The 1,153,433-nt window shown below is 36.4% G+C and overlaps 2 protein-coding genes, 1 non-coding gene and 1 pseudogene across 3 annotated transcripts; 2 read left to right on the top strand and 2 right to left on the bottom strand.

The window, feature by feature from the left end:
• Positions 1-11,042: 11,042 nt before the first annotated feature.
• LOC133096812 (heterogeneous nuclear ribonucleoprotein A1-like) lies at positions 11,043-12,570 on the bottom strand (annotated as a pseudogene).
• A 291,723-nt stretch (positions 12,571-304,293) lies between these two features.
• Positions 304,294-837,724, top strand: ZNF804B (zinc finger protein 804B). Its single transcript, XM_061197833.1, has 4 exons — positions 304,294-304,401; positions 734,813-734,956; positions 827,938-828,068; positions 834,076-837,724. The coding sequence occupies exons 1-4, from the start codon at positions 304,294-304,296 to the stop codon at positions 837,722-837,724; spliced, it is 4,032 nt and encodes a 1,343-aa protein (XP_061053816.1).
• TEX47 (testis expressed 47) lies at positions 343,945-344,706 on the bottom strand. The gene has a single exon (XM_061197832.1). It carries the CDS (start codon positions 344,704-344,706, stop codon positions 343,945-343,947), a length of 762 nt encoding a protein of 253 aa, XP_061053815.1.
• LOC133097123 (U6 spliceosomal RNA) lies at positions 533,767-533,877 on the top strand. Its single transcript, XR_009701996.1, has one exon. It is a non-coding gene; the product is annotated as a U6 spliceosomal RNA (small nuclear RNA).
• Positions 837,725-1,153,433: the final 315,709 nt, after the last annotated feature.

Genomic DNA, 1,153,433 nt, shown 5'->3' with positions numbered 1-1,153,433 from the left:
CTAGAATTGGGTGGCAGCTAAAACCACCGCTGAGGAATGGACAAGTGCATTCCTTTCTAATACAACCCATGCCTTGATATGGGATAGTTTGTTGAGCACTTTACATTTGCTCTTCCAGAAGCACTCTATATCCTTCTCTATGCTGCTCTCTTTGCAGGGAATATGACCTCTATGAGTTGCCTTGATCTTTGGCTTTTAATTAGGTTTGGGCAATGGGAGGCCCCATCAGATGATCAAGGATGAAAGGAGAATGAAGCAGCTCTCCTTGGTCTGCTGGCTCTATCCCGGCAAAGTTTCTGTGGGTTGGTTGTAACCCTCTACCCAAAGTCACAGCTCCTGACTGTGACCCTCTCCAGACAGACATTGTCTCAGCGTGCTGGAACTCCTCCCTCTTGTCATTGCTCTGGTTGAAGTGTAATAGCAGCAGCCTGCTGTTTCTGGCGTGGGACACTGCACCTTTCCTTGCTGGTTCCCCTAAGCCTTGCCCACACTTTTGTAAATGGCTGCTCTAATGAACTGCCCTTCATGACTCCATTTGAGAGTGTCATCTGTTACCTACCAGCGGTCTGACTAGTACAGGCACCTACTTTCTTATTCTCCTCTACTTTTTTCTGTTTCTCTGCCTTCTCCAGTGCCATCATCAGGGCAGTCCTTGACTTCATGTTTGAGACACTTATGATTCTCAAAGTCAAAGTCATCATTTATTCTGTGGACTGTCATGGTCTTCATAGGACTCCCTGGGTTCTGTCTGGATATCATAAAATTTGTGAGGTTGGAATGCCAATTATGCCCTTACTGGGATCCTTGCCATTTTAAAAATTTTCATTTATAGTTTTACCTAAGTAGAAAGTAGTCATTGTAGAAAAAATTTCAAATTTTTCTACAGGTAATGATAGCTAGTAATTGCCAACATTTATGGGTAGTGCATATTATATGTTGGGTACTATTTTAGGTGTTGTGCATGTATTAACTAAAAAAACCCTGAAATACTGTGTACAGAGGCACAAAGAATTTTGTTGTACATCCTTTGATTTTTCTTATGTAATACTGCATAATTATTTTTAACAAAAAAGAGATCCCATTATGTATGTTATTTTGTAATCCAGTTTTTCAGGTAGAATACGTGTGAACATTTCTCCAGGCCAATATAATCCACATCATTACTTTTAATAGAAGTGAAATTTTGCATTTTATATTGTATTTATATATTCTGCTATTGTTGGACATATGAAGTTATTTCCAGGTTTTCGCTATTATGAACAAAGTGGTGATGACCATCCTTGTAGATAAATCTTTGCCACATTTCTTATTATATCTTTAGGATAAGTTCCAGTGCCTGGAATTACTGGGTGAAAGAATATGAACATTCTAAGACTTTTGTAAATATTACTAAAGAACCCTATCGAGAGCTGTATCAATTTCTCCTTACATAAATACTGTAATAGTGTTTCTACATATCCTACCCAAAAAGGTTCTCATTGTTAATGTTGATCTTTCTCAATACAAGTTTGAAAAGTATCTCATAGCATTTCTTTAATTGCTAGTGAGACTGAGAATATTTTAAAACGTTAATTGTTATTTATATGTTATTTCTCATTTTGTGAAATGTCTCAATGCCCTTTGCCTGATTTCTACTAGAGTGTTTGGCTTCTTATTATTGAATTTTAATGTATTTATTTTTAATCAAATTTACATATGCACGTAGTTTAAGGAGTCACTAAATGCATAGTTTAAGAAGACAGTAGTCCTGGGAATTCTCTGATGGTCCAATGGTTGGGCTTGGAGCTTTCACTGCCATAGCCCAGGTTCAATCCCTGGTCTATCCTGCAGGCTTCACGGCCAAAAAAATTAATAATAATAAAATAAAAAAGACAGTAGTCCCATTTCTCCTGCCCTCCATTCATTTCCTCTTCCCCAGAGGCAACCCCTTTCCATACTTTGAGTTGATTCTTCTGGCATTTATCTCTATATCTCTAAAACACTCTAGCTAATTGATCTTCCACTATGGAATATGAACATGCAGCTCTTTTTCCCCATTATTTCCCCAGCATGCACGTGCTCATCTCTCCATTCTCATACTATATTTACACCATCATTTTGGTTAACTCAGTATTCATTGTTTGTATTATTATGAGTATGTATTTTTAGAGATAAGCCATGTTAAACTCTGATTAATTTCCTTTCTGGCACAATTTTTTGTTTCTCCTGGGTTAAAATCTTTTTTTTTTTAAACCAACTTGTCTTTTTTCTTTGTTTGCTTAGTTTCAATAGCTGAGCTTCAAATTGTCTTCCAAGTTCCTAATCTCATTTCTATTAGGTTTTCTGTCAAATTCACCCTCCTTTCTTTGCCAGAGTTGTAACTACTCCGGTATAGACTCCGGTGGTCTTCTATACCTGGAACACAGATGGTGTCCCGGGATCTCCCTTTATTCTCAGCTATATGATTTCTTTCCTGTTTCTTTGGTATTGCATTTCCTGTGTCCTGTACCTCAGACGTTCCTCTTTTTGTGTTGACTCCCTCTCATTCTTTGTACCTTCCAGGTTCATGGGGTTAAAATTTTAGATTTTAAAGTCTGGTAATGTCTTTATTTCTACATACACACTCGACTGGGTTTTGGGCTGGATAGAGAATTCTAGGTTGTAAATAACTTTTCCTCAAGAATTGCTTCCATTTTCAAATCTGAAGCTATTTTCTTTCCTGATCATTTGACTGTGATCTGCTTTTCCTCTCTGGACACTTGGGAGATCTCCTTTTAGTGCCCAGTGTTTTGAAATTTTACAATGATATGCCTTGGTGAAAATCTGTTTTCATGCAGTGCTGAAAACTTGATGGGTCCTTTTAATTTGGACACACATTCTTCAGTTCTGAGTACTCTGAACAGTTTCTTTAATAGTTTTTCCCTTCTCTGTTCTTTGTTTTTTGGTTCTCCTATTATTCGATTGCTGGACTCTGTGAACTTTATCATTTTCTTATTTTTCTGTTTCTCATTTTCTATCCCTATGTTTTTTTAGATCTCTTCCAGTTGAACTCTTCAAATTTATCTTCCAATTCTTCTAATGAGTTTTTTTTAAAACATGTTATTACATTTTAAATGTAAACCTTTTTCTCTTTTGCTATTCACCAAATTTTTCTATGTGTATGGCATCCTGTTCTCATTTATAGTCCTGGGGATTGATTTTCTAGGAGTAATACAGTTACTGGCCATTGCCAGTGAGACTTGGGTTTTCTTTGGCAGTTTGGTTCCCTCAGAAACCTAGTAGGCTTCTAGTCTAGTTGCTTCCAGTAGATTTAAGTGTGAGGAACTACAACAAATCTGTTTTAAGTTTGAAGCTTGAGAACTTTTGGCTTTTGGCGTCTGTGTTTTGAACACCCTTTTGCAGAAATCTGAAATAACCTCTTGGGTAGAATGACTGACCTTACTGTGGGCTTAGCCCTTTTTTTTCCTGCCAAAGAACTTTTAATGGAATGTGCTTAAGAAAGCCCAGGGTCACCAACTTCATTTTCTGTCAAGGTTGCTACTTTACAACTTGTAAGAGTTTCAATACAGGGTACAGAAGTAATTGACTTTTTTACCCTGAAAGAATCCTTACTGGGGACTCTCAGTCCACCTAGATTGCTTGCTGAAGGCAGAGTGTATCTCAGTAATGTTGTATTACTTTCCACTTGTGCAAGCAGAACGGCTTTCTCTAGCCTGAGTTTATCCTTTTTGCTGTTGTTGTTGTTGTTTTTGTAGGAATTGGCTGAAAATTGCAAGAACTAACCATCATTTCCCACATTCTGAAAAGTCCCATTTTAAAACCACATCCTGTGTTGAACTCCTGGTTTGCGTTCCAGAATGGGTCACAAATGTTCTGCCTCCACGTGACAAATGTCTCTACATTGCAGCCTGGAATGTCTGGTTATTTGATAATTCGGTTGTTATCGCCACCTCTCAGGCAACTCTATGTTTTAGGTTCTGTTGCTTGCAGTACCCTGCTTTTGGGCTCCGAATTCTATCTGAATCAGTTATTAATTTCTTTACCTGTTAGTAACAGAAAACAAAATTAAGGGCTGTTTAAGCAGGTAAGGGTTTTTTTGTTTTCTGTTTTCACATAGTGTGTCTGGATACTGATAGTGCAGTTGCTAAAGACATCCTCAGCATTCCAGGCTCCTTCTGTCTTCTGGACTTGCCATCCTTAATGTGTGTTTTTCACTCTTGTGGTTGTGAGTTGGCTGCTGTGCCTTTAACCTTTTAGGGAGAAGGGGAAAGACAAATACAGGCCACCTGCTTTTTTACCTTTGAGAAAGCTTTCCTGAAAGCCTACTCAGCAACTTTGCTTATAGCTTATTGGCTTGCCATAGGTCACATGATCCCCACTTGCCCAATCCCTGGGTGGGGCAGGTGTGCTGTGGATGGAAGCTGGGTTAGTCAACCCATAGTGTCAGCACAGATGTTGTGCCTGAGTTATTGGGACATTTGTCCTAGCCCTCGGCCTGTCTGTGCTGACCTTTTATTTCAACTCTCTTGGATGTGATCTCTCTCCTGACCAAGATCCAGTCTGAGTCTACACAGACTAGTGAGCTTTTCAGACTTCTAGTTCAATTGTGCAGAGCTGTCTGGCCTTCTTCCTTCTGTAGGTGGACTTCCCTTCTGCCCTGAATCAGCCTCATTTTCTCTCTATCCATATTCTCCTGTCTCTGCTTTGTTCAGTCAGACCCTATTTATAGAAAGTTTCTTATTCAATGCTTTAAACTATAATGCATTCATTCATTTAAATGAACTCTAAAGATTTTACAGTGTGGTAAAGTTTTCCAACCTTAAGCAAAATATTCAATGCAAATTTTAAATGCATTTAAAAATACTTCAAGGCATGTAAATAGATCTATATTTAATTTCTGGTTCTATTAGAGGGAAGATTGACAGTAAGAAAATCCCTTATCAATTTACCTGATCATATATAAATTTGGCTTTAATGAGAATGCAGGGGTCTCTGTTTTCACATTATCATTGTCATTCTCATGTTGATCTTTCCTTGTCCTCTAATTTCTGTCTCTATTAGAGCCCAAAGTCACCTGGACACAGAATTCAGAACCTCTTCAAGTTTCTCTCAGTCATAAGAAAGCATGAATAAGCATAGTAGATTTTACTGAAGGAGACAAGAGGAAGGAGGGGATTTATATCTTGCACCTCACAGAAAACAACTTAATATCCATTTTAAACAAAGTCCTTTCTTAGTGGTTCTGCCATGGGAAGTCTCTCTTTGACCATGTCCCAGTAAGTGCTCCACTTTTATGCAACCTCTTCTTTCCTGCTGGATTCTAACCTCTGCCCTCCTTCACCTCACACCTTTTGCCTTCTGTTATATGGAGCAGTTCAGTTCTGACCTGACTCCCACATGGAAAGTTGTACACACAAGCTCAGAAAGGGGCTTATTAAAACAAAGCGCTGTTCTCTCCTTAGAAGACAGATAAAGTTGCTTTAAGGGAAAAGAAAATGTTTTTTGTTACAATATAATCCAGTAATTCTCAAACTAGACTTCAATCAGGAGAACTAGAAATGTATTTTGTGGAATTTGATTATTTCAAATGAGTTGTTATATTTTTGAGAGACATGCTGCTCCATAGACCATTTTGGCTAGATAGTCTTTGAAATTTTTATTCCAGATAGACCACAAAGGTAGAGTAAGAAGTTGATACTAAAAGCGTAGAACTCCTCTGTTTCTCTCTATATTTATCAATACATCTTTATGCATTATGACTGGGAGTCTTGGCTGTCTGCTTTTATAATAGAATCCCTGATTCTTTCTTGCAGCTAGGTGTAGACTTTTGAGTAATTTCTGTCCAATGGGATGTTATCAGAGTGTTGTGTGAAATTTACCAGAAGTATCTTTCTTTGTCCATTTCTCTTTATTGCTGATTGGGATATAGATATGATGTCTGGAGCCCAAGAATTCATCTTGGATGATGAAGGGGAAGCCTGTGTGTGGATGGCAGAGGAGTAAGACAGAAGGAGCCTGATATCCTGGAACGCCAAGTTAGCTCTTGGATGCTTATCTCCAAAAATTTGTTTATGTGAAAAAGAAACAAACCCTGTCTTGTTTAGGCCACTCTATTTTGTGCATTCTGTAACCTGCAGCAAAACCCATTTCTAATGACATATGTATATTTGATTCCAAGGATTTGATATATAATCAAAGAGTTGTCACTTTGTAGCTAGACTGACCTCTAAAGACATGCTTTCCAAAAGGAGTAACTATATACTGCAATATGTGCAAGATACATTGGGATATAGGAGGAAAATATTAGAGCATTTCGGTTTAAAAAAATCTAACAATAATGTAATAATAAAGAAGTTAAAGGTGACTCACATTTAATTAATGAATTGACTGCAGTATCTTGACTCCGTCTGGATGTTGGACAATCATGTAGCCCAAGGGAAATTCTACAACTTGGAAGGATTGGTGGTCACAGTCTCCATTCTTGGTTTCTTTTTAGCATATTGCAACATTCAGCATTTTACTTGCACTAATTAAGAAGAGTTACAAATCATATTCTCTAGTTTTAACTAACCCTCACAAGATGGCTAAATGACTGAATAATATTTCAGGAAAGAAACTATAGATTGAAGATAATGCTAACACAAATGAACACCAAGAAAATGACACTTTCCCTGTTCTATGATTTGAGGTCTCTTTTTGACTACGTTATGGGATGATTGCATCACCCCTATTTTACTTCACTAAGACATTATTATTATTTTTTAGTATGAGGAAAATAGTTGTTAATAAACACAGTAAACCTCTCAAAAATATTGTTTATTCATATTAATTTTTCATTTATAATTTCTATTTTTGTATCTGTTTATAGTATACATAGTATGCGTAAAGTAACGTATAATTTTATACATAAATATATATATATGGGGTGAGGTATTCTTTTTCCTGATGGGGTGAATTTTTCAAAATTTCATTTTTTTAAGTTTGAAGAAACTGAAAAGCTAAAAATCTGTATTTCCAAATCCTCTGTGACTGAGATTTCAAAAGACGAAGTGAAGGATGGACCTCCTTCCTGCAGTTAAGTCAGGCTGTTTCTGAGCTAAAATTGTGATAACTCCATGACTAGCTTGAAAGAAGATTATGATAAACAAATTTTGTTTCTTCTCTCTTCTAGTGTCCCAGCAGGTCTGGCCTGAGGCCCTGAATGAAAGGAAATATGGAACTAGGGATAACAGTAGAAATAACCAATGTCTACCAATGAAACTTATCATAATTCTTGAACCATCTTTCCTGAATCAGGCTCACATGCTGACACTGGGCAGTGAAGTCAGCTCATTTCAACTCATTGGATATGTGGGATCACTGTTTGTAGGGAAAATATTTCCTGATATTAAAATTGAGAAATTCTCAAAGTGTTGAAAAAATACAGCTACTCTTTTCGCCAAGAGCTAAGGTTGTAGGCAATACGTCCTTTGTTTTTGCTACCATGACAATAATTTCTTGGTATAAATTTCTTTCAGTCTAAGGCTAAGAATACTCATCAACAGAATTTCAGAAGATTTGGATCTGACTAGGGTAAATGCCAGAAATGTCTGCTGTTACACTGAAATGCAGAAAAATATCATTTTCCAGAAAGGCTGAGCACTCGTTTCTTTGCCCCCAAGAATGAGATTCAAAGTAGAATCCAAGGTATAAGATATTTAGAGTGATGCACAGTGAAACCCATGTGGATGAATTTTTCGTCAACCTTTCTGTCTGTCCTTTGTCACTCTGATATTGACTAAATGGTATGATGACTGGTACTTGATCCTTGCTGGGATTTTCTGAGGAGCTTTATAAAATATGTTTCTGAGCTGTTCATCTGTGGGACAAAGAGGGGAGTATTTATCTGTCAGTTCCCATTCACCCATTTGTCAAGGGTGGTCCCTAGGGCATTAACTTCTGAGATGTGCATGATGTGTGCCAGGCTGGTTTCTGATGGCATCTCATGCTGCACTGGAGAAGCCATGGGGTAGGAGGCAATACAGGTATACCCCACAGACACCAGGTGAAGGGCTGTCGGGTGGTACCTGCACTCAGCTGGTTGAACCTCCATTGAACTCATTATTGCAGGAGGGGCTGGAGTAAGAGGTGGACCAAGAGGATATGAAGTGGTGCACAAGTGACGTCTATTCTAATAGGTAACAGAAATGCTATAGATTTATGGAAAAGCCAGCAGTCACAGGGTGAAGAAAATATTCCTAAAGATCCCTGATGATTAAGATGAGGTAAACTAGTATTGTGGGTAATTTCTGGTAATAATATGGTTCATTTGAATAGTAATTAGCAGTTCGTTGTTTTTGAAAACATCTCATTTAATCCTTAAAACTCTGAGGGGTGTGTATTTTTAATTAAGAGGAGGAAGTGGAGGGTCAGAGATGATCAAATCACTTGCTCAAGGCTCCACAGTGAACTTTGTTGCTGCTCAGTACTTAGTGGAAGCTTGGTGAGAGAAATATTGGTGCTGTACTGTCTGAGGTAAATATACTCTACCTATTCCTCCAGGTGAGGAGTTTCAAACTAGTGTGAGCTACAGGGACCAAGCAGGCAGAGTTGATGACTGAGGTGGCAGAGAGGGGACAATGGCTAACAGGATAGCTGCTCTTCAGTTTCCAGTGACCTCCTCAAGTTGGAATGGGCTGCCAGTGGGGCTAGACCTACTAAATAAAATCAAACACACACTGGAATTGGATCTTATTTGAAACTCCCAATTTAAATGTGGGAAACAATAATAATAACAATAACAACAACAACAATAATAATAATACAACCCCAATGAAAATACATCTATGGGCTGGATGTAGCCTATTTTCTGCCCATTTGTGACCTCCTCTCCAGAAACTTTAAGCCCCCATCATGGGACTGGTCATAACACGTCATTTATTCTTTTTTGTAGAATCGGTTTTACAGCATTGTGCTTTTGGGACATTGTACTTTCGCCTTACGTTGAGGTACATGAGGTCCATGATAAGAAACTCATTCTTGCATTTATTCTAAGACTATTTGGAGGACATTATTCACTGCGTTGGTCCTTGTTATAAAAGCCCAATGGGAAAAATTTATCTCTGGACTCAGTGCTAGTAATAGTTGCACTTCTCATGAATAACTTTGTTTAAGTCCTATGGACCCTGTAAATTATGTAACTGAGCATGCTTTTTCACTTGTCTTGCTTGCCAGAAGGTTTGGAACCAAATTTGTGGCCCATAATAACAAAAGATTAAGGTAATAGTGACACATTATTTGCATGCTGATCTGACAGTGAATTTTATTTCATTTCCTACTTTTATTTTATCTTTGCTCCACTTTACTTATTCTTGAAAATAACCTTGTATTGAATGCATTTTAAAGCTGCTACACACACACCACAGGGTATAAATGGTATATATCTAGTAAAGGTTAGAATCCGAATTTAAACTCAGAGCTGCAATCCTAAGTCCAGCCTTCTCTCCTTTATGACACAATTTACTCTTGCTTTCGGACTCCGAAACTAAAAGTAGTTGGGTTGGAAGGGATGTGTAGTTGGTTATTTCAGTACAGTGCAATGCTTTTCTTTTTTAAAAAAACATGCTTCTTGGTGTATAAATATGTGTGCCTGTGTGTGTGCATGCGGACATGTGGGATGCTGTGAGGTTTGAAGGGGTGAAGGGGTTGCTTGAAATTGATAACCCTTTTATACATTCACAGCAGGGCTCCAAAAAATTTGACTCTGAGCTTAATGAAAATTAACATCTTCCTTCTCTCAATTTCAGGCCATTTAGATTTATTTGGATAGAAATTGTGTTCATGAGAAAGCTCTGAATGTGTGTGTATGTGTGTGTGTGTGTGTGTGTGTGTGTGTTACATCTGGCTGTGTATACTCTGTTTGCCTGGCATCAGAGGTAATGCTTAGGGGAAGGCAAGATGACAATGGCAAAATCAGCTCAGGCCAGGGAGATTGTACAGCTGAAATAAAGAAAAGCATGTATTCTGCTCACCTACTATCCCTTAGGGGTCACTAAAGAAGGTTAAGATACCACATTTGGTCTCACACACTCCTTCAGTCCTAAAGTTTTTGAAAACTCATTGCGAAGCTTCAAAGGAACACCAAAATTGTCTCTGCCTAGCCCATTATTGTATTATTAACTCATCATCCAAAAACCTATTCAATTTCTTATTCTCCTTTACCTTTGGGCATTTAATTTATCTAAAACTGTATAGAGCTATGCAAGCTTTCCAGAGGTCATTAGTTTAGCCTTCTGCTACCAAGCAAGACTGCATTTTTCAGCATTTCCACAGTAGTAGATTTTATAACCTCCTTTGGAAACACCTTTGGGCATTTAATCAGTTCTTGCCTTCTACTTAGGCTTCATCCCTCCAGCTGTATCTTGAACACAGTTCTTTCTAAGTGAGAGAAAAAAAAATCAACGATCTATTCCAGTGTTTCTAAAACTTTATATCAGATTAACCCAAGTTGCTTGCTAAAATGCATATTCCCAGGGCACCAGCATCAGAGGGATAGATTAAAAGAATCTTGGGTAGCATCAAGGAATCTGTAATGTTCTAAAGCACTGGAGGCAGGCTGCTGTTCCATGCTTTAGGAAGCATTATTTTATGCCTTCAACCAGTGAGCCTCAGACTTTGGAATAGAGTTTGTTTTTTTTTTTTTTTTTTTTTTTTTTTTAAGAGGGTATTAAATTGTTTATTTATTACACATGATAATGGATGATACACAAGCTTCATTCCCATCTATATCTGGTACCATAATCCAATTTAGATATATTGCATAGGATGTACCAACAATCATATTAATAATCAAAAAACTCCATGACTTTGCTTGGGTGACCCTTTTCACGGTGAACTCCAGGTCACAACGCAGTAACTGTCAGTTCAACTACACCAAGGTTTCGGAAGACAATAGCTTCTCCACCAAAGCAGGTTGTAAATAAATTTTGAATGGAACCTGGCATCACCCTGAAGGAACTCTAACTTCACACTGTTGGGGTAGTTTACCAAAATGGCTTCAGAGTAGACTAACTTTACACAGCACATTTAAAAAAAAGACACATTTATTCAGCGTCATGATCAGACTATTACATTTAGCAATCAACAGCATGGGTGCAAAAAAAAAAAAAAAAAAAAAAAAATCTACATTAAAACCCTTTGTTGGAATGCTTTACACTTTCCACAGAACAGAAACTAAAATAACCTGTTATACAATTAGTCACAAATACAGTCCTCGAGTTTTTTTGCCCATACACATGAGTATTGTCTAAAACATGTCTTCTTTGTAGCAGCTAGGCCCTGCCACCACTGTGCTTGGCTGAGTTCACAAATCTGTTGTAACCTGTAGCTTCCCTGTCACTTCTCTGGCTCTCCTCTCCTGCTAAGCTTTGTTTCCTGGCAGTAATCAAAACCTTCTGCCACTGCCATAGCTACTGCTGCTGCTGGAACCACCATAGCCACCTTGGTTTCGGGGTTTGGCAAAGTATTGGCCTCCACCACCATAGGGGCCAGAACTTCTGCCTCCAAAGTTTCCTCCTTTCATGGGTCCAAAATTTGAAGATTGATTGTTGTAACTGCCAAAATCATTGTAGCTTCCACCACCTCCAAAATTGCTTCCACTACCACCGCCAAAGCCGCCTCCGCCTCCTCCGTTGTTATAGCTGTCACTCCCGCCATAGCCACTGCCCTGGTTTCCATAACCCTGTCCACCACTTCCATAGCCTCTGCTTCCTCCAGAGTAACCAGGGCCGCCTCCTCCATAACCACCATCATTACCAAATCCATTATAGCCATCCCCACTGCCACCATATCCACCACCACCACGGCTGCCACCAAAGCCACCTCGACCACTGAAGTTTCCTCCACGACCAAAGTTGTCATTCCCACCAAAACCACCTCCACGACCACCACCAAAGTTTCCAGAACCACTTCGACCTCTTTGGCTGGATGAGGCACTAGCCATCTCTTGCTTAGATAGGGCTTTCCTTACTTCACAGTTGTGGCCATTCACAGTGTGGTATTTCTGAATGACAATCTTGTCTACAGAATCATGGTCATCAAAGGTTACGAAAGCAAAGCCTCTCTTTTTGCCACTGCCTCGATCAGTCATGATTTCAATCACTTCAATTTTCCCATACTGTTCAAAATAATCTCTTAGATGATGTTCCTCAGTGTCTTCTTTAATGCCACCAACAAAAATCTTCTTCACAGTTAAGTGGGCACCAGGTCTTTGAGAATCTTCTCTTGAGACGGCCCTCTTTGGTTCCACCACTCTTCCATCCACCTTGTGTGGCCTTGCATTCATGGCCGCATCCACCTCCTCCACAGTGGCATATGTGACAAACCCGAAGCCTCTGGAGCGTTTGGTGTTTGGATCCCTCATTACCACACAATCTGTGAGCGTTCCCCACTGCTCAAAATGGCTCCTCAGACTCTCATCGGTTGTTTCAAAGCTCAAACCTCCGATGAAGAGCTTCCGCAGCTGTTCGGGCTCTTTGGGTGACTCTGACTTAGACATGACGGCAGTGGAGGGGGGGAGACGTCAACGATGCTTACTCGGCGGCGTCCACGGGCAGAAAGGGAATAGAGTTTGTTAATTTTAAATTTATTGCCTAGCCATCTTCCTGGAGAACCAGATTTTATGGATCAGATGTTGGACCTGGGAATACAGAGAAACTCTTGATGATGTTCACCAGTGTTTGAGATGTACATCATTAGGTCACCTCTAATCTTCTCCATAAATTTAAAGTTATTTAGTTTCTCTTCGCTTAAAGTCAAAACTTCAGTGTGTTACATATTATATTTAATATTTCAGAGATATTCACACAATATTAAGTAAGGTATAAGTATGCATATGTCATAGTTGTTGTCATCCTGGAGCAAAATTTCTTTTTATAGATACTAAGAAAGTCATATTGTTTACTTACAGGGGTAATTTTGTGTAATAGGTTAAAAACAAACCCAAAACCATACAGGAAAGTAGGGAGAATTACATAACAAATACCTAGATACCTAGTACCTGGATTTAACAAGTGTTGCCATGTTACTGTATTTAATTCATATTTCTTTTACTTTTAATAAAATGTTATAGATAAAATTGAAGCATCCTTTGGATCCTAACCTCTTCAATTTCCATTCCCCCAGTCATGTTCTTGTAAGTAAATCTTAATCCATATGTATATTATTCTTCCTTAGGCTACATTTCCAGAAATCTAACTGATGAGCCAGACATACAAAGATTTAAGATCTTGACCAAATTGCTCCAAAGATAGAATGTACCAGTTTGTATGATTGCTGTTATGTATATATATATATATATATATATATATATATATAAGGTTGCTCTTTTCTGTTAGGCCATTGCCAAACTGGGGATTTGTCATTAACAATAATTCCTAATTTTATAGGTGTAGGTAGTATATTATTGTTTGAATTTGAATTTTTATTATTATTATTGAGTTTGCACATTTATGATACATTTTTAAATTTAGTTGTTTTGAATATAGTAATACATTCACATTGTTCAAAACCCAGAAAGTATTAACAGGGATATAGTGAAAAGTCTCTCTTCCATCCTCGATAGCCAATCCCCTCAAAAGTATTTATTATTTTTGGTAAATTTGTCTGCTTCCAGAGTTTCTGTATGCATATTTGAATATAACATGGATATTTCACTAGACTTCCATCCCTTTTTCCCCTTGACACACCAAAGTTAGCATATTTATTCACTGTTCTATATATTGATTTTTTCCCCACATAACAGTATAGCTTACAGATGTTTCTACAATGGTATACAGAAAAGTCTCATTTATTTTGTCCTGCTGCATACTATTCCATTATACACCTGTACCATACTTTATTTAACCAGCCCCTATTGGTAGGTATTTGGATTGTTTCCTTACTTTTCCTATTACACATGGCTTTTACATGAGTTACTTCAAATGTGTGGCAGTGAATTTGTCAGGTCAAAGGGTATATTCATTTGTAATTTAATAGATATTGTCTTATTGTCCTCGTTAGGTGTTGTACCAATTTACTTTACTCAAGAAATGCATGGAGTTCCTATTTCTTCACAGTCTTACTGAGGTGTGATCAAACTTTTGAAATTTTGCCAATCTGATAAGTGAAAAAGTTTTCTAAGTGTATTTCTATCCTAATTTTCTATTATTTTAAGTGAACTGAGAATCTTTTTTAATATGTTTGAGAGCCATTATTTTTATGTGAACTCTCTGTTCATATCTTTTGGCAATTATTATATTGAGTTGTTCTTTTCCTTACCAATTCTAAGACTCTTTTATGTATTAGGGAGGTTATTCTCTGTCTCTAATATGACTTGAAAATTATTTTTCTGGTTTTTCAGTTGTCTTTTGACTTTACTTATAATTTTTATCTCCAAAAATGTTAAAAAATTTTTTTGAGTAATTAAATTTATCTATGACTCAAAATCCAAAATGTACATGAAAATCTACCTTATCGCATGTAGATTCTGGATTTTGAGTCATAGATAAAATGACCTTACAACATAATTCTCCCATGTCTTCTCTTGCTACTTTTATCACTTCATTGAAAAAATATTTAAATCTTTGTTCCATGTGTAATTTACCCTAGTGTGAGGTGGGAATTACATATTTAACTTTATTTTTCCACATGGCTACTGAATTGTCCCAACACTTTCTTGATTAATCTATTTTCTCCACTGGCATGAGACTCCATCTTTATCATACAGTGAATTACCATAGGTATTTGGGTCTATTCTGGATTTCCTTTTCTATATCACTGGTCTATTCATGTCTCACTACAATACTGATTTGATTATTGGTATTTAATAAAATGTTTTAATACCTGATAATACTAATCCCCCCTTTGATCTTTTTTTTTTTCAGTTTTTTTCCTGACTATTGTATTTGATTATTTTTCTATATGAACTTAAAGATCTACCCATCTAGTTAAAAAAACTAACTTTTAGGGATTGTTAAATTTATACATTTCTTTAAGGCGAATTAAGATTATGAGTCTTCCTTCTCAAGAACATGGTATATTTTTCCATGTGTTCCTGTCTTCTTTTGTGTCTTTTTGTAGCATTTTAAGGTTTTTTTCATAATGGTCTTGTTCATTTCTTACATTTATTCATTGGTATTTTATCTTTTTCAGTGCTATTCCATATGGAATCACTTATTCCATTTTGTTTTCTACCTGGTTGTTATTTTCACTTATGAAAATATATATTTCCTTATCTGCTGTGAAGATTGTAGTTATCTATTGAATTTTAAATTATAATAACAATTTTTATATTCACAGAATTTCTATTTAGTTATTAAAGCTCAGCTGGAGCTTTTTTCATAGTTTCTAGTTATTGTTTTAGTTTCTTAATAATTCTAAATAGTTTATTTTATGGTCTTTTTCAGCTCTCAGGGGCCAACTTCTCAGGGGAATCTGTTTTGTCCCTCAAGGCACTACCTTTTATTAGGAGATTTAAAATTTTTGCTCTGAGTTCCTCTTCAGCTGAGCGACTTTTCCCCACAGGAGTCCCTTGAGATCTTGGTTGTGAAAATATTCCTAGAGTACTTTTGTGGCTGCTTCCTCCAGAGCCTTAACATTTTCAGTGGTTGTGGAGAGGTCTGTATCTTAATTTCTTGTCATCAGGATGCCTTACCGTGTCAGGATGCCTTACCGTGTAATTAGTGTAGATTGAGACCCTGCCTGCCTGGGGTTTGATGTCTCATGAGTTTACTTTGATCCCCCTTAGAGCCCTGGACATATGGCAAACTTTCGTGCTTTTTCCCCAGGCTTTTCAGTTTTTTTTTTGTTTTTGTTTTTAATGGAAGCAACAGCTCTTCAAGACTCTGTAATTTGCAGAGGGCTCCATTTCAGCCTTTCTGCTGACTGCAGGCAGAGGCCAAGCCAGTCTTCTCTTCCAGAGGGACTGTGAACACTCCATGCTCTGGAGGTGCCGTGGGCCTATGTCTTCTTTAAAGAATCTTAGGACTGATGAGACAAGGCTGTCCAAACAAATTTAAATGAATAAGAATGTAACACTGGGAAATATTGGAAAAGAATAGTGGTGTGAACGTGGAGAAATTTCTTCCCTTTCTTATAGGGAAGCATTGGAGAGAAAGGCTGTAGTGCTTTCTTCCCAAATGAATGCCTCAGGGTTTATGTCAATTTGTGCCCTTGCCTTAAGTAAAGGTTGATAAGGTCTGCATTTTCTTTTCTCACCTTCATTCCTTTTTATGTCAGAAGTTAATTATCCAGTCTCTGTAATTATTAGCAGCACACAGAGTCTCAGGGCCTGCAAGAGGTTCAGAATTACATATGGGCTTTTATTTAGCAGTTTACATAGTATGGGCTTTGAGCCAATTTGAGAAACACTGAAAGCCATTATCATCTATCTGTAAAATGCTTTGCCCTGTGTTTGCTGCCCTCAGAACAGTGGGTTACCAGAAAGCCACAAAGTACTGGTGAAATAATTGGGCATGCAGTTCTGGGCATTTTGTAGACAGCCATTCGCTAGCTGTACATCCATTGTGTGCTTATTGGCTTTTTTCTTTTGAGAAGTCAGGCAAGTTTTTCTTTTGTTCTGGAGAATCACTATCCTATTCCAGCTAATCATTCCCTTCAGAAGATTTTTTGCCATGATCCAATCTTCCCAGAAGACAATTTGATTTTATTCCAAGTCTATGTGTGCCGCATCCTTGTTGGCTGGGTCAGTCATTTCAGAGTGATATAGAGGGTTTTTTTCTTTCTTTTCATTGAGTCTAGGGATTGAGGAACTGGATTTCATCCAACAGTTGACTTTCTTCACTGTTCTTTCTCTTCTTTCTATCTCAGCATTTTTCCCCTGCCCCCAACCCTGTAAGTATTCATACTAGAAGTTATCCAAGCCTTTGGAAATACTGTTTTTTTGCCTTTTATAGTCTTTGGTAGACTGTTTCTATCTTTTATGTTAACTACTGTTTGGCTATGAAGAAAATTCTTTTAAATTATTTCAGTCTCTTGACAGTGATATAAGGTTATATCATCTTTTCGCTAGGTAAAAGACAGCAGCACTATGCCTTCTTAGAAAATAAACAGCATCACACACCAATCAACAAGGCACCACGGGAAACCTCCAATTCATGACTGAGTGGAATAATGAGGGGAGGCCAGAGTTTTGTTGCATTCCCAGACCTCACATACCCTACTGGACTCAACTGCACTTTTGGCTGCAGATTCTAAGAGTAAACCATACCCTTGTGTTGTTATATGGAAAGAAACACATAAGTTACAAAGGAAACACATAAGCCTCAGGGATGCTTTGCCCAGAGCATGTGAGCCAATTTTGTGGCCAGACAGCATAAATTGAGATTTGCCACCAGACCCAGAAATCTGCCTTTGGTGTTCCTAAGTTAATACCATTTTCCCTCAAGACAAAAGACGTGCCACCTAGAATGGGGCCTCGGATGCAGAGCTGGTTAGAAATGAGAAAGTCCCTCTTTCTAATGACAGAGATTCCATTTGCACTGCACGCTGATTGCAAGAGCAGTTTTGTGGGGCTCTCAGGCCTCACTAGGGATATATTTGCAGGAGAATGTGATGAGGATGGCAAAGCGGTACCTCATGTCTCCCTGGGCTTCTTGCACAGACGTGCTGATTTAACTCAAGGATATGCTGAAAAGACATTTCTCTGCTTGGAGTACAGCTTACAGAGAGGAGCACTCTTGCAGTCCATAAGAATGAGGAGATGACTATTTGAACCCAGAGCATTTATTCCCCACTGGAATAAATTATCTCAAGATTTGATAATTATAATTGTTGTGGTTGGGCTGAAAGTAGGCCTCTCTCTTCCCAGGCTGACTGGGTAAAATGGTCTCTTGGTTGATGTGAGCATTGCAGGTGTGAATTTGCTGACACGGTTGGTCCACGTGGTATTTCAGGAGAGGTGGGCACTGTGTCTGGCCTGTGGGATGGCAGATAATTGGCTACGTGTAGGGGCAGATAAGCAATGACGTACTTTAAACATCCACTTGCCTCGTCCCCTCCCTCTTGCAGAGAATTGTGGGATAATTTCCTCTAAAGTAACTCCTATCATAAAAGAAAACATATTCTCTTGGCATGGGCAGGGCCTATAGTAACATGATGATTTTATATACTACTTTTCCTAAAGAAATTCTGGTTTTATCAAATGAACAAACTGGCAGTACAAAACTCTTCTAATTTTTCTCTTACCTTAATCTCCCATAAAAGGCATTCAAACAGCTTGAATGAACAGGTTCCATTTTATGTCAGGTTTTCTGCTTCATTCAAATAGAATCCACTTTCAGTGCACTTTGTTATGAACATACAATGCTGTTATTTCTAGGGAGCATTGTTTAGGAATTGACAGGTATATGAAAGATATATGAATCCTTCCACTAGGGGAAGTTTGTTGCTTCAGGAAAGGAGTTTTGGTTTTCAAGAATTAGATACACTATTAAAATACCTGTAAATTACGGTGAAATATTACACTTGGCTAGCTACCTTCTCACCAGTCTAGCTTCATTCAGCCAGCTTTTCAACAACTCAAAGCACTTCACAATTTGGCTACAGCTGTTTGAGAAACTTGCCGGCCCTGAGTGTGACATTATTTTCTCCTTATTTACTATTTTGTTTCTGATGCAGAGCCCTTAAATTGAAGGGCCCTAAAGCATCTTTTAGAAACAACAATGAAAACAAAATCAAAATGGAATTCAGTTTATGAAAGCATTCCAACTCACTCGTACAGGTTGAATCCATGTTTCCACTTATCTTTTCACCAACGTGACCGGTCCCTCTGGTCATTGAACAGAGCTTTACTAAGCACTCAGTGCTAAGCACTGGCAAGAATGCAGACCTTTACCAAAACCTGTACTTCCTCCCCTGAGTGTGGCCCTCCCACCAAATAATCCTATTGTTTCCCATACTACTGGTTGTGAGAACTTTTTTGAATTTATTTCGTAAGTACTTCCTTTTTCTCCCATCTGTAGGTGACCCTTTTCCTCCGTGGTGGGAACATGGGTGCATGGGTGGTACCGGGGGGAGGGGAGTAGGGAAAGAAGCTGTCAGTTCATTCTGTGTGGGAAATGAACAGTTTAAGCTTCCTTGAGTAGTGTAGCACGGGTTCTCTGTAATTCTCAGTTTTTCCATTTTGGAAACGTCTTTTCTAAAGTGGAACCACACTGGCTTTAATCCATTTCATACATTTAGAGTTTTACTGAAATAGAACGGCAAGTAAGGGTATGTAATTTGGATTCGTGTATAACAGTGCTCAAGTCTGGGCTCACCAGTTACAATCTATGTGTCTTTGAACAAATTCCATTATCTCTCTGAGCTCAGTTTTTTCATTGTAAAATAAGGCTGATAATCGTAGCAAACCTATTACATTGTTTTGAAGATTAAATTGAATACTAAATGTGTACTGTCTGTTACATAGTAGTTCCCTTTCTTTTTTTTTTTTTTAATATAATAAATCTGCCAGGAGACTAGTATCTCTATTCTAAATTCTGCATTCAATTCTTGACATCTCAACATCAGATGTTAAGTTGGCAAAAGTGAAGGAAATTTAAAAGAAAGGGAGTGGAAGCAATTGATGTCATAAGATTTATTTACACAAGTAATAAGGATAGATGTATTTTTGTATAAACCATGTGGAGAACACACTTGTGCAAAGAATTCAAATATAAAAGCATTTTAAATTTAATCTTTAAGTTAATTTACCAAAATGCTTATGCTTTTACTCAAGGATTTTGAAGTCTTTACCCACGTTTTCAGTAAGTTTTCAGAAAGTTTTCAGAATCCCATGAGAAAGGTATTATCTCTAAATTGTGGATGGGAGAAAAAAAGATGCATAGAGATAATGTCATGGGAGCAAAGTCACACAGTGGATGAGGAGCAGAGACTAGTGCTGGCTCTGTCCAGGCCTTCACTGTTTTGGTCCAGGAGCCTGAATGTACAAGGTCACCAGTAACTATTCAGGAATGTAACACATGCCACCTTGGGTCTCCTTCACAGAATCTGTTCAAATAGGAGGGATTAATCAACCAGTGACCTGCCGCTTTCACTGACCTATGTCCAGCATAAACTCCATGCTTTGTGGCTCTAATCCTTCTTTTGTCCCATTCCCTTCATTGTACTCACTTGTACTCTCCAAACCACAACTCTGGTTAAATCCAACTCTCTAATTTCTCCAGGCCAGCACCCGTATGACTTAAGAAAAATACGTAATGAGGCTGACTAGTCTCCTTAAATTCTTGACCTTCAACCTCATCTGGGCTCTGAGTGCCCACCGACAATCATTCCAAACTTACCCTATTCTGCTCTGCTTGATAGCTAGTTTACTCTTTCCTCTTCCCCAAGCTTCAACACTTTCATTGCCTTCATTTTCACAGAGAAAATTCGGGCATTGGAAGAGCATTTCCACAGCTTCTCATGACATTTACTTTCAAAGCCCTCTAGGGTCTGCACCCACATACTCTGCTGTCCTAGCTGTGACCATGGGTGGGTGTCTGTACCCCTATCTCAGCCACCGGGTCCCATCTTCTCTCAGCTACTCAAGGACATTCCTCCAGAAATTCTCCCCTCCCTCTCTGACGTCATTAGGGTTTTGTTTGTTCGTTTGTTTTACTGGTCTACTGGGTCATTACCATCAGCATTCAAACATGTGGCTGTTTTTATCTTACTAAAAACAAAAAACCAAAACAAAACCAAAAACAAGCAAGAAAACAGCTCTTCTTTGACTTCACTTCTTCCAGCTCTTGTTGCCCTGTTTCTTTGCAGCAAAACTCTTTGAAGCAGAGTGGTCTAAACTCAGTTTCCAATTTCTCTCCTCCCATCTCTTTTCAATTTGGCTTTTGTCCCCCTACTGTCCTCAAACTGCTCTTGTCTGGGTCACTGATGTCTTCCTTATTGCTAAATATAGTGGTCACTTCTCAGTGCTTATCTTAGTTCTGCAGCAATGGACACATTGCTCTCTCTTCTCTTTAAGAGACTTTCTTCCACTGGCTTCTAGGATACCATGCTCTCTGTTTTCTTTCTACATCATTGGCTACTCCTTCTCAGGTGCCTTTGCTCGTTCCTTCTCATCTCCCAGACCTCTTAACACTGGCGTGCCCAGGGCAGAGTCCTTGGATGCTCTATCTGTGATCTCATACAATCTTGTGGCTTAAATGAACAAACAAATAAAAAATAACTCCCAAATTTACATCACCCCATCAGATCTCTCTTACTGCCTCCAAAGTGATATTTTTGATTGTTTTCTGCTTAGATGTCTAATAGATATTTCAAATTTAATGTCTCTAATAACGGAGCTTCTGAATCCACCTCTTAAAAAACCCTGCTCTCCTCATTTTAAACTTTTTTTTTTGGGGGGGGTTTATTTATTTAGTTATTTAGTTATTATTTATGGCTGTGTTGGGTCTTCGTTTCTGTGCGAGGGCTTTCTCTAGTTGCGGCAAGCGGGGGCCACTCTTCATCGCGGTGCGCGGGCCTCTCATTATCGCGGCCTCTCTTGTTGCGGAGCACAGGCTTCAGACGCGCAGGCTCAGTAGTTGTGGCTCACGGGCCTAGTTGCTCCGCGGCATGTGGGATCTTCCCAGACCAGGGCTCGAACCCGTGTCCCCTGCATTGGCAGGCAGATTCTCAACCACTGCGCCACCAGGGAAGCCCCTCTCCTCATTTTAGGTGACAGCAAATCCATCTTTCCAACTGCTCAGGCCCAGACCAGAGAAGTCATCTTTCACTCTTCTTTCTCTCATACCCCATACCCAGTTTATCAGAAAATACTGTTAGTTCTTTCTGCAGTGTATCTCCAGATATGCCAGAATTTGGCCACTTCTCACCACCTTGACTACTCCCACTGGTCCAGGGCTCTGTCACCTCCCCTCTTACTTGATAGCCTTGTCACATGGGCCTCCTGCTTCTGCCCATATCCCTCTGCCCATCCCCCACTGCTTTACTGTTTACTCAAAATATAGCATCCAGAGTGAGCCTTTTTAATGTGTTAGTCATATTATGTCACTTTTCTACTCAAAATCTAGCAGTAGCTGCCACTTGGGATAAAACCCAGTCCTTACACTGTTGTACAAAGCCTTTCATAGTCAGACCCCATGCCCCTCTCCATCCTATTACTGTGCCGGGCAGCACAGCCCTCCTCGCTTCTTCAAACTTGTCAAGCATGCTTCTGTCCTAGGACTTTTGTACGTCTCTCAGGAACCTTCTTCCCCAGATGTGCACGTGGCTAACCACTTAACTTCATCTAATCCTTTGCTCAAATATCAGCTTCTCCGTGGAGTTCAGCCTGACTGTCCGATTTAAAATTGCAATGCGTACCATCTGTACATTCCTGAGTCCCTTTGCAATACTGGATATTCTTCTATAGTCCTAGTCACCTCCTGATATCTGTTGTATGATTTGCTTATTTATTATGTCTGTTGTTTCTTGTCTTTATCCTGCCAGAATTCAAACTCCCCAAGGGCTAGAATCTCCTGCTCTTTCCACTGATATATCCCGAGTAAGTACAGTTGTATCAGGCAAAAAGTGGATGCTCGAAACACATTTGCTGAATGAATAAATGATTTTAGGAACCGTGCTGCCCTAGGGATGCAGTTATAGACAGGGTTGGCATTGGAATATTTTAGGGTTCATGGTTTTCTATTCCTGGGCTGACATTATTCTTTGTTGGAAAGAGTCAGGATATTCTGTGGGGTACTATTGTGGAACCCTGACCCAGTATGGATTTCACTTGGAGGACTCCAAAATTCCTTTTTCCTAAGATTTTACAAAAGTATCCCACGTGTTTGTCACATTATCTGGTACATTGGCCAATGAAGGAAAAAAGCTCCAGACTTTATCTAGACTTTACATTCTTGTAAAATAATATGAGTTCTAGAACATACTTCCTAGAGAGTAGGGAACCAGCTGGGTCTCTTTTGTGGCCAGCTCCTTGGACCTTGTGGCCACTTGGCATATACTGCGGCATTGGAAATCTATTGGATTATGCAATGATTGTTAAATAGTTCATGCTGAGGTGGAAACAGCACAAGCTTGAAGTCAGACAGATGTAGGATCAGGTCGGATCCTAGACTTAACGCTCCAAGCCTCTTTTTCTTTACTATAAAGTCATTGCAAGGTTCAAATGAGATAGTGTAATGTTGCCAGCTCAGGGCAGGCACGGAGCAGGACCGCTAAGGGTGAATTTTCTTTCCCTGGAAAAGAACTCTCTGCATTAACTCCTGTTATATTATTTTCTGGGCATCACAAAGGAATTTACCTTGCCTCAATATATGAACATACACCAAAGAGATTAATTTATGAACTGGAAGAAACAGAACAAAGGACTTCTTGCTTCTCTTTTATTAACTCTGAATGCCTCAGATTTACAATAGAAATTACAAGACTACAGCAGTTTTCCAGGGAATATCAATGAAAAGACCGCAGATCATCAATTCTGGAGATAAAAGAACTCAGTAGCCATTTAAATTTCCACTAAGAATATGTGATTGTGAACATTTATTGAGAACCTACTGTGAGCAGTATTAGGTGTCTTGTAGAACTGAACATAGAGGAGATGTTAACGTGCTTTAAATAGCACTGGGTGAAATATTTCTATCAAGACTACTGAAGTGCTTCCGAGGGACTTTCTCAGAGATTGTTAGGCACACTTTAGAAGATGCTGTTAGGAAGCTTTTAGGGGAGTTGTGCAAATGCATAGTCAGCTTAAAGCTGTTAAACACATTAATTAAAGTCAATTATTCTCATGTGGTGGCCATAGTTTCAACTGAAAATGACTCCACCACATCTGTTTCCTTCAGGCACAACTTTAATCTTCATTTGAGAGAGTGGGTAGGAGATCAAGGATTTAAAAAAAAATCCTTAGGAATGGTAAGAAATTCAATTCCTATGTAGTCCTCTAAAAGTCACCTACCCATTTAGTGCTACAATTAATTCACCTGTGAAATAGAAATAGTAACAATGCAAACAAGAATTATTTTTCTGGAACTTCTAATCGAAGTTCTCCAAAATTGAAGTGGGCTGAAAATGGCTATGGAAATTATAATGCAATGTAATGACTGAGGAAGCTCAATTTCATTAGAAGGCTAAGTATAGATTGAACCAGTGCTTATTCCTGTTTTCCTGAAGTTGTTGCTGCTTACACCAGGAAGATAACACTTTGGTAGCCAGTGCGAGTAATACCAGCTTTGAATTGAATTTGTCTAGTCTTCCATACTGAGTTATTTTCAGCCATTCAGAAAAATATACAAATGTCATACTTCTAATGATGCAAAACCAGTTTGGACTATTGGAACAATTTTAATTTATTTTCAAATAATTGCAACTAAACAACTGCTGCTTTCTAAGTATTAACTAGGTTGACATAAGCGATGACTTTAAGATACACTTTATTTTTTAAATTAAAAAAATTTTTAACATCTTTATTGCTTTACAATTGTGTGTTAGTTGCTGCTTTATAACAAAGTGAATCAGCTATACATATACATATATCCCCATATCTCCTCCCTCTTGTGTCACCCTCCCACCCTCCCTATCCCACCCCTCTAGGTGGTCACAAAGCACCGAGCTGATCTCCCTGTGCTGTGTGGCTGCTTCCCACTAGCTATAAGATACACTTTAAATGTGCGGCAATAATTAAGTTACATATATAATTTGGTATGTCCTCATCAACAGCTAGGTGAAAAACCAGAACACAAAATTGAAAATAAAACATGATCTTAATTATGCAAAGATATTTACATGCTTTACATTTTCTTTATGTGTGTATGCAATAGAAAAATATTGGAAGTAGACATGGCAAATGTTAGCAGTGGTCATCTCTAGGTGATGAGATTACTGGTGTTCTTCTTCTGTTTTCTTCTTTGTATTTTCAATGCTTTCTGGGTTCCACTGAAAATCTATGAGTCTGATAGCAGTAGAAAAAAGCCATTAAAATTGTGCTTAGATGTACTTTGCACAGGGCCAGGGGCATAGAACAGTAAGTGCTGAGTGAATGAATGGGTCGATCAGGAAAGCTGATGAGCTTTACCAATTCTCTGGCAGCTTTGTCCATCTTTCTTGTAGGATGAGAGTAAAATGTCACATCACGAAGGTTTCGTTACAAAATAAATGATGACGTGTTATAAATCACTACCATAAATAATAAGCATGGACTAATCAAGTCCCTTTTGTGATGAGACGGCCCTAATTGCTTTTAATTTCATGCTTTCCCTTACCGTACTTGCTAATTCTTAAATTTGTAATATCCAGTGTTCTCTCAGTCACTAGCATAAATTGGTGATGTTCTATTGTAGGCAAATCAGTTGGCTGAAAAAGTCAGTTATGTGGAAAATACTGTAAATAACCTTTTTCAACTCAATTAAACAATTTTGGCATGATACCCCAGGCTTTAAGGAACAAGTAATTCACTACAGCAGTTAAAAACCTCTGGGTCCAATCCAGAAAACCTTATACAGACAAAATTCTCACTTTCGTTAGCACTCATCTTATACTCCCAAGAGTATCAGGATAAAGCCAGAGATGAAATCCTATGTGGACAAAAGAAGAGGATATGAGCTAACATTTACTGAATGCCACATGCACTATCATTATTCTTAGTTTCCAAAGTAAAAATGGCGTTGGATATACACACTACTACATATAAAACAGATAACCAACAAGGACCTACTGTATAGCACAGGGAACTATACTCAATATTTTGTAATAACCTATAAGGGAAAAGAATCTGAAAAGGTATATATGTGTGTGTGTCTCTGTGTGTGTGTGTGTGTGTGTGTGTATATCAGTGGTTTTCAGTGGGCAATGGTCCCCTCTGTGGGATATTTGACAATGTCTGGAGGCATTTTTGGTTGTCACGTGTGTGGGTTGCTACTGGCATCTAGTGGGTAAAGGCCAGGGAGGCTGCTAAACATCCTACAATGCACAGTACAGTTCCTCACAACAAGAATTATCTGGCCCCAAATGTCAATCATGCTGAGAGTGAGAAACCCTGATGTGAATCAGTGGTACTCAGAATGTGGTCCCCAGACTAACAGTATCAGCATCAGCTGGGAACTTGTCAGACACGTACACTCTCAAAGCCTCACCTTGGGCCTCCTATTCAGAGTGGGCCCAGCAGCTGTACTTTAACAAACACTCCGGGGGATTCTGATACATGCTAATGTTCAAGAGCCACTGACATGGATATTTCCATCTTCTTCTTCTTTTTCAGCCACTTTAAAAAATGTGCTTTAAAAAATTCTTGCTTTCTGTTCAACCTTTGTCTTTGACGAGTAGCTAAAGTCTGAAATCAAGACCCTTCACAGATTCCAATTTCTTCTACCCTCGAGAACCTTCTTGTCTGGTGGCCTCTCTCTAGTTCTCTGTCCCAAAGAAACCCCCTTCCCAGGAACAAGCTTCTCTTCTCTTGCATTGTTCTAAAATACTGACAACAGCCAGTCCTGTGCTTTGGTCTCCCACAACTGGTCCACCACACAGCTTGTCTAAAGCTAGAGCTTTGTCCTCCAGTGAGTCAGTGCTAGTAAGTGGAGGTTTCTAGCAGTTGCTCAACATGTGGCATCAAAGGGCTTTTGAGGTGAGCACTCTGGGTCTTCTTTAGTTTTGAACCTGTTACACCCATTTTTTCAGGAGTTTGGGGCGGTATCCCTGTTCTCAGTCTGTCTCCTCACACCCGCCAAATCATTCACACTTGGGGTTTCGCTCAAAACTAAAATCCACCCTGTAAAATGACTCACAGTGCACATCTCAGGTGATGGGGAGTTAACACGGGTTTCTTCGTGTACGAACAAGTGCACCACCTTTTCTTCCTGCCTGTAGTACAAGAAATGGAACTTCCAAAATTGTGAGACCAGGAGCTGAATTTTATAACTTATACCTTTTGGTAACTTGAGAAGGACCTTTAGTCCTTAAGAAATACTAGTTAGGAAGGCGTTTGATTTGCCAATCTGTCCTTTCTCCATCAAGCATTTAAACTCTTATTTCAGTGAAGGAAAAAGCCAGCTTTTGTATAAGCTTTTATGATGGAGTGGAGAAATGCAAATCTTATAATTAAGAACTCAGTCTTCATTATTAGCCTGCAAATTGTACAATAAAATAAACCTGGCAGACATGGCCAAATGTTCTTACTCGATTAATTTGGAAATATATTCATCTGTTGTGGGCTGCTATTGAAGCTGACAGTTTTGCTTTTCTTCATCTCTATTAAGGTTTCTGGCAAGTGGTGCTGCCAAAGGCGGTGAGAACCTGAACAGGGCAATTGTCGCAAATGTGGAGGAGAGGTGGACCATGTCACCACCTGGAGTTTTCTTCCTGAATCACCCCCTTCATTTCCATGAGTGGTGGAGACTTCTACTGATCATAAGGCTTTTCGACCAGGTGATGGCCACAGAGCCACAATGAAAGAAGCATTAACATACATCCCACATTGAAGGTAAACTTGTGTTCCGACCTGCCACCTTGTCTCCTCACATCTCATTCGGTGTCATTCTTCCAGAATGGAGTGGTAGGCATACTCTTCATGGCCCTAGACGCTTTTCTTTTTCTTGGTGTCAAAAAAGGAGGGGTTGGGATCCGAATTTATTCTGTCAGCTTTTATCTAGTTTATTGACATAAATTTGGATGGCCTCTCTCTCTCTCTCTCTCTTTTTAAGTAGGCAGGATTTTTCCCCTTAAAAATAGCCCCAGTGTGGCTTCGTATGCTTTGAGATAGCAGAACCTGTTTCTGCTCTTTAAAAAGTAGTGAGGTTGCTGGGTTCTTAAAGATGATCAATAAAATACATGCAGACAGATTCCTTCAGAGCAGTGATCACCCATCGGAACAGACAATTTAGGGATGACATTAATCTAGCAGCCTTGTTTTGTGTGTGTGTTTGCAAGGAGAAAGCAGTTTTTAATTCCCTAAATCTGTGTTTTGGGGGGAGGGGTCAGTGTGGGTGGTGATAGTCCTTGTTGAGGGTGTGTGTGTGTCCCTGACTGCAGTAGACAGTCTGGGGGATGGCATGGACTCAAGGAAGGAATAGGTGTTTCAGAGTTAGAAACAGTGGGTTGCTGGGGTGAAATCCTTCAGGCATTTATCAAATGCTTTCTAGGTCAGGCTTCCCTTTTTGGAACCTCTGCCTTAAACACTTTATTGTCCGCAGCCATCAGTCATTTCTCAATGCCACTGCTAATTACTTTCCAAACAGGCCCTTTCCAGAAGAGCTGCCTATCTGTACTCTGCCACTATCATGCTTATCAGAGAATTCAAGGTTCTGTTTCATGAGCACCGGTATATATAAGATACATTAATGTACCAGCATAAAATTTAGTTTCCACTCCTAAAACCTCTAGAAAGAAATAGAAGGGATATGGGGCACATCTCTTGCTCTGTTAATGTGCTTTTACACCATGCCTGTCACATTGCTGGAATGCAATAGTTTGTATCTTGAATGAATGAGTATGCAAACAAAGATGAATTTGGACTCCATTAGAAAAGCTAATATGGTTACCAAGAACCAATAGAAACAAAAGGTGCTCTTACTGGTCACTTAAACCATTCCTTTCTCTTGAAATGAAATTGTACATAATTTACTTCAGGTACAATATGAAAGAGAATTTTACAGTTGCCTTCTTCAACTGAGTTATCCATCCCAAACAGGACAACTTGCCCAAACTAATGTAGTGACTCTGCTCCCAACAATAGGCCCGAGCTTGTTCTACTTCTAGACTGTTGCTTAAGGATACAGAGGGGCAGTTACCCAGGTTAGATGAGAATACTGATGGTAGGCAGATTTCAACTCAGTATCTTGGGGGGAAAATAGGAGAGTAAGAGCCACATCTGACAGCCAAGAGAGCTGATATAGGTGGGGATAAATGTTACCCGACCTTCTAAATTCTGCATTGCTCCCTTCATATCTCTCTTCTGGAGAGTTTCTCTCCCCTTTGATTGGTCCCTTCATCATTGTTTTCAAAGCTAAACACCTTCCATTCTTTTCTAGTAGTTGGTAGATGTTTAGATCGTCTAACTTTCTAAACTGACCTATTCCCTTATTAGCTGGATACCTCGAAGAGCTTGATAAATAGATGGCTTGGCAAAATACGAGATTTGGGGTTTTTAAAAGGTCCCCGCCAGATCAATTTATCAGGTCAGTTTCAACTCCTTATCTTGCTGAACATCATGCTTATTGCCATCTCAGAGGGAGAGGTGCTAGCACATACTGCTTAAATTCACACTCAGTTTGCTTGAGTTTGGATCCTCCTTCCATCACTTTCTAGCTGTGTGACCTTAGGCAAGTTACTTAACTCTTCTGTGCATCAGTTTCTCCATTTGTAAAATGGGGTTAATAATACTATATTTAAAATGGATAACCAACAAGGACCTACTGTATAGCACAGGGAACTCTGCTCAATGTTATGTGGCAGACTGGATGGGAGGGGAGTTTGGGGGAGAATGGATACATGTATATATGTGGCTGAGTCCCTTTGCTGTGCACCTGAAACTATGACAATATTGTTAATCAGCTATACTCCAATGTAAAATAAAAAGTTAAAAAAAATAGCTCAGTATCAAAAAAACAAACAACCCAATCCAAAAATGGGCAGAAGACCTAAATAGACATTTCTCCAAAGAAGATATACAGATTGCCAACAAACACATGAAAGAATGCTCAACATCATTAATCATTAGAGAAATGCAAATCAAAACTACAATGAGATATCATCTCACACCAGTCAGAATGGCCATCATCAAAAAATCTACAAACAATAAATGCTGGAGAGGGTGTGGAGAAAAGGGAACCCTCTTGCACTGTTGGTGGGAATGTAAATTGATACAGCCACTATGGAGAACAGTATGGAGGTTCCTTAAAAAACTAAAAATAGAGCTACCATACGACCCAGCAATCCCACTACTGGGCATATACACTGAGAAAACCATAATTCAAAAAGAGACATGTACCACAATGTTCATTGCAGCTCTATTTACAATAGCCAGGACATGGAAGCAACCTAAGTGTCCATCGACAGATGAATGGATAAAGAAGATGTGGCACATATATACGATGGAATATTACTCATCCATAAAAAGAAACGAAATTGAGTTATTTGTAGTGAGGTGGATGGACCTAGAGTCTGTCATACAGAGTGAAGTAAGTCAGAAAGAGAAAAACAAATACCGTATGCTAACACATATATATGGAATCTAAGAAGAAAAAAAAAAAGGTCATGAAGAACCTAGGGGCAAGACGGGAATAAAGACACAGACCTACTAGAGAATGGACTTGAGGATATGGGGAGGGGGAAGGGTAAGATGTGACAAAGTGAGAGAGTGGCATAGACATATATACACTACCAAACGTAAAATAGATAGCTAGTGGGCAGCAGCCGCATAGCACAGGGAGACCAGCTCTGTGCTTTGTGACCACCTAGAGGGGTGAGATAGAGAGGGTGGGAGGGAGGGAGATGCAAAAGGGAAGAGATATGGGAACATATGTATATGTATAACTGATTTACTTTGTTATAAAGCAGAAACTAACACACCATTGTAAAGCAATTATACTCCAATAAAGATGTTAAAAAATAATAATAATAATTGGGGACTTCCCTGGTGGTGCAGTGGTTGAGAATCTGCCCGCTAAGCAGGGGATGTGAGTTCGATCCCTGGCCTGGGAGGATCCCACATGCCACAAAGCAACTGAGCCCGTGTGCCACAACTACTGAGCCTGCGCTCTAGAGCCTGCGAGCCACAACTACTGAGCCCACGTGTCACAACTACTGAAGCCTGTGCGCCTAGAGCCCATGCTCCACAACAAGGGAAGCCACCGCACCACAAAAAAGAGTAGCCCCCGCTCGCTGCAACTAGAGAAAGCCCGTGTGCAGCAACAAAGAACCAACGCAGCCAAAAAAAAAAAAAAAAAATATAGTACCAGTATCAGCATATAATTGTACTAAATGGGTCGATATGTGTAACACTCTTAGAACAGTCCCTGGCATATAGTAAGCCAGGAAAATGTTTTTATTTTCCTTGTGTCCATCTCCCTGTAGCATTAAGATGGTTCCCAAACAGAAAGACGTGGCTTCTTGTGGCAGCCATGGCTGCCTCTCCATGGCATTATAGATTCTAACAGGGAAGGAGAGAAGCAAGGCTTAAAGACATTTCCCTGGAGGGAGCTGTGAGGGAAGGAAACTTTAGTTGACATAGTTTGCTTCTTTCTTTTCCCATTTTTATATTGATGGCTAGCATATTTCTAGGGAAATTAAACATTTTTTATCAGTACAATTTGGGTACCTTTATTCTACCTAATCTATTTTTAGGAATGGGTGACAGTAAGATAATGCCTAACAGGTGGAGATTTATTTTTCTCATGACACGAGAAGTCTAGAGTATTGATTAATTGCTCAGTGGCTGAGGGTTTTTATGGTTGTGACTCTAATTCTTGTGGCCTTGTCTTCATATTTGTTACTTTATTGTCTGTCCCCTCCCATCTGAGAAAACCAAAGCTTTCCCAGAACTACCTCCATCCCCACCCTACCTAATATCCAGGAACTTTCTGCTAAGGTCTCATTGGCTAGAAACGGGGCACCCCACAAGCCCTAACTGCAAAGGAGGCTGGGAGAGTGGGGACAGGGTTGTCAGAATAGGTCTAAATAGATCATGATTCACTGCTTGGAATTAGACACTGACTCTGTGTATTCTCAGAAATCTGTTTGCAGAGAAAGGGGGGGACAGAGATGGGCATTGGCTGGGCCATTAGCAATGTCTTCTAAATCAGCATCCATTTTACTGTTCTTGCCTGTCTCAGTGGTAAGCACTTTTATTTGAAATATCTTAATTATTGATCAAGACAAATTTATAAGTAGGTATCTCGTCTTGTAGTTGAGAAAAATGAGGAAGCTAATAGGTGATGGGGACATGATTCCAACTCAGGCCCTCTGATGTCATGCTGGTACTCTCACCTACTTTTCCATAGTGATTATATTAGAGCTAGAGACAAAGTGATTACCTGGCACCTCCTGAGAAAATGAAACATGATTTGTCAGACTTATTACAAGAGAGAAGACTCCGGAGTTTTCTACATGCGAGTCCTGAGCTGAGAGTTACTTGTCACAGCAAGTGACCCAGAATTTCCATGAAGCACAGCCTCTCTTCTGAGCCCCGAGACACTTTCATCTCTGTACCCATTTCAGGAATTCTATCTTGATATTTTGTATCCTTCTGCCTGGGATCCCCTTTTTCTGTCAATTTATGGGCAAGTCCCAGGAAAGTGTAACTCCTATAGTGTGGGTGACCCTGGCCATTTCTTGACTGTGTCAATTACCCTTTTGTAATGAAATCTTTTCAGGAAACACACACAATAAGTGTGCCTCCTTTCAGTGTTGGGAGGAGTTCACATTTCACCCAGGATGCTGTTGCATGTTTTCCACTCGGATGACGCTTACACTTGGTTTGAGGCCCATCAGCTCTGGCCTGTGTGTCTAGCTGTACAGCGGCAGAGAGTGTTGGTACTGTGCTCACGTGTAAAGGGAGTTTAACAGGACTCTCACAGAGGAAATCTAGAAGCCTCTTGTTTAGACTAGAGAAATGCTAGGGCATTCATTTTTTCACCTCTGCTTTTTGGCTCTGGCGCACCTGGGCACACTGTGGTTAGCATAGTAAAATGTGATGCTCTCACACCTGTCCGTTGGTGTTGGGGAAGAAGACATTCTTCCCCTTTAATCCCCCCAATATCAACACATACTCTTAGCAGTGGTCCTTCTCCTTTCCAACCTTCAACGCAGAAATGAAAAGACATTCCGTGTACCTGACACATCATTGGCATTTCAGTGTAAGTGTTATCTGGTCTCCTCATAACCTTTCAGAATCTGAGACAGGTTTGGAGACCTTAGCACCACCCTCTAGAGCAGAGGTCAGCAAACTTTTTCTATAAAGGTCCAGATAGTCAATATTTTAGACTTTGCTGGTCATAACGACCTGTCAAAAATACTCAACGCCATCTATAATATGTAAATAAATGAGCATGGCTATGTTCCAATAAAACTTTATTTGTGGACTCTGAAATTTGAATGCCACATAATTTTCACATCCTAGAATCTTCTTCTTTTATTTTTTCCAGCTATTTAAAAATGAAAAATACCTCCTTATCTCATGGATTGTCAAAAAAAATTTGGACTATGGGAATATTCTATGATGATGGAAATGCTGTATAATATCAAACACTTGAAATATGGCTAATGCAACTGAGGAGCTGAATTTTTAATTCTAATTCATTGAAATTGAAATCTGATTTTAAAGAGCCGCCTGTGACTAGTAGCTATTGTATTGGACAGATCTAGAGTTCTGCTGTTTATCTGAGCAAGATTCAAAATTTCCAGTTTTTGCGTCTTTTAGATTAGAATTTTAACTTCCTGGAAGAAAATGTCTGACTGGCCTAGTTCGGGCAAAATCACATAATGTAATAGACACTTGGCTTCTAGGAGTTCCCCTATTGGTTGGGGTCAAGAGGGGGGTGGTTCCTGCAGAAGAGAGCCTGAATATACAACACAACAGGGTTTGCTACAATTTCCTGAAGTCTTGCATTTCAAAAAGAGGTCTCTAATGGAAAGGAAAGGAATGACTTCAGAATGACACACTGTTGGTAGAATCAGCGCGGGAGAGAGATTTTGTGGCCGTACCTCATTTCAGCACCCCTTAATTCATACTGCAATGTTGACTTGTGTAACCCCAGGCCTGTTAGAAAATATAACTGTCATTTTAAAAGATGCTATTTGTGTAGTTGGTCAACAAGCATTATCAAGCATCTGCTATGTTCTAGGCACAGTGCTAGGTGCCTTCACAAACTGTTTCAGATTTATTCTTCATCTCATGAACGTTCTCACACAAAATGCTGTTTTACGAAGAACTAAAATGAAATTAAATGACCTTATCATGAAAATAGTATGGATTATTATTCTGTTACAGAGGGCATTTCAAAACTATATTATGAAAAAGTTAAGACTCGAGCCTTATATCAACGTCTGAAACTCTGAAAAAGTTTATTAACATTCAGAGCTTTGTCTTTACAAATTAATGGCATGTTTACCAACTTAAGCTGCTAGTCATTCTTACCTGCTATTGGGAACCCCTTACCATCTCTGGAACGTCCTTATTTGTGTATGATGGGTGTGTGGGGATGGGGATATTAATTCTGAATGAGAAATCGGGTAAGGCACCACTGACATTTCATTTAAGACTTAAGTGGTAGGAAGGTGCAAGTTAGGAAGGTTTTGGAGTAGAGATTTCTAGGAACAGCAATTGTACCAGCTCTAAAGCAGGAATGAGCTTTCCTTGTTAAAGGAAAGGAAGGTGGCCAGAGGGGCTTGGAGTATAATGTAGCAGGAGGACACTGAGAGGTGAATTCTGAGGATGGGCAATGGTCAGATCATGACACAAGGCATGTTAAGCACAGACCCGGGAAGGTATCTCATATTAGCATACAGTAGACATAAGTGACATCACTGACTTTGAAGACTCAGGACTGTTAGTTTATGGTTGAAGGTGAGGGATCAGCCTTCATGAATGGACATGCATCCAATTGAAATAGAAAATAGGTTTATAGAATCATGTCCCCAGTCTCCTTTAAGGTATCACAGACCAAGTAGTTCAGAATGAAATGTCTCTTACGGAATGCAGCAGAGGGATCTGGTTGTCCAGAAACCTCTGACTATGTGTGAATTGGAATGCTGGTAAATTGAAGGACTCAGATGACCAAGAGAAACTAGCATATCAAATCACAGAAGATGTAGAGCTAGGATATCTGACACAATTTGAACAGAAATCAACAAAAATGCTAAAGAACTAGAAAGTAAAACAACAACAAACAAATCAAAACAAAGAACAAACCTATTAACTCTCTAGAGTCCCAAAGAAGCTGAATATGCCACTTAGTCTGTAGTCTGATTGCTGGAGCCTGGCACAGCAAACCAAAGGTTTGAATCAGAATTTGTAGAGGTGCCATAACAACAGTGTTTTAAATTTCTATGAATGAAAGAAAAAATAGGATTCCATGATAGAGATAATTCACTTATTTCATTATTAATGTTTGGAGATATACCTATGAACAAGGAATTTACAAGGTAGTGTTTTCCACGGAGGACATTGAAACCATTTTGAACACATTTATTTGTGGTGGTAAAGTGGGGGTGACAATTATTACTGAAAATGCAGGCATACGTGACTGTGGAGACAGAATGTGACTCTAAGGAACCTGTTCAAATCCGTCAACCCAGTCATATAGGCCACTGGTTTGAGGTTTCTGCCCAGTTTTTGAACATTGGCACAAAGGTGGTGTGATGTCACCATCAAATGTAACTTCCTCAGTTCATTATGGGTATCAAAGTTATTAGAAATCACACTTTAGAGAATATAGACTTGGTGTTACAAAAAATGTTTTTTAATTTATGAAGATGCAACATTTTTATTGCTAACAATAACAGTGGCTTAATAGTGTATAATACAGAAAAGTACTATAGTCCCCAGAAAATTTTATCAAGATTTTAAGGCCTTTTTATGGTTATTTGAGGAAAGATAAGGCAACAATGCATATTTTCCGAGAACTTTAAATATAAAGCTTAAGAATTCCCAAGTTTTAAGTTGTTAATGAGGTCAGTTAGATATTTTGTGTATCTGATTCATCCCAACCATTCTACTTTACTTTTAACCATTGAAGAAGCTTCTTGATGACATGAGATGAACATATAAGTGGTAAAGGAAGGGGTTGCAAAGGCAGTGAACGTGGGCTTGTAGTGTGGGTGTGGGGAGACGCGATCCATTTTCCAGACTCCGTTGTATCTTTCTATTTCAAAGATATGATTGGAAATTTAAAAATAAGCCACTCGACTTAACTCAAGCACAAATGATGACTGTGGCCCAGGGATAAGATGTGATTTTATTGTAATAAATATTAACTATCATTCTCTTTCTAGCGAGGCTATTTCACTGTACCTGCTTAGCTGTATAATTTCCTGTAAGTTTCAAAATAAAACAAAAAATAAAAAAACCCAAAAAACCCACTTCAGTTCTGCTTCTTCTAATTAAATTATATCTTAAATTACATCTTTGCAGCTGAGTAGTCACCAGCCAGTGCCTTCGGCCCTAGACGGTGTAGCTTAAGAGGACCATTTCTATTGGCATTGCGATATTGATCAGCCTTGCTGCCTCCCATTAGATACACGTGGCCTTTTCTGGTAAGCCCAGTTCTCATATATCTCTGAGTCCCAAAGGCAAGCCAGGGATGAAAAGTCATTTTTCTGCAGTAGGGCAGAATGAAGCCCTACATAGAAATACCTACTCTAACTTCTTTTAAAAAGCTCTTACTTGACTATAAAATAACTCAGTTTTAGAAAATGCTCTTTTCCTATTCACACAATCTTAGGCGCTTTCTTTTAGCACCATGCACATAATAGTAGAAGTAAAGTATGAACGGTGAAAATACCACCAGAGAAATGAATTATGGTTAAAATAACTGTTGAAGGAGAGCGAAGGTGATTTGAAGCCCACGCAGTTCTAACCCTCTGCTTCCCGCTAAAGGAGGATTCTGCCAGGAACACCATATGATATAATCAGGGGGGAGGGAGGCTTTCCACGGACTGCTGAGCATTTATATTCTGGTAACCAGGTCATGTCCTATTCTATTCCTGTAATCTTTTTTGACAAACAAGAACAAGTTTTCTTCACCTTTTGGACATCAGAGAAGTCTGATGCCCCCAATATTGACTTTTTAATGTAATTGCAATCTTATTTGATGGAATTTCGAACAAATGGGAGTAACAGTCCTGGATGTCAATTCGAATATATGCCCATTAAAAGACTTGGTGATGCAAATACACGTACACACTTACAAATACTCTTTTGGAATGGAATGAAGTGATTCTGATGGTTTTAGATTCTTCTTTAGAAAGATCATCAATTATTTGAGGGGTTTTTTTTTGTTTTTTTTTTTATTATTTAAGTTTTGAATGCAGCCCTCCAGGGGAGAATGTAATCTGTAAGTGGCTGAGATTTTCAATTATACCTAGTCATTTGTCAAATGTTCACTTCACTTAGCATGAATGTTTATTGATAATTTTTATAATCTCTAGGTTACAATGTCTGATCTTTTTGATCACTTTTTTCTTTTAATATTTATACCTTCAGATATAATTAGTGATTGCTCATCAATTAAACAAGCTACTTAATAGCCTTTAAATATGCATTTGTAAATGTCCTTGGCTGGTTTGAATGTCCTTGTGTGTGTGTGTGTGTGTGTGTGTGTGTGTGAAGTTCTTCCTAAATAACCACAATACAAGAATAAAGCATTTAAGACTGGCTTAAATATACAAACTGTTCAGTTCAAACCTATGTAAATTATCTTGGGTTCAATTATGTTTATTCCATCTGTTTTTATCATCTGTTGTTACAATACTTTATCATTTCTACATGGTATTAAAATGTAAATGAATCGAGAGGAAACACATCTGTGGACGGTTAGTTAATAAAACTACATTCGGCAAGTGAGCTGTCATAATAATTAATTAAATTTCACTGCCCATGTATGCTTGTAATTGTATATTTAGTGTTTATTTGCATAATCACATAATGGGATCTATATGATTCATGCTTTGTTGAGCATAATCTGTATACACAAATTACCACTTCCAAACTTGAGTTGCTTATAAAGATATCATGAAGACATTTGGCTTTTTTCGGGAAATGATGTATAGGAAATAAGAAAAAAATTTTTTTTCTTTTTTTCTTGAATTTTATTTTATTTATTTTTATACAGCAGGTTCTTATTAGTTATCTATTTTATCCATATTAGTGTATATATGTCAATCCCAATCTCCCAGTTCATCCCACCACCCACCCCTCCCCCCTGCGTTCCCCCCTTGGTGTCCATACATTTGTTCTCTGCATCTGTGTCTCTATTTCTGCCTTGCAAACCGGTTCATCTGTACCATTTTTCTAGATTCCACATATATGTATTAATATACAATATTTGTTTTTCTCTTTCTGACTTACTCTGTATGACAGTAAGTTACATATTCTTAAAGTTCAGCAAAGTAACAGATTGAAAAGACAATTCAGGTTACAGACAAGTCCTGGCTTTGTTCTTTGAAATCTTGCTTTTAAAAGTGCACTGGTATTGTATTTCGTAGTTTTTGATCAGGGAAAGATTTGCTCTTTTGAAGAGGTGGTGTGAGCAGGTTAGATTAGGTATTGTTCTGAGCCAGGTTATATGTTTAGGACCCCACATATAATAATTTTTGATTCAGTGATATTCCAGTTAGTCTAATCCCACAAATAATTGATTTAATTTTTCAAAATGGAGCCTAGATAGTTGTTTTAGAACCATATCCTGGGGCAAAATTGTGCATACTGGCCTTAAACTCTTAGATGTATACAATTTACAACATTTGCTGAAGGTGACAGGGGACACTTTTCAGGAGTGACATACTGTAGACAGCAGGCTCTAGACACAATCTGTTTTGAGCAATGACCACCTCCACCTCCTCAAAACCCAGTCCTCTCCAGTTGCCCTGTGTTGAGCTGATCAAAATAACGCACAGCAAGTTTTGAGTGACAAAGGCTTAACCTCTCAGGTTTATCTGCGTATTGAAAATGAAGCTTGTAATCCAATTAGATTTTAAAGATGTCAGTCTGCTGTAACCACTCCCATGCCTGCTACCATTTCCTGCCCCCCTCAATGCATCAAGTTCAAGTTTAAAGTTCTCAGTGCATTTAGCATTGCCTGTCAGGTCCTTCATCATCTGATCGTCTTGGCTTTCCTCTTCCGCCTTCCTCATCTCTCACAGTTGTCCGTCTATGACTTCAGAACTGAATTGCCAAGAAACCTCAGGTGAGCACAGGTTGAGTATTATATTTTCAAAATTGAGAAAATGGTGTCAGAGACTAGACTGTTTCAGTCTCACAATTATGTTCTTCCCTCTGCTAACGCCAGATTAAGGAGTAAGTCAGTTGGGTGGCTGTTCCAGGTACCAGTCACTTGAAGATGCTAAAATGTGATTGGAACACATGAGAAACATGGAACCAGTTAACTCATGTATCTAGTGCCATACCTTTAATAACTGGACAAAATTAAAAAGTGTCCCTTATTCTGCCAAAGGAGATTGTGCCCTTGATTGAAAATAAAAACACAGCACATCACAGGTGCTCCGCACTGATTTATCCACTGAGCACTCTTCCAATGGGCAGAGCAGATTCAAGCTGCAAGTTGAAGAGCTAGGGCAGGCCACCAACCCAGAGAACAACCGGATGCACAGTTAACTGAAATTCCAAAGGAATTCAAACGTTACTAATCATTAAGAATGAGTGGGTTTGTTTTGGTATTTACATTTAAAAATCTTTTTGGAAAATATATGCTCCCTCCTCAAAAAAAAAAAATTCTTCTCAAAAATTTAAGGAAAACCTGCCCGTAGAACAAAATCTATAGAAAAGATGGAAATACTTTGTTGCCCTGGAAATAAAAGAAAAAAACATAAACATTTTAAACATATTTTGAAAAGCCTAATTGGGGAAAAAACCCTCTGTAATTCATGACATTTTCAAATAAGTTAAAATGCTATATCACGTCAGTGCATTTAACAATTACTTATTTTGAACATAAGGAAGAGACGTGATTTTGATTAAAATAACATGTTCCTCCCTGTCTCTGCGAAACACTGAACCCTCAGTTTCCTTCTGTGTCTCCTCGTCAGCAGGAACAGTTCCTCCTCTCCTACGTAGCCTTCTTTCTTTTTAAAACTTTTAATTCTGAATTAATTTCAGACTTACAAAAACTTGCAAAAATAGTACAAAGAGTTCCTCATACACTTCACCCAGCTTCTCTGTGAATAATGCTCCTGACGGTTCACCATTGGTAGACGCATGGATGACTTACTCAGCCTAAAGTTATCCCACACAAGAGCATATCTGACCAAGGAAATCATTTCACAGCAGAAGTGAGCCTGTGGGCCACAGAATCCTCTAGTTATAGTTTACCCTGTAACCCAGAAAAAGTTGGCTTCATAGAACAATGGAATGGCCTACTGAAAACTCATTGTGGCTCCAGCTGGGATATGATGCCCTGCAAATTGGTGATGCTGTCCTACAAGATGCCATGCATGCTTTGAATTGGCAGCTAATATAGAATGTTCTTTCTCCCATAGCCGAATCCAAGGGGTAGGAGTAGGAGTGATTCCTCTCACTGTTATATCTAATAATTCCTCCCTTCCCCGCAACTCTGGTCTCTAATGACTTTTGATTTCATTCCCACAACCTTGATTTCAGATGTTTCAGAAGTTTTTGTTACTAGGGGAGAAGGCTTCAATAGGGGTATGGAGGGGTGGCATAAAGATGGTTTTCTTGTGTTGAATTGGAGTTGATATTACCACTTGGCCACATTGGGCTCTTCATGTCACTGAACCAGTAGATGGAAAAAGAGGTTCCTAGCCTGGCTGAGAAGACTGATTCCAGTTGACAAGGGAAAGTTGGATTGCTCTTACAATGGAGATGCCTGGGACCCAGAGTATTCACTGGGCACTTAGGACTTTCACATAGAATAAAAAAAGTTAATGTGAGACCAGAACAATCCAGTAAAGGCTGGACCAGTAAAGGCTGAGCTTCTTCAGAGAAGAATGTGTAAGTCACTCCGCCAGGCAGAGAATCTCTACCGCCAAGGTGTTGGCTAAGGGCAAAGGGAACATGGAATGGATGGTAGAAGAAGGATGTGTTAAAATAGTAACAATCACTCATGATCAGTTACTAGAAGGAAGACCATAAAAGATACGCGTATTATATATATATATATATGTGTGTGTGTGTATTCATATGTATAATGAATACGAGTTCTGTGTATATTGAGAAAGAAGAAAAGCAGCCTCCATCATCTGGTAACTGGTCTGCTGCTCATAGCTAGCCCAAATTATTCTCCTGTTGGATATAAACAATTTCACAGAACATCAATATCAGACAAGGGCAGTCTGAGACCACAATGAAGTGAGACAAAAGCAAGGCCACTGAGCCAGCCACAAACAACCAAACATCCTGTTCTCCAAGATAATAACAGTGACTGCTGCTTCTTTTTCAGTTTCAGATTTGTCCTCGTTCTAGTTTACCCCCATTATAGATAAGGTTTATTGAGTTACCCCATCATAGACGGCTTTCTGACAGCACTCAATCTAAGGGGAACCCCCACTTCCTCAGCGCATCCTCAAACCACCCAGCTAAAGCCCGAGTCCTACCCTGTAACAGGTTATTTTTCACACCATCTTACCGAGTCAGCTCTTGGTTCCCATGGCATGTGTTCTCCCTCGATGCAGTAGGTAATAAACCCAACTTGTTCAACTCGTTCAACTGATGGTCTTTGGCTGAAGGACACTGACAATATTAACTGCTCATTTCTCTTTTCTACTTTTCCCTTGCTCTGCTATTTCATATAAGAAGTGTGCTCCTTAATTTCACACGTAGTTTTTAGGTTACAGAATACCCTGGTAGGATTTTGAGTGAGTTAGATGAGAGATTCACACAGATGGGACATTCTCTCCCTTTTTGAAGGAGACGGTGAGAGTATGTTAGTTTGTATGAAGGATCTTTGCATCACGATAGGCAGATACAAGTAGTTCCTGTTGCATGAAGGGTAGAGCGTGAAGATGGATGCTGAGGAGCAAACAGGATAAACTGTGTAAACATCTGGTGCTTTACTCTCAGGTGGAGTCCCCTTTCTTCCTCTACACTGCTCTGTTCCAGGGGGGCCTGATCGCTATAACCCACACTGCCCAGGCTCCCGTTCCCACTGGCTTCTGGTTGGGCTTGGCCGAAGGGAGGGCTGCCAGGACATTGGCAAGCAGGAGTTTAGAAGAAGCTGCTGGTGCTTCTAGTGATGTTCAAGACAGTGGCTACATCTCTGTGGTCCTGGATCCAGTTATGCACACTACTATATATAAAATAGATAACCAACAAGGACCTACTGTATAACATAGGGAACTATACTCAATATCTTGTAATAACCTATAATGTAAGAGAATGTAAAAAAAGAATACGTACATAAAATAATATATATATATATATATAACTGAATCACTTTGCTGTACACTTGAAACTAACACAACATTGTACGTCAAGTATATTTCAATAAAAATTCAAAAAAATGGTGTTAATACCCGTGGACATTCACATCCTAATAAGGCCACCAATGACATTGCTTAAAAAAAAAAAAAAATAGAAAGCCACTCCCTCCTAGTCACTTCTGCCTGGTTCCAGCTCACACACGGAGGCCTTCTCAACTTGCTTCTGATAACACCATCTACTCTATCTGCTCACTTGCCCTTAAATGGTAGCAATTTCCTACTGTTGTCATTTTCTGGTTCCCTCACCTTTCCTTGTTTTCATCTCTTCTCACATCTCTGTAAGTAGTTATCTGTACTAAATTTCCTCTCTTGGGATACCTGGATTGAATTATGTTTTCTTCATCTTACCCAAAATGGTACACTCTGTAAGCTTAATTTATAGATTCCTTTCAAACATCTGTATAGAAAATAGATGATGAGTCTTGGCACTGGTTATTTTGATAAAATTACATTTTCCGAAATGGGACGGCTTAATTCTAAGAAGCTCAAAGTGATTTTTGATAACCAAATCCTGTGCAAACACAAACCACAGAAAGTAGACACAAACCCGTCTGTTTCTCCACATTCTTGCTTTATTTTCCTTCGTTATATGCAGTTTCACTAACACTTGTAAATATATGAACCAATTCAGTGAAAACATTCTTAATAGTCATTTTCTAATTGTTTGAGATTATAAAATAGACATAACATGACAGGGGTAGGGAGGTTAAAATGAAGCATAAATCTTAATGATTCTTCTGTCCCCAGAAACTGGTAAAAGCATATGAACTTCTCTTTTTGATGCACATCTGCCCTGGCTTTAGCTAGAGTTATACACAAATCTAGCTGGAGAAGAGGATCTTAATTTTTCATTCTCTCAGTGGGTACCTGTCTGGATCTTCTCTCTCAAGGCTAAACGATACTCCAAGGTGCTTTCAAGATCAGAACTGAGTAAGTCTCAAACGCTCGATATGTCTGTAGGAGACTTCTGGGGTAGGTCATCATCTTTGCAAATTGCCTCATACCTAAGCAAGGGGAAATAAAATCTAAGTGTAAAACAATACAATTAACAAAACACTTGATGTCTCTAAACTTGGTACAATTTATCATTGGAGTTGTGTTGATTCATCTTTTTTGTTGGTATTTTTTCTTGGCTGCTACAGTTATAGTCATATCTGGAAGTTTTTTTAAACAATATTTAAATTGTGAAGAAATAATTCATTTTAGAATAAGAGTGTCAGTCATTGGTGGTCATTCTGCTTGGCTTCCGTAAAACCAAAACGCAGAGTTCTGCTTCCCCTGTGCTAATTAACATGCTGCAGAGAGCTTGATGTTTCCCACTGGCTCAGGGAAGAGTCCTTACCCATCTTTGAGGCTCAGGGGAATTTTGTTTCTCTTTTGGTTTTTCACTATATATTCAGCAAATGGGGCCCTTGTGGCCTGAAAGAATTAATGCACCGCCTTAACTGTCTAAATTACCTTTGGGGAGTGACTTAGAACTGTGGCAAATCTGGCTCCATGTCTTTGAAGAGCTTTGAGCAAGTCGGGTGAAAGCAATCGCCAAGAAGCAAGTAGAAATATATGCTATTTATTGAAGTGTTGAATATGTTTATTAGATGAGCCTATTATCCACAGGGGACATTTCAAAATTTTAGCAAATAAACATCCAAACCAGATTAGCTTTGTGCATCCCTCTCTTCACATACTTGAGCGCAGAAGTCATTTTATAGACTGACTCTTCTGTTGATTCAGGAAAGATTTCTTCTCTCCCTTTTCTGTTGTTAAAGAGGCAGGAAAGCTGGTAGAATCGTAGAGCTCAGTAATGTCAAGGAATCAGTGTGAAGGAATGGAGATTTCCACTGTGTATACGGTACACACACAAGTCCAGGGCTTGAGGCGTCAAACCACAAGTCATTTTAGAATTTGGATAAAGATTAAAAATATAACCTGGTAATGTGTTTTGATTCATACCTATTTTCCTATGTCTGAGCCATTTCCCTTTTTTTCTGCCAATCTAAATATCACCTACTTCTGAATGCCCAGTTCAGATCTCCCCTTCCTCCAGTGGGAGTTTTTCACCAACAGTTTAATCTATAAAGATCTCCTTCCTTTGAAATCTTATAGTTCCTATCGACTGTATCACTCTGAGGCAAAGTATAAGGTATTTAAGCTCAATCGATATTAATGAAATGAATCTATCAGAAACTTAAAATCTTTTATTACCTTGCATTGTGTTGGAAAATCACATCACTTGCATGTTATTTGCATTTTCTCTTTGCATTTGCATTAAGATTTATTTCCCTTTCCAGACTATAAACTCACTGAAGACAGGGATTAGGTTTTATATCATTTGGGTATTATTCACAAAGCCTCCTGCAGTCCTCAGGTTATATATATACACCTATTTATTAGTTATTGATGACCCCTGTCATGACTTTTTATGGTTGGCCTAGGGCACTTTGAGATGATTCCGGTACTCTTCTCCAGGGGTGGTCCTCGAGCAGGTGGCAAGTGATTCAGCACCTAGAAGCCTGGGTGATTACCTTGTTAATTTCCCATGAAAAAGGCTCACTTCTTAGCACTGATCTGATCTATATTTCTTCAGACGTAATGTTGCTCCTCTGAGTTTGGTGGGTCATAATTTGCCATTATGTTGTCACTTTGAAGGATGTAGTATCTCAGACATTCCATTTTTGGTAAAAAATTTTGTTTTAATATGATTTTTTTGCCCCATAGAGCAGAGCTTCTAAGTGATTTAAAGCAGGTTCACAACCTTTATCTGAAAAACATTTTTATTTCTCTCCTTACATCTGCCCTTAGAAATTATGAAAGTTCAGAAATGGAAATAGGCTGTGTAATTTGCTCAAAGGCTGCTGTGAGGCTTGCTACTGCGGGTTTCTGGAAATTTAAATAAATGAAGATGGTACTAATATTTTCAGAAGGAGCTTCTTTGTTAAATGGCTCAGTATTGATAAAGGCTTTTTCATATGGAACAACAGGGCCTGCTGAGATCTCAGAGTTCTATTGTGATTTTGAAGGGAACAAAAGCAAGAAAATAGTCTTTAAAGGTCTTCTTGAATCTAGCCAATAAAGCACAAACAGGACTCAGTGCCTTCTGTGTGCTCCTATGCTAGGTCCTGGGATAAATGCAAACCAGCGACAGGCTCTGCTTACAAGAAACTCATAATCTAATGCAGGAGACAGAATATACTTAATAGCATGTGAAAAACTGCAATAATGAATGCATGTAGAAGATACAGAGATTGCGTAGATCAGGGGATGATTATTTCTCCTCTGAGTTACCAGAAGGCAGGTGACAGTAAAGCTTTTTGCAAGCAGGTTTTGAACTGGATTTTGAAGTTGGAATAAGAATTATCCAGACAGAACACAGGAGTGTGTATGTGGGTCGTTTGGGGCAGGACACGGGAAGGTGAGCATTCCAGGAGAGGCAACATTCTCTATAAATAACAGGAGATGCCAGATGACATGGGCATGTAAACGATGTGGTGCTCTTGAGATGCTGTAACTGTTCAGAATTGCTGGAGCAAGTGTGAGAAAGGAGTAGCAGAAGATAAGTTTGTAAAGTTAGTCCATCCATCTACAATCATGATGGGCTTGTGATGCTGAGGAATTTGGAATTTGGTCTGTAAGGGATTGGAATCCATGGAAATACTAGAACAGGAAAGAGACATGATCAGATTATCATTTTAGAAATTTCTCCTGTGTGTTCAGGAGGTTTGTGAAGGGACTCAAATAAAAGCAGGGAGCCGTAAAAGGGACTCTACAGAAGTTTATGCAGGAAAGGAACACCCACTATACCTCCATTTATAGAAAATTTTAAATTGTTTATTAGTTTTTGACACTGTTCTTTATGGTAGAAATTCATATTTGCTGGAAAGGAAGATTAATTTCATATTAGCAGAGATGTTTCTTTTTTTTTTTTTTTTTAAACATCTTTATTGAAGTATAATTGCTTTACAATGGTGTGCTAGCTTCTGCTTTACAACAAAGTGAATCAGTTACACATATACATATGTTGCCATATCTCTTCCCTCTTGCATCTCCCTCCCTCCCACCCTCCCTATCCCACCCCTCTAGGTGGTCACAAAGCACCGAGCTGATCTCCCTGTGCTATGCGGCTGCTTCCCACTAGTTATCTATTTTACATTTGGTAGTGTATATATGTCCATGACACTCTCTCACCCTGTCACATCTCACCCCTCCCCCTCCCCATATCCTCAAGTCCATTCTCTAGTAGGTCTGTGTCTTTATTCCCATCTTGCCACTAGGTTCTTCATGACCTCTTTTTTTTTTTTTCCCTTAGATTCCATATATATGTGTTAGCATACTGTATTTGTTTTTCTCTTTCTGACTTACTTCACTCTGTATGACAGACTCTAACTCCATCCACCTCATTACAAACACCTCCATTTCATTTCTTTTTATGGCTGAGTAATATTCCATTGTATATATGTGCCACATCTTCTTTATCCATTCATCCGATGATGGACACCTAGGTTGCTTCCATGTCCTGGCTATTGTAAACAGAGCTGCAATGAATATTTTGGTACATGACTCTTTCTGAATTATGGTTTTCTCAGGGTATATGCCCAGTAGAGATGTTTCTTTATTCTCAAATATATCTTACCAATTATTACTTAGATATCATCCTTTAACCTGTGTGTGGACTTAAGTTTTAAGGTCAGCTTTACAGATTCATATATGATAATAACAAATATATTTTTAGTTAATAAAATTTAAAATATTTTAATTAAATTGATTACTGAACATTTATTCTTGTGTATCTGACTATGGGAATCTCTAAAATCCCAGCACTATTTTATTTTCTTAGATTAAAATAACATTTTAAAATAACTAGACCAGGCTGAATTTAAAATTTTAAATTATCAAATATTCAGAAAATGTTGAGAAGTAATTGCCTTCTGTCAATGGAAACATATTTAAAAACTAAGTCTGTGAATGGCATTTAAGGACTTCGGTAAATTATGAAAACTTTCATCTAGTACCAGAGATATTACGCCCATTTAGGATACTCACAAGTGGTTCATATGTACAGTAGTCTAGAGAAGACTTTATCTTTCTGGTGTAAGTTATTTAAAATTTGTAAGAAACTAGACTCTTACTCCTCTTACACATTTTTAGCACATTTTAGAAGCATAAGTAGCCTAGGTAATGATTTAAAAATCTTTTGTACTTATTTCAATACCCCTTATCAAATAATTCATGGAATGAAATTTTATTAAGTGGTACTGATGTATCAGAATATATATCACATTCAATTCCACTTATATCAGTGGTAAAAATATTCACCAACATATACAAAGTAGAGTATAATTGATAGGTTTCTAGACTTTCTATTTTAAAACACATCAAAGACTTAAGCATTATGGGCAGTTTTCTTCCAACCCATAACGCATGAAAAAACAAATGTAGCAAATTATAGCAAACATTCATATAGGAGTTATGTGTCTGGCACATTTCAAGTGTTTACCAATATTGACTCATTTGAATCAGCTGGTATGTTATTCTATAAATTATGCCATCATGTATAGGATTCGTGTCCCAATAGTTGTCAAAGGCAATAATTATTGTCAAGGAAAGTCTCAGTGGTGTCCAAGGAATAATACTGAAGACTCCTGAATAGTTCAAATTATGTTTATGACCAATATGGCCTACTTCTCAAACTTAGAGAGTACACATATAGTCACTCCTCTTATGGTCAAAAATACATCGTTGAGTCCCAGACTTCATGTTGGCAGGGACCACACTCTCCTTTGCCAAATTATCCAAGGAAACTGGGAATTTACTTAATCATGGTGTCACTGTTGATGCTGAGTTTGTACATCCCATTGACACTTGTCCATTATAGCCTAGGCCCAAACCTGCAGGCAGCTGTGGTTCTTCTAGGGAGGAAACTTGAACTCCACTCCTCCCCCCCTCCCCCCCTCCCCCACAAGTGATAAGCACCACCAAAGGGTGTATATACTAGGCTTCCCAGGACACCAACTCTTTAGTTTACCCAACATGCTCAGCCATTTTTCCTCATTATTCCCAATCTCCCCACCAAGCTGGCTGAACCCTAAAGGTCTTCCAGCATTAGAAATGCACTGTTCAGAAAGCAACTCTCCCCCTGTACTCTTAGTATGAATCCAGTGTCATCAGCCTTGATGGTCGTGTTATTTTGGGGGTTCCATAACCATACCCTGATACCAGAGTGTGATCAGGATTATCTAATACATCCTGAAAAAATTTCCCTGGTTTCAAATTTCAGAGAGTAGAAATTAGGCTTTAAGCACTATTTATTTATTTATTTATTTATCATATGATTTTTTTTTATTGAATGAAAGTTTCTTTAAATTCTGTAGCGCTCTACAATTTTCAGAAAGTTTCACATGCGTGATTTCATATAATCCTGTAATAACCCTTTTTTTTCCCCTTCCCCTGTATTGCCCTTCCCCTCTTCCCTCTCCCCACTGGTAACACCTAGTTTGTTCTCTATATCTGTGAGTCTGCTTCTTTTTTGTTTTATTCACTAGTTTGTTGTATTTTTTAGATTCTACATATGAAGGATACATACAGTTTTTGTCTTTCTATGTCTGACTTATTTCACTTAGCATAGTGTCCTCCAAGTCCATCCAAGTTGCTTCAAAAGGCAAAGTTTAATCCATTTTTATGGCAGAGTAGAATTCCATAGTATATATATACCGTATCTTCTTTATCCATTCATCTGTTGGTGGACACTTAGGTTGCTTCCATACCTTGACAATTGTAAATAATGCTGTTATGTACATTGAGGTGCATGTATCTTTTCGAATTAGTGTTTTTGTTTTTTTGGATTATACTCAGGAGTGGAATTGCTGGGTTATATGGTAGTTCTATTTTTAGTGTTTTGAGAAACCTCCATACTGTTTTCCACAGTGGTTGCACCAATTTGCATTCTCACCAAAAGTGTAGGAGGGTTCCCTTCTCTCCACATTCTTGCCAACATTTGTTATTTGTGTTCTTTTTGATTATAGCCATTCTGACAGGTGTGAGGTGATATCTCATTGTGGCTTTTGATTTGCATTTTCCTGATGATTAGCAATGCTGAACATCTTTTCATGTGCCTGTTGGCCACCTGCATTTCCTCTTTGGAAGAAAAAGTTCTGCTCATTTTAAGTGGGTTATTTGTTTATTTGATGTTGAGTTGTATGAGCTGTTCAACAAATTATCAGAAAGAGAAGTTAATTCCATTTAACATTGCATCAAAAAGAATGAAATATGTAGGAATAAACCTACCTAAGGAGGTAAAAGACCTGGGAAAACTATAAGGCACTGATGAAAGAAGTTAAAGACAACACAAAGAGATGGGAAGATATACCATGTTCTTGGATTGGAAGAATCAACATTGTGAAAATGACCATACTACCCAAGGCAATCTACAGATTCAGTGCAATCCCTATCAAATTACCAGTGGTATTTTTCACAGAACTAGAACAAATAATTCTAAAATTTGTGGAAACACAAAAGACCCTGAATAGCCAAAACAAGAACAGAGCTGGAGGAATCATACTCCCTGACTTCAGACTATACTGCAAAGCAGTATGGTTCTGGCACAAAAACAGAAACAGAGATCAACGGAACAGAGTAGAGAGCCCAGAAATAAACCCATGCACTTATGGTCAATTAATCTATGACAAAGGAGGCACAAATATACAGTGAAGGAAAACCAGTCTCTTCAATAAATGGTGCTGGGGAAAATGGACAGCTAGCTGTAAAAGAATGAAATTAGAACGTTCTCTAACCCCATATACAAAAATAAACTTAAAATGGATTAAAGCCCTAAGTGTAAGACTGGATACTATAAAATTCCTAGAAGAAATCATAGGCAGAACACTCTTTGACTTAAATCACAGAAATATTTTTTTGTATTCATCTTCTAAAGCAAAGGAAATAAAAGGAAAAATAAACAAATGGGACCTAATTAAACTTAAAAGCTTTTGCACAGCAAAGGAAACAACTGACAAAATGAAAATACAACCTACTGAATGGGAGAAAATATTTGAAAATGATTTGACCAGTATGGGGTTTAAATATGCTTTTAATTCTAAAATATGCTTTTTTCCCACAAATTGACTTTATTTTGCCTTATCGATAATCTCTGAGTACAAGAGTTGCAAGTAGTAGCATCCCTCAACCACACCTTAATTCAGAACAGTAAGTGTGTGTTTACTCTAAACTTCTATAAGTATATACACTCCTTAAATGATAAAGAATAAAACTTTTCTTATTAAATATAATCAAATCAAACCATATTGCACAATGTCACACCAAATCAAACTAAAACACAGACAAAAAACAAAACAGAACAAAATATCCCAAACTATATGAAGCTACATGCATATAAAAATGGTTGTATGAATTTCTTTGGTTGCTCATCTTTTTTTGATTTAAATATATTCTGTGTCTTCCTGAGCTGGACTTGAATTCAAAATCCATAATCCGAGTAGGGCATACAATTTCCTTTGTAAATGACAGTTTGATCCTATACTACTTAGGAATGAAGATTAAGCCTTCTGTAAAACATTTTAAGCCCTGCAGTATCCTCCACTCTCATTCCTCTTCTTATAGAGAAAGATAATAAAAATAGAGAGGGAGAGGGCAAGGGTGTGTGTGTGTGTGTGTATTTCTTAATTCTTGGGTCAAAGGATGGAGTAGCTACAAAAACTATAGAACAATTTTGAAGGTGAGGAGGCGATTTTCAATGTAAAAGTGGCTCACAAAGTGATCTTACTGAGTTGGTTTGTATAAAGTTTTTATATACCTGGATATTGAGATTTATAAGAGAAGAAATACATATTTGGTTTTTATCCTGTTTCTGACACAGAGTTCTTAAAACCCTTCGAGTTTCCTAAGTGATGAGAGCAACAAAGGTCTTTTATATGTGAATAAGGTAACTTTTAGGAAGCATCTAAGAATCGGGGCTGGTTGCCAGGAGAACCAACCACGTGATTGTGATTGGAGGGCTGGAACTTTCAGTCCCACTCCCCAACTTCTGGGAAAGCAAGAGGTGCTGGAGGTTGAGTTCAGTCACCAATGGCCAATTATTTAGTCAATCAGGCTCCCAAAGGACAAGATTCAGAGAGCTTTCAGGTAGGTGAACATATAAAGATTTGAGGAGAGTAGTGTGCCTGGAGAGGGCTTAGAAGCTCCACACCTTTTCCCCATATCTTGTGCTATGCATTTCTTCCATCAGGCTCTTCCTGAGTTATATCTATTTATAATAAATTGGTGTTCTAGTAAGTAAAATGTTTCTCTGAGTTCTGTGAGCCACTTGAGCAAATTAATCCAACTTGAGGAAGGGGTCGTAGGAACCTTTGATTTATATTCAGTTGGTCAGAAGCACAGGTAACAACCTAGATTCATGACTGACGTCTGCAGTGGGAGGGGTGGCAGTCTTGTAGGACTGAACTCTTAACCTGTGGGATCTGATGCTACCTCTGGGTAGATAGTGTCAGAATTGAGTTGAGTTATAGGACACCCAACTGGTGTCCAGAGCATTGCTTATTGGTGTGGGGAACACTGCCCCCCCCCACTGGAAATTGAGTCTCAGAACACCCTAGTGTACCCTCAAAAGGCCATCATTTGACATATGAAATGAAAGCAAGGAGCCTAGATTTTGAGACTCAGCTGTTAGGCTTTATCCTAAATGCAATGGAGTGCTGATAGAGCTTTAAGGAGAGTGATATGATCAGATTTGCTTTTTATTTTATTTTTATTCTGGAGAATGGATTGGGCAAGAGGGAATATCAGATGATCGGTTAGGAGGCCATTTCAATTGTGCAGATAACAGATGGTGGTGGTCTTATGGTGGGTGATGAAGTCTAAAGGACAGTCTTTCTGATAGTTTTTCCTGATTTCATCCATTCAGAAGATTAGCTCATGGCACCAAACCTGAAATATCATGTGTAATTTTTAGTTCAGGAAGAAAGAACACATGGTTTTCATTGCTATTCTTCAAAGGGTTGAGGAAAGACAAGTTGAGGAGAAACTTATTTTGGGAGAGGTATATAGCTGTCACATCACTGCTGAAAGGTCTTCAGACAAGTAAATGAATGCACTCACTCCTGTGACATGTTTCAAGTTTTAATTTACATGATTTCCTGATGGAAGGAGAGTTGATTAGAAATAGATTTCTGTCAAAATCACATTTATTATATTGACATAACATTTTAGTCATTATCGTTTATTAATTACATAGCTGGGACTCAAAAGATGACTGTTGACTGAAAACAAATTATTATAATTTTGGTGTCTCACATATTAGTGCACAGATATTGTGGTCCTGTAGCTCAGTCAATTACTATGGAAAACTGGTTTGCTCTATGAATTAGTAAAAATCTGGGGAGGAAATGAGCAGGCAGTTTTGAAGCTCAATGCACTGGGTAAAGGATTTTTAGATACTTTGAAGCTCAATACACTAAGTAAAGGATTGTTAGTTACTTAGACTTATAGCTGAAATTTTAGAATATCCTCTTCCCAAAAGATCAGAGAAACATAGGTATGTTACCATGATGAGGATTTTTAAAAAGTAGAATCTGGCTCTTGAGGCTAGGAAATTCTAAAAATTGAATCGTGACTGGACAATCTTCATTCATTCAAATGAGAAAAAAAAGGGAGAGGATATATTCTTAAAAGTGTTTTCTGATGATAAAAGTTAGAAATTTTGAAATTTGGAGACTACAGAAAAGTATATAGTGAAGTATTAAAAAATATTACTCATTGTCCTACTAAACAAAGATGGATTACTTTCTAGCTATCTTTCTAGGGCTTTTTTTTTTCTACCTGAATTTACATGTTATACATATATGAGAACATATTAAAATTTTGTTTTCTTGCTTTTAAAAGACATATTATTATATAAAACACATTTTACCATATTATTAGAAAGTCAATAAAAATGCCTCTTTTGGATAGCATATGAAACTATCAAATTAATGTGTTGTTTTTAATTTTTTTAACCTTTAATGGTCATTTTCAAATACATAGAAATAGAGAAAATAGCATAATGGATTTCCAAGTTTTGGCAATTAACCACATTTAGATAATCTTGCTTCACTGATCCCAATGATATTTTTTTTAAGTGGAGTATTTCCTTTTTAAATTGGAATACTTAAAATTCCAGATGTAATTTCACTTGTAAATAGTTCCAAATGTATATCTGATAAATTAAAAAAATATAACTAGAATGGCATTATCACATCTAAAACAGGTAGCAGTAATTTCCTAATTTATGCAATACACAGTTTATATTCAAATATTTCCAATTGACTCAATAAATATCTTTTTGATAGTTGACTTGTTTAAATAGAAGCCAAACACTGCATTTAGTTGTCATGTTTATTAAATCTCATTTAATTTCTAATAAGCTTCCAGCCCCCCACTTCTAATATCATGTATTTGTCCCCTAGTGTGTTCCACATTGTTGATTTGACTGGCTGATTCTTCATGGTTTGTTTTACTTCTTCTCACCCCTGTATTTCTAGTAAATGCATAGTTATATCTAGAGACTTGATTGGAGTCAGGCTCAATTTCTTTTTATCAAGAATATGTCATAGTTTGTGATGTTTACTCCTTATTGCATTGCATCAAAGGCCCATATCATCTGGTTGCCCACATTTAGTGATGTCAAGGTAGATCAGGTATTGTCAGCCCACTAGAACTCCCCTCACCCTTATTTATAATCATTTAACATCCATTGATGAGGATTGACTAGATCCATAACTTCATTAGGGCTTTGCAAAATGGTAATTTTCGAATTCTACCTCCCCTTTTGCATTTAAGATCCACAAAGAACTTTCCCTCATTAACAATTTGGCTACTTCAAAAGATTGTACAGATAAAATCTGATTCTTTCTCTTTATTTCTCACTTTTCCTGATAAAGAGTTGGTGCCTGAACAGTCTCCAAGGGCGACCAAAGAGGTGTTTTGCTTTTTAAATTTCATGGTGAATGAATGCATTTTCATACGACAGTTTTTATTCTTTTTGATAATCCAATTGCCCATCTTTTGTCAGTGAGAATCCCTTTAGATTAGTTCCTGTGTCCCTTTGACATGACCCTGTTTATATTGGATGTCTTCCTTGCTTTCTGGCACAAAGAAAAATATTCCCAGCTCTTGTGAATTTCTTGTCCCAGAAGTGGGAGCAGTGGTTTCTCCTTATTACCCTGGTACCAATTAAGGGAAAATCATATCAAACTCTGAAACTTTTATAAGACATTGTCTTACTTTAAAACTTTTAATTTTATAAAGATTTCCAGGGTTAACATCTTTTGCAGAAAACTTTCTTAATTTCTGATAATTTTGTAAGAATAAATTTTAAGAATTACTGTCATAGAGCATCATTGTTTTAATGCTGTTGTTTCGTATTGCCAAATTGTCCCTGAAAATGTTATACCAATTTGTATTTCTACCAGCAGTATTTAGAAGTTATTCTATACTCCTGTCAATTTGCTATTATCCTTAACAAAAAGCAGTAGAAGGAAATGTTTTTTTAAAAAATTTTCTTTGTCTTTAATTATTAGTGAGGATGAACTTTTAATTTTTGAATTCAGGGGCAAGTTTTTGAGTTTATTGCACTCTGTGAATCGTGGCACATTCCTATTATGCATGCATGCAAGACTGCTATATATCCATCTGTCTACCACCCATCCATCTACCTCTTATCTATTGTCACCTATCCATTCACCCATCATTTATCTATATCTACTTATGTATTGATTCCTATGTATTTCATGCTTCATTCCCATTCTCTTGGTGTTGCATGTAAGTATTTTATTATATTTCATATATAACTTTTGACTCAAAACTTTTCTTATAAAATGTGTATTGTTTTGTTTATATGTATTTTAATTTATATTAATCATATTATGTTATATATATCATTCTTTTTCCTGTTTTTTCCTATTAACCATTAAGTTCTAGGATCTATCTTTGTTGTTATTTGTATAGCAAATCCTTTGCTCTGACAACTGCAAAATTCTCCATGGTGTGCCACATTTTGCCCATTTCTTATTTCCTATGGTGGACTTCCAGGGAGCCTTCAATATTTCACCATCAAAAATATTCCCATAGGACCTTTTTGAAAATTTCCCTGGAATTTCTGACTGTTGTATGCAGTAGTTAATTTGATTAAATAAGATCGTGGGATTTATTTCTATAAGCAGTACAAAAATTTTTCTATATATGCACATCCTCATCAACATTTGGTGTTCTAATTTTGCAGACTAAAATACGTATTGTCTCATTGATTTAATTTGCATTTCTTCAAATATCAATGATTTTTGGCATCCTGTAATATGCTTGCTAAATTTATGTATGCATCTGTGCATTTCTAATTGCCTAATCATATCTATGGAGATTTTTGGAAGATGATCATTATTTTCCCAATTACTCTCCAGCCCTATCACAATCAATGTTGGGGTTATTATTCATATATTCTCTTTTCCTATTCTTTGATCTCAGCTTTAAAAAAAGCAATCACTTTATTAAGGTATTGATAAGCCCTGATTTCCACCTCTTGCAGCCTCTTCTGGATTGTTCTCTTTTATTTGAATATTTATTGCAAAAATATTTTCAGTGTCGGCTTTTGGTGGTACATTTTTTGAGGGAATATACCTGGACTTATTTTTATTTAGCTCTTATATATATTTTTTCACTTTTACATTTAAATGATACTGTGCTAAATAGAAAATTGTAGGTTTCAAGTGCTTATAGCATTTAAAAATATATTTCTCAGTTGTGTTTTTGCATAGAGAGAACTCTGATGGCAAGCTTGTTTCTCTGTAAAAGATTTGCTATTTCTTTTCATTTTTTTAACATCTTTATTGGAGTATAATTGCTTTACAATGGTGTGTTAATTTCTGCTTTATAACAAAGTGAATCAGCTATACATAAACATATATCCCCATATCTCCTCCCTCTTGCATCTCCCTCCCAACATCCCTATCCCATCCCTCTAGGGGGTCACAAAGCACCGAGCTGATCTCCCTGTGCTATGCAGCTGCTTCCCACTACCTATCTATTTTACATTTGGTAGTGTATATATGTCCATGCCACTCTCTCACTTCGTCCCAGCTTACCCTTCCCCCCTCCCTGTGTCCTCAAGTCCATTCTCTAATAGGTCTGCGTCTTTACTCCCATCTTGCCCCTAGGTTCTTCATGACCATTTTTTTTTTTTTAGTTACATATATATGTGTTAGCATATGATATTTGTTTTTCTCTTTCTGACTTACTTCACTCTGTGTGACAGACTCTAGGTCCATCCACCTCACTACAAATAACTCAATTTCATTTCTTTTTATGGCTGAGTAATATTCCATTGTATATATGTGCCACATCTTCTTTCTTCATTCATCTGTTGATGGACACTTAGGCTGCTTCCATGTCCTGGCTATCGTAAATAGAGCTGCAATGAACATTTTGGTAGAGGTCTCTTTTTGATTTATGGTTTTCTCAGGGTATATGCCCAGTAGTGGGATTGCTGGGTCGTATGGTAGTTCTACTTTTAGTTTTTTAAGGAACCTCCATACTGTTCTCCATAGTGGCTGTATCAATTTACATTCCACCAACAGTGTAGGAGGATTCCCTTTTCTCCACACCCTCTCCAGCATTTATTGTTTGCAATTTTTTGATGATGGCCATTCTGACTGGTGTGAGGTGATACCTCACTGTAGTTTTGATTTGCATTTCTCAAACGGTTAGTGATGTTGAGCATCCTTTCATGTGTTTGTTGGCAATCTGTATATCTTCTTTGGAGAAATGTCTATTTAGGTCTTCTGCCCATTTTTGGATTGGGTTGTTTGTTGTTTTGATATTGAGCTGCATGAGCTGCTTGTAAACTTTGGAGATTAATCCTTTGTCAGTTGCTTCGTTTGCAAATATTTTGTCCCATTCTGAGGGTTGTTTTTTCGTCTTGTTTACGGTTTCCTTTGCTGTGCAAAAGCTTTTAAGTTTCATTAGGTCCCTTTTGTTTATTTTTGTTTTTATTTCCATTTCTCTAGGAGGTGGGTCAAAAAGGATCTTGCTGTGATTTATGTCATAGAGTGTTCTGCCTAAGTTTTCCTCTAAGGGTTTTATAGTGTCTGGCCTTACATTTAGGTCTTTAATCCATTTTGAGTTTATTTTTGTGTATGGTGTTAGGGAGTGTTCTAATTTCATTCTTTTACATGTAGCTGTCCAGTTTTCCCAGCACCACTTATTGAAGAGGCTGTCTTTTCTCCATTGTATATTCTTGCCTTCTTTGTCAAAGGTAAGGTGACCATATGTGTGTGGGTTTATCTCTGGGCTTTCTATCCTGTTCCATTGATCTATATTTCTGTTTTTGTGCCAATACCATACTGTCTTAATTACTGTAGCTTTGTAGTATAGCCTGAAGTCAGGGAGCCTGATTCCTCCGGCTCCATTTTTGTTTCTCAAGATTGCTTTGGCTATTCGGGGTCTTTTGTGTTTCCATACAAATTGTGAAATTTTTTGTTTTAGTTCTGTGAAAAATGCCATTGGTGGTTTGATAGGGATTGCACTGAATCTGTAGATTGCTTTGAGTAGTATAGTCATTTTTGCAATGTTGATTCTTCCAATCCAAGAACATGGTATATCTCTCCATCTGTTTGTATCATCTTTAGTTTCTTTCATCAGGGTCTTATAGTTTTTTGCATAGAGGTCTTTTGTCTCCTTAGGTAGTTTTATTCCTTGGTATTTGATTCTTTTTGTTGCAGTGGTAAATGAGAGTGTTTCCTTAATTTCTCTTTTAGATTTTTCATCATTAGTGTATAGGAATGCAAGAGATTTCTGTGCATTAATTTTGTATCCTGCTACTTTACCAAATTCATTGATTAGCTCTAGTAGTTTTCTGGTAGCATCTTTAGGATTCTCTATGTATAGTATCATGTCATCTGCAAACAGTGACAGCTTTACTTCTTTTAAGATTTGGATTCCTTTTATTTCTTTTTCTTCTCTGCCTGCTGTGGCTAAAACTTCCAAAACTATGTTGGATAATAGTGGTGAGAATGGACAACCTTGTCTTGTTCCTGATCTTAGAAGAAATGGTTTCAGTTTTTCACCATTGAGAACGATTTTGCCTACTTTCTGGAGGGTTTTTATCATAAATGGCTGTTGATTTTTCTCAAAACCTTTTTCTACATCTATTGAGATGATCATATCGTTTTTCTCCTTCAATTTGTTAATATCATTTAACACATTGATTGATCTGTGTATATTGAAGAATCCTTGCATTCCTGGGATAAACCCCACTTGATCATGGTGTATGATCCTTTTAATGTGCTGTTGGAGTCTGTTTACTAGTATTTTGTCGAGGATTTTTGCATCTATGTTCATCAGTGATATTGGCCTGTAGTTTTCTTTCTTTGTGACATCTTTGTCTGGTTTTGGTATCAGGGTGATGGTGACCTCATAGAATGAGTTTGGGAGTCTTCCTCCCTCTGCTATGTTTTGGAAGAGTTTGAGAAGCATAGGTGTTAGCTCTTCTCTAAATGTTTGATAGAATTTGCCTGTGAAGCCATCTGGTCCTGGGCTTTTGTTTGTTGGAAGATTTTTCATCACAGTCTCAATTTCAGTGCTTGTGATTGGTTTGTTTATATTTTCTATTTCTTCCTGGTTCAGTCTTGGAAGGTTGTGCTTTTCTAAGAATGTGTCCATTTCTTCCAGTTTGTCCATTTTATTGGCATATAGTTGCTTGCAGTAATCTCTCATGATCCTTTGTATTTGTGCAGTGTCAGTTTTTACTTCTCCTTTTTAATTTCTAGTTCTGTTGATTTGAGTCTTCTCCCTTTTTTTCTTGATGAGTCTGGCTAATGGATTATCAATTTTGTTTATCTTCTCAAAGAACCGCTTTTAGTTTATTGAACTTTGCTATCGTTTCCTTCATTTCTTTTTCATTTATTTCTGATCTGATCTTTATGACTTCTTTCCTTCTGCTACCTTTGGGGTTTTTTTTTTTTTCTTTCTCTAATTGCTTTAGGTGTAAGGTTAAGTTGTTTATTTGAGATGTTTCTTGTTTCTTGAGATAGGATTGTATTGCTATAAACTTCTCTCTTAGAACGGCTTTTGCTGCATTCCATAGGTTTTGGGGCATCGTGTTTTCATTGTCATTTGTTTCTACGTATTTTTGGATTTCCTCTTTGATTTCTTCACCGATCTCTTGGTTATTTAGTAGTGTATTCTTTAGCCTCCATGTGTTTGTATTTTTTACAGATTTTTTCCTGTAATTGATATCTAGTTTCATAGCATTGTGTTCAGAAAAGATACTTGATACGATTTCAATTTTCTTAAATTTACCAAGGCTTGATTTGTGAACCAAGATATGATCTATCCTGGAGAATGTTCCATGAGCACTTGAGAAGAAAGTGTGTTCTGTTGTTTTTGGATGGAATGTCCTATAAGTATCAATGAAGTCCATCTTGTTTAATCCATCATTTAAAGCTTGTGTTTCCTTATTTATTTTCATTTTGGATGGTCTGTCCATTGGTGAAAGTGGGGTCTTAAAGTCCCCTACTATGATTGTGTTACTGTCAGTTTCCCCTTTTATGGCTGTTAGCATTTGCCTTATGTATTGATGTGCTCCTATGTTGGATGCATAAATATTTAGAATTGTTATATTTTCTTCTAGGATTGATCCCTTGATCATTATGTAGTGTCCTTGTTTGTCTCTTGTAATAGTCTTTATTTTAAAGTCTATTTTGTCTGATATGAGAATTGCTACTCCAACTTTCTTTTGATTTCCCTTTGCATGGAATATCTTTTTCCATCCCCTCACTTTCAGTCTGTATCCTTAGGTCTGAAGTGGGTCTCTTGTAGACAGCATATATACGAGTCTTGTTTTTGTACCCATTCAGCCAGTCTGTGTCTTTTGGTTGGAGCATTTAATCTATTTACATTTAAGGTAGTTATCAATATGTATGTTCCTATTACCATTTTCTTAGTTGTTTTGGGTTTTTTATTATAGGTGTTTTCCTTCTCTTGTTTTTTCTGGCTAGAGAAGTTCCTTTAGCATTTGTGGTAAAGCTGGTTTGGTGGTGCTGAATTCTCTTAGCTTTTGCTTGTCTGTAAAGTTTTCAATTTCTCTGTTGAATCTGAATGAGATCCTTGCTGGGTAGAATAATCTTAGTTGTAAATTTTTCCCTTTCATCACTTTAACTATGTCCTGCCACCCCCTTCTGGCTTGCAGAGTTTCTGCTGAATGATCAGCTGTCAACCTTATGGGGATTCCCTTGTATGTTATTTGTTGTTTTTCCCTTGCTGCTTTTAACATTTTTCTTTGCATTTAATTTTTGATAGTTTGATTAATATATGTCTTGGCATGTTTCTCCTTGGATTCATCCTGTATGGTGGTCTCTGTGCTTCCTGGACTTGATTGATGATTTCCTTTCCCATATTAGGGAAGTTTTCAACTATAATCTCTTCAATATTTTCCCAGTCCCTCTCTTTTTCTCTTCTTCCTCTGGGACCCCTATAATTCGAATGTTGGTGCATTTAATGTTGTCCCAGAGGTCTGTGAGACTGTCCTCAATTCTTTTCATTCTTTTTTCTTTATTCTGCTCTGCAGTAGTTATTTCCACTATTTTATCTTTCAGGTCACTTATCTGTTCCTCTGCCTCAGGTATTCTGTTATTGATTCCTTCTAGAGAATTTTTAATTTCATTTATTGTGTTGTTCATCATGCTTTGTTTGGTCTTTAGTTCTTCTAGGTCCTTGTTAAACGTTTCTTGTATTTTCTGCATTCTATTTCCAGTATTTTGGATCATCTTTACTATCATTACTCTGAATTCTTTTTCAGGCACATTGCCTATTTCCTCTTCATATCTTTGGTCTGGTGTGTTTTTACCTTGCTCCTTCATCTGCTGTGTGTTTCTCTGTCTTCTCATTTTGCTTAACTTACTGTGTTTTGGGTCTCCTTTTCGCAGGCTGCAGGTTCATAGTTCCTGTTGTTTTTGGTGTCTGCCCCCAGTGGGTAAGGTTGGTTCAGTGGGTTGTGTAGGCTTCCTGGTGGAGGGGACTGGTGCCTGTGTTCTGGTGGATGATGGTGGACCTTGTCTTTCTGGTGGGCAGGACTGTATCCAATGGTGTGTTTTGGGGTGTCTGTGACCTTATTATGATTTTAGGCAGCCTCTCTACTAATGGGTGGGGTTGTGTTGCTGTCTTGCTAGTTGTTTGGCGTAGGGTGTCCAGCTTGCAGGTCATTATGTGGAGCTGGGTCTTAGCATTGAGATGGAGATGTCTGGGAGAGCTTTTGCCATTTGATATTACGTGAAGCCGTGAGGTCTCTGGTGGACCAATGTCCTGATCTCGGCTCTCCCACCTCAGAGTCACAGGCCTGACACCCGGCCCGAGCACCAAGACCCTGGCAGCCCCACAGCTCAGGTGAAAAGAGAGAATAAAAGAAAGAAAGAAAAAAATAAATAAATAGAATAAAGTTATTAAAATAAAAAATAAAAAAATAAGTATTAAAAATAAAAAAAAATTAAAAGTAATTAAAAAACAAGCAAACAAAAAAATGGACAGACAGAATTGTAGGACAATTGGTAAAAGCAAAGCTATACAGACAAAATCACAAAAAAGCATACACATACACACTCACAAAAAGAGAAAAAGGAAAAAACAATATATATCTATACATTAAAAAAAAGAAAGAGAGCAACCAAATCAATAAACAAATCTACCAATGATAATAAACTCTAAATACTTAACTAAGATAAACATAAAATCAGAAACAAATTAGATGCATAAAGCAAACTCCAAATCTACAGTTGCTCCCAAAGTCCACTGCCTCAATTTTGGGATGATTCATTGTCTACTCAGGTATTCCAGAGATGCAGGGTACATCAAGTTGATTGTGGAGATGTAATCCACTGCTCCTAAGGCGGCTGGGAGAAATTTCCCTTTCTCTTCTTTGTTTGCACAGGTTCAGCTTTGCAATTGGACCCGCCTCTGCGTGTAGGTCACCTGAGGACATCTGTTCCCGCTCAGACGGTATGGCGTTAAAGGAGCAGCTGATTAGGAGGCTCTGGCTCACTCCGGCCAGGTGGAAGGAGGGGTACGGAATGCGGGGTGACTCCGTGGCGGCAGAGGCCGGCGTGACGTTGCACCAGCCTGAGGCGCGCCGTGTGTTCTCCCGGGGTAGTTGTCCCTGGATCAGGGGACCCTGGTGGTGGCGGGCTGCACAGGCTCCCGGGAGGGGAGGTATGGATAGTGACCTGTGCTTGCACACAGGCTTCTTGGTGGCTGCAGTAGCAGACTTAGCGTTTCGTGCCCGTTACTGGTGTCCGCGCTGATAGCCGTGGCTCGTGCCCATCTCTGGAACTCGGTGCTCTGAATCCCCTCTCCTCGTGTACCACGAAACAATGGTCTCTTGCCTCTTAGGCAGTTCCAAGCTTTTTCCGGACTCCCTCCCGGCTAGCTGTGGTGCACTAGCGCCCTTCAGGCTGTGTTCATGCAGCCAACCCCAGTCCTCTCCCTGGGCTCTGTGGAGCCTCAGCTCCCAGCCCCCATCTGCCCCGGTGGGTGAGCAGACGAACCTTTCAAGCTGGTGAGTGCTGGTCGGCACCGATCCTCTGTGCGGGAATCTCTCCGCTTTGCCCTCTGTACCCCTGTTGCTGCGCTCTCCTCCGTGACTCCAAAGCTTCTCCCCTGCCACCTGCCATCTCAGCCAGTGAAGGGGCTTCCTAGTGTGTGGAAACATTTCCTCCTTCACAGCTCCCTCCCAGAGTTGCAGGTCCCATCCCTATTCTTTTGTCTCTGTTTTTTCTTTTTTCTTTTGCCCTCCCCAGGTACGTGGGGATTTTCTTACCTTTTGGGAAGTCTGAGGTCTTCTGCCAGTGTTCAGTAGGTGTTCTGTAGGAGTTGTTCCACATGTAGATGTATTTCTGATGTATTTGTGGGGAGGAAGGTGATCTCCACGTCTTACTCCTCCACCATCTTGAAGGTCTCTCCAGATCTGCTATTTCTATCTGGAAGCATTTAGAGTTGTATCATTGCCTTTGTTAGTCTTAAATTCACTATATGTCTTTGTAGGATTTTTACTTGTCTCTCACTCTCTGAGCCTTTTCCGTCCACAGCCTTTTATTTAAATTTTTGTGACTCTTTGTTTAGCTCCTTAATACATTTTAAAGCTTATGTTATGTTTTTGATCTAATTTTTTGAATAAGTTCAGTTGACACATTTTATCTAGTTTTTAAAAATTCCATTGGGATCCTTATACTTCTTATTTTGTAAACCCATTGTCACTTGGGGGATGAGCTACTTTGTTTAGTAATGTGAGTTGAGAAAGGGCTGAATACAGGCTTCCAAGTGTTTGCCTATCTGGTGAACTTAAGGGGTGGAAGGGATGAACCCCAGTGCAGAGCCTCAGGTACAAAAGATCCAGTCTTGATTACTCCCGTTTTCCTCCTGTATATCGTCTCTCTTCTGCCTTCTCTAAAGCCTTAAGGAGAACGGCATAAGGAGCTTGCGTCCCTAAGTTGTAACTCGCCAGCCCTGGGTGATTGGACAGGGAGGGATGTAAAAGCAGATGTCTAGGGGCAGCTGCTTAATGGACACCTGTTTATATAAGCCACATACCCCAATGGGGCTTTTGCTCCTTGGACCATCTGCACTGGCATCTGAAAAGTTGCCATTGATTTTTATGGTGAAGACATAGGAAATGATGATCCCAAACACACGGAGGAGAGGCCAGAGCAGTATTTACAAAGTTATTCTAACATATCCTGTCACTGGTCCTCCAACTGTCCTCTGTCCCAAGCTTCAGGCAACTACCTCCCCTCAGCACATCTTTTAAATCAGCTTTAGTATCACTATGGAAAAGTTAGTTTCTGAAATACATTTTCCTTCTCACTTCTATAGTTATTCCAGGGTTAATTTTATAGAGGGAGCCAGAAGCCCCATGTTAAGTTGCCATATGGGCAGAAACCAGAAGTTCCTACTATGTTGAGTAAATATTTTTTTCACAGACTGATGTCCTATTTTACAAAGCATCTGTTCCTTTTTTTTGCCCACTTATCCTTTGGGGTCTTTATTTTTTAAAATTGATTTTATGAGCTATTTATGTATTATGGATATCGTTATATTTCCTGCTATTTTAATACAATTTTTTTTTTAAATGGTACAAGGACTTTATTTATTTATTTATTTATTTTTGGCTGTTTTGGGTCTTCATTGCTGCATGTGAGCTTTCTCTAGTTGTGGTGAGCGGGGCCTACTCTTCGTTGCAGTGTGCAGGCTTCTCATTGCAGTGGCTTCCCTCATTGCAGAGCACGGGCTCTAGGCGCTCGGGCTTCAGTAGTTGTGGCACGTGGGCTCAGTAGTTGTGGCTGGTGGGCTCTAGAGCACAGGTTCAGGCTCGGGCTTCAGTAGTTGTGGCACACGGCCTTAGTTGCTCTGTGGCAAATGGGATCTTCCCAGACCAGGGATCGAACACGTGGCCCCTGCATTGGCAGGCAGATTCTTAATCACTGCGCCACCAGGGAAGTTCAATAGAAATATTTTTAATGTAGATATTGAAATAAGGATATTTTCTCATTTTTTTTGCTTTCCTTTTATATGCTGTTAGTGAATAAAATAAATTTTATATTTTATTATAAATATAATAAATATTATATTAAATTTTATATACAGGTAATTATATCTACCATGTCCATTGAGATGTCCTTCATTACTTTTAAGCTTAGAAAGTTCTAGGGATCAGAGGAGGTCAAGGATAGGAAAATTTTAAATCACTTAAATATATAGGATATATATGTGTGTGAACATCCTGATAAACATAAAGTAAAGAAAAAATCATGTCCAATAAATGTAAAAGGCATATGCATCAATGACTAGTAATATGGAGAAAATTGCTCAGACAAAATTGAGGCTTATATAAATTGCTTAAAATATATATAAAACAAATCTTTTAAGACATTCTTTGGAATAAGGAAATCCCAGGATCCAGGAACCAGGATCCAAGAGTCTTGAGTTTTAAAGGCATTTGAAACTTTCTAAAGGATAAGCTTACATGTTATTTAGCCTCTTTGAGTCTGAACTTAAAAAACCTTTTAAATGATGATGATAATATAATTGAAAGCGCATAGTTTTAACATTTTAAGCATTTTAAATTTAATAAAAACTTTATATATTAATCAATGGTAATAATGTTAATAATAAAAGTAACAAGAAGGGAAATGACCAACTGTAGGAAAATAAGAGAGAGTTAGTGGGCTGTTAAATTTTGTGTTCACCTTCCAAGAAGGATTATATAATATCCAGAAAGAATATAACCCCCCTCCCCAGCCAAATGATCTCACTTCACTAATGTAAGAAAATGGTAGAATAATACTTAGGTGTTTTCTTTTTTTAAATTTATTTTTCTATTGAAGTATAGTTGATATACAAACATTGGTTGATTTCTGCTGTACAGCAAAGTGATTCAGTTATACACATTATATATATTCTTTTTTGTATTCTTTTCCATTATGGTTTATCCTAGGATATTGAATATAGTTCCCTGTGCTATACAGTAGGACCTTGTTGTTTATTCATTCTATATGTAATAGTTTGCATCTACAACCCCAAACTCTCAGTCCATCCCTCTGAACCCCCCTCCCCCTTGGCAACCACAAGTCTGTTCTCTATGTCTGTGAGTCTGTTTCTGTTTCATAGACAGGTTCATTTGTGCCATAGTTTAGATTCCACATATAAGTGATATCATATGATATTTGTCTTTCTCTTTCTGACTTACTTCACTTGTTTGATAATCTCTAGTTGTATCCATGTTGCTGTAAATGGCATTATTTCATTCTTTTTTTATGGCTAAGTAGCATGCTGTTGTATATATGTACCACATCTTCTTTATCCATTCATCTATCGATGGGCATTTAGGTTGTTTCCATGTCTTGGCAATTGTGAATAGTGCTGCAGTGAACATAAGGGTGCATGTATCTTTTTGGATTATAGTTTTGTCCAGATATATGCCCAGGAGTGGGATTGCAGGATCATATGATAATTCTAATTTTAGTTTTCTAAGGAACCTCTGTATTGTTTTCCATAGTGGCTGCACCAACTTACATTCCCATCAACAGTGTAGGAGGGTTCACTTTTCTCCACACCCTCTCCAACATTTGTTATTCGTAGACTTCTTAATGATGGCCATTCTGACAGGTGTGAGGTGGTACCTAGGTGTTTTCAATGATTCCAGGCTCAGACATCATATTTAACTCCTTCCACCTATTTTCCATTGCAACATCCAGGAGTGATGAAATGCACACACACAATATACCAGTGAACGTCTATGGACATTGATTAAACTCTTCAGTGGTTAATAAAGTAGATCAAAGGTCAACACTATTGTGTTGGTTAACCAAGACATAAGTTCAGCTGTAGGTAACAGAAACTAAAAAAACAGTGGCTAAATTGAGATAATTTCATTTTCTTAGACATGCAACTATTTTTAGGTAGGTGTTTGCCAGCTGATATGGCGGCTATGTTCCGGAGACCTACATTGCTTCTGTCGTTTTTATTTTCTCTGAAATATAATTGACATATAACTTTGAGTAAGTTTAAGGTATACACTGTGATAATTTGATGCATTTATATTTTGCAGTGTGATTACCACCATAGCGTTTCCTAACAACTCCATCCCATCACATAATTATCATTTCTTTTTTCTGTTGAGAACATTTATCATCTGGTCTCTCAGCAACTTTGAAATATATAGTACAGTATTGTTGACTACAATCACAATGCTGTGCATTAGATCTCCAGAACTTGTTCATCTTCTATCTGTAAGTTTGTCCATTCTATCTGTCCATTCTACTCTCTGTTTCTGTCCATTCTGCTGTCCATTCTACTCTCTTCTATGAGTTTGACCTTTTTTAGATTCCACATATTAGTGATATACAGTATTTGTCTTTCTCTGTCTGACTTATCTCACTTAACATAATGCCCTCAAGTTTCATCCATGTTGTCATATCTATATCTACATCTATATCATCTATATCTATATCTGTATCTGCCTCATGTCTTCTTTATCCATTCATTTGTTGACAGTGCTTAGGTTGTTTGCATGTCTTGGCTATTGTGAATAATGGTGCAATAAACATTGGAGTGCAGATATATTTTCAGTATCCTGTTATCATTGACTCTTTCCATTTAAATGCTCTGCTAGAATGCTGCCATCATCTGTCCAATATGGCTCACCCCCATGATTATACTCTAAGCAGCAGGATGGAAGAAAGCAAAGAAAAAGAACATGCCCCTCCCTTTAAGAATATAATCCAGAAATTGCACACTTGCTTTCTCTTACCTCTCAATGGCAGACCTTAGTCAAATGTCTATTTTTGCTACAAATTTAATGGGGAATTTAGTCTTTATTCTGCACAAATATTGAGCTAAACATAATACTCTGAGAGTGAAGCAGAGGATGGATATTAAGGGGAGTATCAGCAACCTCAGCATATTGGTTCTTTAGGCATTAGACTGCTTTCCTACTCAAATCCAAATCTGTATATTTTCCTTTGATTTGGAATTGGTTGTCTATTATGTTGTCTTAAATTCTTAATAATTACAGATGTGTAACCAGAACATGAATTCCTGGCAAGTTTTGAATTAACATTTAAAGAAATACAAGGTGATCACTCAGATTCTACTTTATAAACCCATCAAGATTGATTCACTATCAATAAAACCTTTGAGATTAATGAATAGTAAGAAAAGAATCATTGGATAGAAGGAGAAAAGTACAATCTAATAAAACATACTAATTCCATTATGCATTTTAAGAATGAATATTTATTAAGCACCTACTATATTTCAGATATTCAGACAGGTCTAGACACTGTCATTAAAATGGTGAGACCAAGCCACCTTGGTCCCTGCCAGCAAGAAAGGGAGCATGGAGTTACTCAGATCGTCACACAAATAAGTGTGATTGGAGCTGAGGTAATTGCTGTGAAGAAAGTTAAATGGTGCCAGGAGAACATATACTAGGGGCATGTACCCAGTGGAAGAGATCAAGGGAGTGATAATTTAGCTCTGAGCTGAAGGATGAATTGTCTCTGAAAAGAGATCTAGTTCTCATAGAAGCAAGAAGTCCAAAAGATCCCTCTTTCTCCCTTCTTCATTCTCTCCTTCCCTCTCCCTTCTTCATTCTCTCCTTTCCTGTCCCTTCTTTCCCCTCCCCTTCTTCCTTGTCTGTCCACCTTATCCCCTTTCCCCCTCCATTTTCTTTTCCTTCCATCTTCCCATTTTCCTTCTTTCTCCTTCCCTCTTTTCTCCTTCCCTCCTTTCTTCTGTTTCCTCCCTCCCTTCCTCCTGCCCTTCCTACCTTCCTTCCTTCCTTCCTTGCTTCCTTCCCTCCTTCTCCTCTTTACATAGATTGTATCCATCTCTGCTTATTTCTCTAACTGGGTCATGCCACTGTTCTGAAGATAACCTGGCTCCAAGTCCAGGTTTTGTAAATAGCCTATGTGCAAGTTAAGGTTCCATAGAGATTTTTAAGAAACTAGGGCAGGGGTACCAGTAAGAGATGGGGTGAAATTTACACATGATGAATCATTTGCCAAATAAGTCTACTTTCTTTACTCTAGCTGATTTTGACTGTGTTTTGGCCATTCTTACAGTAATGGAGAAAAATCCTTGATCTTGCCGTTGAACGCCTCTGGGTCTCTTAAAATTTAAAACTTAGTCCTTCTTTGATGAATTCAGTCTTTCTTGGGTCAATGATCAGTTTCTTAGCACCTCTGCCCTCTGTCGTTTTTACATCCCTCCCTCTGCTTCCTGGCCAGTATCTCCTCACTACCACTACTGTCACCACCATAGCCCTGCCTCCTGCCAACCTTCAGGACCAGAAGGAAGCTTAGAGAACATCATAGTGATGGGCAGTGTGGTTCACTGGCTCCTGCTGACCTCTGGTTGAGGTGTAGCTCCTCTTGACAGCTCTTTGGTTGTTGATTTATCTCCGTGCTGTCTTTGCTCCTGACTTATCTGTGGCTTCTGTAACTTGTAGTCTCCTTTCTCAGCATAGGCAGTCCCTGGTAATTGCTCCCATGTAGACTGGCCACCATCTCTCTATTATGTCTATCCCCTGCCCTCAACCTCTCACTAGTACCACAGACTCCCAGAGATTCCTCTTTTGATTCCTGGTTTGGGAAGTTGATGCTGTGTCTTTCTGCTGGAAGATCACGATCTTGCATCTTCAGCTATCTTCTGAATCTACCAGTAAGACAAAAAGGAATTTCTGGATTCTCTAAATGCCAAACACAGACTGAGCAGAAACAGGGAGCTATTTCAAGTCCATTCACCTGGGCCCTCCCCTCAGTCATTTCTATTCTTATCACTCAGGCACCATGTTCAACATGGTACCATGACAACCTCAGAGCTCCTCTGAAAGGCATGCACTCTTTGGAGATTGTGAACAAGCAGTAACTCATTTATTCTGGAAATCTACTGAACTATTTGCATGTTTTTACAGTCACAACTTCTCCCATCTCCCCCAGTCTCCCTGTTTGACTTTGGGGCTTCCTTGGAGGGTTATATAAAGAAGGCTTCTATCTTCCCCATAGACTTCTTTTTTTCCTTTTCTCTTTCTGTCAGGCAAGGGTAGTCCTAAGTCATTTCCTTCTGCTTCCCAAGATGGTATTTGCCCTCCACCTGCCTATGGAAATAAGTACTAAAGTCATATCTGTCTTAATAGCAGAAGAGCTGCAGAGAAAAATTCAAATTACACAGGGAAAAATACCATCAGGGAATATTTTAAAGTGTATCACCCTGCTATAGGGTAGAGGCAGATATTCCAGGCAGAAAGAACAGTTTGTAGAGAGTCTCTGAGGTGGGAAGGAGCAAGGCTACTTTGGCGGGAATGGGCAGGGGGGCAGTGGGGGTCCTAGGAGATGGGGCTGGAAGCGATGCTGACCAGATGATGAAGAGCCTCCTAGACCATGTGAAAGGGGTTTTGTCGAAAATGGTTATATCCAGGTAAGGAACCTGGCTGTAGTTTTTTCTGATTTTGCAAAAAGCACAAACAAACAGCAGCAAAAAAAAAAAAAAAAAAAAAAAAAAAAAAAATAGTCCTTCCTCTTCTAGGCATCCTGTTGCATTTTATTTCAGCCTAAGATCTGATACCTTTCATGCTTCCATGCAGTAAGTGCAGAATAGATGATGACACAGAAACCCATGGATAATCAGCCCAGGGTGAACATAAGGGGATTTATGGGGTGGGGGTTATTGTGCTAGAGATGTGTTACTCTTTTCTGTTCATTTCTGCTGTCACCATTGCTAGTTGTGGCAAAGAGAAAAGAGGAAACAAATTCCAGGTCTGGACTGCACCAGGGTCTTATAGGCCTGCTGGTCATCTTGGTGACAGTTTTAGAATCTGATTATGGTCTCTGTAGACAGCAGAAAGGAGAAGATTGAACATGTGAAGGAAACATTTCAAAGCAGCATGTGCAGTCTCAGTTGTGGACCTTTCCTTCAGGTCAACGTGACCAAGAACTACACCGCCTGTCATATGACAGCTTACTGTTATCATCCAGGAAAGAGACAGGATGGAGGTTTGCGTAGAGCTATTTGTTCAGGTGTGTTTGCAACACTTGTTGTTTATCTTGCACTCTTTGGAATAACATACCACCTCAGCCTAAACTCAGCATTTGTTATTTTCAGTGTTAGAATGCACTTTATCTTTTTTTAGTGAGAAGAGATTTTGGAGAGCAGCCTAATGAGATTTCTTGTTAACAGTTTTTGTTTCCTGAGTTTTAAAAGGTGGTTAGTGTGACTTTGGAGAGCAGATTAAAATTGTTTGAAATTGCGAGAAGAGAAAGTAATCCTTCACTTAATCAGGACAAATCAAAATGAAAGAGAAAAAAAGAGAAGGAAAAAGGTCATACTTTCAAGTTTTCAAATATATGTCTTCTGAAAACTAGTAATTTCCACAATTGAGTCGAGACATCTGATCTAATTCCAGCTTCAATACTAATGATCTTTATGGCTTTGGACAAATCCTTTGATATGCTGGTGGCTCAACTTTTGGAAATTAAAAAAAAAAATTTGCATAGATGAGATGCTATCTTATTTTTCCTCTAGTGTCTTACTGTGCTGTAATAGTTAATTTTGACAGGACCATTGTGTGCCCAGACATGTCGTCAAACATTATCCTTAGTATGTCTGTGAGGGTATTCTAGATGAGATTAACATTTGACTCAGTAGACTGAGTAAAGCAGATTGCCCTCCCTAACGTGGGTGGGCCTCATCCCATCACTTGAAGGCCTGAGTAGAACAAAAAAGACTGACTCTCCTGTGAATAAGAAGGAATTTCCTCCTGCCTGACCACCTTGAGCTGGAACATCGGATTTTTATTCCTGCCTTCTAACTCAGGTGGAAACATTGGCTCTTCCTGGGTTTCCAGTCTGCAGACCTATGGACTTGGGAAGTACACCATCATCTCTCCTGGGTCTCCAGCTTCCCGTCTGCAGATCTTGGGACTTGGCAGCCTCCATAACTGCATGAGCCAATTCCTTATAATAAATGTTTATATACACACACACACACACACACACACATATACACATATATATATTCACACACACACACATATATATATATTCTGTTTCTCTGGAGAACTCTAATACACATGCTGATGATTTTTTTAGCAGCTATTCTGGAAAATGAAGACAAACTCCTCACTGGCACCGTGGGCCTGCTCCTATAAACCAGTTTTATGTTTGCTTCTCAGAATGTATATCTTTTCATTCTGAGAGGAAAGGATGTTGAAGAAATGTATTGCTCATTGACTTTTGCTGTGTGGCACACATCTCTAATTCTCTTGAACCACTTCTGAACATAAATGAAATAAACACAATCAAAGGATCAGATTTTTCATAATTAACAAGTCTTTGGTATAAAATTAGAGATCAAATATTTTGTCTTCCCTTAATCTTCTGTCGTTTTACTTATTTGCCATTCACTTTTACTGCCTTTAGGCTATTCCTGGCTGACTCAGCCTCGTCTCAGGAAGGAACCACTCATCTGGAATCTGGCCAGGTGCACAGCTTGGCTTCCAAAGCCTCTTTCATCTTTCCAGGAAGCTGCCAACTCACGTCTTAGTTTGCATTTCTGGAGAACATCAGTAGGAACATGGGCCTAAGCGCTCATGTAGAAGATGTTGGGGAGCATATAATATACTTCGGTGCTAAAATTATAATGAAAAATATACCCGCACTTTATTTAGATTCAGTTTCTTATGGAAATTCTCCCAGGTTTAAAATTCTGTACTGATGGCTTAATGTCTAGTTGATAATTGAACATTTTTCTATAAACAAATAGGTAACTTGTTATTAAAATATAACAACAGAGAATGAACTTCTTGTTTAATTAGGAGACTTAGCTGATTTTCCCCTCCAAAATCCTAAAATTAAGGCTTTTCATGTCTACCTTTATGTCTTGAACATCTGAAAAATAAGCATAAATACTGAGAATTTTATCATTGATATTTCATGAAAAATCATGTGAAATGCTCTCAGAGATATGGGGCAGGTCTACACCAGAAAATAAAACAAAGATTTATGGGAATTATCCAGATATTTTAAGCAAAACGTGCATTTTTATTTTAGTATTACTTTAAGACCCTTCTAGCACTTATATGCTATTCATTCCCTTGCTGTTTTTGAATTTTAGTAACTGATTTATATCTATACCTTATTTTGTTAGTATAGACAAGTATAGTCATGAATACAGAGGTAATTTCAAGTACTAAATGAAGATTTTTATAATATAATCGAAATGTTTTTACCATAGTCCCTATAACACACTGGTGTTTTTACAAATGAATTTACACGCTTATTTAGAAATGTGCTTCACCGGAAAAATAGTATAGTATTCATGGCTAGCAAAAAACTGAAAAATGGAACTAAAATCATGATAATTGAAAACCTAAATCTGAAAGTGAAAAGCTTCAAGGCTAAGCTGTGTTTTGCTGCAAATGTAGGTGAATTATAGGCTTGTTCTTATAATTCAGGTGTAAAAGCCGGAAGGTATTTGAAGCTGAGCAACATCAAGAATTAACATGCTTAGAATTAAATTGTAATAAGAGAAATTCAAAGGAAATTATTGTCATTGGTATACAAATTGTCTTTCTAGAATACTGTTTGTCATTTTTCTTATCCATATTTATTACTCATATTTATTCTTGTATAAGATCACTTTTTTAACCCCTTAAAAAGTATAAAGTCCCTATGTAATATATATTTATTACATTTATATATTTATTACATATACATGTATAACTTTTTAAGGGGTTAAAAAAGGTGGTCTATCTATCTATCTATCTATCTATCTATCTATCTATTGAGAGAAAAGAGGGGAGGAGGAAGGAGGGAGGGAGAAAGTTAGGAAAGACAGAGGGGGAAGGAGGATCACAGAACCTGGAGTAAATATCCTCTCATTGGACTAAGCTGTTCTAGAAAAGTTTTTCACATAGACATGTCTTTCTGGTCAGAATAGGGTTATCATTCTGCTTGTCAGTTCAGTCATGATTATTTCTCCTCTTCTATGCCAATCAAATAAAGTTCCTTTCATTTGCAGATTATATCAGGAAATCAATATTGTTAGTAAATTGAGTCTGATAAGAGCCTTAGATTCAGAATTAACTTTCTTCCAATGAACACATCATTGTCAAATTTCTCCTGGCTGGTGCATAGGAAAGACATGAATTATACTATGAAACTGTTATATTATGGAACTGTTATGTCACTTTGCTGGTCTCATGCATTCAATCAGCTCTACTGCTCATTACACAATTAACAATTCACTGCAGTACTGCCAAGATTGTAATGAGATTTTCCAACAGTGCAAAACACACCAGGAAGTTAGATTTTTTTTTGTTTTAATTATTTTTTTTCCCACTGTATATCAACAACGACTTAGTCTTTAAGACACAGACCAGGGCGTCCTTCTCTGGAAAGCCTCCTTCGGTGCCCTCAGCTGTTCTCTCATATCCCCTGTGCTTTCTTTTAACATAGCAAATATTTTATTATAATGATAATGGTAATTTTCTATATCCCCAACTAGATTTTCAGCAAGTCAAGATTTATTGGTCCTTATCTCTAAATATTCAGTATCTGGTATATAAATAGGGACTCAAATATTTGCTGAATGAATAAATCACTAGGCAAATGTAAAGAAATTTTCACTTCCCTAAGTCCATTTCATTCTAGGAATTCACCAGGTAGAAAAAGAGGATGAGCCATATCAGGCAAATCATACAGTATGGACAGAGAGAGGATAGGTGAAGAGTTTGGTGTATTTGGGGGACAGCACAGAGTTTAATAGGGGCATAGCACTATGTGTACTGGTAGAGACGAGGGAACCACTGTTTGTTCTTTGAGACAGTGCTCAAATATTCTCTCTTTGGAAAAGACTCATCAGACCTTTTTCCTTTTCTTTCACCCCAACCAGAATTGACTACTCTTTTTTTTGCCATTAATTTATAATGTCCATATTTCCATTCTACTATTGTACTTTAAATATTTTATTGCAAGTGTTTACTTGCCCATCTTCCTTGCTTCAGCTCTTGGCAGAATAGTGGAGAGAACCCGGAATTTGCAGTTTGACATATTTGGTTGAAATCCTCACTTTGCTACTTAACTGGGTAATTAATGATAAACAATCACTTAGTTTCCTTGAACCCTAGTTTCTTTGTCAGTAAAATGTGGAAAATAGTACAAACTCCACAGCAGTGTCATGATCACGTATATTAGGTGCATGACAGATGCTCGATCAATTATATTTCCCTCTCTCTTTCACCTTCCCTGAAGACAAGAATCATGTTTTATTAATTTACTCCTAGCAGGTACATTCCCTGACACCTAGGGGATGTTTAATAGATGCTGTTGAATGAATAAAGTATGTGTTTATTTAAATGTCTAATATAAATGTGTGTGTGTGTGTAAGAGTAGATATTCAGGAACTTTATTTGTAACTTATAACTTCTAAATTTAGTATTTCAGGGCATATACTACTACAGTAGTTCCCATATCTATCTACTCTACCATCCTGGCCAAATTTCAGGCCAGCCTGAATTTATATGTGGAAGATGGGAGGAACGTTCTAGGCATTCCACTTGCTCAGGGTACTCCTATAGGAAAAGCTGGGGAAATAATCATGCATGACTTAGCACAGCTACCACGTAAGTACGAATCATTTATCAGCCTACCAAAATTTATGTCTTCCCTTCCCTGAGGAGGTGCACAGACAGTTAAATAAATTGAATCGGTGTTGTTTGTTACTGGTCTATTATAAATCATCGAGTGAGTGCATATTATTAGCTAGGTTGCTTTAACGTGCCATCCTCTTTGCATTCCCAAGCATAATTGCTGATTAAAGATTGCTTCCAGGGAGGCTCAGCTTTTCCTTTTGGCGACATGTGCACATGAACATCTTATGTCATTTCTATAAATATTAACCATCAGCAAGGTTGGATAAGGTGCAAGGCAAGGTCTATGGATGACTCAGTCTCTTTCAACTTTTCATTTCACTCTGGTATTTGGAGTTGGTTGGGCTTGCTTTTCCTCTCTTCCTTCTGCTTTTCTCCTCCTACTCTTTTCCTGCCCTTCTTCTCTTCTCCTCACCTCCCACTCTCCTCCATTTTTTTATTTGGCCCAATAGCTGGGCCAGTGACACAGACTGCAAGACTGCCTGCCTACATCAAGAATGTGATGAAGGCAGATAAACTTTTTACCCTGGAAATCCCATTTTGGCTGACTGCTGCCTGTTGGGAAAGGTGGCTTCTCCTGCTACATTTGGAGAGTCCAATTACTTTGAAAAGCTTCCGTGTTTTAGTGAAAGGAAGTGGAGAAATGAGATAATGTGATTACGAGGGGATGACCCTTCTACTAAGTAATTTATCTGTTATCCTAACTGAGCTCTCAGTATTCAATTATTATTGGTGGGGTGTGTGTAACCTAGTTGAATTTTCTAACTTTTTACAGTTACATTAATAGGAGTAGGTTTTACTGCAGAAAACTGTTAATTCCCAGGTGAATTTTACCTTATGTCATTTGATGTTATTCTTAAATTTTTTCAAATTAAATGTAGAATAATTTTACTCACACAGGAAACTTTCTTACATTTCCTTTCTCATATTTGCTTTGTGCCAAATTCTCTTTCTACATTAATAAACAGCCATCAAGAGGTACACATTCTGTGATCTCTCCTCATCCTTCAGGGTATCTCAGGATTTGTTTTTAGACGCTCTTCAGTGTGTGGTACTCAACAGAGTCAAGGTATAATCTAAAGAAAACTATGCATTAAAATCTTAATTTTCATTAAATAATGGAAGAGTCTAAAGGTTGTATTGAAGAATTTTTTTCCCAGTACAGGTGAAAAGGATACTTCAGACTGACTTAATGCCTGGTATTTAATAAATAGCAAACACATTTATAAGATTTACAGAAGCAAATTCAGATATTAAAATAATTTCTCTAGGTGTGCTGCAAAGCTGATGTGTATTAAGGAAAAGTCAAGTGCTTAAAGTGTTTGTGTGTTACAGGAGCGAGGTATTTTTCTGGGTATCTTGCCCTTCCCACTTTGGAAGGCAGGCTTTACTTCAGCTGAGCTTGTCAAAGCCGATAGCCTGGCACTCTGCCTCTGGCACTGAACTCAATTCAGCCTTTTAAGAGAAAAATGAAAAATATCAACATTCTGTGTTTACACTTTGCCAATTGTTGTACATAAAAAAATCCCTTTTTGATGTTTTATATTTAAGCAATGTATTTACACTGGCATTTTCTTTTCACTAGTCAACAAAGTGTAATTGAAATGCAGCTAACTATACTATGTACTTAGGGATTCATCTCACTATCTTTGATATAGTTCTACATGTGCTAATGCCATTATTCTTTTTTCAAGTAAGCACTAGGTTGAATTAAAGCATATTCTATAAAATGGATACTCCTTTACAGTAGAGAAATTATATTCCATTTCTTTATATGTTTTCTTATATTAGAAACAGTGACATTAACAAGGGGAAACAAACGATGTACTTAATATTCAAAGTTATTTCTATGAACTGGCATTCTTTCCACTGTGTTAGTTTAAGTAATATACAGGCACAAAGAATGGAGAATATTATTATTCCTCCCTGTTACGGACTGAATTGTGTGCCCATCCCCCCCCCCATAATTCATATGTTGAAGTCTGAACTCCAAGTACCTCTGAATGTGAGTGTATTTAGAGATGGGGGTCTTTAAAGAGGTAATTAAGGTTATGTGGGGTCATATGAGTGGGCTCTAATTTGATTGGTGTCCTTATGAGAAATGGAAGACACATGGGATGCATGCAGAGAGGAAAGGCTACATTGCCGTGAAGACACAGTTAGAAGGTGGCCACCTGCAAGCTAAGGAGAGAGGCCTCAAAAGGAACCAAACCTGCAACACCTTGTCCTTGGATTTCTAGTCTCCAAACCTGTGAGAAAATAAATTTCTGTTGTTCAAGCCATTCAATCTGGAGTATTTTGTTAGGGCAGCTGAGCAAACAAATTGCACTGTCTGATATTCCTTTGAGGAAGCCTGATGGTACTCATTCTTCCTGAAGGAGAGAGAGAGAAAGAAGGAGAGAGAGAGAGGGGGGGAGAGAGAGAGGAGAGGAAGTAGAAGAAGAAGAAGGAAGTGAGGAGGAAGAAGAAGCTGCAGCAACAAAGAGGAGGATAGAAGAAGAAAACACGATGGGATGGTTTATAGAAGCAGTGTAGAGGATATGCCACAGTATTATTCTCTCAGAACAAAAGGGAAAAAAATAACAGTTAACAGTGAGAGAGTTTTAAATGCGTCAGGATTTGTGCTAAACACTGTATGTGCATTAACTCATATAATCCCCCAAATCCTATCAAAAAGTATTATCATTATTCTTGTTCTAGTTCTGTGAAAAATGCCACTGGTATTTTGATAGGGACTGCATTGAATCTGTAGATTGCCTTAGCTAGTATGGTCATTTTAACAATATTCATTCTTACAATCCAAGAACATCAGTTTGTGTTGCCTTTAATTTCTTTCATCTGTGTCTTATAGTTTTCTGAGTACAGGTCTTTTGCCTCTTTAGGTAGGTTTATTCCTAGGTATTTTATTCTTTCTGATGCTATGGTAAATGGGATTGTTTCCTTAATTTCTCTGTCTAATATATATGAGATATATATATCTGATATATATCAGATACGTATATACACAATAGAATACTACTCAGCCATAGAAAAGAATGAAATTTTGCCATTTGCAGCAACATGGATGGACTTGGAGGGTATTATGCTAAGTGAAATAAATCAGACAGAGAAAGACAAATACTGTATATATCACTTATATGTGGAAGCTAAAAAAATACAACAAACTAGTATATATAACAAAAAAGAAACAGACTCACAGATATAGAGAACAAACTAGTGTTTACCAGTGGTGGGGGGGGCATATAGGGGTGGGGGAGTGGGAGAGACAAACTATTGGGTGTCAGATAGGCTACAAGAATGTATTGTATAATATGGGGAATATAGCTACTATTTTGTAATAACTGTAAGTGGAGTGTAACCTTTAAAGATGATGTAAAAATTAAAAATTAAAAAAGAAAGAAAAAAAGGTATTCTCATTAACCCTATTAGTCTTATTTTATAGATAGGGAAACTAGGGTTTATTGAAGTTAAATAATTTTGCCAAGGTCACATATATAGGCAAAAGAGAGGTGGGATTTGAGCAGAGGTCTTTCTGATACCACAGCTGATGCTCCTAGACGCTATACACTATATTCTCTTTTTTTGGAAATAAAAGCCCTCAGAACAGTGAAACTGTGTTTTTCACATTTTCTCTCCAAGCACCAAGCTGGCGTTTTCAAGTCTATCATATTTGGCACAATCCAATTTAGTAAACATTCTTTTAGATACTTTACGTATCTAAATGGGAAGGAAGAAGACACTCGAAGCAAAAATTCAATAGTAGTAGAACTGATGGTGAGTGCAGTAATCCAAGAATGTTGAAGGTAGAGAGGAAGAAATGACACAATTTCCCAGGGCTTTGTGGTAGTGCAGATGATGATAGTAGAATGATTTGCCATTTTAGTTTTTCTTCTTTAAATATTTTTATGTTCTCTTATATTTTTTCAATGTATTATGCCATATCCTTGTTATCATTTTGATGTGCAGAAACAATACTGATTGATCCAGAATTAAAATTCCTTCAGAGGCTTTGCATTTAAGCAATACATTAATATCACCATTATTTTCATTGGTTGTATTTTTGAACAATTATTTTATTTCCTAGATATTAGGCCCTCTCTGAACTCATTCAGTAACTTGGCTACCTGTTTCAGAAATGATATTAATGTTGATATAAAAAAATCACATGGCCAATATAGACATATTTTATTTACAGATATGATTGGCTCTCAGCAGTTTCAACAACCTCACATGCTTCTCTACTACTGTCAAGTTATCAGCCTATGCCTCTCCTTCCTTCAATCACCAGAGTGTCCAACCTCATGGTCTCCCCATCCCTTCTACATGGTTTGTGATCAGATTTCTGCCCCCACAGCTGTCCTATACCAGCCTCATCAGAAGTCACCAGTGACTCTTACCCACCAATCACCTCACCTTTTCTCATCTTCCTCTTCTTTGATTGGTCTCTGCTCAACACAAGACCTTTCTCAAAATGCTCTATTCCTGGATTCCATGACGTGGCCTTTCTTGGTTTCCCCTGTTGTTCTCTGAAAGGCTCCCATAATCTTTCATGAACTCCTCTTACCTTCACTCCTTAGTGACAAGGCTTTTCACATCTTTTTTCCTTGAGGATTTCATTCATGCCTGGGACTTGAACTCTCATCTCTCTAAGGTTGACTTCCAATGTCATCTACTCTTCTAAGCTTAAAATCTCTCAATTAAACTTTACTCTTATATTTCTTAATACCTCCCTTTCTCTCTTGTTATATAACACCAGCATCTAAAACCAAACAGATCTCAAATACTCTTTTAAGGACATATCTATTTCCATTTTTTAAAAAGACCTCATTTTTCCAGTTATCCAAATTCAAACTTTTATCATGGCTCTAAATCTTCCTCTTTCAGCCGCAATACCAGTTGCTAGTTCTGCCTGTAGACTCTATTCCACAAGGTTTCTCACATCCATTAGTTAGGAATTTAGACTTTAGAGCCCGAATGCCAAGTTTGAATCCTGGCTCTTCCAATGAAATTTTGTCATTTTGGCAATAACTTTATTTCTTGTGATTATATTCCTTCTTCTGTAAAATGGGATACTAATAAGGGAGTTGCAATCATGACTGAATGTGTTAACATATGTAAAGTATTTCAAATAGTGCTAGTACAGTAATCACTATGTAACATAAATTTGCTCTTCCCCTTCTCCTCATGGTCACCATCATCACCATCACCATCATCTCCTTTCTATTTTTAGATCCATCCTGTTTCAGGTTCTCATTATGTCTTGTTTTGTCCCTGATAGATCTCTCTAACTGGTTTCTCCCATCCTCAATCCTTCCTTATTTTACTCCATTCCATAACATATTTTGAAACCACCATTGCAGAAGCAAGACCAGATCATTATGGCCCCGTCTGGAAAAACATTCAGTAGTTCTGCAGTTAACCATTTGTGTGATGTCAGCAAGTCACTGAACCTCTCTGGCTTTAGTTTTTTCATCTCTACCACGAGCGGTAGGGCTGAATGCTCGCCGCAAAAAGATTGATTCTATAACTTTGATTGCCCATCGCCTGTACAGTGCAACACATATCCCTAATCATGACATTCAAAGATTTTCCTGCTTTGGCTCCAAACCGCATTCCAGGCATTATCTCATTCTTTTTTTGTGACTAACCAGCCAGAATGAAATATAGTATTTGTTATTCTCTAAAAACATCTGGTGCTGTCCCACCTCCATTAATATAATTGTGACTTTCTCTCTGCCTGGAATGTCCTTTCTTCTTTATTTACCTTACAAAATTCTGACCTTTTTCCCATGTTCAGTTCAATGCCACTGCTTTCATAAATCTGCCCCACAGATAAATCCCCACACATAATTACAATTCCTTTCTCCTTCATAATCGTATATGACTAGATAGTATTACATACTTGTTTATCTGTCTTTCCTCCCTTAATTGTAATTTCCATGTGATTTAGGGACCCACTTTTGTTTATGATTGCCTTCCCTGTCCTCACACCTGGCATATGCACTGTGCTTGCCACATAGGCTCTCCGTGGATATTTATAAAACAAGTATGTTGGACACCTAGTGTCAGCACTTTATGTGGCTCACCAGAAACTTACTGAAATGCAGGGGACACATTATTGCTATATAAGGATCCTATGATGGAAGAAGAACCTTCACTGTAATATAGCCATGGAGAACCCCAAGTTGCATCACCCCATAGATGGTCCTAGGCCATACAGAGAGACCTTTTTCTCAATGGCAGTGATTTGTGAGCCTGTTTTGATTTAACTTTTTCAGATGACTTCGTATCCTTCTGTGCTCAGCTATTGGATTAGTCTCTTCTTTCCACTTCCGTGAGGACAAGTGCTGTGTCTTAAATAATATATGGGAAATTATTGAAATGTGAGCTTCTTATTCACAATGGCATCCGTAGGGCCTGGCAAATGGTGGGTTCTTCATGTGTCTTTGTGCGGGGAGCTGTAAGATCATGCCTTTTGGGTGGTGCATGACAGGCCCGTCTGAAGCTTGCATTCAATAGCCAAATTCATCTATGCCAAGGCTTAGCATATGGAGGCAGTAGAATCAGGGTCAACCAGAAAGACAAACTTCATAGTCTCTCTGAATAAATAACGCTAAATTGAGTGACGCTAATCTCTATTTTATTTAGAGGTTTCCTAAAATATATACATTTTAAACAGGTGTCTGGTATTTTTTTCTGGTCACTGAATTTCCAGAGACTTTTTAAGTTATCGGGGTTAAAATAGTGCTGTCCTTTGATTTAACATCCATGCATTACTTAGATGAGTCTGTTGTTACCTGTAATCTATTGCCATCTGTCCTTTGAAAGTTAATTGCTCTTCCCAATTCTAATGCAAAATCTCCATAAACAGAGAGAGGGTCACTGGATTATCTAGAATTAAAATTCTACTTATTAACCCAAATTCTCTTGATGACCACATAGCGCTAGCCCACAGTGTAATTGCCAATTTTCTATCTGGTGGAGAAAGAGTCATAGTAAAAGAAACTTAAATAACTTGGCCGAGTTTGTATAGCAAACTAAGAACAAGGATAGGAATAGATGTTGAACAATGCAATGTCTACAAACTCTTGTTTCCTCTGCTACTCTTGAACATCTCTTTTAGGGCCATGAGTAACTTTACCCCTGCTATTGTGTTTGGTAAAAATAGAATGATGCATAAAGGTTTTGGCTTGTGAAGTTATCATCTCAGTCACATTCAAAGTTCTACTGTGTCTTATTTAGTCTCATACCATGTTGGATTACTACATTTAAATTATAAAAAAATAATGAAGTGACCCTGCTATCACATTTAGTTAGTGTATGCATTTGGAGACAAGGGTTTCCTAATGAAATTTAAGAAATATAGTTGGTATAGAAATATGAGTAGTCCTCAAAGCCAAAAGCATTAACATGAAGGGAGGTTCAAAGTTCAGCTGACTTCTGAAGATCTTTGTTTCAATTCATTATGTAAGCATACTTTTCACTACTTTGCATGTGTTATTTTTGAGTTTTATGACCAGCAAAAAAAAAAAAAAAAAAAATTTTTATACTACAACACCAATCTTTTAACAAGTGCCTTGAGATCTGGAATTTTTCCAAAGAATCTGGTTTGCATTTTTGCATCTACAAAAGCCCCATGCACAAAACTCATTTGTCATTTAAGTATATAGATCAACAATCCTCTCCTGAAATTTCTCTGGTAAACAGCTCCCAAACCAGTAAATTTGTGAGAGAGTGCAGCAGAGAATCATACCTATTAATAGAGTATACAGCAGAAGAATGGTGGTAAAGTCCAGATGGCAGCACCCATAAATCATACAGTGTCATCAATGCCACGTTACTCATGTAAAATGGATGGGTGTTTGTTCCAATTAGCCCAACATTCATTCAGTGTAATGATGCTGCTGCTGAAAGAGTATAGTGCATGCTAAGTATTAAGTACTCTGGGTATCTGCTAAGTGTGTCTGATTATGCCACATCATCTTTCATGGCCCCTTATTATTTGTTCTATTAAATAATGGCCCCAGTTTTAACCCTTTCGGCCAACCACCTCATTCCAATACAATTTTTGACTTTTTCATGGCTATGTTGTCTTTCTTGTTACTTATTTAAATGGTTTCCTCCTACTTCTCCCACATAGTTGGCTATCAATTTCTTCTTCATACATTCAAAATACCACTGAAAGATCATTTCTTCCAGGAAACCAACCCCCAAGTCACCTTGTAAAGTCAGAACTCAGATTGAGTGAAACTCCCTAACAGATTGAGCTGTATGGAATCTTTGGAGAGATAAATTCATTCATGAACTATGCATTGAACATTTAAAATATGCTACAGCTCTGCTCATTTCTATGGGGAATATAAATACTCAAAGGTCTCTGCTTTTTAAACATTGCCATAATGAGTTGTGATAAATATTAGGAATGAAGAAATGTGTATTTAGCTAGAAGGATGAAAAGGGAGAGTATTAGTGTAATATTTTCTTTGGAGTTTACTCTCAAAGGCCTAAATATGGGTAATGACAACCAGCATTACCAGGAGCAAGGCATACAATGGAGTCCTTTTCCATTACATAAATACTGAATTTACTCTTCACAAAAGAATGGGGGATTCTTCAAAAACTTGGTTGTGTATTTCAGAATTTAAATTTATAATACACTTTACCCCATATCAACAAGTGAAGGAAATGGGGGAAGGAATTAATGAAAATAACAAAATGAGATAAAGAAATATGGTAACAAAAAAAATAGAGTGAGCATAACCTCTTCTTGAGTTTTCAAAGATGCAAATGATCACCAAAGCCACATGAAAGTTGCTCTCAGCTTTTAAGGTTCTAAAGAAGTAAGAAATTCAAACCCCTGGAAGATGGAACAGAACATTAGTAAATTTTTAAAAATGAAGTATTATTTTTAGAGAAGGGCAGTTGAAGTGAAGCAGTCTTTAAACTGCTTTTTAAACTGCTTTTATTTTTTCTACTTTATTTCTAAAAATTTGAGACAGATAAGGAAAATAAATTAAAATAATAATTTATATTTGATTTCCTTTCCTAGACTCGGAGCACTAAGGACTTTCCAATGGAAAGGTTATGCTTTCTCATTAATGTTTTAATTGCATTATTAGGGTTTACAGTACAGTATGGGCGGTAGCTTCCTTGCAAAGTCAGTATTCTTGCTGACAAGTACACTGAGTTAAAACAACAGGAGCCAAAGAGCTTATTCAGAGTTGTTAAAATTTCAAAAGGATAATGTAGTATCATTACTTAATCTTCAAGCTTGACGCGCATTAGCTGTAGAAAACCTAGTAATCAGAACAACGCCATCATCTGGTGAGGTGTTCGAACAGGATTGTATTACATCGGAGAAACTTCCTTTTTGTTTTGTTCAGGTCCTGACTTTGCCAGTTTCCGTTCAGAGAAATGGAGCATTTTCATGAATATAACATCGTTTGGTTAAAGATACCACAGTAAGTCCATGTTTAACCCTGAAATGATAGCCAAATATGATTCTTTCCGATAATGGTGGGTTGAACCATAAGACACTGCTCATGTTTGGCCATTTTTGACTTAGAAATGGTGTGTTCATATGGTTTAACCCATCAATAGGCAATATTTATTAAGTGCTTACCACTGCCACACTCTTTTCTAACCCATGTTACACGTATCAGTCATCTTCTTCGTAACATCCTTTCAAGGTGGGTACTATTGCTACTCTCCATTTCATAGATGAGAAAATTGAGACACAGAGAGGTTAAACTGCTTGCTCAGTGTTCCCAGTGATTAGGAAGGCAGCCGTGAAATTCACTCATGTTGTATCTGTGAAGAAAATGTTTTGAACAAATTAATGACTGGAGAGACTGTTGATAGGATTTTAGAAAAGTCACTCTTGTTCCATTCTATCATCTGACAGTTGGACCTCTCCATACCTCAGTTTTCTTCTTTTTTTTTGTAAATTCAAAAAAATTTATAAAATTTTTAACATCTTTATTGGACTTTAATTGCTTTACAGTGTTGTGTTAGTTTCTGCTGTATAACAAAGTGAATCAGCTATATGTATACATATATCCCCATATACCCTCCCTCTTCTATATCCCTCCCACCCTCCCTATCCCACCCCTCTAGGTGGTCACAAAGCACCGAGCTGATCTCCCTGTGCCATGAGGCTGCTTCCCACTAGCTATCTATTTTACATTTGTTAGTGTATATATGTCAAGGCTACTCTCTCACTTCGTCTCAGCTTAACCCCCCAAACATCGTGTCCTCAAGTCCATTCTCTATGTCTACATCTTTATTCCTGTCCTACCCATAGGTTTTTCAGAACCATTTTTCTTTTTTTAGATTCCATATATATGTATTAGCATATGGTACTTGTTTTTCTCTTTCTGACTTACTTCACTCTGTATGACAGACTCTATGTCCATCCACCTCACTACAAATAACTCAATTTTGTTTCTTTTTATGGCTGAGTAATATTCCACTGTATATATATGCCACATCTTCTTTATCCATTCCTCTGTCGATGGGCACTTAAATTGCTTCCATGTCCTGGCTATTGTAAATAGAGTTGCAATGAACACTGTGGCACATGACTCTTTGAATTATGGTTTTCTCAGGGTATATGCCCAGTAGTGGGATTGCTGGGTCATGTGGTAGTTCTATTTGTAGTTTTTTAAGGAACCTCCGTACTGTTCTCCATAGTGGATTTATAAATTTACGTTCCCACCAACAGTGCAAGAGGGTTCCCTTTTCTCCACACCCTCTCCAGCATTTATTGTTTGTAGATTTTTGATAATGGCCATTCTGACCAGTGTGAGGTGATACCTCACTGTGGTTTTGATTTGCATTTCTCTAATGATTAGTGATGTTGAGCATCCTTTCATGTGTTTGTTGGCAATCTGTATATCTTCTTTGGAGAAATGTCTATTTAGGTCTTCTGCCCACATTTGGATTGGGTTGTTTGTTTTCTTGATATTGAGCTGCATGAGCTGCTTGTATATTTTGGAGATTAATCCTTTGTCAGTTGCTTCGTTTGCAAATATTTTCTCCCATTCTGAGGGTTGTCTTTTCGTCTTGTTTATGGTTTCCTTTGCTGTGCAAAAGCTTTTAAGTTTCATTAGGTCCCATTTGTTAATTTTTGTTTTTATTTCCATTTCCCTAGGAAGTGGGTCAAAAAGGATCCTGCTGTGATTTATGTCATAGAAATCAAGAAACATATGCCTATGTTTTCCTCTAAGAGTTTTATAGTGTCTGGCCTTACATTTAGGTCTTTAATCCATTTTGAGTTTATTTTTGTGTTTGATGTTAGGAAGTGTTCTAATTTCATTCTTTTACATGTAGCTGTCCAGTTTTCCCAGCACCACTTATTGAAGAGGGTGTCTTTTCTCCATTGTATATTCTCGCCTCCTTTATCAAAGATAAAGTGACCATATGTGTGTCGCTTTATCTCTGGGCTTTCTATGCTGTGCCATTGATCTATATTTCTGTTTTTGTGCCGGTACCATACTGTCTTGATTACTGTAGCTTTGTAGTATAGCCTGAAGTCAGAGAGCCTGATTCCTCCAGCTCAGTTTTTGTTTCCCAAGATTGCTTTGGCTATTCGGGTTCTTTTGTGTTTCTGTACAAATTGTATAATTTTTTGTTCTAGTTCTGTGAAAAATGCCATTGGTAGTTTGATAGGGATTGCACTGAATCTGCAGATTGTTTTGGGTAGTATAGTCATTCTCACAATGTTGATTCTTCCAATCCAAGAACATGGTATATCTCTCCATCTGTTTGTATCGTCTTTAATTTCTTTCATCAGTGTCTTATAGTTTTCTGCATACAGGTCTTTTGTCTCCTTAGGTAGGTTTATTCCTAGGTATTTTATTCTTTATGTTGCAGTGGTAAATGGGAGTGTTTCCTGAATTTCTCTTTCAGATTTTTCATCATCAGTTTATAAGAATGCAAGAGATTTCTGTGCGTTAATTTTGTATCCTGCTACTTCACCAAATTCATTGATTAGCTCTAGTAGTTTTCTGGTAGCATCTTTAGGATTCTCTATGTGTATTATCATGTCATCTGCAAACAGTGACAGTTTTACTACTTCTTTTCTGATTTGGATTCCTTTTATTTCTTTTCTTCTCTGATTGCCATGGCTAAAACTTCCAAAACTGTGTAGAATAATAGTGGTGAGAGGGGGCAACCTTGTCTTGTTCCTGATCTTAGAGGAAATGGTTGCAGTTTTTCACCATTGAGAACGATGTTGGCTGTGGGTTTGTCATATATGGCCTATGTTATGTTGAGGTAAGTTTCCTCTGTGCCCACTTTCTGGAGAGCTTTTATCATAAATGGATGTTGAATTTTCTCAAAAGCTTTTTCTGCATCTATTGAGATTATCATATGGTTTTCTCCTTCAATTTGTTAATATGGTGTATCACATTGATTGATTTGTGTATGTTGAAGAATGCTTGCATTCCTGGGATAAACCCCACTTGATCATGGTGTGTGATCATTTTAATGTGCTGTTGGATTCTCTTTGCTAATATTTGGTTGAGGATTTTTGCATCTATGTTCATCAGTGATATTGGCCTGTAGTTTTCTTTTTTTGTCATATCTTTGTCTGGTTTTGGTATCAGGGTGATGATGCCCTCGTAGAATGAGTTTGGGAGTGTTCCTCCCTCTGCCATATTTTGGAAGAATTTGAGAAGGATGAGCATTAACTCTTCTCTAAATGTTTGATAGAATTCACCTGTGAAGCCATCTGGTCCTGGGCTTGTTTGTTGGAAGAGTTTAATCACAGTTCCAATTTCAGTGCTTGTGATTGGTCTGTTCATATTTTCTATTTATTCCTGTTCAGTCTTGGAAGTTTATACTTTTCTAAGAATTTATCCATTACTTCCAGGTTGTCTATTTTATTGGCATATAGTTGCTTGTAGTAGTCTCTCATAATCCTTTGTATTTCTGCAATGTCAGTTTTTACTTCTCCTTTTTCATTTCTAATTCTATTGATTTGAGTCTTCTCCCTTTTTTTCTTGGTGAGTCTGGCTAATGGTTTATCAATTTTGTTTATCTTCTCAAAGAACCAGCTTTTAGTTTTATTGATCTTTGCTGTTGTTTCCTTCATTTCTTTTTCATTTATTTCTGATCTGATGATTATGATTTCTTTCCTTCTGCTAACTTTGGGTTTTGTTTCTTCTCCTTTCTCTAATTGCTTTAGGTGTAAGGTTAGGTTGTTTATTTGAGATTTTTCCTGTTTCTTGAGGTAGGATTGTATTGCTATATACTTCCCTCTTAGAAATGCTTTTGCTGCATCCCATAGGTTTTTGGTCATCGTATTGTCATTGTCATTTGTTTCTAGGTATTTTTCGATTTGCTCTTTGATTTCTTCAGTGATCTCATGGTTATTTAGTAGCATATTGTTTAACTTCCATGTGCTTGTATTTTTTACAGTTTTTTTTTCCTATAACTGATATCTAGTCTCATAGCACTGTGGTTGGAAAAGATACTTGTTATGGTTTCAATTTTCGTAAATTTACTGAAGCTTGATATGTGACCCAAGATATGATCTATCCTGGAGAATGTTCCATGTGCACTTAAGAAGAAAGTGTATTCTGTTGTTTTTGGATGGAATGTCCTATAAATATCAATTAAGTCCATCTGGTCTAATGTATCATTTAAAGCTTCTGTTTCCTTATTTATTTTCATTTTGAATGATCTTTCTATTGGTGAAAGTGGGGTGTTAAAGGCCCTTACTATTATTGTATTACTGTCGATTTCCCCTTTTATGGCTGTTAGTATTCACCTTATGTATTGAGGTGCTCCTATGTTGGGTGCATAGATATGTACAATTGTTATATCTTCTTCTTGGATTGATCCCTGCATCATTATGTAGTGTCCTTCTTTGTCTCTTGTAATAGTCTTTATTTTAAAGTCTATTTTGTCTGATACGAGTATTCCTACTGCAGCTTTCTTTTGATTTCCATTTGCATGGAATATCTTTTTCCATCCCCTCACTTTCAGTCTGTATGTGTCCCTAGGTCTGAAGTGCATCTCTTGTAGACAGCATATGTACGAGTCTTGTTTTTGTATCCATTCAACCAGTCTTTGTCTTTTGGTTGGAGCATTTAATTCATTTATGTCTAAGGTAATTATTGATATGTATGTTCCTACTACCATTTTCTTAATTGTTTTGTTTTTGTTTTTGTATGTCTTTTCCTTTTCTTGTGTTTCCCGCCTAGAGAAGTTCCTTTAGCATTTGTTGTAAAGCTGGTTTGGTGGTGCTGAATTCTCCTAGCCTTTTTTTGTCTCTAAAGGTTTTAATTTCTCCATCTAATCTGAATGAAATCCTTGCTGGGTAGAGTAATCTTAGTTGTAGTTTTTTCCCTTTCATCACTTTAAATATGTCCTGCCCCTCCCTTCTGGCTTGCAGAGTTTTTGCTGAAAAAGCAGCTGTTAACCTTATGGGGATTCCCTTGTATGTTATTTGTTGCTTTTCCCTAGCTGCTTTTAATATTTTTCTTTGCATTTAATTTTTGGTAGTTTGATTAATATGTGTCTTGGCGTGTTTCTCCTTGGATTTATCCTGTATGGGACTCTCTGCACTTCCTCGACTTGATTGACTATTTCCGTTCCCATATTAGGGAAGTTTTTGACTACAATCTCTTCAAATATTTTCTCAGACCCTTTCTTTTTCTCTTCTTCTTCTGGAACCCCTATAAATCGAATGTTGGTACGTTTAATTTTGTCCCAGAGATCTGTGAGACTGTCCTCAATTCTTTTCATTTTTTTTCTTTATTCTGCTCTGCGGCACTTATTTCCACTATTCTATCTTCCAGGTCACTTATCCATTCTTCTTCCTCAAGTATTCTGCTACTGATTCCTTCTAGAGTATTTTTATTTTCATTTATTGTGTTGTTCATCATTGTTTGTGCTTTAGTTGTTCTAGGTCCTTCTTAAATATTTCTTGTATTTTCTCCATTCTTTTCCGAGATTTTGGATCATCTTTTCTGTCGTTGCTCTGAATTGTTTTTCAGGTAGACTGCCTGTTTCCTGTTCATTTGTTTGGTCTGGTGTGTTTTTACCCTGCTCCTTCATCTGCTGCCTATTTCTCTGTCTTATTTTGTTTAACTTAACTATGTTTGCGGTCTCCGTTTTGCAGGCTGCTAGTTCATAGTTCCTCTTATTTTTGGTGTCTTCCCCCAGTGGGTGAAGTTGGTTCAGTGGCTTGTGTAGGCTTCCTGGTGGTGGGGGGGACTGGTGCCTGTGTTCTGGTGAGTGGGGCTGGATCTTGTCCTTCTGGTGGGCAGGGCTGCATCCGGTGGTGTGTTTTGGGGTGTCTCTGAACTTAGTATGACGTTAGGCAGCCTCTAATGGGGCTAAATGGGTGCTAATGGGTGGGGTTGTATTCCTGTCTTCCTAGTTGTTTGGCGTGAGGCATCCAGCATTGGAGCTTGCTGGCCATTGGGTGGAGCTGGGTCTTAGTGTTGAGACTGAGATCTCTGGGAGAGCTCTTGCCAATTAATATTATGTGGGGCCAGGGGTTCTCTGGTGGTCCAATGTCCTGGACTTAGATCTCCCACATTGGAGGCTCAGGCCCAACCCCCGGCCGGAGCACCAAGACTCTGCCACCACACAGCTCAGAAGAAAAGGAAGAAAAGAAAAATGAACAGATAGAACTCAAAAACAAATGGTAAAAGCAAAACTAAACAGGCAAAATCACACAAAGTAACATACAAACACACACACCGAGAAAAAGAAAACAAGGAAGGAAACAAAAACAAAGCAAAACAAAAAGCTAAAAAAACCCAGAAAAAATGAACAGACAGAACCCTCGGACAAATGATAAAAGGAAACATAAACACACAAAATCACAGAAAGAAACATACACACACACTCACAAAAAGAGAAAAAAGGAAATAAGAAAAGGAAGAGAGCAACCAAACCAATAAACAAATCCACCATTGACAACAAGCACTAAAAACTAAACTAAACTAAGATAAACATAAAAACAAATCAGACAAAGAAAGCAAACCCCAAGTCTACAGTTGTTCCCAAAGTCCACCGCCTCAATTTTGCGAACATTCGTTGTCTATTCAGGTATTCTACAGAGACAGGGTTTATCAAGTTGACTGTGGGGATTTAATCCGCTGCTCCTGAGGCTGCACTGAGAAATTTCCCTTTCTCTTCTTTGTTCTCACAGCTCCTGGGGTTCAGCTTTGGTTTTAGCCCTGCCTCTGCATGTAGGTCACCCTCAGGCATCTGTTCCCTGCCTCAACATGTGGGAGTTAAAGCAGCGGCTGAATAGGGGTCTCTTGCCCACTCAGGCTGGGGAGAAGAAGGAGTGCAGTAGTCATAATTGGAATGTAGGGCGAGCCTGCGGCAGCAGGGTCCAACATGACATTGCAACAGCCTGAGGTGCACCATGTGTTCTCCTGGGGAAGTTGTCCCTGGATCACGGGACCCTGGCAGCAGCATGCTGCACAGGCTCCTAGGGGGGTGTGGGTAGTGACCTGCGCTTGCACACAGGATTCTTGGTGGCAGCGGCAGTAGCGTTAGTGGTCCATGGCTGTCTCTGGTGTCTGAGCTGATAGCCGCAGCTCGCGCCCATCACTGGAGCTCGCTTAGGCGGTGCTCTGCCATCTGTGGGCACATGGAGCAGAAAGCCCCACTCCTCAAACACCCAGAAACAGTGGTCTCTTGCCTCTTAGGCAGTTCCAGACATTTTCCTGGACTCCCTCCCGGCTAGCTGTGGCGCACTAGCCCCCTTCAGACTGTGTTCAAGCAGCCAACCCCAGTCCTCTCCCTGGGATCCGACCTCCGAAGCCTGAGCCTCAGCTCCCAGCCCCCACCCACCCCAGTGGGTGAGCAGAGAAGTGTCTCAGGCTGGTGAGTGCTGGTCAGCTCTGATCCTCTTTGCAGGAATCTCTCCACTTTGCCCTCTGCACCCCTGTTGCTGCGCTCTCCTCTGTGGCTCCGAAGCTTCCCCACCCCGCCAGCCCCTGTCTCCACAAGTGAAGGGGCTTCCTAGTGTGTGGAAACCTTTCCTCCTTCACAGCTCCCTCCCACTGGTGCAGGTCCCGTCCCTATTCTTTTGTCTCTGTTTTTTCTTTTTTCTTTTGCCCTACCCAGGTACGTGGGGATTTTCTTGCCTTTTGGGAAGTCTGAGGTCTTCTGCCAGCATTCAGTAGGTGTTCTGTAGGAGTTGTTCCACATGTAGATGTATTTTTGATGTATTTGTGGGAAGGAAGGTGATCTCCACGTCTTACTCCTCTGCCATCTTGAAAGTCTCCTCAGTTTTCTTCTTTATAATGGGAATAATATTATTCCTACCTCATATGTGGTAGTAGGGAGCAAGTATTTTCCCACCCTGTTGTTTCTTTCTGTGTTATCTGCAGACAGGCCATATTCTCACACATCAGTCCTTTAAGTAACAAAGGTAGTGTTTGAATCTCCCATCTATCATACCATTAGTTTGTTTTTCAATTGATTCATAACTTAGGCATGGAAAAGGTTTTTGTTCCCCTCAAATCCCTGACAAATAGGGTTGATAAGAGGGCTAAATAAGAAAAATGTATACAGAAAGTTTACAAAGTAGACTTTGGTAGTTATTAAGCCCTTATTACATTTACTGTTATTACTTAAATATAATCCCTGTAGCAAATTCATACTTTAAAATTCCTCTAAGGTCTTTAAGTTGCAAATTGCCCTTAAGACTAAAGTTAATAAAACTGTATTTTAAAAACATACTCTACAGTTCAGATCTTTTGCTTTTACTAATTTGAAATATTTTACTAAGAAATAGTGAGGTTTAAGTATATCATATTTCATCTAATCCAAAATGCCAACAACAGTAGCATATATGTTTATTTTATATGTCATTAAGAAAGAAAAATGCTTCTAATTAATTCTAAGATGAAATAGATTAAAGACACATCACAATATTAGAGGTTTAAATATGCAAAAAATGTCTTAGAATTGATGAAATGTGGTAATAAAATCGATGAGTCTGATTTTTCCCTTCACCCATGAGTTGGGATAATTTGAGATTAAACCACAGAGGCAGCAGGCAAGGCCATCCATATTTCTGAGCTGTATTAATGATTTCCCAGATCTTCCTGGCAGTACCAATAGGCTTCTGTTTCAAATGGGCCAAATCTTGGAAATTAATATGGACTGTACATTCCACAAAAATGTCCCTTGATCATGGACATCAACTATGTCCTGAAATGAAAACAGTATTAAGTTGCTGAATTGCAATCCATATTCAAATTCTGCTGTTTTTCTAAGGCACTAGCAAGTCAAAACTTTTTTTTTTGAACATTCAAAATGTACTCATGGATGTGTATGAGTGACAGTTTGCTGAACTGGCTTGAAACAGAACATTTAGTTTACAAAAACTACTTAATGCAAAGCTAAAACATTAAAATAAACTCTGCAAAGCACCTCATGTATGCCAGTATTTCTTTTGATTTGAGTCAGTGTTTCTAAGAATGAGAGATTTAAAGAAACCAAAATGAATGTATACACTTTATGCAAAAATATCACCAGGAATATTTACAATTTTAGTGATGTATCATATCTTTCTGCTTTCCATTTTCAAAGCCATTAAAAAGAGAAAGAGTGAATATAAAATTCCCCTCAGCAAAGCTTTTTTCTTCAACTACTGTTTCTTTTTCTTTTAACAGTATTCTACTGCCCCATGGGCATGTTTATTCATGTGTCTCATTGATTCATGTGTATACTATACTCATTTATAACTGGTGCACAGTTGGTCATATAAAATATGGGTTTGTGGAATAAGACCCTTGATTTGAAATAGCTGGCCAATAAAACTAAGCTATTAGATTAACAAGTCATTGCCTTAAATGGAGGAATCAACACAAGGTTGATTTTCAGTCTGTTTATCTCTTCCTCACCAGATGAGAGAAAAGAGTGACTTGGTGTTTACATAGTTCTTTGGTCTGTCTGGAAAGATTTGTGTTCTTTGCTAATGTGCTGGGAGCAGTTCAAGCTTATAGTCTTCTGACTATCCATTCTATGTCCTTTCAATATTTTGCGGGCTACTATATGATGAGGCTCACCCAGAATGGCAGTAAACAAATACATATTTTATAGCAATCCACTAGTACTCTAGTTTCCTGATAATTTCCATCCTTCAAGGCCAATGACCAAGATACAGGATATTTTCTGTTTCTATGTGCAAAATGTATTCTGTCTGTGGGCCAGTTCCGGGTCATAGGTTTCTTGAGCAATACAGGTTACAGAATATTTCAGGATATTTAGGACAATACGTTATCAAGGAGCCATTTAAAAAGAGTGTGGCAGATTTTAAAAGGATGTTTTTTCAGTGGACTCTTTTAAATTTGAGGTTTAAAAAAATTGTTACTGATTGAGTGCTAATAGGGAGAGCTTGGACTTGGTCAATATTTTCCCACCTCTTGGGCAGTGGCAGGAACCAAGTAAAGATATGGAAGTTAACTCATTTCCTTATCTCTTTCGATCTTTCAGAAGCCTGGATCCCTGATGTACTTTGCCTATTGACAGAATGGTAACAATTGTATTGATTTTGATTTTGTTGTTTGCTTTACCTCCTATATTATAGAGACTTACTGCACTAACTGTGGGCTGCCAGTGAGCCATCTGAAATGGGCTGAGACTCAAACTGTCCATGGGAATTGGAGGCTTAAACCCAGGCCCTCATGGGTTCTATTTGTAAGAGACAGGACTTATCAACCACACTACTACTTCTAGAGCCTATTTCTCACCTGCTCTCTGTGCTAAGGATTGCAGAGAGTGTTTAGGGGGTGTTAGAGTGGATGGCAATCTTACTGGGCACCTGCTAAGTTCAGGTTACACCACAGTTCATCCATTACTCCTGATTCAGAGACCTCCGTTTTAATGTTCTCACTCAATTACTTACTCGCAGCTGAAAAGCACAGAGAGCACTGAGGCAGGGCCTCCAAAGTTTGATGCTTATTTCTTTGACTAAGCACTTTACTTCAGCATGGAAGAAGAACTGATTTGAACAAATGTTTTGCCCTGATTCCCTTGTTAAAGAAACAAATATCTAGAGCAAATACGTAAATTGCTTGTAACCACCCCCCTCTCCAAAAACCAAATGCCAGAAAACCCAGCATAGAAAAATGACTAAGTCATAGACAGGCTCACTTTAAATCTGAAGAAATGGTTATTTGAAGTAATAGTAAGGTGCTCTCAACCATGTTCTATGGAGTTTAGCACACTTCAGTTATCCCATGTCCTCTTAAAAGATATGACCTATCAGAGATATGGAATTGCTCCCTAGATGGATTGTTTCAGAACTTATAGGAAAGAATATCTGCTTTAGAATCATTCCAATGTGGATTTGAATCCCAGCTTTGCCACTTGTTAGCTGTGTGAACTTAGGTAAATTCCGTCTTATCTCTGAGCTACGAGTCCCTCTTTTATCAAACTGGCATCGTAATATCACCCTGCACAGCTATTGTGAGGGAAAAGTAAGATTATATTAAATACTTACAGCTGTTCCTAGAACAGCATAGATATACTAGCAATGCTGTCCTGCCCTGACTCCCTCAGGATGAATTCAAGGTCCTGAGAATTTCCTTGCTGACGGTATGTTTATGTGAGGCAGATATTTCTTAACTATATTATACTGTTAGACTCCCAAACTTTTCCCCCCATTTTCTTTCTCTTTCTGGTTTTTTTGGTTCTCTTTTCTGGACAGCCTTATTCAGCCTCATGTCTTTGATGATCACACCTGTGCAGAAGACCAGTGATTATCTACCTTCAGCCCTGATCTTTCTTGACAGCCCTCGGCCCCCATTTCTAATTGCCTGTGGACGCCTCACATTTGCTATCCTGTCAGCACTCCTAAGCAGGAGTGCCAAACTGAACCAATAACTTTTCCTTTCAGACCTGTGCCACTTTCTCCTTGGCTTTATGTCAGTTTAACCAACTAGCCTGGGAAGCTTGGGATTATAGTTGATTCTTCTGTCTGCCCCTGTCCTTGACAGTCCAACAGTCAGAAAGTCAATGGAACCCACTCCTGGAAATTTCTCACTTCCATCCTGTCCTGTCAATTTCCTTAGCCGTCACCACGCCTCAGGTCTTGTCACGTTCTACCATCATTTTGGGGGAGGCCTTTTCACTGATTTCCCTGACCCTTCTCTTTTCCCTTTTTGATCCATCCTTCACTCAGCTCTGAGAGTTGTCACAGTCTCAAGACTGTCATTTCCTTCTTAGAAAGCGTCCCTATTACTTTTAGATTACAGTCTAAAACATCAGTGTGGTAGTCACGTTTATGTCCCAATTTGGCCTAGACCTACTTTTTATTTTAAATAAATTTTTTTTAATTTAATATAAAACATTTGAAACATGCAGGCAAGTACAAAGATGATATAACGGACACTAATATACCAGTTACTTAGAATTAGCATTTGTTGATATTTTCCAAGTTTCCTTCATATTTTTGTTCTATTTACATATTTTAAAATAAAATCTAAAACCCTACCTCCTCATCTCCTTCCACTCTGTCCTTGTTATCTATCTACCTTATTTCCCCCTTCCTTTCTCATATTTCATGTTCTTGGTGGTTGTGATGAAAGAGGGCTGGTATTTGGGCTATGAGAGAAGATCTCTTAAAGTAGGGCTTCTAAGGAGGTGATCTGAGCAGACGTGACTTCTCTCAGGGTAATATCTCCATGTTACATCACTGACATGTGAGGAATAGGCAGCATAACAAAGTGATTTCTAATCATGGCTACTACGCTCGCAAGCAAGGTATCCAACTTCTGTCAAACTGAGTTTTCTCATATGTACAGTGAGTGTCACCATAACTACCTCAAGGATCATTGTGAAGGTTACCTGAGATAATGTACATGAAGTACCCAGATCAGAGCCTGGCATCGATATGTCAGTTGAGGAATTGGAATGGACCATAATGGACTAAATGACACAGGCCTGTTCTTTCCTTGCAGGAGCAATGCAGCCTGAATGTACAAGAGCTGTAAAAGTGGCCCCAGGGATTTTTAGGGGGTTGTCATGAAATATGGAATGTGTGCATTTGGTTTGAACTTGAAGCTGGCAAATACTAAAGTAACCAACTTCCCCTCCCTTTAGCCTGACCCTCTCCACCAGCCTCTGTGTTAGCCCGGGGTTAAAGTGCATAACCTTGTATCAAGGTATTCATTGCTAAATGTCCCCAGGGAAACTACAATGTGGTTGTTTCATTAAAGGCCTTGCCTCCTGCTACGAAAACCATTTCATGTCCCCCATTTCATTCCATTTATGTTTGTATTTGGGCTAAGAAATAGTTAAATGGGTTTCTAACATATCTTTGACTTGAGTCATGTTTAAGTGACTTCCTGAAATAAGAAATCAATGTTACATCTGTCACAGAAGCAAAAAAGAAATCCTACATATGTGAATGATTATATTCCTTGCCCAAGGCGTGAGTCCCCCAGTGCTTCAGAAAAGGCCATCAATCCCTGCAATATCCCTGACTACTGCATGTTACATCCAGGTCTTAGAGTTACGGAGAGATATGTAGACTTGGTGACAGACAGAAAGTGGGTTGGCTATAGATCTGGGGAAGTTCCTGTGCCTTGCTTATTCCTGCTGTTCATCTTATGCTCCTGAAGCCTGGCGCTGTAACACCGCTACCTGCTGACAGGAGCTGAGTAACTTGTGTATGGCTGAAACATATGTCCTGTTGAGAAACCTCTCATCTTTGACTACTGGTTAAAGCCCTTCATGGATAACATAATATCCCATTTAATATAGGAACTAGGAACAACCCTTTCTTGTTCTGATGTTGAAACTAAGTCTTATATGAAGTCTTATATGAACAAACATCAAAACATTGTTACATGAAAACCCAACATTTTGCATTTAAAGAAAGAATGATGTAAGTGTTTCTCATGCCTTAGAAAATTTTGAAAAATGTATTGACAAGGGCAATTCCCAAGTAACAGTTTACTAACTCTGAAAATTCAGATGGCAGAGAGCTTAGGAAAGGACAGAAATTGTGGCTGGATTCTTCATATTTGCCTACCACTGAGAGTAATTTAGGTTGAGGAAATACATTTCCATAATTCACATACATTAGTGAATGAATGGATTCAATTTTTATTGAATAATTTTCATCAAGGATCTATACCCGTGAAAGCTGGGTTGGAAAACATGGGTTGATGTAATCATTGCTTATACTGAAGGGAGGAAATGTGGTTGAGTAGGTTGAATGTAGGGAGTGCTGAAACAGTACTTAATTTAAGCTTTCAAACTGGGAATAATGAATCAAGTATTAAAATTTGAAAGTGGCACAGCATTATGGATTAACTATACTTCCATAAAAAAATATAAAATTTTTAATAATTTATTAGTTGATTCTTTTGTTATTAACTTCTATATCTCTAAATAATATGCTTATATTGCTATGTTATTGTTTTAAAAATTTTAGGCTTTATCTTTTGATTTTCCACTAAGGATTTAGCTCTCTGTTGCCAAATTCTCCCGTTTTGCCACTACTCACATACACATCTCCATTTCCTCCAGTGTCCCATTTTATTTTTATCATTGTTTTGGTTATATTAATATTCATATTTATCTTCCTAAAATATGCAAATTATTTAGGATGGAGCCATGTAGTAAACTGTAATTATCCTATTTCTTGCTTAATTGAAGATTAGTTATATTGTTTTTGATGAATCTAAACATATATTTGTTACTAATACAACCTCACCTATTCTCTGGTGTTAGTAATTCTATTGTTTTTGCTTGATTTTTGGAAAAGGTATTTATCAATAATTTAATCTCAAAATCTCTTCCAGATATCTAAATCTCTTTTCAAGGTGTTCATTCCCTTCAGGTATTATATCAGTTATATCTGTTTTTCTCAGAGCATTCTGACTTGCTTCTACCTAGACTGGTTGCCCTCTATAGATACAGTTGAATTTCTGAGATATTTCATGTCTGAAAATGACATCACTTTATCCTCACATTTGACTGATAGTTTGGATGGATATACAATTCTAGGTTGGACAACCTTTTCCCTCATGTTGTTGAAATCTTTTATTTTCAAGTATCTAGAGTTGCTGTTGAGAAATCTTAGGACATAATTTTTGACATTTTACGGCCCTTTTCCCCCTTTCCTGTAGGCTTGTAGTGTCTTTCCTTTATCACTAGTGTTCTAAATGTTCTTTGGTCTCTTTTTGAGTCAGTGATCTGTTTACTCAGTTTGTTCCTTTCAGTATGAAAACTCATGTCTTTCAGTTATAGAGAATTTTCTAAAATTATTTCTTTGATGATTTCTGCTTCTTCTATTTTTCTGTTTTCTGTAACTATTACTATTTCAGATATTAGACTTCCTTCATTGGTCCTCTGTTTTTTAAATTTTTTCCCTGTCCTATTTTTAATTACTTTGTGCTTTGCTATATTTATCAACTTCATCTTCCAACATTCTCCAAGTGAGTTTTCACTTTCTGCTATCATATTTTAAATGTCCAAGTATTTTTTTTTCCAGAATGTTTCTTTTTATAGCATTCTGTTCTTGTTCATGAATGCAAGATCTTTTCTTGCCCACTGGAAAATATATTATTGAAGTTTTTCTGAAGTTTATCTCTACGCACAGTCTTTGCTATCTTTATGTTGCTTATTTCTGCAGGTTGTTTTAATCCTTGTCTTTCAGAGTAGAGATTTTACATCAGTATCTGATGATGCTTGATTATATGTTCATATATAATTATGGGACATTTAAAAACATAATAGTTGCTCTATTCTCATGGACTAGGCTGGGCAATTGTGGAGTTCCCCATAGGATGATTCTACTCTTACCACTTGCTTAAGAAATTCCTGCTATCAGTGTCTTTGTGTCTCTTCTCTGGTCTTGTTGGATTCTCCAGGTGGCTTTCTAAATTCTTACCTGAAGGGTTCTGGGAGCCAAATTGGGTAAGAAAATTAGGAGCCTGTTTATCCAGGATATTAATCTTTCCTTAATTTCCTTGTTTACCCTTATATACTGTAAAGTGCTACCAGCTTTTTTTTTTTTTTTTTTCACATCTTAAGTGAGACTCTATGATTTATGCAAACCCCTGATGCTCTGCCAGGGCTGGAGTGGGGCTGCCACCTGGTTGCATGGAGTGGGCAGATGGGATCTGGAAGTCCCAATGATTCTTTAACAGATTTTTCAACGTTTGTTCCTATTTTTGGCTATCATTACCTCTACTATCATATCCATTTCAAGTTTTGCTGTGTACGCCCATTTCTTTTTTTTTAACATCTTTATTGGAGTATAATTGCTTTACAATGGTGTGTTAGTTTCTACTTTATAACAAAATGAATCAGCTATACATGTACATATATCCCCATATCTCCTCCCTCTTGCGTCTCCCTCCCACCCCTCTAGGTGGTCACAAAGCACCAAGCTGATCTCCAAGTGTACACCCATTTCTTTATAGTTTACTCCACTGTCAGTTTAGGATTCAGTTTTCTCTGATTTGCTAAATCAATAAACATTTCTCCAGCAGATTTTTAATGTATACGTATATGTAAGTATGTGTATATATATATATATACACATATCAATCTGATATATATATCAATATATGCAGACATATATATACATATATAATTAGATTGATAACAGTGTCAGTCGTGGTTCCAGCAGGGATTAGATGGGATACTCAAATTAGAACATTTCGAGTAGAGTTTAATAAAGGGCTCACATATTCACAGACATGAGAAGAATATAGATATACCAAAAAGGATCAGGCAGCATGCTGGAGTTAGTAACAAGAAGATTTTACTAATCCTAGGCCTCAAGGTCTGAAGAGAGGGCATGATTACCTGTACCTGGAGGTAGAGACAGCTGTATAAAGAGAGGGCTGCTTGACAGGAATGGGTTTAGGTTGGGTAGATACAGCCAGCTCATGGCAACCCTGCAGGAGGGAACCAGGGGAATAAGTACTGTGACCAATTCCATTTCCTCCTGCCATCTCTTGATGGTGCTCACGTTTGGTCAAGTCCATGAGAAAATGTTAATGCCACTGATCCAGGTCAGTGAGTCCTCTCCCCAACTCCTACCTGCACAGAACGAAGTGAAAAAGAAGAGAGATGGATCTGGAGAGGGAAATGAAAGTTAATCCTAATTGACTCTGTGATTACATTGTCGACATCATTTATTTTAAGAAAAGGTAAAACTGAAGGGATTTAAACTGTATACAGTTGAGTGGTAAGGAATAACTAAAGAATGTTATTCAAGACATTAGGAAAAACATAAAATGAAGTAGGTATTAGGTTTAATTATATACTTTACCTCTTTGTGATCTCACAAAAATGATGAATTTGACTCACCAAGTTATATACACATATTTAATGTGATTTGATTCTTGCGGCTTCTGGACAAAATTGCTCCCAATTGGATTTCACCCCAATATCTTTTGTGTTTACATTTCACAAAGATGACTTGCAATTACTGTTTCGTGAATGGCACCTATAGAATAAATGCTATTCACGTGCTTTTTCATTTCAAAATGATATGGTGGAACTTTTCCCACTCAAAAACTCCAGTGAATATAGCAATTAATCTTGAAGTTCTATTTCAAAACTAATCAAAGTAGACTTCCTGATTTCAAATTCAGGTTCAAAGGCAAAGCAAGGATCTTTTCAAGTGACCTTGGTTTTAGTGAAAGTCTTTCTGAGGGACCTAATTATAAGTAGAATATTTTCTTATTATGTTTCTCCCTTTTCTTCTAATCCTAGAAAAGACCCCACAAATTTTGAACATGATGTTAATTACACACAAAAGAGTTCAAAAGTTTAAAAAATTGAAGGGAGACGTTCTTCTAGAAGGTACTCAATGCATTAAAACAGAAATAGAAACTTTTTTCTCCCAATATGATTGGTCACTGAAGCCATTTCCATGCATCTGGAATAAATTAAACAAGATAACTAGATATACCATCCTAATACAAGTGTAAAGACTCACATATTACAAAGTCAGAGATTATATGATTATATGTAAAAGAATCAAACAGCAAAATATGGACTTTTTTTTTTTTTTTTTTTTTTTTAAATATGGACTTTTGAGAAATTTTCTCTACACCAAAGTCAATATCAATAAAACGGAAGTGTACTTATGTCTATGTGTGTGACATTTATAAGTAATGACCTGCTCTTTTCCAAAACAGTAACTCTAATAGTTGGTAGGCATATAACTTTTATGTCTCTGAACATCCATGGGAGATTAAGAAGTCTGTGACACAGTCAGCTATGACAAGTAAAACTGGGTGTTTCTCAGATGGCAGAAATGGCCTGCAGTTTTTCTCCCTGAATACAGGAATGAACAATGCAAGCCTGTGTAGTAGTGTGTCTGGGAAATTAAACATTTTTCAAATGTAAGAGGTCAGATCCCTCTGGGCCTCACCTAACCATTTGAATACTTTTCCCTGAGTCTAGTCCTTGCCCTTCTCTTTGCTTTTCACACGTGCAGCTAAGGGGTGCTAGTACATGCACACCAGCAAAGTGTTGTATGAGGGTAGCCAATGTGTAAAGTGGGAGTGCTAGAAAGAGCAAAATGTTAACACACAGCTAATGCCCAGTTAAGAATACAGGGTATAGGAAGCCACAGATCATCTGTGGTCAGAACAGGTTAGCTGCTACAAGTTGGATAACAAAAAACAAAATAACCTTTGGTACATCATGAGACCAGAATCTCGATGTTATGGGTTTAAGTGTGACTCCCCCAAATCCATATGTTGAAGTCCTAACTTCTGGTTTCTCAGAATGTGACCCTATTTGAAAATAAGATCACTGCCAGTTAGCTAAGGTGCTTCCTCAGCAAGGATCCCAAAGTTTACTACATAAACAGGTCCAGTGAAAAGGAAACCTCAATACTCATCATGTCTCTTTTTATTAACTTTTACAGAATCCGAAAGATGGAATTTTAGGAGGCAGAGGTGCATGAAATTAAGCCTTCTTTGTATCTAAACCTTATCAGTTATCCTGTCTTAATTTTTCAAAACTTTGTTGGTTTCTCAGAAGGATTAAGATGGGAGCCTAACAAAGCCCCAAGATCTCATTTTACAGATTTAGACCTTAAAACATCTGACGTCTGATTTTCCAATGCTCAGCATCTATTCCCCCTTGCTTTGCTAATAGCATGCCAGTTGTCCCCTGGAAAAGGATCCCTCCCTCATCCTGCTTGGTCTTAGTGGATGGTCAAGGGAAGGGCCACATCTCCTTCCCTGGCTAGGGTTTATACATGCAATTGAGGCTAAAAGAATCAGATTCATTCTTCTGGGAATCTTAGCCTTGTCACAAGGACAGAAAACATTTGGAATCAGTCCATTTTGGTGGTGGTGCCTTGAAGAAACTCCTTTTGTTAATGGCCAGAAGAGGTCCCAGACTACCTGCCCCTGTTTTTCCCAAGATCTTAACTTTTTCTTGGGATTCTGTGAGATACTCAGTATCCGTCTAGTGAATACAGTTTTCTTAAGTTAATAAGGGTTGTTTTCAGTTGCATTTAGTCAGAGATCCTTAACTGATTCAGCCTACCATCCTTTTCTAGTGTTATAGTTTTCTAGTATTCTGACACTGGTATTTCCAGGGATGATAATAGTCATAGGGAATTTAAATTACTCATTTGATAATTACTGTTTTGGAGGTTTTTTTTTTTCTCTCTGAAGCATCTAAATAGGCATTTTATAAATTGATCCTGGATCATTAAGTGGTTAAATTTTGCAGGGGAGTACAATAATTGGGAAACCATCCAGGGTTGTAAGTTTTGTGTGGGGGGATTTTTTTTATTTTAAAGGGCTTCTCAATAATGTATATTGTTTCCCAATTCCTTTGTATATTGTCCTTGAAGAGTAAGATGAAAACTAGAGGGAATGTTTTCAGTTCCCTGAAAATATAAATTGCTGGAGGAAAAGGGAAGGACATTCGTGGTAGCGTACATAGCACTATATAAATGATAATTAATGTTTTTGAAAATGCTTTTTATCATTCAAGTGGAAGATTAGTTTGTTTATGTATTATTTGTCACAATTAATGAGAGTAAAGAAAAGCATCCTGAATTTCAGCAACAAAAATGCAAGTTCTAAGATTATATAACAAAAACAGAAAAGTCTATTTTAGTTCCTAATCCTTATAACACTCAGTTTAATAATTGTAAATATATAAAATATTTCTGATTATTCTGGTAATAATTCTAAAAATGCATGTAACTTTGACAAGAATGTATAATTATAAGGTTTCTAATTATTGGAAATTACCCAAAGATTAATTAGAAGTCAAGATTGTTTTCCAAATAAACAAAAAAGTCTGTATGTTTTCTAAATAAGGAGATAATTTAAAAAACTCAAGATAGTTGGTTTGTATAAACAATTCTAAAATTTCAGACTTTTCTTGTTAATTAAAACTATAAACAATTTTATGTTTACAGATAAATTTTAAAGTTTTCACTAAAGAAGACTAAAACAACAATATTTTAATATGACTACACTTGAATTTGTGATTTCGATTACTTCCAGTTTATCCTACATCTGCCCCAAAATTATATGTACGTGTGTATATATAACACACACACATACATACACATACAATTGTGTTCAATTAAATAAATACATTAAATATTTTTTCCTTTAAAATAGATGTAAAATGCTCTGCATTTACAGTCAAAAAATCTGATAATGATGTTCATTTCTGCTACTTACTACCCTTGTAGCTGTTGCCTAATACAGTCTTGAAAATGTCCCTTAGTTTCTCTGGACCTCGGTTTTATCTGTTACATATGGTGTCCAAATGATTGTTTTGCTTGCTTATATCAGTCATATAGCGTAGGATATGTTGTGCTAACAAATGACCTACAAATCTCAGTGGCTTTAATGAACATTTAAAATGTTTTTCTCACTTAAGCCAAACATCTAACAAAGATTGGCAGGAGATGGTGGGGTTGTTCTTGTCACTCGGGGACCCAAGCTAACAGAGCGTATTGAATGATGGCTGTCTCTATGCCAGAAGACAAAGAGAGGGCTCAAGAAACTTACATTGCCAGCTAAGTGCTCTAGTCTGGAGATGACAAATGTCACTTGCATATTCAACGCATTGGCTGGTCACATGGTCCCATCAACCCCAGGGGGGCCAGAAAATGCCATTCTATTCAAATGAGAGAGACAAATATTTTGTCAACAGTACTAATGGCTACCATATCACTTCATAGCATTCTTGGGCTTTGTAAGTAAAAGTGCTTTGTAAAATATGAAGTAATATTTATACTCACATCTTTTGACTCCAAAGCCTCTCTTTTTTCCACCATACCAGATTGCTGTTAAACTTCATTGCCATCCTTTTGATCTTTCATTTAATTAGCACATATTTATTGAGTGCTTTAAAAATGCTAATCACTGTGCTAGGGGTACAAATGTGAATAGGGCAGTCTTTGTCCTCAAGGCATCCGAAATTCAGTGGAGAAAAAGAAAACAGAACTCTGCTACCATGAGATTAGTTCTATGTTTGTCACAGAGAAGAGGATGAGCGCTTCTGCTGGGGTAGACTGAAAATAGCATGTATGAAATGGGCTCTAGGTCATGATGAGGCTTGTGGGGTTCTGAAATCACTGAGTTTTCCTATTACATCATCTTTGCTCCAGTCTACTTAAAAGGATGACACCTAAGCCAGCCATTAAAAAAAAAAAAGAAACCAAAGAAGACCATGTGCTGGTTCTGTCAAATGAACAAGATAATTGTTTTGCTGCATGGCCACAGTTATTGGGCACCTTTAAAACCAAGTTTAGATAACTTATTTTTAAGCTGCTTTTCCCTAAAAACAGACGCTTGCTTCAAATAGAAAAGCAAGTCACAGTTCTGAGAAATCCATCTGTTTACCTTTAGCAGTACTTGATTTTAAAAAGGCACATTTAAAATTCTTTCACCTTTACGTATTTTAAAAAATTAGTCCTGAGTCCTTTAAAAAAGAAACCTCTTGCTTTTTTTTCTAAGTCATTTCAGCTGAAACAGGAAGGACAAGTAGGTAATAAAACCCGAGAATGGTGTCTTTTAGAAAAATTAAGAGCGTGGAGGAAACTGCTTTGGTCAGTGGCATTTAATTCAGTTCAACAAACATCTATTATAGGTAAGCCATCAAGAGATTTACCAACTCGTGGGGGAGACAGACAGACAAAAATAATCTGTATTATAAGTTAGAATGGAAGCGGGGCACATACGTGTAGTGAAAAAACATCAGGGCCACAGAGAAAGCAGTGATGATTCTGCTCACTGTAATAATGTTCCTGATAATGCTTTACAGAGCTCTAAGCTGCGCGGGGCCTGGAACAATGAATAGGATTTCAAAAGCAGGAAGGGAGGAAGAGAGTGGAGGTGGGACTGGGGTAAGAGCATGAGACTGAAGTCAAAATATGAGGGAAAAGCATAGTGACAAGAAAATGCATATGCCCTATTTGGGCAATGGCAAGCCGTCTAGAATGATAGGGCATTTTGTGGTGTGTGTATGTGTGTGTGTGTGTGTGTGTGTGTATGTAATAGGAGGTAAGTACAGCAGAGTAGGTTTTTTTTTTTTTATTGATTGATTGATTTTTGGGTGTGTTGGGTCTTCGTTTCTGTGCGAGGGCTTTCTCTAGTTGCGGCGAGCGGGGGCCACTCTTCATCGCGGTGCGTGGGCCTCTCACTGTCGTGGCCTCTCTTGTTGCGGAGCACAGGCTCCAGACGCGCAGGCTCAGTAGTTGTGGCTCACGGGCCCAGTTGCTCCGCGGCATGTGGGATCTTCCCAGACCAGGGCTCGAACCCGTGTCCCCTGCATTGGCAGGCAGATTCTCAACCACTGCGCCACCAGGGAAGCCCAGCAGAGTAGATTGAGGCTAGCTCATGAAGAGCCCTGAACATCATGCTAAGGTGTTCAGAGTTCATTCTTTTTTGTTTTCTAAAGTCCTCTTTAATGGAATAGATTGTTCCAAAACAAATTTTGAAATATATTAATTTTAAAAGGTTTCACTCACATCTTTATCTTGAATACTATATAAAATTTAAAAAAATCAGGTAGAATTTAGTAAGAATATATTATAAACTGGTGATATATTAGAATTGAAATTGTATATTATGATATTTTTTTTAAACAATTTTTAAAAAATTTATATTGGAGTATAGTTGATTTACAATATTGTGTTAGTTTCAGGTGTACAGCACAGTGAAGCAGTTATACATATACATATATCCACTCTTGTTTTTTAGTTTCTTTTCCCATATAGGCCATTACAGAGTATTGACTAGAGTTCCCTAGGCTATACAGCAGGTTCTTATTAGTTATCTATTTTATATATAGTAGTGTGTATATGTCAGTGCTAATCTCCCAATTTATCCCTTTGCCCCATCCCCTGGTAACCAAAAGTTTGTTTTCTACATCCGTGACTCTACTTCTGTTTTGTAAATAAGTTCATTTGTACCCATTTTTTAAGATTCCACATATGTGATATCATATGATATTAGTCTTTCTGTGTCTGACTTACCTTACCTAGCATGACAATCTCTAGGTCCATCCATGTTGCTGCAAATGGCATTATTTTGTTCGTTTTTATAGCTAATATTCCATTGTATATATGTACCACATCTTTATCCATTCCTCTGTTGATGGACATTTAGCTCGCTTCTATGTCCTAGCTATTGTAAATAGTGCTGCAGTGAACAGTGGGGTGCATGTATCTTTTTGAATTCTGGTTTTCTCCAGGTATATGACCAGGAGTGGGATTGCTGGGTCATATGGTAGTTCTATTTTTAGTTATTTAAGGAACCTCCATACTGTTCTCCATAGTGGCTGTACCAATTTACATTACCACCAACAGTGTAGGAGGGTTCCTTTTTCTCCACAACCTCTCTGGCATTTATTGTTTATAGATTTTTTGATGATGGCCATTTTGACCCGTGTCAGGTGATACCTCATTGTAGTTTTGATTTGCATTTCTCTAATAATTAGTGGTGTTGAGCATCTTTTCATGTGCTTCTTGGCCATCTGTATGTCTTCTTTGGAGAAATGTCTATTGTATTTTGCCCATTTTTTGATTTGATTGGGTTATTTGTTTTTTGATATTGAGCTGCATGAGTTGTTTGTATATTTTGGAGGTTAATCCCTTGTCGGTTGCTTCATTTGCAAATATTTTCTCCCATCCTGAGGGTTGTCTTTTTGTTTTGTTTATGGTTTCCTGTGCTATTTTAAAGAATGAAATCTAGCTGCCCTAAGAGGGTGTCATGTTGGAGAATAGCATGTCCAAACTTGTGCTTTACAAATATAGTTCTTTTATTTTTAATTTTTTTAGTAAAAATTGTATATATTTGAGGTGTACATGATGTTTTGATCTACGTATACATAGTGAAATGATGTTACAGTCAAGCTAATTAGTATATCCATCTCAACATAATTATCTTTTGTGTGTGTGTGGTGAGAGCATCTGAAATCTACTCTCTTAGCAAATTTCCAGAATACGATACAGTATTATTAACTATGGTCACCATGCTGTACATCATATCTCTAGACTTATTCCTCCTGCGTAACTGCAACTTTGTACCCTTTGACCAGCCTCTCCCCATTTCCTCCATCTCCCTGCCATGCTAACCATTGTTCTATTCTCTTGAATCTGAGTGAAGAATGATGTGGTTAGACCATGTGGAAGAAAGACCAGCTAGGAGATCCAGGGATGAGAAGCTGAGAAGCAAAACCAGAGCAGAGGTAATGGAGAGGAATGACTGTAGAATACTGTGGAAGTGGACTTGGTTGGCCTTGGCGACTGACTGCATATGGAGAGTGAGGGAGAGGCCAGAGTTGGAGGGAGACCTGCTGCTCTAACTTGGGCGATGTCCAAATCTTCTTAGCTTTTTAAAGTTACATTCCCTTCTCCTAGGAGTTGCTCAATTACTCCCATAAATGCAGGGGATTTCCCTGGTCTCTTCTTTAGTTTTCCTCTTTTACATTCATTCATATTGTTGGACTGACTGGTGCCAGATCCATCAGTTTGAGTCTGGGTTTTGACTCACTGCCCACACCTTTGGAATTGATATACACACAGGAATAGAAAGCATAAAAGTAATTCTATTAAAAGGACAGTGCCCCGCTGATCTTTTTTTATTCCTCATTAGGGATAGTATCACTGCATCCAAACTTAGGCAATCTCCATACCTTTTCTCTTCATTCTTAGCTAAGAAGAAGAAATATAGTTGTTTTAAATAATTAGATAAGGAGAATGTATGGTCAAATAATAACAAAACTCAGAAAGGGGTTTAAAGTTAAAACCTACTCCTACCACTTCTTGCCAAGCTGGGGCCTGCTTTGCAATGGCTGCTGGCAGCTTCACTCCTAGCATTATTTCTCGTTCTTTAATTTGGCAGACCTTGGAGGGGGGAGGAGAGAGAAGGGAGATGCAAAAGTTGCTACTTCTTTGCTACCATTATAGCATGAATGTGCTCTCTCTGAGCCTGACAGAGGGATTAAAGCTGATTCTCTTGTTAGCACATTTGTGGGGTCTTTGAAGACCCTGGCATATCCAGAGTGCCTCACCTATAGTGCCTTGATGCAGCTCAAAGTTTCCCTATTTCAGTGAGTCACTTCCTTCCCCTGCAGTTCTCAGCAATTCCTTGGTCCTTCCTGAGCATTTATCTGCTGAGGGCTTATCACAAGTGGTCCTTATATATAACTCACATATTGGCTGACCCTCATCTGATGCATGGAAAGCATGAGCATGTTTTTAGCCCAGACAGGCTCTAGGAAAGCACATTTATCCTAACTCGGCAGCACGGTGCTTCTAAACCGGCTATCCAGCCCGTCTCAACATCCGATTGCCCAAGTTGGAGTCAAGCAGTAGGTACATCTCCACAAATACTGAGGACACATCGAAGTCTGAGTGATACCTGGGAACTCCCTCTCACCAGTCTGAGATGAGGACCAGGCTTCTGCTGCTTACCCAACTGCCCCTCCAGAGGTGGGACTCTGGACAAGGGTAGAAATCCACTAAGGTACCTTCCACACCAAAATGCTCTTTACTCCTGCTCTTATGCCTATTTTTTAACCTTCAAAATGGCTGAGATCTTTGAGAGAATCATGGAATCAATGATTAACTCAATATTTTGAAACATTTCATATAGTATAGCGTCCCCTTTTTAATGCAGCATTTATTACATTTTGATATTTCAGTTGAAATTTCCAACTTAACATAACTTTCAGTCACTATCCATTTGATTTTTGAGCCTGTTTTCACCTTGGAGCCCGCCCTACTGTATTCAGTCCCCTGTTGCTCCATGACTTCCAGCTGCTTTAGTTTCAAATCCAGCTGTGAAGGCTTCTGGTATCCGCATCTTCTCCAGAGCCATGGGTCACTGGTTTGGCTGGAGGGGAGATGGGCAAGTGAAGGGATTAGAGCAGCGTATCTCATTACTAGCAACATTTGGGGATAGATAATCCTTTTTTGTGGGCACTGTCCTGTGCACTGTAGGACACTTAGTAGCATCAGTGGCCCTACCCACTAGATGCCAGTAGAACCTGGCAAACAAAAATGTCTCCAGACATTGGCAAATGTAAAATTCCCTATAGTTGAGAACCAGTGAAATAGAGAGGAGCAAGTTTAAGTTTTGTTTTTTGTTGGGGAAAGTAATGAATTTGGGTTTTTATGTTATGAGAGGAGCTATTTAACAGTTATAGAACAGTTATTAAACATCTGGAGTTATTTAACAGTCTACTAGAAATTGAGGTCTTGCATTCATGAGCAAAGTCAAGGTTCGACTTGTGATTTGGGAATCATCTGTACACAGCTGATACCTGCACACTTGGGTGTGGAAGCACTCACCCTGTGGGATGAGGAGAGAGAAGGGCCTAAGAGCAATCATTGAAAAACATCTCTGTTTAAGGCATGAACCACTGTCATTAGAGATAGGAGTAGGACCAGAAGGGCTCGGTGGGGCAATCAGAAAAGGAGAGAATGTTTTAAAAAGGAGAGGCTGGCAAGAGGTGTTCAGGGATGCTGCTCTGTTCTAAGCCACCCAGACCGGGGCCCACACGGGACACATAGATGTTCTGGGCTGGTCCTTAGTCCTGTTAAATGTGTGGAAGGCTCAGTATGGGGTCTGATATGCTGAGGGTCTAAATAATTTTAAGGTAATTCATCATACACAATAACAACATGAAAACTCTCTGACATCAAGGAGTTCTTTTTTTTTTTTTTTTTTAACAATAAAGCTCTTAGATGTCCATGATGGCACAATACGTGTTGTTCAGAACAGGATCCATGAGGTCCGTCTGTGGAATAGCATCATCTGATGTATCATTCCCTCAAATGGAATTATTGACAAACTAATTTGTCTGTTTCAAAAGTAAGGATAAGAAGACTTTAGACTATCTTAGATTTTGTAAGGTAACAGACAACTCAAAGTGGAACAATATACCACACAAAGACTGTACACAATAAGAATGGAATAAGATAGGTTATGGATGCTTTAGATCAATGGTTCTCAAACTTTTTGGTGTTAAGACCGCCTTATACTCTTTTTTGTTTTGTTTTGTTTTTTGTTTGTTTTTTTGGCCACACTGCATGGCATGCGGGATCTTAGTTCCCCCCACCAGGTATTGAACCCATTTCCCCTGCAGTGGAAGCACAGAGTCTTAACCACTGGACCTCCAGGGAAGTCCCGCTTTATACTATAATAATAGACTCATTGCTTATTAACATAAAGAACATATGTTTATTAAAAGGAACTATAATTTTCAAAACATATGAGTAAAATCATACAGTACTTTTCTTTCTCTGACTTGTTTCATGTAGCATAATACCTTCAAGGTCTGTCCACATTGTTGCAAATGTAAGGTTACATCTTCTTCTATGACTGAGTAGTGGAGTTAATAATCAATCACGCCTATTGATGAAGCCTCCATAAAGATCCCAAAAGGATAAGGTTAGGAGAGCTTCTGAGTTGGTGAACACATCTGCATATTGAGAGGGTGTGTTACAGCTTGAAAAACTTTCTAATTCAGGGCTTCAGGGGCATATAAATCATGAATTCCCCAATCACATAGACAGGTTTGTGCGCCAGTCAACTCCCATGATATCTTACCTGGCAATTCCCAACAACACTGAAAGCTCTGGGATAGATTCATAATATACAGTGAATTTATCCCTTGGACAGTGGTTGATCAAAGCAGGATATTTTGACCCCAACGTTTTAACCACAAGAGCGTTTGACTACACTGACTTCTATTGAGATGACATTCAGTCAGCATCAGAGAAAATTAGAACTCAGCCTAAAGTAATTGGAAGTACACAGAAGCACTGGTTTAGAAGTTCCAGACCCATAGTCGGCGTTCAATGAATAGTCATCGTTGTGTATGTAATGTATATTGAGTAACAAGTCAAATGTACATAAGACATCTTTCAGTGAATGTTGGAGCACCTTTTTTTTTTAAGGATATGGCATTTTAAATGATTCTTTTAATTCAATAATGGAAAACAGATTATTCTGGCAAAGTATATTGCTTCTCTAGAATGAAATGGCTACTCCTGAGGCAAAGAGGTGAAATTAGATATACACAACTATTATTTCACAGTCTTGACCAGATCCACGGTGTTTGGTGGCTGCAGTTTTCCTCTTTATACTGCAGAGTTTCTTTATGCCTTAAACTTTTTATTCATACACAACATAGTTACCTTCTCTCTCATGAGTAAAAGAACTGTTGCTAATATTTTTTTAATCTTAAATTTTAAAGAAAATCACTTCACTATATATTTATGAATAAAATGGATTGTTTTAATGCTTAACTTACAGAATATATTTCATACTTGGTTCGTAATTTGTGTTCTCTTGGCATATGGATACTGTCCATTTTGGGGAGGGGACAATTCTGTAAGCAATTCCCATTTGCAAATATCAACACTTTCTTTATCTTTCCCTTGGCACCATAAACATAAATATATTCAGTGTCCATGCTGGAGTATTAAGGTCCACGATAGAAGTGTACATGTACAGACAATGTCATGAATTATTCAAATAGAATAGAAGGAATGATGAGCTAATGTATAACTTTGGAGAAATTTTACTCAGTAAGCATTGGTTGATCGCCAAGAACGTTGTAAAGACGGGTTTCTGTGGCTTTAAATACTCTGCATCCAAACCTCAAAGTGTTCAAAATTATGACATGAGATGAATACAAATATTCCATTTACCAGCAATTTAGCTACTCTTCTGGTAAAATAATAGTGAACAAGTTAGGACCAAGCTAGGACTTATGTAGAACATTAGAATTATAGCTAGAACATGATAACCTACAATGCTGGATTTGTAAAGGAGTTATCTGTCTCTCTTCATTTCCACGTAGGCAGATCTGGGAAAAAGAAGGATTGTATATTGAGTAATCTCTCAAGCTGAAAGAAAAGAGTGGGATCCCTTGTCTCTTATTGAGGATGGGGCATAAAGTAGGCACAAATCAAATAGGACATAATAAAAACAGCAATATCAAATGCTAAGTCAGCGCTACCTTGTGGGAGAAGAAACAGTTGCTGAAGCTGCCATACTTGAATTCTGGCTACACATTTACTAGCTGTGTAACTTTGGATGAGTTACTTAGACTATACAAATCCCTCAGCTTTTTTTTTTTTCTTTTTTTTTTTCCTCAGCTTTTAATTGCCTAAGGCAGAGATGAGATTATTGTGAATATTAGATGAGACAATGCATATAAAATGATTAAAATAGTATCTAAATAATTTAGATACTAGAGGCTTAACAAATAGTCTCCATTATGAGAAAGATGAGAAGACAAAGTATTCCTAAATTTTTGCTAAAGATATAGCAATAACTCAGTTTCAGTTTTTTCGTTCAAGTGGCTTATAATTCATCAGGTTCGGGTAAGCTTAAAGTTTTTTTCTTTTTTTTAGGATAGAAGAAAACATTTATTTTCTAAATGTGTCCCTGTTGTTATACTTTTACATGTGCAGGATTTAGAAATAACCCAAGGGCACTAAGGGTTGAAAAAAATAAAAGCATATGGCATTTACGTCTACAACTTTTTAATCCTCTGTTTAATCATCTTAATTGTTTTAAAACATGTTCTGTTAGGTTTATTGACTGACTAATGGGTGGCTAGCTCCACTAAATTTTGAAAAAATTAAAAATACAAGAGACTGCACAACAGGAACGATAAGATTTACCTAAGGGTTTAGGGGAAAGGAGGTCTTCATCAAAATGGTAATGCTTAAACTGAGTGTTGAAAGATTGGATAAAATGTTTATTAAACAGGCTCTAGAGCTAGGGAAGGGAGGATGTGATGGTGGCAATCCAGGTAGAAGGAGCAAATTCAAGGAACAGTAGTTTTGCTGGATCATGAAGTATGAAAGGATGGCTTAGTGAAAGGTAAGGATGACAAGTTACGCAGGGATCAGGTCATGTAGGGTTTTACATTTTATGTTGAGAAGTATGAACTTCATCCTGTAGGCACAAGGAAGTCATTGGAGGACTTCAATTAGAGGAGTGACATGATCATATTTCGCCCAAAAATATAATGTTAGTGGCAATATGAAATGTATATTAGGGACAAGAATAGAGACAGAGAGACTAGTTAGAAGTTTAATGTAGCTGTCCAGCTGAGTTAAATGACTGCCTAAATTAATGTTTTAGAGTATGGTGTTTAAGAGAAATAGTCAAGTAGTAGCATTGGCAGATTTTGGTCACTGTTTGAAATATGGTGCTGAAGGAGAGAAGGAGTTTAAGTATTTAAGGTCTCTGTTATTGAATAAGAGAAGTGAGAGTTTTGAGAGGAAAGAGGGAATTAATTGTGTCAAATGTTCAGAAGATGTCAGGTAAAATGAGAACCAAAAAGAATTAATTAGAATTTTTAACTAGGTTTCACACATACATGTATGTTGTATATGGATGAAGGTCTGGGAGGATTAGTGGCAATTATTATAATAGCTGCTTTGGGGCTGTAAGAATATGGAAATAGTTTACTTCCTACATTTCTAATGAATTATAATTATACTTGAAAAATGGATAAACACGAGGAATAAAAAAAGAGAGAAAATAAATTAATGTGTTATTTTTCTTTGTTTACTTTATTTGTTTGTATTAAAAGCACTGCAGTTATGAGTGACTGACTATCTCTCATGGTAAAACTAGTGTGTTTCAGATTTGGGTCAATTTAGGCCCCAAATTATCTCAAATAAATAGAAATTGACTTATTCCATGCTCACTGCATGACATTTTATCAGAGGTTTCATGAGGGCCACATCAAAACTTAATTTTTGAAATTATTTAATGAGAATTAAAAAATAGTATAACTAAACCTTCGAGGACTTAAAAATATAGGAGTATGTTTACAATTTTCCATTAATATGGCACTACAATTACACATTTAATGCAAGGGAGGAAAGGTTATTGGGGATATTTGCCTGAGATGTTTCAGGGCCATAGTGGGCCATTGGGGCCCAGGACGAGCGAACGGGAGACGAGGCTGTGGGGAAAGAGAGGTGATTGTTCTGAGGGACAGAGTGTGGAGTCTCGGTGAGTAGAAGGTGATAGCTGGAGGGGGACACCAGATGGAGAGGGCTGGGGTTTGGATATGTTTTTAATGCGGGAAAGAGCCGAGTGTATTTCCAGGCTGTGTAGAAGGAGCAGGGAAAGAGGGGCATTTGAAAATAGAGCAGAGATGGGGGTCGGGGGTCCAGGATGGAACAGAGTCCTTGTTCCAGAGGCGATGGGAGGGAGGGCAGATGAGATCGAGCTCACAGGTGCAGGGACTGGCCTCAAAGACCAAAGGACACTTCAGCTTTTGAGACTTGAAAGAAGGAGCGAAGTGAGATCCTGCTATTTGTCATCCAGAGGGCAGGAAGTGGAAGGCTATTCTTCCTGACAGCTTCAATTTCTCTGTGAAACAGAAACAAGGGCATCAGCAGAGGAGAGCTGGAGAGAGGGAGGGGTTGGGGTGGTGCTTGAGAAGGGGGAAGAACTCTGTGTGTGGCTCTTGTGAGGACGGGGGAGGTCTGGCCAGGGAAGGATGAACGGTTTTGCATGGGTCCCACCTGCATGCTTGTGCGATTTTCTGCAGCCCCATTCAGCAGTCTCCCATATTCCGGTATAGATGGAAAATAGAACGCCCAGATCTGTGTTCTGTCTTCTTTTGTACACTTTAAGGTACATTTTAACGATTGAGCATGAAGCATTTCAATCAGCTCATTTAAAAAGGATCATTTAATTGCCATCTTCGCTGAAGGAGATGCAGTTAGGCCTTAGGTGACTGATGTTACTTTTCTGACCTAGCTGTTTCTGAACACGTCTGGTGCTTAAAATAAGTGTCCTCTTGTCTCTCTCATTATCTTATAAATGACATAATTCCTGCTAGTTAACGGAATAACAGAAGTTTTCCTCTCATTTTTACTACTTCACTGCTCTTTGCCTTGTTCATCTGCCACAACTCATGTTTAAATAGCTCTACTTCCTGTATGTGACTTCACACAGGAAAAAACAGAACAAAACAAAAATACCAAACCCAGCATATTTGGGTGAATCTCATTCAGTTCGAAATCACATTCTTGTTCTCTTTCAAACTCTCACTATCTGTAAGGAGACTGCAAAACAGGTTTAGAGTAGGGACGAGCAGACTATGGTCTGTGTGGCAGTTCCAGCCTGCTGCCTGGATTCTGTATACCTGGCCCATGAGCTGAGGATGAATTTTGCATTTTGAATGGTTGAAAAAAAACCAAAAGTAGGATAATATTTCATGATCTGTGAAAATTATATGAAATTCAAATTTGAGTGTCCATGAATGAAGTTTTATTATGACATATCACACTCATTAATTTATGCATCATCTATGGCTGGCTTCTCCTTTACAATGTCAGAATTGAGAGGTTGCTACAGAGATCTGTATTGCCTGAAAAACCTAAAATGTTCACTATTTAGCCTTTTACAAAAGAGTCTGCTGACCCCTGGTTTAGAGGTGGTCTCTGCATATATTGTGTTACCATATGTTTAGCCTTTTTTCTTCTTCCTCTTTAGTGGACTTAAATTATTTAAAGGGACAAAGTTTTGACACTATACATTTAATTCTTTTTGATAGACTAACATGTTTGATAAACTATTTTATGGTACAGACATTGCCTCTGTCATTAATGTTTTCAGTTGATCTTTATTAAATCCCTACTAGCCTCTTATATTCACAGACACTGTGGATATAATTCTGGGTAAGATGAATATGTATAGTATATTATTATATAGTATATTACTCGGCTCTGGAGTCAGACAGCCTCAGTTCAAATTTCTTGCTGTGTAAAATTAGATAAGCTATTTTGGTTTCTTTATCTGTAAGGTGGGATATTACCCATACTTACCTCAGAGTTCTCTTGTGTTAAAAGCAATTAAAGAAGACAATTTAGTATAACTGAGTCACTTTGCTGTACAGCAGAAACTAATACAACATTGTAAATCAACTATACTTCAGTTAAAGAAAAAGGCAATTTAGGTGATACAAACTTTATTCAGCACTTCATGAAGTGGGCAGTCTCTTTTTTCAAGGGTCCAGAGAACTGCAAAATGGAGCGGAAGGCAGGAAAATTTTATAGAATAAAGAATAAGGAACAAGGAAGAGAAATATAGAGAATGAATAAGAAACAAGGAAATAAGTATTGAGCTGAGTCTACCCATGTAATACACCAAAGAGCACCCTGATTTGGGGGAGAGTTCTTATATCAATTATGAACATTGAAGTGTGCCATCTGTTATGCAATAAAAACTTTTAAATTTTTTTATTTTTTTATTTTTAAATTTTTATTTACTTTTTATTGGAGTAGAGTTGATTTACAATGTTTTGTTACTTTGTGCTGTACAACAAAGTGAATCAGTTATACATATACATATATCCACTCTTTTCTAGATTCTTTTCCCATATAGGTCATTACAGAGTATTGAGTAAAGTTCCCTGTGTGTCAATTGCTTATCGAATGTACATTTTGGATGCTATATCCTTTTGGAAATAAATTTTGCGAACGTAAAAAAAAAAAAAAATATGAGTTGGCTCAGCGTTTGGGGATTGGCTGAGTGGATATGCTGTGTTTCGGATCAAGTAGAGCATTGGCAGGGACAGGAAAGTTACCGAAGTTTTAGTTTGCTGATGTGGCATCCTGGACAGGAGCATTCCATCTTGGCCCTAGAAATTTATTTCAACACTTGTGACTCTCTAATGAGATAATTCGTATAGTAAAGTATCTGGAACACAGTAAGTACTAAAGGTTGTTGTTGCTGTTCTTATTAGGCTGTAATAATTTCTATGATGAGGGAAGAACCTGGTGCTATGGAAACCAGGAGGTCAGCTGAAACGTCTTGGGGTGCTTCAACTTGCGCTCAGAAACCTGGTGGGAGACACTCAGCTTCTTTGAATGCTCGGAACACTGGATTCCTAGCCACTGCCAGGGGGTCCAGCACTTTTGACCAGGTCACAGTGCTTTCTGCTTTGAAGTTGGCTTCCTGCTTTGAGGGCTCAGTAGTCTTCATGATAAAATCTCCTAGAACTCAATGACAATCATACACCAGTTTCCGCGGTTGGTAGAAATCCTTTAGAAGGAACATTTCTTTGCTGATATAAATTCTTATTCTCACAAACCTGCATTGTTAATAAGAACTGTGCATTTAATTTATGGGCCCACTTGCAGATGAGCTTTATAAGATGCCCACCTGCCTTATTCTAGTACTCTTCATTGATAACCACATGATGGGGAAATAATTAGACCCACTGCAAATGTGCTCTAAAAACTCCCATTCTTGTTGCTACTGCAACTGACTCTGGTTTCATAAATTAGTTAGAATTAGAAAGAAACAGGTAAGGAAAGTACAAAGGAAGATACAACTAGGAAGTAGAATTAGTGGGAAATCCAGGTAGAATTCTGTCTGTTAAAAATCATACCCAAGGTCTGAAAGCATCTTGACAAGGACACTGTCCCTACAAATGGAGAACCTCTGCCTTTTGCAAAATGTCTAAGTAGCTGATGTGAAATGGTGACCAAGTTCAAGGCTGATTTTACTTGGATTGTGGCAACCTCAATTATGCAGAGACTCAGAAAATATTTCCATGAGTGGGGTTTGGTCCAAATATTTCTGGTAACAGCATAGTCATACATTTTACTTTGAATAAGCAAGTCTGTCCTTACCTCTTTTTGAATTATTTGTTGTATTTTGACAACGGAATCAACACAGTGGAGTGCCTAAGGGGAATTAGTTTTGGAAAGAAAACTTGTTGGAATCTTGCTATCACATAAGTTGTGTGATCTTGGCAAGTCTTGTTTTGTTTTTGTTTTTGTTTTGTTTTTCTTATTATTATAAGGTGGGATAATAAGACCCATCTCACAGGATATTGTGTGGTGTACATGAGTAAATATGTGTGAAGTTCCTGGCATATCTTAAGCATTACCTAAATTGTAGCCATTATCATTATTAGAAATGATGCCTCTTTGCCTCAGATTCAAGGCGAAGATACAGTCATTCTGTCAACGTCTTTTATTCAGAACCATTTATCCTGGAATAATTTTCTCTAACATATCAATGCAAACTACCACTTAACTGTGTTTTATTTTTTTTTTATTTTATTTTTTTTTAAACATCTTTATTGAAGTATAATTGCTTTACAATGGTGTGCTAGCTTCTGCTTTACAACAAAGTGAATCAGTTACACATATACATATGTTGCCATATCTCTTCCCTCTTGCATCTCCCTCCCTCCCACCCTCCCTATCCCACCCCTCTAGGTGGTCACAAAGCACCGAGCTGATCTCCCTGTGCTATGCGGCTGCTTCCCACTAGTTATCTATTTTACATTTGGTAGTGTATATATGTCCATGCCACTCTCTCACCCTGTCACATCTCAGCCCTCCCCCTCCCCATATCCTCAAGTCCATTCTCTAGTAGGTCTGTGTCTTTATTCCCGTCTTGCCACTAGGTTCTTCATGACCTCTTTTTTTTTTTTTCCCCTTAGATTCCATATATATGTGTTAGCATACTGTATTTGTTTTTCTCTTTCTGACTTACTTCACTCTGTATGACAGACTCTAACTCCATCCACCTCATTATTAACTGTGTTTTAAAATGGACTTTTAGCAACAGCATTCTCTCACAAAATTTGCTTTTCAGACAAAAAAGAAGCTTATGTCCTCATTCAACATTAATTTACAGAATGCGAAAATCCATTTAAATGAACAAGAAACAGATCCTCTTGGTACTTAGCTGATAGCTTGGTAGAAATTTAAAGAGGTCATTTTTAAAGATTATAACTAGAAAAGTAACAGTGGTTTTTAGGCGCTGGTTTAGTTACTTGGAGTACAACCACATTAGGTTGAGAAGTGATGTTTCTGGTGAGGAAAGAGCCCAGAAGGATCGATGGTGATTAATAATAAAGCATGTGGCTGTTACCGTTTTCCTTCACTGTACAAAAACATGTATTTCGCAGGACAGGAATGGGAAGCTGGCCATAGTTAAACATTTATATAGATTTATTTTTACGCCTGACTCCGTGGATGGCCCTAGCAATGTAATTTGTGGCAGAGGAATATAATATAGTACATCCGTGAAAATGAGAAGTTCACGGGGTCTAAGGCCACAGCCTCAGGTGAAGGGCTTAATAAAAACTCATGAAGAATTCTAAGTAAAATATAAAATAGTTTATCTCTAAATTATAAAGCACCTTTTCCCCTCTAAGGTTTATATAATTGCTGTTCTTTAGGAAAATGGTAAAACATGTATATCACAAATTTCTTCTGAAAACAATATTTACCACTAAAAATTCATATAGAAATCGGCAAATATTAGTGGAGTGCTTATTCTATGTCAAGCACTGTTCTTGTGAGCAGAATTGGTAATGAACAGAGCAGGCAGGAATCTCTTCCCTTGAGGAGCTTACCTTCTTGTGGTCAGAGGCAGACAGTTACATTAATGTGTACGTACGCATGTGTGTATACATGTGTGTATGTATATGTATGTATGCTTAAATAGTGATAAGAACTATTAAGAAAAACTAAATAAGGAAGGAGTATGTGAAGGGAGGGGGTGCAATTTAAAATAGGGTCTGGGAAAGCTTCACAATGAGAAGGTGACATTTGAGCAAAGGTTGGAAGACAATAAGGAAATGCACACAGGGATTTCTGCAGGACGAGCCTTTCAGGCCGTATGGTCATGTAGTGCAAAGGCCCTGAGGTGGCAGTGACGCCGGCACTTTGTCGCATGTCAAGTAGGCTGGTGAGGCTGGAGTGTGTAATAGAAGATGAAATCAGGGTGGTCATAGTTGGGAAAATTAGATTATGGGGCCTCATAGGTCTCTAATGACTTTCATTTTTACCCTTGGTGAGAGTGGGAATCATTGATCTCGTGAGTGAAATAATCTATCATATTTTAAAAGAACTGCTCTGGTTGCTAGGTGAATCATGGACCGAAAGGAGCAAGAAAGGAAGCGTTTGGGGCAGTTAAGAGGCTTTTGTATATTTTAGGTGAGATATGATGGCAGCTTGGACCTGGGTGGTAGTAGTGGAGGTGCAGGAGAAGGTTGAATTCTGGATATATTTTAAAAATAGAACCAACAGGATTTGCTAATAGATGGCATGTGAAGTATACAGTTTTTCCCCTTGAGTATTTGAAGGGTGGGGTTGCCAACTACTGAGGGGAAGATAATGGAGGAACAAATTTTGGAGTGGGGTCAGTAGTTGAGTTTTACAATAATAATTTGAAATATCAATAGTATCCAGCTGAGTTGGTAGTTGGGTATAGGAGTCTAGATTTGAAGGGAGAAATCCGTGCTGGGCTTTTAGATATATAGAATGGAAGTTTCAGGCACCTAGATGGTATTGAAAGTCTCTGGTGAGATTACTAGAGGAATAATGTTTGATAGAAGGGAAGGTCCAATGGCCATTCCCTGGGGCAGTCCTAAAATTTGGGTAGTGTTTCTCAACTTTAGCTGCACATTGGAATTACCTGGAGACCTTTAAAAATACTCCTAATGGGGGATCTCATCCCTAATGATTCAGATTTAATTGTGCCAGTCAGGGAGCAGCACGAGTGCCATGGAAGTTACATCCCATCACATTTGCTGTACTTACCCTCGTCATTAGAAGCAAGTCATGAGCTCCAGTCTGCAATTAAGGGGAGGGGATTACACAAAGGCATGAACATAAGGAGGTGGGGATCACTAGGGCCATCCTTCAAAGCTGTCTATCACAGTAGTTATAAGTTTATCTTAGTGCATATTTGAAAAAGACTCACTTTTCCCACTCAAACCATAGTGATAACATTTTCTTTATAAATAAATAAAATTATTTATTATTAATTGAATTAATAATAAACAATTAATAAATAATTATTACTGAATTAAATATATTGAGTCACAGAAAAATTCAGTAAATAATAATAGAGGTAATGCAAAAATTCAAGACAGTAGTAGAAAGTATATACAATTGGGAAATGATGTATTTAAATAGGTGACATTCTGTGTGTTAACATTATCTGCTACTTTCTGCTACTGATATTAATGTTCCCTTGGCTGTTATAGAAAAGAGAATCATAAGCCACTAGGCTCTGCCTGTCAGTAACTTCTAAAAAGTATAATTCAAAAATATTCTATAGGAACCATCAAAAATGACATTTGAAAACTAAGAGGCAATAATCTATGTGTAGAATCTTTATTTTGCTGAAACTCAGGAATGGTGAGCTGCTGTAGCAGCAATTATAGCAGTTGTAGAATTAAAGAGTGAAATCCTCCTTCCTTCCCAGGCAGCTGCAAAGTTTGAATATTAATTATCATATTACGTCTGGCCCAAATAAAGCATGCAGTAACACAATGACATTGAAGGCAAATGCTCATGGGAAATTTTATAGAGAAATTTCAAAATAGATACTCAGGGCTTTTGCCAGTATTATCATTATTATGAGATTTTTCCTGCTTTTGAGTGTCATAGAGGGCCAACCATCTTATTCCTCTTGCATATTCCTCAATAGAACATTATCCCATGAAAACAGATGTAAGATTATGAACTGAAATCTGAAACATTTAGGCTGAGCTGTGCGGAAGAAAAGGAAAGCACTGGTAAGTGCTTGTCATTAGTAAAAATTTTAATCTTGTTTCTTTCACTACAGCCTGGAGTGAGGCTCTTATAAACCCACAGAGCATGCTCTGCACCTGAGGATGTCTGAGTCATGGAGAGAGTCTAGTCTGAGAGCCAGGAACCATGTGTGTAGGGTTCTGGTCCTGGATCTCTGAATAGAGATGACCATCTATGTAACTAGTTTATGGATCGAAGAGAAAGTTTATGGATCTAAGACACCTTTTCTTTCTTATTTCATGGATTCCCCTAACCCTCTTCTCCAGCAGATTGTGGCACAAGTGTGTTTTCAAATGAGACTTGTTCTCTAACTGTGAAAGACTAGCAGCCAGTCTCCAATCATTTCTCTCATGCTTTATATCAAATCTGTAACTGAATTCTGTAGGCTTTATTTCCTAAATATCTTTAAAATCTCTTCACTTTTCTCCGTCTTTACTATAAATAACCAATTTTGAGCTACCATCACTTATTTACTTGGATCGTTGCAATAAGGAAGTGAATGTTGTAATTTCTTAAGTCATGATTTTATGGGCATCAGAAAAGGCCTTGAAATTAGACATGTTAGACTTTCAGGTGATTGCTATGGAATAAGAAATGGTTAGATTTTGGAAACCATCTTGTTGAGTCTGTCATTTAAAAATTAGGAAACTAGGGCCCCAGTGGAAAAGTCTCATCGAAAGTTATATAGTTATTTAGTGTCAAAGCCACAGATAGCTGTTCTTCAGAGTCCCAACCCCACATGCCCAGGTGAAGCTTGGTAGGGGGTTGGGGTGTGGGGGAGGAGAGGCAGACTATCATATTGATTAGTAACATAGGGTTTGGAATGGGGAGGCCTGACCTTGACCCTTGGTGCTGCCACTTACTAACTCTATGGTCTTGGGTGATTTTCTAAATCTCTCTGGTCTGTTTCTTCTCTAGTATCTTTTCTTCAGGTATGCCATTCCTCCTCACCTTCTTCACAGGATTATTTTAAGTATCCAATGCTACAACATAAGGAAAGTACCTGGCATGGTGTTTGATGCCCACTAAGCATTCAGTATGTCCTGAAGTCATACTCCTCTCTTGTTCAAAATTCAAAAGGTTTAAGATATTAAAATGAAGTTTTTTCAAATTGTGATCAAAATATTACACTGTTTTCTAAAGTTTCACAGCTGGAAGGATCTTAAACCCAACATCTTAATTCTACAAATGAAGAAACTGAGGTCTAGATAAGTGAGATCATGTGTCCAAGTTTACATAGTTAATTGATGATGTGATGTGAACAGGAGAGGCTCCAGTTCTACTGAGATCCCTTAGGAAGATACATGCCTACATTTCCCTCTTCCCTTGATCAATCTTATCAATGACTTGACATGCACAATCAGAATTTACTTTGAACTCTGCCAGGGAATCCTTTTGCATGATGCAGATAACAAATATCTTTGTAGCAGTTTGACAAAGTATAAATGACTTCTAATAAACTTTCACTGTGTACTATGTCAACAAACTTAGAAAGGTTATCTAGCTTCTGCAGGGAGTTAAATGAAATTTCCTTCAATCCATTTCATCTTTAAAATATTGTGAATATTTATTTTACCACCTGTATAAAATAAGACATAAACTCAAAGTAAATTGGGGACTAACATTTAACAACCAGAGATGATGATTTTACATTCTTTAGACAGATTTCATTTCATATTTTAAAACATACATGAAAATTCATACTGAACATGAAATAGACATTTATATAATAATGTATGTGTGATAGAAGGGGAAAAATTACATGGGAATCTGGGCAATATGCCTAGACCAGAGATCACTTTCTGAAAGGAGAATAACAAAATTTCTATGAGCTCAAAGCTTTTCCATAAAATAGTCATAAAATAAAATTTGATTGATTCTCCAAGAAGTGGTTAGCAGATGTGTGAAAAGCAGGTTTACTAAAATGGTAGCTGCACAAAATACTTTTGGCTGCCATTTAATTACAATTACATTCAACTTAAAAAGTATCCTCATAAAATATATTTTTTTCCTCATGAATATTTGTTAATATACATTTTTTCCTTTCTAAATAGGATGACCATAAAATTTATAACCCACAGAGACAAGCATAAACCAGGACTGTCCTGGGCAAACCACAGTATATGATAATCCTTTCTCTGTTATGAATGTAACCAGTTAGAATAATGCATAGGGTTGACAAACATGGGTGAAGTTTATTTTTGATGCCTTCCTCTTTCCCTTTCTTCACACTGTTCACCTATTCTGATGCTTTCTCTTTCACTTTGCTCCAGGCCCTTTTGACACTCCTCCCGTCCTGCCGTCTCTAGGTAGTGTTCCACATGCCACTGTTGTTCTCTTCAGGTGAAAGCCGCCATGGTCCCCCATGCTCAGTTTTCAGCTATGTACTGGAATCTGATCCAGTCAACCAATTCATACTATGTATAAATCATAACTTGGTCCAGAGGAAAAGCACATTAAAAAAAAAAATTAAACAGCTCTGGGTTTGAATTGTGTTTCCCTATTCTGGCTGTGTGGCTCTGGACAAGTTTATAAGCTCTCCAAACTGTCTCTAGAAATATCTGGATGGTACCTATTTATGGGATTAAGGCAGTATGTCCAGTTAGAATGGGGTGAACTCTGCTAGATGCCCAACTGGGACAGCTAAAAACAGAACAACTCTCCTTTCCTACCTTTTGCTTCTTTGCTTGGAGACAGCTGTAGTTCTCCAGGATCTGAGATATAGAGGAAGACATTGTCTGAGTGTAATTCTTACATTTTTAAATATTAATACTTGGCTTGACTATGGTCATCAGGTGCCAAGATGTTGAGTTAAATGTTGATTGTTGAGACTCACGAGAAGACAGAAAAGGATCTCCTAGGGAATTCCCGAGCTAAGATACAGGATTGGATTATGACGGAAAGATAAAGCAGGTGTTTTTGTCCTTTTTTAAATGATTCTTCAGAATGTTTATTCGGAGTTTTTTCCTTTTTTTGCTCCATTGCCCCAAAGACATCAAGACATTAATAAAATCTATAGTGTTGTATGGAACACTAATTTCTAAGTTATCATAGAACTTAAGGGGCTACTGTTAACTAAAGTCATGACCTTGGCACCTAAAATAATACCTAATTAAAAAAAGTTTCTCAAGAATTAAATTAGATAATGCCAGTACCAAGTACATAACTAGCTGCTTAAACATAGATTTTCTTCCTCTAGCAACTCCCTATTTTTTACATCCTGTCTGAGTTTGCATTTCAAAATAAAGATACTGGAAAATAATCTAACAAGTCTTATAGTGTTTAATGAAGGACATTTCTGAGGGTCTGACAGGTTTCGGGGAGATACTTTTGGGCTTAGGGAAGAAAAACTGCCTTTTTGCTACCAAACCTTCTATTATGAAAAATTTTTAAAATATACAGAAAAGATGAAAGGATTGTACAGTCACTACCTAGATTCTACAATTAATATTTTGCTATGTTTGCTTAATCACATATCTCTCCATCTATCCTTATCTCTATCCGCCCATCAGTCTATCTTGGTTTTTGAACGAATTTCAAGTGAGTTGCAGGCATCTGTACATTTCACCCTGGACACTTCAGCATGCATGTAATTAACTGATTCTACACTTATGTTTCCATTTTTAAGGTAAATTTTACCCACAGGGAAATGTGTACATCTTAAGGGTAGCACTTGATGAGATTTAACAGATGCATAGCCATGTGTAATCCAAACCCCTATCAAGATATTGAATATTACCGTGAATCCAGAACTTTTCTTTCTAAGTTAATACCTACTTCTACCCTTCATACTCAGTATGTAGCCATTATGATGATGTTTTTCAGCATTGATTAGTTTTTTTTTATAGAAGTCCATATAAATGAATTTATATTATATGTACTCTTTGGTGTCTGAAACTCATCCATGTTGTTGTATCAGCAGTTCAGTCTTTATTGCCAATAATAAAGAATTGCCTTTTAGGAGCCCCTTTAATTATAACTCAAAGACAATGTATTTCTCTGTTCAAGGGTAAAGACAATCCACAGTATCTTTTAAACAAAATGGGAAAAAAGTTATAGGCAGATTTTTATCTGAATTCCCCTATATTAAGATCTTCTATTTCAGGGTGTTTTTCTTAGTTGTTCCCTTAGGAATCCAACTTCTCCTTGTCCTTGTTACAATAAGAATTTGTTCCTGCGGTAAAGAACTTGATTATTTCATGGGGTTGAAAATGGACGGCCGTCCTTACTTATTATTTTTCTTTGCCCCCTGAATATACTTATCACGTACAGACAGCTGTGGCAGTACACAGGGTGGAGAAGAGGAGAAAACTCAACATGTACGCCTGTTTGCTTCCGTCATTAAGTTGATTTGGTAGTGTTGGAAGTATCGTCTCTTGATTGCACAAATTTTTTCATTAGTTCCAGTTCCAAACCACAGAAAGCTTATGTAAAGAAAGCTTGACAAAGACCATGTTTTGCAATTGACACTCATTGGGTATGGATAAATCTATGGCAGGAGTGGAAAAGAGAGATAAGCAACCAATTACCACTGTCGTTCCAAGGATATGAAATTGGCTCTAGTTAAGGCCTAAAGCCACTATTAAAAATATGTGCATGTGTGAAAAATTAAAGGAACGTTGTTGAGATGATTAACAAATGAAATAAAATGAAAAGAAACTCTAAAATCTGTTTCATGAAAGCCCATAGAAGCAATATAAATATTTTACCCAACAATGTCAATGCTAGAGCAAATTGCCTACACTTCAAAGCAAAACTGGGGTGGAGGAGGGAAATAAAAAGGTAAAAAAAATGCTGCAAGAAATTGTCTTAATCTCTCTGGCATAATTTTTATCAAAACTTCTCCTTTACAAATAAAAGAAAACCAAACCAAACCTCCATATCCCTGCATCTACGTTTTTTGTTGTGTTTTTGTTTTTTCTGTTCTCTATCTTTGGGTGAAGTTATGTTCTTTTTAAAAATTTTCAGAATGTTTCAGAGAGATACTTTTTAAAAATACAATAAAAATAAATTACTAGAAAAATGAAACATAAAAATTAAAAAATACAAGTCCAGAGGGTTGTTTTTTTAGATTAAAAAAATTTTTATCATGGTAATTTTAAAAAAGTAGAAAATGAAAAGCATATAAAATGCCATGTATACATCATCCAGCTACAATTATCAACATTTTGCAATGTTATTTCCTCTATCTTTCCACTTCTTTTTCTAAATTATTTTAAAAACAAATACCAGGTACCATAAATTCTTCAGAGCATAGTCTAATGGCTAGTGACTTTTTTCATAAATACATTGCCATTATCATAATTAATAATATCAACAATACCATCTAATGATCAGTCCATGTTCAATTTGCCACTTACCTAAAACATGTCTTTTTACAATTTGTTTAAATCAGAATCTAAACAAGGTCCAAATATTGCACTTGCTTAATGTTTATATAAATTTTTTTTCCTCTCTGGCAGTTTCTGCATCCCTTTTTTCCCCTTGCCATTTATTTGTTGAAAAAGAAAGTAGGTCTGGAAGACTTTTTCACATTCCGGATTTGATTTTTATTAGATTAAACAGATATAAAAATCAGTGTATCAATAGCTATGAAAGCTTACAAACACATCCTTTGAGTTCCTCTGCTTATCATGCTGTGGACCAGTAGCTGACAGTCACGGGCAGCAGTGCTGACTTAATAAAGGCAAGCGTTACTGTGTTTTGAAGGTTAATACGCCAAAAGAAAGAGACGAACATGAACAAATCTATTCTTATGTTTTAATTCATATTTTATTGAGGTAACATTGGTTTATAACATTGTATGGGTTTCATGTGTACAACATTGTATTTGCCCTTCTGTATAGCCTGCATCCTGCTCACCACCAAAAATTTAGTTTCTCCCCGTCACCATACAGTTGATCCCCTTTACCCACATCACCCTCCCCCCACAGTTCATTCTTCTTTTCCCTTTCTTAAAGAAAATTTTTATTGGAGTATGGTTGATTTACAATGTTGTGTTAGTTTCAGGTGTACAGCACAGTGAACCAATAAGGACCCACAGTTCATTCTTTAGAAAAACATTTACCCTTCCATTTACAGCTCCTAGAGAGTTTACTGGTTGTTAGTAGCTTCTGTATCATAAGTTGATAAAGTGTTTAATTTCATAGGATAAATTTACACTTAACATTTTAAAACAAGCCAATATTTTCAATAAAGCAGAGTTCTTAATAGTTATAATCTGAAAAATGATTGCCCTTCATAATAGGACTGTAAAAAGTACCATAATCAATGAATTTGTTAATAGACATTCTCTTACAGATACGGTTAGTTTGATTTTCCTAAATATGTAGTCTGTTAGGAAAAATATGGAGGGTGTATCCTCTCCCTTTTCATCCCCTCCCTGCCCTACTTCCTGTTGCTTGATACATTTTGTCCAGTTCCCCCTCTTTCAGGCTTCAATTGCCATAAATACACCATGGCTTTTATGTAACTCCAAAGCAGCAGAGGGCACTCATAGTATTTTCACTATTACCTGACAAAAATAAATTCCTTTGTTGTTCGTAAGACACTTATCAAAAAGATAAAGTGCATATACTTCCAAAGCAATGCTAACTTATCTGTAATTCTACAAAGACTTATCTTCACACCAGAAGTGTTAAAACAGACAGAAACTCTTATCACTTCAAAAAGTGCCAAATTAGAAATTTAGCTTTTGAGTTCAGAGCACAGAGCATTCACGCCCACCAAATTCACAGTGCCCAACAGTTTCATAACTTTCATTTTTAATAAAGTTGTTTCAAAAATGCATGCTAATCTTTTACATCTTGAATGTATGATTTATTGTACTTAACTGGCTGTATAATGAGATTTTGCATGAAGATTGATTAGTATATTGCTAGGTCAATCGGTATTATAAAAGGTTAAGAGTGAAAATATTAAAACCTGAATTAGCAGTTAAAACGGTGGAGCAGTGAGATGATAGAGGAAGCAGCTGCTGTGTTTATTATAGATTTGTCAGTCTATGTTTATGATAGTATTGGATGACATCATAAACAGTTCATAAATTATGTACATTCCCAGCTTATTTCTTCTTGCAATATCATAAACAATGGCTCTTCTACAATCACTGCACCTGTGTGTGTTTAAGGGGCCTTGCTGGGGGTAGTACTGTTTTTAGCAGAAACTCATTACATTGCAGACATTTCTGGAATTGGATATAAAAGCAAAGAAAAACCCTGGAGCAGAGATACCCAGCAAGAAGGAAAAGTAGCAGAGAAAATTACTGGAAACAAGATCCCGACTAGCCAGAAGTCAATGGACACCGTACTCTTCCTGGCCTTGAGAAATGATGTGGTTGAAATAGACTGATATAGAGCCACAGAGAGTGGCTTATCTGTTTATTTTGTTTATGTCTGTCTCTCCCCACTGGAGTGTAAAAATCCATGGACATAGATTTCTGTCTTTTTTACTTGTCACCAAATCCTCAGTGTTTGGCCCATAGTACTTATTCAATATAGTAAATATTTGTTGAATGAATGAATGAATGAATGCCTTGTCCTTCTGAATGGATGGGTGGGAGGGACATCCCTTCCACCTCAGGGACTAGTAGACCACCATGAAACACTGCAAGGGGACTTGGCTATGGTAGCTTTTTACATTATATCCTCTCTTCAAACAATAGCAGTTTAAACATTTTTAGTTTACTTAAGAAATATCATTTTAGTCAAGAGAGACTACCAACAAGTACTTTAAGTAACCAGTGGGTCCACTGGGCCCTATCTGTATCTGAGGGGGAAACTTTTAGGTTAGTAACAATACAGTTTTGTTTTGTTTGTCTCTTTGTTTTATTTAGGTTTTTGTTTTCATAAACAATCCACCCCTCACTTAACCAAGATAAAATGAATAATGAGAACATGTTGATGTGTTCTTGAGAGAACATAAGGACTGGGCACAGTGCGGTGCAGCACGGGGTTATTTAGCCTTCCCAAATGGCTCTACATCAGGCAGACAGTGAGTGAAGATTTGGAGTCAGCAAAAGCACTTGAGGACAGTAACAGTGATATTGGGCAGGACCTCAGTGTTTCATGTTGTTACCAAATGCAAGTGAGGCCAAACAAACTGGAACATCTGAGTTTGGAGCAGAGAAATTTTTATTGCAGGGCCATGCAAGGAGAATGGGTAGCTCATGACCCCCCAAACCCTGAACTCCCCAAAGGGTTTCAGTAAAGCATTTTTAAAGGCAAGGTGAGGGAGAGGCGTGGTTGACTGTTGCAAACTTCTTGGTGTAGGAATCCTTTGTTCTTGCAGCTGTCCACGTAGCTCAGGTCACCATGTTCCTGTAAACTTTCAGCAAGACAAATGTTCTTCTCTGTTCTGCAACTTTTTATCTCTATATGAATGAAAAAGTGTTATACCCTTAAAGGTCAGAGCCTTGAGAATGGGCTATCCTGTATATATCATGCTATAGGCAACATTCTTAACTTGAAGCAGTAGCGATAGAATACAAAGGTTAAAGGAAAAGAAAGAGATCTAATATGGAGTCAGATTTGTTCTTCCCTATTACAATATGGTTACACAGGTCTTTTGATATTCCGATATTCTTCAGTCACAGCAGTTGCTGAAGGAGAGCTATTAAGCGCAGGGAAGTAATAAGCAAGTCTTGTTCTGGACATCTACCGTATACCCCTTATTTTGCCAAGAATTTGACCATAGTTCCCTAATTGTTCTAACTTTATTTTTGCTTTAATTCTCCACCCTCATTAATTTCCATCATTAATGGCATTGTTTCTGGGATATGAGCTGGTCATTAACATGTGAGGTTCTTCAAGTTGAGATTTAACAGTCTTACATCCTATCTTGTCATCTACCCAAGCCTCTAATAGCACAACAAGGTGGCACAAAACAACTACGAATATCTAACTTTCTAATTCTGAATGATATGGAAAATACAATGAAATCCGTCCAGGAATAAGTGACCGTATTACATGATTGACAGAATGGAAAATAGGCTAAAAGTTAATGTGATTTCCTTAGTGGGATTTCAGATTTAAAATATGAATACCTCTTTGGGTAGAAATATGGAGGTCATGACTCTACCATGAACTTAGATCTTTTTTCATGTTTATTTCATGTTTAATATCGAGTATGTTAGTGTATAACCTGTAATTCTATACATCTCTGTGTATACAGGTCAGTTTCAGATCATTTCCAGAATACACACACATATCACACACACACACGCACACAAATAAAATGAATAGGTTCAATCAAATCAACAAAATTTAATTCTCACACTAAATTCCTATTGTTCAGTAAGGAGCATGGTTACAAACAGTCCAAATTCATCCTGGATTATAGGTAAACAAGAGCTACTTTAAAATACTCCGTCTTTTCATCCAAAAATAATGGATGTTTTTATTCACATCTTCTGTTACACATCTGAATTAGTGTTTGTGGTTTTCTTCATAATGGTCTATATTTTGTTTGTGTTGTTTGGTGATTGACATCTTTTTCATCATGGTTTCTCTTTGTTTTTATATAAGGAAGATATTGATTTTTGCATACAGATGTTGTGGCCAGTCACTTTTGTGGATATCTCATATGAGTTCTAATTATTTTAATATATTCTCTTGGGATTTTTATATAAACAGTCATATTATGTGCCAAAAATAATAAATTTGACTAATTTCTAATGCTACGTCATTTCCCCTTGCCCCATGGTTTTTGAGTGGTGGCCGTGTGATTTAGCCATGGCTGTGTGTTTCTACCTGGGAATGTAAATCTTGTGGAAGGAAAGCAAAGGGAAAGACAGAGGAGAGGTTATTTGCTGTAGCTGCAGAGGGCTTGAGAGCCCAGTGGTATAATGATGACTGTCTGATGACACTGGGGGCCTCCTGAACAGATCATTTCTATGAAAGGATCTGAGCTTTCTCCCTTCCTTAATTTCCTTCCAAAGGATCCTGACTGGGGGGTGTGGGTGGGGACTGGAGTAGAGGATGGAGATGCAATAAAGGCAGAATTTAGAAAATGATGATTAAATTTGGAGCAGCAAAGGATGTTCGGATTAGCTCAGTAGTAGGGAATAGATTAGAATGACCGGTCAGAGAAGATTAGAGAGGGCTTTAGATTATGAATCTTAGACTAAGAAAATAGCCTATGGGCTTTATGAGCATATGGTGATTTTTCATAAAAGTGTGAGTTAAAAATTACTTTTAACAGACTGTGAAAATAGAACTTACCTTAATTTCAGTGGAAATTGAGAATAATTGAACAGGGGTCAAATACCTACTTTGGGTCCTGCAGGACTGCCTACTGCAGAACATGCTAACAGATCGGAAATGTACTGCTACCAGTGTTGTGAATGCCCAGTTCCATTTTTTAAATGTGTGGGAGTGAAAATACTAGAGGGAGAGAGTTTCTTGGGACAGGGGTGTCTGTGCATTATATGTCCACCTGTCCCCTACCATGGGGGAGAGCTAGGGACTGTGTCCTGGGAACTGCAGTCAGCAGTCTTAGTAGAGGAACTTTGAAAAACCAATAAAAGTGCTTCCCAAGTGAGAAATGAATCAAAATGAAACAGTACTTGTGCATGCATTAGATCCAGAAGAAGGAACACCTCTAATAGCATGTGATACTACACTGCTTATCTCTAATTACCTTTTATTCGTGGTCCTGGTTCTTGAGGTGTCAGACAACCAGGAATAGAGGAAGTGAAAGAAGAGTAGAGAAGAAGCAAAAATGTCCCCATCCGCCATTGCAGGCTTAAGTCTGATGCAGATGCTATCAGGGGCAGGGGGATGGGGGAAGGAGGGGGAAGGTTTTTAAATTGTATTGAACCAGATTGAGACAGTTTGTCACTAAAGGGCCTTAGAAATTTGGGGGGATCTGCCTGCGACTTGTGGTGGACTCAGGGAAAGAATTAGTTCGTGAGCATATTTGAAGGTAGAGTGGGAGAAAGAATAAAGGTGTTCTCTGCTTGTATCCTATTGAGTCCAGAGGATTCAATGAAATATTTACATATTGTTGTATGAGGGGAAAGTTTACTATGAGGAGACATGGGAAATAAGAAAATCAGGATATAATAACAGCTAGCTAGGAATGAGTTTTTTAAATCCTAAAGCTGGCAGTGGCAACAGAAAGAACTGGACAGATGTGAGAGAGATTTAAAGGGTACATTATTGTATTTTTTTTTTTTGATGATGGCTAATTGAATTGAACAAGAAAATAGAAGATTAAAAGATTGCTTTGAAGTTTCAAGCCTGGAATAATGGTGGTACTATTTACAGAAAGAGAGTAATCAAAAGGGACTCATTATTGAGCAAATAAGGAATAAAAGGGAAAAAAGGAATGTGTTTTGGAAAATGAAACTAAATAATAAAAAGGTAAATATTTGAAGGTCTTTGAAATCAGAACAATGTAGGAGCAGGTCAGTCTTCATAGAAGACTAGTGATAGAAGATAGTGATAAAGGGAAATCGTTTACCACAGAACTTGTAACATCTCTGACACTATCTACAAATCCCGAATAACAACAACAACTATAATAATAATTTATGTCATTGATGCTTGGGGGAATACTAATAGAATTATTGAGGGCTTAGTATGTGCCATGTACTATGGAAGTGCTTTAAATGCATCACCTTATTTAGTTCATATAACAGCATTCCCAGGTTTATAGCATTATTATACTTACTTTAAGGAGAAGGAATAGGAGAATTACTGAGTTTAAGGAACTTGCTGAAGTCTTTTATTTATCATTATTTAAATATCCTGGTACTGATGATATCCAAAAAGGATTATCAGATATAGAAATGATCCATTTCCCAAATAAATCAACAGATAAGGAAATAATCTCCCATGTATAGAATTTCAGTCACAATGATGACTAGTAATTGACTAACATTTTCTACCCTTATGCTCTGTTTGCTTCTCTTGTTGGAAATTCGAAAATTTCCTTTTTATTACTTGCTTTTTAAAAATAGTATATTGTGATTTTGGTTCTCATGTTCTGATTTATTGTTTTTCATGCAGCTATTGTTTTCTCTAAACTTGCCGCCCCATTTCCTTTTTCTCAAATATAAGCTTTTTATTTTAGAACAGTTTTAAATATATAGAATTATTGGGAAGATAGTACAGAGAGCTCCAGTAGACCGCATATCTACCTTCCTCTACTGTTAATTTCACACATTTGTATGGTACATTTGTTACAATTAATGACCAAATATTGATACATTATTATTAACTAAAGTCCATACTTCATTCACATTGCCTTAGTTTTCCCCTAATGTCCTTTCTTTTGTTCAGACGGACCCAGTGTATTATTTATATTACATTTAGTTGTCATGTCTCCTTGGGGTCCTCCAGTCTGTGACAATTTCTCAGATGTTTCTTGTTTTGGATGACCTTGACAGTTCTGTATAGATAGGTATTTTTTTTGAATGTTTCTGAATTTAGGTAATTTAGGTAATACAATATCCTTCAGTGGTTAAGCTCACAAATGTTTGTGATATTTGTCTGATATTTATCTCATGACTAGACTGGTGTTATGGTTTCTCGGGGATAAGAACACAAAGGCAAAGTGCCATTTTCATCATATCATATCAAGGGGCTATCAGTTTGACATCACTTTGATGTTGCTCTTGATCGCCTGGTTGAGGTAGTGTTTGTCAAATTTCTCCACTGTAAAGTTACTCTTTTATTTACTGTTTTCCATATTTATTCTTTGGGAGAATGTCACTAGGTGCCGCCCATTAATGTAATGGGGAGTTGTGCTCCTCCCTCCTTGAGAGCAGAGTATCTATATAAATTGTTTGGAATTCTTTTCCATGAAAGATTTGTCTCTTCTCCCCAGATTTTTAAAATTAATTCCATCATTTATTTATATCAGTATGGACTGATGGATATTCATTACTGCACCTTATTCTCCCACTCCCTTCAGTGAGATTTCATACATTTGTAACACATTTAGATTCTTTTGTCATACTAATATACTAGTCTGCATTCCATACTAACATCTACCAACCTCTTAAGTGATTTTTTAAAAAATTTACATACATTAAGGTGTACTTTTTGTTTTGTAATGTTCTATGAGTTTTGTTTAATATCTTATATTGACCACTGCAGTATCATAAAGATACTGCCCTAAACAATACTGCTTCACTGACCTAAAAATTCCTTTGTGCTTCACTTGTTCAACCCTTCCCAACATGTTATTTTTCTATATCAGTTATCTCAGTTCTTTGAAAAAACTTCAGGACCTGTAATTAATGTATCTTTATATGAGTGTGTGTGTGTGTAATACACATGCACACATATGTAGGTATATGTGTACACAGTTAACAAATTGGTTGCACCTTTTTAATAATGTACGAATCACTTTAACTTCACTGCTAACTATGAACAGAAAGTGATATTCCCACTTACGAAGTTATCAAAGTGTCAAGAATATTGGTACCATCATCACATGATGAAGTATGTTTGTGAGCTTAACCACTGAAGGATATTGTATTACCTAATCTGTGTCACAAATCTGGTGAAAAACCTTCCGATTGGAAAAGTTTAATGATATCATTCTGTTTATTCCAAGGGATTGATGCTGAGTCATAGAAAAACAGACATCAAACACATATGTTTTTTTTTTTTCATGTCCCCCCAAAGGCTTCATTCTCATGCCATTATTGTTTAGTATTTATTAACAATTATCTAATTGTCTTCAGATGTTATAAATGAGACCCTAGGGCTAAAGATAGATAATTCAAGAACATGATCAATTTGCAACATGTAGGAAGAACTAAAGCGCAAATGGAAATTATTCAGGACCTATCAGTATATAACTAAAATGATGCTCAGTAATTGCCCGGTCAATTTGCCAAAATTGGTCTCTGAATCTTCTACACTGCTGCCCAGAAGACAAATATGCTGCACTTCTTATTCTTTTAAAAAGCCAAGGATAACCTTAGTCATGTATTTAGTATCACCTTTTCATTACCTTTAAGAAGAAACTGATGAAGCGGGCTAAAGTTTCCTTGGGAGAAGTTCACATGGGATTTGTAAAAGTGCTCTGGGCTACTCCTTATTACTGGGCACCAATGAGAAACAAGTTTTTCATTGAATGTTGAAAAACTGTGTACTTAAATCTGGTTCTGCCACTTTCTAGCTATGTTACTTGGGGCAAGTCATTTAATGCTCTAGTTTTATCAGTAAAATTGAAATAATAATACCTAGCTCGTAGAACTATTTATCTATTTATTCATACAGTCAATAGATATTTGTTGCATGCCTCCTGTATGTCAGATGTGTTTTGATAGGCCCTGGAAATACAGAAAGGATCAAGAAACGTAGGTTCCTATCTTCATGAAGCTTTTATCCTGGTTAAGAAAATAGACGTTGTACAAATAATCAATTGCCTTTGTGAAAAATATTACATAGAATAGATGTATAGCATATTATGAGTTTTATGTTGTGAGGAACACACAATTTAACATACAAAAATACATAATTTGTTGTACATATTTGGTGCTCAAAAGATGTGAATACCATCTACCATTACCATTTAGGTATTCATTTATTGAGCTTGCAGTTATTGGCATCTTCTACATGGTAGTGGAATGTGTATGAGCAGGCACCATGTGTGTTTGTTATAATTAATGAACCTACATCGGTATATTGTAATCACCCAAAGTCCATAGCTTACCTTAGGCTTCACTCCTGGTGTTGTATATGATGTGGGTTTAGATAAATGTATAATGACATGTAGCCATCATTATAGTATCATACAGATTATTTTCATTACCCTAAAAATCCTCTGTGTTCCATTTATTCATCTCTACCCTCCAACTCAGCTCCTGGCAGTCTTTTTACTGTCTTCATATGTTTGCATTTCCAGAATGTCATTTTATTGAAATCATACAGTATATAGACTTTTAAGATTGGCTTCTTTTACTTAGTAATATGCATTTACAATTCCACCATGTCTTTTCATGGCTGGATAGCTCATTTATTTTTAGTGCTGAATGATATTCCATTTTCTGGATGTAGCACAGTTTATGTTATAGTTTTCCCATAGATACTCTTGGGTTTTCTATGCAGACAATTATATCTCCTGTGAAAAATGACAATTTTTGTTTCTTTCCAATTTTTATTACTTGATTTCATTTTTTTCTTACTTTATCACATTGATTAAAACTTTAAAAATCACATATCAAAGTTTGTAATCATGATTATACCAGAAGAGTCAAAGGGTTTAGTATAATTGGTCTAATATTATCTGGTTTAATGTGTTTTAGAGGGAGAAGTGATTTTTCAGTAGGTTTTTTCATCTTTTTATTATTTTATTTAATTATTCTTGAATCAGTTTTTATAATTTATATTTTTTCCAAAAGTTGTTTATTTCATATGTTTTCAATTCTTGACAAATCATTATCATATTACTTCTAATTTCTATATTATGTACCCATTTTCCTTTCTAATGTTCTTTATTAATGCCTTTTTTTCTTGAACAGTACTTGTAGAGATTTGTTACTTTTTAAAATTTTCTCTAAGAAACTTCCTTTGGTTTTATCAATATTCTCTATTCCTTTGTTTTTATATCATTAGTAATATCTTTTATATTTGATCATTTTTTTCTTCTATTTTATTTATGTATGCAATATCTTTTAGATTCTTAAAATTAGCTCGGCTTCCAAAAATATACCCCTGTGCTATTGCAGAACTGATGATTTTATTCACCATCGTCCCCAGGTAGAGTTCCGGCTCCTTATCCAGGTACGCAAACCTGATCTTTCCCATCTCTAGTCTCATCCTTTGCCCTTCCAAATTGTTTTAGTTCTCCACAGGCCTCATGCCCTTCCTTCTACCTGTAATTTTGGTCACCTGTTCCTTTCCCGACCAATCCTACAAACCCTTCAGGATTGGTCTTAGGTATTCTCACTAAACCCTGGTTTGGACTAAGGGCTCCACCTGTCCTGTGCACCATTGCACCTTGTGAATCTTTTCATTAAACCATTTAGTGTTAGAATTGAGTTGGTCTCTTCATTTCTGTATCTTCCCAAGTATGCCCCAACTACTCCAGGATAAGAGTCTTGTCTTAATTCATTTTAAAATAGATGTTTTATTTTGAAATAATGCCAGATTTGTAGAAAAGTTACAAAGATAGCACAGAGAATCCCTGTAAAATCCCCACCTGATTTCAGTTTCTGTAGTGCTATCATCTGTGATTTAGTTTCTCTAGTGCTATCATCTGTATTCGTCAAATCTAAGAAACCAACATTGACACATTAACCAAACTTCAAACTTTATTTGGATTTCACCAGTTTTTTCATTAATTTCCTTCTGTTCCAGAATCCAATCCAGGATATCACATTTCATTTAGTTGTCATATCTCCTTAGCCTTTGGGGATCTATGACAATTTATCAGTCTTGTTTTGTTTATTCAGTTTTATAACCCAGCAACTCAGTAATCTAAACTGATAACTTAGAAAATAGACAATGAATTATTCTGGTTTTGATAGTTCTGCTCTCTCATTTTGCTATTTGCTCAGTTCTGATTTTTCTAACTGCTGCTAAAAATTTGCTGCTTTATGCTGTGCACAGATTTCTGGCCACTAGTTCCAGCTAGCTTTACCTTTGGGCTTTATGCTAGTTACTTCTGGCTCATAGACCTTTCCCACTTCTTTTGGGCCCACAGAAATGTCTTGGATGGCTTGGATGAAAAGGTTGCATACATATGGTTAAAGGTTACAGAACTGAGAAGCTACAGTGTTTCGTATTCACTGACTGCTCAATATGACACCAAGGGGTAAGGTGAGATCCCACAATTCTTTGGAGCTCTAGCATTGTAAATGCAATACACTTCGCGTCCATAAGACCAGAGGATATCAGACCCTCCTCAGTATTTGGTACCATCAGCTCCTCGCTGGCTACAGAAGGGGATAGCGTGCTAAGGAGCATCCATTACATACAACAAACCTCTCTTTGGAGTAAACCTCCGATGTATGTACTCTGACCTTAATCGGATCAAGCAGAAGTGAGAATGTGCCCCAGGGCTGTGTATATGGCACTGGCACCAGTAATTCACTACTTGGAACAGCATAAAGTGGTAAGACGAAGAATTCTGGAAATATCTGTCTGCAGTTCTGTAGCTTTAGGCTTAAATTGTTCACTCACCTAAAGGCTCTCCTTGAGCCCCATGAATGATAACTTTGACCTAACAGACATGCTTTTTGACAAAGAATTTTTGTTTGGATGCTTAACTTGTATTCCCTTGAAGTCTTCAGTGATACATAAGCCTGCCCTAAAAGCAACGAGTGAAAAAATTACTTGGTCTAACTGGATACAGAAAGTAATTTTATAAATTTACTAACAATATCCCAATAGACTTTTCATATTATCCCCTTTATAACCCTTGGACAAAAATACAATTTAGATAAATTACACTTTGGTAATACCTGCAGCTGAGAAATACAATAACGAAGATTATAGAGTTTTTCATGAATGTCATCCCCAAAGAGTTACAGCCAAATTATTTAGAACCTATGGGGAAAAATAAAACTCAGGATTGCATTTATATGTAATTTTATTTGTCCTGAGGCCAGCCTGACTACAGAGGAGCAAAGGCTGATGTAGGGCACAAAGCTTTTGCTCAAGATAGATGTTGGACTTTTGTACGATACCTGTCAACACGGTAATTGGTACATGCGTAATTCCCTAAAAATTATGTAATTACATAGGATACAAATTTAAAGCCAAATCTGGAAACCTTGGCCATCAACATAAGACCGATACTTCACTACTGGCTCTGTCTGAAAAGCCATTGTTTAATTCTTTTGTTCATCTTGCTAAATGTGTACACAGCAGTCCTGATCTGCCAGCACCTGTTCATAGAACCCTCTATAGTTGGGTGACTAGTCTAGAGACTTGTACAAAGTAAGTGGGTGATCAAAAGATACTTGTTGATTGAATACACGATGGTGAATTTAATTAATATGATAAGTTTAATGGAGCAGTCCAATGCCTTCCTGGACTCCAAGAATTATCTTAAACTTGAGACTGACTTTGAGGGGAAAAAAATGGTTACGCTTCATAAAACTAGAGTGGACTTTAGGTGCCAAATGAGTTTTCAGCTTTTGTTTTTGGGATAGGGGAATATTAGGTGAGCCAGTAGTACTAAACAAGATAGGTCATTCTCCATTCCCACAGAAACTCTCCCAACCCAGTCTTTTATGAACTCTCACAGGACCCCTGTAAATTGCTTCTTCATGTCCTTCCTTTACCTTAGAGAATGTTGCCTCATTAACTCTTTTTTAAGCACAACTCAGATCATTTCAGAGCTGCATGAGGAAAATTTTTAACAGCTTTGTTGAGGTGTAATTAATATGAAACATACTATACATATTTAAAGTGGGCAATTTGAGGAGTTTCGACATCTGGATACACCTGCCGATCCTTCACCAGGGTGTGGATATTGAGCATAACCACTACCTCCATCAGCTTCCTCGTTCCCCCTTATAATCCCTTCCTTCAGCCCTTCCCACCCACCCCTTCCACACCACCTCCATCCCCAGGCAACCACTGACCTTCTTTCTGTCACTGTAGATTAGTTTGCATCTCATAGAGTTTTATATAAATGGAATCACACAGTATGTACTCTTTTTTGTCTGGCTATGTTCACTCACCATAATTATATCAAAGTGTAGCAGAGAAGAACAAACCTGACTCCATATTGGATCTATTCCTTTAGCTCTAACCCTTGTGCTTTGTCGCCTGTGCGTAGTCACGCCGGCTTTGCACCTTTGTAAAGGAATGTTGCCTCTACCCTGAAGCACACATGCTAACGCATTCTCAAGGTTCTGACCTTTAAAGGTATAACACTTATTTGCAGAACAGAAAATAACACTTGTCTTGTTGGAGGTTTATAGGAACATTGTGTCCAGACCTACACTGACAGCTGCAAGAGCAAAGGATTCCTGCACCAAAAAGTTTGCAACAGCCAGCCACATCCCTCACCTTTTAGTATAAAAGAAGCCTGAATTCTGACTTGAGTAAAATGGTTCTTTGGGACACTAGTCCACCATCTTCTCAGTCTGCTGGCTTTCCAGAGAAAGTCCCTATTTCTTTCCCCAACAAATCATAACTCCATTTATTGGCCTGTCCTGCAGCGAGCGGTATGAGCTTGGACTCTCTAACAAAGGTTCATCCAATAGCCTATTCCTTTGTATAGCTGAGTAGTATTCTATTCTATGAATAAACCTCAGTCTGTTTATCCGCTTACCTGTTGATAGATATTTGGGATATTTTGAGTTTTGGCTTATATTAATAAAGTTGTTCTGAATAAGTTACCAGAATTTGTATGGGCACATTCTTTCATTTCTTCTAGTTACTTCACAGCCTCATCATCACTTTGTATGATAAAAATTTTTTAATTTAAGAAATTTGAGAACAACTGGCCTTCTAGTGAGCAGGATGCATCCGGACCCCAGGGTGATGGTGGGGACTCATTGCTGGACCCCCAGGCCCATGGCTTCCTCCCCATCCACCAGCTGCCCATTTCTTGGCCCAGGGCTAGGGTGGGGACCCAGGACCTGGGCCACTTTTCCTCCCAAAGTCCCTGGGCCAGGGATGACCACCGGGGAGGGGAAGGGTTCCTCCCCAGCACTCCTCCTGGCCCATGATGGACAAGCTCGGGCACTGGAATTCGCTTTGAAGTTTCACTGGTGGCTGACCTCAGCAGGCAAGCATATTTAGAAATTTTCACCAACCGAAAGACGTCCCTCCTGCATCACTTTCTGTCAGTCGGACACCTTTTGTGCATGGAGAAATTTTACTTTTTTATTTCCACTGCTACAGTGAAGAAACATCAGTAAATTAGAGGAATAAAAATACAGTAATATTTTATAAAAGAAGTTCTAATCAGTATGTAGTGGCATCTCATTGTATTAATGACTAATGATATTGAGTATATATTTATGTGCTTATGTCGTGTATTTTCTTTGGTGTCCTGTCCATTCAAACCTTATATCTTGTATGGTAGACTATCTATTCAAACATTTTGCCCATTTTTCTTTCATTTTAAGAGTTATTTATACATTCAGGGTACAAGTCTTTTATTAGATATATGATTTGCAAATATTTTCTCCCAGTTGGCAGCTCATCTTTTAAACACTTTAACAGTGTCTTTCAAATAGCAGAAGTACAGAATTTTGATGAAGTTCACAAAGATTTTCGCTTATGTTTTTCTCTAGAAGTTTTATAGTTTAATTTTTGTGTGTGTGTGGTAAAAAACACCTATCATGAGATCTACTCCCTTAACAAATTTTTAGGTGTTCAATTACAGTATTGGTAACTGAAAGCACAGTGTTGTACAGCAGATCTCTGGAACTCTTTCTTCTTACATGACTGAAACTCTATACTATTTAACAATATTCTGTTTTCCCTTCTTCCAGACCCTGTCAAATGTTACCAAATGCTAGTTTGTGTGCCTGATGCACAGGAAGACCAAACAACCCAAAACGTTGGAGTTTGGAGCAGAAAAAGGATTATTGCAGGGCCATACAAGGAGAACAGGTGGCTCGTGCTCAAAAAACCTGGAACTCCCCGAAGGGGTTCAGCAAAGCATTTTTAAAGGCAAGGTGAAGGAGGGGCATCCCAGGGTATGTGATCAGTTCGTGCACAATTCTGATTGGTTGATGTTCAGGTAACAGGGTGGTGTCACAGGTGTTAACATTATCAATCCTTAAGTGTCAGAAGGTCTGGGGGTTATGTGCTCATAATCATCAAGTAGTTAATTTCTTCCATTTGGTGTGGGATTTAGCATCTGAAAAACTCAGGAAATATGCATGAGATACTATTATCTGCTTACTCCAGAGAGAAACTACAGCAGAGGATATGGGGGAAGGGGGTCTGTCTCAGGAAGGCCCCCTTGGGTCCTGCTCGGTTACACAACCACCATTCTACTTTCTGCTTCTCTGAGTCTGACGACTTCAGATGTCTCATGTAAGTGGAATCATGCAGTATTTGTCCTTCTTTGACTGTATTATTTTACTTAGTATAATGTCCTGAAGGTTCTTTCATGTTGTAGCATGTGTCAGGATTTCCTTCTTTTTAAAATTCCATTGCATGTGTATACCACCCTTGTGTTAGCCATTGATGGACATTTAGGGTGTGCTGCAATGTACCTGTGAGTGAAAATATCTTTTAAAATCCTATTTTCAATTTTTCTGGGTATACACCCAGAAATGGGATTGCTGGATCATATAGTAGTTCTATTTTTAATTTTTGGAGGAACTTCCCTGCTGTTTTCCATAGTGGCTGCACCATTTTACATTCCCACCAACAGTGTATGTGTTTTAATTTATCCACATCCTCATCAATACTTGTTGTTTTCTGTTTTTTGGGATAATGGCTGTCATAACAGGTGTGAGGTGATAGCTCATTGTGGTTTTGATTTGCATTTTCCTGATGATTAGTAATGTTAAGCATCTTTTCATCTACCTGTTGGCTATTTGTATGTCTTCTGTGCAGAAATGTCTTTTCAGGTCTCTTCTCATTTTTTAACCAAGTTATTTGTTTTTTTGCTATTGAGTGGTAGGGGTTCCTCATATATTTTGGATATTAACCTCATCAAATAGATGGCTTGCAAAATATTATCCCACTCCATAAATTGTTTTCACTCTGTTGATTATTTCCTTCGTGTGCAGAAGCCTTCTAGTTTGATGTAATCCCACTTGCCAATTTTTTGCTTCTGTTGCCTGTGCTTTTTTTTTTTTTTTTTTTTAATTAATTAATTAATTTATTTATTTTTGGCTGCGTTGGGTCTTCGTTTCTGTGCGAGGGCTTTCTCTAGTTGAGGCAAGCGGGGGCCACTCTTCATCGCGGTGCGCGGGCCTCTCACTATCATGGCCTCTCTTGTTGCGGAGCACAGGCTCCAGACGCGCAGGCTCAGTAATTGTGGCTCACGGGCCCAGTTGCTCCGCGGCATGTGGGATCTTCCCAGACCAGGGCTTGAACCCGTGTCCCCTGCATTAGCAGGCAGACTCTCAACCACTGTGCCACCAGGGAAGCCCTTGCCTGTGCTTTTGATGTCATGTCCAAGAAATCATTGCCAAGACCAGTGTTATGAAGATTTCCCCTTATGTTTCCTTCTAGAAGTTTTATAGTTTCAGGTTTTATATGTAAGTCTTCAATGCATTTTGAGTTGATTTTTGTGTATGACGTAAGATAAGGATCCAGTTTCATTCTTTTGCATGAGGATATCCAGTTTTCTCACTGCCATTTATTGTAGAGACTGTCCTTTCTCCATTGTGTAGTGTGGCAGCCTTGTTTGATTGTATACATGCGTGTTTATTTCTGTGATCTCTAATCTATCTTTATTCAATTGGTCTATATGTCCACCTTTATGCCAATACCATAGTATTTTGATTATTGAAGATTTATAATATGTTTTGAAGTCAGGAAGTATGAGGCCTCTAGCTTTATTCTTCTTGATCAAGATAATTTTGGCTATTCTGGGTTCTTTGTGGTTCCATATGGATTTTAGGATTTTTTTTTTCTATTGTGCAAAACATGCCATTGTAATTTTGATAAGCATTACATTAAATTTGTGGATTGCTTTGGGTAGTATGGACATTTAAACACTGTTAATTCTTTCAATTCATAAACATGAGATGTCTCTCCATTTTTTTAATGTCCTTTAAAATTTCTTTCAGCAATGTTTTGTAGTTTTCAGTGTACAAGTCTTATACCTTCTTGGTTAACTCTCTTCCTGAGCATTTTATTCTTTTTCATGCTATTGGAAAAGGGAATGTTTTCTTTTTTTTTTTCTTTTTTAAAATTGAAGTATAGTTAATTACAATGTTGTGTTATTTTCAAGTGTACAACAAAGTGATGCAGATATATATATATATATATACACACACATATATATATTCTTTTTCAGATTCTTTTCCATTATAGATTATTATAAGACATTGAGTATAGTTCCCTGTGTTATACAGTATGTCCTTATTGTTTACTTATTTTATATATAGTAGTGTGTATATGTTAATCCAACCTCCTAATTTATCCCTCCCCCTCACCTTTCCCCTTCGGTAACCATAAGTTTGTTTCCTAAGTCTGTAGGTTTGTTTCTGTTTTGTACATAAGTTCATTTGTATCATTTTTTTAGATTTCACATATAAGTGATATCATATGATATTTTTCTTTCTCTGTCAAGGTTGAGAAACGTAACCAACCTACCACATACATAAAAATACAAATAGCAATTTAGACAAAATGAGGTGACAGAGGAATATGTTTCAGAGGAAGGAACAAGCTAAAAACCCAGAAGAACTAAGTGACTTGGAGATAGGCAATCTCCCTGGGTATGTTTTCTTAATTTCCTTTTTGAATTGTTGATTGTTAAGTTTATAGAAACACAACTGATTTTTGTATATTGTTTTTGCATCCTGCAACTTTGCTGAATTTATTAGTTTATAACTCTTTTTAAACTATATGAAAGAGATCAGATAAAATCATCAAAAGGGTAAATCTCTTTCTTGCTTGGAACCTTGAGAAAAACATAAATTGGATAATTTTTATAGAGACATCGAACAGTATAATGGGTGGTGTCTTCAGTAGCAGTTTTATCAAAAGTTTCTTCATAGAGCCCGTTATTATATTAGCCCTCAGTAAAAGCTGAGGACATAATGCTAAATCATAGTACTGTAAAGACATTTCTATGATTGCTTGATTTCCAATTATGACATGAACTGGAGGAAAACATGACAGTGTGACTTCCTTGTGTCCAGGACTGATAGGCTTATTTCTGAAGTCCACATTGCAGGGATAGAAAAAAAAAGAACTTTATAATAAGTTGTGAAATTATAGTCAAATACTAAAAATAAGTGTCTTTTCCACTTTCTATAGTATAATACTAAATATAATTACTTCTATATTAGCCTAAAATAAGAAATGTTTTATTGATTTATATGAATTTTTGAGGAACTTTGTGTAGAAGTCCATCTCAGTTAAAGGAGAAGCTCTTAGTCTTAAAAATCTTAATTATAACCACAAGGTAGCAAAAATCTTTAAACGACTTACCATTTTGGAAACTCTTGTAACTTAAATTGTGAAACTCTCAGTTTCTACTTTATATCTTTTAAAAAGGAGACCCGATTAAGAATCTTTATATAAAGCACTTTAGACAAAACTTCTTAAATGAGGTGTAAACAGTAAACAGGAAGGTAAACTATCACTGCAATGAGGAAACAAAATGAAACGTGTGTAAAAGTGTTAATAAGAATACAACAGGCTTCTACAACACTCAGGAGAGAGATGGGGGCTTATATATAGTCTTTTTCTTTTTAAATAAATGAAGAGAGGAATAGAATGTAGGATAATCCAAATGGCTGGGACACAGCTCTTTAAAAGTAGGTTTTCAATTTGCACAACTGAAGGAATAACATTATTTTCTCTAAAGGCTCATGAAGAAATACAAGTAATAAAGCAGCAGGCAAAACAAAATAGAAAATGTGAATGAAACAGAATGGTTTGCGTTTGGGATACTGAAATCAACCAGCTTGATTTAATAAATTATTTTTGGGAAGCCAAACAGAACTTGAAAACAGCAGTATTATTTTAAAAAACCAATTCATTTTATAACAAAAAAAGCAAAGATTTATGTAGTGAATTCTACCTCAGTATTTATTACTGACTAAATCTGAGTTAAAGAAGAGGGAAGGGATGCTGATGCTTTTTATGGGAAAATTAAAAATGATAATGATTAGTGGTGATACTTTGTCCCACTTTTCAACATGACTCATGAGAATGATCATTGTGATCACATGCTCCTATATCGCCTGCAAAATCTAAAATATTGACTACCTGGCCCTTTATGGAAAAAGTTTTCTAATGCTTAGACTGATAGCACTTGAATTATCTTCCACCTGGTTGTTCCATCTGCAAGAGATATGGAATAAAAACCGTTAGTAGAAATGATTGTATGTACTTGATAATATTGGAGTCTAATATACATTTGTCATGACAATGAGCAACCTAGTAGTAGGAAAACGCCTTTTTAAGGGTTTGTTGCTGAAAGAGTATAAATTCCTCTTGTTTGATAATTTGATTTCCAAAATTCAATGAAGAGAAATAGTATTTTGTTCTTCTTTCCCAGTGATCTCAAAATCATTTTCAACCATTAATTAAGCCCTATTGCAAATATTATCCCTATTTTACAAATACAAAAATTAGAGCAGTGAGAACTCAAATTACTTCTTTAGAATCATGTGGTAAAATGATAGAGGAATTGGGAACAAAACTGTTCTCCCAAGTCAGTATTTTATCCCTTTGATTAAAATTCTCCAGCTCCAGCACGCGGTTTAAATGCTTTTAGAAATGTTTCCATTTCTTTTTTTTTTTTTTTTCGCCTCTTGGGATAAGAGTAAGAAGAATACTCACCTGGGACGTTGTGACTATTTCAGCCATTACAATCAAACAAACCTGCAAAAGAAAACTTGACCAACACCTCATTCACATTCTTAATCATCCCTAGAATGTAAGAGTCAGGTGAGGACCAAGTAAAACAAAACATACAGTTTCAGAGGAAATTGGAATTATTTGCAGTGGAATAAAGAAGGAGTTTAATAAGGCTTAAAATGCGCTAAAACTGCTCTTTCATTCCTTTCGGAAGTGTCAGTACATTGGTTGAAGCCAAGAAAACATCAAAGTATACTGAGTTGTTGGGCAAGGAGACATGGTTTCATAATTTTCATTTCATTCTGCAAGAATAGAATCACCAAATCACTAAGATGAGAGAAAGAAGAGCCTGAAGGATTATGCCTCTTCTTGAGACTGAAGCAATTATCTCTCAATATCTGAAATTCTGCTTCTTTGTCAAAGCACAGTTCAAAGGCTGAGTCCTCCATGAAGTTTGCTCCTGCTTTGAGAAGGCTTATCACACCTTCCTCTATGCTCTCTTACAATTCTGTTGAACCTCTATCACAGGGGTTCTGAGTGTGGCCCCGGGACCAAGCAACATGCGTATCACCTGGAAGCTTGTTAGAAATGCAAATTCTCAGACTCCTCACAGGCTTTCTGAGTCAGAAACTCAAGGGGTGGGACTCAACAGTCTAGTTGTTAACAAGTCCTCCAGGTGCTCCCAATGCCCACTAAAATTTGAGAACCATGGCTTTCACAACTTGTATTTCATACGTGTTTTGTTGTAGCTTGCAACAGTTCCTCCAAGGGCTCTCCAAGGCTGCAGGTATGTCCATTTATTTATTTTTTTAATCTCGAATTCCTCGTATTGCTAAGACCATAGAGTTCACAGTATTTTGCATTCAGTATTCACTCAATGAATGTTTGCTGTTAAATTGATATCACACTTTGTTTGGTGTTTCAGTATATCACGTTAGTTGTATTTATAAAATATATACTACTGGATCATTTTCCTGGGAAAATAGCATAGTACTTGAGATAATAATATTGCATATTTTCTCTGATCAGATGAACCCTAAAAAAAAAAACTAATGTAGGTTTTCAAAGTTTGGTGTTCCTTGTACTATTCTCAGAGAAGGTTCCTTAGTGATTCTGCTATGTGCTTCTTATCCTCTTGGTGAAAGTGTAATGATTGATTGCAAGCTTTGAAATCGGATTGATAGGACTTGTATCCCAGCTCTGCTACTTTTTCTCTGGGCTTATTCAAGTTACTTAACCTTTTTTATGCTTGAGTTTCTATCTGAAAAACAGGGTATCATGCTCATTTTGCTAAGTTGTTATGAGGTTTAAAAATACTGTCACATGTCAAGCAATCAATAAACATTTGCTGTTATTTAATTACTGGTTTTATTATTATCAACTTGAGGAAAGAACAAATAGACATTTTCTACAGTGAATAGTCATAGCACGCTCAGCTGATTATTCTGAAAGTACTGTGTAATTGCTTTACTATGAAAGAACATAATATTTCTACACTAGGGAAAAAATGTCTGGACAATGGTTTATTCTCTAAATTGTCCAATTGATGAAATTACTTTTTTCTAAAGAACTGAGTTGTTACAAATGCCCTTAAAAGAGACAACATGCTGTTTGAGAAAGAACAGTAGACTTGAAATCAGAAGGCCTGGGTTTGGGTCCTAGTTCACTTCTGGTTATGGTTAGGATTTGAGTTTAGGAGACAAATCAAGGTGCAAGTTACTTAGCAAATCTGAACTTCAATTTTCCACCTCCATAAAATAAAAGCAATAATAATTTGTAAACTAGTTAATTTCATAGAGTTGCTAAAAGAAATCATAAACATAAAAGTTGTTTATAAAATGTAAAGCAGTACATAAATACAAGGTACAAAAACACCTTGCTATCGCTATTATTATAGTTATTATAAAATCGAGGTTCTCCACTGCTCATTATTTGCTAGTCTCTTGTGTTTTATGGACATGGTTTGCTGTTGGAGTGCCAAGTGAGAGCAAATTGAGTAATATTCTTTCTTAAATTTATTTTTTTAATTTAATTATTTTGTATTGGAGTATAGTTGGTTTACAGTGTTGTGTTAGTTTCAGGTGTGCAGCAAAGTGATTCAGTTATACATATACATATATCCACTCTTTTTCAGGTTCTTTTCCCATATAGGTTATTATAGAATATTGGGTAGAGTTCCCTGTGCTATACAGTAGGTCTGTATAGCAGACCTATTGTTGATTATCTATTGTATATATAGTAGTGTGTATATGTTCTATTGTCTAGAACATATTGTTGATTATCTATTTTATATATAGTAGTGTGTATATGTTCTATTGTCTAGAACATATTGTTGATTATCTATTTTGTATATAGTAGTGTGTATATGTTCATCCCAAACTCCTAATATATCCCTTTCCACCACGTTCTTGTCGATGTAGTCATATCCCCTGAGAATGGGGTTCAGAACTTTGAAACATTTCACATGTGCTAATAAAACACTATTGGACGCAAATGACTTCTGCTCTGACAGCTGACCCTGCTTGGATTTAAATTGGTGTCCGTGAGGCGTGCGGCATTGCACTGTATCATTCAGGGCTATCAGATTCTCTGCCTTTGAAGAGAAAACGTATTTTCTGGCTTACTGTCACTACAGTCCTAGTTAATCAGTTCCCTGGTGCTTCTCTTTTATGACTCCAGGCTGTGCAGTAGTTCTGCCACAAAACTACATTCTCACAGGGCTTTTGATTTTATTTGAAGTTTTCGTGCTTATGCTTGAGTTTTCTATTTCTTAATATTCATGAGTGGCCCCACAAACTTGATGGCAGTTATAGAATCAGCCAAGAAATCCCCCAGGATATCTGATCTGGCTGTTTTTCTAAAAGAACAACCACCACCAACCCCTCTCCTTTGTTTACTCTGGAGGTTCAATCAACAGAACCATAAGACGCATGCCTAAAGTTTGGAGCTTCTCTTGCTTTTTAGATTGAGGGTTAGAGATAGATCCAATGTAGCCACTGGATATACTTAGTGTGATATATACATCAAGAGAAGTTTCTCTAGAAAGGCAGACAGAAGGATAAGCTTGGCTCCCTAGGGTATAAGACCTTGATAAAGAGTGATCTCAGCCATTGAGAATCCAGCTCAGGGTTGAAGTAAATTCCAAAACCCAATTGGGATGTAGTGTCTTGACCTGGATACTAAGGAATGAAGAGAACATAGGCTATGCCCACAGGGATAATACAGTATGTGAAATACAGAAAAGCATGAGAGGACAAATGAAAGTAATATTAATATAACGATTTAGTATATTACGTTTCTTCTGTATACTTCTCTGTATCTTCCAAATTTTATGGGGTGGACATGTATTATTTTTGTCAACAGGACAAATGGGCTGTGAGATATCTGAGGAAATGGTGTAACTTCTTACAAGCTTCTTTCCTTCTCCATCCTTGTATTTCCAGAGGCTAGTATAGTGCCTGGAATGTTGTAGGCACTCAATAAATATTTGCTGAATGGAAGAATTAATTCGTCTTAAAAAAACGTTGCAGAGAACTATGTCTCATATGACCATGAATATATTAAAAAGAAAAATATAACGACATGGATAACATTACAATATGTATGAAGTCATTGGATGGTTTTGGTCCCATGAGTGATATAACGTGAATAATATTTTACAAAAAGATCACTTTGGATACTGTGCAGAAGTGACCTTTGGGGAAAAAAGCAGAAATGTTTGACCAGTTAGAAAGCTATTCTATATGATAAGAGTGAACCGAAGTGTTTGGTGAGGAATGGCTGCTGTTAATTGTATTTTGGCATAGCACTACGGTTCTTGTTAGCAGATTGGACATAGGCTGTGGGCAACAGAGTGGTAAAAAAATGACTCCAGGTTTTTCGGCGTGAGCTGCAGGAGCAATGATGTATCATTTCCTGAGAAGGAGAACAGTGGTGGGGAGGATGTCTGGGGGGAAGGGGAGAGTACATAATTCTCTTCTGGTCATAATACATGTGAATTTCCCGTTATGTATAAAAAGATGCTCAGTTAATACGAATCTTATTTATTTATACAAATCTATATGGTTTAGGAGAGAAATCAGAGCTGAAGATATAATTTGTGTGTGGTACTGTCATTAAATATCTATACACTTAAACCATGAGACAAGGTGATTCTGCAGATATATATATGTGTATACACACACACACACACACACACATACACATACATACATACATATATACATAAAGTGGGGGGAGAGAGGAGGAGGGAAGGAGGGAGGGGAGGGGAAGGGAGGGGAAGAGAGAGAGAATGATGCAGGTGGGTGAGAGGTTAAATGCAGGAGCAGTATCCTGAAAGAGCAAAAAAGGATAGGATCCAGGGGCTGAGAATAATGTTTGGATTTACAAAAGATTCGAGACAGTACCTTTTATAAGCATGGGAGAGAAAGGAGAGTATTTACACACACATGTAGGGAGGCCAATAGGCAGATTAGGTGATTAGAAGATTGTCTAACCGAGAGGGAGTGAGGAGTGAAGGGAGTGTATCTGCAGTTTGGATAAAGAGAAAGTCTGAAATAATATCTTAGCATGTGGGAGGACCAACTGACTATGACTAGACACGTGCTGAGGGTCTACTTGAGATTTGTGCTTAAAAATATTAGGTGAAATCAGTCAGCAAGGTTGAGTGCTTTTCCTTAACAATTCTCTGATGCTCAGGTGCAGGTGTGGAATAGGCAGACAGTTGGATTTAACCAGGGCTTACATTCTGTAAAATGAGTATGATGGAGTGAGTACAAGAGAATGGAGGGGATACGAAAAGGAGTGATTTACAATTATAGTGAACACCCTACTTTACTGTATAATGTGAAAATTTCTCATGTTGATCAATATTCTTATAATATTGTAAGAATATATCCAAATCAATTTATAATATATCCAAAGCATCCCATCAATGCATAATCATTCTTTGATGTCTATCAATATCGACGACGTCTTCTTTTTGTAGTAGAGCTCTTTGCACCTTCAAACATGTAAAAAATGCTATGAAAAAGTGGAGGTTGCTTTTTCCTGTGCTTATTTCAATAAAAGTGAATGAACTCTATTGCCGGGTACCAGGAACCTTTTCTCTACAATCAGTTTGACCAATGATTTTCAAAATTGCTTTGTTCTTGAGTCCGAACGTACCACTTTCTCTCCTTCAGTCCAGAATTTGGTCCTACGAAAAATCCAGAAGGATGTGCTGAGAGGGAACACATTGAGAAAAATGCTGTTCTTGTCTCGGGAAGGAATCCTGGTCCCTCATGGGACCCAACAGCGTTCCCTTTGGGTTTGGGCTCGTGGCTGGCCCTACCTCTCAGCCTTCTCTTTTCAGCTACGATGAATGCTCTGGTCCAGCTGCCACAGGAAAGCACATTTTACTAGAGAAAATCAAATCCTTGACAATCGACAAGAAGATTCACAACCCCGGCAATTGATGATTAGGATAACGTGTGGCTGACTTCATAAAATGGCTGCAGTCAGACGAAAATGTGCCGACTGTTAGGAAATGAAATGTAATAAACCAGCTACAAAAATAGATTTAGAACACCATAATGTAAGGAGAAACAGGAAGCCACGAAGGGAAAGTGGCAGGGCCGTTAGAAAGCTGAGTATTCAAGCTCTCAATTAGACCCGGCTGCGGTCGATGTTCTCCAGGTTAGTGGTACGAACTGTTTAAGGACTGTTCAAGTTGACTCAGTTTTATTTAGGGGCCTTTTTTTCCTTCTTATAGCAGTATACTATTGTAAAGAAGGATTCTAACATTTCCGAAGTGCCCTTTTCCCTTTATAGCCAAACTTGAACTCCTTTTAGTGTCTACTTGAAGCTTTGGGAGGTGTACTAACTCTTTTAGGTCACTAAGCAAACATTTAATTAATTAGCATTGTTGAGCCGAGGCGAAAGAGCCGCGAATATGTGTTGATCAAAAGGAGGTCGGGCTGTAGGGTTTTGGTTCCCTCTAAAGTGACCAGGGATGTGGACAATCCCCATGTTTGTGTGACGTTTGTCCTGGACAACAGAGATGGTCCTGTTGGGACAAGTCAGTCTTCTGTTTGCCTAATGCCACAGCATGACATTTCACAGTGTGAAGGTGGGAGGAAAACCCTTTTGCATAAAGAAGGCAATAAACAAGCAGAGGAACTAGGGAGCTCTTCTTAATCTCCCTCTGGCAGCCCAAGTAAAGTGAGTTGTAAAAGCCTGACTTGGAGCCACACTGTTTTGAATGTAAAGACAAGGCCCAAATGTTCTGAATTTACTCCTAGGGAGCGCTCAGTCCAGCTGACTGTAGCATAAGGAATTTAATAAAGTAAAAGCAAGTTATCTAATCAGACCTCCTGCTGCTTATTTATTATCAAAATGAAAATAGGCTTAATTTGGTGTTATTGTAATTGAATTCATTACAATATCCAAACATGTTTTATGCTTTTCCCCCCTTGGATATTATATTGCCACTGATTGTATGGATGGGAAGGAGGTAAAATACTCTCTTGTTGAATGCAGATAAACTAATTCTCGACACTGAGGTATTGTTCAACAAACTTCACAGACGGCAATTTATAAAAGGGTCATTTCAAATGGAAATATGATGGTTAAACTGAGTTCTCTTATTTAATAAAGAGTTTACTAGATGATTTTATATACAAGCTTGTTATTAATCCAACATAAGGAGTTGTTTTTCATGAACTCATTGTAAGTGCGAAAGATTAAATTTGTAATTATCAAACAGTTGCTATGAGCCCTGATCTGCTAGGAGCTATGTGGGCTTCCTCACATGATAGGAGTGTGCTCTCTGCCCATGAGGCTGGTCAACTAGACAAAGGAAGCACGTCAGAAACTGAGCCTTAAAGAATACAGAGGACAATAGAAGTGTCAGTCATGAGAGTTCAGAGAGTGAATTCCAGCTATTCCTTTGCTTGAATTCGTGTTATATTACCCCTTAAATAGAGAATTTAAGTTTTCCAACTTCCTATATAGTGATTTCTCGTATCTCTCATTTGCTTTTTTGAAGATTGTGATGAACTGGGTTTCATTAAGAATAGGTGAAGAAAGATCATTAATTCAGGATAATCAGGCTGGCTCATCGGAATGTACTAAAGATAACCAGCTGATGCTTGTAGAAAACTTGTGTTTAACATACAATATAGAAATAGGAAGTGATATGTATATGCTGTATTCTAAACTTCCCAAATGATGATAGAATAGGCTGTTGGCTAAAAATGTTAAGCATGAAAAGGGTGATGATATATTCCCAGATAGAAAATTGCTTGTAATGCATAATACAAACCATCAGTCAATACAGGGAAGACTTCCATAACTGAGAAAATGGGTGGGATATACTTATAGACAAAGGGGCAAGGCACACCATCTGTCTACAGAATGACGTTGATTGCCTCGATTCCTGGTTGTTAATATATGTATCAGGTAATGACCAACTGAGGGAAGAGCAACTCCAAAATGGAACAGAGACACAGACCACAGCCAGTTCGGAAGTCTGTGAGGAGGCTTCTTAACTTCTCTGGTCCTTGTCTAGGTGCCGTGGGTTGACGGTTGTTTGGACTTGCCATATTTTGTTTGTGTGTTGTGGGTTAGGATAGGACATTTCTCCTTTGAGTCAATAATTAGAATAAAAAGATGATATGACATCTTCCTCTCCTTCCTCACAGCCCTTGATTTGTGTTGGGGAGTTGTTATTCTCCCAGTCAATAGAGTGTGGTACCCTCCTTCTAGAGGAGCCTGACTTTGCCTTTGTTCTTGGCTCTTAAGTAGTCTTGGGATATAAGTATTAGTTATTTACCCTAGATAGGACTTTGGAAATTCAAACCCAACACAGTATTTTAGGATTTATATTCATGGAGAAAGAAGTGACCACAGAGTAGAACTGATGAGGAGAATAGAATATTGTCTCTCAGTCAAGATAAAGCATGGTCAAGTTATCAGTAACCCATAGAGTATTTGAGTATGAAATAGGAATAATATCTCCTTCTAATTCACCCTCAGAGCTCTCTGCTATCTAACTGCAAGCCCTAAGCATACTGATGGAAGGGATTACTAACAGAGTAGCCTCAAAAGCGAGATGGGAAAATGTTCTCAGTAGTTAGTAATAATAATTCCTTATATCTCAATGGAACTCTAAAATTTAAGGTAAGCTTCCACATATGCTATTTTATTTGATCATCAGTACAACCCCTGAACTGTGAAATAAATCCAAATGGTACGAAAAGTGCACCCACCCACTATTCCCTCAAACAGCTCATGATCTGTATGAGACAGTATCAGTCCATATTATATTGGACATCAATAACTCATTCATTGCTTTTCTAAATCAATACGAATATCTGTGGCACTGTATTTTATTAGATTAGGATGGCCACATACAGACATACTCTTCTAGAAACCAAGGACTGAAGATAGAAATTAAATTACACAGGACCACAAAGCAATTAGAAAGTGAGCTGAAATTAGAACTCAAAATTCTTACTCTTATTCTAATGCTGACAAGGAAGATGGTCTCTGCTAATTATTTAATAAAGAGGAAGTCTGAGCTTCTATATATATACCTATATATAGAGACATATATATATATGTCTCTCTATATATATGTTTGTGATGGACACTGGCCACATCCTTCTCAATTCAATATTTAACTACACAGTAGCATATGATACTTAATTTAAAATTATCATTAACTTGCCAGTCAGCATGTGGCATTCTTCTTTTCTCACTTTAGATCACTTCATTCTGAAAGTATAAAAAAAGACCAGAGACAGCAGTAAGACTTAACTGGACACATTTTCAAGTCAATGATGCATTGGATTTCAACATTTTTGTCTTGTAATCACAAGTTTGTACTAGCACTTTAAATGTAAGGATATTAGCTGAATGGCATAGGGAAGATAAATTGTCCTCAGGTGCCCTTGCTGGCATTACAAAGGAGTTATTTTAGAAAGAACTTTTTATATCAAAGCCTTTTCAAAGAGCTAGTTCAGGGAACCATTTGGTATTTACAAAAACTAGTATTTCTAAAACTGCAAGGCTCACATTCTATTAAAAAGAATTCTCACTTCTCAAAAATTTAAAGAACCCCTAGAATGCTAAATGTAAAGCTCTTTTAAATAGATGAAACGGACCAGCAGTGGAGAAAAAGCTGCAGCATGATCCAGTGGAAAGCAATGGTCACAAGCTCTGGCTCTGTCACTCTCTAGGTGTGTGACCTTGAGAAGGAAATACTGTTTCGACCTCAGTTTCCTCATCGGAGATCAAATGAGGTTGGACTGTATCACATGCAAACACCATTTCTGTTTTAATAACCTATGGTCATAAAACCTGTATTTTATAGTATTACGTATTTGGATTTGACTCCCTCACCAGCCTCACCAAATAAGGTTGTTTTAGCATTTCTACCCAGATTTCACTGAACACGTTTCTTCTCCTTTTTCCCAACAGACCTCAGCCTTTTGAAAAGTTCACCCATGTATTTCTGGAGGTTCCTGGGAGCGTCTTGCACATACTTATGAATAAATCTCAGTCTGCCCAGCGGCCAGAGCTCGTCGCCGAGCCTCTGTCAGGGGCATTCAGCTCCACCACACCCACCAAAGCTTTGCTACTGCTCTGCTGGCCAATAGCCACCTTATCCAGACGCTGTCCCCTGGAACTCCCGAACTGTAGACCTTTGAGATGCAAACACTGTGCTATATTTCCCACAGTCTCACTGCATCAGAACCAGTTTAGAAATGCATTTGCCTCCTGGCTTCAGCTCCAGTCATGGGACTGAACTGTGGATAAAGGCTGGAACGTCTTTATTTTCCTTAGTCACAGAACCCACACAGAAATCTCCTCCTCACCAATCCCTTTTCCTCTTAAGCAAATCATCAGTGTCTAGATTCCTGAGAGGCTGTGGACCCCACAAAAGCCATCTCAATTTCGGCCAAGTCAAGACTTCTCTTTTACTGTACATTCACAAATACTTGTTGGTGAGAATTAATATTTTAGAACGGTGCAGAACACCTCCTGCAACAATTAACTGCAGTCTTTTTAATAAAAGGGGGGGCAGTTAGCACGAGGACACGTGCCTTCAGATTAGAAGTGTCTTCTTCTTGGAGCACCTTGATTTTCCTATTAAAAGGTCTTTCATCTAATGTTTACTCTTAGGACACTAAATTGCCTGAGTGATATGGGTTGCCACCATCAAGTAGATGTTCATAATTGTGACTTTAAAAAGAGGAGGTAATACTAATATTGGTATTGATTTAGAAAGGCAATGAATATTATTAATGTCCAATATATTGATAATATGGACTGATACTGTCTCATACATACTATGAGGTGTTTTAGGTAAGCAAGGAATAGTGGGTGCACTTTTCCTATCATTTATATTTATTTTACAGTTCAGAGGTTGTATTCACAATCAAATAAAATTGTGTATGTGGGAGTTTACTTTAAATTTTAGAGTTCCGTTGAGATATAAGGAGTTATTATTATTATTTTTATTATTAACCACTGAGAAACTGTTCCCATCTAGCTTATGAGGCTACTCTGCTAGCCATCCCTTCCATCAGTATGGCTTAGTGGAAAGAGTTTGGGATTTGCAGTCAGACATGTGGGATCAAATCTTGACTGCACCACTCCCTGTATAGCAGAGCAAGTTATTTACAGTCTGGAGCAATTTTCTCAGCTATTAAATGGAGATAATAATGCATAACTTGTAGAGCTTCTCTGAAGATTAAATGAGCCAATATATGTAAAGTACTTGATACAGTAAGCCTTAACATATGTCATATCTGAAGGAGCTCTTTTCCATAATGATTGGTTTCTTCTAGATTGTCACTACCTCTTAGGATACAGGGAGTGCAAAATGTTACTGTGTGACATTTATTGTGAAAGTAAATTTACTTCTCTGGTCTTTAGGTAGCTTAATGGAAAAATATGATGTTTGGCTCCAAATGATTTCTAAAGTCCCCTGGAGCTCTAAAATTAGTGATTCCATAATTTTTAAATGTTTCATTCATTAGTTAAATAATATTACCTTTTCTCTTTGATACCTGTCAAATTCACTTTAAAAACTATTATCACACTTCATTTATTTCCTAATAAATTTCTGACAGCATGAATTAGACATTCAAGGATTCTGCTGAGTTTTGTTAAATTAAGCCTACATAATGCTAAGTGGGATCTGAAGAAATAAAATCTTGTATTATGGTTATCACACATATTATTTAGTGAGGGATCATATGGAGTTTCCAGATGGTACTTATTTTTAGTGGGAGGTGATAATTAGCTTAATTCTATCTATCAGGCAATGCACTATATGTCCTTTCCTCACTTATTTTCATTGCTCTATGTATGCAAAAAATCAACTGACTAAAATCAATAATTTTCTTTTTTGTTGAATATAGTTGGTGTACACGTTATGTTAGTTTCAGGTGTACAACGTAGTGATGCAACATTTAAATGCATTAAAGATGATCACCACAATAAGTGTAGTAACCATCTGTCCCCATACAAAGTTATTACAGTTTAGTGACCATATTTCTTATGGTGTATATTACATCCCCGTGACTTATTTATTTTATAACTGGAAGTTTATATCTCTTAATCCCCTTTACCTATTTTGCCTAATTCCCCAGCCCTCTGGGGAGTTCTCTGTATCTGTATGTTTTCGTTTTGTTTTGTTTTGTTTTATTTTTTAGATTCCACATATAAGTGAAATTGTAGGGTATTTTTCTTTGTCTGACTTATTTCACTTAACATGATATACCCTCTAGATCCATCAATGTTGTCACAAATGACAAAATTTCATTGTTTATGGCTGAGTAATATTCCATTGTGTGTGTGTATATCTATATCTATAGACACCAGTTCTATATCCATTCATCTATCAATGGATACCTAGGTTGCTTCCATATCTTGGCTATTATAAATAATGCTGCAATGAATATAGGGGTGCACATATCTTTTCGAATTAGCGTTTTTGTTTTCTTCAGAAAACTATCCAGAAGTTGAATTGCTGGATTATATGATAGTTCTGTTTTTAATGTTTTGAGGAATCTCCATACTGTTTTCCATAGTGACTGTACCAATTTACATTCTGACAAATAGTGTATTAGGGTTCCTTTTTCTCCACATCCTCACCAGCACTTGTTATTTGTCCTTTATTTGATGATAGCCATTCTGACAGATATGAGGTTAAATCTCATTGTGGTTTTGATTTGCATTTCCCTGATGGTTTATGATGTTGAGTATATTTTCACTCATGTGTTGTGTTGAGTATTGGTATGTGTTGGCCATCTGTGTGTCTTCTTTGGAAAAATGTCTTTTCAGGTCTTCTGCCCATTTTTTAATCAGATTGTTTCTTTTTTTGATATTGAGTTGTATGAATTCTTTATGTATTTTGGATATTAACCTTTGGATATTCACGTTATTAAATATATTGTTTACAAATGTATTCTTCCACTTAGTTGCCTACCTTTTTGTTTTGTTGTGCAAAATCTTTTTAATTTGTTGTACTCCCATGTGTTTATTTTTGCTTTTGTTTCCCTTACCTGAGGAGATATATCCAAAAAAATATTTCTAAGACTAATGTGAAAGAGCATATGTCTATGTTTTCTTTTGTCTATGTTTTCTTTTAGGAGTTTGATGGTTTTGAGTCTTACATTTAACTCTTTAATCTATTTTGAGTTTATTTTTGTATATGGTGGGAAAGAGTGGTCCAGATTCATTCTTTCTCATGTAGCTGTCCGGTTTTCCCAACACCATTTAATGAAAAGGTTTTCTTTTTCCCATTTTATGTTCTTGCCTCCTTTTTCATAGGTTAATTGACCATATAAGCATGGGTTTATTTCTGGGCTCTCTACTCTGTTCCATTGATCTGTCTGTTTTGTGCCAGTATCATACTGTTTTGATTACTGTGGCTTTGTAGTATAATTTGAAATCAAGAGGTGTGATACCTCCAGCTTTGTTTTTCTTTCTCAACTTTGCTGTGGCGAATTGGGGTCATTTGTGTTTCCATAAAAATTTTATAATTATTTATTTTAGTTCTTTAAAATATACCATCGGTATTTTGATAGGGATTGCATTGAATCTGTAGATTGCCTTGGGTAATATGTATATTTTAATAATATTAATTCTTCCAATCCATGAGCATGGTATAGCTTTCCAATCATTTGTGTCATCGTAAATTTATTTCATCAATGCCTTATAGGTTTCAGAGTATAGGTCTTTCACCTCTTAGGTTAGATTTATTCCTAGGTATTTTATTCTTTTTAATGCAACTATAAATGGGATTGTCTTCTAATTTCACTTTCTGGTAGTTTGTTATTAGTGTATAGAAATGCAACAGATTTCTGTATGTTAATTTTTTTATCCTGTGATTTTGCTGAATTCATTGATTAGTTCTGAAAGGTTTTTTTTAATGGAATCATTAGTGTTTTCTATATATAGTATTATGCAATCTGCCAAAAGTGGCAATTTTACTTCTTCTTTGCCAATTTGGATTCCTTCTATTTCTTTTTCTTGTCCTATTGCTGTGGTTAGGACTTCCAGTACTATGATGAATAAAAGTGGTGAGAGTGGACATCCTTGTTTTGTCCTGATCTTAGAGGAAATGCTTTCAGCTTTTTACCATTGAGTATGATGTTGGCTGTGGATTTGTAATATATGACATTTATTATGTTGAGGTATGTTCCCTTCATACCCATTTTGTTGAGAGGTTTTATTGTAAATGGATGGTAAATTTTGTCAAAAGCTTCTTCTGCACCTACTGAGATGATTATATGATTTTTATTCTTCATTTTGTTAATATGGTGTATCACACTAATTGATTTGCAAATATTGAACTGTACTTGCATCCTTGAGATAAATTCCACTTGATCATATTGTATGATCCTGTTAATGTTTTGTTGAATTCATATTGCTAATATTTTGTTGAGGATGTTGTTGTTCATCAGTGATATTGGACTGTAATTTTCTTTTTGTGTGTGTGTCGTCTCTTTCTGGTTTTGGTGTCAGGGTGATGCTGGCCTCTTAGAGTTCAGAAACCTTCTGGAATAGTTTGAGAAGAATAGGTATTAACTCTTTTTTAAATGTTTGGTAGAATTTACCTGTGAAGCTGTCTGGTCCTGGACTTTTGTTTGTTGGGAGTGTTTTGTTTTGTATTGTTTTTAATTACTGATTCAATTTCATTACTGGGAATATATCTGTTCATATTTTCTATTTCTTCCTGATTCAGTCTTGGAAGATTGTATGTTTCTAGGAATTTGTCAGTTTCTTCTAGGTTGTCCAGTTTGTTGGTGTATAATTATTCACAGCAATCTCTTATGGTCCTTTGTGTTTCTGTGGTGTCAGTGGTAAGTTCTCCTCTTTCATTTCTGATTTGTTTATTTGGGTTCTCTCTCTTTTTTTTCTTGATGAGTCTGGCTAAAGGTTTATCAATTTTGTTTATCTTTTCAAAGAACCGGCACTTAGTTTCATTGATCTTTTTATATTATCTTTTTAGTCTCTATTTTATTTATTCCCTCTCTGATCTTTATTATTTCCTTCCTTCTGCTATCTTTGTTTTGCTATATATAGTTCCTGGAAAAATTTCTGGTCACACTGTGTCTTTTGATTGAAACATTTAGTCCACTTACATTTAAAGTAATTATTGAAAGGTATGTACTATTGTCCTTTTGTTAATATCTTCTGGTTGTCTTTGTAGTTCTTCTATTTTCTTCTTCTTTTGCTCTTTTCCCTTGTGATTTGATGATTGTCTTTAGGTGTAAGGTAAGGTTTTTATCTGAGATTTTTCTAGTTTCCTGTGGTAGAGTTGTATCACTCTAAATGTCCTTCTTAGAACTGCCTCTGCTGCATGCCGTAGATTTTGAGTGTCATGTTTCCATTTTCATTTGTCTCCAGGTATTTTTTTGATTTCCTCTTTGATTTCTTCAATGACCCACTGGTTGTTTAGTAGCATATTGTTTAGCCTCCACGTGTTTGTGTTTTTTTCAGTTCTTTTCTTGTAGTTTACTCCTAGTTAATAGCATTGTGTGCAGAAAAGATGCTTTATTTGATTTCAGTCTTCTTAAGTTTATTGAGACTTGTTTTGTATCCTAGCATGTGATCTGTTCTGGAGAACATTCCATGTTCTTTTGAAAAGAATGTGTATTCTGCTGTTTTAGGATGGAATGTTCTGTCACTGTCTTTTAAGTACATCTATTCTAATGTGTCATTTAAGGCCTGTGTTTCCTCATTGATTTTCTGTCTGGATTATCTGTCCATTGATGTAAGTGGGATATTAAAGTCCCTACTATTATTGTATTACTGTCAGTCTCTCCCTTTATGTTTGTTAATATTTGCTTTATGTATTTAGGTGCTCCTGTGTTATGTGCATATATATTTACAAGTGTTATATCTTCTTGTTGGATAAACCCCTTTATCATTATATAATGCCTTTCTTTGTTTCTTTTTAGTCTCTGTTTGGAAATCTATTTTGTTTGACATAAGTAATGCTACCTGGTTTTCGTTTCATTTCCATTTGCATGGAATACATTATTCCATCCTTTCATTTTCAGTTTGTGTATGTCTTTTGATCTGAATTGCAGGCAGCATGTATATGGGTCTTGTTTTTGTATCCATTCAGCCACTCTGTGTGTTTTGGAGTATTTAGTTCATTTACATTTAAAGTAATTATTGATAGGTACATACTTATGGCCTTTTTTGTTATTGTATTCTGTTTGTTTTTTGTAGTTCTTCTCTTACTCTCTTCCCTTGTGATTTTATCTATCTTTGGTGTTATGTTTGGATTCCTTTCTCTTTATTTTTTGTGCATATATTGTAGGTTTTTGGTTTGTGGTTACCATGAAGTTCACATAAAACAGCCTGTATATATCAGTGTCTCTTTTAAGTTAATTATCTCTTAAGTTCGAATGCATTCTAACAGCCCTACATTTTTACTTCCCCCAACATTTTCTGGTTTTGACGTCATATTTTACATCCTTTTATTTTGTGTATCCCTTAACTACTTACTGTAGATATAGATGATTTTACTAGTTTTGTCTTTTAACCTTCCTACTAGCTTTATAAGTTGTTTATCTACTAGTTTTATTGTATGTTTGCCTTTACCAATGAGATATTTCCTTTCCTAATTTTTATATTTCTAATTGTGGCCTTTTCTTTTTCTCTTAAAGACATCCCTTTAACGTTTATTGTAAAGTTGGTTTACTGGTGCTGAATTATTTTAGTTTTCTTGTTTGTAAAACTATCTCACCTTCAAATAAGAATGATAGTGTTACCAGGCAGAGTATTCTTGGGTTTTTCCTTTCATCATTTTGAATGTATCTGGCCTGCAACGTTTCTGTTGAAAAGGCAGCTGACAGTCTTATGGGATTTCACTTGTTTGTAACTAGTTGCTTTTCCCTTGTTGATTTTAAGTTTCTCTCTTTATCTTTAATTTTTTACATTTTTATTATAATATGTCGTGGTGTGGATCTCTTTGATTTCATCTTGCTTGACACTCTCTGTGCTTTGTGGACCTGAATGTCTGTTTCCTTCCCCAGGTTAGGGAATTTTCAACCATTATTTCTTCAGATAAGTTCTCTGCCCTTTTCTCTCTCTCTTTTCCTCTGGTACCTCTATAATGCTAATGTTAGTGTGCTTGATATTGTCTCAGAGGTCCCATAAACTATCCTCAATTTTTAAAATTCTTTTGCTTTTTCCTGTTTAGCTTGGGTGATTTCCAGTACTCTATCTTCCAGATTGTTGATCCATTTTTCTGTATCATCTAATCTACTGTTGAGTCCTCCTAGTGCATTTTTCATTTTAGTTACTGTATTTTTCAGCTCTGATTGGCTTTTTAAATATTTTCTAACTCTTTATTGAAATTCTCACTGTGTTCATCATTCTTCTTCTGAGTTTGATGAGCACAGTAAAATGAGATCTCAAAAACGGCTGCCACCAGTTTTTGTCCCCAGGGGGAAGTCCCAGCTGCCTTCTGCCTCACTGGGAGGCTCTCCAAGATCAGCAAGTGAGTCTGACCCAGGTGCCTTCTAAACTACTGCATTTGTGTGGGATTTGGAGTGTGTGAGGTTTTGTGTGTGCCCCTTAAGAGTGGAGCCTCTGTTTCCTTTACTCCTCTGGCTCTCCCAAATGTAAGCTCTGTTGGTTTTCAAAGATGAAGGTTCTGGGTGCTCATCCTCCCTCTGTGGGATCCCTGGACTGGGGAGCCCAATGTGGAGCTCAGACCCCTCACTCCTCAGGGAGGACCTTTGTGGTGTGATATCCCCTCTATTTATAGATCACCAAACCAGGGGTGTGGGTCCTGACTAGATGGCATCTTGGCCCCTCCTACCCATCTTGTTGTGGCTCCTTCTTAATAGCGTTAGCTGTGGAAAATCCTTTCTGCTAGGCTTCAGGTCCTTCTCACAGATAGTTGCTCTGTAAGTAGTTGTAATTTTGGTGTACCTGTGGGAAGAGGTGATTTCAGGATCTTACTACTACACCATCTTGATGCTGCTGCTCAATCATTTTCTGTGTGTCAGTTGAGTTTAGTTGTGCCAGAAGAGTTTAATTTTGGAAGAGTGAAAGGTGACAAAACAGCTTTGACAGCATAAGTTTAATAGATAGACATTTTTGTGGAATAGAGCCACAAATCAATCCCCTTGCAAATCTGTACTACTGCAAAACTAGCTAATGCTATGATCTTCCACTCCATTTTAAAATGTTGAGCACAGTTAATTCCATCACTGTATTCCATTATTATGTGAGTAAGCAATTTTTGGGTACCTGTTTTCCAAAGAAAATGTTTAAAATTTTTTGGACAATTTTTTCAACTTGCTTTTCTCTTTTGAAAACATAGTCATCATATGTTTCCTTTGTGTTCTTTCCAGAGTTGACCTTTTTCAATAACTTTTTTCCTTACCATTTCTTCAGAACTCAATGTTTGCTTTTTATTTTTCTATTCAAAATCAAGACCCATGGACTTTCCTTAAAAATAATACATTTCATTCTTAGTAATATCTTTACATATTTAACTATATACATTTACATTAAAACACTAAAACCTAAGGGTGAGGAATTAGTAGTTTGAATGATTTTTTAAAACTTATCATGATTACTGCATTGACTGTTTATATTCCATATGAATGAAAATGGAGCAGCAGTAATGAACCCAACATATCTCTGAACTGGTGAGATCTAGTATTTTGGCTGCAAAATTGTCACTTTATGCATTTGTAAAGGGCACTCGCTTCTCACTTGAATATTCTTTTTTTATTGCTGTTTTTCTATCACTAGATGGTTTCTTAGTGCAGGTATCTGGCACGTGGTTTCTAGTATTTCAGTGTATATAGTATCAATAGATTCATTATAAATACCTGTGCCAGTATTCCTACTGCAAACTCCAAGTATCTCATATTCTTCATAAAATTTATACACTGATTCTGTATTTGCTTTTCACTATCTAAATGCAAGAGATCATTGATTAAAACACACATTTTCAAATTGTTTATTAAAGAATGAAATGAAATAATTTTATTAAAGAATAAGAATAATAAGAATTATATCATTTTCTTTACAGAAAATTAGAAAAATCAGAAAGTAGGTAAAAATAAAAGTCATTCATCTATACTTTTATGTCTCTAATGTAGCCACTATTAGTATTTACACTTGAGCAATGTGAGTTGTTGGCTTTTAATTAGTAAGGTGCTTTCTTCTCTATTATTTTGAAAGTGAATTGTTTAAATGCATTATATATGCTCTTGGCATTTCTGAATGACAAGTATTTAGACAGGCAAGAATTAACCTTAGTCTAAATTTCATGTGAGAATCTGAGACTGAATACCATTCATTGGAATATAAAATAATTGACAAAAAATAACATAATTTTATCTTGTAGAAATTAAGTAGAAGAAAAAGTATTATAATATATAGAGATTGAAACAGATGAAAATATTGTGACATTTGGGAAACATCCAAATCCCAGAATTTTATAACTCTTTCAAAGATACGTGCTGACCTATTCAGAAGAGAAGATGTCCTGATCCACAACCCAAATATCATGAAGTCCCTTTTCATGTCCTCAAGCACTAAAGAGGAGCAATACTCATGTTAATATAAATTTTCTTTGCTGTCTTCCAAAACTTTATTACCTTCCCATCCTTGACCTAATTATATAAGACAAACAGTAATTATTTTGCCTGTACATTTACTTATCTCCTAGTTTTGAGCAGAGAGAATGCATAGTCATAAATGGAAGAATAGAGAACAAAAGGTATGAAAAGGAAACAGAGAGTAGTTATTTGTGTCACAAAAGCATTCATTAAAAATCACTTTAAAAAGTCTTACCTTTTTTTTCTAAAAAAGCATGGTTTAATTTAATCACAAAACTTTAAAAACTAATAAAATGAGGGATATTGGATTGGAAATTATAGTACATTTCCTTTATAATCTATCTGGTGGGCTTATTCGAGAAATATTTATTGAGTACATCTTTTATAACACACTTTTTAAGCAAATATACTTGCCCTATTTGGGGAGGCATTGTTTAATACTAACCATATCAACATTACTGACAAGGAGCTATGGTGAGTTTTGCAGTAAGACTTGTTTTAACAATTGTTCCGGATTTTTTTTCTTATGGCGTGGGATTTAGCACTGAGCCAAGAGCTAAATGGATTCTGAATTAATATTATTTTTTTAGAAGATATTATGATCCTACCCCACAGCTGAAGAAATTATCTAGGAAAGTAACAGTGTCTAATATGTGCTAGGAAAATATTACTTTATATTCTGTTTTTGGTTATCTTACTTTGGGGGGTTAGAAAGAAAAAATTGACAATGATCAGTCTGTGTAAGGGATTTCTTACTTAAGTTTTCTCTCCCTTGGACAAGATAGAAAAGACAGTATTAATATTTAAATAGCAAGCATATTTTGGAGAGAGACCTTCAAGGTGGCAGAGGATTAAGACGTGGAGATCACCTTCCTCCCCACAGATATGTCAAAAATACATCTATATTTGGAACAACTCCTAGAGAACACCTACTGAACACTGGCAGAAGATGTCAGACCTGCCAAAAGGCAAGAAAATCCCCACGTACCTGGGGAGGGCAAAAGAAAAAAGAAAAAACAGAGACAAAAGAATAGGGACAAGACCTGCACCTCTGGGAGGGAGCTGTGAAGGAGGAAAAGTTTCCACACACTAGGGAGCCCCTTCACTGGCGGGGATGGGGGCGGTGGGCAGGGGGGAAGCTTTGAAGCCACGGAGGAGAGAGCAGCAACAGGGGTGCAGAGGGCAAAGTGGAGAGATTCCCGCACAGAGGATCAGTGCCGACCAGCACTCACAAACCTGAGACACTTGTCTGCTCACGCGCTGGGGCGAGTGGGGGCTGGGAGCTGCGGCTCGGGCTTCGGAGGTCAGACCCCAGGGAGAGGACTGGGGTTGGCTGTGTGAAGACAGCCTGAAGGGGGCTAGTGCACCACAGCTAGCCAAGAGGGAGTCCAGGAAAAAGTCTGGACCTGCATAAGAGGCAAAGGACCATGGTTTCAGGGTGTGCGAGGAAAGGGGATTCCTTCCACATGTGCCCACAGAAGGCAGAACACTGCCTAAGTGAGCTCCAGAGATGAGCGCAAGCTGCAGCCATCAGCTCGGACCCCAGAGACGGGCATGTACCACTAATGCTTCCACCACTGCCTCCAAGAATCCTGTATGCAAGCACAGGTCACTACCCACACCCCTCCAGGAGCCTGTGAAGCACAATACTGCCAGGGTCCCATGATCCAGTGACAAATTCCCCAGGAGAACACACAGTGCACCTCAGGCTGTTGCAATGTTACACTGTTGCCGCAGGCTCACCCCGCATTCCAATTATGACTACCGTACCCCTCCCTCTCCCCAGTCTGAGTGAACAAGAGAGCCCTAATCAGCTGCTGCTTTAACCCCCTCCTGTCTGGGCAGGGAACAGATGCCTGAGGGCAGCCTACAAACAGAGGCAGGCCCAAAACCAAAGCTGAAACCCAGGAGCTGTGTGAACAAAAAAAGAAAGGGTAATTTCTCTGTGCAGCCTCAGGAGCAGCAGATTAAATCCCCACAATCAACTTGATAAAACCTCCATCTGTGGAATACCTGAATAGACAACAGATGTTCCCAAAATTCAGGGGGTGGACTGTGGGAGCAACTGTAGACTTGGGGTTTGCTTTCTGTGTCTGATTTGTTTCTGGTTTTATGTTTATCTTAGTTTAGTTTTTAGTGCTTGATATCATTGGTGGATTTGTTTATTGGTTTGGTTGCTCTCTTCCTTTTTTTTTATATTTTATTTTTTTAATTAAAAAAATTTTTTTTTCTTTTTTCTCTTTTTGTGAGTGTGTATGTGTATGTTTCTTTGTGTGATTTTGTCTGTTTAGGTTTGCTTTTACCATTTGTCCTAGGGTTCTGTCTGTTTGGTGTTTTTCTTTTTTTTTTTCTTCCTTTTCTTCTGAGCCAAGTGGCTGGCAGGGTCTTGGTGCTCCGGCTGGGCGTCAGACCTGAGCCTGCAAGGTGAGAGAGCCGAGTCCAGGATATTGGACCACCAGAGATCTGCCGGCCCCATGTAACATCAATCGGCAAGAGCTCTCCCAGAGATCTCCATCTCAACGCTAAGACCCAGCTCCACCCAACGGCCAGCAAGCTCCACTGCTGAATGCCTCATGCCAACAAATAGCAAGGCAGGAACACAAACACACCTATTAGCAGGGAGGCTGCCTAAAGTTATACTAACTTCAAAGAAAACCCAAGACACACCAATAGATGCAACCCTGCCCACTAGAAAGACAAGATCCAGCCCGACCCACCAAAACACATGCACCAGTCCCCCACTACCAGGAAGCCTACACAAGCCACTGAACCAACTTCACCCACTGGGGGCAGACACCAAAAATAAGAGGAGCTGCAAATTTGCAGCCTGCAAAAAGGAGACCCCAAACACAGTAAGTTAAACAAATGAGAAGACAGAAAAATATGCAGCAGAAGAAGGAGCAAGGTAAAAACCCATCAGACCAAACAAATGAAGAGGAAATAAGCAGTCTACCTGAAAAAGAATTCAGAGGAATGATAGTAAAGATGATCCAAAATCTTGGAAACAGAATGGAGAAAACACAAGAAATGTTTAACAAGGACCGAGAAGAACTAAATAGCAAACAAAGAATGATGAACAACACAATACATGAGATTAAATATACTCTAGAATGAATCAATAGCAGAATAACAGAGACAGAAGAACGGATAAGTGACCTGGAAGATAAAATAGTGGAAATAACTGCCACAGAGCAGAATAAAGAAAAAAGAATGAAAAGAATTGAGGACAGTCTCAGAGACCTCTGGGAAAACATTAAACGCACCAACATTCGAATTATAGGGGACCCAGAAGAAGAGAAAAAGAAAGGGACTGAGAAAATATTTGAAGAGATTATAGTTGAAAATTTCCCTAATATGGGAAAGGAAATAAGTCCAGGAAGTGCAGAGAGTCCCATACAGGATAAATCCAAGGAGAAACACGCCAAGACACATATTAATCAAACGATCATAAATTAAATGCAAAGAAAAAATAGTAAAAGCAGCAAGGGAAAAACAACAAATAACATACAAGGGAATCCCCATAAGGTTAACAGCTGATCTTTTGGCAGAAACTCTGCAAGCCAGAAGGGAGTGGCAGGACATATTTAAAGTGATGAAAGGGAAAAAACTACAACCAAGAATCCTCTACCCAGCAAAGATCTCATTCAGATTCAATGGAAAAATTAAAACCTTTACAGACAAGTAAAATCTAAGACAATTCAGCACCACCAAACCAGCTTTACAACAAATGCTAAAGGAACGTCTCTAGGCAGAAAACACAAGAGAAGGAAAACACCTACAATAACAAACCCAAAACAACTAAGAAAATGGTAATAGGAACATACATATCGATAATTACCTTAAATGTAAATGGATTAAATGCTCCCACCAAAAGACATAGATGGGCTGAATGGATACAAAAACAAGACCCATATATATGCTGTCTGCACATGACCCACTTCAGACCTAGGGACACATACAGACTGAAAGTGAGGGGATGGAAAAAGATATTCCATGCAAATGGAAATCAAAAGAAAGCTGGAGTAGCAATTCTCATATCAGACAAAATAGACTTTAAAATAAAGACTATTACAAGAGACAAAGAAGGACACTACATAATGATCAAGGGATCAATCCAAGAAGAAGATATAACAGTTGTAAATATTTACGCACCCAACATAGGAGCACCTCAGTACATAAGGCAAATACTAACAGCCATAAAAGGGGAAATCAACAGTAACACAGTCATAATAGGGGACTTTAACACCCCACTTTCACCAATGAACAGATCATCCAAAATGAAAATAAATAAGGAAACACAAGCTTTAAATGATACATTAGACCAGATGGACTTCATTGATATTTATAGGACATTCCATCCAAAAACAACAGAATACACTTTCTTCTTACGTGCACATGGAACATTCTCCAGGATAGATCACATCTTGGGTCACATATCAAGCTTTGGTAAATTTACGAAAATTGAAATCATAACAAGTATCTTTTCTCACCACAGCGCTATGAGACTAGATATCAGTTATAGGGAAAAAACTGTAAGAAATACAAGCACATGGAAGTTAAACAATATGCTATAAAGAGCAATGAGATCACCAAAGATATCAAAGAGCAAATCGAAAAATACCTAGAAACAAACGACAATGAAAATGCGACGACCCAAAACCTACGGGATGCAGCAAGAGCAGTTCTAAGAGGGAAGTTTATAGCAATACAATCCTACCTCAAGAAACAGGAAAAATCTCAAATAAACAACCTAACCTTACACATAAAGCAATTAGAGGATGAAGAAGAAACAAAACCCAAAGATAACAGAAGGAAAGAAATCATAAAAATCAGATCAGAAATAAATGAAAAAGAAATGAAGCAAACAACAGCAATGATCAATAAAACTAAATACTGGTTGTTTGAGAAGATAAACAAAATTGATAAACCATTAGCCGGACTCACCAAGAAAAAAAGGGAGAAGACTCGAATCAATAGAATTAGAAATGAAAAAGGAGAAGTAAAAACTGACACTGCAGAAATACAAAGGATTATGAGAGACTACTACAAGCAACTATATGCCAATAAAATGGACAACCTGGAAGTAATGGACAAATTCTTAGAAAAGTACAAACTTCCAAGACTGAACCAGGAAGGAATAGAAAATATGAACAGACCAACCACAAGCACTGAAATTGAAACTGTGATTAAAAATCTTCCAACAAACAAAAGCCCAGGACCAGATGGCTTCACAGGTGAATTCTATCAAACATTTAGAGAAGAGCTAACACCTATCCTTCTCAAATTCTTCCAAAATATGGCAGAGGGAGGAATACTCCCAAACTCATTCTACAAGGCCATCATCACCCTGATACCAAAACCAGACAAAGATATCATACACACACACAAAAAACTACAGGCCAATATCACTGATGAACATAGATGCAAAAATCCTCAACAAAATATTAGCAAAGAGAATCCAACAGCACATTAAAAGGATCATACACCATGATCAAGTGGGGTTTATCCCAGGAATGCAAGGATTCTTCAACATATGCAAATCAATAAATGTGATACACCATATTAACAAATTGAAGGATAAAACCATATGATAATCTCAATAGACGCAAAAAAAGCTTCTGAGAAAATTCAACACCGATTTATGATAAAAACTCTCCAGAAAGTGGGCTTAGAGGGAACTTACATCAACATAATATAGGCCATATATGACAAACCCACAGCCAACATCGTTCTCAATGGTGAAAAACTGAAACCATTTCCTCCAAGATCAGGAACAAGACAAGGTTACTCCCTCTCACCGCTATTATTCAACATAGTTTTGGAAGTTTTAGCCACAGCAATCAGAGAAGAAAAAGAAATAAAAGGAATCTGAATCGGAAATGAGGTAGTAAAACTGTCACTCTTTGCAGATGACGTGATAATACACATAGAGGATCCTAAAGATGCTCCCAGAAAACTACTAGAGCTAATCAATGAATTTGGTAAAGTAACAGGATACAAAATTAATGCATAGAAAATATTTTGCATTCCTATACAATAACGGTGAAAAATCTGAAAGAGAAATTAAGGAAATACTCCCATTTACCATTGCAACCAAAAGAATAAAATATCTAGGAAAACCTGCCTAAGGAGACAAAAAACCTGCAGGCAGAAAACTATAAGACACAGATGAAAGAATTTAAAGATGATACAAACAGATGGAGAGATATACCATGTTCTTGGATTGGAAGAACCAACATTGTGAAAATGACTATAGTACCCAAAGCAATCTACAGATTCAATGAAATCCCTGTCAAACTACCAATGGCATTTTTTACAGGACTAGAACAAAAAATTTCACAATTTGTATGGAAACACAAAAGACCCCAAATAGCCAAAGCAATCTTGAGAAAGAAAAACGGAGCTGGAGGAATCAGGCTCCCTGACTTCAGACTTTACTACAAAGCTACAATAATCAAGACAGTGTGTTACTGGTACAAAAACAGAACTATAGTTCAATGGAACAGCATAGAAAGCCCAGAGATAAACCCACACACATATGGTCACCTTATCTTTGATAAAGGAGGCAAGAATATACAGTGGAGAAAAGACAGCCTGTTCAATAAGTGATGCTGTGAAAACTGGACAGCTACATGTAAAAGAATGAAATTAGAACAGTTCCTAACACCATATGCAAAAATAAACTCAAAGTGGGTTAAAGACCTAAATGTAATGCCAGACCCTATAAAACTCTTAGAGGAAAACATAGGCAGAACACTCTATGACATAAATCACAGCAAGATCCTTTTTGACTCACCTCCAGATAAATGGAAATAAAAACAAAAATAAACAAATGAGACCTAATGAAACTTCAAATCTTTTGCAAAGCAAAGGAAACCATAAACAAGATGAAAAGACAACCCTCAGAATGGGAGAAAATATTTGCAAAGGAAGCAATTGACAAAGGATTATTCTCCAAAATATTCAAGCAGCTCATGCAGCTCAATATCAAACAAACAACCCAATCCAAAAATGGGCCGAAGACCTAAATAAACATTTCTCCAAGAAGATATACAGATTGCCAACAAACACATGAAAGAATGCTCAACATCACTAATCATTAGAGAATGCAAGTCAAAACCACGATGTGGTATCACCTCACACTGGTCAGAATGACCATCATCAAAAAATCTACAAACAATGCTGGAGAGGGTGTGGAGAAAAGGGAACTCTCTTGCACTGTTGGTGGGAATATAAATTGATACAGCCACTATGGAGAACAGTATGGAGATTCCTTTAAAAACTAAAAATAGAACTACCATGTGACCCAACAATCCCACTACTGGGTATATACCCTGAGAAAATCATAATTCCAAAGGAGACATGTACCACAATGTTCATTGCAGCAGTAGTTACAATAGCCAGGACATGGAAGCAAGCTAAGTGTCCATCAACAGATGAATGGTGAAAGAAGATGTAGCACATATATACAATGGAATATTACTCAGTCAAAAAAAGAAATGAAATTGAGTTATTTGTAGTGAGGTGGATGGACCTAGAGTCTGTCATACAGAGTGAAAAGTCAGAAAGAGAAAAACAAATACCGCATGCTAACACATATATATGGAATCTAAAAAAAAAAAATGGTTCTGATTAACTTAGTGGCAGGACAAGAATCAAGGTGCAGAGGTAGAGAACGGAATTGTGGACATGAGGGGAAAGGGTAAGCTGGGATGAATTGAGAGAGTAGCATTGACATATATACACTACCAAAATGTCAAATAGATAGCTAGTGGGAAGCAGCCGCATAGCACAGGGAGATCAGCTCGGTGCTTTGTGACCACCTAGAGGGGTGGGATAGGGAGCGTGGGAGGGAGACATAAAAGGGAGGGTATGTGGGGATATATGTATGCATGTAGCTGATTCACTTTGTTATACAGCAGAAACTAACACACCATTGGAAAGCAATTATACTCCAATAAAGATGTTAAAAATTTTTTTAAATAAAAAAATAAAGAAATAGTAAGCATATTTTGTATCAAAATGTGTTCAGGATATAAAGATAACTTTATGCTGGTTCTAATTATCCCAGCCAAAGAATGTTCTCATTTATTAAATCTGTCTCTTTAAGTCATCAAAAACGTTTTTGAACCAGTAGGTGTTAGAAGGAAATAAATGAATGTGCAATAAGCACTTCATCTGCTGCTTCTGAGGTAGCAATATTGGATTGAGAGGCTGGTTGAGAAGCTAATATTGCTTTTATATATGGAGTTTTGAGGGGTGGTTATAAAAGTCAGCTGTCTTCGGCATTACATTTATTCCATTAGGGTGATTTGTTATGAATGAACTTGACTCTTGCTTAAGGATTAGAAAAATTAATCTTTGTGCCAAGGATGAGCCATTGACATCACTTCCACTCAAAATCACAACTTTCCCTCAGAGAGCATGCTCTGGCTCATTAGCTTTCCTTAGAATGTGACCAGGCATGAGAGAAGGTGAAAGGGAGTTATGGTGGGGGAGCAAGGACTGAGAAATTGATGTGCTACCATTTCTCTCTTTCCCTTTCCATGCACATACCCAGTAAATGGATATCTAAGCTTCCATTTAAAAAATGTGCTTAGATCACTTGATCCCTATAGAAGGACTGTGAAAACTAAACCAGGCAATGAGTTGTTGAAATTGGTTAATAAGCCATTTTGTAACAGCCAGATGTATTGTTGTGGTCATTTCACAATGTATAGAAATACCAAACCATTATACTGAATACCTGAAACTAATACAATGTTACATGTCAATTATATCTCAACAAAATCTCTCTCCACTCTATGTGAATTTAAATGGGATTTCATTTTGTTGTTGTTATTTAATAACCCCAAATAACCTAAAACATTTGAAGTTGGTAAGCATTTTTGAAACATTCTGAAGCCACTTGACTATACCAATTTTTATACATCATTAGAGAGGTTTGTATATAAGTTTGATAATTGCCACAGAACTTGTTCTCCGTTTTAAACTGACATTTTAAAAACTTTTTATTATGGAAAAACTTAAACATACACAAAAGTATAGAGGTTAGCATAATTTTAACATATATAAAATATAGACATTATGTGCTCGCTTCGTTCTGTAGGGCAGTCAAACAAGACATAATGGTTGTCCTTAAGTAGCTTAATTCTGCAAAGGAGACCAAAAAAAAAAAAATCAATGACTATGGTGCCACACAGTACAAAGTGTTACGATCTATCTATCTATCTATCTATCTATCTGTCTGTCTGTCTGTCGGTGTCTGTCTGTCTATCTATCTATCTATCTGTCAGTCATTTATCATCATCTATCTGTATCTCCTTAGAACTGTAGACAGAATCCTACTGGATTGGTTTAGAAAAGGGCTTCTGGAAGAAGGAGACACTGGTAAGGGGATCTAGTGAGATCAGTAACAGGGAGACGGATGCACTTTTCCATAATACCATGAGTGCATGTGCCAGGGCTCATGAACACTTGAAGTTACAAATATTACACAAAACAAGAATTCTAAGTGAGTTTGGGAGAATGTCTGGAGCTGAAACAGAGAGGTAGTTAGAAGACCAGATTCTGGAGGACTATTGGTTATAAAAATTCCAAATTTTGTCCTTAAAGCTATAGGAGACACTGAAATCCTTTTTTAATCCTTATTGGCTTTACACCAATAGACACTGAGTACAGAAATTTTCAGTCTTAGGTGGTTTTAGTTGTTGATTCATTACATCATAGAAACGATAATCATCTATTTGGTATGTGTTATTGGGTGTTTGGTGTTCTTCAAATATTTAAACCAAACTTTGGACTACTAATTATACTTCTCTCTGTGTTTTGATCACTTCTGAGCTCAGGAGCTTTGAATCTGTCAGTGGTGTGTAGGGTTCTAGTGAGTGAGAACTACCTTTTTAGGAAAAGGTAGAAAATAAGTATCTGGAAGGTTGTTGTGAATGGCAGTGTGCTGACAAAAATGCTTGAAACCTCCATATTCATTTCTTTAAGAAGTAAAGTTCAAGTGCTTCTGCAATGGTTTTCTAATAGCAGAAGCATGTAGTTCTCTGTAGAATCTCAGGTGTTGTAGCAGTCTGTGTCAATCTTACATGAAAATGACAGGGAAAAAAAAAACCCTCACCAATTAAAAAAATAACCTATATTCTGCTCTAACATAATTAACATGTAGGAAATTAGTGTACACTTTGACTTAAATATGAAAAAGTATCCTAAGTGAAGAGACAGTTTTTATCTTTGTTAGGAATAAAACTTAAAAGGTAAAAGAGCAAACTGCTGCTTTTGGAACCCTTCAAAAGACTAATTAAGATAACAGGGTATTCATGAATATTTTCTACATACTTTTATCTGATTAAGTTGTGTTGCTTTTTATTGATCTGCCTAGTTTATTTGGTTGAAAATAACAAAATAGCACTTTGGAAGCAAACACACAGAACACTGTATGTTATAATGAATTTAAAATATCAAAATTTACAGACAATCCATAATATGCATACAGATTACTGTGAATTTACACACACACATACACACACACACGTCCTATAAATATATGTACATAATATTGAATGTTTTCTTTTTTAAGCACTTGTTAATTTTTTCTTAACGTGTGTGTTTGAACTCTTAGTAATTTATTCAGCTGCATTTGATAAATGACTCATGAAGTTACTCACATTTTTTATCATTCCGATATAGCAGTACAGTACTGCTCTAGGTTAATTTACTATATCCAGTAATCTTGAGTAGAGCAATGACTCCTGGCTAACAAATATTTTAGGCTGATTTCCATTTCTATGTAACCTACTCTGCTTTTGAATAGTCATTATATAAGAGATTATAATACACTAACCTCAATGGAGGAAATGGGGAAATTTTGCAATAAAAATATGATGTTTGTAAAGTTTTTTCAATTTGAAAAGTTGTTTTATCCAGTATTTTATAGCGCTTTTTAGTTGATTATTTTAAAATATTTTAAGTAAAAAATAACTTCCATTTATTGAGTACCTGTGTTGAAATCCCTTCTGCACCACTTATTAGTTATATGAACTTGGGCAAATTTTGTAACATCTGTATATCTCAATTCCAGCATCTGTAAATAGGGGATAATCATACTAATGACTTCCTAGGTTTTGTGAAGATTATATAAATTAATACATGTAAAAACATTTAAAGTAATCATTGATGGGTAACAAACACTTAGTATTTATTATATTGTTGTTGTTATTTTACATTGAGGTTAAGTAACTAAGTTTCTGTATCTTGTAAGTGTTAGGACAAGTTAGTTGCATCTGATTCCAAATTCATGTAAGTTCGATATATAATATCTCTTTGAATTTTCTGCAAGCTGTAATGTTATCACCCTTTCCCCTTGCTTCACTGGTTTTAAATATCCTACTGAACTTCCAAGGATTCACATCTCCTATTAAGGTTTGTCTAAACATCTCATCCTATAAAGCTCCTTCTTTGTAGGCATCTTATCTTTTTGACGTATCTTCGCAACAAGAATGTATTAATGTCAGAGAGATTTGTAACTTACCCAGTCCCTTGCAGAGTATGTGTTTGGTTGATAATTCTTTCTATTTCTTCCTCTTCATTATCATTCCATAAATGATACACTAGATTACCTGGATCATAGAAAGACTGAGTGAATCATTATCCAAATTATCTAACTCTTTCCAATATGTCACCTTTGTTAGCCATAACTCACCCATCCTTCCATAGGTTTTTATATTCAGCTTTTCTTTTTTAGAACCTTTCTGTACCTTAGCAGCTAAAGTTATATTGGAAGGATTACTGAAAAAAAAAAAAAAGTGCTACAAATGATATGCATTGGTCTTTTCCTAAATCACCTATCTGTTCTAGAAAAATTCAAATTTGATTGGCACAATTTTCTCCTTTAAGAAAAAAGCAGCTTTCAAATAGGGAAAGTGAAAGCTTCATCCTACTGAGTACCATTACAGAACTGTGGCCCAGAACTGAAGCTTCCTATAATTCTAAGAAAGCTTAATTAGATGTTCTAACCTACAGTGGTAACGAGAGAGCTGAGTCTTTTGTGATACTCAAAGTGATAGTTTTTTGTTTTTGTTTTTAATTTAAGTATTTTGACATAGCAAGATTTATGCATTCAGAGATTAATTTATACATTGAGATAGATTTTGATTCATAGATCAAAATATAGAAAGAAAATTCAACTTATTTTATTATTATTATAGTGTATTTTTAGTGAAATTTTAGTAGACTTTTAGCATTTCAAGGAATGACCTTCCTGAATGGAATCAGATGATTCTTTTATCTTTCCATTTTTGGGGTATAAAATTTTGGATTATTCATGATGAATGAAGATGATAACAAAGCACTTTGCCTTTCAGACAAATGTGTAGAGAATCTGCCTGCTTCTGTAAATAGTTTGTAACCCTCCAAATAGTGAAATACCAAAATAACAGTTTGGAGTGACCTCTCCACAGAATGTATTGGAGGCCAAGTGAAGGGAAGTCATCTCTGTTTTGACCAAAAAAAAAAAAAATCTCCCTTGTGAATGTCAGCACCTTTGGAGACACTGGGACAGCCAGGAATCAGAAAGCTGAAAGCAAGAATCCAAGAGTTTTGGTGCATTTTACTTACTTTAATTCTAAAGAATGGCATGCTTTTTACACAATTGTGGTGTATTAAAAATCTATTCCCTTTTACTCCATGCTTCTCTGTACACCTCAGTATACCTCCATGGCAATTTTCCATCCTGTATCCAATTTTATAGTCTTTCCTAAAAGTAGACTGCCTTTTATAGAATCAGGATACCTATGACCTGTGTTTTGACTTGGCACTTATAGATGGGCTATCCATGGCAAGTATTTTGACCTCTTCCAGTATTCCATTTCCTAATCTGTAGATGAGGCTTCTGAATTAGATAACATCAGGTGCCTTCAAACTTCCAGATTCTGATTTTTTTATCACATTTGATCAATCTTTCAACATTTCCCCTTCCCTGTTTCCCTCCCTTCCTTACTTCCCTCCTTCCTTTTGATGTCAGAACAATTCTTGGAACAAAACATACAATGCTTCTGCCTTTATGGAGCTTATATTGATCATAAGTTGAAGCAGGATAGGTATATGGCTACCTAATGGGGGTGGCGGTAAGATCAGTGCAATACCCCAGAGTAAGTGTGTAGTCTGGCAAAAGACATACCAACTATGTCTCATTAGCCATATGTTCTAAGGAAATAAAATTGACTGTTCCTACTTGATTTAATTAATTAAGCTCCACCTAATTTGGAGGAAAACTTAAAAATTCCGATCTGAATCAACCAGATACCCATTTTCCTGCCACATACTCATTTTATTACCTAATTTTCTGAGCTGAGCATCTCCCTTCTTGAACACGGGGAAGCTTAAGAAAATGATGCTATTATAACACTAAATGTATGTGTTGTGAAAGTTGTTCCAATCTTTCTTCAAATGGGATGGGTTGATTTAGTAAATATATAAGAAAAGAGATATTTAAAAAATTGGGGGAGACTATTGGATCCTGGCTTAATGCTTGCACTAATTCCTGATGTTACAGAACATCACTGAATTCTACTGGTAAGGTGAGATATTGAGGGTAAGGGAATAAATGAAAATGAGCTAAATATGCCTAAGGAGACAATCAATAGGGCATAAAACTCCAGAATTTCCCCAGTTCCTGATTGTATAATTATATAGGTGTGCTGGAGCCAGTTTGTATTTACTTACAGAGCTGCTTGTGTACATCTCTTTCCAACTCCGCAGTTCAGTGACATCATATTGCTAGCTCGAACTTGGCCATGGTGAAAGTGTTTATGGAAATTAGCAAATGCTATAAATCAAGACATTTTCCCCCCAGAATGCTGTTGTTAACAATTTACCAGTGCGCCAGTGCGTGGCAAATAGCAAATCCCTATACTGGTTCCCTTTAATTTTTAATATGAGTTATTATGTTGGGAAGGCAAAGTGGAAGTTCGGGGTATTGCTATAGGGGAAAGAATTCTGGTTAAGTTGCAGGATATAAACTGGAAATTGTGTGCTGATGGGGAGGAAGTACATGTGCATGGGAGAGTTTAGATCTTATTAGGCAGTGACATTTTTGGATTAAGGAAACAAAGGTGTATGTGTGAGTGGTGTGTGTGTGTGTCTGTGTGTGTACATGTGTTGAGAGCCAAGTAAAAAAGAACATAATGGATTTAAGTAGAGTTGGGGACTTTCCTGGTGGTCCAGTGGTTAGGGCTCTGTGCTTCCAGTGCAGGGGGCACAGGTTTGATCCCTGGTTGGGGAACTAAGATCCTGCAAGCCATGGCACAGACAAAAAAAAAAAAACTAGAGTGACTCTTCATGTGCACAGTGATGCCCCCGTGACTGTTACCAAGCCTTGTTTCTGGCCATGACTGATTAATTCTAGGACAGATACCAGGGCCACATTTGAATTTACTGTCACTGGGATTGGAATTTGATTCAAGATATCTGGAATATGGAGGTCATAAAACTCTGTAATCTATGGCAGGGTGACATTGTGTTCCTGGAGGGTAATAATGCAATATGGCCCCACTGAGCTTGGCTTATTCCACCCCTAGTGAGAACATGGATCACATTTTTACCCCCCACCTTGTTCACTAGAATTATCAGCCTAGTAAAGTGTTTTTCAGAGAATCTAGGACTTTCATCACCACGTTGTTCTTTTTTTCTTTTCTTTTTTTTTACTTTTTAACATCTTTATTGGAGTATAATTGCTTTACAATGGTGTGTTAGTTTCTGCTTTATAACAAAGTAAATCAATTATACATATACATATATCCCCATATCTCCTCCCTCTTGCGTCTCCCTCCCTCCCACCCTCCCTGTCCCACCCCTCTAGGTGGTCACAAAGCACTGAGCTGATCTCCCTGTGCTATGCGGCTGCTTCCCACTAGCTATCTATTTTACGTTTGGTAGCGTATATATGCCCATGCCACTCTCTCACTTTGTCCCAGGTTACCCTTCCCCCTCCCCATATCCTAAAGTCCATTCTCTAGTAGGTCTGTGTCTTTATTCCCGTCTTGCCCCTAGGTTCTTCATGACCTTTTTTTTTTTTTCCCTTAGATTCCATATATATGTGTTAGCGTATGGTATTGGTTTTTCTCTTTCTGACTTACTTCACTCTGTATGACAGACTCTAGGTCCATCCACCTCACTAAAAATAACTCAATTTCGTTTCCTTTTATGGCTGAGTAATATTCCATTGTATATATGTGCCACATCTTCTTTATCCATTCATCTGTCGATGGACACTTAGGTTGCTTCCATGTCCTGGCTATTGTAAATAGAGCTGCAATGAACATTTTGGTACATGACTCTTTTTGAATTATGGTTTTCTCAGGGTATATGCCCAGTAGTGGGATTGCTGTGTCGTATGGTAGTTCAATTTTTAGTTTTTTAAGGAACCTCCATACTGTTCTCCATAGTGGCTGTATCAATTTACATTCCCAACAACAGTGCAAGAGTGTTCCCTTTTTTCCACACGCTCTCCAGCATTTATTGTTTGTAGATTTTTTCATGATGGCCATTCTGATGGGTGTGAGATGATATCTCATTGTAGTTTTGATTTGCATTTCTCTAATGATTAATGATGTTGAGCATTCTTTCATTTGTTTGTCGGCAATCTGTATATCTTCTTTGGAGAAATGTCTATTTAGGTCTTCTGCCCATTTTTGGATTGGGATGTTTGCTTTTTGATATTGAGCTGCATGAGCTGCTTGTAAATTTTGGAGATTAATCCTTTGTCAGTTGCTTCATTTGCAAATATTTTCTCCCATTCTGAGGGTTGTTTTTTCGTCTTGTTTATGGTTTCCTTTGCTGTGCAAAAGCTTTTAAGTTTCATTAGGTCCCATTTGTTTATTTTTGTTTTTATTTCCATTTCTCTAGGAGGTGAGTCAAAAAGGATCTTGCTGTGATTTATGTCATAGAGTCTTCTGCTTATGTTTTCCTCTAAGAGTTTGATAGTGTCTGGCCTTACATTTAGGTATTTAATCCATTTTGAGTTTATTTTTGTGTATGGTGTTAGGGAGTGTTCTAATTTCATACTTTTACATGTACCTCTCCAGTTTTCCCAACACCACTTATTGAAGAGGCTGTCTTTTCTCCACTGTATATTCTTGCCTCCTTTATCAAAGATAAGGTGACCATATGTGCGTGGGTTAATCTCTGGGCTTTCTATCCTGTTCCATTGATCTATATTTCTGTTTTTGTGCCAGTACCATACTGTCTTATTACTGTAGCTTTGTAGTATAGTCTGAAGTCAGGGTGCCTGATTCCTCCAGCTCCGGTTTTTTTTCTCAAGATTGATTTGGCTATTCGGAGTCTTTTGTGTTTCCATACAAATTGTGAAACTTTTTGTTCTAAGTCTGTGAAAAATGCCAGTGGTAGTTTGATAGGGATTGCATTGAATCTGTAGATTGCTTTGGGGAGTAGAGTCATTTTCACAATATTGATTCTTCCAATCCAAGAACATGGTATATCTCTCCATCTATTTGTATCATCTTTAATTTCTTTCATCAGGTTCTTATAATTTTCTGCATACAAGTCTTTTGTCTCCTTAGGTAGGTTTATTCCTAGATATTTTATTCTTTTTATTGCAATGGTAAATGGGAGTGTTTTCTTAATTTCACTTTCGGATTGTTCATCATTAGTGTATAGGAGTGCTAGAGATTTCAGTGCATTAATTTTGTATCCTGCAACTTTACCAAATTCATTGATTAGCTCTAGTATTTTTCTGGTAGCATCTTTAGGATTCTCTATGTATAGTATCATGTCATCTGCAAACAGTGACAGCTTTACTTCTTCTTTTCCGATTTGGATTCATTTTATTTCTTCTTCTCTGATTGCTATAGCTAAAGCTTCCAAAACTATGTTGAATAATAGTGGTGAGAGTGGGCAACATTGTCTTATTCCTGATCTTGGTGGAAATGGTTTCAGTTTTTCACCATTGAGGACGATGTTGGCTGTGGGTTTGTCATATATGGCCTTTATTATGTTGAGGAAAGTTCCCTCTATGCCTACTTTCTGGAAGGTTTTTATCATAAATTGGTGTTGAATTTTGTCGAAAGCTTTCTCTGCATCTATTGAGATGATTATATGGTTTTTCTCCTTCAGTTTGTTAATATGGTGTATCACTTTGATTGATCTGCGTATATTGAAGAATGCTTGCATTCCTGGGATAAACCCCACTTGATCATAGTGTATGATGTTTTTAATGTGCTGTTGGATTCTGTTTGTTAGTATTTTGTTTAGGATTTTTGCATCTATGTTCATCAGTGATATTGGCCTGTAGTTTTCTTTCTTTGTGACATCTTTGTCTGGTTTTGGTATCAGGGTGATGGTGGCCTTGTAGAATGAGTTTGGGAGTGTTCCTCCCTCTGCTATATTTTGGAAGAGTTTGAGAAGGATAGGTGTTAGCTCTTCTCTAAATGTTTGGTAGAATTCACCTGTGAAGCCATCTGGTCCTGGACTTCTGTTTGTTGGCAGATTTTTAATCACAGTTTCAATTTCAGTGCTTGTGATTGGTCTGTTTATATTTTCTATTTCTTCCTGGTTCAGTCTCAGAAGGTTGTGCTTTTCTAAGAATTTGTCTATTTCTTACAGGTTGCCCATTTTATTGGCATAGAGTTGCTTGTAGTAATCTCTCATGATCCTTTGTATTTCTGCAGTGTCAGTTTTTACTTCTCCTTTTTCATTTCTAACTCTATTGATTTGAGTCTTCTCCCTTTTTTTCTTGATGAGTCTGCTTTAAGGTTTATCAATTTTGTTTATCTTCTCAAAAAACCAGTTTTTAGTTTTATTGATCTTTGGTGTTGTTTCCTTCATTTCTTTTTCATTTATTTTGGATCTGATCTTTATGATTTCTTTCCTTCTGCTAACTTTGGTGTTTTTTTGTTCTTCTTTCTCTAATTGCTTTAGGTGTAAGGTTAGGTTGTTTATTTGAGATGTTTCTTGTTTCTTAAGGTAGGATTGTATTGCTATGAACTTCCCTCTTGGAACTGCTTTTGCTGCATCCCATAGGTTTTGGGTCATCGTGTTTTCATTGTCATTTGTTTCTAGGTATTTTGGATTTCCTCTTTGGTTTCTTCAGTGATCTCTTGGGTATTTAGTAGTGTATTGTGTAGCATCAATGTATTTGTATTTTTCACAGGTTTTTTCCTATAATTGATATCTAATCTCATTGTGTTTTGGTCGGAAAAAATACTTGATACGATTTCAATTTTCTTAAATTTACCGAGGCTCGATTTGTGACCCAAGATATGATCTATCCTGGAGAATGTTCCATGAGCACTTGAGAAGTATGTGTATTCTGTTGTTTTTGGATGGTATGTCCTATAAATATCAATTAAGTCCATCTTGTTTAATGTATCAGTTAAAGCTTCTTCTTCCTTATTTCTTTTCATTTTGGATGATCTGTCCATTGGTGAAAGTGGGTTGTTAAAGTCCCCTACTATGATTGTGTTACTGTCGATTTCCCCTTTTATCGCTGTTGGTATTTGCCTTATATATTGAGGTGCTCCTATGTTGGATGCATAAATATTTACAATTTTTATATCTTGTTCTTGGATCGATCCCTTGATCATTATGTAGTGTCCTTCTTTGTCTCTTGTAATAGTCTTTATTTTAAAGTCTATTTTGTCTGTTATGAGAATTGCTACTCCAGCGTTCTTTTGATTTCCATTTGCATGGAATATCTTTTTCCATCCCCTCACTTTCAGTCTGTATGTGTCCCTAGGTCTGAAGTGGGTCTCTTGTAGACAGTATATATACGGGTCTTTTTTTCTTTGTATCCATTCATCCAGTCTGTGTCTTTTGGTGGGAGCATTTAATCCATTTACATTTAAGATAATTATCAATATGTATTTTCCTATTACCATTTTCTTAATTGTTTTGGGTTTGTTATTGTAGGTCTTTTCCTTCTCTTGTGTTTCCTGCCTAGAGAAGTTCCTGTAGCATTTGTTGTAAAGCTAGCTTCGTGGTGCTGAATTCTCTTAGCTTTTGCTTGTCTGTAAAAGTTGTAATTTCTCCCTCAAATCTGAATGAGATCCTTGCTGGGTAGATTAATCTTGGTTGTAGGTTTTTTCCCTTTCATCACTTTAAATATGTCCTGCCACTCCCTTCTGGCTTGCAGAGTTTCTGCTGAAAGATCAGGTGTTAACCTTATGGGGATTCCCTTGTGTGTTATTTGTTGTTTTTCCCTTGCTGCTTTTAATATGTTTTCTTTATATTTAATTTTCGATAGTTTGATTAATATGTGTCTTGGCGTGTTTCTCCTTGGATTTATCCTGTATGGGACTCTCTGTGCTTCCAGGACTTGATTAACTATTTCCTTTCCCATATTAGGGAAATTTTCAACTATAACCTCTTCAAATATTTTGTCAGTCCCTTTCTTTTTCTCTTCTTCTTCTGGGACCCCTATAATTCGAATGTTGGTGCATTTAATGTTGTCACAGAGGTCTCTGAGACTGTCCTCAATTCTTTTCATTCTTTTTTCTTTATTCTGCTCTGCAGTAGTTATTTCCACTATTTTATCATCCAGGTCACCTATCCGTTCTTCTGCCTCAGTTATTCTGCTATTGATCCCTTCTAGAGAATTTTTAATTTCATTTATTGTGTTGTTCATCACTGTTTGTTTGCTCTTTAGTTCTTCTAGGTCCTTGTTAAACATTTCTTGTATTTTCTGTATTCTATTTCCAAGATTTTGGATCCTCTTTACTATCATTATTCTGAATTGTTTTTCATGTAGACTGCCTATTTCTTCATCATTTGTTAGGTCTGGTGGGTTTTTACCTTGCTCCTTCATGTGCCGTGTGTTTTTCTGTCTTCTCATTTTGCTTAACTTACTGTGTTTGGGGTCTCCTTTTTGCAGGCTGTGGGTTTGTAGTTCCCGTTGTTTTTGGTGTCTGTCCCCAGTGGATAAGGTTGGTTCAGTGGGTTGTGTAGGCTTTCTGGTGGAGGGGACTAGCGCCTGTGTTCTGGTGGATGAGGCTGGATCTTGTCTTTCTGGTGGGCAGGTCCACGTCTGTTGGTGTGTTTTGGGGTGTCTGTGGCCGTATTAGGATTTTAGGCAGCTTCTCTGCTAATGGATGGGGTTGTGTTCCTGTCTTACTAGTTGTTTGGCATAGGGTGTCCAGCACTGTAGCTTGCTGGTCGTTGAGTGAAGCTGGGTCTTGACGTTGAGATGGCGATCTCTGGGAGATTTTCGCCGTTTGATATTACATGGAGCTGGGAGGTCTCTTGTGGACCAGTGTCCTGAACTTGGCTCTCCCACGTCAGAGGCACAGCCCTGACGCCTGGCTGGAGCACCAAGAGCCTTTCATCCACACGGCTCAGAATAAAAGGGAGAAAAAATAGAAAGAAATAAAATAAAATAAAATAAAGTTATCAAAATAAAAAATAATTAAGAAAAAATTTTTAAAAGTTAAAAAAAAAAACAAAAAAACCCAGACAGACAGAACTCTAGGACAAATGGTAAAAACAAAGCTATACAGAGAAAATCACACACAGAGGCATACACATACACACTCACAAAAAGAGAAAAAGGGGAAAAAATATATATATCTTTGCTCCCAAAGTCCACCCCCTCAATTTGGGATGATTCGTTGTCTATTCAGATATTCCAGAGATGCAGGATACATCAAGTTGTTTGTGGAGCTTTAATCCACTGCTCCTGAGGCTGCTGGGAGAGATTTCCCTTTCTCTTCTTTGTTCGCACAGCTCCCGGGGTTCAGCTTTGGATTTGGCCCCGCCTCTGCGTGTAGGTCGCCTGAGAGTGTCTGTTCTTCGCTCACACAGGACGGGGTTAAAGGAGCAGCTGCTTCGGGGGCTCTGGCTCACTCAGGCCGGGGGGAGAGAGGGGTACGCAATGCGGGGCGAGCCTGCTGCGGCAGAGGCCGGCGTGACGTTGCACCAGCCTGAGGCGCGCCGTGCGTTCTCCCGGGGAAGTTGTCCCTGGATCGCGGGACCCTGGCAGTGGCGGGCTGCACAGGCTCCCGGGACGGGCGGTGTGGATAGTGACCTGTGCTCGCACACAGGCTTCTTGGTGGCGGCAGCAGCAGCCTTAGCGTCTCATGCCCGTCTCTGGGGTCCGCGCTGATCACCGCGGCTCGCGCCGTCTCTGGAGCTCGTTTAGGCGGTGCTCTGAATCCCCTCTCCTCGCGCACCAGGAAACAAAGAGGGAAGAAAAAGTCTCTTGCCTCTTCGGCAGCTCCAGACCTTTTCCTGGACTCCCTCCCGGCTAGCTGTGGTGCACTAGCCCCCTTCAGGCTGTGTTCACGCAGCCAACCCCAGTCCTCTCCCTGCGATCCGACGGAAGCCTGAGCCTCAGCTCCCAGCCCCCGCCCGCCCAGGCGGGGGAGCAGACAAACCTCTGGGGCTGGTGAGTGCTGGTCGGCACCGAGCCTCTGTGCGGGAATCTCTCCGCTTTGCCCTCCGCACCCCTGTTGCGGCGCTCTCCTCCGCGCCTCCGAAGCTCCCCCCCTTCGCCCCCTCAGTCTCTGCCCAGGAAGGGGCTCCCTAGTGTGTGGAAAACTTTCCTCCTTCACAGCTCCCTCCCACTAGTGCAGGTCCTGTCCCTATTCTTTTGTCTCTGTTTTTTCTTTTTTCTTTTGCCCTACCCTGATATGTGGGGAGTTTCTTGCCTTTTGGGAGGTCTGAGGTCTTCTGCCAGCGTTCAGTAGGTGTTCTGTAGGAGTTGTTCCACATGTAGATGTATTTATGATGTATTTGTGGGGGGGAAGGTGATCTCTGCGTCTTACTCTTCCACCATCATGAAGCTCCTCTCCACCACTTTGTTCTTAATTGAAAAGTAGAGTGGGTGGAGGGGAGGGGCAAGATGGCGGAAGAGTAAGACGCGGAGATCACCTTCCTCCCCACAGATACATGAGAAATACATCTACACGTGGAACTGCTCCTACAGAACACCCACTGAACGCTGGCAGAAGACGTCAGACCTCCCAAAAGGCAAGAAAATCCCCACGTACTTGGGTAGGGCAAAAGAAAAAAGAAATAACAGAGACAAAAGAATAGGGACGGGACCTGCACCAGTGGGAGGGAGCTGTGAAGGAGGAAAGGTTTCCACACACTAGGAAGCCCCTTCGTGGGCAGAGACTGCGGGTAGCAGAGGGGGGAAGCTTCGGAGCCACGGAGGAGAGCGCAGCCACATTGGTGCGGAGGGCAAAGCGGAGATTCCCGCACAGAGGAGCGGTGCCGACCAGCACTCACCAGCCCGAGAGGCTTGTCTGCTCAGCCGCCGGGGCGGGCGGGGCCTGGGAGCTGGGGCTCGGGCTTCGGTGCTAGCCGGGAGGGAGTCCAGGAAAAAGACTGCAGCTGCCAAAGAGGCAAGAGAATTTTTCTTGCCTCTTTGTTTCGCGGCGCGCAAGGAGAGGGGATTCAGAGCGCCGCCTAAACGAGCTCCAGAGACGGGCGCGAGCCGTGGCTATCAGCGCGGATCCCACAGCAACAGGGACGCAGAGGGAAAAACGGAGAGATTCCCGCACAGAGGCTCGGCGCCGAGCAGCACTCACCAGCCCGAGAGGCTTGTCTGCTCACCCGCCGGGGCGGGCGGGGGCTGGGAGCTGAGGCGCGGGCTTCGGTCGGATCCCAGGGAGAGGACTGGGGTTGGCTGCGTGAACACAGCCTGAAGGGTCTAGCGCACCACAACTAGCCGGGAGGGTGCACGAGAAAAAGTCTGCAGCTGCCGAAGAGGCAGGAGACTTTTTCTTGCCCCTTTGTTTCGTGGCGTGCAAGGAGAGGGGATTCAGAGCGCCACTTAAACGAACTCCAGAGACGGGCGCGAGCCGCGGCTATCAGCGCGGACCCCAGAGACGGGCATGAGACGCTAAGGCTGCTGCTGCCGCCACCAAACAGCCTGTGGGCAAGCACAGGTCATTCTCTACACCGCCCCTCCCGGGAGCCTGTGCAGCCCGCCACGGCCAGGCTCCCGTAATCCGGGGACAACTTCCGCGGGAGAGCGCACGGCGCGCCTCAGGCTGGTGCAACGTCACGCCGGCTTCTGCCGCCGCAGGCTCGCCCCGCCTCCTCCGTACCGCTCCCTCCCCCCGGCCTGACTGAGCCAGAGCCCCCAAATCAGCTGCTCCTTTAACCCCGTTCTGTCTGGGCGGGGAACAGACGCCCTCAGGGGACCTACATGCAGAGGCGGGTCCAAATCCAAAGCTGAACCCCGGGAGCTGTACGAACAAAGAAGAGAAAGGGAAATCTCTCCCAGCAGCCTCAGAAGCAGCGGATTAAAGCTCCACAAACAACTTGATGTGCCTGCATCTGTTGAATACCTGAATAGACAACGAATCATCCCAAATTTAGGAGATGGACTTTGGGAGCAGGATATATTAACTTTTCCCCTTTTCCTTTTTTTTGTGAGTGTAGATGTGTATGCTTCTGGGTGAGATTTTGTCTGTATAGCTTTGCTCTCACCGTTAGTCCTAGGGTTAGGTCCGTCCGTGTTTTTTTTTTTTTTTTTTGGCTTAAAAAAATTTTTTTTTCCCTAATAAATGTTTTCTTAATAATTTTTTCCTTATTTTCTATTTTTAAAAAAATTTTTAATAAGTTTTTTCATATTTTTTATTTTAAAAAATTAAAAAATTTTTTTTCTTAATAAATTTTTTCTAAATAATTTTTTTCTTATTTTTAGTATAAAAAATTAATAAATCTATTTTTAAAAATTAAAAAAATTTTTTTTTCTTAATAAATTTACTCTTAATAATTTTTTTTCTTATTTTTTATTATAATTGCTTTATTTTATTTTATTTTATCCTCTTTTTTTCTTTCTTTCCATTTTTTCTCCCTTTTATTCTGAGCCGTGTGGATGAAAGGCTCTTGGTGCTCCAGCCAGGCATCAGGGCTGTGCCTCTGAGGTGGGAGAGCCAACTTCAGGACACTGGTCCACAAGAGACCTCCCAGCTCCACGTAATACCAAACGGCGAAAATCTCTCACAGATCTCCATCTCAACATCAAGACCCAGCTTCACTCAACGACCAGCAAGCTACAGTGCTGGACACCCTATGCCAAACAACTAGCAAGAGAGGAACACAGCCCCATCCATTAACAGAGAGGCTGCCTAAAATCATAATAAGGCCACAGACACCCCAAAACACACCACCAGACGTGGACGAACCCACCAGAAAGACAACATCCAGCCTCATCCACCAGAACACAGGCACTAGTTCCCTCCACCAGGAAACCTACACAACCCACTGAACCAACCTTAGCCACTGGGGACAGATACCAAAAACAACGGGAACTACGAACCTGCAGCCTGTGAAAAGGAGACCCCAAACACAGTAAGATAAGCAAAATGAGAAGACAGAAAAACACACAGCAGATGAAGGAGCAGGGTCAAAACACACCAGACCTAACAAATGAAGAGGAAATAGGTAGTCTACCTGAAAAAGAATTCAGAATAATGATAGTAAGGATGATCCAAAGTCTTGGAAATAGAATAGACAAAATGCAAGAAACATTTAACAAGGACGTTGAAGAACTAAAGAGGAACCAAGAAACGATGACAAGCACAATAAATGAAATTAAAAATACTCTAGATGGGATCAATAGCAGAATAACTGAGGCAGAAGAACGGATAAGTGACCTGGAAGATAAAATGGTGGAAATAACTACTGCAGACCAGAATAAAGAAAAAAGAATGAAAAGAACTGAGGACAGTCTCAGAGACCTCTGGGACAACATTAAACGCACCAACATTCGAATTATAGGGGTCCCAGAAGAAGAAGAGAAAAAGAAAGGGACTGAGAAAATATTTGAAGAGATTATAGTTGAAAACTTCCCTAATATGGGAAAGGAAATAGTTAATCAAGTCCTGGAAGCACAGAGAGTCCCATACAGGATAAATCCAAGGAGAAACACACCAAGACACATATTAATCAAACTATCAAAAATTAAATATAAAGAAAACATATTAAAAGCAGCAAGGGAAAAACAACAGATAACACACAAGGGCATCCCCATAAGGTTAACAGCTGATCTTTCAGCAGAAACGCTGCAAGCCAGAAGGGAGTGGCAGGATATACTTAAAGTGATGAAGGAGAAAAACCTACAACCAAGATTACTCTACCCAGCAAGGATCTCATTCAGATTTGATGGAGAAATTAAAACCTTTATAGACAAGCAAAAGCTGAGAGAGTTCAGCACCACCAAACCAGCTTTACAACAAATGCTAAAGGAACTTCTCTAGGCAAGAAACACAAGAGAAGGAAAAGACCTACAATAACAAACCCAAAACATTTAAGAAAATGGGAATAGGAACATACATATCGATAATTACCTTAAATGTAAATGGATTAAATGCTCCCACCAAAAGACACAGACTGGATGAATGGATACAAAAACAAGACCCATATATATGCTGTCTACAAGAGACCCACTTCAGACCTAGAGACACATACAGACTGAAAGTGAGGGGATGGAAAAAGATATTCCATGCAAATGGAAATCAAAAGAAAGCTGGAGTAGCAATTCTCATATCAGACAAAATAGACTTTAAAATAAAGACAATTACAAGAGACAAAGACGGACACTATATAATGATCAAGGGATCGATCCAGGAGGAAGGTATAACAATTGTAAATATTTATGCACCCAACATAGGAGCACCTCAATACATAAGGCAAATACCAACAGCCATAAAAGGGGAAATCGACAGTAACACAATCATAGTAGGGGACTTTAACACCCCACTTTCACCAATGGACAGATCATCCAAAATGAAAATAAATAAGGAAACACAAGCTTTAAATGATACATTAAACAAGATGGACTTAATTGATATTTATAGGACATTCCACCCAAAAACAACAGAATACACATTTTTCTCAAGTGCTCATGGAACATTCTCCAGGATAGATCATATCTTGGGTCACAAATCAAGCCTTGGTAAATTTAAAAAAATTGAAATCGTATCAAGTATCTTTTCCGACCACAACGCTATGAGACTAGATATCAATTACAGGAAAAAATCTGTAAAAAATACAAACACATGGAGGCTACACAATACACTACTTAATAACGAAGTGATCACTGAAGAAATCAAAGGGGAAATCAAAAAATACCTAGAAACAAATGACAATGGAGACACGACGATCCAAAACCTATGGGATGCAGCAAAAGCAGTTCTAAGAGGGAAGTTTATAGCAATACAAGCCTACATCAAGAAACAGGAAACATCTCGAATAAACAACCTAACCTTGCACCTAAAGCAATTAGAGAAAGAAGAACAAAAAAACCCCAAAGCTAGCAGAAGGAAAGAAATCATAAAGATCAGATCAGAAATAAATGAAAAAGAAATGAAGGAAACAATAGCAAAAATCAATGAAACTAAAAGCTGGTTCTTTGAGAAGATAAACAAAATTGATAAACCATTAGCCAGACTCATCAAGAGAAAAAAGGAGAAGACTCAAATTAATAGAATTAGAAATGAAAAAGGAGAAGTAACCACTGACACTGCAGAAATACAAACGATCATAAGAGATTACTACAAGCAACTCTATGCTAATAAAATGGACAACCTGGAAGAAATGGACAGATTCTTAGAAATGCACAACCTGCCGAGACTGAACCAGGAAGAAATAGAAAATATGAACAGACCAATCACAAGCACTGAAATTGAAACTGTGATTAAAAATCTTCCAACACACAAAAGCCCAGGACCAGATGGCTTCACAGGCGAATTCTATCAAACATTTAGAGAAGAGCTAACACCTATCCTTCTCAAACTCTTCCAAAATATTGCAGAGGGAGGAACACTCCCAAACTCATTCTACGAGGCCACCATCACCCTGATACCAAAACCAGGCAAAGATGTCACAAAGAAAGAAAACTACAGGCCAATATCACTGATGAACATAGATGCAAAAATCCTCAACAAAATACTAGCAAACAGAATCCAACAGCACATTAAAAGGATCATACACCATGATCAAGTGGGGTTTATTCCAGGAATGCAAGGATTCTTCAATATACGCAAATCAATCAACGTGATACATCATATTAACAAATTGAAGGAGAAAAACCATATGATCATCTCAATAGATGCAGAGAAAGCTTTCGACAAAATTCAACACCCATTTATGATAAAAGTCCTGCAGAAAGTAGGCATAGAGGGAACTTTCCTCAACATAATAAAGGCCGTATATGACAAACCCACAGCCAACATTGTCCTCAATGGTGAAAAACTGAAACCATTTCCACTAAGATCAGGAACAAGACAAGGTTGCCCACTCTCACCACTATTATTCAACATAGTTTTGGAAGTGTTAGCCACAGCAATCAGAGACGAAAAAGAAATAAAAGGAATCCAAATCGGAAAAGAAGAAGTAAAGCTGTCACTGTTTGCAGATGACATGATACTATACATAGAGAATCCAAAAGATGCTACCAGAAAACTACTAGAGCTAATCAATGAATTTGGTAAAGTAGCAGGATACAAAATTAATGCACAGAAATCTCTTGCATTCCTGTATACTAATGATGAAAAATCTGAAAGTGAAATTAAGAAAACACTCCCGTTTACCATTGCAACAAAAAGAATAAAATACCTAGGAATAAACCTACCTAAGGAGACAAAAGACCTGTATGCAGAAAATTATAGGACACTGATGAAAGAAATTAAAGATGATACAAATAGATGGAGAGATATACCATGTTCTTGGATTGGAAGAATCAACATTGTGAAAATGACTATACTACCCAAAGCAGTCTACAGATTCAATGCAATCCCTATCAAACTACCAATGGCATTTTTCACAGAACTAGAACAAAAAATTTCACAATTTGTATGGAAACACAAAAGACCCCGAATAGCCAAAGCAATCTTTAGAACGAAAAATGGAGCTGGAGGAATCAGGCTCCCTGACTTCAGACTATATTACAAAGCTACAGTAATCAAGACAGTTTGGTACTGGCACAAAAACAGAAATATAGATCAATGGAACAGGATAGAAAGCCCAGAGATAAGCCCACGCACATATGGTCACCTTATCTTTGATAAAGGAGGCAAGCATATACAGTGGAGAAAAGACAGCCTCTTCAATAAGTGGTGCTGGGAAAATTGGACAGGTACATGTAAAAGTATGAAATTAGAACACTCCCTAACACCATACACAAAAATAAACTCAAAATGGATTAAAGACCTAAGTGTAAGGCCAGACACTATCAAACTCTTAGAGGAAAACATAGGCAGAACACTCTATGACATAAGTCACAGCAAGATCCTTTTTGACCCAGGTCCTAGAGAAATGGAAATAAAAACACAAATAAACAAATGGGACCTAATGAAACTTAAAAGCTTTTGCACAGCAAAGGAAACCATAAACAAGACCAAAAGACAACCCTCAGAATGGGAGAAAATATTTGCAAATGAAGCAACGGACAAAGGATTAATCTCCAAGATTTACAAGCAGCTCATGCAGCTCAATAACAAAAAAACAAACAACCCAATCCAAAAATGGGCAGAAGACCTAAATAGACATTTCTCCAAAGAAGAGATACAGATTGCCAACAGACACATGAAAGAATGCTCAACATCATTAATCATTAGAGAAATGCAAATCAAAACTACAATGAGGTATCATCTCACACCAGTCAGAATGGCCATCATCAAAAAATCTAGAAACAATAAATGCTGGAGAGGGTGTGGAGAAAAGGGAACACTCTTGCACTGTTGGTGGGAATGTAAATTGATACAGCCACTATGGAGAACAGTATGGAGGTTCCTTAAAAAACTAAAAATAGAACTACCATACGACCCAGCAATCCCACTACTGGGCATATACCCTGAGAAAACCATAATTCAGAAAGAGTCATGTACCAAAATATTCATTGCAGCTCTGTTTACAATAGCCAGGACATGGAAGCAACCTAGGTGTCCATCATCGGATGAATAGATAAAGAAGATGTGGCACATATATACAATGGAATATTACTCAGCCATAAAAAGAAATGAAATGGAGGTGTTTGTAATGAGGTGGATGGAGTTAGAGTCTGTCATACAGAGTGAAGTAAGTCAGAAAGAGAAAAACAAATACAGTATGCTAACACATATATATGGAATCTAAGGGAAAAAAAAAAAAAGAGGTCATGAAGAACCTAGTGGCAAGATGGGAATAAAGACACAGACCTACTAGAGAATGGACTTGAGGATATGGGGAGGGGGAGGGGTGAGATGTGACAGGGTGAGAGAGTGTCATGGACATATATACACTACCAAATGTAAAATAGATAACTAGTGGGAAGCAGCCGCATAGCACAGGGAGATCAGCTCGGTGCTTTGTGACCACCTAGAGGGGTGGGATAGGGAGGGTGGGAGGGAGGGAGATGCAAGAGGGAAGAGATATGGCAACATATGTATATGTGTAACTGATTCACTTTGTTGTAAAGCAGAAGCTAGCACACCATTGTAAAGCAATTATACTTCAATAAAGATGTTTAAAAAAAAAAATAAATAAAACTCCATGTGAAAAAAAAAAAAAAGAAAAAAAAAAAGAAAAGTAGAGTGAACAGTTGTCTGAACCCTGGCAATGAACACAGTGAGGGGATGTATGGGTGAAAAGTACAGGATGGATCCAATCTAACATTACTGTCTCCTGCAGTCTTTGAATTCTTTCTTTGACATCCAACTAAGGGGTTTCTGGCTTTTTAATATTCCATATCATGGGTCACCTTTTAATCTAGTTTTGCTTTGACTAAACAAACAACTTGTTGGAATCATAGTTAGCTGCCTGCAAGCTGTTGAATTCCAAATTGCTATGTGTTCACCAATAGCAAATAATTAAGCCTTATCCAAAATCATACTCTGCTCCTTATGATTGAAAGCTCTCAAAAAACTCATCTCCAAATTCCCATTTTTTTATGATATAAAATTTTAAAGCCATGAAATCTTTTCTGGGTATAATTCTTTTATTCTCTGCTCTGATATTTTAAATTAAGTTGTTGGGGAAGTTAAGAAGCTACAAATGTTAGAATTGAGTAAGTTATTAGATCTGTACAGCAAGAAAGACACAATGGGAATATTTTAGAACAGTTTTACGGGATGGGATTCTCCAAATCCTATGAATGCTCCTAGATGCCTTTATTTCATTGATCAGGATTCCCTAGTTTTCTATCAATATCATATATTTTATAAAGACATTAGTGATACTATAAATTTAACTAATATTTTTAGTTAAGCTTCCCATGGAATCAATTTCTATATTTGACTTTTAGCAGCTTCAGCTCTGTGGCTACAAGAGATAGAGTTTTGTTTTTGTTTTTTGTTCTTTTTTTAGCATGGTAACATATAGGAACTAAGTATCAATCCCAGCCTTGAGGTAGGATTGTCAGGATTTGCTTTTAGGGTTCTCTCATTTTAAGTTACTCTGTGCTATTAGCTGTAGCAAAGATCCTATCATAGCCCTGGGATTTTTCATCCTTTGTTGTTTCTCTAGTAACCAGAGTTACCAACTTGATTGACTAATTCACCACTTTGTACATGGGCTGGCACTTTCCTATCCTGGAAAATGGGCAAGTATCTCAACGCTTTTGCTTTACAACAACCTGATGACAAATTCCCAAAAGATGAATTTCTCTGAGAATCTATGGCCCTTGCCCTACTCCTAGTTTCCAATTCTGTATTTGTTGGGGTGTTTGTGGTTGTAAGCAGTAGACAAAATTGTGATAGTGCCTGCCACAGACCTGCCATCATTACATGGTTATGTTGCGTAGAATGTTAACACAAAAATATACATTTTCATTACTTTATAATCTGCAGAGATGGCATTGGAGGCACAATACAAAATTATACATAAAACTTGGGTATTAGGATGTAGATGACCTGGCTTGCTAAATTATTTCTCATTCACAAAAGATTATTATCTTATAATTTTAGGGCCATAAGGTTGATGGTATAAGAGGTCTGTAAGCCTGTAGTAAGCCTTCTTATGGCTTCCCATGACCTGTTAGGATCTAGGGCCTGAGTAGGAGAATACCATCTCCACCAACCTAAATATATTGTCCATGACAAACTGGAGAGTATCGAGAAGCAACACTCACCCTAAAGCTTCTTCCTTTGTGCTTCCTACATGTTCCCTTGAGAATGTACCTTCTGTATTTTTTAAATTGTACCTTCTCTAAGAAAAATATGAGAATTCTTTTTCTCCAAGCCTCCAACCTAACCTTTTAGAAGATTGAGTCACAAACTTTGGTTAATATGAGGGGAAAAAAAATGTTTCTTAGAAGGAAAGTGGTACAGTTTACAAAGCTAAATAGCTGGATAATTAGGTCTCAGGAAGGACAGAAAATCCAACTCAAATTGCCTTAAACAATGAAAAGATTCATTGGCTAATAGGGCTGCTGTAGTGTTGGTTTGACCAAAACTTTCACCAAGAAATTAGCTTCTTTCTTTCTCTCCCCCCGCCTTTTATATCCTTCTAAAGTTGACTCCTTTCGCAGTATCATAGGACTGAAACCATAGGCTCCTAAGGCTATATTCTTCCTTGTTTATATTGAGAGTGAGAGATTGAGTGTTTCTGTGTGTGTGAGGGAGAGAGAGAGAGAGAGAGAGAGGTTTCAGTCATTGCATAAAAGTCCCAATCTTCACTGTGATTGGACTAATTTAGCGCTTGTTCTTTCATGGAAAGCCATATACTAACTAGCTGGCTTAGGCATTGGTTTCCCGGTAAATGATGAAAATCAGCTCTCTGAAAAAAAAAATGTAACCATGTACATATGTACATAAGTTTATTATAAATTTTACTCGTGTAAAGGATGTTTAGCAAACAATTTGTGAATAATGAGTATACAATATTTTTCAATGTAAATTACATATGGCCAATTAATTTTCACATAATACTTGTGTTAACTTTTGCCAGACTCTTGTATCTCTAGCCAGCCTATGGTTGCAATCCAGTCATGATTTGAAAATGTTCTAGCTGTTGGGAAACCTCATTGGTTCATTCATTGATGATGTGAATTGTTTGCTCATTTGGACAATACTTTTGAAATACTGCAGGAATATATATCATTTGGCTATCAATGTGATGTCACTGACTACAGAGTTGGGAAAAGGTATGCAGTGGCACACCATTATATAGAATTTCCACCCTGCACAGTAAATGTGAATAATCTCAAGAACATGGATGCTAATAAAGTATAGTAAAATCATACAAAATAATTAGAAATTGATATATTTTGCGTATGTATTATCTTTTCATATAATTTAAATATGAGTTTGTATAATTTTTAATAATGGCACTGTTAGTAAGTGACTTGCATATTTGCAAGAAATTTAGCAACTGGCTCTCAGGAGCTGGTATGAGCCAGCTCTAGCACACACCAAGCTGAGGTCCAGGTTACACATCCCTAATCTAAAAGTGGTGGCATGGGCATGGATTATGCTGTTGGTTTCAGCTGTTGGCTTCAGCAATTTAGGACAGATCTCGAACTAAGGATCAGATAATACCATTCACACTATATGAATGGGGCCTTAGGTTACTGTTAGGGCTGGAGAAGGGAAGGTGAATGTTAGAAAGGTAACTACAAATTTCTGCCACCAATAGGAACCTGAGCCTGCTGGGGTCTGCAGCAGCAGGAACTTGGGGTCTTTTGCTATAGTGCTGCCCTGGCATGACTCAGCTACTTCACTTTACAATTCTGTGTGTCTTTTCCCAACCTTCTAATTCTTGGGGAAAAGAATAGGTTTGGTCCAGCTTAGATCACCAGGAGTCAACATTTCCTCTGAATAAAATGGCTAGACGCAATTGAAGTAGGCAAAATGACTCTAATGTATACTACATAAAATATAATTGTCTCATTTTAATTCTCACAGTTGATAATAGATTACAGATTTAAACAAATGAAATCTCAAAACATTATATTTTGGGGCATCGTATAACTGCATCATGAGTAAGAATTTTAGGGACCTTGTATAGCCCTTGCTCTTAGATTTACAAAGTTTAAAAAAAAAAAGAAATGAATAACAATCTGATTGCTTATGATTGTGTATTAATTGAATTAGGTTTGGTTGCAGGTAACAGAAAATCTCACACAGCAGTGGTTTTTAATAAAAATAAGAAGTTTCTTTCTTTCCTAAGAGTCTAGAAGTAGTTGAAAGATGCTGTGACACTGCAGAGTCTGAAAACCACATGATTTTCCTTTTTGCTCTGCAAAGACCTCAGTTCCCAAGATAACCTCATGGAATGAGATGACTGCTTCAGTTCTAACATTTATCCTCATTCCATCCAGTAGAAGAAAGGACATATTCTAGAAGTTTTATATTTGCCTCTGTTCACATTTCACTAGTCAGAATGTAGAGGGCTACTTTGTATTGCTGCAAGATATGCTGAGAAATGTAGCGTCTGTTCTAGGACACCATGGTCCATCAAACTATTGAGGAGAAACAGATATCAAAGGCCAAGAAGATACTGAGAGAAAGATAACCATTTCTGCCACAAAATTCTGCTAACCTCTTCTTTTTAAACAACCTGTTTTTTTCCCATTGTTAAAACCAATCTTACTATCAAGCATCTGGCTCCTGAAAAATCCCTGTTGATACAACGTTTCCCTACTTAAGATATTTTTCATATTATCTTAATTTGCTGAAAGCACAATTAGGCCCCCAATACTATTACTTTAGAAAAATACACAGGGTTTTACATTTTTACATAAATATTATACATAAAAAGGAAATTTTATATTATAGTCATAAATGGAAAATCCATCATCACTTCTCATAACTAGAAAGTAACCATACACATACATTAAGTGTAAGTAATGTTAGGCCTCTGGCTTATCCAGATGCCAGTTTTACTTTATGAAGTGTAGTGAGTCTAGACAATTCCTTCTTTGTTTTATTTTATGCAGATTTAATTCATTCAATTCTTTTTTCTCCTATTCTTCCTTTTCTTTCCTTTTTTAATGTTACACAATGGTTTTAATTTTCTTTTAAAATATACTTAACATGTATTTAAATGTAAATAATATATATGTGTATTAAAAGGAGAAAATATTTATAAAGACCTCCCTGAACTGAACCCACCACGCAATCTAAGTACTGCAACATCGCCAATAACTTTCATCTCCTATGTGCTCCTCCCCTCCCATTACTCTGCCACTCCCGCAGGGGAACCACTTGCTGAATTTTATGTTTATCCTTCTATGAATTCTTGTGGTTCATCACATATTTATGTATTCCTAAATAATCAATTATCTAATTTTCTTGTTTTTAGTTTTATTAAATGTAGTACTTTTCACTCAAGTTATTGTTCATTTTACTGGCTCACCCATTGTTTTTCCTTTGCAAACTTGAAAAAATAGTAATATACTTGCATGTTTGTGTCATGGAAAAAACATAGGGACTATAGTCAAAACAAAAGACAGATTTTTGAGCTAAATTTCTGTAGCAATATGCATTTGCTTAAAGATTTTTCAAAGATATCTGGCTGTGTTATATATAGATATTTAAAAATAAACTATCAATGTGGGTTAGGTTTAGTGATTTTAAGCCAGTATTTACATCAATCTTAATAAAATGAATGAAGTAAATAGGCATTGGGTCTTATTTCACTATTATTTATTTTTTCATATAATAATTTAACAAATTAAAGCCATATATTTTTTGGTATATTAATAGAATAATATTCTCTTTATATGTTTTATAAACACACTGGACATTATTGAAAAGAAGAGATATTTGGACCATCCTAAGGAAACTCCACGAGTGGAAGGGACTGTTTGTAGTATATGTAAGATGAAAAGGAAATCTGTATTTGAGTAGTAGATATACATTCATTCATTCATTTACCCATCATGTAATTACGCATCATTGATATACTGATACTCTAATCTGTGTGTACAAGGTGAACAAAACACACACATGGATCTTTGGAAATTTAATGATAGACCCTAAACAGGTTAACCAACAAAGATATATATGCTTATAAATTGTGATTAGAGCTGTGAAGAAAATAAGTAGATAGCCATACAAGGTGGAATATATATTATCAGTAAAATCAATGGTAGAAATTAATTTCCCTAAGAGGTAAAATAAATATATCTGGGAAAGCTTCCTGGAGAGGCTTTTGTTGGGCTAATAGAATTTATAAAGATTAATAAACTGGAGATAAGCTTAGAAAGGGAATTTAAATATATAGAAAACATAAGAAAAATCAGACATCCAAAAATGTGGGATTTGTTCAGAGAATATTATACAGTCCTGTTGGTTGAAGTTAAGAGTGTGTGAGTAGTAATAGGAATAATCTAACACTTAAACAGCATGTACTCTGTTCCGAGCACTGTTCTAAGTAGTTATCTTCATTCATTTACTCTGCACAGCCACAATTTCAGGTAGATTCTTTTATTTTTCCCATTTTCAGATGAGGAAATTGAGGCATGCAGTGGATAACTAACTTGCTTACATTCACAGAGCTCTGATTTTAGAAGGTCTAACTCTGGGGTCTAATCTTAACCCTTAGACTATATTACTTTAAAATTGGAAAGTTGACTTTCTGAGGGAGGGCCTTGATGGTTATACTCAATAATTTAGACTTTATTCTATAGGCAGTGGGGAGCTACTGAAGACTTTGAGTAGAGGTAGATGGACTTGTGTTTGGGGGATGTTGGCCTTGTATTTGTGGGCAGGGCAGATAATTAAATAGACCAAGAATGAAGTATTATGTGGGGGCTTAGTAGAAATGACGCAAAGAAAATCAGTGTGAACCTTGACTGAATAATGAATAAAGCCTTGGAGAGGTTCTCTGTGACTGTAGTTTTCTTATCTATAGTGCATATTCAGAGTATAATAAAATAGAAGGAAATGTTGGCTCTTCTTTGGCCATGAGGTTTATGTATTGATTATTGATCCTGTCTGCAATAGGAGGGTGAATTCAGGAAGGAGACAGGAATGTTTATTAAGCATCTACTTTGTGCCTAGAATCAACTTTGGTTCATATTGTTTCTAATCCTAACAATAGAACCATATGAATTAGGATTTCTCATTGAATTTTGTGCATCCTGCAGGTGAGGAGAGTGTGACTAATTTTTGAATGGTTTTGTCAGCACACGGTAGAACTGGAATTTGGAGTCAAGTCCTTTCTTTCCCTTACACTACGTAACACTGATGGCCGTGCTCTGCTCAGAAGGTAAATTTGCCAGTCACATAGCTTCCAAAGGCTTGGCCATGTGCTCATCTTTAGAAATGTTCTGAAATAAATATTCCTTTGAAATAGTCTTCTCTGAGACTACCTTGGCTTTAGATCTAAAGAACAACAGATTGAAGCATAATTAAAGAAATCTTATTTCTGAGGTACTCACATAATTAACTTATATGCACAAATCCGAAGACCTCTTCATTGAGAAGAAGAAGATGCTAAATGTTTCCTGAGATTCCCAAGCTTTCTTGTTTCGTGGAGTTTTCAGTGTCTCAGTCATGTCATCACCATGTCCTAAGGCCAAAAGAAAGACTTAACAGTTCCACTTATTAAACAGTGAAGTCCAAATAATTCAATAAACATTTATGTCCTAATAATATATTAGATGTTTGAAGAAAATAACATGTATAAATTACAAAAAAATATATTTGATGTTTAGATAAGCACAATTACTTACTAGTGGAGATATCTAAGCACTATTACTTACTAATAGAGATATCTAAGCTTATCTCCACTTTATTAATCTTTACAAATTCTTACTATTGGGGGAGCTTCAAGATGGCAGAAGAGTAAGACGTGGAGATCACCTTCCTCCCCACAGACACGTCAGAAATACATCTACATGTGGAACAACTCCTACAGAACACCTACTGAACGCTGGCAGAAGACCTCAGACCTCCCAAAAGGCAAGAATAGGATCTGGATAGGACAAAAGAAAAAAGAAAAAACAGAGACAAAAGAATAGGGACGGGACCCACACCAGTGGGAGGGAGCTGTGAAGGAGGAAAGGTTTCCACACACTAGGAAGCCCCTTCGCGGGCGGAGACTGCGGGTGGCGGAGCGGGGAAGCTTCGGAGCCACGGAGGAGAGCGCAGCAACAGGTGTGCAGAGGGCAAAGTGGAGAGATTCCCACACAGAGGATTGGTGCTGACCAGCACTCACCAGCCCGAGAGGCTTGTCTGCTCCCCCGCCGGGGCGGGCGGGGGCTGGGAGCTGAGGCTCGGGCTTCGGAGCTCGGACTCCAGGGAGAGGACTGGGGTTGGCTGCATGAACACAGCCTGAAGGGGGCTAGTGCGACACGGCTAGCCGGGAGGGAGTCAAGGAAAACGTCTGGAGCTTGTTATCATTAGTGGATTTGTTTTTTGGTTTGGTTGCTCTCTTCGTTCTTTCTTTTTTATTTTTATTACTTAAAAAATTTTTTTTAATAATTATTTTTTAATTTTTATTTTAATAACTTTATTTTATTTTATCTTTTTCATTCTTTCTTTTTTTCTCCTTTTTATTCTGAGCTGTGTGGATGACAGGCTCTTGGTGCTCCACCCAGGCATCAGGGCTGTGCCTTGGAGGTGGGAGAGCCAAGTTCAGCACATTGGTCCACCAGAGGCCTCCCAGCTCCATGTAATATCAAACGGTGAAAATCTCCCAGAGATCTCCATCTCAATGCCAAGATGAAGCTCCTCTCAACGACCAGCAAGCTACAGTGCTGGACACCCTATGCCAAACATCTAGCAAGACAGGAACACAACCCTACCCATTAACAGAGAGGCTGCCTCAAATTATAATAAGGTCACAGACACCCCAAAACACACCACAAGACGTGGACCTGCCCACCAGAAAGACAAGATCCAGCCTCATCCACCAGAACATGGGCCCTAGTCCCCTGCACCAGGAAGCCTACACAACCCACTGAACCAAACTTACCCACTGGGGACAGACACCAAAAACAATGGGAACTATGAACCTGCAGCCTGCGAAAAAGAGACCCCAAACACAGTAAGTTAAGCAAAATGAGAAAACAGAGAAATACACAGCAGATGAAGGAGCAAGGTAAAAACCCACCAGACCTAACAAATGAAGAGGAAATAGGCAGTCTACCAGAAAAAGAATTCAGAATAATGGTAGTAAAGAGGATCCAAAATCTTGGAAATAGAATACAGAAAATACAAGAAATGTTTAACAAGGACCTAGAAGAACTAAAGAGCAAACAAACAATGATGAACAAAGCAATAAATGAAATTAAAAATTCTCTAGAAGGGATCAATAGCAGAATAACTGAGGCAGAAGAACGGATAGGTGACCTGGATGATAAAATAGTGGAAATAACTACTGCAGAGCAGAATAAAGAAAAAAGAATGAAAAGAATTGAGGACAGTCTCAGAGACCTCTGTGACAACATTAAATGCACCAACATTCGAATTATAGGGGTCCCAGAAGAAGAAGAGAAAAAGAAAGGGACTGAGAAAATATTTGAAGAGGTTATAGTTGAAAATTTCCCTAATATGGGAAAGGAAATAGTTAATCAAGTCCAGGAAGTACAGAGAGTCCCATAGAGGATAAATCCAAGGAGAAACACACCAAGATACATATTAATCAAACGATCAAAAATTAAATACACAGAAAAAATATTAAGCAGCAAGGGAAAAACAACAAATAACATACAAGGGAACCCCCATAAGGTTAAAGCTGATCTTTCAGCAGAAACTCTGCAAGCCAGAAGGGAGTGGCAGGACATATTTAAAGTGATGAAAGGGAAAAAGCTACAACCAAGATTACTCTACCCAGCAAGGATCTCATTCAGATTTGATGGAGAAATTAAAACCTTTACAGACAAGCAAAAGCTAAGAGAATTCAGCACCACCAAACCAGCTTTACAACAAATGCTAAAGGAATTTCTCTAGGCAGGAATCACAAGAGAAAGAAAGACCTACAATAACAAACCCAAAACAAGAAAATGGTAATAGGAACATACATATCGATAATTACCTTAAATGTAAATGGACTAAATGCTCCCACCAAAAGACACAGAGTGGCTGAATGGATACAAACGAAGACCCGTATATAAGCTGTCTACACGTGACCCACTTCAGACCTAGGGACACATACAGACTGAAAGTGAGGGGATGGAAAAAGATATTCCATGCAAATGGAAATCAAAAGAAAGCTGGAGTGGCAATTCTCATATCAGACAAAATAGACTTTAAAACAAAGACTATTACAAGACACAAAGAAGGAGCTACATAATGATCAAGGGATCAATCCAAGAAGAAGATATAACAATTGTAAATATTTATGCACCCAACATAGGAGCACCTCAATACATAATGCAAATACTAAGAACCATAAAATGGGAAATAGACAGTAACACAATCATAGTAGGGGAAATTAACACCCCACTTTCACCAATGGACAGATCATCCAAAATGAAAATAAATGAGGAAACACAAGCTTTAAATGATACATTAAACAAGATGGACTTAATTGATATTTATAGGCCATTCCATCCAAAAACAACAGAATACACTTTTTTCTCAAGTGCTCATGGAATATTCTTCAGTATAGATCATATCTTCGGTCACAAATCAAGCCTTGGTTAATTTAAGAAAATTGAAATCATATCAAGTATCTTTTCTGTCCACAATGCTATGAGACTAGATATCAAGTACAGGAAAAAATCTGTAAAAAAATACAAACACATGGAGGCTAAACAATACACTACTTAATAACCAATAGATCACTGAAGAAATCAAAGAGGAAATCCAAAAATACCTAGAAACAAATGACAATGAAAACATGACAACCCAAAACCTATGAGATGCAGCAAAAGAAGATCTAAGAGGGAAGTTTATAGCAATACAATCCTGCCTTAAGAAACAAGAAACAGCTCAAATAAACAACCTAATCTTACAGCTAAAGAAGTTCTAGAACTAAGAATTTAAAAAACCCCAAAGTTAGCAGAAGGAAAGAGATCATAAAGCTCACATCAGAAATAAATGAAAAAGAAATGAAGGAAACGATAGCAAAGATCAATAAAACTAAAAGTTTGAGAAGATAAACAAAATTGATAAACCATTAGCCAGACTCATCAAGAAAAAAAGGGAAAAGACTCATATCAATAGAATTAGAAATGAAAAAGAAGTAACAACTGACACTGCAGAAATACAAAGGATCATGAGAGATTACTACAAGCAACTCTATGCCAATAAAATGGACAACCTGGAAGAAATGGACAAATTCTTAGAAAGGTATAACCTTCCAAGACTGAACCAGGAAGAAATAGAAAATATGAACAGACCAATCAAAAGCAATGAAATTGAAACTGTGATTAAAAATCTTCCAACAAACAAAAGCCCAGTCCCAGATAGCTTCACAGGTGAATTCTATCAACATTTAGAGAAGAGCTAACACCTCTCCTTCTCAAGCTCTTCCAAAATATAGCAGAGGGAGGAACACTCTCAAACTCATTCTATGAAGCCACCATCACCCTGATGCCAAGACCAGACAAAGATGTCACAAAGAAAGAAAACTCCAGGCCAATATCACTGATGAACATAGATGCAAAAATCCTCAACAGTATACTAGCAAACAGAATCCAACAGCGCCATTAAAAGGATCATACACCATGATCAAGTGGGGTTTATCCCAGGAATGCAAGGATTCTTCAATATATGCAAATCAATCAATGTGATACACCATATTAAGAAACTGAAGGATAAAAACCATATGATCATCTCAATAGATGCAGAGAAAGCTTTCAGCAAAATTCAACACACATTTATGATAAAAATCCTCCAGAAAGTAGGCGTAGAGGGAACTTACCTCAACATAATAAAGGCCATATATGACAAACCAACAGCCAACATTGTCCTCAACGGTGAAAAACTGAAACCATTTCCACTAAGATCAGGAATAAGACAAGGTTGCCCACTCTCACCACTATCATTCAACATAGTTTTGGAAGGTTTAGCCACAGCAATCAGAGAAGAAAAAGCATTAAAAGGAATCCAAATCAGAAAAGAAGAAGTAAAGCTGTCACTGTTTGCAGATGACATGATACTATACATAGAGAATCCTAAAGATGCTACCAGAAAAATACTAGAGTTAATCAGTGAATCTGGTAAAGTAGCAGGATACAAAATTAATGCACAGAAATTTCTTGCATTCCTAAACACTAATGATGTAGAATCTGAAAGTGAAATTAAGAAAACACTCCCGTTTACCATTGCAACAAAAAGAATAAAATATCTAGGAATAAACCTACCTAAGGAGACAAAAGACCTGTTTGCAGAAAATTATAAGACACTGATGAAAGAAATTAAGGATGATACAAATAGATGGAGAGATATACCATGTTCTTGGATTGGAAGACTCAACATTGTGAAAATGACTCTACTCCCCAAAGCAATCTACAGATTCAGTGCAATCCCTATGAAACTACCAATGGCATTTTTCACAGAACTAGAACAAAAAATTTCACAATTTGTATGGAAACACAAAAGACCCCGAATAGCCAAAGCAATCTTGAGAATGAAAAATGGAACTGGAGGAATCAGGCTCCCTGAGTTCAGACTATACTACAAAGCTACAGTAATCAAGACAGTTTGGTACTGGCACAAAAACAGAAATATAGATCAATGGAACAGGATAGAAAGCCCAGAGATAAACCCACGCACATATGGTCACATTATCTTTGATAAAGGAGGCAAGCATATACAGTGGAGAAAAGACAGCCTCTTCAGTAAGTGGTGCTGGGAAAACTGGACAGCTACATGTAAAAGAATGAAATTAGAACACTCCCTAACACCATACACAAAAATAAACTCAAAATGGATTAAAGACCTAAATGTAAGGCCAGACACTATCAAACTCTTAGAGGAAAACATAGGCAGAACACTCTATGACATAAATCACAGCAAGATCCTTTTTGACCCACCTCCTAGAGATATGGAAATAAAAACAAAAGTAAACAAATGGGACCTAATGAAACTTAAAAGCTTTTGCACAGCAAAGGAAACCATAAACAAGATGAAAAGACAACCCTCAGAATGGGAGAAAATATTTGCAAAGGAAGCACTGACAAAGGATTAATCTCCAAAATTTACAAACAGCTCATGCAGCTCAGTATCAAAAAAACAACCCAATCCAAAAATGGGCTGAGACCTAAATCGACATTTCTCCAAAGAAGATATACAAATTGCCAACAAACACATGAAAGAATGCTCAACATCATTAATCATTAGAGAAATGCAAATCAAAACTGCAATGTGATATCATCTCACACCAGTCAGAATGGCCATCATCAAAAAATCTACAAACAATAAAGAGGGTGTAGAGAAAAGGGAACCCTCTTGAACTGTTGGTAGGCATGTAAATTGATACAGGCACTATGGAGAACAGTATGGAGGTTCCTTAAAAAACTAAAACCAGAACTGTCATACAACCCAGCAATCCCACTACTGGGCATATACCCTGAGAAAACCATAAATCAAAAAGAGTCATGTACCACAGTGTTCATTGCAGCTCTATTTACAATAGCCAGGGCATGGAAGCAACCTAAGTGTACATCGACAGATGAATGGATAAAGAAGATGTGGCACATATATACAATGGAATATTACTCATCCATAAAAAGAAACGAAATTGAGTTATTTGTAGTGAGGTGGATGGACCTAGAGTCTGTCATACAGAGTGAAGTAAGTCAGAAAGAGAAAAACAAATGCCGTATGCTAACACATATATATGGAATCTAAAAAAATAAATGGTTCTGAAGAACCTAAGGCCAGGACAGGAATAAAGATGTAGACATAGAGGATGGACTTGAGGACACGGGGAAGGGGAGGGGTAAGCTGGGACGAGATGTGGGAGTGGCATGGACATGTATACACTACCAAATGTAAGATGGATAGGTAGTGGGAAGCAACCGCATAGCACAGGGAGATCAGCTCGGTGCTTTGTGACCACCTAGAGGGGTGGGATAGGGAGGGTGGGAGGGAGGGAGACACAAGAGGGAGGATATATGTGGATGTATGTATATATATAACTGATTCACTTTGTTTTAAAGTAGAAACTAACACACCATTGTAAAGCAATTATACTCCAATAAAGATGTTTAAAAAAAAAAAATTCTTACTATGCATCAGTTGAGGACTGCACAACCCCTCAGATTTTGGAACCAAACTAGATACCACTAGGACCCTCATTTTACCTGTTGCACATTGGTTTTTGCTTGTACTTACTTTTCATCACAGCAATCACTGAAAATCCAGCTATGCAAAGATATGCCATTGAGAGGAATTTAGCACAATCTACTTCTAAAACAACTTCCTCAAGCTAGTTGTTTGCAGTTTTCTGACAGATATCGAGTTTCACTGTGTTACCCTTAAAATTTAACATATTCCATAGTGCCTGGTGAATTTGCTGTGACATCCCAGGGCACAGTTGCAGTTTGGGAAACATGGGTACATATTATTTGACCCATATCAAGAATTTTGACCTGAACACATTACAATTTGCATTCAAGCATAATTCAAAACATGTTTTTCAAACCTCATGTTTCTATTCCTAATACAGATTATTTTATAGATGCATCCAGTTGCTGGGGAAAAAAAGCATGGATTTGAAGTCATATTGTTTTATTATTAACCAGCAATTTGTCTCTGAGCAAGTTACCTAACATCTGTTAGCCTTTTTGTTTTTAAATCTTTTAAGTTGGAAATAATAATAATAAGTACTTCTTATGGTGGTTGCCAAAGTTTGTGTAAATATTGTTTCTGAAATACCTGGCACAATACTTGGCACCTTTTAGGCTTCAGTGAATGTTGCTTTCCTTTTTCCTTCCTCTACAAAGAGAGATTGTCTCATAAAATTGACCATGTTTCTTTCCTACATAACACATATTTAAAATGAGAAATCCTTCTGTAAAGGCTGTGAAGGGCAATGATTTTTAAATTAGCAAAAGGAGGCTAACGTAGATGAGATCGGATGTTTAGTTCTGGAGAATTTGTGCTGCCAGAACCATTAACAATCTCCTTTCCAGGAACAATTATCTCAGCAGCAAAGTAACCACTGGGTGATACAGAAGCAAGAAGTAGTCAAGCAAAAGACAGATGAATCAAGAAAGGATGAACAGACAGGTGTTCTATAACAAAATATGTTTCATATGCTTCTAAAACATAAGTTCTAGGGAATAGTATTCTTCCTGAATTTTTCCTTTATGTTAAGAGTGCCATTGATCAGCATTCTCATTGAGATGAATAATTCCTAATACGTAATTTTCTGTGTTTATGTCATGGCTGATTGTGGCTGAGAGAGATTGAACCCCGGGATTCCTTTGCCCCTTCCACTAATCTTTCTCCTGGATCAGCCACATACAGTTGGGAAAACTATTTCTACTGGAGAAAAATCTCTCACTCATTCAGCATTCCTCAGAGCTACATCAGATCATTAACAAGGAATTTCTCAATTAACTACTAAATCAGCAATTAAGGCTTAAGAGATATCTACTTCAAATAAAAGGGTTATTGATTTTAATTCAGTCACATCTTATAATTATGGATATTAGTCACACAATCTTTAACTGTAAAATACTACTTTTCTCACCTGTTAAACATGGCAAAAGGAGGAAAAGTTCAATGATTTCAAGCAGAAAAATGGTCATGAATTAAGAATGAGACTGTACAGTATGGCACTACATTAAAAATAAAAGTCTGTATGCTTTACAACATAATTTTAAAATGACTTAGAATTTATATTTAGGCTTAGTTAAAACTCATAAGGCATGTAACACATGAGCACATTCATTGAAGGACCATATACAATTACAGTAATGAGAAGGCAACATGATACATGAACAGTTAAAGCTATATATACTCTTGCTTGTACAGATCAGTACATATGCCAAATCATGTTTTCATTAACATATTACATGGAAATGTAATTTGTTAAAAATAATAATGGGAGAGTGGTAAGAGTAGAGTACAGTAACCTAATGAATTCTTTAACATTTAAATTTATTAAAATAAAAATTTAGAATGTTTTCTATCAGGATATGCTCATTTTAGTCTATGAGAATATGTAAAGTCTCATAAAAAATAGAAAAAATCCTGCAGCCCACCACCTTTCTCTCTTTTACCAGATGGCAAGATTTTCTTTAGCATTCTTTCATGTTTGTCAAAGCTCCAGCTATCAACCATGTGTTAAGTTTTGGCAACCTGGAAAACACAGTACTGATTCTAGTGGACATTGTTACAATTATGCACAAAAATTTTCCTTGCCCAAGACCAATTCTATTTAGGCTTTGTTTAAATTAGTAATCCCAAACTTCATGCTAACTTATAATGAGTGACAGCAGACTTCTCACAAAAGGATAGTTTCTGTTTATATCTTTATCAAATGCTACTCCTTCTAAACTACCTTTTCATGATTGCAAATTAGAAGTATTTTTTCCTGTCCTAAACAGGTTCACAAGTGTCAAAGCAAAAATTGTTAAATAATTAAGGAAGACTGTATTCAATATTTTATTTATTGCAATAGAGAAGTCCAAACTAAAGTCTGAACTCAATTCCACTGAAACAAAGGGTAGGAAGATTTTTAAGCACTGGTGTGAGAGGGAGAACACTGGCCATCTGTGTTGGCTAATTGGTTTTATTTGAAAGAAAACTAAACCTTCTCGTGTCTTTGTGATAGGAAGTAGTTTCACAGCTTGGAGTAAGGCGTCCACTGAAGCTAGGCTCTTATCCCCCCCACAGAGATTGGGAGATTGCACTACTATATCTTCCTTGATTGACTTATCAAAGAGATAGCTTCTAGGTCTGGAAAAAGACAGTCTTGGGTTGTAAAACTGACAAGCTTTTTAAAAAATTTACACCACAAAGGGGCAGAGAAAGAATTTGCAGTTACAAGTTTTTTTAAAGTAAATGCTGCAAGAAAAGGGATATCAAGGGCCTGGAGTCAGGAATAAGCTGTCTAAAGTTTAATCAAGCTGACAGGAACTTTAAGTCCATCTTGATCACAAGTATTACTGGGAGTTACTTGTGAGAACTGATGTGAATGATGAAAACCTCATAATAATGGCACATGGTTGGATGGATTTCAAAATTTAGTAGCTAACATATTCCAGTGTTTATTCCTCCCAGAGTCAATTATGGTTATGATGACGTACTCATTCAACACATTTTCGAAATCACTATGAAACCCATTCAGAAGGTGATAGTTTATTTTGTGCCCATTTGTATAAGTCATACTCCTCCTTGATTCTCACTCTTTCATATAAATGTGTAAGATTGAAACTCCAGAACCTGTCATTATTTCCCCTGAAGCCATGACCTTTCTATGGATTTAACTGATTTTCGCATTTGAAGAAGCGGGTTATATAGTAAGATTCTGATCATAGCCATGTGTCAAACACGTGATAGTGTTTATAGTTTCAAAGTACTTTCTCATTCATTTTTCATTTGATCCACACAACAACATCTTGAAGCAGAGGGGGACAGATATTATGACCCAATTTTTATAAGAGACAAAATTGAGGTTCCCAGAAGTTAAGCAACTTGTCCAAGGTCACATAGACAGCAATTAGTAGAGCTAGCATCTACTTTTATATCTAGCTTTTGATATAAATTCTTCCCAAATGCTACTACTACCCTAATCCTCTACTTGTAACTCAGCCAAAGTGAGATTTTTTTGAGGCACATGTATTGTTTTTTATTTGGTGGGGTGGCCTTTGAACAAATCTGTCTTATTATTGAAGAGATATTGTCCAAATAAGTGAGCCAACATTAGGATGAATAATGTTGTCATTCCTGTCTTTTGGATGTTCCTCCTAATTTCTGTGTACTTGCTTTTTCAAATCCTCATCAAATATTAAGATAATCAAAAAGGACATTTGATTTCTTTATTTATTCTTATTACTTGTAAATGGGTAGACAGCCTTATATTTCTTGTACATCCATACATATACATTTATTTTTATCAGTAAAACTTTAGTTTTGTATGCTTCTCAAATTATTCCTTGATTTCTAATGTTTACAAAATATTATTTCATCATTAACACTTTCATAGTTTATGTTAGAGTTAGTTTCCTTATTTTGGGGCCAAAGCTACAATTCTCAAAGTGTGCTCCATTATGTACCCTCTGGGAATAAAGTGCAGAATACAAATAGTGAATGAGAATCAATGGGAGTGGGTAAAAAGAATCTCCATTTAAAGAAAGTCCCAGAGGATTCTGTGTACATTGTGGTTTAAGATACACTGGCTTTGATTTTTTAATATTCCCAACCATACATCTTGATCGATCTATTTTTTTATTCTTTTGAAAATCCTCATGAAAAACAAGTCTATCAGTGCTACTACCACTATAATTTACTAAATAACAATAATGTCAGTGATTTCATAATACCTATATTTCAAAATATTTTAATCTTCTTGTTGAATCCTTATGACCACATTGTATGAGGAAAGAAAATAACTTCCTCAGAAAACTTTCCAAATGAAAATCAAAGTCAAAACTAAAATTGTAGGCACAGAAGAGAGTTTTTCCGTGGAAAGTGTTTTCTTCATCTTTAATCTGCCCTGAAATGAATTATGTTTGTCTCCCAAATCCTTAGAGCCCATCATTTTCATGGTAGACACTTATGTCTTATAGTAGACCTTTGACACTCCATTTTGGGCTTTGGTTAATTATTTGAATTACTATTGGTACCTGATATAGCCAAACCAGAATTTAAAGTAAGAAACATAAGGAAGAAATTATGGGTAGATTTATAACTTTTTCAAAAGGCTTTTATAACATTTAGAATGTTCCAAAGGTAGAATTTACTGACATGGGAGGTAGAGAACTCCCTGGTAACTAAATAATGGAAACTGAAACTGTATAGAAAATATAATGGAAGGAATCAATGTACTGGTTGAAAAAGCAGATTATTTGATCTATAAGGCCCTTTTTAATTCTCCTCTTAATCTCAAAGTATTTAGATTTGCCATCTGTCCAGCCAGAGCTACTACTGCTTTCCCATTTACTTATTATTCCTTGAATGCTAGTTGTAAATTTACTTGTATTTCTCATTTTTGTGAGGTTAAATCTGTGAGATTATGTTAAATGAAGTATTATGCCTTGAATTTCTTTGTCCTGAATATATGCAAAACAAAAATTGAAATTCTTCTCTTTTCCCAATTAATATACAGTTTAATCAGGTCTCATTATTGGTAGGTAATGTAAAACCATAGGAACTTTGAAGGTCTTTAGGTTCCTCACAGAAAATTTAAACCTGAAAGTATCATTGATATATTTCTGTATACAAAGTTCTCTCCAATAATTTGCCAGTGATTCGTTTTTTTCAATCTGTCAGAAGGTTTTAAATTGAGTTTTTAATATATTATTTTGTCAAACATTTTTTGGACAATTTGGTTGAATATTAATGATGGTAAAAATATACTCAAAAAGTTAAAAATTCAGTCAATTGTCTGGTTACATTGTCCTTCTAATGAAAAGGACCCTGGAATTTCCTAACATTCACGTCAGCACACCCTTTATTTTCCCATACAGTTGTACTGCATGAAAAAGCTCTCAAAAGATTGGAAAGGAACAGGTCTTCCTTTCTCTCTCTCCTTCTGTCTCTCTCCTTCTCTTATTAAGATTGTACTTTTCCTTTACTAGCCATTTTTGACAGATAAAAATCATTTGGCATATTTTCAAGATGTTTTGTATCATTTACTCTAGGCATAGCCTTTTCCCTTTGAGAAGTTTTCTGAAGAGAACATTTGACAGCTACTTTAAAAAATGATTGAATGATATTCTCAATATTTACCTATTGCTCATTTTACATTTTTGCCTAACAAAGAAATGCATTGAAGGCAGGCTAACTTACAGTTCAAAAGAAACTCTAAAAGAAACAATTGCTTTGGCACAAAAACTGGTTTTTACTTCCTGAATTAATTGATTTTGGAATCAGCAAATTGGAGCTGTAATTCTAAGTTCTAAGAAATAATGCACATACATTACACAGAGGATCTTGTCCTGAACCTTGCGGCTAATGAAGTACAAAATTAAAAAGAATGCAGTTTTGGAAAACGTTTTAAAGGTGATATTGTAGTCTAATTCTTTTTGCGATAATTTTTTTTTTTTTTTTTACCTGTTAGGCTGAGGAGAATGTGTTTGATTTTGGAAGTGTCACTGTGATAGAATAAAACTGCCATACTAGTACTACAAGTACTAACGCACTAACTTGTTCTAAACACAGAGTATTTGTATCATCTATGAAGTGGTGGAGAAATTTCTATGGTACTCTAGTAAATATTTTATATGAGTCACCATACTTTATAACTTGTAAGTGATTTTTATTGTTAAACTATATACCGTTTGTTCCTAATTTGTCAGAAAATTTGTGGCAAGCTCTTTAAAAATTTTTTTATGGTAGTATAATTGCTTTACAATGTTGTGTTAGTTTCTGCTGTACAGTGAAGTGAATCAGCTATATGTATACATATATCCCCTCCCTCCCCCACAACCATCCAACCCATCTAGGTCATCAGAGAGTGCCGAGCTGAGCTCCCTGTGCTATACGGCAGGTTCCCACTAGCTATCTATTTCACACATGGTAGTGTGTTTATGTCAATCCTAATCTCCCAGTTCATCCCACCTTCCCCTTCCCCCCTGTGTCCACACGTCTGTTCTCTACATCTGTGTTTCTATTCCTGCTCTGAAAATATGTTCATCTGCACCATTTTTCTAGATTCCACATATATGCGTTAATATACGATATTTGTTTTTCTTTTTCTGACTTACTTCACTCTGTATGACAGACTCTAGGTCCATCCACATCTCTACAACTGACCCAATTTCATTTCTTTTTATGGCTGAGTAATATTCCATTATATATATGTACCACATCTTCTTTATCTATTCATCTGTTGATGGACATTTAGGTTGTTTCCATTTCTGGCTACTGTAAATACTACTGCAATAAACATTGGGGTACATGTGCCTTTTGAATTATGGTTTTCTCAGGGTATATGCCCAGTAGTGGAATTGCTGGGTCATATGGTAGTTCTATTTTTAGTTTTTGGGGGAACCTCCATACTGTTCTCCATAGTGGCTGTATCAATTTACATTCCCACCAACAGTGCAAGAGGGTTCCCTTCTCTCTGCAGCCTCTCCAGAATTTATTGTTTGTAGATTTTTTGATGATGACCATTCTGACCTGCATGAGGTGACACCTCACTGTAGTTTTGATTTGCATTTCTCTAATGATTAGTGATGTTGAGCATCCTTTCATGTGTTTGTGGGCAATCTGTGTATCTTCTTTGGAGAAATGTCTATTTAGGTCTTCCGCCCATGTTTGGATTGGGTTGTTTGTTTTTTGATATTGAGTTTCATGAGCTGCTTGTATATTTTGGAGATTAATCCTTTGTCAGTTGCTTCCTTTGCAAATATTTTCTCCCATTCTGAGGGCTGTTTTTTTGTCTTGTTTATGGTTTCCTTTGCTGTGCAAAAGCTTTTAAGTTAATATAGTGTATCACATTGATTTATTTGTATATATTGAAGAATCCTTGCATCCCTGGGGTAAATCCCACTTGATCATGCTGTATGATCTTTTTAATGTGTTGTTGGATTCTGTTTGCTAGTATTTTGTTGAGGATTTTTGCGTGTATGTTCATCAGTGATATTGGTCTGTAATTTTCTTTTTTTGTGATATGTTTGTCTGGTTTTGGTATCAGGGTGATGGTGGCCTCGTAGAATGGGTTTGGGAGTGTTCCTCCCTCTGCAATTTTTTGGAAGAGTTTGAAAAGGATAGGTGTTCACTCTTCTCTAAATGTTTGATAGAATTCGCCTGTGAAGCCATCTGGTCCTGGGCCTTTGTTTGTTGGAAGATTTTTAATCACAGTTTCAATTTCTGTGCTTGTGATTGGTCTGTTTATATTTTCTAATTCTTCCTGTTCAGTCTTGGAAAGTTGTACCTTTCCAAGAATTTGCCCATTTCTTCCAGGTTGTCCATTTTACTGGCATAGAGTTGCTTGTAGTAGTCTCTTATGATGCTTTGTATTTCTGTGGTGTCCATTGTAACTTTTCCTTTTTCATTTCCAATTTTATTGATTTGAGTCCTCTCCCTCTTTTTCTTGATGAGTCTGGCTAATGGTTTATTAATTTTGTTTATCTTCTCAAAGAACCAGCTTTCAGTTTTATTGATTTTGCTATTGTTTTCTTCGTTTCTATTTCATTTATTTCTGCTCTGATCTTTATGATTTATTTTCTTCTACTAACTTTGGTTTTCCTTTGTTCTTCTTTTTCTAGTTACTTCAGGTGTAAGGTAAGATTGCTCATTTGAGATTTTTCTTGTTTCCTTGAGGTGAACTTGAATTGCTATAAACTTCCCTCTTAGAAGTGCTTTTGCTGCATCCCATAGGTTTTGGATCATTGAGTTTTCATTGTCATTTGTTTCTAGGTTTTTAAAATTTCTTCTTTGATTTCTTCAGTGTCTTGGTTATTTAGCAGCACACTGTTTAGCCTCCATGTGTTTTTGTTTTTTACAGTTTTTTTCCTGTAATTGATTTCTCATCACATAGTGTTGTTGTCAGAAAAGATGCTGGATACAATTTAAATTTTCTTAAATTTTCCAAGCTTTGATTTGTGACCCAAGATGTGATCTATCCTGGAGAACGTTCCATGTGCACTGGAGAAGAAAGTGTATTCTGCCACTTTCGGGTGGAATGTCCTATAAGTATCAGTTAAGTCTATCTGGTCTGTTGTGGCATTTAAAGCTTGTGTTTCCTTATTTATTTTCTGTCTGGATGATCTGTCTATTGGTGTAAGTGGGGTGTTAAAGTCTCCCACTATTATTGTGTTACTGTCGATTTCCCTTTTTATGGCTGTTAACTTTTGCCTTACGTGTTGTAGTGCTCCTGTGTTGGGTGCATAAATATTTATAATTGTTATGTTTTCTTCTTGGATTGATCCCTTGATCATTATGTAATGATCCTTATCTCTTGTAACAGTGTTTATTTTGAAGTCCATTTTATCTGATATGAGTATTGCTGCTCTAGCTTTTTTGTGATTTCCAATTGCATGGAATATCTTTTTCCATCCCCTCACTTTCAGTCTGTATGTGTCCCTAGGTCTGAAGTGGGTCTCCTGTAAGCAGCATATATACGGATCTTGTTTTTGTATCCATTCAGCCAGTCTGTGTCTTTTGCATGGAGCATTTATTCCATTTACATTCAAGGTGATTATTGATATGTATGTTCCTATTACCATTTTGTTAATTGATTTGGGTTTGTTTTTGTGGGTCTTTTTCTTCTTTTGTGTTTCTTGCCTAGAGAAGCTCCTTTAGCATTTGTTGTAGAGCTGGTTTGGTGGTGCTGAATTCTCTTAGCTTTTGCTTGTCCATAAAGCTTTTGATTTCTCCATTGAATCTGAATGAGATCCTTGCTGGGTAGAGTAATCTTGGTTATAGATTTTTCCCTTTCATCACTTGAATTATATTCTGCCACTCCCTTCTGGTCTGCAGGATTTCTGCTGAAAAATCAGCTGATAACCTTATGGGGATTCCCTTGTATGTTATTTGTTGCCCTTCCCTTGCTGCTTTTAATATTTTTTTCTTTGAATTTAATTTTTGTTAGTTTGATTGATATATGTGTCTTGGTGTGTTTCTCCTAGGGTTTATCCTGTATGGTGCTCTCTGTGCTTCCTGGACTTGATTGACTATTTCCTTTCCCATGTTAGGGAAGGTTGTGACTATAATCTCTTCTAATATTTTCACAGACCCTTGCTCTTTCTCTTCTTCTTCTGGGACCCCTGTAATTCGAATGTTGGTGTGTTTTATATTGTCCCAGAGGTCTCTGATACTGTCTTCAATTATTTTCATTCTTTTTTCTTTATTCTGCTCCTCGGCAGTTATTTCCACCATTCTATCTTCCAGCTCACTTCTTCACTCTTCAGCCTCAGTTATTCTACTATTGATTCCTTCTAGTGTATTTTTCATTTCAGTTATTGTGTTGTTTATCACTGTTTGTTTGTTCTTTAGTTCTTCTAGGTCTTTGTTAAACATTTCTTGTATTTTCTTAATCCATGCCTCCATTCTGTTTCCGAGATTTTGGATCATCTTTTTACTATCATTACTCTGAATTCTTTTTCAGGTAGGTTGCCTATTTCCTCTTCATTTATTTGGTCTTGTAGGTTTTTACCTTGCTCCTTCTTCTGTAACATACTTCTTTTTCATCTCATTTTTTTTTGATGGGTGGGGCTTTATTCCCGTCTTCCTGGTTATTTGGCCTGAGGCATCCTGCACTGGAATTTGCAGGCAGTTGGGTAGAGCCAAGTCTTGGTGCCCAGATGAGGACCTCTGGGAGACCTCACTCTTATTAATATTCCCTTGGGTCTGAGGTTCTCTGTTAGTCCAGTGGTTTGGACTTGGCGCTCCCACCACAGGAGCTCAGGCCTGACCCCTGGCCTGGGAACCAAGATCCCACAAGCCATGTGCATGGCAAAAGAAAAGAGAAAAAAGAAAAGAAAAGAAAAAGAAAGAAGCAGTGCAATAACAAGGATAAAAAATAAAATAAAATTAGAAAAATAAAAAATACATTAGGAAAAATAAAAATATGTGAAACAACTACAGCAAGGGAAAATAGAACCACAACAGAAAAAAGAAAAGAAAAAAAAGGAAGAAGCCAAAAGGAACACAACAATAACAAAGTATAAGGAATAAAATAAAATTAGAAAAGTAAAATATTTTTTAGAAAAAATAAAGATATAAATAAATCAACACCAACAGGTAAAAAAGGTTGGAAAAGGCCTTGGCTGTGGGGGATGGCGCTTAGGCTGGGGGTGGAACTTAGGTGGGGCAGGGCCTAGGCAGGGATGATGTTTAAGCATGGGGCAGGGCCTAGGATCAGGACCTGTGTGATGGGGAAAGGCAGCATAGCGGAGGGGTGCCTCTGAGTGCCTTCGGAGATAAGGCCCTGGGTGTGTGTGTGTGGGTGGAGTTTAGGCCCAGCACGACTGGAGGCGGTCTGGGAGTGTGGCGTGTAGAGGTAAGGCTCTGGGTGAGGGTATGGGGGCAGGGCTTAGGCTCAGCACGGCCAGAGGGAGCCTCCAAGGGCAAAGGATCAGACCCGGCATCTCAGCAGGCTCCCCAGGTCCCACGTTGGCAGGGGAAATGCTGGCTACATTCCCTTCTGATCGTCCGCCCTCAGGATGGTCTCTCCTGTTCCCCCTCTGGTCATGGGAACCCCTCCCCTCCCCCAGCTGCCCTTCAGGAGCACTGGTCCCATCCCGCCTCCACTTCTCCTCCCCCGTTGCTCCCCACCACATCCTACCCGGTTGCTGGGGGATTCCTCCCATTCTGTTAGATGTCCGTGATCTCCTCCAGTGCCTGGTAGGTGCCCTAGTTGGGCAGAGATGTGAACTCCACATCCTCCTGGTCCACCATCTTCTCTGGCATGTTTTAAAGTCAGGTGTTTGGAATTCAGAATAAAATTTTCTGTAGAAATTACATTATACATGATGGTTAAATCTTTAGGCCAGTTCATAATGTGTCAGAGAGATCTGTATAATTCAGCCAGTTATCAAAAAAAATCTAGCTTCTATCCACCAACCTCCCTTAAGGGCAATGGTTTAGATTTTTCACTTAGTCTTACAGAAATACATCCTCCTCCTGCAGTAGGGTCCTGAATTGTCTTTGGGTTCTGCCGTTCCACTTGAAAGACAAGAGAATAGGATAGCAAGGTGGCTGAAGATGTATTAAAAGGAAATGAATGAGAGAGAATAATAGAGGATACAAAATGGAAGAGGAGGAAAATGTTCTTGGAGTTACATTACCCGAATAACTAAGTACTGATTAGGTAATGGCTGCTCGGCTTCTATTCCAACCATTGTTCATGGAATTTAAAGGTTCAGACTGTTGGAACAGGAGAAATTGTGCTAGGCTGTCCTGCATGGTAGCTACCAGACAAATATGGCTATCTAAATTTGAATTAATTTAAATGCAGTTAAAATCCATTTCCTCAGTTGTGCTAGCCACATTTCAAATACTCACTAGCTGCATTAGTTTTGTGACTACCATATTGGGACAAGAGAGACAGAACGTTTCCATCATCATAGACATTGCTACTAGACAGAGCTGCTCTAAAGGAAGGGTTGGCAAACTTTTTCCATAGGGCCATAGAGAAAATATTCTAGGTTTAGTGGCCATGCATGGTCTATGTCTCATATTTTTTATAACCTTTTAAAAATATAAAAACCATTCTTAGCTCATGGATTGTACAATAATTCTCTGCAGGCTGAACACAGTTGATTTCTGCCACTCTAGAGCATCTCATTCCTTTCTTCTGATAGACACAGGACAGGAGGTCAGAAGTAGATTCATGAATAAAAAGTTTTGCTCCATCCTAAGATAGGTATTTATACCTCAGGTTGAAACGTCAGCAAGAACTTTTGCCTCTACTAAGGAACATGATTTAGTCTGTAGAGTTTCTCTGCTGTACTCTGGTGAGCAGGGTCATATCCTTTATTTCAATGATCCTAGATGATGGAACTTGAGAAAATGTGTTACAATATTATAATGTGATTGCTCTGGAAGCATCAGTCTTTTCATACATGGCAATTTTATATCAATAAATTACTGAAAATATGTATTGATGAAATGTTTCTATGCTCTGATGCAATCTCATTGTAATTAGTCTTAAAAATTCCTCTAAATGTTTAAAAAAGTGGTACAGTAAAATCTCTTATAGGGTATTTAGGTTCCTTTAAACAATCTTATTGATATTTACAGTGATGATTGAAGTTCATGTAAATTTTTTGCATCATGAAAATGTGATCATCTATTTTTTTATTATTACTTTTTAAAATATTTGATTTTATATTTCTCCTTTAGTCATCACCATTTGTAATAGTAACTTTGGGTTTTAAATTTTCACTTGCTTTAAAAACAGGAAAGTAAAATTTAGGAGTATTATTTAAAATATTTATGCCTGCAATTTAACAAGATTTGTTGAATATTAACTATGTGCCAAGCACTATGCCAAGCACTGTGGGTACAAAAATCAATTATATAATTCCTGATCTCAAGGAACTAGCATGTAGCAGGAAGGCAGGCACATAAATCTGTAAAACGGTATATGAAATGCTATATAATTTCAAGAAAAAGATGTGGAAACCTGAAGCAAAGAGCTATATTAGAGTAATGTCTCTAAAACCTTCAGAAGAGAAGAGGCATCTCTTTTGGGCTTTTATGGATTTATGGATGAATGAGATATTTTGGAAGTGAGAGAGAGAGCCAAGGCATGCTGTATAAAAGAAATAGCATGACTACGTATATGCATCTCTCTCTCTCTCTCTCTCTCTCTCTCTCTCACACACACACACACACACACACACACACACACACACACACACACAGACACTTGGAATAAGTACTCAGAGAAAGGAGGGGAGTATAGTTTGGCTTGAGTAGAAGTTGTGAATGTAGGATGGTAACATATGTGTCTAGATTTATGGTTAATCTGTGTAGCTTGCTAAAGGTATTGAATGCTATAATAAAATAGGCAATGAGGTGAATTTAAGCATAGTCTTAACCTTAGCCAGAAATATGATTCTGGCAGCAGGGTATAAAATGGATTGGATAAAATAATTAAAGTAGGGAGATGCCCTAGGAAGCTCTTTCTATAGTTAGGGGAAACAGTATTGAGAACATAAAGTTAAACAAATACTACCACAATAGAGGGGGTTAGTAGGATTCTCCAGTATTTAGGAATAAACTTGAGCAGAATTTGATCAGTTGGTTTGGGGTAAGGAAGAAATTTTAAAAATGACTCCACATTTTATAGCTTGCTGTCCAAGTCAGCTTTGTAACTGTTAAAGGAGACAGAAGACATGGAAGAGAATAGGTTTTAAGAATGGAAATAGAGATTTTAGTTTGGTGAGGCTGATTTTGAAGAACCAATGGATCATATAGACAAATGTCTAATAGTAGTATAGTTATTGGTTCAGAACAAAAAAAGCATTAAATTGCCATATGATTATCACCTCATCAACACATTGTTTGTGAAGTGTTAAGTACTGTATTAAGTGTTTATCATTCACTGTGTAGTTTATTCCTCACAAAAAGCTTGTAGGGGGCACTATTATTATACTCATTTTAGAAATGAGACAGATTTGCTTATTTCTGCCAGGATTATCTTTTCTCCTCTTATATGATTCAGAAAAATGAGACAATATGTTTGAAAACATCTAACAATGCTTGGTTCACAGTTGAAACTCAACCCATTCAGATAGTAGAATATAGTAGTTAAGAGCATGAGTTCTGGAATCAGACTATGGTTTCAAAATGCACTCCTGTACCAAAAGCAGACAAAGACATTATAAGAGAGGAAAACTACAGACCAATATCTCCTGTGAACTTACATGCAAACATCCCCAACAAAGTATTAGCAAATCAAATCCAGCAATGTATAAACAGAATTATACATCACAACCGAATGAATTTATCCTAGGTATGCAAGGCTGCTTCAAAATTCCAAAATCGATGAATATCACTCATCATATTAATAGGCTAATAGAGAAAAAACATAATTACATCAATAGATGTATAAAAAGTATTTAAAAGGAGTCTAACACCCATTCATGACAAAAAATTCTCAGCAAATGAGGAAGATAGGAAATCTTCTTCAACTTGATAACATCCACAAAAACCCTACACCTAACATCATATTTAAATGATGAGAAACTAAAAACCTTCTCCCTAAGATCAGGAACAAGGCAACGATGTCCCTTCTCACTACTCCTATTCAGCATTGTAGTGGAAGTCCTAGCTAATGCAATAAGACAAGAAAAAGAACTAAAAATTATACAGAATGGGAAGGAAGCCATAATGTTGTCTCTGTTTATAGATGACATTTTTACATAAAAAATCCCAAAGAACCAAGAAAACAACTCCTTGCACTTATAAGAAATTATAACAAAGTCACAGGATACAAGGTTAATATTAAAAAATCATTTCCTGTATACCAGCAGTGAACAACTGTATTTGAAATTAAAAAGACAATACTGTTAATATGGAAATAAAAACACAACACCATTTGTGTTTCAAAAAATGAAATACTTAGGTATAAATCTAACAAAATTCAGACTACATCTATATGAGAAAAACTAGAAAACTCTGATGAAGGAAATCAAAGGAGATATAAATAAATGGAGAGATATTCCATGTTCATGCATAGGAAGATTCAATATTGTTAAGATGTCTGTTCTTCATAACTTTATCTATAGATCCAATGCAATGCCAGTTAAAATCCCAGCAAAATATTTTGTGAATAATGACAAACTGATTTGAAAGTTTATAATGAAGTGCAAAAGATCCAAAATAGCCAAAACGGTATTGAAGAATAGAGTTGAAAGACTGACAGTCTCTGACTTACTTATTATACTTACTATAGAACTACAGTAAACAAGATTGTGTGGTAATGGTGAAACAATAGACAAATAGATCAGTGGAACAGAATAGAGAGCCCAGAAATAGACCCATAAAAATTGGTAAACTTATATTTGACAAAGAAACTAAGGCAATGAAAAAATCTAACACCCAGTCGTGACAAAAACTCAGTGGAGATAGGATAATCTTTCCAAGAAATGGTGCTGGAACTACTGGACATCACATGCAAAAATAAGTAAATAAAAATAATCCTACACTTTTAACAAAAGTTTACTAAAAGTGGATCAGAGACCTAAATGTAAAACACAAAACTATAAAACTTCTAGAAGATAACAAAGGAGAAAATCTAGGTGACCTTGGGTTTGGTGATGACTTTTTATATATAAACCAAAATCAAGATCTAAGAAAGAAAAGAATAAGTTGGACTTCATTAAAGTTAAAAGCTTCTGCTCTGTGAAAGTCCCTGTTAAAACAATTAAAATACAAGCCATAGACTTGGAGAAAATCTTTGCAAAACACATATCTAATAAAGTATTATCTCTAAAACATACAAGGAACACTTAAAAACTCAATAATAAGAAAACAAACAACCCAATTTAAAAATGGGCAAACAATGTGAATAGACAATTCTGCGAAGAAGATATATAGATGGCAAATAAGCATATAAAAAGATGTTCAACATAATATCTCATCAGGGAATTGCAAATTTAAACAGCAAGATACCTCTGTACACCAATTAGAATGACTAAAATCCAAGACACTGACGACACCAAATGCTCGTGAGGATGTGGAGCAATAGGAACTCTCACTCATTGCTGGTGGGAATGCAAAATGGCACAGACATTTTGAAAGACAGTTTGGCATTTATTTTTAAAACTAAGCATAGTCTTACATTATGATCCAGCAATTGCCCTTATTGTGGATTGATTTGCATTGCCCCAGAAAGATACATTGAAATCCTAACTCTCAGTCCTTCACATTGTGATCTTGTTTGGGAACAGAGTCTTTAGAAAGTTTATTAAGTTAAAATTAGGTCATTAAATTGGGCCCTAATCCAACATGATTGGTGTCCTTATAAAACAGGGAAATTTGAACACAGAGACAGATATCACAGCAAAGACGAAGTGATGAAACAGAGGAAAACACCACATGAAGAAGGCAGAGATTGGAGTAAAGCATCTACAAGCCCAGGAATGCCAACGATTGCCAGCACATCACCAGAACCTAGAGAGCAGCATGAAACAGATTCTTCCTTACAGCTCTCAGAAGGAACCCATACTGCTGACATCTTAATTTCAGACTTCTAGCCTCCAGAACTATGAGACAATAAATTTCTGTTGTTTTTAAGCACCCAGTTTGTGGTACTTTTTTCAGCCACCCAGGAAACTAATACAGAGCTGCTGGGTAATTACTCAAATGAGTCGAAAACTTATGTCCATGCAAAAAACTGTATATGAATGTTTATAGCAGCTTTACCTATAATCTCCAAAATTTGGGAAAATCCAAGATGTCCTTCATTAGTTGAATGAATAAATAAACTTTGATGTATCTAAGCAAAGGGATAAAAAATTACCTATCAAGCCATGAAGAGACATGGAAGAACTTTAAATGCATAGTTGCTAAGTGAAAGAAACCACTCTGAAAATACTGCATTCTGTATGATTCCAATGACATGACACTCTGCAAAAGGCACAACTATAGAGACAGTAAATGATCAGTGATTGCTAGGGATTCGGCCAGAGGGAAGGAAGGATGAAAAGTGGAGCACAGGTAATTTTTAGGGAAGTGAAACTATTGTCTGATACTATTATGGTGAATATATGACATTATGCATTTGTCAAAACCCATGAAATGCTGTAACACAAAGTGAACCCTAATGTAAGCTATGATTTTATTAATGACAGTGTGTCGTCATGTAACAAATGTACCATAATAGCAAAGTATTAATAATAGGGGAAACTGTGTGCAGGAGGGTGGGGAGGGGGAAAAGAGAGTATATGGGAATTCTCTATTCTTTCTGCTCAATTTTCTGTAAACCTTAAACTGCTCTAAAAACTGGTCTGTTAATTAAGAAAAATACACTTTAACCTTTAGTAGTTGTGAGGCCTTGGAATGGTTTAACTTCTCTGTGCCTCAGTTTTCTCTTCTGAAAAATGGCCAATAACAGAACTACTTTATAGAGTTGTTGTGAAAATTAAACGTGATAAGACATGTAAATCACTTAGTACAGTGCCTTGTACTTAACGGGTAGTCAAGAGTGTTCTAATTATTTAAAGAGAAGTCAGAGTTTCATAGATGTCACATACTTGTATTTGTTTTTGAAGTAGAAGTTTTTGCCATAGCTAGACACTAGCCTGTTAGAAATTTAATATATACATTTGCATAGAGTTTAATTGCATTACATTTCACATTGAGCTTGTGACTGGTACATAGTGTTGAGACAGTCATCTTAAATGAAAGAATCTACCTGTAATATGTGTTTTCCAACAAGGGCGAAGGACCTTATGCAGCTTCTTGGCCTTATGCAGCAGATGCAAACATTGCATGAAATTTACCAAGTGGAGTTACTATGACAGATAACTGTGGACACATTTTAAATGCCTCATCCTTTGTGCTCTATTAAAACCATCCTGTTCAGACAAATAAGAATTTAGAGCCATATTAGTGCACATATGAGATCTTTAGGGACATTTAATAATGGCTTATCTCTTCTTATTTTATTAGAAATCTTGCCTTTATTAGCAGGTGAGGTTGAAAATCAGCTTTATGTTGTCTAACTCAATTTTCAAGCCCTAGCAACATAAAGCTTATAGGCTGGTAGCAGTATTTGTAAATTAAAGATTGCTTTAATCTTCAGTGACAGAGATTTATGAAATATTGCTTTAAATTTGTGCTTCATGTGGTAAAGCAAATTGAATTTATTTTATAGACAAAAGCAACTTGAAGAAACCCATAGATTACTTGGGCCACTGAAGGATATAAATTATGTCAAACTAAATTTTGTCAGTGCTGTGTTTGAGCTATTTAGATAAAACATGTTTGTGACATTTATTGCAAAATGATACCTTCTTCTAGACTCCTGCATTCTCTGGAGTTGAGTATAGAATGAATCATTATGGGAATTAGTAATCCTTCTCTTGACAGGAATTGCATTATCCAAGGATATGAAAATTTGAATGTATTTTTCTAAGTAAATTATTATGAAAAAGTATCCAAACCTATTATGATGAATTTGAAGCAAGCCAAAACATTATACAACCCACATGCATAATTTCTAGCCAAATTCACTGCCATTATTTAGGATTTTTAATGTACATTCATTCCCACAGGGTGTAATCCCACATACAGGCAAGGTAAGTAAATCACTGTGATGGTGGTACTTGTTTGTTTGAAGTAAAGCAGTTCTTACAGAGCATGAAGCTTTCTAGTGGACACCCCACCACCAGTGTTGGTGTTCCTGTTATTATTTCTCTCAAGAAAGAGCAAAAAGCCATCCATTATGAACAAAGCTTTGCACTAGAAAGAAAAAATATATATGTTTTAAGACTCCAAGGACCAAAACGTTTATTGGGCAGAAGAGGCTAATGTGTATATGTGTATAAACATTAAAACATAGACAACCAACCACAGGGCTCAACAATTGGGGAGGAATGAAAGATGAAGCATGGGTAGATGGTTTAAAAAACTCTATAACTGGATCCAGAAAAATTATTATTTAGTAATATTTATAATCAAATTAGTGTAAGACTCAAATTTATTTATATAGCAAATGCCACTGAACAGCCTTTCAATTTAATAATTTAATTATGAATTATATTGGCTGCCATTAATTGGGAAGGAGATAATAAGTCTTTGATTAACAGTTGTTCATCTTTTTCTTGCCAAAAATGTTCCTCTAGACAAACGTAACCCAAAACATTGCAACTTATATTTATGTTATTTATCTTGAACCATAGTGGCCATGACATGCATAGCATGTAGCCCTCTCTCCTACCGTTATGTACTGCTCCACACAAAGGAAGAATCACAACAGTTGGTGGGCTTCTCTGAATATTAAAGTTAACATATTTCATATCTGAAGATGCTCTTTCAACCCATTTACTGAGTAAACTTCAGATTTTGCAAGGAGCCCAGAACAAGAGAAGGATCTGCAATAGGTCGAGGTTTCAGGGCAACCTGCTTTGACCCAATAGATCCAACTGCACTTAAAGGATAGAAAGGGACAATGCATGGAGCCTCTGCTTCATCCCAAAGAGACCATAATGCAGACTCCTAGGGTTTTTGGAGTAAGTTTCTCCTGTGGGCTATATTCTGTGGCCAAAAAGGGGCATGATAATAGATTCCATACCAGAACCAGACTACCGTGTTTCCAGGTCAGTGAAGAGTGTTTTGTTGTTAGTTTGGATGATATCTCAATATTCCAATGGTAAATAGAACAATATCTCCAATTCTGGAGCTGTATTGGGGTGTATCCACAGTTGGATAGGCAATGCTTCTGCAAATCAGAGGCCCCTGGCTACCCTTTTGGACCAGTCACTTAATGAGCTTAATCTTGTAGGGAGAGGCTATAGTTTTGTTGTTGTTTATTTAACATCTTTATTGGAGTATAATTGCTTTACAATGGTGTGTAGTTTCTGCTTTACAACAAAGTGAATCAGGTATACCTATATCTCTCAACAAAGTGAATCAGGTATACCTATATCTCAGGTATACTTATATCTCTTCCCTCTTGCGTCTCCCTCACACCCTCCCTATCCCACCCCTCTAGGTGGTCACAAACCACTGAGCTGATCTCCCTGTGCTATGTAGCTGCTTCCCACTAGCTATCTATGTAAAAAAAAAAAAAAAAAAAAAGAAAAAGGTTATGAAGAACCTAGGGGCAGGACAGGAATAAAGATGCAGACATAGAGAATGGACTTCAGGACACGGGGAGGGAGAACGGTAAGCTGGGATGAAGTGAGAGAGTGGCATGGACTTATATATACTACCAAATGTAGAATAGAGACTATAGTTTTGAAATCCCTTTTGTCTTCATTTCTGGGAAGTTCTGAGCCCTCTCCTTATATACCCTGTATCTTAGGTTTTAAGCAGTTGGTTCAATTCCACCCACTCTTTTGAAAGTTGAAGGAAGCCCCCATTCCTACCTCCCAGTACTTCATTTTATTAATCTATTTTATTTTATTTTTAATTTAACTTATTTATTTCACATAAATTAAGGTTGGGAACACCGTCAATCTCATCATATTTGGCTTCTTTATCTACAAGACATTATACAGCCTTGCAAGAGGGAGATTCCTTAGAAGGGTCTATTGAGTGATTCTGCCAGGTTACTTGGTACCCTTGGGTATGACCTGTCTTTCTGGGAGGAGGGATAGTCAACCAGGCCATGCATTTTAGGCCATTTCTATCTTTATTTCCTTTTACATAGAACACGTAGCACCCTAGCAACACAATCCTGTCTTGGACTACTGTACTTAGTTTCAGAGGAAGGTGAAAGATGAAAGATGAAAGAATAAGAGCATCGTTCCTCCCATATAGCTTAGCAAATTGTAACTTTATTGCCTACTCCTCTTCATGGAGCCTGCTTATTTCTGGGAAACTCCCTTCAAGACCATTAATAACAACAAAAGAATGTTATCCTTGGTCTCTGGTTCAGGATGCAGTCAACACAGGAGGTAAGTGACAAATTAGTGACCTGCAATTCGAATCATTATCATTGGTGAACTCTACTACACCCAGAAGAGTACTTTCTGAACCTCCCTTTGATATGTTTTTGATCTTTAGTCCCTAGGATCCCTTTGAAGGCTGTGATGGGTTTGGCTTTCTGCACCAAACTGTCAGACAAATGAGGACAAGTAATCCAAGAACACACACATCAGGCATGGAATGATGTTTATATTGAGAAACTTCTGATATAGGAGAACTAGTGGATTTGTAGTTCCTCCTGTAAAGGCAATGGAGAAGCACATAGGAATATAAGGCATCTAGATATCATGATGAGAGCTAGTCCCCAGCTGAAGAAGCATCATCACATGACCTGGACCATGGGCTGAGGATTGAAGTCACAGCTCTATAATGTGATAGAACTTTGTCCAGCAGCACTGCTCTGCCACAGTAGGAGAGCACAAGCCCCTCTCCTATGATCAGGGACTGGGGTCTATGCTTTGCAATTGTAAATAAATGACAGAACAAATCACTGGCTTCCAACCCTGATCCACCACTGCCTCAGCATTCTCACATAATTGAATTCTTTACTGCTTCTCTGTACCTCTTTTCTATGGAGCAGTTTGAGTTTCCAGCTAGTCTTGCTCTGCATTTACCCAACACTCTCAGGAAGACCAGCCTGCAGGGAATCAGCCTGGGAAATTTAATTCTTCTTACCTTTCATTTAGAATCTCTGAAGGGAAATGCTGAGAAAAATTATGTGATTTGAAAGTAACAACAGAACAAACTTTGGAGATGACATATTCCCCTGGTAGATGAATCCTTTGTAAAAAATAACAGCATATTGAAATACTGCAAAGCTTTGTATGTTGATGGTGCAGCAGCGATGTGGAAGGTTTACACATTAAGTTCAATTTGAAAACTCTGAAATTGAAGTATTACATTTTTCTATTCACAGAGAATCTCTGATATGTAAAGATTTGCCTGGAGTTCTGAAATCCACATTAAATAATGCTGTCAAAATGATGAATCTATTAAAATTCAAGCCTCAACATTCCAATTCTATTTTCAGCTTTATTTAAAGAAATAGGATCAGAACACCACACTCTGCTGCTTCATACTGAAATATGCCCATTTTGAAAAGCAAGAAAATTGTGAAGAGTTTGTGAATTAAAAGAACTGGTGCGTATGTGTGTGTGGGGGGGTGATGAGTGCATCTGTGTGATTATCACTTAGGAGATATTATTGAAGGAGAGTTATTGGGTTTCAAGAATGACTTACCTAATGAAAATTTTGGAACATTCAAATACAGTTACAGAAAAGTACAAAGATTATATATATATTATTTGCATATGTATACTGAAAAGGTTTGTGGATTCACAATCAAAATTCAGCTTCGGAAAAATGAAGTTTAAAATGCTTCCTAATAGGGAGAAAGCCCTTCGGGAGGCTGTGGCCAGGCTCCGCCACCCAGCACGTGCCCCTTTACCGGCTACTTCACCTTTGCCAATTTGACTTTCTACAAAGTGCGCACCGGGCCAGTGGGTGAGCTCCACCTGTGCCAGTTCGGGCCCCACGTGGAGGCACTGGTGCCCCTTGCCTTCCGCACATTGGCGCTGCACCACCTGCGCAGCTACGTCTTCCAGCTGCATGTGGCCTGCGAGTTTCTGTGTGCGCTGCCACTGGGTGACTCCTGGCTGTCCCTTGAGACCCAGCATGGGCAGTTCATCAACTTCTACCCCTTGGACCACTACGGGCTGTCCCCGGCTTCTATGTGTTGGGCCTCAACACGTACTGGGTTTTGCAGCTGTTGCACAAGCCGATATTCAAGACCCAGTGACCCTGGGCTCTGTTCAGAGCCTCCCTTTCTCACGCCTAGCAGTTTTCCAACCTAGTTCTGCAAGCCATATGGCTGACAGGGTCTTGGTGCTCCGGCTGGGTGTCAGGCCTGAGCCTCTGAGGTGGGAGAGTCGAGTTCAGGACATTGGATCAGCAGAGACTTCCTGGCCCCAATTAATATCAATCGGCGAGAGCTCTCCCAGAGATCTCTGTCTCAACGCTAAGACCCAGCTCCACTCAACGACCAGCAAGCTCCAGGGCTGGACACCCTATGCCAAACAACTAGCAACACAAGAACACAACCCCACCCATTAGCAGAGAGGCTGCCTAAAATAATAATAAGATCACAGAAACCCCATAACACACCACCGGATGTGGTCCTTCCCACCCGAAAGGCAAGATCCAGCCTCATCCACCAGAACACAGGCACCAGCCCTCTCCACCAGAAAGCCTACACAACCCACTGAACCAACCTTATGCACTGGGGGCAGACACCAAAAACACTGGGAACTACAAACCTGCAGCCTGTGCAAAGGAGAACCCAAGCACAGTAAGTTAAGCAAGATGAGAACACAGAGAAATATGCAGCAGATGAAGGAGCAAGGTAAAAACCCACCAAACCAAACAAATGAAGAGGAAATAGGCAGTCTACATGAAAAAGAATTCAGAGTAATGATAGTAAAGATGATCCAAAACCTTGGAAATAGAATGGAGAAAATAAAATAGACATTTAAAAACGACCTAGAAGAACTAAACAGCAAACAAACAATGATGAACAACAGAATAAATGAAATTAAAAATTCTCTAGAAGGAATCAATAGCAGAATAATTGAGGCAGAAGAATGGATAAGTCACCTGGAAGATAAAATAGTGGAAATAACTACCGCAGAGCAGAATAAAGAAAAAAGATTGAAAAGAATTGAGGACAGTCTCAGAGACCTCTGGGACAACATTAAATGCACCAACATTCGAATTATCGGGTCCCAGAAGAAGAAGAGAAAAAGAAAGGAACTGAGAAAATATTTGAAGAGATTATAGTTGAAAACTTACCAAACATGGGAAAGGAAAGGGTCAATCAAGTCCAGGAAGTACAGAGAGTCCCATACGGGATAAATCCAAGGAGAAACAAGCCAAGACACATATTAATCAAACTATCAAAAATTAAATACAAAGAAAAAATACTGAAAGCAGCAAGGGAAGAGCAACAAATAATATACAGGGGACTCCGCATAAGGTTAACAGCTGATCTTTCAGCAGAAACTCTGCAAGCCAGAAGGGAGTGGCAGGACAAAGTTAAAGTGATGAAAAGGAAAAACCTACAACCAAGATTACTCTACCCAGCAAGGATCTCATTCAGATTTGATGGGGGAAATTAAAACCTTTACAAACAAGCAAAAGCTAAGAGAATTCAGCACCACCAAACCAGCTTTACAACAAATGCTAAAGGAACTACTCTAAGCAGGAAATACAAGAGAAGGAAAAGACCTACAAAAACAAACCCAAAACAATTAAGAAAATGGTAATAGGAACATACATATTGATAATTACCTTAAATGTAAATGGATTAAATGCTCCAGCCAAAAGACATAGACTGGCTGCATAGATACAAAAACAAGACCCATATATATGCTGTCTACAAGAGACGCACTTCAGACCTAGGGACACATACAGACTGAAAGTGAGGGGATGGAAAAAGATATTCCATGCAAATGGAAATCAAAAGAAAGCTGGAGTAACAATTCTCATAACAGACAAAACAGACTTTAAAATAAAGACTATTACAAGAGACAAAGAAGAACACTACATAATGATCAAGGGATCAATCCTAGAAGAAGATATAAGAATTGTAAATATTTATTCATCCAACATAGGAGCACCTCAATAAATCAGGCAAATGCTAACAGCCATAAAATGGGAAATTGACAGCAACACAATCATAGTAGGGGACTTTAACACCCCACTTTCACCAATGGACAGATTATCCAAAGTGAAAATAAATAAGGAAACACAAGTTTTAAATGACACATTAAACCAGATGGTCTTACTTGATATTTATAGGACAGTCCATCCAATAACAACAGAATACACTTCCTTCTCAAGTGCTCATGGAACATTCTTCAGGATAGATCATATCTTGGGTCACAAATCAAGCCTTGGTAAATTTAAGAAAATTGAAATCATATCAACTATCTTTTCTGACCACAGTGCTATGAGACTAGATATCAATTACAGGGAAGAAAATTGTAAAAAATGCAAACACATGGAGGCTAAATGACACACTACTAAATAACCAAGAGTGCACTGAAGAAATCAAAACGGAAATCAAAATATAGCTAGAAACAAATGACAATGAAAACACGACGACCGAAATCCTATGGGATGCAGAAAAAGCAGTTGTAAGAGGGAAGCTTATACCAATACCATCCTACCTCAAACATCTCAAATAAACAACCTAAACTTACACCTAAAGGAATTAGAGAAAGAAGAACAAAAAACCCCAGAGTTAGCAGAAGGAAAGCAATCATAAAGCTCAGATCAGAAATAAATGAAAAAGAAATGAAGGAAACAAGAGCAAAGATCAATAAAACTAAAAGCTAGTTGTTTGAGAAGATAAACGAAATTGATAAACCATTAGCCACACTCATCAAGAAAAAAAGGGAGAAGACTCAAATCAATAGAATTAGAAATGAAGAAGGAGAAGTAACAACTGACACTGCAGAAATACAGAGGCTAATGAGAGATTACTACACGCAACTATATGCCAATAAAATGGACAACCTGGAAGGAATGGACAAATTCTTAGAAAAGCACAGCCTTCTGAGACTGAACCAGGAAGAAATAGAAAATATAAACACACCAATCATAAGCACTGAAATTGAAACTGCGATTAAAAATCTACCAACAAACAAAAGCCCAGGACCAGACAGCTTCACAGGCGAATTCTATCAAACATTTAGAGAGGAGCTAACACCTATCCTTCTCAAACTCTTCCAAAATGTAGCAGAGGGGGGAAGACTCCCAAACTCATTCTACGAGGCCACCATCACCATGATACTGAAACCAGACAAAGATGTCACAAAGAAAGAAAACTCCAGGCCAATATCACTGATGAACATAGATGTAAAAATCCTCAACAAAATACTAGCAAACAGAATCCAACAGCACATTAAAAGGATCATACACCATGATCAAGTGGGGTTTATCCCAGGAATGCAAGGATTCTTCAAAATATGCAAATCAATCAATGTGATACACCATATTAACAAATTGAAGAATAAAAACCATATGATCATTTCAATAGATGCAGAGAAAGCTTTCGACAAAATTCAACACCCATTTATGATAACAGCTCTCCAGAAAGTAGGCATAGAGGGAACTTACCTCAACATAATAAAGGCTATATATGACAAACCCACAGCCAACATTGTTCTCAATGGTGAAAACCTGAAACCATTTCCACTAAGATCAGGAACAAGATAAGGTTGCCCACTCTCACCACTATTATTCAACATAGTTTTGGAAGTTTTAGCCACAACAGTCAGAGAAGAAAAAGAAATAAAAGAAATCCATATCAGAAAAGAAGAAGTAAAACTGTCACTATTTGCAGATGACATGATAGTATACATAAAGAATCCTGAAGATGCTGCCAGAAAACTTCTAGAGCTAATCCATGAATTTGGTAAAGTAGCAGGATACAAAATTAATGCACAGAAATCTCTTGCATTCCTATACACTAACAATGAAAGATCAGAAAGAGAAATTAAGGACACACTCCCATTTACCATAGCAACAAAAAGAATAAAATACATAGGAATAAACCTACCTAGGAGACAACAGACCAGAATGCAGAAAACTATAAGACACTGATGAAAGTAATTAAAGATGATACAAACAGATGGAGAGATATAACCATGTTCTTGCATTGGAACAATCAACATTGTGTAAATGACTATACTACCTAAAGCAATCTACAGATTCAGTGCAATCCCTATCAAACTACCAATGGCATTTTTCACAGAACCAGAACAAAAAATTTCACAATTTGTATGGAAACACAAAAGACCCCGAATAGCCAAAGCAATCTTGAGAACGAGAAATGGAGCTGGAGGAATCAGGCTCCCTGACTTCAGACTATACTACAAAGCTACAGTAATCAAGACAGTATGGTACTGGTACAAAAACAGAAATATAGATCAATGGAACAGGATAGAAAGCCCAGAGATTAATCCACGCACAGATGGTCACCTTATCTTTGATAAAGGAGGCAAAAATATACAATGGAGAAAAGACAGGCTGTTCAATAAGTTGTGCTGGAAAACTGGACAGCTACATGTAAAAGAATGATATTAGAACACTCCCTAAACCCATACACAAAAATAAACTCAAAATGGATTAAAGTCCTAAATGTAAGGCCAGACACTATAAAACTCTTAGAAGAAAACATAGGCACAACACTCTATGACATAAATCACAGCAAGATTCTCTTTGACCCACCTCCTAGAGAAATGGAAATAAAAACAAAAATAAACAAATGGGACCTAATGAATCTTAAAAGCTTTTGCACAGCAAAGGAAACCATAAACAAGATGAAAAGACAACCCTCAGGATGGGAGAAAATAGTTGCAAACAAAGCCACTGACAAAGGATTAGTATCCAAAATATACAAGCAGCTCATGCAGCTCAATATCAAGAAAACAAACAACCCAATCCAAAGATGGGCAGAAGACCTAAATAGACATTTCTCCAAAGAAGATATACACACTGCCAACAAACACATGACAGGATGCTCAACATCACTGACCATTAGAGAAATGCAATGAGGTATTACCTCACACCTGTCAGAATGGACTTCATCAAAAAGTCTACAAACAATAAATGCTGGAGAGGGTGTGGAGAAAAGGGAACCCTCTTGCACTGTTGGTGGGAATATATATTGATACAGCCACTATGGAGAACAGTAGGGAGGTTCCTTTTAAAACTAAAAATAGAACTACCATATGACCCAGCAATCCCACTACTGGGCATATACCCTGAGATAACCATATTTCAAAAAGAGTCATGTATCACAATGTTCATTGCAGCACTATTTACAATAGCCAGGACATGGAAGCAACCTAAGTATCCATCAAAGATGAATGGATAAAGAAGATGTGGCCCATATATACAATGGAATATTACTCAGCCATAAAAAGAAATGAAATTGAGTTATTTGTAGTGAGGTGGATGGACCTAGAGTCTGTCATACAGAGTGAAGTAAGTCAGAAAGAGAAAATACTGTATGCTAACACATATATATGGAATCTAAAATAAGAAAAAAAAGGTTCTGAAGAACCTAGGCACAGGACAGGAGTAAAGACGCACACATAGAGAATGGACTTGAGGACACGGGGAGGGGGAAGGGTAAGCTGGGACGAAGTGAGAGAGTGGCATTGACATATATACACTACCACATGTAAAATAGATAGCTAGTGGGAAGCATCCGCATAGCACAGGGAAATCAGCTCGGTGCTTTGTGACCACCTGGAGGGGTGGGATAGGGAGGGTGGGAGGGACACGCAAGGGAGAGGGGATATGGGGATATATGTATATGTATGCCTGATTCACTTTGTTATAAAGCAGAAACTAACACACCATTGTAAAGCAATTATACTCCACTAAAGATGTTAAAAAAAAAAAATCTTCCTAATAATATTTAATTTGGGTTAGAATTTGAACCTTAAAGACAAAATATTAAAATTTATAGAGAAAGATCTATGCAAACTACAGGGAAAATTTCAATATTGCATGTATTTTATTAATACCTATTTTTTGAGATATAATTGACATAAATGTATAAGTTTAAGGTGTGCGTATTGATTTGATACATTTATGTATTTGCAGTATGTTAACTACCATAACAGCTTACATCTCTTTTTTTAAATTAATTTATTTATTTATGGCTCTGTTGGGTCTTCGTTTCTGTGCGAGGGCTTTCTCTAGTTGTGGCAAGAGGGGGCCACTCTTCATCGCGGTGCGCGGGCCTCTCACTATCGCGGCCTCTCTTGTTGCGGAGCACAGGCTCCAGACACGCAGGCTCAGTAATTGTGGCTCACGGGCCCAGTTGCTCTGCGGTATGTGGGATCTTCCCAGACCAGGGCTCGAACCCGTGTCCCCTGCATTGGCAGGCAGATTCTCAACCACTGCGCCACCAGGGAGGCCCTAGCTTACATCTCTTATCATGTCACATAATTAGCATTTACTTTTTGTGGTGAGAACCTTTAAGATCTAGTCTCTTAGCAACTTAGAAGTATATAATACCTTATTGTTGACTATAATCACTGTGTTGTGCTTTATCCCTCCAGAACTTACTCATCTTCTAGTTGCTAGTTTGTACTCTTTGACCAACATCGCCTCCATTTTCCCATCCCCCAGCCCTTGGTAATCACCATTCTACTTTTGGTTTCTAAGAGTTCAGCTTTTTTTCTTTTAGATTCCACCTGTCAGTGATATCATACAGTGTTTGTCTTTCCCTGTGTGACTACTTTCACTGAGCATAATGCCCTCAAGGCCCATCCATGTTGTTGCAAATGTTAGAATTTAACTTCTTTCTCATGGTTGAATAATATTACATACATATATATATATATATATATATATATATATATCTATATATATATATATATCTATATATATATACACACACACATACACACACACACAGACACACATACATAGATACAATATGTATATCTGTATCTGTATCTATATCCATTCCACATCTTTATCTGTTCATTTCTTGACAGATAATTAGGTTGTTTCCATATGTTAGCTATTGTGAATAATGACGCAATGAACATAGGCATACAGATATCTTTTCAATAATCTTGTCTGCATTTCCTTTGGATATACCCAGAAGTAGGATTGATGAATCATATGGTAATTTTATTTTTAATTTTTTGAGAAACCCTATGCTGTTTTCCATAGTGGCTGCACCAATTTACACTCCTGCTAACAGTGTGTTGATACAAGGGTTCCCTTTTCTCCACATCCTCACCAACACTTATCTCTTGTTTTCTTGATGACAGCCATAAAGACGCAGATGTGGAGAATGGACTTGAGGATATGGAGAGGGGGAAGGGTAAGCTGGGATGAAGTGAGACAATGGCATGGACTTATATATACTACCAAATGTAAAATAGATAGCTAGTGGGAAGCAGCCGCATAGCACAGGGAGATCAACTCAGTGGTTTGTGATCACCTAGAGGAGTGGGATAGGGAGGGTGGGAGGGAGGGAGATGCAAGAGGGAAGAGATATGGGGATATATGTATATGTATAGCTGATTCACTTTGTTATAAAGCAGAAACTAACACACCATTGTAAAGCAATTATACTCCAATAAAGATGTTAAAAAAAAAAGGTGTGAGGTGATACCTCGTGGTTTTGATGTTTATTTCCCTGATGATTAGTGATGTTGAGCATCTTTTCATGTATCTCGGCCATTTGGATATCTGCTCTGGAAAGTTGTCTATTTAGATCTTCTCCCCATTTTGTAATCAGATTGTTTGTTTTGTTGTTGTTGTTATTGAGTTGTATGTGTTATTTATATAACTAAAATAGAAGACCTTATACCTTAAAACTATGAGAAAGCATAGGGACGAAGCTCCTTGACGTTGGTTTTGGCAATGATTTTTTTAGATATGACAACAAAATCACAAGCAACAGAGACAAAAATCAAGCAGGACTACATCAAACTAAAAAACTTCTTCACAGCAAAGGAAACAGTTAGCAAAGTGAAAAGGCAACATACAGAATGGAAGAAAATATTTGCAAACCGTATCAAACAGAGAGTTAATATCCAAATTACATGAATACTTAAAAAATTTTAGAATAGTTTTAGATTTACAGAAAACTTATGGAATAGTATAGAGAATTTTTTTATACCTCACACTCAGTTTCCCCTATTTAATAACATCTCAAGTTAATATGCTATATTTGGCACAATTTATGAACCAGTATTATAATTATTATTAACTAAAGTCCATTCTTTGTTCAGACTTCCTTACTTTTTACCCCAAGTACTTTTTCTGTTCCAGGATCTCATCCAGGGTACCACATTGCATTTAGTCATCAAGTCTCCTTAGGTCCTCTTGGCTATGGAAGTTTCTTAGGCTTCCCTTATTTTTGAAGATGTTGACAGTTTTGAGGATTACTATTCAGATATTTTGTAGAATCTTTCTTAATCAGTTTCATCTCATGTTTTTCTCATGATTAGACTAGGGTCGTGGGTTTTAGGAGGAAAACCATGGAGGTAAAGTGCTGTTCTCATCACATCAAAGGTACATATTATCAACGTGACTTTTCATTGCTGATGTTAACTTTGATCCCCTGGTTGAGGTGGTGCTTGTCAAACTTCTTCAAGTTACTTTTACCCCCTCTTTCCGTAGTGTACTCTCCAGAAGGAAGTCACTGTGTAGTCCACACTTAAGGAGTAGGGGGTTATGCTCCAGCAGCTTGAGCGGACAGTATCTGTGTCAGTTATTTGGATTTATCTACATAAACTGTTCTCCCCCATTTATTTCTTTCTTCAATCATTTATTTTTATTATTATAGATTCATTGATAATTATTTTACACTTTGACATATAATCCAACACTGGTAGTATTACTATTGGTAATAGTACTTTATTTATTTATAGCAAAAATTGTTCCATCTTCAGTTATGAAGAGCTCTTTCGCTTGGCTCCCATGTTACTACTGGCATACCCTCATTATTATATTTTCCTTCCTAACCCATGGATTTACATATATCTATATCTATTTCTGTAGGTACCTATCTTTATATTAGGTTAAACAGGAGTTTATACTAATGTCTCCAACTCTAATCTAATATTACATGGACCATTCTAGCCTTCATCCTTGTTTATCTGTAACCTTCCATTCCAAAATTGAGAAACCTGGATCCCACCATCTGCCATTCATTTGCTTAATTATTAAATATAATTTTTTTAAACATCTTTATTGGAGTATAATTGCTTTACAATGGTGCGTTAGTTTCTGCTTTATAACAAAGTGAATCAGCTATGCATATACATATATCCCCATATCCCCTCCCTCTTGGGTCTCCATCCCATCCTCCCTATCCCACCCCTCTAGGTGGTCACAAAGTACTGAGCTGATCTCCCTGTGCTATGCAGCTGCTTCCCACTAGCTATCTATTTTACATTTGGTAGTGTATATATGTCCCTGCCACCCTCACTTTATCCCAGCTTACCCTTTCCCCTCCCCATATCCTCAAGTCCATTCTCTACGTCTGCGTCTTTATTCCTGTCCTGCCCCTAGGTTCTTCAGAACCCTTTTTTTTTTTTTTTTAGATTCCATATATATGTGTTAGCATACGGTATTTATTTTTGTCTTTCTGACTTACTTCACTCCGTATGACAGACTCTAGGTCCATCCACCTCACTACAAATAACTCAATTTCGTTTCTTTTTATGGCTAGAGTTGATTTTTAAGTCTCACAAAAAAATCATGTAAGAGGCAGGCTCTTCTTACTCTGGCAACTTTGATCAGGAAGGATTGGCCATAATGAACCAAGAGGATAATATCATGTGGATGCAAGAGCTCTTAACTTTATTGTTTCTCTTACTGAGGTCTCTCCATCATATTCCGGAAACATTCTAGTCTTAGCCCTGCCATGTCTCCTCCTGGCTGCCCAGAGGGAGGCTGTGCTTCCATCCTCCTGGAGGGCCCTTGAGCAGTTTACTTGCACTCATCTTGTCCAACAGTACAAGGCAGGCAATGGCCAGCCTTTTGAGTGATCGATTGATTGAGTCATTCATTCATTTATTCATTCATTTATCCATGTCTAATAACTGAAGGACTGGAAATAAAATTTGCATACTCATTTTGAAATGAGTTCAAGACACTGCACTTAAAATTCATTTAGTTTCAAATATTCAGGTTCATTAAGAGTATGAGGGCAAGTGATCAGCAGCAGGCCTTCCACACAACTCTTTGAAAACCTCTCTTCCTTTCAGTGCTAATAAGAGTGTGGGTTTTAGAAACAACAGCAGGCAAACAAGCCCAAATGGTTAGAAACAAAGATTAGAATCTCATAAATGCTTGGGTTGACCCCGTGACATTTCTAACTGTCTATTTATTGTGCTATACATTAGCCAGCTTAAGTGGACTTATTAGTAACAAGCTCATGCACGATCACATTGAATGTATGAAGCTATTAGGGTTGCCGGATCATTTACATGCAGCAAATGCAGCAGGAGGTTCTCATACACTGCTTTCTACCTTTAATTGGAATTTTGTATTGAAAGTTCCCCTGTGAAGGAAATATTTAGCTTCAGTTGGACAGACAAAAGAAAACCATGCCAATGCCATTTTTATCCTTATGCTCTGTTCAACTCATATTCATTTATTTATTCCACAAATATTGATATAAAATTTAAAATAATCTTCTGTATATATATATAATACACATAAACTTAATATGTTTAAATTTATATGTATACATAAACTTAATTATATATACATACGTATAAACTTAATATAAAGGAAGTATTGTAAAGGAGTGTCTATGGATGCATTTTTTAAATAAATGATGTTGAGAAAGCTTGCTCCAGAGAAACTCAAGGTAAATTTTCACATCATGCCATATGCTAATTTCCAGATAAATTAAAGACCTAAATGTAAACTTTAAAATCATAGAATACTGGAGAAAATATAGAAGCATAAAGTAATGGATAAAATTTTAAAGCTAAATTGATAGGTTTGACAATATACATTTAAAAAAATTCTGTACATTACAAACATAATACAAAATAGTAATGAACAAATGATGTAACTAATTAGAGAAATAGTTTCAATAAATATGTGAAGAGTTAATCTCAATGTATATAAATAATGCTTACAAATGAATAAGTAATGATCAAGGACTTAAATAGACTAATTACAAAAGGAATGAAAATGGTCAAGAAATTGAAAGCTATTCAATATCATTTATAATCAAAGAAATAAGTGGGATATTATCACTTTTTCCCCACATTCTTAAACATTTGAAATATACAATATTGAATTTTACTTTCTTCACATTCACAGCTAACATTTATATATACTAAATATTTGCTAGGCACTGTTCTAAGCACTTTGTATATAGTTGCCCAGTGTAATTCTCATGATACACCTGTGAGCTTGGTACCATTATTATCTCCTTTTTATAGATAGGAAAATCGAGGCTCTAAGATATTACGTAAGTTTCCAAAAGTCACAAAGCTAGTAAGTGGTGACCAGGAACTAGAATGTGTGCGTTCTAGCTTTGGCTTTTTTTTTTTTTTTAACATCTTTATTGGAGTATAATTGATTTACAATGGTGTGTTAGTTTCTGCTTTATAACAAAGTGAATCAGCTATACATATACATATATCCCCATATCTCCTCCCTCTTGCGTCTCCCTCCCACCCTCCCTATCCCACCCCTCTATGTGGTCACAAAGCACCGAGCTGATCTCCCTGTGCTATGTGGCTGCTTCCCACTAGCTATCTATTTTACATTTGGTAGTATATATAAGTCCATGCCATTCTCTCACTTCGTCCCAGCTTACCCTTCTCCCTCCTTGTGTCCTCAAGTCCATTCTACGTCTGTCTGTGTCTTTATTCCTGTCCCGCCCCTAGGTTCTTCATAATCATTTTTTTTTTAGATTCCATATATATGTGTTAGCATATGGTATTTGTTTTTCTCTTTCTGACTTTTGACTCTCAGCCCCTCCTACTACCTTGCCTCTCAACTCTCAGTAAGAGCAAAGTGAGTCAGACTCCACGTGTGCTCATGAAATTGTATATTGATGGATCAGTTCTGGAAAACAGTTGTATGGAAGCACACACACATATACACACGTATTAGTTTCCAGGAACTTTAGTTATATAACACAAAGAAAAACCTAATATTAGGCATTGAAATCAGAGCATAAAATTTTCTGTATAGTATGACACTCACATGGGGATGTTAGCCATGGATGACATGGGGAAATAAGTTTCTAGGTGATGTTTTTAAAGCATACTTTTCTATGTTTTAAAATTTTCCTAAAATGATTTGTATAACCTTTTAGTCCAAAATCTCTGTAAAATCCTATTCAAATGTTAAAATAAAAAATAGTAACACATGGGTCTCCTTAAACCTTAGAGAGGTTACAGGTTAGACTCACTGACTACAAAAAAGGGTGATCTCGTCAATATTTATCCTTTGTTTACTTGCCCACTTAAGTAGGCTAAAAATAAGGAAAAGCCCTAAGCCCGTATCTGTTACATTTGACTCACTAATTCAAAAAATACTAACCGTGGGCATTCTATTTGCTAGGCATTCTTCTCAGGGTATCGTATCAAACAAAAATATACCTAGTTTCTGCCCGTGGTGGCATTTTCATTCCAGTAGGGAGAGAGAAACAATAAACAATCAAATATGTGATAAACAAAGAAGAAGAAAGCAGTAATCGGACTAGATTTACGGGGGATGCTATTTTTATAGGTTGGTTAGAAAAAGACATCTGCGTTAAGTGATATTTATGCAAAGACAAAAAGAAGTAAGAGAAGAAGGTATTTAGGGAAGAGCATTCCATGCAGAGGGAACAGTAAGCATGAAACCCTGGGGTGGGATTGTGCTTAGTTTGCTGGGGAACAGCAAGGAGGTGATATGGCACATGTGATGTTGGAATGAGGAATGGGGAGGAGGTGGGAGACAAATGCAGTCTAAGTAGGGCTTTGTAGGGCATTGTTAGAACTTTGCATTACATTCTCAATGAGTGTAGGTTTTGACCAGTGGAGTGAAAAGTTCTAACTTAATTTCTCAAGGCTCATTCTGAATGTTGGGTGGCGAAGAGATGCTCGGAAGGCAAGGATGGAGGAAGGAAGGCCAGTGAGAAGACTGTTGCCATAACCCACATGTGAGATAACTGGAACTCGAGCTAGGTTCATACATAGCAGTGGAGAGTGTGAGACACAATCCAGTTTGGGATAGATTGTGAAGGTAGACCTAATAATATTCTCTAATGGAGTGGATGTTGGGTATAAAGAAAGAGGGAAGTAAAAAATGACTCTAGAGTAAGAGAAAAAAGAGCAAAGTCAATTTTGCTTAAATGATACAGTACTTCTTCTTGCTCTTCCACATCAGAATCCTGCCCCCTTTTAGTCCTGCCACTTTCTGGGCAACATGGGAAAGTGCCTCCCCTTTGTGATTCCCCAGCATCCTAAGTTATCTTTTTGACCAATCCATGAGCCTCTTGGAGAGGGATATTGTGCTACTGTTATTTCTATCTTCAAAACCTAGTACAATGCCTGGCATGTAGTAGGTAGTCCATGTAATATTTGTTGAATGAATATGCTACTTGCTTAAATGAGTGATTAATTAGATGAATAAATAATTATTGGATTTTCTGTATAATTCATTATGATGTTTTACTCTTTTTTCCAGGGTGGACTCAAATTAATAAATTAATTGTATTTATGTGTTTATTAAGGTTTCTTTCATTCTAGGGAGTCTTGAGTTTAGTTTTTCAAGTTGTTTTCCTAAATTACATATACTAAGCAACATGTAATTATTAAACTGGTCTCCAGATCCCCTGGCAAAGGTCCCAGAACCACAAGCTGGGCCCAAATCAAAATACTAATTCACTTTAGAGAGGCATGGAGCCTGTGCAGTGGGGATGACTAAGATGTTATATATCCTGAGTGTTGGGAGCTTCATAAATATTTCTGACAGCTTGATTTGAAAACTTGAGAGCTATTTTTAACTTTTATTTCTTTTTTTTTACCAGCCATAAAACCTACCAATTCTTCCTTTATAGAAAAATTTCCATTTCTTCATTCTCGTGTATCTAGGCAATTATAACTTCAAGCCCAGATTACTATGATTTTCTTCTAACTGATATCAGCTATGATATCAGCCCTTCTTCCTAATTCCTTCCTACGTATCACTTTCTAATTATTTTTTCCAAACCTCAGGATTCATTGGATCATTCCTCTTCGAAAGAACTTAAGATCTCCCCTTCAGTCAGGGGATATTGCCCAGGTTCCTCAGCCTGATTTTCTAGGTGTCTTCAATTCTGACCAGTATTTATGGAATGGCTCCCTGTGCAAGACACTTCTCTATATCACCTTACCTCTCTTCTCCAACTGTGTTGCTCACACTTCCCTGTTCTAGGTAGAGAGACCTCTTTGCTGTTTCCCTTCTCTGCACTGCAACTATATGATTACCATTTCTGTCTTTGATCTGATATCTCTGCCTTTTGAGCAGACTTTCAAACTCCTTTATGTCAATCTGAAAGCTGAATAACCTTTCAGACTGTATCCCTGCACACCACCAGCCATCTCAGCCTATCCTCCCCCACCCAGCTCTCCTGAAGAAATTATGTACTGCATGCATTTCAAACCTTTAAAAATGTTATTATATTGTAAAGTTCCTACAATTTTCATATGAGTTTTCTATTTCACTAGACTGTAAGTGCCTTGAAGGCAGAGGATACATATCTTCTTTCTATTCCCAATTTTTTCATCACCTCACATAGTTTAGTATACTGTGAATTGTTAATAAGTGTGTATTGCCTTGATTTGATTTAAGAAGTATCATAGTAGATGTTAAACATCTTTTATATCAAATTCTGTGTAACCTTATTTTACATACAATTGAAAACTAGCCTGGCTCTACAAAGGAATAAGGTATAAAAAAAAGCTTTTTGATAGTTACTTTTTTGGAGGTCCATCATCCTCAACTTTTAGTCTCCTGGCTTATGTGTTGACAACTATTTTTAATATGATTAGTATTATTGTAATATAGTCTTTGACTAAACTCTGCTCTCAAGGAACAGGTTTGTGTATTACAGGATTCAGGATTGGCAGCCACTACTACCCAAGCCTTCACCTTGTGACCACAATATCTATTTTTATTGAGCTTCTTGTCAAAGATTTAATCTTAGTCTCTGACCTCAAGTATTAAGAACCAAGCTTTATAAATTATATAAAAATGCATTGATGATATCTTGTCCATTTATGACTTCTATTATGATGATTTGCAGAGTCAGTATAGCTTGGTAATGGCGAAACAGAGATTTTGGAGTCAGTCAGACTGGAAGTAAAATCCCAGATTCACTTTTATTTACTCTAGGAACGGACGATATTGTTTCTCTAGTCCTCTGTTTTCTTTTCTGTACAATAGTATGGATAATAATACTAACTACTTTATAGAATTGTAATGAGACATGCATGCAAGGCATATAAAACAGTGCTTGACACTTGGGAATCCACAATAAATTTTAGGAATTTTTATTTCTACCATTATTATCATCATCTTTATTATTGTTATTAAGGTACAACATGGCTTCATTTAGTCAAAGACTATATTACAATAATACTAATCATATTAAAAATAGTTGTCAACCCGTAAGCCAGGAAAATAAAAATTGAGGATGATGGACCTCCAAAAAAGTAACTATCAAAAAGCTTTTTTAATATTTTATTCCTTTGTAGAGCCAGCCTAGTTTTCAAAATTGTATGTAAAATAAGGTAGAATAGAAACCACAAGTTCATCCTGTCAGTAATAAGATACAAGAGTTGATTAAAAATAAACCAAAGAATTAGAGAATAGAAGTAACAAACAATAAAAATTAGAAAAATTGGGGGTCATTTTGTATAAGTAACCTAGCATATTATGAAATAAAATCCTGAGGATATCATTTATTGAACCAAAATACTATAACTGATATATCAAATTACCATAAATTATCAAAGAACGTAAAATTATTTACGATAAACGCTGTTTAAGAAAATAAAGAAAAGAGAATAGATATTTCTGCCAAACAGCATAAGAATATTTTATTAACTTGGGCAACATATAGCACATCCAGCTAAAACTGTGACATTGAGCACACAAAGTTATATCACCTCCATCTGAAATACCGCTAAAATAATAGTAATGGCATTTTTAAATGGGTATAACACTCTTGGACAAAAAGTTGGGAGAGAAGACAGGAGAAAGTGACAAAATCTTATTAACTGGAAAGCAGATAGATGAGTGGTAACGACCTAGCAAACCCAAGTTGAATTCTATGTCAGTTGTGGTGTGAAGATAACTGACTTGCAAATAAAATTTCTCCAAAGGCTCTGATTTTAGTTACTTCTTGTTATCAACCTGTTATCTCTAGTTGTAGAGGTGAAGGAGGGACCAAAATCAGAATAATTAGTCAAAAGACTCTGAGAAACAGATACACAAGAGCCCTTCTCCCATTCTGTCCAACTGGGTAACTAGTCGTCTCCCACTCTATCACAAGAGAGTAGTTTTATTCTCTTGAAATGGTAAAACTAAGGATGCTGCATTGTCCAAGTGAGACCTCCAAATGCTTCCTCTACTCCAGTTCGGAGCATTGGCAGATATGGCCAGTTCTCCTATGCTGATGTGGGTCAGCCAAAAGGAAAGTACCCCTGTAAATGATCATGTTGATTACCTCACAGAAAATTCCATGGCCAACAAACACAAGGACCCAATCAGCTTTCTAGTGCTTCAAAATTGAATATGAAAGAAAGAGATAATTAACAACAGCAGTAGCTTTGAAGAAGCAATTTCAGGGAGGAAAGGAACACTTCTGCCCCATTATTATTGTGTGCAGAGAGATAAAAGTTGATAAGCGTCCATGAATAAGACCCTGGTGAAATTAAAAAAAAAAAAAAAAAGAAAGAATTATCCAGAGAACAAAAAGTGCTCTTGGATATTAAAAATATGCCGTAAAAACTAAAACTTCAATAAAATAATTACAAGATAAAGTTGAAAAATTCTCCCAGACAGTAATTTTTTATATTAAAATAAGAGATGAAAAATAGAAAAGCATTATAAAGAGAACTATAAAGAAACCAGAAGACTATTCCAGGAAGTCCAGCATGTATGAAATAGGAGTTCAAGAAAGGGTGGGGAAAAGAAATGGAGGAAAGGACATCATTTAAAAAATTGATTCAAGTAAATTTTCTAGAACAGGAATATAAGATTCCAGAATTTTCTATCAACTTCCTTACTGAATGGATGATAACCACAACTAAATGCATCACTGATATTCCTGAACAGTGAGGAAAAAAAGATCTTGCAACTTTCCAGAGAGAAAAATCAACTTAATACAAAGTATTAAGCATAAGGATGGCATTGGATGTCTTAGAAGCATAGTTGGAAGCCAAAAAACATTGGAGAATGTCTTCAGAATCCTAAGGAAAAGAGTTTCTCAGGAGACTATTAAAGGATGTGCTCCACAAAAAAAGAGGGTAAAACCAAGAAAGAGAAAAAAAGGGATCTGTAAAATAGGAACTGCAACCCAAGCAAAAAGAGGAGAAAATCTCCAGGTTGATGGTGAAGGGAGATTCTGTCTTAGATTGGATTCCCTCAAAGCAGAGCCTGCAAGGACTTGGGTATGGTTTTTATAGGGGACAATCTCAGGTATCAGGAGTAAGGGAAGGGGTAAGTGAGACAAAGAAAGAGGAAAAGCTAATATAAGAATACCTTTATTAGGGTCACATTGTAAGCAACCAAAGCTCAATTCCAGAGGACTTATCTGAGAAGCATCTATAATGGCCCTCAGAATTGTTCTCTTGCAGGAGAGGAGGCTGTAACAGTAATCCAGTGGCTATCATTCCAGTTGTTCAGTGTTAGCCATGGAAGGTTAACTCCTCAATTCTAGGCCACATTTGGGGGTAGGCTAAGGCACTGAGTTAGAGCACAGAAAGACATTCAAAGAGAGCATGAGATGGGATGATGCCAAGTAGAAGATAAGCCTGAGATCACAGGGCACAGTCTACCCCAGTTTAGCTGAAATCAGAGAAGTGGAGAGAATTTGAAGTGAGACAGCAGAGGTGGCTGCTGTAGATCCCTAGGGTTCAGGGCTGCAGAGCTCTTATCTGAGATTGTAGCAAGTCATAATTCTTCAGAAGAGTTCTTCAAGAAGATGAACTGGGTAGATTATCTTGACTTTTTAACATAACTGAAGACACAACAGATGAGAGAGGGTGGGCTTAGAATATTTACTTATAGATTAGATCTGTAAGTAAATAGAAAACTAAGTAACAGGAAAAAAATTATTAATTCCAAGGAAGACTATTATTGGGCATTAAAGGATAACAGGCATAATCTGTTACATGCCACAACAGTATCATTTACATGGTAGTAACAGTATAAATACTGAATAGTGAGCTAACTAAAATTATCATATAACTACATTGAGAGTTGTGGGTACAGGGAGTATTCATTTAGGGATGAATGAAAGAGTGAGGTGCCAATAGTAGTGACTAAAATCTTATAAGTTAAAAGTAGTAATATTAGAACAGGCAGTCCTTGAACAACTCGGTGGTTGGGGGTGGGGGGATGTTAGAGGTACTGATCCTCTACACAGTTGAAAATCACGTATAACTCATGGTCGGTCCCCCTGCATCCTTGATTTCCCTGCATCCTTTCCAGATTCAGCCAACTGTGGATCCTGTAAACCCCTGTTGTTTAAGAGTCAACTGTATATCATTTAGAAATATGAAATACATCAGGAAGTGATGTGAATATTTTCATGTTTCTGCATGGTCAAGGCTTTCTGAACAATGGAAATTAACATGCTATAAAGATAGAGAATGCTTTTTTCCCCAGACTGCTCTTCACGCCCTTAAGGGTGTAAACACTTGTCCTTCATCTTGGATCCATCTGGTCCCATTAAAGGCCAATTAGGGTAATAAAACCTTTATTTCCCCCAGAGCCAAGAACCTACATTTGAGGGTAGATACCTTCCCCTGTTTTCCAAAGAGAGGTTCTTTGTCTCTGTCACTGTCTCTCTCTTGCTGGAGGGGAGGAGGAGTGAATGTGACAGCTCCTGTATCTCCCAATTTCATAATTTCTGGAATTAGAGATACAGACACCCACCCCACCTCCACATAAAGCAAAGTGATATCTTCCATCATCTTGTCGCCCTGTGGATGAAAATGGAATGTGGAGAACAGAGGCAAGATATTCTGTAGGAAAATAGTAGATCTGCCTCTGATACAGAAACCTAATGTTTACTGTTAGGATAAAATAAATGCATATAGATATAAAAACTTATAAGAATCATCCAAAACAATTGGATGATTTCAAGACTGGTTAACAGAGGTGGAGTCAGGCAGCAACCTGCTGTTCTTACTACAAGCCTTGTATATCTCTTTCACTCTTGAAACTATGTGTGTAATTTTGATAATAGTGAACTTTGAGTTGAAATTTTAAATGATCACCTATAAACCTCATTATCACAAAAGAAGGGTAACTATTTAACATTATCTAACCAATTATATTGACCTTAAAATCTGCACTTGTACAATGTTTACATAGCAGTTTGATTTTTTTTTTTTTACTGAATTGTTTGCTATATCTTACTGAGAATGAATTAACCTGCATTACATACTTGTGGTTCAACACATGAATTCAGGAACTTTATGGTTAAAGGAGCTAGCTTCATGCTATAATTATTTAAGTATGGGCACAAATAGCCTTCAAAGAGCGCCTTGGGATTTTTTCATTTTCACTGGGTCAATACCTTTCCTCTCCAGGACCTTTTGCTGCAAATGTAATTGCAGTTTATCAGGGCAGTTAGTCATACACAAAGGATTTCTGAGATGCCATTTTGAGACGGTCTGCACAGTGTTTTCCTAGCTGCTATCAGCTATATAACTTGGTGACACAAAGGTTTTATTCTCATCGCACATTTTTTTTTCTTAACCTTGAACAGTACTTCTTTGTGTATCACAGTTGTCTGAATAGCTTTTGTTGAAAAATAGATGAAAATGGTCCAAAGAACTGTTAATACATTTTGATATTAACATGAAATCTGCCACTTCAAAGATGGAGATTGCTAAATAATGAGTAACGTGAATTTCCAAAATTTGCTGCAGGTCTGAAGTTATTACCTATACAGAACTTATTGCTTCTTGCATAAATGCTATTTTTTTCTGTAACTGAGATGTTTTATAGACTTTATTTGGGGGAGTCTTGAAGACTAAAGTTTTGGGAAGTTTCCTTCAGTGATATATCATTTTCTCTGCATAATTTAATATTACTTTTAAAATTCATATTCCCATTTAGTAGCTTAGTTGCCACTAAAATTATTCTGAGAAAAATTCATTTTAAAAAATAATATCATCATTACCATGATTTATTTGTTGGGTGGAGAGTAGAGATAATAGCTAGAGGGGATAGTGGAATAAAGTAACTTTCAAAAATAATTTTTTTTTGTTTTGGGGGTAATTTAAGACTTACAGAAAAATTGCATAGAGAGCAGAGACTTGTGTTGACTGAAAAAAAGTGCACAACATGAGACCTGTGATTTTCAGTTTTATTTGGGGAACCTACTGAGGACTATAGCCTGGGTGACAGCTTCTCAAATAGCTCTGAGAAACTGCTCCAAAAAGATAGGGGGAAAGGCCAGTACATATGTGATTTTGGAGAAGGGGTACATGCAATCAAGCATACATCTCAGTAGAAGGTTCCTGCTAATCATGAGGAACTCAGTTAATGATTTTAGAGCTTTTCTTGTATGGGAAGATGCAGGAATCCAGGTTCATAAAAAAATTTCTCCTGAAGTATTTCTAACTATCTAAGGGTATGTTTGTCTGTTTTCCCAGAGCACAGAATGCCTCATCCTGATCTTTGCCCTGAATTCCTTTCCGGGTGTATTGTAGGTCAGTGACTGCTGTGGCTAATGACTTCATTCTTGTAGAACTGGATGGTGGGCCACATTCTTTGTTTTACAGTTGCTACATACCCCCTCATCCTGTTTCAGTTTCCCCTAATGTTAATAGCTTATATTGCCTTGTACATTTGTCAAAACTAAGAAACTGGTATTGGTATTTTACTGTTAACTAAATACTTCATTTTATTTGGATTTTGCCAGTTTTCCCATTAATGCTTTTTTTTTTTTTCTCTTCCAGAATCCAATCTAGTCTAACATATACCATTTAGTAATCTTGTCTCCTTAGTCTCTTCTGGACTTTAATAATTTCTCGGTCATTGCTATATTTGATGGCCTTGACAATTTTGAAGAGTGCTGGTCAAGTATTTTGTAGAGTTTCCTTCAATTTAGATTTGTCTGATATATTTCTCATGATTAGATGGGGGTTATGTACTTTCAGAAAGAATACCGTAGAAATGATGTGCCTTTTCATCACTTTGTATCGGGGTACATGATATCCACATGACATCATTGGTCATGTTAACCTTGATTACTTGGTTAAGGTAGTGTTTGCTAGGTTTTTGCACTGTAAAGTGACTATTTTTCCCTTTCCAGATTCTATTCTTTGGGAATGAGTCACTAAGTCCAGTGCATACTCATTGGAATTGGGAGTGGGAGAATTAAACTCCACCTTTAATAAGACAAATTTTTCTCTTTTCCTCCTATTTATTTATTCAACCAGTTATGCATTTATTTATTTAATAAATACAGACTCATGTATATTTATTTTATAATTTAGATTATAATCCAATACTACATTTTTCCCCCACCTTTGGCTATTAAGAGCTCTTTCAAGATTTGCTCTTGTGTCTCCTTGACGTGGCCCTATGGAATTATTTTTGAGCACTTTCTTACTTTTTGATACTCCAAGCTCTTGTTGTGTTCTTACTGTTCAACCCTACACTCATCCAAGGAGCTCTGGTTTTTTGAAATCGAGGATGGTACTAGAAACCAAGATCTGGGCACTGATTTTTTATATATGGGAGACTTGTACATTTGGTTAAGGGAGAAAAGTTCTAGTGGAGGAGACTAAAATAATAAAAGAGAATGTTACAACTGAAGAGATAAATAATTGGTAATAGGAATTAACAGACAGCACAAATAGTCAGGTAGACATTAAGTAAAAGGCACATCCATGTCTCTGATATTTAAGGGAAGAATGAGAGTGAGTCAGATATAGCTTGAAATGGAATTGATGGCAAGAAAAAAAGCACATATGAGGTTTCCTTTTATTTATGTTATTTTATCACTTCATTTCATTTCAGAAGTAAGGTTACCATCCAGAACCACTGGTGTTGAATATGGGATTGAAGGCTTGACTTGATTAGAAAGGATTTTGAACAGTTGATGGAATGAACAGCAGATGATCTCTTAGAGATAAGTAAAATTATGCTAAATAGCAGGGGTGGTGTCCATTTGAAGTTAGAAAAGCTAGCAGTGAGTCAAATCAGTTTCTTGTTTCCCCAGTAATGCTCTGTAGAATGAAAGAAAAAGAAGGAAAATGTGAAATTACTTGCCCAGTAATGGTGTGATTTTGGTAATGATAGATAATAAGTATTTGTAAACACAACGAAATGTTTCCCAAAACAGAATTTTAAAACATTGTCACTGTTACATTTTCAGGATTTTGCATGCTGGTTTACATCCCCTTGGTAGCTTGAAATCGGTCCTGATGGGAGTGTTTATATCATGCATTGGAAAACACAAACTATCAGGCCTTTTATTTCCCCAGAGATGGTTGTTAAATACATAGCAAAACACCACTGCTTCTTCTCTTGTCATCCTACTTTTAGAGAAGGTTATCTGTATCTTTTGCTCAGTTTTGCCAACCTAAAGAAAACACTAAGGCAGAGCCATGGTATTCCCATGGAACAAATGGGCAATTTAACTTAATATCCCTCTCAGGTGGAGGTGGATGGACTTGTTTGTAAATCAGTATGTGCTTAGAGGGCCAGATGGAATAAGCCTTGGGGGAAGAAGAAGGGAAAACTCAGGATCTGGGCAGATCACAACACTTCTATAGCCCCAAGTTCAGTGGTCATAGTCCTGAACTTTCGGCAGATATTTGGGGTGAAGATAAAAATTGAGGCTCAAGTGCCTTGCAGTGGGTCTAAGTGACAAGTGGGAAGCAGTCCTGTGTGAACGTGACAAGACTCATGTGTTCCTTGTGTGAAAGGAGCACTTCCCTGGGAGTAAAAGTGATATCGTCTCATATGGTATCATACAATATGAGGGTGTTTGAAGAGGATGAAAGTATGAGGTTTTGAGGGCATGAGATTAGGATGGAGGGACAGCCAATTGGGAGGAGAGATGGTTTCCGTGGCAACGATTTAAGCAGCCCCAGAATACTCTACAACCTGAAGGACCCCATGCTTGGTTTAATGATTTACTATTGCCATTTTGACATTCTCAATAATTTTATATGTGTATTTGTTATGACCAGGGTTCTCGGCCTCCTTAATCAATAGAAATTGATCAGAGGCCAGAGAAGAAATTCAGGCAAGGCTTTACTGGGGCCCCTGCTGCAGCAGGGGTGGGTGAGAACAAACAACAGGTTCTCTTGCTTGCTCCCTCCCCAAGGGGGCTGAGCTTGTTCCTTATATGGGGTGAGGGTAGGGGTGTGTCCAGGGGTCTGGTCAGAGGGGTGGCTTATGTGCTTTGCCCATCCCTTAGGCGATGTTGTGTGCAGGGGGCATGCGCAGTACCCTGCTTTTGCTCCCGTCCCCTGCTTTAGCTCTAGGCTCTTCAATAGTGGCTTTTGCTCCAGGCTCTTCAAGAGTTAGGGTTTTTTGTTTCTTGGTATCTTTTGTCCAGAATTTGCCCTAACTGCATGCGTGCATGCACGCAGTTATTTTTAGTCCCATATAGTTTCTTTGTATTTTGTTGCTTGAGGAGAAATGTGTCCAGGTGCAAGCATTGCAGCACTTCAGCAAAGGGTCCCAGCCTGTCTCATATTTATGATTTGTAAGAGAATGATGGGAGCATGCATGTGAGTAGAGGAGATATACACAATATAGCATATCTAATGTTCCTTGCATCTCCATTCACATGTAGGGTTCACTGTGCCCCATGAACACATAATTCCATGGGTAAACAATGTGTGGGAGTTCAGCAAGACTCAAAGGGAGTACAAAAGAAATCATGTTACTTTTTTTTTTCTTAACACTTTATTGGAGTATAATTGCTTTACACTGTTGTGTTAGTTTCTGCTGTATAAAAAAGTGGATCAGCTATACGTAAATTCATATCCCAATATCCCCTCCCTCTTGCCTCTCCCTCCCATCTTCCCTATCCCACCCCTCTAGGTGGTCACAAAGTACTGAGCTGATCTCCCTGTGCTATGCGGCTGCTTCCCACTAGCTATCTATTTTACATTTGGTAGTGTATATATGTCCATGCAAATCTCTCACTTCATCCGGGCTTCCCCTTCCCCTTCCCCATGTCCTTAAGTCCACTCTCTACATCTGTATCATTATTCCTGTCCTGCTCCTAGGTTCTTCAGAACCATTCATTTTTTAGATTACATATATATGTGTTAGCATACGGTAATTGTTTTTCTCTTTCTGACTTACTTCACTCTGTTTGACAGACTCTAGGTCCATCCTCCTCACTACAAATGACCCAATTTCGTTCCTTTTTATGGCTGAGTAATATTCCATTGTATATATCTGCCATGTCTTCTTTATCCATTCATCTGTCGATGGACACTTAGGTTGCTTCCATTTCCTGGCTATGGTAAATAGAGCTGCAATGAACATTGTGGTAAATGACTCTTTTTGGAATTATGGTTTTCTCAGGGTATATGCCCAGCATTGGGATTGCTGGGTCATATGATAGTTCTATTTTTAGCTTTTTAAGGAACCTCCATACTGTTCTCCATAGTGGCTGTATCAATTTACATTCCCACCAACAGTGCAAGAGGGTTCCCTTTTCACCACACCCTGTCCAGCATTTATTGTTTCTAGATTTTTTGATAATGGCCATCTGACCTTTCTAAGGTGATACCTCAGTGTAGTTTTGATTTGCATTTCTCTAATGATGGGTGATGTTGAGCATCCTTTCATGAGTTTGTTGGCAATGTGTATATCTTCTTTGGAGAAATGTCTATTTAGGTCTTCTGCCCATTTTTGGATTGGGTTGTTTGTTGTTTTGATATTGAGCTGCATGAGCTGCCTGTATATTTTGGAGATTAATCCTTTGTCAGTTGCTTCAATTGCAAATATCTTCTCCCATTCTGAGGGTTATCTTTTCATCTTGTTTATGGTTTCCTTTGCTGTGCAAAAGCTTTTAAGTTTCATTAGGTCCCATTGGTTTATTTTTGTTTTTATTTCCATTTCTCTAGAAGGTGGGTCAAAAAGGATATTGCTGTGATTTATGTCATAGAGTGTTCTGCCTAAGCTTTTCTCTAAGAGTTTCATAGTGTCTGGCCTTACATTTAGGTCTTTAATCCATTTTGAGTTTATTTTTGTGTATGGGGTTAGGGAGTGTTCTAATTTCATTCTTTTACATGTAGTTGTCCAGTTTTTCCAGCACAACTTATTGAAGAGGCTGTCTTTTCTCCATTGTATATTCTTGCCTCCTTTATTAAGGATAAAGTGACCATATGTGCATTGGTTTATCTCTGGGCTTTCTATGCTGTGCCATTGATCTATATTTCTGTTTTTGTGCCGGTACCATACTGTCTTGATGACTGCAGCTTTGTAGTATAGTCTGAAGTCAGGGAGCCTGATTCCTCTAGTTCCATTTTTCTTTCTCAAGATTGCTTTGGCTATTCGGGGTCTTCTGTGTTTCCATACAAATTGTGAAATTTTTTGTTCTAGTTCTGTGAAAAATGCCATTGGTAGTTTCATAGGGATTGCATTGAATCTGTAGATTGCTTTGGGTAGTATAGTTATTTACACAATGTTGATTCTTCCAATCCAAGAACATGGTATATCTCTCCATCTGTTTGTATCATCTTTAATTTCTTTTATCAGTGTCTTATAGTTTTCTACCTACAGGTCTTTTGTCTCCTTAGGTAAGTTTATTCCTAGACATTTTATTATTTTTGTTGCAGTGGTAAATGGGAGTGTTTTCTTAATTTCACTTTCAGATTTTTCATCATTAATGTATAGGATTGCTATAGATTTTTGTGCATTAATTTTATATCCTGCTCCTTTACCAAATTCATTGATTAGCTCTAGTAGTTTTCTGGTAGCATCTTGAGGATTCTCTACGTATAGTATCATGTCATTTGCAAACAGTGACAGTTTTACTTCTTCTTTTCTGATTTGGATTCCTTTTATTTCTTTTTCTTCTCTGATTTCTGTGGCTAAAACTTCCAAAACTATGTTGAATAATAGTCGTGAGAGTGGGTAACCTTCTCTTGTTCCTGATCTTGGTGGAAATGGTTTCAGTTTTTCACCATTGAGGACGATGTTGGCTGTTGGTTTGTCATATATGGCCTTTATTATGTTGAGGTGAGTTCCCTCTATGTCTACTTTCTGGAGAGTTTTTATCATAATTGTGTTGAATTTTGTCGAAAGCTTTTTCTGCATCTATTGAGATGATCATGTTTTTTCTCCTTCAATTTATTAATATGGTGTATCACATTGATTGATTTGCATATATTGAAGAATCCTTGCATTCCTGGGATAAACCCCACTTGATCATGGTGTATGATCCTTTTAGTGTGCTGTTGGATTCTGTTTGCTAGTATTTTGTTGAGGATTTTTGCATCTGTATTCATCAGCGATATTGGTCTCTAGTTTTCTTCCTTTGTGACATCTTTGTCTGGTTTTGGTATCAGGGTGATGTTGGCCTCATTGAATGAGTTTGGGAGTTTTCCTCCCTCTGCTATATTTTGGAAGAGTTTGAGAAGGATAGGTGTTAGCTCTTTTGTAAATGTTTGATAGAGATCGCCTCTGAAGCCATTTGGTCCTGGGCTTTTGTTTGTTGGAAGATTTTAAATAACAGTTTCAATTTCAGTGCTTGTGTTTGGTCTGTTTATATTTTCTATTTCTTCTTGGTTCAGTCTCAGAAGGTTGTGCTTTTCTAAGAATTTGTCCATTTCTTCCAGGTTGTCCATTTTATTGGCATATAGTTGCTTGTAGTAATCTCTTATGAGCTTCTGTATTTCTGCAGTGTCAGTTGTTACTCTCCTTTTTCATTTCTAACTCTGTTGATTTGAGTCTTCTCGCTTTTTTTCTAGATGAGTCTGCCTAATGGTTTATCAATTTTGTTTGTCTTCTCAGAAAACAAACAAAATTGATTTTGTTTTTGATTATTGATCTTTGCTCTTGTTTCCTTCATTTCTTTTTCATTTATTTCTGCTCTGATCTTTATGATTTCTTTCCTTCTGCTAACTTTGGGGGTTTTTTTGTTCTTCTTTCTCTAATTGCTTTAGGTGTAAGGTTAGGTTGTTTATTTGAGATGTTTCTTGTTTCTTCAGGTAGGATTTTATTGCTATAAACTTCCCGCTTAGAATTGCTTTTGCTGCATCCCATTTTTTTGGGTCGTCGTGTTTTCATTGTCATTTGTTTCTAGGTATTTTTTATTTCCTCTTTGATTTCTTCAGTGATTTCTTGGTTATTTAGTAGTGTATCGTTTAGCCTTCATGTGTTTGTGTTTTTTACAGTTTTTTTCCCTGTAATTGATATCTAGTCTCATAGCATTGTGGTCAGAAAAGATACTTAATGCAATTTCAATTTTCTTAAATTTACCAAGCCTTGATTTGTGTCCCAAGATATGATCTATCCTAGAGAATGCTCCATGAGCACTTGAGAAGAAAGTGTATTCTGTTGTTTTTGGATGGAATGTCCTATAAATATCAATTAAGTCCATCTCGTTTAATGTGTCATTTAAAACTTGAGTTTCCTTATTTATTTTCATTTTGGATGATCTTTCCATTCATGAAAGTGGAGTGTTAAAGTCCCCTACTATAATTTTGTTACCGTTGATTTCCCCTTTTTTGGCTGTTAGCATCTGCCTTATGTATTGAGGTACTCCTATGTTGGGTGAATAAATATTTACAATTGTTTTATCTTCTTCTTGGATTGATCCCTTGATCATTACGTACTGTCCTTCTTTGTCCCTTGTAATAGTCTTTATTTTAAAGTCTATTTTATCTGATATGAGTATTCCTACTGCAGCTTTCTTTTGATTTCCATTTGCATGGAATATCTTTTTCCATCCCCTCACTTTCAGGCTGTATGTGTCCATAGGTCTGAAGTGGGTCTCCTGTAGATAGCATATATATGGGTCTTGTTTTTGTATCCATTCAGCCAGTCTATGTCTTTTGGTGGGAGCATTTAATCCATTTACATTGCAGGTAATTATCGATATGTATGTTCCTATTACAATTTTCTTAAATGTTTTGGCTTTGTTATTGTAGGTCTTTTCCTTCTCTTGTGTTTCCTGCCTAGAGAAGTTCCTTTAGCATTTGTTGTAAAGCTGGTTTGGTGGTGCTGAATTCTCTTAGCTTTTGCTTGTCTGTAAAGGTTTTAATTTTTCCGTCAAATCTGAATGAGATCCTTGCTGGGTAGAGTAATCTTGGTTGTAGGTTTTTTCCTTTCATCACTTTAAATATGTCCTGCCACTCCCTTCTGGCTTGCAGAGTTTCTGATGAAAGATCAGCTGTTAACTCTATGGGGATTCCCTTATATGTTATTTGTTGCTTTTCCCTTTCTGCTTTCAGTATTTTTTCTGTGTATTTAATTTTTGATAGTTTGATTAATATGTGTCTTGGCGTGTTTGTCCTTGGATTTATCCTGTATGGGACTCTCTGTGCTTCCTGTACTTGACTGACTATTTCTTTTCCCATGTTAAGGAAGTTTTCAACTTTAATCTCTTCAAATATTTTTCAGTCCCTTTCTTTTTCTCTTCTTCTTCTGGGACCCCTATAATCCAAATGTTGGCGCATTTAATGTTGTCCCAGAAGTCTCTGACACTGTCCTCAGTTCTTTTCATTCTTTTTTCTTTTTTCTGCTCTGTGGTGATTATTTCCACTATTGTATGTTTCAGGTCACTTATCCATTCTTCTGCTTCAGTTATTCTGCTCTTGATTCCTTCAAGAGAATTTTTAATCTCATTTATTTTGTTGTTCATCATTGTTTGTTTGCTCTTTAGTTCTTCTACGTCCTTGTTAAATGTTTCTGGTATTTTCTCCATTCTATTTCCAAAATTTTGGATCATCTTTACTATCATTACTCTGAATTGTTTTTCAGGTAGACTGCCTATTCGTAGTTGTTTTTGGTGTCTGCCCCCGGTGGGTAAGGTTGGTTCAGTGGGTTGTGTAGGTTTCCTGGTGGAGGGGCTGATGCCTGTGTTCTGTTGCATGAGGTTGGGTCTTGTGTTTCTGGTGGGCAGGACTGCGTCAGGTGGTGTGTTTTGGGGTTTCTGTGAACTTATTATGATTTTAGGCTGCCTCTCTGCTAATGGCTGAGGTTTTGTTCCTTTCTTGCTCGTTTTTTGACATGGGGTGTTAAGCACTGGAGCTTGCTGGTCATTGAGTGGAGCTGGGTCTTAACGTTGAGATGGAGATCTCTGGGAGAGCTCTCACTGATTGTTATTACTTGGGGCCAGGAGGTCTCTCGTGGTCCAATGTCCTGAACTCGGGTCTCCCATCCCAGAGGCTTAGGCCTGACACCCGGCCAGAGCACAAAGACCTTGTCAGCCACAGAGCTCAGAAGAAAAGGGAGAAAAAAAAGAAAGACACAGAATAGAATAGAATAGAACAGAATAGAATAGAGTAGAATAGAGTAGAATAGAAGTTATTAAAATAAAAAGTATATTATTAAAATAAAAAAATAAAAGAAATAATAGAAAAAGAAGAGAGCAACCAAACAAATAAACAAATCCACCAATGATAACAAGCACTAAAAAGTAAACTAAGGCAAACATAAAAATCAGAAACTAGTCAGTCGCCTACAGCAAACCCCAAGTAGGTGTTCAGTAGGTGTTCTGTAGAAGTTGTTCCACATGTAGATGTATTTTTGATATATTTGTGGGGAGGAAGGTGATCTCCACGTTTTACTCCTCTGCCATCTTGAAGGTCCTCTACCTGATCTTTTTGGTAATAGCCATTCTAACGCTCTTGAGGTGATATACCTTATGAGGTAATATACCTCATTGTGGTTTTGATTTGCTTTAATGAGGTAATATACCTCATTGTCATTTTGATTTGCATTTTTGCAGTAATCATCATTAATTTGATGATTAATGATGCAGATCTTTTCATGTACCTGTTAGCCATCTGTATGTCTTCTTTGGAAAAACATCTATTCTGATCTTCTGCTCATTGTATAGTTGGATTGTTGTTGTTGTTGTTGTTTTTGCTATTGAGTTGTATTTTTTCTTTTCAATATTGTTTTGGCTATTTGAGGTCCCTTGAGACTTCATATGAATTTTATGATGGGTTTTGCAGTTTTTGCAAAATATATCATTGGTATTTTGATAGGGATTGCATTGAATCTGTAGATTGCTTTGCATAATATTGATATCTTAATATTAAGTATTCTAATCTATGAATACAGGATGTGTTTCCATTTATTTATATTTTTTAAAATTTCTTTCGGCAGTGTTTTGTAGTTTTCATTGCATAAGTCTTTCACCTCCTTGGTTAAGTTAATTCCTAAACATTTAATTTTTTGATGCTACTATAAATGGAATTATTTTTGTATTTTCCTTTTCAGCTTGTTCATTGTTGGTGTATATAAATGCAACTGAGTTGCATTTGTTGTGTGTTGACTTTGTAATCCTGCTACTTTTCTGAATTTATTTTTTAGTACATATAAGATCATATTTTATGAATAGAGAAAATTTTATTTCTCCCTTTCCAATTCGTATACTTTTTATTTCTCTTTCTTGCATAGTTATTCTAGATAGACCTTCCAGTGCTCTGTTGAGTAGAAGTGATGAAAGTGAAAAGTTTCAGTCTTTCATCATTTAATTTGATGTTTTCTGTGAGTTTTTCATGTATGTTGTGAGCTTTTATTATGTTGAGGTAATTTCCTTTTATTCCTAGTTTGTTGAGTGATTTTATCATGAAAGGATATTGAATTTTGGCAAATGCTTTTCTGTATCAGTTGAGATAATCATGTTGTTTCCCCTTCATTCTGTTAGTATGGTGTATTACATTGATAGATTTGTTTGTCAAGCCATCCTTACATTCCAGATACAAACCCCAGTTGATCATGATGCACAATTCTTTTATTATGTTGCTGAATTTGGTTTGCTAGTACTTGATTAAGAATTTTTGTATCAGTGTTCAAAAGGAATATTGGTCTGTTGTTTTCTTTTTCTGTAGTGTCTTTGTATGGCTTTGGTATCAGGATAATGCTAGCCTTCGTAAAATGAGTTTAGGAAGTGTTCCTTCCTATTCAATTTTGAAAAAGTTTGATAACAATTGGTTTTAATTCTTCTTTAAGTATTTGGTAGAATTTACCAGCAAAGCCATCTGGCCTAAGACATTTCTTTGTCAGAAGATTTTGATTATGTATTCAACCACTTACTAGTTATAATAGTCTATTTAGATATGTTATTTCTTCATGATTTAGTCTTGGTAGGTTTTCTATTTCCAGAAATCTGTCAGTTTCATCAAGTTTATCCAATATGTTGGCACACAGCTGTTCATAGTACTCAATTATAATCCTTTTTATTTCTATAGAATCAGTGAAAATGTTTCCACTTTCATTTCTGATTTTAGTAATTTGAGTCTTCTCTTTTTTTCTTAGCCCATCTTGCCAAAAGTTTTATTGATCTTTTCAAAGAACCAACTTTTGGTTCCATTGATTCTCTCTATTGTTTTTTTATTCTCTGTTTTGTTTATCTGAATTCTAATCCTTATTATTTCCTTCTTTCATCTAGCTTTGGGTTTAGTTTGTTCTTTCTCTAGTTTCTCAAGTGGTAGAGTTAGGTCGTTAATTTGAGATATTTCTTGTTTTTTAATATCTGCATTTACAGGTTTACATTTCCCCCTTACCATCACTTTCACTGTTTCAAAGGTTTTGGTATGTTATGTTTTCATTTTCATTTTTTCCCAGTTTTACTTCTGGTACTGATTTCTAACTTCATTCGTTTGGTCAGAGAAGATACGTTCCCTGATATTTATCTTTTAAAATCTATTGAGATATAATCTGTGGCTTAATATATGGTCTATCCTGGAAAATGTCCCATGTTCCGTTGAGATGAATGTGTATCCTGTCGTTGTTGGGTAGAGTATCCTGTATATGTCTTTTAGGTCTAACTGGTTTATTACATTATTTAAATCCTTATTTCCTTTCTTAATTTCTGTCTTCTGTTGTATCCATTTTTGAGAGTGATGTATTGAGGTCTCCAACTATTATTGTAGAGTTGTCTATTTCTTCCTTTAGTTCTATCAGTTTTTGCTTCATATATTTTGCTAGTCTATTATTAGTTGTGTAAATAATTGTAATTTTTATATCTTCTTGCTGTGGTGGAACTAATAATATATACTATCCTTCTTTGTCTCGTCACTGCTTTTGATTTAAAGTATTTTATCTCCTATTAGTATAGCTACCCCTGCTCCCTTTTGATTTCTCTTTGCTTGGAATATAATTCTCCATCCTTTCACTTTCAATCTATTTGTGCCTTTAGGAGTAAAGTGAGTCTTGTAAACTTTATATAGTTGGATCATGTGTTTTTATTCATTCTGCCAGTTGCTGTCTTTTGATTGGAGAGTGTAATCCATTTTATTTAAAGTAATTACTGATAAGGAGGGTTTTACTTCTGTCAATTTTCTATTTGTTTTTCGTACACCTTATAGATTTTTTTGTTTCTCATTTTGTGCATTACTGTCTTCTTTTTTGTTTAATTGAATTTTTTTTTTTTTTTGGTAGTGAAACATTTAAATTCTTATTTTCTTTTGTATATATTCTGTAGTTGTTTTCTTCGTGGCTACCATGAATATTACATTTAACATCCTAAAGTTATAACACCCTAAATTGAATTTATAGAAACTTAACTTAAATAAAATACAGAAACTCTGTTCCTTTACAGCTCTATGCCCATCCCTTTCAGTTGTTGATATCACAAAATTATATCTTTATAAATTGTGTACCTCAAAACATAAACTAATAATTATTTTAAAGGCATTAGTTTTTTAAATTATGTGGAAAACAACATGTGGAGTTACAAACTGAAGTTATAGTAATACTAGTTTTGGACTAATTTGAAAAATGTATATTAATCTCTTAAATCATGTAGAAAACAAAAAGTAGAGTTACAAATCATTGTTACAATATTAGTAGCTTTTGTAATTGCCTATTTTTTACCTTTATTGAGGTCTTTATTTTTTCATATGGCTTCAGTTATTGTCTAGCATCCTTTTATTTCACCTTGCTGGACTCTCTCAAACATTTCTTAAAAGGCAGGTCTAGTGGTAATGGATTCCTTCAGCTTTTGTTTATCCGGAAATGTCTTAATTTTCCCTACCCTCTCAAAGGGTAGTTTTTCAGGATATAGTATTCTTAGTTAAGAGGTTTTTGTTTTTTTTGGTTTTTTTGTTTGTTTGTTTTCTTTCTCTTTTAGCATTTTGAATATGTCAGCCATTGTCTTCCAAATGCCAAAGTTTCTGATGAGAAATCTCTTGACAGTCTAATTGAGGATACCTTATGTGTGCTCATCCTGGCTCCCATAAGCTGTGTGCTGGCTTATTTAGGAACATGTGCACAGCTACCTGACACTGGCTTTGGGGTAGATTTGAGTAGATGCTACTGTGTTAAGAGCTGAAATTAACTGCAGTTTCCTATTCAAGCCTTCCCTTGAAAGTTGCAAGCCTTCAATAGACACTAGGGTTCCAAAATAGTTATATCAGACAGATTCTGCAAGTGCAATTTTGTTGTCTATTTGGGGAGACAGATTCCTGGTGCTTCCTACTTTACCATCTTTCCAGAATCCTCTCCCATTTGGTTCTCTTTTATAGCTTTTTATTTCTTCTCCAAGGTTTGATTTTCTTTTCTCATCATGATCATGTTTTTATTGAGCATAGTTATAAGTTATTTTACACCTTCTTATAATTTCAGTACCTGATTCTTCTTGGGATGGGCCTCAGTTGACTTTTTTTCTAGGATCTTGTTTACACATTCCTGATTCTTCATGAGTCAAGTAATTTTTAATTGTGTCCTGTGCATCATGGATTTTATGTTGTGGAGTCTCTGGATTTTGTTATATTTCTCAGAACTGTGTTGGTGATTTGTTTTAGTAGGTCATTCATTTGGTTGGAGTCAAATTACAAACTCTGCCTCTTGGCTGGCAGCTTAAATATCAGTTCAGTTATTTTATCTTTAGCTGTACATATTTGAGTTTTCCCAGTACATGTGTAGTTCAGGGGTCAGCCAAGTATATGAACAGGGTATATAAGCAGAATTTTGGGCTCACATCTATGACTTTCTTACTTTGTTGAATTCACCTTTACTTTTGAATGTCTGTGATTTCCCTGAAATTTTCTCTCATCTTCTAGTATAGAAAGGCTGTGGGTTTTCTATTGACATTTTAGCCACTTTTGTGGTGCCAACTTCAGTTTGCCATCAGTATAAAAGCTATAGTAACTGAAAACTTCCTTTATCCTGGTTCATTCTGGTCCTGTAGAAACTTAGCTATTATGGAAGCCTGTTTTTGCAGTATTTTCTAAAATTTTATGGACTTTAAAAATATTTTAATATCGTAATTTAGAGCTTTATAATATTACTTCATTTTATATTCAAATGCTGAATATTTCATGATGATTAAATCTTTCCAAAGACTCCTTCAAACACTTTCCAAAATTGAATTTTTCCAAATTATATTCAGATACTGATAGAATGATTTTACAACTACCAAAATAGAATGTTTTTCACTTTAGGCATTTAAATTAACCAACTATATGATTAAACTCCATTAGGATGCTGAATATTGTGAAGCAAACTAAAAGTTTATGAAGAAGGTATTTCAGTATTCAGAAGGCTTCAGTGGGAATTTTGTCTCTGTAAAGACCGAAGATTTGTGATCTAGGTTGGTAGTGACCTTAGAAAAAAAACAAGGGAATAAATTATTGTGTCAAAATTACCTTTATAGGTAATGTTTTTGATGTCAGAGGGCAATCTCTGCTTCCCTTTCTTCTTATAATTGTATCAGTTTCTCACTGTTAAAGAATTCCTCATCCCAAGCTACTCTATTATGTCTGGAATTTGTAGAAAGGTCAGTGAGTCTCAGGAGTTGTGATTACTTTTTCTAGCTGACATTTATTGATCTCATTACCTTCATGCTCATATTTCAAAAACTTTTTTTCATTCTGTTACCATTTCAAAGATGACAGAAATGCTGCAGTGCTCACTGTATTAGAACTGTATGTAATTAAAATCTGTACTCTGTGTTTCATCACAATTTCACTGTCAGAACCACAGCATGTATTATTTATAAATAAGATTGTAATAATTAGAATACACAATGTGCATAAAATCAAGGCTGAACATATAACATATATTTTATTTCTTTTCAAAGAAATGAATGTTGTAAAATCTTTGGGCATAAACCTTTTGCTAGTGCTGAATGGTTCCCTTGATTCTCACCTCTGCCTATACTTAGTTTTAAATGACTACTTTCAGAAAAGTTTACACTTTTACATAAGCAGTTATGTCCTATAAAAATCCTAAAAACAAGGGGAAATAAAGAGTTGTGAATAGAGGTGATTAAGTAAAATTAGACGTAAACATCTTTCAAATCTCCTTACTAAGACTGATTCGTAAATAGATATATTTATCAAATAAATATATATCTATTTCTAAATAGTTAAGTCCACAGTTCTAGCCCAATTTAATTTGTTACATCAAAAAACATTTAAAGGGATTGTGAAAAATTTTTTAAGTTATACTTAGATAAGGAGTAATAGGAGTATATATGTAAGAATAGCCCTATCTTTTGTCTGTTTAAACCACAATTATACTTAGGGAATCTGTCCTTCCTATTTGCCAAAGTCCATTCAACCGGAAAGATTTAAGGAGACTCTCTATGAGAATCAAAAATAGACCCAGGGCATTCAGCTATCATGATGAATCAGAAATCTAATTTATGAAGTATTTTCTAGAGGATGTTTTAGGTTGATTAATTAACAAATGGCTCTAACTTACAGATGCTAATAAATTGTAGTTGATTGTTATGACTGAAACCACTATTGAATCGGTGTGCCATTGTTTACTATGTAATCTTAGCTGTTTTTGCTACAGACTTGACTCCTATTAATTCATTTCTGAGAATCACTAATTTATTTATTCTTCCTCCTAACTTGAGGGATAAGGTTTGGAGAAGCATGGTCTGCCTCTCAGTGCCATGCATGGTTTTGAGGGATCTATTAAGACTCTTAATCTAGAATTTTATCCATGTTTTTTAAATTTGCAGTTTCTTGCTTTACTCTTATCTGTATGATGATCACTGACCCACCGGATTTGTCAGGCAAATGCCAACCTTAAAGTTTGCCAAAAACAAAGATATAGTAATTTTGACTTTAAGGCAAACGCCAACCTTAAAGTTTGCCCAAAACAAAGATATAGTAATTTTTGAGCCAATTAGGCTAAAAAAAAAATTTCTGGATTGAAGACTCTGCTAGCCTTAATAGAATATGCTAAATCCGGGAAATAAGTGTTTTCATGGACCATTTTATAATATATGGATAATATATGTAGAGTTGAGAGGTTCTCTTTATAATAATTGAATTCATCTAGGTGGGCCATAAACTAGTTAAAAAAAGAAAAGTGGTCTATTTTAATGATACCCATGAATTCAGATGTTGGCGGCCACATCTCTGCTTGTCATCACCAAGAAGCTTTTTGTATGAGTATCGTTATGGTTAAAGCTGATTATATGAGATCAAATCAACATATTTACTGAATAGTACATTGGTTAGGTACCATGCTACCTTTAGTAGAAAATATGAGAAAGGTTCTGGTACCAAGTACTGGGTTAGTCAGTTATGAGTGTTATTTTATTTGTTCCCAGCAACATAGAAAAGTGTATTAGTTCCATTTTATAGCTGATGAAATAGGTTCTTGGTTAGTAAGTAGAACAGAAATGATTAGATCCCAGGAATGCCAAAATCTAAAGCTCCTTGCGCTATGGTAATACCTTCAAACTTCTTTGCTCACATAGCCTTTGAATGAATTGTGAAAAATATGCTACTCATGTAGGTTTAAGTAGATAGCTAAAAATTTTAGTTGAAATTTTCAATAGTCATAAAAATACAATTTGACCTATTATAAACTTTCACATAAAAATTAATCTCCAGATCACTCTCTTAAAAATGTGTCTAATTAAACCTAAGTACCACAATGATTTGATGCTCTCAATCATTTATTTTTTAAAAGTACACAGAGATTATTTTTATGTTTAGTAGTTTTACATAATACCTTTTTCTCCTAGATCTCTGAGTTTCATTCTACAACCTTCAAAAAATTTTATCTTGAAGTAGTAATTTTATGCTTGACATCTTTTATTGATCATCCTATTATACTTCTCTGTAACAAAAATATGTATAATTCAAAATTATTTTTTTAAATTTCCTATAATTATAAGGCTCTAATGTACTAAGAAATAGCTTTATAATTAATCTGTCAATACAATTTTTATTAGTTCTAATGTGATCAGAACAATATACATATATTAAAAGACTGATAATTATTAAATATGAACATTAAGATTTATTGGTCATACATTTCTAAATGAGAAAGATGAAACTTTTTCAACTCTTCTATCTATGGATGAATATTAAGAATTGTTAGAATAAGGTAGAGTTCAATCAAGTCTGTTGGTTTTAGTTTCTGCTTTTATGAATGTAATTGCTGAGAATCCATTTCACATAATTAAGTGGATGGGAGTAGAAGTATCAATGTTATTCAATTTTTTTGAAGTTTTTATAGACATATGCCAAAAGGCACAAAAATTGTTTTTAATAATATGTTACTGATTTGACTGGACATGCCTTCAATTTTGTTGAAAGAATTTAAATCCAACTGACTTGCAAAACAAGTTGTTAAAACAGTCATTAAAATCATTCACTTGGTCAACATCAACACCAGTATTTCAATCAAACTGACCTTTCATTTGATGCCTGGGGTAGTTTTATTGGCTAGGGTCAGACTTCATAGCAAGATTCTGGATAGTGAGAGAGAATCTTTTCTTGTGTAAAGTAGGATTATGAAAGGGTTATGAAAGGGGAGCTGGGAATAAAGAATCGGCAAAACCTATTCTTCCTCAGGTCATTATTGGAAGAGTCCACATAGAAGCTAAAGATATGAAAAGCATCAATGTTTCTTTGGAAACTAACCACCCTTTGGAAAGTCTTTGTGTATCCTCTGGTATATTTATATCCAACCAGTATGAAAACCATAGCTCCATGCCACACTGTGGAAATTGCAGTCTAATTAAAAAGAGTGAACAGGTATTTAATTTCAATAAAACAATACAAATTTTAATAAAAGTAGTTCAAGTCCACAGTAAAACAAATGTCACAAGATTGTTTCAGATTAATTGCAGTCACACCGCATGTATTTTTTCATTCCATAATTTGTCAATAATGTTCATCCAAACACTGACATTATATATAAGCCAGCATGTAGTACAAAATTGAGTCAAAGAGATCTAACATTCTTTTTATAGTTTAAACACTCAAGTTTTTATATATCTTATCAAATAAAGGTAAAAGAGCAAGAAATTTGTGTCCCTTCAGGCTCTCACCCCAACGTTGCCCCTGAACTAAGGGCAGAACTGAAATTAGGCAAAAGTTATCAGCAATAATCCCCATCCATACTGTTTCTCATCTGTTCTTGCTGCCACCAACCACCATGCTCCCTTAAACATATAAACTCTGTGAGCCCCATCTGAGCTTGACAAAGATGTATTACAAACTCTCACAAACATCTTTCTGTCAAATCCTTCATTCTCATGTTTGACTTTATGTGTTTTATGTAACAAACACATAGAAGTGCATGGCTGTTATAGCTATAGGGTAGATAATAACCCTTTGGTCAGTGTAAACAGTCCTTGTTGCCTCTGCAATTTTTAAAAATCTACTCTGTTAACGTTGACACTTCTGCTTTCTTCTTCTTCTTTTTACTTTGGCAAACTTTTATTTATTGTTATATTTTTAATATTTTTGCAGCATTTTGCTTTAGATATATTTCTTCTAGGCGTAATGTATTCCTTTAAACCAAATCAGATGAATCAGTTTCTTTTGCTGAGTGAATTTAAATGAATTATATTCATTGATATAACTGAGATGCCTGTTGTATTAGTTTTCTAGTGCTGAGTAAAGAATAACTACAAACATAGTGGCTTCAAATAATACCAATTTATGATTGTACAGAGCTGTAGGTCATAAATCCAGGCACAGAGAGACTAGGTTCTCAGCTGGTTGTGTTTTCCTCTGAAGCTCAGGTTCTTCCTCCAAACTGATTGAAGTTGTTGGCAGATTTCAGTTCCTTGATGCATGCCTGCTAGAGAGTCACTCTCATGCTCTCAAGTCCATGCCACATGACCCCTCTATCTTCAAAGTAAGCAATGGAGAACTTCCTGCACATCAATTCTGTGTTCCAGAATTTGAATCTCTTTTCCAGGAAGAGGAACACCTAACTTATCCTCACCTATGCTCAGGCCTACTAAGGATAATCTCCCTTTCTTAAGGTCAACTGTGCAAGTAGCATAACCTAATCACAAGAGTGACTGTTCCATAATATTCACAAAGCCTGCCTACCCTTCACAGAGGGGATTATACAGAAGTGTGCAGGAAAGTGCAGAAATTTTGGGACCATTTTGGAATAGTGCCTACCATACTTGCCTTTACTTTTATAATCTTACTTTATAATTTATTTGGGCTTTTAAATTTTTTTTCTAAAAATTTTTAAAAGACTATTTTTTAGAGCAGTTTTAGGTTTATAACAAAATTGATAGGTAGGTACAGAGATAGCTGGAAAAAAAAAACCCTGCACGCACACATTCATAGTCTCCCCCATTATCAACATCACTCATCAGAATAGTACTTTTTTTTTTTTTTACGAAAAATAAACGTAAGGAATTTTTCTTTGTGAACAAACCTTAAATTATAGAAGTAGTTTGGGTAATGATTAAGAGTATGGTGGTCAAGGGCATAGCTCTGAAGCCATCACTTAGATTGAGATCACACCTCCTATTCTATGTGATTCGGGGCAAGTTACTTACCTTCTCTTTGCCTCAGTGTCTCATCTGTGTAATGGGAACAATATTACCTACTCCCCAGGGCAATTTTGATGATTAAGTGACTTAATTTGTACAAGGAACACAGGGTCCAGGAGAACAGTATTCAGTAAGTGTTAGCTATTAGTATTTCTCTTTCACAGTTACATGGAAGATACTTATCCTGTTTTGAAACCTACTAGATTTCCACTATATGTTGAAACTATATTTCTCTAATCACATATAATATCTACTTCTATGTAATATCTAATGATGAGTTTAGCAAGTATTTGCTGTTATGCATGTCCTAGTCTTTATGAACATTCTATTTAATGTCAGGCCTCTATGATAAGTTAACAGAAAATTGAAGAAAGTGAAGAAGCCTGCAATGCTGGTTTATGTGGAAAGGAGATTCATAGGCAAAGTGAACACAGGCTCCTGGGATGAGCAAGGGTCAGATGTGTTCTAGAAAATAGAAAATATGCCAGTGTGACTAGAGGTAAACAAGATGGAGTGGTTATGAGTTGGGATCAGAGAGAGATCTTTTTGGGCTAGATGGTGAGGGCATGGACTTTGGCTTTTATTCTGAGGATGCTGGAAAGCCATGGGAGGTTTTTAAGCTGAGGCAGGACATGATCTGACTTTGTTTTAAAAGGATGGCTAAGGCTCCTTTGTGAAGAACAGACTGCACGGAGACAAAGGTGGAAGGAGAGAGTGCCCGTACTTGAAGTGGATGTTGATAGTGACTTGGACCAAGGTGGTAGCCATGGAGGTAATTAGAGTTAGATTACCTCAAATTATTAGATTATGGATATATTTTAAAGAAAGAGTTGAGAGTATTTATTGTTGGTTGTATGTAGTTATAAGGAAAAGAGAGAACTCAATTACGCCTCCAGTGTTTTGATCTGAACAACTGGAAAAAATGGAATTACCATTTACTGAGATGTGGAACCATGGGAGGAAATGCTATGGGGGAGATCAAGAATTCACTTTTAAATATGTTAAATTAAAGATGCTTCTTACTTATGTAGCTGGAGAGGTTAAGTAAGCTACTTGAATATATTAATTTAGAGTTCAGGAGTGAGGTTTAGCTTTGAGACACAAGTGAGGAATTTTCAGTAGATTGAGAGAGAGTATTTGAAGATGTGAGTTTGTGTAAGATGATTTAGGAAGTGGATGTAGATCAAGATGAGAAGATTACAAGGACAGAGCCCTAGGGCATGCCAATACTGTGCACAGTGATACAAAAGAGGAAGAAAGGGAACAACCACAGGAGTTATTTCTTTGGGTAGTCCATAGGGGATGGCATCCAGTGAGTGAGTAGAACACCTGAGTTTAGGTAAGAACTTTGTCAGTTCACTCATTCCAACAAGGGAGAACGCAGAGTCTAGTGCTTGGCATAAGAATTTTGCCTGGGTCGGTATAACATGGAGAGAGAACATTTTTTTTTCTAGTGTAAAATATTATCTTCTTAGGCATAGTAATTAGGACAATAACAGACCCCTATTCCTTTCACAGGAACTGGAAGGAAATCAAAAGAGAGATAAAGCTCCTTGCTTTGAGTGGAGAGGGCTCAGCAGTGGCTAGAAGCTAAGGGGAAGGGTCACAGAGAAGGAAGACAGGGTAAGGGCTGTACCACTGTCAAAAAGCAGGAAGGCTGAGTGCACTTATCTTGTTTAATAGTACTTTAAAACTCAAATAAAGAAAACCTCAAGGCTTCCCTCATAAAAGTCAAATGTCCAACATGGTTTCAAGATCGTCATGCACTTGTCTGGGGTTGTCATCTCATACCAGGGGCCAAACAGTGTACCTATGAAATTAGATTAGAAATATTTAATTTTATTATTAAATATTATGGGTGATCATGGATAGGTCCACCCACCCTTACTCCAAAGTAAAAGAAGAGAAATATGGTTTCTTGGACAGGAGGCATGTATTTGGAAAATATTATACTCAAATTAGAGTAAAATTACTGGTACTAAACACCAAACAGAAATATTTATAACTCTCTTATTGACAAAAATGCAAATAATTTATTGATGAGCTGTTAGAATTTTTTTAAGTGTAACAAGACAGAAATATCCAAACACATCCAACTAAAGAGGCTAAATAATCAATCTTAACAAGAAAGATCCAACTTAACAAACTATACAATTTTGACAGACTCTACTGGAATATATTAAACTTTATTTATGTGTTTGTAAGACTGCCTTTGTGGACATTCCCTCCACCTGACCCCAAATTACACATCATTACACATTGAAGAGAATTTTCAGAGGAAAAAAATGAAAAGTGGTTGATAATTTATGAAAAGAAATACAATTTGAAATAAAATGAGATATCATATTTGAGTTAACAAATTAGCAAAAATTAAAAATATTGATCTTATTATTTTTTGGAGAGAATATGGAGAAAAGATACTATCATTTATTCTTGGCTAGAGTTTAAATTGACACAGCATTTTCGAAGAGCCATGTGGCAATATATGTTAAAGTTGTAAAGTGTCATCAATTCAATTTCTAGGAATTTATCCACACAGAATACTCCCACAAGTGTGCAAAGATGAGTGTTCAGGTAAATTCAGTGGAGCATTGTTTGTACCAGGGAACAGTGGAAAGAGCTTAAATATTTATCAATATAGGATTTAATAAATAAGTCATGATGCATCCTATAACCTCTAGACAACAGTTAAAGAATATTGATTAATTTAGAAAAAAGTCCAACATATGCAGTTATATTTTCCATTTAAAATATAGAAGAGTAGTGATTAAACTGGAGGGTGGGCATGATGAAGACGATCTGTCTTGAGTGCAGGCAATGGGGGCAAATAAAAATGATAGAAAATTTCAGCACAGTAATAAAACCAACTACAAGTGGTCTGCCTTTTATTGTTACCATGAGCTAGTAGTTTACACAATATAAATCAAAAAATGCCCCTCCCTCTGGGGTAGGTCACTCCCATTGCACACTTGGACCCCTGCCCTTGATTGGCTACTGCTGAAGATGAGAAGATGGGTGAGTAAGAGATGGGGAGGGGAGGGGAGAGGGGAAAGAATGCTAATAAGTAGTAAATTTGGGCATGGCCCTGAGTGTTTCAAATGTGGAATCGTAATGTAAGTTTTTGCTGTATTATGAAGAGTCTTATATGCTGTGACATGGGATTTAGCAAACAGTCTTTGTAAATAAAGTTTTATTGTAACACAGACACGTTTATTCTTTTACGCTTGTCTAGGTTGCTTTCCTCCTACAGTAACAGGGTTGAGTAGTTGCAACAGAAACTGTTTAAGACCTGAAAATCCTAAAATATTAAGCATCTGACCATTTACAGAAAAAGCTTATGGACCCCTGCTATAAGTAATGGAATATTTTAATTATATTCAAGAACAATTATTTCCTATTAGGTTTGAATTACTTTACTCAATTATTGAATTAGATGTTAATGGCAATTTTGGTCACCAGCAATTTCTTTCACATTTAGTAAATGTTTCGTATGAATTTCTAGTTTACATATTTCAGCATTTTTGTGCGATTTATGAGCAATCTATGGGAAAGTTGTCAGCCTTTTAACTAAAGAACTGAGACTTTTCTATTCAGTAAGTAGTCCTTATTTATAGAGCCATGTTTGAATGCTGGGGGTTTTGTGTCTCCTGACTCTTCAGAAGTAATATAATAAATATTTTAATTTAATAAAATAATGAAGGTAAAATAAAAAGTATTTTATTTCTGCCCCTTTCCATAAATATATGTAGAAGGCATGATTACCAAGTTGCTACCTAGTTTTGGTGAATATGTCTTACCTGTCCCCACAATTAAGTGTTCATTAAGTTCCAGGAACAGACCTACTGTGTTTATTCAGAACTACATGACTTCCTTTAAATTATAGAATCATCCCCTGAAAGAAGTCCAAGTGATTTACACAGGGCCACATTTTAACATATAGCTTAGGTTGTGCTCTCACTTGAAAGTCCATTATTTTTTATGAACCCTCCCCCTACACTCAATGGTTTACAGGTATCCTCCATATCTTTCTTAACAGAATGTTTGCCAGTAGCAGCTGTTCTATAAACTTGAATCAATTGAATTGTGTGTTTTCTTCTGATCTCACATTGAAGTGTTTGTTGAATAGAGTGATAGGAAACCAAAGCTCCCAGAATACAAGGAAAAACAGATTGTTGTTATTTGGTAGCATGTTTTCAGAGAAGACCAAGTCTCTAGAGTTTTACCAAACCTGCCCTGGAGTTAGGCCTGTCCAGTCCTAATCAACTTTTCCCACTGGAGATTCGTTTCATTATTCGATCTTATAAATGGCACATCACAATATTGGTCATTTTTTTTTTTTCTTTTAAAATCATTGCCTTCCTCTGATTTATTCATTTTACCATTAACTACTGAGCACTTCGCATGCATGAGACTCTTTTCTAGCCACACGGGAGTATTAAACTAGACAAAACCTCTGTCCTCGGAGGAGCTTATGTTCTACATTCAAATGTAGATATTCTTGTTCATATTCGTTCTCCCTTTTCCACCCCCGCTCGTGCTCATGTCTTCAAATTTTATCACTACTAAACTAAACCTTTTGCCATGGGATTCTTAGTAAAATGGCAGCCTGAATGCTTATCAATTCTCCACTTCCCAATTGTTTCTTTGTTGAAGGAGGCAGCAAGAATACTCTGTCACTCCCAGAGAGGCTCAGCCCTTGCAGACCTGTGATTTCCCTGGGGAAAGTAATGCCCACCTGCCCATGCCAAGTCCTGGCAGGCTCTGTCCTGCTGACCTTCAGGACCTGCAGGAAAGTTAAAAGCTGAGAGAGGGCTGGCTCTTAAACTTAAGAAGACTGGAAAGATTCTCAGTAGTTGATATCTGGTATGCAGTTTTGTTTTGCAATCATTTTGAGTGTTGTTTTTGTTGACCTGAAACAAATAGACTGCCGGATGTTTCTCTAGCATAGATGGGTTTAGTCAGGAGCAGCAGAGAATTGTACTTGGGAGTCTGCAAGCATGGCGAGCTATGTGCAAGTCCCAGCAGGGCAAGGGAAGGAGAAAGCTTTTATAGAGAGGAAAAGGAAGTTGTGAGAACAACAACAACAAAAAAACACAAAAGGTTTGTGGCTTTTCATTGGCTGAGTTCTTGCCAGGAAAGAAGAGGAGCTTTCGTCTTCCTGTTGGGCTCTGTTACTATGGCAGGGTGTACGAGCGCCCCCTTCTGGTCTCCCAACTCTATTTAATTGAGATTTCTGTTCACTAATTTTTACATTTCTAAATTATATACCCCAGCAAAAGATGTATGGAAAAAAATGAGAGAAGAATAGCAACATCAGGCGATAAAGTGGATGGTTTATAAAGTAGCAAGCACATATATGTAAAATACAACCTCAAAGAGTACGTGTAAAGAAATAAACTAACAGATGCAGTGTGGTTGAGAGAAGCTATCTGTGGAGAAATCAAGCAATGACTTGAGAAGGCATATTGGAAAAATAATTGAATTTGAATGAGATTTAGAGGGATCAGTTTAATGAGGAATTATGTTTAGCTGAACAGAAACTAAAAAGATAATTTGAATGGAGCTGAACTAAATTTCATGACGGATGTTCATGTGGTTTGTACACATACCTTGACCTTGTACAAAATTGTGGTGTTGGTATTTACCAAAAACTTTCCTACTTTGGGCTGAAATTTAAAATAATTTCAACAATTTGCTTCATTCTAAATATTTGATCCAAATTATGCTTTTCATACTTTTTAGAATACAAATCAACTAAAGCAGATTTTGCTCATATACATCACACACACATATATATATGTAATGAGATTTTGCATAGTCTAAATAAAAATTGCCTTTTCTTATACACTCACAAATAAAAGAGATTTGATCACTGTTTTGGAAATGTCCACCAAATAATAAAATCTTTTCTGGGGATGTTATTAATAGGCCAATCTGATGAAAAGGAAAAGACACATTGAAATGCAAAACATGTTCTTCTTGAAAAGATTGATGTATTAAATATTTATACAAGCACATTAAATTGGCAAGTGTATGAAAACATTATTACGTATTCATCACCTTCACGTCTCATCTTTTTGAAAAGAACTTCTTTCCTATAAAACTAAAATGGGTGACTATAAGTTTTCCAAAGTCACATTTTTCAAATTTCATAACATGGACTAGTTTGTTTTTCAGAGTTTATATTAATTCACGTAAATAACAAAATGAATGTTGGAACTAGAAAAGACTCCTTGTATTTATTCAAAATACAAGGAGTCAAGTACCGTTTCATCCTCAGCCTTTCTCCGTAACCCTGCCCTGGAGCCTCTTCATATAAAAGTTGCTCCCCAAGAGTGAATATTCACTTTGAGGAATAAATGAGCTCTTTTAGGTCATGGAGTCATTTAGCAAACAACTGGTTCTGTGGCAAACCTAAATGTCAAAAGGAAATTAATGTATTTCCAAAGTACCTAACTTCTTCTAGAGTGTAATAAGTCCAAAATTTTATGGTCTTTGGAAAGTGTTACTTAAATTAAAATTTAAATTGACTACACTTCTCATTAAAAGCTAGAAAGTTGAAATGATTTTATAGAGGCTTGAAAAATATTCATGTTTAATATAAACTGCCATATTCTGCTGATACAGTGTTCTGTATTCTAAGCTTGCTTGCTTTCTTCTCCATTTCTACCTCTTTTTCCAGCTGAACTCTTGTCCCATCTCTTACAACTTTTCCTGACCTCCGTGCTTATTTGATTTTTACCCTACTTCTATTACTATGTGCTTATTTGATTTTTACCCCACTTCTATTACTATTTTACTCCTATAGCATCCAACTTTTTCATCCCTCTGCCCATTTCCACAAGCTTCTCATACTTTACTGTTCCCTTCTGCTTGCATCTCTTTCCTTTTTCACCTTTCTCCCCTTCTTTGATGTTTTAAAGACTGCCACTTTAATTTGTTATCTTTGCTCACTTTGAGTCCTCACCATCTCTGCGTTTTGATAGTTTATTCTTGGTAACAACCCTAGGGTGGGGTAGTAAGTCATTGGTGTTGGCTCTATTTAGTTTAATTTGCCTATTCCTACCATACATCATAGTAAAAAATAATCTATATTGTAACATGGAAGAGATGGAGGAGGAGGAGAAAGAAAAAGATCAGAGTGTGGCTCTAGTTGGCTAATTTTAAAAGAAACTTGGAGTTTAAGGCTGGCTGAAATTGACTTCTTCTGTAATCCAAACCTCTGTTTGTCTGTGTGTGGCCATTCTGTAGCCATTTTTCCTTTACTATCCAAATGCACTCACTGCAGCCCCATCCTATGTGCTGTATAAAAGGTCCCCTGCCTCCTCCAAATCTCTGAACATTTTCAGGTTTTTGTTCACTGCTCATTACTATTCCCATGCTCCTGCTGAAGGCTGGATTCCTTCTCTGTTTTTTCCCCTTTCCTGCACTGCTTTCTCTTCCCCGTCCTGTCTCTCCATAGGCATGAAATGCAAACCATGCTCACTTGATCCCTAAAGCACCATTTTTTAAGAAAATCAAAAAATCATGTACTAAAGAATGGGGGGTAAAGGATAGTGATTAAGCTCAGGACAGCACAGAACAGATAGTAGCATCAAAGTAAAACTAAGTTGTGTAGTTTGACAGCTGCCTCGTCATGCCCACCTCGGTCCTGCTTGCCATTTTGTGCCAGATTATTTTCTCCCAAGAGACTGTTTCCCACATCCTCCTCTTCCCCCCATTCAGGGACCTCCAACCATGTTCTCCTGTGGTCAGGAAAATATTCTATATTCTTGCTACTTTATTATGCAGAGTGATTTATTTCATTTTGTATAACCACTGTATTTATTTCCCATGGCTGCTGTACCAGTTTACCACAAGCTGTGTGGCTTAAAACAACAGAAATTGATTGTCTCACAGTTCTTGAGGTCAGAAGTCTGAAATCAAGGTGTCAGCAAGGCCATGCTCCCTCTGAGGCTCTAGAGGAGATTCCTTGCCTTGCCTCTTCCCAGCTTCTGGTGGTGCCAGGCATTCTTTGGTTTGTGGCTGCATCACCAATTTCTGTCTCCTTCGTCGCATGACCTTCTCTTCTCTGTCTCTTATAAGGATACTTGTCACTGGATTTAGAGTCCACTTGAGTAATCCAAAATGGTTTCATCTCAAGATCTTTAAGTGAATTACATCTGCAAAGACACTTTTTCCAAATAAGGTAACCTTTACAGGTTCCGGGAATTAGGGCATGGACATATCTTTTGGGGAGCCATCACTCAGCCCATTACACAGTCTATCTAAGCAGACTCTGGTTTTCTCAACCTTCACAACAAGAGACAGACAAAATTTCCCCATTTAATTTAAAGAAGAAAAAGTAATTCTGTCCCTCAGCATAATTCTATAGTCCTTCTATAAGGTGTGTGACCTGTGTATCTAAATTAATTTATCCACAAATTGCTAATTATTGTCATTTATTAATTAATAAATATTGCCTTCTCTGTTACTTCCATGTGTTACCTATGTCAAATAAAATTTTTTGTTATAAAGTTTCTTTCAGACATTTTTACTATGTTCTATTCTCTTTATACTTATCTTTGTTCTAGAGCATAAAGTTCTGATTATTGGTGTTTTAAAAAATGACTTGATACCTGATTGAATTGGCCTCAGTTATTCTACTAAAAATATTTTTGAGCATCTCTCTTATTATATTTTTGCATTTTAAAAAAGGTTTGTTTAATGGCAAGAAAACAATTGGGAACTATTTTAATGGGCATCATACAAACTCCACAAAGCAACATATGTAAAAGTATCTTTTATAAACTGATAGAGGTGGACCTTCAAGATGGCAGAGGACTAGGACGTGGAGATCACCTTCCTCCCCACAAATACATCAGAAATACATCTACATGTGGAACAACTCCTACAGAACACCTACTGAACGCTGGCAGAAGACCTCAGACTTCCCAAAAGGCAAGAAAATCCCCACGTACCTGGGTAGGGCAAAAGCAAAAAGAAAAAACAGAGACAAAAAATAGGGACAGGACCTGCACCTCTGGGAGGGAGCTGGGAAGGAGGAAAAGCTTCCACACACTAGGAATCCCCTTCACTGGAGGAGACAGGGGGTGGGCGGGGGGGAACATTGGAGCCATGGAGGAGAGCGCAGCAACAGGGGTGCAAAGGGCAAAGCGAAGAGATTCCTGCATAGAGGATCTGTGCCAACCAGCACTCACCAGCCTGAGAGGCTTGTCTGCTCACCCACTGGGACGGGTGGGGGCTGGGAGCTGAGGCTTGGGCTTTGGAGGTCAGATCCCAGGGAGAGGACTGGGGTTGGTGGCGTGAACACAGCCTGAAGAGGGCTAGTGCACCACAGCTAGCCGGGAGGGAGTCCGGGGAAAACTCTGGACCTGCCTAAGAGGCAAGAGACCATTGTTTCAAGGTGCGCAAGGAGAGGGGATTCCTTCCCTGTCTGCCCACAGAAGGCAGAGCACCGCCTAAATGAGCTCCAGAGATGGGCGTGAGCTGTGGCTATCAGCTCGGACACCAGAGACGGGCATGAAATGCTAACACTGCTGCTGCAGCCACTAAGAAGGCTGTGTGCAAGCACAGGTCACTATCCACACCCCCCGGGAGCCTGTGCAGCCCTCCACTGCCAGGGTCTCATGATCCAAGGACCACTTCCTCAGGAGAACAAACGGCGCACCTCAGGCTGTTGCAAATTCATGCTGGCCTCTGCCGCCACAGGCTCGCCACACATTCCAATTATAACTACCGTACTCCTCGCTCCCCCCAGCATCAGTGAGCCAGAGCCCCCTAATCAGCCACTGTTTTAACCCCGTCCTGTCTGGGCCAGAACAGAGGCCTGAGGGCAATGTACACGCAGAGGTGGGGCCAAAACCAAAGCTGAACCCCAGGAGCTGTGCGAACAAAGAAGAGAAAGGGAAATTTCTCCATGCAGCCTCAAGAGCAGCGGATTAAATCCCCAAAATCAACTTGAGGTACCCTGCATCTGTGGAATACCTGAATAGACAACGAATCCACCCAAAATTGAGGTGGTGGACTTTGGGAGCAACTACTTGGGGTTTGCTGTCTGCGACTGCTTTGTTTCTGATTTTTATGTTTATCTTAGTTTCCTTTTTAGCGCTTGTTATCATTGGTGAATTTGTTTATTGGTTTGGTTGCTCTCTTCTTTTTATTTAATTATTATTATTTTTTTATTTTAATATTTTTTTTTCTGCCTTTCTTTCAAACTTTTTGTCTGAGCCATGTGGCTAACAGGGTCTTGATGCTCAGGCCTGGTTTCAAGCCTGAGCCTCTGAGTTGGGAGAGATGAGTTCAGGACGTTTGACTTCCAGAGACCTCCCGGCCCCACGTAATATCAGTCAGTGAGAGCTCTGCCAGAGATCTCCGTCTCAATGCTAAGACCCAGCTCCACCAAATGGCCAGCAACCTCCTGTGCTGGATGCCCCATACCAAACAACTAGCAAAACAGGAACACAACCCCAACCAAGTAGAGAGGCTGCCTAAAATCATGCTAAGTTCACAGACACCCCAAAACACACTACCAGACGCAGCCCTGCCCACCAGAAGGACAAGATACATGCCAACCCACCAGAACACAGGCACCAGTCCCCTCCACCAGGAAGCATACACAAGCCACTGAACCAACCTTACCCACTGGGGGAAGACAAAAAAAAAAATAGGAACTACAAACCTGCAGCCTGTGAAAAGGAGACCCCAACACAGTAAGTTAAGCAAAATGAGAAGACAGAGAAACACACAGCAGATGAAGGAGCAAGGTAAAAACCCATCAGACCAAACAAATGAAGAGGAAATAGGCAGTCTACCTGAAAAACAATTCAGAGTAATGATAGTAAAGATGATCCAAAATCTTGGAAATAGATTGGAGAAAATACCAGAAACCTTTAACAAGGACCTAGAAGAACTAAAGAGCAAACAAACAATGATGTAAAACATAATAAATGAAATTAAAAATTCTCTAGAAGGAATCAATAGCAAAATAACTGAGGCAGAAGAACAGATAAGTGACCTGGAAGATAAAATAGTGGAAATAGCCACCACAAAGCAGAATAAAGAAAAACGAATGAAAAGAATTGAGGACAGTCTCAGAGACCAATGGGACAACATTAAATGCACCAATATTCGAATTACAGGGGTCCCAGAAGAAGAAGAGAAAACGAAAGGGACTGACAAAATATTTGAAGAGATGATAGTTGGGTAGTCGCGGTCCTGAGGCAGCTGGAGAGTGATCTGCGTTGCCGTGTGGAAGACAGGCTCTTGGTGCTCCACCCAGGCATCAGGGCTGTGCCTCTGAGGTGAGAGAGCCAAGTTCTGGACATTGGTCCACCAGACACCTCCCAGCTCCACGTAATATCAAACGGCGAAAATCTCCCAGAGATCTCCATCTCAATGCCAAGATCCAGCTCCACTCAACGACCAGCAAGCTACAGCACTGGACACCCTATGCCAAACAACTAGCAAGACAGGAACACAACCCCACCCATTAGCAGAGAGGCTGCCTAAAATCATAATAAGGTCACAGACACCCCAAAACACACCACCAGACGTGGACCTGCCCACCAGAAAGACAAGGTCCAGCCTCATCCACCAGAACACAGGCACTAGTCCCCTCCACCAGGAAGCCTACACAACCCACTGAACCAAACTTACCCACCAGGGGCAGACACCAAAAACAACGGGAACTACAAACCTGCAGCCTGCGAAAAGGAGACCCCAAACACAGTAAGTTAAGCAAAATGAGAAGACAAAGAAACACACAGGAGATGAAGGAGCGAGGTAAAAACACTAACAAATGAAGAGAAATAGGCAGTCTACCTGAAAAACAATTCAGAATAATGATAGTAAAGATGATCCAAAATCTTGGAAACAGAATGGAGAAAATACAAGAAATGTTTAACAAGGACCTAGAAGAACTAAAGTGCAAACAAGCAATGATGAACAACACAATAAATGAGATTAAAAATACTCTAGAAGGAATCAATAGCAGAATAACTGAGACAGAAGAACGGATAAGTGACCTGGAAGATAAAATAGTGGAAATAACTGCCACAGAGCAGAATAAAGGAAAAAGAATGAAAAGAACTGAGGACAGTCTCAGAGACCTCTGGGACAACATTAAACGCACCAACATTCGAATTATAGGGGTCCCAGAAGAAGAAGAGAAAAAGAAAGGGACTGAGAAAATATTTGAAGAGATTATAGTTGAAAACTTCCCTAATATGGGAAAGGAAATAGTTAATCAAGTTCAACAAACAAAGAGAGTCCCATACAGGATAAATCCAGGGAGAAACACACCAAGACACATATTAATCAAACTATTAAAAATTAAATACAAAGAAAAAACATTAAAAGCAGCAAGGGAAAAACAACAAATAACATACAAGGGAACCCCCATAAGGTTAAAAGCTGATCTTTCAGCAGAAACTCTGCAAACCAGAAGGGAGTGGCAGGACATATTTAAAGTGACGAAAGGGAAAAACCTACAACCAAGATTACTCTACCCAGCAAGGATCTCATTCAGATTTGACGGAAAAATTAAAACCTTTACAGACAAGCAAAAGCTAAGAGAATTCAGCACCACCAAACCAGCTTTACAACAAATGCTAAAGGAACTTCTCTAGGCAGGAAACACAAGAGAAGGAAAAGACCTACAATAACAAACCCAAAACAATTAAGAAAATGGTAAAAGGAACATATATATTGATAATTACCTTAAATGTAAATGGATTAAATGCTCCAACCAAAAGACATAGACTGGCTGAATGGATACAAAAAGAAGACCCATATATATGCTGTCTACAAGAGACCCACTTCAGACCTATGGACACATACAGACTGAAAGTGAGGGGATGGAAAAAGATATTCCATGCAAATGGAAATCAAAAGAAAGCTGGAGTAGCAATTCTCATATCAGACAAAATAGACTTTAAAACAAAGACTATTACAAGAGACAAAGAAGGACGCTACATAATGATCAAGGGATCAATCCAAGAAGAAGATATAACAATTGTAAATATTTATGCACCCAACATAGGAGCACCTCAATACATAAGGCAAATACTAACAGCCATAAAAGGGGAAATCGACAGTAACACAGTCATAGAGGGGGACTTTAACACCCCACTTTCACCAATGGACAGATCATCCAAAATGAAAATAAATAAGGAAACACAAGCTTTAAATGATACATTAAACAAGATGGACTTAATTGATATTTATAAGACATTACATCCGAAAACAACAGAATACACTTTCTTCTCAAGTGCTCATGAAATATTCTCCTGGATAGATAATATATTGGGTCACAAATCAAGCCTCGGTAAATTGAAGAAAATTGAAATCGTATCAAGTATCTTTTCCGACCACAATGCTATGAGACTAGATATCAATTACAGGAAAAAAATCTGTAAAAAATACAAACACATGGAGGCTAAACAATACACTACTTAATAACCAAGAGATCACTGAATTAATCAAAGAGAAAATCAAAAAATACCTAGAAACAAATGACAATGAAGACACGATGACCCAAAACCTATGGGATGCAGCAAAAGAAGTTCTAAGAAGGAAGTTTATAGCAATGCAATCCTACCTTAAGAAAGAAGAAACATCTCAAATAAACAACCTAACCTTACACCTAAAGCAATTAGAGAAAGAAGAACAAAAAACACCCCAACGTTAGCAGAAGGAAAGAAATCATAAAGCTCAGATCAGAAATAAATGAAAAAGAAATGAAGGAAATGATAGCAAAGATCAATATAACTAAAAGCTGGTTCTTGAGAAGATAAACAAAATTGATAAACCATTAGCCAGACTCATCAAGAAAAAAAGATAGAAGACTCAAATCAATAGAATTAGAAATGAAAAGGAGAAGTAACTACTGACAGTGCAGAAATACAAAGGATCATGAGAGATTAGTACAAGCAACTATATGCTAATAAAATGGACAACCTGGAAGAAATGGACAAATTCTTAAAAATGCACAACCTTCCAAGACTGAACCAGGAAGAAATAGAAACTATGAACAGACCAATCACAAGCACTGGAATTGAAACTGTGATTAAAAATCTTCCAATAAACAAAAGCCCAGTACCAGATGGTTTCACAGGCGGATTCCATCAAACATTTAGAGAAGAGTTAACACCTATCCTTCTCAAACTCTTACAAAGTATAGCAGAGGGAAGAACACGCCCAAACTCATTTTATGAGGCCACCATCACCCTGATACCAAAACCAGACAAAGATGTCACAAAAAAAGAAAACTACAGAACACTATCACTGATGAACATAGATGCAAAAATCCTCCACAAAATACTAGCAAACAGAATCCAACAGCACATTAAAAGGATCATACACCATGATCAATTGGGGTTTATCCCAGGAATGCAAGGGTTCTTCAATATACGCAAATCAATCAATGTGATACACCATATTAACAAATTGAAGAAGAAAAACCATATGATCATCTTAATAGATGCAGAGAAAGCTTTTGACAAAATTCAACACCCATTTATGATAAAAACCCTCCAGAAAGTAGGCATAGAGGGAACATACCTCAACATAATAAAGGCCATATATGACAAACCCACAGCCAACATCGTGTTCAATGGTGAAAAACTGAAACCTTTACTACTAAGATGAGGCACAAGACAAGGTTGCCCACTCTCACCACTTTTATTCAACATAGTTTTGGAAGTGTTAGCCACAGCAATCAGAGAAGAAAAAGAAATAAAAGGAATCCAAATAGGAAAAGAAGAAGTAAAGCTGTCACTGTTTGCAGATGACATGATACTATACATAGAGAATCCTAAAGATGCTACCAAAAAACTACTAGAGCTAATGAATGAATTTGGTAAAGTTGCAGGATACAAAATTAATGCACAGAAATCTCTTGCATTCCTATACACTAATGGTGAAAAATCTGAAAGTGAAATTAAGATAACACTCCCATTTACCACTGCAACAAAAAGAATAAAATACCTAGGAATAAACCTACCTAAGGAGACAAAAGACCTATATGCAGAAAATTATAATACACTGATGAAAGAAATTACAGATGATACAAATAGATGCAGAGATATACCATGTTCTTGGATTGGAAGAATCAACATTGTGAAAATGACTCTACTACCCAAAGCAGTCTACAGATTTAATGCAATCCCTATTAAACTACCACTGTCATTTTTCACAGAACTAGAACAAAAAATTTCACAATTTGTGTGGAAACACAAAAGACCCTGAATGACCAAAGCAATCTTGAGAAAGAAAAACGGAGCTGGAGGAATCAGGCTCTCAGACTTCAGACTAGACTACAAAGCTACAGTAATCAAGACAGTATGGCACTGGCACAAAAACAGAAAGATCGATCAATGGAACAGGATAGAAAGCCCAGAGATAAACCCACTCACATATGGTCACCTTATCTTTGATATAGGAGGCAAAAATATACAATGGAGAAACGACAGCCTCTTCAATAAGTGGTGCTGGGAAAACTGGACAGCTACATGTAAAAGAATGAAATTAGAACACTCCCTAACAGCATACACAAAAATAAACTCAAAATGGATTAAAGAATTAAATGTATGGCCAGACACTATCAAACTCTTAGAGGAAAACATAGGTAGAACACTCCATGACATAAATCACAGCAAGATCCTTTTTGACCCACCTCCTAGAGAAATGGAAATAAAAACAAAAATAAACAAATGGGACCTAATGAAACTTAAAAGCTTTTGCACAGCAAAGGAAACCATAAACAAGAGAAAATGGCAACCCTCAGGATGGGAGAAAATATTTGCAAAGGAAGCAACTGACAAAGGATTAATCTCTGAAGTATACAAGCAGCTCATGCAGCTCAGTATCAAAAAAACAAACAACCCAATCCAAAAATGGGCAGAAGACCTAAATAGACATTTCTCCAAAGAAGATATACACATTGCCAACAAACACGTGAAAGGATGCTCAACATCACTAATCATTAGAGAAATACAAATCAAAACTACACTGAGGTATCACCTTAGAAAAGTCAGAAGGCCATTATCAAAAAATCTGGAAACAATAAATGCCTGACAGGGCGTGGTGAAAAGGGAACCCTTCTGCACTGTTGGTGGGAATGTAAATTGATACAACCACTATGGAGAACAGTATGGAGGGTCCTTAAAAAGCTAAAAATAGAACTGCCATATGACCCAGCAATCCCACTACTGGGCATATACCCTGAGAAAACCATAATTCAAAAAGAGTCATTTACCACAATGTTCATTGCAGCTCTATTTACCATAGCCAGGAAATGGAAGCAACCTAAGTGTCCATCGACAGACGAATGGATAAAGAAGATATGGCAGATATATACAATGGAATGTTACTCAGCCATAAAAAGGAACAAAATTGGGTCATTTGTAGAGACGTGGATGGATGTAGAGACTCATACAGAGTGAAGTAAGTCAGAAAGAGAGAAACAAATATTGTATGGTAACACATATACATGGAATCAAAAAAGAAATGATTCTGATGAACCTAGGGTCAGGACAGGAATAAAGACGCAGACGTAGAGAATAGACTTAAGGACACGGGGAGGGGGAAGTGTAAGCTGGGAAGAAGTGAGAGAATAGCATTGACATATATACACTACCAAATATAAAATAGCTAGTGGGAAGCAGGTGAATTGCACAGGGAGATCAGCAGGTGGGAGGGAGATGCAAGAGGGAAGAGATATGGGGATATATGTATACATATAGCTGAGTCACTTTGTTATACAGCAGTAACTAACACAACATTGTAAAGCACTTATACTCCAATAAAGATGTTAACAAAAAAAAAAAAAAACTGATAGTCAGTAGGTCACTCTTTCCATTATAGAGGTATCGTACAATATTTAGGGAGTATTTTGTGTAAAAGCAAGTATATTGTTTATTGAGGTGTAATTGAGATAACATAATATTAGTTTCATGTGTACAAGTAATGATTCAATATTTGTATATATTGCAAAATGATCCCAACAATAATTCTAGTTAGCATCCGTCACCATATATAGTTACAAAATTTTTGTTCTTGTGATGAGAACTTTCAAGATTCACTTTCCTAGCTCCTTTCAAATATGCATTACAGTATCATTAAGTAGAGTCGCTGTGCTGGACCTTACATCCCTATGAACTTATTCATTTATAACTGGAAATTTGTACCTTTGACCCTCTTCACCTATTCTCCCCCCACCTCACCTCAGGCAACCACTAATCTGTTTTCTATATCCATGATGTCATCTTTGTTTTGTGTTGTTTTTTACAAAAACCTGATCTCATTTTTGTTTTGTTTTAAAAACAGTTTTTTAATGAGAGCTGAGAAGTATGTTATTATTTGTTGCTTAAAATAAGATTAAAATAATTAATACTATATGAAGGACTCTTATTTTAAAATTCAAATATACATGTAAGTTGCAGAGATTTTTGCCTTACTTGAAATATCACCAGTTGCATGCCCATCATCCGTGATAACTGCATTGTTCTCACATTCTGCATTTCCTTTAATACGGTAGTCTAGAAACCTACAAAAAGATGAGATACAATGTCTTACAAAGTTCAAGGGTTAAAAATGAAATGTTCAGTATTGCAGGAAATCAGGAAATGAAGGTTTCTGTGTGAGGAATGGAACTCTATTTATATCTGGAAGTTAATTAGATATTATGCCTTATTTATAACCAATATAGTCTGATTCATAATGAAAGTATTTTATGAAAAAATATTTAAATTTTCATTAAGACTTTTTGTGTTGGCAGTTTGCCTGTGCAGTTGGTTTGCATGAAGTGTGATTAATGATAACTAAAGAAACAGGCTAACAGGTAGGAGGAGATGAAAAATTACCCTAATAAAAGAACATTTTATAGGATAACCATTTCAACAACAAAAAAACCTCGATTCTTTGAAATTTTGTGACATAAAACAACTATGTGAAATGTTAATAAAGATAAACTTATAAGCCAGTGTTTACTAGTTTGATTTGTTTACCCCAGGCATGAGTTTTCTAGGATAAAGTCTCAGAGTTCCACTTCTTTCTAGAAACTGCACAAGGTCACAAGGGAAATAACCAGTTCAACACAATTTGACAGCACAAATGGAAACATTACAAACCAATTCATCTATAAATAGTTGAAAGTGTTAAAATAAGCATAGTAAAAACTGAAGTTTTCTGGTATATTATTATTCTACTGCTAGATTACATTCTTTGTTTCCTTTCCTCTGAAAGCAGGGACACCTTTGAGAAGGCCAGATCCATTTTACAGCTCATATGGGACTTTTTATGTTGCTAATGGCATAGATGTTTGTATATACCTTCCATAAAATATAAGATGTAAGAGCCCTGAGTCACATGATATGAATGACTAATATATAAATTTATATTTGAAATACAATATAATAACTAGTTAATATAAAACAATATTAATAAAATTATGGAACTTATATATGGAATGAATGCATTGTAGGACTCATTTATTTCAACTATGGTTCTTGACAAAGGTATAGTGGCTCAATACAATCTTTATTCTGGCTGAGTGACTATGGATTTTTTATAATTATGGGAAGAAAACTGTGCCATATTCTGCATTCTTACTTGTAATAAAGGTGGGCTTCATGGGCATGTGACCTATGTGGTTGCACAGGGTCCCCCGCTGTAAAGAAACTCACACTTGGTTTAATGTTCTGGTATTGCTTTTCTGAAATTCTTATTAATATTTGAACAAAGGGTCTCTCCTTTTCATTTTGCACTGGGCCCTGCAAATTATGTAGCTCTTCTGCCTGTAACCAAATACTATAGCCAAGACTCCCTTGTATTAAATTATCAGTTACCTTTAATGCAAAACTTCAGTCCTCTGCAGAAATATATGGGTTTTTTTCTCCCATACTTTTGTGTCCTTAAGGTTCAAAAAGAGAAATTATCAAGGGTGAGACCAGCATGGTTTTCCTACCAGTCATGTGACTTTTGATTTTCGACTACAACTCTTGCAATTTTCTTCCTCTTAGAAAATATGTGAATGCTGTTGCAACTGCAAGCTATATTACATAACCTCATATTTTCTCCCACCAACAAAAAAAATACAATAAATTCCCTTATATACTTCGCCTAGATTCAGTGATTATTAACTTTACAGACTCTTTGCTTTGTCTCTCTCTATATATTCATACACACACATTTTTCTTCTGAATCAGTTGAAAGTAAGGTACAGACATTTTGACATTTCACACCTAAATAATTAGCTTGCATCTCCTAAAAACATTCTCCTGCATAGCCTCGGTACCACCCAAGACATTTAAACTTGATACAATAATATTATCTAATATTATTCCGATTCAAATTTCTCTAATTATCTCTAAAAATCCTGTATAGATTTTTTAAACCTAGCATCCAATCCAGAATCATACATTATGTTTGGTTCTCATGCCTCTAATTTAGTAAAAACATCCATATTTGCTAATGTTCCTCCAGAGGATTTTCTGCTTGATGAAAGTAGGAGCCCGTGGCTTATCCTTCTTTGATCATCCAAGGAGGCTGAATGATGTAGGATGCTGTAAAGAGTCTAGGCTTTGATTCAGATGCACATGAATTCTAGCTCTACCACTTAGATCTGTGACCTTAGATACAGTCTTTAAATTCTCTGAGCTTCAGTTATATTACCCACATTAAAGCAATTGGTGCAGAGATGAGATGGCATAATGAATATAAAGTACCTGGCATGTGGACGACACTCCATAAATATTTCCTCTTTCCATCCTTCCGTCAGTTTATGCTGATAGTGAGATTTTGGTATTGTTTCTTTTTTTCAATATGCAGTGGGGGATTGAGAAGAAGAAAAAAAGGAAATTTTCTGTCTGCTCGTCTTAAGAACCTACATGTCTTGTACCATCTCCAAAGTGATGAGAACAGATTTGATAACATTTCAAGTATACTAAGATTCATTTTAAATTTGAAGAGTATATACAATCAGGTTGTATTTTAGAAGTGTGGCACTGGGAAATCAGGAACAGTCAAGTCTGGAAAAGGCACTTTGTGTTTAAATGAATGGTTCCTGCCCTTGAGTGTGACAGGGCCATGTTCCAGGAAAAACAGAAGAGGGTCTCAGCTACAATGAATTACAGTGCCGTCCATCCTTCCAGACTCTACCGGGATTCTGAGCAACAGTAGATATGATGGTGGCTGTATTTCTTGGCATTTGCTGGCAGCAAGGCTCTCTTCTTTCTCCACAGTGTTGTCAAATTAGCACCATAGCTTTGGGAAACAGTGAAATGAGAACAACAAAATGCTAGGTACACAGCAGGGACTCCTGTTTCCCTTTCTTTGAGTCTGTCATCTGAAGTCTTTTTCCACCTCCCGTGCTTCAGGGACTCTTCTTTGAGGGGAGGAGTGTGGAATGGGATTGGGTGCTCTGCAGTTGGAGATTTTTGGATAGGTTGTGTTTGATTGGTTGTGTATCTCAATTATTGTCGGGAGGCTTTGTCTTTCTCTTGATGACTCAGGACAACATCAGTCAGTATCAGTAGTTTCTCTATGATGTAGTTTTCATTAATCCAGATTACTGAACTGAATTTTTTTGTTGTTTTTTTACTTGAAGGCATATCTTGGAAAATACTTTTTAACTAATTCCATGAGGTCAGATTGGTTTCATATCCTTTGCCCTGTACTGTCATAGTTCACAGAATAAATTTAGCTGTATGACTTGCTGATGTCGTTTTGCAAAATTAGTTATTGAATCTAAGTCTGAGGGAACCTTATCCTAAATTGTTTTCTTGACTTTGATTAAATCATCATCACTGTCTTTGTTATTTGATCTACTAGGAGGCAAGGCTCAAAATATTACATCTTGTGCTTTAAGGGAGACAGGGCCCTTTAGTCACTCTCAACCCAGTTTTAAACTCCCTTGGGTTCATTTCAGGGGGAAATATCACTATCTTAATGATTTTAACATGTTGCAGAAAAGGAATGCTTTCTCATCCTCCCTCCTCACCTTCCTTCCTCTCTTCTTTTCTTCCGCTCTCTCTTTTTTTTTTTTCTTTCTGGCTATCTCTCTTTCTTGGAATGCCTTAAGCATAAATGGAACTTCATCCATGAAAGTTTGTATTTAGTCATACAATCATAATAATTAATTTTAATGAAAGAATCACAATATATCTGTGGTCTCTTTTACATATACTTCTTTTTTTTTTTTTCCTTTTTTTTTTTTTTTTTTAAATTAATTTATTTATTTATGGCTGTGTTGGGTCCCCGCCTCTGTGCGAGGGCACTCTCCAGCCGCGGCAAGGGGGAGCCACTCCTCACCACGGTGCGCGGGCCTCCCACTATCACGGCCTCTCCCGTTGCGGAGCACAGGCTCCAGACGCGCAAGCCCAGCAATTGTGGCTCACGGGCCCAGCCGCTCCGCGGCACGTGGGATCCTCCCAGACCAGGGCCCGAACCCGCGCCCCCCGCACCAGCAGGCAGACCCTCAACCACTGCACCACCAGGGAAGCCCCACTTCTTTTTTTTTTAAAGATGTAATTTACTATATATGATATTTCCTTTTCCTCTATGATTCAGTGTTTTCTGTACAAATAAAATTTAAAACCATAAGCAATAATTGAGACAAGCATAAAGTAGTTTACAATAGAAAGCTAGAAGAATGAAAACCAGTCAAGGTACTGTTCCTATACTTTTTTTAAAATTTAGTGTGAAATATATTGTATACTCAGAAATATATAAAATATATCTTTTACATATACTTCTGATAAAGTTAGGAAACTCATACCTGCTTCCCTCCCTGGCTCTGTGGTAGTCCAGGGCAGCAGGGTCCTAGATTTCTGGTCTTCTAGCTCTGTCCCGCCGCAGGAAGGTGACCTATGTCGCCTATGTTAAGTGGAGCCCACACTGAGGAGGGCTCAGATTGAGGGTGAAGGCCTTCACCTACTTCATGGTGGTTCCGAGTTGGGAGTGAGCATGATGAACACTTTCCTGAAGAGCGCACAATATCCGAGTTCATTGCCTAACCCCATCTCCACATCAGGTCCAACATGTTTCCTGGGAAAATGGTAACCATGCTCTGTTCATAAGCCTCATGTGAATCCACTTTCCACCAGCGATAAAGGTGAATAAAGAGAACCCAGAATGCTACCCAGTCACTGGGGACCACAGCACTGGCTTGGACTGTTACTCTGCACATGGACCAGAAAAGTACATGGGATTTTAAGCTCACCTCCTTTACTGGTATCAAATGATGACCAGTGTACTGATCTTTTGTCCCTTTGCTTGTGCAGGAGATGGCGTGAATGAATGAATTAGCGAACTAACTTAGATTGGTCACAGGAAGAAAGCCCCAAGAAACAAAACAAAACAAAAAATTCACCAGCGTGCCAGGCAGTGGGAGACCAGCTCTATCTCCAATTTGTGTGACTTTAATATTTTTAAGCTTCCTTGGGTTCCAGTTTCTTCATCTGTGAAATGAAAGACTTAACTTTTTAAAAATATACTTTAAAATTTGATTTTGTAACATATATTAAGGAATGTGCAGGTCATATGATGAATATTATCTGCCCCCCAGAATCAACCTCTGCTCCGCCTCCTCTACTACTTTTAGTGGTTACTAACTACCTTTAGTGGTTACTAAAGGTAACCACTAACCTGACTTCCAACATCATAAATTAGTTTTTGCCAGTTTTTGAATTTCATATAAATAGAATTATACATTATATACTTCTTTGTTTCTGGCTGTTTTTGTTCAGCCGGATGTCTGTGAGATCCATCCATTTTCTTTTGTGTAGCAGTTTGCTTGATTTTATTGCTATATGATATGTCACTGTATGAGTGCACCACAATTTTTATCCATTCTACAGTTGATGAACATTTGACTTGTTTCCATTTGGGGGCTATTATGACTAATTCTTCAATAAACATCTTGTATGTGTATTTTGTTGATCACATACATATACATGTGGCATGGAATTGCTGGGTCATAGGTTAATGTGAATACTCAGTTCTAGGAGATGTTACCAGCAGTTTTCTAGAATCGTTGTATTAATTTCAGTACATAATATGTTGAAGTTTCAGTTATACCTTATCCTTGCTAATATTTGGTACTGTGAGTATCATTCATTTTAGCTATGTTGATGGATGTGTATTAGTATCTCGTTGAATCTTCAGTTTACAACTCAAAGAATTTTTATTCACAAATTCACATACACATAATACTTCCCAGATCAAGATATAGAGAACTGACAAGACTCAGGAAGGCTCTCATATTCATTGTCAGGCAGTGTACCCCACCTAGGAGATAGCCACTGTTCTGAATTCCATCATCATAGATTAGTTCTGACTGTTCTTGAGTTTTATATAAATAGAATCATGAAGTTTCTACTCACTTATCTCTCAATTCTTTTGCTCATTTTCAGGCCAGTTATATTAATCAATGTTATTACACATATCAGTCACTTTTCCTTTTCTATTGCTACATAATATTCCATTTAATATGTTACATTTTATTAACCACTCTTTTGCTAATGGACATTTGCTTTGTTCTAATTTTTGGCTGCTAGGAATAAAGCACCTACAAATATTCCTGTATGTGTCTTCTGTAGACATAAGTACTCATTTCTCTTTGGTATTTACCTAGGAATAAGATTGCTGGGCCATAGTATAACTATAAATTTAGCTTTAGTACATATTGCCAAACAGTTTCCCAAATTGTTTTTTCCAATTTAAACTCCCACCGGTGATATAAGATAATGCCAGATCCTCACCACAATTTTATGCTTTGGCTCTCTAAATTTTAGTCATTCTGGAGGGTGTGTAGTGCTGCTTCAATTTACATTTCTCTGATGAGTAATTAATTGAGCATCTTATGGTTATTGACTGTGTCAATATCTTCCTTGGTCGAGTTTCATTGAAGTCCCTCTCTTACTTTTTAATTCTTTATAGTGATTTGTAGTTCTTTATATATTCTAGATGTAAATTCTTTATTGTGTCTCTATGTTGTCTGTTTCTTCTCCCAGGGCAACTCGCCTTTTCACTCATAATATTGTGTTTTTGTTGAAAACTCCCACAGTATTAAAAATACACTCTGTTAGTTACCAGTATTTAAATACTAGGTTATTTTGTATAAAAATACTGATTTATTATTTTTCTTAAATTACTACAAGGATTCTGCAACATTCTTCTTGAAATCTCATTTACCTGAGACTCTCAGTAGCTGCCCACATGAGATGCCCACCATGGTCCCTGTTGTTTCCTACACCAGCATAATTCACAGGTTCACATTCCCAGCCCAGTGTGGCACCCAGTATGGAACCCTGGTCTAAGATCTTCTCCATTTTAAAGTCTGAGTTCTGCTAACCAGACCTCTTTTGCCTTGATGGACTTAATCAGTTTAAGGGATAAGAAATGTCACTTTGGGGTGTCATGCACTTAAGAGTGCCAAATCTCTGGCCACCAAATAATAAAGACTTTAGTTCAGTGAGTACATAGTTTCTACAATAGTTAATTTTCCAAGAATCAGGCTATAAAGCATGGCATTTGGGAGGAGAAGTTAAGAGTTCAAATGGTGTTTAATAATAGTGGAATTATTTTAGTTTAAGTAGAGGAAATAGTGGAATTTGACCAAATGTTTCTTAGGATGCAGACCTAAAAAAACTATGCAAACTAAAACTAATAAAAACCAAATTTCAGAGTTTCTTATATATGTATGTGTACACACAAATACATGTGATAATACAGAAATAAATGAACTGTGCTATTAGCAGGTTAAAATAGAAAACACCTATTCATTCACTTCCCAAATGTCAAATAAGAACTTCTGCAATGGCAAGGTATTGTTTTAGGTGTTAGGACCACAGAAGTGGACAAAATGGAGACATTCTCCCATTCTCCACTTTCATAGTTGTCATTCAAGAATGAGAAATAGTCAATACATAAACACACAAAAAATATTAAAATATCTAATAGTTTAAAGTGCTAGAAAATAAATTCTTGTAGTAATCAAAAAAAGAGTGGTATTGGTGAAAGAATAGACAATGAGATTAATGGCACAGAATAGAGAGCCCAGAAATAAATATTACCCCCCCCCCAGCCAAATCCAGCCAATCAATTTTTGACAAAGGAGCAAAGCTAATTCAGTAGAAAAAGAACAGTTTTTTCAACAAATGTTGCTGGAACACATGGTCATCAACTCACACACACACACACACACAAATCTAGACACAGACCTTACACTTTTCACAAAAATTAACTCAAGGCGGATCATGGGCCTAAATGTAAAATGTAAAACCATAAAACTCCTAGAAAATAGCATAGAAGAAAATCTAGGAGACCTTAGGTTTGGTGGTGACTTTTTAGGTGCAGCAAGGGAAGCACAAGCCATGAAAGAAAAAAATAATTAATTGGACTATATTAGAATTAAAAACTTCTCTGCAAACGACATTGTTAATAAATAAAAAGACAAGCCACATATTGGGAGAAAATAGTTGCAAAACACACATTTGATGATGAAGGACTGGTATATAAACTATACAAATAATTCTTAAAACTTAATGAGAAAATAAATAACCCAATTATAAAATGAACAATTGATATGAACATACACCTCACCAAAGAAGAAACACAGATGGCAAATAAACATATGAAAAGATGCTCAATGGCATTTGTCATTAGGGAATTGCAAATTAAAACAGCAATGAAATACCACTACACACCTTTTAGAATGGCTAAAATCCAAAACACTAACAACACCAAATGCAGTGCTGTGGACCAACAGAAACTATCATTCATTGTTGGTGGGAGTGCTAGATGGCACAGCCACTCTGGAAGACAGTTTGGTAGTTTCTTATAAAACTAAATATAAGATAGAGGTATTTATCCAAATGAGGTGAAAGCTAATGTCCACACAGAAATCTGCTCATGGATGTTTATAGCAAATTTATTCATAATCGCCAACACTTGGAAGCAACCATGATGCCTTTCAGCAGGTGAATGGATCAACACACTGTGGTACATCTACACAATGTGTATTAGTTTCCTACAGCTGGCTGTAACAAAGTACCACAAATTGGATTGTTTTAACAACATAAATTAATTGTTACACAATTCTGGAGGCTAGAAGTTTGAAAACAAGGTGTTGGCAGGATTGGTTTCTTCTAAGGGCTGTGAGAATCTCTTCCATGTCTCTCCTAGCTGTGTGCTGTCAATCCTTTGCATTCCTTGGCTTGTGGCAGCATAATTCCAATCTTCACATGGTGTTCTCTGTGCCTCTGTCCCTGTGTCTAAATTTCCCCCCTTTATAAGAACACAGTCATACTGGATTAGGGCTCACCCTACTGACCACATCCTAACTTGATCATCTGCAGAGAACCTATTTCCAAATAAGGTCATATTCGAAAGGGGTTAGTACTTCAATATTTGGGGGGACATGTGGGGGCATAATTCAACATAATGGTTAAACTATTCCAACAATAAAAATGAATGAGGTATCGAGCCACTGAGAGACATGAAGGACATTTAAAATGCATATTGCGAAATGAAAGAAGCCAATCTGAAAAAGCGGTATACTGTGTAATTCCAACTGTATGGCATTCTTGAAAGGGCAAAAAAGGGAGACAGTAAAAAGATTGTTGCTTGCTAGGGATTCAGAGGGGTAAAAGGAGGGATGAATAGGTAGAGCACAGGTGATTTTTAGAGCAGTGAAACTATTCTGTATGAAACTGTAATGGTAGATACATGTCATTTTACATTTTTCAAAACTGGTAGAACATACAACACCAAGAGTGAACCCTTATGTAAACTATGGACTTTAGTTAATAATATGTATCAATATTAATTCATCAATTGTAACAAATGTACCACACAAAAGCAAGACATCAATAGTAGGGAAAATTGGGGGGAAGAAGGGGGAGGGAAAACGTGGGAGCTCTATACTTTCTGCTCAATTTTTCTGTAAACCTATGATATGAAACCATCAGATGGTTTAATAGGGACGTATTAAGATATATTTAAAAAATATCACTCTGGCTGTTAGATATAGAGAATAAATTGTATATGGAGGCAACATTGGAAGCAGGGAGATTAGCTAAGAGGATACAGCAATAGTTCAAGCAAGAGGTAATGATGGTTTGGGCTAAGGTGGGACAGTGGATATGAGGATATGGGGATCAATTTGGGATGTGTTGATAAAGAGAGGGTTTCTCATGATATCAATCATCTGGTACTCAGCCGTGAATCTGGAATCATGTGGAAATGTCAGATTGGTTATAGGCTGAAATCCATGCCCTTTGCCACTCACATCCCCTTCTGTGGAATGAGAACTCATCAGATCAGATATTGCTTTAAATAAATGGGCCTTGTAAAATTGCACATGATTTTTGCTTTTCATATTTGTTGTAATAGGATTTGACTTGTATCTAAAACAAGATAGGCTTTAACATAGGCTTAAAGTGTTTTACTTTTCTTTCCCTTTTTCTGAAAATTTTATATTACTGGAGTTTGGAAGAAAGTCTCTCCTTTAATAAAGAAGTTAATACAACTGATGAACTTTGTATTTATAGCAACTCTGCAAATAAAAACACACATTTCTGTTATTTAGATTGGGCAAACTAGATCTGAAATATAGGCCAGCAATGATGGAGAATTGTTACATACAATGACATCAGTCACAATCTGGCAAGGAAAAGAAGGGAATTGTTCTTCTTTTGTTTGTTTTAAAAACTATTCTTAAAATCAGCTGAGAGTAACAAATGTGCCATTTTTTTTTTGGCCTCTATATTTTAAGATGGGTGGCAAAAAAAAATTAGAAGGCAAAGAAGAGAACAACCATAATTGATTTTAAAACATGGCAAAGTAACAGAATTCGCATCATTCATTTCTAATGAACAAGGACCTCAAAAATTAAATAATTTTTAGAAATTAGAAAAACTTTAAGAATTTAGGAAAATTACTCTAGCCTTTGAAACCTTACTGTAAAAGGGATTACTGTGTTTCCTATGGGAAAACTCATATCCACATGGGATAATAGTCAAATGAACAAGATCATCAGGATAGCTAACAGATAATTTGAATAACAAAATAATAATAGGATGGTATATTTGAATTGTATGATTTACTTAAGTCAGTCCTTTCTTTTTAGAAAATCATACCTAATTCTTTAAAATAACTAAGCATTATTAGGAATCATATTCACTTGAAGAAGGCAGAGTGTCCTTGGAACTGTTATTCACAGCATGTGACATCATTCATTTTTCTAGTCCATTCAAGGATGTTTACACTTAGGTCCTCAATGCTGTTTGCTACTTACATTTATGAAGAGTGAGACAGTAATTATAGACTGAGCCACACTATCTCCTTTTAAAATTCCACTTTTCTGGGGCAAGGATTTCACCTGATTTTGAAATTCATTCTTTGCAAATACATTGTTTCCTTTGCATAGAATATATCTAAATGTCTGTATATGAGTACTATTACTTACTCTCAGCTTCATGAAACATTTTACAACTCTAAGCTGAATAAACACAGCATTGTTAATCACATCCAGCATCTTCGTAGAAAGGAAGAGGTGGGTATGTTGTATCTATTGTTTCTGCTATTTTAATTTCAAAAGTTCTTACCAAGATAGTTACAAAGTAAACAATTCCTACAAAATTTACATCGCACTATCTCAGTCTCAGTAATTTTCAATTCAAAATTTGCAAGAAATTGGCACTTTCACCTTATATACTAAGACACTTTCTGGTATGTAAACACTTTAAAAAACACTTGAAAAGGACAATCTAAAACCTTTAAAATATTAAGGATATAAGCTATTGTAATAATGTAAACAAAGAGTCAAGCCTTTATTGGGTAGTTACAAAAGTTGTATTCATTGGATTATTTTTTGCTTAAGAGTTTTATGAGTTGCCTGAATAGGAGAATTCTAATTACGTGCTTTCTATTACTGGTTTCTGTCATTTGTGAGAGGTCCTCAATGTCAACCAGGATGCAAATGGGGATTGTGTTAGAAAACTGGGGAGAGGGCTGAAATTAATTCCAGTGCTAAAGCAAAAGAAGGGAGGTGACCTTTCATCTTCTCCCAGCACAGACCAGGTGAGGGGGTTGAGAGAGGTTACACCCAGCCCTGTAAGGTCAGCTGTGGGGTGGAGGAGAGGGCGTACTGTCTCCTGACTCTGGAAGGGCTTCCTTCTGCTTTCAGAGCACATTTCTGCACGTCTTTAATTCTCAGTGCAGCTCACTCCCTGGTGGCTTTATTTGCAGTAAATGATATAAAGTCCATTAAAAAAAACGCTTCTCAAGGGTGACTGTTGGGGGTTGTGAAGACACAAATGTCCTATATAGACCAAAAATATCTGCCTCTTTAAGGAAACAGAAAGACTTGTAAGCGAATGTTTATAACTCTGGAGATAGATGATAAAAGGATAGATAGATAGATGATAGATAGAAAAAAAGATAGATAGGCACAAGTATACATGTTTCATTTTATTCCTTATACAAGTTTTCTATCTAAAACTTGCTTCCTCCTCCGTCCACTACCCACTCTAGCGCGTCTAATCTGTCTGCCCTATTTGGGGCTGCACAGCACACCTTTACAGCCCGCTGGGGAGCTGTTGCTTCCCCCCGCGGCGCCGTCAGCCGGAGGGCGGAAGAAATGCTGAAGGCGAGCCGGCAGTGACAGTAGAGAGAAGGCTCTCCTCCCGCTCACCTCCTCCACCGCGCCCTCCAGTCATCCCGCCCGCCGCAGCACAGTGCAAAGTTGGCCCAGAGACCCGGTGGAGGGACCAGGGGGCCGCCAGGGCGGCTGATGGCGGGATGCTGGGGCTTCGCGTCCCGCAGCCCCGAGAGCCTCCAGCCGCCGCCGCCGCAGCTGTCACCTCCACGCCGAGCCACGGGCGTACCCCTCGCCTCCCTGGTGGGTCCGAGCCGTCGCGCTAACAGCTCCCACTCACAAGTCTCCGCGTCCCCAGTTCTCAGCTCTCACCCCAGCCTGCCCCGTCGCCTCCCCCGCCCCTCCCCCTCCCCGCCACTGCAGCGGGGGCAGCGATCTGGCGCTCCGAGGACCCCCAGCCACTCTCCCCGCAAAGGCTGCTGCTGCTGATTCGCGGCGCCGCAGGGCCGCGGACGCCCGGGCCAGAAGCTGAGCGCCCGCGCCTGAGCATCCCCTGCGCGCGCACTGGGTGAGGAGGCGGGGGCGGGAGGGGAAGAGAGGAGGAGTTGCCGATTCCCTAGCGGACCCAGGAAGTTGTCCTTAAAATTATATACATCGCCGTCCGCGGGTGAGCAGCCACCTGGCCAGAGCAGCATGTGGACTGGCTCGCCGGGTCCCCTAAGTGCTCTGTGGCCGCCGCTGCTGCCGCCGCCGTCAGAGCAGCTGCTGCCGGCAGCAGGAGCCCGGCGCTGGGCGAGGAGCGGGGACGCGCGGCTGCAGTGTCCCCTGCTTACTGCCGGCCGCTTCTTCTCCGGAGGTGGCCGTCACTGTTGCTGCTGAAAAACCAGCCCGCATTTCCACGGCTGGTCGCCTGGTGAGGAGTTGAGACTCTACACCTCCCGCCCGGAACCCACATGGCTTGTTACCTGGTCATCAGTTCGAGACATCTCAGCAATGGGCACTACCGGGGCATTAAAGGAGTCTTCAGAGGGCCCCTCTGCAAGAACGGATCTCCCTCTCTGGTAACCTGCGCGCACACACACTCACACACACACACACGTTCAAAATCAATATAAACAGAAAGAGATATTGTCCTGGCACAACGAGGGGGTGATGGATAAGCTACCTTGCCCATAGGTATATTGTGTCTGTTTAGACAGTTTATTGACAGACTGTTACACAGTGAGGGGTGTGTGTTTACATGTGTATTTTCAACACAGTCATTAGCATCTATAGTGCTAGGTATGCGAATATTTACTGAATGCAGTTAAGTGCAGGCTTGTGAAGGTAGCTCCTGTGTGCTGTGACAAGTTATGAATCTGCTGATTTGGTCAGTATAGAAAGTTTGAGTGGCACTTTATAACCGTACTTCATGAAGTCATCAGTTGGGATTAGTTTAATAATGCTGCATATACTTTATAAGAAAATAAACTCTAAACATTTTGCATCAGGGTCCGGGCAAAAGGAAAAGTGTTGGATCTCGATATGATGAAATCTAATGCTTCACTATGTAGGTTCTTCAGGGAAAGCCAAAGAGTTCTTTGTGAAAATATGAATTAGGCAGTTTTTTGTACTATATACAGATGTATTGATGTGCAAATTTGAGTGACTGCTATTTAACTTAGTAAACTATTCAATTTAGCTTACTATTTGATTTAAGTATTTTTTGTTAAATGATTTTGACCGGAATCTATGACTTCAATATATTGTCAGTTCATCCCTTAGTACATACTATAAATCATTTTTTTTAAAGAATTCAAATGTGTTTCAAGAAAAAAAAGTCATGATTTATTTTTTAAAGTTTTGGATTTTTAGTAAGTGACTAGGGGTCTAAACTTAAAGAACGATTTTTCTAGTGTAAGGTGAAAACTAGTACTTTAAGTCTGTATGATATGAAGAGGGAAAATTGAAGTTGTCTGATTTTTATTTATTCATTTTTCGGTTCTTTCCATCATGGTTTAATGTTTCATTAGCATGAATTATTCAAAACTGCAATATATTATAAAAACCTGTGATTAAGGGCTATATGTGATTTGCATGAAGAATCTGAAATCAGAAAGTGCAGGTACCCAGAGATATCACTAGGACTCCTAATTGTGACAAACTATTGCCTCACATGCTTTCATGCACTGTACAAAGTAGGTCATTGCAAACCCCCTGCAACTATTTAGTACTGAAAAAAAAGTGTAAGATGGAATATACTGTTTATATTGGCATTTACAATTAAATTCACAGGGTTGGAAGCGTATTTTAGATGCATAAAGCCCACATTCAATCTTTCTGAGCAGCTGGTCTGAATCTTTCCTATTTTTAAAGATTCTCAGGATCAGAATTCCACAGTCTCAGCAAACCACCTTAATGTTTAACAACCCATGCTATCAGAATCTTCCTTAGAGCAGTCTTAAATTCTTCAAATTTTTCTTTAAGCTCATTTCATCTTGAAACCCTAGAATGTTCCATCTTTCTCATAGATATTTTTCCACCCTTTGATAAGCTCTGTGGCTGTCTTCCCAAACCCTCTCTGGTTGTGGAAATCTGAATTGGGTAGTGTGTTACAGGGTATGTGCCTTAATCATTCACAGTGTAAAGGGAGAATTACTTCATAGTTCTTACATTGTTTAGTTCCATTTAAGTTAGTTAGAATATGGTGTTAATCTTCCAAAATCTGTAGGGTTTGTGGAGGGAATTTCTGTCACAAGGTCAAAAAGTGTCCTGCCTCCCTCCCACCCCGCACCCTTGCCTCCCCATTATGTCCCTTCATCTCCCAGGAGCCTGAGTGACCCCATAGGGACTGGACATATGAATGTGGATGTAAGAAGACAGCCCATAACCCACATGGCCCTGCTGGCTGACCAGAGGCTCACACCCACAGGACGCTATTCTTATTCATTATTGGGCTGGTTTTCACTAAAATACTGATTCGTTCACTTTTACCTAGGTTCCACACTTTGATTCACTGGGCTGTTCTCTCCAATGTTTACACATTTGACTGTACTTAAATTACATTTGCATCATTTAAAAATATCTGAATTAGTCTGTGTAGGTATTTCCTAAACCTGATTTATTTTGTCTTCTTTTACATTTTGCTATGGAATTCGAATGACTTTTTCAAGGTTTGAAAAGTTTCTCACATGAGATAAGCAGTATGTGAAAATTGATGTTCATTCATTCTCTGTCACGGGCAGGTTGTTAAGTCAGAAATGCATTCACATTGCATAACATTTAGTCTTTCACCCTAAATTGAAATAGGTCACTATCTTCTGGACCGTAGACCCTTGAGAATTTAAGTAATAGTTTCCTGGTCCAGATGAGTTTATATTTGCCTTCTTCATTAATGAGTTGCGAAGCATAAGACTGAAAGCTGGTTATACATCATTTTTTTTTTATTCAGAAATACACGCCCCCCCCCCCGCCAAGTTACTTTCAGGTTAACATAAGTTTATTGATTTTTTTTATCAGTACAAATACTAAACTCACAGATCCATAGTATACAGTCATTCATTTTTTATTAAAACATATAGCTACTCTGACAGTAATTTTTTTCCAAACTTAGTTCCCAGAATGGTCTCAGATTGACCTCTATGTCAATGACTTAGTTATTTCCAGTCACTGAAGCTCAGTTTATCTGGGATTATGGATTGGGGTATGACTCATTGATTTAACTCATTTTCACTAAGTTCTACAATGATTTCAACTTTGGTTCTTCCTTTTTCAATCTGAGTGTTCCGCCTATTTTAATCCATACTTTTCTGCTTTAGTAGAGCTGTTTAAAAGTAGCGCATAACACAATTATTGAATAAGACTATTTTGTAGCTTTGTTATAGAATGGAGAAAAACCACACTTCCTGTTTCCTATAATGAGTTTCTTCTTTGGTAGTTCTGATATAAATACACCTGGGTAATATGAATTTAACATGTCAGTGTCTTATAGATATAATTCTTCAGTTATATATTTAAAGCAGTTGTATAATTTGTCATGTTCAAATCACGTCTGTAGAATCTGAACACGTCATATTAAACTAACAGTAAAAAAGGGAATGATTATATTTATATACACTTTTATTTCAAAGGATTTCATTTAGAAAACATTGAATCATTATATGGAACTCTTGTAGTAAATACTCAATGGGATACTTGAGAAATAAATAAAACATTTTTTTCCCAAACAGTTTTCACAGATCAGTAAACTGAAAATCCTAGAGTGAAATGCAGTTCCTGTCTTCAAAGTGAAAACATGCAAATGTCTTATCTGTTGCATCTCTCTTCTTTTTGGTGACTTGGTATGAAGAAAATAGCTTATTGCTTTTCATCCTAATTAGGATGTGAATAATTGATTTGAGATAGTTTATGTTACTTTAAATCCAGGGATAGATTAAAGAAAAGTGACAGAGTATTGCATAGAGCTTATTGGTAAGTTTTCAATTTTAGAAAGTAAATTTATACCCTCCCACATTTTAGGATATTTATCCCCCACCATATTCCAAATCTATAATATGAATGATGACTTTAAAAATCATACACACATGCGCACGTATTTACACATAGATAGAGATGTAGATACACACATTGTTACCAGTGCTCAAGTATAGGAAGTTACCTATATATTACGTTATAATCTTTACTGTCAGATATGTTAAAGGCAAAACTTTCTTATTTGAATTCAATTTGAATTCAATTAAACAAGTTTGAATGTTTGAATTCAATTAAACAAGTAATATCCTCTTGTAGTGTCAAAAATATATTTGAATAGATTCTTAGTTATCTTGAGTAATGTCAAATATCGTCTCAAATTTAGAGACAAGTTTGGTTTGTTATAGTTTATTTAATCTGTGTGTGGTCAATATTAAGACTATCATTCAAGATGTGTAGTGATTAAATGTTAATGATAATCATAGTTTTATATTTTATCTGTGGTACATGGTTAGCTTATTAGAGTGATACTTCTTAAGAAGTGCTTATTCCTGGGAACACTATAGATAGACACCAGGAGTATCTGTTTCTGGGATTGTCTGTTGTCTTCCTCTGAAATATTTGATGTGAAGGAAATTCTTGGGATTTTCATCTCAGCAACAGATCAGGGTCCTTGGATGTTGTTGTTTACTTGTTTTGTTTAGTGATCTTATTCTAAGTTATATATCTGACTAAATTACCTAATTGGAGGTGGCATACAAACAAACAAGCATTTTAAATGGACTAAAAAATTCTATAAAGTTCTCTTTTAAAAATTATCAGTGTATATGTATAACTGAAAGAAGTTCTAGAAAAGATTAATTACCTTGAGGATGCATCTATTCAGAGAATCCCTTATGAGGAAATGAGGGCAGTTACAACCTTGCTCTTTTTTTCTAATGCCTGTAATAATTGCATGTATTTCCCTTATGCTTAATAAGTACATGTTAAACACATCCAAAAATGCTCTCAAACTGATGCACTTTTCATGTACCAAATATGATTATGAAGATATGCTCTCCTGTAGAGAAGTCACCTGCCTCCTCTTTAATTCATGAATACATATACTGACTTTTATGTTTAAACTTTCAGATGTTTTCAGTAAAGAAGACTCAGTTACAATTTTTACAATGCATGTTTTCTTTATGTCAAGTATTGTATTAAGCAGTCTCCTGTCTTCTAGTTGCCTTTTCAACCCATTTCTTCTCTCCCCCAACTAACTGATTTCGGAAACTTGTAGTTGGCATTATGCGTTCCAAAATAAGTCTCAACTTTCTAGGACTTAATTGATGTTTCTGTAAATTCAGAAGGTTTTCATGATAAGAAGAGTCCAGAAAGTATTTGAGTGCTATAATGTGTGACTTTCTTAGCTCATACTACATTTATTTCACAATTAAAATTTGACAGGTCAGTCTCTTGATTTGTTTCTTTTAGACTTAACAATTAAGATAAACTCTATTTTAGGTTTCTGCCCTATATTTTGGAAACAAAATAAAACGTATTTTCATCATGTGTAGGCTAAACGGGGATGGTATTTAGCATAGAACTTAATCATTTGTAGTTTTTTAAAAAAACTTAGCCATAGTTGTAACTGTGAAATTTTTGTTATATAATGTATATGCACTAAGATACGTACTTTCCATGTGTTAAATATTAATAGGGTTTGAGATGTCAGTAGGATTAAGGCTGTACTGGGAGCAAAGATCAAGAAGAGTAATATATATTTTGAATAACTTTATGAAGTGCATTTCAGTATGAATTTGGTTTGTCAAAATACACATTGGCAGAATAATTCTTTAGTACATATGTACATATTTTGTAGAAAATAATTCGAATCAAAATTGAAATAAAAATGCTACTTTGTTTGAAAGTGTCTTTTGGTTTTAACAAATATAGTGTTCCAGGTAATTCCTATAAAATGACGGGTGGCAGCCTTTTGTAGATAGATTTTGTAAATCAGGCTTACTTAGTGGATAAGGTCTAGAGAGAGAAATTAAATATTTGATATGTTCTCATGAAGTGTAGAGTTATGATGATAATAGGAATATATAAATCACCGAGTTCCAGAGTCTCTCTTGCATTGGAAATACTTATTGGACATGAAAAGAAACTGTGGAAAGATGAATTACATCATAGTTAGACAGCATTCTCACTTGTAACTAAGACATTGTTAGCTTAGTGAAGACAAAAAATGCAAAGGAATATTATACAGTATTTAAAATGGAAAGGGATTTTAAAAATATTCACTAATGATCCTACTTTTCCTGAAATGGACCCCTGATAACATGCATTGAACTAAACGCTTCTTTCATTCAAATTTGACACCTAAAATTTAAATGTTAACGTCTAAAAAACTGATAGTGTAATTTTCCTTCACATATAAAGAAAGCTATATAGCTAACTATATTTCCTTTCTTCTTTGGCTGTTGGGAAACCCAGAGACAAATGTGTGCTTCACAAGTGATGGGGATTGATGTTGGCTTTCAAAGCAGCATGATGTCCTCACCCCTACTCATCTCCTATTCCTGGTCTAGCTCTTATTTTAATTTTATTTTCCATGACTTTCATTCTTTTAAATTTATATTTTTTGTTTTAATGTATAAAGTTTATTTTAGATGACTTAGGTCTGTTGTGAAAGCAAGCAGGCTATAAATAAATAATAAAATATAGACCCTCCAACTATAGGGAAGCCCCTCAGGATTCTAGACTGGACAGTCTTGAGCGTGATTCCTGGAGAGTATTCATTTTGTTCATTTGTAGCAAGTATAATTAGGGCTGTCAATTTTTTGTTTTGAGAATTGGCAAATTCCTTTTGGCAAGTTTGATTTCACTTTTGTGTGGGTGTAAGAGGCAGAATATAGTTTATTTTGAAACGCGTACTGCCAATTTATTTTGTTTTGTTTTTCTGAACAATCTTTTCCCTTCCCGTTATTCTTCTTGCCATTGATCCTTATTCCTTTCATTAGCATGGTTACCATTTTTTTCCAACATCTTTTTTGGTTCCTGTATAAATGCTGGCATATACTTCGAACTCCAGAGGCACAGGCCCCTGCAAATGGTGAGAACCGCCCCATTCTGTCTGCTGCCCCACCCAAGCATGCAGGTTCCTTCTCTGTCCACCATCCACACATAACATTCATCTCTAGCTCAGAATTTAGAGCTTCCCCCATGTCTCCATTCAGAACCCACCTCCTACCAGTGTTCTTCCCCTGCCCTCTTTCCCACAGCTATTACACAGCACTTCATTTGTCTCATGTTACCTCCCAGCGACAGAAAAATACCATCAGTTTCCCCCCACATATGTCCTTTTCAGATCTCCATTTTGCTCTGAATAATTATATTCCCTAACATGTTCCTTGGCAAGAACAGGTGATATGTATTTCCTCTTTGTGAATGATATAAATACCATATTCTAAAGAGAAAATAACTATTGAACCCCTTATTGAATGATGGAGGGGATGGAGGAGGCTCACTGAAATCTGACCCTCCCTGTTGATTTGCTTTATCTAAATGTGAAGTCAAGAGACAAAGAGATGTCCATATTACGTATTTTCTTATTATTTGAACATGTTCATAGACCTTGGGTGGTATCTAAGAGTCTTCATGATCTAGCCCCTAATATTTTTAAAATACCTACCTCTTCAGCTTTAACTCTTTTCTTCCACCTGATCCTATGGTCCAGCCATACTGAGCTACTCAAAGCTCTTGACTATGATGGGTGTTTATAGACCTTTATGTCATTGCCCATGCTGTTCTGTCTGCTACAAATCCTCTTTTTGCCATCATTTTTTGGGACATGTCTTATATATTCTTTCAGACTTAATTGAAGAGTTGGGTCCTCATGTGAGTCTACACGAAGTTCCCTTATCTCGTGGGTCAAGTGCTTCTTTTTCAGCCTCTAGTCACATCCATTGCTTGCCTTGATAATCACTGAATTGTGTTTGTTTATTGGTCTCCATTTTGCCATGAGATGCGAGATCCTTGGGGTCATGTTTGCCATTGTCCTTATATCCCCAGAGCTAAGCACAGCTTCTGGTTTATTATTGATTTCAGTAGAAAACAAAAGGATTTCAATAGAAATTTAACTGGTATAAATATGTTCCCTTTGGTGTAGCTCCCAGAAGAAAACTTTTCCTTAGAGAATTTTTTTCCCAAGTAGTTAGTCAGAATCTTTTAGAATGCAAACTGTTCTACTGGATTAAGTGGCCACTGTTTTCATGGTGATCCTTCTTACTTTCAATTCTACCAAGATCCTTTGGTCAGTTGCCTCAAGTATAATTTAATACTTCCTATTATTCCCAATTGCAGAGTGCTTTATTCCATGTAACCGTTTCTGAACATCTTTTGTTAAAGGCCACAAGAGGCTGAAGATTGGCTATATATAAATGGATGAAATTCATACCTGAGTTAGTCTAGCCATATTTTTCATTGGCACATATTTAATAGCTTCTTTGAAACGAATTACAAGTTAGGAACTTGACCATTCCCTTCCTATTTAGGAGTGTGTCGTAAGGAAGAAAAATAGTGGTTCACATACCATTTCTCCCTTTCTCACTCTCATTTTTCTTTCTTTTGAAAAAGAGACAGTAATTTCCTGATCACTGGCCACTGTAGCCCTTGAGAAAGCACCATCCTGGAGCAGCTACAGGGTGGTTATTGTATAATTGCCAACCCTCTCCAACTTATCAGTCACACACTTTCCAGCAAGGTTTTGCTAGTACTTTTTTTGTCTTGGATTAGTCAGGATGTGGTCACTGTTCACAAAAGAAGCTTGGACTTCTCCTGAACAATGAATTTTAGCTAAAATATCCAGCCATCTCCAGTGGACATACAGAAAGATAGTAATAGTCTCCAGAGTGGAGAGAATCCGGTCTTTTGTATGGTCAGTTTCTTTTGCTACAGTTGTTAACAAATATTTGACTTCTTTGTCTTATTTAGTGGATATAAACATTGGAAGGAATCTTAGAAATCTGGTTTAGCCTCCACCTGTATATATTTTAATATATCACTGTGATAGCAGAATAATGACATCCCAAAGATGTCCACATTATAATCCTCAACACCCTTGACTCTGTTAACTTACATAGCAAAAGGGACTGTACAGATGTGACTAAATTAGGGCATTGAGAAGGTTTTCCTGGGTTATGCAGGTGAGCTCAGTGGAATCACAAGGGCCTTTGTAAGAGGGAGGCAGAAGTGTCAGAGCTAGAGAGAGAGCTTTGAGATGCTATGCTGCTGGCTTTTGAAGATAAAGGAAGGGGCCACAAGCCAAGGAATGCTTATGACCTCTTGAAGCTAGAAAAGGCAAGTAAATTGATTTTCCCATAGAGCCTCCAGAAAAATCACAGCCGTGCTAACACCTTGATTTTAGCTTAGTAAGACTTCTGACTTAACAGACTATAAGATAGTAAATTTGTTGTCTTTTAAGCCAGAAAGTTTGTGGTAATTTGTTAGAGAAGCCATAGGAAACGAACACAGCTACTCTTAACATGGGTGAACATTTCCAGTGGTAGGGGACCTCTCTGCTCACCAACGTGATTGATCCTCTAGTGAGACTAGTATAATTAATGCTTTGTCTCCTCTGCCCTCCCCAAATGTCTCTGCCTCCTTCCATTTACTCACTGGTCTTCAGTGTGCCCTTTGGAAGCAAGAGGATAGATCTACAACCTCTTCAGTGTTAACATCCTTTCAACTATTCAGAGAGAGTTGGTGATTTTTCATTAAAGGACTGAAAAATTTGTGAGAACTAACTAACCTTCTTCCATGTACATCACTTGCTTTATTTTCTTATACATTAATTGAACTTTGTGCAACTCAAAATGCTTGATTACACTTTTTAATGTGATAGATGTTTTGAAATACAATATACTGATGTTTCTTATATTCTTGAAAGGTGGTAAACTCAATAAAATATTATCATATATTTAGACAAATATCATCCACACTTTCAAATCATGTCAACTTTTTCCAGATAGTTCCCTTTTACACTGTATACATCATTTATACAGAAGATAAACTTAAGAACACAAAACCAGATCGTTTTAAAGGCACATTTTAATGCTATCTTTCTTAGTTTGTTTAGTCTTTGATTTAGATACCTGAAAATTTCCTAGGGGGCAAAAAAAAAAAAAAAATTAGTTATAAATAAAAAGTGATGGGATGAGTTGAAATAATAATTATAATTTCATGAAATCTTCACCGTTTCCTATTCTAGACATAGTGGTATCTAAATGGAAAGTTATTTTTTAACTTTTGTACTGAAGAATAATATATAAATTGTCACAAATCATAAGTGTACAGCTTTTTAATGCCTCAGATGTAGTATAGAATATTACAACTTCCTGGTAGCCCCAGGTGTGCCCCTTACCAAGCACCACCCAACCCAAAGGCAACTATTGTCCTAACGCCAGATTATAAACTGCCTTATTTTTTAAAAAATGATATTAAAAAGAGATGTAGTAAAAAACGTATATACTTGCAGCTCAACTGACAACAAGGCCCTCTTTTTGGGTGGGGATAGGTAACTAGACAATGTTTCATCTGCTTACTGTCCTACTTCACTTTGACTGACCACAGCTAACTTAACTAGTTGAAACAAATGAACAAAAGAAGATAATTACATTTATGTCCCTTTTACTTTCCTGTTCATGATGATGATATACTTTTTCTTTATGATCTAGTGTTCTTGAACCAGGCTTCTTATTACTTAACTTCAATAAATCCATAGTCAGCTAAAATTGGATCATTTTTGTTTTTCACAGCATGTAATAAAATCTGAATTTCTTGTAATTATTTTCCCTGTTGTAAAATCACCATTTCTTTTGTAACTTTAAATAAGATGCTTTATAAATATATAATTATCTCCAAAAAAAAAAAAAAGAATACTGAGTCGGTAAGTATGAATGGATTTATGCTAATACAACACAGGGATTATATCCAAGGTGACATTTGTGAAGTATTTCATTATCTTTCCCTTAATAGTACATGTTGAAATTCAAAGATCTGACCATGATGTAGATTTCGATATCTCTTGAGAGTCATTAGGAATGGCTCTGTTGAGTTTTCGTTATTCGAGGGGAGATGTGAATTATGTATTTAGTGGCAAAATAGTAAATGATTAAAGGAAAGAAACCTCTAGCTTGGAATTCTCATAAAAAATGAAAGTTATGTGCAAATGATATGTAAACTTTATTGCAAAAGTTGTTATAATTTCACACACATGCACAAGGGTAAAATACAAGTTTGTGTTACTATGGAAATGGGATTATTGCCAAGGAGATTATAGATAAAACCCAAACAATGCTTATATTAATCAATCCTAAATTAAATGAATTTAAATATGTTTAAAGAACTGATCGTGTATTTTCAATCAAATGTAATGCTCATCTTCCAATATCCATATGCTACATGGTATGAGTTCAAGAGTTCTGCATGATGTTGCTGGAAGAAGTTTTAGTGACGATCACTGATGATTTGCTTTCTTATCATTACAGAAGGAAGATTTGTGAAATTACGTTTTAAAGGAAAAGTAATAAACTGCAATAAATTTTCCTTTATGTGTTCCTTCCAACAGTGTCACTTTGCTGTAAATTTTTAAAAAAATCACACTCAGTTCCGTCCTCTGTGATCATCAGAATAGACTCCACCCCGAAAGTGATAGAGAAAATCAGTTTTCCACAAGGAATAGAATAGGTGAGAAAGCATAACTGGAGAAAAATTATAATTGGCATAAACATATTCATAGGGAGTGGTCTTACGTGGACTTATATAGTATATAAGCATCACTTAATCTGCAGATCCTAGAATTAGATCCAGTAGACAGTAACTGGAATACAACTTCTCATCTACTTGTGTGACAAAAATTTGGGAACATAAAGTTTTAAATTCTTCATTAAGTCATGAATATAAGGCTAGCTCTAAGATTCAGTTTCTGACTGTGATGAGCACTGGGTGTGATGAAATATGGGAGGAACCTTCAACCTCACAATTTCTTACCAGTCTGTTTGGAAACAAATCACTAATGTTTGACCAGTGGTTTTCATGTTGTTGTTGTTGTTTTATTTTTTCATGTATTCTTTGTTCAAAGGAAATCTTAGGAGCCAGGCAAAATAGATGGAACCTTTGGCTAAAGGTGGGGGAGAGAAGCTCTTGGATAGTGAAAGCCTCCTCCTTTTCCTCTGTATCTGGGCAAGGATGCTGGGCAGGGAAGACACATCTGGGCATAAGCCCTGGAGCTTTATGATTTGAATACCACTTAGATGGACCATGAGGGGTAAGTATCCGCTGTTTCCAAAACATAATTAAAATGCATATATCTTATGCAGAGTAACTCAGTTAACTATTTGACACATTGCCAGTTAATTCCATCACTAGACATTGATTAAATATTACTTTCACTCTAAGTTTGCAATTTTTATAAGAAACATTAAGGTGACTTCGGGATTTCAGAACATCTTCATGAATAAGCTTGAGGAAGCTCAAGTTTTTTCCTGAGCTGAGTCCCTGAGGAGACTTTAAATAGAGTCGATGGGAAATAGCCAACGTGTGGGACAGAAATCTAGATAGAGGAGCCTGGTCTGGGAGAAGCCTAAGATTTCTAGAATTGAAAACAGAAGAACATTTCAATTGAGGAGTCAAAGTCATTCATTCACTTATTCATTCAATCATATTTAACAAGTATTGTAAGGGTCTGCTATTTGCCCAACCCTTATTGGCCATGTAGCAAAACTGAAAGATAAATCACACTATGGGAAAAGAAGATATATTTTTCATGCACCAAATACTCCTGGGAAGTAGTTCTACCTACCAGCTTTGGTAAGTGACCAGACTCCTTTGGATAAAGCAGAAGAAAGAAGGTGAGGGGGGGCATCTGAAGTGGATGAACAGAGAATGTGGTTCAGTTGGCCCATGGCACTGAGCACTTAGGTCAGAGTTTAAAAGTAATTTTGACCTAGACAATCCTAAACTTTTATCTCTAGGCTTTATCATTTTGTCCTTTTGTTTTGTTTTCTTTTGGATCTTAGTAAATTTTCTTTTTTTGAAACTTCGGCTGACCAAGGAAATGACAGCAATTGAAGTCAGGGTTCCTGTAATCCTGCTGACGTTATTGTGGGATGTAGCCTACAAGGCCAGCACTGAAAGTCTAATCAGCTGAGGGATGAATGGATGTGGTAGACATAGTCCCTAGAAGAGAGAAAGCATCAGAGCACTAGACAGGGCTTCGTGTGGTGGTGTGAGGGCCTGAGTGCCTCCCTTTCCCTTGAGGATCTGTATGTGGGGGAGGCATGGTTGGCCACCCCCATAGAGAAGGTCTTGTCTCTATTCTTTGGAGAATCTTCTGTTCTTAGTGGCCGATGCCAGACGTTTCAATTTAGATGCTGCTAAATGCAAATATACATAAGAAACATCTCTTCATCCTGCTACTGATTTACTCTTTGATGTGAATAAAGAACCTGGAAAAGATTCTTCTCATAACCTAATACCTCAGGTGTTAGGTCCCTAAAAGAAAAGGAAGGAGACCACTGAGGAAATAAAAGCATAGGAAGGGAGCAGTGAAGATGAGTCTTACTTCAAAGTTCTGCTTTGGAAGGGCTTGAGGGGCTCCTAGAGAGTGGAGACCACCAAGAGGAAGACCCCAAGAGAACGAGGAGGACCTATAGGGCCCTGGTTGGAAGGGCTCTATGCTATCCTGCTTGGAAGATATACACACCTGTCACCCCGGGTTCCCAGTGGAAAATTCTCAGGGCAATTATAGCTCTGCCTTGAAGCTGATGGAGTTCAGATCCTAAGTTTTCACAAATCATTTGGGGCCCTTACTACATGTTGGGCACTGTCCAAGGTGCTGATGATAGTGAGGTAAACACAATCGACATGGTATCTCTCCCAGTGGAGACTACAGAGAATGAAGATAGGCAGTAAACAGATGTTTATTTCACAATACCCCTAGTTATAAATATACAAGTTCTTTCGAATAAAAAGTAACTGATTCTAAAGAGGGATAACCCTCTTAGTGCTAGGACCATGGAAAAATTCCCAGAGTAAATGATGGCTAATTTGAGACATGAAGAATGAATGGGAGTTATCCTGACACAGAGCCCTAAGGCAGGACCCAAAGAAAGACTCCCAGCCTGGGATTTGCATGTGGGCTGAGGGGCTGAGAGGATGCAAGACACGGCAGGACTGGCAGGTAAGGGTCAACCACGTCTGCTCCTGTAGGCTATGTAACAAGGAAATAAGGAAACCGTCTCAGGTAGAAATATGGCTTTTAATCTTAGTACAGAACTAAACAGTCTGTGGTCCTGGCATGAGTACTTCTAATTACTTCCTGTGGGTTGTGCCACATGAGATAGGAGGAAACCATGGCTTTTTCTGCTGTTGTTACAAACAAAAATCAGAAATGATTTATAAACAAGAAAATAAGAGTACTGGAGTTGAATCATCATTAATCTTAGTTTCCTATGTAAGTCCATTAAAACTAGGCTGTATAAAGAGAGAAGAATTGAGAATTAACTTTATAGATCTACACACAAGAATGATATTATGATTTAAGTTTCGCTCAAAATACTCCTCTTTGATGTTTTAGGGTAACCAGGGGTGGTCTGGCCGAATGAGGGTTTTCTTGCTTTAAGGGTAGATAACATGTGTATCCAGAAAGCAAAAGAAAATGGAGGGTTTTTAGAATGTTTTGAATCAATTATAAAAACTCATTTTGTCTTTGTTAGGGAAATTTTATCAGAAGGTATTAGACACCATTAATATAATAACATTGAAGACCCAAGGTAATATTCACTTCTTTAGATGAGGTACCTCTCTGGATCTCTGAAATGCCCCTAAAAATGTGTCCCTTCTAGTGTTGCATGGTGACAAAGGTTGCATGTTTTTATATCTAATTAAAAATTTAAAGTAAAAAAACCATGATGTGAGTAGGGTTTTACGGTGTTGTCTGTGTACATATTTTGCCTTGTTTTATGCATTTACTCCTCCCACCCCTACACTTTTAAGGTGAGAGCATGGATATTTTCCCTTCATATGTTAAGTACAGAGAAGTGGTTAAGCATATAGATTTGAGTTGGACTGAACTGGTTTGACCTCTGACTCCAGCTCTAACTGGTTGTATGACTACTTCAGCACTAAGAGCCACAGCTTGTTCATTGGTGATGCTACTCGCCTTATGGGGCCATTGGAAGATGTGAATGAGCAAATGGATGCTCAGTGCTTAGAAAAGTTTCTGGTGCATAGTAAGCATGAAATGAAGACAGCCGATGGTTACTCCTGCAGCACGTGGATTGTTCTGTTACGAACAGGTCTCCTTGACCCCTTAAAGTGTTCTAAGCACCTACTGCGAACTTAGCACTCATATCAAATTGTTGAAACTGTTGCTGCTTTGGATGGTACTTTAAGATGGCTCTTTACCGTAGTTGTGTTTTCTTGGAAGACAAGTACAGGTGTGGGGGCCGGTTAGCTTTCTGTTTAACGCAACACTTGCAAAGAGAAACCCCAGGTTTTCACAACTTTCACAATGAAAATGCTCAGTGTGCCCTACTTTCCTGATACAGCTTTAATTCAAGACAAGGATACATTTCAAGTGGCTTTTCCATTTGTCCTGTTTTTGTCAAAGCGAATTGAGTTAAGCAGATCAATTGTTTTTATGATCTTGCTGCCATGTGGAAGGAATTTTTCTCTTCCTTTCCATACAGGTAGATATTTAATCTAAAACTACTAACTCTGTGATGATAAGCATTCACCCTCTTACTGTTTTTAAATATCTTTATTTCACTGCCTTTGAAAATTCTAATGAACCAATCATGTATTTTTCTCTCCCCAATAACAACCTGCTTTAATAGTAAAATATTTGAAGTGAGGACATATTAGGTAACTGAGGGTTGTATATGTTACACCTATGTTCACATTATGAGCAAATATGAAGGTCCATGTGTAAGTATAAGCCTTTGTGCACATACATTCTGCTCGGAAAATATTCAGTCATTTTGTTTCATTTGCCACTTCATGATGCAAAAAAGCATTTGTATCAGTGTCTAGTCAGGATAACAGAAACCATTCTCAGCTTTTCAAACAGAGGGAAGCAAGGCAAGGAATTGTTTACAAATGTGTTGAAAAGGCTGAGGGAGAGAAAAGGGGAAGATGCTATTACCCAGAGATTAGTAACTGCAGGAAATCACTGCGGCCTCTAGGGTTGGAGGAGCAAAGGAGAAAGTGGTACCTAAAGCCCACAAGCCTTACTCTGGTGGTGATGCTGCTTCTGCCACCACCTCACCACTGCTCTGCAGTCATCCAACAGCTTGCAGCCCCACTGGGGCTGGTGGATTTGCTGCCCGAGTGGCTGGTGCCTACAGCTGTAGGCTGCTGGCGCCACTGTGCTGCTACTGCAGAGGCCAGCAGTTGTCTGGTGCTGCCGCCACCAGCACCAGAACCCGTGAGCGCTAAGTGCCAAGGTGGCTGGACAAACCGAAGAAGGAAAATCATGGCTTTCTTTCTCTTTCCTAACTTCCACTCTGACCCCAGTCTTCCCATTGGCAGACCTAACCAGAAACCAGCTGGCAAGGAGCTCTGGGATGCACAGTTGATGGGTTCCAGACCCCAAGGAGAGAGGAATGATGAGGATAGAACTGATTGCCAACAGAGAAATACCGAGCACTGCAGTTACACCGCTTTCTTCAAGATTGCAGAAAGTAAGAGGGAGAGGCATTAAATAATAGAGGAAATTATGTTTTATCTGTTATATAGAAATCCAAAGGATATTTATGTTCAACCCAGACCTTATGGATATTAGGTTCCTATTGCTGCTGTAACAAATTACCACAAACTTAGTGGCTTCAAACAACACACATTTATTCTTCAGTTCTGTAGGTCAGAATTCCCACAGAGGTCTCGCTGGGCTAAAATCAAGGCGTAGGTAGGGCTGCTTCCTTTCAGGAGGATTTAAAGGAGAGCCCATTTCTTTGTCTCTTCCAGCTTCTAGAATTTGCCTATGTTCGTTGGCTCATGGCTTCCCATCTCTATGTTCAAAGCCAGCAAGTTCTTCTCCTGCTGCCATCTCTCTGATTCTCTGTAGCTGGAAAAAAACTCTGTACTTTAAAGGACTTATGGGATTAGATTGGGCCCACCTGGATAATTCAGGCTCCTCTCCTCATCGCAAGGTCCTTAGTTTTAATCACATCTGCAAAGTCCCTTTTGACATGTAAGACAGTATTCACAGTTTCTGAGAATTAGATCGTGGGCATCTATGGGGACCATTATTCTGTTTACCACAACTCAGAATTTTGGATTCATAGACATCTGTGGTTATTCACTGGTTATTACCTCCCATAGACATCTCAAACACATAATATCCAAAACTAAATTAATCTTCCACCAAGTGCATGCTTTCTTAGTTAGGGACATCATCTTCATTTAACAGTGTAGACTTGAATCTTGAGACTATTTTTCTTTAATTCCTCATCAGATTGGTAAATCTGCTTATTTTAACTCCTCAATATTTCTCCAATCTACCCCTTCCCTCCAACTTTCCTACCACTCCTACCTCCTGGAATGCAAGCATTTTCCATTTTCCTGAAAATAAAATAATCCTTGATTAATTGTATGGCATTTATGCTAGCTGGTGGAGCTACCCCATGTTGTCTGCTCCAATGGAATTTACAGCCTAGAATGGAAAACACACATTAAACAAATAAACCTGTATGGTATATGTTCTAAAAGAGGACCTTTCTCATCTTTCTGATTATGATTCATTTTTCAAACATTTTTTGAATATTCTAGAGAAAGGCTATCAAGTTGGCTGATTTAAATTCAATCAGTAGTAAGTACTCTTGGTATATGTATGTTGCTTCCCCTGATTCTGGATGATAGAGAGGGAAAATAAGACTGCTAAATTACATGTCATATATGGCAACTTAGTTACTTGTAGTAAAATCAAGCTAGAATGGCCTTAAGAGCTCATCTTCATCTGTTGTTGTTTAAATGGGGTTAAACTAATGATTTGAGGCCTCTACACTGGACTTAAAGAATCACAATGCCTTGGGTGGGGCCTGGATGTGCAGTTTAAACAAGCAGCCCACGAGTTTGTTGTACACATTAACATTGCAGAATTATTGAACCAATGTGAACTTACCAATACTCCTTGGATTTACTTGGATTTAGAACTTCAGAGGCCAGAGCTGAGGAAGGTTTTATGACTTGCTCACTTTCCTCTCCTTTCTTCACTGGTAATTCCTATGGGAATCCCCTGTGATGCTTGCTTGGAGTTCAGACACCTCTCAAATGCCCAGTTCACAATGGTAGTAACAGGTAGGGAGCACTCATTCTACATCAGACATACTGTGCCCAAACAAGCCTTTCACACATTGTCTCATTTAATTCTTAAAACAATCTTAAGATGGAGACACTATTCCATCTGCTACTGAGGGGCAGAGAGCTGTGGTTGGACCCAGGACCTTCAGAAGCCAAAGCTCAGGTGTGAAACCACTTGACTGAGAATTGATTATTCTCTCTCTATGCCCCCATGGCAATTTTCACTTTCATTTATTACAACAGAATGGCATTTTAATTGTTGACTCACATACTTGTTTCTCTTTCATTGAGTCTCCTGGCAGTAGGACCTGTCTCTTCTTTATCCAGGTAAATGACAGCACCTGGATGCCACAGAGTCTGGGGCTTAGTAGGCATTCAGTAAAACTCTTATCTCCTTGGTCATTCTTTTACACATTCATTCAATCTTAGTTGATTAGAAATGGGTCAAAATGAAAATATTAACTGAAAAGTAAAATTCGAGTATCTACACATATAGCAAATATAAATTAAAATTTGACAAAATATTCATTTGTACAGCAATGTGTAGATATAATTAACAAATGTTCAGATTTTAGTAAGGAACTAATGGTGCAAACTCTTGTTATTGGCAATCACACAAAACTATAAAGCACTTTCCAGGAACCCAAGGACAGTAATAATTAAAAAGTGAGGCACTTTTCCGAAATTTTATCTCACATAAATTGCAAATAACATTATAATTTTTCAAGGTGAAAACCCCAAATTCTCTCTGTCCATAGGAGAAAATTAAAATGTGTATATTGCTTCCATTATTATTATGTACTTTTTCTTACTTTGTCATATACTAATTTTGCTCATAGGTGTGAATAGTAAACATCAATTTATGTATGTCAGGTAACAAGGTACAGTGGGGTTATTACCTTTTTCCTTCGGGTACATATGATTAAGCAACCAATTTTTTGTTAGAAACATATAATGGAAACAAAACCCCATAAAACCAACATAAGTCCATCTTCATCTTGTTAGAATTTGAGCTCTTTAAGATACTAATAAAAAAATTCCTTCATAAATATATTAAGCCACTTAATTACAATGGTGGGTGATTTTTTAAATGTTCACATTATTATTGAAGAATATAAATTGGGTATTCACAACACATATTCATAAAAGTTAATTAACTGATCAGGGTCCAATTGTCAGAGTTGGTATTTGAACATTTATCAAAGGGTAGCTCAGATTCTTCCCGCGGATATTAAGTGCAGCAGCAAAAGCCTGCTGGAGCACTTACTCTGTGCTCACCCTGCTAGGAGATTGTCTAGAATATCTCTAGACTACTGGATCCTTGCTGTGGAAGCATTATGTATCAACAACTTGACTAATTGGCCCAACGTTCCTGAGGTCTCCCAAGGCTGTTGGTCAGAATTCAAACCATCTCATGCCCTTGTCACAAAGCTTGCTGTCGTAACTGCATTATGGAAACGGCAAACTTGCAGAGCAAACTCTGAACTCTGATGAATTCAACAAACACTTATTGAGTTGCTGGTTATTTTCATGTGTATTTTATCTCATTGAATATTGGGGTGCTCATTCAATTTATAGGTGACCAAACAGAGGCCCAGAGAGGTTAAATAACTTTCTCAAGGTCACAGTCAACTAGCAGAACATAGGAGATTTGAACACGAATCTTCTAATGTGAAACTGAGAACTCTTTGCACTGTGTGAGTAGGTTGCTTTGACAAATATTAGTCAGGCTGCTAAGGACCTATTTGCTTCAAGAGGGAAAAAGATACCCACCCCTGCCAAACCACTTCAACTGACTTAAGCAAAAGAGAAGAAATTATTGGAAGGATTCAGGTGTAGAAAATGCCACCAGGCCTCAGCCAGGGCTGGGAAATGGAATCAGGAGCTGAAGTGATTCTATCTCTCCTCTATTCCCAGGCAACTCATGTCTGCTTCTTACTTCAGCTTCATCATTTGCTGCCTTATATATGGGCTTTCTCTGCTGCCGGTAGACAGTACTAATCCAGTCTGTATGCTGTGTGTGTGCATGTGATAGAGCAGAAAGAGAGAGATTAGGAGGAAGGGAGGGTGACAGGGTCACACAGTTGTGACCCACACGCGGAGCTTCTCAGATGGGAGTCAGAGTAGGGGTGAGGGAGGACATAATTGGTAGAGAAGTGATCTGCATTATTTATACAAAGCCTTTCTTGTACTACACTGTTAAACTTTGATAGTTAAATCTCTGGTTCTCGCACTTGATTGAGAGCAGTTTTACGAATCTTAATTGGTTTCTCTAGTTTGGGTTTATATATATATATGCACTGATCTCTCTTGTCATCTATCTATCTATCTATCTACCTATCTATCTATCTATCTATCTATGTCTGTAATTATATTCCAAAAATGCACATAATTCTATTTATGCAAGCATTTTATTCCTATTAATCAACTGAGAGTCAGCTTCATTAAAGAGATATTTTGGTGGCTCTTAAAAATACAAAAGGGAAAACATTGTCTTACTGTCATTCATAAACTAATTACTTGTGCTTATACAACTGTCACTTGGTTAATATTAGCAAGAAGAACCAGGTAGTGCCAGAGATAAGAAATGGCACTTCTGTTAGTAGAACACGCCGACCTTAAGCTGTGGGTTTCCAGCTCCTCTGATGTAATAAAATACTCTGAGTAAACATCTTTAGCAACAGACATGGGTGAGTGGTCCTCCTAAGAATTATCCTCCAAAGCAGTTTTTATGGGCAAGAGAACTCTTGAGGAAAACATCACACTCTTTTTAACTTAGTATTATATGAAAGCCCTAAACTTTCACTTTCTAAAATCTGCTGCTGCTTATACAAGAAGGTCAAAAGTGAAAACGTCAAACCTATAATTACCTTCCTCTGTATGTGGTGAAAGGAATACAGGAACTGCTGAAATTATCCCTTTATAAAAATCATCTTTCTAAAAAAAGTAAGTACTGAGTACATTCTTGGATGACGTCCTGGTTTTTAACCAGGACGTTGGATGTTTTTTAAACATCCAAGGTAAGAACTTTCTTTGTTTCTTACAAATCATCACTGAGCTGTTCACTCTTCAAAATTCAACTCAATAATCATGTGGCTAATATGTCAAACTTTAAAAACCTTCATGTTGTTTGTGCTTTGTAAGACCGTAGAAAGTAATATTTAGTAGTTTGTGGATTTGGGGATATATTTTGTACCAAGAATAAGGCAGTAGAGCTGTAGTCTTGATTTCACCAGAATAAGATAGGTGTGGACAATGTCTAGTTCTTGCTTTATTATCAATCAGTGCTGTGCTTTGTTAAGTCCCTACTTGCTCATTTTCCTTACTGAGGGACTAGGCTGGAATAGACAATATCTAAACCTCCTTCTAGTTGTAGTATTCATGTGCTTTCTTTTTTTAATTTTTAAAAAATTTTTTGGGTTTTCTCTGATTTTTTAAAATTGAAGTATAGTTGATTTACGATGTTATGTTAGTTTCAGGTGTACATCAAAGTAATTCAGTTATACATATATATATATATATTTTTTCACATTCTTTTTCCTTATAGGTTATTACAAATTATTGAGTATAGTTCCCTGTGCTATACAGTAGGTCCTTGTTGGTTGTCTATTTTATATATAGTAGTCATGTGCTTTCTTAACCTATAGTATATTAAAGAGATAATTAATAGTCATGCTTCTTAACAAACAGTAAATTTTTTTGGCGGGGCGGGTAACGCCGTGTGGCTTGTGTGATCTCAGCTCCCAGACCAGGGATTGAACCCAGGCCACAGCAGTGAAAGCCCAGAATCCTAACCACAAGGCCACCAGGGAACTCTCAACAAACAGTACATTTTTAAAAGAGGTGCTGATCATTGTTGAAGGTGGGTGATGGGTATATGGGTTTGTTTTACTACTCTCTTTACTTTTGTGAAGGAAACTTTTTAGAGAGACAGAGAAAGAGGGCCATAGCTGTAGAAATCGGTGTCAATAATGAGGAAGTGCTGCAAGGAGTAGATGAAACATCTGCATCCTAAAAATCATGGTATGTTAGTTTATTTTCATGAGTCACCTAAACATGAAAGGTGATAGAAGCAATAGGATGTAGTAGGAAGCAGAAATAGAGAAATTGGAAAACCTTGCAAGTCCCCTTGAGTCATTTCAGTTGAAATGCTTTATCATTTTGTTGTGAATGCCATATGAGATGTACTTAGAGTCAAGTTTAATGAATATACATTACAGAGATAAATGGTTCATGAATTCATCATCATTTTGGATTATGCATTATTGCTCTTTAAAATCATTAGTTTGGAAAATTGAGATTCGATTGTAATTTGCAATTTCCTAGCATGCCCTGACTGGGCAAAAAAGGAAGCAATTTGGATAAGGGCCAGATTTCAGAGCAAAATTTACAGATGCAAAGTGCTTGATCCATAAAGTAGATAAAACACATAATCTGCAATCAACTGTGAAGTCTGACAATGGAACTTGTTGTCGAACCCAAGTTCATGTGCCCAACGCACAGTGAGGCCAAACAAGCTGAAATGTCTGAGTTTGGAGCAAAGTTTATTAGTCAAGGAGGTGCCAATCTGGAAGATGGGAGACCTAGACTCATCTCAAATCTATCTTGCTGGCTGCCCAGGGTGTAAGATTTTTAAAGGAAAAAGGGGACGAGTGGTCTCTGTGATCCCAGATTTCAGATAAGATCTCAGCTGCAGACTTTTTGGTGCAAGCTTATGACTTCCTTTGTCCCCAGTGGTCATGATTATTCTATATGGTCCTAGTCTGGTCTGGTGATTCTTTAACTTTCCTCTAGGAGAGAGCAGAAACAGTAGATGAGGCATTTTATTATTAGTTTAGGGCCTATGTAGTGGTTCAGGAGTTTCAGTTCTCAGTTGACCCTTCCTGTGTTATCAATTTTTAAGTCCTCTTGGGCCAGTTGGTTGAAGCCACAGGACGTTATCTTAACAGTTTGGGGTCATAAGTCAAGGTATTGGCTTAAGCTAACATCATGGAAAAGATTATGTTGGGCTTGCTTTTCTTTTGTTTCTGCATTCCCTCACATAACTGTTTGAATCTGCTCTTTGGAACTCAGGGAAGGTCTATGAGACTAAAGCCTTTTTCTATAAACAGAAAGGCATATGTACCTGGGAGGGTCTCTTAGGGTCCTGCTCGGTTTCAATCCCCCCTTTTCTTTGATACTCATCAATTTTGAGGGGAACAGGTGTGGGACAAGAAAGGGAATAGGGGTTAATCATAAACTCGGCAGGGGAATTCGATTTTAGGGGGGACTCAGTTTCAGAAATACGATAGAATAACCCAAAGTTTGAGCTGTAACATCAGAGCACACACATATTCTAAAGTCACTTTCTGGGCTTCCCTGGTGGCGCAGTGGTTAAGAATCTGCCTGCCAATGCAGGGGATACGGGTTTGAGCCCTGGTCCGGGAAGATCCCACATGCCACGGAGCAACTAAGCCCGTGCGCCACAACTACTGAGCCTGCGCTCTAGAGCCCGTGCTGTACAACAAGAGACGCCACTGCAACGAGAAGCCCACGCACCACAAGCGAAGAGTAGCCCCTGCTCGCCGCATCTAGAGAAAGCCCGCATGCAATAACGAAGACCCAACGCAGCCAAAAATAAATAAAAATAAATAAGTAAATAAAAAAGTACTTTAGCAAAAAAAAAAAAAAAAGTAGCAGTAGTTAAAAAAAAAAATAAAGTCACTTTCTGTGTAGCTAGGTTTCTTCTAGAGATTAATGCAATTATTTATGTAACCCAGATGTTTATTGAGCAAACTTTCTTTTCCAGAACTTTACAAAGAGTCACTTGAGGACCTTTACGGTACAAGACCATATCTTTGCCATTTGAAACTGGGTAGAGCTCTTTTCCCCTTGGGCCATGATGGGATATTTAATCCCACATAAAAGGACAGATTCCTTCCTTGAAACCAGAATAAACCAGTGGTCTTCCTTTTAATACAAATTTTAGAGTCTTAAAAGGGAATTTTACATGCCCCAGTTGACCCTGCAAATTCACTAACGACTCAGCACCCAAGCTTTTAGAAATGTTGTGTGTACTTGGTCTATTTTCTCACCCAACACTCACTTCTCAGCCTGCTGCATCCTACTTTTGCCTCCACTACACTATGTAAGTCACTCCAAGTCACCAAAGACCTCCTTGTCATAAAATATACTTTTTAGTCCTTTTCTTACTTGACTTTGAGACAGCAGTTGATGCTGATGAGTACTTTCTTCTTTAGGAAATGTTCTTTTCCATGACACTCCCCTCTTCTTTGGTCTGCTTCTGGGCAATTTAAATAATGACATCTTAGACTTCTTTGTGGGTCCATGTTCTTCTGTCCTTTGCATTCCTCGGGGTTTTGAAGTAGGCTCTCTTCCCTTCCACCCCATATCCTTGTGCCAGGTGATAGCATTACTCCTGAAGGCTATCATTATCTAGGGTGATTTTCAAGTCACCATCTCTATGCCAGACCCATCGTCTGAGCTTCAGGGCAATATATCTACTTCTCTTATTGAGAGTTTAACATTGATGTTTCTCATAAACCTCAAATTCCGCATGTTCACAATGGAAAACTTCATCTCACTCCCTGTGTAACTCCAGCCTGCTTCTCTTCCAGTATTGTCTCAGGGCACAACACCACCGCCTGCCAATTGTTCTGTCCTTGACCCTTTTCTCTTCTTCACACTTTCTGCTTTCAATCAAACACCAAGATATCTGAACTACCTCTTGATTTTTGCCATCTCTTCTATTCTTGTTGCCATGATTTTTGCACAGACTTCCTATCATCTCTTTCCCTGATTACTGTAATAGCCTCCTAAATAGCGTACCTATCCTGTCTAGTTACCTAGTTCTCTTTCAATCTCTTCTCTCAGTTCAAAATGGTCCTTCTACAATGCATGTCTAGTCAGGGCACTTCTCTGATTAAAACACATCTGTGTCCTGTTTCACTTGAGAAGTCATGGTACTTATGTAACTTTAAGTGTCTGTGTAATCTGGTCCCATGCCTAACTACGATCCAGTCTCATCTCTTATGATTTCCCTTTGTATTTCAGGTCCTGCCTTATTGAAATTCTTTCTGTTCTTCTAGCACAGTATGGCTCTTCTTGCCTTTAGGTTTTAGAACACCCCTCTGCTAGGGTGTATATATATATATACACACACATATATATACACACATATATATATATATATATATATATAAAAATAAAATCTCCTCTGCCAGGAACACTCCCCTCCTACTCCTTGCCTTTTATTTGGCTCACCTCTATTTAACTTTCAGAAATCCTTGTGTCTTTCTCCCCTCAGAGGCTTCCCCTAATCCTCTAAACTAGGTAAAGTTAGGAAACCATTGCAATTTGTATATCCACAATGATAACAATTATCATAATTGTTTCATTTTCTTTTATGTGTCTGGGGTAGAGGGAGACAGAGACTGCAGACTCTCCAGGGTAGAAATGATGTTTATTTGCACCCCTGAGCCCCCATGCCTGACAAAGTGCCTGACACAGTTTTTCAGTTCATACTTGCTGAATGACAAAATGCAGAGAGAGAGAATAAAATTCGATGTAGGAGAAAAGCAAGAGGCAAGTCATTTCAGTATAATGCCAAAGGACACCTTTTCACCTAAATTTTTATTGCAATTGGAATAAATGATGTACCAATGGATTTGGAAGGGGGCCCTATGGAACCGTTTATATGTTTATGGCTTACCTGGCTTCTAACACATAACTGTACCTATAGAACTCAATCAATAATTATTGAATTAAATGTTTTGAATGACTTTTATTTGACTAAGGGAAGGAATTAAGCTTAATAAGTGCTGTTGATTTTTTTTTTGGCTCCACTGAATACAGATATAAGATTCAGGGGAGCTGTGGTGGTGAATAATAGACTCAGGGTAATGTTTGGGATAATTTCTCCTTCAGCTTATTTTTTAAAATTTATCAAACAGTTTTCTTTCACTTTTCTTTCCTAGAAGTTACTTACTTATATGGGAAAATATATATTAGTACTTAGCCATTTCAACAAAGTATGAGATTTAATATAATGCATATGCTCTAAAGCTCATCCAAAGATATTGATAATGGAAATATCAAACAAAGATTGTTCCAATCTGATGTAGCTATAATATGTCAGTAATTAAAAGGACAATATTTTCCTACAAACTCCATACTCCTTGTATATTTTCTACCTCAGGAATGGTACCATCTTGTTGAAAAAGCTAGAAAACTAATATATTCGACACTTTTCTCTCTCTCATAACCCATGTTCCTTTACCTCCTGATTATGTCTCAAATTGGTCCCCTAGATCTATTTCTGCCGTCGTTAATCTAGTTCAAGCTATTATCATCTCCTGCGAGAAGACTTGTGACAACTTACTAAGGAACCTATCTGCACCAACGTGTCCCCTGCCAGCCCATTCTCCACTCGGCAACCAAACCAATTTGATTATGCTGTGCTTAAAATCTTCAGTGGCTTCTCATCAGCCTTATAGAAAAATGTCCCCCTCTTCACTGTTTCTTCTGACACAGTGCTACCAAACTCGATATTTAGATGTCATGATCTCGTATATCAATTCCTGGCTTTTCAGTTTCCCATCCATCTTTTCACTGAAATGGATGCAACCAAGATAGTTTTTTTTAAAGGAAGGTGTTGGTATTTCCTTACAAATACTCTCCAATAGGGTAGATTAGTCATCCATTCAGACATTAGGCTTCACAATTTTAATAAAAAAATACCTAATCCTACCCTCTGACTGCCTGACTATGAGTTAACATAGTCTTTCCTTTTGGCCACGTTTTTGGTAAGTTCAAGGGCTCATGGGCTTCTTTTATGATGCTTGTAGATTCTACGATGTAGATGAGTAGAGACCCCCAAAGGAATAAATCATTTGTTCAAGGGCACATAATGAGAGTACGTAACAAAGGTCAGTCATCTCGCTTCAATGTTCTTTTCACTTTTTTCATTTAGATTTTGGCTGGAATAGGGTATGTGTTCAAGAATTGTCACTGTGTAGGATAGAAAGTGAAGAATCAAAGAATTAAAATGTTAAAAGGTGTGGAGTTTGTATCTGTGGTAAAATACACCTTCTTGTCGAGTACTCTAATATTTTTGCTTTCCAAAGGCAAAGTAGCCTATAAACTGGGAAGAGAGGGAGGAGAAAGGTGAGACTTGAGTCAGAGAGATCCCTGAGAGGAGGAGATCATTACATTAGTGTGCATTTTGGTAAAATGTAAATATGTACAATGTAAATATGTAAATGTACAATGTAAATATGTAAAATGTAATATCTCAATACTAAGACATTTGTTTCTTCCTTCATAAATCAATGCTTTATATTTAATGCATTGTTTTAAAAATAGTGTCCTTAAAAATGGCTTAGTGTTTTAAAAACAGATCAGAAATGTGAACTACGTAATTAAAATGGAATCAAATTTACACTTTTATAACCTAAGCAAATATAGAAAATAAATTTTAGTCTTATCAAGCATATATCTCAAAGAACAGATAACTATGGCTAGTGAAACAAGGACTTAAAGAACATAAAAGGAAAGCACCTGTAAATATGGAATAAAGGTTGTATACCTTATAAGTAGCTTATTCAGAAAGAGTATTTTTAATCCAGTGAATTGGGAATGAGCTCCTGTACTTGGTTCAGCGAGTAGTATTATATAAATGCAAAAGTTCGACTGACTCACTCCCAGAATATATTCCTGGTATCCTTCCAAATTCGGGTGGAAGAAATTATTACGTGGGTAGAACTGAAGATTTCAGAGAAGGTGCAACCATTATATTTTGACTTGCTATTTTAGAGAGCTTCAGAGACAATGGCCAAACCCTGATCAGTCAGATATGAATATTTTAATGCATTGAAATTTCACAACCATTTTGGAAAAGTAAAATTAACCTTATGGAGAAATTCTTGCAGCTATTTTAAATGACTCATTTTAAAAATGAGGCACTAAAGATACAAATACCGAAAAATTCCCATGGTAATTGCTTACAAGTTGCTGGGAAATGAGTATAAAAATAAACAGCACCAATAAGACAGAAGACTTGCTAGATTGTGGTTGAGGACCATGTACGATGAGGACAGAAAAGGGTATCTTGAGTTTGCCAGACTTCACAGAGGAAATAAGATTTGATCGATAAGGAGAATCTTTTTTTTTTTTTTTTCCTATCACAGTAGCTTTATTTATTTATTTATTTAAACATCTTTATTGAAGTATAATTGTTTTACACAATGGTGTGTTAGTTTCTGCTTTATAACAGAGTGAATCAGCTATACATATGCATATATCCCCATATCTCCTCCCTCTTGTGTCTCCCTCCCACCCTCCCTATCCCACCCCTCTAGGTGGTCACAAAGCACCGAGCTGATCTCTCTGTGCTGTGTGGCTGCTTTGAACTAGCTATCTATTTTATTTATTTATTTATTTATTTATTTATTTATTTATTTATTAATTTATTAATTTACTGGAGTATAGTTGATTTACAATGTTGTGTTAGTTTCAGGTGTACAGCAAAGTGAATCAGTTATAGATATACATCTATCCAACATTTTTGGCAAATTAAAAAAAAATGATAATATTAGGAGAAATTGGGGGCTTCCTCCTTTTTCTTTTCTTTTTTTTTTTTACTTTTGAAGAAGAATATTCTTTTATTTTCTCTTCTCATGCCAATGCTCTTCTCTCTTTTTTTAATTTAATTTTAAAATTTTATTTATTAATTTATACAGCAGGTTCTTATTAGTCATCAACTTTATACACATCAGTGTATACATGTCAATCTCAATCTCCCAATTCATCACACCACCACCCCCACCCCTGCGGCTTTCCTGCTTGGTGTCCATACGTTTGTTCTCTACATCTGTGTCTCAGTTTCTGCCCTGCAAACCTGTTCATCTGTACCATTTTTCTAGGTTCCATATATATGCGTTAATATATGATATTTGTTTTTCTCTTTCTAACTTACTTCACTCTGTATGAAGGTCTCTAGATCCATCCACATCTCAACAAATGACCCAGTTTCGTTCCTTTTTATGGCTGAGTAATATTCCATTGTATATATGTACCACATCTTCTTTACCCATTCGTCTGTCGATGGGCATTTAGGTTGCTTCCATGACTTGACTATTATAAATAGTGCTGCAATGAACATTGGGGTCCATGTGTCTTTTTGAATTATGGTTTTCTCTAGGTATATGCCCAGTAGTGGGATTGCTGGATCATATGGTAATTCTATTTTTAGTTTTTTAAGGAACCTCCATACTGTTCTCCACAGTGGCTGTATCAATTTACATTCCCACCAACAGTACAAGAGGGTTCCCTTTTCTCTACACCCTCTCCACCATTTCTTGTTTGTAGATTTTCTGATGATGCCCATTCTAACTGGTGTGAGGAGATACCTCATTGTAGTTTTGATTTGCATTTCTCTAATAATTAGCGATGTTGAGCAGCTTTTCATGTGCTTCTTGGCCATCTGTATGTCTTCTTTGGAGAAATGTCTATTTAGGTCTTCTGCCCATTTTTGGATTGGGTTGTTTGTTTTTTTAATATTGAGCTGCATGAGCTGTTTATATATTTTGGAGATTAATCCTTTGTCCGTTGATTCCTTTGCAAATATTTTCTCCCATTCTGAGGGTTGTCTTTTCGTCTTGTTTATGGTTTCCTTTGCTGTGCAAAAGCTTTGAAGTTTCATTAGGTCCCATTTGTTTATTTTTGTTTTTATTTCCATTACTCTAGGAGGTGGATCAAAACAGATCTTGCTGTGATTTATGTCAAAGAGTGTTCTTCCTATGTTTTCCTCTAAGAGTTTTATAGTGTCCGGTCTTACATTTAGGTCTCTAATCCATTTTGAGACTATTTTTGTGTGTGGTGTTAGGGAGTGTTCTAATTTCATTCTTTTACATGTAGCTATCCAGTTTTCCCAGCACCACTTATTGAAGAGGCTGTCTTTTCTCCATTGTATATCCTTGCCTCCTTTGTCATAGATTAGTTGACCATAGGTGCGTGATTTTATCTCTGGGCTTTCTATCTTGTTCCATTGATCTATGTTTCTGTTTTTGTGCCAGTACCGTATTGTCTTGATTACTATAGCTTTGTAGTATAGTCTGAAGTCAGGGAGTCTGATTCCTCCAGCTCCGTTTTTTTCCCTGAAGACTGCTTTGGCTATTCGGGGTCTTTTGTGTCTCCATACAAATTTTAAGATTTTTTGTTCTAGTTCCGTAAAAAATGCCACTGGTAATTTGATAGGGATTGCATTGAATCTGTAGATTGCTTTGGGTAGTATAGTCATCTGTTGGTATCATCTTTAATTTCTTTCATCAGTGTCTTATAGTTTTCTACATACAGGTCTTTTGTCTCCCTAGGTAGGTTTATTCCTAGGTATGTTATTCTTTTTGTTGCAATGGTAAATGGGAGTGTTTCCTTACTTTCTCTTTCAGATTTTTCATCATTAGTGTATAGGAATGCAAGAGATTTCTGTGCATTAATTTTGTATCCTGCAACTTTACCAAATTCATTGATTAGCTCTAGTAGCTTTCTGGTGGCTTTAGGATTCTCTATGTATAGTATCATGTCATCTGCAAACAGTGACAGTTTTACTTCTTCTTTTCCAATTTGTATTCCTTTTATATCTTTTTCATCTCTGAGTGCCGTGGCTAAGACTTCCAAAACCATGTTGAAAAATAGTGGTGAGAGTGGACATCCTTGTCTTGCTCCTGAGCTTAGAGGAAATGCTTTCAGTTTTTCACCATTGAGAATGATGTTTGCTGTGGGTTTGTCATATATGGCCTTTATTATGTTGAGGTAGCTTCCCTCTATGCCCAATTTCTGGAGAGTTTTTATCATAAATGGGTGTTGAATTTTGTCAAAAGCTTTTTCTGCATCTATTGAGATGATCATAGGGTTTTTCTCCTTCAGTTTGTTAATATGGTGTATCACATTGATCGATCTGCGTATACTGAAGAATCCTTGCATCCCTGGGGTAAATCCCACTTGATCATGGTGTATGATCCTTTTAATGTGTTGTTGGATTCTGTTTGCTAGTATTTTGTTGAGGATTTTTGCATCTATATTCATCAGTGATATTGGTCTGTAATTTTCTTTTTTTGTAGTATCTTTGTCTGGATTTGGTATCAGGGTGATGGCGGCCTCATAGAATGAGTTTGGGAGTGTTCCTTCCTCTGCAATTTTTTGGAAGAGTTTGAGAAGGATGGGTGTTAGCTCTTCTCTAAATGTTTGATACAATTCACCTGTGAAGCCATCTGGTCCTGGACTTTTGTTTCTTGGAAGATTTTTAGTCACAGTTTCAATTTCATTACTTGTGATTGGTCTGTGCATATTTTCTATTTCTTCCTGGTTCAGTCTTGGAAGGTTATACCTTTCTAAAAATTTGTCCATTTCTTCCCGGTTGTCCATCTTATTGGCATACAGTTGCTTGTAGTAGTCTCTTAGGATGCTTTTTATTTCTGCGGTGTCTGTTGTAATTTCTCCTTTTTTATTTCTAATTTTGATTTGAGTCCTCTCCCTCTTTTTCTTGATGAGTCTGGCTAATGGTTTATCAATTTTGTTTATCTTATCAAAGAACCAGCCTTTAGTTTTATTGATCTTTGCTATTGTTTTCTTTGTTTCTAATTCATTTATTTCTGCTCTGATCTTTATGATTTCTTTCCTTCTGCTAAATTTTTGTTTTGTTTGTTCTTCTTTCTCAAGTTCCTTTAGGTGTAAGGTTTGATTGTTATTTGAGATTTTTCTTGTTTCTTGAGGTAGGCTTGTATAGCTATAAACTTCCCTCTTAGAACTGCTTTTGCTGCATCCCATAGGTTTTGGATCATCGTGTTTTCATTGTCATTTGTCTCTAGGTATTTTTTTTATTTCCTCTTTGACTTCTTCAGTGATCTCTTGGTTATTTAATAACGTATTGTTTAGCCTCCATGTGTTTGAGTTTTTACGTATTTTTCTCTGTAATTCATTTCTAATCTCATAACATTGTTGTCAGAAAAGATGCTTGATATGATTTCAATTTTCTTAAATTTACTGAGGCTTGATTTGTGAACCAAGATGTGATCTATCCTGGAGAATGTTCCGTGCTCACTTCAGAAGTGTAATCTGCTGTTTTTGGATGGAATGTCCTATAAATATCAATTAAATCTATCCGGTCTATTGTGTCATTTAAAGCTTGTGTTTCCTTATTAATTTTCTGTTTGGATGATCTGTCCATTGGTGTAAGTGAGGTGTTAAAGTCCTCCACTGTTATTGTGTTACTGTCAATTTCCTCTTTTATAGCTGTTAGCAGTTGCCTTATGTATTGAGGTGCTCCTATGTTGGGTGCATATATATTTATAATTGTTATATCTTCTTGTTGGATTGATCTCTTGATCATTATGTAGTGTCCTTCCTTGTCTCTTGTAACATTCTTTATTTTAAAGTCTCTTTTATCTGATATGAGTATTGCTACTCCAGCTTTCTTTTGATTTCCATTTGCATGGAATATCTTTTTCCATCCCCTCACTTTCAGTCTGTATGTGTCCCTAGGTCTGAAATGGGTCTCTTGTAGACAACATATATATGGGTCTGTTTTTATATCCATTCAGCAAGCCTGTGTCTTTTGGTTGGAGCATTTAATCCATTCACGTTTAAGGTAATTATCGATATGTATGTTCCTATGACCATATTCTTAATTGTTTTGGGTTTGTTTTTGTAGGTCCTTTTCTTCTCTTGTGTTTCCCACTTAGAGAAGTTCCTTTAGCATTTGTTGTAGCGCTGGTTTGGTGGTTCTGAATTCTCTTAGCTTTTGCTTGTCTGTAAAGCTGTTGATTTCTCCATCAAATCTGAATGAGATCCTTGCTGGGTAGAGTAATGTTGGTTGTAGGTTCTTCCCTTTCATCACTTTAAGTGTATCATGCCACTGCCTTCTGGCTTGTAGGGTTTCTGCTGAGAAATCAGCTGTTAACCTTATGGGAGTTCCCTTGTATGTTATTTGTTGTTTTTCCCTTGCTGCTGTCAATAATTTTTCTTTATCTTTTATTTTTGCCAATTTGATTACTATGTGTCTCGGTGTGTTTCTCCTTGGGTTTCTCCTGTATGGGGCTCGCTGTGCTTCCTGGACTTGGGTGGCTATTTCCTTTCCTATGTTAGGGAAGTTTTCGACTGTAGTCTCTTCAAATATTTTCTCTGGTCCTTTCTCTCTCTCTCTTCCTCTTCTGGGACCCCTATAGTGCGAATGTTGTTGCGTTTAATGTTGTCCCAGAGGTCTCTTAGACTGTCTTCATTTCTTTTCATTCTTTTTTCTTTAGTGTGTTCCACAGCAGTGAATTCCACCATTCTGTTTTCCAGGTCACTTATCCGTTCCTTTGCCTCTGTTATTCTGCTATTGATTCCTTCTAGTGTAGTTTTCATTTCAGTTATTGTATCGTTCATCTCTGTTTGTTTGTTCTTTAATTCTTCTAGGTGTTTGTTAAACATTTCTTGCATCTTCTCGATCTTTGCCTCCATTCTTTTTCTGAGGTCCTGGATCATCTTCACTATCATTATTCTGAATTATTTTTCAGGAACGTTGCCTATCTCCACTTCATTTAGTTGTTTTTCTGGGGTTTTATCTTGTTCCTTCATCTGGTACATAGCCCTCTGCCTTTTCATCTTGTCTATCTTTCTGTGAATGTGGTTTTTGTTCCACAGGCTGCACAATTGTATTTCTTCTTGCTTCTGCTGTCTGCCCTCTGGTGGATGAGGCTATCTAAGAGGGTTGTGCAAGTTTCCTGATGGGGAGGGACTGGTGGTGGGTAGAGCTGACTGTTGCTCTGGTGGGCAGAGCTCAGTAAAACTTTAATCTGCTTGAATGCTGATGGGTGGGGCTGGTTTCTCTCTCTGTTGGTTGTTTGGCCTGAGGCAACCCAACACTGGAGCTTACCTTGGCTCTTTGGTGTGGCTAATGGCCGACTTTGGGAGGGCTCACACCAAAAACTTTCTGGGAAAGTGCTTCCCAGAACTTATGCTGCCAGTGTCCTTGTCCCCACAGTGAGCCACAGCCACCCCCCACCTCTGCAGGAGACCCTCCAACGCTAGCAGGTAGGTCTGGTTCAGTCTCCCCTGGGGTCACTGCTCCTTCCTCTGGGTCCCGATGCGCACACTACTTTGTGTGTACCCTCCAAGAGTCGAGTCTCTGTTTCCCCCAGTCCTGTCGAAGTCCTGCAATCAATTCCCACTAGGCTTCAAAGTCTGATTCTCTCAGAATTCCTCCTCCCATTGCTGGACCCCCAGGTTGGGAAGCCTGACATGGGGCTCAGAACCTTCACTCCAGTCGGTGGATTTCTGTGGTATAAGTGTTCTCCAGTCTGTGAGTCACCCACCCAGCAGTTATGGGATTTGATTTTACTGTGCTTGCGCCCCTCCTACCATCTCATTGTGGTTTCTCCTTTGTCTTTGGATGTGGGGTGTCTTTTTTGGTGAGTTCCAGCGTCTCCCTGTCGATAATTGTCCAGCAGCTAGTTGTGATTCTGGTGTTCTCACAAGAGGGAGTGAGAGCACATCCTTCTACTCCGCCATCTTGGTTCAGGGCCCTTGGTAAGGAGAATCTTGCTAAGAGAAATGAGGAAGGAAGTTAAAGGCAAAAAACATGAAAATATTGGGAAACCATTAGAGAACAAAGTGTGAGAAAGGGAATGATGAGTACAGATGAGGGTGGGTAGCTTAGTAAGCAAGAATCAGAGAATCAAGGCTTTGCAGATCATGATGGAACTTTGCTTTTTATCCGGAAGATGAAATGAAAGCCACTGAAGAATTTTGATTAGAGGAATAACATTTATTAGTGTTTACTGTATGCTAGGATCTTGACACCATTATTTCATACAGTGTCCATAACCAGTCTTATAATGTAGATACTGTTAATCACACTCATTTCGTAGATGAGGAAACTGAGGTGCAGAAGGGTACAGAAACAAATTACAGCTCTACAAACTTTCAGAACCAGGTTTCAATACAGCAACTTGATACCATAGGTGGCTCTCTTACATCTTTTGCTATACTGCCTTTAACTTTGATAGAAATATTACATAGACTAGAAAGACAGAGAGGCGGAAGAGAAGGTTAGAGTGAGGGAGATCCCTAAGAATGGCACAAAAACAAGGCCAGACACTAGAAACACTTACTCTGGAAAATGGGTGGGGCTTGGATTGATTGGCTGTCAGTGAAATAAAAAGGAAGGGAGGAAATTAGGACATCGTTCAAGTTCTGACTTGGCAACTGTGTGGAGAGTGGTCCATTTTACAGCAATGGGGAGTGCAGTTGAGGGAGCAGATTAAAAGGATAGTAGAGGCAAGGAATGATTTGTTCTATCCAGAACTCATGCAGATGGAGGTGCATGTGAAAATCCAGTCGGATGTCTCGAAAAGGCATTATGTGAGGACTGGAGCACAGAATGTGTTTGGCGTAGTAGTGAAGAGAGCACTTAGAGTTAAATCCAGACCCCAACCATGACTACAGTTAACTATTTAAAGTGATGCAGTGGAAATAGGGGACTAGTATTACCAACTCCTGCTTTTACTGTTGGCAAAGCACTTAATGTCTTTTTCTGCAAAACAGTGCGGCTGAGGGGGCAGGCAGGTAGAACAGACATTTGACAGGTACCTTTGGGGCTTCTCTTTATATTTTCTTAAAAACTATGCTCTGTATTTATTGTATAAATCATATCAGCAGGTAATCTGGAAATTTACATAATTGACCACAAGGGGGAGAACTCTAATTCTACATTAAGTCACTTACTAACGACATGAAATATTCTAAAAGTACTTGCTATATTCAGTTGTTGTTAAGCTGTCCCATTTCCACTTCCTCATGGAAGCTGGGGGAATTCTGTGCTAGAGATAGGTTTCACTGAATTGAAATGCTGTTTTGTCATGCTAAAGTTATGATAAAGTCACTAAATGTAAGAATCTGTACTAAGCAATGATTCTCCAGGAAGGAATCCAGATGCTTCTTTAATTAAAATGAAGACAGTACAAATTTTAAAATTCACCCCGGGAGGGTTTTTCCCTCCAAATAACATTATTCAGTTGTCTTCAAGAAAACTATAACCTTCCTGGAAGTCCTTGGTTACATTGAAACAGGAATAAGATTGTCAGCATGTCAGTCTATTGTAGAAGATATCGGTATCAAAACAAAAGGATGGGAATGGTGCTGGCCATGCCACTTAAATGTCGTATGTTCCTCAAATATATATGAGTATGTGTTATATGGTCATTGTTATATGAACAGTGAATGTTGTATGTTCAGTATTTAAATGCTCATTTTCTATTTGGTTTAACTTCTGTGCTCTGGTTTTATATAAAGTTTCATTGTAAGAAAACTATAACCCTCATTGGGGTGAGAATTACCTTTTGAGGCTTCCTAACGTTTGAGTCACATTTTTGGACTTGATCAAATTAAATTACATTTGTAAGGTATGAATATAGTATTTCTGCATTTTATCTATATACCAAAACAGACACAGCTAAATGAGTGTTGTCCCCTTTAAAGATGTGATATTGGTGAGCTCTGTAGGACTCTTAATAATGCAACTGTTACTGGAAACGTATCTGTATTTCCCCTTAGAGGCAGTGCCACACTATTTTAATATGTTCAGTGACAGCAGATCTTCCTTTGAGAGTGAGTACAATATATAAAAATGAACATTTCTATGAATGAAGTTTGAATATTAAGGTCACCAATCAAATTACAATATATATTATTTGGGGTTCAAAAAACTAGATGTAACTAAAATATTTTAACTCCCTTTGATTTATAAACCTCCTTAATTTATCTTCCATTAATGAGTCACAAAATGTTTTTAGCAATGATGCTGTCACTGAAATAAATATAAACTCTCCTAAGGTGACTACTTGCATTTGAATAAACTCATTCTAGAGTGTCATTTAAATAAATAAATAAATAAGTAGTCTATTTATGCTCACTTTGTGCTTATTTTCCAATTATTTGCACAATTCATGCTTCAGGAATCCTTTAAATGTAAAGTAACAGTCTACTAAGTAAATCAGCATTTTCATTTAGATATTTTCTATAACTTCTTCCAAAAATGACTGAGGTTTTTTATGTTTTTCTTTGGCCAATGAATTAATTTTCTATCAGTATTTCTCACACCAGAAAGTATTATAGACCAATAAAAGTTCTATGCTAGGCAGTGTGGAGGACACACCTCTTACTTCTGCTTGTATATCCAGTGACTACCACAGTGCTTGGTGCCCTGGTAAATATTTACTGGTAGATATTTAGAAAATACTAGTTGCATAGATGAATGAATAAATAAATGATATGTACATATATCAATAAAATGTACATACAAAATTATTCTTGTTATATATTAGTGTTCCAGACTGCTGCATAAACATTCACCCGAAACTTAGTAGCTTGAATCAACAACAGTAATTTTTGCTGTTCACAGATCTGCAATTTAGACAGGGCTCAGTGGGAACAGCTCATGTGTACTCTACTCCTCCTCCCCATGGTGTCAGCTGGTCTGGCTTGAAATCCAGGGTTGGCTGGGAGGCTAGAGCCTGGAGTCACCTGAAGGTTCACTCAGTCACATGTCTAGTGGTGATACTGGCTGTTGCCTGGGACTTCGGCTGGGGGTGTCATCTGGAAACCTGCTTGGATTGCTCATAGCATATTGTCTAAGTTCCATTCAAGTGATCAAGGCAAAGTGCAAGGCATTTTTATGACCTTGGAGGTCACATTGGATCACTTCTGTTGTAGTGTTCATCTAGGCAGTCACAAAGAAAGGTCCGCCTGATTTCAAGGGGAGGGTATTTAGAACCCACCATGCGATGGGAGGTGTGTTGAGGTCACATTGTAAGAAGAGCGTGTGGGATGGGATATATTGCAGTGGCCATTTTTGGAGTATATAATGTGCCATACTTTTATATACTCAAATATGTAGTTTTACTTGTAAACTACTTCTATTCATTTTAACATTAGAAAATATTGTTCCTAAACAAAATTTTCCCTGTTAAATGGATTCCATCTGGTCCAATAAACATTTTTGGTTCATTTTCTCCTTCCTGCTTTTGCTCGTCTCTGTTCTCTTAAATATGCTCATCTGCCCTCCCAAACCTCTTCCTCACATACATTCAAAGACTGACTGAGGCTTACACTCTTTCTCTTTCTTTTTTCCTTCCTTCCTTCCTTCCCTTCTTTCTATTTATTTCCTCTTCTTCTTCTTTTTTTTTTTTTTTTTTTTTTTGGTGGCCTGGAAAGCATTAACTCAACTCCACTCACTTTGTCACTAAACATTTACTATCAATGGGTGCCTTTTCACAGTTCAACGAGTAAATAGCACATTGCTGAATATTAGGCGTTTGATATTTATCAAACTGATAAAAATGTTTGTAAATTATATACTCTTTCTTAATTGGAAGAATTTTAATTTTCTCTAAAATATCCTTAATGTTACTAAATTTAAATGAATGGAACTTCAAGTCAGCTTAAAGTGAAAAATATCATTCTTTTTCTAAAACTATATTACTAAATGAAAAAATAGGAATGGTCTTTCCTGAAATTTGATTCTGATATGGAACAAATTATGATATTATCTACATATGACAAATTTGAGGTGCATACTGAGATGGCTTTTCCCCCCTAGAGAGACTGAAAATCAAATAAGCAATGAGAAATGAAGTTAAAATGATATAACAGTATTTCTTCTATTCAATCCAAAGTTTATTTCATGGCATATTGAAGCAATTTCGGATAAATATCATTGAAGTAGTAAAACATTAATGTTGCTTAATTGCTTGAACAAACTAGAAAAATTTAAATAGTGCGAAAAAAGCATTAATCTTGGGTAAAGGAAGGGAGAGACCAACTTGAAATAGGTCATATAGAAATTGCATATAATTAATTGCTTTCTAGGAATTAAAGTGAAAAAATAACCAATTTGTTTATCTTACATAGACTCATTTAGAAGTAGGTTTCCCAAGTGAGGAGGGATCATGTCTCCTCTGGACCCTGACATATCCCTGTCATTTGGCAAGTGTCTGTCCTGTGAAAGGTGCTCAATAAATGACTTTGCATGAAAGAATACAATTGCAATGCTTTCTGACAGTGTATTTTCTAGTCACTTCAAAAAGCTATTGTGTTCTTTAGCTTTATAATGGCCTCAGTATTCTTGATTATATCATCCAGAATATGTGAGCCTTGGTACTACTTTCAAAGTTTAGGTTTTGTTTTCTGATTTCAGGGACCATACATAGCGAGATTACTCCCTCACTTTGCTCTTACAGTCTTCCCTGCATATTGCGACTATAATAATGTTCATATCATACATCATATCATGCATCATATTTACTTTTACACATATTTGCCTCCAAGCTTAGGCTGCAAGCAACTCAAGCATTGTATATTTCCCCGAAATTTTGTACTCTCAGAACATAATACTGCGTGGTGACAGCTGCTTTTTGATGGTTGAAAGAATGAATGAGAATCTGAATCAAGTGTTTATCCTTTTTCATCTCTACTTTTCATTAAAAATTAAGTCATTTCATCAAAATGATGTTAACCTTGAGAACTTATTATGACCTTATTAAACCCCTTCATTATTGAAAATAATGTGTTGATCTTAATATCAGACCAGATAAATTTTCAAGTTTAACTCAACATACTCTGTAAAGATTAGTCTATTACCTTTGTGTAGATGGCTGTGTTGTTTCTTTCCTTTTTTAAAGAGAAAAGTAACTTTCGAAATATTTTCCTTTTATTTAAGTAGCATACATTCCTTAAGAGATTTGACCACACTGACCACATCCTCTCTCTTCATCCTAGAAGCGGGAAGGAGTGGGCCATACCACCTCAGAATCCAAGGTGACGTGTATGGGTTTATTATACATGTTTATGAAAGTTTCTGGGTCCATTAATTCTGCAGCATTGCATACGTACTTTATTATTTGTTCTGGAAGGAGTAATTCGGGTGCAACTTGGTGCAAATTATCACCTGGTCCTTTAGTGCCCACTTTCACAGTCTTAAAAAGATGGAGTGCTAGTTTATGGGTTTGGATGAGAAATTCTGTCATGACCTCTTGCAGGGATAGTGACTGTGTCACATCATCAAGATACATAACTGGCGCTTTTATTACTGAAACATGCCATTGCATAAAGAGCCTTGTTGGTATATTGTGGGACGTGACTATGATTTTCATTCCTTGGATAAAAAATTCTGTTTCATCCTTTTCATGGCTAAGATAATCCAAAAGAATTTGGTAAAGAGTACCATTGGAGGACTCCAGGATATGCACAATGGAAGTCGGATATATGAGCAATAATCCTGTCACTGCTTCTCCTAGGTGACGTTTCAAAATTGACTGAAACAATTGTTCATAGTATTCAGCAATATCTTTTTTTTCTGTGTTTGCTGTTACCCTGGCCACTAGGAACATCCTATGAAGAAGGAATTTCTTTAGTTGTAGTTTTTGCTTTTCTTCCTGAAAATGCAAGTAATTACTACGTGGAACTTGTGGCATTAGAAGACAGTCCAGTGGAAAATTCTTTTTGTTGGTCTTTCGGGTATGGGCTGAGAAGGACATGATGAGTCCTATTTATTCTTCTAGATGATTCCAGATTTTAGCTTATTACAATACTTACATCATCAGGCTACCTCTTCGGTGATGAACTCTTATTTTTGTTTCTTCAGGCAAAAAAAAAAAAAAAAAAATTTACTCAGTTGATCAAATGCTTTCCAGTGTTATCAATAAACAATGTCTTTGAAATTAAAGAGAATGTTGAAACAAGAATCAAATTATAGAGTTTTGTTCTAAAGTTTACAATGAAATAACTAACACTCACATCCTAGGGAAAAAAACTCTCCAATAAACTGGGGGGTAGGGAGAAGATAGAACTTACTCTAGAATAAGTTCGCTATGTTGTTGTTTATATTATTATTTTCTTTTTTGATTTATAGGATATTTTTTTCTCAGTGCCCGTCCTTGCATCATACACACACCAACACACACACAAAGAGGAATGTATCTGCTGATACTCACTGACAGTAGCATTGATATTACATTAAAATGTCTTTTCATTTATGTAATGATGAATGCAGATTGTCCTTTTTTGGTCAAATTTTTTTAAAAAAGGTATTTTTATGATAATTCCCCAATTTCTTTTATAAATTTAACTGGTCAATAAATTTTTTAAAAATATGGGGATCTCTTAACTACCAATTGACTTATTTTACCGTTACTCAGTACTCTAAAAGTTAATAGTATTGCTTGGAAAATTACAGTAAACTTTTGAAGTAACTAGTTTTGGTTCTTTTTTATTTAACTCCTATCAGTAAACCTCAGAAATGGCTCTTTTTTCTTTCTTTCCTTTTTTTTTTTTTCTTTTTTTGGTTATTTCTGTAGGGGTCAGATGAAAAATTCTGTTACTTTTAACTTAGTCTTCTCCTTCTTCTTCCCTGCAGGTCAACTTAACGTTTCTTTCTTTCTTCAAGTGCTTCTTCCTTTTACCTGTCCTCGAGGTCCTGCTTGTCCTCCATCACTCTTCCAACTGCCAGTGTCTTGGGTGCTCTCAGCTGTCCCCTATTCTATTCTGGTTTCCATAGCGCCCAGGCAAATCAGAATGTCTGTGCTGTTAAAGGGCCAGAGCGCACTGGCAACTCTGATAACTGGTGGACCTGGATATCTTCCTAGACATATTCTTTTCTTTTTTCTTTTTGTCCACAATTTATAGAAGAGGAAACCAAAGCATGGATTAGTTATGTACCTTGCACACAATTCAAATGTGCTCTCGACAACCTCCCTGTCTACTGAGGGTAAAGAGGTATTTATGCACTAATTAAAGACTATAAGAACACATACCAGATTCTGTGTAATGGTGACTGTTATAAGAACGTTCTTCTATAGGGTTTGGTTTTCTTAATTTAATGTAAATTTAAGTTACTTTTTATTTTATTTTAATTTTAATTTTTTAATTAATTTTTCTTTTGGCTGCACCACACGGAATGTGGGATCATGGTTCCCTGACCAGGGATGAACCTGCACCCCTTGCATTGGAAGCGCTAAGTATTAACCACTGGACCACCAGGGAAGTCCCTTAAGTTACTTTTTAGAATAAAAATTAACAATATATCTTAAAATTGTATTCACATGAGCTCTAAACCACAATTTTAAAACAAGGTTAGAAAACACTTATTCAATTAAAAGAATTAAACCTTAGAGTATGTTTCCTCCTCCCCCCAAAGGTTTGTGTTATCCAAACTAATGATCTGGTTTTAATAATATGCAGTGATAAATTGTCCCAGAAAGTGGAGGCTAAGAGGTGATTTAATATTCCTTAATTGTGTGGTACATAAAAATTGGCTAAAATTCCTCACTGTGGTTCACTTCGTCACCCCCTGAAACAATACAGTCTCTCCCAAGGTGCACAGAAACTTGTCATTGCGCAGTCTAGAGATCGTTCTCACCCTCATTCCTACTGCTTTGCAGAGTGTAATTATGTTGACAGCTTCCTTTATAGCCATCTCCACTCCCTTGGTTTCTATGAGTCTCTACTTTTCTGAATTTCTCCCCAAATCTTGATTTGTGGTCAAGCCCAATTCCTTCTCACACCCACCTCTGGGCAACGCTGAGGCTCTGTAATCATCACACAGCTCCTCTGAGTCACTTTATCTCCTTGGCCAATTTGCTTAGCACCATCTATGTTTCTGTTTTGTGAGGTCAGGTGGGTGGTCCTTGATACCATGCTTTTCTACAGATAGAATGATTGACATTGCTGATTGACCATGGAGTCTTTCCTGCTGAGTCCAGCTGTAGACTTGGACTGCTTCTCCATCTAAGGCTCAAGACAGATACAACTGATTTGCTGGGGTTGACAAAGAAGAAAAAAAACTGAGTTCCCATTCCAGTATTTTTTTTCTGTACAGAAGACTCCCAACTTGTAATCTTATTTACAGCTCTTCTCCTTGGATGTACCTCTACCCTTTCAAATTAAAAAATACCAACATTTTAACTATTGTTTTCTTTATATTTTCCTTTACAAATATCCCAATTTGTGACTCATTTCACATTTTTCTCTCATCTCCTAGGCCAACATCCTTGGTCTTGTCTTTTCATGTTTCCTAAAAGTTACCTCCCAACTTTATTCTGTTGCTAAGTCCTTTTACTCACTTTGAAATGTGTCTTGATTACCACTGCCTCCTTCATAATCCTAGCTCTTTATTTGGATTATAGTAGGAGTCTTCTACCCTCAATATTTTCTAGTCTTTTCCACCTCACCTATTCAGCCAAGAGCATGAAACTGTAAGACCTTATGATACGTCTGCTTCATAAACTTCAGAAGATACTAATTTTACGAAGTCTTTCTTGTTTATTTCCCTTCCATAGAATTCTGGGAGAGGGAGCTTCTGCCTTTACCAGGTCCAGAGTGATTTTTGGCATTTACTTCCAATCCACAATTATGGATTATAACAGAGAAAATGGGGACATGCAACTGCAGGGTTTATTACTTAACACTGGCATTGGTCAATGTCAGTGGGAGAATTTATAGGGCATTGCTACCCAGAAGCTCCTTTTGAACACACAAACTTAAATTAACCTTTTATACATAGTTAAGATTCTTCCTCTTCATGATACCATTCTTAACTAAAGCACAACTTTTCTACTTTTTTTGCCCCTATGAAAAGGAGCTCAATTGTGATTTTTCTCCCCATGTGTGCTTTGTGTTTTCCTTTTCTTTCATATATCTTGGTTCTTCCAATATAAACCTGATAGAAAAATGATAATCTTTCATCATTATAATTTCCCATGTAAACCACATTAAATATCACTAAACCATCCCTTCTTCAATAGAGTGATAATCTCTTTTTTGGTGTTGGCTTAAAACATATAAGAAACTGATGTTGACAGTTTTGTATGGTTCGACCTAAAACATTTAGAAACAACGGTTTTTACCACCATAGATAATAGTTTGGTCTACATTTTCCCAGTGTATTTTTCCATTTCTTGATGCATTTTTAATTACTGGGTGGCTTCTTCCAAATTTTAGTTTCATTTTCACATGGCGATCTGAAACATTTAAAGGCAACTAACCTTGTTTCCTTGCCTTTCATCAGTCATATTTTTAAGTGTCAAGAGAAAAATTTTGAGCAGATAGGAATAGAAAAAACACAGTTTGGTCTGTTTTTGTTTGATTGGTATATGTAATTATAATTGTAGACTCTCCTTTTAATGGACACTTAGCATTTGAGTTTCCAGATGCCACAGTTCTTGTGTTTCATCTATTAAGGGTCAGCTATTTGCCCTCTTGTGGTGACTCAAGCGGAAGAAGTCTTCTATCTATCCAATGGGATGAAAAGACTTCAGTGTTTCTCCTCCCAGAGAGATCTGTTTAGAGTAGATATCCAAGTTCAAACAACTAACAAGTGGCAGAACCTGAACTGACATTCATTAAACTGAGGAGTCCTCTTCCAATTATTCTATCTATCCATCATTGTTACCCAACTTATCTCACAGAAACACACAACATATATTTGTATTTCAGTTCAAGCAGTGAACCTTAATATTCGCTATATACTTTACGCTCTGGTTTTATTATCTGGAGCCAAATGTTTCTGAAAAAACAATCTCCCAGTGTCCTTTTGTCTTTATAAGGCAGAAGGAACAGATTAAAAAGGTTAAATACCATTAATTGATTATTTACCATGCATCTTCTACTAGATGTTTTTACACTTATTAATCTGTACAACAAGCCTATAAGGTAGATAGAAGTTTTGCCAACAATTTATAATAGAGGAAACTAAAGTTATTGGGGTACATAGGTACCATGCACACAATTCAAAAATGCTCTCAACAAACTCCCTACTCTGTCTACCTAGGGTAAGGAGAAGATGAATTGTTCCCTCTGTCTATTTATGATCACAGGGTCATTCTTTGCTCCTCTATGACATGACAATTCTTCTGGAAATGGAGGATAGCATATGGTTTGGAGAAAGTAAATTGAAAGGAAAATTCCTACATTATACCTGTGATCCAATAAAATTGATGTACTGTCTTTAACTTCCCATTCATTTCAGATTTATCTACACCTTTGATATGCCAGGTGATATCATAGGCACTTTAAGAAACACAAACATGAAAAACACCTGGTCCCTAATTTTAGGAGTTTGGAGTCCAGTAGGAGTGTGAGATGTCCATGAAAAAACAATAAATACCATGCAAATGTTGTTCAGTGCTTTAGAAACACTGAGGTAGAAAGGGTGGCTGGGATTTCTTAGAAACTTTAATGAGAGAGTTCATATTTGGGCATGGCCTTCAGGGAAACAGATTTGGGGAGTGGCTTTGTGAATGTTTCTTGAATTCATTACTTTAGAATATCAGGACGTGCATTAACTGAACTTGATTTCTACCTGGAATATCAGATCCCACTCTAACCTTTCACTTGTCCTCGTGTACTAGAAAAACAGAAAACTCTAAATCCCATCCGCTATTTTTCTTTGTGTTTTGACATATCTAAATAATTAGTGTAAGAGAATTAATGGTCTAAATAAATGGCTAATAACTTGGGTAGAACCTTTCACTAAGCATATACATAAACTATTTTTTCTATTATTATTTTTTAATTGAAGTATAGTTGATTTATAATAGTTCAGTTACACATAAACTATTAAGTAGACAACATATACTTGATTTAGCAGAGCAAACCAGAGTGAGCTTCATTACCAAATCACTAGATATTTTAAGACTTATAAAAAAAGAAAACTAGATTACCTTCTCCAGCATTGCCTCTCTTTGCCAAAGCATTATGGAACAGTGTTTGGTAATTATTTATCAAGGAGAATGCAGGCTAGAAATGCTTTGTTATTTAGCATAAACATTTAACATATGTCTACTCTTTGTAGAAAAATATGCCAGACACTGTGGAGACATTCTCGTGAATCAGATATTGTATCTGCACATGAAAAATTCAGTTCTCTTAGTGGAGCTTAAAGTCTCCACAACTATGTTTAATACAGGGCTGGAGAGAAGAAATACTATAATAAAGACATAAACAATGAACACTGAAAACATAAATGCCAGAACAATTAAATGTGGCTGGAAGAATAAGCAAAGCCGGGCATAAAAAAAGATGTGCTTTGTATGTCTGAGTGTGTGTAGGGAGTGGCAGTGGGGCAGAGAGGGGGATCAGGGAAGGTACAAACAAACTAAGCTTGAAGCATAAAGGGCAGAGGACATACATTCACTTCATTAAGAAAATGACAATAGTCTGGTTTGGCTAGAGTGTACTTCTTATACCACAGAATCTGCAGGTTTGTTAAATTGCCAATTCCTGGTCTTTAGCCCTAAAAGATGTGAGTTAGTATGGTTAAAGTGAGGTCCAAGAACGTGCCTTTTTGACATGTTCTCCCAGTGGCTCTCTCTATTTCGCTTTAAGGCAGAATGGGCTGGCTTGTGGTGATTTAAACCTTGGCTATTAGAATCATCTGGTGGAGAACTTTTTAAAAAGCCAGCTCCTGGTTCTTATTTAATTAGTGTGGAATGGAACTCTATATATTTGCGAAAGCCTCTCCAGGTGATTCTAAGTGTAGCCTGGAGGAGAACTGCTGGCTTAGACTCGAGGGTGAGCAAAGGAGAGAAGTGGAAGAGAAGAAAAAGGGAAGCTGCAGCCAGTGTTTGGAGGATCCGGACGCCATGCTCAGAGGTTAGAATTTTACTCTGTGTGTAGGAGGGAATCATGGATTTTTTGAGCCCCTATAATCGTAACTGTGTTTTAGAAAGTTGCCTGTGAAGAACAGAGGAATTAGAGGTGAGAGATGCTGGGGGTAGCCAGAGCACTTTGAAGAATTCTGTAGTTGGTGAATGAGTGCCCTTACTCTCTGCCAGTCAAAAAGTAAGTTAGTTCAACTTTTCTGGAAAGTAATTTGACGATGTGGATCACAAGCTTAAAAATCTCATACTCTGAATGTGTTTCGTGTTTGGTAATTGCAATCATTGTTGCTTTTGTTGTGGTCATCCATTTACAATGCTTGGTGTCAGTTTATGTATCTCTTGTAAAAATAAAATACAGTGTGTGTGAAAAAAAAAATCTCATACTCTGACTAAGTAATGTGTCTTCCAGGTACATATCATAAAGAAAGAAAATTATTGACAAAGATTTTAATGTAAAGATGGTTATTATAGGAATTAAAAGAGAACTTTGAAAAATTGAATAGCTGTATTAATTATGAATTACTACGGTGCCTTGAAACCATTTCTGAAGAATATTTTAAATGCAGGGAAAAATGGTTATTCTCTAAAGTAAATAATATAAAACACAAAATTATATGTAGCATGTGATTCTAATTTTATTTAAAAAAATATAGAAACCAGAGTAGAGAGAAATCTAGCCAAATGTTAAAACTGGTGGAATTTGGTGATGATATTTGTTTTGTATATTCCAAATATTCTAAGCCTGTCTACATTATTGTTCTGTTCCAAAGAAGAAATTAACAGTAAAAAACCCCAATAAGGCTGTGGTGATGGTTTGATAAAAGGTAATGTGCATGTTGTTCTGTTTGTGAGTCTGGGACTGGCTAGCTTAACAGCCTCCTGATGGGTAGAACTTGTAAAATGGCAGATCCTGAACCAGGTTCAACAAGGGGTGTCTGGGCTTAATGACTGAGAGTCAAGATAAGAAGGCACAGAGATGAAAGATGGAGCAGTTATCAAGACACAGTGCAGGAGCCTCAGTCCAGAAAAACCTTACATGACATGAGATCTTTATATAACTAGCCTAAGGCATACTACCGAGAGAAGGGTTGGTCTTTAAAGATTTTAGCCCAGTTGGACAGTTAGAATCTGAACTAAAGCAGTTGCTGAGATTGAGGAAGATATGCAAGTCATCACCAAGCTATTCATGACTTAATCGACTGGATGTGGGAGGCGAGAGATGCAAGGATTTAAAGATGACTCTGTGGGCTTGAATGTCAGTAACTGAGAGGTCTACGTTTTTGCGTTCTTTTTTTTTTTTTTTTTTAATACAGATGGAGGATAGAGGAGAAAGCCCAGATTTTGGAGGAAAAATAGTTTGTATGTATTATGTTGAAGTAGAGTTGCCATAGAAACATGCAGGTATAAATGCAATTAGAGTCTGGAGAACTGGAGAAATCTGGATTGTGATGCAAATTTGATAGTCATCTGCATTGAGGGAAGAGTTGAAACCATGGGAACCAATGTGATTGTAAGATAATGAAAGGAAAGGAGACAGTGGAGGTGGAGAAGAGTACCGTGCAAACCTAATTTTAAGAAGTGGGCAAATGGGACCCAATGAAAGAGTGGCAAAACATCAGAGGTGGAGAACAAAGAAAACACAGGGCCTTGAAGGTCAATATTGGAGAGAGGTTTAAGAGTGGATGGTAGTGATAAAATTCTAAAGAGAGGTCAAAAAGCTTGAGGACTGAGGTGACCTTCTAATGTTGGCAATTATAAGTTTCCTGGAGGCTTAAAAAAATAGATTCAAAAAAAAAAATAGATTCAGTAAAATGGCTGAGAGAAACCAGTTTGCAGTTGGTCAGTGAGTCTATGTAGAATAAGTGGTCAAATAGTAGACCACTCTTCAAAACATTTGGTGGTAAAGAATGAAAGTACTTTGATAGTAAATTACAGAGGAGGAAGATTATAGGGTAATTATGCTTCAGTGATCCTAGGTTTTCCTCTGTTAAAAACTAGCATGCTGTGTTTTTCTAAATTGCTGTTGTGTCCAGCCATGAAGGTGGAGTCTGAGAATGGAATGCATTTATACACTTTGAAAATATTTTAAGATCATCGCTTCTATACAGAGATGTTGGAGACTGATAATAACACTAAACTCTGAGTTATGTTTACTTTTCCTCCTTTATCAGATTTATTTTCTGGTTCTTTGGCAGATGGATGGGCTCTAAAGATGTATGGCTTACTAACACACTTGTTGTGTGCTTTATGTCCTGTGACATCAACACAACAAATCTTAGTTTTTCAAAAATCTCTCAGTAATGGAAAAGTTGCTTTCTATACACAAAGATAATTATGATTGGAGTAATCTTTATATTTTCAGTACAAGTATCTACTCTGGTCCATATAATATACTAGAACATATCATCAGTAGACTAATATCTATTTTGGTGTTTGCTTTTGGTTTAACTTTGGTCAGTGTGCTGTGGGGAGTGGAGAAAAGTGAACTAATAAAAGTTTGGAGTTGGGAGGGAACTTAGCACCACTGACAACAAATTCCTCTTACTGTTAAGGAAGACATGGCACAAAGAGGCTAATTAATAATATGGCGCTCTGGTTGCTTATCTTATAGCAAGGTTGACAAAAACACATATACGTGAAATACTGAAAGAGGGAGGTGATATTCCTTCCTGAGTACTTTTCAGGAAATATGATAGATGTTTCAGTGAGTAAAGTGGTGCTAGAGCTATTCAAAAAATAGTTATAGGAATCTGAATTTTGCGATGTTCAATAGAGAACCTTTAAATGTTTTGACCCAGGGAAGTAATATGATGGGTGCCACGTTTAATGGTATTAATAATTGTATTTGAGATGTTTGGAAAGGCATGATTTTAGAGTCAGAAATACCTGCTAAAATATTGTTGTATTCCATATATATAATGAGGATTTAGGCTAGAATGAAACTTTTAGCAGCATTTCTTTTTAAAGGAAGAGTATTATTAATCCAAGTCTAAGTAACCATGTAATTTTTATTTTATGTAACCAGAGAAGCAGTGTAGTAAAAACAACATAGTGAAATATTTTTAACAATTGTCTGTGTCTTAGACATCAAAATAGATTTTCATTAATTTAGCCAGCAAGCCTTTATCATCCTGCAACCTTTCCAGCCTATGTTGAATTCAAAGCTCTTTTGCTCATTCTAATTCAGGAAAATTCCATATTTCTTCAGAAACTACACCTACTAACATTGGCAATTTGGGACATTTCAGAGCCTCATGGGATACTAAATATCATTGGTTTAATATATGTAATTATAAGGAGCAATCACTTTATTTTTGAAGTGAGTTACAGATAATGAAAGTATACTAGGGTGACTACTTTACTTGGGAGGACAAATTCCCAGGATCTTAAGTATCATGACAGTGGGGGCAGTGTAGGCATCTGGTCCTCCATCATCATTTCGCAGTGCTAGCATCTGCTGGAGATGCATGAATGCCTCTCTGGTCCATGCCTCATCTGTTACTCTAGTTCCTTGTTTCTATGACAGGGACCTCTCAGCATATATTGCCACTGTTGACCTCAAAGAAAAACCATTTCAATATGGATACTTATCCCAGGAGGGATCCTAGGCAAAGCTACACTGGACTCGGTGTGTCTTTGTGTGCTGAAATATTGATAAATAATTATTTTGTGCCTCTTTTAGCCTCAAGAAGTTCTAAGCATTACATTTTGTAAAATATTGGCTGAAATAACTAGAAGGTCTAAACTCCTAACCCAGTGATCTAGTTAGTAGAAATAATTATGATTTCCATGTGAATATTTTGTATTCTTATAAAACTCTTAAATTTTCAATTGGCTAAGCCACTTTTGTTCAGTTGTGATATACTCAGAAAAATCCAACTGTCGATACAAGATGCCTAAAAGCATAACTATAAAGGCAAAATTCTCAGAATCATATAGCAAGTTTTAGAGTCAAATATTAAGGTCATTTGGATCTCCCACTCCTTAGAATTTTCAACTCTTTTGGCCAAACAGCTTGAGTATTTGTTGTACTTGCTGTTGCACTAGTCTGGCCTAGTCATTGCCTGACAGGTTAAATCTCTATCTATTCCACAAAATATTGTACCTAATTACTATGGAGCCATATTCAATGTCTATCTCGTGTGTGTGTAAATTTTCAGTAATAAGACAGCAGTACAGTAAAAAGAAAGCATACTTTTAAACTTCAACTCTTGACTAAAGGCCTACTATGGATTCAGGCTCACAGGATTGTGGGAAGTGATATTTAATGAGTTTCCAGATGTGGAGGCGAATGGTGTGACTTGTTTGCAGTATCTCATCCTTAGTTGTAGAATTTGCCTCCAATGATATATTTAAGAACCAGGCTAGTCTTATATTTTTTATAAAGTCATTCTCTAAGACCTATGCCTCATAAAAGGAGGAAAATTGTTCTATTGTATTGAAAAACAATACTGGCCTAGTACATATCCTTTTTGCCTTTAAGAGACTGTGAATTAAAAAATAGTCAATAGCTTTTTTGACTGAAGACAACTTTACACTTACAACTTATACTTTTAAAAAGTGGATCTTTAGAAAAAATAAAATCTTTTCAGGGAAAACTAAAGCATACTCATGCTCTGCAAAATTTTAAAAATATGTTATCAGGTTGTGATTGCTGTTTTCTATTTGACTTATTAATTTGCTTTAGGTGGCATAATTTTACTATCGTCCTTTAGAGTTAAGCCATTTTTATATGGTGAAATAAAAAGGTGGGCAATGAAAGGAGCAAAAATAAGATTATGTTACGAAAAGTTAAATTAAAGAAGAAGAGATTTGTATTGGTAGGGTGATGGTAAAGTGAAATAAAATTCAACCACAGCATACAGGGAGCTAGATTAAATCTTGAATGCTTTGTGTTACGTGAGTAGAAAAGAGCCATCCCTCTGAATACTTGATAACGTCTGAATGGAGAGAGTGTTGCTACAGCAGTATCTGGGAAATACAATACAATCAGGGTATCTGAAGCCAGAATCTATTTATCTTAAATTACTCATTTTTCTGAGTAGGCCTGTGATAATCCTGGTGCTGGATGCCAATGTCTTTTTATTCACGGCACAGATACAACTGGAGCTCTCCTAGATTGGTGAGAACTATACACTATGAAGGATTTCAGCTGTAACTCTTCTGTAAGTTTATGGACTGCTTTTTTGATTTTTTGACGTTCTTTTGGCATTGAGAATCAGTCAATAACTGTTTCTAAAATGAGCACATTTAGAGCACAGTTGAGCACAATTAAGTCTATTTTACCTTTCTGCCTTCAGGAGAGTATAAACAGGGTGTTCTAAATATGAGGCAGCAGCATTGTTTCTCCTTCGCTATTAAATTCTATAGTCAAATTGGCGTTTCTATAACTGAAGTGAAAAAGACTCCACTAAGGTGCTGAGCTCTCTGGGTGTTGGGACTCTGCTGTCAGTGGGAGCTATAGGGTGAGGGGCATCATGGTGGCTATGATACAGCTAACTTCCTATGCCCATGTGACACCACATTGCAGGCCACGCAATTGAGCTTGCACTTTAATTCACTCTCTCTTCCAAAAAGTAGACTGGAGAAGTGGTCTGATTCTTTTAAAAAAAATAAATAATAAATTTTTAAGAAGTAGAACTTATTTCCTAAGCTTTGTCAGTTAAGTGTTAGATTATCGACTTGCCTGGGGTAGAAGGTAGGGTAGCAAAAAGACAGTGAAGTTTCTTTGCCCCCAAACTGAACGGTTTACCAGTGATTTAACAATCTTCTCACTCCTGCTTTCTCTCCAAAATACATGTGCATATATACATGTTCATCAAGAGAAAGACTTCAGACATTGTGACTGCTAGCTGTAAGAGAGATCTAAAATTCAGTCAAATGTTGTGGAATATATGTATATGTAGGAATTGTGGTCCTAATGGAAAGAAGGAATCTAAAAATAATTCAGAACTGAACGAAGCAGTGTCTCAACATTGTTGGATTTAATTAAATGGCATAGTTAAGATGAAAGTTAATCTAACTTAAAAATTTGGGAAGGGTATGAGTAAATCTGCAATATGGGCTATGTCACTTTCAACGTTTTGAACTCAACCCTCGCTAAGTTACAAAGTCCCTGTTATAGACTATGAATAGGTCTCAAGGTGACCCTTAATGGCACTGACCAAAATCCAGTCAGCAGCTTGGTTAAAATCTCCAACCAACATACAGCTTCAATTGGCTGAGAAGGTAACCTCAAAACTATTTGTAGTGATATCCATTCCTTCATGGATAAAGAGCTTTTAACCTTGGAAGATTTATAATTTACAGTAGAAATATTTAGCATAGTTAAATGTTTAGCAGCAATATTTTTGTGTTAAGAAGAGATCTGTGCGTACTTGATATTTAAGGATTTCTAGTGTGTAAGAGAATTTGCCCCACCAAGTAACAGCCTAGCCTTTTGATTCTATCTTAAAATGTGTAATAGAATAAATTATTTAGATTTTTTTGATTGATTCACTTTAAGTTGAAATCTTAACAAGTTACATATAGTATTGGATCATTTAAGATTTTATATATGTATCTATAATCTATCCATCTATTTATCTACCTATCTATTCAGTTTGTCAGACAGACAATTTTTAAAGGGATAGCTTTTAAAACAAGAATTATTTTTAAAAACTGGACCAGTTATCAACCAAAATCTTCTTATAAGTTACTATTAAAATATTTTAGACTAATAATTTGTAAATTGATCTAAAAACTTAAGGGTGAGTTAGGCTTTTAAATTTGCACCTTGAATAAATTTAATATTAAGCTTTCAAACCAAAGGAAACCTAGGAATGGTCTTTTCTATGCATAAAATCTTCTCTCAAGGACACAGAAACACTCTTTATTGACAACATTGATTTGTCTTCTCCCTTATCAGAATGTGAGGAGATAGCAGTCAGTACTTTCAGTTAGTTCAGAGTGAATGCCTCCTGTCCAGATGTCCTCAGCCTCTCAGCTGTGTTGCTTCTTCTGACAGTGGAAGGTTGCCATCATTAATAATGATGATTAGTGCCACCTCTAGAGACCAAGGTAAAGCAGTATAAACAAAACTGAGAAGTGGCTCATATGCGTTCTGGCCAGGTTTCCACTCCTTTATTATTTTATATGACCAGGTCATATACATTTCTTATAGAAAATTTGGAAAACAAAGAAAAGGAACAAGAAGATCATATTTACCTGAACATCACAATTCAAGAAATTAACAATTATGCATATTCTGTGATTCTCTTTTGCAATTGCAGCTGTGTGTAGTTATGTGTTTAGTTTCACATATAATGAGTTTTACTTAATATACATCACTAATGTTGTTACACACACACACACACATACATTTTTCACCCCGTGTTATTATGGCTTTCTACTTTTCTTTTACCACTTAGTAACATATTATGAATGTCTTTTAGTGTTAATAAAACATAAATAAATACAAAAGTACATTAAAAGTATATTTTAAAAACCTGTGTAAAAGTATATAAAGGCATACACAATATGTTAATAAAACATAAAGCAATAAAATTATGTTTAATGGCTACATAGATTCCAATGTACAGATGCTTTTATTAACAAATCCTCTACTCTTGAGCATTTTAAATTGTCTAATTCTTTGTTAAAATAAGCAACACTAAATGAACATCTTTGAATCTTCATTTTTGTTAATTCATTTCATAATTTCATTAAGATAATTCCAGATGTGAAATATCTGGAAGAATGATTATATATTTTGTAAGGGTTTAGAATCATACTGTCAAGCTCCCCTCCAGAAATATGAACCAGTTACTGCCCAGCTATTTCTCTAAAGAGCCCTAGTTTCTTTTAGTTGAGAATGATGTTTAGAAATTAGTATCTGGGCCCTAGGTCTACTAGTTGCTTTTGAAATGAAACTAATCCCAGGTCCTCCTCAGTGGACAGTTGACACACACACACACACACACACACACACACACACACACACTCTCTCTCTCTCTCTCTCTCTCTCTCTGTGTCCCTCCCTCCCTCCCTCCCTCCCTCCCTCTCTCTCTCTCTCTCTCTCAAATTGATATTTCTATATATATATTGAAAATCACTTGTTCATGCTGATTGATACCTCCAATTCCAATTCATCACCACAGGATAGTGTTCTAGTTTCCTTTCCATATTTGTAACTCCTTTCTTTAACAGCAAGACGCCTGTTGCCTTCTCCCCATGTGATTACTTATTCACCACACTTGAATTCCATCCTTCCTTAACAAGCTGCCCCACCCAGTGGCTTTGTGACTGAATTATCCATGAAGGGGAAGAAAGGAAAGGGAAAGGGTAAAGAGAAGATATTAGGGCCATTTTTTTCTGTTTAAAACCTTTTTTATTTGTAATTGTATTTATAAAAATAAACTTTTACTTTAGAATAGTTTTAGGTTTACAAAAAAATTGCAAATATAGTACAGAGAATTCTGGTTTACCCCACACCCATCTTACCTGTTGTTAAGATCTTACAATAGTATATTTGTCACAACTAATGAACTGACGTTGATAGATTTTTATCAGATATAGTCCATACATGATTAACATTTCTAGTAACATTTTTAAAGGTAAAAAATAATTTTATTCCTGTGTTTTCAATTTACCCTTTATTTTCACTGCAATTTTCCCCACTGGACTCAATTGTTATTCAGATAGAGAACACTGAAATTGCTGGTGTGGTAGGAATTCCTAGGAGATCATCCTCCTTATTTATAGATTTTCTGGGGGTTTGCTGCAGCAACCTGTTACCTGTAACCCAGCGTGCTTTTTTTTTTTTTTTTTTTTTACTAGACAGATAATCTTATGAGGTAAGGTCTGCAAAGTGCCTGGCACAGTGCCCAGACCATGTTATTTATCAGGCACCAAGTGCACAGCATTAGGGGGCTATGGGTTTTTCAGTGGCCTGCAAAAATATGTTTGAGACCAAGAAAAAAAAACTATTCCCTGGAAATTATGAAAAAAGGCAAACTCTAAATGAATAAATGTTTTATTAAATGTCTGTGAAGTATAACATTATTGTCAACTTCATGAGTTGTTAAATGTAGTATTCACAAAAATGTCATATTTGAAAACAATTTGTAGGCTAGATTTTCCACAAAATGATTGCTGAGAAATCAGAGCTTATTCTAGTTAAGTGAACAACTTGTAGTCAATAATTTCAAAAGCAAAGTGATAATAGTAATTATGTCTAATATTTTTCCCAGCTGAAATTATTTTAATATGGGATCAGAATGAATTTTAATATGCTTGTTAGAATACCTACGATGATCATAAAAAATTTCCCACCTAGCGTATAGTGAGTGACCAGCAAATGTTACTTCTCTTTCCTGGTCTTTCTCTATTTGAATGAATACTTTATACCATGGGAAATAATGACTTGATAATGTAGAAAATACACTCAATGACAAATTCCAACAGATTTGGCGATTTTAATTCATTTTGAGGAATATAGTAGAAGTAGGATATAGTGAGAAGAAACCCAGACCTGTAGGCTGAAGTGTTGGCTGACTTTCTGCTCTGCCACTTACTTGCTCCTAAATATCGGGGCGCTGCATGCTGTTTGACTTTCGATTGCATCATCTGTAAAATACTAATTGCACCTGTGTATCTACACTGAAGTAATGCTTCTGAAATCACTTAGTGAATGGTCAGGTCTATCCAAATGTTAAACGAAATTACTGATCATGATTCTTATTGTTGGCACCACTATGGTGTTTATTTAGATATATGTCAGAAACAATAAGGTTGACATAATCAGAACATTTTAGGCTCGCCCCATAGTTTTTAATGTCAGTTTTTACAAAGTACAGATTCTATAAGTAAACAGCAGCAGGAAATATTAGAGTGCTTGACTGTACTCTCTCCATTGCCCATTGTAATTCCCTATGAAAGTACATCCCCACTTCCTCTGTCTCCTTGATTTATTCTTGGTTCCAATGAAGAGTAGGATGCCTGAGGCATTTTAGGACCATCACCCGATGATAGTTTTCATCAACTTCTACCTGCTGTATTAGATGATACACACTCATCTAGAATGCTTTCTCCTTACTGATTTGTCCCAGAGACACAACAATGCTTTGGCTATACACTTTCTCATAGGTTTTAGAAATCTATGAAGATGGAAAAAATCTATTAAAATTTCCCCCCTGAACAATTATATGAAGAACATGAATTTTTAGGTAGCAAGTCATTATAAAAATCTATAAATTAAAAAAGGCCTACTCACCAATAAGTTTAGCAAAATTGTTCTAAGACTAAAAGAAATTATGATTTTCCTGTTTAATTGACAGCCTGGCATTTATCGAAGATTCCTCAAAATGGTTGATACCTATGTTTTGGGATCAACCATTTCTAAGCTCAAGAAGCTGATCCTGGTTTTGCTCAGGAAGTATAGTTTGTCTTGTTAAGCTTTTTAAAAGTAACTTTTGAAGATCTTCTGGACATTTTTCATCAGTTTTCTGAACTTAGCGTCATTTTAAGTTGTAATGAAAGCTCTATCCCAAATGTTGTATGGAATAAATACTTTTATGCCACTTCTTTCTTTAGCAGTACAGGCATGACCTGAAATGAGAAAAGCTCTTCTTTTAGTTCCAAACTAACTTAAGAACTCTAAGGTGGACATACAGATTCATAATTGGTGATACCTTTCTCAGGATACAGGCAGTCCATACTTTATTATATAATACATTCTTAACAAATATGTTTGAGAAATCAAATGTCTGAAAAACAAACAAAATACTTGATATTTTTGTAATGGAGCAGGTGTGGTGTTCCATTTTTGGAAAGCTAAAAATTAGCACTATTCTGTTCAATGCCATCCCTGCAGGCAATCCAGTGGGTGGGTGTGAACCTTTACAGGCACAAAGGGAAGCAACAGCAGAATGGAATCCTGTCAGCTCCCTCCTAAAAACCAGAGATATCAATCTGTGAACCTCCCTCTCACAGAACTCCTGCTTCTGTCTGATCTCTTCCAGGGGGCCTTGATCAGAATGTTGGGTGGCTTTCAGTCTTTAAAATCTCCTAGCCTGGTTGCTCACAGTGTTCTGGAGCACCGCTAAGGCAGAAGGGAGCGGGGCAGATAACCCACACTTGTGCATGGGGCCCCGGGGTGAGGAGACTCCCCAGCTGCCCTCCACAGGAGCCTTCTCTTCTTCTTGCCACTCTCATCGCCTGGAGTTGAATTAGGACTGAGGAGAAAGAAAGAGTTTGGAAGGAAAGGGGAGACTCAATGGCGTAAGGGGGTAATTCTAGCTGTGGATGATGAAAATGCATTAACAGACAACTTGAGTTGTCCTCTAGTGCTAGGAATCTGCCTAGGACTCCTCAGCATGGAAGAGAGAGGGGGATAGAAGAGACTGTGGCTCTTTTGTGGTGAACATGGTCACAAAGCATTTGGAGTGTTTCGTGTGGCCAGTGCTGCTACAAATAATAGTCTACAAATGCCACCGTCACATCATGAAGGCTGACCTCCCTTCCCTTGCCCAAATCTCCATGGGTTTTCTCTAAATCACTCACAATCACTTCTAGTGGGAAATTCTGAATTTGGCCTCTGAAAGGTGGTTTAGGGCATGGATTTATAATACACAGAAGTATCTATTGTGTAAATGTCAAGAACGACCTTTGTAATGTGAGTTTACAAAGAAACTACAGTAAAACCATAATTCCCTGGTCGCGATAAATCCTGGCCAACAAGTCCAGGTACAGTGGGCATCGCTAAGTGTTCGTAGTAATCCCAAGACTGCAATTTGTATTTGTTGAAATCTTACTTCAAATGAAAGAATTAGTTTTAAATAATGACCAGATAAAAAGAATCTATTTGTGACTTAACTCAATATTCTTAGTTTTTCTGTGTTTTTATTTTTGTTTTTTTTCTAATAGATCTTTATTGGAGTACAATTGCTTCACAATACTGTGTTAGTTTCTGTTGCACAACAAAGCGATTCAGCCATATGCATACACATGTCCCCATATCCCCTCCCTTTGAGCCTCCCTCCCATCCTCCCTATCCCACCCCTCTAGGTCATTGCAAAGCACTGAGCTGATCTCCCTGTGCTATGCTGCTGCTTCCCACCAGCCAACTATTTTAAATTTGGTAGTGTATATATGTTGATGCTCCTCTGACTTCACCCCAGCTTCGCCCACCCCACCCCATGCCATCAACTCCATTCTCTATGTCTACCTCTTTATTCCTGCCCTACAACTAGGTTCATCAGTGCCATTTTTTTTTTTTTTTTAGATTCCATATATATGCATTACCATACAGTATTTATTTTACTCTTTCTGACTTACTTCACTCTGTATGACAGACTCTAGGTCCAACCACCTCACTACAAATAACTCAATTTCGTTCCTTTTTATGGTTGAGTAATATTCCATTGTATATATGTGCCACATCTTCTTTATCCATTCATCTGTCGATGGACACTTAGGTTGCTTCCATGTCCTGGCTATTGTAAATAGAGCTGCAATGAACATTGTGGTGCATGTCTATTTTTGAATTATGGTTTTCTCAGGGTATATGCCCAGTAGTGGGATTGCTGGGTCATACGGTTGTTCTATTATTAGTTTTTCAAGGAACCTCCATATTGTTTTCAATAGTGGTTGTATCAATTTACATTCCCACCAACAGTGCAGGAGGGTTCCCTTTTCACCACACCCTTTCCATCATTTATTGTTTCTAGCTTTTTTGATAATGGCCATTCTGACCAGTGTGAGGTGGTACCTCATTGTAGTTTTGATTTACATTTCTCTAATAATTAGTGATGCTGAGCATCTTTTCATGTACCTCTTGGCCATCTGTATGTCTTCCTTGGTAAAATGTCTATTTAGGGCTTCCACCCATTTTTTAACTGGATTGTTGAGCTCTGTGAGCTCTTTGTATATTTTGGAGATGAATCCTTTGTCGTTTCATTTGCAAATATTTTCTCCTATTCTGAGGGTTGTCATTTTGTCATGTTTATGGTTTCCTTTGCTGTGCAAAAGCTTTTAAGTTTATTTAAGTCCCATTTGTTTATTTTTGTTTTTATTTCTGTTACTCTAGGAGGTGGGTCAAAAAAGATCTTGCTGTGTTTTATGTCAAAGAGTGTTTTTACTATGTTTTCGTCTAACAGTCTTATAGTGTCTGGTCTTACATTTAAGTCTTTAATCCATTTGGAGTTTATTTTTGTGTATGGTGTTAGGTAGAGTTCTAATTTCTTTCTTTTACATGTAGCTGTCCAGTTTTCCCAGCACCACTTATTGAAGAGGCTGTCTTTTCTCCATTGTATGTTCTTGCCTCCTTTGTCATAAATTAGGTGACCATATGTGTGTGGGTTTATCTCTGGGCATTCTATCCTGTACCACTGATCAATATTTCTGTTTTTGTGCCAGTACCATACTGTCTTGATTACTGTAGCATTGTGGTATAGTTTGAAGTCAGGGGGCCTGATTCCTCCAACTCTGTTTTTCTTTCTCAAGATTGCTTTTGCTATTTGGGGTCTTTTGTGTTTCCATACGAATTGTAAAAATTTTTGTTCAAATTCTGTGAAGAATGCCATTGGTAGTTTGATAGGGATTTCATTGAATCTGTAGATTGCTTTGGGTACTATAGTCATTTTCACAATGTTGATTCTTCCAATCCAAGAACATGGTATATTTCTCCATCTGTTTATGTTATCTCTGATTTATTTCATGAGTGTTTTATAGTTTTCTGAGTACAAGTGTTTCGCCTCCTTAGGCAGGTTTATTCCTAGGTATTTTAACTTTTTGTTGCAATGGTAAATGGGAGTTTTTCCTTAATTTCTCTTTCTGATTTTTCGTTGTTGGTGTATAGGAATGCCAGAGATTTCTGTGCATTAATTTTGTATCCTGCAACCTTACCAAATTCATTGATTAGTTCTAGTAGTTTTCTGGTGGCATCTTTCAGATTTTCTATGTATAGTGTCATGTCATCTGCAAACAGTGGCAGTTTTACTTCTTCTTTCCCAATTTGTATTCCTTTTATTTCTTTTTCTTCTCTGATTGCTGTAGCTAGGACTTCCAAAATTATGTTGAATAATAGTGGACATCCTTTCCTTTTCCTGATCTTAGTGAAAGTGCTTTCAGTTTTTCACCATTGAGTGTGAAATCAATGCTTGGTGTGGGTTTGTCATATATGGCCTTTATTATGTTGAGGTAGATTCCCTCTATGGCCATTTTCTGGAGAGTTTTTATCATAAATCGGTGTTGAATTTTTTCAAAAGCTTTTTCTGTGTCTATTGACATGATCATATAATTTTTATTCCATAATTTGTTAATGTGGTGTATCACATTGATTGATTTGCATATACTGAAGAATCCTTGCTCCCTGACATAAATCCCACTTGATCATGGTGTATGATCCATTTAATGTGCTGTTGGATTCTGTTTGCTAGTATTTTGTTCAGGATTTTTGCATCTATGTTCATCAATGATATTGATCTGTAATTTTCCTTTTTTGTGATACCTTTTTCTGGTTCTGGTATCAGGGTTATGGTGGCTTCGTAGAATGAATTTGTGGGTGTTTCTCCCTCTGCAATTTTTTCGAAGAGTTTGAGAAGGATCAGTGTTAGCTCTCCTCTAAGTGTTTGATAGAATTCACCTGTGAAGCCATCTGGTCCTGGACTTTTGATTGTTGGAAGATTTTTAATTACAGTTTCAATTTCATTACTTGTGATAGGTCTGTTTATATTTTCTAATTCTTCCTGTTAAGTCGTGGAAAATTGTACCTTTCCAAGAATTTGTCCATTTCTTCATGGTTGTCCATTTTATTGGCATATAGTTGTTTGTAGTAATCTCTTATAATTCTTTGTATATCTGCAGTATCAGTTGTGATTTCTCCTTCTTCATTTCTAATCTTATTGATTTGCGTCCTCTACCTTTTTTTCTTGGTGAGTCTAGCTAAGGGTTTATCAATTTTGTTTATCCTCTCAAAGAACCAGCTTTTAGTTTTATTGATTTTGGTATTGTTTTCTTCATTTCTATTTCATTTATTTCTGCTCTGATCTTTATGATTTCTTTCCTTCTACTGACTTTGGGTTTTCTTTGCTCCTCTTTCTCTAGTTGTTTTAAGTGTAGGGTTAGATTGTTTATTTGAGATTTTTCTTGTTTCTTGAGGTGAGATTTTATTGCTATAAACTTCCTTCTTAGAACTGCTTTTGCTATGTCCCATAGGTTTTGGGAAGTTGTGTTTTCGTTGTCATTTGTTTCTATGTATTTTTTATTTTTTCTTTGATTTCTTCACTGATCTCTTGGTTATTTAGTACTGCACTGTTTAGCCTCCATGTATTTGTGTTTTTTACAGTTTTTTTCCTGTAATTGATTTCCAGTCTCGTAGCGTTTTGGTCAGAAAAGATGCTTGATATGATTTCAATTCTCTTAAATTTTCCGAGGCTTGATTTGTGACCCAAGATGTGATCTCTCCTGGAGAATGTTCCATGTGCACTTGAGAAGAAAGTATATGCTGCCACTTTTGGGTGGAATGTTCTATAAATATCAATTAGATCTATCTGGTCTATTGTGTCATTTAAAGCTTGTGTTTCCTTATTTATATTCTGTTTGGTTGATCTGTCCATTGGTGTAAGTGGGGTGTTAAAGTACCCTACTATTGTGTTACTGTCGATTTCTCCTTTCATGGTTGTTAGCATTTGCCTTATGTATTGAGGTGCTCCTATGTTGGGTGCATAAACATTTATAATTGTTATGTCCTCTTCTTGGGTTGATCCTTTGCTCATTATGTAGTGTCCCACCTTATCTCTTATAACAGTCTTTATTTTAAAGTCTATTTTATCTGATGTGGGTATTGCTACCCAGCTTTCTTTTGATTTCCATTTGCATGGAATATCTTTTTCCATCCCTTCACTTTCAGTCTGTGTGTATCCCTAGGCCTGAAGTGGGTCTCTTGTAGATAGCATATATATGGGTCTTGTTTTTATATCCATTCAGCCAGTGTGTGTCTTTTGGTTGGGGCATTTAATCCATTTACATTCAAGGTTATTATCAATATTTATGTTCCTATTACCATTTTCTTAATTGTTTTGGGTTTGTTTTTGTGGGTCTTTTTCTTCTCGTGTTTCCTGCTTAAAGAAGTTCCTTTAGCATTTGTTGTAAAGCTGGTTTGGTGGTGTTGAATTCTCTTAACTCTTGCTTGTCTGAAAAGCTTTTTACTTCTCCATCGAATCTGAATGAGATTCTTGCTGGGTAGAGTAATCTTGGTTGTAGGTTTTTCTCTTTCATCACTTTAAGTATATCCTGCCACTCCCTTCTGGCATGCAGAGTTTCCACTGAAAAATCAGCTTATAACCTTATGGGGATTCCTTTGTATGTTATTTTTTGTTTTTCCCTTGCTGCTTTTAATATTTTTTCCTTGAATTTAATTTTTGTTAGTTTGATTAATATGTGTCTTGGTGTGTTTTTCCTAGGGTTTATCCTGTGTGGGACTCTCTGTGCTTCCTGGACTTGGGTGACTATTTCCTTTCCCATGTTAGGGAAGTTTTCCACTGTAATCTCTTCAAATATTTTCTCAGACCCTTTCTTTTCCTCTTCTTGTTCTGGGACCCCTATAATTTGAAAGTTGGTGTGTTTAGTGTTGTCCAAGAGGTCTCTGAGATTGTCTTCAGTTCTTTTCATTCTATTTTTCTTTATTCTGCTCCTCAGCAGTTATTTCCACCATTTTATCTTTCAGCTCTATTATTCGTTCTTCTGCCTCCGTTATTCTGTTATTGATTCCTTCTAGTGTATTTTTCATTTTAGTTACTGTATTGTTCATCTCTGTTTGTTCTTTAGTTCTTCTAGATCTTTGTTAAACATTTCTTGTATTTTCTCAACCCATGCTTCCATTCTATTTCCGAGATTCTGTATCATCTTTACTATCATTACTCTGAATTCTTTTTCAGGTAGATTGCCTATTTCCTCTTCATTTATTTGGTCTTGTAGGTTTTTACCTTGCTCCTTCATCTGTAACATATTTTTTTGCCATCTCTCTTTTTTTTTTTTATGAGTGGGATTGTGTTCCTTTTTTACTCGTTGTTTGCCCTGAGGCTTCCAATACTGGAGTTTGTATGCTGTTGGGTAGAGCTGGGTCTTGGTGCTGAGGTGAGGACCTCTGTGAGACCTCACTCCGATGAATATTCCCTGGGGTCTGAGGTTCTCTGTTAGTTCAGTGGTTTGATCTCGGAGCTCCCACCACAGGAGCTTCCTCCCAACCCTGGGCTCACGAACCAAGATCCTGCAAGCCATGTGGGGTGAAAAAAAAAAAAGAGAACAGTAGCAAAGTAAAAAATAAAATTAGACTAGGAAAGTAACAGATACATTAGAAAGAATGTAAAAATAAAAATATAGATGAATCAACAACCGGAAGGTACATCAGTAACACAAAAGTGAAAAAAGTGGAGGAGGGGAAAGAAAAAAAAAAGGGGAGGGGGGAAGGCCTTGGCTGTGGAGGGCAGGGCCTAAGCAAGGGCGAGGTTTGGGCATTGGGCAGGGCCAATGCTTAGGACCCTCAGGGCTGGAAAAGGCCCTGGGGGCTGTGGGGGGGGTGGGGCTTAGGCTCAAGGAACAGAAGCGGCCCAGGCGTGCCCCCCACCCCTGGTCTCAGAGGTCAGGGGACCTCACCTGGGAGCCCAGCAGGCTTCCTGGGCTCGAGTGGGCAGGGCAAATGCCCTCCTCTCCTCTCCTGCTCCTCTGGTCTGGGGTCTAGGAGGGCCCCTCCCGCCTGCCTCTCCTCATCTCCCCTGCCTCCCTCCTATGCCCCCAGGACCAGTGCGGTCTGGGGAGGGGGGCCTTGGATGGCAGGGGACCGGCCTGGGAGCTCAGCAGGCTCCTCGTCGTTTTTCTGTTTTTCTGTTTTCTGTTTTTTGTTTTGAACAACCATAAACAGTGTTCATAAATCCACGTTTCCAACACAGATTTATTTTAAATTTTGAAATGTGTCTCTTGTATATGAACATGGGAATGAGGAAAAGATAGTATTGCCAAAGCAATATTAGCAAGTATTGTGAAGGGGTAGGAGCTTCAAACACAGTGACAATTACTTAGTAGTGACTCTTATCTCTAAACAATATCCTTTAGTTATATACAAGGTTATCAGGTACTTGCAGAAATTTAGAATTGCAACCTCATAACCAACCCTCATATGTAATTCTAAAAGAGAAATACCAAAGTCACACATTTTTTCTGGAAAATGTTGGTTTCTTTTCTTTAAAAATTTATTTCTAACTAATATTATTTTTATCAAAACCAAAGAAAATACCCCACAGTTCTTAAAGAAAACATCTATTTTCTTGCCAGTTGGGAAAAATAAGTTATTATAACACATGTATTGTAACATAATCCACCTTATTACATATACACAGCATTTAGATCACAGGTCTACTGCTGATTTTAGTCTGCCACAATTTATACTATTGGTGCTTTATTTGAGGCGCTTTATATCATGAGAAGGCATACTGGAGCATCACTGGCTTTTGGAAACATTCTTTTCTATTATGGTAATGCAATAGTTTGCTACAGATGGAAAACCAAAATTTTCTCTATGATATGGTGATAGTATGAACTATCCAATATTTGGATATTGATTGATGTCCAAATCCAGCTGCAACACTATTTAGAAAGATTATGTGAATATAAGACCAACTAATGATATTACATTTATTCATTTTGTTTTACCATAGTGATATTCTAAGCAGAGTTCTCAAGGCAATGGAACTATGCAGAAAAAGTCTTTTATTGTTGTGAGTTGAGACTTTTGGTTGTTTTTTTGTTTTTGTTTTTCTAAAGCAGATTTTATGGATTTTTTAAAAATTTTATTTTATATTGGAGTATAGTTGATTAACAATGTTGTGTTAGTTTCAGGTGTACAGCAAAGTGATTCAGTTATACATATACATGTATCTATTCTTTTTCATGTTTTTTTTTCCCACTTAGGTTATTACAGAGTATTGAGCAGAGTTCCCTGTGCTATACAGTCGGTCCTTGTTGGTTATCTATTTTAAATATAGCAGTCAATCCCAAACTCACAATCAAGTTGAGACTTTTGAAACAGCCTCAGTTTCATGAAAATTTTTTTTACAAAAGTGAAACTTCAAAAACAAGCTTATTTTTATGGGAACAACAACAAAAGAGGCACTAAACGTTGATCAGATAGCCTCATGATAGTCTATCCACAAGTAATCCTGATTTGTTTGTCTGGTCATTTTCTCTGCTTAAAGTTCATTAACATTATTGCCACCTCTGTTTATAGTTATCGCTAAATGCAGCCCACAGGCCAGCTGGTGATGAGGGGAAGCCCTTTTATCCTAGAATGTTTAATTATCTCTTTCAGCCTGGGAAAGTATGGGCAAAAAGATAGTGAGCTTTAGTGTGAGAACAATTGAACGAAGTTCTATTTAGTCTGATGCTTTTCCTCAATTGTAAAATTGATCCTCTTAATCAATACTGTAGAGAGAAAAAGAGGTAATCCCACAGAGAAGCAGGGTGGAAAATGATAAAATTCAATGAGGCTTAACAGTAGTACCTCAATTTTTAAGTGACATAAATTCCAAGAATAGCTCTGTTCATGACTACTTTTAAATACAAGTAAAATAAGCAAACACAATATGAATGATTTCCCTTTTAATTTAGTCACCTCCTTGGTTCTGTCTCTTATCTTAAGTAATCAAGGGTCATCTAAACAAGCATTCACTTGGTAGAAAGAATTGTGTAAGAGTTGACAAGGTACATTGTTAGAATTACCTGTATGAGACTACTTATAAAAGTTCAATAAAAACACAGTACGTGTACACATTAGGGCTGGCATCAAAGTGCAAAGCACTGAAAATGAAACCCTCAAAAGCCATCTCCATGATGGCTATTACACAGTTTCAGCCTGCCCGGGGCAGTGGTCCTTCCAGGGGATGTAAGAATTTGAAGTCTATCCATATTGGAGGTTTGTAGATATACTGACATGTTTGGCAAATTCAGTATCCCTTGACTAAAGCCCCAGTGATGGGACAAAGAAGTTTCTAAGAGCCAGAGGTCACCATGAGAATGTTAGGAGTTGGCAGGGGGCACCAGACTTAGGATCAGGGCCTGAATGCTGGGTGTGAAGGGAAAGGGGAGGAGAGTCTGATGAGAAACGGCATTGGTTTCCAGTGCAGTGAGCTGAATACACTTGGCCACAACCCTTTGCAGTCCCCAGACAGCATGAACTTCTGGCAAACTGGAAAGCGCTATATGGATAGGATAGCGTCCGCTGTTGGGGCCGATCCACTTGCTGATGGCTGGACACTGGAAGAGGAGGATGTTTCTTTACTGGTCTGAGATAATGATGAGATGAAAAGATGTGGAAACCAGAAAACTGATAGAGGCATTAAGTCCCCAGGGGCAACAGAAGCCAAGGGTTCCCACAGTGGTGACCCCAGAAAGAATGGGCAGCAGCCTCAATGCCTGAAAGGGAGAGGGGAGTGAGGCAGCTGCAGCTGAGAGACCACTGTGCTGACTCTGATTCTGTGGTTCAGTTTATGCATGATAACCTTCTCCCCAAGCCCCGTTATTCTGAGAGAATTTGAACAGACAAAGAAAGAAGCTTGAGTGTCTTGGTAAATGAAGACTACCAATTCAGTAGAAAACTACTGGTAGGGACCAAATTTTGTCTAGCACCTTCAAGTTAATTTTGTTTAAACACCACTTCTTGACCTGTTCCTGGCCCCTTGCTTTATCTTTTGCCTGCTTCTTTGCAGTCTCCTATAAGCCTGATGTTGAATACAGACCCTTTTGCATTTTCATTGGCTTTCTGGCTCTGTTCTTAATTTTTAGATTACGTCTGATCCCTATCCCAGAATTCAATTTAAATTTGTCCTATCGTTTTGGTGGGTGGATTTGCCAAAATAATATGAGCCAGAGTTTTACAATCAGCAGTAATGATTAAATAGGTCTATGAAGGAAGCTTAGGACAAATGGCTTGTGGATTATAAGAGTTTTTAGTGAAGGAGGCAAGATTAATCAACTGTAACCATATAACTGAAGGCAAATCCAACACTCAAGGTTTTTACAGAGGCCTTAGAAACTCGCAGGCCTAAAAGGCAATGAAAGATTAGAGTTTTCTGGTACCTATTTGTCCTCGTCTAGTTCTATGTTCAAATGGTTACCATTTTAAAAAAGCAGTTGGAAGGATGGATTAGGGAGAGTAGGATGAGCTGAGTGGGATCCTGTGAGAGATGCTCCCGGGCAGAAGTGAAGATACTGATCTCATTTTCCAGAATCACATTTCTCAGAATGTCAGGTACTTGATGGGCAGAGCTCCAGGCCCAGCCATTGGCGACAGTGATAATACCACAGTTTATGTCCTATGGAATTTCTCTCAGTCATCTCCAACAATCAACAGAGGAAGAAAAGACTGCAAGAGAAAGAAATGACTTTAATTTATGGAAGCCAAAGACCACAGGGTACTAGCCTCTGAGCATCTGGTGTGTGGAGGGCCAGAGGTACCAACCAGATACACTGGGACGCCAGGGGAACTCTCAGATTACTACCCAGGTGCTCCCTGGCCTGTCACTCTATTCCTGACTTCTTTACACATGTGATGGCCTGCAGATGCCTGGTCTCCACGGTGTGGTGAAGTCAAACAAAGTGTTCTATTCTATAGTACAGAATAGTCTATTACATCCCAGGAGACCTGGCCTCTAACCTTGACTTATCCACTGACTTTAAGTCACTCTTTTCCTCTGGCCCTCAGTTTCCTCATCTTTTTTAGAAGAATTTGAGTCTAGGTGATTTCTGACATTTCTTCCAAAACTGTGGATCTTTTACTTTATCTTTTGAGAAAAATCTTGCTGAGTGCCATTCTGTGCCTACATGATGATGCCTCTATCTTAAGCCCTTCTTATGTCTCAACCAAGGTCCACCAGGTTCTGTTTGACTCAGTGTCCTCTTTGAATCAACACTGGCCTGGTCCATTCCTGCCTCATCTAAGACAGAACAACGTAGGATGAAGAGCATTTATTTTATATGTGTATGTCCTTTTGGATAATTCAGTTTTGAACTACAAAGTCAGCAAATATTTTGTTGTGGACAGGTCAGATTGTTTTTTAATAGAACAGGAAGGCTTCTCATAAAAGATGATTCAAAATTCCTGCAAGCCTTAATGATCTATGCACTTAAAGTCATCATAAATGAACTATGTGAAAAAATACATGAAAATGAATGATACAGTATTGTCAGGAAACACTAATCTCAGTGCTCATACTTCAATTCAATGAGTTTAATACTTCTATTTCTTTTTCTACAACTGCTTTTATGTATTTGATTAGAGGAAATAGTTTGTAACATTTCAAAACCTTTTAATTCACACAATATCCTCTCAATAACGGTAACAAATTTTGATTTTGCAAACTGCTTCTAAGCAAGTCACTTAACCTCACTGGACCTCCTTTTCCTCATCTGTAAATTGAAGAGGTTGAAATGGCTAATCTTGAAGGTACCTTCCAGTTTGCAAATGTTATGATTTGATGTTGCTTCTCATTTATTGTACACAGTGAGAGCAACTATTTTAGCAGCCAGGCACAAGAGAAAACTTAGTGATAATGGCTTCAACAGGGGTCTAATTAGGGCTTTTAGATATAAATTCAACTTATGCTAAGGTCTTTCTCATGAGACTTGGTTGGATGGTGGCTTTAAGGAATATTACTAAGCTTGGGTAATTCCAGTGCACCTTTATTTCATGGATCCAATATTTTTGCTTTACAATAGCGTCATACTAACTTATTGTTATAAGTTCACAGTGTAGAAAGACTTTGACAATGGGGAATATTTTTTCAAAGGGAGAATGCTGAATATATTTTGCATAGGGTTACATAATTTGAGAGACAGAAGGGATCCTGGAAAATTTATGCTGACTTACTTGTATAGGAGCAATGCTAAAAATAAGGCAATATATGGACCTGATTCATTAATTGGAAGATTTTATATGGAGAATTTTGTAGCAGAAAGGAGTATTTGAGGACTAAATAATAAAAGTGGGGAGGGAGGGAGATGCAAGAGGGAAGAGATATGGCAACATATGTATATGTGTAACTGATTCACTTTGTTGTAAAGCAGAAGCTAGCACACCATTGTAAAGCAATTATACTTCAATAAAGATGTTTAAAAAAAAAAAAAAAAAAAAAAAAGTGAATTTGTTTCCAAGATAAAACAATTGTCCCCATCATTCTTGACTGATGTCATGTAGAGAAATAAGCAGCAAAACTGAAAACAATTTTGAAAATTGTGTAGATTAATATTTTAAATATCATATGCTGTGAACATTAGGTCTGTAAAACCCCATTGCTCAAAAATGGGCATTGTATTCAAATAAATTGGGGAAACAAAATTAAGTCATATTTTAACTATAGAATTTTTAGGAGCCTTAGTATTCTAGTTTGTGTTATATACTGTTATTCTCCAAGAGAAGGATACAGCACATAGTTCTGTTGAATAAATGTTTGAATCAGGGAACCTTTAAGAATTTTGATATAGATTAAAATATAACAATAATTATAAAGAGAGGGTATCAGTATAAAATTTTAAATTCTACTATGTGTTATAAAACATTCAGCTTAAAAATATTAGTGGTTTGAGTTACTTGTGCAAATGTGTGTGTCTGTTTGTTAACTAACAATCACTTGGGCAAATATTTAGAACAACTTTTGTGACAATGCCACTTGCCTTTGATGTTCTGATCTGTCTCCCAGAGTTACATTTTCAGTTTTCCCTCTCATCTGAGCTCTAGGTACACTTTTTAACTTGCACTCGGGCCCTCAACAGTGAAAGCGCAGAGTCCTAACCACTGGACCGCCAGGGAATTCCTTTAACTTCTTAGTATCTGAACTGAATGTGACCCAACCTAGATTCTTCATCCATTGCCCACCTTCCTCTTCATGCACCTTCTTCTTCTTTTTTTTAAAAACATTTATTTATTTATTTGGCTGTGCTGGGTCTTAGTTGCGGCACGCGGGATCTTCGCTGTAGCATGCAGACTCTTAGTTGTGGCATGCATGTGGGATCTAGTTCCCTGACCAGGGATGGAACCTGGGCCCCCTGCATTGGGAGCGTGAAGTCTTAACCACTGGACCACCAGGAAAGTCCCCTTCATGAACCTTCTTCAGCATGGCACGTCTCAGTAAACATAATGCACTTTGTCCTGTATGTCAGAAATCTGGGGGCCATTCTTCCCACTGATTACTACCAAATAATTACTAAATCCTGTTAATTTGACCTTCTAAGGCTCTCTTGAATCCATCCCATTCTTTCCGTCTCTGCTGCCAACAAGTTTAGATTAAGGTACTGACCTCCTTCCTATGCACAAGTGTAATAGCCTCCTAATTATCTCTCCAGTATACTTTTCCAAGTTCTTTTTCTTATTGTCATATTGATAAACACTTGAAACACAAATGCCATCATACCTCTCCCTCGCTCAAAATAAGTTAGTTTGAAGAATAGGATTTTTCTATAATAAAATCATAGAAAAATGGGTAACAGTTCTGGCAGGTTTTCAAAAAAAATAACAACACAAAGTGAGACAGTCTGGAAGAGGATCCAGTGTTCATTTTGACAATTTCCTGAAACCGGAAGAACTCTAGTTTTTCTTTATTGTTGGTCAGTGAGTTTCCTAAGATATCATCAAATTTAGGGAAAAATTTTAGGCAGAATTTAGGGGACAAAAAAAAATTAAATTACCTGACATTAACTATTCTGTAGTAGTAGGAGTGCCCTGTGTTCTCATTACTGCTCCACCAGATAATTCCGTCTTTCCTCAGCTACTGAACTGTTATGAGGATAGAGAGAGGAAGAAGAGGAGGTAATTGTTTTGCTGGGCTATTCTATTATCCTTTATCTATTATCACGTATCTATTGTGGAGATTAGCTGTCTTTTTTTTTTTTTTTTTAATGATCTATGAGGCCACTATGAGGGCTCTGTTGACCAGACCATAGTGCTGAATCCCTTCTACCAAAGCCACATGGACCCAAGCCTGTTCTCTAATTAAATATCAGTCATTATTTTAGGAATGCCTCCTTGGTAAGACATCCCTTCCGGCGGTAATGAATCGTAAAGTCAAAGAAGACAGTTAAAGGAGTAACTAGTGAATCTACATGTTCCTCTTAAAGGGAAAGTGAAAAACTCGTTTTAGCCAGATATGAGATTAAACTTCGCAATTGATAATTTAAATGATTTCCCTTACTGAGGAAGCCAAGGAAGTTTCATATAACAAAATGAGCTAATCTCTCATAGTATGTTTTAACTAAAAAAAAAATAAAGTGAGCAAGTTGGTAATGTGTTATTTCAATGGCTTATGTGACTTTTATTCATGAGTTCCCCGAAGACTTTTTGTAGCCTGGAAGCAGTCATTTGTTTGTGAAAATGTTAAAGAGTTAAGATGTTTATTGTTTCATATAATATCCTCTTTGAGATGAAAATTAAAAAGTTGTGTTATTTATTTAATCTTAAGTTGTGCTATAATATTTTTCTCTGAATATGTTATTGCACTAATGATTCTGATAGTATCATTAATTATGCTGTTGATTGTAATCATCTTGATTATCCTTACATCTTTTAAGGTTTTTTTTCCCACATATTAAAGGCATTTCTTTTTTTTTTTTTTTTTTTTCTGGTTGCGCCGGGTCTGAGTTGCGGCTGGCGGGCTCCTTAGTTGTGGCATGCGAACTCTTAGTTGCGGTATGCATGTGGGATCTAGTTCCCTGACCAGGGATCAAACCTGGGCCCCTGCATTGGGAACCCGGAGTCTTAACCGCTGCACCACCACGGAAGTCCCTTAAAGGCATTTCTAAACCATGTATTTCTGTTGTTTGAAGAAAGTTAAGTTGCTATTTCATCTCTGATTTATGGTTCTATAATCTCTCATGTGTCCACTGACATTTTGGCACAGTGCTGCACTGGCATGATTTGCTTAATGAGTGTGATGTAATGGGGCTAAGAGGGAAAGAAAAAATACTGCAGGTACTTCTGGAGGATTTCTTAAAACCAGCTCAAGCCTGATTATTAAAAAGGAATTAGACTGAAGCTTGTATTGCCAAAGGGCATTAGGGAACTCACATTATGTAATTAAAGTGTTTATGCTGATCAAATTAACCAGAGCACAGAGTAATCCGTAATAGGGATAAAAAGTTATATTTTTTAAAAAGCTTGTCAAATTGAATGAGGCATAACAGGTTTTCTCTGAAGTAGTGTTTTGGCCATCAAAGTCAGTTATATGTTATCTTATATGTAAATTTAATTTCCTTCTGGAAATTCTAACAAGAATTGCAAGCTCTGATTTGTCTAAAAATAATATGTATCAGTGGTTTATCATAGATTGTATAATATAAATTGTATAATTGTAGAAAAATAAGTAAAAAGCAGATGCAAATGTCTTGTCTAGCTTACTTACTGCTCTCAGGCAGGTAAAGTCATAGCCACAGCATTTACTGGATTTTTTCCTATTATTTTAATAAAAATTTCTTCCCATTACAGAAATGTTCAAGTTAGAAATTTTAGAAAATATAGAAATACCCACCCATGTACACACACACACACGCACACATACACACGCACACACACACACACACAAATACAAATCATTTAAAAATCAGTTTCTTAAAGATAACAATTTTTTCTTCTATCCTTTCGTTTAGTTTGAAGTGTATGTTTCAACCTTTTGGGATCCTACATGCATGCCTTTTTATCTGTGCTTTTAAACTCAATATGTTAACATTTCTTTACATCTTTAAAAAAGTTTTATTTTGGAATGATTTTAGAGTTACATGAAAGTTGTAAAAATAGTACTTTTTCTGTGTACTCTGTATCCAGCTTCCCCCAGTGATAACATTTTATATAACCAGAGTACAATGATCAAAAGCTGGAATTGACCTTGGTACAATACTGTTGACTAAAGATCTCATTCGGATTTTGCTAGTTTTTACACACACTCTTTGTGTATGTTTTGTGAAATTTTATCTTCATTGTAGCTTCTATTTGCATTTCTTTTATGGTAAATGAAGTAAATATCTTTTCATAAGGTTAAACATCATTTTTACAGTTTTTATGTGAATTGTCTGTTATGTATTTTGCCCATATTTCTGATTTTCAGATGACTCACCTCAAATTTTAAGAGTTATTAAAATAGCAGGGAATTCGCTCTTTATTTGTGATATATGTTGCAAGTATTTTACCCAGTTTGTCATTTGTGTTTTGACTTTTCTTACGTTATTTTTAATAACAGCTTTATTGAAATGTAGTTTACATATCATATGATTCACCCATTTAAAGTGCATAAGTCAGTATTTTTTAGTGTATTCATGGAGTTGTGCAACCATCACCACAATTAATTTTAGAACATTTTTATCACCCCCCCCAAAAAAAAAACCATGGCCATTAGCAGTCTCTCTCAATTTCCTCCCCAAAACTCCCAGCCTTACCCAACCACCAACTTTCCTTCTGGCATTAAAGATTTGCCTATTCTGGAAATTTCTCCTTAATTCTTTAATTAATCTTGTACAATACGGTGTTTTTAAATGGCTGCATTGTATTCCATGGTAGTCATGCTTCAATATTTATTTAAGCCATCAATGATTATTAAATATTTAGATCATATTCCAAATTTTCACATTAAAAATGATATATTCAATTAACATCCTAATGGATTTCTGTTCATGTCCTAAAGATAAATTTTAAGAAATCAAATTGTTTGGTTAAAGTGTAGGCACATTTTTAATGCTTTTGTCACATTTTGCCCCGTAATTTTGAAAGATATTTCCAGTTTAAACTCTTTTCAGTAGTGGATGATAGTCCTTTAACCTTTACCAAAAACTAGAATTAGAGATAAAAAAAAAAATAGTATCTTATTTGGAAGGTGCTTCTAACTCTGATTAACAGGGATTCTAAACTTTTCTTCCCCACATTTATTGGATATTTGTATTTTTCTCATGATGGAATGCCTGTTCACGCTCTTTGCCCCTTTAAAATTGAAATGATTGTCTCTTATTGATCCCAAAGAGTTGTTCATATGTAAAATAACAGATTTTCTGTTATGTATGTTGCCAATTTTTCTCTGCACTAGTTGCCTCTCTTTTAATTTTGTTTTGCTCTTTATGTTGTATAGATCGTAAAATATTTATAATTATCTTTATCAATCTTTCTATACCTGAAGAAATGTTTTTCTAATTCTTTGATTCATTCTCTTTTACCCATTAATATATGTGGAACTTACTGACTTGCCATGAATATTAGGTGGAACTCTGTTTCTCCAATTAATTAACCAATTTTGCCATATGTGTTTTGTAGAAGGCAATGGTCATGCATTTCAGCCCAAATATGCACTATTCCTACTCGGAAAACACATCAGTGAAAATTGTTTCAGGTCTTCCCATCCCATAAACACTGAAATTTATCTTATACATTTGCTACTGCTTAAAGTTATTGAAATCATTACATCACTAAACATTTACTAATTTAGGATCTCATATATTTTTGTTTTTCCTTTTGGCTCCCAGTCTATAATTAGAACGCAGATCATCTCGGTCCCACAAAAAATCAAGAGAAGGATTAGTACTAAAAATAGTGTTGATTGTCATTTTCTAAATCAGTCATCTTAAGTGTTACTGACTTTAGTCATTGCTGTTTGAAATTTACCCAACACATCTCCCCACCTGGTTTTCACCTGTGGGGAAAGCAAAGCAAAACAATATGGACCAAAAAAAAAAAAAAAATCAACCTTCTCCTACCATCTTGTCCTTAGGAGCAGATCTGAAGAAGCAGAGCTGTTCTACATCTGGTCTAGCCATTTATTTTCTTTTCCTTTTTTTTTTTTTTTAATTTATTTTATTGTAGTAAGAACACTTAACATGAGATCTACACACTTAACAGAACTTTAAAGTGTATAGCCATGGACTCTGAGGGATTTAAGCTGGACTGTCAGTTTGAAAATATCTCAGTATCATTAGTATAGTGAGTCTTTTTAGTGCTAATCTCAATTCATATCCAATGCTTTTATTTAACCAGATATAAATTTAGACTCGGGTAATGCAAATTTTGAAATTTAAAATTCCTATCCTTTTTTCAGTGTTTCCTTTCTGCTTTCTTTTGCTCACCTATCTTCCTCTTCTTAAGAAAATATTTTATTGGTGATGTGAAATGAATCCTCTTCAAGGATTTCAAGGAAAAAAATATTTACCTCTGTAATTAGAGTTAACCACCTTTTTAAAAATTAATTAATTAATTATTTTATTTTTGGCTGCGTTGCGTCTTCGTTGCTGCACGCGGGTTTTCTCTAGTTGCAGTGATCGGGGGCTACTCTTCGTTGAGGTGCACGGGCTTCTCATTGCGGTGGCTTGTTGTGGAGCACGGGCTCTAGGAGCACAGGCTTCAGTAGTTGTGGCATGCGGGCTCAGTAGTTGTGGCTTGTGGGCTCTAGAGTGCAGGCTCAGTAGTTGTGGCACTCGGGCTTAGTTGCTCCGTGGCATGTGGGATCTTCCCGGATCAGGGCTCGAACCTGTGACCCCTGCATTGGCAGGCAGATTCTTAACCACTGCACCACCAGGGAAGTCCCGCCACCTGTTTTTTAACATTAGAAGATTTGACAATGCAATCTTACCTTTGTCATTTACAATCCCTGGGATTTCAAGGCAATTACTTAACCTTTCTGATCCTATTTTCCTAATCAATAAAATGGATTGAAAACAGCTAATCTTTTAAGGTGGCAGTGAGGATTAACTGAGGTACTTCAGTTAAATTATAAGAAAAACTAGGTGATTACTTGTGCCTGGGATGTTGCTAGGGTATTACAATATTAAAATCAGGAAGGTAAGAACTTAGCCCTTAAGAAATTTTAGGACAAATAAAGAATATGGAAAGATAGAATCTGAGGGTTTGAAAAAGACTGGTTCTAGGAGGCCAATGTAGTTTCAATTTCATTATTTCTGCTAATAATATAATGAAAAAAGTCTCTTGCCATCCTATTTGAATGTCTGTTTTTTGAATGAAGAGCTTTAATTCTATTGATCTAATATGGGAAGGCCAAGCTTCTCAAATAGCCTGTGCTATTTATAAAATAAAAACCAAAAAAAAAAAAAAAAGTTTAAGAATAGCTGATTCTGCACTTGTGAGTTTATCTCACTTGGGTGAGGAAATTGAGAACCAGAGATTTGAGGTGACTTTCTCAGGGTTTAGTTATAAGAACAGGGCTAGGTCCAGGTTCCCAGTTGTTTTATATATTATAACACATTTCCAGTTACATCAAAATCGCTGAATTTTTTTTTCTGTCAGAAACACTATTAAGAAAATGAGGTCAGACTTTTTCAGGTAAATAATACAATTTTTAAAAATTACAGAGAAAGGTCTTCTCCACAAATAGGGCTGATTTTCAGCATCTATTTACTTTTTAATACATACCAGTGAACTCTAGTCATTTGAAGTATAGATTCAAATAGAGGCTATAATCAAATAATTTGATCTCCACATATTAGAGATACCTTGAGAGTAAGTGGCAGTTCTGTGTAAAAAAACAATCTTTGTTGTTAAGAAAAATTATGCACAAAAATTCTCTTTATAACTATTTTTTAACCAAATGCAATTGTAATAACATAAAAATGACAGAAGAATATAGCCTATATTGTGATCTAGTCTAAAGATTCATACTACCAAAGCAATATACAGATTCAATTAAATCCCTATCATTATTCCAATGGCATTTTTTCACAGAAATAGAATGAACATTCCTAAAATTTGTATGAAACCATGAAAGACCCCGAATAGCCAAAGCAATGTTGGGAAAGAAGAACAATGCTGGAGGCATCATGCTGTCTGATTTCAAACTATATTACAAATCTATATAATTAAAACAATATGTTGTTGGCATAAAAACAGACACATAGATCAATAGACCACAGTAGAGAGCCCAGAAGTAAATCCATGCATGTATATTAATTGATTTACAACAAAGAAGCCAAGAATATACAATGGGGAAATTATAGTCTCTTCAATAAATGGTGTTGGGAAAACTAGACAGCCATATGCAAAAGAATAAAACTGGATCACTATCTTACACCATACACAAAAATAAATTGAAACCATAAAACTCTTAGGAAAAACATAGGCTGTAAGTGCCTTAACATCAGTCCTGGACATGATTTTGTTTTTGGATTTGACACCAAAAGCAAAGGCAACAAAAGCAAAAATAAATGAGACTACAACAAACTCAAAAGCTTCTGCATAGCAAAGGAAACCATCGACAAAATGAAAAGTCAACCTATGAATGAGAAAAGGTATTCGCAAATCATATATCTGAAAAGAGGCTAATATCCAAAATATATGAAGAACTCATAGGACTCAAAGCAAAAAACCAAACAATTCAATTTAAAAATGGGCAAAAGACCTGAATATATTTTTTTCCAAAGAAGATATGGAGATAGCAAACAGGCACGTAAAAAGATGCTCTACATCATTAATCATCAAGGAAATGCAAATCAAGACCACAATGAGATATCATCTCACTCCTTTTAGAATGGCTATTATCAAAAAGACTAAAAATAAAAAAATATTTAAGAGAATGTGGAGAAGGGGCACCCTCATGTACTGTTGATGGGATTGTAAATTGGTACAGCCACCATGAAAAAGAAGTCTGGAGGTTCCTCAAAAAAATGAAAATAGAACTACCATATGATCCAGCAATTCCTCTTCTGGGTATTTGTCTGAAGAAAACAAAAACACTAATTCGAAAAGATATATACAGCCCCATGTTCATTACATCATTATTTACAGTAGCCAAGGTATGAAAACAAAGTATCATCAGTGGATGAATGGATAAGGAAACTGTGATTGATATATACATATATAATATTATATATACTATTCCATTATATATGGAATATTATTCAGCCATAAAAAAGAATAAAATCTTGCCATTGTGACAACATGGATGGACCTTGAGAGCATTATACTAAGTGAAATAACTCAGAAAGAGAAAGACAAATACCATATAATCTCTCTTATATGTGGAATCTAAAGAAAAAAGGAAAATAAACTTATGGATACAGAGAACAGATTAGTGGTTGCCAGAGGCATGGGGTGAAGGTTGGGAGAAATGGGTGAACTGATTTTGTTTTTTTTAGTTTGAATAAATTGAAATAAAAATTATTAAATTGTACTGCAATAAAGTAGAATTAACAAAAGATTAAGTTGAAATTTGACATCAGATTCACTGTTTACCAAATAGTTTATCTTTCCTTATTCAGTCTCTTAGCTCCTTATAATTTGGGTTACTAGAAATGTAGCCCTTGGGAATAAAAACAAATAATAATTCTTTGAAAAATGTATAATGACATATTTACTTGCAAAATAGAACAATATATGATGAAATTTTTTATATCTATGGAAGCACCTGCTTTCCACAGAGTTGAGCAGCAGGATTTTGTACACAGTGCTACCCAGATAGGAGTCCATATGGCGTTGTTCTGGGTTCCTGTCATGACTTCAGGGAAACTTTCATAATGTCCAGAGTCCTTGATGTCCTGAAAATGAAGGAGGAGGATGTCCTCAAATTCCTTGCAGCAGGAACCCACTGAGCTGGCACCGACCTTGACTTCCAAATAAAACAGTACATCTACAAAAGGAAAAGTGACGGCATCTTACATCACAAATCTGAAGAGAACCTGGAAGAAGCTTCTGCTGGCAACTCATGCCGTGTTGCCAGGGAAAACCTGGCTGGTGTCAGTGTCCTATCCTCCAGGAATACTGACCAGAGAGCTGGGCCGATGTTTGCTGCTGCCACTAGAGGTACTCGTATTGCTGGCTGTTTCACTTCTGGAATCTTCACTCACCAGATCCAGGCAGCCTTCTGGGCGCTGCTACTTCAGGTGGTTACTGATCTCAGGGCAGATCACCAGCCTCTCACAGGAGCGTCTTATGCTAACCTGCCCACCACTGCTCTGTGTAACACAGATTCTCCTCTGCAGTTTGTGGACATTGCCATCCCAGGCAGCAACAAAGGAGCTCACTCAGTGGGTCTGAGGTGGTGGATGCTGACCCAGGAAGTTCTGCACACACGCCTGCGTTAGCATCTCCGAAGTAACATCCGTGGGAGGTCACACCGCGTCTCTAGTTCTACAGAGACCCTGGAGACATTGAAAAGGAAGAGCGAGCCGCTGCTGAAAAGGCTGTGACCAAGGAGGAATTGTTCAGGGTGAATGGACTTCTCCAGCTCCTGAGTTAACTGCTAGTCAGCTGAGGTTGCAGAGGCGTCTGGAGATTCAAGTGTCCTGGGGCCTGGTCAGCGGTCTCTCTAGAAGATGAGGGCGCTCAGCCCACCACTGAAGACTGGTCTGCACTCCCACTGTTCAGGCCACTGAATTGGTGGGAACAAGCCTGAGTGGCCTGAAGCTGTTTGTCCACATGTTTAAACAGAAAATGCAGATAAGGTTGACAGAAAATGTTGCTTTAAAAAAAAGAAAAAGGAAGTCATGCACATGGAGAAAAAACACCCCTGGACTTTCCGTGTCCTCTCACTCCTGAACAGAACTACAGTGCTCATTTGTCTTAGTCAGTTGATTTTTATATTACTTTAAAATCGGAGGTGTTAACAGAAGCAGCTACGTCTTCTCACATGTACCACCTCATGCCAAGATTTTGATTTTTAATCCCAATCACAAAAAAAGGGAACTGGAGTGTCTTAGAGAAGATTTTATTCTATTCTAGGACAGAGAGGTTTCTGAATGGGCAGAAAACTTTCTATTATTGCCAAAAGTAGGAAAGTTTTAAAAAACATATCAGGACTATTACAAAATAGATGAAGAATCAGCTGAAGGAGGCTGTCATCAGCTTAGAGAAGAAAATATAGGCTTGAAATCATAAATAACTGAAATAATTCAGGTCTATTAAAGGCCATGAGTTCACAATGGACTCAAAGAAAAAGTGAGAATAAAATATGCAATGGTGTAGTTGTAATGCCAAAAAAAAAGATAATCTTTTTTAATCTAGATTGGTAGATGGTTGGTTTTTATTGATTTTAGTAAGTTTTTATTGATTTTAATAGTTTTAATACATGTGTACATGTACATCTATCTGTTTCAACATTTAAGTATAAGTATATATAAGTATGTATGTATTATATTACGTATATATGTATAGTTATTACTGATAAGCAAGATAGCAACATATGCCTATAAGAGAAAGCCAATATAAATATATTGCGTTTACTTTTTCCTGCATATGCAGGTTATATGTGTGTGTCTGTGTGTATGTGTGTCTGTGTAATCAGAATCTATAAAAAAGAATGAAGAGGACTAATTTGGAGTAGACAAATATTCTCCATAATAGTAGGAATTCTGCCAAGAACTCTACAAGATAGGACATTGTAGCAGATGCCTATTTACCAAATAATTCCAGCACATGATAACTAGGTAGAGAGATTGTCCATCAGTTGATCAACTCTGGTGGTCGTACACATTAATTAGTTAACATCCTGTTTCAGGATGATAATTTAGCCAGATGTTCTAAAGGGAAGAATTACCGTGTCAGATTCTAACCTTCATTTTCTAGTAGATAAAATGGCTGGATGAGCATTCTTTTTTCAAAAAGTTTTTATTGAAGTATAGGTGATTTACAATGTGTTAGTTTCTGGCATACAGCAAAGGGATTCAGTTATAAACACACACACACACACACACACATATATATATATATACACACACACACATAAATATTCTTTTTCACTTTCTTTTCCATTATGGTTTATTACAGGATATTGAATATAGTTCCCTGTGCTATGCAGTAGGACCTTGTTGTTTATCTATTTTATATATAGCAGTTTCTATCTGCTAATCCCAAGCTCCTAATTTATCCCTCCCTGACCCCCTTTCCCCTTTGGTAACCATAAGTTTGTTTTCTATGTCTGTGAGTCTGTTTCTGTTTTGTAAATAAGTTCATTTGTATCATATTTTAGATTCCACATATAAGTGATATCATATGGTATGTGTCATCTCTTTCTGACTTACTTCACTTAGTATGATAATCTTTAGGTCCATCAGTATTGCTGCAGTGGCATTATTTCATTCTGGAGGAGCATTCTAATGATTTTAAATTACAGATAAAGCCAACAGAAGTTTTTAATCTTAATGAAAGATTTGTATAGGTAACTATACAAAGATAATGACTTAAATAATACTGACCATTTAAAAGTAAATAACAGTGCTTTCTGGAAATTATGGGAAAGGATTGGACTTGTCCCATGATGCAACAAATCAAATCATCTAAGTTATGCCAAGAATCACTCGATCCTTAAACCAGAACCAGCAATGGCATTTAACCTGAGGTAGAATTCTTTCTATTTTGAAGTGGTCAAATTTATTGTTAATCTAGCAAGTTTCCAAAATAAGTACCTAGTTAAAAAGCTAACCCTTAAGAGTAGGAATAATAATAATAATAATTAATAATAATATAATGACAACATGAATAAATACATAAATACATGAACAAATTAAAAATAAATATATTGCTGATCTGGACCCTAATGAACTCTTGAGGGAGACCCTCTAAAGATTTCCAGGGCTCTCTCTTTGTGTAGTTCACTCTTCTTTCCTGTGAACACTTAGACACTTGGGTTCTCAGTCTCCTCAACTCAGAGAGTCCATCGGCGCTGCCTCATTCCCTTTCTTTGGGTCATGACCTGGAAACTCTCTCAAAGGAATGAATTAGGACACTTGTAGGACTGGCTTCATTCGTTTCCCATCTGTCAAGGATCAATGCTTTTTTGGCTGACATCCAGTGTCTTTGAAAGCATTTGATTCATACATTTTGTCTGTATTTTTGGTTGTTGCAAGGGGGAGGATCAGTTCTGTCCCTGTCAGTACATCTTGTCCAGAAGCGCAAGAGCATGTCTGTTTAATATTTTGTGTGATGAATTGAGAAGTATACAAAAAGCATTTTGCTGCATATTGAACTATGATGGTTTTCTTAAGAAAAAGCACTTGTCCATTTGAGTTGAGAGCTGAACAACCTCCTTCTTTCCAATTTTTAGTTGAAAGATTAACTGACAGACAAAGTATTTTTTTTTTTTTATAGTTGAGTATTTGGCACAGATTTACTTAAAAATAAAAGAAGTCATCTTGTCACTTCAAAGGCAATCAACTGATAGTATTTCTTGCCAATGATGAAATTCAAGCTTTCAAGAGAAAATTAGAATTTGGGAAAAATTGCGTTAGCCACTGTGAGCTTGAGAGCTTCCCAATCCTTACAGAATTTTCTGATAACGATGGTGGAGATATTAACAAATATATTTTTATCAAATATGTTAATATTTGAAAGAATGGCATAACTCAGTGAACCAATATTTTTCAAGTGATCAATGTAGAAAATCATTAGAAAGTAAAAGACCAATCAAAGTGCAAAATAGACCATTCAGTGTAACAGAGTAGCAATGTTCATTGATTTGGTTTCAGATTGCACATTGCAATGAAGTTTTAGTAGACAACCACTTATCAAATTTTGGTGTAAGTATCAAGAGGAATATCCAAAGTTTTCTGAAAAGTCTATTAAAATACTCCTCTTATTTCCAACTACACATCTGTGTGAGTCTGAATTTTCTTCAAATACTTCTATCAAAAGAACATGCTGCAACACATTGAATTCAGAAGCAAATATGAGAATCTAATGTCTGACTTCATAGAAGTCAGGTAAAGAGCTGTGCGAGGGTGTAAAATACCGCCACTCTTCTCATTATTTCTTGGGAGAAAATATAGTTATTTCCTACTAAAATATATTATTTACTTTAACCTATTTATTATTATTTTAAAATTAATGTTTTAATTTTCAACTTTAATTTCTTACATGGTAAATATTGATACACATAACCAACTTAAACAAAACATCTTGGGATTCTCAATAAAGGGATTCAGAGACCAGAAAGTTTGAAAACTGCTTCTCTAATCATTGTGATATTTTTAGATGTAACTAATATTTTCAAACACTGACCGTATGCCTGGTGTTATCAAAGTTCTGCTAATATGCTCTTGACTCACAATAGGACAATGAGATAAATATCATAGATAAATATTATGATAACCTTCTTTTTATAGATGTGGAAAATGAGGCACGATTTCCCCAAAGTCATACAGCTATTAAGTGGAAGAAGTCAGAATTTCGATACAGGTGATATGGTTCCATAGTCTGTACTCTGAAACATCATTCTGTATTTCTATGCTATGTGCTGTCTAAATCTTACAGTGATTTCAATACTTAAGGGAATGTTTATTAGAAGTATTTTAAATCAAATATTTATTAAGTTTATAGTCAATTTTAAAATGTTGGAGATAATTTGCCAAATTCGTAACTTTTAATTTATTTTTGTGTCAGTAGTGAGTAAACATTGAGGAATATTGATTGTTTAATGTCTAAAGAACGTTCATTGTTTATTGGAGTTTTAAGACTTATACGTTGAATGTTAAACCGAGTTAGAGGGAGTAGTAAGGGCTCCTCTCCATATACAAAAGCTGAAGTACTGAGAACAAGCACCATCTGGATACCAGACGTAATTGTGAAGATGATGGCAAATCACATAAGAGCCTTGAGCTGTACTTGAATTCAGCATGTAGCAACACTGTGATTTGTACATCTTTTTTATTTGAGGATGATGATAGTACTTGACTGTGACAGGAGAATTTACTAAAGGCTCACAGATATTTTTGCTAGCAATTCCAGGCAAGGGTCATTCTATTCATATTCTAACTTTCTGAATCGGTTAAGATTTATAAGACTTGGGTATCTCTTGATTTAGACTCACTTATAAAACTAAGATACAGAAAATCAAATTAAGAATATTCCCAATAAAGCACCAAATGAATTCTTTGTTCTTAAGGGATTCATGTGGAAGTATTAGGAAGTGAAATACCACAATGTCTACAACTTAGTTTCAAATGGTAGAGGAAATCAAACCAAATCGAAACAAAACACCAACCCATTGTGTGTGTGTGTGTACTTAGGAGGAAAACTTGTGCAGACAGTTGAGTAATGTGCTCAAGGTTGCACACTAGTAAGTGGCAGATCAGAGATTTGAAGTCAGGCCAACCATCTCATTCCCTGAAAGCTATTAGCTTCTCTAGCCTTCTTAGCCTCACGGAAAAACATTGAAATAATTAGATCCATTGATAAGCCTGTCCACAACACTAGATCCAGAGCAACTGGGCCATTCGGTGTCATCCTGCAACAGTTGAGACAAGAGTATGGGGAAAGAATATTCTTTGGAGTACTATAAAATGGGGATTGACTCTTTCACTGGCCACTTTAGCAGCTTCATCTGGGGGAGGTTCTTCAACCCTTGTGCACCTCATTTCTTCATCTGAAAATAAAAATAGACATAATAATCTCCACCTTATATGATAGCAGGAGGATTGAAATAATAATCTGTACACAGCACATGGCATATAATAAACATTCATTATATGTAATCTTGCTCCTTATACTGGGGACTATTTTTACTTTGGCTACAAGTAGTCATTTTCCACTAGAAGAGAGCTCTTAAAAAAGACACTTGTCCTTGAAATTTCTCTGAGTGCTGGTCATGTGTTGGCCACTTTATGGTGAAAACCAAATCATTTTAGATGATCCTTAGAGAAGTGTAATACAAATTGATATCCACATAGGAGACATGCTTTAGAGAAAAATATTCCTACAGGCTAGTACTACATTCTGGCACAGAAGCAGCATCCCTGCAGCCTCTGTGGACACAGGGGTGATTTTTAGCCCCATTCATGGCAAAGCTATGTTTTGACCCCAGCTCTGCAATCAGTTGTTCATATAACGTGTTTCCTTCCTGATGATCATTGCCATTAGAGTAATTTGCTTGATTAGCAGCTTTTTCTTTTCTTATGGCCGGGTTCTCTGCTTATAAATGTTCCCCATCTGGATAAATATATCCTGAATGGAACTCTTCATGGAAGAGTAATAATATACAGTTTTGTTTATACAACATGTATTTATAAAATAAAAATGCCTTGTATTTTATTTACTTTCAGAGTGGCACCAGATAATCTTGTTAGTTTTGAAAATGTTAATCCTTATGAATAATTCTCCTTAAAGTGGGAATACTGTAATCATGTGTTAGAATTGATCAGACTCAGTAACTAGGATTCCTAAAATATTTAACTTGGTTCTATTTAATGGACATTAACTCATTCCCATCAAATTAAATTATCTTCCATGGGATAGTTTTAAACTGAAATGAGACTGAACTGAAAAAATTAACTAAGAAGTCACTGGACTGGATGGAGGGAGAGCCAAGAGTTAGTACTGTTATAGTTGTTTTTAGGGAGGAGGGGGCAAGTGTATGGGGTAGGATGAAAGGCTTTCTTAGTGAGTCAGAAAACAGCTCAGGGTAGACATGGATCTATAAAAATACTTGCTGATTAAAATAAAATTGTTTGAGATTAAAATGCTTTCATAAGTCCCAATAGTGGAAAGGTTATGCATCAAACTACATAAACTGAATAGTCATTGACTTCTAGGGAATAGAATACTTGAGTGGACAATTATACTGTCCTAGTTAAGAAAGTTCACAGAGAGTAAAACTAGAGATTCACAATATACTTATCTACTATATATTTTTTTAACTCCACACCTAGGTGTGAAATGATCATTTAATATTCATTGTGTAGTAAAGAATTTGGCCTTGCCCAAAGAAATATCTGGTTTTTGCCCTAGGCTTCTCAGAGGTCACCTATTTAACACCTGGTAGGAGCATCTTTGTTTAGAGTAGGGGCTGGCTACACTGGATCTTGGGGTGAGGTCATCCACAACCAATAGCTTTAGGGTGGGGGCTGGCCCCAGCATAAAGACCAACAGTGTGACCTAGGGTGGCGACTTTGGCTCATGTGGTATCAATTGAGCTAGAGACTGGGTTCAGCCGTGTGAGCAATCAACCAATGTTGCCTATGTATTAAAGCCTCAATGAAAACTAAAGACACAGAAGCTTGGTTGAGCTTCCTTATTTTCAGTACTCTATGCCCATTGTTACATGTCAGTTCTAGGAAAGGAGAATGGAAGCTTCATGTTGGAATCCTCCTAGACTCTGCTCTATGTGTCTCTTCCTTTGACTGCTTGCAATTTTTATCTTTTCCCTATAATAAACAGTAAGCATAAATATAAGTTTTCAGGGAGTCCTATGAAAATTATTGAATCTGAGGGTGGTTTTAGGAATCCCCCTGAACTTGCAGTTGGTGTCAGAAATTGGGGCAGCATTGGAGACTGTACTCTCATACTTCACAGTTTGACTATTTCTAGGCATTCTTAATAAACATTATAAGCATTGTTAAATCCTGAATTGCCTTCTGAATTTTTTCAGCCTAAATTATATTTAGTGCAGTTATTTTGGGAATGTTCTATTTCTTAGGAAGAGATAAACACTCAAGTAATAGTATTTATTGATTACCTACTATCCGTGTCTAGTTGATATGTGTGATTGTTTTATTACTCCAGATATTTCTTTGATAGGGATATGCATAGTTTCAGCCACGCTCCACATTCTGAATAGACTAACCAATATAAACAGTACACTCTTTCATTTAGTGATACACCGTAAATATTTGGGTAGAATAGTCACATCCTATTCCAAATCCATCTCAATTTTTGTATTTTTACCATGGGGCAAATCAAACATGGGTTTGGAACTTTTTCCCAGTCTGATTTTCCCTAAGGTTGTCTTAAGACCTAAGAATAGTAAGACTAATTATTTTGTTGTGTCCTCATCACTTGTACAAATTCATTGAACCAGCTGAGTAAGTTGGTTCCATTTGATTAGTTCCCGCTCATTTGGCTTCAGCTATGGTCAGTTGTTGGGAAGTGAGCTTACAGAGACCAGCTGTGCCATGAAGTGGAGCACTGCCAACTCTGTTGAGGGAACACACATTCTATCACAGTTTTACCTTAAATCTATTATTAATAAAACCTTGCACTGCGGGCTTCAGCCTGCAGCAGACATTTATGAACAGGTCAGAAAATGAGGAATGGGAATTGAAACGCAGAGCCTTTGACAACAGCTGCATAAATGGTAGCACTATAGTTACCGAATTGCTAAAAATCAGTTAAGAAAGGTGGCCACCTGATCTCCCTGTGCATAATCTATTTAAGTAGGTAGTCTGTTTCTGAAATCAAATGTTTCTGGACTCTGAGACTTTTTAACGGGATGCCGTTTTACTTAGAAAGTATAATCCAGAGATTTCATGGGCCCTATTGTTTCAAAAACATATATAAGAAATAATTGCACTGCTCTGCACCAATTATCCAATCTCTAATGCAAGTTTATTAGGGAAACTCATCTGGTACTCTTTCAAAATGTAATACAGTTTTTGCAAATTAGTCTTGAAACCTCTTGAGTATTTTATAATTTTTATTTTACATGCTCACTAACAGAAATAATCTGTATTGAATGATTCTGCAATACAGAAGAAAAATCTTTCATTGAAATGTGTCTGTACTTATAATTTTTATAATCCTTAAATCATTAGAATTTAGGATTTTGATTCTACATTTTAAGAAATAACTAATCTGGTATATGCAATAAATTTTGCTATAATTCTTCAATAGGAGAACTGTTTAAAAGTAGATGAAGAATGCTCTGAAGCAGAAAAAATCTTTTGAAAAATAGTCCAGTAAGGGACCTTTCATAATTATATTTTTAGTGTCACTGATACCACTATTTATAATAATGCCACCATTCACTTAGTTATCATTGAATTCTAGCACCTTATACTTAGTAACTCACTTATTCCTCATATAATATGATAAATTTATTAACATTCTCACTTTATAGCTGACAAAATTTAAACTCAGATGGTTTTAGTAACTTGAGCAAGTAGATCTATGGGGCATCAAAATTAAAAATTCACTGATTTCTGGAGAATGGTTTTTCTGTGATGTGACTATAAATCATTTGTTGAATGAGGAGAATAAATGAATAATGAGTGAACAAATGAAGTCAATGTCGAACTCATTCTATCTTACATCTAAATCACAATAGTGATTATAAAAATTCTTTGGCTGTTTTAGAAACATTTCTTATATAAAAAAGATTCCTATTGATGCCATTAACCCACTTAGGCATAAAAAAGCAAAGAAACTGTTTAACAATACAAGTTAACATCACAAGTTAATATCACACTTATAATTGCATCAATTTAAAAAATCCAGTTTTTTATGAAAACTTTCAATTATATGGAAAAATGTAGATTATAAAATAACTCCCATATACTCATTACCTTGATTTAACAAATGTCAACATTTTGCCACATTCCCTTTTTTCATTTTCTTGCTGAATAATTTTAAATTGCAGATATAACATCTCAAACCTAAACATTTTTGTATCAACTCTAAAATGGGACATTTTCTACCATTAAAACATCAGAGTATCATTAATGCACCTAACAAAGTTAAGGAAAGTTCCTTAAAGTAATTTAATATCCATTACATTTTAAAATCTCATCCATTAACCAAAAATGTTTTATAAAGTTCATTTGTTTAAACAAATTGGTTAAGGTAAAGCATTGTTTTTAGTTGCTATGTTTCTTTGATCTCATTAGACTCAGCACCCTTTCTTCCCTGCCCTCTGCCCATCTTTTTTTTGACACTGACTTACTGATGAACGGGTCCCACCTTTTTGTCTAATTGCTTCCTCCACCTGATAGTGTCATCTAACTTGTTCCTCTACTCCTTTCATTATTTACCTGGAAGCAAGAAGTTAGATTTAGCAGCTTGGTTATAATCATGTTATTGGATCTTATGAAGAATCCCTCATAGTTGATGCTGTAGACCCATTCCATTCTATCTGGATGCATACGAAGTCTGCTTGTCCCAGGATTCATTTTGCTGAGAGTGACCTGTGGGTTCAGGTGGTAACATTCTGGATCCTCTATGGTAGATTGTACTTTACCCTTCTTCATCTGGATCTTGCTGTGCAAAATACAGCTGGAGGCTATATGTTTTTAGTTTTGAGTTTCATGCTAATTGCTCTAAGTCATACCCATATTCATTCTATTTTACATTTTCCTTTGCTTGACATATAATTCTGCTATTTATAATAGGAGACATGAGGAGCTCATCCTTGAATGTTTATGGCCATATTCTAATTTGATAAGACTTCAAAAAATATGAAACTGCTCATAATGTTTGTGGTTTGCAAGCTGGAAATTCCCTCAGTAAAGAAGAACCGTCAGAGAAATCCTTTTCTGTAGGTTTATTTTTGAAGGGACCTCGTTTCCTCCTTTTTTATAATTCCACAAGGCAAGCAGTGCAGGGTTTGCTTCTGGAAAACTTACAAGGCAAGTTGTTGATGCTTTAGTGAGGCAAGTAGTCATTCAGTGGAAAATTCTACTAGCAAATGGTTCTTTCTTCAGCCGATCAGGTCACCTCCCTCGTCATGTATTTTTTGTTGGACTTCTGATTCTATGTAAAATTTTACTTAAGGTTGAATGGTATAAACAGGACAGATAAAAGCATGCACATATGCATGTAACAACATGCATTACACAAAAAAGGACCACTTCTTGTCCACGTAGATCTTAGTACATGGTGTAGGGGCCTGAGAATCGCTCAGATGGCATCACCCCCAAGGAAGAAGCTGGCAATCCTGATCACTGCAGCATTCTCAAGATGAGGGGCTATAGAAAGCCATGTAAATTTTGCTAGTGTAACCGATAAGCATGGCCCATAAAATATTTTTATCATTTTTCAAATGAGACTGTCTATTTCAAGTCATTGGCTTTTGCTCAGGCTTGTTTTTTCTCTCGTGGGACTGTTCTTCCTCCTTTTTCTACCATGACAACTCTTAATTGTCTTTCAGATGCAGTTTGCAAGTCTTCTCATCTCTAAAGCCTTCCCTGAGCCTCTCTTCTAGCTTCTTAGTACAAAACTTAGCAATTTGCAAATGATCTGTTGGTGTTACTCTTTTCTCTCTAAACTGAGAGGCCTCAGAGTTAGGTACCATGTCTTTTTCATCTCTGCTAGTGCCTAGAATCTTGTAAATAATAAATACTATGTGTTTAATGAATGAATGAAAAAAAATTGTAAGCCTCTGTAATACTGGAAAAGAGGTAAAGAGGAAAAAGGAGAGTAGTATTCAATATAGTGGTCTGAGATCTGATTTAAGTCTCTGGCTTTGGAATATCACCAACTTCCGGTGCAGAAAGGCACCAGTGGTCAAAGATACACTGACACTGGCATAACATCGTACATTAAGCCGAACATTTGATTTAACTATTTATGACATTAACTTAATGTCCATAAGTCTTGATGTCCAATAACCCCCTTATTGTTTTAAACTCTCAAATGAGCATCCTTTGGAGTATGATATACTGGAGCTGAGTCTAATGCATTTTGTATTCATAAAACCTCCCACAGAGTCACTAGTAAGTATTAGATATGCTTATTGAGCTGAGCAGAAATAACTGTCTGCCAAAAAATGATAATCACGAAAGAAGGATCCCAAGAAGAGACCAGAAAGTTTCCAGCTTTCTGAAAGTTTATGGATCCTCCACAAAGGAGAGGAACCAAGACTGTGGGATAAGAGGCTCCAAAAGACAAATGTCATCTGGTATTTTCTCAGTGTCTTCCAGGATGTGCTAGTCAGATTCTGTGAGCTGACATTTATCCACATACTCACTTTAGATGCCTTGGAGTTTGGGGCTGTCCAGTATTACCTGGGAGTAGCATAACCAGGGATTGGAGCTCACCTATTCACAACACTTCTTTCCCGAGGCACAAGGAGGAACAGGAAGGATGGAGGTTCATTTCCTCTTTAGTTTCACATTCTGTTCAGTGGGATGATGAAAAAGCAAATGGTGTGTGTGTGTGTGTATATATGTTTCATATGTATGACATATATAGACATATGTGAACTACATACACACACACACAATTATTTAAGGATATGCCACTAACAAATATTGCCCAAGAAACTTAGAAGAAAATAGAAAATGATGGCAAAGAAACTGGAAACAATCCTTCAATTTTTGGCAAAGATTATAGCAAAAGTAATATTTTAAATTTGAAAATGGATATAGAATACTTGAAGATGCTTTTAATCTATAGTAGTTTATTAAATTTAGCAAAATGACCTATATTTTAGAAAACACAAAATTGTACTTATATATATATAAGTGAAGTGAAAAAGTAAAGCAGAGAAAACTCTTCAGCAAAATTCTATCCATTGTTATATTATTCAGACTCATTCTTGTGAGTTAAGATTTTTCTGTTATGTTAATATCCAAACAAAAATATTTGTTTGCACAAAAACTGTGTTTTATTAAGAAATAAAATGTTTCTTTCCTTTAATAAAATTTTTCTTTTTTATAAAAAGATATATAAGCTTTGAAGCTTAATTTTTAAACCATTTCTTTTTTTAGACACTTTTTTAAGCTTTTTGTAAATTTATTTATTTATTATTGAAGTATAGTTGCTGTACAACATTATGTAAGTTACAGTTGTACAAACTAGTGATTCACAATTTTTAAAGGTTATACTCCTTTTATAGTTATTATAAAATATTGGCTATATTCCCTGTGTTGTACAATATATCCTTGTACAACAAATAAAATAAAACAATTTTACATCTATCACTGTTATTAAAATCGTAAAATAAATAGTAAAGGCTTTGCATACGGTTGAAATAATGTGTGTACAGTTTGTGTGATCAGGAGAATCAGCAGAAAAGATAATATTGAATGTTTTCTTCAATAACTGGTACATACATGCCAGGCATGAGCCTACAGGAATGGTTTGGATTCACATTATCTTCACATTCCTTTAAGTGAGGTGGATCTTAAGAAAATAAATTATGAGGAAGTGTGATGAGTGCAGCAGTGGGAAAATGCACACGATCTACATGTGTAATGGCGATGAGAAGAGAGAAATAAATTCTGCCTAGGGACCTGTTTATGCTTCATCAAGGCAGTGGCACCTAAACTATTGTGGTGGTTGTGGTAGTCATGGTAGTTTTTTGGTAGTTGCTTTATTTCTTTCTTGGTTTGTTTTCTAAGTGTGAATACAATTCTTCAAGTTTTCACTTATAGGAATATAAAGGAGAGAAGAAATCACGCTGATAGAGGCACGGACACACGAATCAGCATATAGTGTTTGGGGAATTATTACTAATTTGGTATGGCTGGAGCAGTGGTTCTCCATCAGGAGTCATTTTTGCCCCCACTAGAACGTTTGACAATGGCTGGAGACATTTTTGGCTCTAATGGGGTCAGGGGTGATGTAGCATTTAGTGGGGAGAGGACAGTGGTTCTACTAAACATCCTACAATATGGACAGGACAGGCCCAACAACAAAGAATTACCTAGCCCAAAATGTCAGTGATGCCAACCTTGAGAATGCCTTGGCTAAAGCATGAAAACTGAGGTGATAAGAGAGGGAGAAATAGAAGGAGAAAAGGCAGATAGTGTCTATATTATGGGGAAGGTGGGGTGGCTTTGAATATCAACCTCAGGAGTAAATGAATAGCATGAGTATTATCAGTGACAAAGAAACAAAAAGATAAGAAGAGATGCAGGTCCAAACATACAACTGCTCAGGTATGCATGGAACAGATCTAGGGAGAGCATTACCTAGGTTACAGGGCATATTGTTTCCCCTGGAGTTGTGCAAGGCACGACCTCCACAACCAGTTGTCATGAAGAAACCTATTTACAGGTATAAATTAAGAAGAAACTGTGAAAACTGAAATAATGGTACAGTAGATTTAGGTTTCTTCAATGTTTTATATGAAAAGTTTTTTAAAAAACAAGTTTGTGTCTAATTTTAGAGATTATAGCATAATTAGTCAAAAGGATTGGGAACAGCATGTAGATGGGTACAAAATGGGGAGTCTTGGGGACGAGAGGTCAAGAATTACGTCATAGAAAAGTCTGGTTTAAATGGAGGGGGTGGGGACTCTCCTGACAGTCCACTGGTTCAGACTGTGCTTCCACTGCAGTGGGCATGGGTTCGATCCTTGTTTGGGGAAACTAAGATCTCGCATGCTGCTCCGCGCGGCCAAAAAATAAAATTAAAAAAATAAATAAAAATAAAGTTAGTTTCTAAATAAATAAATAAATAAATGGAAGGGGTAGTATGGGAATTACTGAGCTATGAGATAGAAAAACAACATTATTTTATGGAAGGCTTTGGATGCTTGTTGTTGGAAGTTTAGGTTTGATGTAGAGAGTTAGCAAGAGTCCTTGTAAGTTCCTGAATATGAAAGAGATGAATGAAAATGGCCTTTGAGTAATATTGTTTTTCCAGCCCTGTGTTAGACAAATCATAGCATGAAAAAAATGAGGCATGTGACAGGGTGATCAGCTAGGAGACTATTGAAGTTCTGCCCTCAATTTACAAACAAAATACTGCTCACTGCCACCCGTAAAATATCCTTTCGTATACATGAAACGTGCTGTTAAGTTTCAATTTTCTTGGGTATGTACACTTACTTAGTCTTTTAGCCTTTCCTCTTCGGGCACATTTCCCAACATTTCAGTGATTTATTTTGCTCTTGCCTCTTTACTCTCTCCAGTTGTGTTTTTTCCATATCTCACTTCATTTACGATCACGATTCAGATGGAACAGTGTATTCTAATAAAGCTCAGATCAAAACTTATCAGAAGGAAATGATATTCAAAAGGGGACGTTTGATATATATATATATATATTTTTTTTTTTTTTTTAAGGAATTGAAGATTTAAAAAAGGAAGCATAGATTCAATCTAACATTTTATATTTTTTCATAAATACTGATGAGGTAACAAGATGTGAATAACTGATTAACAAATGTGAGAATAAAGAAAAGTAGTATGTTAAAGATTATTTCTTACAAATATAAGCTTTAGTCTTCACTCAGAGCCATTGCAATTAAAGTAAAACATTTTTAAAATAATAATTGAAGTTAAAGCAAGGTTATTTTAAACCTGTAGAGTTAAGTTCTCTTCATATTCTTGACTAGTGAAAAGAATCTGACATCCTCTTGTCTTCCATTATAAATATAATAAAAATTCACCAGCAAAATACTTGAGTGTAAATCAATGCAGAGATTTTTCCCAAGCTCAAGACAGATTAAATGATAAAAAAGGAAGAGATTTCCACATCAGACAATAGACTGGATTTACCCATCTGAAACAAGTTAAAAAAGAAAAAAAACAGTCAAAATATTTTTAACAATGACTCTCAAAACATTTTACATCAGACAGTGAAGACAGAGTTCCCTATGAGGTGGAAGAAAAAAAGAAAGGTGAGCTGTGTACCATATGAGTGTCCTAGTTTACTGCCTGGAGAAATTTTCTAGGCACAACACAAGAATCCAAGAAGAGCTTGGCAGTTTTCCTGAGTTAAGGAGATAGAGCTGGGAGTCCAGTGAAGCCAAGATGGCTCAAGTATACAGGACAGAGATACACAGAAAACCCTGGAGATCTGCATAGGGTCCCTTGTGATTATTCAGTAGAGTTTTTATCAGTTCAAATATATGTGAAAACTACATGAGACTTGGAAGACAATCACCTAAAATGATTAGAAAGAATATCTGGGAATAGTGCCTGTTCCCATCAGCCAGAGTGGAAAAACTTGTAAGTCACAAGGGAGAGTACTCAGAATCGTCTTGCCTCTGTATAAAATTTATCACAACAAAATGCCTAAGAAGCTTAAAAACAAGACCCAAAAGAGTCAAACTATTTTTAAGGAAGTTAACCATGCCACAAACAAAGATCAAGAATATTTATAGGAATAAGAAATATTCAGTGCCCAGTAAATTAAAATCCACAATGAATGGTATCCAAACAAAAATTACAAGGCATGCAAAAAAGCAGAAATATATGAGATAAATAAATTAATCAAAGCTAACCCAGAAGTGACACAGATGATAGAATTAGTAAAATGTTATTGAGCATTTGTTGTAACTATATTCCATATGTTCAAGAAGCTAGAGAAAACGTTGAACATGCTAAATAGAGTTATAAAAGATACAAAGTAGACTTTTAAAGATGAAAAACTACGGTGTCTAAGAAAATATATCTAGATCTAGATATATATAATGTTGGAATTAACAGCAGATTAGACATTGCAGAAAAGATTAATGAACCTGAAAATAGGAATAGAAAATATCCAATGGGAAACACAGAAAAAAAAATAAAGACTAAAAAAATAGAAGTAGAGCATTAATGTTGAACAACTTCAAGTATCCTAATATATGCATAATTGAAGTGCCTGAGGAGGGGTTAGGGGCATAAAAATCTCACAAGAGATAAGACCTGGATATTTTCTAAATTTGATGAAAGCATAAACCCACATATACAAGAACCTCAATAAACACAAGAAACATGAAGAAAAATACACCAAATCATATTACAATCAAATTGCTTAAAACTAGTGATAAGAAAGAAAATCTTGATTTGCTGACGTAGAAGGATACGTTATGAAACAGAGAAACAAAGATAATGATGACAGCAGATTTCTTTGAAAACAATGCAAATTAAAAGACAATAGAGCAACATCTTTAAAATAGTGAAATAACAAAACCATAACCTAGAATTCTTTACCTGGTAAATATATCTTTTAAAAACTAAGGTGTAATAAGACTTTTTCAGACATACAAAAGTGAAAAGAATTCACTACCAGCAGACCCACACTACAAGAAAAAAAAATATTACCAGTTGGAAATCTGGATCTACACAAAGGAATTAAGATCATTGAAATGATAACTCTGTGAGTAAATATAAAGAGAATTTTTTCTCATTATTTAAATCCCTTTATAAATAACAGTTGAAAGCAACACTAATAATAATGCATCATGGAGTTTATAATACATGCAGAAGTGAAGTGTGTAAAAATGACAGTACAAAGTTTTGAAGGGGAGAAATAGACGCATATCATTGTACGGTTCTTGTACGGTATGTGAAGTAGTATAAGGTCTCTTGATAGTAGACTGTTAAATTAAGGATGCATACTATAAACCTCAAATAACCAGTAATATGCACAAAAAAAGATTGTTGCTAAGGAGATAAAATAGAATTACAAAAAAATTATCAATCTGAAAGGTAGAAAAAGAGGAAAAAAGGAACAAAGAATAATTGGAACAAATAGAAAAAAATATATAGTAGGATGGTAGTTTAAAACCCAATCATATCAATAATACATTAAATACAAAGTTAAAAAAATGTAAGGCAGACATTGTCAGGTTGGATAAGAAAAAATCAACTTTATGCTGCCTATAAAAAGCCCACTTTAAAATTAAAGACACAGATAGGTTAAAAGTAGAAGGATGGATAATAAAGTAAAAGGATGATAATAAATGTACTTTACTCATACTAATCAGTGTAAGGCTCCATCGGGTGTGTGGACTGTGGGCAGGCACTGAGCTCCTATAGGTTGGCTTTGTCTGCATCTCATAACTGACCTGTATTCCTATCACGGTGCATTTTTCAGCAGTTTCCTAAGTAACTTAGAGAATGTGCTAGGTTATGGTACAAAGGCCACTAGGTAATTTCTGCATACATTTATGTCTCACCTGCCTATAAACTGGTGAGCACTGAAAAAACCAGGGGTTAAAAGTCTTGTAAAAAAAGATACTTTTTCATAATTATCAGAGCATATTTGACTCTATGAAATGTGAAAGGAAGGAAGCAGAGGCCAATTAATAGATAATTAATAGATAACCACTTTCCCCCCTTGGTGTCCATACGTTTGTTCTATACATCTGTGTCTCAGTTTCTGCCCTGCAAACCAGTTCATCTGTACCATTTATCTAGGTTCCACATATATACGTTAACATACGATATTTGTTTTTCTCTTTCTGACTTACTTCACTCTGTATGACAGTCTCTAGATCCATCCACGTCTCTACAAATGACTCAATTTCGTTCCTTTTAATGGTTGAGTAATATTCCATGGTATATATGTACCACATCTTTATCCATTCGTCTATCGATGGGCATTTACGTTGCTTCCATGTCCTGGCTATTGTAAATAGTGCTGCAATGAACATTGGGGTGCATGTGTGTTTTTGAATTATGGTATTCTCTGGGTATATGCCCAGTAGTGGGATTGCTGGGTCATATGGTAATTCTATTTTTAGTTTTTTAAGGAACCTCCATACTGTTCTCCATAGTGGCTGTATCAATTTACATTCCCACCAACAGTGCAAGAGGGTTCCCTTTTCTCCACACCCTCTCCAGCATTTCTTGTTTGTAGATTTTCTGATGATGCCCATTCTAACTGGTGTGAGGTGACACCTCGTAGTTTTGATTTGCATTTCTCTAATTATTAGTGATGTTGAGCAGCTTTTCATGTGCATCTTGGCCATCTGTATGTCTTCTTTGGAGGAATGTCTATTTAAGTCTTCTGCCCATTTTTTGATTAGGTGTTTTTTTTTTTTAATATTGAGCTGCATGAGCTGTTTATATATTTTGGAGATTAATCCTTTGTCCGTTGATTTGTTTGCGAATATTTTCTCCCATTCTGAGGGCTGTCTTTTCATCTTGTTTGTAGTTTCCTTTGCTGTGAAAAAGCTTTGAAGTTTCATTAGGTCCCATTTGTTTATTTTTGTTTTTATTTCCATTACTCTAGGAGGTGGATCAAAACAGATCTTGCTGTGATTTATGTCAAAGAGTGTTCTTCCTATGTTTTCCTCTAAGAGTTTTATACTGTCCGGTCTTACATTTAGATCTTTAATCCATTTTGAGTTTATTTTTGTGTATGGTGTTAGGGAGTGTTCTAATTTCATTCTTTTACATGTTGCTGTCCAGTTTTTCCAGCACCACTTATTGAAGAGACTGTCTTTTCTCCATTGTATATCCTTGCCTTCATTGTCATAGATTAGTTGACCATATGTGTGTGGGTTTATCTCTGGGCTTTCTATCCTGTTCCATTGATCTATATTTCTGTTTTTGTGCCAGTACCATATTGTCTTGATTACTGTAACCTTGTAGTATAGTTTGAAGTCAGGGAGTCTGATTCCTCCAGCTCCGTTTTTTTCCCCCAAGACCACTTTGGCTATTCGGGGTCTTTTGTGTCTCCATACAAATTTTAAGATTTTTTGTTCTAGTTCTGTAAAAAATGCCATTGGTAATTTAATAGGGATTGCATTGAATCTGTAGATTGCTTTGGGTAGTATAGTCATTTTCCCATTTATGATAAAAACTCTCCAGAAAGTGGGCATAGAGGGAACATACCTCAACATAATAAAGGCCGTATACGACAAACCCACAGCAAGCATCATTCTCAATGGTGAAAAACTGAACGCATTTCCTCTAAGATCAGGAACAAGGCAAGGATGTCCACTCCCACCACTATTATTCAACATAGTTTTGGAAGTCCTAACCATGGCAATAAGAGAAGAATAAGAAATAAAAGGAATACAAATTGGAAAAGAAGAAGTAAAACTGTCACTTTTTGCAGATGACATGATACTATACATAGAGAATCCTAAAGATGCCACCAGAAAACTGCTAGAGGTAATCAGTAATTTGGTAAAGTTGCAGGATACAAAATTAATGCACAGAAATCTGTTGCATTCCTATACACTAATGAAAAATCTGAAAGAGAAATTAAGGAAACACTCCCATTTACCATTACAACAAAAAGAATAAAATACCTAGGAATAAACCTACCTAGGGAGACAAAAGACCTGTATGCAGAAAACTATAAGACACTGATGAAAGAAATTAAAGATGATACCAACAGATGGCAAGATATACCATGTTCTTGGATTGGAAGAGTCAATATTGTGAAAATGACTATACCGCCTACTGTTCTTATTTATCTTCTACATGGGCAGCTAAAGTTGCAAGAGGAAAATCCTAAAATTGTGCAACAATTTTATGGTTTCCATAAATGGGTCCTCCAACCTAATAATAATAATAATTACACTTATTTATTTTTACTCTAAGCCAGGCAACGTGCTAGCTTCTTAACAGGAGTTACCTTGTTTAAACCTCAAGTAACTGTGATTAATTAACTATTTTACCTATTTGATGTATGCCAAACAAATGCTTAAATAAAGTTTTCTTTTATCCCAGTTTCACACTTAGGAAATACTGGGACCCACCCTTAAAATTGGGAAATTTGATTCCAGAAGCTGTGCTCTTAAGTAGTTCATTTCTTTACCTACAATTATCCGTTCTTCCTGATCCATAATTTCTCTAATTCATAAATAGCAAAGGAGATCTAAATACTCCCTCCCTCCTCACATTAGAATGATCTCTGGCCTTTTCTAGGTGGGTCTTCCCACTTAAGTTCCCTTTTTCAAAGTTTTCTCTCGAGTATAAAACCTCTTGTGGCAGTAAGAGTTAAATTTGATAAATTTTTGATCCTTTCTTGCAAAAGATAGAAAGTAACTTTAGCAAAAACAAAAAAAGAATAAAAATCAAAATGAAGAACTCACACATCTTGAAGTCAAGGAATAGAGATGGGGTTATAATTCCTTCTGTGGATTAAGGCTGACCATTTATTATACAGTTTTTAATAGTTAAGATGAGACAGAGAGAATAGGACATGTAACTGAATTTGATGAATATTTTATAGTAGATGAAAAATACAGAAAATATTTAATAAACGCTGCCAAATTATATGGTCCCTGAAGTGCTAGGGCACAATGAATACAATGAAGGACTTTGAGGCAAGTATAGACCTGGTAAGAAAATCATTGACAGGGACTTTCTTGGTGGTCCAGTGGTTAAGAATCCACCTTCCAATGCAAGGGACACGGGTTCGATCCCTGGTCTGGGAACTGAGATCCCACATGCCGTGGGGCAACTAAGCCCACGAGCCGCCACTAAATAGCGAGCCCATGTGTCACAACTAGAGACGCTGTGTGCCGCAACTAAGACCCGAGGCTGTCAAAAATAAAATAAATATTAAAAAAAAGAAAGAAAATCATTGACTGTAATACTGTAATGAATTATATTTATATTAAAATAGATTAACAATGTTATTATGAATGTTAATGTTTCATAAAGAGTTTTAGAAGTGTTATAGCATAGAAAAATGCAGTGATATGCCAAAGAATAATGACTTTGAAAAAGAACTATTAGCATTATGCATTTAGGAAAACACATCAGCAGCAACTGTGGACTTGGTGATGCCAGTATTTTCCAGCTTTATTCTGTTTTTCTGGTTCTACGGCTGTAAGGTGGACATATTTTCAATAGTGTTTTCAAGAAATAAAACAGCTTGGGATAGAGATTATTAGTGGGGAGACTTATAAACATTTCCTGACTGTCTAGGGATAGATATATAAATGAACAGTCTTATGAAAGTATTAAAAATAGTATTGTCATTTCAGTATATATTTTGCTTAGCAGTGGACCTCTTTGTCCAGTGAGCAGGTAGACTTCATTGGGTTTATTTTCAGGCAACACTCTTCATCAATAAGATGAAGGAAAATGTAGGAATGTTATATCAAGAGCTCTGTGTGTGTGCGTGTGTGTGTGTGTAGTATGTTTCTGTATAGGTCATATGGGGGGGGTGTTTTACCTGTAAATATTTACAAAACAATGTAATGACTTACCAAAATCAATGAATTAAACACAAAAATTGGATCAGGCCATTTTTTCATGTGTTTTGCAAAAGTTAACATAAGCCATATGTTAATAAAAGGGCTCAACTTTTCTCTAACTGGTGATATTATCAGGCATTGTACAATTATAGTTAATTCAATCTATTTTATGAGTAGACATGACTTAGCAAAATTTTATTTGGGGAATAAGAATAAATGTCCTCTTCTCTTTGATGTTCTCTCCTACTAGTTCGAAAAACCTCTTGGCACCATAATTTACAGACACATAAATAATGTATTTTGGTTTAGACCTTATAATTTAGATCTGACAATTTGAAAAGTAGTTTGTCAGTCATCAGACCACTAAGGTTAAAATATTTTCCACAAGCAACTATATGCAACTAAGATCCTGAGGGAACGTTTGCATATGTATCCATACATGCCCATGTAAATATAGTTTTATTTAGATGTAAAATGATATCTAGTAAGTAAACTAAGTTTATATGATGGATATTTGGATAATCAGATGAAGAAAATGTGCTTATAGTCAAGAGTATTTTCTAAAATTTATTACAATCATTTTGAAATAACCAAATGAATATAAATTTCATAGTCTACCTCAAAAAGAATAAAGTTATCACAGAACTAAGTGTGTAAATTTCTCTATTGAGAAAATCAGTAATTTATAAATATTTAAAATTATAGAAAAATGTGAGATTAATTTTTGCTGTTTACAAACTCTCTGAATTATATCATCTTATGTCCATATTTCTTTTCAAATCTGATTACGTGGACTTCTTTAGATATGATTAACTCTACTTTGTTACTATTTGGAAAATCAAAGTTTATCAGATCTGATCTGAAAGAAAATTCTCTTGCTCAGTGAGATCTGGCTTTAGGTTATTACCGTAGAAGATATTCTGGAGGATAATGCTGTATTTGACCACATTTTTTGGAACAAATACAAAAAGAGATATAGAATTAAGCTTACATTTATACATGTGGAATTTAACATATTTAATGTTTTAAATGTTTTTGCTTAACATTGGAATATACTTGCTACTTCCTCTAAAGTACTACAGGTGATGTATTTATTGTTGATATAAAAAGTGAATTAAAATGGGCTTTATTGAATATTTTTATACGTACCCTGGTGGATAGCAAAACCATGTTTAGATATCTTTGGCTTCAGTAAATTTTTTATTTTTCATGTTCAGAAATAATCTCCTTAATTGGATCAAAGCAAGTTACCCAAATTTCATGTGAACTCTTTCTCAATAGGATATTGAGTTATGAGAATCTAAGGTTCGTATTTATAGGCCTGTGCCTGAAATAATTGGATTGCTTTTGCAAAGAATTATGTTAACAAAAGAAAAATGAAAAGAGAGTGAGAAAAAAAAAACTTGATTCATATAAGTAGGAAGACACAAATGAAAGAAGTGAGTTAGTCACTACATTAACTAATGAGATGTAAAGAAATCAGAATATTTAATTTGTTTAAAACAGTAGACCCTCAAGACTTTTTCTGGTCTTTAGCTGGCATCTTCAAATGCCAATTTAAAAAAATAGCAGCAGAACTTTGATTACATTATGTTGTTTTGGGTAACACACTTTAATGTTTTTATTCCATATTCAAAGTAAGCTATTCATTCCTGGCAAAAATAAAACTTGAGCAAAGTCTATCACAGAATCACACTAGTTAATCACACTAAATTCCTGTCCAGGTTGCTGACTGCTTTGTATTAAAGTATGAGTCTTTAACTTATTTCCTTATTTGCAGTTTTATTATTTTTTTTCAACAACTATATATTAATCTACCACAGTGTTGCAGACATTGTTTTAAGTGCCAGAGAACACAAAGATGAGTGAGATGTGATCTGTCCCCATGGGGATCTTAGTCTACTACAGCAGAAATCCTGTACATGAAAAACATGGACTTTTAACACAAATTGTTACCATTTAAAGCACTAGTTAAATACCAGACTACAACTAAATGATCTCATTAGCTCCGTTAACATTTCCATAGTGTGAGTGGATACAGAATGCCATGGAATCAAAGAAAAAGTTGGGGCCAGGAGGCTTCAGAAAGGAGAGAGTAGTGCACTAGAGAGAGAACTTTTTCTGCTAAGGAAAGACATTTAAGTCAGATTATGGAAGGGCATGGAGGCTGGAAACTGAATGCTGCAAATACCAGTTAATATCTAATTGCAAGGTGTTTAGTATATGATACTCAGGATTTTGGACTCTATGCTTAGCAGAAGTGGGAAGCCATTACATATTTTTCTTTGCATGGGTGTTACTGATCTCTTAGGTCTACCTGTCAAGGTTTCTGCTGTGGTCCCCAAAATCTTTGATACCCACAGTCTCTAGCATATTTTCACTGCAATAATTATCCTTTTTATATCTTAAATCTGTACTCATTCTTTACATTTTCAGCAGACTTTCAAATAAAAGATCTCATTTTATTCTCATCAGAATCTTAGGTAGGTAGAATACACTTTATATCCATTTTGGAAAAGGGAGAACAAAAACAAAGTGCCCCAGTAACCAGCATAATATGCCTTGGGTATTTATCAATAGAAAAAGTCTAGAATCAGGAGAACAAGAAAGAGACTCAGCGAAGTGTTTTGGGGGAGAGTCGGTGGTGTGTTAGGGAAGGACACATGAGAGTAGGGACAACTTGCAATCACTGCTGCACCTCCCATCAGCCAGCCTCACTCAAAAACTTACAACGTTGCTTCTATGACAAACTACTATTAGGCATCGTTGGGGAGTAGAATGTTTTACAAAATCAAATATTCTGTTTAATGTAACATTTAGATCGAATTATGTGCTTTCAAATAAGTGGATAAAAGACATGTAATATATAAAATTATGCAGCTCGTATTTTAAGCATTCTTTGATCATTCAAAATTTACTCTAGGGTTACTCAGTCCTTCTAGATCTTCATAAACTAAAAAAAAAAAAAAAAATCTTCATACATTCAAAGCACCATGTCTGGCACTGGGAATGCAAAGAATACAAAGATGAAAGGCCCTTAGGGAGCTCACCATTGAGCCAATGATGCAATCTTTCCATTGATTAGACAGCATCTAATTATTCATGACAAGGTGAACAACAGACCTAAGAATAGTGATAGAAAACACAAGAGGATAGAAGGGAACATTAAACCCAAGGAACATAGAAAACAATGCTATAAATTGTAGCTATCACTATTGATATGCAGAAATTGAAAGTCATAGAATATTCTGGGTGATAATTTGTGCCATGGGTCTTAAAATCATCCCTTCATAGATTACTTGTTATATTACTTCTTATTATTATTATTAATTTGAAAATGAAAATTTCAATTTATGAAAGGTTAAAAAGCTTGTGTTATTTTTATGAAATACATAATCACCATGTCATGTTTGTGTGGCACTGACCAGGACAAGAGAGTAATTTCCCAATCAGAAAAGATTTCATTATTTTATTTTTATCATATTATCATTTTTATCCTTTTATCATGAGTTCATTTTTGTAAACTGACTTCTCCCCTTGTACTCAGCAGGTGCCAACTATAAAAGCAGATTGTGTTGTTCTTGATTCTTGGATGTTTATACTGTGATTTTATTTTTAACTCTATCCTCCTTGACAGTTATATCATTCACTCCTGTGCACTGCTTTTCACTTTGCCCTCACCCTTGTCTCACTCTGAGAATCCACCATCTCACACCTGAATGAACGCAGTGGTTTCACCCATCACCCTACCTCTCACTGTGGTCAAAGGAATCTTTTTGAATGATAAATCTGATCATATCACCCCCCTTCATAACACACCTCATTGGCCTTGTAGGATCAGAACCTCTAATATGCTACAAGGCCCTTCAGTGACCTGATCCCTGCCTCTCCCTCCAGCTTCATCTCCTGCCACCTTTCCCTTGCTTACTGTGCCTCAGCCAGACTCACCTGCTTCAGGTCCAGGAATGCGTTCTGCGGCTCCCTGTCTCAGGGCTTTCACATGCTGTTCCCTCTCCTTGGAATGCTCTGATACTCTGCCCCTCTGCTCCCCACCTCTTGACTCCCTTAATGCTTATATATCCTGTTAGCAGCTCAAAAAGCCCTTCCTCAGGGAACCCCTTCCTTGTCTTTCAGAAAAGGCTGGATACCTTTCTGCCTTTGCCGTGCCCATTCATAGCTTGGATCTCAATTTGTAATTATTTGGTCATTTTAAAATAATTTCATTCATCCATTAGCACGTATTTACTAGACACTTACTATGTTCCAGACACTGGAATTATACTGAAGAGAAAAGTGGGACAAGCTCTCTTTTTTCACTGGGCTTACATTTAATGCAATTTCACATAGTCCTAGTTGCTATACATAAAATAAAACAAGGTGATTTGGTAGAAAGTGATGTGAGTAGATGTAGTAGGGTTAGGCTACAGAATTTCCAAGCAAAGGGAAAGGCCAATGCAAATGTCTGGAGGCAGAGACAGGCTTGGCAGTTGGAAGAAGAGGCAGGTTAGTATGGCAGATTTAATTCAAACTGGCCATCGTGTGCCTGTCTCCTTCACTAGATTGCAGTGTCTGAAGCGTGGGCCCCGGCTCCTTTATCTCTGAGGCTTCTTGTACTGAATCACAGTTTAAAACTTGGCTCAGAACTTACCTCCTTTGGGGAAATTTTGTGTCCCCCCCATCCTGCTTCCTGGCCATCCCTGCCACATAGACACACACCTACAGTCACCCTGAATAGACCGCTCTCCATTTGTAATTCCATGCTACTGCATTCATACTGTTTCCTTAACAGGAAGAATACTTTCTTGTACTCATTTGTTTTAATACCTCTCTCCTTTCTATTAGTGTCTTGAGTGTATGGATTCTTTCTGATTCATTTAAATATTTCAAATGGCTGGCTTAAATGCTTGGCTTAATAAGCTAATAAGCATTCAACACATTTTTTTTTTTTTGCAATGAATAAGACAATGAATGTGGACATGCCTATCTCTGCTATGGACTCTATTTTAGTCTTGATTGAGGTGTTCTGGAAATCAGAATCTGAGGTAAGACTTAAAGTGGTAATGTGGTTATTGAGATATGCAGTCTCAGGGTCTGGGAAGCAGGCAGTGAGACAGGCAGAAAGTGAGATAAATATGTGACGATGTTATACAGTTGGTTCCCAGGGAGATCAACTAGATGCTTGGCCATGTGAGATAGCTCCAGGTGTGCTGTACAGAAAATTCACCCCTGGGGGCCATTCAAAAGAGAGAGCGGGGAGGGAACTGATCTGTTGGCATCGCCCTTCCTCTTGTTTCCCATTAGGCAATGTACTGATATTAACACCCCTGGACCACCTGGCCTCTCCGGTGGCCTCTGGGGAAGCTAGATCCCATGCTTGTGTTTCATCTGAGATGCAATGGGAAGACCCAGAGCTCTGGTGTTGGTCTCAGGCAGTGGGCGCATGTGGGTGCACTCACAGTTCGTTGCTGCACTGACATCTGTGATGGAGCAAATGGTCAAGGACCTGAGACGCAGGTGAAGCTGAGAGACTCTGAGAAGGTGCAAAAGCAGTGATTAATGAAATCATCCAACTTTATTTCCTCCTAGGCTCCTTCTTTTCAGTCCGTAAGAACATTTAAGTCAACCTAAAAAATCAACAACAGAAATAAAAAGAAACAAACTCCTGTGACCCTAAATTCTCCTTCATTTCTCTACCCCATTTTTCTCTCTCTTTTCTGTCCAAACTTACATCTAGCCTCTCTGTGTCTCACACTTGACCCGCCACGTGGAGCCAGAACTCAGCTGCCTTTATAGCTCTATGTCCTCTTTGCTCTTACATGGCTTCACTCTCTTTGATCCTGCTGTCACATCTGCCTTGAATGGCCTTTTCTGCTTCTTTCTCTCTTTGTGACTCAGTCTAGATGGCATCTTTGCCAGGGAAACTTTGCTGACCCTTTCCCCAGGTCAGAGCATTGTGCTTCTCTTAATAATCGTGACATCCTGCCCTTACCCAAATCATAATACTTATCACATTGGTCTAATATGGTATATTTTATACATCCTCCTAAAATATTGTAAGATTGAATTCTCTCACTTTTTTCACTCATATTTATATATTAATTGTTTGATTCAATGTCTGGTTCATATTGGGCAGTAAATAAATGGTTAAACAAAGCTACACTAGTTGGACTAAATGGTCCAAAAATCTTGGTGAGCAATATAGATCTTTTTATCTTACCTACTTTAACCTGGGAAAAAAGGCCAGTAAATATTTCTGTTTTCACCTAAACACTAATAAAGTAAACTCAGGCTTTAGTTGTTATAATAAAAAATAATATTCTAAAAATCTATTGAAGCAATATATATCTGTGATAGAGTTTTAAAAAATGGGCCTGGTCAATTATTTCCCTTTCTGTGTATGTTGCTTTCCCATCAGGAGGTAGTGTCTATTCCCTCTCCTGTTAAATTTAGGCTGGGTTTATGACTTGTTTTGATCAACAAAATGTGGAAGAAGTGACTGTAAGAAGATTAATGGCTTTCATTTTCACCTTGGGGGCATTTAGCTGCGATATAAGTGGTATATCTACCCTGATACCATGATACTGTCAGGAAGACCAAACTAGTCATGTGGAGGAAATGATGCCACAGTGAAGGAATACTGAGGTACCAGATATATGAGTGAAGCCCTTCTGTACTTTTTAGCCCAGCCCGGCAGCCAAGTAAAATGCATCCAAGACTGTAATGCCAGCCACTGCCACTGGAACAGAATAACCACTCAGCTGAGCTCTTCGAACCAACAGAAATAACAAATCATTGCTTTAGTCCATAGAAGTTGGGTGGTTTGTTGCACATCGATGGATTACTGAATTACCAGGTTTAGCTTTGCATTTCCTTTAAAAATCTATCTTGACTTGATAACTTAGTACAGAAAGTTTGATTGTTGATAATGGCCCTAGCTTTGAGGACAGTCAAACATGATCATTTGGTTTACAAGAGTCCATTGAATGTTTATGTGGGTAGAACCTTACAGAGTGCACTATGAGATGGACCCAACAGAACTGTGCACCTTGCCCAGTGGTAATAAACACACAGTAGACCCTCATTAGTTGAATAATGAGTACAGAAGACATATGAGAAAAGAGCAACTGGTAAGGATACTCTAAATAAAGGAAAAGCATTGACATAGTTAAGAATAAACGTACTAGCTGGAAATCATATGACTCCCTAGCAATTTGTCCAATATAATGTAGTAATGACAATAACCATAAGAAAACGTATTTTTATGGAGTCCTTATATGTGCCTAGCAAATAGCATCTCATTTAATACTCAGAGCAATCACATAAGATAGTTACTATGATTAAATCAACTTTACAATTGATGAAACTGAAATATAGAGAAGTTAAGTAACTTGTGCCAAGCCATACAGCAAGAGTTAAAGTCTGACTGAAAAGTTATCTGACACCAGAGCCTTCACTGTTAACTAATAACTGTACTAATATGTAATGTTTGGTTGTATAGTCATTTATATTATAGATGTGTATATATATAATATAACATATAAAATGTATATAGAATCATAAACCTATGTATGCATATATAAGTATATATATATATTATTTATTTATCTTAGTAAGTATACTGCCATTCTGAAATGTTTTGGAATGTTGAGGTAGTGATTAGCCTTGGTAAATGGCATCCCTTTACTGATAGCCTGACCACACCACCCCTCCCCTCCTTCCATCCCTTACCTGGAGGTTGTCATTAGAATAAACTTCTCAAGTCCCACCTACTGCTCATTGGTCAGCCTATGAGCCAACTTGGCCATGTGTGTCTATTATTAAAGAGTGACAATCTGATGATAGGACAGAATAAAGACATTTTGAATATAGTGAAATCTGTTATTTGCTCATTGCTACTACCCCAATTAATTATTATCCCGTAGTTTTCCAAGTAGGAAAAATTCTTTTTACCTACTCTGTGATTACTCTTGGAAGATATGCAGTGACCAGAATAGGAGGGTTGGAGAAGTCGACTTTAACCCTTCAGGCAGATACCCATGTAAACATACCAAATGCTATTCCATCTGTCAGCTCTTTGCCATCAGCAGTTATTTGACTCACACCATGGCCAACCACTGCCAGCTTCAAATTGCTGACTGCCTTTATTGATGTTTTCAGGACCCAAGACCTTTTATTCATGTTCCCCATTAATCTCAGATGCTTATCAGCATATCTAAAGAGAGGAAAACATATTGGGTCAAATTTAGAACTATCTTTGAACTCAGTGGTTGAATCTGCTAAGCCAAATCTAGATTTCAGCCAGCAAAGTAGCTTTGAAATGCTGGTTTGAAAAAACTCAAAAGCTTTCTTAGATGCCAGTTCCTTGTGAGAGAAAAAGAAGGAAATCTCATTTTAATGATTTAAGTCTAGTTATATCACAAGTACAACATATTTATTTTATTTTATTTTTCTTTTAGTAGTGTGAGAAGAATTACCTATTGAAGATGCTTTGCTGTATACACATATTTAGGCTGTTTTCCTTTTTTAAATACAGCCCTATCACATATTAGAGAAGCAATGCATTTGTAAAAATCACATGCTTTCATCTTAGAGGATGTCTTGGTAATAAAATAATTCTTAAACAGAATTATGAGGCAAAAGCATATTAAGATGTTCATACTGGCTTTTAAGTATTTTTTAAAGCTTTTCATCATAATTCCTTGGAGAATAGGTCTGGCATCAGCCACAAAATAACGACATTTGTTTTTGAGGCACTTTCACCTTTCTTCCAGTTCCTTTTTTTTCCCCCACCAGGAAAACCCATCCTGGGACCCGTCCCTCAGTGTTTGAGCTCACAGCAATAACCCATCACTGTTAAAGTCAATAGTTTTTACTGTGGGCAAAACTAAGAAGTTATTAATCAGCCCTTTTTTGGTCTTTTTGACAGTTTTCAACATTCCGCATCTCTCGTTACCTCATCTTCCTTCAGGGTTAGAAAACTTCCTCTTTCCTTCAACACCCCATAAGACAAGGAAAACAGATATTGAGGATCATTTATTTTTTCATTGTCTAATCATAAGCCAAAACAAATAGCCTTTAAATCAGATATGTACTTTACCAAAATTTGTTAAGTTCTAAGTTCTAATTGTGACAATGTAAGGTCTTAGCCTCTCTTAAACATATTTTTGGGTATTAGAAAATGCGTGGGGAAGTGTTTTGAGGATAAAGGGCTCCTGGAATTGCATGTTTAACCTAAGGGTAGGTCTGAAGTTATTACTGATGTGGAGACTGGAAGTATGTTGTGGGGAAGACAACCCGCCCCCCATGTCTTTCTTAAGAGAACAGTTAAGTCACAGGGTCACAAAGCTTTTCCTGTTACTTATTTGTCCCCTGGCTTTGAGGACTGCATCAAGCAGAGTTTAATCACATATAGATAATTGAAACCAGCCTAGCAATTTTAAGAAAAATGGGTTAAAAGTAGGGAAATACACAATTATAAAGTAGTTGGAAAGGCTGAATGACCAGGCACTAGGTTGGCCACCATAACATCAGTATAGAACCATCCCTCCATGGATGCTGCTAATTGTCACCAACAGAAAGGTAGGCAACTGGAAAATGACCACTTCCTATTGGTCTTAACTGAGATTCAGAGATCAGGAAACTGCCTTGTCATCTTGTTAAAGCTACATCAGCTGAAAATAGATGTGTTAAAGCCATTGCCTCCAGCTGAAAATGGATGTGTCAAAACCATTGCCTCCATCCCGAAACTTAATTCAAATCCAAATAAAAATCTTACCAACGATTGTGAGAACCTGTCACTTTCAGAGATCTAGCTGCAAGGGAGTCTTGACAATGTAGATTTTTAGTTTTCTATACTCTGTAGTACAGAAAGATATTGGAAAAGATGCCAAAGGGAGTCAATCTTGATGTTTTGTTCAAAATTCAAGTGCTTAAGAACTATTTTTATCTCCCCAGTTTAAACAGTTACACATGGCAAAAGAAAGCATTACATACATAAACAAAACATTCCTGATTCGTTTGTTGTAAATGAGGACATTTTGAGGAGGGCCTTTGTTTATTTTTAAGACTTCTTTTGTTTATATTTATTACTGATGTTAATTAGATATTAATATCTAATATGTTTTCTATAAGGAAGAATATTAACTGTTAAGATTCAGTAATGATATAGTAATTTAATATCATTTGCTTCTCACTGTCTAATTCCATATTAATTTCAAAAAATATCTTATGAAAGGACTGGTAATTCTAGATCACTTCTGCAAGGTCAGGAGAACAATATAAACTGATTTTTTTAATACACCCAGGAACAATTGAGGAATAAATAATTTATATATGGATTTGCCTCCTGCAGTGAGGTAAAGGTGCCTGGGAAATAAAACATGCTATTTTTCTTTCTCACTGAGGTGATTAAAGAAGATCAAGTATGGTAATTTGAACCATCTCTGTGAACTTTAATGAACTATGCAAATACAAAGAAATCTTAACTGAGGCCTATGGCGGGCAGATGAGAAGCCTCCTAGGTCCAGTGCAACTTATGGGGAAAGAGGGAAAAACTTATTATAGTAGAGAAGTAAAAGTGCAATTTACTGTAGTAAAAGAAAGCGATATAAAAATCCTAAAGATGGTAAAGGAAACACAGTCATCCCTTGGTATCCATGGCTTCCACATCTACAGATGCAGAGGGAGGTCTGACTGTATTACACCATTTTTTATAAAGGAATTGAGCATCTGTGAATTTTGGTATCCCTGGGGGTCCCTGAAACCAATCCTCCACAGATACCGAGTGACAACTGTATACTTTTTAAATTTTTTAATTCATCAATAGCAGTTAAAAGGTAATATAAAATGCATGAATGGTATATAAGAGAAAAATTATGCTATGCCATTGAACCTGAAGAAAATGCAAATATATAAAATAACACATAAGTAAAATATATATTTAAACTTCATTAAACAATATGATTCTACTTTTAGGATTTTTTTCAGTTACAAATTTCAAAATTACCATCTGAGAATACCCTGCCTAATTGAGAACTAAAAGTGAAAACTGAAGAAAAATAAACAGTATGTAAATAGTATATAGGAGATTTTTTTGGCTTACAAAATGTACATAATGGGTTTCCATGGTGAACAATCTCCACAGTCCACAGTCAAATATAATTAAGTTTTTGTTGTTGTTGTTTGTTTGTTTGTTTAGGAAACAAAATGTAACATTTCTTAAGTGTCTTATGAAAACTAAACTAGGAATTTTTCATGCCATCTTTATTAAAACACTAAAAAATAGATAAACACATTGAATTAAGATCCAGAGAGTTTAAGTAGGCAGAGTCAAATACTGTATTATCTTGATAACAAGTAGTGGATCTAGGCAAAACTGAACTGGTGCTTTAAAATCTATGATCTTTCCACCATGCTACCTGAAAATTCCTACTAGGAGGAATTGATCTTCATGTTGGCTGATGAAAATCATTTCCCCTTATTTTCCACAAGTCCATCTCTTTTTCTTCTTTCCAGTTTACCATGACAGATCAGACTTAGCTTATCTAACAACTTCTTTGACTCAAGGCTTTCTCACTCTATCCAGTCTTTGCCTACCTGCCAGATAGATCCCTGCTTTCTCTGGAACAGGTCTCTTGACTGACTCTTTCCTGTCACATTAGATCTAAACTTCTCTTTACAAACCCTCTACAATGTGGTGCATAAACTTAGCTGAATTTATGTCACTACTCCTTCTCAATGCACCCTCACCCCTCAAATGAGTCTAGGCTTCTTGAATTCAAATGAACCAGTGATGCTTATCCCAGTGTCTATGCCTTTGATAATAATTATCATCCCCTAAACCGACATATCTGTCTCTCTGTCATTTATCCAGTGACCAAATCCTAGGCATTTCTGGTGAGCCCAGGCCAAACCTTACCTTCTCTATCAATGAGTTCTCTGACCACTGGATCTATAATCGACTGACCTCCTCACTGCTCTACTCTCTTGTTGCACTTAGCAGAATTCTATCTTATATTATTTGCTGTTAAATTCATGTTTTTAATCATCTCTCCTACAAGAGGCTGTAAGCGTCTTGAAAACATGGAGCATGGTTTCTTCTTTTTCTTAATTACTTGCTATGCCTAGCACATCAGCCAATTTCCAGGAGATATCAGTAAGGTACTTTAGCTCTAATGAAATCTTTAAAACAGAATATAAATAATCTAGAAATGATAGTAAAAGATACACCATTTTAGAAGTATTTAAAATGGAATGTGGAATAAATGCTAATTACAGTGGAATGTTGGAGACATGCATTTAAAAAAATAAATAGTTTAGACAGAATATATCATGAGTTTCACCTTGAAAACATCATCTGAGGTAGTACAGGGAGTTCTAAAGAGGACATTTGGGAAAATATAATATTGAAACAAAACCAAATGACTAATGAAATTCTGTGTGGATATTGACTGATAAGAACTAGAAGATACTTAAATGTATCTAAATTTAGTGATTTAAATCACTGTCTTTTCCAATTAATCTTTTGCTTGTACCATCTTCTAAATATACCACTTAATTTCCTATTTCCATATCTTGACATATGCGAGTGTGCCAAAATACTTTATCCTTCTCTACCGGTTCCAATAGTACTCATGCTTCAAGTCATCAAGACCAAAGGCTACTTTGTTGGCTCTATACAGGCAATGGTCTGCTAGGGTGGTGGAAAGGGGGATGGAAAAGTGTTGGCAGATTCCTAAGATGTTTGGGAAGTGGAATAGAAGGGATTGAGAGCTTAAGCACAGGGGTTTAGGGAGCAGGGGATGGCAAAGATGCCTTCCAAGTGTCTGGCTTTTATAGCAGATTGGATGTTAGTGCCATTTACTGATATAAAAATCCTTGAAGGGATTATATTTGAAGAGAAACAATGGCATTTGTTCTGGACATGTACAATTTAAGGTGCCCATGGTCTGTCTTATCCATGTAGTCTCAACAAAGGTGATATCATCCCCAAAGGGGATGAAAATTGTTTCTTGAATGGTGAAAAATGTCTTACTTTTTTATTCACAAAACACAGAAAGGCACAGAGTACACAAACAGATAGTATATAATGGTATTAAAATTGCATAGGGGTTAAGTAGGAAAAAAAGTCTATAAGACTCTTTAGGAAAGGTACATAATGGAAAAAAAGATTGAAGGTGTTGAGGTGGCATGGAGCTCTGAGATTGGATCTGGGAGATCTATCTATCTATCTATCTATCTATCTATCTATCTATCTATCTATCATCTATCTATCTAACTATGAGTCAGTGTACAAACCGGAATCAAAGGCATCTGTATAGATGAGCTCACCAGGTCCAGTGATTTCCAACCCTGACTTCATGCTGAGATCATTTGGAGAGGTTTGTTTTAAAAACTTCCTGGGCCTCATCCTGTGGAAATACTACTTTTCATGTCTTCTGAGATAAGTCTAAAACATAGTCAGGGTTAAAAGCTGCTGACCATGGGAGAGGTGTGTATAATGAATAAGGGTTCTGTGACTAAGCCTTGTGGAGTTAGCTCCCAAAGAAGGTAATTCAGAACACCAATGAATATGATATTTTCCTAGCAGAGGCATGAAAAAATTCCAATAAGAGACTGAATTTTACAGTTTCTGATTATGCAGAGAACTGAAGAATATCATAATAATGTTCATTGGATTTAATGCAGTGGAGATCATTGGTTTTTGTAAAGCTGTTTTGGGGAAGCAAATGGGGAGTTGAAGACAGATTAGAGTGAGCTGAAGAGGGAATTGAGACTGGAGACAATGAATACAGACAACTCTTGCAAATTGAGATACTTTTGTAACATAATAAATTATAGGGAATATCCTAATAGAAGATTAATATTTGCTTAGCTTGAGGCAGTACCATCAGGAAGGCGCTGTCCTTCCTTTCTTACACATTCTGGTCCTCAGCTTCTATACAGCAGGGGAGGTGAACGAATCAGGGAGAATGACTGACTGATATACCCTATAGTACGCTACAGATAGAACATAGGAAGAGGCAGGACTTTAGAAGAGGAGAGGCACTGTGGAGCAGAGGGGTTAACATGTCTTAGGAGTAGGGGATGAAAAGAAAGTGGAAATGAGGATGTGGATTCTGCAGCCATGATCTCTGCCCATGACCGCATGTCTAGTCTTCAGCAGATGGTAATTGCCTGTGAAGTTTCATTACATTTAATGACAGAATCTTAGTGATGGAGTACATGCTTAAGTCAAGGAAGTCACTCTCATATTTTCTCGTAAAAAATAACCTTTCCTCAAATATTTTCACTTATCACAAGAATCTCCAAATGCTATGAGGGAGTAAAATCATTTAAAAGTTGCTGAAATTCCACTGGGTTGATGGATAAACTACATCTACTTAAGAACATAATCTCATCCTTGAGTGTATTGAGTGATACAATTTTTCCCTTGGAAGAATAAAACAAAGATGTTTTAGACATGCTGGGAACTAAAAAACTAAGTAGCATTTTGAGAAAGCTACTTCAAAATATACTCTAGCAGAATAAGGAAAGAGTGAAAGAAAAGAAAAGCAAACAAACCAAGGAAAATGAAGACAAGAACTAGTGAGGTTCTTTCCCTAAATGCAAAAGTATCTCCTAGAGTGAAATTATATATTGGAAGGTAGATTTAAACTTTTGATAGATGTTCATTATCTCTCAAGATTATTGTACAAAATTTCACTCCCTCCAGTCGTTTATGAGATTGCATCACATTTTCACATGCTAGACAAACCTAACAACTAGAGATATTTAAGTGTGTGAAAATACATTCGATAACTGTTTTGTTTTGTTTGAAATTAATTTTAAGTGAGGTTAAGCATTTGTTTCTATATAGGTTGTCTAGTTTGTATTTTTTTCCTGAAATGGCATTATTCATTATAATCCTTTGTCTAACTTCTGTTGGATTGTCCTTTGCTTAGTGATATGTAAAAACATTTGTAAATAAAGAAAACATCACTTGGTAAAATATGTATTTCAAACTCTTTTTAAAAGGTTGCTTTGTTCTTTTCATTGTATTTCTTTAAAATTTAATGTTAGGTTTGTTTATGCCTTTTCAAAATTAAAATATTGTGTATCCTATTACACCAAGTGTGGTAGAGCAACCTAAGAGCAGACACTAGGTAGAAGCAGCTTATATATATGGGCCACATTAAGAAAGGACATTATAATTACATTTTGGTTAAATGTGATGGAGAACCTTGGTTGGAAAGTTATCCATTTTTAATATGGTGATTAGAAATTTTGCTTATTTTGTAATCCTTACATGTATTAATACTTGTAGTGTTCTAATATTTACTACATTAATTTAATGGTCAGTGAGCATTATTTTAATTGAAATTTCCTTGAACATTGAAACATTTAGTTAGGGAGATTAATAGAAGCAAATTAACACTATTTGGTTAAAGACTTGTATCACCATTATCTAACTATTGAACAAAGGACATCTCATAACTGTTTTCTCTCATTGTAAAATGGGTATATTGAACTTGCCATTTTTAAAATAGTGCTTTAAATATAAAAGAATATCTTTATAATGACTAGGGTATCGTAGAGATATTTTAAATTATACCAACAGACACAAAATGATTCTTACTGGAGTATAGGCTATTTATAGAAAGGAATGAATGGATTATAAAGAGAATTTAGAATAAGCTATTTTTCATACAACAACCTTTAAACAGTGAAAACCTATGTCTGAATAAGGATATCATTCTGTAATTATGAATGGACCATGAGAATATATTGCCTGTTTAGGCTTATGGGAACTGTGGTCCTGCATATTTTCTCTGCCAGGTACCTGGCATATGGTAGCTTCTCCATCAGGATTTGTTACAATCTAAATTTAGCCAATCTTACCACTTTCATAAAGAAAGAAGATATAAGAATTGTAAATATTTATGCACCCAATGTAGGAGCACCTCAATACATAAGGCAAATGCTAACAGCCATAAAAGGGGAAACTGACAGTAACACAATCATAGTAGGGGACTTTAACACCCCACTTTCACCAATGCACAGATCATCCAAAATGAAAATAAACAAGGAAACAGAAGCTTTAAATGATAGATTAAACAAGATGGACTTAATTGGTATTTATAGGACATTCCATCCAAAACAACAGAATACACTTTCTTCTCAGGTGCTCATGGAAGATTCTCCAGGATAGATCATATCATGGGTCACAAATCAAGCCTTAGTAAATTTAAGAAAATTGAAATCGTATCAAGTATTTTTTCCGACCACAACACTATGAGATTAGATATCAATTAGAGGAAAAAATCGGTGAAAAATACAAACACATGGATGCTACACAATACACTACTAAATACCCAAGAGATCACTGAAGAAATCAAAGAGGAAATCCAAAAATACCTAGAAACAATTAACAATGAAAACACAATGACCCAAAACCTCTGGGAGGCAGCAAAAGCAGTTTTAAGAAGGAAGTTTATAGCAATACAATCCTGCCTCAAAAAACAAGAAACATCTCAAATAAACAACCTAACCTTACACCTAAAGCAATTAGAGAAAGAAGAACAAAAAACCTCCAAAGTTAGCAGAACGAAAGAAATCATAAAGATCAGATCAGAAACAAATGAAAAAGAAATGAAACAATAGTGAAGATCAGTAAAACTAAAAGCTGGTTCTTTGAGGAGATAAACAAAATTGATAAACCACTAGCCAGACTCATCAAGAAAAAAAGAGAGAACACTCAAATCAATAGAATTAGAAACGATAAAGTAGAAGTAACAACTGACACTGAACAAATACAAAGGATCATGAGAGATTACTACAAGCAAGTATATGCCAATAAAATGGACAACCTGGAAGAAATGGACAAATTCTTAGAAAAGCACAACCCTCTGAGATTGAACCAGGAAGAAATAGAAAATATAAACAGACAATCACAAGCACTGAAATTGAGACTGTGATTAAAAATCTTCCAACAAACAAAAGCCCAGGACCAGATGGCTTCACAGGCGAATTCTATCAAATATTTAGGGAAGAGCTAACACCTATCCTTCTCAAAATCTTCTAAAATATAGCAGAGGGAGGAGCACTCCCAAACTCATTCTACGAGGCCACCATCAACCTGATACCAAAACCAGACAAAGATGTCACAAAGAAAGAAAACTACAGACCAATATCACTGATAAACATAGATGCAAAAATCCTCAACAAAATACTAACAAACAGAATCCAACAGCACATTGAGAGGATCATACACCATGATCAAGTGGGGTTTATCCCAGGAATGCAAGGATTCTTCATTATATGCAAATCAATCAACGTGATACACCATATTAACAAACTGAAGAAGAAAAACCATATGATCATCTCAATAGATGCAGAAAAAGCTTTTGACAAAATTCAACACCCGTGTATGATAAAAACCTTCCAGAAAGTAAGCATAGAGGGAACTTACCTCAACATAATAAAGGCCATATATGACAAACCCACAGCCAACATTGTTCTCAATGGTGAAAAACAAACCATTTCCACTAAGATCAGGAACAAGACAGGGTTGTCCACTCTCACCACTATTATTCAACATAGTTTTGGAAGTTTTAGCCACAGCAATCAGAGAAGAAAAAGAAATGAAAGGAATCCAAATTGGAAAAGAAGAAATAAAGCTGTCACTGTTTGCAGAAGACATGATACTATACATAGAGAATCCTAAAGATGCTACCAGAAAACTACTAGAGCTAATCAATGAATTTGGTAAAGTAGCAGGATACAAAATTAATGCACAGAAATCTCTTGCATCCCTATACACTAATGATGAAAAATCTGAAAGAGAAATTAAGGAAACACTCCCATTTACCACTGCAGCAAAAAGAATAAAATACTTAGGAATAAACCTACCTAAGGAGACAAAAGATCTGTATGCAGAAAACTATAAGACACTGCCGAAAGAAATTAAAGACAATACAAACAGATGGAGAGATATACCATGTTCTTGGATTTGAAGAATCAACATTGTGAAAATGACTATACTACCCAAAGCAATCTACAGATTCAGTGCAATCCCTATCAAACTACCAATGGCATTTTTCACAGAACTAGAACAAAAAATTTCACAATTTGTATGGAAACACAAAAGACCCCGAATAGCCAAAGCAATCTTGAGAAAGAAAAACGGAGCTGGAGGAATCAGGCTCCTGGACTTCAGACTGACCCAACTTCTAGTGAAATGGAAATAAAAACAAAAATAAACAAATGGGACCTAATGAAACTTAAAAGCTTTTCACAGTAAAGGAAACCATAAACCACATGAAAAGACAACCCTTAGATCGGGAGAAAATATTTGCAAATGAAGCAACTGGCAAAGGATTAATCTCCAAAATTTACAAACAGCTCATTCAGCTCAATATCAAAAAAACAAACAACCCAATCCAAAAATGGGCAGAAGACCTAAATAGACATTTCTCCAAAGAAGATATGCAGATTGCCAACAAATACATGAAAGGATGCTCAACATCACTAATCATTAGAGAAATAGAAATCAAAACTACAATGAGGTATCACCTCACACCAGTCAGAATGGCCATCATCAAAAATCTACAACCAATAAATGCTGGAGAGGGTGTGGAGAAAAGGAAGCCCTCTTGCACTGCTGGTGGGAATGTAAATTGATACAACCACTATGGAGAACAGTATGGAGGTTCCTTAAAAAACTAAAAATAGAACTACCATACGACCCAGCAATCCCACTACTGGGCATATACCCTGAGAAAACCATCATTCAAAAAGAGTCATGTATCACAATGTTCATTGCAGCTCTATTTACAATAGCCAGGACATGGAAGCAACCTAAGTGTCCATCGACAGATGAATGGATAAAGAAGATGTGGCACTTATATACAATGCAATATAGCTCAGCCATAAAAAGAAATGAAATTGAGTTATTTGTAGTGAGGTGGATGGACCTAGAGACTGTCATAAAGAGTGAAGTACGTCAGAAAGAGAAAAACAAATACCGTATGCTAACACATATATATGGAATCTTAAAAAAAAAAAAAAAAGTGGTTCTGAAGAACCTAGGGGTAGGACAGGAATAAAGACGCAGACATAGAGAATGGACTTGAGGACACAAGGAGGGGGAAAGGTAAGCTGGGACAAAGTGAGAGTGACATGGGCATATATACACTACCAAATATAAAATAGATAGCTAGTGGGAAGCAGCTGCATAGCACAGGGAGATCAGCTCGGTGCTTTGTGTCCACCTAGAAGGGTGGGATAAGGAGGGTGGGAGGGAGATGCAAGAGGGAGGAGATATGGGGATATATGTATATGTATAGCTGATTCACTTTGTTGTAAAGCAGAAACTAACACACCCTTGTAAAACAATTATATTCCAATAAATATGTTAATATATATATATATATATACACATATATATATAGGGAATGAATGAATGAAAAAAAAATCACAGAACAATATTGTGTACTTAGGTTAAAAACACACTGGAAAATATTTGGAAGGATACACACAAATGGATTTCAGTGATTAATTTTGCAATCAGAGAAAAAATCAAGAATGAGTCGTTTTTTACTTCATACACTTCTTTGTGATTCTACTCTTTTATAATGAGCATATTCATATGTTATTTGTGTCTTTGCAAAACAATAATATGGGGGAAAACAGAACCTGGTGATTTGGGGAATAAGAGGGACAGATGAGTTCAAGATTATTTCAAGGTTTCATCTACAGGTGAATTGACCTGAAACTTCATGGACTAGACAGAACCCATTGCTCTCATTGGTGTAGACCACCCATTTGAAGCCAGAAGACCCCTGGGCCTAGTGTGAGTTAAGTTTTTGTGGTCAAAGTGAATGTAGTCCCCTAAAGTGGTTTTGGGAGCTCTTAAGAAATATTGTTTTATTGCAGTCAGATTGAATATAACCTTACTGGCTATTATCAAAGAAGTATTAGTACATTGAAGAAAGGAAGATAAAATAGGTTGAAAATACAGTAAGCTCCAGCAGAAATAAGCAAGGCAGTGTCTATTAGGAAATTATCAGGAGGATCTGTGCCAGCCTCTGAGATGGGTGAGAAAAAAGCTTCCTTTCGGAGCTGCAGTGAGACAATTCTCTTTTCAAGCAGAAAATGGGCTAAACGACTTTCTTTGATCTAATGGCTTGTTGTAAAACGCTAAAGCATTATAGAAGTATGCAGCCTAGAAAGGAATCTTTCCCCTTATCCCTGCTTCTAACTCCACTCCCCTTCCCATGAATCACTACTGTTATAGTTCGGTGTAAATGCATCAGACAGTCTCCTGAGCGTGCAGGCTCACATATTTGCACACATACACATGCAGAAGCAAACACACGCACGACACATTTGCAGGTGCTTTGTGATCACCTAGAGGGGTGGGATAGGGAGGGTGGGAGGGAGGGAGATGCAAGAGGGAAGAGATATGGGAACAAATGTATATGTATAACTGATTTACTTTGTTATAAAGCAGAAACTAATACACCATTGTAAAGCAATTATACTCCAATAAAGATGTTAAAAAAACAATGTATGTATAATGGGACTTCACTATCATATTGTCGTTGATAGGAAGTTGAAACACTTCCAGCCCAGCCTAGCTCCCCTCTTTAGTGGAGCCTTTCTCTGCGTTTCTTAATGGGACTCTGCATGATTTTTCTGCAGAGAAGGACTTAAATGTAAGTCTTCTATATTTTCACTGAAATAGTCTGGAGAGCGGTGTAGGGGCATCAGGAATGTCACTGAAGGGAGAGATGATGCGAATTTAGCAGAAATGAAATGCAAAGTTTTTGATTCTGGTAGTTTGTAGCATAGTGAGTTTAAGAATTTGGGTTCCACAAATTTGAGTTTGAATAAGGGTTTCACACTAATTATATGACCTTGGGAAAATTACTCAACCAGTTAAAACCTCAGTTACCTCATTTGAAAAATAAGAATATAATGGTGCCTATCTTGTAAGATGGTTTGGAGGACTTAACTGGCTTGCAAAATGCTTCTCACATTGAAGGCATGTGGTTGACTGCTCAATTGAGTTAGACTTTATCATATTCCCGTTTCAGGGTCGCTTCTGAGCACGCATACTTCTAATCTATCTGATAACTGCTATTTTTAAAGATTTGACTCGCTTTTATTTTTGATTCTGGGCTTATGCTCGTTATCTCTTTTCAATCTATCATCTCTGTTTAACATGCCAAGTCTTCTACATGGCATTTTGGAAATGAACCAAGAAAAAACCCAAGTGTTTCACACACAGCTTCTTGGGCTTTCCTTAAATTGAGTTATGGCTGATCATTTCTTGCCTTTTTTAAAAAACCATCATCTTTCGGTTTCTTTAATGGCATAACTTTCCAAGTTGGTTTTTGGTATCAAAGAATTAAGAGCTCCCTTGTGTTTGGGCCTGTGCAGATTTGGTTGCTTTTATGCTTGTTGTCACTAGCTAACTCTTGACTCTATCAGCCCATGAGGGTTGCCATATATTAATTTGGTATTAATTCAGATTATGCTTTAAAAAATAAATGGTTTATGTTACAAATGCTTTCCTTTTTAATTCATCCTATTGCTTGGGGAATGCAATTGTAGGGCACTTCATGGTAAGGCAAAAAGAAAAAAAATAAGAAATTAGTAAACTTGGATATTTCTTTTTCCAAAATTATCATAATGGATTTGCAATTTTACATGATATATTTATTCTGGTCAGTTTTGAAGATATTGGTTTTGACAACAGGTAATTGAAATGACTACATTACTGTGCACATCTTAGGTTGTAAGGACCATGAGTGATTAGTAGCTGCTTACCAAATGTATGTCGAATAGCCACGTAAATGAACTACTATAAAGTGCCTCATCTTAGAAAGAAGGATTCAAAAAAATCATCCATCCAAGAAGAACATTAACATTGTTTTAAAAGAGCATATATACACTACCAAATGTAAAATAGATAGCTAGTAGGAAGCAGTCACATAGCACAGGGAGATCAGCTCAGTGCTTTGTGACCAGCTAGAAGGGTGGGATAGGGAGGGTGGGAGGGAGGCAGACGCAAGAGGGAAGAGATATGGGGATATATGTATATGTGTAACTGATTCACTTTCTTATAAAGCAGAAACTAACACACCATTGTAAAGCAATTATACTCCAATAAAAATGTTTAAAAAAAAAACAAAAAATAAAAGAGTTCTTTAGTAGAAAAAAATACCTGATGTAGAAATTAAAATTTTTTTGTTTCGGTAAAACAGAAACAAACCCATAACTCTTAATCCTTTCTCCCTTTCACACAGAGCAAGCCTCTGTTCGAGGAAACAGCAAAAGCTTCGGTGCTCGGCATCAGCACAGGAGCACTTCTTTCTTCACTTGGCATTTAAGATTGTCTATAGGTGGACAGTCTTCATTTCAAAAATTAATACTGGTACAATTCTTCATTAAAATATGTCCTCAAAATAATTTTTCAAACGGCTGCTTTTTCTAGAAAAGCAGATGGGAATTTTTTAAAAATTACACTTGAAGGAAAACATGGTAGAGAAAGAGGGAGAAAAAATATTTAGCTAGGAACCATTCTCAAATTTCTATGTCTAAGAATATCACGAGGAAGTTGTTTAAAATGATTATTTCCAGACCCTATGGCCAGAGATTCTAATCTAGTCAGGGTTGGCTCTAGGAAACTACAGGGATTGCAACTATCCCACTTTGAGAAACATTGAAAAAGAATCTTCTTTCTCTGTCTTCCACGTAGTTAGAATTAGAGACTTCCTGTTTCCTCTTCATGTGCATACAACTGGACTAGATTTCCAGGACACCCTTACATAAGGTTTGGCCATTTAACTGAATTGTAGCCAATAGAATGTGAGTAGAAGGCAATTATCAGTCCTGGCTCATAAATGTTCAACACACTTGTCCAAACTCTTTTCCCTTTCCAGGCTAGCTTACACGGAGGTGGCCACCATGGGGACCCTGAAAGTCAACTAAAAATGTTCAGAACCAAGCATTTTCTTATAAGTCAGTCGTTCTCCAACTCTAGCACACTTACACATCATCTTGTGTGCTTATTACATCTTTAGATTCTCAAATCCCACCACCAAAGATTTTGGTTCAGTAGGTCACGAGGAGGTACTCGGGAATCTGCATTTTAAACAATCACCAGGTGATTTTGATATGTGTGATTCTGCGTCTATGCTTTGAGAAATACTGAATGTGTGTAGGTATGTGTGTTTAAGGAATATTTAGTGTTAATGTTTGTTATCAATTATATTTCACCTATTGAACTATATCTGTATCTACATTGATTTACGTTTACCTTAGAAGAAAGTAGCATTATGGGTAACAGAGAAAGGAAAGTGGATTTCAAGAAATCATTTAGTTCAGTTCAGATCCTGATGAAGACAGATGTCTAATCTTCCTCTTTCTTAGCCACTTTATCTCAAACTAAATAATATCAGCTATTTCAACCATTCCCTTAAGGTACTATTGTATATCTCCATAATCATTTCTTTTGATTTTTTTCTGAATCCTCTCCCTATCCTTTACCTCCTTTAAAACATAGAGCAAAATACAACATCCTGATAAATGTTAGCATGCAGAATATTACAGAAATATAATTACTGGGTTTTACATAAATGTGCTTTATTTATATCATATATTTTAAACACAGGGAATATTATTCAGTTTCCTAAATATATGAGACTTTCAAATATGACGTGCATGCACCTTATTTATTTACATGCCTGAGTTATTTCTGCATCTTTAAAAAAATAACTTTCAGTTTTTTCTCTTTAAATTTAAAAAAATGAACTACGATTCTATATACATCTGTATGGCCTTGATTTCCCTCTAGTGGTTTCCTATCTGCATGTTGAGGAATTATTATACATTCAGGCAAACAGCTTGGCACTTTATAGAAATTTAATATTTGAAATAGCCATTTATGCTTCATACCATATGAAAGATGATGAAACAAAGTTTAGATGTAATAACATACTTGCCCAGTATCATTCACCTAGTAAATTGCATTGCAATTTAACATTATTTCCTATTCTTTTGTCTACAAAATATTAAAGCTTGTGAGAAAATCTTTTATAATTAACAGCTTTCTTTTTTATTATTAATTAATTAATTAATTTTTTAATGAGGATGCAGCCCAGCAACAAGTAGCACCAAGGGGCATTGTTTTTTTTTCCTTTTTTTCTTTGGCATCTCATTTTATTTATTTTTATTTTTTTATACAGCAGGTTCTTATTACTTATCTATTTTATACTTATTAGTGTATACATGTCAATCCCAATCTCCCAGTTCATCCCCCCCCCCCAACTGCTTTCCCCCCTTGGGATCCATACGTTTGTTCTCTACATCTGTGTCGCTATTTCTGCCTTGCAAACTGGTTCATCTGTACCATTTTTTCTAGATTCCACATATATGTGTTAATATACAGTATTTGGTTTTTTTTTTCTGACTTACTTCACTCTGTATGACAGTCTCTATGTCCATCCACATCTCTACAAATGACCCAATTTCGTTCCTTTTTATGGCTGAGTAATATTCCATTGTATATATGTACCACATCTTCTTTATCCATTCATCTGTTGATGGGCCATTAGGTTGCTTCCATGACCTGGCTATTGTAAATAGTGTTGCAGTGAACATTGGGGTGCGTGTGTCTTTTTGAATTATGGTTTTCTCTGGGTATATGCCCAGTAGTGGGATTGCTGGGTCATATGGTAATTCTATTTTTAGTTTTTGAAGGAACCTCCATACTGTTCTCCATAGTGGCTGTATCAATTTACATTCCCACCAACAGTGCAAGAGGGTTCCCTTTTCTCCACACCCTCTCCAGCATTTGTTGTTTGTAGATCTTCTGATGTAATTAACAGCTTTCTATAGATACTTCTTATTTTACTGTGAAATGAATTTTCATCAGAATGCCGTTGCTGTTGAGTGGAAGTTGCCGAACCATCAGTCTACAATTATGTATATTAGTCTTATCCATTGAATCACGGTGCACACATTTCCTTCTGAGAGGGATACTACTAATAATTTTCTCTTAATGCTTTTCCCCTTTGAGCTCCAAATTGTTCTGAATACATTACCACACTAAATCCTCCCATCAACCAATGCAAAAAAGAAAGCACTTCAAAGCATATATAATTTTATCTCTTCTTCAAATGGCAGTGTTCGATTTCTAGTCACCCCATATTTGGTGATTCTTATTTTTGAGTGAAATCCAGAGTTTATGTACTCAGGATCCTACAGTCAACGTGAAAATAGCTGGAGATCACGTTACATTACCTGCCATCTTTCTCAGGATGGGAATTTTCTATTTTGGATAAAAATTGTCTTTTGTTTTTCTTCAATAGGGCATTGAACTGTTCATGTTTTAGAGTCCAAATCTCTAAATGAGATCACTATCTTGCATTTACTATGCTAATTCATCTTTTCTCATAGAACAATACAGGTTTTTTTCTCTGTGCTGCTGCTGTTTCAGTGAGGTATTGATCTAATTTTGGTTGAACAATACAATATTGCTAAAATCTGGTTAAAAAGAAGACCACATCAGATATAATTCAGTACAACTTTGTACCATTTCCTATTAGAGAATTTGTGTTTCCCCTTTGAATAGTCTATCTTTCCTAAGTCGGACAGTATTCAAAATGCAGAAGTACAAAAAGCAACTATGGGCAATTTTATAGCATACTAAATATGGGCGATCTATTGAAAAGAATAAGTCTATTAGGAATTATATCTCTTGTCTGCCTCTTTCAGAAATTAATTTTTAATTTTCATAAACTTTCTTTAGATTACTTACTAGAATATCTAAATTATCTTTTCATAGTTAAACCTGTAACATATAAAAGCCTGTTTACACCTGATGAAACATTGTAACGAAATTGGAAATTAATCCCCATATGTTGTGTGCAATAAAATGATGCATTATTAATTATATTAGCACTCAGGTCACTAAGAAAGTAAAATGTTCTTTATTGAATTTCCAAGTTAACCTTTTGCTCTGAAATTTATTACTGAAGAAAGTATTTAGACGGGAGTCTAAATGTAATGGTCTGGTAGCTGTCTTTTTTGTTTAGGAACTTGAGGCACTTTGTTAATTTTCCGTTAACCACAAATACAGGCATATCTTAAATTTGAACATAAAGTATTAAAAAAATTTAGAGGATGAGTCAATCCAGAACAACAGAAAATCTATTATAGGCTGTTAACACAAATAAAGCAGTTAAAACATGCATTTATTCCAAGATGACAGCTAAAATTTGGGAGGTTTTTGGGGCAGGTGGTAGGGTCAGCAGTGCTATTTTCCTTGGAGTTTCCCTGTTGGGAGAGAAAGGAGATTTCTAAGTGTGGGTAGGTAGGTGTGGGTGTTAGAGGCCCTGCTTGCTAATAGGTATTTGGTGCTCTGGGCTACTTGGTAAATTAACCCAGGTATTTGCCATTGTCGTCCCTATGAAAACCCAGGTGTTAATGGGAATTGCCCTCTCCTTTGATAGTTAAATGCATTTTGGTTTGAACTACACTCAGTGAAGGCCCCCCACTCCTTCTAATATCTCAGAGAACTCTTGAGAATCTTAAGTTCCTCCCAGTCTCTTCTGACTAGAGTTTTCTCCTTGTACTTGTCTCACTTACCTTGTCTCTTCTGTGACTCTTGTTTCTTCTCCAAGTAAATTCAGCAAAGGAGCATGACTCCTTCATTTGAACTGCCCCTCACCTCCTCACACAAGACATGCTTTTTCATGGCAGCATTATTAAACAGTCTTATGTTTAGAGTCTGAGGCCACCACAGTCTTTCCATTGACTTTTTTTTTTAGTGTCAATTGCCCTCCTTCCCCCACTTGATGTCACATTCTTTCTCTTCCTCTTACCTTGCTATGCTCTCCTCATCTGTCAATTCTCTCTGATTCTAATCAGAGATGTTTAGCTCTCTCTTTGTTTATTTTTCCCAAACTCTATCCTGCAAACCATAACTTTGAAACTCAGCAAAAGATAGTTTGCCCAATAAAAGTCAACCTGCTGCTCTGGAAAGAAATATTGCCTATCCCTTAGTAGAAGAATAAGTCACTTATCTTAGTTGTGTTAACTGGCAGTAGTTAAATTACTTGGGTATGGCTCTCTGTTCTACTTTCATGAAATTTAAACTAATCTATAAGATGGGTATTACATTTGCTCTCATGGGTTTGTAGCACAAGTCAAATGAACATATACTCACACAAAGCCTAGCACAGCCCCTGGCACAGAAGTATTGCTCAGTAAATGAGAGTTCCCTTCCCTTTCCCTTACGTAGGTGACTCCTGCCCACCTTCTGCTTCTTGGTCTTCCACGTCCTGGATCCCCATTTTGCTGCTAAGCGTTCCCACATGATTCTCTGACCCATGAAGGCACAGATATCGTATATGATCCTGTTTTACCTCTTTGCTTATGAACCTCCACTGTTTACCTGTAAATACGGAGTCCAAATTTCTTATTATGGACTTGAAAATCTCTCATGCATAAATTCCATTTTATTTACGTCTTTATTTATCTTTTCTCTTCTCCTGCACACAGCTTACTCTGTAGCCACAGTGTACTATCTGCTGATCCTGGAATGTGTTATATACACTGTTATGTCTCTGGGCTGCTATTTATGCCATTTCTGTCTTTTCTCTCAGTCACTTACTCATCACCTTCAAAGGGCACCTCCCAACTGTAGCTTTCCTTAAGACCCGGGAGCATATTAACTGCTGCTCTATCTGAGTTTCCAGAAGAACTCGTTACTTACAGCGCTTACTATATTGGGTTTTATTTACTTAATTGTTTATCTCTTTCTCTACAGTCCCTTCATGTGCCATCTCTATTAAGCTATGAAATATGTTTTAGTCATCCCTTTAGCTTGACATTGAACTTCATAGAATCATATTCTACTATCACTGTTATTATACTGACATTGTAACCTGGGACAAACAGTAAGCCATGATTTAATAAAGTTCCTTGCACCTGTTCCTGTGATGAGCCCTCTATTCTGCAGGACTGAGGAAAATTATAATCCTATTTCTAGTGTCTCTGCTTCCTTGTGTCATTGCCTTCCCATCCCAGGTAGTATTGGAAGCTCCTGCTCTTCTGGGCTCGTTGGAGAATAAACTGCTTTAATTATGTTTCACAAAGTAGGAAGTATTCTCAAGTATAATGTAAGACACATACCATATAATTAAATGATCAAACTACTCATAGTACCCTATAGTTTATCAACCTTTAAACGTCTTTATCTCAAAATCATTTGAGGGTTTTGTAAACGATTATGCTCACAATATGTAAATATTATGGTACCAGACAAAATATTTGAACTCTCCTTACTATTGCCATTTCACTTCCCACCTAGACATTAAAACTAAAAAAATCAAAGGTCAGCACATGCACCAGATCCTAAGTCTGTCTTATCCTAATATCTTTTCACCCACAGAGGCGCATGGTCTGTACCAGCTCCAGGCCCCACTTCTGAGGTTCCTTGGAACCTCATTCATTCCTTGGAATCCCCTGTTGTTTCTTGCCATTAGTAGATAGAGCCATCATTATACCACCCCTTAAGAAACTCGAGTGTTCCACAAGTCCCAGTTTGTGAATATTGATCATAATTATATCACACCAAGTTTATGTTTTAAAGAGCGTTAAGATAAGCTCTATATGTGTTCTTTATAAAAAAAAAGTATAGATTTGTATTCACCTCACACACACCCTCTTCCCCTTTCTCCTCGCTATAATCTTCCCAGAGCCACAAAAACACACATATAGCATTAATATTAAGTTCATATATATATATATATATATATATATATATATGCATATTCTTTTAAAAATGCAGGAAAATATTAGATACAGATATATTTGAGATGATATTTTAATCAAAAATATGAAAAATTTCAGCACTGGTGCATACGTATTGTCACATTTTCTTTAACAGTTCTATAGTAGGCCTATTGAAGGACACCATATTATCTAAATAATATTTAAAAATTCATTTTATGATATTCTATTAATGATAAAATGAATTAGCATTGCCAGTGATTTATATATTAGTGATAATTTTATTCTTTGTTTTCTATATTTATATATACTGTGTCCATAATTTAGCTCTGAAAGATGATCAATGCTAGAAACTGTAGCAGCAGCTAACATTTGAAACATTTTATTTTAAATAGAAAAAATATTAAAAAATCAATTAAAAAACCAGTCATATATACCATATGGAAAAACTGACATATTTTTCTGTTGCTGCTGCTGTTTGAATGTTTTGTAATGAAAAAGATTTTGTTGTTTTGGCCACACTATACTATTTCACTTACAAATTATAGTATTATGGAGAGGTTGGTTATTGATCCCTGACCATGTCTTTAATTGAAGTGAGAAGGAGAATGCTACTAAAATATTATGAAAATTATTCATTGGAACTTATTATTATAAACTTTAAAAAAATTAAAGTTTACAGTGACAGTAGGTTATTTGAATTAGGAGTAATTTTAGAAATTTCACAATAACACTTTCACACAGCTACAAAAGTATTCTTCACAAATAATTACCATATTTTTGTCTCAATTTTTCAGTATTATTTTCTTAATTTTAACTTAGAATGTTAAAAGTATTTGTATGTGTGATAGTATATAAATTGTGTTTTCATTATTTTTATAACTGATTAATTTAAATTACATATTTTTCAAATAATAACCTTTGCAGGTAAAATGCTAACCACATAATCACCTTTCATTTTTTTACATTATATTAACAATAAGTCCAATTAGTTGAGGAAATAAACTTTTATATTTTTGCAGCAATTCTTAGTCAAATAATAGACTTGAACTTATAATGATATGGAAATGTGTTATATAATTATCTAGTACAAAATTGGTAATTTACCGTAGTTTTTTAGTTGACTTTTTCTTTGTGAAAAATATAAGTACAAAGAAGCTGTGGAGGATTTAAAGAACCTCATAAGAACAAGTGTCTGATTTATAGAAGCCCATAATCTAGAAGGGGAGACAAAGAACCTTTACATGAAAAGTTACTAAAAAGTGTTATGTGGTGTTTTTCCCATAATGTTTTTCCAGTTAAAATAGTGACATTCATAACATCTGATTGCTAAAGAGTTTTCCATATAACTCATTTAAATCCACAATTGAGAAATTCACTATAATATTCAATCTCAAATTGTTTTTCAACATCTGTAAAAGGTCCATTTATAGAATAGATAGATGTAGATACTGCTTATCTCAGGGGCATGCTAACAATAAATTTATCTAATTTTCCATGCCACTTCGCTATTTTAAAGCAAATCATCAGAATGTTCCATCCCTTGCCCACAGTGAGTTGACTTCTTATACGAATGCTTGAAGTGAATGTTGATTCCAAATATTATGATGGACACTGACAGTAAAAATTAGAAATAGCCATGTCATTACTGTTTCTGCCATTTTATAAGGCTATCAGAAGCTATAGTCTGTTAAGTTCTTCAAAGTGTCTCATCACATAAAGATCCATGTGACACATGACTTTTCAGGCTAAAGGCCAAGAAAAGGATGTGTCTGAGCATTTTTTCTTGTCATGTTTCTTTATGTCTATTACCCTTTGGTGGCCACACTTTTAAGTTGGGTTATATCAAGTTGAACACACTATTTTAATAGGTATTCTTTGGGTCAGTTCCTAGTATGTTAATTTACTTTCTACTATGTGGCTTTTGATATTTTGGAGATATTTTAATGATTGTATAGTTTATATAATTTTTTTTTAAACTGGAAGTAGCCAAGATATGTGTTTAACAAATATATGTATCTCATTTTAGAATTAATATTAAAAAGGTTTATACAATAATGGGTTCATCAATTCAAAATTAAATGAAAGAAGTAGATAATCAGGTAATATGGATGACAAATGTTTAGATTAAACCACTTCAGACAAGCCTATCCCAAAATGACTGATGACATTTTAAATACCCTTTAACATTCTTGGCTTAGGTGGTGAGAAAGCAGCTATATTCCTCAGAGGACTGAAACTTTAATAAAATAGTAATTCATATGGTAAGCAAGTACTGGAACTGGCATTTACCCAGGAGGTATCTTTTGAGAGCTGCTGACCTAGATGCTGGAATGTAATGACCAAAGTTCTTGAGGGATATGAAGCAAAACCTGGAACCTAAGCAAATAGGTCAAATCTGAAACCGGCACTAAAACTCCATATAAACCCCACAAAGGGCAACCTCCTCTGCAAATAAACTAGTTAAAAGATTGCTTTGACAAGGAAAACAATGAGAGAAGTAGAAAAAAATAGTTTTTCCTAAGAATTTCTGACCACAATTCTACATCTAAATAAGTTAGGGGCTAGAAGTAACAAAACCTATATAGTTAAAGAAAAAAAACCCACTATTCTGTTTGATTAATCCCCAATTAGTGTTGCCACTAATGTATGTTGCCAGGGACAAAGCGACAAAGAGATAGAAGATATGAAAGTTTAAGAGATTTATAGGAGAAAGAGTTAACATTTCAGAGGGAGACTAAAGAAAAAAGTGAATTTTGAAAGAAATAATGACTCAATTTCCAGAATTAATGAATGATGATACTTTACCTGTATGAGAAGCCCAGTGAATCCCAAGGAGAATAAATTTTTTTAAAAGTCTACAATAAAACAAATGCCAGTGAAGCTGTAGAACTTATAAAGGAATCAGAGGGAAAAGAGGTTTCATAGAAAGGATTAACACTTAAAATGACAATGACTTTCCAACAAAAATAACAGGAGGCAGAAGACAGTAGAATGAGAAAGTTTTGCTATCAAGCTAGAGATATACTCCCAACAAAACTAGTTTTTCATGAATGAAAGTGATATTAAGATATTTATACAGACACAAACTGCTTATGGATAAAGCTAAAAAATTGTCACTTCCTAAAGTACCTGACTTTGAGAACCCTATATCTTATTGGGGGATGGGGGAAGATAAGTAAGTACATTAGTTGAGGAAAATTGAAAAAAGTAAAAAAGGCACTATTTACAATGACAGCAAAAAGTCACCATGTCTAGGAATAAATCTACATGTGCATGACTTGTATATAAATATTATGTGTCTTAAATAAGTGGAAAACTGGAAATAACTCAAATGTCCTCAATAACAAAAGGGATAGATAAATGGTATGTATTTTATGTATGGGAATTTTATACAGTGGGATAAATATGGGGTAATGAAAAGGAAGGACCTACGGTTATATGCACCAACCTATATGACTCTGCAAAGTATAATTAAGCCAAAAAATAGTCATAGAAGATTATACATAATATGATCCCATTTAAATTTTGAAAAGAAGCAACTACATAATATATTAATTATGTATCCTTGTTGTAAAACTATAGAAATCTACTAGATTTTTATTAGAATTACTGAAATTCAAAGATCTGATAATACCAGTTGCTGGTGAGAATGCAAAGGAACATGAACTCTCATTCATGACTGGTGGGAATACAAAATGGTACAGCCAATTTGGAAGACAGTTTGACATTTTCTTACATAGTTAAACACGGTCTGACCATATGATCCAGCTGTCATGCTCCTAGAAATTTACCTAATAAATTTGAAAACTTATGTTCACACAGAAACCTTCAGGCAAATATTTATAGAAGCTTTATTCATAATTGCCCCAAACTGGAGGCCATCAAGATGTCCTTCAATAGGTGAATGGATAAACTGTGGTACATCCATATAATAGAATATTATTCAATGATAAAAAGAAATGAGCTATCAAGCTACACAAAGACATGGAGGAACCTTAAATGCATATTGCTTAGTGAAAGTAACCCATCTGATGAGGCTACATGCTTATGATTTCAACCAGGTGATATTCTGGAAAAGGCAAAATTTTAGAGATAGAAAACAGATCAATGGTTGTCAGGGATTTGGAGAGGGGGGAGATTGAATACGTGAAGCACAGCGATTTTTTTTTAGGACTGTGGAGCTATTCTTCATGATACTAAACTGGTGGATATGTGCTGCTACTACTACATTTTTTAAAACTTCTAGAACTACATAGCACAAAGAGTGAACCTTACTTCATGCACATTTTAAATCAGTTAAGAGATTAGAGTATTCATGTCGGAATGCAGAATGATGAAAGAGTATAAGTGTATTAAAATGTGTATAAAACAACCTCATTGAAGTGGGGGATTAAGGTTTGTTTAGCTTCGTTTTACTTTCTTTGAACTGTTGTAATTTAGGAAATTATGGGAGACAAGACTAAAGATAAAAGGAACTGTACATAAATACTATACTCTAGTTGATAAAGTTGTTTCCAAAAGAGTTTAATTCTGAAACCATTATACTTATATATGAAGGTTGAACAAATAATGTAAATGGATGGCAGATGGTGGAAGCCAGGTTTCTCAGTGTTGAAGTGGGAAGTTACAGATAAAAAAGGCGAAAGGCTGGAATGAACCTTGTGAAAATGGATTAGAGTTGGAGGCATCAGTATGACTTTGTATTTAGCTTAATATAGACACAGATGTATACATAGAGAAATATTTATAGATATGTGTTAATGTACACATGGGTTAGTGTACAGAATTAAGTTCCTAGCTCTGTCCTCTGAGAGGACCTAGAAGCTAAGAGCACATCCAACCCCGACATCTTGGTTTCTAATATCATTCTCCAATAAAATAAACTAGAGCTCCTTGAAGAAATGCCTGATTCTAGGGCTGGAAATAATCAAGATGAGCCTAGAGCATCTTGTAGTGCTAGAAAATAAGGAAGTGTTCCATAAACAAAACGATGGGGTGTGTTGAAAGGATAAAGGAACCAACTGCAAAAGCTCCCTGTGGCCAAAGCTGAAACAATTTGAGCAACAAAATAAACTACATTGGATTATAATCAGAAGTACAGAATGACTGTCTAGAGTCTGTACTGATATAAATAAATGATTGAATAATTAAATGGGGGAGAATAGACAAGTTTTCCTTGTAGAATGCCAAATAATTTATGTAGAAACGATTCCATCAAAAAGGTGGATCATAACACCCCACTCCTTATGTGTGGGCTTCACACTGTAATTTCATTCCAGAGTAGGAGATTTAAAGGATAAAGGGTAGAGAGAGTAAGTACAATGGAGAAACTTGACAAACACTACCTCAGGGGATGAAGCTTAACATCATTAGTGATGCGTCGTGTTGACAGAATGTACCCTTAACATGATGTGCTGAGATAATGCTTTATCACTGTGGTCTTGCCGACCCCCTCCCCACAAACCCACTACCCTAGTCTAACCATGAGAAAGACAGCTGAGGAAATCCAAATAAAGTATGGAGTTTAGTTTATAATAATTATAAGATTAAGTCATTTGTTGTGTCAGATAGATGATGCTAATATAAGATGCTAATAATATGGAAAATTGGGTGTGGGGTATATGGGAACTCTGTACTATCTCTGCACCTCTTCTGTACATTTAAACTATTCTAAAATAAAAAGCTTATTAAAACTGCACAGAAAATCAAAGGAATATTGAAAGCAAAATTCAGGATAGTGTTTGTCTCCGGCAGGGAAAAAGGAGAGGAGTGAGGCACGTGGGGGACTTCATGAAGATGGGTAATATTTTATTAAGTAGGTGATACTTATATTTTATTATTCTTAATATTCACATATACTTCACAAACCCTTTTGTATGTATATTTTACAACTTTGAAAAAGGAACGTTTACCTGAAGACAAGTGGTACAGAGATGGAAGAAATTTTAAGGGTAGGCTACTCAGAGAGGTTTTTCTGAGAGGTGATACTTACTCAATTGGCCAATGAATTTAATTAGAATGCTATAGCTATAACTGATTTGGATTGGAAGTTGGAGTATGAAACAGCAATTGTGATGTGTCCAGTACTTTTATAAGAGGAAAGTTAGAAAGGTCATCTTTCCAATGTGAGAAATTTATTTGTCAGGGCATTTGAAAGGGTATGCTCTGAGAATTATGCATATTAACTCTCTTTATAGAAGCAAATAATAATGCCCAAAGTGATAATAACAGCTACACTTTATTTATGCCTATTATGAGCTCAGTCACAAGCTGACTGCTTTCCAATTCCTGTTGAAGGCTGTGCATAGGAATTGATAATCTAGAGAGATGTTCAATAAACTTTTATTGCTCTTGTTAGTACTAATTTTATGATTACTCATATTCTGCCAGCCACTGTACGTACATTGTGGTAGGCTGGATAATGAAAGATATCCGTGCACTAATGCTCAGAACCTGTGAATATATTGTGTTACATGGCATAAGGGACTTTGCAGATGAGATCAAATGCAGGATCTTAAAATGGGGAGATCATCCCGGATTATATGGGTGGGTCCACTGTAATCACCTGGATCGTCATAAGGGGGATGCAGGATGAGTCAGAAAAAGGAGATGTGAGCATGGAATCAGAGGTTGAAGTGATGTGCTTTGAAGACTGAGGAAGGGTCCATGAATGCAGGCATACAAGCAGCTTCTACAAGCTGGAAAAGACAAGATAACAGATTCTCTCCTTAAGCTTCCAGAAGGAGCACAGCCCTCCAAATCTGACACTGATTTTGGGCTTCTGTTGTCCAAAAATTTAAGAAACTATATTTTTGCTGTTTTATACCACTGAGTTTCTGGTAACTTGTCATAGTGACAATAGGGAACTAATACATTATGTTATGAAATCTGACAAGAAGTCTAAATTGGGACTCAGATTCCTCAGTTTATAGATGAAGATTTAGTTTCAGCAAAATTAAGGAATGTGTTCAGCTTCTCTTGCCACAGCTGAGATTTGAACCCGGGATCCTCCTCCTCTGAGTCTATATTCTTTCAGCCCTTCCACCAGCATAGTGCCAAGGCCCTGGAGCTAAGCTGCCTCAGTTGGAATCCTACTTTATTATTTCCAAGGCAGAGTTACTTAACATCTTCAGAAGGAATCATAACTCCATTTTGCCTAAGACTCTTCCTCAACAAAATGGTAGAATAACGGTACTTAACCTACAGTTTTGTCATAGAAAGTAAAGGAAATAATCTCAGTATTTAGCAACACATCTTCATATCTACCTAAATAGTCTGGAGTCCTTTTTAACCAAATATGTCCACAATTTAATTTATTATCCAAACCTCTCAAACCTGCCCCACCTCCTATATAATCTCTGAATTCTTATAGCTTCATCACCCACCTTTTTTTTTGCACCTTATCTTCTCTTCTGACCTCCAGCTAGAAACCTTGTCATCTGTGACTTCCCCTTCTGCTGTACACACATTCTGGAAATATAGTTGTTCACATGTAAAATACTTCACTTGGAATCCAAGTATGGGCATCACATCTCATTTATACGGTCAACTGTCTTCCCCTCTCCCGTCCCCATCAATCTATTGTAGAAGTCTCTCCTGCTGTTATTACCACTATTTCTAGGATCTCCCCCTTCAGGCCTTAACCTTCCCTTAGAAATTGTTAAAGAATTCCAAAAACTGAGTCCATTCAAAGAAAGTCGCTTTTTCTTCCAAGTGCTAGATGAAACTTCACACTGCCCTTGATGTTGCTGTTAAAGAGAGGCCTGGGGACTTGTTTACTCTGCAGTGATGTCACTGCTGGTCCAGGTCCCAGCACAGGCCGCAGGTGCCCGTGGGCTACTGCTCCGTGGTTGCGGCTCCCTTGCTTCACGTCATCATGCTCAGATATTGTTTCCTAGAACTGTACACCCAGGCCAGGTTGGTGGGTCCTGAATGCATGCAATCTTTTTTTTGTAAGTTACTATAGTTCTCTTTTAAAAAAAAATTTTATTGGAGCTTTTGATTTACAATGTTGTGTTAGTTTCAGGTGTGCAGCAAAGTGAATCAGTTATACATATAAATATATCTGCTCTTTTTTAGATTCTTTTGCAATCTGAAACATAGTCTTTTCCAGAACCAACCAAAACCCAACTTTTTAGTTCCAGTTCTGAGCCCAAGTCAACAACACAGACACACATCCCCACTCAACACAATTCACCAATTTACAGTAAGTTCCATTCTGGGGCCCTTTCTTTCCTTCAGACATCTTCCTGGTTCATGGTGATATAGTTTCTAATATTTGAGCAGTGTGAGAGGAAAAGTTTAATATTTTGTTCATAAAATATTGACAGTTTTATTCCAAAAAAGTCTGGGCTCTTCATATATGGTATTTAAGTTTTTTCTCACACTCTCATGTACACCAAGAGATACAGGAAAGGAACAGCTAAAGTAACTCAAGGGAATGGTCCTGTCAAAACTTTCTGAGGACAATGATTACCTAGTCACCTTATGTAACCTCTCATAATAAGAAAAATCTGCTCCAAATTACAGACACCTCCATATATAGACATTCAGATGATGTAATTTCCACAACTGTGTCTCACTAGTCATTCTATTTCACCTTGTCACTGGATTACATAGTTCTCACCTCTCTCGAAGCTGACCTCTCCTGTTCATATTCAATGTCTTAGTCTTCATTCAAGCCTACGTCACTTTTCGATTGAGACGTGGCCTCAGCTCCTAACTAGTCTTCTCATCTCCAGACTCTCCCCTTTTTAGTCTGTCCACTACTTTGACATTTCTCTTCAAGACAGAAATAATGGATTATTTTTTCTTTTGCTTAAAAACCTTTTTGAAAAAAATTTCTCATTACTTACAGGATCCATTTCAATGTAATTCAACAAATTTCAATATAAAGTCCACTAGAAATGGGCTACAACCTCACTTTCCAGTCTGAACTCCCAGCACTACCATCCTTAGTTACCCAAATCTTCTATATACTATACATAATAGCCATTGGTCCAAAGTATGTGCATTCTATAGACACCCATTTTTTAAAAGGAGAAAAAAACTGTAAGTCCTTACTTTCTACATTGCTAGCTTACATATTTATATGATTTAGTTAACATATGGCTTTCATATGTAGATTAAAATGAATTCAGGTTGAAACACTGAGATTTATGTGACATAAAGTATTGTGAATCTGGTGTTTCTCAAAATTTAAACTTCATGAATAGTACAATGAAATAATGAGCTTGTTTTCTAAGGCTATGTTTAACATTGTAGGTTGAGAATTCCAATTTCTTTTGAGGTTACAACAAGATAATAGGTTTTAAAAATTGGTTTTAGGGCAACAATGTTAGCTGGCACACGCACTTTACATGTAATGATTTGGATTTCTTTTGATTCATGCAATAGAGCAGCAAGAGAGTCGGTGAGTAAACACAGATATAGACTGAACACACACTGAATAGATTTACTGTACTATAGAAAGTAGCCTAGGAAATAACTCAAAGTGCCTTCTCTGTGGAATTATTTATTCACCCCAGTAACACGACAGGGATTTTAAAGAACTGATTGTGTTAGTCTTCAGAGAGAAGGAAATTACTTCAAATTCATTCATTAAAAATAAGTTAAAATAAAGAAAATAGATTCTCAGAGTAAATGTGGCACTAATTAATTGAGTTTTGTTCTCTTATGAAACATTTATGTCTCATTATAAACTCTGAATATCTCAGAGAGAAAACTTTGTTCTCCTATAAAATATAAGCTATTTAAATATTAGTGACTTGAATGAGAAAGATTGATAAAGTCACTCGTTAAAATTAATGAATGTGTAGTAAAATTTTAAAAATAATATGTTATTCCATTTGAGGAGGCTTAGTTGGGACAATAAATGGCAAAATATAGGTATTAATATTTTCATTGCCCCCAGGAATCAGACCAGAAATTGTTATTCTTAAAGTGAAAAATGCAGATAAGCCAAACTCTATTTTAACTATAAGCTTCTAGTAGTTCCCTCTCCACCAGAATTTTTAAGTGAGGAACAAATAAATAGAAAATTAAATAACTACAAATTAGAGTTTATCCATCTAGGTGCCTTGCTCATCTTTAGATGGTAGTATTCATTGACAGAAAAATGGCGAAATGGCTGGCTGCAGTAAGAAGGAAAACCAGAAGCTAGGAAGCTAGCTGGATAAGTCACATGCTGGATAATCAAACCTGAATTCAGGTCATGATAGATAGTCTAGAATGCCTAATAAATAATGCAAACAAAAATGTGAAGAATATGTAGTTTTGATATTTCAGTCTTATTTAAGGAATATGGCTAGAAAAGTCAGGGCAGCTATGAAAAACAATACGGTATTAGGTCAGTTCAAATAGTATGCCTGGAAGATAGAACCAATAGTGTGGACATTGTGGATTTTTATTTTATCAGGGCTTTTGTGCATCTTTTGTGCCTCTACTTCTCACTTTATCTGATCACTTTGTTTTGTTTTTTTTTAAATTAATTTTTATTGGAGTATAGCTGATTTACAATGTTGTGTTAGTTTCTGCTGTACCTCAAAGTGAATCAGTTATCCATATACATGTAACCACTCATTTTTAGATTCTTTTCCCATATAGGTCATTACAGAGCACTGAGTAGAGTTCCCTGTGCTCTACAGTAGGTCCTTATTAGTTGTCTATTTTATATAATATATAGTAGTGTATATCTGTCAATCCCAATCTCCCAACTTATCCCTCCTCCCCCTTCCCCCCTGGTAACCATAAGTTTGTTTTCTACATCTGTGACTCTATTTCTGTTTTGTAAATAAGTTCATTTGTACCATTGTTTTAGATTCCACATATAAGCAATATCATATGATTATCTGATCACTTTGGCTTAATCCTGCTCATTTCTTACCAAAATACTGGCCCTGCCTCCCACCCTGCACACCCCAGTGAAGCCTTGTTTGAATTTTCGAAGTGCAGTTGTTAGCTCACTGGTGTGTGTCTTGACATATCATGTTGGCAGTGTGAACTCATCTTTATGTCCCTTTTACACAGTCTGGACATTTTAGACTTGCAAGAAATGTGTAAGTATTTATTGAATCAGTGAATGCAGTTACGGATTAATATTCTTAGAGATAAATAAGTAGAGAAAATCTATGCTCTTAGTGGCACTCTGAGATGGACACGGAGAAGCTTATCAGGTGTAGAAAAAAAATGTTCACTCCCTGTACCATATCCTCTGGGCAGGCTGGCTACTCTCTAGTAGTAGCAGGAAGCAGGGAGAGTGACAGATTGTGGCCACAGTCACTAGCGACATAAACCAGCAGACAGAAAACACCTCGAGAGGGAGCCTTGCTGTTTCTCAGCCCAGGGGTTTCTTGACACAGGTGTCTGGACAAAGTGCTGTCGATGTGGATCTATGAGCACCTAGTTTATTCACTATAGTCACCACCTCGTCGCAAGAAAAATGACACGCCAAGTAGTGCAGAAACTCAAGGCTCAATGCAGACCTTCTCTGCAGAATCCTAATTACTGTCCTTTCCAGAAATTCTTCCCAAACTCCACTTTCCCACTTTCTTGCAAACAAACACCTCTGAAAATGTCTAATTTTATTGGCTCAGTTCCATATCTTTCTGCCAACAAAACACAAAAATAAACATACTAGTAGCTAACATGGATGATCACAGGCACATCCTTACACGTGTTAGATTAACAACATATTTCAATCCTTTTTTTAAATCCTATCACTCTCTCCCATATGTTGGTTTAATCCTCAAAATTTAGTACTATCCATAATATGGTGATGTTTTGACAAACTATAAAAGAATCATTGAACGTAATTCTATAAGAAATTGTATAAAGTTTACTACATATTTAGTGCATAAAGTATAAAACTGTTCAATTTTTTTTGTCTGAGACTTCTAGTAAGAATATATTTTATTCTTTTCCATTATTGTTTATCACAGGATATTGAATATAGTTCCCTGTGCAATACAGTAGGACCTTGTTGTTTATCTATCCTATGTATACTAGTTTGCATCTGCTAATCCTAAACTCCCAATCCTTCCCTCTCCCACCCTTGCCTTGGCAACCACAAGCCTGTGAAAAAGAACACATACATGTATAACTGAATCACTTTGCTGGGCAGCATAAATTAACACAATATTGTAAATCTTCAATAAAATTTTAAAAAGAATACACTTATATTTCAAATTATACATATTCCTACCTACATACATATTATATTTTTTATGTAATTAAAATTACTTCAGGTAATGTTTAACCTGAATGTACAATCAAAGCCAAATTAACATAAAATCATTTTATTATAATTTAACTACAATCTAGAAAATATACCATTTTAAACAATTAAAAATATTTCCTATGAGCCATTAAATTGATTTTGTGAACTTCTAGTAGGTGATGGACTATAGTTAAAAAAAAAAAAAAAAGGTAGAAGAAAAACCACACACAGTGCATTATAATGCTTTATAATGAAAGTACTTCACCTTGTTATTCAGTTTTTGAAGAAACCAATTAAAAACCAGTTGTTTCCTCCCTCTTAGAATATGTATATTTAATACTAAGTAAATTGGAAAGAATCAAATGATATGTTACCTGTTTACTATGTAAATTGGGGTTTTGTGTTTCAGCTAAGACTAGGTTCAGTGAATACCAATATATTCAGTAAAAAAAAAAAAAAAAAATTAGTATGTGTATTAATCATTCTCAAAATTAATTTTATTATGAAACCATTCATTTCTGTTCAAATTGGTTGATATTACATGTTTCATTGTTACTATAAGTTTTATAGTCCAATAACTGAGCTCACTTAGATCAACAGATAAAAATTCTTCTCCATCAAAAAATCTGATAACTTTTCTCCCCATTTGTCAGTATTGGCTAGCAATGATTCTCATATCCCTGTTTAGGAATTAGTATATTATAACTAATATGCACATCTACCTGAAGAATAAGAGATACTTTTATCAGTGAAGAACTGAAAAAACTATTTTTAAAAACAAAGATCAAAGGAGGGCAACATAGAGTCTGTGAGAAGACTGCCAAAGCAGAGGTGATTAAAGGTCGATGGAGTGGAAAGAAAAGAAATCAGAAGAGGTCTTCTAGTTTCCATGGACCTCCTAGAAATTCTTCCCTCCATTAGTTGAGCCAGCTCACACATTAAAAGGCATTTGGATGCTCTGCTAACTGAAACCTGGGCTATCTCACTCAAGGTCTTCCTTATCTGTAAAAAGAAAGGGAAAGGGAAAAGAGAATTTTTGGAGAAGGGAGAGAAAGAGAGAAGCATAGGAAGCATGGAGCAGAATAGATGAAAACAAAAAGAGGGTGAAAGTTGAGACATAGAAGGCGGAAAACAAAGGGCATTTGACTTAGAATTTCAAAGTAATTCAAAGTATCTGGGCAAAGCCTATTCACAATGTATATGGGATTCTAGAAGCTCTTGTGCAAATTGACTCCCACCGGGGTGCAGAGGAAAGTACCCAGACATTAGTGATAGACACACCTGGAACTGGGTCTAGTTGTGTAACCTTAAGTAAGTTAACCAATTCTGAAGTACAGTGGTCTCGTGTAAAGGGAGGTTAAAAACACTCAGTGTGTACCTTTAATGAAGAGATTCCATACAGACATAAATCACTTGGCATGTCACGTCCTCACAAATGTGAGTCCCCCTTCCCTTGAGGGGATTTTGTTAAATCTTTGTTGGTATGTTGGAGTGGACTCATAAATTTCCATTTTTGTAGTCTGATAATGGAACTCATTCAGATATGTGTGGGTAATAGAGTGTTCTAGTTAAATGTTACTTAGATAACATGGATACGCAGCAGTTGTCTCAATCATGTGCTCAACCTTGACTACTTATTTTTACCCCAATAGAGCGTCTTTTTGCAAGTTGGTTAGAACTTCATCAAAACTTAAAACTAAATAAAAGCAGACAGAGTAATTTTTCTAATTACTACTGGTTACCATTTTAACTGTTCCCCTTCTGTGCTGTAAAAATGTATTGCTGTTATGATGCATGAAGTAAAGTTTGCTCTCAGACAATCTGGCAATAATATAATTTTATAAAGTTTTAAAAAATGCAAAAATAGCTGCCTGCACAGGATTTGTGCTCCTGACTGTAGGGCCATACCGAGCCATGATACTTCTGTTCCACTTAACACTATATAATTCTGAGGATGTATATGGAGACGGCAGCGATATCCCAGGTAGGCAGAAGGATAACGATATAGAAAAAATTGTATTTCTTCATAGAGTTTTGTCCTCATGTCTCCTTTATTCCTCCTACTCAACCAAAACATCCATTCCAATATGTCTGCTGAATCTGTTTTTTCTTACATCACAAGTGGGTTTTTTCCCTGGTTTAAATAAAATGGGAAAAAATGTCATTCTAGATACATTAAGTCACATCAGTCACTTACTCCTCAGAGTAGAGAGATAAATCAAATTCCTTTGTGAGAGCCAAGCTCAAAGGTGAGTAAGTAGCGAGAACATAAGAAGGTAGAGCTCTCATGAGAGGCGGTCCCACTAAGACAAGAAAATGATGCAGAACAGGGAGACTTGGTGGGAGATGGGGGTGTTGTGTCACTGAGACAAATTTAATTGAGTACAGTTAATCCATCAAAATATACTACTCCAATAACAAAATATATATTTCATACATATGAAATATGTATAATCTAAATTCTAAAATAGGACGTATTAATATTATTACATAGCATCATATAGAGATTTGATAAAAGAAAAATTTCATGAGGCAGATAATTACATATGATGATAACATAGAAAAAAATTTTCAAGGTGCTAACCACTTCAGTGTGCAAGCTCTTTTCTCTGCTGTTCGTTCCATGGCATAGTCTATTCACATAGAAGCAGATTATCCTTTACAAATGAATGTCAAATCCTATCGCTCCTCCTCACTGGTTTCCCATTTCACTGAGAGTAAAAGCACACATTCTTAAAATGTAGCCAGGACTGATTCAGTATGGCCCTTGCCTCTGACCTAATTTTCGATCTTCTTCCTTCATTCTGTTTCTGCCACTCTGGCCTTCTTGGAGTTTCTGGAACACACCAGACCTACTCCTGCCACTTTGCTGTGTCTTTTGTCTGAAATCCACTTCCCCCATACATCCTCATGGCTGATGTTCTCATCTCCTTCCTGTCTTCACTCCATGAGGCCATTCCTGAGCAAGAAATGTAAATAGAAAACTCCTTTGCTTCATTTGTTTTCCATAGCATTTAACACCTTCTGACATGTTATGTGCCTTACTGTCTGCTGTTTTGTCCAATGCTATATGACTATCATCTAGAACAAGTCTGGCACACAGTAGGAATTCCATAAATAGTTGGTGAATAAATGGAATAAGTGAAAGAATGAGCATGGCATTCTACATTTCTTTATTGTCATGCTTTCTTTGAACACATAAGGATCACCTATATGTTTATAAACATTTATATCCACCTAATCACCATGAATGTGTCAACATACAACACATAGAACAATACTTTTAAATGCTTGACTATAAATAAAGGCCTCTTACTGACATTAAAACCAATGCATTTATAAATAACTGAAAAGCTTGCACAAAATGATCCATGATATATATATATATATATATATATATATATATATATATATATATATATATATATATATATATATATTTTTTTTTTTTTTTTGAAACTTACACGATAATAAATACTCAAGTATCTGGTCAACTTTCCTTACCTTTAGTTTTGAGTACATTTTTATTTAGATCATTTTATTTGATTCTTGGATTAGAAATCATTACACATGATGAACCATTCAGGTACCTTAAATATATATATTGAAATGGAAATGAATAAAGATATGGGTATTGCATTTCTATTAGACTTTACTGACTTTAAAAAAGGATGTTGAACAAAATATATTCGAAGATTTATATAAGCCAAGATACTTAAGAAATAGTTTGAAATTAAAAGACTCTTACAAATGGAGAAATTTTTTCATTTTCATCTATGAACTTCATGATAATAAATTTCAGTTAAATTTGGTGATTGCGAGAGCATTTGTTAAGCACCTGGTGTGCACCAGGCATTGTGTTAAATGTTGGGAAAAAACAAGAAAAATCCCCTTGTTATTGAGACATGAGTAATATACTCCCTTTCCAGCTTTAGACAGTTATATGAGCTAGTGATTACAATACTATATAAAAAGTATTGATACAATGTCTTTTGTACTTTAGATGGTCATCAAGTATTTCTGTTCTCCTTATTAAGTTAATACTAATAATTTTAAGTGCAAAAGAGATTAGCTGTATTATCAGGTTGATCCATGGGGAAAAACTTCATATAAATTGTCCTACTTTTTGTTTATATTCAAGGCAAACAGAGGAAAAATATATGTTTAAAATAACTATTCTATAAGATGGCTCAAAAAAGTAATTTAATGATAAATATTTCTAGAGGTTTGTGACCTATTTTCAATTTATCATATGTAAATTCTGTTTTCCTTTCCTTTTTTCAAGTTGTTAGTGGCTTTTTTCTACCTTTATCCAGACTAATCTCTTGGTACTCAAAAGGTATAATATTGAATTGAGTTTTTTCTTAAACAGAAATAAAATGGAAATTTTAGGAATGAGCTACCTTTTAATATAATTCATTAGAATCAGAGCTCAACATTTTATCCCTTTTCAATATTTTTTCAACATTAACATTTCAATATAAAATCAAAGAAATAATCATTTAGGACCAAGTACATTAATTCAATTTACTTGTCTGAAGGGAAGTTGTATAAACCCAAGGCTTAAAGAAATTATTTTCTATTCAGTATATTGACAATTCATTTCTCATTTAATTACTGATATATTTCCAGGAGTTTTTAATAGTCACTTTCTATAGAATTCACCAAATCTTGGAATTAGCGTTTGCTCTTCATTCCATAAAATGTATAACATTACCAGCATAAATCAAGCCTGCAAATAAGAAATAGCAAAAGCAGCTTTAATATTTGCATTGCATTCTCCTTAATCATGGCTTTAGGATTAACTAGGAGAAGATCTTTGCAATTATCTTGATAATTATTTTTCTCTTCTTCTTATCCATCTACATATTTATTGGTGTTAAAATGGTTATATAGACTTGTTGGGGTGGAGGCAGAGCTATTCTGGGTTAGATTTGGTTCAAAGATAAGTTTTCAGGGGATAAAATTGGAAGCTACAAGCCTTAAATAAATTGGCCACTCAGTACATGTTTGTTGAATTGAGTTAGGTTGCAAAAATTCAGACTTTGAATTCACATAGTTTTTCTAGTATTGTTGGAGTAATCATAATGAATACATAGAGATATGTTTTATTCTGGTAGTTTAATATGTTACTAAAGACTAAAGTACCTTATTTTTAAGCCTATGTTCTCATTGCAATTCTAGAGAAGCTTCATAAAATGTGATCAGAACACAAAATCATTTAGTTAATGGTCCAAAGCCACCCAAAGCAGGGGATAATAAAAAATATATATATATATGCGTAATTGAGCTATTTTAACATTAATCGTAACTGGATGAATATTTCTACATTCATAATTAGATCTGAGGTCTTGCTCTTGAATTTGGGAGGTCCACAGAGAGTTTCATGGCTAAGCCACATGCTCATACATTATATAAAATATTCAATTTTGATTTCTTTAAACTAGAGTGGGATAAAGGTCTCTGAGAAGGCGTCTTAAGATATAATTCTAAGTTTTTATTATTTTCAAAAAGATATCATAATTGTTTAACCCAAATCTATTTTGACAAGTTTTTAGTAACATACCTTTGTAGAACCCTCCCAAAGCATTCAAATTAATACCACAGCACTATAACTCCTTTTCTCAGTCTAGTATATATTATTACTTTTTAATTTAATTTTATAAATACAATAAAAGAATAAATGGTAAATAATTTGGGGAAATAGAGACTACTGATTTTGGATGAAAATAACTTACATGGTTAGAGCAGAAATAAGTGGGCATTAGTCAATAAAAATACCGTTTGTCTTCCTTCAGTAAATTGCATTAAATAGATGCATTTTGATGTTGAGTAAAAGTTAATGTGGTCAGTCCATTAAGGGAAGGGTGATTAATGTTTTCCAAGAGCTTACGTAAAAAAATGTACTAGAGAAAAAATAATTTCCTGCCTCTTTTCTACTTTAAAAATCATCAGTTCTGAAAGTAAATTTATTTAAATAGTCTGTCTTGTAAAAGAAAATATATTGTAATGCATGAGAGCACGGCTACGTTCTTTTAAAATATGGAGATGTATTTATTTCTGAGTTTCAGTCAAAGCAAGAAATAAAAGCAGTAAATCCCAAGGCGACATTTGCTATCTTTCAACACAATACAATGTGAATTTTCTGTTCCAAAGGTGGAATACTAGTTTGTGATTGTAAAAGGACCATTTTTTTGTATATTAATAAACTACTACTATAATAATAACAACAACAAAAGCCAACACTACTATAACATTACTATGTACCAAGAATTAATTTAATCCTTCAAATAACTCTTGGAGTGAGGTGCAATTATTAATGTCGTTATAGGTGATGAAGTTGAGGCACAGACAGATTAATTAATTAGCCCAAAGTTATAAGGCCTTGAACTTTGTGAGTGGTAGAGACGGCATGTAAAACCAGGCAGCCTTGGCTCCAGAGTCCACGCCTGTACCACTTTTTTTTACAAAACATGAAACCAAATCCCATGTGCCTGAATTTTAGCCTTCAATTCTCCCCTGACAAACCCATGTATTCACTAACAAGGTCAGTTTTAATCACCTATTAAATAAATCCATGTTAACTGACTTCATTCAATCAGAAAAATCTGTCTGTTCAATCAAACAGCTGGTTTAAATATAATTTTTTTAACTGCATTGACCATATGACTAAATTGGCCGGTCCTACACGCAAAAACTGCCGGACTGTGAATTAGGAGCTTAGGAACAAAGAACCTTGGTGAGATTCCTAGTTAGTCAGTTAATATTTACTGAATGGCCTCTTTGGGAGGGTAAGAAAAGATATATAAGATGTTTTGTTCTGGGTGCAAAAGTAATTGCAGTCTGGTGGGAAGCTTATAGTCTTGAACTCCAAAACTTAGAAATTGATGCTTGACTGACGATACTATTCTGAAATCATTATGATACAGTTCACAGGCCTTTTTTTTTTTTTTTTTGCCACGTCGGGTATTCATTGCAGCGGGTGGGCTTTCTCTAGTTGCAGCGAGCAGGGGCTACTCTTCATTGTGGTGTGCAGGCTTTTCACTGCAGTGGCTTCTCGTTGTGGAGCACGGGCTCTAGGAGTGCGGGCTTCACTAGTTGTGGCTTGCGAGCTCTAGAGCGCAGGCTCAGTATTTGTGGCGCACGGGCTTAGTTGCTCCGCGGCATGTGGGATCTTCCCGGACCAGGGCTCGAACCCCTGTCCCCTGCATTGGCAGGTGGATTCTTAACCACTGCGCCACCAGGGAAGTCCTTGCGGGCCATATTTTTAAAGATCTTTTCTGTAGTCTAAGTGTAGTGGATATATGTGTTATACTCTGGTTGGCTCTCTAATGTTTTGGGTCCTGTTTTTCTTCTGAATTATACTTATTTCAAGAAAAATAATTAATGCCTGCATTTTATAATTTGAAAAAAAAAACACAGCTTTTCTTTCACAGATGGCTAAAAACAATCATATTAAACTTTGGCAAGCACATCTTTTATTACCTGAATAAATGTTGCTGAAAATGTGTTTGAAACAGATTAAAAGCACTTCTACCTTTGTTCATGCAGTCATCTATCATTTTCAGAAAATATCTGTTAGAACTCAAGAGAATCTTCAAGGCTTTCTAAAAATATTTTATTGGAGTATAGTTGGTTTACTTTGTGTTAGTTTCAGGAGTACAGCAAAGTGATTCAGTTATACATACCCATATATTCATTCTTTTTCAGATTCTTTTCTCATATAGGTTATCACAGAATATTGAGTAGACTTCCCTGTGCTAAGGCTTTTTTCAAAAATATATATGTTGACCAATTTATCCTTTTTATGCTGACTTATACTTTGCCAATCCTCCCCTCTCTCAATTGACTTTATAGAAGACTTTTGAGAAGAGGGGGAACATTTCACCTACTATGAACATCATATGATTATTTATAAAGATGTGTTCACTATCCATTCAAGGTGGCATGATGTGATGAGAATAATACCAGCTCAGGAGTGGGGAATCTGTCCCATCCTCCATCAGCCGCTCTCTTACAGTTCAATAAGGAGCAATTCTGCTTATCTCTGAACATTTCTATTTATTTATCTAAAAAATGATGGGATCGGGCCAGATAAAGTGTAAAATTTTATCATTTTTGAAGTATTTATTGAGACATATACCACTGCAGATAGGGGAAATTCAAAGATTTAATATGGCAAGTATCCTGACCGCAAAAAGATTACCATTCAGTGAAAGTAGATGAGAAAAGAGAATCAATATTTATTTTTAAGAAGTTACGAATTGAAACAAATGGCAGATATTGGTTGCAAAATAAAGCCAAACATTCTCAGAACAGTTGGAGAACCGAAACCAAATTGTTCCCTCCCTGTATTTTCTTCAATTGTAGATTTTGCTCTTCGGAAGATGACCATGATTAAAAGGTCATCAGATGAAAAAGTATCTTTTCTTCTCTACATGAAAATAACAAGAGTGAAGAATACTCTTTCTTTGACTCGGGTGGATTATTATGTTCAAATTGCTAAGTATTTTCCAAACCTGATAGAGAAGATAGTGATGTTAGAGCCAATTTACTAGAGTGCTTTTCATTTTGTATCAATAAGCACTGAAAAGGCAGAAAATGGCAGGGCAGGACATAAAGAAGGTGATTTTCTTTGTCTTCCTCTTCTTCCTCCTTCTCCTTAAATTACAGAGCAGACTTCATTTTATTTCCTAGTAAATATTCCAATCCCACAGTTAGCTTATGTTTTATTATAAAGTCATTCACCTTTTCCTAATTCAGGAGATTTTACATTGCACAGGCTTGGAGTTTGCTTGATTGCCTTGTTAATGCTCTTATTCCCTAGCAATCAATTTAGTTTGATTGATATTTTTTATGCAGCCTAGTAAATTCCCTTCACTTGAATTTCATTTACAGTTTTTCCCCTACTTCCTAGCAATCAATTTGACTTGATTGCTATTTACTTCCTGACCTGTTGATATTGCAAAATTGCTTAAGTGCACTAATTACCTTCATGTCCACATGCAAATTGCGTTTTCTCCACATATTTTACATTTCTATTGTTAAATGGCTTTGCGTAAACAATTGCATCTTTAATGCAGCTTTGTACATTTGCTGTCAGGTGGACAATAGTTGGAATTTATAATTGCTTATTTCTAACTTGGAATGTAAAAAACATATTACATTATCATGAGATATATTATACTATTATTTTACAAAAATCTCCACTAGATTAAAAAACATAACCAGGGGAAAGACTGAATTGGTAGATACAGAAAAACTGTGGAGACGGCCTCAGGCTATCTTAGAGCACAGCAGGCATACCCTGCACATCAGGTCTCTCTCTAACCATTGTGAATTTTTAAAAAATAAAGTAGGTCACTAAAAATGGTCTCTGTTTCTGAAAGTAATTTCAGACAGCACTGATAAACTGAATAAGTTCTTCAGTATTCCAGAGAGTCTGAAACAAAGATCCCTCAATTTAAATTGCATCAAGGTGAAGTAGAAGCTTCTTTGGAATATCATATTTCTAATAGTTCTCTGAGAAATGTGATTTTATGTCTACTATTAAAGCAATGCTTTGCTTAATTCCACAAACTGTCATACTCACTTAAATAAAGATTTTAACACTCAAATAACCCTAGAGTATGTTTAAAACATGGAAAATTAGTTCTCCAAATGGTCTATTCAGTGTCTGGTAAATAGTAGATGCTCATTCAAGGTAGAGAAACTGCTCTTGGATCTATTTTATAACCTAAGAGTTTCAAACTGTGAATCTTCATACTTTCCTTCTTTTTATTTAAGTAAGAGTAGGTTTCATCTGCTCTCTACCTTAAGCAGACTGTTGTATAATCCTACCATTGGCTCAATATTTGTGGAGACTAGGTCCAATGCAAGTGTGATTGAAGAATCAAAAGGAAAGATGTTCTGCAAATGAGATCAGTGTCTCTCTACATCTGGTAGTCCTATCAGCTGTGAAAACTCACAATATTCCTTCAGCAGTGCTTTCTGCATGCCTGAGTCTTCCAGGTATCATTAGAGTTAAAAAGTTTCAAATCTAGAAGAGTAATAAACACTGTGTTGCTGAAATAACTTCGGAATAAAAGCAATAGCTTAATTGGCATTTATATAAAGTGTGAGAGTGGTTGCATGAAGGTCAGATAATCATGGAAAATTTAGAGGATGTAATTTATGGTCTTAATCCTGGCTTGAAGAAATTTATGGATACTTTAGTATAAAATGAGAAAACAGCAAAATAATATCAGGATGACAGTTTATCTGGAGGCAGAGAGGTTAAAATGGGCACTTGAGCCTAAGCGAGAGGAAATTACATAGTATGAAAGGACACTTGCAGAAAAGTTCAAAATCATAGCCTAAGGAGAATTTTACCTTAATACACAATACAAAGATGCTGTTGGGGAAAGAAAAAATTCCCCCTACCCTTTCTAGGTTCTTCTGGCTGGTCTAAGAATTAAATTGATGTGAGACAGATTAACAGAAGAAAAAACAAATTTAATTATGCATGTGTGGGTCATCAGAACATGAGAGTTTTCAAAGACAGTCAGGGAAAATGAGGAATATATGTCATCCTAGACTATGGAGAAGGAGGTAGGGGTTTGAGACTTCAAAGGGAAGGAAGGTAAGTCACAGGGAGATGAAAAAGAGCAAATGCTTAGTAAACACATGTTTGTAGGGCAACGATGGGGCACAGAAAGGAATTTTAAGAAACAGACCTTCCTAGATTCTTCCCTGTCTACCACATCCAGCCTATATTATACTATAGTTAACTATGGTGATAGCACCCTTCCTGTAACAGGTCCTCTATCTAAATTGTTTTAGGCAGTTGGGAAGGTCAAAGGTTCTTTCTGAGTCTTTTGGGCCTTGGTTGTTTTAAGCTTGAAATAATCCACATGCCAAAGAGATACATTTTAGGGTGGCAGATTTTGCTCTTCTAAAATGCCTTTGATTTTTCTGACACGATAAGCTTTTTAGCATCTGAATATTTCTTACTTTGTTCACCCCTTTGAAAAAGGCCTTCTGCCTATATTTTACCATTCAAATTCTATTTCTTGTTTAAGGCACAATACAAATGTATCTGCCTCTGTGTGTGTGTGTGTGTGTGTGTGTGTGTGTGTGTGTATACATGCTTAATAATATATATATATACACACACACACACTTAATAAATTATAAGGCTACACCACCCCAGAGTGTATATGTCTTATGGTCCACTCACTTAACAATTAATCTGTTACTGTTTCAAGGCAGACTTTTATTTTTGCTGTTTTTTTTAATTGAGTATAGGTTACATACAAAAGAAAACAAAAATCTTTGCTGTTGTGTTTCATAGTTTGTTCTAAGTAATATTTATTATATGAATATAAAAAATTTACTTATCCATTTTTCTATCACACATCTGTGTTATTTCCAATTAGAAAATGATTGGTGTATGTTAACTTTGTAAGAAACCACGAAAAGAGTTCTCCAGGGGGTTGTACTATTTTGCAGTCCCACCAGAAATGTGTGAGAATTCCAGTTGCTCCACATCCTTGTCAACATTTATTGTTGCTGGTCTTTTTGATTTTAGCCATGTTAACAGTTGTGAAAGAGCATTGTTTTATTGTAGTTGCAATTTGCATCTCCCTGATGACTAATTATGTTGAATATTCTCACATATGCTTCTAATCATTGGTATATCTTCTCTTGTGAAGTGTGTGTGCAAGTCTTCAGTCTGTTTTTCGTTGGGTTGCTTGTTTTTTCATTGTCAATTTTTAAGAACTCTTCATACATTCTGGATACAATCTTATGTCAGATATATATATATACACCGAATATACTTTTCCCAATCTGTGACATACCTCTTCGTTTTCTTAAGTTTCTTAATGTTGTTTTCTGGTGATCAGACATTTTTAATTTTGATCAAGTACGGTGTACCAGTGTTTTCCTTTTATGGTTACTACTTTGTGTGTATGGCTTAAAGCAGTGGTCCTCAACCTTTTTGGCACCAGGGATTGGTTTCGTGGAAGACAATTTTTCCACAGACCGGGGGTGGGGGGGTGGATATGATGGCTCAGGCAGTAATGCAAGCGATGGGGAGCTGCAGATGAAGCTTCACTCACTCGCCTGCCGCTCACCTCCTGCTGAGCGGCCTGGTGTCTAACAGGCCACAGACTGGTACCGGTCCATGGCCAGGGGGTTGGGGACCCCTGGCTTAAAGGACCTTTGCTGACACACAGGCCACAAATACATTCTCCTATGTATTCTTCTGGAAGTGTTATAGTTTTAAATTTCACATTTTGTCACATAGCCATCTCAGATTAATTTTTGTGTACGGAATGAGATAAAAATCAAAGTTCATTTATCTCCATTAAGCCTTATGAGTTTTTTTTTTTTAGCAAAATTTGTTAATAAGCTCTTCATTCTTTGTATCAGTCAATTTTTTTCACATGAAAGCCTTATCTTCTTAACTCAGTTGTAAGTCTATTGAGAACTGAGGTTGTTTTTTCATATTTCTTTTTTCTTCATGGTATAGATTTCCACTGGAGTTTTTTGCTTTTTTAAAAATAAAAGTTGTGTTTGATGTGATGATTCTAAATTATTACTATTATTATTATTATTAGGCTTAAAGTGCTCAGTTTTACTTACCTAGATCCATTTATTAGAATGAGTCACAACTTGTAATAGGAGTTGCAGATGGAACAAAAGGAGAAAACTATAAAAAAAGGAAAGATCAGTATTTATTAGATGTTTTCTCTCAGAAACTATTAGAATAACCTTTTGGAATTAGATTGGTCTTAATATTTTCAAAACATTAGATGAGGGTTTTTGCACTATTAACAGCTTAGGTAGTTTTTTGGTCAATGAAGACAGCATTCCTTTTTTTACTTACACAAAATAAGTGGCTTCACAAGCACACAGCGGTATCTGATGGAGTTACCTCAGTGCTTTGCATGTATTTGAATTTATTTGACTTCCATTGTGCTGTATGATTCCTTGAGAGATGAGATTGGAATGTAAAGAGTTAATGAAATCATTGAAATATTTAGAAAAATATTATACCTCTCTTTATGAAAAAGATGCAGGTGTAACATATTTAGGAAAATGTATTACGTAAATTCATTACTTCTGCCAGTTTCTGGAAATGGTACAAAGAGCAGTATCATTTCTATTCTTAAGAAGCTTAGAATCTGATGAATTTTTTAAGTATCATCTGTACTCTTAAGCAGTATATTGTCTTTTCGTCTACATGACACAAATGGACTTGCTGATGAAATCATTTAGTTAACTGTCAAAATGGTAATAATTTCTAGCAAAAATAGTAAAAGATAACCTGCTTTCCAAGAAGGCTGACTTTACTTTGTGAATGCCTGAGGATGGCTAAGAGGCTATGGCTGTTAAAGTGTCAGGCTGTAAATAGAGGGGACTGAGCAAAGTTGCCATGGGAAATTTGCAGACTTTTCCAAAAAGGGAAACTAAACCAAAAGCACTGATTGTAGTTGAGGTCTGGGCCTCTGTGGGAAAAAGTCTTATTGATTCCCATTGAATGTGCCTAAGGGGCTGCTAGATGCTAGGTGGGTTTGTGGGCAGTTCCACTTTAAATTTAGGACTTCAGATAACTAGGGTGACAAATTAAAGTTTGAAACTGAAAATGAAGCTCCTCTTATGCAAACTTTGGCTTCACTTTTATTCCAATCAAAAAAATTGAAAATCTAAAATCCCTTAGACAGAGGACTTCATAGGACTTTTCATACTAGAAGGGTCCATGTCTGGCACAGCCTCCCAATTTTCCTTAGGTTTTTTTTTTTTCTTCCCTCTTTTTCACTAATACCCCTGCTAATTCCTCTAATTACAAATGAGATAAGTGTGGCCTCAAAAGGTTTTCTTTCCTGGGGACAAATGACCAACACCAGACATGGAACACCAATCTTTTGACCCTAGGCAGGGCCTGATCTGTCTCTGAGATACATTAGAGACTGCCTGCTGAACCACCAACATAGTAATTAGTATAATCTCTCACACAAATAATGGCCAACCTTAAAAAAAAAAAAAAGCCAGTTATTTTATTAGTAAAGTGAAGTTACTCAGGAATAGCAGAGAATTGCAACTCAAGACAAGTCAACTATGGGGAACCATAGGCAAGTCCTAAGAATACAGGAGAGGGTGTGGCTTTTGTAGAGGAAAGGAGGAAACTGGGGAGGACTGTCGGGCCTCTTCATTGGCTGCAGGTGGTGGGCAGATTGTTGTTTCTGGATCAGAAGGAAATCTTTCCTCCTGCTGGGGTCTGTAAGCTGCGGTGGGTGATACTTGCCTGAGAACTCTCCCTTGAGGGCTTCCCGACTCCATTTTAAATGAGGTTTCCTTTATTCCTTTTCACACCGTAAGTGTTCCATTTTGATTTCTTTGCACAGTTCACTAATACATGTTTTAATGGTTATGTTTCATTGTAATCATATAGAAATAACTGAGACTCATTAATAGATAAATAAAAAATGGAAACAGTCCACTGCAAATTGAATATGTGGACTATTTGAATTTGAATATTTTCAAATTGAATTGAAAACCCACCTAGCATCTAGCAACCCCTTAGGCACATTCAATGGGAATCAATAAGACGTTAATTTTTCAAAAGGTATTGTTGACAAATGGATTATATTTTAACTTAAATGTGATTTTTATTTTGGTATACATCTTTGGTTTGTTAACCAATTTAAGTTGCAGAAGAAAATATAAATATAGGGATTTATTAGCATACACAATATTACAATCTTATGATAAAAATTCTTTAAGTTAGAATTTAAAATGTTTCCGGGCTTCCCTGGTGGCGCAGTGGTTAAGAATCTGCCTGCCAATGCAGGGGACACGGGTTCGAGCCCTGGTCTGGGAAGATCCCACATGCCGCGGAGCAACTAAGCCCGTGAGCCACAACTTCTGAGCCTGCGCGTCTGGAGCCTGTGCTCCGCAACAGGAGAGGCCGCGACAGTGAGAGGCCCGCGCACCGCGATGAAGAGTGGTCCCCCCTTGCCGCAAGTGGAGAAAGCCCTCGCACAGAAACTAAGACCCAACACAGCCAAAAATAAATATAAATAAATAAATTTAAAATGTTTTCAATTGGGAACCTTATTTCTAAGTTGTATATAGATTTAGATTTAACCCAATCCAGTTTTTAAAAACTGGAATGGCCTATAGCACATTCTCTCTCTCTACCTTCTTTTAGCAAGCAGTTATTATTTATTGATCTACTAAGAAGAGTTGGATTAGATATATATACTGTATGTATACTTTTAGGTAGCTGGGTACCATTTTGATAATATTAATCAAGTATTACAGGAAAATAAGTTGCTTATCTTTAATGGGAATTTCTACTACCACTGATTTTTATTTTAATAGTACAATTACCTAACAATACAAACATTTTCCAGATACATGTCCTTACACTATACACTGCCAATAATTTTACCTGCTCTGATTGGCAGTGTTGGTTCGTGAATCCTCTATTCCCAAAGTGCATATTGTCACAAACAGAATCAACGACATATTAAAACTATCTCTGGTTATGCATGAAATGCTCTCGGGCAAATGTTCCCAATAGAGATTCTGTTCCACCTTATCTAGAAAATTAAAAATGAGTACACATGATGAACAAATTACATAGCTGAATTTAGTGGCTAAGATGGCCTATGCTTTTATAAATGGAAGGAAGATTAATGGAAGAAAATTATATTAGGTATCTATTTATGAATTTTTTAATTTTCAGAAAGAGAATTTTTCATTTCATATTTACCTTTTATGTTTTAGAGCCTTACAGAAATTGAACCATAAAGTGTAGGTTAGTGGACACTGAATTATTTTCAATAGCTAGAACTTAATAATATGATCCCCCCAAAGCTAGGAAATATTTAAATATAGTGTTATATTAGAAATAGAGAAGAATTGGAAGGATGTGAATACAGTTATTTAATGGCAGTAGTTAAGATTCATTCCCCAAAATTAAATAGACACTTGCTGAAATTGTACGTTCATCAGAAAAATATGAGTACTGTAATAATGCCTATAATGTAATGTTTAAAACTATATATTAAAAATGTTATGAAGGAATTTGTGCCCTATAGTACAAAAGGTTTAGTTAATCAGTGGTATCAAAAATACTTCAAATGGCTCCAGTGACAATTATTTGGAATGTATACATTTAAGATTATAAATCATCTTATACATATTTTGTAAAGAAAGCAAAATATCTCAGTCGACTTAAAAACCATATTGGTCGTTTAAAATGAAAACTCTTTTGGGAGAAGTTCTTGAGCTGTATTGACTTCTAAGACCCTTTTGACTTTGGTAGGAAGAATACGGGAGGCCATGGAGTTTATGTGTTTCATTATTTATTTCAAAATTAATGTATAGAACTGGATCCCAGGTTCTTTATGTGTAGGTTGTGTCACATGTGGAGTCAAGATATAGACAGCTCAGATTTGAACAGTTTGAACTCACCTAGTAAATGTGAATGAATGATAATCACTAATTCTCATAAACACTTAAGGATTTCTTAAGTAAAATAATGTTCATAAGATGTTTTCTGAGAGTCCTGTACATTATAACCTGTCATAATGATATTGGTAATGAAAGCAATGCCTGTGGTTGTAATTGGCCATAATTGCCCCACTGTATTGTGTCGCTACTGAACTACTTTGGAGATTCCATGCACCTTGGAAGACTTAGTTTGACAAAGAAAACTTAAAGATTATGTCTTTGACTCAATAGAATAAGATATAAACATCATGTGCTGCTGACTTTTTTCCCACTATTTAGAAATCTAAAGGAATACCTACTTAATATATACAAGTTAGATTATATCATATTTCTCTGTGGCTTTTATTACTGTCACAATAGCATTGAAATGTTATAATTATAGAGTCCTTTATTTAGTAACATTTTAATCTGTTGCATTATAAAACAGAATACTCTATACTTTCAGACAGATATTATATTATGAATCACCAACATCTACTCAAAATTTAAGAAAATTATGCAGTGTGGTTTTGGAAGGAACATAATATCACTCATATTAAGGCTATGTGTATATTTATGAGTTTCAATAATATAGTTTTTAGTGTTTTTAGTAAAAGATTATTTGTTCAAATATGCAGGGCTAAGCTCTCCAACTGACAGAACTAGCTGAAATATAATGTGCTTTAAAAAATTAATATTTAAATGATCTGAATACACTGCAGTAGTGGTAAAGCTGTTGTTAGAATCTGCTAAAATGTTGATATTTGTACAAAGGCTGTGGTTGTACATGCTGAAAATAATAAAGAATATAAAGATTCTACAGAAAATACAGCTGAACAGTTTTGTTCTGGATGTTTTACAGCTGTGTACAACATTTTGGTCTGACATATTATTTGATTTAAGTAGTAATAAGAGAGATTCAACAGCTTCCTCTTTTTAAAGTGTATCTTTGGAATCAAGAGACCAAGGTTCTGTTCTCAGAATAAAGTGACACCCATTATACAACCCTCATATAAACTCAACTATTTCTTTAGTAAAACAATGATTGTAAGATATTTTCTGAGAATCTTGCAAATTGCATCAAGATTGCCAGGCTACATATGATGACTAAGTACTAAATTTTGATGATATAATACAAAAAGATGTGTGGAGGCATGGGTAGTTTCTGGCCACGTGGTTCTGGAAGATTGCTCTGAAAACCCGATGCCATTTCTTCCATTTTATTTTTTAATTGGAAGAAAGTTGTGAGCAAATTGAAGGAAATCCGGAGAAGTTGTGAAGATTTGAGTTACTCAGAATACATAGCTAAATCAGGAAATGTGGAGTCAATAACCGAAAGAGAGGAAAGTACCATTTAAAGAAAGAAATGATTAATTTGAGATTTATCTAGAAATAATAAAAATAAATTAAGGAATATGTGGACATTATTATCAGCAAAAGCTACCTTAGTAATGAAACTTGAGTAATAAAAGAGAGTGATTTCTTATGGAAAGATAATAGAATTTCTCTTCACTTCGAGCATTTTGAAACTCAGAAAGATATTCCATCAGCAGCGGTGCTAATGTCATCCAGAAAAAACAAGATAAGCAGCTAGGGAATCTCAGTTTTAGTTTCACAGATCAATAAATCCTATTAAAGTAACATGAGAATTCATTGCCTTGTGCTTGTAAGGAAGTATAAAATTTTCAAATTATTGCAATGTTTGAATTACATAAGCTGTTGAATTTGCAGTTTTTGGGGTTCAATTCAGTTATGATTAGGAGATTTTAGATTTCTTATTATCAAGTCAAAATTCAGGAGCAGCCCTGGCTGGTTCATTCAAGGGACATCTTTTGCATTAAATTTCATGATGATTCTTTGCATGAGTTATTGCTCTATCTGCTGAGCAGAGTTGAGAAATAAGTGTCTCATTTCTCTAGAATTTTACTTTAATTGTAAACATTTACAGAAAATGTATACATTACAATAAAATTGTACAATAAGATTTAAAATTTCACAATGGAAAATGATTTGTAGAGAATCATTCATGCCTCTTCATATTCAGAAATTAATGTAATTAATTGTACTGCTCTCAAACATTATGTAGTAGTTTCTCAAATGGGACTAGACTGGTTGTATATATTCATAAATCGAGATGAATTTTTATTTTGGTAAAATGCTCTATGGCTTCAATGCCTAAGGCTAGTGAGAAAATATAGAGTCTTCCCGATTCTGTGGTAAAATGAGTGTTTCCCAGTGAGCTTGGATGTATGCACATCTATTTTTGTAGTGAATTCTCTGACTATATTTCTTACATACAGAGTGGAAAACATTTGAAACCCTTCAAAGGAATATATGGGATTCAGCAAAAGGCAACAGAAAGGATGACAATTTTTAGTTGACTTGGGCTAGGAAAATCAAGTTAGTTAAAGTAATGCTTTATTTTGGGGAGGGAATTTACATTGCTCAGCTTTCAATCCTGAATCATATTATTTATTATTTCTGGATATGTTATGTTTCACTTTAGAGCTTCATGTTTAAATATAACTGTAGAAGTAGCATAAGCTGTATTTCTAGATCCTTCTTTTTGTGCTTGGAGAGTCTTGGATAGATCTTATTATAAATTGTTGATGTTTTTAAGGCAAACTTGTTCACTAAGAAGTGTAGTGAAAATAAAAGAAAATCTTAAAATAATTGGGATTTAGTTATTGGGTAATATGAAACATTCATTCATTGGAATAGAGAAGAAAGGGAATTTTAATGATGCATGGGAAAATGGAAATCAGGCTCACTCGTTAACCAGAAAAAGATGTTGTACTCTGGACCAGAGGAGTACTGATAGCCCATATATTGAGAAGGATGGTATTCTTTTTTATCAATATATTTTTAATTGAAGTATTGTTGATTTACAATGTTGCGTTAACTTCTGCTCTACAGCAAAGTGACTCAGTTATACATATATATACATTTTTTATATTCTTTTCCATTATGGTTTATCATAGGATATTGAATATAGTTCTCTGTGCTATACAGTAGGACCTTGTTGTTTATTCATTCTATATATAAAAGCTTATGTCTACTAACCCTAAACTCCCACTCCATCCCTCCCCCAACCCCTTCCCCCTGGCAACCACCAATCTGTTCTCTATGTCTGTGATTGTGTTTCTATTTTGTAGATAGGTTCATTTGCATCATATTTTAGATTCCACATGTAAGTGATATCATATGGTATTTGTCTTTCTCTTTCTAACTTACTTCACTTCGTATGATAATCTCTAGTTGCATCCATGTTGCTGCAAATGGCATTATTTCATTCTTTTTTATGGCGGAGTAGTATTCCATTGTATATATATACCACATCTTCTTTATCAGAAGGATAATGTTCTTAAAGCAAGACATTTTAACATCCATTGGGTGCCTTTCAAAGGAAGCACTCTCTAATGCAACATTAAAATTTTGCTAAGGAAAATGAGTTCTATTTTTTAAAGACTTGTTATATTGGCTCACAAGTAGCTATATTTTAATATCTGTGATTCCAAAATTTTCCAATTGAATGAAAGTAGTTTTAGTCTAGTTTATTTCCTGTGGTCACATAGATCTGATCCTAGATTGACTCAGAATCTATGATCCAGGTACACTTCATCATAGCACTACTAAAACTGCAAAAGTAATAGATTTCCCTACTGTAGTAATTCTGATTAACAGCCTAAATTCTGAGAAAAGCCTGATTCTGAATGTCAGTCATGACCTCCTATATCCTAATCATTACACAGATCAGTAGAGAAGAAAAATAGTTGAATTTGTACTCAGACATGTGTTAAGTACAGAACCCACCAGAGGTGAAGGTCTGTCCTTTAAAAGCAGTTCAAAAGAGACAACAGCCAAGAGCTCTGAGCCTGCATATTATGAGGTAGTCTTGACAGATGTAGAAAGAAGAACTTTAGGTAAATACAATTCAAGCATAGTTAAGGATCACCAAAATACAACCAGATTAAGTACTGAAGTTAGTACAGAAGGTTTAAAAAAACTCTTTAAAATGTAGAACTATTTTTAAAAATCAATGTAAGTCAAGACCCTCAATAATTGTCTGGTAATTTAGAAAGTGTTGTCTATAAAAGTATATTGTTATTCAAAAGGAAACTAACTCTTGGTTTTATATTCTTAATTTTACATAATTGGAATCATGTTAGAGATTTTTACTACTAATATAACATTACTACTAACATTCATCTGGTAATTTTCAAGCTAGATGTGCCATCTCACTATTACCAGGTTTTGGTCTGGTGAGGGCAGGCAGTGTTCCATGGGGCTGAGTGACAGATGAGCTAGATTGCAGTTCATTGTGACAATTGAACCAAAAGTTTATTTTCAGATATAGTATTCAGTAGACTCTAGCAATAAATGCATTTATGTAACTGTAATTTTATTTACCTTGTACTATTCTAAAAAGTATTCAACGCAGTTTGCAAAACTGTGCCCTCTAAATGAGAAAAGTAAATCCATGAAAAAATCTAGGAGAGACAGGAATGTGGTTACAATAATTAAAACGAAGCAAGGAGTTTAAGTTAGCAAACAAAATGCATGTTGTGACAGTGCTTACCCTTGCTGGAGGTGAGCGTTTAATTTGACTCTCGGTTCTCCAGGGAACAATGGCAATAAGAAACAGGATCAGTTGTTTTCCTCTACCCACTTGATAAAAACAAACAAGTTGTCTAGAAATACTGAAACATAGATATTTCTCTTATGAGCCTAGTAAAAAGGAAACTATAATTTTACCAAAGTTTTAGTAACATTTTTTAGGAAATATGGTACATGTGTTCAGATATGCAAAGATCAAATCACTCCCGATTCTACATATAAAGTAAAAGTAAAATAGTGTAACTCCACATTTTTTAGGAAATATTTTAATCCTTTCCCTCAATATAACATAATAAATATTTATATTGTGTTTCTTACTACAAATCTTAGCAAATTATATGAAGATGGTGTTTATAACCTATTTCCTATAGGACAGGCACAGTCAAGAGTTTAGTTGAAATCAAATTTGCTAATACCAATTTACCTGAAGATCTTCATGAGTAAAATATATTTTAAAAACACATGTAGAGTAGAATAAACCTCCATGTTAGTAAATGATTTTTTCCATAAATGGATTATACAAATCTCAAATCTAGACTTAGAAGTAAGCTTATTGAATCATCTAATTCATTTGCTCTTAAGCCTCATTCATCCTCAGAATATTATGGGGTATTAGAAAATTTCAGACTCTACCACAATCTATTGAATCTGAATCTACTTGGGGAGCAGTGTGTGTAGGTGTTGTATCCAGGAGGTGGAAGGTGGAAAGAAAAAACTGGAAAACTGAACCTTAATAGGAATCACTAGGGGATTTTGATGATGATTTAAATATATAGGAAGCAATCTACTGAAAAACCATTTTATAGATACAGAAAATTATTAAATCATTCATCTATGTGCATATTATTGAACAATTCAATGTAGATATATAATCGTCTAAGAATAAGTCAGAAAGAGAAAAACAAATACAGTATGCTAACACATATATATGGAATCTAAGGGAAAAAAAAAAAAAAAAAAAAAGAGGTCATGAAGAACCTAGTGGCAAGATGGGAATAAAGACACAGACCTACTAGAGAATGGACTTGAGGATATGGGGAGGGGGAGGGGTGAGAGGTGACAGGGTGAGAGAGTGTCATGGACATATATACACTACCAAATGTAAAATAGATAACTAGTGGGAAGCAGCCGCATAGCACAGGGAGATCAGCTCGGTGCTTTGTGACCACCTAGAGGGGTGGGATAGGGAGGGTGGGAGGGAGGGAGATGCAAGAGGGAAGAGATATGGCAACATATGTATATGTGTAACTGATTCACTTTGTTGTAAAGCAGAAGCTAGCACACCATTGTAAAGCAATTATACTTCAATAAAGATGTTTAAAAAAAAAAAAAAAAAAAAAAAAAAAGATTAAAAAAAAAAAAAAAAAAAAATAGATATTGTCCTTATCTGCTAAGACTTTGTAACCTAAAGACATGGGATGTGTAAATATTTGCATGAGAATTCAAGTCAACAGAGAATAAATTGTCAAAGTCAGTGGTGTAATTAGCAAGATATATAGCAAGAGCTATAATATCATGAGAAAAGCCCTGCTTTGAAAATTGTTATCATAGCTCATAGAATTTTTCTGGAAATATGTGTCCTCCTGGATGAGAAAACTGAATTAGATTTTCTCCAAGATCCTTTTGGCTCTACAATGTTAAGAGTCATATCATTTCAGAGAAGGGTGGTGTGAGGTGGAAGGATGTGTAGGTGGCACTTGAGGCCTGGTAAATGATAAAGTAAGGATAGACAGAGAGAGAAACAGAGCTGGTGGAAGAGGAAGAGTGAGTTAACACGAAGAATGGGGTGGTCAAGTTAAGTATTAAGATTTATGAATAAATTCTAAGATATAAGCAATTTAGAGACATGGGTGAATCCAGGAGGCCTCTGGGACTCCAAGCTTAGCTCTCAAGGTCCTGCCTTCTCACATCAAATGCACCTTCTGGCCCAGAATAATAGAAGAGGTGTCTATTCGAGGCGTGTAGGTGACCTCACTCAGTAGGGAGTGTTTTAGATGATAAAACATCTCCATTTTACACACAAATAATTATATAGCTTATCTGACATTTTTAGGGAGCCATACTCCATAAATCCATAGATTCTAGGTTTGTTTCCTAGAAGATATCCAGAAATCCCAAACCACAGACCAGCTACTCAAAGAGTTTCATAGATTAGGACTCTCTTACTATCAAGAGCCTTTTGTTTCATGGGAACCTGCCTTCTTTCATTCTCATAAGCGTCCCCAATAACAGGTAAAGAAACAGATCACACACTAGCTGCTGAAAACCTATCTTCCCAGAGAACAAGATGTAAATTTAGGAATAAACATGATGTAGCAAGATAACAGTGAAAGTATAATTTGGAGATAAGGCTCTATTTTAATAGTAACAACATTTTAAAATTTGTTTGAGGTTCGTTTCCACTGATATATAATTAACTGATCTTCACTGAGTAAAGAAGGGTTTATGGTAAAGTTTTCAAAAATGCAAACCATTCTGAAAAAATACATTTTATTCAAAGTTGACCCTTATGTTCAGAATCCATGCTTAGATGATGCCTTCTGGGAATAGTCTGTAGTGAGAAAGAAATGGCAGGAGATTATGATAGATCTTCCAGATCAACAGATTTCAGAATTTCCCTACCCTGTTCATTTTCCTCTCCTGCTTCTGTCTGTCTGTATGCTAAGATTAATACCCAAAGTAAAGCATGACATGTGCATTTATAACTCATTTTATCACTATTATTCTTTACCACTGGTAAAGCTTATCAACACCTGTTACTGGGGGCTGTCATATTTCTCAGTTAGATGGAATGATTTAAAAATGTTTGTTTTTATCAAATACAAGCTAAGAGACATCCCCTGTCCCTTTAACTTTATGCGGTGGTCATCTGAACTCAAAATTTTAAAATAAATTTAGCACTTGAAGTTTTACTTTTTATGAATTACAGTCAGATTAATGTTTACTAGACTGCTGTAGACCTAACATTATTATGATGAGATGGCCAGCAAGTTGATATCTGTATAATTCATATGTACACACATATTTTTATAAAATAATATTTATGTACCAAAGATTCTCAAATCTTACAAAAATTAGTACTTAGAACTAAAGGCTAATTATAGACACATTAGTATTTTTATTTGCCTCATGGATAAATGTATTGTATAGTTGGTAAAGGATGTACCATTTGATCTTTACAACCACCATTGTGACAGCAATCAATCTATGATATAATTTTTTTTTAACATCTTTATTGGAGTATAATTGCTTTACAGTGGTGTGTTAGTTTCTGCTTTATAACAAAGTGAATCAGCTATACATAAACATACATCCCCATATCTCTTCCCTCTTGCGTCTCCCTCCCTTCCAGCCTCCCTATCCCACCCCTCTAGGTGGTCACAAAGCACCGAGCTGATCTCCCTGTGCTCTGCGGCTGCTTCCCACTAGCTATCTATTTTACATTTGGTAGTGTATATATGTCCATGCTGCTCTCTCACTTTGTCCCAGCTTACCCTTCCCCCTCCCCATGTCCTCAAGTCCATTCTCTAGTAGGTCTGCGTCTTTATTCCCGTCCTACCCCTAGGTTCTTCATGACCATTTTTTTTTTTTTTTTAGATTCCATATATATGTGTTAGCTTACGGTATTTGTTCTCTTTCTGACTTACTTCACTCTGTATGACAGACTCTAGGTCCATCCACCTCACTACAAATAACTCAATTTCATTTCTTTTTATGGCTGAGTAAATATTCCATTGTATATATGTGCCACATCTTCTTTATCCATTCCTCTGTTGATGGACACTTAGGTTGCTTCCATGTCCTGGCTATTGTAAATAGAGCTGCCATGAATATTGTGGTACATGACTCTTTTTGAATTATGGTTTTCTCAGGGTATATGCCCAGTAGTGGGATTGCTGGGTCGTATGGTAGTTCTATTTTTTGTTTTTTAAGGAAACTGCATACTGTTCTCCATAGTGGCTGTATCAATTTACATTCCCACCAACAGTGCAAGACGGTTCCCTTTTCTCCACATCCTCTCCAGCATTTATTGTTTGTAGATTTTTTGATGATGGCCATTCTGACTGGTGTGAGATGATATCTCATTGTAGTTTTGATTTGCATTTCTCTAATGATTAATGACGTTGAGCATTCTTTCATGTGTTTGCTGGCAATCTGTATATCTTCTTTGGAGAAATGTCTATTTAGGTCTTCTGCCCATTTTAGGATTGGGTTGTTTGTTTTTTTGCTATTGAGCTGCATGAGTTGCTTGTAAATTCTGGAGATTAATCCTTTGTCAGTTGCTTCATTTGCAAATATTTTCTCCCATCCTAAGGGTTGTCTTATTGTCTTGTTTATGGTTTCCTTTGCTGTGACAAAGCTTTTAAGTTTCATTAGGTCCCATTTGTTTATTTTTGTTTTTATTTCCATTTCTCTAGGAGGTAGGTCAAAAAGGATCTTGCTGTGATTTATGTCATAGAGTGTTCTGCCTATGTTTTCCTCTAAGAGTTTTATAGTGTCTGGCCTTAACATTTAGGTCTTTAATCCATTTTGAGTTTATTCTTGTGTATGTTGTTAGGGGGTGTTTTAATTTCATTGTTTTACATACAGCTGTCAAGTTTTCCCAGCACCACTTATGGAAGAGGCTGTCTTTTGTCCATTGTATATTCTTGCCTCCTTTATTAAAGATAAGGTGACCATATGTGCGTTGGTTTATCTCTGGGCTTTCTATCCTGTTCCATTGATATATATATTTCTGTTTTTGTGCCAGTACCATACCGTCTTGATTACTGTAGCTTTGTAGTATAGTCTGAAGTCAGGGAGCCTGATTCCTCCAGCTCCATTTTTCTTTCTCAAGATTGCTTTGGCTATTCGGGGTCTTCTGTGTTTCCATACAAATTGTGAAATTTTTTGTTCTAGTTCTGTGAAAAATGCCACTGGTAATTTGATAGGGATTGCATTGAATCTGTAGATTGCTTTGGGTAGTAGAGTCATTTTCACAATGTTGATTTTTCCAATCCAAGAACATGGTATATCTCTCCATCTATTTGTATCATCTTTAATTTCTTTCATCAGTGTCTTATAGTTTTCTGCATACAGGCCTTTTGTCTCCTTAGGTAGGTTTATTCCTAGGTATTTTATTCTTTTTCTTGCAAGGGTAAATGGGAGTGTTTCTTTAATTTCACTTTCAGATTTTTCATCATTTGATTTTCATAACGGTAATGGATTAGTTAAAAAGGTCAAAACTAAATGCTGCATTTAGTCTTTGGTTTTGCAATTACACTTAGCTTTGGAGGAAAAAATAAATTCAATTTATGGCCTTCTAATAAATTAGACAGATACAAGTTATTCATCTTATGTTTCTATAAGTGGAAAGAAAAAGCATTGGGTATCAATGAAGGACATATAAAGCTATATGATTTTAAACCACATCCAATTCTACTAATAGATTAAGTACTTATTGTGGACAAAATAACTCAGAGAGAAGCATTTTATATTCCATATCTTCCCTGTCTCTCATCATTTTATGTTCTTAATTATAAGGCTCGGCATATTAGATTCTCATCACTGATAGCTGAAAACAAAGATCAGATGGAGGCAGTCTTTCTGTTATGGTATCATGGGTGACAGGAGTTGGCTCTGATCATAAAGATATCTGAGAGAGAGTGTTCATTACTGAGTTTATTTGTACTTAAGAACCAGTACAGAATTCTATAATGTTGTTTTGGGAGTCTGTGCCATAGGACTGCCTCATGATAATTTCCCGTCAGTGGATAAAGATTCCCATCAAGTCCCTTTCCATTTTAAAATCTGCTTATTGGTCAGTTTTATTTTAAAAATTAAATTCACACTGCTCACTTCTGGACAGTTGTCTTCCAATCTTTCTGCTGTTGGAATAAATGGAAAAGTCTGTAATGTCTCCCCCTCCTCTTTTTTATTTATATGATTAAGGTTGCATTTATCAAAGGCAAAGTAACTCATTTAACTTGTTCAAAGTAGTCAATTCACTGACATGTTCAACCTAGTTATGTGGTGCCGTGGAGACAAAAATATGGCTGAAAGATTTCCCTTCTCAAATCTCTTCAAAGGATATGATTTAGTGCAAAGGTCACTTGAATACATGTTTTTCTCTTAAAAAATAATAGTAATTAATTCTATCACCTTTCCTCATTTTCCTTCTGAGGTAATGATTATTATCAACATCATATATATCTTTTCACACCTTACTCTGTCCTTATACAAACTTATAGAAATAAATATAGACACAGTTAAAAGGGAGGTATCTTTATTTTACAAAAACAGGTAAGTTTGCTTTCTATGTTTAAGATATTATAGCTATTTCTCCAGGTCCACAGAAATAATTTAAAACTCATTTTAAATAGTTGTATAGTATTTGCTAAGTTGAATGTACTATGATTTATGCAGTCATTCTCCTAGCGGTACACATTTATGTTGTTTCTAGTTGTTTTTTTTCTCTGCTACTACAAATAATGTTTCAGTGTACCTTTCTAACTGGCACACTTTTCACTTTAGGGTAGATTTCTAAGAATTGAGTTGCTGAGCCAGAGGATGTATGTACTTTTAAAAGATATTGCTGGATTGTCTTCAAAAATGGGTAGAGCAAGTTTGTACTTTTCTCATCAACTTATAGGTACTCTTGATGTATATAAACATCAACCATTTATTTGTTGCATGTTTGGCAATTATTTTTTCCTTGTAAGTTATTTCAAAATAAGGCACCACCTACCTCTGTCACATCGTGTCTTACCTCTTTACCTCCAACTTATATCTGCAGCCACCCTGATTTCCTGAGTATTCTCCAAGCAACCAAACATTTGCACCCTCTAAACCCTCTACCTACAAAGCTCTTCCATGAGGGGTTCACATGGCTCCCTCATTTTCTTCAGGAGTGAAATAACACTACTCTAACTCTGATTTCATGCTCAGCTTTATTTTTATTCTTAGAAATAACATTTCTTGTTACTACGTATTACATATCTACCATTTTGTTCATGATCTCCTCTGTGATACAACAGTGTCCATAAGAACAGAAATGTCTTTGTTTTGTCCACTCCTGTGCCCACAACATCTAAAACTGCCTTACATACAGTAAATACTTTAGATTTGATGAGTAAATTATTTACTTGTATTTTCACCTTAATTAATGGTGCCTAGAATGTTAACAAATCACTGAAATCTTTCAAGTAACTTGTAATAAAATTTTTGACCTAGGACTATGTCGTGGGTGTAAATTTGTGTAAAGGAAAAGGAAGGGTGTAAAGGAAGTGTAAAACACTTCCTTTTCCAAAACTTGTGTTTAGTAATATAGGCACTGCTTAGTATTAGTTCCCAATGATCTGCCAATGAATTATTATTTATTTACTACTCCTAAGTCTCACACCAGTAAAGTTTTTGGCAATAATTATGTAGGTAAGCATATGTACCATTCTATTCTAAAGCCTCTGCCACCAGTGAGGAGATTGGTGCTTCCTACCTGTTGTGGGCTGAATCATGTCCTTCCTAAGTCCGTATGGTCAAGTTCTAACTCTCAGCACCTCAGAATGTGACCCTATTTGAAGATAAGGTTTTTAAAGAGGTGATTAAGTTAAAGTTGGGCTCTAACCCATACTGACTGGTGTCCTTATAAGAAGAGGAAATTTGTATACACATAGCGACATCAGGAATGTGTGCTCTCAGAGGAAGGGCTATTTGAGGCCATAAGGAGATGATGACCATCTGCAAGGCAAGGAGAGAGGCCTCAGGAAAAACCAAAAGTGCTTGATTTTGAATTTCCAGCCTCCAGAACGATAAGCGCATGAAATTCTATTGTTTAAGTCACCCAGTCTGTGCCATTTTGTTGTGGCAGCCCTAGCAGACTGATACACTACCACATTCCTGCTCTTCCACTGGACATAAACCATATGCCTGGGGGAATATATGAGCCTCATCCTCAGTGACTCTGAGTTTTCTATGATATCTGTGTCCAAGGAGGCTTAATCCTTCCTAAGTATGCCCCGTTGTGAGGGCAGCTGTAGCATCTGAGGACAGCATAGCCTTCACGGGGTCATGAATAAAAGGAAAAGGGTACGGTTCATTTAGTCTCTAGTGATGCAGCCAGGGATCTATACCTACAATTTAGTTTAATGTTTTGGTTAGTACATAACAAATGGAAGATATGATATAATACCTAACTAAAATGTTATTTCTGAGGGAAAAAATGACCATTCTGAATACAACACATATTTGAGTACTGGATTGCCTCTATTTGCCTCTATTTTATTATAACTGGAGCTGGCCCATATATGAAGGATACTAGGAATTTAAAAAAACAAGGATAATAGAAAAGAGAAAAATGTCATTTCTGGATGCCCTTCTCAAAGAAGCTGAGGAAACCAATCTGGCTGCAGCAGCTGGCCCCTGCAGGAGCAGCTGGGCCATGGAATGCATAGAATAGAAAGGATGGGATAAGTTAGCTAAGAGCAGTCAGGGGGTCAGTGGCAAGAGTTCTGATCCAGCAGACAAGGCAAAGCATGACAGAAGAGAGAGCCCTGGAAGTAGAAAAGACTGAAATCAGAGTAAGTGGCTAGGTTATGATTCTAGGTGATTTTTACAATTGTGGCATGTTCCCTATGAGGCACAGTCAAATCGGAGGCAGGAGATGGAAAATCTGGGCTGGATGCTAAGGGACCCACCTTGTAGACTAGAATTGGGTCTCGGCAAGAAATGGGTTTTCTGGGCCAAAAACGTAAAACAGAAACCTCATTCTTTAGACCAGGTTATCACAGCAGGCAGCAAATAGGAAATAGATTATATCAGTATGTGGCAATTTAGAATTCATTACTGCATTCCAGACAGGAAGGTGAAGCACCTGGTAAACCTTCTAATGCAGACATGGCTTGAGGAAAAAGGTGGCAACCATCTGTGGTTTCAATGAGAAGGTCTGGGGAAGCTGAGGCAGACATTTAATCTGCTTTCTTCTTCTTTTTTTTTTTTCTTTAATTTAATTAAATTAATTAATTAATTTTTTAACATCTTTATCGGAGTATAATTGCTTTACAACGGTGTGTTAGTTTCTGCTTTATAACCAAGTGAATCAGCTATACAAATACATATATCCCCATATCTCTTCCCTCTTGCGTCTCCCTCCCTCCCACCCTCCCTATCCCACCCCTCTAGGTGGTCACAAAGCACCCAGTTGATCTCCCTCTGCTATGCAGCTGCTTCCCACTAGCTATCAGTTTTACATTTGGTACTGTATATATGTCCATGCCACTCTCTCACTTTGTCCCAGCTTACCCTTCCCCCTCCCCACGTCCTCAAGTCCATTCTCTAGTAGATCTGCATCTTTATTCCTGTCCTGCCCCTAGGTCCTTCATGACCTTTTTTTTTTAGATTCCATATATATGTGTTAGCATACGATATTTGTTTTTCTCTTTCTGACTTACTTCACTCTGTATGACAGACTCTAGGTCCATCCACCTCACTACAAATAACTCAATTTCGTTTCTTTTTATGGCTGAGTAATATTCCACTGTATATATGTGCCACATCTTCTTTATCCATTCATCTGTCAATGGACACTTAGGTTGCTTCCATGTCCTGGCTTTTGTAAATAGAGCTGCCATGAATATTGTGGTACATGACTCTTTTTGAATTATGGTTTTCTCAGGGTATATGCCCAGTAGTGGGATTGCTGGGTCATATGATAGTTCTATTTTTAGTTTTTTAAGGAACCTCCATACTGTTCTCCATAGTGGCTGTATCAATTTACATTCCCACCAACAGTGCAAGAGGGTTCCCTTTTCTCCACACCCTCTCCAGCATTGATTGTTTCTAGATTTTTTGATGATGGCCATTCTGACTGGTGTGAGATGATATCTCACTGTAGTTTTGATTTGCATTTCTCTAATGATTAATGATGTTGAGCATTCTTTCATGTGTTTGTTGGCAATCTGTATAGCTTCTTTGGAGAAATGTCTATTTAGGTCTTCTTTTGTCGAACATCAAAGGAATTGTCCACATCGTATGATTTCTTTACAAAGCCCCAAATGGAGGTGGAGGGAGTAATATCATATCCCACGGTTGTTAGCTAGCATTTCCTAATCCATCTTTCCCCCATCTACATTGACACATACATGATATTAGCTACTGGGTTATTCTCTTAATTTCTGTTCAGAATAACCTGTAACACCAATCTAAGATAACACTAACTTGCATTTATATATTGAATAGAACTTGTGTTTTTTGCTAAATGTTTTCTATCTATGACTTCATTTGTTTTAAACATGCTGCTTTATTCTGATGTCTTAGGGTCTGCTAAATTACAGATCAGGGCTAGATATTTGCCAGGAAAAAAAGACAGAAACAGCGCTCTGCAGTTTGTTACACAAGTGCAGGTCTCCTCAAAAGAATTAAAATGTGAGTGGCAGCTCATACATTCTGGGGATTTAGTGAACAGGAATTAGGTCCTTCAAGATCTTGTTGGAAATGTTCCTCTACTCCCAGGTGTGCCCTGATCATAAAAGCTGTGCCAAAATTGACAGATTTGTTTTTTTTAGAATTTTTAGAACCTATAATTCAGATATGGTAAGTCAGAGCCAATTTTCAAAACTGCCTCATTGAAGACAATCATTGGAGCAGCCGTGAGGGAGTGAATACTCATTCTGTAGCATCAAATGCTGTTAAAGACTTTGATTAAATTAGATATAGAAATAACGACGTTTTTTAAAAAGAGTTTCAGAAAATCAGATGCATTTTTGAGAAAAGCAGAGTCATCTTAGTAAAGGAACAAATGGCTATTGCTTGTACTAGAAAACAATATTGTGGTTTAAACTGAGGGATTTTTATTTCAATGCTTTCAACATGTGATGAGAGGCATCACTTTGTGGGGGGACAAGGACACCTTGCTCACTTGGAGTCATAGTTGAAGCATGCAGAGAGAGCTGCTTGGATCCGTGACCCTACGTATTTCTCATCTTATAGGCAGCCTGAAAATTGGCCTTATCTTATCCCAGTCCTTGAGACAAGTCTTGTCACAGGACACAAGTTCATTGACTGCAGAATTTCTCTGACTCCTTTTCTCCTGTTCCCTCTCCCTTCTCCCCTCTCCCTTCTCCCCGGGTCTCTTTCTGATCTAGACATCACAGTTTCCAGTAATTAGTTTCTAGCCTTTTCCCAAGTGATCACCACTTCGCTTTCAAACATGCATATGTCCTGGTAACTTTTGCCCCTTTGTCAGTTTCACAATCATATCCTCATTACCTCCTCATTTACAGTAATAAGAAGTGTACCTTGTCTGAACCTTGCCCTTGAATTAACATACATTTAAATTTTTGCTCTACATGCTTAATTCTTCTCATGACCAAATTATTTTGTGAATCATTCTTCCACAAGCCAATATTTTCTCTTCCGGAACCTCAATTTATCCATGACTGTATCCCTAATATTGCCTGCGAAACCTCATCGGTGTTATCATTGCCCATCTTTATATTTCCAAGCTGCTAGGTCCACTCCGGCTGCAATACATGGTGCAGTCATTAGAATTCTTGTGGAAATTTAGCTAACGAGTCCTATCTGCCTCTTCATTGTTGTAGAATGGTCTTAACTTTTGATACCTTCCTTTAGATTTACACAATCTATTGTCTGTCCCAGAATCACTGACCCTTGACTTTACGCCTATGTTTAGAGAATTTCTTGAGCTTCTTGCACTGATCTTCTCCATTCTGAGCCATCCTGCTTCCACCTGAGCTCTAATTATGAAAGCATATTCCGAATAAATGATACTAGGAAAAACAATCTTTGACTTATAAAGTAACATTATACAGTGTAAGTATTTTTAGCTACCAGCTGTGCAGGCAATAAGTAAGAGACTTTTTGAAGTGCTAAAAATATTTGGGATGTGTCAAGTGGGAGTTGGCAAATACCCTGGGGTGAGAAAAGCCCTAGATAAGATACATCTGGCACACATTTTTAGGATGCCCTATTTTTAGTCTGTATTTTGATTTCTGAAGAGATCCATGGGTGTTTCCCTAAAAAAGAAGCAAAAATGACAGAACTGCCTTTAGTGAACAAGGTAATCTCTGAAGTTTTCTCTCTCCCTTCCCTCTGCCCTTCAAATTAAAATTGTCATGATGCCTGACTTTAGTCTTGAATCATAGATAATCAGAAGCATTTGGATGAAAATTGATATATAATATCCAATTATGAGTGATAAAACACAGATTGTAACATTAAAGTGTTTTGTTTTTTTGGTTACAGCTCTGAATGTTGTCACTGCCATCATTGTTTTCCTAGTTATTTTTATTGACTAATTGTTACAAACCTTCCAGCAAATCCTTTTTGGTTCCGTTCACATCTGACACATATTTTGTACAATATATTCAATTGAATTCTGGCCATAAGTAGTTCAGTGAATAAAGAATGAAATCCAAGGAAAAATAAAATTTTGTGATGACTTAATTTTTTTGTTCTAGTCCTAATATTACCAGTTCTCAGCATATTTCCTGACTTCTATTCTCAACTTGAATATAGCAGTGAGTCCCTAGGTAATGTCCTTTTATCATATTCAAAACTCAGGCTGAAAATTTTCTGTGGCCATCAGTAAAAATTCAACACCCCAAACCTCCTAATAGGTATGGAAATGGGGGAGGGCGAGAAGGAGGATGTGAGTGTGCTCCTGTATAGAGGTGGGGTAGCCAGTGAAGATTTCTTAGTGAATTCTACTTTTTACTATATACTTAGGGTCCTGGAAAAAGAAAAAAATGATTAATTTGTGGGTTAAGAAGTGTCTGAAACTTACACACTTACCATAAATTTTGTTAATTAACAGATTTTTAGCTAAAGGTGAGTATTGATCATCAACAGGTCTTTATCCAGTTATCACCTCTGACTTCCATTCATGCTATGGATTATGGAACCATTGCTTTCTTGTCAGCTCTGTGTCACATCTTCTACAGTTTGTATAAAGGACACTTGATGTTCAGGCCTTTCTTAAAAAATCTGCCACTTTCTCCATGTACATGAAATTCTCATTCTCTCTTTGTGATAGTGTTGGGTTGCTGTAAATATTTCCGGATTCTACTTATCAAGAAAGTGTATTATTTGACAAAATAGCTTTATTTTGGAAACAATCTATTTGAGGGATTCTATTGAAATTCTCTCATAACTATAGTGGCGATTTTTAAGTATTTTCAAGATATAATAATTTTGTGATTTATCTTTTCTCAGTGATTTAAATTTATGAAAAAATCAACTTATTCACAGTTATCATAAATCTATCCTTAGTATATTTATGTCTCCAAAACCATTTCAAACTTTTGATGATCCAAGATTTTTTTCTCCAATTAAAAGAAATGCATTTAATTTAAATTCTCTTTAAAGAAAGAAGGTTCAGGAAAATGTATGTTTGGGTTATAGTCAGTGTAGTTATGGAGTACCCATGTAAAAATGTACAGAAATCTTAAATTTCTCATATTTATTATTCTCTACAGAACTTAAAATGTTCATAAAACCAAAATGTTAGGTTTCAGAATTCACTAGGAGATAAATTGTAGTTGTAGCAACATTTAATATTACTTATATTTTTTTAAAGTTTCTATTTTGATATTTTGTCATAATGTCTCAAGTTTTAAATCACATTTAAAAATGCAGTGAGAAGAGAAATTTACTTGAGTGTCTGCTGGGACACAGCTGTCAGCAATATTGACATTTGATAAGTGTACTCTAACATCTTTGAGAAGAGATGGAAAGTGTTTCTGTTTCAGATTTCATCACAAATAGCCAACTAACCTTGTGACAGTGTAAAAGGCAACCTGTTTGATCCTCTCTAAGACAGAGAGATTGCTGGCAAGAAAAGTATATCTTAAAAAAGTCATATTTTCTACTTGAACAAGTATCTAAATATAAATCTGAGACTTGCTCCAAAACAAGTCTCAGATTGTATTTGAAAAGTGCTTCAATTCGTGTCTCTTGAATTAACTTTATGACTCATGTATTGAACTTTTATTACCATTAAAGAGAATTATTGAATGTGTATGCACGGGTGAATTAAGACACTATGTTTCATGATAGTTGATGAGAGAGAGAGAGAGTGTTAATGGCTTGGTGTGCTGACCTTTTCTGGACTGTTGAAGAGAGTATTCACCAGGAAAGGGAAAACTTTTGATGCTTTCGGCATTAATGATTCATCAAATAAATTAAGGGTTATAGTATCTTCTTACCACCACCCAGAATCAGAGAGGTCTTCCTTTATTTTATAACTATACCTATTAGATTATACTGCAAGTGCTGAAATAATATAGAGAGTTATCCAAGGCTTTTTCCCTACAAGAAAATGTCCTTCCTGTCATCAGTAGATAATACAGTCCAACCATCACTGGCCATTATATTGGCTTTCTCTTCTTGATCAATAGCTTAAGAATTGAACCATAACATTTATAAATCTATGGTTTCTACATACCTGTCTACTTTGTCACTGGCTCAGCGGAATTTGATGTATGTGTTTTGCCTCAGTAAGTCAGTTTATTGGTGCTCCTGTTGTAAGAATTGCATTTACAGGATAAACTTCCCTGGGAAAAATGCTTCTTGCCGTTAAAAAAAGACTTAAAGTTACTCATAAAATAATTCTAATTTTAGCCTACAAGATCTAAATTTAGGCATGAAGGCCATAAAATCAAATCCATGGTTAATTCATGCATGATAATTCAGAGAAGTAAATAATTAGTATTTATATTTGAGACAAGTTCAGTGTTTCAGCACAAGATTTTATGTGTCTCTAAAAGTGGGATTGCTGTTACTGTTTCTTGAATTCACTAGAGTCTACGGTTTAACTGTTGTGCAAGGCTGCTTACTTTATTATTTAGATAATGATATAGGCAGAGCATAAAGGAATGCCATCCCACCATCATAGAAAGAAATTTTATGAATCTTTAATACTATGTTAAATGTCAATACATATTTTCCTCTTGAAAACAAAGATGAGGAGAGGGCTCCCTCATGTAATCTGGCATAAGCTTCTTAATAGATGTGATTGCAGTTATAATTTTATAAGTATTTATTATATGATTTTCTATATTCTGTATCTGATTATAAGCTCCACATAATCAAGAGTTGAGTTGAGTTTTGCTCATCATCATCCCTAAACTTTTTAACTTGTCTGGAATCTAGTTAATGCTCAGTAAATATTTGTTGAATGAATTAGTGAGTGAATAAAAAGAAGAGTAATCCAATATTTAAACAACTTCAAAACACTTTGCCGTACTTGATCAATTGAACCACGTGAAAAAAAGATTAGACTCTGATTAATGTTAATTTATTTCCAGAACTATTGATACTTCCCGGAAAGAAAAGGGAAAAAACAAATACGTATGCATTCACTCTAACACTCCATTTTTGTATTATTTTCATTGATTTTTATTAGAATATAGTTGATTTACAATGTTGTGTTTATTTCTGCTGTACAGCAAAGGGAATCAATTATCTATATCTATATCTATATCTAATCTCCACTCTTTTTTAGATTCTTTTCCCATATAGGTCATTACAGAGTATTGAGTAGAGTTCCCTGTGCTACACAGTAGGTTCTTATTAGTTATCTATTTTATATATGGTAGTGTGTATACGTCAATCCCAATCTCCCAATTTATCCCTCCCCTAACCCTTTCCCCCTTGGTAACCATGTTTGTTTTCTACATCTGTGACTCTATTTCTGTTTTGTAGGTAAGTTTATTTGTACCATTTTTTTAGATTTCCACATATAAGTGATATCATAGGATATTTGTCTTTCTCTGTCTGACTTCATTCAGTATGACAATCTCTACGTTCCTCCATGTTGCTGCAAATGGCATTATTTCGTTCATTTTTATGGCTGAGTAATATTCCATTGTATATATGTACCACATCTTCTTTATCCATTCATCCATCGATGGATATTTAGGTTGCTTCCATGTCCTGGCTATTATACAGTAAATAGTGCTGCACTGAACAGTGGGGTGCCTGTATCTTTTCAAATTATGGTTTTCTCCAGATATGTGCCAAAAAGCCTTTGCACAGCAAAGGAAACCATAAACAAAATGAAATGGCAACTCATAGTATGGGAGAAGATATGTGCAAATGAAGCAACCAACAAGAGATTAATCTCCAAAATATGCAAACAGCTCATGTAGCTCAATATCAAAAACAAACAACCCAATCAAAAAATGGGCAGAAGATCTGAATAGACATTTCTCTAAAGAAGACATGCAGATGGCCAAAAAGCACATGAAAAGATGCTCAACATCACTAATTATTAGAGGAATTCAAATCAAAACTACAATGAGGTATCACCTCACACCAGTCAGAATGGACACCATCAAAAAATCTACAAACAATAAATGTTGGAGAAAGTGTGGAGAAAAGGAAACCCTCCTACACTGTTGGTGGGAATGTAAATTGGTACAGCCACTATGGAGAACAGTATGGAGGTTCCTTTAAAAACTAAAAATAGAGCTACCATATGATTGTATGTTTTCATTATATATATTTTATGAAAATTATTTTAAAATTTGTTCTTTTCTATATGGAAGTTGATTCAACTAATTATGATTTCAAGACTTTAATCCTCCTGAGAGTTTGAACTTTCTTCCTCCCTCCCTCCCTCTCTCTCTCTCTCTCTTTCTCTTTCTTTTCTTCCTCCCTCCCTCCCTCCTTCCCTTCCTTCCTTTCATAACATCTACCTGTGGACCTAGAATTCTATCATTGAAACAATCTTGGAAAGTGACTGCCTCATTTTAAAGATGAAAATTTAAGAGCAGTCATATTCCCAGTATCACACTGTTATTTCAGTAGCAGAATAAAAGCTTCAAAAATAGCTAATGACTCCTAATTTATGTCCATTATATTTACGCTAGGCTGGGAAATATAGCCACAAAAATATTCATAAATGAGATAGAAGTAATTAGATCTATGTATTTATAGACATGGATATATTGGAGTGATTAGGAGAATTCCAGCAAACAGGAGACTAAGTTGATGCAAATAAGGCTCACTTCCTGCCACAAATACAGAGAAATAGTGGAAATATTATAAGAGCAGCAAAAAAAAAAAATTTTTATCCACACAGGTGAGTTTGAAAGGATGTAAGATTCCCCAAAGGCCAAAAATAAACAGAAAAATTAAAAAGAGAATGACATGCAGAGGCCCATTCTGTAATGATCCACTAGAATTCTGTGATATAGTCCACAGGGACTGTGGGCTAGAGGTCTAACGCCCATATCTAGATAAAGAAATGCTTCATCTCAAACAGTGAACTAGAACTTAGATCTGCACATTTAAGAAAGAGTCTGAGATTGTTCTCTGTTCTCAAGGAGTAGGAAAACTCTACTCACTGACCTGTAAAACAGTAAGGAAGCTGTTTAATCCAGTGGTTTGAATCACTGTGGGGGAGTATCACTGATAGTCAGTCAAAATCCCAGTTGCCCTATGCATGGATGAAGGGTTTGAAGTTATATTAACTGCAGAGTGCAGGAATCTACAGGATAAGAAATGTAAAAATAGGGCCAGGATAACTGATACTATTTAAGCACTAGACAAAAACAAGTCTCAAACTTCCTTGTAATGGCATTTTCATAGTCTAGGGCACATGAAACTTCTATACATAAATAATGTAATATAACTAGTAAGATGTCTAAAAGAAAAAATAAAGAAAATGAGTAAGAACCAACGGTCAAAGAGATAGTGGTCAATAATGTTTTCAGAAATGAAAAGTCAATATGCATCTTCATATTGAAGAATCACAGTGAGTCTCAAACTGCATAATCCAAAGTCCCACCTAAATTTAACTACAGAATACTAAAACAAAGGGAAAAAACCTAAATCTTTGAGGGGAAGAGAGAGAGAGAGAAAATAAAAACACAGCAAACCACACCTGGTTATCTAAAAAGGAATAATGCCAGTGGTAGTTTGATAGGGATTGCATTGAATCTATAGATTGCTTTGGGTAGTATAGTCATTTTCACAATGTTGAATCTTCCAATCCAAGAACATGGTATATCTCTCCATCTATTTGTATCATCTTTAATGTCTTTTATCAGTGTCTTATAATTTTCTGCATACAGGTCTTTTGTCTCCTTAGGTAGGATTATTCCTAGATATTTTATTCTTTTTGTTGCTGTGGTAAATGGGAGTGTTTTCTTAATTTCACTTTCAGATTTTTCACCATTAGTGTATAGGAATGCAAGAGATTTCTGTGCATTAATTTTGTATCCTGCTACTTTACCAGATTCATTGATTAGCTCTAGTAGTTTTCTGGTAGCATCTTTAGGATTCTCTATGTATAGTATCATGTCATCTGCAAACAGTGACAGCTTTACTTCTTCTTTTCCGATTTGGATTCTTTTTATTTCTTTTTCTTCTCTGATTGCTATGGCTAAAACTTCCAAAACTATGTTGAATAATAGTGGTGAGAGTGGGCAACCTTGTCTTGTTCCTGATCTTAGTGGAAATGGAGGGAGGGAGACACAAGAGGGAAGAGATATGGGGACATATGTGTATGTATAACTGATTCACTTTGTTATAAAGCAGAAACTAACACACCATTGTAAAGCTATTATACTCCAATAAAGATGTTAAAAAAATAAAAAATAAAAAAATAAAAATAAACAGGAATAATGGTTGGATCAGAAGCAGAAGTCTCATCAGCAAAACAGTGGGAAAAAAATACAAAGTGTTGAGAGAAAATAATTGACTCAGAGTTTATATCAGCATATTAACAAGCAACCCAATTAAAAAATGGGCAAAAACCCTGGACATTTCACCAAAGAAGCTATAGAGAGGACAAGTAAGCATATGAAAAAGAGCTCAACAACGTATGTCAGTAGAAAGGTGCAAATTAAAGCAATGAGATATCACTATACTTCCGTTAGAATGGCCAAAATGCAGAACACTGACTCTACCAAATATTGGTGAGGAAGTGGAGCAAAAGGAACTCTGATTTATTGCTGGTGGGAATGCAAAATGGTACAGTCACTATGAAAGACAGCTTAGCAGTTTCTTACAAAACTTAACATATTCTTACCATACGATCCATCAATCATGCTCCTTGGTATTTGTCAAAATGAATTGAAAATTTAGGTCCACATAAAAACCTACACACAGGTTTTTTGCCCAGACTTGGAAGCATTCAAGACGTCCGTCAGTAGATGAATGGATAAATAAACTGTGGTACACCCAGATAACGGAATATTATTTGAAGTTAAAAAGAAATGAACTATCAAGCCATGAAAACATGGAGGAAACTTCAATGTGTATTACTAAGTAAAGGAAGCCAATCTGAAAAGGCTATACATACTGTATGATTCTAACTATATGACATTCTAGAAAAGGCAAAAATATGGAGACAGGTAAAAAGGTCAGTGGTTGCCAAGGATTAGGGGGGAGTGAGGGATGAATGGCTATAGCATAGAAAATGTTTAGGGCAGTGAAATTATTCTGTGTGATTCTATAATGGTAGTTACATGTCCTTATACATTTGCCAAAACCCAGAGACGATACAATACCAAGAATGAACTCTAATGTAAACTATGGACTTTTCATGATAATGATGTGTCAATGTAGATTCATCAGGGTAACAAATATACCCTCTAGTACAGGATATTGATAATGATGGAGGCTGTGATTATGTGGGGGCTCAATTTTGCTGTGAACCTAAAACTCCTCTAAAAAAAAAAAAAATCTATTAAAAGACAGAGCGTATCAACAAGCCAGTAAAATAGAAAATTTGGGGATAAGGCCTGAAAAGAAAGACTTGAAATTTAAGTATAAAATAGGAAACATAACTGTAGATTCAATAGTAGTTTTCAAAAGTATGGAAAACTCATTCTGATAAGGTAAAAATTAGATGAAATTGCTCATGAAAATTGACTCATGAAGAAATAAAGAACCTTCTATTTCTATAAGCATTAAGGAGAATACATCACTGCATAGATGTATAATACTTTTTTATCACAAAAAATGTTACAAGAAGAAAAAGAAAGGAAAATCCCTAACTATTTATGGTTACTTTAATCTTGATAGCAGAAGCAGATTAATAGCATTTTGAGAAAGAAAAAACAAATACCATTTATGATAATAGACATAAAAATCCTAAATAAGTATTAACCAGCTAAACCCAACAATTTATGTTAATATCCATACAACGGTGTTTAACAATAAAACATTATGACCAAGTAGAGCTGTTTTTTTTTTTTGTCCCCAAAATGCACGTGTAGGATGCCACTTTCAGACATTCTACTCCCTTCCTCCCTGAAACTCCCAATTTTGATTCTCCTGATACTAAATTATGTCAGTGAATTTCCTTTATTTCTCAAAGACTTTTACTCTTGGCCTCCTGTCATTCTCTCTGAAGATACTCTTTTCTGAATTCTTAGATACATGGACATGTAGATGGTGCTTCCAATACCCTGACTGCTCAGATTCCCTTAACCTGCTCTCCTCAAGTGATCTTAACTTCTCTCCTGTATCATCCATTCACTTCTATGGTCACATCCAAAGTTTTTCATTATCAGTAACTTAACTCCACAACAACGTTTTGTTTTATGTAACTCACTTTCTGATCCAGTTTTTTTTTTTCCCCCCCCCCAGCATGCTTCCTCTATTACCATCTACAGGTATGCTGGCAACAAATTCTCTTAGTTTCCCTTCATCTGAGAATGTATTTATTTCCCCTTCATCTTGAAGAACATTCTTGCGGGATAAACAACTCTGGGTGAAAGTATTTTTCTTTCAGCATTTGAAAACTCTCATGCCACTTCCATGGTTTCTGCTGAGAAATCCATTGTTGTTTGACTGTTGTCCTTTTATATGTAATGAGTCATTTTTCTCTCACTGCTCCTAAGATTTTTCTTTGTTTTTAGTTTTCAGAGTTTGAATATGATACATTTTGGTATTTGGCCCCTTTGGTTCATTCAGCTTATTGAGTCTTTGGCTTACATCTTTGTCAAAATTGAAAAGTTTTTATCCATTATTTTGAATACTTTTTCATCCCTCTTTCTCATCTCCTTCCAGGATTCTGGTGACATAAATTTAGATCTTTTGTTACAGTCCCTCGGCTCCTGAGGTTTTTTCCTTTCTTCTCTCTCTCTCTTTTTTAGTATGTTTTCTCTCTGTTCAAATTTGGTGGTTTCTATTGTTCTACCTTCCAATTGAGTGGTTCTTTCCTCTCTTCCCTCCATGCTGCTGTTGAGCCCCTACAATGACTTCTAAATTTTTGGTTATCATATTTTTGAGTTCTAAAATTTCTTTTTAATTCTTTTTCATATCTTCAGTTCCCTTGCTGAAACTTTCTATTTTTTGTTTGTTTTAAGCATGCTCATAATTGCTTTTTGAAGTATGTTTTTGGGGTTTTTTTTGATGACTGCTTTTAAATTTTGAAAATAATTCTAACATCTTTGTCATTTTAATGATGTCATCTGTTGATTGTCCATTTTCATTCAGTTTGAGATCTTCCTGGTTTTAGTAAAACAATTGATTTTCAAATGAAACCTGGACATTTTTGGTATTACATTATGAGACTCTGGATTTTGTTTAAACCTCATATTTTGGCTGGTTTTCTCTGCCACCACTCTGGCAGGGATGAAGGTGTTGCTACCTTATTACTACCCAGTGGGAATAGAAGCCCTGGTTCCTAAATTGGCCTCCAGTGACTCCTGGGATGGGGGTCCCTCATCACTGCTGGGCAGGGGTGAGAGTTCTGGCTCCCCACTTGGCCTCCTTGACATCACTCCAGAGGAAGCATAAGGAAAGGGCACCTCTTTGCCTCCTTATTACTTTGTGAGGGATGGAAGTCCAGGCTTCCCTCTGCACTGACACTGGGGTGGGGGGGGGCGATGGTGGAGCCTGGTTGAAAGTCCCAACTGTCTTTTTGGCCTTTTCTGACACCACCTTAGTGGAGGGGTTGGGGTGCCCTCTTATAGGCTGAAGAGTGTCGAAGTTTAGGCTTTTCATTCTGTCTTTGCTGGTAGGGCATTTGTGTGACCAAAGGTTTTTCCTTAGATTTGGCTGAAGTAGAGAAATTATTGTATAAGATTTCCATCTTGGTACCCTGCCCCTGTCTCATTTTTTCTTCTTTTGCTTGAAAGAACCAGCTTGTGTTGTGGCTTTTTGTTTGCACCCATTGGCGTTTCTGAGTCACCAGCTTCTTCAGCTCCAAGTCTGGAATATATGAGGCAAAACAAACAAACAAAAAACAGGTAACTCATCCTCACATCATTCCTTGGGTCCTGAGGTCATTTGTCAGTGTGTTTCTTATCTCTACCTTTCAGAGTCTCCTTATGTTTATTTTATATAGAGTGTCTTAGGTATTTACTTGTAATTAACTGGGAGATGCTCTTCTGTTTTCTTGGAAGTAGAAGTCTTCTTTCCCACTTACTGAGAAAATTGAAGTAATCCAAAGAGAACCTCTAAAAACTCCCACAAACTATTCATCCATCTATGATTTTTTTTTAAACATCTTTATTGGAGTATAATTGCTTTACAATGTTGTGTTAGTTTCTGCCTTATAACAAAGTGAATCAGTTATACATATACATATGTTCCCATATCTCTTCCCTCTTTCATCTCCTTCCCTCCCACCCTCCCTATCCCACCCCTCTAGGTGGTCACAAAGCACCGAGCTGATCTCCCTGTGCTATGCGGCTGCTTCCCACTAGCTATCTATTTTACATTTGGTAGTGTATATATGTCCATGCCACTCTCTCACCCTGTCACATCTTACCCCTCCCCCTCCCCATATCCTCAAGTCCATTCTCTAGTAGGTCTGTGTCTTTATTCCCATCTTGCCACTAGGTTCTTCATGACCTTTTTTTTTTTTCCTTAGATTCCATATATATGTGTTAGCATACTGTATTTGTTTTTCTCTTTCTGACTTACTTCACTCTGTATGACAGACTCTAACTCCATCCACCTCACTACAAATACCTCCATTTCATTTCTTTTTATGGCTGAGTAATATTCCATTGTATATATGTGCCACATCTTCTTTATCCATTCATCTGATGATGGACACTTAGGTTGCTTCCATGTCTGGCTATTGTAAATAGAGCTGCAATGAACATTTTGGTACATGACTGTTTTGAATTATGGTTTTCTCAGGGTATATGCCCAGTAGTGGGATTGCTGGGTCGTATGGTAGTTCTATTTTTAGTTTTTTAAGGAACCTCCATACTGTTCTCCATAGTGGCTATATCAATTTACATTCCCACCAACAGTGCAAGAGGGTTCCCTTTTCTCCACACCCTCTCCAGCATTTATTGTTTGTAGATTTTTTGATGATGGCTATTCTGACCGGTGTGAGATGATACCTCATTGTAGTTTTGATTTGCACTTCTTTAATGATTAATGATGTTGAGCATTCTTTCATGTGTCTGTTGGCAATCTGTATATCTTCTTTGGAGAAATGTCTATTTAGGTCTTCTGCCCATTTTTGGATTGGATTGTTTGTTTTTTTGTTATTGAGCTGCATGAGCTGCTTGTAAATCTTGGAGATTAATCCTTTGTCAGTGGCTTCATTTGCAAATATTTTCTCCCATTCTGAGGGTTGTCTTTTCGTCTTGTTTATGGTTTCCTTTGCTGTGCAAAAGCTTTTAAGTTTCATTAGGTCCCATTTGTTTATTTTTGTTTTTATTTCCATTTCTCTAGGAGCTGGGTCAAAAAGGATCTTGCTGTGATTTATGTCATAGAGTGTTCTGCCTATGTTTTCCTCTAAGAGTTTGATAGTGTCTGGCCTTACACTTAGGTCTTTAATCCATTTTGAGTTTATTTTTGTGTATGGTGTCAGGGAGTGTTCTAATTTCATACTTTTACATGTACCTGTCCAGTTTTCCCAGCACCACTTATTGAAGAGGCTGTCTTTCCTCCACTGTATATGCTTGCCTCCTTTATCAAAGATAAGGTGACCATATGTGCATGGGTTTATCTCTGGGCTTTCTATCCTGTTCCATTGATCTATGTTTCTGTTTTTGTGCCAGTACCAAACTGCCTTGATTACTGTAGCTTTGTAATATAGTCTGAAGTCAGGGAGCCTGATTCCCCCAGCTCCATTTTTTGTTCTCAAGATTGCTTTGGCTATTCGGGATCTTTTGTGTTTCCATACAAATTGTGAAATTTTTTGTTCTAGTTCTGTGAAAAATGCCAGTGGTAGTTTGATAGGGATTGCATTGAATCTGTAGATTGCTTTGGGTAGTAGAGTCATTTTCACAATGTTGATTCTTCCAATCCAAGAACATGGTATATCTCTCCATCTATTTGTATCATCTTTAATTTCTTTCATCAGTGTCTTATAATTTTCTGCATACAGGTCTTTTGTCTCCTTAGGTAGGTTTATTCCTAGATATTTTATTCTTTTTGTTGCAATGGTAAACGGGAGTGTTTTCTTAATTTCACTTTCAGATTTTTCATCATTGGTGTATAGGAATGCAAGAGATTTCTGTGCATTAATTTTGTATCCTGCTACTTTACCAAATTCATTGATTAGCTCTAGTAGTTTTCTGGTAGCATCTTTAGGATTCTCTATGTATAGTATCATGTCATCTGCAAACAGTGACAGCTTTAATTCTTCTTTTCCGATTTGGATTCCTTTTATTTCTTTTTCTTCTCTGATTGCTGTGGCTAACACTTCCAAAACTATGTTGAATAATAGTGGTGAGAGTGGGCAACCTTGTCTTGTTCCTGATCTTAGTGGAAATGGTTTCAGTTTTTCACCATTGAGGACAATGTTGGCTGTGGGTTTGTCATATATGGCCTTTATTATGTTGAGGAAAGTTCCCTCTATGCCTACTTTCTGCAGGGCTTTTATCATAAATGGGTGTTGAATTTTGTCGAAAGCTTTCTCTGCATCTATTGAGATGATCATATGGTTTTTCTCCTTCAATTTGTTAATATGATGTATCACGTTGATTGATTTGCGTATATTGAAGAATCCTTGCATTCCTGGAATAAACCCCACTTGATCATGGTGTATGATCCTTTTAATGTGCTGTTGGATTCTGTTTGCTAGTATTTTGTTGAGGATTTTTGCATCTATGTTCATCAGTGATATTGGCCTGTAGTTTTCTTTCTTTGTGACATCTTTGTCTGGTTTTGGTATCAGGGTGATGGTGGCCTCGTAGAATGAGTTGGGGAGTGTTCCTCCCTCTGCAATATTTTGGAAGAGTTTGAGAAGGATAGGTGTTAGCTCTTCTCTAAATGTTTGCTAGAATTCACCTGTGAAGCCATCTGGTCCTGGGCTTTTGTGTGTTGGAAGATTTTTAAACACAGTTTCAATTTCAGTGCTTGTGATTAGTCTGTTCATATTTTCTATTTCTTCCTGGTTCAGTCTCGGCAGGTTGTGCATTTCTAAGAATCTGTCCATTTCTTCCAGGTTGTCCATTTTATTGGCATAGAGTTGCTTGTAGTAATCTCTCATGATCGTTTGTATTTCTGCGGTGTCAGTGGTTACTTCTCCTTGTTCATTTCTAATTCTATTGATTTGAGTCTTCTCCCTTTTTCTCTTGATGAGTCTGGCTAATGGTTTATCAATTTTGTTTATCTTCTCAAAGAACCAGCTTTTAGTTGCATTGATTTTTGCTATTGTTTCCTTCATTTCTTTTTCATTTATTTCTGATCTGATCTTTATGATTTCTTTCCTACTGCTAGCTTTGGGGTTTTTTTGTTCGTCTTTCTCTAATTGCTTCAGGTGCAAGGTTAGGTTGTTTATTCGAGATGTTTCCTGTTTCTTGATGTAGGCTTGTATTGCTATAAACTTCCCTCTTAGCACTGCTTTTGCTGCGTCCCATAGGTTTTGGGTCGTCGTGTCTCCATTGTCATTTGTTTCTAGGTATTTTTTGATTTCCCCTTTGATTTCTTCAGTGATCACTTCGTTATTAAGTAGTGTATTGTGTAGCCTCCATGTGTTTGTATTTTTTACAGATCTTTTCCTGTAATTGATATCTAGTCTCATAGCATTGTGGTCGGAAAAGATACTTGATACGATTTCAATTTTCTTAAATTTACCAAGGCGTGATTTGTGACCCAAGATATGATCTATCCTGGAGAATGTTCCATGAGCACTTGAGAAGAATGTGTATTCTGTTGTTTTTGGGTGGAATGTCCTATAAATATCAATTAAGTCCATCTTGTTTAACATATCATTTCAAGCTTGTGTTTCCTTATTTATTTTCATTTTGGATGATCTGTCCATTGGTGAAAGTGGGGTGTTAAAGTCCCCTACTAGGATTGTGTTGCTGTCGATTTCCCCTTTTATGGCTGTTAGGATTTGCCTTATGTATTGAGGTGCTCCTATGTTGGGTGCATAAATATTTACAATTGTTATACCTTCCTCTTGGATTGATCCCTTGATCATTATATAGTGTCCTTCTTTGTCTCTTGTAATAGTCTTTATTTTAAAGTCTATTTTGTCTGATATGAGAATTGCTACTCCAGCTTTCTTTTGATTTCCATTTGCATGGAATATCTTTTTCCATCCCCTCACTTTCAGTCTGTATGTGTCTCTAGGTCTGAAGTGGGTCTCTTGTAGACAGCATATATATGGGTCTTGTTTTTGTATCCATTCAGCCAGTCTGTGTCTTTTGGTGGGAGCATTTAATCCATTCACATTTAAGGTAATTATCGATATGTATGTTCCTATTCCCATTTTCTTAAATGTTTTGGGTTTGTTATTGTAGGTGTTTTCCTTCTCTTGTGTTTCTTGCCTAGAGAAGTTCCTTTAGCATTTGTTGTAAAGCTGGTTTGGTGGTGCTGAACTCTCTCAGCTTTTGCTAGTCTGTAAAGGTTTTAATTTCTCCATCAAATCTGAATGAGATCCTTGCTGGGTAGAGTAATCTTGGTTGTAGGTTTTTCTCCTTCATCACTTTAAGTATATCCTGCCACTCCCTTCTGGCTTGCAGGGTTTCTGCTGAAAGATCAGCTGTTAACCTTATGGGGATTCCCTTGTGTGTTATTTGTTGTCTTTCCCTTGCTGCTTTTAATATGTTTTCTTTATATTTAGTTTTTGATAGTTTGATTAATATGTGTCTTGGCGTGTTTCTCTTTGGATTTATCCTGTATGGGACTCTCTGTGCTTCCAGAACTTGATTAACTATTTCCTTTCCCATATTAGGGAAGTTTTCAACTATAATCTCTTCAAATATTTTCTCAGTCCCTTTCTTTTTCTCTTCTTCTTCTAAGACCCCTATAATTCGAATGTTGGTGCATTTAATGTTGTCCCAGAGGTCTCTGAGACTGTCCTCAGTTCTTTTCATTCTTTTTTCTTTATTCTGCTCTACAGTAGTTATTTCCACCATTTTATCTTCCAGGTCACTTATCCGTTCTTCTGCCTCAGTTATTCTGCTATTCATCCCGTCTAGAGTATTTTTAATTTCATTTATTGTGTTTTTCATCGTTGCTTGGTTCCTCTTTAGTTCTTCTACGTCCTTGTTAAATGTTTCTTGCATTTTGTCTATTCTATTTCCAAGATTTTGGATCATCCTTACTATCATTATTCTGAATTCTTTTTCAGGTAGACTACCTATTTCCTCTTCATTTGTTAGGTCTGGTGTGTTTTGACCCTGCTCCTTCATCTGCTGTGTGTTTTTCTGTCTTCTCATTTTGCTTATCATACTGTGTTTGGGGTCTCCTTTTCACAGGCTGCAGGTATCTGTCCCCAGTGGCTAAGGTTGGTTCAGTGGGTTGTGTAGGTTTCCTGGTTGAGGGGACTAGTGCCTGTGTTCTGGTGGATGAGGCTGGATCTTGTCTTTCTGGTGGGCAGGTCCACGTCTGGTGGTGTGTTTTGGGGTGTCTGTGGCCTTATTATGATCTTAGGCAGCCTCTCTGCTAATGGATGGGGCTGTGTTCCTGTCTTGCTAGTTGTTTGGCATAGGGTGTCCAGCACTGTAGCTTGCTGGTCGTTGAGTGAAGCTGGGTCTTGATCTTGAGATGGAGATCTCTGAGAGATTTTTGCCGTTTGGTATTACATGGAGCTGGGAGGTCTCTTGTGGACCAGTGTCCTGAAGTTGGCTCTCCCACTTCAGAGGCACAGCCGTGATGCCTGGCTGGAGCACCAAGAGCCTTTCATCCACACGGCTCAGAGTAAAAGGGAGAAAAAATAGAAAGAAAGAAAGAAAGAGGATAAAATAAAATAAAATAAAATAAAGCTATTATAAAGCAAAGCTATACAGACAAAATCTCACCCAGAAGCATACACATATACACTCACAGAAAAAGGAAAAGGGGAAAAATTAATATATCCTGCTCCCAAAGTCCACCTCCTGAATTTGGGATGATTCGTTGTCTATTTAGGTATTCAACAGATGCAGGCACATCAAGTTGTTTGTGGAGTTTTAATCCGCTGCTTCTGAGGCTGCTGGGAGAGATTTCCCTTTCTCTTCTTTGTTCGCACAGCTCCTGGGGTTCAGCTTTTGATTTGGCCCCACCTCTGCGTGTAGTTCACCTGAGGACATCTGTTCTTTGCTCAGACAGGACGGGGTTAAAGGAGCAGCTGCTTCGGTGGCTCTGACTCACTCAGGCCGGGGGGAGGGAGGGGTACGGATGCAAGGCGAGCCTGCGGCGGCGGAGGCCGGCGTGACGTTGCAGCAGCCTGAGGCGCGCCTGTGTGTTCTCCCGGGGAAGTTGTCCCCGGATCACGGGAGCCTGGCCGTGGCGGGCTGCACAGGCTCCCGGGAGGGGCGGTGTGGAGAATGACCTGTGCTCGCCCACAGGCTGTTTGGTGGCGGCAGCAGCAGCCTTAGCGTCTCATGCCCGTCTCTGGGGTCCGCGCTGATAGCCGTGGCTCGCACCCACCTCTGGAGCTCGTTTAGGCGGCGCTCTGAATCCCCTCTCCTCGCACACCGCGAAACAAAGAGGCAAGAAAAAGTCTCTTGCCTCTTCGGCAGCTGCAGACTTTTTCCCCGGACTCCCTCCCGGCTAGCTGTGGTGCGCTAACCCCTTCAGGCTGTGTTCACGCAGCCAACCCCAGTCCTCTCCCTGGGATCCGCCCGAAGCCCGAGCCTCAGCTCCCAGCCCCTGCCCGCCCCGGCGGGCGAGCAGACAAGCCTCTCGGGCTGGTGAGTGCTGGTCGGCACCGATCCTCTGTGCGGGAATCTCTCCGCTTTGCCCTCCGCACCCCTGCGGCTGCGCTCTCCTCCGTGGCTCCGAAGCTTCCCTCCTCTGCCACCCGCAGTCTCCGCCCGCGAAGGGGCTTCTAGTGTGTGGAAACCTTTCCTCCTTCACAGCTCCCTCCCACTGGTGCAGGTCCCGTCCCTATTCTTTTGTCTCTGTTTTTTCTTTTTTCTTTTTTCTTTTGCCCTACCCAGGAACGTGGGGAGTTTCTTGCCTTTTGGGAGGTCTGAGGTCTTCTGCCAGCATTCGGTAGGTGTTCTGTAGGAGCTGTTCCACATGTAGATGTATTTCTGATGTATCTGTGGGAAGGAAGGTGATCTCCGCATCTTTCTCTTCCGCCATCTTGAAGCTCCTCCCAATTTTTATTTTAGATTTGTACTTTCTGAATCCTGTATCACAAATCTTAACTGTAGATCAGATTTGTTTTCTCCTATTTTTTGTCTCTAGAATTTCATAGATTTAAATTTTAGATTTTGATCTCTGATCCATTTGAATTTATTTTTTAAATTAATTTTGTATATTATGTGAAATATGAATCAAGAAGGCCTTGGTAACTTTTACTGAAAATTAATTAGTCATATAAATATGGATTTATTTTTAGATTTTGTATTCTGTTCTACTGATATCCCCATCCACCGTTACACTGATATCACACCGATATTAGGTAATGTGAGTCATCCGAAGTTGTTGTTCTTTTTCAAAATTGTTTGGCTATTCTTGTCCAGGGTTTCTCAGTTGTGGAATTATTGGCATTTTGTACCAGATAATTCTTGGTTGTGCAGGTTGTCCTGGGCATTGTAGGATGTTTAGCAGCATTTCCTGCCCCTTCCCACCAGATGTTAGTAGCAGCTCCCCTAGCTGTGACTTCCAATGCAAGGTTGCATAGTAATTGTGAATGTACACAATTCTTGCTTTGTTTCTGACCTTAGGGGTAAAGAGTTTAGTTTCTGTTCATTATGTGACATTTAGCTGCAAGGTTTTTGTTGTTGTTGTTTGTTTTAAGATAGATGATCATTAGCAACTTGAAGAGGTTTTGAAGCCAGCTAAAACTCTAGCTTGCTGAAAGTTTTAGATCAGAGGTGAATGTTGTGTTTTGTTAAATGTTTTTTCTGCATGTACTCTATTCTGCATCTGTTGAGACTATGGTTTTGCTGTTTTAGTCTCTTAGTAAGGTAAATAACATTCATTAATTTTGAATATCAATTCAATGCTACATTCTTTGGAAGATTCATTTGGTCATGGTATATTATTCTTTTTTATATATTGCTGGATTTTATTTGTTTATATTTTAAGGATCTTTTGAGTCTATATTCTTTATGGATTTTGACCTATAGTTTTCTTTTATAGTAATATCTTTGTCTGATTTTGTTATTTGAGTAATACCAGCATCATAGATTGAGTCAGTCTTTTGTCTTCACATTTCTGTAACAGATTGTGTAGAATTGGTACTATTTTTTCCTCAAGTTTTTCTTCAGAATTCACCAGTAAAGCCCTCTGGATTGGAGCTTTCTTTATAAAAGGCTTTCAACTATATTTTAAATTATCTACAGAGATTTTCAGTTTATTTATTTGTTTCTGAGTGAGCCTTTGTCATTTTGTCTTTCAAATAATTTATCCATTTTACATAGCTGTCAAAATTATTGGCAGAAATTCACTCATAATATTTATTTATTATAATTTTCTGTATCATCAGTGACGACCACCTTTTATTCTTGGTATTGGTAATTTTTTGCTCCCTATAACTAGAAGTTTGTTAGTTTTATTGATTTTTTTTAAAGATTCAGTTTTTGTTTCATTGATTTTTCTCTACTACAATTTTCATTGATTTCTACCTTTATCTTTATTATTTTTTCCTTCTGTTTGCTTTGGATTTAATTTGTTCTTCTTCATCTAATTTCTTAATGTGAAATCTTTGATTATTACTTTGACTCTTACTTATTTTTTCCAAGATAAAAACATTTAATGCTATAAATTTTCCTCTAAGAATTGCTTTGTAATGCATCTCAGAAATTTTGATAAGTTGTGTTTTAATTTTCATTCAATTAAATAAGTTCTAATGTTCCTTTTGATATCCATTTGACCAATGGCTATATAGACGTGTTATTGATTGCTAATGTAATTCATTTCCAATATGAGAAAACATTCTGTGTGATTATTTTCTATTTGTTTTGCAATCTCAACTTTCTTATGAGCTTAATAATAGTTATGATTTTGCAAGTCACACTACTTTTTCTTACAGCTTTCTAAATCTTAAGCAGAAGCAGAACTCCTCAGTTTTAAAAATAATTACTAACAATGCATATTTCTATAAATAGAGACAATACATCTGCATATTACTAGTACAGTTTTTTTTACATTGTATCTGTGGTAGTAAAAATATTTCCATATTGTCTGTTTAATCCTTACCTATAAATTGTCTCCTCCATCAAATAATTTTCAAAAAGAAATTTTGAAAAACAAACCATTCAATAAAGTAGATAACCAGAATTTCTTTTAAATTACAAAGCTTAAAATGTTTTCTATCCAACTGTTTATTATCTCATTTTGTATTGAGAGTCTAAATAGCAATCACATAACTTTGAGTGTATGGAAACACAGGTAGAATTCTTTATTTCTCCCCAGTGGCTGACATGTAGACTGTAGACTTATAGAATATTTTGGACTCAATGCCCTCTCCTTCCATTCATAAATCTCTGTGCTATTGATAAGCGTCTGTAAACCAACAGAAGTTTAGTCAAAGTAGTAAGAAAATTATATTTCGTGTGTATGAAAAACACACATTTTTTTCTCTTAATGTCTTTGTAGGTTTCAAGAAATTGCTAGCCATATTTGAAGCCTTATATTTGTTATAATGGTCAAATTAGATTATGTATATGAAATTATATTTTGAGCTGTAAGATGAGAGTAATAAATGGAAATGAGAGAGTAAATAAATATTAGTTATATGGTTTATGGATGCAGTATATAATCCATAAATACTTTTTGAATTGGCAGTGCTTTTAGGGATGCATAAAATTTCCATAGAACCTTCAGAGCCTTAAGAAAAAAGGAAAGCGAGTTATGTTTTGCTGCTATAATTTTATTCTAGTTATTATTACATAAAATACTTTGGAAAAAATTACCAAGCAATTAAGAAAGTGTTGCTCTTGTGAGATTAGGAGTGTCATCTTTTAAATGCCATCCAACAAATGTACAAAGTGCGTAACAAATGTTTATGCTTTGCAGGAATTTGTGCAAGTTCTGTTGAATAATAAATATCTGAAGAACTCCAATATGGCAAAAAGATTTCAGTGGTTCTGAAGTGTCTAGTACCACATATAGCAAGGATGGTGCTTCTTTCCTGTGTTAGTGCTCAGTCTTTGCTGTGCCAGCATTAATCCTTCCTCTGTCTTCTCGCATACATTTTCGAATAGAAAACTAAAGAAAAAACTTAGTTATACACTCGTCCTATGTTTCACTATTTAGTATTAAGATGAAACCTTTGGTCAGTAATCATGCTAATTTTGATTTGAACTAGAAAATGAATTTGAATCCTACCCTATTCAAAGGGCAACAGATTTTATAAACAAACACACACAATCTATATGTGTATATTAATACATATTATGTATAGCCTCTAATATTATCTTTTGTCATCAATTCAGTCATGATAAAAATAATGTCTTTTGTTGATAGTCTTTCAAAAATATTTGAAAATTTTAAGATGCACTTACTTTCTGTGACAAATTATTTTTACATTCAAAAAATTCAGGATAGCTTTCTTATTACAAAAGGTTTCTTAGGAAATATAGAACTATATATACCTGGACACAGGAGATTGGCATTTGGGGATAGGCTAAATGACCGTCAAGTTGGCTAAATGACTCACCAACTGCACTCAACTCAAACATTTTTAAAAATACTAATTAATGCAAATGTAGGTAAGTCCTTCACTCTTTAACATATTTCTGAATAACTTCTAAAAAGACAAGTTAAAACAAATGATGAAACTCCAAATTTAAAATATATAAACACTAAAAAAAAAAAAAAAAAAAAAAAGGATTCCTTATCCAAGGGTAAATTTCTCTTTTTTTATATCTGTACCCAGCTGGCAGTGGGTGGTATCTCATTCCTGGAAATTCCTATCTTGAAAAGCAAATGCTTACGGGAATATTCATTTAGCTCTGAGCAATGGCGTCTCCAGCTCTGAAATGTCATTTTGAGAAGTCCCTGAGTGCAGAGGAGAGAAATGTGGCTGTGCTTTGGCAGACTCTGTAATGCTCAGTTCTCTCATTGATGGGTCTTTGTGAGTCCTAATGGCTTCATTGCCCACGCTGTATACAGCAGCCTGATGTGACTGGGCTTATGCCATATCCACACTGATAGAATTATTGTCATTAGTATCATTAATATGCATGCATTCTCCGTTTTCTCTGGATCTGTTTGGAGTTTATAGAGGAGCCGACTCTTGGTGAAGCTTCAAACTGATGACCATGCCATTTTTATTTTTAAAGCCAGAGCAGTGCATTAATAACCAGACTTGGGACCGAGTTGGAGAAATAGGAAGGACATATTAAAATGATGTGGTTCAGAACAAAATGAATTAGGTTTTTGTATGTGCAATTTTGGTTTGTGATATTCTTTATCTCATTTGTTACAATCTTTTCTTATGTTTTAGTATTTTGGTGTTGCTGATTTTAATGGCATCCCCAGGCTTTCATAGATCTAATAATAAACCAGGTTAAAGAAGGGGAAAGGCTTCCACTATTGATTGATTTTTAAGCAGCTTTTATTCTTGATTACCAAAAGTAAAATATTGTCATACTATGGATCTTGAAAAACACTGGAGTGAGAAACCCCAAACAACCTACAACCACTTATTCCCACAGACATTTTTGATATTCTGGATCTGTTTGTCTTTCCCAGCTTAGGGAACACTGTGGCAACAAAGTTGGGTCTCTAAGTATGAGGACTTGAACTCTGTCCCTAGGTTTGTGTCAGGCCATGTCCTCACACAGTGAGTAAATAAAGGAAAGAGTGGCAGATACATTAAGAATATACCATTTGTGGTTGATTTGCAGGTGATATCTCTGAGCACAGGCAATGAGAGGCATCCTGTTAAGCTATGAAATAGGCTGTGTTGGTACCTTGTCCCTGGACCTTAGTTCTCGGAGGTGTCCTCTTGCTTGTACATGCTTCTGATGCCCCTGGCAACATTTGTCTCCTGGTCCCCTGTTCCAAGCCTTCCCACTGCCACATGTTGCCTCTGCACTGGTGTCAGGATTGAGTCACCTGTCCAACCTGCCAGGCTTACAACTTCTTCCCTGATTTTTCTTCATTCTTATCTTGGACCTTAGATTACCTACAAAGCCCTACATGATTTGGCTCCAGGCTTCCACTCCAAATTCCTCTCCTATCATCCTCCCTTTTGCTCAGTGAGAGTCAGTTGTATATTCCTTCTTTCTGTTTTGTTCCTTGAACATGTCAAACTCATTCCTGACTCAGGGCTCTGGATTGAGTTAACACATCTGGATTGCTCATGTCCTTGGTCTTTACTGGTTCTGAGCCCAGATGTCACCTCTCAGATAGGTCTTCCTTGACCACCTTCTCCAAGTAACTGGTTCATCAACACCTTCACTTTTATTCATCCTGTTAAAAAAAGTCTTTTTTTAATTGAAGAATAGTTGATTTACAATGTTGTGTTAGCTTCAGGTATTCAGTGATTCAGGTATGTATATATATTTTTTCAGATTCTTTTTCATTATCGGTTATTGTAAGATACTGAATATATTGATAGTTCCCAGTTCTATACAGTAAGCCCTTGTTCTTTATTTATTTTATATATAGTAGAGTGTATCTGTTAATCCCAAACTCCTAATTTATCCCTTCCTCCCCCTAGCTCCTCTAAAAACGGAGTTACCATATGATCCAGCAAACCCACTCCTGGGCATATATCCAGAAAAGATAAAAACTCTAATTCAAAAAGATACGTGCACCCCAGTGTTCGTATCGGCACTATTTACAATAGCCAAGACATGGAAGCAGCCTAAGTGTCCATTGACAGATGAATGGATAAAGAAGATGTGGCATATATATATATATATATATATATATATATATATAACTCAGCCATTAAAAAGAATGAAATAATGCTATTTGCCACAACATGAATGGAACTAGAGATTATTATATTAAATGAAGTCAGACAGAGAAAGACAAATATTATATATCACTTACGTGTGGAATCTAAGAAAATGATACAAATGAACTTATTTACAAAACAGAAATAGACTCACAGACATGGAAAACAAACTTATGGATCCCATTTTTTTAATAGCACACATTGTTTAAAATTGCCTTGTGACTTATGAATTTATTGCCTGTCTTGATTCTAGCCCACTGTCACCTGCTTGTTCTCACATTAGAATTTAAGCTCCATGTAAATAGGGAGTTTGTTTTACTCACCTCTGTGGTTCTCTTGTTTAGATGAGTCTAGCACAGAGGAAGTGCCTGATAATTAAATGCTGAATGAACGTTGCTTATTAGAGCCTGGTTATCGCATAGGATAAGTGTGATTTTTGGACAAGTTCCAGATCATGGAATCTCAAGAGTCTTTTTACACTCCCTTGGGACAGTGGGGGCCTCACCCTCAAAAACAAAAAGTCTGTCCACCTTCCCCAGAGAAAATGAGCAATAATTTTCATTCCGTCCTTATGTAAATATATGCTATACTACAGCATGATTTTTAATGACTGTGTTATATTTTATCATATGGATATAAAACATTTTAAATCACCAGTCCCTTATTTTTGACCATTTGCTTTTTTTTTCTTCATTCTTCTCCAGTAAATTTTATTCAAACAACCCTCCTCAGTTTTCTCCTAATCACTAGTAAGAGCTGACCTTCCTTTTGTCTCTTTGGAATTGCCTATGGTTCACCATAGTTTACATTTTTCTATTTCTTTTTTTTTTTTCCTGATGACCTTGGGTGTTTGTTTCTTTTTTTTAGCATCTTTATTGGAGTACAATTGCCCCACAATGGTGCATTAGTTTCTGCTTTATAACAAAGTGACTCAGCTATATGTATACACATATCCCCATTTCTCCTCCCTCTTACTTCTCCCTCCCACCCTCCCTATCCCACCCTTCTAGCTGGTCACAAAGCACCGAGCTGATCTCCCTGTGCTATGCGGCTGCTTCCCACTAGCTATCTATTTACATGTGGTAGTGTATATATATCCATGCCACTCTCTCACTTCGTCCCAGCTTACACTTCCCCCTCCTCGTGTCCTCAAGTCCATTCTCTACATCTGCATCCCTCTTCCTGTCCTGCCCCTAGGTTATTCAGAACCTTTTTTTTTTTTTTAGATTCCATATATATGTGTTAGCATACATTATTTGTTTTTCTCATTCCGACTTACTTCACTGTGTATGACAGACTCTAGGTCCATCTGCCTCACTACAAATAACTCAATTTCGTTTCTTTTTATGGCTGAGTAATATTCCATTGTATATATGTGCCATATCTGCTTTATCCATTCTTCTGTCGATGGACACTTAAGTTACTTCCATGTCCTGCCTATTGTAAATAGAGCTGCAATGAACATCGTGGTACACGACTCCTTTTGCATTATGGTTTTCTCAGTGTATATGCCCAGTAGTGGGATTGCTGGGTCATATGGTAGTTCTATTCTTTGTGTTTTAAGGAAACTGCATACTGTTCTCCATAGTGGCTGTATCAATTTACATTCCTACCAACAGTGCAAGAGAGTTCCCTTTTCTCCACACCCTCTCCAGCATTTAGTGTTTGTAGATTTTCTTTTAACATCTTTATTAGAGTATAATTGTTTTACAATGGTGTGTTAGTTTCTGCTTTAAAACAAAGTGAATCAGCTCTACATATACATATATCCCCGTATCTCCTCCCTCTTGCGTCTCCCTCCCACCCTCCCTATACCACCCCTCTAAGTGGTCACAAAGCACCGAGCTGATCTCCCTGTGCTATGCGGCTGCTTCCCACTAGCTGTCTACTTTATATTTCGTAGTATATATCAGTCCATGCCACTTTCTCACTTCATCCAAGCTTACCCTACCCTCTCCCCGTGTCCTCAAGTCCAATCTCTACGTCTGTGTCCCTATTCCTGTCCTGCCCCTAAGTTCTTCAGAAGCATTTTGGTTGTTTTTTTTTTTTAAGATTCCATATATATGTGTTAGCATATGGTATTTATTTTTCTCTTTCTGACTTACTTCACTCTGTATGACACTCTCTAGGTCCATCCACCCCACTACAAATAATTCAATTTCGTTTCTTTTTATGGCTGAGTAATATTCCATTGTATATATGTGCCACGTCTGCTTTATCCATTCATCTGCCGATGGACACTTAGGTTGCTTCCATGTCCTGGCTATTGTAAATAGAGCTGCAGTGAACATTGTGGTACATGACTCTTTTTGAATTATGGTTTTCTCAGTGTATATGCCCAGTAATGGGATTGCTGGGTCGTATGGTAGTTCTATTTTTAGTTTTGTAAGGAACCTCCTTACTGTTCTCCATAGTGGCTGTATCAACTTACATTCCCACCAACAGTGCAAGAAGGTTCCCTTTTCTCCACACCCTCTCCAGCATTTATTGTTTGTAGATAATGATGACGGGCATTGATAATGGCCATTATGACTGGTGTGAGGTGATACCTCATTGTAGTTTTGAGTTGCATTTCTCTAATGATTAGTGATGTTGAGCATCCTTTCATGTGTTTGTGAGCAATCTGTATATCTTCTTTGGAGAAATGTCTATTTAGGTCTTCTGCCCATTTTTGGATTGGGTTCTTTGTTTTTTTGATATTGGGCTGCATGAGCTGCATGTAAATTCTGGAGATTAATCCTTTGCAGTTGCTTCATTTGCAAATATTTTCTCCCATTCTGAGGGTTGTCTTCATCTCCTTTATGGTTTCCTTCACTGTGCAAAAGCTTTTAGGTTTCATTAGGTCCCATTTGTTTATTTTGGTTTTGTTTCCATTTCTCTAGGAGGTGGGTCAAAAAGGATCTTGCTGTGATTTTTGTCATAGAGTGTTCTACCTAAGTTTTCCTCTAAGAGTTTTATAGTGTCTGGCCTTACATTTAGTTCTTTAATCCATTTTGAGTTTATTTTTGTGTATGGTGTTAGGGAGTGTTCTAATTTCATTCTTTTACCTGTAGCTGTCCAGTTTTCCCAGCACCACTTATTGAAGAGGCTGTCTTTTCTCCATTGTATATTCTTGCCTCCTTTTTCAAAGATAAGGTGACCATATGTGCATGGGTTTATCTCTGAGCTGTCTATCCTGTTCCATTGACCTATATTTCTGTTTTTGTGCCAGTACCATACTGTCTTGATTACTGTAGCTTTGTAGTATAGTCTGAAGTCAGGGAGCCTGATTCCTCCAGCTCCGTTTTCCTTTCTCAAGATTGCTTTGGCTATTCGGGGTCTTTTTGTTTCCATACAAATTGTGAAATAGTTTGTTCTAGTTCTGTGATACATGCCATTCGTAGTTTGGTAGGGATTGCAATGAAGCTTTAGATTGCTTGGGTAATATAGTCATTTTCATACTGTTGATTCGTCCAATCCAAGGACATGGTATATCTCTCCATCTGTTTGTATCATCTTTAATTTCTTTCATCAGTGTCTTATAGTTTTCTGACTACAGGTCTTTTGTCCCCTTAGGTAGGTTTATTCCTTGGTATTTTATTCTTTTGGTTGCAATGGTAAATGGGAGTGTTTCCCTAATTTCTCTTTCAGAGTTTTCATCATTGGTGTACACGAATTCAAGAGATTTCTGTGCATTAATTTTGTATCCTGCTACTTTACCAGATTCATTGATTAGCTCTAGTAGTTTTCTGGTAGCATCTTTACAATGCTCTATGTATAGTATCATGTCATCTGCAAACAGTGACAGCCTTACCCCTTCTTTTCCGACTTGGATTCCTTTTCTTTCTTTTTCTTCTCTGATTGCTATGGCTAAAACTTCCAAAACTATGTTGAATAATAGTGGTGAGAGTGGGCAACCTTGTCTTGTTCCTGATCTTAGTGGAAACGGTTTCACTTTTTCACAATTGAGAACAATGTTGGCTGTGGGTTTGTCATATATGGCCTTTATTATGTTGAGGTAAGTTCCCTCTCTGCCTACTTTCTGGAGGGTTTTTATCATAAATTGGTGTTAAATTTTGTCAAAAGCTTTTTCTGCATCTTTTGGGATGATCATATGGTTTTTCTTCTTCAATTAGTTAATATGGTTTATCACATTGATTGATTTGTGTATATTGAAGAATACTTGCATTCCTGGGATAAACCCCACTTGATCATGGTGTATGATCTTTTTAATGTGCTGTTGGATTCTGTTTGCTGGTATTTTGTTGAGGATTTTTGCTTCTATGTTCATCAGTGATATTGGTCTATAGTTTTCTTTCTTTGTGACATCTTTGTCTGGTTTTGGTATCAGGGTGATGGTGGCCTCGTAGAATGAGTTTGGGAGTGTTCCTCCCTCTGCTATATTTTGGAAGAGTTTTAGAACGATAGGTCTTAGCTCTTCTCTAAATGTTTGGTAGAATTTGCCTGTGAAGCCATCTTGTCCTGGGCTTTTGTTTGTTGGAACATTTTTCATTAGAGTCTCAATTTCAGAGCTTGTGATTGGTCTGTTTATGTTTTCTATTTCTTCCTGGTTCAGTCTTGGAAGTTTGTGCTTTTCTAAGAATTTTTCCATTTCTTCCAGGTTGTCCATTTTATTGGCATAAATTGCTTGTAGTAATCTCGCATGATCCTTTTTATTTCTACAGTGTCAGTTGTTACTTCTCCTTTTCATTTCTAATTCTGTTGATTTTAGTCTTTTCCCTTTTTTTCTTGATGAGTCTGGCTAATGGTTTATCAATTTTGTTTATCTTCTCAAACAACCAGCTTTTAGTTTTATTGATCTTTGCTATTGTTTCCTTCATTTCTTTTTCATTCATTTCTGATATGATCTTTATGATTTCTTTCTTTCTGCTAACTTTTGGGTTATTTTTTTCTTCTTTCTCTAATTGCTTTAGTTGTAAGGTTAGGTTGTTTATTTGAGATGTTTCTTGTTTCTAGTGGTAGGATTGTATTGCTATAAACTTCCCTCTTAGAACTGCTTTTGCTGTATCCCATAGCTTTTGGGTCATCATGTTTTCATTGTCATTTGTTTTTAGGTATTTTTTGATTTCCTCTTTGATTTCTTCAGTGATCTCTTGGTTATTTAGTAGCATATTGTTCAGCCTCCATGTGTTTGTATTTTTCGCAGATTTTTTCCTGTGATTGATATCTAGTCTCATAGTGTTATAGTCAGAAAAGATACTTGATATGATTTCAATTTTCTTAAATTTGCCAAAGCTTGATTTGTGAACAAAGATATGAGCTATCCTGGAGAATGTTCCATGAGCACTTGAGAAGAAATTGTGTTCTGTTGTTTTTGGATGGAATGTCCTATAAATATCAATTAAGTCCATCTTGTTTAATGTATCATTGAAAGCTTATATTTCCTTATTTATTTTCTTTTAGATCATATGTCCATTGGTGAAAGTGGGGTGTTAAAGTTCCTTACTATAATTGTGTTACTCTTGATTTCCCCTTTTATGGCTGTTAGCATTTGTCTTATGTATTGAGGTACTCCTGTGTTGGGTGCATAAATATTTAAAATTGTTATTTCTTCTTCTTGGATTGATCCCTTGATCATTATGTAGTGTCCTTCTTCGTCCTTGTAATAGTCTTTGTTTTAAAGTCTATTTTTTCTGATATGAGAATTGCTACTCCAGCTTTCTTTTGATTTCCATTTGCATGGAATATCTTTTTCCATCCCCTCACTTTCAGTGTGTATGTGTCCCTAGGTCTGAAGTGGGTCTCTTTTAGACAGCATATATACAGGTTTTGTTTTTGTATCCATTCAGCCAGTCTGTGTCTTTTGGTTGTAGCATTTAATCCATTTACATTTAAGGTAATTATCTATATGTATGTTCCTTTTACCATTTTCTTAATTGTGTTGGGTTTGTTATTGTAGGTGTTTTCCTTCTCTTGTGTTTCCTGCCTAGAGTAGTTCCTTTAGCATTTGTTGTAAAGCTGGTTTGGTGGTGCTGAATTCTCTTAGCTTTTGCTTCTCTGTAAAGATTTTAATTTCTCCATTGAATCTGAATTAGATCCTTGCTGGGTAGAGTAATCTTGGTTGTAGGTTTTTCCCTTTCATCACTTTAAATATGTGCTGCCACTTCCTTCTGGCCTGCAGAGTTTCTTCCCATCTATGTTATTTGCTGTTTTTCCCTTGCTGCTTTTAATATTTTTTCTTTGTCTTTAATTGTTGATAGTTTGATTAATATGTTTCTTGGCGTGTTTCTCCTTGGGTTTATCCAGTTTGGGACTCTCTGTGCTTCCTGGACTTCATTGACTGTTTCCTTTCCCATATTAGGGAAGTTTTCAACTATAATTTCTTCAAATATTTTCTCAGTCCCTTTCTTTTTATCTTCTTTTTCTAGGACCCCTATAATTTGAATGTTAGTGCATTTAATGTTGTCCCAGAGGTCTCTGAGACTGTCCTCAATTTTTTTCATTCTTATTTCTTCATTCTGCTCTGCAGTAGTTATTTCCACTATTTCATCTTCCAGGTCACTTATCCATTCTTCTGCCTCAGTTGTTCTGCTATTGATTCATTCCAGAGAATTTTTAATTTCATTTATTGTGTTGTTCATCAGTGTTTGTTTGCTCTTTAGTTCTTCTAGGTCCTTGTTAAACGTTTCGTGTATTTTCTCCATTGTATGTCCAAGATTTTGGATCTTGTTTACTATCTTTCTTTTGAATTCTTTTTCACATAGACTGCCTTTTTCCTCTTCATCTGTTTGGTCTGGTGGCTTTTTACCTTGCTCCTTGATCTGCTGTGTGTTTCTCTGTCTTCTCATTTTGCTTAACTGACTGTGTTTGGGGTCTACTTTTTGCAGGCTGCAAGTTCATAGTTCCCGTTGTTTTTGGTTTCTGCTCTCAGTGGGTGAGGTTGGTTCAGTGGGTTGTTTAGGCTTCCTGGTGGAGGGGACTGCTACCTGTGTTCCAGTTGATGAGGCTGGATCTTGTCTTTCTGGTGGGCAGGACCCTGTCTAGCGGTGTGTTTTGAGTTGTTTGTGACCTTATTATGATCTTAGGCAGCCTCTCTGCTAATGGGTGAGGTTGTGTTCCTGTCTTGCTAGTTGTTTGGCATAGAGTGTCCAACACTGTAGCTTGCTGGTCATTGAGTGGAGTTGGGTGTTAGCGTTGAGATGGAGATCTCTGGGAGAGCTTTCACCATTTGATATTACATGTAACCAGGAGGTCTCTAGTGGACCATTGTCCTGAACTCGGCTCTCCCACCTCAGAGGCACAGGCCTGACAGCCGGCCAGAGCACCAAGACCCTGTCAGCCACACGGCTCAGAAGAAAAGGGAGAAAAAAAGAAAGAAAGAAAGAAAAATAATAAAATAAAATAAAGTTATTAAAATAATAAATAAAAAGATTATTGAAACTAAAAAATTTAAAAGTAATTAAGAAAAGAAAAAAAAAAAGAAGAGAGCAACCAAACCAAACAACAAATCCACCAATGATAACAAGCACTAAAAACTATATTAAAAGAAAAAAAAAATAAAAAAACAACGGACAGACAGAGCCATAGGACAAATGGTAAAAGCAAAGCTATACAGACAAAATCACACAAAGAAGCATACACATACACACTCACAAAAAGAGAAAAAGGAAAAAAATATATATCTCTATATATATGTAAAAAAAAGAGGAAGAGAGCAACCAAATCAATAAAGAAATCTACCAGTGATAATAAACTCTAAATACTAAACTATGATAAACATAAAACCAGAAATAACTTAGATGCAGAAAGCAAACCCCATGTCTACAGTTGCTCCCAAAGTCCACCGCCTCAATTTTGGGATGTTTCGTTGTCTATTCAGGTATTCCAGTGGTGCAGCCTACATCAAGTTGATTGTGGAGATTTAATCCGCTGCTCCTGAGGCTGCTGGGAGAGATTTCCCTTTCTCTTCTTTGTTTGCACAGCTCCTGGGGTTCAGCTTTCGATTTGGCCCCACCTCTGCGTGTAGTTCACCTGAGGACATCTGTTCTTTGCTCAGACAGGAAGGGGTTAAAGAAGCAGCTGATTCGGGGGCTCTGGCTCACTCAGGCCGGGGGGAGGGAGGGGTACGGAGTGCGGGGCGAGCCTGCGGTGGCAGAGGCCGGCGTGACGTTGCACCAGCCTGAGGCGCGCCGTGTGTTCTCTCGGGGAAATTGTCCCTGGATCACGGGACCCTGGCGGTGGCGGGCTGCACTGGCTCCCGGGAGGGGCGGTGTGGATAGTGACCTGTGCTTGCACACAGGCTTCTTGGTGGCGGCAGCAGCAGCCTTAGCGTCTCATGCCCGTCTCTGGTGTCTGCGCTGATAGCCGCGGCTCACGCCCGTCTCTGGAGCTCCTTTAAGAGGCGCTCTGAATCCCCTCTCCTTGCACACCAGGAAACAAAGAGGCAGAAAAAGTCTCTTGCCTGTTTGGCAGTTCCAGACTTTTTCCCAGACTCCCTCCCGGCTAGCCGTGACACACTAGCCCCCTTCAGGCTGTGTTCACGCAGACAACCCCAGTCCTCTCCCTGGGATCCGACCTCCGAAGCCCGAGCCTCAGCTCCCAGCCCCCGCCCGCCCCGGCAGCTGAGCAGACAAGCCTCTCGGGCTGGTGAGTGCTGGTCGGCACCGATCCTCTGTGCGGGAATCTCTCCGCTTTGCCCTCTGCACCCCTGTTGCTGCGCTCTCCTCTGTGGCTCCGAAGCTTCCCCACCCACCCCCGTCTCCACCAGTGAAGGGGCTTCCTAGTGTGTGGAAAACTTTCCTCCTTCACGGTTCCCTCCCACTGGTGCAGGTCTGGTCCCTATTCTTTTGTCTCTGTTTTTTCTTTTGCCCTACCCAGGTGCGTGGGGATTTTCTTGCCTTTTGGGAGGTCTGAGGTCTTCTGCCAGCATTCAGTAGGTGTTCTGTAGGAGTTGTTCTACGTGTAGATGTATTTCTGATGTATGTGTGGGGAGGAAGGTCATCTCCACATCTTAGTACTCCACCATCTTGAAGCTCCTGATCATTTGGTTTTTATCTTCTATCTTTTCTGTATTGTGAGTGTCACCTCCATAGATATCTTTGTACATATATCTTTAGTACAATTCTGATTATTTCCTTGAGTACAATTCTGATTATTTCCTTCAGCTACATTCCTTGAAATTAAATTGCTGTATTAAAATGTATTCCCCTCCTTGAATATTTTCCATACTATTATATGAAAATCTAACTCAACATATTCGTGGTTGAGACACTTATAAGAAAAAAATAGATGTTTTCAGAAAAGTTTAGAATTCTTGAATCCACTCGTTTAACTTTCTAGTTTTAATTTCAGTTTAACTGCATTATTAAAGTGAATACAGATTGATTTTTTTCCAGAGGAAGAGCCAGAGAAAAGTAATTTGTCTGTCTCACTCTAGGGCCAGTTCAGCCAAAATACGAATGTGAGCGCTCTGAAGTTGTCACTCTTCCTTTATCTTATTTACATGTTACTCTTTAAATAAATGAAGTTCAGAAGAAACTAGGCTCAAAATATACCAGAAAACAATAGTATCCATATTGCTCATAGTTTTAATAAATAGAATCCTTTAAGCTTACTTAGAGAGATGTGACTCTCTTTCCTTAAAACTTAAACTTTATATTTTCTCTCAAAGGATTACAGTTCCTTGTTATAAGAACCCTTTCTAAAGCAGGTGGGGTTTTTTTGTGTTTTTCTTACACTTGGCATGAGCAAAGATATGTAATACACTTGCTGCCCTGCCAAAAACACCATTCATATTGTACTCCAGAAATGTCTCACTTAAGAAGGAACGAAGATGTATAATATTTGGCATTTGTGGTCATACTCTTACCACACAACTTAGCAATCATACTCCTAGCTATTTATCAAATTTAGTTGAAAGTTTCTGTCCGCACAGAAACCTACACAGAAATTAATAGCAGTTCTATTCATAATTGTCAAAACATGGAAACAAGTAAGATATCCTTAAATAGGTGAATGGATAAACAAACTGTGTTGCATGCCTACAATGAAATACTACTCAGTGATAAAAACAACTGAGCTATCAAGCCACCAAAAGACATAGAGGAACTCTAGGTGCATATTACTAAGTGAAAGAAGCCTATCTGTAATGGCTCCATACTGTGTAATACCAACTGTACGACATTCTGTAAAAGGCAAAACTATGGAGACAATAGGAAGATCAGTGGTTGCCAGGGGCTTAGAGGGAGAGAGGGAGGGACGAATAGGTGGAACACAAGGGATTCTTAGTTTGGTGAAATTTTGAAGATACTCTAATGGTTGATACTTGACATTATATATTTGTGAAAATGCACAGACCTGTAAAACACAAATATCAAGCCTTAATGTAAACTATGGACTTTAGTTATAATAAGTGATTGATATTGCCTTGTTAATTGTAGCAAATGTACCACTAAAGCAATATGTTCATCATGGGGGAAACTGTGTGCAGGGAAAGAGTGATATATGGAAACACTCAGTGCTACCCTCTCTATTTTTCTGTAAATCTAAAACTGTTCTAAAAATGAAGTCTATTAATTAAAAAAAAAAAATCAAAAGTGGCTTTTTCCTCCTATATCTATCTCTTCAGTATGGTCTAGTGACAGGTTATACCTAATTTGTTTTTTTTGTTTATGTTTTTGTTTTTTTTTGGATAGAACTATTTCATCAATTTGATATTACAAACTCTCTGACATAGGCTTTCTTAATTAGGTGATTGTATCAGTCAATCATTTTTTTCACTGTCAGGCTCTCTCTTGGTCTTCTGGAGCCCTGTATTAAAGCCTCAAAGTGATTATCCAAATCATTGTCTTTGTTTGCTTGTTAGTTTGGACTTATATTTCTGTGGCACAGCTGTATTAGTTACGGTTTTGTCTGAAAAATGGTAGAGAGAATATTGAGTCTGTAAAACCTTTCATTCTAGGATGCAGCATAGTCTATATTATCTGATCTGATGTTAAAGGGAAATATAATGTCTATAAGTCTACATTCTAGATTTCTTTCAAATCAGTCAAAGTATGTCAATGACCTCGCTGTTATCATCTTGCCTATAAAGTTTAAATTAATAACATAACAGTAACAATTTTCATGACACTCTACTTCCATATTATAAAAAATTAGCTGTATATCTACAAGCAAAGAAAGGGACAATATCTTGAAGTTTAGAGAAATTTCTTCCATCTAAATATTTAATTTTCTAAGCTAAATTAATCTGAAAGCAGAGTGAATGGCTCTCAAGTGGGCTACCTGTAACTTGGATATAGTTTTTTAATGTGATGGACAGAGGAAGAGAAGGAAAACTATTAAATGTAGTTGATTTCACTTCCCTCTGTAATTCATTACGAACATGTTCATATAAAATTGATGCCACCCTGTACACGTTATTCCATACTATGGAAATCACATTGGTAAGACTCCATGCCATTCAGTGTTTCTCTAATGTTATCTATAAATGCTAACACAGGCACTGTGTTCCCTGTGTGGCACCTGCTTTTCTCGTGTCATGAAAGTTCAATTTAGATACAGCAAACTGTGTGTCCTTATTCATGCTGCAATCATTAGAGCAGCTTCTTTTCTTCCTTAGTGGATGAATCGTGCCTGAGAGTTCTGATATTCTATCTCATGTTGATGAGCAAATTCCTTTAGAACACCTTGAATGGCAAGTGCGTGAAAGCTCAATAATAGGACTTCGAAACTGTCACCTTGCCTTTTCTCAGCTCTGACTCAGCACCAGTGTTGTGTATTTACAGAAGGAAGTCTATTTGAAGTAGGAAGCTTCTAGTCCCTTTTGTGCTTTATGTTTCCTTTCTCTTCAGTTAGATCAGTGTTTGTCCAGAAGACCGATTTTTGTGGTATAATAATTGAACACGCTCAAAGCTTTTGTTCATTGAGCTATCCTAAATCTTGCTTTCTTCCAGTTTAATAATTAAGAAACCTTTGACTAACAACAACTACATCATAATTTGTTCGGAGAACAGTAGTTTTGGCATCAGTGTCTTCTTATTTATAGGCAGAATAAAGAAGCTAAAGTTAATTTATGTAGATTTCCTCAAGCACAATTATACACTGATAGAGCATTACTGTGTGAATAGTACCCGAAGAGTAGTATGTGTGTGTTTCTTTAATGCAGAAGTTATCAAACATATTAATTAAGTAAATAAGTATTCAACGTCTGTAGTAACTAGATAAAAATTATTTTATGGTATTCTTATATAACATGTGAAAGACAATTGTGGTTATATTTTTTAAGATTTTTGGATCATTCTCACTCTTGGATGGAATTTGGCTTTTCATCAGATGGGATTTTGAGGAAAAAATCTATTATTTTGAACAAAAATTTTCTAGCATAATATTGATAGAGAAATTCAACTCCAAACTACAATTTCATTGAGTTATTAAATTTTTTTTCTTCTCTAGATCTCTAAATTTTCTTCTTGGTCTTAACTGTTTAAAAAGAATTTCTCTAAGCACAGAAATATACCTAAAAGGAAATTATAATTGGTAACTTACTTGTAAAGTATTGAGCTAGTCTCTGCATTCATATAAATACATATATGAGTGTGTGCATATATATACACACATACATATATACACACACATATATAAATGTATATATACAGAGAGAGAGATAGAGAGAGGGAACTGCTTATATTCTGTATTTATAGATGTACTCAATTTGGAATGGAAAAACAGCTGACAACATTTTCTTAAAGGCAGATTATGTTCCACAACAGTGAACGATGACATCAGATCATGGCATCCTAGACTTCTTAGCCGCAAAAATAAGATACCAACCCAAAGGCAGGAACCATGAATATTTATCATGGACAACACTAGCTAAACATTTGAAGCCCATTGAATCCAGACTTTCCCTTAGAAATTCAGTTGACTATGACAGTTGGTAATTTGTCTTCATATGTCTTTATTTCTCTCACATGAATATTTTATTTTGTAAATTGAATGGATCCAAACACCAGCAATAAGACTCCACCCTGCCCTCAGAATGCTCATGATCTACTGTGGTGGAGGGAGCAGGAAACAGACCTGCATGGTGTAGTGTGACTTCAGCTCTGCCTGAAGCTAATGTGCGAACACGGGCGGTATTGTCTAGCCTGGAAAGGAAGTGGAGGAGTCATGGGAAACTTCTTGGAGGGAGATAATCTGACATATTGGGGCATGAGCAGGGAGGAAAATAGGAGAATACAAGGAAGAAACGTAGAAATGGGGAGTGACGAGAAATGTCAGGGAACAGTCTCTTAGGTGACCCTAAGACAAGAGCAAGCTTAAAAAATATAGACTACTGTTAGCTTTCTTAGAGATCTTTTTGTTCAAAATACTGCCTTTTTGACTTTTTAAAGTATCTTCTCTTACGGTCATGAAGTCAAGTTATCTTTTTCCTTTCTGAGATGTAGCACTGACTCCTATGAGCTTTGTGAAAATATATTCAGCTGAAAAACTACCTACATAATATAAGTTATATGCCTGGGTGAATTTCATCTCCTTCAGACAAACTGTAGTTTTTTAAACAATAAATAGCTATTAAAAAAAGAAGAAAAATACATCATTTAACTGGTTGTCAGTTTTCTATTTGGATAAAAGCAAACCAAAATTTTGCTACTTCTTTCATTTCTGAATTCACCAGTGATTTTGTCATTTACAAGTAGCCTTAGATAATTAAGATTTATTAAATATAATACCTCTGAATAGATAGTAACTACGGACAGTTTTAGTGTGTGAAATATATTTTAGACATTAAAGAATTGAGTGTGAGTCAACCCCCCACCTGCATCCTATCACATGTGCTCTAAGGCACAAATAAGGAGAAAAGGCCCAATTCTACTTCAAAGAGCTTTGTCCTGAAATTTAACTTGTCTATTACAGTGCAAAGGAAAGTTTTTTAAATGAAGACTAATAATGTTTAAATATTTATAGATATATTAAAAAACACTGTCAGAGTAGTTAGTGTCTTATGATTTTAAATGGACAGTATATATCTTCTTTGGTTGTGTGGGACCATCCTTCACTGATTTTTAAAGTGGTCGTTTGCTGGTCTTCTCCAATTATGTCTCATAGGCTGTGTGATTTGTAAATGTTCACATGCTGGATGAAGGTTGATTTTTGTCCTGAACTTGACTTTGAGGTACCCACAAGGGACAGCATCTTTGGTGATGTCTTTTTTTTTTCTACATGACTATTTCGTTTTTGAGTTTTCAACCGTATGTAGCCCTGAATGCAGCAGTGACCACTTTACAGCTTTTAAAATGGAAAAAAAAAAACAAAAACAAGCACTGGTTTGTAAAGCACTGAGCTGAAATGAAATTCTTCAAGAGCTCGAGTATTCAGTTTATCCCATATCTTCTCACAGAATTTGCCCTCATGGACATGAGGTTAAAAAAAGTAGATCTCAGTGGTTCATAATTAATGTCAGGGAACTATGATCCTGGCATGACACAAACTACATCACCAAAAGAAAAAGGTAAAGAAAAATGATGATTGCTCAGCAATGTACACCAGAGGATGAAAGGGAAAGGCATTTTAAATTAATGGTCCTAAAGCCTAGATGCTGCCCTGCCAGATTCCATCAATCTTTTCTGAGTTGTATCTTCTATGAAAAGGGGACCTCACAGTCACTTAGGGAACACCAGACAGCAAATTTTTCAAAAGAAGGCGGCTTTTAAATTTTACTTTAGAATTTTCTCTATAGTCCATAAGCTTTTAGTGTGGAATTTGATTAAACCACACTCTGCTTGGCATGGACTAATATATATTACAAAATGTAAAATAGATAGCTAGTGGGAAGTAGCTCTATAGCACAGGGAGATCAGCTGGGTGCTTTGTGACCACCTAGAGGGGTGGGATAGGGAGGGTGGGAGGGAGACACAAGAGAGAGGAGATATGGGGATATATGTATACGTATGGCTGATTCACTTTGTTATAAAGCAGAAACTAATACACCATTGTAAAGCAATTATACTCCAATAAAGATGTTTTAAAAAAAACACTCTGCTGCCTGGAAAACCTTTTCCTTATAAAACGTTGTCTAGTTTTATTGTCAAAATGGTATCCGACTGCAATATCTTTAATTGCCTTGAAGAAACTTGTAGTTACAATTCGTTGTCCTGAGGCTTTTATAGACCTGAAATGCATTGTCTCTGTACTCACTTCCTTAAAGACGAGGAAGTTGGCCTTTGTAGCATTTGAATAGAACATTTTTCGTACTGGTAAATTGTGATCTCTCTTCTTTACATAGCATCTGTAGGACTCTTCTCTCCACTCAATATTACTATCTAATGCTTCAGTTTATGTAGCAAGCAGATGGCCAGAAGAGGATATGTAGCTGTATCAAAATGACTGTAGAACATCACTATTCAGGTACCTGGAAAGGAAGCGTAATTAGGGCTGTGATCTGATTTGAACTTTCTCCTCACTGAGCTCAGTATTGCTCCATTTTAGGTCATTTTTCTAAAGGCACAGAAGGAATAGTGCCTAGGAGAATGGCCAGGCATCAATACTTAAGAGGAAGCATAGTTCATGACTGTTCTATTTTACAAATTGTGTCTAAGTTTTGAGCTAATTGTGAAAATATGTACAATATATTTTAAAAATTATTTCATTTATAGATATGTGCAGTTAACAGAAGTGGCTCTGTGACATTACCTGCTTTTCAGAGAAGAGTGTTGAATACACATATATATGAATATATATATATACACACCACATATACACATATATATAATTTCATACATACATACACATATATATGCATATATTTGGATGTTCACGTATAGAGAGACCATGATTTGCCTAAGCATTCATTGCAGTTCAGAGAGAACTCTTGGGTGAAAGTGTTCTGTTTGAGACATTGATTTTATAGGATATGAAGATTTGTAACATGCAGAGTATCAATTCCAGGAAGGAATGTAAACACTTGAACTCTTAAATGTTAAAGGAGAGAAACAATATAACAGGTAGAGGTGTTTTTCTTGACAAGACCACATCTTCATTCTACCTTTATTTCATTGTGGTATAATTGCAAATTTTACCTTGATTTAGCACTTGGTTTCCTTACAGGAATAACTTTTTTTTTTCTTATATCATGGGCTGAAATTATGTGTTCAGAGGACTTGGAGACAGTATAGATCAAGGAGATTCGCTATTGCTTTTCTATCTGATTGGGATGCTGGAATCAATGGAATTTCCTAACACCGTTAAACAAAAATAGTTCTGCATGAATCTGTATAAGTCCACACATAGAGTGGATGTATGAGTAGAAGCTATTTTCTGCTCTTAGAAGAAAACTGAATATTCTTGTTGAATGTTCTTCTACAAGAAAGTTTAACCTTGAAAGGGAGAAATGAGAGACGGCAAACCACATATGAGGATTGCCATTTTCCCCTCAATGTTTGGCTATCACAAATATGTCTGAGCTATAAAGAGATGAGAAACTTGAAAACAGATGGCCCATCTGTTTCTGTCTATATGAATTGTAGAGCATTTGAGAGAAACGTCAATCACATTAATTGAAATCTGAGAGTACTCTACCATTCCATAAGTTTGTCCTTATAAGCAGTTTGTGAATCGCTGCCATATCTTTTCCTTATTCCACTGAATTGAGAGTATTTGCTTCTTATTAGGATAATTTTGATATTTAATAACGTGTCATTTATCTTTAAGTAATACAAAGCAAACAGGGATTGATAAGGCAATCAACTAGAATCATGTGACTTTTCTCAAATGATCATTATAAGTGAATAATCCCAAATGAAGCACAATTATGAAGTAGCAGAACTGGGTGGAAGATCACAAATTTAGGAGGCAAAAATCCTGAGTTTAAATTATCTTAAGTTATTTTAATTTCTGTGTTACCTTCTGTTAAGTGGGAATTGAGGAATTCATATATATATATATATACATATATATATATATATGTATATGTATATGTAATAAACCTCTTACAGGGAAGAAAGTCTTTCATAAATTATTTTGCATAGATTAAACCCTGATGACAACTTTGCAATAATCCAAATCTCTCCACCATGTTCTTTAGAGATTTCTTGTTAATATCATATATAACAATAGCTAGTATTATATGTATACGTACATATTTTACATATACATACTTATATATAATATAAATGGTGCTATGTATAATTTTATTGGATGTATGTTTTTATAATTTTATGTATGTTCCATAAAACTTCCAGGTTTTTTGGGGGGAGGGGGAGAGAACAGGCATAATGATTAACTAAAATAATTCTAACATTCATCTGTAACTACTATAAACATATAAACAATCAGAACTGTACATCAGAACCACAAGGGGAACTGGCTGAAAGACCAAGATGCCCAGACCTCACTTTTTGAAATTATTTTGGAGGGTTTGGGATAAAGCTAAGCATCATCTGTATTTTTAAAAGGACTCACCCTGGAAAATCTCACTTGCTTTCTCTAGTTAATATTTATATACAAGAGTGAAACCTCAGCATTTCTGTATTAGAAAATTACCCCCTAAAATATGTTATTATTGTAACCCGTAGGTAGAATAAATGAGACAAGATGGGTTTATTTATTTCCCTTTCTGTCCTTCTAAACTCATGCCAAGGGGCTATCTTTTCCTAACTGTGTGTGAATTTTTGGTAGTTGGTCTCCATGACTTTTAGAGTCATTTTCAAATAACAGAAGTCATCTGGTCAACCACACATACAGAGTATTCTCAGTTCAGTTATTAGTATTTCCAGACAGGTGTAATACTGTAAATACCTCTAAATGAGCTTCTGTCAGAGTTAAAGTCTCCCCTTACCCCAGCACAGCTTTGGTGATTAAACTGCTGTTTGTTGCATATCAGAGAAGCCTGCCACCCACAGAATCCAGCATTCTGGATTTTTCAGGTGTAAGTCAGCCTTAGTCCACGGTGTCCTCCAAAGCTGAGGTAGGAGACACTTACCAAGCTTCTAAATGGTTAACTTGGAACGTCTTTCATTTGACTTACATATAATTTACAGAATAACATGTAAAATTTTCAGCTTCAGTAGTGTAAAAGGAAGGGTATAGCTAATAGATTTGGAGGGGAGAATTGAGGAGAAGCAGGTAAGGGAAAGGTATCATTATGTATAAATGTCTAAGGTTGATGACATAAGAGGCAGAGATTTAAGAATACAGTTTAAATTTCAAAGGTAACCAATAGTGTTACTAATAAAAGAATAATAAAAATTTTTGAGGAGGCAGGAGAGAGCAGTTGATGAGTGATATAAATGGACATGTTCTTATCTTTCAGGGTGGGGAGTCATAAATAATGACTAGAACCGATTATCCAAGAAAACCGCGTATAAAGAGGATTATAGATAGAAAAGTTAACAACAGAAATTTAAAAATATTCTACAAACACCCTCACCCTAAAGTGTAAGAGTGTGGCACAATATTGCGGCCCTTCTCTAATACTAACTTCACTGGAGTTAATAAAAGCATTTAAAAATAATAATATGAATTTATTATTCAAACATTTCTAAAATAAATTCATTGGGCAAGTCCTTTCTAGATATACTGGAAATTTAATAATAAAAATTGTCAACCTTAATTTTTTTACCAGTAATAATTATCAAAAAATGATGTTAGATACTTATCATGCTAATGATATTTAGTAAGGCAATAATGAAGTTGCTGGGGACCTTACATTATGTTGAAATTTACTAATATCATTATGCTTTTTTAAGCAATGTTTTGTTAAAACAGCAAGGAGGCTCTCAGTGGTCAAAAATCAGTGCACAAATTGTACCTTCCATGATGCAAAAAAATCCTGACTCTTCATTTCCTTCTTTAAGTGAATCTTCTTTGCTTCTGTCACTAATTTGTATCCTTTTTTCTTTTCTGTAAATGTGAATGCTCTCCAATATTCTCAGTTCTTTGCTCTCCTATTATCTGGCTATTTCTCTCCACTTTCACAGTTTTATGCACTTTGATATTTTGCTGCTTCATATCTTCCCTTACCTGCAAGATTGTTCAGTTTCGACAGATATGCTAAGTATCAGGATAACACAGTGTCTGGAGCATGGTGCCTACAGTGAATGGGGTGCCTAGAATGGGCGAGGTTATGAACGAACAAATGAATGAATTTATAGAAAAGAAAGATGTATAAATTGCTCTAAAAATATAAGGAGATTCTTCAAACAGGAAATGTTGCTCCATAACATTTAATTACAACAGTAATTACTCCATAGCATTTAATTACTGACAAAGACTCAACTGTTTCCTAATCAAGAGTGGTAACCAGAAGCATGTTGCTACCTTGGGTAGTTGACTATATCCTGTTTACACCCTTAATCCATATGACGTGTGCTAGGTTTGATTTCTAAATATACACAATTTTCTTGGACATATACCTTTTTCACATATATATTTGTTATTAAATATACATTTTAGAACTTTATAATTCTGTTGTCTTACATACAGAGTGTTTATGTTAACCCTTTATCAGATCAAGTATTTCCTTTTTCACTGTCAAGTAGAAATTGGGTTTTTGTTAAAGTAGCCGATCTTTCTCTAACTTCCTTCAGTTATGTTAAAAAGTGTCTATCTCTTGCTTTTATGGATCAAAGAACCTATAACCCCATCAAAATAAAACCTATTTGCTACTGATTACATTTGGTTCACAGTGACACGAAATTCATTTTCCATGAGGACTCCGTTACTGAAGCTTCATTTAGTTACCAGTAATGAAGATTCTGACTGTCTTAGTCACCCTCCTATTATTATAGCAATGTGTAGCATTTAAAAGTGAGTGGCTTGATGTTAAATTCAATTTTATAAAACATCAAGGTACATTTACTTTGCCCTGTATAAGAAACTGATGAGTATGCAAGATGAGGTTAATGCAATGGGTAAAAGAAATCAATTCCATGTCTCAACTAATAGCCTTAATAGTTTAACAAACCACATAAAAGTTTGCTTTTAAATGGACACTTAGGCTGATTTGACAGCATGCTTGCCATTAGGCAACAATTACTGTCATTAGAGTGACATTTTTTCTTTTATCCCTAATCAAATCTAGGAAAAAACAAGAGGGAGGAAGAAAGGAGGACAAACTGTTTACTTCTAACATTAAATTCTGGTGCCTGTGAGTCAAACTCATTATGTTTATATAGCTGAAGCAACCAATAAATTTTCACAGCCAGTACTTTGCACCTGAAACACTTTGTGGGTGTTTTTTTTTTTAACATCTTTATTGGAGTATAATTGCTTTACAATGGTGTGTTAGTTTCTGTTGTACAACAAAGTGAATCAGCCGTAGGTATACATATATCCCCATATCCCCTCCCTCTTGCTTCTCCCTCCCACCCTCCCTATCCCACCCCTCTAGGTGGTCACAAAGCACCGAGCTGATCTCCCTGTGCTATGCAGCTGCTTCCCACTAGCTATCTATTTTACATTTGGTAGTGTATATATGTCAGTGCTCTCTCTGTCTGCGTCTTTATTCCTGTCCTGCCCCTAGGTTCTTCAGAACCGTTTTTGTTTTTTTTTTTTAGATTCCATATATATGTGTTAGCATATGGTATTTGTTTTTCTCTTTCTGACTTACCTCACTCTGTATGACATCGTTTCCAATTTCTCCAGGCAGTGTTAATTGTTCCAATCTCTTTGTTAAAATAGCCCATTATTCAACTCTTGGTTGCAATACCTCACATTTTTTTGTGGGAATTATGTATTTACTTGTCAGATTCTTTTCCTAATTGTCAGTCAGCTTTCAGAGGTCAGGAAATTGTGTTTCACTCATATTTCCCCCCAGGCTCCAACATAGTTCCTGCCTGGTGTAGCATCGGCGCTTAATAGTAATAGAGTATGATTGAAAAGCAATCCCCTATTCATTATCATTTTTTCGTAAAGACACATTTAAGCAGAAAATATAACATTCTTTTGAAAAATAGAAGAGGGTTCTTATCTAAGAGGATACTTGTAGATCAACATGTAATCATCTTTGGAACTCATTGTCACTTCAACAAATATTTTGTTAGAACTGATAATGTCAACAATATTTGGAGACTGCTGAGGCTGATAAAAAAAAAAATCACAACTCTAAGGCTTCTATAATTCTCCTTCCTTGTAGTATACCTGACTCTAAATCGAAAGGGGAAGATGTGTTGGGGAAAGGTGACATATTTGAGTCAATATAGTATTATGAGTGATAATTAGACTTGCAGATTGAATTTCTACAGACTTCTAGGCTAACCAGGCCTTATTATGGGATATTAAACTGTGTTACTATACTTACTTCATAATTTTTAAGAGGTAAATTCTCATATATTCCAAAGCCAATGCCTGGCATATAGATATCCCCCAGAGATTCATGAAATTATTGATTGAATATGGAACTAACTATTGGTATTTTAATGCTTTTCTCCTGAAGAAAATTTGGCCGCTCTTTACTGCCACAATAGTTGCTTCTCACTTATGTCACTTTCAAGTATTCATTGAAATAATGCAGAGGGGTTTTCTGTACATATTGTAATCCATCGTGTCCTTTAAGCAATGTAAGTTTATCTTTAGGGAGGGACCCTGTATCCTTGTGAACAGAGTTTAGTGCATGATAGATAACGCCGGGTCAGCTCACTTCAGAGCTTATAAGTTCTGAAATAATAGGAAATATTTTGATTTGAAATTATAGGAATCAAAAGCCACAAGAAATATGTTCAGAGAAAACGGGTCAATTATGGTATATTTACTTGTATATCTTTGTTTAAACCTGCAGGTTGATATGTTTCCATCAAAACCCAACATGCATCAGTAAAACCTACAAACCTATTTAATTGTGCTTTTTAATTTCCTAACAGGCAATGTTCCCTTCTAGAACACTTTAAAATGGATTTTTTTTTCTTTTGTAAGAAAAATGTTATTGACTCAAAGATACAAAATAAATGCAGATATGCTGTTAACAGGAGACTTCAAAGTTAATAATTTTAACAGACTTTCATGTTATTGTGACCTACTCTCTTGATCTTGGGAGAAAATGTGTATTTTATTGACTATTCATGATGCCATGATAAAGTTCAGTGTTACTTCTAGGATCCAGCTTTAGTTTGTAATTGACTAAATGATCAGTGGTTTCCCTTTTCATCTAGCCTTTGCTTATTTGAAGAAAAGAAGTGCAGATAATGCATATAGGACTTTATACAATGCTTAGTCTTTGTTTTAAACAAACAGGACTCACAAGATGCCATTATGACATTGACACAACTATCCTTTTATCCCCCACAGCCCCTTCTCCTGTTCCTGTAAGAAAACAGTGCCAAATTCATGACTTTTCTGAACTTTCTTAGAAATTATAAAGCCCTGGATTTACGTTAGGTCACAATCGTAGTACACTTCTGAGGTATGAATATCTAATTTCTGACCATAATCCAAAGGCAAATGATTAATATCAGAGTGTCTCCCCTCCTGACGTGGGGCTTCCTGCAGTGGGAGTGGCTGCCTGGTCCTTCTCTCTCCTTCAGCTCCTCCCACCTGCTAACAGTGCTTACAGACGCTTCCCAGTTTGCAATGCAGGGGTTCAGGGCTGTTTCTTAGTTGACCTCTCTGGGTGTGTAAAAATATTAAAAATACTAAGCACAAGTATATAATAATACATATTTTATATATATGGAAATATGTATCATATATACATAAAATATAAAATATTCTATAATATTTAAAATACTCAAGCTGATTCTTTCCCTCATGCGTGCTATCATAGACTTGTAAGAGCCTCCTGTGCAGTGCCCTTCCAGCTGCAGCTCCCAGACTAGCACTGGTGCTCTTTTTTATTTGTTTGTTTTTGTTACTGAGTAGAGTTCCCTGTGCTATATACAGTAGGTCCTTGGTGGTATCTATTTTATATAAAGTAGTGTATATGTGTCAATCCCAAACTCCTAATTTATCCCTTCACCCACTTTCCTCTTTGGAAACCATAAGTTCATTTTCTATGTCTGTGGATCTATCTTTGTTTTGTAATAAATAAATAAGTTCATTTGTATCTTTTTTTTTAACAACTTTATTGGAGTATAATTGCTTTACAATGGTGTGTTAGTTTCTGCTTTATAACAAAGTGAATCAGCTATAGATATACATATATCCCCATATCTCCACCCTCTTGCGTCTCCCTCCCTCCCTCCCACCCTCCCTATCCCACCCCTCTAGGTGGTCACAAAGCACCGAGCTGATCTCCCTGTGCTATGCGGCTGCTTCCCACTAGGTATCTATTTTACATTTGGTAGTGTATATATGCCACTCTCTCACTTTGTCACAGCTTACCCTTCCCCCTCCCCATATCCTCAAGTCCATTCTCTAGTAGGTCTGAGTCTTTATTCCCGTCCTGCCCCTAGGTTCTTCATGACCATTTTTTTAGTTCATTTGTATCTTTTTTGTTTAGATTCCACATATAACCAATATCATATGATATTTGTCTTTCTCTGTCTGGCTGGGGCTCTTTGTTTACAGGCTATCCTCCACCAGCCCACAGTTTTATCTGCTCCATTAAACCCAGGCTGTGGCTGTGAAATCCTCTTGTACCTTTCACGTCATCCTCTTGGTCAGGACTAAAAAAGTTTTGAGGGTGGGTTTCTTTCCTGCAGCGTTCACATTTGGACCACAGGAAATCCACAGGCATCCATTTACCCACCTTAAAAGGGAATTTACTCCCAGACACAGCACAACCCACTTTGGCCCCCCTGCCAGAGTAACTCACTGCCATCATTCTTACTACCCAGGTATCATTGGCGGGAACTTGAGGACAGATCACTTGAGGACAGATCCTCCAAACTCTAGGAGAACTACCTCAAACTCTTCAAGTGGCCCTCTTAAAGTCCCTCTTGCTAAGCTTTAGGTGAAAGAAGTAACACTCTAGCATGCCTTGAGGGGGGATGGGACTTGCAGCTCTTTCTCCAATAATCTGTCTTATAAAACTCTCCCTACCCTCCTTCAGATTATAGATCTGTGGTTCTCAACCCTGGGGGTTGAGCACCACTGCTCAGTCCTTTGTCACTTCAAGTGTCATCTGGACCAACTGCATCCACATTACTGGGAGATTGTTAGAAATGAAACAGCTGAGGCCCCTACTGAATCAAATTCCACATGTAACAAGATCCCCAAGTGATGTGTATCCACCTCAATATTTGAGAAATGTGCTCTTTTAGACTAGTGGTGCTCAAACTTTAGTGGATATCCTAATCAACTGGAGAGCTTGTTGAAACACAGAATGCTAGGTCCCACCTCCAGAGTTTCTTATTCAGTAGATCTGGGATGGTTCTGAGAATTTGCACTTCTAGCCACGTTCCCAGGTGATGCTGATGTTGCTAGTCTAGGAATCGCACTTTGAGAACCACTGTGTTTATACCTACGCTGTCTGATACTACAGCCATAGTCACGTGGTGTTATCAAGCACTTGAATTGTGCATTGAGATGCGCTATAAATATAGAATACACACCTGATTTCAGATTTAGTATTTAAAAATGCAACATATCACATTTATTAATTTTATGTTGATTACATGTTGAAATGCTATTATTTAATGAGTTAAATAAAATATATTATTAAATTATTTTCACCATTTTCTTTTTTTTTTAAATATACATATATATTTTTTTAATAAATCTATGTAGGTTTTTATTTATTTATTTATTTTTGGCTGTGTTAGGTCTTCATTTCTGCGCGAGGGCTTTCTCTAGCTGCGGCAAGCGGGGGCCACTCTTCATCGCAGTGCACGGGCCTCTCACTATCGTGGCCTCTCTCGTTGCGGAGCACAGGCTGCAGACGCGCAGGCTCAGTAGTTGTGGCTCACGGGCCCAGCTGCTCCGCGGCATGTAGGATCTTCCCAGACCAGGGCTCGAACCCGTGTCCCCTGCATTGGCAGGCAGATTCTCAACCACTGTGCCACCAGGGAAGCCCTATTTTCACCATTTTTATGTTTACTATTTTTCGTGTGACTACTGGAAACTTTCAAATTACATATATGGCTCACCTTGTATTTCTATTGACCAGCGCTCTTTATTTTGATCTCCCTCTGACTAAGGGGTTTCTGAGGGATTTCTGAAACTGATTCTTTGTCAGCTCGATTGCAAATTTATTATTTGGTGGTGCCTCTTCCTTTGGTATGCCATATCTAACAAATCTCGGCACCTCAGGGAAAATTACAGTTTTAACATTTTGGGTTCCACATATAATAGCTTGTTTAATTCTCATAAAAATCCTATGAACAGGCTATTATTATCTGCTTTTTTTTCAAATGAGAAACCTAAGAAATAACTTACTGAAGTTCCTCTACCAGCAAGTGAAATCCAAGGATAGGTTTGTCTGACTTTCAAGCCCACACTTTTCCACTTTACTGTGCAGCCTCCACTCTGGGACAGCAATATGTGAAAATTTGTTCTTATGAATTATTTGGAAACTATCTGCTCAACTTTGTACAAGTTGAAATCTGTAGGAGTTTTACATAAGAGTAAATATTGTCCTTTTTTTAAATAAGGCAATCATTTCTTCTTAATGAAGCAGTGTAATTCTTCATGTTGCAAACGTCAGTACTTTTAAATGCATTGTCACACTTTAATTGCTTTTTGCTGATAGGCCAATTCAGTTCTGGTCTTAGACTCGGACACCATTAGCTATGTTGTATCATTGTTTTTTTGTAGTTAACATTTAATTATAACACATTCATTCTATACAACTGGACTCTACTTTTGGCAATTTCTTCTATATTTGTGCCAGACTTCTGAGAAGCCCTTTTTCTCTCTGACTTCATGAATGGTCCAAACAAATGTAATGATGCAAAGCGATAGGTTGGATCAATGGAAAAAATCTTTAACTATTACATTCCAAGTTAGCTCTCTGGAGCTAAATGACTCAAGCCATTTGATGTACCTCTGTGTGATGTTTTCTATAATAAGTAGACAGTATCTTTCTCCTCTAAATTCCTATAACCTTTCTTTAATTCTTCTAATTACATCACTTAAAACACTTTATTGAAATTGTCTATTGCATGTTCATCTCTCTGATTAAAAGATGATTCTCTTGAGGACAGGGATTAAATATGTATATATATATACATATTAAATATATATACATTATATATATGAACATGTATGCATGCAGTGAATGGTCTGTCTTGAACTTAACCCAATGTTGAAATGGTTTTTAAATCTATAAGAGAAATCCTTTACCTTCATTCATAGTTTTCACTTGACTGTCAATATGAGTACCAAGAGTTAAAGTTTTATAATATTAAACTTTTCATTTGGGGGAGGTCAGAATATCTCTGTTTTTAGAGTTCTATAGTCTGTAGTAGTGGTTTATAGGTATATGGATGAATGGACTAACATTTTTCAAAAAATATTGAAAATCAGATTTTTATATTGCTATGCAAAACCACTAAACATTTGGGTTTGTTTAACAAAAAAAAAAAATCCACTATCTCACTCATTTTATGAAGAAGGTTATTTTTAAAGAATGTAATCTGAACCAAGCTCCGCACAGCCGCGATGAGGCCCCGGAAAGCCTGGCTGCTCGTTCTGCTCTTAGCCCTGGCGCAGCTGCTGGCAGCGGCGAGCGCCGAGGGCCCGGATGAAGTATTGACCTAATGGTAAGATCTACCCAACTTTTGGGCTTCCCTGGTGGTGCAGTGGTTGGGAGTCTGCCTGCCAATGCAGGGCACACGAGTTCGAGCCCTGGTCTGGGAGGATCCCACGTGCCGCAGAGCAACTAGGCCCGTGAGCCACAACTACTGAGCCTGCGCGTCTGGAGCCTGTGCTCCCAAGAGAGGCCCGTGCACCGCGATGAAGAGTGGCCCCCGCTTGCCACAACTAGAGAAAGCCCTCGCGCAGAAACGAAGACCCAACACAGCCATAAATAAATAAATAAATAAATAAATAAATACTTAAAAAAAAAAAAAAGAATGTAATCTAAAATAAATAACAATTTTTGAAAATATAAATTTATTTATTTAACATCTTTATTGGAGTATAATTGCTTTACAATGTTGTGTTAGTTTCTGCTGTATAACAAAGTGAATCGGCTATCTGTATACATATATCCCCATAAACCCTCCCTCTTGCATCTCCCTCTCACCCTCTCTACCCCACCCCTCTAGGTGGTCACAAAGCACCGAGCTGATCTCCCTGTGCTATGCAGCTGCTTCCCACTAGCTATCTATTTTATATTTGGTAGGGTATATATGTCAATGCCACTCTCTCACTTCGTCCCAGCTTACTCTTCCCCTTCCCCGTGTCCTCAAGTCCATTCTCTACGTCTGCATCTTTATTCTTATCCTGCCCCTATGTTCTTCAGAACCATTTTTTTAAATTTCTATATATATGTGTTAGCATACTGTATTTGTTTTTCTCTTTCTGACTTACTTCATTCTGTATGACAGACTCTAGGTCCATCCACCTCACTACAAATAACTCAATTTTGTTTCCTTTTATGGCTGAGTAATATTCCATTGTATATATGTGCCACATCTTCTTTATCCATTCATCTGTCGATGGGCACTTTGGTTGCTTCCATGTCCTGGCTATTGTAAATAGTGCTGCAATGAACATTGTGGTACATGACTCTTTTTGAATTATGGTTTATTTTTATTTAAAAATTTAATATACTAGTCTCATCATGCTCTGTCTTCCATGCACTCTACTTGGCACTGGTCCATGGACTAGGAGAGGGCAGCTTCTGTGAGATGCGTGCCATAGTGTAGACGTATGAAGGGTGGTGAGGGGAATCTAGTGATGCCCCCTTGTTTGCAGGGTCTTCTGTACACAACACACAGCAGAAGCTCCTCTGTGATCAGTTCATGTGTCTGAGTTAGTTAACCTTGCATCTTTGGCTTAGTAGGACTGTCATTACAGAAAAAGTAAGTAGCACAAAAATTCATGCTCTGAAAAAGTTATGTCCTGTTTTAATGGGAAGATGTGAGTCAACATGCCTTATATATAGGGCAAGGATCAGAAATACTAGAAGATTGTAACAGGCACAGGAACCACAGACCCTTTGGCTTTATAAAAATATTCTGTGCCCACCATGGATGATTTACTGATTCTTACTTGTTGACAAACTGATTGCATACATGCCAAAATGAATTGGAAGCAGAAGTAAATTCAGATGTAAACAAAACCATTATGGAGGATACATTTTCTTCTAACAGGAACCAATAAACCCAAGTATTCCTTCAACATAATGCATCCTGTACCTCAAATATCCCCACGTAACTGGAAATATATTTTCCAATAAGTTATTTCTTTGGATTGGTCCTCCATTTATAAAATGCTAACAGGGCATATGCAAGTTCTGGCAAACAAAGACTCTGATAGTCATAAAATACATTAATGTAATATTAAAGCAATAGAGCCAAGACAGACTACCAAATTGTTTAAATTCCTTCTCCCTTTTCCTAGTCCCTATTCCAATAGTAACTACTTTCCAACATCCTCATTTATTTCTTCTCATATCTCCCATCTCTTTAAAGAAACATGGAGCTAATGACAACTAATGATTTGTGATTCACCTTATTTTTAGTAATTGTGGAATTTCCTTCCTGCCCCACAGCACAAATAATCTGTTTTTAGAAAATAATACCAGTCTATTTTCTTGCTTTTGCTGTGTTTAGCTTCTTATCCGAAGGAATAAAACCAAATTCCAGCCCAAAGTGCTTAATGCTTACTGCCTACACAAATGATGAGCATTTCACTCTACCTAATATACTTAAGAACCATGTATCCAGTAGAAAGAAACTCCAAGGATCCCAGTACATAAACAAATTCCAGTCCTCTTTCACCTTGCCCTGCTCTGTAGCTTGCTTTATTCCCTGTTGCTGACATCTTACATCCTATAATACTTTTCTTTGTTTGCTCCCTACCCTTTGTTTCGCTTTTACTTGATGTATCTCCTCTGGCATTCACCTCTGACTCACCCTAGACACCAACCTGCATTTGCCCTCATCACAGTCTACCTCTGGAGCTGGATATCTATCTTTTCTTCTACCCAAAACCTAATTCTAGACCTTGAGACCCTATGTCAGGCCTATTTCATCCTACAAAAGAAAAGTGGGCTCAAAACTAAACAAAGATGAACTACTTACTAAATAGTTAAACTGTTTTTTAGTGGTACCTTATTTCCAAGTAAATCATTTTTTAAAATAACGGTGATAATTCCTTAACTTGAAACAATTTGAGTCATTCCTTTTCTTGGAGTCTGTTATGCTAAATCCTCTATCAAATAGCTCTATGTAGTACAGCTTGGGGTTTTTTTTTCCCATGCTTTTCCATAAGATTGGTTATTTACATGACCCTCAAATGTTTGACTGTTTCACTTGTATGTCATTTTCTTCCTTACAATAAGCGTCTGTAACTCTTTCAAAACATCCTTCAGCTCAAGTGCCTTCAATAAGCAATCAAGCATATCCTTATGACAGCAGCCATATGGCCTCACCTATTTCAGAGTGCACATGCAGGAGCTTGATTTGTATAGAATTTATATTGTTACGTTGTTCTAAGGAGAATTTTCAAATGTAAGGTTTATCTCCCCAACTGGACTCCAAGCACAAGAAAGAAATCAACTGTGTCCATATATCTTTGTGTTGCTTGAAAACCTAACACATTTCTGATAGGAACATAATAAACATCAACAGCCTGGCTTTGTAAGGAATCATTAGTGTCCCTTTTCATACTTCAAGTTTATTATGAGAACACATTTCTTATTAGTGTATCAAACAAAAGTTGTCTGTAGCCTAAAGAGTAAGAACACACTAAAATCTTTTTACCACCCATAAAAAAGAAAAAGAGAAAATCTCTCTATATCATGAAAGTATGGATTCAAATGACAAACAAATGAGATGGGGAATGAAAATAAAATATCACCAGAGAGAGATCAAAGCTTTATTTGTTCTTTTGAAAATGTAGAGATTTGGATGTTCTGCCTGAATTGCCTGAATTGTTTGTCAACAAGAGAGAGATTTGCTGCTCTCTTTTGCATCGAATGATACTTGACATGGGAGCATGTATTTTAAATACCATTGTCAAATAGGCAATGAACATTATGCATTCACTGATGTGTGTATAGCATAAATGCTTAATTATAACAATAGTTATTGCAAAACTTTATATAATAAGAGAAGGAGCAGAGATCAAACAAGGGGAGTAGAGAGTCCACAACTAATATTTAAGAGGAATTATGTCAATTATAGGGAATTATTTTATTACCATTTCCAGTATTCTTGAAAAATAGCAATAACAAGTTGATGTGGATCTTGATGTGGAAACTTTAGAAAGATTGATAGATTGATTGATTAAATCCTCTTAAATATGTGATTTTTGCAACCACAGAAAATAGGAATGACACAAAGGAGAATATCTCTGTAGGAAGAAGGAAAGTTGATATAAGAGCACAACTAAAGGAACTTAGGGAAGAGAGAGAAGAGACACTTTAACACTGATTCACACAACAAGGATTAATGTTGCTTTATCTCTATATACACATGAATAGACCTTCCATTAAATCAGTGATTTCCACCTTTAACTGTACCTTAAAACATCCTGGGGAACTTTTACAAAATACTGATGCCTAGGTCCCACCCTCAGAGATTCTGATTCAACTATAAGCTTCCCAGGTATGACTGTGTCTTCATTGTAGCCAACCATTGCAATGGGTAATTTTAAAGGAAACTTTACTTTGTTCATATCAAGAGTGAGTACACCTCAACCTACATTGCCCATGAATAAGATGACTAACCATTGGACCCATCTTGGCCTCTTTGCATTAGTGCCTCTTCATCAGGGACACAGAAAACCTGTGAAAATCATTCCCAACCTAAACTTTGATTTCTCTCAGGGGATAGTTTGAGCCATGGCTCTGGTTGCTCCACCCAAGGGCCACCATATATTCAGGCTTGGAGTAGCCATGCAAGAATGGTAAAGCATGCAATTTGTCCTCTCCTCTGATGTTTTTAGAATATGTCCACAGCTGTAGTCAGATGCTTCCAGTGACCATTTGCTTAGTGATATCTATAGATAACCTATAACTTTGCTCTTTTGTGGGGAGAAATCAAAGCAGCATTGATATGAGCCATCTGAAAATTAAACAAAACAAAACAAAACATTAATTAGTGCTTGCTTCGAAAGCACATATACTAAAATTGGAACAGTACAGACAGAAAAGACTAGCGTGGCCCCTGTACAAGGATGATATGAAAATTTGTGAAGCGTTCCCTATTTTTATCAACAGATGATTGGCTTAAGAAGATGTGGTATACATATACAATGGACTATTACTCAGCCATAGAAAAGAATGGAATATTGCCACTTGCAGCAACATGGATAGACCTGGAGAGTATTATATTTAGTGATGTAAGTCAGACAAAGACAAATATTATATGATATTACTTATATGTGGGATCTCAAAAATAATACAGATGAATCTATATACAAAACAGAAACACACAGACATAGAAAACAAACTTGTGATTACCAAAGGGGAAAGGGAGGGGAGGGGTAAATGAGGAGTATGGGATTGACAAAGTACTATACATAAAATAGATAAGCAACAAGGACTTACTGTGTAGCACAGGGAACTGTATTAAATACCGTGTAATAACCTATAATGGAAAAGAATCTGAAAAAAAATAACTGAATATCTTTGTTGTACACCTGAAACTAACATAATATTGTAAATCAACTCCAATTAAAAAAACCCCGCTAATTAATGAACTAGCATCGTGAATATATGCAACCTAGAGCCCTAGTCAAGACAATCACTGGAAAAACCTAAAACTGGTCACGTGACCCAAGAGTCCATCAGGAGTGCTAAATATCAGGGCTTTTTGCTTCAGTATTCCACACTGGCAGGCTCACATATGATATGGCCACAATCCACGAGTCACATTCCATGAGGGCCTCTCATTCAGTAGCCTGAAACATGGAGCTTTAGATAATGTTTCCAAAGTGAGAGGGAAAAAATGAGAATACTGACATTTCTCTCTCTTTACCTTTACTTCCGTCTTCTGCCTCACTCTCCCACAATCCTCAGGGATCATAAAGCTTTGGTTATTCTTTTACTTCCTCTGTGTCAGCTCCTCCTTCTTTCTATTCCAGTTTCAGGGTTAAATTTGAGGATGGACAGTATGGGAAAAAAGTCCATCATAAAATCTAGCCATTGATGTTGTAAGTGGTGCTAAAGAGTCCTTAATTTCTTTCTCTCTTCCAAAAGTTTGGTTTTAAGCAGAATATATTGCTTAAAAATTACATTTTGAATATTAGTGGTTAAATAATAACTCTCTTTTCCCCTCTCTTTACAATGCTTTGTAATAGCCCTAATCCTCTCTCTGTCACCTGTCTTTTCTTAGACTTTGGACTTATTTAAGGTCCCATCAAGGTTTATACAATCTATAGTTCTATACTACTTCCCTATGCTCTCTTAGCGAATTGACACAATTTTGGTGACTTAAAACAACACGCAATTATTATCTCTTAGTTCTGTAGATCCCTAATCAGGGTGAGCTCAACTGGGTGCTCTGCTCAGGGTTTCACAAAGTGTCAGCACTGCTGGACCCTTACCTAGGGGCTCTGGGAAAGAATCTGCTTCCAAGCTCATTCAAGTCGGTGGCAGAATTCACTTCCTTGTGGTTGTAGGACTTAAGCCTGTGTTCTTGCAGCCTGTTGGTCAGGAACTACTCTCAGCATCTAGAGGCTGCTCTCAGGTCCTTATCTTGTGGCCCCATCTATCTCAGTACTGGACAAATTCTCTAACTCTGTCTTCTGCTACCAGTCAGAGAAAACCTCTCTGTCTTGTAATGGCACATGGGATTGTTTTAGACTCAGTTGGGTAATCTCCTTTTTCATTAACTCAAAGTCATCTGATTAGTAACTTTAATTACATCTCCAAATTCCCTTTTGCCATGTAAGGTAACATTATCAAATGTGTGGTATCTCATCATATTCACAGTCCCGGGGATTAGGGAACAGAATCTTGGTGGGTCATTTTTAGAATTCTGCCCAAAACAGTTCCTTATTTTAAATCAGAAAACTGAACCTTGGGACTTGTATAACACTATTGTTTACAATAGCCTTAAGAGTGCTTCTCAGAGTTCATAGAAGCTGTGAGAAGATTATTCCAGGGATGAAATAATATTTATACTTTTTAAACTTCTATTGTGAAAATAATGATAATTTTTTTTGTTGGTGTTGTTGTAGAGGCCACATGATTTATTAAAAGAAGATGGCACAACATAAAGAGATGCCTGAACTACAGGCATACCTTGGAGATATTGTACATTTGGTTCCAGACCACCACAGTAAAGAGAGTCACATGAATTTCTGATTTCCTAGTGCCTATAAAAGTTACTTTGACACTATACTGTAATCTGTGAAGTGTGCAATAGCATTATGTCTTAAGAAGACAATGGACAAACCTTAATTAGAAAATACTTTATTGCTAAAAAATACCATAATCTGAGCCTTCAGTTCGTCATAGTATTTTTGCAATAGTAACATCAAAAAATTGATCACAGATCACTATAACAAATATAATAGTAATGAAAAATTTTGAAATATTACCAGAATTACCAAAACATGATACAAAGACATGAAGTAAGCAAATGCTGTTGGAAAAAATGGTGCAGATGGACTTGCTTGATGCAGGGTTGCCACAAACCTTCAATTTGTAAAAATCACAATATCTGCAAAGTGCAATAAGGCAAAGCATAATAAAACAAGGTATGCCCGTAAAATTTAGTTTATAAATATTTAGCTTTTTGGTATTCTTTACACATGTGCTTTTTTTCTTCATGAAATCTGGTGTTTAATTCTGTTGCTTTCAAAGTATAGAAAACATATTGCCTTCATTTTTACTAAATATTATTATTGCCATTAGCAAGAAGGTATGAAAGAAGTAACACTACTTTCTTTGCATACGGTTGTTATTTCATTATTCTACAAATCATTTGAATCACCTTCTCCTAAGAATGTTGAAATTCAGAAAATATGAGGCAGATTATGTTAGCCTTACCAAATCCTTGATGATCAGAGTAGCATTTTGCAAAGCGAGGATGAGACTAGGTTGATACTTGACAACAAAAAAAGTTCAGTGAAAGAAAAATAAAAATAAAAGTTGATTAAATTCAGAACAAGTAAAATGAAATATTACCTTTTTATTAGCTACTTGGCCTGCATAATTTAATGAACAAGAAAAGTCAATGATTCAAAAAGAGTTGTTACTACTTGCATTAAAGATATGGCAGAATTGCTGTCCTCTCCCAAGTATTCCTCAAAGCTTATTCTTCAACTCCCCCCAAAAAGTGCCAACAAGGCCATCAGAAATAAGCATCTGCTCATTTCACACATGTAAAACTCATTTACATGCTAGAATATCTATGTAATACATAAATGGAGATATAGGGTCTCACTAGTGGGTTTTGAGAAAAGCAATACCATTATTGGAGCAAGGCTTCATTTCATTCATTTAAAAAATGTTTACTTGATTTTATTCTTATAAAGCTAATTAGTGTTTTTTCTGGGCAGTGGTGAAAAATAGAAAGTCTTAAAGGAAACAAGTGATCATCCAGGCTCACTCTCAAAAGCTTTCACTGTCAATATAATATTAGATGTGTTTGTTCCACCTTTCTTTCTAAGATTTTTCATAGCTTTAATCATATATGTATAGTGATTTATTCACTTAATATTACAGTTTCTTCATAAAATCAGTTTTGTCTCATTGATTCATCTTACATAAATTTCATCATAAATAATATTATCTTACACTTGATTTTCGCTGTGCTTGAGTTAATGTCTTTAAATTTGAGTGATTTAATCCTTTCATCATATGCTAACTCTTCCCCCATTAATTTCTTTTATTCAACTGATTTCTGCCTAATGCACTCAATTGTAGAAAATTTTGAAATAAAATTCAATAGCAGTATTATTATAAGAAAGTATTTTCCCTGTTTCTATAGCAGCTCTTTCATAACCATTAAGCGTGCAGAAATGATAGTGATGCATTTATGTATTTTTGACACATTACAACATGTAAGTGAAATTGTTTTTTTAAGCTATTTCATGACATTTACCATTAATTTTACTCTAGATATCTAATTCCAAAAATTGACCAATTCTTAGAGAAAATTTAGGATATTGGTTTAGCCAAAGTCATCAAAAACCTAGAAAATTTTAAAAGGCCTAGAAACTCATAAACCTTCTGTTTCCCCATCCAAAGTTACTGTTTCTAAATATTTATTTTATTGATGAAACAGAATTTGAAATAGAATTGCAATGTAAACCAATCATGAACAACAAGAGTGGGGGAAAAGTAGCAGTCATACTGTTGTTACAAGGTGGCCTGCTCTGCAAGGGTGTGTCTCCAAAGATTGCTAGCAGGAGTTCCAAAATCTTTAAAAATAAATTAATTTTTTTAACCAAAGTGTCTGGAAGAGATGTGGAAATGAACATTTTACCACGTTGCACACAGCCACACTTTGTAAAAACTATTCAAATTTTGGCCCCAAATTTTCCTTCATCTTGGCCGCTGCCCAATTTTCTCTGTCTTTTAAAAATATGTCTCCCTACTTTCCCAGACTTTCTAGGTTATTTTCTGTTTCCAGAAGTATCATCATGTCCCTTCTCATAGGAATCCATCTCTCCCTTCTCTGTCCTACTTCATTCTCTAATTTTGATTCTAATCAGCTCAACAAAAGCCTGATTGGACAAAGAAGAAAAGAGCCTTTCTCCTTATAGGCAGTGGATCTGATTGGGCACATCTGCTTTTAGGTGCAGTGAAATGAGGTTCCCTCACACCCTGTCTCCTCCTCTGCGCACACACACACACACACACACACACACACACACACAACTAAACTCTCTCAGTAGCACTCCGACAATATAGATGGAATACCCCCATCTCTGGCACATACACACAGACATGCCTAAGTTTGTGATAGATGAGGACAGTAGCTATAGAAAGTAGAGCACAGATTCAGATATATCTTGGGGTCTACATACCCTGGAGAGGGCACCAAGCCTCATTCCTCATCTTGATCCTTGAGTCAGCTCTGTTTGTGATACAGGGATGGTCTTGTGGAATTATATTGGAAAAACTTCACTGGGGCCCCAAATTGCTATGGGAGAGTCTAAAAACTGTACCTGCCCTGAGCTCTAAGAAAATAAATAGGTTTTCTATCTCCCTTGCTTACATTTGGTATTTTCGGAGTTGCCTTATGGCTCTGTAAATATCAAAGTACCACATGAGGCATTGAAGGGATACTCGTGTTAGTTCCACTTTACTGGTATAAGAATTTATTCATTCATTAACTCAACAAATACTTATTGAGTTCCTATTATTTTCCAGGCACTCTTTTAATTTCTGGAAATACTGCAACAAACAAAATACATGAAACTGTCTACTCTCAATGACCATACATTACAGTAGGGAGAAACAAACAATAAGCAAACTACTTGTTAGGTGGTATACTAGTCTGAGCAAATGCTGTTAAAGTCCATAAAAAAGAATGAAATAATGCCATTTGCAGCAACATGGATAGACCTAGATATAATCATACTAAGTGAAGTAAGCCAGACAGATAAAGACAAATACCATATGATATCGCTTATATGTGGAATCTAAAAAAGAATGATGCAAATGAACTTATTTACAAAACAGAAACAGACCCACAGACATAGAAAACAAACTTATGGTTACCAAAGGGGAAAGAGGGGGGATAAATTAGGAGTTTGGGATTAATATATACACACTACTATATATAAAATAGATAACCACCAAGCACTTACTGTATAGCACAGGGAACTATACTCAATATAAAGGAAAAGAACCTGACAAAAAATAGATATATATATAATGTATATATATATATATGTATAACTGAATCACTTTACTGTACACCTGAAACTAACACAATATTGTAAATCAACTATACTTCAATAAAAATAAATTTTATAAAAACTAACCAAAAACAAAATCCAAAAGCTGGCTCAATTTCCTAGTAAGACCCGAGGCTTACATAATGCCAATAGTAATAGCTGACAATAATATAGCTTCTACCTCATAAAGGCACTGCTGCATATATTTTACACATATAAACTGATTTAATCTTCATGGTCACCCTAAATAGAAGATACTATGATTATTCACATTTTATAGCTAGAAGAACTGCAGTAACACAGAGATTAATTAATTTGCCCCCAAATTTTGCCAGGATAAAGGCAAAGCCAAGATTTAAACCCAAGAAGTCTATTTCCAGAAAACATTCCTGAAAGCATCTTGATATTGAGGGCAACATACTCCAAACTGTTGCGACATGCTGTAAATATACCACATTGGGGAGTGGAGTCTATATGTGTGGCTAATCTTAAAGCTAGCGTTTCCAAAGGTCATTCATAGACCTGTTATGGTTCATGGAAAAATCTTCGTGGCAAAAAGAGAAAGTTAATGACAACTCATAATTGTTTCATAAAGCTAATTTAGATAATAATAAATTAGGATCTCTTAGGATCAAGAATCCTTTGGGAATTAGATATAAAAAACTATTATTTTTAATTTATTTTATTGAAGTATAGTTGATTTATAATGTTGTGTTAATTTCTGCTGTACAGCAAGTGATTCCGTTATACATATATATACATTCATTTCATATTCTTGTCCATCACGGTTTATCACAGGATATTGAATATAGTTCCCTGTGCTATACAGTAGGACCTTATTGTCTATCCTTTTTTGTTAATTTTTATTGGAGTATAGTTGCTTAACAATGTTGTGTTAGTTTCTAATGTACAGCAAACTGAATCAGCTATACGTATACCTACATCCTCTCTTTTTTGGATTTCCTCCCCATTTAGGTCACCACAGAGCACTGAGTAGAGTTCCCTGAGCTATAGAGTAGGTTCTCATTAGTTATCTATTTTATACATAGTATCAGTAGTGTATATATGTCGATCCCAGTCTTCAAATTCATCCCACCCTCCTTTCCCCCCTTGGTGTCCATTCGTTTGTTCTCTACATCTGTGTCTATTTCTGCTTTGCAAAAAAGATCATCTGTACCATTTTTCTAGATTCCACATATACACATTAATATATGATATTTGTTTTTCTCTTTCTGATTTACTTAACTCTACCAGAGAAAACCATAATTCAAAAAGAGTCATGTACCACAATGTTCACTGCAGCACTATTTACAATAGCCAGGACATGGAAGCAACCTAAATGTCCATCAGCAGAGGAATGGATAAAGAAGATGCGGCACATATATACAATGGAATATTACTCAGCCATAAAAAGGAATGAAATTGGGTCATTTGTAGAGATGTGGATGGACCTAGATATAAAGGAAACTTTTTAAAAATCTGCTTTGGGAAATATTGGCCTTGTACACCATTGGTATTCAGTTTTGTTTTTTTAAATAATAGAAATATTTATTTAATAAAAATCTTAAACAGAAGCCCTATATGTAAAATTAAATAAAAATCAGCAGCTGAAGAGTTGCACTGACTGAAGCAAGGGCAGCAGAAGTGCACATCTCAGAGTTTACTCTGCGGCTCTCCGCCCGTTACTTTGGCAGCCCCTGAGGTGCTTCCTCTGTACTCCTAAGTCTTTGTATACCACAGTTTGTCAAAAGACCATTGCAGTTTTTCAAAATAGGTAATGCTTTGTTCTACATTTAATTTCACTGGTCTAATATAAGCTTCAATGGCCAAGTGTGAGCGATGTCTAAACCTGATAGGATGGGGCCCTGCTAGTTTCTAGCACCACAGGGATGGTCTGATCTCCTCAGACCTCCCAGGTATCCCAGCCTCAGGGCAATAGGTCACTCGGTGGCTCTAGATGCATGGTTTCCGAGTTTTCTAAATCTTCTCTTCCCCACAGTTTTCTCCATATTTAGTATTTAGTGCATTTCTCATACTACTCACAGTTACCTACCAACAAAAATGATCTTGTCAAAGAATTGTTACATATAAAATCATTTCTCAAATGCTTAAAGCTTGCATTCCCCCAAGACAAAAATCAAACTCCTTAATTTGTTGTTCAAGATCTTGCAGAATCCATCCCCAGCCCAGTCTCACTGCTGTTTTGTCTCTCCCATGTCTTCTGCATGAGATTTATTACTTTTTTCATGATTCCCACTCATGTCCATCTCTGTCAGGCCTTCATGCCATCCATCCTGCTATCTCAATTCTTTCTAGAATCCATTGCCCATCTTTATTTCTCCAGACTCCTATTCATCCTTTGAGTTTTCTACTCAGAATGGTATTTATAATTTCCCCAAGACAGTAATATAGGAATCTTTTCTTAACACTACTGATACCAAAGAACATTGTATTCTACTTTATCAGTATTCCTGTCTGTCTCTTACATTAGACTGCTCACATGTTCTTGCTTGTCTAGTATCTTTCTCAGTTCCCATAACAGATTAGAACTAATTAAAGTTTTAGTAAATTAATCAATGCATTTTTCATAACTTTTATTATGTTTGTTTCATTGTATCTACAAAGCCTCAAAAATATCTGAAAAAATAGGTTTGATTTAAAGAGCAGACAATATTTGTTGGCATGGAAGTTTTCAAATGATAAGCTAAATGTTGAAATTTTCTCTTGGATACTTTTAATTTTACTAGTGTAGACTTTGGCTGCTTTTTTGTTAGCTAAAAGCTTCAACTAAGATATTATTGTATTTATTCAGATGGTGTTTGACTCAAAGTGTACACTTCAGGAGTCTTCCGTAGAAATGTTCCTATCTTTAACACCATCCTTCAAGAATAATGATCCTATTTAGAGATCTTCCCCGCTTTATTGGTTCATCACATATTTATTTGTTGCTACAGTTTCTTAAAAACACTCAAATTGTTTTTGCTTTGTTTTAGTCACATTCATTTATTTTTATCACATTCATTAGTATAATAAAGTTTACATATGAGATGAATATAAAAACTTATCCTCTTCATCAGTTTCCTGCAGATCCATTTTGCATAGAGAAGAAACAAATTATAAAAATTAACTCCAGGCTATATGCCAGCTTCCAGATTGTAATCAATTAACACAGATGAAGAAACAACTGATGGTCTGGACTAGATTGTTTGATTTTGTTGTTGCTAATGTCATTTGTTTTGTTTTGTTTTCTGGAAGAAGAATGAATGCTAAGTGATGACTAGTCCTTCAAGAGCTTCAAATTTCCAGAGATCCTGGCATATCACCTGCTTTTCTATTGCTACGGTCCTATTCTCCCTGTACCCACAGGTGTGTAAACAACATGAGAAATAATGAGAGGGAAGATAGAGGTGTCATAGAAGGAAGGTCCTTGATTTGCACATGGGAAAATAGATGAGCAGAGATGAAATTAAGTGGTTAGAAAATTGAACCTTTGTTATAAAATATTATTATAAGTAGTTATGAACTTTAAGTCACACATGAAATACACTATAGTAATAGAGCATATAATACACATACTATCTAACTGGCAAGGAAGGTTTTAATTTTATCAAATTATATCCCAAGGAGATCCCTAGGAAACCTTTATGAGTAGAAATCACAACTAAAATAATCCATGGTGTTGTTCCAATATCATAAAAACATGCATCTGACTGAAGATTGATTTTGTACAAAGAAACAGCCCATTGCACATTTCCTCCCTTAGATAATTCTCTCCCTAAATTACAAACACACCCACCTCCAGTTGGACTGATGGTGCCAACTCCAGGCTGGAGCCTGGTTTGGTGATTCCTTGGGCCTTTGTCCCACTTTCTTTCTTCCCTCTCAGGGAGATCCAGTATAGGCTGTCTTCACCTCATTTCTTCTGCTGGTACTTCTTATAGTTATGAAGGTACATCTTTGATAATCTTTTCTTATAAGTACACATAAATTCTTTGTAACAACTCTCTACCCTTTCTGTTTTCCATTTTCTGGCAGGTATCTTGGGAAATCACTTCCAGTATAAAACATTATAAAAACACCTGAATTATGAATGAAAGCTAAGACTACTTTTTGTGCAAATCATGTTACTAATGTACTCATTACATGTTCCTCCAGACTTCTCTTCTTACCATATACTCTGTCTTGATTAATGGCACCATCAGATGCCCATTTTAACTTCCCCATCTCTCAAACCAGTAAAGGGGAAATCATAGAGGTTCATTCCTCCCTCACCCCAATGATAACAACTAGTAATTGAGACCAAGTGTCTATCTCTTTATCATTCCTCATATCTGAACACTTTTCCTGTTCCTCAAGAGTATTGGATTATTAACTTACTTCTCTTGTTTTCACCATTTCAATGTTTTCCTAATTGATCCTGCCTCTTTTGTTACCCCGTTCTTACCCATCCTTAAGATGGTCATCAGAGTAATGTTTTTAAGTCAAAAATGCCATGCCTTTGCATACAATTCTTCATTAGCTTCCCATTCCCCTAAACTTAAATCCCATCTTCTTGGCATGGCACATGAAGCCTACTATAATTAAGTTTCTACTTGCCTGTCCAGGCTCATTAAAATCCACTCTACATCACACACTGTGTATTCCAGCAATCTCAGAAGTCACCATGCTGGTTTGCCCCTTCACAGATGTTTTCTCTGCATTTAATGGACTTCTTACTCTCAACCCTTGCTGTCTTTGCCTAAGCAACTATATTCTAAGATTAATACAACACTACTTCTCATTTAATTGTTTTATTGTTGCCCTTTGTACTTACTAATGTTACTTTCTATTACTTTTTATTGCAAATATATACCCTTACATTTGTATTCTGAGTTAAATAGGCCTTTGTGAGCTAGCCTAGAAATCATACCATTATTTATAAAGTGTTTCAAAACAAAAGCCACAAGTTCCAAATGACTGACTGGAAAGCAAACATTTGGAACATAACGTATTTGTAATTTTGGTCCCAGTGGTTATATCACCAAATGAGGTAACAAGATCAAACCTCAGAGGAAGATTTATTTGTTGTTAAAACATATGGTGCTGGTGATGTAGGCATGAGAGAATGAAGGAAGGTATATCTCTATTTAACTTCTTAAATTAAATGTTAAATGCTATTTACACACAATAAAAATTCTGGAAACAACAGGATTTGGCTCTAAATTTAAATGAAGTAGTAGGGAATTGAACCATTAAATAAATAATGGATGGCAAATGGTAGAGCCAGGTTTCTTACTGTTGGAGTGGGAGAATATAGATAAGTAAGGGGAGAAGTATGTTTAGGGGAGAATTATACACACACACATGCACACACACACACATACATACACAGGTTAGTATATATATGTATATTATCTTGCTTTGTCATCTGAGAGGGCCTAGAAGGCAATGACACCCCAGTAGCACAGAGCATACTTAGCACCCATATCTTGGTTTCTAACATCATTCTCCAATAAAAGAAATCAAGGATCATTAGAGAAATGCCTGATGGCCTGATTCTAGGGCTGGGCAGTGAATATACAAGATATCCTGGAGCATCTATAACAAGATAGATGCTAGAAAACAAGGAAGTGCTCAAAAACAGAAAAAAAAAACATTGATGGTTGTATGGCAAAGAGACACAGGAGTCAAGTGAAATAGGTACCAATATCCAAAACTAGAATAACTTGAGCAAAAAAATATATAAAGAATATATAAAGTAGTATTGGATTATAACCCAAAGTATAAAATAAATATCCATGAGTCCATGATGATATAAATAAGTGATTGAATAAAGAAAGAAATGAGAGCATAGACAAATCTCTTGTGCAATAGAATCCCAAATAATTTATGTAGATATTCAGTCCTCTAGGAAGGGGAATATAACTGCCTACTCCTTAAGTCCAGGCTGTGCATTGTGACTTTTTCCAAAGAGTATAATATGGAAAGGAGGGAAAAAAGAGTAAATTTACAGTAGAGAAATGTGACAGACCCTTTAGCCAGGTGAGAAAGTTTAACCTTAGCAGTGATAAATTATGTTGATAATATATACCTTTGCTATGATGTAATAAGGATGGCTGTTAACCTCTGTGGTCTTCTTCCCCAAACCCCATAACACTAACCTGATCATGGGGAAACCAGACAATTCCCAACTGAGAGACATTCTGCAAAATACCTGGCCAATATGCAAAATTGTCAGGGTCATCTAAAACAAGGAAAAGTCTGAGAAACTGTTACAGCATAGAGGACCTAAGAAAATACGATGACTAAATGGAATGTGGTATCCTGGATGAGATCCTGGAACAGAAAAGGGCATTCAGTAAAAACTAAGAAAATATGAATAAGCTGTGAACTTTAGTAGATCATATGTATCAATATTGGTTTATTAATTTTTACAAATGTATCATACCAACATGATGTTGATAATAGAAGAGATAGGGAAAGTCTCTTGACTGCAAATTGTGTGCATTTTCAAAGAAAATATCTTGTACCTCCCTCCTGTATTTTCTGTATAGAAATAGTGACCTTATATAGTGTTTTTTCATAGAGGAACTTATATCAGATGTAAACCTTTCATCCTTTGGGAAAAACGTTGCATTAATTTCAGCTGGCCCATCCCACTGCTAGTGTTCACACCCAGAACGTTCTCTTATGTCGTTCTTGTTCACTGGCTATTGACTGCAATTCTCTCTCATATTTAATGCTCTTGGAGTATCCTTCTGACACATTTTAGTGAACAGACACCATTATCTGTCTCCCTCAGTGTTTTTTTAATTGCCTATTAACATTACCTTTACCATGCCTATCTGAACCAATACATTGTGCTTTTGGATGATAGCTCTGAATGGGAGGTTCTGAATAATACAGTTTAAATATAACAATTTAAATTTAGTAGTGTTTGAACTATTTCCAATATAGAGAGTCTGGTTATCACAGGCTATTTACTTTAAAGCAGTAATATGGCTTTTTAAAAATTATTATTTATATTATTTAAAACATTTACAGCATAGAATGACAAAGAACAAAATGAATCAATACTCTATTAAGTAGCAAAACTGTGTGAATGGCCTCAAGGGGAATTTGAAAATCTTGACATAATGAGATATAAAATACAATTGATTGATAGGGAGCCAGGACTGAGGCCCTCACTACCATGACATTTAGGTTGGAAGATATCTGTAGTGTGCTTCCATTTGACTCAACAGATGGGCATGGTAAAAGGTGTGTGCACATGGTGTGTGCCTGTGTGTTTATATAAGCTAGACCTGTTGTACCATTTTGAATGCAATTCTTTATTAGAAATGTTCTGTATAACTTTTTATAAGCAATATATGTTTTATTGATACATATTTGGAATGCTTAAAGTGTGAGCTGGGGGCCACCATCCCAAACTAGATTTGGGAGATACACTGAGGACCAATTAATCAACCATTAAATTAACATCATTTTTTATTTCTATCATCACTTATTTATTTAAAGTAGTCACCTTCTTTTGTGGTTATCATTACATCCAGTTAATAAGAGGTGTGATTGAATTTCACACATATGTTAATTTCACAAGTCTTATTTTCTTAGCTGTGGCTCAGCCTCATTAAGTCCTTCAAAGAAAATTATAACATTTCTTTGAAAGGCATGGAGTTTTATTTAAACTACAACACTACCTGATCTTTTTTTAATGAAAGAACAACAGAATCCTTATTACGGAGGTTGCTGGAAGTTGTTTTTTGTTTTTAGATATGAACTAAAGTTCTATTTCTAAGCATAATTGTGATTCCAAATGTTTACATGTGACATACATCCCTAGAAACTTTGAGTAAAATATTTGTATGACATCAACATCTGTTTTACCTTCAGGAGTGTCATTTCTATTGGCAGGAACAGCCACCCAGATGCTTGAAAGAATCACCTATGTAGAAAAAGTGTTAGGCTATATCTACATTACAGATTTTTGCTTTAATTCATTTAAATTGTTCACAGACTGATTCTTTCAGCCATTGCTTAATTAATTCCTTCTGCCAAAACACTTCCTCTCCTACTGCATCTCTCAAAATTTGACCCATCCTTCAAGACTTAGATTAAATGCTATTTACCATTAAGTTGATCCTAATCCTCTCAAATATGTATGATCTCTCATCCTTCAGAATGCTGGTAACCTTTTAATATTATCCTTTTGAGATTTTATTGTATTCTGCCTTGAATGACAGTTGTTTCTGTACATGTCTTGGTACCAATACCCCCTTTTAGCCTGTCTCTCCTGGAGAGGACTGTCTGCCCCTTTATCATCCTTAGCCTCACCTGGCACAGGCCACTATGTCCTCCAGGTAAGGTCACTGACCACCACCTCATATTTCCACCCTGTTCTGTAAACTTGTGCTCTTCCTACTCACATCCCTGCTCTGCCCCCCGGTCTGTCTTCTCTAGTCCTCCTGCTTTGAGCATCTATTATTTCTAGTATTCTCCCTGTCCAACTAAGCCTAGCTAGTCTTCTACTCATTTCCTATCCATAAACCTCAGAGCTTCTGGGGAGGATACGCTAATCCCACAGGGTTTTGAAGAAAATGGGGAAGTGGAATTTGCCCTTCAAAATGGAAGCATATGGGTGCCAGCTCCAAGTATGCATGCATGAAGAAAGATGGAAGACAGACTGGATGCAAATATGCACAGAAAAGAATATTCCATAGACTGGAATCACAACGGGTGAGAGAGATCATCCTCAGGAGATAAGAAGAGCAGAGGAGGGCTTCCCTGGTGGTGCAGTGGTTGAGAATCTGCCTGCCAATATAGGGGACACGGGTTCGAGCCCTGGTCTGGGAAGATCCCACATGCCGCAGAGCAACTAGGCCTGTGAGCCACAGCTACTGAGCCTGCACGTCTGGAGCCTGTGCTCCGCAACAAGAGAGGCCGCGATAGTGAGAGGCCCGCGCACCGCGATGAAGAGTGGCCCCCGCTCGCCGCAACTAGAGAAAGCCCTCGCACAGAAACACAGAGCCAACACAGCCAAAAATAAATAAATAAATAAATAAATAAAAAGAGCAGAGGAGTAGATGTTATTTCCAAATTTACCTAATCTTAAAAAGTACCTTGCCCACTTGTTAAAAATGTAGATTCAGGAGACCCACCCTAAGCCAAGCAAATCATAGTCTCTTGAGGAAGGGGTCTAGAAATCTGATCTTAAGAAGTTCCAGAGTGATCCTTAAGATTGGTTAATTTTGAGAAACCCTGGATAAAGTGATGGTAAGGTCACAGAGACATAAAACGTCAGGAGAACCAGCAAGCAGGAACAATGGCCTTCCTCGTCCCACAGTATGGGGTAATTGGGCTAAAAGCAGGGGCGCAGAGCAGAGTCCTAATGCAGAGTGCTGTGGCTTCCTGAATGAGCCTGCATTAACTCTGCTGGCTGCAAATACTTCTCAGTAAAATATGAGTAAAAAGGCTCTTACAATAAGACTACCAAGATTTTGTTAAATATGTTTAACCATTAAGGAAAATGTGAGAAACTGACATGTTTTCTTCTTCTGAAGCAATCATTCACTGTTAGTATTTAGCCATAAATTTACTTTATTCTCTTTTCTGTTCTTAGTTTCTCAACCTATGGCAGGGGACTTGAAAACATTATTTGAACGACATATGGAGAAATCACAAGATTTCCATTAGTTTTAGAACAAAGCCAATAATCTATGTTTTAGAGACCATCAGTTTATTTGAAGAGAATCATCCTAGACTGTTCCTTACTGATAAAACTGAAACAAGCACAATTTAACTAAAAGTTTTTTATAAAAGTAATACATATTTCATAATATTAGTACTAAAATGTCCCATACCAATGGCATGTAAAGTTGCTGTCCCTATTTTAACCTAAAGCCTAGCACTGGAGGAAAATAATAAAATTCACTTATTCATCATGTTTTATTGATTTTTTCAATTGGATTTATAATCTGGACTATTGAAAGAGAAAAGTATGGACAAGGGCAATTCATAATTAAAGAATTTTTCATAACTTGTTTTGTAGTATCTACTGATTTGATTATTCTCCAATAAAGAATTCTATTTCTCATTCAGTGCACACAAAGTTAATTGTAATCAAAGCACTTTTATTGCCTTATGCTTAATATAGTTGATATTTTTCTTAGTAAAAAATGAATAGCTGTTTGAAATTAAAAATAGCATTTTTTGGAGAATGGGGGATGAATGAATCAGTATATCAAAATGTTTTTCCTTTTCATAAAAAGCTTATTTAATTTTTAACACTCAATTCAAAAAGCTTACAAAGGGATAAGCAGAAGGGAAGTTTGGCTGTGTATATTCTGACAGTCACTTACTAAAAACACATTTATTTCCAGATATTTTCTTTAGGCACATAATTAACATTCAACTTAGTCTAATCCCTTTGAAAGTTTGTTAACAACTATATTCTTTGTTTCATCTCTCAGTGATATGTAACAATAAAATATCTTTTTTTAACTCAATGCATAAATGAGAAATCCCTTGATTATTCAATACTTTCATCATTTCCTTGAGTAAGAGTGAGAAATATGTTATTTGCTAAGAAAGAATCCAAGGTTCTAGAAGACTTTTGGAATGGCACTGTCTTTTAACACAATCCTGTTGTCCCAAGAAGACTCAAAAGGGCATCAGGGTCTGCAAAAATTGTTATTAAATATCTTTTCACCTATTCTGTCCTGATTCAAGATATTTTCTTTTTTTCCATGAGACTTTTAAAAACTTTTATTTTATATTGGAGTATAGTTGATTAACAATGTTGTGTTAGTTTCAGGTGTCCAGCAAAGTGATTCAGTATACATATACATGTATCTATTCTTTTTCAAATTCTTTTCCCATTTAGGTTATTACAGAATATTGAGCAGAGTTCCCTGTGCTATACAGTAGGTCCTTGTTGGTTATCTATTTTAAATACAGCATGTCAATCCCAAACTCCCAATCTGTTCCTCCCCTGCCACCCCACCTTTCCCCCCTGGTAACCATAAGTTCATTTTCTAAGTCAGTCAGTCTGTTTCTGTTTTGTAAATAAGTTCATTTGTATCTTTTTTTTTTTTTTTTTTTAGATTCCACATATAAGCAATATCATCTGATATTTGTCTTTTTCTGTCTGACTTACTTCACTTAGTATGATAATCTCCAGGTCCATCCATGTTGCTGCAAATGGCAATATTTCATTCTTTTTGATGGCTGAGTAATATTCCATTGTGTATATGTATGTACCACATCATCTTTATCTGTTCCTCTGTCAATGGAAACTTGGTTGCTTCCATGTCTTGGCTATTGTCAACAGCACTGCACTGAACACTGGGGTGCATGTATCCTTTCAAACCATGTTTTTTTCCAGATATATGCCCACGAGTGGGATTACTGGATCATATGGTAGTTCTATTTTTAGTTTTTTAAGGAACCTCAATACTGTTCTCCATAGTGACTGTACCAATTTACATTCCCACCAACAGTGTAGGAGGGTTCCCTTTTCTCCACACCCTCTCCAACATGTATTGTTTGTAGACTTTTTGATATGGTCATTCTGACTGGTGTGAGGTGATATCTCATTGTAGTTTTGATTTGCATTTCTCTAATAATTTGCGATGTTGAACATCTTTTCATGTCCTTCTTGGCCATCTGTATGCCTTCTTTGGAGAAATATACATGACATGAACAAAAAAGATACGTTTTCTGGATGGTGGTGAAGGTTATCTAAATTCAAAATATACTTGTCTTAAGTTGTAGTTTCAAGAAATATAGTTTTATATTCTATGATATATATAGGTGTCTGACTAGAGGAAAGATGCATTATTAACATGGATTTTACCTTTAGGCAAGATGATTGTGATTATGATTGATTCATATTTCATGTAGAACAACAGTACATCATTAAGCAATGGATTGTAGAAGAATAACGTGAATTTGATTATTTCAGTAGATCAGTGTTTTGATCACAGTGTTTTGTAAGGTGATCCCAAGATAGATCCCCAATTTCCTGATGAAATTCTAAATGAACCTTTAAATTCTGAAAAGAAAAACAGCATCAAAAGGTATCCACTCCAATAACTTTACTGGTTTCCCGTTCATCTTGTGGACAGACTTTTTGGGAAAGAATTTCATACTTCCTGCCTTCCCTTGCTCAAGTCTCATTCACACCTTAACCCACTAGTGTGCTAAACCAGGTTTTGGTGGTAACAAAAGTTACCTCCTAATTTGCAAAATCCAGTAGATCCTCTGTGGTGTCAACCCCCTCGTCTACTGTAGCATTACTGCTGCTGACTCAGGTCTTCTTGAAGCATTCTCTTCTTTTGTGTACATAATATTATTTCCCTTGATCCTATTTTGTCTGCTCAGTACTCTCCAGGGTTCTAGTCAAGATTCTCCTCTCTCCTTATTTTATAATCCTCTTTGTAAAAAAAATTTTTTATTGTAGTATAGTTGATTTATTGTTGTGTTAGTTTCAAGTGTACAGCAAAGTGTATAACCCTCTTCTTATACAATTTCACATATGGCCATGGTCTGTATGCCAGTGACCCCTAAAACTCCACCACCAGGCTCCAAACTCTTTCCTACATTCTTGACATTTCATTTCCATCCAGTTCCTGGATATAACACCCAGGTATTTCAGGTACCAGATGACCCAAATAAATGTGTTACATTTCCACACAGGCACACTCTTTCTACTCCTGAATAATCCGTGTCTCTTTAATGGCATTACCATCCATCCGCGTCTTCAAGAATACCCATTATGTTCTTTCAGACTCCTCCTCCCTACCACCACATTACATTTGTCGTCAATTCCAGTTTATTCTTACTCCAAAATATCTCAGGGTATAAAGTCGGCTAAGAGTTGGGATAAAATAAAAGTCAGTGAGCATTTGCAGTAGTGGTGGAAAAGGAAAAGGAGGGGACAGATTAGACACAATTCTCTTCCTATCTCACCATCCCCCCCTTGATTAAAATTCAAGTATGTCTCCATATTTCTTACTGGATAATATTCAAAACTGCTAACAAGGCATGATCATATCCAATTCTTTTCCTAAATGCCCTACATTTTTTTCCCCTGTTGAATGACCTTTTATCCATGAGTATATCTTTCACTTCCATACTGCTGTGCCTTTATTCATTCCGTTTTCTTCTCCTGCAACGTCTCTCTCTTTTATTTTCTTCTGGAAACTCCTTGTCTCCACCAATTCTTTCCCTGGAGCCTCCTGTGACAGCCCACAAGTACCATTCCCTCCTCTGTGCTTCCAGGACTTTTGTAGGTCTCCTGTGGCCCCTTCTTCACTAGACAAAGCTTACTTCCCCATATGTCTGTCTGCAAGTTTTGACCTCTTCAAGGATGGAGACTGTTAGACACTTAGCACATATTCACCCAGAAAACAGACACTGAAATGATAAGTAAGTGAATGATTTCTTTAAAGAATATTCACATTAGGTAACTGTAGGGGAAGTTAATTGATTCTTCAAATTCTTTTTATATCAATAATGGCCAAACCAAATTTCCTCATGTTTAGTCACAGTTACCTATTTTTCCTACTTCTTGTAGCATAAACTGAGTATAGCATTTGGTGTTCCCTTAGTCACATAGATCATAACAAATGGTAAAGGCTCAATAAAGAAAACTTCACTGGGAATGTGGTTGTTGTCATAAGGGGGACTACATGCTTCTATTCAGTGCAGGCTATTAGCTCTGTAATGCTATCAGTGTAAAAGCATTTGCTCGTTCAGTCAACACATGTTTACTGAAAACCTGAAACAGCTACAATATGCACAATATAAATTAAAGAAGGATGATTTATCTTGTAAAAGATCATTCCTAGTTTTTAGTCATTAAGTTCTATACAGGGAGCAATCTTCTATTGCTAACACAGTAACTGAATGAGTAAAGAGCAAGACTCCATAGTTACTGGCTCCTGGAGCACTTTACAGGACTCTGTGGGCAATTCTCTTCTCCTTTGGTCTTTTGAAGATCCTCTCTGTGAATCCAGTCATTTAAATCCAACTCTATAACACTCCTGGGAAAGGAGGGCAAATAGGAGAGACATGCCCTTCAAACAGAAGCTCACACACTCTGGAGATACCTGAGAAAGAAAAGAAAGGAGATAAATGCCTACTTCTCTGCTCTACCTAAGCCCATTTAAAGGAAATGGGAAGAGAGCATCATTATTACTTGACATTCTACAAGGATGAATCATTTCCCACTTTCCTTTGTAAATGTGATGGAAACAGCAAGGGGCTGATTGTGATGAGAAAGATGGATGGTCAACAACCCAGAGGATTTCAGTTCCAGAATCTCAGCAAGCCCAGGCCCAGCTTGCTGTGGACTTGAGCAAGTCACTTCTCTTCTCTAAGATCTGAAGGTTCTCACAGTCTCTTTGCATAATGATGCAATGCATATGGTGTCCCAGAAAGCACATCCCTACTCTTGTGAATTCCATTTGCCAGCTAATTCCAAGAAAGATTAGCAGGTGTACCATGAAACATCAGGGGACAATTTCTACACTGACTCAAAGAAGTGGTAGTTTAAAGAGGCCATTTCATTTGTAGACAAAGAGAAGATAAAAGCTTTTTACTCAAAAGTACTGTTACTAACTGTTGTTCTTTAGATAAAGGATTTGCTGTGTCACCAGACACAATGGGCAACTTCTTTGGATGCAAACTAAGATTTTTAAATGTACAAATTTTATAATATATGTAAATTTAAAGCAGTTCTAAGCAACTATCGTATAAATGATTTTTGAGTGTAAGGTATAGATAGGGCCATACTATTTAAGTGCTTGATTTAGTTAAGCTAGAAAGTAAACATAGAAAGATTAAATGAGCTTCACAGTGAACAACAGTTTACAAATCTTATTTCAGAAATTCATATGCAAAATCTAATATCTTATAACTTGTATATTTTTTCCACAGTAATATGTTTGCATTTCTCTCGCTTTCCATATTACTGAGCACTTGCTATGTTCAGGTCCGGTGTTAAGTACTTTACGTGCATTGTGCATTATCTCATTTAATTATAACATAAACCAATTGAGTAGGTACAATTTTTGTGAAAACACTTTGTAGATGACAAAAGTGATGATACAAAAGATGAAGTCCCTTGTTATAAATACTCGTGAAGGTACTGGAATCCAGAACTACTTCCCTCCAAGTGCCATGTTCTTAACGTTGTATTGACCCTGCCTTTCATGGACTTGAAAGCCCTTGTGTGATATACAGGGAGCCAAATCAACTGCAGCCTTCTCATCTCACGTTGGAGGATATCTTCAAGCTAGCTCTGTGAACAATAAACAATTGGCTGAGAAAAAAGGAAAGTGAGCCAAATGTGTTGGGAACAATATAGTCATAAAAAAGGTAGAGGGGAATGAGGCCAACAACTGTTAAAAAATCAACTGATCACGCTGCTTTCTACCAGCACAGCTGGAGTCCATGCTGAGGTAGAAGTCAACTCAGTTCTTAAATGTGAATTCGGTCGAATTCTGAAGGAGCCTTCAGTAGTGATTTGAGGCATGGTTATTACACAAGGTCACCAATTACAATTGTTTTCACACTGCTATCCTGTACTTTTTCCACAATCCTTACCAATTTTCAGAAACCAGGGTTGGAGTAAGCAGATGTCCCACCAGATGCATTTCAATTTCACTTGCAGAGTAACAGCTAACGGTTTCCTATCTGGGAAAGTTCTTCTAGACTATAAAAGCACAGAAAGGGTATATATAATTTGTTCTCAGGTTCCTTAACTTCTTTAGGATGCAGCGATGTAGCAGAGTTCTCCAAAGGAGAAACAGCCATGGTTGAATATGGGAATAAGTCACTGCAGAGCTAGCCCAGACATTTGATTTTAAAAAGCCCATAATACCTTCAGTTGTTTTGCTGGACATCATGCAGATATTTTGGAAGAGTACGCTTCACTTTGCCAGGTTCAAAATGCTCAGTGGCATAATTTGTGATCTGGAACTTGCTGAGATGCATGTAAGAGCTGAGACGAATTGGCAGAGAGAAGATACTGGCAACACTTTTAGATGCAATTCCTAGAAACTAAAGAGCTATGTGACCAGTATACAGAATGACTTTCGATCATAGTGTTCTAGTACCAGACTGAGTCATTTAGCATCAACTCCCTCAATTTATCAGTGAAGAAACTAAGGCTCAAAGAAGTGACTTGCCTGAAGTCAAATGAGTGTCAGAATCAGAATGGAATCTAAATTTTCAGATTCAAAGCCAAGTACTATATTGAACTTCTTGTCTCATGCTGTCTCATATTAATCTACCTCTGTCTCACAAATTTAATGCAATTATTCAACTTATAAATCGTGTTCTGTTTTCATAGCCAGGATATAAACCATGTGGATGAAAACCCATTCATTAATGGTGCCAATTCAATTATATCAATTATGTTTAAACATGTGGTAGAGTCCACTCTGACTACCTGTGAATACCATAGTCTCAGAAGGAACAATTTTGTGTGGCCATTCTGAAAACGGAGTTTCATGCATAAATTTGTGTGTTCAGTTTATCAGATAACTAACAAGATGAGAGGGATTTTGCAACATCACGTGAAAATCAAATTCTGAATAATTTTTTTAAAAGGACATTAAAACAATTCAAAATGTGTTTTCATGGTAGGCAAGGATTGGTAGATTTGGCATTGGTAATATCTGTTTAGAGATTTTTAAGTGTATCAGGGAAAGCAAATCAATGAAAATTAAGTGATCTATAAATAACACTGAACTGTCATTAATTGAAACAGTTGATATAAAACCGACCTATTTAGGAAAGGGTGATTTTTTTGTTTGTTTCTCTTATGAATTTCGTTATATATTTTCAGAAGAATACTTTTTAAACTTTGAGCTCCCATGAATAATTTAGTCATTTTAATATGAAGTGTGATCATAAAATTAAGGAAATGCATATAGAACAGTTGAATTACACAAGGAATGCAAGTTTATATTATGAAGCTGTGGGCCTTGTTGATTTAAATAGTTTCTGGGTTTTTTTTGTATCATTGTTGCAAGATTATTTTGTATTATGTTAGGCTATAATTGTGTTATTCATAGGAATGAATTGTATAATCATAGTGCGGTGATGGCATTCAGGTAACCATGACTACTACTATTGTTCCATCAATTTTTGCTTTATGCAGCAGTGAATATTTTTAGTTGTTCTATTATTTGCTCTTGTAAAATTTGGAACCTAAATTATAAGTCACTTCTATTTTTTAAAAATCTTGCATAATTTTATATAGTGTTTCCTCCTTTTAGATACTTAGGTATGGAATACCAAAAAGGAAGCTTGGGCAAGAGTCTTCTAATTTAAACAATAAATGTCTGTCAGGGAGGCCACTGTCTTCCTCATTTCCCAGGGTATAATATTTACATTTCTTAAAATTTCTTTCTAGCCTTTCTCTCGCTATAATCATTAGTTTCCTGCTATTCTTTATTATGAGAGTTCTAAAAACCTTCCCTTATAGCCCATTCACAAACACCAGGCCTTCACCACTCATACCTGGGCCATTGAAATACCCTTCTGACTGGGCTTCACACCATTCTCAACATTATTTGTGACTTCATCTCTTCCCACTAACCCCTTCTGCCTGATTCCATTCCTCCTGATTCCATTCCAAAGCAGCATCTTTTCTATTACAAAAAGTTTTCCAAAACTGGGCATTTCTCCTAATGTCAGAGACTGTGGAGCTTGATGTGAATATAAAATGAATTATTCTTTAAGTAAGGAGCATTATTGGTTTTATGGGGTCTCCCACTGGCTGGGTACAAAGCTCGGAGTGGCAGGGTACTTGGAGGCTTTGTAGTGTACATCACAGATTTTTTTGTTGTCTTTCTTTTGATAGTTATGAATTTGTTGTAAGCAAAATTACAAGGTCAGGAGTGATCATACAGTTGAAATACTTCTGAGTGTGTAGACTGAAGTGCAAATAAACTATTGCTGTTAATTTAGATGAGCCAATTTATTTTTCTCAGGTAACAACAAAATACTCAAGAAGATAAATAAAACCCTTCATTAGTGAGATTTTCTACTGAGGAGAACTTAGTTATTGCAGATGTAAAATACTCTATGCCTGATGTGAAAACTCCTCATAAATTCTAGAGCCACTAGTGCAATCTGAAAGCAGTGTTATGATCAAAGGAATAGAGTCCAATAATCAAAAGTTATATCAAATAGTTCAAAGTCTTTACTTGCAGGTCTTAAAAAGTGTGAAGTGTTTCAAAACATAACACTAATAAAATTCTCCTTTTTCCCCACAATCTCTTCCGTTGCAGACCTGCAACACTCTTCAGAAACCCACCCTTCCAACCAGCTTTGAGTCTTTTTTTTTTTTCATTTTCTGACCCAGATTTTTTTATTATGTAAACACACCTGACAGTTCTCCACAAGGCAGAATTCTTCTTCTTTAATTTAGGGAACAAAGAGAAAACTGGACTAGATATTCTCTTTGGCAGGATGAAGGCGGACAACTCTGAGGAATTTCGAGTTGATTGTTTTCAGTCACAAAAGTAAATGTTTTTGTAACTAGATTTTTGAAAGACAATTTTATAAGAACATATACATGATAGTAGAACAGACTATGCTGGAATTTGGCGACAAATCCTTTGGGTTTCAAGGGGGTTCAAGGCAAGAGAACTTAGTGCTACATAAAATAATGATTTTTTTTTAAATCACTACACAGTCTTTTCCTCATCTCCCAGATTACAACCCAGAGAGGTTTCATTGTTGTTTTTTGTCTTTTTTCCTTTATTCATCATTAGACCAATATTTTTTCCCTGCTTAATTCCCTGTATCTGAGATGCCTTTTCTCATGGATAGGAGTCTCATACAATTCATTCTTAAGACACTTTATATTTTATCTGGTCACACATATAAAAGTATCCAGCAGAATGTACAAAAATTTTATATAAATCAAGTTTGAAACCTATTCATTTTGGTCATTGTGAAGGACCAATATTTTGCTTATCTGATTTTCACTCTTATATGGAATAATACTTGGGAAAATACAACAAAACTTTATTAAAATAATTAGTAATTCTTTTATTTATAATAATAATATAACGAAAATTACATGTGGTTGGATGCCATGACCATATCAAAGTTTTCTCGTACATTCAATGTCTGTACTTATCTCACGTAAGATAAGAGTGAGATAAGAGGGAACAAAAAGTTCTAAAAACACTTTTCTGACCCGCAAGCTCCACAAGGAGGCGCCTTTGTCAGGAGAGGCTTCTCAGCTATTTGACTCACCTGAGCTCCTCTGTAAATGTAGATCTTCGGACTTTTTTTTTTTTTTTTGATTGACCACATATATTATTTCTTATGCACTAACAGTGTCACCACAGGCTATTAAACACTTTTTTGCAACTGACAGAATGTGCCCTTCTTAATAACCGGGGCAGCCCTCCCCAGGGCCAGTGGTTTGGCCGGCAGCGTAAGCAGGTATCCACCTCCACTGCTTTCTGGCTGAGGGCCTCTGTGCCAAACGCGATTTTCACCATTAGATGCAACAGCTCTCATCTGGTTGCTCCTTTTGATTTTATTCCAAGTCCCTTTAACTCCTTCTCAGTCTTCGCAAGAGGGAGCGGGGAGCTTGGCAGTCTTCCGAGGAAGAAGTGGCTCATAGTGGATGGAGCATGATTTTTTTAAAGTAGGATTTTATACCAGATCTGGAAGAGGCATCCCATAATCTACTATCTATGCTAAGTGAGCCTCCATCTCTTAATTACACTTTACAAAATGTAAAAGGCATTTTACAAAATATCTCTTGCTGTTAACCTAATTTATGTTTATATTTAGTCAAGTTCACAAGATTGGGGTGGGTATTGGGTTAGGTTTACCAGGTTCAGGAAATTCTTAAGAGGAAGTCAGTCTTTGAATGTGTTATATAAAGCTATCCATGATACAATTAAAAAAAAAATATATGTTTTTTAAAATAAAAATATTGTAATGCTTTTAAAAATTTCAGGGACAGATGAATATTTAAAAGCTTTAAAATATTTAGAAAGAGCAGTTGTATAGAAGCAAATAAATTAAAAAGAGACTCAGATATTACGACCTGCTAAAGAGAGAAATTTAAAGAATATAGGCAGTCAGGGATGTTGAAATAAGTTTGCTAATACATGTAAAACTAGTTAATTACCTGCAGAGCAATAAAATGTCATGTTTTCTAGAGAAGGGAAATCAATTGTATCTTAAATGAAATTCATTTGCATTGCTATGGACAGTAATCTTTGCATGACAATCAGTTCCGTACAGATTAACTTCAACTTCTACTAGTCTAGTTAATAGAAAATTAATTAAATGTACCTATCCCTATTGAATAAGAATTTCTCATTAGTTTCCCATCTCTCCTGCTCTCCACATTCTCACCTGTACCACATGACCTTACCCTCTACTTAAGAAGAAATATTGAGACCACCTGGCATACTTTCTCTCCTGTATTTCTACCTCCTACTTACAACGGGCCTCACAGAATTCCGCTCAGCCTAAGGGGAAAAGTTTGTCTCCCTGTTTCAAGGAAATCCTTCTACTCTTATCATTCCCATCTCTTTGAGTCTATCCCAGGTTTAGCCTCTCATTTATAAGTATTTTCAACTTTCCCCTTCCAATGACTCTTTCCTTTTTACCTATGTTGAGGTTTCTCTCACATTACACATTTTTACCGAGCTCAGCTACCTTTCTTACCATGAAGACTTTCATATGCCTGATGAACTCCTGGATGATGAGTCCCCGTCATCTCTGCTTCCACAAGGTAATCGTTTATTTCATTATTAAACTTTGGGAGTTTGCGGTTCGCCTTTGCTTGCCATGTTACTAAAAAATCCTTTCTCAAACCTTATCTTCTAGTGTCGGCAGTCTTTCACAATCCTGTAGTATCGGCATCTTGATTTTCAACTTTCTTACACCTGCGATTCATCATTCTCCTGAACCTCTGCCTTTTCCTTGCCACTCTCTTTGCCTGGCTAGTACAGCATTTATTGTAAAGACTCTACCCTTGATTCTTGATCCCTCTCTAAACATGAGCCACACTTGTAATTTCATTGTTTTAACTCTTGAGCCAAAAATATAACTCCAGGTTGAACCTCTCAAATTCCAGTCACATAATTCCAATTGCTTACAAAAGATAAATATTTCTCATGGCAAGCTTAATATATCTGAAACTGAAAACACTTTCTCTCTTCACAAATGGTTCCTTTTGGACCAAACTAGTTTCAAAGAGTATTAACACATTTTTCCAAATCTCATGGGAAGACTTTCATTTAATTCCGTATACACAATGTTACTGAATCTTATCAGTGTTCTTGAATGTTATTTCCCAAATTTGTCCTCAGCTTCAAATCCATCACCAAATCCTTATATTAGTATTATATTTATTGTTTTTGTGTATACACTTATTTTACTTCCCTACTAGATTATAAGCCACCTAAACAAAAGGATTGTATCTCTTTTTCTTGAACAGGTCAAGTAATTAATTAATAATTAAAAATATTAATACATTGCATAACTTTATAATTTGCAAAGCACATTATTTATTTTCTAATGTACTCTTATGGCTGAAGCTCAGAGAGGCCAAGGGGTATTGCTCAAGGTTTCAAAGCCTATAAGAGGGAGAACAGGAAATTGTGTTGCTGAATTTGCATTCAGTACTTCTTCATAACAATATTCATCAACTTCTTAGTCATCTAGAATGATATAACTTAGAAAAAAATTAAACCCATATTTAACTGTTAATCTAAAGCTGTCGTTACTAATTCTTTCTTAGCGTAGAAATTCTCTCTTTCTCTTTTTCTCTCAGCATTTAGGTAACATGAGAATTCCTGGGGTGGCACGGAGGGTTCTTGGAGTAGAAAAAGATTTGGAAAATTGAGAAGCTTCTCTGCTAAATGGGCAACATTTGCTTACTGAAAATAGTCTCCACAGAAGCATTTAATAGGATCTTTTCACTCCACTCTGGAAAAGCAAAGTTTCGTGAAGTGTTATTTGCTTCGTTTTCCCACCCAGAACAGTGAGAGCAGATATCCTTGCTGTAAAGAATTATTTTTACATCTTATAAAACTCTCTCTTTTAAGGGCTGCAATTCTCATCCACCATTAGGGAACTAAAGTTATTGTGCGTTTCAAACCAGAGTCTACAGCTGTTGAAAGGTCATGTAAAATTTATAGCTTTTTAAATCCCACTTTGGAACACATTTCTTCTATAAAATGTTAGATTTTGATTGCGAAGCTTCTTCACAGGATAAGTCCAGGATGTTCTGTTGTACGGAGATAATTTATTATTGGGCAAAAGAGTAAAAATAGAGTAAAAATATAGTTACTTCAGTATTGTGTCCTGATAGTAATAAGATTTTATCAGAGAAAGGTAATTTTAAATTAGTCATGCTCCTGAGAGCAATTAAGAGAGAAGAAACAGGTGGGAATTAGAAAGCCAGTACTCACTATTAAAAAAGCTCTAGCTGGTGAATTGTTTACTTAAAAATGAAGCATTGAATCTACCAGCATGACCTCTCATTTTCTCATGATGGTGGACAGCTGTCAACTGTGCCCTGCGAGGGCTGTATTTACGTGGAACATACCTTCCTTTCTGCACTTAAATCTGAGAGTCTTAATTGTCAGGCTGTATCTTAGGTTTTTGTTGTTGTTTTGTTTTAAATTTATTTTTTCTTAAAATTCCAAGTTTTTGATGAAACTCTAATTTAAATATCTTTGCTTGTCTGTGCTGTCAATGATGACTGAAGGGCCTATAGGCACGTGGGACAGTGTTTTGTATAACTTCCTAAAGGGAAGATTTCTTGATCAGGAGTGCCTCCTTTGGAAAGAAGCTTGAGGGTTGCTTCCCTAATTCTTAGATAAGGGCACGATATCACAGAAATACTCAACTATTCTTAACATCCACTTTTTGCTCATCAGTGAAAGAGAACATGGGATACCGCATGTGAGTAAAGCAAGGCAAAATTAAATAGAAGAAAACAGAGGCTAGATGGAGAAAGAAACTAGAAGGGGAATCTAGTGTTTTAAATAAAAATAACCCACTTTCATCCACATTAATCCATGAAACAGATCTCACATAATCTAAGAAAAAAACTGAACTGGATGTATAAATAAACATACACAGCAAAAGAACTGACTTCCACAAATTTTTGTCATCAAGGACAATGAGAGAAGTTAGCCATATCCACACATCAGACTTCCAAATCCATAAATATCAAATATCTATCACAAAAAGAATCATGCAAGAATTTGATAGGAACATTTGCTCCTTCATTTACTGGTGTTCCTTTGCCAGTTCTACCACTTTCTTTAATAGTTGAATAGGTAGGTGGTAACTACCTTAGGTGTTTTTTTGTTGTTGTTTTTTTTTAATTTATTTATTTATCTTTGGCTGTGTTGGGTCTTCATTTCCGTGCGAGGGCTTTCTCTAGTTGCGGCAAGCGGGGGCCACTCTTCATCGCAGTGGGCGGGCCTCTCACTATCGCGGCCTCTCTTGTTGCGGAGCACATGCTCCAGACGTGCAGGCTCAGTAGTTGTGGCTCACGGGCCTAGTTGCTCCGCGGCATGTGGGATCTTCCCAGACCAGGGCTCGAACCTGTGTCCCCTGCATTGGCAGGCAGACTCTCAACCACTGCGCCACCAGGGAAGCCCCACCTTAGGTGTGTTTTCAAATGCAATTTCCAACAGTGAACAGCATAGTATGAACGTCCCCTGTGATTCTGTCTTTCTCACTAGTGAACTTGATTGGCTCAGTTTGTTCAAACACCCAACTGAGGAAACTAAAGCCCTGTGTTTATAAGTCCCTAGTGGGAAAATGTGTTGGGATGATAGACATCTTTCCTCACTGAACATAGTGGTCAGTATGTCTTGACACAAACAGATTATCATTCCTCTGCTTCAAGGAAAATAACCTCAAGAATTCTGCTTTGTTGATGATGCAGAAATGAAATAAGATCATACATGAAGTTCAGCTAAACTAATACTTAAGAAGGTGATATTGATTAATTGATTTACAATGATTAATTGATATACATTGATTAATTCATCTCTACTAACCATTTCAAGGGACTTGGACATTTCACCAAATTGAGTCATTTCCCATTAGGCATGTAGTCTTGTGCAAGTCTCAGTGTCTTCTCAAAGTACTAGGTAAAGAAAACTCCGTTTGTTCACACCAACAGCATTCAAGATTAACATAGATTTGCATGAAAATGCATGGAAAATCAGTCCATGGAGAAGTAGTGTCCTGTACAATGCTTTTTCATTAATTCTCTTGTCTGACCATTCTTAACTCCCACTTTAGCTGCTCCTTCCTTTTAGGCCTCAGCTCATGTACCTAGAATTTTCTTGACTATAGCGCAGCATCACTCTTGCCTCACTGTTCATCTCACTTTTTCCCATGGAATAAGAAGTTCTAAATGGAGAATAAAGTATAATGAAACTAAGCTGATATAGGATTCTTAACTTTGCCAAATTGTAGGCAAGACCTGCCAAGTGGAAGGTGTCTGGGACTGCACTTTGACCCTCACTCTATGTCTTTTTTCACCCCATGACATGTCTTTAGATGCTTCATATTTTACATTAAAATAATGAAGACTTCTTTGCCAAGCAGGTGTGATTTTGCAGAGCTCTTGTGTCTAACAATATCCCATTGAGTAGATGAGATGTAACTTAGCCCTCATGAAACTAGACTATGAATAACCATTCATTTGTAGTTGAGAGAAAGCAGGCATAATTTCTTCTTCTGATAGAGCCTATCCCATACTTTCCTTTGCAATATTAGATAGTCGTTTATTTTGGGTGACAATATGTAGGGTGGGGAGGTATATTTCATTGCTTAACACTTGCTCATTGATTATTATGGCATCTTAGCCTCTCCCTCCTGAATAAACAATTTAGTCCACTAACTTATGGTTACCCTTCCTTTTACATATCATAACACCTGCAGATGATAATATTTGTTTTACACATTGGGGTAAAAATGTGACTGTCCCTAGGGCTCTGTCCACTCCAAAGTCTGAACAATCACTACCTTCACACATGCTTAGCTGTTCGTTTATAACCAGTGGCATAGTTATTAGGTGGTTCTGTAACTATCTCTGTTCTGGGACTTGCTGAGAAAGCTATTACTTTCTTTATAAACAGTTTCCAGGATCCTCTCAGAGAAGGGTCTCACTCTTTTTTCTGATGAGTAACTAGGACAGTGTTCATTCCTTTGGGTGGTCCTGATTAGTATCACTTCCCATGTGCCTGCATGATCTACACAGCCATCAGCCCTCATTCTTCCAGTCAGATATCCTGGTATTAAAGATTCTCGCATGTTAATACTAATGGAGAATCATCCTGGGGCTAGTCTTCTGCCTCAATTATAATTACCTCAGAATAGAAGAAATAAAACAAATGAAAAACAAAACAAAACAAAAATACCCAAACAGCAGGTAGAATAGGAAAAGGCTCACCCTATTCTGCAACTCTTCTTCTTTTCCTTTTAAACCCAATCTTCCTATCAAGTTCATAGCAGGAGTTCAGAGATAGTTTTGAGGTTGTAAGAGCACGTGTAAGGAGCACAGTACAGTCTCTTTGACAGTAGTATGGAGGATGACAATATAGCTGGAATTGGGTAAAATACACAACATTTATTCCCAGAAACCTTGACTTGTGCTGCCTCAAGTTTCTCCCCAGTTTGTTTCAAAATACATGCAATGTTGGTACCTTCCCAAGTCAGTTGTTGCATAGCCTTTTATGCATTCCAGCTCTTATCAACCCTGGGCTCAGAGACAGACATACTGAGTTATACCTGAAGTTGTTACTATTTCCTGCAATGTAAATAAAAAACAATCACAAAGAAATGTCTGAGAGAACTGGGATTTCCTTGAAAGCACTAATAACCAGAAGCATTGCCTTAGCCAGGATTTGAAAAAAAACTACATTTGCTTTAGCTTGAATCTCAAAATATCCACTAATCGCAGGTTTCTTTGGCCTCTGCATTGCAGGATCCATTTACAGTTGTCTTTCAAAGGAACCCCTAAAGGCTTGATGGCAGGAGAAGTTAGGATATAATCTGAGCTTTGGGGTTTTTTCTTGGGAAAAAATTTTTTTTTCTCTCAGGTCTTTGCACCATGCCCAGGAATGGCTATCCAGCACCAAAATGCATTGGTGATTAATGCTAACAGGCCTTAAGGTATATACATATATGAACCCTACCAATTAAGAAGTGTATCTTAACAGAAACATATGGTGCCCATTTCAGGCCTGTAGGGAAGGGGAAGGGATGAAATCTTTCAAGTAGCTGGTTATGCCTATTCCTATAGGGATAGTCACACAACCCACTATAATGGTATATGATTTGCCCACTTTTACTACTTCTGAAGTCTTCTTTACTTTCCTTCTCAGTGCTTACTATACAATATAAAGTAGTGATCTAACGATTAGCCTTAAACATTTTCTTGATTTTCAAGTACTCATAAACTGAGTTTGAACTAATAGAACTCAGAGATGTTTTAAACCTGCAGAGTCAACTCAGTCATGGCAATAGAGATAGACTTTTTGCTTTTAAATGAAATTTAAGTGGGTGGATGTTGTGCTTGATGAGTGATATAGGTCTTGTTATTTGTAATTAGTTAAAATCTAAATATAAAATTAATCGTTACAGTTTGAGTCCTTGGCTTGTCATTTGTTATGAAACCAACGGGCTACAAATAATTCAGGCAACCTCTCTACTAATTAAAGTATGTACTAAAAGTGCGTGTGATATTATTTGCATATTCAAGATGCCATGTCTGGAGACCATTCCAGAATTAAATATAATTTTATTTAATGCATTGTATAGAAAATCAACCTGCTTTGAGATTATTCACATGTTTAATAAGACAAATTGTACTCTTTCTTGGGGCAGTTTCAAACTACTGCTATAAGGTGGGAATCATATTCATTGCTCTGTTTCCCCATACTTTGTTAAAATGAAATTTCCTTATATTTTACCTTTCAAAAGCAGTTATACATATATACATATACATATATATGTACCACATTTTCTTTACCCATTCATTTGTTGATGGACATATAGGTCGTTTCCATATCTTGGCTATTGTGAATAATGCTGCAATGAATGTGGGTGTGCAGCTATCTCTTTGAGGTCCTGATTTCAACTCTTTTTGGATATATATCTAGAAGTGGGATTACTTGATCATACGGTAGTTCTATTTTTAATTTTTTGAGGATTCTTCACACTGTTTTCCATAGAGGCTGCACCATTTAGTAATCCCACCAACAGTGCATGAGGGTTCCAGTCTCTCCATATCCTGGCTGACACTTGTTATTTTCTGGTTTTTTTGCTTTTGAATAATGGCCATCCTAACGTATAAAATGATGTCTCATTGTGGTTTTGATTTGCATTTCCCAGATGATTAGTGATGTTGAGCATCTTTTCATGTACCTGTTGTTCATTTGTATATCTTCTGAGTCCTTTTTCCATTTATAAATCAGGTTATTTGTTTGTTTATTGTTTTGCTATTGAGCTGTAGGAGTTCCTTGATATTGATACATGGTTTACAAATATTCCTCCCATTCTTTAGTTTGCCTTTTCACTCTGTTGATTGAGCTTTTTGGTTTGATGTATTCCCACTTGTCTAATTTTGCTTTTGTAGATTGTGCTTTTGGTGTTATATCCAAGAAATCATTGCCAAGCCCAATGTTATAAAGATTTTCACGTATATTTTCTTCTAGGAGTTTTATAATTCCAGGTCTTACATTTAAATCTTTAGTACACTTTGAGTTTATTTTTGTGCATAGTTTAAGATAAGGGTCAATTTCATTCTTTTGCCTGTGGGTGTCTAGTTTTCCCAACCCTACTTCTTGAAGAAACTGCCCTTTCCCCATTGTGTACTCTTGGTACCCTTCTGTTCCATTCATCTATATGTCTGGTTTTATGCCAATACTGTACTATTTTAATTACTATAACTTTGTAATATCTTTCAAAATCAGGGAGCATGATGCCTCCAGCTTTGTTCTTCCTTCTTTAAGGTTGCTTTGGCTATTCAGGGTCTTTTGTGGTTCCATATGACTTTTACAATTGTTTTTTCTATTTTTGTAAAAATGCCATTGGTCTTTTTATAAGGATTGCACTGAGCCTGTAGATCACTTCCGGTAGTGTAGTCATCTTAACAATATTAAGTATTCCAATCCGTGAACATGAAATGTCTTCCCATTTGTTTGTGACTGCTCTAATTTCTTTCATCAATAATTTGCAATTTTCACCTCCTGAATTAAGTTTATTCCTAAGTATTTTAATATTTTAAATGGGTTTGTGTTCTAAATTTCCTTTTCAGGTAGTTCATCATTAGTATATAAAGATGCAACTGATTTTTGTATGTTAATTTTATATCTTGCAACTTTACTATATTCATGTATTCTAATAGTTTTGTGTGTGTGTGTGTGTGTGTGTGGAGTCTTTAGGATTTTCCACTTCTAAGATCATGTCATCTGAAATATCAATATTTGAAGCATCAATAAGGAAGAAAGAGTTCACAAGTGAAATAAAGAAAAGATTACTAGAAAGGCAGGAAGAAAATAATGACAAATTAAGAGAATTCATGGGATACAAAGTTTCAAGGAGTTGAGAGATCAAATAACATAAAGTGTTGACTAAGAAGTGTCCATTGATTTGTGTAAAAAGCAAATCGCTGTTGGCTTATATGTTAGTGATATAGATTAACATGTTTAAATGCCAGAGGAAAGGAGCCAGAAAAGAGAAATATTTGAAGATACAGAGAATAGAAAGAAGAATCTTTACAGCTAGCTCTCCGAGGATATTGGATGGGATAACATTCTGCACAAAGGTGGATGGATTGACCTTAACATAGGAGAGGGATTTCTTCTGTTGCAATAAAGTAAAATATAAGCAAAAATGTAGTTAGGGTTGTAAGTTTAGAGCCTATAAATGAAAAAAGGAACCAACCTTAGATTTCTCAGTACTTCTTCCTGCCTTGCAGCAGGCTAAGTAAAATTTTGTAATTTTGACATTCAGTCGCTAAAACTACAAATTCATTTATGAGGGTACAATAGCCAAAATAAGGAGTATTAAGCATATTGCTCTCTTTTTTCCTTTTCTTTTTTTCTTTTTGGTTAGATATAGGAAGAGAGGACCTCTTCTAGATGATTCTGCATTGGTGTGTGTGAAACTTAAATGCAGAAACAGAGACTGTTGTCTAAGAAGCTGTTCTTAGAACATGTCACTTTTTTGCATGGCAAGATCATTTCCCTAGGGATTGGTTTATGGCAGATGCAAATGTTAATGTCATCTCTGAGAGAGTCAGATATCTCTCTAGCCTAATGGCCCTACCTGTCTCACTTGACACCCTCAGTGTTCTGCTTTTTGTTATAGGAAAGATTCAGCCGTTGGTCAGCTCCTTATTTGGCCTGTCTGAAAATATGGAAGGCTTATCAGACTGGTCAATTGGTTAATCCTTTGACTTTTTACCTCTGGAATTTGTTTATTCTCATTTGTCTAACAGAGATCTTTCTTTACATATTTACTGAACTCATGATTCCTGGGCTCATCGTGTTTATCCAGCATGGGACCTTTGGCATATTTAGTTTAACACATGATTATATAATGGTTTGTTATGTGCTACTTTAAAAAAATACCAATATATAACATAAATCACACAGAGGGGGTGAGTATTTTCTTTTTTTTTTTTTAAGTTAATAGCTACTCTATTTATTTATTTATTTATTTATTTATTTATTTATTTATTTATTTATAGCTGTGTTGGGTCTTCGTTTCGTGCGAGGGCTTTCTCTAGTTGGGGCAAGCGGGGGCCGCTCTTCATCGTGGTGCGGGGGCCACTCTTCATCGCGGTGCGCGGGCCTCTCACTAACACGGCCCCTCCCGTTGCGGGGCACAGGCTCCAGACGCGCAGGCTCAGCAGTTGTGGCTCACGGGCCCAGTTGCTCCACGGCATGTGGGATCTTCCCAGACCAGGGCTCGAACCCGTGTCCCCTGCATTAGCAGGCAGATTCTCAACCACTGCGCCACCAGGGAAGCCCGAGTATTTTCTACAATAATCTTAACCCAAACATTTTCAGGAATTTGAGGTGATTACAAACAGTAACTTGATTAACTCCCATGAAATAGAAAGCAGAGCCATGTACGAGGAGTGAGCAGGAAGTAGGGTATTTGTTGGTTTCAGTGTGATGGGAAAGCATGAAATGACATTGGAGAGAACACTCTAGCAAGAAAAATAGGATTGCTGGAAAACTTCAGAAGCCATTTGAGGTTGGAAACCATGGAGATATAGTGACCCGATTGACTACATGCAGTTGTCAAATGTGCAGTGCTGTTGGTGCATTTATGGTGCTATCTCTGTGGCTTTGAATGCCCTTGCTACTATTAATTTACTAAGAGAAACCTGATCCTTTAAGAATCAACTCATATGCTTCATTCTCTGTGAGGCCTTTCCTAATTTTCAAGCAAGGAATGCCACACAATAAGCATTTCATAAATCTTTGTTAGAAAGATTAAAATTATGCTTCCTTTGTGCTTACTCTTCTATGGTGATTTTCTTAAGTTCTTTGTGCTTCAGTTTCTCTACCCGTCAAACATGGATAATAACAATGCCTATTTATTAGGGCTGTTTTCTGGGATAAATGAGTTCACACATATAAAGAACCTGAAGCAGTGCCTGGCACAATTTAACTGCTCAATTGAAATTACTCATGTATATTACTATTTATCAATGCTATTGTTATTAGTATACTTAATTGTATTTCCATCATTTATGTACATGAATTGATCTTATATTGGACTGTATATCACCCATCAAAGTTGTCTTTATGTTTTCAAGAGCTAAGTATGGACTTAACAAGTGTAACAGCTCTATGTCAAGTGCTTGTTGAACAAATGAATGACAGTGGATGAGATAATAAATACATTTTTTTGGAAAAGCTGATATTAACAGAGGAAGGATATCCTGAGATGAAATATGCAGTACAAGGAAAGAAATATACAGGCTTTGGAATCATACTGAGTTTCTAGCTGGCTGATCTTGAGCAGGTTGCTGAATTTCCCTGAGCTTCCAGTTGTTCATTTGCAAAATGAATATAATGGTACTCAACTTGTGGAGTTGTGGTGATGATTATACATACTTTCACTAAAGACATAAATGTTTGGTTATTACTCTTATCACTACCACAAGTTTCATCACTGAGGTCACTGTTTTCATCCTCATGTCCCTTTTAACTTTCAATTGTTAGACTTAAAATATTATGACAAAACACCTTAGTAATAGTAATTTTTCAACTTCCTAAAACGTAACTTTCATTTTCATTAGCTTCTGCAACCAGTAACATAAATATCTTGAGTGGTGGAAGTTGGAGTGATGGGTGCTGCCTAGGAATTTCAGGTGGTACGATGGTAGTAATATTCTGATGTTTGCCTAAATAACAGGAGCAGCAATTCTGTACAAAAAGACAAGGCTCAATTTTGACACAAAATCTGATATACGAAGAGACTTATTTTGGGAACAAAACAACTAAAAACACCAGGGTTGTGCTTAAGTTACCAGCTGCAGGCATTAGTCATGACTGTGTTACAAAAGAGTTAATTAAGTTCTTTGGGTGAAGGAGGTACAGGAGGAAGTCAAACACAGTTTTCTGATGAGATGAGTCACTGTGATCATATAAGGAAATAACACAGGGGTTGAAAAAAGCTCTGACTCCTAGTTGGATGCTATATTGCAAGATCAGCCTCTCTAAAAAGCCACAGACCAATAGGAAGCTCAGAGAAAAATAGTTTAGTACTGTGTAAAACCTCATTAATACATAAGCAGTTTGAATTTTCCGATTACATTTTTAAATTGTATTTTCAAGGGCCAGAGGAAAGTGAACCAGTTCTTAGATTCTTAACATTGGTGGAAGTGAGTGAGGGTTGGGTATTGGGAGTCATGTTCCCCATCTTGAATCAAGGTGTTAGAGAGTATATTTATTTATTAATTAACATGTATGTCTGTTTATGACAAAACAAGCTTAAAAATAAGTAAAACCATTAATACTTCTTTCAGCCTCATGGTTTACTACCTTGTTCTTATTTTTCTCCTCCCTCACTCACTGGTCTTATGTTCTATGATTCTAACCTTAAATATCCACCCCTTTTGGTCCAGCTTCATTTCTCAATTAATTTTTTTTAAAAGTGGTTTCCATTTCCCTGTGTTTGTCCTGAATTATTTTCCACAATATTTGAAAACTATCATTCTCAAACCCAAATCAGTCACATCACTTTTGTTCAGTTTCTCCCCTAGGTTCCCACATTCACTTAACATTATGGCCCTTAATAAGGAGATGTTCCCTTGACCGCCACTCCAGTCTTACTGACTTGTGGTTTCTTCCTCTGACATTATGCTTCATTTACAGTTGTCACTGTTTAATATATGTACCTTTTGTATATATTCTTGCTGATGTTCCTTTGTATATACTGTGAGCCTTTCCTGGAATGTCCTTCCTTTGGCCTTTATCACTTGTCAAATGCTGGTTCTTCCTTCAAAACCCTGCTGAATTATTTCTTCCACTGTTAAACTCTCCCTGACTGTGTCTCACATAGGCTGGGATACTCACTCTTGCCCCTGTGCCACCATGCACAAAGTTCTCCTATGGTTGTCTTACTGTCTCTTCCCATCACAGGTTTATATATCTACCTTCACCACTGGACACTGACTACTGAAGAGCACAGCACATTCAAATTCTTCTCTTTAATTTTTAAAAGGCTTGACACAGGGTAGAAGATAAACAAAATTTTGTTGAACTTAATTCACAAATTATATAATCTAGATAATGAAAAACTTCATCAACAACATAGTATAAATGGGAGCATAAACAGTGCATCCGATTTTGCCCTGGAGTCCTAATGTTTTCACAGCTTTCGTGAAGGGACAGTCTCCTTTGAGGATATTAGTAGCATTGTTTTTTAAACTGGAAGAAAGTCAAGGAGAGGTAGGAGATAAATGCAGTAATCCTGCATACTGATATGCTGATACTCTTAATGGAACTGAAGTCTAACAAGGAAGGGAATAAAAAAGAAAGTCGTTTTAGGACAAGGCAGTTGAAACACCTACTGAATGCTGGCAGAAGACCTCAGACTTCCCAAAAGATGCCTGAGGGTGACCAACATGCAGAGCTGGGGCCAAAACCAAAGCTGAACCCCAGGAGCTGTGAGAACAAAGAAGAGAAAGGGAAATCTCTCTCAGCAGCCTCAGGAGCAGCGGATTAAATCTCCAAAATCAACTTGATGTACCCTGCATCTGAGGAATACCTGAACAGACAATGAATCATCCCAAAATAGAGGCGGTGGACTTTGGGAGCAACTGTAGATGTGGGATTTGCTGTCTCAGACGGATTTGTTTCTGATTTTTATGTTTATCTTAGTATAGTTTATAGCACTTGTTATCATTTGGGGATTTGTTTATTGGTTTGGTTGCTCTCTTCTTTTATTATTATTTTTATTTTTATTTTCATCATTTTTTAAAATTTTATTTTAATAATTTTTAAAATTTTTTAAAATTTATTTATTGTTTTTTATTTTTCCTTCTTTTTTTTCTCCCTTTTCTTCTCAGCCATGTGGCTGACAGAATCCTGGTGCTCCAGCCTGCTGTCAGGCCTGAGCCTCTGAGGTGGGAGAGCGGAGTTCAGGACATGGGACCGCCAGAGACCTCCCAGCCCCATGTAATATCAATCAGTGAAAGCTCTCCCAGAGATCTCTGTCTCAACACTAAGACCCAGCTCCACCCAATGGCCAGCAAGCTCCAGTGCTGGACACCCTATGCCAAACAACTAGCAAGACAGGAACACATCCCACCCATTAGCAGAGAGGCAGCCTAAAATCATACTAAGTTCACAGACACCCCAAAACACACCACCAGATGCAGTCCTGCCAACCAGAAAGACAAGATGCAGGCCTACCCACCAGAACAGAGGCACCAGTGCCCTCCACCTACGCAAGCCACTGAACTGACCTTACCACTTGGGGCAGACACCAAAAAAAGGGAACTATGAACCTGCAGCCTGTGAAAAGGAGACCCCCAAAACAGTAAGTTAAACAAAATGAGACGACAGAGAAATATGCAGCAGATGAAGGAGCAAGGCAAAAAGCCACCAGACCAAACAAATGAAGAGGAAATGGGCAGTCTACCTGAAAAAGAATTCAGAGTAATTATAGTAAAGACGATCCAAAATCTTGAAAATAGAATGAAGAAAATACAAGAAAAGATTAACAAGGACCTAGAAGAACTAAAGAGCAAACAAACAATGATGAGCAACACAATAAATGAAATTAAAAATTATCTAGAAGGCATCAATACCAGAAAAACTGAGGCAGAAGAACAGATAAGTGACCTGGAAGATAAAACAGTGGAAATAACTACCACAGAGCAGAATAAAGAAAAAAGAATGAAAGGAATTGAGGACAGTCTCAGAGACCTCTAGGACAACATTAAATGCAACAACATTCGAATTATAGGGGCCCGAGAAGAAGAAGAGAGAAAGAAAGGGACTGAGAAAATACTGGAAGAGATTTTAGATGAAAACTTCCCTATCATGGGAAAGGAAATAGTCAATCAAGTCCAGGAAGCACAGAGAGTCCCATACAGGATAAATCCAAGGAGAAACACACTGACACATATAAATCAAACTATCAAAAATTAAATACAAAGAAAACATATTAAAAGCAAAAAGGGAAAAGCAATAAATAACATACAAGGGAATCCCCATAAGGTTAACAGCAGATATTTCAACAGAAACTCTGCAAGCCAGAAGGGAGTGGCAGGACATATTTAAAGTGATGAAAGGGAAAAAACTACAACCAAGATTACTCTACCCAGCAAGGATCTCATTCAGATTTGACGGAGAAATTAAAATCTTTACACACAAGCAAAAGTTAAGAGAATTCAGCACCACCAAACCAGCTTTACAACAAATGCTAAAGGAACTTCTCTAGGCAAGAAACACAAGAGAAGGAAAACACCTACAATAACAAACCCAAAACAGTTAAGAAAATGGTAATAGGAACATACATATCGATAACTACCTTAAATGTAAATGGATTAATGCTCTAACCAAAAGACATAGACTGGCTGAATGGATACAAAAACAAGACCTATATATATGCTGTCTACAGGAGACCCACTTCGGACCTAGGGACACATACAGACTGAAAGTGAGGGGATGGAAAAAGATATTCCATGCAAATGGAAATCAAAAGAAAGCTGGGGTAGCAATTCTCATATCAGAAAAAAAAGACTTTAAAATAAAGACCATTACAAGAGACAAGGACACTAAATAATGATCAAGGGATCAATCCAAGAAGAAGATATAACAATTGTAAATATTTATGCACCCAACATAGGAGCACCTCAATACATAAGGCAACTGCTAACAGCCATAAAAAGGGAAATCAACAGTAACACAATCATAGTAGGGGACTTTAACACCCCACTTTCACCAATGGACAGATCATTCAAAATGAAAATAAATAAGGAAACACAAGCTTTAAATGACACATTAAACGAGATGGACTTAGTTGATATTTATAGGACATTCCATCTGAAAACGGCAGATTACACTTTCTTCTCAAGTGCTCATGGAACATTCTCCAGGGTAGATCATATCTTGGGTCATAAAGAAAACCATGGTAAATTTAAGAAAATTGAAATCATATCAAATATCTTTTCCGGCAACAACACTATGAGACTAGATATCAATTACAGGAAAAAAACTGAAAAATACAAACACATGGAGGCTAAACAATACACTACTAAATACACAAGAGATCACTGAAGAAATCAAAGAGGAAATCCAAAAATACCTAGAAACAAATGACAATGGAAATACGACAAGCCAACACCCCTGGGATGCAGCAAAAGCAGTTCTAAGAGGGAAGTTTATAGCAAAACAATCGTACCTCAAGAAACAAGAAAAATCTCACATAAACAACCTAAACTTACACCTAAAGCAATTAGAGAAAGAAGAACAAAAAAACCCCAAAGTTAGCAGAAGGAAAGAAATCATAAAGATCAGATCAGAAATAAATGAAAAAGAAATGAAGGAAACGGTAACAATGATTAATAAAACTAAAAGCTGGTTCTTTGAGAAGATAAACAAAGTTGATAAACCATTAGCCAGACTCATCAAGAAAAAAAGGGAGAAGACTCAAATCAATAGAATTAGAAATGAAAAAGAAGTAACAACTGACACTGCAGAAATACAAAGAATCATGAGAGATTACTACAAGTAACTATATGCCAATAAAATGGACAACCTGGAAGAAATGGACAAATACTGAGAAACGCACAACATTCTGAGACTGAACCAGGAAGAAATAGAAAATATAAACAGACCAATCACAAGCACTGAAATTGAACTGTCATTAAAAATCTTTCAACAAACAAAAGCCCAGGACCAGATGGCTTCACAGGCAAATTCTATCAAACATTTAAAGAGCTAACACCTATCCTTCTCAAACTCTTCCAAAATATAGCAGAGGGAGGAACACTCCCAAACACATTCTATGAGGCCACCCTCACCCTGAAACCAAAACCAGACAAAGATGTCACAAAGAAAGAAAACTCCAGGCCAATATCACTGATGAATATAGAAGCAAAAATCCTCAACAAAATACTAGCAAACAGAATCCAACAGCACATTAAAAGGATCATACACCATGATCAAGTGGGGTTTATCCCAGGAATGCAAGGATTCTTCAGTATATGCAAGTCAATCAATGTGATACACCATATTAACAAATTGAAGAATAAAAACCATATGATCATCTCAATAGATGCAGAAAAAGCTTTTGACAAAATTCAACACCCATTTTTGATTAAAAAAAACTCTCCAGAAAGTAAGCATAGAGGGAACCTACCTTAACGTAATAAAGGCCATATATGACAAACCCACAGCAAACATCATTCTCAATGGTAAAAAAGTGAAACCATTTCCTCTAAGATCAGAAACAAGAAAGGTTGCCCAGTCTCACCACTATTATTCAACATAGTTTTGGAAGTTTTAGCCACAGCAATCAGAGAAAAAAAAGAAATAAAAGAAATCCAAATAGGAAAAGAGGAAGTAGAACTGTCACTGTTTGCAGATGACATGATAGTATACATAGAGAATCCTAAAGACACTACCAGAAAACTACTAGAGTTAATCAGTGAATCTGGTAAAGTAGCAGGATACAAAATTAATGCACAGAAATCTCTTGCATTCCTATACACTAATGATGAAAAATCTGAAAGAGAAATTAAGGAAACACTCCCATTTACCACTGCAGCAAAAAGAATAAAATACTTAGGGATAAACCTACCTAAGGAGACAAAAGATCTGTATGCAGAAAACTGTAAGACACTGCTGAAAGAAATTAAAGACGGTACAAACAGATGGAGAGATATACCATGTTCTTGGATTGGAAGAATCAACATTGTGAAAATGACTCTACTACCCAAAGCAATCTACAGATTCAGTGCAATCCCTATCAAACTACCAATGGCATTTTTCACAGAACTAGAACAAAAAATTTCACAATTTGTATGGAAACACAAAAGACCCTGAATAGCCAAAGGAATCTTGAGAAAGAAAAACGGAGTTGGAGGAATCAGGCTCCCAGACTTCAGACTATACTACATAGCTTCAGTCATCAAGAAAGTATGGTACTGCTACAAAAGCAGAAACATAGATCAATGGAATGGGATAGAAAGCCCAGAGATAAAGCCACACACATATGGTCACCTTATCTTTGATAAAGGAGGCAAGAACATACAGTGGAGAAAAGATAGCCTGTTCAGTAAGTGGTGCTGGGAAAACTGGACAGCTACATGTAAAAGAATGAAATTAGAACACTTCCTAACTGCATACACAAAAATAAACTCAAAATGGGTTAAAGACCTAAATATAAGGCCAGACACTATAAAACTCTAGAGGAAAACATAGGCAGAACACTCTATGACATAAATCACAGCAAGATCCTTTTTGACCCACCTCCTAGAGAAATGGAAATAAAAACAAAAATAAACAAATGGGACCTATGAAACTTAAAATCTTTGCCCAGCAAAGGAAACCATAAACAACATGAAAAGACAACCCTCTGAATGGGAGAAAATATTTGCAAATGAAGCAACTGACAAAGGATTAATCTCCAACATATACAAGCAGCTCATGCAGCTCAATATCAAAAAAACAAACAACTCAATCCGCAAATGCGCTTCCCTGGTTGCACAGTGGTTAAGAATCAGCCTGCCAATCCAGGGGACACGGGTTCGAGCCCTGGTCCAGGAAGATCCCACATGCTGCAGAGCAGCTAAGCCCGTGCACCACAACTACTGAGCCTGCACTCTAGAGCCCATGCACCTAGAGCCTGTGCTCTGCAACAAGAGAAGCCACCGCAATGAGAAGCACACTGCAATGAAGAGTAGCCCCCGCTCACCGCTGCTAGAGAAAGCCTGCACGCAGCAATGAAGACCAAACGCAGCCAAAAATAAATAAATAAATATTTTAAAAAATAAACATCTCTCCGAAGAAGACATACAGATGGCTAAGAGGCACATGAAAAGCTGGTCAACATCACTAATTATTAGAGAAATGAAAATCAAAACTACAATGAGGTATCACCTCATACCAGTAAGAATGGGCATCATCAGAAAATCTACAAACAACAAATGCTGGAGAGGGTGTGGAGAAAAGGGAAACCTCTTGCACTGTTGGTGGGAATGTAAATTGATACAGCCACTATGGAGAACAGTAGGGAGGTTCCTTAAAAAACTAAAAATAAAACTACCATATGACCCAGCAATCCCACTACTGGGCTTACACCCTAAGAAAACCATAATTCAAAAATAGGCATGTAGCACAATATTCATTGCAGCACTATTTGTAATAGCCAGGACATGGTAGCAACCTAAGAGTCCATCGACAGATGAATGGATAAAGAAGATGTGGCCCATATATACAATGGAATATTACTCAGCCATAAAAAGAAATGAAATTGAGTTATTTGTAGTGAGGTGGATGGACCTAGAGTCTGTCATACAGAGTGACGTAAGTCAGAAAGAGAAAAACAAATACCGTATGCTAACACATATATATGGAACCTAAAAAAAAAAAAAAAGGTTCTGATGAACCTAGGGGCAGGACAGGAATAAAGTCACAGACGTAGAGAATGGACTTGAGGACACGGGGAGGGGGAAGGGTAAGCTGGGACTAAGTGAGAGAGTAGCATTGACATATATACACTACCAAATGTAAAATAGATAGCTAGTGGGAAGTACCTGTATAGCACAGGGAGATCAGCTTGGTGCTTTGTGACCACCTAGAGGAGTGGGATAGGGAGGGTGGGAGGGAGACGCAAGAAGGAGGGGATATGGGGATATATGTATACATATAGCTGATTCACTTTGTTATACATTAGAAACTAACACAACATTGTAAAGAAATTATACTCCAGTAAAGATGTTAAAAAAACAAACCAAAAAACAGCACATCCTATATGTTTTTGTTGCTTTGCCATTAAAATGTATAGGATTTAGAAAAGGCAGATGTTCTCTATGGACTTTTGTTTTCCCCATATTTACAGAAACAGTTGAATAGATAATAAGTCCCTTTTCAGCAAAATTATATTTTAAGCCTATATTGAGGCCACTGTAATTAACTGAATAAACTCTTTTGATGTCTCTTAAAATATCTGCATGACCTTATTTTTCAGACAATTTATATCATATCATGCAAGTTTCATATTCCAGAGGCTAGTCAGTTACTTCCTAGGAAGGACTGTTGAAGGTGAGTTTATATCTTTAAGTGAAAGGTAACCTTTTCAAAAGTCAATGAGGTTCCAAAGCTGAGAATTCATTTCATATTGTCCAGTGTTTTAATATTTCTACACTAGTATATATTTTTTTCCTGATACAACCTGTTCAGTGACTTGGAGGCAAATACTCTGTGGTCTCCTTTGTTTGCAAGCTTTGAGTTTTGGTATATGGATAATATATTAGCTACGTTTCAGGCCAAGATCACACAAGCCATTTTACTTTGAGTTGAAATAAACCTCAAGCTATTAAATATGATGGGACTAGCTAATCTTGCAACATTTTCAGGAGGCTGATCTTTTTTCCTCAATTTTTATGTCATAGTGATATGAGTATTTCAAAGAAAGCCAGAAATGATATCAAATTTTTGTGGTTTCAGTTGTGGGAAATGTATGCCCTGAAAGTTTTTTATTATACATTCCAGGGACCTGAAGAGAGTGTGTTGGGGGGTTGGGGTGTGTGAGAGAGAGAAGGAGGGAGAGAGAGGGGGAAAGGGAGGCAGTAAGGAGAATGTATTAAGGGAAAAAACTTAGACTCAATAAATATTTAAGTATTTCTGGGGAAAATTTGACTAGGTTTTAAAGTAAATGTTAAATGTTAGGAACTAATACATAGGAAATAAGAGTAATGAGGTTTTCATTTTAAATGAGGCAGACAGTATACTTACCTTTCTTTATCTTAGCTTCAGAATATTTTTAAAATTATGAGATCAGCCTTACTTTAATAAGGCCGTTTACATTTAAAGAGATGTCATATTCAGAAACATGATAATATACATAAAGCTGGGTGTTAGAAACAGTGCAAATACATACATGGTCAGGGAGGCTTGGGACTTTACAAGTTGAGCAGCCTGGAGTATGGATGTCAGTCTGAAAATAGGAGGGACATCAATGAGTAGAAGGTAGATGTGAAACTGTTAGAATTCCCAAACAAGACCTACCTGGGAATGCAGAACCCTTTACCTTAGTGGAAAACAAATATATTTCCTTTTAAGTTCAAGGTGAAGTTGAAAACATGAATTTATAAAACTTCTATTTGTGTGTTTTTTCCATAAAGAAAAAAATGCCATCTTAGATAAATGACATAATTAAAGAGACTGGAAAAGAAATATCAATCCAAAGACTGGTTATGGTTAGCCTTTAGAATATAACTAGGAAATAATGAGAAGTTTATTAATAGGCAGATGAGAGGTACTTGGTTTTGAGCCTTCAAATTTTCCAATCATAACATTTACGAGATTAACCACTAGCTAGTTAAGGAATTAATTATGAACATCATTCACTATATAATTTTCAATTTTATTTATCACTAGTATAGCATCAGCATTTACAAGTATGTGTTTCATTATTTTTTTAAACACAAAACATATTAAAATATGTTGTAATAAATAAATTTTGAAGTATAATCTCTTCCTACATATTCAGATTTATGGTATTATTTGGCATTGAATAGCAGCTAAATAAGTTCAAAATCATTTTATGTCTAATCCACTCAGTAAATATCTATTGAGTACTGCGTGTATTAGTTCTTGTGGAGATTGGAGATAATAGATTAATAAAATGCAGTCTCTGCCCTATAATCAAATAGAAAAGGTTTTAAGAAAACTATTGTTAATTATATCAAATCACATCCACTAAGCCCAATGTAGTATGCTTGAATATGATTTTTCCTCTCTTGTTCAATATAATTTATTAGCAAAATGAAATTTAAATGTTCCTGCATAATTTATTCATTATTTGCTGTTCTCATTCTATAAGAAATTCTGAGCTGATAGTTTATCACTCTCTAAATTTTCTATTGAGGAAATGGTAGAGACTGAATTTCTACAGTTGTACATTGTGCATTCACGTATCACCATAGATAGTTACATTCGGAGATGAGATTTTATGTGCATAAACATTTTGGAGAAATACAATGGTGAAAGCAGTATTTCAAAAGACAGGATTTTTTTTTAAGTGCTTGAAACCAGATATCGCTTATTTTTTTGTTACACAGTCTATTTGGAAAAGACCCACCTGCTCAAAAAGAAAGAGCAAACATGATTACTGTTGTAATTATTCAGAGGGGATGCTATGTGAGCAGGAATATCACAGGCAATTCAATAAAAAAAACAAGTCTTGGTGGTTTCTCTCACTAGCAATGAATAGGGTTTAATTTCATTTCATTATAGTTCAAAAGCCTCCCGAGGGTGTAATTCTGACTTCTTGCCATGGGAGCCAGTTGTGCTATTAGAATAACAGGATGGTGTGCTTTTTAATCACCTACGTTGGCTTTTTATTTTGAAGATAGTGGAGCATTTGTGTGTGTATGTTTCACACATGATGGAAGAGATGAGTTGAGTGAGACATAAATGTTTAGAATTAAAGCCTGGGAGCAAAGTATGCGTTCTGGGCAAAGCTCTAAGTGACAAGCTTTTTTTAATTTTTTATTTTATTTATTTATTTATTTATGGCTGTGTTGGGTCTTCGTTTCTGTGCGAGGGCTTTCTCCAGTTGCGGCAAGTGGGGGCCACTCTTCATCGCGGTGCGCGGGCCTCTCACTATCGCGGCCGCTCTTGTTGCGGAGCACAGGCTCCAGACGCGCAGGCTCAGTAGTTGTGGCTCACGGGCCCAGCTGCTCCGCGGCATGTGGGATCTTCCCAGACCGGGGCTCGAACCCGTGTCCCCTGCATCGGCAGGCAGACTCTCAACCACTGCGCCACCAGGGAAGCCCAAAGTGACAAGCTTTTGATGAATGTTTCTTATCCTCAGGCAATTTCTTGATCAATTAACAATAAATTAGGCTTCCAGACATTACTTAGCTGGCATGGTTCTATTTCAAAAATGTAATGAACAAAAGAAAAGGTTTAGCAGATGCTAAAATCTATGAAGATACTGATTCAAGCATAATGGACACATTCAACTGGTATTTGTGTTAGTACATTGGACCTACAACATATGGGAAAAACAGCACACTGGGAAATTTGCAGTCATTCAAATATATATGATTTACTTGTTATTTATGGTTTGAAACTCTTTTCCTCTCTACATTTGTTTCATGTGGATTATAAAAGTAAACGCAGGATTCTAGTTAAAAGGAACAGAACAAAACACAGTATGAGGCACCTACAATGCTCACAGCAGTTAAGCACTCAGTGTTAACTCTGAATTTCCTGGAAACCAAAGCAGAAAGTGACCTATATTGGGCTATATAGTTCTTAGATTTCCTGGGTTGATATTTTGACTCATCCACTCAATAGCTATAGGTAAACTATTTACTTTCTCTCTCCGTCTCTAATCCTCAAGCATAACAGGGGATAATAATAGTACCTACATCATGGGGCTTTTGTGAGAATTGCAGCTATTGTGACATGTCAGACACTTAAAAGAGTGCTGTGTACATACCAAATGCTCAGTATAGTTCAATAAATATTAGCAATGAATATTAATAGTGTTAGTATTATCTGATAAATGAGAGTATGTTCATTTATATAGGGAGTTTCTTCCTCCTTTTCCCTCCCCCAATAATTACTTTCAAAAAAGCACACAGGGCCAGGATAAACTAAGAGGAAATTGGTTAATATAATACACTCCTTATTTAAGTGTGACATTCAAAAAGACACATGAATATATTCTACAAAAGTACATTTGTTTTATCAACTCTCCCCAGAAACCAAGACATTAACATTAATGCATAATGCAGAAAAGGCTTTGTTATGGCAAAGTGCCGAAACAGTATGGTGTGGACACCTGATTTCCTGGTAATCTACTACAGGAGTAAAGCTTTGAGAACTTGGGGTGCTGAACACATGATGCCACCCCTTCCAATCACTAGGAGTCTGAAGTAGCCTGTCTGGCTGGAGTCACTTCCAAGCTGAATTCTGTTAAGTGAAGAGGCACTATTCTGTCTAATGACTAATGTGAAGTCTACACGCTTAAGTTATCAGACATTAAAGAGCCAGAATTGGCATGCTGCTGTGAAGATGTGGAAACCAAAATTGTTTTCTTGCTACAAGGTTTATCTACTTTCTCACATCAGTAAGTCTTTGGAATGCCTGTAGGTATAACCGATATTTTCCTGCAAAATGAGCTTTAAATCTCTTTAATTACTTGCCACATTACATGGATGAGAAAATTTTAACTTAAAGAAAATTTAAGGACAGATGTTATCAATAAATCACCCTAACCCCCTCCCAAAAACAGAAAAAAAGAAATTTGCATGAGTCCTATGAACAAAGTCCATATTTCAGTAGAACTATTTTCGAATTGGCCTGCCAGAATGAATTGGCTCTTAAAAACACCAGGAGGAAGTCAAACTGACCAGTTAAGATTACTAGTACAGGCCACCTCAAAGTTTGAGAAAGTTCTCTGAATAGTATAATTTTAGTGTTGACATTGTTCTATGATGCCAGATTGTTGCTTTGAGTTGTATTTTACCAGCATATAATAAATGCCATCATACTAGAAAAAGCTGTTGATTGTGCTGTTTTTGGTAACTGAACTGAATCAATTTAACACATGTATCAAAATATAAATTTAAAGTTAAATTTAAATATAAATTTAAAGTTATGGTGTGTGCATCTAGAACATAGAAGTGATATTAAGTTTTAAAGTTAAGATTCAGAGTTATTTTTTAAGTAAACTATTCCTGCCAGTGGAGTCAAAGCATGATAAAAGATCAAAGAAGGCTGAGAAATGAGTTACACTTTTTCTAGTTCAGCTCAGCTATAGACAGTAGCAAGTACTGGTAAAGAACACACATTCTGGCTATGGATTCAGAGAAGGAGTTGGACTTTAGTCTCAGTTTTAATATTTGCTTGCCATGTACTTGCTGTATATAGAAATGAGAATATTTCTGGAAGTTCTGCTTGAAGTTCTTTAACTTTGGAAGATGAAAAAAGCCTGTTTGAGGAGTTTCATGAGGATTTTTCTAGAGAGTATTGTTAAAGTTGTCTCACTTTGGATAAGATGTAGGACATGCCTACTTGGTATTGATTGAGATAGTGAGAATGATTTGCCTTAAAATGTTTACAGAATGAGATTTTTCACTGCTGACACTGAGCCATATTAAAGGATTTGGATTCCTAATGATTTCTAAACTTTGTTTTCTTATATAATTAGGTTACAATCTCTCTAAGTCTTAGGGAAAAAAGTTCCAATGTGAAATGAGCTCTAATTTCAGCTATAATAATTTGAGACCAGTGCAGAGCTAGTCCCACTCAGAAGGATAGGATAGAAATGTGTTCTACTTATCAAGTACTCCATCCCCTCTAAGATAACCAAGGGAATCACTGATGACATTGAAATCTAGAGGAGTTTGTGAATGAGTTTTATCCTCTTCTGCTTCTTCGGCAAAATTAGCTCAAAACACTTTTTTTTTCATAGACCAGATTATATGATATTTGTATTGTGGAGATACGAGGTGGAAGCAGATTTTTAAAATCTGGATGAGAGGTAACAAAATACTGTATCTAATATGTACACAATACAATTTTAATTAGCAATTCAATCTTTGCTAATAAAATATGAGAGGATATTCATTTCTGTGCTTCATTACATAAAATATGCCTGTTTTACTGACTTCTTGCGCAGGAATTATATGTGTAAAACTAATATGAAAATCAAGGATAGCTGTGAAGTAAATCAAAGTCAAAATGCTGAAAGAAGAAACTTGAGATGCTCCTTTAAAAAACATAAAATGGGGGCGGGCGGGGGCTGGGAGCTGAGGCGCGGGCTTCGGTCGGATCCCAGGGAGAGGACTGGGGTTGGCTGCGTGAACACAGCCTGAAGGGTCTAGCGCACCACAACTAGCCGGGAGGGTGCACGAGAAAAGGTCTGCAGCTGCCGAAGAGGCAGGAGACTTTTTCTTGCCTCTTTGTTTCACGGCGTGCAAGGAGAGGGGATTCAGAGCGCCACTTAAACGAACTCCAGAGACGGGCGCGAGCCGCGGCTATCAGCGCGGACCCCAGAGACGGGCATGAGACGCTAAGGCTGCTGCTGCCGCCACCAAACAGCCTGTGGGCGAGCACAGGTCATTCTCCACACCGCCCCTCCCGGGAGCCTGTGCAGCCCGCCACGGCCAGGCTCCCGTAATCCGGGGACAACTTTCCCGGGAGAGCGCACGGCGCGCCTCAGGCTGCTGCAACGTCACGCCGGCCTCTGCCGCCGCAGGCTCGCCCCGCCTCCTCCGTACCGCTCCCTCCCCCCGGCCTGACTGAGCCAGAGCCCCCGAATCAGCTGCTCCTTTAACCCCGTTCTGTCTGGGCGGGGAACAGACGCCCTCAGGGGACCTACATGCAGAGGCGGGTCCAAATCCAAAGCTGAACCCCGGGAGCTGTACGAACAAAGAAGAGAAAGGGAAATCTCTCCCAGCAGCCTCAGAAGCAGCGGATTAAAGCTCCACAAACAACTTGATGTGCCTGCATCTGTTGAATACCTGAATAGACAACGAATCATCCCAAATTTAGGAGATGGACTTTGGGAGCAGGATATATTAACTTTTCCCCTTTTCCTTTTTTTTGTGAGTGTAGATGTGTATGCTTCTGGGTGAGATTTTGTCTGTATAGCTTTGCTCTCACCGTTAGTCCTAGGGTTAGGTCCGTCCGTTTTTTTTTTTTTTTGGCTTAAAAATTTTTTTTTTTCCCTAATAAATGTTTTCTTAATAATTTTTTCCTTATTTTCTATTTTTAAAAAAATTTTTAATAAGTTTTTTCATATTTTTATTTTAAAAAATTAAAAAATTTTTTTTCTTAATAAATTTTTTCTAAATAATTTTTTTCTTATTTTTAGTATAAAAAATTAATAAATCTATTTTTAAAAATTAAAAAAATTTTTTTTTCTTAATAAATTTACTCTTAATAATTTTTTTTCTTATTTTTTATTATAATTGCTTTATTTTATTTTATTTTATCCTCTTTTTTTCTTTCTTTCCATTTTTTCTCCCTTTTATTCTGAGCCGTGTGGATGAAAGGCTCTTGGTGCTCCAGCCAGGCATCAGGGCTGTGCCTCTGAGGTGGGAGAGCCAACTTCAGGACACTGGTCCACAAGAGACCTCCCAGCTCCACGTAATACCAAACGGCGAAAATCTCTCACAGATCTCCATCTCAACATCAAGACCCAGCTTCACTCAACGACCAGCAAGCTACAGTGCTGGACACCCTATGCCAAACAACTAGCAAGAGAGGAACACAGCCCCATCCATTAACAGAGAGGCTGCCTAAAATCATAATAAGGCCACAGACACCCCAAAACACACCACCAGACGTGGACGAACCCACCAGAAAGACAACATCCAGCCTCATCCACCAGAACACAGGCACTAGTTCCCTCCACCAGGAAACCTACACAACCCACTGAACCAACCTTAGCCACTGGGGACAGATACCAAAAACAACGGGAACTACGAACCTGCAGCCTGTGAAAAGGAGACCCCAAACACAGTAAGATAAGCAAAATGAGAAGACAGAAAAACACACAGCAGATGAAGGAGCAGGGTCAAAACACACCAGACCTAACAAATGAAGAGGAAATAGGTAGTCTACCTGAAAAAGAATTCAGAATAATGATAGTAAGGATGATCCAAAGTCTTGGAAATAGAATAGACAAAATGCAAGAAACATTTAACAAGGACGTAGAAGAACTAAAGAGGAACCAAGAAACGATGACAAGCACAATAAATGAAATTAAAAATACTCTAGATGGGATCAATAGCAGAATAACTGAGGCAGAAGAACGGATAAGTGACCTGGAAGATAAAATGGTGGAAATAACTACTGCAGACCAGAATAAAGAAAAAAGAATGAAAAGAACTGAGGACAGTCTCAGAGACCTCTGGGACAACATTAAACGCACCAACATTCGAATTATAGGGGTCCCAGAAGAAGAAGAGAAAAAGAAAGGGACTGAGAAAATATTTGAAGAGATTATAGTTGAAAACTTCCCTAATATGGGAAAGGAAATAGTTAATCAAGTCCTGGAAGCACAGAGAGTCCCATACAGGATAAATCCAAGGAGAAACACACCAAGACACATATTAATCAAACTATCAAAAATTAAATATAAAGAAAACATATTAAAAGCAGCAAGGGAAAAACAACAGATAACACACAAGGGCATCCCCATAAGGTTAACAGCTGATCTTTCAGCAGAAACGCTGCAAGCCAGAAGGGAGTGGCAGGATATACTTAAAGTGATGAAGGAGAAAAACCTACAACCAAGATTACTCTACCCAGCAAGGATCTCATTCAGATTTGATGGAGAAATTAAAACCTTTACAGACAAGCAAAAGCTGAGAGAGTTCAGCACCACCAAACCAGCTTTACAACAAAAGCTAAAGGAACTTCTCTAGGCAAGAAACACAAGAGAAGGAAAACACCTACAATAACAAACCCAAAACATTTAAGAAAATGGGAATAGGAACATACATATCGATAATTACCTTAAATGTAAATGGATTAAATGCTCCCACCAAAAGACACAGACTGGCTGAATGGATACAAAAACAAGACCCATATATATGCTGTCTACAAGAGACCCACTTCAGACCTAGAGACACATACAGACTGAAAGTGAGGGGATGGAAAAAGATATTCCATGCAAATGGAAATCAAAAGAAAGCTGGAGTAGCAATTCTCATATCAGACAAAATAGACTTTAAAATAAAGACAATTACAAGAGACAAAGACGGACACTATATAATGATCAAGGGATCGATCCAAGAGGAAGGTATAACAATTGTAAATATTTATGCACCCAACATAGGAGCACCTCAATACATAAGGCAAATACTAACAGCCATAAAAGGGGAAATCGACAGTAACACAATCATAGTAGGGGACTTTAACACCCCACTTTCACCAATGGACAGATCATCCAAAATGAAAATAAATAAGGAAACACAAGCTTTAAATGATACATTAAACAAGATGGACTTAATTGATATTTATAGGACATTCCACCCAAAAACAACAGAATACACATTTTTCTCAAGTGCTCATGGAACATTCTCCAGGATAGATCATATCTTGGGTCACAAATCAAGCCTTGGTAAATTTAAAAAAATTGAAATCGTATCAAGTATCTTTTCCGACCACAACGCTATGAGACTAGACATCAATTACAGGAAAAGATCTGTAAAAAATACAAACACATGGAGGCTACACAATACACTACTTAATAACGAAGTGATCACTGAAGAAATCAAAGGGGAAATCAAAAAATACCTAGAAACAAATGACAATGGAGACACGACGATCCAAAACCTATGGGATGCAGCAAAAGCAGTTCTAAGAGGGAAGTTTATAGCAATACAAGCCTACATCAAGAAACAGGAAACATCTCGAATAAACAACCTAACCTTGCACCTAAAGCAATTAGAGAAAGAAGAACAAAAAAACCCCAAAGCTAGCAGAAGGAAAGAAATCATAAGGATCAGATCAGAAATAAATGAAAAAGAAATGAAGGAAACAATAGCAAAAATCAATGAAACTAAAAGCTGGTTCTTTGAGAAGATAAACAAAATTGATAAACCATTAGCCAGACTCATCAAGAGAAAAAAGGAGAAGACTCAAATTAATAGAATTAGAAATGAAAAAGGAGAAGTAACCACTGACACTGCAGAAATACAAACGATCATAAGAGATTACTACAAGCAACTCTATGCTAATAAAATGGACAACCTGGAAGAAATGGACAGATTCTTAGAAATGCACAACCTGCCGAGACTGAACCAGGAAGAAATAGAAAATATGAACAGACCAATCAAAAGCACTGAAATTGAAACTGTGATTAAAAATCTTCCAACACACAAAAGCCCAGGACCAGATGGCTTCACAGGCGAATTCTAGCAAACATTTAGAGAAGAGCTAACACCTATCCTTCTCAAACTCTTCCAAAATATTGCAGAGGGAGGAACACTCCCCAACTCATTCTACGAGGCCACCATCACCCTGATACCAAAACCAGGCAAAGATGTCACAAAGAAAGAAAACTACAGGCCAATATCACTGATGAACATAGATGCAAAAATCCTCAACAAAATACTAGCAAACAGAATCCAACAGCACATTAAAAGGATCATACACCATGATCAAGTGGGGTTTATTCCAGGAATGCAAGGATTCTTCAATATACGCAAATCAATCAACGTGATACATCATATTAACAAATTGAAGGAGAAAAACCATATGATCATCTCAATAGATGCAGAGAAAGCTTTCGACAAAATTCAACACCCATTTATGATAAAAGTCCTGCAGAAAGTAGGCATAGAGGGAACTTTCCTCAACATAATAAAGGCCGTATATGACAAACCCACAGCCAACATTGTCCTCAATGGTGAAAAACTGAAACCATTTCCACTAAGATCAGGAACAAGACAAGGTTGCCCACTCTCACCACTATTATTCAACATAGTTTTGGAAGTGTTAGCCACAGCAATCAGAGAAGAAAAAGAAATAAAAGGAATCCAAATCGGAAAAGAAGAATTAAAGCTGTCACTGTTTGCAGATGACATGATACTATACATAGAGAATCCAAAAGATGCTACCAGAAAACTACTAGAGCTAATCAATGAATTTGGTAAAGTAGCAGGATACAAAATTAATGCACAGAAATCTCTTGCATTCCTGTATACTAATGATGAAAAATCTGAAAGTGAAATTAAGAAAACACTCCCGTTTACCATTGCAACAAAAAGAATAAAATACCTAGGAATAAACCTACCTAAGGAGACAAAAGACCTGTATGCAGAAAATTATAGGACACTGATGAAAGAAATTAAAGATGATACAAATAGATGGAGAGATATACCATGTTCTTGGATTGGAAGAATCAACATTGTGAAAATGACTCTACTACCCAAAGCAATCTACTGATTCAATGCAATCCCTATCAAACTACCACTGGCATTTTTCACAGAACTAGAACAAAAAATTTCACAATTTGTATGGAAACACAAAAGACCCCGAATAGCCAAAGCAATCTTGAGAACGAAAAATGGAGCTGGAGGAATCAGGCTCCCTGACTTCAGACTATATTACAAAGCTACAGTAATCAAGACAGTTTGGTACTGGCACAAAAACAGAAATATAGATCAATGGAACAGGATAGAAAGCCCAGAGATAAGCCCACGCACATATGGTCACCTTATCTTTGATAAAGGAGGCAAGCATATACAGTGGAGAAAAGACAGCCTCTTCAATAAGTGGTGCTGGGAAAATTGGACAGGTACATGTAAAAGTATGAAATTAGAACACTCCCTAACACCATACACAAAAATAAACTCAAAATGGATTAAAGACCTAAGTGTAAGGCCAGACACTATCAAACTCTTAGAGGAAAACATAGGCAGAACACTGTATGACATAAGTCACAGCAAGATCCTTTTTGACCCAGGTCCTAGAGAAATGGAAATAAAAACACAAATAAACAAATGGGACCTAATGAAACTTAAAAGCTTTTGCACAGCAAAGGAAACCATAAACAAGACCAAAAGACAACCCTCAGAATGGGAGAAAATATTTGCAAATGAAGCAACGGACAAAGGATTAATCTCCAAGATTTACAAGCAGCTCATGCAGCTCAATAACAAAAAAACAAACAATCCAATCCAAAAATGGGCAGAAGACCTAAATAGACATTTCTCCAAAGAAGAGATACAGATTGCCAACAGACACATGAAAGAATGCTCAACATCATTAATCATTAGAGAAATGCAAATCAAAACTACAATGAGGTATCATCTCACACCGGTCAGAATGGCCATCATCAAAAAATCTAGAAACAATAAATGCTGGAGAGGGTGTGGAGAAAAGGGAACACTCTTGCATTGTTGGTGGGAATGTAAATTGATACAGCCACTATGGAGAACAGTATGGAGGTTCCTTAAAAAACTAAAAATAGAACTACCATATGACCCAGCAATCCCACTACTGGGCATATACCCTGAGAAAACCATAATTCAGAAAGAGTCATGTACCAAAATATTCATTGCAGCTCTGTTTACAATAGCCAGGACATGGAAGCAACCTAGGTGTCCATCATCGGATGAATGGATAAAGAAGATGTGGCACATATATACAATGGAATATTACTCAGCCATAAAAAGAAATGAAATGGAGGTGTTTGTAATGAGGTGGATGGAGTTAGAGTCTGTCATACAGAGTGAAGTAAGTCAGAAAGAGAAAAACAAATACAGTATGCTAACACATATATATGGAATCTAAGGGAAAAAAAAAAAAAAAAGAGGTCATGAAGAACCTAGTGGCAAGATGGGAATAAAGACACAGACCTACTAGAGAATGGACTTGAGGATATGGGGAGGGGGAGGGGTGAGATGTGACAGGGTGAGAGAGTGTCATGGACATATATACACTACCAAATGTAAAATAGATAACTAGTGGGAAGCAGCCGCATAGCACAGGGAGATCAGCTCGGTGCTTTGTGACCACCTAGAGGGGTGGGATAGGGAGGGTGGGAGGGAGGGAGATGCAAGAGGGAAGAGATATGGCAACATATGTATATGTGTAACTGATTCACTTTGTTGTAAAGCAGAAGCTAGCACACCATTGTAAAGCAATTATACTTCAATAAAGATGTTTAAAAAAAAAAAAAAAAACATAAAATGATTTCTAAATCAACTCATGGTTGTCTGACATTCCTCCTGATTAATGCCAGGGTGCTCTGAGGCATGCTAATAGCATAAACAAGGAAACATTTAATTTCTTGACATAAAATGAGGGTCATTTTAAAGATATGCATGCCCCACGGGACTTCCTTGGTGGTTCAGTGGTTAAGACTTCACCTTCCAATGCAGGCAGTGCCAATTTGATCCCTGGTCGGAGAGCTAAGATCCCACATGCCTCGCAGCCAAAAAACCAAAACTTACAACAGAAGCGGTATTGTAACCAATTCAATAAAGACTTTAAAAATGGTCCACATCAAAAAACTCTTTAAAAAATAAAAAGTAAAGATATGCATGCCCCAGACTTATATTTTAATTACAAATATTTGCAGCCTAAGGCAGAAATTGCTTCCATGTGAATATTATAAACACAATAGTGTTAATATCATTTTACATCATCAACCTTCATTGTTTCAAATATGACAAAATGAAACTAACTCCTACTTTTAATTGCAAACATCTAAATGAAATGTTGAATTAAATGAAATATTTTCTGAATGGGTTATAGAATACATTTAGTTATGGAAGTGCCTGAAACGATGTCATTGAGAAACATAATATAGTATCAGCCATAAAATGTCATGGTTGATGAGAAACTCACTGAAAGCCATCCAAAGGGTTTCTCTGTTAACTCTTGCAAATGCACGCTTTGAATCTATAATTCTTTATGGGAAAACATTTTAACAAATGTACTGTGGTTTACATTTAAAAGCACTATTTTGTTTATAGTCAAAAGCAATTATGATTCACTCTGCTGATCTAGCTAAGGGCAAGGTGCTCACAGAACACAAAAACTACAACATTCAAGAACAGTAAGGATTGTTGTTTAAATTCAGAGCATCAGCCACCCTCCCAAAGGGGTCAGCGATATCCTTGTAATAAGACCAGCTTCACTGAATACATATTAAGGGATATTAGGAGCTAAAATAAGTTAATAGAAAAGGAAACATGAAAAGATGGTGGTAGAACTGCCTGTTGCCTGTATCTACCAGTGTATTCCCAGATGCCTTCAGACTTAGGAAAAAACTCTTGACCTCATCCTCTCCCCACTCCTTGGCAGGTTATTTCTTCTTTCCCTTATGCTTTTTTAGTTGGTGGTGTCATCTTGTATCCAATTGTTCAGTTAGAAACCTCAGAGTCATCCTGAAGTCCTTTCTCTTCTAGCTTCTCCCATATCCACACAAATCCAGATCTTAAATTTCTCTTTATTTATTGTCATTATCTCTTCTCTTGTGGTTTTCTTGCCTCCATCTCTGTGACTCTCTTCAGTCCATCCTCCACTCTGTAGCCAGAGAGAACTTTAGAACCGCAGCCTCCAATATGTCTCCTTGAACATTTGACTGTTTTCCCCTTTCACAGAATTAAGTCCAAGTTTTCTAGCATGGTGCTTAAGGGTCTTGAAAAGCATTCTCTATGTTCTAGCCCTGTTTCCTTTCTCATTCAGCCCTTTCTGACCTTCTTGTTATATTTCAGTTACTTGTTGCTTTTCTTGCTTCCAGATCTTGGGTTACTCCTGAATACCTCCCTCTTTTGCTGTGTGGTAATACATCCGCTATTTAAATTACTTCAAATTATACTTCTTATCTATAGCTCTTTAAAAAACTCACTTGATTTCTTCCTTGTGTATTTTGTGACTCCCTTTTCACAAGAGTTTTGTACTAATTGCCCCACTGTATTATGACATTGATTTGCCTTTCTGACTCTCCTGTACTCAGACAAAAAAAGTATCTTATTCAACTTTGTATTTCATAGTCTAACTTAGATTTTGCCCTGTTTATTACTTATTTATTGATTGAGAAACTAACTGACAATTAGAAGGCCTAGCCTGTAATTCTGACTTTATGCTAATTTACTACTGGGATCTTAACAGGGCACTAAATTTTGCTAAGTATCTATGGAATGAATGGTGGGACAAGACAAGTGGTTCTCAAACTTTACTAGTTCTTTAATACATTCTAAAACCAGTGCACAGGACTTCCCTGGTGGTGCAGTGGTTAAGAATCCGCCTGCCAATGCAGGGGACAGAGGTTCGAGCCCTGGTGCGGGAAGATTCCACATGCCGCGGAGCAATGCCTACTGAGCCTGTGCTCTAGAGCCGGTGCTCCACAACAAAAGAAGCCACCGCAATGAGAAGCCCTCGCACCGCAACAAAGAGTAGCCCCCGCTCGCCGCAACTAGAGAAAAGCCCGCACGCAGCAACAAAAACCCAATGCAACCAAAAATAATAAGTAAATAAATAATTTTTTTTAAAAAAACCAAAAAACAAAAAAAAAATCAGTGCACATAGAGAACATAACCTGTATTGTGTTGGCTCACATTGTGGGAAGTGGCAAACAATTTTTCTGCAAAGTTTACATGTCTAATTGTTTTTCTTTAAACTTTATTTTATTTTTTATTTTTTTTCAAGATTTAAAATATATATATATTTTTAACATCTTTATTGGAATATAATTGCTTTACAATGGTGTGTTAGTTTCTGCTGTATAACAAAGTGAGTCAGCTATACATATACATATATCCCCATATCTCCTCCCTCTTGCATCTCCCTCCCACCCTCCCTATCCCACCCTTCTAGGTGGGCACAAAGCACCGAGCTGATCTCCCTGTGCTATACAGGTACTTCCCACTAGCTATTTATTTTACATTTGGTAGTGTATATATGTCACTGCCACTCTCTCACTTTGTCCCAGCTTAACCTTCCCCCTCCCGGTGTTCTCAAGTCCATTCTCTACGTCTGCATCTTTATTCCTGTCCTGCCCCTAGGTTCTTCAGAACCTTTTTTTTTTTCTTTTTTTTTAGATTTCATATATATGTGTTGGCATACAGTAGTTGTTTTCTCTTTCTGGCTTACTTCATTCTGTATGACAGACTCTCCCATTTCATTGCAAGGGACGGAGCATGGTTAAGATCAAGTCTGACTGAGATGCCAACATATAGCGCACAGCTAACATCATAGTAAATGGTGAATGTAGAGCGACAGGGTTCTGATGGGCTGAATAAAGGCTTCTCTCCTATGATTGTTTGAAAAAATGTCTAGATACGTGGATAGTTTGGTTAGTAGCTAGTTCAATGAATCCCCCTAAAGCATTCAGGCTTGTTAGAATCATAAAGTTATTGCTGTTGCAAATGATCTGGAAGGTATGTTTCCGATCTTGGAAATTTCAGTTTCGATTTTCTATTTTGACCAATTTTGAAAAAAGAAACTGGGAAGTTTGAGTTACTTTGAGATTGCCCATGTAGTTCCTGGTTTCCCAGGTGTTAGATGTATCCTGCTACTTGCTGTTTTACAGCCTCCAGAGAGAGTGATTCTAATGCAAATATACCCACAAGATAGAATATAATTCATTAGATCACTGATCTAGTCTGGTTATTATAGCCAGTTGAAATTTATTTCTTGCAACCATTATTCCTCATTTGCTTTAATAGTGTCATATATTTGGACATAGTCATATATTCTTGAGACTATACCCTGAATAACTTAATGAACTTACATTTTTTCATATGCCTGAAGTTATCTGTTTTCTGACTATTCCTTAGAGCAGGTAATTTTTAAAGATGGTTGAACTTATCCTTTATTTCTGAGTTTAAAATTACGTTAAATTCCTGTGGTTAACTTCAAGTTTTGGATTGTACCTCACATTACTCTCCTCACTTCTTTGTGCAGACAAGCATCAGCAGACACAGATAATTCCTTAACACCAGTACCATCATTGTTGTAGGATTTCATGTCTTGGAGTTTATGGTGTATTGGAAGTGATGTTGACTATTGGGAGATTTAGACGATCAAATACCATTAAGCAAAGGCAAATCTCAGTTATGCAGAAAACAAGAGTTCTCTTATTTAAAAAATATGGAAAATATAGTGTAGACTATCAAAATAGACAGACCTGAATTCAGATCCTGGAAGTGATATATTTACTGGTTGTGTGATTTTAAATGTTAGTTAATTTCTCCAAACTCAGATTTCCTCCACTTACTCATAGGGAAAAATAACAGTTTTCTGGCATTTTTACAAAAAATATTAGAGATAACGTATATTAAAAGATCAAGAATAGTGATTGGCACTTTTTACATATTACTATGATAAGTATTTTAATAAGTGATAATACATTGCAATTAAAAATAAGTCCTTAATTCAATTGTGTTAAGAAGGTAACTTAATTAGAATATAAGCCTGCTACTAGATTGAAAGATGGTCTTGAAATAAGAGAAGAAATTGTGTAATGCAAAGATGATAGAGATAGAAAATTCTATGTTTTTATTACGAAAGTTTCCTTTGCTTAACTGGTTATAGTATCTGTCTCACCATTCCCTAAGTACTGCTCTTAATTGTTTCCTTTCTTTGGATTAGTTAATGGTTTTGCTTGACCTCTTCTTGTAGATTTTATGAGATAAATCAAAGCCAAGTTCAAGGTAGAATAAGAATTCCTTTTAGGTAAAGCAAAGTAGGATCTTAAATATGGAATCTGTATGACAAATTGTCTTGCCCTTTGCTTCAGTTACAGGGTTATGCTTTTGTATAAAACACTTGCTGACAAAGTAAAAACATATTTTTCGTTTCTCAGTAAATAGCAAACATATTTGTAGTCACATTTCCCAAGTGCTTCCTCTTTGGATTGTGAAAACTATTGCCATCATTATTATATCATTAATAATCATGTCTTGTGAGCATTTAATAATTATCTAACTGTTCTGGGACTCCTTGAGGTACCATATACACAATAAGAATGGGAAATCACCTTGGTTAGTACAGGGTCATTGAGCAGCTATGTGGGAGATGATAGGAAGAATCACGTTTTCTCACCAAGCCAAATGCTCCACCAAATGGAGGCTGCCATTTGCTTCTTATCAGCATGATCATCACTGTTGGACGATTGGGATGACCTTATAGTACACTTGGATGATGTGTTGGAGCTGGCTCGTATTGGTTTGCAAGAGCTGACTATTAAAATGTTAGGAAATTAGCCACCTGGTTTTTAAATATTTGGTAGCTTGAAATTGGCCATAGTGTAAGTATTTATACCACATACATTGAAAAATGCTTCTGCCCTTCTATCCCTCAAAGATCCTATTGTTCAACATTCATTAGCATATCTGGTTCATTTCCACAGCTTCAGCACTCAGTCAAAGTGAATGTCACATAACCATAAATTTAAGCACTATGAGGTGGAGATGCAGATATCAAGAACTGATTGAGAAAATCTGACTTCTGTTTAATTTAGCTATTACCAAAAGCAACAGGATCCTGATGGATATATTTATTCTTTATTATCAAGTTTCAAGTGAAAAAGTTTTAAAAATATATGCCAGAATCTATACTGCTCTGGATATAACTCCTTTGAGCAGTTGAAAATTTCCCTCTAAATCCAGAAATAAATATATGGAGAAATAAATATCATTTTCCATTAATGAACAGGGTACCACAACTTGGCTGTTCTAGGTTCAAAGTGCTGATGCTTTCAATTTAAATACATATTTTAGAACACAGATTAAAGTTTTAGAACATTTTTAATGGAGATGACAAAAAAAAGGATTATTACCAAGTGACTTACATATGGAATTTTATCCATCAATGCAGCATCATGAACTTTCTGTAAGACTTCCTTTCCAGTCCCAGATGAAATGGGATTATAGTTTATTGCCACAGAATCAGAATCTTAAATCAATAGTCAAGTGGTCTACAATAATTGCTCCTGTAAAACAAAGTCACACCATTTTCAATCTATAATATAATTTAAATGGAGAATTGGCAAAATTCCAATGCTTGCTCTATGGTTGTGGTTTTACAACTCATTCCTTATATCATAAGTGCATGAGCCTTGGAGTCATGTCCTGGATGATCAGAGAGTCACTTTATTAATTCATGTGTCCATCAGGACTCACTTATGATACTCTTTTCTTCCCAGAGACCGTTTAAAGTTTAATAGAGAATACAATACTGATGTTTTAAAGGTGCATTAAATATCTTATTAAAAGACCTTTCAATAAAGTATCTAGGAAATTTTCTTCCTTTTTCAAAACAGGGTTCATTATTCATTTAACAAAACTTGCTTTTTAAACAGTAGAGAAAAAGTTAATCACTACAGTTCCTCTTAATTCTTACCTTCCTGTGCTAACAATTTTTGACAATGTGTATGTCATTTCACATCATTCTCAAAATATACAAATACATACACAAATTCATATATTCATTATTATTTTGTTTGAGATTTTATTAAGATGAAAGAACAGCATAAACTTTGTCCTCCAACTTTAGATTTTTAGTTAAAACTATATTATAGGTATCACTTTTGGTCAATAGATACAGATTATACTCATTCTTCTTACTAGCTACATAACGTTCCTTGACATAGATATGTCAGTTTTTTCAACCATTCACCTACTCACAGACCTGTGTGTGCATGTCTGTGTGTGTGCATGGGTGTGTGTGCTTTTACTGCAGTACAATAAATCTCAGGAGAGTTATTGCTATCTGAATTTTAATTTTAATAGATATTGCCAGGTTTCTCTTCAAATATACTGTTTAGTTAAAGTCAACTGTGCTTAAAATCATTCATTTCTTCCATAGCATTAAAACATTTTAAATATTATCAAAAATTCTGTTGATAAAAATCAACAGAATACAAATTTAGATATAAATATAAGAGCTTCATAATATATTATTTTACAAAATTGAATATAATCTGTTTCTTGTGGGAGAATTTTGTAAAAGACATTTTGGTTGCGACTTCTATAATACTAGCTGTCAGAAGGATATTCTGTCAAATGAATGAATAAGTGACATTACTTTAGTCAAAACCATGCCCTTATTGCATTTACCTTCTCATTGTCTTTATAGCAGAAAGTCATAAATTCTATCGGACAGACACCTGGAATCTTGTTGCTGAACTCAGCCATGTTTCTTGTCACTTTTCCTTTACCTCAGGTGCTCTCATTTCTGTGTTAACTCCAGCATCTAGAAAACTATATATATATATATATATACATATATATATATATATATATATATATATATATATATATGTATATATATATATATATATATATATGCAACTTAAGCTGAATAGTAAAGTTGATTTGGGTGAATTCTCTCTTCAGCTAATTTTGAACATCTAGTGAAGTAATATTAAGAATAATATTAATATTAAAAGTAAACTAATTTGTATCTGAACTTTCCAATGGGGATCAAAGAAAAGTTTTGTATAAATGTTATTATTTTTGACAGAGGCTTACATCTTGATTTTTTTTGTTTTTTGTTTTTTGCTATAGTCATTGTTTTTTTCAGTTCTAACAATCACTGTTTGTGATTTCCTTCTTCCCTTCCTCACGTTGTTTTCGTGTCTCTCTCTCTCTCTTTTTCTTTCTGTCTTTTGTTGAATAAAACAGATTAGGTGTCTCTTATTGATTCTGAAAATAATCCCAAGACCTGTAAAGGGACCATCTTGTATTGACAATAATAGTATGAGAGTAATATGAAAATTGAAGGTAGAAACTGAAGTTCTAGCATAATGCTGATTACTGGTCTTCTCTTGATAACACTGTTATAGAAGGGAGAACATAGGGAATAGGTTCTATGTTGAAGTGTTATTGCCACTTACTGTCCAATTTCAACACTCACATGTGACTTTAATCTCTTCTTACCCTGTACAGTTACATTTTCACAACTGTAGCCATGCTGCTACTTAATATGTAGTGTTTATCCTTAAAACTCTTCTTTTTTTATACATAGCAGTGTGTATATGTTAATCCCAATATCCCAATTTATCCCTCCCCCCTCTTGCCCCTGATAACCATAAGTTTCCTACATCTGTAACTCTATTTGTGTTTTGTAGATAAGTTCATTTGTACCCCCCATTTTTTAGATTCCACATATAAGCAATATCGTACGATATTTGTCTTTCTCTGTCTAACTTAGTTCACTCAGTATGACATATATACACTACTATATATAAAATAGATAACTAATAAGGACCTACTGAATAGCACAGGGAACTCTACTCAATACTCTGTGATGGCCTATATGGGAAAAGAATCTAAAAAGGAGTGGATGTATGTATAGGTATAACTGAATCACTTTGCTGTACACCTGAAACTAACACAACATTGTAAATCAACTCTACTCCAATAAAAGTTAAAAACAACAACAACAACAAAACTCTTCTTTACCCACCAAGTTTCATGCAGAGTTCAGAACCCTATCTCTGTCTCCTAGAGTATGTGACTTACCTGGCAGGCGGAGGCTTTCATTGGAGTAAGTGTCCTTATTAGCCTGGTCCTCTTCCTTAGTGTCCTTCTTCCTGGCATTCACGCTGTCTTTCAGAAAACTAATTCCTACCTTGTGTATGTTCACTATGTAGTAATAAAACCATGCAGACCTTCAGGTGTGGAAAAACATCGCACACCAGTACAGTGCCTAGCACATAGTACGAGTTTGATAAATATTTGATGAATTGGTTGTGAATATATGAATCACAGCAGAATAGATTTTCTTCTAAAGACTAGTTTTTTGGAGAAGTTCCTGGAGCATACCACCGATTAGGAAAGGGTTGTGGCATAGCAATGAAGGAAACCGAGACATGAGAACCAAGAAGGGACAACCAGGCACTGAGTAAATCTGTTTTCATTTTTGTTATTTCTCAGCTGACACAGGGCACTAGGAATGTCTGTCTATTTTATGTCTCCATCTTCCAATAGACAAACGCCCTGCCTATTTTAAGAGACACGTCTGAATCGTTCATTCATTCATTTATTTTTACAGTGTGGAATGAGGAGGCATCAGATATTTTCTGGGAGGCTGATCTCTGCTTCTGTCTGATCCTAGACCCTCCCTACTGGCATCTGTCTTTTTCCTCTCCCTACCTTTTATCTTTTCTTTCTTCCTTGTCTCCCTCCTTCCTTCAACAAGTGTTTATTGAATGTCTACCATGCTCTAGGCTCTGTTCATGGCAATGAGATAGATCCATAAACACAATGGGCAAGACTCTTGCTACTGTGCAGCCTTACATTTTACAGCTGGGAGACAAATAATGAAAACAAATTCTTAAATGCAAAATTTTAAGATCATTATTGTTGCTATAAAAATTAGTGTGATGAGTTATAGAACAACGGGGATATTGTTGAGTATTAAGTTAGATTGGGTGGCCACGGAAGACCTACCTGAGAAGGTGTATTCTGGGACAGCACTTGAACAAGAGAGAAAGGCCATTTTTGTGAAGATCTGGGACAGAGGGAGGAACACATTCTGAGGAAGGACTGAGCTGGTAGAGGAGGTCCTTGTGGATGGAACATGGGGAGTAAAGGACAGATGGTGGAAGATGAGATCTTGGAGGCCACTGTAAGTTCAAGGGGAGGCAAATGGATTGTTATAAGTAGGAAAATGCTAAGATCTCATTTGCAGTTGGCTGCTGTGTTGAGAAAGCATTGTTACAGAGCAGCAGAGAGATCATTTGGGAGGGGGGGGAAGGATAAATGAATGAGCATCATACTTAGGCTGATCAGGTCCACTTCTAAGATTTGTGGTCCTCGGGCAAGAGGGCAAATCAAATGGAGGGTCCTTGCCGAACAACCTCCTTCCCCTCCTGTTGGGACCCTCTTTCCCTCTGTGCATAGCCTCACACATACAGGTGAACACTCCAGCCACTTGGGCAGGAAATTCCATGCCCCCTTGTATTTGGAAATAGATATAGAAATGGGATTGTGGAGTGTTGAGAGGTATGAATGCTTGGCCCCAATGATTCCTTGCCCTGCTGGGAAGGGTGAAGCTGGAGGTGGGCAAGAGTGGGCCTAGTAAAGCTGGGAGCCCAGGGACAGGCACCCTGGTTGCTTGGCTATAAGGGAAGTGCTGATGCCAACTTAAATAAGGAGAAAAGTAGAGATACCATGCATGATTGGAAGTTAAGTCAAAAGAGTGGTCAAGGGGGGTGTTGAGGAAAAGAGACAGCATGTGTCTTCTTTGTCGCAGGGAAAGTAGGCATAAGGTCAGGGGAGACTACTATGATAAAAACTAGTAGCCCGCTAATATGACAAAGAAAACCCCTCCCACTTGCAAACCCATGTGTCTTTTGTGTGGAGCATCTTTGTGGTCATAACACTCAAATAGACAGGACTGAACCAATGCAGGAAAACATAACACCATTCAAATTTTAGAGCAGCAAGCAATGAAATATTTTTCTTTAAATGGGATGAGATGGAAGGTTAATTATCTGTCAAAACGAGTTTGGATCTGACCAGATAGACCTAATTTCCTGAAGCCAGCTACACCTCTAAGCAGAGGGCAAGAGGGGGAAGATTCAAGAGAAAGGGAAGCCCAGAAGCAGGTTGTACAGTCCTAGCCAATGACAGGGGTTCAGAGTGAGGACCACAGCTCCTTCAAGGACAGCAGAAACAAGACAGAACCCTCTTCATTTAATTTTTTAAAATGGTTAATTAATAAAAAATATTTACTTCTGGGCACGGAGAAGCATAAATAGAATTACGCCTGCCTTCATGAATGTCGAGGTATTGAGGGCATTGAGACAGGTGTGGGGAACGGAGAGAGATGGGCCTGGTCAGAGCAGGGAGAAGTCAGATGATAATCAGCCACTGAGAGAAGCAGTGGGAGTGCATCTGTGCAGTGGACTTGGGATGGGGTCAAGTAGGGATTTGTTGTTTCAAATGAATGAAAGAAATACTGATTCTGTAGTTTGATCCTGTGCTATTAAATTATCAGTCTAAAGCTTCTTGATTCCCTCCCCAGATTGGGGAGTTTAGTGCCTGATCTGAGAGAAAACGCTACTTGGATGATTAGGCTAAGGCATCCTCATGTCCAACATAAAGAAATGCAGGGGTGGGTAGTAAAGTACATCATTACAAAACCTAATGTCGACGATGACCTAACCTAAGTGTGGAATTGAAGGGGGAAACTGAGGCCTTTATCAGTACTCTGTCCCAGGAAAGGAGAGAAGTGTTGCAGAGTTTCTGGGGGGAGGTCAATTTTCAGGCTTAATAACATCAAAACAACATTAATGTAGCATCCCGTATCACTGACTTGATTACGTTTTTCAGGATGCTTACTTGCCCTTATAACTGGTAGTAAGATAAGATGGTTTCCTTATATTTATTAGAATAGCAATCTTTATATTAAAGATCTGCAAACAAAATGTGTTGAAATATGGGGACATTTTGAAACTGCTTAGGTATGGTAGAGGTTAATGATTTCAGTTATATCTTAATAATTACTGTCACTGGGTTTTTTGCCCTTATAGCTTGTTAATTGTTTAAAAATTATAAACCAGAAAATTTAACACAGCCTTGAGAAAGATCCTTTACGGTATAACATAATTTTATGTTGATATTATCACTATAAAATGATTCACCAAAAAAGTATCTTAACGGACTTTACTTTCCTCACTTCTGATTAGTATTTTTACTACAATATACTGTGCACTCTGTAGCATGCTACAACATTCCTGCTAAACAAACATTATGCTTTTATTTAAAGCAAGCATTTTAAAGTTTTACCTTTTACCAGGCTTACCATGAGGTTGCAAAATGAGGAACAGGGAGGTCTGATAAGATCAAAGGACAAAGGAAGGTTGTACTATACCGAGAGATGTCAAATGTATCCCTCAAAACTCTCACAGAGAATGGTTGTTTTCAGGCCAAGTAATCCTCTTTTGGCCAAATGCATTTGCCTCATTCAAATATGTTGAGACTACTCATGAACCTCCGTGTGTGTGTGTCTGTGTGTGTGTGTGTTAGTATCAGGGGAGAGAATACATCAGAGAGTGTGAATTTCATCTATGTTCAAAGATTTAACTGCCACCTGTGTATTTGATAATTCTGAAATGTGCATATCCAAAACTGTTCATCCTCTCTCCAGAGACCCACGCTTATTTCTGAGAGGCAGTGCTATATTGTGGATGATGCAGGGACTTTATTATTTTTTTTAATAAGACAAGAGAAATGAAGGAAAATAGAAATGAGTGGGGAGAGACTAAGATGTATTATATGTAGACTTTGTGCCAGGGTCTGTGTTTGGCTCCATCTCAAATTCTTCTTGCCCTGTTGTACCAAATGGTACAACACCCATCACAAACAAGCCCTGCCAGTTCGCAACTGTGTTAACCTTTTGGATGAAGGAACTCATCTCCTCCTTCCAGTATTGCCCATGTAGCCATTTTTTCACACAGCGGACAGAATAGTCTTCCTTAAAAGAAATCTGAATATAACACCTCCTACACAAAAAAGTTCAATAATCTCCAAAAGCCCTTGATAAAGTGTAAGCTTTGGAACAAGATGGTTTTAGTCAAGCCTTATACCAGCTGTGCGAGCACGTAAGTTACTTACCTCTTTGCGATTCAGTTCCTTCTCATTAGGTTTCATAATGATCGGAAGGGTTAATATATATGAAATGCTGAGAATAATGCCACATAAGTGATTATATTTATCATTAATATCATTTCTTCTGCCTCTTGCAAATCTCTCTGGGGATGTCTCACAAACACCTAAGCTCAGTATGCATCATTATCTCTCTCCCCTCCGCTCAATCCCCTCCTCCTGTCTTATAACAAATGTTGGCTATTACCCAAGTCAGGAACCTTGGTTTTCTCCAGTCATCCATCTCATCTAATTAGTTCCACAATCCAGTAGTTATGCCTCCTATACTTATCAAAAATGCCATCCTCTTCATCCCAGCTGCCAGCGCCTGGCTGGACTTACACCATGTCCAGGCTGGACCCCCATAATAACCTCCTGATGAACCCTGCTTCCAACCTGAGGGCCCTTTGAATCCATCCTTAACACCGTTGCCAGAGGGATCTTTCTGAAATACTGATCAGAAAACACAGTCCTATCAATCACTTGCTTGGCAATCCTTCCATAGGTCTTTATTCTTCACGGAAGAACATCTGAACTTCTTGACAAGAAGTGCTCGGCACTCATGGTTACTTTCCCAGCAGCCTCTTGCCTTTTGCCCCCCACCTCCTGCTGGACCCTGTCACCTTCCCATTTTTATCCCTCCCAAACACTTGCTTTAAGCAATATTGAAATGTATACTCATATTATTAAATATACTGTTAGATCAGGCTTCTATGCCTTCGTCTGTGTTGACCCCCTGCCCGAATGTACTTTCTAGGTACTCCCTCACCCACCTATTTCCTATTTATCCCTCAGACAGTTAAAGGGGAGCCTTATTTGTGAAGGATTCCCTGTTTCAACCCACCTTGCACCCCCCAAAAGTTAGTCGTTCCTCTCTGTGCTTCAGAGAGGAATAATCAGTCCCTCAAATCTGGCATTTGTCATATTATCTTAGGACTTCTTGTTTATGTGTTGATTTTTGTCTTTACATGACCATAAGCTCCTTGAGGGCAAGGTTATACCTTATGATTTTTGTTTCCTGGTACCTAGAGTAGAGCCCAGAACACATTAGACATTCAAATAATATCTGTTGAATTAGTGAATAAAATAGTCTAAGTCAGAGAAAATGATAAGATAATTACGATGGTGGAAAAATATTTTCACCTATTATTTCCCATAGAGTGGACATAATCAAACCAACTCTAAATTTCGTAGATTAACTAAGGTGAGTAGAATTAATAATAATTCAAATATATATGTATACTTTATATATATTCAAAATTTTATGGTCTTTTTCTACTTTCTGATATTCTAAGGGTTCACTTACGAAACAGTACATTTACATCATCTGAAGAAACTTGTTATATTAGAAGTTAAGAATGGACTAATGACAGACTTGTTTTGAATCTTTACTTTGCTCTTACTAGTTATTTGATCTTAGGTTATATACTTTAACTTTCTCAGATACATTCTCACATTTAATATAATAATAAAACTTTATTTCACATGGTTTTTGTGAGAAAATAATCCAGTTACAGTACTTGGTACAGTGTTGGACATTCAAGTAAGTGCTTTGTAACTACTAGCAATGAATATTATTTAACCACAGCAGGCATGCTCCTCCCCACTGGAAAGAAGTGCTAGTCAAACTAAGCAACTTTCTCCACTCTTTACCATCATAAGAGGGGTTAAATTTGGGACATTTGAGGGACCTTCTCTGTATCAGATGCTGTGCTAGACTCTGAGAGTATAAAGTTATGTAAGACTGAATCCTCAATCCAGGATCTCATCGTCTATGTTTCATCCTCTTCAAAATGTTCATCCTGGAATGTGGGATGGAAGCAAAAGAAAAGTAGAGACCTATCTTAAATGTAAATTGAACTGGAATGTCAGCAGAACAAATGATCAGTCAACACATACCTGTTAGGTATCATGCCATGTGGGACTCACAGGAGGAAGTTTAACACTATTCAGATAATTATTATGGAGGAAGATTGGTAGTGAATAAGGTGGGCAATCAGGGAAGTATATGAAGACTACCCTATACACCCTGATTTATAGAAAGTGAAAAGAATGGAGAATAGCTTCATGTGGAGAAAGAAGAGGACCATGGAAAAGTTTAAAATACTGCCCTTGTTTTCAAATGATTTAACTAAATTTGTTTGCATCTGTGGAGGAAGAGCTTAATATTTCACTCAATCATCCATTTCTTTGTTTATTCACTAACTGTGTTCTAAATATCGAGGCATATAGAAGACAGTGAATCGCAATTTGTTGGATAAATGCGTGAGTAGCTAGGCACTGTTCTTGGTGCTGATTACAGCTAATGAATAAAAAAATCTCTGCCCTCAGCAAGATTCTGTTTTAAGACTACTAACATTGTGTATTACTCTTAATAAACTGTCCGCTAATGTTTATTGGACAGTTGAGTGTTGGTGGTTTATCAGCGATACAGTTTATGTCCTTCGGGAAGCAGACTCTGAGAGAGAGTTTAGTGTTCAGGATGTTTATTAGGGAAGGAGGTGAAACAGAATTTGGAAGAAGGAGAGGTACAGCTGCACTGCAGGCCTGAACAACAGCCATTGCTGACCCCACAGGGAGCTCTGGACCTTAAATGACCACTCAGAGTTGTCCAGAGTTAGGTCCAATGGCTGCACCTCAGCAAGTCACCAGATATCGTCTGCTCCAGAAGAGCTTGACTTTGGGTGAGGCAGTTCTCTACTTTGGAAACAGTCCTTGAAGGACTGACAGCTGACTCTTCACCAACAACACTCCCTGCATCGGGGGCAACAAGTCCTTCCTTGAAGGGGAAGTAGCCCAGTCCAACTCCATGTCTACCATGATTGGTTAGGGAGCTTTCAGTTATAGTAACTTGAAAACAATCAAACTGGCTTCAATAATATTGGCTCACCTAACTGAACACTTAAGAGCTGGGTAAACTGTAAATGTGGCTTGGATTAGAGCTCACATCTAGCTGTTTGTTTATTATTTGTTTAGAGAAGTCTCTTCATAAAACTATGGAACAAAAGTCCTGAACTTTGCTCGATTATAAGGAACAGTGGGGTTCCTTTCTGGTGGGGTACACTGTAGGTTGTTTGGCAGCCACCCCGTCCTCTAGCCTCTAGGTGCCTATAGCAAACTAGAGATGTCCTTGTGATTAACTCTAATCCTCATTACATGTTGGTGGTAAATATTATCAGCCTCAGTTGAAGGTGGTTCTGCTGAGGTCAGGGTAGTTAAGCAGACACACTGTAAATGGGAGAAGCATTGGAAGAGTCATCCAAAATGGCAAGAATTGAGGTGGGCACAGGCTTCCATGATGGCCTCCAGAACAGAGTTAAGTAGATGGCCAGCAGGGCAACTGCTTGGGAAGTCAGACCACAAAAGCCACTAAAATATAACTGGAAACATAATGAGTTTGGGGAAAAAAATCACCATCATTTCTCCCAGGGAAATGTATTTGGTTAAAAGAAATACTTCAGTGAACCACCTGACAAGAGGAAGAATCCTCTGAGAGGAGCTTCCTGGAGCAGCTGCCTTCTAAGGCATGCCAGTAAATTAACTGCAGAGCATGTGTTTAGAGGAATGAGGCAGGCACACTGAATTAGAACTAAATTGTTCAGATTAGTATTGCCCCTGGCTGCCTTTCTTCTCAGCCTTAAAGCCAGCCTGCTGGGACCAGCACTGAGTTTTTTTCTTATATGTATACCAAACAAAATGTATTGTTTGAAGGGGCACCATGTTACTAGCTGGCACAGGGCAATTCTCCACCTTGACTATCTCCCAGGGCTTAGGGCTTCTTCATGGAAGCATCTACTTTTTTTTTTTTTTTTTGGTGTATGGATGCTGCAATGAAACTTATGCTTCAGAACCCCTCACCAGCATGGGCTCCCTTTAAAGCCCTGGAAGGGGCCCAGCAAGGCATACACATGTGTATTAGTTTCTTATTGCTGCTATAACAAATGACCGTATAATGGGTTAGAACACACATTTATTCTCTTACAATTCTAGAGGTCAGAAGTCTAAAAGCAAAGGGTTGGCAGAGCTGTGTTCCTTCTAGAGGCTTCTTGGTTGGAAAGCTGTTTCTTTGCTTTTTCTAACTTCTAGAGGCTGCCTTTGTTCCTTGGTTCTTGGCCCCTTCCTCTCATCGTTCTAATCTTTAGCTTTCATCCTTATGTTGCATTGTTTTTCTGATTTTCTGCCTCCCTTTTATGACAACACTGATGACTCATTGTGCCCACTTCCTGATAATCCAAGATAATCTCCCCATCTCAAAATGCTTAACTGAATCACATAGGCAAAGTCTCCTTTTCCATAAAAGTGGATTTGCACAGGCCTGGGGATTAGGATGTAGCCATGCTGGGCAGCTGTTATTCAGCTTACCACAATATGATCATATGTTTGTGTGCAGTTTGTAGAAGTAAGATATTTCATGCACAATCAGTTAAGATGGCCATCTCTTTTAACTCAAGTCTGGTAGTGTTGGAGTACTTGCCGGCATTTGGGGTTCTAATGCTAATTTGGGTTGAGAATACACTTAGTTTGGCTTCAATAGGATGTCTTTATAAGGTGTAGCTGGCTGTCAGGTGTGGGAGTGGCTTCCAGGAGTCCTACTGCCTGTTGTGCCAACTCACTAAACATTGTGCCTTGAAGGTTCTGTGCCAAAGGTCCTATTGCAATACGAATACATCCTAGAGTACCCCAGCCTCTGAGTATATAGGTAGTGAGGGAGAATAGAGCTCAAAATACATGGAGCCTGGAGCCAGTCTGTGGAAAAGGATTGCAACCATCAAATGCGTTACAATTATAAGTGAAGAACTGGTTTTTCATCTGACATCTGGTCAAAATTATTATTAATAAAAAACAAGTCAAGTTTCAGTCAACTGTGCTGTAGAACAGACTGTATTTTTTAATTCTCTTTATAGAAAATGGTATTACCAAATTTTCATTAAATGGAGAGACAATCAAGTAATAAAATGTTAAAAATTTTAGAGAAAAAAGTATTTTAAAGCTGTGCCAGAGAGTTCACGATAAAAATATTAGACCATTTTTCTGGGTTATGTGATCTTGTGATATTTGTCAGATGCTAAAAATTTATTTCTTGTGAGTCTTTTATCAAGCTAAATACTTATTTTGGTACCTAAATATACACATACACTCCAAACTGTGTAAGCTTCAGGCCCCACAGAATCAGAATCTGTCACTGATAGTGCTTGTATCAGTCATAGTTTAATCAGAAAAGCAGATTATCTATCTATCTATCTATCTATCTATCTATCTATCTATCTATCTATCTATTTTCCATCTATCTACCTATCTACCTACTTACCCACATACCTATCTATAGGAAGATGTGTAGTACAAGAAACTAGTTTATGTGATTACGTGTGAGGGCTGGTTAAGCAAGTCTGAAATCTATAGGGCAGGTAGTGAGAAAGGGAAAATCCAGGGAAGGAGCAGCAATTGTAGTCTAAACTGCTGTTAGGGGTCTCTTTCACCAGGAAGAGTTTAGTTCCTTTTAAGGGCTCATTGGGTTAGGTCGGGCCCATCCAAGATAATCTCTTCTCTTTAAAATCAGCTACTCAGGGCTTTAATTGTACATTTGACCCTTGAACAACATGGTTTGAAGTGTGTGGGTCCACTTACATGTGGATTTTTTTTCACTATGTACTATAGTACTACACAATCCACCATTGGCTGAATCCATGGATTTGAAACAGTGGCTATGGAGGAACCATGGATACTGAGGGCCTATTACAAATTATGCATGGATTTTCAACTTTGTGGAGGGTTGGTGCCCCTAACACCTGCGTTGTTCAAGGGTCAACTGTATTTGCAGAAATCCCTTCACAGCAGCACTGAGATTAGTGTGTGTTTGAATAACTGGGAAAAGGTGTGTGTCTGGTACAAAATGACTGCTACCCTCCCTTCCTTTCCCATAGCTAAGTCTAGTCAAGTTGACACATCAAAACTCCATGACAACACTCTCAGTGTTGTTGGGTAAAATAACAATGAGCTTGGAAGACTGTCATCCTCTTAAAATTCTCTTAGTACCTTATTAGCTTCACATGTATTCCAGGCAGTAAATTCTTAGGAATTGAAGCAGGTTAATATCAGTAACTAACCATAGGCGCTCTGAAGTCACATGATCTAGGTTTAAGTGCAGTCTTCATCATATTCCATCTGTGTGACTTTAAGTAACTTACTGAACCATGATAACTTCTTAGAGAGCTAATGTTTACAAATTTAAAAAGTTTTAATGAGATAATACATGCAAAATGCTGAACACAGTGAGGATAACACAGTACTTAAAATATTGGTAATTAAGAGCATTTTAAATATCCATCCTTTTCTACCAGATAACATACTTAATTATTTTATTTACACCTTTTCATTTAATCTTTCTAATTATTGTTGGAAAGTTATAAAGACAGGGTTGGGTGATTGGGAAAATACTGTGAGCTCTGTCTTTTTAGAGTTGTGGCAACATGCCCCATTTTGTGACTTTTTATATATGACATAAGTATGACATTTAGAATGATATTGTATATATTACCGCAGCCTGATACTATTTTTATTATATTCTACCTAATTAAGTACCCTGTTGTGTTATATGAATATTTTACGAAGTTGAAACAATGTTCCTAAAACCCAAGTGTTTGCCTGCGGTCATTACCAATTTATAAATAACTTCTATTCACTGATCTCTCTCCACGGGGAGTGAATGTGATCAGAAGTGTGAGTACATTACTAAAAAGAAGCACTTGATTAAAAATAAAGTTATCCTTACATTTTTCTAAATGCCGTCTTATGCCAGGTTTAGTTGCCCTGAATTGGGAATAGAGGGCAAAGTATTAGAAAGAGAAATAAAGCTACAGACTAGATATGTTATAGTCATAGAGTATAAGAGATCTATATGGGATCTTTTAAAATTTGTGATTTGCCATTTAAAAATCTGCATTGTGACTGAGAAGCTCACCATTAACCTCTATGTGAACAGATTAATTCCAAAGTCATCCAAGAATGTGTAATTGAGAAAAGAGCCAATATTGTGCCCAACTAGTGTAGAAAATTTTCCACTGTGAAGAACAAGACACTTAGAGACACTTAGAAGACTGCAGACAGTTGTGGAAGCTGAGCTGAGTTTGTGCCCAGGAGAAAAGGCCTCTGAAATAACTGACTAAAGTCCAGTGCTCAAGGCTGGTGACTGGGATTCACTGAGCGTGACTTGTGATTGGACAACAGAGAGGATGGGCAGGCACTTTCCTACATCAACAAAACCAGCAGAGACTTACCAATACCCAGTAGGCAGAGGACAAGAGAGGGAGAATTTCCAGGGTTGGCCTGTTTATTTACCATGTGGCTGCATTTATGAAAGAAGGAAACATATATGTACAAGACCTGTTTGCCATAATGACCTTGGGCAAGGTAGCAAGAGAAATTCTTTAAACCTCTTTATCCAGAATGATTCAGTTAAATCGAGTGTGAAGGGGTACAAAAGGCTTGAAGGGCAAGGCCTTCCCCCCAGGAGGACTCATGTGTCATTAGAGTCTAAATGTCTCCGATGAGACTATGTATATGAAATTAAAAGTCCACGCCATTACAGAAGTTTATTACAAGCTCATTAAGGATAAGTAGGACATTTTTTAAAGTTAAGAATGTTTGTATAGAGTGATTTCGTGGGATGAAGGGGTCAGGGGACTCAGACAAAGGCATGATTATCCAAGAAATATATAAATGAAACTGTGGTATCAGAAAGGAGTACTTCCCATAGAACATTACTCACAGCAATAATCAGTAAATGGCCAATTCAGGCACTAGCTTGTAGCCTGTTCTTCTGTCTCATTAGAGCACAATTTTCTTATTCTCAAATTCAGGTCCATTTTGCTATATTTCCAATTTAAAATGTATGACAGGACCACATTTTAACAACGGAAATATGCTTCTCTGTGAGTATAAATATTTGCAAGTATTTCTTTAAATAAAAATTTTCAAGTATGCAGAAGAGCTTTGTGTGTATGTATACACACACACACAACACACACACATAAACATTTACCTCCCAAGAACATCCTTCTGAGAAATGCTTCTTTCTCCCTCCCTAATCATGAAGTCCTTCTTGTTATTCCTGTAATTTTCTTACAAACTCTATTTGCTCTCTGTCTAATTTGTCAGAGTTGGGACCTGTCCCAACCTGGGTCTAGAAAAGACCAATATGCCCTGGTGGCAGGTGATTAGAATGGGGAAGAGAGGTTGACCTAAGCTAGGCATGTCAGAGACCTTTCTCCAGAGTTTCAAACTTGGAAAGAGAAGGGTTAAGTTTTAGCTCCTCTGCAGGTGGAAATATGAGGCTTTATTTAGAGGAGTGCTTTCCATGACCCAGCCCTTAAAATGATTTAGTCTGAAATAGGAAGGAATAAGGTCACTCAGCAAAGGAGAGAAACCTGCATAAATGTTAGAAGGATAACACTCTTGTTTTCCATGTTCTTGAGTCCAGTTTTCTCTGAGGCCCTAGTAACATTTCCTTTCCACAGTTAGAATGACTTGGGCAGGCACCTCTGGAGACTTTAGGAGTCCAGGCTTGTAGAAAGTCCTTTTTTTCCTTTTTTAGTTCCTACTGCCCAGAAGATTGTATAACTACACAACCAATGCTTTTCAATAAAAGACTGAGCACAGGACTATACTTGAAATATTCTTTCAACAATTCTTAAACATGTAGGTATCTGATAGAGTATGAACTTTCTTTAATTCATCCAAACTGACCTTCTCTTCAAAACTATTACCTGAAATCTGGGGCACTGCAGCAGAGGGGGCTAAATCATCTACTCTCCCTTCAGGTATCTGGGTAAGTGACTTAATATATCAGTGTGAATAAAAACTCTACACAAACTGAATAAGGAACTCCCAATAAAGATGAATTCAATAGAGTGGCATGAGGATATATAAATATAATCAGAAAGGCAACACAGAATAACCTATTGTTTAAGAAGAACTCTAAGGATTCTTTTTGTTATATTTTTTCTTGTTTCAACTATATTCAGAAAATGAAAATACTCAAAGAGGGAATAAGGCTCTTGCTTGGGAATCGCAGGTGTGAGCTTTTTAATTTTTACCTTCTCCTACTATATATCATAAAGAGGAAACTCAAGCCTCAGAAATGCACTTGGGTAATAAACCATTAGATTTTTGAAATGCATTCAGGTCAGGGCATTCTAAGAGCTTGTTCAAGAAATTAGGAAGCAGTTAAAAGTCTTCAATCAAAGATTATGGAGAACCAAAGTCTGAAATGATGACCCATTATAAAAATTGATAAAATAATAAATTCCAGAAACTTTTATAATAATTTCTGTTAAAACATGTTAAGTGAATTTTTAAAAGATTAGTTGTTATTGACTAAAATAAGATAGTGGCCACTGGAAAAGAGCAAGAAAAAAAGTAACCCAGGGATGCTTTTGATTCAGTCCCTTATAGCTTTGTAGAAATTATGTATATACTTTGCAAAATAGCCCTTTGTAAGTACAGCTTGGAAAGTATTTAGCTTGTACCTTGAGGAGGTATGAACTCATAAGATGAGGCATTCCCTACATAGGGGAAGGGCGTTCAAATGTGCTGAGTGAACAAAACGATGCCCACTAAAATAGATTTTTAGTAGAAAAAACAATTCTTCTATTACTATTCTACTTAAAGTTTTTATTATAAAAGGCTACTTATTTTTACTAAATGGGTTTTGAGTATACTGACATATGATGTGATCATTCCCTTAATTTTGATAGATTTCCTACATCAGACCATTCTTGCATTTCTGCATTTGAAATGCTGCTAGATTCTTAATGGTTTCTGGAAGTTTTTCTATATTCATAAATGAAATTCATCTATTTTGTTTTTACCCCATCTTCTTCAGTTTTGTTGTATTGGTTTTGTTGGATTCATCATAAAATTTGGTATTTAAATAATATCAGAATGACTTCTTTTTAGAAGTTACATAAAAGTCAGCTGTAAAATAACTGTTGCCTGTAGATCTTTAAATACTTTCAATCTATTGACTATGTTTAACCACTGGTCTCTGAATTATTATTATAAAATTATCCTTTGCTTCTAAATTTTAACTTTGTTGTCAGAGTTTCACATAATATTCAAGATGGTGCAAATCTTAAATTCCCTCTGTCAGGTTACGGAGATTGATTCTGAGATGATCACATAATCCCAGTCAGGAATTTAGCATCCGCCCAGGTCTTTTGCTGCTATTAATAGGATTATTCACCTGTGGTGCCAGGGGACACCACAAGGAAAATATCAGTCTGTGGGAAACAACACAACACAACACAAAACAAAACACCAGGGAAAGTAAAGATGAGAAACAGAGACAGGTAGAGTACTGCTGATATTATTTAAGTATCTGGATACAGCCATGTCTGAAACAAAAACTATCTCCTAGAGTGTTCATTTATGTGGGCCAATAAATTCCAATTATGTTACGGCAGTTGGAGTTGGGTATCTTGTATAGTCAAAAGAGTTTGATTAAAATAATCTGTACTCCCTTTTCAGGAGAAAAAAAAAATACAGACATACATATTCAGATAAAGGAAAAAATCAGTTATAAAGAACCTCCTTATACACATAAGAACATTGGTGAGCAGTGCAACTACTTATGTACAAATAATTTTTGATAATATGGTTGTGATATTTAATGTAATTGTTACTGAAAGATTCTTAGAAGAAATTTTTGTATAAAATGAAATGTAGTAGCTAAGCAGCGTGATGTGAATGAGAATCTTTAAAAATGCTAGAGGCTTAAGCATGTTTGCAAACTGACAGGAAGGATAGAATTGTGAGTGGGTGAGTGTATGAGAAAAAGAGGTGATGCTAGGATGGTTTTCTGAGAACAGGAGGGGTTGGGAATGTCCACTAAAAAATACACACAACCTAAAAGTTGAGAGTTATGTTTTATTCCGTGGGAATTTTTAGGACTTCAAGCCCAGGAGGCAGCCTCTCAAGTGACCCTGAGAGAACTGCTCCGAGGAGGTGAGGGAGGACCCAGTATATACAGGAGTTTTGCAACAAAGGGCGGTAGTAGGAACAAAAGATTACCACTAATTAAAGAGAACTAGAAGTCTCAAGTTAAGGAATTGAGTGCTTTTCTCTGTATGGGAACATGCAAGAGTCTGGGCTCGCTGAAATCATTCCTTTGATATGCACCTCAGCTATCTGGGGCCAGCATCCTGTGTTTTCATATCCTGAGTTTCCGCAGGGTTTTCACATCCTGCATTTCCTCAGGGCTCAGCTTCAGGAGTGGCTGCAGTCTGATGGCTGCTAGATGGCAGGTATTCTTTTCCTTCCTGAGTTTCCTCAGGGCTCACCAGCTTACCATTGGCTGTGGCTGCAATCGCTGATGACTGTGACATCCTTTGTTTACTGATATGCCAGGCAATATTCCATTTATCAGGAATTAAAGCACTGCTGGAAGAATGAGGTGAAGGCAATGGGAAGAAGAGCCTAGGGGTGGCCCACAAGGGGCCGTGTGGAGTGTATTAGGTCAATGAGAATGGTCCTGTCTAATGGCTTCAATTTCCTACAGAATATTAGGTGAGATAATCTAGCGTCAGAGGATATGTGCGGGGACTGTAGTTAGGAGGACAGTGGAGGATATTTGATATTAGTGACAGTGAAGAGCTGTCTACACAGACAGTGTAGAATGCTCCTTTGATGTTTCTTTCTCTGCAGATTCAGACTCAGTAATCAGCTCTATTGTGTCACTTTCTTCAAAAGACTTGGCTGCTCCAGGGAAGTTACAGGGAAGCAGTTTCATGGGATTCTTAAGAGTTGCATAAGAGTTTAGATGGGGAGGGAGGATGGGAGTAAAGGCAGAGAGGTAGGAGGTTGTAGAATTTTGGCAGGAAGGTTATTGATCGAAATAATGGACCACAGAATCGTAGTAAATCAGTGAAGAAAGAAGTTTGACAATGTTTTTTCAGTTTTATTGATGTATAATTGACAAATAAAATTGGAATATGTTTAAAGTATACAATGTGTGATTTGATACACATATACACGGTTAAAGGATACCCAAATCGAATTAACACATCCATCACCTACATATTTACCTTTTTAAAATTGTGAATGCTTAAGATCTTAGCAAATTTCAATGATGCAGTACAGTATTGTCAAATTGTAGTCACCACGTTATACATTAAATCCTCAGAATTTATTCATCTTATAACTGAAAGTTTGTACTCTTTATCCAACCTCTCATCATTTCTCCTACCCCCAAGCCATTCTACCCTCTCTTTCTATGAGTTTGATTTTCTTTTCTTTTTTGTTGGGGGGGGGAGGCGGGGCGGTTTCCACATATAAGTAATGCCAAGCAGTATTTGTCTTTCTCTCTCTGGCTTATTTCCCTTAGCATAATGCTCTCCAGTTTCATTCATGCTATAACGAAGGACAGGATTTCCTTCTTTTTTAAGGCGGAATAATATTATTCCGCCTTAGAAAAGAAGGTATATATATGCCACATTTTCTTGATCAATTTATCTGTCAATGGAAACTTAGGTTGTTATTATGGATATGATGAATAATGCTGCAATGAACATGGGAGTACAGTTATCTCTTTGAGAGAATGATTTCATTTCCTTTGGATATGTACCCAGAAATTGGTTTTCTAAATCATGACAGTTCTATCTTTAACTTCTGGAAGAACCTCCATACTGCTTTCCATAATGGCTGTACCAGATTACTTTCCTACCAGCTCTGTACAAGGAAGCGTTCTCTTTCCTCCACACCCTTGCCAGCACTTGTGATCACTGCCTCTTTTGATAATAGCCATCCCAACAGGTGCAAAGTGATATCTCACTGTGGTTTTGATTTGCAGTTCCTGACAATTTTTAAAGTAGAAGTTCCTAACTTCTATAACGTATAAAATTGCTTACAAAAGTTACGCATTTAAAAATTAGAACTGTTTTAACTGGATGTTGTTTTGAGGGAGGTGATTTAATGAAATGGATTATTCTTCACTAAGAGTTTGATATAACAGAAAGAAAGAGGAAAAGAGAAAACCTCATGGCCCTTGGTGCTATAGCAGTTTATGTTCTGCTCAAGTTAAAAAAATAACTTTTTAAAAGTCATGAATTTGAAAATATGATTGTGTGGTATTTTAAAATGTCTTTATGTTAGAAACACTGCTTCTTCCTAATCACTTATTTTTTCTTTTATGAAAAATATTATATTAGATTCCCCAAGGTTCTCCCTTTCTTAAGCTAATCAAGGGGATTCAGTGGAAATTAGGTGAATTAACAATGAAAGGTATTTAACTATATCAGTATAAATAAAAGCACCTAGAGTGTTCTCCAACTTAAAAATATTTCCAGAAAGACCATCAGGGAAACTTTAATATATGACATCTGGTTGAACTATTGTTCTCACATTTATTAACTGCACGTTCTGTTAGAACCACTTTCATATTAAAATAGTTTCTGTAATAAATAAACAAAGCTAATAAGAGCTATATTCAGAAGGCATTACTCTTTAATAGATGCTTTCTATGGCTGTTGAGAGTAAAGAGGACATGATTTTATTAGTTAACATTAAATGTTTACAAACCTACTAATGGGAGAATGAGTTAGAATGTCTCAAGTGTCTAAATTGTTTCCCATTAGTAAGGTGGGTTGTACCATGAAGACAAACTAATTTTTCAGACTTCCACAGTATCTCAAAGTATATTATTGCTTCAGTGACTTGAGCACTGAGGGGAATAAAGTGTAATCAGTACACTCTGTGCTAGGAAAATAAATCCCAAATTTTACCTCCCTTTAACATAACATGAACTCACTGGAAGTACTCAATTAACAATTTTAGAAATGGTTGGTCTTGCTTCTAACGTGTTATATCCTCTAAAGACCAGTATTCAACAGTCTTTGGAATTAATAGATTGTTGAGAAAATAGAATCTATTAATTCCAAAGACTGTTGCTTACCGGTCTTTAGAGGATATAACACGTTAGAAGCAAGACCAACCATTTCTAAAATTCTTAATGGTAAGAAAACATACAACACATTTTCTAGCTAAAATACCTAGAAAATGTGTTGTATGTTTTCTTACCATTCTCTACCAATACAAAAGAGTTCATGACATTTTATTCCCATCAATGAGGGATATTTACTATGACAGGAAAGCCTGCCATAGGAAGGGTTTTCTTTCTCCTACAATATTATCTAAACATTTTCTACTTTGGTGAATGAGATAAGGTGTTAAGGCAATATAAAACAAAAGAATTTCAATTTGTCTAAAGCTGTGTTTTAAGAGTTTGTTATCTGTCTTAGATATTTACTTTCTACCCAAATCTTTTTCAGTTGTTTCCAAAAGTGTTTCCAGTTTTACCTGCTCGTCTATAAGGGGGTAAAATGAAAACTGAAGAAGAAATTAAGGATTCTGAGAAATAGAATTTTTAAATTTTTTCTTAACTTCCTTTTCTTACCATTGTTACTCTTTTGAAAAAATATTTAACGTTTTCAAAAATTTCCATTGGACTTAAACCATGATATTATAAGATAAACAAGGCCAACTTTATTCATTCAGGAGATAGAAGGAGATGGAGTATGGGACTAACTGTTTATTATGACAGTTCTGAAGTAGCAGTTGTGGGTCTTGTTCTTTTCCTCCATTTTATTTTTTTTTTATTTTAATTTCTTTTTAATCATAACTCTTTCAGCTTTGAAAGGCTCAAAATGGAACTGCCACTTCTCATGTTCAATTGTATCAAATCTCGTTTAATTTTCCAAAATATACATACCCATTTAACAAAGAACACATTACTGTAAAGGCCAAGAGATACAGAGATTCCATTTTTTGTTTGTTTGTTTGTTTGTTTATACTGCAGGTTCTTATTAGTCATCAATTTTATACACATCAGTGTATACATGTCAATCCCAATCGCCCAATTCAGCACACCACCATCCCCACCCCACTGCAGTTTTCCCCCCTTGGTGTCCATATGTCTGTTCTCTACATCTGTGTCTCAACTTCTGCCCTGCAAACCGGCTCATCTGTACCATTTTTCTAGGTTCCACATACATGTGTTAATATACGATATTTGTTTTTCTCTTTCTGACTTACTTCACTCTGTATGACAGTCTCTAGATCCATCCACGTCTCAACAAATGACTCAATTTCGTTCCTTTTTATGGCTGAGTAATATTCCATTGTATATATGTACCACAACTTCTTTATCCATTCATCTGTTGATGGGCATTTAGGTTGCTTCCATGACCTGGCTATTGTAAATAGTGCTGCAATGAACATTGGGGTGCATGTGTCATTTTGAATTATGGTTTTCTCTGGGTATATGCCCAGTAGTGGGATTGCTGGGTCATATGGTAATTCTATTTTTAGTTTTTTAAGGAACCTCCATACTGTTCTCCATAGTGGCTGTATCAATTTACATTCGCACCAACAGTGCAAGAGGGTTCCCTTTTCTCCACACCCTCTCCAGCATTTGTTGTTTGTAGATTTTCTGATGATACCCATTCTAACTGGTGTGAGGTGATACCTCATTGTAGTTTTGATTTGCATTTCTCTAATAATTAGTGATGTTGAGCATCTTTTCATGTGCTTCTTGGCCATCTGTATGTCTTCTTTGGAGAAATGTCTATTTAGGTCTTCTGCCCATTTTTGGATTGGGGTGTTTGTTTCTTTAATATTGAGCTGAATGAGCTGTTTATATATTTTGGAGATTAATCCTTTGTCCGTTGATTCATTTGCAAATATTTTCTCCCATTCTGAGGGTTGTCTTTTCGTCTTGTTTATGGTTTCCTTTGCTGTGCAAAAGCTTTGAAGTTTCATTAGGTCCCATTTGTTTATTTTTGTTTTTATTTCCATTACTCTAGGAGGTGGATCAAAAAAGATCTTGCTGTGATTTATGTCAAAGAGTGTTCTTCCTATGTTTTCCTCTAAGAGTTTTATAGTGTCCGGTCTTACATTTAGGTCTCTAATCCATTTTGAGTTTATTTTTGTGTATGGTGTTAGGGAGTATTCTAATTTCATTCTTTTACATGTAGCTGTCCAGTTTTCCCAGCACCACTTATTGAAGAGACTGTCTTTTCTCCATTGTATATCTTTGCCTCCTTTGTCATAGATTAGTTGACCATAGGTGCGTGGGTTTATCTCTGGGCTTTCTATCTTGTTCCATTGATCTATGTTTCTGTTTTTGTGCCAGTACCTTATTGTCTTGATTACTGTAGCTTTATAGTATAGTCTGAAGTCAGGGAGCCTGATTCCTCCAGCTCCGTTTTTTTCCCTCAAGACTGCTTTGGCTATTCGGGGTCTTTTGTGTCTCCATACAAATTTTAAGATGATTTGTTCTAGCTCCATAAAAAATGCCATTGGTAATTTGATAGGGATTGCATTGAATCTGTAGATTGCTTTGGGTAGTATAGTCATTTTCACAATGTTGAATCTTCCAATCCAAGAACATGGTATATCTCTCCATCTGTTGGTATCATCTTTAATTTCTTTCATCAGTGTCTTAAAGTTTTCTGCATACAGGTCTTTTGTCTCCCTAGGTAGGTTTATTCCTAAGTATTTTATTCTTTTTGTTGGAATGGTAAATGGGAGTGTTTCCATAATTTCTCTTTCAGATTTTTCATCATTAGTGTATAGGAATGCAAGAGATTTCTGTGCATTAATTTTGTATCCTGCAACTTTACCATATTCATTAATTAGCTCTAGCAGTTTTCTGGTGGCAGTTTTAGGATTCTCTATGTATAGTATCATGTCATCTGCAAACAGTGACAGTTTTACTTCTTCTTTTCCAATTTGTATTCCTTTTATTTCTTTTTCTTCTCTGATTGCCATGGCTAGGACTTCCAAAACTATGTTGAATAATAGTGGTGAGAGTGGACATCCTTGTCTCGTTCTTGATCTTAGAGGAAATGCTTTCAGTTTTTCACCATTGAGAATGATGTTTGCTGTGGGTTTGTCATATATGGCCTTTATTATGTTGAGGTAGGTTCCCTCTATGCCCACTTTCTGGAGAGCTTTTATCATAAATGGGTGTTGAATTTTGTCAAAAGCTTTTTCTGCATCTATTGAGATGATCATATGGTTTTTATTCTTCAGTTTGTTAATATGGTGTATCACATTGATTGATTTGCATATATTGAAGAATCCTTGCATCCCTGGGATAAATCCCACTTGATCGTGGTGTATGATCCTTTTAATGTGTTGTTGGATTCTGTTTGCTAGTATTTTGTTGAGGATTTTTGCATCTATATTCATCAGTGATATTGGTCTGTAATTTTCTTTTTTGGTAGTGTCTTTGTCTGGTTTTGGTATCAGGGTGATGGTGGCCTCATAGAATGAGTTTGGGAGTGTTCCTTCCTCTGCAATTTTTTGGAAGAGTTTGAGAAGGATAGGTGTTAGCTCTTCTCTAAATGTTTGATAGAATTCACCTGTGAAGCCATCTGGTCCTGGACTTTTGTTTGTTGGAAGATTTTTAATCACAGTTTCAATTTCATTACTTGTGATTGGTCTGTTCATATTTTCTGCTTCTTCCTGGTTCAGTCTTGGAAGGTTATACGTTTCTAAGAATTTGTCCATTTCTTCCAGGTTTTCCATTTTATTGGCATTAAGTTGCTTGTAGTAGTCTCTTAGGATGCTTTGTATTTCTGCAGTGTCTGTTGTAACTTCTCCTTTTTCATTTCTGATTTTATTGATTTGAGTCCTCTCCCTCTTTTTCTTGATGAGTCTGGCTAATGGCTTATCAATTTTGTTTATCTTCTCAAAGAACCAGCTTTTAGTTTTATTGATCTTTGCTATTGTTTTCTTTGTTTCTATTTCATTTATTTCGGCTCTGATCTTTATGATTTCTTTCCTTCTGCTAACTTTGGGTTTTGTTTGTTCTTCTTTCTCTAATTGCTTTAGGTGTAAGGTTAGATTGTTTACTTGAGATTTTTCTTGTTTCTTGAGGTAGGCTTGTATAGCTATAAACTTCTCTCTTAGAACTGCTTTTGCTGCATCCCATAGGTTTTGGGTCGTCGTGTTTTCATTGTCATTTGTCTCTAGGTATTTTTTGATTTCCTCTTTGATTTCTTCAGTGATCTCTTGGTTATTTAGTAACGTATTGTTTAGCCTCCATGTGTTTGTGTTTTTTACGTTTTTTCCCCTGTAATTCATTTCTAATCTCATAGCGTTGTGGTCAGAAAAGATGCTTGATATGATTTCAATTTTCTTAAATTTACTGAGGCTTGATTTGTGACCCAAGATGTGATCTATCCTGGAGAATGTTCCGTGTGCACTTGAGAAGAACGTGTAATCTGCTGTTTTTGGATGGAATGTCCTATAAATATCAATTAAATCTATCTGGTCTATTGTGTCATTTAAAGCTTCTGTTTCCTTATTTATTTTCATTTTGGATGATCTGTCCATTGGTGTAAGTGAGGTGTTAAAGTCCCCCACTATTATTGTGTTACTGTCAATTTCCTCTTTTATAGCTGTTAGCAGTTGCCTTATGTATTGAGGTGTTCCTATGTTGGGTGCATATATATTTATAATTGTTATATCTTCTTGTTGGATTGATCCCTTGATCATTATGTAGTGTCCTTCCTTGTCTCTTGTAACATTCTTTATTTTAAAGTCTATTTTATCTGATATGAGTATAGCTACTCCAGCTTTCTTTTGATTTCCATTTGCATGGAATATCTTTTTCCATCCCCTCACTTTCAGTCTGTATGTGTCCCTAGGTCTAAAGTGGGTCTCTTGTAGACAGCATATATATGGGTCTTGTTTTTGTATCCATTCAGCAAGCCTGTGTCTTTTGGCTGGAGCATTTAATCCATTCCCGTTTAAGGTAATTATCGATATGTATGTTCCTATGACCATTTTCTTAATTGTTTTGGGTTTGTTTTTGTAGGTCCTTTTCTTCTCTTGTGTTTCCCACTTAGAGAAGTTCCTTTAACATTTGTTGTAGAGCTGGTTTGGTGGTGCTGAATTCTCTTAGCTTTGGCTTGTCTGTAAAGCTTTTGATTTCTCCATCTAATCTGAATGAGATTCTTGCTGGGTAGAGTAATCTTGGTTGTAGGTTCTTCCCTTTCATCACTTTAAGTATATCATGCCACTCCCTTCTGGCTTGTAGAGTTTCTGCTGAGATATCAGCTGTTAACCTTATGGGAGTTCCCTTGTATGTTATTTGTCGTTTTTCCCTTGCTTCTTTCAATAATTTTTCTTTGTCTTTAATTTTTGCCACTTTGATTACTATGTGTCTCGGCGTGCTTCTCCTTGGGTTCTTCCTGTGTGGGACTCTCTGCGCTTCCTGGACTTGGGTGGCTATTTCCTTTCCCATGTTAGGGAAGTTTTCGACTATAATCTCTTCAAATATTTTCTCTGGTCCTTTCTCTCTCTCTTCTCCTTCTGGGACCCCTATAATGCGAATGTTGTTGTGTTTAATGTTGTCCCAGAGGTCTCTTAGGCTGTCTTCATTTCTTTTCATTCTTTTTTCTTTAGTCTGTTCCGCAGCAGTGAATTCCACCATTCTGTCTTCCAGGTCACTTATCCATTCTTCTGCCTCAGTTATTCTACTATTGATTCCTTCTAGTGTAGTTTTCATTTCAGTTATTGTATTGGTCATCTCTGTTTGTTTGTTCTTTAATTTTTCTAGGTCTTTGTTAATCATTTCTTGCATCTTCTCAATCTTTGCCTCCATTCTTATTCCAAGGTCCTGGATCATCTTCACTATCATTATTCTGAATTCTTTTTCTGGAAGGTTGCCTATCTCCACTTCATTTAGTTGTTTTTCTGGGGTTTTTTCTTGTTCCTTCATCTGGTATATAGCCCTCTGCCTTTTCATCTTGTCTATCTTTCTGTAAATGCGGTTTCTGTTCCACAGGCTGCAGGACTGTAGTTTTTCTTGCTTCTGCTGTCTGCCCTCTGGTGGTTGAGGCTATCTAAGAGGCTTGATGGGAGGCTCTGGTGGTGGGTAGAGCTGACTGTTGCTGTGGCGGTCAGAGCTCCGTAACACTTTAATCCACTTGACTGTTGATGGGTGAGGCTGGGTTCCCTCCCTGTTGGTTGTTTTGCCTGAGGCAACCCAACACTGGAGCCTACCCGGGCTCTTTGGTGGGGCTAATGGCAGACTCTGGGAGGGCTCACGCCAAGGAGTACTTCCCAGAACCTCTGCTGCCAGTGTCCTTGTCCCCACGGTGAAACAGAGCCAGCCCCCGCCTCTGCAGGAGACCCCCCAACACCAGCAGGTATGTTTGGTTCAGTCTCCCCCAGGGTCACTGCTCCTTCCCCTGCATCCCGATGCACACACTATTTTGTGTGCACCCTCCAAGAGTGGGGTCTCTCTTTCCCCCAGTCCTGTCGAAGTCCTGCAATCAATTCCCACTAGGCTTCAAAGTCTGATTCTCTATGAATTCCTCCTCCCATTGCCGGACCCCCAGGTTGGGAAGCCTGACGTGGGGCTCAGAACCTTCACTCCAGTGGGTGGACTTCTGTGGTATAAGTGCTCGCCAGTGTGTGAGTCACCCACCCGGCAGTTATGGGATTTGATTTTACTCTGATTGCGCCCCTCCTACCGTCTCACTGTGGCTTCTCCTCTGTCCTTGGACGTGGGGTATCCTCCTTGGTGAAGTCCGGTGTCTTCCTGTCAATGATTGTCCAGCAGCCAGTTGTGATTCTGGTGCTCTCGCAAGAGGGAGTGAGAGCACGTCCTTCTACTCCGCCGTCTTGGTTAATCCTCTGAGATTCCATTTTTGAATGGAAGATAAGGGTATAGAAGTGCAGTCCTGGCAGTGGTTCTTGAATATAGATATTAGATGTTCTAACTGGAGCTGGAAAATTAAATGTTACTTGGTCATTTCTCCACCCAGAGTCAGGTTCTAGGGTACATGTTTTATATCTGGACATTCTCTTTACGGTTCTATGTTTAGAAGGTAGCAAATGTAGCTTAAGAAAGTTAGGTAGGTGTCACAGATTAGTAAGTAAAACATCATAAAATAAGAAAAAGACCAAATATGATGACAGGGTCCTTTACTCTTAGCCATATGACCTTCAATTAATTATTCAACTTCTGGGAGCATCACTTATTTAGTCAACAAATCCTGATTAAGCACTGTCTCTCTTCCAAACACTCTTGGGGGTATTGCAGATACTGCAGTGAATAAAGCTGTCCTTATGAAACTTACATTCTAGTTGGAGCAGACAGGCAACTCCAAAAGATGAGAAAGTAAAATGTATAGAATTTAGATATTAAGTGGAAGTGAAAAAAAGGCACATATAGAATGGGGACAAGAACTGATATAGGAGGACTGATGTTTTAGATAATGTGGCCCAGAGAATGCGCCTCTCATAAGTGACTTCTGAATGAACTAACTATGCAGACATCTAGTGGAAAAGCTTTCCAAAAAGAGGAAATACTTTGTTAACAGCTTTGAGATGAGATTCATCCTGACATATTCAAGGGGCAGCAAGAGGCCAGTGTGGCTGGTATATAGTGAACAAGTTTGGTAGTAGTAGGAGATGAGAAGATGAAAACAGAGTCACTTAGGAGCTAGATTATGGAGCATTGTACGGGTCGTGGGAAACCAGTGAAGACTTTCAACATAGGCGTGACATGGTTTGACTTATAATTTTACAGAATCACTCTGGCTGCTGGGTTGAGAATAGACTGAAGATAGGCAAGTCCAGACACAGGGAAGACAATTAGGAGATACTGCAATAATTGAGGAGAAATATGGTGGCTTGGATCAGCGTGGTGATAGTGGCAGTGGCAAGAAGTAGTCAAATTCTAGATATATTTTGAAGATATTTCAATCAAATCCTATTGAAATTAATTAAATTTGCAGAAAGACTTATTGTGCGTGTGAGAGAATGAGAAGACTCTTGCAGTTTCAGTCTATTCACCTGAAAAAAATGAGCATAATTTTTGCTCTTTTGCTTGTGGGATTGCTGTGAAATACATGTTGTAAGAATTAAATAAATGACAGTTATTGTTATTTGGTGCATTTGCACTAACTAAAATCAGAGTTTTCCAAAGACTGAATGTGCAGGATTACATCATTTTCAGGAGGTAAAACTTCCTTTCTGAATATAGGAAACTCTATAGTAAGCTCTTTATGTCCAAAGAACATTTCTTTCATTTGCATTTGTTAGGATTTTGATTAATAAGGATACTGATCTATAAAGATCCAAGCGACTCTTCATAGTTCATCAATGGCAGCCATGTCATCTGGCCTCAGTCCAGTTGGTTGTGTGTCCTGAGGAAGATTCCCTTTTGATGAGTGGACCAATTCAGTTCTGCTTCAGCTTGCTGAATCTAGAAATCCCCAGGAATGTGAGAGGGGATCTATTATAAAGAGCGGTCTTCCTATAAATTTTAAGTACATTTTGTAGCAAGTCTAAAACATAATATTATGTTTTTTATTTTTATTTTTGTTTTTTGTAATAAAGAATCCCCACATACACACCTTAAACTTATTGGGGAAAAATAACTAAATCTTTACTACATATTCAAATCCATCCACAGTTAGAAATCTATCAAAAATTAATGAACTGATGATTTTCTTTACACTGAAATGTGAAAAGCGTGATGTTTCCTGAGGGTTTTGGTTTGATACATACAATTTGATGAGGGGCTCTACAAATGCTATAACAAAGCTAGACTTTTGGAGACAGGGGACAGTTAGCCAAGGGATGTTGGAGCAACAGAGATGAGCTGGCTTTTGCTATTTTGTACCTAATAGAGCTCAGGTTGCTCTTCATGTTTGCAGAAAAAAAAAAAACAGCCTTCATCAGGGACCGGAAATTTGAAACTTAGTGTCAGGAAAAGAAAAAAATAAATACACAAAATTGAAGGTAGGATTGAACCAGATTAGCAACTAGCCAGGGAAGGAACTGAGCGGGATCACCTGTTCTTCAGAAACACCTTCCTAACCTTTCCAACTTGATATACTTCCTTCTATTGGATGTTCTTATAACTTGTTGAATGCTTCCTTATGAGTCATAAATTTACATGTCTTCAGTTATTGGATCAATATTGCTCACTTCCAATCCACTGTAAGCTTATAAATTCCTCCAGGGCTGGTTTTGTTCACCACTATGAACAGGATGCATAAGCTCAGCCTATGGTAAATAAATGAACACAATCAGTTGTTAAAGGAAATAAGGGAGAAATGAAGGAAAATAGGTCATCAGAGGATCAAGACTTTAGCAAATTAATTTTAAATTACATGAAGACCATTCTGAGGTATAGCTGCAGATTTACATGATCTCTAAAATGAACATCTTTGGAAAATGGATTTTTCTTATATTCCTTCACTATTTAAAAAATCTGTGTTCATTCTTCTCATTTTCCTGTCTCTACTGAGCAAGTTTTTCATCTTGCTGTATTTTAGTCTTATGGATTATTCTGTCACTGACCTATGAAAAGCAAATCACTCTATATTCTATTTTCTATACTTTAGTTTTTTCTTTGAAACATCCCTTATATCTGAAACAATTTATTCCTTTCTTCAAATCTAAAGAGCCCTCTTCTCTTCCTTCAAACTCCATGAATTTAACAAAATGATTTCTAAGCTTCAGGAATCTCTAACATTATCCAATTCTAAGAATTATTTCTTGGTGGAATACCAAGTGGAACCTTTCAGTCTTTCTGCTTGTACGTTTTGGGACATATATTGTATCAGTTGTTCAAGATCTATATGGTACTTACCTCTCCATGAGCAATCAGAATACCCCAAATACACGTGAAGGGACATTGGTAAATAGCCCCTGCGGATTATTTGTAAATGTCAATAATAAGATTGAGCTGGTGAAATAGAATAAGTACAAAGAGACAACTTATGAGCCATCCTAAATTATTTTAAGACTTGAATAAAAGTGTATGTTCAAATGCAAAATAGATCATTTAAATAATCAAAAATAAGATCCAGAGTGTCTCTCTGTTTTATCCACATATGTTTCCCACTTAGGCTTTTTTTTTTTTTTTTTTTTTTTAAGAGATTGGAGTTTATTTATTTATTTATTTATTTATTTATTTATGGGTGTGTTGGGTCTTCGTTTCTGTGCATGGGCTTTCTCCAATTGCAGCAAGCGGGGGCCACTCTTCATCGCGGTGCGCGGGCCTCTCACTATCGTGGCCTCTCTTGTTGCGGAGCACAGGCTCCAGACGCGCAGGCTCAGTAGTTGTGGCTCACGGGCCCAGTCGCTCCGCGGCATATAGGATCTTCCCAGACCAGGGCCCGAACCCGTGCCCCCTGCATTGGCAGGCAGATTCTCAACCACTGCACCACCAGGGAAGCCCTTCCAGTTAGGCTTTCTTGAACTCAGAATTGTATATTGGGAAAAACGGGTCTTAAGCATTCCTTACCATTTCTTTTTCTCACAAGCGCCTACTATCCTAATATTCTCTTTATATTTTTCCATTCAAATCCAAAATTCAAAACAAAATAAAATACTTTAAATCTTTTTCACATGAAGGAGTAGAAGACTATATTATACAGTTTGTTGCATGACCCACATGAAGTAAAAAATTAAAAAAGCAAAAATAATTCTCTCTTTGAGTGAAAGGCCATTGATTATCAAGTTGAAGATAGGGTTTGGAGTAGGAGAGGGCTTGAGGTTTGTAGATCTGAAATTGTACCCTTACTTTCCTTCTAACTAAGCTAACCTGTAGGGCTAATCTAAGTAGTTAAAAATAAAATAAAATCACCAACTCATATGAACCACTTATTTGGAAAAACGTGATGCCCAGGGATCTCACAGTTTTCAATGAAAAATATTCATGGTGATCTATATAAGTGCAAAAATCTTCTGGAGTGTAAAGGAAATTAACTCTCTGAAGATAATTTCAGTTCTTCAACTAAATTAGCAGCAGTTGACAATTCCCTAGATATTCAGTTTTTAGATAACCGCATTTATTGGCAATTTGATGATTGATCTCTATTATTAACATAAAAAGTATTTTAATAACAGCCTGTGTTTTCTTTGATGCTCTTTGGAGTTAAGAGTTTTCAAAGGGATCTTATTTTTGTAAACTCTTGACATAAAGATCCTCTTTATAAAAAAAGAGAATTTTAAACAGAAAATTTTTTAGTGTACCATATAATTTGAAATTCTGCTAATTGGCCTAGCGAGGGTAAATATACTACATTTACCATAAGTAAATATAGTATGGAGCATATTTCACACACACACACACACACACACACACACATAAAAGTTTAATATTACAAAGTTTTCCTGAGTGAATATGTGCAATTATTCTGACTTTCTGAAATATTGTGAATGCTGTAAGAAACAGTAGGTGTTTATAATCAAATTTGTTAGTAATTTCAGTTCATTGACTGAATCCTTTCCAAATGAACTCTCCTAGTTCTGAATTCCTAATCATCTGGGGGCAAACCAGGGTTATAAAAAAAAATAAAAGACCAAGCCCAGAAGGAATGACCCTGTTTGTTATTGTAAACTTCAGATACTCTTATTTTCCACTTCTTCCCAAATTGGTTATTATAATACATATTCAGAAACCCATGTATTTGAGGATGTGTGTCTAACTTTATATGGTTGAATAAGACCTGTTCACACATTCCAAGCATAGAAAAACCCATATACTTTGAAAAGAATTGCAACCAGTATAAATACTAAGTTTCCTTTAACTTAATCTAAGTATAAGAATAAAAACAACACATATTGAGACATTTTACCTTTGAAGATATTTTTGTTTCCAGAAATTAAAAGCTGCAACCTATGGGGCACGTTCATACCTGGAGAGAAACTTATTTCTCCTGTTTGTCTTTGTATTATTGAACCCCAGAGGATGGGAAGATGTGGTGGTTAAATGTCTCCAAAGGTACTTCAGATGTGGGTAGGGCCCATGTGATCATGCCTGAGGCCCAGTGTCAGTATAGGACCATGATTTCAGCCATGTTGTTGTATCTTCAATGGTTTTTATAAAGCCTCGTGAGAACAGTTGGGGAAATGAAAGAAGCTGGGCACGGAAGAGACAGGACAAAGATAACTAAACAGCCTGTAGGCCAGCTGGTCTTGGGGAGTGGTCCAGGTGTTCAAGTCACTGGTCAAAATGGTACATGAAGAAACTGGATCTACAGGTAGAGCCCAGAAGATGGAGAAGCTCAACTGTCACAATCCCATAAGTTAACAGAGGAACATTATTCTAGGAGATATTCACAGCCCGTGAGTACCTATTGCCAGTCTCAGAGAGTGGGAGTGGGTGGGTAGAAGAGGGTTGGGGAGTGGGAGACGGAATGATAGAACCCTAGCAAGCTGATTGGATTTCAAGAGAGGGCTCAAATCTCAGGAGGATCCACTATTGTCAAATTGAATCACTGAAAGAGAGGTTGGAGGATACAGAATAAACTGTGCTGTGCTGTTAGCAGAAGTCTGTAGATCACAGATCTTCATCTCAGGCACAGTGGATACCAGGCTATGCCCGCCCTACTTGGCAGTGGCTGCTAATAATATTTCCCACCATGGCAAGGGCTTAACATTGCTATGCATGAGAAGTCAGTCTCGATGACACCAGAAATAGGCTTATTCACATCAGTATTGGGGCTCTAACCATTTAGTTTAGTACTGCTGGAACTGACATAGATTTTTGTAACAAAAAGGTCAAGTAAGTGGAACGCATTACTGAGACTGATTTTAGAATGTCTCCATAAATGCCTTGAAATGTTTAGATAATAGCAAGTAGTTTTATATCACAAAATAGTTTCCCTAAATTAAATAATTCTCTAAAATAACTACTAATTATTTATTATCTGATTTCCTTTTTACATATTTTTCTGTTTCAAATCAGATTTTTAGAACTTATGCAATAAAATATTTTTTACTAATGTTTTCTCATAAATAAAAGTATCATGGTGAAACCTGGAGTATGGTAATTTCTGTAAATAATCATTTAGACTACCATTTTATTGTAATAAAAAGATGAATATGGGCTTTGAAAAACATGCACTGTAGCTTTTTTCATTTCAAGGGGATGAATTGATTCTGTATACAATGTCATTTTCCTGGAACTCTCCTTAGGTTAATGTTCCCAAATCAAGTAACCCTGTTCAACGTTCATCCTGTAAGTTTAGAATATGCTTGTTCATATCAAAGCTGTCTTCAAAAATCAATGCTGCCTTTGTTGGTGAGCATTTATAAATTGAGATGTTTTCTCTGTTTGAGAAGTTCTACCTCCTTCCCTTTCTTCTCTACATTTTAAGGTTTACAATAGTTTGCCAGAGGAAATGATTGAATCTTTAGTTTTTATATAATACCAAATAGGGAATCATCTATTGTTCTTCTTGGATACCTATAGTTTCTGAAGAGTTTTGAGCAGGAACTTTTATTTCCCCACCTAAGGAGAGCTTTTCTAGTTGTTGAGAAACATGCTTGGAGTTGATGAATCGAAGTGTAATTATTTTCTGGCTTTTAATTGCTTCCCAAATCTGCTATGTTCATTCTGCAAGAGTGAGTGTTAACCCACTGAAGCATAGTTAATTGTGGGCTTGTAGATTCAATGATGTTTGGATGTTTCACTTGGAAGCATGAATACTCTGTGTACCACTCAAATGACCACATTCTGTTTGCCTTACAAGTGTCTCTGTGACACTTTGTAGGATCTTTTGTCTCTGTGCAAAGGAGGCACACAGCTGTTAATTGACAAGGTAAGTAATCTTCTGATTACAGTAGTTAAAAGCTGTTCTCTAATGAATTTTACTTGTCACTTTTAATTCTTTTTAATCTTTGTCTGCATTTCATTAGGATGGCTTTATCATTCAGATTGCTCTCCTGTTGGTTATTTTGATAGCTTTAATGGTTTATCTTCAAACTGTGGCAATCCCTTAAAAATATGATAGAGTGATATTTAGATTCTTCAGGGACTTTTTACACTTGATTGCTTTTCCAACCCATTTTTCCTCTCTTACACTTTACATTTTTGCAAATCAAGTATTTTGCATTTTCTACATGCCCTGAGCAAGCTTCTGCTTTAATCTTTCATGACTTAATCTACTGACTAAATATGAGATAGTTGGTGAGGCAGCGAGGAAAGACTTATTATTTCCTGTTCTGCTTGCCTGCTGTGATTTGATTTTTTTTTTTTTTTTAAATTTACAAGCACTAGGCTTTCACTGTGCAGTTTCCTAAGAGATGATTCAGGTACTGACAAAAATATTTGTAAGCCTTTTTAGGGTCTAGTGATAGCACGAAAGTGAATTTGTAAGAATGGTTTATTATGCGTTTCATGATGCAAAGATGTAACATTCAGCCATTATTTATTCTATAAGAGAGCATTTTTAGATCTTGCATATGATCTCCTGTATATGAAAATGACAATTCACATACAAATATGTATCTTGAGATCATATCTCATTTCTCTATAGCTAATGCATTTACCGAATAGCTCTTTTATAAGGTATACTCTAATTAGTAAATTATGCCAACCTAGGTGTTTGGTTGGTGGGAACAATTAATTGATGTAAGGGCAATATGGAAGATAAGAAAATGCAAAAAATTTGGTAGTAGATAGAGATAAGATAGAGTATCTGGACCTTTTCATACTTAATAAATTGGGATAATATATTATCCTTAGTTGCAAGTACAATTGAATCATTTAACAATCCTACCTGGCAAAGGTTATATGATGTCGAACCATGCAGCAGATGGTAGAATTACAGGATGCAATATTTCATGGGTCCTTTTTCAAAGTTTGCTAAAGTGAGATCTAGTACATGGCTTTTATTACAAGTTAATTCTGCCTGGAAGTTTGTATATAAGTAATTTGTCAATTTAGTTATAATGGAAATCTGTCTTTGTATAAAGTGGAATCCATGCCAAATTATTCTTTTTAGTGTTCAGAGCATAGATTCTCAAAATGAAAGGAAGCACAATTTTCAAAGAACTCAGTGTATGTATTGATTTTTAGAATGCATCAGTGAAGTGGCGAGACAAAATTGATGTATGCTCAGAGGTTTAAATGGATTTCATTTTTTGGTAATGTAACAAAGAGTTTTAAAGCATAAGTATGAAAATGGATAAGACAAACAGTGATCATTTTCAATTTTTGATTTTCCCTTATTTAAAATGCAGTTGTGCCAAAATGATATTCATCTCAATTATTGTATGTCTTCTGATTATAAAAAAGGGTTCACATTTTAAGTAGTAAATGTGACTATTAAGTTTGAAAATCCTAGAAGTCATCTCACATCCTTTAAGTGACTGGGTAGAGAAGAAACAAACAAAGATCAACATTAATTAAAAAAACAAAACCCACAGCATCAATGTAAAATGAATAAATATTAAAATTAGTTGAATGTACAAGCACAGTTGCTCACTTAAATAGTTGTAACATCTACTTAAATATTTTTTATTCACATATTTCAACGCAAATCATATATTTGACTCTATCTTTTAGCGTCTGCTGATCTTTAAATGTTAAAATATACTTCACTAAAAAATTTTAAATTGTGGAACCCATTAGCATGGAACCCAAGTGTTCCATTTATGTTTGTCTTCTGTGTAACACAGACAACTGTGTGATTGGTTCTGTTTTTCATTTTTTTCCTTTTCCCAAATCTTTTATTGTTTTCTTCTTACTACCTACTACAAGAAATATATATTGTATGCTGGGTAGAGTCCTCTCTTCTTGGCCAGGCCCAAAGTTAAAGAGATTGTAGAGGAGATGGCCATGTTCAATTAGAAAATCTTTCGCAATAAAGATCTCTCGACAAACATATGGCTGTGATTCATATAGCACTTATATTGTGCCAGGCACTTTTCTAAGTGTTTTTATATATTAACTTATTTAATTCCCAGCACGATTCTTCAAGATAGGCATGTTTGATATTATAGACAAGAGAATAAGTTTTCCCTGGGATCACACAGTTTCTAAGAAGTAGAACCAACATTCCAACTCAGTCAGGTTAACTTGAGAATTTGCATTCCTATCAGTGTTCTGGGGCTTATGTGTTTTACGGTTTGGTAATTGTTAATGTTAAAGCATGAGAAATAAGGTCAAACAGACAGGGGAAAAGATCTGAAAACTAGATCAATCAGATAGATACTGAAAGGAAATGACAAGTAAAAAAATCCCCATCCATGAAAATCTGAAAAAAGTGGCAATAGGAGACAGTAATGGATCTTGAACCATTAAAAAGTCTAGAGTATATGATAGTCCCTTAAAGTCCATTACAAGCTATTGCTTACCTATGACATGTTCTTGCTGGCTTTTAAAAATGATTTGTAGTTGATTCTCAAATAGAGTAAAGAGATGTATTGTGAGTTAGACCCATAGGTAAAGGCCCCAGGTAACGTGGACTGGATTCAGTTGATACTTCACCCTAGGTCCTTACACTTGCCTTGCTTTCTGGCCAGAATGGCCGTGGTAATACTTGCACCACTCCTGCATCCTGGAGACAGGTTGGCTGCTGCCTCTGATGCTGCTTTTGTTGTTTGGAAGCAAAACAGTACAGTGGCCCATGCCTCCAATTTCTGGGCTTCCTTGTTGCCTTGGACCAGCTCCACCCCACCTGAACAAACTGAGAGTTAGCACCTTGTGGAGGCGAACTTGAACAGTGGAAGATCAGAGCTAGCAGCTATTTTTCTCTCTTCTTCCCCTAGTTAGATTTTTCAAAGACACAGTAGCTCCATAATGCTTCTCTGAAGATGTCTGGTGAGACTGAGCCATCAGCCTCTTACAGAGCTGTGGCCAGCTCAGCCATGCCCTTCTTCGTACTCACCGTCCCTCCTCCTCTGCCTCACTCCTCTTTATTCTTACTCCTCCTTCCCTGTGCTCCTGGATAAAGTGTTGTCACATAAGCTTTTGCCTCATATTCTCTTTTCTCTTTTCTCTAACCCTAACCCTAAGGAACACTAAAGCATAGCATAATAGCTCAATGCACTTTGATTCCTATGAAGATTACATGTAGTGGCCTTCAAGAATTGTCCTTAACTGATGTTTATTGATATTTCATATAGTAAACAATATTTCTCAGCTCAGTGCTAATCCTTGAGCAAGGAATTCTACAATGTTGAAATTACTATCCTCTTGATGTAACAAGACATAATGTTTTATTGTGTTGTATTAGTTGCCTGAAAATATGCTGTGCTTAGATACAGATCACTGTGTCTTGGGAAACATTTTCACATTTCTCTGGATAGGTATCTATAGAATCACACACCTAAGTATGCAGTGTTTTTATTTGTATTCTGCTATGACTGCAAATAATGTCTCGAAAATTTCCTAATAGCTCCCTTTGTAAAGTAAAAGTGAGCGATGCTTTAAATCAAATATTTTTATTTTAAAACGCTTCATAAGAGGTAGGGAAAACTCTTCTTATTTATTGTACCTACACACACACACACACACACACACACACACACACACACTCACTCTCACCCAAGCACACTTGCCTATCACAAAGGCAGAAACACCTTCAAACAAAACATCTAAATATGTTGGAATATAAATATTCAAACATAATTAAAATGAAATTCAATTCATTCTCAGGTCACTGTAATTTTAATTTGATACTATGTACTTGCAAATGTGCAGGTGGCAAGTGCATATTCAAGATGCAGATGTTGTATTTTCTGCTAACTTTACTTTCTAAAGACATTTCAAGTACTGGTTCTTATGGAAAACTATACTAAATAATCCTCAGCTAGACAGTATTTACCTAGAATGGATTCTAGGCTGAGCTATCTGAAATATATGAGGGAGAACCTTCCAGAGATCTGTATATTTGGATTATTTAGAAAAAAATTACAGGGCCTGAGTTCTTTCTCAGCTTTTAAAAGTAGTTGTTAAATTTAGAGAAAGTAAAACAAATATATCTGGTCATTACAACAGTGAAACACAAAAAGAAATTAAACACAAAGCATATTCTGAGATTTAAATATCTAGTGGGCAATTGGGCTTTCTCATCTTATTATCATTAATTAGTAATGGATGAGTGACTACATTCATGCCTCATATACTAAACTTCTCTCATCAAAATCTCAATATTTAAGTAGGAAGAGAATAAAAGGTCCACATGAACAGAATTTCTGTCTGTTTTGTTCATTGCTATAGCTCTATCTCATAGAAGGCTTCCTGGCGTATAGTAGGTGCTCAATAAATATTTGTGGCCTGAATAAATATGAAAATAAAACAATGTTAGAAAAAATATAAGAAGAGATGAAAAGTGTCAGGGAGAATGGTAGGTACTCAGGATGTATTTTCAGGATGTGATTACTTTGTTTCTCTTTATCTCCTAAATGAATAGTACGAATGTTTAGCACATAGGAAAGCAGCGTTATCAAAAAAAAGTTGATAAAGTAAATTTAAACCAAATCATTGTGCACAGGTATAGTTTTAGTTTCTTGACTACTTCTGGATAATCAGTTGCCTCATGATGAGTATTAGACTATTAAGATGGGAAAGATAGAACATTCAGCATTACTGCCTACTTTATCAAGAAAACCTATCTGGTAATTTGGGTACTTTGGGCTGCCCAGTTCCCCATAATATAAAGACCCTCCATAATACAGCCCCCTATAATACAAAGGCTTTTCCATACCCCATTTACCATTCAAAAAATTCAAAAAGCTATTTTGATCTTTAAGAGTTTTGTGATTTATTTTGGTAGACTGAATACAAACACATGCATACACGTATAAACACACACACACACACACATGCACACTTCTATACACAGAATATAAAGGCACCAAAAACATTTAAAAAGCAATTAATAAGCATAGGTTGATACACACTAAGTCAAATGCAAAAATGCTGAGGGATCACATATGTCATTTAAAATAAAGGGCAGCAAGTAACACATTTTGAGGAAAGTTTGGATATGCATTGAGCAGAGAAGAGCAGATTTTAATTATTTGTCTAATTTTCGCTGTCCCCTTCATTTTATCTTCTTATGAATTCTACTTCATTTTTATTTAAAAATTTAATTATAGTTTTATAATTATATTATATAAAAGATTGGCTTTAACAATTTGGAGCAAGGCTAAAATTTCATGGGTTTAGGGATGCCAATCACGTTAGGTAATGCCAGTTAGGGAAAAAAATAATAGTTAGTCTTTCAAATTAGCTAACTTAGATGTAAATTAGATGTAAATCACACATCATTTTAAAGAGTGACAAACAATTTTCTTTCAAACACGGTAAGACCTAGCTAAAACAGTAACAGAAATAACTGGGTAGTAACAGGTGTCACATTTACTGCAAGGCAAATGGTTTATTCTTTTACAACACCCTTCCACCAGATTTGCCTCAGTTTTTTGGGGGTGAGTATTCTCACAGCTTTAAGTGAATACGTCTAACTAAAAAGAGAGCGCAGATAAGTCACCTTAGTCAAACTAAAAGTATGTACAAAAAAAAAAGAAGAAGAAAACATGGTACAGTCTTGGTAATAATCAAAAGAGAATAAATAAGCATTTGATTCCTGGGAATTTTGAATATATTTTGCCAAGAGCAATAATACATAGCAGTAATGGGCTGGCTTTTGTCTTGACTTCCCGTCTGTGTCTCATTCTCCTTTTCATTGAAACCATCTACCAGGATTCTGTGCCTTCCTGTGGCACACTGCACAGGGCTTCCCACCTAAGGTTTTAGTAAATGAGTGAAACTATGAGTTCCAGGCATTTTTTTCTTTCCTTTTCCTCATCAACATGTGCCTGTTCAGAGTCTTATGCTCTACTTGCTTGGGTGGGCAGTCTCTACTTAGAGTATGTGGAATTCTTAGGGACAGAGAAAATTTCTATTCTCCCTATTTGTTCGCGTGTATATGGACTTACAATATTTATTTTATACTTTGGGTTATATTCCTATATTTACTTTACTTATTTTTTTGCTCAAGTTGTTCCAGCTTTGGCCATTGGGAGCTCTTTCAGTTGGCTTTTTGGCCTCTTTACATAGTTCCATCACTGTCACTATTTTTATTATTTTTTAGAACTTCCTTACTTGCTTGCACCTTAAGATGTATCAGCTCATCTTGCATGTTTCCAAGGATTCCTGGTCCCTTTTATTGGAGAATGATACTGGAAACCAAGATGTGAGTGTTAGGTACACTCACTGCTACTGATGTGTCATTGCTTCTAGGCCCTTTCGGCTGAAACAGCAAGGGGATTATATGTGTATACTAACCCATGCATACCCATAGATCTATAAGTCTTTCTATATGTAACTATAGGTATCTATATTAGACTGGAAAAGAGTTCATTCTGTTCTCTCCAACTTTAAGCCATTACCACATGGATTTTTCTAGCCTTCTCCTTTCACTTGTCTGTGATCTCCCACTCCGACTGTGAGAAAACTAACTCACTAAGTTCATTTACTGAACTTTCCACTTCTTGTATACATGAAAAGTGGTTTCAGAACTGTTATCTGTACCTCTGTGGGGAATAAATTCTTCAAGTAGAGTACAGTGCTATGTACAGTTCCTTTTGCCTTTAGTCTTGAGGACTCCTCTCATTTCCAAAGTTAGTTAGGCCAGCACACTTTCTCCCTACTCTTTAAGTGAGATCGTTTCATAATTTGTAAAATAGTGAGATTCTTTTGTCACATTCTGCCTTCCATTCTAGGAATCCCTCAAACTTCTAAATGATTTGTTTAAATCTTATACATTAAAGTTTACTTATTGTGCTTTAAACGTCTATGAGTATTGACAAATATATAGCTTCATGTATTGACCCCTACAGAATTGTTGCGACTGCCCTAAAAATTCCCTGTGTATATTCACATTGCCCTGTTTTTAAGGCTCTCTTAGGGACTGGTATTTGTTAATTTGACTCTATCCTTGGTCAAGAACATGTTCTTTCTTGGGAGATAGAGAATTTAACCTATACACTTGTATGCATAGGCGTAGCATGTGTCTGAAGGTGCCACTCAGTTGTTTTGGTCTCCTGGTGAGGTTGCTCACCAGTGGGCATAGAAAGAGCCACACTGTCCAGGGTTGGTCTTTTAGTAGTTCAGGTATTTAAATACCTTTTATCTCAGGACCTGGGCTCTCAACCAAAATGACCTCATTTGTCTGGAACTGAGTTAACTCTTTGAAAAACCACTCAAATTTTTGAGGGTCAGCTCCTTTCATTATTGGTTGGCAGCTAATTCCAGTTCACAGGGCTCAGAAGCCCACCAGGGTAAGGGACTTACTCTTTACTCATTGATTCCATAAATATACTGGTATATTTTGGTCAGGGACATTACAAGCACTCTGTGGTACTGTCAAGCATTTGGAAGAGCAGAAAAAGGAAAAAGAAAACAAGGCTAATATTTATTGACAGCTATTGAAATGCAGGTATCATTCTAGGGCCTTTAGATCACATATATAAAAGTTCTGAAAATCTCAACTAACAAAGATTTTACTCTGTTAAACCAACATCATGATGCCTATACAAATTGTCAGTTCCCATATGCCCTTCTTTTCTTCCAAAGCAAGACTGTGACTTCCACTGTTTTCAGATGTTTATTTTACCTCTTTTCAAAAATGTATATGGTAACGTTGGCAAAATGGCCGAATCAATGCTCCTCACAAGCGTTCCCCTTCAACAACAATAATCTGGCATCCATCACAGTGCCTTTGGGGGAGCTTTGGGATGCAGGTAGGAGACTGTGAAACCATAATGCAGTTCCAGATCAAAGAGTACCATGTTGAGAAGGCAGGCTCTACCTAGGCTCACGCACCAACCATGGTGGATACAGAAATAGAAACAGTTTGGTACTCTTGAGAATTCAGCTAAAGCTCCATCTGGCTTTGGATCTGTCAGCAGCATCATAAGCCAAGGAACCCAGGAGGACTACATAGGTAATAGACATACAGACCTCGGTCCAGCTGTGCACCCTGAAGTGGTCTGTGAGCCCCTGAAGATGAGCCTGACAAGCTTGGTCAGAATGTAGATCCTTAAAAGGCCCTGTAACTGAACTCCAGCTAATCCCAGCCATAATCTGCAGAGCCCTGTTGGCACAGGGACCCAGTAGGAGACACTCCTGTCTGCACTCCTGAAGGTGCTGAAAGGGCCCTGTACATAGGAGCAGCTTCCTTATAGCCATAGTCTGCCAGTCGGCCAGCAGTCCTGAGGGTCCAGGGGCCCACAGGAGATACTACTATATGCACCCCCCCAGAGATGGTGAAAGGGTGCTATATTTGGCTCCAAACTCTCTCAGCCACTGCCCTGGGCCAGTCCTGCCCACCCAGGGACCCATCCAGTGACCAGGCAGCAGCCTTCTCATGGACCTAGCAGGAGCCACACTCTGTACATCTGGTAATAGGCCCTCTGTCTGAGGCTCCAACAGTGGACCTTGATGTCGATACTTGTACCAGTGCCATCCTACCCACTGAATACAACACTGGAGGCAGTCCCATCTACCCAGGAAGCCAACAGGATCAATGCCCACCTGAGCCCCTGGTAACAAGCCCTCCAGGTGCAGACTCCACTGCCCAAGGACCCTTATAACCAGCTGCAACCCAGGAAGACTGTGATTCCCTGCAAACCTTTGTACACTGTTGGTGGGAATATATTGACAAATTGGTGCAGTCACTATGGAGAACAGTATGGAGGCTCCTTAAAAATATTAAAAATAGAGCTACCATATGATCCAGCTATGTCACTTCTGGGTATGTATGCAAAGGAAATTAAATCACTATCTTGAAGAGATAGCTGTACTGCCATGTTCATTGCAACATTGTTTATAATAGCCAAGACATGGAGATAACTAAAGTGTCCATCAACAGATGAATGGATAAAGAAAATGTGGTATAAACATATGTGTGTGTGTATATATATACACACACAAGTATATACATATATAGAGAGAGAGAGAAAGAGACAGACATAAGCACAATGGACTGTTATTCAACTATAAAAAAGGAAGGAAATCTTGTCATTTGCAACAACATGGATGGACCTTGAGAACATTGTGGTAAGTGAAATAAGTTAGAGAAAGACAAACAATGTATAATCTCACTTATATGTAGAATCCAAAAAAATCCAAACTCACAGAAACGGAGAGTAGAAGAATGGTGGCTGCCAGGGGCTGGAGGGTGGGGAAAACGGGGAGATATTTTTCAAAGGGTACAAACTTTCAGATGAATAAGATGGGTAAGTTCTGGTGATCTGATACTCAGCATGGTGACAATAGTTACCAATATTCTATTACATACTTGAAAGTTGCTAAGGGAATAGATCTTTAATGTTCTCACCACACACTCATAAAAAATGCAATTATGTGAAGTGATGGATGTGTTAACTAATTTTATATAGTAACTAGTTCACAATGTATATGTGAATAAAATCATGTTGTACACCTTCAACTTATACAACATTATGTGTCAATTATATCTCAATAAAGCTGGGGAAAAAACCCAAATATATGTCTGACCTCATTTAAAATGTTGTACTTCAATATCTTGTAATAACCTATAATGAAAAAGAATCTGAAGAAGTATATATATATATATATATATATATATATACTGAATCACTTTACTGTACACTTTAACACAACATTGTAAATTAACTTTATTTCAATAAAAAAAAATATGTCATAGCAGTACCTCTTTCCAATTGCCTCTTTCAAGTTTCCTAAATGATAAGGTCCATACTTCTCATCCTTTCTAAGCATTGCAGGGTTTTCTTTTCCCTATGTTAGTGTCCCAAGAGACCACCTCCACCTTGGTTCTGCTGTTCATAAAATAATTCTTGGAGGATAATGTGGGCATATTTTAAAAACAAGCAAAAAACCTGGAATTTTGATGCATTTGTACCTGAAGTGCCGTCCTTTTCAGACTCTGACTATGGGCACTTTCCTCCATTCCTACAATGTAGTTCTTATTAATAGCAAAACCTTCTTTATACATTTTGAGTCTGTCTCTTTTTTCTAAAACATAAATGGTGATTGCACTTTTATATCAATTTCAGTATGAGCTGAAGTCTTTATTTTGCTTATATAAGAATTGATGATGTTAATATTCACATTAAAAAGTCAGTGTACATGACAATAGACCCAAAAAGATAGTTTGCCTTGTAGTCTCAGGATATGATTCAACTTAATCTGATTGAGAAGCTTTAAAGGGGAGCAGCAGCAAATATTATTTGTTTCAAAGTTAAGTCTGTAGAAATATCTATCATAGACTGTATTTTTTTCATAAATATAAAAGCTAAAAAGTAAGTATTCCAAAAAAATTAAACATGAAAATTCTTATAATATGCTATTGTCACAATACAGTATGTTCTATTACACATAATTGTACAAGAGACAATTGTGCCAAAATGAGAGCATGTGTTGAGAGGCATATGTGAGTCTTGCCTGATGTTAGACCATTGATTACACAGACATGCACAAGTATGAAATAAAACAAAGATCAGTGTAAATCATCATTCTTCCTAATCAGTGATAAATTTACAAAATTTAAGTATATGCTATGGGAAAGCAAGAAAACTGTTACAAGATTTGTACAAAAGTGAATTATCAGGTAACTACAGAAGTTAGCAAATGAGATTTCCAACATGTTAAAATTTGATACACAAGACATCTACATTTGTTTCAAGTTTTTAAACTCTTTAAAAATATATACAAAAGTATTTTTGGTTAAACTTCTGCAGCTCTCCTAGAACTTCCTGTAGGACTCATTAAAAATTCATCCACACAGAACCCAGTTTGAAAAGTCAATATTCCAACAAATAAGAAACGTATTAATTTCTGGTGATATAGGCAAGGATGAGACAAGTTTGATGGACAGAAAGGAACCATGGAGGTGACAGTTGTCCAAAGATTGAAGGGGTACTTGGTGGGAGAATTGATCCTGAGGCAGGTGTCGACCAATAGTTCTTCTCAAATGCTCCTTTTTGTTGGCCTTGCCTAGAGCCTTCTTTGGTTATCTTTTGTGGTCCTTTTTGACCCAAGGTGACCTATGCATTGTAGTATGAGAAGTCATATGTTTGCTGTTATTACTACCCAAGTTGTTGCTTGGGTGGGTGTTTTTTTGTTTTGTTTTGTTTTGTTTTTTTTCCAGTTCCTGATTTTAAGATAATCTAGTTTGAAAGATAAGTAAGGAATTTCAGAAAGATGCCTTAATTTTTTTCTGTATCCCTTAAAAATGAGATGATCTGTTCCATTTATATTTTTGAATGCAGGTTTCCTATTGCACTCCTCTTCAAAGTAATTTTTATTATATGTGTACTTTTTCTAAGTTGATTAATTAGTTAATTTTAATCTAGATGGCTGACAAACAGATCTTTTATATAGGGCACCACATCTGTATAAAAGGAAATCAAGTTGAAATTATGCCATAAAACCAGGTAGTTTAGTCAGCTCTGGACCTTCCCAGCAGACACTGTTCTCAGATCCTCAGATCATCCTCACAGTGCAATGTTGAATTATTCCCACCTTACGTTTCATCCCTAGCATTGTTGATCTTTAATCTTTGCTTATCATGAAAGTCATTCTGGTTGCAAAAACCACCTTTCTCAAAGCCTCACAGATTGCTTCAGGCTAAATCCTGTATTCAGGTTCATGCTGAGTCCCCAGCCAAAATTAATGAGAAACGTGCAACTGCATTTCCAGATAGACCTTCTCTTCCCTCGCCTCCTAAAGTCCTCCTCACTTGCCTTTTAAGCACTTGGAGGGCTGTTGTGACTGCTTCAGATCAAAGCACACACTCCGTTTCGGTGAGTTTCTTGCTGGCTCATTTCACTTGAAGGCTGAATTTTCTTGTACTTGGGCCACAGATCAATTTTAGCAGCGTGGATGCTTGTAATATACATAGATGACTTGGATGGAGGCAATGAAACAAAATTTCTGAGTCTGCAAATGAAGCTAGAATTGGAACCAGAGAAAATAATGAAGCACAATGAAACCTGATTCAAGGAGAAGAGGGTTTGAGTAGGAGTGCCAACAGGCACCCAATCAACTTAAATGAAGACAAATATTAAATAATTTACAAGCAAAGAACCAAGCTGGAGACTATCTGTTAATTAGAATAATGAATCAGCCGTCCAATCAGTATATGGTTTGAAAGTTATTATAGAAAATCACAAAAGCTTTCAACTCAAATAAAACCTAACAAGAAATTAATAGAAACACAATAATGGTTTATATTTTGAAAGTGATAGGATGCCTATCACAACAGTGAAAAAATTACAGTACAGAACCTTGATTATATCACTGTAGAAATATTCTCATTTACTTAAATTCGTAAAGAACTTTATTGAGTTGGAAGTCCCACGAAGATGCAAACTCTGATTTATTTTACGATGAAGCTTCTTGTAGGAAATTTTGTTTTACTACAAATGCACTGCCCCCTTTTTGTATAAACTGTTTATAAAACATTCCAGTAAAATTATCTACTTGGATAAGATTGTGCCTACTTCATCATACCATGGAGCTGCCATATACTTAGCATTTAAAAAACACATTGAGAAGTTCTATAATAATGTAATAATTTAATGTTGTTAGTGTTCTAGCTTGGGCACTGACCCAAACACTTTACATTTTACATATATTATCAAGTTTAATCCTTCACAAAAATCCTTTAAGGTAGGAACAGGGAATAATTTATATTTCAATTTTAAAGCCAGGGTGGGGGGCAGGGGGAGCTGAGAAGTTAAAAAACTTGTTTGAGGTCATGCACAGTAAGAAAGGGAGCCTAGGTTCAAGCCCTGGTTTGCCTTCAGAATCCATGTTCTTAATCACTGTGTTATCCTCACAAATTCTGTGCCAAGCAAAAAGCTTGTAGCAACTTTTACTAATGAAGAAGCTGAGGTACAGAGTAGTTAAATAACGTCATAATGTTACATAGCTATTAAATGGCTTCACATTCAAAATTCCAGTTGTCTTAACTTTGAACTGCATTCTCTTCCTATATGACATATGCTTCCTACTCTCCCAAAACTCTTACCTTTCCACCTTTGGGTACAAAATGGGATAAAGGAGAAAAACCCATGACTCTAGACTAAACTGCCAGGATGAATCACTTCAATAAATAATTGTTTACTTGCTCAGATACCTGTCCAAAGTCCACTGAACTTTGTATTTTTACGCCGAGTCATAATGAGCATTTATAAATCAATCCCTCTGAAAGTTTTAATCATAAATAGCTTAATCAACTTTTCCTTATAGTAAAACCTGAATGTAGCTGAGACACTCTCTTAAGTGAGATGCCTTGATTCTATCCACGCATTAAGGAATATGTGAGGAAATATAGTGGCTGAGATAGTTGTTAATAAACACCTTGTGTTTTATCAAATTTTTTTTCTAAACTGAGTACTTTGTTCAGAAATATACTAAGAACAAAGCAATAGACTGTGGCTAGATACTGTGATGAGAACTTCATATTGGAAATCCTTGAGGACACCCCCAGAAGGTGAGATCATAGAGCTAAGACCTGTGAAGTGCCTGCTCTTCTGTTGTATCATAGCTTGACATCCTTTCTTTGAAATGATGATCTAAAGATTGCTCTGCAAAAAAATGGTAAAAGAGAGAAGAGAATGCAAAGCAACATATTTTCCCCCAAATGTTAAATTACATGGCAAACATGTCTTATATGTGTGGAGACATGTTTTGAAATCTACCTGCTCACTGGGAAGCAGCAGGCACTAGGAAATAGACCCAGTCATAGTGGCTGGGAAAAGGTACAGTTCAGTGAAAGGAAAATGGTATTCAGATGTGACAAACAAGAGGAGCTGGAGGTTTAGGCAGACAATGAGCATCATGGGTATCAAGCCATTATAATGGAAGTGCTGTGGTTGGGTTGGTGGTTGGGCGTGGTGATCACGAGTTCAGGCCCGAATCACGTCCATGATTTTCTCGTTGAGAGATCTCTGCATGGGGAAAAAGCTCAGTAGCGTTTGTACTGGGATTTTGAAGTAAGACATCATCTCACCCAGGGGAACTGCCAAGAATAAGGCAGACCTCTAGTTTTAGAAGTGTTAGACAAGTTATAAAGACAAGGGTCAGACTCAGAGATGCAAAGCAGAAGCAGCTTGGATACAGTAACTGGATGGCAGGATATCTGAACTGAACTAACTGCAGATCCCCAGACAGTTGCACAAAAGCATCTTTTTTTTCTTTTATCTGGAAGAGGCTTCAACCTTTGAGTGTTGGATCATATAGCTCATTGGAAAGAAGAGGTAAATTTTGAAACCTGGAATCCAGGTGGAGGCTAAAAGTATGCATTTAAATCACCTCAGATTAATTAAACCAGTGTTTTAAGCACATGTATTTTACCAACACGTTTTCCCTCTGGAAAATGACAACAAGAAACCATATTATCAAGGTAGTTTCAAGGTTATATACCGTACATATGGTTTATCTATATCAGGTTTATATTGATATTAGATACATATTTTACCTCTGTTTCATCAGAAACTTCCAGACGTGATTCATATCAAACTACTGCCAGAAATAAATTAACACATTCTTTCTATTTTAATCATTTTTCTTGAAACCAGAATTCATTAATGGAACACAAAAAGCAATGCAATTTCAGAATGAAATCCTTTAATGTGGCAGTTTTAGTGCACACAAACTGATTCGAAAGCGTCTCCTTTTCTCACAGTCACTACAACAAAACTCAATAATCTGTATTCATTGTATGTAACAGCTCCGCCAGCAGGCAAGCTTAGCTTTGAGCTATTTGCGTGGTGTGCAGATCGCTAATTTGGCAGGGTTGGCATTCAAACAGGTCAGAAGTGAATATTTTGCATTATTAATCAGATATATTTCATTTATGACAATATTGCTATACTTCTAAAACTCTCTTCACAATACCCTCCATTCGATAAACTTAGTATTGTTTTAAAGGTGAACATAAATAGCTATCCTCCCTTTAAAATATAAAATTAGATCTATTTACAGTAGTCAAGTATCTTAATTATTTTTCACTTTTCAGATTATAAAGCAGTTTAACTCATAAAAGGAGTAAAAAGTCCATTACTTCTAGCAAGATGGGCTGGAAGGTGGGAAGACCAGGTAGAAGGTTACTGTAGCAATACTGGCATGAGGTTTAAAAAAAAGGCTGAACTGAGGTGTGGCAGGAAAAATCTGTGAGTGAAAAGGTAATCCAGTGCTATGTTTTATAAGATGAAAACAGGACCAACTGAATATAGAGGAAGGACTAGAGTAGGAGGAAGAAAAGATGCATCAGGTTTCCAAGCAGGAAGCAGGTGATATGGTTGAATATACTGGGGACACCAGGATTTTAATTTTGGAGATGATAACTTTGGTTTGGAGCTGAAGGGATTTGATGACTGTGACTCCTACCGGAAATGTTCAACAGGAGTTGTAAATATAGTTCTGGAACTCAGATAAAAGAACATATATGGAGATGGAGCTATAGTTGTTAAAGACAGAGTTATTAAAAGAAAAGGAAAAGGAAGAAAATGGGTGAGCTTTTCAAGAATGCAGTCCAAATGGAAATTAACCTACTAGTTTTAAATATTAGTTAATAAGTAAACCACTTTTATTTATAATTAATGTCATAAGTTTATACATTTCACTAGTGTAGTAATTTTTAATTCTTTTGATATTGAGATTCACTTTTTAACATCATGCATCATAAGGGTTATTCTCTTAACGTGTGTTGACTTGAGAATGTACTGATCAACTATAAATTCAGTGATTCTTATACAAGAAAATTTATATTTATCACTGCCACTAAATACATTTGGAATATTTTGCATATTATGAGGTATCTATGATGGAGTAGTATGTGAAGTACAAGTTGATGAGCTTTTTCCAGACTTCCTGTTTCAGCCACTGACACTCTTGTTAGCAGTTCTGTGAAAGGACTCCTAGTGCCTTAGACATATCCATAGCTGAGAACGAAGTTTTACATGTTTAAGATTCTAAGTTTTAAAGGCAGGAGTGATAAATTGATTAAGGGATGCATGTGAATAGATAAACCCAGAATTTTTCTTGCTGTCAGACAAGATATTTGACCCTGTCGGCTGGAGAGAATTGGGGGATGGGGGTGGATAATTTGGGGGAAGAAGAAAGATTCGGTGGGGTCATGCACTCTGTTCCCTCCCCCCATGAATCTGGGTGGTTGGATTCAGACTCCTTGGAAGTGTGAGAGCATGGCAGAGTTGTGTCCTACATCTCAGACTTGATCTACACAGAAGGGACAAGTGGAGAGGGCCAGCGACAACTGCAAGCGACAACTAAGCGGCACGGGAGGTAGTCTGTAAATTTCCTGTGGGCTCTGTGTAGGGTGGCAAATTGAAATGAGAGCAAGAGTGGTTGCTCCCCAGGAAGTCTCCTGATTTTTGTGAAGAGCTAAGCATCACAAAGTTGTGTTGTGGGTCACATGTCTGGGGCTAGAGAAGGAAATATCTCAGTCTCCTAGGACTGTCACAGCCAGGAAGTCAAAGAGTCATCAGAGGGAAGAAAAGGCAATCATGAAACATCTGAACAATACAAATAATTAATAATAGAATATAATTTTGCTATATGAAAAAGAGGAAATATAGGCATAAGCAATTTGGATTAAAAGAGCTTAACCATTTCCTCCCTTTCACATATTAGTGGACATTAGTTACGATATAATGAAATTAATTAGTTGTTTTATTTTCTTCTCTTCCCATGTACAGAGAGCTGGGTTGGGGGCCTCAGGCAAAAAGTACATTGAGAGAAAAGCATAGACTTGAATGCTGATCCTTCAGGGGTTTCTCAGGGAGGGGAGGAATAAAACCTGTCATGGTGTCAATGGTTTCTAAAGAAAGATGAGGCATGAGGAAAGAGAAAGATGGCAGGCCATCTCCACACACAATAAAGAAGTAAAACATTTCAAGAAAGAAGTATCAAATACTTCTTATATTATAGAATAGTTTCCAGACCTTGGCTCAAAAGGACCTCACTTTTAAAAACTTTTCCCTATTCTAGAATGATTTCACTCTCCTGAAGTAATCTTACAGGTCATCTCTGGAAGGAAGATCATACTTATTTGGAAATGCAGGAACAATGCAGCAGAAAGGTCGCAGAAGTTGAATGAGGATGATTCTATTAGATGTGGCAAGATCTAAGACAATAGTGACCTTTTAGGGAACCATTTCTGTAGAAGGGCAGGCAGAAGACAAATTGTGAGGGGTTAAGTAAGAAGTGCATGAGGAAAGAAAGAAAGAAATGGCTGAAAATCAAGATATGTGCCCACAATAAAGTGGTTGGTAAACAGGCAACTGTTAGAAAGAATAACTTATGTAAAACGTAGGCTAGAAAGGAAGACTCCAATGGAGAGATATTGCTTGAAAATCCTGGAGGGAGAGAAGAGAGAGAAGAAAAATAGCTCATGATTTGCTGTTACATTTAAACTGTAGACCTATTTAATATATAAATGCTTTCCTGCAGAGTTGTGTCATTAGCGTAGGAGAAAAAATGTCCAACTAATAGTTATCGTCTATTCATAAGCATGAAGTAAATCATGTTGGGGTATAATTAGTAAGAGAGCACCAATAAAGGAAAAAAATATTTTTAATCACAATAGACCTGGAATAAATCATGCATTAGGTATAATAACTGAGAGAATACTTGGATCATTGCAAATAATTTGACATCATTCTATTTAGTTTACCTACCTGTTTTAAATGAAAACATGAGGCTCGTGATGTATTTTATTGTCTATTTGTTATACCAGCACACTGAAGTGAGAATAAGACTACTGTGAAATGGTAAAGAATTGCCTGTACTCCTAAAGAGTTGTGAGAATAGCCAAAACATCCTAACTTAACATTAGATTTTCTAACATTAGAAATCAGAAAAAGAGCACAGACATGAGAAGACAAGTTAATGTTTCAGAAAAATAAGCTGGTGGGTGGGGTGCTAGGTACGGGTAGTAGTTGAGTCAGGGGTGCCCCAAGCAAATAAAGTAGCACAACAAAAATGTCATACAGTTTAGTACATTCACAAAGTTGTAATTAGTTCACTATTGCCAGATGATGAAAGACAATATGGGTTAAATAGCCAGTGGGGAGGACCTAAATGATTTGAAACAGTGAGGTACCATGATACATTTTTCAATGTAGAGCCAAATATGTTGGAAGCAGTGGGGAGGATTGATTTGAGTTGAATGAACTAAAGGCAAGTTAACTAGATAGAGGGCTGTGACAGCAAGATAGGTGAGCTATAAAGTGGGTCTGGATGAAGAGAATGCCAGCATGGATGGAATTCAAGTAACAGATTTGAGTGACAGCTCAGTGCTCTTCTTTCTAATTGATAGACTTTAGGCTTTAGAGTAGTTTTAGGTTTGCAGAAAGTACTGAGATTTCCATATACTTGCTCCACTGACACCTCAGTTTCCCCAATTATATACATCTTGTATTAGTGTGGTATATTTGTTACCATTAGTGAATAATGCACTGATGCATTATTATTAACTAGAGTCCATAGTTTACATTAAGGTTCACTCTTTGTGTTGTACAGTTTTATAACATGTGAATCAACAGCAATGCACAGTATCATGTCCACCATTACACTATGATAACAGAATAGTTTCTCTGCCTTAAATATACCCCGTGTTTACATATTCATCCCCTACCTCACTAAATACAAGGAAATGACTGATCTTTTTATTGTATCTATAGTTTTACCTTTTGTCATATACTTTGAATCATATAGTATGTAATCTTTTTAGACTGCCTTCTTTAACTTAGCAATATGCTTTTTTTTTTAACATCTTTATTGGAGTATAATTGCTTTACAATGGTGTATTAGTTTCTGCTTTATAACAAAGTGAATCAGATATACATATACATAGATCCCCATATGTCCTCCCTCTTGGGTCTCCATCCCAACCTCCTATCCCACCCCTCTAGGGGGTCACAAAGCACCGAGCTGATCTCCCTGTGCTATGCGGCTGCTTCCCACAAGCTATCTATTTTACATTTGGTAGTGTATATATGTCCATGCCAATCTCTCACTTTGTCCCAGCTTACCCTTCCCAATCCCCATGTCCTCAAGTCCATTCTCTACATCTGTGTCTTTATTCCTGTCCTGCCCCTAGGTTCTTCAGAACCTTTTTTTTTTTTTTTTTTTTTAGATTCCATATATATGTGTTAGCATACGGTATTTGTTTTTCTCTTTCTGACTTACTTCACTCTGCATGACAGACTCTAGGTCCTCCACCTCACTACAAATAACTCAATTCCGTTTCTTTTTATGGCTGAGTAATATTCCATTGTATATATGTGCCACATCTTCTTTATCCATTCATTTGTTGATGGACACTTAGGTTGCTTCCATATCCTGGCTATTGTAAATAGAGCTGAATGAATATTGTGGTACATGATTCCTTTTGAATTATGGCTTTCTCAGGGTATATGCCCAGTAATGGGATTGCTGGGTCATATGGTACTTCTATTTTTAGTTTTTTAAGGAACCTCCATACTGTTCTCCATAGTGGCTGTATCAATTTACATTCCCACCAACAGTGCAAAAGGTTTCCCTTTTCTCCACACCCTCTCCAGCATTTATTGTTTGTAGATTTTCTGATGATGCCCATTCTGACTGGTGTGAGATGATACCTCATTGTAGTTTTGATTTGCATTTCTCTAATGATTAGTAATGTTGAGCATCCTTTCATGTGTTTGTTAGCAATCTGTATATCTTCTTTGCAGAAATGTCTATTTAGGTCTTCTGCCCATTTTTGGATTGGGTTGTTTGTTTTCTTCATATTGAGCTGCATGAGCTGCTTGTATATTTTGATGATTATTCCTTTGTCAGTTGCTTCATTTGCAGATATTTTCTCCCATTCTGAGGGTTGTCTTTTGGTCTTCTATATGTTTTACTTTGCTATGCAAAAGCTTTTAAGTTTCATTAGGTCCCATTTGTTTATTTTTGTTTTTATTTCCCTTTCTCTAAGAGGTGGGTCAAAAAGGATTTGCTGTGTTTTATGTCATAGAGTGTTCTGTCTATGTTTTCCTCTAAGAGTTTTAGAGTGTCTGGCCTTACATTTAGGTCTTTAATCCATTTTGAGTTTATTTTTGTGTATGGTGTTAGGGAGTGTTCTAATTTCATTCTTTTACATGTAGCTCTCCAGTTTTCCCAGCACCACTTATTGAAGAGGCTGTCTTTTCTCCATTGTATATTCTTACCTCCTTTATCAAAGGTAAGGTGACCGTATGTGCGTGGGTTTATCTCTGGGCTTTCTATCCTGTTCCATTGATCTATATTTCTGTTTTTGTGCCAGTACCATACTGTCTTGATTACTGTAACTTTATAGTATAGTCTGAAATCTGGGAGCCTGATTCCTCCAGCTCTGTTTTTCTTTCTCGAGATTGCTTTGGCTATTCGGGGTCTTTTGTGTTTCCATACAAATTGTGAAATTTTTACACCATTTTTTTTTTTAATTAATTAATTTATTTATTTATTTATTTATGGCTGCATTGGGTCTTCGTTTCTGTGCGAGGGCTTTCTCTAGTTCCGGCAAGCGGGGGCCACTCTTCATCGCCGTGCGTGGGCCTCTCACCATCGCGGCCTCTCTTGTTGCGGAGCACAGGCTCCAGACACGCAGGCTCAGCAATTGTGGCTCACAGGCCTAGTCAGTCCATGGCATGTGGGATCTTCCCAGACCAGGGCTCGAACCCGTGTCCCCTGCATTGGCAGGCAGATTCTCAACCACTGTGCCACCAGGGAAGCCCCCAAATTGTGAAATTTTTGATTCTAGTTCTGTGAAAGATGCCATTGGCAGTTTGATAGGGATTGCATTGAATCTGTAGATTGCTTTGGGTAGTATAGTCATTTTCACAATGTTGATTCTTCCAATCGAAGAACATGGTATATTTCCATCTGTTTGTATCATCTTTAATTTCTTTCATCAGTGTCTTATGGTTTTCTGCATGCAGGTCTTTTGTCTCCTTAGGTAGGTTTATTCCTAGGTATTTTATTCTTTTTGCTGCAATGGTAAATGGGAGTGTTTCCTTAATTTTTCTTTCAGATTTTTCATCATTAGTGTATAGGAATGTAAGAGGTTTCTGTGCATTAATTTTGTATCCTGCTACTTTACCAAATTCATTGATTAGCTCTAGTAGTTTTCTGATAGCATCTTTAGGATACTGTATGTATACTATCATGTCATCTGCAAACAGTGACAGTTTTACTTCCTCTTTTCCTATTTGGATTCCTTTTATTTCTTTTTCTTCTTTGATTGCTGTGGCTAAAACTTCCAAAACTATGTTGAATAATAGTGGTGAGAGTGGACAACCTTGTCTTATTCCTGATCTTAGAGGAAATGGTTTCAGTTTTTCACCACTGAGAATGATGTTGGCTGTGGGTTTGTCATATATGGCCTTTATTATGTTGAGGTAAGTTCCCTGTATGCGTACTTTCTGGACGATTTTTATCACAACTGGGTGTTGAATTTTGTCAACAGCTTTTTCTCCATCTATTGAGATGATCATATGGTTTTTCTCCTTCAATTTGTTAATGTGGTGTATCACATTGATTGATTTGCGTATACTGAAGAATCCTTGTATTCCTGGGATAAACCCCACTTGATCATGGTGTATGATCCTTTTAATGTGCTGTTGGATTCTGTTTGCTAGTATTTTGTTGAGGATTCTGCATCTATGTTCATCAGTGATGTTGGCCTGAAGTTTTCTTTCTTTGTGATATCTTTGTGTGGTTTTGGCATCAGGGTGATGGTGGCTTCGTAGAATGAGTTTGGGAGTGTTCCTCCCTCTGCTATATTTTGGAAGATTTTGAGAAGGATAGGTGTTAGCTCTTCTCTAAAAGTTTGATAGAATTCACTTGTGAAGCCATCTGGTCCTGGGCTTTTGTTTCTTGGAAGATTTTAAATCACAGTCTCAATTTCAGTGCTTGTGATTGGTCTGTTTATGTTTTCTATTTCTTCCTGGTTCAGTCACAGAAGGTTGTGCTTTTCTAAGAATTTGTCCATTTCTTCCAGGTTGTCCATTTTATTGGCATATAGTTGCTTGTAGTAATCTCTCATGATCCTTTGTATTTCTGCAGTGTCAGTTGTTACTTCTCCTTTTTCATTTCTAATTCTATTGATGTGAGTGTTCTCCCTTTTTTTCTTGATGAGTCTGGCTAAAGGTTTATCAATTTTGTTTATCTTCTCAAAGAACCGGCTTATGATTTTATTGATCTTTCCTCTTGTTTCCTTCATTTCTTTTTCATTTATTTCTGATCTGATCTGATCTTTATGATTTCTTTCCTTCTGCTAACTTTGGGGGGGGATTTTGTTCTTCTTTCTCTATTTGCTTTAGGTGCAAGGTTAGGTTGTTTATTTGAGATGTTTCTTGTTTCTTGAGGTAGGATTGTACTGCTATAAACTACCCTCTTAACACTGCTTTTGCTGCATCCCATAGTTTTTGGGTCCTCATGTTTTCATTGTCATTTGTTCCTTGGTATTTTTGCATTTCCTCTTTGATTTCTTCAGTGATCTCTTGGTTATTTAATAGTGTATTGTTTAGCCTCCATGTGTTTGTATTTTTTACAGATTTTCTTCCCTGTAATTGATATCTAGTCTCATAGCATTGTGGCTGGAAAAGATACTTGATACAATTTCAGTTTTCTTAAATTTAACAAGGCTTGATATGTGACCCAAGATATGACCTATCCTGGAGAATGTTCCATGAGCACTTGAGAAGAAAGTGTATTCTGTTGTTTTTGGATGGAATGTCCTACAAATATCACTTAAGTCCATCTTGTTGAATGTATCATTTAAAGCTTGTGTTTCTTTATTTATTTTCATTTTGGATGATCTGTCCATTGATGAAAGTGGGGTGTTAAAGTCCCTTACTATGATTGTGTTACTGTCGATTTCCCCTTTTATGGCTGTTAGCATTTGCCTTATATATTGAGCATTTGCCTTATATATTGAGCACTTATATATAGTGCTCCTAAGTTGGATGCATAAATATTTATAATTGTTATATCTTCTTCTTGGATTGATCCCTTGATCATTATGTAGTGTCCTTCTTTGTCTCTTGTAATAGTCTTTATTTTAAAATATATTTTGTCTGATATGAGAATTGCTACTCCAGCTTTCTTTGATTTCCCTTTGCATGGAATATCTTTTTCCATCCCCTCACTTTCATCTGTATGTGTTCCTAGGTCTGAAGTGGGTCTCTTGTAGACAGCATAAATATGGTTCTTGTTTTTGTATCCATTAAGCCAGTCTACATCTTGGTTGGAGAGCAATATGCTTTGAAGTATTCGCCATGTCTTTTTGTGGCTTGATAGCTCATTTTTTTAAATTGTGGAATACTCTTCTATTGTGTGAATGTACCAGATTTTTATCTATTCACTTACTGATAGCTTGGTTGCTTCCAAATTTTGGCAATTATGGATAAAGCTCCAATAAACATGAATGTGCAGATTTTTCTGTGGACTTAAGTTTTTAACTCATTTTGATAAATATCAAGAAGTGTGATTGCTGGATCATTTAGTAAGAGTATGCTTAACTTGCAAGAAACTAACAACTGTCTTCTGAAGTGGCGGTACCATTTTTCATTCACATCAGCAATAAACAAGAGTTCCTGTTGCTCCATAAACTTGACAGCATTTGGTGTGTTAGTGTTTACTTATTGTTTTCCAGCCATTCTAATAGATATGTACTGGTGCCTCATTGTTGTTTTAATTTGCAATTCCCTAAAGACATATGATGTTGAGCATCTCTTCATATGCTTACTTGCCATCTATATATCTTTTTTCTTTAGCATCTTTATTGGAGTATAATTGCTTTACAATTGTGAGCTAGTTTCTGCTTTATAACAAAGTGAATCACCTATAAATATACATATATCCCCATATCCCCTCCCTTCTGCATCTCCCTCCCACCCTCCCTATCCCACCCCTCTAGGAGGTCACAAAGCACAGAGCTGATCTCCCTGTGCTCTGCGGCTGCTTCCCACTAGCTATCTGTTTTATACTTGGTAGTGTACATATGTCCATGCCACTCTCTCTCTTCATCCCAGCTTACCCTTCCACCTCCCCGTGTCCTCAAATCCATTCTCTATGTCTGTGTCTTTATTCCTGTCCTGCCCCTAGATTCTTCAGAGCCATTTTTTTAAAAATTCTATATATATGTGTTAGCATATGGTATTTGTTTTTCTCTTTCTTACTTACTTCACTCTGTATGACAGGCTCTAGGTCCATCCACCTCACTACAAATAACTCAATTTCGTTCCTTTTTATGGCTGAGTAATATTCCATTGTATATATGTGCCACATCTTCTTTATCCATTCATTTGTTGATGGACAGTTAGGTTGCTTTCATGTCCTGGCTATTGTAAATAGTGCCGCAATGAACATTGTGGTACATGTCTCTTTTTGAATTATGGTTTTCTCAGTGTATATGCCCAGTAGTGGGATTGCTGGGTCATATGGTAGTTCTATTTTTGGTTTTTTAAGAAAACTTCATAATGTTCTCCATAGTGGCTGTATCAATTTACATTCCCACCAACAGTGCAGGAGGGTTCCCTTTTCTCCACATCCTCTCCATGCTACCAGAAAACTACTAGAGCTAATCAATGAATTTGGTAAAGTAGCAGGATACAATATTAAAACACAGAAATCTCTTGCATTCCTATACACTAATGATGAAAAATCTGAAAGAAAAATTAAAGAAACACTCCCATTTACCATTGCAACCAAAAGAATAAAATACCTAGGAATAAACCTACCTATGGAGACAAAAGACCTGTATGCAGAAAACTATAAGACACTGATGAAAGAAATTAAAGATGATACAAACAGATGGAGAGATATACCATGTTCTTGGATTGGAAAAATCAACATTGTGTAAATGACTATACTACCCAAAGCAATCTACAGATTGAATGCAATCCCTATGAAACTTCCAATGGCATTTTTCACAGAACAAGAACAAAAAATTTCACAATTTGTATGGAAACACAACAGACCCCGAATAACCAAATCAATGTTGAGAAAGAAAAACAGGGCTGGAGGAATCAGGCTCCCTGACTTCAGACTATACTACAAAGCTACAGTAATCAAGACAGTATGGTACTGGCACAAAAACAGAAACATAGATCAATGGAACAGGATAGAAAGCCCAGAGATAAACCCACGCACATATGGTCACCTTATCTTTGATAAAGGAGGCAAGAATATACAATGGACAAAAGACAGCCTCTTCCATAAGTGGTGCTGGGAAAACTGGACAGCTGCATGTAAAAGAATGAAATTAAAGCACTCCCTAACAACATACACAAAAATAAACTCAAAATGGATTAAAGACCTAAATGTAAGGCCAGACACTCTAAAACTCTTAGAGGAAAACATAGGCAGAACACTCTATGACATAAATCACAGCAAGATCCTTTTTGACCCATCTCCTAGAGAAATGGAAATAAAAACAAAAATAAACAAATGGGATCTAATGAAACTTCAAAGCTTTTGCACAGCAAAGGAAACCATAAACAAGACGAAAAGACAACACTCAGAATGGGAGAAAATATTTGCAAATGAAGGAAGTGACAAAAGATTAATCTCCAAAATATACAAGGAGCTCATGCAGCTCAGTATCAAAACAACAAAAAACCCAATCCAAAAATGGGCAGAAGACTTAAATAGACATTTCTCCAAAGAAGATATGCAAATTGCTAACAAACACATTAAAGGATGCTCAACATAACTAAGCATTAGAGAAATGCAAATGAAAACCACAATGAAGTATCACCTCACACCAGTCAGAATGGCCATCATCAAAATATCTACAAATGATGAATGCTGGAGAGGATATTAAGAACAGGGAATCCTCTTGCACTGTTGGTGATAATGTAAATTGATACAGCCACTATGGACAACAGTATGGAGGTTTCTTATAATAATAGAACTACCATATGACCCAGCAATCCCACTACTGAGCATATACCCTGAGAAAACCATAATTCAAAAAGAGACATGTACCACAATGTTCATTGCAGCGCTATTTACGTTAGCCAGGACATGGAAACAACGTAAATGTCCATCAACAGATGAATGGATAAAGAAGATGTGGCACATTTATACAACAGAATATTACTCAGCCATAAAAATAAGTGAAATTGAGTTATTTGTAGTGAGGTGGATGGACCTAGGGTCTGTCATACAGAGTGAAGTAAGAAAGAGTAAAACCAATACCGTCTGCTAACACATATATATGGAATCTGAAAAAAAAAAAAAAGGTTATGAAAAACGTAGGGGCAGGGCAGGAATAAAGACACAGACATACAGAATGGACTTGAGGGCCCGGAGAGGGGGAAGGATAGTCTGGGACAAAGTGAGAGAGTGGCATGGACATGTATACACTACCAAATATAAAATAGAAAACTAGTGGGAAGCAGCCGCATAGCAAAGGGAGATCAGCTTGGTGCTTTGTGACTACCTAGAGGGGTGGGATAGGGTGGGAAGGAGACGCAAGAGAGAGGGGATATGAGTATATGTGTATACTTAAAGCTGATTCACTTTGTTATACAGCAGAAACTAACAGACCATTGTAAAGCAATTATACTCCAATAAAGATGTTTAAAAAAGAAATTATGCATATTTAAATAATGATAAAGTTCTAAGAAAATTTGATTGTGGCCTTAAAAAGAAGTAAAAATTCTTCACAGGGTTTTACCTATTGTGAACATGTCTAATTTCTTAACAGAAGATCAAGCTTTTGGCTAATTACAGTTATCATTATTAGTGAATATTAATTCATCAATTATTTAAAAGTCAATGAAAGGGAGTTTTTTTAAGATTGAGGGCAGAAAGAGTAGACCATGTCTCCTGAATAAGGTATTTGTATTGTCTGTGGTTCTATATGTATACGATTTATGACAGGCATGGTTATTAAAAACCTTATGTTACTATCTTAATTAAAAGACCTGGAAAACACCAGGTAGCTTCGTTATTACTGTGTAATCTGCATCTCCTGCTCCGTATGAAAAGTTCTCAAAAGAGTGAGTCTCCATTTCCATATTTGGCCCTTAAATCCCCAAATGGGGTATTTGGAGTCTTCATAATGTATAATTAAAATAAAATTACCAACAGCTGTGTCTTGTATAACTTTGAAGAAAAATGAAATAAATTATACCTAAAATTTATTTTAATGGTTCAAATATTAAGCTTCAGTTCTAGAGATATAAGACCTTCTCACCAGTTATGATGATAAATAGTGCAGAGACTTCCTTTTCATAAAAGTTAGTGACATACTCCTAGGCTTCATTTTTAATTGATTTACCAGCATAGTTCCTTATATCTCCTTCTTCCAACAACAAAATTTGGAGGTAATAATCGGAAAAAAAATTTTTTTTCCAAGAGTAGACTCTTAAGTAAAATGGATTCCATTAGAGCACTGTGGTAGACTGAATAATGGTCCCCGCAATACCGGATCCTGATACCTGGAACCTGTGAATGTTATCATATATGGCCAAGACTTTTCAGATATGATTAACTTAAGAATATTGAGATGGAGATATTATGCTTGATTACTATGGTGGGCCCTAAATGCAATCACATGTATTTTTATAAGAGGGAGGCAGAAGGAGATTGTACTACACAGAAGAAGGAGATGTGAAGATGCAGCTCTGAGAGAGTTAAAGATGCTGGCCTTGAAGACTGGAGTAATGTGCCATAAACAAAGTAATTCTGTTAATCATCAGAAACTGCAAGAGCCAAGGGGTAGATTCTCCCCTAGAGCCTCCGGAGGGAGTGTGCCCCAGTTGACAACTTGATTTTGGCCCAGTGATACTGATTTCAGACTTCTAGCTTCCCAAAGTATGACAGAATAAGTTTCTGTTGTTTTAAGCCAACAAGCTTGTAGTTATATGTTACAGCAGCCATAGAAATCAAATCAGGCACCATGCATTACCTATAGATAATAATATTTTATGACAACAGTTTGGTTATGTTAGGCCAATATGATTCTCATATGTTTCTTTCAAATTGAATATTACCCAGATAATGGAATTTTCCAAACATCCTTTTAAAAAAAAAAAAAAACTACATTCTTTGTTGTTATGGCTTATTCACTGCAATTGATTAACTCCCTGGTTACAATTTAAAATAATTAATATTGTACTTTGTGTAGACTTTCTCCAATCGTGAATCAAAAGAACCATTACCCAGTTTGATACCCCGGTGGATAAGTTCAAGTAATTTGCTCAATGAGGTGAAGTCTGAAAAGGTTCAAATAGTGATGCTTATCAGCCATAGTGTTGATGCTGTCTTGACTGAATTGTAGGTATATTAAACTTAGGGTATTTTTGGCGGTGAGAAAATTTCTTATTCACATTCCCATATTCATAAACCATGTGACTGTTGAAAAACAAGCTTTAAAAGCTTGTAATCATGATGCTTTCTTTTAGAGTTTGCACATAAATATAAAATCATACTTAGAAGTTTTAAAAATATTCCAGTAAAGTTTTTAGAGTTTGAGTTTTGTGACATTTTCTCAAGGTTGTTCATGAATACTTTTTCTTCATTTCAACTACCTTTAAAAAAAGATGGAAAATGTACCATTTGTCAGCAGACGTTTGATTGTGTTGTGGGCTTGATGTACAATAGGAAAAATTCTTTTGTGCCCAGAGGAAGGTTTCTGCATTTGAGAAAAGAAAATTGCAGTCAAGGAGCAACCAAGCTCAACCTAGACCAGAAAGAAAATGGATACACCTCCTTTCACATGTGGAATGAAAAAAAATTGTTTTGCAAATTGACACACATATTTGCATGCTACCACATGCTGTACTCTTAATCTTACAATTATTTTATGAAATATTTATTTTTATTCCCATTTTACAGCTAAAATAGCTAAGGCTCAGAGCAATTAAACATCTTCCCTTTGGAGTACTGAGTCAGGCCTGGGAGCCAGGTCCAACTGGCTCTTCCGTATCTCCATTTAGCATTACCTTAATAATACAATCATTTAATTAATTATTATAATAATCCCATAGTTCTTAAACCATTTAACTTTATTTGTATATAGGAAATGGAATCTTGACTGCACATTTTGTAAACTCCATCTTCTCTCAGAAATTACAGAAAAAATGTCATTCAGCAAATAATGAAATGGGGCTTAGTTTGATTAAATAAAAACAAAATGTTACCTCTTGAGTTTTACAGTGCAGTGTAATGAGTTTTTCAGAAGAAAGCGGAGGGGGGGGGAGTTATAACATAAAGTGCCCCTGGATCTCATACTTTTAATGTCATGAAATTAAGTTCCATCCCAAAGTGCACTGACTAGTTATCACTTTTGGATTATTTCAGTTGTTAACTAAAAGGTAAGCAGACCCAAACTTGTTTTGGCAGGAAGTTATAGAACTCTAAGTCCTCATTAAAAATTGCAAAATTTGTCCTTATCATACTTCTGTCCGACATCCCCATTCATCACTCCAGAGTTCCCTGCAGGAAGGGCTGTATACAGATTAGATGAGGTCAGTGATGATGATGATGATGATGGCAGATCTGACATGAAAGAAAGTTCAACCGTGGAGAATTCTGTGATCCATTCCCAGTTATGTCCATGTCAACATTAGATTTTTTTCAATATATACACCCTTTTTAAATTTTATAAGCCAATTTCATCCATTAATGCATCATCTTTAGACTCAGTTCAATGAAAGAGTAAAGGAGTATGACATCTGAGTACTTACTATATTCCAGGCACTAGACTGAACCCTTGGCATACATGACCTCACATGACCACAATGGTCCTTATTATCACTAACAGTGATTTCCCACCCCTGGCTGTATGTCAGCATTATCTAGAGACATTGAAAATTATTGATGCCTGGCCTAGACACCATTCCAGAAAAATCAGAATCTTTCAAAAGGTCTGAGACAAGTTTTTTTTTTTTTTCCTAAGTCTCCCATGTGAATTAAAATATGAAACCTGGGTTACGGAAGGATCATCAACTTCAAGGTAAAAATATTATTCCATCTTACCTCTACTTGGTCAGTTTATAAATTTCAGGAGGTCTTTCTTCATTGGACAGCCTTTCTGGCAAAAAATACCTCTATAAAGTATGAGGTATTAAAGTATTAATTCAGTTTGCTTTCCCTCATTCTTCCTCATAATCAAAATAAATCAACAATCATAAAATAGCTTACCCAAAGGACTCTCACCTCTAACTCTGATACACTTTATCTTCTTTGTACTCAACTTACTCTTTCATTCTGTAAGTCAAAAACATGTATCTGGTCTGGGGAATTCCAGTGAAGACAATTAGAAATTAGAATAGGGAGCATGAAACATAGCACCTGGCTGTGCCCAGTTACTTCAGTATAGCAAGCTAATTACTCAGGCAGGACCAGCCTTACTTGATAATCCTAACATGGGAAACTACTAAGGCATAAAAATCAATTAAAATTACATAATTTTTAAAAATATGAGTTTTTATTGATTTTCCCTCTACATTTTTGTTTGTTTACCCAACACGTTCGATATCTCCAGCAAAGTTTATTTCCAAGTGGGTTGGCTTCCTTTGACCTGTCTAGCATCTTTTTTCATCTCATGGGCTGAAAAAGAGATGGAACAAGGTATAGAGTTACTAGTAAAATTCAACTAATGGCCCTCATGAGGCACAGAAGAGTTATCACAAACAGAAAATTCTTTCTTAAAATAATACTATCTCAGGTGCAGCTTTTTTTGATCCTTTTAAAAACAGATTAAAAAAAAAAAACCCACCACTCTTCTCCAAGTTAAAAAAAACCCAGAAAACAAACCCCGAAACTACTGTTAATCATCAACACCTAAAGTTTAATGACTTGGATTTTAATTTAGGTGTTTTTTATTTGTTAATTTATTTGTTTGTTTGTTTTTACTTCCATTTTGTTGATGTGGCATAAGACACCATTTTTTGTCAACTCTTCAAATATTTTGCAAGGGAAAACAATAATAATAGTAGTAATTATTATTATTTAAAAGTAGGCTTCTCAATAGAGGAAGATGTTCGACTATGTTAATGACTACCATGTTGAGTGAGGTACTTTGGGAAACTGCATTGCTTTTGCCAATAAAAGTAGAGCTACCATTGATGTGGCATGTACAGTACAAGACATTCTGCCTATATTATCTGACTTAGTCATCACAAAATATTCTTTTACTTCCTCATCTTGTAAGGGTAGCAGCTGAGAACCAGGGGGATTAATGAACTTGCCTAAGAGGTGGCAGAACCAAGATGTGAATCCACAGCTCTTGTTGCATCTCATACCAGCAAGCCCTCTACTCCTCAAGACTTTGTGGCACATCAGTAGAGAGCTAACTGCTCTGTGGTTAGAGTAACTACTCGCCATTTGGCTGAAAAGTCTTGAAAGCCTCTTGGTTTCCTCTAAGGGTTGGGTTGATGATGTCTAAGACACATATGAGTCCCACCTATAATTTTACCTGGGAACACATACTCTATGAAATCTCTATGTGAATTGTTAAGATGTCTTCAATACAGTGGTGTACTTAGCATACTTGACAGCTCATTTTTAACATTTTCCTCTCTAGTACAGAAGTATTTTTAGTAATAATCATGGAATGAAATAAATGATGAAAATGACCAGGAAAGTAATGCAGTTAAAGTGTTTATTGAAATTTTACATAAACATACTTAATTCAGGAAAACAAATAAATGTTATACTACAAAAAAGCAATACGTAATACTTTTAAATTACATAAATTTATTTTTAAAAAACACAAAATATCTACATATTGATCTATCATAATAATGGATAATAACATTACAAGTTCTGTTTCTAGTCTTCTGTCAATTTCTAAATTTTTAATACAGAGACTAAGAGTTATACAGAAGGATAGATAAAGTAAGTCAACTTCTCTTTCTCCATTTTTATAATCATTATGTTATTAATGTTATGAATGGAGATCTACGTAGTGCCACAGAGACATGAACTGCACAGAAACAAACTTTAATGATTCCAAACTGCTTTGAACTTATTCTCAAAACGAATTGTGTGTAACTGGGTCTATGTATGTAGGAGGGCAACTGTATAACTAAAAAGTATCTGAAATAACACCCACGTACAATATAGTGTTTATTAAAAAATAGGTAACCAAATGTGCTAATTAAAAATGTATATATCTATACATGCATATGTATAAATTAATTTATTATATATTAAACTGTATAAAACTAATATATATTAAATATTTATATAATTAGACCAGTAACCACAGTAGTGCTTTAGAACTGTGCTGTCCAATATGGTAGCCACTGGCTCCTGTGGCTACTTAACATTAAATTTAAATTTATTAAAATTAAATAAACTAAGATTTCAGTTTCTCAGTCACATTAGCCACATTTCATATACTGAATAGCCACAGGTGGCTGTGACTACAGTAAGGGACAGCATAACATTTTATTGAGTAGCATTGATTTGAATCTTAGATCAGTCAAGATTGTTATTGATGAAAACTACTTTATTACTAACATTGTTTAGAATTGCCAGTGCAAGAGAATGATAAAAAGCAGACTGACTTTTAGTAGGTGTGTTATTATATAAAAATTCTCTAAAGACAATGCACTCCTCATTGCCTTTTCTGGGGACCTCATTACCACTGTTCTGTGGATCCTTGAATGCTTCTATGTCTCTCCCCTAAACTCTCACAGATATGCAGTGGGAAGTAAACTCTCCTCACCCCCTTATCAAGCTTTATGCAGGGCATGATTCGTGTGGTTTGGATGCCAAGTTACCCACCCCCTCAGGGAACACACACCATCAACCATTCTCCATCTTTACTTATTGGCAATTCATCCTCAATCTAAGCAAGCGTGTCTCACCCTTATAAAAATTCACATTCTTGTACCTTGGTTTTGTCTTGTATCTCTAGACAACTTTGAACAATTACCTTTCTTTTCACATTCTGATTTCCTGAAATAGTATTCCATGTTTCTGTCTTCCATTCATTCTTTGTTCCATTGCACTCTATATTCCACAAAACCTTTTCTGGTCATAGCCACCCCGAGGTCTATAGGAACTCAACCCTGGCCCACTTCTGTGCTCCTACAGCATCTATGCATACTGTTTTCATACTACTTTTTACAGTGTACTTGACGGGAATTTGCTTGTCTCTTATGCTTGAGAAAATATGAACTCCTAGAAGATATCAGAAATGTCTTATTCAATTCTGAGTCGCCAGGACTCAGTTCAGTGCTCATTTGTAGGGGTCACTAAGTAAACATTTACGGAAGAAAGAAGGAAAGGAAGAAGGAAAGAAGGGAGGGAGTTTTACTATTATTTTGAACAACTTAATTGTGAGTTAGGGGTAGGGGCTAGAGGACCAGCAATTAAAATGAAGTGCATGCATGTCAGCTACATGGTCAAGACTATAGAGCACTTAAGATGATGTATTAATATGGCAAAGAAATTATTTTGCATGTATCAAGATTCTCCCTAATGTTCAAATTATTACAGGTGTATTGGTGATCTATTATAAATCAGTATTCTGAAACTCTTCATGGCTCTATTCAATTCAGTGTAAAACATATAATAAAGGGCTTGCTTTGTGTTGAGTACTCTGCTAGATAATGAGGATACTAAGATGGCAAAGATATTTTATCTGCCCTTAAGAGGTAAATTTATTTGTTAGGAACAAGACACAAAATATTAAAGATAATTGTGATGACAGTGATAGATAATGTTCATGTAGCACTCACCATTCTTCAGCATGAAGGGCTTCTCATGTATTTCCTAACAGCTTAAGAGGTAGGTAGTAACATTATTGCCATTTTACATATGAGGAAACTGAGACAAAGAGAGGATGAGTAAATTGCCAAAGGTCACACAGAGAGTAAATGGCGGAATTGAGATTCTATCTAGGTATAGTGCAACAATTTTGGATATTTTTAAGGCTTTGTAAGACTCCCCAGGGCATAATTACCTATGACCTTCATTTTAACCCAAAAGATGTGATGTGGTAAGAGAGAGTACACGCAGTCATTGGGGGTCTAAGACACAACAAAGTGCAGACTCCCCTCAGGTCCTTATTCACACCAGATGGGCTTTGCCCCCCCATTGTACCACCAAGAGCTTAGCAATAAAACTCTCTTAGCTTTGGGAGAACTTCAGGTAGAAGTTGCTGACAGGGTATGTTATGCCCTTGTAGTCACTAGTCAAGCCTGGCTGTCTAACAGGTTATGAGCCATGAAAAGCATCAGTAAACAAATGATTCTGAAGGTAGATGGGGGAGCTCTGGACTTAAACAGCACATCATAAACCCCACTGTTCTTATCTTGAAAGAGTCAAAGCCAGGTGTCCTGGCATCCTTAGGAATAAAATACACTTTCCCAGTCTAGATGTAAATTAACCCTGTCCTACACAGGAGGGCTAGACATGGTAATGAGGATGCAAGGGAGAAAGCTGGGAAGAGAAAAGTTTAAGGGAAGCATACTGATGATCCATGGGTTAAAGCACATAGCTTTATAATAATAGGAGTGAAGGATGTTTTCCTAGTGCTCTGCCTGGGCAAGGGATAGACTTGAATGTCAATAATAAAATAACATTAGCTGACATGAAGTACTTACTGTAATTGTGTGAAATGTTTCATATATACAAACTCTAACCACATAATAACCCTGTGAAATGATAGTGATCGCTCATTTACAGATAAGAAGGCTGAAGCGTAGTGAGAATAAGCAACTTGTCAAAGTTTAGTTGAAGAGAAAATATGTTAAAGCTCTATCAGCCTGTTTCAAAAGTCAATGATTATACTTTTACAATATGGTCTGTAGGTGAAGGCCAATAGAGATTTGTGGTTCATTCAGGACCAAATGCACAAAAGGATCACGTTGGTAATTCCAATGTACAGTTTTCTGTTCCTTGCTAACTTCAAGGTCCTTGAAGAAAGTGTTAGGAGCAGTCTCATCCCAGAAATATTTGCTCTCTTTCAAGCATCCTCTTCTGGTCCACATTTGTAGGACATTCTAGGGTCAGCTGGGTAGGGTTATATTCTTTATTGTTCCCAAGACCAAGGCTTGGTCTGCTGATCAACCTTCACTCTTCTCAAGAGAAAAACTCTAGAGACATTGTTTCCTAGTTCTTTCCAGTTGTACTTAATTTTAGTGTGTCAATATGGCAGATGTCAGGGAAACTTCTTGGCTTTCTTCTTAATCTCTTAAGCTTAAGTGGGAGTCTAACAGCAGGCCTGATTCTGGTGACGAGCTGGCTGTCAAATCTGTAAGTAGCACTAAGGAGAAGAGCTAAATAGATTCTTAGAACTTAATGGTATACTAGTAAAATTATTGTAAACAGAAGTAGTCCATTTCTGAAGTGGTTTTATGAATATGTATTATATTAGATATTGATATGAAAATATATGCATAATATATTTATACAAGCTAATTAATCACATATATATTATATATGTGATTCATGGGTGAATATATGTATATAATATGTGTGATTAATTAGTTTGTCAGAAATATAAATTTTCAAAATAAATTATGCTTGTACTGACTTCTAAACTTCTTGCTTTTATTCTTCTTCTTAATTCTTCAGTTCAAAGTAACTAATTTCTACCAAGGTAAATCTCTACATTTTTCATTTCAATTTAAAAATCCTAATACTCTTAGTAACCAATATAGGTTACTGTCAAACATTCACAAGTATTCAATTAAGGAGAAAGGAAATATGGGTATGGATTTTAACTTAAATTATTTTAATCAAAAAAATAAAATTTAAAAATTGAGCGTACTATTTTTAAACGCTTAAAAACTGAAATTTTAGTATTTCCAGTGTAATGGATGTACCTCTTTTTCCTTCAGTGCATACCTCTAGGTCTTGACATTTTGTTACAGAACAGGGTGAGTAAATTATAACCATCAGTAGTTTGTGTATGTGTCCTTTGCTCTCAGGTGCCTGCAACTGCTAATTTTAGAGCACTATGTTAAAACTCCAATAATCTAAAATAATTTAAAATGAATATCACATATGTTTACGATAGAACAAAATGTATTTTATACCAGATATTTTTCATCAATCATTTCAAGAGTGGTTTGAGCTTCTGGGCAAAAAATTGACTCAAGTAACATATTGATATTCTGGTTCCATGACTTGTTAGTAGGTATTATTTAAAATGGATTTTAAGGGAGGGAACTGAAAATTTCTGGGCAATCCATATTACATAAAGGTTTTTTTATATTAGTCTGTAGTATACTGATTTTCCTTACAAGTGTCTAAAAGGTTAGTGCCATATACTGGATTTTCCAAAAATTTTCACCTCCAAATTGTTTTTAAAGAGGAGCTTCTTGATGATTCCATGGTCATGGAATGCCCTTTGGGAAATACTGGATTAGAAAGTCTTAAGCCTTCTGGGAAATGGAGCTAAAGCCAGTCTTGAATTAACACCAATCTGCAGTCTGAACACAAAGTAATCCACACAGATTGCTGAGTTTGTTTTATTCATGATGCCTACTTATCTTACAAATACAAAGTTTTGGAATTTATTCATTTCAAAAAATCAGAATATAAGTTAGGAGAGTATCGTTAGTTATTAAAAAACAAAGTGTCAGAATTTTATATCGTATTGTTGGAATTTAAAGATTCTTTCCTTCTGCTTTTTGCAAATTTTAAAATTAGGTTTGGTTTTCTTTTGGTGACCCTATGGTTTTTGAAATACACAAAAGACCCAAGTGTTCATATTCTTCTACAGATTCAGGGATCAGGGATTCTTTACTTATCAAGATCCTTTGAGAGTAAGATATTCTGTTCCTTCTGTAAATTTTACATGATGTAGTCCCACATGAAGACCTGTAGGCTGTTAAAGCACCGTTAGTATACTGAGATAGTAACATGATAAATAAATCTTACACAAATAGTTTTACCTTTTGGAATGCAGATTTCTCCTAGGAAAATGATACCTAAGCTACCTACTTCACAGGGTTGTCAGAAAATAAATATGAAAATAATACACTGTATGTGAAATTCTTTTGTAAATTGCAAAGCAGTCTACAAAAGACAGGGAAATTCGATAATGATAATGATCATGATTCCTAACTGTACCTGATGGTTTCTGGAAGATAGAACAGCTCATAAGTTAACCAAAGCAAAATATTCTCTGGCTCAAATACAAATTTGTCAAGGCAAATGTTTACTTCAAAACATAATTCATTTTGGAAAAACACTAGAAAAGTAAATATTGATACTGATTTTCAGGAGCTTTCAAAAAATTCAGAAATCAGCTCTTCAAGAAACTATGAAAGTAGAAATAATTGAGTGGTAATTTTTTTGTTTTGCAGTGGTTTGTTTTTGACTGTTTTTCTTCTTACAACATTAGAAGAACACACATACAAAAATAGGGGGTTTTTTGTTTGTTTTTTTAAGTTACTGTGCTGTTCAAGGTAGAGTTATTTTAAGTGCAAATCTCTGAGGCAGTGAAGAAAATATACTGAAAGTGCCTCAATGAACAGAATGTTTTCTTCTTGGGAAAGTTGTACACTTATTTTAAAAATACAAGTCAGAATGTGTCTTTGCTCTCAATTTTGATTTTTATATAACTCCCAGATGTTTCTACAGCAGCTGGATCTCTATGGATATAGTTAAGGGAAGGAAATGTAAACCCAGCTAACATGTAGTCTTTTGGTCCCATAGGAAGGCCATACTGTTACATTACTGAATAATATATGTTTAGGTTAACCCAAGTCACATATAAATCTGTTTTAAATGTAATTAATACATTTTTAAATTATAAAACGGAAAGATGTAATTGTACTTTCTGATGAAAAATACAAGCAATAACAAAGCAAAAGGCAAAGAAAAATCATTAAAAATCCATTTTTTTGAATTTTATTTTATTTAATTTTTTATACAGCAGGTTCTTATTAGTTATCCATTTTATACATATTAGTGTGTATATGTCAATCCCAATCTCCCAATTCATCACACCATGCCCTCCCCGCCACTTTCCCCCCTTGGTGTCCATACGTTTGTTTTCTACATCTGTGTCTCAATTTCTGCCCTGTACACCGGTTCATCTGTACCATTTTCCCAGGTTCCACATATATGCGTTAATATACGATACTTGTTTTTCTCTTTCTGACTTACTTCACTCTGTATGACAATCTCTAGATCCATCCACGTCTCAACAAATGACCCAATTTCATTCCTTTTTATGGCTGAGTAATATTCCATTGTATATATGTACCACATCTTCTTTATCCATTCATCTGTCGATGGGCATTTAGTTTGTTTACATGACCCGGCTATTGTAAATAGTGCTGCAATGAACATTGGGGTGCATGTGTCTTTTTGAATTATGGTTTTCTCAGGGTATATGCCCAGTAGTGGGATTGCTGGGTCATATGGTAATTCTATTCTTCATTTTTTAGTGAACCTCCATACTGTTCTCCATAGTGGCTGTATCAATTTACATTCCCACCAACAGTGCAAGAGGGTTCCCTTTTCTCCACACCCACTCCAGCATTTGTTGTTTGTAGATTTTCTGATGATGCTCATTCTAACTGGTGTGAGGTGATATCTCGTAGTTTTGATATGCATTTCTCTAATAATTAGTGATGTTGAGCAGCTTTTCATGTGCTTCTCGACAATGTATGTCTTCTTTGGAGAAATGTCTATTTAAGTCTTCTGCCCATTTTTGGATTGGGTTGTTTGTCTTTTTAATATTGAACTGCATGAGCTGTTTATATATTTGGAGATTAATGCTTTGTCTGGTGATTCATTTGCAAATATTTTCTCCCATTCTGAGGGTTGTCTTTTCATCTTGTTTGTAGTTTTCTTTGCTTTGCAAAAGCTTTTAAGTTTCATTAGGTCCCATTTGTTTATTTTTCTTTGTATTTCTGTTACTCTAGGAGGTAGATCAAAAAACATCTTGCTGTGATTTATGTCAAAGAGTGTTCTTCCTAAGTTTTCCTCTAAGAGTTTTATACTGTCCGGGCTTACATTTAAGCCTCTAATCCATTTTGAGTTTATTTTTGTGTATGGTGTTAGGGAGTGTCCTAATTTCATTCTTTTACATGTAGCTGTCCAGTTTTCCCAGCACCACTTATTGAAGAGGCTGTCTTCTCCATTGTATATCCTTGCCTCCTTTGTCATAGATTAGTTCACCATAGGTGCATGGGTTTATCTCTGGGCTTTCTATCCTGTTCCATTGATCTATATTTCTGGTTTTGTGCCAGTACCATATTATCTTGATTACTGTAGCTTTGTGGTATAGTCTGATGTCAGGGAGTCTGATTCCTCCCCCTCCGTTTTCTTCCCTCAAGACTGCTTTGGCTATTCCGGATCTTTTGTGTTGCCATACAAATTTTAAGATTTTTTGTTCTAGTTCTGTAAAAAATGCAATTGGTAATTTGATAGGGATTGCATTGAATCTGTAGATTGCTTTCGGTATTATAGTCATTTTCACAATATTGATTCTTCCAATCCAAGAGCATGGATTGTATCGTCTTTAATTTCTTTCATCAGTGACTTATAGTTTTCTGCATACAGGTCTTTTGTCTCCCTAGGTAGGTTTATTCCTAGGTATTTTATTCTTTTGGTTGCAATGGTAAACGGGAGCGTTTCCGTAATTTCTCATTCAGAGTTTTCATCATTAGTGTATAGGAATGCAAGAGATTTCTGTGCATTAATTTTGTATCCTGCAACTTTACCAAATTCATTGATTAGCTCTAGTAGTTTTCTGGTGGCATCTTTAGGATTCTCTATGTATAGTATCATGTCTTCTGCAAACAGTGACCGTTTTACTTCTTCTTTTCCAATTTGTATTCCTTTTATTTCTTTTTCTTCTCTGATTACCATGGCTAGGACTTCCAAAACTATGTTGAATAATAGTGGTGAGAGTGGACATCCTTGTCTTGCTCCTGATCTTAGAGGAAATGCTTTCAGTTTTTCACCATTGAGAATGATGTTTGCTGTGGGTTTGTCATATATGGCCTTTATTATGTTGAGGTAGGTTCCCTCTATGCCTACTTTCTGGAGAGTTTTTATCATAAATGGGTGTTGAATTTTCTCAAAAGCTTCCTCTGCATTTATTGAAATGATCATATGGTTTTTATTCTTCAATTTGTTAATATGGTGTATCACATTGATTGACTTGCATATATTGAAGAATACTTGCATCCCTGGGATAAATCCCACTTGATCGTGGTGTATGATCCTTTTAATGTGTTGTTGGATTCTGTTTGCTAGTATTTTGTGGAGGATTTTTGCATCTATATTCATCAGTGATATTGGTCTGTAATTGTTTTTTTTTTTTTTTTGTAATATCTTTGTCTGCTTTTGGTGTCAGGGTGATGGGGGCCTCATGGAGTGAGTTTGGGAGTGTTCCTTCTTCTGCAATTTTTTGGAAGAGTTTGAGAAGGATAGGTGTTAGCTCTTCTCTAAATGTTTGATAGAATTCACCTGTGAAGCCATCTGGTCCTGGACTTTTGTTTGTTGGAAGATTTTAATCACAGTTTCAATTTCATTACTTGTGATTGGTCTGTTCATATTTTCTATTTCTTCCTAGTTCAGTCTTGGAAGGTTATACCTTTCTATGAATTTGTCCATTTCTTCCAGGTTGCCCATTTTATTGGCATAGAGTTGCATGTAGTAGTCTCAGGAGCTTTGTTTTTCTGTGGTGTCTGTTGTAACTTCTCGTTTTTCATTTCTAATTTTATTGATTTGAGTCCTCTCCCTCTTTTTCTTGATGAGTCTGGCTAATGGTTTATCAATTTTGTTTATCTTCTCAAAGAACCAGCTTTTAGTTTTATTGATCTTTGCTATTGTTTTCTTTGTTTCTATTTCATTTATTTCTGCTCTGATCCTTATGATTTCTTTCCTTCTGCTAACTTTGGGTTTTGTTTGTTCTTCTTTCTCTAGTTCCTTTAGGTGTAAGGTTAGATTGTTTATTTGAGATTTTTCTTGTTTCTTGAGGTAGGCTAGTATTGCTATAAACTTCGCTCTTAGAACTGCTTTTGCTGCATGCCATAGGTTTTGGATCATCGTGTTTTCATTGTCATTTGTCTCTAGGTATTTTTTGATTTCCTCTTTGATTTCTTCAGTGATCTCTTCGTTATTTAGTAACGTTTTGTTTAGCCTCCATGTGTTTGTGTTTTTTACGTTTTTATCCCTGTAATTCATTTCTAATCTCATAACGTTGTGGTCAGAAAAGATGCTTGATATGATTTCAGTTTTCTTAAATTTACTGAGGCTTGATTTATGACTCAAGATGTGATCTATCCTGGAGAATGTTCTGTGAGCACTTGAGAAGAACGTGTAATCTGCTGTTTTTGGATGGAATGTCCTATAAATATCAATTAAATCTATCTGGTCTGTTGTGCCATATAAAGCTTGTTTCCGTATTAATTTTCTGTTTGGATGATCTGTCCATTGCTGTAAGTGAGGTTTTAAAGTCCCCCACTATTACTGTGTTACTGTCAATTTCCTCTTTTATAGCTGTTAGCAGTTGCCTTATGTACTGAGGTGCTCCTATGTTGGGTGCATATATATTTATAATTGTTATATCTTCTTGTTGGATTGATCCCTTGATCATTATGTAGTGTCCTTCCTTGTCTCTTGTAAAATTCTTTATTTTAAAGTCTATTTTATCTGATGTGAGTATTGCTACTCCAGCTTTCTTTTGATTTCTTTTGCATGGAATATCTTTTTCCATCCCCTCACTTTCAATCTGTATGTGTCCCTAGTTCTGAAGTGGGTCTCTTTTAGACTGCATAAATATGGGTCTTGTTTTTGTATCCATTCAGCGAGCCTGAGTCTTTTGGTTGGAGCATTTAATCCATTCACGTTTAAGGTAATTATCGATATGCATGTTCCTATTACCATATTCTTAATTGTTTTGGGTTTGGTTTTGTAGGTCCTTTCCTTCTCTTGTGTTTCCCACTTAGATAAGTTCCTTTAGCATTTGTTGTACAGCTGGTTTGGTGGTGCTGAATTCTCTTAGCTTTTGCTTGTCTGTAAAGCTTTTGATTTCTCCATCAAATCTGAATGAGATCCTTGCTGGGTAGAGTAATCTTGGTTGTAGGTTCTTCTCTTTCATCACTTTAAATATGTCATGCCACTCCCTTCTGGCTTGTAGAGTTTCTGCTGAGATATCAGCTGTTAACCTTATGGGAGTTCCCTTGTATGTTATTTGTCTTTTTTCCCTTCCTGCTTTCAATAATTTGTCTTTGTCTTTAATTTTTGCCAATTTGATTACTATGTGTCTCGGCACGCTTCTCCTTGGGTTTATCCTGTATGGGTCTCTCTGCGCTTCCTGGATTTGGGTGGCTATTTCCTTTCCCATGTTAGGGAAATTTTCGACTATAATCTCTTCAAATATTTTCTCTGGTCCTTTCTCTCTCTCTGATCCTTCTGGGACTCCTATAATGCGAATGTTGTTGTGTTTAATGTTGTCCCAGTGGTCTCTTAGGCTGTCTTCATTTGTTTTCATTCTCTTTTCTTTATTCTGTTCCACAGCAGTGAATTCCACCATTTTGTCTTCCAGGTCACTTATCAGTTCTTCTGCCTCAGTTATTCTGCTATTGATTCCTTCTAGTGTAGTTTTCATTTCAGTTATTGTATTGTTCATCTCTGTTTGTTTGTTCTTTAATTCTTCTAGGTCTTTGTTAATCATTTCTTGCATCTTCTCGATCTTTGCCTCCGTTCTTTTTCCGAGGTCCTGGATCATCTTCACTATCATTATTCTGAATTCTTTTTCTGGAAGGTTGCCTATCTACACTTCATTTAGTTGTTTTTCTGTGTTTTTTTCTCGTTACTTCATCTGGTACATAGCCCTCTGCCTTTTCATCTTGTCTATCTTTCTCTGATTGTGGTTTTTGTTCCATAGGCTGTAGGACTGTAGTTCTTCTTGCTTCTGCTGTCTGCCCTCTAGTGGATGAGGCTATCTAAGAGGCTTGTGCAAGTTTCCTGATGGGAGGAACTGGTGGTGGGTAGAGCTGGCTGTTGCTCTGGTGGGCAGAGCTCGGTAAAACTTTAATCCACTTGTCTGCTGATGGGTGGGGCTGGGTTCCCTCCCTGTTGGTTATTTGTACTGAGGCGACCCAATACTTGAGCCTACCGGGGCTCTTTGGTGGGCCTAATGGCGGACTCTGGGATGGCTCACACCAACGAGTACTTCCCAGAACTAATGCTGCCAGTGTCCTTGTCCTCACGGTGAGACACAGCAACCCCCTGCCTCTGCAGGAGACCCTCCAACACCAGCAGGTAGGTCTGGTTCAGTCTCCTATGGAGTCACTGCTTCTTCCCCTGGGTCCCTATGAGCACACTACTTTGTGTGTGCTCTCGAAGAGTGGAATCTCTGTTTCCCCCAGTCCTGTCAAAGTCCTGCAATCAAATCCTGCTAGCCTTCAAAGTCTGATTCTCTGGGAATTCCTCCTCCCATTGCCAGACCCCCAGGTTGGGAAGCCTGATGTGGGGCTCAGAACCTTCACTCCAGTGACTGGACTTCTGTGGTATAAGTGTTCTCCGGTTTGTGAGTCACCCACCCAGCAGTTATGGGATTTGATTTTATTGTGATTGCACCCCTCCTACCATCTCATTGTGGCTTCTCCTTTGTCTTTGGATGTGGGGTATCTTTTTTTGTGAATTCCAGTGTCTTCCTGTCGATGATTGTTCAGCAGTTAATTGTGATTGTGGTGCTCTTGCAAGAGGGAATACAAATCCATTTTTATTTTATCTAAAAATATTTGTAATTACCACTTTGATCTAAATCCCTGAGGATTTTTTTCTACCATGTGTGAACAGACTTTCTTTAGAAAAATGGGATCATGCTGTGTATAAACTTTTATAATTTTTTGGCACTTAAATATTTTTGTGGACATAATAATTACACGTCATAGTATTTAGTACTTTCATAGTATTCCATTGTAATGTATATTATAATTTTTAACCGATTTCAATTATTGGGTGTTTAAGTTGTTTAATTTTTTCCTAGTATAAAATCTACTATGATAAACATTTTTAAACTAATGTGTTTGCACATGAGATGATTAGTTCTTAAGGTTCAAGCCTTAGATGTGTAATTGTTAAGCTTAGTCAAAATTTAGCTCTCCTAAAATTTTATATTGAATGCATATTGCTAGATCACCTTTAGAAAAATGTAGCAATTTTCTCTTCAACAAAAGTATATGAAAATACTCTTTTTCCCATCTTATGATGATGAAGGTGTTAACAAACATGTTTTTTCCTTACCCAATCTGATGGATAAAAAGTGACGTCACATTATTTCAGTCTGCATTTATGTTATTAATAATGAGGTCAGACGTTTTTCCATATGTATATTGGTCATTCCTTTTCTCTTGTGTGGAATTTGCTAATTTCTCTTTCTCCCTTTTACATATAATTTGCTCATATTTTCTTAATTAATATTAACACTTTGTTTTAAAGATACTTTCTATTTATCTGTATTTTTATATTTTGTAAATAACTAATTGTCTTTGCATTTGATGCATCATTACAAAGTAAACACCTATTTTTTTCTAATTTATTTTATTGAAGTATAGTTGATTCACAATGTTGTGTTAATTTCTACTGTACAGAAAAGTTATTCAGTTATACATATATATACATTCTTTTTCATATTCTTTTCCATTATGGTTTATCACAGGATATTGAATATAGTTTCCTGTGCTATACAGTAGGACCTTGTTGTTTATCCATTCTGTATATAATAGTTTGCATCTGCTAATCCAAACTCCCTAATCCATCCCTCCCCCACCCCCCATCCTTTTGGCAACCACAAGTTTGTTCTGTATGTCTGTGAGTCCGTTTTGTAGATTGGTTTATTTGTGTCATATTTTAGATTCCGCATATAAGTGATATCGTATGGTATTTGTCTTTCTCTTTCTGACTTCACTTAGTATGATAACCTCTCTATGTCCATCCATGTTGTTGAAAACAGCATTATTTCATTCTTTTTTATGGCTGAGTAGTATTCCATTGTATATATGTACCACAACTTCTTTATCCATTCATCTGTCAGGGGACACTTAGGTTGTATCCATGTCTTGGCTATTGTAAATACCTATTTTACTCTGAAAATAACAGGGGAGCCTATGGGAGTGGGATCTGGGACTTCCAAAGAGAACCTGACCCACTGAAATGAGATCTTCATAACTGTGCCTTATCTGTGGCTCTTAAGTGGTTGGTCTCAGATGAGTTCAGTCATGCCCATACTTGGCTGAGGGTTTCTTCATGTGGTCTGAGCCCTCCTTGCAGTAGAGTTCATTGTGATGCTTGCTCCACAGCCAACTCTTGGTCCCTCTGCTATCCTGTTATTTCCAGGGCAACCTAGAAACCTGCATTTAGTCACTAGGTGTTTCTTATAGATGGTCAATTTTGAGACCCCTGATTTTATTAATCCTTGACTATTAATCCCTGTATATATTCAAGACATCAATATCAAAAACGACTATTTGAAAGATATTTTTTACCTTTCATGACCCCTTTTCTATACTTGAAACATTATGAAAAAAAAAGTCCTCTTACATATTCAATACTTTAAGAAGCTCAAGTAAGTCAGTAAGTGATATCATTTTGTTAGATGAGAACTACATAGCATCTTATTTCCTTTGGTCACTCTGGCTTCCATTAAGTCCAAAGCTAAAATTAATGCTCAATTTTAGGAAATTACATTCATTTACATTTCTGATATAATTTTCTATCTTAATCAGTTACATGACATTATAGCATTTAACCCTATCTTAATTTTGTTATTGCATTTCTATCATTTATTATAAACTACCACAAATCATTTGGGGAACAGGAAGGAAAAATAATAAATGTGTATATCCAAGTAAGCTAATGTAACAGAATATTAGAATGGGATCTTCTCTTCCTAGCTGGACTTGAGGCCTCCAAGGCTGAGAATAATATAGTAGGTGGCAGATTATTATGTAAATAATAACTAAAAATTTTGAGTCCCTATTACATTCAAGGAACTGTACTAAGGCCTTTATGTTTACTGATCCTCCATATTATCTGTTGAGGTAAAATTCTAGTACCTATTGATATCTCCCTTCACAGATTAGGATATCAGGCAAGGGGAGTTTAAGTAACTTCATCAAGGTTATTTAGCATATTGGTGGCAGAGGCAGGGTTTGAACCCAGGTCACCTGGCTTCAGAACATGTGCTCTTAACTACCAAACTTGTGCTCTTAACTACCTTATATCCTGAGAGATAATGAAATCAGTGCTAGTGGCATTAGCCCACAAAGAAAAAATATGTATTTGGGAAGGTACAAAAGTTCACAAGACTAACAATGAGGATTTATTTGGAGAAAAATCATTATTCCCTTCAGCACCTCATGGAAAAATTGTTTATTCTTCCCTCTCCCCTCCCTTAAACAAGAAAGAGTTTTCACGGGAACCTCTTGGAGACCTTAATATTACAGAGATGAGTGTTTGATTCTCACCAAGTAAAGTTGAGAAACAAAAGACCAACTAGAATGGTTTGCCTAGCCACAGAGTAAAGAGAGAGGAGTTGCACCTCAAAGGAAAAGTAGATAAGAGGGCCTTTATTCTGGGGACAACATGAGGAACTCATGTTGGGAAGATGTAGGTGGCCCATCTGCCATTCTGAAGGAACAGGTCCCAGGAGGCTGACCAAAACAGAAGTGACCCAGGAGAGCAACAGGCTGCCCAGGTGGAACAAAGCAGCTTTCTGGGGAAGGCATTGACCACATCAAGGAAATTGCAGATGATGACCTACAGGAAGTATCTCTGAGAAAACCACAAATACACCCAAGAAGGAAACAGAGACATGAGGTATATGCCATAGAGAAGGCTCCGATGCAACTTACAACTGTACCAGCCATTTAAGGCTTTGATCGTTTTTGTGAATCTTCTCTCTTCCCTGGTTCTGACCTTGAGGGTCAAAAATAGCATCAGAAGGAAAGAAGGAGGTGAAATAAATAACAGAGAAGAAGCGTCTCCAACTACAGGTTTACCAGACTGGGATGGGCCCAAGCTAGAAAGAGGGAAAAACATAACTTTAAAGAGTATATTGAATATTTTTAATAACAAAGAACTGGGTTCCTTCTTTTTTAAACTCAAACACAAAAGGGCTATTTATTTATTTCCACTGAGTGACGGAAAAACTAAGAAGCATGAGGTGATTTTCATCCCAGCATGGAGATCTTCACCTACAGAGCAGGTAGAACAGGACAAGGAGGGAACAGGTCCCTTTCTGCATTCCCCTGACCTAGTTCAACACCTATAGCAAAGCAGTGGCATTAATTTGTCACAGTTAAAATGTATATATCTTCTGAAGACCCTTTAAAAACATGACATTAAAAATTGAAATTCTAATGATGTCACTGGGAGAGATGGCCACCTATTTCACTAATCCACAGAGTAGGCTTAAAAGTCCTCCAAAATATCTAAGATAAAATTAGATAATGCCTATGAAAACTGTGCAGCCCACTGCTTGGCACAGAGTAGCATTCATAAATGTTTGTCTTTTCCCTGAGGAAATAGGGTATTTTCTTACTAAAGAAACAAAAATGAGAGAAGTTACATCAAGTTACCTGTATTTTAGGAGCTGAGGGACTGAGTTTTATGAAATCCTTTTATGAACCCAAGTGTAAAACTCAGATATAGCCTATAGTTTTGAAGAACTGTTCCATCAATTACTTTTATCCTGACTCATTTCTATTTTCTATGTAGAAGCATGGGAGCACATCTCATCAGTTTCTCCTTTGGATTGTGATAATCCTGATATCGAAGCCAGAAGTGGTATGGCTTTGGATTCATGTCTGCCCCTTCTTACAAAGGTTAAAGGCAAGTTCACATATCTTCGAGAGCTTTGATTGCAGGGAACATAGAACTGAAATTGACTTTACATAGCACTTTTTATAGAGAATTAGATGAAAAAAAAAAAGCCTAATATCTAAGTCTGCTTTGTTCTAATTTAAAAGATAATCAAAATGTCTTCCCTGTAGGAGGTCTCTCAGTAAACAGGGATTTATATTTAGCAGAATTTATTTGAAAAACAGAAAGGCTGCCAAAATGATCCAAACATTAAATTATTTCACTTTTAGAGGGCAGATATTAGTGAGAAGTAATAAAATATTTCCAGCCTGCATAAGTAGCTCATCATCACTACTGAGAACTAGACAAGATGAAAAGACCGATTATGCCTAACACGGACAAATGTTGATTAAAGGGTAGACCGCATAACTGCCGAGCCATGTCCGAAGGCTGTAATCACAGACGAGGTAGGGAAAAAGTGCTCAAAACAACAGCAAAAGCTGCAAGGAGGAGTCATCTGATGAAGGGGGAAAGATGGGAAATTTTAAAGGAAAATGTCAGAGGAAATTGCTTGGTAAGAGCTCTACTCATGCATGACTCTTAAGGAAATTGTCTTCTTAGGAAATTGTAAGTTCCCAAAATGTCTTAAATAAAAAAAATGGACATAACTAAGCATTCTATAGATCACGTTTAGTATTTTCAGGCTGTAGAGAAATTGTTTCCACATGTCATAGCTCCTCGTTCTTCTGAGGAAGACTCAGGATCTGCCCGATCTTGGGCTAATAAAGGGGCTCCAGAGAGACACTTGCTTTCCATTCAAGTCTGGTAACACAAAGGTTTAAGCTAAGATCCCATCAAAACCTAATTGGGTAATTTTGTATGTGAATAATTACACACAATTTCAAATGAGATAGCATATATAAGATGCACAGTACAGCACTATACAGACAAGGTGGTATTATGCATAAGATATGTATTGAGTACTTATTAAAATGAACTCAGTACTGTGCTCTGAATGGAAAGGATAAAGAAGTCCTAGTTTTCATGGTACTAGGAGGCTATTAGGGAGAAAACACATGCATGAGAAACTTTTTTAAAACAGTATGATGCAATGTGTAATTAAGTACGATATTATAGAACACAGGATTATGAGAGTTCAGAAAAAAATAAATGTAATGAGACTGGAAGGATCTTCTGGAAAAGGAAGAACTTAAAGTGGGGCTTGGACAATGTATAAGATATGGAAATTCAGAGGTTGAAAGGGAGGATATTTCATGAAAGAGAAATGGCAGCCCAAATAGTCAGGCAAGGAGATTGGACTAGGGAACCAGTGTAGCATAGTAACTAGGAACACAGGCCCTGGAGCCAGATTTATCTGGATTTGAGTCCCAGCAGGTGTAATCTTAGGCATTATGTGATCATTCTGTGCCATACTTCCCTTGTCAGTAAAATAGCACATACATTTTAAGGGAATATTTTGAGCATTAATGGGTTCATATACATAAAGCACTTATACTAGGACCCAGTACCAAGAAAAAAATTCAACAAATGTTAGTTATTATTACTATTATTATTGTTGTTGGGCACTATTAGAAGATGTGATTTTCATGGCTAGAATGAAACCAAATTATGTAACAACAGCAACTACCCCTTATTACAGTCAGTGATGGACCCTGTGCTCAACACTTTGCCTGCTTTTTCTCTTGTGTTCCCAGCAACCACCCCCTGGAGAGGGAAATATCATTTCACTCACTTTACAGATGAGGGAGCTGAGACTAAGAGAAGCAATTTTCTCAGGAATTCTAGAGCTGCTAAAGAACAGTCAAAAGTTTGAAGTCAGGTCTTTTGGACTTCACCCCAGTGTTTTAAACTGCTGTGTTACCTTGCTTTAACTTAAGCCTTAGGGGGTCCTGAGATTTCGGCAGGGGTCAGACACAAGTGCACAAGAGGAGTTCAAAGTAGAAGAGGTGAGATTCAGGAACACCAGCCAAGTAGATGTTGGTGGCAGTGGCAATACTCTAGGTAAGGTGAGGTGAAAAAACGAAGATGGCGGCACTGAGCCCGAGAAGGCAGAACCAGGGTACTAGATTCCTTCAGCAGAAAAGAAATGGGTAAGATGTTATTCTGGGCCCTGAACGTAAGAGATAGTGACTCTTGGTTACGGAGTCCAAAGAACTAGGAGAATGGTGGCTTCTGAAGGGCTGACATGGAGAGAAGTGCAACTCCTTTCACATAAGCCCAGAGCTAAGGGAGCCTGTCATTCGTCTCCTTATTTTTTATGATGCTAGCTGGGCCGGTCTTTCATTGCCTTCATGAGATTGGGAATCAGCTTTCCTGTTAGCCTGCATTGCATTTCACTTGCCCCTTGGGGGCTCTTGCTGACATTCTCTGAGCTGCTTGCTGTACAAAAGTCACTTAAGGAAGGACAAAGTAGTCCTGGAAGACAATAGTTGCTCCTAATGCAGTTGAGAGTTGTCTGTTTTGTAGCCTCAGACACTTTACGAGCAAGAAGTAGAAACAGACATCAGGGCTAATGCACTTCAGCAATATAAAAGGTTTCTACAAAGAAAATGCTGCTAACAGTAAATGGTTTATATAAAACAAAGATAAATCATAATGGAGTGGTAATATGAGTTTCGATTGTACCTCTCCTTGGGGAACTTCAAGTGCTCAAAAGACACTATCTCATTACTATCTTGAGTACCTCTGAGAAATATGTAGAAAGCATCATTTTCTCCAATTTTTGTATAAGGACCTAAGTTACAGGGAATTTAAGTGACTTGTTAGTGCATAGAAGTGGATTATTTATTTTCATGAAAAGGATTGTTTCAGTGAACTGGCTGATTGTCTCATGAAATTAGTCACTCAATTTAAGGGGAAAAAAAACCAACCGAAGTTCCCCATTAGAAACAAATAAGCCGGGGCTTCCCTGGTGGCACAGTGGTTAAGAATCTGCCTGCCAATGCAGGGGACATGGGGTTAGCCCTGGTCCGGGAAGATCCCACATGCCGCGGAGCAACTAAGCCCGTGCGCCACAACTACTGAGCCTGCGCTCTAGAGCCTGCGAGCCACAACTACTGAAGTCTGCGCACCTAGAGCCCATGCTCCACAACGAGAAATCCCCATGATGAGAAGCCCGCGCACCACAATGAAGAGTAGCCCCCTCTCGCCATAACTAGAGAAAGCCTGCGCACAGCAACAAAGACCGAACGCAGCCAAAAATAAAAATAAATTTTTTAAAAAAACAAATAAGCCAAAAAAATACCTCTTAACCTATTTCAATACATATTTTGGCAACACTTTGTAGACTTGTTTGAACTTAATAAATAAAACTAGGTACAGAATATGTTCTACTGACTTTGTCCATTAGAGTAACTCATCACATCATTATTTGAAAGTTACTGGTGAGGAAGATGAAATTTTTCAGAAAAAAGGTAGGAAACCTGAAGCTTCTGGGCAAATGCGTGGCATAGCAGGAATGGAGCTGCCCTTTTCTGGCCTCTACTGTCTCAATTAGGCCAACTCTACTATTAACATCCTCACCAGAGCGTGATCTCTGCACCCAGAAATGACAGTAAAGAATGATATATCACTTTCTTAGGGTTTCTAAGGAAATTGCAGTGACGTCCATTAACTCACTTAGGCGTGCTGCTCGCTGGAGCACCTACCACTCACTGCCCAGCCAGAGAGTGCCATGCTGCTTATCTGCACACCGTTCCCACAACCCTCCCCATTGCCCCCAGCTCGCCTCAGGTGTATAGATTCAGGAATCCCTCAAGTCAGAGCATAGTTCTGGAAGATTCTAATGCTTGTCATCTTTGGTGATCTTTATGGGCAAGTTGTATGTAGAGAAATTTAGCTTATTATGTTTGATCTTTCTTCCTAGAGATAATATCCCATATTTCCATTGCTGTTAATTGTATCTATTGCTAAACATCCTATTCTCCCATTAACCCACTTTCAAAGGGAAACTTTTTTAACTACTGAGTATAGCCTTCTTTATGGATGCAGATCTCTAGCCAGTAATTACAATTTGTTATTTTTAAATACAATTTGTTATTTTTAAATAGTTTTATTACCTTGACCATATATATATGTATGTGTGTATATATATATATATATATATATATATATACACACATACATATATATATATATGTTTCAGTGGTGGAGAAGGGATACTTGGATAGTAAACCCTACAATGATGGTCTGTTAAATCATTCTACATGAACCCTTATTCTCAGTTACAAAGTGATTAGAAAACACTAATTGTATTTGGTAATTATAAAGTTGATGAGGACTGAATTTAAATATTCATCACAATTCTTTTTCATGCCTGACCTCCAATAGAAATCTACGAATGTTAATCCCCAAGGTACTTTTTCTGATTTGGAAAACCTGAGAAAGTTGGACATTCTTTGGTGCATATTTATGTGAGGTGTGGAGCCATATACAAACCAAGAAAGTAGCTTAAGTATTCACTATCCTTGGATATTTCCATAAAGGTGTCTTTTCTCTAAGTGAGCACCCGATGGGTCTGTTCCTTCTTTACTCGTCCTCAGCAGCTCTTGATGGTCATATTTTCTTCTGTCTGTATCGGAGTTTAATTTGATTAACCACATTTTGACTTTGAAAACTTATGACTGAATAACATTTGCTTTATCTCATGTAGCTATTTCACATCAGGACTCATATCACGAAAGTCTTCATTGGTTGTAAATTTCTTTAACTGTACAAGCCATTAGCTATGTTGCTATTCTTATATCTTTCTTGTATTTTCTATAAAACACATACCCCATCTGAGGCACAGAGATGGTATTCAGGTGAAGGCTTTTTCTTAGCTCATTGTCATCTTATCCTACTATCAGACTTGATTTTAATATATTTTCATCATGAAAAGAGGTATAACATATCTCTTATCTACTTTTGACATCTTTCCACATATTCTTGTCTGACAGGAAACATGAATGTGCCTCTCACCAACTTAGATGTGTTAACCCCAAGAGAGAAGACAAGATTACTGATCTATATGTTCTAAAACACGTTTGAACCTGTTGTAAATTAACAGAATGCAAAGCTCTCATTTGGGTTAATATTCTTTATTGATAGATTATATCACAGTAAAGAGAAAACTGAGAAATCTCAACTGCATTTTTGTATTGGAATTATTTTTTAACTTTGAAAAATAGTTCAAAATTTATGACCTTGGCACTTACTTGTGGCATGCTGATGTCATGTCCTGAAATGATAACACCATAACCAGCAGATTTTATGTAGAGCATTAGAATTCATGAGATGATTTTTTTAATATAACCACAAGGATTCTAAATACTCTTCATTTTTTCAATTGTAGAGGAAACAAGCCCAGACATTTTGACGTTTCCTTTAGATAAATGTTCTTTGCCCTTTTTGTACTTTGTGTGGCCTGATTAATATTTTGTTAAAAAGAATACTTACCACATTTATTTCATCGGGTAGGAATATTATTTGTACTATTTTTTACTGTGGTAAAATGCACACAAAATAATATTTACCTTTTTAATACTTTTAAATATTTTGTATAGTTTTTAATCACTCTGTACCCATATTATACATTTGTAACCTATTCTTTTTTTACTTTATTGTGATCACAACATGAGATCTAGCCTCTTAACAATTTTTAAGTGTACAATACAGTGTTGTTGATTATAGGCACAATGGTTATACAACAGATCTCTAGAATTTACTCATCTTGCATAACTGAAATTTTATGCCCAGTGATTAGTAACTCCCCATTTCCACCTTCCCTTACCCTCTTGAAATCACCATTTTACTCTGATTCTATGAATTTGACTATTTTAGATACCCCATATAAGGGGAATCATACCTTTAATTAAATAAAAGTATTTTCCTTTCTGCAACTGACTTATTTCACTTAGCATAATGTCCTTAAGGTTCATTCATGTTGTTGCATGTTGCAAAATTCCCTTCTTTTTTAAGACTTAGTAGTATTTACAACTGTATGTACATACCATATTTTCTTTATCCATTTATCTGTTGATGGATATTTAAGTTGTTTCCACATCTTGGCTATTATGAATAATGATGTAATGAACATGGCAATGCTAATATCTCTTCAAGATCCTGATTTCAGTTCTTTTGGATAAATACCCAGAAGTAGGATTGCTGGATCATATAATAATTCTACTTTTAATTTTTTGAGGAACTTTCATGCTGTTTTCCAGAGTGAATGCACATTTTGCATTCCCACCAACATTGTTCAAGGGTTCCAATTTCTGCACATCCTCACCAGCACTAGCTGTCTTTTGTTTTTTTGATAATTGCATTTAAACATTTTTAAGTGTAAAATTCATTGGCATTAAGCTCATTCACATTGTTGTACAATCATTAGTATTCATTTCCAAAACTTTATCGTCATCATCCCAAAGTGAAATGCTATACCCATAAATAATAATTTCTCATCCCCCCAATGCCAGCTTCTGGTAACCACTATTCTATTTTATGTCTCTATCAATTTGACTATGCTAGATACCTCATTTCAGTGAAATCATACAGTATTTGTCATTTTGTATCTGACTTCTTTCACTTGGCACGTTTTCAAGGGTCATCCATGTTGTAGCATGTATCAGAATTTCATTCCTTTTTAATGCTGAATAATATTAATTGTATGTACATACCAAATTTTGTTTATCCATTCATCCATCAGTAGACATTTGGGTTGTTTCCACCTTTTGGACTGTTGTGAATAATGCTGTTATGAACATGGTTATAAAAGCATCTGTTCAAGTCCCAGCTTTTAAAACCATCAGATTTTGATTTAAAGAATGGTTTATACCTTATAAAACAATTGTAATCCTAAACAAAATCATAAAAGATGATCATTTTAATATATTTATTGATTCATTCCACAAACATATACTTATTTCCCACTGTGGGCCAGACCCTGTTCTCCATGTTAGTGAGCGGAGGTGATGAATACAATGTGCTTCCTTACCTAGGTTGCTTGGAGACATTTCTTACAATTGATTCTGGATCAGTGCACTAATCCAGAGGATAAATCCTCTTTTTTTATTCATTTTTTAGTTCTGTAAAGCTTAGGTTAGGGAATTAAAAGAAATAAAATAAAATCTGTTCCTTAACCTTTAAATTTAAAGTCACAAGAATTAGACATATTTTCCATTTACTTCCTGAATTCTGTGCTGCATTAGCCACTCTCAAAAAGTTTCTGACATGATACCAAAATGAACTGGGATTGTCAGCATGCTCTGAATCAGTCTCCAAATAAAGAGGTCATTGAGCTTCCAAATGATGTTTAAACTCATTATCCTCCAACAGGGAAACATTAAACTATCATCCCCTAGAAACATTATTACCATGGAACATCTGTAAACATCAGTATGTGGTCAAAGATATTGATGGGATCCACTTTTTTGTAAATTTAAACATACTCAAAAGATGATGAAAAAAATCAATGAACATTTTTCAGTAATGAGTCAGAAAAAATGACCTTATAGCTTTAGCCCATTTTGTTGGATGCAATAATGTACTCATAAAACTACAGAATTACTTATAAACATATTAGGATGTTACATTAATCTAAATGTGGGGATAATGAACATGACAATAGAAATTGCCAATCAAGAATTTCTAAGAGTGCTTGTATTGAAATTATGAGCCATCTAAATGGTATTAAATTTAAAATCCAACAATGGGTGTAATTGACAATCTGGAGGTAGTTTTCCCATAGATGTCCTTTAGATGTTAGCATCTAACACCTGAAGATGTTATTTATTTTTCTTCCTAATGTCTTCCATATAAATAGACAATTCTCCAAATGTTACACCTTGAAATATTTCAGAAATAATACCTGCACATTTTTGAAACTAAGGAAATCAGAATAGTCAAGGTAAATATAATTGGGCAGACATGTATTCTGTGGCTCAGATGAACCAGGATAAAATGAACTCTGTGTAAATTAAAAGTGTTAAAGATAAATCATATAATTAAAGTGTTTATACATGAACATGTGAAGTATTAAAAAACTACATGACTACAATATGGGTCTGCAAGCAGTCATAAACAAAATTTATCATGTTACAGTGATGCCATGTGTATGCTTCCAACGTCTGACCAATCATCATCTGAATCTCTAACCCAGATATTGGAGAGCAAAGACCAGGTTCATTGGTTCCATTATCAATTAAAGAATGATAATGATTCCATTTCTCATCTTGCACCTGTTTATTTTCCTATTAGCAAGTACTAGCAGATGATATAAAAAGTGATCTAATATTAATGGGGAAAATGTCAAAATCATTGTCATGTTGAATTAAATAGCCTTATTGTTTTAGTTCTTGAATACAGTGACTAACAATTATTACATGATTTGCATACATATAACGTGAGGAAACGTAGTGCAGAAAGGAGGTGCTCAGGAGTCTGGCTGATGTGGATTCATATTCCAGTTCTGCTACCTTTGATGCCTGTAATCTTGGACAAATCACTTAACCTCTGTCAATTTTCATTTTCCAAGCTGCACAAGTAGGATAGAATATCTATATCAGAGGGTTGTTATAAAAGGTTAATTAAGCTACTTCTTGTGAAATATTTAGCAGGGCACCTCACACATAGTACTTTTCCAACATTTGTTAGCTATTTTATGGATTGATTATAATTCAATTATATTAGTTGCTAGTAAAATATTCCCAGTGTGTATAGTATAAGTAAGAACAGTATGGTTTCCAGATACTTCTAGCATACAGCAAATAAGAGTATATGAGCAAGAAAGAGAAGAGAAATAGGTAAGATGCTCATTTTCCTGTAAAATTCAATATCTTATTTGTATTTTACTTTTAACCCTGTCTACTATGAACAAAGAAAAATGTGGGTTATATTACCGAAGCAATTCCAAAATAATGTTATCTATTTTAAAATATTACTATCAGTATCCTGCTGTGTAAAATAAAAACTAATTTGGAAATTAAATCAATATTTTCTCTAAAGAAATCAGAAGAACCTGATTCACACACACCACCACCCCCACTTGAAATGCAGGCACTTAAGAGGCTTGTGAATAGAACTTTTAATAATCACATACCACAGGCCATCTTGTCAGATAGACAATACCTAGAAGAATCTGATAAATTATGTGGTATTGATTGCATCTGTTGAATAGTCCCTTATGTGAACTCAAGTTTTTTTCTATTCTCTGATGAATACTTTTTTTAATTTCAATTTCACTCCCTTTCTCTCTGTTGCTGCCTTAAAAAAAGGAACAAGCTAGCCATAAACAATCAAGTTGATGGATGCCTATGAGAATTATGTTACTCTTTCTGAGTCACTCCCGGGGCTTCTTTGGAAACTCTCTGAGTTTCTGCCCTGGAGACTTAGGCTGATTTTCTGCTTCTGACTCCTCATCCTGTCACTTTATAGAAGAAGGCATTAGAATGTTACCACTGAACTGAAATTGAAGTCAGAGCCACTGACCCTACTGTACGAACCTTTCATTTTGTTCCCTAGGATGGGTCACTTCTTACTTGTCCATTGTAAAATTTCAGTGTCTACTCACTGAATTCCCATTCAGTATTTTAAATCAATTTCCCAAGGCCTTCCTAGGAAAACAAGCCCAAAAGAACAGAATTTGAGCTGCCAGTCACGAACTTACCTGTCTTATCTTTGCAAGTGGGATCCATTCTAAATAAAGCTATAAAAGCTTGGTCAAGAATTTGAATTTAAAAAAATATATAGAGTCACAAAGTTGTCGTTCCATTCAAAGTAATTATAGTTACCCTATGTTAGCTAGTATTGGTAATAAATTAACAATGGAATTATTATTTTGCTTCTTCATAAATAATTAATATGTAGTGAGTGAATACACAAAGGCAGTAATTTATGCCTTCTCAGCTATTGTAAAAATGGTAAGGCACTTTTGAAATCTTAATGTCAAAATAGTCATTATCTAAAACCTGAGATAAGAGTTTTATCACTTAACATGTAGTGAGAAAAATCCTCAATTCTATTTTCATTGTAAGTGCTTAATCTCAGAGATTCCATCCTTCCAAAAATTCATGCCGTCTTGGCACAAGGAAGCAAATAGTAGACCCCGTCTTGAAACACAAGCTGGCAGGAGCAAAGGGGCTTTTATAGGCATCTTCAACATTATATGAAGTCAGCACTGATGTTCATCTGGAAAATACCACTTCAAAACATCCATTACTGACGGCTGGTATCTTTTTGGACTAGATTTGACTCCATTCTTAATGGTCCATATCTGTGTCATAATGATTATTAAATATTTTGAATACTGTAGGTTGCTGTGCCATTGGAAAACCTGATTCTATGATTATGTGGTAGGGCCCAGGAAGCTACAAATGTATAAGAAAATGCATTCTCATTGAGGTGATCTAGGGAATACACTTAGAGAAACGTCTTGTCTTGTTAAGAGAAGCGTGGCTAGGAATCTGTTGGCCTGATCTCCAGTCCCACTTTTTGTACTAGTTAAATCTCTGCTCTTAGCTAGGTCACTTAACTGTCTCTGCATCTCAGTTTACCTGGAAAGTGTGAGTTTTAAGAGGGTTTAAAAGACGTAAGAGCTATAGAGGTCATAGATCCTTCTAATAGCCCTTTCATTTCTAAAGTGATATTTCTATTTTGGGTCATTGCTAATAACCATCAAGAGATGGATTTGGGAAATTAAGTGCTTCTCCCAACAGACAAAATGGGAAAGCTTGTAAAGAGGCACAATAGTGAGCCGTGTTCTGGAAAAGGAGGGAGGAAGGAGAGTCTGGATCAAGCTTTCTGAAGAGCTAATCTTTCCTGGAGTACATTGTAGGCTCTTTGGATGGTGTCTCAATACTGTGATGCCCTTAAATATTATTCTGTGAGTTTCTACTTATGAAGCTAGTACACACCTTAAGCAGATGAGAAATTGAGATCTAGACTTAAGGTGTGTTAGTCAAAAGAGAAAAGGATACGTTATTAAAAATTAAACTAAAATTAGTATATTAGAACTAGTATAGCTGCTATAGAGTATACTGGAGTAGACATTTTAGAAAAGAAAAAGACGAAAGAGATCTGGAAATCAAATTATTAGATTGTGAAAAAAATCATGTTTGTTTTGATCCATTTTTCAAAGTAATTAAATTAAACACAGAAGACTCAGTTGAATGTCTCCTTTCCCAGCCACTGCCACATCTGAGATTTGGAATACTACATTTGATGTTTAGGTGAGAATTGGGGGAAAACAAAAGATGGCATTTCTTGACCCTTGAAACTTCTTCCTTCCTAGCAAAGAGTGCATGGAGATTTTGCTGTTTTTATTGTATTATGAACTCCTTGATCCAATTTATTATTTTATTAATTTACTTAATAATCTATCTCATCTGTCATTGGCACCATGATCTATCCATTCCTATGTGATTGTAAGACACATACTACGATCTAGAAATAGTTGTAAATATTAAAACACCTGTGGTCTCTCTTCCTAAGAAGCAAGTTAATCGCCAGTGTGGAACTGAGCTCCCAGAAAATAACTTATTTCATTGAGTAGAGAGACCACAGGTGTTTTTCATGATTACTGTCATTAAGTTTCATCCTTCACAATGTGTTTCTGGCTACAAGATGGTAAATGAATTTACTACAAAATGTATACAAAACTCTTGTATGTACAAAAATGTACAAAACTCTTACGTATTCAAGAATATAGACCAAGATGTGACAGAGAATGGGCATCTAAGTAAACCTATTCTGACCTCCTAAAAAAACAATTTCCCTCAAATGAAGTGGCAGCGTCCCAAGAACCCTGTCTCAAGAGCCTTTGGTTAGAGCTGTAAATCCAGAGCACTAGTAGGCAGGGGAGATGGACGTGCAGGAGAATCCACACTCATGGACCATCTTTGCTGTTGAAGATCTACCTGCAGGGAGGAACACTGTGTAAGGATTAAATCACAGGACGCAGATATGGTTTTGTTTGTTGGTTTGTTTGCCTGTTTTTCAGGTATGGGTGTTAGATATTATTGAAAAATTGGGGGCATTAATTTTGATAATCCTTTTTTTACTTTCTTTTTTTTAACTGTTAACATATGAATTACACTAGTAGAAATATCAATGTTAAACCATCCTGGTGTTCCTGGGGTTAACACAACTTGGACAATATGCACTATTATTTATATTGATTTATAAATAATTTACATTGTTTATATTGATTTATTATTTATATTTATATGGATTAGGATATTTAAGAGTTTTCCCACATATTTTTTTACCATGAAAATATTTGTGTTAATCATAAGTCAGTAAGACCAGCACAGACAGACACGGCCTCTACAGCTCTGGAAGGGGTTTTATCTTTATAAACATATCCACATGCTCACAGTAGGTGGGGCTGGTAGACCACTGGGCTAGTGAAACCACTGCCAGAAGCACAGAGACCGCCCCCCTCGCAGCTGGGACCGAGCTGTGTCCCGAGGCTTCATCACTCCCCTGAGAAGCCTCCAAAATCTGAGCTCAGTTCAAGAAGGACCGGGTTGGCATTGACTGGCCTGAGTCGGTGCCTCAGTTCTCCTTTGGGTCTAGTTTTGCAATCGTTGGCCGAAATCCCAACTAAAATCCTAAATTAGAAAGTATGGAGATTTGAAGCCCAAAACATTCAAAATACCACCCACATACTTCTTATCCTTCGGGGCTGCATGGAGTAAATTAAGAATTCACTTCCATTTCCCCAAACATCAGCATCTACTCCCATCATCAAGATGACAGTCCCAGATATTTTGCGAGTTGGAGTTTTCCCATATATTTTTAAGTGAGATAAGGGAGATAATTTATCTTTCATAGCAAGGAGTCAACTAATACGCTTTCAAACTACAGCACATTTTTCTTTAAACTACCAATTTGGTTTTCAACTTGTCCTTACTTTTGGGAGATATTTTAGAAACTCATAGATCTTATTAAGAAAACATTTGTCTAAAGTTCAGCAATTTCTTCAGCTTCAATATACTTCCTTTTCTTCTGCTAAATTCAAATAAAATAAAACATTTTTAGGTAAAAATTTTGTATGATCCTATTTTTCAGTCCATTGAACATTCTGGACACATGCAGAAAGAGGTGCCCAAAATAATGGTCTTACATTTTAAAATGATCACTATTTCTCAGTTTTAGTTCATTTAAAATTTTATTCTCTCAGTCTTTTCTGTTGCTAAAGTTTTTCATACACATGCCTTAATCTTTCAAGAAAAAAAAAGCTGTATTCTTTATAGAAAATACAAGATACAGTTACTTATTTTCTTGCTGTTAATATCGACTAAACTTAATTCACCACGATATTTTCTTGTTCCAAAATGTAGTCTAAATTACTATTGCTGCTGATTGACATCTTTGTGTATATCCTGAGCTTACGCCAGCTAATGTTCAAATGACAAGCACCCGTAGGGTGTGAAGGCTGGAGTGTGTTCCAGATCATTGGCCATTTGTTCTGATTGGCCTTTCCCATGTCCCTTAGTCCTTAAGCATTTTGGATATCATCCATGGGTGTATGCATAGATATTAGCAACAAAAACTAAAATGTCACATCTTTTTTTAAATGAATATTATAAACTATTTTAATATTATTAGATATCCATCATTTTACTCTGTTGTTATGAGTCTGGCTTTATATCTGTATCTATCTATCTATCTCACATATAAGTGAGATCACACAATATTTGTCTTTCTGTATCTGGCCTATTTCACTTAGTATAATGTCCTTTAGGTTTAATGGTGGTTACCAGAGGCTGGGGTATGGAGGAAAACTGGAGAGGAAGGATGGAAGGAAGGAAAGAAGGGAGGGAGGGAGGGAAGGAAGAGGGAAAGAAAGAAAGAGGGAAAGAGGGAGGGAGGGAGGGAGAGAGGAAAGGAAGGGAGGAAGAAAGAGAAAGGAGGGAGGGGGGAAGGAGGGAGGAAGGAAGAACGAAAGAAAGCAAGGAAAAGAAGGAGGGAGAGAAAGAGAGCAAAAGAGAAAAAGAAAAGGAAGGGAGGGAGGAAGGAAGGAAAAGAGATAAAGAGAGAAAGAGGCAGGAAAGAAGGGAAGGAGGAAGGAAAAATGAAAAGTGGTTGCCAGGGGCTGGGAGAGGAGTGTCACGGGGATTTTTATTTAGTGGATACAGAGTCTTAGTTTTGTAAGATGAAAGAGTTCCAGAGATGGTTGGTTGTGAGGGTTGAACAAAAATATGAATGTATTTAATACCACTGAACCGTACACTTAAAAATGATTGATAGCAAGTTTTATGTATATTTTACCACAATTTAAAAAAAGGCATGATGGCAAAAAAATTATTAGAAGCTAAGACTAAAAAGCATACTATTTTGTAAATATCTTATGTTCTTTACACAAGCATGAAAATTACATGTGCTCTATAAGTTCATGTATCATATGGTTGTTTGAAACTTTGGGAGGACTCCAATCAGATGATGGGACAACAGCCTGAGTAGAATGAGGGATGGAGGAGAAGTGAGGAAAGCACAGTGAGGACAGGAGACTGAACTTCCAGGAGGTTTTAAACCAACAGGGGTCCCACAAAGGAAAGAGGGCAGAGTTGTTCAGCTTCTGGTTTGATGTCTCTAACTGGCTGCTCCGTGGTACTTCACACTGGATGAATCTGACACACCATGTGATCATCCAGCCTGAAAGACAAGAGTCAGCCCAGATTCCTCCCTTTGCCAAAGGCCCCGTGTTACTGTCTTCGCTGAATATCTCACCATCTCTCACTCGGATAATTGCAAAAGGCTCCTCCTACCTGGCCTCCCATTCTCTGATCTGCCTTCCAATCTGCTGTCAGCAAGTCTCCTAAAATGCACACCTGATTGTTTTGTTCTCTGCCGCTGCTTTTCTCCATTTTCTATAAAATCACTGTGTCGTGGCATGGGGACCCTTCATCACCTGGCTTTTTTTTGCTCTCGCCAGCCTTCCTCTCCCTGTGCTCCCTCCACCTTGCAGTCTTGCCGTTAGTACTCCAACCACCCTGAACGCCTTGCACTTTTCTAAACATAACAATCTCTCTTGTGTCTTTATGTCATTTCTCATTCTATGATCTTTGCCTAGAATGCCTTCTTTGATTATGAACACTTGCTTTCTTTTTCTTTTTTTCCCCCCAACGTTTTCTATAAACATTGTCCTTTCTAAGAAGTTTCCTGACCTCCTCTTTCACAGGAGGAATTTATTTCCCTGGCATGTGTTCCCTTGTGTGCTTTAACGTTACTTCCTTTATAGCGTTTACATTGGTATCACACCTGTTTGTTCATTTGTCTCATCCTCTCTCCTAGATTATATCCCCTTCCAGATAGGAATCATGTTTTCATTTTTGTAAATTCTTATTTGCCTGTATATTAGAGGTACTTAATATAAAATTTACAATGAGTGAATACAAGTGAAAAATGGCATTTCTTTGAAAAGATGTGGTATGGTATCGACAGGAGAACCAGGCTTTGAAGTCTTGGCAGGCATTTTCTGATGGTTTGAACTTGTCATATTACAATCCTCTCTGATAATCCATTTCACGGCTATAAAATAGAAGTAATAACACACACTTCTGAACATGGCTGTGAGAGTAAAATGAGATAAGGTACCTGAAAATGCCAGGAATGCATAGTAGGTATTCAAAAAAGTATTGACACTTTTTCTTTATCTCTGTGTCTTGGTAGAAGCTTGCCTCCTCTGGAGAGAGTTTTATTATTATTATTATTAATTTCTTTAATTAAATGGTTGCTTTTGTTCCACTTCCCTTAGACAGACAATGTTAAAGTAGATTTCCTTTTGAAATTATCTCTAAGTTTGGAAAAAAATTAGAGTTGTAAGTAGATATTAGTATACATCAAGACTGAGGTTCTACACCTGTCGAGGACAAAATGGCTCAAGTGATTGTGCCTTACCTTTCTTCTCCAAAGAGGACAATTACTGGGCTTTTCATTGCTGCAGTGAGAGTGATTCAGAACCTGATAACCAGTGAGAGAGGAGGAAGGAGGAAAAGCCAGTGGTGGGATTTACCCTTCTTCCTTTTCCCTTTTTCTCTCACACATGAGTCTAATCAGACTCATGTCCTTGAGACCAGCACAGAGGTAGAAGGAGAGGCATAACAAAACCGATGTGGGACAGGCCCTCTGCTAGGGGTGCTGTTTATATTTAAGCCAAGGACACACACACAAAAGATAGGACTTGGTGATAACCAGGGCCTGGGGTAGCTCCTTACATATATGGGATACAATTAGGTTGGACATAGTTAGATGCAAGATTTCTCTTATTCTTTCAAATCATTTTAAACCCAAATAGTGTTATCTGAAATACAAATTAATTAACACATCCTATGTAATAAAAAGGAAATGTCAAGATCTCCTAAGCTAATTAGTGATTCATCTTTCTCAACTATCACTTATCCTCCCCAATTAGCGAGAAAGCTTTTGATTGTTGTAGCTGTCATTTTCTCTTTTCATAAGCTGTAAAACATGTACTCAAAAGCTTCTTTGATGAACATATTGTCACCTACTAAAATGTAATGGGACATGAGTTTTTTTCAACAAAATGATAAAGAATAAAAGTCTTTGATAATAGTATTCTTTGATGTTATAAAAGTTATCAGACTTCCAATCTGGCGCCTGCAATTTTGAAGAGGATCCATTAATCACAGTGGAGTAATTATCTTTGGCAGTCATCTTTCTCTGAGTCATGAAAAGCCAGTCTGAAGGGGAATGTTATTATAGAGTTAAGGGGAATAGAATATTCATGGTGTTGGTGAAGAAAGAGTTCCAAGTACAAAAAGCTGTATTTAAAAGACAGTGTGTAGTGAAATAAGCACAGGCCCATAATCATGTAATGACCTCCAGAGCTTAATCCTGTGTCTACTGAATTGACATTGACCCTTCATCATGAACAGGGGACTGGGCATTGCACAGTAGATTGTGTGCAGATGAACATCAAGATTTCCTAGATGTAACCACATTGGGCTTCACTCAACTCCCCAGGTGTGACTCACTTTAAAAATAAACTCAAAATAAACTCATATAAATAGTTGGAGGGCACATCAGGCCAAATGTTTCTCTAGTGCCTTGTTCAAACATTTTTCATCTTCTCTTTTGTTTCTGCTCACTTATATAGAGAAGGTAAAAGACAGGTCAGGTGAGAACTTGACTCTGAGCCAGGAAAGCAGGTGTAATTTGAAAAATTACTTTCAAAAAAGGCTGAGAATAGATAATTGAGGCTAAAGTAGAAAATATACTGTAAAGTTGATACTGTCGATTAGGTGAACTTGCCAAATATACTTAGCTTAATGACTAACAGCATAAAATGCAATTGATGGAAATTAATAGCCTATTCTTTCAATATTTTGGAATATATGTATTAATTTCTGAAAACATCATAGGGATGTTCTTCTTATGACAACAGGCCTAATTTAACCCTAACCCCAGCTTGGGGCTTAACAAAGGAATATATCTCAACAGACTCACAGGATGAATATAGTTTGAATTATTTTCTTTGCTCTAGCGTCGAACTCTTTCATGAGATCCAGACTCTGGTTCAGACAGCTGCTAAGTGATCCAGAGTTGTTCAATTCAAAAATGTTTGTCACTGGATTTCTTATCTCCATAAAGCAGGGGTCCCCAACCCCCAGGCCGCAGGCTAGTACCGTCCTTGGCCTGTTAGAAACCGGGCCGCACAGCAGGAGGTGAGCCGCGGGCGAGTGAGCGGATTTGCTGCTCTCCATCGCTCCCCATCGCTCCCCATCGCTCCCCATCGCTCCCCATCGCTCCCCATCGCTCGCAAGACAGCCTGAACCACTCCCCCTCCAGCCCCCATCCGTGGAAAAATTGTCTGCCACGAAACCGGTCCCTGGTGCCAAAAAGGTTGGGGACCACTGCCCTAAAGTAAATCATCATATAGTATTTTGTTTAAATTAAAGATACTGCCCTCCATAAAATTTCCTCAGCTCAAAATTGCATAGTCACCTTTATCTCCTGAATCCCCTCTTTAATTCTCCATTCTCATCCTGTTGCCAAGTTCTGTCAGCTTCATCTCTGAAACACCTCTCGGATCATTTTCTCTCTTCTGTGCTCAGGAACATTGCATCAGATCCTGCTCTCATCTCTTCTAACATTGATAATTACTGTGACCTTCTAACTGATGTCTTGGTCCTATTCTCACCCACTCTAATTCTGCTTCTAACTGCTGCCAAAATAATCGTACAGAATATAAATCTTCTCCCCTTGCTTAAAATGCCTACTTATTTTTCAATGAATTACAGTTTATATTTATTGAAGCGTATGTTATCTTCTAATATGACCCCAAACTGTTTTCCTAAGTTCCTCTCCTACACTTCTTTCTTCCCTTCTCCAATCCACCTTTTCATCCTCCATGTGTTTGAAAAAGATTTTCCTCTGCTAAAAGTTCACGTTCACAACCTTACATATGTCTTTCTCCACCTGGCAAATGAATAGTCATTCTTCAGGACTCTGTTCAAATTTCCCTCTTATGTGACAAATTTTCCTAAAACCCCGAGAAAGATCAACCACTTCCTGCTATGAACTTCATCAGTACTTTTAGAAAATACTTATCTATCATGTAATACATAGCTTGTTCCTAAACTTGCTGATTGCCGGGATCACTTGAGTAACTTTTAAACAAAAGAACTACACATTCCAGGACTCTTCTATTCATTTCCGAGTTATTTCTGGGGATGGAGTCCCAGAAGCTTCCAGTACTTGAATGCAATGGATTTGCTTAGGCATCTCTTTATTCCCAACCTCAAGGGTGTTGCCTTGTACACGAAAGGACATTAGTGAGTGGTGGCCAAAGAAATGGTGAACTCCATTAGTCAGTCAGTCCTCCAATCACATCTACAAGTTCACTCTGCCCTCATCTTCAACCTTAATCTGGAGATAGCTTGGGCTAGTACCTACTGAAGCCCAGAATGGATGAGCAACTGGAAATCCCATGGGCCACAGAACTTTGTAGTGTCAAAGAGTTCATTACAGAGTGAATTGAACAAGGGCTTTGGAGATGGATAGAGCCTGGATTTACCGTTTTCTAGTTCTGTGATCTTGGGCATGTTACCCAATTAATCTGAATGCCAGTTTTTTCACATGTAAAATTGTTATAAGATTACATTGCTATAGAGAGTTAGGAGAATTAAAGGAGTTGGTGAAGTAAAGCACAGAACAGAATAGGCATATATTAAATGGTGGCTCCTATTATTACAAACCTGTAATGATCTTCACTAACTTCACAAGTCAATACCTGATAATATTTCATAAATGAGTACTTTCTTCCAATACTTAACTCTGAAATCTTTAACTATGAGCATAGAATTATGCTCACTGACTTGAAATAAAGTACTTACATAGCTTCTGCTCAATAATCCTTTAACAGGAAAATATTCAGGGTAAAGTAAAAACTCTTCATCCATGGTTTAAAATCCTGCATCAGTTAGGGAAAGTTTAAGAATGAGAATCAACTTAAAGAATTTCAATTATTTGGAAAGTTCCTCAGACAGCCATCCTTTCTACAGGGTCATGGGAACACTTTATGAGGACTCAAAGCAAAGCAAAGTCCAAATCAAGCTAATATCTGGTATAAAGATAGCTACCTAGCTGAGTGATGATGTAAGAGCATTTGTGTGGCCAAATGATGCTGTGACATTCATATCTACTCATCATTTTCTCTTCATCTTGATACCTTTAAATGATGGTAATTCCAGGGCAGACACTATCCTTTAGAATATCCCATTCTTAAACATATTTCTGAAAGAGTTCTTAATTAATCATTGATAGTGAATTATTTTGGTTTAAGTTGGCTTGGACAATCTAAAATTTTGGCAACTGCACTTTGGGACAGCATTTCCTGTGTTATCTTTGTTTATACTTTGTGTGCATGTGTGCAATAAATCAGGCTCAATAGTGTCTCTCCTGTCACATTCCATCATGTCACACTAATGAAATTTGACATGCTCTGGGATGTGGTGATAAATAACCGTATGTGGTGACAACTTGGAGAATGCTTAAAAATTATGCTCTGCAGTGGTTTCAGAACCTTATGTGTACTTCCAAGTTGTTGAAGTAACCCTTACAAAATAAAATTCTCCAGCCATGAAAAGATCAATTTAGGACTTTAGTACAAAAATCACCGAGAGAAATTCACATTAAGCTTATCAATAACCATTAAATAACACAGGGTAATAAAATGGAGCATACCTAATATTGCAAAAAAGACATACCGTATTTTATATGAATGAGGATACCAGAGCTATAAGACACTGATCAGAAAAAATAAAGACATTTATCATAGATTAAAGTAACTTAATCTGTATGTTTTTTTCTCTTGGTTGGCTTTTGGATGAGTCTGTCTCTTGAAATAGTCATTATTTATATACTGTGGAACTACCTTCTGAACTGAATGCCCTGTCCATGCTAAGCACTTTATAGCACCTAGTTTTGCTGCCATCCTGTACCGTTATTCCCATCTGCTAGTTGAAGAAACTGAGGCTGAGACAGTGGAATTAATGGGTCCAAAAGTCACACAGCTAATAAGTAGTGGAAAGAAGATTAGAATCTGAATATTTTGTGCTCTTTGCAAACACTGAAATTTCCTGGTTCTGCTACTTACTTGTCCCCATTAGACCAAGCTGAACATCCTGCCAGGACACTGTATCCTTGTGGCACTCAAATCCTTTTTCCTGGAGAGCTTTCCTCATGGCTAGGATTCCATTCACCAGGAGGGAAGGGCTGCTGACTTCTGCCTGAGAGCTGAGGACTGACTCTCACCGCTGTGCGGAGAGACCTTTGTCGCCTGGGAAAGCATACTGTGCAATTCTGCTCCGCTTAGCAGCACCGCATGACTTCTGAAACCAAGCAATTTCTAAAACCCAACAGGATTCATCTAGAGAAAGCCCTGTCAACACTCTTCTTGAATCCACACATACTAAATTTGGTGCTAAGCTTTGAAACTGAAGCCCACAGAACGTTCCCTAGGTGGAATGAACTCAACATGCTACCATTTTATATTAAAAACAATTCTCCTGTTGGAATAAACTGATGTTCATGAAAAAATGGCTAAGGCAATATAGAGTATTCATGATTTTATTAGTATTTAACTTGAAGGTGGTAAAAGTGGAATTAAAATGATTAAAGAAACAAAAGTTTTATTGCTTTCATTTAAAAGTTTGTTTTTTTTTTTTCTGAACAGGAAATTTTTAATAAAGAATTTCTTGCCTTTGTACGGAGAGTTGGCAAAATGTTCCCAAATTTGGGTAAAAGTGAATGAACATCATTAATTCCAGTTTGAACAGATATTAAATTATGAAAGCATTCACTCATACTTTCTGACCTAGGAAATATATTATCATAGTGATTTATAAATGGTTAATTTCTATACCAATACGGGATAGTGAATTTTATCCCACATTTATTACATGTAACATGATTTCTCATAAGTAACATGTTGATAATGGCTTACATAGAGAGTGACTGGACAATGTGATGGTTAAGAAGAACTTATTTAGGATTCAACATATGATGTATTATTTTGACATTCTAATAATATCAATTATTCTGGAATCAGCTTAATGTCTGTACTTTAGTCTGTAGCATGTGGACAACATCACTACTAGGGGAAAAGAGAAAAGTTTTATTGAATGTGAATATAACTTGCTACAACTGGTCACTATTTTGAAAAAGAAATATAGATATGTATCTTCCTAGCCCTCTTCCTTCTCCTTTTACTTTTTTTCAAAGATTCAATTCCCCAGTTAGTTCTGAAGCTTTATTAGAAATTCATCTTATGACTGTATGCAGGACTTCAAAGTTGGGGTTGGAAGTGACTATACCATCTAACCCTGTTGTTTTTCAAATGCATTTTAGCTATAGGACCAAAATCAAACTCCTAAGTAGCTTTTGAGCCAAAAATAGAATCTAGGAAAATACAGTGCAATTGTTGATTCAATGCACTGTAATGTAGATAACAAATAAATTTTCCCTCCAATTTAGGAAAAAAAATGCTCCTTAATTCATTTCATTTACAAACACCTTTTATTTTTTCCAATAGTGAAACCACAGCTGCCAACAGAGGCCACCAGCAGCCTTAAAAACTTTCACACTTGTAGCCAAAGATAGGAGCTCAGTATTCCTTAACTTAAAAGCTTTGTTTAGTGTATGTCACTTTTTAAATTGAGAAACTCTTCTTTTTCTTTTCCCTTTTTTCCTTTTTTTTGGGGGGCGGGGCGGGGAGTGGGACCTTAATGTATCAATTTGTTGTCTCTGTGACAGAGAAAATGTTAAAAATTCAGCCAATGCAATGATGGTATACACTTTTGCGGAAGATGGGAAAAGTGAGTTAACGCTAATGCTCCCATGTCATTTAGTGTTATTCTTCTTTCCTTTGCTTATTTGTCTTATTTCCATCACTCCTGGGTTATCAGTAGAAAATCTAGCCAACAAAAGGCAGTTATAACTGAAAGTGTTATCTAGATATAAGAATAAAGATATCTTTTTGAATCATTTATGAATTTTCAATGTATTATCTAGAGTTTGAGTAGACAGTAGAGCAGTGGCTTGAATCCATAACTTCTTTTTTTTTTTTTTAACATCTTTATTGGAGTATAATTGCTTTACAATGGTGTGTTAGTTTCTGCTTTATAACAAAGTGAATCAGTTATACATATACATATGTTCCCATGTCTCTTGCCTCTTGCGTCTCCCTCCCTCCCACCCTCCCTATCCCACCCCTCTAGGTGCTCACAAAGCACCGAGCTGATCTCCCTGTGCTATGCGGTTGCTTCCCACTAGCAATCTATTTTACATTTGGTAGTGTACATATGTCCATGCCACTCTCTCACTTTGTCACATCTTACCCTTCCCCCTCCCCATATCCTCAAGTCCATTCTCTAGTAGGTCTGTGTCTTTATTCCCATCTTGCCCCTAGGTTCTTCATGACCTTTTTTTATTTTTCCTTAGATTCCATATATATGTGTTAGCATACTGTATTTGTTTTTCTCTTTCTGACTTACTTCACTCTGTATGATAGACTCTAACTCCATCCACCTCACTACAAATAACTCAATTTCGTTTCCTTTTATGGCTGGGTAATATTCCATTGTATATATGTGCCACATCTTCTTTATCCATTCATCCGATGATGGACACTTAGGTTGCTATCCATAACTTCTTCATAAATCTTTTCCACATAGAGCTTCAAGTGAAAAAAAAAAAAAAAAAGATTATCCTAAATGCAGACATTGTCTTTTTAATCAGTTAGGACTATTTTCTTCTTGCATTATTCTTTCATTGCCCTTTTCTTCCTTCTTCTCTTCTTCTCTGCTTTCCTTCCTTCTTTTCTCCCTTCCTTCTTTTCTCTATTCTTTCCTTCCATCCCTCTTTCCTTCCTTCATTCCTTCCCCATAGATATCTTAGCAAATATTACCTGATATTTTCACACAAGGGAATGACCATTTTGCATTTTCTTAGTTTGAAAGGATTTTTTTTAGCAGCTAAACCAGTATCTGTCAAACAGTGCTTCCTGAAGCATCCTTTAAGAGCAAAAAAAATATATCACTCAACATTAACAACATTGCATCATACATTTGAAAGTTGCTGAGAGAGTAAATCTTGAAAGTCCTCACCATAAGAAAAAAGAATTTGTAACTGTATGAGGTGATAGATATTAACCAAACTTATTGTAATCATTTCACTTTACATGCATATAGCAAATCATTATGTAGTACACCTAAAACGAATACAATGTTGTATGTCAATTTTATCAAATAAGCCTGAAAAGAATAAATAAAATGTGCCACCCAGAATACTCATTTTGTAATCAAATGAGTTTTTATAATATTGCATTGTCTACTATAAAACAATCTAGAAGAGTCTTATTGACATTAGCATATAAAGGGTCCTGAGAATAACTGCAAAAATATCTTTCTCTCACCCATTAACATCATGTGGCACTGTTTTCCCAGGCACAGCAATTTAAGAAACACTGAACTGAGCCAATTATAGTTGTATGTCACCATTCATGTGATCTCACAAGTGTCCCATTTCTTTACATTTCTGAGGAAAGTATCATGGGGAATTGGGTAAAATTATGAGTAAATTAATTTTGTGAAGCAAGCAGAATGCTTAACAGCCTTGCTTCTGTTGTCATAGACTGAGGGAAGCTCCCAGGGAGACTTCAGGAACTTATATGATTCTCTTGGTGTTGTGTGTGGCAAAAGGGCACAGCATAGTTTTTGTTCTTGATGTTGACATTCCCAGTAACTCTCTCCATCATGCCTTTAAACAATATTGAAAAAAATGGTCTCTTTATGTGTTTCTTTCAATTCCAGACTTATCTTTATCTTTACTATTTTGATGACGAACTTTCTAATATTTATAACAGGCTTCTCTATTTTCTTTTTTTTTTTTTTAAATATTTGTTTATTTATGTATTTTTGGCTGTGTTGGGTCTTCGTTTCTGTGCGAGGGATTTCTCTAGTTGCGGCGAGCGGGGGCCACTCTTCATCGCGGTGCGCGGGCCTCTCACTGTCGCGGCCTCTCTTGTTGTGGAGCACAGGCTCCAGACGCGCAGGCTCAGTAATTGTGGCTCACGGGCCCAGTTGCTCCGCGGCATGTGGATCTTCCCAGACCAGGGCTCGAACCCGTGTCGCCTACATTGGCAGGCAGATTCTCAACCACTGCGCCACCAGGGAAGCCCCTCTATTTTCTTAAAGACTATAATAATATAATTTTGATGGTTTAGATACATGGCAAACCCTCTTTTACTGTACAGAACATTACTACTAATGTCTATAACCTGTAGGTATTAAGGACCATTTGTTTCTATGTTAATAATGAGAATAATAATTTAATAGTGACAATTTACCAAGTGTTTTCTATGTGATTGGCTGTGTACCACATATTTCACTTGTTATGTCATTTAATGCTCACAGTAGCTATATATGTCATTATTTCTACCTTATTTTTAAATATGAGTAAACTGTGTTTCATTAAGATCAAATAGCTTACCCTGTATTACACAGCTAATGGGTAGAATAGTCAGGATTCAAATCCAGATCTACCAGATTCAAAGCTTGTGTTCTAAACTGATTATTCTGCCTCATACTCCAACTAGAAATCTACGAAAGGAATTAGTTTGATTGTTTATAGTATTTTCTGCCTTTCCTCCAGTGTGGAAATATATTTATAACTGAGGCACTCCATCCACCACTGAGCTCTCTCTAAATTTAAGGTATTCTGCTAATGAGACATGGACTCTACAGATAGTGAAGTGTCTGGGGTCTCTACAAGGTATGGAGGATACATAGAGTAATTACAGAAGGTGAGAAACACAAGAGAATTAGATTGAATTGATGAGGATAATGATAAAATTTTATTTCACAAAAACATAAAAAATGGCAAAGTAAAATGAGGGAAATAAAAGAAATGAGAAAGCTTGGAGGGGTGGAGACACATTTGTCCAATGATAGAGTTTTTAATAATTTTTTTGGAAGTCACAGACCTCTCTCACGTAGCTCAGAAGTAATCCAAGACAGGAGTTTTAGCAAGGAACTTGCAGGAAGATTTTGTTTACAGATTTCTTAAAGAAGCCAAAGAAAAGGTAATCTAACAAGAACTGAATAAAGGCACCAAAAAGCAACATCTGGAATCACCTGTAGAGACGTGTTTAAATGCCTGTCTTATGGGTTAGCCTATATCCAGCTGAAATTAATACAAAGACTGTAAGTGTAATTAATTTTTTTCTATTTACAGTCTGTAAAGAAAATTTGCACTCCAAACGACAGATTCTGTTTAGAGAGAGTGATTGTGAAGTACTGTGCCAGGCTTAGATTCTAGAAACTCAGACTTTAAAAAATACATAAATTTGACTCACCTTCTCTGAGGAACTATGAAGTTAAACAACCCAAGTATACAATAATGCTGTTAGATGATTTTAGAGGAGAAATGAGAGAGTTCCTAAACAGAATCATTGCAAGTCAGTGTGGACCTGCTGCATAGCATATCATGTGTTTGTTATCAGAATGTGTTTTAGGTAGTTTTATAAAACATTTTACTTTATGCCTTGAAAATTACATTGTGTTTGTTTATAAAATGACTTTTATATTGCTAGAGACTCTTTTGGGCATAGAAATGATTTCAGAATGCCATCATAGTTTGCATAATTCTTAAAAAAGAGTTTCTGGATGGCATTCTACCCTCCCATCCCTACACATGCAATGCTTGCAGGTTATACTGCTTAGTAGGCCATGATTTTCTTGAATATTCATTTTTGTACGTCAGGATTCCAACATGAAATGAATTTCCATGCATCAGAAAAGCATGGGACTTAATCACCAAGCTGGATTTTAAACAAAGCAACTCATTCTTGACAAAGGAAGTTAGAACATATGCAGAGTATACTTGCTTCTACAGTGCTTTTAAAAGATTATGAACAGTTGGGATAAGAGTTGCCAAAATTAAAGAATGACTTTTCTGAGGAGAATAAAAGAAAAGTCCTGCTATAAAAATGCTTTAGAGTTCATTGAACTCTGCATATTCCAGCTCAGGTAGAACTGCAAATTATGACATTCATTATGAAACTAGGCTTGAATCTCTACCAGAAAAATGAGAAGCCCAAGTGATGACCATTAGATTATACAACTTGTCATAAACTCTCTTATTATTCTATTATTCTACGTAGCCTCATCTTTTATTACATCTTAAATACAAACTAAAGAAACCACCAAAAAAGACCTTTTCTAGCAAGAACAGTAAAGTAAAATAGTCATTAAAGCACAGATACAAAGATTTAATAATAACATACAGTACAAATTCAAACAAAATCAGTACATTATGCTTAACTTTGAGTACCAATAATCTATATTTAAACATGATGTTCAATAAAATGATTAGGGAAATTAATCATCTTATTAACAGAGACAGCCTTATCCAACGAGAAAATAACTATCCCATTACTCTCTCTCAAGGTGGGCATTTTTTCTTTTATTTCTCCCTCTTGTAGTTTTCATTGTATTTATATACTGATTATCATATGCTTTTTTCAGTGAAGTAAATCCTGTTAAGAAAACACAAACCAATGGAATGAAAATAAGTATTTGTTCACAGACCTTCTGAAGCTAAATGAAATCCCTATATGGTTATTTTTAGATATGTGGGCAAACTGTTCCACTGCATTTTTTTAAACACATCTCAGAGTTAAATTGAGGGAGAGAAAAAAGTTAATAAAAGGTTGAGCTCTAGTTGTGCTAATACCTCTTAATTTTTTTAATGCATTTAAAAGGGATTTTGATATTCTTTCCTTTGTGCCTCTTAAGTCCTAATAGGCAGTTGAAGCCTTCTTAGCTAATGCTATTGGGACTTGTGGTTGGTGGTTGGTTAATAAAAACTGATCCATCACAGCCAGAGATTATGAGACATAATACATACAGAGTTTACAAATTTTAACTTAGAATATTTCTTTTTTTTTAACATCTTTATTGGAGTATAATTGCTTTACAATGGTGTGTTAGTTTCTGCTTTATAACAAAGTGAATCAGCTATACATATACATATACCCCCGTATCTCCTCCCTCTTGCGTCTCCCTCCCACCCTCCCTATCCCACCCCTCTAGGTGGTCACAAAGCACCGAGCTGATCTCCTTGTGCTATGCGGCTGCTTCCCACTAGCTATCGGTTTTACATTTGGTAGTGTATATATGTCCATGCCACTCTCTCACTTCGTACCAGCTTACCCTTCCTTTTGAAGTAGAGCTAAATACTTTCCTTTGAGCATGAAACTGCTTATTGGAGTGGAGTTGCATTTTGTCTCTTTTTATATAAAACATATTCTAATTCATCATTCACAATTTATTTGCTTTATTCAAAGTAGAATGAGAACTTAATTGATAATTGTAAAGCAATATGAATGCCAAATCTTTCTAGACTGTGCTCTTTCTCTGCATATTTTAATGTCATTTTTCTCACATGTAATTCAGTAACATCAATTCTTGAGTCTTTCCAAAGCATTGAACCTGTTTTTCATAGAAACAGCTCTTTCATTTCAAACATTTATTTTATCAGTATATAAAATATTCAATTAAAAATAAAATTATAGTTACAAAAATAAGTGACATGAATAGGTTGGGGAAGAAATAGGAATAATTTATGAAAGCATACAGCTTGGGTGTTGGGAAGTCAAGTGCTCGAATTCTGAAGCATGGTAGATAGGACAAGCCTTCACCGAATCCTAGGATTCAGACAGTGTGGTTTAGAAAGGACAAGAAGTTACTGGTAAGCCTTCAAGTCAGTTCTTTAGAGATCAGTTCAGAGTGCTTTTACTGAAAAATTTCAAAGGCCTCTGGATAAAATGAGAAACCAACTTTCAGTGCACCTCAAATCTACTTCAACTTTCTGTTTGTACACTTAGAACTCAGAACAGATCTAGGAAATAATTATTTGGAAGGCATCGTAGCTACTGACTTTAAAATGAAGTCACTAAACATTTTACTTTTTTGCGAAGTTTTGTGTGAAAACACATATTGAGTTGAATTAGGTACGACCAGAATTATCAAATTTTACTCTTTATATCAAAATGGGGGAAAATAGATATTTTATCTTTTCATACTGTCGTAATACCTCAAGTTTGCTGTCATGACCCAGAATGATTTGCCTAATAAATGAATGTGTTCATCATTTTTTTTTTATTTAGTAGTGGACATACAGATTTAGAGACTATAGCTACACCAATGTCTTTGCCCTTGTTCTTTACCGTAGTGAAATTAGAGATGACTTCACCTCTAGACCTCCCCCTAAGCATGGGTTGATCGTTTTTATTAAGCCTACGAATTGAGAAGGAATGGAGGTTTATTTCTTCCAGTTTATACCTGGGTGAGCTAGGAATGGAGAGGTTGGGGCACTGGAGGAAGGAAGTGCTGAACTACGTGCCTCCTTTAGTAAAAGGACTCTTGAGTCCCCTATAGAATCTAACTTTGTAATTCAAGGTTGTGGGCTTGTAAAAGAAAAATCACAGGAGCCACATTCTATTGTTTAAAGCAAAGCAGAATGCTCTTCTCTACCTTTCTTACTTTTCCCCCTGCAGGTACCACCTCCAGGGTGGTACTGGAGGCATTCAGCCAGCTGGGCTTTCCTGAGTCGGCTCTGTCTGTCTTTACATCTCTGTACATGTGTTTCCTCTGCCTCAGAAACCCTTCCCTCATCAAGAGCCAAGCAATTGTTAACTCATCTTTCAACAGTCAGTCCAAAGGCCAGAGCCTCTAGGGTAACTCCTTTGATTTACTCCTTTGGCATGATCATATCCTGGGCCTATTTAAGAGTAACACTGTAGGACAAAATAAACCAGGAAATATGTTTATGTGAATGATCAGTAAGGTTAGTCTGATCTAGCCTGAATTAAACTCTGGGTTTTGGTCATTTGAAACATGTGCTTATGCTGTTCATTTCTACTTAAATAAACAGTAAAAATAACAATAATGATTGATTATTTGCAGTTTAAAGAGTATAAATACTCTTAGGGTATTTAAATTCATCATCTTATACTGATCCTTTCAGAACTGGACTTGTGTAATTGACCTACAGTATAGGATGGCTGTCAAAAGGCTTCATGGTCTCATCAAATCCTGCACTGGAGGGGCACTTTGAGATCTTGGCCCCATATTTTATTTTATTCTATTTTATTGAAGTATAGTTGATTTACAATGTTGTGTTAGTTTCAGATGTACAGCACAGTGATTCACATATATATATATATATATATATATATACACATACATATATATATATATATATATATATATATATATATATATATATATACATCCTTTTTCAGATTCTTTTCCCTTACAGGTTATTACAAAATATTAAATATAGTTCCCTGTGCTATACAGTAGGTTCTTGTTGGTTATCTATTTTATATACGCTAGTGTGTGTATGTTAATCCCAACCTCCTAATTTATCCCTCCCCCCACCCTTTCCCCTTTGGTAACCATAAGTTTGTTTTCTATGTCTGTGGTCCTATTTCTGTTTTGTAAATAAGTTCATTCGTATCTTTTTTTTTTTTTTTTTTTTTTTTTAGATTCCACATATAAGTGATATCATATGGTATTTGTCATTCTCTTTCTGACTTACTTCGCTTAGTACGATAATCCCTAGGTCCATCCATGTTGCTGCAAGTGGCATTATTTCATTCTTTTTTGTGGCTGAGTAAGATTCCATTGTATATATGTACCACATCTTCTTTATCCATTCATCTGTTGATGGACATTTAGGTTGCTTCCATGTCTTGCCTATTGTAAATAGTGCTGCAGTCACAAGACCCATATTTTAAATAAAGCTAGTCAAATAAAAGGAAGCATGGTAGATTAAGGACTGGTAACCAAGACACTCATAGAACAAATGAAGAGACAGAGGAAGCTAGAATATCCAAATGAGGATTTAGAAGATGCATTTGATTTGGAAAATATAAGTTTTTGATGACCTTTGAGAGAATAGTATCAGCAGGAGATGGAGGAGAGCACAAGTTTGCATTAAGAGTAAATGGGTAGTAAGGAAGTGATAGCAGTTAGTACAGTCTGTCTTTCAAAATGTTTAGCTAGATATCGCAGTCAAACTCTTCAGTTAAGCAAAAAATCATGTCTAGGGTGTTTGTGACTATGGCAGTCAACTATCTATAAATAGAAGGTCACCTGGCAACAAGGGTTGATTTTATTCCCAACAATGTATTTTTTTTGGCCTTGTCAGCTGTTTTACTGACTGTAGAGTCACTTTTTTTCCCACCTAAATAGAATAAACTTAAGATATCCTACCAGGTATGTTTTATAGCAATGTAACAAATTGAATGTGCTTAATTTACATTTGTAGAACTCAGTATTTGAAATATAGGTGTTTATAAATAACCAGAATTTATTGTGGTTAGGCACAACTCAGAGAATTGTACCTCACTCATAACTTAAAATTTAAAGCAGGCTTATTCTCCTCCGCCACTCCACTCCATTTTGAAGTAATAAAACATGATCTTAGCTTCGGAATTAGCCTTTGAATGGAATAAAAGTTCCAACAAATATTTTGATGTGTATATTTCATCCTCATCTGTACTCAAAATGAATGAACTTTGAAGAGCAGAGCTAATTCTGTCACAGTATTTGGTGAAAATGCTTAAAACGCAAGGGAATGAGCGATTCTAGTGGTGCCATAGAGACCCAGGGATTCTAGAAATAATTCAAGGCACTGATTGCAATTTGAAGTTGCTGCATGAGCCCTCCTGGGACATCAGTTAATCCCTTGAACTCTTCCTGATCTACATTATTTAACAAGGGACCTAAAATTAATGGTATTACTTCTTTGACTCAATAAGTTAATGCCTGACTGTGTGAAACATGTGTCTGGCTCTCTTTGTAAATTGTGATGCAAAGTTATAGAATTTTACATTATATCCCATCCTCAACCAATCAACAGTAATCTCTTTTCCCTGTATTTTTGAATTATTATAGCGGTACCTGTATTTTCCATGTTTACGCAAATTTTAACATTTGAGTAATTTGACGTAAGGTATTATAGACTACTGAATATCATGTAAGTATGAAAATGTTTACATTAAATCTGTATATAAAATATTTAACAAAGCTGAACATTTGTGTATGCTATGACCCAGCAATTTCACTTCAGAAGATACGTTAGAATATTTATAACAGTTCTGTTCAATATAATCCCAAACTGAAATCCACTCAAATTGAGAATGGAATGGATAAATTAATGATAATATATTCCTATAATGGGATACCACATAGCAATGAAAATGAACAAGATATCATTACACGTAATTATATAAATTGATCTGATAACTACAATTTTGAGTAAAAGAAGCAAGACACAAAACACATATGTTGATGAGTCTAATTATCTATCTATCTATCTATCTACCTACCTACCTTTCTGTTATGAACTGAACGTTTATGTTCCCCCAAATTCATATCTTAAGATCTTAATCCCCAATGTGATGTTATTTGGAGGTGGGGCCTGTGGGAGTTACTTAGGTCTAGAAGGTGCAGCCCTCGTGAATGGGATTAGTTCCCTATGAAAGGGACCTCAGGGAGCTCCCTTGCTCGTCTTCCCATGTTAAGACAAAACAAGAACTGTTCACAGAACTGTTATAAATAACACATCTTCGGAAGTGGAATTACCTTTTATGAACCAGGAAGTGGGCTCTCACCAGACGCTGAGTCTGCTGATTCCTTGATACTGGACTCCCTACCCTTCAGCACTGCGAGAAATTAATGTTGTTTAAGCCACCCAGTTTATGGTATTTTTGTTATAGCATTCCAAATGGACTAAGACATGATGTATCACAGGCAAAACTGGACTGTACTAGAGCTAAAAGTCAGGGTAATGAATATCTCTGGGGAGTTTGCTGTGAGATGGTTGATGATATTATGCAGCACTGATGGTTTTCTGTTTCTTGATCTGGGCGCTGGCTAAAAGGATGTGTTTACTCTATAAAAACTCATTGAGCTTATGATTTGTTCCCTTACTGTATGTAGGTCACGTTTTAACAAAAGTTGGACTTTAAAAAACATACTTGCTAAGAGAAACTTCCTAAGATGCCTGTTATGTGCCAGTTTATTCTCTATTAGCAAACAAATCAATAGAATGCAGTCTTAATATTTCAGCCTGTGAGCTTTCTGAATTCAGAATTAATTGCAATGGAAACTGCAACAAATTAACTTGAGCAGATGACATTTAATCAAATAAGATGAAATAGGAAATTGCCCTTTCTTAAAGATACTATTAGAGTGGTGTGCTACCTAATTAAAAATACTAAATCACTTGCTTTTGTTCATTCTGTTTTTAAGAAGCATGGTATGGTAGGTAGCATTCATGAATCAAAAATTTAAATAACACGTGAAAAGACACCTAGAGGTACCATTAAAGCACGTTCTCCAAAGTCAGACGAAGCTGATTTGAGCTTAACCTTATCAGCAATCCAAATTCGGCAAATACAGCATACTGTGATGTTCATGAGAACTATATGTGGCAGTAGAAGACTTTAGATTTCAAAACATGATAAGAGAGGACAAGTATAGTTGTAGCTACTGCCCATAATAAGCATGTACTAGGTAAAAACCCAAGGAATAATTTCTTCTTATTGTTGAACAACACTCCTGGGGAAATATGCTTTAAAATTAGTTATCAGAAACACAGTTTTGAAGTGACATAAAAGAGGGAATATTAAATTTAGTTTTTCTTGATTACTTAGTAAAAGACAAGCTTACCCCTCCCTCCAGAAAACTAAGGAAGACAGTGTAACTGCTTCTCTGCCTCTGTTTCCATAATGGTGCGTCCTAGAGAAAATATGCAATGATTATGGAAAGTTATTGCTTAGTGGAAATTATCAGAATTGAACTGAATACTATTATCACTGATCTGTATTCTCTGATTTGATCTAGCAGTTATCAGATTCTGCTCATGATTGTATTTTGGCTACAACTAGAGTTTCTCTGTCCACATGTGAGGGGAAGACATTTCCATTTATTTGTTCAAAAACATATACTTTGAATGTCTATTTTGTACCAGGAAATGTGTTTAAAATAAGGAAATAGGTGCGTGATCTGTGTTTTCAAGAAATAGACACTAAAGACAAGGTATATAGGAAGGAAGAAATTGATACAGGGCATATAAAAAGAATAGAGGGCAATGGGAGCTCATGGCAAAAGATTTCCTTTGACCAGCGTGACAAAGAAGGCTTCATGGCATAGACAGAGTAAATGAGTTGAGTTGGCTGAAGTATAAACGTGAGGAGGCAAGAGAATGTCATTCCAGGGAGAAGAGTTAGAGCAAAGGAACAGAGGAGGAAAAATAATGGGCACGGATAATAATAGTGAATCATTTACTGTGATGAGAACATAAGATATGATAGGAAACCATGAGAAGACTGAAAAGTGTACTGGAACCAGATCACAGAGGAATTAAGCACTGGCATTTTGTTCATTAGGCAAGTAACCCAAAGGACATTATTTATTGGGCAGCTGTATGTAAGATGTATTACTGCATGCAAAGAACCCCTGAAAACCCCGAAGGAATATTGTAACTTGGTCTGCTCATCTATACAGGAGAAAAGTCAGGGTAAAGGCTGGCAGAAAAAAAAAATCTACAAGACTCATCTGCTTTTAAAAAATATTTCTTTTTTTCTTTAAGGCAGGAATGATGTAGCAAGCTTTCCTCATGCTAAATATATATATTTTTTGTTCCTTTATCTCCAAATCCTGCATTCCTAAGTACCTTTGCAAGCTCAGGTAGAGCAAATCTCAGATGTGAATAGAAAATGGAATGCTTTTAATTTTTAAATAATGCCTTCCTTATTGGAAAAATGGCTGTGACAAGATTAACCAGAATCATAGCACCCATTTTAGGGAGAAAAATAAGAAGTCATTGACAGTCATTTTACTTATACAGCCATCTGCACATTCATATCTAAATCCTTCTGGCATTTAAATATGCAGCTTCCAAATTCAGGATCTTGTTGAGAGGCCTGAGTTATTCAGAAGCCAGCAGGAATGACAGGCACCAACAAATCTTTTTGTGGGCCCTTCATTCTAATCTTTTATATGGTTAGCCTTTTTATGAGCTGCTGTCACTGTGGAATCAAGCAAATTCCAGTAAATAAGCACACAGTTTCTTGGCTCTCCATCATGCAAAGGCTGGTCTGGTCGAAGATGAGATGTATGGAAGGTGGTTCAGAATAAGATCAGAATAGAAGGATGAAATCATTGAGTCTGTGAGGTGAAAGGCCCTTAGAGATGGCCTAGCTGAGCATTACATTGTGCAGAGATACTGTAGAGAACTCTGGACAAGCCCTAGGGTTGCAGGGAGTCCAACCTACATACACAGACACATGAGCACACAGACACACACACGTGCATACACACTTCAATCAAAGCAGCACCCCTTTGGTCTGCTTTAAATATAGTACTGAATTTTCCTCTGATAAATAACAGTAGAAACTGCATGCCTAGTAGAGCAGCTTATGGAATCCCAGTTTATGGATTCATTTCATGGATGCTATAACAGTTTAGAAAAGGATAAATGACCTGTCTTTTTCCTCTTCTTCCCCTAGCCTTCTCTTAGAGATGAATGGTTAATAATATAATATAGTCTTTATAAGGTATTTAACATAGGGTATGTTAACTTTAAATGCCATTTCTTTCTCCTGTTAAATTCCTTTTGAGTTCTGTGTTCATGATATTGTATTTCATGATTTCAATATTTATAAATAATGCTTCTTTGCTGCTTTTTTTTCTGGTATTTAAAGAACACTCCTAACTTTCTTCCTTGCTACAGACACAGATTTCATCACCGAGTTCTATAGTTTCTATGAGTTTGTGTTATCCTACTTTACATAAGCTACTCTCCCTACCTATTACCATGTTTAGAGGCTAAGACCCAAGTTGTTCTAGAGTTTCTAGAGAACCATATTTGAGACAACCCACAACTTATGTATTAACCTAGATGCCTATTTGATATCAATATCATAATTAACGTATTTTCCAAACCTAAAATTGGTTGTCCTAGGGACAACCAAACAGGATATTTTTTTTTTTAATAAATTTATTTATTTATTTATTTATTTTTGGCTGTGTTGGGTCTTCGTTTCTGTGCGAGGGCTTTCTCTAGTTGCGGCGAGCGGGGGCCACTCTTCATCGCGGTGCGCGGGCCTCTCACTATCGCGGCCTCTCTTGTTGCGGAGCACAGGCTCCAGACGCGCAGGCTCAGTAGTTGTGGCTCACGGGCCCAGTTGCCCCGCGGCATGTGGGATCTTCCCAGACCAGGGCTCGAACCTGGGTCCCCTGCATTGGCAGGCAGATTCTCAACCACTGCGCCACCAGGGAAGCCCCCCAAACAGGATATTTGACATTAGGGCTCTCCCAGAAAATCCGGGAACATTTTTGAGTTTTGATTTTGATTAGAGTTAGTGCCTTAAAAGCCTTACTGCATTAAAAAATATGGAAGGCATGTGAAATGATTCTATCACTGCGTTACAATTTATTGTGCCTCCACACAAATTGATATATTAAACTGACTATTTGAACCTGTACTTGTACAATGAAAAGTTAGCCATTAAAAAGAAACCATGAACATTTAACAATCAATAAAAACATGCATATGTTGACAATGTGAAGTGATAAAATAATTTTATAAATAAAAAATGTAAAACACCCCTTGCACATATATAAGGAAGGTGAAAGTATTTATAAAACAAATTACCACTGCCACAAATGGGGATATCTTAAAAATATTATTATACACAGTATAATGCTAATTCCTGTTTTAGAAAATTTGATGAACTTTTAAAAAGTTTACTTTGTGCCACCTAAAGTTAGTCTTTGAGTGAATAAGAAGATACCACACTATAAATAACAACATTTTTATTCTTATATAGAAAAAGTCTTTGCTTGTCTGATATAGTAATATTTATTTGATATTATTTTATAAGAACTACCCCCAAAATTAGGGGCAAAAAAAGTGAAAACTGAAAGAAAGCGATTCCTGTCATGTAGCCAAATGCATAAAACCAAACATCTAAATATAAATACTTTCAGAGTTCATTTTCCCCTGTATTTGTATTTAAAGGTTACATTCCCCACCCCAACTCTTCATTTGTGCAGAGAAAGGCAAAGTACTTTGTCCATATCTGAGGGACAGTTCCTGGTATGCCTTATGCCAACCATCTGATTTTGAAATAAGTAATCCCCCCCCCATAGTAATCTTTTCTTGATTAAAAATGACGTTTATAAAAAGGAAACAATATATTTGTTCACCTACAGGAGCCATGAGTGATATGGCTTAGTAGTTGTGTTGCATTTATAAAGACATCTTTTGGCAACTGAGAAAATCACTTTTATTCTGCTCACTTAGAAAATGATAAGAGCCCTTCGCAATATAATCTCCAAGGAAACAATCATTCCGAGGACCTCGATAGACAAGACTCTGCCTTTCTAATCTAAATCTTTCTGTCAAGATCTGATAGATTCTTTCAACCATGATGACTGTCTTAGAATGTAATTCCAAAGGTACTCTCAGAATTTTGTTTGCAAAAGCACAAATATCAGAGTCCTTTGATTTTTTTGGAGATTGGCTTCATCCTTAGCTCTGCACTTGGAATGTTGCCTTGTGGGGCTCCATATTTGAAATGCAATGGCATATTTCCTCTAATCACTGCATTCACCACCATCAGCAGAGAATTAACCTTGGCTCTTAGTGGTTGGGACTGATCCTCTCAGTTTTCAATGTTTTTCTTTTGTTTTCTGACATAGAAACTCATTTAACCGAAAGAGAATATTTTCTACCTTACAAATTTCAATCCATCATATCTTTCTTGTTAGTGGACTGCAAATATGACAGTTCAGCAGTAAAAACATTACATTAATTTCTTTGAGTCATTTATCTTGGCTGAGTAGAAACTAAGGGAACACCAAACAAACAAACTGAAAACAAATAAAAACAAAGTAAAAAACAGGCTAAATAAGTGGGTGTCACACATCTAGATGGTAATTGTATAATCAGATGTCTTTCGTTTTTTAAAAAATTATTTTAAATTGGAGCATAGTTGATTAACAATGTTGTGTTAGTTTCAGGTGTACAGCAAAGTGATTCAGTATACATATACATGTATCTATTGTTTTTCAAATTCTTTTCTCATTTAGGTTATTATAGAATATTGAGCAGAGGTCCCTGTGCTATACAGTAGGTCCCTGTTGGTTATCTATTGATATTTTAAATACAGTAGTGTGTACATGTCAATCCCAAACTCCCAATCTATCCCTCCCCCTCACCATCCTTCCCCCCTTGTAACCATAAGTTCATTCTCTAAGTCTATGAGTCTCTTTCTGTTTTGTAAATAAGTTCATTTGTATCATTTTTTAAATTCAGCATATAAGCAATATCATGTATTTGTCTTTCTCTGTCTGACTTACTTCACTTAGTATGATAATCTCCATGTCCATCCACATTGCTGCAAATGGCAATATTTCATTCTTTTTGATGGCTGAGTAATATTCCATTGTATACGTGTACCACATCTTCCTTATCTAGTCATCTGTTGATGGACATTTAGGTTGCTTTCATGTCTTGGCTATTGTAAACAGCACTGCAATGAACATTGCAGTGCGTGTATCCTTTCAAACCATGTTTTTCTCCAGATATATGCCCAGGAGTGGGATTGCTGGATTATATGGTAGCTCTATTTTTAGTTTTTTAAGGAACCTCCATACTATTCTCCATAGTGACTGTACCAATGTACATTCCCACCAACAGTGTAGGAGGGTTCCCTTTTCTCTGCACCCTCTCTGGCATTTACTGTTTATAGATTTTTTGATGATGGCCCTTCTGACTGGTGTGAGGTGATATCTCATTGTAGTTTTGATTTGTATTTCTCTAGTAATTAGTGATGTTGAGCATCTTTTCATGTGCCTCTTGGCCATTTGTATATCTTCTTTGGATAAATGTCTATTTAGGTCTTCTGCCCATTTTTTGACTGGATTGTTTGTTTTTTTGATAATTGAGCCACATGATCTGTTTGTAAATTTTGGAGACTAATCCCTTGTCAGTCACATTGTTTGTAAATATTTTCTTTCATTCTGTGGGTTGTCTTTTCGTTTTGTGTACGGTTTCCTTTGCTGTGCAAAAGTTTTTGAATTTAATTAGGTCCCATTTGTTTATTTTTGTTTTTATTTCCATTACTTTTTCATTTTGGCACAAATAAGTTGAGTCAAGATATTTGGAAGATTTTGATGTGCTATTAAATCCTAGGAATGTGTGACAAGTGACATTTAGTATAATGTCTTCTTGTGCCCTGGGCTTTGTCTACAGTGGAAAAAGGTTGGAGAAGCAAGTGAGTATCCATCCGTTCTAGATGAGTGAATCCCTGTGGAAACCAGGGAGCCTGAAAACTTCAGCTTCCTCTCCCCAAAACACTTTCCTCACTTTCGCATTTTATCGTCAGAAAGATTCTATTAACCAACTCTTTTTCTCCTGAAAGAAACACATCAGTATTTAAGAAAACTGTCCCCAAAAGATAAAAATTAATGGCATAGTCTTAGAGTTCAAAAGATACTTGTCAATTAACCAAACCCCTATTTTAGAGATAGGAAAACTAGAGATAAGAAACTAGAGATGAGAAGTCACACATATCAAGCTGGTTGTAAAGCTAGGTATAAACTCACCTAGTTTCCCTGTCTCCTACCTCAAAAGAAGAGTCACACACCATTTATTGCGTTTTCTTCATAAGAATGACTTTTTTAAATTATATGTCCAATTTAGGTAAGATAAATGTTTGCTGACACAGAAGTTTTAAAAAATCAACCTAAATTGAACCAAGTTTTCAAGAATAACATAAATTAAAAAATACATAAAATGTGTAAAGTGTTCCTTTTAAATACCAAATTATCATATGTATTTCACAAAAGTATTTTAATATAAATATGTATCAATGTTTTAATTTTCAATATTTATTATGAACCTACAAAATATTCAAGTGAGCAGTTAATTTCAATATATAATTCATTGTTGATTAGCCATCATGTGCAGCAACAACTGTCAAGTAGCCATAAGGTACAAAAAAAATCTTTTATGACACAAAATTGTCACCTAAATGCTGTTAATGCCTCATAAACATGGATAGAGTGCAAAGAAGAGTCCACCAAATTATTGAATTTGCTTTCAACTCAATGCTGAATAACTTAGCAGCTGTTACGATTATGCCTACAGAGTATGAATTAACTATCTCATCAACTGAACCACTTGTCATCACTTCAGTAATGTTTTAACCTCTTTATAATGAATCATGAAATCTATATTAAAAAAATATTTGAATGACATTCAATTGTATTCTCATCCTGCACTCAAGCATTCTCTATCACCTTCATAAGACAAAGGTAAAATATACCACCAGGCTAAACAGAATACATGAAGAAAGAGAAAAATACTTGCCTGAGGATATTATGTAGGGAGCAGAATAAAAAAGCTGTAGCCAAGTGGTAGGGGAAAATTCTGAACTGGATTTTTTAGAAGTGCATCTACCAAGCGTATTTTTCATGTAAGTTGTACCTCACTCATGGAAAGGTAAATGTGTGAATGAAACTTTATCAGGCAACAAAATGATTCTTGACATTTATGCAAAATTATGAAAATAGCTTGCATTTTTAGGATGAGATAAAGAAATAGCTATATACTGAAAAAAAAAATATTGATGTTGCTCAGTTTGGGATAGTATCTGCCGGGATCTTTTCTGAACAGTGGGCGAATAAAGAATTCTTATTAGGAGTATGGAAAATAAATTAGAAGGACTAATCATTAATATTTTCACATTGTACATATTTAAAGGGTACAGTTTAAAGAGTTATGACATACGTATATGCCCACGAAGTCATCACTACAATCAAGATAGTTTCAAACATATGTCACCATCAAACGTTTCCTAGTGCCCCTTTATAGTTCCTTCCTTCTACCCCTCCACCTGTCCCCCAGTTCCGAGTACCACTGGAAAGAAACCAAATGCCTATTAACAGGGGGATGGATAAATAGTTGTGATATATCCATACCATAGAATGCCATCCTACAATTAAAATGAACAAGTAATATACACAACATGGATTAAACTCAAAATAATTATGCTGAGTGAAAAATCAGACAAAAAAGAATACATTGTTATAAAATCTTAAGAAATACAAACCCACTGGATTCTATATTCTATAGACAAAAAATAAAACATTAATATTTAATTAGTTTTTTTGGTAATGTGTGTATGTTATTTAATTAAGAATTCAGTTTCATGTGCTTCAGTTCCTAGGGCCCAAACAAAACAGTACAAAACAAAAAGTCCTCAGTGCCTGACTGTAGCAAGTTCAAGAATTCCTTTAGAGCTAATACAGGTTTCCACGAAAGTCTGACAGAAAGAGAGTAAAAAGCAGATGCAAAATATGTAAAAGTTTTAGTCACAAAACCAGCTCTCCATTTGTTGACGGCTTCGTTTTGCAAATTTGTCTTCTACCAAAGAACATATCTGCGTAATAGCTCTTCCATTTTTTTCCCTTTTCCTTCCATTGGCTGATTACAGTCATATTTTATATGTGTTATAAGTTTTCACATCTTATCTCCATTTTGTAACTTCTGCATTAATACAAAAAGGGGAGAAATGTTTTTGAAAGTCTACTTATGAGGAAACGGGAACCTTAGCTATTAATTTAATATCTTTGTCACTTGGTTACTCATTGGAATTCATATTTAGCTCATAAGAGCCACTTAGGGTCTTGATTTTTTCCCTTATTATAATAGATGGTTTATGCATAGGTTGGTGCAGTTATATTTAATTTAGTTAAATGGAGACACCAGAAAGTGGAAATTTTTCTGCATTTTTAGTTTTGAATATTGAAGAAACTTGATCTCATTTTTATCTGAATAAATTATTCTTCAATCAATTAGCAAATTGAATGCTTAGATGTTACTAAATATCTTTTAAAGTAATGACATATTATTGGTTTATTTTGACATACAGATCTGGTCATTAAAGATTGATGAATAGAACGCTGACCTTAGCTTATCCAAGTTTTCATGAAAATATTAACTAAATGGACAACAAAAGAAGAACTGACAAACAGCGCAGATAATTAAAACTTTACAAACTTATGTTCGATTATAATACTAGCTTGATCAACTCATGAGTTGATTTAAGGCACATAGGTTAAATGGGAATATTTTTTGGAAATGCTACCACACAAACACATATACACACATAAGTCATTTTTAAAGCTTTTACTTGCTAAACAGACAAAATAATTGGTGTGGGTCTTGACAGCCTTTTTAGTTAAAGCCCATAAAATTTATCCTTGCCATTTCGTTATTAATAATAAAATGCCTAATGTTTAAATCACCTTCCAAATTTGTGGTCACACTGAGTGAGTGCCTATTTCTGTACAATAATAGTAGCATCTGTAAGAATACACTTTTTTCTTCTTTTAGTGAAAACATTATAGAACCAATTAGATCATAATGCAGTTAGTGAAAGACACTAAGTTGGCAAATGTTTTATACTAAATAAAAACTAAACCTTGAGACCTTGATATTATTTGTCATGTTACCTAAGGAATATTGTCACATAAATGTAACGAAAATTAATACACATCCTTGCAGAAAGAGTATATATATATTGTTAATCTCCAATGTAGATTCCTATATGTTATACATTAATAAACTTTCAAATCATGATTTTTGTATAGGGTAGTAAAAATATAACAGAAAATATCCAAAGCTTTTTTTTTTTTTTAAATAACAAAAAACATCCTTAAAAAAATTAGTCTCTCCGTACTCCTGCCAAAGGCAGAAATCCAAAAGATACAGTAGCAAAAGGCCAGGTCAGGAAGTCAGCTCAGCTCACCATCTATAGTAGAAAGCAGAGCCTGTTTACAGAAAGAAAAATGTATGTTTAATGCAAAGAGCATTATTTCTAACAAGTAACTTATCCAGAATACGGCACCGTGGGGCATTTAGAAATAAAAGAGTCAGCAATAACGGGCACTCGTGTCCTCACAGGGGCATGATTAAGGGTCTGGCTGAGGTTTCCGCTTGTTTTTGCATTGGATTTTTTTCCCCTTTAGTTTGCAACACAAAGACAGGTCCCATAGAAAGAAGAACTTGTCATCCACATAGTACATCACTCAGTCGGGTACAGATAACTAAATCTCTCCCCTGTGGGAAGAAATGCTTTTTATTGGACTTTGTGGACCCATTCTTTGTACATTGTTGGATGTCAGTTATGGGAAGCTCGGCTCCCCTTCCCTAGTGGAGCCAGCATCTTTTAGTGCAGTCCTCAGGGACCACCCCCGCCCCCATCAAGTCTCCATTCCCAACCCAGACACTTCTGCTCTCAACCAGCCAGATATCTGTCTTCAATTGTCACTGTGTATCACATTCAGATCTAATGCCGTGTTTTTCTATTTGCTGTTAAACTCTGTAAAAACAAAATGAAACAAAACAAAACCTAGAAAATGTAAACAAATAGCAATATTAGGCTGGTACTGTGCCAAGTATTTCATTTGATTTGTTTCCACAATCAGTACCACGGTCCTATGAGTTAGTTACTGTTATCACGTGCTCCTGTTTTGGGATGAAGACACAGATAAAGATGGAATTGCTGGGTCCTCCCGCCCCCCGTCATGAGGAACAGACCTTTGATTTAAACTCAGTCTGTCTGATCCAGAACTACACTCCTAACCACAAGGACATATTGCCTTGTCTATTTTTAATAACTAATTTCAAAACTTAGAACTTCCTAGATACCCTTCCTCCTGGCATATTTCCACTTTGGCCACTACTTCAGCATTTTAAGACTATAGTTTTTTATCTATAGCTATCGATGATAGGTAGGTAGATAGGTAGGTAGGTAGGTAGATAGATAATGTGACTGCTGAGTGGTACCTGGAATGGTATTAGGTGCCTTTTATGTTTGAACTTATTTAATCATTATAATCATCATGTGAAGGTGACATTACTATCCATGTTTTACAGAATTTAAGTGATGCATTGAAGGCCATGGAGTTTGCAAGCAGTTGAGCTAGGATTCATACTCTTACCTTGATCTCTCTTCCTCCCTAGATGGACATCCAAAGTGCAGCTATTGTGGTATTTGGGCACACAGTAAACCAAGAGGGATGCTCCTTTGTGTGTTTGCTGCTACTCTTAGGGAGTGCCTAATGGTATTTATTTACAAGTTTAAGGGCATTGTCATTTCTTATCAATGAAGGTTCTCTTTTCTTTTTATACTATAATGACTTTTTTTTCCTACATGTCCCTGCTATCACTGCAGCTAGTACAGAATAGAGATTTGCTGACAAATTCATCCACTAGTGAGAACACAGATTCCAGCCCAGAGTTGTAACAGAATATTCATACAGACAGCAGCCAGTCAAGATTTTCCATGGCATAATTGATGGAGGCAAAAAATTCTATAGGAATTAACTTTTAAAATCACTTAATTGTGCTTTGGTGATCAAAGTGAACTCAGACTTTGTGTAAAGACTCTGAAACAAGAAGCAATGAGTCCAAGAGAGATGTCCTGGGAAAATAATCACAAGAAGGACACTAAGGAACAACATGGGCAGAACCATAATTCTTATGTTAGTTACTGGTCAGAAATAACACCAGCTGTAATAGAAGAGGAGACAGGGAATAGGATTCCATCCTCTCTAAAGTCTGTATGGCTTCTTGTTTATCAGTACATAGAGTGAAATCTGTATTATTCTCATTACGAAATGTAGGTTGAGTCATTCTCAGAACTACTTTATGCCACCTTCTTAAACTCCAGAATTAAAGACTCAACAAGTGACATTCGTTTTTTTATATGTAAGAGTCAAATACAAGACCATTAACTTAGGCTCTTTATAAAATTCTATCTTAATACGTTTATTCTACTTAGGTATGTAGGCACCTTACAAAGCATCATGGTTATTTCCCTTCTCTGAATACAGATAGCACTTTAAATCCCCACCATATGACTGTATATTCCTTTCTGTTTTCACTTGCAATTTGTGAATTAATTCTGTCCCTTCAGGTGGTCTGAGAGTCTCTTGAAGACAGGAATTATGTGCTATTATTATCTTGCACAGTAGAATAACACAGTAACTAATCCAAACCTTTATAATACAACTAAATCCCCACCATACATGAAATTCCTTCAAGGGCAGCATAGAAATTTTAAAAAAATCATTTTAGGTATGAATTCTTTTATCTTCTGCTTTTTCTTCTCTTTCATCTAAGATATCCCTCCAGTATCAGAAAAGAAGATAGCTTCCTCCTTTCTAAAGCCAGTTTTAGCACTAGCTCAGCTCAGTGCTCAATCTACTGTAACTATAACTAACCATCTACGGGCTAGACTAGCAAAGCTCTTAATATATTTTTTTAAAGTTTAGGAGAATAAAGGGAAGAGGAAGTCCTCTACTGAGAGTGATTCTGTCTCCTCTGTAGGAGATGGTTTAAAATTGAAAATTTTCTACTTCTGGCATTCCAAGAGTCAGAACATACTTTCTAAATATGAGGTTAAATAGATTTTGACTGTGTTGTTTAAGAAAAGAAAGAGAATATCTATATACCTATATCAGCTTAAAGACTGCAGATACTCATTTATCCATTTCGAGCTTCAGAGATGCAAAATTTGGTCATTTAGCTCAGTCTCCTCTTCCAAGTAAGGAAATAGGCCTCATAGAATTTGTGGCCCTGCTATTGTTCTTCAAGGTTGGAGTCAAGGACTTGAATTAGCCCAGATCTGCTACTTATCATTCTGCATCAAGCTGGGCAAACCAAAGAACTTCTGGATTAAATTTCTTTAACTAGAAAAGATTTTCTAAAGTCCCTTCCATGCCTGTATGACGATTCTGCCTTTTTTATTCCACTTCTTTTACAGTGGACCCACAACTTCTCTTCTACTGTAGCTGGCTCTCTTTCCAGACTAGCTCTATGCACAGTGCACACACACACGCACACACAAAATCACACACAGTAGATTGCGGCACGCTCTATGGCTTATTGAGTGGGTGCTGGTGTTAACAATAAGTATGGATCCTCCCAACTGTTCAAGCAGCTGTGAAAATCTGTTTCAACTCTTCACCACAGTCTGGGTGGGCTGTACTATCAGTTCTGCCTTTATGACACATACTAACTTTTGCCCCAGTTTCCAGCTCATCGGCCTTTCTGACTTCAGTTGACAATTGTTTTTATTTTCAATAAAGCAAGAGTGTATCCATAAAACTGGTATACACCCTTTCTTTTTGAGGATTTTTGAAGTCAATGACCCAAGTTTTACAAAAGTTCTATGAGAATAATAATTAATAGGTAAACTATGTGACAAATATTTCTTCCAAAATATATGACAACAGAGCCAAGTTTTATACATCATTTCATGATCTTGAAAGGAATGTAATGTAGTTTATAGCATTTCCTTTAGCCCATGTGAATGCCTTCCTCTCAAAGAAAACTAGCATTTTAATAGATTTCCTTTACTTTGACACGTTTTCCCAGCTTGAAGTTAATATTTCGAGATTTGAGACACAGAGCTTCTGTATAGCATACTTTTTTCACAATTGCTAGTTTTCTCTAAGTTTGAAAGTAAATTACCTATTAGAATTTCAATAGATAGAAGCCCAGAGCAGCCAGTTTGAAATAATGAAGTGCCTTTGTGAGCACAGTCACTTTTTAAACATCTCTGGTTATAGAACAAGTAATCCAAATGTAGCAGACTTTTTAATCAAACAAGATAGCAAATGTTCAGAAAACACAGACAGAATGTCCTTGGAGTTTTGGCATTTACCTGGTTTGTGTGTCCTTTTTTAAAAGCAAAGACTTTGGCTTTATACTATTTTAGCACATCATTTTAGGAGTTTCCAGGCCTGTTTTAGCACATGTAGAACAGAAACACAGCTTTTTAGAATTGTACAGGTGAATTCCAGAGCAACGTGAGAAGGGATTAGAACAGGAAGTGACTTGACAATCACCTGAATCTTTTTGAAGGGAACATATTTGCCGTTAATTCCCATGCAAAAGTGAAGCAGTGTCTAGGTCAGCATCTCTTAATGACAATTTCTCCCCTAGATAGCTGTTACAGATGCTGAATTTTTAAAAAATGGTTTGTAATTGAGCAGGTGTCACTAGCAACTTTCCAGAAAACTTAGTTACCTGACATTTTTCATTGATTTCTCCTATATTAGAAAATGAAATGTCAGACACTATTAATTGCATTTTTAAAATAAGTAGTTACAGCAGGAGTAATGGGTAAATGAAAGTACTTCCTGTCTAATGCACAATAGATGTATTCATTTAAATGTATTCAACTTAGATCAATGCAATATGTCTATATTCATTACAGTTATACATGTCTGTGGGCTGAATTGATGGAGTGGTAATTACTACCTTTATAAATGGGACACTATTGTCAGTCTGGGGGAAGAAAACTCATCTTCTTATCATATTTTACACACCCACACAATAGACACATTCTAAAATCTTTCTTTCAAATATAGAAACTTTACCCATGAATTTCCAGTGGATCTAATGATTATAAATATGGTCTGTCAGTAGTCCTGCTTTTCTCAAGGGGTGCTGAGAGTTGCTCTCTCTCATGGAAAATGACAGAGCAGAATTGGGGATCTCAAGATCTCTCCATACGAAGGAGCCCTCCTTGTCATCTGGCCCCGCCCCTGGAGCTCAGCCATGTACATTACATAACGTGGATTAGATTATTTTTACATCATGCATTGTTTTTCTTTGAGTTCAATGAAGGTAGGACTATCAAAATGTGATTTCGTTGTACACTTTTATTTTCTAAATACTAGACTATTTTTTAAGAGCCTTTTTAGGTTCATAGCAGTATAGATCAGGAAATACAGAGAGTTCCTGTATACTCTCCCCTAATTTTATATACTGTTTCCCTTATTATTAACATTTTATATTAGTGTGGTGGGTGAGTGTGTTACAATTGATGAACTGATATTGATGTGTTATTATTAGCTGAAGTCTATATTCCACATTAGGGTTCACTCTTTGAAGTGTACAAGTATATGGGTTTTAACATCACCATACTCATTTCAGGTTTTCCAGTTCTCTCCCCTTTAGCACAATAACTAAACAGGAAAAAGGTCAGAAAGAAATTAAATGTATTCATTCCTTCACTCACTACATTTATTCATTCATGAATTCATTAATGGACGTTTGTTGGGCATGAACTCTAGGCCAAGGACTGCTATTTAATGGATTCGACCTTGTCCTTGACCCTGGGTAAATTTACATATATTTTCATGTACTCTCGTTTTCTCTCCCAGCCAAAAATATTGCCTGTTTTTACTGGTGAGGGCTGGGATGTTCTCTGTAAGAGACTGGTAGTCCTTGCATCTTGATGGGCTCATACTACACGGTGTCCAGTAAATCTCATTGGTTTACATGTATTTTACTGTTTCATTGGTTGTTAAAAATACTCTGAAAACCAATCCATAACCTTTATGAACTTGTGCAATGCAACATCTGTATGCCATCGGTAAGCAATATGGAAATTATATGTGCGCCTTTTTTCCTTTATGGCAGACATGCATAGTTAGGTAGTAAAGCAATAGCTACTGTTATGATTATTTTAGGGTACACCTGGGACTGCATTATATACTTATGTGTTTTTCTGGTAGAGGAACTGTATATTAATTTATGCTGAGGAAGATGAAGTTGGTGGTGTAGAATACTGATGAACAATGGGTCTAACAGATATGCGTGTGTTTTTCAAAAATAACCTCTGTTCAAATGCAGCCAATTAGGAATCTTCTCCAAAATAAGCAGTTATACAAGCAAACTTTAAATATTTAATTGTTGCTTCATGAACAGAAATGCAATCATCACTCTGGCATCTTGCCAGTAAGTCAGAAATTCATCATTCTTTCCAAATTAGAAACGATGCTGAGATATTCCCAAAACATGCCACCCAGTGATAAGTTCACATATTTAATGTGGTTGTATTCATCTTCTCATCTGGGCAGATTGAATGAATCACTAATGAGAGGGGAAAAGCTCTTTTTCAAATCCAGGAAGTGGCTGACATTATACCTACCTGGGCATTGCTGGAAAGGTCTAACTTTGGTCGTGTCCAGTTCAAGTCTGGGAAACCAACACTTGATTCTCAACAAATTGTAAGGAGAACTATTGAGTATGGTAGGACAGGAGGAGCACTGGAAATCAATAATCTGTAGTTCTGATTGTGAATCTGTATGCAGTTGCCACCCTCTATTACTTTAGGCTAATTCTTCAGTAAGCTCCTTAGACCTCAGAATCTGTATTTTTTTAAAGGATTGTTCCAAAAGTTCCATATAGTTAGAATCATACTCATCTGTTTATTCTGCCATCATTTCAACAGTTTAATTCCCCATGCTATAACTTAACATTGCCACAGTAAGCCAAGCTATCTATTACGTAGTGGGAAAAGCATTCTCTGGTTTTTATTCATTAATTTAACTTATTCAACAAATACTTACTGAGTTTCTTCTAAATAACAAGTAACATGCTAGATGCTATGGAATGCAAAGACCATATAAAAGAAGCCCGTCACATCTTTAGGGAAATCAATATTAGTAATATTAATGTTAATTAAGGGCATCCAGTGCTCTCTTGACTGTGTGTGGGATTTCTAAATAGTCCAAAAGTTAAAAACAAATTGTGAGATAAAAGCATCTGAAAATCCTATTTATGGAAACCAAATTTGATTTTACTATCAGGGATTGTGCTTTCATATGAGATGGTGGATTGAAGAGGATAAGGATTCCTATCACTTGCTCAAATTTTCATCAGAAAATGAAAGTTGCTTTATAGACTCATAGGAGAATGGTATTATTTTTAAAAAAAATTTTAGTGTCACATGGATACAACGATACCCATACATATAACACAAAGACACATACACACAAAATATCCAAACATCAAGTACCTACTTTTAGCATACACTGTACTAAGTGCTTCCATGAAACTGATCTCATTTTATACTCACAACAATCCTTCAAGCTACTCACTATTCCCTTTAATTTATCCTGAGAAAACTGAAAATTTAAAGTCTAAACTGCTGTAAGAAAGAGGCTGAGATTCAAATTAGTCAGTCTTCAAACACTATTTTTTTTCTCTAGCACAAAAATCAAATCAATACATGAAGAAACCCATCTAAATCAAGTTTCCCATTACCCAATCTATTACAGAGATGCAAGGGGACAATGGGCACCAAAAGAGATTTTTTTGAATCAGTGACAGCCACTTGATCAAAGGAGGAGGAGAATTCACTATCTTTGAAACAGGATTTTATCTGGGGCCAGTGTAACAGAACAGGTTAGAGAATATTAGAATTCTTAAAGCAATCTCTTACACATAACAGTGAAAGGTCAAATGTGAACTTTCATGCAAAGAATATGAATTCAGTTCTCAAAGCTCTGAGCTGGTATTGCCATCAAGGAGATACTAAGAACAGCAATTGATTTCTTCTCTTCCTTTTCAATAATCAAGGCACATATTCACAACCACCAGAACAGGACTACCACCTTGTATTTTCCTAGTGCCCATCTCTCAGCTTCAAGAGCTTTATAGATTTTTAAAATTATAATTAGTCCTCTTACTCTCTCTGGGAGCTAGGGGCTCTGTATCATTCCAAATCTACCAAAATAGTTAGCAGAGACAGCTTAGAATTATGCGGCATCTGGATAAAGGCTAATTAGGGCAGCCATGAGCATGGTGATTAATAGCTCTGAAGACAGGCAGATCTGAGTCTGAACCCAGTCTCTGCTCTTCAACACTGAGTGAGTTTCTAGATGTGTTTGTGCCTTGTCTTCCAGGTCTTTATATGGGATAATAAGAGATGATACTTCGTAAAGTCGTTGTGAAGATTGAGTTAACAAACGTGAAGTGCTTGGCAGATTTCTATTTTACAAAGAGAGAGCAATGGATTTTAGTGTGTAAGCATCATTACAATAATAAAAATAATTTGGTAGCAAACATACATATTTCTAACTAAACACATTATTCTAGTCAGAATACTTGCCACTTTACAGACACACTTGTTATATGCATGAATGTAAAATTCTTGGTGTGAAAAAGTATATTTTCTCTCTTTGTACCCAAAATATTAATTATGAAAAGTAATTAATTACTATGGAATTCTTACTGAACTGCAACATAATTGCCCACTGGCAATGCCTAATGTTTTAAAAATGACTTTTTAAGATAACTGTCATATTCAATTTATAATTCATTTTCAACATTTAATGGATCATTGAGAATGCTTAACAAGAAGTTTTCTTTTATTTCAAAAATGTTATTTTTTCTATTAAATAAGCTTCCAAAGTCTCCTCTTCTAGGCAAACTGTGAGAAGGGAAATTTGTATAACTAGCAAATCAATGATACAGCTATACATCAAATGTTATATGTCTAATGTATTATTATGAATTTTATTCACTTTTAATTTTAAAAATTTACTGATACTGAGAATAGGTGGCTATTTACTCCTTTCATGTTTACTCCATATCTCAATATATTTAAAGACTGTAATTATTTCAGAGAGTAAATCTCACCTTAATTTGCCTTCAAAGCTATTTGACCAGTAAAAGTATCTTGTCATTAAACAAAAAGGCAAGAAATGCTGAGAACTTACAGTGTATCTAATGCTATGTGTGAAAAAGAGAGAGAGAAAAAAAATCTGACTTTTTCTTCAAATTATTCTTAACTAGTATGAACTAGGTAAATTCTATAACAACTTATGATTATCATTGTATTGCAATTTATAGTGTTTACCTGTTCATATGTAATTATTCCATGCTAGACTGTAAAACTCTGAGGTAAAGACCTAGTAAGAAACTGACGATTACAAGTTGCTTAACAAGAGGTTCTTGACTGTTTAAGTGCTTGATAATAGGGCGATGAATGTGTAGTTAAATGAATGGATGAATGATTGAGTGGATGGGGCAGCGTGATACAATGGAAAGTGCGCCCCTGTTTTACTGTTAGCTGATTTTATTCAAATCACGAAATTGCTAAACATCAGTTGCCTCTTCTGCTAAATGGTAGGATTAGATAGACTACATGATACCTCCCCTACTAGTCTGAGACCTTACCCTCCAGCCTTCTGGCACATAGAGATGGACCAGCTCAGCTCCATCTCCATAGGTAGACCACTTTGACACTTCGGAGCAGGTCTACCTTATGCTGAGTAATACCATGGACCACTAAGTTATAGTTCTTTTACTAAAAGTCAGCTCCAGCTCTAATCTCAGTTTTCAAGTTTTGCCAAAAATTCTTAAGGATTTTTTTTTTTTTCTTTTCCTCTATGATTCCTCTATCCCTACCCAACTCTTGGCTTGTAGTCTGCTCTGCCTGATATTTCTACTCTCAGGCCTCATTTCTATTCCCTAGTCACTGCTGTTGGGTTTATGCTTTTACTTCTGGCTTTGAGGGACACACTGGATTGTGAACTCTGAATGTTTTGCTCATGGCATTTATATCCCACAGGTGGGATATATTCCTCTCTTAATAAGGGGCCTAGGATATGCTGTGGGAATATCATTAGTCCCTTATAGGGAAGAGAAACGGGTATATCAGCACCACTTCCCGGCAAGAAAAATGAAGCAAGAAACAGGGCATGTAATTTAGTCTGATGGTTTTGCAAAATGTAAACACTTGTAGGAGATGGTATATGACTGAAATGTTGGTAGAACTCTCATAACATTTTTCATTGAGAGTCATATATTATAATATCATAATTAAAGGGTGTTTTAGAAATAAAAAATGTTTAGATATAGATGCTAAGAGTAACTGGAAAAGCTCTACTCCTGGCCATTGAGCTATTGTCACAAAATCCTCTCCAAAATCTGGAATAATAAGAATACACATTTTTAACTACAGATTCACCCTGAATTCTCAGTCGCCACCCCTACTCCACTCCCAGTTAACAGAGCTGAGGCAGAGTTGCTCAATATCCAAGGCACATGGCCAGTTTTCTGAGGCTGTTGTTCCTGGCTCATCATAAAGTAAGAAGAACCATGGGTAAACCAAAGTAGTCCCTGTTCCAATCCAGTCCCTGCAATTATACTGAGAAAGGGCATAACAAATTTCTAGTGAGAAAGCCTGGATGAAAAATAATGGTTTCCCCTGATTCTAAGTGTAGCGCATCAAAAGATATGCTCTACCTCAACGCTATACTGTTCCCTCAACTATCCAGTGACTATATTATCTCCATTCTTTGAGTAACTGGGTTTTTGTCTTGAAATCGGTATCCACATTCTCATTACTGGATACATCCTGTCAAGTAGCTTTTATTTGCCACATTAGCCTAGAATGTAACCACATTTCTACGTCAACTCTCTTAGATAGGCAATCCATATATTTTGTCTAGTTTGATCTTTGTTAATGTTACTCATGTCCTTCCTGCTTCTTGCCATGTGTTTTAGACACTTACATTTGGGCTTGAATCATTATGTTCCATGTCTGAATTAATTGCCCCATCACTTCTCCCAACCCTGTAGAATCTGCCTAAATTCCCTGTGTTTGCTTTCTTGTCTGGGTAGTGATAGCCCTATGATTTAGGTTTATGGCCTAAGTTATTTGTATAGAAGGTTAGTCATTTTGGAGAAACAAAGCTGAAATCCATTCTTTATTTTGTTCACCCATTCTTTATGCATATTTATTTGGTATCCTCTACGTGCCAGTCATTCTTTTATTTAGGCCTTGGGATAATAGAGAAGAACTTGCAGAATGGTAGGAGGCATGAATATGTAAGCCAGCATTATCTATTAATGTATGTAATGCATATTAAATAAGCACCTATTCTGGGCTAGACAATACGTTTGGCACCGTGGACACAAAAATGAATAAAACAGTTCCTGCCTTCAAAAGATTTATGGGAGCCATAGACATGAAAACAAATCTTTTAATATCATGTGGCATGTCTGCTAATAGAATTAAAGAGGGTAACATGGGAGCATGGATTGATATAAATGCCACTGATGAGGTAGGAAGGAGCTTGTATGGTATATTAAGGGGATTGGCCTTAAAGGGAGATGGTAAAGCACAGCTGTTTACTAACAAAGGAGGTAGGCATTGGTTATTTGAATTCAAATCCTTTCTGCACTTGCTAACTCAGTGACCACAAGTGTGTGATCTCTCTGAGTGCTGGTTGATGCATCTGTAAAATGTAGATTAAAATAGAATTTATTTTTATAGGGTTGTTGTGAGGAACAAATGAGATAATTCGCATACTTAACCTAATACCTGGCACATTGTTTATGCTCAATAAGCATTTGTCACTCTTATTCTATAGGCAATGAGAGAATTCAGGAGGATTTTAAGCAGGAGGATGATATGGCCAAAATTCTGTTTGAGATAGAGCATAGTCAAAATTGTAAGTGTAATCATTTTGAAAACTGTGCAATACACTCATTGGCAATGTCTAGCAGGAGCTGATGCTTGTGGGAGAAGCTTAGGCTGGAGTTAGAGATTATGGATACATAAGGCTCTAACTATAGTATGAATGGGGTCACCCAGGGAGAGTGGGTAGAGTGGATAATTCAGTTGGCCACAGATGGAATTGTGTGGAATACAAAAAATGTAAGGGGTAATATCAAAGAAAGAAATGTCTATGAAAAAGACAAAGTAGGAATGATCATAGATGTGTTTAGTAATAAGCAACATAATGGAGGCTTTCTCCTCCTTGAAATGTCATGGAAAATGTTTCCCAGAGGGGGCAAAGAGCTGGGTATTGAGAAAGGAGTAGAAGCTCACCAATTTAACAAGGTGGGAAAGGCACTGTGTGAAGAGAGAATAGTAAGTCCCAACACATGATCTCAGGGAGACTAAACACGAGCAGTAGGTGAACAATATAAAACAATGCAATCAGTGCCCCAATAAAATATGGTAGTGGAGAGGTCTTACAGTGTTTCAGATAGGTCATTGGATAGGCAGAGGAAGTGGGGGTGAGTATTCCAGTTAGGTGAGTCAGCAGAACCACACCTGGAAATGGGTGGCAAGAAGAAGATTGAGTGATGACCATACTGCAGCTGAGGGCTCCTTTAGGATAAGTCATTATGTGTTTATTGATAACTTAGGGATAAGGCTAAGCTGAAAGTTGCTTCCACAGTGCCATGAATTTCTGAAATGTAATGTGACTAACCATATCCTTTTAGTCACAGTAAAATTAAATACCAACTTGATTAATATGAGATCTGATTATGCTATTAGAGAGAAATGTAACCAACATTTTTGCCTTTTTTTTTAAAGGATTTTCCAGAAAAAGAGAAGTCCACAGCAAAGGCCCTGGAAGATGTAAAGGCAAACTTTTACTGTGAATTATGTGACAAGCAGTACCGCAAACACCAGGAGTTTGACAATCATATTAATTCTTATGATCATGCTCATAAGCAGGTAAGTCGAAGTGGGAAATAGCCTTCATATTCCTGGATTTATACCTTCAGAACACAACATATGCAACTGGCCTTATTTATCCTTGTCTAAGATGCTGAGGTAAAACCATTTTATACCTTTTTTTTCTTGAAGGTTGTGTTTTCTGTTTAAATATTGGGTGAAATACTTTTTCCTAGAAGGAATGTAAAACTGTAGGTTAACTTACAGATGATCCAAGAGTAGATTAGCATTTATTTTAGAGTTATATATGTGGGGAAACCAGGACCCATTAAAAATAGTGCCAGATTCAAAACCACCTAGCTACTTAGTGGCAGAACTAGAACACTGGACCAGTACTAGGACAGAATCTATCAAAGAGTTCTTTCAAGAGTTCCAAGGTATAGGGAATACTAAGTCTTTGGGGAAAAAATTCTCAATATAAGGTTACATTTTCCCAAGAATACCCTCTTAGGAGGGTCAAAGTGATTACTTAATAAATGAACCATTGCAAACAAAGAAAATCTTGACAAAGGCAAAGCTGAGGGGTAATGGCAGGTATAAACACTTCACATTTCATTTTCTTTTTCTACACATGGAAGCTAAGATTCTCTATTTCTATCTGTCTGTGAAAGAGGAGGTTATTATTCTCACCTGTTAAATTTTATCCTTGCTGCATGAGGTATGAGAATACTAGCCCTTTAGGAATTAGGAGTGTTAAATACCACTAAGAAAGAAATTCCACATGGCCAGAGGATTATTGCTAAGAGCTGAGAAGGTGCACACTCCTAATATCTTTGAATATATGGGTAAGCCTTGTATATTCTAGACCTAGAATGTTTATTCAGAGTGAACGGCAATAAAGGTTTTGACTAACATCACTAATATTTGTTGAGCACTTATAAAATATATGGCTTTGGGAGATGCAAGACACAATTTCTAACTTTAAAGATACAGCATGCATATATAATTGACTGGATGTCTCTGACAAGAGCAAGAACAATGGAATAAATTGTTTAGGACTATGATTCCCAAATCTTACTGTGCATAATCATCACTTCGGAACCTGTTAATAATGCAGATTTCCAGATTCTCCTTTAGATATTCTAATTCAGTAGTTCTAAGCTGGAGCACAGGAGCTTGTATTTTGAAAGGACACAAAATAGAATTTTTCAATCATATATAAAAATGAACTATGTGGCTACTATCCAACTCCAACGGCAATCAGTCTTGTTTCATTTATAGCACCACCACTCACTTCCCCACCCCTGCCACCACCGTGCATTATTTTGAAGCAAATTCCAAACATTGTATCATTTCATCTGAAAGTATTTCAGGATGAATAATGATGCTTAAACAACCTAGCCATCATCATATCTAAAAATTAACAGTATCTTGGTATCAGTGGGTGGTCTTGTTTTCTCATTCGTCTAATAAATGATTTATAAATTTGGGTTTGTTGAAATCAGGATCCAAACCTATCACACTTTTGGTTGACACATCTTTAAGTTTCTTTTAATATATATTTAAACTATGGGTTTTTCACTCCCTCTTTCAATTTTACTCCTTGCAATTTATTTGTTGAAAAACTGTATTGTTTCACAAATTTGAGATTTTGCTGAATACAACCCAGTGTTGTCTTTGCACGTTTTCTCTGTCTTCTATATTTCCTTTAAACTTGTTGTTACAGATAAAATCTGGTCAAATGCAGGTTAACATTTTTTTCTTGGTAAAAATATATTAGAGGGTGTATTGTGTCTTTCCATAAAGAGGTGTATGATGTCTAGTTTTCTTTCTTTTTATGACTTGAAGTTTGATCAGTGGGTTCAGATACTATTGCCTTGATCCATCCATCATTAAGTACCTCACCAACCTTTTTCCACTAATAGTTCTTGTATCCATAGATGATCATTTGCTTAAACCTATTTCTTCATTTGGAGCTGTAAAATGATGATTCTAATTCTATCATCCTTTTGTCATTTATGAGATAGAATATATCTATAAAGGCAAACTTCCCCAAAGTATCACCTAACGTGAATTTTATGTAGGAGTGCTTCAGGCTGCATATTAAGAAAAAAGTCACTCTGGAGATTTAGAGAAATAAGTGACCACGGAAAGTCTCAGGGGATAGTGGCATTTGACCTGTGCTTTAAGTGTGCATGTGTAAATGTTGAAAAAGAGGCTCAAGATGGGATGGAATTCTTGAGAGTGGAAACACAAGGAACTAAGGTGAGGAAATGGAGGGGTATGAGGCCTCTTTTGAAAACAGTAGAAAGTATTGAACTACCAGAGTGTGAATTCTCCACACTAGATCTGCATTCTACAGCCTGCCTTTCACTCTGCAATTCTGCCTCATCAATTTCCCTTTTTATCACTTTCCTCAATCTTATTTCCATTGGCTTTCCAACATGTTGATAAAACTACCTTTCCTCAATCCTTATATTCCATTTATTTGCCCACTTCTGTCTCTCTTTAGGCTTACTAGCATTCTAAGATTCCTAGGCATACTCCTTGTTCAAACAGTGATTGAGTTTCCAGTATGTGCTACTGTGCTGGCTGTTGAAAGTGGACAAATTTAATTCCTAATTTCAAGGAGCTTATAATCTGACTGGGGAACCTGTAATCTACCTAACCAATCTTTAAAACACATTGATTTAAATATTGTAGAATTTGTATATCTAGGATACTAAGAGAACATATAAAAATTATTTAAGAATGAAAAGATGACAAATGAGCCAGAAGTCCTAAAGAATGAATTATAAGTTAGCCATGTTAACCAACCAAGAATGGAAAGTCCTTTTGGTAGAAAACCTATATCAAGGCATGGGAACCTGTATCAAGCATAACCCAGAGAAGCTGCAAAAGATTCACTGTGATCACTAAAGTCACTATCAGTCTCTTGGAGAGCTCTTTAAAAATCTTTGAAACTGTCCCTCATTCCTTCCATTCTTCTCTTGCAATAGACCTTGTTCTCATTCTTCCTTTTGCATTCTCTTTTCACCATTCATGTTTAATCTCACTCCTGATTTTTTGCTAGGGCCTTCTAACTGGACTCCCTGCCTCCGGTATTTTCCCTTCTCCACACCAAACTATCCATTTTCAGCCAGATTGATCCTCCCAAACTACCATATTTATTCTGTCACTCCCCTCCTTGGAAAGCGTCAATGACTGCTGGCTGACTTTTTAAAAAGTCTGAATTACTTAGTCTGTCATTCAAAATGTCCACAGTTTGGCTCTGGCATCCATTTCCAGATTTATCTCCTGCAACCCCAGAATTTCCTTATAGTTTCTTAAAAGATTCATTATGCTTTCCCACCTGCTCTTATTGGCTCATAATCTTCCCTCTGTCTGGGATGCCTAGGGGCTGTATTTCAACATATACTTCAGTAGATTTAATACATAGACTGACAACTTATATCCAGATATAAAAAAAGCTGAGATCTCATGCTAAGCTGAGTTAAGAGCATTTTCCAAATTCCTTTTGATCAACACATTCATATTGTACAGAATTTTGTACATGCTGCCCAATTTGGGAAACATTGGAATAATTAAATTTGCCATAGACCTCATAAAACTGCTTTCTTAGATAAATGTTGAAATACTTCCATCTAAAGATTTATTTTGACCCAAAATATTTTGAAAGTTACCTGAATTCTAAATGAAGCTGAGTTTACAATTTGCCTTTTAAATGAAACTGAATTTTATGTACAAGAAATAGGAAATATGCACTAAAGTAAAATATGCAAAATCTTTTTTTTTTTTTTTCCAAATCCCAAAGCTAAATATGTCTATTTGGTTCTTGCTTCAGTAAGGGCTCTTCTTGACTGTGATGCTGATTATAATGATGGTAGTGGGGATTTGGATGAGAGTATTTTCTGGCCTAAGTAATATGAACAGTTGCCTTAATTTTATTTTCCATGTGGATTCAGAGTAAATATCTGGCCTCTTGTGCTGAACTTCCAACAATATGGTCTTTTGGTACACTTAGAAGTGAATCCAAATTCACATGGAATTAATTCTATTACTCATTAATAGAATAGTTTAGAACTAGAAACAGGGTAATCTGAATTACCTCTCTACCTCCTTCTCTCATTTATAATTACCCAGGATCCTTCATTTTAATAAGTGATTTCTAAAGCTTTTGTGTTACCTTGTATCTAAACTGCAGTCCTATGTGTTTATTTTATTGCAAAGCTTATATTATTTACAGATTTATTGTAATTCTAGAGAAGTAAGCTAATATATAACTTTAAAGAATAAAGTAAAATAATCTGGGATTCATAGCTTTAAACTAATTCCATTGGACATTTAATAATGTTTTCTATAATTTAATAAAAAGTGAGATATGTTTCTTGTAAAAAAAGTTTATCAGTAACAAAGCTGATTTTTTTCTATTTCTTCAACAAGGAAAAATTGAATTTCCAGTTTTGACAGCCACATTCTATACCTAACTCATGTTTTTGGAAATAACTCGATTGTTTTAGCTATTGCCTTGAACTTTTTAAAATTCTGTGTAAATGTTGAGCATTATTACTAGAGCAATTTGAACGTGTATACAAATTACAGTCGCTTGGATAAAGAGAGTATTGTAACTATTAATATAGCTAACATGTCAGTAACAATTCATTCCTTCTGAGACTGCCAAGTCATAATCCCTTTCTCGGGACTGTTAGCTGCTAATGCATAATACTGAAACAAATAATACACATCCTCACAAGCAGCACAAGTCTCTCCTGCCCCAGAGACATACTGGCTCATCTCAGCTTAGAAAAAACAAATGAACCCGATCCCCATACAATTAACCCATAAAAATACCTTCCATAATAAACAACAAATCCACTTTCAGATCCTCCACATGTGACACTTAATCCTCCTAATCTTCGTTTGCCTCACAATAGGATTTATTTTCACTCAGGAGCTGTTCACTTCTCAAGCCTGGATTTGAACTCCAACTGATTCATTCTTAAAATGTTGTTTTGGATTCTCCCCATCTCTACCTGCTCAAGACAGAATACACAAAACAGAATTATCTTTTGTCATCTTGACTCCAAAGGGAAAAGATTCCCAAAGCTGATAAATGAATTTCATCCAATTTTTCTTGCTTTGTTCCTACAATTTGATTTATATTTTATCCAAAAACTGCCCAATGATACATTTCAGCCTAGTATATTTAAGCTACTAGTCATCTTAATATGGCAACAGGATTTCAAAGTATAGTTAATTTGTATGGTTGGCAAGATTGAAGAAGAAATATAGACTAGAGTGTCTAGAATGAACACTCTGAGAACCATAAATGTTGGTAAAATAGAATAATACTTATTTCCTGCTGTATTTTGTATTCTATAAACCCAGGTTTCTGGTAGATTTTATATTTCTATATCTGCGCCACCACCCTCCCCCAAGAATTACCCAGCAGTAATTGGAAACTCTATTAGCAAAGAAGTACAAAAGAATGAAAACTGATCTTAGCTTCTGAATCATAATTCACCTCTTCTAAAATACTGCTTTCACCTTGGCTAAGAGAACTTTTGATCTCAAGGTGAGCTCCCAGATGAAAAATAAATTAAAAGTCTATGTTCTTGTTCTTTCTGTCTTTCAGATGTGCTAAGTGATTTCCTGCCTTAGTGTGTTTGCCATATCTCTTTCTTCCAAAGCTGTTTTTTCAGATGACTTTCAACTTTCTGATTCCTCTCTTCATTTGTGTCTTAGCTCAATGTCATCTCTTCTGTAGGATCTTTCCTTTGCATTCTAACTCAAGTTAGAATGTTGCCACTTCTCCAAATAATACCCTATTGGCACTGTCAGTGGTGGTTGGAGTCAACCTACACTGGCTCTCCAGAGCCAACTGTTTAATATTAAAGAAATTTGTGAGCTGGTTCTTAAACCACTGGTACGTTGAAATCAGCCATGGTGGGAGATCCACAAACACTACAAATAGGGCTTTATATGTTTCATTTGATTTTTCCATAGAGTTGATATACCAGCACACCGTTGTTTAATACTCAGTAAAAAAAAAAAAAAAAAAAAAAAGTTATTTACTTTTTGAAATTTTTGCCCCTTCCCCCCTTCCCTGCCATTAACTCCACAAAGAGAAGAGCGGGGCATTGTTGGCCCTATTGGCCATGTATCCCTGTATTTCTAGAACTTAGAGCAGTGTCTAGTACATAGTAATGACTCAATAAATATTTTTTAAATGAATGAGTAGCTGAATAAGTGAGTTTCTAGAACTGACCCTGCTACTCTGTCCTTTGTCAATATATTCTACCATCATTGACTAATCACTTCTTTTTTCCTCTAGTTTTATTGAGATATAATTGACATATATCACCGTGTAGGTTTCAGGTTACAGCATGATTTTTTTAATTTACCATTTTAATCATTTAAAAATGTACAATTCAGTGATTTTTGGCATATTCCATTTATTTACATATATCATGAAGTGATAACTATGGTAGGTGTTGAGTTATTTGTTTTTGTACTGAGTTGTATGAGTTCTTTATATATTTTGGATATTAACCCCTTATCAGATATATAACTTGATAATATTTTTCCCCTTTCATAGGTTATCTTTTCACTTTGTTGCTGGTTGGGATTACTACTTGGGCACTGTAGGTATGAACTCAGTCTGCCAAGATCCAAGTGTCATTAAGACCCCTCACCCCACTTCTCTGTCCCAGTGGATGAGCCCTGAAGATTCCCTTGCAATCTGGGGCAAGATCAGAGTAGGGGCTCCCACAAAGTGACCCACAATGCTGGGGGTAGGGATTGGTTGTCCCCCCCTGGGTTTTCTTTGCTCATTGGAGAAACTGGAGGCTGAAGGGAGACCTCTCCATGTGGTGCTGCACTGGCCTGGGGGAGGGACAATGCAATCAATGTGTAACTGCTTCTCTCACCTTCCAATTTAGTGTCTTGGTCTCTGTGGTGCAAGGGGTGCTTTAGCCTCACCCCTGTGTTGTAGGATTTTCTCAGTGATGTCTTATTCTTGAATAGTTATTAGTTGTTCTTCTCCTGAAGGGGAACAAAGTCAGCAATCACCTATGTCGCCATCTTGGTGATGTCACTCCTTAATCACTTCTTAGGTAGTTAGAGTGAATACTATAATGAGCAAAATTAGCTCTCTAATCCCAAGTTCTTTATAATTATTGAACAAAGGCTGTCATGAAAACACATTTTTATAATTTAAGAAAATACTTGAGCCCATATTAATGTTGAAGTAGTGTTCCACTTGAAGAATTTTAGACTTTACTCTATGGGAAATTGCTAGTCTTCATGGGCTTTTAAGCAAGCAAATGATATTATCAGATTTGTGACTTAGAAGAAAAAACCTAGAAGCAGTTTAAGGGTTGGAACACAAGGAAGAGAGCTTGGCTCTGCCATCAGATGGGAGCCTAAGAGCCCAAGAGATATGACTGAAATATTTACAGCAGTGACAAGGAGAGGAAAGGAGAGGGGTACATTCAGAAGACTGTCAATGGCTTACAACATATGAACACATGGTCTACCTCACTTGCAATCATATAAATACAAACTTGGAGAGTTCTTCAAAGAAAAGGTGTCAAATATGAAAAAAGAATACTCCCCAGTGTTGACAAGATGTGAGATAATAGATACGGTTAAACATTGCTTGTGGGGATATAAATTGTCTCAATTTTTTGATGTTCAGCTTTGGATTACTTATCAAAGACTTAAAATGTGAATTTTTCCTATGAACAATTCCATCTGGCATGTATTCTAGAAAAATAATCACATTAATTCCAAAGATTTATACATGAAGATATTTAAAATAGAAAAATACCGGAGGCAATCTAAACATACAATGAAAATAAAGTGGCTAAATTATGATGCACATAAACTGAAATACTGTGTAAAAGTTAAATTACATTTTGGATCTATATTTGATACAAAATTAATTCTTAAAAGGAATGCTTAGATACTTGTTTATATTAAAAATTAAGGAATATATAAGTATGGAACATTAAGTAATAGTATTTAATTGCAATTTGGTCCATATCTTTTTAGATAAGTTTCTAAATACTTATTACCAAGTCATAAGCTCTTGTATAAAACATAAACATAAAATGTGATTATATTATACACATTATTCTGCCTTCATATGTTTTCACTTATATCTTGTCAATCCATAGGGTTTTGTATTTTATTGTGTTGTTAAGTCAATGATCAGAATTTATGTCACTGTGACTTGTAGATTTTTTTTTTATGTGACCCTCATAAGGTACTGTGATTACTTTATAATTATATTTTCTTTCTTGTATACCTATTTTTTCCTGGAGTTAGAAACTGCCTTATTTTTATATTTGCTCAATTTTTTAAAACCACTGCCTATTTCTAATTCATCTCTGAACTATTTACCATACATGAGAAAAAAAGTCTGATTACAAAACATCAGGTAAATGAAATAATAGGTCAGTCCTTGTCCAGCCCCTCCCTCTTCTGGTGAAGTCCTCGGTCTTTCTGCTCCAGTGTTACCTGGTTGCCTTCCAGACCTGCTGCACAGCTGTTCTTTTGGGACTTCTCTTTATCATCATCCTATGAATGCTTTTGTTTCTCTCTTAGATTGTAGTCCTTATTTCCTTGATCTCATGTTTTCCTATATCTTATTTTATTCCTCCTTTTGGTGGAACCTATTCTCCCAAAGCTTCCTAAGGAAGAATACACACAAGGTAAAATTTGGGGGCCCTTGTCTGTCAGTAAATATAAATGTGTTTATTCTATGCTCACATTTTATTTATTTTTCAACTGGGTTTTAGCCTTTAGTGTTGCTGTTGAAAAGCAACACTTTTATGTCATTTTGGTTCTTAATCCTTCTTTTCAGAAACTTTTAGACTTTCCTCTTCATCATTTCATTTTATAACAAACATTTCCTTAGTGCCTGCTATGTACCAGACACTATTCCAAATACTGGGAATACTTTTAGAAACCAACCAATCATATCCGTCCTCTGGAGCTATCATAGTAAGTGTGGGAAAACAGAAAATGAAGATATAAAATACATAGGACATTGGATGGTTCTACCTGCTATGGAGGAAAGTAAAAGAGTACAGTGTATAGGGAGTGCTATGGGGCAAATAGAATTTTAATTAAGGGTTTCAGTGAAAACCTTAATGAAAAGACAAAAATAAACAAAAACCTAAAAGATATAAGGGAACAATCAATGATAGCCATCTATCTGAGGGAGAGTATTCCAGGCAGAGGGAATGCCCAATGCAAAGTTTGGGAGATACGGTGATGTACAGTGCTCCAAAGACTCCTAATAGGTTAACATCCTACAATGATTTGCTTTGAGGTGAGTTGCTTTTCAGTTACTGTGCAGGGAACCTCATGGGGTAGTACAATTTGGAAAGTCAGATCATTTGTTTTGGGAGGTTTTTAAAAATCATTTATTGGATAATTTCCTCCTCTACTCTTTCTTCTCTTTCAAAGTCCTTTTATTTGGATATTAGAATTCCAACATACATCTTCCAAATCTTACTATTTTCTGTATATTAGTCTTTATGTCAACATAAAGATTTTCACAGTTTTATCTTCCAATTTTTCTACTGAACATTTGTTTACATTATATGAGTGTGTATGTGTGTGGGGAGAGAAAAAGAGAAGGACAGAGAAGAGAGCAAGAGAACAAGCAAGGGCACATTTGGTTTTACCTATGGTTTACATGCTAGAGGCCTTCCTCAAATATCATGTAGTACTTGGCTGTTTGTCTGACATTCTTGTTTATAACTGAGGGAACAAAAATTTGACTGGAAGGTTTGTATGTGTGGGTTGAGTTTGGCAGGTGTGATAGGGCAGTAATTCATTTTTTTCATTGGGTAACCTTTAAGTGTCAACATCTATGGATTTTTGAAAGACATAAACAGAAAGAAAACTTGGAGCCTCACCTGTATGAAATTTCCATTTAATCTCCTCATTTTAAATGGTCTTATAGCTTAGGCCTAAGATGAATCAGATGTTCCTAAGACTAGATCCTATGCTGGTTCACTTTCTCTAGAGAGCAAGCCTCCATCTTCTGCCAGAATAGGCTAGGGACCTGATGGCTCATTTGGTCCTTTGTATACTTAAGTCAATTCTCCTATTTCTAGTTCCAGACTCTACTTTTCCAGTTCTACTTCTGTAGCAGGGGTTTGCTGGATTAATGTCAGCTTATCCTCACCTCAGCAGTCTGGTCTGCCTTGTCTGTTTTGGTGCATATCTTCCTTCCCCTCTCTCCTTCCTCCCTCCTTCCTTCCCTCCTTCCCTCCTTCCTTCCTTCCTTCCTTCTTTCCTTCCTTCCTTCCTTCTTTCCTTCCTTACTCTCTTTCTTTCTCTCCCTGTACCCCACTACCTCCTTTATTTCTTAGTAAAATAGGACCAATGCTACCTTCCTCAGAGAGGTATTGTGACAATTAATTTTAAAAATGCATGACAACCCCTAACCCAGTGCCTAGCATAAGTACTCAACAGAGGTGATGGAGGCATATTTTATAAGGTATGCTTTCCAAGGGAAGCTAGAGGGCCATTTCTCAAGAATATTGTGTGAGGAATTCTTTCATCAAATGGGAGACTAAACTGAAAAACCTCTAATGTATCTTTTACCTCTGAAATTATGATTGTATAAATTTGTAGTTAAATACAGCTTTCTCTCATTTAATTTAATCTTAGGCCTGGACTAGGCAGTGAGAAAAAAAATAATTTGCTACTGCTATTAGGTCCCTGGAGCCATGACATCTAGCTGGCCTTTTATTTCCTGAACATAGTTTAGCAACTTCACTTTGATGTACGTCAGATCTCAGACAGCATGAAAAACTATACAGAAGAGTCTTGGTTCTGTACCATGTATTTGCTTTTTGTGTTGGCAGATCTATAGGTTTCCTTTTCCTATCTATTTTTTAGTTTTTTCAATTGATATTATAGGGTCTTGACACAATATTTCAGCATATTATGACAGTTCCATACCGAATTAATTTTGCATGAAATTAATTCTGCAATATTTAGTGATAGCATCTATTATCCCATTGTTCAAGATTTACAAATGACAATATTATTCTCTTTGCCTATTAGGTATTATTATCTATTGAGTATCTAATACTAGATGAGCTCCTCCATATAACAATATAAATTAACCGTTGGTAATTTAAGTAATAAAATAATACCCAGTATAATAAAATAGCCAAAACATTCCAGAGCTGTAGGTCAGAACTGAGCTCACTGCCCGCACATGCTAATGATAAGACCAGAGGGTAGAAAGGGAAGCAATATTTTACATGTGTATCAGTTTTAATTCATTGTTCCTCTTCTATAGTTATGTAATTCTGCCAATCATGTATGGCATTCATTCAGTAATTCACTCTTTCACGCATTTGTTCAAACATCATTTGTGCTAGTACTGTGTATTCTGTAAATATAAAAATAAATAAGCACTTCCAGTTTCTGGCCCATCGTATATGGAACTTGGAACTTGTCACTCCCATCCACATAACCAGAAAAAAACTGAACAACCTGAAAAGCAGCAACTTTTCTTTGATCCAACGGAGAAGTAAGGTTACAGGGAAGATTGCTCCCCTCAAAACTGGAGAGACAGACAGGTGGATACAGGAATCACAACTTACTGAAGTGTAGGCATTCTGAAGGAATCAGTTCCATTTACCCAGTAAAGCATGTCTGGCTTTCAAGAAAATAATTGCAAGACATACTAAAAGACAAAGAATACAGTTTCACGAAAAAGATCAAGAAGCAGCACGATACTCAAATATGGCAAAGTTGTTGGAGTTATCAGACTGGGAATTTAAAACAACTATGATTACTTTGCTAGTGATTCTAATGGAAAAAGTGGATAACATACAAAGATAGGTGGGTAATGAAAGCAGAGATACGGAAATTTGAATAAGAAATCAAAGGAAATGTTAGAAATTTAAGCACTGTAGCAGAAATGAAGAACGTCTTTGAGGGGCTCATCAACATATTAGATATAGCTAAGGAAATAATCAGTGAGCTTGAAAAAAACAATGCTAATAGAAACTCCCAAAACTGAAAGGAAAAGACAAAAATGAAAAGGAGAGAACAGAATATCCAAGAATCATGGGAAAATTACAAAAGGCATAATTATAGGAGAAGAAAGGGAAAAAAACCCCAGGATATTTGAAGTAATCATGAGGAGAATTTTCCAAAATTAATTATACAGAATAAACTAAAGATCCAGGTAGCTCAGAGACACCTATCAGATGCTCAAAGACAAAATACAAACATACACACACACACACACACACACACACACACACCACTAGGTATATCATATTCAAACTGCAGAAAATCAAGAACAAAGAGAGAACCTTGAAAGAAGCCAGGGGGAAGTGGGAAACACCTTAGATATAGCAGAGCAAGGATAAGAATTAGACTGGACTTCTCCTTAGAAACCATACAAGCAAGAAGAACAGAGTGAAAGATTGCAGTATTGAAAGAAAAAATTACCAATTTAGAATCCTGTGTCCAGTAAAATTGTCCTTCAAAAGTTGGGCTAAATAAACACTTTCTCAGACAATCAAAATTGTGGGATTTGTTGCCAGTAGGCCTACCTTAAAAGAAGTGGTAAAATAAATGGTTCAGAAAGAAGGAAAATATATATGTCAGAAACTCCATCTATATAACAAAAGGAAGAGCATTAAAGAAGAAATAATGAGGGTAAAATAAATCTTATATTTTATTATTCTTAATTGATCTAACAAAAACAATTTATTCAAAATAATAATAGTATCAATAATGTATTCAGTAATTATAGCTTATGGATAAGAGCCATGAATGACAGCAATATTATAAGTGACAGGAGGGAGGAATTGGAAATACTGTGTTATAAGATAATTGCACTACCCAGGAAGTAGCTAGAGTGCTATTTGAAAGACTTGGATTAGTTGTAAATGTTTTTTACAAACTCAAGGGAAACTGCTAAAAGAAGTTAAAAAAGTATAACTGATATGCTAAGAAAGGAGAAAAAAATAGAATCATATAAAAAGCCTAACTAAAACTAGAGAAGGCAGAAAAAGAGTGAAAGACAAAAAATAAAAATAAAAAGAACAAGAGCGGAGACGTTCAAGGTGGTGGAGGAGCAAGACGTGGAGATCACTTTCCTCCCCATAAATACATCAAAAATACATCTACATGTGGAACAACTCCTACAGAACACCTACTGAACACTGGCAGAAGACCTCAGACTTCCCAAAAGGCAAGAAAATCTCCATGTACCTGGGTAGGCCAAAAGAAAAAAGAAAAAACAGAGAGTCAAGAATAGAGACGGGACCCATACCTCTGGGAGGGAGCTGTGAAGGAAGAAAAGTTTCCACACACTAGGGAGCCCCTTCAATGGTGGGGACTGGGGATGGGCAGGGAGGAAGCTTTGGAGCCATGAAGGAGAGTGCAGCAACAGGGGTGCAGAGGGCAAAGCACAGAGATTCCCACACAAAGGATCGGTGCCAACCAGCGCTTACCAGCTTGAGAGGCTTGTCTGCTCACCCACCGGGACAGGCGGGAGCTGGGAGCTGAGGCTCGGACATTGGAGTTCAGACCCCAGGGAGAGGACTGAGGTTGGCTGCATGAACACAGCCTGAAGGGGGCTAGTACACCACAGCTAGACAGGACAGAGTCTGGGAAAAAGTCTGGACCTGCCAGAGAGGCAAGAGACCTTTGTTTTGGGGTGCATGAGGAGAGGGGATTCCTTCCCTGTGTGCCCACAGAAGGTAGAGAACCGTCTAAGTGAGCTCTAGAGATGCGCACGAGACAAAGCTATCAGCTCGGACCCCAGAGATGGGCATGAACCGCTAACGCTGCCACGGCCACCAACAGTCCTGTGTGCAAGCTCAGGTCACTGTCGACACCCCCCCAGGGGCCTGTGCAGCATGCCACTGCCACAGTCCCAAGATCCAGGGACAACTTCCTGGGAGAACAAATGGTGCACCTCAGGCTGTTGCAACATCACGCCAGCCTCTGCTGCCTCAGGCTCACACCACATTCCAATTATGACTACCATACCCCTACCTACCCCCAGCCTGAGTGAGCAAGAGAGCCGAAGTCAGCTGCTGCTTTAACCCCCTCCTGTCTGAGTGGGGAACAGACTCCTGAGGGCAGCCTACGCGCAGAGGTGGGGCCAAAACCAAAGCTGAACCCCAGAAGCTGTGCAAACAAAGAAGAGAAAGGGAAATTTCTCCATGCAGTCTAAGGAGCACCAGATTAAATCCCCACAATCATCTTGATAAACCCTGAATCTAAAGAATACCTGAATAGACAATGAATGTTCCCAAAATTGAGGCGGTGGACTTTGGGAGCAACTGTAGACTTCGGGTTTGCTTTCTGCATCTAATTTGTTTCTGGTTTTATGTTTATCTTAATATAGTATTTAGTGCTTATTATCGTTGCTGGATTTGTTTATTGGTTTGCTTGCTCTCTTCCTTTTTTTCTTAAATATATATATATTTTTTCCTTTTTCTCTTTTTGTGAGTGTGTATGTGTATGCTTCTTAGTGTGATTTTGTCTGTATAGGTTTGCTTTTACCATTTGTCCTAGGGTTCTGTCTGTTCGTTTTATTTGTTTTTGTTCTTTTGTTTTGTTTTCTCTCTTCCTTTTCTTCTGAGCTGTGTAGCTGGCAGGGTCTTGGTGCTCTGGCTGGGTATTGGGCCTGAGCCTCCAAGGTGGGAGGGCCGAGTCCAGGACATTGGACCACCAGAGACCTCCCGGCCCCACGTAATATCAATCAGTGAGAGCTCTCTGAGAGATCTTCATCTCACCACTAAGACCCAGCTCCACCCAACGGCCAACAAGATCCAGGGCTGGACGCCCCATGCCAAACAACTAGCAAGACAGGAACACAACCCCACCCATTAGCCATGAGGCTGCCTAAAGTCATACAAAGTTCACAGACACTCTAAAACACACCACTGGTTACAGCCTTTCCCACCAAAGGACAAGATACAGCCCACCCAGCAGAACACAGGCACCAGTCTCCTCCACCAGGAAGCCTACACAAGCCACTGAACCAGCCTCACCCACTGGGGACAGACACCAAAAATAAGGGAAATTACGAACGTGCAGCCTGCAAAAAGGAGATCCCCAACACAGTAAGTTAAACAAAACGAGAATACAGAGAAATATGCATCAGATGAAGGATCAAGGTAAAAACCCACCAGATGAAACAAATGAAGAGGAACAGGCAGTCTACCTGAAAAAGAAATCAGAGTGATGGTAGTAAAGATGATCCAAAATCTCGGAAATAGAATAGAGAAAATACAAGAAACATTTAACAAGGACCTAGCAAACAAACGATGATGAACAACACAATAAATGAAATTAAAAATACTCTAGAAGGCATCAGTAGCAAAATAACTGAGGCAGAAGAATGGATAAGTGGCCTGGAAAATAAAATAGTGGAAATAACTGCTGCAGAGCAGAACAAAGAAAAAAGAATGAAAAGAATTGAGGACAGTCTCAGAGACCTCTGGGACAAAATTAAATGCACCAACATTTGAATTATAGGGGTCCCAGAAGAAGAGAAAAACAAAGGGTCTGAGAAAATATTTGAAGAGATTATAATTGAAAACTTCCCTAATATGGGAAAGGAAATAGTCAATCAAGTCCAGGAAACACAGAGAGTCCCATACAGGATAAATCCAAGTAGAAACATGCCAGGACACATATTAATCAAACTATCAAAAATTAAATACAAAGAAAAAATATTAAAAACAGCAAGGGAAAAGCAACAAAAACTGTACAAGGGAATCCCCATAATGTTAACAGCTGATCTTTCAGCGGAAACTCTGAAGGCCAGAAGGGAGTGGCATGACATATTTAAAGAGGTGAAAGGGAAAAAACTACAACCAAGATTACTCTACTCAGCAAGGGTCTCATTCGGATTCGATGGAGAGATTAAAATCTTTACAGACAAGCAAAAGCTAAGAGAATTCAGCGCCACCAAACCAGCTTTACAACAAAAGCTAAAGGAACTTCTCTAGGCAGAAAACACAAGAGAAGGAAAAGACCTACAATAACAAACCCAAAACAACTAAGAAAATGGCAATAGGAACATTCATATTGATAATTACCTTAAATGTAAATGGATTAAATGCTCTAACCAAAAGACACAGACTGGCTGAATGGATACAACAACAAGACCCATATATATGCTGTCTACAAGAGACCTACTTCACATACAGACTGAAAGTGAGGGGATGGAAAAAGATATTCCATGCAAATGGAAATCAACAGAAAGCTGGAGTAACAATACTCATATCAGACAAAATAGACTTTTTTTTTTAAATCTATTTATTTATTTATTTATATTTATTTTTGGGTGTGTTGGGTCTTCGTTTCTGTGCGAGGGCTTTCTCTAGTTGCGGCGAGCGGGGGCCACTCTTCATCGCGGTGCGCGGGCCTCTCACTGTCGCGGCCTCTCTTGTTGCGGAGCACAGGCTCCAGACACGCAGGCTGAGTAGTTGTGGCTCACAGGCCTAGTTGCTCCGTGGCACGTGGGATCTTCCCAGACCAGGGCTTGAACTGCATTGGCAGTTCAATGCATTGAACTGTGTCCCCTGCATTGGCAGGCAGATTCTCAACCACTGCGCCACCAGGGAAGTCCCAAAATAGACTTTAAAATAAAGACTATTACAAGGGACAAAGAAGAACACTACATAATGATCAAGGGATCAATCCAATAAGAAGATACAACAATTGTAAATATTTATGCAACCAACATAGGAGCACCTCAATACATAAGGCAAATGATAACAGCCATAAAAGGGGAAATCAACAGTAACACAATAATAGTAGGGGACTTTAACACCCCACTTTCACCAATGGACAGATCATCCAAAATGAAAACAAATGAGGAAACACAGCTATAAATGACACGTTATACCAGATAGACTTAATTGATATTTATAGGACATTCCATCCAGAAGAAACAGAATACACTTTCTTCTCAAGTGCTCATGGAGCATTCTCCAGGATAAATCATATCTTGGGTCACAAATCAAGCCTCGGTAAATTTAAGAAAATTGAAATCCTATCAAGTATCTTTTCCGATCACAATGCTGAGACTAAATATTAATTACGGGAAAAAAGTGTAAAAAGTACAAACTCATGGAGGCTAAACAATACGCTACTAAATACCCAAGAGATCACTGAAGAAATCAAAGAGGAAATCCAAGAATACTTAGAAACAAATGACAATGAAAACATCATGACCCAAAACCTTTGGGATACAGCAAAAGCAGTTCTAAGAGGGAAGTTTATACAATACAATTATAGCTCAAGAAACAAGAAAAATCTCAAATAAACAAATTAACCATACACCTAAAGCAATTAGAGAAAAAAGAAGAAAAAATCCCCAAAGTTACCAGAAGGAAGGAAATCAGAAATATCAGATCAGAAATAAATGAAAAAGAAATGAAGAAAACAATAGCAAAGATCAATCAAACTAAAAGCTGGTTCTTTGAAAAGATAAACAAAATTGAAAAACCATTAACCAGACTCATCAAGAAAAAAAGGAAAAAGACTCAAATCAACAGAATTAGAAATGAAAAAGGAGAGGTAACAACTGACACTGCAGAAATACAAAGGATCATGAGAGATTACTGCAATCAACTATATGCTAATAAAACAGACAACCTGGAAGAAATGGACAAATTCTTAGAAAAGTACAATCTTCGAAGACTGAACCAGGAGGAAATAGAAAATATGAACAGACAAATCACAAGCAATGAAATTGAAACTGTCATTAAAAATCTTCCAGCAAACTAAAGCGCAGGACCAGATGGCTTCACAGGTGAATTCTATCAAACATTTAGAGAAGAGTTAACATTTATCCTTCTCAAACTCTTCCAAAATATAGCAGAGGGAGGAACACTCCCAAACTCGTTCTATGAGGCCACCATCACCCTGATACCAATACCAGACAAAGATGTCACAAAAAAAAGAAAACTACAGGCCAATATCAGTGATGAACATAGATGCAAAAATACTCAACCAAATATGAGCAAACAGAATCCAACAGCACTGTAAAAGGATCATACACCATGATCAAGTGGGGTTTATCCTAGGAATATAATGATTCTTCAGTATATGCAAATCAATCAATGTGATACACCATATTAACAAACTGAAGGAGAAAAACCATATGATCATCTCAGTAGATGCAGAAAAAGCTTTTCACAAAATTCAACACCTATTTATGGTATAAACCCACCAGAAAGTTGACATAGAGGGAACCTACCTCAACATAATAAAGGGCTTTATATGACCAACCCACAACCAGCATCGTTCTCAATGGTGAAACACTGAAACCATCGTTCTCAATGGTGAAACACTTTCCACTAAGATCAGGAACAAGACAAGGTTGCCCACTCTCACCACTATTATTCAACATAGTTTTAGACGTTTTAGCCCCAGCAATCAGAGAAGAAAAAGAAATAAAAGGAATCCAAATCAGAAAAGAAAAAGTAAAACTGTCACTGTTTGCTGATGGCATGATAGTATACATAGAGAATCCTAAAGATGCTACCAGAAAACTACTAGAGCTACTCAATTAATTTGGTAAAGTAGCAGGATACAAAATTAATGCACAGAAGTCTCTTGCATTCCTATACACTAATGATGAAAAATCTGAAAGAGAAATTAAGGAAACACTCCCATTTACCACTGCAACAAAAAGAATAAAATACCTAGGAATAAACCTTCCTAAGGAGACAAAAGACCTGTATGCAGAAAACTATAAGACACTGGTGAATGTAATTAAAGATGATACAAACAGATGGAGAGATATACCATGTTCTTGGATTGGAAGAATCAACATTGTGAAAATGACTCTACTACCCAAAACAATCTACAGATTCAATGCAACTGTCAAACTACCAATGGCATTGTTCACAGAACTAAAACAAAAAATTTCACAATTTGTATGGAAACACAAAAGACCCTGAAGAGCCAAAGAAATTTTGAGAAAGCAAAACGGAACTGGAGGAATCAGGCTCCTGGAGTTCAGACTATACTACAAAGCTACAGTAATCAAGATAGTATGGTACTGGCACAAAAACAGAAATATAGATCAATGGAACAGGATAGAAAGCCCAGAGATAAACCACACACATATGGTCACCTTAACTTTGACAAAGGAGGCAAGAATATACAATGGAGAAAAGACAGCCTGTTCAATAAGTGGTGCTGGGAAAACTGGACAGCTACTGTAAAAAAATGAAATTAGAACATTTCCTAACACCATACACAAAAATAAACTCAAAATGGATTAAAGACCTAAATGTAAGGCCAGACAGTATAAACCTCTTAGAGGAAAAGATAGGCAGAACACTCTATGACATAAATCACAGCAAGATCCTTTTTGACCCACCTCCTAGAGAAATGGAAATAAAAACCAAAATAAACAAAGGGGACCTAATGAAACTTAAAAGCTTTTGCACAGCCAAGGAAACCATAAACAAGACGAAAAGACAGCCCTCAGAATGGGAGAAAATATTTCCAAACGAAGCAACTGACAAAGTATTAATCTCCAAAATATACAAGCAGCTCATGCAGCTCAATATCAAAAAAACAAATAACCCAATCCAAAAGTGGGCAGAAGACCTATATTGACATTTCTCCAAAGAAGATATACAGATTGCTAACAAACACATGAAAGGATGCTCAACATCACTTATCATTAGAGAAATGCAAATCAAAACTACAATGAGGTATCATCTCACACTGGTCAGAATGGCCATCATCAAAAAATCTACAAACAATAAATGCTGGAGAGGGTGTGGAGAAAAGGGAACCCTCTTGCACTGTTAATGGGAATGTAAATTGATACAGCCACTATGGAGAACAGTATGGAGGTTCCTTAAAAAACTAAAAATAGAACTACCATACAACCCAGCAATCCCACTACTGGGCATATACCCTGAGAAAACCATAATTCAAAAAGTGACATGTACCACAATGTTTATTGCAGCACTATTTACAATAGTCAGGACATGGAAGCAACCTAAGTGTCCATCGACAGATGAATGGATAAAGAAGATGTGGCACATATATACAATGGAATATTACTCAGCCATAAAAAGAAATGAAATTGAATTATTTGTAGTGAAGTGGATGGACCTAGAGTCTGTCATACAGAGTGAAGTAAGTAAGAAAGAGAAAAACAAATACCGTATGCTAACACATATATGTGGAATCTAAAAAAAGTAAAAGGTTCTGATGAACCTAGGGGCAGGACAGGAATAAAGACACAGAGGTAGAGCATGGACTTGAGGACACAGGGAGGGGGAAGGGTAAGCTGGGATGAAATGAAAGAGTAGCATTGACATATGTACACTACCAAATGTAAAATAGATAGCTAGTGGGAAGGAGCTGCATAGCCCAGAGAGATCAGCTCGGTACTTTGTGACCACCTAGAGGGGTGGGATAGGGACCCTGGGAGTGAAGCACAAGAGGGAGGAGATATGGGGATATATGTATACATATAGTTGATTCCCTTTGTTATACAGCAGAAACTAACACAAAATTGTAAAGCAGTTATACTCTAATAAAGATGTTAAGAATAAAAACAAGAGCAGTGAATAGAAAAGACTCACAACTATGGTAGATATTAATCCAACTATATCGATAATCACTTTAAATGTTAATGTTCTGAATTCATCTATTAAAAGACAGAGACTGTCAGAGTTCATTAAGTAAAAGAGAGAGAGGCCCAAATATATTTTGTTTGGAAGAAACCCACTTTAAATATAAAGACACTTTAAAGTAAAGTGATGGAGAAATAGATGCCATGCTAACACTAATCAAAAGAAAGCTGGCGTAACTATATTAATTTTAGACAAAGCTGCCAGTAAACTAGGAAATTTATCAGGGATAAAGACAGGCATTACATAATGATAAAGAGATCAAAGCTCCAAGGGACATAACAAAACTTCATGTGTATGTGCCTAACAACAGAGCATCAAAATACGTGAGACAAAATCTGATAGAACTGCAAGGAGAAGTAGATAACCCACTATTATACGTCTAGATACTAACACTTCTCTATCAGTAATTGATATATTGAACAGGAAGAAAATCAGTAGGAACATGGTTGAACTTAATACTGTCAGGTTCAACTGCTGTCTATAGAATACTTCACCACACAGTATCAGAATACATACTCTTTTCAAGCTCACATGGGATATTCACCAAGATAGACCATATTCTAGTCATAAAACACAACTTAACAAACTATAAAAAAATAGAAATCACCCAAAATACGCTCTCAGATCAAAATGAAATTAAACTAGAAATCAAGAAAGATACTGGAACCCCCCCTCCAAAATAATTGGAGATTAAACAAGATATTTCTAAATAATATGAATCAAAGAAGAAAGTCTCAAGAAAAAATTTAAAATATTTGACCTAAGTTAAAATAAAATATGATTTATCAAAATTTGTGGGCTGCAACCAAAACAGAGCTAAGAAAAAAATTAAAGCATTGAATGTTATATTAGAAGAAAGATCTAAAACCAATAATGTAAGCTTCCACCTTAGAAAACTACAGAAAAAAGAGCGAAGTAAATCCAAAGTAAACAAAAGAAAATACATTTAAAAATTAGAGCAGAAACCAATGAAATTAAAAACAGGAAAGTGATAAAGTCAGTAAAACCTAATTCTGGTTCTTGAAAAAGATCAATAAAATTGATACAACTCTAACCAAGCTAACTTAAAAAAAGAGAGAGACAGAAGACACAAATTACTAATATTAAAAATGAAAGAGGAGCCATCTCTACTGATCTCATGGACATTAAAAGGATAATAAAGGAATATTATGAACAACGATATGCCTACAAATTTGATAACTTTTTTTTTCTAAAAGATTTTTCACCAAGCCTGAATCTTTAGAGCAACTGTAGCAATGGCTTTCATAAAGGTAATTCTATGGGAGAACCAAAGAAATTATGCCAGGGTATAAATATATGTGGTTTTATGCGTTACTTAGAAAGTAATTCTGGGCAGAACAATCAGTGCATAGTGAAGTCTTCTTTTGATAAATATAAATTTGAGGTGTTCTTGGTAAGTATGAATATAGTCATTTCATTTACAGTTTAAAGACATACCCCTGTGTTTGGTCCTGTGAAAGAAACAAAATTAAGTTCATCTCAGTGTGGAGATGGGCTTCTGTTTAAGGAGTAGGTTGGAGGAACACTGCCAAGATTTTTCTTAACAAGTAGTTTTATATCTATTCCAGTGCAGAGAGTAAAGTCCTCAATATTTTTTAAGGGAGTTTAACTCAATTTTAGACAGAAAACTGTTAGAAATGAGGTCTGATCTGTTTGTAAAAAGTGAACTATATCTTCAGCTTAGCCATAAAGTCATCTCAGTCAATAACCATTAGAATTTTTAGCTCAATAATACAGCTCTCTGACTTATACCCCAAGAAGAACTGTAAAACACATACCTAGCTAATATAATGAGCTTGTTCTCAAAGTAGAATTATTAAATACAAACCAATTAATGGTTGAAGTATGTAAATTTACATTTATTCCTTTCGTTTGGAATTATTATTCTGTGCTAGATATTTCCCCTTTTCTTTCTTTTTTTATTTGTGGTAAAATCCCTTTTGTTTTGTAATAATCAGCCCAGTGGGAAGAAGTGTATTGAATTGACTATGAGTAAAAGAAATCTTGTAATCAGACTAGGTTCTAACCCTAGATCTAAAAATCTACTCAACCTCTTTAAGCCGTAAGTGATACCTACTTCATAGGATTTCCAAAAAATTAAATATCATAATAAAATTGTTCAATGCAGTGCTTGATCCAAATAAATACTACTTCTATAATAAAGTTTTATTTAAAAATCTATGTATAATAGAATCTTAATCTTGTTCTTTTCTATTGGGAGTGTCAGTTTTCTAGCTCATCAAATACCATCAAACGACAAACCTAAAAATTAAAAAGATAATCAAAATTTTCTTTACTCTACTGGAAATTGCTATCTGATAAGTCCAAAGAAATATCAAAGAATCTGAATTTTGAAGTATAAAAATCTTACGAGGATTAGCAGACAGTAGTGTATTGAGCTTTCATTTCTTATACTGCAGCCAGATCTTCTTCATAGAGTCAAAAGCTAAAGGGAAATAAACAAAATGAGATTTTCCCACAAAATAATGGTGATAAATATGGACTAGATCTATAAGAAAGTCTGAATGATCTTCAGACTTTATGGAAGTCCATATGTTCAATGCATCATTAAAGAAACTGAAATACATTTGAGATTCAATTTTGAATAAGCTAATGTGCATAAAATTTGAACAGTGTAAAAGCTGCCCTTTACAAAAAAATTCTGGATCCAGACATATAACTGAAAAAAGTAACTTAATTGGCCATAATACTAACAGTCATGGTCACCTATTCTTCAGAACAGTTTTTTTTGTTTGTTTGTTTGTTTTTAATGATTATGGATAACAAAGATATTTTTCTTACACAGGAAAAACCTGATGACCATCTTAATTTGGGCCAACATAATTATTTTGAAGAATTAAACAATTGGCAAAACTGAAATAAAATGGTTTTCTTTTTTTAAATTTTTTTTCTGAAGTTATTACAAAATATTGGCTTTATTAGCTATATATAATATTGGCTATATAAAATGGTTTTCTTAACACTTTCCACAATGTATACTCAGAACAAATGTTTAGTAATAGGTCCTAAATTAATATTTATTAAAAAATAAAAAATTTTAAATATTTTGAATCAAAACTACCCTTTAAAACCACTTTCATTCTGAATAGTTAATTGGGAACCACATATGTATTTTTAAAGCTGAGTCCCAAGTTTGTGTAGCTTCTTAAATACAAATCAAATTATCAAATTACACTTCCTTTCCTTTCTTAATTCGGTTCCTGGACTTCCTTCCAGCTATTAGCTGAAGCCAGAGCTGAAGTCCCATTGAGAATTTTGTGCACTGCTAGAAATCCTATGATTCACTCAGTGGGCAGTTCTGAATTGTTTTTTTTTTTAATATCTTTATTGGAGTATAATTGCTTTACAATGTTGTGTTAGTTTCTGCTGTATAACAAAGTGAATCAGCTATATGTATACTTATATCCCCATATCCCCTCCCTCTTGCGTCTCCCTCCCACCCTCCCTATCCCACCCCTCTAGGTGGTCACAAAGCACGAGCTGATTTCCCTGTGCTACGCGGCTGCTTCCTACTAGCTATCTATTTTACATTTGGTAGTGTATATATATCAATGCTACTCTTTCACTTCATCCCAGCTTACCCTTCCCCTTCCCTGTGTCCTCAAGTCCATTCTCTACATCTGTGTCTTTATTCCTGTCCTGCCCCTAAGTTCATCACAACCATTTTTTTTTTTTTTTTTTTTTTTTAGAATCCATATATATTTGTTAGCATATGGTATTAGTGAAGTAAGTCAGAAAGAGAAATTCTGAAGTATTTTTAGAAGGAATATGTCTATAAATCATCTCATGATTATGTGAGCTTTGCCTGGGATTGTTTATACAAAGCCCATGGTGCGGTAAAAGACCTTTCCCCTCTCTTCTTTTTTCTATAAAAAGTGTGTTTTGTGCCACTGGCATTGTCTTATGGTTACTTTTTTTTAAGTGAAAAATCAGTATATAGTTGGCCATGTATCTCATGTCTCCCTAAATAACTTCTGCTATTTATAACTTAGCAATGAATTTTCCCCTCACTGACCTCTTGTTTGATTTATAATTGTCATAGCTCTTATATTTTCTGCTTGTACCCTTATTTCATATTTGGTACATCTCAACTGCCTTTATTTTATTTTTTTCTTTATCTTAGATTTTTTTTTTCTACTTTCATATTCATCTTCTTCAACTCTCTACTCCAAGTAGTATTATTAAAACGTAGTCTCAAACCTTGGGGGGCAGAGCATAATTTCTTACTCAGCACTTAAATTTTTCCTATTAAATAGTAATCTATAATTGCTTTATCCACTGGTTATTAAGAAGCCTTCAGTATTTCAAAATGTGCTTGGTATATTGTTTTAAAGACATGATAGACTCATTTCAGCCCATTCATAGTTGTGCTTTAGTCTTTATTTAGATTTTAATTACAATTCCAAACTGTACAGTATCTGTAGCAGACACCCGCAGTGCCCCATCTTCATCATTCAGAATTTCCACTGTTCCCTGGATTTCTCTCAGCTGTCAGTACCTACACCGCTATGCCTGAATTGTTTGTTTTTGTTTCTCTACCTGAAACCACAGAAGCCCACTCTTACGTATAAAAGAGGCTGTACTAACACCGTCCCATCTGCAGGAATCCCAAACAAATGACTCTACTGACTATAAATATCCCGGTCCCTTTCTCCATAGACAGGAGAATTCCCAGGCATGGGTTTCATCTCTTTCCCCATACAGATATCCCCCGCTTTTTGAAAGTTTGTATTACATCACTTGGCTTTTCGGAAACACTTACATTAGTACCTGTTTTCTGCTAACTGAAAGAAATCCAAGGAGGATTTTCGCTTTTACAAAAAAAAGCGAAAAGGGAAAATAGTGTTCAGCGTTGTTTGTTTTGCTGTGAGTCCTTGTAGAGTCAGTGCACAGCCCGAGCAGCAGAGCGGTGCCACCAACCTCCTTCCCTGGGAACTACTCTCGGCGTCACAGCGTCAAGCCTGCGCAGCTTTGGACTGTGTCTGTGAGCATCTGTGCTTTATCTCAGTGTTTTGCATCCATTAGCAAGATTGTCCTAAGGTAACGCTTTACACCATTTCAGCTTACGAAGGTTTTCATAGGAACATTCTACTTTTAGATAACAGGGGAAACATGTACTTTCCCTGAGATGAAGCCTCAGTTGCTCACTTGATAAATAGTTAAATAGTATACCTTTTACTGGCCTTCTTCCCTACTTTCTACCACCACCCCTACTCCCTGCCAGTTTTTCCTTGCCCTCCTAAATACACTTCGTGCCCTCCAATCCTTGTCTCAGCATCTGCTTCAGCATTATTCTTGCAGTTATAATTCCCTCATCTATAAAGGAGTAAGGACACCTTAATTTTGGGAGAATTAATGTACAGATCCTAACTCATAGTACATGCTCTAATATCATTGTATCTAGTTAAAATAAGTATTATCTTTTGCAGCTGAGTACTCTCTCCAAGATATAATTTTGTTTCTTCTGTATCTCGGTAGGATGAGTTATTTCACACTGGGTGGAGAGGGCCATCCCAGTGGTCACCAATGTGACAAAATTCAAGGGTTGCCTATGAGGAGTTCACACATTTCTCTATCATTGATATGGGTGATTCCATCAGCAGTCATACATTTCCATGCGGTGAGAATAATCTTTTTCTTGCAGTCCTGTTTGAATCACTGCAAACACTAAAGAGAAGGATAAAGTTCAATGAAAGGCTATGGAAGAGCCTATCTTTTAATTTTTCCTTTTCTCCCCCATAGAAGAACAATCTACTGTAATCTTTTACACTTTCCACCAACTTCTCTTCACCAGACTATTTACTACTCACCTTGTAAAACTCAATTTATACGTCTTCTACAAAGCTTGTCCTGCTCCTTCAAAGCTTTTGGGTTACCTTTTTTGTAACCTGCCCTAGCTCCCAGTATGTATTCCTATCAGAGCATATGATCTACTGAACTATTAACTCCCTGTTTATCCCATTAGCAAGATCCTAAATCAGTTGGACTGGATTGTTTATTATTGCAACTCCAACACCTAGAACAGTATTTAGCATATACAGACACTAAACTGTTAGATAATAAATTACGCTTATCAATAGTGTTGGAAATAAATGTTATTGCAAGATATTGAAGTGGTTTTAATGAAATCTATACAGTTATAGAATATTTGCTATCGCACTGCCTCAGATGAGCACAGTTGATTGCTGGCCTTCTCATTTATCATGCCTACTTTTATGATAATATGCAATTAACCATATTCCTTCGTTTCCAATTTGTGACCAACATTAAACTTGCTGGTGGTTAATCTCTGAATGCTTTTGACTCTAGATACAAAGAAGGCATTAAGTCATCTCTTGCAGCATAAAAAAAGTAAAAACAACTTAAAGTAATACAATGTTTGAATTTTATTTAATTTCTGCTTAAGTGAAAGCAGGGAAAACTAGATGTCAAAATGCATACTGTTTCCAAAGCATGTGGAACATAAAAATAACATTTAATTATTTCATTTTTTATGTTTATAATAATCTATTACTTAATCTTTTACATATTGATCTTCTAAATGTTGGGACATAGAGTTTATTAGTTTGATAAAGGGTTAAATAATGTGCTTTACTTACTTATTAAATAACTATGTATTACAGCAATCTGCGGGAGAAAAACTTAAATTATCAAATGCCACTGAGCACAGGCCAGTGATTGCTTTTGCCTTAAGGCAACAAATTCCAGTTTTAAATGTCAGCTTACATAATTTTTTTTTTTTTTTTTAAACATCTTTATTGAAGTATAATTGCTTTACAATGGTGTGCTAGCTTCTGCTTTACAACAAAGTGAATCAGTTACACATATACATATGTTGCCATATCTCTTCCCTCTTGCATCTCCCTCCCTCCCACCCTCCCTATCCCACCCCTCTAGGTGGTCACAAAGCACCGAGCTGATCTCCCTGTGCTATGCGGCTGCTTCCCACTAGTTATCTATTTTACATTTGGTAGTGTATATATGTCCATGACACTCTCTCACCCTGTCACATCTCACCCCTCCCCCTCCCCATATCCTCAAGTCCATTCTCTAGTAGGTCTGTGTCTTTATTCCCATATTGCCACTAGGTTCTTCATGACCTCTTTTTTTTTTTTTTTTTTTTTCCCTTAGATTCCATATATATGTGTTAGCATACTGTATTTGTTTTTCTCTTTCTGACTTACTTCACTCTGTATGACAGACTCTAACTCCATCCACCTCATTACAAACACCTCCATTTCATTTCTTTTTATGGCTGAGTAATATTCCATTGTATATATGTGCCACATCTTCTTTATCCATTCATCCGATGATGGACACCTAGGTTGCTTCCATGTCCTGGCTATTGTAAACAGAGCTGCAATGAATATTTTGGTACATGACTCTTTCTGAATTATGGTTTTCTCAGGGTATATGCCCAGTAGTGGGATTGCTGGGTCATATGGTAGTTCTATTTTTAGTTTTTTAAGGAACCTCCATACTGTTCTCCATAGTGGCTGTATCAATTTACATTCCCACCAACAGTGCAAGAGTGTTCCCTTTTCTCCACACCCTCTCCAGCATTTATTGTTTCTAGATTTTTTGATGATGGCCATTCTGACTGGTGTGAGATGATACCTCATTGTAGTTTTGATTTGCATTTCTCTAATGATTAATGATGTTGAGCATTCTTTCATGTGTCTGTTGGCAATCTGTATCTCTTCTTTGGAGAAATGTCTATTTAGGTCTTCTGCCCATTTTTGGATTGGGTTGTTTGTTTTTTTGTTATTGAGCTGCATGAGCTGCTTGTAAATCTTGGAGATTAATCCTTTGTCCGTTGCTTCATTTGCAAATATTTTCTCCCATTCTGAGGGTTGTCTTTTGGTCTTGTTTATGGTTTCCTTTGCTGTGCAAAAGCTTTTAAGTTTCATTAGGTCCCATTTGTTTATTTGTGTTTTTATTTCCATTTCTCTAGGACCTGGGTCAAAAAGGATCTTGCTGTGACTTATGTCATACAGTGTTCTGCCTATGTTTTCCTGTAAGAGTTTGATAGTGTCTGGCCTTACACTTAGGTCTTTAATCCATTTTGAGTTTATTTTTGTGTATGGTGTTAGGGAGTGTTCTAATTTCATACTTTTACATGTACCTGTCCAATTTTCCCAGCACCACTTATTGAAGAGGCTGTCTTTTCTCCACTGTATATGCTTGCCTCCTTTATCAAAGATAAGGTGACCATATGTGCGTGGGCTTATCTCTGGGCTTTCTATCCTGTTCCATTGATCTATATTTCTGTTTTTGTGCCAGTACCAAACTGTCTTGATTACTGTAGCTTTGTAATATAGTCTGAAGTCAGGGAGCCTGATTCCTCCAGCTCCATTTTTCGTTCTCAAGATTGCTTTGGCTATTCGGGGTCTTTTGTGTTTCCATACAAATTGTGAAATTTTTTGTTCTAGTTCTGTGAAAAATGCCAGTGGTAGTTTGATAGGGATTGCATTGAATCTGTAGATTGCTTTGGGTAGCAGAATCATTTTCACAATGCTGATTCTTCCAATCCAAGAACATGGTATATCTCTCCATCTATTTGTATCATCTTTAATTTCTTTCATCAGTGTCCTATAATTTTCTGCATACAGGTCTTTTGTCTCCTTAGGTAGGTTTATTCCTAGGTATTTTATTCTTTTTGTTGCAATGGTAAACGGGAGTGTTTTCCTAATTTCACTTTCAGATTTTTCATCATTAGTATACAGGAATGCAAGAGATTTCTGTGCATTAATTTTGTATCCTGCTACTTTACCAAATTCATTGATTAGCTCCAGTAGTTTTCTGGTAGCATCTTTTGGATTCTCTATGTATAGTATCATGTCATCTGCAAACAGTGACAGCTTTACTTCTTCTTTTCCGATTTGGATTCCTTTTATTTCTTTTTCGTCTCTGATTGCTGTGGCTAACACTTCCAAAACTATGTTGAATAATAGTGGTGAGAGTGGGCAACCTTGTCTTGTTCCTGATCTTAGTGGAAATGGTTTCAGTTTTTCACCATTGAGGACAATGTTGGCTGTGGGTTTGTCATATACGGCCTTTATTATGTTGAGGAAAGTTCCCTCTATGCCTACTTTCTGCAGGACTTTTATCATAAATGGGTGTTGAATTTTGTCGAAAGCTTTCTCTGCATCTATTGAGATGATCATATGGTTTTTCTCCTTCAATTTGTTAATATGATGTATCACGTTGATTGATTTGCGTATATTGAAGAATCCTTGCATTCCTGGAATAAACCCCACTTGATCATGGTGTATGATCCTTTTAATGTGCTGTTGGATTCTGTTTGCTAGTATTTTGTTGAGGATTTTTGCATCTATGTTCATCAGTGATATTGGCCTGTAGTTTTCTTTCTTTGTGACATCTTTGCCTGGTTTTGGTATCAGGGTGATGGTGGCCTCGTAGAATGAGTTGGGGAGTGTTCCTCTCTCTGCAATATTTTGGAAGAGTTTGAGAAGGATAGGTGTTAGCTCTTCTCTAAATGTTTGATAGAATTCGCCTGTGAAGCCATCTGGTCCTGGACTTTTGTGTGTTGGAAGATTTTTAATCACAGTTTCAATTTCAGTGCTTGTGATTGGTCTGTTCATATTTTCTATTTCTTCCTGGTTCAGTCTCGGCAGGTTGTGCATTTCTAAGAATCTGTCCATTTCTTCCAGGTTGTCCATTTTATTAGCATAGAGTTGCTTGTAGTAATCTCTTATGATCGTTTGTATTTCTGCAGTGTCAGTGGTTACTTCTCCTTTTTCATTTCTAATTCTATTAATTTGAGTCTTCTCCTTTTTTCTCTTGATGAGTCTGGCTAATGGTTTATCAATTTTGTTTATCTTCTCAAAGAACCAGCTTTTAGTTTCATTGATTTTTGCTATTGTTTCCTTCATTTCTTTTTCATTTATTTCTGATCTGATCCTTATGATTTCTTTCCTTCTGCTAGCTTTGGGGTTTTTTTGTTCTTCTTTCTCTAATTGCTTTAGGTGCAAGGTTAGGTTGTTTATTCGAGATGTTTCCTGTTTCTTGATGTAGGCTTGTATTGCTATAAACTTCCCTCTTAGAACTGCTTTTGCTGCATCCCATAGGTTTTGGATCGTCGTGTCTCCATTGTCATTTGTTTCTAGGTATTTTTTGATTTCCCCTTTGATTTCTTCAGTGATCACTTCGTTATTAAGTAGTGTATTGTGTAGCCTCCATGTGTTTGTATTTTTTACAGATCTTTTCCTGTAATTGATATCTAGTCTCATAGCGTTGTGGTCGGAAAAGATACTTGATACGATTTCAATTTTTTTAAATTTACCAAGGCTTGATTTGTGACCCAAGATATGATCTATCCTGGAGAATGTTCCATGAGCACTTGAGAAAAATGTGTATTCTGTTGTTTTTGGGTGGAATGTCCTATAAATATCAATTAAGTCCATCTTGTTTAATGTATCATTTAAAGCTTGTGTTTCCTTATTTATTTTCATTTTGGATGATCTGTCCATTGGTGAAAGTGGGGTGTTAAAGTCCCCTACTATGATTGTGTTACTGTCGATTTCCCCTTTTATGGCTGTTAGTATTTGCCTTATGTATTGAGGTGCTCCTATGTTGGGTGCATAAATATTTACAATTGTTATACCTTCCTCTTGGATCGATCCCTTGATCATTATATAGTGTCCATCTTTGTCTCTTGTAATTGTCTTTATTTTAAAGTCTATTTTGTCTGATATGAGAATTGCTACTCCAGCTTTCTTTTGATTTCCATTTGCATGGAATATCTTTTTCCATCCCCTCACTTTCAGTCTGTATGTGTCTCTAGGTCTGAAGTGGGTCTCTTGTAGACAGCATATATATGGGTCTTGTTTTTGTATCCATTCAGCCAGTCTGTGTCTTTTGGTGGGAGCATTTAATCCATTTACATTTAAGGTAATTATCGATATGTATGTTCCTATTCCCATTTTCTTAAATGTTTTGGGTTTGTTATTGTAGCTGTTTTCCTTCTCTTGTGTTTCTTGCCTAGAGAAGTTCCTTTAGCATTTGTTGTAAAGCTGGTTTGGTGGTGCTGAACTCTCTCAGCTTTTGCTTGTCTGTAAAGGTTTTAATTTCTCCATCAAATCTGAATGAGATCCTTGCTGGGTAGAGTAATCTTGGTTGTAGGTTTTTCTCCTTCATCACTTTAAGTATATCCTGCCACTCCCTTCTGGCTTGCAGAGTTTCTGCTGAAAGATCAGCTGTTAACCTTATGGGGATGCCCTTGTGTGTTATCTGTTGTTTTTCCCTTGCTGCTTTTAGTATTTTTTCCTTATATTTAATTTTTGATAGTTTGATTAATATGTGTCTTGGTGTGTTTCTCCTTGGATTTATCCTGTATGGGACTCTCTGTGCTTCCAGGACTTGATTAACTATTTCCTTTCCCATATTAGGGAAGTTTTCAATTATAATCTCTTCAAATATTTTCTCAGTCCCTTTCTTTTTCTCTTCTTCTTCTGGGACCCCTATGATTCGAATGTTGGTGCGTTTAATGTTGTCCCAGAGGTCTCTGAGACTGTCCTCAGTTCTTTTCATTCTTTTTTCTTTATTCTGGTCTGCAGTAGTTATTTCCACCATTTTATCTTCCAGGTCACTTATCCGTTCTTCTGCCTCAGTTATTCTGCTATTGATCCCATCTAGAGTATTTTTAATTTCATTTATTGTGCTTGTCATCGTTTCTTGGTTCCTCTTTAGTTCTTCTACGTCCTTGTTAAATGTTTCTTGCATTTTGTCTATTCTATTTCCAAGACTTTGGATCATCCTTACTATCATTATTCTGAATTCTTTTTCAGGTAGACTACCTATTTCCTCTTCATTTGTTAGGTCTGGTGTGTTTTGACCCTGCTCCTTCATCTGCTGTGTGTTTTTCTGTCTTCTCATTTTGCTTATCTTACTGTGTTTGGGGTCTCGTTTTCACAGGCTGCAGGTTCGTAGTTCCCGTTGTTTTTGGTATCTGTCCCCAGTGGCTAAGGTTGGTTCAGTGGGTTGTGTAGGTTTCCTGGTGGAGGGAACTAGTGCCTGTGTTCTGGTGGATGAGGCTGGATGTTGTCTTTCTGGTGGGTTCGTCCACGTCTGGTGGTGTGTTTTGGGGTGTCTGTGGCCTTATTATGATTTTAGGCAGCCTCTCTGTTAATGGATGGGGCTGTGTTCCTCTCTTGCTAGTTGTTTGGCATAGGGTGTCCAGCACTGTAGCTTGCTGGTCGTTGAGTGAAGCTGGGTCTTGATGTTGAGATGGAGATCTGTGAGAGATTTCTGCCATTTGGTATTACGTGGAGCTGGGAGGTCTCTTGTGGACCAGTGTCCTGAAGTTGGCTCTCCCACCTCAGAGGCACAGCCCTGATGCCTGGCTGGAGCACCAAGAGCCCTTCATCCACACGGCTCAGAATAAAAGGGAGAAAAAATGGAAAGAAAGAAAAAAAGAGGATAAAATAAAATAAAATAAAGCAATTATAATAAAAAATAAGAAAAAAATTATTAAGAGTAAATTTATTCAGAAAAAAAAATTTTTTTTAATTTTTAAAAATAGATTTATTAATTTTTTATACTAAAAATAAGAAAAAAATTATTTAGAAAAAATTTATTAAGAAAAAAAAATTTTTTAATTTTTTTAAAATAAAAAATATGAAAAAACTTATTAAAAATTTTTTTTAAAATAGAAAATAAGGAAAAAATTATTAAGAAAACATTTATTAGGGAAAAAAAAATTTTAAGCCAAAAAAAAAAAAAAAAAAAACGGACGGACCTAACCCTAGGACTAACGGTGAGAGCAAAGCTATACAGACAAAATCTCACCCAGAAGCATACACATCTACACTCACAAAAAAAAGGAAAAGGGGAAAAGTTAATATATCCTGCTCCCAAAGTCCATCTCCTAAATTTGGGATGATTCGTTGTCTATTCAGGTATTCAACAGATGCAGGCACATCAAGTTGTTTGTGGAGCTTTAATCCGCTGCTTCTGAGGCTGCTGGGAGAGATTTCCCTTTCTCTTCTTTATTCGTACAGCTCCCGGGGTTCAGCTTTGGATTTGGACCCGCCTCTGCATGTAGGTCCCCTGAGGGCGTCTGTTCCCCGCCCAGACAGAACGGGGTTAAAGGAGCAGCTGATTCGGGGGCTCTGGCTCAGTCAGGCCGGGGGGAGGGAGCGGTACGGAGGAGGCGGGGCGAGCCTGCGGCGGCAGAAGCCGGCGTGACGTTGCAGCAGCCTGAGGCGCGCTGTGCGCTCTCCCGGGGAAGTTGTCCCCAGATCACGGGAGCCTGGCCGTGGCGGGCTGCACAGGCTCCCGGGAGGGGCGGTGCGGAGAATGACCTGTGCTCGCCCACAGGCTGTTTGGTGGCGGCAGCAGCAGCCTTAGCGTCTCATGCCCGTCTCTGGGGTCCGCGCTGATAGCCGCGGCTCGCGCCCGTCTCTGGAGTTCGTTTAAGTGGCGCTCTGAATCCCCTCTCCTTGCACGCCGCGAAACAAAGAGGCAAGAAAAAGTCTCCTGCCTCTTCGGCAGCTGCAGACTTTTTCTCGTGCACCCTCCCGGCTAGTTGTGGTGCGCTAGCCCCTTCAGGCTGTGTTCACGCAGCCAACCCCAGTCCTCTCCCTGAGATCCGACCGAAGCCCGCGCCTCAGCTCCCAGCCCCCGCCCGCCCCGGCGGGTGAGCAGACAAGCCTCTCGGGCTGGTGAGTGCTGCTCGGCGCCGAGCCTCTGTGCGGGAATCTCTCCGTTTTTCCCTCTGCGTCCCTGTTTCTGTGGGATCCGCGCTGATAGCCGCGGCTCGCGCCCGTCTCTGGAGCTCGTTTAGGCGGCGCTCTGAATCCCCTCTCCTTGCGCGCCGCGAAACAAAGAGGCAAGAAAAATTCTCTTGCCTCTTTGGCAGCTGCAGTCTTTTTCCCGGACTCCCTCCCGGCTAGCACCGAAGCCCGAGCCCCAGCTCCCAGGCCCCGCCCGCCCCGGCGGCTGAGCAGACAAGCCTCTCGGGCTGGTGAGTGCTAGTCAGCACCGCTCCTCTGTGCGGGAATCTCCGCTTTGCCCTCCGCACCAATGTGTCTGCGCTCTCCTCCGTGGCTCCGAAGCTTCCCCCCTCTGCTACCCGCAGTCTCTGCCCACGAAGGGGCTTCCTAGTGTGTGGAAACCTTTCCTCCTTCACAGCTCCCTCCCACTGGTGCAGGTCCCGTCCCTATTCTTTTGTCTCTGTTATTTCTTTTTTCTTTTGCCCTACCCAAGTACGTGGGGATTTTCTTGCCTTTTGGGAGGTCTGACGTCTTCTGCCAGCGTTCAGTGGGTGTTCTGTAGGAGCAGTTCCACGTGTAGATGTATTTCTCATGTATCTGTGGGGAGGAAGGTGATCTCCGCGTCTTACTCTTCCGCCATCTTGCCCCTCCCTCCACATAATTTGTTTTTAATTTTAAGTATATGCATTTGTGAAGACAGCTGAGCTGTATTAAGAAATGTTGTACCTGCCACACTGGGAACATTTTATTTTATGGCAAAGAAAGCAAATAAGTCAGCAATTTTAATATTTGGAAACAGTTTGTTTGAAATAATTTTATTTTAATCATTATTATCTAAAAAGTATCTAGCAAACCGAACAGTGATCCATTTACATTTAATGGCTAGATAAGCTATTTGTTATTAAATGTTGGTTACAGAGGAATTACATTTGCCACATTTTAAAGTGAATGCTAATCAACATGGAAATGAGCAATTTAACCCTCTTTAAATTAGAAGAAACCCTTGGGACAGTTATTTCATTGTTGTTATTGATGGTCAAATCACTTAAGATGATTCTTTACAGAAGCACATTGCTTTTGTATTTAGAACAGAATGAATGACATTCCTGACTGGCAGAGAATATTTTATTATTTTGTTTGTGTACTGATGTTTTAATTCTTCCGGAAGAGTTGAAACAAAAACATCCGGATGGAGACTGTGGATGTGTTAGGTGGGGGTGATACAAGAGGAAGGGTTATCGCAATAATGTTCTGCATCATATAGTGAACTACTTAAGATTTGAGTAAATTCAGGTAACAGAGTTACCTAAAGCACTGAGATTTTTACCCAAAAGCTTTTCTATCCCAGACCCCAAAAGCAGGGCTACCCTGCTCCTTACTGCTCCTTAGCTCTTTGGGTTCTTGCAGCTATATCTCTTGCTGGCAAAGTCTCTTCAGATTCTGATGTTGGCCAGCATCACATTTTTAGGACTGAAAAGAGCAAGAAAATCTGAGACGTCCATGAGGTCTGCCTTGTCCATCTGTCTCCCAGATCTTGATCTCTACTTATGCATGGGTTCAAGAACACCAGCCTGCTCATTTACTAAATATTTCTTTCAACACATACTTATTATGCACTTATAGTATGGCAGTGACTTTTGGTCCACCCAGTAAGTCCCAGTAAGAAAAGCTAACTCCAACTGATAACTGAAGGAAACTTACATTCTGAGCAATCACAGTACCTTGAGACCAGAAGGTTCTTCCTTGAATACCAAGTAAAGCAGAAGATGGTTATAACTCATTAAGGTAAATGGTGGAGCATGGAGGAGGGTGTATGAATAGGAAGTTGTAGTTGGTAAACTCTAACCAAGTCATAACTCTCACCCTAAGATAATTCCAAAGATCTAAGTACTAATCAGGTGCCCATGAGCCATTCCAAGTGGGTCTGTTAAATTAGTGCTTAGATAGGGAGATCCAGATCTCAGGAGAGCACTTCCATGTGTAGTTGTGCTGGTCATGCATCACAGACCAAAAGACAACCATCTGCAGTTCACTGTCTTTGTGGACATACTCCTATAGAATGAGGTCAGATTCCTGGAAGTCACCAGCTTATAACTATGATTTAAGCCAAAAGACTGGATAAGATCACTTGGAAGATACTGTTGAGTCAAAAGAGGACCTAGGACCCAGCCTTGAGGAACTCCAACATTTTAAGTTTAGGTAAAGCAGGAGAGGTCAGCAGTAATCTTTATATGGAGTGACCAGAGTGGATGAAGGAATCCAACAGTGTGTTAAAGCGGAGAGTTATTCCATGCAAAGGGAAAAGTCAACAGTGCTAACTACTGAAGAGAGGGAGAGTTGGGATTCAAACCCACTTCTGTCCACCCAAAGCTCTACATGTTCTTGAGAAAAACCACACTATTCCTCACTAAATGCATATTAAAAAATCCAGTATCTTTGAATCTGGCACTCAGGGATGTCATATATGGTTGGCTAATATTTTAAAGCTTTCTAGGCAGTCTCTGATTACAGTGGTATTAAATTAGAAATCAATTATGTTTCAAATAGAAAACTTCACATATTTGGAAATTTTAAAAATTACATCTAAATTTTTGTGAAACCAAGGAAACATCAAATTAATAAATAAAATGTTTATTTATAATTGAATAAATATAAAGTAAATGCATTTCCAAACTTCTGGCATGTACTAAGGTAATACTTAAAGGAAAATTTTAGTTTAAGATCTTAATTTAGAGCAGAAATAAGGCTAAAAGATAATAAGCTACATATCCAACTTAAGAAATTGAATTTTTAAAAAAGAGGATAATTTAAAGAAAGGAAAAACAAGGAAATATAAAAAGTAAAACTTAATAAAAAGTTCATTAGAGAAGATCAACAGAGCCCAAAGAGGGTTATTTGAATAAACAAATAAAATATATAACTGCCTGGATGATTAATAAAAAAAGGCACCCAAAACACACTAATTTGAAAGACAAAATAGTTATGTCAAGAGATGCTATTGATATTACATAGCTAATAAAAGAATATTATGAAAACTCTATACATGTAAAACTTAGATACAATGAATAAATTCTTATAAGAATTCAACTCATCCAAACTGATTCCAGAAGAAATAGTAAATCTGAATGGTTTTATCACCATCAAAACAAAAAACAAAAAACACTTTCTTTTTAATCTTCTCATTGTAGTAATACCAGGTCCATGTAGTTTCAAAGGCAAGTATTTTTATTCAGATAATTTCAATTTACACCAGTACTTCCAAACCATATGAAAAAAAGAAAGACTGACAACAAAAACAAAAGAGTATAAAAAATTAAAAGGGAAATTACAGGCCAAAATTATTCATGAGCAGAAATGCTAAATACATCATTTGCATCTAACTCCATTTATGAAATAAAAACATATAATCTAAGCTGGATTTTTCCCAAGAATGCAAAGTCCATTTTTTACTAGAAAATGAATCAATGTAATTCACCTCTTTATTCCTACAGTAGATATAGGGGGAAATTTTAACATTCAATATCATGTCAGGTTAAAAATTCTTAGGAAACTAAAAATAGAAGGGAACTTCCTTAGAATGGTAAATGATTCTTACTAAAATATAATAGATAATATATAACATCATGTTAATGGTATATGTTGAAAGCTCTCAGTTAAAACTAGGAATAAGGAACAAGTAAATTGTTCCCGATATCACAATTTCTATTTAACATTGCATTGATCCAAGCTAATGCAGTGAGATAAGACAAAATATAAAGATAAATTAGAAAGGAAGAAACAATGCTGTCATTATATCTAGATAACATAATTGAACACACTGATTAATAGAATTAATAAAATAATTATTCTTGTTGTTGGATAGATATCAGTATTCAAAAAGAAACTACATGTTATACAACAGTAAAAATCATTTGGAGAATGAAATTGTATTAAAAGATAGTAATTGCAATAACATCAAAAATATAAAATACCTAATAATTAAGCTAACAAAAAATGAGCAAGCTCTTTGGGAAGAAAAATACGTATGATTTTACTGAAAGATATTAAAAAACACCTAAATAAAAGGAAAGAAACAGCATGATCTTAGATATAAAATTTCAGTATTTTATATGTGCCAATACTCTGTTAACTTATGATACCCTTTCTCAAAACAACAACAAAAACAACTCAACAGTATTTTCTGTGGAATGTGGTGAAGAGGTTCTATATAAAAGAGTGAAAGACCAAAAAAAACCAGGGAACCATTAAAAAAGAAAAATAAGGTGAGAGAATTTCCTTTTAAGCATCCAGTTTTATTAAAAAACTATAGTGATTAAGACAGAATGATGCTGATGAAGAGATAAGCAAGTAAACAAATGGAATAAAATAACAAGTCCAGAAACCATCTCATTCATGAATGCAAATTTTGTTTATAGCAGAGTGGGCATTGAAAATCAGTGCAAAAAGGAGAACCTACTAAATAAATATTGGGAAACTTGGTCATCTATTTGAATAATAAAATGAAATTAGATTTCTACACAAATAAATATTAGATGGATTAAAGATAGACATGCATAACTATAGGAAAATATTTTATAATTGTGATGGAGGGAATTTTTAAATCAAATTATAAAAAGTACATAGCCTAAAGGAAGAAATTGATAATTTTAACAGTATAAGACACTTTAAAACAAATTAAAATAAAGACACTTTACAGATAAGCAAAATGCAAGTAGTAATCTAAAAGGTATTTCTGGTATTTACAACTGGCAGAAAACTGTTTTTTTTTTAATATAGTAATTTTGTATTTTTTGTTGTTGTTTTGTTTTTGTTTTTTTGTTTAACCTCTTTATTGTAGTATAATTGCTTTACAATGGTGTGTTAGTTTCTGCTTTATAACAAAGTGAATCAGCTATACATATACATATATCCCAATATCTCCTCCCTCTTGCATCTCCCTCCTCCCCTCCCTACCCCACCCGTCTAAGTGGTCACAAAGCACCCAGCTGATCTCCCTGTGCTATGTGGCTGCTTCCCGCTAAAATTAATATTCAGGATACAAACAGTAAGAACAGGTGGTTCACGGAAAATGGGTGAAAAACATGAATAGGCATCATGCAGAAGAGGAAATATAAATGTTCCATAAACTTATTTTTAAAATGCCTAAACTTTAATAGTAGTCAGGGAACTTGACATTAAAACCACACCCAATTCCCAAATATAGCCACCAGATTGCAAAAATTAATAATTTGTTCAATATTAATGTTGGGATGAGTATAAATGATAAAAACAACTTTGGTGATTTTAACTAAAAATAATTTAGCCTGAGTGTGCTTTGTGACCAAGCAAATCTATTCCCATACATATAGACTAGAGTAACGCTTTCACATTTGATTCAAGGGATATCTATAAGGGTAAATTCTTAACAAAATTGTTTATAATGGCAAGAAATTGGAAACAACCCAAATAAGCTATCAAAAATGGCTGGCAAAAAGTACTGAGGAGGAGTTATACAGTGAAATGCTATAAAGTGTGGAAAATAAACATTCTATCACTAGTATATCCAGATGGATGACCCTCAAATGCATAATATTGACCAAACAAAGCCAACTCATAGGAGAAGGCATACAGTGTAACTCCATTCACATAAATCTGCCAACCATATGAAGCAATAAAATATTGTCTAGTCTTACATGCCTTGGTGGTAAAATTATAATGAAAGTTAAGTGAATGATTCACCCTCTTGATGAGAGTAGTTACCTCTAGGGGGGTTAGGGGAGCAGTTTTGCTACAGCAGACGCCTTTATAGTGCTGACAGCTGATGATACTTTCTTAAATCGGGTAGTGATTACATAGGTGCTTTTAAAAGTATTATTCTCTAAACTGCATATGTTTAATTTTAGTTTACTTTTAATTTATGATAGATATCAGAATTATTATTTTTTAATATAGCATATGCTTATGGAATGTAAAATGCCATCGTGGGCCAGGTGATTGAGTTAGACAAGTTGCTGCTTTTCCTAGTGTGTTAGTACTCTATAAAATGGCTCATTAAAGAACAAATTTTTGGACGTTTTCTTCTCATCAACTGTGCTGAGTTTAATTAAAAACACACATAATAACCTGAGCTAAGAGACTGGATTCTCTCCTGTAGCAGAAGAAATTTCCCTCCATTACACAGTGACATTAAATACTGAAATTAATTCCTAAAGGAAATTATCAAATATCCTTCTATGAATCCTTTTAAAATTTGCTTTGAAATCAGCATATTATATACTTAAAGTTCTGCATGGTTGGTGGTAAAGAAAATGCCGTATTTCACAGTGTAGCGGGAAGAATACTAAAAGAGGAATCACAATTTCAGTTCATGTTGGTTTTGTCTCTTATAAACCTAATCTCTGAATCCTAATTTCATCATGCAATGTCCATTACTTGTGTTGTGTAAACAGTTACGTGAAATTAAGCTAACAGTAGTGCCCTTTACATATGAAGGAGGTCACTACTCTTTGGCTTTAATCACTGTTTGTTTCAATGAAAAGCTCCACCTGTCTTTCAGGTACATTATATAGACTTCGATATCTCATAGTCACCCCATCCAAATTTGCCAACCTTGAATGATACCTCATCAAAATACATCTTTATTCCTCTTAGTTGCTCAGGATCCTGCTCTCCTGGGCTAATGAGTAATGAACATTTAACCATGTCAGAGAAGCTATGAGTAATAATGTCAGGGTATGATTATTAATTTTGGCTGCATAGTTGCATTGTAACAAAATAATTTAGGAAAAATCAGAGAGGCTGAATAAATAGGCAAGGCAACACGCTTGTAATTGGAGAATGAAATACAGGTGGAGATGATAAGAAAATTTATAGATATAATTAGGTATAGTGTCCCATAGCTTAGTCATTTGGATCTTCTTTCCATCCAAGTCACTCTCTCTGGGTCAGTTATAATGCTTGTATTTATGTTTTCATGTTGATTATCTAGAAATATTTTTGGAAAATACAACTCTAGGATTTAAGGATCTTTCCCTAATTAATCTGAATTTGAAAGAAGAAAGAAGTTTTAGTACATCTTTTAAAGAAATGAAAACACCTTGTGAATTACAGAAACACACATTCTTCCATTGTCAACTTTGTTGATTATCCTGGACTCTACAAAAGAAAAAAAAAATGAGTAGAGATGGGGCATTTGTCATTTTGGTTTCTTTTATATTTTAATCATTTTTGCTCTCAGAGAAGTTCTGGTCTTTCTTCAGTTATGGGAGTTTCTCTACAATGATTTATTTAATTATGCCTCCTGTCCAAGCTTATTATTTTCATGCTCTGGCAGTTTAGCATAATGATTAAGAACTGCTGTGGGTATGATATCCTCCTCTATCTCTCTGTTAATATATATTAAGCGTACATTTTCAGTACTCACAAACAAGTGCTGTTAGCCATTTGGGATTCATTTGTGCCTCCCTTTTTCTGAACTGCTTCACTTACCATTTCTACCTGGAGAACATCCCTTCATTGTTGCCAAGGGTGACCTAGCTGGCTGCTCCTGTGATACCATAATTAATAACTCTGTTTGCTCCTTCCCAGGCCCCTCCTCTTCATGGACTCCACACCCTCCCGGTATAGACTATCATGATGTTGCTTCTATATTTACCACTGTGGTTTGCTCTGTGGCTCTTTTTCTTTTTGCTTTCTATTTCTCAGGGATTCTCTAGAGTTTCTGGTTTATGTAGAATGACTCCTTTTTTTTTGAGTGGGGTTATGTAGTTCTTTATTTTTGTATAAGACAAAATCATGTCATGTCCTCCCATATCCTACCTTTGTATCTGATTTAAGTAATTATCTTATTCTGGCGTATGAGATGTTAAAATTGGATCTAGAATGATAACTCATTTTTATCTCAAGCACTATGTCCTATTGATTTGTAGGGGCTGCCTAAAGTGAGGGTTGAGAAGGATAGTGAGGTCACCTCCAGAGTCAGAAGAAAGACTGCTACAATTGATGACAGATAGACAAAATGGCAAGGCCGGGGGACACTAGCAGCATCTGACCCTGAACTTATTTTCCAGGATCATAGATTATAAAAGTCACAGGACAAGTGTATATTTGTGATTTGTGATAAATTATTACAGCAAATAAATGGATGAGTCCAAAAAGGATGTGTTAGGCAGTGGGAACAAAACCAGCAAGAACTCGAGGGGGAAAAGGAAACACTAAAGAGAAGCTCGAAACTTAATTTGTGTAGAGCCGAAGCTCCCGTACGAATGTAGGTGATGGGAGAAAGTTAGGTTGAGCCCTAACTGATTAAGGCCATCCATGCCAAGTTAAAGATTTGGTATTTAAAATAATATGAAAAGATAGAATCCTGTCCTTTCTTGTATTGCTGGAATTTATTGTTTTATTCTATTTGAGCTTATTTTTAAATTCCTTTATAGGATAATTTGAAAGAATAAAATGATACAGTGACAATAATAATTATTCTAAGATAATAGAAACATTTTGTGAAAATTCAGGTTATTTTTCCACTTTAATTAAGAAATAGAAGTAACAGGAGTAAGGCATCTTCTGTCTGCAGTGTCACCTACCATCTGTTTGTTCCTTGATCCCTGGCAATAGTTCCAGGCAAAGATGAAATCCAGCTCTGGGGTGGATGCAGTCACACTAATTTGCACTAGGGCCTCAGAGTAAGTTCCCATATTGCAATCCTTTTAGGGCGAGACCTCTGGTCACTCCACTTTACGACAGACATCTCAGCTAATGGAAGAAGTGATAGTTTTATAGATTCTCTACAGCCATGAGCACAAGTAACTGATGCAAGTATTCTACTATTCTCTGCATTTAGATTTTTTTTTTTCCTCCCACTATTTGTCAGAGGATTTGAGGTTTACAAATAGATTCTTGAAGATGTCATTCAGGGCTTTCACTGACCTCTGAAACAGGGCCATTTCTATTCCTCTTCTGAGCCACTTGTCTATTTGTCTTTTACAAGCCACCAGAATAGCTGCCCTAACACCCCTGCTGTTGCTATTTCTGATATTACCAGTCTTGCACCGAGGTTGACTTATTTTTACTCTTTTTCCATCGTCAGCTAGGAAAAAAAGAACTGTTCTTCATGATAAAGGTCATATTTACATTTCAGAATTTTGAGTGACTGCACTACCAGATGTTAATGCATATTATAAATAATATGGACTCCCAAATTTCTGAGTAACATTGATTATAAATAAATATACCTCAGTAAGAACTATAGGAGGGCTACATATCAATGATCCTATCCAGTTACAAAAATGTAGATTTAACCTAGAACATTCTTTTCTCTAACATACAATTCTACATATGCAATCAAAATGACAAGTACAATCCAAATAATTCCACAGTTCTTCTTGCATGAATCACCTTCCTACAGATGTTATCCTAACATTGATCTCTCTTTTAACTTCAAAGAGAACTAACTTTTCAGTCTGAAGAATCAGACTTTGTACTTCATTTGCCACTTTAGCCACACATTCTTTCTCGTTATGTTTCCTTATTTAATTCTAAAATTATTGCTGTTATGATAAGTAGAGTATATTATAAAAAATAATTTTTATAATATATATTATAAAAAATATTATAAAAAATATTTAGTTCTCCTTTTCAGGAAATAAAAAAAGGTGGAAAATGGCTCCATAAACTTAGTAATACGATTGCAGATTGTGTGTGTGTGTGTGTGTGTGAGTGTGTGTGTTTGGGAGATGTAGGCAATGCCGAAAATTTTACTAAAGTTGCATATACTGAGTTGTATCAGTATCTTGTAGATCAGTTGGAATAGGTGTATGCTACTAAATTGGGCAAATTGCCTATTTGAAAGGGAGTTTTCTCATAATTGAGAAGTTGATTGCTTGGAGTGATTTGGCCAACTGGTTATTTTATCATTCTTCAGATCTTGATTTAAGCCCTATTTTATATCCTTGCATTACCTCCCTTGATTTTGTTGGTATAGATACTTTGTTTCCTCTTATTGTTCCCTCTAGACTATGGAATGCCCCTCCTTCTTTTCAAAGATATACTTCCCATTCTGGTGATTGGATCCCCCTCCTCCTCCTCTATGAACTTACTCCATCCATTGTAATTTTTCTGTTTTGTGTATTTTACCTTCTTTATAGTAGCTATTTGACATTAGCCGATATTGTCAGGATTCTGGTGGTTGCAAATGACAGATCAAACTAGTGTAATTATCTATGGAAATTTATTGGTTTACAAACTTGAGAAGCCAAAGAAAGACCTAGTCTTACACATGACTGCATCCAGGGACTCAAGTGCTAATATCTTTCTTCCATCTCCTCACTCTACTTCTCTCTGTGTTTTGGTTAAGCTTGCTTCCACCAAATATGGTCTAGTTCCACATGGGTCCCTGCTATAGACATAGACACTTTATTTCTCCAAGCTAGTACCTTCAGAAAAAGAGAGGACTTCTAGTTGTCCAACGTACTCTAGGTTAGAACTACTGCCAGAATCAAACAGAATAGATAGTGGGGAAAGAGTTCTTTTCTAACAGAAGAGTTTTTCTTATTGGAAGAAGGGAGGAAGAAATATACAAGCAACAGAAGTCCTCTAAATATGTTTGTTTCTCAACCCTCCTCTATGACTTCCCATTTAATTATTCCTTTATTTGCAGATGACTCTCTCTTTCTCTCGCCATATAAATGCTGCCTACATTTCACATTGCTCTTGCTACTCATCTTGCTGAGATGGACCCTTGGACCCAAAAGTCTACTGAAAGTTTTCCTCCTATCTTTATTAAGGACATCATCCTTCCTAAAATTACTGACTGCTTTTCTTTTTTCATAGTACTTGATCATATCAACTTTGGCATTGTTCAAGACTGCTTCTTAACCAATATAATGCATCTCTATCCTGCATAATTTTCTAACTTGCACCTCCTTTTGAATTTATTTCTTTTCCTCCTCTTCTATCTATTCATTAAATAAATCTTCCCCAGGGTGCTCTTATTTTATTCCAACATGCAGTCTCCTTTCATGTTTGATATACTTGTTAGTAGCTTCGATTATCTCTAAATGACAATAAGCACAAATTCATTAGCTTTTGCCCAGAACATTATCCTGAAGTACAAGCCAGTCTTTCCACTGCCTATCAATAGGTACAAGCAAAAAAACACAATCTATAAATAAATCAGACTTTCTGTAATCACCCCAAATCTTTCCCTTTTCTTCTGTTTCTATATGATCGAATGACTTTACCAAATTCTCAATTAAAGCACCTATGAAGATGAGTTAATATTGGCTTCTCTCTTTTTCATCTGCACATGCAAAATGTCAGCAAATCTCATCTGGAGTCTATTTCCTACTTTCCAGTAAAACAGTCTTATCAACAAAACTTCCTTAAGCTGTTTTGATAGCTTCCTATTGTGTCAATAGTCTCCAGTCTTCCCCCATTCTAGGCAGCAAGCGTAATGCTACCTGATTTATTTTTCTACCAGATAAGTCTGTCTTGTAGGAAACTGAAGATTGTTAAAAACTTTCAATGTGTCTCTTGCTTATAGGGTAAGGTTCAAACTCCGTAACACCAAAATTTTCAATTATTGTCCTTCCTCATTACAGCCCCACAACTGCCCTTCCGTATTTCAACCACCTTAAAATATTTGCCATTTTTCCCACATGTCGTGCTTCTTAACACCTCCATCTCTTTGCTCATTCTGTTCCTTCTGCCAGGAAACCCTTCCCCACTGAACTCATACTCATAGGACCAGAAAGTGCTTGGCACATAGTAGATGCTCAAAAATTATGCATTGAATGTATGAATAAATGAATTAGATAGTAATTAATTTATCTTCATTTTCATATTTTCTAAGTTGGGATAAAAATTTATGCCATGAGTACCTCACAGGCAAAATGAAGAAGGTTTTTTCAAAATCGATCAAAATTTATTAATTAAAATGCATGTTTTAATCATGTGGTGATGTGATACCTAATGTGGTAAACCTGTTCCTTAAACACAAATAATACAGGAGCCAAAAAAACCAGTATACACATCTATGCTTTAATTATTGGAGAGATGTTCTTAATAATTCTAAATAAAGGTAGTTGAAGTTAAAGACAGGGTTCAAAATATGACATGCCTTCTCAGAGTATGATTTTTTACTACATTCCACAAAATGACTATTGAGGTTTTGTTACCGAACTCAGGTTCAGCCGCTCACTGCTCAGAAGCCAATAATCAAGAGGTAAGTGTCAACAGAAAGGAAAGATGCTTTAATCAGAAAAATCAGCGATCTTAGGGAAAGGTGGACTCATGTCCCAAGGAGACCAACTCCAAAGATTCTGCTCAGCCATGACAGTTTTTAAAGGAGAAAAAGGGGGATGAATCTCAGTGAATCATTGAGGCAGGGGGTTGGATTCTGCATCATTCTCCATTGCATGAAGACTGCTTGACTCTCTCTTCAAATGTTATATTGCCCTTGTGATTTGCCTGCAGGATTGCTAAGGGGGCTGTGGGGCAGAGAGCTAGTCATTCTTTAACTACTTCATTCTTTTAATCTAGGAAAAGAATCAATAGGTTAGGCAAGGCATGGTGTGCATTCAGGAGAGCAAAAGTCAGGAGTCAGCTTAAATCGCCTAGTGATCTCATTCCTATAATTAGGTCTTTCAAGGTTAGAGGGGAACAGAAATGGGCAAACAGGAAAGGGGCAAAAGAGCTGCTTTCGTTTTGTGACTATCCCTTTATTTTCCTGTCACTTCTTAAAATGATCATTTGAACTTTATTTGTAGCACAGCAACTCTCTGAGAGTTGTAGAAGAAAAAAATATATTCTTCTCTCTTTTTCTCTCTTAGATTTATAGGTAAAATATTTTTTGATTTTTTAAGAAACAGTATACACACCACCCACCATCAGAAAATCAAACAAGCATTTAATTAACTCTCTCAGAACATTGGAAAGGCCAACTCCAGTTCTGTTTACCTACTCCTCAGCTTTTGAAAAACATTGCATTTATACTGCGTTCATGTTTTCTGGCAGCGTTTGTGAAGCAGAGAAAAACAAATACTATTAAATTGATTTTCAAATGCTTGTGTAGCTTCAGGTTTAAAAAATAAAACAGTTCTTTCTTTTGATTCTAGAAAATGTTTTAACTGATTAAAAGACTATTTCTCAATTTTTATAACAACCCTAAGCACTGTGTCCCTATAAGTAGTTTTGAGGATATTTTACTAAAATCAGAGTTTAAAAGAAAAAGTCAGCTTCAAACAACAGACTAAAGCAGTAACCTCATGCTACTCACTACAAAGAGGCAACTTTAGACAATAGGGCTGTCAAAATGGAAACCATGCCAAGTCTAATGAAAGGAAGGCACTAAATTTCTTTTCACTCTTTCAAAGAATACTTTCATCAGGATTTCATAAGATCTCCTGGGTTACAGATAAAAGGCAAGTGCAAGTGGCTAGGTGGGGTTATTGGTTAAATGTTTCATTTTATTACAATTAATTTCCAACTTAAAATTATTTAAAGTGTTCAGGTTCTAACTCAATATTAGAAATTCATCCACTTTTAGCCGGTTTATAAATATTTACCACCAGAAGCTCTCAAACAATTTGCTCAGTTTGGTATTTTTCATTTGCAAGGTATAATGTGATTAGGAAATTGACAACTGAAAAAGATAAACGGAATTTATTATTTCTGGAATATTTTTCATATTCATGAAGCTTCCCTTGTAAATCTCACCTTGATACCAAGCACATATTATAGGCTCAAGTACTTAATGTTTTATCGACATGCAGATACATGGTGGGTGTTTTGGGTGGTAGATTTAAATTTTCCCCAGAACTCCCATTTAATTCTCATTTCTTAGGTCATGAGAATTTCCAACAAGTAAAACATTGAAGAAGAAACAAAACAAAATATGGACATCTTTCTGAAGAATGATAAAAATGACAACATATTTGGGGCAGTTATCTTCTGTATCAATAAGATTACAAGTTAATTTCAATAAAAGATCTTCCCTTTTTTCTCAAGTCAGTCACTGCATTCTGCACCTAATAGTCCAAATAGGGGTCTTCCAAATCTGCATCTTGGTTATAAAGAGCAGTCATACTAAAAGTCCAGTCTTTATGTAACCACCCACTCTGATAGATGGCTATTTCACATCCTCTTCTCTGCACTAAAATCTCCAACACTACCTCTCCAATCACTACTCTTAGCTTGTAACATCTTTCCTATTTAAGTGAGAAAATAGACAAACTAAGAAGAGAAATTTCCCAAACTCCCAGCCACATAACCCACTGCCTGCTTCTGTGATCATTTTTTCTGCCTTCCCTCCAGTTATGAAAATTCTGTACAACCATCTAAAGCCTTCTATCAACTCCTCTATTTGTATTTATTTCCTTCTCAACTACTTATTCAGGTTTTCCTTCCAGGACACTACTCTACCTGGCTTCTCCTTCACTCTCACTGACCACTCTTTTTCAGTCTGACTTGTGTATTTCTTCTTATCTCCCAACTTCTAAATGTTGGAATATCATGGGGCTCAAGCCATGGACTCCTCTCTCTTCCACCTTTATGTAGTCCCTTGGTGATTTCTTCTGGTCTCATTGAGATGGAGAATAGAAAACTTCAGAATTTACAGCTCTAGAATGAACCTCTCTCCTGATTCCAGATTTTTATGTGGATTAACCGACTAACATCAGCTTTTGGATTTCTAATAGACATCTCAAAATTAAAATGTCCTTAAAAGAGACAAAAAAACTTACTCTTGATCCTTCTCCTCAAAAACCCACTTTTCCTCAAGGCTTTCCCTTCTCAGAAAGTAGAAAGTCCAGCCTTTCAGTTTCTCAAGCCAAAAACATTGACTTCTCTTTTTCTCTCTTACTGCATATAAAATCAGGAAAACATGTTGTCACTATAAAAATGTAGCAACTACTTACCACCTTCTTGGCTATTACGCTGGGTTTGTCTGAATAACTGTAATAGCCTTTCAACTAATTCACCTGCTTCTGCTCCTGCCCATTCCTCACTTAGTCTACTCTCAGAAGAATAATCAAATCATTCTTATCATTGGATCAAAACCCTCCATCTCTTTTGCACCTCTCCCAAAGTAGAAGCCAAAGATGACAAAGATTCACCCCCTCGTACCCCTTTCTTCTAATTCATTGCTCTCTAAGCACTAGCTACTCTGTCCTCGGTGCTCTGGCACTTGTAGTTTTCTCTGCCTGGAATGTTCTTTCCCCAGTATCTACACAGCTAATTCCCTGATTTATTTCAGGTCTTCGATCCAATTCCATTTATCGCAATAGGGCCTTTTCTGACTGTCTATTAAATTTGCAACCTGTCCCTTTGTTATTTCACATCTCTCATTTCCTGCTTTGTTATTTTTTACAATTTTCATCATCTCTTATGCTATATATACATTTTTACGAATTTATTTTTTGTCTTCCTCCTACAAGAAAGTAACTGCCATGAGGACAAAGATTATTCTTTGTTCCTGTTGCTAATGTTTCCCCAGCATCTAGAAAGTTTACCTGTACCTATTAGACATTCTAAAAGTGACCTGTTGGCTTTGGGTAAGTTACCCAATGTGTAGTTACATAGGTAATCTGTCTACATAAAATACTTTTTGGATATATGCATATCTAGTATATATCAGTTGAGTGCTATATTTGTATAGAATGCAAATTCTCAAAAGCTGTATTGTGTTTTTATGGGGGAGATTTACTAAAACATAAACAATTTTAAATTTACCAAAAATATGCTTTTTTGAGAGCACAATGGAATTGAAAATTCTGAGATAAAGATATATTTAAAAAGCTATGTTATGCATGTTTTAAGAGGGAAATTTTAAATACATTGTGACAATCAAAATAAAATCATAAAAATTTAACCCAGGACTTATAGTAAAGTTTGAGGCTCTTTGAAAAGACATTTGACTATAATCGTAATACCTCTATAACTGGACATTTGACCATATCTAGATTAATTTTGAAATTTGCTGGTATTAAAATATTTGGAGAACTTATCATTTTAAAACTTTACTGTGTAAGATGGCAGTGTAGGAAGATGCCAAGTTAGCATCTCCCCACATCTAGGGCACCTGCCAGCTGCTGGTGGGGGATCCTGACATCCAAGGAGATGGGAGGAAACCCCAAGTGAACCGGTAGGATGTGGGGGGACTGAGGGGAGAGAAGAAGTGGAGGCCAGACAGGATACGTGCCCCTGAGGCTGGGGAGATCAGGACAGGCAGGTGGGAGGGACCCTCTGGGAAGAGTGGGAGAGAAGCACAGGGTGATTGCCCCACCCACTCGAGCCTGGGGATCCTGCGGAGCTCCCAGGCCGGTTCCCTGCCATCCAAGGCCCCCTCCTCCCCCAGGAAGCCTGCTGGGCTCCCTGGTGACGTCCCCCACCCTCTGAGACCAGGGGTGGGGGGCACACCTGGGTCCCATCTGTTCCTTGAACTTAAGCCACACCCCTGCAGCCCCCAGGGCTTTTCCAGCCCTGTGGGTCCTAAGCATAAGCCCTGCCCACCACCCAAACCCCTCCCTGGCTTAGGGCCCGCCCTCCACAGCCAACACCTTCCCCCCCCCCTTTTTTTTCTTTTCCCTCCTCCTCTTTTTTACTATTGTGGTACTGATGTACATCCCAGTTGTTGATTCATCTATATTTTTATTTTTATATTCTTTCTAACGTATCTGTTAGTTTCCTAGTCTAATTTTATTTACTTTGTTATTGTTCTCTTTTTTTTTTTTTTGCCACCCCACATGGCTTGTGGGATCTTGATTCATGAACTGGGGGTAGGGCTGAAGCTCCTGTAGTGGGAGCTCCAATTCTGAACCACTGGACTAACAGAGAACCTCAGACACCAGGGAATATTCATCAGAGTGAAGTCTCACAGAGGTCCTCATCTCAGCACCAAGACCCAGCTCTACCCAACAGCCTACAAACTCCAGTGTTGGAAGCCTCAGGCCAACCAGTAAGACAGGAACACAATTCCACTCATAAAAAAAAAAAAAAGAGAAAGCAAAAAAATATGTCACAGATGAAAAAGCAAGGTAAAAACCTACAAGGCCAAATAAATGAAGAGGAAATAGGCAATCTACCTGAAAAAGAATTCAGAGTAATGATAGTAAAGATGATCCAGAATCTCAGAAACAGAATGGAAACACGGATAGAGAAAATACAAGAAATGTTTAACAAAGATCTAGAAGAACTAAAGAACAAACAAACAGAGATGAACAACACAATAACTGAAACGACAAATACACCAGAAGGAATCAATAACAGAATAACTGAAGCAGAAGAATGAATAAGTGAGCTGGAAGACAAAATGGTGGAAATAACTGCTGAGGAGCAGAATAAAGAAAAAAAGAATGAAAAGAATTGAAGACAATATCAGAGACCTCTGGGACAATAATAAACACACCAATATTTGAATTATAGGGGTCCCAGAAGAAGAAGAGAAAAAGAAAGAGACTGAGAAAATATTTGAAGAGATTATAGTCAAAAACTTCCCTAACGTGGGAAAGGAAATAGTCACCCAAGTCCAGGAAGCACGGAGAGTCCCATACAGGATAAACCCTAGGAAAAACACACCAAGATACATATTAATCAAACTAACAAAAATTAAATTCAAAGAAAAAATATTAAAAGCAGCAAGGGAAAAACAAAAAATAGCATACAAAGGAATCTCCATAAGATTATGAGCTGATTTTTCACCAGAAACTCTGCAGGCCAGAAGGGAGTGGCATGATATGCTTAAAGTGATGAAAGAGAAAAACCTACAGCCAAGATTACTCTACCCAGCAAGGATCTCATTCAGATTTGATGGAGAATTCAAAAGCTTTTCAGATAAGCAACAGCTAAGAGAACTCAGCACCACCAAACCAGCTTTACAACAAATGCTAAAGAAACTTCTCTAAGCGGGAAACACAAGAGAAGAAAAAGACCCACAAAAACAAACCCAAAACAATTAACAAAATGGTAATAGGAACATACATATCGATAATAACCTTGAATGAAAATGGATTAAATGCCCCAACCAAAAGACACAGATTGGTTGAATGGATACAAAAACAAGACCTTTATATATGCTGTCTACAGGAGACCCACTTCATACCGAGGGACACATACAGACTGAAAGTGAGGGGGTGGAAAAAGATATTCCATGCAAATGGGAATCAGAAGAAAGCTGGAGTAGCAATACTCATATCAGATAAAATAAACTTTAAAATAAAGACTGTTACAAGATATAAGGAGGGACACTACATAATGGTCAAAGGATCAATCCAAGAAGAAGATATAACAATTATAATGTTTATGCATCCAACATAGGAGCACTTCAGTACATAAGGCAAATGCTAACAACCATGAAAGGAGAAATCGACAGTAACACAATAATGGTAGGGGACTTTAACACCCCACTTACATCAATAGACAGATCATCCAAACAGAAAATAAATAAGGAAACACAAGCTTTAAATGACACAATAGACCAGATAGATTTAATTGTTACTTATAGAACATTCCACCCAACAGTGGCAGAATATACTTTCTTCTCAAGTGCACACAGAACATTCTCCAGGATAGATTACATCTTGGGTCACAAATCAAACCTTGGAAAATTTAAGAAAATTGAAATCGTTTCAGGCATCTGTTCTGACCACAATGCTATGAGACTGGAAATCAATTACAGGAAAAAAACTGTAAAAAACACAAACACATGGAGGCTAAACAGTATGCTACAAAATAACCTAGAGATCACTGAAGAAATCAAAGAAGAAATTAAAAAAATACCTAGAAACAAATGACAATGAAAACACGACGACCCAAAGCCTATGGGACGCAGCAAAAGCAGTTCTAGGAGGGAAGTTTATAGCAATTCAATCTCACCTCAAGAAACAAGAAAAATCTCAAATAAACAATCTAACCCTACACTTAAAACAACTAGAGAAAGAAGAACAAAGAAAACCCAAAGTCAGTAGAAGGAAAGAAATCATAAAGATCAGAGCAGAAATAAATGAAATAGAAATGAAGAAAACAATAGCAAAGATCAATAAAAGTAAAAGCTGGTTCTTTGAGATGATAAACAAAATTGATAAACCTTTAGCCAGACTCATCAAGAAAAAAAAAAAATAGAGGACACAAATCAATTATAAATGAAAAAAGGGGAAATCACAACTGACACTGCAGAAATACAAAGGATTATAAGAGACTACTACAAAAAACTATATGCCAGTAAAATGGACAACCATGAAGAAATGGACAAATTCTTGGAAAGGTGCAGTTTTCCAAGACTGAACCAGTAAGAATTAGAAAATATAAACAGACCTATCACAAGTAATGAAATTGAAACAAAAATTAAAAATCTTCCAACAAACAGAGCTCCAGGACCAGATGGCTTCATAGGTGAATTCTATCAACATTTAGAGAAGAGCTAACACCCATCCTTCTCAAACTCTTCCAAAAAACTGCAGAGGGAGAAACACTCCCAAACTCATTCTACGAAGCCACCGTCACCCAAATACCAAAACCCGAAAAAGATATCACAAAAAAAGAAAATTATAGGCCAATATCACTGATGAACATGGATGCAAAAATCCTGAACCAAATACTGGCAAACAGAGTCCAACAGCACATTAAAAGGATCATACACCATGATCAAGTGGCATTTACCCCAGGGATGCAAGGATTCTTCAATATATGCAAATCAATCAATGTGATACACCATATTAACAAATTAAGGAATAAAAACCATATGATCATCTCAATAGATGCAGAAAAATCTTTTGACAAAATTCAACACCCATTTATGATAAAAACTCTCCAGAAAATGGGCATAAAGGGAACCTACCTAACCATATTAAAGCCCATATATGACAAACCCACAGCAAGCATCATACTCAAGGGTGAAAAACTGAAACATTTCCACTAACATCAGGAACAAGACAAGGATGTCCACTCTCGCCACTCTTATTCAACATAGTTTTGGAAGTTCTAGCCACGGCAATCAGGGAAGAAAAAGAAATAAAAGGAATACAAATTGGAAAAGAAGAAGTAAAACTGTCACTGTTTGCAGATGACGTGATACTATACATAGAGAATCCTAAAGATGCCACCAGAAAGCTACTAGAACTAATCAATGAATTTGGTAAGGTTAGAAGATACAAAATTAATGCACAGAAATCTCTGGCATTCCTATACACCAACAACGAAAAATCAGAAAGAGAAATTAACACTCCCATTTACGATTGCAACAAAAAGAATAAAATACCTAGGAATAAACCTGCCTAAGGAGGCAAAAGACTTGTTCTCAGAAAATTATAAAACACTGATGAAAGAAATCAAAGATGACATAAACAGATGGAGAAATATACCATGTTCTTGGATTGGAAGAATCAATATTGTGAAAATGACTATACTACCCAAAGCATTCTACAGATTCAGTGCAATCCCTATTGAACTACCAATGGCATTCTTCACAGAATTAGAACAAAAAATATTACAATTTGTATGGAAACACAAAAGACCCCGAATAGCCAAAGCAATCTTGAGAAAGAAAAATGGAGTTGGAGGGATCAGGCTCCCTGACTTCAAACTATACCACAAAGCTACACTAATCAAGACAGTATGGTACTGGCGCAAAAACAGAAATATAGATCAATGGAACAGGATAGAATGCCCAGAGATAAACCCATGCACATATGGGCACCTAATTTATGACAAAGGAGGCAAGAACATACAATGGAGAAAAGACAGCCTGGGAAAACTGGACAGCTTCATGTAAAAGAATGAAATTAGAACACTTCCTAACACCATACACAAAAACAAACTCCAAATGGATTAAAGACTTAAATGTAAGGCCAGACACTATAAAACTCTTAGAGGAAAACATGGGAAAAACACTCTTTGACATAAACCACAACAAGATTTTTTGACCCACCTCCTAGAGTAATGGAAATAAAAATAAACAAATAGGACTTAATTAAACTTAAAAGATTTTGCAGAGCAAAGGAAACCTTAAACAAGACAAAAAGACAACCCTCAGAATGGGAGAAAATATTTGCAAATGAAATAACAGACAAAGGATTAATCTCCAAAATATAAAAACAGCTCATGGAACTCAATATCAAAAAGAAAAACAATCCAGTTAAAAAATGGACATTCCACCAAGGAAGACATACTGATGGCCAAGAGGCACATGAAAAGATGCTCAACATCACTAATTATTAGAGAAATGCAAATGAAAGCCAGAATGAGGTATCACCTCATGCCGGTCAGCATGGCCATTATAAAAAAAGTCTAGAAACAATAAATGCTGGAAAGGGTGTGGTGAAAAGGGAACTCTCCTGCACTGTTGGTGGGAATGTAAGTTGATACAACCAGTATGGAAAACAGTATGGAGCTTCCTTAAAAAACTAAAAATAGAACTACCATATGACCCAGCAATCCCACTACTGGGCATATACACTGAGAAAACCATAATTCAAAAAGAGACATGTACCACAATGTTCATTGCAGCACTATTTACAATAGCCAGGATATGGAAACAACCTAAATGGCCATCGACAGATGAATGGATAAAGAAGATGTGGTGCATATATACAATGGAATATTACTCAGCCATGAAAAGAAACGAAATTGAGTTATTTATAGTGAGGTGGATGGATCTAGAGTCTGTCATAGAGAGTGAAGTAAGTCAGAAAGAGAAAAACAAATACCATATGCTAATGCATATATATGGAATCTAAAAAAAAAAATGGTACTGATGTACCTAGTTGCAGGGCAGGAATAAAGATGTAGACATAGAGGATGGAGATGAGGACATGGGGTGGGAGGGGGAAGCTGGGGCAAAGTGAAAGTAGCATCAACTATATACACTACTGAATGTCAAATAGTTAGCTAGTGGGAAGCAGCAGCATAGCACAGGGAGATCAGCTCAGTGCTTTGTGATGACCTAGAGGGGTGGGATAGGGAGGGTGCTAGGGAGGCTTAAGAGGGAGGGGATATGGGGACATATGTATGCATATGGCTGATTGATTTTGTTGTACAATGGAAGCTAACACAGTATTGTGAAGCAATTATACTCCAATAAAGATATATTAAAAAATAATAATAAGCTGTTAAAAACAACTCTATGGAAAAATATTGTATGGTATACTGTTTGCAAATTGTTTAAAAAAATCAAGGAAATTTGCTGTAAAAATTTCAATTCTTTCCATAGTTCATATATAATCTCTATTTTTTCGATTCATAAACTAATTTTAAAAATAAACTGCTGATTTTCTTTAAAATAACTTTATTGTGTTTTTGTACTTAATATGAATCTAGGGGTGTTGCAATACCCCTCAGAGTCTTTTTATCACATCAATCTGTTTAACAATGTAGATAACATTGTCTAAATCATAGAAGTGGTGTTTATAAGTTGCTTTTTCCCTTTTCCTGAAAATTATTATGTCTGTGTTTTAGTGTATATGTTTTTATTTTGGGGTTGTTTATACATCCAAAATTTGCTTGCATAGGCAATAGAAATGTACACTCAAATAATTGAATGTAATTTTGGTTGGTTTTCAAATTTAATTGACTTCTTCAGTTTAGTACATGTGTGTGTGTGTGTGTGTGTGTTATTATTCATATCTGATGCTAAGATCCCCCAACAAAAACATATAAAAGAATTTTTTCAAGTTGCTTACATTTTAATATCTGTGATATAATAGCTAATCTTTGTTTAATCATTAGTGCCTTGTAGTAAACTTCAAAAATTTCATGACCATCTGCACCTTTCACTTCATGATTGATGTTGAGAATTTAGTAGCATAATTATGTCCTGTGGACCTACTCGTATATCCTGGTGCTCATGGATTTGTATTGTAGAATATTTTTCTTTAAGGGATACTTCCTTAAGGTCTGCATACCATTATGATAGCTATAAATGATAGTTTGGCATGGTATTGAATTTATTATCTAACTTGGTCTGCAAACATTAGTAATCTTTTATTTAGCTCCCAGGGGAGGAAGAAAAAAATAGCTCTACATTAATTATGTTGTGTGGGAGACTTACCAACTTCTGCTGAACTGGATTTTCACCAGTATTCTCTCAAATGCTATGATAACATTTTAAATGTCCATAACTAATGCTAAATTACAGTGGATCATCTAAGGAAATATATATATCTTACATTAACATGAATGTATTTCAACCAGGATAATTTGTGATAATTCATAATACTAGTTTTTTTTCAAGTTAATACCAGTAAAGGGCACAAGATAATAAAAACAACTAAAATTTCTGGTCCAGATGATGTGACAAGCCTAGGTTATGACACAGCTCTCTGCTTCAAACACGTGGCAGAGCCAAGTACAGTATGAACATAGACAGCAACAACAAATGATAAAGCTGGGTTCCAAATGAAGTAAATATCTCAATAGATTACAAATAGATCAGAAACACAAAGCATGGCAAAGTCCTGGTAGATTCTGAATCCAAAAGCAAGAAAAAATATTCCCACAATTGTAAAGTAAAGAGCAATAAACATAATGCACTCGGACAGAGTCTGAAACTCTGCTGGAAATATGGCCTTGAGTTAGGCTTCCCCACACTGGAAAGAAAGGAGACACAACATATAACTTCAACAGTGACAAACCACCAACTGTGGCTACTGCTTTTAACAAGTTGCCAGCCAGGGAGGGTACCAACCTTATGAATAGGAACTGTGCATGTGCCTGTGATATTGGAAATATCATAATGGGATGGAAAGTCCAGTTGCAACCAGGAGACCTGATTAGCATAGAGAACCCAGGGACAGGTAACTTAAAAAGTGATGAAAGGAAGAGTTGACCAAAATAAAGAAACTAACAACAACAAAAATAAAGACTTTGCATTCAAAGTAAGCCTCAAGGTAAAAAGCCAAATAATGAAGAAATCAAATGATAGGTGTAGTAGGCAGAATAATGGTCCCCCAAAATATCAGGTTCTAATCCCTGCAACCTGTACTTGCTACATCATTTGGATAAAGGGCCATTACAGATGTGATTAAACTAAGTATCTTGACATTGGAACTTTATCCTGGACTCTCAGAGTTGGCCTTAAATGCAATCATATGTAACTTTATAAGGGGAGACAGAGAGAAATTTGACCTCACAGAGGAGAGCTTCCTCTCCCGTGTCATTATGGAGGCAGAGACTGGAGTAATGCAGCCACAAGCCAAGGAAGGCTGGCAGCCACCAGAAGCTGGAAGAAACAAGGAACTCATTCTCCCCTAGGCCCCATGGAGGAAGTTTGGGCCTCTCAACACCTTGATTTCAACCCAGTGAAACTGATTTCAGACTTCTGGTTGCCAGAATTGTGAGATAATATATTTCTGTTGTTTTTAAGCCACCAAGTTTGTGGAAATTGGTTACAGCAGTCATAGGACTGCTAACAAAACCAATCAGAGCATGAAATTAAGGGGAACTTATTTCACTGAGATTTTCTATCCCTTTTTTCATGGCTGATGGGAACAATGACCTTGCCAGATTTATACACTCTAAGCAGAAGTCTATTTTAGATTTTAACTCCAATGTCTTTGAAAATATTTGTATTTTGCCCTCACATAAGAATGCTGATTTAATAAAGTACAAAATTTGAGATTCAAAATCATTTTCCCTCAGACTATTTATGATACTGCTCCGTTGTAGCCTAGTAACAAATACTGATAATGATAATTGTGTTTCTTCAAGTTCTGTGTGAAGAGTTTCATGGCACTAGTTTTCCTCAATTATGATGATTCTTGGCAGTGTATAATTTTTGTGTTTGCAAATTCCTGCTGACTGGTCTGAGGATGGTAGTTCAATGGGTCTTATTCTATCTCTGGTAATTATGTAGGAGATCAAGATGTGTCATTGTCTGAGAATTCTGATAGTTTTTATTTTGAAGGTGAGGGCTTATGTAAACATAGAAGAGTTAACAAGGTCAGGAAATTGAAGATTGAGATAACACTGTTTTCTAATGCCCATATTCAAATTTCACCAATTGTATCAATAATGTCCTTTAGAGCTATTGTTACCTGAGACTAGGATCCAATCCAGGATCAGGCATTACATTTATTTATATCTTTCTTGTCTCCTCTAACCTGAAATACTGCTAATCCATGCTCTATTTGTTTATAGTTCTTTTTTTTGGGGGGGGGGTAAAATTTCTATACAGTGAGCTGCACATATTTAATGTTTTGACAAATGAATGTAATCAGCACTGCTATCAATATACAGGATATTTCCAACATCTCAGTTCTCCTTATAGGTGGAAACATACAGTATGTGATATTTTGTGTTTGGCTTCTTGAGCTCAGCATAATGACTTTGTAATGTGCTCATGTTTTTGCAGAGAGCAGTTGTTCACACTTTGTATTACTATCTCATTATTTGCATATATCATGTGTTTATTCATTTAGCAGTTTGAATTGATGGGAAATTGTTGCTTTTTTTGGATGTTATGATAAAATGGGTTTGAAACATTTTGTACAAGCTCTTTTCAATTTAATTTTGTGTACATATATTTTAATTTCTTTTCAGTAAATACTTAGGGATGAATTGCTATATCATAGGATAAATATAAGTTTACTTTTACAAAAAGCTGGCAAAACTCTTTCCAAAGTGGTTGGTTCATTTTATATTCCTACCAGCTATATGTGAGAGTTGCCAGTTCTAGAACAGTTAAAATTAATCAATGGTAAAAAAAAAAAAATTGTCTTAGAATTGGGATAATTCCAGAGCAACTACTTGGGTACCCTATGGAACATTTTCACAGAAAATACCCCTGTACTTTGGTAAAATCACTAGTCGAATTTCTCGAATCTCCTAATAAATACTCAGCCCTTGTTTTCACCTCTCTCTTTTCCAAACCTTATGATCTATCAATTATATAGATTTCCAGCATTGTAAATTCTTGTCCAAGATCTTAAGAGTTGTCTGCTTTTAAACTTTTATCATAGGTTAAACTGAGGGAATTGATATTCAAGGAAGATGGTCTATTCGACCAACTATTCATGCATTATTGTAGGAATTCTATGTTATGTTCTATTATCAGGTTAGACAGCCTACATACCAGTTATCTGGAATATGTTATTTTGTCAGTCATAGAATTCATTTGTTTTCCTTTGAAATTTAAAATAACCCCCTTATTTTTTTCTTAATGTTGTTATTTTGAAGTTGAAACTTGATTATTTTTCAGTTTTTGACATATAACTGACATAAAACATTGTGTAATTTTAAGGCGTACAATGTGAATTTGATACACATATATATTGTGGAATGTTTACCACAATAAGGTTAGTTACATCCTTTACTTCATGTAATTATCATTTTGTTGTTGTTATGGTAGAAACATAAAAGCTTGACTCATAACAACTTTCGAGTATATAATAATATAACTATAATACAACTATAATTACCATGCTGTACATTAGAAGCCTGGAACTTATAACTGAAAGTTTTTATACATTGACCAATATTTCCTCATTTCCTCAAACCTTCAACAATTACATTCTACTCTCTGTTTCTATGAGTCTGATGTTTTTAGATTCTATGTATAAGTAGGATCATACAGTATTTGTCTTTCCTTTTCTGACTTATTTCACTTAGCATAATGCCCTTAAGGTCCATTCATGTTGTCACAAATGGGAGGGTTTCCTTCTTTTTTATGGTGGAATAATATTCCATTGTATATACCACAATTCTTTTTTTTCCATTCATCCATCGATGGACACTTAGGTTGTTGCCATGTTTTGGCTATTGTGGATAATGCTGCAATGAATATGAGAGTGCAGATATAACTTTGAGATAATGATTGCATGTTCTTTGGATAATTACTAAGAAATAATATTGCTGGATCATATTGCACTTCTATTTTTAATTTTCTGAGGAATCATTATACTGTTTTCCATAGAGGCTATCCCAATTTACATTCCCACCAATGGTGCATCAGGGTTCCCTTCTCTCTTTATCCTCATCAGCATTTATCTCTTTCTTTTTGATAATAGCTATTCTAACAGGTTTGAAGTGATATCTCATTACAGTTTTGATTTGCATTTCCCTGATATTAACAATTGTAAGTATATTTTCATACTTTTGGACATTTGTATTTACTCTTTGGAAAACTGTCTATTCAGGTCCTTGGTTCATTTTTATCAGATTATTCATTTTTTATTGATGCTTATGAGTTTCCTGTGTATTTTGGATATTAAGCCTTTATCAGATGTATAACTTTTAAATATTTTCTCTCATTCCATACATTGCCTTTTAATTTTGTTGACTGTTTCTTTTGCTGCGTAGAAGCTTTTTCATTTGATATAACCCCACTTAGTGATTTTTGCATTTGTTGCTTATGTTTTAGATGACATATCCAAAAAAATCATTGCCAAGACTGATACCAAGGAGCTTACCCTCTGTGTTTTCTTTTGGGAGTTACGCATTTAAGTCTTCAATCCATTTTGAGTTAATTTTTGTATGTGGTATAGAATAGGAGTCCAATTTCATTATTTTGCTTGTGAATATCCACTTTCCCTAAAACCATTTATCAAAGAGACACTTCTTTCCTGATTGAGTATTCTTGGCTTCCTTATCAAATATAAGTTGACCATATGTGAGTGAGTTTATTTCTGAGGTCTTGAATCTGTTCCGTTGACCTACATGTCTGTTTTTATGCCAGTGTCCATTGGTCTATGTGTCTGTTGGTATGCCACTGTTTTGATTACTATAATTTTGTAATATAGCTTGAAATCAGAAAGTGTGATGCCTCCAACTTTCTTCTATCTCAAGAATACTTTCGCTATTTGGGGTTTTGTAGTTACATATACATTTTAGGATTGTTTTCCTATTTCTGTGAAAAATGCCATTGGAATTTTTATAGGAATTGCATTGAATCTATAGATGGCTTTTGGTAGTATGGACATTTTAATGATATTCTTCTGAACATGAACACAGGGTATCTTTCCATTCACTTGTGCCTTCTTCATTTCTTTCTTCAATGTCCTGTAGTTTTTGGTGCATAAATCTTTTGCTTCCTTGTTTAAATTTATTTGTAAGAATTTTGTGGTTTTTAATGCTACTATAAACTGGATTGTTTCCTTTACTTTTTTTTTTAGAGAGCCCATTATTAGTGTATAATAATGCAACTGATTTTCATACGTTTATTTTGTATCCTGAATCTTAATTCATTTATCCTGTCTGACAGCTTTTTGGTGAAATCTTTAGTATTTTCTGTATACAGGAATATGTCATCAACAAACAGAGACAATTTTATTTCTCCCTTTCTGATTTGGATGCCTTTTATTTCCTTTTCTTGCCTAATTACTCTATCTAGGACTTCTAATACTATGTCTTAAAAGAATGATGAGAGTGATGCCCTTGTCTTATTCCTGATTTTAGAAGGAAAGCTTTCAACCTTTCAACATTGACTATGATGTTAATTGTGGGTTTATCATATATGGTCTTTATTATGTTGAAGTATGGTCCTTCTATACCCAACTTGTTGAGAATTTTTATCATGAAAGGATTTTGAATTTTGTCAAATGCTTTTTCTGCATCTATTGAGATGATCATATGATTTTCTGTCTTTCACTCAATTAATGGGCTGTATAACATTTATTGATTTGTGTATATTGAATCACCCTTGCATTCAGGGATGAATCCCACATGATCATGGTGTAAGATCCTTTAATGTGCTATTGAATTCACTTTGCTAGTATTTTGTTGAGAATTTTTACATCTATATTTGTCAGAAATATTAGCCTGTAGTTTTCATTTCTTGTAGTATCCATATCTGGCTTTGGTATCAGGGTAATGCTGGTCTTAAAAAAAGACTTTAGGAGTGTTTCCTCCTCTTCGATTTTTGCAGAAAAGTTTGAGAATATTCTATGTATTTCTTGTTTAAATGTTTGGTAGAATTTATCCCTGAAGCCATCTGGTCCAGGGCTTTTCTTTGTTGGGAGATTTTTTTTATTACTGATTCAATTTCCTTATTTGTTATTGATCTGTTAAGATTTTCTATTTCTTCATGTTTTGGAATTGGTAAGTTGAATGTTTCTAGAAACTTATTTATTTCTTCTGAGTTGTCCAAGTTTTTGGTGTATAATTTTTCATAATAGCCTAGTTTGGTTTTCTGTGGTATCATTTGTAATGTCTCCTCTTTCATTTCTGATTTTATTTCTCTTATCTTTTTTTCTTGGTAATTCTAACTAAAGATTTGTCAATTTTGTTTATCTTTTTAAAATTACCAACTCAGTCTGTTGATCTTTGCTGTTGTTTTTCTATTCTATATCTCATTTATTTCTAATCTGAGATTTATCCTCCCTTTTGTTAACTTTGTGCTTAGCTCGTTCTCTGTCTTCTAGTTCCTTGAGGTAAAAAATTCAGTTGTTTATTTGAGATCTTTCTTTTTTCATAATGTATTTCTTTATCACTGTAAATTTTCCTCAACACTGCTTTTGCTGCATCCCATAAGTTTTAGCATGTTTTCTTTCCATTTTTATTTATTTCAAGATATTTTTATTTCCCTTTTGATTTCACCTTCATGGGTCACATTGGTTGTTCAGGAGTGTGTTGTTTAATTTCCACATACTTAAAAATTTTCTCCCTTTCCTCCTGTTATTAATTTCTAGTTTCATAACATTATGATAGAAAAGATATGGTATAAGTTCAATCTTTAAAAATTTACTGAGACCTGTTTTGTGACCTAACATATGATTTATCCTGGAGAATGTTCTTTGTGCACTTGAGATGGACATGTGTTCTGCTGCTTTCAGATGGAATGTTCTGTATATGTCTGTTAGGTCCATTTTGTGTAAAGTATAGCTGAAATCCAGAGTCTCCTTATTGATTTTCTGTCTGGATAATCTACCCATTTTTGTGAGTAGGTATTGAGGTCCTTTACTATTATTGTATTGCTGTCTGTTAGTCCCTTCACATCTGTTAGTATTTGCTTAATATATTTAGGTGATCTGATGTGTGCATATATATATTTACAGTTCTTATATCATCTTGATATATTGACCCCTTTATCATTATACAATGACCTTCTTTGTCTCTTGTTATAGTTTTTGACTTAAATTCTATTTTTTCTGATATTATTGTTGCCACCTTAGCTCTCTTTTGGTTTCCATTTGCATGAACATCTTTTTCCTTTCTTCCATTCCTTCACTTTGAGCCTAAATGTTTCTTTCAAGCTGAAGTACATGTCTCATAGGCAACATATAGTTAGGTCTTTTTTAAAAAAATCTATTCAGTCACTTTATGCCTTTTGATTAAAGCATTTAATGATTTTACATTTAAAGTAATTATTTATGGGTAAGGGCTTACTATTTCCATCCTGTTAACTGTTTTCTGGCTGCTTTTTAGTTTCATTGCTCCTTTCTTCCTCTCTTGCTGCTTTCGATTGTGAATTGATTATTTCCCATAATGGTATACTTTGATTCCCTTCTCTTTATCTTGTTTGTATCTACTACAGGTTTTGTTTTGTGGTTACCCTGAGGCTTACTTGAAATATCTTGTAGATATAGCAGTCTATTTTAAGCCAGTGACAACTTAATTTTGATTGCTTACAAAATCTTTACCCTTTTATTCCCCTACCACCATTTTATATGTTTGATGTCTGATTTTATACCTTTTTATATTTTCTATTCATTAACAAATGACTGTAGCTATAGCTATTTTTTAATACTTTTGTCTTTCAATGTTTATACTTCAATCTTTATACACATCAACATATTACAGTATTAAAGTATTCTGAATCTGACTATACACTTGTCTTTACCAGGGTATTATTTATTTTTATGTTTTCATGTCTCTAGTTAGTATCCTTCAATTTCACCTTGAAGAATTCCACTCAGCATTTTTTTGTAAGGCAGGTTTAGTGGTGATGAGCTCCCTCAGTTTTTGCTAGTTTGGAAAAGTCTTTTTATTGCCTTTAGTTTTGAAGGACAACTTTGCTGGGTAATGTATTCTTATTTGGCACTTTCTTTTTTTCAGTTGAAAAAATAAATTATCCCATTCTCTCCTAGCCTACAAGGTCTCTGCTTAGAAATCTGCTTCGAGTCATATGGAATTTCCCTTGTTTAAGAGAATTTTTTTTTCTCTTCCTGCTTTCAAAATTATCTCCTTGACTTTATTTTAGGTAGTTTTAGTATAATGTCTTTGAAGATCATTTTGGATTGAAATTTGGGGATGACATATTAGCTTCAGGAACTTGGGTGTTTAAATCTCTCCCAGGTTTGTGAAGTTCTCAGCTATTATTTTTAAAATAAGCTTTCTATCCCTATGTCCCTCTCTTCTCCTTCTGAAACTCCAAAAATGCATGTATTGTCTCTTAATATCATCCCATAACATTCATAGGCTTTCTTCATTCCTTTTCATTCTTTTTTCTTTTTGTTCTTCTGACTAAATAATTTCAACAGATCTGTCTTCAAGCTCACTGATTCTTTCTTCTTCTTGGTATAGATTGTTATTAAAAATAATTATTCAATTTAGTCATTGTATTCTTCAGATTCAAAATTTGTTTTTTCTTTTTTATGTTTTCTATGTCTTTGTTGAACTTCTCACTTTGTTCTTCTATTATTTTCCAGATCTGTATTCTCTTGTACCTTTCTGAGCATCTTTAGAACAATTATTTTGAATTCTTTGTTGGTCGATTTCTGTGTCTCCATTTCTTTGGGGCCAGTTACTGGAAGTTTACTGTATTCCTTTGGTGGAGTCATGTTTCCTGATTCTTCATGATCCCAGCAGCCTTGTGTATGTGTCTGAACATTTGAAGAATCAGTCACTCTTCCAGACCTTATGGACTGAATTGGTAAGGGAAGACTTTCACCTGCAGGTAGGGCCATGCAGGAGCATGGTGTGACCCCAGTTCTAGCGGTGCAGGGCACCAAATATGGGGGCATGTGGTAGCACCAGGTCCAGGGTGGGAAAGGGTGTTGTGGCTCATTGGCTTAGGCCACTGTTGTGGTGTACACACACTTGGCTTTGGGAGCAAGCTGCAAGTCTCTGTGTAGTGGCTGGGTATGGTTGCAAGCACACAGGTAGTGGTATGGTTCCGGGCAGACAGCAAGCACCAGGGCCAACTGTAGACATACTGGCAACTGTGGGAGGCCTGGCTGTCAGCATTCACTACCATGGCTTGGGTCTTGTCATGAGCACAAAGCAGGGAGGGTTGTTGATGGGGACTGGGCTGAGGGCTTGCAAGCCCACCGCTGGAGAGGCTAGCTTCAGGTGAGCTCATTAGTGCAGGCCAGTGACAGAAGACAGGCCTAATGCTGGCCCATAAGCAATTCTGGGGACCCTAGCTGCTGGCAGTCATGCTATCCCTTGGCTATAAGTCATCTCTAGGGCAGTGGAGGCCAGTGACAGGTGTCAGGCTGGTAGCATGCAAGTACATAGCTAGAGGGCCTAGCTTCAAGCATGTGCATTCAGTGAGGGTCAGTTTCAGGGGTTTAGGCTGGTGTTGTGCACTCACACAGCTACAGAGACCTGAGTTGAATGCTAGGGCAATGCTTGGTCTCTGTTGGGGTTGGGGAGAGGGAGCAGGGAGGGACTCAGGGTTTTGGTCTCCAAGAATTGTTTTCTTCGATGGAGAAAGCTTCTGGGTTTGTCTGCAGAGCAAGTTACTGGGAACTGCAATTGCTTCCCCTGTGCAGCTGCGATTGGTAACCCCTGGTTTTCATCCTTGTTTCTAGCTAGTTCTATACATCAGCTTTGCCAGTTTGGGTGGGACAAAATTGAAGCTCAACCTTTGTGCTGTGATGGGGAAGCTGGTTGCTCACCCCACTCTTTCTTTCCCAATGATGGAAATTTTCTAGCGGGGAGTTCCCTCGTCATGCCGAGAAGTGCCAGCTTGGGGAATAGGATGTTGCAGGCAAAATGAAGCCATCTTCATTCCCTGTTTGTGCAAGTTTTTCTCAGGTTTTTCATTTTGTCATGTTGCTGAAGTTTCTTAGGTGGACTCCAAAATTCTCCCAGAGCTGTTTTTGTTCTTGGATAGCTGTCTAGTTGTTGAACTTTGTAAGGGAGACAGAGGCTGAAGTTTCCTATGTCTCCGTCTTGGTGATGTCACTCTTGAAATCTGTATTGATCCTTAAAATGGGAGTACTTGTTTCTTTCTTCTTTCTGGGATTCTGAATTCTGATTCTGCCTTAAGTTTTATTCATGTATGACAACAAAAAACGTTTTTGGAAGGAGCTAAAAGTTAAAATTAAAAGTTAAAGTTTAAAAACATACCATGGGACTTCCCTGGTGGCACAGTGGTTAAGAATCTGCCTGCCAATGCAGGGGACATGGGTTCAATCCCTGGTCCAGGAAAATCCCACATGCCGTGGAGCAACTAAGCCCCCGAGCCACAACTACTGAGCCTGCGTGCTGCAACTACTGAAGCCCACGTGCCTAGAGCCCATGCTCTGCAACAAGAGAAGCCACCTCAATGAGCAGCCCACGCACCGCAACAAAGAGTAGCCCCAGCTTGCTGCAACTAGAGAAAGCCCATGCGCAGCAACGAAGACCCAACACAGCCAAAAATAATAATAAATTCAAAACATATCATGTTTTTAAACCTTCAAAAATGCAAACAAAAATTCCAACAACAACAGTAACAACAAAACTCAGCTGCTTCATTTTGAGTGCCTTCAGCAATGTACTCATTTTGGGAGTATCTAATTTTCATTGTGGATTAAACACCTCTGACCTGACTCACTGCTCTAAAATCTCCAGTGCCTGATAATAAGGTTTAGTTTTATTTTCCCTAAGGGTCTGAGGTTTAACTTCTTCCTCCCATTTAGCTCCTAAAAATAAAATGTATGAGTCTATTTACAATATCTCCTTCTCATTATAAGAACTAAGCTACTTGTTTAATTATACCACTAATGGCCTTAACCAAAGGAAAATATCTTACTGAAACAAATTATTTATTTTGGAAATAGTAGTGTCAAGAGTGCAAATAGATCTTTAATTGATGAGTAATATCCCAGCAATTAATTCTGCTAAGTATTCCCCTCTGCTAGCCCCTCCTCACACTGCTCCTCATTTTAGGTCAGGACCCCATCACCTCCTGCTTGGTTAGTTTTCTTGGCTCCCATTTTGCCCTCTTCCCTCTGCTACCAACCTCATCTTTCTAAAATGCAGTTATAGCCATATCACACTCCTCTGCTTAGAACATTTCACTACGTTCCTTCTCGTATACCACTGTATAGTTCAAAATAATGCTTAACCTCCTTATGTTGACTTAAAAAGCTCTGCAGATCCCAACTTACCTCTCCTATCTCATCTCTTACCTTTCTGTACTTTTCACCCCTACTCTGCTTGCAACTATATTCTAGCCTTATAGGTGCACTTCTGTGTATGGAACTTTGTGCATGCTCTTTCTTTGATCTGGTAAACTCCACAGTGGTTTTGCCCTTTACCAGTTAATTAATATTCTTCCATGGTGTACTAGTGACTAAGGGAAGGAGATGGCAACTATTTTTAATTGGTAATGTACGGGTCTCTGACTGCTTGATCCTAGATTCTGAAGATGAAAATATATTGGCATCTAAGGAGAAATGAGTATAGTCCAGAAAGGACATGATTCCTGAGTTGGGAAAGATTATGGAGTATTAAAGTAATAGAAAGAAGTCAGCATAGCTGAAGAGCAATAGAATGGGACAACGAGGGTAGGGAAAATGATAAAATATAAAACTGGAGAGGGACAGAGTGTTTAAATCATTTGTAGTATCACAGACTATTCAAAGGATTTGGATTTTAGTCTTAGATCATTTCTAAACCACTGATAAGTTTTAATCAGGCAAGAGGCTTAATATAAAGATATTTTAAATGATTTCTCTATTTGCTTTATGAACAGTGGATAGATGTGAGGGAGATTGAAATTGGCAGGTGAGAGCACAGCTAGAAAATTACTATGATATTTGGAAAGGATATGATGATGGCTTGGGTTGGAGTGGAAGCATTGGATTAAAAAGCTATTAATATAAGCTATAATTTAGAGGTAGAGCCAAATAGACTTGCTGATGGATAGGGAGTTGAGGAAAACTGTCTTGCATTTAGGTAGAGAATTCAGAGAATCGTATTTCTCAAGTTTTTTCTTTTCTGTTTTGTTTTCTGAAGTGATAACAGCTGATAGACAAGAAACAGTAATAGACGCCTTAAGCTTAACACTTACTTTTTTTGACAGCTTTCCACCTTATTAGACTTTAGCTGATCTCTTGGTTATCCAAGTTCATTCATATAAGGCTGCAAGATGCTTATTATTTATATCATCTAATAAAGTGTACTGCAATAGATGATCTTGTCAGGACAATGCAGTAGTCTCCTTGCCAGATTCTTATGGCATCTTATTCCCCCTCCCAACCCAGCCTGTAAACCCTTTTCACTACCATCACACTGACTTTCGTCAATAACAATTTCTATTAATTTTCTCTCCTGCTAACCATGGTTTTCATGACCCACAGTGCTCAGGAACAGATTTATCTTTCAGGATTGGTATCTCTTATACATCCCATGTTTCAGCTAAAAACAGCTGCTCAGTGGTCCTTAAACACTCCAGAATTCTACCATCCTCTGGCCTTTACTCTTGTAATCTTCTACAAGACATATTAGAATCCTATCTCTCTAATAAAAGTCTACCATCATCAGGGCTTGGAATGACAGTAATGCACAGTGGGTAAGAGAATTAGCAAAGAAACATGGGTTAGAATCTGCCTCTGTAAATTATTAGATACGTGGCCTCCAGTGAGCTCTTAGCTTCTCCTAAGGGCGAATTTCCCTTTCTCTCAGATGGGGAAAAATAATAGTATCTATCTTATAGTCTTGCTCTAAAAATTAAATGGCATAATACATTAATAGATTTTATAACAGTTTGACATAAATTAAGCATTAAATTAATGATTGGTATCAATATCTTTATGAAGGCTCAGTTTAAATGCTATAACTGTATACAAAAAAAGCTCATGACCCTGGTTAGAACTATCAACTTAAATGTGGTGTTATATATTACAGTTCTTTATACACACACATGCATGCACACACACATGGTCACATATACATGATCAAAAATAACCTCTTACATTTTCACTATCATAATAATTTGTCCTCCTCTCTTGCATACTTCTTATCACATTCTGCTGTACATTAGAATTATGTATGTACCACTCAATTTCCTGTGCTGAACATTTTCTCCTTTGCCCTGCACCCAGTTCTTACAGGGCTTATTTCCTTTTTTCAAACTTTTACCTGCAACTCCTGCTAAATGAGAGTTAAGCCACAGCTCTCACGCCCTCTGTCAAAGGTAATTGGGACTGGATGGACCCCTGGCCCTTGTTTTGCAAGGTATATTCTTTCCCTTCTTGACATAGAAATCAGAGTTAGAGAATCTGTCTCTTTCGGCACAGTAAAGCCGGAACCTGGAGTGGCCATGTTCGGGTCTAATACATTCCAAAATAGAGAAAGGCATGCTGGGAAGAGATAGAAGAATGGCATTTGAGTGCCCAGAGAAGAAGAGATGGAGATCACTCAATCCTCTGTTGACAGATAAAATCATCTCAGTTCAAAGCTTTCTTGTTCCTGGCGTCAGTCCCTTTTGTAGCCTAACCACACTTCCTGCCAGGTCTCTGAATTGAGATACCCGGTGCCCTTCCATGAAATCATCTCTAGTTTTAGTAGATTTCTGTTACTAACAAGAAAATCATCCTTGTTGGAGACCACGTCCTTATCTCCTTTCCCTTTGCATGCCTGTAGCTGTGTGAGCATCTTTTTCTCTCATCCATAACTCCTAGATCAGTGCCTCACACAGGTCAGCATTAACAACCAGGATAACTCTCAATTGTTTTTACCATTTCTAGATAATCTTGAATTTAATACCATACTGCTCAGAGTACTGAATCAGACTTATTTAAAAGCAAATTTAAATTGATTTTCTTTGAGGACTTTGGCAGCGTTTTATAAAAATCCATGAGATTTTCTTTAAGACCCTGGATTGTGGCAAACCTGTATTGGGAATTACTAAATTGGACTGAAGTATATTAAGGAGCATAATTGGCTTTTCTTATTAGTAATTCACATGCATTTGGAAAAAGCAAAGCTATTTCCTGAGTTGGACCCTTACTCCAGTAAATAATAATTTTTCTGAAGTTGAATTGTATCCCAGAGGTTTCACTTGTTAACCAAGGAGAAGGCAGATGTTTTCATGTTGTTGGCCCAGAGACATTCTAAGTTTCAGATGCTGAATCCCAGGTGAACATTTCAAAGCTTTCATAGGTGCATGTTTTTAAAACTACAGTTTAAATGGAATAGAAAATATAACTTGTGAAATGTAATTTAAAAGTCTTGGTACCGTGAGGATGGTAATGTCATGATTCTAAGGGCGAGTAATGATGGGTTGCAAAGTACATAAAGAATCTATCAGAAAAAATAGAGTGTAGAGGTTACCAGCCAGGGCTTAAGGGTCAAGCAGTATGGACTTCAAATAAATTTTATAAAACCGATTTTTAGTTGTAGAATTCTGAGCAAGTTACTCAGCATCTCTTAGCCTCGATTTTCTCATATTAAAAAAAAGTGAGATGTGGGTACAAATAGCAGTTACAGGGTTCAGGGAGAAATTAAATCAGGTTATTTAAGTAAAGGGCTTAGAGTAATGCCTGACATGTAAAAATCTCGTAATTCATGAGAGTGGATGCTGTTCTTGTTTTGTTGTAGTCATTATAGACAGATTTTCATCTGATTTTAATTGTTTCATGGCTCTGTTATGAATTGGTTGGAAAAGACTATAAAACTTCATGAAGGACAAAATTTATATTTATAAAGAAATGATGCATGAACCTTGAAAGGGCAAACACCAAAATGTTAACAGGGATCTTTGCCAATAAATTAGGTTAATGAAGATTTTTAATTCTTTCTACGTTGTGCAAGTGCATTTTCCAAACTCTACGGATCAAAATGGCCTTAATGCTCCCCTCAGTTTTGTTAACTTTAGACAGGTTTCTTCCTCACTATAGGCCCCTGACCTCCCTTTTCTCAGAGCATTTCCTTTGGAAAACTTGCAATTGTAAGTTTTTTCTCTGGCAGTTTGAGATGTAAAGGTTCTATAATCCAGAAATGTCTTTCTTAAGACCTGGGAGTCAGACCTTTGAAATGTAATCATGGGAGGAGAGAGAGCCCCAGTCTCTGTGAGAGGAAGAAAGCCTAATTTCAATAAGGGACAACTGATAAACACAGATGGCCTACTCACATTGATGGACCTCCCCGAAGCATCCTCTCATACTTTTCTATTAGCACATCCCAGCCTTTGAAAAGCCTCCTGCTTTTTGTTTCAGTGGAGTTACATTCAGGGTCTCTTCCCTATTGCAACAGCCCCTCTCCTTTATTGCAATCCTCTTGAATAACATCTTCCTTGCCTGTTCAGCTTGTCCAGTGCAATCTTTTATATTACAAGCATATTTATGTATGTATGTGCATATGTGTGTGAGTCTGTGTGTCCATAAGAGAATGTTTGCTAGCTAAAATATCTAAAGAGGAACTGATGTTCAGTCTCTTTAAAGTATTTTCCTTCAGACAGAGTTGTTTCTTAACAGATTACAGTGATTGTATTTCAGCAGAACCTTCCAACACTCAGCTATAGGGATGAGTTGGAGTGTCAGCCCCAAAGACCTGGCAGCTGATAGATTTTTTTTCTAAAGCACAGACTTCCAGCCTAAGTCCAAGACCCCATTGACTGTTGACTTACAGAGGGGCATTTGGCAAAAAGACATGGCCTTCATAATTTATTTAACCAATTTTCTATAGTTGGACTTCTGGGTTATTTTCAATATTTCATTATAATAAGTATGATAAACATAAATATTATATATTCCCAAGGAAAATAAGGGCTTTGCTAATAAGGCTTCAAACTTCAGCAGATTATTTTATATATTCATATTTTCCTATTTCTGGTATTAATTTTTTTTTTTTTAATTTTATTTATTTATTTATGGCTGTGTTGGGTCTTCGTTTCTGTGCGAGGGCTTTCTCCAGTTGCGGCAAGTGGGGGCCACTCTTCATCGCGGTGCGCGGGCCTCTCATTATCGCGGCCTCTCTTGTTGCGGAGCACAGGCTCCAGACGCGCAGGCCGAGCAATTGTGGCTCACGGGCCTAGTCGCTCCGCGGCATGCGGGATCCTCCCAGACCAGGGCTCGAACCCGTGTCCCCTGCATTGGCAGGCAGACTCTCAACCACTGCGCCACCAGGGAAGCCCTGGTATTAATTTTTAAGATGAGATTTTTTTCAGCCCACTTCTATTTGAACTTCATAAGAAATTGATTCACTCATGGTTTCATACCTATTTATACCTGAATACTGATGTGTGCTTTTTTATGATCATATTTATTCTAATAATTTGTAAATCAACTAGTGGTTAGATGACTTTGTTTAGGAAAAATGAAATGTGTGGCCTTCTGAACTTATCACTCCTAATAGATTTAATAATTTTTTTGTCCAAGTTTTAAATTACCATAGTTAATAAGGTTTAGGAAATTTGATTAAAAATAGTCTAAATGAAATAAGGGGTAAATAAAGAGCACCATTAAATAGCTGTTGATAGCTGAGATATCTAAACAGATTTCATTTCCAGGCATAATTTATCTCCAATCAACAACCAATTCAGATGTCAAAAAAAATGTTTTTTACTTGAATTGCAAATTTCAGTTAATTGTATAATCACATTAACTAAATATCTTATCCCATTATAGTCGTATTTTCATGGTATTTTTTGATTTAAATGTGAAAACAGGTCAAAGACTTCATAAGGAAGGAAATAGAAAAAAAGAAAAAAAACATGATAATTTTGCCAAGGCCAAGAGTCCCACCTTGCCTGTATTTCTATCTTCTCTTATTCCACCCAAGTCTTACAATCCTTATTTCCACTGTACTTTGACTCATAATTGTGAATTTTAATTTTTAGTTGCTTAAAACATCCTCATCTCAACTGATATTCTGTTCTATTTTATTTTATTTTATTTTATAGAAGTATTAAAAGCTGTAATATGATGTGGCTCTGACACTGAGAAGGTAAAATTTGGAGGCTATAGATTCTTTAGGCACTGAGTTTGATGAATTCGTTAGACTCAAATATTTCTTAAGGCAACAAAAACAGCAGAAGTGATGTGAAAGACTTTCTCTTTTTTAATTTTAATTCAGCTAATTTCAGAACTAAGGGTAAAGAAGATACTTACATACCAAGGAATAAAAACAATACAGCTTATAGACCATCGTTATAACTTGCATATCATTCCCAGAAAGAAGCTGTCACAAGCAATTTGAGTAGTGGTTAAGAACAAGGACTCAAGAATTAGACAATATTTTTTCCCAAACTTAATTCCATCAATATTATTACAAGAAACAGCCTTTGTTCAGTTGTGCAAATTTATCTGAGGGTTGCATTTCTAGACAAGGAATCACTGAGCCAGTGGGATAGTACCTATAGAAATATAATTGCTGTTGCCAAATTCCCTTCTGAAGGGATTGCATCACTTTATACTCACACCAAGAGTGAATGAATGTGCTGTTTCCTCATGTATCTAATACTACTGGGTATTATAAAACACAATGACTTTGTTAGTTTGAAAGGTGAGAAAAATGGAGTCTCTTTGATGGTCGTGTTATGTTTCTTTATGAATGAGATTATTTTATTTTTAAAAGTCAAAATGAATATAAGTAGCCTTTCATAGTGCTTCTGTATTTCATCCTAGAAGTTTTATGTAATAAACATATTTGGAGATACAAAACACACAATGAATAATACAGTTTTAGAAAAAGTATAGACATAACTAATCCTTCGTTTTAATAATATTTAAAAAATAGTGAATAGCATTCCTCAAAATTTTAAGTCATTTAAACCCTGGCCAAATTTTATACAAGTGTTATACATTTGTCTAAAAGCACACTTATGTTTATATTCTACTTACATATCAAAATTTACTGAAAAACCTGAGAAAGCTAATTTTGAAACAAACTCAGTGTTTCAGAAGTTTAAGGTTTATGACGTATCTTGCCATTTCGAACTAAAGGGTAAGTTTGACCTTAGCGATAATACATTCATTTGGAATACTTTTCTAAGGAGCTTTTGCAATCACTAAAAGAAAGAACATGTGAAGTGCTGTTTTTGAGTAGTAATAGCTATGGATGTTGATAAAATTTTGTTCAGATGATTTCAATTTCACAAAGAATACACTGCCAATCAAATTATTTGCTTGTCAAAGAAGCACTAACTATTGTGAAAATAACTAAAGTGAACTTAAAGAAAAATTTGTTTTTATTCTCTGGGAAGTGAAAATTTTGAAAAAAAAAAAAAATCTTCTCTAAAAATAAAATCCAGTTTATTTCAGGAGGTAAAGAAATCAAGAGTTAAATTAAAAGAGAAGATGCTCGCACAGCCTTTGCCTAAAATCCACTTTTACTCAAGTACATACTCAGCTACAGCCTTGGTTTCCCAGACTCTTGCAATTAGCAATGAGGCATGAGATATAATTTCCCACAATGCACTTAATAAGTGGAGCTATACTTTTGAAAAACAAAAGCAGAATAAAAATATTTTAAAAGACTACTTATTATTTTCACTGCATAAAACAAACAAACAAAAATACCCCAAAACCGGTGAGTCTTTTTTAGTGTTACTCAGAAACGATGCTCCTTGTTTCTGGAACGTCCAAACACTCTTGACTTAACTCTATATTTTTCTTATTTCTTTTCTTTGCCTCCAGGCAAAGATAGGCGAAGTATAGAAAAGACCATGAATCTCATATCTGCCTAATGTTGTTTTCTGTGAACAATGCCAGAGAAACACTTGAAATAAGTGGTGATTCAATCTGCTGCGTTCTGAATATTAATTGTGCATTTAAGTAGTTCTGGGGGATTCTATTCAGTGAGAATATTCAAGGCTTGATTTGTTAACAAGTCAGGCTTGATTCAGTTAGAATCAGATTCAGATTCCTGTAAGAAAGTTGGGAATGTTAAAGTTAGGTCAACATCTTAATAAGAATACAGGCATATCTTGTTTTATTGCGCTTCGCAGATATTGTATATTTTTACAAACTGAAGGTTTGTAGCAACCCTAAACTGTCAGATAATGTTTACCCTTTTTTTAGCAACAAAGTATTTTTAATTAAGGTCTGTGCATTTTTTAAGACATAGTGCTATTGCACACTTAATAGAGTACAGTAGAGTGTAAACATAACTTTTATATGGACTGGGAAACCAAAAAAAATTATTGTGACTTGCTTTATTTTGATATTCACTTTATTGTGATGGTCTGGAACTGAACCTGCAGTATCTCTGAGGAATGCCTGTACTAAAAGTTATCCCATAAGCACTGGAGGTCCTGCATTCTGGAGTTTCTATTACTATCAGTTAAATAAGACTGGATATTCCTCCAAATACCGTTGTGTCTTTCTCCCACCACTATCTGCTTCTTTACTGCTTTCCTTGACCTGGCTATTTCTCACTGGGAAAATATCTCATGTGGTTTTTAAATATGGAATTAACACCTCCCTCGTCCTGAACTAAAAAGAACAGGGCTGTTTCTCTCACTGGGGTTGGCAAACTTTCTGGAAAGGGTCACATAGTAAATATTTTTGAATTTGTGGAGAACACGGTCTGTTGCAAGGACTTACTTCTGCCATTAAAGTAACCAGAGATGAGATGTAAAGAAATGGGTGTGGCTGTGTTCCAATAATACTTTATTGACAAAAATGAGCTGAAGGCCAAATCTGACCCATGGGCCTTAATTTACTGACTCCTAATTCTAACACTGCATACCTAAGTAGAAAATCAATTCCAAATCTTTTTGAGAGAATTAGTAATTTTAATTTAAGGCCTCTGTAAGGATGTGGAATAAAATGATCTGGAAATTTCTCGCTATCCTGTTGTGCAGCCCAGTGGCTTAGAGCTTGTAGAGGGGAATTTTATACCTGAAAGAAGCAGTGTGCTTGATTGAACACTAATTGCACCCATTCTTTTTGGCCATATTTAGCAACTTCAGTAGGACAGATGCTGCTGGTTACCTACTCACTGGTCCATTCCACCCTCTTCCCTTACTGACAAAATCCAGATTTATCTGAGGCATGGCCGCATGCCTAGCTAAAAACCTGAATTTCCCAAACCCCTTACTTAAATGTCAGTAGCATGTGACATCCCCCTAGCAAATCGTATTCCAGTGAAGTCTACTTGGTACAGCTTCCACAAAACTGTTGTCTCTAAGGTAAAAATTGTAGAGTCAGCTTTTGCCTTTATCTCTTCCTTCCTCCTACTTGGAATGCAGTTTTGATACCTGATATTTCTCAGGTATATTGCAACCAGGAGGATAAAGTTGCAAGAAACTGAGAGCTGAAAGAAGATTGGGCTGTGGACTTCCTTAAGAAGGTATAAGTACCATGGTATGCTTGAATATAGATTCTTGGTTAAGAGTAAAATAAACCTCATTCGATTATGTCACTGTAGCCAAGTTTCCGATACATATAGCTCAACTCATTACTAACTGATATCTTTAGCTTTAAAACATCGTCTCTATTTATTGTATGAGTCACATGATCCAAAATTCAATTTTATACCAGAGTCTAATTTCACTGATTTCTCATGTCTGTTCCTGTCTCTATTTTAATAGTTTCTTCTCAAAGACAGTTCTATTTCAGAACGACATTTAGGTAAGGAATTGAGAAAATCTCAAGAACGCTTCCTCTGCGCTAAGACCATTTTAGTTTGCAGGTATGTTCAGATTAACTACTTCTGCCTGCAATATTCTCAGCAGGCATTGCTGACCCTAAACTAGGGTATGAAAGAGTGGGAGGATGAAGTGGAAACTGAAAGAGCTTTTAAAAATCAATATAATGTTAGGTTGTACAAGGTGCTGAAATACAAGAAATTGCTCTTAAAGAAACAGCTGGAGAGCTGGGTCAGAGTGCATTAGGTCAAGATTTCTTTATGAATTGAACGAGGAGGAGGTGACCATAAAGGCATCACACAGCTGGGAAAGAAAGCTGCAGAGCAGATAATAACCTGCCAAATACAGATGGCATCATGACAGCAACGAAGCAATCTTCCGGGAGGGCAGAGGCTGGCCGTGGGATTCTCTTAAGATTTCTTTTTTGTACTCTTAGGGCCTAGTGCAAAAACATTTACTTCCTAGAACATCCCCACAAGGAATGTGATTAATTCTCTTGATCTTTAAAAATAAATAAATGAAAGATTCCCTTAAGGCCTTAGTCTTTTCCACATGTAACTGGGAGTGTTAGAAATTAGCGTCAAGCAGAAAAATCTCCGTAACAGTTTGTTTTGATACCCATTCTAACTCTATATTTTGATATTTGGAAGTATTTCTGAAAGAAAGAGATTTGTAAAACTTATTTGAGCATTTTTTGACATGAAAAATACTTTTTAAGAAAAATTATAAGTAATTTACATACTCGCCTATAAAGAATGTATGAAACATTCTGGCACTTTCCACTTTTTCTCTAAGGAAGTAATTCTGAAACTTTGTTGCATGAGCAAAAGTGTCTGGATTTTCCTGGTCTGTCTTTTGCTTCTCACATTGAACTTATTCTCCATGGTCTAGACTGTGATAGAATGCAAAATTATTTTTTCAGAAGCCTTGTTAACTAAGTATTAGTCTAATCAAATATTGACTCAAGACATAATCTTTATTTAATGAATTTTCATTTGCTCATTCCAGAAATGGTGGACTTCTCCAAACCTGAATATAGTCTCTGCAGACACTTCATGGGAATTAATATTTTTCTAATGTGGCAGGTGTGTTCTTATCATGCTATGAACATGGAGAAGGGTGGAGATTAAAAGCCCTTTGACTTCTACTACTAAACCAGTCTAAAAAGCAATTCCCATTTCTAATCACCAAAGCAAAGTGCTTCCTTTGTAATGCTGTTAATCATTTCACAACAATAATCACTAGAGATAATCGATATTGACATAGTATTGGCTATATTCTTGCCTGATTTAATATGGCTTACAAAGGCACTACCAACTTTAGCTTTGGTTATGCCATGGTGCAGAAAATAATAAACCTTGCAGTTAAAACCAAAAAAAAAATCTGTGCTTTGCATCACTGCTGACTTGGATCCTGACCATAATAGCTAGAGGAAGGAAGGATCTGGGTAACTTCTCAGAAATAATGGGAACACTAGAGCCATCCATTTGCCCTTTGAGGACTTCTCAGGGAATCCTGGGCCTTGCAAGGGGATGGTCTGGTGACTTGCTTGGGGCATATACCTTAATCACCTATGTATATGCTCCCCCCTAAGCCATGGAGGTATCCCAGGCTACTTTGAGTTAGTAAGAAATTTTTTTTTTACATGAACCACATTTGCAGGTTGTCCTAGAATCCAGAAACATCCCCAAAGTAGCACTTAGACAGTGGTGTCTTCAGGCTTGGCTATCTCTCTCCTGAGCATCAGGCTCAGCCCTTGCAAGAGTCCAAAAATGAGCCCAATAAGGCATCTCCAGTCCTGATTGTCAAAGCACAGTTGGTTGACCACCAGCAACTAGATTTAGAGACTAGGAATTCATATTCCAGCATGTATAGGAAGAATCCTTCAGATCCTGTTGTGAAGTATTTAACTTAGCACTTGTAAAGAAGAGGATGGGGACAGAGTATCAGCCCCAGGTTCATTTCTTCTCAGCCATTCTTAGCTTGCTTGTGGCACGATTGGTCCTTGGAGCAGGGAATCCCATCTGGAGATTATACTCAGATACGTTCATTCTAGGCACCTCCTCCTGGTCAGTAGCCTGAACTGCAGCTTCTACAATGGGAGACTTAAAAAAATATCTTAGGTTATTTCACTATCTGTGTTTGTACAGCTACCAGATCGCAGAAAAGATAATGGCATGCAGAAAAGCAGGAAATAAGGAAAGCCCCATTTCAACATGGAGAATTCTTTTGACACATAATACTTTTTATGTAATTTAATTCTTATATCTTGATCATATTGTTGTTCAAATTATATCAACTCCTGTTCTCAATTATTGTTTAATGATCTGTATATGTCTTCGAAATCATTTTGGTACAAAACATTTCGAAACAATGAACAATACTTCAGAACTGGATAGACTTTTAATTTCACAAAATGGAACTATTGTCAATTTATAGACTTTTACATAAACTTTTCTGAGTTTTCCATACTCTAATGAAGATTAGACATCCTGTTTCCAAGTCACAGTTCTTTTCTTGGCCTCGTCTTTGATGTGGATCAAGTCTTTCAACCTTCTGTATGTTTGTTTCTTCATCTCTAAAATGAGGGTAATCATTTTGACCTTTTGCACTGGGGTTTTGCTCTGCTGTGAAGAAAAGACATTAATGCCTGCAAAGTGCCCCGGGATCTATGGATGAAAGTCCAGCGATGGAAGGAGTTATTCTATTTCAGAGAGGAAAAAGCAGATAGATACACTTGCATAAATTCATTTCACATGTGTGTTCTGCTTCAGTGAAGGTGAATGAGAGTGGTTACTGGAGTAGGATGCTGTTTGCAGGCTTGTTCTGACTTGGAAGCAATAATATTGGGAGTATTGCTATTCAGAACACATGGAGACTCACTGCCCTGATCAATTTCCCTTTTTATTCATAGCTGAATTCCACTTGCAATGCATGTGCCAAGCATTCTTGTTGGCAGGTAGGGAAATAAAGATTGCTTAATTTGTGCTTTTAAAATGAACCTGAGAAAAAAATTAAGTCCTACATATTTCATAAATGTATTTAAGCCAGTATATTTCCATAAGCCTTATTTCGCTTGTTGCTGAGAAAGAATAAAAAGCATTGTGAAAGCTGCAGAAGATACGTGAGAACTACTTTTCCTTCTTTACCTTGACCTCTGTGACAGTCCTTTATCGCATTGCTTCTGATCTGGGCAAAGACCATGTCAGGTACCCTGCATTCAGGACCATGAAGACCATCTGCTTTGCCATTTCCCCTAAATTCCTTTTACAGATACAAGGACATGAACTAGATGTCCCTATTTCCCTCTAGAAAATACTAGATGTCTAGTCTTTTACCCTATTTCCTGATTGAGCTCTGTTTTGGATAATATTAATACCCAACAGCAAGCTTCAAATAAACTTTATCAAAGAAAAGTTTGACAACAAATCATGCTTTAATCCAAAATTTATTATTTTCTTCAGTAGTGACGTATGATCTTGGAGTCCCAAAAATTACAAATATTTCCATTAAACATTATAAATTATTCAAGACAAGGGTGAGGAATATACCCAACATGCTTCCTTTTTCTGTCATTTCCTTTAGAGAAGGCTCCACCCACAGATCTTGTAAAACCGTCCAGATGAAAACTAATCAAACATTCTGTTTTCAAGAAGAATATGAGTCAAATGCTCTTAATGGCTCCCCATTGCCAATTAAATCACGGGCTTCTCGTTCATCCTGTTCCTTGTTCAGTTCCATAAAATGTAACTGTTAATCTTACCTGTAAATTGATAATAGCTCATACTCACTGAGCATTTGCTGTATATCAGGTGCTGTATATCAGGTGTTTTACCTCTCCCAACTCAAATAATAATCCCAAGAACTCTACAAGGTAAATCCTGATAGTTTTCCAAATTACAAATGTAAATGAAGTTAGGGAAGACTGAGTAACTTTCTTAAAGTATCAGAGCTAGTGTTGCCGAATCCAAGCTTGTACTGCTCGCCCCATGACAGGTCAATAAATCGAGACTTGCTGGGACAAGGAATAGTGACTTTATTTGAAAAGGCAGCAGACCAGAAGATAGTGGTCTAGTGTCCCAAAGAACGATCTTGCCCGGGTTTGGGTGCTAGTTTTTTTTACAGAACAAAGAGGGGGAGGTGAGGAGGTAAAGTTAAAAAGGCGATAAATTGTTGCAAATATCTCCTGGCTCCTGCCAGACTCTGGAAGGGATGTATTAATTTCTTCTTTCCTGCAGCCATTCACAGGTGGGCCTGGTCAGGATGTTTCCTGTGAGCTTAAACAAAGGTATTTTAGCTTGACACTCAAGCGTGGGAGGCAGGATTCCTGGAGATGGGTCATTTGATATTTTAATCTATAGGCAACGTCCCTTTAGTGATTAACTTGTAGCAAACACAATAGAATACAAAGGTTAAAGTAAAAGAAATGAGAGGAATTCCCTGGTGGTCCAGTGGTTAAGACTTGGGCTTTCACTGCTGCGGGCCGGGGATCAATCCCTGGTCAGGGAACTAAGATCCCACGTGCTGCAGTGTGGCCAAAAAAATAAGTAAAAGAAATGGATCCAATATGGAGTCAAATTTGTTCTTCCCTATTACACTAGTGAGTGACATAGACAAGATACAAATGCAGGTCTGATTTCAGAATCCTTGTCTTAACCCCTACAGGGTGTTGTCTACCATCCAAACACCTCTGGAAACCAGACACTGTTTTAGTCCCTGTATTGTTAGGTGCTACTTTCTGTCTTCCTTACTTCCCCTCACAGTGAGTTTCAAACTCTCAACTGCTCTAACGCATTCACTCTGAGTTCCTACAGCTATGCAACTTATTACTGAGCTTCTGTATTTCTTTGTAAATGTGTGAGGTAACAGTTTTTCCTTGTCTGGATCTGATCTCATTAAGAGCTGACCTACTATATACCCACAAAAAACTTTTGTTTTTCTCCAAATGTTTTTGATCTTTAAATTGAGTAATATTACTGATAATTATAATGTGCCATTGCTTAAATAAATGAATTTTTATCAGAAAAGGGGAAGAAAAATAGAAACTTGGGAAAATCCAAACTAAATGATCTGGCTGGCAAAATTTGACCACTGGATTCTTAGAAATCCTCCTTAACTGTCCAGTATCAAACAATCCTCTTTTCATTAGATAAATCAGCTCCTGGAAGGGTCTTTTATAACAGGCATGGTCCCCTTGAAGTAACCTGTTACAGAAATATTGTATTTGCAATTAACATTTTGTTGTAGTTTTGTGGAGGGGCATTGAAAACTCCTATTATAATTGTGGATTTAACTTTTCTCCTTGTAGTTTTATCCATTTTTTCTTTGTGTATTTTGAAGCTATGTTATTAGGTGCATAAACATTTAGGCTTATTTGTTAACCTGGTTAACTTACTTTATCGTATGATGAAATACACTTTCTTATTCCTAGCAATATATCTTTGCTCTAAAATCTATTCTGTTTCATAGTGATAGAGCCCCTCCATCTTTGTTTTTTTTGACATCTTTATTGGAGTAAGATTGCCTTACAATGGTGTGTTAGTTTCTGCTGTATAACAAAGTGAATCAGCTATACATATACGTATATCTCCATATCTCTTCCCTCTTGCATCTCCCTCCAACCCTCCCTATCCCACCCCTCTAGGTGGACACAAAGTACCGAGCTGATCTCCCTGTGCTACGTGCCTGCTTCCCACTAGCTATCTGTTTTACACTTGGTAGTGTATATATGTCCATGCCGCTCTCTCACGTCGTCCCAGCTTACCCTCCCCCCTCCCCATGTCCTCAAATCCATTCTCTACATCTGCCTCTTTATTCCTGTCCTGCCCCTAGGTTCTTCAGAACAATTTTTTTTTTTTTTTTAGATTCCATACATATGTGTTAGCATACGGTATTTGTTTTTCTCTTTCTGACTTACTTCACTCTGTATGACACACTCTAGGTCCATCCACCTCACTACAAATAACTCAATTTCGTTTCCTTTTATGGCTGAGTAATATTCCATTGTATATATGTGCCACATCTTCTTTATCCATTCATCTGTCGATGGACACTTAGGTTGTTTCCATGTCCTGGTTATTGTAGATAGAGCTGCAATGAACATTGTGGTACATGACTCTTTTTGAATTATGGTTTTCTCATGGTATATGCCCAGTACTGGGATTGCTGGGTCATATGGTAGTTCTATTTTTAGTTTTTTAAGGAACCTCCATGCCGTTCTCCATAGTGGCTGTATCAATTTACATTCCTACCAAAAGTGCAAGAGGGTTCCATTTTCTCCACACCCTCTCCAGCATTTATTGTTTGTAGATTTTTTGATGATGGCCATTCTGACTGGAGTGAGGTGATACCTCATTGTAGTTTTGATTTGCATTTCTCTAATGATTAGTGATGTTGAGCATCCTTTCGTGTATGTTGGCAATCTGTATATCTTCTATGGAGAAATGTCTGTTTAGGTCTTCCGCACATTTTTGGATAGGTTGTTTGTTTTTTTTTTTGATATTGAGCTAGCTGCATGAACTGCTTGTATATTTTGGTGATTAATGCTTTGTCAGTTGCTTCGTTTGCAAATATTTTCTCGCATTCTGAGGGTTGTCTTTTCGTCTTGTTTATGGTTTCCTTGGCTGTGCAAAAGCTTTTAAGTTTCATTAAGTCCCCTTTGTTTATTTTTGTTTTTATTTCCATTTCTCTAGGAGGTGGGTCAAAAAGGATCTTGCTGTGATTTATGTCATAGAGTGTTCTGCCTATGTTTTCCCCTAAGAGTTTTAGAGTGTCTGGCCTTACATTTAGGTCTTTAATCCATTTTGAGTTTATTTTTGTGTATGGTGTTAGGGAGTATTCTAATTTCATTCTTTTACATGTAGCTGTCCAGTTTTCCCAGCACCACTTATTGAACAGGCTGTCTTTTCTCCATTGTATATTCTTGCCTCCTTTATCAAAGATAAGGTGACCATATGTGTGTGGGTTTATCTCTGGGCTTTCTATCCTGTTCCATTGATCTATAGTTCTGTTTTTGTGCCAGTACCATAGTGTCTTGATTACTGTAGCTTTGTAGTATAGTCTGAAGTCCGGGAGCCTGATTCCTCCAGCTCCGTTTTTCTTTCTCAAGATTGATTTGGTTATTTGGGATCTTTTGTGTTTTCATACAAATTGTGAAATTTTTTGTTCTAGTTCTGTGAAAAATACCATTGGTAGTTTGATAGGGATTGCATTGAATCTGTAGGTTGCTTTGGATAGTAGAGTCATTTTCACAATGTTGATTCTTCCAACCCAAGAACATGGTATATCTCTCCATCTGTTTGTATCATCTCTAAGTTTTTTTTTCAGTGTCTTACAGTTTTCTGCACACAGGTCTTTTGTCTCCTTATGTAGGTTTATTCTTACATATTTTATTCTTTTTGTTGCAGTGATAAATTGGAGTATTTCCTTAATTTCTCTTTCAGATTTTTCATCATTAGTGTAGAGGAATGCAAGAGATTTCTGTGCATTAATTTTGTATCCTGCTACTTTACCAAATTCATTGATTAGCTCTAGTAGTTTTATGGTAGCATCATTAGGATTCTCTAAGTATACTATCATGTGATCTGCAAACAGTGACAGTTTTACTTCCTCTTTTCCGATTTGGATTCCTTTTATTTCTTTTTCTTCTCTGATTGCTGTGGCTAAAACTTCCAAAACTATGTTGAATAATAGTGGTGAGATTGGGCAACCTTGTCTTGTTCCTGATCTTAGTGGAAATGGTTTCAGTGTTTCACCATTGAGAACGATGTTGGCTGTGGGTTTGTCATATATGGCCTTTATTATGTTGAGGTAAGTTTTCTCTAGGCCTACGTTCTGGAGGGTTTTTAGCATAACTGGGTGTTGAATTTTGTCGAAAGCTTTTTCTGCATCTATTGAGATGGTCATATGGTTTTTCTCCTTCAGTTTTTTAATATGGTGTAGCACATTGATTGATTTGCATATATTGAAGAATCCTTGCATTCCTGGGATAAACCCCACTTGATATAGTGTATAATCGTTTTAATGTGCTGTTGTATTCTGTTTGCTAGTATTTTGGTGAGGATTTTCGCATCTATGTTCATCATTGATATTGGCCTGTCTTTTTCTTGTGACATCATTGTCTGGTTTTTGTATCAGGGTGATGGTGGCCTCATAGAATGAGTTTGGGAGTGTTCCTCCCTCTGCTATATTTTGGAAGAGTTTGAGGATAGGTGTTCACTCTTCTTTAAATGTTTGATAGAATTTGCCTGTGAAGCTGTCTGGTCCTGGGCTTTTGTTTGTCGGATGATTTTTAATCACAGTCTCAATTTCAGTGATTGTGATTTGTCAGTTTATATTTTCTATTTCTTCCTGGTTCAGTCTCGGAAGCTTGTGCTTTTCTAAGAATTTGTTCATTTCTTCCAGGTTTTCGATTTTATTGGCATACGGTTGCTTGTAGTAATCTCTCATGATCCATTGTATTTCTGCAGTGTCTGTTGTTACTTCTCCTTTTTCATTTCTAGTTCTATTATTTTGAGTCTTCTCCCTTTTTTGCTTGATGAGTCTGGCTAATGATTTATCAATTTTGTTTATCTTCTCAAAGAACCAGCGTTTAGTTTTATTGATCTTTGCTCCGGTTTCCTTTATTTCTTTTTCATTTATTTCTGATCTGATCATTATGATTTCTTTCCTTCTGCTAACTTTGGGGTTTTTTTGTTATTCTTTCTCTAAATGCTTTAGGTGTAAGTTTAGGCTGTTTATTTGAGACTTTCCTTGTTTCTTGAGGTAGGATTCTATTGCTATAAACTTCCCTCTAAGAACTGCTTTCGCTGCATCCCATAGGTTTTGGGTCGTCGTTTTTTCATTGTCATTTGTTTCTAGGTATTTTTTAATTTCCTCTTTGATTTCTTCAGTGATCTCTTGGTTATTTAGTAGTGTATTGTTTAGCATCCATGTGTTTGTATTTTTTACAGATTTTTTCCTGTAATTGATATGTAGTCTCATAGCATTGTGGCCAGAAAAGATTCTTGATATGACTTCAATTTTCTTAAATTTCCCAAGGCTTGATTTGTGATTCAAGATATGATCTATCCTGGAGAATATTCCATGAGCACTTGAAAAGAATGTGTATTCTATTGTTTTTGGATAGAATGTCCTGTAAATATCAATTAAGTCCATTTTATTTAATGTATCATTTAAAGCTTGTGTTTCTTTCTTTATTTTTGTTTTGGATGATCTGTCCATTGGTGAAATTGGGGTGTTAAAGTCCCTTACTATGATTGTGTTACTGTCAATTTCCCCTTTTATGGCTGTTAGCATTTGCCTTATGTATTGAGGTGCTCCTATGTTGGGTGCATAAATATTTCAATTGTTATATCTTCTTCTTTGATTGATCTCTTGATCATTATGTAGTGTCCTTCTTTGTGTCTTGTAATAGTCTTTATTTTAGTCTATTTTGTCTGATATGAGAATTGCTACTCCAGCTTTCTTTTGATTTCCATTTACATGGAATATCTTTTACCATCCCCTCACTTTCAGTCTGTATGTGTCCATAGGTCTGAAGTGGGTCTCTTGTAGACCGCATATATACAGGTCTTGTTTTTGTATCCATTCAGCCAGTCTATGTCTTTTGGTTGTAGCATTTAATCCATTTACATTTAAGGTAGTTATCGATATGTATGTTCCTATTACCATTTTCTTAATTGTTTTGGGTTTGTTACTGTAGGTCTTTTCCTTCTCTTGTGTTTCTTGCCTATAGCAGTTCCTTTAGCATTTGTTGTAAAGTTGGTTTGGTGGTGCTGAATTCTCTTAGCTTTTGCTTGTCTGTAAAGATTTTGTTTCTCCATTGAATCTGAATGAGATCCTTGCTGGGTTGAGTAATCTTGGTTGTAATTTTTTCCCTTTCATCACTTTAAATATGTCCTGCCACTCCCTTCTGGCTTGCAGAGTTTCTGCTGAAAGGTTAGCTGTTAACCTTATGGGGATTCCCTTGTATGTTATTTGTTTCTTTTCCCTTGCTGCTTTTTATATTTTTTCTTTGTATTTAATTTTTGATAGTTTGATTAATATGTGTCTTGACCTGTTTCTTCTTGGATTTATCCTGTATGGGACTCTCTGTGCTTCCTGGATTTGATTGACTATTTCCTTTCCCATATTAGGGAAGTTTTCACCTATAGTCTCTTCAAATATTTTCTCAGTCCCTTTCTTTTCCTCTTCTTCTTCTGGGACACCTATAATTCGAATGTTGGTGCATTTAGTGTTGTCCCAGACATCTGTGAGCCTGTCCTCAATTCTTTTCATTCTTTTTTCTTTATTCTGCTCTGCAGTAGTTATTTCCACTATTTTATCTTCCAGGTCACTTATCCATTCTTCTGCCTCAGTTATTCTGCTATTGTTTCCTTCCAGAGAATTTTTAATTTCATTTATTTTGTTGTTCATCATTGTTTGTTTGCTCTTTAGTTCTTCTAGGTCCTTGTTAAACGTTTCTTGTATTTTCTCCATTCTATTTCCAAGATTTTGGATCATCTTTACTATCATTACTATGAATTCTTTTTCAGGTAGACTGACTGTTTTCTCTTCATTTGTTTGGTCTGGTAGGTTTTTACCTTGCTCTTTCATGTGCTGTGTATTTCTCTGTCTTCTCATTTTGCATAACTTACTGTGTTTGGGGTCTCCTTTTTGCAGGCTGCAGGTTCGTAGTTCCCATTGTTTTTGGTGTCTGCTCCCAGTGGGTAAGGTTGGTTCAGTGGGTTGTGTAGGCTTCCTGGTGAAGCGGACTGGTACCTGTGTTCTGGTAGATGAGTCTGGACCTTGTCTTTCTGGTGGGGAGGACTGTGTCCGGTGGTGTGTTTTGGCATGTCTGTGAACTTAGTTTGATTTTAGGCGGCCTTTCTGCTAATGGGTAGGGTTGTGTTCCTATCTTGCTAGTTTTTTGGCATGGGGTGTCCAGCACTGGAGCTTGCTGGTCATTGAGTGAAGCTAGGTCTTAGCGTCGAGACGGCGATCACTGGGAGCACTCTCACTGATTGATATTACGTGTAGCCGGGAGGTCTCTGGTGGTCCAATGTCCTGAACTCGGCTGTCCCACCTCACACCCGGCCTCACACCCGGCCAGAGCACCAAGACCCTGTCATTCACACAGGTCAGAAGAAAAGCGGGGGGAAAAAAAAGAAAGAAAGAAAAAAATAAAATATTTTTAGTTATTAAAATAAAAAGTATTATTAAAACTAAAAAAGTAATAAAGAAAAAAGAAAGAAAGAAGAGAGTTACCAAACCAATAAACAAATCCACCAAGGGTAACAAGCACTAACATGTATAGTAAAAAAAAAAAAAAAAAAAACTCATTGTTTTGGTATTTAAATGGTTGCTGTAGGATATATAGTATATTTCTTTAACTTATCACAGTCTACCTTAAATTGTTATTATATTATTTCATGCATAGAATAAGACCTATCAATATTATATGTCATTTCTCCTCTCTTGGGCTTTAAGCTATCATTGTCAAATATTTTATTTATATATTTGTTATACACACCAAAAAACATAGCTATTGTCTTTTTGTAAAACAGTCCAGATACGTTCAAATAACAAAGACTATGTCTTATTCATCATTATAGTTACTATTTCTGGTGTTCATTCTATTTTGTAGACACATATATCTACCTGTTAATATTTTCCTTTTCTTCTATGATATACTTTATTTCTTATCATGTGGGTGTGCTGCTCTTAAATTCTTTCAGCTTTTAATGTTTGAAATCATCTCTATTTCACCTTTTTTAAAAAAGGATATTTTCACTGGGTATAGAATTTTATTTTGAAAAGTTTTAAATTTTCTTTCAGAAATTTCAAGTCATTGCTCCATTGTATTCTCAATTGCTTATTTCCAGTGAGAATTCTTCTGCCATCCTAGTATTCATTCTTCTGTACAGAAATATGTCTTTTCTCTCTGGATGCTTTTAAAAATTTTCACTTTTTTCCTGGTTTTGAAAATTTTGATTATGTTGAGCCTTGGTGTAGTTGTCTTCATGTTACTTGTGCTTGAGGTTTTGGAGGGTGGGGGTGGGAATCTGTGGATATATAGTTTTCAGAAAATTTGGAATATTTTCACCCATTATATTTTCAAATATTCCCTCCCCTTTTTTCAGAGACTCCAATCACACAATTGTCCACTGTGTCTTTTCTACTTTTTGAATATATGGTATACAGTTATAACTGTCTTAATGCACTGTTCTGCCAATTCTATCATCTGTGTCAGTTCTGTATTGGTTTTAGTTGGTTGACTTCCTCATTTTTGGCTGTGTTTTGTCACTTCTTTGCATGTCTAAAAATCTTTGATTGTATGTTGGATGTCATTAATTTTCCCTTGTTTGTGAATTTTTGTATTTTTATAAATATTCTTGAATTTGGTTCTGAAATGCAGTTATGTTACTTGTAATCAGATTTATACTTTTATTTCTTGATAAAATGATGAAAATCATTTGTTAGGCAAATGTAAAATAGTGCTCAATCTATGGCTAATTATTCTGTAGTGAAGAAAGACTCCCTGAATTCTCTACTCAGTGTCCCAATAGCTTTTCTAATTTTGTTGGTAAGAACAGGCACTATTCCTGGTTCTATATGAATGCTAGGCATTGTTTCCTTTAGTTATTGCAGGTGGTTCTTTCTTGGCCTGGAATAGTTGCCTCACACACACTACTGATCAGTATGCTGAAATTTTGAAGGGCTCCCTCTGCAGATCTCTGGGGGGATTCCTTTGCATAGTCTTGAGCACTCGGCATGGGCCAAGCCAAGACTGTGGCTAGAGGTCTTCTTCCAGTTTTCTGTGTTCCTTAAAAGTATTTTAACTTTGCTGACTTCCTCAACACAGCAATTCTCCATCCCACCCCCCAATCTATCTTAACTTTTCCTGTGTGCTTCCAAAGCATCTTGTGTCCACTCCTGTTAAGAAACTCAATACTATCTTATAAAAGTATCTGTTCATTTGTCTGTCTCCCTTGAGGGAAAAATAGTTGATTTGTACATTTCTATATCCCTAGTACATAGTAGGAGTTAACAGTATTTGCTGTTGGATGAATGAGACCAAATTCTCAATCATTTCTGTAACTCAGATATAGGAGTACAGTATTGGAATCTGAAAGGCTAATGAAAGAAACAGGTATACCTGGAAGTTTCAAACAAGATTCCAATAATGAGATTCAAGTATCAGATATTGTGAGTAAATGAATCAGCTTCCTCTCCTAGGCGGTTCAGGTTTTATATACTAGTAATATCAAATATTAAATAAATATATTGTATTTTATGTTCAGAAGTAACTGAGAGTTAAAAAAAAAAAATCCCTCTCCTCTTTACCAAAGTAACCATGGTCTTTCTTTGATGCAGTTGAACTGCATTCTCTGTGGGCTCCTAAATTATGTTGTATGATTTCCAAAAGGTCTTTGCTCATAAGATAAGCCTTAACCCCAAGAGCTAGGTTATTATGCACATGGGGGCTGAGGAAATGTGAGTAGAAGAGTAGTAGAAATACGAATTTTTTATAAGCCTTTCTGTCTTCTGACCAAGGCTATCCTTTAAGGTTTAGACCTTGTGCTGTTATCAGCTCTAGAGAATTGTTGATCCTTTTTTTTTTTTTCTGATAACACATGGGTCATAATTTTATTTTTTGAAATCTCCTGGTTTTTAAAAGGCTCTGAAGCTTTTGTCAAAAACCGAGTTCAGGTTGACTCTACTCTTCTCCCTGTGGCTGTTTCTAGTTCTGTGAAACACTTGTTCTTTGTGCTCAGAATATTCTCTCTTTGAAAGAATACTCTGCCTCCTTCCTTAAATGCTTAGCCTGGAAGCAGTTATTTGGCTATCATCTCCCCTGAGTATGTTCCCTTTCAATAAGGAATCTAATGATTGTTAAAGGTCTTGGCACTTGTTCTATTGGGGGGGGGGGAGGAATAGTCTACTACAACGTTATTATCTCACTTGATAGCTATGTAGTTTTTGCCATTCCTGGAAAACATGTTTTTATACTTGATTTGGGAAATAAAAACAGATTAAATGGACACAGATTTCAGGTAGTTTAAAGTCACTTTATATGGGTTAAGAAAGGCTAATATTCAAACATACTCTTAAATCAGGATTAAGACCCAAACTTCAAGATGCTCATTTGATTGTGGCTGTTTCTCAATTTGTTCAATATCATTAGGTGAGCTTAGTGACAGATTCTGAAGTAGAAATCTGAACTGGTAATGAGTAACATCCAATCATGTAAGCCAATTGTTTTAGAGAAAAGATTAATTAAAAGAAGTGGTAACTAAATTTAAATCAAGCAAGGCCAAGCCTCTATCCTGAGTTTAAACCCCTGACCCATTTTTTTCCACCTGGATACAATATAGAAATTTGAATTGGATAAATATCTCCACCAGAAAAAAAATGAGTTAAGAATTGCATTTAGAGCTTTGAACTAAATCTTTTCACAATAACAGATGTTCTTTACTGAAACAAGCTCATCTCACCCAGTGTATTTAATCACACCAATTTTCAGGAATGAGAGTAAATATGTTTTATAAGTGAGAGGGCTGGGGACAGTGCATGGAGGAAAGTGCATCCCATAACTTCCTCTCCCTTTATACACATTTATATATTGCACATTTTCCCCATTTATGTTTTCACAGGCACACAGATGATTGCAAATACATACCCAGGGTGGTCCTTGTCAGGACTGGGGTCCAACTTTGCAGCACATTTCTGCAGTGACTGTGACAAGCTTTGATAAATAACCCAGTTGACAACTAAATTTATCTTGGAGCAGAGAATAGAATTGATGGAGAAGGTGCTTTTTCTCTCCCTATCAAAAAATTCACCTTTATACCCAGGACAAAGTTTAAAAAGGAAGCTTTTGGATGGAAAAAGATATATTACTTATTCATAGTGTCCTTTCTGTTTGTCTTCGTTTGTCCGCAGAGACTGAAAGAATTAAAGCAACGTGAATTTGCTAGAAATGTAGCTTCCAAGTCATGGAAAGATGAAAAGAAACAAGAAAAAGCACTTAAGCGACTTCATCAGCTGGCTGAGTTAAGGCAACAGTCTGAATGGTAAGAATTAAAGGTGCCTAAGATGGTTCAAAACTCTCTTCAACTTCTGGGGAAATTTCAGTGATAAATTTACTTGCTTCACTATAACAACGTAAACAAATTATAATAAATCAACAGATATATCTGAAGGCAAATGTTCCTAATAGTTAAAAGTCTATAAATTAATGACTTTGACATCTGGGTTTTTTCTTTCCCAATATTGTTAATGTGTTCTTTAATGAAATGATCCAAGAATGATTCTAATATACTAGCATTTATTCTATCCAAGTGATTTATATGGATCTATATATCTCTTTCTAATTATTTTGAGTTTTGTAATATTAATTTTGAAAACCATAAATAACAATGCATCTTTTTGGGGAGGAACTAAATCTTCTGTGCATTCTTCTGCACACACCTGAAACTAGAATAAATGGCACTATCATTGTCTGGATGACAAACAAGATGTAATTAATGCAGTTAAATTTACCACATAGTGCCATTTAAGTTGATAATTATAACAAGCATTATCCTAATACATTCTTGTAGCTGAAAAATAGAAGTTTTACATGAGCTTAGAACTACTGAATGTTTTGAAGTGAGGAGATTGTTACCTGGAACTCAATTACATTTGCAGATTGTGATTTGTGTTCATATGAATCATAATTTAGAACACTAATGTAGCTAATTAATGTAGTTGACAGCATCCTGGTGAATTGTAACACTTATAGCTCTGTGCCAGAATTTAAACTCCTATTGTTTAAATGAAAAACAATATACAGGTCTTCCCTGGTGGTGCAGTGGTTAAGAATCCGCCTGCCAATGCAGGGGACACGGATTCGAGCCCTGGTCCAGGAAGATCCCACATGCCGCAGAGTAACTAAGCCCGTGTGCCACAACTACTGAGCCTGTGCTCTAGAGCCCGTGAACCACAACTACTGAGCCTGCGTGCCACAACTACTGAAGCACATTCACCTAGAGCCCATGCTCTGCAACAAGAGAGCCACCGCAATGAGAAGCCTGCACACCACAACGAAGAGTAGTCCCTGCTCGCTGCAACTAGAGAAAGCCCACATGCAGCAACGAAGGCCCAAAGTAGCCATAAATAAATAAATAAATAAATAAATTTATAAAAAAAGAAAAAGAAAAACGATATACAATAAGCTTGGGAGTGAACAACTCAATTATATTAGCATAAAATATTAGACCTCATATTTACTTTTAAGAAAATATTTATTTTTTAGGATCAATTATGAGTAAAGACACAGTATTCAGCCTTCAAATATTCATGTATTTGCACCACTGTCTTAGAGTAATTTAATTTGCTTATAAAAATACAAGAAAAGATAATCATATTAAAAATAAGTGAGAAATTTGGTATAAAGAAAAAATAAAGGTTGGAAGACCATGTGTCCAGAGGTGAGGTTAATACAAAAATGCATGCTCTTAGGGAGCATACGATCGTAGAAACAGGACACATAACTGGTACCAAACTTTTTACTTGCCAACACAATGAGGATCTTAAAATATGTTATTCAAACACATTGTCAATAAGATATCAGACAGCCCTTGTCAAAACAGGACTTAGAAGGAAAAGTCTAATGGTTATTAGGTGGCATGCAGGGGAAAATTGAGGGAAGATGTTAATTCCCGGGTGATTAATTATGAGGTACAAAAAAACTGAAAAAACAAGACAAGCCTCGCTATAGAGATACACCCGTTAGATAGGTTCTTTAAGGCCACACAACAGAAAATCTGAGTAGCCTTAATGTAATTTTGGTTCTTCTGTTACTCTGCAAGTTGTCACACTTTGACATTTCTCCTTACTCATTCTGTATTTTCTTTTGGAAGAAATAGACAAAAGATCAGAGGAGCCTTGATGATGATGATAGTGATGGTGATGATGCTTTCATTTAGAAGGTATAAGTTTGTAGATCTACCCGTGAAGTGTCTTCCAAAGTAAAAGAAATTAAAAGATATACTCTACTGGGGTTGAGCTGCCCTTTAAAAATCTTATCAATTAAACAGACACAAACCTAGCCATATCCTTTATAGAGTAGGTAGGCTCTCTAGGTCCCAATCTGATCATATTGTTAGGGAAATGATGGGTATTCAGCTTTCCAGATACATAACTTGGAACTAGGCAAATTGTTTCATTCTTTTTCTATTACCCTCCATCTGCCCTCCAGGCAATTGTTCTCTCTGATTAAGTAACCTCATGGCCTAAGGAAAGTCACTTAATAGCATTATTAAATATTTTCATTTTGGCAGCTGAATTGACAAGTGAAAAAAAAATCACCTGGGTTACTTCTCCGCTGGAAAACCTTTGTCCTTTATTCTCATAATGAGGGCTTCTGAGTAAGATGCTACAGATAACAAGAAGGTTCTTCCATGGCCCTGTGGAGAAGAGAGGTGAATTTGCTGGTAGTAAGAATATTTGAATCAGACTGATGAAAAAAATGATAGCAGAAAACTGTTAATGGATCTTGAAAAGGGCAGTCAACCTTGGTCAGCTCTTGGGTAGATCAACCCAATGTGGTTCCTCAGCAAAACTAGTTCTTTTATTGGGGGAGGGGAGAGATTCACTCTGTTTGTAAACTTCTACTATGTGTAAGTCTAAGTATAGTGCACCTTGATATGGACATTTTTTCAAATTTTAAAAATTGTAGGACCATTGATTCTGAGAATAAAGTTCTTTACATAAGAGCTGGATAATGTGGGACATTAGGAAATTACATTACTTAAAGAAATCATGTTATTTTGATGTGCTTTGTTTCCTGTTTGGAAAGCGTACTTCTTGAACAGGAGAGAATTAAATTGTGCATATGCTGAGTTACCAAGAACTGGAAGTTGGGGGGAACTATTGGAGTGGACAGTCCATTAATAAGAACTAAAGGGCTAACTAATGTCATTTTTAAATTATAAATAAAAATAATTATGTAAAAAAATGCAGAAATAAACTAAATGTTCTAGAGGAGACAGTGAAATCATAAATGAGGGTATGACTATGAAGATTAAACCTTTAACTTTATGATGTCATAAGGCATAAACTTGAATTAAAATAATAGAATTTTAAATACCACAAAGATAGAAAACTAGGATTTTAAAAAATAATAAAAGTAAATTAGATTTAAAATAGGGGTAGGGTCTTCCCTGGCGGTCCAGTGGTTAAGATTTTTCACTTCCAATGCAGGGGGCTCGGGTTTGATCCCTGGTCAGGGAACTAAAATCCCACATGCCTTGCGGTGTGGCCAAAAAAAAAAAAAAATTAAGATAGGGGAAATTAAAGTTTACAAAGCAATGAGATAAAAGTTTAAAACATAAAAAGAGGTATAAAATATTAATAATGATAAAATGTTAACTTGTGAAAAAATATAATCATAAGTGTATATTGAACAAGGATAAGGACAAAGAGAGCAAAATGTAATACAAAAACAGTAAGAGCAAAGAGGTTTAAAAATATTTGAAAGAATATAAAAGGAAGAAGCTTACACATATTAGAAAGATAAATGGTAAAAGGAAACAACAATACAGGAAAGAATGTTTAGACTAACATAAATCAAAGCAAGAAAATGCACAAAACAGTGCCAGAATAATACGCAAAAATATTATATTATTAAGGAAAAAAATGGAATATAAAAATAGTCAAATATCTGCATCATAATGGAATCAGAAGGGGTAGAGTGATGATATACATACACCAGACTTTTGAAATAATTGTTGCTAAGTGTAGTGCAGATAATATCAGATTGAAGTTCCTAGAGAAGGTAACTTAATACAGATGTATTACTCCTACTTACTCCAAAGTAATGGAAAATATGGAAAAGAATCTTTTTGGCACTGAGGCAAAATTCAGTGCTGCAGATGTTTCTAAACCTCATCCTTCTATCCCCAGGCTACAGGCACCTTTTCAGAAGACCAATAACTATAGTAAACCTCTATGCTTCCTATTTCTCTTTATGTTTGAGAGAAATATCCAGTAACCTGTATACCATCTTAGAGTATTTCCATTTCTCATATTAAATAAGCCTAAACACCCTCTCTAAAGAATGTAAAAAATGATTCAAAAAAGAAGATTAATGTGATGAATAAGAGAAAAGCTTTCATTATGAAATAGTTACTGTAAGGAGCAGACACTTTAAAATTTTTTCTGAAATTAGTTTTCCACAAGATTCAAAGGAACACTACAGCTCTAAAGCTACAGGCATTATTAGTTCATGGAGAGAGGACAATCTGAAATTATTAAGGACTGGTGGCTAAAATTATTGTTTGTAAATTAAAATTTGTATGGGTATAGTGAACAACAGATTGGACACTGTAAAATATTGAATCCATAAAACAGAAATTAAAAACAAAATTTTTTTTCTGAACTAGAACAAAAGACTAAAAATACTAGATTACTAATATAAGTAGTAAGACCAAAAGATATATTCATGAGAGCAAATAAACTTAATTTATAAAGTCCAGGATAAGAAACTGGGAGAGGGAAGAAGAAATAATCAGAGACGTCAGAGAAGAAAATGTATCTGAGCTGAAGAAAGTTGAATTGACAGTGCCCAGAAATACTGGCAAAAATTAACCAAAAGAAATCAATTTGTAACCATGGCCTGGTATATTATGTGTATATATATATACATAATTTGTTGTATGTAATAAATATAACAAAATACATTATATATAAATAAAAAGGAAAATTTACAAAACCATATAAATACATGAGCAGATCTGTTTCAATATGAATAAAAGGAGGCTAATTAAATATGTCTCTGTAATAGTAAACATATAAAGACAGTGAAGCAATGTACATGAAATTTGGTGGACAAAAGGAATGTGACACCAGAGTTCTATGACAGTTGGCTGAATAGTTAAGTAAAGGCAATAAGAAAGAATTTCTCAGATGGAGGGCTAGGAAAGGACTCCTCCCCATTAGAATTTAAGCTACATATGGAAAAGATATCAGTTGTCTTAGTACTGTTTACTCAAGCAATAAATGACTGCATAAAAGTGAAGTAAAATTTGAAAATAGAAAAAGGCCAACAAAACACATCCAAGAATGTGAAAAAAAAAAGGAAAAGAAAACCATCTCAAAGCAAACAAGCAAAGCAGCTCAAAGCAAGCCAGCTCAAAGCGAGAAAAAGGAAAAGAAAGCCAACTCAAAATGATGCGATTTGTATTGCTTTCCCCCCAGTAAGATTTGTTTTGTCATAGGGGTTTCACAGATACAACATTAGAGGCAATTTTAATTTGAAGAGTTTCATCTCTTGTATGTATGGCTCTTTCCAGTTTTCTGACTGAATTAAGCTCAATAGAATGAATAATCTTTAAAAATCTGTTAAAAGATAAAACATATATGCAAAAAAAAGATAGAAGAAAAATATTTTGGTGAGTAAGAAGCTAAAAAAAGGATTTCAGACTAATTGAAGATATTGAGATGGCATGTAAATGTGTATTACTTTCTTATAATTGATCAAATTAATGACAAATCATAAGGAAAGAACTAAGCATCCTGTTTCAAAAGGAAACAAACATGAAAGAATTTTAAGACTGAGGAAAGAAAAATTATGGAATGCTAGAACTTTAAACAAAAAAAGCAAATAAAAGAGATAAGTTTATGCTTTGGAAGTGACTTTTAATTCCATTTTATTTTCTATTTAGGTGAAGGCACTGATTGGAGAACTCTTTGCAAAATAATGTTAAATCTGTATTCCAAAGAATTAGTAGGTTCTGGAGGACATAATGTGATGTAAATGCGATAGTTTATTTTCTTTTGCAGCACTAGCATAAGATATTCATCTGCTATTGCTTTTTGCTAATTTCAAAAGAATCCACTTAAGAGATGCATTTTAGAAATTGCCACTATAAAACATAGATATACTGAGTTATATAAGCATAGTGAAATTGTTACATTACAATAGACATAGTTCATAAATAGTATCAGAACCCATCATCAGACACTATAAAATGTTCACATATAGGTAAGATTTCAAATCTGATGTCTTAATCATTTAAATATTTATTCTATTTACAGTGTTTCTGGAAATGGACCAGCATACAAAGCCCCCAGGGTAGCTATAGAAAAGCAACTCCAGCAAGGAATTTTCCCAGTTAAGAGTGGCAGAAAGGTATCGTGCATGAAGAGTGCTCTTCTCCTTAAAGGAAAGAATCTCTCCAGAAGCATTTCCGATAAACAGCGGTCCACCACACCAAATCAACACCAGTTACAAACGGACAGACGTTTGTTTGGAAATCAGGTACCACAAACATCCTCAAATCTTAGCAATGCAAATCACAGGACAGGAGTGTCATTTTCTTTTTCCAAAAAAGTGCATCTAAAATTAGAATCTTCAGCATCAGTTTTCAGTGAGAACACAGAAGAAACCCACGATTGTAACAAGTCACCCATCTATAAAACAAAACAAACCGCAGAGAAATGCATGTGCTGCAGGTTTGCAAATGAAGATACACACCTCACTAAGGAAAAAGATAGAAACATCTTATCAAGCCATCTGGAAAGTATTTTACACAATACCTTCTCCATAAGTTCTGAAATTTTGCAAGACAAAAATGACTCTGTTGATGAAACACTAGAAGATTCGATTGGCATTCATGCTTCATTCAGTAAATCTAACATTCATCTTTCAGATGTGGATTTTACTCCTTCCAGCAGAGCAAAGGAAACTAGAAATACACTGAAGAACACTTCAGAAAACCTCAATAATCACTCATGCCAAGCAAATGTTTCCTCCAGCCCACCAAACATTTACAAGCACAGTGATGCCAGGATATTTGAATGTTTGGATGAGCTTCCATCAATAGAGCCAAGTGAACAAAGCAGTACAGTTCATCTGAATCCCAACTCCAGAAAGGAGAAGAAAGAAAAATCATTAGATAAAATAGAAAGAGTTAACAGAAATGTACAAAGTCTTGTAAGAGAGGCATATCCCCGTGATGTGAAGTCCAAACCACTGCCTTATCTCCACGTACAAAGCAAGGATGGCCATACCACTCTCCAATGGCCTACGGAACTGCTTCTCTTTACAAAAACAGAGCCCTGTATCTCTTATGGATGCAACCCATTATATTTTGATTTTAAGCTTTCTCGAAACACAAAGGATAGCCATGATCCAGAGGACTTAAAAAGAGAATTGCTGAAAGAGCCCTCAGAAATGAAGACTACAATGGAAAACCAAGTCTCAGGTTTAATTAAAGACCAACAAAAACTGATCCAAGAAGATAATCAGTCTCTGAAACCAAAGATGATGATAGCTAATCCAGATTGGGAAAATTTCCAGAGAAAATATAATTTGGGCTACAACAATTCTGAGCCCAGTGCGAGTGAACATAATTTTAGTGCAAGCGATTTGGAAATGAAAAATCCTGAAGTGCCTGCTTACCTTGATATCTCTCTAAAGAATTGTGTAAGAAAGGATAATAATAGTGATAATGAACTTAAGGAACCTTCAAGGGCCCATTGGCAAAGCTGCCAAAGGGTAATTCTAAGTGATGCAAATGAGGGCCTATCTTTCTCTCGTTATATCTCTAGGACTAAAAAACATAAACTGATTTCCTGTGATCCTCATTTGGATTTTGAAGATAGGAAAAAATTCACCTGGAATTCTAGTCCTTACACAGTAAGGGGCCACAGTGACCATGGGAAGGACTTCAGTGTAATTTTGAATAGTAACCACATCAGGATGACCAGCAGGGTTTCTGGATGTGGAAAAGCAAGTTACAAGAGAAGTTCTCCAAAGGTGTCTCTGAATACATGTTCTAGCCCTTCAGACACATCCCCTGGCAGGAGAAGTACTTGCTCAAAGCATAGGTCCAGTGGTCAAGGTAGAGGTAATTTGCTCTACTTTTGTAAAAGAGAACACAACTCAGTCGAAAGGCACAAACGGAAACGCCGCAAGCACAGCTGTCTCTTCTTATCTGATGTGCTAGCAAAGAGTGACTGCCCACAGTCTGCAACCCAGAGTGACAGGGGCTGCAAGTTGTGGGAATCAGTTAAAAATGAAAAATATTCAAAACATGGTTATGGTCACTGCAGAGAAAAATATAAACTGGGCAAAAATCAACAATTTTCAGGGCCAAAATCCGAGAGAATCACCCATTGTGATTCTAGCTCACGGTTTTCTTGCGCTGGAAACAGTGAAAACCCACCTAATTGCCAGGGACCTCAGCACAGCAGACTGGGCTCTTACTCAAGAGAGAAAATGTATTACTTAAATAAAAGTGAAAGAAGTCAACAGTCTTTGGACAGCCCTCATATTTGTGATTTGGGAAAAGTAAAACCCATGCAATGTAACTCTGGGAATATCAGCTGTCTTCTAAAGAACTGTTCAAGCAGCCCTTCAGAAACCACAGAGTTGAACACTGTAGAAGGAGAGAGGACTCCCCTGACAGCCAAAAGTCTTTTAGAAAGAGTACAAGCCAAGAAATGTCAGGAACAATCAACTCATTTTGAGGTCTCTTCAAACAGCTGTAAAAATGAATCAGAGGCTCCTTTACGAATCCAATGCACAGTGCAATTTACACCACCAGGCTGTAACAGACCTGCATTGTCTTTGTCTGAAAAAATACAGAACACAAGTAGAAGAAGAAAGGATAAAGGCGGTGCAATGCAAAGAACTATTGACAAAGACAAAGTCAAAAATTCCGAGACAAATGATTTTACTGTTTTAGTAGACACTGATTGTGACGATCATCTTTCTAAAGGTATAATTCACGTAGTAGCAGAGTCTCAGTTACCAAACATGAAAAAGTATCCAACAACAAAAGAACAATCAAAATCATTAATTAGTGAAGTCCAACCTTTTATTCAAAGCTGTGACCCAGTACCAAAAGATTTCCCTGGTGCTTTCCCATCTAATAGATATACTGGTGTTACTGATTCAACAGAGACCAAAGAGGACCAAATAAATCTAGACTTACAGGATGTAAGCATGCATATGAATCAGGTAGAGGGGAATATAAACTCTTACTATGACAGAACTATGCAGAAGCATGACAAAGTAGCAGATGACTTAGAAGTGTGTCATAAATCTCTCTCTCCCCCATTAATTCAACAGCCCATAACATTTTCTCCTGATGAAATAGATAAATATAAGCTCCTACAGCTACAAGCCCAGCAGCATATGCAGAAACAGCTCCTATCAAAGCATCTTCGAGTTGTGCCTGCTGCAGGGCCCACTGCCTTCTCTCCAGCCTCCGCTGTACAGACAGCTCCAGGTCACCAGCAGGCTTCTATCACCACCATCCACCACACGTTCCTGCAGCATTTTGTTTCTGCTTCCATAAATGCCCATAGCAGTCACCTCCCTATAGCTCATCTGCATCCTCTTTCCCAGCCACATTTTAATGCATTCACATTTTCACCTCTGACTCCAACCATCATCCCTGCACACCCCACTTTCTTAGCGGGTCATCCCCTGCACTTGGTCACTGCTACTCCCTGCCACCCATCTCACATAACACTTCAGCCCCTGCCCCCTGCAGCATTTATCCCCACATTGTTTGGCCCTCACTTCAACCCAGCCACAACTTCTATCATCCACTTGAATCCTTTAATTCAACCACTGTTTCAAGGTCAAGATCTTTGCCATCATTCTTGCTCCAGTCAGATGCAACCATTAAATGGAGTGAAAGAGGCCTTAAATGTGTCAGCTCACTTGAACTAACAGGTGTTAAAGCCCCTCTTCTGGATAAATAAAACAAATTGTCACTACCTACAAAATGATGTATTTAAAGTGGTCTGATTATTATAAGATTTAAAATAGTGGCACCAATGCAAAATGTGACCAATATAGAAATATGAACTGAATTGCCAATATTGAAATACAAGCATTTTAAGGATTTCTTTTAATTTGCAAAAATAATTGGACAAATTTAAAGTAGTTTGATGGAAAGGTAGAGGGAAACGTGTTAAAGATATTTTTGAATGAGTTCTCACATAATGTTATAAAAAATAGAAAAAAGTTAGGCAGATCATTAATATTGCAAAGAAAATTAAATGAAACATAATACTCTATCTTCTAGGTGTTTGTTGAACGAGTGAACAAATGAATGAATGAATGCATATTTGGTTTTATTTATCAGGTAATAATAAAAGGTCAGTGAAAGAAAATTATGTGTTAAAAATTGTTCGTATGTTTCACTGTCGACTAACCTTTCAATCAATATAATGTTTCAACCAATATAAACTATATTTTCATAGGAAATAAGAGATGGCAAGAAATTTTCTGACTAATTCAGATTGAAAACTACTCTTCAATGCAAAACAGTCTTATGCAGATGGTATGGCTGAGTTTCTGTGGAAGATTGAATTAACTTCATTTCACACACTTCTATGTCAAGAGAATTTTGTAATTGTAAGAATCACCAACATCTAAAATTAATAATGTTTAATTTTTGTATAAGAAAACATATATAAACTATCATTAGTATTTGATAATGCAAAATAAAGTATACTCAGAGTAATATTTTGTATATATTGGTCAAACTTTCAAATATTATTGGGGCTAAAATATTAAGTTTTCTTTATTCTCCTACTCAGAAATCTGTGTTCAGCCAACATATGTATAACTGGAGAAGTAAAGCTTTGGAAATGTCAAAAATTTTACATGATATTTATTGAGAAAAATCTTAAAAGTCTTCAGTGCATTTTGTTCAATTTTACTAGATATTTATAAAATACCATGAATGATGATGAATAAAATCACCATTCCTATAATTTTGCAAATGATTTTAAACATTCATCCAAAATGTTTTCTGACCCACAGAATTTGCATTTCTTATATCTATATTTCTCAATGACCCTCCGGTTAAGTTTATTATTTTATATTCTTAAAGAAAACTTGTGTGGCTGCACATTCCCCATAAGCATGGGTTTCAGAGAAAGTCAAATTAAACAAACATAGAGGTAATCTGTCATCACCACTGTGTGTATGATGATGCAAAACTCCTCTACCACTAGAAGATGAGAAGGATGGCTTATACAGCCTTGGCTTCACAGGAATGAGAGCTGTACTTACTGAAGGCCTACTGTGCACCAAGATAGGTTGAGCACTAAGCCCTCATTATCTCATTTAATCTTCACAAATGTATTGATATTTTGAGATCAGTATTATCATTCCTCTGTACAGATGAGGAAAATGAAGTTGAAAGGTTAAGTTCTTAACACTTGCAAACAGTAGGAAAGGACATCTTTGATGCTGCTGAGGGAGAGATGAAGAGAGAAGAGAGAGAGAGAGAGAGAATAAAGTGAATTAAAAACTTTAACATAAAGAAACAATGTAGTTTCCTAGATATCACCAGAAACTTGTGGGATGGAGATTTTGACTGGAGTATGGCAGTGAAAAAGCCTAGTTTATCTAAAAGGAATAGAAAAATGGAAACAAGACATCAAATTGCAAGAAATTCTATACTTGTGTGGAACTCCATGAAAGTGATTATAAAAGAACATTGATAAACATTGAGTGAATTCAAAAAAAGTGAAATAAATGGAATATTTCTTATAAAAATAGATGATAAATGGCCCGGCACATAAAAGGAAAAGTAATGTGGATGACTCTTTCCTAAAACAGATTACAAAGTTGATGTAGCGCCAAGACAGAGTAATTATGGGAATTCACTAGAAGTCTTATTATGAAAAAGACAGCACCTGGTTAATATTTATAATTCTCTTGGTGACAATTTAATCTCTCAGAAGGTTAGAATAGAGAACCTCTACTGGGCACTTAATTTTGACTAACAAGGATAGATTGATATGAATTGATGGCATGGAAATGACTATCTTGTATTATCAGCAATGGAAATGTTCACTGGATATACTTACTGTCTTGAACTAAGGGAAAGCAGACTTCACCATTTAAATAAAAGATAACTTGTACTTCAGGGTAGGAAATTATAAAAGTTGTAGCATCACATGAGTAAAGCTACCATTACAAAAGATTCCAATGAGGCAGAAAAATGTAGTCCTTTAAACAATCCAATATAAACTGAATGAGGAAAACATTCAGAGTAATTGTTCAAGTACCATACATACATAAACAGTAAGACAACAGCTATGGATCAAAAATGAACAGAGATTAAGTTAATGCCTTTTAAATATCCCATTTATTGGAAAAATCAAAAGATTTTTTTTTGCTTCTGCGTACTGCTAGGCAGATGATCTAATAACAACGACAATAATAATAATAAAGTAGTGTTACTTAAATCTGATTTTGTTTTGTTTTCCCTATTAAGGAGAAAGTTCTTCAAAGTGGAAATTATAGAACCAACATGGATAAGAATTTTGGAACATACAGAGAAAATTATTTCCTTGCCACTTCAAATAAGTTTGAATCTTCACATTTACAAGAATCTTACCATAGAATATTAAAATTTCCTAAAGAAGACCTCATGACATCAATCGTCCTTGAGAAATTAGGCAGACTGGAAGAGAAGTTAGAACAAGCATCTCTACTTTTATAAAAGGAACAATATTTAATAGAGGTATTACTGATTTAAAAGTTAGCATATTTATAGACAAAATTTTAAGCAGAGTGTTGAATGAAGATGAAAAGACAATCATTAGTAACTCTAACAGGTATACTAAAAACAAATAGTACAAAAACAAAAGTATTTTATTTTTCCTTTATTCACTTTATTTTCTTTCTCATTTAACAAGTATATATTAAGGGCCATGTGCTAGGCAGTAATCTAACTGTTGTTGATATAATAATAATCAAAACTAGAAATAATGCCATAATATAATTTAATTCTAATTGAGTCATGCAGACAAAAACCAGAATAGACAAGTGATATAATGCTATGCCAGATGATGATAAACACTACTGAGGAAAATAAATAGGGAAAAGTAGATAAAGGTGCTTGGGCAGGAGTAGTGGCTAAAGTACAATTTTAAATAGGGTAGTCAGAGGAAGTTTCACTGTGAAAGTGATATTTCAGCAAAGACCTGAAGGAAATGAGCATTCCAGGCTAAGAGAAGACCAGGTTTCAACAACTCGTTGGGTATGCTTGTCATACTTAAAAGATAGTATGAGAACACTGTGCCTGGGAAAGAAGGTTTCAGAGACATAATTATGGGCGATAAGGTCAGAGAAATAATCTTGGAGCAAAATCATGTGGGATCATGCCAACCATTATAATGACTGGCTTCTACTGTGAGATGGAAACTATTGGATAACTTTAGCAGATGAGCAACATGATTCTTCTTAGATTTTACCAGGGTCATTCAGCTATTACATTGTGAATAATCGCTAGGGGAGTGAAGATTGGAGTACGAAGGCCAATTAGTAGATTGAAATGTTTCAGGCAAGAGAATGCAGTGACTTGCTCATTGATAGTCTAATGGAAATGTTGAGAAGTGGTGAGACTCTGGATTTATTTTGAAGGTAGGGCTGAGAAAATGTGCTTCATACTGGGCGTAAGGTATAAGACAAAGAAAGGAATCAGAGGTGATATATCAGTACTTTTTGCACAAGCAACTAGGAGGATGGATTTACTGTTAACTGAAATACAGAATACTGTGGGAGGAACAGGAGAGGAGAGGAGGATTGGTTTAAATATTCTATTTGAGATGCCTGTTAAATATTGAAGTGGAGATATTGAGTTGGTAGTTGGAAATATGAATCTGAAGTTTGAGTAGAGGTGTGAAAAGAACAAATACTTTCTGGAATTATTAATGTATAGAAAGAATCTGAAGCCATTAGCCTGGGTAATACCAACAGAGGTAGGTAGGGTGGATAAAATGTTCAGAGACTGAGCCCTAGTTCACTCTGATTTTAAGAGTGGAAGTAGAAGGAACCATATATCCATTCTTTTTCAGATTTTTTTCCCATAAAAACGAGACCATGATGAACTTCCAAGTTTCATAGGAAAAAATCAGAACAGTGTGTGCCTATAAGGCAAGTAAAGAAAGTGACCCAAAGAAGTGAGAGTGATCAACCCTGTCACATGTTGCTGAGTCAGGTAAGAAGAGGATAGAAAATTAAGTATTCTTTTAGTTACGTAGAGCTTGGTTGTTACCTTGACCAGAGACATTGTGGTGAAGTGGGTGGTTGGGGGCAAAAGATAGTAAAATGTGTGGGTATTTTATAGAGAGATATTTTATGATTCTTATAAATATCCTCATGGACAATAGTCAGTGCTATATGACAAACGTGCTTTTATTGCTAGTTAAACAACTATACCCCAAGAGTATTGAGACCTGGACTAATTTCAATTTCGAGGGAGGGTTGTAGATACTGGTTACAAGTCTTTGTGTTGTAGTCTGTTATATTCAACATTTCATAAAATGTGGGCAAAATCATGGAAGACATGTCTAACAGATAGGAGGAAAACACAAACCCAAGAGGACCAGGAATGGAGTGAATGGCACAATACCATGTGAAAAAAATTCAAAAATCATAAAAATGGGACAAAATTTGAAAGGTGAAATTTAGCACGAATAAATGTCAAATCATACATTTATCTTTAATTAACAGAGTCTTGTACACACAGATTGTTGAGGAGACAGAGCCTAATTCTAGTTCATCAATAAGATGAAGGGTTTAGTAGATTACAAGCGCCATGGGACCCAGTGACGTTAAGAAGCTGGCGAAACGTTATGAAATATTAGGTTATTCTAAAGGAATTACACGGAATTAGAAAAATGTCATTCTTTTAAGTTTTTAAAATTACTTTTATTGATATATAATTTATATAACATTAATTTAAGGTGTAAACCATAATGATTTGATATTTGCATATATTGCAAAAAGATCATCACAATAAGTCCGTTTAACATTCATCACCATATGTAGGTACAAATTTTTTTCTCATGATGAGTACTTTTATTATTTTTTAACATCTTTATTGGAGTATAATTGCTTTACATTGTTGTGTTAGTTGCTGCTGTATTAACAAAGTGAATCAGCTATATGCATACGTATATCCCCATATCCCCTCCCTCTTGTGTCTCCCTCCCACCCTCCCTATGCCACCCCTCTAGGTGGACACAAAGCACCAAGCTGATCTCCCTGTGCTATGCAGTTGCTTCCCACTAGCTATCTGTTTGACATTTGGTAGTGTATTTATGTCAATGCCACTCTCTCACTTCATCCCAGCTTACCCTTCCCCCTCCCCATGTCCTCAAGTCCATTCTCTATGTCTATGTCTTTATTCCTGTCCTGCCCCTAGGTTCCTCAGAACCATTTTCTTTTTTTTTTTTAGATTCCATATATATGTGTTAGCATACGGTATTTGCTTTCTCTTTCTGACATACTTCACTCTGTATGACAGACTCTAGGTCCATCCACCTCACTACAAATAACTCAATTTCGTTTCTTTTTATGGCTGAGTAATATTCCATTGTATATATGTGCCACATCTTCTTTATCCATTCATCTGTCGATGGACACTTAGGTTGCATCCATGTCCTGCCTATTGTAAATAGTGCTGCAATGAACATTGTGGTGCATGACTCTTTTTGAATTATGGTTATCTCAGGGTATACACCCAGTAGTGGGATTGCTGGGTCATATGGTAGTTCTATTTTTACTTTTTTAAGGCACCTCCATACTGTTCTCCATAGTGGCTGTATCAATTTACATTCCCACCAACACTGCAAGAGGGTTCCCTCTTCTACACACCCTCTCCAGCATTTATTGTTTCTAGATTTTTTGATGATGGCCATTCTGACCAGTATGAGGTGATACATAATTGTAGTTTGGATTTGCATTTCTCTAATGATTAGTGATGTTGAGCATCCTTTCATGTGTTTGTTGGCAATCTGTATATCTTCTTTGGAGAAATGTCTATTTAGGTCTTCTGCCCATTTTTTGGATTGGGTTGTTTGCTTTTTGATATTGAGCTGCATGAGCTGCTTGTATATTTTGAAGATTAATCCTTTGTCAGTTCTTCGTTTGTAAATATTTTCTCCCATTCTGAGGGTTGTCTTTTCGTCTTGTTTATGGTTTCCTTTGCTGTGCAAAAGCTTTTAAGTTTCATTAGGTCCCATTTGTTTCTTTTTGTTTTTATTTCCATTTCTCTAGGAGGTGGGTCAAAAAGGATCTTGTTGTGATTTATGTGACAGAGTTTTCTGCCTATGTTTTTCTCTAAGAGTTTTATAGTCTCTGGCCTTACATTTAGGTATTTAATCCATTTTAAGTTTATTTTTCTGTATAGTGTTATGGAGTGTCCTAATTTCATTCTTTTACATATAGCTGTCCAGTTTTCCCAGCACCACTTACTGTAGAGGCTGTCTTTTCTCCATTGTATACTCTTGCCTCCTTTATCAAAGATAAGGTGACCATATGTGTGTGGGTTTATCTCTGGGCTTTCTATCCTGTTTCCATTGATCTATATTTCTGTTTTTGTGCCAATACCATACTGTCTTGATTACTGTAGCTTTATAGTATAGTCTGAAGTCCGGGCGCCTGATTCCTCCAGCTCCGTTTTTCTCTCTCAAGATTGTTCTGGCTATTCAGGGGCTTTTGTGTTTCAATACAAATTGTGAAATTTTCTGTTCTAGTTCTGTGAAAAATGCCATTGGTAGTTTGATAGCGATTGAACTGAATCTGTAGATTGCTTTGGGTAGTATAGTCATTTTCACAATGTTGATTCGTCCAATCCAAGAACATGGTATATATTTCCATTTGTTTGTATCATCTTTAATTTATTTCATCAGTGTCATAGATTTCTGCATACAGGTCTTTTGTCTCCTTAGGTAAGTTTATTCCTAGGTATTTTATTCTTTTTGTTGCAATGGTAAATTGGAGTGTTTCCTTAATTTCTCTTTCAGGTTTTTCATCATTAGTGTATAGGAATGCAAGAGAATTCTGTGCATTAATTTTGTATCCTTCCACTTTACCAAATTCATTGATTAGCTCTAGTAGTTTTCTGGTAGTGTCTTTAGGATTCTCTATGTATACTATCATGTGATCTGGAAACAGTGACAGTTTTACTTCTTCTTTTCCAATTTGTATTCCTTTTACTTCTTTTTCTTCTCTGATTACTGTGGCTAAAACTTCCAAAACTATGTTGAATAATAATGGTGAGAGGGGGCAACCTTGTCTTGTTCCAGATCTTAGTGGAAATGGTTTCAGTGTTTCACCATTCAGAATGATGTTGGCTGCGGGTTTGTCAGATATGGTCTTTATTATGTTGAGGTAAGTTCCCTCTATGCCTACTTTCTGGAGGGTTTTTATCATAAATGGGTGTTGAATGTTGTCACAGGCTTTTTCTGCATCTATTGAGATGATCATATGGTTTTTCTCCTTCAATTTGTTAATATGGTTTATCACATTGATTGATTTGCATATATTGAAGAATCCTTGCTTTCCTGGGATAAACCCCACTTGATCCTAGTGTATGATCCTTTTAATGTGCTGTTGGATTCTGTTTGCTAGTATTTTGTTGAGGATTTTTGCATCTTTGTTCATCAGTGATATTGGCCTGTAGTTTTTTTTCTTTGTGACATCTTTGTCTGCTTTTCGTATCAGGGTGATGCTGGCTTTGTAAAATGAGTTTGGTAGTGTTCCTCCCTCTGTTCTACTTTGGAAGAGTTTGATAAGGATAGGTGTTAGATCTTCTCTAAATGTTTGATAGAATTTGTCTGTGAAGCCATCTGGCCCTGGGCTTTTGTTTGTTGGAAGATTTTAAATCACAGTCTCAATTTCAGAGCTTCTGATTGGTCTGTTTATATTTTCTATTTCTTCCTGGTTCAGTCTTGGAAGTCTGTGCTTTTCTAAGAATTTGTGCATTTCTTCCAGGTTGTCGATTTTATTATCATACAGTTGCTTGTAGTAATCTCTCATGATCCTTTTTATTTCTGCAGTGTCAGTTGTTACTTCTCCTTTTTCATTTCTAATTCTATTGATTTGCATCTTCTCCCTTTTTTTCTTGATGAGTCTGGGTAGTAGTTTATCAATTTTGTTTCTCTTCTAAAAAAACCAGCTTTTAGTTTTATTGATCTTTGCTATTGTTTCCTTCATTTCTTTTGCATTTATTTCTGATCTGATCTTTATGATTTCTTTCCTTCTGCTAACTTAGGTTTGTTTAATTCTTCTTTCTCTAATTGCTTTAGGTGTAAGTTTAGGTTGTTTATTTGAGATGTTTCTTGTTTCTTGAGGTAGCATTGTATTGTTATAAACTTCCCTCTTAGAACTGCTATTGGTGAATCCCATAGGTTTTGGATCGTCATGTTTTCATTGTCATTTGTTTCTAGGTATTTTTGGATTTCCTTTTTGATTTCTTCAGTGATCTCTTGGTTATTTAGTAGTGTGTTATTTAGCCTCCATGTGTTTGTGTTTTTTACAGATTTTTTTCCTGTAATTGATATCTAGTCTCATAGCATTGTGGTCAGAAAAGATACTTGATACAATTTCAATTTTCATAAATTTACCAAGGCTTGATTTGTGACCCAAGATATGATCTATCCTGGAGAATGTTCCATGAGCACTTGAGAAGAAAATGTATTCTGTTGTTTTTGGATGGAATGTCCTATAAATATCAATTAAGTCCATCTTGTTTAATGTATCATTTAAAGCTTGTGTTTCCTTATTTATTTTCATTTTGGATGATCTGTCCATTGGTGAAAGTGGGGTGTTGAGGTCCCCTACTATGATTGTGTTACTATCGATTTCCCCTTTTATGGCTGTTAGCATTTGCCTTATGTATTGAGGTGCTCCTATGTTGGGTGCATAAATATTTACAATTGTTATATCTTCTTCTTGGATTGATCCCTTGATCATTATGTACTGTCCTTGTTTGTCTCTTGTAATAGTCTTTATTTTAAAGTCTATTTTGTCTGATATGAGAATTGCTACTCCAGCTTTCTTTTGATTTCCATTTGCATGGCCTATCTTTTTCCATCCCCTCACTTTCAGTCTGTATGTGTCCCTAGGTCTGAAGTGGGTCTCTTGTAGACAGCATATATACAGGTCTTGTTTTTGTATAGATTCAGCCAGTCTGTGTCTGTTGGTTGGAGCATTTAATTCATTTACATTTATGGTAATTATTGATATGTATGCTCCTATTACCATTTTCTTAATTGTTTTGTGTTTGTTATTGTAGGTCTTTTCCTTCTCTTGTTTCTCCTGCCTAGAAGATTTCCTTTAGCATTTGTTGTAAAGCTGTTTTGGTGGTGCTGAATTCTCTTAGCTTTTTCTTGTCTGTAAAGGTTTTGATTTCTCTGTCGAATCTGAATGAGATCCTTGGTGGGTAGAGTAATCTTGGTTGTACGTTTTTCCCTTTCATCACTTTAAATATGTCCTGCCACTCCCTTCTGGCTTGCAGAACTTCAGCTGAAAGATCAGCTGTTAACCTTATGAGGATTCCCTTGTATGTTATTTGTTGCTTTTCCCTCACTGCTTTTAATATTTTTTCTTTGTATGTAATTTTTGATAGTTTGGTTAATATGTGTCTTGGCATGTTTCTCCTTGGATTTATCCTGTATGGGACTCTCTGCACTTCCTGGACTTGACTATTTCCTCTCCCATGTTAGGGAATTTTCAATTGTAATCTCTTCAAATATTTTCTCAGACCCTTTCTTTTTCTCTTCTTTTTCTGGGATCCCTATAATTCGAATGTTTGTGCGTTTAATGTTGTCCCAGATGTCTCTGAGACTGTCTGCAATTCTTTTCATTCCTTTTTCTTTATTCTGCTTTGCGGTAGTTATTGCCACTATTTTATCTTCCAGGTCACTTATCCATTCTTCTGCCTCAGTTATTCTGCTATTGATTCATTCTAGAGAATTTTTATTTCATTTATTGTGTTGTTGATCATTGTGTGTTTGCTCTTTAGTTCTTCTAGGTCCTTGTTAAACTTTTGTTGTATTTTCTCTGTTTTATTTCCAAGATTTTGGATCATCTTTACTATCATTACTCTGAATTCTTTTTCAAGTAGACTGCCTGTTCCCTCTTCATTTGTTTTGTCTGGTGGGTTTTTACCTTGCTCCTTCATCTACTGTGTGTTTCTCTGTCTTCCCATTTTGCTTAACTTACTATGTTTGTGGTCTCCTTTTCACAGGCTGCCAGTTCATAGTTCCCGTTGTTTTTGGTGTCTGCCCCCAGTGGATAAGGTTTTTTCAGTGGGTTGTGTAGGCTTCCTGGTGGAGGGGACTAGTGCCTGTGTTCTGGTGGATGAGGCTGGACCTTGTCTTTCTGGTGGGCAGGACTGTGTCCAGTCATGTGTTTTGGGTTTTCTGTGAACTTATTATGATTTTAGGCAGCCTCTCTTCTAATGGGTGTGGTTGTGTTCCTGTCTTGCTAGTTGTTTGGCATAGGGTGTCCAGCACTGTTGCTTGCCGGTTGTTTAGTGGAGCTGGGTCTTAGCATTGAGATGAAGATCTCTGAGAGAGCTTTTGGCATTTGATATTACATGGAGCCAGGAGGTCTCTGGTGGACCAATGTCCTGAACTCAGCTCTCCCACCTCAGAGGCACAGACCTGACCCCTGCCTGGAGCACCAAGACCCTGTCAGCCACACAGCTTTGTAAAACATTCAGGTTCAGCTATTTTGCATTACATTTGACCCAACCATTTATTGCTGGTTTCTCATTAAATTCTGGGTGACAAACTTAGGCTTCTAAAAATGCATCAAGCATCCTCTGCATAGAAGTCTGATTTTCTCCTGTTATAATTCACTTTCTAGTCCTTGCACGTTGGCTCTATTAGGTCACTTTTCTGATGCTCAGCAAGGCTGCTCACCACTCCAGTCAGCAGCTCATTTGTTGCCTTAGCGGGAAGATCGGACCGAGAAGAAAGTTCTCTCACTGTGGTTTTGTTTTTTATTTCCCTGATGATTAGTGATGTTGCAGATCCTTCACACACATGTTGGCTATCTGTATGACTTCTTTGCAAAAATATCTATTCAGGAACTCTGCCCATTTGTTAATCAGAATTTTCTTTTGCTATTGAGTTGTGTGAATTCTTTATATATTTTGAATGTTAACACCTTATCAGATGTATGACTTGCAAATATTTTCTCCTATTCAGTAGGTTGCCTTTTCATTTCATTGACGGTTTCCTTTGTTGTGCAGGAGCTTATTAGTTTGATGTAGTGCTGCTTGTTTATTTTTGCTTTTATTGCCTTAGCTTTTGGTGTCAAATCCAAAATATCATTGCTGAGACCTAAGTCAAGGAGATTACCACCTATGTTTTCTTCTAGGAGTTTTATGGTTTCAGATCTTACATTCAAGTCTAATCCATTTTGAGTTAATTTTTTTGTGTGGTGTAAGATAGCACTTCAGTTTATTCTTTAAGGGTATTTTTTTGAACTTGGGGAAAAAAAGACCACTTGTGGAAAACTATATATTGTTCTGGGACACAATTATTTTTTTAAATATTTTTATTTATTTATTTGGTTGTACCAGGTCTTAGTTGTGGCAGGTGGGCTCCTTAGTTGCAGCTTGCTGTCTCCTTAGTTGTGGTGTGTGAGCTCTTAGTTGTGGCATGCATGTGAGATCTAGTTCTCTGACCAGGGATCAATCCTGGGCCCCCTGCACTGGGAGTGCCGAGTCTTAACCACTGCACCACCAGGGAAGTCCCTGTTCTGGGACATAATTTAAGAGAGTTATTGGTGAACTGAAGTGGATCCATAAGTGGCAGACCTGACCAATTAAGAGACCAGATTAATTTTATGTTTTTACACTGATGAATCATATGAGTTCTGTGAATTAACAAAAATTAACTGAATACAAGTTCAATTTTCAAATATTTTAGAGAAATATTAGGTTAAATAGTTTTATTTCTTTACTTTGACATATCTCAGAATATTTGACAAGCAGTATCCACTAGACATTTCCAGAAGAAGGATGGAATATATTGAATTTCCAAAAGTAATGATAACAGAAATATATATATTTTTTGCCTGTGCACCATCTCATGGAATTAATGTTTTGTAGAACAGACTCTGGGAATTGCCACGTGAAAAATGAAACCAATGTGTGCATTCCAAAGAAAAGAACACTTACTGAGGAAAGAAATAGATGGAAATAACTTTCTAACTTTAAATATCTGAAAGGTAGCACAGAGCTGTGTACTGTGGAAGATCATATTCATTCTCTTTAGGGCAGAAAAAGTAAATACTACAAAACGGTAGGTGTTGACTCAACATGAAGAATAACTTGAAAATTTGAGTTATTTGTATTAAGTTGTAAAATCTGCATCCTGAAACATTTAAGAACTTTTTCACATTTGGATGAGCAAAAAGCTTAGCAATTTTCAGAATACTTTTCCCGGAATTTTGCTTGTGATCAATGACATATCCAGTTATTATCTAGGGTAATTTCCAAATTTCAGATGGTTGATTCATAAGGCTTAGTTTTGGATTAACATTTTTTTTCTGATCATTATTTTTCTTCTGATATATTACTGCTATAGAGAACATTCTGAGCCATCCTCTTACTTCCCCCAAATTAGTCAGTGTGGGCTCAAACATTTTATTTTTTATTTCACTTAAGCAAAGCATACTTTGAAAGAAAATGAAATAGAAAGAAGTCTAATTATATATTGAATTCTAAAATAGATTATTTTTTTTAATTGCCACTGTGATGAATTATATTTTCAGCTCTGTTTCTTTCCACTTATACAATTATTTATTTAACAGTTGATTTTCAGTGTTAAACCTCTTTTATGCCTATTGCTTGGTATTTATGGGATAATTCTCTTTATGGGATTACTCTTTCACACTTGGCTCATAGAGGCAAGTTTTTGTATGTGTCTTAAATTATAAATGCTTAATTAAAAACTGAAAATGTTTTAAGAAAGACTGTAAAATCTTTACACACACACACACACACACACACCCCTATCTATATATTTTTCTTAGAGGTTAAGAATGAGCCTAGCCTCCCTGGATTCAAGGGATAGTTAGACAAAATAAATGCTTTGTATGAAGAACTGTAAATTTGAAAAACTTCATCTACTTTTTCATTCCCTGCCATATTCAGCAAGAAAAATTAGAGTGAGTTATAAAAAAACTATATTTCAATATTTCCTTTGAGTTCACTTTTATATATGATATAAAATATAGAAAAGAATTAGAATATGGGGAATAGTTTGGAAAGTTGAAAGTTCCCAGTTCCCAGGATTTTTTCCTTAGGCAGACATTTCACAAAATAATCCCCTGAAATTTTATTTCATTCACGGAAAGTGGATTTGACAGTGACTCCTTTTCTTCAGTTTTTGCCAGGACTTAATGGAATCTCCCTGTTTTCTCTGAATAGAAATATATTCAAAGAAACTAGTCCTATACAGCTTTCCCATTAAATGGACTATTTAATCAGTAACATTACTCAGGATCATATTTCCAGCTCTGGCCATCTCCTTAGTGCATGAAATTTTTGGTTACTTACAAAGTTCCCAATGATGGCAGCAACACAGCTTCTAAATTTTACCATAATACTTTCAAGCTGATCTAAAAACTTGATGTATTTCAAGCATTTGGAACAATATTTGGAGATATTGGAGATGGCTCTCCTCCTTAGAGTACCACTTGGTATCCCAGTGTTCTAGATGTCAATGAATGAAATGTCCAGTGCCCTCCCCAGGCTGTATGGAGAGTTCACTGCCTTCTTATTAGTGAAATGACATTGCTGATCATCTCAAACCAGTAGCATATTTTTCTGTTTTCCTTAAAAATTTCCCCACGTGTTTTCAGAAAGGTGGTTGAACATTCTGAAGAAAAATATGTAAATATCAGATCCAAAGAATCCAAATCTCACACGTCAGTGTATGTAGCTAATGGACCTAGGAGCAAAATTGATCTAGTGCTTATCTCTGGCCCAGCAGGGCTCAGGAGGAATTTTAATTTTGATTCTTTAAATGAATGAACTCCTGAAAAGAAATGTGCTCTCATTGGAAAATAGAGTATTAAAAAGAAAGCACATGACCACTTCCATACAATCGTCAGGCAAACAGTTGACTATCCTTTGTGTCTCAGACTGAAACTACTTCAGTAAGATGGAAGTTTCCTCCTAAAATATGTTTTCCTGCCAATAAACCTGGGTCTAGAGGATTTTCAAAGGTTATCATTTCATTCCAGCAAAAACATTATCCACTTCTATTAGGCAGACATTTGAAGGTGATTGCTGTATTGCTTTGGATTAAGCTATGTTAAAATGGATGCCTTGGCTGAATCGGTGGGTTTAGAATAAGCCAATATTAGAGAGATAAGCCAAAGGGTCTTTTTTCATTTTATGCAGCCATGTATCAGAGGGAGACCTCCCAATCCTTTTCTTAAATCCTTTCCCAAAGTCATTCCTTCCTTTTGCACCTCACCCCCTTTCTTAAATAGTGAGAGCAAGACCATCTTGACAAAAAGATAAATCAGGCAAATTGGAAATCTACAAAATACGTGTGTGTGTGTGTACATATGAGTGTATATGTGTGTGTGTTCTTAAAAATATACTCTTTAGTCTTTAGTTATAGATCTTGATCTTTGTTCAAAATAATGTTTTTCAAAACATATCCACATATTGAAACAATCAACTTCAAGAAAGGTTTCTTTTCCACCATGCGAAATTGTCTAGTCCTCCTATTTGTGAGAGATTATAAAATAGTTGATAATGTAAAATGGTTATGTAGCTATTTAAAACAAATTCTCACTTTAATTCTATTTAAAGTATTTACTTTGTAATTAAAGTAGATGATAATCCGGCAATATCATACACAATCCAATAATTTTATTTTGTATCCTCTGTACAAAACTTTTTTTATTATACTGTGGCTAAGTAAATTGCACTATTGTACATGCAAAGCAGCTTTTTTAGTTTTTCAATAAATTACTTGGACTGTAGTTCAATGCAATAATATTATTTTCAATAAAAAGCTTAATGGTATAAGAGTGTTAGTCATGCATTTCTAACAAAAAGCATACCAAAATATAAGAACAAAATCAAAAGCAAAATGGTATGGAAATATGCTGTATTTTACACTGCTGAATTTAACATTTTATTTATTATTGTATATATTTATATTATATATTTAAAAGCTGGGATTTCTTAGACTATTTCTTAAAATTTTAGTGTTATTATAAAGCTGTTTCCTCAAGCTGAAAATAAATATGACTTTAAAAGTTCTATAGGTGTATTCTTTGTTGAAACCTATTATTTGTATACTATGTGAAGCCCTGTTTCTGTTTGTTTACTTAAAAAAAAACTGTGATCTAGTAGTTTGTAATGCTCTAACAAAGCTCTATAAATACCGTCTGGAATATATTCTCTGACTGATACTATAATATAGACATGGTGGCATTCTGCCTATTATAATAATTTTAATGTAAACTTGGAAAAATACCTTAATTAATAACCCCAATAAGCTGTTATTCTCAGAAGGACTCAACTCACTAGGAAATCTCTTCAATGAAGCATGACCAATGGTGTGGGAATATGACTTGAGACTCCACTTAACTGTCACTCCTCACTTTATTTGGTCTCTGCCTTTCCCAAGACAACAATACAGAGCCCTTATCTGCTAGATCTTAGTATGATTTATTCTGTGCAAAAACTCAGACCAGGCGTTCCTAGAAATGACCGCAAGATGCTCTCTCTTTCTTGAATCACGCTGATCCTTACTCTTCCCTCTACCCTCTAACAAGCTTTAACCAAGTCCAAAAGCTCCTTGCTTCTGCACTTTGATTGGATGCCCTGTCGCTACCTGTGTGTTAAAGGAACGGGACTCTGCTTTGCTCTCTAACCCAGTGGTCGAGCCCAAGCTTTCAATGGAGAAATGTTTCAGCTGCCAATCATCTGCCTCCCCAGACTTCTACCCTAGATTCTCTATTACTATGTTGGATGCTTCTTCAGAATCCTCCTAAGGAATCAAGAAGTACCTTGCACACAACACACACACAAATGCATATGCACACATACATTGACTGCTGACGAGAGTCATGACAGAGACTGTCACTTCTTAATTAACTTGTCACCGTTTATTGATTACCTATGTGAACGAGGCCCTGTTCAGCTATCCTCCCCACTAGCTGTCTTCCTGGATTCCTTTTGAGCAGGAAAATCAATTTTGCTTGAAAATGAAAGGAGATGATATTACTAATTGCACAGAGTTGCAGAAGCAAATGTGATGTATGGTCTGCATATTCAGTGTCTGCCCCTTCCTCATGTGTGACGCTTCTGCCAGTCAGAGCTTTGTTCACCTTCTGTGTAATTTTCGGTTCATCATGGAAATATTCGACACTGACATAAAATGGGAATCACATACTTTTGAGGTTGTGTTCTCTTACTGTATCTGGTAGAATTGAGTCAATTCCCAAATGGCATTTGTTAATGCTTTGAATCATAGAGATAAAATTAGCAGAACTTTGTTAATTTGCTCAGCAATAAATAAATGAGAGCTACTTAGCAGCCTGGCACACTCATGAGAGCGCCATGCTACTTTAAAAAATCTTCGGGTGAACAGTTTACAGATTAAATATTTTCTTCACCATTTTATCAAAGAGATAGCTCGAAGACATGGTATTTCAATTATTTGGCTTGGTTATAGCATATAACATCTTCAGAGGAGGGATTAAACCCCAATTCTCTTCATGAGACTGTTTCATTCACTAACAAAATATTTTAATAGACACTTGTCCTTTGTCATTAGTTATTCATAGTTTGTGGGCAAAGAGATTTATTACACATTTCTGAGATTTTCAGAGAGTAAAGATAATTTATTATAGAAATAGTTCATTAGGACACAGCAGTGATATAATTTTCCCTCTTTAAATTACCCATTCCTTAAATAGTTGTTAGGAGGGTTATTCAACATTGACTAAAACAAAGGCCAAATTAATGATGAGTGGAAAAAAGTATGTGATGGGTCTAGTCATTTTGGATTATTTTTTCATCTGGACATGTATCCTTATCTGTATATGCTAACATTGACTATCAAACTCTCAATTTAAGACAATGAAATTACATTATCCAGCCAGAGCTCAAAAATTTCCTTTAACTTGACTTAATTATAATCTTAATACAAGTATACAGATAATTTTTAGGATTGTACAAATTGCACAAAGCCTACTAACTTCTATTATTCTAATCCATAGCCAATAATGTTTACAGAAGAGCCAATGTGCCCAATAAATGAAGTGTGCAATATTGGGAAGTCTGGCATAATTGAATTTCAGAAATGAATTCAAATACATTGTATTTAAAGCACTCAGGACATGAGATGAATGCAAATATCACATCCTAATCAGCTAGAACATTCCTGAGAAAGGTCCCTTTCAAACCCCATGATAATCTATTCTCAACAACATTTATTACTCTTCTTATTTGAAACAATTTCTTCATTTTTGACTCTTGAACACAATGTACTTTGATTGTCCTTAAGTCTGACTGGTTTCTTCTTTGTAGCTTTTTTTTTCTTCCAGAGCTTCTTTGTGTTCCCAACCTTTAAATTTTGTAGTAACCCAGGGCTTATAGTCTTCAGTTATCACCTCATCTCTGTTATACAAACTATGTGATCTTATTCAGTATCAGGCCTTAAAGCATCTTTTATACACTGATGGTTCTTAACATTTTACCTTCAGGTATGACTTTCCCTTAACCTCTGCACTTGTGCATTCAACAGCTCACTCAAAAGCACCACTGAATGTCTACTAGTAATCAGGAACTTAACGTCCAAAAAGAACTCTTGGTTTGCTTTCACAAATCCATTCCTTCCCCAGGGCTCCACGTCTCAGGAAAGAGCTCCATCAGCTCCCCAGGTTCTCATATTTAACTCTTAAGCATCCTCCTGGATCTCCTTCTCACATCACACATCCTTATCACCAACTGATTATCATGTACTTCTAGTCCTACCTTTACAATGTATCCCACACTGACCTCTTCTCCTCATCTCCATTTCTACTTTCATCATCTTCTCCCACCTATAAGATAGTAATAAGCTCCTACTTAGTCTCTCTGCATCTCATGGTCCTAGAGCCTAATTTGCAGAGAGGAGAGACTACTATCCTAAAAATAAAAGTCTTTTAAATTGTTTCACATTATTTTTGGAATAAAATCCAATGTTCTTACAACAGTCTTTAAGATTCAGTTTCATCTGACAATCTCTACAACTTCATCTTCTTCCATTATCTTTTGATCACTCTGACCTTGCAGTTTCTCAAACAGACCAAGCATATCCCATGCAGAGTCTTTGCATTTGCTGTTTTCTCTGACCAGAAAGCTCTTTCCTCAGGTACTCTCATGATTCCTTTCTCTTTTCACTCAGGTGTTTTTATAAATATCTCCTCCTCTGAGAGACCTTTTTTAACCACCCAATCTAACAAAATATTTACTTTATTATTCATGCCATTAGCCTTAAATTATTTCTTCCAGCAATTAGTAATCTACTAGTCTACTATACATTTACTTTTATACCTATGTTTATATATTTTTTAACTCCATCTTCCTCGAGTCAAAAAATAAACTTTTTGAGAGGAGAAATTTTATGGGAGCAGGAATTTGTTCTCTGTTGTTCAGGACCATTTTTTAATTTCTTAGACTCATACTGGGAACATATGCGAGACCCTATAAACATTTGTTGAATAATATAATGTGATGAAGAAGATTTTCAGATTGTCAGTTGATTTGAGGTAATATTAATTTACTGAGCACCAGTGTGCCAAGTTTCATGCAATTTATTAAATAAATTATAATTTAAATATTAAAGCCTATATTTTCAACCAGAGAGTAGATGTGAAAAAAAAAACCTTCTTGATTAATTGATAAAATATTTGGTGAACATGAGTTGTTATTTAGTTTATTTTCAAATTATCCATAGGTCATGATGTATTTTCTTGAAGATGTAAAATTTACAGGCCTACATAAAGTGTTAATACATACTTGAAAGTTTACATCGATTTGTAAAAGTATTTATCATATAATCTCTATAAATTCAGGGATTGTGTTTGATCCTGTTGGTCAGAGACAGTATAACCATTATCATCTGGGTGCGTATTTCTACTCCTCCGTACATAATGCTCCTACTACTCTCTACAACTGGTGAGACAAGCTGGAAATTCTCTGGGGAGTGGTTTTCTCAATGATTCAATAAATATATAGTAAGTAGCTACTATATGCAAGACAGATATAGTGGTACATAAACATTTAACAATATTTGTTCTTATGGAGCTTACCTTTCACTGGAGGAGAAAAAAACAAACAAAATAAATAAGCAAACGATGTGTTAGGATAAATGATAGCAAGCGCTAAAGAAGTTAATGGCAGTCTGTGCATAATGGAAGAGGCTGTATGTGTACCCAGATCTCTGTTTTGTTCCCAAATCCTTGTTTCTTCTATTACACGAAATGGTGTAAGACAGAAATTACTGTCTGGTGAATAATTAATAATGCTTCCTTCTGTTTGGTTGCTTCCTTCAAAGAAGGATGATGAATTGAGGAAAATCCGTTTCTTTTGAATGGCCTGCAGAGAATCTTTATAGAATTCACCCTAATGTCACCTACATCTTGACTTGGAGACTGTAATTACACTAGTGCAAAATCTGTTGCTATTGAATAATTTAAAATGTGATGGGTATTCTTGGGAGAGATAATAATGACATATGGACTCATGACATATTTACATAGATATGAGAATGTGCTGTGGTTAGATTCTACTGCTGTCATCGGCAACTAATGCATGTCCAGAAAGGGAAAAATCTGATTTCAGAAAATGACAGGTGAAGTTGTCTTTTGAGATCTCTATTTCAGGAAAGCAGTTTTGTATGAGGCACACTTAAAGCTTTTGGCAAACTTTCCAGAGAAATTTCATTTTATTAAGAGGCTAGGTACTCCAGGATTTGTTGCTACTCAGTTTAACTAGTTCCTGTGTTTATTAACGAGTGACTTTCTTATATCTCTGATATGCAGCCATTTTCTTATGTATTTTATAGCCAGCAGCCCTTCACTATGCTTTTTTGTTGTCTGTTATCCCAATCATTTCATTTTTCTCACCAGCTTGAGTAATACCCAGATTCCTTTTTATCCTAAGTCTAGGAGCAGAATGAAAATAGTACAAAATGCCATATGAAAACCTGAATTCCCTAGGAGAGGTCTCTTCCTGATTTCTGATTGGTTGTCTTTGCCAATGATAAAGAAATGTACTATCAATCAAATCTGGCTGATAAATGAGACTTTTTGGCAACACTGTTATACAGGCAATGGTGTCTTTTGGTCCATATCTGGTATTTCTCCTTGGAAGATCATACTTTGAATTGCAGCACCAGCCTTGGCTTTTTGTTTCCAGTTGAGCCTATTTCACCTTGATGGCAGCATCAAGAGGTTGAGAGATTGGTTCTGTCACTACTTATAGAGATGTTTCAATGCTTCTGGCTGATTTCTGGCACGTCCTTGAAGCATTACCCTGCCCATCCTGGATGCTTCTTCTGTTTCTTAGATGTTCTGCCCTCATCAATTTTCCTCACATGCCAATCCTGTCAGAGTTGAGTTTTCACAATCACTGTGTCAAATTTGAAGAACCATATGCATCCTGAACCCTGACCAGTGGGGATTTTATTCTGCCTGCTGAGGTTGCGTGGGTGGTATTTGCATTAGAATTCAGAAACCGGCTGTTCCTTGTAAAAATTGCCATTGGAATCTCTATAGGGATTGCATCGAATCTATAGAGGCTTTGGGTAGTATGGATATCTTAACAATATTAATTCTTCTAATTCATGAACACAGGATACTGTTCCATTTATTTGTGTCTCCTTCAATTTATTTCATCAGCGTCTTGTAGTTTTCAGTAAAGAAATCTTTCACCTCCTTGGTTAAATTTAATTGTCAGCATTTTGTTGTTTTTATTCTATTATAAATGGGATTATTTTCTTTATTTCTTTTTAAGATAATTCATTGTTATTGCATAGAAACACTCCTAATTTTCAGATGTTAATTTTGTATTTGCAACTTTACTGAATTTGTTTATTAGATCTAACAGTTTTCTGGTGAAGTCAGGCCTGGAAGACCAGTTAAAAACAACCTCTCAGGTGTTCCCAATTAGTCTTTCTGATTGATAAGGGCCAGGAGCTACACTCAGCAGTGGGTGGGCCTATGAATTATCTCTTCAGCCCGGTGAAGCAAGGGAAACCTCCAAGCCTGGCAAGCCTTTTAGTCTGTGGTCTTGACTTGAGCTGAGCTGCTCTCCAAGTTCCCTGGCCAAATGGTGCCACTGGCTTTGCTCTGTGGACTCTCAGCTCTGCCTGCTCTACCCTTGGCTCAAGCATTGCTGGGCTATGCAGCTTCCAGGTGTTCCTGATCAGGCTCTTCTGTCTGGGAGGAAGCCTGGGAGCTACACTTAGCCGTGAGCCACGCCATGACTCAGCAACCTTGCCTGATGACCCAAATCAGGCACACCTGCGCCCCGCCGCATTTCCTCGTCAGACGGGGCCCATCTTGGCTCTGCAGAGGAGCAAAGTTGCTGGTTGGAACTACGACTTGGGCGCTGCAGGTAGGAGCTCCCGTCTGCCAAGATTCTAGTGCTGGTTGTTGCAAACCCCTTCCCCGCTCTCTGTCACAGATTCCCAGCGGTCAAGGCCCACAGATTCCCCACGGGGGAAGACCAGAATGGGTACTCCCAAGAAGTGACCCTAGGCTCTCTTTTCGCACTGGAGGAAATGTAGACTTGGAGAGACCTCTGAGCATGGTGCTGCGCGGGCCTGGGGGAGAGAGAATGCAGTCAGCATGCAGCTGCTTCTCTTACGCTCCTAATGCAGTCTGTCTTGGTCTTTGCGGTGCGGGAGGGCCTTCAGCCCTTGTGTTCTAGGATTCTCTCAATGTTGTCTTGTCCATAAATAGTTCTTGTGAAGGGAAGCGAAGTCAGGAATGACCTAGGTTGCCATCTCAGTGACGTCACTCCCTTTCTTATAAATGTAAAAATTTCTAGCTATAGTTCCTACTTAATAGATAGATGTGTATGTATATATATATGTATATAGAGTTACAGTTACACGTTTTGGAATTTACATAAAATGAGAATATTTGTGAGAGCTTATACTGCCTGTTCTTTAATGGACTACAAATAATACCATGCCTTAATCATCATGCTGCATGTTTTTATTCCTTGACTTGCATGCCTATACTTTATACACCATCCAAATATGTAATTGTCTGACTAGGAATCAAATATTCTCCTCTAGGATCTTGTTTCTTGGCATTGCATTTCCCATATTTCCTTTAAGAAGAGAAAATTGCACTAAAAATAAATGTCAGCTAGCCATTTCAGAGCTATCCATAATGGAAAACTGCTATTCCCACGTAACATAGTATCACAGATTCTTACAGTTAAGAGCCTTTAGAGCTTGTTTAGGGCCCAGAACGATGGCTACAACCTTGTTGATGCTAAGTAAAAATTTTTTGAATTAATGAATAAATCAAGTACCAGGCTTCATTTTATACACACTGTTTTTAAAAGGTGTGTTCCAGAAGTACAAATGACTTTGCCAAGGTAACCTGGTGTTCAATAAAAATAATTAGCTCTTCATTATAATACTCTGCCATCTGGATTTGAATGAATGGCTAGATTTAAGAGTATTAGTAATAATTACTTGAAGTACTTTAGCATCAGACTATCCAACTTCAAAACTTAGCTCTTCTGCTTGCCAGCTGTGTGACCTGAGGCAAGTCCCTCAACCACTTTGAGCCTCAATTTCTTCATTTAAAAATGTAGATAATGATAGCACATACCTCATACCTGTGTAATAAGAAATTTAGCTGGGAGGTAGGCTCTGAACCCTTAGAAAAAGAATTTGGTTGGTCTATGACCTGGGTTCCTGGGAAGCAGCCTCTAAATTCATGGAATTGCCTGAGTAAGGAGTGTCTTTGCTATTCATGGTGGGCCCTGATAGTTTATCCTAATGAGGTGACTCAGGGTCTGACCCTAGAAAGTTTAAGCTAATGACTCAGGATAGAAACTAGCTGTGCCAGAAAGACCAATCATGTGTTTACAGGGTTGGGGCTTTAAGCCACATGATATCGGCCCAACCTCTAGGGAGAAGTAGAGTGGAGACTGAGTCTAATGGCTAGCAATTCAATCAGTTATGCTTATGTAATGAAGCCCCAATATAAAGTGTGAACAACTGAGCTAAGGTACCTTCCCTGTTTGGTAACAATCCGTGTCCTGACTTCACAAAAGAACAATGGAAGCTTCACATTTGGAGCCCTCCCTGACCTTGCTCTATATGCTTCTTCTTTTGGATGGTTTTGATTTATTTACTTTTAGCTGTAATAAAACTATACTCGCAAGTATAGTGTTTTCCTAAGTTCTGTGAGTCATTGAACCTGAGGGGGTAGTAAGAATCTCTGAATTCGTAGCCAGTTGGTCAGAAGTGAGGGTGGCCTGAGGACTCTTGAACTTGAAGCTGGTGTCTGAAGTGAGGACAGTATTGGGGAGGACTGTGCATTTCGTCTGTGGTGTCTGTCGTAACTGTGGGTAGTTGATGTCAAAAGTTACTGGAATATCTCAAAGTTATTGCGAGAATGAAATGGTGTTCACTATTATAATTAATGGTTCAGGTTCTTCATGACTGATAAATATGGCAATAATAATAAGTGTTAGTCATTGTTTACTGAGTATGTTTTATTTAACCCTTAGAATCATTCTATAAGATGTTTCTATAAAGCCACTTTTCAAATTGTTTGTTTCAGGAAATATATTTAGTAAGTGATAAACGGACATTAAATAAAAAGTCTGTGCTCCTTAGTACAATGTAATACAGCCTTTCCCACTTATTCTAGCCTAAGGCTGGCATCTCATTTTCCAGAAGAAATTATTATGGGTATAATCACTTAAAATTTTGGCCTGATTTTTTGTTGGTAAAAGAAGAGGAATGGAAAATTTACCTCTATATTTCCTTATAATTGAACTACTCATTACTGTATAGAATGTTTGGCTGTCTATCATAACAAATAGACCCCAGAAATTAAAATAATGCATACTCAATATGCTTATTTTTAAATAAACTTTATTAATGTTTATTTGTAATAGAAGTACTGGGTTTATAAATACATCCATGGGGCTGCTTCTTGTGGTATTCAAAAAAAACCCAAACTGATAGAGAATCTTCCCTCTTCAAGTAATGGCTCCCAAAGCTTCCTTGGGTGTCATCTCCAATTCAGCTGAACAGAAGTGGTGGGAAAAAATGGGGATAAAATAGGAAATGTTTATATGGTTTAAGCCTAGAAGTAATTTCAGCTTACATTCTATTGACTAGATCTCAGTCATATGGGCACATCTAACTGCAAAGGAGGCTGGGAAGTACAGCATAGCTGTGGAAGAAGAGGAAAAATGCAATACCAGCAGTTTAGTATTTCACTGTTAATTTTTCATATACTTTCTTTGCAGCCCCATTAAATCCTGGCAGAAAGTAGTCAATAACAATTAAGTGACCATTGATTATCTCATTAAAGTCCTCCCCTTCCATAAAATACCCTCTTGCCTGCCACAGCTGAAAAATGTTATTCTTTTTCACTGGCTGGTTCCTTTTGCCTAAAATTCCACTGTAGACATTTCAAGCTTTTGGTATTCACTGTAGAAATTTACCATAGGCATTTCTGGCTTAATTCCTTATTAAAATGCAAATTACATCATCAGGGATAAATGTTATCAGCCATTTATACCTTGGAAAGCACGTATTTATCAGACGCTTTGCTACTGGCTCTAGTTCGTTGAAAGAGTCTTTTCACTGGTGGGAGTGGGGAGAAACATAGGCAGGCAGGTCACCAAGTGAAATGGGCAAATGCAAAAGCTCCATCGCATCTATTCTCACAACGCTGTCTGGAGGAAGCTGGGATTCATTTATACATACTCCAACACGTGTGCTGGGTGTCTTCTTCAAGGAGAGTGAAATAATAGATCTGATTCTGGCAATCTTAAATATTCATTTCTTCTGAGTAAATGAAAAATAAAATGTTTAAGATTCTTCCTGCCTTTTTTTCTTTTCTTTTCTGCTTTTTATCATAAAGCTGAATGTTTGCTTCTCTTCCTCCTTCTCTTGGCGTAAATCCTGTGGCAAAAAAAAGAGTGGAGAGATCATGTTTGCTAGCCCCATGGATATGGAAATATATAATTGCAGAACCCTGGGGTTTAGGAATGGAAAACTGTACTGTTGTGATTGTGTAATGTGAGCCAGACCTCTATTTTATAGCAGGTCAGTTATGCACCCTCTGACTCACACCACCCTTTCTCCTGATATTTGCTGTCTTTTAGTTCCAAAATATTTTTTTAAAAAATTGAACAGAAGAACTAGCATTGCTCTGTTGCAAGTAGAGTTTCTTAAACCTTGCACCTATGACAGAATTTCCCATACCACACCTTCCAATTCATTGAGGAACAGCGTATTTCACTGCATAACTCCTAATCTTGCAGGTCTATTTCAAAAGCCTATGCAATAGACAACCACAGGCTTTATTAAAGTTCTTACCTGTAGGTGCTTGGTGATATCCAATTGACCTATGTAATTACATATTTAAAACTGACAAACATTGCTTATGGTTGTAACACTTCTTTTTACTTGATAAAGTCCTGGCAAGTGAGCAGACATAGTCAGGCTGCATTCCCTTTCAAGAAAAACTTCATCTCTCTTGCATTGAGGTAGGAAAGAATCACCAAAATGAGCACTTAGGATGTCACAGCAACCCTAGATCCTCACAGCATGTGACCTATCCTGAGGGTAAGCGTAGCCTAGGTAGAATGTTACTCAGAATCATCATTTCAGATCTCTGATACCTGGAAACAATGCTGCAGACATACAGTAAAGGGAGGACCAGGAAGGAAGGGAAGGAGGAGGAGGGAGAATTATTTCCCATCAGTGGTTTCCAGAAAGGTGGATGAAATTAGACATTGCCACTGCTTGTTTTCAGAGTAGACTTTAAGTGGTGGCTTAAAATGATCAATTAAAAACTAATAGAAGGGAGATAGATCAAAAATTCAGGTGGTGAGAATTTAAGGCAATGACATTTCATATTGATATTTTTCTCAAAGAAAAAGTATGCATTTGAAGTGTCTTGATTTGTCATAGATAATCCCCCAATATTTCTTCCATTCTTTATGCATTTATTTTGCTTTCTCATTTAGGATTCTGTATGTACATAGACATTTATACACATACACAGATATACTGTAAAATGTATTTTCTTTCATAACAGTCTTGTTTTCAACCAGAAATAAAGATGGAAGGAAAGTTAAGGACCAATGGGAGAAAAACTGAGACTTTTTTTTTCCAAAAGAATTTGAACTGAACAAATTCAGATCAGCTCAGAGAATATTTTGATTTTATGTCTGGTTTTCAATCCAGCACTTTTATATAACATACAGCTTTGTTTCCTCTTCATCCTGGTTCATTTGAGCATTATTTTAAAAAACAAAACAAAGCAAAAAAATGAATTTGGGCCACACATCGGGGAAAGAAAGCCTATTCAAAACCATGCAAATTAGCATAATATGCTAATAGCATATAACAAGTTAAAATGAATACATTCAGGTCAAGTCATGGCTGATTTCAAGACTGAGTAAAACCTGTGCCAGGCAGGTATTTGTCTTCACGAATGTGTGTCTGCAGTATTTCTAGGGACCAGTGTGACTGCAGGTACTACAGGAAGCTCCAGATAACAATGAATTGTCTGGAATATTCTATACACAATGTGACTAAAATAAACTAGTATGTGATAGTTGAAAATTCTAATTTTGGCCCCAAAATTTGTATCTTAAAAAAATATAACTTCTGAGAGGCATGCTACAGAGGATTGAGAATGAAACCTTTGGCCTCCTACTGCCTAAGTTCAGATTCTAGCTCCATCTTTTTTTTTTTTTTTTTTAATATTTATTTACTTATTTATTTATGGCTGTGTTGGGTCTTCGTTTCTGTGCGAGGGCTTTCTCTAGTTGCGGCAAGCGGGGGCCACTCTTCATCGCGGTGCACGGGCCTCTCACTGTCACGGCCTCTCTTGTTGCGGAGCACAGGCTCCAGACGCGCAGGCTCAGTAGTTGTGGCTCACGGGCCCAGCTGCTCCGCGGCATGTGGGATCTTCCCAGACCGGGGCTCGAACCCGTGTCCCCTGCATTGGCAGGCAGATTCTCACTGCGCCACCAGGGAAGCCCTAGCTCCATCTTTTCATAGCTATGGAAATGGGAAACGACTTATCTTTCTGAACCTCGGTTTCCTCCTCTATCAGAGAATAATAATGAGGATAATTTCTACCTCATGAGATTGTAGTTTAAGGCATTTAGAGTCTGGCACAAATAAGGGTTTAGTTAGTATTGACTATCGGTAGGATTGCTTACCTTCCATTTAAAAGCAAAATATTTTACCAAGGTAATGAGAATGGGGGGAAAAACCCTCAGTTTGGGTTTGGCATAAAGAAAAAAGACCGTAAGCCTCACTCTCCCTTAGATGGACTCAGCCACTCATGCCCTTTTATTTCTGGTCTCTTTGCTTATCTATGGACTTTAGGGTAAGGTAAGAATGGAACCCCTGCTTTGCTCAATTGCCTTGATTGACCAGGCCCTAAACACACCTGCTTCTTTGGACCATATATCACACTGGTATTAATATATAAAATAGCATCCTGACGTACCCTGGAGACTCAGCCTTGATTATCTTGGAGAAAATTCCAAAATAGGAAAACTTGCTATCCAAATTATTGATATCAGCAAGGATCACATAATCTTATCATTAAAAATTATTTTATTCATCTCCAACTTTCCACCTGTGTGAGGTAGTGTCTTCTGAGAAGCAGATGCCAAATTGGGATTAGCTGTGCAAGAAATTTATCGGCAAAAATGCCTGTGAGGAAAACTCAGGAAGAAGTCAGAAAAGATTCGGAGAATTGTCAGACCAAGATGCAGGTCTAATTCCTATGAAGGAGAGAAGGAAGCAAGGAAGCTTGAGTAGAAAAAGCTTTTGACTGGAGAGCAGTTCAAAGGAAGTTTTAGCAAAGCCAACGAGGAGCTCTCGAGCCAGAGTCACCAATCACAGGAGTCTCATATCTCCCAGGAAATGGCCTGGCTTCGTATCCTTGTTGCATCCAGTCACTGGCTGTGAGCAATCTGGTGGAAAGCAGGGCTGCTGAGCAGACACATGAGTGGATTTCAGTGGACATCACTTGGGTCCACCGGTCAGTTATGCTGCCTGTCGTGAGATGCATGAGAGGATACTTCATGGCCACCAAACCATCTGATGCTCGAACCTCTTCCTCTATGCTATCTCCTCTCTGTAATGATGAGATTTCACCACCTCCTCTACTCAGGCACTAACTTGGCTCCCCATCCCCTTCCCTCTCTGCCTTTTCTTTTATCTCAACTGATTTTCAGAACACTCCTTATGCCTTTGACTGTATCACAGTAAACTCCAAAGACAACTGTGACGTTTAAATTTTTTGTTTAGGGTTAACTATTAGCCAAACTCTAGATATATAAAGTGTAAATAATAATTCCCAGAGCAAGCACTATCTCCAGTTGTTATTGCTCTTTACCAAGACTGATAAATTGTGGTAGAGAACCAATGACATGAAACTTTACAGACTCAGAAAGGCAGAGCAGAGTGTTAAAATGGTGTAGGCTGCAGTCTGCATTAATATTGTGCTTTGTTCATCGATGATACTTATGATCTGATTGTAAGAACAAATGAATATTCAAATATCCTGAAATCTTTCCAAATCTGTAAACAATAAGCTTTCCCTTTAGTTTTGTTTTGCTTTCATCAGTGTTTACTAATTTAAACAATGATGGAAAATGATAACCAACGATAATAATAAAGTCAATTACAAAACTGACTTTACAGAAAAGAGCATTAAACTTCAAACCAGTGACAATAATCAGTTTACCAAGCTTCCAAATGTGCATAGGCTAAACAGTTCTCATTAATGTTTTCAAAACTTTCAGATGTGGTAGAATTTTATAGCAAATTGTAAATGATTTATGAAAAGAAAAATTTGTAGTCAGTCTCTGGCTAGAGAAACAGAGAAAGAGAGAAACTCAGAGCTAATTCCACAGTGCTTTGCAGTTAGCTTTATTAATTCCAAATGCCCAAATAAGGTAAAAAAAATCACATTTTTTTCTCTAGTTTTTTAGCTCAGGTTTCCACAACAAAATACCACAGATAAGGTAGCTTAAACAACAGAAATTTATTTCTTACAGTTCTGGAGGCTGGGAGGTCTACCACCGAAGTGCCAGAAAGGTAGATTTCATGCTGAGGCCTCTTCTTTTGAGCTTGTAGGTGGCCACCGTCTTGCTGGGTGCTCACATGACCTCTTTTTTGTGTGACTATGGGGAGACAGAGCAAGCTCTTTGGTGTCTGTTTTGTAAGGACACTCATCCTGTCATGAGCACCACCCTACACTCATAGGTAAATTCAACCCTAATTACCTCCCCGAAGTCCCATCTCCAAATATTATTGCATTGGGGGTTAGGACTTTAGTCTGTAAGTTTTTGGGGTGGGAGCAAAAATGTTCAGTCCGTAATATAAAGTAATTGCTGTAGTTTCAGAGCTCACATCTGTAACACAGCATGAATCACAGCATGATCAAATTACAATACCTCCCAGCTTAGCTGGAGGTCCATTCTTTTTCATCTCCAGTCTCTTTGCAAATTCTCTCTTGGATCCCCAGCGTTCTTGACAAAGATCAGTATTTTATTCCTTCTTTGTACGGAAAGTTATCTGCTGTGAAATTGGGGTTTCAGGGATGTTCCTCAAAGCCAGCAGCCGTAACAGTGACGACCTCCTGGTCTGCTGTTTTTGGCTACTTCCAGGCTACTCACCATAGCCAAACTGAGATCTCAGAGTTACTGATTAAACCATTACAACATGAAGCAATGCGCCATATGTAGTATAGCATCACTGCCATCCCAGTGCCATCTTGCTGCCTCTGTGGTGCTGATGTAAGTCTCTGCTGATTCTTCCAGGACTCTGTGAACGGCCCAGGTGTCCTACAGCAAAACCCACCAAGTATTACAGCTCTTTGTCATCCAGATTGTCACATACATGCAACATGCATGCATATACACAAATACACAAACACAGAATTGTTTTCCCAACAAGCCACCTAGAGTGATATCAGTGGGTACTTATGATACAGAGACCAAACTCTCTCTGCCTCAATACTCGGATGGTGTAGAGTATTAAGCACAAGTCCAGATTCTTCTTCCCTTATGGTTAAGTTTATCTCAGAGGCCTCATTGGCCTTTTATCTCCATATTGCTCCGCCAGGCTTCTTCTGTTTCATTCTATAGATTTCAGTACACATAAAATTTCAGAGAGGTCAGAATCTATCGACAAAGCTGGTTTGATGCTATGTTCAGTCAAAAGTTTCTGTTGTAACCTTCTTCACAATGAAATGGGTACATGCCTTATATTGAGCTATATAGATAAATAGGTAGGTAGGTAGATAGGTAGGTAGGTAGGTAGATAGATAAATAATGGGTTTTTATTCTGAAAATTTAATCTGATAAGAAAAGCATTATAATTGACTGTGTAGCACAGGGAACTGTATTCAGTATCCTGTAGTAACCTACAATGGAAAAGAATCTGGAAAAGAATATATATATATCCATATATATTCTTATGTATATATGTATAAGAATACATATATATATAAAATATCTATATCACTTCTGAATACGTGAAACGTAAATCACCTATACTTCTATTTAAAAAAAAAGAAAAGCGCTATATCTTATCAACCAAAACAAACAATGGCAGGGCCTCATTGTGGACGTCAGTGCCGTGGGGAAATAATCTTGATACTCTGGACTGCTTTTCCTCTGACTCTAACTTTCATGCTATATTATGAGGTTGAAGAACAATAGACTAAAAATCATGACAGTTCTAATATGTACTTCCTCAATATGCTCTGAATACCTCATTTTTGGGGTGAAATTCTACAACTCTCTAAGTGTTAGTATCAATAGGTCTGACTTTTAAAGGAAGCTCCACAGGTGAAAGATACATGTGCAGGTATCTGAGCTCCAGAGGAATACGCTCGTCTGGTCCAAATTTTGCCTTGTGGTGCCCTCCCAGTGTTTGAGGTTGTGCCACATCCCTGCTCAGTGCCAGACACTGAAGATCCTTCATGGCCCAAAGCTCAGCAAGGAGCTGGGAGGTGTGGAGTCGAGACCAAATTGAGGTCTGGTGATGAGGGGGATGAGGTAGTGCACCACCAGAGGCCACTCAACCTTTGGTCCCTGACCAGGGAAGCATGGTGGTCAGAAAGATGGGTCTAGTTGGAGAACTGCTCTTTAGTACTTATCACTTAAAATAAAATGTGGCTGGTATCCCCAGGCTCTTGTTATAAAGCCGAATGTTGCAGTTTCCATCTTCAGCTTGTGAACTTTCCCTGTTTGAACTCAGTCGATGCTGAATTTATTTTCTAGGTATCTAATTTTATCATAAAAACTGAGCTCTGAAATTAAAGCTGGGTTATATCAAGTGTCTTGGGAATCTGAAATTTATGTGTCTTACTGGCTTCCTCAAGTTTCATTTCTTAACATGAAAAAAAAATTCTCCCATTCACGTCTTAGGAAAGAGAGAATACGCAGACTTTGGGAGTTTAACAGCATCTAATCACAGCAGCAATACCCACAGTAGCAGATCTGTAGACACAACAGCATGGAAGTTTAACTGCTTGTTACTCTCATAAACCTGCATGCTGTCACTCTAGCTGTCCCTCTGTCTCTTACTGTCTCTCTGTCATGCCATGCTAGGAACTGATTTCATAGTTGGCATGTTGGTCTCATTTCCTAAACGGTAGCTTCCTCCAGGCCAAAGACCACATCCTCTTACCTAGAGCATCTGGCAAGTCCTGGGACATGGTCAGTGCTCCATCAGCATTTGATTTTAAAAGAAGAATTAAAAAGGGCCTGTTGGGACTTCCCTGGTGGTCCAGGGGTTAAGACTCTGCACCTCCAGTGCAGGGGGCATGGGTTCGATCCCTGGTTGGGGAACTAAGATCCCACATGCCTCACCGTGCAGCCAAAAGTTAAAAAAAAAAAAAAAAAAGGCCCTGTTAAACCTGCATCCAGACTGCTTCTGGGAGGCAACTTGATGTAGAATTGCTAGTCCAGAATGTCAGTATTCACCTGAGGCTGCTCTGGTGATGGTGCGCTGGCTGGTTCTGTGCCTCTTTCCCCAGCGGGAAGACCCAATGTCCTCCTGCATCCCTCATGACAGTGCTCAAGGGTGATTCATGGATGTAGGTCCAGATGGAAGATGTATACTGCTTGTTATAGTGTAATTAGCAATCTGATGGGGCTCTACCCATATTAGGAAGAAAGTATAGCATGGGTAAATGGGGAGACTTCAGTCTTTTAGCCTGAATTTGAGTCCTTTTCAATTACTAGATGTATTACTGTGAACTAACACTCCTGAACCTTAGCTTTTTATTTTCAAAATGGAGAAAATAGTATCTTCTTTTCTGTGGGTTTTCATATATATGATCTGAAATAGTACAAGTAAAAAAGCCTCGTAGATCATAAAATATCATTGGAATAAAAATATATCATTATTGCTATCTTATCGATAATAAATTTACAGATGGTAAGGCACTGAAATCTTCTATCAGATACTCTTGCAAAGTCTGGTCACTCAGTGTAAATTATGCAAGAATTGGATAATTTTGTAGTAAGTTCTGAAATAAATGCAAACCCCTCCAGTTGCCGTTTGCATTGGGTTACATATTGAGATATAGGTGCAGGAGGTACTCCTAGCAAATGAGGCAGCAAGTGAGACCAGTCTCCAAACTACCTGATCCCAGTTAAGAATATCCATGACTTAAAAGAAAATTCCTACCAGCAAAACCATAATAACTTACCGCAGGAAGACATGGCTTACAAGACCATAAAATGAAAGCTGTATTTTGTCTTTACATGTAATGAGAAACAAGAGTTGCAGTGGAGGCAGCTCCGGGAATCATACCCCATAGAAGCATGCAGGAGCCCCAAATAATCACTGGTGCCCTAAGACCTGAAGAAGGGGACGTGTCCTGATATAAAAGATACAGCAGCCCCTGTGGCAGCCCCAGACTTGCTGAGGCCCAGGAGAATCCTCCCCTCATCCGGGGTCAGGCTTGGAGCAACTGCCGCTGCTCTTGTCGCTGCAATCAAGGTTTCTGGAAGCTCTCTCCCACTTCCCTTTACTCCAAGGCTTCAGTAACAATGTTCAACCTGCCCCCAATCATGTGCATTTCATGAAGAAATGCCTATACTTAGAGATGGGGGATTACTCTTGTTTTTTTTTTTTTTTAGAAATTTAAATTTATTTATTTATTTAGGCTGTGGTGGGTTTTCGTTTCTGTGCGAGGGCTTTCTCCAGTTGCAGTGAGTGGGGGCCACTCTTCATCGCTGTGCGCGGGCCTCTCACTGTTGCGGCCTCTCCCGTTGCGGAGCACAGGCTCCAGACGCACACGCTCGGCAGTTGTGGCTCACAGGCCTAGCCGCTCCACGGCATGTGGGATCTTCCCGGACCGGGGCACGAACCCGTGTCCCCTGCATTGGCCGACGGACTCTTAACCACTGCGCCACCAGGGAAGCCCCGGGGGATTACTCTTTGTAGCAAAGCATTCTCTGTATTTTCAAGTTGACATAGTTAGTAGAAAATAGTATTAATATATACATGCCATGCGGAATATCTCAGTTGTGTTGACAGAGTGATACCATAAACTGTTTAGTCATAATGAGTCTTAGCTTTTTAGTTTAAGAGCTGTATAATTTTTTTTGGGGGGGGGGTGGGTTCTACTTAAAGTGACAGTAGAACTACATTAAGTCCCCAGGACCAGAAATCCAAAAGTAAAAACAAGGCTCCATAATTTTGTTGGAAGGCATCTTTCTGTAAATTAAACAAATTGCCCAAATGCCTCTTTCTCTGATTGCAAAGACATTCTTCATGAGTAAATTCCCTCTGGGAGTCAAAATGTACATCCAGTAAGAGTTTCAGTAAAGCATCTAGGAATCTAGGCTTTTGATGTGTGATTAGCTTTCCCTCCCGATGTGTCGTTCCTATGCATTGAGTTTAGAGTTGTTTTTGTCCTGCCCCCATGTCTCACTGCATCTGTCAAAGAACAGCCCAGCCCAGCCCACAGCAGATTCCAAGGCTGCAGCTTTCCTTAGGCTTTCTATCCCATAGCATTTGGGTCCAAGTACACATTCGTTCATGTTTCTTTTTTTTTTTTAATTCAGGCATTCTCAAAGTATTTATTAGAATCTTGCCAGATGAATGTATGAACCGGTAATATAGAGGATTACAGTGAGGTATACAATTGTGTTCTTAAAGTTAAGAGCTTTGTCATTCAGAAATAAAGACAGGAGGCCACTGTTTGTTTTGCTTGCCATCTTATCTCCAGAAAATATTATAGATTCTGGCACATAGTAAACCCTCAATGTTTATCAGATGAATGAATGAATTAATAAATGAATGAGTCATGATACTACAAAGGGTCATGTAAAGTGTCTTAAGAGAAAAAGAAAACACTCCACCTTTTGGGATCTTCGACTACCCTTATCATGGGGCCAGAGATGACACTTTGGGTGAACTCTCTTCAATTAATAACCCCCAAACACAGCTGGGAAAATCTACAGCCCTACATTTACAACTCTTTTATTTTGTTTTATTTTGTTGCGAGATGATCACCACAGTAAGTAAGTCTAGTTAACGTCTGTCACCACACAGAGTTACAATTTTTTTTCTTGTGATGAGAACTTTTAAGATCTACTCTCTTAGCAACTTTCAAATATGCAATACAATATTAACTATAGTCACCATGCTGTACCTTACATCCCATGACTTGTTTATTTTATAACTGGAAGTTTGTACCTTTTGGACCCCCTTTGTCCATTTCGTCCATCCACACCCCCTGTCTCTGGTAACCACTAGTCTGTTCTCTGTATCTATGAGTTTGCAGGGTTTTTTTTTGATTCCACATATAAGTGAGATCATATGATATTTGTCTTTCTCTGTCTGACTTATTTCACTTAGCATAATGCCCACAAGGTCCCTTATTTACTGGACTCTCTTGAGTGGATAGGGCACAGCTTTAGTTGGAAAAACCTGGAAGAGTTCACCTTATTTCTACACTGCTACACTTTTTGATTTTTATCCAAGTTCAGTATTTGATATCCAGACACCGAATTAAGTCCAAATGTTCCCTAAAGGCACTTTGAATAATTGTTACTGATGCCAGGTCACAGTGGATTCTGAAAACAGGGAGGGCTTTCCCGTGCAGAGATAGGGATCATTGTACCATAGGGAAAGATGCTCACAAGTAAACTCCCGAGGGGAACAAATACACAACACATTTAGAGAAAGAGGAGAAACATATTTCAGTGTGGTGTTTGGGTTTTCAGTGAAGGAAGAACTGATGTCTAGAAGGACAGGTTTGGACAAAGCAGTCTTCTTTCTGTCCCTTATTTTGTGTCCCATGTCAAGGTCCTTGTTGTTTCGTCTATTGGGAAAGTCATTTACCTATATCATTTCGTGAACTTTTCCTTCACAACATTCAGACACAACTCAAATTTCCTCTCCTCAGAGATCCTTCCTTGACTACCTAACTGAAGCACTTCCCTGTCATTCTGTAATATTAGCCTATTTTATATTCTTTAGAGCACTGAACAATATTTTATGTTTCTTCATGTTCACCATGTTTATGCCACTTATACTCTCTTTCCAGTCACCCCTCTCCACTGCTATGTCCAAGTGCCTGGCCAAGGATAACTTGGTGGAGACTAACTGAGGGGTAGTAAAGGGCTTTGAATTCTAGATTTTTTTGAGCGGACAAAAGGGATTCATTGGAATTTCTTTAGCTATGGGAGGGCACGTGTCCAGAATTGTGCCTCAGAGAAATTACACTGGTGGCAACATGCAGTCTGGATTAAAGAAGAGAGATCCTGACACAGAGAGTTCAGGAAAGATAAGGATGTTAGATTGTTTTTTTCCCTATTTGAGGTGGAAAATATTGCTCCAAGTTATATTTCTTTGTACAATATAGTAGCTGTTTAGACTAGAAACAGGTTTTAAACTAAAGGAAATCTATTATTTAAGACCTGTTAAATATCGTGCATTATACATATTTCCCAAAGCAGCTATTAGTTGTGTGTGTGTGTGTGTGTGTGTGTGTGTGTGTGTTTAATAAAGTCTCATTTGGTTGCTAAAAGCTATCACCATGGCTCTATAAAGATGAAGACAACTGTTAACCAAAGGACCTAAGCATTTTAACTCAGACAATACAGAGAGTCTTGGAATTCAGAATCTACTGTAATTATTGCAATTAAAAAATAGCGACAGCTATTTAAAAAGCTTCCTGTCTTGAGATGGTATGTCCTTGTATTCCAGGAACTTAATGAGGGATAATAATAATGATTATGATAATGATAATGTCATCAAAATCATGCAAGTATCTTTAAAAAGCCTAAAATGAGTTTCCTACTGAGATGATGAAAAGGATTTTTTTCAGGCCAAGTAGAGAATTGAATTTCTACATAGTCCAATTAACTTCACACAGAGGAAAAAAAGACCACAACTATTACATGGTTCCATGCTTTACTCTCAACCATGTGTGGCAACCACAACAAATCAACAGTATAGTTATTGAGCAACTAATGTGTTAGGTACTGATGGTTGAAAACTATTTACAAATATATGTCACTGGCCAGTTAGGAAACTGTATAAAGTGTGGATGGGTCAGTACAAACATCGCAAGTACTGGCAAATGTTAGGAAAAAAAAGTCATCCAAACCAAAATAATCTTTTGGGGCATTCAAGAGCTTTCTGTTGTGTATATCTCTTGATCTCTTATGACTTCTCTTTATTAGATTGTTACAATTTTTCAGGACAAAAGAAATTAATTTATTCCCACATTCTGTTTTTATCACATGGTTTTCAAACCTCCACTTCAATTCTGTGGTGTCTGTTTAAAAGACATGATGTATATGAGTCAAATCATTATGTTGTACACCTTAAACTGATACAGAGCTGTGTTAATTATATCGCAATAAAACTGGAAGGAAAAATACAAATAGGTAAATTTGTTTTTAATTAATTAACCAATTAATTAAAAACAGATCTGATCATGACTCTTTTCTACTTATAACCTGTTAATAGCTACCCAGAATCAATAGAAAAAGGCCAGCCCTCTAAGCGTGACACATAAGGTCCTCCATTGCTGGTGCTTTGCCTAATTCTCCAGCCATGTTTCCCAAAACCCTCTGCTTTACACTTAGTATATTAATACCAAGCTGATTTTTGTATCTATGCAGTTTCTCAACTGCTTGCTTCTATTCATGCTGCCTGGAATGCCCACCTTTCCTACCCCACCTTCTTACTTCCTCTCCTAACTCTTACTTAACCTTCAATACTAAGTTTAAACATCATCTCCTCAAAGATGCTTTCTCTATATCTTCACTTAAGGCTTAGTTAAGTGCCTTTAATCTAGACTTCCATTGCACTCAGGATATTTCTATCATATACTTATCATTAACCTTATTGGTACCTACTTACATCACTCTACCTAATTCTTCAATAACATCTGTACTCATTTCATTACAAAAGTGCATCATTCTCACTACTTCTTTCAAATTGCTCATGAAAGAGTCACCAAGGCCATCCTTTATATGAAATATAAATCATTTAACTGTTACTGTATTGTTTGACTAGTTGCAATATTTATGTAGTTGAACATTCCAAATTTTAACAAATTATTTAACAAAGTATAGTATATATAAATTCCATAAATTATACAGGTACAGGTTAATAAAATTTTTCATAAATTGAACATACCCATGTAATTACCACACAAGTCAAGATATCAAGATATAGAATATTGCCAGCACCACAGAAGCCCCATCTAGGACCTCCCTGTCATGATCACTAATTCCTATTAAGAGTTAATTATCAAAGATTAATTTTGCCTGATTTTGAACTTTATATAAATACAATAACATTATTTGTACTCTTTTGTGTTTGGAATATTTCCCTCTAGACTGGGTTTGTGAGATTCACCATGGCCTCTCATGCAGAAATAGTTCATTGCTTTACAGAGCCGGGTAGAATTCCCTTGTATGAATATATCATGAATTGCTTACATATTCTTTGCTTGATGATTGTTTGGTTTCTTTCCAGCCTGTAGCTATTGAGAACAACTCTGCTCTGAACGTTGTGTACTTGTTTTTCGCTGTAAATATTTATGTGTTATGCCTAGGAGTAGAAAGTCAAGTCACATGGTATGCACGTGTTAATCTTTAGTAGATACTGACAAACAGTTTTTCAGACTGGTTATATCAATTTAAATTCCCACAAATAGTGTATGATAGTTCCTCTTGTTCTGTATCATCTCCAACGGTTCTAATTTCAGCTATTTATTTATATATGCAGTTAATTTACTTGTGGTTTTAATTTGCAATTCCCTCATCACAACGATGGGTTTTGTTTTTCCTCACCTGTATTAATATATAATTGGTATATAATGTTGTGTAAGTTTAAGGTGTACAATGTGATGATTTGATACATATCTACGTAGATATTACAAAATGATTAACACAATAAGGTTAGTTAATACATCCATCACCTCACATGTTTACAATTTCATTTTTTTATGGTGAGAACATTTAAGATTTATTTTTAGCAACTTTCAAGAATATAATACATTATTGTTAACTATACTCACCATGCTGGATATTAGATCCCCAGAATTTATTCATTTTCTAACTGGAAGTGCATACCCTTATTTCCCCCACACCCCAGTCCCTAGCAACCACCTTTCTCCTCTCTTTCTATGGGCTGGATTTCTTTTTAGATATCACATTTAAGTGAGATTATACAGTATTTTGTCTTTCTATGTCTGACTTATTTAGCTTAGCATAATGCCCTCAGGGTCCATCCATGTTATTCCAAATAGCAGGATATCCTTCTTTGCCATGACTGAATAATATTAAATTGTATGTATACAACCACGTCATCTTCTTTAGCCTTTTATCCACTGACAAATAGGTTGTTTCCATATGTTGGCAATTGTAAATAAGGCTGCAATGAACATGGGAGTGCAGATATCTTTTCAGTATCCTGTTTTCGTTTCCTTTGCATATATACCGAGAAGTAGAATTGCTGGATCATATGGTAGTTCTATTTTTTATTTTCTGAAGAACCTCCATAATATATTCCATAGTGGCTGTGCTAGTTTACATTCCCACCAACAGTGCCCAAGGGTTCCCTTTTCTTCACATTCTCACCAAAACTTGCTATATTTTGTTCTTTTGATGATAGCCATTCTAACAGGTGTGAGGTGAAATCTCACTGAGATTTTGATTTACATATCTCTGATGATTAGTGATATTGAGCATCTTTTCAGATACCTGTTGACCATTTGTATGTCTTCTTTGGAAAAATGTCTATTTAGGTCCTCTGCCTAATTTTTAATCAGATTGAGTTTTTCTGCCATAAGATACATGAATTCCTTATGTATTTTAAATAGTAACTCCATATCTGATATATGGTTTGCAAATATTTTCTCCCATTCTGTATTTTAAGCTAATAACAAGTTACCTTCAACTGCACAGGAAAAATCTGTACTTTTACTTCTTCCCCCGCATTTTATGCTACAGAGGTCACACTTTGTATCTTTTTATATTGTGCATCCGTTAACAAATTATGGAGTGGCTAGAGCCGAGTTTAGGGACCTTTTAAGAGTTTTCTCAGGTACAGACATGAGTGTCTCCCATCTGGTCTCTTTGCCACCAGGACTGCTCATGGGACTGTGGCTGGAAAGGGTTAGAATCAAATATAGGGTGCTTTCAGGTTCTCCCAGAATGCAAACGGAACTATCTCCCACTGGTTCCCTGGCCAGCAGTATCGCTCATACTGTGCAGTGATAATCAAATTTTGGAAATAGACCCTGTTGCTTCTCTGTGTTTTGATTCTACCAGGAGAGGACTAAGGCAGTCAATACCCTCATGAACTATTATTTGATGAGATAGGCTCTGACAAAAAGATAAATAAATAACTACAAGCAGTGTAATAATTACCAGAAATATCCGGAAGCTACAAGTGAAGGAGAGTGAGTAGAGTATCAGTAGCAGGGCAGTGATTACCTAAAGTTAACAAATGGAGGTGAGGAAAAGTTTGAGCCGCAAAGCTGATCTGGCCCCAGGGCCTAGAGCAGGGCCAAGCCACCTTACAATTTGCTGCAACTCTCACCAGCACAGCTTGCTCCATATATAATATGTAGAGCCCTACTTTCTTCTTCACTCTGCATCCCAAACACAAGTGCCAAATATTATAATCGATACCTTCACACAGGAAGAACTAGTTCTTTGGCTTTCTGCCCACTCTTTAGTTAAATACCAAAAGTTGTCAGAATATTCTTTAGTACAATGGTTCTCATTGCTATATTGAGTTCCTGAAATGGAAACAAAGTTTTTCCTCTTAAAAAATAAATTAAGAAGATAAAAATTAAGTTTAAAGTGGAGTTAAAATTGAGACATCTAAGAGATGTTTTTGTTATTTCAGCTCTGTGAAATACAAAAGCCCAAGAAACATCAATAAAATTTCAAGGAACTATGAAATTGATTTGACTCAATACAATCCTAAGTGGCAGCTTTAAGTAAGCCTTCCTCTTTCTTGTAAATTACCTTGAACAGAGCTCTTTTTGAAATAACTTGCCATTTACCAAAATCCTGTCTTGGTGTTTTACTCTATTAGTGAATATCTTCCATTAAGCTTGGGCCAGTTACAGAGCACAAATGCGGTCTGAAGTTGTTTTTATTTATTTTTTTCTTCCTGCCAACACAAAGGTCAAATGTCTTTGTTCGGGTGGATTGAGTTTTCTTCTTGGGATGCTCCCAATTCTTGGAGAAGGCTTTGAAGCTCCTGACATTCATCCTTACATCCCTCTTCAGGCTACAGTGAAGCAAGTGGTGGATTAGCTGCAAGGACTTTTGCATGATGTAGCAATTTTTCTAAATAGTGGCACAGTCAGTAGGTACAAGGGGTTTCCCAAGCACACATTGTTGGTTTTGCTTCAATTTGCAAAATTAATTTAGGAGAAACAGTAACTAGTTAAGGTCAATCTCTTTGCTTACTACAGAGGTGACAATTCAATTTTTATTAATAGGTTTTCATGCAGTTTTATACTTAATTGCATAAAATTCTGTTGCTTCTGACATCTGTTTGGCTAGAGTCTTTCTGACCAGAACATTTTATTGTATTCTGACCATAATTTTACATGGTGATTCATTCCAGTGAATCCAGATTTCCATTTCCTATCTGGATACTAACTTCAACATCTTGAAATGATTTACCTGTTATAAATCCTATCTGAGAGGAGACAAAGGAAATAAAAGAATCAATACATTTTTTATTCTTGATTAGAGATTAACATTTCTATTGGGATATGATCCCAAATAGATTAACATTTCCATTTCCATAAATATGAACTAGAACAGCAAGGGAAGGGACACAAACTCCTGCAGTTGGTGATTTCCCATGATTGGTCTATTTTCTTACTCATTGGTGTACAGACAATCTCAATGTTCCTGTCAGCACTGGATAGTTAGATTCTTAATTATTCAATTCAGCTTCACATTTAAGTGTAAATGAACATGCCTGTCAATTTCTAAAGATAACTTAGTGAAGGCCCTTGAGAAATATGATTTCAAATACTGCCTACGTATAAGATGTGATTTCAGGCCACTCTCCCTTTCCCTTGCTAATGGCATACAGTGATAGCAGAGATCATCCAGAAGAGCAGGGATAATACTATGTCACATAGATTTGACTTGAGAACATTGTGTTTTTAAAGCAGATTTGCCTTTCTGGTTTAGCTTAGTTGAGGTGAACCGTCAAATGTGTTGGTTTCCCCTTGGAGAGTGGAACCTGAACTCTGTTGGATGCCAGGATAAATGAGCCTGTCATTGCTATATCTGTGGGTCATTATCCACAGTGGGCTGATAGGCTGTATTTGTTCTTAAGTGATAGCAAGCTATGTAGTGTGGCTGCTCTAAATATATTAGATGGTAATAATTTTTATTAATCCCATTGTTCTTAATATGTTTGAAAGCACTTTCAAAATGATTTCAATAAATTGGTGAGGCCTTAAACTTGACCATTAAAAAAGAAACAATTTGAGAGAAAATATAACATATATTAGTGACCATAAAAGCATCACCATTTTTGTATATAATAATGTCACTTTTTTTCCTCTAAAGTGTTATTCCCAGAATGATACTAGTAATGATCACCAAATTACATGGCTTTTGACATTTCATGCATTCTGAGAGTTTGTAATCTTCATATGTAACTTGCTTCTAATCTTCTGTTAGGCATGAAAGTTATTTTTAAATAAAGAAATGTAATTACTTTACATGTGGTCCACCAATTTGTGAGCCTATACATTTTCAGTTCCTTGACTTGAGAATTGATGGTGATTTTCTCGAGCCCCACATTAATACCTAGAAGCCAAAAAATGAAAAAAAAATAAGCCTGGTGTTAAATATATACTATTTTAGACACAGCTGGTGGGATGATAAATACAACTTTCTGCAAAGGAAAAGTAACGCTCTCCTACATAACTTAAAATTTGTATGTCCTTTGTTTCTAAATTTCCACTCAGTGGAAACTTCCTCGTTCGTATCCTAGTATTAGGTGGAAAAGTTATGGACAAAATTGCTCACTGAAAATAAAATTATAAATATGAAATTATTTAATGTAAAATTGCATCCATGAAATTGAATATTATACTGTCATCAAAAGGAGTAAAATAGAACTATGGTTATAGACAAGAGAGTGCTGAAATATGTTTTTACAGGAGTGAAATAAGGCAAATTGTTAGAGTATGTGATAGATATAGATATGCATATAAATTGCAAATATGCCCCCTTGTGATTGTTTGTGAATATGCATACAGTATATACTCCATATTGATAGTAATAGCAATTTCAGCAGTTTCCATTATTGTATATATATATATATATATATATATATATATATATATACAACTATATACTATATCTTGATTTTTATAGTCAATGATTTTATGTGAACCCAACCTTGTACTTTTTAAAAAATTGCCTTTTCTTTTTAACACAATTACCCTTTTAATTAATTTTTTAACTCACCTGTGAGGGTTCATAAAACTCTGGTGGGATTTTGAAAGGTATTAATTTGGATTTATAGAGTGATAAAAAAAGAATCTATATTTACATAAAACTGACACCGTCATTCCCAAAATAGCATGACTCTGGAATTTAAGACCCTTTTTGTTTTTCTATAAACCTCCTTGGATTTTCTCCATAACATTCTTGCACCACTTTTTATAAATTTAAAAATTTTCTATTTACATTTTGTAAATGTAAAATACATTAGTTTTGTTGCTGTAATGCATCATTTTTCTATTATAAGTTTTAATTGGTTGTTGCTTTTGTAGAGAAGCACAATTGAATTTTTATGTTGATCTTGTATGCAGCAAGCTTGTTGAAATTTTTTACTTAAGTGCATTTTAAATTGATTCATTTTGTTTGTAGGAAAAAAAAACCCCTATATTTTCTTTTATCCTTAAGTAACGCCTTGTAAAATCAATTGGTCTGTAACCCATCTGGTTCTTTGCTCTAAAACAGTTTGTATAAAATGATAATTATTTTTCCTTGAGGAGTATATAAAGATATTTGAGCTTATGGTAATTTTGTGTATGTCTGTGTATGATTTAATTATATTTTAAATTTGTTTTTAATAATATTTGGCAGTACATCCCTAGAAACTTGTCCATTTTATCTATATTTTCAATTTTACTGGTATAAATTTACTAACATTACCCTCTTATAGTTTTTAGTTCTTTTTTCTACCAAAAAATTTTAATTTTTTAAAATTAATAGTAAACAAATAGTAAATTAAACTATTTAAATTAAAATTAAACAGTTTAACTATTTGTTTAATTATTATTTGTTTTTCTCTGTAATTACTCCCAGTGTCTTCTCTCCCTCATTGATTAAGTTGCAGTTTTTTGGTTGTTTTTTTTTTTTAGTGATTTTTCTTTGCAAGTAACAATCTATAATTTTCCCTATAATTTTGTGCTCTTTTGTTTTTTATTTTATGTTTAGCTTACTTGTTTGTTTGAGGGTGGTTTTATTATTTTTATTTTTTTTGCTTGATTCTGAAAGGATCTTTTGGTTCACTATATATTTTTCAACTATGTATAATCTGCTCTTTACCCATATATTTTGTTTCATATCAACAATTCTTTATTTATTAGATCTCTAATTTGTTTTCTTGTATTGTCATCTTTTTTGTTTTATACCATCCTGTTTTCATTTCAGTAATGATTCCTTTCATTGTCTCATAGACTCATTTTAAAGCTCTTTTCTGATTTTTTAGTAACTAATTTCTTTTAACATAAGATCTCCTTATTGTTGTATCTCTATCAAAATACTGGCCTTTTTCAGATTTTTTTTTTCCCCCCTCAATCTCTGTGAATCTTTACCAGCCTGGTAGCTACAGCTCTTTCCTCTGTAGCTACATTGAGTTGACCTCCTGGGATGGTGGACCTCTAAGTGTTTGCAGGTGGGACTGTGCCACCTTTTGGAATGGCCTTGTCTATGGCAAGCACTGGGTTTACCCTGAAACATCACTTGTTAGGCATGCCCTATAGCTCCTGCCTGCTGTGAATCTCTCTTTCTCTTCAGGAGTTTGCATTTGTATTACTAAGTTTAATGTTCATATATTGTCTGTCATTTTTCAGTTTGCTTGTAGGTGGGGAGACTTGAACGTGAGTTCATTATCTGGGTGTACAAAGTACTATGTTACTTTTATAATGAAAACTTTTTTTAAAGTTAAAGTCTACAGACTTAGAGCGTATTAATTTCCTTGTAAAAGTCTGTTGAACTGAATTGAATTTTATAGTTTCTTACAGTTAAAATTTAATAAGCATAGATCTTAATACTTAATCAAATTTATCTTTTTCAAAATCAAACAAGTCTGTATTACTATTCATTTCCAGATAATGTACACTCTTATAATAACACAAAGCCATTTATTTACTTTACTGAATCACAGAATATGCCACAGTATAATCTCTAGGCACAGAATCTAGACCCACTACATGCCTGCCTTTTATATGGAAATTCTAACTAACCTTCATTCATTATCACTTTCACAAGTCATCTATCCTTTACAGTGAAAAATGCATATCTTTATAGGATGTCTTTTTTCATTGACTTCCTCAAAAATCATAATTAGCTGTTATAAATTAAAAACTGGCATTTACCTGACACGGGGGGGGGGGCGGGGAATTTCCTCTTCTAATTTTATTTATGGTATAACCTGAAATGTTACAGATACTCATGCTCAGAAACTTACTTTAACTTGGCAACTTTTTCTGATGATTGCACCTTACTCGCCTCTTGCTCCCTAAGTTCTGTAATAGACTTTGCCCAAAAGTAATAGAATTTGACCTAAAGATAAATGAAAGAAATTTGCTTTTGAGATGAACTCTGAAGTTAAACTTATTTAAAAGTAATCATTTCTTAAAGTATCTGAGCAATTTAATATTATTATATATATGTATTGGGCTTTCTCAAAGAAAGGCAGATATTAATATATCTCTCATACATAGAATGGTCTTTCCTCTAGTTTTGAACAACAGAGAGATCATATGATAAGAAAATGTTAATGTAGAATGAGAACCTTAAAATAATGCTTTACAGACCTGGTCAAGTAATACTTTTTCCAGCGTTCAAGCTAGTTGCATTCTTAAATTTCAGGACTCACTCTTCCTCTAAATACTGTGCATTCTCCAACATACTAGCAGCAGGCTCGTGGACATTATGCCCACAGAATGATTTTAGATGATATGATAATCTTCTCAAAAGTATATCTTACTTAAATATGATATAGGACAGCTTGGAGAAAGTGAGTAACATTGCAGTTAAGTATTAAAATAGTGTGTCATTTTAATTCCATTTTATACCAGATAAACCACATCACAGTGATACTGGTGCAATTTTAGGTTTACATCTCTTTTCCTTTCTTCCACTTTCATGATTTCTGTGGGGAATTTATTGATGACAGAAGACTTTACTACTGAGAAGATTTATTTATTTATTGTTTGGTTGGTTTCATTTTGAAATAACTGAGAACATTTTATTGGAATGAAAATTGATGAGCCTAGTGTTACAATACATGATAAAGTCTCCACTGTTCATTACAATGGGGGGTTTGCTCCCCCCACATTGTAAATCCCCACTGTCAGTAAGGGAGGTGATTTGGGAACCAGGACAGATTCTTTTGCAGGGAGAATGGTCTCTTACTGGAAGGTAGCTTATTCCTAGTTGAGTTTTGGTCGGATTTATGAAAAAATATTCAGATGGGATTATCTTATGCTAGTTTGTGTTCTAATTGCACAATGTTAAACAGTTTTGAAATCCATTTGAGGAAAAGGGGAACCTTTTTCCTGTCCTAATCTCTGTTCAAGTTCAGTTTTGCTTTCATGCGATGAGTATCCAACATGGAGAAAACCATCCACATGACTCGATGAGTATCCAACATGGAGAAAACCATCCACATGATTTTCTTCAAAGGCAAGATCTGAAAGACAGGATCCAAATTGCCTGGGTGGGATTGCCAGGGTGGGATTGCCAGGGTGGTGGAGTTGAACTCATACTTACACCTTACACTAGGCTACAGTTTATTTCAGTTGATCAAATATTTAAATGTAGAAAATTAAACCATAAAATTTTTGAAGAAAGCAATTATATTCCACTAATCTTGGAATATAAAAGATCTTTCTAAGAATGTTAAAAATTGATGAAAGTCGCATAAGAAAGGTGAGATATTTAGATAACATACAGAAAATTAAAAGATAATGGACAAACAGGAAAAAATAGTTGTAACACAATGTCTAATCATATATATATGTGAGGTATATTTGTGTGTATATATATATGTGTGTGTGTGTTTATTTTTATATATGTATATATATATATATATATATATATATATTTCTAATAGAAAAAGGAGCAAAGACTACCAGACTACCCATGGAAAGTTCATTAAAAGATGCAAATAGTCTTTTTTAAAAATAAGAAAAAAAAATTCAACCTCATTTAAATAGAAATTCATTCTGAAACTTTAAAAACAAAATTAAAAAGACAGATGTGATATATTCAACCAATAAAATTCTACACACAACATGAAAAAATGAATTACCAACATTTGAAGGGACATTGTGTTGCATTAAAAAATCAGAAATGAAAATGCGTTAAAAAATCAGAAATGAAAATATTCATAGTATATAATTTATATTCAAGAACAAGCAGGGCTATTCTGTTGTGATAAAAGTCTGAATGCTGTTTGTCCCTTGGGAGGTTGGATATTGACTTGAAAATGAGCAAAGAGAGATTCTGGGATACTGGTTATAAGTCTTGATTTGGGTAATGGTTGCACAGGTGTATACATATACAAATTTTCATTAGACTGAACACTTTTATTATATACAAAATAAATGTCAATAAAAAACAAAACTTCAATGAGATATAATATTTTATCTCTCAGATTAGCAAAGATAAAACAATCTAATATTGATGTATATATCTAATAATTAATCTAGTAATATATCTATGATGGTTGATTGATACATAGCTACATAGAGAGAAAGATAATGTGGATAGTAAATTGGTATAGCCTCTGTAGAGTACAATTTAGTAATATCCATTAATATTACAAATAGATATAGAATAGGTGTAAACTGAGTATATGAAGCACTGTTTGTAATTCCCAAAGAAGAAAAGAAGGCTATTGTCAGTCAGTAGGTTGTGTAAGTAATCCATAGACGGGAACACCTAACAGCAACCATAAAAACGAATGAGGAAGCTCTTTTCCATCATGGAATAACTTCTAAGATATATTAATTAGAAAAAGCAAAGTACAGGGCAAAATACAGCACTATTTCATGTTAACAATGGATTGAGCTAAGAGACCTTTGCTTGTATGTGCATAAATTATTTCCAAAAGGGTACACAAAAAATGGTAAGATTAATTTCCCCAGGAAGAGGAACTTATGTGACTAAGGTTGAAGGTGGGAGCAAATAAATGTTTGTATATTTTTTGTAACTTTACATGATTGAACCACATGAGTACAATATGTACTCAAAATAGTAAAATAAAAAAACTGAAGACATTGTTAGTTTGTGGATAGACAAGTGTCAGAGAGTGGTAGTTGCCTCTGGGGTAAGGCATAATAGCGGTGATAGAATAGGCTTGAGAAGGAGACTATTTTTGCAGTACAGTTTTCCCCTGGTATCTACAGTGGATTAGTTCCAAGAGCCCACCCCCACCCCCCAGGATCCACAGATGCTCAGGTGCCTTATATTAAATAATGTGTTTGCATATAACCTACGCACATTCTCTTGCATACTTTAAATCATCTCTAGATTACTTATGATACCTAATACAATGTAAATGTTATGTAAATAGTTGTAAATACATGTGAATGCTATTTAAATAGTTGCCCAGTGTATGGCAAATTCAAGCTTTGCTTTTGGAACTACCTGGAATTCTTTTCCCCCCAATATTTTCAGTCTGTGGTTGGTTGAATCCACTGATGCAGAACCCACAAATATAGAGGGTTGACTGTATACACGTTGATATATTTTGAGATTTGTCTCTCTTTATATTGTACTATTATATTTCCTGTGAATAATCAATGACAGGCATTTTGCAGAACACTGGAAGAAGTAAATGATTTGGGAAAGACAGATAATTAGGATGATCGCTAAATGTGTTTAAAGCAAGTTCCTATGGAGAAATAGGTAAAGACCCTGGCATAAGAATGTTACTTCTCATGAGAGACAAGAATGACACAAGAATCACATATAGGCCACCTAAAAGAAAGTGAAGGCAATTGAACAAGAAGATGAGGAACTGATACTTTTCCTGACTCTTGTCTGGTGCAAATAAATTTAAATTGTTTCACGGTAAACAGATACTGGGAAATACCAGCCAGTACTCCCGATAGCAAGTTAGTTTGTCCTTTTTTTAAAGAATTTTTTTTAAAAGGGACAAAACTTGACTCTTAGTCAAGTATGACTAATTCTTGGTCAAGCAAATAAAAGGAATAAAAAGTTTAATGTAGGGATCCTTGAGTTAGGTTTTATAAAGTTTTATAAAATTAGGGTTGGGGCTGGCATTATGTTCCTCTCTCACTGAATCTGAAAGAGTTTGTTTCTCAGCTTCTCTGATTTTTCTCCCCTTTTCTTTTCTGTCCAGGTCTGCCTTTTCCCACATAGAGCACACTGTGCCTCCTCATGATCAGTACAATACCATTGCCAGGCTTTGGGTCTATACGATCCTAGTTTCTTAGTTTAGCTGCTCATTGAAAACTGACTGAATTTATCAGTGGTCTAATTTATGGACCTTTGAGAGGGAAGAATCATACTAATTCAGTCCACTTGATGCTTGCCCTTGAATTCAGGGTGTCTGTTCAAGTCCTGATAGCCGTGACCAACATGTGTGGGATGTGAAGGGTGCTTTGTTCAATTACATCAGAAAGGGCAAAGGAAGATTACTTTGTAATGGCAATGGCTTGTATCCTAATAGCATTGTATATTTTGTGATCAAGCAGACTGTATGTTTACATGGAAATGATTCTCATACCCATAGGTAATTTATTTTGTAACTTATCATTTTGTTTTCTCCATAAAAATATGAATTTTGAAAACAGCAGCAGTAAAGCAAACCCTTCTAAATACAGTTATAGAAATATTTGTCTGGGTGGACTCTACCTCTCTTATAGTCAAGATATCTGTGCTTCAAATAAGTCATAAAATACCTCTAACACCACACAAAATGATGTTTTCATTAAGTCTTGTTCTAGGGGAATGTGACATGCAGTCAATGTACATGCAGCTTTGAGAACAGAGAATACGGATTTGTAAGGATTCTTCCTAACACTGTACCCCTTAAAATACACTACAATGGACACTAGCAGAATGAAATCTGTCTGTTCTTTTAGCAGTTCACAACAGTTTGAATCAGTTAATCTTGAGGAATAACATGAGAGTGAAATTTAAGAGCCCTGTTATATTCAGAAGGTCTAATGTAAAATGTTTCAGGAAACTACAATATTTACGGTAGTCTTTCTACACGGCCATGAGTACTAGGTGAGAGTTACCACAGTGAGTAGTATTTCAAAGATTAATAAAGATTTTAATATTCTTAGGTCTTTTGTGTTACTGAGCTCATGTTTATGATAGCTCAGATTATGATAGGCTCAGATTATGATAACCACACATATGTGTGGCAACGCAGTGAACATGTTGTCAGTATCCAGTACAGGACACACAAAAGTGAGCATGATGGCTAAGTAGGAATGCCCCTAGACTATTCTTGCTTAGGAAATGTTTAATGATGCTACATCTAAAGGTGTTTAGTCCTGGGCAATGGACCATCTGCAGTTAATCAGAACAGAGACCAAAAATGGTTCTTCCTGCCAAAGGGAACAGAATACATTGCCCCAACAGTAGAGAGAAAGCATCCAGCAGTGAAAACACTGATAGCAGCAGACAACAAAAGTGAAAATGATAAAACATAGAAAAGCAATTCCAGGTTAACAAGAAAAGTGTATAACAAATATTTTGTGGATATTACTGGAAGTAGCATACTTTTATATAAATTGATGAAGAACTGTAGACCTTTATAAAACTTTACAAAAGAACCTTACAAAAAGGACCCTGGGACTTAACCTTTCTGTGGACCAGTAACACTACCTGGGACACACAAGAGACCATCATCAGATCTGTGATAACACCAGGAGTCTTAACTAGGCTATCCATTTGGAAACATGAACCAAGCATTGATTAGGATTTTTGAGAAGACTATAAATGCTTATACCACTTGATAGTGTCATTAATATAATTGGCAATGCACTCCCACTTTTCCACGAAACAGAACTATGAAATTGGCTAAATATTCGTATTGATTTTTCTAAAAAGAATGAAAATTGCTAATTTTTCTCTAAATTTTTAAATGTCCTGGTATTATTGCAAGATACTGATGTAACTAACAGTCATCACTAAGTATTATATTTAGCTTTGATATTGAGAATAGAGTTTATTTGTTGAGCAAGGATCATAAGTGAGATGTCTAATAAATTGTTGAACTGAAAGGACTGTGTAGATTAGCCAACGAAATTTTTCATAGTTAATACATTACATCAACTCCTCTGTAAGCTAATGATAATAATAGAAATATCTCACAATTATGACACAATTGCCAGGCTCTATGCTAAATGTCGATATCTTTTTACTAACCCTCGGACAATCCTATAAAGTAAGTACTATTGTTATCATCATTTGACAGATGAGAAAACTGGCTTAGAGAGGTTATCAGTCAAGACCCTGTCAGGAAACAAATAATACTATTGAAAGAATAGCTAAAGGGACTATTTACAGAAGTGTAAGAAAGGTTAAGGAAACCAACCAGGTATAAGATACTGAAAACAGACAGTGAAAAGCTGCTATACCTCTAGGCTTGAGTGGTAAGAAGAACAAGAGAGGGAACAATGTTATTGGAAATGAGTAAGAGCTGAAGTGGTATAAAAAGGGACAGTATGGACGCTCCTTAAAAAATTAAAAATAGAGTTATCATATGATCCAGCAATCCCACTCCTGAGCATATATCCAGAAATGACAAAAACTCTAATTTGAAAAGATAATGCACCCCAGTGTTCATAGCAGCACTATTTACAATAGCCAAGACATGGAAGCAACCTAAGGATTCATCAACCGATGAATAGATAAAGATGTGGTATATATACAGTGGAATATTACTTAGCCATAAAAAAAGAATGAGATAATGAAATAATGCCATTTGCAGCAACATGGATGGACGTAGAGATTAACATACTAAGTGAAGTTAAGTCAGACAAAGACATATCACGTGATATCACTTATATGTGGAATCGAAAAAATAATACAAATGAGCTTATTTACAAAACAGAAATAGACTCACAGACATAGAAAACAAACTTATGGTTACCAAAGAGGAAAGGGTAGGGGGAGGGAGGGATAAATTAGGAGTTTGGGATTAACAGATACACACTACTAAATAGAAAACTGATAAATGACAAGGACCTACTGTATATCACAGGGAACTATATTCAGTATCTTATAATAACATATAATATAGAAGAATCTGAAGAAGAATATATATATATATTTTTTAAAAAGGACCACACTCTATCAAACAGAACTCTGGGTACTTGCTTCTCAGTCTAGTTACCTCTTCACTATAGCATGCAATTAAACAGATGGCTATCTTAAGATGTGCCCAGTGCCATAGCTTCAACCGACAGGTGAAAGGTAGTATCTAGTTTAGATTTGGTTAGTTGTCTATGGGTTCAGCATCTCATCCCTCCTGCAGCAAAATGGGGTCTGGAGCATTAAATGCATCTGCGGTATAGTAACTAAGTACTATGTGGGCATGAGTGTCATTTGCTCATGGAAATCAGATAAACCATCCCAGTGACCTTTCATCAATAGGGGTGGAGGGAGAGGCAATGGGAATGCAAATCAAGGAAAAGTATAAGATAGTTTGAAATGGGGAATAGAGACAGAGCCTGGTAAATATTCTAAGATAATCTTATAATAATCATTTAATGGATCTTTTAATTTAAATTTTTTGAAAGCCCATCATACTTTGCATAATGTGGATCCTTTTGGAGTATTTCCTAGAGGCTATATTTTTAAAGGATGGTTGGCCAACACGTGTATGTACAGAGAAAGCCAGGGAGAAAATGTGAGATTCTGGAAAGCCTGTGGACCAGTGCTGAAAGAAATAGAGAGGTTTATCCAGGAAGAGGAAAAAAAAAAACTCAGTGGAGTCTAGTGTTAGAATAAAACTTATCCTGTCTAGTTACAATGGGCAGAACTGGGACCAGTAAGAAAAAAATGATCAGAAAGCAACTTGATTTTGATGTAGAAAAACAAGGTTCTATTTATAGTTCTAATTGCTAAATTCTGTCTAAAATGCGTTGCCTTGCAAGGTGGTGAGTTCCTTGTCACATGAGCTATTCCAGCAGGATGTCATAAAATAAATTTCTAATGTGAGATTGAACAAGATGTTATCAAAGATACTTTTGAAGTTTAAGATTATGTGAAACATCATTAAACGAAAATATCAAATTTAGTAATATTTCTGGCCTCTCTGTGGTTTCTTATCTTACAGAGAGCTATTTGCCCTGACAGTTCAGCTGGCTGAAAGTGAGTTCCCAAAAGTTTGCAAAAAAGCAATTTTAAAATTATACTTTTTTCGTCTAAATTACTTTTTTAATGAATTCTAAGTAAATTTTAAAACTCAATAGGATATTGCCAAAATATATAGAGCTTTTATTGTTCTATTTTCATTTGATTAGATCTTTGCGGTATACATCAACTCTTTAGCCAGAATTCAGAGAATGAGCAGTTTAACATATTTCTCCCATTAGCATTCTACCATTAGTAGGCTAAGCGAGTTAAATTTCTGCTGGTGCAATGTACTCTGCCTAAGACAATGGACATCTTGTGCATTAAGGAAATTCTTCAAGGTGCAGGGTATCATATCACTAACTCAGCACCTTGTGACTGGACTCTTCATATTAGAGTATAATGAGAGAATCAACAATTCTGTGAACTTGGAGTAGATGACATATGAGACTTTGCTGGAACAAAAGGAATCACAAAATGGATGGCAGATTCTAAAAATCAACAGATCTGCTATGTCTTTTTTAAAGATGAAATTGCCATGTACAGAGAGCCTTTTATAGCTCGGTACATTTCAGCCAGTCATAAGACACTGTCATTTTCCTTGAAGGAATTAGTGGCTCCCACTCTTACGACTCTGACGGAAGGCTTGCTCACCAAGACCCTGCTTCCTCAGCAGAGAAATTCACAACTTGAATTGTGGGTCATTGTGGGTCAAGAGCAGCAGTCCTACAGCCAGAGGCAATAAACACATTTGGCTAAGGAGTGGCACCTCCAGAAATCTCCAGGAAGACCCTGACACATATCTGATGGGGAAAGTTATTTCCTGCTTTCTTGGTTAGCTCTCATTCCCACTTCTTTCCCATATGATCCTTAATTGTCCAGACACTCCTCCTACCAAAACCTTTCTGAAGAAGAAAGCTGAGATATTCATACACACTAATGATGTTCTCAGGGATATTTATATTTTAAAAGCACTCACATACCTAATCCCAAGAATACAAACAAATGGACTGTCAAAAGACCACTTCAGGCACTTGTCAGGGGGCCTCAGCACCCGGGCTCTGTACCCAGAGTGTTCCTAAGATCAACCCTGCTTTTCCCTCTGCTCCAGCTACAGTACTTCCCATGTTGCCAAAGTAGAAATATGAGTGACTGAGGGAATCGCAGCAAACTAGTTCAAGTCTTTCAAATTGTAGACTAAAATATGAAACAGAACAACAACTAAAAACCTGAGGCTCAAAAGGGATGAAGGCACTTGATTGACACAAAGTACAACTCTCCAATGTCAAAGCCAAAATGAAAACTCATCTTCCCTATTTGTATTGTGGCAAACATTTCCCCATCAAACATTCTTTGATACTCTACAATTTTTGATGTAATATCTCATTGTTACCTCGATATTCCTTATATGTGGGGAATATTAAAGTAAAAAATGTGATTTTTAATGTACAACTTCGGCCATGTGATATCTAAAAGTTTTTTATTTTTAGAGGAGTATTTTGATGAGTGAGTGTGTGTGTGTGTGTGTTGGTAGGGGCAGAAAATTAATGTCTGAGGGTAAAGATGTATATTTTTTATGCTCTTAAGTAAAACTCTATTTAAAAATTTGTATTTATCTTACTGTACATCATTGAACTAAGTGGCCACCCTTGTGTTACTGAGCTATTCCTAAGGTAATAAATTGGCTACAGTAAGGTAAATACAAGTTATAATGGAACTTGCTGTAGTCTAGCGTACCTGCATGCAGGTAACACATATATACACATTCAGCAAGAGAATCCAGCAAGCAACTGTGTAACCATAAACTAAATCAGAATATAAAAACATGGTAAAAATTAGAGAAGTGTTTCCAATTTTTCAACTGCATTTAACACATTTGTAAAATATTGGAAACATTAACCATCTTGGTTTAGTAGATAAAACTTTGTCCCATCAGTTCTGTGTATTCAACAAATTCAACATTGTCATTCCCCTAAATTCTATAGGTACTTCTATAAAAAAAAAATTAGTAAGCATTTGTCTTTTAAATCTATTTTAAATAAACTCTCAAAAGCTTAAAATGGAGCTATTAACTGATGTAAAATTAGTTTTATTTCTGCCAAAGATTCCAATTCAAATCATTCTTGATGACTCAACTGTAAGCAGAGATGACATATTCATTGTTTCTCCAGCAAATCAGGAGCTGCCAAATGATGCTTTCATTGTGGTCTCACTTGAGAATTATATTGAGATAATTAGACAGCCTCTCAGATATTTGTTTATTTCTCTTCATGGGGAAAATAATAACCAGGTTTGAGTGTTAAAATGAAAAAGTGCCAAGAAAGTAATAATTTTCATAGAGGAAGGCATTAAAGCAGCCTCTTATGGTCAATTTCTTTCCCATTACTGGAGATGAGCTCTCTGGGGGAGAAAAAGGGCAGGTGAATAGTTGTCCAGAATAGTTGTCTTTAAAATTTGATGTTAACTGGATCTACTGTCATATAGACGGGTTTAGTTTACTAAAAGGAGAGTCCCTATCTGTGGAATGCTTTTAGTAAGATGCTCCTAGTGTAGGATTCCTATGGTAAACAAATCTAGAATCTATGAATTCAGGAGGCATGGCGCCATGGAAAATGTTTTAACTGCAACCTGGTTTCCTTGTGAGAATAACGCCTCATAAGAGTTCTTTCACATGGAAATTATTTTATCCTTCACATCTCTTGTCTCACCTTGCCCTTGTCTTTGCCTTTGACCTCCATTGTTTATCATTCCTTCACTCTCACACTGACTACACAACTTGTTTCAGGCTTCCAACACCTCTGATGATTCATTCCTTGTTGATTTTGGTTCTTGGTTCACTATAATGTGATTCATCAAGTTTAGCTGTTGCCCACAGACACACATTGCTATGAAAATTCCTATATATGCATCTGGCAAATTTTTAAATGGTCTGAGGTCCAAAGAATGCCCTCTTCTTTAGAATCTGAACCCCTGTCATCAAAGATATGTGTATCCTCTTGTCTAATTCTTTATTTAGAAGATATTTCTAATAACCTGGCCTCTCAGTTCCTTGACCTCCTCTTCTCCAGTGACCTTGACTTTCAGTCCATCTCAGGCACTCCTTCCTGTTTATAACTTAGACATTTAATTCCTAATAACTGTTCTAAACTCTGAAGTCTCAATCCTTATTTTTAAAACATTTATACAGATATAGATACAGATAAAAACCCAGATACAGATACAGACATAGATAGGTGGAAAGAGATTTAGAAGGAACATTTTGAGGACTTCCTTCCTGACCCACCATCAAAGAAGCTGGGCATTTCTAGAGGACGTTTGGTTGTGTTTGTTTAGCTTTTTGTAGATACCAAACGAGTCTTCAATCTTTCCTATATAATTATTATATAGAGATTTTCCCTCTGATTTTTACTTCCATATGTAGTGATACTCATGTGGTATTATAAGATGAATTTTGAACATTCAATATTAAAATTTTGTCCGTTGTTTTAGACATTTGGTCTCTGACAATTACATTTAAATTATCTACTTATTATTTCTTATATTTGCCACATGTTAAGTGTGTAACCGGAGGAAGTAGAGAGCAGAAATGTGTTTAAAACAGCAGAGGCAACTGAAGAAGGGATTGTGTTAGCTAAATAGGGGTGGATAGGCAGAAGAATAAACAGGGAAAATAATAATTAAAATTTATTTTATTAAGGTATAATTTACTTACATTAAAGCAGGCAGGTATTAACTATTCAGCTCAATTAGTTTTACAATCATATACACCCATGTGGCCGCCACCCAAAACAAGATATAGAATATTTCCATCATTTCAGAAAGGATTCCATTCTCCTTTCCAGTTCGGACTCCCCACTTCCCTCCAGAGAAACATGCCGACAGGTTCATTTTTCCTTTGTTTGGACCACATAGAAATGGGATTTATATTATTTTACTCATGAGAGTGAGAGAACAATCTAATATTATAAGAAAAAAAGGTGGTTATTTATTTAAAAAATAAACAAGAAATTTTAAGCCAATAAAGATTAGTTCTCGAATGGAGAGAAACTTTGCATGACTGGTTCCACATAAAGCATATATAATAGAATGGCCTTCTCTCTCTCTCTCTCTCTCTCTCTCTCTCTCTCTCTCTCTCTCTCTCTCTCTCTCTCTCTCTCTCTCTCTCACTCTCACACACACACACACACACACACACATTCACATGCAAAATATTATAAATACAGTGACGATGAATAGATCCTTAATCTACGGTAGAAAATGGGTGGGGTAGGGCTGAAGAAAGTAAGGAAATTCAGGCAGCAATCCAGGAATTTCAGGGAAGTGGAGCCATCAGCTATTTGTAAAAATTAGGCTCCACCGGGTACAGAAGGCCTGAAAAGCTAAAATTCTTTTAATGAGCCACACAACAGCACTCATCAGCTGTGATGACTTGGTAAAACGTCGCTGGCAAAATACCAACCGGCTGCACTCCCAGTATGGTTCCATGCCTAAATATTGATTTCACATTTATTCAAAAGGTTTTATTTTTATAAAAGAAAAGATTACAGCACCCCACTCTGATGCAGTTGACTTGTTGTAGATGGATTGGGGGGGGGGGACTGCTTACAGTAAAATACTTAGCCTCTAACAATTGATCCACATTATCTCATTTCTCCTTGATTCTAATCCTTTTTCCCCTGAAGCATACACATTAGAGACAAAATAGACTGTCCTAAACACAAATTGCCCTCTTCACTGTGGGTTCATGCCCTATATTGGTCTTCATGTTTTGGCATAAACATGACAGCACAATGCCTAATAAGATGAGGAACTTTCTAGAGTACATGTAGTTTCTCTTCTAATTATAATAGTCACCATGCTGGGTCTTGTCTGCATTCTCTAGATTTTTTTGAAAAGAATGAAGAAAGTCACTGTTGCCTGTCAGCTAAAACCAGCAATTCCCAAATATTGGTCCTCCTCTTTCAATAAGAGAACTCATTTTTAAAAGGAGATCTCAAAGCAAAGCCTAACAGGACGTTTTTCTTCTTCCTCCCTAACTGTGCTTGATAAACCCTCAAAATTAGAAAAGGTTTATCAGCAAATTTAGCAGTGGATATCTACAGTTCCACATACAGTATTCTCATATATCTAGAGAAATTTTAAAATTTAATTACCAGTGTTATTAAAGTGAACATTAAAATGATCTACTGATCTCTGTATTCCTGAATAAACACAGGGAGATGGGTTCTCACCAGCCTAGGAGACAATACAGAAGAAAATGCTAAAGGAAAATGTATGGTTGGCATTATGCAGCCAATTTTTACTTTATTATCTGCCAGTTGTCCAAGCTAAAAGCCTTGGAGTCACTCTTAACCCTTACACACCAGATCTGATTTTTCAGAATTGGATCACTTCTCACTGTGTGCATTGGCTACAACATTAGTGTCAGCATCTCCCAACTAAGGGCACTACTTCTGCCCTGACCTTCCTAGAGCGCATGCTCAGAAGAGCAGCCGCCAGCCTATGCTTGGAAAGCACGTGTCAGATTACACCACGCCTCTGTTTATACCTTTCAGCGGGTAAAGCCCAAGTCTTCCTGATGTCTTAGAAGCCCTATCTATCTAATCTGCCCAACAACACCCTATTACATCTTGTCTTCTACATCCCCCACTTCATTCTGCACGAGCTACACTGATCATTTTGCTCTTCCTGGAAATAGACCCACCACTGCTTCAATGTCTTTGCATTGGCTGTTTGCTTGGTCTTCCTCCCAACTTCCGTCATGTCTTGACTCAAATGCCACCTACTTGGAAAGGCCTTACCTACATACTCTATCTACCAAACTCTCAAACTCCACACTACGGAGACTTCTTTCCTTCTTATTTTTCCCAGCTCACTCATGGTTTGCCTTATATTTAGAATGGAGGCAACTGATGGCACTTAATTGTTGCAAAGATTAAGGAAGATAATATATGAACACATATGGCTCATTATACAGGCCCAGTGAATGATTATCTTTTATTTACTATTAGGAAAAATATATCTAAGAGACTATATGTATTATATAGATCTCTAAAGCGATTATACCAATATTCACTTCCGCCAATAGTATACTGAGTTCTCAGTATTCCATATTCTGACCACAACTTTGTATAGATAGTTTTATGTTTTCCAGTTTAGTAGGTATAAAAGGGTATCTCATTATGAAATTAATTTCCCTGATTACTAATGAGCTTGTGCATCTTTTCATATTTTGATTGATCATTCATACTTCCTGTCTGGTGAAATACCTCTTCATGGTTTTTGTTTTTTTCTCCTTTCCTTTGTCTACACTGAGTGGTCTAACTTTTTCTAATTAAATTGTCCCTTTTTAATGCTGGTTTCTTATTAATTTATAAGACTTTTAACACATTTTGGATATGAATTCTTTTTTGATTAAAAATGTTTTAAAACATCTTCTCCAAGTTTGTGGCTTAGAGTATCTCTGAGTCATTTTAATGTAGTCAGATATGTAAATCTTTTATGATTTGACCTTTTTTGGGTCTTATTTTAAAAATCCTCCCTCTTCCAATGTCCAAATACATATTTTAATTTTTTTATACTTTTGAGGTTTTGTCACTCACACTTGTAAATTTTTTTTGAAGTATAGTTGACTTACAATATTATATCTGTACAACATAATTCAGTATTTTTATAGATTATACTCCATACAAAGTTACTATAAAATAATGACTATATTCCCTATGCTGTACATTACATCCTAGTAACTTATTTATTTTATATCTAGTAGTCTGTACCTCTTAATCCCCTTCACCTATTTTCCCCTCTCCCCACCTCTCTCCCCTCTGGAAACCACTAGTTTGTTCTCTGTATCTGTGTCTGTTTCTGTTTTGTTATGTTTGTTTGTTTTATTTTTTAGATTCTACATACAAGTGAAACATACAGTATTTGTCTTTTTCTGTCTGACTTGTTTCACTAAGCATAACCCCATCCAGGTCCATCCACGTTGTTGCAAATGGCAAAATTTCATTATAATATTCTGTTGTGTATATATATATATATATATATATATATATATATATATATACACACCACATCTTTAATTTAATTGGATTTTCAACAATATTGTGAGATAGAAGACATTTTACTTTCATATATATTGTTAACTAATTTTCTCAATCATTTATTAAGTAACCATTTCTCTATTGATGTCCATTGTAATACATCAAAGTTCTCTCTGTCATTTACCATTTCTATTGATTTTTGACCACAGTGTAACCTTCCCAGTGAGGAATTCTTTGGTTTTCCTATCTAAAATTGAATCTCATCTGCCCCTTCACAAACACACATGTACTTTCTACTGCCTTCCTCTCTTAATATTTCTTCACAGGACCTATCACCATCTAATATACTATATTTTACTTATTCATCTCATTTATTGCTTTCCCCTCAGCTATACCTAAGCTCCACAGAGTTTTAGTTTTGTTTGCTCTATCATTGCTGTATCACCAAACCTTAAAACGAAATCAGAATATAATAGGTATTGAAAAAAATACTTTAAATTGTACTGAATTGATCGTCTACATGCCTATTGCCATTCTGATGCAAACTGTACTTTATAATAAATTGGTATTTTGCATCTTGATCCCTTCACCTGGTCTTCATTATGAGTATCTCAGACTGAGTCTTTGATCTTCCAGGCACATCTGAGAATCAGCTTTCAAAACTACAAAAAGAAAATCCTGTTTGGGGGTGTTGGTATTAAATCAGCACACCAACTTGGAAGGAACTGAAATTTTTATTACACAGAGCCTTCCTCTCCACAAATATTATTTATCTTTATCTATGTAAAATTTAGGTCTTAATTGCCTTCAAAAACATTTTATACTTTTATACATAAAATTCTTACATACATTTTGCTAGTTTAAGTTCATTATATATTCATTGCTACTGTGAATAATAATTTTTAAGATTAGAAGTTGCCATGATGTGAAATAAAATGGAAACATGCACTCACTTTAAGACAGTAGTTTTCAACATTCCTGCACATTAGAAACATCTAATTTATTAAAAAAAAAAAAAAAACTGGGCCCTATTCAACACCAATTAATTCAAAATCTCTGGGTGTAGGGTTCAGGTATTTGTAACTGTAATGTTTTTGTAATCCACTAAGCAATTCCAATAAACAGCCAGTGTTGAAATATACTGCTCTAGGAAAGTACATCCCAGGAAAGCAACCATAAAGATATTTAAAAAGAACATATTAATAGGCAACACTATTAGATGATAATTAATATGTTGAATTCCCAGACTTTAATTTTTATATCTTCTTTGACTTAGACTCTCCACATCCCATGGCTAGTTAAAAGATCAAACATTGTATTTCAATATTAATGTCCCATAACAGGTCTTTAAATGTATATAAAATAACAAAATATCATTTTAGTTTTCAACTGTTTAAAAGTGGAAAAAGTATTTTGAGATCAAGGGATGTACAAGCAGAATCACCAGATAGTAAACAATGGCAAACAAAACTAAGTGTAACAAACATCTCAATATCGATCAAAAGGAAAAATGAACTTTTTCATGGATTTGATAATTTTAAAAATGGCCAAATTCTTAGAAAATTTATTAAAATAATCCACATAAAACAAAGTTTGTATTATTCCAAATACAGCAATATGGGAAGATTCTCTGGATAATAGGGTCTGCAGCATTTCAGCTACAAAACAAAGACATGAAGACATCTGAGAGGGAAAAGAAAGAAAAAATAGGCAGACCGATATTGAGCATAAGATTTAAACAGAAAGTGCTTATGTAAGAATTTGTCTTAGGAAAACAACGCTTTTTATTTAGGAAAATAGGTGGGGGACCTTTTTGAGTGTTGAATGTGACATGTGTCCCTCTCCATAGCCAGAATGGGAATAAAGAAATAGTATCAATAAAGTTGAGAATTTTTTAATTTCTTGATACAACCTAAGAGAATCAGGGAGAGAAAACACTCAGCAACATAGCAGAATGCCAGAAGCAGCCTGAGGAAGGAGGCTGACAAGCTTTGATTTGCCCTAGAAGAGAAATCATGGCTACATAGAGTAGAAAGAGGATGTCACACCAAGAAGGAACCTACAATTTGGAGTCCTTATCCATTTCATTTCATTTCATTTCATTTTAAATTTTAAAAAGAATGTGACTCTATGTGGCTGGAGGACTTGAGGCTTTCTAGGCAAAAAACACCTGGGTTACGCACACATGACAAGCCCTGCTAGGTAGCCTGGAAATAAAGTTCACTAATGTCAAAAATCTAAATCCAGGACTCTCAAATCAGGGCACTTCAGAGCTGGCTTTTGTGTGGGAGAGGAGAGATTAAGATGTAGGATAAAGGTCATCCTAGAGTTTGGTCCTTAAATTAGGATATGCATACTGTGGGTTACACAGAAACTTTACAAGGGGGCAGCATGGGTGTAAATATTAAGATAATTAATATTCAAATTTCGATTTTCCATATTTACTCCTTAAAAGTATTGGATTGGCCAAAAAGTTCGTTCGGGCTTTTCCATAAGACGTTATGGAAAAATCTGAACGAACTTTTTGGCCAACCCAATACAACTGCAGTCTAGGTCTCTTGTTAGCTCTCTATTCCCACTTTTTCTTTCAGAATGTCTCATCTCAGTCTAAAAAAGCAAAGCACTTTTCCCCAGCCTGTCAGAACCTTTCCAAGCTGCATTGTGATGGAGTGCAAAAACTTCTAGAGAACAAAGTGACAATTTTAATTATTAGTATTGAGAGGCTTCCTTTTAATCAAGACATCAAAAACCTGTAGTAGGCTTTGCATCTCTCCATGCTTTTTACATATTAATGTCCAGGACAATGGGTGGTATTAGAAATAGGATATGTTGGCCTGTGTTGAGATATTCTGAATTCAAGTGTATTGTAGAGCATGGTGGTGACATTGATGACAATTTTCACTTAACTACTTTCCTTTTCCTTTCCAATAACCGTTGTCAAAGAATTCATTATTCTTGAGGGAGAATTCTTTGAGATTTTTGGTCAAAAATTATACGTATAAAAGGTTTGAATTTATCTCTCTTCTGAAACTATAACTTACAAGATTTCCAGAACCTATTAATTTTTAATTAGAAAAGATGAGTATTAGTAAAATGTAAATAAAACAAAAAATATTTTGCAGTCAATATTATCATGGAAGCCTCCTCCAAATTAGCTTTGCTCCATGTGAAAGCTAGAAATTATACATGATTGTAGAATACGTTGTAATATCTGTGGCACTTACTCACAGTTTAAAAATATTAGATGCCAAACCTATTGTTACAATTAAATTGGTTTCTCCTATTCAAACAACACTATACTTTGTAGAGATCAGGTAATAGGGAAGATTGTTCAATACATTTCGACAGAAATTGTTGTAAATAAAACATATATATCTTGGGTACCGAAGATCCAGAGATATTTCTAGTCATTGTCAGTTAATAATGTATGTTCACATGTACAGGGAAGAAAATCAGCATTAGTAATTATGGTATGGTGTGCAATTCTTGCCAAATAATCACTTGGTAAAGAGATTTTCTGAACATTAGACAGTGTTGAGTTGATTCTGGCTGGATGGGCAATGATCAGATACAAGAATGGTTTATTGCTCATCCCTGCACTTGAAACCTTAATTTATTTTGAGAATGCTGGTTTTTTTTAACAGTCTGTTTAAGTTATGTGTCAGCTGGGAACTTTAGTAAGTATTGAAAAACAATAAATTCAAATATAATCTTAAAATCACAAATAGAGTAAGGTAATATGAGATTTTAAGTACATAGATCTGAAAAAATCAAGTTGTTAATGATGTTGTCAAAGAAACATGTACCAGGGCTGGTGAAGTAGACAGAACTAGTCAATCTGAAAATGGTAGAACATAGTTAGAGGCTTTAGTAAAACATGAGTTTTTTTATATTTATGGAGAGGGAAATTAGTGTAGGAAATAAATATAAATTTACCTATTTTTTCTAGGCTGAATATTCTTAATCAAAAGGCAAAAAAATGTGTTTAATTTCCATGTCAAGATCAGAGCACTAAAAATAAATTGAACAGTTGAATGAAGAATGTTGATCACAGCAACAGTAAACATGCTAATGTCTTCATTCATTGATACTTGATACATTTACAGGTCTATAATCTCTTATTCTCAATTCCAAAATCCAAAGTCTTCTGAAAACCAAAATAGTTGTATAACTTATTTGGGAACAAAAACTGATGTAAAACGACTTTTAGTCTTTATGTTACTTTATCTTACTGAGTATATGGTTATTATACATTTCAATGCAGAGGCAGTAATAGGTTTGATTATAGGGTGCTGTCCTAGACTCAGCTGAGAATGTTTCGTAGTATATGATGTATGTACTCAAAAACATTACAATATCTGAAAATTCTGAATATCAAAACATACCTACCCTAAACGATTTAGAAAAGAAATTGTTGAGCTGCTCAGATTATTAATGTAAAATAAATTACAGGAATCACTAGTCATCTTTCTATGCTGAAAAGACCTTTGGCCTGGGTTCCCCTGAGATGATAAAAGAGCCTGACTGGCCTATGTGGGACCACGTCAGCCATTCATTTGAACTCAGCAAGAAGATGACACATAAGATTGTGTTCACCAACAAGAACCCTGAAAACATCACTTTTCAATACCTTTGCCAGTACTTTCGGTCACCAAAACACTGAAAAAAAGCTGTAACTGCATGTTTGCACATATTTGTGTAAATTCAGCTTTCAAAATATTGTAACACCAAACTGAGAAAAATGTTACCTGGAACGTGAACGTAATATGTCACTCATTCACTTAGCAACTATTATGGAATGCTCCAAGTGTGCCTGGCAGTGTTCTAGGTGCTGGGAATGCAGTGGTCATGCACATTTGCTTTGGTTTTTTTGGCCATGGAGCACGTTTTGAACAGTTTTCTTATATCTAGGGGACTTTCTATGTTAAGAAAAAAACTTCTCAAATGAGAAGTGAAGTGAAACTTCACTTCTCAAAAGTGAAACTCACTTTTCTTGCCCTTGATCTAGAGCTCAGCTCTGTGACCTGGAATTCACTAATCAGATGTATGTACCCAAGACTTTGGTCCTGAAAAAAGAACTATAGGAAGCAAATACTAAAGGGGGTACTTTTCTAAATGCTTTTCCTGGTAGGTCAGAGTCCATAGCCAAGATTTTGGGGTTCCAAAGATAGCCTATCATCAGCATGTGGAGGATGGTATCTGACTCTGGTGGCAGTCGTCATGGAGTGGGTTGAACCATCCCCACTATGAGGCTTCCGCACTTTTCCTGGTGACTTAACCTCCAAGCCTGGATAATCTTGGGCTCTGGAGAGTCCATGAGCAACCTACTAGCTTTTAATAAATGTATTACTTTTTATGATAACTATGGGTTTGGTTCTTTTGCAGTTAACAACCATGATTCATATAAGCAATGAAAAAAGTCCCTGACCTCATAGGGCTAGCATTCCAGGAGGGGAAACAGGTAACTTAATATGCTGATCAGCATAAAATAGAGTATAAGCCTATTTTTTTAAAAAGAACATGGGTGGAGGAAGAGGAAATACTATTTTAGAGACATGGTAAGGGAAGAACTACCAGAGAAGAAGGCATTGAAACCTAAGTAAAATCTAACTGAAGAGAGGAAGTAAACTATGTGAATATCAGGCGGAGAAACCATGAATGCATGCTGCTGTGGAAGCTTGCTTTACATATTTGATGAACAGCAAGAAAGGATTGTGAGTCAAGAGAAATTTAGAGGAGATGAGGTCTGAGAGGTAGTCAGGGGCAAGCATGTGTAAGTCTTTGTAGACTGTGTTACTGTGTTAAGGACTGGGAGGGATATCTATCTGTCTGTCTGTAATGGAGAAATATTATTTGAGTCTTTAATCAGCCCATTTTACAAAATCCTTAGTATAAATCTAATAATATAATGCCCACTAGTCAATGTGACAAGTCAGAAAATTTAGTCTTTGTGTTTTTTTTACGAGTTAATAACATTTAAAATAGTTTTTGTAGCAAAATAAAGAGCTACATTACGTGGTAGGATGCAAATTTTGCATGAGTTTTAAAGTTGTAACAGGAGAGCCCTAAAGATAGTTTAACTTTGTGGACAATTTAGAGTAAATCTCTTTTGGGTATGGGTTTCATGTTAATATCTTGCGCATTTAGGTATCCTTAGTAGGAAAAGTTGGAGAAGAACTACATTGATAAGCAATGTACAATGAGAAAAGTGAGTCAAATGTGAATTAAATGGGTATTAACAAAGTTTTACTCATCTGTGTAAAACAATGTGATTTAGTGAAAGAGCATGGAATTTCAAGTATTTGAATCCAGTACTGGATTCAATCCAATACTCTTCTGTTCTGGCGTTTACTACCCAGATGACCATGGGAAAGTTACTTTAATGCTCAGCACTTGAATTTCCTTATCTGTAAAATTAGGGAACATGAAACATATCATACAAATTTTTATAAATATTAAATTAATTAGGCAACATCTCTAAGGAACAAACTGAGATGCTTCCCATAAATGACAAAATTGTATATGTTAGTTTTCTTTTTAAAAGTTTTATGCTTTTATTTGTTTTCTAATTTGTTTCACAGCACAGCTCAAGAGCTGAAAGGGAAGCAGAAGGAAAAAAATATGCTTAGAGTAATATTTTATCCTCACAACAGCAATAGAAACAAACGTTGTTTAAAAGAAACCTTTCTATGAGTTTCCATATCATAATATAGCTTGGGAGCTTCACGCCTATTGATGAAATCCATTGGTTTTCTGTTGAACTTACCATCGTTTTCTTTATTGCTCCCTATCTCTTCAAAGCACCTGGAGATATAAAAGCTGATAGGAATAAATCAGTACGCTTCCCACACCTGAACGTAGAATAGGAATAAACTCAAGATATTGACTTTAAATGCAACTGGTAGATAAGTTTAGTAAACATTGTAAATCTTAAGAAATATACCGGTGAAGGAAAAGCTCAGAAGCTAACATTGAAGACATGTAACACTCCAGAGTATACTAGGACATATATATTTGGATATATGTTGGCCATCCAGAACTGGAGCCAACAAGAAACCAATATAAAGATACAACCATTAGGAATCTAAGAAATTCTAAAAGATATGTGCAGAGAAGAGGCCACACTCAGAAATGTAAAAAATTAAAATTTAATAACATAATAAAGCAATTAACGAGTATGTAAAATATCTCAACACTGTAGGGAAACTGAGGGACTATGAATAAAGGGGCATTGGGTAAAATAGTGTGATCAGTAGATTTTCCACAGTTATTCTACATCAAATGGAGAACGTTACTAGCAGAAGGAAGACTTGGGGAAAGACGTGGAATTCGTTAAGGGACCAAAAGGGCTCAAATTGTTAATAGCAATTCCTTAGCACAACACAGCACTAGGAAGTTATTGGTGGTGGGTTTGGGGGCATGAGTATATGAGCATCCAACGGGTATGGCAAATTTGTGTTGCATTCAGTTAATAAAGTGCAAATAGTGACCTTATGTTCCAATGCAAGATTTACAATTTATTGGTATCATTACACGTATGGCTTCAAATCTGCCTCTTTTATGTAACTGTTAGTGTAGCCTTGGGCAAAGACTCCTCATCTGTAAAGCAGAAATAGTAACTCCTATCTCATAGCATATATAAAACAACTGATACATATCTAGTAGGTACTTGAAGTAACATTGTTATTATTATTTTGTTATTGATATTATTATTAAAAGTCAACATGAACTTCCCTTTTCATAAGTCTATTTACAATCAAATTTAGATATCTCTGCATCTTTCTGAAACTTTAAAATAATATACATTGTTATATGATACTGTATTCTTATACCCACTATTCAAGAATAAGGGAGACTGTTCAAGATCAAGATATCATATTAACATATTATTAGCTCTTGTTATTTCTAAGTAAAACGTGAAGCATCAAGAACATCAAACTATAAGGCCTAAGGGAAGGACGTGGTCTTTTTAGTCAAAAGAAACAAGATACTGCTAATGCTTCTGCATGATATGACTGAGACCTTGATATATTGTTTCAAATTCTTTCCATTTAAGTTTAAAGGTAAGTATTATTTATTTTATTTTCCATAAGCAGATATAAGCTATCTGGTGCTTTAATTCTCTGCCAGTGCCCAGACATTCCAGTAGCTACTCTGGGCATTAAAGATCCTACCAGAGGTTTAACTGGTTTCAGTTAAAAGAATTATTTCAAAAGCATCAAGTTCAGGGGAGAGTTTTCCTCTGGAGAATTTAAAGGATGGTGGTGCTAAAATATGCAGCGTCTAGAAGGTTTCAGACCCGCACATTTTTCATCGGCTTTCTCAGAGCATGGTAGGATTTTATCATTTTATATCTCTAACTCAGGCTGTCTCTCTAATAAGTACTGTGGGTCCCATTCTTGATCAACCTCCCAATCAGTTTGTGCCCAGGTACTGAGGATAGGTACTAGATTAACAAATCTTGGGATTTAAACTTGGCGAGTACTTCCTCTCTGATAGAGAACACAGGCGCTAGAGCAAGCTCCCTTTTCCTGTTCTTTATTAAAATGCTAGGAAATAATTTTTAGCTTCTGAATTTATATCGTGAATTAAATATTTTTCCACCAAGTTGACTGACATTCTGGGGAAATGTATATTTGGAGTTTGATTTTCGGCTAACCTGTGAGCCTGGATGTAAAATAGGAGCCATCCTCCACATCAGTTCATTGAATATGCAGCAAGAGTGACAGCCCATGTGGAAATTGATGGGCAAACAGTGCAGTTGGTCAGCTTGATACCCCTAGTCATGACCATTTAAGTCAGTGAAAGAAGAGAAATTAATTTTGCCAAGACTTCAGTAACAGTGGTAACTTCCAGATGTTCTGCTATGTGAAAGTAGAGTCAGTATTCCAGCATTTGAAAACTTACTGGCATTTAGACATGTATTGAACACCATTTCACTTTTTCATCAACAGAAATTTCTTCGTAGAACTACAAATCGCCCAAGGCTAGACACAGTCTTTTGTCCTAAAGAGTTATTACCCCAAAGTAGAGAAATAACTGTCATTTCGAGGATTGGTGCCATAGGAGAAGAGTTTTCTTGCTGGGGGAAGAAATTGAGAACAGCCTCAGGTGAAGAAAAATAGCCAAGGCAGCATTATTTGACTTTGTCGACCCAGCCAGCACAAAGCAATCGCTGTAAAGGTGTTTTCTAAACATACTCAGGTAATCATCTCAATTCGTCCATTTTGAAGATTGGATAGATTTAATAACAAATTGCTGTTTAGATAGCACTGCTCATAGGAAGAGCACAGTCTAGGTGCCAAGGAATGGGTGGAAAGCCAATTGTCAAAATTATTTCTTTGCCTACCTTTCTCAGGTGTGTGTTACGATGCCCTCTGCCCTTTGAAAGCTTCCATGCTGGGCAATAGTCCCAGTGTATGCTGCATGGATTTTACATTAGGATAAAATGTTAGATGCTCCCTCAGCTTCAGGACCAGGGAAGAATGAACTTGCCCATGGCAGAGGGAGATGGCATCGTTTGAATAAGCAGCTTTAAAAAGTTAGGCAAAATATCCAAAATTCACAGATCACTGAACTCAGGGGAATTACATAGCAGTGCTCATGAAAAGAAAGAATATAGTGTGAAACACTTTGCAAAGCTTTTCGCTGTACTTTGATATTATCATTCACTCTCTAATCTACTTCAAGAAACAAACTACGGGAAGAAAAATGAGAGAGGATACTTGAAAAAACAGCCTAAAACATATTGTCAATAACTGCCTAAATAGTCTACACACTTTGAAAAATCTAAAGATTCTTGGTTCTGGCATTGGGCAATGCTCTTGTCTGATGAACAGACACATATCGATATGCCTAATGGCTGAACACTGTGTTACTCAATTATCAAACGATCATTAGTGCATAGTAGCTGTGAGGACTATTTTTGTGTTAGCCAGAAGCACTGTTTACTTTTCCACATGTTCCCAAGAATTCCCCATGAACTTGCCTCTTTATATTTGCCTTTTATTTAAATATTCTGAAGAAATGCTACCATACAAGAAAAGCTGTTCATTTCAATTTTACCCTAATGGTGGCTGTTCTACCAAAAACAGATCAGAGCAATTTCTCAGTCTCAGACTTCTATGAAATAAGCTTCTGGCTTTTTCCCATCTTATTTTTAAATAAAGAAGAGCAACAAAAATTTATGGGTGTAAGCTGGACCAAGGCAATAAGTGGGAAAAGTGCACTAGCAGTGCTGGGCTCTAGTCCTGACTCTTAGTCATATTTCTGGGCCTCACTGTCCTTTTATATAAAATAAAATAATCTCAATTAAAATGGCATCTAGAGTCCTTTTCAACTGTAAAATATCATGAGTCTTTTATTATACTTTCATGACCTGTGTATGCACAAGAAACAATAGTGTCTTGCATTTTGGAAGTTCTGTAGTTTTTTTTTTTAAATTATTTATTTATTTATTTATTTATGGCTGTGTTGGGTCTGCATTTCTGTGCGAGGGCTTTCTCTAGTTGCGGCAAGTGGGGGCCACTCTTCATCGCGGTGCGCAGGCCTCTCACTATCGCGGCCTCTCTTGTTGCGGAGCACAGGATCCAGATGCGCAGGCTCAGTAGTTGTGGCTCACGGGCTTAGTTGCTCCGCGGCATGTGGGATCCTCCCAGACCAGGGCTCGAACCCGTGTCCCCTGCATTGGCAGGCAGATTCTCAACCACTGCGCCACCAGGGAAGCCTGGAAGTTCTATAGTTTTCAAAATTTTATTAATAATTATCCAATCCACCTTTATCTTTAAAATAATCCATTTTTAAATTTATTTTTTTATTTTTTATACAATTTTTAAAGGTTACTTTCTATTCACAGTTATTACAAAATATTGGCTATATTCCCCTTGGTGTACGATACATCCTTAAGTCTATCTTACACCCACTAGTTTGTACCTCTCGCTCCCCCACCCCTATATTGCCGCTCCCCCTGACTGGTAACCACTGATTTTTCTCTATATCTGTGAGTCTGCTACTTTTTTGTTATATACACTAGTTTGTTGTATTTTTTAGATTCATGTGTAAGTGGTATCATAAAGTATTTTTCTTTCTCTGACTTATTTCGTATAGCATAATGCCCTCCAAGTCCATCCGTGTTGCTGCAAATGGCAAAGTTTCATTCTTTTTTTTTTTGGCTGAGTAGTATTCCCTTGTGTGTGTGTGTGTGTGTGTGGGTATGTGCCACATCTTCTTTACCCATTCATCTGTTGGTGGACACTTAAGTTGCTGCCATATCTTTGCAATTGTAAATAATGTTGCTGTGAACACTGGGTGCATGTATCTTTTCAAATTAGTGTTTTGGGGGTTTTTTTTGGATATATATCCAGGAGTATAATTTCTGGGTCATATGGTAGTTCTATTTTTAGTTTTTTGAGAAACTTCCATAGTGTTTTCCAAAGTGGCTGCACCACTTTACATCCCCACCAACAGTGAACAAGGGTTCCCTTTTCTCCACATCCTCACCAACATTTGTTATTTATGTTCTTTTTGATGATAGCCATTCTGACAGGTGTGAGGTGATACTTCATTGTGGTTTTGATTTGCATTTCCCTGATCATTAGTGATGCTTAAGGTGCCTAAAAAACAGCCATTTTTAAATTACACTAACATGGATTAAAATCTCTATATCATACTCCAGTGACAGAAAAAAAATCATTAAAAATAGTTTAAAAGGAAAAAATTAAGAGAAATGCCTAGGTAGATATGTATATAGCAATAAATATATATAGCTAAGATATCTACATCTATAGAGATAGCTAAATCAGGATATACGGCTGACCAGAAAACAGTATGAAAATACTGTTTACAAAAACTATAAAACTTAAAATGTACTAAACTGTATAAAATGAAGAACTACTGACTGTTAAGAAGTAAATAAAATAGTATTACAAGTGAATTGGCATTGTTCTAGCTGTACTGAAAGCCTGACACTAATTTAATACTGCTCAGGCCAAGGCTGGAAGGGAAATGTACTGGCCTGAGTTCCCTAGAAAACAGAACCTGAGGCAAAAAGTTATACCCTGATATGTTACTGGGGTAGCTAAGGGGACAGTCTCTGGAAGCAAAAGTGAATGACAAAAGGGAGACCATATGGAAGGAGAGCAAACCACAAGTTGGTTTGTTACCATATAGGCCACAGCTTCAAGAGCTGCATAGTGGATAGCTCTATTATGTGAGTTGTTTAAAGAGAAGCTATAAAGAATTCTGTGCTTGGATCAATAGATCTACTGGGGATTGAAGGAGGGAGGAAAGGCTAGTGAATTACCTCCTCGTTCCTTTTTTTCACTTGTTTCCTACTGGTCAAAGCCCTACTTGGACTTAACTCTGCTGTACTTCTAGATTGTAGCACCTGGACTCTCTGGGCAACTTTGGAGGAAATTAGGGCTTCCAGAGGTCCAGCCCATTCGATGCTTTGTGCATCGACCTCCAAGGTTTTGTATGTGTGTGTGTGGAGGAGGGAGAGACTTGGTTGGTGATGGTTGTGACTGCTTGATGGCAGTGGCAATGAGCTAGCCTTTATGATTGGGATGATGGCCTGAGGCATCTCTAAGGCTGTTCCAGCCAAGAAATAGAGTAAACTGCTGAGACCTGGGGGATGAGGTAAAGTCAAGTAGGTTTAGAAGGCAACAACTCATATTCACTCACAGCCTATAACAATCTTCAGGTCTCACAGGAGAATACTTTGCATCCATTTCTTCCCTGGGAAGGGAGATGTAGATCTAATCCTTTAGGTGATGGTCAGTGCAATCTCCTAAACTTAAAGAGGTTTAGAAAAAAAAAGCTATATTCATACTGTTGCAGGTGGTACAGAATTGATACTTCTCATCCTTCACCCAAACTTTCTGGCTTTTCCTTACCCTCTCCCATCACTTCAACTGTTGCTTGTTTCAGGAGGTGACACAGCATTCATTCTTAATGGGTCTGAGATCTTAACTTGCCTTTGTTGGGTCCTGGCTGTTGAAATTTTCATTCACAATTATCAATGGGTATAGTAGCATCAAAAGATATACTGGTGAGTCTCCCAGGACACAGACATAACCCACTCTGCCTCCGTTGTGTAATGGTAAATGTATCCAGGCTTACATTCCTGGTTCGTAACCATTAACATTAGGCTCCACTCCCACATTGGTTCCCTGGTTCCTGCTGGTGTATATTGACCAGGGTTTTAATTTCTTTGCGATTTAGGCCATTCCTTCCCAGAGCAGAGCCTATTCTTCCCTTCTTGAACTGTGATGAGACTTGATCGGCCTGGAGCCAGTGGGGCATATTAAGGGCAGACCTCGTGGAGAGCAAACATTATCTCTTGAGACCCCTGCTTTAGGTCAAGTCAGTTCACAGTACCAAGGAAAAAGCAGGTTGTTCTCTTCTGACAAGGTCTTTTAGGGTTGTCTCTATTGGACAAGAAGATTAAGGAAAATTCAGGAAATTGACATTCACAGGTTGATTCATCCAAATATAACCATCTCAGGTCTTAGGGTCCCCCTCTTTCCCTATCAAGACCCTAGTTTAGCATATGAGACTTGTTAAGATGACACATTGAGTCTTCTTTCCAGGTTTCCCATCCTATATTCAGAACTTAGACTTGCTTTTCAGCACAATCTACCAGAGGAACAATATGTGAAAGACTTTTGAAAGCTTTCATAAAGGTCCTTTGGTTTACATGGGAAATAGCTGTTGTAAGCCTTATCCTTTTATTTTTCACAATGTTCCAGTGTTACCAAAAGCTCAGTTATTACTTCCCCATAATGATTAATGCAACAGCCACGTGATCTTCCAATGCCTTGCCTTCCACTTGCACTCAATTCTGATTAACCACAGGTCAAAACATTAGCAATTATGATATCTCTGAAGATACCCTCCTCCACTTACCATGAGCTACATGGTCACTTTTGCCTTTAAACAGGTAGAGAATCCAACTCCATATCCCATCCTAAAGGGTATATGGTGTCTGAGGCCACTGCCTAGGATTTCCTCAAAAACAGAGCCTGACAGAAAAAGCAAAAGGAAAAAGGGAACTCAAATAAAGAATACCTTGCTCATAATTTACAATTATTTATCTTCCTCCCCCACCTCCAGAGTCTGGAGGGAATCTTTGCTCAACAAACTCTAAGACTGGAACCTCAGGAGATTCCCATTCTCAGGCTAGTCCACATTCAGGCTCCAGAAGTTTCTGAAAATTACCACTTAAGTGTTGCTAGCAGTTTGTAGCTCCAGGGATTTCTACTTCAGGTAAACATTTCTCTCCTGTGACTCTAAACTTGCCTGTCTTTCCAGATTTTGAGGTGACAGTTTGCCCTACAACATCAATTCTCTGATGAGTCCAAGAAAAGTCAATGATTTTAAGTTTCTTCGACTATTTCTTACTGTAAAAAGGGGAGTGGCAGATTCTAAGCTCTTTACATTTTGGCTTAAACTTGCAAGTAGAGTTCATTTTCTGTTTCTATTCCATTCACTGTTGAAAATATAATTTTCCCTTGATACTTAGACAAAATAGAAACAATAGTCAGTGACGTGTCACTCATTTTTTGATACTTGGGTCAACTTGAAGAAAAGCAGTATCAATGCTTCCATTTGCTTTTCCTGATTTTGCCCTACTTGGTGGAGCAAGGAAATTAGTGATGACAGGTCAGGTCGTGTCTGGAGTTAGGACTTCAGGTGACTCACAGCTTGCCTTTTACTCACTCCCAGCACAGACTTTTTCCTCTATAAGAAGTAGTATTAATACTTACAGATAAAGCAGACTCAAATATGGTCACAGAGTCAGCACTTTTCAATTATCCTCAGGCCTAAAATATGGAAAAAATATACTACTATTAAAAAGATAATTACAGCTGCTGCTTTTCCTTTTTTATCATTTTTGTCTCCCTCTTCCTTTTCCTCCCCATTTTCTTTACGGAAAGCATTTTTTTATAACCTAGGATAATTAGAGAGAAACTTAATAGTAATATATTTCATCAAGAGTACAGTTCTTTCTACTTTAAAGTATAAAGCTGGTCAAACAAAATGGATAATATTAATCTCAGTTAAATTGGTTATTTTACTATAGACAGATGGAAAAAGGAGTCATTATTCACCAGTTTAGTAAGTTTCATGCACCAATTGTTACAACCAGAAAGGATAGTCTCTGGAGGGAAGCATTTTCTCATTACTTCAAAAACCCAGAGTTCTTCATTTGTAACGCTTTGGTACCCTCCTTTCCCTCTCTCTGGGTTACACAATCCATTGACATTCAAGCACAGTAAAAGAAAACACTAAAATGTGATCCTGAATATTAAAGCACAGGGATTCCTGTGAATGGTGAGAGATTTCCTGGAGAGGGTTACTTGTCAATACTAAGCCCAACATATTGATAGAACAAAAATAACACCTAACCCCCTGGTAAAATATGTACTTTCAATAGACGAAAAATAATCTTGTCTTCTATTTATTGAGAAAAAGTAGTTTAAATTCTAAAGTGTAAAAAGTATAGTTTTTAGACACAAAGATACCTGAATTTTAATCCTGCACTAGCTAGGTAGCTTCAGTGAGTCACACAGTCTGTTTCCTTACTCTTAAAATGTATGTACTAATACTTAATTGGCAGGGTTGTTGAAATAGTTAATTTGTTTCATCAATATAAAGAATGTAGAATGGTAGTCAATAAATGATAACTATAATTATTTTTAATATTTTAAAATAGTCACACCAGCATATATTTATTTAAAAATAATAATTGCAACTTGCAATTTGAAATGGATAGAGAGAGATCTTTTACTCTATTTATAATCTTATACATCTAGATAACGTGATCTTTTTGCCTGGAATAAAAATAAGAAAAGGAAGAAAATCAGGAGGAGGAGGAAGAGGAGAAAGAAGAAGAGAGAATAAGATGAAGATGGCTGCACTCCATGATTATATGATTTGGTATTTAAGCACTTTATCCAACCCCTTTGAGAGACAGTAGGAAGCCTCTACTACTTTTATTCACGCCTAGGGAAGTCTGTATCTTGACCAAATTTGATAATAATTAAAGTTTGTTTTCAGGTTCCTCAGGACTCTCTTTTAGTGCTATTTCCCACTCCAGATTAGACCCTCCCACCTACTCTCAGAATTTTTAGGTCTTCTTCACTTGATTCTGTTCTCTCGAAAGGACTGATAGCCTTTATATATTACCTTTCTCAGATACGTTGATATTTGAGGTCTTATTTCTAATTAAGGAATTGTGGGTTAGGGATATTGTAAGGAACAGGATAAGGATATTGCAGCAGGGATAGTATAAAGGATTCCTAGGTAAGGTGTCTCAGGCATCAGTCAGAAGGGAAGAATGATGTGTATGTGTGTGTGTGTCCCAGCTTATGGCCCTGTGGACCTTTGTGTAGAACATGGATGGTAAGGATGCCAAGTAGACTGAGAATGTAGATATTGTTACACTTGGCCATGCAAAGGCGTGTCTTTTTTTGAATACTTGTTTTCAGAAATCCTTAAAAAATTAAAGAAAGTTCAACAGAGAAAGAAATATCGCTTTCCCAGTTTATTTCATAAATTGGAAACAATTTGTGAATGTTTAAAATGTGTTATTTATTCCAAAGAAACTCATAAAACATTGAGAACATGAACAAAACTATGCTTAAAATATCTTCATAAAAACAAACCACAAGTATTGAATAAGCAAATTCATTTCAGCTTTCAAAACCTGAGGTTTTTGGTTTGTTGTTTGAGATGGTGCTGGTGGTGGCAACGTATGTGTTTGTGTGTACATGTGCGTATTTTAAATTATAAACGGCTCTGAAATCTTTGCATCTTTAATACTGGAACTTCAGCTTTCAAGTGGAGTTTCACCAACCTATGTGTAAAAGACTAATGAGAGGGTAAAAAACTTCACAGGTTCCCAAGAAAAGGAAATCATGAAATAAATCCACCATTTAATTCTAAGTGGTACTACAGCCTCATTGAAATAACAAGGAAATTATAACTTTTCCAAACAATAAAAAAAATTAAAGCAGCTTAAAAATTAAAGCAGCTAAGTGAACACATGACAACCAAAAACAAAGGTGAAGAATAGAAATTCAGCTCCTACCTTACGGCTGAAGAAACTTAAGTCATTGGTACCCATATATTGGGTTGGCCAAAAACTTTTTGGCCAACCCAATACTTTGTTTCTCTAGTGGTACCATGAAATTTAAAGATACTTCTAAAGTGCCTTCAGTTTTCACATACAATCAAGCCTCCATCTGAAAGAAACAATCATTTTCTTTTCTTAGCAAAATCATAAGGGCACTTATGAACATAAGCAATCATTTGAGGAGGACAAGAATGGTTTTCACTTTGCCATGGATGAGTCGAACTTGAAGTTGCCGGAATTCCAAGTCCATTAAGCTGATGTCTATAGATAGACTAAGTGGCAGGCTGAAAAGCAAACAAATGAAACCCTACCCATAAACAAACAAACAAAAATTTTTTAATTAACTTGAATTGTAAAGTGCCAGTTGAGAGAAATTTTCAACGGAAATTATATCTTTTTCTTGGTCCTGTGGGAGAAGCAGAAAAGGAAACCAACATTTGAAAAGAATATTCCACATCAGATAGTAGGGAGAATTGTATAACATCTAGTTAATGGTAAAATTTGGGATTAAAAAAAACCAAGTAGATAGTTTTCAATCTCCTCGTACCCACAAACACATACCCACATTCTCTCTCTCTCCCTCCCTCTGTCTCTCCCTCTGTCTCTCCCTCTGTCTCTCCCTCTGTCTCTCCCTCTGTCTCTCTCTCCCTCTCTCCCTCTCTCTCTCCCTCTCTCCCTCTCTCTCTCCTTCTCTCTCTCCCTCTCTGTCTCCCTCTCTCTCTCTCTCTCTCTCTCTCTCCCCCCCCCTTTTCTCTCTCTTTCTCTCCTTTTCTATCTCTTTAATGTTATTGCTTTGGAATTCACCAAGTGATATTTAAAGGCATAATTACCTTCCCCATTGTAATTGTTATTCATGTAAGTATCAGAATATACTCCCTGACCGCATACTGGTTCTGTGATCCTAATGTGAGATAAAGGGCATCTATCCTAAGAGATTTTTTACTGGTGATTCTTTCTTAATTTTGTTGCCAATTTGATACAACTTCAGATTTATTTCTGTTATAAAGACCTCTTTACATATCCATATATTCTAAAAATCTACATGAAAATATTTTAATAAAGCCAATTTAATTTCTAGTTAATCCATATTGTAGTTTTAGAGATGCTATAACTTCATTCTTTAAATCTTTCTTTGAATCAGCTTTATTGAGGTACAGTTTATGAGTAATTAAATGTACCCATTTTTGGCATAAGTTTCAATAAATCTTGACAAATTTATATACCCATGTAGCTACCAACACAGTCAAGATACAGAACATTTCCATAGCCACAAAAAGTTCTCTGATGCTTCATTCTAGTAACCCCTGCTCCACTCCAGTCCCAGAGAACATCTGATCTACTCTCTAAAATAATATATTAGCATTGCCTTTTCTAGAATTTCATATAGGTGGAATCATACAGTATGTACTTTCTTGTATGTGGCTACTTTGATTCCACACGATGATTTTGAGATTCATCCATGTTGTTACATATATTAAGACTTCATTTCTTCTCATTGCTAAGTAATATTTCCACTGTACTGCTTATATATTTGCCAGCTAATGGGCATTGTTTCTTCTCAGTTTTTGCTATATGAACAAAGCTGCTATGAATCTATGAACATATAAATACACATCTTTGCAAGGACATATATTTTCATTTATTTAGGGTAAGTAATTTCCCTGATGACTTACATTGTGACCTTGACAAACATTTTAAGATTTTCCAGGTATATTTTTGCTTTTGATTTATAGTTGAATTCTTTTGTATTAATAGCACATACCTTGCACTTTGTAACATTTTTGACGCTTATTTTATGGCACAGAATATGATATATTTTGAAAGCTCTTTGTATACTTGGAAAGAGTGTATATTCTGCTTTTGAAAATAGATTTCTATAAATCTCAGTTTGAACAATTTGTTTTATTTTGTTGTTTAAGTCTTCCATACTCTTAGAAATTTTGTGTTTGCTTTTCCTGTCCTATCAATTATAGTAAGAGGAGTGTTGAATTCTTCATATATAACTATAGATTTATCAGATTCTCCTTTTTTTCAGATTTTTAATGTACTTTGGAGCTCTGTTATTAGTTTCATATATATTTGATATTTTAACATTTTATTGAGGTAACGTTGGTTTATAACGTTAAGTAATTTTCATATGTAGAGCATTCTATTTCTATTTCTCTCTACACTACAGTGTTCTCACCACCAAAAATTTAGTATTTGATATTTTTATGTATTCTTCAAACAGACCTCTTATTATTATGAAATTTCTCTTTATTCCTTATAATACTCTATATTGAAGTATGCATTGTCTGATATTAATATAGTCCTCTAGCTCTCTTTTATTTAGTGTATGCAAGATATATCATTTTCTATTATTTTACTTTTAACCTTTCTAAACCTTTAACACCTTTAGAAATCTTTCTAAAGCATGTATTTCTTATAGACAACATATTTTTGGTCTTACTTTTTTTTAATCCAGTATGACCATCGCTACCATTTAATTGGATATTTAGACCATGTAAATTTAAGGTAAAATGATAATGTGTGTAGTAGGCAAAATAATGGCCCCCTAAAGATGTCCATATCCTAATCCAGAGGACCTGTGACCATGTTAGGTTACATGGCAAAGGAGATTAAAGTTGCAGATGGAATTGAGGTTACTAATCAACCAATCTTAAAATAAGGAGAATAATGTAGTTTATCTGAGTGCGCTCTATATAATCCGAGTCCTTAAAACTGGAAGAGGGAGGCAGAAAAGAGAGATGGTAGCATGAGGACTTGGCCCAATGTTGATGAAGAAAAGGGACCATAAGCCAAGAAATGTGGGTAGCCTCTACAAGCTGATAAAGGGAAGGATATGAATTCTCTTCCAGAGTATGTAGAAGGAGTATGGCCCTACTGACCTCCTTGTTTTAGCTCATTGAAACTCATTTCAGAGTTTTGTTGTCTGGAATTGTAAGATATGAATTTATATTGTTTAAACCACTAAGTTTATGATAATTTATTACAAAGGTCATAAGAAAATAATTCAGGTGTCATAGAGAGAGCTTACCAAATAAAACTTGTTGGGGCCACACTACTTTGTCAAAACCAGAGGTATGTGGGAGGAGGTAATGTAAACTACTTCCAAGTCTGGCCATCTAAAACATCCCATGGCATCTTCCACCTCTCTTTCTCAGTTGCTGTGACTTTCATGGCCCTGTGTTCCACGTAGCATAGCTATAGATGGGAGAGGCTTTGCTTCACAAACCACCACTTGTAGGAGAACCATTTACATTATGAGAGATGCTGGATCCACATTAAATGTAACAAGAGCAAGAAATAAACCTATATTTATTAAGCCACTGACATTTTAAGGCTTAATTGTTGCTGTATCATATCCCACCCTATTTACAGATACTGAAATAGGTTTTTGATAGTACCTTATTTATGGAAATGCTGATAATGTATTGTGTAGTAATAAATAACCCTTAGATTGGCAACCAGAGAAACTAGATTCTTCACTGTTGATGCATTGTGACCCCTTACAAATACACCCTTAGTTCCTCTACTGAATATCTGATTGAACAAATAAAGCTGTCTTTATTTGATATAACCTAGGAGAAATGCTACCTATGACAAGGTGGAAACATCAGGTCGTTACAGTCTTAAAGAAAAAAATATCACTTAAGTGTCAGATTTTCATTGGCTTTAGTCTTCTGTCAAATAATTAATCAAATCTGACATTAAGTCATTAGACCTTTATGTTATTAAGCCCTAGAAGTATATATTCTTATTTTTTAATCTAAACTATCAACAATTACAACTCTTAATTATCTGTATTTGGATAATTTTGAGTCCAAATGTGTCTGTAAGTGAGAATTTTTAACTACTTTTTTAAAATTATGCAATATCTACTTTATTTGTCTAGGGCAGTTAAACTCCAAAAGAATTTGCAGTTCATTTTGGAAAACCAGGCTAAAATGACACAAAAGAATTAGATATCAAGTTTAAAAGAGGGGTACAAAATGAGAAGCAGTCAGATACAGGCTTTGTAGTCAGACAGACAAGAAATAGTGTCTGTTGGTATCCTGAGCGCTTACAAAATCACCCTAAGCCTCAGTTTTCTGACCTGTAAACTGAGATAATATTTGTGTCATTCTTAAAGCTCTAAGAAAGAAATAAGATATAATGGATATAAAGTTCTTAGCACACAGTAAGCACTCAACAAATAATGTGAAAGTGTAGCAGCCATCATTTTCATCATTGTGTGTACTATGAAAATCAGGGAAAGTTTCTGAAGAAGATGGGTCTTAATCAGGGACTTAGCTACTAGGAATGGAATTCAAAGTAGTGACAATAGAATGGGAAAAGGTGGGGAATTGAAAATAAGCATGATGTGTGTCAAGGGAAGGAGGAAAGTGGAAGAAGTAGCAGAAATAATTTATTAAAAAGCATGTGTACAAGGTAGAAAGCATAAGCTTTGAAAACAGAGAAATGGAGATTCAAATTCCACTTCTGTGACTTAGGACAGTTATTTATCCTCTCCAAACTTTAATTTCATTATCTAAAAATGGGAATAATATCTTTTGGGGGATTTTTAGAATAATTAAGGTAGAATATATATAATATAATACATTTAAAGCAAAATATTATACATATAATCTAATATAATCCCTGGTACATGTGGATGCTCTATACTTAAAATGGATTATTAGACATTAATAACAAATGGCATACAGGGCCTTAAAACCTAGAGAGAGAAATTAAATACTATAATTTTGGAAGGTAATTCTTATTTGTACAAATTGATTGTAACATCACAATGGGGAGCAACCTCATCCTAAATGATAAATAAAGAGACTTTTAGGCAATTATTCTCTAAACAAAAATGAACATTTATGATTTATAAATGAATCTACTTCTGGGAAATAATATAGAAAAGTGAAAATTGGATGAAACTTTTCATCTCATCAGTTGGGATACACATACTCCCCTTCCACACACACAATTTAATCTTATTTTAGTGCCTTCATTATGTAATTTGGTAGATTCAGAAGTATCTGTCCCTAAATAGGTTATATCTAGTGGGCATGGTATATAATAACTGGAGAAGTCATAGTACAAAGCATTCTATGATATTTAACAAAAGTAAAGCACAAATTGAATAAAAACGCTAACTAAGGGATAAAATTACTAATCTATTGTACCACATGGGGACTGCACAAGTCTCTATGGAAAAGTTTGCATATGAAATAGATATTGCAGAGAACTCTTAAATGCCTTTACTAAGAAGTATGGACTTTAGTCAACAGCTAATGGAGAAGATGAAAAAGAATTTTATCTTTTCCTTTTTAAGTCAGAAGTCATCAGACATCTATTTTAGAAAGATTATGTTGATGGTGTTGAAGGAAGAGATGAGAGTGGTAAGAATATGGAGGAGGGGTGTCTAGTCAAGAAGCTACTGCAATAATTCATTGCTGAGAGATAAAGGAATGAGCTCTGTAGTGTTAGAACTACAGAGGGGAGACAGATATGAGCATAACAGGGGTAAAATAAATGGAGTTTGAGGGCAGAAGAATCATGGGATGATGGGTGCAGGTCCTTTGGAAAGAGAATGAAATTTATCAGAGAAGAAAACATGATTCCAAGGATCTTCCCAGGCTGTCCTGTACCCGCAAAATACCTGTGTCTTTGGGGAAGAATAAAATCGAGGTTTACCATGTATTTGTCTCTGTTAGGAGACAGCTAGAGATATTGTATAAAGGAGAGCTAAAAAGACACATAATTCATACAGTGGATCTCCTGAGTTTCACTTTTAATGATTAAATTCCTTATCAATTTTGTTTATGTATTATTATTTTCATGTATTCATCCTCTGCTGCCAGTGTCTTAATAATTTGATTAATCATTATCATGCCCACCATGATGGAAAGAGAAAGGGTGGTAAAATGGAACTCAAATTAGTTCCCTTTGCTACTTGCCAGCAATATTCTGAAAAAAGTTAATAAGATGTAGGTTTATAAATGGGTTTAATCTATATTTTCCATTAATATACAATTGAGAGATGAATATAAGTAGGAAGCCTACTGTATTTGATCTTTGGAAACCTTCATAACCAAGACTTCTGTTCACCTAACTTAAGATTTCAAAATTAACAAGCATGAGAACTGAGAAAATGCTCGATTGCTCACTCCATGGACTTGTAACAATAGATTCTTGTTTATGCAGAAGCATGAAATTATTCTTTAACGTCTGTCCCTTTGTGAGGTCTCACCTGGAAATTATGTCCCAACCTCAGGAGAAATATTAGAATATTCACAGGCATATATGTATTTTTAAAGACTGTACTAATTATCACAACGTAATTCTACTTTACAAAGCAATTAAACATTGCCTATTTTAATATGTATTATGGAAAGAGCCTGTAATTTTTTATTTTCCCTAATGGATTATCTGTAATAAAATAATATAATTTTGTTTGAAAAACACTGTTATTTATAGGTATAATATAAGGAAGCCATTGGAAGTTAAGCAATTATTTGCCACCAAACTTCTTAGAGATCACTCTACCTAACTTATAGAATTCTTGGTCCTTGTGGATGAATAGCACAAAGGCCTTCATAGAGGATGATTCCATTAGCTCTCTGGGTTATGACAATGTTAATGGGGTAGGGGATATAGTACTGAGTTCATAAGCTTTTCCTCCATGGATTTTTGACATTGCCTTGCAAACAACCCCCTACTGAATTAAAAGTCTTTATTACTTCAGAAAGCATGTATTTGCCCCCGAGATAGGGAGATATTAAATAATCAAGTAAAAATAAGAAAGGTAACCTAGAATCTAAATGGATTTCTTATAACTCATAGCAAGATACCATGCTTAAAATCTTTTTTGATTTTTCAATTGTGTATGTTTTTGAGGAGGAAAAAAAGGAATCTTATGAGTTCAAAGAGCTTGGCTTAAAATATTAAAAGATGTGGGCTAGTAGGTAATGCTTCGATGACAAAATAAAGATGTTAAATGATACAAAATCTGGCTTTCCTTCCCCAAAAGCAAAAAAGTAGACTGGTTGGCAGAATGAGGGACAGCTGGGAGACGAAGAGTAAGAGTGAGAGGTTATATTTTTAAATTTGAGAAATGACCTCATCACTACTTGCTCTCACCACTTCTATCTGTGACAAACTGTTTATAACATCTTGTTCCAGGAACATGTAGGAAAGAGTTACCTGCGTTGCACACTATGAAAGATCATAAATTCTGGAAAATTCATTTCTAATAACCCATAGAAACAAGACTTTAAAGTGCAGCTATGTTTAGACTTTAGGCTGATAGACCAATATCTCTTAAATTTATTAAGTTATTAGCAAATTTTAAAAATAAGAAAATGACTTATAGCTGATGACTGCATGGGGAGAAGGACTCCAAGTTAGGGAGAAAACAGAAAATCACTTCTCAATTATTTCTGTAATTTATGTCAACAGTAAACCACAAAGTTCTCAATCCCCAACCTTCCAAAGGGGAGCCTAAAGGAAGAGATACATGCTGCGCATTTGTTAACAAGGGGACTAGCAAGAAGCAGTTACAATGCAAAGATGATGTTTCCTCCTATTGAAATTTATTTCTGGATGTTGTTTCCAAATGTGGGTTTTTGGCTGCAGCGAAACAATAAACACTTTTAGAACATATGTAGCTGTAAAATCACTACCAACAATGACCCAGGACTTCAAGGTGAAAAAAAGAGCAATAATTTTTGCCTTCCCCCCTCCCCCACCAATCTCCAAATAACATGCAGTTTTGTGTTTGAGGACTAAGGAAGGAGGAATAAGTGGAAGTTAATTGCAGAAAGAGGAAAACTAAAAGGGAAAAAGGGAAAAGAAATGTGCAAAAACCAGGAAACGGGAGTGCGAGGCCACGCTTTTTATGGCTGCCTCTGCTGCTCTGGTTACACACACCCATCTCTTTCCTGGTCTCAAGAGTTCTAAAGGTGCTGTGTACAAACAGCAATGCAATAGTGCCAGAGAATAATTTCTGTAATTTATTAGGTCTATAACAACTCTCATTCTCATTATCATCATATTACCTTTTACATTCCCCATTCCCAACTCAGAGTGCAAAATGCAGATGGCAAGTTCTTTTGAGAAGGAACACTGTTTTGTTGCTTAGTGTTTCCAAATGAAGATGTGTAATGAACTGTGCATAGCACATAATTACAGCTTATTTACTGTATTTAGAATTGAACAATCCAGAACCAGATGCAAACGTCTGAAGAAAACCAGGAGGGTCTCTTACTAGGCACATTCCACAACATGTGTAGACCTAAATTTATAAACCATAAGCATATGCACTTTTGAATGGAAATACTAATAGATATTTGACTACAGTGACAAAAAAAAAAAAAAAATCATGGCTCTAATGAAAATTTTCAAAAGTCCCATCTAGGCTGAAGCTAGACAAAAATAAGGGACACAGAATTTTGCCGCCCCTGCTGTTATTTGTTTGTTTGTTTATCATTAGGAAAAGAAAGAGAAGCTGTAGTATCTAGCCTCAGGTAACACATTTCTGGGAGCTGTTTATAAAGAATACATCAGCAAGAGAACTGACAAATTCTAGTTACGTTGTAAAGCATCAGAGGTTTACATTTATTCAACTATTCAATGTAAAACATTATTTATAGTCAAAAGAAAAATCCTTAAGCCTTTTATCAGAATTTCTCATAATGTTATTTAGACACACTGCCAGCATGCCTTTATAAGACGGCCTTACAAAGCCGATGTAAAGTTCTAGGCTGTCTTTGAAACAGGGTTAAAAGTGATTTACGTTTTATTCCAGTAATACATACCTCATGGAAATGGACTCCTGAGTTTTGCTTATATGTTTGAAACGAAATGAACATGAGAATAATCGCATCACTTTCATCCCCCTCATGTTCATAAGAAAAAGAATAAATATTTCTAATTATTTGATGTTTGGTAAGGGTGTACAATGGACTCTTTCATTTTGTGGGTATGACATTTGAGTCATTTTGTAGATATAGCATTTGAGCAAGTTTGCTATACATAAAGAAATTCTTTAAATGAGAGTCATAGTATTTGCACTGTGATATATCTACTTTTTAATTAAGGTATTCACCATGCTTAATTTTATTTTTTATTTTATTTATTTTTTATTGACGTATAATTGACTTGCAATATTATGTTAATGATTTGATATTTTTATACATTATGAAATGGTAACCTTGCTAAGTCTAGTTACCATTTGTCACCATACAAAGTCATTACAATATTATTGACTATATTCCCTATGCTGGACATCACAGCTCTGTGACTTTTTATTTTGTAACTGCAAGTTAGTTCCTCTTAGTCCCTTTTCCCAATTTCCCCCATCTTCCCACCGACCTCCCCTCTGGAAATGACTAGTTTGTTCTCTGTATCTATGAGTCTGTTTCTGTTTTGTACTGTTGGTTAATTTGTTTTGTTTTTTAGGTTTCACATATAAATGAAAACATACAGTATTTGTCTTTCTCTGTCTGACTCATTTCACTTAGCATAATACCCTCTAGGTCTACCCTTGTTGTTGCAAATGGCAAGATTTCATTCTTTTTAGTGGCTGAGTAATATACCACTGTGTATACATGTACATGTGTGTATGCGTGTATATATGTGTGTGTGTGTGTGTATGTGTAATATATATATATATATTACATCTTCTTTGTACAATCATCTATCAATGGACACTTTGATGATTTCCATATCTTAGCTATTGTAAATAATGCTGCAATGAACATAGGGATACATGTATCTTTTCAAATGAGTGTTTCTGTTTTCTATAGATAAATACCCAGAAGTGGAATTGCTGGATCATATGGTAGTTGTATTTTTAATTTTTGAGGAACCTCCACACTTTTTTCCATAGTGGCTACACCAATTTATATTCCCAAAAATAATGGGTTCTCTTTCCTCAACATCCTTGCCAATTTATTTGTTATCCTTATAGCGATTCTGACAGGTGTGAGGTGATATCTCATTGTGGTTTTGATTTATATTCTCCTGATGATTAGTGATGTTGAGCATCTTTTCATGTTCCTGTTGGCCATCTGTATATCTTCTTTGGAAAAATGTTTATGTCCTGTACTCATTTTTAAATCAGATTGTTTGTTTTGCTGCTATTGAGTTGTATTAGTTCTTTGTATATGTTGGATATCAGCCGCTTATCAGATATATCATGTAAATATCTTCTCCCATTCAATAGTTTGCCTTTTTGTTTTGTCAGTGGTTGCCTTCACTATGCAAAGCTTTTTAGTTTGATGTAGTCACATTTGTTTATTTTTACTTTTGTTGCCCTTGCCTGAGAATACAGATTCAAGAAAATAATGCTAAGACCAATGTTAAAGAGTGTACTGCCTATGTTGTCTTCTAGAAGTTTGATGGTTTTAGTCTTACATTTAAATCTTTAATCCATTTTGAGTTTATTTTTGTATATTGTGTAAGAAAGTGGTAAGTTTCATTCCTTTGCATTTATCTGTCCAGTTTTCCCAACACCATTTATTGACGAGAATTTCTTTTCCCCATTGTATATTATTACCTCCTTAGTCAGAGATTGACTGACCATATAAGCATGAGTTTATTTCTGGACTCTTCATTCTGTTCCATTGATCTACGTGTTTGTTTTTGTGCCAGCACCATACTGTTTTGATTACTGTAGATTTGTAGTGTAGTTTGAAATCAAGGCACATGATACCTCCAGTTTTGTTCTTTTTTCTCAATATTGCTTTGGCTATTTGGAGCTTGTGATTCCATACAAATTTTAGAATTATTGGTTCTAGTTCTGTGAAAAATACCATGGATATTTGCAATATTTCAACTTAAAAAAAACTTTTTATATCCTCATTAAAAACTTTGTTTCCATTCCCCCTAATGCATGCATGCACACACACACACACACACACACACACACACCCTTAACTCTTGATAGTGTTCATGATGGAAGACAAAGTCATAAAATATCTAATGCTTTATTTCATTTTATTGAAAGAACTATACAGGGATGTAAAAACCATTCATGAAAACTTTCTTGTTGTCAAAGGTCAATTGAATAATTTGAACTGTTTGTGACCTTAAATTACATTTCCCCTGAGTTCCAACCTTGTATAATTCCTACTCAGCATACCTACTGGGGTGTTAATTGGTATATCAAACTTTAACATGCCCCAGACAGAAATCCTGATATCTACCTTCTTCCTCTCCAAATTTGCTTTTCTTTGAGCCCCCTTCACTTTTTCAGTTCATGGTTCCTCTCCCTTTCTTCTTCCTTCCTTTCTTCTTCCTTCCTTTTTCTTTCTTTTCTTTTCTTTACTTTTCTTTCATGACTTTCTTTCTTTCATGTCCTCCTCCTCCTCCTCCTTCTTCCTCTCTCTCTGTGTCTCTCTCTCTCTCTCATTTTTTTGGTGTAATTACAACCAGAGACACAATACAAAACATTATATATCTATATCTCCCTATACAAATATACTAGAGTTTCTTCAGGGTCTAAACCAGGGCTGTCCAATAAGAACTTCCTGTGATAATGGAACTATTCTGTAATCTGTGCTGTCAAATAAGGTAGCCACTAGCACTTGAAATATATCTAGTGAGATTGAGGAACTAAATTTTCAATTTTATTGATTTTGAATAAGTTTAAATAATTTAAATTTACATGTGGCTAGTACTGGAGAATTCCAGTCTATTCCAAGGAATGGAGTTGCTAGGTAATCATTTATGCATATTTAAACAAGAGCTAATGTCGACTTGCTCTCCAGAACAGACTTCAGTGTCTGTATGCAATTATATATGTGATATCTTACATATGCAATTATCTATTTCTTTACCTCCTTGACTATATTTAATATTATTAGGCTTTTACACTTTCTGTGTAATTCAGTGGGTGTGAAATAGTACCTTGTTAATGATTTAATGTGTATTTCCCTGCATGGTCTTATATTACTCATACTTTTATAGGCCTGTCTTATTTCTTCTTCTTTTAATTACCTGCTTATTTTTCTATTGAAATATTTACCAGTTTCTTATTAAAAGGTATGCTCATATTATGTTCTTCCAAAGAGGAAGTAGGACTCTTTTAGTTTAAGTCCAGTCTTTAATGATATTTGAACTTGAATTCTCTAAATGAATTTGAAAATAATTTTTTCATGTCCATGAAAAACTGAAGGTTTGATCCTAGTTTCATAAAATATAAATAATTTGAGGCTAAGTCTTCTTATCTACAAAAATGACATATGTTCCAGATTATAGATTTTTCATGTTCATAAATAGCATTTTGTACATTTCTCCATATTTTATTTCCCAGTTAGTATATACATTTATTATTGTGGATCATACCTTTTTCACTTACTATATTTTTAATTGATTATTAAAAATAATAATAGAATGATGTTCACTTTTAAAATGTAAATCTTCAATTCAATAAACATGGTGAGTTACAGAACTATGAGCTAATACAGGATTATTGTTTTAAGCCACTGAGTTTATGACAATTTGTTATGTAACAATACAAAACTAATACAATTGACTTGTCTTTAGTTTTAATGTAAATATTTCTAAAGTTCTACAGTTATATAAGCTGTTTTCTTTATGGTCTTAATAAATGTATTTTATCAAATTAAAGAATTTCCTTTCTGTTTCTCATTTATAATTGTTTAAATTAAAAATCAATGTAAGAATATGTTTAATGATTTTTCTGCAACTGTAATATAATAATATGGTGTTTCTCTATTAATAGTAAAATTAATATGTAACATTGGATGTTAGTATTGTTATATTTCTTCCTTGCATTTCTGAATTATCACTTGTTTTATTATTATTTTATGCTAAGATAACAATTTGTACTTGTCACTAATCTCTGGAATCTATCTATGGTGCATATTTTCTCTTATTTTTATATTCTACAGGACATGTTTTGAATCATCTTAGGGCGATGGACAGAGGTGCTTAGACAAGCATGCTTAGGTTGATTTCCTATCCAGAAGCTGTAACTAATTGCTATTGAAAGTACATCCTAGCCCAAGGACCTTGAGATAAATTAAAAGATGGTGAGATATAGTCACGGGCAGGTCTTCCCAGGAAATAGATTTGGAGAGAGCTGAGCATGCAGCTAAGGATTCACTAACACCTCTGGAAGGAAAGGGAAGAAGGCAGGAGTGGGCCATGGGCAAAGTGAAGGTACTATACAGTGTCAGCCTGGGGAGTCCTGGACTTGGAATGTTCCTTCGGAGCTGTCCTGAGTTGGCCTGAGATGACCAAGCTTTTATATACCCACATTGTTTAGTCGTTACTCATGGGTCACCCCAGGAAGGGGTGTGAGCTTGAATAGGGCAGCTCTCCGCAGCTGAGACAGTCCCTGAAGGCGCTGACAGCAGAAAGCTGTCTACTGTCAGTGCTCCCAGCAGCCGGAGCTGCAAGTTCTTCCTTGAAGCGAGAGTTGGTTGCACCCTCAGCCTCTACCACAAATGTGTATGAAGAGATAATGAGAAAACTTCTTTAGGCCTGAATGACCTGTTTAGACAGGGGCAACACTGATTTTAGCTGACTTATATGGGATGGTCAGGTACTCCAGACTAATCTCAGGTACATTGAAAGGGACCTTGTGTATGATTGTAGATATAAAAATAGTATGTGTTGCTTTGTAGCCCACACGTCTAAATTAGTGGAGGTGCGTGCAGAATGACTGTTAGACATGTTCAGTGTTTGTAGTTTCTCTCTTCTCTAAAGCCTGTGGGGACTATCACCGGTCAAAATAGCCTTCTAGCTAGTGAGGAGTAGGAAATTAGCAGATATCCTGAACCAGAATTGCTCAAACTGCAAATTTTGTGAAAGAAGAGTAAACATCTGGTGTCTGAGGTTTTAGTCGCAACAGTGCCTGCCCTCCTCCAGAGTTGTGCCACAAGGGTGGTATAGACAGGACAATGTCAAGTTTAGTCCCCTGACTTCTCTCCTAACCTTTACTTTCTCTTTGGTCCAGCCTCCCTCAAATGCCTTGTTGATTAAGAGGTTGTTTTATTCTGCTCAGCCTAAGAATTTCATTTCAAAAGAAGAGCAGAAACCAGGGCATATTTGATCTACGCTAGTGCTACCTCCAAGGACTCTATGGAAGAATAATATACTTTTTTATGAGATAGCAGTGATGTAAGTGGGTGTACAAAATGGGAATGGTTTATGGTTTGGCCACAAGCTCATAGTCTGGAAACTAAAGCCTTAAGTTTCTGCTCATTTGTTAGCAGACTTCAGACCAACTCGTTTCACCTGTATGGGATTTATTTTTCCAGTCTCCCCAAATGGAAATGATAAGCTATATTGTTGAGATTTATATTGCAATTTCACACTGTTTCTTCCGTTTATTCAATTCAAAGAATATTCAATTCAAAGAACTTTCCGTACACTATTTTACTTACTTGTATCTCTATAGAAGTGGCATGTCTTTCATTAAAACCCTCTGTCGATGAATATACCTGAGGGATAAGGAAGTAAATGAATTACCTCCGGTCATTGTTTTAATGGTCATTGTTTTTCTTTTTTAATTTTAAATTATTTATTTATTTATTATTTTTGGCTGTGCTGGGTCTTCGTTTCTGTGCGAGGGCTTTCTCGTTGTGGTGAGCGGGGGCCACTCACCATCACGGCCTCTCTCGTTGCGGAGCACAGGCTCCAGACACGCAGGCTCAGTAGTTGTGGCTCACGGGCCCAGTTGCTCCACGGCACGTGGGACCCTCCCAGACCAGGGCTCGAACCCGTGTCTCCTGCACTGGCAGGCAGACTCCCAACCACTGCGCCACCAGGGAAGCCCGATGGTCATTGTTTTAAAACAATGTTTTATTGTTTCAATAGCCTAGATTGAAAACCTAAGTATTTGGAAGTAAGATACAGAAGAGTTTGCCACACTGCTAACATTTATGTTATGTTGTGGCTGGCAAATGATTATATCCTTAATAGGTGGTCCAATTCCAAGAAAAAATCTGGCTCAGAAACCTTGTTTAATCTCTTTTGCTTTTATAGTTTTCTTATCAGTGTAAAATATTTTTGATTTGGTGACTGATAATTTATCCCTTCCAGGAAAGTTTAATCCTTGTTTAGCTCTCAAATTTCAATATTAAACACATTGAATGCAAATCTTAAGTAAAGTTCATCTTGCTGAAAAGTAAGGACATTCTCTTTACTCATGTAAAATCACTCCTGTAAACATCTAAAACTGTCAAGAGTCCCATAAATTTTATATTTCAAATAGAAAGACTTTATATGAATTAGATTGCTAAATGTGTAAATAGGGAATAAGTTAAAACAGGCTAAGTTGTTATTGATATGCATAGTTTCATACAGAATATGACAACAATGATTTCTCTTGTATTTCTTTTTTGAAGAGAAATGGGATATAGAGGAGATTCAATATTTTTAGCAATCAGAACAGCCTTGGGTAAGATGTTTTTAAAAGATAAAAGTAATACTGTAAGAAGACTACTGATCTGAGAGTCTGAAGACTCAGAATAAGCAGGACTTTAAGTCATGATATTACATGACTGATGTCATGTAATTAGTACACTGATGTACTGTGTATTGCAATATGTTGTGATCTAATGTGGATTAGAGTTGAAATACTCTCAGTCCCAGGTATTTGGAAGAGATTAGATTCTTAGTTTCTATTTAACTAAATTTAAGGAATCGAATCACTCTCTCTGAATGTTATTTGGCTTTAATGCTAAGGTATACACACCTCTTTCTAGTGTCACTTCTTTAAACAGTGGCCTCAACCATTAGACTCAAATGAGAGAATGTACGTGAAAATACATAAATCCACCATGCCAATGAAAGAATTATTATTTTTATTGTCTTCACATATGATGCAACCCTGGTAAACCCCTTCAGAAGGGAACATTCATTAATAACATTCATTAATAATTCTAGAGATAAAGATATAAACCTTATTCCTGCCTTGGAGAATTTCTTTGATGGTCAGCTGCTCACCTAGTTTTGCCTCCCTAGAAGTTAAAAGCCTGAACTTCAGAGAGAGAAAAACAGTACTATTATTTCTTAATGAGTACTCACTGGGCATTAAATTAAGGGCAATAACTACAGCAACAACAACAAAAAAAAAATAAGAAAATATGGCAATACCTGCTTGAATTCTAAGACAGTATGTCACCTTTATTCTCTTTTTTTGTTGTTACCTCTATGTTAATTACCTATTTCCCCTTTGACACTTGACACTTTCCCATACTTTACTGTAGGATATATTTTGATTTGTGGGATTTTCTAAATGACATGGAGGAAGTCTCTTTCTGAGGTTTTGTCAGAATCCTTCCCTAACCTATCAGAATGGATTAAAATTAGAGCTTGGAATATCTACTGGTGGCAACTGGCTATCCATTTTTCTTAGTGTAATCTAATATTAATGAAATTAATTGCTAAGCTGGAGTACCCACCAGCCTACATGAAAAGCCTCCAGCCTACCATTCCAAGCATAAACTTTTTCAGCATGGTTTTCCAGTCTGTAGTATCTAGATATTAACCAAGTCCTGTGCCCATTTCCCTCTCTAATAATAACTGATTTCTAGTAACAGTTGCTGTTTTGGTTAGTTTGTTTTTTATTTTTCTATGTTTAGTCTTCACACCTCTCACCTCTGATTCCAATTTACTAATTATTATAATTTAACAGTTCTGTTTTAAATATTTAAAGCTAAAATATTTAATATTTAAATATTTAAAAGAGAAATTAAACAACATTTTTTATTCCAAATATATAAGCCTACACTTAAGAAGCTAAAAACATGGCTTGGCTCCCAGTTCAAACCATCTGACTTTGGGGACATAATTACAGGCAGAAACTGTGACTTAGGTCCAATTACATGCTGGGCCCAAGTTGGGTGCCTCCTGTTTTTCAAAGAAGAGTAGCCAGAATTAGAATTTAAATTGTCAGCTCAAAGAAAACCAGGGTATATTTGCTTTCTGCTAGTTAAAGTGTCATATGGGAACCCAGAGGGGCAGACTCCCATGTCATTCACTTCCTTCCCTGACTTGACCCAAGCCTAGGTTTCTCAGAAACTGATAATTAAACACAGCTCTTCTCAATTACTTATCTTTGCTCTTTATGAAAATACTTTATTGCCAGAATGTGTTTCTATTCAGTATAAATGAACAAAACTCTATTCTCCCACCCTGCATATATGGGATGGGAGTGGAGGGGGAAGGGAAATGGAGGAGAAAATGAAAACCTCTTGAAATTATATAGTAATTAGTTTCTCTATTTGAAAGCTCTAAGTTTCATTAAACAGCAATGATAGCCAGCAGTAAACTGCTACCCCTGGGAGAGGGGAAGAATGTCAAATTTCATTTTGAAAAGACTTTTGCAAAAACACAGACACAGTTGATTCAGTTTTATTCTGAAGATTTATTTCATGCCAGTCAAGCTACTCAAGATTAATTCAAACCTGTCTCCCAGATGCAATAAGCGTGAAGAACTGGAACTTACTGTCGGATGATTTTGTAACATCTCGCCGTCTCTAAATATCGTATAATGATGGCAGAAATAATACTACCAAAAATCTGTGTTACGGAAGTTTTAGCTCAAACAATATATATGCTGGTATAACATTGTATGGGCATTGTGTGTGTGTGTGTGTGTGTGTGTGTGTGTGTGTGTGTGTGTGTGTGTGTGTGTGTGTGATGGAGAGAGAGAGAGAGATTTTTCTTTAGGGTGATCCATTTGTGTATATGCTAATTTCCCTTTCTTATCACGTAAGTGTAACACAATGGGAAAAAATTATTTTAGCCTTCTTAAAAGGAAGGTCTTACTGCCAAATGCTATGTTAAATGATTTCATTCACCACTAGAGGAGAAGCGACATGTTCAAAAACAATACAGCAATTCCTTTTGAAACTATACTAATGAGTCCCAGAATTAATTCAGGGGATAATTAACTGGTTATAAGGCCAAATCACAACATATGTGTTGCAATTAAAATAGTAAACAGTCATTTCATTCACTGTATGACTTGTAAACTGACAAAGATCCATTGCAGAATACGGTATCAGGGAACCCAGTCCATGCATACTTAAAAATATTTGTAGTACCTCTAATTCCTTTCAAGGTGGATTTGAATCAAAATAGTTTAAACAAAAGGCAATACATCTCAAAGAAGATATACAGATGACAAATACATAAAAAGATGCTCCACATCACACGTCATTAGGGAATTGCAAATTAAAACAACAGTGAGATATCACTATACACTTATTAGATGACCAAAATTCAGAAGACTAACAGCCCCAAATGCTCGTGGGGATGTGGAGCAAGCGGAACGCTCATTCACTGCTGGTAGGAATGCAAAATGGTGCAGCCACTTTGGAAGACAGTTTGGTATTTTCTTACAAAGTTAAACATACTCTTACCATATGATCCAGCAATCTCTCTCCTTGGTATTTGCCCAAAGGAGTTGAAAACTGTCATCCACACAAAAACCTGTACACAGATGGTTATACAAGCTTTATTCATAACTGCTAAAACTTATAAGCCACCAAGATGTCCTTCAGTAGCTGAATGGATAACTAAACTATGATACAGTCCAGACAGTGGAATATTGTTCAACAGTAAATATAAATGAGCTACCAAGCCATGAAAAGACGTAGAGGAATATTAAATGCATATTACTATGTGAAAAAAGCCAATCTGAAAAGACTACATACTGGAGGATTCCATCTATATGACATTCAGGAAAAGGCAAAATCATGAAGACAGTAAAAAGGTCAGTGGCTGCCAGAGGTTGTATGTGGGGAGGCAGAGGTGGAGGGGGGGCAGGGTGGTAAGGGATGAATAGGCAGAGCACAGAGGATTTTTAGGGCATGAAGATACTCTGTATGTTACTATAATGATGGATAAAGATAATTATACATTTGTCCAAACCCATAGAATGTACAACACCAAGATCGATTCATAATGTAAACTGTAAACTTTGGCTGATTATCATTTATCAGTGTAGGTTCATCCTTACTAATCTGGTGAGTGATTTTGTTGATGGGGGAAGCTATGCATGTGTGAGGGCCTGGAATATATGGGAAATCTCTGTACTTCCCCCTCAATTTTGCTGTGAACCTAAAACTGCTCTAAAAAATTAGTGTTTTAACAAAAAGTCAATATTCTTCCTTTGGTAAGGCAGGTACCTCTAACTCTGCTGCCTGAAGTTGTTATAATATAAAATAGGAGCAAACACCAAAACCATGGAATGATGTGATTCACATAATATTATAATAGACAATAATGTTAATGATAGCAAAAAGATATGCCTAATAATCATTTGAATTGATTTCCTTCTTTTGTCTCCCACTCACCCAATAAACATCCAAAATAAATGAACTTTTTCTGGTGTTATGCATTGTACTAAATCAGTATTTGGTAGACACACAAAGAGAAGTGCTTTCAAGTAAGTATGAACTACCCTTGTTTGAGGCCCCAGAACGTCCAAACTGACAGGTTGGCAACATTTGACCTTTAAGCATGTATTAGAATGTTAGTTAACTTTTTCTTACCCATTTATATGGCAACCACTTCTTTCTACCCTGCTCTGCCAAAGGTGAGACACGTTGCATGTCCTGTCTGTCCTTGGGAAGGCTTGTCTATCTTTGGAATCAGTAAATGCAGGTTTACCAGCCTCAGTTCTCTCATGCACTCAATGAAGTTATGATTCTACAGATTATATGAATTTTTCTTGCTGCGAGTGAAGAAGAGACAGTCTTTTCAGTTTTCTACATCTTATGCAGCAGTGGAAGTGGCTTCAAAAACATTTATCCACGTTTATAGTTGTAAATATTGTCTTCAATAGGTGTGTAATATTCATTGCATGTATTTACCATAATTTACTATTCCATTGCTGTTGAATATTTTGTTTTTCCCATTAAGAAGGAATACTGCAATAAGCACATTTATGTACACAGCTTATTTTTTTATTCAGGATTATTTCCTGAACAAAATTACTCGGTTAAAAGAGAATAGGATCAAACTGCAGACTGATGGGTTTGAATTATGTTCTGCCATTGATTGTTTGCATTATTTTCATGTAGTTATTAAACCCACAAAGCAATTTTTATAAACTCTTTTCATTTTTTGCAAAACAGGAATAATAATATCTATATTATAAAGTTTTTCTGATAGGTAAAAGAGTTAATCCATATGCAGTGTCTGGGAGTGGATCATCATAGGCTAAGCATGAAATTATTGTTAGTTATGTTATTATAAACTATGAATCTTTTTTCAGATTCTGCAAATGACTTTCCAAAATGATCGTAGCAATTCACATTGCACTAACAGTGCATAACAATAAACTCCTGCCCTTTTAAACAGTTGATTTTTTATTTTATCCAGGAAATGTAGTTTTCATATGCGTAGTATGATATAGTCAAAACACCAGAGCTTTGTATGAGGACAAATATACTTGGGTTCAAATCCTGCTTCTGTATTTGCTACCAATGTGGACCTGGAAATTTTTCTTAACTTCACTGATTTTCAGGTTCCTCACTCTTAAAATGAGAATAATATTTACTTCTAGTCATAGCGGGCATTAGAAATAATATAGGCAAATTACTTAGCCCATATTACACACTCAAAATGAGGTTCTCACCCTTAAGTGCACATAAGAATTACCTGGAAATCTGATGATGTTCAGCTGCATCCCAAACTAATCTCATCAGGATCTCTGGAGGTGGGGGCCCCAAGTATCAATATTTTTCACAGCTCCCCAGGGGATGGAAATAGCCAAGGTTGCTGACCATTGGGTATTATGTCCTTACCCATGTCATATCAACTAAAATATAAAAATGACTTTAAAAATCATTTTCATTAGCATAATTTGATTTTATTAATACAAAAGCTTTATTTGTATTGAAAATTCCTATATATTTAAAAACATAAGTGGATTCCGAGCTATAATAACTAGCAATGTTGACAAAAGTCCATTGCTCTGCCTCAGACTTAGTGTATTGTATATGCTGGCTCATATGATGGTCCTGAATCTGTTTACAAATCTCTTGCTGCATTTATATTGTGTACAACAGAACCTATAGCACAAATTCTTCATACCAAAGCCAGCAGTCAAATCCTTTTACAAAATCTTTGAAGATAATGCTTAGGATTTTCTTTCCTTCCTAGTCAGTGACCTGACCTTATATACACAGAATACCAGCACGTTGCACACAATCGTGTTTTGTCTGGAAAACCCTCCCTTTCCTTGCTTACGAACACCGGGAACCTAGGTCCACTGACATTGAAAACAGTTTCACCTCTTGCCAAGAGGAAAATAATTGGATGGGATTTTGAAAAGGGAGACCTTCACACAGAATCCAAGAGAATAGGCCCTGCTGATAAGTGAAGAGATGGCTGTCTAGATTCTTCCTTAATGCAGGGACCAGACCTACACGCACTTCGACATAATTCCAAAACCAAAGAAATATTTTTTCTGCACAAGTGAATAAGCTAAATCTCTTTTTTCCCCTAAGCTCCTATGTGCTAGTATATGTACCATTAAGGTAGCCAAAAGGAAAGATTTTTGTCAAACTGTGTCTTATGCCACTTTTCTGCACTACCTAAAAAGCTATAGTATACTTTTGCTGGCCCTTCCATATATCCTTGATTTAAACTTGCTCATATGGTCCTGTACGTTGTTTTTTTTTTTTTTAATTGGGGTATAGTTGCTTTATAATGTTGTGTTAGTTTCTGCTGTACAGTGAAGTGAATCAGCTGTATGTATACATGTATCACCTCTTTTTTTTTTTTTTGAGGATGTGTTTATTTACCCCAACTCTACCACACAGCAGTCTGAGCAGGTGCTGAGCTTTCTTTCTATAACAGTCCTAACTGAAACACCTTGATGATGGGAAGGCAGGGATGAAGCGTGAGTCACCGCCACGCATTGCTTAGAATTCTCCACAGCCCGGCTCTGTCCCCAGGGCTGAGCACTTCCACTGAGGTGCAGAGAATTTTCCTTTTATCCTACCCCCTTTTTCTTTCTAAGCTATATTTTAGGTATCCATATTTATCCCATTTTTTAGATTTCCTTCCCATTTAGATCACCACGAGCATTGAGTAGAGTTCCCTGTGCTATACAGCAGGTTCTCGTTAGCTATCTATTTTATACATAGTAGTGTATATATGTCAATCCCAATCTCCCAATTCATCCCACCCCCGCCCCCTTTCCCCCTTGGTATCCATATGTTTGTTCTCTAACTCTGTGTCTCTATTCCTGCTTTGTAAATAGGTTCATCTGTGCCATTTTTCTAGATTCCACATATACGGGTTAATATACGATATTTGTTGTTCTCTTTCTGACTTACTTCACTCTCTATGACAGTCTCTAGGTCCATGCATGTCTCTACGAATGACCCAATTTCATTCCTTTTAATGGCTGAGTAATATTCCATTGTGTACATGTACCACATCTTCTTTATCAATTCATCTGTTGATGGACATTTAGGTTGCTTCCATGTCCTGGCTATTGTAAATAGTGCTGCAATGAACATTTGGGTGTATGTGTCTTTTTGAATTATGGTTTTCTCAGCGTATGTGCCTAGTAGTGGGATTGCTGGGTCATATGGTAGTTCTATTTTTAGTTTTTTAAGGAACCTCCATACTGTTCTCCTTAGGGGCTGTATCAATTTGCATTCCCACCAGCAGTGCAAGAGGGTTCCCATTTCTCCACATCCTCTCCAGCATTTATTGTTTGTAGATTTTTTGATGATGGCCGTTCTGACCGGTATGAGGTGATAACTTCATTGCAGTTTCGATTTGCATTTCTTTAATAATTAGTGACGTTGAGCATCTTTTCATGTGCCTTTAGCTATCTGTATGTCTTCCTTGGAGAAATGTCTATTTAGGTCTTCCGCGCATTTTTTGTTTGGGTTGTTTGTTTTTTTGATATTGAGCTGCATGAGCTGCTTGTATATTTTGGAGATTAATCCTTTGTCAGTGGCTTCGTTTGCAAATATTTTCTCCCATTCTGAGTGTTGTCTTTTCGTCTTGTTTATGGTTTCCTTTGCTGTGTGGTCCTGTAAGTTTTTACAGCTCAGTTCTGAAATGGATTTTGTGTCATAACCTTTCTTAAATTAAAAAAGGTCTTTTTCTGCACTGCTGAAAAACTATGTTTGGGGCTCTACCGAAGAGATATGGGGTCCAATATACTTGTTAAAATAAGAGTATTGGTGATATGATATAGCTTGAAAGGAAAATAATATACCTTTAAAAGAAATAATATATCTTTAATAGAAAGTAATACATCAACACCAGTAGCCAGTTTTTTGCATATGTAATGTAAAAGCTCTAACTGCATTTTGCTAATAGGTATGACTATTTTAATAGGTCCCTAGCACTCCTACCCCTGAGTGTCCTTGTATTCTTTTTATAGGTATGACAATATTATGAAACATACCCCAAGGCACATGCAGAATAAAATTCTGCTGCTGATTCAGTTTCTTTTACATCTTAATAGTGGTACGTTGACAATGAAGACTCTGTACTCTACAGTATATTTTTAAATTACATTTGTATAAACCTGAGTGAAATATAATTAAAATGCACTTATTATAGAACTACAGTATGAAAGGTCTATTATGTTCAGGGACACATTATAGGAAATATAATTGATTTCTTAGCAAAACTAAGAACTCTTCTGCAAAACCAAGAAAATTAATTTATTTGCTGGGTAGATTTATTAGCAGTTATTCTTATCCTAGGCTAAAGAGTTGGAAGAAGTACATGTTTTATAAGATGGCAGTATTAATAAATGTACAGTGATTCCACTTCCTACCCTCAGAATTGTTTCTATCCACAGTTCACTTAAGGAAAAGCAGGCTGATTGTTCTATTTATTTTAAAAGTTCTCACTCAATCTGTATCTCAAATGTACCTTGTAGGTATTGGCTCTAGTGTTTCATGTTGGCACATTGTAGTAGGATTATTGCTATAGACAAAAAAAAAAAAAAAAAAAAAACCAAGACGGAGTACAAGATGGTGCTCACTTCCAAAAACATAAATTTTCCTTTAGCAGTAACACAATATACTTCTTGTTATTGTGGCTAAATTCTCATCAAATAAAACAACAACTTAGCCTGCATTCAATACCATCTGCAATTAGTTATTTAATCTGTACCTATATAAGACAATTATTTGTTTAACACTAGTACAAACAGCAAGACCACTATATTTCTCTTTCTCTTTCATGCTATCATTGAGAATCCAGAGAAAGATTACTAGTCCTTCAGCAAAATTGTCCTTAGCAAGTCAGACACTCTTCGTTAAACAAACATTTTAATGAAATGTTTAAGTATAATTCAAAATAATAATAAAAGCTAGAGTGTATATGCAGTTGTACTTTTCTTCCATAAAAAGGATACCAATTATTTGATATAAAAATCTGATTAAGTATTTTCAATTTGGGAATAAAGTAAGATGAAGATAATTCTATGCTCAAAATAGGTTAAATTATGAGGTTAGGTTTCTTCGGAGAGATAGTTGGTTATCAGGATTATTACTTCTAAATCTATAATCTTAGCTACGTAAGTATGTTAATCAAATAGGTAAGCTGCCTGTATTTTTTTTTTTTTAACATAGATGCGATAGTTTACACTTGACATTTTCCAGTTAGTATCAAAGTAAAACATTGCTGGTCAGAAGTCTCTAGGAATAATTGAGTTCAAGCTTTTATTTTCCTTTCTAATATCTGACAATTTATGATATGGGCTTTCCCCTGGAAATTTCCTCATTACCTCTGGAATGTCTGCCTCAAGGATCATGGAGTGGCTAACTCAATTTGCCTTCAGTAAATTTCCATGATCTGGTTGTTTTCAGAAGAACAATGTTATGTGTGTGATTTAGTCAGTGATAATAAGAGCGTGCTAATTGGTCACTTTGTGGTCAGAATACTACAAACGTGGTCAGGTTCCAAAATAGATATTACAGTCTCAGTGAAAACTTGCTATATTCGTAAAATCTGGTCATCTATGAAGAGCTAAAAGCCAGCGAGAGGATGGCTACGATCTCAGAGGTGAGTTGATAATTCCCAGGGATCCCACAGGACATTTTCTCTTCCCTCCAGAGATTCGTAGGCAAAGGAAGAATATTATTTGCAGAAACTATCAGTTTGTCCTTGGTCAAGGTCATGAGCAGTTCAGCAATAAAGCATAAAACGAATGTACTGCATTCTTAACATTTTCAAGTGCTAGAGACACAGACATAATTTACTTGACAATAATAGCAAACTATCACAGACAGGGCAGAAGTACTTTCAAGGAGATTGAATCCATGCTCTGCACAATTAAGCAGTGCTACCCACCCAGTGAGGATGCTTTATAGTGTCTCATATTTTTATAACATCCAGACAGTTTGGTAAATTTAAATGAAAGGTTTAGTGGGTATAACAGTGACTGACCTGGCTAATGAGATGTTAAAGAAAGAAAAAGAAAGAAGGAAAGAAAGGAAGGAGGGAAGGCATGAAGGGTTGGAGGGAGAGAGGAAGGAAGAAAAGATAGATAACTTATTTAAACACAATCACAATTACAATAAGACATAGAGGCTAGATACATAGCGGTTTAGACCAATCTAAAGCTGTGCTTTGACATAAAAAAGGGATAAATCTGTAAGATAAGCACAATAAATAGGTCCTATGGCTGGCTATTGGGATATAATGCTAGAGCTTCAAACTAAAAATGCACAGTATTAAGTTTTAAATTTATTGTTCCCATAGAATTTTAGCCACAAACAAGTTGAAGATATTCAGTAGCAATGGCTGGAATTGCCATCATGAACCCAAGTTTGAAAACCATGGTACAATATTAATAGAACCTAGCATTTCAATATTATGATTAAAGTCTTTTGCCAAAAAAAATTGTACTTTCTCTTGTAGATATATTTTTCAGATTAGAGGGCAGAAGGAAGGGAGTAAAGGCAATAGTATTTTTTTGAGTGCCTACTATGTGTCTTGGTGCATTCTGTTTTATATCTTCATTTAATATCACAGTGATTTTGCAAAATAGGCCAGTTGATAAAAACTGAGATTCAGAGAAGTTGTCTAACTTTGCTACTAGGTGAGATCAGTGGGGTTTACCTCTAATCTTGTTTTTCCCAGGTATGCTGAATTATTAAGAATGGAACTGCTATTCATCTGGTCACCAAACCAAGATTAAACAAAAATATTTTAATTCATGCAAAGTGCTTAGTGTAATAGCTAACACAAAATAAGCTCTCTATAATGTTTTAATGATGACAATGATCATCATATCAGAATTCTCCTTTGTATCTAAGTAGTCCCACACATCTCTCCATATTATCTGCTTAATATTATCTTAGCAGTCCCTTTCTTCAGCTCTCCATTCTAAGCCTTCATTCAAGCTCCTGTCATCTCTTGGTTTGACTATCATAACAATTTCCAAATGATTTCTTACCTCTAGTTTTGTAGCCTCTTCCCAAAGCTATGTCCATTCTTCATATTACTGTCACTGTGGTTTTTCTAAAATGAAATTTATGTTATTACCCATTGCTTAAGACCCCTCAGTGGTTCCCATTAGGAGGTATATATCCTTCTTTTCATGGTATATAAGTTGTCCTATCATATATCTAAAATATAAAACCTAATATTTATTTATTTATTTATCCCATTATATATTATCTCTCACCATTTCTATTTCCCAATAGCAAAATTAAAATTCTTACACGGTGTAAATGATCCTGCGCTATCTGACAATTTGCCCTGTGAATACCTATTAAACGTTAGCTCTCACCACTCCCATTTAACATATATTCTAGGACCCTAAAGTCCAACTTTCAGTTCCTTAAATCTCCCAGAATGTATCATGGCTTCATGCCTCACACTGATCCCTCTGACAAATTAATTTATTGAAAGAAATATATATTTAAATATAAATATTACTTAGGTGCAAAGGCTTTGTTGAGAGGTGCAGTTTTAGGCCAGAAAAGTTGGGGGAGGAGGAGTTGAGAAGGAGGGAAAGCAAATATTTTGGAGTATGATAGCAATCTGGCCATAGAGGTGTATGAGAACTCAGCTGGTTGTTTGTCATGAGAAATGTCTTCCAGAAAAGCCATGTAGAATCACATTTCCTCAGTCTAGTTCATTGGGAGGAGGAAGGGAAAAATATTTACCTGCTATATCCTTAGAATCTCTTCTCTCTCATTTTGAAATATTCTCCCCATGGGCATTAAATTCCCTGTTCTTCTGGGTTGTCTTCCCCAGCCTGTTCAGGCAATTGCTGGACAAGCTAGATGTTGCATCCTGAGGCTGAGCTCTTCCAAAGAGTTAGAAAGAGGTGGAAGGGAACAGTGACTATGTGGGTCCAGTTCATGAGACTGCATTACTAGAGTTGCTCTGAAGACTTTCTGCCTAGTTATGTAGGTCTATCTACATGTATTTCCTAGATCTATTTTCCTTTAATATTTCAGTATTGTTTTTTTCAGGCTTCTGACCAACTACCCAAGGTATTCCTTATTTCCCGGGAGTTAGTGTGTTATCTATATCTATGATTGATTTTCCCTCAGTATGAAGTGGATGTTCAAGCATACTGCTCACAGATCTAGCCACTGGAAGAATGTTTCTTTACCTCTGGTTTAAAAAAATCACTCTCTAATGGGACTGTAATCTAGCAACAGATCAATTCTAGCTAGTATCATCATGTCATGCAAAATTACTCAAGGTCCCATTGTCATAATCTCTACTAGAGCACAGGACCTGCAGCTTAATACATTCATTTAATGAGCATTTTTAGTTAAACGACACACAGATAAATAACCTCCAATTAAAATATGAAGTCTCAGAGGAAAAATTAAAAATGCATAAAGGAAAATACAACATATCAAAATTTATGGGACACATCACAAGCAGTGACAAGGAGGAAATTTATAGTCCTAAATATAAAATTGGAAAGCAGGAAATAATCTAAACTCCCACATCATGGACATAGAAAAGAAGAGAAAAATAAAACCAAACCAAGCAGAAAGAGAAAAAATAATAAAGATAAGGGCATAAATCAAAGAAATTAAAAACAAAAAAAGATAGAGAAAACCAGTACAACAAAGATCTGGTTCTTTGAAAAAGATCAGTGAAATTGACAAACCTCTAGCAAGACTGAACAAAAAAATAGAACACAGTGTACCAGTGTTATGACTGAAACAGAGGATATCACTACAGAACCTACAAACATCAAAAAGATATGAAAAGCTCTATACACATAAATTTGACAACTGAGATGAAATAAACCCTTCCTTGAAAAACACAGATTACTACAACCCACTTAATATGAAATAGATCATTTGTATAGCCACATAGGTATTAAGTAAATTTAGTTCATATAACTACCATTTATTCCCCCTGAAAAAATCTCTAGGCCCCAGATGGTTTCACTGGAGAATTCTACCAAACTTGTATGGAATTTTTAATACTAATGCTACACATAAAAATATGCTAAAAGCCAGACATTCTCTACAATTTAAAAAAGAGCCCCAAAGGAAAAAAAAATCCCAATATGATGTAGCCACATAGTAGATTATGATTAAATTCAGGTCCAGGGATATGATCATAAGCGTGTCAGAGCCTCCGTGGATATTAAACTAGCAGCCTCTAAAGGTTTTTTAATGTTAATGCCAGCATCATTATAGAAAATTGATTAGATTGGGAAAATTCAAATGGATAAACCCAAGACTATCGACTTTTTAAATTCTTCTTACCCCTCCTGCCTGATACAGGCAGTCCCTTGCCACTTACCAGAGCTTCCCCTTTGCACGGAGATCCTGCAAAGACCTCACCTAAGCAGGTGTCTAGTAAAATGCTGTCCTCCTGAAATCCACCCCACCTATTGCCTCCAGCCCAATAACCAGAATCAGGTTTCAGCACATCATAAGTGGACTGGGAAGCAATTCTCTAAAGTAAAAGAAGGAGGACACCTGGAAATATGAACCAGAAGCCACTGAGTACATACGTATGGTCATGGATCTTAAAAGTATTAGAGCAGAAGATGCAAAAGATAAAGCTAAGTAGAAGAGAATTCATGCGTATGAGGGTATGACTCAGGATTCAAAATGTTGGCAAAAATACCTGTAAATAGACCTAATAATTTTATGGAATGGGTCCTTGAAGTCTGAGCATGACAACAGTCTACAGTAAATGAGATGGAGAATCTGTACATTTATTTGACAAAGTATTGAAGAAGGACTCAGAAGCCTTAGGGAGTTGGGAAAGTTAGAATGGATTTATTCTGTAATTCCTAGGAAAAAACAGTCTTTCTATTTTTATGAAATAAGCCCAGAGGACACTTTAAAATTATTATTCCTTATTAAGGAATACCTTAATAAGTGAAGCATCTGAACTTTGAGAAGTTAAGTGATGGCTGGCGACTGCAGTCCAGAGGCAGTGAGACGTGTTGCTATATAATTAGGGTACCTAATCTCCATGGGAATGATGGGAATCCAGTATGGCACAGCCCAGGGAGCAGAACTTAGCTGTGAGAAGTAAGGGAGGCATAATTACTGTACTAGGCAACAATGCTTCTTCCTATTGGAGACTATGGTAACAGCTAATAAACCATGACATTCCTAGGGATTTGACAGATGGGTACCTGACAAGGATATTCCTCCATTTATATAACAAAACAATCGAATGCTGGCAAGCAGAGTGTTGATAGTCCTGCAGTGGAAATTATAAAAATCTCAGAGTACATGAAATGTTAAAAGCACTATGCACTGATAATCATTAGTAGTATCCCCCTTGGGATAACTCTTTAGGGAAAAGCGTGTCGTTTTATACAGAAAGGTGATCTTTTAATGGTCATTAATGTATCATAAAAATTTCTCAGATTGTTTCTTTTTTAATGGTCAAGTTTAAGGCCTCACCAATTTATTGAAAGGTTCAGCTGAAATCATTTTGAAAGTGCTTTCACTCTCGTAAGAACAATGGGATTAATAAAAATTAGTATTGTCTAATATATTTAGAACAGCCATACTGTATAGTTAGCTCTCACTTAAGAACAAATACAGCCCAACAATTCTGTGGATAGTGACCCACAGATATAGCAATGACAGGCCCATTTATTCTGGCATCCAACAAAGTGCAGGTTCCACTCTCCAAGGGGAAACCAACACATTTGACAGTTCACCTCAACTAAACTGAACCAGAAAAGTAAACCTTCTTTAGAAACACAATGTTCATCAAGCCAAATCTATATGACATAGGATTATCCCTGCTTTTCTGGATGATCTCTGCTATCACTCTACTCCATTAGCAAGGGGACGAGAGGGTGGGCTGTAATCACATCTTATCCATAGATAGTATTTGAAATCATATTTCTCAAGGGCCTTCACTAAGTTATCTTTAGAAACTGACAGGCATGTTCATTTACACCCAAATGTTAAGGTGTAGTGAATAATTAAGACTAACTATCCAGTGCTGACAGGAACACTGAGTTTGTCTGTACATCAATGAGTAAGAAAATAGAACAATCATGGGACCAACTGCAGGAGTTTGTGCCCCTACTCTTGCTGTCCTAGTTCATATTTATGGAAATGGAAATGTTAATTTATTTGGGATCATATCCCAATAGAAATGTGAACTTTTTTTTTTTTTTTAAAAGGAACTCCTTTATTTATTTATTTATTTATTGGCTGTGTTGGGTCTTCGTTTCTGTGCGAGGGCTTTCTCTAGTTGCGGCGAGCAGGGGCCACTCTTCATCGCGGTGCGCGGGCCTCTCACTATCGCTGCCTCTCTTGTTGCCGAGCACAGGCTCCAGACGCGCAGACTCAGTAGTTGTGGCTCACGGGCCTAGTTGCTCCGCGGCATATGGGATCTTCCCAGACCAGGGCTCGAACCCATGTCCCCTGCATTGGCAGGCAGATTCTCAACCACTGCACCACCAGGGAAGCCCCAAAATGTGAACTTCTAATCAAGAATATTAAATGTATTGATTCTTTTATTCATTTTTCCCTTTGTCTCCTCTCAGATAGGATTTATAACAGGTTGATCATTTCAAGATGTTGAAGTTAGTATCCAAATAGGAAGTGGAAATCTGATACTCAGTGGGACACATGAAATCACCATGTAAAAATATGATCAGAATACTATAAAATATTCTGGTCAGAAAGACTCTAGCCAAAGAGATGTCAAAAGCAATGGAATCTTAATCAATTAAGTATAAAACTGCATGAAAATCTATTAATAAAAATTGTCAGCTCTGTAGTAAGCTAAGAGATTGACCTTAACTAGTTACTGTTTCTCCTAAATTAATTTTGCAAATTGAAGCAAAACCAACAATTTATGCTGGGAAATCCCTTTGTTACTACCCACTGTGCCACTAGTTAGAGAAATTGCTACATCATGCAAAAATCCTTGAAACTAATTTATTACTTGCTCAGCTGGAGCCTGCAGAGGGATGTAAAGATGAACATCAGGGACTTCAAAAGCCTTCTCCAAGAACTGAGGGCCTCCCAAGCAGAAAACACAATCCATCCAAACAACAGTTTCTCAGACATTTAACCTTTGTGTCGGCAGGAAGAAAAACATATTAAACAACACATGTGCTCTGTAATTGGCCCAACCTTAATGGAAGGTATTCACCAGCAAAGCAGAGCTCCAAGACAGGAGTTTAGCAAACGGCAAGTTATTTCATAAAGAGCTCTGCTCAAGGTAATTTACAAGAAAGAGGAAGGCTTACTTAAAGCTGCCACTTACGATTGTATCAAGTCAAATCAATTTCATAGTTCCTTTAAATTTCATTGATGTTTCTTCAGCTTTTGTGTTTCACAGAGTTGAAATAACAAAAACGTCTCTGAGATGCCTCAATTTTAAGTCCACTTCAAGCTCAATTTTTATCTTAATTTCTTTTTCAAGAGAAAAGGTTTGTTTCCATTTCAGGAACTCTGAATATAGCAATAGAAATCATTGTACTAAAGAGTATTCTGACAACTTTTGGTATTTAACTAGGCTGTGGGCAGGAAGCCAAAGAACGTGTTCTTCCTGTGTGAGGGTATCCATTATATTTGGCACGTGTGTTTAGGATGCAGCATGAAGAAGAAAGGAGGGCTCTCTGCACATTATGGGGCCAGCTGTGCTGGGGAGAGTTGTAGCAAATTGCATGGTAGACTCTGTCACATGATTTAGCTCTGCTCTAGGCCCGGGGGACAGATCAGCTTTGCAGCTCAAGGTTTTCCACATTTCCATTTGTTAAAATTAGGCAATCATTGCCCTGCTACTGATATTCTACTCCTTTTCCTTTACTTGTAACTTCAGCATATTTCCGGGTAATAATTATATTTCTGTGACTACAAGATAACATCTTGCTTTGTCACAGCCTACCTCACCAAATAACAGCTTTGAGTGCCTTGTTCCTCTCCTGGTAGAATCAAAACTCAGAGAAGCCAAGTGTCAGGGTCTATTCCCAAAATTTGATCATCACTACTCAGAAGAGACAGCCATATTACTTTGTAATATTGATATTTTTTATCAATTGTGCTTTTAACATGTGTGTCTGCATTATAATTTCCCCACTTCCTTGAGTGTTAATGTTCAAATTATTTCTATGTGTTTCTTCCTGATTAAAACACAATTGTTTCATTTTTTTCTGCATGGATTTATAGTTTCATATAATTGCAATAACAGAATTTTGTCCTTTTAGTTTAATAAGATTGTATGTTTAGTATTTTCCAATGTTTTTACATTGCTTTAATAAAACATAGTGCACAATGATCCATGGTGCTTATATATCATAATTTATTTAACTGCTCCTCTACTGGTGAACATATAGGTGATTTATAAATTATGCTGTTAGAGTGAGACTTTCAGGAAATACATATATTCTCTTCATACACTTTTCCCCTTTTCTTCTAATGAATAATTATTTTTAGAGTAAATTGCCAAGAAAGGAATTTTTTGATCAACACTATGAACATTCATTCAAACAACTTCTGATATATAGTTCATCATTATTAAAACTAGTATTGTAATTATCCAACATTTAAAATATAGAAATATGAAAATAATAAAACTGATACCTAATAAAACTATACCTCAATATAGAAATATGAAAATAATAAAACTGATACCTAACATTTAAAATATAAAAATATGAAAATAATAAAACTGATACCTAAACTGATACCTAAAACTGATACCTAATAATAAAACTGATACCACTGAGATTTAATTTAATAAATTGTCACATTTTGCAATGTTTATTCATACACCTTATTTTCTTTTAAAATAAAATGTTAGAGACACCAGGTCCATGATTTCTAACACTTTGTCTTCCTGCCTTCACCTTAAGTTCTACTCTGAAGACGGTGTGGGTGCGTGTCATTCTCAGAAATGCTTATGTGTTTTACTACATGCACATGTGTCCAAAAAATATATAAATTACTGTTTAAAGAGTTTAAACCTGCGTAAATGTTATTACATTATCTTATTCTGTATATCCTTTAGCTGCTTCCTTCTTTGTTCCTTTTGAGAAAAAAAATTTTGAAGTATAGTTGATTTACAATGTTATATTTGCTTTAGATGTACAACCTAGTGACTTGATATTTTTATAGATTATATTCCATTTAAAGTTATTAAAAAATATTGGCTATATTCCCTGTGCTGTACATTACATACTTGTATCTTATTTATTTTATACCTAGTAGTTCGAACCTCTAAATTCCCTTCCACTATCTTACCCCTCCCCACACCCCTGTCTCCATGGTTTGTTCTGTATACTATGAGTCTGTTTCTGTTTTGTTATATTCATTTGTTTGCTTTATTTTTTAGGTTCTACATATAAGTGAAAACATACAGTATTTGTCTTACCCTGTCTGACTTCCTTCACTAAAAGAAATACTATCCAAATACATCCGTGTTGTTGCAAATGGCAAAATTTCATTCATATTTATGACTGAGTAGTATTCCATACCACATCTTCTTTTCCATTCATCTGTTTATGAACACTTAGGTTGCTTCCATATCTTGACTACTGTAAATAATGCTGCTGTGAACTTTGGGGTGCATGTATCTTTTTGAATTAGTGCTTTCATTTTCAGGTATATACCCAGGAATGGAATTGCTGGATCATATGGTAGTTCTATTTTTAATTTTTTTTCTGAAACCTCCATATTGTTTTACATAGTGGCTGCACCAATTTACATTCCCGCCAGCAGTGTACAAGGGTTCCCTTTTCTCCACATCTTTGACAACATTTGTTATTTGTGGTCCTTTTGATGATAGCCATTTTGATAGGTGTGAGGTGATCTCACATTGTAGTTTTGATTTGCATTTTGTAGAGTCATTAGAGTTTTCTACATGTAGTATCATGTCATCTGCAAATAGTGACAGTTTTACTTCTTCCCTTTCAATTTGGATACATTTTATTTATTCTTATGTGATTGCTGTGGCTAGGACTTCCAATACTATGCTAAATAGAAATAGCAACAGTGAGCATCCTTATCTTGTTCCTGACTTTTTTAGGAAAAGTTTCTAGTTTTTCATCATTGAATATGATCTTAGCTGTGGGTTTGTCATAAATGGCTTTTATTATGTTGAGATATGTTCTCTCTGTAACAACTTTGTTGAGAGTTTTTATCATGAATGAGTATTGAATTTTATCAAACGTTTTTTCTGAATTTATTGAGATGATCATGTAATTCTTATTCTTTTTTTTGTTAATGTGGTGTATCACATTGATTGATACGCAGATATTGAACTATCCTTGTATCTCTAGAGTAAATCCTACTTGATCATGGTGTATGATCCTTTTTATGTGCCATTGAATATGGTTTGCTAGTATTTAGTTGAAGTTTTTGCACCTATGTTCATCAGAGATATTGCACTGTAATTTTTTTTGTAGTATCTTTGTCTGGTTTTCCTTCCAGGGTGGCCTCATAGAATGAATTTGGGAGTGTTCCCTCCTCTTCAATTTTTTTGGAGTTGTTTGAAAAGGATAAATATTAACTCTTCTTTATATATTTGGTAGAATTCCCCTGTGAAGCCATCTCATTGGACTTTTGTTTGGTGGGAGTTTTTTGATTATTGATTCAATTTCAATATGACTAATCGGTCTTTTCAGATTATCTATTTCTCCCTGATTCAGTCTTGAAGGATTGTCTCTTTCTAGGAATTTTTCTATTTCTTCTAGGTTGTCCAATTTGTTGGCATATAACTGTTCATAATATTCTCTTATGGTTATTTGTGTTTCTGTGATATATATTCTAATTTCTAGTCTTTCATTTCTTACTTCGTTTATCTGGGTCCTCCCTCTTTTTTCTTAGTGAGCCTGACTAAAGTCTTATGTATTTTGTTTATCTTTAAAAAAATAGCTCTTGGTTTCATTGTTTTTTTCCTATGTTTTTGTTGTTTATTTCATTTATTTCCACTCTGATCTTTATTATTTCCTTCCTTCTGCTGACTTTGGGTTTTGTTTGTTCTTTTCCTAATTCTCTTAGATGGTAGGTTAGGTTGTTTCTTGAGGTATGTCTGTATCACTATAAACTTCCGTCTTAGAACTGCTCTTGCTGTATCCCATAGATTTTGGAAAGTTATGTTTTTATTTTCATTTGTTTTCAGGCATTTTCTGATTTTTTCTTTGATTTATCTGTTCACCCATTGGTTATTTTAGTAGCATGCTCTTTGTGTTTTTCTCATTTTTCTTACTGTAATTGATTTTTATTTTCTTACCATTGTAGTCAGAAAAGATGCTTGATGTAATTTACATCCTCTTAAATTTGTTGAGACTTGTTTTGTATCCTAGCATGTGATCTATCCTGGAGAATATTCTATGTGCACTGAAAAGTATGTGTATTCTGCTGTTTTGGGGTGGATTGCCCTGTAGCTATCTATTAAGCCATCTGGTCTAATATGTCATTTAAGGCCACTGTTGCCTTTTTGATTTTCTGTCTGGATGATCTCTTCATTGATGTAAGTGGTGTGTTAAAGTCCCCTACAATTATTGTGTTACTTGTTAATTTCTCCCTTTATGTCTGTCAATACTTCATATATTTAGGTGTGCCTATATTAGGTGCATATGTATTTACAAATGTTACAGCCTCTTCTTGCATTGATCCCTTTATCATTATATAGTTTTTTTCCTTTGTCTTTTATTACAGACCTTGTTTTAAGTCTACTTTGTCTAATATGAGTATTGTTATTCCACCTTTCTCTTTATTTCCATTTGCATGAAATACCTTTTTCCATCCCCTCACTATTAGTCTGTGTGGTCTTTAGCTCTGAAATAAGTCTCTTGTAGGTAGCATATAGAAGGGCTTTTTTTTTTTTATCCAATCATCCACTCTATGTCTTTTGATTGGAGCATTTAAACCATTGATATTGAGAGTCATTATTCATAGGTGTGTATAATTGTTTGTTTTTGTCACTTGTTTTCTGGTTGCTTTTGTAGTTCTTCTCTGTTATTTTCTTCTTCCTTTAGTCTCTTCCTTTGTGGTTTGATGATTTTCTTTAGTGTCATATTTATGTTTCTTTCTCTCTGTTTTTGTGCGTCTGTTGTAGGTTTTTTATTTGTGGTTACTGTGGCGTTCAAGTATGTTGACCTATAATTGTATCTGTGTATTTTAAACTGATAGTAATTTAAGGTCAAACATATTCTAAAAGCTCTATTTTTTTAATCCCGCCTCCCACACATTTGTGTTTTTGATGTCATATTTTACATCTTTATGTCTGTTCCTCAACTATTTATTGTAATTTTAGCTGATTTTACAATTTTTGTCTTTTAACCTTCAAACTAGCTTATTTAAGTGGTTGATTCACAGCTTTTACCATGTTTTTGCCTTTGCCAGTGGGATTTTTCCCTTCCTATAATTTCTTATTTCTCATTGTAGTCTTTTCTTTTTCACTTAAGACCCTTTAACACTTCTTATAAGGTTAGCTTAGTATTGTTGAACTCTTTTAGTTTTTGTTTGTCTGAGAAGCTGTTTATCTCTCCTTCAATTCAGAATGATAGCATTGCTGGGTAGAATATTTTAGGTTGTAAGTTTTTCCCTTTCAGCACTTTTTAAGTATATCATGCCACTGTCTGCCTGCCTGTAAAGTTTCTGAAGAAAAATCAGCCCTCAGCCTTATGGGAGTTCCCTTGTATATGACTCTTTTTCTCTTGCTACCTTTAGAATTCTCTCTTTATCTTTGACATTTGCCATTTTAATTATGATATGTCTTGGTGTGGCCTCTTTGGGTTAATCTTGTTTGGGACCCTCTGTGTTTCCTGTATCTGGCCATCTGTTTCCTTCTTCAGGTTTGGGAAGTTTTCAGCCATGATTTCATCAGATATATTTTCTAAGCCTTTTTATCTCTCTTATTCTGGGACCCTTATAATGCAAATGTTAGTACACTTGATGTTGTCCCAAAGGTCCCTTAGACTATTCTTATTTTTAAAATTTGCTTTTCTTGTTGCTATTCTGATTGAGTGATTTCCATTATTCTATCTTCCAGTTTGCTCATGTATTCTTCTGTATCACACAATCTGCTGTTCATTCCCTCTAGTGAATTTTTCATTTCAATTACTGTATTCTTCAGCTCTGACTGGTACTTTTTATATTTTTTTAGTTTTCATTAAAATTCTCATGACATTCACCTATTCTTTCCTATGTTTAGTTAACATTCTTATTACTGTTGCTTTGAACTCTTTATCAGGTAAATTATTTATCTCTTCTTCATTAGGGTTTTTTTCCAGGTTATTTCCTTGTTCTTTCATTTGAAACATATTCCTCTGTCTTCTCATTTTGTTTAACTTTCTCTGTCTTCATGAAATTATGTGAAACAGTCATCTATCCTGGTCTTGAAGGTGTGTACTTGTGTGGAAGTGTCCCTATGCAGTCTGAGTGTGCCCAGGGGCTTTGGTGGGAGAGCTGGATCTGAAGTGAGCATAGGCTGTGTCTTCCCTGGGGGTGTGCTGGCAGCTGCAGCCTTGGTGGGAGGTAGGGTTAAAGTTGGAGGGGCCAGATTCAGAACCAGGTGTAAGCCCTGGGGCTTCTTTTGTGTTCAATGGCCTCATCAAGGACGGGGTGGACCCAAGGGCCTGGAGCAGGACTCTTGAGGGAGTTGGGTTTCTCCCAGGTGTGATGGAAGTCTCTGACTTGATTTGGGGTATGGCTGGGTCTGAGGACTTGGGACTGCAATTCTGTGCTGGCTTCAGTTTTTCCCCTGGTGTGCATGCCTTGGTTAGAGGCTAGTTGTGACCAGAAGAGGTGGCGCCACACCAGTGATCTATCTTTGCATCCTCCCAAGTATGTGTAGGTATGGGTGCTCCTGCTATGGCAGTGTCCACTTGGAGTTAGTTTAGCTTCCTCCTGGATATGTGTATTAAAGTGCTTGCTGGCAACAGCAGCCTCCACCTTAGTAGGGAGCAGCACTGGAGAAAGAGGGGCTAGAGTAGGAGCCTGGTGCAGGCTTGGGTAGGGGGGCACACTGATGTGGTCCTGGCAAGCTGGCCAGAGTCCCAGACGGTTTTTAATCTGCTGCCTCCATGTTGTGACTGGGAGTAAGCAAGTCTGTGCCTGTACTCTTAAAGAGCAGAGTCTTGTTTTTTTTGTTGTTGTTGTTGTTTTTTCTTTTTTTTTAAATAACCCTCCAGTAAGCCCCACTGGTTTTCATGGTTTTCAAACCAGCTAAGGGGCTTGTCGTCCTTGTGTTGGACGCCAGGGTCAGGTGCCTAATATGTGGCTTGAACCCTTTGCTCCCCATGGAGGATCCCTGAGCCTGTGATATCTCCTTCCTCTTCTGTGTCCCCCTCCAGGGTTGTGGGTCCTGACCAGATTGCTCCTCCTTCCTTCCTACCAGACTCTGTGTGAATCTTTGTTTACAGCCCTGGTTATAGAATAGCTATCCTGCTAGTCCTCATGTTGATTTCAGTGAGAGTTGCTCTATATGTAGTTGTGGTTTTGATGTGTTTGTGAGGGAAGATGAGCCTAGTGTCTTCCTACTCTTCCATCTTGATCTTTCCAAAATTGTTTTTGAGGTGTATCCATGTTGTTGCCGACAGATATAATTCATCAATTTTAACATCATTGCATGTTTATTTATCCATTTTTATGCAAAGGATGCTGTTTTTGCTTTTATTCAATTTTTAAAAATATTGTAATAAATATATATGTCAATTGGGGCACTTACACAACAGTTTCTCCACGATCCATACCTAGCAGTAGAATTGTTAGTTCCTTTTTACCCATATTCTCCCTTGGTGTTACAGGAACTATGACACTTCGCCTATTGAGATGATATTGTTTTCCACTTTTGTTTTTATTTACTTTTTCATGTTTACTGCTGAAGTTGAGCTTTTCATATATTGGGCATTTGGTTTACTTCCATTTGCATTGAATATTCATAACTTTGTCCAGTTTTCTCTTGGGTTGTTTTTATTTTGGTTAGTGATTTCAAAGACTGGTTTAAATTATGGAAAAATTATTTGTTGGTATTGTGCTTTGTGGCTTGTCTTTTCACTTTTTTATTCTGTATTTCATTATAAGGAAGTTTTCATTGCAGTGCAATCATATTTATAAATCTTTTCTTTTGAATTTGGTTTGTTCTTCTTGTTTCTTGTTTAAAAATTATTTCCCTCCCCAGCGTCACACAGATATTCCTCACCACTTTTTTCAAAAACTTTTCAGTCTGGCTTTTCACATTTATGACCTTATTCAATAAATAATCCATATTTTTAGTACTAAATTTTGCCAAATTTTTGCATTTGCTATTTTTTCAAATAAAATGTTTTGGAGTTTTATCTCTAATTTTTGTTATTTGCTATTTAATAATTATTGTCATTTAAAATTTTGTCTTATTTTGATTACCTTCTTTTGGTTTGCTCTTTTTCTTTTTCCTTACTTTTTGAGTTTGGAAGTTTATTAATTCTGTGTTTGTTCTTTTCTGATATAAGCATTTAAGACCAAAGAGTTTATGAAACTACTGCTTTACCTACATTTAACAAGTTTGGACACATTGTATTTTCATTGTTAATTTAGTTCTAAATATATTTCAGTCTCCATTATAACTTATTTGGTCCATGAGTTAATTGGAAGATTCTGAATGATTATCTTTTATCCAAATATTTTGGGAAGTGGACATTAGCTTTCTACTGTAGATTTCTAACTTTTAAATTTAACTGACTTTTGGTCAATTCTATGTGATTCAGAGTCTTGGGTATTTCTTGTGATAAATTGTATAATCTATTACTTGGTAAATTTTTTATGTTTCCCTTGTAGGCAGTAGTCAGTAGTGCTTTTTAACAAAATATTTCCAAATCTTTCCAGTTGTTATGAAACGTGTATTGTACTGTATTTCTAAGTGTCTGTAATCACCATGACTCAGTGTTTAATTGCATTGTTATTGGGTTGGCCAAAGGATTCATTCAGTTTTTTCCATAAGATGGCTTTAGTAGCATTCAGTTGTCTTTAACTTCATTCAAAACAATTTTGTTAGATTGTATGTGACAGCTGTCATATCAGCATGCATTAAAAAAAAAGACATAAAAGTTGGTGAATTTTTGTGTAACCATTTTAATATTGAAGAGGGAAGAAGAAAAGCAACATTTTCAGCATATTATGCTTTATTATTTAAAGAATGGTAAAAACACAACTGAAATGCAAAAAAGGATTTGTGCAGTGTATGGAGAAAGTGCTGTGACTGATCGAATGGGTCAAAAATGGTTTGTGAAGTTTCGTGCTGGAGATTTCTCGCTGGATGATGCTCCACAAGTCGGGTAGACCAGTTGAAGTTGATAGCAAACAAATCGAGACATTAATTAAGAACAATCAATGTTATACCACATGGGAGATAGCCAACATACTCAAATCAAGTGCTGAAATCAAGTGCTGAAAATCATTTGCACCAGCTTGGTTATGTTCATCTCTTTGATGAACATGTTTTTCTCTTAACTTATGGTTCCACATAAATTAAGTGAAAAAAACCTTCTTGACTGTATTTCCGCATGCAATTCTCTGCTTAAACGTAATGAAAAGGTTCCGTTTTTAAAACAAATTGTGACGGGCGGTGAAAAGTGGGTACTGTACAATAATGTGGAATGGAAGAGATGGTGGGGCAATTGAAATGAACCACCACCAACCACACCAAAGGCCAGTCTTCATCCAAAGAAGGTGATGTTGTGTATATGGTGGGATTGGAAGGGCATCCTCTATTATGACCTCCTTCCGGAAAACCAAACAATTCATTCCAACAAGTACTGCTCCCAATTAGACCAACTAAAAGCAGCACTCGACAAAAAGTGTCCAGAATTAGTCAGCAGAAAACACATAATCTTCCATCAGGATAACGCAAGACTGAATGTTTCTTTGATGACCAGGCAGAAACTATTACAGCTTGGCTGGGAGTTTCTGATTCATCCGCTGTATTCACCAGACATTGCACCTTCAGATTTCCATTTATTTCGGTCTTTACAAAATTCTCTTAATGGAAAAAAACTGTCAGTTCTCTGGAAGACTGTAAAAGGCAACTGGAACCGTTCTTTGCTCAAAAAGATAAAACGTTTTGGGAAGATGGAATTATAAAGTTGCCTGAAAAATGGCAGAAGGTAGTGCAACAAAAGGGTGAATATGTTGTTCAATAAAGTTCTTGGTGAAAATGAAAAATGTGTCTTTTATTTTTACTTAAAAACCGAAGGCACTTTTTGGCCAACCCAATATGTGGCACCAGCATAAAATACATTTTTGTTGTGTTAACCCACTGAGATTTTGATTCTTTTTGTTACTGCAAGATTATGAACCAATCCTGATTTGTGGATATGGGGTGATGATGTTAGAATCCTGACAGTGAAAAAGGTAGCAATTCATGTTATACATTAGCAAAATATTTAATTAAACTATCACCTGCTGTTACTTGGATGTCCAACCATGTATCTAATGATTATGTAGCACTAGGAGAAGTGGTTGAAAATCCAAACAATATTAGCATGTATTAGTTGTTATTAGCTGTTCTTATCAAGCTATTATGAAAGAGACTCAAAGAATGTGTGCTTATAAAATATATTTTATCTTATCATTTGGCACAGGGTTCTATTCTAGTCCATCAGATCAACTTGTTAATTGTGTTGTTGAGATCTATATTTTTACTAATTTCTGTCTGGTTGAGCTATTACTTTCTAAGATGATTATTTTAAAATCCCTTACCATGTGAAAGGTAAACATTTCTTGAACAGAACCTAATAAGTATTAAGCAAAAACATTCTTAACAAATTACATGTTAATAGAATTACAAATTTCTGTCAGTCAAAAAACACCAATAAAATAGTAAAAAAGGCAAGCCAGAGAGTAGAAAAAGATATTTTCAATACAAAGAGCAAATACTTCAGATCTACAATACTCAAAACTTCCTGTTGTTGTTAGACCAACAACAACAACAACAAAAAACAGACAACAAAAAAAGTCAAACCAAAAGAAAAAATGTGTAAAGACTTATGGACACTTCACCAAAAAGGATATTCAAATAGCCAATAAACATTTGAAAAGGTTCTTAAGGAAATGCCAATCAAAATCACAATGAGAAATTATTATACATGAAAAACGGTACAAGTGAAAAAATAAAAAATACTCTCTTGCCCTGCTGCTGGGAGTGTAAATTTGTACAACCTCTTTGCGAAACTGTTTGCAGTATCGATTAAAGCTCAAAATATGCATATACTATGACCGGACTATCCCAGTCACAAAATAATGATCTTTGAGGATCCCAGCTTTATGTAAAGGCAACTCTCTGGAATAGCTAGGTTAGTCATAGGGCTCATCTCATTTGTTTGCCCTCTCTCAGGAAGAACTGTTAGGTGTTGTCTGTTGTCCAATATCTTAAAATCACTGTTTCAAATATTTAATTAGTTTTTAGTATTTCAAGGCAGGAGTTTAAACTGGTTCATACTGCTCATCCATCTTGGCTGAAAGCTGATGTCATGTGTGACTTTTTGTTGGCTAACTGCTCTGGCCATTTCATCCCCTGCTGGGTCACAGAACATGTAGCTGCAGTTGTCCTAGTCAGCACACCTGTGCTATGATGTCTGTCTCAGTTCCAGGAATTTTTGCCAGTAATCTGAAACGCTTCAAACCCATGCATAGTTGGTTTGTGATTTTTGAATTTTTCTATTCTTTTTCCAGGAGTTAGACGGGAAATTAAAATTTTTTCCTTCCACATAATTTGATTTTTTTAAAATCTCTTTATTATAAACCTATGTTCACATTTCCCCAAATGGATATGTAAATCCTAGCTGATTTCAGTCTGGGAGTTTGCAATGAGACCACATATCTGAACTTGCTTTCCTTGTGTTTTCATATGTTGATTACAGCAGAAAATGCTATTCTTGTGTATTACTAAATTTTATGATAAAACTCTCTAAAACACTTGGGACTGCTTATTAAGATGCTATAAAACTAAGGCTGTTCTTTAACTTAAAATTTTTATGAAAACGAGTAAGCTACTAAAATGTGTGATGGTCCAAATGTAAAACAACAGTAGTTTAATTTCTCTTTAAAATCAGTTTTTTACATCTTACTTTATTCAGGAAAGAACCAAAAGGTGCATTCTTCTGATATTTTGTTTCTGTTGCTCTTGTGGAAGCAGTATGTATGTAATCAGGGTACCATTAAATAGCCATAGTAATTGAAAGTGACTCAGATAGAAACTTACTAAAGAACCTGCATTTAAATATTTTTAAATTTTTTATGCAATTTTTAAAGGTGACTTTCCATTTACAGTTTTTACAAAATATTGGCTATATTCCCTGTGTCGTACAGTACATCCTTGAGTCTATCTTACACCCAGTAAGCTGTACCTCCCACGCCCCCGTTTTTTTTAACTTCACCCCTTTGTTTAGCAAGGCACTGGTTGGCAAAATGATTGAGTAGCTAAAGTTGATTTTTTGGTTCACTCCCATTAATTTCACCTCTTCTTCCTTATTTTACCTCTGAGGTAGCCTGCAGCTCATGTGCCTTTCCAGAATGTTAGCAACCACGGCCACGGAAGTTGACATTGTCCTTTCAGGTCCTCTTTTGCCTTCTTCTCTACAAAGTATTCAATAGTATATATTGAATCTCATAAGCATAGTTCAAAGTTAGTTGTTACTAATGGTTTAACACAGGGTCAGCTACTTTCTCTGTAAGGGGCCAGATAGTAAATATTCTTAGTTTTTTAGGCCATACAGTCTCTGTTGCACCTACTCAACTCTGTCATTGTGAAACAAAAACAGCTCTAGGCACTATGTAAATGAATAGGTGAGGCTGGTACCATTAAAACTTTATGTACAAAAATAAGCAGTGGGCCAGAATTGGCCTGTGGCCATAATTTGCTGAACACTAGTTCAATGCGTTATCCTTCCCAAAGCAGTATGTTGGAATTTTAACAAAGACCTCTGGGAAACCCTGTAACTCAAATTTTAAAAGTGGGCTTTCATGTGGCAATTTCAGGTCCATTAATAGAACTGTAGGTCATATATATTTTAAGCCATTCAGCATCCAAAGCAAATTGTGTTACTAAATAGATGCATATGCATATGAGGAGTGCCTCATGAAAAAAACTGTTTTCACAGTTTTTCATATTTACTATGGGCACTATATGAGAGTTTAATGTCCACTGCAATTAAAGCAATACTGAAAAAGAGCAAGGCTGGTTTTTATTAACTTTCAAAAGCATTGTCAACTGATGATTATGATACTTGAGAAACATTTAAAAATAAGAGAAAGTATGTAATGGTCAGATATGGGAGTCTGGTAAATTACTTAGTCTCTCATTTAAAGGAAGCCTCATTATTTTGCAAAATTATTTTCTAACATGGATATGTACCCATGTTGTCTGAGTGGAGATCTACCCTAAAATATCCAAATGAAGATCCATACATAAGCCATAAGTCTCAATGGGATGAAGGAACATGAGCATGATTTTCTGTTAACTAACTTTGAAAAATACTGTCATTGTAATTTCTCCCTAACAAAGGAGCAGTTCTCTACTGGTTAATGTTTTTGTATCTATGGCTATATGTAGACTGTAAAATTGCATTTCTTTCTTCTTTTTTTTCCAATTCTAGTCAAATTTCAATTTTAGTCAAATAAAACTAAAACCATTTTACTAAAAAGTCATGTGATGGATTTTGAAGACTATGTTCAAAGGACAGATCCATGGTTTCAGGTGATTTGGGGGAAAAAAATCAGTCAACCGGTGTTTTCTGCCATACTGTCACTTCTAGTTCTTTAAGTCTCTTTGTGTTGGTAGCTTTGCAGTAAAATATTTTTATTTTACTGAGATATATTTGGCCATTGCAATGACATTCTTTTCTTGGCTAAATCCTGGTAACTTAATAAGTTTCTTGAAACTACATACAAGAATTGAAAGTATTATTAAACCGTTTAGAACATTTTTAGGAAGCATATTCAAAGATTATTGTGGTCACTAGGCAGGATCATTCCCTTTCTTATGCCAGTAAGAATTCTATGAGCTTTTATAATACCAGGTAGGTCAGGATCTCAAGTAATTTTTCAAGTCATTTCACAGTAATTCCAAAGTTATGCATTTATTCTTGAAATTAATAGCACATCATAAATCCTGACTTTCATTTTTACTTAATAACTCATGCCTTCATTTTTTCAACAAATGCATGTTGAACCTACTATGTGCCAAGATTTGGGAAGTCAAGGATGAACAAATTAGATGTAATTTCTGCCCTGATAAAATTAACATGCAAGCTGGGTGAATCAGACACTGAACAAGTAGAAATATATATATATATATATATAATAACTTCAGATACATACTAAACAGATACATATGCATATAATAAGTGCCTCATGAAAGAAACTGTCTTTTCACAGTTTTTCATATTTACTATGAGCTCTATATGTGGGTTTAATGAAGGAAATGACCATGTGGCATTAAAGAGTGACAGTTATTGGACCCTGTACCAACCAACAAATGAGGATCCCAGCATTTCCTCTGCTAAGGAAAAGTGCAAAACATGAAGCAATATGTCATTGATACTCTGTTTTCTAAGGAGTTTTCCTAAGGAACAGAAATTTCCTAAGAAATAAGGCTATTTCATAACAGAAGTAACCTGTAGAATGAAAAACTATTTCAAATTTGTAAACTCACATCAAAATGGTTTATGATTAACTTTAGTTTTTCAAGTTTCTCAGCTCTCTAATCCCATGGATATGCCCACAATAATCCTTTACTCTTATAAGTTCAAATTTGAGAAACACTTAGGTCCCTCACCCCATTGCTGCTCTGAGTGGGAGGCTGCTGTCAGAGGGGAGAGGCCACAGGACATCTTCCCCCCCTGATTGACAGGTGGTAAGTTTCTCTGTAAATCTGACATCAAGAGATGGAGACCAAACTCCCACAGAATTGTTTCTTTTGCAATGTCAGGATTCCGTGTACCCGGGGCACTCTTCTGAAATGGAAACAAGATTCAGGGCTTTCATCTCACTTCTGATTTAACTATACTCCATATTAGTCCATGTGTGGAAAATGGTGGTCACTCCGGAGAGCTTATTCTTACTGTTCCTCTGGATATTTAAACACCTGCATAGCACTCTCAAATCCAACTTAATGCCTAAACTTAACAGCTGAAAGAAGGAAGCACTGTGAAAAAGTCACACCTCTGCAAGGGTATGAAACACAGAATGGCAAGTATATCAAATGGTACTGCATTTTTCTACAAGTAACAGACAACCTGGAAAGCAGTGGTTTAAATTACTTAATCAGTCTATTTTCTTCTTGTAAATAAGAAGTAGGCAATCCACTGTTGATCTCATGGAGTCATCAAAATCCAGTTTCCCTCAAGCTTTCTGTTCAGCCTTCCTTAGCGTATAGTTTTCATTCTCAAGTTTTCCCCTCGGTTATTCTCAAAATTTCACAATTTTACACTGACATCGAACAAAATGCAACCAATGTTTACTTTTTCAAGAAAGTAAAATGCCATTGGATGCTATATAGTCACAAAACTTTCTAAAATCCGGAGAACGCCAGGGAGCAAAGAGAGAAAGAACATACTGCTTTACTTATATTCGACATCAGTGTTGTCTGAAACTTGACAAAGCATAGCACTGGCTTCTGAGCAACCAAAAGGCAGAGCCTTGAAAGCTTGCAGAACTAGAGATGGAGGAGAGGGAGGCAATGTGAGAAGAATGCTGCCCATAGAAACTTGTGATGGCAAAGATGGAAGGACAAATGGTGGTGCCTCCTTCCTGCCAGACTGAGGTGAACATTTAGGATCCCCGTATAATTGACACTGACATTGTGCATGGTGAGGGAGCCTCATTGGCTGGAGGGAAGGAAGGTCTTTCCTCCCTACTTAATCTTCCCTAACACCAACCCAGGGGTTTGGGGGCACCTTTTATAACTCCATGAGGGTGGAGGTCTAGGCTAACCACTTGGCCTTTGCTGGGGTGAGTAGGGGTGGGAATCCACAAGTTTTTTTCTGCAGTGTTTGGTCGGAGTAAAGTGGTTATTGTCTAAAAGTTTTCTTTAGCTAGACTGCCCTAGACTGTTCCTTTGGCTAAAGAGAGCGGACTTCTCTGGTGCTTTTGTAGTGCACTGTTGACATTTCCAGATCGTGGATTCTTCAGCTCCCGGTCTGGGATATGTGGGGCCAAGAGAAAACCCAGGGAACACGCCACTGTGTCGTTCCTCAGGTTGCAAGTTTCCTAGCCAATTTGCCTTGTTTCCTCTACCTTTTGGCATCTTCTCATGACTGTTTTATATATAATGTACAGAATTTCCCATTGTAGTTAGTGGGAGAAAGAGGGAAAAGTACATTTACTACATCTTCTTGGAAACAGAAGTTGGCTAGAGCCATGCTCATTTTTTATTTCTGGCATGTAGATGTATTGAATGTTGAAAAAAATTTTAAACTTTTTTCCATAGAAGTCCCCTTTCTTTAACCCAATATATTCAGAAAACCTCAGAAATTCAAAATGTTGTTAATTTCAATATACTTGTGCCAGTATAACTTACGTTCTATGTAAGTTGAAAAACTTATCACTGAACATAATATTTCAGGTCTTCAGAAGGGCTCCCCCTACTCCCAAAGCTAATGGCAAGTCCAGGACATGAATATTGAGAATATTTGAAACAGATTACGTATATTTAAATACATGAAAGAAGCCATTTTTAGCGCTCAGTATTTCTTACAGATTGTCTCCTGTTTTGCTCTCAAGTTGACTCCCCGCAAGAGAAATTCTTTGTCGTTAGCCGCAGGATAGAAGTGTTGAGGTTAAGTTCACTAAAGGAAATTTGCCATCATCCGTTTGCACACTCAACTGATTTCAGAATGTTTCATTGAGGGCCAAAATGTCCTCATTCTAATGCCATGCTTGACCTTTAAAAGGAATGACGTGCTCTATTTGTTCTGAGGTGCATTTTTCCTCCACACATTACCGTCTCTTGAAATCAAGTGCCTCTTGCAATCATGATGGGGTAGTGACTGTCATTGCCTACACACGTGCACTGCAAGATCAAAAGGTGTAGATTGGGCGTCAGTGGCTTAGAAGAGAATCTCAAAGACAATATTGTAGCCCTCTTTTATTTCCTAGGAAGCAAATAGCTGTAAGATGGCTAAATGTGGTCAAGCAGAGGGTTGCGCTTTATTCCCAAACCCAGAAAACAAGCGGGCTAGCTGTATTCAGTTGCAAAGCCACCTTAGGAATTATCTCTAATGACTTTTAGTACTTGTAAGATTACTTTAAGAAGTCCTGTGCCACCAACGCTTTTGATGGAGCAGAGGTAGATATTTTGTGGGAAAATATGGACACTCATTACTCTAGATAGAAAAGGGATTCCAAATTTCAAACTCTAAACTTGAAAAATATTTTAGGAAAATCTTAACCAATTTATTTCACTTATGTTTTTATGCATGCATAGAAGTAATATGTGATAAAATTCCATGAAAACATATCTCTCAGTAAGTATAAAGTAAAATTTTGTGATAAGAAAATGTGTCATAGTTCAATTGGCAGTATGGGTTTCTTTCATAGTTCTTAATAATGGACAGGTTCTTTGATAGCATTTTAGAATATATATTATGATATTAATAGTAATATATGCATAATTTATTGTATATAATATATATATTATATAGTACAAGCATACCCATTTTAGATGCCAGTAATTTAAGTTACAAATATTAAAAAATTATTAATCTGCAGCAATTCTCAAAGGCTTTACTACGTGAATGCTATGTTGAATTTTTAAAATAATGTTATAATATTCAGATTTTCTACAAATTTTTTTCTTATAGATCCTCTTACTGAGACACCTTGGAAAATGGTTTGGATAATATTGTTCTAGCTTCTTTTATGTTACTGTGCTCCCATATATATTCTAATTTTCTATACACTGTAGTATTTAACATAGTAACAGAGATCATATTCTTTGTTAATATTTTCCTCAACATCTGTGATAAATTGTTATTTATGTTAGAAAGGTTTTTAAACATAATGTTTATTAACCTATAAGACATAAATAAGCCTAGATACATAGTAGTTGTTCAAGAAATCCCCAACCAATAGGATCACACAATAGTTTCCTTTCCACCATGCTCAAGAGAGGAAACCTAGCAATGGTTTGTTGGAGGGAGCATCCTTTGCTGGGGCTGTTACACACGTTATACTATATATCACCCTTCTATACTTATCACTTCATTAAGTCTATGAAAAATCAACCCTTGTATCTAAAATAACCAGTAGAACAAAAATTCAAATTGAGGCCCTTTGAGTGCATTTTCTATCCAAATTATATTGATTATCATTTTAATCTAGCACCTTTTTTCATGTTGCTAAAGTATTTTGAATCATGTAGGAGATTTATTTTCTTCTGACATTTCTTTGTCATTCTCTAGGTGAATGTCTCTTTTAGTCACATGTCTATTTCCCTTGGACCCAAATTCCCAAACGATGGAATTATTCTTGTAGCAGTTACCATTGACTCACTGAAATGTCTGCTACATGCACGTTGAATGACAAAATGCAAATCTGACATATTTGTCAAAGAATCAAGAGGAGAGAAGGTGAACAATTAAAAAGAAAAACTTTGCATAAGATGGATGTCTATCAGATGTTCTCCATCATCATGATTAAATTTTCCATGTTCAAAGAAGGTTGAAAGGGACTAGACAAGAAATATTTTGTACAAGGAAATAGTCACCTCTTTGAAGCACATTTAAATGTTTTTAAAGCACATCTTTAAAAACGTTACACAGAAAATACAAAATTATAAGTGATTCACTTTTTGTTATTATAGAAAGGTACATTTTGGTGGATAGTAAAAGCGTTGGGCTTCTTTCCCCTCAAATAATAAACTTATCATATGAAGTATTTGGTTTATTCATAGTGGCTCATGATGGGACTCAAGTTATTCAGTTATTTTTCCAGAACAAGTAAACAATGGTTCATTTAAAACAGGGAGTTGAATAGGTGAAGCATAAATAAGAAGGAAAGTACAGGCAGTGAAGCCCTCAACTTTCAAAGCACTGGGTTTTTTCTTTCATTTTCTTCTCTCCCCCGCAACTCCCGTCTCGCTCTCCCCACCCACTCTGTATTTCTACCCTCTACCTTTCATTCTGAGGACTGCTCATTATTCTTTTTTAAATGCCAAGGGCCATTCCAGCCTTATTAAGTGGAAACTTGACCGATAGCGATGAAAAGGTCACTTGTAATTCAGGCTACAAGTGATAAAAATTTAGGGGTTAAGATCAACAGAGACTGGGAGGAAAATTGAAAAAATAGAAATAAAGATTTATAGACACGAGGCTATTCAAAGAAGACCAATCCCTGCCAGTTGCTGAGAAATCAAATTGATGACCAGAAAATAAGATCAGATTAAGAAATATGAAGTTGGTAGGGTCACCTGAGGAACAGGCAGGGGACGGGACACTGAGATATATTTTTAGTCGATTATGAAGGGTTTGGGAATGGATAACTCTGAAATCCTTTTACACTACATCACAATATGTCACATATTCCTTGAGAAACTGAATTACCAAACATCCCAGACAACATGAGTGGCTCTTGCTGAAGTGAGAAAAACTTTGAAAGTGACATGAAATGCTAAATTGGCTTTCAGGGTTCAAGATAGGATTTTATAAGTAGCCTAAGCTCTGATTTTCTTCAGCACAAGAAGCTCATATCTACAGGCAACTACCTGTGACCTGTGAAAGGTAACTAAATAGATTTTAAAAAGGTTTAAGATTGTTCTGAGCCCTTAAAATGAGTACAGACCTGCTTTTTTACTTGTAATTATTTAAGGTCTCTTCTTTTTTAGTTTATCCTTCCTCAGCTTTAATTCACCTGGGAGAAGCACTTAGGAGCTACTCAAAAGTAAACAAGTACAGGAGGTATATAGATTGAAGGACTGCTTATGAAGGAAAGTGGGAAAGAGGTTTTTGTTTTGTTTGGGTTTTGTTTTTTTTTTAAGGGATGGAACCAAATAGAATTTTTGAAATAAATATTCAAAATAAATAAATATTTTGAAATAAATACAGTAGGTAACATTCAAATTCAAATCTTGGTATGTAGTAAGAACTATTCTAACTTTTGATATAGGGACTTTGATTATTATACCCACTTTACAGGTGAGAAAACAGAAGACTAAGAGAGAATAACTCCCCAGGTCTGAGCTGAGCCAGGCTTTGAGTTCAGGAAATGTAGCTTCTGGGCCTTGAGCAACTATGTTGTACTGCCTCATGAGCAAATACTTCCTCCTCTTACTTAATAAAAATAGACTGGTGGCTACTAATTGTAGTGAAAAAGAGCTGCTGAAATGTGCTGTGCTCTTGCCCTTTTCCAAGCTTTACCTATGTTACATTATTTAACTCTTCAAACAACTCTAAAAGGTACTTATGGTCATTATCTCTGTTTGAGAGGATGGACCTGAGCTTCTATGAGGTTAAGTAACTTGACCTAGGCCAGTGGTTTTCAATTTTGAATGTACATAATCATTGCCTTGAAAGTTCATTAAAATACAGTTTCCTGGGCCCCAACTCTGGAACTTCTGATTCAGTAGGCCCAGGGTATAGCCAAGATTTGCTGACGTTCCTGGTCAGAGGACCACACTTTGAGAACTACTGCTCTAGGTAATAATGTTAGCAATTGAACCCAGACGGTCTACGTTCTGAGCCCTTAATTTTGTCAACACATGAGGCTATAGAAGTTTTGTGATATTTATTAAGTCCATATTGATTGATATATCCTTTCTGGATGAGAGTACCTCCCAATTGACCCCTGCATTTTGCTCCAGCTCCTACTGGGGCTCCGGCTGCTTCCTGGCTTCTTGATATATCTTCTTTTCTAGTCCCTTTGGCTCTGGAGATGATAAATCTTACCATGTCAGGATGACCGGGTGCCTCAATATTGTTTCTTTGTCATTGCTTTGCATTACCATATCTTAGTTTGAGCCATCCTGATGCTGAATCTGGCCTCTGTACCTCAACACCGAATTAAATCTCAGAGACAAAGTTTTGGGCTGAAGTAGAAAAGAATAACTTTATTGCTTTGCCAGGCAAAGGGGGCCACGTGGGCTAATGCCCTCAAAACTGTGTGTCCCGACCTGGAGAGGGTAGTGAGGAGTGTTATAGTAATGGTTCAAAGAGGAGGGCGTGATCAGCTTGTGGACATTCTTCTGATTGGTTGGTGGTAAGGAGGTTGGGAGTCAGCATCGTCAACCTTCCACTTCCAACTGGTCTGGGGTCTACAGTGTTCCTGGGTAGCAAACAGTTAACTTCTCCCACCTGGTGGGGGTTACAGTATCTGCAAAACAGCTCAAAGATATTGTTATGTATATCCCTTGAGGGGGAACCAGGACCCCGCCCCAAGGCTGCACTATTGTTTCTTGACTGTTCCTCCCTTGTCTCCACTTCCCCTCCCTTCCCTGATTAACAGCTGTTTGAACCTGCCCTTTGGAATTCAGGGAAGGTCATGAGGCTGAATGAAGCCTATTTCCTGTAATCAAGAAATGGGACACACAGAAAGGCTTTCTTTCCTGCCCGGGAGCCCCACAGGGTCCTGCTTGGCTTCAATCCTTTTCCTGCAAAGACCTTACTGGACACAAATAATCCCTGCTTCGTAAGTTTTTTGTAAGGTTTAACTAAGTTAATACATGTAAAATATGTAGCACTGTGCATAGTTTATAGTAAACCTTCAATAAATTGTAGGAATTTCTCCATCCAAAACATGTAAACAATAAGGCATCGCTCATGAATGTCTTCTGTGGACTAGAGATGGCAATAGCTATAAAATATTTTGCAGAGTTTCTGGCATACACTTGGTACTCTATGCTATGACTCTTCCTAAAGGGTTTAATTGAGTACATGTACGTGGGGTTAGTTTGTATGGGCTTTTTAGCAAGTTGATAAATTCAAAGCAGAACTGTGAAGCATCAGTTTCACCAAGCAAATAGATGTTGTTTCCTAGAGCTGGCATGTGAATGGCAATTAAATCAAGTGGGCTTGGTTTGATCCCCATTGGGTGCCTGAGAACTTGCTGGTGTGGCAGTAAAATGACTAACTCTGCTCACAAAATGGCAGACTCATTTGCATGGGGGCAGGAATGAGGTATGACGCCCAAGGAAGAGCACAAAGCAACCCTTGATCAAAGTGCAGAGAACAGAAAGATTGTCAAACTAGCCCTCCTTACCAGAAGGCACTTGGAAGGGAGGGGAATTAGAATTTGAAGTAGTACCTCCTTGGCAGGTAGGACTGATTTCTTAGAACGTCCATTTTCATGTGATACAAAGGCAGTTACTGGGCTGCAAAGTGGAGTAGCTGCCTCAGGAGGGCCAGCCACCTGAAGTTCACTGAGGAATGAAGCCCAAAACTCATGCAGGTAATATGCCTGCCTGGAACTGATGAAGCCAGGAGAACCCAACGTCAGTAGCAAGGGACAAAGGAGAGTGAGAGGACCCAATCTGGCGATAAGACACAGAGAAGGCTAAATAAAGGCCAAGGAGGGAGCCCTTAGGATAAAAGAGTCAGTTATTCTCAAATGTGAATCAGAGCAGAAGAGATTTGTCTTTTATATCTGGGTTTTGAAAGGCTCTGAACTTCCCTTCTTTGAAGGTTAGAAGTGTTAAAGGGCACGGCCCAGTTGGGGCTTAAATCAGAATATGCTATGGGTTGAATCATGTCCTTCCATGAAATCCTAAGCCTCAAGATCTCAGAATGTGACAAGAATGTGATCAGGTCTTTATAGAGGAAATCAAGTTAATAAGAAGTCATTATAACGATTTTAACAATCCCAAACTATTTCATTCAGTAATTTGTTTCTGAAAAGAAGAATGTGTAATTAAATATTTCCTACTTTTTAAAAGTATAATTGGTTTACAGTGTTGTGTTAGTTTCAGGTGCACAGCAAAGTGATTTTTCATTGGAAAAATCATTTAATGTTTTTGGTACTCATTCTACTCATCTGTTAAAAAAAAAGTCTCATGATCTGGTCTTAATATGCTGTGATTTCTGTGATTTATATAGTAGAGGACCCCATGGATCTAACACAGCCATAATTTTTTGTAGTGTTTAGGTAAGCTTTCTTTTTTACAGATAACTTCTTTATTAAATTTTAAATTAAAAATTATTAATTTAAAAATACCTTGATCATGAAAGTCTTGTATACTCATTGTTAAGCATTTTTATGCCGAATTTATGGAGATGGTAAAATTGTTGACATAACTATCATTCGTAGACAACTACTGCTAATATTTTTATGTATTTTATCCAAGCTATTTTTTAGAACAGATCATGCAATTTAAGTTTATTTATTTATTTATTTGGCTGCATTGGGTCTTCGTTGCTGCGCGCGGGCTTTCTCTAGTTGTGGCAAGCGGCAGCTACTCTTCGTTGCGGTGCGTGGGCTTTTCATTGCGGTGGCTTCTCTTGTTGCAGAGCACGGGCTCTAGGCGTGCGGGCTTTAGTAGTTGCAGCATGCAGGCTCATTAGTTGTGGCACGTGGGCTCTAGTGTGCAGGCTCAGTAGTTGTGGCACATGGGCTTAGTTGCTCCGCAGCATGTGGAATCTTCCCAGACCAGGGATGGAAGATTGTGTCCCCTGCATTGGCAGGCAGATTCTTAACCACTGCACCACCAGGGAAGTCCCTCATGCAATTTAATAAGAGGACACAATATTGATTTATTATTTAGCCCTTGTTTAATGTCTCTATTATTGTGTCTTTTAAGTTGCAACAGACATGTTTGTAAGAAAGCAGAGATTTAATAATTAATGCATAAGGAGAATTCATTTGGAAAGTGTCTTTTGCAACTACTTTATCAGATTCAATTAAATGTAGAAGTCACCTTCCTTTAAATTAGAGTGGCTTATCAAATATATACCATAGGAAATTCATTCATGCAAATTAAATTATTTATCTCTAAAAGTCTTAGGGGTAAAAAAGTAACATGTCAGTCACACAAAGATGTTGGGAAACAAGAAGCGTATACTTACAAAGAAAAATTGTAATCTTCAAACAAAAATGACCACCAGAGAAGCACAACTGGGCATAAATCTTTTGTACAAAAACAAGCTGATGGAATTGACAAACATTCCAGACACCTGATAAAATAAATGGCTGATGACACTACACAGTAACTTCTACCTGTAGCCACTGCTTCTTCTCTTAGATGAACAACAATATAGCTCTTTGAACAAAACACATTTATCCATTTATGAAAAAATTTAGCTCTAATATAAATTATATTTGTATTGAAAATAACATTATGTTCCTGTTTCTATATTTGCAAGCAGTGGCTAAATGATACTTCTTTCGAAGGGCACATACACACACATACACCCACCCACACACACCCCTCCAGAATGCTGAAACACAAGAGGCAATTGAAATTTAATGTAAGTTAATTGGGAAAATTATGTAGCGCAATCATAGACTCTCACTGAAAATCATTCGTATGCAAAAATATTCATAGATGTGGACAATCTTTAATAGCTAAACCCTATTTTGATTACTTTTCAATATATAAGAGTTTGTATATGCTATTCAGCCTACTACTGGAATCTGTATTGCACTTGTATAGTAGACATCCAAAGGAAAAATGCTCTGTGGCCAATCACTAGTCCTATAATGAAATTAAGTTCTGATGACAAAGCAAAATATTACTGGCACTCTTCTAAGCAAAAATAATCTTTCTAAAACTCATCAACTCATCAAAAAGCCACTGACATGGCCATAGGGATGTGGATTGAAACACACTAGAATAAGAATAGAAAATTAGGGGAAAATAGCAGCTTCTAGGATAGCACTTACAAGAGCTGGATTAAAGGCTTCAATGAAAGCAATACAAGCAAGTTTGACTCTTCAGAGAAGAGAAACTGTAAAGAGAGAAATTGGCCATTAGGCTTGAGTGAAGTAGATTGACATTTGTGTACAGGAACCAGGATATTTCAAGATTTTAAAATATGGAAAGGTATCTCACTGTTCACTCAACAACTTAACCCATATCACTTCTAGAATCCATCAGGAATATGTTTCATAGGAAGGAGAGCTCCCAAGTTCTCTTAGGCCAGGGAATTTTCCTCGTAGCCAAGAAGGTATTGTACTTTCATTTATCCAGTGTCCCAAATCCAGTGCAAAAAGACTGAGAGCGTGGATGCAAAAATAAGAAGACACCATTAGCATTTGTCCATTTCAACTAAATTTTTATGCAAAATCAAATTTTTCTAATTTAAAACATGGCTCATTAACAGAGCACTTCAGACCTTTGACCTTCTCTCCTACTTCCCATAGCTCCCAGTCCATCATAATGATATCAGAAGACCTTCCAGCTAAAGATCAAAGTTTCAGAAGAAATATTACATCCAAGAGTGCTCATGAAATAAAATGGTGATATTGACTTGAGTGGCTTATTCATGAGTGAGAAGTTGTAAGAGACAGAGGTGGAAAATTTATTATTTTAAAATAATTTATTTTAAAATTTAAAATTTATTATTAAAATTTATTTAAATCTGGAATTTAAAATTTATTATTATTTATTATTAAAGCATTTTCAATGAATTACTTCATGGCATCCTCAAAACTGTGCTGAGCTAGTAAAATAGGCATCATCAGCATTTCAAAGGCACGGAAACTAAGACTGTGAGGTTAAATGAAATAACCAAGGCTAAAGTCTGTGTTTTTTTAATGGTGATACTGCGACATCAACTAAGATTCACTACTCTTGAGTATTTCTATTGTGTATTTTATATATAATTATATAAAACAGCCACAAATCCTCCTCCTCTACCTCTTTTGTCAAATAAAATCACCAAGGCTATATTATATTGGTATATAATCCTTTTCTATTAAAACTCAGTAGATAGTACTCCTTTGTTTTCAAACATGTCACATTGGTGACCAAATCTCGTGCCCACTGATCACTTGTATGTTTATCGGAGACATGTCATATTTCTCTGGAAACGTTTTACAGTCTTCTGTTTTATCTTTGTGCTCTGAAACTTCAGAAGGTTTTATCAATATGTGGGACTGACTATTCTACAGATCCCTGGAGGACCATATAATCTAAAGATTTTTGTCTTTCTTAAACTATGAGAAATCAATTTATTTCTTATAAAATATTCCCCTCAATTTTTTTCTGATATTTTATCTTCTATAACAAAGATTTTATCCCCTTTTACTCAGTCTTTGCCCTCTGCCCTCTGCCAGATCTCTCTCTCTCTCTTCCCCTCTCCCCATCTCCCCCTTCCCCTACCTCCCTCTTTGCCCTTCTTCCTCTGTGTGTGTGTGTTTTAATTTCAAAGGACTCTATCCTGGTTTCTGAATGTTACCTTTTCAGTGCATTTTCTTCTGATTTTATAAATTTGTCTGTGTATACCAAATTCTGTATTAGAATTTTAAAAATCTCTTTTACTTTCTGAATTACCGCTATAAGTTTTGGTCTTTTGGGTCAGCAGTTCTGTTATTCATTCTCTTCTGATGTTGAAATCAACATTTCATTGGTCTAATTATCCTTGACTATTCATTTATATTTAAAGAATTAGAAATTGGGTTAATCTAAATAGCAGATATGCATTTCCTCCATTGTGTATTTTAAGTCCCTTTCCCTCATCAGGTACACACCAAAATGGAAAGTTTGGCCAGACATGCTATAAAAAACTAGTTTGTGGTAGGTGTAGTTTGTCAATTACTAGGTTCTGCTTCAGGTCTAAGTGGTCAGGATATTAGTTGGAAAGCTACAGATGCCAGAATACGAAGGGTTTTAATCAAGGGTGGTGACAGCCACATCCATGGCCCTGTTTCTCCTTTAAATAGAGTCAAAACTTCAGTTAACACTCCAAACAATTTTAAAGAGAGAAATAAATGCCTACAGCTATAATATTTCGACTTCCCATGGCTATAATTCTATATTTTCAGATATTGGTTGGTAAATATCTTAGAAATCAGTAATCCTTTCGAAATCCATTCAGCTACTCTATTTTTGTGTATAATAATTATGCTCTCAATAAAAAATGCGTGGACTTCAGGAAAGTTCCAGTGTTCAGGTGGAGTTTTATCAATTTCACATGTAGGTTTTATACTGAATTTTATATACTTGCATGAAGATTATTGCAAGAGCCTCAAGCTAGGGAGACTAACAACAAAGCTAATATCAAGACCATGATTGCTTCAGTACAATGGATTAAAACGGCAGAGTGATATTTGGGAAGGGAGGATGATCTATAGCCAAGAACAAAACTGAAACCTAGGAGGAAGAAGACCATATAAATATTGAATAGTTAATGGCACGTGCATTTGAAGGAGAATTGTAGCATCTGCTCTAAAGGCGTTCCAAGTATATGCAATTATCTGATGGACTGTGCAATAGGGGAGGATGCTGTATGATGAGAATCATTAGAGAGAGACGAAAGAAAGTTAAGGTGGGAGTGAGCCATGCAGGGCGAATTTGCTTACCTGCAAGATACCTCCATAGGTCGCTAAATGAGTGGTGACTGGAGCTGTGCAGTTTGGGTAACCTCCTTAGGGGAGCCTAAGACAGATTAGAGTAAAAACTTTTCTAAAATACCAGTGGCATGAGTATTTCCATTATGATATAACCCTCTTCATGAGAGACCCCATCAACCATGGGATGTGTTTGGGAGTGTTATGGCGGGAGGGGTAAAGGAGATGCCATAGGGTTTTTATGACAAAATATATGTAATAGCTACATGATACTAGTTGCTTTGTGAAGGTCAATCAAAGAAATTTCCAAATAAAACAAATATGAGGATCCATCACTGATGAAAGAACTTGCTCAAAACAATATTCTAAAAACAGGGGATGTGGAGTTCATTACTTATGAGATTTATTAGCCACAAGTGGGCCAAAAGTTGGATTTTTAGCTTTACCCCCATATTGTGAAAAAGTTCTTAGTTTATTCACCGCACAGAGCAAACACATGCTAAAGTCAATGTGGAACAGTAAATAAATAAAAAGGACAGCTTGAAAGAATCTCATTCAGAAGTGAAATCGCAAGATAAGCTTTCATTGTGAATCAAGACAACAGTCTTCAGAGTCCAAATAGCCTGAGCACATGACCACCAGAAATAAAGCACGAAGTCCCAGCCTCCCTGTCTGAATGGCAGTCACAGGAGCCAGATGCCAGCCTTTGAAAGACCTCTCACTAGCAGCAGGATCTGACACACTGGCAGGCTTTTCAAATAGTTTCCCTGGCAGCTTTGAAGTTGCCTCTAAGTCAGTTATGTGATTAGATTCTTCAGGGAGCCTTGGCTTGCCTATCTTCCTCTGTGCCATATCTCTGGACAATGCAGCTTCTCACAAAGACAGGTAACTGTGCAGTTCCCATCAGTTTGGACTGCCAGTTTTCCAAGAGTGAATATTTATTTTGTTAAACTAAATAAATAATCACAGTCAATTTTCTAGAATATACTTGCCTAAGCAAAAAATCCTGAGTGGACAGAGAGAAAGCATGATTATTATGTTTTGATTCTGGGTGCCTGGTCTGTCTTTCTTCCTGGTCCCCATGCCTACTTTAGAGTTTCCAAAGATTTCTTCTTCATCTTCTCTTACCCTAAGTAACCAACCACTTCCTCTTGGATCTTTCTAAAATTACATTTTATGGTAGAGTTAGGGGGAAGAAAACAGAAGTTCAGAAGAAAGGAAGATTAAGAATGGTCACTGGAAATGTCTTCCTAGTTTATATCATCACTAGGTGTTTTACCAATGCATGGAACTTGAAGACAGATGTGGTTTTTAAAAAAGTTTAAATCACATAGCATTAAGGAAATCAACAACAAATAACCCTTCTTGGTAAGCTTTATATATAAAACTTTTAGAGTAGATTCGATTGAGTCCATTTTCTCATTTACTCAGGGCCCTGAGAGGACCAAACTTATACATGTATTATTCTAATGATGTTCAGTGAAAGTGTGGTGCATCTTATTTTCAAGAACTTAAAAGCAATGCCAAATAATATATTTAGTATATAAGTTGCAGTGCTTATGTTTTCCATTGTGCCAAATTCAAAAGAATATAGGAAGGCTGTATATGATAAAACACCTCCTTAAAGTTTCACATTGATAACATAATTTATCATTTCTCTTACTAGTAAAAATGTTCTTCCCTGCCTCCAAAGAGCCTTTCTACATTTTAATGACAGTGCATATTTGATTTACTAAAGTATGGGTTACTGTGAAGTTAGAAATGAAATAACAGCATGTCATCTCTCTTCAGCTCTCTCTACTACAGGACTGTGTAGTTTTAATTTTTTCTGTATACTTTGTTCTCCATTCCCATCTGGCAAAGAAGGTCTGCCTAGTTATAGCAGAGGTTGCTCTCACTGGGTCCAAGGGTGGAAGCAGGTGTGTTCAGCCTCAGAACCCTTTTCCTTAGCCAAGGATACCGAGAAAATTACAAATGAGACAGGCTTGATCTTCAGCCAGGGGAGACGGTGCTCATCAATCTTAACCATCAGACCATCCCCTGCTTGAGTTTTCAGCCAGCTTGAGAGAAGGATAAACAGAATTTTTTCCCATTTTCTTTTTTTCCCTTCTTTTATTATTTTTGCTGGTGTTGTAAGAAAAAGGAGGGAGGAAATTTAAGTAGTAGATTTTTTATTCAACAACTCTACTTTATGACTCCCAAAGTAAAGCTTTCAGCACTGTAATTGGCTGGGAAAATTAACAGAGTAATATTTAATGTGTGAACTATAAGTTTAACCTGTTTCTAGAAAACCTCATTTTATCATTTGGCTGAAGAGGAGATTTGGAAGTCGTCCTCTTTGAAGAGAACAGAGAACAGATACTGACCCAACATTTCAACATAGTATAGTCTGGATTGACATTCATAAACGCATGAAGGTTATATTTTGGAAATGTGAGGAAATAATTTCCTTTCAATTTTAAAAGCAAAATTCCATCTCATTTGGGTGGTGGCACCTTCCACAGCAAAGGCATGAATCAAGTCATGTTCATTTTCTTCCATTTCCATTCTGTCCAATCTGCTTTTACCACTTTCCATTATAGAACTTCTTTATTTTTAATTAGTTAGGGCTCCAAGTTGCTCAATTGCCAAACTTTGATAAATAAGTAAAAACTCAAATTATCTTTGGTATTAATATCGCAAATGTGTACAATGCTTTACTTTTTCGTCTTTCACATATACCGTGTGTCATTTGAACCTCATGTAGTGTACCCAGGGCAAAGGGTTATTATCCGAGTCTTACAGATGTGGCAATACAGGTTCAGAGAGATTAGGTGACTTTACCAAGTTAGTAAGTGATACAGCTAGGCTGTGATGCTTTTTAGATCTAAAGCCAGAGATCTCTAAGCTGTGGGTTCCACTATTTTGATCTCCTTAGCTTTTCAGTTGCCAAGCAGAGTTTAGGTGACACTAATCACCTAACCACTTGCCTCCACCTGTAAAAAGCCTCATTCTTTACACCTGTGGGCCATACACCTATTGTCATGTTTTTTATGTGCCCTATGATAGGAATGTAATAGGGAAGTATTGCTACACACTATCACTGTCCCCTAAAACATTTACCTACATATTTTAAATTTTATTCTAAATACATTCTAAAATTGGATTAGTAAATCTTTTTGTCTCGTTTGAGTCACTTTTATTTTGTGTTTCTGCTTCAATCAGCAAAAACTATGTCATAATTAATACAGTGATTCTATCAATCCCAAACTATTTCATTCAAGAATTTGTTTCTGAAAAGAAGAATGTATAATTAAGTATTTCCTACTTTTTAAAAGTATAATTGATTTACATTGTTGTCTCAGTTTCAGGTGTCCAGCAAAGTGATTGTTATACATATATATATAACATATATATGTTCTTTTTCAGATTCTTTTCTCTTATAGGTTATTACAAAATACTGAGTAGATGTCCCTGTGCTATTTAGTAGGTCCTTGTTTGTTATCTATTTTATATATAGTAGTGTGTATATGTTAATCTCAAAATCCTAATTCATCCCCTGCTTTCTTATCATGTGGGTTCACGTAAATTTCTTTCTTCAGACTACATACCAATCCCTAACCAGAAATCTCTTACTATTTTTCAAGAAGAGAACAGATAAAAGAATATATGTGTATATACATCAGGGAGAGAGATAGAGAGAGAGGGAGAAGGAGAGAGAGAGAGGTAGATAGCGTAGGTATACAGGCACACCTTATTATATTGTGTTTTGCAGATATTGTGGGGGGGGGGTTGTTTTGTTTTACAAATTAAAGGCTTATGTCAACCCTACGTCAAGCAAGTCTATTGACACCATTTTCCCAACAGTATATTCTCACTTCATATCTGTTGGTCACATTTTGGTAATTCTCGCAATATTTTGAACTTTTTCATTATTATTATATTGGTTATGGTGATCTGTGATCAATGATATTCAATGTTACTATTGCACAAAAGATTATGTCTCTCTGAAGGCTCCGATGATGATTAGCATTTTTAGCAATAAAGTGTTTTTTAATTAATGTACATACATTATTTTTTAGACATAATGCTATTGCACACTTAATACCCTACCATATAGTATAAACCTAATTTTTATATGCCCTGGGAAACCAAAAAATTCATGTTAACTCACTTTATTGCAATACAGGCTTTATTGTAATGGTGTGCAACTGAACCCACAATATCTCTGAGGTATGCCTGTAGATATAAACTGTATTTGTTGCTCTAAATCTGAATGTGTCCAATTAATTAGCCATTTTCTTCTTAAGATGAAGTTGAACGTATCTCTGGAAGCCATGACAATATTGGAGGCTCATCCCCACTCAGTAAAAGTAACCAAAAAATACTTTTGAAAGTTGATTTGCCATTCAAAATTTAGCAGGTGATTTTATGTGTGTTTTCTGTTTTGATTTCTCACAACAATTTTTTTGTGAATCAGCTATTATTATCACTGAGTTTCGAATCAGAAAGTGGTTGTGAGACATAAATTCTCCTCCAATTGCTTTAAAGTCATGTCTCAGTCTAGAACTTCCTAGGAGTTCTGAGTACTGATCCTGACTCACAGTGTCATTTCTGTCGAAGTGATGCTTCCGCTAATGTTTATCACTTGGTGCCCCTTGTAATAACCCATGAAATTCTTGAGATATTGTTTTGTTTCCACTATCTTCGCCTGAGGTATCCTGAGACTAAACAAGTTGCCCAGTTCTCCCTAGCTAGGTTGTTATCTCCAGCCATCTCCTCACACCTTCAGGATCCTCAGACCCACCTAAGATAAATGGTTTAAAATGAATTATAGTTTTCAGTGTAAAGATAGATTAATATCGCAGAACCATTGAGAGACATAATTTCCACCAAGGGAAGAAGATGGCCATTTCATCGCAGAAAGTTTTCATAACTGGCATCCCTCGACTTGCAGCACATTTGCTAGTGGTCACCCTTAATATTAGAGGATAATCAGCTCACAGCGGTGGGGGAGGAGCACACACCATCAAGTAGGAACTGAGAAGCCAGAAAACCACATGACCAGAATAGATTCAGAATCCCAGATGGCTTTAGCTACTGCCAGAACATTCTGACTCTGAGCAAAAATATTACCATCATTTGCTCCACGGCCCCAAAGTCACACTCAATCCCCATCCTCACATAAATATTTCGTATTATAACACCCCTTCAGAGCCCTAGAGCTCTCGCAAGCTTCTTTCAAAATGACGGATGACCCTCTGCCCCATAGAGACAGATTTCATGGACTGCCTCAATGTAAGTTTCGGATGGAGCGTTGTGTGATGAAGTTTAGTAACAGCAGTTAATCTGCTGCTCACAAGCCTAATAGCCAGACAGAAGTGAGGAGCCTTGACACCAAAGTCCTAGCCTTAGGTTCAGCAGTGCGGACAGCAATCGACTTGGATGTCTGGTAGACGTCGTCTCCGCCTTGGTGCTTGATAGATGGCAGATCATTAACTTCAGAACCATCAGACTGACAAACTAGGGAGACTGTCATCTAAAGAGAGCCTGAGGTTTGGAATAGCTTGTTTTTAATGTTAGGTAAGGACTTGTAGGAGTATATATTCTAACTGACCATTATACCATTATATTATATAAAGATGTTAACAACACTGACCTAAAAACACCAACAGTCTCAAGAAGTTTCTTTAACCAAAATGTCTCTATTCCTGGACAAAAGCCAAATGTTTTTCACCTTCATCAGCCTGTAAGTTTCTTCAGCGTCCCCAGACTCAGTGTCAGACACAGTTTCACTCTGCGTTCCACCACACCCAACGTCACAAGAATTTAGTGAGAAGAGGAGACAGATTGTGTTTACAAAGTGTTTTCCTGTTTTATCCATCCATCCATTCATTCATTATCCATTCAATCATCTACTTACTATATTTACACAATATCTACTATATGTTGGTCAGTGTTCTAGGCACTGCCTATAGAGTGGCAGGTAAGATAAAACCAACATCTAGTAGCAGTCATGAATTATGAATCCTATATTCTAGTGGAGTCATAGGGAGTGTGTGTGTTTGTGCATTTGTCTGTCTGTGTCTGTGTGTCTAAAACGGTGCTAGGAAATAATACTGATAGGTACCCATGGGCCAGATAATATAGGACTTTATAGGCCACAGAAGAGAAAGCTTTGTACCTTTCTAAGTTTTTCTTTTCTTTTTTATACAGCAGGTTCTTATTAGTCATCGATTTTATACACATCAGTGTATACATGTCAATCCCAATCGCCCAATTCATCACACCACCACCACCGCCCCCCCCGGGGTTTTCCCCCCTTGGTGTCCATACGTTTGTTCTCTACATCTGTGTCTCAACTTCTGCCCTGCAAACCGGTTCATCTGTACCATTTTTCTAGGTTCCACATACACGCGTTAATATACGATATTTGTTTTTCTCTTTCTGGCTTCACTCTGTATGACAGTCTCTAGATCCATCCACGTCTCAACAAATGACTCAGTTTCGTTCCTTTTTATGGCTGAGTCATATTCCATTGTATATATGTACCATATCTTCTTTATCCATTCGTCTGTCGATGGGCATTTAGGTTGCTTCCATGACCTGGCTATTGTAAATAGTGTTGCAGTGAATATTGGGGTGCATGTGTCTTTTTGAATAATGGTTCTCTCTGGGTATATGCCCAGTAGGGGGACTGTTGATCCTATGGTAATTCTATTTTTAGTTTTTTAAAGAACCTCCATACTGTTCTCCATAGTGGCTGTATCAATTTACATTCCCACCAACAGTGCAAGAGGGTTCCCTTTTCTCCACACCCTCTCCAGCATTTGTTGTTTGTAGATTTTCTGATGATGCCCATTCTAACTGGTGTGAGGTGATACCTCATTGTACTTTTGATTTGCATTTCTCTAATTATAAGTGATGTTGAGCAGCTTTTCATGTGCTTCTTGGCCATCTGTATGTCTTCTTTGGAGAAATGTCTACTTACATCTTCTGCCCATTTTTGGATTGGGTTGTTTGTTTCTTTAATATTGAGCTGCATGAGTTGTTTATATATTTTGGAGATTAATCCTTTGTCCGTTGATTCATTTGCAAATATTTTCTCCCATTCTGAGGATTGTCTTTTCGTCTTGTTTATGGTTTCCTTTGCTGTGCAAAAGCTTTGAAGTTTCATTAGGTCCCATATGTTTATTTTTGTTTTTATTTCCATTACTCTAGGAGGTGGATCAAAAAAGATCTTGCTGTGATTTATGTCAAAGAGTGTTCTTCCTATGTTTTCCTCTAAGGGTTTTATAGTGTCCGGTCTTACATTTAGGTCTCGAATCCATTTTTTTTTTTTTAAGGTGAATTTTTTTTTTTTTTAATTTTTTTTTTTAAACATCTTTATTGAAGTATAATTGCTTTACAATGGTGTGTTAGTTTCTGCTTTATAACAAAGTGAATCAGTTATACATATACATATGTTCCCATATCTCTTCCCTCTTGCATCTCCCTCCCTCCCACCCTCCCTATCCCACCCCTCTAGGTGGTCACAAAGCACCGAGCTGATCTCCCTGTGCTATGCGGCTGCTTCCCACTAGCTATCTATTTTACATTTGGTAGTGTATATATGTCCATGACACTCTCTCACCCTGTCACATCTCACCCCTCCCCCTCCCCATATCCTCAAGTCCATTCTCTAGTAGGGCTGTGTCTTTATTCCCGTCTTGCCACTAGGTTCTTCATGACCCTTTTTTTTTTTTTTTCCTTAGATTCCATATATATGTGTTAGCATACTGTATTTCTTTTTCTCTTTCTGACTTACTTCACTCTGTATGACAGACTCTAACTCCATCCACCTCATTACAAATACCTCCATTTCATTTCTTTTTATGGCTGAGTAATATTCCATTGTATATATGTGCCACATCTTCTTTATCCATTCATCCGATGATGGACACCTAGGTTGCTTCCATGTCCTGGCTATTGTAAACAGAGCTGCAATGAATATTTTGGTACATGACTCTTTCTGAATTATGGTTTTCTCAGGGTATATGCCCAGTAGTGGGATTGCTGGGTCATATGGTAGTTCTATTTTTAGTTTTTTAAGGAACCTCCATACTGTTCTCCATAGTGGCTGTATCAATTTACATTCCCACCAACAGTGCAAGAGTGTTCCCTTTTCTCCACACCCTCTCCAGCATTTATTGTTTCTAGATTTTTTGATGATGGCCATTCTGACCGGTGTGAGATGATACCTCATTGTAGTTTTGATTTGCATTTCTCTAATGATTAATGATGTTGAGCATTCTTTCATGTGTCTGTTGGCAATCTGTATATCTTCTTTGGAGAAATGTCTATTTAGGTCTTCTGCCCATTTTTGGATTGGGTTGTTCGTTTTTTTCAAATCCATTTTGAGATTATTTTTGTGTATGGTGTTAGGGAGTGTTCTAATTTCATTATTTTACATGTATCTGTCCAGTTTTCCCAGCACCACTTATTGAAGAGGTTGTCTTTTCTCCATTGTATATCTTTGCCTCCTTTATCATAGATTAGTTGACCGTAGGTGTGTGGGTTTATCTCTGAGTTTCCTATCTTGTTCCATTGATCTGTGTTTCTGTTTTTGTGCCAGTACCATATTGTCTTGATTACTGTAGCTTTGTAGTATAGTCTGAAGGCAGGGAGTCTGATTCCTTCAGCTCTGCTTTTTTCCCTCAAGACTGCTTTGGCTATTTGGGGTCTTTTGTGTTTCCATACAAATTTTAAGATTTTTTGTTCTAGTTCTGTAAAAAATGCCATTGGTAATTTGAAAGGGATTGCACTGAATCTGTAGATTGCTTTGGGTAGTATAGTCATTTACACAATATTGATTCTTCCACCAAGAACATGGTATATCTCTCCATCTGCTGGTATCATCTTTAATTTCTTTCATCAGTGTCTTATAGTTTTCTGCATACAGGTCTTTTGTCTCCTTAGGTAGGTTTATTCCTAGGTATTTTATTCTTTTTGTTGCAATGGTAAATGGGAGTGTTTCCTTAATTTTTCTTTCAGGTTTTTCATCATTAGTGTATAGGAATGCAAGAGATTTCTGTGCATTAATTTTGTATCCTGCAATTTTACCAAATTCATTGATTAGCTCTAGTAGTTTTCTGGTGGCATTTTTAGGATTCTCTATGTATAGTATCATGTCATCTGCAAACAGTGACAGTTTTACTCCTTCTTTTCCAATTTGTATTCTTTTTATTTCTTCTCTGATTGCTGTGGCTAGGACTTCTAAGACTATGTTGAATAATAGTGGTGAGAGTGGACATCCTTGTCTTCTTCCTGATCTTAGAGGAAATGCTTTCAGTTTTTCACCATTGAGAATGATGTTTGCTGTGGTTTTTTCATATATGGCCTTTATTATGTTGAGGTAGGTTCCCTCTGTGCCCACTTTCTGGAGAGTTTTTACCATAAATGGGTGCTGAATTTTGTCAAAAGCTTTATCTGCATCTGTTGAGATGATCACATGGTTTTTATTCTTCAGTTTGTTAATATGGTGTATCACATTGATTGATTTGCATATATTGAAGAATCCTTGCATCCCTGGGATAAATCTCACTTGATCATGGTGTATGATCCTTTTAATGTGTTGTTGGATTCTGTTTGCTAGTATTTTGTTGAGGATTTTTGCATCTATATTCATCAGTGATATTGGTCTGTAATTTTTTTTTGTATTATCTTTGTCTGGGTTTGGTATCAGGGTGATGGTGGCCTCATAGAATGAGTTTGGGAGTGTTCCTTCCTCTGCAATTTTTTGGAAGAGTTTGAGAAAGATGGGTGTTAGCTCTTCTCTAACTGTTTGACAGAATTCACCTGTGAAGCCATCTGGTCCTGGACTTTTGTTTGTTGGAAGATTTTTAATCACAGTTTCAATTTCATTACTTGTGATTGGTCTGTTCATATTTGCTCTTTCTTCCTGGTTCAGTCTTGGAAGGTTATACCTTTCTAAGAATTTGTCCATTTCTTCCAGGTTGTCCATTTTATTGGCATAGAGTTGCTTGTAGTAGTCTCTTAGGATGCTTTGTATTTCTGTCGTGTCTGTTGTAACGTCTCCTTTTTCATTTCTAATTTTATTGATTTGAGTCCTCTCCCTCTTTTTCTTGATGAGTCTGGCTAATGGTTTATCAATTTTGTTTATCTTCTCAAAGAACCAGGTTTAGTTTTATTGAAATTTGCTATTGTTTTCTTTGTTTGTATTTCATTTATTTCTGCTCTGATCTTTATGATTTCTTTCCTTCTGCTAACTTTGGGTTTTGTTTGTTCTTCTTTCTCTAGTTCCTTTAGGTGTAAGGTTAGATTTTTTATTTGAGATTTTTCTTGTTTCTTGACGTAGGCTTGTATAGCTATAAACTTCCCTCTTAGAACTGCTTTGGCTGCATCCCATAGGTTTTGGATCATGGTGTTTTCATTGTCATTTGTCTCTAGGTATTTTTTGATTTCCTCTTTGATTTCTTCAGTGATCTCTTGGTTATTTAGTAACGTATTGTTTAGCCTCCATGTGTTTGTGTTTTTTACGTTTTTTTCCCCTGTAATTCACTTCTAATCTCATAGCGTTGTGGTCAGAAAAGATGCTTGATATGATTTCAATTTTCTTACATTTACTGAGGCTTGATTTGTGACCCAAGATGTGATCTATCCTGGAGAATGTTTCATGCACACTTGAGAAGAAAGTGTAATCTGCTGTTTTTGGATGGAATGTCCTATAAATATCAATTAAATCTATCTGGTCTATGGTGTCCTTTAAAGCTTCTGTTTCCTTATTTATTTTCATTTTGGATGATCTGTCCATTGATGTAAGTGAGGTGTTAAAGTTCCCCATTATTAATGTGTTACTGTCGATTTCCTCTTCTAGAGCTGTTAGCAGTTGCCTTATGTATTGAGTTGCTCCTATGTTGGGTAATTGTTATATCTTCTTGTTGGATTGATTCCTTGATCGTTATGTAGTGTCCTTCCTTGTCTCTTGTAACATTCTTTATTTTAAAGTCTATTTTATCTGAAATAAGTATAGCTACTCCAGCTTTCTTTTGATTTCCATTTGCATGGAATATCTTTTTCCATACCCTCACTTTCAGTCTGTATGTGTTCCCCAGGTCTGAAGTGGGTCTCTTGTAGACAGCATATATATGGGTGTTGTTTTTCTATCCATTTAGCAGGCCTATGTCTTTTGGTTGGAGCATTTAATCCATTCAGGTTTAAGGTAATTATCGACATGTATGTTCTTATGACCATTTTCTTAATTGTTTTGGGGTTTTTTTTGTAGGTCCTTTTCTTCTCTTGTGTTTCCCACTTAGAGAATTTCCTTTAGCATTTGTTGTAGAGCTGGCTTGGTGGTGCTGAATTCTCTTAGCTTTTGCTTGTCTGTAAAGCTTTTGGTTTCTCCATCAAATCTGAATGAGATCCTTGCCGGGTAGAATAATCTTGGTTGTAGGTTCTTCCCTTTCATCACTTTAAGTATATCATGCCACTCCCTTCTGGCTTGTAGAGTTTCTGCTGAGAAATCAGCTGTTAACCTTATGGGAGTTCCCTTGTATGTTATTTGTCGTTTTTCCCTTGCTGCTTTCAATAATTTGTCTTTGTCTTTAATTTTTGCCAATTTGATTACTATGTGTCTCGGCGTGTTTCTCTTTGGCTTTATCCTGTATGGGACTCGCTGCTCTTCCTGAGCTTGGGTGGCTATTTCCTTTCCCATGTTAGGGAAGTTTTCGACTATAATCTCTTCAAATATTTTCTCTGGTCCTTTCTCTCTCTCTGCTCCTTCTGGGACCCCTATAATGCGAATGTAGTTGCGTTTAATGTTGTCCCAGAGGTCTCTTAGGCTGTCTTCATTTCTTTTCATTCTTTCTTCTTTATTCTGTTCTGCAGCAGTGAATTCCACCATTCTGTCTTCCAGGTCACTTATCCGTTCTTCTGCCTCAGTTATTCTGCTATTGATTCCTTCTAGTGGAGTTTTCATTTCACTTATTGTATTGTTCATCTCTGTTTGTTTGTTCTTTAATTCTTCTAGGTGTTTGTTAAACATTTCTTGCATCTTCTCGATCTTTGCCTCCATTCTTTTTCTGAGGTCCTGGATCATCTTCACTATCATTATTCTGAATTCTTTTTCTGGAAGGTTGCCTATCTCCACTTCATTTAGTTGTTTTTCTGGGGTTTTATCTTGTTCCTTCATCTGGTACATAGCCCTCTGCCTTTTCATCTTGTCTATCTTTCTGTGAATGTGGTTTTTGTTCCACAGGCTGCAGGACTGTAGTTCTTGCTCCTTCTGTCTGCCCTCTGGTGGATGAGGCTATCTAAGAGGCTTGTGTAAGTTTCCTGATGGGAGGGACTGGTGGTAGGTAGAGCTTACTGTTGCTCTGGTGGGCAGAGCTCAGTAAAATTTTAATCCACTTGACTGCTGATGGGTGGGGCTGGGTCCCCTCCCTGTTGGTTGTTTGGCCTGAGGCAAGCCAACACTGGAGCCTACCTGGGCTCTTTGGTGGGGCTAATGACAGACTCTGGGACAGCTCTTGCCAAGGATTACTTCCCAGAACTTCTACTGCCAGTGTCCTTGTCCCCAGGGTGAGCCACAGCCACCCCCTGCCTCTGCAGGAGACCCTCCAACACTAGCAGGTAGGTCTGGTTCAGTCTCCCCTTGGGTCACTGCTCCTTCCCCTGGGTCCCGATGCACACACTATTTTGTGTACGCCCTCCAAGAGTGGGTTCTCTGTTTCCCCCAGTCCTGTAGAAGTCCTGCAATCAATTCCCACTAGGCTTCAAAGTCTGATTCTCTAGGAAATCCTCCTCCTGTTGCCGGACCCCCAGGTTGGGAAGCCTGATGTGGGGCTCAGAACGTTCCCTCCGGTGGGTGGACTTCTGTGGTATAAGTGTTCTCCAGTCTGTGAGTCACCCACCCAGCAGTTAAGGGATTTGATTTTACTGTGATTGCACCCCTCCTACCGTCTCATTGTGGCTTCTCCGTTGTCTTTGGATATGGTGTATCTTTTTTGGTGAGTTCCAGTTTCTTCCTGTCGATGATTGTCCAGCAGCTAGTTGTGATTCTGGTGTTCTCGCAAGAGGGAGTGAGAGCACGTCCTTCTACTCCTCCGTCTTGGTTCCTCTCAATACCTTTCTAAGTTTAACTAGAATTGAATTAAGGGATTTTAGCTGGAGAATGACATGATGAGATTCACTTTGTTGGAATATCCCTTTGGCTACACTGTGGATAATTTGAGAAACTGTAGAAGCAGAAGGATCAGTTGGGAGTCTAAAGCAGCAGTGCTTGAGAAAGCTGAGCGTACTTGGGGCTAGAGTGAGACTGGCAAGGGTGACCAAAAGTTCAACATTTTTGAACCAGTTTTGAAGTTTGACCTGATAGGAGTGAATGGGGGTCTGAGAAAACACTCATGAAAGGCTGTTAATTGTTCATGTAAACTGCTGAATGTCTGGTGCCATTTACTGAGATAGCAATCAAGAGTTGTGTATTAGATTTAGAATTCTGAGATGTCTTTTAGATAGCCAGTGGAATTATTATATTGGCAGTTGGAATACAGGTCAGGGAGAGGATGGAAATGAACTTACAAATTGAAGACTGATTCATCCACCACATAGGTGATGTTTAAATACAAAGCATTGGGTAAAATCACTTATGAGTGAGAACAGACATAGCAGAGAGGTCTGAGGACTGAACTTTGGAGCACCTTATCATTCAGAAATAATGAAGGGAATGATACCCCAAAGGAACCTGAGGCATGAATGAAGTAAGAGGAAAGCCAGGGTAGCATGTTTCTTGTTCGTATTATTATTGGCCACAGTAATCATTGTGGGAAGAGCATGGTTGTGTTACCAGGAAGAGGTTACCAGAATTTATCTCATGTTTCTTTTTCACATGGTACAGCTCTGAAATCAGGATGCATCTTGTAATTGATGGTATCTTAGGACTGTGTCACAGTTTATATGGCAGAATTTTTTCTTGAATATTGGCACATAAAATAATAGTGTATCTTGGAATTGATGCTGTTTTAGATCTAATGAAATTTAGAATGATGACTGTACAGCACAGCACATACACAAGCAGGTTAATAACATTCATATTCTCTCTCTTTTTCTGTCTGTCTGTCTGTGTCTCTCTCACACATCATTAAGTATTTGAACACTCTTTCTTGAGAAGGCTTGAGGATCCCATAAGGATAATTTCATTTTCTTAATATAAAATAACAGGAAACAAATGAACAAGTTCCTATATATGATATTTGAGGAGGAGGATATTCTAAAGTCACTGGTATATTATCTACATGTTTCTTATTGTATGTCAACTTTATGATTTGGTGGTAAATATATTATACTCAGATTATAAATCCATCCAATCACAATTTACTCCTCTATCAAGCAAATAATTTCCAATAATTCTTATAAATTTCACAACTAAGATATAACTTGATAAAAGTTATTGAATACTTTCAATTTGCTAGAAATAAAGGAATATCATGGCCATGAAAGAACACTAATAAGTTTTTGTTCATGGTGATTTTGCAACCGAATTTTACCTTCAAACATTTAAGAATTGTTTTTTATAATAAAAATTGACACTGAAAATGATTTTAAATTATGCAGCTATCAAAAGTCTTAGGTAACTTGAAGTAGCAAACAACTCATTACTTTACCAAAGCGTAGTAAGTTATACAGTACATATAGTCATTGAACATTGGTCATGTTCAGGAATTGTTGTTGCATTGTCGCAAGCTGATATTAAATATTGGAAATAATATTGAAATTAAATACTGAAAAAATATCAGCAAATATGCTAGATGTATGGATATAGGACATTACCAATTTATGCAACTTATTACTGCTATCAGTGACTTTTTTTTCTTTTTTCTCCTTCAAATTCCATATTTAATTCATCAGCAAGTTCTGGCAACATTACCTCCAAATATATCCCAAATTTGACTACTTCTTCCCTTGTTTATCATCAAAATATTAGTCTAAACCACTGACATCTCTTACCTAGTTTACTGTAAATTCTTTGTAACTTGCTTCCCTTCCTCCTCTCTTGCTGCTCAATCCACTCTTCACACAGTGGCTAGAGTGGTCTTTTTTTCTTTAACAGACTTTATGTTTTAAAAAAGTTTTAGGTTCATAGCAAAATTGAGCAGAAAGCACAGAAAGTTTCCATGTACCCCTAGCTCACCTAGCCTCCCCCACTATAAACATCTCGCACCACAGTTGTATGTTTGTTACAATTGATGAACCGGCATTGACATGTCATTATCACCCAAAGTCCATAGTTTATATTAGTGTTCGCTCTTGTTGTTGTAAGAGAGTATAGTTTACATTAGGATTCACTTTTGGTTTTGAAAAAAGTAAAATGTCAGCTATCCATCATTATAGTATCATACAGAATAGTTTTACTGCCCTAAAAATCCTCTGTGCTCCACCTATTCATCCTTTCCTCCCCTAACCCCTGATCTTTTTGCTGTTTCCGTAGTTTTGCCTTTTCCAGAATGTCATATAGTTGGAATCATACAGCATGTAGCCTTTTCAAACTGGCTTCTTTCACTTATCAATATTCATTTATGTTTCCTCCATGTCTTGTCAAGGCTTGATTGCTCATTTCTTTGTGCTGAATAACAACATCTCATTGTCTGGATGTACCAAAGTTTATTTATCTACTCATCTACTGAAGGACATCTTGGTTGCTTCCAAGTTTTGGCAATTATGAATAAAGCTGCTGTCAACATCTGTGTGCAGGTTTTTGTGTGGACATAAGTTTTCAACTCATTTGGGTAAATACCAAGAAGTCCAGTTGCTGGGTCATATGGTAAGAGTATGTATAGTTTTGTAAGAAACTACCAGACTGTCTTACATACCATTTTGCATTCCCACCAGTAATGAATAAGAGTTCCCGTTGCTTGCCAGCATTTGGTGTTTTCAGTGTTTTGGATTTTGGCCATTCTAATAGGTGTAGTGGTATCTCGTTGTTTTATAGAGTTGTCTTTTTATTTTTATTTATTTTTTAAAAATAATTTATTTTTATTTATTTATTTTTTACTTATTTATTGCCGTGCCACACGGTATGTGAGATCTTAGTTTCCTGACCAGGGATCAATCTCACGCCCCCTGCAATGGAAGCGCGGAGTCTTAACCACTGGACAGCCAGGGAAGTCCTCTAGAGTTGTCTTTTTAAATCCTAAATTTGATTGTGTTGCTCCTCTTTTTAAAGCTTTCCAATGATTTCCCATTACAACAACTGTCAGTTCCAAACTCCTTATGATGACCCACAAGGCCCTGCATAATTTGGCCTCTGCCCAGCCGTTCCTTTCTGATTGGTCTACACCTATGTCATGCTGGTTGTGCACTTTGATTTCCACCCACTTCTTCACCTCATCGGATACCATTCTCCTCATGGCCACCAGCCAGCTTGGCCCTCTTTCATTCTTCAAACATGCCATGCTCATTTCTGTCTTAGGGCTTTGCACTTGCCATTCCTTTTTCTTGAGGTGTGTTTCTGCCAGATCTGCCCATGACTGCCTCCTTCTCATCAGTCAGGTCTTGGCTTAAATACTAATCTCTAAGAGAGGACTTTCCTAACTCCAGGTACATCTGGATGGATGGATGGATGGATGTGGATCCACTGAGTAACACTGCCAGTGTCCTTCATCAGAAATTGGGAATGATGCTGCATCCTCCATGAGCAGTGATGAGGAGTAGAGTCGATCATGCAAAGCTACTGGCATAGGAGAGGATTTTCATAAAAATGGCCATTGTTATGATGCCCAACTCTGCCTCTCCATGTCTGTACCGATGTCTGTGTACCTTTAACTACGGCCCAGTATTCCTCTCCTCAATGTCGCTCTAGTCTCACTCTAAAGGGTCCCTTTCTTTGCATGGTTGGCATTTCTCACAAATATCCATCTGCAGCATTCCCGGTTTCCATGACCGTGGTCTCTTCCCATCTCAGAAGCATGCCCTGCTGAGCCTCGGCTGCCTACAGACTCAGCCCTCCTCTCCTTCCCCTCTCCATCACTAGTCTCTTCTCGTGCCACGTCTTCTATTTCACAGCTTCTCCAGCCCTGTGGGTGCCAGGGTCCAGGTCTGAACTCTAGGTCAGCCCTAAGCCCATCAGAGAAAGTCACTCTTTACCCATCAGCTAAATGCCCTCCTTTATGTCTGTCAATGCTGCATCAGAAAGTAGGAGAAAATCCTCCTCAGACTGCCACCCTCAAACACACCACCCTTGCAAAGGGCTAGAGGAGAGGAAGCAAGTTAACATTGTTGCCTGAACCTCAGGGCACTCACTTCAGAAGGCCTCTGGGAAAGTTCAGGAAGATCCTGAAGCACCATTCTGATAGGAGGGAATTCATCCATGGATCCAAATGATGCCCTCCCTGGCCTACAGAGAGGAGAGAGAATGGACCAGCTTTGGGGTCTCCTGCTTGACAGGGAGAAGTCCGCAGCTCCAGGCACCGAAACATTGGAGTTTGGAGCAGAGAAAGGTTTTATCGCAGGGCCGTGCAAGGAGATGGTTGGCTCATGCCCTAAAATGCCTTGAGCTCCACAGTGACTTTTAAATTATGGTAATTGAATAGGATACTGCTTGATTGAGGCCGTTTTATAATTTCCTTATAGTTTGTTTTCATTAGTTTATTACGTTATTCTGTTTCGAAGCTGGAGATGAACTGTTATCCTGGCTTACCATTTTGTAGACAGGTATTCATGTCTGTGTCCCTAAGTTGTTCAGCTGTAGTAATGAGTCAAAGATCAATTAAGCACAGCCCCATAATGGATCAAGGCACAAAGATTTTTTTTTTTTTCCCAATCCATTTGAATTTAGAAAGAGACAGCCTGGTTTAATCTGTCTTCTGAAACGCAAGGTCAGTGGACTGGAGGATATTGGCTGCCACTCTTTTTGACACCTTCAATCAATCAACCTTGATTGGCCATGCAGTTGGACTTTGGAGTTAAGAAAATGATGTTTCTTGCCTCCTCTACTAATGCTTGAGATGAAAGTAAAATGAATCTTGATTTCAAATTTTAAACAAATGGCGAAGTTTAGTTTTCATGTATTGTTCAAGCCTGGTCTGTAAGACATACAAAATATATTTCAGTGAAGAGCTAGGTTGCATTATTTTCCTTTAAAAATAGAATTAAATTTAAAAACAACCATGATGAAAAAATAACTTACAAATATGTATCTCACAGAATCCTTTATTTTTACCCAAACATCATATTTATATCAAAAGGGACAATGAATTCTTGCTAATGAGAAGAAATAGAAAAATAGCTTGTAGTTCACGTTTCCCTAATGATCATGAAAATGGTTTGCATTTCAGAGATTGGTGTGTACATGTTTATTAGAAGAGCTATAGGTTCAAATGGGACCCAGATAATCTGTCTACAAAGACAAAGCTAAGCAGCAGAACAATGGAAGCAGAATGATCCAGAACATTTGGGCTCATGCTCATACAATATCCAGAATTAGAAATTGGTCACTTTATTTGTTGAAGTTGGGGTGTGAGGGTGTGGAGGGGTCACCTAAGAGGGATTCTTTGTTTTATTTGGTGACGGTTTCCTTGTTTGCCTAGATTTGTTCTGTGGAATGGTTGTACAATTTAACACTGAGCATGACAGCACCATCTCCTGCTTACCCCCTCTTCTCATCCCTGATGTTTTTTCCATGAGTGTGGCCTTGGTCTTGGCCTTGGCATAGCTCATGTTACCATAGCCCAGCAACGTATTCTCTTTGAGCGGGTTGATTTTCTTTTGCTTGAACTGTCTGGTGGAGGGAACTCTTTACTTACCCTTGTGAAGATTTCTTTCCAGCATGTTCTCCAGCAGTGCGATGCCTAGTCTTATGGAGTCATGTTTGGATTGAAAACTTTGATATGTTTCATGTTACTCAAAAAAAAGCATATTTTCCGCTTTAGATTTCATTCTGCCAAGAGACAGGCTCTATTACATGTCCACACATGTTGTCCACTTACTTCTAAGTGTTCTTAGAGGAATAGTAACATTCCAGTTTTGGAAACCCTGCTTGCTGGAGACAACATTGCCTAAGCCTTCCTTACAGGTGTTTTTCCAAAAACATGGCCATAGTCAGCATGTCTCCAAAATTTTTATCCCAGTGTTTCTTTGTGGCTTCTACATGACAGATTTAGATTTAGATTTTGCCTGTGAATTGGTTTCTAGAGTTCTAGGCTGTGAGGGCCTGTAGAGGCCCCTAGAGTCCCTGTTCCCTAAAATGTCTATGGAAAAGCACACCCCCTTCCCCAACATCACACACACAATAAATAACCTGCAGTGGCAAAATGATGACAAGGACCTGAATAAGTCAGCACAAGTTTTGTTTTGGGTGGAAAAATAAAGGGAAGTCTTCTTCATCCCTATTTTTACAGGGTCATTTTCATAGGAAAAAATGTCACTGTTGACTGTAAAGCTATGAAGGGTTGAGCAGTCAGGCTATGGTTAGTACTAAAAAAAGATGAATGGAAACTACTCTGGCATAATTAGGTATCAATAGGGAGTCAAAAACACATCAATCTCACTCTGGAGTAAAACATAAAGCAATCAAGAGGTCCAAGTGAGGATAACCAGTCATGATGAGAAACACTGGGAAGTAGAGTCAGATCCACTAAACAGAAGTCTGCAAGGGTAGCTACAGAGGTTGAGGAAATTCAGGAGGAAGATAGAAGGGTCACCAGCTAAGAGGAGGTGGCCTGGGAGCCCTAACTCCAGTGATCAAGTGGGTGCTTTGCCTAGCTTGTAAGTTACTTCTTGGAGATTCCAGGTCCCTTCGGATCTACTAGCCTATGGCGCTATAAACTATGACTATCTCATAGAGAAGATGAGAGCAATAAGATCTCTCCCATCATTGTCTGAAGGTTTGCTATCAAATGGCCCTCTTTCAGATTACCAGCCATTGATTTTAGTTGTTAAATCATTAAACATATTAAAATTTCCACTGAATTTGCCAGGATAAACCACGGACTTGGATACATATGCCTCTACAATGGAAAATCCCATATTGTTGCAAAGGTGAGAGTACCAGTGGGAATACACCAGAGGTGGAATATAGAGAAAAATAGAATATAGAGAGGAGTAGAGAGAGAAATAGGCAAAATGCATATCATAAGTCCAAGAGCTTATGATATAGTGTTGGAGACAAACAGACAACTAATATAGTTATGCTATTTCATGTGATAATTTCAACTGGGACATATATAAAGGGCATCTACTGTAGGTAGAATGAAACACTGCACTCAATAACACTGAAGAAATAATCTGTGTAAGAATCATATATGGCAAAGTGGGCTCAATGTCATAGGAGGAATAAACCACTCTTCATTAGAGAATCAGGGAGGGAAGCTAATTCATGAAAGATAGTTCAAAAGTATGAGGTTAAAGAGGTGTAAGGGCTAGATAATGCAGAATTTGTTTACAGATGGCAGTAGTTAGTTTGGAGTACAGAATATGTGTTAATAAAAATAAGGAGATATGGATAAAATTAAAAGGAAGAAAAATTAATATTTGTTGTGAACTTGTGATACTTTAGCCATGGTATATTGAAATTTACATATATTACTTCATTTATCTTCACAACCACACTATCAAGGTGAACATTATTATCATCAATTTAGAAATAAAAAGATCAAGACCCAGACAACTATAACTTGATTTAGATCAAACAGAAAATAAGAAGGGAAGCCAGAATTTGAACCGATGATATTGGAGTCTTTCCATTACAACATGCTGCATTGTAAAAAAAAAAAAAAAAAAAAAGTCAGATGAGACCAAAACACTCTCTCTCATAAACCAAAGCCTGAGAGCCTCCTGGGTTCATGCATGAACTACATGAATGCATTGCATGAATTGTCCTTAATAATAATTTAAGAAACATCTACTCAAATTTTTTCACACTCTTCCACCTCATCCATCACATGCTCTGGTTTCTGATAAGAAAGTACAAGCCCAAAATACTTGTTCTTTTTCCTTCCAAAGTCAGAATTAAATGTGGTAAGTTCTGTTCAAAAGCTTGGAATAGGGTGAAGGAAATGTAGTCCCACATTCTGCAGTGTTTTGCAAAAATCAGTTGTAAGCATGACATTAATTCTTCTTCAATCATACATTAATTCATTAAATCACTTAACATTATTACATTACTGACAAGAAAACAGCAATACTATGTGGGTTTGTGCTCTTTACTAACTATATTTACTCTTTTAAAAATACACAGAATATCTTTTCTGAAAACTTATTTGGAGTCCTTAATCATAAGGCTTAAATAGATTGAATGAATGATGTATGAGAAAGTGGCTAGCCTGGTGTCTGACATATTTAGATTATTATATGCATATTAATTCATTTATTCATTCATGCATAGAATTTAATTACATTTTATTAATTGAAACAAATCAGCTGTGGGGAGTTAGTTTAGATATCAAAATACTGCCCATGATACTCACTGTATGAATTATCTCCTCCCAAAATGTAAATTTGTTTTCAGACTATTTTATAGCGTAAAGTACCAGAAGGGAGTATCATGTCTTTTTAATTTGCCTTGTAAGAACAATGCAAACAGGAAGTAGGCACTGGATTCTCTTAACAAGGATAACTAACATCTCCCTTTCTGCCTTCTACTCTCCAAATAATTACCTTTATTTTTTCCCCTATTTATACTTCCTATCCTTCTGAGCATTTTGATCACTACTGACCACTCTCAAATCCATTGCTGTGTTTGAGGATCAACAGGAATATTGAGGGTAAATAAAACTTTAAAATGGCAAAAGAATTCTTGGATGTAGCTTCGGAAATAAAAAGATGCTTTTGGACAAAATATGCTTTCTTAGGTTGGGTTTCCTAGAAACAAAAACTGAGTTGTGTGTATTGTGCAAGTGGTTTACTAAGCAGAAATCTGTGGGGAAGTGAGGGAAACACCGCTGGGTAGTAGAAGAACCTTGGTAAAAAGATAAAGTCAGCCGAAGCCTAGCCACAGTCTCATCTCCTGTGGATTTCAGGAGAATGGACCGCACCACAGAATTGTTCTGATTTGCGGCAAGGTAACTGGACTTTTACATCCTATTTCAGTCAGTCATTGACTCTGGAGGGTAAAACCTCCCAGGAATCCCTGGGAGAGGTGACACTTTTCAGTCTAGATCAGTTGTTCTTAATGTATGGTCCCCAGATCAGCATCACCTGGGAACTTGTTAGCAATGATGGTTTCTTGGACCTCAGCCGGGACCTACTGAATCAGAAATTCTGGGGGTGGAGCCCAGCAATCTGTGGTTTAACAAGCTCTCCAGGTGATTCTGATGCACCATGAAGTTTGAGAACCCCTGGCTGAGGGCAGTTCTCCAGAGGAGAAAGCTGGGAGCCCTTAGCAGCTGACCCTCACCGTATTGTTGGTTCAATTGCCCTGGGTGCCGACAGCACCCACCACGTATGCAAAATGCTTCAGTTGTGTAATAGTAAGTCATCCTTCTTGTTTTAACCACCATTGTAGCCTCTGTAAGCATCATAGTTTAAGATCTGCCCTCCATGCATATGCTAGTTATACCTCGTTCTGGAGAACCAGACAATCTACCTAAATCACTTTGCTTTGGCATCTTGCCTTCATCATTACCCACTCCCCTTCTCAGGAAGAGTCCTCCTCCTGGGGACTATTTTTCAAATATAAACCAACCAATCCAGAGCCCACTTCCCCAACCCACTGGGCTGTGTTCCTACAGACCACTACACACCTGCCCAAATGACCCCCAAGGCCAAGTAGGAGACAACTTGGGACAGCCCCTTTGCCCCAGAGCCCACTGAAATTATTTGAACTAGCCAATCCTAAACCTGCTTATTTGCCTCACCTGTTCCTTCCAGAGCAAGCCACAATCAAGACCCTTGCCCACAATTCCTCTCTCTCCCTCTGCCTCTCGACCTACCTGGCTCTCAGAGCTTCCCTGAGCGTCCTCCCGTGGCGTGGCCTGCCTCCCCCTCTTGGGAAGGGTGAGTAATAGCTTATTACTATTTTCCATGGCAGTCGTTTTCCTGACCTGTTGGCCTTACTGTACCTCAAATTTCCATTAATATGCTATATTTAAAATCACCTCTCCATAACAGTCCACTCATAGGAGGTGCACATTAGATTCAAAGGTGGATTGAAGAGTCATACCACAGTGTGTGTGAAACCAATTGGCAAATCATTTCCGCGGATTGGAATTAAAATTTCAAGTTGGGGTGGATAAGGGGAAAAAGATTCCAAACAGATGCCATATAAAATTCTATCTCACATAATTCTCACAATGTGAGAGCAAACAGACTCAAAGTTCACTGCAGAGCTAGGGCAAATATTTGAGTCTTCCACATAAGACTTTGCCTAGAAAAGAAATTCAACTTGCCCTCTGTGTGAGGATTTAAATAGTCTTTTCCTTTGAACATCACGCTTTGATTGCAAACATCCCTTTTGTGCTCACATGCAAAACACAGTTAAGATTTTTATTATGAAAGCTGTAGTATGTATATTTTTGGTCAGAACAAAATAACAACAAACAATTCACTGTTCGCTTTCACAGTGAGAATATACACGCCAAGGTTGAAACTGAAGGTGAGAAATAAACATTAAAAATACTGAGTATAAAACTAATGTAATTATATTATGAAGCAATTTTCCTGCAATAAGCAATGTGACATGTATTCTTTGGCATTGATTTGCATTGATTATTTCTATGAATTGTTCAGAGTCAGAAGCGGTACTTTATGATGTGTTGATTCTTGTTCATGAATGTATGTTTCAATTTTGAGTGAAGATAGTTTATTTATCATGGACTTAAAAAGTGTGAACACAATCCCAGCTCTGGTGACCTTGTCTTTCAGGTATTCTCTGGTGTGCCAAACAGTGAAAACTGCAGGAGATGCATTTATCTTCATCATGTGTGTTTGATAGCAGTTATTGAATTTTTAAACTTAAATAGTTTTCAGGCTATTTTAGAGTCCAAAATTTTCTGCCAGATTTTCTATCTCATAAGTGATTTATTTGTGGGTCCAAAGCACCAGAGGCTATAAAGCTATGGGCCAAAAGATTCTTGCTCTGTATATAGATTAAAAGGCTTATCTTACTGGAGGTACAGCTAACTCTTTGCATAGATGCCAAAACCCAATGGTGTGTGACGCGGACAACAGGTCGTATAATCTCCAGTGGTCAGAGCTGGGCTGGACATTGGTATCTTTCTCCCTTGTGAAATACTCCATAGTTAAAAGAGTTTTCAGTTACTTGAGGATTATGAATCATTACCGGCATAATTCAAGATTTAATTCTACTTCTGATGTTAGCAGAACAATGGAAAGAATAATGTTTGATTGTTTACAGGACGGTTATCTTAGCTTTTAACATGGGGAAATGTTAGACAGCTTAGCAATACCAGGCAAGCCTAAAACTCACTGTGATGATATAACAGGAGGCTCTATTCCAAGACACATAGATTTGTTTATAAGATTTAGTTTTTACTTGGGGGGAAAAAGATTAAGAATTACAATTCAAAACCCACAGCATTTAAAATGCATTCTCTCCAGCTGGTAAACTTTTTAAGCACAGAAAATTGCTTTCTTTATTAGCGCCTCCTGGTTGTCTGTTTCATCACTCCTAACAAATTCAATTAAACATGATGATTGTGGCAAAATAAGGATAATGGTAATGACAGTATTAGTAATACTAGCTGTAATTTCATAAATGTTTGTAGGTATCAGACCTTGTCCTAGGTGCTTTGGTTGTGTATTTTCTTACTTAATCATCAGAGCAATCCCATTAGGTTCATTTTCCAGGTGAGCAGGAGTTGAGCTCATAAGCCTATATATGGGACACTGGAATCGGGCAGACTGGGTTCAAATCCAGGCTCTGCCGCTGGCAAGGTGGGTGACCATGGGCGTATTACTTGACCTCTGACACACATTATTTGACCTTTAAATAGTTGACTACTTGAAGGATCCTTAAAGAGAATGCTGTTTATAATGTGAATAATACCTCTGATATGGATTGTTAGCTTTTCTTCCGTAATGTCCCTTGATTGAGTTCCCTCCTATCCACATTCACAGTGGCTTTATGGTTTATTTCACCTAGACAAAGCCCATTCTTTTCCCTTGCCACCAGTGATATTCTAGAGCAAACTGTACTGGCTCATGAGAACACAGTGTTAAATATCCAGGGATTCAGAAATCCTGTTATTAAACCATTGGCAGCTTGAAATCAGCCACAGTTGGGAGTGTTTACACTAGGTAAATCTGTAAACTCTACAAATCAGGGCTTTTCCCCACCCATGTCCTGCAGAAGATCCAGTTTACCAGCACGTCAACCTTTACATTGCCAGCAGAGGAATATTCAAAAACATGCATTTAATCACTTTTTGATACACTCCTATTCACTTCCCAATTCCTAGAGTCCAGACTACTTAGGGATCACTTATAATTATTTTTATACTTGAATGCAGTCAGTCTTTCCAGCCACTCCAACTCTCACTTTTTGGTTCATATGTGTTTACACCATATTAGAGCAACTCTTGACCTCTTATTCCCCAGACATATCATGAACTCCATGCCTCCATATTGTCATTCATGCTGTTTTTGTCTGCCTAGAATTCCCTTCATACGATGTATACTAAGCAAACTTATTTTTTGAATCTTTCATTGTTCAGTTTTGTCTTCTAATCTTTCTAACTTCTTAAAGCCCCTCATACCCCTGGGAGAAATGGGGAGGGGGACAAAATCTCCCATAGCTCTTTTTTACAGCACATGTGTAAATGTGAACACTGTGTTTATCACACTCATTTATATTTGCTTAGTTATCTAGCTGAGTATACCCAAGGTCTGAGGTGATGGTTTATTACCTAGAGTACAGTAGGCATTGGTCAAAGAAAAATTGCACCAGAGGGAGGTAAATAGGCAAGGAAGACTTTTGTCAGTACTACCGCAACAGGGGAGAAAGACTGAACTCAACTGTCCTGAAACAAAAGTTAAGAGAGTTCTTAAGCACTGGGGTGAGGGAGTGGAAGAGTACTAAATGATGTTGGAGAAGCAGGTTGGTCAATGTGATTACTGCCCTCCGTGTAATTGGCATTATCAAAGTTGGGATTTTACACTCCCCAGAGATGGGGATATAGGAGCTCTGCTTTTGTGATGATTACATTTCAAAGAGAGAGTTTTCAGGTCTTTTTTCTTAGTTTTTGTTCAGTTTTACTGAGATTATCGACACACAACATTGTGTAAATTTAACGTATATAACGTAATGACTTGATAAATGTGTATATTGTAAAATGATTATCACGTAAGTGAGTTTAGTTAATATACATTAGCTCATATAATTACAATTTTTTCCTAGTAATAACTTTTAAGATAACTTTCAAGTATACAAGATTGTTCACTATAGTCTTCATGATGTAAATTATATCCCCAGAACTTATTTATCCTAAAACCGTAAGTTTGTACCTTTTGACAAGCTTCATACATTTTACCCACTCCCTTGTCCCCACCCCATTCCTCGCCTCTGGCAACCACCAGTGTGTTCTCTGTATCTATAAGCCATGAGTTTGTTTTCTTGTTTGTTTTTGTTTTTAAGATTCTGTATATAAGAAGTGATATCATACAGTATTTGTCTTACACTTTCAGACTTAATTCACTTAGCATAATGCCTTCAAGGTTCATTCATGTTGTTGCAAATGGCAGGATTTCCTTTTTATGGCTGAATAGTATTCCTGTGTGTGTGTGTGTGTGTGTGTGTGTGTGTGTGTGTGTATGTACCTATTCACATTTTCTATGTTCAGTCACCTGTTGATGGAAACTGAGGTTGTTTTCATGTCTTGGCTATTATAAATAATTCTGCAATGAACATGGGAATGCAGTTATCTTTTCAAGATAGTGATTTTGTTTTCTTTGGATTGCAGAAGTAGAATTGCTGGATCATATCTCCATCCTGTTTTCCACAGTAGCTATACCAATATAAATTTCCACCAACAGTATACATGGGGTCCCTTTTCTCCCATCCTCACCAGCATTTATTATCTTTTGTGTTTTTGTTGATAGCCATTCTCATAGGCATGACCTGAGATCACATTATGGTTTTGATTTGCATTTCCCTGATGATTAGTAATGTTGAGCCCCTTTTCATGTACCTGTTGGCCATTTGAATATCTTGGGGAAAATGTCTATTTAGGTCCTATGCCAATTTTTTAATTGGATTGTTGTTTTGCTACTGAGTTCCTTACACGAGTTCTTTATATATTTTGGATATTAACCCCTTACCATATGTGTGATTTGCAAATATTTTCTTCCATTCTGTAGGTTGCCTTTTCATTTTGTTGATCCTTTCTTTTGCTGTGCAGAAGCTTTTTAGTCTGATGTAGTCCTACTTGTTTAACTTGGCATTTGTTGCTTGTGCTTTAGGTGTCATATCCAAAAAATCATTTCCAAGACACGTCAGGAAGCTTTTCCCCTATGTTTCCTTCTACAAGTTTTATGAATTCGGATCTTACATTTAAGTGTTTGATCCATTTTGTGTAAATTTTTGTGCATGGTTTAAGATAGGAGGTCTATGTTTGTTCTTTTTTACTTTTTTTTTTTAATAGAGTATATTGAAATATCTTTAAAACCTAAATGCACTTTATTTTTTTTTAAATTTTATTTATGTATTGTTTGGCTGCGTTGGGTCTTTATTGCTGTGTGCGGGCTTTCTCTAGTTGTTACGAGCGGGAGATACTCTTCGTTGCAGTGCATGGGCTTCTCATTGTGGTGGCTTCTCTTGTGGCAGAGCACGGGCTCTAAGCACATGGGCTTCAGTAGTTGCAGCACATGGGCTCAGTAGTTGTGGCTTGTGGGCTCTAGAGTGCAGGCTCAGTAGTTGTGACACACGGGCTTAGTTGCTCCATGGCATGTGGGATCCTCCGGGGCCAGGGCTTGAACCGGTGTCCCCTGCATTGGCAGGCAGATTCTTAACCACTGTGCCACCAGGGAAGTCCTATGTTCATTATTTTGCATGTGACTATCCGATTTTCCCAGAACTATTTATTAAAGAGACTGTCTTTCCCCAAGGAGGTTTCTTGGCTCCCTTGTCAAATATTAGTTGACCGTATATGCATGAGTTTATTTCTGGCCTTATTTCTAGAGTCAGGAAGATACCTGTCTAAAGTCTAGTCAAGCTGAGGGGAACATCAAGTTCATCTTTTCTTTTTTAAATTTTTATTTTTTTATTTGAAATATATTTGACATGTAACACTGTTAATTTAAGGTGTACAACATGTTAATTTGATACATTACTATTCAATATGATTACTATATATGTTTATATGTAATATGATTTCTATCACCAATGTAGTCATAGTTAGCACCTCCATGTTACCTGATAATAATTTCTGTGGTTGGAATAATTAAAATCTCATCTCTTAGCAAGTTTGATGTTTATAATACAATATTGTTGTCTATATTCACTATACTGTGCCTTCAGTCTCTAGGACTTATTTACTACTTGTTGCAAGTGTGTGCCCTTAACAACATCTCTTTCCTCTACTCCCTACCTAGCCTCTGGGAATAACCATTTTATGCCCTGTTATTATGAGTTTGGGTTTTTTAGATTCCACATATAAGTGATATCATACACTATTTATCTCTCTCTACTTGATTTACATCACTTAGCATAGTGTCCTCAAGCTTCACCCATGTTGGTTTTTTTTCTTACGTTTTATTATAAAAATTTTCAAAATAAAAAATGTAGAATAATATAATGAACCCGCAAATATTTACCACCCAGTTTCAAAAATTATTAATTCGTGACCAATCTTATTTTATCTCTATTCCTACCTACCTACTTTGCCTCCAGGGTTTTTTTTTCCTTCAGAATCTTTTTTTTTTTTTTTAATTGGAGTAGAGTTGATTAACAATGTTGTATTAGTTTCAGGTGTATGGCAAAGTGATTCAGTTATACATATATATGTATCTATTCTTTTTCGAATTCTTTTCCCATTTAGTTTATTACAGAGTATTGAGCAGAGCTCCCTGTGCTATACAGTAGGTCCTTGTTGGTTATCTATTTTTAATATAGCAGTGTATACATGTCAGTCCCAAACTCCCAATCTGTCCCTCCCCACCAGTAACCGTAAGTTCATTTTCTAAGTCTGTCTGTTTCTGTTTTGTAAATAAGTTGGTTTGTATCATTTTTTTTTAGACTGAGCATTTAAGTGATATCATGTGATATTTGTCTTTCTCTGTCTGACTTACTTCACTCAGTATGATAATCTCCAGATCCATCCATGTTGCTGAAAATGGCATTATTTCATTATTTTTAATGGCTGAGTAATATTCCATTGTATATATGTACCACATCTTCATTATCCATTCATCTATCGATGGATATTTAGGTTGCTTCCATGTCTTGGCTATTGTAAACAGCACTGCTATGAACGTTGGGGTGCATATATCCTTTCGAACCATGTTTTTCTCTGGATATATGCCTATGAATGGGATTACTCGATTATGTGGTAGCTGTATTTTTAGATTCTTAAGGAACCTCCATACTGTTCTCCATAGTGGCTGCACCAATTTACATTCCCACCAGCAGTGTAGGAGGGTTCCCTTTTCTCCACACACTCTCCAACATTTATTGTTTATAGAATTTTTGATGATGGCCATTCTGACTGGTGTGAGGTGGTACCTCACTGTAGTTTTGATTTGCATTTCTCTAATAATTAGCAATGTTGAGCATCTTTTCATGTGCCTCTTGGCCATTTGTATATCTTCTTTGGAGAAATGTCTATTTAGGTCTTCTGCCCATTTTTTTTTTTTAACATCTTTATTGGAGTATAATTGCTTTACAGTGGTGTGTTAGTTTCTGCTTTATGACAAAGTGAATCAGCTATACATATACATATATCCCCATATCTCCTCCCTCTTGTATCTCCCTCCCACCCTCCTTATCCCACCCCTCTAGGTGGTCACAAAGCACCGAGCTGATCTCCCTGAGCTATGTGGCTGCTTCTCACTAGCTACCTGTTTTACATTTGGTAGTGTATACATGTCCATGCCACTCTCTCACTTTTGACTGGGTTGTTTTTTTCTTTTTGATATTGAGCTGCATGAGCTGTTTGTAAATTTTGGAGATTAATCCTTGTTGGTCTCATCGTTTGCAAATATTTTCTCCCATTCTGTGGGTTGTCTTTTCATTTTATGGTTTCCTTTGCTATGCAAAAGTTTTTGAGTTTGATTAGTGCCATTTGCTTATTTTTGTTTTTATTTCCCTTACTCTAGGAGACAGATTGAAAAAGATACTGCTGCGATTTATGTCACAGAGTGTTCTGCCTATATTTTCCTCTAAGAGTTTTATAGTATCCAGTCTTACATTTAGGTCTTTAATCCATTTTGAGTTTATTTTTGTTGATCATGCTTAATAACGTCTTAAGAATTACTTTGACCAGTGATGTGAATCCCATTAGTCAATGCATTCTAACCATGTTTATGGCTAAAAGCAATTAATATGTTAACTTTTTATACAGACTTTTAGTAATTTTCTAAATGGTTACTACCAATTGATGTTATTTTGGGAGTATTTTCCTATCAGTCTATCTAAATATATGTTCCTGAAGAGCTGTGTGCAAATAAATGTTTTATAAGTAACATCATATTTTAAATATAGTAGAATAGTTGACTATTTAAAGGTCCCTTCAAGGGAAGGTTATTTATACTGGTGATAATACCACAGAATTAAATGTTTTATAAAAATGTATCTCTTATACTGATCACCCTTGAAAAGAATTGAGGTACTTTTGGTGTGCTAGGGATATTCTGTTTCTTGATTTCAATTCAGGTTACACAGGTGTTCGTGAAAATTCATTAAACTTTACCTTTATATGTGCACTTTTTCTAAACATAGTGTTCCTAAATGCACATTTTTTCTGACTATTTATTATGCCTCAATATAAAAAGACATAGAAAAAAATGACTTGAAATTTGGAATTCAGGCCTTGGCTTACAGACCTAAGGCAAGTTGCTTAACTCCTGTGTGTGTCAGTTTCTGGATCTGTAATGTAATATCACTTACCTGATGTACTTATTGTTTAGATCAAAAGAAATCATGTGTAGAAACTACAGTATATAAACCATAAGTTATGTAGAAATATGAGTTATTATGAATATATTAATGTTCATAATATTCCATCTTGTTTAGGGTTTGACTTGTAACCCTGTAGTGGAAAATGGTTGACATACTGTGCAATTTGTTTATGCTAAATTAATTAATATTATTTTATTTTTCCTTTCCTTTTTTTATTGAAGTATAGTTGATTTACAGTGTTGTGTTAGTTTCAGGTGTACAGCAAGGTGATTCAGTTATACATACACACCTATTTTTTTCAGATTATTTTCTTTATAGGTTATTACAAGATACTGAATATAGTTCCCTGTGCTATACAGTAGATCCTTATTGGATATTTATTTTTAATATGTATGTATATGTCAATCCCAAACTCCTAATTTATCCCTCACCCCTCTTTCCCCTTTGGTAACTGTAAGTTTGTTTTCTATGTCTATGGGTCTGTTTCTGTTTTATATACAAGTTCATTTGTATCATTTTTTTTTAGATTACACATTTAAGCAATATCATATGATATTTGTTTTGTCTGGCTTACTTCACTTAGTATGATAATCTCTAGGTCCATCCATGTTGGTACAAATGGCATTATTTCATTCTTTTTAATTGCTGAATAATAGTCCATTGTATAAGTATACCACATCTTCTTTGTCCATTCATCTGTCAGTGAACATTTAGGTTATTTCCATGTGTTGGCTATTGTAAATAGTGCTGCAATGAACATTGGGGTGCATGTATCTTTTCAAATTATGCTTTTCTCTGAATATATGCCCAGGAGTGGGATTGCAGGATCATATGGTAAGTCTATTTTTAGTTTTTTAAGGAACCTCCATACTGTTCTCCATAGTGGCTGTATCAATTTACATTCCAACCGACAGAGTAGGAGGGTTCCTGTTTCTCTACACCTTCTCCAGCATTTATTATTTGTGAACATTTTAATAATGGCCATCTGACAGGTATGAGGTGATACCTCATTGTAGTTTTGATTTGCATATCTTTATTTTTGCCTTTAATAACAAATTTTCATCTCCTTGTCTTATTATAAGGATTTTATTTGGGAGAGGAAAATCTTGTTTCCATTTTTTAACATTTTATATAAAAATTCGTAACAGAGTAAAGTCGAAAAAAAGTACAGTAAAACTTGTACATCTACCACCTAGGTTTTCCCATTTCCTCTTTTTTTTCAATATATAATTTTTTACTTCAAGTAAAATGAACCTGTATAAATGTACAGTCTTCTGAGTTTTGATAGACAAATACATATGTGTCACCACCACCATATGAGAATATATAATATTTCCTTTACCCCAAAGGTTCCCAAGTGCCAGTCTGTGCTTATTCCCTGCCTCCTCCCCCCCCAGTACCTGGAAAGGACTGATATTTCTGTCCCTAATAGTTTTGCCTTTTACAGAATGTTATTAAATGGACTCTTCTAGTATGTAGGCTTTTGAATTGGATTTTTTTCATTTAAAATAATGCCATTGAGGTTCATCAATGTCATTGTATTTATTAGCAGTTTTTTTCTTTTTTCTTGCTGAATATTATACCATTATTTAGCTGTACCATAATTTATCTGTTCACCAGGTGGTTAACATTTTAATTATCTCCTGTTTTTGGCAATTATGAATAAAGGTGCTAAAAAGACTCACCAGTTTATTTTTTTTTGTATGGAAGAAACATTGTAGTCCTAAGTAGTGAAATTTCTGAAACTTAAGATAATGTGTATGTAACTTCAAATGACATTGGAAAACTATTTTCCAAAGTGGTTGTATCACTTTGCATTCTCACAATAATGTATGAGGGCCCTAATTGCACCTCATCCTCGCCAGAACTTGGAGTTTTCAGGGGTTTATTCTTTTTTTGTAATAGATGTGTAGTGATCTCATTATGATTTTAGTTTTCATTTCCATAATGACTAATGATATTGGATAACATCATGCTCATATGCTTGTTTGCTATCCATGTCTTTCCTAGCATGTCTGTGAAAAGTTTGTCCTTTAAAAAAAATGGAATGTTTATGTTCTCCTAGGGAAATTGTGAGAATTCTTTATATTTTCTGTGTGTGAGTTTTTTTATCATTATTTCTTGCAAATATTTCTCTATTTTCATATTTGCATTTATATTCATTTTCAGTCCAATTTATTTTTTCTCCCTTCTTCCTTTGGGTTTAATTTTCTCTTCCCTTTTTAATTCCTTGAGATGCAAGATTAGATTTACTTTGAGATTTTTATTTTCCAATGTAAACACATGATGTATAAACTCTCATTTAGGCACTATATCTGCATCTCACACATTTATATGTATTTTTTATTCAGTCCAGAATGTTTGTTAATTTCCTTTGTGACTTCCTCTTTGACACAGTGTTATTTTCAGTGTTTCTAGTATTCAAGTGTTTGGGGGGATTCTCCAGATATCTTTTTAATACTTACCCTAGTCTATTCAGTTTGTTCCCAGTTCTTTAAATCTGTTGAAGTTAATTTTAAGGTCCAAAATGTGGTCACCTGGTGAATGTTTCATGCGTGCTTGAAAATGTGTATTCTGTTGTTGTTTGCTGGAGGGTTCAATTAGACCAAGTTGATTGATGGTATCGTTAAAGTCGTATATCCTTAATGTTTTCCTGTCTCTGGGAAAGAAGTGAAGTCTCTACCTGTAATTGTAATCTTGTCTATTTTCTTTTCAGTTCTATCAGTTTATTCATAAATTTTGAAGAAAATGTGCATATACCTACATAATTGTTATATCTTATTGAATTGGTTTCTTCATCTTTATGAATTTTCTTCTTTATTTCTGATAATATTTTTGGTTCAGAAGTCTACATTGTTTGATTTTGGTGTACCCAATCCATCTCTCTAATTACTATTAAACATTAAACATCTTTCTGTTTTAATTTTAACATATCTGTGTTCATATATTTAAAGTAGATTTCTCTTAGGTTTTTAAAAAACCAAGAAATTATATACTATCTGCCACTCTGTTTTTTTATTGGGTGTTTAGAATAATTGCCATAGCTTAGCTGATGATGGAATTTAAATCTACCATCTTGATTGTTTTGTCCCATCTGTTCTTTTTTCCTTTTTATTCCTTGTTCTGAAAAACAAAACAGTGATTTTTTTTTAATTGACTCCATATTATTTCCACTATTGGCTCTTTAGTTTTTTCTTTTTTAATTTTAGTGGTTTCATTAACACCTAAACTATACAACATTAATATATCATAGTCTACTTTTAAACAATATTATATCATTTCACATAGTATTTAAATCTTGCAGCAATATAGTCTCATTCTTCCATGTCATCCTTCATGCTATGTTTGTCATACATTTGAATTTTGCATATAAGTATCACAAGACAGTGTTATTTTGTTTTAGGTGGTCAGTTTCTTTTCAAGTGAGTAAACTTAGAAAAAAAAGTTATTCTATATTTACTTTCATTTTACCATTATTAAGCACGCTTTTTCTCTTTGCGTGGATCCAAGTTTTCATCTGGGATCCTACTCTTTCTGTAAAGAACCACTTTTAACATTTCTTGTAGTACCGTCTTTCTGGCAATAAATTATCTCAGCTGTTGTTTGTCTTATAGCAAAGTCTTCATTTTGCCTTTTTTTAAAAATTTATTATTTTTGGCTGCAATGGGTCTTCGTTGCTGCATGCGGGCTTTCTCTAGTTGCAGAAAGCTGGGGCTGCTCTTTGTTGAGGTGTGGGGGCTTCTCCTTGCAGTGGCTTCTCTTGTTGCGGAGCACGGCCTCTAGGCGCGCGGGCTTCAGTAGTTGTGGCATGCGGGCTCAGTAGTTGCGGCTCACAGACTCTAGAGCTCAGGCTCAGTAGTTGTGGCGCACAGGCTTAGTTGCTCCACGGCACGTGGGATCTTCCCGGACCAGGGCTCAGACCCGTGTCCCCTGTGTTGGCAGGAAGATTCTTAACCACTGCACCACCAGGGAAGCCCCTGCCTTTATTTTTAAATATATTTCTGCTAGGATAGAATTTTAAGTTGAGAATTTGTTTTTCTTTAAGTGCTTTCTGTGTGGTTTGCATAACTTCTGATAAGTCTGATGTTAAACTTCGTTTCCCTGTCTTCTCCTTCTGGGTCTCTAGTTTGTACATATGTTAGATTTAAATGGCTTGATAGTGTATCATGACTCTTGGATACTCCGGTATTTTATTTTCACTCTTTTTCTCTTTGTGTTTCATTTTGGATAATTTTTATTGACATACATTCAAGTTCCCAGATTCTTAACATTTTTTATTCTTCTGATAATCCTATTGAAGGAATTGTTTGTCAATGATGCAATGGTATATTTCTAGCATTTTCATTTGACTTTTTTCTATGGTTTTAATCTCTCTGCCGAAATTGCCTACATTCATGTATGATATCCATCTTTTCCCTTAAATCCTTTAACATACGAATCATAGTTATTCCCAAATCCTTGACATATTTTATTAAGTAGTTAAATTTCAAGATAAACTTTTTTAAAATTTAAGGCATCCAGGCATAATAAACAAGTCACAAAGGAAAAAAACCAAGCTGGCCTCAGACCTAACATCAGCTTACAATGTCCAAAAACAATTTAACAATGTTCAATAAAATTGTATCCAATCAAACATACTTAAGTTTCAATGCAATTAGGCATTCACAAACATGAAGGAACTCAAGGAATTTGCTAGCATTTATTAACTAAATTTTTAGGAAAATCAGTTTGATTATCTATTCATTGCACATTAAATTGGTTAAAATATGAAATGATATAGTCCTATTAGGAAAACTACAATCTGTGGTCAATTATATTTATCTCTGTTTTTTGTGTACATGCACAGAAGAATGTCTGCAGTCACCAAATGCAAAATATAATTGTTTATGGATGGTGCAAGCAGGATAAACCTCACTAGTAAATATGTACTTTTGAGTATTCCTACAAAGTAAAAAATGATCATGTATTAACTTTACAAATTGTTTTTCTTTCAAAGGAATTTTATCAAATTAACTGTATACAATTCCAGTTTAAAAACACTCTGCCTATAGAATACTCTTCAGCTGACTTTTGTGGCTGATGCTTTCTTTGAGGTTTTGTTTTTTTAAATCATTCCCCATAGGATATGTTTCTCAATTTATAACTGACCAGTAGTCTTGCTAGGTCTTAAAGGGTCTATTTTAAAAACTGAAGAATCTATACTTTTCCTGGACAAAAGGATACTATGTATATTTTTCTCTTTGGATTATCTTAAACTGAGTTACTTTATATCCAGTATTCTGATTCTGTGTTTTTCATTTTGGCTGAGAAAGTTCATCTAGAAACTATACCAATTCTGATTTCCTTCTTCTGTCTTGCTTTGCTAACCCTTATACATTTCCATCCACCTGCCTTACTAGTAACCTCCCTATGTGCTTCACTGTGACAACTAGATACTAGTCAGTCTACTAGTACTGTTTGGGAAGCTTTGTAGTAGCTTAAATTATCCTGGATAAATTCCTGTTGTTATGCCTTACCACTTTGCTCTTTCTTACCCTAGAGCATTTTTTTCAAAGTGCCCTCATTAGTATCTCTGTCCAAAGAAAGCTGAAAAGTTCTTATGATTTAGCAACACAGATTTTTCTTGAAATACATGAATATACATTTGTCTAATTAGTTTTTAAAACATTCACTCTTTTAAAGAACTATTTTTATACCTTCCGCCGTCTCTTTTCAGTAAAGCACTTTACAAGATGAAATTTATCCCCATAATAATATAAAAACAATAACTATTCTCAGGCACTATCTTAAATGTTTTATATATATTAACTCATTTAAAATAATCCTATGAAGCAGGTAGTATTATCTTCATTTTGAATATAATGAAACTGAAGCATAGAAAGCTTAGAAAGCTTAAGTAACATGCCTAAGTCCTAGAGTATGATGTGGTACCACTAGGAACATAGGTTTTGGTAAATTTTACTTTATGGTCATATTATTGTAATTTCATGAATAATTTTTATTTATCCTTGTTTTTATAAGTAATATCATGAAAATTTTGCATATATGTTGAAAATATATAAAACGTTTACTGTTTAATTAGTAAATTTATGAAACTGTGCTTTGCTATCAAATAAGACAAAATTTATTTCTAAAAATTTGGATTTTAGGATAACATGAGGGTTGTTTAAAAAGAACCTGTGTTCTCTCCTTTTGAAAAATCAGTGAAAGCTACTGGTAAATGCTGTTGCTTAAAGAACTAAAAATATGCATGGATTAACAAATTTAATGGAAATAATAACAGTGTTGTGATTGTTGTGAGCTAGGAATACTTTTCTCATTATTTTATTCAATGTCTCTGAATGACTATAGCCCAAAAAAAAAGGATTAATTTCCCTGATACTCTTTAACTGTTAGTATCTATGGAAGAAGCACTTACATTAAAAGCGTGTCCTATGTAGAAACTAAGAGAGAAGGCTTTTCAAAATGCCGAAATACAGAGTACAAGAATACTGTTATAAAAATAATGCTATCATGTAATCAAATACGTAATCATGACTAATTTAACTTATTATCTTGTCATAATTTTACAAAACAATAGAACCTATGGAATGGGTTCTTTTCCTTTAAAACATATGAAACTAAAAGAGATCAAACAAGCAAGCATGTTTGAAAATGACACATTAATTTTAAATTCTTGTATTCAAATGGTGTCTACCATATATTAATAGTGACAACTGCAAAATGCCAGGCCATTTACTGTTCATGTGTTTCTTTTTAGTTCAGTTCAACATAAATCTGGAATGCAAAGAGTACTTTAGATGTGATTTTCAAGGATTTTATCAGACTCAGAGAAAGGAAGCCCTGGGGGAAAAATATCAACCTATTCTTAGAGGACATGAGAGATGGAATTTTTAATAATTCTGAAAACTGAATGAAGTCAAGTATTATCCTTTGACTCTTGATAGAAATTTTGTCAATCACTTGACTTTTTTATTCTTATGCCATCAATAATGTCAGGACAAGTCAAAACCATATTACTAGTCAGTCATTGTGTCCTATTGATTCCTTTCAGCACTTCTCTCATCTCCAATGACCTTGCCTAAGGTCAAATTGTCTTTTTGATACAAATAATCTCTTAAATGCTACCTCTGCCTTCATTCTTCCCTTCCGTATCACAACCTCTCTCCCCTAAAACCAGTCCATTTTCAGTGCTGTCATAAGGACTTCCTAAAACTCATGTCTGATGGAGTCACTCTTTAAAATCTTGAACACGGAGCCAGACTGCCTGGATTTGAATCCTGGCTCTCTGATCTGGTAGATTTGGAACTTTGAGAAAGTCATTTAATTTCCTAATGCCTCGGGTTTTTTGTTTCCATGTATAAAATAGGGATGATAATGGTAGCTAACACAATAAGGTTGTTACAGAAATTGTGTTAACTTACATAAATTGTTAAGAGTAGGACCCAATACAGAATAAACAATATAGGCACTACTTTGTGGAAGAATAAAAGAAAAGAAAAAATAGTAAGCAGCCATTACATTTAGTTATATATATATGTAAATGTATACAACTAAATGTGATTTTAGTTATATAGGTATAAGACTAAATGTAATGGCTACCTATGCTTGTTTAAAGATGTGTGTGTGTGTATAATATATATATACATGTAATATATAAAATATGAGTATATATTATAGACACATATATTCACATAAAAGTATTGGGATGGCCAAAAAGTCCTCTTGGTTTTAAGTAAAAATAAAAGACACATTTTTCATTTTCACAAAGAACTTTATTGAACAACATATTCACTAACTGGACAAATTTTTTGGCCAAACCAAAAAGTTGATATTAGAAATTTTTACTCACTGCCAAAAGCCAGGATTAGAAGAAACGTAAAATTGTCAGAGTGGGAGTTCAAAGAAACTTTAATATCTTGTTCTAGATACCAGAATGAGAAAGCAAGCAAAGTAGACATGGAGCCAGGTTATGTTGGTGGCAGGAATCCCCTTTTTCTGGGATATAGAGAATGGGAGAGATCTAGCCCTTGGAAGGAATCAACCAATAGCAACATTCAGTTTAGGTTCAGGTTCTGAGCATCATATAGAATATAGTATAGCAAAATGAGACAGAAAGAACAGGTCTATGTCCAAGGCAGGTGGGCAGGATATAGAGAGTCTGGGAATCTAACAAGGATTTATAGGGACCTAACCATGAGCAGGGACCTATCCAGCATCTCTGGAGCTTGATGTCTGCCTTTGATTTCAAATTTCACTCCTATAAAGCTCTTAGAGAAAACTTTTGCCAGAAAGTTTGATACTTTCTACACAGTTACTCTCCAGTGGTTTTGAAGCAATCAGAAGCAACCCTGAATACATTGCTTCAGACCTAGTTCTCAGATGGGTGACACAATAGAATCATGCAGCAAATTCAACCATTCTGGTGGTCCCTTGGCTACTGGGACTATGTCCTAGACCACTGACCTCAGACCACTTTATCTGCAGTCATTTGACCGCGCTCTACTTTTTCAATTATTGTATATTATGTCGTTGCTACCCACCTGTATGGACAGCAGAAATCTCAACATGTTTTGATCTCTAGTTCTTGTAGTTTTGTTCCTTAGTTTTCCTGCAAGTTCTTGTTACCTAGTCTTTGCATTAAGTGATTTCCAGTTCTTTCAAATAAGCCCACCCTGGAGCAGACAGGACTCATTTTCAGGGATGTTCTGCTATAGATATGAGCAGATTCTGGGACACTCCCCTGATTACTCCAGGCAGATTAGGAGATGCCATTTATATACATTCCCATTGTAGCAATAATGGTATTATTGTGCAATGTTTGGTCTACTTGTGAATCTCTCCACTAGATTTTAAACATTTTGGCTAGAACAATAAATTTTTACTTGTGCATTTATCCCCTGTGCCTATGTCAGTGCCTGGTTTAAAATGAATAATATAGAAAAAAAATAATTTAATAAATCAAGGACCCAGTTGACAAAGGTATGAACTAATACTTGGCAGAAAAAGAGCTGAATCCATTGCCAGACAAATATTGATAGGGAAGCTGTCCAAGTATCTTTTACAAAAGGAGACATTTTCTTGAAATAGTCTAACTTTCCAAGATTTATTTCCTTGCTATGCTAACTTATTCAAGTCTCCCCTTTTTTTGGCAAGAATATTTGTATCCCCATTGTTCTGAGGACTAGAAACCAAAATAGTTATAGAGAATACATTTTTAAGCTGTATATACTGTCTTTCACTTTAAAACAGGGCTACATCTTACATATCTATTTTAAATAAACTTAGAAAATTAAAGCCTTCATATCTCAAATGTGTGTTAACTCATTTGTAGAGAAAAGTTCTCATAGATTGGAATTCTGATTATATCATCCTGGAGCTTTATAGACCCTATAAGGAACTGAGCTATTTCAACTGCTGGAAAGGGATGATAGGACGTTTAGGATCTTAAGTGGAAGACATCCATGAATGAACATAATGTGAGCTAAAGAGGAGTCAAAGTAGGAACATTTAAAAAATAGCTTATGACTTTTCTTTACTGCAATATACTCTGGAAGTTAGAAGATAACATACCATCTATCTCCAATCTTTAAGTGACATGATTTAATATGTTAAACTTTGCCATTAGAGAATTTTCAAAAATCCATGTATGGTTATATTTCATGATTGGCATCTCTCTTTATTCCCTTCTCTAAGCTTGACTTTCCTTCAACAAGCATATCAATGAATTTTTAAAGCAACAAGAGCAACAAAGCAAAATTTCCCTTTTTTGCCAGGTTGGTCTTACAATTGGCATGAGCTACAATAGAAATAGAACATAAGTGTATGTTTGCACTAATATGAAACGTCTGTTTTTAAGCCTTTTCACTTTTTCATTGGTGGTAGCAAAGATTAGTTGAAATATTGTAGAAGAGAAGTATCATAAAGGGAAAATACCTGTAATATCTTTATTTATTAGAATTCAGAATTTGGGGAATTTTTATATCAAGAATAGTTATATAAATGCATGTACCCATGTGTATGTAATTTCTCAAAGAGAGTATATTCTTAAATAAGCACCATACTTCTTAGTAATAATAACATTAACATTGGAGTAAGTGGAACATCAAAATTACAGAATTTACCACTTTAGAACTGCTAACTCTGCTAGCTCAAAATCAGAATTTGCAAGTTTCAAAATTATTATTACTTGGTTATTGAAATGAAGGTCATAATAAGAAACTCTTCTTTCATTAATTTTGCGTATTTCATACTAATTCCTACAATTTATTCAACTAATTTTTATTAAGGTATGTAGTAGCTTCTGATACTGTTGTTAGTGCTCAAAGTAGGGTTAAGAAACAGACAAGGTCCTTGCTCATGTGACATTTATATCCTAGGGTAGGAAGGGAAGGGGAGAAAAATGTCAAATGAACAAGTACATGAAAAGATCATTTGCAAAGTGTCATGCAGGAACAAAATCTGGGCAATAAAACAGTACATGAGGGGGCAATATTAGTTACGGTTGTCAATCAGGCTATGACATGAATGACAGGAAGGAATAGACCAAAGGAATATTTGGGGGGAAGAGTATTACAGGCAGAGGAACCAGCAAATGCAAAGGTATGAGGCTGGGACAAGGCTGCTGGCTTAACGTGACCAATAGGACACTAAATGGTTAACAGTCAGGTGGCAGAATATGGCAGGGGTCAACTTATAAAAACAAAATTATGTGCAGGACATGGTAATGATCTGGATTTTCAAAGTACCCTGAAAACTACACAAAGATTTTCAGCAAGGCTGAAAACATCTAATTTTCATCTACATTTTGAACGACCGATTGGCTGCCATCAGTGAATGACTTCTACCTGACCAAATTCACGTACGTGGAAAATTCAGTTTAGATGTCAGTGCCATGGCCCAACGAGTAATGATAGTGTCTTAGACTAAGGTGACAGCAATGAATAAGTAAAAGAGTGATCAAATTTGGTGTGTGTATTAGAGGTAGACCTGACATGATTTAACAGTGAGTGTGTGTGTGTGTGTGTGTTGAGGGAAGTGGTGGTGAGGGAAAGAAAGGTGTTAAGAATGGCTACAGGGTTTTCTTTGGTTTGAGCAACGGAGTGAATGACTATGTTCTTTACTGAGGTAGGGAAGATTGATGGAAAATCTTGTTGTCGGGGGAGAGGCACAAATCAAAAAGTTCTATTTTAGACATGTTTAAATTGAGATGCCTATTAGTCATTCCGGTGACAGTTGGGTTTATGAATTTGGAGCTCAGGGGAAAAATTAGACATGGGGACATATGTTTGGAACTTACTGCCCAGTTCATCGTATTTTAAGCAATGCAACTAGGTGAGATGATATAGAGGAAGAATTTTTAGAGAAATAGTAGAATGGAGCTTAAAACCAAGTTCTAGAGCCCTTCAGTATTCAAAAATTGGGTAGAAAGAGAGTGGTATCTACATAACAAACAAGCAAAAATAGGAATGAGATAGTTGTCAATTATGTTGAATTCTGCTGCGAAGCATGGAGATCATTAGTAAAATTAATGAGAGCAATTTTAGCAAAGTAGAGGACAAATGCCTGATCAAAGGAGGACTTGAAAATGGAAGATGAGGACAAGGAAAAAGCAATATAATTAATTTTAAGTTATTCTGTGAAAGGGTATGAAAAAGAGGCAGATGTTGGAATGGAATGTAGCATAAAAGTTGAGACTTTTTTTAAAAAATATTTATTTATTTATTTATTTTTTAAAGAGCTCCTGACTTACTTACTTACTTATTTATTTATTTAATTTTTTTGGCTGTGTTGGGTCTTCGTTTCTATGTGAGGGCTTTCTCTAGTTGTGGCAAGCGGGGGCCACTCTTCATTGCAGTGCGTGGGCCTTTCACTGTCGCGGCCTCTCTTGCTGCGGGGCACAGGCTCCAGACGTGCAGGCTCAGTAGTTGTGGCTCACGGGCCTAGTTGCTCTGCGGCATGTGGGATCTTCCCAGACCAGGGCTCGAACCCGTGTCCCCTGCATTGGCAGGCAGATTCTCAACCACTGCACCAGCAGGGAAGCCCGAGACTTTTAAATAATAATATTTTTCTTGTAAGATTAGAAATACCAGAGCACATTAGTGTAATTATTCAATAGAGCAGAAAAAATTATTGGTATTAGATAATAAGAGAGGATAAAAAAAGAGTGAAATACTTAGGAGGACAACAAGGGGTAGGATCCAAGTCACAAACATAGAAGTGGCCATTAGTAAGACAACGGACACATCTTCATAGTGTTAGCAGGAGACACAGCTTTGAGAAACCTACGAAATCCAAAAGGTTATAGGTTTGTTTACAGGAAGATTAAATCATTCCTTTCTGTTTCTGTCTTGGTAAAGAAATATAAGGTGAGGTCATAATCCGAAATTGGAATGTTGGAGGTGTCCTGATATTAATGGTGTCAGCACAAAGGGTACAAGCACAGTAGGGGATGGTTGTGGTAGAATATAGCCCATTTGCATTGGAGATGAGGAGGTCAAATAGTTCAAAGTGAAAATTTTGCATTAGAATAAATTTGAGTATCCTTATAGTTTCACAACTCCTCTTCCACATTCATAACTCTAATAAGGAAATCAGCAGGGAAACTATGTATTTTACTTACTATGGTTTTGCATTCTTTTTGTCAGGTCAGAATCCTACAAAAGGACCTCAGTATTGCTCCTCAGAATAAGTACACTTTTTAGTAAGTTGAGGTAATCCATTTTGTGTTAATGTTGAAAGAGTCCTTCAAGCTATGATTATTTAACTAATAGATCTTAAAAAAAAACTTATGGTAATACAATAAGAAAGAGATACCTTTGAATTACACGGTACAAATAAAACTCTAAGCATTTTGGTTTATCAAAAAGATTGCAGATTCTATTGTAAGATGGTGGTATTAAAAGTTGGGTTATTTTTCAGATTTTGAAAATACAATCACCAATTGCACTGAAAACATATAATTCAGAACTTTGGATAATTCATTAGAAGCATTCTCTAACTACCAAATAAAAGATTTTGAGTTCTTACTTCCTTTATTCACTGAAGTGGAATTTTTAGTCCTTCCCTCTAGGTCACTTTCACGATGATCTCTCTGCATTCGACCTAAGTACCACTGAGAAGATACTATTAAGGAGAATAACTCTGTGTTGGGACTAAAAGTCTGTTCATGTTGCTACTGGAATGAGGAGCACCACATCTATTAGTTGCTGCCATTTGCTTTTCCTCTGTTTAACATTTTTCACAGACCTAGGAACTGTGAAATATATTTGTCATAACTACATTGCTTTTATGTCTCTTGCCATTCTTAGTCCCTTAACTCCTGGAATAAAACTTAGCTATTAAAATAGGCAAAACTGCTTAATTTTGGCTTTGACCATATGGAATTAAAGAATGCAAAGGATCTAAATTCTTCAAACTTTCAATTGTCAAACATACAGACGTTTAAACACTTTTGGATTACTTATTTTCTTTTTATCAATAAATATCGACACACGCCTCTTAGATAGCCTCACCCACCAGAGGGCAGACAGCAGAAGCAAGAAGAACTACAGTCCTGCAGCCTGTGGAACAAAAACCACATTCATAGAAAGACAGACAAGATGAAAAGGCAGAAGGCTATGTACCAGATGAAGGAACAAGATAAAACCCCAGAGAAACAACCAAATGAAGTGGAGATAGGCAACCTTCCAGAAAAAGAATTCAGAATAATGATAGTGAAGATGATCCAGGACCTCAGAAAAAGAATGGAGGCAGAGATCGAGAAGATGCAAGAAATGTTTAACAAAGACCTAGAAGAATTAAAGAACAAACAAACAGAGATGAACAATACAATAAGTGAAATGAAAACTCCACTAGAAGGAATCAATAGCAGAATAACTGAGGCAGAAGAACGGATAAGTGACCTGGAAGACAGAATGGTGGAATTCACTGCTGCAGAACAGAATAAAGAAGAAAGAATGAAAAGAAATGAAGACAGCCTAAGAGACCTCTGGGACAACATTAAACGCAACAACATTCGCATTATAGGGGTCCCAGAAGGAGCAGAGAGAGAGAAAGGCCCAGAGAAAATATTTGAAGAGATTATAGTCGAAAACTTCTCTAACATGGGAAAGGAAATAGCCACCCAAGCTCAGGAAGGGCAGAGAGTCCCATACAGGATAAACCCAAGAGAAACACGCCAAGACCCATGGTAATCAAATTGGCAAAAATTGAAGACGAAGAAAAATTATTGAAAGCAACAAGGGAAAAATGAAAAATAACATACAAAGGAACTCCCATAAGGTTAACAGCTGATTTCTCAGCAGAAACTCTACAAGCCAGAAGGGAGTGGCATGACATATTTAAAGTGATGAAAGGGAAGAACCTACAACCAAGATGACTCTACCCAGCAATGATCTCATTCAGATTTGATGGAGAAATCAAAAGTTTTACAGACAAGCCAAAGCTAAGAGAATTCAGCACCACCACACCAGCCCTACAACAAACGGTAAAGGAACTTCTCTAAGTGGGAAACACAAGAGAAGAAAAGGACCTACAAAAACAAACCCAAAACAATTAAGAAAATGGGCATAAGAACATACATATCGATAATTACCTTAAACGTGAATGGATTAAATGCTCCAACCAAAAGACTCAGGCTCGCTGAATAGATACAAAAAACAAGACCCATATTTATGCTGTCTACAAGTGACCCACTTCAGACCTAGGGACACATACAGACTGAAGGTGAGGGGATGGAAAAAGATATTCCATGCAAATGGAAATCAAAAGAAAGCTGGAGTAGCAATACTCATATCAGATAAAATAGACTTTAAAATAAAGAATGTTACAAGAGACAAGGAAGGACACTACATAATGATCAAGGGATCAATCCAACAAGAAGATATAAGAATTATAAATATATATGCACCCAACATAGGAGCACCTCAATACATAAGGCAACTGCTAACAGCTCTAAAAGGGGAAATTGACAGTAACACAATAATAGTGGGGGACTTTAACACCTCACGTACACCAATGGACAGATCATCCAAACAGAAAATTAGTAAGGAAACACAAGCTTTAAATGACACAATAGACCAGGTAGATTTAATTGATATTTATAGGACATTCCATGCAAAAACAGCAGATTACACTTCTTTCTCAAGTGTGCACTGAACATTCTCCAGGATAGATCACATCTTGGGTCACAAATCAAGCCTCAGTAAATTTAAGAAAATTGAAATCATATCAAGCATCTTTTCTAACCACAATGCTATGAGATTAGAAATGAATTACAGGGGAAAAAAATGTAAAAAACACAAACACATGGAGGCTAAACAAAACGCTACTAAATAACCAAGAGATCACTGAAGAAATCAAAGAGGAAATCAAAAAATACCTAGGGACAAATGACAATGAAAACACCACAATCCAAAACCTATGGGATGCGGCCAAAGCAGTTCTAAGAGGGAAGTTTATAGCTATACAAGCCTACCTCAACAAACAAGAAAAATCTCAAATAAACAATCTAACTTTATACCTAAAGGAACTAGAGAAAGAAGAACAAACAAAATCCAAATTTAGTAGAAGGAAAGAAATCATAAAGATCAGAGAAGAAATAAATGAAATAGAAACAAAGAAAACAATAGCAAAGATCAATAAAACTAAAAGCTTGTTCTTTGAGAAGATAAACAAAATTGATAAACCATTAGCCAGACTCATCAAGAAAAAGAGGGAGAGGACTCAAATCAATAAAATTAGAAATGAAAAAGGAGAAGTTAGAACAGACACTGCAGAAATACAAAGCATCCTAAGAGACTATTAAAAGCAACTTTATGCCAATAAAATGGACAGGCTGGAAGAAATGGACAAGTTCTTACAAAGGTTATATAACCTTCCAAGACTGAACGAGGAAGAAATAGAAAATATGAACAGACCAATCACAAGTAATGAAATTGATACTGTGATAAAAAATCTTCCAAGAAACAAAAGTCCAGGACCAGATGGCTTCACAGGTGAATTCTATCAAACATTAGAGAAGAGTTAACACCCATCCTTCTCAAACTCTTCCAAAAAATTGCAGAGGAAGGAACACTCCCAAACTCATTCTATGAGGCCACCATCACCCTGATACCAAAACCAGACAAAGATACTACAAAAAAAGAAAATTACAGACCAATATCACTGATGAATATAGATGCAAAAATCCTCAACAAAATACTAGCAAACAGAATCCAACAACACATTAAAAGGATCATACACCACGATCAAGTGGGATTTATCCCAGGGATGCAAGGATTCTTCAATATACGCAAATCAATCAATGTGATACACCTTATTAACAAATTAAAGAATAAAAACCATACGATCATCTCAAAAGATGCAGAAAAAGCTTCTGACAAAATTCAACAGCCATTTATGATAAAAACTCTCCAGAAAGTGGGCATAGAGGGAACCTACCTCAACATAATAAAGGCCATATATGACAAACCCACAGCAAACATCGTTCTCAATGGTGAAAAACTGAAAGCATTTACTCTATGATCTGGAACACGACAAGGATGTCCACTCTCACCACTATTATTCAACATAGTTTTGGAAGTCCTAGCCACGGCAATCAGAGAAGAAAAAGAAATAAAAGGAATACAAGTTGGAAAAGAGGAAGTAAAATTGTCACTGCTTGAAGATGACATGATACTATACATAGAGAATCCTAAAAATGCCACCAGAAAACTACTAGAGCTAATCAATGAATTTGGTAAAGTTGCAGGATACAAAATTAATACACAGAAATGTGTTGCATTCCTATACATTAATGATGAAAAATCTGAAAGAGAAATTAAGGAAACACTCCCATTTACCACTGCAACAAAAAGAATAAAATACCTAGGAATAAACCTAGCTAAGGAGACAAAAGACCTGTATGCAGAAAACTATAAGACACTGATGAAAGAAATTAAAGATGATACCAACAGATGGAGAGATATACCATGTTCTTGGTGGAAGAATCAACATTGTGTAAATGACTATACTACCCAAAGCAATTTACAGATTCAGTGCAATCCCTTTCAAATTACCAATGGCATTTTTTACAGAACTAGAACAAAAAATCTTAAAATTTGTATGGAAACACAAAAGACCCCGAATAGTCAAAGCAGTCTTGAGAGAAAAAAACCGAGCTGGAGGAATCAGACTCCCAGACTTCAGACTATGCTACAAAGCTACAGTAATCAAGACGGTATGGTACTGGCACAATAACAGAAATATAGGTCAATGGAACAGGATAGAAAGCCCAGAGATAAACCCACACACCTATGGTCAACTAATCTATGACAAAGGAGGCAAGGACATACAATGGAGAAAAGACAGTCTCTTCAATAAGTGGTGCTGGGAAAACTGGACAGATACATGTAAAATAATGAAATTAGAACACTCCCTAGCACCATACACAAAAATAAACTCAAAATGGATTCGAGACCTAAATGTAAGACTGAACACTATAAAACTCTTAGAGAAAACATAGGAAGAACACTCTTTGACATAAATCACAGCAAGATCTTTTATGATCCACCTCCTAGAGTACTGGTAATAAAAACAAAAATAAACAAATGGGACCTAATGAAACTTAAAAGCTTTTGCAAAGCAAAGCAAACTACAAGCAAGACAAAAAGACAACCCTCAGAATGGGAGAAAATATTTGCAAATGAATCAACGGACAAAGGATTAATCTCCAAAATATATAAACAGCTCATGCAACTCAATATTAAAAAAACAAACAACCCAGTCCAAAAATAGCCAGAAGACCTAAATAGACATTTCTCCAAAGAAGACATACAGATGGCCAAGAAGCACATGCAAAGCTGCTCAACATCACTAATTATTTGAGAAATGCAAATCAAAGCTACAATGAGGTATCACCTCACACCAATTAGGATGGACATCATCAGAAAATCTACAAACAACAAAAGCTGGAGAGGGTGTGGAGAAAAGGGAACCCTCTTGCACTCTTGGTGGGAATATAAATTGATACAGCCACTATGGAGAACAGTATGGAGGTTCTTTAAAAAACTAAAAATAGAATTACCATATGACCCAGCAATCCCACTACTGGGCATATACCCAGAGAAAACCATAATTCAAAAAGACACATGCACCCCAATGTTTATTGCAACACTATTTACAATAGCCAGGTCATGGAAGCAACCTAAATGCCCATTGACAGACGAATGGATAAAGAAGATGTGGTACATATATACAATGGAATATTACTCCGACATAAAAAGGAACAAAATTGGGTCATTTGTAGAGACATGGATGAATCTAGAGACTGTCATACAGAGTGAAGTAAGTCAGAAAGAGAAAAACAAAATCGTATATTAACGCATATATGTGGAACCTAGAAAAATGGTACAGATGGACCAGTTTGCAGGGCAGAAATAGAGACACAGATGTAGAGAACAAACATATGGACACCAAGGGGGGAAAGCGGCAGGGGTGGTGGGTATGGTGGTGTGATGAATTGGGAGATTGGGATTGACAAATATACACTAATATGTATAAAATGGATAACTAATACGAACTTGCTGTATAAAAAATAAATAAAATTCAAAAAAAAAAAACAGAATGTCTGCTATGTCCTGGACATTATGTTAGGTGCTCAAGACACATTCAGTGAATAAGACAGGCACAACCCCTGCCTTTGTGGATCTTGTTCTTTATTGGAAATGATGTATTTTTTTAATATCATCTACTATTACTGCTTTTTCTTTCTGGTAGTAGTATTTTATTTTTTAATTTTTATTTTATATTGGAGCATAGTTGATTAACCATGTTGTGTTAGTTTCAGGTGTAAAGCAAAGTGATTCAATTATACATATTCATGTATCTGTTCTTTTTCAAATTCCTTTTCCACTTAGGTTATTACAGAATATTGAGCAGTGTTCCCTGTGGTATACAGTAGGTCCTTTTTGATTATCCATTTTAAATATAGCAGTGTGTACATGTCAGTCTCAAAGATATTTTATTTAAGTACAGGGAACTACAGGAAGTTAAAGGAGTACAAAATGAGTGGACCTCAACAAATCGATGAAATCAAGGAAGACCAACTGGAAAAAGTGAGACTTACCTTGCCATCTGGATGATAAAGGTTTTCCAGGAAATCCAATTCTTCTAGGCAGAGAAACCGCATATTCAATGATTTTGAGGCAAGAAAATTTAGAAAGCATTTAGGAGACTTAAAGAAATTCAAGAAGTTTAGATTGTATAATGGGGAGGGTGAAGATGGTAAGAGATAAAAGAGAAAGAGTGGAGGGGCCATAGGGAGTCTGCAGGGAATTGGCAAGTCTGCAGGTAAGTGACTGGTTTTATTCATATGTTCATAAAATCACTCTAGAAAAAGAATGGAATATCTGCAAGAATAGAGTAAGACTAGAAGCAGGCAGGGACAAAGTTATGAGATTGTCAAAAGTAGGTCAGGGGAGATAAAATGGTGGCCTGGAACATTCATTAATTCATTCAGAAGATATTTACTGAATAGTTATTATATTTCAGGCAATACACTATGTATACAGTGGTGAATCACCACAGCTAATAGAAATATGCATTAAGAGTATTTATAATGCTTGGTGATTATTTGGATTGGGGTATGAAAAAGGGGCTTGAGTAACTTGGTGGATTCAGGCCACATGAAAGTAGGAACAAACTTAAGGTTGTGTGCTAGGAGTAGAGGATGCGTTCTTTGGGGCATGTTTCATTTGAAGTAAGATATCTAACAAGCAGGAGGCCTAATGAGTCTGGAGCTGTAAGAGATCTAAGACAGAGTTAGGGGTCACCAACTACTAGATAGTTACCAAAGCTTTTAGGGATAGATGAGCTTACACAAGAAAGGTGTGTGCAGAGAGAACGAAGGGGGCCTAAGATAGCTCTGTGCAGAAAGTAGTCTGCAGGGGATAAGTGAGGAAAGATGACTACAGAGGAGACTGGGAAGTATAAAGATCATGCATTTAGGGTAAAAGCTCCAGCTTTGTTTCCAGTGAGCCTAGGGAAACAAGCGTTCCAAGGTGAGGATTGATTGGTAAACATACATGAAACCTCTTGACCTCTCCCGTCATCAACAAGAAGACAAAGGAAAAATAAGAAAGCAGTAGTGGAAATATTCTTACTCTAAGTCTGAAAGAATTCTTTCAGTCTCTTTGACTGAACTCTTACTTGAGGATGGCTGAAGGCTCCCCACAAACATACCAATCTTCATTATTTTATTTAAAAATAGCAATATTTTCTGTCTTATTCAGCAAAATTTAAAGGAGTGGAAGATATGTTTTAATAATATTGCTTGAGACACACTACAATTAACATCCTACTCCCCATATAGTTTTCCTTTTTGACAACTGTTTTTTTTTCTATAAGTAACTGGAACTTTCTTTAGATAAATTAAGCATAAAAACCATTTATTGGCAACGTATCAACTAGCTGACAGAATTCTTTTAAAAAAGGGCTACAGAACTGGGCTCAGAAAACAATAGGAAGCAGGAAGCTTCAGTGTTCTAGTTATAGAAACTCATCTGCAGTTTTTTTGTTTTGTTTTAAGTCTTTATGGCCAGGTTTAATAAACTCCAACTACTTTAGTCCCGTTAAAACTCTTTACTTAAGAATCATTGCCTGGGGAGATACAGAGTGCACTAATTCTATTTTGATTATGTGTCGCCTCCTTAATGAAGGTGGTCAGGGAAATGTACTGAGGGTCACTTTGGGACGACACACAATGAGGAAGAGTCACTTACCCACACAGGAATCAGTATGCCATTATCAAAGCAGGAAGGAATGACCTCTGGGTGACTACAAAACCGTATTTTATTCTTTATTCTTAAACAAACATTCGTATACTAGATTCGTAATGTAAGCAAACTACAAATATTTTGAACTTCAAATTGCGTAAACTCCATTTTTCCAGATTTATTCTTTGGTATCCTCTGATTTTTTTAAAAGCAGGGTTATTGAAATACATGGAAATACAGCAAACTGAACATGTAAAATTTCACAGGTTAGGTTTTGCATTTGTATATACCCTGAAATCATCTCCATTACCAAGACAAAGAACATATACTCCACCTTCAAAATGTCCTTACACCCATCTGAAATCCCTATCTCCTGTACCTCTCCACTCCATCCCCTGCCAGACCAAGGCAACTGCTGATCTGCTGGCTGCTACTATTAATTTCCATTCCCTAGAATTTTATATAAGAGGAATCATGAAGTATATACTTTGTTTTGGTTTTCATTCAGCATAATTATTTTGATATTCATCCATATGATTACCAGTATCAACAGTTCATTTTTTTCCACTGCTTAGTATTTTATTGTATGGCTATACCAGTTTCTTTATCGAGTACCTATTAAGTTTTCAGTTTTTGTCTATTCTAGATAAAGCTGCTGTGAACATTCATGTACAATTCTTCATATGAACACGAGATTTTATTTCTCCTGGGTAAATACCTATAACTAGAATGGTAAAGTGCTAAGACAGGTGTGTATTTCACTTTAAGTATAGCCAAACTATTTTCCAGATAATTGTTTCATTTTACATTCTTACCAGCAGTACATATAGGTTTCACGTACACCACAACCTGACAAATAGTTGGGATGGTCCTTTTTTTTTTTTTTAACATCTTTATTGGAGTATAATTGCTTTACAGTGGTGTGTTACTTTCTGCTTTATAACAAACTGAATCAGCTATACATATACATATATCCCCATATCTCCTCCTCTTGCATCTCCCTCCCACCGTCCCTATCACACCCCTCTAGGTGGTCACAAAGCACCCAGCTGATCTCCCTGTGCTATGCAGCTGCTTCCCACTAGCTATCCATTTTACATTTGGTAGTGTATATAAGTCCATACCACTCTCTCACTTCATCCCAGCTTACCCTTCCCCCCCATGTCCTCAAGTGCATTCTCTACATCTGCGCCTTTATTCCTGTCATGCCCCTAGGTTCTTCATAACCACTTTTCTTTTTTTTTTTAGATTCCATATATATGTGTTAGCATACGGTATTTGTTTTTCTCTTTCTGACTTACTTCACTCTGTATGACAGACTCTAGGTCCATCCACCTCACTACAAATAACTCAATTTCATTTCTTTTTATGGTTGAGTAATATTCCATTGTATATATATGCCACATCTTCTTTATCCATTCATCTCTCGATGGACACTTAGGTTGCTTCCATGTCCTGTTTATTGTAAATAGAGCTGCAGTGAACATTTTGGTACATGACCCTTTTTGAATTATGGTTTTCTCAGGGTATATGCCCAGTAGTGGGATTGCTGGGCCGTATGATAGTTCTATTTTTAGTTTTTTAAGGAACCTCCATACTGTTCTCCATAGTGGCTGTATCAATTTACATTCCCACCAACAGTGCAAGAGTATTCCCTTTTCTCCACACACTCTCCAGCATTTATTGTTTGTAGATTTTTTGATGATGGCCATTCTGACTGGTATGAGGTGATACCTCACTGTAGTTTTGATGTGCATTTCTTTAATGATGTTGAGCATTCTTTCATGTATTTGTTGGCAATCTGTATATCTTCTTTGGAGAAATGTCTCTTTAAGTCTTCTGCCCATTTTTGGATTGGCTTGTTTGTTTTTTTGATATTGAGCTGCATGAACTGCTAATAAATTTTGGACATTAATCCTCTGTCAGTTGCTTCATTTGCAAATATTTTCTCCCATTCTGGGGTTTGTCTTTTCATCTTGTTTATGGTCTCCTTTGCTGTGCAAAAGCTTTTAAGTTTCATTAGGTCCCACTTGTTTATTTCTGTTTTTACTTCCATTATTCTAGGAGGTGGGTCAAACAGGATCTTGCTGTGATTTATGTCATAGAGTGTTCTGCCTATGTTTTCTTCTAAGAGTTTTATAGTGTCTGGCCTTACATTTAGATTTTAAATCCATTGTGAGTTTATTTTTGTGCATGGTGTTAGGTAGTGTTCTAATTTCATTCTTTTACATGTATCTGTCCAGTTTTCCCAGCACCACTTATTGAAGAGGCTGTCTTTTCTCTATTGTATATTCTTGCCTCCTTTATCAAAAATAAGGTGACCATATGTGTGTGGGTTTATCTCTGGGCTTTCTATCCTGTTCCATTGATCTATATTTCTGTTTTTGTGCCAGTACCATACTGTCTTGATTACTGTAGCTTTGTAGTATAGCTTGAAGTCAGGGAGCCTGATTCTCTAGCTCCATTTTTCTTTCTCAAGTTTGCTTTGGCTATTTGGGGTCTTTTGTGTTTCCATAAAAATTGTGAAATTTTGTGTTCTAATTCTGTGAAAAATGTCATTGGTACTTTGATAGGAATTGCATTGAATCTGTAGATTGCTTTGGGGAGTATAGTCATTTTCACAATGTTGATTCTTCCAATCCAAGAACATGGCATATCTCTCCATCTGTTGGTATCATCTTTAATTTCTTTCATCAGTGTCTTATAGTTTTCTGCATACAGGTCTTTTGTCTCCTTAGCTAGGTTTATTCCTAGGTATTTTATTCTTTTTGTTGCAGTGGTAAATGGGAGTGTTTCCTTAATTTCTCTTTCAGATTTTTCATCATTAGTGTATAGGAATGCAAGCGATTTCTGTGCATTAATTTTGTATCCTGCTACTTTACCAAATTCATTGATCAGCTCTAGTAGTTTTCTGGTAGCATCTTTGGGATTCTCTATGTATAGTATCATGTCATCTGCAAACAGTGACAGGTTTACTTCTTCTTTTCCAATTTGGATTCCTTTTATTTTTTTTTTCTTCTCTGCTTGCTGTGGCTAAAAATTCCATAACTGTGTTGAATAATAGTGGTGAGAGTGGGCAACCTTGTCTTGTTCCTGATCTTAGTAGAAATGGTTTCAGTTTTTCACCATTGAGAATGATGTTGGCTGTGGGTTGGTCATATATGACCTTATATGTTGAGGTAAGTTCCTTCTATGCCTACTTTCTGGAGAGTTTTTATCATAAATGGGTGTTGAATTTTGTCAAAAGCTTTTTCTGCATCAATGAGATGATCATATGGTTTTTATTCTTCAATTTGTTAATATGGTGTATCACGTTGATTAATTTGCGTATATTGAAGAATCCTTGCATTCCTGGGATAAACACCACTGCATTGTGGTATATGATCCTTTTAATGTGCTGTTGGATTCTGTTTGCTTGTATTTTGTTGAGGATTTTTGCATCTATGTTCATCAGTGATATTGGCCTGTAGTTTTCTTTTATTGTGACATCTTTGTCTGGTTTTGGTATCAGAGTGATGGTGGTCTTGAAGAATGAGTTTGGGAGTGTTCCTCCCTCTGCTATATTTTGGAAGAGGTTGAGAAGGATAGGTGTTAGCTCTTCTCTAAATGTTTGATGGAATTCACCTGTGAAGTGATCTGGTCCTGGGCTTTTGCTTTTTGGAAGATTTTTAATCACAGTCTCAGTTTCAGTGCTTGTGATTGGTCTGTTCATATTTTCTATTTCTTCGTGGTTCAGTCTTCGAAGTTTGTGCTTTTCTAAGAATTTGTCTGTTTCTTCCAGGTTGTTCATTTTATTGGCATAGAGTTGCTTGTAGTAATCTCTCATGATACTTCGTATTTCTGCAGTGTCAGTTGTTACTTCTCCTTTTTCATTTTTAATTCTATTGATTTGAGTCTTCTCCCTTTTTTTCTTGATGTGTCTGGCTAATGGTTTATCGATTTTGTTTATCTTCTCAAAGAACCAGCTTTTAGTTTTATTGATCTTTGCTATTGTTTTCTTCATTTCTTTTTCATTTATTTATGATCTGATCTTTATGATTTCTTTCCTTCTGCTAACTTTGGGGCTTTTTTGTTCTTCTTTCTCTAATTGTTTAGGTGTAAAGTTAGGTTGTTTATTTGAGATGTTTCTTGTTTCTTGAAGTAGGATTGTATTGCTATAAATTTCCCTCTTAGAACTGCTTTTGCTGCATCCCATAGGTTTTGGGTCATCGTGTTTTCATTGTCATTTGTTTCTAGCTATTTTTTGATTTCCTCTTTGATTTCGTCAGTGATCTCTTGGTTATTAAGTAGTGTATTGTTTAGCCTCTGTGTGTTTGTATTTTTTACAGATTTTTTCCTGTAATTGATACCTAGTCTCATAACGTTGTGGTTGGAAAAGATACTTGATATGATTTCAATTTTCTTAAATTTACCAAGGCTTTATTTGTGACCCAAGATATGATCTATCCTGGAGAATGTTCCATGAGCACTTGAGAAGAAAGTGTATTCTGTTGTTTTTGTATGGAATGTCCTATAAATATCAAATCTATCTGGTCTGGTGTGTCATTTAAAGCTTGTGTTTCCTTATTAATTTTCTATTTGGATGATCTGTCCATTGGTGTACGTGAGGTGTTAAAGTCCCCCGCTATTACTGTGTTACTGTTGATTTCCTCTTTTATAGCTGTTAGCAGTTGCCTTATGTATTGAGGTGCTCCTCTGCTGGGTGCATATATATTTATAATTGTTAAATCTTCTTGTTGCATTGATCCCTTGATCATTATGTAGTGCCCTTCTTTGTGTCTTGTAATAGTCCTTATTTTAAAGTCTATTTTGTCTGATATGAGAATTGCTGCTCCAGCTTTCTTTTGATTTCCATTTGCATGGACTATCTTTTTCCATCCCCTCACTTTCAGTCTGTATGTGTCCCTAGGTCTGAAGTGGGTCTCTTGTAGACAGCATATATATGGGTCTTGCTTTTGTATCCATTTAACCAGTCTGTGTCTTTTGGTTGGAGCATTTAATCCCTCTATATTTAAGGTAATTATCGATATGTATGTTCCTGTTACCATTTTCTTAGTTGTTTTGGGTTTGTTATTGTTGGTCTTTTCCTTCTCTTGTGTTTTCTGCCTAGAGAATTTCCTTTAGCATTTGTTTGTAAAGCTGGTTTAGTGGTGCTGAATTCTCTTAGCTTTTGCTTTTCTGTACAGGTTTTAATTTCTCCGTTGAATCTGAATGAGATCCTTGCTGGGTAGAGTAATCTTGGTTGTGGCTTTTTCCCTTTCATCACTTTAAATATGTCCTGCCACTCCCTTCTGGCTTGCAGAGTTTCTGCTGAAAGATCAGCTGTTTAACCTTATGGGGATTCCCTTGTATGTTTGTTGGGTTTTTTTCCCTTGCTACTTTTTAATATTTTATCTTTGTATTGAATTTTTGATAGTTTGATTAATATGTGTCTTGGTGTGTTTCTTCTTGGGTTTATCCTGTATGGGGCTCTCTGTGCTTCCTGGACTTGAGTAACTATTTCCTTTCCCATATTAGAGAAGTTGTCAACTATAATCTCTTCAGATATTTTCTCAGTCCCTTTCTTTTTCTCTTCTTCTTCTGGGACCCATATAATTTGAATGTTGGTGCATTTAATGTCCCAGAAGTCTCTAAGACTGTCCTCAATTATTTTCATTCTTTTTTTTTTATTCTGCTCTGCAGTAGTTATTTCCACTATTTTATCTTCCAGGTCACTTATCCGTTCTTCTGCCTCAGTTATTCTGCTATTGATTCCTTCTAGAGAATTTTTAACTTCATTTATTGTGTTGTTCATCATTGTTTGTTTGCTCTTTAGTTCTTCTAGGTCCTTGTTAAACATTTCTTGTGTTTTCTCTATTCTATTTCCAAGATTTTGGATCATCTTTACTATCATTACTCTGAATTCTTTTTCAGGTAGACTACCTATTTCCTCTTCATTTGTTTGGTCTGATGGGTTTTTACCTTGCTCCTTCATCTGCTGTGTGTCGCTGTCTTCTCATTTCGCTTAACTTACTGTGTTTGGGGTCTCATTTTTGCAGGCTGCAGCTTCGTAGTTCCTGTTTTTTTTTGGTGTCTGCCCCCAGTGGGTAAGGTTGGTTCAGTGGGTTGTGTAGGTTTCCTGGTGGAGGGGACTACTGCCTGTGTTCTGGTGGATGAGGCTGGACCTTGTGTTTCTGGTGGGCAAAACCGTGTCCGGTGGTGTGTTTAGGGGTGTCTGTTACCTAATTATGATTTTAGGCAGCCTCTCTGCTAATGAGTGGGGTTGTGTTCCTGTCTTGCTAGTTGTTTGGCATAGGGTGTCCAGCACTGTAGCTTGCTGGTTGTTGAGTGGAGCTGGGTCTTAGCGTTGAGGTGGAGATCTCTGGGAGAACTTTTGCCATTTGATATTACGTGGAGCTGGGAGGTCTCTGGTGGACCAATGTCCTGAACTCAGCTCTCCCACATCAGAGGCACAGACCTGACACCCGGTCGGAGCACAAAGACCCTGTCAGCCACACGGCATTAAGTGTCAAGAGATACGCTTCCACATGGTGGTTAAGAGACCAAGGCTTTTTTCCATCTCGTACTCCGCCATTTCTCCATGTCCCCTTCTGAATGGTCTGCAACTGGAGAAGCGTCGTGCAGCTGCTGCTCGGGATGGTCCTTTTTAAAAATATTAGACATCCTACTTGGTATGTAGTAAAATCTCATTGCGGTTTTGATTTTCCCTAATGACTGATGTTAAACATTACTTCCTTTTTTCAATTTGCCATTCATATAGCTTCTCTGAGTATTCAAGCCATTGCCCTTTTTTTCTCTTGAATTATCTTATTGAATTTTGAGACTCTGTATATTCTAGATGCAAGTCGTTTATCAGATATGTGATTTGCAAATATTTTCTCTCAGTCTATGGCTTGGGGTTTTATTCTCAACATCATCCTTCAAAGAACAAAATGGGTTTTTTTGATAAGTCAAATTTATTGTTTTTTCTTTTAATACTTTTAGTGTTGTAGTTAAGAAATATTTGCTTAAACCAAAGTCAAAAAGATTTTATCCCATCAAATTTTCTTTTAGAAATTTTACAATTTGTGGTTTTATATTTGGAATTCCCTGGTACTCTCCCTTCTAAAGTTCCTCTCTTCACTCTTTTTTTTTTTTTTTTTATGTTTTATTTTGGAGAATTTTGAAACATATATGAAAAGAGACAAGATAGTATAATGAACCCCCATCATTTTGTCCTAACAGTTATTAACTCACAGCCAGTTAGGCTTTATTCACACCCTAGTCACATCCCCTCTTAATATTATTTTGAAGCAAAACTGACATCATATTATTTTACTTATAAAAATTTCAGTATGTATCTCTAAAAAAGTTCCCTTATGTTAAATCACAGTACCATTATTACATCACAAAAATTTAAAAATAATTTCTTCATATCATCAAATAGCCTGTTAGCATTCAAATTTCCAAATGTCTCAGAAATATCCTGTCTTTCAATCTATGCAATGTATGGAGCTATAGCTCCATTTTTATTCCTATTATTATTTCTTTTCTTTTACAATTTATTTTTTTTTGTATTTATTAACTTTTGTCTGTTATTTTTTTTCATTGAAGTATAGTCGATGTACAATATTATATGTTACAGGTGTACAATACAGTGATTCACAATTTTTAAAGACTATAGTCTATTTATAATTATTATAAAATAATGACTATATTCCCTGTGTTGTACAATATATCCTTATAGCTTATTTCATACCTAATAGTTTATATCTCTTAATTCTCTAACCATATATTGCACCTCCCCCTTTCCCTCTCCCCACTGGTAACCACTAGTTTGTTTATTTTTTGTTATATTTACTAGTTGGTTGTATTTTTCAGATGTCACATATAAGTGATATCATACAGTATTTGTCTTTCTCTTTCTGACTTACTTCACTTTTCAACGGTTTTGTTTTCTCCAACCTTTCATCTGTGGATTCTCTAACCTGAAAGACAGTGAGCTTCCTATTAGAGTTTTAGACACTGCATCCCTATAACAACTGGAGCTGCCCTCACAGCAAAATTACACAAATATGAAACATTACAGGGCTTCCCTGGTGGCGCAGTGGTTGAGAATCCACCTGCCAATTCAGGGGACATGGGTTTGATCCCTGGTCTGGGAAGATCCCACATGCTGCTGGGCAGCTAAGCCCACGCACCACAACTACTGATTCTGCACTCTAGAGCCCGTGAGCCACAACTACTGAGCCCGCATGCAACAACTACTGAAACCCACGTGCCTTGAGCCCTTGCTCCACAACAAGACAAGCCACTGCAATGAGAAGCCCGGGCACTGCAACGAAGAGTAGCCCCCACTCGCCGCAAATAGAGAAAGCCCGCACGCAGCAATGAACGCCCAACATGGCCAAAAATAAATAAATTAAATAAATAAGTAAAACATTACATTGCTTCCTCTAAAAATTTTTGTTCATACACTGTGAGAGGATTACCACCATCTAGTTAATTAACATCTTCACATCCATGGTCTCACATTTTGTTTTCAGTTTTGTTTGTTTGTTTTGGTGAGAACATTTACTTCTACTCTTAGCAAATTTCAATTCCAGTTGACCATTGAACAATGCCAGGGTTAAGGATGAAAACCCTCTGCACAGTCGAAAATCCCAGTATAACTTATAGTCAGCCCTCCAGATCCTCAGTTCCTCTGGATCCTAAAATTCAACCATCCACAGATTGTGTAGTACTGTGGTGCTTACTACTGAAAAAAATCTATATGTAAGTGGACCCAGGCAGTTCAAACCTGTGTTGTTCATGAGTCAGTTGTACATGATACAGTGCCATCAAGTATAGTTGCCATGTTTCATGTTAGATCCTCAGACCACTAATCCTATACCTGAAAGTTTATATCTTTTTACCAGCCTCTCCCTATTCCCCCCACCCCCTGCTTCCAGGAACCACTTTTCTACTCTGTTTCTATGAGTTTGACACTTGTTTTTTTTTTTTTCTATATGATCACATTTATATAAAGTTCAAAAAACAATGAGGCAAAGCTAAACAATAGAATTTGTAGATGCACACTTTGGTCACCAAACTGAAGAAAACCAAGGATGTGGGTTCTATTTAGTGGGAGAAGATATTTGGGAGATGACATGAGCAGGGCTTCTCCGGTGCTCCCAGTGTTCTATTTCTTGACCAGGAGAGTGATTACATGGTGTTTATTTTGTTGTAAATTATCATTTTACATACTTAGTTTGTGTACTTTTCTTTTTTTTTTATTTTTTCACACACACACACTGTATTTTATTTTTACAAGAGATAAATAGACTGACACCGAGCATTGTAAATGGATGACCACAACAAAAGCAACAATGATTGCAATTACCAAACACGAAACACACTCATACTGTGTCATAATATTGACATTCAGTCCAGTAATCCTCCACTGTAACAGCTCCTTTACTTTGCAGTGAAAATTGATTTGTATATTCTTTGCCTCTGAGTCCTTGTGGGATTTTTTTTTTTTAATTCAAACAGAAAGTCACAAAAATTATACTCATCCTCATCAGTTCACTCAGTCCCATGTAATTAATTTTTTTTTTCATCTTGATCTTTTGTTAGCACTTTTATGAGTTCATCAGTTTTTCATTAGAGTCCTGAAAATGCTTATTCATTCAGTTCAGCAGTACAGTCAGTTACCAGAAACCTGTACTTGTCAGTCTTTCCCATGAATTCCTTGAAGATGAAACCCTTTTATAGGAACATATTTGCAAAAGCATCAGAGTACACCCAGAACTGTCTGTAAATGACAAAACACTTAGAAATGACCACGGTTAAAGATTTGATGAAAGTTCATAATAATGCAGTTGACAAAGAAATTTAGTTATTTCTGAGATATACACTTTAAAGTAATAACTAGAATTGTGACTTATAACATTATACCAGAACATATAAGATTTTTAGAAATTTCATGTAATGTCCGAAACATTTATATTAACGTATTTCCATACAAATAACCCAATGAAACTTTAGTATTAGTTGTTTTGTTTGTTTGTTTTTTCATACTGCAGGTTCTTATTAGTCATCAATTTTATACACATCAGTGTATACATGTCAATCCCAATCGCCCAATTCAGCACACCACCATCCCCACCCCACTGCAGTTTTCCCCCCTTGGTGTCCGTATGTCTGTTCTCTACGTCTGTGTCTCAACTTCTGCCCTGCAAACCGGTTCATCTGTACCATTTTTCTAGGTTCCACATACATGCGTTAATATATGATATTTGTTTTTCTCTTTCTGACTTACTTCACTCTGTATGACAGTCTCTAGATCCATCCACTTCCCTACAAATAACCCAATTTTGTTCCTTTTTATGGCTGAGTAATATTCCATTGTATATATGTACCACATCTTCTTTATCCATTCGTCTGTGGATGGGCAGTTAGGTTGCTTCCATGACCTGGCTATTGTAAATACTGTTGCAGTGAACATTGGGGTGCATGTGTCTTTTTGAATTATGGTTTTCTCTGGGTATATGCCAGGTAGTGGGACTGCTGGTCTCCATACTGTTCTCCATAGTGGCTGTATCAATTTATATTCCCACCAACAGTGCAAGAGGGTTCCCTTTCCTCCACACCCTCTCCAGCTTTTGTTGTTTGTAGATTTTCTGATGATGCCCATTCTAACCGGTGTGAGATGATACCTCATTGTAGTTTTGATTTCATTTCTCTAATAATTAGTGATGTTGAGCAGCTTTTCATGTGCTTCTTGGCCATCTGTATGTCTTCTCTGGAGAAATGTCTACTTAGGTCTTCTGCCCATTTTTGGATTGGGTTGTTTGTTTCTTTAATATTGAGCTGCATGAGCTTTTTATATATTTTGGAGATTAATCCTTTGTCCGTTGATTCATTTGCAAATATTTTCTCCCATTCTGAGGGTTGTCTTTTCGTCCTGTTAATGGTTTCCTTTGCTGTGCAAAAGGTTTTAAGTTTCATTAGGTAACATTTGTTTATTTTTGTTTTTATTTCCATTACTCTAGGAGGTGGATCAAAAAAGATCTTGCTGTGATTTATGTCAAAGTCTGTTCTTCCTGTGTTTTCCTCTAAGAGTTTTATAGTGTCTGGTCTTACATTTAGGTCTCGAATCCATTTTGAGCTTATTTTTGTGTATGGTGTCAGGGAGTGTTCTAATTTCATTCTTTTACATGTGGCTGTCCAGTTTTCCCAGCACCACTTATTGAAGAGGTTGTCTTTTCTCCATTGTATGTCCTTGACTCCTTTGTCATAGATTAGTTCACCATAGGTGCGTGGGTTTATCTCTGGGCTTTCTATCTTGTTCCATTGATCTATGTTTCTGTTTTTGTGCCAGTACCATATTTTCTTAAATACTGTAGCATTGTAGTATAGTCTGAAGTCAGGGATTCTGATTCCTCCAGCTCCGTTTTTTTCCCTCAAGACTGCTTTAGCTATTAGGGGTCTTTTGTGTCACCATACAAATTTTAAGATTTTTTGTTCTAATTCCGTAAAAAATGCCATTGGTAATTTGATAGGGATTGCATTGAATCTGTAGATTACTTTGGGTAGTATACTCATTTTCACAATGTTGATTCTTCCAATCCAAGAACATGGTATATCTCTCCATCTGTTGGTATCATCTTTAATTTCATTCAACAGTGTCTTATAGTTTTCTGCATACAGATCTTTTATTTCCCTAGGTAGGTTTATTCCTAGGTATTTTATTCTTTTTGTTGCAATGGTAAATGGGAGTGTTTCCTTACTTTCTCTTTCAGATTTTTCATCATTAATGTATAGGAATGCAAGCGATTTCTGTGCATTAATTTTGTATCCTGCAACTTTACCAAATTCATTGATTAGCTCTAGTAGTTTTCTGGTGGCATTTTTAGGATTCTCTATGTATAGTATCATCTCATCTGCACAGAGTGACAGTTTTACTTCTTCTTTTCCAATTTGTATTCCTTTTATTTCTTTTTCTTCTCTGATTGCCATGGCTAGGTCTTCCAAGACTATGTTGAATAACAGTGGTGAGAGTGGATATCCTTGTCTTGTTCCTGATCTTAGAGGAAATGCTTTCAGTTTTTCACCATTGAGAATGATGTTTGCTGTGAGTTTGTCATATATGGCCTTTATTATGTTGAGGTAGTTTCCCTCTATGCCGACTTTCTGGAGAGTTTTTTTTATCATAAATGGGTGTTGAATTTTGTCAAAAGCTTTTTTGCATCTATTGAGATGATCATATGGTTTTTATTCTTTAATTTGTTAATATGGTGTATCACATTGATTGATTTGCGTATATTGAAGGATCCTTGCATCCCTGGGATAAATCCCACTTGATCATGGTGTATGATCCTTTTAATGTGTTGTTGGATTCTGTTTGCTAGTATTTTGTTGAGGATTTTTGCATCTATATTCATCAGTGATATTGGTCTGTAATTTTCTTTTTTTGTAGTATCTTTGTCTGGTTTTGGTATCAGGGTGATGGTGACCTCATAGAATGAGTTTGGGAGTGTTCCTTCCTCTGCAATTTTTTGGAAGAGTTTGAGAAGGATGGGTGTTAACTCTTCTCTAAATGTTTGATAGAATTCACCTGTGAAGCCATCTGGTCCTGGACTTTTGTTTGTTGGAAGATTTTTAATCACAGTGTCAATTTCATTACTTGTGATTAGTCTGTTCCTATTTTCTATTTCTTCCTGGTTCAGTCTTGAAAGGTTATATAACCTTTGTAAGAACTTGTCCATTTCTTCCAGCCTGTCCATTTTATTGGCATAGAGTTGCTTTTAGTAGTCTCTTAGGATGCTTTGTATATCTGGGGTGTCTGTTGTAACTTCTCCTTTTTCATTTCTAATTTTATTGATTTGAGTCCTCTCCCTTTTTTTCTTGATGAGTCTGGCTAATGGTTTATCAATTTTGTTTACCTTCTCAAAGAACCAGCTTTTGGTTTTATTGAGGTTTGCTATTGTTTTCTTTGTTTCTATTTCATTTATTTCTGCTCTGATCTTTATGATTTCTTTCCTTCTGATAACTTTGGGTTTTCTTCTTCTTTCTCTAGTTCCTTTAGGTGTAAGGTTAGATTTTTTATTTGAAATAAATAAAAAATTGTTTCCTCTTGTTTCTTGAGGTAGGCTTGTATAGCTATAAACTTCCCTCATAGAACTGCTTTTGCTGCATCCCATAGGTTTTGGAACGTTGTGTTTTCATTGTCATTTGTCTCTAGTTATTTTTTGATGTCCTCTTTGATTTCTTTGGTGATCTCTTGGTTATTTAGTAACGTATTGTTTAGCCTCTATGTGTTTGTGTTTTTTACGTTTTTTTCCCTGTAATTCATTTCTAATCTCATAGCGTTGTGGTCAGAAAAGATGCTTGATATGATTTCAATTTTCTTACATTTACTGAGGCTTGATTTGTGACCCAAGATGTGATCTATCCTGGAGAATGTTCCATGCGCACTTGAGAAGAAAGTGTAATGTGCTGTTTTTGGATGGAATGTCCTATAAATATCAATTAAATCTATCTGGCCTATTTTGTCATTTAAAGCTTCTGTTTCTTTATTTATTTTCATTTTGGATGATCTGTCCATTGGTGTAAGTGAGGTGTTTATTATTATTATAATATAATAATAATAATATTATAATATTATTGTGTTATTATTTGTGTTATTGTCGATTTCCACACTATTATTTTGTTACTGTCGATTTCCTCTTTTAGAGCTGTTAGCAGTTGCCTTATATATTAAGGTGCTCCTATGTTCATATATATTTATAATTGTTATATCTTCTTGTTGGATTGATCCCTTGATCATTATGTAGTGTCCTTCCTTGTCTCTTGTAACATTCTTTATTTTAAAGTCTATTTTATGTGATATGAGTATTGCTACTCCCACTTTCTTTTGATTTCCATTTGCATGGAATATCTTTTTCCATCCCTTCACTTTCAGTCTGTATGTGTCCCTAGGTCTGAAGTGGGTCTTTTGTAGACAGCATATTATATGGGTCTTGTTTTTGTATCCATTCAGCAAGCCTGTGTCTTTTGGTTGGAGCATTTAATCCATTCACGTTTAAGGTAATTATCGATATGTATGTTCCTATGACCATTTTCTTAATTGTTTTGGGTTTGTTTTTGTAGGTCCTTTTCTTCTTTTGTGTTTCCCACTTAGAGAAGTTCCTTTAGCATTTGTTGTAGAGCTGGTTTGGTGGTGCTGAATTCTCTTAGGTTTTGCTTGTCTGTAAAGCTTTTGATTTCTCCATCGAATCTGAATGAGATCCTTGCCATGTTGAGTAATGTTGGTTGTAGGTTCTTCCCTTTCATCACTTTAAGTATATCATGCCACTCCCTTCTGGCTTGTAGAGCTTCTGCTGAGAAATCAGCTGTTAACCTTATGGGAGTTCCCTTGTATGTTATTTTTCATTTTTCCCTTGTTGCTTTCAATAATTTTTCTTTGTCTTTAATTTTTGCCACTTTGATCACTATGTGTCTCAGCGTGTTTCTCCTTGGGTTTATCCTGTATGGGACTCGCTGCTCTTCCTGGACTTGGGTGGCTATTTCCTTTCCCATGTTAGGGAAGTTTTCGACTGTAATCTCTTCACATATTTTCTCTGGTCCTTTCTCTCTCTCTTCTCCTTCTGGGACTCCTATAATGTGAATGTTGTTGCATTTAATGTTGTCCCAGATTTCTCTTACAATGTCTTCATTTCTTTTCATTCTTTTTTCTTTATTCTGTTCCACAGCAGTGAATTCCACCATTCTGTCTTCCAGGTCACTTATCCGTTCTTCTGCCTCAGTTATTCTGCTATTGATTCCTTCTAGTGTAGTTTTCATTTCACTTATTGTATTGTTCATCTCTGTTTGTTTGTTTTTTAATTCTTCTAGGTCTTTGTTAAACATTTCTTGCATCTTCTCGATCTTTGCCTCCATTCTTTTTCCAAGGTCCTGGATCATCTTCACTATCATTATTCTGAATTCTTTTTCTGGAAGGTTGCCTATCTCCACTTCATTTAGTTGTTTTTCTGGGGTTTTATCTTGTTCCTTCATCTGGTACGTAGCCCTCTGCCTTTTCATCTTGTCTATCTTTCTGTGAATGTGGTTTTTGTTCCACAGGCTGCAGGACTGTAGTTTTTGCTCCTGCTGTCTGCCCTCTGGTGGATGAGGCTATCTAAGAGGCTTGTGTAAGTTTCCTGATGGGAGGGACTGGTGGTAGGTAGAGCTTACTGTTGCTCTGGTGAGCAGAGCTCAGTAAAATTTTAATCCACTTGACTGCTGATGGGTGGGGCTGGGTTCCCTCCCTGTTGGTTGTTTGGCCTGAGGCAACCCAACACTGGAGCCTATCTGGGCCCTTTTGTGGGGCTAATGACAGGCTCTGGGAGGGCTCTTGCCAAGGATTACGTCCCAGAACTTCTACTGCCAGTGTCCTTGTCCCCAGGGTGAGCCACAGCCACGCCCCCCCCCCCCCCCCCCCGCCTCTGCAGGAGATCCTCCAACGCTAGCAGTTATGTCTGGTTCAGTCTCCCCTGGGGTCACTGCTCCTTCCCCCTTGTCCCGATGCACACACTACTTTGTGTGTGCCCTCTAAGAGTGGAGTCTCTGTTTCCCCCAGTCCTGTCGAAGTCCCGCAATCAAATCCCACTAGCCTTCAAAGTCTGATTCTCTAGGAATTCCTCCTCCTGTTGCCTGACCCCCAGGTTGGGAAGCCTGTTGTGGGGCTCAGAACCTTCACTCCAGTGGGTGGACTTCTGTGGTATAAGTGTTCTCCAGTCTGTGAGTCACCCACCCAGCAGTTATGGGATTTGTTTTTACTGTGATTGCACCCCTCCTACCGTCTCATTGTGGCTTCTCCTTTGTCTTTGGATGTGGGGTATCTTTTTTGGTGAGTTCCAGTGTCTTCCTGTTGATGATTGTCCAGCAGCCAGCCGTGATTCTGGTGTTCTCACAAGAGGGAGTGAGAGCAAGTCCTTCTACTCTGCTATCTTTGTTCCTCCTCTGTATCACATTTTCTTTATCCATTCATCCATTGATGAACACTTAGGTTGTTTTCATGTCTTATCTATTGTAAATAATGCTATGATGAACATGTGGGTGCAGATACCTTTTCTTTTCCTTCAGATGAATACCTAGAATTGGAATTGCTGGATTATATGGTAGTTCCATTTTTTTTTTTTTTAATGTTTTTGAGGAAACTGCATACAGTTCTCCATAGTGGCTTTACCAATTTACATTCCCTCCAACAGTGCACAGAGGTTTCTCTTTCTACAAGTCCTCACCAGCATTTGTTATCTCTTGTCTTCTTGCTGATAGCCATTCTAACTGATAAGAGATGATATCTCATCGTGGTTTTGATTTTCATTTCTTTGATTAGAGATGTTGAGCACCTTTTATGTACCCATTGGCTATTTGTATGCCATCTTTGGGAAAATGTCTATTCAGTTCCTTTGCCCAATTACAAAAATATAAAACATTCCATTGCTCCCTCTAAATTGACTCCCCTTCAAAATCCACTCCTTTTGCTCACTTAATTTTTCCACAATTTATGATTGTTATTTGTAGTGGAATCACTTGTGTTTTTTTTGTTTGTTTTTTGGGGGTTTTTTTTGGATTACATCTTTGTAATCCAGAAGCTGGATTGTCAGAACTTTAAATACATTTTTTCCTATGTATCCATGGGGGATTGGTTCCATGGCTCCCACAGATAATAAAATCCATGGATGCTCAAGCCTCTTATAAAAACTGGCATAGTATTTGCATATAACCTACTGCATATGTAAATAAATTCCAGGTACATGGCAAATTCAAGTTTTGCTTTTTTGAAATTTCTTTAATTTTTTTTCACAATATTTTCCATCTGAGGTTAGTTGAATCTGCAGATTTACAACCTGCTGATATGAACAGCCAACTGTATATTTAATATATAGCTGTTGTGTTGGTTTTAGCCATTTTTATCAAAAATCAAAAACAGGTAAATTCAAAATTAGTAATGTACTGGGCATCTCCTATTTGGCTCATCAACTCTCCCTTTAAGCCACTGATGGGGTTACTGGCTTCACACAGGTGCAACCTGCTGTCCCGTTGCTTTGGACCCATGCAGTTAACCCCTCATGTCCTGCTCTGAGACTTCAGTTATGTTGTGAGATGCCTATGGAAATGGCTCAATACTCACATATGACTGATATATTTTTAAAATGTAATGCTCCAAATATATTTCAAAAATAGCCTCAGAAAGTCCCATGGGACTGTGTAGCTAAGCACCATTTTCTTGTAACAGTGGTCAGCTCAATAATGCCTATTTTGTATTGATTTTTATCCGCTTTTGTGCTTCAGGTCACAAGTTTGTTACTCCTTCTCCTTGGGGTCATATTTCGAAGTTAGTGATCTGCATGTAAATCTTTGTCTCCAGCTCTGCCTTCGAAGAACCCAAGCTTAGACTAATTTAGTTTATGCCCCAAGTGACCCTACTAAGCAGACCTTTAGGATGGGATTATAGAACTGGATCACTCACAGGTCAGACAGCAATGTGGACATAGTTCTTGATGGTAAGTGGGATGATGAAATCCCCTGATACTTGATAGCATCACAGTTACGGTGATTCTCATCCATGGATTGTGAAGTGATGCAAAACAATGGTGTGGTAACTGTGACCCTTGAACAATATGGGTGAGGTGGTTATTATATGTAGTATGAATTGGCTGGAGTTTGTTAACTAATATGGAAACATTGAATAAAGGAGTATCAGGATCAAGTCAGCCATCTACCAATTCAATGAACTCTGAGATTCAGGTAGCTTCTAGGTCATCTTTTAAGGAGACCCTCATCTACTACATCTGCATTTAAGATTATACAGTTGACTCTTGAACAACGTGGGGGTTAGGGGAATTGGCCCTCCTTGCTGTTGAAAATCTATCTATAATTTTACAGTTGGCCCTTTGTTTCCACCTTTCCACATCCACAGATTCAACTAGCCACAGATTGTGTAGTATTGTAGTACATATTTATTGGGAAAAATCCATGTGTAAGTGGACCCCCACAGTTCAAACTTGTGGTGTTCAAGGGTCAACCATATTTAAAATCAGTTAAATCAATTAAAAGGATTTAATAGAATTGCCCTAATGTAAGGCACTTCACTCGATGGTTTGTGGGTTTTTTTTCCCAATTTTGGAGACATCATATCCTACACCTAGGAAAATTTCCATCTCTCCCATTTATTATTCTAGAAGTTAACACACTATTTCTATGAAGAGTAAGATTAGTAAGTATTTAAGCTTTGCAGACCAAGTGGTTTCTGTTGCCACTACTCAACTCTGCTGTCTGTAGCACAAAAGTAGCAATAGATGGTACATAAACAAATGGGTGTGCTGCTGTTCTAATAGTATTTTTTTTTTTAAGTGGCAGATTGGATTTGGCCCATGGGCCAGGTTTGGCAGACTTTTATATTAATGGGTGACTTGGGAACTCTACTAGTCTAAAGTGGGGTCCAGAGAAAGCAGCTGCTTTGTAATTCCAGATCCAAGTCACAGGTCCAGACTGTGGGGACGGTTTCTCTGTTACCAGGCCATATGACCCAGCAGATCTGATGGTACTAATCTTATTTATTGTGTATAAGATGCTGAGTGGAGCCTCTGGCAAACTGCAAGAAAGGTCGTATTGTACAGACCAATAAGCAGATCCTTACCTCAGAACAGACTGAATACTACTTGATTTCTGCTATGGTACTTCTTTGATACCATTGTATATGAAACCCTGCAGCATCCTGATCAGCTCTCATGCATATGTACCCAGGAAGTCCAGGGTAATTAACTCTTCGTGAACCAACCTTGATAAGTTGTACAGGAACTGATGGTCAAAGGCTTTTGCCTTTCGTCACCTGGGTAGACAGTTCTAAGATACATTTTATAAGACTTCCCAGAGACAACTGTGGGAGAGTACTAATTGTCCATAGTGATGGCCAACTCACTTATGCAGCCTTCTGTTTGCTTTCACTTCTGCATTTACTTTCCTCATCTATCACTTTGGCTTTCTGGGATTACCTTCCCCAAAACATCACCTGTATCCAAATATTTGTCTCAGACTTATTTCAGCAGAACACAATGTTAGATACCCTGTTAAAACTCATTTTATATGCACAAGACAAAATTGCATTATTCTAATGTTCTAAGATAAGAGCAAGGTTTTTTTTTCTTGCATGCATTTATTTATGAAGAAACAAAATATCCCCCAAAAAACTAATTTAAAATACAACAAAAATAGAGGAGGGTGAATCTTCTTTTCTTCCTCATGTAAATGAAGGAATGATATATTTGAATATAGATTTAGAAATCAAATGTAGTCGAACAAGTATGTAAACTGAGCTGGTCAGCAGTATTTGATATAATTTCAAGTTTCATGAATGATGTCCCTGTAGCTCTGTGTAAAGAAATTAAATTCAAAAGCAATTGGTTTTTTACAGATGAAAACACAAATCAGTTATCCCTTTGAGGATTTTTCTCTTTCCTCTAATCTTTTGTGTGGCTTCTTTCACTTTATTTTTGTCAGGGGAAGGTTTGGCAAAATTGAGGTAGAATATTCAGGAAAGGGACAAAAGGAAAAAAAAAATTAAGATAAACAGTAGTTTTCCCTACTCTGTTTGCATATTTTTTGTTCTTTAATTCCCTAAACTAGAGATGTGCTGAGTGTAACACAATATGTCACTGTTAAACGGGTTGCTACTTCTAGCTGTCACTTTTGATCAGAAGGCACACAGGTTTGGGACATGAAACTTGCAAATAAAAATCAGGGAAATAAAAGCAATTTCCATTTCCACTTAAAAATTTACAAACTGTGGTGCTCTGAACAGCATGGGATAGTTAAAAAACGTCTTTCATTTGTCTTGCTTCTACAGAAAATACAATTTGGAGAAAGAGCAAATGCTGAAAATATATCTTTCGGCTTCTTGAATATTTGGGAATGCTGTGAAGAAATCACTTAATTAAAAAAACAAAAGGCTATGAAGTCTTGTTTCTCTCCTGTCTTGGGCCTAACGTTACCGAAGAGGCAATTATATGACATTTTAACTCATTGGTTGATAGAAACATTTTGTATTATCTGCCCAAATAGTCAAAATTTCCAAAACAAAACACAGCTTTTGAGTTCCCCATTGGTTCCTGACTCTATAAATTAAGTGCTTTCTTACGACAGCTGTGACAGTGCTTGATATAACAGAAGCTGAAACAGCACTTAGAATAAACAAATAATCAACACCTAATCTCATGACTAGTTAAATCTCTGCTTTCTCTGTCTGCAGAATCTTGTCTGCCACAATGACTCCTATTAGAAATCATCATATTATTAATTTTCTGTTTTTTCTCAATGGATCATGACTTTTCATCCCTCTTTTGCTAGTAAAATCTCCACGAAACAGAACTTTTTATGACTAAAAAGCCCCATGAGATAAAAACATATTTTATTGTGTATGAAACAATCATGGGCCTACTGATTCTACTTGTTTTAGAAAAAAATCGCACATTTAAAAAAAAAATGTAGTTCTTTTAATGCTTTAATATCACTTTGATTAGTTTCGGGTGACATGTGTGTCAAATCTGGTCAACTGAACCCAACTAAAAGGTTAAAATGATTTCCTCAAAAGTGATTGTGTAACTATCAGAATGGCCAAAATCTAGAACACTGTCAACACCAAATGCTGGTGATGATGCGGAGCAACAGAAACTCTCAACCACTGCTAGAGGAATGCAAAGTGGTGCAGCCACTTTGGAAGAGTTTGGTGGTTTCTTACAAAATTAAATATTCTCTTGCCTTATGATCGGACACTAGTGCTCCTTGATATTTACTCAAAGGAGCTGAAAATTGATGTCCACACTAAAACCTTCACACAGATGTTTATAAAAGCTTTATTCATAATTGACAAAACCTGGAAGCAACCAACATGCCCTTTAGTAGGTGAATGGGTAAATAAACTGTGGAACATCGGGACAGTGAAACATTAATCAGTGCTGAAAAATGAATGAGCTATCAAGTTACAAAAAGACTTGCAGGATTAAATTTAGGGTGGTCGGTTTTCCAGAGTGGTAATTCATTCAAGTCAGCTAGCATTTATTTAGTGGTTACTGCATGCCTATCTGTTTTTAGGTAGAAATAAATCATGGTTTGATTTTTTTTTTAAAAAAGACATGAAGCAATTTAATGCATATTACTAAACGAAAGAAGCCAATCTGAGAAGGCTATACTGTATGAGTCCAACTATATGATGTTCTGGAAAAGACAAACTGTGGAGAAAATTAAAAGATCAAACCCATTGAATGTACAACACCAAGAGTGAATTGGGGGTTGTTAAGAATGGAGGAGGCTATGCATGTGTGGTGGCAGAAAGTATAGGGGAATGGCTGTATTTTCCTCTTAATTTTGTTGTGAACCTCAAACTGATCTAAAAAAAAATAGTAAAAAATGCTGACTGGGCAAAGGTAAAGGTTGGGGAGGGGGTATGTAGAGACCATTATAAGAGAAGTAACAATTTGGAATTAGAAGATGCTGCATTACCAGTTAGCAGCTTGGCAATCAATCAGGGCCAAATCTCTTAAACTCTTTGAGATTCCACTTCTATGTTTGTCATATGAGACTGATAATACTTGTCTCACCAGGTTTCTCAGGGAGAATATGAGATAATATATATGAATATATATTTTATCTATTATTATTCAGACTGCAGAATCTTTAATATAGATAAAGTATGTCTAATTATAGGATAGCTTATAAAATAATAGTGATATCTTACAGATTTATTATGCATTAGAATCAACTGAGCTAACACTCAGATTTTTTTGGTGTTTGGTAATTCTTCTATTTTTAGAAAGCTACTCAATGATTACTTGTCTATTTATAATTCAGACTATGATACATTTTAGAACTGAGAATTTTTATTCAATGTCATTTAGTGATTTTGCTGTAACTCCAAAGAAAGGAAAATCTACTTTCCAACCCAGGGCATTTCTGCCCTGAGGTCATATTTAAGCACATACATAGGAAGCCAGTGTCTTTTGTTTAGATCAAAGGAGAGGATGGTGACTAAATACATTGTGTTCCATCCTCTCACCTTTGGGAATCCTTACTTTAGTTTTGTTTTAGCCCAACAGTTTCCCCTGAGGTCCTGAGATCTGAAATAGCAGTGACTATAGGTCAGGAGTTCTGAGAAACCAAAAGTCGTGGTGATAATAAAGGAGAAGAAAACTAAAACTTTTCCAAAAGGGGATTCCGAGAAGGATTTGGAGTGAATCTAAATTGCACTGTACTCAATCTGCTTTAGACTTGTCTTTGAAAGACTAAACTCGGATTATCATTTCAGTTTTAACTTCCATTCAGAATTTGATTCCATAAGTTTTTCAGAAAAAATCCATATATTTTGCCTGAAAAAGAACAAGTGCATCTAGTGCTACTTCTTGATAGAAAGAAGCATGGCTGTGACAGGAGGAAAAAGAAGATGAACCCAGAACATCTTAGGCTATAAAGTAAAGAAGTACTCAGAGAGTGATGAAGACTTGTCAAAAGGATATAGGAGCCAGCTTGAAGTGGCTCCCACAGGCCAAATGTGGGACAATTTAAAATCAAAATAAACAATATTAATGGGTTATAATTCATGGAAAAAACAAGAATCCATGAGTCTATATGCTCTCATAGATAAGTGTAAAAACTGGAAGTTTAATGAGATAGGGATATTTACATAGTTTCAAAGTACATCCTCACAAAATACTTATTCATTCAGAGGAGAAAATGAACAACTTTACAGTGAAGTCTGGGAGACACCATAAGATGTGTGGAGTCTGTGATTATGAATCACGTGATCAAAGCAAACATCATCAATAACTGAATAAATTAAAATACTTTGCCACTATGTAGCATGCAATCAAAAAAACAGTATCCCAAGTACTCCATGAAGAATGTAAGCTTATTCCAAGTAGAAGGATATGCTACAAAATAACTGGTCAGTAATTTTCAAAGGTGTCAAGATCATAAACGCTAAGACCAAGGAATTGTTTAAAATTGAAAGACACTAAAGAGACATAATATTTAAAGGTATTGTGAGTCTCAATGTGATCTTTCTGCTATAAAGGACATTACTGAGGTGACAAAGCCTGAATGACTACTGAGGTTTAGATAGCAGTAATGTATCAATGGTAATGTCTTGGTTTTGATGGTTTTATTCTGGTTACATAGAGAATGTATTGTTTTTAGAGAAGACACACTAAAATATTTGAGGGTTGTAGAGCAACAGGTCAATCACAGAATCTCAATAGCATCAGCGAAAAATGTCTTTGCCATGCACTTGTGACTTTTGTGTAGGTTTGAGATTATCATTTATTTATGACTCCATCAAAAACCGATCATTAAGGTTAGTAGGAATTAAGCCACAGAAAGGACTTTGCTTATTTTAATGACTTTTCTTATTCCTGTTTGAACTACATAAAATTATCAATGAAAATAATAGAGAATTATATATCGTGAAAAGTAAAATTTCTCTCACAGCTTTCCTCCTTCCCAATCCACTCTCCAGGAATGAACACTATTAGTGCCCTGGAGTATATCCTTCTGGCCTTTTCCTTTGCATGTACTAGTATGAGAATGGGTAATATAGTTAAGACCACACCACGTAGCCAGCCTGACTGAGTTCAAATCCTTCTGCTTAGCATTTCTGCAAATATGAGCACATTACTTTACTTCTCCTTACTGGAATTTATTTCCGCAGTGGGCTGATAATTGTGTCTACCTAATATGTTGGCTATAAACATTAAGGCATATAATACATGTGGAGACCCTGGAACTATGCTTGGCTATAACAATCTTGCTTGTCTCTTAACTTAGACAAGTGTGTCTAGTTTTTTACACACACTCAGAAAATGATAACGCAATGTCTATATAGTTGTGCGATTTTATTTTTTCCATAATCAGCATTCACATTGGTTTTGTATTTCAATAAAAATTATGATAACTTCCTAACTCAGATTGTATCATAATCACATCTTTTCATCTATGATTCCAGAAGAGAGCTGATTAGATTATCACACTCAGTTCAAAATTCTGTAACTTTACTGGTTATCCATTTTTTCACCAGGGACCGAAGGTTTTTCACTCAACAGTAGCTTTGTTCAGAATTGCCTTTGAGGTAATCCTGACAGCACCAAGATGTTCAGCAATTTGAGAGCACAGTTGCCCACTGGTGCCAGGCCACGGGCAACAGCTGATGTGCTCAGCCATCAGGAGGGGTAACAGGGGAGCCAGCATTAGGAGAAGGGACCAGAAAGATGGGGAAAGGCTTCCCTTTAGTCTGGAAGTTGGTGATAGTGGTTGAGTTGAGGATCAAGTACCCAAAAGGATCAGAATTGGAGTCTGAGTGGGTGCTTATGACACCAGAAGTCACTGACGCTCCAGGCAGCCTGAAGAATAGGAACCAGAGAACCTCAAAGGCTTAGGAAGGAAGGTAGCAAGCCTCAGGCTCTCAGCCATGAAGGAGACAGAGTCCAGCCTGGAAAAGTGGGCTGTGAAGACAAGTAGACACAAGCAGCAGCAAGAAAATCTATCCTTCGGACACTGCACCAAAACTCTGCTTTAGTTCAGGACATTTTCTGTGAAGGCAAGGACCAAGTCCCAGCCTGTGTGACCTGAGTGTGGCAAGAGAAAATGGCCACATTTAGTTGCACATGAGGTATGAGGAGCAAACAGGTCCTGACAGCAGAAAGCCTAGAGCCTGTCGTCAAAGATGGCACGCAGGCTGAGTGTGGAGGCCACAAGCCAGCTAAAATATTAGGAAAATCAAGAGTTTCCAAATATTCTTGAATTTCTGATAATATGCAGCTCACAAGACAGAAATAAACTTTATTGAAACAGCATTCTGTCAGGGATGTTTTTTACTTTTTTTGACCACCAAGAGCACCAGAATCTTTGCCATAGTAATAAAGAAGTATTCTCTCTTCCAGGAAATAATTTATGACACTTATAATAGGGAGTATTTAATTTGAAGTTTAGTAAAAATGGGAAAATTATTTGTAGATATTGGCAGTAACCACACTGAGGGAAGAGGGAACTTCATGGTTTTTTTTATTATTATTATTTTATTGGAGTACAGTTGATTTACAATGTTGTGTTAGTTTCAGGTGTACAGCAAAGTGAAGCAGTTATATATATACATATATCCACTCTTTTAGATTCTTTTCCCATGTAGGTCATTACAGAGTATTGAGTAGGGTTCCCTGTGCTATACAGTAGGTCCTTATTAGTTATCTATTTTATATATAGTAGTGTGTATATGTCAATCCCAGTCTCCCAATTTATCCCTCCCCCACCTTCCCCTCTGGTAACCATAAGATTGTTTTCTACATCTGTGACTCTATTTCTGTTTTGTAAATAAGTTCATTTGTACCATTTTTTTAGATTCCACATATAAGTGATATATGCTATTTGTCCTTCTCTGTCTGACTTCACTCAGTATGACAATCTCTAGGTCCATCCATGTTGCTGCACATGGCATTATATTGTGTTTTAAAATATATCAACTTGAATAAAGAATAGAATTCTAATATCCAGTTGCAAAGTGTTCTGACAAAAGGGGGACTATCTTTAGCCTGGGTGACAAAGGAAGAAGCCGTGTTCTGCCCTAGTTTCTGAGGCTTTGGATCGTGCTGGGGTAAGCGGGTAGCAACTGCTATGTTGCACAACTCCAGAAAGTCTCCTCCACATCGTGTTGTATTGTTAAGGACCCACCCTAGTGTTATACAGTGAACACATCCTGCATAGGCAGAATTAGCAGCCTTGCTGCTCATCTTTTTCTTTAAAGCTTGTTTCACAGTTATCTGTACCAGATTTAGCTCCTTCTGTAATTATATTTATATTCTTGGTCTCCACTTTTGCAGTTGTTCAAAGCTGACTTTAAGAACTGAGTTTTTCAACTGATATCTATAGCAGCTCTGATCCCCTCATTCTCCTCAAAATGCTTCCTGTATGCTAAGCCTTATGTGCTGTCTTTTAAACAGGATCTCTGCCTCACCAGCATTGTCTCCTCAGCCTCCTTTTGCTTCTTCACTGTAAAGGGAGAACTTTACTTTCATAAGCAGAAAGAACCACATTCCAAGTAGAGTCTTAGCTAAAACTATACTGTGACATGCAACTTTTTTTTTTTTTTAACATCTTTATTGGGGTATAATTGCCTTACAATGGTGTGTTAGTTTCTGCTGTATAGCAAAGTGAATCAGCTATACATATACATTTATCCCCATATCTCCTCCCCCTTGCGTCTCCCTCCCACCCTCCCTACTCCACCCCTCTAGGTGGTCGCAAAGCACTGAGCTGATCTTCCTGTGTTATGTAGCTGCTTCCCACTAGCTATCTATTTTACATTTGGTAGTGTATATTTGTCAGTGCTACTCTCTCACTTTGTCCCAGCTTCCCCTTCCCCCTCCCTGTGTCCTCAAGTCCATTCTCTACCTCTGACATGAAACTTCTTGATACTACTGGATGAATATTGGTGTTACTCTCTATTAATATCGCTTAATATTTTTAGACTACAAACGATTTTGCAACATGTGGCCTGCTATAATTATATGGTAATATTAACATGAATAAGACCTGATCTCTCTGTTCAAGTTGCTTATAGCTGTGTAAGGGAGGAGGACAGGAACACAGAAAATTAAAATTCCGTGTAAACTCCTTGAGGGCGGTGTAATTTCACTGGCTCCTGGAGGGCAGGTACTCCTATTCTTCCTGTTTCCAGTCTCTAGTACATACTTTACCATTTGGTGATTAAACAGGTGCTATTCTAGAATATAAATAAAAGGCTGAATTAGCCTGGCAAATGACAACAACTCCTACCAATTGGTTGAAATCGAAAAAGCTACCAATGAGGGAAGACTAGTCAATCTCAGCTTTGAAAGATACGTAAGGTATTGGTAGGCAGAGAAGTTACAAAAGCATTCCTGATGTAGACAATAGTAGGACCAAAGCCAAACATACGTGTTCTCTCTGCCTCGTGCTCTCTTCCCCCAGACATCATGTCTCACTCCTCACTTCATTCAGGTGTCAGATGTCACCCTACTGGAGACTCCTGCCCTGATGACCTTTTCTAAAGTAACTCCCCCTCCATCAGTCTCTTTCCCTTGCCTCTTTTAAAATTTTACTTCTTGTTACTAACTCACATATGTATGTATTTTATCTATTTTTTAGTGTCTGTGTCCCCTCATTTAAATATAAGCTCTGTAAGACAGAGAAAATACTATCTACTTTGTCTAGTGTTGAAGCTTCAGATTCAAGAATGACGCTTAATACAGAGGAAGTATTTAATAAGGTTTTATTTTGGTTTGGAGATACTGAGGCAGGTAGGAAGGAAATATAACTGGGAGTTATGATTATTAAGGATAGTTTTAACAAAGGTTATTTTCTTCCTTGGTTCAGCTCCATGGCAAACAAAGTCAATACTTGGCCACCATATTCTCTGATCAAGAGATCACTGGGGTTACCACCATCACTCCCCCATAGAAGCCCTCTCTGCTCCTTCCCCACCCCCAAAGAACAGGCACTTCACTACTGGCAAATTCAGTCATCTCCCAGCATACTTTTGAACTAGCAGAGAGATGATCTTTGCAATAGAAATAAAAACGTGTATGATTCTGGTTATATCTGAATGGATACTGCCATGTGAGATTGCTACCTGTAAATGCTATTTTGCAGTTTCACGACCTGTGTCTATAATCAGCAGCTCTGATAAGCTTTGCCTTCCTTATTGCTCTCTGTTTCAGTGTTCACATTTTTATCATTTTTCTTAGTTATGACTTTTAGCAGAGCACATTTTACACCCCATTTCACCCACATTTGCCCAAGCATGGGTAACTATTTCATTGTCTTGAACAGCAGCACTCTGAACCTAGTCAAGTGCTGCTTTAATATTAGCAAAATTATGCCCATCCTTTGCCTGCATCATGTGTCAGTATTTTACTTAAGACACAGTTTTCAACATGTGCTGCTTGATCTTGAACCATTCTTGATAAAGGATTTTACATGCTGAAGTTCAGTCTTATCAGGTTAGCAAAGTTCTCTAATTATCAAAATAAGCTATAAGTGACTAATTATTAAACCTACCCTTTCTAACACCCAAATTGGTTTTCTTAACAAACTTGGATTGCCTTAGTACAGAGAGGTGAGTTAAATTAACTGTAATGCATCAACTGATGTTTCATGTCAGTTGCCCTACCCAGGATCTAAGGTAGCAGGTATACTCAACACTTTTCATATAGCTTTTTTCCTCCAGAATTTTTGTTCTGACCTGGAGATAAAACTTAACAGTCAAATCTCACAAAACTGGACAGTTCAGGACAAATTTATTCTATGAACAGAATCCTTTAAAAAAAAAAAAAGTTCTAAGAACTGTTTATTTATAAAAGAATGCCAGCAAAAAAAATTTGGAATTTTAATTGGAATTGGAATTCCACCCAAACTATAGGTCAATGAAATTTAAAAAAATACATGTATATATATATATATATATATATATATATATATATATATATATATACACACACATATATATACACACACATATGTATATGTTCTATATATACACATAAAACTATAAATCTAGGTATCTAAAATTCTCTGCATAAAACTCTATAAAACTCTCTCTCTGTAAATATATAGAACTACACTGACTCCCTCCAAAAATATCACATATCACTCTATTTAGCTGTTTTAAAATATCTTTCAATAAATTTTTTGAATTAAAAATAGTGCCCAGATTCAGATATAGTAGGAGTATGGGAAGACCTAAGAGCTGGTAAACAGAAATCTCAAACAAAGCTCCCCATGGGATTTTTGTGAGGAATCTAATGCTTGTGCCTATCCATACATCTAATTGGACTGCTGTGGAACCATCACTTTGTCTGTTCCTAATGTGCTCAATGGAGCATGAGCCATAGGCTCATAGTTTCAGGCTATGGTAACGGAAGACAGCCCTGAGAGATTAAGACATTTAATTAGACTTGTAATTAGAGACAAAGTTAGAGAGCAGAACTCCTGTGATTTCAGTAAGCAACTCCAGCACCCAAGTCACTTATGCTTAATAAAATGTATATATGTATTGGTGACTGAATGGATTAGTGAATCTAAATTTGTTCCTTAACTCATTTCATTTTTAGCATGGGTTTTACAGATGTCACACCCACACTATGTTAAGATTTCTTTGTTCACGAAAAAAGTTAATCCCCAAAATGACATTGATCTAGTGGCTTAAAAATAAGTCTAGACCATACTAGGGACATTTGTAGGTAACTTTGCTTAGATGCAAGACCCTTAAACCTATCAACTATTCTGAGTTTCTTGGTCAATAAGGAAAGATAACTTTTTATCTAATGGTTTATAGGCAAGCCCATTTTAATAACTTTATCCAAACACAGTCTATTTTATTATTCTTCTTGTCCAAGTAGAATTCTCCCAACTATTCTTTTTTTTTTAATCCTGTTACGTTATGCAGTTTTATTTATTTATTTATTTACTTATTTACTTATTTATGGCTGTATTGGGTCTTCGTTGCTGCGCGTGGACTTTCTCTAGTTGTGGCGAGCGGGGGCTACTCTTCATTGTGGTGCGTGGGTTTCTCACTGTGATGGCTTCTCTTGTTGCGGAGCATGGGCTCTAGGCACGTGGGCTCAGTAGCTGTGGCTCGTGGGCTCCAGAGCACAGGCTCAATAGCTGTGGCACACGGGTTTAATTGCCCCGTGGCATGTGGGATCCTCCCAGGCCAGGGCTCGAACCCGTGTCCCCTGCATTGGCAGGCAGATTCTTAACCACTGTGCCACCAGGGAAGTCCCTCCCACCTATTCTTAAAAACCCTAAGCAGGGAAATAGATTCAGGACTAGGACAGTCAGAACACATTACCATACCTTTGCAATGTACTTGTATACTTCTTTTAGGAAGTAAAGAAAATACAAAGGATAGAAACTTGATTCCCAGCTATGTCAAGAGAAGCATCGTTACATTCCTGTGTTTAATCTTTATTCACATCATTGAGAATTGCACTTTGCTACAACTCTCTGTTTGGTAGCTCTAGAGCACGTCAATGTCGATTACATGATTGTAAATAATGATATAGAGAAGTCAGCAGCTAGAAGGAGGCCAGAAAACAAGAAACTGTAGCTGTATTAAGGGTCATGAAAATAACACAGAAGTCAGAAAAATTTTGATTCAAATCACATCTCTTTTACTTATTTGCTGAAAGATCATGGACCAGTTACTTAATCTTTTTAAGATGCAATATGTCCAATATAATGGAGACGCATTCCTGTGAGGAGTAAATTAGCACTTTCTGTATATTTCAATACTACTGGGATGTTCAATATAGTAGCCAGCAGCCACTTGGAGTTATTGAGCCCTTGAAATGTGACTAGTCTGAATTATGATATGCTGTAAATATCAAAAACACCCTGAATATTGGGAGACTTAGTGCTAAAAAAGCAAAATGTCTCACTCATAATTTTATATTGATTGCATGTTGAAATGACATTTCAATAATATTTAACCTTATGTATCTAAACTTAATTCTACTTTTATTTACTGTATTGTAGCTACTAGAAAATTTTAAATTACAAATATTTCTATTGTACAGCATTGTCCTGTATGAATATTTTGCCTTTTCTCTCCCCACTAGACTAAAACCACTCTGAGAGGAGGAATTCTCTCTTATTTATCTTGCCCCAGTATCAAGTGAAAATTCTACAAATATATGTAAAATTTATGTTGAATAAAAATAGTAACTTTAATCAGTAGTGTTTAATACAGTTTCCTAAAAAGCATTCTTTTCTCTATTAATAGGCAAATTCAAAACAATCTTTCTTGATTTTCATCTCATTTATTTATTTATTTATTTTTTTCATCTCATTTATTACTCAGAGTTCCAAATAACATTTGTTTTGGTCTCACTGTTTCATATAACTGATGGGTTGAAGGAGAAACTACAAGAAAAATTAGAAGGCATATTGAATTAAATGAAGGTTAAAAAAATCCACAAATTCAAATCTGAAGAATGCATTTTAATTAGTGCCTATAGCATTACATGGAAAAGAAATTCTGAAATAATCTAAACTAGCACCTCAAAAATAATAAAGAAGAGCCAAGTAAAGTCAAAGTAAGCAGAAGGAAGGGGATAAAAATTTTTAAATGAACAGATATTAGTTAAGTAAAAGGAGAAAAACAGAGGAAAATAAATGTACCTAAAATCTTATTTTTTGAAAGGTAAGAAAAATTTATAAATCCCTAGACAGAGAGCTCAGAAAAAAGGTCCTATGTTAAAGGCATAATAGGAGACTATTACAAATTATTGTCGATAATTCAACATAAATGGAATGGAAAAATTCCAAACTAGCAAAACACTAAAAAAATAAATACCCTGAATCATTTGTATCTGTTATGTTAATTGAAATTGTAGCTTAACACCTTCCCCAAAGAAAAGTCCAGACCCATGCAGCTCCAATGCTTAATTCTATCAAAGAAGAAATATCAATTTTATGCATACTCATAAAAACTAGAAGAGGAAATATGTGAGGTGATGGATATGTTAACTAACTTAGTGGGGGGAATTCTTTCACAATGTATACACATATCAAATTATCGTGTTGTACACTTTAAATATCTTACAACTTTATGTGTTAATTATACCTCAACAAAGCTATAAAAAATTCCAAAGTACAGATCAATATCCTTTATGAACATAGAACAAAATTCCTTAGGAAAATTTTAGCTAACTGAATCCAGTAATATGTAAAAAGAGTAACTTATGACCAAGTATACAGTTCAAAGATTTTTTGGCAAATGTACAATTCCAGGAATTCAAGGTTAGTTTAACATTATAAGTAATTATTGTAATTCACAATATTTATAGACAAAAAAGCAAAACCATTTAATTATCACAACAGAGTCAGAAAATACTTTGTCAAAATGTAACTCCCACTGATGACAAACAACAAACACAACACAGTAACTTGTGGCAAACTAGCTAACATTGTACTTAATGTTGAAAGACTAAATATTTTCACCCAGGATACAGGAAAAGCCAAGTGTATCCACTCTCAACATTTCTATTCAAAATTGTATTGGAGGCCCTAGCCAGTGCAATAATACAAGAAAAAAATACAGTGTGTAGGTAGAAAAGAAGCAGAAAAATTATCTTTATTCATACATAACATAATTCTAAGGAATCCATAAAAAGTAACAAAGTCAAAATAAAACAGTTAAGTAAAAATTTATAAATGATTTGAACAGAAACTTCACTAAATATGACATGTTAATTGCTTAAAAAAAGCACATGAAAAAATGCTCAGCATTATTAGTCATCAGGAAGATGCACATAAAATCTACAATGACATACCCACTAGGCATCCATCAGAATGGTTAAAATAAGAAAGACTGACTATATCAAGTGTTGGTGAATATGTGTAGTAATTGAGAACCTTAAACATTTCTGATAGGAGTTTAAGTGATACAACCAGTCGGGGAAATATTTTTTGCAGTTTCTTAAAAACTTAAATACTTATCTTGTTACTCATCAATCCTACTCCTAGGCATTTACCAAAGAGAAACAGGCATATATGCACACAGAAACTTACACATGTATATTCGTAAGTTTTATTCATAATATTCAAAAACTGGACACAACCAAATGTCCAATAGTAGATGGATAAACAAAATTTGGTAATATTTATACCATAGGTTATTACCTGGCAGTAAATAAGAATGAAGCACTGATCCATGCCACCATACAGATGAATCTCACAAAAAATTATGCTGAGCAATAGAAACCAGATATAAAAAAGTAAGTACTATATGAATGCATTTATATGGAGTTCTAGAAAAGGCAAAACTAGTGTTAGAAAGCAGATCAGTCTTTGCCTTCGTTTCAGGGTGTATGTGAATGGGTGTGGAGGTGAGAGCGAGTTTTATTGTAAGGATCATGAGTAAAGTCATGTGGACATGTTCTATATTTTGAATGTAGTGATAATTTGTCAAAACTCACTAAAACATTTAAAATGAGTTCATCTTCTGGCTTGTAAATCACACGTCAATGATGTAAATTTAAATAGTGAAAATGAATTGGTTGCTAGGGAGAGGGAATAGATATGAGCAAGGTAAACTCATGAGCAGAGGCACCTAGGGAGGAAAGCAAATGGCATGTGTGGGGAGCAGTGATGAGTTCCATTTGACTGGAACAAAAGATAAATGAATAAGAATTGTTGCAACACAAATTGGAAAGGTAAATAGAGTTAGAATATCCAAGGTCATAAATATCAGAATAAACATTTCAGATACTATTTGTGAACCAATGAATGATGGGGCATCAATTTGTTTTGTTTGCCTTCCCCTTATCTCTTCCCTTCCCTTTCTTAACATTTGGAGTGACATCCTCAGCCAAGTGGATAGACAAGTGTCCAGCAAACCGTGGGAGAAAGCATGCCATGGTTCCCCCTTAAATGGTAGGATCTCTTCGTTGTCTGATTTGCATAAGCTCCCTGCCCATCAGTGGCAATGTTCCTTTGTTTCTATCATGTCAGCCTTTCTCACAGATACCATCAGCAGAGATCTTAAACACATATGTTCACACAACCAAAATGGAATCACAATGGTGGGCTCTAGGCATTTCTGGAAAAATTTTAAAAAGCATTGGGTAAAAATCAAATATTTTATCAAATACATATTTTAGGTACTATTATTTTAGTATTTCTTTCCAAAATAACTGCCTTGAGATTTGGATGGAAATATGAAGGCTTTGTCAACTATTTATTCCCAACTCTCAAGCTTAATTTCCATTTGAAGAATCATAAGGATTGGTCACATATACTGGAATATTCCAAAGGCTAAAAGATTCTTTATAAACCTATAAATTTGTTGAGCTCAATATTAGGCAAGACAATGTTTTTCAATCCAGATGGCTACTTTGCATGGCTTCATTTAACACCTGACTTTTCTACATATGTTTGCTTATTGTAAAGACTGTTATAAGAAATACGTTACCTAAAATTTTGAGAGAAAAAATAGCCTGCAAAAACTGGCTGCCAGATTTAAGTCTTGCTATTCATGTTTCTAAAATGAAGGAGAAAAGAGGTTTAAAGGATTTGGGGCTTTGAATAGGCAGTAGCTGTTTCTACAGCCTCCAGTGAATTAGTCTTCTCTTGGATTTACAAGCTATTAAAGTTTCAGATAGGAACATTTTAATATAAAGTCTTACCGGAAAAGTACAGAGTCAAAATTCAAGTACTACTGTTATTTAATAGTTAAAACTGTAATACAACATTTTTCAACGGTTTCATAATAAATCATAAAACATCTATATTAAATGAAATTTATTATGTTTATATTGATATGATATAGAATTTTGACATCACTCATTTAATGTCCCATCAAGCAGAGATTCACAATCCTTGTCTTCAAGACTAAACACTACCAATGTTATTTCCTATTTGCGTGTGGCATTCCTGATAATCATTTCTTCTTAATGATTATTTTAGCACATTTTTATAATACCACATATCCCATCCATCATTGAGAACTGGCTTTTACAAAGTAGCTCAGAAGCATTGTCTGGGGTAGAGATGATAAGATATTGCGACTTGGTCATTTCCATTCCTTCTCTCTGAAATCTTCATTCTGCGTTGCAGTGAATTTGCACAATCATTTCATAGTTATCACAACTGCTTTCTCCTAGGCAGCTAAAGGGAGGGCGGGGGGAAAGCCAGGCAGGAACAGAATAAAAGACAATATTTGAAATTATAGAGATTCACAAACAAAAGGCATTTGGGAACAGGGAGATCCTAGACTTCAATTTTGTCATTATTCAGACTGAAGCCAGAGAGGTCGAGGCTGAGATTTGAATTCTACTTCTCCAACCGAGTGTTGCTTAGCAGAAGTGCAAATTCTCTTGACCTCAGTTTTGTCAACTATAAAATGATAAAAGCTAACTATACATAATAGGGTCTTGTGAGGACAAAGATAATTTGTAAAATTTTAAAGCAAATTAAACATCATAGCTAGCTACATGGTAACAACATCAGCATCAACAAAAAGCCCCAATATGTGGAAACTTGAATTTGAGTCTTGGCTCCAGAACTGTTAATTAGATGAGCTTGGCATGTTTTCTAAATTTCTCTGAGCCTAATCATTTTTTGATGATAATAATTTCATAGAGTAGTTGTGAGAATTAAGTGTTAGTCTTTTTATGGCAACATACAAAATGGCTGGTTTTTGCTGTGATAGCAATTCTAACAATTCTAAATGTTGAACACCAGCCCTATGGATGAAGTGGCTCTCTCTTCCATTGGCTCAAAATAAAGGCAAGCTCTTCAAACATAATTCTTTATATTTCTCTAATAATTACTACTTCCAGTTTTGGGGGGTGTGGGTTGGTTTGTTTTGTTTTTAGTCAGAATGAATGCTTTCTCAATAATCAGGCTGGTGTTTTTCTTTATAATATTCCATAATAAATGCTATCCAGGTATGCTAAGGGACCAGTACTCAAATTTAATTCTGTATTCTGTCTTCCCCTCAACTACTTTAAAAAAAATAATTTTCATAATTCATCTATGTCCCTAAATTGATTTCTTTTTCCCATTTTCTTCTGTTTCTTATGCTCAGGAACCTGACCTGTTTTTTCAATAGGTTAAAAATTATCATTTTCTACACAAATTAAAAACCAACTAAAAGATCAGCAGAACACAGTTTTTAAGATTCTATTTCAATAGTCAGTTACTTGTAGAAGGTATTGTGCTAAGCCCCATAGGGAATTTTTTAAAGTATAGACCTCAGTATACTTATAATTTAACTGTAGATTTGAAAAAATGTACCTACCATGTTCTGGAAATTATGTTAGATACACTATATTTTATTTATTTAGTACTCACAATAATCCTCTAAAGGTGCATTATTACCATACAGTTGGGGAAACTAAGGCTTAGAGAGATTCCATGTCTTGCCCAAGGTCACATGACTAGGAAATTTGAATTGAGTTGAATTGAATCCAGTTTGGCTCCGTATCCTTTATTCTTTTAATTGTGCATACTAACACATGACTTGGCTATGTTTTTAAAAAACACTCTATTACTGCATTTGATTTGGTAAACATTTTTCAGGGACTTTTCATAAAGGATATTGGTCTCTAGCTTTCTGAGAGTGGTTTTGTCTGGTTTTGATATCAAGGTTAATGCTGGCCTCATAAAATGAGTTGGCACATGTTTTCCCTCTTTTATCATCTTGAACGTTAGTATATAATAGGTATTATTTATTTGTTTGGTAGAATTCATAAATAAAGACACCTGCACCTGGAGTTTTCTTTGTGGGAAGGTTTTTAACTGTGACTTCAACTTTTAAATAAAGGGAAATTTTGGTCATGTATTTTTTTTCTTGAATGGATTTTGGTATTTTGTGTCTTTCAGGAAATTGGTCCATTATAAGTTGTCAAATTTATTGGAAAAACAGTCATTCCTGGTATTTTCTTATTTCCTTTTCTATGTCTGTAGAATCTGAAGTGATATGCCCTTCTTCCTGATACTGACAATTATTTTTTCTCCTCTCTCTCACTGTCACACGTTTATTTTGGTTACTGTGGACTAGTGTTTGCAATCTTCCTGATCTTTTCAAAGAACCAATTTTTAATTTCATTGACTTTTTCTGCTCCTTAGATGTTTTATAAATCACTAATTTCAGCTCTTACTATTACCATTTCCTTTATTCTGCTTATTTAGAATTTAATTTGGTTTCCTTTCTCAAGTTTCCTCACATGGGAGTTTCTTCAAATAAAAGTTCAAGTGATTTGAGCCTTTTATTTCTAATTTAAGTAGTTAGTCCTATTAATTTACTTCTAAGGACTCCTTTAGCTTAATCACAAAAATTTTGATATGTGTTTCATTTTCGCTTACTTCAAACTATTTTCTATTTTCTCTTGTAATTTCGTCTTTGTCCCATGGGTTATTTAAAAATGTATTGTTTAATTTGCACATATTTGGATATTTTCCAGATTCCTATCTTACTAATTTCTAGTTTAATTCTGTCATAGAGAACATATGCTGTATTATGTCTAATCACATAATTTAAATGCATTTTGTCTCAGAATATGATCTATCATATAACTATCTCATATGCATTCAAAAAGAATTTGTCTTTGCTGATATTTGGTGTGATTTTCTGTAAATATCAACTTGTTATGAGATTTTAAAAGTCATTCGAGTCTTCAGTGTCTTTAGAGATTACTACCTGTTATATCAATTATCGAGAGAGAAGTGTTAAATTCTTCAATTATAACTGTGGCTGTATCTATTTCTACTTTTAGTTATACTAGTTTTTGTTTCATAGGTTGAGCTCCTCTTGTTAGGTGCAGATAAATCTAGGATATTTATTTTTTCCTTCATAAATTGGTTTTTCTTTGTCATTGTGTAATGTCCCTCTCATTCTTGGTTCCCATATTTCTTATTCTGAGCCTTACATTATCTGATGTTAACATAGCCACTCCAGCTTGCTTTTGATTAGTGTTTGCATGGTGCATATTTTTCCATCCGTTTACATTTAATCTGTTTTTTTTTTCTATTTAAAGTTAATTTCTTATAGACAGCATCTATTTAGGTATTGCATTTTATTGAGTGTAATAATTCTGCTTTGAATTAGAGTGTTTAGCTGGTTTACATTTAATAAAAAAATTTTACATGGTTAAATTAAAATTTATCTTGCTATTTGGTAGTCTAACCCTTTTCTTCTTCTTTGTCTTATTTTGATTTTTTCTACTAATCTATTTTATCTCCTCATTGGCTTTTATTTTTTTTTGTTTGTACTAATTGCTATAGATTTTCTAAAATTCACTTTTAGTTTATCACAGTGCAACTTCAAATAATATAATTACAACTCACATACGATATAAGAACCTGACAACACCATGTTTTTATATCTTCCCACTTAATCTTGGTGTTAATTGCTGTCATGCATTTTATTTCTCTGTATGCTACAAACCCTGTAATATATTACTATCTTATTTTAAACAATTATCTTTTATACTATTTAATAACAAGAAGCATTGTATTCTAATACACCCATTTTCCATTTCTCTCACTCTTGTATTTTGTGTGGATTCAGATTTCTATCTGATATCATCTTGCTCCTACCTGATGACCTTTCTTTAATATTTCTTTTTTTTCCTTATATTTATTTTTTATTGAAGTATAGTTGATTTACAATGTTGTGTTAGTTTCAGATGTAGAGCAAACTGATTCACATATGTATATATATTTTTCAGACTTTTCCACTATAGGTTATTATAAGATATTGAATATAGTTCCCTGTGCTATATAGTAGGACCTTGTTGTTTATCTATTTTATATATAATAGTATGTATCTGTTAATCCCAAGCCCCTAATTTATCCCTTTCTCCTCCTTTCCCTTTTGGCAACCATAAATTTGTTTTCTATCTATTTGTATCTTGTAAATAAGTTCATTTGTATCATTTTTTTTTTTAGATTAAACATATAAGTGATATCATATGATATATGTCTTTCTGTGACTTACTTCACTTAGTATGATAATCTCTAGGTCCATCCATGTTGCTAAAAATGGCATTATTTCATTCTTTTTTATGGCTGAGTAATATTTCATTGTATGTATTATATATACCACATCTTCTTTATCCATTCATCTGTCTATGGACATTTAGGTTGCTTCCATTTCTTGGCTGTTGTAAATAGTGCTGCAATGGACACTGGGGTGCATGTACCTTTTTGAATTATGGTTTTCTCCAGATATATGCTCAGGAGTGGGATTACTAGATCGTATGGTAACTTTATTTTTAGTATTTTAAGGAACCTCTATACTGTTCTCCTGAGTGGCTGCACTGATTTGCATGCCTACCAACAGTGTAGGAGGGTTCCCTTTTCTCCACACCTTCTCCAGCATTTATTGTGTGTAGACTTTTTGATGGCCATTCTGACCAGTGTGAGGTGATACTTCATTGTACTTTTCATTTGCATTTCTCTAATAATTAGTGATGTTGAGCATCTTTTCATATGCCTGTTGGCTATCTGTGTGTCTTCTTTGGAGAAATGTCTATTTAGGTGTCTGCCCATTTTTTGACTGGTTGGTTGTTTTTTTGATATTGAGCTGTATTAGCCATTTGTATATTTTGGAAATTAATCCCTTGTTGGTCGCATCATTTGCAAATATTTTCTCCCATTCCGTAGGGTGTCTTTTCATTTTGTTTATGGTTTCCTTTGCTGTTCAGAAGCTTTTAAGTTTAATTAGGTCCCATTTGTTTATTTTTGCTTTTATTTCCATTGATCTAGAAGACAGATCCAAAAAATATTGCTACAATTTATGTCGAAGAGTGTTCTGCCTACGTTTTCTTCTAGTTTTATACTATGCAGGCTTACATTTAGGTCTTTAATCCATTTTGAGTTTATTTTTCTATGTGGTGTTAGAGAATGTTCTAATTTAATTGTTTTACATGAAACTGTCCAGTTTTCCCAGTGCCACTTACTGAAGAGAATGTCTTTTCTCCATTGTATGTTCTTGTCTCCTTTGTCAAAGAATAATTGACTATAGGTGTGTGGGTTTATTTCTGGGCTCTCTGTTCTGTTCCATTGTTCCATATGTCTGTTTTTGTGCCAATAGCAGGCTATTTAGATTACAGTAGCTTTGTAGTATTGTCTGAAGTCTGGGAGGATTATGCCTTCAACTTTGTTCTTTTTTCACAGGATTGCTTTGGCAATTGTGGGTCTTTTGTGGTTCCACAAAAATTTTAGGATTATTTGTTCTAGTTCTGTGAAAAATATCATGGGTAATTTGATAGGGATTGCATTAAATCTGTAGATTGCTTAGGGTAGTATGGCCATTTTAGCCATTTAATTCTTCCAATCTAAGAGCATGGGATATCTTTCCATATCTTTGAATCATCTTTAATTTCCTTTATCAATGTTTTATAGTTCTCAGCATATAAGTTTTTCACCTCCTTGGTCAGGTTTATTTCTAGGTTTTTTTTTTTTTGACACGATTTTAAAAGGGATTGAATTTTTTACTTTCTCTTTCTGATATTTCATTTTAAGTGTAAAGAAATGCAGCCAATTTTTGTATGTTGATCTTGTATCCTGCTATCATGCTGAATTTGTTCATCAGTTCTAATAGTGTTTTTGTGGAGTCTTTAGCGTTTCTACATGGAGTATAATGTAATCTGCATAAAATAACAATTTTACCTCTTCCCTTCTAATTTGGATAAATTTACTTCTTTTTCTTATCTGATTGCTATGGGTAGGACTTCCAACACTATGTTGAATAGAAGAGGTGAAAGTGGACATCCTAGTCTTGTTCAAGATTTTAGTGGGAAGGCTTTCAGTTTTTCACCATTGTGTATTATGTTGGTTGTGGTATGACAGCTTTTATTATCTCAACATAATAAAAGCTGTCACAAATAGCTTTTATTATGTTGAGATATGTCCCCTCTATAAGCACATTGGTGAGAGTTTTTATCATGAATGGATGTTGAATTTTATCAAGTGCTTTTTCTGCATCTATAGAAATGATTTTTATAATTCAGGTCTCAGCAGTTGTTCATGTGAAAATATGTTTATTTCCCCTTCACTTTTCAAAGATATTTTAGCATGGTATATAATCCTGGATTTACAGGTGTTTCACTTCTTCTTTCCTTTTTTTTTTTTTTTGGCCACACCATGCAGCTTGTGCGATCTTAGTTCCCTGACCAGGGATCGAACCCGGGCCCCAGCAGTGAAAGCACTGAGTCCTAACTGCTGGACAGCTAGGGAATTCCCCCTTTTTCCATTTTTAAAGATGCCATACCTTTGTCTTCTGGCTCTAATTGTCTCACAGGACTTCTGTTGACATTGTTATCTTTGTTTTGTATTCACAGTATACCTTCAAGATTTTCTCTCTTGTATTCTGTTTTCAGTAGTTTGACTCCTATATGCCTAGATAAGATTTTCTTTATATTTATATTTGGGGGGGGGCAGTAATTTGACTTTTAGTTTGTTGAATTTCATTAGTTTTGAAAAATCCTGGGCTCTTATCTCTTTTTTTTTTTGCAACCCATCTTTTTTTATTTTTAATGTCTTTATTGGAGGATAATTGTTTTACAACGTTGTGTTAGTTTCTGCTGTACAAAAAAGTGAATCAGCTATATGTATACATGTATCCCCATATCCCCTCCCTCTTAAGCATCCCTCCCACCCTCCCTATCCCACCCCTCTAGGTCTTCACAAAGCATCAAGCTGATCTCCATGTGCTATGCAGCAGCTTCCCACTAGCCATCCATCTTACATTTGGTAGTGTATATGTCAGTGCAACTCTCTCACTTCGTCCCAGCTTTCCCTTCCCTTGCAGTGTCCTCAAGTCTGTTCTCTACATCTGCATCTTTATTCCTGCCCTGCCACTAGGTTCATCACTACCAGTTTTTTAGATTGCATATATGTGAGTTAGCATATGATATTTGCTTTTCTCTTTCTGACTTACTTCACTCTGTATGACAGACTCTAGGTTCATCCACCTCACTACAAATAACTCAATTTCATTCCTTTTTATGGCTGAGTAATATTCCATTGTATATATGTGCCACATCTTCTTTATCCGTTCATCTGTTGATGGACACTTAGGTTGGTTCCATTTCCTGGCTATTGTAAATAGTGCTGCAATGAACATTGGGGTGTACTTCTTGGCTACCATTGCGGGTCTTGCAGACCAAGAACATTTTTGTCAGCACAGAAATTTATATTAAGCAGGCTGGTCTAGAATACATTGTGCTTGTATCATTTATTACTTTTTTTTTAATGTTTTGTGTTTTTTTAATTGAGACAAAATTGATGTATTACATCCTGTAAGTTTAAGGTGTACAGTGTGTTGATTTGATACATTTATATATTGCAAGATGATTACCACCTTAGTGTTAGCTAACACCTCTATCACATCACATAATTATCATTTCTTTGTTGTGGTGGGAGTAATTAAGATCTAGTCTCTTAGCAACTTGCAATACAATATTATTATCTATAATAACTATGTTGTGCATTAGATCTCCAGGACTTATTTATCTATTGGTTGCAAATTTGTACCTTAAACAATATCTCCTCAATTCTCCCACCCACCAGCACCTGGTAACCACATTTCTACTCTGTTTTTATGAGTTTGGCTTTTACAGATTCCATACATAAGTGAGTTTTTGGTTTTGTGTGTCTGACTTATCTCACTTGGGATAATGTATTCAAGTTCCATTCATGGTGCAAATGGCAAGATGTTATTCTTTCTCATGGCTGAATAATATTTAATTGTGTGTGTGTGTATACCACATTTTCTTTATCCATTCGTCCATTGATGGACACTCAGGTTGTTTCCATATCTTAGCTATTGTGAATAATGCTGCAATAAACATGGGAGTGCATATATCTCTTCAATATCTGTTTTCATTTCCTTTCAGTATATACCCTGAAGTACAATTGCTGGATCATATGGTAGTTCTATTTTTAATTTTTTGAGGAACCTCCATATTTTCCATAGTGCTTGAACCAAATTACATTCCTACCAAGGGTGTACAAGTCTTCCCTTTTCTCCACATCCTCACCAACATTGCTTATCTCTTGTCTTCTTGATAGCCATCTAAAAGGTGTGTGGTGATACCTCACTGTAATATCTCACTGTGGTTTTGATTTCTATTTCCCCGATTATTAGTAACATTGAGCATCTCTTCATGTAGCTGTTAACCATTTGGATGTCATCAACGGAAAAATGCCTAACTCCTCTGCCCTTTTTCAATTCAATTGTTTGGCTTTTTTAAATTCAGTTGTATAGATTCCTTGTATATTTTAGGTATTAGCCCCTTATCCAATATACAGTTTGCAAATATTTTCTCCCATTGCATAGGTTGCCTTTTTTTGTTGTTTATTTTGCTGTGCAGAAGCTTTTTAGTTTGATGTATTCCTACTTGTTGATTTTTGCTTTTGCTGCTTATACTTTTGGTGTCATATCTAAAAAATCATTGCCAAGATCAATATCAAGGAGATTTTTCCCTATGAATTCTTCTAGTACATTTATGGTAACAGGTCTTATGTTAAAACCTTCAATATATTTTTGACTTCACTTTTGTGAGAGTGTAAGATCCAGTCCAATTTCATTTTTCTGCATGTAGCTGTCCAGTTTTCCCAGCACCATTTGTTAAAGAGATTATTATTTTCCCAATTGAGTGTTGTTGGCTTTCTTGTCAAATGTTAGTTGACTGTAAATGTGTGTGGGGGTTATTTCTGGGCTCTCAATTCTGTTCCACTGGTTTATGTGTCTATTTTTATGTCAGTACCATACTGTTTTGATTACTATAGCTTTGTAGTACATTTTGAAATCAGGAAGTGTGATACCTCCTGCTGTGTTCTTCTTTCTAAGGATTTCTTTGGGTATTCAGTGTCTTTTGTGGTTCCTTAAATATTACAGGATTTTTTTAAAAAATTGTGATCCTTGCAATGCTGTTGGAATTTTGAGAGGGATTGCACTGGATCCATAGATGGCTTTGGATGGTATGTACATTTTAACAATATTCTTCCAACCCATGAACAAAGGATATCTTTTCATTTGTGTCTTCTTTAATTTCTTCATCAAAGTCTCATAGTTTTCAGTGTATAGATCTTTCACTTCCTTGGTTACATTTATTCCTAGTTATTTTATTGTTTTTGATGCTATAGTGAATGGGATAGTTTTCTCTAATTCTTTTTCAGAAGTTCTCTTGTAGCATATGGAAATGCAGCTGATTTCTGTATGTTGACTTTGTATCTTGCAACATTGCTAAATTCATTGATTAGTTCCAACAGTTATTTGGTGGAGTCTTTAGGGAGTTTATATCATTGCAGATCATATTATCTGCAAATAAAGAGAATTTTACTTCTTTCATTCCAATTTGAATGCCCTTTATTTTCTTTGCCTTGCTTAATTGCTATAGTTAGGACTACCAGTACTGTGATGAATATGAGTGTGAGAATGGGTACCCTGTCTTGTTCCTCATCTTAAAGAAAAAGCTTTCAGTCTTTCACCATTGAGTACTATTTTAGCTTTGGGTAGGTCATATATGGCGTTCATTACGTTGAGTTATGTTCTCCTTATGCCCAGTTTGTTGAAAGTTTTTTTATTAGGAAAGGATGTTGTATTTTGTCAAATGCTTCTTCTGCATCGAGATGATCATATGATTTTTCTCTTGCATTTTATTATTGTGGTGTGTCATATTTATTGATTTGTATGTGATGAGCCATCCTTGGGATAAATCCCACTTGATCCTGGTGAATGACCCTTTGTAATGTGCTGTTGAATTTGGTTTGCAAATATTTTGCTGAGAATTTTTACATCTATGTTCATCAGGGATATTGGTCTATAGTTTTCTTTTTTTGTAGTGTCCTTATCTGGCTTTAGTAAAAGAGTAATCCTGGCCTTGTAAAATAAGTTTGGAAGTGTAGAGGAGTTTGAGAAGGATTGGCTATAATTATTCTTTAAAAGTTTGACAGAATTCACCAGTGAAACCATCTGGTCTGGGGATCGTCTGTGTTGGGAGGTTTTTGATTACTGATTCAATCCCCTTACTCATTATTGGTCTACTCACATTTTCTGTTTCTTCCCAATTTTGGTAGGTTGTGTGTTTCTAGGAATCTATTTCTTTTTAAGTTATTCAATTTGTTGACATAATATTGTTTATAGTAGTCTCTCATGATCGTTTGTAATTCTGTAGTATCAGTTGTAATGTCTCCTCTTTCATTTGTAACATTATTTGAGTCTTCTTTTTTCTTAGTTTATCTGAGTATATTGTCTACTGGAGCCTGATCTCATTACTGCACTCAGGAGCTGGCTGCAGAGTGGGAGGAGGTGTGGATAGGGTATTGGGGGTGATTGCTGACTCCCATAGGGAGTGCTCCTGCTGTGTGTACATGTGTGGTACTCCCCAGTGCTCATGGGTGGACTTCCTGCTGAGCACACGCATCAGGGTCTGTTTTCCTTTAATGTCCTTTGTTATTCTTATTTCCCTCTTCCTGATTTCCTCCCTCTTCTCAGTCATGAAGGTCTTGTCCTCAGGACTCTGATTGCTGCTGGAGAGAAAGTTTTCCCCAGCTGGGTTCTGTATCACTGGGGTAGTTGGACACTCACTCACTGCTCTCCTTCTCCCCTGAGGGAGAGGTCACCACCACCTGACAGTTCAGCATTGTGCAGGCTTGCCTTGGGTGGGGGCAGCACTGTTGAAGTTGTTCTTACCAACTTCACTGCACCAATGGCATGCTAGAATATCCCTTCAGGAAGTCAGGAAGGCTGGACTTCTGAAATGTCTCTCGTGTCTGTGGATATCTGCTCAGGTCAGCACTCTTCAGGTTTTTTCCCAACTGTGGCAAAAGGTGCTGGGGCAAGTTTGCTTCTCTTTTGGTTCCACAGTCCATACTAAAGTCTGTCTACCTCTTGCTGGATACACAGATGGGTGAGACTCCTCTTACGTCCCTTGGCATATGGTGCTGGATCCCACAGCTCCCACAAAGGCACTTTTGTTCATGAATAAATGTCTAAATTTTTCTTGAAAAGGGGGAACTAAAAAGAGGAACCATGATGCTGACATCACTTCTGTAATTATTACCTTTGATTTACCAACTAGACTATATCTCACACTACTGAAACTTTCTCCTATACATTTTTGTTTTAGTTATGTTTCTAATGTCTTGCTAACCGAAACAAATAAATAATAAAATGTTTTCCTGATAACTTTTCTTCCCCCTTCAAGTATCATTACATCAAAATATCCTCCTGGATTTTATGTGCACAAGTAGTCTTAATTTGTATTCTATAGACAATAATTTCCCTTTGTTTTCCTAGTCTAATGATTTCTTATTTGGTCTCAGTTATTTATTTAACAAACATTTTAAATGCTTACCATAATCATAGCTAACATCACTAAGCCTTAATATGCTGAGTATTATAACAAGCTCTTTACATTGAGTCTGTTTTAAAATTCTCACAACAGAATAAAATATATTATTCTTCCCAATTTACAGATAAGGGAAATGACTGAGGTTGAGAGGGTAGATGATTTGCCTAAGGAAACACAGCTAGTTTTTGAAAAATTCGATGACAAAACATCATAGTCTGCCCTCTTAACTCCTGTGATATTTCCTTTGTGCCAGCTGCCTTAGTACCCTGACTGTGTGGAGAAGGAATGAGGAAGGGGGAGAAAAGAAAGTAGCTACAAGCTTAATAAGACATGAAACATGTCAGAGAATAACAGACGAGCTCACCTCTGCTATAGAAACAGGAATGAAAGCTAGTAAGTATGTCTACATATGCTGTGTAGAGACTTGCAAAATACAGTGTGATTATGCACAAACCCTTGGGTCACTGGCCTCAGAGGAATCAAGGGACAAATTATGTCCATTTGCAGATAGAACAGTGGCTGCTGTAAACAAAAATTGCAATGTTCTGTAGTAACCATTTTCATAGGCCAAAACTGGATCAAAAACAGACCGAGATCTTCTCAACTTGGGCAGAAGCAGGCAGAGAAGATAAAAGAGCAAGCTGGGGAAATGGACCCATTTGTAGGATTAGCTCTTTAGGAAACAGGATGGGAAGAGAGAGTCATGCTATCCAATTGTTAGTGACTTAAGAGACAAAGCCTTCTCTGATTTGATCAAGTCAGAAGTTGAAGTCCAAACCAAAATCTGGACCGTAGGCAAAGAGCCCAGAAAGCAGGTAATAGGGAAAAACAGGTTTGAGGTGGAAAGCTCATCACTGTAAGATCCTAGTTAGTATTGAGGATATAGAAAATAATTCATCACCCAGAAGACAGGGTTTCAGACAGTGTTAAAGTATCAGAGCTGCAAACAATAGAGCTGAAGTTCTAGGTAAGGCTTCAGCTACAGCAGACAACTGCAGTACCAGGCAGAGTCATGGAGGAAGAACCCCAGGCCAAGGCAGTGGGGCAGAGGGTGGTACAAGTTTGATTCCCAGGGGTCACGTAGCTCTTCAAAGCTCACACTATCATATACGGGACAACAGATCTTTGGCAGTAGATGTATTCTATACTTACCATCTGGTAAAGCTGGAGCTCTTTGTATATACTCCTTGATTAAGGTAGAGATTAGTTAGGTCAGTCTGTGTACAGCAACTGAGAGGGTCTGGAAAAAGGCAAAAGTTGGCATTCTCCATTGAACAAAGGTGGTTCTGATCTCTATTTCTGGCATCAGAAAATAGTCTCCTGACTTGCAAAGTACTTGTCAGTCACTGATAAACTGCCTTAGCTGTTTTTCTTGCATAAGTCCATCAAAGGCAAGTTTGTATTCATCCATATATTTTCTAGTAGGTTCTTCTCCCTCCTTCCATAACCATAGAAAATGTATTCTTGGTATATAGATCACTCACATCCTGAAGTATATCTAACATAGAATTTTAAAATACTCATTGTGTATTCTTAGTGAAGCCCGTGTGGCTTGGTCATATGGCTTTATAGCAGTATATAAGCAATATCCATTTACAACACTTGATTAATGCTATTTGAAAAGATTCATTTAAATAATAAATAAATTTTCTTTTCTGTTTTCACACCTGTATTTTTATATTTGTTTACAAAATGTTCTCTTAATTCCTAAGAACTATTTTGAAGCTCTCTTCGTAAGAATCAAGAAAAAATACATAAGGGATTTTTGGCTTTTTGTTTTTCCTTAAAACATTGATAAACAAGTACCTGGATTATTACAATTCAATCCCACAAGTATTTACTTTGTGTACATACACTAGAGACACAGAGGTGGATAAGATGCTATAACTACTATCAAGAATCTCAGTCTATCCTGGGTGAAGGTAAAGAGACACACATTCACAAGTAACTACAATGCAAGTCCACAGTGATAAATGGTATAAAACAACTATAAACATTTCCTGTGGGAGCAAAAAGGAAAAAGTGATTGAGATTATGGATATTAAGAAAGAGAAGCCTCGCAAAATATGTAACATTTGAGTTATACCTTAAGGATAGCTATATCAAGAAAGCAGAGAAGGAAAATGAGAGAAGGGGTAAGGGAAAAGGCTATTTTTGGCAGAGGAAGGAAAGAATCAGAGACCGAAAATTGCACGTTTTATTCAAGGGCAGGAAATAGTATCCTGTGTCTGAAGTACAGCGGGTAAGAAGAGGGAACGCTGTTGGAGATAACAGATTCTGATTATGAAAGGCATTGAACACCATATTGGGGTTTAATTTCAATCCCTAGGAAATGGGAACCCCTAAAAACAGAACTCATAATGGAGACTCAGTTAAGAGAATATCATAGCAGATTTATAAATTTTGAAAACTCTTTGCTTAGATTCTGGAAAGTTTGCTTAATCAAGAAGCACTAGTGGTGGTAAGACAAGTTTGACTTTCAAAATCGATTATGTAAAAGATACTGTTATCTACACTAGGGCAATGGTTTAAAACAATGCACTTGAGTGTAGAGAGGTCCATTTGCATATTGTTGAGACAGCACCCTCAAAGAGCCGAATGGTCTTCCTTTGACTCCATAATCAAATAGAGTAAAATGAAGATTCTACATTTTATACATTTAGAGAATGAATGGAGGGAGATATACTCAAACACATTAGGAGGATAGTAAAGGGAAGAGGTGTCAGGAAACAATGAATTTGGTTTGAACCTTTTGTCAGAGGTTTCTAATATGGGCTAGCCACATACACTGTCTACATTTCCCAGAGTCCCCGGTAGTTAAATGAACCACGTAACTGAGCTCTATGCAAGAGAATATAACTGCAGTGATGTGTACCACTTCCAGACCTGGATAAAAAAATTCCCCTGTGCCTATTTCTTGTTTTATCTTCTCCTGCCACTGAATGCAAGTGACTATGCTGTCCTAGAGAAAGCAGATGGTGCCTCAGTTCATGGATGAGAGATACCTGAGAACTAGACATACTTTCCTTGAACTGTTAACTTGAGTGATCAATAAACCTCTATTGTTTTTGCGACATTGTATTGGTTTTGAGACACTGGGGTCTATTTTATTCTGAAGCTTAACTGAACTGAATACAAATGTATTGAGTTTAAAATTTCTATAACACAATGTTTACAATGATCCACGAGAGATAAATAAGCAGGGTCCCAAGATTACACAGAGGAGAAGCACCTAACTCGGAATGAGAAGGCTGTGAAAGCTCCCAGAAATTTACCTTAAGCTGAGACCAGGAGTTGGATGAGATAGAAAATTACTGGGAAAGGCACTCCTCAGAGTAAGAAAGAGACATCTGAATATGAATATAAGATTGAAGGCCAGGCTTTTTGTGAATTTTGTTTATTGCCATTTGGATTCTGGAAGCAGAGATAGCAATTAGTTGGTCTTGCTGAGATGTATTAGTTTTATGAAAAATTATTTTGTTAAACGTACAACTCTAAGCAGGTTCTTTTGTCTGTTGGGTCAAGGAGGTCTTTATGTAATACGTAGTCTTTAATGATGTGGCGAAACTTTAAGCAAGCTTTAATTCAGCTACCTATGCTCCCTAGACTAAGTTTTGAAGCAACTAAAGGTCCCTAGGCCAAAAAAAAAAAAGTGGTTTCTTAGCATTACATTAAGGCAACTGCAGAGACTGTCAACAGAGAACGGGGTTGGGGGGGGGTGGTAAAAGTATTTTGACAAAGGAAATTGGATTTTCCCTCATTTTGTCAGAGGAGGAAAAGCACTTTCTAGTGAGTGTGAGAATCACAGCACAGACCAAATTCATCTTCTGTTACTTAAATGATTCTCCTTTGCATTTCATATAAATTTTAAAATGAACTTGTTAATTTCCAAAAAACGCAAAATAGGTAGACATTTTATTGGGATGACAGTAAAGCTATATATCAATTTATGTAGGACTGCCATCTTTATAGTACTGACTCTTTCTATCAATAAACATCATAAATTTCTATATTTAGGCCTACTTTAATATTTTTTGTCAATGGTATGCCACTTTTTTTTTTCGTATAGAGCAGTAGCACTTGTGGCAGTTTTGTAGTGGCGGCTGTTGAAAAATTAGATTTATTTCTAGAAGTTTGCTTGTTTATAAAATGGTAACATTTTCCCTACTTAGTTGAAAACTTTTTAAAATGTCATGTCTAGTCGTTTGTTGCTGATATATAGACATGCAATTGATTTTATATACTGATCTTATATCCAGTGATCATGCTAAATTTGCTTATTAAGTCATTTATTCATTCTTTTGGATTTTCTCTAATCACAGTCATGTCAACTATTAAAAATGGCAGATCTGTCTCTAACTCTTCTTTTTCATGACTTACAGCACTGGGTAAGACCTTTAATACAATGTTTGTTTAATAGAAATGTCGTAAGCTAAGCTGACATCCTCTTATTCCTAATCTCAAGTAGAAAGTTTTTAGTATTTCACACTTAAGAATAAAGTCTGCCAAATATTTTGTATAGATACCATCTCTCAGATTAAGAAAATTACCTTATGGTCCTAGTTGTTTTTTCTACTACTGAGTGCTGAACTTTATCAAATACTATGTATACATCTAGCAATATGATCATATGATGTTCCTCCTTTAGTACCTTAATTTCCTTTGTAAATGTATACCTTTCCTTACATAAATTAGTAGTTTTTTTCAATCAGATGTTACAGATTTTTAAATTAGATTCAAAACCCACTGTAACTCTGCATGGAAGATTTAAATCTGTTAGAAAATTCTGTTTCTAAGTGTCTACATTTATAATTTTATAGAAGATAAGATTTTTGATAATACGTATGTGATTCCGGAGCCAATATGGATAAAAACATTTTAAATATCATTTTACAAAATGCTTTCTCCAAAGGATGTTTCTCTCACAAACATTTTTTGCTCATTTTCAAAATGTTTGCTTTCCAGACTGACCATCCTAAATGCATTATCAAAGTTTTCTTGGTGTGTTAATAAGCATGTCATAAACTCTAGTAAATAAATATAAATAATTTCACCTTTGAGAATTTAAACTTCAGGTCCCCTTACACATTTTCAAAAGGATGTGTATAAGTCACTGCAGTTGTATTTGTTAGAGCCAAAGGTTGGAGAAAAACTTATGTACCAGAATAGGCGACGTTAGGCTGAACAGACACCACAATTGTAATGGTTTAAAACAGTAAAGTTTTATTTATTTATTTCATCCTACATGCTCAGTGAGGCTCTTTACATGGATTCTGCTTAGAGAATTTATTCACCTACTAGAAGCTTATGGAACAGGAACTGTCCGGAAACACTGAGGGCTGCAGTGATGGAAAAGAAAATGTCAAAGTATGCCCTATTTATTTATTTATTTTGGTAAAAGCAAGGCACATGGCCAGTTTTGGCCAATGAGAGTAGTAATTTGAACATAATTCTCTAGGAAATTGAATATTAGTGAACTAATAGGACAGACCACAGTCTTCAGAACTGCAAATGTTTGGTTCCCTCCCTCTCTCACACACTCACCTCCTCCCAAGGGAAACTACCCAAATACCCCGTCCATTTACTGCTTTGATCTTCAAGCCCTAGGTCTCAGACAGTCATTCCAGGAGTTCACCACATGCAGATGGACACCCTCTGCCAGACACAGAGTAGTGAAACAGGGACAGCATACCTGCTACGAACACCTCTATTCAGATGGAGAAATATCGAGAAACATACAGCAGTTACTCACATTTAGCAAGGCCAATTCACGCCGGCCATATCCAGAAATGAGCTTTTGTACTGAAAGTGGAGAGTAAGCCTCTGATTTGTCTTCCTAACCAAAGAGTAATTCCCAGTCCACAGCTATCCATGGTCCTTGAGTCCACCCTCTGGGAGGTAATTCTTTTTCCGTTATCTTCCTAGGCTACAACTGGAGAAGAAAACATGTGACAACATAACTTTTTAAGTGGTGAAAAGCTTTCTCAGCCCATTTTCTGCCCACAAAGAGTTAGAAGCACAACAGTCTACTTCAGTCCAGGTTAGTGTTTCTCTTGATAGTATAACTCTCTGAAATAATTTATTGACCTCTTATTTATTTGATTTCAATCATCATTAGGTACATACAAATAGCCACAGTCACAGTTCTTCCCAGGACATGCCCCTCTATGTATACTTAATTGCAGATACCTTGAGCTATCAGAGTTATATTTTAAAGAAAATCACATTCTTAGTCTTTTTTCACTAAACCATCTTTCCAACAAAAAAATGTATTGCCGGCCACTTAACCTGTTCAAATGCTTTAGCTCTTATTTTATGGTCCATATGTTTTATATGATCTTTGCTACAAGGCTGATTTCACAGGCTTTTTCTCTTAATTTTACCTTTTACGGTTAGAAATCAAGACACAGTTTCCTCCTACAAACGTCAAGTCCTAACTTTCAGTACTGTCTTCTTCCTTTTCATTTTTCCTTTCAAACTGGCAATTTCTGCTCTGGGCTTATTTATTTCTTCTTCTTCAAGTATATTTAACAGTAGACAACCCCCACTGCTAGTATTCTGTTTCCCAACATTTTCACCAAACTATAAATTACTGACTTGCAAGTTATTTGCAGACTACAGTTTTATCACTGTTTCTCCAAAGCTTAATGTAGACCTCCATCCTTCCAACTTACTTAAAAAATTTTTTCTTGCAATTTATTTCCTAACCAGGATGACGATGACCCATAGGTCTATGTTATGGTAGCACACTAATTCTGGTATCATTTTTCATATCAATCATGATATGGTAACAAATGAAAACATATGCCTTGTGGATTTTAGCAGTAAGTGTGTTTCTCATTCACACAAGGTGTTTAATTAATTAGCACAGGTCCTAATTACTGTTACCACCTAATTACTTCTGGAGTACACATGGAAGGAGTACCTTTTTCCAGGTTGAAAAAGGAATTATACTGGTTTCATTGGTTAAGAAGAAGGAGAGGGAAGGGTAAGAAAAGAGAGAACATGACAAAATATTCACTGTCCCTTAAAGTTTGTACCATGAGAGAGAAGTGTGATCTCAAAGGTCAGGAAATGGATATTGCTGAACACAGCCTGCCACAAATGGGACTTGTAAATTAATTGTGGGAAATCCATATAAAGAATCTCAAACAGCTATTTTAAAAATAAGAATGATGATGTATGGTATGTAATGATATAGAAAGACCTCCAAGACTAGTGTTATTTCAAAGAAATTTAAGTTTTGACTTGTGTGTATAATATGCTAAATTCTGTGTGAAAAGAGAGAGGGGGAGATAGATAAAAATGCATTTTCTTATATAAAGTCTGGAAGAATATGCAAGAGACTGGCTAGAGAAAGGAGGCTATTCACTCACTCTATACTACTTTTTATTCTTGCATTTTGAACCACATAAATGTATTTCCTCTTCAAAAGTTCTAGTAAAAAGAGCTATATTTTAAAGGGACAAATTGTTATGCTTTTAAATTTAGAACAGTCTGCTAGATAGCACATGACTGACAACTACATCACAGAAAATGTCAACTCCTGTAAAACCCCTGGCTTGGTGAAAAGAACATGTTCAATTTAACTCTGCCAATTATTTTTACGTTCTTTACCCTAATATCCAAAGTCTCAAAGCCATTACCCATGTCATTACGTAATAAAGATTTTACTATGAAAGGTCCTGTTTTTATAAAACTAACCACATTGATGATAGTATTTTGTTCACGTGGGGTTTCCATGTCTGTTTCTGAAATGTTTCTCTGAATGATGTAAGGACTGCATTGCAGGTATATAGTTATAGCTGGAAACTTACATTAAATTCTTTTTAAAATCACAGATAAAACAGTTCTAACATAGATAATGACATTTGCAAGTTTTTACCTTAAAATATTTTGTTATGGAAGAAAACATTTATTGTCAATAACTTATTTTTTTTCACAGGATGCTAAAGTACCAGAAATGGTAAGTTTCTTTACTAAAAACAGTCTGTCAAACAATCTGAGACTAGTTTTGAAAATCTGTTTTTAAGCCACTGTATAGCAAACTTCCAAACTGAATACACTGTTCTCAAATATATTCAATACACTTTTTTTATTTTAGGAATTTCTGTTTTCCAACACTAGATGCTGAGCAAGGTATGTGACTAGTTTAGGTATTTGATGTTTTAACTTTTGACTTTTACTACTAAGCAGAAACTTCAGAATCACCTGATGAACATTTATCAAGTTTAGTGAAGACATTCTAAAGCACACATTTTTGTGCTGAATTTCAGATGTCCCAAATGAAATAAAGAGTAAAGTTTTTCCTTAGATCCTTGGGGCTGAACTTTTGAAAATTTCCCTAACCACGATGACTTCAGTTTCATCATTAATCATAGACTGATAAAGAATCTTCTTGACAATTTTGAAGTTTGAAACAGATTTCTTGTTACATTTATTACTTTAACCTCATCAGCTACCCAAGAAAGAGAATATTCTCCAATTTATATGAATCACCTTGAGCTACATTAGGCATAGGAAAATCTCATCTATAGATTAAGGGAGGACGTCATTGTTAACCTATATATGAAATCTAAAAGATTTTAATATTTTTTAAATACAATTTGCCTCCCTCTCTAATAACTCTCTTAGTGTCTACTAATTCCACTGTCCCTGCACTCCCATATGGAGACTGTAAGTCCAATACCAGAGCTATGAGTATGATTAGGGAATCTATTATACTGGAAGGTCAGTTACATCTTGTAAGAAACTGAATTTACTGCAGCTTAAGTAATTGTTCAGAGTATCTGCCTAACCTGACTCTTCTATGAATCTGTCCAGTATCTTCAAACTCCATTCATTTACAAACATATTAGCTATATAAAGTTCTCGAACATATAAAGTATTGAATATAATAGCCAACCTTTCATTATCAACTAACAGTAGAATAGAGAAACTTCCATTGCTAAAAATGTTTGAGTGAAACAAAACAAACATTTTCATATAAAAACAAAAACTCACCTGAAAACCATGTCTGAGATTTCACTTGGAGTAAACTTCCCATATAGTGAAATCAGGTCTCTTTTCACACAGAGTGTGTTTCAACTATAGTTGACCCTTGAACAGTACGCGGGTTAGGGCTGCCTGCCCTCTGTATCTGTGGTCCGTATCTGCTGATTGTGTAGCACTGTAGTAGTTACTACTGAAAAAAAGCTGCGTATAAGCAGAGCCACGTTGTTCAAGGGAAAAGTGGATATATTTTGCCAAAACACTAACCCCATCATATTATTTTGTTCAGCTTGCATTGAACTTTATAAAAATGTAACCATATTGTAGTTAATCTTCTACAAGCTTATTTTTCTGTTCAATATTATTTAAGATATATACATTTTTTTACATATAGCTCTAGTTTATTTTCACTGCTTTAAATTATGCGATTGAGTGAATGTACTATAATTAATAATCAACATTAATTTTGATAGCCATTTAGTTTTCTCCACTTTTTTTCAATTACAGCAGTGCTAAGAACATTATTTTCCATATGCCCTAGTACATACCAGTGATTTTTTTTCTCTACAGGAAGCTGTAATTGCTACTATATACATACATTCAAGTTTCCTAGCTTATTCTTGTTTTTCAGGACCCCCATCAGCATTTTATGACTTGGCATTACACTATATTGCCAAAACCCTTGGTATTTTCAAACTTTTTGCTAACCTGGAGGGTTTGAAATAGGATCTCATAGATTGATGATATCTAATTAATTGACTGATAAGATTTTATATGCTAAAAGAATTTAAAAGATATTATTTACTACTGGAAAAATTGGTGGGTGTTGTCAGAATAGTGTATTTAAAAAGTGAATTTTCCAAAATAAATAAATAGATAGATTGATTTTTTTTTTTTTTTTTTTAAGTTTTTACTATTATGCACTTTCCTCTTTCTGTGACACAATTCAATGTTGCACTCAGGGTGCCTGTGCTACATGGTCTTATCTTACCTGAAACATTTTTTTCCTCCTCTCTTCTCTTTAATAGCATAGGTTTCTACCTCTCCTTGTATCATTGCACTTGCCTCTAGTGGCGCCAGCTCCCTCTTAGCGGTGTTTCTAATAGGCAGTGAGCTGAGGAACAAAAAAAACAATCTTCTTACTTTAAAATATGGATGGATGGATGTAGATATTTGGCTCTGAGTTATTAGGTCTCCTCCTTCTAATAAAGTTTCTGGCTTTTTATCAGACAAGTTCTATGATGACTATTTTAGTTGCCTAGAGATCTGAAGTTGTTAGTGACTCAGCTCTGGATAAGTGCTTAAAAATTAATTAATGCATTTAAAAAAACGTTTTCATGTCTGATAGAACACAATTATAATAGTATTCTTTTTTCTTAAGTTTTCCTTTTTTCTTCAAAAAGCTGAAAACTATTATCTACTTTCACATTCTTGCTAAGGTATCAATGGTTTTTCTTTTGGCATTGGTAATATGCCTATTTTTATTTTTCTGAAAAGTACTTAATCAGACAAAAATTTTGTTTCATCTACTACACATGAAAGAGAAATCAAGAGTGAGTCACTGAAGTCTTAGTAGTAAAATAGCAGAGAATTGGCCAGAGCTCTAAATACAGATTTTTATCCTCATGCCACAGTCTTGCAACCCTAGCAAGTACTATAGACTGTACTGACAAAAGAAATAACTATCTACTTAGCAACTGCTCTCACAGCCAGATACATTAGTACCTGATTTCCCCCTGCCTAAATTTATCAGTATATGTAAACATTTTTCAGAATCCTCAAAGAACTCTGCTCAGGGAATAGATTATGCATAAAACAAGCTGATGTATTAAATCAATGCATCAATTGCAAAATATCCAAAGGTAGTTATCTACGATGTTGCCTATTCAGCTGTAAATTTTCTATAATAATTTTTGAGTTCTACAAAGATTTATCCAACTTTAATTTCCAGGTCCACCTCTCATGGTAAATATTAAAAGCAACAAAATTTAATTTTACAGTAAGAAACATAACTAAAAATAAGTTATGCTATGTAAAAAACAATATGATGCATCACATCCTCACTTGGCTTATAATAATCCCCAATCATGTCAGTCAAAATATAAATGCTTTAATTTCCCCCAGGAATGTGAAGGAAAACTTCTTAGGGGATTATGAAACTAAATAAAGCTTTTCTTAAGCATGATGAATAATAAGTAATATATTTTAAGTGCACATTAATACAATAACTTATTTTTCCAGTATCTTTTAAAAATCTTTTTTGGGGAAATGAAAATTCATCTACTTCCACAGGTGGTAAGTTATGAGAGGATTTTCAATCTGGATGAGTCTAATATTTATAGAAAAGAGTTGTTTTATATAAGCATTTGTTTCTCTGCTTCCACAAGAGTATAACATTTCCTGAAGTGTGGAACTTAAAATTGGAAAATAAACTCTTATAAGCCAAGTGATTCCTTTACTTATATTTTGGGTTTAAAAGGTAAAAGCTCTGTTTTAGCCCCAAAAGATTGCTTTTTCTCATATTCTTCTCGGGCATATTATTGTAATTTGAAAAGAGATTCTGAAAATAGAGGCAATAAAACTGTTTCTGCTTGCATGCTGTGAAATCTCCCCACAAGGTTTTAAATTGAACTTGCTCAACAGGCAGAGAGAACCGCCTTCTTTCTTCAAAGACATAAGAGGATTTGCTCAGTAAAAGGACTAACAGCATCCTCTGAAAGGGACACGTTGAGTGCGCCTGTAATTGCCGCTCCGATCAACTCTCCTCCTATCAATCATCAGAACACACCAAAATGTGATGCATGGGAGTCAGTTAAAAAACAAGCTAACCTAACTGCCTGCAAAAAGACATCTTAAAAAGATGATTTGATTTGTACACTTTGTGGTCTGAAAGTCCAAAAGGACCAGTGCTTAGTATATCAATAGCTTCCTCTGTCTGCTACAGGTAAAACTGGAAATAAATTCCATTCCATCAAGGTGTAAGACTTGCTTAGACTTTGACTCTAGGTTGGGGGGAGGGGGGAGGTAAAATAAGGATAGGGTAATATTCTATTATTCATGTTTTCTATAATAATAATGAATTCTTTTTAGTCAGTTCTTCAATAAAAGCAAAAGTGATTTTTTAACTGGAAATACATATTATGAAGTTCTAATGAGTTTCGAATCATAAGCCTTTCATATATTTGGTAAGCACTCTGTAAAAATACACTACCATTTCCATTTTTAGACTTTTGGGTGTGGGGATAACTGAAAAAATCAATTAGTTCGAACTGAGTATTTGTTACAGACTGAATGTTTGTGTCTCCCTAAAATTCATATGTTGAAATCTAATTCCCATTATGATGTTATTTGTAGGTGATCTTATAAGAAGAGAGGTCAGAGATATAGATCAATCTCTTTCAGCCACATGAAAACACAAGGTGAAGGCAACAGTCTGCAACTATGAAGAGGACCCTCGCTAGAACCCGGCCATGTTGACAACATGATCTGAGTTCCAGTCTCAGAACTTTAAGAAGTAATTTCTGTTTATAAGACCCCCCCAAGTCTATGGTAGTTTGTTAAACCAGCCAAAACTAACTAAGACACCATTTGACCCCTATCCAGACACTTCTTGCTTGGACTCTGCAAGGTAAAAAAGGTGGTTGTGAACACATGAGGGGAGAAAGGTACACTGAAGAATTTAGATAAATGATTAGACAGGAAAAATCTGAATGTGAGGTGCCTCTAAAAGGGATGAGAAGTGGCATCACAATGGGATGCTTTGAACTACTCCAGAAGATAAAACTAACCCTCAGGAAAGTGTTTCGAGTAGATAAAAACCAATTTAAAAAAAAAAAAAGGAAGACATTCTTAGACCCCACAGGTTGCTTCAGTCTTCAATAGAGAAAAGCACGTAGAGCTCTGACTTGACCAACACAAGTGATGATGTTGGACCATTCTGCAGCTCAGCCTGGTTCTCCCCATCCTCATGCCTCTCAAACCAAGACAGAGCCTTGTCTCAATGCTAATACTGCGCACTGCTGGCTTCCCACTCTGGAGCTGTCCTGCTGTCTCTGATGATGAGACATGCAGAACCCTCTTCACACACAAGGTACCGGCAGACAGAGATCTGCTAGCTCATACCTGTTTGCTAGCCAGCCATGGTTGCTGTATTCGTATGGAATCTGGCTTCCCTGATGGCTATTTGGAAGGGCCAGATGACATCACATGAAAATGTTAATGCCCTTTAGGATGAATTTTAACCAATAATGGATGGGAAACAGAAAGAAGCCAGATAAATGCCTTTCTCTTCTTCTCCCCTAGCAGATACATCACCCTTGTAACCAGCTGTAACAGTCCAGTAAAACAGTCAGCTCTGCAATGCACCACTTTCTCTGCCCTGCTTGCCTTTTATCCTTACATTTGTTTCTATAATATTGCACCCCCACACACTCATTGAATAAAATTAGTATGTATGTCTTACCTCATGCTCTTCTTCTAGGAAACCTGAATAATTGAAAAGGGGGTTGTTAGGAAATGGCTGTTTTTTGCAGCTATTGCTCTTAACTATGTATGAATGAAAGAAAGGAAATTACAAAATAGAACAAGGAAGCAACTATGCAAACAGGAAAAGAAAGAAAAGGAACAATAAAAACACTCCACTCAGTCATAAAACTCAACAGTTGAGGCAAGAATAAATATATTAGCTAAGTTGCTTTACTTTGGACCACAGCTTGGTAGCATAAGTTGGCAAACTTTAATGTGAATTCACTAAGATTTTTTTATAAAGGTGGTCCAGTTTTCTAGGACTTTTGCGTATTGTATACATTTTGAGAGTCACTAACTCTCAAGTAAATAAGATCTGGAGATGACTTTCATTATGTTGCATGAACTTGAGAAAATTAATGAGAAAACAAAGTTTAAAAGAAGTAATTGAAAGAATTATCTTGAAAGAATTATCTGAATTCTTTCAGATAACACTGCACAATGATGTAACAATATTGGTTGGGGTTATATGGGTGTGGTGATTTTAAAAGCTATTGCTAACTAACTTCTTCAAATTTAAGATTGGCACTATATATATATACCCATGATATGCTTACAAGCAAACCAGGATGTCTAGATTGCTTCTTAGCTACACCCAAGTAGCCATGTATAAGGATTTTAGCTTTTCTTTCCTTTTCACTTTTCATACAGAGTCCCTGCTAGGAGGCTTGGAAGCAGACTCATATTTTCTATGCAAAAATCTATGCTAACTTTTGCCTGGAAATGCCAAAGTTGAAAATAACAAGAAATAGTTTCTTAAAAGGTTGGGTGAAGGCACACTCACACAAAGAGTCAGCTGATTCCCATGAGGCAAGTAAAGCCATTTAGGCAGAGGATAAGAAGAACTTCTTAAGAAAATGCAAACTGCCTCATGCAAATGTAAGGCCAACCTTCATGATTGCTTTGCAAGTTGAAATGTACCTCTGAGACTTCATTCCAGCTTTACTGCAGGCCAGTGACTAGTTGGAAGACATCTGACACAGTGCTGTAACTGAGCACACCCAAATGGTCCATGGGAAGAAGTAGCCACACAATAGCTAGAAATCATCTGCTCCTCTCACTATGGAGCTGTGGCAGAAGTACAACAAAAATTGAAAAATATAAAAGGTGCAGTATGGAAATCACTAATATTATCAGAAGTAGGGGGTGACAGCAAACCTCATTCACACTACTAAAATAGGAAACCTGAAGGAAACCATAAACAACACGAAAAGACAACCCTCAGAATGGGAGAAAATATTTGCAAATGAAGCAACTGACAAAGGATTAATCCCCAAAATTTACAAGCAGCTCATGCAGCTCAATATCAAAAAAACAAACAACCCAATCCAAAAATGGGCAGAAGACCTAAATAGACATTTCTCCAAAGAAGATATAGATTGCCAACAAACACATGAAAGGATGCTCAACATCATTAATCATTAGAGAAATGCAAATCAAAACTACAATGAGATATCATCTCACACTGGTCAGAATGGCCATCATCAAAAAATCTACACACAATAAATGCTGGAGAAGGTGTGGAGAAAAGGGAACCCTCTTGCACTGTTGGTGGGAATGTAAATAGATACAGCCACTATGGAGAACAGTATGGAGGTTCCTTAAAAAACTAAGAACTACCATATGACCCAGCAATCCCACTACTGGGCATATACCCTGAGAAGACCATAATTCAAAAAGAGTCATGTACCACAATGTTCACTGCAGCTCTATTTACAATAGCCAGGACATGGAAGCAACCTAAGTGTCCATCATCAGATGAATGGATAAAGAAGATGTGGCACATATATACAATGGAATATTACTCAGCCATGAAAGGAAAGGAAATTGAGTTATTTGTAGTGAGGTAGATGGACCTAGAGTCTGTCATACAGAGTGAAGTAAGTCAGAAAGAGAAAAACAAATACCATATGCTAACACATATATATGGAATATAAGAAGAAAAAAAAAAAAAGGTCATGAAGAACCTAGGGACAAGACGGGAATAAAGACACAGACCTACTAGAGAATGGACTTGAGGATATGGGGAGGGGGAAGGGTAAGCTGGGACAAAGTGAGAGAGTGGCATGGACATATATACACTACCAAACGTCAAATAGATAGCTAGTGGGAAGCAGCTGCATAGCACAGGGAGATCAGCTTGGTGCTTTGTGACCACCTAGAGGGGTGGGATAGGGAGGGTGGGAGGGAGGGAGACACAAGAGGGAAGAGATATGTATATGTATAGGTGATTCACTTTGTTATAAAGCAGAAACAAACACACCATTGTAAAGCAATTGTACTCCAATAAAGATGTTTAAAAATAAATAAATAAATAAAATAGGAAACCTGGAATAAAATGCAACAATACATAAATTTTTCAAAAAGAAAATGGCCATGGCTTTCTTTCTTAAAACCTAGGTTGAACTGAATCTATACATAATATATATTAAGAGTGAGAGTCAACAAAATCTTAACTTCTTTGTACTATTGTTATAAAAAAGTAAAACTAAAGAATGATTTTTTACAATCATTTGAGAAGACTGCATGTAAGAGCACCAGGAGAGTAAGTTTTACATCTCCCATTCCTAGAAGAACAGTGGTCCATGAGATTATTTATGAGGATTAGAAAAGTTAGCCTCACCCAAACATGATGCACTATTTAAGATTTATTATTCTTGAATAAGCAGTCCTTTCTCTAAAATGCAAGTGCCCCAATAGGATTAAGTGTGTGATAGTTATTAAAAATTCATGTGAATTCAGTGAATTAAATGCTTTCCCTAAGGCCAACTGAGTTTCCATCAAACATACAAGGAGATTATATCTACTAGCTAAGGAGGAGGAAAGTATGTGCCAGGCTGGATAACCAAGCTGGGGAAATGCTAGGATTGTGGGAGCTACCTGGGAACGTGAACAGAAGAATAACATGTGGTCCTTCAAAACGTTGTACATGTCTGACTTTTCCTACTCTTTTTTCTACCAGTAGCAACTTCAAGCTCCCTCTGAAAAATTAACACTAACAAGACTGTAAATGAAGCAGAAATTTTTTGCCGTCTAAGAACTAACCAAGATATAGCAGAATAGGTATAGTTTTTAAAGAAAGCCTACTGATCTCCATGGTTCATGTAAAGTGGCCCATCTCTAGCCATGACCTCAAACGAACCGTATTTTTTCTTTGCCTCACTTCATCATTTTCCTTTCTTCTGTTTTCTGTTTCTATCTCATCTCTCCCCACCTTGGTATTGAGAGTTTTGGTCCAAAAACCAGCAGCACTGACATCACCTTGGGAGCTTGTTATAAATTCAAAATCGTGAGTCCCTCTTCAGATATTAAATTCTGCATTTTAACAAATTTCCCCAGGTGATTCATAAATAAAGTTGCTTATCAAATTTTATTTATTTATAAATTTAAACCTTTTTTACATTATTTGATTTTTTTTCCCTTTCTCACCTCTGTTTTCTTGGATCTCTTCATCACTTTCTTTATGTGATATATTTTTGCTCTTTTTTCATTACATCTTGAGATTATATTTCCTCAATAAGTCTCTAGTAATGCTTTCCCAACTTTACTCATGAAACTTCGGTCAAGAATGGCCTTCTGCTTAATGTGTTGGTATTAGAGCTGGCTACAAAAGGTCATCATTTCAATGCACGCTTCTCAATGAAGTCAGTGATAACTCACTTTTGTAACTCTTGTATCACAGTTTCCACAAATCTTGCATTAGCTACATTTTCTCTTATTAGATTTTAAATTATTGGAGGGATTTAAATGAAATCCCTAAAGGTCAACATGCTTTTAATAAATCCTATGCAAATCTTGGCTGAAACATTGCCGGCTTCCTTTGAAACTTGTTAAAGGCTGAGCTCGCCTGGTTTTTGAATAAAATTCCCTTCTCCAAATGGGACACCACCTGCTGAAGTTTTTAAAGAAAGCCTACTGATCTCTCTCCATGGTCCATGTAAAGTGGCCCTTCCCTAGTCATGACATCAAATACCTTGCTAACTGCCTAAAAGAAATCGCAAGGGGATACTGTAAGATTTGTCCATTTCCTGAAAGACCAATTAAACTAACCTCATTATATCTTGCATTGCAGCACACCTCCGTCACTGCCAAAAACTCAAGCCTCCCAGAAAGGCCATCATGACCTAGATATAAAACAGAGCATACCTTTGTACATCTACTCATCAACACCATTTTTCACCTGGCTGTTATTTCCCAACCACCATTTCCTTTGTAATTCAAGTTCTGATATCAGTACAATCTAGTCATCTACCTCTTCTCTGAAAACTCCTCATACCACTTGCTCTAATCAAAACCTTGCTGCAACCCAAAGACACTGTTTCTCTTAAAACACTCTCAAACAAAAGCATTCTTCTCTATTCTTGACAGACCTCAGAGACTCTGAGTGGATTAGGTGCCTCTTTGATACTGCCAGTTTATATTTCCTCAAAAATACTCTTCCAACTGAAGCTTTCTTTCAGACTGTGCTATCATCTGTATTTATTTGTTGAATATTTTAGCCTTCCTCACCATAACTGCACCAAAATTCTTGGAAATTTCAATACCCACATATACTATTTGTTATAGTACCTCAGCCTTCACTTCCTTGACCTCCTTACTGCCTACATCAGGTTATTCGACCTCATCTCAGTCATCTTTTGTCATGACGAAATACTTGATCTTCTCATCAAAAGTATTGCATTATCTCCAAAATCTCTGATCACTTCTTCCTATGTCTCCAGTTAATATACACTAGGAACAATACTTCGATCTATCAGGCCAAGTAGAGAACCAGATCTTTCATTTTTCCATCTAATAATCAGGTGTCCCTATTTGTGGTGTCAGTGACAACCATATGAATAATTGGACCTCCCACTCCCATCCAGCAGTAATGAGAACTTTCCCTTGGGTTTCAATGAAAGCCAAATGGTGAAAGCATACTCTACATTCACCTGCCAGTGATGAGGTAACACCCCTCATCCCTAGCAGGAACAGTATCAGACAAAAACAACTAAATAGGATTAAATAAGATTCAGAGTCTCTTAAGAAAGTACTCCAAATGTCCAGGTTCCAATAAAAAAAATCAGTCATTATATCAAGAACCACAAAGATCTCAAAGAATGAGAAAAGACAATCAATAGAAGAGAACACAGGTGACAGAGATGTTAGAATTTTCTGACAAAGATTTTAAAGCAGACATTATATAAATGCTCAACAAGTACTTGTTCACATGCTTAAATCAAAGAGCAAAATATAATGACTCAACAAAAATATAGAAAGTCTAAGCAAAGAAAAGATATAAAGAAGAACCAAACAAATTTTAGGATTGAAAAAAAACTTAGATATTTAACTAAGGAGATTTCCAAGCAAAGTGTTGAAGCATACTATGCCCTGATTTCTTCTTGCTGCTTTTAGTAAAATGCATAGGAAAGAGAAATTAAGAGACAAAATTTTAAACATAAAGGGACCAGGGCATGATGATTGTAGAAATCCTCACCTGGCAAAAAATGCTGAAATTAAGAGCTTTACTGTCAAAGTATCCTATAGAGAAAAATCTGAGACTGAGGCTTCATAACTTTTTGCTAATACTTTTGAAAGATCAGAAGTTCACAGTATGCAGTTACATAAGTCTCTTTAAAGAAATTAGAGATTAAACAAGGATTTACTATATAGCACAGGGAACTATATTCAATATCTTGTAATAATTTATAATGGGGAAAAAACTGGAAAAATATACATATGTATAACTGAATCACTTTACTGTACACCAGAAACTAACACAATATTGTAAATCAACTATACTTCAAGAAAAAAAAGAAAAAAACAGAAATTAGAGGTTAACTCATTCATCCCCTCTACTATGTCAGTAGAAATAAAAAATAGAGGAGATTACCTCAAGAAAGATCTGTGCACAAATCTCATGATTAATGGAGTAAATCCCTTTGGCATACATGGGAGATCTACAGAGTGCTTCAGAATGTTATAAGAGTAGAAACGTTACCAGTTTGGCTTGAAAGAGAAAGAGGGAAAAAATGAAAGATGGCTGTTGGACCTGCAATATTTTTCAAGCAGGATAACAAGTTGATAACACTATTCAACTGTAGACACATTCTACTATTCATGAAAAAGGATGAGTGACTCAGAAGGTGGAGTCAAGAGCCCATCGCAGAGTTATGATTCCAAAGAGTGGATCTGTGAGCCTGGTAAAATTATTCCCAGGCCCAGACAACAAAAGGAGCTTGCCCAACTACATTTGAAAATTGCTCGGGGCCAGTGACTTTGTTTTTCCTTCACCTTTTCTCTTTTTGAATGTGAATATCTGTAACTACTACCCTATGCCTCTCTCATTATATTTTTGAACAGATAACTTGATTTCTGACTTTCAAAGGTCCACAAACAAAGATAAATTGTGCTTCGGGATGGATTATACCCAGAGCCTCATCCCTGTCTTGTATTTATTATTTACATAATAATATTTGGGACTCTTGAGATTCTATGATTTAGATGAGATTTTGGATTTGAGTTGATGCTGCAGTAAGTTGAGATTTGGGGGAATGTTTGAATGGGGTGAATGCATTTTGTGTGTAGTAGGGTGGTAAATCTTTGGGGGCTATAATGTAGTAGGCAGAATAATGCCCCCTGCCAAAGATGCCCACATCCAGAACTTGTGAATATGTTTTGTTAAATGAAAGAAATTAATTAAGGTGGCAGATAGAATTAAGGTTGCTAATTACCTGACTTTAAGCTAGGTGGGCCCAATGTAATCACAAGGTTCTTTAAGTGTGTAAGAAGAATGCAAAAGCATTGGTGTCAGAGAGATACATGTAAGGAAGATCTGACCAGTCATTACTGGCTTTGAAAATGGAAGGGAGCTACAATTCAAGGAATACAGAAAGTGTCTAGAAGCTTGAAAAGGTAAGAAAAACAAGTTTCCCCTAGAGCCTCTAAAAAAGAATACAGCCTTTCCAATACAATGACTTTCAACCAGTGAGACCACTAAAACTGTAAGATAAATTTATATTGTCATAGGCCACTAGAGTTGTGGTAATTTGCTATAGCAGCCATAGGAAAAAAAAGATTTCAATACTAACACTTACAACCATTTGTTAGAATTACCTGACAAAGTTTTTAAGGCAGCTATCATAAAGAAGCTCAACAAGCAATTACACACATGCTTGAGAATAATGAAAAAATTAAAAGCCTCAACAAAGAAATAGAAAGTTTTAGGAAAGAAAAAGAAGTAGAAACAAATGGAAATTTAGAACTGGAAAGTGTAATACTAAATAAGAGGCTCAGTGAATAGACTCAAAAGCAGAGTGGAGGAGACAGAGGAAAAATCTGAAATTGAAAGATTAAAAAATAGAAGTTCCTCAATTTAAACACAGAGAATTAGACTGAAAAAAATGAGCACAGTGACATGGAGGGTTATAATAAAAGATCTAACATTTATGTCACTGAAGTCCCTGAAGAAGAGGACAAAGAGGGGAGGAATGAAAAAGCTCTTGAAAAAAATAATGGCTAAAAACTTTTCAAATATGGCAAAAAACATAAAAATACAGCCTAAAAGAGCTAATCAAGTCCTAAATGAGATAAATCAATGCAAAGCCACATAAAAATTAAAATTCTGAAAACTAAATACAAAGATAAAATGTTAAAAGGCACCAGAGAGAAATGAAACCATACCTGTAGTAGGAAATTCTGCCTACTACATTATAGCACCCAAAGATTTACCACCCTACTAAACACTGTCAAACTTCAAATGACAGTGGATTTTGCATCAAAAACTATGGAAGCCAAAAGGAAATGACACTATATTTTTCAAATACTGCAAGAAAATATCTGTTATAACCCAGAATCCTAGATCCAGTAAAAATATCCTACAGGAATGAAAGAAATTAAGACATTCTAGAATTAAAGAACACTAAGAGATCTGTCACTAGCAGACTTACCCTAAAATAATAGCTAAAGGAAATTATGTAAACAAAAAGAAAATGATAAAAGAAGGGACTTTAGAATATCATAAAAGAAGAAACAAGATGGCAAGTAAAAATATGGGTAAATACAACAGACACCCCTCTTTATTTTCTAAATTGTTTACAGTTGAAGCAAAATTATAACACACTCTGAAGTGGTTCTAAATGTATTTAGAAGAAAAGTTATAACAATTTACTATAAATGTAGGAGGATAAAGGAAGTTAATGTGAAGGACTTTTTCTACACTTTAACTGGTAAAATGATGAATATAAAAACTGTGGCAAGTTATGGATAAAAAATTTTTGAACTAAATAAAAATAAAAACACTACTTTTCAGAATTTGTGGCCTGTAACTAAAGCAATGCTTAGAGAAAGTGGATAACACTAAATGCATATATTAAAAGGAAAGAACAATCTAACATTAATAACACAAGCTTTCACCATATAAAACTAGAGAAGAGCAAATAATCCTGAAGCATACACAAGAAAAAATAAACAAAAAATAGAACAGAAACCAATGAAAACAATAGAGAATATCAACTAAACAAAAAGATGGTTCCTGGAGAAGTGCAGGGGAGAATACAATTATAAACATCTAACCAAACTAATTAAAAAAAAAAAAAGGATGTAAAACAAAGATTGCCAATATCAGAAATGAAACAGGTATCATCACTACTGCTACCATGGAAATTAAAAGGACAATAAAGAAATACTGCAAACAACTCTATGTGAACAAATTTGATAAATTATATGACATTCCCTCAAAAAACAAACTACCTAAACTCATCCACAGAAAATACATGTGTCTGGTGCTCCAATTTCTACAGCTGCTGCTGGGGGACACCTGTACATTTCCTGACCCTGGTGGCCAGTGGGGCTTAGATTTTTGGGTCCCACAGGACTGTAACCAATGAATAAAAGGTTCTTAAACAACTACAACCCCCAGAGCATAGCAAGAGACAAGAGACCCAGGAGCTTGATCTGTGAAGGAGACCTATTAGCTAATTGTTATGACTGAGGCCTGAAGGGCAGGCTTCTAATTAAATACACATTTAGAACTGATTGTAATCCTTTCCAGGGACCTTGGAGGGTAGGCACTATATTTGTGTTCACCCACTGGCATGTCCCAGAGCATTACTTTTTCTTGGAGGGGTGATGTACATGCATCTTGTGCCCTGGTTTTTATGTCTGGTGCCCAGGAGACACCCCTTGATAACCTGGCTCTGGTGGCCAGGAGGATTTGCATTCCCGAATCCCATGGGACTGTGGCAATGTGAGAGATGGTTCTTGACAGGCAACCACCCGCAGGACACTGCAGGGATGTATGGACTAAGGCACATCTCTCCAGGCTTTCTATGAAAGAGGCCCCTTTTCTTGTCCTAGAGCTTCAGCATGAGGGGCAGGCAGAAAGAAAAACAGGCATAAATATTATTTGAAGAAATAATGGCTGAAACCTTCCATAACCTAGGGAAAGAAACAGACATCCAGATCCAGGAATCCCAGAGAATCCCAAACAAGAGGAAACCAAAGAGACCCACACCAAGACACATTATAATTAAAATGTCAAAAGTTAAGGACAAGGAGTGAATATTAAAAACAACAAGAGAAAAACAACTTGTTATATATAAGGGAAACCCCCTAAGACTATCAGTAAATTTTTCAGCACAAACTTTGCAAGTCAGAAGGAAGTGGCGTGATATATTCAAAGTGCTGAAAGAAAAAAACTTCCAGCAAGAATACCTTGCCTGACAAAGATATCATTCAGAAGTGAAGGAGAGATAAAGAGTTTCCCAGGCAAGCAAAAGCTAAAGGAGTTCATCATCACCACTAAACTGGCCTTACAAGAAATGTTAAGGGTCTTTCTTTAAGCTGAAAACAGTGCTAATTAGTAACAAGAACACACATGAAAGAATAAATCTCACTGGCAATAAGATAAGTATGTGGTAAAGATAGTGCATTAATTACTTATAAGGCTAGTATGAAGGGTAAAAGATAAAAGTAGTAAAAATAACTATGATTACAATACTTAGCTAAGGAATACACAAGATAAAGAGATGCAAAATATGACATCAAAAATATCGAATGTGGGTGAGAGTAATAATGTTGAGTTTTATAATGGAATCAAACTTAAGTTGTTATTAATGTAAAATAGACTGTAATAGATATAAGTTGTTATATGTAAGACTTATGGTATCCACAAAACAAAAAACCTACAGTAAATACACAACAGATAAAGAAAAAGGAATCTAAGTATACCACTAAGAAGAGTCATCAAATCACAAAGGAAGAGAACAAGAGAGGAAGAAATAGACAGGAACTGCAAAAACAGGCAGAAAACAATAAACATAATGGCAATAAGCACGTACCTATCAATAATTACTTTAAATGTAAATGGACTAAATTCTCCAATCAAAAGTCAGAGTAGCTGAATGGATTTAAGAAAAAGAAAACAAAATGACTTATCTATATGCTGCCTACAAGAGACTCACTTTAGATGTAGACACACACATAGAATGAAAGTAAAAGGATGCAAAAAGATACTCCATGCAAACAGGAACCAAAAGAAAGAAGGGCTAAACTTATATGAGACAAAGTGACTTTAAAACAAAGATTATGATGAGACAAAGAAGGATATTACATAATGATAAAGGTGTCAATCCAACAAGAAGGTATAACATTTATATTTATGCACATGACATGGGAGCACCTAAGTATATAATGCAAATATTAACAGAGCTAAAGGGAGAAATAGAGAACAATACAATAATAGTAGGGGACTTTTTAATATCCCACTTAAATAAATGAACAGATTAGCCAAGAGGAAATCAATAAAAAAAAAAAAATTGGCCTTAAATGACACCTTAGACCAGATGGATGTAACATATATTTATAGAACATTCCATCTAAAATCAATGAAATACACGTTCTTCTCAATTACACATGAACATTTTCCAAGATAGATGATCTGTTAGGCCATAAAACAAGTAAAGAAAACACAATTACATGAAAAAAACAGGAAAATTCACAATTATGTGGAAATTAAACAACATACTACTGAACAAACAATGGGTCAAAGAATAACTCAAAAGAGAAATTAAAAAAAATACCGTGAGACACTATACACCTAAAATTAATATAATATTGTAAGTCAACTGTACTTCAATAAAAAAAAACCTTGAAAAAAATGTAAGTGGAAATTTAACATATCAAAATTTATGGGATGTAGTCAAAGCAGTTCTAAAAGGAAGTTCATAGCAATAAATGCCCACCTCAGGAAACAAGCGAAAAAAAAAATGTCAAATAAGCCACTTAATTTTACACCTCAAGAAACTAGAAAAAGGACAAATGAAGCCTAAAGTTAGTAGAAGGAAGGAAATAAAGATTAAAGTGGAAATAAATGAAACAGAGACTAAAAAGACAAGAGCTGGTTCTTTGAAAAGATAAACTAATGGACAAGCCTTCAGTTAGCCCCACCAAGAAAAAAAACAGGACTCAAATAAATCAGAATGAAAGAGGAGATGTTACAATTGATACCACAGAAATACAAAGGATCATAAGAGACTACTATAAGCAATTATATGCCAACAAATTAGACAGTCTAGAAGAAATGCATAAACTCCTAGAAACATACAACCTACCAAGACTGAATCATGAAGGAATCAAAAATCTGAACATAGTGATTCCCAGTAAGGGACTGAATTATTAATTTAAAAACCCTCCAAACAAAAGTCCAGAACCTGATGGCTTCACTGGTGAATTCTACCAGACATGTGAAAAAGAATTAACCCAGTCCTTCTCAAACTCTTACAAAATATAGAAGAGGAGGGAATGTTTATGATCTCATTGTATGAGGCTAGCATTACCCTGAGACCAAAACCAGACAAGGATGCCACAAGAAAAGAAAACAGGACAAAATCCCTGATGAACATAGATGCAAAAATCTTCAACAAAACATTAGCAAACTGAATCCAACACGATATTAAAAAAATCATAGACATTGATCAAGTGGAATTTATTCCAGGGATGCAAGGATGGTTCAAAAATCTGCAAATCAGTCAATGTGATACACCACATTAACAAAATGAAGGGTAAAAATCATATAATCACATCAATAGATGCAGAAATCACATTTGACAAAATTCAGCATCCATTTATGATAAAAACACTGAACAAAGATGGTAGGGAAGGAATGTACCTCAACATAAAAAAGGCTGTGTATGACAAACCCACAGCTAGCATAATACTAAATAATTAAAAGTTGAAAGCTTTTCCTCTAAGATCAGGAACAAGACAAGGATGCCCACTCTTGCCACTTTTATTCAACACAGTATTAGAATTCTTAGCCAGAGCAGTTGAGCAAGAAAAAGAAATAAAAGGCATGCAACCTGGAAAGGAAGAAGGAAAACTCACTATTTGTAGGTGACATGCTATTATGTGTAGAAAATCCTAAAGACCATATCAAAAAAACTGTTAGAACTAATAAACGAATTCAATAAAGTTATAGGATACAAAATCAGTATGTAAAAATCTGTTGCATTTCTATACACTAATTATAAGCCATCAGAAAGAAATTAAGAAAACAATCCCATTTATAATTACATCAAAAACAGTAAAATACCTAGGAAGAAACTTAACCAAGGAGTGAAAGACCTGTACACTGAAAACTATAAGATATTGATTAAAGAAATAGAATAAGACACAAGTACAGGAAAGATATTTTATGCTCATGAATTGGAAGAATATTTGTTAAAATGTCCATACTACCCAAAGCAATATACAGATTCAGTGCAATCTCTATCAAAATCCCAATGGCATTTTTCACATAAATAGAACAAACAATCCTAAAATTTGGATGGAACCATAATCTTGAGAAAGAACAACAAAGCTGGAGGCATCATACTCCATGAATTCAAATTATATTACAAAGCTATACTAATAAAAACAGTCTGTTATTGGCATAAAAACAGGCACACAGATAAATGGAACAGAATTTAGAGCACAGAAATAAACCCACACACATATGACCAATTGATTTACAACAAAGAAGCCAAGAATAGAGCTACCATATGATCCTGCAATCCCACTCCTGGGAATATAACCAGAGAAAAACATGGTCCAAAAGGATACATGCATCCCAATGTTCACTGCAGTGCAGTTTACAATAGCCAAGACACGGAAGCAACCTAAATGTCCATCGACAGAAGAATGGATAAAGAAGATGTGGTACAAATATACAATGGAATATGACTCAGCCATTAAAAAGAATGAAATAATGCCATCTGCAGCAACATGGAAGGACCTAGAGATTGTCTTACTGAGAGAAGTCAGACAGAGAAAGAGAAATATCACATGATATCACTTATATACAGAATGTAAAAAAAAAAAAAAATAGAGATTACAAAAAGAAGGAAGGCAAGAATATACAATAGGGAAAGACAATCTCTTCAATAAATGGTGTTGGGAAAACTGTACAGCCATATGGAAAAGAATGAAACTGGACCACTATTTTACACCATACCCAAAAAATAACTCAAAATGTATTAAAGACTTTAATTTAAGACCTGAAACCATAGAACTCCTAGAAGAAAAGCTAGGCAGGAGGACCTTCAAGATGGCAGAGAAGTAAGACGTGGAGATGACCTTCCTCCTCACAAATGCATCAAAAATACATCTACATGTGGAACAACTCCTATAGAATACCTACTGAACACTGGCAGAAGACCTCAGACTTCCCAAAAGGCAAGAAGCTCCCCACGTACCTGGGTAGGGCAAAAGAAAAAAGGAAAAACAGAGACAAAAGAATAGGGATGGGACCTACACCTCGGGGAGGGAGCTGTGAAGGAGGAAAAGTTTCCACACACCAGGAAGCCCCTACACTGGTGGAGACTGGAGGTGGGCGGGGGGGGAGGAAGCTTCGGATCCACGGAGGAGAGCACAGCAACGGGTGCAGAGGGCAAAGCGGAGAGAATCCTGCACAGAGGAATGCTGCGGACCAGCACTCATCAGCCCGAGAGGCTTGTCTGCTCACCCGCCAGGGTGGGTGGGGCCTGGGAGCTGAGGCTCAGGCCTTGGAGGTCAGATCCCAGGGAGAGGACTGGGGTTGGCTGCATGAACACAGCCTGAAGGCGGCTAGTGCAACACAGCTAACTGGGAGGGAGTGCAGGAGAAAGTCTAGAACTGACTAAGAGGCAAGAGACCACTGTTTGGGGGTGCGTGAGGAGAGGGGATTCAGAGCACCGCTTAAACAAGCTCCAGAGATGGGCGCGAGCCGCAGCTATCAGTGTGGACACCAGAGACGGGCATGAAATGCTATGGCTGCTACTGCAGCCACCAAGAAGCCTCTGTGCAAGCACAGGTCACTAACCACACTCCCTCTGGGAGCCTGTGCAGCCCGCCACAGCCAGGGTCCCGTGATCCAGGGACAACTTCCCCGCCATGCCTTAGGCTGTCGCAACGTCACGCCAGCCCCTGCTGTGCAGGCTCGCACCTCATTCCGTACCACTCCACCCCCCCCCACCCCGGCGTGAGTGAGCCAGAGCCACCTAATCAGCAGCTTCTTTAACCCCGTCCTGTCTGGGCGGGAAACAGATGCCCTCAGACAACCTACACGCAGAGGCGGGGCCAATCCAAAGCTGAACCCCAGGAGCTGTGCGAACAAAGAAGAGAAAGGGAAATCTCTCTCAGCAGCCTCAGGAGCAGCGGGTTAAATCTCCACAATCAACTTGATGCACCCTGCAACTGTGGAATACCTGAAGAAACAAAGAATCATCCCAAAATTGAGGCAGTGGACTTTGGGAGCAACTGTAGACTTGGGGTTTGCTTTCTGCATCTAATTTGTTTCTGGTTTTACATTTATCTTAGTTTAGTATTTAGACCTTATTATCATTGGTGGATTTGTTTATTGGTTGGGATGCTCTCCTCTTTCTTTTTTAATTACATTTTTATTTTTTCATTTTTAATAATATATATTTTTTTATTTTAATAACTTTATTTTATTTTTTCTTTCTTTCTTTTTTCTCCCCCCTTTTCTTCTGAGCTGTGTGGATGACTGGGTCTTGATGCTCCAGCTGGGTGTCAGGCCTGAGCCTCTGAGGTGGGAGAGCCGAGTTCAAGACATTGGACCACCAGAGACCTCCCAACCCCATGTAATAGCAAATAGCGAAAGCTCTCCCAGAAATCTCCATCTCAATGCTAAGACCCAGGTCCACTCAACGACCAGCAAGCTACAGTGCTGGACACCCCATACCAACAACTAGCAAGAAAGGAATACAACCCCACCCATTAGCAGAGAGGCTGCCTAAAATCATAATAAGTTCACAGACACCCCAAAACACACCACTGGGCATGGTCCTACCCATCACAAAGACAGGATACAGCCTTACCCACCAGAACCCAGGCACCAGTCCCCTCCACCAGGAAGCCTACACAACTCACTGAACCAACCTTACCCACTGGCGGCAGACATCAAAAAGAAAAACGGAAACTATGAACCTGCAGCCTGCAAAAAGGAGACCCCAGATGCAGTAAGTTAAGTAAAATGAGAAGACAGAGAAATACACAGCAGATGAAGGAGCAAGGTAAAAACCCACCAGACCAAACAAATGAAGAGGAAATAGGCAGTCTACCTGAAAAAGAATTCAGAGTAATGATAGTAAAGATGATCCAAAATCTTGGAAATAGAATGGAGAAAATATAAGAAACGTTTAACAAGGACCTAGAAAAACTAAAGAGCAAACAATGATGAACAACACAACAAATGAAGTTAAAAATTCTCTAGAAGGAATCAATAGCAGAATAACTGAAGCAGACGAATGAGCAAGTGACCTGGAGATAAAATAGTGGAAATAGGGCAGACGTTCGAATGGGCCGTCGCCGCCATGGGGGGCGTGCAATCGGCCCGAGGTTATCTAGAGTCAACAAAGCCGCTGGCGCCCGCCCCCCGGCCGGGGCCAAAGGGAGGCTGACCGGGTTGGTTTTGATCTGAAAAATGCACGCATCCCCCCCGCAAAAGGGGGTCAGTGTCCGTCGGCATGTATTAGCTCTAGAATTACCACAGTTATCCAAGTAGGAGAGGAGCAAGCGACCAAAGGAACCATAACCGATTTAATGAGCCATTCGCAGTTTCAGTGTACAGGCTGTGCGTACTTAGACATGCATGGCTTAATCTTTGAGACAAGCATATGCTACTGGCAGGATCAACCAGGTAGGGGAAAGCGCGAGCACACGAAGCCGGGCGTGCCGGGGCGTGGGGCGAAGGGCACGGGCGACGCGGCAGGGCCGCCCCCCAGAGCGAGGAGGGGGGGGAGGTGAACACTGGGGCCGGACCGACAGCCCACCCCGCCTGCGGCGAGGATGGCCGACCACCTACGCTTGGGACCACGAGGGATTGACATGTATACAGTGATGTGTATAAAATTGATGACTGATTAAAAAAAAAAAAAATAGTGGAAATAACTACCGCAGAGCACAATAAAGAAAAAAGAATGAAAATAATTGAGGACAGTCTCAGAGACTTCTGGGACAACATTTAATGCACCAACATTCGAATGATAGGGGTCCCAGAAGAAGAGAAAAAGAAAGGGACTGAGAAAATATTTGAAGAGATTATAGCTGAAAACTTCCTTAATATGGGAAAGGAAATAGTCAATCAAGTCCAGGAAGCATGGAGAGTCCAATACAGGATAAATCCAAGGAGAAACACGCCAAGACACATATTAATCAAACTATCAAAAATTAAATACAAAGAAAAAATATTAAAAGCAGCAAGGGAAAAGAAACAAATAACATACAAGGGAATCCCCATAAGGTTAACAGCTGATATCTCAGTAGGAACTCTGCAAGCCAGAAGGTTGTGGCAGGACATATTTAAACTGATGAAAGGGAAAAACCTACAACCAAGATTACTCTACCTAGCAAGGATCTTATTCAGTTTCGACAGAGAAATTAAAACCTTTACAGACAAGCAAAAGCTAAGAGAATTCAGCACCACCAAACCAGCTTTACAACAAATGCTAAAGGAACTTCTACTCTAGGCAGTAAACACAAGAGAAGGAAAAGACCTAGAATAACAAACCCAAAACAATTAAGAAAATGGTAATAGGAACAAACATAGAGATAACTACCTTAAATGTAAATGGATTAAATGCTCCAACCAAAAGACACAGGCTTGCTGGATGGATACAAAAACAACACCCATATATATGCTGTCTACAAGAGACCCACTTCAGACCTAGGGACACATACAGACTGAAAGTGAGGGGATGGAAAAAGATAGTCCATGCAAATGGAAATCAAAAGAAAGCTGGAGTAGCAATTCTCATATCAGACAAAATAGACTTAAAATAAAGACTATTCCAAGAGACAAAGAAGGACACTACATAATGATCAAGGGATCGATCCAAGAAGATATAACAATTGTAAATATTTATGCACCCAACATAGGAGCACCTCAATACATAAGGCAAATGCTAACAGCCATAAAAGGGGAAATCAACCGTAACACAATCATAGTAAGGGACTTTAACACCCCAATTTCACCAATGGACACATCATCCAAAATGAAAATAAATAAGGAAACACAAGCTTTAAATGATACCTTGGACAAGATGGACTTTACTGATATTTATAGGACAGTCCATCCAAAAACAACACAATACACTTTCTTCTCAAGTGCTCATGGAACATTCTCCGGGATAGATCATATCTTGGGTCACAAATCAAGCCTTGGTAAATTTAAGAAAATTGAAATCGTATCAAGTATCTTTCCTGACCACAACACTATGAGACTAGATATCAAGTACAGGAAAAAAATCTGTAAAGAATACAAACACATGGAGGCTAAACAATACACTACTAAATAACCGAGATCACTGAAGAAACCAAAGAGGAAATTAAAAAATACCTAGAAACAAATAACAATGAAAACACAACAACCCAAAAGCTACGGGATGCAGCAAAAGCAGTTCTAAGAGGGAAGTTTATAGCAATACAATCCTACCTCAAGAAATAAGAAACATCTCATATAAACAGCCAAACCTTACACCTAAATCAATTAGAGAAAGAAGAACAAAAAACCCCCCAAAGTTAGCAGAAGGAAAGAAATCATAAAGATCAGAACAGAAATAAATGAAAAAGAAATGAAGGAAACAACAGCAAAGATCAATAAAACTAAAGCTGGTTCTTTGAGAAGATTAACAAATTTGATAAACCATTAGCCAGACTCATCAAGAAAAAAAGGGAGAAGATTCAAATCAATACAATTAGAAATGAAAAAGGAGAAGTAACAACCGACACTGCAGAAATACAAAAGATCATGAGAGATTACTACAAGCAACTATATGCCAATAAAATGGACAACCTGGAAGAAATGGACACATTCTTAGAAAAGCACAACCTTCCAAGACTGAACCAGGACGAAATAGAAAATATAAACAGACCAATCACAAGCACTGAAATTGAGACTGTGATTAAAAATCTTCCAACAAACAAAAGCTCAAGACCAGATGGCTTCACAGGCGAATTCTATCAAACATTTAGAGAAGAGCTAACACCTATCCTTCTCAAACTCTTCCAAAATATAGCAGAGGGAGGAGCACTCCCAAATTCATTCTATGAGGTCACCATCACCCTGATACCAAAACCAAATATGCCACAAAAAAAGAAAACTACAGGCCAATATCAATGATGAACATAGACGAAAAGATCCTCAACAAAATACTAGCAAACAGAATGAAACAGCACATTAAAAGGATAATACACCATGATCAAGTGGGGTTTATCCCAGGAATGCAAGGATTCTTCAATATACACAAATCAAACAATGTGATACACCATATTAAGAAACTGAAGGAGAAAAACCATGTGATCATCTCAATAGAGGCAGAAAAAGCTTTTGACAAAATTCAACACCCATTTATGATAAAAGCCTTCCAGAAAGTAGGCATAGAGGGAACTTACCTCAACATAATAAAGGCCATATATGACAAACCCACAGCCAATATCGTCCTCAATGGTGAAAAAATAAAACCATTTCCACTAAGATCAGGAACAAGACAAGGCTACCCACTCTCACCGCTAATCTTCAACATAGTTTTGGAAGTTTTAGCCACAACAATCAGAGAAGAAAAAGAAATAAAAGGAATCCAAATCGGAAAAGAAGAAGTAAAGCTGTCACTGTTTGCAGATGACATGATACTCTACATAGAGAATCCTAAAGATGCCACCAGAAAACTACTAGAGCTAATCAATGAATATGGTAAGGTTGCAAGACACAAAATTAATGCACAGAAATCTCTTTCATTCCTATACACTAATGATGAAAAATCTGAAAGAGAAATTAAGGAAACACTCCCATTCACCATTGCAACAAAAAATAATAAAATACCTTGGAATAAATCTACCTATGGAGAAAAAAGACCTGTATGCAGAATACTATAAGACACTGATGAAAGAAATTAAAGATGATACAATCAGATGGAGAGATATACCATGTTCTTGGACTGGAATAATCAACATGGTGAAAATGAGTATACTACCCAAAGCAATCAACAGATTCAATGCAATCCCTAGCAAACTACAAATGGCATATTTGACAGAACTAGAAGAAAAAATTTCACAATTTTTATGGAAACACAAAAGACCCCGAATAGCCAAAGCAATCTTGAGAAAGAGAAATGGAGGTGGAGGAATCAGGCTGTCTTCAGACTATACTACAAAGCTACAGTAATCAAGACAGTATGGTACTTGCACAAAAACAGAAATATAGATCAATTTAACAGGATAGAAAGCTCCGAGATAAGGTGAGTATATGTGCATGGGTTTATCTTTGACAAAGGAGGCCAGAATATACAATGGAGAAAAGACAGCCTCTTCAATAAGGGGTGCTGGGAAAACTGGACAGCTACATGTAGAAGAATGAAATTAGAACACTCCCTAACATCATACACAAAAATAAACTCAAAATGGATTAGAGACCTAAATGTAAGACCGGACTCTATAAAACTCTTAGAGGAAAACATAGGCAGAACACTCTATGACATAAATCACAGCAAGATCCTTTTTGACCCACCTCCTAGAGAAAGGGAAATAAAAACAAAATAAACAAATGGGACCCAATGAAACTTAAAAGCTTTTCTCAGCAAAGGAAACCATAAACAAGACGAAAAGTCAACCCTCAGAATGGGAGAAAATATTTGCAAACAAAGCAACTGACAAAGCATTGATCTCCAAAATATACAAGCAGCTCATGCAGCTCAATATCAATAAAAGAAACAACCCAATCCAAAAATGGGCAGAAGACCTAAATAGACATTTCTCCAAAGAAGATATATAGATTGTCAACAAACACATAAAAGGGGCTCAACATCACTAATCATTAGAGAAATGCAAATCAAAACTGCAATGAGGTATCACCTCACACCAGTCAGAATGGCCATCATCAACAAATCTACTGACAATAAATGCTGGAGAGGGTGTGGAGAAAAGGAACCCTCCTACACTGTTGGTGGGAATGTAAATTGATATAGCCACTATGGAGAACAGTATGGAAGTTCTTTATAAATCTAAAAATAAAACTACCATATGACCTAGTAATCCCACTACCAGGCATATACCCCGAGAAAACCATAATTCAAAAAGAGACATGTACCACAATGCTCATTGCAGCTCTATTTATAATTGCCAGGACATGGAATCAACCTAAATGTCCATCAACAGATGAATGGATAAAGAAGATGTAGCACATACATACAATGGAATATTACTCAGCCATAAAAAGAAACAAAATTGAGTTATTTGTAGTGAGGTGGATGGACCTAGAGACTGTCATACAGAGTGAAGTAAGTCAGAAAGAGTAAAACAAATAACATACGCTCTCACATATATATGGAATCTAAAAAAAAAAAAAAAAAGGTTCTGAAGAACCTAGGGGCAGGACAGGAATAAAGATGCAGATGTAGAGAATGGACTTGAGGACATGGGGAGGGGCAGGGTAAGCTGGGACTAAGTGAGAGAGTGGCATGGACATATATACACTACCAAATGTAAAATAGATAGCTAGTGGGAAGTAGCCGCATAGCACAGGGAGATCAGCTCAGTGCTTGTGTCCTACTAGAGGGGTGGGATAGGGAGTGTGGGAGGGAGATGTAAGAGGGAGGAGTTATGGGGATACATGTATACGTTGTAAAGCAATTATACTGCAATAAAAATGTAAAAAATAAATAGAAAGAGAGAGACAGAAAGAAAGAAAGAAAGAAAGAAAGAAAGAAAGAAAGAAAGAAAGAAAGAAAGAAAGAAAGAAAGAAAGAAAGAAAGAGAAAGAAAGAAAGAAAGAAAGAAAGAAAGAAAGAAAAGAAAGAAAGAAAGAAAAAGAAAGAAAGAGAAAGAAGGAAAGAAAGAAAGGAAGGAAGGAAGAAAGAAAGAGAGAGAGAAAGAAAGAAAGGAAGAAAGAAAGGAAGGAAAGCTAGTCAGTAAGCTCCTTGACTTTGGTCTTGATGATGACTTTTTTAACCTGACACCGAAAGCAAAGCAAGAAAAGCGAAAATAAGCAAATGGGACTACATTTGCTTCTAAAAAGCTTCTACACAGCTAAGGAAATCATTAACAAAATGGAAAGGCAACCTGTGGAATGGAAGAAAATATTTGCAAGTCATATATCTGATAAGGGGGCAAATACCCAAAATATATACAGAGCTCATACAACTAAAAAAAATCTGATTAAAAACTGGGTAGAAGATCTGAATAGAAATTTTTTCCAACGAAGACATACAGATGGCCAACAAGTACATGAAAAGATGCTTGACACCATTAATCATCAGGGAAATGAAAATCAAATGAGAATGAGATATCACCTCACACCTGTTAGAATGGCTATTATCAAAAAGATTAGATATAACAAGTATTTGAGAGAACGTGAAGAAAGAGGAACCCTCATGCCTTGTTGAAGGGAATGTAAATTGGTGTAGTCACTATGAAAAACAGTATGGAGGTTTCTCAAAAAATAAAAAAAAGAACTATCATACAATCCATCAATTCCACTTGTATTTATCTGAAGAAAATAAAAACACAAACTTGAGAAGTTATTTGCAACCCCGTGCTTTTGCAACATTATTTACAATAGCCAAGATACGGAAACAAACTAAGTGTCCATCGATGAATGAACACTTAACTGCGTGATAGATATATATGTAAAATATTATTCAACCAGATAAAAAATACAGCCATTTTTGACAACATAAATCGACCCTGAGTACATTATAAGTGGAATAAGTCAGAAAGAGAAATACAAATTCTTTATGACCTCTCTTATATGTGGAATCTGAAAATAAATTAATTTTTTATTAAAAAGCTCATAGATAACAGAGAACAGATTGGTGGTTGCCAGAGGTAGGGTGTAGGAGGTGAGAGAAATGAGTGAATTGTTTTTGCTTGTTTGTTTTTTAGTTTAAATAAATTGAAATTTTAAAAAGGTTAATATGGAAAGACATAGAATACTGGAGGAAAAAAAAAGAATGTGGATGACTCACCCTATACAATTTTTGAAGACTTACTATAAAGTTATGGTAATCAAGTCAGCATGGTATTGGCTAAAGAAAAGATGCATAGATCTATGGAACAGAATACCAAGCCCAGGAGTAGACCCAAGCAAATATGATCAACTGATTTTGACAAAGGAGCAAAAGCAATCAAATGAAGAAAGGCTAGCCCTTCAAAAAACTGAACATTCATATGGAAAATATGAACTTAGACCATGGATCTTATACCTTACACAAAATTGACTGAAAATGAATCAATATTATAAATTATATATAAATATATAATTCAAAGGTATAGAATTTTTAGAAGAAAACATAGGAGAAATCTATGTGACCTTGGTGAAGAGTTTTCAGATATAACATCAAAAGCACAATCCATGAATGAAAATATTGATGGGTTGGACTTTTTAAAATTTAAAATCTGCTCTATGAAAATCACTGATGAGAATGTAAAAATAAGCCAGAGACTGGGATAAAATTTTACATAATACATATGTTATAATGGATTTGTATCCAAAATATACAAAGAACACTTAGAGCTCAATAATAAGAAAACAAACAACACATTTTAAAAAATAGGCAAAAGATCAGAACATTCATATCACCAAAGAATATATAGAGATGATAAATAAGCATATGAAAAGGTGCTTAATATCATTAATCATTAGGGAAATGCTAAGTAAAAATACCATGAAATACCACAACATACCTATTAGAATAGTCAAAATTTGAAAACCTAACGATAACAATCACTGGTAACTCTCTTTTATTGTTGGTGAGAATGCGAAATGTTACAGTCCCTTAGGAAGACAGTTTGGCAGTTCTTACAAAAGTAAACGTAGTCTTACCATATGATCTAGCAAACACACTCCAAGGTATACACCCATATGAGTCAAAAACTTACATTCACACAAAAACTTGCACATGAATGCTTACAGTAACTTTACTCATAATAACCAAAAACAGAAAACAACTAAGAGGTAAATAGGTAAATGAAATGTTGCATGTTTATAAAATGTAATACTATTCAGCAATAAGAAAGCATGAGCTATCAAGCCATACAAAGACATGAATGAATCTTAGTTACTGTCTTCCTAAGGGACTGTAACATTTCACATTCTCACCAGCAATAAAAGAGAGTTACCAGTGATTGTTATCGTTAGGTTTTCGAATTTTGACTATTCTAATAGGTATGTTGTGGTATTTCATGGTATTTTTACTTAGCATTTCCCTAACGATTAATGATATTAAGCACCTTTTCATATGCTTATTTATCATCTCTATATATTCTTTGGTGATATGAATGTTCTGATCTTTTGCCTATTTTTTAAAATGTGTTGTTTGTTTTCTTATTATTGAGCTCTAAGTGTTCTTTGTATATTTTGGATACAAATCCATTATAACATATGTATTGTGTAAAATTTTATCCCAGTCTCTGGCTTATTTTTACATTCTCATCAGTGATTTTCATAGAGCAGATTTTAAATTTTAATGAACTATCAAGCCATACAAAGACATGAATGAATCTTACTTATTGAAAAGTGAAATAAGTAAGGCTACATTCTATATGATTCCATTTATATGGCATTTGTAAAAAGTAATTATAGAGACAGTAAACAGATCAGTGGTTGCCAAAGATTTACGGTTAGGAGCGATCTGGAGGGTTAGACAGACAAGGTACAGGGAATTTTTTAGGGTGGATATTTTATGTGATACTTAAATGGTGGATATATACAACTATGCTTTTTGTCAAAACTATTAAAACTTTACAGCACAAAGAATGAGCCTTAAATATGAAAATATTTAGGAAGCTGAGGACCCCACGATGGAAAACAGGCTGTGACACAAAAATCTAACTATAGTACAAATATATGAAACATCTAAAGAGGCAGGGAGGAAAAGGTGCTAAGCTAAATAACTTCGGAAATGTGTGGTGTAAGAATAAAGGCAAAAGAAACTACACATAAGCATTGTGCTATAATTGATAAAGTTGTTTCCAAAGGAGGTATGAGTAAACAATTCTGAAATCACTACATACTTATACTAGCATTAAACAATTCAGCAAATGAATGATGGATGATAGGAGCTGAGTTTTACACTGTTGACATACAAGGTTACAGCAAAGCAAGGGGAGAAGGCTAGAATGATCCATGTGGTAATGGAAACACCAGTATAGAATCATGTTTAGCTTAATATAGATACAGATATCTAGAAATATTTATAGGTATGTGTATATACACCAGTTAATATATGCAAATATATTTCTTTGATCTGTCTGCTGAGAGGGCCTAGAAACAGTGGCACCAGAGTAGCAACAAACATACCTAGCACCCAGATCTTTCTTTGTTTCTAATACCATTCTCTAACAAAATGAACTAAGGCTCCTTGGAAAAATGGCTGACTCTTGGGCTGGGGCAGGAAACTTGCAAGATGAGCATGGGGCACCTTATAATGCCAGAAAGTAGAGAAGTACTCTGGAAAAAACCCACAGTGAGGGGGTATGTCAAGAGACACAGGAGCCAATTTGAAGAGCTTACAGTTGCCAAAGCTAGAACAATCTGATAAACAAAAAGTGACACTGGATTATAACTCACCTCGAAGTATAAAATAAATATTTATAAGTATATACTGATACGGATAAGTGATTGAATACATAAATAGAGAATAGACAAATCTCCCTTGCAGAAGAATATTACATAATTTATGTAGATAATCCACTTTCAAGGAGGTGGAACTTAACTCTCTAGTACGTAAGTTTGTGTTGCACAACAGTGGATTCCTTCCAAAGAGCACAAGGGGAAAAAGAGAGTAACTTTACAGTAGAGAAACCTGACAAGCACTACTTCAGCCTTGGTAATAAAGGTCAACATCAAGAGTCATAAATCATGTTGATAGTATTTATCTTTGATGTGATGTGACAAGAATGGTATTTAACTTCTATGGTCTTGCTTCCAAAAACCCATAACCCAAGTCTAATCATGAGAAACACATCAGACAAATCCCAATTGAGAGACATTCTCCAAAATATCCGACCACTACTCATCAAAACTGTCAAGGGCATCGAAACCAAGGAAAGTCTGAGAAACTGTCAAAACCAAGTGGAGCCCAAGGAGACACAACTAAATGTAATGTAATATCCTGGATGGGATCATATGGGAACAGAACTAGGTGAGAACTAAGGAAATCTGAATAAGATATGCACTTTAGTTTATGATAACGTAAAAATATTGTTTCATTAATTGGGACAAATGTGCCACAACATGTTAATGATAGGGGAAACTAGCCATGGGTTTATCAGGACTCTGTTATCTTTACAACTTTTCTATAAATCCACAACTATTCTGAAATAAGTTTGTTTAAAAAAAAAATGCATGGATCAACAAGCACATATTTCTCAAACTTTTACAATGGTTCTACATTTAACTAAAAATGTATTTACAAAGACAGACAATCTAATGTCATACCACAATTAGATACCAGGATTTTGGAGCCTACTTCTTTGCATGTGGCAAACTCTGGATGAATCAGAGCTTCCCAGTCTGGATGATGACACAATCTGCAAAGTGTTTTAAAAACACAACTTCTGGAATCAACTCACCCATTGTGGATACCAGATAATTCCTTGACTGGTGTGGGTTAAGGATGGAAGGTTACTTTGCAGGGATGGCTGTAGGGCATGAACCATCATAGCCCTTTTTTACATGTTAATTTCTTGTCAATACCACTCTCTTCAAAGTTGAGTAGAATTTGGGGCAATTTGCATTTGGTCCACTCCAGAGGCCTTATTGAATCAGGATTCCTATATCTATAGCTTACTCTGGAGACTGTTTTTGTTAGCAGCAGGCTTTGGTGTTCTTGCCAACTCACCATCCTACCCAAATCCCCAATCAAGAACTCAGCTTAATGTCTTCAGTCTTGGTTTCTAAGAAAGTGCAAAGCAGAGTAGCCTGGAATGGGCAGTTATATTCTCTCCCTTACTCCAAAGCTAGATCTCTTCTACCTCCGTAGTTCTCAAGGTGTTACAACAGGGAATATGCCACAAAGGAAGACTGAGAGGGATCTGGTAGACAGAACAGTAAATAGATTGGTTACTTGTAAATTGCTGAATCAATTACTGCATTCAAGAGGAAGGAAGGTCCGGGGCTTCCCTGGTGGCGCAGTGGTTGAGAATCTGCCTGCTAATGCAGGGGACACGGGTTCGAGCCCTGGTCTGGGAAGATCCCACATGCCGCGGAGCAACTAGGCCCGTGAGCCACAACTACTGAGCCTGCGCGTCTGGAGCCTGTGCTCCCAACAAGAGAGGCGAGGCCATGATAGTGAGAGGCCCGCGCACCACGATGAAGAGTGGCCCCCGCTTGCCGCAACTAGAGAAAGCCCTCGCACAGAAACGAAGACCCAACACAGCCAAAAAAAAAAAAAAAAAAAGAAGAAGAGGAAGGAAGGTCCTAAAGGACTAGGCCTGCATCAAGAATGAAAAAAAATATGGATGTTCTTACTAGAAGATGTTGGAATTAATGCTAAGCGGGCAAAAGCAGGAGATACCCACTACCATTCCCTTGCCTTATTATCTAACGTTTTATTCAATAAAATATGAAATCCAAGACTTGGCTTCTTCATGGCTATTCTTTTGGGAAGCAGGTACTGAGGCGCCACCTGCTTCTGTTTACTCTTCTCAAGTGTATACTACTACCATACATATGAAAATAAGCATTTGTTCACACGATTCCACCGACTCCCAGGAACAATATGAAAACGCATTAGGTTACAGCTGTGAATCGCGTACAGTATTTATGAGGGCAGTGTCATTTAAGTGTAATTTACAGTGTTATTCTTATTGAATAATTTTTGGTGACCTGTGCTCTGAAAATTTCCACTTGTTCCTCTTTATAGTTAATGATAAAATGTCATTCAAGCAGCAATTGAAAAAAAGATTTAAAGCAGATGTTTAAATAAGCTGCAAGACTGATTTTCTGAAGTGACTGATAGAAAAAAAAGAACAATGAAAATAATTCTAGTGTGGAACAAAAAAGCATTGATATACATTTGTAAATAATTTTTCAATAAAAACTGTAAAGTAGAAATGTGTGTATTTTCACACTAGCTCAGAGATCACATAAATGTCAAAAGAAGTGACAGTCACTGAAATAAATGTGTTTTTTATGAAAAGCAAAGTAGTAAAACAAGCAAAATAGATGCATAAAATGGGTAAATTTTCAGTGTATTAGTTATTGCTGCCTCAGGGAAGCTGTAAATTACAAATATGTTTTTAACTTTTTTTTTTTGGTATTCATGAATATATTTCAGATCTGTTCTTCCTTCTACAGCCCTTGTGATTTGACCCTTTCCTGATTTATAATCTTTTTTAAAGTTTATAAATCAAAGGGTACCAGATAGTTGGATAAAAGATTCGTGTAAAAACTAAAATGTGATGGCAGGTAAGATACTAACTTTAGAAATATCATTGTTAAAAAAGGTTTAAAAGTTAAAATAAGTGCAACAGTTTATTTCATTTCCCTTTATCAAGAAAGTTGCTTTTAATGAATATAAAACTTATTATTTTGCTTTTTTCTTTCAAAAAATGGGCAATGCTACGTACTATGAAAGATTTAAATGACAAATTCTCATTCATTTGGTCTTACCTTCCTCATAGGTCAAGGTGATTAACCCTGCAGTGAAAACATCTGTAATGAGATATAGAGAAAAACTATAAATTAAAAATGCTTTTATGGCCTGGCAATGAATCCTTTAGACAGAAAAGTCATTTTATTATCTTATATCAAGGCCTAAACATTTCACCCCAGCACCTTGAGCCACAGAGAACAGAACAGAGAAAATGAACTTTTGAATAGCATTGCTTCCAGAGGACTACATACCCTAAAGCACACACCTGGCATCCATTTATGCAATCACAGTTAAGAACTGAAACAAAAATGGCAAGAGCTATTAAAAATGTTTGGTTCACCATCTCTTAAGCAGAATATCAGACCTAGGACTGAAATTTAAATAACTGCCAAAGGTACAGACTGTAAGAGAGTAGTAGGTTAGATAAAGTTTACAATTAATGTATAATTCTTTTTCATTTTTTCCCCAGACTTATTGAGGTATGACTTACAAATAAAATTGTATATTTTGAGGTGTTCTGATAAAATGTACACACTTTCGTGTATACCACAAATCAAGCTAATCAATATATCCAGTACCTCACACAGTTAGATTTGTGTGTGTGTGGTGAAAACACTTGAGATCGATTCTGTTAGAAAATTTCAAGATACAGTATGTTATTACTAACTGTAGTCACTGTGCTATATATTAGGTCACCAGAACTTATTCATCTTATAACTAAATGTTTTTACCCTTTGATCAATATCTCCCTTTCTCCCACCTCCTAGCCTCTGGTAACCACCATTCTACTCATTACTATGAGTTCAAGTTTTTTTTCTTAGATTTCCCATATAAATAAGATCACACAGTATTTGTCTTTCTGTACCTGGCTTATTACACTTAACACAATGCCCTCCAGGTTCATTCATATTGTTATAAATGGCAATATTTGATTCTTTTTTGAGGCTGGACAATGTCTCATTGTATATAAATGTATGGATAGATAGGTAGGTAGGTACGTAGGTAGGTAGGTAGATGGATAGATGCATGGATGGATGGATAGATAGATCGATAGACAGATAATCACATTTTCTTTATTCAACTGTTAATGGACATTTAGGTTGTTTCTATGGTGAATAATGCTGCAGTGAACATGGAAGTACAGATATTTCTTTGAGATACTGATTTTGTTTCCTTCAGATATATAATCAGAAGTAGGATTGCTGGATCATATGGTAGTTTGAGGAGCTTCCATGATGTTATCCAAAATGGCTGTATTAATTTTCATTACAATCAACAATGTACAAGGGTTCTCTTCCTCCACAACCTTGTTAATGCTTGTTATCTTCTTACTTTTTGGTGATAGCCATCCTAACAGATGTGCCATAATATCTAATTGTGGTTTTGATTTGCATTTCCCTGATGATGAGTGATGTTGAGCATCTTTTCATATACCTCTTGGCCATTTGCATGTCTTCTTTGGAAAAATGTCTACATTTGCCCATTTTTTAATTTGGTTGTTTGGTTTTTGTGCTATTGATTTATACGAGCTCCTTATACATTTTAGATATTAACCCCTTATCAGATATATGGTTTGCAAATATTATCTCCCATTCCATAGGCTGCCTCATTAACTTTCCTTTTCTATGGAGAAACTTTTCAGTTTGATATAGTCCCACTTGCTTAATTTAGTTTTTAGTCATAAATGGATGTTGAATTTTTTCAGGTGCTTTTTCTGCATCCATTAAGATAATCATATGATTTTTACCTTTTATTCTATTCATTGGATGTTTCATATTCATTGATTTGTGTATGTTGAACTATCCTTGCATTGCAAAGACGAATTCCTCTTGATCATGGGTATGATTCTTTTAATGTGCTGCTGAACTGAGTTTGCTAACATTCTGTTGAGGATTTTTGTATCTGTATTTATCAAGGATATTGCCCTATAGCTTTATTTTCTTGTAGTGTCCTTATCTGGCTTTGGGATCAGTGTAATTCTGGCATCAAAAAATGAGTTTAGGAGGGTTCCCTCCTGTTCTATTTTTTGGAAGAGTTTGAGAGGTATTGGTGTAATTCTTCTTTAAATGTTTGGTAAAATTCACCAGTGAAGCCACCTGGTCCTAGGTTTTTCTTTGTTTGAAGGTTTTTTATTTGATTTAATCTCCTTACTCATCAGTGATCTGCTTAGGTTTTCTGTTTCTTCCTGATTCAGTCTTTGTAGGTTATATATTCCCAGGATATTATACACTTCTTCTAGACTATCCTGTTTGTTGGCATGTAGGTGTTCATAGTAGTTTCTTATGATCTTTTGTATTTCTGTGCTATCAGTTGTAACAATTTTTCTTTGTCTGGTCCTAAGGTAGCAAGTCCCTTTGAGATTTTCTACAGATACGTAGGCTCTTCAAGATATTTCATACCTATTTTCCATGCTGGATGAACATATTAAGACTTTACTGGAATTTCTCATTCATCATCTTTCACAGAAGCACTTCTGATCTCTGAGCATGGAGTCAAACACCTTTCAACATTGAATGAAAAAAGTTTTTGTTTCTCCTTGGACAACATATTTCAGAGCTTATGTTAGAAAGTCATCCATTATTTATGTTTAAATGCTGATTTTTTTTTTACTGGATTTTTGTTTGTTTTCTTAGTTATAATAGAATGCTGATCCAAGCCACAATCACCAAACTGTTCTTATGTTGGTCCTCTCCTAATGGTTTCCTGTCTCTACCATTAATCCTTCTGTTCCAACCTGTTTATAGAGGCAGAGTAATCTTTGTAAAACAATCAGATCATCCCTCCCCTGGCTTCCCTTTTGTTATCAAGCCCTACAGATACTACAGGATTTGGTCCTGCTGTTTACCTCCTTAACTCTTTTCACTCCTCATTCACTGCTCTCCATCACACTGGCCTTCTAGCTGTCCTTCAAACAGGCCAACGCTGATACCACCTCAGGGGCTTTGCACGTGCTCCTCCTGTTGAATAATTCTCTTCACTGAAATTTTACTCTGACATTTTCTTTCTCCTTATTCATGTCTCAATTTTGAGGTGGCTCTTCAAAGCAGTCTGCTTTACCCACATCACTAAAGCAGTACCCCCAATGCTATTCTTCCATTTTATCTGTTTAATAGCACCTGCCAGCTCTAGAAAATATCCTAGTTAATTTAGTTAGTTAGCTAGTTAGTTCATGTGAGTCAAGAACAGAGGTGGTCTGAAATTTTACTTTACCTGCAACTTAACAAGTTAGTCTGTCATATCTTTAGGGTTGCTTGCAAAAGACAAGAGACTGCTGGGTCAAAGGCAAAGTACATTAGTACTCACAGCAGTAGCATTTGTTTACCCATTTGTTAGGGTGACTCAAAGAGTCAGGTAAAATGTGAACGCAGAGTGAGTTGTGTTATAGGAGAGAAATTCTGAGCCTAGGAAACCCAAAACTTTTATACTGGATTTAAGCAAACCTCTGCTGCAAAGGAATACACTACATATATGCTATATATTCCAAGGGTGTTCCCTTTACAAAATACTATCTTATGTTTCACTGTCGTGTGTATGCTACTTATTAATTTATCACCTCTCACCTTTGAATTCACCATTTAATATATGTTCTGCGATAACAGATGGAATTCCTTTAAGTATTTCTCCTTTAATGTGAGCATGACTTTAAACTCTCTCCGTACAGAGTGCTGGAGGGAAATTGCACATGGGAGGGGCCCTCCAGTATTTTCCAGCTGTAGCACAGGGTGGAAGTGTCAGAAATATGGATGTGAGGATATCAGGTAGAACTCTGCGGTAGCCATTGGCCCGGAATGCAAGAATCTTTGGCAGCCTTACAGCCCTGGCCTGGAAATAAACTTTCTATGGTTCACTTGACCGAGACAACTGTTGCCCTAACGGTTTCTCATCCACATCAGCACCATGATTTCCTCTGCCGTTCCCTGAGCAGCATGCCTGCAGCAGTCTTTGACCCAGCAGTCTCTTGTCTTTTGCAAGCAACCATAAAGATACATCACTTACTGAGGAATCCCATGCCCTCCTGTTTTCTCTGCAGTCCTTTGTACAGCCCACCCGTGCCCCAGGGGATTCTCACTGAGCCTCTACTAACACTCACAGCTCTCCTGCAGCCCAAAGTGTTCCCACCTCTCTGTAAACTTCTGCTACCAGCTGCTGAATGCCTACTCCTTGCCTGCAATCTAGACGGTTGCCTCCTGCTTGCCCAATGACGGCAGATAAGCTCCAGCTTCTCTCTACTATGCTTGAGCTTGAAGTGAGCTCAACCATACCTTCTCCAAATATATTTGTTACATCCGTCATATATGTGTGTATATATGCTTTCATATATATATATATATGTTACTCTCTTTGTAGAGTTTAATGATTCTATTTTAAACCTCCCCTGTGCATATCTATCTCCTAATTGGATCCAGATGGATACAATGCAATTAACCAATTCATATTGTGAACCTATTGCTGTTCATAATTTTTCACTATCATTAAGAAAACAACAAAGAACATCTTTGATCATAAACCTTTGCATGTGTCTGTGATTATTTCCTGAGACAAAATTGCTAGAAGAGGAATTCCTACTTTGAAAATTATATACATTTTTGAGACCTTGATATATTGTTTCAAAATAACCCTCCAGAAAGGATGTAATAAAAGTATACTTCTAGGAAAGTGTAGAATGCCTAAGTCCCATTACCTTATAATAAGCATGGTTTATAGAAAGAGAAAAAGAAAAAGAAATGCACTAAGATTGCCCAACAGCTTCCCCATAGCCTACAAAACATCTACCAAAGGTGAGTAAACCCACTTATCACAGCTTGTGTTGGACTCTTAGAGGTTATTACTTAAAGAAATAAAAGTAGTATTGAATGGAAAATTATTTCTAGGTCCCTCTTGACTTGTAAACCCACCACACCCCAGTGCCCTCTCCACTTTCACTTACACCGGAAACCAGAACCTCTTCACATCTCATCTCTTCATTCATTAGAAACCTCAAAGGAACTCAGAAGGCTTACAGCTAAGCCAGGTGTGAGTTTAAAAAGCTGATCAGTCACCTTAAGCATCACTTACTGTCTTCCTGGAAAAAAGCATTCTGATTTCCAAACATACTGTAGTGTTAAAAAAAAAAAAACTTTTTTTTTAAACTAATGAAGTATTAAACTTTATTTCCTCAGTGAGGAGCATGATTAAATTCTGAGAATTGAAGGGCATTTGCCACAAACACTGAAAATCTGAAATTCCTGATTGTTGATCTGGCTTAAATCAATAGACATCACTTTAAATTAATAATAATAGTCCACTGAATTGTACTTGTACAGACAACAGATCAAATTTTAACAAGCTGGTAGTAAAAATTAAAATTAAACTAACTAGGAAAAGGCAGTGAGTCGAGATGACTATAGACTTGGAAATCAATTGACTCACCTCCCAGTAAAACTGAGAAATTCACTTCAGCTTCTGGCCCTTTCTCAATCATTAACTAGGAAATCCAGAACCACCTTATATACTTTTTCAGAACCACCTATATTTAACAGGTATATTTAGAAAGAGGTAAATGTCTATGCTCTAAGGTCTAAGGCACTTTACTGTTCCTAAATATTTGCTATCTACTCAATTACCTAGATTCTGGACCTTAACTCTTTCTTTAGACACTCAGCAAGTGTGGCAGTCTTCATTTATTCCAAATGTATCAACTGCTTTGCCCAGGTACCTGGGCTCCCACAGGTCATGCTACAGTGACTTGATAACCAGGCTGAACCTCCTCATTGACTCTCTCTTTGTTCCAAACATTTTCCAGACATGATACTAAATGATCACCCATATGAACATAAAAAAAGGACTAAATTCTCAGGCTGCTTGATTTGGTCACTTGTATAGATGTAGCCTTCATTTTTTGAAATAAGGCAATCGTTTTCCTACATTCTTGCTAATTAAAGCGTGAAGATTAGTGGCTTACTGTTTTTAAAAGCTTTTTGGTGTCCTCAAGAATAAGATCTCACTAATAGGCAAGGGGTCATTGTGTCTCCACTGTGTTGCTTCATAACTGCACAAAGAGATGAAAAATCTAGTAACCTAATTCCATTCTCATTAGTTCCATGAATTTACTATAAACTCCTGGTCAGAGCCTTGGCACTGTCCTATTAATAGACATATGAAAAACCAAGAAAAGAGAACACATTCTTTTGAACTTGAACTCCTCGTTGACAGGAAATGAATAGAGCAGTGTTTTCTTTGAGAAGTCCCTGCACTCAGCAATCCCAAAGCTGTGGCTGCTTCAAAGAGGCTTCCTGCAGAGTGACAGACTCCCTTCCGAGGAAGAAAGATGGGACTGAAAGCTCTACTGGATCTCGGCATCACAGGGTTCTGCACATGGCAGCATTTCAAAGTCTCCCGTATTCCCTTCTGTGAGACAATGTCACTTTAGTAAAATGAGACTAGGTAGAAAAGTAAAGTGAATCATGCAGGTTTTTGTCGCCTACTCAGCACCTCTAAAGCTCTATCATCCCCCATTTTGTTGAGAAGATAAAATGTTCAATCAAGTTTTGGGGACCCAAACCACATATGTGGTCAGCTGAATAATGCCCCCAAAGATGTCCACATCCTCATTTCTGGAACCTGTACATATGCTACCTTACATGGTAAAGGCTACTTTGTATATGTGCTTAAGTTAAAGACCTTGAGATGAAGGGGTTATCCTGGGTTATTCAGTTGGGCCAAAGTAATTAAAAGTGATCAAAGTCATAAAAAGGAGATGTTACCATGGAACCAGATGTTGGAGTGCTGAGCTTTGAAGATGGAAGATGGGGCCACAAGCAAATGTATGCTGGTGGCCCCTAGAAGCTGGTAAAGGCAAGGAAACTGATACTCCCCCAAAGCTTCTAGAAGGAATACAGCCTGGCCAACTCCTTGATTTTAGACTTCTGAACTTTAGAACTGTAAGAACATAATTTTCTTAATGTCACTAAGTTTGTGGTAATTTACTACAGCAGCCATAGGACAGTAACACAGGAAGCAATTAACATATAGCAAGTGTCTATAATGAATTTAGGTTTGTGACTGCTTAGGGATCTCATAAGGATGATATTCATGACAAAGAATGAGTGCCACTAAAATCTCCAAAGACACAAGAAAGGAACATCACAGAGGCTGGTAGGAGCTAAATGGTGGCCTGGGATAGAGGCCAGAGCAAGTCTCCTAAAAACCTAAAAACGTCATCCTAAAATCCACCCCCTTGTTGAGTCACGTTCCCACTTGAAAAGTCCTTGGTCTAACAGATTACTTGTTAAAACATTGAATGTGGTATTAAAACATGTTAATATGTTGTGTCCAGTCTATCTCTTGGGCCTCATTTCCTCCTTGCACAGCACATGCCAGATGCATCCCTCGAACAAACTCCCCAGTGCTGGGCCCTCTGATTAGAATGCCTGACTTACTTGGCTTATGTCTACGCGTTCTTTGGGGCATCCAGGGTACACAACTCCTTTTCTAAAAAACCTTTCCTAACTCTCTGGATTCCATCTCTGAAGGCCTAAATACTTTGTTTAACAAGACATTGCTCTTTCAGTTTTATTATTAATGCGATTTATAGTATGATATAATTTGTCTTTTTAAAAATCTGCCTACCCCATTTGTTAACGGTCTTATGAAGGATGAGGAGAGACCTATCTTACGAATTCTTTGATTCTTGATATTTAAGTTTGGCACTCAGAAAATGAATGAACGAATAAATGAAAGAGTGCAAGTATTTAAAGTATGGTATAAGGCACACAAATGATTGAATGAGTTCAATTAATGTAGTTCAATCAATCTACAGGGGGCCTGGAGATTTCAACATGTTCTGTGGCAACACAATTCCAACTCCTGGCCATAGCTAACAGGGCCCTGGGTCACTTGGCTCCAGACACGTGTGTCTTGTTCCTGCTTCCTTGCACTGATTCCCAACCGTGCTAACCATCTTCCAATTACTCAAAATCAATATTCTTTTCCTTGTCTTAGGAATTTTGCAAATGCCTCTGCCCATTATACAACCTACATTGACCAAATCCATTTTCACCTTCCATTCCGCATTGTTAGCTTCTTTCTATCCAACAGATCTCACATTAAATACCAATTTTCATAAAGGCCTTCTGTGACCACCCAATTTAAAGCAGATCCCCTATTATTATACTCTCTCATGGCTCATATTCTTTTCCTATATATCACAACTTGTAGTCATATGCCTATTTATTAGCTAAATTTAGATCCCTCCCACTGGAATTAAGTTCTACAAAGACAGAGGCCATGTTAGTTTTCCTCCCCACTACTGTATCCCTATACCTTACAAGGGCTGTACACAATGTCAGTGCTCAAACAATATTTGTTGTATGGTTGACTAAATGAATGATACATGCATGAAAAACACATATGTGATCTCATGGCCAAAGTTTCCTAACCAGAGATGGATACTTTGTCATATGTTTTGTCACAGAGAATCAGTTAAGTAAACACAAATTGATGAATCTACCACTTTGTTTGTAATAAGTGTTCAGATCTGTCCATTTTAATTCCAGTTTGCAGAAACACTTGCTATATATCATGATAAACAGGTGCTTATTTAAATAGGAATTACACTCAGGAAACAAACAAAATGCAAACATTTTATACAAACATCAAAGTTTTTGTTGAAGAAAATAAAATGAAATACATTTGACACTAGATTGCCGTTTGCCCCAACAGTAAATATTACTTCTGATCTTAGAAAGTCCCTTTCAGCCAGAGATTCAGAGTATTACTATTGGTTCCTACCTTGCACTTAAATGTGTTTTCAGGGAATAATAGAATTTGTACAAATTTCTTACTTCACAATTTGCTTTCTGTTTTATTTATGTGTTGTTTGTTTCATATTATAGAGAAACAATTCTACGGTATTGTATCAATATGTTAAAGGTTCTACCTTCTGGAAGGTGTGAATTCTCCAGTCTAGAGTGATGGCTCTATTGCAGTCACCAGTCAAAGCCCCATAATTTTATCAGGCACAAGTAATCTTTTTAGAGTATTTTTAAAAGGTAATTATGTTAATTGTGACTCTTACTAAAATTACCTCCAAGTTCTTAAAATAATTAATCTCTTGTTTTAAGACCTCTTGAATTTCTTCTGTTTTCTGGGGCTAAGACACTAAGAAGCATATACAGGGTAATGATAATAATTATAACATTTTAGTTACCTTTTTGCAATTTTGTTCTTAAAGCACATAAGCACTTATTCTTAGACAAGGCTCAGAAGCATACTAAAGGTTTTGTTTCTCCTCCATGTCCCCTTATCACTGTAAACATCTTTATCACATTATATGATAATAAAACTTTATCAACACTGTTACCTAAATAACTATGAACCAGTAGATAGATAGATAGATAAATATTTGTTTCCCATACCAACAAAGATTCTAGTTTATTCTTCTTGGTATCACAACCCTCTACAATACCCATCACACAAAAGACCTCCAATAACATTTACTGAATTGAACAGACTGGAGTAGTGGTTGTATATATTAAATATCTTTCAGAAATTAGAATTTTAGGTTAAGTGTGTAATCTATTTATAAGGTTCAAAATTGACAAGTAGTAAAATCTGGACTAGAAGTTACCTGATACCCCGAGTAAAGCTCTTTCCATGAAATAGCATCTCTGAATGTTTTTTGACATGTTTACATATCCCTAGGAATTAGAAGTAATTGGCAGAACTAAGATAGCAAATGACTTTATTCAAAATAATATAATGAATAGGTATGTAAAATATCATTTCTTTGAATTTTGGTGGGTTTGGAGTTAGTACAGTTGTTTAATCATAGGCTACATGGCTTTTTAATAGTGATAGTGGAGGGAGGGCTTGAGCATAAAAAGGATGGTTGGGGTAGTTGAAGTCCCTTTCATCAGGAAAAGTCCATGGCTCTATTTTTGCAGAGAACTGTACTACTAATGAAAAAAAAATAATAAGAAGAAGTATCCCTTCATATTGTATTTACGAATCCTTTGTGATCACTAAAAATTAATATGGAAAAAAAACACTAGATCCTAATCCAAAAATAGGGTTCTAAATCTGATACTATTGACCTGGAAAAAGTAATGATAGCACAGTGAAATGGTTCTGAGTGGGAGATCTGGAGTTATCCTTGTTGAACGTAAGTCCTGACTTTACTTTTGTGTCCTAAGCACATAACTTAACCTCTATGAGATTCAATTGCCTCATCTGTAAAGTGGAGATTATGCCACCATGAAGTTTCTATCAGGAGTAAATAAAATAAAAGCTATAACATGCTTAGCAGAGTGTCTGCCCTGGAATATAACACACGGTCAATAAATGTCATTCCTCTTTCCCACCCTGTTTCCTCAGATGTAAAATAAAAAATTGTGTTAGCTCAGAAATATCAAATAAGATAGTAAGGGTACCACCAATCTCACACATATAGCACACATTTCCAAGCAACTGCCACACAGAATCCTGAGGAACCAGCCTGGTTTTGAGAATTCTTCTCAACACAACCAATAGCCACTAGCAGTTGATCAAAACTGGCAGAGGAATTAGACCTACTTGTGCTATCCAGACTCGAAGGCACTAAGATTACTTGCCAGTCTCTAAAACAAAATAGCAACTATAGTAAATGATACAGGGTCACAGGATTGTACATGTGATGCCGTCATTTATCTTTTGAAACTTCATTTGAAAATATAGTAAATGCGCGTATAAGCGCACAAGCACACACAATCACAGTGGGTTTTACTGAACTGAATCCTTATTCACTGTCCACGTTAGAAAAAGAAGCACTTTTTCCTATTCACTATCTCCATCTACCCAAAGTCATAAGAGAGCATTTCAAAAGAATGGGCCAATGTCAGAATGATGAAGAAAATTCTAAGCTTATAGCATCAGTTATATCACATATACACATTATTTCTCATAATCATGTAGTATCAGATGCATAGTGTAAATAGTTATTTGGGGTTAGAATCAAAAGAACTGAATATATTTTCTTTTCAGTGAGGTCTGACTGGAATGTGTTGGTATAGCCGATTTAGAATATGTTAAAAAAGTAAATTAATTTTCACTTGATATACTCTCTTGCTTATTTTTATCATCTATCTTTATCTCTTAAATTATGGAAATATGTTGTTAAACAATGGGAACTGGAAAAAAGGATTAAATGCCTTTACTTAAGGTACATTTGCTAACAATTCATATACATTTAACAGTTCAAATGAAAGAGAAAATGGTGCTAAAATTAATGGAAACCAACCAGAATAATCTGTGCCCTTCGTTCCTCTTACTAAAGCTCAGTTGCACCTACTGTCTTCTTGATGGTTGGCTATCAATCAGTTGAGTAGTGTACACATGGTTGTCAATCACATGACAAACGGAATGTGGGAAACTAGAAAATATGAGGTTTCAAGTAAAGCAGCCAGATAGATTATCAAAATCCATTTTGTTGTCTTTTGTGATTTTACATTTGAAGACCACTATCTACTATTTGGGTAGAGAAAATTATGAGAAATTAAATTCTCTGTCTTCCAACTCTGGCTTTTGTGACGCTACAAAAAAATTTTAACAATTGTGATGCATGTTGATGACTGTCTTTAGATGTAATTTGATAAGCATTTGATTCACCTGTCCCAACTTTATAGCTAATTATCGAAAGCAGCATTTTAACAAAGACATTTGATAAACAACTTGCTTTCATTTGGTTTGGTTTGAATCACATCTCAGAAAAATTGTAATGTCTCTCAGGTGTATATTAGCAAGGTTTAAAAAGTCATAAAGAGTGTTCTATAAAACAATAATTCATTTGGATTTATCTTAGCATAAAGCTATCAGTCTGCCTGCCTATACAAACACTAATGGTGTAAGGGAAGGTATATAATAGAGAGAAGCCTGAAATCAATCTGTGCATTTCATAAGTTCTAATGATTTGATTTTGAAGTATTTAAATTGCTGAATATATCAAGAAATAGAAAATGTGGGAAGGAAAAGAGCAAGAATCAAGAAATAGTTCTCAGATACAAAACAAAATTTCTGTGCCTTTCTCCAAATTTTAAATGCTATCCTTGAGAAATTTTCTAAAATCAATTATTTCACAACTAGATGGTAGCAAATCGTTCACGGGTAGTTGGGTGAGGTATGAAATAATATAAATACAAATATTAGTCTACAGAAAACATATTGTAGTTTTTTATGATTGTACTTAAGAATAGCTATTGTCCTCTAGAATGTCTGAATGTAGCCCAAAACATAATTTTATAGACAAATGGACCATACGATATTGACATTTTAAAAAAGTTTTTATTTTTCAGAAATGTCAGTTTCATAGGATTCAATCTATTTTTTTTTTAACAGAAAATACTTCTAAATGCAAACCATAAAATTAAATTATACCAAGTAGTGGAAGATTAGACTTAAGCTATCTCAAGAAATACTCTAGTTTTCATAGGAATGATTATATCAGAATGAATGTTCAAAGAGAAAGTTTTTTTAGGTTTTCAGAAAGTAGTTCAACAGGAGGAGTGAATTGGTCTGGAAGTTTGATTTGTCTACAGTCTAGACTACAATATTACTGTGAAATATACTTAGTACAAGCAAAGCATTTTCTAAAATAATTTTTAATAAAAAAGTAGACAGTACATATGCAAAATAAACATTTCCTACTCAACTCAAAATGTCACAATCCTCCAATTATTGAATCTTACTATGTCATATTTATATAAGGAATAATAGAAATCATTTTTAAAGTTATATCTTACTATGTTGTATTTATATAATCAATAATAGAAATCATTTTTAAAGTTTAAAACATAATAAGACAATGCTATAACTGCCTTTTAACAGGCATAGCTTAATTTTTTTCACTAAAATGTATTCCCCATGAAAGTGGTTTTAAAGAGATAAATCTATAAAAGAGAAAAAATATGTTTTACTGTGCTTCAAAGATCTTGGGCAGTAACAAGGTGAGCTTTTTCCTTTCACAACCCATAACACCCCGTCTACACACGACTCCTTTTATAATGCAAAGGGGGGGGAAAAAACCTTAATTTTCAGCTAGTGGAAAAGAAACATGCAAAATGAGAGCAGGTGCAGGAATTTCTGATCTGAAGGTCAGACCCGGCTGTGATTCTGTTAAAATTGATGTGGTCACACCCCCAGAGGTCACAGAAAAACGTTTCACCTGGGGAACTCCTTGAGCTGAAGAGCAAATGAAATCTGAGAGTGTTTAATAGCAGTATTGGTAAGATGTAAGAAGTAATGACACCCTGAAGTCGCAGTGCCAGGGAGACAGTTGACGAGAGTAATTTACCTAACGCTTTGGAACCTCTGCAGTCTCTGTCTCATAATTATCTGCCTGCCTTGCCTTCTCTTCATTTATCCACTCCCTCTTCAGTCATTCTCTTTAATTCTGGGAATGTGCTTCCACAGTCTTGTTCCCTGACTTCTTAATTTGTCTGAGCCTGTCTCTACAATTTGAGCACCTCACCACCACACACACACACACACACACACACACATTAACGCCACATTTATATTTTCTTTCCTTTTCTCTCTTCCTTACTAGGCCTATAACCTGCTTCTTAAGGAACTGCATTATGAAACTCAAGGAGAAGATTAAATATTGATTGTACCTTTTAGAATAACACTTCATTTTCTTTTTACTGTAAAACTCAGATGAATAAAATATCGCCTGTTTCTTTTTAGAATTTCTAACTAAATTAATTTGCCTTTCACTTTTATTCAACTACCACTATATAGTTTAGTGAACTGGAATAGAAAAAGTTATGCCACTATGATGTATCCTCACCAAAAATATATTTTGGCATAATTAAAACTTATGGCAACAATGAGGACCCAGAACCTTTGCCAGTTTTAAGTATATTTCTGTATAATTCATCTATGAAATTTTGATCTAATCTTTGGAGTCACAGAAATAATTTAGGTAGAAAAAATAGCTGTAACTGATATTGTGTTACATCTCTCAAATTTATTTTTCTTTCCCCACTAATCTGACTTGCCCTTTGCTCTTAATACAAACACATCACTTCAACAGCATGCACTAAAAAGTTATTCAAGCATTTTGCACATTTATACTTTCAGCAAATCATTTAAGAAAATCCAACACCTAAAATCTGGATTGTAGTCTAAAAAGTCACAATTTATCAGTTCATTTCCTCCTTTGGCACAATCAAAATCTCTTTTCAGAGATAAATTACAATGCTTGGCTCACACAACAGATACCAGTTGATTGGACTACCATGTCAGGCCACAAAATGACCTTATTAATTGAAAGTCATTGCAAGAAGCAGCAGGGATTTAACAACACTGGACTCTCAAAAGATCAAAAGGCTCACTGAATCCAGGAAAAATGCCCCTGAGTATGGTATAATGGTGATGTGTGATGGCTAATGATACAGTATTTATTTATGTCTTGTGCTGATAGTCAAGCATACTGAAGGGTGAACAGGATCAATTACTGAATGTTAAAAATTAATTAAGGTTGCAAGTATAATTCTTCTAGAAAATGGGATTTTCCCCCTAACTCAAAACACTTGGAAAAAGTCAGTTTGTCATCATGATTTGAGCAAATCATGTCAATGTCAAAATAAAAGCAGCATTCAGCTTTTCTATCTAAAATTGCCCCCTAGCATATACAGTTAGGTAGTTATGTGCGCATTTGTGTGTGTATATAGTCCTGCACCTTGTTTTGTCCCTTAACCATTTATTCAAGATCTGGAAGCTCCTTCCCACTAGTTCATGAAAACTTGTTTCATTCTGTGTAATGGCTCTGCAGCAGTCCACAGCATGGATTTTACATAATTTATTTAGCCTGCTATGTATTGTAGACATTGTTATTCCCATTATTATGAGATTACAAACAACACTGCGATGAATATTCCTGTATGTAAATCAACTCGGACATACGTGAGTCTATTAGTAACAACAGCCCTAGATGCAGAATTTCTAATTCAAAGGTCATGGCTCTTTTGATAGAATTCATCAAAATGCCATCCAACAAAAAAATATATGGAAAGACATTTCCCTAAACTTCACCAGCGGTATAATCAAATGTTTTGATGTCTAGAAAGTATTTAGGTGAAAATGTTGTTGCCTTGTTATTTTAATTTACAATCTCCTTAAAAGCGTCTTGAAAATGTCTTTTATGTTATCTTTGTTTTTGTGTCTAGTCTTTGCCTAATTTTCTATAGGTTATTAAAAATTTTTTAATTGTATTATTAATTTTCTTACATTATAAACAATTGAGAATTAGATCTGAAACACACAATACAAATTTTCCACGCTGTCATTTGCCTTTTGACTGTTATGTTTATTTCAGCTGCATTGAAGCATAATTTACATGCAATAAAGTTTACCCATTTTAAGTGTACAGTTGTGTTGTACCATGTGATATAGAATGTTTCTGTCAACTAAATACCTAAATAGTATTCTCATTCCCCTTTTTCATCATTTCTCTCCTCTTCATCTTCCCAAGTAACCATGATCTGATTTTTGTAACTACAGATTAGTTTTCTTGTTCTAAAACTCTCTATATAAATGCATAGTATATATTCATTACCTGGCTTCTTTTGCTTAGCATCATGTTTTAGAGTTTGTCTATATTATATCTATAGTGTAGTCTTCTTTATTCCTGAGTAGTATTATACTGTGTGAATATACAAAATTTGTTCATCATTTCATCAACTGATGGACACTTGATTTGGGTTGCTTCCAGTTTTTGGCTAATATAAATAAATTTATTTACAAGCCTTCATGTGACCACTGTTTTTATGTTTTCATTTCTTTGTATGACACTGTTTAACCTTTTAAAAAAATACCAAACTGACTTGCAAAGTGGTTGGAAAACTTTACTCTCCATCCAGCAATATATAAGAGTTCTGGTTGCCTGATGTTATGTCAGTCTTTCACTTTTAGCTATTCAAGTTGATGTGTAGTGGTATCTCATCGTGGTTTTACTTTGAGATGCTCAATAAATAAATATGTTGAATATCTTTTAATATGCTTATTTTCCAGTAATATATTTTATGGGGATGTTGCTCAAAATTTTCTATTGGGTTGTCTTCATTTTATTGAGGTTTAAGAATTCTTTACATATTTTGAATGCAAGCCTTTTGTCAGCACACATACACAGACAACTTTCACCCAGTCTGACTTGTCTTTTTATTACCCTAACACCTTAAAGACCAAATGTTAAGTTTTCAATATTAATGAAATCTGATTAACCAATATTTTTCTTTTGTGTTCTGTTCTTTCTGTGTCATATCCAAAAAAGATTTGCATCTCCAAATTCCTGAAATTTTTCTCCTATGCTTTGCTTTATAATTTTAGGTTTTACATTTAGGTCTACAATCTCTTTTTAAATAATATCCATGTTTTGAGTTAGGGGAAGATGTTGTCTTTTGCCCATAAATATCTAATTGTTACAGCACCATTTCTTGCAGACTATTTTCCCCATTGTATTACCAGGGCACCTTGAATTACGGGGGCACCTTTATTAAAAATACATTTTCCATGTATTTGTGTGTCTATTGCTAGACTCTATTCAATTCCATTGACCTATATATCAATCCTTTCACAAGTGCTATGCTATCTTGATTACTATAGCTTTATACTAAGCCTTGAAACAGCCTAAGTCTTCCTATTGTTTTCCTTTTTCAAATATGTTCTGGCTATTCCAGTATATTCTAAAATATATGTTTTAGAATAGCTTGCCATTTTCTTTTAAAAAAAACCAACACTGTAAAGATTTGGGGTAAAATTACATTGATACTGTCTATCAATTTGAGAACAATAGACACCTTAATATTGGTATTGCCAATCTATAACCATGGTATGTTTATATATTTATTAAAATCTCTTAAAGTTAATATCTTCTGTATTTTGTTAATATCTTCTGTATTTTGTATTTTCTATTAATAGGTCTTGTACATTCTTTGTTGCATTTACCTCAAGTAGTTTTGTGTTTGGAGGCTATTACAACTGGTATTTAACATTTTTCTTTTCCAGTTATATGTTGATAGCATATAGAAATAGAGTTGCTAAAGTCACCTTAGTTTTCATAGGTCACTGTGGATTCCTTCAAGTTACCTTATATACCTGCACATGTAGTTTCCAAATAAATACAGTTTTACTTCTTCCTCTCTAATATATATGACTTTTATTTCCTTTGCATGACATATTGCACTGGCTAGGATCATAAGTACAATGCTGAGTAGGAATAGTAAGAGGCAACATCTGTATCTTTTTCCTGATTTTGGAGGGAAAGTGTTCACTATTTCAACATTAAATGTAATTTAACTAGGTTTTTTTGTAATTTATTTTATTAACTTAAATAAAACTATATTCCTTTTTTTTTTTCAAACATGCTTAGGTTGCACTTAGCCCTTGTGCTTGCTTTTAAAAGTGAAATTTTGGCATTTTACATTTAATCCAGACTAAAGCTCTTTGGTATCGTGACTTAAAAGGTCTTCCAACGGCCAAGACTTTGTAGCTTGGATAACATCTTTGGAAAGGTTAAATGAGGCCATTTTCTAAAGCCGTTGTGGGCACAAGCACAGGACTTTCTGCCCTGCTGAAAACGGGGGGGCAGGGGGGAAACGGGGTTCTCCCGGCCCAGCCTCCCCTCCCGTCTGTCCGCCTCTGGGTCCACGGGGAGCTGCAGGCGCTGCAGGGCCGCGGGCACTTGCATCAAGCATCCCGGCTGCATCAAGGAAGGCGGGACCACCTTGGTCCGCGCGGCCGCGGCCTCCCAAGAAACTGCAGCAGGATCCGGAGCAGGCCAAGGAGGAATATGAAATATGAAATCTTCATTATTTACTAAATTTGTGTATGTATGTGGACATATTTTTGCACTCTGTATTGATTTTTACTTTCTATTTGTGTACAATTACCTCATTTTAGTTACTTTGGCTTTATATTTTAATGACTGTTATGAGTAGACTAATTATTTCTCCTGCCTGACCCCAATTTTCTGGCATTCTTACTTCTCTTTTTAATATATAAATTTTATAATCAACTTCTCTAGCTCTTCAGAAATTCTACTGTTACTTTTATTGGGATGTTGCAATTTTGATAATTTATGTATTAATTTAGATAATATTTATTGTGATGATAATGAGTCTATCTTATCCAAAGCATTTTTTCCAAGTCACCTTTTGTGTTCTTCAACAGCATTTCAGAATCCTTCATAGAGAACTTGTCAGTTTATTGTTAGATTTATTCTTGTGTCTTTTATCTTTTAAACAAATTTTTTTGTAAGTAAGTCTCTTTCTTCTATTACATGTTCCTGAAGTGTCTGATTCCTTAATGGCCCTGCTTTTATTAGGTTGCTGAAGTCTACTTTCAGCTATTCAATATGTAAACAAGAGACACACCGCCGAATTTCTTGAGGTCAAAACATAGTCCAGATGGCATTTTCAACTTCCAAATTCAACAAAGCCATTGATGTGTCCCCGATATAAGCATTCTTCTTTGAAAACCATGATTGGGAAAGCAGCAAAGAGCAGAGTTATGAGTACAGAAGACAAAAATTCTGTAACTGGGTAATTAGGTGACACAAGAGATGGCCACTTCCACTTCTACCCCTCAGTTCCTGGATATGTGCATTTTGGTCAATAGGTTAAAGTTCATATTTTCTATATAGGACAGCACCTAACTCTTCAAGAAGTTGTCTCCCAGCCCAAACTGTAACATAAGCTTCAGTGAGAGATTCCACACTTCTGTAAGGCACATGCTTCTAGATGTGAGGTCTGTGATAAGACCAATGATTCACATGGTCAGAAGCATGTGGGAGACTGATCGCTTCTAAGACATTCTGTAAATCCAGTAGTGGTGGTGATGCGAGAAGCACTGCAGGCTTCTAACGTCAATACAAATAAGTGCAATATAGAATAGGTATATATTCCAATGAGAACAAATCCTTCATCTTAATGAAGAAAGAGTATCCAATCTTCTACAAGGTAGCTGGCTGCCCCTCATCTCTTGGAACAGTGTTTTGGATTCTGCTATTGGCAAGTTGGGAACTTGGCAATGGTAGAAGCCAGAGAACACACTGCCAAAGGCAGAAGCCTAGAAAACATATTTTTCAGGGGTCAGTTCCTGTGATACAGAGAAGAACAGGACAGTAGTGGATATGAAAGTAATCAGGCAGATGACTGAGGAGTTTTCTTGTGATTACCCTCATACATATTTCTACTCTTTTCTCTCCACAATCCCTCTACCACTAGATTTTATCTCCTTTGCTTATTTTTCTTAGTATTTCCAGTGTTTCCCCTTATGCGTTTAAATACACTTATATTCTATTGCTGATTTTTTCAAGTTTACAGTGATAACGTTTGACCCATAGTTTTAAAAGGGTAAATCAATCTGCATACTAACATCACTTCTGTCCCCTTTCTTTCCAGTTCTATTCACAGAGTATATTGGTACTATCATTTTTACTTTTTCATGATTTTCAATATTTATTTTTTATTCTGAAACTGTAATTGCTTGGTCCTTCAGTTGAATAGGTTTACATTAGTCTTGGTCCTTCAGTTGAAGGTTTGATGCTCATTTCATGTTCTATTGTCACCTATTTTTCCATTAACCTCTCACTTGTCTTTGAGCCCTTATTCTAAGGATGAAAACTTAAGTTTCTCTAATCCACAGCTGTATGTTTGAACACAATTTTCATCTGGTTCATGAAAACTTTTTTTATGAGTGTTCTTCATTTGTTAATTGTTTCTGTTATTCCTCTTAAGCAGATTCCTTTTTGTTTACTATTCATCTTTTTTAATAAAGTTCTTTCTGGCACAGTTAATTGTAGGCAGTTCATATTGAGTAGAACAGGACACTGCTTCAGGCTAGTAGGGTTTCTCTTAGGTTCATGTAAGTATCGTATGAGACAGTTTATGCTATGACTGAGGTTTTTTAAAAACTCAAATTTTAGATTCCTTTTTTGGAATGAAACCAGATCTGTGCTGTTTACAAGGTTATTTCTAAATTGCAAAAATTATTTCCCTTCCTCTCTCCACATTTTTGCACTTCCTCCATTCAATCCTGGCTGCCATAATCAGACAGAAAATACAAGGACACTTCTGTCTTGCATCTGTAGTGAAAGCTTTAGTGAGGTGGTGTTTTTCTTGTTTGTTTTCCCATCTTTACTTCTCCTTCAGTGACAAAACTCAGTAGATGCATTCTGGCTTTTCCCCTTCAGAATTTTTTTCTCCAGCTCATCAAAAGACACTGCTGTGTGTTTCCTCATCAGCCTCACCTCTGATTCTCAAGGGGGTTGAACAGAGTTCTAGACGAGAGTCAATACACCCATTTCTCTTTCATAAAATTTAAAAATAATTTAAAATAATTAAAAAGAGCATTTTTAAGTTTTGGCCTATATGGTACCACTTTATTCATTTACTATGAAGAACTCTGTACGACTACTTTTTCCTAAGATTTACAGTCATGGTGTCCTCTGTATAGATCTTCCCTTCCCTTTTTACTCCATTCCATAAGAGGTCCTTCTCTGCTAGTTACAACGAATTATGAAAAGAGGAGCTTCAATTTTACTGACATCCTCATACTGGAACAATGCAAAAACTGATATTCAATAATAGTTCCATTGAGCTTACAAAACATTCATAGATTTATGCCCCTGTCAATTACAATAACGTATATATATTTTCTTGCCATTTCTTCTTGCAAGAGAAAAATAATCACATGCTCTTAATCCAACTTTCCCTATTAACGTGCAATTCTATGAAAACCAAAAGGTAAAAATGAAAGGAAAATTATATTGGTCCTACTGTTGTTTCATCATTAGTATACTTACATCTGTTCACTTGTTGTCCATTTATTCAAAAATTATTAGTTATCCACTAAGTCATATAACTATATTAGGGTCATGGATGAATAACCCAATCACTCTCAGAGTAAAAAAAGACATGAAAATAAATGATATTCAATAAATGTTAAAATAGGTATGCATATAAAGATGCAATGGGAGTACAAAAGAGAGAGGCCCTAAACCAAAGCTTTTATTCTGTGTCAATGTGTAGATAAATTATAAAGATATAGCATTAAAAATCAGGACAAGTTGTTAGTTATTTCAGTATTAAAAATTGTTTGCTGATAGTCTGATGCCCTTTGGTAAAGAAGAGATAATGTTAGAAACTGAACCGAAGCTACCCTAAGGATATATAACCTTCAACTACCTATCATTCTGTAAGAACTTGATGAATGGGCAGATGTAGGTAACAATGGATAAAATAGGGTATCAGAGGTTTAGAAGGGAAAAAGCCTATTTAGATGCTTCTGAGGAGTGATGAATGAGAGTGCTGTGAGAGATATAAAAACTGAGTAATTTCTATAAATATCATCACCTGGGAGGCTTTCTAGCTAAGCAATGGTTCCAATTGCCTTGACTTTTAAATATGTGTATGCATAATTTTTCTCAACACATCCTTTCAGATCTTATTTGAAATACAAAAACTTTTTCCTCTGTCCTTTTCCACACATTGCTTATCTTGATGGCTTTCTACCAGAGAGAGCAGCAATCTTTGTTGATACTTCTACATTTTAAAGCCACAAACATCAGATGTGAAATAATAAACTTATAGCAATGAAAATCCACAAAATTGATCTATTCAATCAAATTTTCATTCCTTGGAATCAATCTGGAAAATGAGTATTTGGAGTAAATCAAATGATTTTTAAGCTTCATATGTACATTAAGAATTTCTCAGGTGAACCAATGGGCATACACACAGCTTTTGCAACCATAACTCTAGACATGGAGGTCTTTCATCTGGAAATTTTCTTGAATTTCAGAACTAGGTTTTAGTGCATCTATATCTTAATAACATCTGGCATACAGGAATAAAACTTTTATTGACTAAATTTTATAATAATCACAATAAATCAATTGGGTTATATAGAGCTAACATTTTAAGTAGATTTCAAGGTATAGTCATTGAAGTGTAGGGTTTCTTGATTTATCATTTTCAAATAAGGAATCATTTTCAACTGATCTAACTTTATAAGAGGTTTTAGAGGAATATCACTTTCACAAACACAGGTAGTTTACCACCTTCAGACCCCCAAACCTTTCTTCCCTCACTTAGAGGTTTTCGAAAGGGTAGTTTTATAGTGATCTCCACTTCCTCATTTCCATCCACTTCTCAATTTATTACAATTTGTCTCTGCCTCCATTATCCAGAAACTGGTCTCATTAATGAACTCTAAACTGCTATCCAAAAGACACTTTCAATCCTGATTTGAATTCTGCATTGGATGAGATAATGTTTTCCTCATTGAAGCTCCCCTTCTTTGACCTTAGGGACCCTCTATTTTCCTGATTTTGTTCCATCCTTCCTTCATTTTCATTCTTGGGGTTATTCCTTAAACATTAGTGTTTCTGAGGGCGCTATCATCATCCCCTTTTTACCTACTCTCACTGAGTGATGTCATCCAACCCTATTAATCCAAACACTACCTATGGGAGATTGTATTTTTTTCTTCAGAATGCTTCCTACCTTTTCTATAGGTCCCTCTACAGAGGGCACATTATACTTCCTGGCCCTTTTGATGGTGGGCTTAGCCATGTGATTTGTTTTGGTCAATTGACTATGAGCATAAGGGCAATTTGCTGGGTGCACCCTGAGCTTTTGCTAGCTCTTTTAGCGTTTTGCCATCATCCACTATGAAAAGAACATCTCTTGAGAAATTTCTAACCCAGGATAAGGAGACACATGAAGCAGTACTGAGAAGAACTGCAGCCTGAAGACAGTGCAATCTAGTCCAGCAGGGCCACATCTAATCCACAGACCCAGGATCAAAAAATAAGTACTTGTTATAAACCACTGAACTTTGGGATAGTTTCTATTTAGAATTTTTGAAACAAGTATTTGCTACTATGCTACGTGTTTGCTAATGTCTCTCAAATCATTCTCCTGAATTTTAAACAAAAATATCCAACTCTCTTTTTAATGTACCCATCTGGAAGATTCATGGGTACCTCAAATTTAATATTTATAAAAATGAACTTACCTTCTCTCCAGGTAAGCTAATTTCCCCATGTTATTTCCTATTTCAGTAAAGAAGAATTGCATTTGTCTATTTCCCAAGCAAAAAATCCAAGGCACTATCCTCTCTTTCTCCCTCTTCCTAGACCTAATTGATCAATCACTAATCCCTTTGAATGGTAATATAATCCTATGAGCTACTATGTTTTTCTGCTGCATTTTATATAACCCTAAAAGCTACTTTAATTTTTTCATGAAATAAGGCAGAATAGAAACAACCAAAAGAAAAAATCCTGCTGATTATTTTTTTCTCCTCATCCCGACTGCTACTACCTTGGTTTAAACGCTCATAATTTCTTACAAGGAATACTACATGTATACGTCTAACTTCCTCCAAGTTACTTAGTCTCCTATGTATTTCTCCACTCTTCTTTCAGTGTGCCTTTTAGTGTCCCTTTGATCTACTTAAAATCCTCATTTGCTAGCTGTTTTCAGCATAAATACAACCAAAGAAGAACATATAAACCCAACTTGCTATCCAAATATGTTAACATACTGCAGCTCATTTACATGTTTTTTAAAGTAGTCCCCTTGTCATGAAATCATCCCTTGCCTTCTCCCCATAGTCCATCCGTTCTGCTGACTCCTGCTCATCATTCTAGCTCCATTTCGCTGTTATCTCATCTGGTGATCCTTTTTAAACCACTCTATACTACCTCCTCCACAGTTAGGCTGAGTTAACTTGCCCTTGGGAACTTGTGAATACATCTATAACATCTTACAATATTGACTTATGCCCCCGCCTCCTGCTTCACAGAGAACATGAAAAGTGTATTTTATTATATCTAGTTTCTGGGGAGTAGTCTTATTTACCACTGTATCTCAAGCATCTATACAAAAACAGTCAAAAATATTTGGGGCATGAATGAATGAATGAATGTAAATAGTTAAGGGGTAGGCAATGCTTTAACTTAGGGGTCTATGTCTTCAAATAAAATTAAAATCTACCAGAAACTCATCAAACTAATTTTCATTTAAGACACAGAAATTCAAGAAGAGCCGCCACAGGAAGTCTTCCTCAATCTGCCAAAGCAAGAGTTGGACACCCAAAGTGGCTTAGCACATTATACAAACTTTAATCATCACAACATATTGTTATGATTTGTTTCCAAGCCTGACTTTCCCAGTAGACTGTGAAATCCCTCAGGCCTAAATGTCAATCTCATTAAGTTGTAAAATCCTAAAATGAGCACAGTTAAATCCCCAAACTGAATGCTGTTACTTTATATGTTACTGATCAATGCTTGTTGAACCAGATCATTCACTTCTTCAACAGTAATAGAGCTTCCTTATGTGCCATATACAAATCCCAGAAGTGGGAATAGAGTAGAGGTGTCACAGGACAATCACCTACACATATATACTATGAAAACTTGTAGTATGGAATTCAGAAGAGGAAAAGGTGGTTAATTTTGTTCTTTCTACAGTTACAGGATATTTGAAAATCTAAAGGATTTCATCTTTAACAATGGCTTAAAGAAACTGAGTTGAATTATCCCCAAATAAGCCAGTATTTGTTACTATTCTACTACCAATTGAAGTAATGTATAATTGCACTTAAAGATTTATTTTGGTCTCAATTCAATATGGTCCATAATATTAAAATATAAGAAAATCTCATTTTATAAAATCGTTACTAATCCAACTGAGTTCTATTATTATATTTTATGAGTGTAGCAGGTCTTTTCCTAAGCTCTTCAGTGCTGTTGTTTTTAATATGCATCTATATTTTTTATGTCTGTGTTCAAGCTCTTTTTATAAAAAATATTACTTTTGATGGATGTCCTGATTTTAAGAATTGTGTTTTCCTTTTTTCATATTGCATATCACCCTAATATTAAGTCATTTTAATGACTACCTAAAATGTGTAAGTGCTGCTGGGTGACATTCTCATTATATGCTTTATATCACAAATTCAGAGTATTTTATTATTATTTTTGAAGAGCTCTGAAAAATCAGTAAACTCATCATAAAAGAACCTCTAAATTCTTTATGGATTTATCATCAAGATTGTATTTAAAATACATAAATATTATGATAAACATTTAATTAAAAACTCTGCTTTGAGGATATAGGTATATAAATTAATAATATTCTTCTATAACCTAATAAAACACTATGATATCTAACACATATATAATGCCATATATTTCACTTTCTTCTACAATTAAAATGGCTAAGCAATAGTAAATATGACTCAGAATTTAAATAGTGACTTTACTTCTACCGATGTGAGGCATAAAGAATTCCTTGATTAACAGCTGTGGCTATTGATAAAATTAGTCTATCTATTATATAGTCTTACTTTGTACTTTGTGAGTCCAAAATCATGTGGGGATAATTCAAATTCTAGGTGTATTTTTTATAGATTACATAGTCTTACTCCATGTTTTCCTTTGTAATTATAGTCAAAAGCGTTTAAGGTATTTTCATTTAAAAAATGAAATCTGAGGTCACTTGAAAATCTCACAATCAATGACCCTGAGACAGAGCCCTTCCCCTACACTGCCTCTCACAGCATCAGAGTGAAGCATACTAATTGCCCTCTATTCTCTTATCTCCTAATCCACATGGCACATACATGGTATCCACTGCACATGAGAAAATACTACTACACTTAACCACACATGAGTAAATACTATTACACTTAACCACAAGCTCTCAAATTGCACACATCTAGGGTGCACTTAACTTCAATGAACTTCATTCTGCCTGGTCCTGATCATATCTTCAGTTTATAAAGATAACTTGATAATTAGATCCTACTATTTACTCTACCTGCCTTGAAATAACCTGTAAACTTAATGATCAAAGCCTTTATTTCAGATTCAGTCACTGATGAAAGATTGCTATATTCCAAACTTGACTGCTATATGATCTTAGAGTTGACACTATCCACTGTTAAATATACTCATCTTGAAGGGAAGCATTAAAACGCTGTAATATATTAAGATAGATTATGACGATTTTTAAGTTCTTTCATTTTTTCAAAATTGATAAAAGTTATTGAAAGGGTTTTGTTCTTTATGAAGATACTAATTCAAATTAAATTCCTGATTTCACTGAGGGATACTGAACACTGTACTGAAACATTATGATTAGGTATATTACAAACTTTTCTTATACTATATAAGCATAACTTTGCTTAAAATATTTTTGATTTCTCAGCTTTCTTTTAAATTATTCATCATTTTTTTCTGTTGACTTAGAATGCTACCAATCAGAAATTGCTAATTAATTGGTCTAGCAGACATGAGTCTTAAAATTGCAGATGGTGATTACTTTTAAGAAATTTCTATTCAAGTTAAAATTATGGCAATAATGCCAAAACTCTGGGTAAGCATGATAAGTGTTTCCATATCTACTGGCCAGTCTAGAACATATTAGAAGGTTACTGGGATACACTTCTTTTTCTTTTAAAAAGCATTTTATTTTGAAATAATTATAGATTCATAGGAGGTTAAAAATCCTGTGTACCCTTCACCCACCTCCCCCAATGGAGACATCTTTTATAACTTACACATGTAATACCAAAACCAGGAAGTTGACATTGGTGTAATACTATTAACTAGATACAGACCTTATTCAGATTTCACTACACTTTTGAATGTAACTGCCTATATCATTGAAAATAATAATAATAAAAAATCTTACATGTCCATGCCATTTGATTCCTGCTTCCCAATTACAAAGTTATTTCTCAAACTCTGTAACAATCATAAAGCATATTTTGGACCACCTCACTACCAAAGAATGTTAGAGCTAGAACAGCCATTATAGATTAACTAATTCAAACTGGTCAACATGCAAGGAAATCGAAGTCCCAATTGACAGAATATACTACCTTGAAAATGGGGAAGTTTGGACGGGACAGAGCAGGAATCAGAATCCAAATCTTCTAATTCTCAGGCCAGTGTTCTTCCAGGTCATTTGATGAGACATCATGTGAGGCAAAGAGTGAGGATGCAGTTTAGCATGAGGGAAAAAGAGCCTAAAGGGAAATTTTGGCAAGGTCCAATTACAGGGTCAGCCTCTATAACGTCTCTCAGAACTGGGGGATGGGAAGGGGAGGAGACGAGATGTCTGATGAAAATCAGATTTTTGCTTTTGCTTTGTGTGTGTGTGTGCACTGTACCTTTGTATGCTTGCATGATTCTCTCTTATCCACTGAAATAAATAAAATTTACTGAAATATATCTAACTGTGGGTCTTTATTTCTTTTATCTTTCCTGACTTTCAGAGCCCCTTCAATTTGGAAAGTCTTGCCTTTTCCTAGGTAAAGATGTTTTCTTCTTCAGTTATTTTCATTGCTTCTCCTCACTCTCCTGCTTTGAATATTGCTGTTCTTTAACACTTCTGGAACTAACAGTCCTCATTTTCAGCAAATCTATGATCCCATCTACAATAAAATTTAACTGAATTTCAGAGATATTATAATGCAAAACAAATAAAGCAATAGGAATTGTAATATGGTATAGATTGCTAGACACATCCTGCTTCCAGAGTTATTGATATATGGAAAAATTGCTCCTGAAAAGCAATAAATAAGGAAAACCCTATGGTTTTTAGAAAGCAATTGGTTTAGTCCTCCCTTATAAGTTCAAAGTCTTTATTATTCTAAATTCTTTTAGCATATCTCAAGCCCATCTTCTGACCATCAAGTTTAATACAATAATATCCTGTCACCGCATACTGGATTTTACATGGAATAAACCATTTTAATTTTAATAATCATTGTTTTAACGTCTAGAAACTTTAGTTCTCTTCTTATCTGGAACATTCTAGTGTTGTGTTATGCTCTCTAAATGTCACTCTCATTATTAAACGGAATATTTTTAAGCCTGCGTATTTAAAATTATTTGATTTGAGTTCTCAGAGGTCCACACTGTTAAACTTCAGGGTGGATTTAACTCATTCTAACTCACTTAATGTTGGTAATTATTAGCTGTCAGAAACTGTAGTCACATCTCATTTTTATCAGTCCCAAGTAAAATAGACAAAAATAAAATATACAAATACAAAAATTAAAAAATATAAAAATTATAAAACTTACTTTATTATTTTTTTAAAGCTTCAAGATCCAGTATGACTGCCATGGGAGATGGGATAGAGTTTTAGGCAAAGAAAACCATAATTTCACAGAAACTGATTTGTGTGAGTTAGATGCCAAATGCTGCAATGCTTTTTAGCTGTGTGTGGTAGGTTGCCCAGGCTCCTGGATGCCTGTGTGCAAAGTTTATGTGACTTCTATGGGATACTTTACTTTGAAGTTTCTGGCACTTAGCGAAAAGCCTGGGATTCATCTCTCCAACTCCTTGCCACAGCTTCAAAGCCCATCCTTTTGTTCAGAATTTACTTTGAATTAAAAGATGTTATTGGGGTTCTTGAGAAGTTGGCATGGGAAATATTGAGGAATCATTTTACCTACTTCACTGGGGACTCTATTCCATCCGATGAGTTTTCTCAATTTAGCACTGACTGACAATAAGCTTGAAAGTATAATATACATGATTGGAACATCTCTATTTTCTATCTATTTAGAATGCCTTTAACCCTTAATACATTCATTGATACATTTCGGGAAATAAAGAGAAATATAATATAAAATATCCATAGCTTCAGTATACCATCTTGATCTGTGTATTTAAATTCCAGGCTATACTTTCTAAACTGGAAACTTACTATTATAATTTTTTTTTGCGTAAACTTTGCCCATGCCACTTATAAAAAAGGGCAGACTCATTAGAATTGCAAGCTCCCTGATAGCATGGTCTCAAACTTTTCAAAGACATTTCCCAGAATACTACAAATGTTCACTAAACTTTATTTTTAATAGTTAGTCATAGTTCCCTGAACCTGTTATGTTCTTCCGTGCCTTATTTTGCTTATTAAGCCTGAAACATGTTCCTACACATCTGCCCCAGAAGTATACTCTTGCTCATCTTTCTAGACTCAGCTCAAATATCATCTATTTTATGAAGCTCTTCCTGGCCCCTTCTACCATATTTGGACTCCCATAATGCTTTTTTTATAGGACTTATGTGATAGTCTGCTAGTGATTTATTTACATGGATTTGTTCCATGTGACTCAATTTTCCACCATATATGGAAAGTCAAAGGCCTGTGATATGGGGGTCAAAAATCCTAACGCTTTCCCCATCCTAATCCCTCAATGGCCTATTTTACAAACTGCAAGGAGCCCCAGTGGTAGCCTATGAGTTCTGCTTATGGCACTCCTCAGAGCTATATTTTTGTCATTTAACAATTAACTAATACAAATATTGAATGCTAAAAATAGGTTGTGCATGTTTTAATAATAAATGAAAAAATTTTTATAAAGGCAGGGCTAACCCAAAATGATATTTTCCATGTGAGGGTTATATCAAAACATTTCTTTGGCAATCTCAACTCACATCTTTCAGAGTCTCCTTCCCATTTCTAGGTGGTACATCCTTTTACCAAATTCCAGACCAATTACCTGGAGCTCTTAGTTCATTATTTTGGTGTTTCACTGTTATTATTCCTAACTCTACCATGTGCCTAGCACTTTCTGAGTACTTTAGATACATTAACTCATTTAATTGAATCCTGAAAACAACCCTAGGGTGCGGGTGCTATTATTATTCGCATTTAATAAGGAAATAGAGAACAAAAGAGGAGATTATCTTTGACTCTATAAGTCTTTCCAGGCTCCCTCAAATCGTATCATTATAGTATCATAGTACCATTATTATTGGTCACAATAAAATCTTACCAATATTTTATTAGAATAGAATGTTTGATATTAAAATATTAACATTGCCTTATATTTGTATAGTGCTTTATCACTTAGAAAACACTTTTATAAACATGATCTAATTTATTTTTTTGCAATGACATAGTAATGCAAGTCACACCATATCCATGTGAAGGGTGAATAAAACGGAGGCCTAGAGAGGTTAAGAGAGGTTGATTTGCACCAAAGTGCTTATTTTATGCCAAGATACCATTCTATGTTTAAACTGGGCATTGTCATAGGCTAAATAATGGCTTCCAGTGATATCAAGTTCTAATCTCTGAAAAAATGTGCATGTCACCTTGTTTGGAAAAAGGGTCTTTGCAGATGTGATTAAGTAACTTGAGATGGGAGATTATCTTGGATTACACAAGTGGGCCCTAATTGCCATCAAGTATAACCTTACAAGAGAGACAGTGAGAGAATGCACACAGAGAAGGTGATGTGAAGGAGCAGACAGAGATTTGAAGGTACTGGACTTGAAATCTAGAATTATATGCAGCCACAAGCCAAGGAACCCTGGCAGCCACCAGAAGCTGGAAGAGGCAAGGAGGAGATTTTCCCCTAGAGCCTTAAGAGAGAGTGTGGCTTGGCCAACACCTTGATTTTGGCCCAGGAAAACAGATTTTGGACTTTTGGCCTCTAGAACTGTAAGAAAATAAGCTTCTGCTATTTTAAGCTGCAATGTTTGTGATAATTTGTTACAGTGGCCACAGTAAACTAATACAAGCATAAACTGAAATGTATATTAGTTCTGGACTGATTAGTGACTAAATGAACATAGGTGCCCCCTAGTTTCTTGCTATATAAGGTCCAAAAAGTGAAAAGGAATTTAGTAAATCTCAATTTCTATGCATTCAATAGGGAAGAGTCTCTTAATTTCCCCAATTTCACAAGAAAGAATATTAAAAATAGGCAACTTGTTGCTACTGTTTCAACCCAATTTTCCTGCTGCATCAATACTCATCTTACAACATACATCAAATGCATACATAATTGCCACCTCTCAGCTACTGTCCTTGAAATTCTTCTTTTGTCTCCAGATTATTGTCTTCTTGACTCTCTTGTGTGCTTTCTCCTTCCCCATGATTCATGTGTCCCCCAGCCATTCACCTCTCTCATTGGGTTTCTGTCCTCAAAGCTTTCTAGGATATGTCCCTCTTCTTCTTCTATACTCTCTAACTATGTGATTCCCATCTTCCTCCATGTTTTTTAGCTTATTTGATTCTTTAACCACTTCTTCATCCACCTCCTCCTTTCTGGTTTCCTGAAATTTCTAAGAGATTTTTAAACTTACTTCCTTTGCTAATGTTTACTCATCAGGTTTTTTTAAAGCTATTGCTATGAACTTTTAAAAAGAGCTTAGCGTTAACAAATTCCCATATCCCATTTGCAACAGAGTTGTATAGCATCATTTTTCTAATATAGTTTACATTTCTGAAAATGTGAGAAAGGTGTGATGCTTTGATTTGTAACAATCATCCTTTTGCTGATGTACCACATTCTGTGAGTCTGTGCCAGCATACTTTTTTTCTAAACTGAGCTGACACAGCTTTTGAAGTAATTCTTGAAGGACCTTAATTTCTTAAAATGCCCATTTTACATCCTTTGAATCCAGTTACTGTCTAAGTTAAAGAAACGAGACACTAGAGTGGAGTCTTTATCAGTAGGTCCAAATCATGATCTTTATAATGCAATGCCTGGGCCTTGCCACTGGGGTCTATTGACAAGAGCATAACAGCCAAGCTGATGATTTAGTGTTCAGTTCACCCAGTTTAGCAGGACTGACAGCTGAGCATCAGAAACTCTGCCTACCTGCAAATTCATAAGTGGTTCCTGGAAACCACCTACCCTAATTTTATTCATATATTTGCTTATTTATATCCTGACTAGTTCCAAACAAGAATTTAAGGCAGCTAATGGAGATAAAATACATTAAAAGAGGGTAAGACCAAAAAAGGTTGCACGTTGATCATGTGAGGCTTGGCCAAAAATTCAGCACCAAGATTTCTAAGCAGGCAAAGAGGGAAAATAATTGTAACTCAGTTCAGTGAACTCAGCTCTTCTTCAACTGAAAACTACAAAGAAATTTCTCCCAAAGGTCTTCTGCACAGGAGATGAGCACTCTCCTTACATGTGACACCACAAACTTCTACAGAGCCATTTACAGTACTCATAAGTCCTTGGTATCAAAATAAAGTATTAGCCAATAAAACGCTAGTCTAAGGGAAGGTGAAAATTTGATCTGTACAATTCAGCTATGCTAACGGGAATCCCACAGTCCAAACAACATATCTGACACTTTCCCAAATCTCTATCTCTGTTTTTACTGTCATTTCTCATTATTACTGGTAATTTCTGTTTATATCTCTAACTTTTGAAAAGCTACAGATCTGTCAAAGGCTAGTTCAAATATGACCTTCAGGCATGTAATAGAGTGGATAAGAGCAGAAGATTTGGAGTCAGAAAGAACTAGGTTAGAATCCTGCCACATTTATGTATAAACTGTGTGACCTTAGGCAAGTTAATTAAATTCTCCAAGCATCTGCTTCCATATCTTTACAACAGAACTAAAATTCTGTCTCATAAAATTAACAATAGCTTTAAATCTAATACTGGAACATAAGAATTCAATAAATGACAACTTTAGCTGGCTAGAAGAGCGTTTTTTAATGTCATTTCTCTCTTCATGTTCACACAGGAGCATGGTGTAGTGTAAAGATACATAAGATATGCAGCCGTGCTCTGGGAGGACCTTCAAGAGGGCGGAGGAGTAAGACACAGCGATAACATTCCTCCCCACAAATACATCAAAAATACATCTACATGAGGAACAACTCCTACAGAACACCTACTGAATGCTGGCAGAAGACCTCAGACTTCCCAAAACGCAAGAAACTCCCCACATACCTGGCCATGTGGCTGACAGGGTTTTGGTGCTCTGGCCGGGTGTCAGGCCAGAGCCTCTGAGGTGGGAGAGCTGTGTTCAGGACACTGGACCACCAGAGACCTCCCGGCCCCACGTAATATCAATTGGCGAAAGCTCTCCCAGAGTTCTCTGTCTCAACGCTAAGACCCAGCTCCACTCAACAACCAGCAAGCTCCAGGGCTGGACACCCCATGCCAAACAACTAGCAAGACAGGAACACAACCCCACCCATTAGCAGAGAGGCTGCCTAAAATCATAATAAGGTCACAGACACCTCAAAACACACCACTGGATGTGGTCCTTCCCACCAGAAAGACAAGATCCAGCATCATCCATCAGAACACAGGCACCAGTCCCCTCCACCAGGAACACTACACAACCCACTGAACCAACCTTACCCACTGGGGGCAGACACCAAAAACAATGGGAACTATGAACCTGCAGCCTGCGAAAACGAGACCCAAAACACAGTAAGTGAAGCAAAATGAGAAGACAGAGAAATATGAGGCAGATGAAGGAGCAAAGTAAAAACCCACCAGACCAAACAAATGAAGAGGAAATAGGCAGTCTACCTGAAAAAGAATTCAGAGTAATGATAGTAAAGATGATCCAAAATCTTGGAAATAGAATGGAGAAAATACAAGAAACATTTAAAAAGGACCTAGAAGAACTAAAGAGCAAACAAACCACGATGAACAACAACATGAATGAAATTAAAAATTCTCTAAAAGGAATCAATAGCAGAATAACTGAGGAAGAAGAACGGATAAGGGACCTGCAAGATAAAATAGTGGAAATAACTACCACAGAGCTGAATAAAGAAAAAAGAATGAAAATAATTGAGGACAGTCTCAGAGACCTCTGGGACAACATTAAACGCACAAACATTCGAATTATAGGGGTCCCAGAAGAAGAGAAAAAGAAAGGGATTGAGAAAATATTTGAATAGATTATAGTTGAAAACTTGCCTAATATGGGAAGGAAATAGTCAATCAACTCCAGGAAGCGCAGAGAGTCCCATACAGGATAAATCCAAGGAGAAACACACCAAGACATATATTAATCAAACTATAAAAAATTAAACACAAAGAAAAAATATTAAAAGCAGCAAGGGAAAAGCAACAAATAACATACAAGGGAATCCCCATAAGGTTAACAGCTGGTCTTTCAGCAGAAACTCTGCAAGCCACAAGGGAATGGCAGGACATATTTAAAGTGATGAAAGGGAAAAACCTACAACCAAGATTCCTCTACCCAGCAAGGATCTCATTCAGATTCGACGGAGATATTAAAAACTTTACAGACAAGCAAAAGCTAAGAGAATTCAGCACCACCAAACCAGCTTTACAACAACTGCAAAAAGAACTTCTCTAGGCAGGAAACACAAGAGAAGGAAAAGACCTACAATAACAAACCCAAAACTATTAAGAAAATGGCAATAGGAACATATATATAGATAATTACCTTAAATGTAAATGGATTAAATGCTCCAACCAAAAGAAAAAGGCTGGCTGAATGGATCCAAAAACAAGACCTGTATATATATGCTGTCTACACGAGACCCACTTCAGAGCTAGGGACACATACAGACTGAAAGTGAGGGGATGGAAAAAGATAGTCCATGCAAATGGAAATCAAAAGAAAGCTGGAGTAGCAATTCTCATATCAGACAAAATAGACTTTAAAATAAAGACTATTACAAGACACAAAGAAGGGACACTACATAATGATCAAGGGATCCATCTAAGAAGAAGATATAACAATTGTAAATTTTATGCACCCAACATAAGAGCACCTCAATACATAAGGCAAATGTAACAGCCATAAAACGGGAAATCGACAGTAACACAATCATAGTGGGGGACTTTAACACCCCACTGTCACCAATGGACAGATCATCCAAAATGAAAATAAATAAGGAAACACAAGCTTTAAATGATACATTAAACAAGATGGACTTCACTGATATTTATAGGACATTCCATCCATAAACAACACAATACACTTTCTTCTCAAGTGCTCATAGAACATTCTCCAGGATAGACCATATCTTGGGTCACAAATCAAGCCTTGGTAAATTTAAGAAAATTGAAATCATATCAAGTATCTTTTCCGACCACAACGCTATGAGACTAAATATCAATTACAGGGAAAAAACTGTAAAAATACAAACACATGGAGGCTAAACAATACACTACTAAATAACCAAGAGATCACTGAAGAAATCAAAAAGGAAATTAAAAATACCTAAAAAAAATGACAATGAAAAATCGATGACCCAAAACTTATGGGATGCAGCAAAAGCAGTTCTAAGAGGGAGTTTATAGCAATACAATCCTACTTCAAGAAACAAGAAAAATCTCAAATAAACAACCTAAACTTAGGCCTAAAGCAATTAGAGAAAGAAGAACAAAAAACACAAATTAGCAGGAGGAACAAAATCATAAAAATCAGATCAGAAATAAATAAAAAGGAAATGAAGGAAACAATAGCAAAGATCAATAAGACTAAAAGCTGGTTCTTTGAGAAGACAAACAAAATTGATAAATCATTAGCCAGACTCATCAAAAAAAAGGGAGAGGACTCAAATCAATAAAATTAGAAATGAAAAAGGAGAAGTAACAACTGACACTGCAGAAATACAAAGGACCATGAGAGTTTACTACAAGCAATTATATACCAATAAAATGGACAACCTGGAAGAAATGGACAAATTCTTACAAAAGCACAACTTTCCGAGACTGAACCAGGAAGAAATAGAAAATATAAACAGACCAATCACAAGCACTGAAATTGAGACTGTGATTAAAAATCTTCCAACAGCAGCCACATAGCACAGGGAGATAAGCTTGGTGGTTTGTGACCACCTAGAGGGGTGGGATAGGGAGGGGGGGAGGGAGGGAGATGCAAGAGGGAAGAGATATGGGAACATATGTATATGTATAACTGATTCACTTTGTTATAAAGCAGAAACTAACACACCATTGTAAAGCAATTATACTCCAATAAAGATGTTAAAAAAAAAAAAATCTTCCAACAAACAAAGGCCCAGGACCAGATGGCTACACAGGCGAATTCTATCAAACATTTAGAGAAGAGCTAACACCTATCCTTCTCAAACTCTTCCAAAATATAGCAGAGGGAAGAACACTCCCAACTCATTCTACGAGGCCACCATCACCCTGATACCAAAACCAGACAAAGATGTCACAGAAGAAGAAAACTACAGGCCAATACCACTGATGAACATAGATGCAAAAATCCTCAGTAAAATACTAGCAAACAGAATCCAACAACACGTTAAAAGGATTATACAGCATAATAAAGTGGGCTTTATCCCAGGAATGCAAGGATTCTTCAATATACACAAATCAAACAATGTGATACACCATATTAACAAATTGAAGGATAAAAAACATATGATCATCTCAATAGATGCAGAAAAAGCTTTCAACAAAATTCAACACCCATTTATGACAAAAACCCTCCAGAAAGTAGGCAGAGAGGGAACTTTCCTCAACATAATAAAGGCCATATATGACAAACCCACAGCCAACATCGTCCTCAATGGTGAAAAACTGAAACCATTTCCACTAAGATCAAGAACAAGACAAGGTTGCCCACTCTCACCACTATTATTCAACCTACTTCTGGCAGTTTTAACCACAGCAATCAGAGGAGAAAAAGAAATAAAAGGAATCCAAATCGGAAAAGAAGAAGTAAAGATATCAGTGTTTGCAGATGACATGATACTATATATAGAGAATCCTAAAGATGCTACCAGAAAACTACTAGAGCTAATCAATGAATTTGGTAAAGTAACAGGATACAAAATTAATGCCCAGAAATCTCTTGCACTCCTACACACTAAGCATGAAAAATCTGAAAGGGAAATTAAGGAAACACTCCCATTTACCACTGCAACAAAAAGAATAAAATACCTAGGAATACACCTACCTAAGGAGACAGAAGACCTTTATGCAGAAACCTATAACACACTGATGAAAGAAATTAAAGATGACACAAACAGATGGAGAGATATACCATGTTCTTGGATTGGAAGAATCAACATGGTGAAAATGACTATACTACCCAAAGCAATCTACAGGTTCAATGCAATCCCTAGCAAACTACCAATGGCATTTTTCACAGAACTAGAACAAAAAATTTCACAATTTGTATGGAAACACAAAAGACCCCGAATAGCCAAAGCAATCTTAAGAAAAATGGAGCTGGAAGAATCAGGCTCCCTGATTTCAGACTATACTACAAAGCTACAGTAATCAAGACGGTATGGTACTGGCACAAAAACAGAAATATAGATCAATGGAACAGGATAGAAAGCCCAGAGATAAACCCACGCACATATGGTCACCTTATCTTTGATAAAGGAGGCAAGAATATACAGTGGAGTAAAGATAGCCTCTTCAATAAGTGGTGCTGTGAAAACTGGACAGCTACATGTAAAAGAATGAATTTAGAACACTCCCTAACACCATACACAAAAATAAACTCAAAATGGATTAGAGACCTAAATGTAAGGCCACACTCTGTAAAACTCTTAGAGGAAAACATAGGCAGAACAGTCTATGACATAAATCACAGCAAGATCCTTTTTGACCCACCTCCTAGAGAAATGGAAATAAAAAAAAAATAAACAAATGGGACCTAATGAAACCTAAAAGTTTTTGCACCGCCAAGGAAACTATAAACAAGATGAAAAGACAACAGTCAGAATGGGAGAAAATATTTGCCAAAGAAGCAACTGACAAAGAATTAATCTCCAAAATATACAAGCAGCTCATGCAGCTCAATATCAAAAAAACAAACAACCCAATCCAAAAATGGGTAGGAGACCTAAATAGATATTTCTCCAAAGAAGATGTACAGATTGCCAACAAACACATGAAAGGATGCTCAACATCACTAATCATTAGAGAAATGCAAATCAAAACTACAATGAGGTATCACCTCATACCAGTCCGAATGGCCATCATTAAAAAATCTACAAACAATAAATGCTGGAGAGAGTGTGGCGAAAAGGCAATCCTCTTGCACTGTTGGTGGGAATGTAAATTGATACAGCCACTATGGAGAACAGTATGGAGGTTCCTTAGAAAACTAAAAATAGACCTACCATATGACAAGGCAATACCACTACTGGGCATATACCCTGAGAAAACTATAATTCAGAGTCATGTACCACAATGTTCACTGCAGCACCATTTCCAATAGCCAGGACATGGAAGCAACCTAAGTGTTCATCGAGAGATGGATGGATAAAGAAGATGTGGCTCATATATACAATGGAATATTAGCCAGAAAAAGAAATGAAACTGAGATTTTTGTAGTGCGGTGGCTGGACCTAGTGTCTGTCATACAGAGTGAAATAAGTCAGAAAGAGGAAAACAAATACCGTATGCTAACACATATATATGGAATCTAAAAAAAAAAAAAAAGGTTCTGAAGAACGTAGGGGCAGGACAGGAATAAAGACGCAGACTTAGGGAATGGACTTAAGGACACGGGGAGGGGGAAGGGTAAGCTGGGGCGAAGTGAGAAAGTGGCATGGACATATATACACTACCAAATGTAAAATAGATAGCTAGTGGGAAGCAGCCACAAAGCACAGGGAGATTAGCTCCGTGCTTTGTGACCACCTAGAGGGGTGGGATAGGGAAGGTGGGAGGGAGACCCAAGAGGGAGGGGATATGGGGATATATGTATATGTATAGCTGATTTAGTTTGTTATACAGCAGAAACTAACACAACACTGTAAAGCAATTATACTCCAATAAAGATGTTAAAAAAAAAAAAAAAAAGATACACAGCCATGTTTAGTTCATTTTTTATCACCTATGTGACACTACTGACATTTTGGTACTCACATGGCCCCAAAGATTCCTGCCCATTGGTTTACATCTCCTAGCCTGTTTCTGGGTTTCTGACACACAGGAAGTGAGATGATAAATATTGTCATTTTAAGCTGCTAAATATGTGTTAATTTGTTACATTGCAATAGAAAACTAATACAGGCATGTTGGTTAACCTTTATGATCTTAAGCTGTCTCATGTGTAAAATGAAGATAATGGCATTCATTGTCCAGAAGTGTTGTGAGGGTCAATTATGATTATAAGTGTACATATATTTATAAATACCAAATACTATAAAATCTGGGATGGCATTATTAATCTTAGAAACATATGGCACTTAGGGATCACTTTGGTACTCTGGTAATTTCTTCACGGCTCTTATCTCCCCCCATTATATTATGAGCTATGGAAAGAGAAAGCTTCTATCTTATTTCTCTTTGGATCTGAATAAAAAAATTCTTGCAAAATTAGTCATGATGATAGAAATCAGAATAGTGGTTGCCTCAACAGGGGAGAGGAGTAGATCAGACTGGGAAGGGACACCAGGAAAACTTATGGAGTTTGAAAATAATCTGTATCTTAATCTGGGTAGTAAATATATGTAAAATTCTTCAAGCTGAGCCCTTAATGTTAGTGTACTTCATGGATTTTTTTGTATTTAAATTATCCAATTTTTGAAGATGCTGTTGAATTAATTAATCCATGATAAACATAATATTATTTTTAGTGGAATATATATTTTTTATTACCTAAGCAAATTTGACAGAAAATGAAATGGACCCATACTAGGTTTTCCAGAGTAAAACCCACAGCAGCAGCTATACTACACTTTCAAAAATGGCAAGATGAACATCCTGTCCCTGGGTGAGAGTCTCAGGATTGTCAGGGAAAGCTTTACAGATATGTGGCTTCAAAACAGACCTTTCTAAAAGCAATAAATGAATAAACAAATAAATAAGCAAATCAAAATCATAGAAGTAGCTCATTCAGTCCTAGCTTGTGACTTAGATATTCCTATATCTCAGTACCTCCAGGGTTCAATAATCAAATATTACAGTCACCAGCATATTTAAAAATTAAAATTACATATTTAAATGGTATTCACAAATTATTTAGCTTTGATAAGGAAAATAAAAGACATGATACTCATGGAACACCAAGGCTAATGGTAAAAATAGCAAAGGCGCACGTGCTTCTGGGACCCTTTCTTGAAACAA

Source organism: Eubalaena glacialis, chromosome 8 (genome assembly GCF_028564815.1).
Source record: "Eubalaena glacialis isolate mEubGla1 chromosome 8, mEubGla1.1.hap2.+ XY, whole genome shotgun sequence".
Classification (NCBI taxonomy): Eukaryota; Metazoa; Chordata; class Mammalia; order Artiodactyla; family Balaenidae; genus Eubalaena; species Eubalaena glacialis.
Note: the sequence above shows the minus strand (reverse complement) of the source record. Positions and strands in the feature narration are given on the sequence as shown.

Excerpts from the sequence above, each read along its gene's own strand:
- ZNF804B (XM_061197833.1), top strand. The coding sequence starts at position 304,294 with ATGGCTTGTTACCTGGTCATCAGTTCGAGACATCTCAGCAATGGGCAC. Across the intron at positions 304,402-734,812 it reads AGAACGGATCTCCCTCTCTG|GATTTTCCAGAAAAAGAGAA; the intron begins GTAACCTGCGCG and ends TTTTTTTTAAAG. Across the intron at positions 734,957-827,937 it reads ATGATCATGCTCATAAGCAG|AGACTGAAAGAATTAAAGCA; the intron begins GTAAGTCGAAGT and ends GTTTGTCCGCAG.
- TEX47 (XM_061197832.1), bottom strand. The coding sequence starts at position 344,706 with ATGTCCTTCTCAGCCCATACCCGAAAGACCAACAAAAAGAATTTTCCA.